At 33.5% G+C, this 1,153,433-nt stretch overlaps 2 protein-coding genes across 2 annotated transcripts; both read left to right on the plus strand.

The window, feature by feature from the left end:
• The first annotated feature begins 49,250 nt into the window (after positions 1 to 49,250).
• Positions 49,251 to 55,849, plus strand: LOC139854498 (uncharacterized). The gene is made up of 3 exons (XM_071843798.1): positions 49,251 to 50,217; positions 55,445 to 55,551; positions 55,835 to 55,849. Exons 1-3 carry the CDS (start codon positions 49,251 to 49,253, stop codon positions 55,847 to 55,849), a joined length of 1,089 nt encoding a protein of 362 aa, XP_071699899.1.
• Positions 55,850 to 636,796: 580,947 nt separating this feature from the next.
• Positions 636,797 to 640,715, plus strand: LOC139855858 (peroxidase 42-like). The gene is made up of 4 exons (XM_071845102.1): positions 636,797 to 637,066; positions 637,309 to 637,497; positions 639,486 to 639,651; positions 640,049 to 640,715. The coding sequence occupies exons 1-4, from the start codon at positions 636,836 to 636,838 to the stop codon at positions 640,456 to 640,458; spliced, it is 996 nt and encodes a 331-aa protein (XP_071701203.1). The 5' UTR covers positions 636,797 to 636,835; the 3' UTR covers positions 640,459 to 640,715.
• Positions 640,716 to 1,153,433: the final 512,718 nt, after the last annotated feature.

Raw genomic sequence — 1,153,433 nt, forward strand, 5'->3', positions numbered from 1 at the left:
GTAAATTTAAATGAAGTTCAAGGGCAAATTGGTCATTTCACGATTGAGCCAGATGGGGATCTAAAATCTGGTCCACCCATTTCATTTCTTATTTTCTTTTTTCTTTTCTTTCATTTTCTCTCAAGAAACTCAAATACCCCAAGTGTTTCAAGTGGGATTTTGGAAAGGAAGAAGCGGGTTTTGATCTTTGGCGTAGTTGACAAGTGTGTTCTCCTCGTTCTTAGCTACACGGTGATACTAGTGGTAAGCTCTAACTCCGAAATTCATTTTCGTGTTCATCATTCAAGTTTAGGGCTTTTGATTGTATGATTCATAGGTGAAACCCATTTAGTTGTTAATTGAAGGTTAACACCAAGATTCGGGTTTATTGTTGTTAATGTCGGGTTTTGGGTTTGGTGTGCAAGTTTATGCTTGTAAGACTTGTAAAATATGGTGTTAGAACATAATCACTAGTTGATTGTGATTATGGGTGTTTTGGGCGAGATTTGACTTAGTCAAATTGGAAGTAAGTGCAAATGGGTTAATATTGCACTTATTGGTGTTTTGGGTATAAGCTAGAATGTTTAGCTTATTTGTTTGTAAATTACTTAGGTGATTTGCATTTGGACGATTTGGAGCTCAAGCGGGATTGCTTTTCAAGTAATCGAAGTGAGTGGAATATTTATACGCCTATGTATATAATTTGGTTGCTTGCGTGCGACGTGGTAAGTGACATCCGTTAGGATTCACTTTTCGTGGACCACATTTGAGTTGGGAAAATATAGTGAGTGATATCCGTGTGGATAGCTCTTCGTTGGCTATATTTGTTTTGTGTATGTGGCGAGTGATAAATGTTTGACCTATCGCTCTTTGTCGGCCACGTGTGTATGTGTGTGTTTGGAATGTGGGGAGTGATTTCCGTAAGGAATGACTCTTTGTCGACCACAAATGGAGGTGAGGCATGTGACGAGTGATATATGTTTGACCTATCGCTCTTCGTCGGTTACATGTTAGTATTGGTTATGTAGCGAGTGATTAATGTTTGATCTATCACTCTTCGTCGGCTACATGTGTGCGTTTGGATATGTGACGAGTGGTTAATGTTTGACCTATCACTCTTCGTCGGTCACATGTGTATATTTTGTTTTGTGGCAAGTGATTAACGTTTGACCTATCGCTCTTCGTCGGCCACATGTGTGTATGGGTAAGTGGTGAGTGTTATCCGTTTAGGGATTCGCTCTTCGTTGGCCACTTATCGTGGGATGGTAAGCGGTTTCGCTTTTCGTCGGCCATACTTGTGATTGAGGTAAGTGTTAAAGTTTCGGTTGCACTTTTCGTCGGCCTCATGGTGCGTAGTGGTGAGTGGTTAACGTATTTGACCTACCGCTCTTCGTCGACCACGTACATGTTGCGATGGGTGGTGAGTGGTTAACGTATTTGACCTACCGCTCTTCGTCGGCCACCATCGAGTCGAATGTCGACATTGTGTATATTGGGTTGTGTATGTTCTACTAGAATTGTACGTATGATTATTCGTGTATTCGTTTATTGTGGTATGCTAATGATATTGTGTTGTTGTGTAGGTGTATGCAAGTAATTGGATTATGCATGTATGCGTATAAGTATTGCATTCACTAAGCATTAGCTTACCCTCTCGTTGTTTACATTTTTATAGGTTCGCATGCTTGGCGGCTCGGGTAAGCTTGGGGATTAGAGATCTTGGCTAGGTTGCTTTAGAAGATCTTGCTTTTGGACTCGATTAGGATTTGGGTAGCATAGTCCCAAATCACCATGCTCGGGTTATGTTTTAAATAACATATTATTGTATTAAGGAGTTTAAATTATTAATGTATGTTTTAAGTTCGTTGAACTTACTTCGGTAACAAATATGTTTTGGAAATTGTGTATTGGGACCTAAAGTATTATTTAACGCGTATTAAAAGGAAAAATTTTTATGGGCCGGTTTTAATACGGGTTGGGTTGTTTCAAGTGGTATCAGAGCATGGTCTAAGGGATTTAGGTGACTTGAGATAGGCGCCTAGACTTAGACTTTTTGTGTGTGCTATTATGCGGGACTTGTAGGATTACGGGTCGGTTCGGGTTTTAGTTAGTGCCTTAGAGAATAGGTGAACTAACTATGTATTGATTATGTTGTTACTAATCATGTTGTTTTGTGTTGAACGTCTAGCGAGATAGTTGTTGTATTCATGAGCTCGGCATGACGTGTGAGCGTAATAATGCTTCGCGACCATTATTACGGTTGCAAGCCAAGTCAAGTAAGTGATGTACAACAAGTATTGAACCAGATGGGATGTGCGAACGGTGGTGTATTTACTTGATTGTGATTAGTGTTCGCGACGGTGTATATAATTTATTCGTGTTGCGTTCCTAACCGAGTTCATTTCTTAGAATGAAGACGAGGAACGGACATGATAATGGTGATTAAGGCGAGGACTCCGAGTTCACGGCTAAGGTTGAGGCCATCTTCGAACGTCACAAAGCGGGGTTTCTAGAGGACGTTAAAAAGATGTTCTTAGATACGATTGACGAGCAAGTAGTCAATCTAGTCAAGGAACAAGTTAAGATTGTTCTTCACGAAGATAATATGGTAAGGCGCGACTTCTACTACAAAAACTTCAAGGATGCTCAACCTCCCACTTTCGAGGGTGAGCGAGATCCACTTAAGAGTGCTCGATGGATCTCCGATATGGAGGGGGCCTTTCGTACTAGTGAGTGCCCTCTCGATAAGAAGACGAGGTATGGTAGTAGTATGCTAAGGGGTGACGCCAAGTTGTGGTGGGATGCGAAAATTCAACTCTATGGTGAGGAACAATGTATGGAGTTCAATTGGGACGAGTTCAAAGCGGAATTTTTCAAGGAGTACCGAACTTCGGCCGATTTTTCTAAGCTTAAAGACGAGTTGCGTGCTTTGAGGCAAGGGTCGATGGATTTAAACACTCTCAAATCCGTATTCTTATCAAAGACCCAATTTTGCCCGGAGTATGTCGGTAATGACAAAATGTTGAAGGAAGACTTCTATCGAATCTTGAACGATAGTTATCAAGAGAAGATTAGCGTAAACGTGGTGAAAACTTTTGACGAGTTGTTTGACATGGCGAAAGCTTTTGAGACGCTTGTCCTAAAGAAGAGTGGTTCCGATGTTAGTAAGCGAAAGTCCGAGACTACGATGCATTCGAACAAGAAAAGTAAGAGTACTTCCGAGGGCGGCGGAAGCGTGAAGAAGAGTGGTACGGGCGGTTTTGTACCCACGTGTTATAATTGCGGAGAACGGGGTCGTTTGTCGCGTGAATGTACGAATGCGAAGTCTAACAAGGTTACGTGTTTTAATTGTCGAAAGGAGGGACACCGAAAGTCGGCGTGTCCGGATTTGGTTGGTAATGCATGAACCTGACGACGATGTTCAGGTACCTTTCGATTATCTTATTGAAATGTACTTATGACTTTGTTTAAATGCATTTTGTGTTAGTGCATAGTGTGATGAGGGGCAGCGTTCCTTATGGAAGTACCCTATGACGATGGTCGGATTGACGAGCTAAGGGCGTAAGACTTGGTGATTCCAAGCATTCCTTAGTGTTGGGCGAAAGATTTTACCAAGCCATGAGAACGGGCTTTGGTGTTGTTTTGGTAGCGCGTAGTCGCTTTTGTGTCGTAATTGATGAAACATAAGTTTCGTCAGGTACGGATGACTTAAGGTCACTTTAGTGTTGTGATGGGTGACATCGGATGAATGGAACCCTCGAGGTTGAGTTTTTCGGTCTCGATGAATGTTGATAGTGGAGTCTATGTGACGCGATGTCAGGTGCCTCTTTCATACCTGCAAGCGTAACGTTCGACTCTGACGGTATTGTGGTTACATTGTACTTAGGGTACCGGAGAGAAACCCTTAGGTACATGAGTGACTAGGTGGAACTTTAACAAGTTGTGGCAATCGTGGGATTGCAAGAATAAAGTTGTGTAATTTGTGATGAACTCTTCGTTCGAAGTGTTTAAGGGTATGTTAAGATCCTTAGTATGCTCAAGGTTGGAGCAAGATATGGTGATGGGTTGTGTGAACCCAATTGTTGGTAAAGTCTACCTTTGGTAGCATTGTACGATTGTGCAAGATGCAGTTATGGAACGTAGTTCCAAGTGGGGGAGTTACACTCCCTCATGAGGAGGTTTTGGTGTAAAAATTTCGGATAATGCTCATGATTAGATCCGGAGTTGGTGTCGAGGCCTAGATTGGTCGATTTGTGGTGGAATACAATTTTGGTTGAATTGTATTTATTGATTTGGATGTGAATTACTACTCGAGGTGGTAATGTGGAAAATCTCGTTGAGAGATAATGGACGTGTTTGACGAGCAAGGAAATCCCCGGTTAAGGAGTGTGCGTGTCGAATTCTCTTCTAGAGGATTATTGTTTTGTGCCTATGTGCGCTATAGGTAGTTCTTGCTCGATTCTGTTAAGCAATGTTCGCGGGTGTGGACATTTCGTGTGCGGAAATTCCAAACGGTATGGAATGATTCTAAGTATGCGCATATACTTAGTTTGTTTGTATGTATTGTGGTAAGTGTTATCCATTGTGAGGATTCACTTTTCGTTGGCCACGGTTTGAGTGTGATAAGTAGTAAGTGTTATCCGTTAGGATTCGCTTTTCGTTGGCTACTTATTGGTGTGTGGCATGCGTTTTCCGTTAGGAATCGCTTTTGTTTAGCCATGTGTGAGGAGAGGTAAGTGTGATCCGTAAGAATGCGCTTTTTGTCGGCCTCTTGTTGCGTAGTGGTAAGTGGTTAACGTTTGATCTACCGCTTTTCATCGGCCACGTACGCGTGAGGATATGGGGCAAGTGGTATCCAATCGTGAGGATTCACTTTTCGTTGGCTCCATTGTATTGTTTGTTGGCCATATTATTGGTGTGTTGTTACTTTAGCAATGTACATGATAAGGGTACGCTAAAGGGATTGCTAACTCGGTACGAAATTTGGAATGTTAGCATGTGTTTGTCATGCGGTCGAGACATGAGTTCGTTCCGGTTTGGGGACGAAACGAGATTCTAGTGCTCGGCTTGGTAGATTTGGTAAATCACGGATGATGATTTAAATCGGGAGGGTAACTTTTGTGTAAAGTCGCCTAAAGGAGTTGAGCGAAATCTTCGGATTTGTGGGAATTGTTGTGGACATCGAATTTGAGACTTATGTTGAGGACCATAGCGTGTGGATTCGGATCGGTTAAGTGACGAGGATCACAAGGACGTGATCGAGTCTAAGTGGGGGAGAGTTGTAACACCCCGTTTTTCCCCGTACATGATTTATAAGTGTATTGTGTATGTACGATAGGCGTATGAAGGGTTCGGGACATGTTCGGGTGTTAAAGTCTTATACGCGAGAGAAGGGCTCAGGTCGAGCTTTGTGTCGCGGCGCGACAAAGGAGGCCGCGGCGCGGCAATGAACTGAAGTTGAGATCAGAAGTACGACAAAGAATGATCCCAGACCCAGTTATAGGTCGCGGCGCGACAAAGAGGGCCGCGGCGCGGCGTTTCGAAGAAATCCAGACCAGAAGTTCGTTTAAAAGTGATCCCAGTTCAAGGCAATCGTCGCGGCGCGACGAATTAGGCCGCGACGCGGCAAATGGTGTGAACTGGCACCAGATTCTTGTAAATTTAAATGAAGTTCAAGGGCAAATTGGTCATTTCACGATTGAGCCAGATGGGGATCTAAAATCTGGTCCACCCATTTCATTTCTTATTTTCTTTTTTCTTTTCTTTCATTTTCTCTCAAGAAACTCAAATACCCCAAGTGTTTCAAGTGGGATTTTGGAAAGGAAGAAGCGGGTTTTGATCTTTGGCGTAGTTGACAAGTGTGTTCTCCTCGTTCTTAGCTACACGGTGATACTAGTGGTAAGCTCTAACTCCGAAATTCATTTTCGTGTTCATCATTCAAGTTTAGGGCTTTTGATTGTATGATTCATAGGTGAAACCCATTTAGTTGTTAATTGAAGGTTAACACCAAGATTCGGGTTTATTGTTGTTAATGTCGGGTTTTGGGTTTGGTGTGCAAGTTTATGCTTGTAAGACTTGTAAAATATGGTGTTAGAACATAATCACTAGTTGATTGTGATTATGGGTGTTTTGGGCGAGATTTGACTTAGTCAAATTGGAAGTAAGTGCAAATGGGTTAATATTGCACTTATTGGTGTTTTGGGTATAAGCTAGAATGTTTAGCTTATTTGTTTGTAAATTACTTAGGTGATTTGCATTTGGACGATTTGGAGCTCAAGCGGGATTGCTTTTCAAGTAATCGAAGTGAGTGGAATATTTATACGCCTATGTATATAATTTGGTTGCTTGCGTGCGACGTGGTAAGTGACATCCGTTAGGATTCACTTTTCGTGGACCACATTTGAGTTGGGAAAATATAGTGAGTGATATCCGTGTGGATAGCTCTTCGTTGGCTATATTTGTTTTGTGTATGTGGCGAGTGATTAATGTTTGACCTATCGCTCTTTGTCGGCCACGTGTGTATGTGTGTGTTTGGAATGTGGGGAGTGATTTCCGTAAGGAATGACTCTTTGTCGACCACAAATGGAGGTGAGGCATGTGACGAGTGATATATGTTTGACCTATCGCTCTTCGTCGGTTACATGTTAGTATTGGTTATGTAGCGAGTGATTAATGTTTGATCTATCACTCTTCGTCGGCTACATGTGTGCGTTTGGATATGTGACGAGTGGTTAATGTTTGACCTATCACTCTTCGTCGGTCACATGTGTATATTTTGTTTTGTGGCAAGTGATTAACGTTTGACCTATCGCTCTTCGTCGGCCACATGTGTGTATGGGTAAGTGGTGAGTGTTATCCGTTTAGGGATTCGCTCTTCGTTGGCCACTTATCGTGGGATGGTAAGTGGTTTCGCTTTTCGTCAGCCATCCTTGTGATTGAGGTAAGTGTTAAAGTTTCGGTTGCACTTTTCGTCGGCCTCATGGTGCGTAGTGGTGAGTGGTTAACGTATTTGACCTACCGCTCTTCGTCGACCACGTACGTGTTGCGATGGGTGGTGAGTGGTTAACGTATTTGACCTACCGCTCTTCGTCGGCCACCATCGAGTCGAATGTCGACATTGTGTATATTGGGTTGTGTATGTTCTACTAGCATTGTACGTATGATTATTCGTGTATTCGTTTATTGTGGTATGCTAATGATATTGTGTTGTTGTGTAGGTGTATGCAAGTAATTGGATTATGTATGTATGCGTATAAGTATTGCATTCACTAAGCATTAGCTTACCCTCTCGTTGTTTACATTTTTATAGGTTCGCATGCTTGGCGGCTCGGGTAAGCTTGGGGATTAGAGATCTTGGCTAGGTTGCTTTAGAAGATCTTGCTTTTGGACTCGATTAGGATTTGGGTAGCATAGTCCCAAATCACCATGCTCGGGTTATGTTTTAAATAACATATTATTGTATTAAGGAGTTTAAATTATTAATGTATGTTTTAAGTTCGTTGAACTTACTTCGGTAACAAATATGTTTTGGAAATTGTGTATTGGGACCTAAAGTATTATTTAACGCATATTAAAAGGAAAAATTTTTATGGGCCGGTTTTAATACGGGTTGGGTTGTTTCACAAAGCTCAGAAAAGTTGGAACTAGAAATCGGATTGAGCAAACCATGAATGAGACTCTGAACAAATTACAAGGACTAAATTTGTACATAAAGAATCCAGATGATTCTATTTCTGATGAAATCTTTAGCGAATACCTTACTTCTTAACCACTCTAAATCATCGTGAATGAATTTCTTCATCACAATTTGATTCTGAAATCCTAAGATATCATCGTACCTTTCTTTATTAATATCCTCAATATTTCTGAAGATATCCTCATAAATATTCTCGTTCGATATTAATTATCTCTCTGCGCTGTCCGTATTATATCATAAAAGGAAACTATTTTAGTTTCTTTATTCTGCGAACCTTCGAATTTAAAATATGAATGTTTTTGAAGTAGTGTTGGAAATTGATGCATGAGTTAGTATAATATAATGACACTTGACCAACGTGATTATATTACAGTAAGTCATGCCGAGTTTCTAACGGAACGTGATGATTCACAGATCATAACTTCATCATGTGCCATGTTACATAACTCTTTCATTCTGCTTAACTTCTGAACATATCAAGAGAATATATTCTTGATAGTTCTATTCTCAGCGATTCGGGAAATTTGACAAATCAAATCGTGCGATTACGTTCTTTCTTGTTTAGAAAATTAAGTTCTTTCGAAACTCCATGATTACGAATTCTGGACCATTATTCGCTTGATTTAAAGTTGGGAAGAGAAAACAAAAGAATGAAGATCTGAAATAAATGAGAGTATAAATCACAGTAAATTGGAGAGAGTATTAACTGTGGATGTCAATGATTACAGAAGGACAGAAGTAGAGACATCGAAATATAAAAGAAGATATAAAACCCAACAACAACTCAAAAGTTACAAACAGTAGATATTAATATAAATAGCAATATAAACACAAGGTATAATTAAGAATAGTATCACCCCAAGGTAATAGTAGAAGTAATCAGAGTTTTATGGAGAAAGATTGAAAAGAAGGATGACATAAATGATAATTAGAAAATATCAAGGATTAGAACGGGATTAAGCATTTTCACAATCTCTTGGATGTATGAACTAAGAAAGTATAGGAATGGTGAAATTAATGGAACAGAATAGTTTAACTTATAATGGAAATATCAGACAGAGTAATCGAGGCAGATCACCGTATTTAATTATACAGATCATAATTTCCTTACTCGCCAAAGAATCAAATCTTTTAGATTTCGAAGATTTTCTTTAAATCCCTTGAAATCCGGAATTTAACCAAGACAACGTCAAAAGCTAAGATGCACCTTATTTTCTAAAATTCAACCCTGACTCTGTCAAAAGTTAAGACGAATCTTTACTTTTCCTATATCAATCTTTTGTGATAGCTTCACTCATACGCTTCAAGTAACCGAATCGTTTAATCTATATTACTCGATAATGATAAAACTGTATTTATCACTCATATTCGCCAGGGAAACATTTTTATTGTCATCCATGACCATTCCACTCAAATTTCGAGACGAAATTTCTTTAACGGGTAGGTACTGTGACGACCCAGAAATTTTTGACCAAATTTAAACTTAATCTTTATATGATTTCGATATGATAAGAAAAGTATGTAATGTTAAGTCTAGAAATTTTTTAAAACTATGTTTATATATTCAGTTGACCTTCGACTGCTCCCGACGATTAACGAACAATTAATTGTAAATAGAGATGTGTGTATATACTTATATATAAATAATAATAAGAATTATAATTTGAAATATTATATTATGTGTTATTGATATTAAAATTAGTTACGTAAAATAAATAAATAAATAAATAAAAAGGATATTATAACAATTATTATTTAAAATATATCTATGAATATAAATAAAGTATATTAAATATACATTTTTTTTAGATTTCGAATTTCTTTAAAAAAAAATTGTAACATCCAGTTATCATTCGAATGATGTTACACGAGTTAAAAAGGAACTTAGGTGTTTTTAAAATAAACGGTGATCCGAAAAAGAGTTATATAAGTTGTAGGCTTACTAAAAATATAATTAGGAACTATTTGCTGAGTGTTTAAATTTTTTATATTTTACTTGGGGTTGGGAGTGAATAATTAATGTAATTTTTATTTAATTGTTAATGCTCAAATTTTATACCATAATAACTAAAATAAATAAAGACATTTAATTTAAAAGTTTGGAATTTTTCTGAATAAGTTTATCCGCCACTAAATATCAATGGAGCACGATTTAGTACTCCGTGGGGAAAGCGTCACTAGTATAAATCCAAATGGGACGGCTGCTATACTATTTAAATTCTAATGCATGTGTTATTATTATTATTTAATATTATAATTATTATTATATTATTATTATTATTAATTATTAGATTACTATATTTAGCCCGTGAACTTAAAAAAAAAATCAATCATAATACTATTTCTTAAAGTTCACATATTTGATTATGAATTATATTATAATTATTATATTATATTATATTATTATATGTTAGTGTATATCTATATATATATCGTACTACATATACATACTTACATTTACATAAAGATGGAAACTATCACCTACAACACCTCATCACCCATCAACACCGGCATCCTCACCACCGTAGAACCACTGTGAGTAACCACCGGAGATCACCTCTCCAAAACCGGATGCTCCACCATATAGACGCCACCGTCGCACCACCTTCTTGAACAACCCCATTCGCCACCCTTCTTCTATTCTTGTTCGAAGACCTAACCAAATCGCCACCACTTGGTACAACCTCACATCACCACCGAAGCATCCCTTTACTCTATCTTTACTTCATCTATCTCTCTTTTCGTTTCGGATGTGAGAAACCAAACCACGGCCATCATTTATATTTTTTTATTTGTTATTGAGGTTCGAACTAAAACCCAACAACCATCTTCACCGCCACCTTTCATCACCCTAAACCCACTTAATCACCACCACTATTTTTTCGTTTCTGTTTAGTAACCGAGAACCACCATCACCATGCTCGAATATTATCATTAACCACCACAAAACCGCCATCAATCCTACTAAATTTACTACTGCTACTATTATCGTTATCTTGTTGACAAGACCAAACCCAACACGAACTTAAATCCGGTTGTTGTAACTAACGATGATGATGATGATTTGAGGGCAATGATAATGAATGATGATCATGTTGTTAAGTGATGAATGAGGAGGTTCGATAAAAGAAAGAAAACGAGTTGAGGAATATTTTTTTTGGGCGATGATGTTTATTGAGGAAGAAGAAGAAATAGCTACAATATAGATTAAATATATATAAGCTGTGAATTAATCCAGATAAATGAAGACAGATGGATGGTCTAGAGTGTTGGTGCTTAGGTAAGGGTCTCGGGTTCGAGTCTCAGATGGGGGCATTTTATTTTTTTATTTTTACAAAAAGAAGAAGGAAGTGAAACACAATTAACAAAATTTGGCTGCCATGTATGTAATTGGGCCGAAAGTTGTCTGTTGGGCCGAAAGCTGTCTATTGGACTGATCGAATGGAAAGGAATGATGGGTTATATCGATTTAATCCAATATTAAAACAGAAATTGGCGAGCGGAGCAGTGGCTTAGGGTGTTGGGTTTAATTGAGAGGTCTCGAGTTCGAGCCCGGACATGGGCACTTATTATTATTATTATTATTATTATTATTATTATTATTATTATTATTATTATTATTATTATAATAATAATAATAATTATTATTATTACTAATTATTGTTGTTATTATTATGATTAATTGTTATTATCCCTAATATTAATAACATGAGTATTATTATCATTAATATTAGGATTACTATAGTTTTTATAAATATTAGTATCATTATTATCATTATGATTAACATAAGTATTATTATCGATAATACCATTTCTATTATGATTATTATTAATAAGTATTGTTATTATTAACAAGTATTATTATCACCTTTACAAAAATTATTATTATTATTATTATTATTAGAATTAATATTATTATTATTATTATTTCTATTAAAAGTATCATAACTACAAATATCAAAGTTATCATTTTTATTAAAACTATAATTTTTATTAAAAAACTTAACATTTTTAGTAAAGTTAGTATCTTTATTAAATTCATTTTAAAAAAAAAATAACATTTATATTATAATTATTATCATTATTAAAAAATTTATATATTTTATTATTATTATTATCATGTTTATCAATATCAACATTATTATTAGTATTATCGTTATTATTATTATTATAAGTATCATTATCATTAATATTATTCTTATTATTAATATTATAACAAATAAATATTAATTATATTAAAATATATTTAATACATATAACATAATTATATTATTATATTTATAATAAATAATAATTATCTATCTAAAGTAAATAATGTAAAGACCCGTCCTTATCCCCTGGACGAAGTCATCAACATTTGGTCCCATTGCGATGATCGACTCCAAGTAATGTCCTTAAAATGAGCAAATGCACAGCGGAAGACTTAATTCGTTCCTGAGAATAAACATGCTTAAAAGTGTCAACCAAAAGGTTGGTGAGTTCATAGGTTTATCCTAACAATCATTTCAATATATTAATAGACCACAAGATTTCATATACATAACGTTTTAATAATAATATTCTAAGTGGTTGAGCACTTGGTAACCATACTTAACGTTTAATCAATGTCGCATATTCCCTTTATTATGAAATCTCACTACACTGTACCAAGAGTAGTCACCGAAATGAAGTACTGTGCAACCATTGAATACTGGTCGTCCAGTCCGGTTGGTGTTGTCAGACCCGATAGATCTATCAACAGGATTTGCGTTTACAATATCACATGTAAATAGTAGTTACCAAGCTATTAGGGAAGATATGCAGGGTGGTACAACTCAACGTAGAATATATTTTAAGTACTTGTGTCTATCTCGTAAACATTTATAAAAGCAGCGCATATATTCTCAGCCCAAAAATATATATTGCAAAAGCAATTAAAAAGGGAGGAAATGAAACTCACCTAATGTATTTTGTAGTAAAAATACATATGAATATTTTGAACAATGAAGAGTTGGCCTCGGATTCACGAACCTATATCAATTATGTATATTAACATATATAATAGAAATCGAACGAATTATATTATTAATGATATACTTGTTATTTTAGTAAATTATATGTTATATGTTTTAAATATATTGTTATGTACTAATTGTTATTTGGTAAGATAATACTAATATTAATAAATAAAAAGTTGTAATTTCCTTATAATGATAATATTAATGATATCAATAATGTCAATTCAAATAAAAATGATACTTTTATTAATAATGTTATTTTTAATAAAAATATAGTTTTAGTAAAAATGATAATTTAACAATAGTGATAATAAAATAAAAAGTATTAGTTTTACAATAAAAATTATAATTTTGATAATAACTCTTAATATTAATAATACTTAATAGTAATATTTGTTAACAAATATATTAATGTTAATAATAGTAATAATAATAATAATGATAATAATAATTTTAATTATGATAATAATGTTAATGATAACAATTCCTATAATACTTATAGGTATAATAATGATAATAATTATTATTATAATACAAATAATATCAATAACGATCTATAATAATAATAATAATAATAATAATAATAATAATAATAATAATAATAATAATAATAATAATAATAATAATAATAATTAATCTTATACCTTTAATCACAACGGAGTCCGATATAAAAAAAAGTCCAAAACAGAAGCCCACTGAGTTGTTGACTAGATCCGTAAGCCCAATGCCCAATTCTATATAACCCGGTTGATGGTTTTTGGGTGTAATTGCTTTAACCAGATCGAAATCAGAGAGTTCAACAAGATAAGTTCACTCCAATTCATTCAACTCGATCCTACTCGTTTAGCAGCAATAATCCTAACCGATCTTGATGATGATATTTCAAGGTAATGATTTAACTTGATTTGATTTTTATGATGAGTTGTGATATTCGATTTACAGGAAGTTCGGTTTTGATATCAATCGAACTGTGATGATTAATTGAAGAAGAAATAAATTGAAAAATTATTTATAAGAATCATCTGACGGTTCTGTTGAATCTAATATGATGGAAGCAACGGCAATGTTTGAAATCGTATAAGTTTTCATAGGTTTGATAATTGAATTCGAGATCTTGCAGGTGTTGGGATTGTAATTATTTTGGAAATAATGTAACAAAAGTTCGTAATACAGATTTATCATCTGAAATTTTTGGTAATTCATTTCAATTTAATACTTGTGAATCTAGTTGACTTTGAACTCATTGTTGAATCTTGATAATAGAAGCTGTAAATTGTATATAATCTAAATAGATGAATTTTAACTTTCCTGTATTTTTAAACCGTGAAGATTGATTTGCATAAGAGCATTTGGTTCGAACCAGTTACGAACAGGGAAAAAAAATGGGTTTGTTTTTCTTAATTTTCTGTTAAACTCATCTGCTAGTGTTTTATTTATAATCGTAAATGAGGTACCAAAAATTTCTGACCAAATTTAAACTTAATCTTTATATGTTTCCGACACGATGAGCAAAGTCTATAATGTTGAATCAAAAAGGTTGAACTGTTACATATATTCAATCGACTTTTGACTATTCCCGACGATTCACGAACAAGTGTTTGTAAATAAAAATGTATATAAATATGAATGATTTTATATATATAATAATTTGAAATTATGAAATATAATATTAGAATTTAAAAATGTAAAATAATATATAATCAAGTTTCTATTAAAATAAATAAATATATATATTCTATACATAAATAATGCTATAAATATTATAATATACATATATAATTAATAAATATTAAAGATTTAAAAATATTAAGTAATAAGTAAATATGATACAAATAATAAATTGTAAATGTAATTACAAGTTAAAATATAGTTATTAATATTATTATTACTTACATTCGGATTAAAGATAAATGTTAATATTAACATTATTATTATCATTATTAGTATCATTGTTGTTAGTAAAATTATAAATTTAATTATTGTTAAGATTATTAAAAGTATTCTTATTAACTTGATTGCTAAAATAATCATTTTTTTATTATTATCATTATTCTCACTATTATTATTATGATATTAATATTATTAATATATTTATTATTATTATTTTATTACTACTAAGTTTTGTTATTATAATTAAAATTTATGTTAAATACTAAGGATTTTATTATTAATAATATTCTGTCTCCTTAATAAGTAAAATACATATATAATTATATACTGATAAACAGATATACAGATGTATATTATGCGGGCCTATATAGAATTATGTATATATAAGAATATATATACATAAATAAATATAAATATATCTATATACGGTATAACATCCCCATCTGATTTACTTTTAAATCTGAATAGATTTTATACAGCAATCAAAAATAGTGTTTGATTTGTCTTCTGCCTCTTAACTGGTTACAAAATTTGGAATCCATTTCAGAATATAACAAAATCTATTTCCAGTCACTAGCCTTTTCCAAATTTTTCCTGCTTCTGATTGCAATTTTGTCGATCTCAATCTTCACTACCATACAAGCCTCGATCAATTCATGTCAAATAAAGTAAACATATCTACCTAAATTATTAAGGAAACCTATAAATTATTAAATATAATAATAATACATAAATTTGTTCGATTACAATTATGTGTATTAATATATATACAAATGATATAGGGTCGTGAATCCAAGGCCAACCCTGCATTGTTCAGTTGTTCAATGCCGTTATATGTATTTTTACTACAAAATACAGTATTGTGAGTTTCATTTGCCTTTTTACCCTTTATATTTTTGGGCTGAGAATACATGCGCAATTTTTATAAATGTTTTACGAAATAGACATAAGTAATCGAAACTACATTATATGGTTGAATGATCGAAGCCGAATATGCCCCTTTTGCTTGGTAACCTAAGAATTAGTAAACCGATCTACTAATTGACGCGAATCCTAAAGATAGATCTATTGGGCCTAACGAACCCTATCCAAAGTACCGGATGCTTTAGTACTTCGATGTTGTTTTATATCATGTCCGAAGGATTTCCCGGAATGATAGGGGATATTCTTATATGCATCTTGTTAATGTCGGTTACCGGGTGTTCAATCCATATGAATGATATTTTTGTCTCTATGCATGGGACGTTTATTTATGAGAACTAAAAATGAAAATCTTGTGGTCTATTAAAATGATGGAAATGATTATTTATGTTAAACTAATGAACTCACCAACCTTTTGGTTGACACTTTAAAGCATGTTTATTCTCAGGTATGAAAGAAATCTTCCGCTGTGCATTTGCTCATTTTAAAGATATTAGTTGGAGTCATTCATGACATATTTCAAAAGATGTTGCATTCAAGTCGTTGAGTTCATCAAGATTATTATTAAGTCAATTATAGTTGGATATATTATGAAATGGTATGCATGCCGTAAACTTTCGATGTAAATGAAAATTTTTCTTTTAAAATGAATACAATGTTTGTAAAATGTATCATACAGAGGTCAAGTACCTCGGGATGAAATCAACTATTGTGAATCGTTTATATTGTATATGAACGGGGCATTTCACTACATACTTCTCCTGATTTTCACCCGACTCAAGGATCTGAAAGTAAAGGAGAAAGCCCAGATAATTCTGCTGACTTTGGCTCTTATCACTCACTTGTATATAAACCGATGAGTACTCCCGAATGGGATGCTCTTCAAGATCTCCCTAACTGTGACAGTGACTTCTCAAATTATGAGTCGAAAGAAGAGCCTACTGAAGAATCATCTGAAAACTCAACTCTAAAGAGAAAGCAACCCGAACCCGCTACTACTGGTGAAACCAGTCCATTATTTTGTAACAACATGGAGCACGTAATGGTGAAGCGTGATATCATCAACCTTCAGAGTAGTTGTGAGAAGAATAGAGAGTATAACAGACGCCATGTTGCTCGGATAGAAGTGCGTCTAAACAACCTAGAAAAAGAAAACAAAATCTTGAAGGAAATCATCAAAGAGTCCATCGACTCTCAAACCGAAAGGCTAGAGAAACTTGTGAAGAATAACATAGACAAAGTGATGGAGAAGGTGATGGCTGAGAAAGAGAAGAAATGAAGCATATATTGTTCTTGTTTTCCTATTTATTTATTTTCCATTTTCCTATCTATGTAAAGGCTATGCCTTAAACTATTCATATTTCCAACTCGTGTAATAAAGGCTTATTTAATGCCTCGATCTTAATAAAATAAAGTGTTACGTTTATATCACATTCATCTTCATCCCGCTTAAAAATTTTTCAAACTTATGACCTATCAGATTTATCAAACTTCTATACACCCTTATGTAGTGAAGAATCATGGTTCGTCCAACTGCACCAACTCTTACCACGATGTTACATAACTTTATCGTTTGACCACGTCCATTTCATAACTTCCACAACTTCCATAACTTTCAAAGATATGAAACTTGACCAAGTCAATGAAGACTGCAACTTAAAACTAGTCAACCATAACTCGACAAGTTCGTAACTATTTTCATGGATGACATTTTGATCTATTCCAAGAGTGAGAAAGAACATGAGCAACATTTACAATTTCATTCTTGAACTCTTAAGAAAAAGACCAACTCTACGCAAACTTTTCCAAGTGCAAGTTTTGGCTTAAAACCGACATGTTGTCGACCCAGCTAAGATTACTGCTATCCTTAACACACTATATTAGAAATCATCATTGATCACATATCCTGACCTTATGGAGTGACCTTGGAATGGAAATATGAATTAGTGAAATATAATGACGGTGGCCAACGTTATTATATTACGGTAATTCATAGAAATATTCCAATATCATGACATATGGAATAGAAAGTGAATCAAAGAAAACTCTCAAGCTATCTGCAAGGGCATGAAAGGAGAAAAATGATCATCTTGATATTAGTAGATACGAAGAACTAATTCTAATCAAACTATATATCTATCTCATACTCATTTAACAAACTTTCATGTACCATAAAGGTTGTAAACAATCGAATCTTGAAATTTTACGTTCATTTATCCTAAATGGATATCTCATGATCGTTGATACTTAATCATCACTTGTTATATCCAGATCCTCTCTATTATTACAATTCCGGTGTAAATTTTCATATGACTTTCATAAACCCATGTCATTTGAACCCTCAAACGTCGATATCACAAACACCATGTTCGCTATTACATTTTCTAAGTCGAGATGATAAATATCTCATATGCATAATCCTTTGAAGAATGGAACCTCCATGCGTATATCGTAGTCAAGAAACTTCTGTACTCGTACATCTACTTATAATGGACTACATGGCACCATGATGGTGTCATACTCAAACAATAATCGATCATTGTCAACTCCAAAATCAAAGGTGAAATACACTATCTCAAGTTGTAACAAATGAAATGATTCCATCATACTTTAATGTATCCTCCTCTCAGGCCAACTAAGGCTAAATTCGAACGATCATTACATAGTTAAAAGTCACTGCTTTAGCATTTATTTATACTTGTCTATGCGACTGCCAGATTATTTATGCCGAGTTCTCGAACTCTCAATATCACTCGAACGATTCAAATTTGCAAATCTTATTTGAAGTTCTTACATACATAACTCTAAATCCGAAGGATTTACTCATTTGATGATAATCACATTATCTTCCTTCTTACTTTAATGTTAACATTTCGAGTCCAAAGACTCATGCCCTAATAAAAGTCAATTCATTAGTTTTCATTACCTCGAAACAATTATTACACAATTATCCTCCGGAATTTTTAAAATCTTCAATCAATTTTTCTCAAACAAATAAACTCTTGAATACAAGTACCCCGTTTTCCAAAGATTGCTTACACGAGTCTTTATTTTCAAACTATCTCGGAATTTATAAAAATGATTTTTCACTTATGCGATATATAAAATCTTATACATAAATTTAACTTTACGTACTTTGACTAGTACATATCAAATTATATTTTCGCTTCTACAAATTTCCACTTTGATTAAATCGGAATTACTTTACAAAATTTTACGTAACCCTAGTTGTACTATGAACATCATTTCGTCACCTACTCTGAAATTACTTTCACTAATAATATAAAAACTTTCGCATTTTTATCAATTTACCTTTGTTTTATCAAATTAAACATTCTTTTAATCAACTCTTTTTCGTAATCTTCAAATTATCTCGCGTAAAATAATACGTGTTGTACATAACTCAAGTCTTACTAATAGCTTCGCTTCATTTATATTGACACAACAAACGTCACAACTTTTCAAAAATTACTTTGGCTTATTATTTTTCGTATTGCTCTCCAATATGTTTGGATCACCTCTATTTTCATTCTCCGTGTAAAAACGAGACTTACCTCTTTACATACATCATCTCTTCCTTGCTATGCTAATCGTTAAGAAGTTTCTACTTCCGTTATTTCATGGCTAAAGCACAACACCCTCGTAAACATCAATACTACAATCTTTTGAACAAGGAAGCAGAGGTTCTTTCATCTTATAAACAATGATTCACATTCGCATCCGCGTTTAAACTCCTTAGTAAATAATAGGCCGACTCGCCATTTGTACGAAAACACTTTTCTTACTCTGAAGGAGTTACCTTAAACATTTATGAAGATACTTTAAACATTTCTTCCTTAGTGGATTGTGACTAGATGTTATTCTAGTCAAGTTTTAATCTATGATTCGACATGAAACTGAAATCATAAATCTTAAAGCTACATTCTAAAACTATTTCTAATGACAAGTTCTCATGTATACTGAACGATGTCTTACATTGAATCGCTCATATTATCCTGAGGTCAATAAATTCTCAACTAACATCTCATTTGTCTATAAGACATCTCTTGAAAACTAAAGGTATTATGGTTACCTTTCGCAACTTGAAGCTGGTACTACCTCTAACAAATACCAACCATACATCAAACTACGTAACTGAAATCTTTACGTACTCTACTCTATTTTATCTGCCCTACTATTGCGGCATAAACACTCAAAATCTTAACGAGATCAATAATACATTTCATGCTGATATAGCATCAACTTTCCTTTAAAAGGAAAACTAGTCAAACGACACTCTTGTTATTCCTTGGAAGATCCCCGCATTAATACACTTGTATGAGATCAAACGTATAAACAAAACAATATACTTATTGTTAACACTCATGCGAATTCACGTAAGGGCCCGATTGTACCAGGGAACGTGAAAATCAAACTTAATTGTTAAAATCCATTGGAATTCGCGTAGAAGCCCCTAACATACATGGGAACGCAAAAACCAAATGATACAGAAATACCCCATCTCTTCTCAACTGCTGAGGCAAACGAGAAATCTACCTAAAACTTCAGGACAAAGTTTCTAATAACGGGGAGGTACTATAACGACCCTCATTTTTCCATTCTATATTTTTCCTTATTAAATGCCCAACAATATAATAAAACTTAATGATTTAACTTTAATCGATAATTGTTAAGCGTTAAGAATTATAAAACATAATAATTAACTTTGTGTAATAAACGACAAGTTAATAAAAGATAAAAATAATGAGCTTATTAATTTTTGTGAACCAAATAAATAACCTTAAACCTTGTACATTTAAATAATTAAACTTGGATAATTAAGGAACCAATTAAGCTAATCTAAAGTACAAGGACTAAAGTGAAAAGTTCCAACCCTAACCCTTAAAACCATAGCCAAAATTTTTAAGGGTAAAATCACCCTTTTGCCCTCCTAAAATTGGCCCATATCACTCCTCCCTAAACCCTAACTTGTTCCCTAAGTTCCTTTAACCTAAACCCTAATTCTAGAATTTTCTAACCTCAACTATAAATAGAGGCCTAAGCTAATGCATTCTATGTACTAAAACATTCTACAAATCTCTCTCTCAAAAATCTCTCCCTCTTTCCCTCTCTTTGTGAGTTTCGACCAAGATAGCCACCACACCACCACCAAGATCTTCAAGTGATCTTCAAGTGATATTCAAGCAATCTTCAAAGGATCTTCATCGTGTTCTTCGTGTTCATCAAGATCTTCAAGTGTGTTCTTCAATATTCAAGCTTTTTGATCTTCATCTTCAAGCAGTCTTCATCTTTTTCTTATTAATCTTCAACAAGGTAAAAACCCTAGATCTAAACTTTTAAAATCCATCTTTTGATTCATGTTCATGTTCATAATCATATTCATGTTCTTGATTTTAATCATAGTCATAATCATATTGTTCATAAAAAAATATATATATACATACACATGCATGTACATACACGAAAAAGAAAAGAAAAAAAAGAAAAGAAAAGAGTGTTTGATCTTTAAAAAAAACTAAAACCTAGTAAAGATTTTGTTAAGGTGATTATAATTGAAAAGTATGTACACATTACATATATATTATTTGCTATAAAAAAGTATATAAATATACATATACATACATATATACGGCTATATGTATATATATATAAAAAAAAAAGATTTTTGCTAAATCTTAAAAACCCTAAGGATTTGATAAAGATTTGATAGTGTTTAAAAAGGAAACAAAATATGTATACATATATATATACATGCGGCATATATACATATATATATATATATATATATATATATATATATATATATATATATATATATATAAAAATATTTTCTATATATAAATATATGTATATACGGTAAAAAAATATAAAAACTATATATATACATATACACGATTACATACATATATATATATTAAATACATAAAACCCTAATATTACTTACACCCTAATTCATTAAACCCTAATTTATTACTTAACCCTAAACATTTATTATTAAACCCTAATAATCATTACCTAATCATTAATTAATTAATAAACCCTAACTATTAATACTACTTAACTAATAAACCCTAATACTACTTATACTATATTACTAATATTACTTAACACCTATACACTTATACTACTACTAACACTTATAATATACTACTTATAGTATAACACACGATTACAATAGTCATTCATGATAACGTGAGGATTAATCGAATGTCAATGCTACTTAAGGCCTAGGGTGATCCTTGGTACCACTATGGGACGCTTGTGGATTACGAATGCCAAACTTAGATTTTGGTCAAGAAATCCTGGGCCAACCGGTAACAATTGGTCATTCTGGTGACTCGGCGGTAGAATAGATGTTTGAGTATGGTGCACAATGTCAAACCCGACTATAGTAATCATATACTTAGTTAAAATCACACTTAATAAGTGGTAGACTTATTAAGGACGACTCACTAGTGTTCAACACTAACGTACTATAAATGGAAACTTTCTAGACGTGGAAACTATCTAAGTATGGAAACATACTAAAAGTGGAAACTTACTAAGAATAAAAACTTAGTAAAACGAACTATACTTAAAACACTCGCATACTTAAACTTAAACTTGGGCAAAACACTTAACTACTCTTAAATGTCAATAGGTTGACTTTCTGCTCATCCATTCAAACTTTCCATTCCGAGGAATAACCATCTCTCTCTACTTACTAAGGTGAACTCATAGCCCCACTCTTTATTGCATGTAACTTATTTAACGTTTTTTTGGGGTGAGACACATGCTACTTTTACTATTTACAATTTAGACACAAGTACCAACTGTTAAACTATGCTATACCCGGCTATGTCCGACTAAGTCCCTGCAGTGATATTTTTAAATGCTCGTTGAACACATTCTTAATTATTGGGGGTAAGCCTATCGGGAGTAACGTCCCCGATAAATTTTACCAAGTCATTGTATTACTTAATAATGAAATTAAACCGACAAGTATAGACACAACTTGTCATTGGGGAAAACTTTGAACGTTTAGTCTAAATATCACGAACTAGCATAACTTTTTGACCCTTGCGAGATCAAATTTTAAAGATCTTTGTGATCTTCTTTGACAAATAAAGATCTGTGTGATCTACTTTTGAAAACAAAATCTTGTGGTCTAAAAACAACGATAACTACTTTTGTTAAACCTATGATTTCACTCAATCTTTTGGGTTGACACTTTAGCATGTTTTGTCTCAGGCGCTGATTGATCAAGCTTACTTATTTACTGCTTATGTGATGCTACTTGGACTTAGGATCAAGATATATAACATTTATTATTCTTGCATTTGAAACAATTACTTTATTGTAATTTCCATTATTGTAACGACATTTTATTTTCCGCTGCGTACTCAATAAAGGTCATTTTTATCATATATAATTGTTCTCATATTATAATATGTTGGTTTATTTGATATTAGTGACATTTCTTCCAGACCCCATCTGGAGGTCGTCACACACAAGTCATGTATGTAAATCGCCTCCAAAAGCAACCGAGCAAATCTTTACCTATAATATGCATATAGGTATACAAACAATCAACATACATTCTCTACGAGATAATTTAACTCCAACACCCTTAACCAAGGGTTTATGCCGACCTCCACAAACCACCCATTTAGACACCTAAAGGGGACTTCACCAATTACCACTACGGGTGGTAATTTCGACCCATCAAACAAGTACAATTTAACCTAAATTATACTTGGCACCATTTAAACTAACCTAGGTGTTAACACAAAATTACTACTTAGGTAGTAATCATTTCAAATGCCATTAAACACTTAACAAAAGTGCTTATCATCCAATTAATCCAAAATTAGTGTCATTACCAAATTTGACCAAATTCAATTCACCCATTTGACATAAGTCCCGAAAACATCCTTAATCACTAACGGCTAGTGATTAACTTTCCAAAACACCATTTAACGCATGAACCAAGCATTTACATACTTGATTCTTCAAATCTTGACTCCAAACTTAGTTTGACACCAAATCAAGGTTAACACCCATTTTGTCATACAAACATGTTCTTATGAATATCTAAACACTAACACACTTACAAGCTAGTGATTTAACACCTAAACCATTAACAAATTTGTCCTCAAACCCTAAACCCACAATAATCGGGTTTACTTACACAAAACATATAGCAAAACCCCCAAATTCATGAGAAATGTGGTTTAGAACCCTAACAAGCTCAAACCCTAAACATGAACATGAGTCTTAACAATTAAATTCGGAGTTAGAGCTTACCAACACTACCAAAACGTAGCCAAGAACGAGATGAAAAACTTTAACACTCGAGCTTTTGATCGATTCAAGCTTCTTCTTCTCCAAAACCTCAAATCTCTCTTTAGAACTCTCTCCCTCTCTAAGAATGGATGAGAGTGTTTAGTGGATGTGAAAATGATATAAAACTAGATCCAATTCTGGTGTTAAGGCTACAGATCCAACCCCAAGTGAAAAGACACAATTGCCCTTCATTTAACTCAAATTAACAGAAAACAAAAAACTGTCGCCATGTGTAGTGCGCGGCACGCACCCCTAGCCATGCGCAGCACGCAAGTTGGTCCAAATAGTCTGTCAGGTTTTAAATTTCCTCCACGCTTCACACACTTAATGTGCATCATTTTTTACTCTATGTATAAGAATTATTTGGGTCTTACAAGTATAAATAGAGGGCTCCTGTGTAAGACCCAAGTTCGAAATGTGCATTTTTGTAAATAAAATAAAAAGCTTGCAGCTTCCGTTTCAGTATGGGGCCGCGACGTGGCCCTTTAGGGCGCGGTGCGGCTAGCGTCTGGTGGTGATTCTTTGTTTATTTAAATTGAAGAGGGGCATTTTAGTAATTTCACATGGTGGACGACTTTAAGGCCCCAAGACCAGTTGGTGGGTGTTATTACTCCCTTTTCATCTACTTTTTCCTTTCCACTTCAAGTCTAGAGAGAGAGAGAGAGATTTCTAGTGTGAGAAAGATCAAATCAAGAAGGAAGAAGCTCGATTCGGGTTTAAGCTCGGGTATTAAAGTTGTTCATCTAGTCAATAGCTACGTTTTGATTGTGGTGGTAATTCCTAATCTTGATTTCCTTACTTTAAATTAGTTTAAGGGTTAGGGTTTGAGTTAGTGATGAACTTAAAACCCATTTGTTAGCAATTTGGGAATTTTGGATAAGTTTGAGTCATGAGGACTCAAGAATGACTAACATAGGGTTTCAAGTGATTAAATGGTGTTTATGAGTCTTAAATGGTTGTAAATCACTAGCACACCTTGTTGATTTTGTAAAAGAGTGTATTTGGGTTGTGGATGACCCAAATGGATGTGTTGACCTTGAAATGGGTTAAATAAGTTTTGAATGACCAAATGGTGTGTAGTTGGGTGATTTCATGCCATGGTCACTAGTTTTAGTGATTATTGGTAAGTTGGGCCAATGATGGGCGTTATGGGGGCAATGGGTGAACTTTAGCACTAAGTGGTCTATTTGGGCGGGATAAGAGTCCAATTTAGATAAGTGTTGAAATTTATGTTAATATAATAGGTGATTTCGTTGATGATTGAAGAGTTGCTGACTTACCTTCGTTTTGGATACAAGGTGGGTGGAATAATTATATGCGCAGGTATATAATGTATTTATTTGTGTAGCGCGAAATGTGAAGTGCCGACATGTTAAGACACCACGTTTCACGTGAAGAGTGAAGTGTCGACGTGCTAAGACACCACTCCGAAAAGGGTGAAGTGTCGATGTGTTAAGACGCCACCCAGAGTGAAGTATTGACATGTTAAGATGCCACTTCAAAGACTATCACGGGTGAAGTGTCGATGTGTTAAGACGCCACCCGGAGTGAAGTATCGACGTATTAAGATGCCACTCCATGGACTATCACGGGTGAAGTGTCGATGTGTTAAGACGCCACCCAGGGTGAAGTATCGACGTGTTAAGATGCTACCCTTGGGGTTAGTGTATGACATGTTAAGTACTCTAACGGTTGTTATGAACACCGATGGGAAATGCGAGTACCATTCCTTTGTACTATTAGTTAACCATGGTTATGTGTTGTAGTATAGCATATTATATTTTGAGTTATATATGCTATTGATTGTGCTAGCTTGTGACCTTGAAGATTTAGTGTTATACTTTGCGATGGTATGCTATTTTAAATTGGTAGAGTATATGAGGAAATTGTGTATGTGATTGCAAGTAAGTAGGTTGTATATGTATGTGTATAATTATTGCATTCACTAAGCGTTAGCTTGCCCCTCTCGTTGTTTACATATTTAGGCTCCGGCGTGGATAAAGGCAAGGGTATTTTCTTGGACTAGCGGGCTCCTTAATGTGTATGCTAGTGTATTGCTTTTGAAGTTCGACCTAGGTTTGGGTAGTTTAACCCCAAACATCATGCTCAGGTTTTTGTTTGGTATTTAAACTTGTGGGTCGGAACTCATATTTTTGAATTATAATGGGCAAATGATGCCCGGTGGTCATTTACTCGAATGGGAGTCTTAAAACTTGTAAGCTTAATTTAGTTATGTGGCGGGAGCCTTTTTGATTTGATGTTTGTCGTTTAACTCATTTTATCGGGACTTGTATAAATCTTTAAAGTCGGAATCAGCAAACCAGTGGAGCCGTGTTGCGGCCCTAGGGGGCGTGCCGCGGGATATCGTGTAATCTGTTAACAGCCATTTTTGAAGGTTGATGACTTTCAGCATATCAGTCGAGCTGCGCCGCGGCCATTGAAGGCACGTCGCGCCCTGTCCCTGACATCACTGTTTTCTTTATAAAAGAAAAATTTGTGTCGATTTACGGGTTGGGTTGTTACATCCTGTTTCAGTTTTAGATGTACAATTCAATACAGCACTTTTGAGTTCCGTTTTTCTTTTAGTGTTTACCTTTTAAGTTCTTTTCATCTACCTTTTAAGGTATGATTCTATCTTTACTTAATTGTTTAATCTATTTTATTTATTTTAATTGTTTCTGTTCGTCTTCTACTATGAACTAAACGTTCGTAGTAGTTACGCGGACGAAAGCTAAACTTCATCTGGGAATCAGATGAAGCCGCCGACTTCACCAGTCCAAGCCGCCGGCTTGGTTGGAACAAAGCCGCCGGCTTCGTGCTTCATTCGTACAGTTTTTGGTTCTTTTCCAGATCTGTATGGTCGAGTTTCTGTGATGATATTTGAATTGTTTTGAATATGTTATGCTCTAATATACTTGTTTGCCACTCTTAATGATTAAATAACATGATTTTAGGATTGATTAGTACTTGATCCAATGATCTATTATTCGATTCATGCTACTTGTTTAGATCTAGTCCATCAAACTTGTTAAATTGAATTGCATGCAACTAGGTTAAACAGCATAATAGTGATAAACTTGTTTAATTGGAATTACACTTGTATAATAAAGTTTGATATTGTTAGGCTTAATCGAAGAACTTTTGTTTGGATTTGTTTAATTAGTGATTGCATGAGAACTTAGTAGTAATTGACTTTCAGCTAGTAATTTGAGTTGATCTATTTGGTGTTTAATAGCTTATATAATTTGTCAGTCTATTTGCATGTTGATCCTCATCACAAGATTGATATGTATCCTGTAATTGAATTAAATATGAAGAATTAAGATGTTAGTTACGCACATCACATTTCTAGCATATGTTTTAAGTCCTACCTATTGAATGATATGCAACACTTAGCTTAGCCTAGTAAGGAATAATGGTTGGTCTATGATTATTATTCTGCTTTGTGTTAATATAAGTCATGAAACTTGTCTAATATGATTCTCGTATAAGTTATTCGTTCATGTAACTGCTTTTTTTTTAATTGTTTATATTGAATCTTCAATTGCTTATTATTTTAATTGTTTTGTTTATCTTTAAATCATCTCTTTCCTAAGAGATAAGAATCTATCCCATAAAAGATATAAAAATCTATCTTTAATTCTTTAATAAGAATTAACCTATTTAATAAAACAACTCTTATCCGCATCTACGCTCTCTTGGGACGAAAACCTAAAATACTACATCTTATCGGGTTTTGTTGCTCGTTAGGGTGTTAAAGTATATTAAATAAAGGTTTATAAATTTAAAAGTTGAAAGATAAGTTAAGCACTACTGCACACACTTTTGACATCAGGGGTAAAAGAAAAATTCTCTCAATTAAACTAAAAACTCCACCCAAACACTTCGAGAGCCCGTATCTTTCTCCTCGCCCCGAGTTAAATTTCACCGACCACACCGTTAAACTCGAAATATTTTTATGAACAAAACAAAACTAACTATATTCGAAACGGACACTTTTTAAAAAATGCTAAACACAACGACAGCCACTATCTTCCAGCTCGCCGCGAGTTAAATTTTTTCTAAAACAGCGTCATACTCGAAATAATTTTATGAAAAAGCACGTTCAAAGTGGACACTTTTAAAAAAACGCTAAACACAACGACAGCCTGTATCTTCCTGCTTGCAGCGAGTTAAATTTTTTCGACAGCACCGTTAGCCTCGAAACAATTTTATCAACAAAATGAAACTAACTACATTCGAACCGGAGAGTTTTTAAAAAACACTAAAGACGACGACACCTACAACGGCGCTTAACACATGGGCCGTTTTCCCTTCTTTAAAAACATAAAGCTACGTTAAATATGAATATGCAGGCCCGAAAGGCCCCGCCGCATCGCGCGGGCCGGATCCGGACTAGTTCAAAGTTATTGCATCCTCTCCTGATAGCTTATTCTGACATCCTGCGACCTAACGACACCGCAGAAATAAAATGGTTCATTTTGGTCTTATCAGCCCGGCGGTCCAAAACCAGGTTAAGTTTTAGCAGGTCAGAAGTGGACCGGCGCTCCACTTTGGTACGACGGTCCACAACGGAATTTTTGTTATTTTGTAATTGATGAGGGCACTTTGGTCTTTTCACTTGGGGACGGATTTTTACCCCAAAATCCAAATCCAAACTCATTCTTATCTTCATTTTCACCAACCAAACCTCTCTATAAAGAGAGAGAGAGAGAGAGAGAGAGAGATAGAGGAGGGTTTCTAGAGATAGAAAGCTTCAAATGATGAAGAAGATGATGATTCTTGCCCAAGTTGGAGTGGATCTTGGTGCATCTTGGTGTTTCTAGGTACTAGAACTTGTTTTAATGCTAAGGTAAACACGTAATCCGATTTTTATTGTTTGATTTCCATTTTGGGTTACAGTTTGGGTTAGTGTTGGGTTATAAACCTAATTTTGCATGAAATTAAGGGTTATGTTGTGTGATTTGGGTATGTAAACCCTAATATTGTGGGATTAGGATTTAATGACAAATTTGGTTATATTTGTCATGGATTTGGGTGCTAATCACTAGATTTGAAGTGTGTTAGTGATTTTGATGTTCTAAAGAATATATTTGTGGGTCAAAGTGGGTGACCTTGATTTGTTGTCAAAATAAGGTTTGGGTCAAGTTTTGATGAATCAAGTATGTAAATGCTTGGTTTATGTGTTAATTGGTGTTTCAGTGATATAATTACTAGCCATTAGTCATTATGGGTTCATTTTACATAAGTCAAATGTAGTCAAATGCAATATGGGTCAATATTGCGTATGTTGTAAGAATTGGTGTAAGTAATATTTTAGCATAATCACTAACTAGCTAGTGATCTAGTGTCAGGACCTAGGGTTTGTGATGCCCCGTACAAAATTAACGTGTACGGATCATCAACAACAGGATCATTACAAGGTCAAACACTATATGCTATTTTAAAATAAGTTTGCATTCATAAGAAAGGGTGACGTCATACACCAACATCAAAAGTTTACAACCGATAGTAGGCTTCTACGAATAGAAGCAATTAACATAAGTACGAGACCCAATGGTCATTACAAATTCATTGTTTCAAAAGTAACATAGTTGTGAATGCAAGTTAAACGTTTCATGCAGAGACTTCTCTAACAAAAGCAGCGGGAGTCTACACAGCAAAACTACTACAGCGGAAGCATCAAACCTCTAAGCACCTGAGAAAACATGCTTAAAAACATCAACACGAATGTTGGTGAGCTATAGTTTAAGTATAACAGTAATGTAAGGTAGGCCACGAGATTTCAGTATTTCAAAACAGTATGAAAAGTATATGTTCAACCGTAGGCACTTGGTAACTAACTTAACGTAATATCACCCCCTAATGGTACACTTGGCTAGTGCGTAAGTTTACGAAGTATTAAACACCCGTTAAATGCTAGCGCTACTAGCCCGAGTGGGGATCTCAAACCCTACGTATCCATATCTAAGATTCGCGTTGACCGGTTCAAAAACCAATGACTAAACGTTACCGAGCTAAGGGGAAAGTTTATGCCATTGTATAACCCGCACATATATAAAGTTTAAGTACTCGTGCCTAGTATGTAAAACGTAAAACGCGCATGTATTCTCAGTTCCCAAAATAGTTAAAGTAAAAAAGGGATGCTATAATTCACAGTGAAATGTAGTAAAGTCGGTACGAGATAAGTAAGCAAGTAGTTGGTCCGAAAGGTCCTCAACCTAAGTCAAAAGTTACTAAGTCAGTAAATCATTCCCAAAGGTTTAAAAGTATGTAATTTAGGTCTTAAGTATCATCATCACCAACAACATAAGTAAAAAGTAAAGTAAGTTTTCAATCAAGAATGGAGATCGAAACAAAGGCTGACTTCGTTCAGCTTCCCCGACCTCTATACAAACTGAAATGAGGTGAGACCAGTGGCTATGGTTTCATATATGAGTTCTTTAACCACTGACCAATTTTCAGAACCAAACTTGTCTTCGTTTGACCGTGGCGATGGTTTAAGTGCGAGTAGGTCAGAAATTTTAGCACCACGTTAAAAGGGCGTAGTACTTTCGGAAGGCTATAAATCCTAAACCGTAAATCGGATTAAGACGAGGCCTAAACGGAAAATCATCTACTCAAACCGAACTAACTGGAAATCAACTTTTACAATAGCTCAGGAGCCTGATCAGATCCAGAAATCAGTAAGCAAAGTGCTCCGGTGGATTCTTGGTGCTTGATGTTCATCACGGTTCTCATCCTTGATGCTTGTAGCTTCAAGTGTACAACTCATTGATGTGTTTGCATCATCTTTACCAAGTATTGACCATCATGACACTAGTGTATGTCTAAGATAAATAGCACAACTCATTTAAGGGTTGTAAGAAGTTTGATGAACTAAAGTTACATCAAGATCATAGATCTGACACATACATGAGTTCTAATAGTAATATTAAGCTGTAAACTTGAATGTAAACTAAATAAACAAGATCTTAAGTTGTAGAATTTAGATCTTAGTTAGATCTTGGAGATCCTAGACTAGAAAGTCTAGATCTAGTGTTCTTAAGTTAAACCCTAAGTTATGGAACTTGGATCTTTACTTTAATAAAACCATAAGTTACAAAACTTAGATTTTTATCTTGTAAAATGTATATAAGCTTATAAGCTTTTGTTTTAAATAAAATTAGAAGACCATAAGCTATAGAAACTTAGATCCAACATAAGTGTATGAAGTTATAACTAGAAAGTTAAACTTCCATGTTCTTGAACTTACAAAGTTTAAACTTTAGTTTCAAGAAAAATGAGATCAAGTTTAACTAGTAATACTTGACCAATATTATATAATCATGAATTTAAAACAAAAAAATTAGGGTTAAAGCCAAAAATAGGCTACAAACTTACACAAATGTACCGATGTCGCCCACAAACTCATTTCCATCCTACTGTCGCCTACAAACTTTCAAAAAATGTGCTAATATCAACATTTTGGCATTTTGACCTGTTACATACTAATTTTGACCTGAATTTTTTTTTTAAGAATTAAGATCCAATCCACGAACGACACGTGTCAATTTTGACCGGTTTAGGCGGTAACAAGCCATTTTTGTTTACATTGGAACACTTTTTGAAAGTTTGTAGGCGACAGTAGGACGGAAATGAGTTTGTGGGCGACATCGGTACATTTATGTAAGTTTGTAGCCTATTTTTGGCTTTAAACCAAAAAATTAAGTAATCAACTAAAGTTACAAGTAACAAGTTCATGTTTGTTTCATACTTAAGAAGATTCAAGCCAAAGCTTGGATCTTAAGAAAATAAGCCTTAAGTTTACAAAACATGAACACAAGTAAGATCTTAAAGCTTATGAACTTTAGATCTTTATAATATTTCAAGTGTAGAATCATAAACTAACAAGCTTAGATCCTTGTTCTTGACTTCTCATCAAACAAAGAATGGAAGAAGCATAATTCATGAAGATACAAACTAGAAAATTTGATCTTTAACAACAAACAAGTAAATTGATGATGATACTTGGTGATTTTTAAAGGAAAAAAAGAAAGAAAAATAAAGTTGTTACTTACAATTTAGAGAGAAAAGTTGAGAGAAAAGACGTGGTGTAAGTAAGTATGTGTAAAATGAAGTAATAGTAGCATATAAGTAACAAAAAAAAAAGAAAAAATGAAACTCCCTCCCCCCCATGCTAAACCGTCAGCCTTTAGGCTCCAAAGGGGGGTTGTCAACTTCTAACTTTCATGTGTGGGAGAGTGGTGTTTGCTAGGAAGGTGTATAAGGTTAAATGCATGGGAAGATGGTCATGCATGCTTGAAACATCTTTGTCTCCTCACTTAACTTAATTAATATTGTTTAACCTTAATAAATCACTAGTAATATGATGGGCTCACTAACTAGTCCATTAAGAAATGTAGGGTGGGCCTTGATAGTCCAAGTCCAATAATATAAGCCCAAGTATAAGTATGCAACAACTTAGAAACAAGCCCAAGTAATTAACTACTTACATTAGTTAATTAGAAATAATTAATAATAATTAATTATGAACGTAAATAATATTCAAAATATTATTCGTGAAAAGCACGTGTCGAAAAGACGAGTCGGGACATTGAAATGTCAATTACGATAACAAGTAAAATGTATAAGAATACATTTATTAACACGCAAGTATTAATAATAAATATTAATAATATAATCCAAAAAATCCAGGGTCGTTAGGGGTTGGTCTACTGGAAACGAGTATAATTTGGGTTAAATGGTACTCGATAGTGTGAGTTTGAATTGCCACCCGAAGTGGTAATTGGATTGTGTCCGTTAGTGGTTAAATGGGCGGGTTTTGGCGAGTAAGGTGTGATCCCTCAGCTAAGGGATATGTGTTTCAGATTCTCTTTGAAGGAATTGATATTTATTTGTATATTGTGCCTATGTGTGATATAAGTGGTTTCTTGCTCGATCGTAATGTTGGTGATTATGCATACGTGTGATTCGCGTGCGCTTCAAGGTGAGTGGAATAATTATACGTGTATGTATATGATGTATTTACTTGTGTGTAAATGCGACGTGGGTTTAAAGTTCAAGTGTTCGATACCACATCGTGTTTCAAGTGCATAATGTGGGTTAAAGTTCATGTGTTCGATACCACATTTGTGTTATGGTGTGAACCAAGTGCCGGTAGCACCATACCATGTCTGTAGTGGGTGGGTTTAAAGTTCGTGGGTTCAATGCCACTCAAAGGGGTTAGTGCTACATCATGCGCACAATTACACTAATAGAAATTGTGCCGATGGTCATGTGGGTACCATTTCATCACTGTGTTATGGTATGAACCAAGTGCCGGTAGAACCATAGCATGTGTAGTCGTGTTAGGTATGAACAAGGAGCCAGCAGCACCATGGCATTGTGTTAGGGCGAGAACCAAGAGCCGGTAACGCCATAGCATGTGACATTATGGTATGAACTAAGAGCCGGTAACTCCATAGCGTGGGTATGGTTAACTATATTGTGTGTGTTGTTTATTTAGCATTTTACATCGAGATTGTATGCTAATTGGTTGCTAGCTTGTTGTACATTATGAGTATTTAACAGTATACATTATTATATTATGTTAATCGGATTGCTAGCTGGTATGCGGTATGTGTGTAAGTGTTTGCAAATAAGTTGATTATATATGTATATGTATAATTTTTGCATTCACTAAGCATTAGCTTAACCCTCTCGTTGTTTACCTTTTTATAGGTACCATTTAGCTTGAAGCTATCTAGTTGCTAGACTAGATGCTTAGGAGTGCTTGAGCTTATGACGTGGTGGCTTTGACAATTCGGACTTGGATTTGGGGTTTGGTAAATCCACGGGATTTTGCTCTTGGTATCGGGTTGGGATATTGAGTCTTAACTAATATAGTTATGTAAATGGGTCTTAATTACCCACTTGTTATATAAAGGGCCTTTAAGGTTCTAATGTATGTTTTAAATTAAGTTTTGCCTTAAACACGAGTTTGGTTGTGTAACTGGTCTTTAAGGATCTAATGAACGTGTTGAAATAAGTTTGAATGAGTTTGGATCGAAAGGGGGTTATTTTGTTTGGGTCATTATTGTTTTGGAAGTGTTGAAAGTGTAATGAATGTCCAAATGTACTATTTAAAAAAATAGGTTGTCGTTTTCAGATTACGGAATTGGGATATTACAAGTTGGTATCAGAGCATGGTCTAAGAGATCTAGGTGACTTTGGGATAGGTGTCTAGACTTAGACCGAATTGTATATGTGGTTGGTGCAGGCCTCATAGTAATGCGGGTTAGACTTGGAACGGTTAGTGCCTTAGCGATTAGGTGGACTAACTAGGACTTGCGTATGTCCAATGTGTGATTATGGGGGCCTTATTTCGTGCGTAAATTGGTACCTTAGATAGATAGTGCCTAATGTAAGTAGGCGGACTTGGATGTTGTTTTGATGATAGTCACCTAGGCAGTAGGTTGACTTGTTACTACTGTGTTACTGCGGTTTATGTAGATTGAAATATGTCATGAATGACTCCCAGTAATATGTTTAAAATGAGCAAATGCACAGCGGAATATTTCTTTCAAACCTGAGAATAAACATGCTTTCAAGTGTCAACCAAAAGGTTGGTGAGTTCATTAGTTTATCGTAATCAATCATTTCCATCATTTTAATAGACCACAAGATTTTCAATTCCATTTATATACATCTCATATCAGGCATTTCACAAACTGCATAGAGATAAAAATCATTCATATGGTGAACGCTTGATAACCGAACTAACAGGATGCATATAGAATATCCCATCATTCCGGGACTTGTCAAGGTCCATAGATCTATCTTTAGGATTCGCGTCAATTAGGGGCCATTTCCCTAATTCTTAGGCTACCAAGCTAAAAAGGGGCATTTTCTTTTGATAATCCAACCATAGAATGTAGTTTCGATTACTTGTGTCTATTTTGTAAAACATTTATAAAACAGCGCATGTATTCTCAGTCCCAAAAATATATATTGCAAAAGAATTTAAAAAGGGAGTAATGAAACTCACAATACTGTATTTCGTAGTAACAATACATATGACATCGTTGAACAAGTGTAAGGTTGTCCTCCGATTTACGAACCTATATTAAGAATATATATATATTCATATAATGATCAATATATGTCTAACAATTTAGGTCAAACCGTAGTGTATCACAATCCTAATGCTCGAGATTATCATGCAAACGTTAGTAGGAGTTATCTTGACCAAAATGTCTTACAAAGTCTATACATGTTTATTATATAACTTAAATATAGTTGTTATATATATATATTTAAATATATATAATAGATTTTATTAGTGTAAATAATACAAGTCCTTTATTAATAATGAAAATTTATATTAAATTTAAATATGATAAAAATATACTTTTATATATCTTTAATTAATAAAATTTATAAAGTTCACTTAGTATCATAAAATATAGTGGCATGTATTATTAGTGTAATTATATCACGTATGATAAAAATATCTTTATATCTCATATTCATTTGATAAAATAATATTGATAATAATAATAAGTAAAGTTGTATTTATAATAATAATACTAAAATGAAAATAATAACGATATTTTATAACAACAATAATATTCTATCAAAATGATAATTTTAATAAAAATGATAGTTTTAATATTAATGATGCTTTTAATAATAATAACGATAAAAATAATAACTTGATAGTTTTGATAAAAATATTAATTATTTTAATAATAATAATAATAATAATAATAATAATAATAATAATAATAATAATAATCATAATAATAATAATATTGATTATTAAATAATAATAATAATAACGATAATAACGATGATAACGATAACGATGACGATAACGATAATGATAACGATAACGATAACGATAACGATAAACATTTTTACAATAATACTTTAAAATTATAGATAGTTCAATTGACGATATCTTTTAATCCGTTCATCAAAACCATACGATATCTAAATGAAAAGTTTATAGTTTTTCGCCAGCTTTCGAACGACATGCATATCATATACCTTATCTCAATCGCATATGTATCAAACTTAGGATTCATTAAAACTATCTAACGACTAAATTAAACATACATGCATGCATAATCATATCTACTCGAGCACTAGTCAGGGATACACTAATAATATATAAAAGTTAAGTTATGTGTGCTCACGTATCAATATTGAGATTCAATATTGCAGGAAAGTACGTAAACCCAACGGAGATGATAACCACTAGGTTAACCTCATGAGCTATACCCCTGATCCATACCCATAACCTCCATAGCTGTAACCCATAATTTCCTTAGCTTTGACCCACTCATAAAACCCGTTTTGAAAACACGCGAGCAGAACTTCGTCGTAGTATTTTATGTATAATAATAATAATATCACTCCTAATATAAATACTAATAATAATAAGATTAATATTAATATTATTAATCTTAATAATAATAATAATAATAATAATAATAATAATAATAATAATAATAATATAATAATAATAATAATAATAATAATATAAATATAAATATATGTATGTGTGTGAGTTATACGAGTATAAGAAAGAAAATGAATTATAACACTAAATTTCGTTCGTTTAAATAGAGATGTGGCCTCACCATGCGATCGCATGGATTATGTGCCTTGGGGCCATGCGATCGCATGGACTCCTTAGCCAGCTCATAATCGAGCAATCAAACTTGCCGACACTCTTTTATTAATATAATTATATATATATTAAATTTATATAATTAATTATATATTGTATTATATTTACGTATATAGTTAACTTGTAATTTAACACTAATGATTTCTATGTTGTCACTCGACTAATGTCCGGGTTCCGGTTTCTCGAACGCTATCTCGTACCCTTAAAAAACTAGTACTTTATGTTTCGTGACTCGTACCCTTTACAAAATATGAACTTAGATTATTAATAACCTATATCACTAAATATGTATCTCAATCATTTGAGTGTTTTGGTCATTTACGTTCTTAAATCAAAGTCTCGTTGGTTATAAAATATATTATTTTAAATCAAACGTTTTATGACTAAATAAATATTAAATCTTACTTCATTGTAAGATATATATATACTTTTATTTCTAAATATAAATTTTAAATATTTATTTTATAATACGATATATAATCTATGAAAACTAAATATATTCAAAGCTTACATATATTTTTTGAAATCGTTTAAATAACAGAAAGTATTATTTCGTGACGTTTGTATTTCGAAGCTTAAAATTTATATAACTAGTTTATGACCAACCGTTTGTAAAACATTTTAATAATCACAATATATTATATTCCAAAATCATTTAACTAAAAGGTTATAGTTGTTATATCATAAAATATTTTTAATAATAAAAGTTTGTTATATCAAAAAACCATTTTGTTTAAGAAAGTAAGATCATATATAAATCATAACAGGTTTTAAGTTTTTAAAAAAACCTATAGTTTATTCATGAATCGTAGGGTCAAGTCTAATGGATAATTAAACGTATGAAATCATCCTAATGTAACATGCCAAATGGGTTTATCTGAACCTTATCCCAATTTTTCCTCTACACGATCAAATTTGTATGAAAGCTAAATTATTAACCTAACAAAACACACGAGGAATATAGTGTAAAGCACTCGTTAAAAGTTAATCAAGAATCTCCACTAACTTTTGTCTAACTCTTGATAGTTGACATATTTGTTCTTACATATAAATTACTTTACCAATTATTCCGAATACCGTTAAAAAAAATGATTTCTCAAATCAACGTGGGCCTTGTAACAGAGACTCATAATCATAATTCAATGTATCTGATAAATCAATCATTTGATATTATCTTCTAATTCCATCGATAAACATATTGAAACAAATACTTTTATGTAAAGTATTATGTATCTAATACTTTGCTAACGTTTTCAATTAATTATATATATTATATATACATATCAGTATACACATAAATGTTCGTGAATCGTTGAGCATGGTCGAAGGGTAATTGATTACATGAATAAAATTTCAAAATTTTCGAGACTCAACATTACAGACTTTGCTTATCGTGTCAGAAACATATCAGGATTAGTTTAAATTTGATCGGAAATTTTCGGGTCATCGCAGTACCTACCCGTAAAAGAAATTTCGTCCCAAAATTTGATTGAGGTTGTCATGGCTAACTATAAAAATGTTTTCAAGACGAATATGAGTTGATAAATAGAGTTTTATCATCAATGAGTAATATAGCTAAAACAATTTGATTACATGAAGAGTATAAGTGAAACTATCGCAAGAGAGTGAAATGAATAAATATAGATTCATGTTAATCGATGACGTAGTTATGATTGTTTTCCGGAATTTAAGGGATTTAAAGAAAATCTTCGTAATAAGATTTGGTTCTTCGGCGATTAAGGAAATCAGGATCTTCTTTGATTAAATGCAATAATCTGTTCCGATTGATCTGTCAGATATTTCACTATAAATCCACCCCCTTCGTTTCCTTACAACTTACACCTTCTATTCTCTCTCTCAACTCATACTTTAAAACATTCGTTAATATGCTCCATTCTGTACTGATTCTTGATATACTTCTAACTTTTATATCTGTCATTCTTCTTTTTCATCTAACACCGGAGGAAGTTATTTTCTTCTACCATTACCTTGGGGTTATAGTGTTTTTCATCCTCCTGTGTCTTTATATTGCTATACTCATTGATATACACGGTTTGTAATTTCGGGGTTCTTATCGGGCTTTATATTCTCCATTATATTTCGAAGCTTCATGCTTTCGTTTCCTCTTCCCAACTTCGAGTCAAGCGAATAATGGTCCAGAATTCGTAGGTATGAATTTTTGGATAAACATAGTTAATGTTCTAAGAAGGAAATCGTAATGGCACGATCTTGATTTGTCAAATTACCAGAATATCTAGAAAAATAGAACTATCAAGAAGATATGTTCTTAATATGTTTGGAGATTGGGTAGAATGTAAGAGTCGTGTAAATGGCACATGATGACGGTATGTTCTATGAATCATCACGTTCCATTAGAAACTCAGCATGACTTACTGTAATATATTCACGTTGATCAAGTATCATTATATTATACTAACTCATGCTTTAGTTTCCAACATTACTTCAAAAACATTCATATTTTTTTTGTTGTTGAATTTTTCAGAATTTAGAAACTAACACAGTTTTCTTTTATATTGTAACGCAGATATTGCGAAGAGATAAATAATTTCAGATAAGAATAGTTGTGAAAATATCTTCAGAAATATCGAAGATATTTATAATGAAAGATATGATGATATATTAGAATTTCTAATATCGATGGATGATGAAGAAAATTTGTCTGTAAATGTTTAGAATAAGGAGTAAGGTGTTTGCTAACGATTTCAACAGACACTGTATCATTTGGATCCTTTGAAGGCAGGTTTAGTATTTGTGATTTGTACACAGCCTCCTTCATGGTCTGCTCAATCCGCTTTCCAGTTCCAAACCTTCTCTTTTTCTCAGCTTTACCACCATACTATTCTTTATCATCAAACTTTTGACTGTTAAAGTCGTTTACAGTTTTTGCTGTTTCATCAGCATTTTTCCAATTTCGGAGGACTAGTTTACAGTTTGGAATGTTTTTTCAGAAACTTCACATTCGAAGTATGTAAGTCTAGGAGGTAGACGTTATATGTATACATATAACTGTTGGCGTAAAATTGCTGCAAATTTCAAAATACTGATTGCTGATTCCCAATAGTTGGTATGACAATTATTGTTACAGGATGTAGGTGAGTACATGATGGGGTTTCAATGAATAAGTATAGTGACTTTTCGGGAAGGCTTAAGTCGAAGGTTAATGAAGTTGTTGATAAATTTACTGCTAATGTGGCGAGATATGAAAGGTTCCCCGGTAATAATGATGAAGTGGTAATCGTTATAATAAGGCTTATTCGAACGAACAAATGAAGTTGATTTGCTGGAGCTGTGACAAAACTTTCTATTTTGAGAAGAGATTGAAAAGTTATTTTAGCTAATAAATGCCAAAGTGTTTGACACGGGTACGTGTTAAACTATAACTTTGGTTTCGAGAGTTTTTCAGGTGCATGACGGTGGGTAACATGTGGTTGGATCATCATCCCGAGTGTCTTCAGGAATTTCAAATGGTTTGAACACAGATTGTAATTGTTAATATATATATGATATTCTAGGATTTTGAATAATACAAATATTTTTCTGGGTTTTATGAATAGAAATGATGTTCTAGTACAGTTTTGAAATCAAAGTATAGTTTTGAAAGATGTAGGAATCTAAGAGTGATGATTTCAGTTATATCTCGAATTGAATTCTGAGATTTCAAAATCAGAATATATAATTAGATTTGAATGAGTATGGTTGTTTTGATTTATATAAAAGAAGGTGTATTGTTGTGAAAGTAGGGAGTATAGTTGATGATTGTTGATTCAGAATCGAAGAATGTAACCTATTAATTTTGAATTTAAATATCTCTCGGGTATTACCTACCCGTTAAAAAAAAATTCATAAATAATATTTTGTACCAGAGAATTTTATTAAAATCTTTATGAAAATATATGTGTATTTTCTTCAGATGTAATACAGATTTAATGAGTTAATAGCATATTAAGCTCATTTGATTTTTGGCTTGGATTAAAAATGAATAATCTCTAAAACATTAGAGATTACATAATCTTCACAGAGTATTTCAGTATTGTGATCAATACTTCATTATTTATTCTTATAGATATTTCCTTAGTGAACCATGCTGATGCTCATAGAACTCTTGCTAACTTCGCAAGATACGAATGTTGTTTTCCAGTAAGTTTCGAGTACATCGAAGATGAAATTGTAAAATCAAACATGTTATTGAATGATACACTTGGTTTATTATGAAACCGAATTCATTTAATTGAAGCAGAGATTGTAGTTAACGATGGTTAGGTTGTTACCGAAGGATGTACATCATAGCATATTAGTAATATGAATTTAACCGAGTAGTATCTACCCTTTTTCAATTCATACTCAATAGCTTAGTACGAAATATTTATTATAGTTTCAGAATTCATATATATAAAATATATATATAAATTCTTCAGAAAGAATGAGTTAATACTTCATAACTCATTGATACAATATACTCGTTGTTGATCAGTGATGATGTCCACGGCGATTCTTGAACTGGCGGAGCTTGTGATGTTATAGGTGTTGCTAGTATTGATGATGCTGACAGTACTGACGGTCCTGGTGGTACTGACGATATTGTTGGTGCTGGTGATACTGTCGGTAACTGCTGGTGATGCTTGTATAACAAGTCTAGCTTGTAAATCGCGCACCATTTTTGTCTGGGTTTCTATTCTTCTCTCTGTCATCTCCATCTATCCATTCGTCTGATTCATGGTTGGAACTGGGCTAAATAATCTCTAAGATTTTTGAGATTACATAATCATCGTAGAATATTTCTCCGATGAAGTTATGAATCCATACTTCATCGTTTGTTGTTGTTGGTACTCCTTGGTATCTATGGTGCGTATGATGTTGATATCTAAGGTACATATTGTGATGTTGAGGCGTGTGATGCGGATGTGGTTGTTGGTGGTGGTAATGATACTGTTGGTGTTGATGATGGTGGTACTGGTTATGCTGCTGCTGCTGCTGCTGGTGTTTGTAACCTTTGCACCATACTCTTCAAAGCCGTCACGCGAGCGCGAAGTTCGTTAACTTCTGCTAGTACACCGGGATGATTGGCAGTTGGAATGAGCGGATGAATAAGATTTAGAATATGGGACAGTATATAATCGTGACGAGATACTCTAGCAATGAGTGAGAAAATGGTGTCTCGAACAGGTTTGCCGGTAAGTGCTTCAGGTTCTTCGCCAAGAGGGAAATGTGGTGGATGGAAGGGATCACCTTCTTCTTGTCTCCAATGACTGAGTAGACTACGAACCCATCCCCAATTCATCCAGAATAAATGATGGCTAATTAGTTGATCCATTCCGGTCACACTGCTTTCGGAGCTCGAGTGAAAATCCATATCGGAATAGCTGTCGGAATCTGAGGAATTCGAACTAGATGTGGGATCCATCTTGTGTAATCGGGGAAATGAATCTTTGATATGTAATAAATTATAGAATTTAGATTAGTATTCTTCAATACATAATTTACATATGTATATATAATACCAAATCCCATAAATTACGGAGGAATCTTTGAAAGATGTCAGTCAAAGATCACAGTAACAGATATGCTAAGATAAGAATTCGTCTATACACTTTTATGCAATAAATGCAGGAAAATGCGTCTAGACTTACGCATGATAAGCAGTAAGAATGATAAGCAGTTAATTTCCTAAGGATGGTAAGTAGATGATTTCCGACTAGAAATGCTAAGCAAAACTTTTGACATGTAGACACGGTCGAAGTCCAGACTCATTAATGCATCTTAACGACTATCTGTTAGACACACTAATGCAAGACCTGGTTCGCTAAGACCACCGCTCTGATACCAAATGTCGCGACTCGTCCCAATCCATAAGGATGAATACAATAACATATGATTACATCACGAGGTATTTGACCTCTATATGATACATTTTACAAACATTGCATTCGTTTTTAAAAGACAACTTTCATTTCATCGAAAGTTGACAGGTATGCATACCATTTCATATTATATCCAAACTATAAATGACTTAATCTGTCATTTACTTAATAATAATCTCTATTGAACTTCAATGACTCGAATGCAACATCTTTTGAAATATATCGTGAATGACTCCCAGTGATATCTTTAAAATGAACAAATGCACAGCGAAAGATTTCTTTCAAACCTGAGAATAAACATGCTTTCAAGTGTCAACCAAAAGGTTGGTGAGTTCATTAGTTTATCGTAATCAATCATTTCCATCATTTTAATAGACCACAAGATTTTCATTTTCCTTTATATACATCTCATATCAGGCATATCATAAACTGCATAGAGATAAAAATCATTCATATGGTGAACGCTTGATAACTGAACTAACAGGATGCATATAGAATATCCCCATCATTCCGGGACTCTCATCGGAGATGATATCGAAGTACTAAAGCATTCGTAACCCGAATGGGACTTGTCAAGGTCCATAGATCTATCTTTAGGATTCGCGTCAATTAGGGGTCATTTCCCGAATTCTTAGGCTACCAAGCTAAAAAGGGGCATATTCGATTTCGATAATCCAACCATAGAATGTAGTTTCGATTACTTGTGTCTATTTCGTAAAGCATTTATAAAACAGCGCATGTATTCTCAGTCCCAAAAATATATATTGGAAAAGCATTTAAAAAGGGAGTAATGAAACTCACAATACTGTATTTCGTAGTAACAATACATATGACGTCGTTGAACAAGTGTAAGGTTGGCCTCAGATTCACGAACCTATATTAAGTATATATATATATTCATATAATGGTCAATATCTGTCGAACAATTTAGGTCAAGCCGTAGTGTATCACAATCCTAATGCTCGAGATTATCATGCAAACGTTAGTAAGAGTTATCTTGACCAAAATGACTTACAAAGTCTATACATGTTTATTATATAACTTAAATTTAGTTGTAATATATATATTTAAATATATATAATAGATTTTATTAATGTAAATAATACAAGTCCTTTTTTAATAATGAAAATTTATATTAAATTTAAATATGATAAAATTATACTTTTATATACCTTTAAGTAATAAAATTTATAAAGTTCACTTAGTATCATAAAATATAGTGGCATGTATTATTAGTGTAACTATATCACGTATGATAAAAATATATTTGTATCTCATATTCATTTGATAAAATAATATTGATAATAATAATAAGTAAAGTTGTATTTATAATAATAATACTAAAATGATAATAATAACAATATTTTATAACAACAATGATATTCTATCAAAATGATAATTTTAATAAAAATGATAGTTTTAATATTAATGATGATTTTAATAATAATAACGATAAAAATAATAACTTGATAGTTTTGATAAAATATTAATTATTTTAATAATAATAATAATAATAATAATAATAATAATAATAATCATAATAATCATAATAATAATAATATTGATTATTAAATAATAATAATAATAACGATAATAACGATGATAACGATAACGATAAACATTTTTACAACAATACTTTAAAATTATAGATAGTTCAATTGACGATATCTTTTAATCCGTTCATCAAAACCATACGATATCTAAATGAAAACTTTATAGTTTTTCGCCAGCTTTCCACGACATACGTATCATATACCTTATCTCAATCGCATATGTATCAAACTTAGGATTCATTAAAGCTATATAACGACTAAATTAAACATACATGCATGCATAATCATATCTACTAGAGCACTAGTCAGGGATACACTAATAATATATAAAAGTTAAGTTATGAGTACTCACGTATCAATATTGAGATTCAATATTGCAGGAAAGTACGTAGATACAACGGAGATGATAAACACTAGGTTGACCTCATGAGCTATACCCCTGATCCATAACCATAACCTCCATAGCTATAACCCATAATTTACTTAGCTTTGACCCACTCATAAAACCCGTTTTGAAAACATGCGAGCAGAACCTCGTCGTAGTATTTTATATATAATAATAATATCACTCCTAATACAAATACAAATAATAATAAGATTAATATTATTAATCTTAATATTAATAATAATAATAATAATAATAATAATAATAATAATAATAATAATAATATAAATATATGTATGTGTGTGAGTTATATGAGTGTAATAAAGAAAATGAATCATAACATTGAATTTCGTTCGTTTAAATAGAGATGTGGCCTCACCTTTATCACCATACGATTGCATGGATTATGTCCCTTGGGGCCATGCGATCGCATGGGCTCCTTGGCCCGCTCATAATCGAGCAATCAAACTTGCTGACACTCTTTTATTAATATAATTATATATATATATATATATATATTAAATTTATATAGTTAGTTATATATTATATTATATTTATGTATATAGTTAACTTGTAATTTTAACACTAATGATTTCTATGTTGTCACTCGACTAATGTCCTGGTTCCGGTTTCTCGAACGCTATCTCGTACGCTTAGAAAACTAGTACTTTATGTTTCGTGACTCGTACCCTTTACAAAATATGAACTTAGATTATTAATAACCTATATCACTATAGATGTATCTCAATCATTTGAGTGTTTTGGTCATTTACGTTCTTAAATCAAAGTCTCGTTGGTTATAAAATATATTATTTTAAATCAAACATTTTATGACTAAATAAATATTAAATCTTACTTCATTGTAATATATATATATATATATATATATATATATATATATATATATATATATATATATATATATATACTTTTATTTCTAAATATAAACTTTAAATATTTATTTAATAATACGATATATAATCTATCAAAACTAAATATATTCAAAGCCTACATAAAATTTTTTGAAATCGTTTGTATAACAGAAAGTATTATTTCGTGACGTTTGTATTTCGAAGCTTAAAATTGATATAACTAGTTTTATATTCCAAAATCATTTAACTAAAAGGTTATAGTTGTTATATCATAAAATATTTTTAATAATAAAAGTTTGTTATATCGAAAAACCATTTTGTTTAAGAAAGTAAGATCATATATAAATCATAACAGGTTTCAAGTTTTTAACCTATAGTTTATTCATGAATCGTAGGGTCAAGTCTAAAGGATAATTAAACGTATGTAATCATCCTAATGTAACATGCCAAATGGGTTTATCTGAACCTTATCCCAATTGTTTCTTCTACACGATCAAATTTGTATGAAAGCTTAATTATTAACCTAACAAAAGACACAAGAAATATAGTGTGAAGCACTCGTTAAAAGTTAATCAAGAATCTCCACTAACTTTTTTCTAACTCTTGATAGTTGACATATTTTTTCTTACATATAAATTACTTTACCAATTATTCCGAATACCGTTAAAAAGAAACGATTTCTCAAATCAACGTGGGCCTTGTAACAGAGACTCATAATCATAATTCAATGTATCTGATAAATCAGTCATTTGATATTATCTTCTAATTCCATCGATAAACATATTGAAACAAATACTTTTTTATAAAGTATTATATATCTAATACTTTGCTAACGTTTTCAATTAATTATATATATTATATATACATATCAGTATACACATAAATGTTCGTGAATCATTGAGCATAGTCGAAGGATAATTGATTACATGAATAAAATTTCAAAATTTTTGAGACTCAACATTACAGACTTTGCTTATCGTGTCGGAAACATATCAGGATTAGGTTTAAATTTGATCGGAAATTTCCGGGTCATCACATCTAGCTCGCTTGGGTCTGGACTCAAAATTTTCGTCTGTATTTTCATCTTCAAGATCCTCTGAAGTTGCAAAAAGTTACACAACAAAAGTATTCAACTGAATGTAGAATTAATGATGACTGTTTTAATATGAACTCACCAAATCTGACCCTTGTTCAATCTTAAACTACTTTTTTTTTACCCTCGGCCTCGTATCATTTGCTTGGCCCTTTTACATCTGGGATTTTGAGGTTAATGCTTTGGAGACATTAGGACTAATAATAACTCATTTATTTGTTAAAGTCGCATGTATCATGGTATTGGGAGCAACAAACTGTTTGGTTTTATTTTTATTGGTTGTTTGAATCATAGTAGCCTCAACCTGTTTAGTGGATCTAAGGTAAGTCTTTTTATTTCCTTCCATTGCTATAATCTAAAAAGAATGTAAAGAACAATACTCATCAATTATATGATTAACATCTATTCATTTACCATAGAACAATTAACAAAACAGAGTTCTAAACAATTTTATATACGGAGTAGTTTGCAACAATATATGTTATAAACAATTATAATTACAGAAACGTTAAGAAAATCAAATACGAATAACCCAATATAGTAAAAAAGAGCGATACATGTGTACTTTGGTGAAAAAAGAGATACCTGAGTTCTTTGGTGAAAAAAGAGTTACAAAATTGTTCAGAAACCTTTTAGCTAACCCCGTCCAATTTGATTTGGCGCCTTTGAATTTTTGGAGGGGATCTTTCCATACTAGCATTTGATCTATCCACACCAAAATAATACAAACTTCCTATTTTACCCTTAAACTACTATTAGGTCAACATACTATTTTTAAAGGATAAAATAGGTAATTAAATTCTTTTGGTGTGGATGGATCAAAACTAGTGTGACAGGATCAACCCAAATTTTTTAAATTTACCTTAATTTTTGAATGAAAAAATTTGGATCAGCTTCATAATTTTGGCTCCGTAATCCGTGAAATTGGCGTACTGTTTGAGAGGATAAGTTTTGGTGAAAATTAATTGATGATAACTTCTTACATAATTACCTACATATGGAATATTAAATAAATACTAGTAATATGTAACTAGAAAAATATAAGTATAAGTTATAAGATAGATATAAGTTAAATAAATAATATAACTTATACCAAATGTATTTGATACTATCAATACTTAATAATTAATTTATAAACTTTATAGAATAAATGTACACATAATTAATTTAATTAGTCATAAAATGTATTTTTTAAATTATATATAATTTGCGTCTCGAAAATCGGTAATATATAAGTCCATGTTGGTTAACCTAACCGAACATCGTCTATCATAATTGATCCAAATTGAACATCGTTTATCATGTACTCTATTAATTTGTTTACCGTACGTACAGTGCATTATCAATATATGAATCAGCATTATTTAGATCATCGATCGCCCGATAAGCGATTAATTAGACCGACTTTCGACATCCTTTAAGTTCATCATGATAATTAAGCTACCTCAGCTCATTCAATCAATGGTATATTATACTATAATTGAGATCGTCTGGTTGAGTCCATATGACTTATGGTCTCCGTTAAGGTCTAAATTAATGCTTAAATAACTTGTATGATGATACCATGCATGCATGCATTAAGTTTGTCTGATAAGCCTAATTAAAGCTCATCCTCGATCATTATTAAGATGGCCTTATACCCTATAAACCATAAACCCCATACCCAAAACCCTAAACTATATATAAACCTTAAACCCTAAATATTAAATTAACCATAAACCCTAACCCTAAACGCTAAACCCTAAACCATAAACCTTATACCCTAAACCCTAAACCCTATACACCCTAAACCATATACCCTATACCCCTAAACCCTAGCAAAACCTTATAACCTAAAGCATAAACCCTATACCCAGAACCCTAAACCATATATAAACCCTTAAACCCTAAACATTAAATTAACTATAAACGTACCTTAAACCTAAACCCTAAACCATAAACCCTACACTAAACCCTAAACAATAAACCTTATACCCTAAACCATAAACCCTAAACCCTAAACCAAACCAATGTATGTAGAAGTAGCTCACCTAACACCTTAGAACCTGGGAACCACCGCCATGAGAAAGCTTTATTAAATATGGCGTAGGTTCAATAATCACCACTTGATGCAATAATTTGCAACTCTATATAGTGGGATGGCATGTCACATGGTTAGGTACCCGGTGGAGGCCGATAATTTTCTGGCATCCGAACCTTTCAGGGTGGGTTTGGTGGTTTCCATAGGAAACACATGGTTGTGGTGTCCCAGCCAAAGTAACACCGTAATTTTGACCAAACTCTAAAACCTAAACTCTAAACCCTGAATATTAAACCATATATACCCAAAACATATATTATATTAAACCATAGACCCTAAAACCTAAATCATTAGTGTCGATCTATTAATAAGCTAGCTTTAAGCTAAGTCGATCTTATGATTATATGACACTCTCAAGATCTTCCAATATGCTTTAACATCTCGTCCGATAAGGCGTGGTATTTATATACGATCATGATAAGATCTATTTAGATCAAACTTAACCTACATTATTTATATTATTTTGTATTTTATATTTTATTAGTTATTTAGATTGTTATCTTAAACTTATATTACATCTTTTTTGATGTATCATAATCATCATAATTAATAATTATAATTATAATTATTATATTACTATTAACAATTTATAATAACGTCGTATTTAGTTGCAATCATCATTTATTATTGAAGATTGAAGATGTGTTTGCAGATCTAAATTAATTACAATCATCAGTTATGCATCATACGGAGTAATTTATAATCAGTTAATACATAATTGAAGATATAAGTTAGTTGCAATCATCCATAATTTGGGTCAGCTTGTTTCATACGCTTTGTCGATACCCCTTAATTCTTGCAATCTTTGATTTTGAACCAGGTTAATTTCTTTCTCCTGCTTACTGTACACACGAATAAAATTTTTTTCCCAATAAAATGTGTTTGTAAAAACAGGTCTATGATGGATTCGACTTGGATGTCTTTATGTAGATCTTCTCCTGCATACGAAAAAGGACTTGACAACTTTTTAGAACGTATTTTCTCTAAAAAGGAAATGGGGGGGGGTCATATGTATTGTCCGTGCATACATTGCGGTAATCAAAAATGGGTAGACAGTGTTGAGGCTAAATCACATATGCTATGTGACGAGTTTTTGGAAGGCTATCAAATTCAACCAGATGATACGCCAATGTGGGATGCTGAATATGATATGCAAGAGTTGGCCCAATGCACCTTCCATATGTTTGAAGACGAAGATGAAGATGATATCCAACAAACTGAAAATCATCAGACTCTACCAAACATAAATGCTGAATGGTTTTATAAAGTATTGGGAGTTGCAAAGAAAGAACTATATCCTGACTCTAAGTTCTCTGTTCTTTCTTTCATTGTTAGACTCTTCCATTCAAAGTGTGTTGGAAAATGTAATGAAAAAGGATTTAACATGATTCTTGACGCAATGAGGGAAGCCTTCCCCCATGCTTTCATACCGAAGTCATTGTATGAAGTAAGGAAGATAATAAAAGAGTTATGTCTTGATTATGAGAAAATTGATGCTTGTCCAAATGATTGTATGTTGTACTGGAAAGATAACAAGGATAAAATTAAATATGACGTATGTCAGACCTCAAGATATAAACAAAGTAACAATGATTCTGATGAGTCAACCAAACAAGCTGATCATAATGATGGTGATTATACAGGTAAGAAGGTTGGAGCAAAAGTGATGCACTATTTTCCACTCATACCACTCTTTCAAACATTTTTTATGTACCTAAAAATGGCTGAGTCCATGAGATGGCATGAAGAGAGTCGTACGAAAGATGGTCTATTGAGATATCTCGCAGATTCACCAGCTTGGAAAACATTCAATTATCAGAATCACGAATTCGCTAAAGAATCTCGTAATGTGAGGCTTGATTTGGCGAGTGATTTAATGACCCGTCCTAATCCATCTGGACGAATACATTACATTTGGTCACATCACGAGGTACTTGACCTCTATATGATATATTTTACAAATATTGCATTCGTTTTTAAAAGACAAACTTTCATTACATCGAAAGTTGATGGCATGCATACCATTTTATAATATATCCAACTATAATTGAATTAATAATAATCTTGATGAACTCATCGACTCGAATGCAATGTCTTTTGAAATATGTCATGAATGTCTCCAAGTAATATATCTAAAATGAGCAAATGCACAGCGGAAGATTTCTTTCATACCTGAGAATAAACATGCTTTAAAGTGTCAACCAAAAGGTTGGTGAGTTCATTAGTTTAACATAAACATTCATTTCCATCATTTTAATAGACCACAAGATTTCAGATATTTAATTGTACACGTAACCCGAGTACAAAATAGTACGTATAACCTGCGAATTAAAAATCATTCATATGGTGAACACCTGGTAACCGACATTAACAAATGCATCTAGAATATCCCCAAATATATAGGTACACTCATCTGTATATAAAATAGAAGTACTAAAGCATCCATAACCTGGATGGGGTTTGTTAGGCCTGATAGATCTATCTTTAGGATTCGCGTCAATTAGGGGGTCTGTTCCCTAATTCTTAGGCTAACAAGCTAAAAGGGTAATATCCGGTATAATGATTCAACCATAGAATGTAGTTTCAAGTACTTGTATCTATTTCGTAAAACAGTTATAAAAACAGCGCATGTATTCTCAGTCCCAAAAATATATATAAAAAGGGAGTAATGAAACTCACTATACTGTATTTTGTAGTAAAAATACATATGACGTCATTGAACAAGTGTAGGGTTGGCCTCAGATTCACGAACCTATATCATTTGTGTATATATTAAAATATATAATCGTAATCGAACAAGTTTATATGTTATATCTTAAATTATATATTATACTTATTTAGTTTGTTTATATATTCAAAATGTTTAATATTTATATAGTTATATTAATATATATTTGATTAGTATTTTAATAAAAATATCTAACATATTATATATGAATATTTATATAAACTTTGTTAATATGATTAAAACATACTTACAACCTTAATAATATCTTTAAAACTTTTATTTTCATAAACGTAATTATTTTTAGTAATATTGATACAGATAATGCTGATGATAATAATAATGATAGTTTTAATGAAAACAAAATAATAATTTTAGTAAAAAAATAATAATAATCATAATGATAATGATAATAATTATGTTAATAATGATAATCCTGTTAATAATAATAATGATAATATTTATAATAATACATATGTTACTAACAATAATAATAAATTTAATTATTTTCATAATAATAATAATCATAATCATGATAATGATACTTATTCTAATAGTAATAAAATGGTAAAAAAATCATATTTTTAATGATGTTAATAATATTAATATTAATATTAATTTTAATTATAATCATAATCATAATAATGAATGATATTTAGTACTTATTTTAGCATTAATAATAATAATAAATATATTACTTGTAATAATAATAATAACTAAAAATAATACTAGTAACAATAATAATAATATTTAGTAGTAATAATCATAGTAATAATATTAAGTGTTAATTAATAATTATAATACTACTAATAATGATAATAATCAAATTAATGATAATACAATTGATAATAATTATAACAATAATAATAATAATAATAATAATAATAATAATAATAATAATAATAATAAAAATAATAATAATAATAATAATAATAATAATAATAATAATAATAATAATAATAATAATAATAATAATAATAATAATAATAATAATAATAATAATAATAATAATAAAGATTTTTGAAATTAAAAACTACCTCAAAAGCCCTCTTTAAAAAAAATTGTCCCAAATCGGGCTCGAACCCGCGACCTCTCGTATATCCGAACACGTCTAGACGAGCTGAGCTACTGCCCATTTTTTGATTAACCTTACAACCACATTTATTTAACCCGTAAATTGTATCTCCCTTTTCCTTCATCTTTTTCACCAATTTCAAATCAGAATCGATCACAGACCAGAATCATAGTCTTCATTAACTTAATTACTAGTTTTAATACGTATAATTAAAATGGAAACAACTTATATATGTGATTTTAAAGTTAACAGAAAAGAATTTTAAAAAAATATATACGTTTACAGTACATGTTACGAACTCGATGAACTAAAAATCAAATATGAAATTTAAGGACATTTTAGACTATAATTATAACATGAAAAAGGTGTTAAATTATTCCTAGAAACTTTCTAATTCATCAATTGATCCTAACACATAAAAACAAATTCGAATTTAACCAAGAACAATACGTTTGACTTTTTGAAATTTAGCTTTGACTTAAAAATTCGTAATCAAGAGATTAAATTGAGATCTAAAAACTTACAGATAGTTTGAACAAGGGATTCCTAACATGATTGCATTATTACATTTTGAAATTTTATTTGAATTCAAGGTTTTATGGTTTGAGTTCAGAAACGGAGTTTACGACTCCTTTTCTTTATTTTTCTGTTTTAATTTCGAAAATTAGCAGTTGTAAGTAGTTTGATTGACAATGGTATTGTAAGAAAGAATGGGTTAGTCAATATTATTGAGCTATCAATTGTTTTATAGCAGATTGATGGGTCGACATAAAATATTCGCTCAGAGAAAAAAAATAAAATAGAAAACGAAAGCTAACAGATTTCGTATCTTTTAATTGATCAGTTTTGTCATGTAATCCGATTCAGAGACAGGAAAATAAAATTTGATTGTGATATGTAACAATTTTTGTACGATGGAATCAGCTTTTCAATTTATTTTAATTAATACTAATATTTAATAGATATATAATAATAATAATAATAATAATAATAATAATAATATTATTATTATTATTATTATTATTATTATTAATAATAAAATGCTAATAACAATAATAATAGAAATTGATGAAACATGACTAGGAACTTCGAAATCAATAGGTTTATTTCACACAAATGCGGAATTAGTGAATCAAACCATAACTAGTGAATATGAGGAGCTTTTTGAGATTAAATTAGTCAAACCAAAACAAGGGTGTGATTAGATTAATGCCTAGAGCTATTATTCACTACCAGGAGTGATTTGGGTTGAGAGAGAACCGGATAAGGGCTTTCCAGATCCGAGTGGTGTGTGTGAGAGAGGCTTAACCTAAAATGAAGAACATAACACTTATATACTTCTGCTGTTGACTCACCCATACGTGTCATCCATCACACGTACGAGTTGGCTTCATCAGCCGTACGGGTGATCACTCATTCGTGTCATCTCATTTAGGTTATAATTGTGACTTAGCTCAGCATCAACCGTGCGTATGAGCCTATCAGCCGTACGAGTGAGACTTCACTCACACGTCTGACTAAGTCTAACATAGTCAAACATCCATATCGCGTTTCTACAGTACCTGTAACCGCATACAAACACAGATAGGATAATAACGAACGATCATGGTATCCCATAAACTAAAGTACCTGCAATGGACATAGGTTAGATGTCTAGCGACTTACATAAAATGCATCAACAACTCCCCCTAGGACCTAGACCAGCGATTACAATAAAGTAAACGTCCATGAAATACATATAAGTCCAAAAGTAACATCAGTTTAACATCAAGTACATATCCAGATTCTCTCTCTCGCCTAAATACATCATCATCAAAAACAAAATACAAACGAGCAACACAGTATCTGACATAGATCAGCTGGCTTGAACTTGGTTTGAGCTTTAAGCATCACTGTTTTTGTTGAGGTATGCATAGTATACATCGATCACACGTTGATATCTCCTAGCTTCCTCTTTTTGATCATCTCTAAAAGTAATGTGATGGCGGTGAAGAGTCTCCACATCAAATCTCGATAAGTTCCTCAGCCACATAGGATCTAGAATCCTCACATTGTCGAACTGTATGCTTCCATCTTCCTTTTCAATCGCAGTAAAGATCACTGCTTCCTCCGATAACTCATCGTAGAACCACCATAGGTCCACCTTTAAAATTTCACTTTGTCAGGTGCATGGAAAACCTGGCGGCTGTTGACTTAAAGATGTCCCATTTTCCTGTCTTATACTCATATCTGAGTTTTCTCTAAAACCACCTGGAAAGGTCACAATCTTCAGCGTTCAACATCTTCAGCTTAGCAAGTTGCATGATCTTGAAGTACGGTAGAGTTTTGAAGTGACTAGGACGTGCCATGTAATCAACTCCTCCTTCCCTCTTGATCGCGAAATAATTGATCTCCTTGAAGTAACCCCAGCTTAGTATTTTACCCTTGGAATACTTCTTGGTTCTCTTTCCCCTTTCGTAGAAACTAACAAAATTCTGCTTAAGTTCTGGCTTATTCAACTGATCAGGGTTAACAACGTTTTGTTTCCACCAACTCTAATGAATCTCATCTTCTACAACGTTTCTATTCACTTTAAACCTATCACGTATAAACCATTTCTTAATCTCATTCCATCCCTCTGCCTCGGCTTGTTTGGCTTGGAGTTTCTTATCTTTCAATTCAGTTTCTTTTCTTTCTTTCTCAACGAGCAGTTTCTCATGTCAGATCTTCTTGTTCCTTTCTATTATAACATCCACTTCTTTCACTTGTTCTTTGTATACCTTCCTCGCCTTTTCTAACTCAATTAAGTTCCTTCTTTTCTCCTCACAACTCAGATTGAAGAAGTCACTTAAGGTGTTGAGTGACGGATGCGAGTATGGCTCAAGCGAAGGCATAACAATCTCAACTTCTTCTTATTCTTCTTCATCATCAGATTCTGTCACAAATTCGTCCTCGGACTCAATAATCACATCCTCTTTCAAACTATCTTTACCAACAGAATCTTCACTCTTCTCATCAGCAAACAAATTATCGAAATCACTTAAGTTGATATTTTGGATTGATTCGGGAGAGATACTGGAAAATGACTCTTCTTGTGGAGCCTTGTTTTCAGCTTCAGGTGTCTCTGCATCCTCTGTATCGTTTTCGCTATCGTATGCCAGAGCAGTAAGCTGTTCTATCGAAAAATCACTTGGTGGAACGTCCCCCTTTTCTGCATTATTAAAAACATTTGAATAATTCATATAATATTAAGCAATAAAGACCTCACCATATTCATTAAAACTTCGAATAAGTATCACTAACGGGTATCCAAAAGAGGGTCCTCCAGTTCCAGCATCTTCTTCGTCGTCTTGCTCATCATCATGTCCCAAATTAGAAGAAAATTCATCTCCTTTCTCCTTAATCAACTTTGTTTTACCAAAGGTAAGCTGTTCGATTATTTCATTCAACTTCTTCAATTTCTCCTTGTTCTCACTCTTAATTGCCAAAAACTTCTTCTTCAACTTATCTGTCCTACTCTTCTGTCAGTCCAACCTATCAGATAACCTCTTGTTCTCTTCCACCAACGATTCAATCTTAGCATTACTGATCCTCTTCTCCTTAGTAGCTTGATTCTCCAGATTGGTTATTTTCATGATCAAAGACATCAGTAAATTTTGTTGTTTCTTGTATTCATCTGGCGTGACCTGAAGTGTTGTTGTAGCAGGTTTCGGTGAGGTAACAGCAGCTCTTGCATCCTTCATAAACCCGGATGGTTTCCTCTGAGCTTGTTGTTTTGAACCTCCATGTGATGACTTCTGAGGTGACTCATAAGAATACTTCGTTCTTTTCTCCTTCTTCTTGAGTTGTTCTGAGGTCATAGGATCCTTTCCTTTCCTTTTCCTCTGAATCAAGCTGACATCCTCCTCTGTCGCTTCATCATCACCCTCGATAATCTCATTATCAACATTACCTCCTCCTTGAACATTACCAGTAGTTTTCTGATTATCACCCTCACCTTCCTCATCGGTAACTTCGTAGTTAGAGTCTGAATCCTCATTCCTCCAAGCATTACCTGCTGGACATAAATAGTTCTCATTGATTAGATGACAATTGAGCTTTCTTCTAAAGTCAGGCTTTAAATCCTCATTCCTTGTCTCCTCCATCCTTCGAAAAGTAATCGGATTCATCGGTTTAAGGTGGATAATATCCTCTTCAAGCTTAGGTAGATCAGGTGCAGTGTCATTAATGATTAATTGAAGAAAACGGGCATAGATCAGGTATCTCTGAGTAGTACTGAAAAGATTCGCTTTGAAGTAGTGTAGAACAAACCCTGAGAAATCATATGGTGCCTTTAAGACAAGTTCCACAAACATACTCTGCAATTTCTCGTTCAACTTATCAAAACCAGACTTGCGTCCACTCAAATAATGCATGATCACGTGAGCAAGATATCTAAATTATGGAGGCAGAAGCGTCTTCATCAGTTCAGAATTACCACTTAGGTAACCAGAATAAGCACATCTCTTAAAACAACCATGAATTCTTTCTCGACTGATCGTCATGTGAGAATAATTTTCGTCATTGAAACCTAAAATCCTTCTTATCACTTCCTTAGAAACATTGATCTCATGTCCTTGAACATTACTAACAAGCTTAGCATTATCTTCAGATACATCCAGTACAGCATTTCTCCAGAATTCTCTCTGATGGCTATAGTATGGTGTGCATGGAGTAGAAATAGCAGTGTGTATCCTTGATCTCCGAAGGAAAGCTATAATCTCTGTAAAATGATCACCTCTCTCTAAAGTAGTGTCATAGAGAGCGACTTGATTGTTCAGTTCACCCTTCTGTAGAGGAATCTCTTGCTGAGCAGGTGGGTTAATCGGATTAGCTTGAGGATTATCTTGTTGCTCCCCATGTCCTTCTACATTAACAACTGGAACGTTGACTTGTTGTTCTACAATTTGATGATATCTTAACAAACTGAAACATTAACAGAAATGTTAGAAATACGACCCACATATTATAAAATATCAAAGCATTCGCATCAAAGTGTCATAAACATATTAACATGATAAACCGTGCAAGTGATAATGTCACACGTGCGACTGAGTGATCAACCGTGCGAGTGATATAGTCACTCGTGCCACTGTTGACACATTTGAGCAGTTATATGGTTTCAGACAACGTGCACGGTTGAGATACTGTTTATAAGCGTGTGAGTCAACCGTGTGGTGACTCGTGCATGTGATCACACGTGTCAGCTCTGTTAGAAGAGTGAGCAACCAATTCAAACTTAACAAGTGAGCTCAATGATTCACACGGTTGATCATCAACCGTGTACTGACTCGTGCGAGTCATGTCTCACGCGTGCGAGTGATATCACTCGTGCATGTCTGATGAATACCGTATTAAATGCCTTTTTAATTTCCACAAATTACTTGTTTGATCATTTTAGGGACCGATTTACATCACAATAGCATATAAAGGATTCGTTTTACTCAAAACAATGACAAACACTGATGAAAACAAGCACCAATTACACAAAATTTGATTTACAAACCCCTAGGGTTTCGAGTCATTCAAACAACAAATTAACAGGCTTAAACTCGATGATATCTTACCTAGATGGTGGCGCTGTGGTTGGAATAATGTGATAAACAAATGCTGCGATGGAAAACTCGATCGGTAAAGGTCGAAATTTGAGAGAAAAAAAATTTTGGGAGCACAAGTGTGAGCGTCTGTGCTCAACACTCCCTATTTATACTCTCGTGATCAACCGTACGGTTGATCACACGATCCACCATCGACCGCGGGTCTCACCTAATCACTCGTGCGTGTGACCCTGATGTCTTAGGACATTTTAGAACAAGGTCAGCCATACGGTTAACCTCACACGTGTGGTTACTCGAACGGTTCACACATCAAACGTGCGAGTGAGCCACTTAGGCAATTTCAAGTTTTCCAATTTTCACAAACTTAGGATTTCGACTCGTTTCGCAATCTTAGAGCTAACTAGCACTTTCAATTAGAGTCATAAATCACTAAACCTTCAAGAAATGATCATCAACACTTAGGTAGATCAAAAATCCTAACCCAAACAAAGGTTATTACTCTAAAAATTCTATGTTCCAAGAGTAAAGCTTACAGTGTAAAGTCCTTCTAATAACCACAAGCTCTAAAAACTTCAATCTTATGGATTTGGTGGCCAAAAATATCTTGATCTCGACTTGGTTCTTTCAGATGTAGTTATGCATATTCAAAGGATTAATCAGAAAATAAGGAAAAGATAAAATCTTTATAGCTTTTCTGAAATATAATGTCATGCAACTAAAAATATGCAAAGAGAAGACATTCTACAATGAAATGCAATAACATGCAAAACCAAAATCTTTTTTTTTTGTTTTACAGTTTTCAATGCAAAACACTTGAATAAACAAATAAACAAACATATAAATTTACATTCTTTTTTGTGAGCAAAATGATTAACAATTTAAAAATGGATCAGAACTGACATATTGAATGAATTTCTATTGTTCATTCCTAATTATCTAGCCTATGTCTATTATCATGCAATTACTGATATCAATCCTCATTAAACATGAACATATTCATTCCGGACACTTCGACAATCATTTTGGTCTTGAACACTATAAAGCATTGATTTTTGAGATCATGCTAAGTTCATTAATCCTTGATTCTTCCATCACTTATGATTGTACATTTTTATTAGGTTGTCAATTCATTACACGTAACTTTTCGTTATCTCTTTCCATGTATTTCATTCAAATTGAACAGGATGGTTCTCACGGCATTATGAATAAGCCTGTCAGCCTTTGGCTTCCATCAGTGTATTGATAATCTTCAATCTAGTTAGAACAAAAGATTTTAGAATATATTGTATTATCCGAATAGGTGCATTATTTACCGCGGGGATTAGTCTACAGTTAAAGCAGACTTGCCTGATGACCAGTCGTCACACGAAATAAATCTGAAGGCCCTTAACTTCATTATGTTCAAATTGACATGGAAAACGGAATTGAAAGATAAACTTTCATATATATATATATATATATATATATATATATATATATAATTAGAGTATATCTAGATAAGTATCTTTCCAACTTACGGTCTTAATAGGTATAACTCTATATTGTAGACAACAAGAATCTTGATAGTTCAGTGTGAACGTCGTGATTAAACAATTCAAGCTGCGCGAGGGCGTCACACTAAAAATGATCTGAGTTCTTTATGAGCACATCATGAATCAGCATTCTTCATACTTTCAGGACTTTGCTATCTTGATACGCCAATTATCTTTGACTTTGGATTTCTTTTGATATTTCTTTTTCAGCATATCACAGTCTTTTGATATATTGATTTTAAACGCCATCATGAATGGATTTTCCATTTTTATGCATGAACTCATGTTTCTTTGTTGAGTGCTCAGATCACTCGAAGGTGTTCTCCCTTAAATTCTTGAACGGTCCGCAATACGGAATTATACTTTTCAACCTTAAGCGAGAAGGGACACTTACTTTCGACATAAACTAATTTTCTCTGATATTTTTGGGGTTTAGTTTCGATTATAAAGTCTTAGGCCCGTGACAACGTGGTATGCACCAGCCAAACAGATAATCCTCAACTTAAAATTCACCCCCAACTTTCTCTAACGATTATCAATTATGATAAGGGATACCCTCAACCGACTGTTGAGTTCCTCAACAATTATCATTAGATACGATTTCGGAGATAATTAGGTGACTACCTTCAAACGCAACAGATCATTCATGACTTCTGAATCTCAGATGATCGTTATTCTTATTATGATTGTCTAATGTCAAGAATTATAAGTCACATCTATCAGTACATCACACAACAGATAAACATAATCGTTCAAATTAGTCATTAATAACAAATATATCAATTCTCAGTAAAGTAATTTCTTCACGTCCATCATATTAATCAAAACAAGCTCATTTTTGGATTTTTCAACTTTTTAGGGTTTTCTGGTGAGGCATTTTACACTTTTTAGGAATTTTCTGTTGAAGCACATACTCCCCCTAAAATACTAAAACATAAAATCTTTTTGTCTTTTAGCATTTTAACGAAGGAAAAAGAGAAAATAACTACAGACTAGCATGTAATCAAGGAAATGCAGACAGAAAGCAAAAATATGCAGTGCAAATTAAAAACTAAAATCTATATGTCATGCATCCTACATGTAAAGTCTAAAAGTTTGATTAACCCTCACAATCAGCATCCGAAATCACTTTGTCTCGATCAACAATGTCATTCATCTCTAACAGTAGCAAGAACTTAGGTTTATCATGTGACGACCCAAAAATTTCCGACCAAATTTAAACTTAATCTTTATATGAATTCGACATGATAAGCAAAGTCTGTAATGTTGGGTCTCAAAATTTTTGAAGTGTTTCATATAATCAATTACCCGTTGACTGTGCCGACGATTCACGAACACTTGTTTGTAAATAAATATACGTATATAAATATAATTATAAGTATATATATAATATAATATATATATATATATATATATATATATATATATATATATATATATATATATATATATATATATATATAATATTTTGGATTAATAAAGTATACTTTAATTTAAAATGTAAAGTAATATTTAGTATTATTAATAACCTTAATATATTTATACTTATTAAATACCAAACTTTTAGAAATTGATATATATACATATATAAAAAGTTATATAAATACAGAGATATATAAATATATATACATGTACAAAATAATAGATTTATGCACGCAAATACATATACAAATATAGATATAGATATACATATAAAACTATGGATATAGATACTTGCAGATGTAGAAAAATTACGTATTTGATGTTCATAAAATCCAAAAACCGTTTCACATCCCCATCCATACTATGTCTGATTTTTGTTCTGTCTTCAAATTTCTTTACATCATTATCATTAGTACAAATCAGTTACCAACTCTATATTCGATTTTAGGGTGCTTTATTTAATTTTCTACTTTAATTTGTCTGATTTAGAATTTGAGAACCACCTTTCCATCTCTGTTCTCTCTTTCTTTATCTTCTTTGTCTAACCCATTTAAACCACCATTTAATCTATGGAACGATATTACACATTTCTACTTTCGGTTCAAACCCAAACCAAGAACAACCATGCCTCACCACCATGACCCAAAACCATCACCATCATCATTAAACTGCTGCTGCATATTTCTGTTTAGATCACACGCTAAACCACCATGACTCCTCTTCTCTGCTATTAAATGAGATAATTTATCATCACCACCTTTGATGATTATCAAGCTAGAAACCCAATAAACCAACGATACTTTGATCACCACCCCTATGAAAACCATAGACCCGTCGACATCTCAACACCCTTTTGTTGTTGCTACGGTCACTATGCACGACCATCCAATTCAAATTGAACCATCACCTTATTTTATCCGTTATGAATAATAGTACTGGATGTTACTTTGGAGGATGACATGAAATTCGGTTACTTGTTTTGGTGGGTTACGAATTATTAGAGCTCAAAAGGAAGATGGCTATAAGAATTGTAGTGATGAAATGTGGTAACCTTTTATTAATCTCTTTTAATATACACCATAAGAATAAATAAGATAGTGGTTGATGATATAACTTTTTCCTATTTGACCGACACTCCCAAAGGAAGCCACTAGCTTCAATTTTTTTAAAAAAAATATACATATAATAAATAAAGGTAACAAGGATGGCTGCATTTTCTTTTTGGTGAGGGCCGTGATTCTTGGGGCCATGATTCAACTAGTATTTTTTTTAAGCCGTAATGAATTAGTGAGCTATACTACGGCTTCTTCTTTTTTTTTGTAAGAGGAACTAGTTGAATGATGATGGTATTATACGAACGGGTTGATGGGGTGAACATGATGTGAATGACTATAATAACGAAGAAGGTGTGCATAATAATGATAACCATAATATGATTATGATTATGAATATGATTATGATTATGAGTACGATTATGCTAACGATTATGATAGTGATAAGATGTTAAATGGGTTATGATTTTAGTTATGGTATGATACATAAAATGATAGGAATTTTGATGATGATACAAGGATATTGGTGATGATAATGATAATGGTGATATTATGAAGAAGATGAAGTCAGGTTTATACGGGTTAAAAGTATTTAGTGTAATAATAAATACAGAAAGCGTCAAACAGCTCAATGGTTGGTGGATGGTTGTTAACGAAAGGACCTGGGTTCGATCCCAGGCTACTACACATTTTTTTTGTGATTATTCTGCTGCAGTCCATTAAGCTTAGTGGACTTTGAGTTAGGCTAGTAAATGAGTTTAGAAAATTTAACTGTTGGGCTTATGAAACTACCGTGGGCCGAGATCCATTTTCCTAGGTTCTGTTGGGCCGAATGATAAAAGAGTAATGGTTATATAGATATAGGTTCATATTATTTCAGAAAAATATAAACATCTCGATGGTTAAGAGAGGTTGCGGTTGAGTGAGATGTCGTGGGTTCGAGTCCTGGCTCGGGCACTTTATTTTTTTAAACCTCTTAAGGTAATCTTAACATTATTATTATTATCATTAATTTTATCATGTTTATTATTAATATTATTATTATTTTCATTATGATTATGATTATTAATTATTAATGAATGTATTATTATTATCATAATTATTATTATTAGAATTATTATTATTTTTATCATTATTATTTTTATTATCAATTTTATTATTTCTAACACTAATATTATTATTTTTATCATTAATATTATTAGTAGTATTGTTATCATTGTAGTAATTAAGATTAGAATTAGTATTATTATTATTATTATTTATAAAATCATTATTTTTATCGTTATTATTATCAGTAGTATATTATCATGATAATCAAAAACAACTTTTATTACTATTATTGATATTATGTTACCAAATAAATATTTTGTATATAAAATATACTTTTAGTAATATTACATATAAGTATTTAATAATCATATTAACATTTTATATATAAATATTCATATATAACAACTTAAGTATTTTAATATAATACTAACCAAATATATGTTAATATAACTATATAGATGTTAATCATTTTGAATATATACACAAATTAAATATATAATATATAAATTAAGATATAATAAATAAATTTGTGTGATTACGATTATGTGTATTAATAAATATACAAATGATATAGGTTCGTGAATTCAACGCCAACCCTATACTTGTTCAATGTCGTCATATGTATTTTTACTACAAAATACACTAGGTGAGTTCATTTGCTCCCTTTTACTCTTTATATTTTTGGGACTGAGAATACATGCGCTGTTTTTACAACTGCTTTACTAAATGCTTTTGAAATATATTTTGAACTGAGAATACATGAAATGCTTTTATAAATGTTTGCCGAGATAGACACAAGCAAAACATTCCTCGAATGAATTATTATGCAGACAGAAGTTCTGTGGATTATTATTAAATTATGTGGACTTGATAATTGCCACTAATTGTTGTGAATATTTTTCCCCTGATTATTATTGCTTGGTAACCTAAGAATTAGAAACGGGTATGGCCCTAATTCACGCGAATCCTAAAGGTAGCTACCGGGTTTAACACCCCCACCCAGAATGTTCACTAGACGGAAGAGCTAGTGGGCGTGGTGTTTAGTACTTCGAGGGTTATATATTATACAGACGAGATGTTCTGTTTGGGGGATATTATTGATGCACATTATATATTAAGGTCGGTTACCAAGCCAAGCAATGAAAGTAAAGTGAATGTTATGTATCGAGAGAATGATTTTACACAGGTTATGTGTATGTTATTTTTGTGCACAAGATATGTGTACGGTTACTAAGATTTATGAAAGATGATTTCGTACACGAGAAAGGTGTACTGTATTTAAAAGATATCGCATGTACATTACAGGTGGGTATAAGATTCGGGCCCATTTATACCATGCATCATTTAAATCTTGTGGTCTATCAAAATGATGAATTTTATTGTTTTATGATAAACCTTTGAACTCACCAACTTTTTGGTTGACACTTGAAAGCATGTTTATTCTCAGGTATGAAAGAAATCTTCCGCTGTGCATTTGCTCATTTTAAAGACATTATTTGGAGTCGATCATCGCAATGGGACCAGATGTTGGTGATTTCGTCCAGATGGATTAGGACGGGGTATGACATGTGGTATCAGAGCGGTGGTCTTAGCGAACCAGGTCTTGCATTAGTATGTTTAACTGATAGTTGTTTAGATACATTAGTGAGTCTGGACTTCGACCATGTCTGCATGTCAAAAGTTTTGCTTATCATTTCGTGTCGAAAATTACCTGCTTATTATTCTTAGTCTAGACACATCCTATTATATTGATTGCATGAATAGTGTATAGACAAAATTTATATCTTAGCGTATCTATTATTGTTACCTTTGCCTGACAGTTTTCGTAGATTCCTCCGTAACTTATGAAATTTTAGTATTATATATGGAATGTAAATTATGTATTGCAGCGTACTAATCTACATCCTATAATTTATTTCTTATCGAAAATCCTTCATCTGATCGTACGAGAAGAATCTCTCAACCAGTTCGGGTCCCTCCGATTCCGATATGGATTTCTACTCGAGCTCCGAAAGCAGTGTAACTGGAATGGATCAACCAATCAGTCATCACCAATTCTGGATGAATTGAGGATGTGTTTGTAGCCTACTTAATCATTGGAGACAAGAAGAAGGTGATCCCTTCCATCCACCATATTGCCCACTTGGCAATGAACCTGAAGCACTTACCGGCGAACCTGTTCATAATACCATTTTCTCTCATTTCCAGAGTATCCCGTCACGATTATATACTATCTCATATTCTAGATCTTATTCATCCGTTCGTTCGAACCGCCGATCATCCCGGTGTAATAGCAGAAGTCAACGAGCTTCGCGCTCGAGTAATCAATTTGGAAAATATGGTGTAAAATGTACCGGCTTCAACAGCATCAACGGCACCAACAGTACCACCAACATCAATACCAGTACCACAACAACTCAAGTTTCAGCATCACACACCTCAACATCTCATTCTGTACCTCGAACTTAATCATCGTTCTACGAATCGTTCTACGAATCGTTCTACATTATTCATCTTCGTTCTACATATAGATTAAGTAATCTCTAAAGTTTTAGAGATTATTTATTCTAGTTTCAACCGAAAAATCAAATGAGATTAATATCATATTAACTCATTAAATCTATATTACATCTGAAGAAAATATATATGTAAGTATATTTTCATAAAGAGCGTAATTAAAAAAAAATTCTTTCGTACAAACTGTTAATGGTGAAAATATTTTAACGGGTATGTAATACCCAAGGAATATTTAGATTTCACATTAATAAGTTACACTGTACAATCTTCGAATTTGATTCAATAGTCATTTACTATCTTACTTACATTCACCGATATACATATCCGTTAACACAGAGTAACCATTTTCAATCAATTTCATATTTGGATTTTGACCTATCAGAATCCAACAAGTGGCATAATGAAGAAAACATTTGACAAAATAAAATTTGTTAGAAAAAAACAAATTAACTATGAGAAATTTCAGTTAAGAATCCACGCTAACTGTTCCTAGCTAATTGTTCCTAGCTAACTGATTACATTTTATTTATCGCAATTTAATTATTGCAATTTACATTCTCGCAATTTTATTTATTGTCATTTAATTTCTGTTATTTACTTTACGCACTTTATTTATCGTCATTTAATTTCTGTTATTTATTTTACGCACTTTAAATATCGGGACACGTATACAAGGTTTTGACATATCATATCGATGCATCTATATATATTATTTAGAATAACCATAGACACTCTATATGCAGTAATGATCGAGTTCTCTATACAGGGTTGAGGTTGATTCTACGATAATATATATAGTTTGAGTTGTGATTTAGGTCGGAGACGAATACGGGTCATGATATGTATTAAATTAATTTGAATATTATATATCAAACTATATATGAATTATTGAACTGCTAACTGTGGACTATCAACTGAGGACTACCAACATTGGACAATTAAAATGAATTAAAATATCGATTATAACATATGAAACTAAAATAATTCTTCAAGTTGCCACTTGATCTCATCTTAAACCTCATTTGTATCTTGACGATTACAATCTGCGTTCAAACCTTTCATGATTCTTGAAAACACCTCAATCGAGAGGATGAACCAACCGCACTTCATCTACGGAAGAAAAGATTGATGCATACGGTTATGCACCTGAAAACACTCAAAACCTGAGTAAACGTTTAACATGTATCTGTGCTAATTCATTTAGTGTTATTATTGCCCAAAATAATTTGGTAATCCCTTTCAAAGTAGCAAATTTTGTCACAGCTCCAGCAAGTCAACTTCGACTTTTTGTTCGAAACAACCTTATTATAACTTTAATATATATGCGTGCTCTTTATTGTTACCGGGGAACCTTTTATATTCCACCATATTACCATCAGCGTTTAATCATCTAAAAACACAATTCTCTTGAAACCACCTCGGATTGATAATCGACGATTCAGATATGGCTGTATTAAATGCAGACAAAACAGTAAAATTGTAGATGGCCTAAATGGCCAAGAGGTTAATGATAAAGAATGGAGTGTTGGGAACGCTCGATTAAAAATTTGGTACTGAAAAACGGATTGAGCTAACCATGAAGGAGACCAAGGACAAATACAAGGACCAAACCCTATATTCAAAGAATCCAGGTAATTCTGGATCCGCCGAAATATTTAGAGAATATCTTGTTCCGAATTCATGTTAAAATCTTGCGGAAAAATTTTTCTTCATCAACTTTCGAACTTAGAAATTCCAAAATATCATCACAAATATCTTCAATATTTCTGAAGATATTTTCATGAATATTCTCATCCAAAAATACATACCTCTTCGTGCTATCTGTATTCCATTATATTGGAAACTTCTGTAAAATCTAAGTATAAATTATGAATGAATTGTGGAGAAGTGTTGGGAATTGAAGCCTGAGTTAGTATAATATAATGACGCCCGGCCAACGTGATTATATTACAGTAAGTCATGCTGAGTTTCTAATGGAACGTGATAAAGGATCACAGATCATACCTTTATCATGAACCATGTTACATAACTTTTTCATTCTACTTAACCTCTGAACATATCAAGAAAATATATTCTTGATAGTTCCATCCTCAGGGATCCTGGTAATTTGACAAATCAAATCATCCTAATACATACCTTTCTGCATAGAATACTATAATCATTCGAAACTCCATACTTACGAATTCTGGACCATTACTCGCTTTACTAGAGGTCGAAAAAAAAAACAAAGAGCTCCGAAACATAAGGGAAGATATAAAACTCGACAACAACACAGAAATCACAAACCGTGTACATTAATACGAATAGCAATATAAAGACACGGGAGTATGATAAACACAATTACCCCAAGAGCGAAGTAGAAGTAAACAGATTCCTCTGGTGGGAGTTGGAATAGAAGAATGATTGTTGCGATAGTCAGAATGAGATTAAGAACCAGAGTTGGATTAAGCATATTCACAATCATTGAAAGCATGGATCGAGAAAGAAAGTATTGGAGTAGTGAAAGTAATGGAACGGAAGAAATACATTTATAGTGAAAATACCTGACAAAGAAATCGAGATAGATAATCGCATTTAATTATAGAGATCCTAATTTCCATAAATTCCAAATAATCAAATCTTATAGATTTCCAAGATTTTCTTTTAAATCCCTTGAATTCCGGAATTCAACCATGACTAATCAAAAATTTATGATGAAACTTATCTTTCTCATTTCACTCTTTGGTGATAGCTTCATTCGTACTTTCCGAAAAATAGAATTATTTATCTTTATTACTCACTGGTAATAAAGCTCTAAATTCCAACTCGTATGAGTCATGAAAACATATTTATTGTTAGCAATGACCATCCCAATCAAATTTCGGGACGAAATTTCTTTAACGGGTAGGTACTGTGACGACCCTGAAATTTCCGACCAAATTTAAACTTAATTATTATATGAATTTGACACGATAAGCAAAGTCTGTAATGTTGGGTCTCAAATTTTTTGAAGTGTTTCATATAATCAATTACCCGTTGACTGTGCTGACGATTCACGAACACTTGTTTATAAATAAATATACATATATAAATATAATTATAAGTATATATATATATATATATATATATATATATATATATATATATATATATATAATATTTTGGATTAATAAAGTATACTTTAATTTAAAATCTAAAGTAATATTTAGTATTATTAATAACCTTAATATATTTATACTTATTAAATACCAAAATTTAAGAAATTGATATATACATATATAAAAAGTTATATAAATACAGAGATATATAAATATATATACATGTACAAAATAACAGATTTATGCATGCAAATACATATACAAATATAGATATAGATATACATATAAAAATATGGATATCGATACTTGCAGATATAGAAAAATGATGTATTTGATGTTCATAAAATCCAAAAACCATTTCACATCCCCATCCATACTATGTCTGATTTTTGTTCTGTCTTAAAATTGCTTTACATCATTATCATTAGTACAAATCAGTTACCAACTCTATATTCGATTTTAGGGTGCTTTATTTAATTTTCTACTTTAATTTGTCTGATTTAGAATTTGAGAACCACCTTTCCATCTCTGTTCTCTCTTTCTTTATCTTCTTTGTCTAACCCATTTAAACCACCATTTAATCTATGGAACGATATTACACATTTCTACTTTCGGTTCAAACCCAAAGCAAGAACAACCATGCCTCACCACCATGACCCAAAACCATCACCATCATCATTAAACTGCTGCTGCAGATTTCTGTTTAGATCACACGCTAAACCACCATGACTCCTTCTCTTCTCTGCTATTAAATGAGACAATTCATCATCACCACCTTTGATGATTATCAAGCTAGAAACCCATTAAACCAACGATACTTTGATCACCACCCCTATGAAAACCATAGACCCGTCGACATTTCAACACCCTTTTGTTGTTGCTATGGTCACTATGCACGACCATCCAATTCGAATTGAACCATCACCTTATTTGATCCGTTATGAATAATAGTACTGAACGTTACTTGGAGGATGACATGAAATTCGGTTACTTGTTTTGGTGGGTTACGAATTATTAGAGCTCAAAAGGAAGATGGATGTAAGAATTGTAGTGATGAAATGTGGTAACCTTTTATTAATCTCTTTTAATATACACCATAAGAATAAATAAGATAGTGGTTGATGACATACCTTTTTCCTATTTGACCGACACTCCCAAAGGAAGCCACTAGCTTCAATTTAAAAAAAAAATATACATATAATAAATAAAGGTAACAAGGATGGCTGCATTTTCTTTTTGGTGGGGGCCGTGATTCTTGGGGCCATGATTCAACTAGTATTTTTTTTAAGCCGTAATGAATTAGTGAGCTATACTATGGCTTCTTTTTTTTTGTAAGAGGAACTAGTTGAATGATGATGGTATTATACGAACGGGTTGATGGGGTGAACATGATGTGAATGACTATAATAACGAAGAAGCTGATGCATAATAATTATAACCATAATATGATTATGATTATGAATATGATTATGATTATGCTAACAATTATGATAGTGATAAGATGTTAAATGGGTTATGATTTTAGTTATGGTATGATACATAAAATGATAGGAATTTTGATGATGATACAAGGATATTGGTGATGATAATGATAATGGTGATATCATGAAGAAGATGAAGTCAGGTTTATACGGGTTAAAAGTATTTAGTGTAATAAATAATACAGAAAGCGTCAAACAGCTCAATGGTTGGTGGATGGTTGTTAACGAAAGGACCTGGGTTCGATCCCAGGCTACTACACATTTTTTTGTGATTATTCTGCTGCAGTCCATTAAGCTTAATGGACTTTGAGTTAGGCTAGTAAATGAGTTTAGAAAATTTAACTGTTGGGCTTATGAAACTACCGTGGGCCGAGATCCATTTTCCTAGGTTCTGTTGGGCCGAATGATAAAAGAGTAATTGTTATATAGATATAGGTTCATATTATTTCAGAAAAATATAAACATCTCGATGGTTAAGAGAGGTTGCGGTTGAACAAGAGGTCGTGGTTTCGAGTCTTGGCTCGGGCACTTTATTTTTTTAAACCTCTTAAGGTAGTCTTAACATTATTATTATTATCATTAATTTTATCATGTTTATTATTAATATTATTATTATTTTCATTATGATTATGATTATTAATTATTAATGAATGTATTATTATTATCATAATTATTATTATTAGAATTATTATTATTTTTATCATTATTATTTTTATTATCAATTTTATTATTTCTAACACTAATATTATTATTTTTATCATTAATATTATTAGTAGTATTATTATCATTGTAGTTATTAAGATAAGAATTAGTATTATTATTATTATTATTTATAAAATCATTATTTTTATATTTATTATTATTAGTAGTATATTATCATTATAATCAAAAACAACTTTTATTACTATTATTGATATTATGTTTCCAAATAAACATTTTGTATATAAAATATACTTTTAGTAATATTACATATAAGTATTTAATAATCATATTAACATTTTATATATAAATATTCATATATAACAACTTAAGTATTTTAATATAATAATAACCAAATATATGTTAATATAACTATATAGATGTTAATCATTTTGAATATATACACAAATTAAATATATAATATATAAATTAAGATATAATAAATAAATTTGTTTGATTATGATTATGTGTATTAATAAATATACAGATGATATAGGTTCGTGAATCCAAGGCCAACCCTATACTTTGGTCAATGTCGTCATATGTATTTTTACTACAAAATACACTAGGTGAGTTCATTTGCTCCCTTTTACTCTTTATATTTTTGGGACTGAGAATACATGTGCTGTTTTTACAACTGCTTTACTAAATGCTTTTGAAATATATTTTGAACTGAGAATACATGAAATGCTTTTATAAATGTTTGACGAGATAGACACAAGCAAAACATTCCTCGAATGAATTATTATGCAAACAGAAGTTCTGTGGAGTATTATTGAATTATGTGGACTTGATAATTGCCACTAATTGTTATGAATATTTTCCCCCTGATTATTATAATTGCTTGGTAACCTAAGAATTAGAAACGGGTATAGCCCTAATTCACGCGAATCCTAAAGGTAGCTACCGGGTTTAACACCCCCACCCAGAATGTTCACTAGACGGAAGATCTAGTGGGTGTGGTGTTTAGTACTTCGAGGTTTATATATTATACAGACGAGATGTTCTGTTTTGGGGATATTATTGATGCACATTATATGTTAAGGTCGGTTACCAAGCCAAGCAATGAAAGTAAAGTGAATGTTATGTATCGAGAGAATGATTTTATACACAGGTTATGTGTATGTTATTTTTGTGCACAAGATATGTGTATGGTTACTAAGATTTATGAAAGATGATTTCGTACACAAGAAAAGTGTACTGTATTTAAAAGATATCGCATGTACATTACAGTTGGGTATATGATTGGGCCCATTTGTACCATGCAGCATTTAAATCTTGTGGTCTATCAAAATGATGAATTTTATTATTTTATGATAAACTTATGAACTCACCAACTTTTTGGTTGACACTTGAAAGCATTTATATTCTCAGGTATGAAAGAAATCTTCCACTGTGCATTTGCTCATTTTAAAGACATTATTAGGAGTCGATCATCGCAATGGGACCAGATGTTGGTGACTTTGTCCAGATGGATTAGGACGGGGTATGACATATCAAAAGCCTTAGTGAATAAGTCAGCCCTCTGGTCCTTAGTACCTATTCTCTTAACCTCAATAATCTTTTTCTCATGGCAAACCCTAAGAAAATGATATTTAACACCTATGTGTTTAGTCTTAGAATGCTGCACAAGATTCTTAGTAATTGCAATAGCAGTAGTATTATCAATATAACGAGGAGAGAAAGAGATTCTTAGTCCGTAATCGCGAAGTTGTTGTTGGATCCAAACAACTTGCGAACAGCAACTTGCAGCAGCAATATATTCAGCTTCACACGTGGAAAGCGCAACTGCAGTTTGTTTCTTGCATTGCAAGGTCACCAGCCTTTCACCTAAAAATTGACATTCTCCTGATGTAGATTTGTTGTTGATTTTGCAACCTGCATAGTCTGAATTACTATATAACACAAGATCAAACTTTTCTTCGTTCGAATACCATATGCCGAGATTAGGAGAATGCAACAGATAACAAAGAATTCTTTTGGCAGCTGTAAGATGAACTGTATTTGGATTAACTTGATAACGAGCACACAGACATGTTGCGAATGACATCGCCATCTTCGTCAAATTTGTTACGGATGACATTGCCATCTTCGTCAAATTTGCACTTCCATACCTGTGACGCCCCGTACAAAACCATCGTGTACGGATCATCAACAACAGGATCATTACAAGGTCAAACACTATATGCGGTTTTAAAAAATAAGTTTACATTCATAAGAAAAGGTGATGTCTTAACCAACATCAAATGTTTAACATACGATAATGTGCCTCTACGAATAGAAGGCAATAATGATAGTACATGACCCAATGGTCGTTATAAATTCATCGTTTCAAAATAACATAGTTTGAATGCAAATTAAATGTTTCATGCGAAGACATCTCTAATAAGCGCAGCGGGAGTCTACAAAGCATGACAACTACAGCGGAAGTAACCAAACCTTAAGCACCTGAGAAAAACATGCTTAAAAACGTCAACACGAATGTTGGTGAGCTATAGTTTAAGTATAACAGTAATGTAAGGTAGGCCACGAGATTTCAATATTTCAAAACAGTATGAAAAGTATATGTATAACCGTGGGCACTTGGTAACTAACTTAACGTAAATAATTCCCCCTAAAAGTACACTTGGCAAGTGCGTAAGTTTACGAAGTATTAAACACCCGTTAAATGCTAGCGCGACTAGCCCGAGTGGGGATGTCAAACCCTATGGATCCATATCTAAGATTCGCGTTCACCGGTTCAAAGACCAATGACTAAACGTTACTGAGCTAAGGGGAAACTTTATGCCGTTGTATAACCCACACATATATAAAGTTTAAGTACTCGTGCCTAGTATGTAAAATGTAAAATGCGCATGTATTCTCAGTTCCCAAAATAGTTAAAGTAAAAAAGGGATGCTATAACTCACAGTGGCAAGTAGTAAAAGTCGATACGCGGGAATAGTAAGCAAGTGGTTGGTCCGGAAGGTCCTCAACCTAAGTCAAAAGTTACTAAGTCAGTAAATCGTTCCCAATGGTTTAAAAGTATGTAAATTAGGTCTTAAGTATCATCATCATTCATCATTAATCAAAAAGTGTAAAGTAAGTTTCAATCAAGAATAGAGTTTGAAATAAAGACTGATTTCGTTCAGTCGCCACGACCTCTATACAAACTGAAATGAGGTGAGACCAGTGGCCATGGCTCCATATATGAGTCCCCTAGAGGCTGACCAATTTCCAGAACCAAAATCTTCTTAGTTTGACCGTGGTGACGGTTTAAGTGCGAGTAGGTCAGAAATTTCAGCACAACGTTAATAGGGTGTAGTGACTTTCGGGAGGCCATAGATCCTAAACCGTAACTCGGATTAAGACGAGGTCTAAACAAAAAATTATCTACTCAAACCTAAATAACTTAAAATCATCTTTACAGTAGCCCAGGTGATCTGATCAGACCCATAAAACAGTAAGAAATGTGTTCCAGTGGGTTCTCGGTGCTTGATGCTCATCACGGTTCTCATCGTTGATGCTTATAGCTTCAAGTGTACAACTCGTTGATGTGTTGGCCTCATCTTTACCAATTTTTGACCATCATAACACTAGTGCGAGTCTAATATATGTAGCACAACTCAATTAAGGGTTGTAAGTAGTTTGATGAACCAAAGTTACATTAAGATCTTAGATCCGACACATACAAGAGTTTTAATAGTAATATTAAGCTACAAACTTGAAAGTAAACTAAATAATCAAGATCTTAAGTTGTAGAACTTAGATCTTAGCTAGATCTTAAAGATCCTAGACTAGAAAGTCTAGATCTAGTGTTCTTAAGTTAGATCCTAAGTTATAGAACTTGGATCTTCACTTTGATGAAACCATAAGTTATGAAACTTAGATTTTCATCTTGTAAAATGTATGTAAGCTTATAAGCTCTTGTTTATAACAAATTTGGAAGACCATAAGCTATAGAAACTTAGATCCAACACAAGTGTATGAAGTTACAACTATAAAGTTATACTTCCATGTTCTTGAACTTACAAAGTTTAACTTTAGTTTCAAGAATAATGAGATCAAGTTTAACTAGTAACACTTGACCAACAAAACAAGAATCACGAATTGAAACATGTACAAAAGGAAGAAATAAATTAAATCTACAAGTAATAAGTTCATGGTTGTTCACACTTAGGAAGATTCAAGCCAAGGCTTGGATCTTTAAGAAAGTAAACCTTAAGTTTACAAACATGAACACAAGTATGATTATAAAGCTCATGAACTTTTCTTTTTAACAAGTTTTATGGAGGAATCAAACTACAAACTTGATCCTCCTTGGTTCTTGTATGTTCTTGTATAAACAAGATAATATGAAGAATAAAATAGAAAGTTTGATTCTTAACAACTAGTAAGTAAACAACAACAAATGAACAAGTAACAAAACAAGTAAGAATTAAATTGATGATGATGATGTATGTTTCGGTTCTTCAAAGAAAGAAAAGAAGAAAATAAAACATTTTACTTACAAGTTTTAGAGAGAAAGTTGAGAGAAAAGTGTAAGTATTTTCTGTGTATGAAATGAAATGAAAACTGGTGAATAAGTAACACAAAAAAAAGAAAATGAAACTCCCCATTACCCACCTAAAGGCCAACGGCCAAGGCTCCCAAAGGGGAAATGTCAAAAGAAATCTTTCAAACATGGGAGAATGGTGTGAGCTCAAAATGGTATTAAAGCTAAATGGCATGGGAAAGAGGTGTAAGTATACTAGTAACAAGTCCCCTCATATCACTAATTAATCTTGTTTTGTCTTAATGAAATACTTGCATAATAATGGGCTAACTAGTTCATTAAGAGAAGTAGGGTGGGCTTCCAAGTTCATGTCCATTAATAAAGGCCCAAGTCCAAGTCCATGTAAGTATGCAACAAATTAAATAAATAAGCCCAAGTAACTAACTACTTACATTAGTTAAGTAAAAATGATTAATAATAATTAATCATGAATGCAAATAATATTCTAAATATTATTCGTGAAAAGTACGTGTCGAATAGACGAGTCGGGCCATGAAAAGTCAAATACGGTAACAAGTAAAATGTATAAAAATACATTTAATAAAGCGTAAGTATTCATAATAAATATTAATAATTATACGTTGGAAAATTCAGGGTCGTTACATTACCCACCTATTAAAGAAAATTTCGTCCTGAAATTTTAAGCTGAGGTAGATGGAGGAGCTGGGAAAAGGTGAGGATAATTCTGCATCATTTGATCCTCTCGTTCCCAAGTAAACTCAGGTCCTCGTTTGGCATTTCATCGAACTCGGACGATCGGAATCTTATTGCGTTTCAAAGTTTTGACCTCACGGTCTATAATTTCGACAGGTTCTTCCACAAAATGGAGTTTGTCATCAATCGTGAGTTCTTCCAGTGGTATGAAAAGTTCCGGTTCAGCAAGACACTTCTTCAAATTCGATACGTGAAAAATAGGATGAACGGAGCTCAATTGAGTCTGAAGATCCAGACGGTAAGCAACGGGTCCAACACGCTCCAAGATTTCAAAAGGACCAATGTATCGCGGGTTTAACTTCCCACGTTTTCCAAAATGGATCACACCCTTCTAAGGTGCAACCTTCAACATTACACAGTCACCCACATTGAATTCGAAGTGCTTACGTTTAAGGTCGTCATAACTCTTTTGGCGATCACGGGCCGTCTTGAGTCTCGCTTGAATTTGGACAATCTTCTCAGTTGTTTCATGGAATATCTCGGGTCCGGTGATTTGCGTTTCGCCTACTTCGGTCCAACAAATAGGAGATCGGCATTTGCGGCCATACAACGCTTCAAAAGGTGCGACATTAATACTCGAATGATATCTGTTGTTGTAAGAGAATTCGGCTAGCGGCAAATGCCTTTCCCAAGCCATTCCGAAATCAATAACACCAACACGCAACATGTCCTCCTAAGTCTGAATCGTGCGTTCGCTTTGTCCGTCGGTCTGGGGGTGATACGCAGTACTCATGTCGAGACGTGTCCCCAAGGCTTCTTGCAAAGAACACCAAAATCTGGAAGCAAAACGGGGATCGCAATCTGAGATGATCGATAAGGGCATACCATGACGAGATTCAACCTCTTTTATGTATAGTTGAGCGAGTCTTTCCATCGTATCCGTTTCCTTCATGGCTAAAAAGTGTGCAGATTTGGTAAGACGGTCAACGATAACCCAGATGGTATTGTATCCACCCACCGTCTTTGGTAACTTCGTATTGAAATCCATTGTTATCCTTTTCCACTTCCATTGCGGGATTTCCGATTGTTGAAGTAACCCAGAAGGCCTCTGATGTTCGGCCTTAACTTTCGAGCAAGTCAAACACTTCCCAACATAAGTTGCAATGTCCTTCTTAAGATTAGGCCACCAGTACTGTTCCTTGAGATCGTGGTACATTTTACCAGCTCCTGGATGGATCGAATATCTTGACCTGTGGGCTTCATCTAATATAAGGCTCTGTAGATCTCCATAACGGGGTACCCAAATTCTCCTGGCATAGCATCGGAGTCCAGTCTCATTAAGTTCGAATTGAGAGACAAGAATGTTCAAGTGTTCGTGAGAGATATTCTCCTCTTTGAGAGCCTCATCTTAGGCTACTCGGATCTGGCTATTGAGATTTGAATGAATGGTGATGTTCAGTGCCCGAACACGAAGAGGTGCCATCCTCTCCTTTCGGCTCAAAGCGTCAGCTACAACATTGGCCTTGCCCGGATGGTAACGAAGTTCAAAATAATAGTCGTTCAGTGTCTCGATCCATTGACGCTGTCTCATATTTAGTTGCTTCTGATCGAAGATGTGATGGAGGCTTTTATGATCGGTGAAAATAGTGCTCTTTGTTCCATAAAGGTAGTGTCTCCACAGCTTTAATGCAAAGACAACGGCTCCAAGCTCGAGATCGTGCGTTGTGTAATTTCACTTGTGAATCTTCAGTTGACGAGAGGCGTAAGCGATAACCTTTGTTCGTTGCATCAGTACATAACCAAAACCACTTTTCTAAGCATCGCAATAAACGACGAAATCGTCACTGCCTTCAGGAAGTGATAAGATAGGTGCGGTGGTTAACTTCTTTTTCAAGGTTTGAAATGCTGATTTCTGTTCGGGTTCCCAAACGAACTTTTTCCCTTTGTGAGTGAGTGCGGTCAAAGGACGCACAATCAGAGAGAAACCTTCAATAAATCTTCGGTAGTAACCGGCGAGACCTAAAAATTGGTGAATGTGAGTCGGAGTAGTGGGGGTTTACCACTTGCTGATAGCTTCGATCTTTGCGGGATCAACTTTTATACCTTGATCACTCACAACGTGACCCAGAAATTGGACTTCCTTCAACTAAAATTCACACTTGGAGAATTTGGCGTAAAGTTGCTCTTGTCTCAAGAGTTCCAACACTGGATGAAGATGTTGTTCATGTTCTTCTTCGCTTTTAGAGTAGATGAGGATATCATCTATGAAGACGATAACGAACTTATCCAGGTATGTCGTGCATACACGATTCATGAGATCCATAAACACGGCAGGTGCGTTGGTTAAACCGAATGGCATCACGAGAAACTCATAATGGCCATAACGAGTTCTGAATGCAGTCTTCATCACGTCGCTCTCTTTCACCCTCAACTGGTGATAACTGGATCGCAAATCGATCTTAGAGTAAACGCTCGATCCTTGTAGTTGATCAAAAAGATCGTCAATTCGGGGAAGAGGATACCGATTCTTGATCGTCAATTTGTTGAGTTCACGGTAGTCGATACACATGCGAAATGATCCGTCCTTCTTCTTCACAAATAAAATAGGTGCGCCCTAAGGCGAGAAACTTGGTTGGATAAATCCACGGTCTAGCAGTTCTTGTAATTGGCTCTGCACCTCTTGCATTTCGGAAGGTGCGAGTCGATAAGGTGCGCGAGCTACAGGTGAAGCTCCTGGCACTAAATCGATCTGAAACTCTACTGCTCTCTGTGGCGGTAATCCAAACAATTCCTCTGGAAAGACGTCGGGAAATTCGTTCACAATTCTTACATCATCCACGCTCTTCACCTCGGTTTCTAATGTTTTCACATGCGCTAAAATAGCAAGACGTCCTTTCTTTATGATCTTTTGTGCTTTCATGCAACTAATGAGTTTCAGTTTCGAGTTACATCTCTCTCCGTAAATAATCAGTGGCTTACCATCTCCGTGTGGTATACAAAGAGCTTTATCTCCACAGATAATGTCGGCCCTTATCTTGGTCACCAGTCCATACCGACAATAACATCAAAGCTTCGTAACTTAATGGGTATCAAGTCAATCTCAAAATCCACACCAGCTATATTGATAATAGCTCCTCGGCTAACTTGGTCAACTTTCTCAAGTTTTCCATTGGCTACCTCAACAAGCATACTCTCCTTTAAAGGAACTAACGACCAATTTATCTTAGAGCAAAAGTGTCTACATACATAACTTCTATTGGCACCAGTATCAAATAGGACAGAGGCTAATAAATTGTTGATAGTGAATATACCTGTAACCAAGTCGGGGTTCTCACGGGCATCCCTTACGTTTACATTGAAGGCTCTTCCACGCAGTGGTCCGCCGTCCTTTCTCTTGTTAGGATACTCATTTTTGAAGTGGTCCGGTTGTCCACACTCATAGCACTTTCTCGGTCCAGTAGGGTTTGTCTTCACATTCAGGGTGGTGATCTTGCAGTCTTTGCCAATATGCTCAGTCCTTTTACATTTTTCGAATACCACGTTGCAGTACCCGGTGTGATGCTTGTAGCATCTCTTGCACTACGGCAGACTACTCTTGTAGTTAGAGTTCGAGCTAGTGTTCGGATTGGGGTTCCTTCCATCGTTGTTTCCCTTAAAACCCTCATGTCGCTTAGTCGGGTTTTGATCATACACTCTCCCCTTGTTGTTGTCCCACTTATGCTTCTCACTACTAGTTCTCGATTCAGATTTCCCCTTTTCTAGTTCTTGTTGGGTAATTTGATTCATCAGGGTGTGCGCCATGCGCATAGCTTCCGAGATATCAGTTGGTTTTGAAGAGGTGACATTTCCCTGAATGAACTTGGGGAGTCCCCAGAAATACCGTTCCATTTGCTTAAATTCAGGGGTGACCATCGTGGGGCACATCAAAGCTAGTTCCAAGTACCTTCGGTTATAACTATCAAGATCGTTTCCTACCACTTTCAGTCCCTAAAACTCAGTTTCCATCTTCTGTATCTCCGTTCTGGGGCAGTACTCTTCGATCATAGCCCCCTTAAATTCCTCCCACGGGGTAGCATACGCCTCATCAATACCCTTAGCTTGAGCAAGTGTGTTCCACCAGGTTAGGGCGCCATCCGACAGTGTACATGAGGCATACTTGGTTTTGTTCGTCTCTGAGCAGTTACTTACACGAAAAACAGCTTCCAGTTTCTCAAACCACCTTGTAAGTCCAACTGGTCCCTCAGTACCACTAAAATTGTGGGGCTTGTAGCATTAGAATTCCTTGTATGTGCACCTGTTATGATTGTGCTGGATAACCGGTGGAGCTTGGGGGTTCATTTCCGCTATAGCTGCGGCTACCCATTCGGCTATCATTTCTTTGATCTGTGCTGCTGTGGGCGTTGATCTTTCGTTGGCCATTGATCTCCTAAACAAAATTTTTGACTCAAGTCAAAATCCAGCATTCAAATAAAAATAATACAGTATATGGTAACCAACATGGAATCAACACAACACATGTTAATTAAGTAATGCAAATAGATTCAGAAATCACAAAATCATCATACAGTAACGTAAATAGAATACCGTACAAAGATTAATCAACACTAAGTTCCATTCATTAATAAAAAGTTGCATACATTCGCATAAGATTCGTACAATACATGAGTGAAACATGAAACTACAACCGGTATTACATAAAGAAACCTAATACAAAAGGCTCTATGGTGACGGTGGGTAAAGGATGTCCATCATGTGGGACACCTGGTCCTCGAGCTCAGTTACCTGAGCACGGAGGATCTCCACTTTCCTCGTCAGTTCCTCGACGACGGGGGATGCTGGTGGGGCAGGCGGTGCTGGTGGTGCAGACGATGTTGGTGGTGCTGGTGGTGCAGACGGTCCAGCACCAGAAGTAGATGCTGCTTAACGGGGAGCCTTACGTATGAATGGATCAGCATGATACGGCACAAGCCGCTTATGGGTGGTAACTCTAACCTTCAATACATGTGCGTTAACGAACGACCTATCTCCGTTAACCCCTAGAATAACAGTACCGTCAAAATGATACCGCTTCTTCGGCGGGGTAGAGGGTGGCTGCACGGGTGCCTCCTCAGGGTCCTCGTCGGAATCCTCGTCGCTAGAATCGTCGGATGATGAGTCGTCAGATGATGAGTCGTCGAAGTCATCGGAAGGTGGATGTGCTCCGCGAGTAGTCATCAGTCGGTATCTGCTGGGTGGAATTCGTACGACACGTCCATCAGTAAGGCGTCTAGCCCAATGACCATGATCATTCTGGAAAGGAACGTGCCCATATTCCCCAGGAATCACAGCACCACTGGGATGGTGCTGTGGCTCTAAGGGTCCTGGGATGAGTGGAGCTGGAATCTCTGGTGGATCCTCATGTCCGTTTGAGATGATCACTGGGTCGGGGGCATGGCTACTGGCTCGAGAGGACAAAACACCAGAGTCGCTGGAGGGTAAAGAGGACGGGATCTATGTGTCGGCAGCAGTAGTAGGCGAGGTGGCGGATGAGTCTGAGTCGCTCTCCAAAATGATAACGGGCGGGATATCCGACATCTGAACAAGGAAAAATAACTTTTTCCATGTCAGTAAGTCATATAGCAAGCACGTATTAGGCATAGTAACTACGACAGTCTAGATCATCTATAGTAGTAAGTAGCATCGCAATAATGACAAGTATCATGCAATCGAAAGCAGATAATAGCATGCAGTATTGAAAACAAGTAGCAGTATACGACATATAGCAGTAAAAGTAAGCAGCATCATGCAGCAAGTTCCGCAGAAACAAGTAAACTAGCAAGTTGTAGATTAGTCCTATTAGTGAATCCTACTCGGTCCGGTCTAGACTCAATAATGCAACCTAAATCCCTACAACCAATGCTCTGATACCAAATTTGACGCCTCGTACAAAACCATCGTGTACGGATCATCAACAACGGGATCATTACAAGGTCAAACACTATATGCGGTTTTAAAAAATAAGTTTGCATTCATAAGAAAAGGTGATGTCTTAACCAACATCAAATGTTTAACATACGATAATGTGCCTCTACGAATAGAAGGCAATAATGATAGTACGTAACCCAATGGTCGTTACAAATTCATCGTTTCAAAATAACATAGTTTGAATGCAAATTAAATGTTTCATGCGAAGATATCTCTAATAAGCGCAGCGAGAGTCTACAAAGCATGACAACTACATCAGAAGCAACCAAACCTTAAGAACCTGAGAAAAACATGCTTAAAAACGTCAACACGAATGTTGGTGAGCTAAAGTTTAAGTATAACAGTATTGTAAGGTAGGCCACAAGATTTCAGTATTTCAAAATAGTATGAAAAGTATATGTATAACCGTGGGCACTTGGTAACTAACTTAACGTAAATAACACCCCCTAAAAGTACACTTGGCGAGTGTGTAAGTTTATGAAGTATTAAACACCCGTTAAATGCTAGCACGACTAGCCCGAGTGGGGATGTCAAGCACTATGGATCCATATCTAAGATTCGCGTTCACCTGTTCAAAGACCAATGAATAAACGTTACCGAGCTAAGGGGAAAGTTTATGCCATTGTATAACCCACACATATATAAAGTTTATGTACTCGTGCCTAGTATGTAAAACGTAATATGCGCATGTATTCTCAGTTCTCAAAATAGTTAAAGTAAAAATGGATGCTACAACTCACAGTGGCAAGTAGTAAAAGTCGATATGCGGGAATAGTAAGCAAGTGGTTGGTCCGGAAGGTCCTCAATCTAAGTCAAAAGTTACTAAGTCAGAAAATCGTTCCCAAAGGTTTAAAAGTATGTAAATTAGGTCTTAAGTATCATCACCATTCATCATTAATCAAAAAGTATAAAGTAAGTTTAAATCAAGAATAGAGTTTGAAATGAAGACTGACTTCGTTCAGTCGCCACGACCTCTATACAAACTGAAATGAGGTGAGACCAGTGGCCATGGCTCCGTATATGAGTACCCTAGAGGTTGACCAATTTACAGAACCAAACTCGTCTTCGTTTGACCGTGGTGACAGTGTAAGTGCCAGTAGGTCAGAAATTTTAGCACAACGTTAATAGGGTGTAGTGACTTTCGGGAGGCCATGGATCCTAAACCGTAACTCGGATTAAGACGAGGTCTAAACAGAAAATCATCTACTCGAACCAAAATAACTGAAAATCATCTTTCCAGTAGCACAGGTGGTCTGTTAATACCCGGAAAACTGTAAAAAAAAATGTGTTCCGGTGAGTTCTCAGTGCTTGATGCTCATCACGGTTCTCATCCTTGATGCTTATAGCTTCAAGTGTACAACTCGTTGATGTGTTGGCATCATCTTTACCAAGTTTTGACCATCATAACACTAGTGTGAGTCTAAGATATGTAGCACAAATCAATTAAGAGTTGTAAGTAGTTTGATGAACCAAAGTTACATTAAGATCTTAGATCCGACACATACAAGAGTTTTAATAGTAATGTTAAGCTACAAACTTGAAAGTAAACTAAATAATCAAGATCTTAAGTTGTAGAACTTAGATCTTAGCTAGATCTTAAAGATCCTAGACTAGAAAGTCTAGATCTAGTGTTCTTAAGTTAGATCCTAAGTTATAGAACTTGGATCTTCACTTTGATGAAACCATAAGTTATGAAACTTAAATTTTCATCTTGTAAAATGTATGTAAGCTTATAAGCTCTTGTTTAAAACAAATTTGGAAGGCCATAAGCTATAGAAACTTAGATCTAACATAAGTGTATGAAGTTACAACTAGAAAGTTATACTTCCATGTTCTTGAACTTACAAAGTTTAACTTTAGTTTCAAGAATAATGAGATCAAGTTTAACTAGTAACACTTTACCAACAAAACAAGAATCACGAATTGAAACATGTACAAAAGGAAGAAATAAATTAAATCTACAAGTAATAAGTTCATGGTTGTTCACACTTAGGAAGATTCAAGCCAAGACTTGGATCTTTAAGAAAGTAAACCTTAAGTTTACAAACATGAACACAAGTATGATTATAAAGCTCATGAACTTTTCTTTTTAACAAGTTTTATGGAGGAATCAAACTAAAAACTTGATCCTCCTTGGTTCTTGTATGTTCTTGTATAAACAAGATAATATGAAGAATAAACTAGAAAGTTTGACTCTTAACAACTAGTAAGTAAACAACAACAAATAAACAAGTAACAAAACAAGTAAGAAGTAAATTGATGATGATGATGATGATGTATGTTTCAGTTTTTCAAAGAAAGAAAAGCAGAAAATAAAACATTTTACTTACAAGTTTTAGAGAGAAAGTTGAGAGAAAAGTGTAAGTATTTTGTGTGTGTGTGAAATAAAATTAAAACTAGTGAATAAGTAACAAAAAAAAAGAAAAAAAGAAATGGAACTCCCCATTACCCACCTAAAAGCCGACGGCCAAGGCTCCCAAAGGGGAAATGTCAAAAGCAATCTTTCAAACATGGGAGAATGGTGTGAGCTCAAAATGGTATTAAAGCTAAATGGTATGGGAAAGATGTGTAAGTATACTAGTAACAAGTCCCCTCATATCACTAATTAATCTTGTTTTGTCTTAATGAAATACTTGCATAATAATGGGCTAACTAGTCCATTAAGAGAAGTAGGGTGGACCTCCATGTCCATTAATAAAGGCCCAAGTCCAAGTCCATGTAAGTATGCAACAAATTAAATAAATAAGCCCAAGTAACTAACTACTTACATTAGTTAAGTAAAAATGATTAATAATAATTAATCATGAATGTAAATAATATTCTAAATATTATTCGTGAAAAGTACGTGTCGAATAGACGAGTCAGGCCATGAAAAGTTAAATATGGTAACAAGTAAAATGTATAAAAATACATTTAATAAAGCGCAAGTATTTATAATAAATATTAATAATTATACGTTGGAAAATCCAGGGTCGTTACAATACCCATTTGAGATCAATAACTTTAGCACCATGCGGTTTAACAACTAGCTTCCAAATATCTAGACGATGGAATTGCTGAATTTCTTCTTGCATTGCCATAACCCAATCAACATGCTTCAAGGCTTCTTTAGTTGTCTTTGGCTCTATTCTAGAAATGTGACATGAGTACTCATAATATGCAGCAGCAGCTGTCATATGAATATCAAATTGACCATCAAACTAAACTTTCCTTCTTGTTCTAACACATGCATTTGGATCTCCAATAATATTCTCTCTAGGATGAGCAGCTGTAGTTCTGGGAACTGGTTGTGCCGGAACAGGTATCTCATGTTGTAGATTCGTAGTATCTCCAATATCTTCAGGATTATCAGAATTTTCACTTGAAATATCAGATCCGCAGGTGTCGTACACTGGATCAACATATTGATCTGAATCTTGAACTGGTTCATTGACAGTGGGTAATGGAGTTAGAGTTGGAGCAGATATAGATACTTCTGGTTCATTCTGTAAATCAAACAGCATTTGTAACTCAAATTCATTCTCTGTCTGATCTGGAGCAAGATTGAATGAGTCAATCAGCTCGTCATAGTTATAAATCCAAGGATTACTCTTTGGAGCATTCTTCATATGATTCCTTTGGACGTCAACTTCAGACCATTCTTCAACACATCTTGTCTCATTGTTGAAAACTCGTTTGTTAGGAGAACTATACCTAAGAAATACTCCAGAAACCACTTTTGAATCAAACTTACTTCCTGGTTTTCTTTTCAAAATGGTACAGGGTGCACCAAATGGTTCTAGATGCTTCAAAGACGATTTTCTCCCATGCAATAGCTCATAGCAAGTTTTACCCAGTCGTTTAACACTCAGAATGCGATTCATAATGTAACATGCATTTGCAACTGCTTCACTCCAAAAATGAACAGGTAACGACGAATCTGCTAGCATTGTTCTAGCTATCTCTATCAATACTCTATTCTTTCTTTCAGCAACACCATTCATCTGAGGAGCGTATGTAGAACTGAACTGCATATTGATACCTTTCTCAATACAAAAACCTGCAAGATACTGATTCTTGAATTCTGTACCGTTATCGCATCGAATCTTCCTTACCTTAAGATTAAAACCTGTTTCTAATTGATTGATTAGCACTTTCAAATTATCAAATGTGTCAGACTTCTCTTTCAAAAACATTACCCAAGAGAATCTTAATTAATCATCAGTTACCACCAGACAATACTTACTTCCATCAATGCTTTCAAAACGAATTGGACCGAAAAGATCCGTATGTAACAATTCAAGCGGAGTAGAGATTGGATTATCCTTTAGCAGCTTATGAGCTTTCTTGCTCTACTTACCTTTCTTACACGGAACACGTGTTCCTGGAATCTGAAAAGATCGAAGATCAACACCTTCTACAAGATTGTTATGAACCAGATGGTTCATCTTCCAAAAACTTAAGTGACCCATGCGTTTGTGCCATGTAATAGAATCTTGTTCAGTCGCTTTAGAAACAAAAGCTTGATGATGTTCAGTAGTTGAAGTAGCAACATTCAAATCTAGCATATATAAATCAGCTTGTCTAAGAGCCTTCATCAAAATTATTCAGGAGGAATCACAAACTCGGGTTTCAAAATGTAGCTGAATTCATCATCAAATGCTACCTTGAAAGATTTCTCACAGATTTGTGAAACTGACAACAAATTGTTTGCAAGCTCTTGACAATAGTTAACTTTGTCGAAACTAACTTTTTCATTCTTCAATAAACCTTGAGCTGAAATGTGACCTCCTTTATCTTCGGAAAATGCAACATAACCTCTCTTAATTGGGTGTACATCTGAAAGAAGAGATAGCTATCGAGTCATATGTCTCGAAGCGCCACTATCAACTATTCAGGTGTTGTTTGCAGGTACCCTGGTTCCCTGCACATCACATTAAGAAAATTAATTCATAATAGGAACCCACGCCCGGACGGCAGTAGGTTGTCCATTAACACCCATAGCTTGAACTTCCATCCATTTCCCATTTGAGTCCAGTGGAATATCATCATTAGAAACCGTAAACTTAGACAGTTTAGAAGTAGTAAAATTGCTCTTCTGGTTTTTCACATTTTCTCATCTTCGGAGCAATTAGCTCGTGGTCTGGTACGAGAAAAGTATTTTAGACGACTAGCTTTTTGCGAAGGCGATCGTGCCTTTGATTCAAAAGCTCTACTATGATCACTTGATTTGGTAACTCTTGCCTCAGTATCCTGTTTGGGAACCTTAATCTTCACAGGAGAAATTGACCTATTGACGTTCTTTCTCTTATACTCTCCATAGACAACCTTTGTCGTATGATTTTTAACATGAACTTCATCATTAACAGGTGAACCTGTTTTATGAGCATAAGATGATCTGTGATCATCATATGTGAGATCAATCTTCTGTCTTAGTGATCTATATCTCCTAGGACAATTAGCAACAATGTGTCAAAAATAGCACAACTAAAACATTGACGAAACTCCCTATGTCCTCTAAAGTCATACAAGTTACTAGAATTTGAAGATGACGGATCTTGTGTTCTTACTAACGCAGGAGAATCATTTGTTTTATTTCTTGGAATTGGTGTTGGTGTAACAGGAGGAACCGGTCTATTAGCAAATCTAGGATTTCTCAAGATTTTAACAGGACCTTTCGGTGTTCTAACTCTACTTGACTTAGAGTTATCTCCTAACCCAGTTTTCCTATCTTCCTCATGATCTAGAGCACCTTCAGCAGTATCATCAGAAGTTGTATTCTTAGTTGAACTACATTTTTTATTCTTTTCAACATAATCTTCATAACTAGGAGGGATACAATCTTCTGGTCGACCGTCAACTACGTTAGCATTAATAAATGTGTTCTGAAAAGGAGGAGATGTAGAACTATATCCAATACCCTTTCCCTTGGTGTCATTAAGTTCCACCATTAATGCATTCCATTGTGACGCACTTGCCCAACATTTCATTTTGATTGAAATTGCCTCTAAATCAGCTTTAACACATTCATTTTCTTTCTTTAGTTCATTAATTATGTCAACACATTTAATTAAGGCTTGATTTATGTCAAAGTTATAATATCTAAGATCGTGAAGTTGTTTTTTTTATAAACTTTGATTTGCTCTTTCAATTCATTTTCAACCTTAGTGGTCACATGGTCAGCATGCCATTTTTATTTCATCTCCGCATATGCCTTTGTTAAATTATCTATTATTACCTTAGATTCAGCACATTTAACACATTCAATAACAGTAGATGGATCAGAAGATACCTATTGAGCGTTATTTGATGAGGAAGTCTTAGTCATAAATGCAAAGAAATCTGTCTTCTTCCCATCATCAAGCTCATCTTCTGATTCTGACGAGTCTGTAAGAAATTCTGATGTATCAGCATCTTTACCCAAATGAATCTGCTCAAGTCTATCCCATATATCCTTAGCTCTTGTCAAACCGGAAACCTTTTCAAGATCATTTTCTGATAAGCACATCTTCATAAATCTACTGCTTACTTGTTCAATGCTTCAAACTCAGATTGATCCACTCCAATATGATCAGCTTTATCTTCAACCTCTGATTCTGACGTCTTGTTCGAATCATCAACATCTGAACTTACACTCTCAAATCTGAACCTTCACCCATAAGAACTAACATTTCCAATTTAGCAGCAAACATTTTACCCCATTTGTCTAGTTCTGTATCAGAATCAACCAATGTCTCTTCACTCTGATTAGCCTCTAGACTTTCTTCAAACAGAGAGGTATCACCATAGTTATCCTTCCAACTGTTGAAGTAGTAGTCCTTTGACGATGTTGGTGAAATACTTCCAGATTCAGGTGTACGAGGAACTGAATCACCCGCCTTCTTGAATTTATCTTTAACCATCTTTCGAATCTTCTCTTTTCGAATGATTCGTGATAACTTTTCAGCTCTTTCAGCACGAGCAGTCAGCTTCTCAATTATACTTTGACCGATAACACATTCTTATTTTTTTTTTTCAGAAATCTCGGCCATGTTAGCTTTAGGTTGTTGATCATCAACATTCAATTTGATAGACCAATCATCATCGTCTCCATGAATGACAACTAAAGCTTTGTTCGGACCCTCGCCTGTATCAGCTTCATTTACTTTATCAGTAATGTAAATCTCACGCTTTGTAGATTGACTCTTAGAACTGTAGTTCTGATTCTTGAACGGATTACGATTACCCTGCTTCTTCTGTTTTATGCACTGTCTTAAAAAATGACCTAATTCTCCACAGTTGTAACAAGTAACAGAATTCATATCAAAACCCAGTTTTGTATCTTTGGTCAGACTGATTGGTTTTCCAGTTCACTCTTCATAATCTCTAGCTCGTCTCACAAGATTTGCCATACCCCACATAATATCCATCTTTTCTGCTTCATCTTTATCAAGCTGATGATAATCTTATGTTGTTAGATGAATGTTACCCACACGACCATCAAGATAACTGTCATAAGAATTAACAAGGTTTGACAACAAAGCTATTTCTTCACTAATCTTTTCTTTTCCAGCTTTCCTCAAGTTCTCGATCTTAAGAGCAGAAAGAACATCTGATGCAGTCGGTGTAGATGACTCTGTAGTATTGGTATAGGCTGTGATTGAGTATTGAGAGAACATGGTGAAACTTGTGGTGGATACGAAGTTTGTTGAATAGGTGCACTGCTTACATTCAAACCACACATATTCCGATTGTTCGTAGCAAAAGCTGTTTGAAATAGTGCATGAGCCGACTTAGGCGGTGTATAACCATTTGGACAATACATTTTTGTGTCTTGAACTTGTTTAGACCTCTTGACTTTGTTTAACAACTCTAGTTCTTCTTCCGGAAGTCTTGCAATAAACGAGTTCACTGTAGCAGTAGCTAATTCTCCACTGGTCTTCATAGTTAATACGAAACCATTCCATTCTAACGGTAATGCTCCAGCTAGACATGTTACTTTGTCTTTCTCTTCAATGATTACATCATGCTTGTGTATTTCAGCCAGCAAGTGACGATATCTTTCAACCAATTCCGTAATATACTCTCCAACTTTCCAGTGAAAACGATCAAACTCGGCTTTCAGTTCTAACCCTTTTCTTGTTCTGTAAGATGAATTCCCTTCATTGAAGGTACGAAGTGCTTCCCATATCTTGAATGAGTTATCATGACACAGAAATTGATGAAAAATCGGACCATCAAGAGCACTTGTTAAGTTACAGTACATCTTCTTTTCCAAGTTATACTCATCACGTTCTTTCGAAGGCATATTATGTAACGTATACAGTTCATTTGTCACAGGTGAACGTGGCCATTGAAATTCAGTTTCAATATACTTCCAAAGTTTCGTGCCCTGACCATCAGACCGTATCTTAAATCTCGACTTCCAAGTAGAATAATTATCCATATTCATTAACCTCGGACATTTCGTACCACTTCCTGATTCACTCTCAGCAAGAAGTAATCATTGAGTCATATTCGTAATGCTCTGAACTAACAGTGCAACTAACGCATAGTCGTTTGAATTAAACATCTTGAAAACTTTACCAAAGGTAAACCGTGCGGTTCAGGATATCAACCGTACGTGTGATAGTATCAACCGTACGAGTCACAGTCTCAAGCGTACGTGTCACTACTCAATTGTACGTGTCACAACTTAACCAAAAGAACCAGTCACAAAGTGTCAACCAAGTAATATCTCTAAAATGAGCAAATGCACAGCGGAAGATTTCTTTCATACCTGAGAATAAACATGCTTTAAAGTGTCAACCAAATGGTTGGTGAGTTCATTAGTTTAACATAAACATTCATTTCCATCATTTTAATAAACCACATGATTTCAGATATTTAATTGTACACGTAACTCGAGTACAAAATAGTACGCATAACCTGCTAATTAAAAATCATTCATACGGTGAACACCTGGTAACCGACATTAACAAATGCATCTAGAATATCCCCAAATAAACAGGTACACTCATCTGTATATAAAATCAAAGTACTAAAGCATCCATAACCTGGATGGGGTTTGTTAGGTCCGATAGATCTATCTTTAGGATTTGCGTCAATTAGGGGGTCTGTTCCCTAATTCTTAGACTACCAAGCTAAAAGGGTGATATCCGGTATAATGATTCAACCATAGAATATAGTTTCAAGTACTTGTGTCTATTTCGTAAAATAGTTATAAAAACAGCGCATGTATTCTCAGTCCCAAAAATATATATAAAAAGGGAGTAATGAAACTCACTATACTATATTTCGTAGTAAAAATACATATGACGTCATTGAACAAGTGTAGGGTTGGCCTCAGATTCACGAACCTATATCATTATGTATATATATTAAAATATATAATCGTAATCGGACAAGTTTATATATTATATCTTAAATTATATATTATACTTATTTAGTTTGTGTATATATTCAAAATGTTTAATATTTATATAGTTATATTAATATATATTTGATTAGTATTTTAATAAAAATATCTAACATGTTATATATGAATATTTATATAAACTTTGTTAATATGATTAAAACATACTTACAACCTTAATAATATCTTTAAAACTTTTATTTTCATAAACGTAATTATTTTTAGTAATATTGATACAGATAATGCTGATAATAATAATAATGATAGTTTTAATGAAAACAAAATAATAATTTTAGTAAAAAAAAATAATCATAATGATAATGATAATAATTATGTTAATAATGATAATCCTGTTAATAATAATAATGATAATATTTTATAATAATACATATGTTACTAACAATAATAATAAATTTTATTATTTTCATAATAATAATAATCATAATCATGATAATGATACTTATTCTAATAGTAATAAAATGGTAAAAAAAATCATATTTTTAATGATGTTAATAATATTAATATTAATTATAATTATAATTATAATCATAATAATAATAATGAATGATATTTAGTACTTATTTTAGCATTAATAATAATAATAAATATATTACTTGTAATAATAATAATAACTAAAAATAATACTAGTAACAATGATAATAATATTTAGTATTAATAATCATAGTAATAATATTAAGTGTTAATTAATAATTATAATACTACTAATAATGATAATAATCAAGTTTTATTGTATAACATAAATTATTTTACGTCTTTAATTCTAGAAACTAAATCGTATATTATTTTATTATTGTATATCAACTTATCATGTTATGATATACATACAAACATACATATATATATATATATATATATATATATATATATATATATATATATATATATATATATATATATATATATATATATATATATATATATATATATATATGTACACACATATTTATATACACATAATCAATTACAAATAATTGTTCGTGAATCGTCAGAAATGGTCGAAGGTTAAATGTTTTCTATGTAAACAATTCAAGAATATTTCGAGACTCAATATTACAGACTTTGCTTATCGTGTCGGAAATATTTAAAGATTAAGTTTAAATTTGATCGAAAATTTCCAAGTCGTCGCAAGTGATGGGTTTACCCTTTTGGAAACATGAGTATTTCACATAGTACATGGCCCGTTGTTTTGATACTGTATAATCTACCTCCATGGTTGTGCATGAAAAAAACCTTTTTTTATTCCTTAATTTACTTATACCCGGTCCATCTACTCCAGGTAATAATATAGACGTCTATATACAACCTCTAGTTGATGAGTTGAAGGAGTTGTGGGATAATGGAGTTAATACTTATGACGCATCAACAAAGAGTAACTTCCAACGGTGTTCTGGTTTGATATGGACGGTAAGTGACTTTCTTGCCTATGTGAATTTATCGGGTTGGAGCACTAAAGGTAAATTAGCTTGTCCTTCTTGCCATAAGGAAACCAAATCAATACAGTTACCAAACTACCATAAAGAAAGCTTCAAGGCACATCATCGCAGGTTGGAATTATTGCATGATTTCCGTTTGTTAAAAGATGCTTTTGATGGCACAGAAGAACATGAAGGGCCACTACATTGCTTATCAGGAAAAGAAATGCTTGCGGAGCTGAAAGGTTTTAAAATAAAATTTATAAAACTAGTGAAGGATAACCCGTCCTTACCATATAACTAGAAGAAGAGAATTTTTTATTTTTTTGAGTTACCATACTGGAAAAATAACTTATTACGTCATAATATATATGTAATGCATACTGAAAAGAATGTATGTGACAGTGTCATTGGAACGATAATGAATATAGATGGAAAGACCAAGGATCATTTAAACGGACATCGATATTTGGAAGAAATGGGTATTAGACATGAAATTCTTCCAGAACCTTTACCAAATACCAAAGTGTTTTTGCCTCATTCATGTTTCTTAATGGATAAAAAAGAGAAAGAAAGTTTTTGTAATGTGCTTAAATCAGTAAAAGTGCCAGATGGTTATCTAGCTAATATTTCTAGGTTCATTCAGGTAAAACCTCCAAAAATTTCAGGCCCAAAAAGTCACGATAATCATATTTTGATGCAACAGTTGCTTCCCGTGGCCATACGAAATATTTTACCTAAGCATGTGCGTTCTGTTATCATGAAGTTATGTCGGTACTACAAACAATTATGCTCAAAATTTCTTAATCCTACCGATTTAGTTAAGATGGAAAAAGATATTGAAAAAATACTTTGTGAATTAAAAAGGATGTTTCCACCATCATTTTTTGATGTCATGAATCATCTATCGGTTCATCTAGCTTCAGAGGCCAAATTAGGGGGACCTGTTCATTACCGTTGGATGTATCAAATCGAGAGGTGGCCATTTATGCTGTAGTAAATTATATACTTGTTTAAATATAACTGTTTGGAATTAATCTGATATAAACTTTTTTGACCACTCAGGTATTTAGGTACATTAAAATATTATGTACGAAACTATAGTAAACCCGAGGGTTCAATAGCAGATGGATATTTAGTGGAAGAATGTTTGTCATTTTGCACTTTGTATTTAGCCAGTGATGTCGAGACTATACATAATAAAACTAGTTGAAATCATGATGATGGTGGTGATCAGACTGTTTTACCAATATTTTGTATGTCTGGTCGACCCATTGGTACAATAAACGTAGAAAGAATCGGCTATGACACTTTAGCTATTGCACACTCATATGTGTTGTTCAATTGTAGTGAAATAGATTTCTTACAAACGTAAGTTATTTAAATTTACTATGTTATGAGATTTATTTTTTATATGACACTGTGTAATATTGATGATAATGTACATTATTCTCTTTTTGTTACTTTGATTGCAGAGTGCATCTGAATATTCTTACTCATGGAAATCAGTATAAACTTAAGCATGACATTCAACGTTTACATAGTCTGGAGTTTAAGGAGTGGCTGTCTGATTATGTAAGTTATTTTGCTAGTTTTATTACGATAATGTACGTAGTGATGATATAACTGAGTGAAACTTATAAACAAATTGCCTCGAATCAGGTTGATGAGGATATGGCTAGTTGTAGGGATAACAGAATCACGAGTGATATAAACACGTTGGATTTGGTCCAAATGAGGTTGTAAAGAAATATAAGGGATATATCATAAATGGTTTTCGATTTCACATTAAAGATGTAGAGAAGAATAGGACAACACAAAATAGCAGAGTTTTGAGGCTATAACAAGTCGCTTCTCGAGTGCTAGAGATAACAATCATGTTCCGGGACATGTAACATACTACAGTGTTTTTAATGATATAATCGAGTTGCAATGTGCTGATGACAAGAAAGTAGTTTTATTAAATTGTGATGGTGTATCAGGTGGTTCCAGGATAAAAGTTGATGAGAATGGGTTTACGACACTCAATTTTTGAGGTATGAAGCAAACTAAAGAGCCTTATATCTTAGCTTCGCAAGCACAACAAGTATTTTATGTTGAAGATCATGTTCGTAAAGGTTGGAAAGTTGTGATCAAGACAACACTTAGAGATAATTTTGACATGGATGAACTGAAAGGACCCATTCATATACATTATAAACGATTCACAATAGTTGATTACATCACGAGGTATTTAACCTCTATATGATACATTTTACAAACATTGCATTCGTTTTTAAAATACAAACTTTCTTTACAACGAAAGTTGACGGCATGCACACCATTTCATAATACGTCCAACTATAATTGGCTTAATTATAATCTTGATGAACTCAATGACTCGAATGCAACGTCTTTCAAAATATGTCATGAACGACTCCAAGTAATATCCTTAAAATGAGCTAATGCACAGCGGAAGATTTCTTTAATATCTGAGAATAAACATGCTTTAAAGTGTCAACCAAAAGGTTGGTGAGTTCATAGGTTTATCATAACAATCATTTCAATATATTAATAGACCACAAGATTTCTGTTTATAAATATATGTACACTCGCAAGTGTATAAAAGTATTCTATAAGTTGTAGGCACCCGGTAACAAGCCATAACGTTCATGTTTTACCCTCTGAAGTACACCAGATCAGGTGTGTTTAAAATAACCTCGAAGTACTAAAGCATCCCATAGTCAGGATGGGGTTTGTCAGGCCCAATAGATCTATCTTTAGGATTCACGCCTACCGTACATAGACAAGTAGTTTAATGTTACCAAGCTAAGGGTATATTTCTGGTTTAAACCCACATAGAATTAGTTTTAGTACTTGTGCCTATTTCGTAAAATATTTATAAAACAACGCATGTATTCTTAGCCCAAAAATATATAAAAAGGGAGTAATGAAACTCACCATACTGTATTTCGTAGTAAAAATACATATAACGTCATTTAACAAGTGCAAGGTTGGCCTCGGATTCACGAACGTATCAATATTGAGATTCAATATTGCAGGAAAGTACGTAGACGCAACGGAGATGATAAACACTAGATTGACCTTACGAGCTTACCCATGAACCATACCCATCACCTCCATAGCTATAACCCATAATTTCCTTAGCTTCGACTCATTAAAAAAAAAACTATTTTGAAATCACTCGGACAACACTCCGTCGTAATATTTTATGTATACTAATAATATCTTGAAATAATACAGAGCAAATATATATATATATATATATATATATATATATATATATATATATATATATATATATATATATATATATATATATAAATCGATTGAGAGAGTTTAGAGAAATATATTTTCAAGTTTCTATGAAATAATGAAACCTATTGAATTCTATTTATAATAGATTTTTGAATTATTAAAGTGAATTATTAAAGTATGAATTATTAAAGTGAATTATTAAAGTTAAAGTAAAGTAAAAGTAAAGTAAAGGTAAAGTTAAAGTATAGTAAAAGTATAAAAACTATGTATGTATAATACGCGTATAAATATATATAATATTAATTTAAATTGTTATATATATTTAATGAAATAAAATATAAATATCGTTATATTTATTATATTGGTTAAGTAATGAGTTGTAAAAAGTGATTCTAGATATTTATAAAAGTTATATACGTTTTAATAATAAAGTTCTTTTTAAACTGAAAACGTCTTTGTACGTTTGAAAATAGATTAATAGAATATTATGGAAACTAATTCTCCACTAACTTTTGTCTAACTTTCGTAAATGACACTTTTGGTTTTTATTTATAAATAGCTTTACAAATTATTCTGAATGTCGTTAAGAGAAATAGATTTTCTCAAATCATAGTGGACCTCTCAACAGAGACTTGTAATCATAATTCAATGTTTCTGATAATTCAATCATTTAATATATTTTTTTTCGAAAATCATATTGAAACACATACGTTCGTGTAAAGTATTATACGTTTAATACTTTATTAATATTCTCAAGTTATAATATATATATACATATACATATCTATTTATATATAACGGTTCGTGAATCGTCGGAATTTGGTGGAGGTTATAATGAATGTATGAACACAATTTAAAATTCTTGAGATTTAACTTAACAAACTTTGATTATCGTGTCGGAATAATATAAAGTTTAAAGTTTAAATTTGGTCGGAAATTTTCGGGTCGTCACATGAACAGTGTATCGATGTTGTAGAAACACATTTGTAGAGTGACACACCGATGGCTCCTCAACTTGTAGAAATGCAACTTTTGAATTGGTTAGAGACGATTTGGATGGGGCTATTGTTTACGATAATACTTTAGTTGCTGCTACAGATAAAAATCAATTTGGAGATGCTTCCTGATGAAATATTAAGGATAATTTTTAAGTTTTGTATCGTGTAGTTTATCGTGTAGTTTTTGAGTTTTGTTCATTTTTTTCATTAAGTTGCAACCTTTGCAACATCATTTGACATTTGTTCGTATAGTCCAGATTGTTTGTAACTGGCTATACTCATGATGTATTATTTTGTGTTAATAATATTTGCTTTTCGGGAAAAAAAATACTAAGGATAATTAGCGAAAGAGTGTTTGTCATTTTGTATTTATCAAAAGTATCCCAAAACTCTAATTTTCAAAGATGATGACGGATTTTATGTTTCTTATGATACATATATAATCTCAAATTTCAAATAGAGAGAATGGTCAGTGTTGTAACTTGTAATTTCAAATAGAGATAAAGAAATGTTTTGCTTGTGTCGTAACTTGTAATTTACTTTATCGGTAATAGTACTAAGTTACATGCATCCCTATTATGTAGGTAATAATATTCCAGGTCATGATTAAAAGTGTACATGTCACTCCCATATTAATTCTAGTGTTTGGCAAATGAGGTTTAAAAAGTAATTAAGTACGTTTTGTAACACCAAAACATGGTTTTGAAACAACACCACATGCACAACCGTTTGATTGCTTTATTATCTTATAAATCATTTTACTTTTCTTTATTCACCTTAAGTGGGTAAATATGAGACTTCAAAAACTAATAAGGATAGTATATGATAAAGATACCTATCTCGTAATATTGGCAAATATTGAATTATGTATTTTGTTTTAAAATATTAACACCTTGATTTTTTATTTTTTAGTTAGAATATATTATCGTACAAAGGCAATTAATGGATGATAACAAATTTTGAGTTAATGGATGATAACAAATTTTGAGCTAATTTCGAAATAGATTGCTCAAATGACTCAAATTGTGTATTTTTATTTTAATCATAATTTTATATTATTATGTTATATTTTATTATATTTTTGTAATATATAATTGAACGTTGATATCATTGACTTTGATATAATGGTCCTCATTCAAAGTTACTTTTAATCTAAGGGGTTAATTATTTGCCATGTAATCCTTTATTTAATATGATTTGCTAATAATATTAGAAGTCTATATACTGTATATTTTATTTATACTCTAAATCATCGTTAAGTGCACACGTGGAACTATGACGTCGGTTGAGTATACCAAAAATCAACTTTAAAAGGACGTGGGCAGACGGCAAGTTGCATTTTCTGTCTTGTTATTTCTCATCATCTTCTTCTACAAATCTAAGTACAATTCTCGTCTCTTTTAAAGTATCTTTTAAACAAAATACAAAAGGCATGTTATGTTTATGTTTTGGTCATGCTTGCCTCTCACCAAATAGAGGAAAAGGACATCGGATTACAAATTCTTAATCAAACATTTCCACCGGTGCCCGGATTCGGTGGTTGAGGTGTGAACCAGGGTTTTTGATTTGTTGCGACGCTTATGGGTATTATTTAACCCCCATCCTTTTGATGACGTCGCAACGTGCTGCACTATCAATGGCCACAATGGTAAATTTCCACTTGACCTAGGGTGGGAAATTATATTGGCTAAATCGAAATGCATGTCTTGTTTTTGGTTCTATGAGTTGCGTGTTTTTGCTAAACGATTTGGGTTTAACTAGATTTGTTAGTAGTTTATGTTTTCTATATTTTAGATTTTGTATAAATTTTACTCATCAGTTAATGTAAATATTAATAATTATGTCTATTATCATATATCAGTTTATTTCCATTTGTGATGTTAATTACGGAGTTCTAGTATTTTTCTATATCTATGTTAGTGTTTTTGCAGAATGTTTGTGATGTTACTGTATTTTTTTAATCTATGTTAAGTAATACTGTAATATACAATACTGAGTGGAAAGTAAAATAATCATGACTTTAGATTATTAACTACATAATAGGTCAGGAATTACCTGCATAATATGCAATGAAGCATGTAACTTACTATTACCTATAAAGTAAATTAAAAGTTACAACACATACAAAATATTTCTTTATTTGTTAGATTTAGTCACCAAATAACCATTATCATTAATATCGTGAAATTTAAATTCAAAAAATTAGCTTTCAATTTATATACGTATATCTCATCTCATAGGGTTTTTATCATATATACCCCACTTACCCTATAAATTACATATTTACTCACTTAAATATGTTACTTTTAGACATTAAAATGGATATATATGATATTATTTGTAAGGACCCGTCCTAATCCGTCCGGACGAAGTCCATATCGATTAAAAACGATTCACAACAGTTGATTACATCGCGAGGTACTTGACCTCTATATGATACATTTTACAAACATTGCATTCGTTTTTGAAAAGACAATCTTTCATTACATCTAAGGTTGACAGCATGCATACCATTTCATAATATATCTATCTATAATTGACTTAATAATAATCTTGATGAACTCAACGACAAGAATGCAACGTCTTTTGAAATATGCCATGAATGACTCCAAGTAATATCTTTAAAGTGAGCAAATGCACAACGGAAGATTTCTTTCGTACCTGAGAATAAACATGTTTTCAAGTGTCAACCAAAAGGTTGGTGAGTTCATTAGTTTAACATAAATAATCATTTCCATCATTTTAATAGACCACAAGATTTTCATTTCTTATAAATATACGTCCCATACATAGAGAAAAAATATCATTCATATGGATTAAACACCTGGTAACCGACATTCACAATATGCATATAAGAATATCCCCATCATTCCGGGATCCTCCTTCGGACATGATATAAATTTCGAAGTACTAAAGCATCCGGTACTTTGGATGGGGCTTGTTGGGCCCGATAGATCTATCTTTAGAGTTCGCGTCAATTAGGGTTTCTGTTCCCTAATTCTTAGATTACCAGACTATATAGGGGCATATTCGATTTCGATAATTCAACCATAGAATGTAGTTTTGATTACTTGTGTCTATATTGTAAAACATTTATAAAACCAGCGCATGTATTCTCAGTCCCAAAAATATATATAAAAAGGGAGTAATGCAAACTCACCTAATGTATTTTGTAGTAAAAATACATATGAATATATTGAACAATGCAGGGTTGGCCTCGGATTCACGAACCTATATCATTCATATATGTATTAAAAATATATTCTCGTAATTGAACAATTTCATATATATTATTATTAATAATATACTTGTTATCTCATATGTTATGAATGTAATATATTTAGTTTATATATTTTATATAGCTAATATAACAATTTATTTTTAGGGTTTATACATGATAAAATATATATTTAACTATATGATGTTAATATGTAGTTATATGAGATGTTAAAGTCGTTATAGTATATGTACTACGTATATTTTGTATAAAATATTTATTTGGTAAAAACTGCTAGTTTTTTTTTACGTTAACGAGTTACTAATAATAATAACTTTATTAATAACGATAATACTAATAATAATAATGATATCTTTAATAATAATAATAATAAAAATCATACACTAATTTTTAACATAATAATAATAACAATTTATAATAACAAAAACAAATAATTATAATAGCAATAATAATAATTATAATAATTATAATAATTATAATAATATAATAATAACCAATAAAGAAAAAAAAACAAAACACAAAAAAAAACTACCTTAAAAGAAGTCCCAAAAAAAAATAACGTCTCAGCTGGGTCTCGAACCCACAACCTCCCGGTAACCCGTAACACTCTAAACCATTGAACCAATTCGACTTTTCTGAATTTATATCAAATTTAAACATATTTAACCCCTATTCGATTTCCTTCCTCCATTCTTCATCGTTTAATCGACTATAAGCCCAGTCGTTAACTAATCCTAATTAGAGACAAGAAATTATAGTTCACTAAAGAGATCCAGGAGCTCTACATCTTCCCTAGTCTGAATTCAATAGGAGAGAAGAAAAAAAAAAAAAAAATGGCCGTCGGTGGTTCTCAAACTCGATCATTCATATTTTACGTTTAACATTCCTCTTTAACAACACGGTTTTAATCATGATCACCATCATCGTAGTTTAGGAAGAAAGAAAGAAAAATATATAGAATTCCAAGATACTGTTCATCGTCTTCTTCCTTGGTTCTTCATTATTATTTTTATTTTTATTTTTTGACAACAAATAAAGAAGTCAAACAGCAGCAGACGATAGCAATGGTTGATCGATGGTGGTGGTGTGTAATCACATTAGGAACAAAAATAGAGAAGTTTGATGGTGAACAGCGGTGTCTAGATAAGAGAGAAAGATGAGAGAGAAAGTGACGGTGAGGATGGTGAAGTGGTGGTTGTAGGGTGACGGTTTTCGTGATTGGAGAAACACTTCGAACAATAGTAGTATTGTGGGGTCTTCGGTTTAAAAACAGAAACGTTTGCAGCAACAACAAAAATGGTGAGTGATGGTGGTGCTTCACGATCAAACTAAAGAGAGAGACAAGATAGAGACAGATTAGGATGACCGGTGGTGGCAATGATGAGAAAAATGATGGCTTCGTTGATATTGGGGATCAAAAGTAGAAATGGGTTTGTTGTTTCGCGAAGTGAAGGAATTATAGAGAGAGAAGAAAGAAGATGTTGCGGTGGAGGTGATCATGGTGGTGTTGGAGTATTAAGGTTGTAGGTAGCCGGTGGTCTTGGCCATCGAATGGTAAAACAGAAATAAGAGGGGTGATGATTGATGTAGCATGTATCTAGCATATATGATACATATATCTATAATTTTTATTAATAATAATAATAATAATAATAATAATAATAATAATAATAATAATAATAATAATAATAATAATAATAATAATAATAATAATAATAATAATAAATAAAGTAATGAATCTCAAATCATTGAACCCATGCGTACAGTATACAGTGTAGCAGCCTTAACCTTTAAATAATTCTACCGACAGTTTTCACGGGGTGTGCCCATTGCTAAACAGTTAACGTATAAAAGTGTTCCTAAAAATCTCAAATTTTTAGATTAAACATGTTTAATTATTTCACTCAATACCTGTTTGAAACTTGATAAAAAAGGTTCGAAAATTATTTGTTTTCTGTTCCGATTTATATGTATGGAGTACAAATATTTAAATTTAAAAAGGTAAAAATACTTTTAACCAATCTAAAATCTTCGAAATCAAATTACAGTTCAGCTTTTATTTTAATCTAACATAAACTTATATTAAATCTATATGAACGCTATCGAAACGTCAACCAAGTATTACTAACGTTTACTAATTAAGCTCGAAATCATTTATATTCCCTTTCTATATATAATCAGTTTTCAAATAGTAAAGTTAAATACTAAAACAATTATATTATATATTTTTAAACAAATAGAATTAATATAACTTTATATATTTACAAGTAATATTTATTTACATATTTATACATATATCTATATATTTTATAGTTTCCATTAATCGCATTTTACTTTATTTATTTTACAATATAAATTCTAATAATCATACTATATAATATTTTAAATTATATTTCAAATTATAAATACCTATTTAAATATATAAATATGTTATCTATTTATAAATAGTTGTTCGTGAATCGCCGAGAATTGTCTAAAGTAAAACGAATATATAAAACAGTTCGAAATATATGTGACTCAACATTACAGACTTTGCTTATCGTGTCGGAAATATATAAAGATTAAGTTTAAATTTGGTCGGAAATTCCCGGGTCATCACAGTACCTAACCGTTAAAGAAATTTCGTCCCGAAATTTGAGTGAGGTGGTCATGGCTAACAATAAAAATGTTTTCATGAAGAATATGAGTTGATAAATTGAGTTTTATCGTCATTGAGTAATATGGATAAAAAAATTCGATTATTCGAAAAGCACCAATGAAACTATCATGAGAGAGGTCCCAACGGGCATCGTCCACCTTCGCCCAAAAACTTGCCCAAATTTTTAGCCATTACTAAAATAAATAAAAAAATTCAACGGCTATCCCAACGGTCACTTTTACACTATAAAAACACCAACCATATACTTCATTTTATACACTCAAACATATATTTCTTTTATATTTCCACCTTTCTCAAAATTAAAATCAAACACTCCCAAACTGCAAAATGTTAACACTTCCCCCAATGATTGTTTCATTCGATGTTCATTACGGAGGTGATTTCCGTAATCAAATGAAGGAATATAAGTGGGGCGACAGTATTTCGTTTGAAGGTATCGACATTCGTGATGTTGGTTTACAAGACTTGCTATCCTTTCTGAAGGAAAAAGTTCCGTTTGAATTCAAGTCTTTGTTCTTTTATAAAGACGATTATGATGCGGATCGTAGGGCAAGTTTTCTGTGTACCGATGATCAATGGTACTTTATAAAAGATACCATTGAAGATCGCGGTAAACGCATTTCTTTGTATGCGATTCTTGAAGATGAAGAGACGTTGGGTTATTGTTACCTCGATGAATCAGCTGAAGTTGCAGTTGAGGCATCAAGAGAAATTCCGATGTCTCCAGGGTACCTCACGGATGGTGAAATGACTGGTGAACGCTACTTTGCAGATGACAATTGACGACGACCAGTAGTTTGATTGAAATCTTCTAAATTTTTAATTGTCGTGCTGTTTTAATTTTTAATTATTGTAATTTCAGTGTTGTTGTCGAGTTTTATATCTTCCTTTATGTTTCGGAGCTCTTCGTCCCTTTAATCTCCTCTCGATCTCTAATAAAACGGGTAACGGTCCAGAATTCATAGATATGAATTTCAAAATGAACATAGTTAAAGTTCTAAGAAAGAAATGGTGATAGCACGATCTTGATTCGTCAATTTACCAGAATATCCGGGAGAGATAGAACTATCAAGAAAATATGTTCTTGATATGTTTATATATCAGATAAAATGTAAGAGTCGTGTAACATGGCACATGATGACGTTATAATTTATGAATCATCATGTCCCATTTAGAAACTCAGCATGACTTACTATAATATAATCACGTTGATCAAGTGTCATTATATTATACTAACTCATGCATCAGTTCCCAACATTACTTCAATAACATTCATATTTTAAGCTCGAAAGTTTACAGAATATAAAAACTAACAGTTTCTATATGATGTAATACTGATAGCACGAAGAGATTTATGATTTCAGATAAGAATAGTTATAAAAATATCTCCAGAAATATGGAGAATATTTATAATGAAAGATACGATAATATCTCGGAATATCTAAGATCAGAGGATGATAGAAACTATTATCTGCAAGGGTTTACAGTAACGAGCAAGATATTCACTAAAGTCTTTAGCAGACATTGAATTATTTGGATTCTTTGAAGTCAAACTTATTCTTTGTGATTTGTCCACGGCTTTCTTCTTAGTTTCGCATAATCTGCTTTTCGGTACTAAATTTTCAATTAAATGTTTTCAATATAATGATACACAGGAAGCACGAGGAGGTATATAATTTCGAACGAGAATATTTATGAAAATATCCTCAGAAATGTCGAAGATATTGATGATGATATTTTGGAATTTCTAAGTTCGATGGTTGATGGAGAAAGATTTTTCGCAAGATTTTAACATGACTTCAGAGCAAGATATTCTCTAAAGATTTCAACGGATCCAGAATTATCTGGATTCTTTGAATATAGGGTATGGTCCTCGTATTTGTCCTTGGTCTCCTTCGTGGTTAGCTCAATCCATTTTTTCAGTTCCAACTTTTTTGAGCTTTTCCAACATACTATTCTTTATCATCATACTTCCGATGATTAAGGTCGTTTATGGTTGTCTACAGTTTCTGCTGCTTCAATCGGCTTTTTCAACATTCAGAGTATTGCTTTGCAGACTGGGTGCTTTTCAGAATTTCAGGATGAAAGGTCATAATTCTAAGAGTTAAATGTTATACATATAACTATTGATGTAGATATACTGTGAGTTTTCATAGTACTGATTGCTGATTCCCGGTAATTGGTATGACAGTTCTCGTTACAAGATGCGGATGAGTATATGATAGGGTTTCAACGAATAAATATAATGATTTGTCAGAGAGATTTAAGCCAAGAAGTAACGAGGTTGCTGGTATGTCTGCTGGTAATATGGTGGTATATAAAAGAATTTCTCCGATCTCAAAAGGGTAATCGTATATATCAGGATTATAGTAAGGCTACTTCGAATGAAAAGTCGAAGTTGACTTGCTGGAGCTGTGACAAAATTGGCTACCTTGAAAAGGGATCGCAAAGTTATTTTTGCTAATAAATGCCAAAAGATCTGACGCGGCTACGTGTTAAACTTTTACTCAGTTGCTGAGAGTTTCTCAGGTGCATAACTATATGCATAACTCTTTCCTTCCGTAGATGAAGTGCGGTTGATTCATCCTATCGATTGAGGTGTTTTCAAGAATCATGAAAAGTTTGAACGCAGAATGTAATCGTGAGGATACAAATGAAGTTTAAGATGAAATCAAGTGGCAAACTTGAAGAATTGTTTAGTTTCATATGTTATAGTCAATATCTTAATTCATTTTAAGAATCCAATGTTGGTAGTCCACAGTTGGTAGTCCACAGTTAGCAATTCAATGATTCATACATAATTTAATATATAATATTCGAATTAATTAATACGTATCGTGACCCGTATTCGTCTCACTCTCGATCACAACTCAAAGTATATATATTATTATAGAATCAACCTTAACCCTGTATAGAGAACTCGATCATTACTGCATATAGAGTGTCTATGGTGATTCCAAATAATATATATATATATATATATATATATATATATATATATGCGTCGATATGATATGTCAAAACCTTAAATACGTGTCCTGATATTTAAAGTGCGTAAAATAAATAACAGAAATTAAATAACGATAAATAAAGTGCGTAAAGTAAATAACAGAAATTAAATAACAATAAATAAAATTGCGAGAATTAAATTGCGATAAAATAAATTGCGATAATTAAATTGCGATAAATAAAATGTAATACGGAATTAACAGTTAGCTAGGAACAGTTAGCTAGGATTTTGTTAGCGTGGATTCTTAACAAAAATTTTCATATTGTTAATTAGTCTGTTTCTAATCAAATTTTATTGTGTCCATTATTTCTTCATTATGCCACTTGTGGGATTCTGATAGGTCAAAGTCCAAATATGAAATTAAATGAAATTGATTATTCTGTGGTGAACGGATACGTATAACGGTGGTTGTAAGTAGGATCGTAAATGACTGTTGAATCAGATTCGAAGAATGTACAGTTTAACTTATTAATGTGAAATCTAAATATTCCTCGGGTATTACCTACCCGTTAAAATATTTTCACCATTAACAGTTTGTACGAAATTTTATTACAATCTTTCTGAAAATATACTTACATATATATTCTCTTCAGTTGAAATCATGGATTTAATGAGTTAATATGATATTAATCTCATTTGATTTACCGTTTGAACAAGAATATCAAATCTCTAAAATATTAGAGATTACATAATCATCATGTCGAACGAAGATAAATGATGTAGAATGTCATGTAGAACAATGATTATACTAGAGGTACAGAATGAGATGTCGAAGCTGGTGATGCGGATGTTGTTGTTGGTGGTACTAGTGTTGTTGGTGCTAAGGTTGGTGATGTGACTAGTGTTGGTGATACTGATGGTGCTTGCAAACTGTGTACCATGCTCTCTAAAGTTAACACTCGAGCTCGGAGTTCTTTAACTTCTTCTACTAACCCTGGTTGGTTATTAGTGTGACGTAGAGATTGGATATCTTCTCTAGTTCCGTTAATGGTAGTCTCAAGATGAAAAATTCTGGCAAAAAGGGTATAAACGGTGTTGCGAATAGGTTCGCTGGTGAGCGGGTCGAGTACTCCAAGGTTAGGTGGTAGATTCGATTCATGATATGGAGTACCTTCTTCCCTTCTCCATAGGGTGAGTATGTCGCGAACCCACCCCCATTTTCTCCAGTAATCACGATAGTTGATTGATTGATGTGCTCCTGTCACGCTATCTTCGGAGTCAGAGGAACTTGGTCGATTCGTAGAGGCCATCTTACGCGATCTCAGGAAAGATTTTTGATATGAAGAGTTTAGTGACAGTAATTGATAGTTGGATGGTATTCTCCATGCATAATTTACATAGATATATATAGTACCAGGATCACTTAAATTAAGGAGAAATTTACGAGAGATATCAGGCAAAGTCTACAGTAACAGATACGCTAAGATATGAATTGTCAGATACGCTAAGATATGAATTGTCAGATACGCTAAGATATGAATTTATCTATACACTATTCATGCAATCAATGCAGTAATATGTGTCTAGACTAGGAATGATAAGCAGGTAATTTTCTAAGGATGATAAGTAGATGATTTTTCGACAAAAATGATAAGCAAAACTTTTGACATGTAGACACGGTCGAAGTCCAGACTCACTAATGCCTCCTAATGACTTATCAGTTAGACACACTAATGCAGACCTGGTTCGCTAAGACCTCTGCTCTGATACCAACTGTAAGGACCCGTCCTAATCCGTCCGGACGAAGTCCATATCGATTAAAAACGATTCACAATAGTTGATTACATCGCGAGGTACTTGACCTCTACATGATACATTTTACAAACATTGCATTCGTTTTTGAAAAGACAATCTTTCATTACATCTAAGGTTGACAGCATGCATACCATTTCATAATATATCTATCTATAATTGACTTAATAATAATCTTGATGAACTCAACGACAAGAATGCAACGTCTTTTGAAATATGCCATGAATGACTCCAAGTAATATCTTTAAAGTGAGCAAATGCACAACGGAAGATTTCTTTCGTACCTGAGAATAAACATGTTTTCAAGTGTCAACCAAAAATTTGGTGAGTTCATTAGTTTAACATAAATAATCATTTCCATCATTTTAATAGACCTCAAGATTTTCATTTCTCATAAATATACGTCCCATACATAGAGACAAAAGTATCATTCATATGGATTAAACACCTGGTAACCGACATTCACAATATGCATATAAGAATATCCCCATCATTCCGGGATCCTCCTTCGGACATGATATAAATTTCGAAGTACTAAAGCATCCGGTACTTTGGATGGGGCTTGTTGGGCCCGATAGATCTATCTTTAGAGTTCGCGTCAATTAGGGTTTCTGTTCCCTAATTCTTAGATTACCAGACTATATAGGGGCATATTCGATTTCGATAATTCAACCATAGAATGTAGTTTCGATTACTTGTGTCTATATCGTAAAACATTTATAAAAGCAGCGCATGTATTCTCAGTCCCAAAAATATATATAAAAAGGGAGTATTGAAAACTCACCTAATGTATTTTGTAGTAAAAATACATATGACTATATTGAACAATGCAGGGTTGGCCTCGGATTCACGAACCTATATCATTCATATATGTATTAAAAATATATTCTCGTAATTGAACAATTTTATATATATTATTATTAACAATATACTTGTTATCTCATATGTTATGAATGTAATATATTTAGTTTATATATTTTATATAGCTAATATAACAATTTATTTTTAGGATTTATACATGATAAAATATATATTTAAATATATGATGTTAATATGTAGTTATATGAGATGTTAAAGTCGTTATAGTATATGTACTACGTATATTTTGTATAAAATATTTATTTGTTAAAAAATGCTAGTTTTTTTTTTTACGTTAACGAGTTACTAATAATAATAACTTTATTAATAACGATAATACTAATAATAATAATGATATCATTAATAATAATAATAATAAAAATCATACACTAATTTTTAACATAATAATAATAACAATTTATAATAACAAAAACAATTAATTATAATAGCAATAATAATAATAATTATTATTATAATAATATAATAATAACCAATAAAGAAAAAAAAACACAAAAAAAAATACCTTAAAAGAAGTCCCAAAAAAAAAATAACGTCTCAGCTGGGTCTCAAACCCACAACCTCCCGGTAACCCGTAACACTCCAAACCATTGAACCAATTCGACTTTTCTGAATTTATATCGAATTTAAACATATTTAACCCCTATTCGATTTCCTTCCTCCATTCTTCATCGTTTAATCGACTATAAGCCCAGTCGTTAACTAATCCTAATTAGAGACAAGAAATTGTAGTTCACTAAAGAGATCCAAGAGCTCTACATCTTCCCTAGTCTGAGTTCGATAGGAGAGAAGAAAAAAAAAATAAAAAATAAAAACTGGCAGTCGGTGGTTCTCAAACTCGATCACTCATATTTTACGTTTAACATTCCTCTTTACCAACACGGTGTTAATCATGATCACCATCATCGTAGTTTAGGAAGAAAGAAAGAAAAATATATAGAATTCCAAGATACTGTTCATCGTCTTCTTCCTTGGTTCTTCATTATTTTTTTTTTTTGACAACAAATAAAGAAGTCAAACAGCAGCAGACGATAGCAATGGTTGATCGATGGTGGTGGTGTGTAATCACATCAGGAACAAAAATAGAGAAGTTTGATGGTAAACAGCGGTGTCTAGATAAGAGAGAAAGATGAGAGAGAAAGTGACGGTGAGGATGGTGAAGTGGTGGTTGTAGGGTGACGGTTTTCGTGATTGGAGAAACACTTCGAACAATAGTAGTATTGTGGGGTCTTCGGTTAAAAAACAGAAATGTTTGCAGCAACAACAAAAATGGTGAGTGATGGTGGTGCTTCACGATCAAACTAAAGAGAGAGATAAGATAGAGACAGATTAGGATGACCGGTGGTGGCAGTGATGAGAAAAATGATGGCTTCGTTGATATTGGGGATCAAAAGTAGAAATGGGTTTGTTGATTCGCGAAGTGAAGGAATTAGAGAGAGAAAAGAAAGAAGATGTTGCGGTGGAGGTGATCAAGGTGGTGTTGGAGTATCAAGGTTGTAGGTAGCCGATGGTCTTGGCCATCGAATGGTAAAACAGAAATAAGAGGGGTGATGATTGATGTAGCATGTATCTAGCATATATGATACATATATCTATAATTTTTATTAATAATAATAATAATAATAATAATAATAATAATAATAATAATAATAATAAATAAAGTAATGAATCTCAAATCATTGAACCCATGCGTACAGTATACAGTGTAGCAGCCTTAACCTTTAAATAATTCTACCGACAGTTTTCACGGGGTGTGCCCATTGCTAAACAGTTAACGTATAAAAGTGTTCCTAAAAATCTCAAATTTTTAGATTAAACATGTTTAATTATTTCACTCAATACCTGTTTGAAACATGATAAAAAAGGTTCGAAAATTATTTGTTTTCTGTTCCGATTTATATGTACGGAGTACAAATATTTAAATTTAAAAAGGTAAAAATACTTTTAACCAATCTAAAATCTTCGAAATCAAATTACAGTTCAGCTTTTATTTTAATCTAACATAAACTTATATTAAATCTATATGAACGCTATCGAAACGTCAACCAAGTATTACTGACGTTTACTAATTAAGCTCGAAATCATTTATATTCCCTTTCTATATATAATCAGTTTTCAAATAGTAAAGTTAAATACTAAAACAATTATATTATATATTTTTAAACAAATAGAATTAATATAACTTTATATATTTACAAGTAATATTTATTTACATATTTATACATATATCTATATATTTTATAGTTTCCATTAATCGCATTTTACTTTATTTATTTTACAATATAAATTCTAATAATCATACTATATAATATTTTAAATTATATTTCAAATTATAAATACCTATTTAAATATATAAATATGTTATCTATTTACAAATAGTTGTTCGTGAATCGCCGAGAATGGTCTAAAGTCAAACGAATATATAAAACAGTTCGAAATATTTGTGACTCAACATTACAGACTTTGCTTATCGTGTCGGAAATATATAAAGATTAAGTTTAAATTTGGTCGGAAATTCCCGGGTCATCACAGTACCTAACCGTTAAAGAAATTTCATCCCGAAATTTGAGTGAGGTGGTCATGGCTAACAATAAAAATGTTGTCATTACGAATATGAGTTGATAAATTGAGTTTTATCATCATTGAGTAATATGGATAAAAAAAAATTCGATTATTCGAAAAGCACGAATGAAACTATCATGAGAGAGGTCCCAACGGGCATCGTCCATCTTCGCCCAAAAACTTGCCCAAATTTTTAGCCGTTAGTAAAATAAAAAAAAATTCAACGGCTATCCCAACGGTCACTTTTACACTATAAAAACACCAACCATATACTTCATTTTATACACTCAAACATATATTTCTTTTATATTTCCACCTTTCTCAAAATTAAAATCAAACACTCCCAAACTGCAAAATGTCAACACTTCCCCCAATGATTGTTTCATTCGATGTTCATTACGGAGGTGATTTCCGTAATCAAATGAAGGAATATAAGTGGGGCGACAGTATTTCGTTTGAAGGTATCGACATTTGAGATGTTGGTTTACAAGACTTGCTATCCTTTCTGAAGGAAAAAGTTCCGTGTGAATTCACGTCTGTGTTCTTTTATAAAGACGATTATGATGCGGATCGTAGGGCAAGTTTTCTGTGTACCGATGATCAATGGTACTTTATAAAAGATACCATTGAAGATCGCGGTAAACGCATTTCTTTGTATGCGGTTCTTGAAGATGAAGAGACGTTGGGTTATTGTTACCTCGATGAATCAACTGAAGTAGCAGTTGAGGCATCAAGAGAAATTCCGATGTCTCCAGGGTACCTCACGGATGGTGAAATGACTGGTGAACGCTACTTTGTAGATGACAATTGACGACGACTAGTAGTTTGATTGAAATCTTTTAAATTTTTAATTGTCGTTCTGTTTTAATTTTTAATTATTGTAATTTCAGTGTTGGTGTCGAGTTTTATATCTTCCTTTTTGTTTCGGAGCTCTTCGTACTTTTAATCTCCTCTCGATCTCTAATAAAACGAGTAACGGTCCAGAATTCATAGATATGAATTTCGAAATGAACATAGTTAATGTTCTAAGAAAGAAATGGTGATAGCACGATCTTGATTCGTCAATTTACCAGAATATCCGGGAGAGATAGAACTATCAAGAAAATATGTTCTTGATATGTTTATATATCAGATAAAATGTAAGAGTCGTGTAACATGGCACATGATGACGTTATAATTTGTGAATCATCATGTCCCATTTAGAAACTCAGCATGACTTACTGTAATATAATCACGTTGATCAAGTGTCATTATATTATACTAACTCATGCATCAGTTCCCAACATTACTTCAATAACATTCATATTTTAAGCTCGAAAGTTTACAGAATATAAAAACTAACAGTTTCTATATGATGTAATACTGATAGCACGAAGAGATTTATGATTTCCGATAAGAATAGTTATAAAAATATCTCCAGAAATATGGAGAATATTTATAATGAAAGATACGATAATATCTCGGAATATCTAAGATCAGAGGATGATAGAAACTATTATCTGCAAGGGTTTAAAGTAAGGAGCAAGATATTCACTAAAGTCTTTAGCAGACATTGAATCATTTGGATTCTTTGAAGTCAAACTTATTCTTTGTGATTTGTCCACGGCTTTCTTCTTAGTTTCGCATAATCTGCTTTTCGGTACTAAATTTTCTATTAAATGTTTCCAATATAATGATACACAGGAAGCACGAGGAGGTATATAATTTCGAACGAGAATATTTATGAAAATATCCTCAGAAATGTCGAAGATATTGATGATGATATTTTGGAATTTCTAAGTTCGATGGTTGATGGAGAAAGATTTTTTGCAAGATTTTAACATGACTTCGGAGCAAGATATTCTCTAAAGATTTCAACGGATCCAGAATTATCTGGATTCTTTGAATATAGGGTATGGTCCTTGTATTTGTCCTTGGTCTCCTTCGTGGTTAGCTCAATCCATTTTTTCAGTTCCAACTTTTTTGAGCTTTTCCAACATACTATTCTTTATCATCATACTTCCGATGATTAAGGTCGTTTATGGTTGTCTACGGTTTCTGCTGCTTCATTCAGCTTTTTCAACATTCAGAGTATTACTTTGCAGACTGGGTGCTTTTCAGAATTTCAGGATGAAAGGTCATAATTCTAAGAGTTAAATGTTATACATATAACTATTAATGTAGATATACTGTGAGTTTTCATAGTACTGATTGCTGATTCCCGGTAATTGGTATGGCAGTTCTCGTTACAAGATGCGGATGAGTATATGATAGGGTTTCAACGAATAAATATAATGATTTGTCAGAGAGATTTAAGCCAAGAAGTAACGAGGTTGCTGGTATGTCTGCTGGTAATATGGTGGTATATAAAAGAATTTCTCCGGTCTCAAAAGGGTAATCATATATATCAGGATTATAGTAAGGCTACTTCGAATGAAAAGTCGAAGTTGACTTGCTGGAGCTGTGACAAAATTGGCTACCTTGAAAAGGGATCGCAAAGTTATTTTTGCTAATAAATACCAAAAGATCTGACGCGGCTACGTGTTAAACTTTTACTCAGTTGCTGAGAGTTTCTCAGGTGCATAACTATATGCATAACTCTTTCCTTCCGTAGATGAAGTGCGGTTGATTCATCCTATCGATTGAGGTGTTTTCAAGAATCATGAAAAGTTTGAACGCAGAATGTAACCGTGAGGATACAAATGAAGTTTAAGATGAAATCAAGTGGCAAACTTGAAGAATTGTTTAGTTTCATTTGTTATAGTCAATATTTTAATTCATTTTAATAATCCAATGTTGGTAGTCCACAGTTGGTAGTCCACAGTTAGCAATTCAATGATTCATACATAGTTTAATATATAATATTCGAATTAATTAATACGTATCGTGACCCGTATTCGTCTCAGACTCGATCACAACTCAAAGTATATATATTATTATAGAATCAACCTTAACCCTGTAAAGAGAACTCGATCATTACTGCATATAGAGTGTCTATGGTGATTCCAAATAATATATATATATATGCGTCGATATGATATGTCAAAACCTTAAATACGTGTCCCGATATTTAAAGTGCGTAAAATAAATAACAGAAATTAAATAACGATAAATAAAGTGCGTAAAGTAAATAACAGAAATTAAATAACAATAAATAAAATTACGAAAATTAAATTGCGATAAAATAAATTGCGATAATTAAATTGCGATAAATAAAATGTAATATGGAATTAACAGTTAGCTAGGAACAGTTAGCTAGGATTTTGTTAGCGTGGATTCTTAACAAAATTTTTCATATTGTTAATTAGTCTGTTTCTAATCAATTTTTATTGTGTCCATTATTTCTTCATTATGCCACTTGTGGGATTCTGATAGGTCAAAGTCCAAATATTAAATTGAATGAAATTGATTATTCTGTGATGAACGGATACGTATAACGGTGGTTGTAAGTAGGATCGTAAATGACTGTTGAATCAGATTCGAAGAATGTACAGTTTAACTTATTAATGTGAAATCTAAATATTCCTCGGGTATTACCTACCCGTTAAAATATTTTCACCATTAACAGTTTGTACGAAATTTTATTACAATCTTTCTGAAAATATACTTACATATATATTATGTTCAGTTGAAATCATGGATTTAATGAGTTAATATGATATTAATCTCATTTGATTTACCGTTTGAACAAGAATATCAAATCTCTAAAATATTAGAGATTACATAATCATCATGTCGAACGAAGATAAATGATGTAGAACGTCATGTAGAACAATGATTATACTCGAGGTACAAAATGAGATGTCGAAGCTGGTGATGTGGATGTTGTTGTTGGTGGTACTAGTGTTGTTGGTGCTAAGGTTGGTGATGTGACTAGTATTGGTGATACTGATGGTGCTTGTAAATTGTGTACCATGCTCTCTAAAGTTAACACTCGAGCTCGGAGTTCTTTAACTTCTTCTACTAACCCTGGTTGGTTATTAGTGTGAGGTAGAGATTGGATATCTTCTCTAGTTCTGTTAATGGTAGTCTCAAGACGAAAAATTCTGGCAAAAAGGGTATAAACGGTGTTGCGAACAGGTTCGCCGGTGAGCGGGTCGAGTACTCCAAGGTTAGGTGGTAGATTCGATTCATGATATGGAGTACCTTCTTCCCTTCTCCATAGGGTGAGTATGTCACGAACCCACCCCCATTTTCTCCAGTAATCACGATAGTTGATTGATTGATGTGCTCCTGTCACGCTGTCTTCGGAGTCAGAGGAACTTGGTCGATTCGTAGAGGCCATCTTACGCGATCTCAGGAAAGATTTTTGATATGAAGAGTTTAGTGACAGTAATTGATAGTTGGATGGTATTCTCCATGCATAATTTACATAGATATATATAGTACCAGGATCTCTTAAATTAAGGAGAAATTTACGAGAGATATTAGGCAAAGTCTACAGTAACAGATACGCTAAGATATGAATTGTCAGATACGCTAAGATATGAATTGTCAGATACGCTAACATATGAATTTATCTATACACTATTCATGCAATCAATGCAGTAATATGTGTCTAGACTAGGAATGATAAGCAGGTAATTTTCTAAGGATGATAAGTAGATGATTTTTCGACAAAAATGATAAGCAAAACTTTTGACATGCAGAAACGGTCGAAGCCCAGACTCACTAATGCCTCCTAACAACTTATCAGTTAGATACACTAATGCAGACTTGGTTCGCTAAGACCTCTGCTCTGATACCAACTGTAAGGACCCGTCCTAATCTGTCTGGACGAAGTCCATATCGATTAAAAACAATTCACAACAGTTGATTACATCGCGAGGTACTTGACCTCTATATGATATATTTTACAAACATTGCATTCGTTTTTGAAAAGACAATCTTTCATTACATCTAAGGTTGACAGCATGCATACCATTTCATAATATATCTATCTATAATTGACTTAATAATAATCTTAATGAACTCAACGACAAGAATGCAACGTCTTTTGAAATATGCCATGAATGATTCCAAGTAATATCTTTAAAGTGAGCAAATGCACAACCGAAGATTTCTTTCGTACCTGAGAATAAACATGTTTTCAAGTGTCAACCAAAAATTTGGTGAGTTCATTAGTTTAACATAAATAATCATTTCCATCATTTTAATAGACCACAAGATTTTCATTTCTCATAAATATACGTCCCATACATAGAGACAAAAATATCATTCATATGGATTAAACACCTGGTAACCGACATTCACAATATGCATATAAGAATATCCCCATCATTCCGGGATCCTCCTTCGAACATGATATAAATTTCGAAGTACTAAAGCATCCGGTACTTTGGATGGGGCTTGTTGGGCCCGATAGATCTATCTTTAGAGTTCGCGTCAATTAGGGTTTCTGTTCCCTAATTCTTAGATTACCAGACTATATAGGGGCATATTCGATTTCGATAATTCAACCATAGAATGTAGTTTCGATTACTTGTGTCTATATCGTAAAACATTTATAAAAGCAGCACATGTATTCTCAGTCCCAAAAATATATATAAAAAGGGAGTAATGAAAACTCACCTAATGTATTTTGTAGTAAAAATACATATGACTATATTGAACAATGCAGGGTTGGCCTCGGATTCACGAACCTATATCATTCATATATGTATTAAAAATATATTCTCGTAATTGAACAATTTTATATATATTATTAATAATATACTTGTTATCTCATATGTTATGAATGTAATATATTTAGTTTATATATTTTATATAGCTAATATAACAATTTATTTTTAGGGTTTATACATGATAAAATATATATTTAACTATATGATGTTAATATGTAGTTATATGAGATGTTAAAGTCGTTATAGTATATGTACTACGTATATTTTGTATAAAATATTTATTTGTTAAAAAATGCTAGTTTTTTTTTTTTTTTTACGTTAACGAGTTACTAATAATAATAACTTTATTAATAACGATAATACTAATAATAATATTGATATCATTAATAATAATAATAATAAAAATCATACACTAATTTTTAACATAATAATAATAACAATTTATAATAACAAAAACAATTATTTATAATAGCAATAATAATAATAATAATAATTATAATAATTATAATAATATAATAATAACCAATAAAGAAAAAAAAACACAAAAAAAAACTACCTTAAAAGAAGTCCCAAAAAAAAATAACGTCTCAGCTGGGTCTCAAACCCACAACCTCCCGGTAACCCGTAACACTCCAAACCATTGAACCAATTCGACTTTTCTGAATTTATATCGAATTTAAACATATTTAACCCCTATTCGATTTCCTTCCTCCATTCTTCATTATTTTTTATTTTTTTTTGACAACAAATAAAGAAGTCAAACAGCAGCAGACGATAGCAATGGTTGATCGATGGTGGTGGTGTGTAATCACATCAGGAACAAAAATAGAGAAGTTTGATGGTGAACAGCGGTGTCTAGATAAGAGAGAAAGATGAGAGAGAAAGTGACGGTGAGGATGGTGAAGTGGTGGTTGTAGGGTGACGGTTTTCGTGATTGGAGAAACACTTCGAACAATAGTAGTATTGTGGGGTCTTCGGTTTAAAAATAGAAACGTTTGCAGCAACAACAAAAATGGTGAGTGATGGTGGTGCTTCACGATCAAACTAAAGAGAGAGACAAGATAGAGACAGATTAGGATGACCGGTGGTGGCAGTGATGAGAAAACTGATGGCTTCGTTGATATTGGGGATCAAAAGTAGAAATGGGTTTGTTGATTCGCGAAGTGAAGGAATTAGAGAGAGAGAAGAAAGAAGATGTTGCGGTGGAGGTGATCATGGTGGTGTTGGAGTATCAAGGTTGTAGGTAGCTGGTGGTCTTGGCCATCGAATGGTAAAACAGAAATAAGAGGGGTGATGATTGATGTAGCATGTATCTAGCATATATCTATAATTTTTATTAATAATAATAATAATAATAATAATAATAATAATAATAATAATAATAATAATAATAATAAATAATAAAGTAATGAATCTCAAATCATTGAACCCATGCGTACAGTATACAGTGTAGCAGCCTTAACCTTTAAATAATTCTACCGACAGTTTTCACGGGGTGTGCCCATTGCTAAAAAGTTAACGTATAAAAGTGTTCCTAAAAATCTCAAAATTTTAGATTAAACATGTTTGATAAAAAAGGTTCGAAAATTATTTGTTTTCTGTTCCGATTTATATGTACGGAGTACAAATATTTAAATTTAAAAAGGTAAAAATACTTTTAACCAATCTAAAATCTTCGAAATCAAATTACAGTTCAGCTTTTATTTTAATCTAACATAAACTTATATTAAATCTATATGAACGCTATCGAAACGTCAACCAAGTATTACCAACGTTTACTAATTAAGCTCGAAATCATTTATATTCCCTTTCTATATATAATCAGTTTTCAAATAGTAAAGTTAAATACTAAAACAATTATATTATATATTTTTAAACAAATAGAATTAATATAACTTTATATATTTACAATTAATATTTATTTACATATTTATACAGATATCTATATATTTTATAGTTTCCATTAATCGCATTTTACTTTATTTATTTTACAATATAAATTCTAATAATCATACTATATAATATTTTAAATTATATTTCAAATTATAAATACCTATTTAAATATATAAATATGTTATCTATTTACAAATAGTTGTTCGTGAATCGCCGAGAATGGTCTAAAGTCAAACGAATATATAAAACAGTTCGAAATATTTGTGACTCAACATTACAGACTTTGCTTATCGTGTCAGAAATATATAAAGATTAAGTTTAAATTTGGTCGGAAATTCCCGGGTCATCACATTATTCACCTTAAGTGGGTAAATATGAGATTTTAAAAATTAATAAGGTTAGTATATGATAAAAATAAACCTATCTTGTAATATTGGCAAATATTTTATACTTAAATAAAATAAAATCAGCGCATTATATGCACGTCGATTCAGTATCACCAAAAATCCCCTTTAAAGGTTAAGATAGCAGATAAAAATTTGAATATTTTCTCAAATACAGTCTTCTAGATCTTTTTTGCATTTTCCCATCGTCTTCATCTACAAAAAACCTCTCTCAAGTACACCAAACACAAAAAATTAAAAAATTCTTTTTATTTTTTAAAGAATATAAAAATGGAAAAAGTTACTCAACCGAATATTCTTGAAACTCTTCCACAAGATATGCTTGAGGGAATTTTTTCTCGAGTTGGTCAGGATTCATCCGAGAAATTGTTCATACTCAAGTTGGTTTGCAAAAGATTTTTGAAGCTTTCTGATGATCCTTTAATTTTTGAAAGGATGTCCTTAGATAGGTGGGATCTCCTATCTTGGAGAAACCCTAAGTTGGATTATATTATTCGACGTTGTCTTTTTTGGAAACCCTAATGCGATTTTTCGCAAGAGGTTGATAAATTATTTTGATAAATCTTACACCGAGTTAGGGTTTCGTCTTTTATAAGAAGCTGTAAACAGCCAAATTACAGAGGCGGTTTATGTTTATAGTCTGATCATGTTTGCCTCTCACCAAATAGAAGCAAAGCATGCCGGATTACAAGTTTTGAATAAAACATTCCCACCAGTGCCGGACGTGGTGGTTGCGGTGAGAACCAAGGTTTTTTATTTGTTGCATGACTTATAGTTATTTAACCGTCGTCCTTTTGATGACTTGGCAATGCGTTGCCCTATCTCCGGCCACATGGGTTGATTTCCACACATTCGAGGGCGTGGATTTGAAATGAGGATACCAGAATGCATGTCGTGATTTTTGGCCTATAAGTTGGGTGTTTTTGCATACCAATTTGGGTATAACTAGATTTATGTTATTATTTTTTAGATTTTGTATTAACGTTAACTAGTTAATGTAAATATTAGTAGTAATTTCTATTATCATATATATGATCAGTTGATTGCTTCCATTTTTCCTTCGTATTATGTGGATTGTGATGTTATTTATATTTCTATATCTAACGTGACTATTGTCTATGTTAACAAAAGAAAAATAAAGGCTAAATTGTTTTTGTTTATTGAGTGATTTTTATCAGTTATTTCAAACTAATTAAGTGACTTTGAATCTTACAAGAGTCATATATTTATAGAATAATATTAGAAAAAGAGCCTCTAATAAAACTAATAACACAAAAGAGAACATCCAAAGAGGTGATTCCTTGTTAATGTTTGTTGTTGACTAGCTACTCTTTTAGCCATTGTATGTTGGTCTGCACTTTGCTGTTGACTTTTTGTTGCTTAAAACTATCACCATTAGTCCATTTCTATATTTGGATATGATGGAGAACACTTTCTTCTGATCCAAACTTTAACTACCTTAAAAGGAATGATTCCATTTATTTTGTTTGTTTATGTTCCGTCTACTATAGTAAACAGTATTCTTTTATTTTCTTAAATGCATAATTCAATTCAGTGATGGTAATTCTATCCAAAGTAAATGGGAAAAGGGATAGTGTTCAATTCGCATCATTAGATCATTAATTAAATACATCATTAAATATGGGTGAGTTAATTTTCTGTATTATTTGGGTTAGTTACTTTGCAATGTAAACTTAATGTACAATGAATACGCATTGAAAGAATTGCAAACCTTTCTTAGTTCATCTTGTTGTAACCAATTTCTGTACTAATTGTCAACATTGAAACACATAATTTGAAGCCAAAAGACATAAGAACAAGAACAGTCGCATACATTCATCTAACTATCAAAATAGCAACTACTACACATAACGCAACCACAGTTGCTATCATAGCTAAAAATAACTTATCATAAACTTTCAACTTTGTCTTGAAAATAGCTAATTCTTCTGTGGGTTTCGAATCTTCAACATCATGAATTTGAGGGCCAATTTCTTAGTTCACAAATGCATTTTGTATACCAGATCTTTGTAATGTTGGTTTGGAAGCTCATCATCAAGAAACATAAAAAATTTACACTTTTTTTGTTTATCCTGCCAAAGAAACAATCAATTGGGGAAAAAAATTAAAAACTTAAAATTAGGGCAAATTGAGTACTTACATATATTGGACACCCGAAGAATCTTCTTCCTGGGTTTGCTCGAGTCTATGCAATTCCATCAAATATTGGATAACCACAATCACAATATTTTATTCCTAGCATTGGATTCGTGTTGTTTGAAGAGTAAGAATAAGCAGCCAAGGTTTGAGACTTGAGTTAGGTAAGTTTGGAAAGTATGGAGTACATAAAAAACGATAACAAACCATGTTTTTTGGGCCAAACAAATAAAAAAATGAATGCATTAAATATGGCACAACTACAATTCCCAGCTAAAAGTCCGATCTGTTAACAATGCTTAATAAAAAATGGATCCATTAAATATGGCCCAACCACAATTCCCAGCTGAAAGTTTGATATGTTATACATTTTTAATTTTTGAATAAAAAAGGACATAAGACGGATTTGAACCCAGGTCAATCAGTTGAAAAGATCACACACAAGCAAATACGCTACCAATGCTCTTGAATAATCAATGAAAGCTCACTTATATAATAGTTGAATAATTTTTGTAACAAAAGTGAAATAATACAACTTTAGTAAAGGTCCTAATATGTCTCATATGATAATTAGAACCTCAAATACCCAAGCTTCCTATTTTTGTGATCTTATTATTTTGTTGGTTGATCATTATGAGACACCAACAAGATAATGTCCTATTAAATATATTTTTATGCAACCACAAATTTAAGGGTCCTAATAGTCATATGATAATTAGGACCTCAAAGACCAAGCGTTCTATTTTTGTGACCTTATTATCTTGTTGGTTGATCATTGTGAGACACCAAAAAGATTATGTCCTATTAAGTACATTTTTATGCAACCACAAATTTAAGGGTCCTAATAGTCATATGATAATTAGGACCTCAAATACCAAGCATCCTATTATTGTGACCTTATTATCCTGTTGGTTGATCATTATGAGACACGAACAAGATAATGTCCTATTAAGTACATTTTTATGCAACCACAAATTTAAGGGTCCTATATAGTCATATGATAATTAGGACCTCAAATACCCAAGCGTTCTATTTTTGTGACCATATTATAAAACTGACCCAACACGTTGCAGTATAATAAGACTCACAAATAAAGTGTCCTATGAAACATATCAAGTGTCCTATGAAATCCTATGATAATAGGACCAAAAAATTATGTGTCATATCATATAGATTTTTTGACACCATGCGACTCACCTTCTAAGTGTCCTATGAAAATATAAAATAATATGTGTCATATTAAACAGTTTTTTAGGACATAGATTTATAAGTGTAAGGCATAAAGGGACCCAAAAATCATGTGTCATATTCTATAGCTTTTTAGGACCCCACTTTATAAGTGTATCACGTTTTAGGACACCACTTCTTTTGCCTGAATCATATGGGACCCCAAAAATTTCCCCGTCCTATTTTTTGGTTGCTTAGGACCCTTTTTTACCGGGGTCCTAGACGAAGGGTCCTATAAAGCCATTTTTCTTGTAGTGTCTACTAAAGTTTGATAGTATATTTATTTGTTATTCTATTTGGATGTTAATTAATCCTCACCATAAGATTAAATTGATATGTATCATGTGATTGAATTGAACATTAAGAATTGAGATGTTAGCTTTGAACATCACTTAGTTAACATATGCTTTAAGTCATACTTATTAAATGATATGCAACACTTAGCTTAATCTTCTAGGGATAATAGTTGGTCTATGGTTATTATCTTGCTTCGTGTTAATATAAGTTATTAAACTTACCTAATATTATTCTCGTACAAGTTATTCATTCATGTAACTGCTTTTATTTATAATTATTATCTTAAATCTTTATTTCTTTCTTAATATTTTATTATTTAATTCATTAAGAACGTACCTTCAATTATCTCTTTCCTAAGAGATAATCTTCAAAATCTAATCAACAACTAAAAACATAAAATTCTATCTTTATTTCTTTAATAAGAGCTAGACTGCATAATAAACCAACTTAAAACCGCATCTACGCTCTCTTAGGACGATAACCTAAAATACTACATCTGATCAGGTCTTGTTGCTCGTTAGGGTGTTAAAAGTGAATTAAAAAGGTTATATAAATTTAAAATTTTGAAAAGGAAAATTAAGCACTGCACACTTTTACACATCAAATTCCATTACAACGATAGCCTTGTGCTAAGTATTGGAGTGCCACCGTATGAAGTGCTCGTTGGAGGAGTGTGTCGGTTGCCTTGTGGGCATCGACTTGTCGAATCGAGAATTACCGGTTGTATTTGTGGAAGACAATTGTCTGCGCTTAAACGGAGGTGTGACCAGTTGAGTTGTGCAAGTGTGAGCCGTTGAAATACGGAGTAATATCGTGGCATGAAATCCCTCTCAATTTAGATTAATTCAAGACTTGGTTCACGACGTAGTGGACCTAGTAGATCGCGTTGGGTGATTTAGGTATGGACGTAGTGTGATGCGTGTAGAAGCCTGAGAGAAACTCGTTGATTTACATGGTTCTTACTGTGTTCCCTCAGTAAATGATTCGATCATTGGAAGTACGTTGTTCTGTCGGCGGTAGAAAAAGTACTAGGTGAGTTCGATCTCATGGTAACATATGGTAAGTTCTATGGGTGTTTTTTAGTTCAAAAATTTTAGATGTCCTTGTAGGATCGTTAAATTTGGTTCCGAGTTAAGGATGGCAGGTGTGCGGGTATTAGATTACTTGCTTAATGGTGCATGGTGCGGATCACGGAGACGTGATCCATTCTAAGTGGGGTAGAGTTGTAACATTCTGATTTCCAAAAGCTTGGTGTACCGGCGGTCTAGATTGCCCCGACGGTCCAACCTCAGTTCAAATTTAAATCAGGAGTAAATTAGACCGGCAGTCCAGATTGGCCCGACGGTCCATCACCAGGTTAAGTTTTAGCAAGTCAGAATGGGACCGGCGGTCCACTTTGGTCTGGCGGTCCATAGCGGGATTTTTTGTTATTTTGTAATTAATGAGGGCACTTTGATCTTTTCACTTGGGGACAGATTTATACCCCTAAAACCATATCTAAACTCATTCTTATCTTCATTTTCACCAACCAAACCTCTCTCTAGAGAGAGATGAGAGTTTCTAGAGAGAGAAAGCTTCAAATGATGAAGGAGGTGATTATTCTTGCCCAAATTGGAGTAGATCTTGGTGCATCTTGGTGTTTCTAGGTACTAGAACTCATTTTGGTGCTAAGGTAAACATTTAATCCTAGTTTTATTATTTGATTTCCATTTTAGGTTAGGGTTTGAGTTAGTGTTGGGTCATAAACCTTATTACTCATGAAATTAGGGGTTTTGGTTTGTGATTTTGGTATGTAAACCCTAATATTGTGGGTTTAGGATTTAATGATGAATCTGGTTATATTTGTCATGAACTTTGGTGCTAATCACTAGATTAGAAGTGTGTTAGTGATTTTAATGTTCTTAAGAACATGTTTGTGGGTCAAAGTGGGTGTTGACCTTGATTTGTTGTCAAAACTAAGGTCTGGGTCAAGTTTTGATGAATCAAGTATGTAAACACTTGGTTTATGTGTTAATTGGTGTTTTAGTGGGTCAATATTGTGTATGTTGTAAGAATTAGTGTAAGTGACGTTTTAGCATGATCACTAACTAGTTAGTGATCTAGTGTCAGGACATAGGGTTGGTCTATTGGAAATGAGTATAATTTGGATTAAATTGTACTCGGTAGCGTGGGTTTGAATTACCACCCAAAGTGGTAAATGGATTGTGTCCATTATTGGTTAAATAGGTGGGTTTTGGCGAGAAAGGTGTGATCTCTTGGCTAAGGGATGTATGTGTATAATTCTCTTTTAGGGAATTGATATTTATGTGTATATTGTGCCTATGTGTGATATATGTGGTTTCTTGCTCGGTCGTGATGGCGGTGATTGTGCATACATGTGATTCGCGTGCGCTTCAAGGTGAGTGGAATAATTATACGTGTATGTATATGATGTATTTACTTGTGTGTTAATGCAATGTGGGTTTAAAGCTCGCGTGTTCGATACCACATCGTGTTTCAGGCGCAAAATGTGGGTTAAAGTTGGTATGTTCGATACCACATTTGTGTTATGGTGTGAACCAAGTGCCGGTAGCACCATAGCATGTGCGTAACGGGTGGGTTTAAAGTTCGTGCATTCGATACCACTTAAAGGGGTTAGTGCTAAATCATGCGCACGATTACACTAATGGAAATTGTGAGCACTGATGGTTATGTAAGTACCATTTCCTCGTTTGTGTTATGGTGTGAACCAAGTGCCGGTAGCACCATAGCATGTGTAATTGTGTTAGGTTGTTAACCAAGAGCAGGTAGTACCTGAAGGTATTTCGTATGCCCGAGAGACATATTAAATTAACGTGGCTAATATGTTTTGATCCAAGTCGGGTCATACCTAATAACAAGCTTACCGACACCTTATGCGTATTTAATCTTAACGATTGGATCATTGATTAATACGCGACACCTGAACTTTAAGAAAAATGGTTTTCTGAAATATTACTTGATGTGTACATATATAAATTATGGAATAATTTATATAATATGGATTTAATTATTTATAGGTTAAATAATTAATTAATTTATATTACATTTTATATAAATTGGTTTTATATAATAAAATGTATATATATAAAATGGAATGGAAGTTTTATAAAAGAGTTTTATAAAATTTAATTCTTTTATAAAACTTATTTTATAAAACAAATGGGAAGTGGCATAGGGAATGAGACACACATGCTCTTAGATTCCTCCTTGATCAAAGACAATCCCCATTCCATATACATGCACTTGACTAGTTCTCTTGGGGACTTAACACACTTGCAAATACATCAAGTTTGAAGAAAAATTCTGCTCAATATTGAGCTGAAAACCGTGGGGTTTTAGGGAGCAAAAGGGGGTTCTAAACTTGATCTTTTAAGCTCATTTCAAGTGTAAACAAATCCTAACCAAAGTACAAGGTGTTGGTGATAAGCTTGGTGTATAACTAATTGAGGTTTCATCCATTTGAGGCTCCATTCATCATCATCATCTTCATCACTCACTACATAGCTTGGAGAAGGTATAAACTCCTTTCTTACTTCTAGTTTGTAAGTATGTTTCACAACTTGATCCTATTTAGGATTTAACTTTAATTGGTTAAAGATTTACAAGTTTTAAAATGGTAATTTATACGCTTCCGAAAATCTTGTTTCTTGAATGGTTATATGTATTATGAAACTTGTTAAATCCCAACAATGGTATCTAGAGCCGAAGTTGTTGAAATATGCTTCGAGATGGTTATTAAACCCACTATAATTTTGCATTCTATGAACATGCATGAAGTAGAATGTAAAATTTTTGGTTTTGGGTGGTTTGTCATTTTGGCCAAAATCACTTGTGATTCTGCATTCTGTACTGCCAATCACTTGTGATTCTGTACTGCCAATCACTTGTGATTCTGTACTGCCAATCACTTGTGATTCTGTACTACCAATCACTTGTGATTCTGTGTTGCCGATCACTTGTGATTCTGTATTGCCAATCACTTGTTATTCTGTGTTGCAGATCACTTGTGATTCTGTGTTTCCAATCACTTGTGATTCTGTATTGCCTATCACTTATGTTGATGATGTTCACAATCTAAGCCTTGACCTTGTGTTTGGTTGCATGCATGGTTGATTGATATTTATTCAATTGGTTTGTAATAATATTTATTCATTTGGCATGTAATAATTCATTTGGTTATGTAATTTATTTTATATTTGGTATGTAAAATAGATTAGGTTGTAATTTCATTTTTTAGACAAAATGTATTAGGATATATTTTGTAAAATGATGAAGAATGATGAAGACTTGAAGAACACATGAAGAAGCATTTGGATGCAAGGTTAAGTGGGAGATTTGAAATCTCCTACTTTGTGTTATAACCCCTTATCTGGTGGCATTTGTTTTTGGCTAAACAAATGTCTACCAAAATGGCTTGATTGTGAACATATTTGTTTTGCATGCGTGGTTGTTTTGTATGATTATGTGGATTGTATGATTGTATGCTACAAGTTAATCACACAAGTTAACAACAAGCAAAACGACAATTTAATTGGTTAAATTAAAAATGGCTAAAAGGACATTAATAAACGGTTATTAAGAACATGATTAGGATCATATATATAAAATGGTTTATAGACATGAAAATGGATTTCAAATGAACCATACACTAAATGCATGTTTTTGTATGGCATAAAAGTTTTCTCAAACTAGAATTAATGAAAACTTAAAATCCCTTATTAACGAGGCAAACAAGTTAAACGCCATCCTTTTGTGCAACGCTTAAAAATATTAGGGAACTCACAATGGGATAAAGGTCACCTAACCGTTATGAGCAAACTAATATGATTAAGGTAAATTTCACACACTTGTGGGATAAAGGTCACCTAACCACTTATATGTTAAATTTACATGTCTAAACAAGTAGGACGACTTGATTTGGAAATCATGAACTTAGGGTCACCGAAGCATGATGAACAAATAGGCGTTGATGGGATAATATGTCATGCAAAAGGATTGCATGATCCCATAACTTAGAAGTTGCAAAAGGATTGCAATTGTCATATAATGACTACCTAGCTAAATCAAATTACGGGATAAAGGTCACCTAACCGAAATTTGGTTTACCGTTGGATTCTAAAATTTAATATATATATCAATTGGATTTAAAGGGTATTGATTGTTAAATTTAAAATTGATACTTAAATGAACTTTGTTAAATTTTGTAGATGGCCGCCAATAACAACAACATGCAAAACGCACCTATTAACTTGAACAACCTATCATTAAGGTCTCTCCTCGAGAAAGACAAACTCAACCATACGAACTTTATGGATTGGTTCCTCAATCTTAGGATTGTCCTCAAACTTGAGGATAAGGCGTATGTGTTGGAAGACCCCATTCCCGATCAACCCGACGAGGATGATACGGAAGGCATGGCTTATTGGGATAAGTATTGCGCCTATTCGGTGCAAGTTGCTTGCCTAATGCTTGGGACTATGATACCCGAACTCCAAAAGGATTTCGAGCATCATAGTGCATATGACATGATCACACAGTTGAAGGAGATGTTCCTTCAACAAGCTCGTGTCGAGCGCTTTGAAACTGTCCGAGCGCTTCATGCATGTCGTATGGATGACTCCCAATCCGTTTCATCTTATGTCCTTAAGATGAAAAGCCTCATTGATCGCGCAAACCGTCTTAATCTCAACATATCTAATGAGCTACCCACGGATCTTATCCTAAACTCCTTGTCAAAGAGGTTTGACCAATTTGTAATTAATTACAATATGAATGGCATGGATAAGACCATTGGTGAACTTCATGGCATGCTTAGGACGGCAGAAACTAGCATGGGTAAGAGGGCTTCACCCGTGCTAATGATCAATGATGGTGGGTCCAAAGGTAATAACACCTCTAAGCCAAAGGCGGCTAAGAGGAAAGGACCCGCCCATCAAGGCAAGGGAAAGGGGAGGATGGTTACCCCAACCAAAAACAAGAACAAGAAGCAAAAGGTTGCCAGACAAGCAAACCCCAAGGAAGACCCGTGCTTCGGTTGCGGTGAAATGGGTCACTGGAAACGAAACTGCCCGGTCTACCTTAAGGAGTTGAAGGAAAAGAGGGATGCGGGGCAAACCTCAGGTAATATATATATGGTATATATAGAGCTTAGTATTACTTCTTCTAATACATGGGTATTAGACACTGGATGTGGAACTCACATTTGCAATTCTTTGCAGGGGTTCAAAAGAAGTAGTAAGCAAACGGGAACATCAAGTCTCTTTATGGGTAATCGAGCCAAAGTGCAAGTGAAGGCTCAAGGAGACTTTGTATTAAAGCTTCCAAGTGGTTTGGAACTTATTTTGAACAATGTTTTGTATGCACCGGATTTATGTCGAAACATTATTTCAGTTTCCCGTTTAAAACAATGTGGTTTTTATCTTAATTTTGTTAATGATGTTATCCACGTTTATTTAGATAATGTATTCTATTTTAAGGCTTCGCCTTCAAATGGAATTTATGAATTGGTTCATGATGACACATCATCTAGTAGCTCAATATACCATACTAGCACCAAGAAACTCAAAAGGGATTTGAGTGATTCCGACTTATGGCATTGTCGCCTTGGTCACATAAACAAAAATCGAATGCATACACTTCAAAAGAATGGCCTTTTGAAATCAAATGAACTAGACTCGTTTGATGTATGTGAATCTTGTTTACAAGGCAAAATGACTAAAGCACCTTTCAAAGGGACCTATGAAAGGGCTAAGGACTTATTGGGATTAATACATTCGGATGTATGTGGACCCTTTAAGCCCATAACTAGGAATGGTGAAAGATACTTCGTTACTTTCATTGATGACTTCAGTCATTTCGGATATGTCTACTTATTAAGACACAAGGACGAAACTTTTGAAGCATTCAAAGAATATCAAAACGAAGTACAAAATCAACTCAATAAGACAATCAAGGTACTTCGTACCGATAGAGGAGGTGAATACCTAAGCGATGCTTTCCAAGATCATCTTAGAAGTTGTGGGATTATCTCGCAACTCACTCCTCCTGGAACACCCCAACTGAATGGAGTTTCTGAAAGGAGGAACCGAACCCTAATGGATATGGTTCGATCTATGATGGCTAGAAGCTCGTTACCTCTATCATTTTGGGGTTATTGTCTATGCTCCGCGGCTCGTATTTTAAATATGGCCCCAACCAAGAAAGTGGAACGAACACCTCATGAGATGTGGTTTGGAAAACCTCCATCTCTATCATACTTAAAGGTATGGGGATGTGAAGCTTATCCTAAACGTTACATCACTAATAAGTTGAATGCTCGATCCACGAAGTGTATCTTCATAGGATATCTCAAGGATAATATGGGATATTATTTCTATGATCCATCCGAGCAGAATGTATTTGTTGCTCGGAAGGCGGAATTCCTTGAAACTAAGTTCCTAATGGAAGGAAGTAGTGAAAGGAAGATAGATCTTGAAGAGGTTCAAGATCAAGTAGATGATACACAATTGGTTGACACTAGCACTCAACATGAAAATGTTGAGAGTGATCAAATGGATGATCAAAATACACAAGACGTTCGCAGATCTGGTAGGATTAGTAATCCTCCTGAGAGATATGGGTTTCTCATGGATGGTTGCTATGTGGTTGATTTGGATGAACCAATAAACTACCAAGATGCTTTATCAAGGATTAATAATGATAAATGGTAGGAAGCCATGAACGCTGAGATGCAATCCATGTATGACAACCAAGTTTGGGAACTTGTTACGCAACCTGCTGGCTCAAGGCTAGTTGATTGTAAATGGCTTTTCAAAATGAAAACTGACATACATGGAAACTTGGATACATATAAAGCTAGACTTGTAGCAAAAGGTTTCACTCAAACTCAAGGGGTTGACTATGATGAAACTTTTTCGCCTGTGGCAATGCTAAAGTCTATTAGGATATTACTTGCCATTGCTGCTCATTATGATTATGAAATATGGCAAATGGATGTCAAGATCGCTTTCCTAAATGGATATCTTGTGGAAGATGTCTATATGGTTCAGCCTGAAGGTTTTGTTGATCCGAAATATCCTAAAAAGGTATGCAAGTTAAAGAAGTCAATCTACGGATTGAAACAAGCATCTAGAATGTGGAATCATCGTTTTAATGAGGAAGCCGTGAAATTTGGCTTCATTAAAAATGGTGATGAAGCTTGTGTATATAAGAAAGCTAGTGGGAGCACTATCATGTTCCTTGTACTATATGTGGATGATATATTGTTATTTGGAAATGATATTCCGGCAATGCAAAGAGTTAAAACTTGGCTAAGTAAATGCTTCTCCATTAAGGATCTTGGAGAAGCACAATACGTTTTGGGGATTGGGATCTACAGGGATAGATCCAAGAAACTGATAGGTTTGAATCAAAGTGCATACATTGAAAAGATCTTGAAAAGGTTCAAGATGGAGAACTCTAAGAAAGGTTTGGTACCTATTCAAAGAGGAACACTAATTAGTTCATCTCAGTGCCCCACCACGAAAGATGAACAAGAGAGAATGAAGAAAGTCCCATATTCGTCTGCCATTGGGTCAATCATGTATGCAATGATATGCACTAGACCGGATGTGTCATGCGCTCTTAGCCTGATAAGCAGATACCAGAATAACCCAGGAAACAGTCATTGGATTGCTGTTAAAAGTATATTGAAATACCTTAGGAGGACTAAGGATATGTTTCTAATATATGGGTCTGTTGAGGAGGAACTCGCTGTAAAAGGTTACGTGGACGCGAGTTTCCAAACTGATCGAGATGATTCTCGATAACTATCCGGTTATATATTCACGTTAAATGGAGGTGCGGTCTCTTGGAAGAGTTCAAAACAGGATGTTGTTGTATTATCCACTACAGAGTCGGAGTACAATGCCGCCTCATTGGCAGCACAGGAAGCTGCATGGATGAAGAAATTCATCGACGACTTAGGAGTAGTCCCTTCCATTCAGGACCCTCTTGAGATCTTTTATGACAACGAGGGTGCGATTGCTCAAATCAAGGAACCTCGTGCTCACCAAAAGACCCGTCACATTGAGCGGAGATTCAACTACATAAGGGATGAAGTTGAAAAGGGAAAGATATGTATTCACAAAGTTCACACAGATCTTAATATAGCGGATCCTCTCACGAAGCTCTTACATGGATCAAAACATGCAGGACATGTTTGTGCATTAGGGCTTCGATATTCTAGTGATTGGTCATGATCTGTTTTAAGTATTGTAACGGAACGAAATTGTTCAAACTCATTAATATAATTATGGTATTAATTTATTTTGAGTTATGTTCCTATTTTGCATATTTTATCCATGAATAAGTAATTATTCTAAATTCCGTAGTCGATCACATTTGTGGGGACAAGTGTGAGGTTTAGACTATTATGAACTTGGATTGGTATACATTCACGGGATGAATGTGGGGCAAGTTTGCAACCAAGGTTCATAGATATTTGTGGGATACAAATATTGGAAGACACGCCCTCAAGATTTACTAAATGGAGCCTTTGTGGTTGATCACATGTAATCTTGAGTAAAGGCGAATATCATTGTATCCTCTGACCTGAGATACATATTGGGTTCGGATATTCACTAAGTATTGTGCATTGATTCTTTCCTTCGCTATTCTGAAATATGGTAGTTCATAAGGAAGAGCTCAGGTGTGATACAAAGTATATATCTAGGACGTATGTTGTCAAGATGGAATTTCTCCCTCTTATTCGTTGAGAGTCAGATGTCTAAGGCCTGATAAAGTTAAATCTAGAAGAGAGTGATCACTCTGTGTCTCTTGGATTTAACATGACATCTAGGACGAAAGGATAGAATGAAAGATTCACCTATTCATATTCGAGATGGGAACTCGAAAGGGATGATGTTATTGAATGGCACTAAGTCATAACATATTGGGGGTGATGGACGGTCGTTAGGTGGCATCCATCACTTGCATTAATTTCTTATGTTTCTCGTGCAAGTGGGAGATTGAAGGTATTTCGTATGCCCGAGAGACATATTAAATTAACGTGGCTAATATGTTTTGATCCAAGTCGGGTCATACCCAATAACAAGCTTACCGACACCTTATGCGTATTTAATCTTAACGATTGGATCATTGATTAATACGCGACACTTGAACTTTAAGAAAAATGGTTTTCTGAAATATTACTTGATGTGTACATATATAATTTATGGAATAATTTATATAATATGGATTTAATTATTTATAGGTTAAATAATTAATTAATTTATATTACATTTTATATAAATTGGTTTTATATAATAAAATGTATATATATAAAATGGAATGGAAGTTTTATAAAAGAGTTTTATAAAATTTAATTCTTTTATAAAACTTATTTTATAAAACAAATGGGAAGTGGCATAGGAAATGAGACACACATGCTCTTAGATTCCTCCTTGATCAAAGACAATCCCCATTCCATATACATGCACTTGACTAGTTCTCTTGGGGACTTAACACACCTGCAAATACATCAAGTTTGAAGAAAAATTCTGCTCAATATTGAGCTGAAAACCGTGGGGTTTTAGGGAGCAAAAGGGGGTTCTAAACTTGATCTTTTAAGCTCATTTCAAGTGTAAACAAATCCTAACCAAAGTACAAGGTGTTGGTGATAAGCTTGGGGTATAACTACTTGAGGTTTCATCCATTTGAGGCTCCATTCATCATCATCATCTTCATCACTCACTACATAGCTTGGAGAAGGTATAAACTCCTTTCTTACTTCTAGTTTGTAAGTATGTTTCACAACTTGATCCTATTTGGGATTTATCTTTAATTGCTTAAAGATTTACAAGTTTTAAAATGGTAATTTATACGCTTCCGCAAATCTTGTTTCTTGAATGGTTATATGTATTATGAAACTTGTTAAATCCCAACAGTACCATGCCATTGTGTTAAGTCGTGAACCAAGAGCCGGTTGCTCCATAGCATGTATGGTGTGAAACAAGAACCGGTAGTGCCATATCGTGGGTATGGTTAACCATATTGTGTATGTGTTGTTTATTTAGCATTTTACACCGAGATTGTATGCTAATTGGTTGCTAGCTTGTTGTGCATTGTGGGTATTTAGCATTATACATTGTTATAGTATGCTAATCGGATTGCTAGCTTATATGTGGTAAGTGTGTAAGTGTTTGCAAGTAAGTGGATTATATATATATATATATATATATATATATATATATATATATATATATATATATATATATATATATATATATATATATATATATATATATATATATAATTGTTGCATTCACTTAGCATTAGCTTACCCCTCTCGTTGTTTACCATTTTATAGGTACCATTTGGCTTGAAGCTATCTATTTGTTAGACTAGATGCTTAGGAGTGCTTGAGCTTATGATAGGGTGGCTTTGACTATTCGGACTTGGATTGGGTGTGTTGTAAATCTCCGAGATTTTTCTCTTGGTATCGGGTTTGGATATTGAGTCTTAACTCATATAGTTATGTATTACCCACTTGTTGTGTAACGGGCCTTTAAGGTTCTAATGTAACGGGTCTTTAAGGATCTAATGAATGTATTGAAACAAGTTTGAATGAGTTGGGATAAAAGGGGGTTATTTGGTTTGGGTCATTATTGTTTTAGAAGTCTCGAAAGTGTAATGAACGTGCAAGTGTATTATTTTTTTTTTAAAACGGTTGTCGTTTTCGGATTACGGAATTGGGGTGTTACAACGAGGGACTTCAATCTTTTTCTTTTCTTTTGGAAAACTTATTCAACCAACTAAGATATTTACGAGAGACTTCAATCTCGCTTGGTAAAACATCAGTGATCGAACTGTGAAGTTTAAGGAATGCAATATAATATAATGCATCTTAAGAAATCTAGTTATTTTTTAGGTTGTAATATTTTTTTTTATTATTATTACAAGTTAATTTTTATTGCTTAATTCATTTAATTTAATAAATCTAAATTAAATATTAATTCAAAAGAATATACATTTAATTTTAAAATAACTGTTCCATTTGACTTATGAAATTCTTTTTTTGATTACTTTAACTTTAAATATTTTTTTTGTATTGTACAATATTAAACATAAGAGTTAAGCTAATGAAAACATATTTAAGTTCGGTTCTTTTATATAAATTCACTTATTATATAATATAAATAAAAATATTTAAAGTTAAAGTTGAAAATAAATAATTTTAAAAGTTAAAAAATGACCGTGGAGACAAAATGAGTATTATTTTATTCCAAATCACTAAAGTAGACTTTTAACTAAACATTGGACCACTTCTTTAATTTTCTACTACAAAATTGTTGTAAATATTTAAACTGAATTTCGAGGTTACACATCACTACTCAAAGAGTCAAAGTTTTCAACATCATACAATAGGTGACAATAGGTATGCCAATTAACGTGCGTTCCGATGGATATTCATTTTCGATCTGATGCGAATCGAATTCTTGTGCAGTCTAATTTTGTTACTTCTCCCACGTGGCCAAAAGTCATTTGGGATGATAAAGTCCCGTCTAAAGATATGTTATTTTATGGGCTTGTAATTCGCAATAGTATTCCCATTAAAGACGTTCTCATCAAAAGACATATCTTGCATTCTTCTCAATCGAATCTGTGTGTGGTGTTTGGAGGAAATCGAAACTGTCAATCATCTATTATTACATTGTAAGTGTTTAATGACCCGTCCTAATCCATCTGGACGAATACATTACATTTGGTTACATCACGAGGTACTTGACCTCTATATGATATATTTTACAAACATTGCATTCGTTTTTAAAAGACAAATTTTTATTACATCGAAAGTTGTCAGCATGCATACCATTTCATAATATATCCAACTATAATTGACTTAATAATAATATTGATGAACTCAATGACTCGAATGCAACGTCTTTTGAAATATGTCATGAATGACTCCAAGTAATTTCTCTAAAGTGAGCAAATACACAGGGGAAGAATTCTTTCATACCTGAGAATAAACATGCTTTAAAGTGTCAACCAAAAGGTTGGTGAGTTCATAAGTTTATCGTAAACAATAAAATTCATCATTTTGATAGACCACAAGATTCAAATACAGTACACCTATTTCGTGTACGAAACCATTTTTCATAATGCTTAGCAGAGTAGGTTCGTATCCTTTTCTCTCCCGTAGGTTGCCTCGCGATTTTTAAATAATCGTGCACATATCTCGTGCACATAACTAATACACATAATCTGTGTATAAAAATCATTATCTCGATACATAACATTCATTTCGATTTCATTGCTCAACATGGTAGCCGAACATAACATATAATGCGCATCAATAATATCCCCAAAATAGAACATCTCGTCTGTATAATATATAAACTTCGAAGTACTAAACACCACGCCCACTAGCTCTTCCATCTAGTGTACATTCTGGGTGGGGGTGTTAAACCCGGTAGCTACCTTTAGGATTTGCGTGAATTAGGGTCATACCTGATTCTAATTCTTAGGTTACTAAGCAATAATAATCAGGGGAAAATATATTCATCAATTGGTGGCAATTATCATGTCCACCTAATTCAATAATAATCCACAGAACTTCTGTCTGCATAATAATTCATTCGAGGAATGTTTTGCTTGTGTCTATCTCGTCAAACATTTATAAAAGCATTTCATGTATTCTCAGTTTAAAATATATTTCAAAAGCATTTAATAAAGCAGTTATAAAAATAGCGCATCTATTCTCAGTCCCAAAAATGTAAAGAGTAAAAGGGAATCTAATGAACTCACAATACGATATTTTGTAGTAAAAATTTACATACGACGATACTGAACAATGCAGGGATGGTCTCAGATTCACGAACCTATATCATTTATATGTATATTAACACATATAATGGTAATCGAACAAATTTAGGTATTATTATTAATTGTTATTTTAGTAACTTGTACGTTTCATTAATAACTAAATTAACTATATTTATTTTTTATATACATTAAATAGATAATTAATATTTATTACAAACATATTAATATTGTTATATTTTATGTAAATAATAGATTTTATATATAAAATCTTTATTTGATATATTAATAATACTAATAATAATAATGAAAAAAATAATAATATTAGTGTTAGAAATAATAAAAATGATAATAAAAATATTAATGATAAAAATAATGATAATTCTATTAATAATAATAATAATAATAATAATAATAATAATAATAATAATAATAATAATAATAATAATAATAATAATAATAATAATAATAATAATAATAATAATAATGATAGTTCTAATAATAAAAATGATAATTTTTATAAAAAAATTGTTTCAATAATAATACTACCTATATTAAAAATGATAATAATAATAATAATAATAATACTAAAAATGATTAATAAGTAAACTACCTCAAAGAAGTAGTCCTAAAAAATGCCCAAGTCCAGGTTTGAATCCGCGATGTCCCGCTAACCCGAATACATCCTTAACCATTACGTTATGTGTTTCTAAAAAAAATTGCCTGAGCCCAGGCTCGAACTTGAGACCTCTCGGTTAAACCCATAACACCATCAAACCATTGCACCATATCCATTTTTCTGATTCATATCCTAAACTAATTTATATAAGCCGTACCTTCTGTTTTCTAATTCTTCTCCTTCATACATAATTTGATAATTACCAATTCATCTTCCTTGTTATTATCAAAAGCCATTTGATTAACATCTTAATTAACATAATCATCCCCATTCTTAACTACAATAAATCATGATCAGCTATCCTATCATAAATATAATCCCATCATCATTCTTCTAATCATAATCATAATATAATCATAATCATAATCATAATCATATCATAATCATATGACCATTATCAACATCGTGGTCTTCATAAACCTCACCAACCCGTTAAATTTCATCATCAATTCAAACCATCATCATTACTATCATCTTTATTTATCATCATCAACATCCTATTATCGTGTAATACCATCCTGTAATCGTTATCATAGTTACTCTACAAACCGTCCCCATCATCACTTATCATTATATACATCATCACCTTAACTTATCATATCATCATCACTATGATCATCATTAACACCATCGAATAAATATGATGATAATAATCACACTTATCACTAACCCTCTATCCTTTCTGCGTAAAAAGAAATATCGGTACCTCACATTCTTTAAAAGCCTACGGCCCAACTAACTATCAAGTTGTATGGCCCAAAAGGAAATCGAAGCCCAACAATAGGAAAAGTGTAGACGTGTAGCTGCCAATCAAAAAGCTCTACAGCAAGAAAGGATATAGCATGCGAAAATCAAGTGGAGTTTTCTATAGATAATGCCAGCCATCATCCTACAACTTGTCCCACATGATTATTTAACAATGCATATTAATATCAATGCATCATTTCTAAAGTTTATCTCCCTGGTTAACGTTTGAATCAGAAACGTAATAAAATAAAAAAAATACGCAACAACAAGTGATAACAAAAGTGAATTAAACAAGTGGGTATTGAATAAGGATAATATTGCGGGTTTTGTTTTTGGTTCTCGTAAAGAGCAACAACTAAAGTGATGGGTATTGTCTTAGTTTAACAACAGAAATAGAAGCATGTTAGCGGTAGTAGTAGTGATGATACACAGGTGGTGATTGTGGTTTTAGGTGGAGATTTGATGGTTCATAAAGATGAAGAAGGAAACAAGGTGGTGAAGGAACAATAAAAGAGAAGTGGGTGAAGAAAGACAAGGTGGTGGTAGAAGGTTGTGTTTCCAAAACAGAAAAAAATGATCAGATGATGTTTCGATTATGTGGTATTGGGTCACGAGGAGCAATAGTAGAAGTTTATAATCGAAGATAGCGAGTTTGCATCAAAAGTAGCTGTAACACCCTGTTTTTGTTTCTGATTTTGCAGTAGGTCGGGACGCCGTCCAGATAGGAGGGACGCCGTTCAGCAACAAAAGGTAGGACGCCGTCCAGATAGGAGGGACGCCGTCCAGCAACAAAAGGTGGGACGCCTTCCAATGTTTGGGACGCCGTCCAAACGGTCTGTCGAGCCAGCTGTTTTAATTATTTTAAAAGGGGTAAAATGGTAAAATCACTTAGATGCCGGTTAGGAGCCTTCAAGGCCGGTTCCTTGGTCATTTGTGGATCATATTTCATCCTCACAAACACTCCCAACATTATCTAGAGAGAGAAGAGAAGTTCTAGAGAGAGAGAGGTGGATTTGGAAAAGAAGGAGTCAGATTCTCGCAAAAGCTCGGGTTCTAAAGTTGTTCATCTCGCTCCTAGCTACGTTGTGGTGGTATTGGTAAGCTCAAACTCCGAATTTCATTTGTTAGATTTGATGTTCAAGTTAGAGTTTTGAGCTAGATTGTTGTGAACCCCTTTTAGATGATGAAGTAGGTTCATGGTGACTTCTTAATCTTGTCACTTGGCGGGTTTTGGGTTGGTTGACATTTTAGCCTTGATTAGGGTTTGATCTTGAGTTTAATCACTAGGTTTAGTGATTATGGAAGTGTTGAAACTCTTTTGGGTGAGTTTGGCTAACTAATTTTGAAATGGGTCAAAATTAGGGTTTTGGTGTCAAAATGGGTATGACACGTGTTTAACACTTGTGTTCGGGTTTAATTGGTGTGTTAGGACCATTTTCACTCGTGTTAGTGATTACTAGTTAGTTTTGGGCGCAGTTTGTACTTGGAAGTGCATTTGGGTCGAAATTGCACTAAGTGTCATATGGGTTGGTTTGTAAGTCAACCCTAATCGTGTTATTGTATTTGTGATAATGGAATAGGTACTTTCCATTGGCTCGTTGTGGATTATTCGGAAGCATTCATCAAGACGACGAGGTGAATGTTAATATCCTATGTGCATATGTATGTGTAGGATGGGTGCGGGTCGGGGTGAAGTGTTTCTTGGTTATAGAGCTCACTTCACATATAGGTGGATTTGACGGACTTGTGTATAGGTCCAATTGGCACGGTTGTGCATTTTGGTTGGCCACCTTTGGCGGGGTACACAATTTATGTGTACATTATCACACGCGGTATGATGTGGATTATATAACCCCAATGGCGAAGGGTTAATATTGTGATGCGGACTTAGATATAACCCCAATGGCGAAGGGTAGTATAGTGAGTGGAATAATTATACGTATGTGTATATGGCGTATTTATTTGTGAATGTTATGTTATGAACCATCGAGCCGGTAGTGCCATAATGTGTGTGTGTGATAGGATGTGAACCACGAGCAGGTAGCATCGAGTGTGAACCACGACCCGATAGCACTATAAAATAATTGATGTGAACCACGAGCCGGTAGCATCGAGTGTGAACCACGAGCCGGTAGCACTATAAAATAATTGATGTGAACCACGAGCCGGTAGCATCGAGTGTGAACCACGAGCCGGTAGCACTATAAAATAATTGATGTAAACCACGAGCAGGTAGCATCGAGTGTGAACCACGAGCCGGTAGCACTATAAAATAATTGATGTGAACCACGAGCCGGTAGCATCGAGTATGAACCACGAGCTGGTAGCACTATAAAATAATTGATGTGAACCACGAGCCGGTAGCTTCGAGTGTGAACCACGAGTCGGTAGCACTATAAAAGAGTATGACTCAATTGCGTATGGTGTGAACCACGAGCCGGTAGCACCATAGCGTTATGGTTAACCTTGGGAGTTTTACGCGTTGTTATATATATATATATATATATATATATATATATATATATATATATATATATATATATTGTATACGTATAATGTTGTATTGATGTGATGTAGCTAACCTTCTGGTTGTAGCTTATTGGCATTGTTCGCAACGTTGTTTGTGAACTTACTATATTGTTGGTGTTGTTAGCTTACCCTCTCGTTGTTTACATTTTTATAGATTGCATGGATGCGGTGGCTCGGGTAAGCGCGGGGACTAGTGGACTTGCGTAGTTGCTTTAGAAGACTTGCTTTTGGATTTGTTTAGGATTGGGTAGCGTGTCCCCAATCCCATGCTTGGTCTATGTTTTGTATAAACTAATGGGTCGAAATAGTCACTTGTGGTATTTTGGGTCGATGTGGGCCCGGTGTCATAAAACTCGGTTTTTATTATGAAAAACTCTTAGTTTAACCTATTGTAATATATTGTGAAAGTGTTTGGTTTAAAAGTGTCGGGAAGCGGGTTTTTCACCCGTGTGTAATACGTAAAACTGATCAGAATCTGGCAGCACATCTGGACGCCGTCCCAGATGGCTGGATGCCGTCCTGGTTTTTACAACTAGACGCCGTCCAGATTACTGGACGCCGTCCAGATCAACTGGCTCTCAAAAAAAAATTTATGGCACTTTTACGGATGGTTAACGGGTTGGGTTGTTACAAGTGGTATCAGAGCATGGTCTAATGGATTTAGGTGACTTGAGATAGGTGCCTAGACTTAGAATTTTGTGTGTGCTTATTTGTTACGGGACTTGTAGGATTACAGGTCGGAATGGGTTTAGTTAGTGCCTTGATTGTAGGTTAACTAACGTTTATATTAGTAATGCAGATATTATTAATATGCTATTGTGTTGCGATATTGATTCTTGCGTTATGTTTTATTTGTGGTTGTGTTTATTTATATCATCGAGAGCGACGGTCGTTGTACTAACGAGTCGATGCGGCGTGTGTGCGTAATAAGGACTTGCAAACCTTATTACGGGTGCAAATCGTGTCTAATGAGTGATGTACGACGAGTGTTTAGCAAGATGGGACGGTGTTGTGCGTGCGATTTTATACGTTCGTGGACTAATCGTTTTGCATTCTTTTGAATGACGACGCGAAACGAGATCGAGGTGAATGACGCGGAGTTTAACGCTAGAGTTGCAGCCGCCGTTGCGGAGCAAATGAGTGCGTTTCGAGAAGAAATGGATAGGAAGTATTCCGAACTTCAAAGTAGTGGTGAAATGGAGCGTTGTCTTAAGAGCTTCATGAGGACTAAACCCCCGATGTATGATGGAAAACCGAATCCTTTGGTAAGCACAACTTGGATCTCGGATGTTGAAGGGTGTTTTCGTACTATTGAATGCCCTCCCGAGAAAAAGACGAGACTCACTACGAGTTTGTTGCGGGGTAGGGCGAGGGATTGGTTGGATGGTAAGATTGATCTTGTCGGTGGCAAAACGTTTATGGCCTTATCGTGGGACGAGTTTAAGGAGGAATTCTTCGAGGAGTTCTGGACTTCGGCCGATTTGTGCGAATTGCGTAACGAGTTGCGAAATTTGCGACAAGGGTCTATGGATTTGAATACTCTCAAGACGACCTTTATGGCGAAGGCTCGTTTTTGCCCGGAGTATTTGGGGAATGATCATTTTTTGATGCAAGATTTCTATCGAACCTTGAATGATGACTTGAAGAGTAATATTAGCAGAGTTCAGGCGAAATCATTTGCGGAGTTATTCGCTGCAGCTAGAGGTTTCGAGTCGTATTCACGATCGAAGAAGGGTGAACCTTCAAGGGAGAGAAGGGTTGTTTCGTATGGTGCTCCGAGTAAGAGGACTAAGGGTCCGAGTGTGAGCACGGGTGGTACGCAGACGGGTATACCGGATTCTAGTGCGCCTAGATGTTACAATTGTGGCGTGAGGGGTCACAAGTCTTGAGAATGTTCGGTACCAAAGAGTGATGGTATGGTGTGTTTCAATTGCCAAGAAGAAGGACATCGTAAGTCGGAATGTCCCAAGTTAGCTAGGACGGGTGCGGCAAGGAGACGTTAAGGTACGTTTCGTTTTAATAAATATGTCCTTTGATTATTTATTAAGTGCCGTTGAATTTGAGTTTGTAAAATACCTTGTGTTGTGCATATTGTTGTTACGGGTGACGTTCCTAATGGAAGTACCCTATGGTGATGTTGTGATTAATGGGCGAAGGGCGTAAGACTTGGTGCAACCAAGCATTCCTTAGTATTTGGAAATCTTTCTACTAAGCCATGGAAATGGGTTTTGGTGTTCGATTATTAAGCGCGTGTTCGCTTGTGTGTTGAAGTTGATGAACCATGAGGTTCGACGGGTGAGATGAAACCCTTGAAATCGAGTGTTTTGGATCTCGATGTATGTTGGTAAAGGAGTCTACGTGACGCGACATTAGGTGCCTCTTTTATACCTACTAGCGTGGTGTTCGACTCCGATTATGTTGTGGTTACATTGTACTTAGGGTACCGAAGTGAAACCCTTAGGTACATGAGTGACTAGGTGGAAGTTGACAAACTATAGCAATTGGATGATTGCGAGAGTAAAGTTTGTGTAGTTTGTGATGAACTTTTTGTTCGAAGTGTTTAAGGATTGGTTAAAATCCTTCTTATGCTCAAGGTTGGAGCAAGATGTAGTGATGGGTCATGTGAACCTAATTGTTGGTAAAGTCTACCTTTAGTAGCATTGTACGAGTTGTGGATATTGGAACGTAGTTCCAAGTGGGGGACTTACACTCCCGCACGAGGAAGTTTTAGTGTGAGATTTCGGATGATGCTTTTGGTAGATCCGAAAATTTGGTCGAGACACAGTTTGGGTCGATTTGTGGTAGAGTACAATTTTGGTTAACTTGTACTTATGATATTGGATTTGTAAATTATCACTGAGGTGGTATGTTGGTGAATTTCGATGAGAGATAATGGACGTGTTTGCCGAGCAAGGTAAAATCCCTCGGTTAAGGGATGTGTGTGAGTCGGGTTCTCTTTTGGATAAATATAGGTGGTTCTTGCTCGATTGTGGATGGTTAGTGGTATCCGCTAGGGTTCACTATAGTGTAACAGAGCGCGATGTTGCACTACTCGTTGTTTGAGGCCGAAAGTGCGTATGTGATTGATGAAGCATGACCTTCGGGGTCCTCTGACTTCATCATGGTTGTTGATTGGTGGAGCATGACCTTTAGGGTCCGCTGACTTCATCATGGTTGTTGATTGGTGGAGCATGACCTTTAGGGTCCGCTGACTTCATCATGGGAGTATGCGATTAGTGAAGCATGATCTTCGGGTCCGCTGACTTCATCTTGAGCGAGGTGATATATCGGTGAAGCATGACGTTCGGGTCCGCTGACTTCATCCGGTGTTGAGATTGGTGAAGCATGGCCTTCGGGGTCCGCTGACTTCATCAGGAGAGTAGTGTTACGTCGGCATGGGATAACATTATCGGGAAATGCGAGTACCGGTGGGAAATGAGAGTACCATTCTTGAGTTGTGTTGTGGGAACTATCAGTTGTTTTATACGCCGATGGTGGGGTCGTGAGGACCGTGTGGTGTGATTTGTGATGCGATAGCCGTGTTTCGCTCACATGTTGTCACGGGTGTGACAATAGCCGATTTTGTACACCTTAGAACTAGCGTTGCCATAGTCGTTCTGGGCGCTTTTGGTTTAAACCGTTTGTTATGATGTTACGGTAGTTGTGTATTGGTCGTATTGCGCATTACAAGGGATGTTAGTGATTGGTGTTATCCGTAAGGATTCGTTTGGATCGGTCTTCATCGTTTCGGGTTGTTGACCTTAGGATTGCGACTTGGTTACCTTAGCATTGTACTTGGTAATGGTACGCTAGGGGTTTGATATCTCGGTCAGAGATTGGTTGAGTTTTCCCGATGTTAGGGAATGAGCATGGTCTTAGTGCTCGGAATTGTGGATTGATAAATCGCGGGTGACAATTTTAGTTGTTAGAAGCGATTCATTGGGAAGAATTGCTTAGGAAAGTCGGATTGGGACTTATGTTTGAGGACCGTGGAGTGTGGTCCGTGTGGGTTAAGTGACGAGGATCACGAGGACATGATCGATTCTAAGTGGGGGAGAGTTGTAACACCCTGTTTTTGTTTCTGATTTTGCAGTAGGTCGGGACGCCGTCCAGATAGGAGGGACGCCGTTCAGCAACAAAAGGTGAGACGCCGTCCAGATAGGAGGGATGCCGTCCAGCAACAAAAGGTGGGACGCTGTCCAAAGTTTGGGACGCCGTCCAAATGGTCTGTCGAGCCAGCTGTTTTAATTATTTTAAAAGGGGTAAAATGGTAAAATCACTTAGATGCCGGTTTGGAGCCTTCAAGGCTGGTTCCTTGGTCATTTGTGGATCATATTTCATCCTCACAAACACTCCCAACATTATCTAGAGAGAGAGGAGAAGTTCTAGAGAGAGAGGTGGATTTGGAGAAGAAGGAGTCGAATTCTCGCAAAAGCTCGGGTTCTAAAGTTGTTCATCTCGCTCCTAGCTACGTTGTGGTTGATAATGCTAAAAACGAACATATATTTCATAGCATTATCCCTCAAGAAAGACAAGCTTTTAGTTGCAATTGTTCTATTTACAAGTGATATTCGTTTAAATAATAAAAGGTGAAGACAAAAGACAGATTCGACGAATTGAAGACGCAAACGACCAAAAAGCTCAAAAGTACAAAATACAATCAATAAGGTTCCAATTATTGATAAGAAACGTCTCAAAATTACAAGAGTACAAGATTCAAAACGCAAAGTACAAGATATTAAATTGTACGCAAGGACGTTCGAAAATCCAGAACAGGGACCAGAGTCAACTCTCAACGCTCGACGCAACGGACTAAAAATTACAAGTCAACTATGCATATGAATATAATATAATATATAATTAATTCTTAAAATTAATATATATATTATATTATATTTAAAAACCGTCGGCAGAAGAAAACAACCAAATTTGGCTCTCCCCAGCTGGCCATGCGATCGCATGGCCTTGAAGGTTAAAGCTCATGCGATCGCATGAGCATCTTTTCCAGATCACGGGCCTATAAAAATCGAGCTTTGGTGTAACACAAAACACATCTTTTTCTTCTCCTCATTCAACGTATAATATTTATATTTATATTATAATTTTAATTTTAATTTATAATAATAAGGGTGTGTTATCGAATGTTGTAAGGGTGTAAGTTGAAATTATGTCCGTGTAACGCTACGCTATATTTAATCATTGTAAGTTATGTTCAACCTTTTTAATTTAATGTCTCGTAGCTAAGTTATTATTATGCTTATTTAATCCGAAGTAATCATGATGTTGGGCTAAAAATATTAAAATTGGGTAATTGGGCTTTGTACCATAATTGGGGTTTGGACAAAAGAACGACACTTGTGGAAATTAGACTATGGGCTATTAATGGGCTTTATATTTGTTTAACTAAATGATAGTTTGTTAATTTTAATATAAAGATTTACAATTGAACGTCCCTATAAATAACCATATACACTCGATCGGACACGATGGGCGGTATTTATATGTACGAATAATCGTTCATTTAACCGGACACGGGAATGGATTAATAGCCACTAGAATTATTAAAACAGGGGTGAAATTATGTACAGGGACACTTGGCATAATTGATAACAAAGTATTAAAACCTTGGGTTACATTCATTCGACATCCTGGTGTAATTATTAAACAAAGTATTAAAATCTTTTTACAGTTTAAGTCCCCAATTAGTTGGAATATTTAACTTCGGGTATAAGGATAATTTGACGAGGACACTCGCACTTTATATTTATGACTGATGGACTGTTATGGACAAAAACCAGACGGACATATTAAATAATCCAGGACAAAGGACAATTAACCCATGGGCATAAAACTAAAATCAACATGTCAAACATCATGATTACGGAAGTTTAAATAAGCATAATTCTTTTATTTCATATTTAATTTCCTTTATTTTATATTTAATTGCACTTCTAATTATAGCACTTTTATTTATTGTTATTGTATTTAATTGCACTTTTAATTATCGTACTTTTTAATTATCGCAAGTTTATTTTATCGCACTTTTATTTATCGCAATTTCATTATCGTTATTTACTTTACGCTTTAAATTAAGTCTTTTATTTATTTAATATTTTACATTTTGTTTTAACTGCGACTAAAGTTTTAAAATCGACAAACCGGTCATTAAACGGTAAAAACCCCCCTTTATAATAATAATATTACTTATATATATATTTGTATTTTTATAAAATAAAACTAATATAGCGTTAAGCTTTGATTAAAAGATTTTCCCTGTGGAACGAACCGGACTTACTAAAAACTACACTACTGTACGATTAGGTACACTGCCTATAAGTGTTGTAGCAAGGTTTAAGTATATCCATTCAATAAATAAATAAATATCTTGAGTAAAATTGTATCGTATTTAATAGTATTTCCTTGTAAAATTTAATAGTATTTTATACCCCTTAGCTTTAACTATCAAGTATTTTGGCGCCGCTGTCGGGGAACATCTAGCTTAAAAGCCGGAAGCGCAACACTAAATAAATAAAAAAGATTTTTATTTTTAGTTTACTTTTATTAAAATACGCTTTTGTAAAAAAATACGTTTTAATATATTCGAAAATATAAAAAGAAAACAAAAATATAAATATTTTTAAGAGTTTGTTAAATATTTAAGTTCTATAAAAGTTTCTTTATATTTATTTTATAAAAATATAAGTTTTATTTAATTTATAAAAATATATTATTTAAATATTTAAAACCGAAAAAAATAAACACAGCAAAATAAAAATAAAAAATAAAACATTCGGCCTGCTACTGTAGCAGCCCGTAACCTGGCCCAAAATCCTGGCTCATGCGATCGCATGAGCCCGAAGGCATAAACTCATGCGATCGCATGAGATCGTCTGATACGCCACAGTTTACCCTAATTCAGCATTTATTACGGGTATTATTTATTATTATTAATTTAAAACCCTAATTAGGTTATATATATTATATTATTTAGTTTAGTTATTTTATTATTTGTATTATTTAGTTTAATTAGTTTATAAAATTAATAGTTTTATAAAATAAATAATATAAAAATAATATTTTTATAAAAATTGTCCTTTTTACAACTTTTAGTATATTTTTATATTTTGTCCCTTTTTAATTGTTTTAGCGTAATTTTTTATATTTTTCGCTCGTATTTAGTTTTAATTCATAGTTTTTGCCATAGTTATTTTTATTTCTAGATTTTTAGGCTTTGCCGTAATATCCCTTAAGTGCTTTTTCTTTAGACTAAGATATAGGTGCTTTAGAATTTTGCGACGCCTTTTTAAGTTTTAGTTCATTTTTAAGATATTGCCATTTGTGATACAGTTTTACTTGTAAACTTTAATATTTTTAGACGCCTTTTACCTATGTATCAATTATCATTCCAATTAGTAATCTCAATTTGCGATTATAATTTTAAGTTAGTGATAGTAATAAAGTTGGGTTAGTCAAGTATTTTTAAGTTTTATAAGTCACACTTTTTCTTTCTTATTTTTTGACGCCTTTTATTTTTCGACCTTTTTCGACGCGCTCTTTTTCTTTTTTATTTCTCGCTATTCTAGTTTTAGGACATAGATTTTTATTCTACTTCTTATCTAAATTTCTTAAAATTACGAAAATTTATTTTAATTGGTTAAATTGATAGACATCAAAATTTTCTGGTTCGTAGTAATAGTTGGATTTGTACGTGGACCGGGTTATTGGAGCCAAACAGTCCTCAATTATATTGAGACCAAACGAATCCTGCCCCTCTGTTGCATCTTTGGGCTATTCGAAACGTGGGCAAAATCAGAAAAGTCTATTAATTGGATAACTTATATAATTTTTTTCTTTCCTTTTAAAAACTAATAGGATATTCAGTGAATGCACCGAGCAAGACGTTCACCACCTTTTGTACGTTCACCACCTGTAACTAGATCAAGACATCTAGCAAATATTACCGCCGTTGATTTTTCTTTAGAATCGTCATCCAGTCAACCAAGTACTCCAGTTCAAATTTTCGATAATCCATTTTTTGAACCCGACCTCACAATTGAGAATTCGGAGAATATTCAGGGACAATTCATAGATCCTGAACCATTAATTTTTCCTCCGGAACCACCAATCATTCAAACAGAGATTGTTGAGGAACGAACCATTAAATCAGAATCCTCTAGTGATTCCGATTCAATAAATTCAATTATGGAGAATCTGGAACCTTTAAGTATGGAAGATCGAATGAGAGCTAAACACACTGGCCAAGGTCACGCAATTACTCATCCTGACATTAATGCGCCAGATTATGAAATCAAAGGACAAATTCTACACATGGTGACTAATCAATGCCAATTTAGTGGTGCGCCGAAGGAAGATCCAAATGAACATCTTCGTACCTTTAATAGGATCTTCACTCTATTTAAAATCCGAGAAGTGAAGGATGAACAGATATATCTCATGTTATTTCCCTGGACTTTAAAGGGAGAAGCCAAAGATTGGTTGGAATCGTTACCTGAAGGGGCGATTGATACATGGGACGTTTTAGTTGAAAAATTTCTTAAACAATTCTTTCCGGCATCTAAAGCCGTAAGACTTCAAGGAGAAATTGTTACGTTCACACAGAAGCCAAATGAAACTCTATATGAGGCGTGGACAAGATTTGGAAAGTTATTAAGAGGATGTCCGCAACATGGTTTAGACACCTGTCAAATAGTACAAATATTCTACCAAGGATGCGACATCACTACAAGAAAAGACATCGATATAGCAGCTGGTGGTTCTATTATGAAGAAAACCGAAACTGATGCTTATAAAATTATTGATAACACTGCTTTCCACTCACATGAGTGGCACCAAGAAAAAGATATCGTTAGATCATCTAAAGCAGCTAGAGCCGATTCTAGCCATGACTTAGATTCCATTTCCGCAAAGATAGATGCTGTCGAGAGACGAATGGAAAAGATGACTAAAGATATACACTCAATAGGAATTAGTTGTGAGCAGTGTGGAGGACCACATTTGACAAAAGATTGTCTTAGTATTGAACTAACAATGGAACAAAGAGAGAATATTTCATACATAAACCAAAGGCCTGGAAATAATTATCAGAATAATTATCAACCGCCAAGACCAATTTACAATCAAAACCAGAATTATAACCTAAATATTCCATACAACAACCAACAAGGTCCTAGCAATCAACAAGTATCCAACAATACTTACAACCAGCAAAGACCTAATTTTCAAAACAAACCACCAACCGATGATAAAAAGCCGAATTTAGAAGATATGATGACGAAGCTAGTTGAAACTCAAACGCAGTTTTTCACATCTAAAAAACAAACTAATGAACAAAATGCTCAAGCATTTAGAAATCAACAAGCTTCTATTCAAAACTTGGAACAAGAAGTAAGTAACCTAGCAAGGTTAATAGGTGAAAGAAAACCGGGAAGTACACCTAGTGATACAAATGCTAACCGCCGGAATGAAACAGCTAAAGCTATTACCACAAGAAGTGGTACAACACTTAAACCACCTGAAATACCTGTAACTTCTGATGAAGCTATTCCTACTCCACAAGAACCACAACCTGATCAAGATAAGGAAAAAGAACCGGTAGTTGAAAAGGTTAATGAAGATAACACAGCTAAGGATAAACCTTATGTTAAACCATACCAACCACCACTTCCTTACCCGAGTAAAATGAAGAAAGAGAAACTTGAAGCCGAGCTATCCAAATTCTTGGATATGTTTAAACAAATAAATGTAAATCTTCCTTTCATTGATGTGATTTCAGGAATGCCTAGATATGCTAAATTCTTGAAAAATCTAATCTCAAATAGAAAGAAAATGGAAGAACTCTCGGCCATTACTATGAATGCTAATTGTTCAGCAGTGCTGTTGAATAAGATACCAGAAAAACTATCTGAACCAGGAAGTTTCACAATTCCATGTTTTCTGGGTAGTCTTAGTTCAATAGAAGCATTGGCAGACTTAGGTGCTAGTATAAATTTAATGCCGTATTCATTATACCCTAAACTAGACCTTGGAGAATTGAAACCAACAAGAATAAGTATACAACTAGCTGATAGATCAATAAAATATCCTAGAGGGATAATGGAGAACATGCTAGTTAAAGTTGGTACTTTAGTATTTCCAGTAGATTTTGTTGTTCTGGACATGGAAGAAGATTCTCAAGTTCCTCTCATATTAGGAAGACCATTCTTAAACACGGCTAAAGCAATGATAGTCGTGTTTGGTAAAAAAATTGACCCTAAGTATAGAGGACGAGAGTGTTACCTTTTCAGTTGATAGAGCAATGAAACAACTGCAATCTGCAGATGATACATGTTATTATATTCAAACTATAGATTCACATGCAGAATTATTGGAAGAATTTCCAGAATTACAAGGAACAGGAGAATGTTCTTTAGGAGAAGGAACTAAACAAATTGATGAAGCTGAAATGTTAGCTACACTAATAGCTAATGGATATGAACCAACAACAGAAGAAATTCAAATGCTAAAAGAAGAAGACAGATATCGATATAAATCATCGATAGAAGAACCTCCAACATTAGAGTTAAAGCCACTTCCAAACCATTTGGAATACGCTTATTTACATGGTGAATCTGAATTACCTGTAATAATATCGTCTTCTCTTACTGAAAATGAGAAATCACAACTCATTTTTGTGTTAAAAGCTCATAAACCAGCCATTGCATGGAAGATTCATGATATAAAAGGAATAAGTCATTCATATTGCACACATAAAATCCTTATGGAAGAAGGTCATAAAATGTATGTGCAACGCCAACGAAGACTAAATCCGAATATGCAAGATGTAGTTAAAAAAGAAATTATTAAACTGCTAGATGCAGGTTTAATTTATCCAATCTCTGATAGTCCATGGGTAAGCCCAGTTCAATGCATGCCTAAGAAGGGTGGCATGACTGTCATTACAAATGAGAAAAATGAGCTTATTCCTACTAGGACTGTAACAGGATGGTGTGTTTGTATTGATTATAGAAAATTAAATGACGCCACCAGAAAAGATCACTTTCCCTTACCTTTTATTGATCAAATGTTGGAAAGATTAGCCGGAAATAGTTATTATTGTTTTCTTGATGGTTTTTCCGGATATTTTCAAATTCCAATAGCACCCGAAGATCAAGAGAAAACCACGTTCACGTGCCCTTATGGTACTTTTACTTACAAACGCATGCCATTTGGACTTTGCAACGCCCCTGCAACCTTTCAAAGGTGCATGATGGCGATTTTTCACGACATGATAGAAGAATGCATGGAAGTTTTCATGGATGACTTTTCAGTCTTCGGTGATACATTTGAATCATGTCTAGTTAATCTTGAATGAATGCTTATTAGATGCGAACAATCAAATCTAGTTCTTAATTGGGAGAAATGCCATTTCATGGTTAAAGAAGGCATCGTTCTTGGACATAAAATTTCAAAAGAAGGAATTGAAGTGGACAGAGCTAAAGTAGATGTAATTGCTAAACTTCCACATCCCACCAATGTTAGAGGAGTTAGGAGTTTTCTAGGGCATGCCGGTTTTTACCTACGTTTCATAAAAGATTTTTATAAAATTGCCACTCCTATGAATAAACTCTTAGAAAAGGATGCTCCATTCATCTTTTCAGATGAATGTATCAAATCTTTTAATATTCTTAAAGAGAAACTCACTAATGTGCCGATCATGATAACACCAAATTGGAATCTACCGTTTGAACTAATGTGCGATGCAAGTGATTTTGCAATGGGAGCCGTTTTAGGACAAAGGATTGAAAAACAATTTCAACCTATATATTATGCTAGTAAGACGTTACAAGGAGCAGAAACGAATTACATAACTACTGAAAAAGAACTCCTTACTATTGTCTTTGCTTTTGACAAATTTCGTTCATATCTCGTTCTAGCAAAAACGGTGGTCTATACCGACCATTCTGCTCTTAGATACCTATTTTTGAAACAAGATGCCAAACCAAGATTAATCCGTTGGATCTTACTCTTACAAGAATTTGATATTGAAATCCGAGATAAAAGAGGAGCAGAAAATCTCGCTGCTGATCATCTTTCTCATCTTAAAAATCCCGAATTAGAAGTTCTAAATGAATCGGCCATACAAGACAACTTTTCTGATGAATATCTATTGAAGATAGATTATAATGAAATTCCATGGTTTGCAGACTATGCAAACTACTTAGTATGTGGATTCCTTGAAAAAGGATTATCGTACCAAAAACGAAAGAAATTCTTCAGTGATATAAAACACTATTTCTGGGAAGATCCACATTTGTTTAAAAGTTGTCTAGATGGAATAATACGCCGATGTGTATTCGGAGATGAAGCTAGTAAAATCTTAAACCATTGTCACACAAGACCAATAGGAGGGCATTATGGGCCTCAACTAACAGCAAGAAAAGTTTATGATGCTGGATTTTATTGGCCTACAATTTACAAATACGCACACCTTCTTTGCAAATCCTGTGATGCTTGTCAAAGTGCCAGAAAAATAAGTCAACGTGATGAATGCCACAAAATGTCATTCAAGTATGTGAAGTATTTGACATTTGGGGTATTGACTTTATGGGTCCATTTCCAAAATCTCATAATAATCTCTATATTCTCGTAGCCATTGATTATGTATCTAAATGGGCGGAAGCACAAGCTCTCCAAACTCACGATGCACGAGTTGTAGTCAACTTTTTAAAACGTCTTTTTGCAAGGTTTGGAACACCGAAAGCTTTAATAAGTGATCGGGGTACTCATTTCTGTAATAATCAACTTGAGAAAGTTCTCAAAAGATATGGAGTAACTCATAAAATCTCCACTGCTTATCATCCACAAACAAGTGGACAAGTTGAAAATACCAACCGAGCTTTAAAACGTATTCTAGAAAAAACCGTAGGATCAAATCCGAAGAAATGGTCCATTAAATTGGAGGATGCACTCTGGGCTTTTAGAACAGCCTACAAAACTCCAATTAGAACCACACCTTTTAGACTCGTTTATGGAAAAACATGTCATCTTCCAGTAGAAATTGAACACAAAGCATTTTGGGCTTTGAAGACATGTAATCTTGATTCACATGAAGCTGGACGTCTACGATTAAGTCAATTAAACGAATTAGAAGAATTAAGACATGAAGCATATGAAGATTCGTTAATCTATAAGGAAAGAACGAAGAAATGACATGATAAAAGAATCAGAAGTTCAAAAGAATTTAAATAAGGAGATAGAGTTCTTCTTTTCAATTCACGATTCAAGCTATTTCTTGGAAAATTGAAATCGAGATGGTCTGGACCATTCATAGTCAAAAGAGTTTTCCCATACGGAACGATAGAATTAATAAATTTAAATGGAATTGAATTTAAAGTTAATGGTCACAGAGTTAAACATTACATAGATAGTCCGATGGAAGTCGACAACGAATTTAATCACAATTTCGATACCACAGCTAACTAAGTGTGGGGAGAATCAAGTCTTTAAAGGATAATATGTATCTCTGTTAGAGTTAGATTGTCTGTTTTCGTGTAGTTCTCAAAAATAGAACCCGAGTGGTCTTTCCCTATCGGACCCTAAAGAACTAGTCTTCTCCCCCCATTCTGAATTTTTATTTTTTTTAGGTTTTTACGAAATGAAGACTGCCTGTGAACTAAACCATGGTCTAATGCTACACGCTTTGATCACTAAACGTAATAATGACACACTTCCGAGTGATCTAGTATCAGTAATCAGAGAAAGATTGGACGGAGTAAGAAAAGAATCCAGATGCGAAGATAATAAGTTATAATTTGGTAAAGGAAAATCAAAATCCGCAGCGAAAAGAAGAGCACGACACCTTGAAAGATGTCACAAATGCGGAAAATGGTCACATGGAGGTAAATGTTCAAATAATCAAACCTATTCAAATACCGAATTTGTTACTTTATGCAGAGACGGACCGTTCATATGTTTAGAAGAAAAAACACTGAATGCTCGAGGTTACGCCTATGTAGCTATGGAAAACCAATTAAACCGACTAACTTATGAATGGAATAGATCATATAACTAAGAATACTATCTCACAGGTAAGTCTGTACAGTTTTTATTTTTTATTTTTATTTTTAACCTTTTGATAATAAACGCTAATTTGTTCGCTATAAAGTATTAAATTGGTATTGAATAAAATTAGGTTTGGCGACCGAAATTATTGATATCATTCAAAAATTTATTACATCACTGCGAAATTTAACGTTTATTCTTAAGGTATAAATATCTTTAATCAATCAACCCAAAATATTTTAAAAATTCGTCATGAGTTAAATTAGGTCATGGAACCGAAATTACTTTACTGAAAAGAGGGGCGCATATTTTTGATAATATTTGATTGATTAAAGTTGGATAAAAGCCAAAAAGATTTTTAATTTTATTTTTTACCATGTTTTTAAAATTAATATATAAATATTAAATTAATATTTTGAACTTTGTAAAATCAATATATTTAAGTTTGTAAATATTTAAAAAATTAATCTTTTTAATATAAGTTTGTATGTATAAAAACAAAAATATAATATAAGTTTGGTGTAAATTTATAATATGAATTTTTAATTAAGTTTAATATGAATTTTTAATTTTATGCATTTTAAATTTAAGTTTGGTGTGAATTTAAAAACAAAAATTTACTTTATTTCGCTAAGTTAAAAATATGATTTTTAAAATTCATCGTGAGTTGAAGACTAGGTCGTTGAACCGAAATTGTTTTACCCGAGGGAGGGACGAGAACTTTTATTATCATTATTTTTAATCTTATTGAATTAAAGTATGCCAAAAACATTAAAAATCCAAAAATCTTTACTTTTAAAACCGCGCTTTGATTTGACAAATTTTAAAAATTTTGTCGAGGGACAGACTATGACATCGATCCGAAACGCCCTCATCCTAAAAAGAAACAAATTTTTAAAATTTTATTAATTTTATGTTTTATTAAGAATAAGGTTTTATATAAATAAATAAAAAAAAAAAAAAAAAAAAAAAACCAGAAAGTACTTTACCCGGAACCCCATGCGATCGCATGGGGTTTACTCTTCAACCTCATGCGATCGCATGAGGCTGGATTCCAGGCCAGTTTGATAAAAAGAACAGCTCGCTGTTCTGCACAAAAAAGACACACATATACGAATCAACCCCAAAATCACCTCTAAAATTCGCAATTTTCCATAGTAATTCGTCATTTTTCTTGCTCTAATCATGCCTAGATTCTCATTCTTCAGCAAAATGGTAAAAATTACACCCCTAAACTCATAAATTTGCTAGTTTTAGTGATAAATTCCAATTTTTTACCTAATACAATTTTGTTAATTTCTAGTGTAATTAGTGTTAAATTGTTAGTATTTTATGCATGTATAACCTAGATTGATGCTATTTAACATGATTTGAAGCCAAAAACTTCAAAATTTTTAGAAATCTAGGGTTTGTGTTCTTGAGCAATTTGGGACTTTTTGATATAAACAGGTTATGGCCGATTTTTATCATGAATTATTGCTAAATTGAGTAGTGTAACATGTTTAGATAGCTAAATGATCCAAACATTGATCTTAAACATGATTTTTAGAGATTAAAGTGGACTTTTTAAGTCCAAAATTCATGAACTTGATTAATTTGATATATTTTCCATTTGAGACTTGTTTAATTATTAGTAATGACTATTTTGACATGTTATTTGAGTTAAATGCTTATGAATTTTGTATACATTTTCATATGTGCTTATTTGAAAAGTGTAGAATTGTGAAAAATTGTGAAAATGTGTATAAGTTTAATTTTGATTTAACATGTTATAGTGATTGTTTTAAGTTGTTATTTTGCTAACACTAATGCATATTTGAATGCACAAATTTTGTGTTTAATGTGTTTAGCAGAAAGCCGATACTGGAGGTTCAGGAGCATCATCATCTAGACGACCAGCACCAGCACCAGAACCAGAACCAGAAATGCAACACGAACAACAACCACAACAGGAACAACAACAACAGCCTGATCAGCACGTACCTTATTATGATCTGGTATAGTTTGTTGATAAATTCATAGTATTCCCAATGAGGCCGCCAGTAGAATTCCCAACAATTTCTGAGCACACTCTGCATCCTAATCTAAGATTTGATAGGAGATGGAGAGATTACGAGACATATCAAAGGAACAAATTCAAATTGGTAACAAAAAATGTAGAGGTGCCAAGGGTAATTGATTGGGCCCCTTTGGAAACGGTCCATCTAGCTGACCGTGTTAGACAGCTTTTGGTACAAAGGTATGGCAGTTCTTCTTTTACAGATTGGGAACGTCTTTTCACCATTCGTAGACCTGTATATAAGGAATGGTGTGTTGAGTTGATGAGTACTGTATCACTTGATACAAATATAGTTAGAATAGATGATAGAAGATTTCTTAGGTTTATCCTTGGCGGTAGGATGTACAGAATGTCCATGCTGGACATGGCCAGGGCCTTACAGATATATACTCCTGGTGAGTTACTATTACCTGATTGTACAAATTTGATTCATTATGGTGAAAGGGTAGATAGTGACTTTGACGCTGACGCCATTTGGAGGCGTATGTCACATTTTGATGTTTTTACAAGAGCAGGAGGACACTCCTATACACATATTGACAGAGTCGAGCTTCGTATTATTCATAGATTTTTATCTAACTCGATTACACAGAGAGGTCACAATAAAGAAAAAATTACCTTACATGATTTATTCTACCTAAAGTGTATTCGGGATCCTAGAAGTTTTGTCAATATCCCTTACTGTGTTGCTTTTTATTTATCTAAAATGGTAGAGGAAATGCAGGACGGGAGTATAATAGGAGGAGGTATTTTTGTTACTCTCATTGGAGAGTATTTAGGTGTTGATAGGAACCAAGGGGGTCCATTACAGCTTTGTAGAGAACAGGTTGAGCCCTTAGGATTGAAAGTTTATGTGGGTGCAAAGGTATTGAAAAGTAGACGTAACCAGGCAGTACCCTATGAGGGATCTCATCCTCAGGTAGAGAGAGGCTCAGACGAGGAAATGGAGGAGGCGGAAGACATTAGGGATGTCTTTCGAGATGCTATTCTTGACGTCCACGTTCGTATAGATGAGGAAGCAATGACGAACGCGGCCAGACATAGTATGTACGAGCAGTTGAACTCCGAGCGAGTATACGAGGATTATAGGCGACGCCAACACGATAGTTGGGTAGTTCATCAGCACCAAATCATGAGCCAGCTATCATATCAGATACCAAATAACTATGTACCTACTCGACCTGCTCATTTTCCACCACACAGCCCCGATATCCGACCACCCTTTAACCGGTATGACTATAACCAAGCCTATCAGAACACCTATAACCAACAATGGAACCCACCTGATGAGATGAACTGGAACCCCTATCCAGACTGATTTGGTTCCATTTGGTTATTTATATGATTTTTATGTTTTTATCTTTTTACTTATTCATGTTTAAACTTATGTTATTGAATATAATTATGTAATCTTTATCATTTTTATTATTATTGTGTACTAATATTTCACATTTAGGATTTGAAAGTGGGATATTAAGTCCTATTTCAAATTGCCATGCATGTTTATATTTGTATGTATGTATATTGTAAATTGTACCAAACAGGATAAAATATCGCATTTTCAAAGACTGGCATTAAGTTCAGCAAAAGCTACTAATTTTGACGACAAGATGACAAATAAATGTGATGTAACAACAAACGGAATGAACAAATGATATGCACCATTTATCATTCAGCAAACAAACGCCAATATGTTTGGAAACTTTGGTAAAATTTAATCATTTTTCTACGCTAATCACCCTCACTAATTTAAATTGTTAGTGATTTCTTGCAAATGAGGGCATTGCAAGATCTTAAGTGTGGGAAGGGGTTAAATTCTTTCGGATTTTAAAATTTTTACTTTATACACTTGGTTACCATTAGAAATACTAGTAAAGTAGTAGTTGTATTAGAATCTAGTGCTCTCTGATAAAGAACAACCCTAGTCTTATATACTGACTACCCAATTCTAGTAAAATTTTTCAAAATTTTCAATTAAATGAACTCAAAATCATGTTTATACATATTTATGAACGATAAAACTAGGTGTTAACACCGAAATTATTGTTACCTCGGAAAGGACATAAATTGAGAAACAAACCAAAATGTTAAAATTCATTTAAAATGGAATAGAGGACAATAAAAAGGAAAATAAAAGCCAAGTGTGGGAAAAATTACCAAGTTATCTAAAACATATGTTACATATTTCTGTAACAAATAATTGAAGATACTTTTGCTTTGGACTAAACTAAACAGTTTTACTCGATTTACTGTAATATATTTGAAAGAAAGATGGATCTACATGATGAATCAATTCCATCATTTAAAAGGAAGTAAAGTCTTCTGAAAAAGACACGCGCTTCTTGATTTAGGTCATGAAGTTGTCGTCCAGACCAGCCGTAGGTTGACGAAAAACCTAGAAAAGTCATCACTAAAATCAGCAGGAAATCCACGGACCTCAGTATCAAACAGGGTCGCCAAGTGGTCAGACTTATCCTAACCATGAGAGGATCTGTCTCGTACAATGGGGGGTACCGTGCAAATTAGCTTGATAAGACTAATGAATCAGATCCCCAGAAAGGATAATCTCCTTAAAGATTAAAAATCAGCTTTTAAGACTGATATTACTCAATCCTTGAGATTAACCTTAAAGATTGAGAATTCAAACTCATGGAATTCAATGATATCTAAACTCGAGCTTGAACGAGGAAATATTTTGATCAAAATTACAAACCGATTTGTTTTCTGAAAACCCATTTTCAATGCGTTCATTACCATTGAACGTAAAATCCTAGGAATTCACCTGGAATTCATTAGGTCACCTGAACCAAATCGGGTGTCAACCGTAAGAACGGTGGTTGCATAGCATGGTCGAAGACAGGACCTTGTGCCAGACCGGAAAATTATAAGGGTGAGCTTTACTATTGCTCCTACAAAGGATAGTAATTGCGTCCGACACGTTATAGACCATAATTAAATGCATGTCAGGGGACATTGCCTTAACAGTTGCTTGTTCAACGCTTTCCTTTACAACCGGACGGTAGTTTATCGAAAGGTAATATTCAGAGCAAGTATACTGGACGTGTTGCTTTCCTAATACAAGGTTAGCAAGTGGGTGACACAAAACCACAAGTTTTGAGCTAAAATTTTCAAATCTGAAACCCACCAAACCCACAAAAATATTTTGCAAACACCGGTGAAGGGTTATTCCGGAAAACTTGTCTAGGGTAAAAGCTAGATTTAATTTTCAAAAAAATCAAATGTTTTCATAAAGATCCAATTTCCTAAAGGATCTAAATTTTCATAAGTCATGTGGGACTATAAACCATATCGTTACTACCATTGTTTATACCGCCGTATTGAAATCACTGATGTACAAAGTGTGAAGAATAAAGAGGTGATTCTAGTTTTTCAAGACTATATTGCTTGAGGACAAGCAACGCTCAAGTGTGAGAATATTTGATAATGCTAAAAATGAACATATATTTCATAGCATTATCCCTCAAGAAAGACAAGCTTTTAGTTGCAATTGTTCTATTTACAAGTGATATTCGTTTAAATAATAAAAGGTGAAGACAAAAGATAGATTCGACGAATTGAAGACGCAAACGACCAAAAAGCTCAAAAGTACAAAATACAATCAATAAGGTTCCAATTATTGATAAGAAACGTCTCAAAATTACAAGAGTACAAGATTCTAAACGCAAAGTACAAGATACTAAATTGTACGCAAGGACGTTCGAAAATCCGGAACCGGGACCAGAGTCAACTCTCAACGCTCGACGCAACGGACTAAAAATTACAAGTCAACTATGCATATGAATATAATATAATATATAATTAATTCTTAAAATTAATATATATATTATATTATATTTAAAAACTGTCGGCAGAAGATAACAACCAAATTTGGCTCTCCCCAGCTGGCCATGCGATCGCATGGCCTTGAAGGGTAAAGCTCATGCGATCGCATGAGCATCTTTTCCAGATCACAGGCCTATAAAAAACGAGCTTTGGTGTAACACAAAACACATCTTTTTCTTCTCCTCATTCAACGTATAATATTTATATTTATATTATAATTTTAATTTTAATTTATAATAATAATGGTGTGTTAGCGAATGTTGTAAGGTTGTAAGTCGAAATTCTGTTCGTGTAACGCTACGCTATTTTTAATCATTGTAAGTTATGTTCAACCTTTTTAATTTAATGTCGCGTAGCTAAGTTATTATTATGCTTATTTAATCTGAAGTAATCATGATGTTGGGCTAAAAATATTAAAATTGGGTAATTGGGCTTTGTACCATAATTGGGGTTTGGACAAAAGAACGACACTTGTGGAAATTAGACTATGGGCTATTAATGAGCTTTATATTTGTTTAACTAAATGATAGTTTGTTAATTTTAATATAAAGATTTACAATTGAACGTCCCTATAAATAACCATATACACTCGATCAGACACGATGGGCGGGGTATTTATATGTACGAATAATCGTTCATATAACCGGACACGGGAATGGATTAATAGCCACTAGAATTATTAAAACAGGGGTGAAATTATGTACAAGGACACTTGGCATAATTGATAACAAAGTATTAAAACCTTGGGTTACATTCAGTCGACATCCTGGTGTAATTATTAAACAAAGTATTAAAATCTTGTTACAACTTAAGTCCCCAATTAGTTGGAATATTTAACTTCGGGTATAAGGATAATTTGACGAGGACACTCGCACTTTATATTTATGACTGATGGACTGTTATGGACAAAACCAGACGGACATATTAAATAATCCAGGACAAAGGACAATTAACCCATGGGCATAAAACTAAAATCAACATGTCAAACATCATGATTACGGAAGTTTAAATAAGCATAATTCTTTTATTTCATATTTAATTTCTTTTATTTTATATTTAATTGCACTTCTAATTATAGCACTTTTATTTATTGTTATTGTATTTAATTGCACTTTTAATTATCGTACTTTTTAATTATCGCAAGTTTATTTTATCGCACTTTTATTTATCGCAATTTCATTATCGTTATTTACTTTACGCTTTAAATTAAGTCTTTTATTTATTTAATATTTTACATTTTGTTTTAACTGCGACTAAAGTTTTAAAATAGACAAACCTGTCATTAAACGGTAAAAACCCCCCTTTATAATAATAATATTACTTATATATATATTTGTATTTTTATAAAATAAAACTAATATAGCGTTAAGCTTTGATTAAAAGATTTTCACTATGAAACGAACCGGACTTACTAAAAACTACACTACTGTACGATTAGGTACACTGCCTACAAGTGTTGTAGCAAGGTTTAAGTATATCCATTCAATAAATAAATAAATATCTTGAGTAAAATTGTATCGTATTTAATAGTATTTTCTTGTAAAATTTAATAGTATTTTATACCCCTTAGCTTTAACTATCAGTGGTGGTATTGGTAAGCTCAAACTCCGAATTTCATTTGTTAGATTTGATGTTCAAGTTAGAGTTTTGAGCTAGATTGTTGTGAAACCCTTTTAGATGATGAAGTAGGTTCATGGTGACTTGTTAATCTTGTCACTTGGCGGGTTTTGGGTTGGTTGACGTTTTAGCCTTGATTAGGGTTTGATCTTGAGTTTAATCACTAGGTTTAGTGATTATGGAAGTGTTGAAACTCTTTTGGGTGAGTTTGGCTAACTAATTTTGAAGTGGGTCAAAATTAGGGTTTTGGTGTCAAAATGGGTATGACACGTGTTTAACACTTGTGTTCGGGTTTAATTGGTGTGTTAGGACCATTTTCACTCGTATTAGTGATTATTGGTTAGTTTTGGGTGCGGTTTGTACTTGGAAGTACATTTGGGTCGAAATTGCACTAAGTGTCATTTGGGTTGGTTTGTAAGTCAACCCTAATCGTGTTATTGTATTTGTGATAATGGAATAGGTACTTTCCATTGGCGCGTTGCGGATTATTCGGAAGCATTCATCAAGACGACGAGGTGAGTGTTAATATCCTATGTGCATATGTATGTGTAGGATGGGTGCTGGTCGGGGTGAAGTGTTTCTTGGTTATAGAGCTCACTTCACATATAGGTGGATTTGATGGACTTGTGTATAGGTCCAATTGCCACGGTTGTGCGTTTTGGTTGGCCACCTTTGGCGGGGTACACAATTTGTGTGTACATTATCACACGCGGTATGATGTGGATTATATAACCCCAATGGTGAAGGGTTAATATTGTGATGCGGACTTAGATATAACCCTAATGGCGAAGGGTAGTATTGTGAGTGGAATAATTATACGTATGTGTATATGGCGTATTTATTTGTGAATGTTATGGTATGAACCATCGAGCCGGTAGTGCCATAATGTGTGTGTGTGATAGGATGTGAACCACGAGCAGGTAGCATCGAGTGTGAACCACGAGCCGGTAGCACTATAAAATAATTGATGTGAACCACGAGCCGGTAGCATCGAGTGTGAACCACGAGCCGGTAGCACTATAAAATAATTGATGTGAACCACGGGCCAGTAGCATCGAGTGTGAACCACAAGCTGGTAGCACTATAAAATAATTGATGTGAACCACGAGCCGGTAGCATCGAGTGTGAACCACGAGCCGGTAGCACTATAAAATAATTGATGTGAACCACGAGCCGGTAGCATCGAGTGTGAACCACGAGCCGGTAGCACTATAAAATAATTGATGTGAACCACGAGCCGGTAGCATCGAGTGTGAACCACGAGTCAGTAGCACTATAAAAGAGTATGACTCAATTGCGTATGGTGTGAACCACGTGCCGGTAGCACCATAGCGTTATGGTTAACCTTGGGAGTTTTACGCGTTGTTATATATATATTGTATACGTATAATTGTTGTATTGATGTGATGTAGCTAACCTTCTGGTTGTAGCTTATTGGCATTGTTCGCAACGTTGTTTGCGAACTTACTATATTGTTGGTGTTTTTAGCTTACCTTCTCGTTGTTTACATTTTTATAGATTGCATGGATGCGGTGGCTCGGGAAAGCACGGGGACTAGTGGACTTGCGTAGTTGCTTTAGACGACTTGCTTTTGGATTTGTTTAGGATTCGGTAGCGTGTCCCCAATCTCATGCTCGGTCTATGTTTTGTATAAACTAATGGGTCGAAATAGTCACTTGTGGTATTTGGGGTCGATGTGGGCCCGGTGTCGTAAAACTCGGTTTTTATTATGAAAAACTCTTAGTGTAACCTATTGTAATATATTGTGAAAGTGTGTTGGTTTAAACGTGTCGGGAAGCGGGTTTTTCACCCGTGTGTAAAACGTAAAACAGATCAGAATCTGGCAGCACATCTGGACGCCATCCCAGATGGCTGGACGCCGTCCTGGTTTTTACAACTGGACGCCGTCCAGATTACTGGACGCCGTCCAGATCAACTGGCTCTCAAAAAAAAAATTTATGGCACTTTTACGGATGGTTAACGGGTTGGGTTGTTACAGTAGCGAGCATAAATTAAATGGGTTGTTGTGTCGGTTATCGTTGGTTTGCTTCGAATCAATTCGAATGTAATATGGAGAAGAAGATGAACGGTGGGTTTGTGGGTGTTTTGTAGTTGGGTTCACGGAGAAGAACAAGAAAGGAGAGATAGATGGGTTTTCTATATGCTTATGTATATATAAATATAGAGGTGGTGGTTCACGATGGAGTGGGGTAGCGGTTTATGGTGGCCGGCGGTGGAGAAGGTGGCGGGTGATAGAGGAGATGAAGGTTATGGTTTTTGTAGTAGTCGAGTAACAAAATACCTCATATATAAATATGCATCTTACATATATAGATACATTACAGTAACTATTAATATTAGATAATCGAGTTATGAAGTGGTGGGGTGAATTAGAATAGTATAAGCAGCCTTTGTTTTGTATCTTTCTCGTGAATTTATTTGGCTGATTGTCAATGGGAGCATGAGGAATCCCAGCATTGGGAGAAAATCGATAAAAATGAAAAAGAGGTGTAGGGATCAATCAAAAAGGAAAATAGTATTACACATATTTCCATTTTAGCACAGTAAAATAATGCAATTCTCGTGATCTTTAATTGTAATCATACAGCCGACAGTTTTCACGGACTATGTATCGTCTACTATTTGAAATCAGTGGCGGATAAAAGTCTTCGGAAAAATTCTAAATTTTTAGATTAACTATATTTATTTATTTTGGTCATCATGGTATAAAATTCGATCCTTAATTTGTTGAATAAAAATTATATCAATTGTCCCTCTCCATTTTGGGTAAAATATAAAAAGTGTTAATATTTATTAAGTAGATCCTAAATACATTTTTTGTAAGGCTAAAATTTATAGAACTCATTTTCGGATCACCGTTTATTTTAAAATAATATAAGTTTGAATTTAACTTGTTTAATATCGATCGAATGATAATTAAGCGTTATTGTCGCTTACAAAATAAATTTGAAATTATATATATATTCAATATACTTCATTTACATATATAGATATGTTTTATATATTATTTTATTTTACATTATTAATTCTAACAATTACTTCATATAATATTTCAATTTATATTTCCAATTATTATATATATATATATATATATATATATATATATATATATATATACACACACATACACACATATCTATTTGCAATTAATTGTTCGTGAATCGTTGGAAACAGTCGAAAGTCAAATGCATATATGAAATTGTTTAAAATTTTGAGACTCAGTTTAATAGACTTTGCTTATCTTGTTGAAACCATATAAAGATTAAGTTTAAATTTGGTCAGAAATTTCCGGGTCGTCACAGTACCTACCCGTTAAAGAAATTTCGTCCCGAAATTTGATTGGGATGGTCATGGCTGACAATTAGTATGTTTTCATGACACATACGAGATGAAAATTAGAGTTTTATCATCACTGAGTAATATGGATAAATCAAATCGATTATGTGAAGAGTACGAGTGAAGCTATCGCAAAAGAGTGAAATGAGTAAATGTAGATTCATCATATCTTTTGACGTAGACAGGATTGATTTCCAGAGTTCAAGGGATTTGGAGAAAATCCTTGTAATAAGATTTGATTCTTCGGTAATTAAGGAAATTAAGATCTTCTTTGATTAAATTCGATCATCTGTTTCGATTGCTCTGTTAGATATTTCACTATAAATCCACCCTCTTCATTTTCTTTATATTTTGGAGTTCCATCTTTTTGTTTTCTTTTCACGACTTTAAGTCAAACGAATAATGCTCCAGAATTCGTAGGTATGAAGTTTTAATGAACATGACTAATGTTCTAAGAGAAAGATTGTAATAGCATGATCTGACTTGCCAAATTACCAGAATTCAAGAGAAAAGATAGAACTATCTAGAAAATATGTTCTTGATATGTTTATAGATTTGATAAAATGTAAGAGTCGTGTAACATGGCACATGATGACGTTTGTAAAGACCCATCCTAATCCATCCGGACGAAGTCCATATCGATTATAAACGATTCACAACAGTTGATTACATCGCGAGGTACTTGACCTCTATATGATACATTTTACAAACATTGCATTCGTTTTGAAAAGACAATCCTTCATTACATCTGAAGTTGACAGGCATGCATACCATTTCATAATATATCCAACTATAATTGACTAAATAATGATCTTGATAAACTCAATGACTCGAATGCAACGTTTTTTGAAATATGTCATGAATGACTCCAAGTAATATCTTTAAACTAATCAAATGCACAGCGGAAGATTTCTTTCGTACCTGAGAATAAACATACTTTCAAGTGTCAACCAAAAGGTTGGTGAGTTCATTAGTTTAACATAAATAATTATTTCATAATTTTAATACACCACCAGATTTCATATTTCCATTTCTCATAAACATACATCCCATGCATAGAGATAAAAATATCATTCATATGGATTGAACACCTGGTAACCGACATTCACAATATGTATATAAGAATATCCCCATCATTCCGGGATCCTCCTTCGGACATGACATAAATTTCGAAGTACTAAAGCATCCGGTACTTTGGATGGGGCTTGTTGGGCCCGATAGATCTATCTTTAGAGTTCGCGTCAATTAGGGTTTCTGTTCCCTAATTCTTAGATTACCAGACTATATAAAAAGGGGCATATTTGATTTCGATAATTCAACCATAGAATGTAGTTTCACATACTTGTGTCTATTTCGTAAAACATTTATAAAAGCATTTCATGTATTCGCAGTTCAAAATGTATATCAAAAGCATTTAATAAAGCAGTTGTAAAAGTAGCGCATGCATTCTCAGTCCCAAAAATGTAAAGAGAAAAAGGGAATCAAATGAACTCACCTAATGTATTTTGTAGTAAAAATACATATGACTCTATTGAACAATGCAGGGTTGGCCTCAGATTCACGAACCTATATTCAATCATGTTTATTAATACATGTAATGGTAATCGAACAATTATGTATATTATTAGTGATGTCAATTTTATATTATTAACTTTTATTTTATTTATTTTATATTATTTTTATTTATATATATATATATATATATATATATATATATATATATATATATATATATATATATATATATATATATATTTGATAAATTAAGTATATTCATTTTATATATAAAAAAAATATCAATATTGTTATGTATTAAGTTTAGTTTTATATATCTAATAGTTATTTGATAAGATAATGTTATTAATATTAACTAGAAAGTTATATTATTTTTATAATAATAATAATAATAGTACATACCATTAATAATAATAATAATAATAATAATAATGATAATGATAATAATAATAATAATAATTATAATAGTAAATAACATTACATCTTAACAATAATAAATCTTATACATTTTAATAATAACAATGCTGTTATTCGTATTATTTGTCATACAATACCTATAATACAATAAATTTAATAATTATAATAACATTAATAATAATAATAATAATAATAAGAATTAGAATAATATAATACAATAGTTATAATAATAATTATAATAATAATTATAGTTATATTTATATTCATCTTTATACCTAATAAAGAAGCAATTGGGGGTATCTGTGTCGGCTACCAAACAGATCGAAGAGGCAGACTCCAAAACTCAGGCAAACCTCACGATTCTTGGCTTTTGGTTCTTTAATCTATCAAGCAACAATCAATGGAATATAATCGGCCATCTATGCATCATCATCATCGTTTCATCAGCTTCATAATTCATCATCATAACCGCGGCAGAGAAGTAACCAGGGTTAGCAACTGATTAGCAGCAATCAACCTATGATTCGAGCATCAGATAAAGAGATGATCCTGTTGGTGATGGGATTCGTTGATCAGGAACCCAATTTCAGGTAATAGTCCAGTTATGATTATGGTTATGTTTATAGTTTAAGAACAGAAAGTAAGAATAGTACCTGACGATAATTCGATATTGTAAATTTTCAATTTGTAGCAATCTTAATGGTTTGGTTTTAAATGTTTATCGACTAGTCTGCAACAGGGTCCAATGAATTGGATTTTGAGTGATTGATGATCGATGGGTGCTATGTGGGAGCTAATGGTGAGGATTGATGATGAGATTGTGGTGGTTCAATGGTTGCAAACAGAATCGGTAATAAGTACAGCAGGTTTGCAGCAGTAGTTTACAAACAACAAATTAATACAATGGCAGTTGATGTGTCGAAGAACAAAAAAAAACAAAAGGTGGATCAAAAGACGACATGTTAGTGGTGATCAATATTAATAGTTCATATTTGCAGATATAATAGTTGTAACAGCAGAGACAACCGATGGGTTGTTGTGGTTTCGATGGCAATGGAACACGGGTAACAAACTTTAACAGCTTTGAGTTCGGGCAAGAAGAATATGCAGGTAACAAGATAATTTTTCTTGTGTTGAATCACGAATGGATGAAACAAAAGTGGTTGTTTGATTCATCTAAATATAATTTAGAACTTATATAGTTGTAGCAGTCATCACTAGATATTATTCTTGTTGTAGCTGTAGGTAATCGCTTGGAATGATGGTGATTTTGATGGTTAGCTGATAAAGAACAGAACTGTAAAGTAGTTGCAGGTTTGGTAATAGTTTGATTTGAATATGTATATCAGTAGAGCTTTCAATCGGTGATATGTGTATGTAATTGTATATGTGTGCTGTTGATCGTACTTTAAGATGGTAGTTTGTGTGTATCTAACAAGAAAATGGTTGGTGATGATGCAAATGTAACAGGAACTGTCACCAATGGTGGGTGTGGGATGGAAAAATACAAGCATTCAAGTAGTAGTAGGAAATAGGAAAGAAAAGTAACGATGGTGGTCCGATGGATGGTGATGAGTGAGCCGTTTGAAGATGGTGGTCTTGAGTGTGATTTGGTGTCCACAAGGTGAGGGTAGGGTTGATTATGAAATGCTCCTTGTATATGTATGTATTTTAGAAAAGAGAGTGAACTGATGTTGTTTCTCAAATGAAAAATGGAATTATTTGAGAAGACAGAATGGTGGGGTTTAATAGAATAAACATATAAAGAAAAAAAATGATTGATTCAAATATGATTATCTATAAAGTAAAGTAATATTCCCGAAAACTTCCGAATAAGTTAAATTGAAAAAAATGCTGATGTATTAGAGTATATGTGTATGTAAGTTAGTCATAGCATGTGAATATATATGTATATATAAATCATTGAGTGATGATTAAATGATACAAACACAATAACACATATTATTCAATCACGGATGCAAATGAATTCAGTGGGTTTGTTACATGTTATCTTCAATCACATAAAGTAGAGTACATAATAACTTATTAATTAAAATCATGTAATATAATTCAACATTTAAACACTTAGCGACCGAAGAATTTGGAATTACTCTACTAACGGCTTTATCATGGATATTATATTGTACCCGTCGTTAATCAGTGGCGGATAAAGTACACAGGAAAAATCCCTAAGTAAAAATATACAAAGTGTTAAAAAATTCCTCATAAGATAATTAAATATATTTTTAGCAACTTTATAAATTTATAACACTTAATTTCAGACTAACATTTATTAGTAAATTTTTATGATTTCGTATTTTACTTGCTTAATATCAATCGAATGATAAACGAGTATTACAATCATTTAATATTTATTTTTAATATACTTTATTTATATAGAGATATATTTTAAATAATAATTATTATAATATCTTATTTTTATTTTATTTTACATAATTAATTTTAATAACAACAATATATAGTACTTCAAATTATATTTCAAATCATTATTTATATAAACACACACATATCTATTTACAATTAGTTTTCGTGAATCGTCGAAAATAGTCAAAGGTCAAATGAATTCATGTAAACAGTTTTCAAAATTTTGTAACTCAATATCACAGACTTTGCTTATCTTGTCGAAATCATATAAGAGTTAAGTTTAAATTTGGTTGGAAATTCCCGGGTCATCACAGTACCTACCCGTTAAAGAAATTTCGTCCCGAAATTTGAGTGAGGTGGTCATGGCTAACAATAAAAATGTTTTCATGACGAAAATGAGTTGATAAATAGAGTTTTATCAATATTGAATAATACAGATAAAAAAATTCAATTATTTGAAAAGCACGAATGAAACTATCATGAGGGAGGTCCCAACGGCCATCGTCCACCTTCGCCCAAAAACTTGTCCAAATTTTTAGCCGTTAGTAAAAAAAAATTCAATGGCTATCTCAACGGTCACTTTTACACTATAAAAACACCAACCATATACTTCATTTTATACACTCAAACATATATTTCTTTTATATTTCCACCTTTCTCAAAAATCAAAATCAAACACTCCCGAACTGCAAAATGTTAACACTTCCCTCAATGATTGTTTCATTCGATGTTCATTACGGAGGTGATTTCCGTAATCAAATGAAGGAATATAAGTGGGGCGACAGTATTTCGTTTGAAGATATCGACATTCGTGATGTTGGTTTACAAGACTTGCTATCCTTTCTGAAGGAAAAAGTTCCGTGTGAATTCACGTCTGTGTTCTTTTATAAAGACGATTATGATGCGGATTGTAGGGCATGTTTTCTGTATACCGATGATCAATGGTACTTTATAAAAGATACCATTGAAGATCGCGGTAAACGCATTTCTTTGTATGCGGTTCTTGAAGATGAAGAGACGTTGGGTTTTCGTTACCTCGATGAATCAGCTGAAGCAGCAGTTGAGGCATCAAGAGAAATACCGATGTCTCCAGAGTACCTTACGGATGGTGAAATGACTGGTGAACGCTACTTTGCAGATGATAATTGACGACGACGAGTAGTTTGATTGTAATCTTTTAATTTTTTTTTTTTCGTGATGTTTTAATTTTTAATTATTTGTAATTTCAGTGTTGTTGTCAAGTTTTATATCTTCCTTTATGTTTCGGAGCTCTCCGTCTTTTTAATCTCCTCTCGATCTCTAGTAAAACGAGTAATGGTCTAGAATTTGTAAGTATGGAGTTTTGAATGAATTTAATGTTATAATCAAGAGAGAACGTAATAACACGATTTGATTCGTCAAATTACCAGGATCATTGAGAATAGAGCTATCAAAAATATACTTTCTTGATATGTTCAGAAGTTAATTAGAATGAAAGAGTTATGTAACATGATACATGATGGTGGTATGATCTACTGTGAACCATCATGTCCCATTAGAACTCAGCATGACTTACTGTAATATAATCACGTTGATCAAGTGTCATTATATTATACTAACTCATGCATCAGTTCCCAACATTACTTCAATAACATTCATATCTTAAGCTTGAAAGTTTACAGAATATAGAAACTAACAGTTACTAACAGTTTCTATATGATGTAACACTGATAGCACAAATAGATTAATGATTTCGGATAAGAATAGTTATGAAAATATCTTCAGAAATATGGAGGATATTTATAATGAAAGGTACGATGGTATCTTGGAATTTCTAATATCGATGGATGATGAAGAAGATTTATCCGTAAGAATTTAGATTCGGCGGCAAGGTATTCGTTAAAGATTTCATCTGAACCAGAATCATTTGGATTCTTTGAAGTCAAACTTATTCGTTGTGATTTGTTCACGGCTTTCTTCATAGTTTCGTATAATCTGCTTTTCGGTACGAAATTCTCTCTTGAATGTTTCCAATATAATGATACACAGGAAGCACGAAGAAGTATATAATTTCGGACGAGAATATTTATGAAAATATCCTCAGAAATATTGAAGATATTGATGATGATATTTTGGAATTTCTAAGTTCAATGGTTGATGGATAAAGATTTTCCGCAAGATTTTAACATGAGTACGGAGCAAGAAATTCGTTGAAGGTTTCATTGGTTTCAGAATTACCTGGATTCTTTGAATATATGGTATGGTCGTTGTATTTGTCTTTGGTCTCCTTCGTGGTTAGCTCAATTCGTTTTCCAGTTTCAACTTTTCTGAGCTTTTCCAACATACTATTCTTTATCATCAAATTTTCGATGATTAAGGTTGTTTACGGTTGTCTATGGTTTCTGCTGCTTCATTCAGCTTTTTCAACATTCAGAGTATTGATTTGTGACTGAGTGCTTTTCAGAATTTCAGAATGAGAAATCGTAATTCTTAGAGATAAATGTCATACATATAACTGTTGATGTAGCTATGCTGTGAGTTTTCAAAGTACTGATTGCTGATTCCCGGTAATTGGTATGGCAGTTCTCGTTACCAGATGCGGATGAGTATATGATAGGGTTTCAATGAATAAATATAATGACTGGTTAGAGAGATTTAAGCCAAGAAGTAACGAGGTTGCTGGTATGTCTGCTGGTAATATGGTGGAATATAAAAGAATTCTCCGGTATCAAAAGGGTAATCGTATATATCAGGTTTATAGTAAGGCTACTTCGAATGAAAAGTCGAAGTTGGCTTGCTGGAGCTGTGACAAAATTGGCTACCTTGAAAAGGGATCGCAAAGTTATTTTTGCTAATAAATGCCAAAGGATCTGACGCGGCTACGTGTTAAACTTTTACTCAGTTGCCGAGAGTTTCTCAGGTGCATAACTATATGCATAAATTTTTCTTCTGTAGATGAAGTTCAGTTGGTTCATCCTCTCGATTGAGGTGTTTTCAAGAATCTTGAAAGGTTTAAACGCAGATTGTAATCATCAAAATACAAATGAGGTTTAAGATGAAATCAAGTGGCAAACTTGAAGAATTGTTTAGTTTCATAAGTTATAATCAATATTTTAATTCATTTTAATTGTTCAATGTTGATAGTCCTCAGTTGATTGTCCACAGTTAGCAATACACTAATTCATATATAATTATATATATAATATTCGAATTAATATGTATCGTGACCCGTGTACATGTCTCAGACTCGATCACAACTCAAAGTATATATATTATTGTAGAATCAACCTCAACCCTGTATAGAGAACTCGATCATTACTGCATATAGAGTGTCTATGGTGATTCCAAATAATATATATAGATGCGTCGATATGATATGTCAAAACCTTGTATACGTGTCCCGATATTTAAAGTGCGTAAAATAAATAACAGAAATTAAATGACGATAAATAAAGTGCGTAAAGTAAATAACAGAAATTAAACGACGATAAATAAAATTGCGAGAATGTAAATTGCGATAAATAAATTGCGATAAATAAATTGCGATAATTAAATGGTAATACGGAATTAACAGTTAGCTAGGAACAGTTAGCTAGGATTTTGTCAGCGTGGATTCTTAATAGAATTTCATATTATTAATTAATCTGTTTCTAATCAATTTTTATTGTGTCCATTATTTCTTCATTATGCCACCTGTTGGATTCTGATAGGTCAAAATCCAAATATGTATTTGGATGAATATGGTTATTCGGTGGTGAACGGATTTGTATATCGGTAGATGTAAGTAGGATAGTATATGACTGTTGAAACATATTCGAAGAACGTACAATGTAACTTATTAATGTGAAATTTAAATATTCCTCGGATATTACCTACCCGTTAAAATATTTTCACCATTAACAGTTTGTACAAGAGAATTTTTAATTACAATCTTTATGAAAACATATATAAATATATATTTTCTTCAGATGTATTCATGGATTTAATGAGTTAATATAATATTAAACTCATTTGCTTTTCAGTTGGAACTAGAATAAATAATCTCTAAAACTTTAGAGATTACATATTCGCCATGTCGAACGAAGATAAATGAGGTAGAACGATACGTAGAATGAAGATCATATTCAAAGTATATATGATGATATTGAAGCATGGATTGTTGATGGTACTGGTGCTGTTATTGATTGTACTGTTGGTGCCGGTGATGTTGCTGAAGCTGGTACGTTTTGCACCATAATTTTCAAATTTATTTTTCAAGCGCGAAGTTTGTTGACTTCTTCTATTATACCGGGATGATTGTCGGTTGGAACGAGAGAATGAATAAGGTTTAAAATTTTAGATAGAATATAATCTTGGCGAGATATTCGGGAAATGAGAGAGAAAATAGTATTACGAACAGGTTCGCTGGTAATTGCTTCAGGTTCATCGCCAAGAGGTAAATTCGGTTGGTGGAAGGGATTGCCTTCTGCGCGTTTCCATTAATTAAGTCGACTACAAACCCATCAGATGAATTGATAATGGCTGATTGGTTGATTCATGCCGATGACGCTGTTTTCGGAGCTTAGGTGAACATCTATGTCGGAATAGCTGTCGGAATAACTATCGAAATAGCTATCGGAATCTGAGGGACTCGAACTGGTTGCAGGATTCATTTCGTACGATCAGATGGAGGATTTTCGATAAGAAATAGATTATAGAATGTAGATTAGTACCCTGCAATACATAATTTACATATGCTTATATAATACTAAAATCCCATAAGTTACGGAGGAATCTACGGAAGTTGTCAGGAAAAGTTAAAGTAACAGATACGCTAAGATATAAAGTAGCAGATACGCGAAGATATGAATTTTGTCTATACACTATTCATGCAGTCTATGCAGTAAAACGTGTCTAGATTAAGAATGATAAGCAAGTGATTCCCTAAGAATGATAAGCAAGAAATTTTTGACACGAAATGATAAGCAAAACTTTTGACATGCAGACACGGTCGAAGTCCAGACTCACTAATGCATCCTAACGACTTATCAGTTAGACACACTAATGCAGACCCGGTTCACTAAGACCACCGCTCTGATACCAACTGTAAAGACCCGTCCTAATCCATCCGGACGAAGTCCATATCGATTATAAACGATTCACAACAGTTAATTATATCGCGAGGTACTTGACCTCTATATGATACATTTTACAAACATTGCATTCGTTTTGAAAAGACAATCCTTCATTACATCTGAAGTTGACAGGCATGCATACCATTTCATAATATATCCAACTATAATTGACTAAATAATGGTCTTGATAAACTCAATGACTCGAATGCAACGTCTTTTGAAATATGTCATGAATGACTCCAAGTAATATCTTTAAACTAATCAAATGCACAGCGGAAGATTTCTTTCGTACCTGAGAATAAACATACTTTCAAGTGTCAACTAAAAGGTTGGTGAGTTCATTAGTTTAACATAAATAATTATTTCATAATTTTAATAGACCACCAGATTTCATATTTCCATTTCTCATAAACATACATTCCATGCATAGAGACAAAAATATCATTCATATGGATTGAACACCTGGTAACCGACATTCACAATATGTATATAAGAATATCCCCATCATTCCGGGATCCTCCTTCGGACATGACATAAATTTCGAAGTACTAAAGCATCCGGTACTTTGGATGGGGCTTGTTGGGCCCGATAGATCTATCTTTAGAGTTCGCGTCAATTAGGGTTTCTGTTCCCTAATTCTTAGATTACCAGACTATATAAAAAGGGGCATATTCGATTTCGATAATTCAACCATAGAATGTAGTTTCACATACTTGTGTCTATTTCGTAAAATATTTATAAAAGCATTTCATGTATTCGCAGTTCAAAATGTATATCAAAAGCATTTAATAAAGCAGTTGTAAAAGTAGCGCATGTATTCTCAGTCCCAAAAATGTAAAGAGAAAAAGGGAATCAAATGAACTCACCTAATGTATTTTGTAGTAAAAATACATATGACTCTATTGAACAATGCAGGGTTGGCCTCAGATTCATGAACCTATATTCAATCATGTTTATTAATACATGTAATGGTAATCGAACAATTATGTATATTATTAGTGATGTCAATTTTATATTATTAACTTTTATTTTATTTATTTTATATTATTTTTATTTATATATATATATATATATATTTGATAAATTAAGTATATTCATTTTATATATAAAAAAAATATCAATATTGTTATGTATTAAGTTTAGTTTTATATATCTAATAGTTATTTGATAAGATAATGTTATTAATATTAACTAGAAAGTTATATTATTTTTATAATAATAATAATAATAGTACATACCATTAATAATAATAATAATAATAATAATGATAATGATAATAATAATAATAATAATTATAATAGTAAATAACATTACATCTTAACAATAATAAATCTTATACATTTTAATAATAACAATGCTGTTATTCGTATTATTTGTCATACAATACCTATAATACAATAAATTTAATAATTATAATAACATTAATAATAATAATAATAATAATAATAATAATAATAAGAATTAGAATAATATAATACAATAGTTATAATAATAATTATAATAATAATTATAGTTATATTTATATTCATCTTTATACCTAATAAAGAAGCAATTGGGGGTATCTGTGTCGGCTACCAAACAGATCGAAGAGGCAGACTCCAAAACTCAGGCAAACCTCACGATTCTTGGCTTTTGGTTCTTTAATCGATCAAGCAACAATCAATGGAATATAATCGGCCATCTATGCATCATCATCATCGTTTCATCAGCTTCATAATTCATCATCATAACCGCGGCAGAGAAGTAACCAGGGTTAGCAACTGATTAGCAGCAATCAACCTATGATTCGAGCATCAGATAAAGAGATGATCCTGTTGGTGATGGGATTCGTTGATCAGGAACCCAATTTCAGGTAATAGTCCGGTTATGATTATGGTTATGTTTATAGTTTAAGAACAGAAAGTAAGAATAGTACCTGACGATAATTCGATATTGTAAATTTTCAATTTGTAATCTTAATGGTTTGGTTTTAAATGTTTATCGACTAGTCTGCAACAGGGTCCAATGAATTGGATTTGGAGTGATTGATGATCGATGGGTGCTATGTGGGAGCTAATGGTGAGGATTGATGATGAGATTGTGGTGGTTCAATGGTTGCAAACAGAATCGGTAATAAGTACAGCAGGTTTGCAGCAGTAGTTTACAAACAACAAATTAATACAATGGCAGTTGATGTGTCGAAGAACAAAAAAAAACAAAAGGTGGATCAAAAGACGACAGGTTAGTGGTGATCAATATTAATAGTTCATATTTGCAGATATAATAGTTGTAACAGCAGAGACAACCGATGGGTTGTTGTGGTTTCGATGGCAATGGAACACGGGTAACAAACTTTAACAGCTTTGAGTTCGGGCAAGAAGAATATGCAGGTAACAAGATAATTTTTCTTGTGTTGAATCACGAATGGATGAAACAAAAGTGGTTGTTTGATTCATCTAAATATAATTTAGAACTTATATAGTTATAGCAGTCATCACTAGATATTATTCTTGTTGTAGCTGTAGGTAATCGCTTGGAATGATGGTGATTTCGATGGTTAGCTGATAAAGAACAGAACTGTAAAGTAGTTGCAGGTTTGGTAATAGTTTGATTTGAATATGTATATCAGTAGAGCTTTCAATCGGTGATATGTGTATGTAATTGTATATGTGTGCTGTTGATCGTACTTTAAGATGGTAGTTTGTGTGTATCTAACAAGAAAATGGTTGGTGATGATGCAAATGTAACAGGAACTGTCACCAATGGTGGGTGTGGGATGGAAAAATACAAGCATTCAAGTAGTAGTAGGAAATAGGAAAGAAAAGTAACGATGGTGGTCCGATGGATGGTGATGAGTGAGCCATTTGAAGATGGTGGTCTTGAGTGTGATTTGGTGTCCACAAGGTGAGGGTAGGGTTGATTATGAAATGCTCCTTGTATATGTATGTATTTTAGAAAAGAGAGTGAACTGATGTTGTTTCTCAAATGAAAAATGGAATTATTTGAGAAGACAGAATGGTGGGGTTTAATAGAATAAACATATAAAGAAAAAAAATGATTGATTCAAATATGATTATCTATAAAGTAAAGTAATATTCCCTAAAACTTCCGAATAAGTTAAATTGAAAAAAATGCTGATGTATTAGAGTATGTGTGTATGTAAGTTAGTCATAGCATGTGAATATATATGTATATATAAATCATTGAGTGATGATTAAATGATACAAACACAATAACACATATTATTCAATCACGGATGCAAATGAATTCAGTGGGTTTGTTACATGTTATCTTCAATCACATAAAGTAGAGTACATAATAACTTATTAATAAAAATCATGTAATATAATTCAACATTTAAACACTTAGCGACCGAAGAATTTGGAATTACTCTACTAACGGCTTTATCATGGATATTATATTGTACCCGTCGTTAATCAGTGGCGGATAAAGTACACAGGAAAAATCCCTAAGTAAAAATATACAAAGTGTTAAAAAATTCCTCATAAGATAATTAAATATATTTTTAGCAACTTTATAAATTTATAACACTTAATTTCAGACTAACATTTATTAGTAAATTTTTATGATTTCGTATTTTACTTGCTAAATATCAATCGAATGATAAACGAGTATTACAATCATTTAATATTTATTTTTAATAATTATTATAATATCTTATTTTTATTTTATTTTACAAAATTAATTTTAATAACAACAATATATAGTACTTCAAATTATATTTCAAATCATTATTTATATAAACACACACATATCTATTTACAATTAGTTTTCGTGAATCGTCGAAAATAGTCAAAGGTCAAATGAATTCATGTAAACAGTTTTCAAAATTTTGTAACTCAATATCACAGACTTTCCTTATCTTGTCAAAATCATATAAGAGTTAAGTTTAAATTTAGTTGGAAATTCCCGGGTCATCACAACGTTAGGGTCTGTGAATCATCATCGATTGAGGTGTTTTCAGGAATCATGAAAGATTTGAATGCAGATTGTAATCGTCAAGATACAAATGAGGTTTAAGATGAAATCAAGTGGCAAACTTGAAGAAATGCTTAGTTTCATATGTTATAATCAATATTTTTATTCATTTTAATTGTCCAATGTTAGTAACCCACAGTTAGTAGTTCAACAATTCATATATAGTTTAATATATAATATTCGAATTAATTAATACGTATCGTGACCCATTGTATACATGTCTCAGACTCGATCATAACTCAAAGTATATATATTATTTTAGAAACAACCTCAACCCTGTATAGCTAACTCGAGCATTTCTGCATATAGATTGTCTATGGTTATTCCAAATAATATATATAGATGCGTCGATATGATATGTCAAAACCTTGTATACGTGTCCCGATATTTAAAATGCTTAATTAACAGTATTTAAATGATGATAAATAAAGTGCGTAAAATAAATAACAGAAATTAAATGACAATAAATAAAATTGCGAGAATTAAATTGCGATAAAATAAATTGCGATAAATAAAATATAATAAGGAATTAGCAGTTAGCTAGGAACAGTTAGCTAGGATTTTGTTAGCGTGGATTCTTAACAAAATTTCTCATAGTTAATTTGTTTGTTTCTAAAAAATTTTATTGTGTCCAATGTTTTCTTCATTATGCCACTTGTTGGATTCTGATAAATCAAAATCCAAATATGAAATTGGATGAAAATGGTTATTCTGTAATGAACGAATTCGTATATCTATGGATGTAAGTAAGATAGTAAATAACCGTTGAATCGGATTTGAAGAATTTACAGTGTAACTTATTAATGTGAAATCTAAATATTCCTCGGGTATTACCTACCCATTAAAATATTTTCACCATTAACAATTTGTACAAAAGAACTTTTAATTACAATCTTTATGAAAATATATATACTTATATATTTTCTTCAGATGTAATCATGGATTTAATGAGTCAATATGATATTAAAATCATTTGATTTACCGTTAAAACAAGAATATATAATCTCTAAAACATTAGAAATTACATAATTGCCATGTCGAACAAAGATAAATGATGTAGAACGTCATGTAGAACGATGAGTATGCTTGAGGTATAGGTTGTGATGTTGAGGCGTGTGATGTGGATGTTGTTGTTGGCGGTACTGGTATTGATGTTGGTGTCGGTGATGTTGCTGAAGCTGGTACATTTTGCACCATATTTTTCAAGGCTACAACTCGGGCGCGAAGCTCGTTGACCTCTTTGATTACTACGGGATGATTGGCGGTTGGAACACGCGTGTGAAGAAGGTTTTGAATTTGAGATAGTATATAATCATGGTGAAATATTCGGGTAATGAGGGTGAAAATGGTGTTTCGGATTGGTTCGCCGGTGAGTGATTCAGGTTCATCGCCAAGAGGTGAATTCGGTTGGTGGAAAAGATCGCCTTCTTCTCATCTTCATTGATTAAGTAGGCTACGAACTTATCCCCAATTTATCCAGAATTGGTGATGACTGATTTGTTGATCCATTCCAGTTATACTGCTTTCGGAGTTCAAGTGTGTTTCCATATCGGAATAGCTATCGGAATTCGAGGAAGTTGAACTAGTGGCGAGTTCCATTTCGTACGAAAGAATAAAGGATTTTTTGATATGAAATGATTTTCGAATATTGGATGATATTCTAACTACATATAATATCTATATATATAGTACTAAAGATTTCGTAGACTATGGAGGAATTTACGGCATATGTCATGCAAGTCTATAGTAACAGATGTCCTAAGATATGAATTTTGTCTATACACTATTCAAGCAGTCAATGCAGTAAAACGTGTCTAGACTAAGAATGATAAGCAGGTAATTTCTTAAGGATGATAAGCAGATGATTTCCGACTAGAAATGATAAGCAATACTTTTGACATGCAGACACGGTCGAAGTCCAGACTCATTAATGCATCCTAACAACTACTAGTTAGACACACTAATGCAAGACCTGGTTCGCTAAGACCACCGCTCTGATACCAACTTTAATGACCCGTCCAAATCCATCTGGACGAATACATTACTTTTAGTTACATCACGAGGTACTTGACCTCTATATGATACATTTTACAAACATTGCATTCGTTTTTAAAAGACAAACTTTCATTATATCGAAAGTTGTCAGCATGCATACTATTTCATAATATATCGAACTATAATTGACTTAATAATAATCTTGATGAACTCAATGACTCGAATGTAACGTCTTTTGAAATATGTCATGAATAACTCCAAGTAATATCTCTAAAGTGAGAAAATGCACAGCGGAAGATTTCTTTCATACCTGAGAATAAACATGCTTTAAAGTGTCAACCAAAAGGTTGGTGAGTTCATAAGTTTATCGTAAACAATAAAATTCATCATTTTGATAGACCACAAGATTCAAATACAATACACATATCTCGTGTACGAAACCATTTTTCATAATGCTTAGCAGAGTAGGTTCGTATCCTTTTCTCCCCCGTAGGCTGCCTCGCGATTTTTAAATAATCATGCACATATCTCGTGCACAAAACTAATACACATAACCTGTGTATAAAAACCATTCTCTCGATACATAAAATTCATTTCGATTTCATTGCTCAATATGGTAACCGACCTTAACATATAATGCGCATCAATAATATCCCCAAAACAGAACATCTCGTCTGTATAATATATAAACTTCGAAGTACTATACACCACGCCCACTAGCTCTTCCGTCTAGTCAACATTCTGGGTGGGGGTGTTAAACCCGGTAGCTACCTTTAGGATTCGCGTGAATTAGGGCCATACCCGATTCTAATTCTTAGGTTACCAAGAAATAATAATCAGGGGAGAATATATTCATCAATTGGTGGCAATTATCATGTCCACTTAATTCAATAATAATCCACAGAACTTCTGTCTGCATAATAATTCATTCAAGGAATGTTTTGCTTCTGTCTATCTCGTCAAACATTTATAAAAGCATTTCATGTATTCTCAGTTCAAAATATATTTCAAAAGCATTTAATAAAGTAGTTATAAAAACAGCGCATGTATTCTCTGTCCCAAAAATGTAAAGAGTAAAAGGGAATCAAATGAACTCACAATACAATATTTTGTAGTAAAAATATGCATACGACGATACAGAATAATGCAGGGTTGGCTTCGGATTCACGAACATATATCATTCATATGTATATTAACACATATAATGGTAATCGAACAAATTTAGGTATTATTATTAATTGTTATTTTAGTAACTTGTATGTTTCATTAATAACTAAATTAACTATATTTATTTTTTATATACATTAAATAGATAATTAATATTTATTACAAACATATTAATATTGTTATGTTTTATGTAAATAATATATTTTTATATATAAAATCTTTATTTGATATATTAATAATACTAATAATAATAATGTTAAAAATAATAATATTAGTGTTAGAAATAATAAAAATGATAATAAAAATAATAATGATAAAAATAATGATAATTCTAATAATAATAATAATAATAATAATAATAATAATAATAATAATAATAATGATAGTTCTAAAATTAAAAATGATAATTTTTATAAAAAAAATTAGGTTCAATAATAATACTACCTACATTAAAAATGATAATAATAATAATACTTAAAATGAGTAATAAGTAAACTACCTCAAAGAAGTAGTCCTAAAAAAAATGCCCAAGTCCGGGTTTGAACCCGCGACGTCCCGCTAACCTGAATACATCCTTAACCATTACGTTATGTGTTTCTAAAAAAAAATTCCTGAGCCCAGGCTCGAACTTGAGACCTCTGATGTCAAAGCAGAGGGGTATAAAATACTATTAATTTTTACTAGGAAAAACTATTAAATACGATACAATTTTACACAAGATATTTATTTATTTATAGAATGGATATACTTAAACCTTGCTACAACACTTATAGGCAGTGTACCTAATCGTACAGTAGTGTAGTTTTTAGTAAGTCCGGTTCGTTCCACAGGGAAATCTTTAAACAAAGCTCAACGCTATATTAGTTTACTTTTATAAAAATACAAATATATATATAAGTAATATTATTATTATAAAGGGGGGTTTTTACCGTTTAATGACCGGTTTGTCGATTTTAAGACTTTAGTCGCAGTTAAAACCTAATCTAAAATATAAAATAAATACAAGACTTAAATTAAAGCGTAAAGTAAATAACGATAATGAAATTGCGAATAATAAAAGTGCGATAAAATAAAATTGCGATAATTAAAAAGTACGATAATTAAAAGTGCGATTAAATAACAATAAATAAAAGTGCGATAATTAGAAGTGCAATTAAATATAAAATAAAGGAAATTAAATATGAAATAAAAGAATTATGCTTATTTAAACTTCAGTAATCATGATGTTTGACGTGTTGATTTTAGTTTTATGCCCATGGGTTAATTGTCCTTTGTCCTGGATTATTTAATATGTCCGTCTGGTTTTTGTCCATAACAGTCCATCAGTCATAAATATAAAGTGCGAGTGTCCTCGTCAAATTATTATTATACCCGAAGTTAAATATTCCAACTAATTGGGGATTCGAATTGTAACAAGGTTTTAATACTTTGTATAATGAATACACCAGGTTATCGACTGCGTGTAAACCAAGGTTTTACTACTTTGTTAACAATTACACCAATTACCCTTGAATGTAATTTCACCCCTGTTTTAATTATTCTAGTGGCTATTAATCCATTCCCGTGTCCGGTTAAATGAACGATTATTCGTACATATAAATACCCCGCCCATCGTGTCCGATCGAGTGTATATGGTAATTTATAGGGACGCCCAATTGTAAATCTTTATATTAACATTAACAAACTTTCATTTAGTTAAACAAATATAAAGCCCATTAATAGACCATAGTCTAATTTCCACAAGTGTCGTTCTTTTGTCCAAACCCCAATTATGGTACAAAGCCCAATTACCCAATTTTAGTAATTAGCCCAACATCATGATTACTTTGTTTTAAATAAGCATAATAATAACTTAGCTACGAGACATTAATGTAAAAAGGTTGAACATAACTTACAATGATTAAAAATAGCGTAGCGTTACACGGACAGAATTTCGACTTACACCCTTACAACATTCGCTAACATACCCTTATTATTAGAATTATAATTAAAATTAAAATTAAAATATAAATTATATATATATATTTTACGTATATATGAGAGAAGAGAGAAATAGATTGATAATTTTGATCAGAATTCGGTTGGCTTTATAGGCAGTTTTCAAATTTAGGGCTCCGCGACTCGCGGCAAAATCCTCTTCAAACTCCGCGAGTCGCGGAGGATGTATTTACAGCTCACACCCTTGGAGTCTTTCTCTGCCGACGGTTTATAATATATATATATAATATATATATAATTAATATAATTAATTATATATTATATTATATTTATATACATAGTTAACTTGTAATTTTTAGTCCGTTGCGTCGAGCGTTGAGAGTTGACTCTGGTCCCGGTTCCGGATTTTCGAACGTCCTTGCGTACAATTTTATATTTTGTACTTTGCGTTTTGAATCTTGTACTCTTGTAATTTCGAGACGTTTCTTATCAATAATTGGAACCTTTTTGATTGTCTTTTGTACTTTTGGGCTTTTTGGTCGTTTGCATCTTCAATTCGTTGAATCTGTCTTTTGTCTTCACCTTTTATTATTTAAACGAATATTACTTGTAAATAGAACAATTGCAACTAAAAGCTTGTCTTTCTTGAGGAATAATGCTATGAAATATATGTTCGTTTTTAGCATTATCAAATATTCCCACACTTGAGCGTTGCTTGTCCTCAAGCAATATCGTCTTGAAATACTAGAATCACTTCTTTATTCTTCACACTTTGTACATCAGTGATTTCTATACGGCGGTATAAACAATAGTAGTAACGATATGGTTTACAGTCCCACATGACTATAAAAATTTAGATCCATTAAGGAAATTGGATCTTTATGAAAACATTTGATCTTTTGAAATCTAGTTTTTACCCTAGATAAGTTTTCCGGAATAACCCTTTACCGGTGTTTGCAAAATATTTTTGTGGGTTTGGTGGGTTTCAGAATTGAAAATTTTAGCTCAAAACTTGCTGTTTTGTGTCACCCACTTGCTAACCTTGTATTAGGAGAGCAACACGTCCAGTTTACTTGTTCCGTATATTACCTTTCGGCAAACTACTGTCCAGTTGTAAAGGAAAGCGTTGAACAAGCAACTGTTAAGGCAATGTCCCGTGACATGCTTTTGATTATGGTCTATAACGTGTCGGACGCAATTACTATCCTTGGTAGGAGCAATAGTAAAGCTCACCCTTATAATTTTTCGGTCTGGCACAAGGTCCTGTCTTTGACCACTATGCAACCACCGTTCTTACGGTTGACACCCGATTTAGTTCAGGTGACCTAATGAATTCCAGGTGAATTCCTAGGATTTTACGTTCAATGGTAATGAACGCATTGAAAATAGGGTTTTCAGAAAACAAATCGGTTTGTAATTTTTATCAAAATATTTTCTCGTTTAAGCTCGAGTTTAGATATCATTGAATTCCATGAGTTTGTAATTCTCAATCTTTAAGGTCAATCTCTAGGATTGAGTAATATCAGTCTTAAAAGTTGATTTTTAATCTTTAAGGAGATTATCCTTTCTGGGGATCTGATTCATTAGTCTTATCAAGCTAATTTGCAAGGTGCCCCCCCTTTGTACGAGATAAATCCTTCTCATGGTTAGGATAAATCTGACCACTTGGCGACCCTGTTTAATGCTGAGGTCCGTGGATTTCCTGCTGATTTTAGTGATGACTTTTCTAGATTTTTCGTCAACCTACAGCTGGTCTGGACGACAACTTCATGACCTAAATCAAGAAGCGCGTGTCTTTTTCGGAAGACTTTACTTCCTTTTAATGATGGAATTGATTCATCGTGTAGATCCATCTCTTCTTTTCTTTCATCGGGTAAAACAGTTTAGTTTAGTCCAAAGCAAAAGTATTTTCAGTTATTTGTTACAGATATATGTGACATATGTTTAAGATAACTTGGTAAATTTTCCCACACTTGGCTTTTATTTTCCTTTTTATCGTCCTCTATTCCATTTTAAATGAATTTTAACATTTTAGTTTGTTTCTTAATTTATGTCCTTTCCGAGGTAACAATAATTTCGGTGTTAAAACCTAGTTTTATCGTTCATAAATATGTATAAACATGATTTTGAATTCATTTAATTAAAAATTTTGAAAAATTTTACTAGAATTGGGTAGTCAGTATATAAGACTAGGGCTGTTCTTTTTTATCAGAGAGCACTAGATTCTAATACAACTACTGCTTTACTAGTATTTTTAATGGTAACCAAGTGTATAAAGTAAAAATTTTTAAAATCCGAAAGAATTTAACCCCTTCCCACACTTAAGATCTTGCAATGCCCTCATTTGCAAGAAATCGGTAACAATTTAAATTATTGAGGGTGATTAGTGTGAAAATGATTAAATTTTGCCAAAGTTTCCAAATATATTGGCGTTTGTTTGCTGAATGATAAATGGTGCACATCATTTGTTCATTCCGTCTTGTTGTTATTTCACATATATTTTGCATCTTGTCGTCAAAATTAGTTGCTTTTGCTGAACTTAATGCCAGTCTTTGAAAATGCGTTGTTTTACCCTGTTGTGTACATAAGATAAACTTGCAAACATATATACATATTTTTGAAGTTTGGTATATTACCCCACGTTCAAAAATTATTAAAATCTAAGAATAAAAGTTAGATAATTATAAAAATGATTACAATATTAACAAAAGTATTAAACGTATCAATAATTACAAATTACAAAATAATAAAAAATAATAAGTAAACTAAGGATGATATTGGTACCAATAGGGGTTCCAGGCATAACCATAAGTGCTATAGAATGCTTCGGCAGGGTCATACGTAGGATATGGTGGCTGCATCTCTATAGACCAAGGAGGGAAGATGGGTTTTGGTGTAGGAATATAGTTTCTACCTATATGTTGGCAATGAGCTATGATTTGGTTCTGATGAACTTGCCAATCTTCAAATGCTCTCTGTCTAGCATTTTCGTATTCCTGAGAAGCTATAAACCTATGCATTTCTTGCATCTCATTCCCCCCTCCTACATTACCTTGCTGCTGGTTTCTCTCCACCTGTGGATGTCTACCATGGTATCGTACTGCGGCGTTATTTCGCCTCTTCAAAACTTTCGCACCATGGTATACATTTAAACCTATAGTATCGCGGGGTTCCGGCTCTTCTAGTAATAATCCCCCCCGACTTATATCCACACCGAGATATTCACCAATCAAAGTAATAAAAATACCACCTCCTATTATGCTATGTGGTCGCATCCCCCGAACCATAGCTGATAAATAATAACCCACACAATATGGTATACTTACAGCGCTTTGTGGGTCTCGAATACACATATGGTAAAACAAATCCTGTTCATTTACTTTTTCCTTGTTTTTACCCCTTTGTGTAATCGAATTAGCTAAAAACCTATGTATCACTCTTAATTCGGCTCTATCTATATCCAAATAAGAGTAATTTCCCCCTTTGAAACGGTGATGGCTTGTCATTTGACTCCACACACCGTGTGTATCAAAATTTTCATCTATCTTTCTACCGTTTAGTATCAATCCTCTACAATCGGCAGACGCTAACTCCTCAGGCGTATATATACGTAAAGCCTGAGCCATGTCCAGTAAAGACATGTGGCGCATCGAACCGCCTAACAAAAATCTAATAAAAGAACGATCGGTTAAACTAGCTACCCGATCATTCAACTCTATACTACATAACAATTCTTCACACCATACTTTATATACAGGTCTACGTATGGTGAATAAACATACCCAGTCATTAAAAGAAGAATTACCATACCTCTGTACAAGTAATTCCCTAATTGGCCCGGCCAATTCTACAGCTTCTAAGGGTCCCCATTCTATGACCCTCGGTACCTCAACAACCTTAGAATGAAGAGTATGCAAACCCCTTTGATATTTTGGATAATCTATCCAAAGTCTGTCAAATCTCAGGTTCGGGTGCAACTCTTCCAAGTGCATATCGGAAAAGGTCATGACTGGATGAGGTATATCCTGCTTGTAGTAGTTATCCACCTCCTGTTGTTCCAAATTCTCAGCAGGAGCATTGCGGGCTTGGGATGAAGATTCACCCCTTTCATTCTGCAAAACACATTAAACACAATTTTTGTGCATCCAAATATGCATTAGTGTCAGCAAAATCATCAATCAAAATAATTACAATGACATTATCAATTTATATCAAACTTAAGCTCATTTTCATATTTTCATCAAATCTACACTTTTTCAAATAAGCATATACGAAAATGTTCGCCAAGTTCATAAGCATTCAACTCAAATAATATGTCAAAATAATCATTACTAGCAATTAAACAAGTCTCAAATGGCATTATCTTTCAAAAATCAAGTTCATGAATTTTAGACTTGAAAAAGTCCACTTTAATTCTCAAAATCATGTTTAGGCTCAAAGTTTGGATCATTTAACTACCTAAACATGTTACACTACTTAATTTAGCAACAATTCATGACAAAAATCGGCCATAACCTGTTTATATCAAAAAGCCCCAAATTTGCTCAAGAACACAAACCCTAGATTACTCAAAATTTGAAGTTTAAGGCTTCTAATCATGTTAAACAGCATCAATCTAGGTTATACAAGCATAATACATAAACAATTTAAGCATAATTACACTAAAAAGCATCAAAATCAAATTGGGGAAAAAAATAGCTCAAGAACACCAAATTTCGGATTAAATGGTGTTTAGGTGTAGAAATTTACCGTTTTTCTTGAGTAATTCTTAGATAGCATCCTTCTCAACATGATTTTAGCAAAAAATTTGGTGATTAACGGTTAAAAATTGGGATTTTGGGGTGTTTTTGGGTGGTTTTTCGGGGTTATGTTCGCAGTATTTTTGGGTGTGGAGTGTGAAACTGAGCTGTTGCAGCTCTTATTTTTTTTTCTGTAATCCGGTCCTCCTGCGAGTCGCGGGGATTTACCCTCCAAACTCCGCGACTCGCGGAGTTTTTTTTTTTTTTTTTTTTTTTTTTAATCATTAACTTATTAAAACAATTTAAAATTTTGTTTCCCTTATTATTTACGACGAGGTCGTTTCGGATCGATGTCCTAGTCCGTCCTTCGACAAGATTTTAAAATTTGTCTTTTTGTAGCGATTGTTTTAAAAGCTAAGATTTTTGGGTTTTTTTTAATGTTTTTGGCATACTTTAAATCAATAAGATTAAAAATAATGATAATAAAAGTTCTCGTCCCTCCCTTGGGTAAAGCAATTTCGGTTCAAAGACCTAGTCTTCAACTTACGACGAATTTTAAAAATCATATTCTTAACTTAATGAGATAAAGTAAGTTTTTGTTTTTAAATTCACACAACTTAAATATAAAATTCAAAATTATTATTAAAAATTCACACCAAACTTAAAATTTGAAATGCATAAAATTAAAAATTAATATTTTAAAAATTAAAAATTCACACCAAACTTAATTTAAAAATTTATAAATTCATACTAAACTTATATTAATTTTTCAAATATTTACAATTTTAAATATATTGTTTTTATAAAGTTTACAATATTAATTTAAGATTTAAATATTAATTTTAAAAATATGGTAAAAATAAAATTAAAAATCTTTTTGTCTTTTTATCCCACTTTAATCAATCAAATATTATCAAAAATATGCGCCCCTCTTTTCGGTTCCAAGACCTAATTTAACTCATGACGAATTTTTGAAATATTTTGGGTTGATTGATTAAAGATATTTATACCTTAAGAATAAACGTTAAATTTCGCAGTGATGTAATAAATTTTTGAATGATATCAATAATTTCGGTCGCCAAACCTAATTTTATTCAATACCAATTTAATACTTTTTAGCGAACAAATTAGCGTTTATTATCAAAAGGTTAAAAATAAAAATAAAAATAAAAACTGTACATACATACCTGTGAAATAGATTTCTTAGTTATATGATCTATCCCATTCATAAGATAGTCGGTTTAATTGATTTTCCATGGCTACATAGGCGTAACCTCGAGCATTCAGTGTCTTTTCTTCTAAACATATGAACGGTCCGTCTCTGCATAAAGTAACAAATTCGGTATTTGAATAGGTTTGATTATTTGAACATTTACCTCCATGTGACCATTTTCCGCATTTGTGACATCTTTCTAGGTGTCGTGCTCTTCTTTTCGCTGCGGATTTTGATTTTCCTTTACCAAATTATAACTTATTATCTTCGCATCTGGATTCTTTTCTAACTCCGTCCATTCTTTCTCTGATTACTGATACTAATTCGCTCGGTAGTATGTCATTATTACATTTAGTGATCAAAGCGTGTAGCATTAGACCATGGTTTAGTTCACAGGCAGTCTTCATTTTGTAAAAACCTAAAAAAAATAAAAATTCAGAATGGGGGGAGAAGACTAGTTCTTTAGGGTCTGCTAGGGAAAGACCATTCGGGTTCCATTTTCGAGAACTACACGAAAACAGACAATCTAACTCTAACAGAAATACATATTATCCTTTAAAGACTTGATTCTCCCCACACTTAGTTAGCTGTGGTGTCGAAATTATGATTAACTTCGTTGTCGACTTCCATCGGACCATGTATGTAATGTTTAACTCTGTGACCATTAAATTTAAATTCAATCCCATTTGAATTTATCAATTCTATCGTTCCGTATGGGAAAACTCTTTTGACTATGAATGGTCCAGACCATCTTGATTTCAATTTTTCAGGAAATAGCTTGAATCGTGAATTGAAAAGAAGAACTCTGTCTCCTTCTTTAAATTCTTTTGAACTTCTGATTCTTTTATCATGCCATTTCTTCGTTCTTTCTTTATAGATTAACGAATTTTCGTATGCTTCATGTCTTAATTCTTCTAATTCATTTAGTTGACTTAATCGTAGACGTCCGGCTTCATGTAAATCAAGATTACATGTCTTCAAAGCCCAAAATGCTTTGTGTTCAATTTCTACTGGAAGATGACATGCTTTTCCATAAACAAGTCTAAAATGTGTGGTTCCAATTGGAGTTTTGTAGGCTGTTCTAAAAGCCCAGAGTGCATCCTCCAATTTAATGGACCATTCCTTCGGATTTGATCCTACGGTTTTCTCTAGAATACGTTTTAAAGCTCGGTTGGTATTTTCAACTTGTCCACTTGTTTGTGGATGATATGCGGTGGAGATTTTATGAGTTACTCCATATCTTTTAAGAACTTTCTCAAGTTGATTATTACAGAAATGAGTACCCCGATCACTTATTAAAGCTTTCGGTGTTCCAAACCTTGCAAAAAGATGTTTTAAAAAGTTGACTACAACTCGTGCATCGTTAGTTGGGAGAGCTTGTGCTTCCGCCCATTTAGATACATAATCAATGGCTACGAGTATATATAGATTATTATGAGATTTTGGAAATGGACCCATAAAGTCAATACCCCAAATGTCAAATACTTCACATACTTGGATGACATTTTGTGGCATTTCATCACGTTGACTTATTTTTCCGGCCCTTTGACATGCATCACAGGATTTGCAAAGAAGGTGTGCGTCTTTGTAAATTGTAGGCCAATAGAATCCAGCTTCATAAACTTTTCATGCTGTTAGTTGAGGCCCATAATGCCCTCCTGTTGGTCCTGTGTGACAATGGTTTAATATTTTACTAGCTTCATCTCCAAATACACATCGGCGTATTATTCCATCGGGACAACTTTTAAACAGATGTGGATCTTCCCAGAAATAGTGTTTTATATCACTGAAGAATTTCTTTCGTCTTTGGTACGATAATCCTTTTTCAAGGAATCCACAAACTAAGTAGTTTGCATAGTCTGCAAACCATGGGATTTCTTTATAATCTATCTTCAATAGATATTCATCAGGAAAGTTGTCTTGTATGGCTGATTCATTTAGAACTTCTAATTCGGGATTTTCAAGACGAGAAAGATGATCAGCGGCGAGATTTTCTGCTCCTCTTTTATCTCGGATTTCAATATCAAACTCTTGTAAGAGTAAGATCCAACGGATTAATCTTGGTTTAGCATCTTGTTTTGAAAATAGGTATCTAAGAGCAGAATGGTCGGTATAGACCACCGTTTTTGCTAGAACGAGATATGATCGAAATTTGTCAAAAGCAAAGACAATAGCAAGGAGTTCTTTTTCAGTAGTTGTATAGTTCGTTTGTGCTCCTTGTAACGTCTTACTAGCATAATATATAGGTTGAAATCGTTTTTCAATCCTTTGTCCTAAAACGGCTCCCATTGCAAAATCACTTGCATCGCACATTAGTTCAAATGGTAGATTCCAATTTGGTGTTATCATGATCGGTGCATTAGTGAGTTTCTCTTTAAGAATATTAAAAGATTTGATACACTCATCTGAAAAGATGAATGGCGCATCCTTTTCTAGGAGTTTATTCATAGGAGTGGCAATTTTAGAAAAATCTTTTATGAAACGTCGGTAAAAACCGGCATGCCCTAGAAAACTCCTAACTCCTCTAACATTGGTGGGATGTGGAAGTTTAGCAATTACATCTACTTTAGCTCTATCCACTTCAATTCCTTCTTTTGAAATTTTATGTCCAAGAACGATGCCTTCTTTAACCATGAAATGGCATTTCTCCCAATTAAGTACTAGATTTGATTTTTCGCATCTAATTAGCATTCGTTCCAGATTAACTAGACATGATTTAAATGTATCACCGAAGACTGAAAAGTCATCCATGAATACTTCCATGCATTCTTCTATCATGTCGTGAAAAATCGCCATCATACACCTTTGAAAGGTTGCAGGGGCGTTGCAAAGTCCAAATGGCATGCGTTTGTAAGCAAAAGTACCATAAGGGCACGTGAATGTGGTTTTCTCTTGATCTTCGGGTGCTATTGGAATTTGAAAATATCCGGAAAATCCATCTAGAAAACAATAGTAACTATTTCCGGCTAATCTTTCCAACATTTGATCTATGAAAGGTAAGGGAAAGTGATCTTTTCTGGTGGCGTCATTTAATTTTATATAATCAATACATACATGCCATCCTGTTACAGTCCTAGTAGGAATAAGCTCATTTTTCTCATTTGTAATGACAGTCATGCCACCCTTCTTAGGCACGCATTGAACTGGGCTTACCCATGGGCTATCAGAAATTGGATATATCAAACCTGCATCTAGCAGTTTAATAATCTCTTTCTTAACTACATCTTGCATATTAGGATTTAGTCTTCGTTGGCGTTGCACATACGTTTTATGACCTTCTTCCATAAGGATTTTATGTGTGCAATACGAAGGACTTATTCCTTTAATATCATGAATCTTCCATGCAATGGCTGGTTTATGAGCTTTCAACACAAAAATGAGTTGTGATTTCTCATTTTCAGTAAGAGAAGACGATATTATTACAGGTAATTCAGATTCACCATGTAAATAAGCGTATTCCAAATGGTTTGGAAGTGGCTTTAACTCTAATTTCGGAGGTTCTTCTATCGATGATTTATATCGATATCTGTCTTCTTCTTTTAGCATTTCAATTTCTTCTGTTGTTGGTTCATATCCATTAGCTATAAGTGTAGCTAACATTTCAGCTTCATCAATTGGTTCATTACCTTCTCCTAAAGAACATTCTCCTGTTCCTTGTAATTCTGGAAATTCTTCTAATAATTCTGCATGTGCATCTATAGTTTGAATATAATAACATGTATCATCTGCAGATTGTGGTTATTGCATTGCTCTATCAACTGAAAAGGTAACACTCTCATCCTCTATACTTAGGGTCAGTTTCTTACCGAATACGTCTATCATTGCTTTAGCCGTGTTTAAGAATGGTCTTCCTAATATGAGAGGAACTTGAGAATCTTCTTCCATGTCCAAAACAACAAAATCTACTGGAAATACTAAAGTACCAACTTTAACTAGCATGTTCTCCATTATCCCTCTAGGATATTTTATTGATCTATCGGCTAGTTGTATGCTTATTCTGGTTGGTTTCAATTCTCCAAGGTCTAGTTTAGCGTATAGTGAATACGGCATTAGATTTATACTAGCACCTAAGTCTGCCAATGCTTCTATTGAACTAAGACTACCCAGAAAACATGGAATTGTGAAACTTCCTGGATCAGATAGTTTTTCTGGTATCTTATTCAACAGCACTGCTGAACAATTAGCATTCATAGTAACAGCTGAGAGTTCTTCCATTTTCTTTCTATTTGAGATTAGATCTTTCAAGAATTTAGCATATCTTGGCATTCCTGAAATCACATCAATGAAAGGAAGATTTACATTTATTTGTTTAAACATATCCAAAAATTTGGATTGCTCGGCTTCAAGTTTCTCTTTCTTCATTTCACTCGGATAAGGAAGTGGTGGTTTGTATGGTTTAACATAAGGTTTATCCTTAACTGTGTTATCTTCATTAATCTTTTCAACTACCGGTTCTTTTTCCTTATTTTGATCAGGTTGTGGTTCTTGTGGAGTAGGAATGGTTTCATCAGAAGTTACAGGTATTTCAGGTGGTTTAAGTGTTGTACCACTTCTTGTGGTAATAGCTTTAGCTGTTTCATTCCGGGGGTTAGCATTTGTATCACTAGGTAGACTTCCCGGTTTTCTTTCACCTATTAACCTTGCTAGGTTACTTACTTCTTGTTCCAGATTTTGAATAGAAGCTTGTTGATTTCTAAATGCTTGAGCATTTTGTTCATTGGTTTGTTTCTGAGATGTGAAAAACTGCGTTTGAGTTTCAACTAGCTTCGTCATCATATCTTCTAAATTTGGCTTTTTATCATCGGTTTGTTGTGGTGGTTTGTTTTGAAAATTAGGTCTTTGCTGATTGTAAGTATTATTGGATACTTGTTGATTGCTAGGACCTTGTTGGTTGTTGTATGGAAAATTTCGGTTATAATTCTGGTTTTGATTGTAAATTGGTCTTGGCGGTTGATAATTATTCTGATAATTATTTCCAGGCCTTTGGTTTATGTATGAAATATTCTCTCTTTGTTCCATTGTTAATTTAATACTGAGACAATCTTTTGTCAAATGTGGTCCTCCACACTGCTCACAACTAATTCGTATTGAGTGAATATCTTTAGTCATCTTTTCCATTCGTCTCTCCACAGCATCTATCTTTGCGGAAATGGAATCTAAGTCATGGCTAGAATCGGCTCTAGCTGCTTTAGATGATCTAATGATATCTTTTTCTTGGTGCCACTCATGTGAGTGGGAAGCAGTATTATCAATAATTTTGTAAGCATCAGTTTCGGTTTTCTTCATAATCGAACCACCAGCTGCTATATCTATGTCTTTTCTTGTAATGATGTCGCATCCTTGGTAGAATATTTGTACTATTTGACAGGTGTCTAAACCATGTTGCGGACATCCTCTTAACAACTTTCCATATCTTGTCCACGCCTCATATAGAGTTTCATTTGGCTTCTGTGTGAACGTAACAATTTCTGCTTGAAGTCTTACGGCTTTAGATGCAGGAAAGAATTGTTTAAGAAATTTGTCAATTAAAACGTCCCATGTATCGATCGCCCCTTCGGGTAACGATTCCAACCAATCTTTGGCTTCTCCCTTTAAAGTCCAGGGAAATAACATGAGATATATCTGTTCATCCTCCACTTCTCGGATTTTAAATAGTGTGCAGATCCTATTAAAGGTACGTAGATGTTCATTTGGATCTTCCTTCGGCGCACCACTAAATTGGCATTGATTAGTCACCATGTGTAGAATTTGTCCTTTGATTTCATAATCTGGCGCATTAATGTCTGGATGAGTAATTGCGTGACCTTGGCCAGTGCGTTTAGCTCTCATTCGGTCTTCCATACTTAAAGGTTCCAGATTCTCCATAATTGAATTTGTTGAATCGGTATCACTAGATGATTCTGATTTAATGGTTCGTTCCTCAACAATCTCTGTTTGAATGATTGGTGGTTCCGGAGGAAAGTTTAATGGTTCAGGATCTACGAACCGTTCCTGAATATTTTCCGGATTCTCAATTGTGAGGTCGGGTTCAAAAAATGGATTATCGGAAATTTGAACTGAAGTACTTGGTCGACTGGTTGACGATTCTAAAGAAAAATCAACGGCGGTTATATTTGCTAAATGTCTTGATCTAGTTACAGGTGGTGAACGTATAAAAGGTGATGAACGTCTTGCTCGGTGCATTCACTGAATATCCTATTAGTTTTTAAAAGGAAAGAAAAATTATAATAAGTTATCCAATCAATAGACTTTTCTGATTTTGCCCACGTTTCGAATAGCCAAAAGATGCAGCAGAGGGGCAGGATTCGTTTGGTCTCAATATAATTGAGGACTGTTTGGCTCCAATAACCCGGTCCACGTACAAATCCAACTATTACTACGAACCAGAAAATTTTGATGTCTATCAATTTAACCACTTAAAATAAATTTTCGTAAGAAAAAGAGAGTTCGTCTCAAAAGGTCGAAAAAGAAAAAATGGTTGAAAAATAAAAGGTGACGGAAAAATAAAAGAAACTTATAAAAACTTAAAAATACTTAACTAACCTAACCTTATTACTACAACTAACTTAAAATTATAATCGCAAATTGAAATTACTAATTGGAATGATAATTGGTACATAGTAAAAGGTGTCTAAAAATATTAAAGCTTACAGGAAAAACTAAATCCCAAATGGAAATAACTTAAAAAGAAACTAAAACTTAAAAAGGCGTCGCAAAATTCTAAAGCACCTAAATCTTAGTCTAAAGAAAAAGCACTTAAGGAATTCTACAGCAAAGCTTAAAAATCTAGGAGTAAAAATGACTATGGCAAAAACTAAGTTTAAAATTAAATATGAGCTAAAAATACAAATATTACGCTACAATGATTAAAAAGGGACAAAATATAAAAACATATAAAAAGTTGTAAAAAGTACAATTTTTTATAAAAATATTATTTTTATATTTTTTTATTTTATAAAACTATTAATTTTACAATTTAATTAACCTAATTTATACTAAATACATAAATTAAATAAAAAGTAAATGTTAAAATAAAACTAATAATAATAATAATAATTATTAGGGTTTAATAATAATTAATTAATAATTACCGTAATTAATGCTCGATTAGGGTTTTTTGTCGCCTGTCAGAAAGTCTCCGTGAGTCGCGGTATTTATTGCATCAAACCCCGCGAGTCGCGGGGTTTCAAATTTCAGCTGACAGGTTTCAAATTCGACGCGTTTTTTTTCTTTATTTATTTATTTTTTATTTTCTGTTTTCTGTTTTTTCTATATATAAAAGATATTTAATAAAAGTTATATTTTTATAAATTAAAATAAAAATAAAGAAACTTATAAAACTTAAATATTTAACAAAATCTAAAAAAAAATACTTATATTTTTGTTTTTCTTTTTATATTTTTGAATAATTAAAACGTATTTTTACAAAAACGAATTTTTAATAGAAGTAAGCTAAAAAAATCTTTTTTTTTATTAGCGTTGCGCTTCCGGCGTTTAGAAAGGTCCCCGGCAGCGGCGCCAAAAATACTTGATGTCAAAGCAGAGGGGTATAAAATACTATTAATTTTTACTAGGAAAAACTATTAAATACGATACAATTTTACACAAGATATTTATTTATTTATAGAATGGATATACTTAAACCTTGCTACAACACTTATAGGCAGTGTACCTAATCGTACAGTAGTGTAGTTTTTAGTAAGTCCGGTTCGTTCCACAGGGAAATCTTTAAACAAAGCTCAACGCTATATTAGTTTACTTTTATAAAAATACAAATATATATATAAGTAATATTATTATTATAAAGGGGGGTTTTTACCATTTAATGACCGGTTTGTCGATTTTAAGACTTTAGTCGCAGTTAAAACCTAATGTAAAATATAAAATAAATACAAGACTTAAATTAAAGCGTAAAGTAAATAACGATAATGAAATTGCGAATAATAAAAGTGCGATAAAATAAAATTGCGATAATTAAAAAGTACGATAATTAAAAGTGCGATTAAATAACAATAAATAAAAGTGCGATAATTAGAAGTGCAATTAAATATAAAATAAAGGAAATTAAATATGAAATAAAAGAATTATGCTTATTTAAACTTCAGTAATCATGATATTTGACGTGTTGATTTTAGTTTTATGCCCATGGGTTAATTGTCCTTTGTCCTGGATTATTTAATATGTCCGTCTGGTTTTTGTCTATAACAGTCCATCAGTCATAAATATAAAGTGCGAGTGTCCTCGTCAAATTATTATTATACCCGAAGTTAAATATTCCAACTAATTGGGCATTCGAATTGTAACAAGGTTTTAATACTTTGTTTAATGAATACACCAGGTTATCGACTGCGTGTAAACCAAGGTTTTACTACTTTGTTAACAATTACACCAATTACCCTTGAATGTAATTTCACCCCTGTTTTAATTATTCTAGTGGCTATTAATCCATTCCCGTGTCCGGTTAAATGAACGATTATTCGTACATATAAATACCCCGCCCATCGTGTCCGATCGAGTGTATATGGTAATTTATAGGGACGCCCAATTGTAAATCTTTATATTAACATTAACAAACTTTCATTTAGTTAAACAAATATAAAGCCCATTAATAGCCCATAGTCTAATTTCCACAAGTGTCGTTCTTTTGTCCAAACCCCAATTATGGTACAAAGCCCAATTACCCAATTTTAGTAATTAGCCCAACATCATGATTACTTTGTTTTAAATAAGCATAATAATAACTTAGCTACGAGACATTAATGTAAAAAGGTTGAACATAACTTACAATGATTAAAAATAGCGTAGCGTTACACGGACAGAATTTCGACTTACACCCTTACAACATTCGCTAACATACCCTTATTATTAGAATTATAATTAAAATTAAAATTAAAATATAAATTATATATATATATTTTACGTATATATGAGAGAAGAGAGAAATAGATTGATAATTTTGATCAGAATTCGGTTGGCTTTATAGGCAGTTTTCAAATTTAGGGCTCCGCGACTCGCGGCAAAATCCTCTTCAAACTCCGCGAGTCGCGGAGGATGTATTTACAGCTCACACCCTTGGAGTCTTTCTCTGCCGACGGTTTATAATATATATATATAATATATATATAATTAATATAATTAATTATATATTATATTATATTTATATACATAGTTAACTTGTAATTTTTAGTCCGTTGCGTCGAGCGTTGAGAGTTGACTCTGGTCCCGGTTCCGGATTTTTGAACGTCCTTGCGTACAATTTTATATTTTGTACTTTGCGTTTTGAATCTTGTACTCTTGTAATTTCGAGACGTTTCTTATCAATAATTGGAACCTTTTTGATTGTCTTTTGTACTTTTGAGCTTTTTGGTCGTTTGCGTCTTCAATTCGTCGAATCTGTCTTTTGTCTTCACCTTTTATTATTTAAACGAATATTACTTGTAAATAGAACAATTGCAACTAAAAGCTTGTCTTTCTTGAGGAATAATGCTATGAAATATATGTTCGTTTTTAGCATTATCAACCTCTCAGTTAAACCCATAACACCATCAAACCATTGCACCATATCCATTTTTCTGATTCATATCCTAAACTAATTTATATAAGTCGTACCTTCTGTTTTCTAATTCTTCTCCTTCATACATAATTTGATAATTACCAATTCATCTTCCTTGTTATTATCATAAGCTATTTGATTAACATCTTGATTAACATAATCATCCCCATTCTTAACTACAATAAATCACGATCACCTATACTATCATCAATATAATCCCATCATCATTCTTCTAATCATAATCATATCATAATGATAATCATAATCATATCATAATCATATGACCATTATCATCATTGTGGTCTTCATAAACCTCACCAACCCGTTAAATTTCATCATCAATTCAAACCATCATCATTACTATCATCTTTATTTATCATCATCAACATCTTATTATCGTGTAATACCATCCTGTAATCGTTATCATAGTTACTCTACAAACCGTCCCCATCATCACTTATCATTATATACATCATCACCTTAACTTATCAAATCCTCATAACTATGGTCATCATTAACACCATCGAATAAATATGATGATAATAATCACACTTATCACTAACCCTCTATCCTTTCTGCGTAAAAAGAAATATCGGTACCTCACCTTCTTTAAAAGCCTACGGCCCAACTAACTATCAAGTTTTATGGCCCAAAAGGAAATCGAAGCCCAACAATAGGAAAAGTGTAAACATGTAGCTGCCAATCAAAAAGCTCTACAGCAAGAAAGGATATAGCATGCGAAAATCAAGTGGAGTTTTTCTATAAATAATGTCAGCCATCATCCTACAACTTGTCCCACATGATTATTTATCAATGCATATTAATATCAATGCATCATTTCTAAAGTTTATCTCCCTGGTTAACGTTTGAATCAGAATCATAATAAAATAAAAAAAATACCCAGCAACAAGTGATAACAAAAGTGAATTAAACAAGTGGGTATTGAATAAGGATAATATTGCGAGTTTTGATTTTGGTTCTCGTAAAGAGAAACAACTAAAGTGATGGGTCTTGTCTTGATTTAACAACGGAAATAGAAGCATGTTAGCGGCAGTAGTAGTAATGATACACAGGTGGTGATTGTGGTTTTAGGTGGAGATTTGATGGTTCATGAAGATGAAGAAGGAAACAAGGTGGTGAAGGAACAATAAAAGAGAAGTGGGTGAAGAAAGACAAGGTGGTGGAAGAAGGTTGTGTTTCAAAAACAGAAAAAAAATGATCGGATGATGTTTCGGTTATGTGGCATTGGGTCGCGAGGAGCAATAGTAGATGTTTATAATCGAAGAGAGCGAGTTTGTAGCAAAGGTAGCGAGCATAAATTAAATGGGTTGTGGTGTCTGTTATCATTGGTTTGCTTCGAATCAATTCAGTTGTAATATGGAGAAGAAGATGAGCGGTGGGTTTGTGGTGTTTTGTAGTTGGGTTCACGGAGAAGAACAAGAAAGGAGAGATAGATGGGTTTTCTATATGCTTATGTATATATAAATATAGAGGTGGTGGTGGACGATGGAGTGGGGTGGCGGTTTATGGTGACCGGCGGTGGAGAAGGTGGAGGGTGATAGAGGTGATGAAGGTTATGGTTTTTGTAGTAGTCGAGTAACATAATACCTCATATATAAATATGCATCTTACATATATAGATACATTACAGTAACTATTAATATTAGATAATTGAGTTATGAAGTGGTGGGGTGAATTAGAATAGTTTAAGCAGTCTTTGTTTTGTATCTTTCTCGTGAATTTATTTGGCTGATTGTCATTGGAAGCATGAGGAATCCCTGCATTGGGAGAAAATCGATAAAAATGAAAAAGAGGTGTAGGGATCAATCAAAAAGGAAAACAGTATTACACGTATTTCCATTTTAGCACAGTAAAATAATGCAATTCTCGTGATCTTTAATTGTAATCATACTGCCGACAGTTTTCACGGACTATGTATCGTCTACTATTTGAAATCAGTGGCGGATAAAAGTCTTCGAAAAAATCCCAAATTTTTAGATTAACTATATTTATTTATTTTGGTCACCATGGTATAAAATTCGATCCTTAATTTGTTAAATAAAAATTACATCAATTGTCCCTCTCAATTCTGGATAAAATATAAAAAGTGTTAAAATTTATTAAGTAGATCCTAAATTCATTTTTAGTAAGCCTAAAATTTATAGAACTCAATTTCTAATCTCCGTTTATTTTAAAATAATATAAGTTTGAATTCAACTTGTTTAATATCGATCGAATGACAATTGAGCGTTATTGTCGCTTACAAAATAAATTCGAAATTATATATACATTCAAGACTTAATTACACTAATGGTCACTGTGGTTTGTCAGATTTTGCAAGTTTAGTCACTAAGGTTTTTTTCTTGCAAAAATAGTCACTGTGGTTTTAAAATATTTCACGTTTACTCACTCACGCTGACAGACGTTAGTTTAGTCCGTTTGAATTGGTCATGTGCTGCTCACGTGATGGCTAATTTCGTCATTTTCCTCTATATTGTTATCTCTTCCACTTCACTCCACTGTTATTCGAATCTAGGTTCTTTCCATCTTCTAATCTAAATCTAATAACACATTAAACTATAACAAACCAAATCAAAAACCCAATTCCTTTATCAAATCAAAATCGTTTTTTTCCTCAACATAAATCCATCAGGTTAAAATTGACAATTTCACACATACACACATAAACACCCATCTGGTTCCCTTCATCACTTCTTATCTGGAAACTTAAGAAATTAAATTCATCTAATTATAATAAAAAAACACTAATAATTTGTTGCTTTAAAGTGCAACATGGCTAGTATCTGTTCATATATTACCCAAAGATTGGGTTCAGTAGCATTCACCATTAGCATTGATTCACAATTAACACACGGTCAGTACCAAAATACATAAACGAAAATCATAAAACATATAACCAATAAATTAAAACTATTACAAATGAAACCTTTAACAATTGTAGGTTAATCACGCCACTAAATCAAACATTTAAACCAAAATAAACCTTCATCACACTCACGTTCATCGTTTGTGCTGTAGATGTAGCACATGATTCTTCGCCGGAAAGCAAATCAAAAGTCGGATCGGAAGTCAGGTCGGAGGTTAACTTACAGGTCTGTAGTCGAACACCGGAGAAATCGAACACCAGTGATGAACTCCGATGGTGTTAAACTCGACTTCGACGATTTCATACCAGATCTTGCGATTTTGTACTAGATCTAGAATTTTAACATCACCACCAACGATTTCGTACCAGAAATCGATGCAAATATCGTCGAAGTGAATCACACACAAAAAAAAGATCGAGCAGTGGTGGTGGGGTTTTCAGATCTGAAACACCTTATTTTGTAGATGACAACAATAAAGAACGATTTTAGTTTGGAGGTGTTTGATGAATCGAACCTGAACTCACACATGAAGTTGTTTGATGAAATGAAATGTGAAATAGGTTTTGTGTCTGGGTGTGAAATTTTTGATTTTAACAAACGGAATACAGGTGAGAGAATGGAAAAAGAAAATCAAGAAAAAATGTTTTAGTAAAATCATATATATACCCTCACGTGATAGGCATGTGATATGACTTAACGGGTTAATCTAACGTCTGTCAATGTGAGTGACTAAATGTATAATATTTTGAAACCACGATGACTATTTTTGCAAAAAAAAAAAACCATAGTGACTAAACTTGCAAAATTTGACAAACCACAGTGACTATTTGTGTAATTAAGTCTATATTCAATATACTTCATTTACATATATAGATATGTTTTATATATTATTTTATTTTACATCATTAATTCTAACAATTACTTCATATAATATTTCAATTTATATTTCCAAATATTATATATATATATATATATACACACACACACACATATCTATTTGCAATTAATTGTTCGTGAATCGCTGGAAACAGTCGAAAGTCAAATGAATATATGAAATAGTTTAAAATTTTGAGACTCAGTTTAATAGACTTTGCTTATCTTGTTGAAACCATATAAAGATTAAGTTTAAATTTGGTCAGAAATTTCCGGGTCTTCACAGTACCTACCCATTAAAGAAATTTCGTCCCAAAATTTGATGGTCATGGTTGACAATAAGTATGTTTTCATGATGCATACGAGCTGAAAATTAGAGTTTTATCATCACTGAGTAATATGGATAAATCAACTCGATTATATGAAGAGTACGAGTGAACCTATCGCAAAATAGTGAAATGAGTAAATGTAGATTCGTCATATCTTTTGACGTAGACAGGATTGATTTCCAGAGTTCAAGGTATTTGGAGAAAATCCTTGTAATAAGATTTGATTCTTTGGTAATTAAAGAAATTAAGATCTTCTTTGATTAAATGCGATCATCTGTTTCGATTGCTCTTTCGGATATTTCACTATAAATCCACCCTCTTCATTTTCTTTATATTTTGGAGTTCCATCCTTTTATTTTCTTTTCACGACTTTAAGTCAAACGAATAATGGTCCAGAATTCGTAGGTATGAAGTTTTAATGAACATGACTAATGTTCTAAGAGAGAGATTGTAATAGCACGATCTGACTTGCCAAATTACCAGAATTCAAGAGAAAAGATAGAAGTATCTAGAAAATATGTTCTTGATATGTTTATAGATTAGATAAAATGTAAGAGTCGTGTAACATGGCACATGATGACGTTAGGGTCTGTGAATCATCATGTTCCATTAGAAACTCAGCATGACTTACCGTAATATAATCACGTTGATCAAGTGTCATTATATTATACTAACTCGTGCTTCAGTTTCCAAAACTACTTCAATATCATTCATAATTTAAGTTCGAATTTTTTCAGAATTTAGAAACTAAACTAGTTTCCTTTCTGATATAACACTGATATTGTGAGAAGATAAATGATTTCAGATAAGAATAGTGATGAAAATATCTTCAGAAATATCGAGGATATTTGTAATGAAAGATACGATGATATATTAGAATTTCTAATATTGATGGATGATGAAGAAGATTTGTCCGTAAAGGTTTAGAGTTAGTAGCAAGGTATTCGTTAATGACTTCAACAGATACTGAATCATTTGGATTCTTTGAAAGCAGGTTTCGTATTTGTGATTTGTCGGAAAGATTTAAGCCAAGGAGCAACGAGGTTACTGATACGTCTGTGGTTATAAAGGTGGAATATAAAAGTTTTTCCCCAATAACAATAAAAATGGCAATCATGTTTGTCAAGGTTATAATAAGAACAATCCGGATGAAAAGTCAAAGTTGACTTGCTGAAGCTGTGACTAAATTGTCTATTTTGAAAAGGAATTGCATTGTTATTTTTGGAAATGACAATGCCAAAGGAGCTAGCACAGATACGTGTTAAACGTTTACTCAGGTTCCGAGTGTTTTTAAGTGTATAACTATATGCATCAATCTTTCCTTCCATTGATGAAGTGCGGTTGGTTCATCCTCTCGATTGAGGTGTTTTCAGGAATCATGAAAGGTTTGAATGCAGATTGTAATCGTCAAGATACAAATGAGGTTTAAGATGAAATCAAGTGGCAAACTTGAAGAAATGCTTAGTTTCATATGTTATAATCAATATTTTTATTCATTTTAATTGTCTAATGTTAGTAGCCCACAGTTAGTAGTTCAACAATTCATATATATTTTAATATATAATATTCGAATTAATTAATATGTATCGTGACCCATTGTATACATGTCTCAGACTCGATCACAACTCAGAGTATATATATTATTTTAGAATCAACCTCAACCCTGTATAGCTAACTCGAGCATTACTGTATATAAAGTGTCTATGGTTATTCTAAATAATATATATAGATGCGTCGATATGATATGTCAAAACCTTGTATACGTGTCTCGATATTTAAAATTCGTAATTAACAGTATTTAAATGACGATAAATAAAGTGTGTAAAATAAATAACAGAAATTAAATGACAATAAATAAAATTGTGAGAATTAAATTGTGATAAAATAAATTGCGATAATTAAAATATAATAAAGAATTAGCAGTTAGCTAGGAATAGTTATCTAGGATTTTGTTAGCGTGGATTCTTAACAAAATTTCTCGTAGTTAATTTGTTTGTTTCTAACAAATTTTATTGTGTCCAATGTTTTCTTCATTATGCCACTTGTTGGATTCTGATAAATCAAAATCCAAATATGAAATTGGACGAAAATGGTTATTCTGTAATGAACAGATTCGTATATCTGTGGATGTAAGTAGGATAGTAAATGACCGTTAAATCAGATTTGAAGAATGTACAGTGTAACTTATTAATGTGAAATCTAAATATTCCTCGGGTATTACCTACCCGTTAAAATATTTTCACCATTAACAGTTTGTACAAAAGAACTTTTAATTACAATCTTTATGAAAATATATATACATATATATTTTCTTCAGATGTAATCATGGATTTAATGAGTCAATATGATATTAAACTCATTTGATTTACCATTAAAACCAGAATATATAATCTCTAAAACATTAGAGATTACATAATTGCCATGTCGAACGAAGATAAATGATGTAGAACGTCATGTAGAACGATGATTATTCTTGAGGTATAGGTTGTGATGTTGAGGCGTGTGATGCGGATGTTGTTGTTGGTGGTACTGGTATTGAAGTTGGTGCCGGTGATGTTGCTGAAGCTGGTACGTTTTGTACCATATTTTCCAAGGCTAATACTCGGGCGCGAAGCTCGTTGACCTATTCGATTACTCCAGGATGATTGGCGGTTGGAACACGCGGGTGACGAAGGTTTTGAATTTGAGATAGTATATAATCATGGTGAAATATTCGGGTAATGAGAGTGAAAATGGTGTTTCGGATTGGTTCGCTGGTGACTAAATCAGGTTCATCGCCAAGAGGTGAATTCGGTTGGTAGAAAGGATTGCCTTCTTCTCGTCTCCATTGATTAAGTAGGCTACGAACTTATCCCCAATTTATCCAGAATTGGTGATGACTGATTTGTTGATCCATTCCAGTTATACTGCTTTCGGAGTTCAAGTGTGTTTCCATATCGGAATAGCTGTCGGAATTCGAGGAACTTGAACTAGTGGCGAGTTCCATTTCGTACGAGTGAATAAAGGATTTTTCGATATGAAATGATTTTCGAATATTGGATGATATTCTAACTACATAGAATATCTATATATATAGTACTAAAGATTTCGTAGACAATGGAGGAATTTACGTCATATGTCAGGCAAGTCTATAGTAACAGATGTGCTAAGATATGAATTTTGTCTATACATTATTCATACAGTCAATGCAGTAAAACGTTTCTAGACTAAGAATGATAAGCAGGTAATTTTCTAAGGATGATAAGCAGATGATTTCCGACTAGAAATGATAAGCAATACTTTTGACATGCAGACACGGTCGAAGTCCAGGCTCATTAATGCATCCTAACAACTACTAGTTAGACACACTAATGCAAGACCTGGTTCGCTAAGACCACCGCTCAGATACCAACTTTAATGACCCGTACTAATCCATCTGGACGAATACATTACATTTGGTTACATCGCGAGGTACTTGACCTCTATATGATACATTTTACAAACATTGCATTCGTTTTTAAAAGACAAACTTTCATTACATCGAAAGTTGTCAGCAAGCATACCATTTCATAATATATCCAACTATAATTGACTTAATAATAATCTTGATAAAGTCAACTACTCGAATGCAACGTCTTTTGAAATATGTCATGAATGACTCCAAGTAATATCTCTAAAGTGAGCAAATGCACAGCGGAAGATTTCTTTTATACCTGAGAATAAACATCCTTTAAAGTGTCAACCAAAAGGTTGGTGAGTTCATAAGTTTATCATAAACAATAAAATTCATCATTTTGATAGACCACAAGATTCAAATACAGTACACCTATCTCGTGTATGAAACCATTTTTCATGATATTTAGCAGAGTAGGTTCGTATCCTTTTCTCCCCCGTAGGTTGCCTCACGATTTTTAAATAATCGTGCACATATCTCGTGCACAAAACTAATACACATAACCTGTGTATAAAAATAATTCTCTCGATACATAACATTCATTTCGATTTCATTGCTCAACATGGTAACCGACCTTAACATATAATGAGCATCAATAATATCCCCAAAACAGAATATCTCATCTGTATAATATATAAACTTCGAAGTACTATACACCACGCCCACTATCTCTTCCGTCTAGTGAACATTCTGGGTGGGGGTGGTAAACCCGGTAGCTACCTTTAGGATTTACGTGAATTAAGGTCATACCTGATTCTAATTCTTAGGTTACCAAGCAATAATAATAAGGGGAAAATATATTCATCAATTGGTGGCAATTATCATGTTCACCTAATTCAATAATAATCCACAGAACTTTTGTCTGCATAATAATTCATTCGAGGAATGTTTTGCTTGTGTCTATCTCGTCAAACATTTATAAAAGCATTTCATGTATTCTCAGTTCAAAATATATTTCAAAAGCATTTAATAAAGTAGTAATAAAAACAGCGCATGTATTCTCAGTCCCAAAAATCTAAAGAGTAAAAGGGAATCAAATGAACTCACAATATGATATTTTGTAGTAAAAATATGCATACGACGATACTGAACAATGCAGGGTTGGCCTCGGATTCACGAACCTATATCATTTATATGTATATTAACACATATAATGGTAATCGAACAAATTTAGGTATTATTATTAATTGTTATTTTAGTAACTTGTACGTTTCATTAATAACTAAATTAACTATATTTATTTTTTATATACATTACATAGATAATTAATATTTATTACAAACATATTAATATATTTATGTTTTATGTAAATAATATATTTTTATATATAAAATCTTTATTTGATATATTAATAATACTAATAATAATAATGATAAAAATAATAATATTAGTGTTAGAAATAATAAAAATGATAATAAAAATAATAATGATAAAAATAATGATAATTCTAATAATAATAATAATAATAATGATGATGATAGTTCTAATAATAAAAATGATAATTTTTATAAAAAAAATTTGTTTCAATAATAATACTACCTACATTAAAAATGATAATAATAATAATAATAATAATAATAATAATAATAATACTAAAAATGAGTAATAAGTAAACTACCTCAAAGAAGTAGTCCTAAAAAAATGCCCAAGTCTGGGTTTGAACCTGCGACGTCTCGCTAACCCGAATACATGCTTAACCATTACGTTATGTGTTTCTAAAAAAAATTGCCTGAGCCCAGGCTCAAACTTGAGACCTCTCGGTTAAACCCATAACACCATCAAACCATTGCACCATATCCATTTTTCTGATTCATATCCTAAACTAATTTATATAAGCCGTACCTTATGTTTTCTAATTCATCTCCTTCATAGATAATTTGATAATTACCAATTCATCATCCTTGTTATTATCATAAGCCATTTGATTAACATCTTGATTAACATAATCATCCCCATTCTTACCTACAATAAATCACGATCACCTATATTATCATCAATATAATCACATCATCATTCTTCTAATCATAATCATAATATAATCATAATCATAATCATATCATAATCAAATGACCATTATCAACATTGTGGTCTTCATAAACCTCACCAACCCGTTAAATTTCATCATCAATTCAAACCATCATCATTACTATCATCTTTATTTATCATCATCAACATCTTATTATCGTCTAATACCATCCTGTAATCGTTATCATAGTTACTCTACAAACCGTCCCCATTATCACTTATCATTATATACATCATCACCTTAACTTATCAAATCATCATCACTATGATCATCATTAACACCATCGAATAAATATGATGATAATAATCACACTTATCACTAACCCTCTATCCTTTCTGCGTAAAAAGAAATATCGGTACCTCACCTTCTTTAAAAGCCTACGGTCCAACTAACTATCAAGTTTTATGGCCCAAAAGGAAACCGAAGCCCAACAATAGGAAAAGTGTAAACGTGTAGCTACCAATCAAAAAGCTCTACAACAAGAAAGGATATAGCATGCAAAAATCAAGTGGAGTTTTCTATAGATAATTTCGGCCATCATCCTACAACTTGTCCCACATGATTGTTTATCAATGCATATTAATATCAATGCATCATTTCTAAAGTTTATCTCCCTGGTTAACGTTTGAATCAGAAACGTAATAAAATAAAAAAAATACGCAGCAACAAGTGATAACAAAAGTGAATTAAACAAGTAGGTATTGAATAAGGATAATATTGCGGGTTTTGGTTTTGGTTCTCGTAACGAGCAACAACTAAAGTGATGGGTCTTGTCTTGGTTTAACAACGAAAATAGAAGCATGTTAGCGGCAGTAGTAGTGATGATACACAGGTGGTGATTTTGGTTTTAGGTGGAGATTTGATGGTTTACAAAGATGAAAAAGGAAACAAGATGGTGAAGGAACAATAAAAGAGAAGTGGGTAAAGAATGACAAGGTGGTGGTAGAAGGTTGTATTTCCAAAACAGAAAAAATGATCGGATGATGTTTCGGTTATGTGGTATTGGGTCACGAGGAGCAATAGTAGAAGTTTATAATCGAAGATAGCGAGTTTGTAGCAAAAGTAGCGAGCATAAATTAAATGGGTTGTTGTGTCGGTTGGCGTTGGTTTGCTTTGAATCAATTCAGTTGTAATATGGAGAAGAAGATGAGCAGTGGGTTTATGGGTGTTTTGTAGTTGGGTTCACGGAGAAGAACAAGAAATGAGAGATAGATGGGTTTTCTATATGCTTATGTATATATAAATATAGAGGTGGTGGTTCATGATGGAGTGGGGTGACGGTTTATGGTGACCGACGGTGGAAAAGGTGGCGGGTGATAGAGGTGATGAAGGTTATGGTTTTTGTAGTAGTCGAGTAACATAATACCTCATATATAAATATGCATCTTACATATATAGATACATTACATTAACTATTAATATTAGATAATTGAGTTATGAAGTGGTGGGGTGAATTAAAATAGTTTAAGCAGCCTTTGTTTTGTATCTTTCTCGTGAATTTATTTGGCTGATTGTCATTGGGAGCATGAGGAATCCCTGCATTGGGAGAAAATCGATAAAAATGAAAAAGAGGTGTAGGGATCAATCAAAAAGGAAAACAGTATTACACATATTTCCATTTTAGCACAGTAAAATAATGCAATTCTCGTGATCTTTAATTGTAATCATACTGCCGACAGTTTTCCCGGACTATGTATCGTCTACTATTTGAAATCAGTGGCGGATAAAAGTCTTCAGAAAAATCCCAAATTTTTAGATTAACTATATTTATTTATTTTGGTCATCATGGTATAAAATTCGATCCTTAATTTGTTAAATAAATATTACATCAATTGTCCCTCTCAATTCTGGGTAAAATATAAAAAGTGTTAAAATTTATTAAGTAGATCCTAAATACATTTTTAGTAAGCCTAAAATGTATAGAACTCATTTTCGGTTCACCGTTTATTTTAAAATAATATAAGTTTGAATTCAACATGTTTAATATCGATCGAATGACAATTGAGCGTTATTGTCGCTTACAAAATAAATTCGAAATTATATATATATTCAATATACTTCATTTACATATATAGATATATTTTATATATTATTTTATTTTACATTATTAATTCTAACAATTACTTCATATAATATTTCAATTTATATTTCCAATTATTATTTATATATATATATATACACACATATCTATTTGCAATTAATTGTTCGTGAATCATTGGAAACAGTCGAAAGTCAAATGCATATATGAAATAGTTTAAAATTTTGAGACTCAGTTTAATAGACTTTGCTTATTTTGTTGAAACCATATAAAGTTTAAGTTTAAATTTGGTAAGAAATTTCTGGGTCATCACAAAGTGGTCGTTTAAAATTTAGTCGGACTTATTTAGATGGTGGAACATAAGATGGGTTATTCTGGGGTCGATTGAAGACTTTTCTTTTGATTGGTTTCATGTCATGGGTATTAAAGCTTCAAAGTTTTGGAAATTGATTCGGCCCGTAACTATTTGGGCAATTTAGTTGGCAAGAAATGACTCTATTTTTAATGGGAAGTTGATATGCCCAAATCGGACGATTTATTTATGCGGTGTCGTTAGGTCACAAAACGTCAATTCAGGATATTTTGATATGCTACTTACGATATGGTCGAAACGGACGATTTTATTCGTGCGGTGTCATTAGGCCGCAGGACGTCTGATTCAGTTGATCAAGGTAACACACAGTGGTTTTGTTTATTTATATTGTGCGGGGCCTAAATTTACTTTTACTTTCCAAGGTATAGAAGGTGTAAGTTAACCTAGTGTCATGTTTTTTATGGATTAACAAATTGAAGATCAAGTGGATAATTGTCTTTTAGTTTAATTACCTAGATAAAAGATAGTAGTTGGTTTTAGCTAAAAGTCCTAAGTGCAGAAAAGTAAATAAGTGGAAGGATATCTGGAGTATGCAGATCAGGGAAATGTTAACCGAAATATCAGTATTGGGTTAGGGAAAGGTAATTATGCTTATGTTAAGACTATGCTTGGAATGATGTAGATCTGGTTGGATGAGCCATTTACACAGACTTACTTGTCTCTGAACTCTCGGAGTTCTCTTTGAGTAGTGAGAAGTATGTCACTTGGTCGTATAATTGAAAGGTAGCTATACCTTGGAGGTTATCCTCAGAAAAGTACTAGGTTTATTAGTGAGTTGAGCTCTAATCATAACCCTCGTTATCAGTTTAGTTAACTGAATAACAACGTGTCGTGTTGATTGAACACTGATCACAAACGGAAGGAATCCGTCGGTTTAAGTTGGCAAAACCTTAAGTGAAAACTAACAACCATTCCATCATACTAATGAGATCATATCAATTCAAACATTATACAGCATTACAGTTGAGATGCTGATAGTAAAGTAGATAGAAACCTAATGAATACCTAAACAGTTGATATGACTAAGTCCTAAGGCAACAATCAAACAAGAACATACAATAGGCTTAGGTCACACAGTGAAGGCACTAACTAGATCTTAACAGCTCCTAAAAATTCTGCCCGAGATCGCAGGGACTCACCGGGATATCCTCCGGAAAATAAAAGCTAAGCGAACTACTACTAAAAACTAACTAAAAGCTTGAAAATATAAAATGAATTAAAAAATTGAGTGTGTGTTGAAATGGATGGAGAAATCCCTTTAAATAGACTTGATTTTTTCCAGCAAACGGCTGGCAGGCTGTTTGGCAAGCCGTTTGGCATGCCGTTTGCAGGGGCCGTTTGGCAAGTCAAGCCGTTTAAGGTGCCTGTTTGCTCTAGCCGTTTGGTAGGCCGTTTGTGAGCCAGGCAGGCCATTTGTGAGCTAGGCAGGCCGTTTGGCAAGCCATTTGGTCTGCCTGGTCAGCTGATTTCACTGGATCGTAACTTGATTTCTTGTCTTTCACCATTTTTGCTCTAGAATCTTCGTTTTAGCTCCGTTTTACTTGATTCTTTTTGCATCGCCTTTGTAATTACTTAAGATACAAAATCAACTAAAAAAGAAATAATTTTTCCGATAAAGTTTGAATCTTTATTGTTCTAGGGCTTAATATTGGGGGTAAAAATGTGACTTTTTGGCCGATATCATATATCAACAGAAGAAGTTGATTGTTTAATTTATATATGCTGGGCCTAAATCTCTTATGCCTTCTTATGGGTTAGCAAGGGCAAATATGACCTAGCGTCGTTCCTTGAGCGGTCAAATTTGAAATGGAGCTTATTCGGATAATTTACTAACTAAGATTGGGTTTGTACACAATTTAGTATACAAGACTAGTGGCCATGTACACCTTGTGTGGAGAGGCAGGATCCTTTTGGTCCCAATAAATTGGCGACTGTTCGAAAAATCCAACAACCAAGTCCAACCGGTTTATTCTAGACACCACTTTATCAGGAATATCAAATTATGTAAAGGCAATGGTTGGGTTGATTTGATTTATAATTTTATTTAAAATATTAAAGCAATATAATTAAAATAATCTATCTAGCATGCAACAGCTAATTGACAGAGAAGACGTGGTTCACCGTGATTTAAGATAACGTAGTGTCGGGATGATTGCGAGACACTCGTTGAATAGATATACCTTGGTGTAAACGCTAGATTCCCTACTAATTGATTTCTCGCTTAGCATGTCACAAGGAACTAGGCTATCGTGATTCTGATTGGATGGACTATGCTCAACTCCCGACGCTTTATCCGATTTAAGGATATAAGTGCCCTATCTTGGATGGAATGCATACTTTGGGTGCACGAATAAAGTAGCATAGCCATATATATAGAGTATTATCCAACCTTTCTAAACACCTTAGTGTATCACCCAAGTGAGTGGTTATGATTGTGTTTCGAATTCCTTTCTGTCAATAGTTTGGTAAAATCTAAGGGTTTGTAGACAAATTAGAACCTCTGATAGTTCACAGTCATCCTTAAAGATTTATAAGCTTAGTTTGTATTGTAGTGCGTTAAATTCCCATTTATGATTTATACCAGCCCTTACTTAAATCTACCCAATAAATCCTCTAGTTTTCCACCATGTACTAGACTTATTGATGTTATGCGAGGCGTATATGAATAGTGTATATTTTACTAGGAAAAACTATTAAATACGATACAATTTTACACAAGATATTTATTTATTTATAGAATGGATATACCTAAACCTTGCTACAACACTTATAGGCAGTGTACCTAATCGTAAAGTAGTGTAGTTTTTAGTAAGTCTTGTTCGTTCCACAGGGAATCTTTTAAACAAAGCTTAACGCTATATTAGTTTTAATTTATAAAAATACAAATATATATATAAGTAATATTATTATTATAAAGGGGGGTTTTTACCGTTTAATGACCGGTTTGTCAATTTTTAAAACTTTAGTCGCAGTTAAAACCTAATGTAAAATATTAAATAAATAAAAGACTTAATTTAAAGCGTAAAGTAAATAACGATAATGAAATTGCGAATAATAAAAGTGCGATAAAATAAAATTACGATAATTAAAAAGCGCGATAATTAAAAGTGCAATTAAATACAATGACAATAAATAAAAATGTGATAACTAGAAATTCAATAAAATATGAAAATAAAGGAATTATGCTTATTTAAACTTCCGTAATCATGATGTTTGACGCGTTGATTTTAGTTTTATGCCCATGGGTTAATTGTTCTTTGTCCTGGATTATTCAATTTATCCGTCTGGTTTTTGTCCATAACAGTCCATCAGTCATAAATATAAAGTGCGAGTATCCTCGTCAAATTATCCTTATATCCAAAGTCAAATATGTTGGAATTCAATATAACAACATGTCCTTAAAGTTAACAAAATTACTAAACCAATTTAGTAAAATTTATAGTAAGCGGAAGCATGATTTATTAAGATAACACGTGTATATATTTAACCATTTATTTGAATTCCAAGTAGATATCAAGTCTTGGATAAATGCTTACAAATATAAAAGGTAGAGAAGATATATTTACCTCCTCAAGCTAGTTGAGGGTTGTTTCATACAAGAAGATGATGAACAAATGTGTTTAAACCCTAAGCTTTTGATGCACCAACACCACCCTTGAACTTGGTTATGTTTTAGAAACTTAATCACCTTAAAACCAAGCTTGAAACTCTCTTCCTTTGAACCCAAAATTTTGGACAGCAGCTTGTCAAAAGATGATGATGAATGGAGTCTCAAAACTATGAAACCTCAAGAGATAATACCCCAAACTTTTTTCCAACACCTAATACTTTAGTTAGGATTTAATTAGACACTTGAATTGAGCTTGAAAAAGAATTTTAGAACTCCCTTTTAGGTCTAAAAAGGCCACAGCCAGCTGCTATGCACCTTTAAAGTTGTGTGTGGGTTGGAAGTAACAAAATGAGCATGGGTTTTTGTCTTGAAGACCAAAATTCTGCACACTCTTAATATTAAATAATAATGTTATATATATATATATATATATATATATACATAAACTTGATATATATATATATATATATATATATATATATATATATATATATATATATATATATATATATATATAAACATGTATTTATTTTGTTACTTTCACATTTTATAAACATTTTTATAAAATATAACACAACATAATCATTTAAACCTATAAACAATTATATATAAATTATCCAAATAATTTATCTCAAGTGATCATACTTTAGAAAACCGATTTTCTAAAGTCCGAGTATCGCGTATTTATTTAACGACCCAATCGTCAAGACTAAATACGTTTTAAGGTGTCAGTAAGTTTGTTATTGGGTATGACCCAACTTGGATCATAACACACTAGCCACATTAATTTAATATGTCGCTCGGGCATACGAAATACCTTCAATCTCCCACTTGCACGAGAAACATAAGAAATTAATGCAAGTGATGGATACCACCTAACGACCGTCCATCACCCCCAATATATTATGACTTTTGCCATTCAATAACATCATCTCTTTCAAGTTCCCATCTCGAATATGAATAGGTGAATCTTCCATTAATCCTTTCATCCTAGATGTCATGTTAAATCCAAGAGATACAGAGTGATCACTCTCTTATAGATTTAACGTTATCAGGCCTTAGACATCTGACTCTCAACGAATAAGAGGGACAAATTTCATCTTGACTACATACGTCCTAAATATGTACTTTGTATTATACCTGAGCTCTTCTTTATGAACTACCATATTTTAGAATAGCGAAGGAAAGAATCAATGTACAATACTTGGTAAATATCCGAACCCAATATGTATCTCAGGTCAGAGGATACAATGATATTCTCCTTTACTCAAGATTACATGTGATCAACCACAAAGGCTCCATTTAGTAAGTCTTGAGGGCGGGTCTTCCAATATTTGTATCCCACAAATATCTATGAACCTTGGTTGTAACCTTGCACCACATTCATCCCATGAATGTATACCAATCCGAGTTCATAATAGTCTAAACCTCACACTTGTTCCCACAAATGTAATCGACTACGGAATTTAGAATAATTGCTTATTCATGGATAATATATGCAAAATAGGAAAATAACTCAAATTAATACCATAATTATATTATTGAGTTTGAACAATTTAGTTCCGTTACAACACTTAAAACAGATCATGACCAATCACTAGAATATCGAAGCCCTAAAGCACAAACATGTCCTGCATGTTTTGATCCATGTAAGAGCTTCGTGTGTGGATGTGCTATGTTAAGATCTGTGTGAACTTTGCGAATACATATCTTTCCCTTTTCAACTTCATCCCTTATGTAGTTGAATCTTTGCTCAATGTGACAGGTCTTTTGGTGAGTACGAGGTTCTTTGATTTGAGCAATCGCACCCTCGTTGTCACAAAAGATCTCAAGAGGGTCCTGAATGGAAGCGACTACTCCTAAGTCGTCGATGAATTTCTTCATCCGTGCAGCTTCCTGAGCTGCCAATGAGGCGGCAATGTACTCCGACTCTGTAGTGGATAATGCAACAACATCCTATTTTGAACTCTTCCAAGAGACCGCACCTCCATTTAACGTGAAGACATAACCGGATTGTAATCGAGAATCATCTCGATCAGTCTGGAAACTCGCGTCCACATAACCTTTTACAGCGAGTTCCTCCTCACCAGACCCATATATTAGAAACATATCCTTAGTCCTCCTAAGGTATTTCAATATACTTTTGACAGCAATCCAATGACTGTTTCCTGGGTTATTCCGGTATCTACTTGTCAAGCTAAGAGCGCATGACACATCCGGTCTAGTGCATATCATTGCATACATGATTGACCTAATAGCAGATGCGTATGGGACTTTCTTCATTCTCTCTTATTCATCTTTCGTGGTAGGACACTGAGATGAACTGAGAAGCGTTCCCTTTGGAATAGGTACCAAACCTTTCTTAGAGTTGTCCATCTTGAACCTTTTCAAGATCTTTTCAATGTATGCACTTTGATTCAAACCTATCAGTTTCTTGGATCTATCTCTGTAGATCCCAATCCCCAAAACGTATTGTGCTTCTCCAAGATCCTTAATGGAGAAGCATTTACTTAGCCAAGTTTTAACACCTTCCATTGCTGGAATATCATTCCCAAATAATAATATATCATCCACATATAATACAAGGAACAGGATAGTGCTCCCACTAGCTTTCTTGTATACACAAGCTTCATCACCATTTTTAATGAAGCAAAATTTCTTGGCCTCCTCATTGAAACGATGATTCCACATTCTAGATGCTTGTTTCAATCCGTAGATTGATTTCTTTAACTTTCATACCTTTTTAGGATATTTAGGATCAACAAAACCTTCAGGCTGAACCATATACACATTTTCCTCAAGATGTCCATTTAGGAAAGCGGTCTTGACATCCATTTGCCATATTTCATTAATCATAATGAGCAGTAATGGCGAGTAATATCCTAATAGACTTTAGCATTGCCACTGGCAAAAAAGTTTCATCATAGTCAACCCCTTGAGTTTGAGTGAAACCTTTTGCTACAAGTCTAGCTTTATATGTATCCAAGTTTCCATGTATGTCGGTTTTCATCTTGAAAAGCCATTTACAATCAACTAGCCTGGAGCCAGTGGGTTGTACAACAAGTTCCCAAACTTGGTTGTCATACATGGATTGCATCTCAGCGTTCATGGCTTCCTGCCATTTATCCTTATCAATCCTTGATAAAACATCTTGGTAGTTTGTTGGTTCATCCAAATCAACCATATAGCAACCATCCATGAGAAACCCATATCTCTCAGGAGGATTACTAATCCTACCAGATCTGCGAACGTCTTGTGTATTTTGATCATCCATTTGATCACTCTCAACATTTTCATGTTGAGTGCTAGTGTCAGCCAATTGTGTATCATCTACTTGATCTTGAACCACTTCAAGATCTATCTTCTTTTCACTATTTCCTTCCATTAGGAACTTAGTTTCAAGGAATTCAGCCTTTCGAGCAACAAATACATTTTGCTCGGTTGGATCATAGAAATAGTATCCCATATCATCCTTGGGATATCCTATGAAGATACACTTCGTGGATCAAGCATTCAACTTATTAGGGATGTAACGCTTAGGATAAGCTTCACATCCCCATACCTTTAAGTATGATAGAGATGGAGGTTTTCCAAACCACATCTCATGAGGTGTTCGTTCCACTTTCTTGGTTGGGGCCATATTTAAAATACGAGCCGCGGAGCATAGACAATAACCCCAAAATGATAGAGGTAGCGAGCTTCTAGCCATCATAGATTGAATAATATCCATTAGGGTTCGGTTCCTCCTTTCAGAAACTCCATTAAGTTGTGGTGTCCTGGGTGGAGTAAGTTGCGAGATAATCCCACAACTTCTAAGATGATCTTGGAAAGCATCGCTTAGGTATTCACCTCCTCTATCGGTACGAAGTACCTTGATTGTCTTATTGAGTTGATTTTGTACTTCATTTTGATAATCTTTGAAAGCTTCAAAAGTTTTGTCCTTATGTCTTAACAAGTAGACATATCCAAAACGACTGAAGTCATCAATGAAAGTAACGAAGTATCTTTCACCATTCCTAGCTATGGGCTTGAAGGGTCCACATACATCCGAATGTATTAATCCCAATAAGTCCTTAGCCCTTTCATAGGTCCCTTTGAAAGGTGCTTTAGTCATTTTGCCTTGTAAACAAGATTCACATACATCAAACAAGTCTAGTTCATTTGATTTCAAAAGGCCATTCTTTTGAAGTGTATGCATTCGATTCTTGTTTATGTGACCAAGGCGACAATGCCATAAGTAGGAATCACTCAAATCCCTTTTGAGTCTCTTGGTGTTTGCATGGAACATTGAGCTATTGAATGATGTGTCATCATGAACCAATTCATAAATACCATTCGAAGGTGAAGCCTTAAGATAGAACACATTATCTAAAGAAACATGGATATCATCATTAATGAAATTAAGATTAAAACCATATTGTTTCAAACGGGACACAGAAATAATGTTTCGTGATAAATCGGGTGCATGCAAAACATTTTTCAAAACAAGCTCCAAACCACTTGGTAGCTTCAAAACAAAGTCTCCTTCAGCTTTCACTTGCACCCTTCCTCCATTTCCCATGAAGAGACTTGTTGTTCCCGCATCTTGATCACTTCTTTTGAACCCCTGCAAAGAATTGCAAATATGAGTTCCACATCCTGTGTCTAATACCCATGTATTAGAAGAAGTAATACTAAGCTCAATGTATACCATATATACATTACCTGAGGTTTGCCCTGCATCCCTCTTTTCCTTCAACTCCTTGAGGTAGACCGGGCAGTTGCGTTTCCAGTGACCCATTTCACCACAACCGAAGCACGGATCTTCCTTAGGGTTAGCCTTTCCGGCAACCTTTTGCTTCTTGTTGTTGTTGGTTGGGGTAACCACCTTCCCCCTTCCCTTGCCCTTGCCTAGGTAGGCTGGTCCTTTCCTCTTAGCCGCCTTCGGCTTAGAAGTGTTATTGTTTTTGGACCCGCTTTCATTGATGGTAAACACGGGTGAAGCCCTTTTACCCATGCTTGCCTCTACCGTCTTAAGCATGGCATGTAATTCGCCAGTGCTTTTATCCCATCCATTCATGTTGTAATTCATTACAAATATGTCAAACATCTTTGACAAGGAATTAAGGATAAGGTCTGTAGCTAATTCATTAGACACGTTGCAGTTTAGACGGTTTGCTCTTCAATTAGGCTTTTCATCTTAAGGACATAAGATGAAGCGGATTGGGAGTCGTCCATCCGACATGCATGAAGCGCTCGGACCGTTTCAAAGCGCTCGACACGAGCTTGTTGAAGGAACATCTCCTTCAACTGTGTGATCATGTCATATGCACTATGATGCTCGAAATCCTTTTGGAGTTCTGGTATCATAGTCCCAAGCATGAGGCAAGAAACTTGCACCGAATCGGTGCAATATTTCTCCCAATAAGCCATGCCTTCCGTATCATCCTCGTCTGGTTGATCGGGAATGGGGTCTTCCAATACATACGCCCTATCCTCAAGTTTGAGGACAATTCTTAGATTGCGGAACCAATCCATGAAGTTCGTATGGTTGAGTTTTTCCTTTTCGAGGATTGACCTCAACGATAGGTTGTTAAAGTTGATAGGTGCGTTTGGAATGTTGTTGTTGTTATTGGCGGCCATCTACAAAATTTAACAAAGTTGTTTAAGTATTAATTTTAATTTAACAATCAATACCCTTTAAATCCAATTGATATTTATTAAATTTTAAAATCCAACGGTAAACCAAATTTCGGTTAGGTGACCTTTATCCCGTCATTTGATTTAGCTAGGTAGTCATTGCATGACAATTGCAATCCTTTTGTAACTTCTAAGTTATGGGATCATGCAATCCTTTTTCATGGCATATTTATCCCATCAACGCCTATTTGTTTCTCATGCTTCGGTGACCCTAAGTTCATGATTCCCAAATCAAGTCGTCCTACTAGTGTAAACGTGTAAATTTATCATACAAGTGGTTAGGTGTCCTTTATCCCACAAGTATGCGAAATTCACCTTAATCATATTAGTTTGCTCATAACGGTTAGGTGACCTTTATCCCATTATGAGTTCCCTAATATTTTTAAGTGTGCACAAAAGGATGGCGTTTAACTTGTTTACCTTGTTAATAAGGGATTTTAAGTTTTCATTAATTCTAGTTTGAGAAAACTATCATGCCATACACTAACATGCATTTAGTGTATGGTTCATTTGAAATCCATTTTCAAGTCTTGTAATTTTAGCCAATTACTTGATATAAACCATTATATATATATGATCCTTATCATGTTGTTAATAATCGTTTATTAATGTCCTTTTAGCCATTTTTAATTTAACCATTTAAATAGACGTTTTGCATGTCGTTAATAATGTTTAATTTAACCAATTAAATTGTCATTTTTCTTGTTGTTAACATGTGTGATTAACTTGTAGCATACAAACATACAATCCACAATCATACAAAACAACCATGCATGCAAAATAAATATGTTCACAATCAAGCCAATTAGGTAGACATTTGTTTAGCCGAAAACAAATGCCACCGGAAAGGGTTATAACACAAAGTAGGAGATTTTAAATCTCCCACTTAATCTTGCATCCAAATGCTTATTCTTGTGTTCTTCAAGTCTTCATTATCTTCATCATTTTACAAAATATATCCTAATTCATTTTTCTAAAAATGAAAATACAACCTAATCTATTTTACATACCAAATATAAAATAAATTACATAACCAAATGAATAATTATTACAAACCATATTGAATAAATTATTACAAACCAAATGAATGAATAAATCAACCAAACAAACATCCATTCAAACACAAGGTCGTGGCTATGATTGTGAACAACAAATATGACCAAAATGGAACAACCCAAAACCCATTTTGGGTGTCCAAGAATTCGGCCAAACCAAGCAACCCTCCAAACCCAAAAAGTTTTTGCAATCTACTTTCATGCTCGTTTATAGATTACAAAATTCATGGGTTTATTAACCATATAAGAAGCATATTCCAAAGACCTCGGCTCTAGATACCATTGTTGGAATTCAATATAACAACATTTCCTTAAAGTTAACAAAATTACTAAACCAATTTAGTAAAATTTATAGTACGCGGAAGCATGATTTATTAAGATAACACGTGTATATATTTAACCATTTATTTGAATTCCAAGTAGATATCAAGTCTTGGATAAATGCTTACAAATATAAAAGGTAGAGAAGATATATTTACCTCCTCAAGCTAGTTGAGGGTTGTTTGATACAAGAAGATGATGAACAAATGTGTTAAAACCCCAATCTTTTGATGCACCAACACCACCCTAGAACTTGGTTATGTTTTAGACACTTAATCACCTTAAAACCAAGCTTGAAACTCTCTTCCTTTGAACCCAAAATTCTGGACAGCAGCTTGTCAAAAGATGATGATGAATGGATTCTCAAAACTATGAAACCTCAAGAGATAATACCCCAAACGTTTTCCCAACACCTAATACTTTAGTTAGGATTTAATTAGACACTTGAATTGAGCTTGAAAAAGAATTTTAGAACTCCCTTTTGGGTCTAAAAAGGCCACGGCCAGCTGCTATGCAGAATACTTGTTATGCAGTTTTTTTCAAGCTAAAATGTGAAGATTCACTTGATAGAAGTGGTCAAGCCTTGGTTCAAGTAAATAGCATGCACCTCTAAAGTTGTGTGTGGGCTGAAAGTAACAAAATGAGCATGGGTTTTTGTCTTGAAGACCAAAATTCTGCACACCCTTAATATTAAATAATAATGTTATATATATATATATATATATATATATATATATATATATATATATATATATATATATATATATATATATATATATATATATAAACATTTATTTATTTTGTTACTTTCACATTTTATAAACATTTTTATAAAATATAACACAACATAATCATTTAAACCTATAAACAATTATATATAAATTATCCAAATAATTTATCTCAAGTGATCATACTTTAGAAAACCGATTTTCTAAAGTCCAAGTGTCGCGTATTTATTTAACGACCCAATCGTCAAGACTAAATACGTTTTAAGGTGTCGGTAAGTTTGTTATTGGGTATGACCCGACTTGGATCATAACATTCTAGCCACATTAATTTAATATGTCGCTCGGGCATACGAAATACGTTCAAAATATTCCAACTAATTGGGGACTTAAACTGTAACAATGTTTTAATACTTTGTTATCAATTATGTCAAGTGTACTTGTACATAATTTCACCCCTGTTTTAATAATTTCATAGACTATTAATCCATTCCCGTGTCCGGTTAAATGAACGATTATTCGTACATATAAATATCCCGCCCATCGTGTCCGATCGAGTGTATATGGTTATTTATAGGTATGTCCAATTGTAAATCTTTATATTAATATTAACAAACTATCATTTAGTTAAACAAATATAAAGCCCATTAATAGCCCATAGTCTAATTTCCACAAGTGTCGTTCTTTTGTCCAAACCCCAATTATGGTACAAAGCCCAATTACCCAATTTTAATATTTTTAGCCCAACATCATGATTACTTCGATTTAAATAAGCATAATAATAACTTAGCTACGAGACATTAAATTAAAAAGGTTGAACATAACTTACAATGATTAAAAATAGCGTAGTGTTACACGGATAAAATTTCGACTTACACCCTTACAACATTCGCTAACATACCCTTATTATTAGGATTAAAATTAAAATTAAAATTAAAATTAAAATTAAAATTATAATATATATATATATATTTTACGTATGATGAAAATGAAAAAGGTGTAAATAATCCGTCGAATTGCATGGCCTTTTATAGGTGGATTTCTGACTTTATGGGCTCCGCGAGTGCGGTGCAATTTGCCTTTATAAGCTCCTTGAGTGCGGAGCTGTGGAATCCAGCTCACACAAGTTTGGATCTTAGTCTGCTGACGGATTTTATTATAAATATAATATAAATATATAATTTATATAATTAATTATATATTATATTATATTTATATACATAATTAATTTATAATTTCTGATTCGTTGCGTCGTACGTTGAAAGCTGGTTCATGTCTCGGTTCCGGATTTTCGAACGTCCTTTCGTATAATTTAATATCTTGTACTTAGCGTTTTGCGGCTTGTACTCTTGTCATTTTTAGGCGTTCCTCATCAATAATTTGAACCTCTTTGCTTGTACTTTGTACTTTTTAGCTTTTTGGTCGTTTGCGTCTTCAATTTGTCGAATCTGCCTTTTGTCTTCACCTTTTAAAATTTAAACAAATATTCCTTGTAAATAGGACAACTGCAACTAAAAGCTTGTCTTTCTTGAGGGATAATGCGATGAAATATATGTTCGTTTTTAGCATTATCAAATATTCCCACACTTGAGCGTTGCTTGTCCTCAAGCAATATAGTCTTGAATAAAAACATACTAGAATCACTTCTTTATTCTTCACACTTTGTACATCAGTGATTTCATTACGGCGGTATGAACAATGATAGTAACGTTGTGGTTTATAGTCCCACATGACTATAAAAATTTAGATCCTTTAAGGAAATTGGATCTTTATGAAAACATTTGATCTTTTTGAAAATTAAATCTAGCTTTTACCCTAGATAAGTTTTCCGGAATAACCCTTCACCGGTGTTTGCAAATTCTTTTTGTGGGTTTGGTGGGTTTCAGATTTGAAAATTTTAGCTCAAAACTTGCAGTTTTGTGTCACCCACTTGCTAACCTTGTATTGGGAAAGCAACACGTCCAGTATACTTGCTCCGTATATTACCTTTTGGCAAACTACCGTCCGGTTGTAAAGGAAAGCGTTGAACAAGCAACTGTTAAGGTAATGTCCCCTGACATGCTTTTAATTATGGTCTATAACGTCTTGGATGCAATTACTATCCTTTGTAGGAGCAATAGTAAAGCTCACCCTTATAATTTTCCGGTCTGGCACAAGGTCCTGTCTTTGACCATGCTATGCAACCACCGTTTTTACGGTTGACACCCGATTTGGTTCAGGTGACCTAATGAATTCCAGGTGAATTCTCAGGATTTTACGTTCAATGGTAATGAACGCATTGAAAATGGGTTTTCAGAAAACAAATCGGTTTGTAATTTTGATCAAAATATTTTCTCGTTCAGCTCGAGTTTAGATATCATTGAATTTCATGAGTTTGAATTCTCAATCTTTAAGGTCAATCTCTAGGATTGAGTAATATCAGTCTTAAAAGCTGATTTTTTGATCTTTAAGGAGATTATCCTTTCTGGGGATCTGATTCATTAGTCTTATCCAGCTAATTTGCACGGCGTCCTCCCCATTTTACAAGACAGATCCTCTCATGGTTAGGATAAGTCTGACCACTTGGCGACCCTGTTTGATGCTGAGGTCCGTGGATTTCCTGCCGATTTTAGAGATGAATTTTCTAGATTTTTCGTCAACCTACAGCTGGTCTGGACGACAACTTCATGACCTAAATCAAGAAGCGCGTTTCTTTTTCGGAAGACATTACTTCCTTTAAATGATGGAATTGATTCATCGTGTAGATCCATCTCTCTTACAGTAAATCAGGTAAAACTGATTAAATTAATCCAAAGCAAAAGTATCTTTAATTAGTTGTACAAAAATATGTTTTAAATAACTTGGTTATTTTTCCCACACTTGGCTTTTTATTTTCTTTTATTTGCCTTTTTATTGTCCTCTATTCTATTTTAAATGAATTCTAACATTTTGGGTTGTTTATCAATTTATGTCCTTTCTGAGGTAACAATAATTTCGGTGTTAACACCTAGTTTTATCGTTCATAAATATGTGTAAACATGATTTTGAGTTCATTTAATTGAAAATTTTGAAAAATTTTACTAGAAGTGGGTAGTCAGTATATAAGACTAGGGCTGTTCTTTGTTATCAGAGAGCACTAGATTCTAATACAACTACTACGTTACTAGTATTTTTAATGGTAACCAAGTGTTTAAGTTAAAAATTTTAAAAATCCGAAAGAATTTAACCCCTTCCCACACTTAAGATCTTGCAATGCCCTCATTTGCAAGAAATCAGTAACAATTTAAATTATTGAGGGTGATTAGCGTAGAAATGATTAAATTTTACCAAAGTTTTCAAACATATTGGCGTTTTTTTTATATATAAAAAGGTTATAATTTCTAAAACATAAATTAATAAAATATTAAAAATTTGTTTATTTTTAGGAGCGAGGGCGTTTCGGATCGTTGTCCTAGTCCGCCCCTCGACAAAATTTTAAAATTCGTCAATTCAAAGCGCGGTTTTTAAAAGTAAAGATTTTTGGGTTTTTTTAAATGTTTTTGGCATACTTTAATTCAATAAGATTAAAAATAATGATAATAAAAGTTCTTGTCCCTCCCTCGGGTAAAGCAATTTCGGTTCAATGACCTAGTCTTCAACTTACGACGAATTTTAAAAATTATATTTTTAACTTAGCGAAATAAAGTATATTTTTGTTTTTAAATTCACACCAAACTTAAATTTAAAATACATAAAATTAAAAATTCATATTAATAATTAAAAATTCACACCAAACTTATATTATATTTTTGTTTTTATACACACAAACTTATATTAAAAATATTAAAATTTTCAAATATTTACAAACTTAAATATATTGATTTTAAAAAAAAATTCACATTATTAATTTAATATTTATATATTAATTTTAAAAACATGGTAAAAATAAAATTAAAAATCTTTTTGGCTTTTATCCCACTTTAATCAATCAAATATTATCAAAAATATACGCCCCTCTTTTCTGTAAAGTAATTTCAGTTTTATAACCTAATTTAACTCATGACGAATTTTTGAAATATTTTGGGTTGATTGATTAAAGATATTTATACCTTAAGAATAAACGGTAAATTTCGCAGTGATGTAATAAATTTTTATATGATATCAATAATTTCGGTCGCAAGACCTAATTTTATCGAATACTAATTTAATACTTTATAGCGAACAAATTAGCGTTTATTATCAAAAGGTTAAAATTAAAAATAAAAATAAAAATAAAAACTGTACATACTTACCTGTGAGAAAGATTTCTTAATGATATGCTCTAGCCCACTCATAAGATAGTCGGACTAATTGGTTTTCCATGGCTACATAGGCGTAACCTCAAGCATTTATCGAATTTTCTTCTAAATATATGAACGGTCTGTCTCTACATTAAGTAACAAATTCGGTGTTTGAATAGGTTTGATTATTTGAACATTTACCTTCGTGTGACCATTTTCCGCATTTGTCACATCTTTCAAGGTGTCGTGCTCTTATTTTCGCTGCAGATTTTGATTTTCCTTTACCAAATTGTAACTTATTATTTTTGCATCTGGATTCTTCTCTTACTCCGTCCAATTTACCTCTGATTAATGATACTATTTCACTTGGAAGTGTGTCATTATTACGTTTAGTGATCAAAGCGTGTAGCATTACTGTGACGATCGCTCCAAATCCATATGGACGAACACGTCATTCATCGATTTCATTGCGAGGTATTTGACCTCTATATGATACGTTTTGTAAACATTGCATTCTTTTGAAAAGGCACACCATAAATGAAAATTTAAATCAAAGGTTTTCGACATCTGATGATTTCTACATATAGACAATCACCATAAATAATAGTTTACAATAGTACTTCCGTTGACAATGCAGTCAAAATAAGATACATGGTGATGATTTGGTGAATGCAACGTTTCCTTGAAAAAATATGCCATGTAAGACTCCATGCACATAGCTTGTGTAACATATAATCAAACAGCGGAAGACTTCTAGGGAACCTGAGAATAAACATGCTAACAAGTGTCAACACAAAGGTTGGTGAGTTCATAGTTTTAATGTTTCGTATAATCTGTATATAAAGGTGGATCACAAGATTTCAGTTGTTTCATCCAGAAACGTTTATCAAAATATTCTACGAAATTGAGCACCCTGGTAACTAAACTTTAACGTATATATAATTTGTACCCTTTGTATAATCATCTTAATAATATACACAAACCAACGTGTACGCTTCTCAAATAGCATACATCCGTTAAAAGGCTAGTGCTCTAGCTCGGACGGGGATATCAAGCCCTATGGATCCATATACTACTACTCGTGCCCACCAGTTCTTATAACCAGCAGTTACTAGTTACCAAAGCTAAGGGATTTTCGGTTCAAACTCGGTGTAGAATTTAGTATGTACTTGTGTCCATTGCGTTTAAAATAAATTGCATGTATTCTCAGCCCAAAAATATATTGCAAAAGCAATTAAAAAGGGATCAATGAAACTCACCTTAGCAGCATATAAAGTCGTTCACCAAAATGTGATCGAAACTCGGATTACCAAATAATCGTAGATCTCAACCTAGAGAACATATGTTGGTCAATAAACGTCTATCAAGCTAGGTCAGATCATAGTGTATCACAATCCTAATGTTCGAGATCGACATACAAAAGTTATCCAATGTCGTTTCAAAAAGTCAATTTTGACAGTTGTTTAACAAAACGAGACGTACCTTATATAAGGATTCATTTACTCGGTTGGTAATATTCAAAAATCCAAATTATCAATCTCGTAAACGAGTTGTTTAAATCTTAATTGTAGATTCAAAATCAATTTCAATTAACGTCAATCATAATTCAGTTGATCATATCTTTTAATCCGTTCATCGAAATTATTCGATATCTAAATGAAAAGTTATTGATTTTTTGCCAGCTTTCTAAAAACATGTATATCATATACTTTTTACCAGTAATATATGTATTTAATTCGTGATTCATTATAATTATTTAACGACGAAATTTAGCATACAAGCATATATAAATATATATATACTCGAGCACTAGACATGAATACACAATTAATATATAAAAGATAAAATATGAGTGATTACGTATAAATATTGAGATTCAATAATGTAGGAAAGTACGTAGACGTAATGGAGATGATAAACACTAGATTTGATTCACAAATATACCCCCGAACATTACCCATAACCTCCTTGGCAATAACCCATAATTTCCTTAGCTCTATCACGCTCAAAAACCCATTTTGAAGGTGACACGCTCATAACCTCGTCGTAGTATTTTAGGTATATATACTACTAATAATAATATTATAATAAGATTAATAATAATAATAATATTAATCTTAATAATAATAATAATAATAATAATAATAATAATAATAATAATAATAATTATTATTATATAAAAATAATAATTCGGACGAATGAATCGAGCTTTTATAGTATGTGGCCTGCTACAGTACCTCATGCGATCGCATGAGTTTTCAGTGTTTTTGCCATGCTATCGCATGGACGCCTTATCCGTTTTTGTTTACTAGTTCGTCTACATCAAATAGTGTTTACTGTAGCAAATAGTGTTTACTGTAGCAAATAGTGTGTCACTGTAGCAAATAGTGTTTATTGTAGCAAATCACTGTAGCACTGTAGCGAAATACGAGTTCACTGTAGCAAATAGTATTTTACTGTAGCAAAGTCATTTTACTGTAGCAAATAGTGTTTTACTGTAGGAAAGTCGTTTTTACTTGTACATATATATATATATATACATACATATAATTGTTCATGAATCGTCGAGAGCAGTCAAATGTAATGAAACAGTTCTAAAATTTTGAGATTCAACTTCATAGACTTTGCTTATCGTGTCGGAAACGTTAAATCATTTAAAGATAAAGTTTAAATTTGGTCAAAATTTCCGGGTTGTCACAGTACCTACCCGTTAAAGAAATTTCGTCCCGAAATTTGAGTGAGGTCGTCACGGCTGACAATAAAAATATTTTCATGACAGATATGAGTTGAAAAATAAAATTTTTTCACCGTTGAATTATATGAATAAAACAATCCGATTTCTCGAAGCGTATGAGAGAAGTTATCGTAAAAGAGTGAAATGAAAGAATAGAGATTCGCCTTAACTTTTGACGTAGTTACGATTGATTTCCGGAATTTAAGGAATAGAAAATCTTCATAATCTAAAAAAAATTTGATTCTTCAGAATTTGCGAAAATTAGGATTTTCTTTGATTAAATGCGTAATCTGCGTCGATTGCTATGTATGATATTTCGCTATAAATTGACCTCTTTCGTTTCATTTATTTTCACCACTCCTATAATCTTCTTTCTTATTTCATACATCCCAATAGATTGTGAAAATGCTTAATCCAGTTCTGATTCTTGATATTTTCCTGGCTATCGTATCCTTCATTCTTCTTTTTCATCTGCCACCAGAGGAAGTTATTTTCTTCTACTATTACCTTGGGGTTATAGTGTTTTTCATTCTCCCGTGTCTTTATATTGCTATATGCATTGATATACACGGTTTGTAATTTTGGGGTTGTTATCGGGCTTTATATTCTCCATTATATTTCGGAGCTTCATGCTTTCGTTTTCTCTTCCCGACCTTAAGTCAAGCGGATAATGGTCCAGAATTCGTAGGTATGAAGTTTCAGATGAACATAACTAATGTTCTAAGAAAGAAATGGTAATAGTACAATCTGACTTGTTAAATTAAAAGAATACCTCGAAAAAGACCGAATCATCAAGAAATATATTTTCTTGATATATTTAGAGATTATATAGAATGAAATATTTATGTAACATGGTTCATGATGAGGGTGGGATCTGTGAACCTTTATCACATTCCATTAGAAACTCAGCATGACTTACTGTAATATAATCACGTTGATCAAGTGTCATTATATTATACTAATTCATGCTTCAGTTCCTAACACTACTTCAAAACATTAAATTTTTTTCGAATTTTTCAGATGTTAGAAACTAAATAGTTTCTTTTATGTTATAACACAGATAGCGTGAAGAGATGAATGATTTCAAATAAGAATGGTTATGAAAATATCTTCAGAAATATCGAGGATATTTATAATGAAAGATATGATGATATCTTAGAATATTTAAGATAATGATGATGATGAAGAATATTGTCCGCAAAGGTTTTATGGTAAAGAGCAAGGTATTTACTAAGGATTTCAGCAGACACTGAATCATTTGGATTCTTTGAAGGCAGGTTCTGTCTTTGTGATTTGTCCACAGCCTCCTTCATACTTTGCTCAATCCGTTTTCCAGTTCCAAACCTTCTCTTTTTCTCAACTTTACCACCATACTATTCTTTATCATTAAACTTTTGACTGTTAAGGTCGTTTACAGTTTTTGCTGCTTCATCAGCATTGTTCCAATTTCAGAGAACTAGTTCATAGTTTGGGATGTTTTTCAGAAACTTCACATTCGAAGTATGTAAGTCTAGAAGATAGACATTATATGTATATATATAACTGTTGACGTAGAATTGCTGCGATATTCGAAATACTGATTGCTAATTCCCGGTAGTTGATATGAAAATTATTGTTACAAGATGTGGATGAGTACATGATAGGGTTTCAATGAATATTATGATTTTTTGGAAGGTCAAAGATCAATGGAGTTGTTGGTAAATTTATTGCTAATGTGGTGGAACATGAAAGGTTTCCCAGTAACAAGAACGTATATATCAAAGTCACAATAAGGCTAATATGAAAAGTCGAAGTTGGTTGGAAGTGTGATAAAACTGGATACTTTGAAAAGGATTGCAATATTATTTTCGGTAAAAACAACGCTAAAGGATCTTGCACAATTTTGAAGTCAAAATATAGCTTTGAAATATGTCGAGATCTAAGAATGAAGTCACCGGTTCAGAGTTATGACTTGGATTATGATCCGTCAATATGTAATCGAATTTGTATGAAAACGATTGTATATCGTTGTGAGCAGTGTTAATAATTTTTGAATCAAAGTTGAAGAATGTACAGTATAACATATTAATTGAGAACTTATATATATTTCTAGAGTATTACCTACCCGTTAAAGATTTCAAAATTAATACTTTGTACAAAAGAATTTTTATTACCGTTTTTATGAAAATATATGTATGTATATTTTCTTCAGATGTAATACAGATTTAATGAGTTAATATCATATTAAGCTCATTTGATTTTCGGCTTGAATTAGAAATAAATAATCTCTAAAATATTAAAGATTACATAATCTTTGCGGAGTATTTCGCTAATGAAATCAATACTTCATTATTTATTCTTACTGATATTCCTTGGTGAAGGGTGTTGCTATTCGTGGAATTCTTGCAAACTTCGCAAGGTGCAAATGATGTTTTCTAGAAAGTTTCGAGTGCATCGAAGATGAAAGTGTAAAATCAACCATATTATTGAATAATACACTTGGTTTATTATGAAATGGAATTCTTTGGATTGAAACAGAGATTGTAGTTAACGAAGGTTAAGTTGTTAACGAAGGATGTACATCATAGCATATTAGTAATATGAATTTAACCGAGTAGTATTTACCCTTTTTCAATTCATACTTAATAGCTTTGTACGAAAAGATTTATGATGGTTTTAAATATATATAAGATATACATATAAATTCTTCAGAGGGAATGAGTTAATATTTCATAACTCGTTGATACAAATATACGCGTTGTTGACTTGTAATAATATCCAAGGTGCTTTCTTGAACTGGCGGAGCTTGTGATATTAGAGGTGCTGATGATTCTAATGATGTTGACAGCACTAACTGTGCTGGTGAGGCTAAGGGTACTATTGATGCTGTTGGTAAAACAAGTCTAGCTTGTACCTTACGCATCATTCTTGTCAGGGTTTCTATTCTTCCTTCTATTTATCTTATTTACAGTTAGAACTGGGATAAATAATCTCTAAGATTGTAGAGATTACATAATCACCGTAGAATATTTCTTCGATGAAGTTATGAATCAGTATTTCATCATTTATTATTGTTGGCACTCCTTGGTATCTATGGTGCGTATGATGTTGATAGAGTTTTTAGATGTGATATTGAGGTGTGGGATGCGGATGTGGTTGTTGGTGGTGGTAATGGTACTGTTGTTGTTGATGATGGTGGTACTGGTTATGTTGCTGGTACTGCTGCTGGTGTTTGTAACCTTCGCACCATATTCTCCAAAGCCACTACCCGAGTGCGAAGCTCGTTGACTTCTTCTATTATACCGGGATGATCGGTGGTTCGGACGAGCGGACAAATAAGATTTAGAATGTGAGATAGTATATAATCATGATTAGATACTCTGGAAATGAGAGAGAAAATGGTATTACTAACAGGTTCGCCGGTAAGTGCTTCAGGTTCTTTGCCAAGAGGGCAATGTGGTGGATGGAAGGGATTGCCTTCTTCTTGTCTCCAATGACTAAGTAAGCTACGAACCCATCCCCAATTCATCCAGAATAGATGATGGCTAATTGGTTGATCCATTCCGATTACACTGTCTTCAGAGTTCAGGTGAATATCCATATCAGAATAGCTGTCGGAATTTAAGGAATTTGAACTAGATACATGATCCATCTTATATAATCAGGGAATTGATTTTTGATATAAGATAGATTATAGAATTTAGATTGGTACTCCTCAATACATAATTTTCATATGTATATTTAATACCAAAATCCCGTAAATTACGGAGAAATTTTCGGAAGATGTCAGGAAAAGTTTACAGTAACAGATATGCTAAGATATAAATTTTTTCGGTACACTATCTATGCAGTAAATGCAGTAAGACGTGTCTAGACTTAGGAATGATAAGCAAGTAATTTCCGATGATAAATGGTAAGTAAAACTTGGTAAAAACATATATGGTCATAGTCCAGACTCACTAATGCATCCTAACAATAACCAGTTAGACACACTCATGCAAGACCTGGTTCACTAGGACCAACACTCTGATACCAACTGTAACGATCGCTCCAAATCCATATGGACGAACACATCATTCATCGATTTCATTGCGAGGTATTTGACCTCTATATGATACGTTTTGTAAACATTGCATTCTTTTGAAAAGGCATACCATAAATGAATATTTAAATCAAATGTTTCGACATCTGATGATTTCTACATATAGACAATCACCATAAATAATAGTTTACAATAGTACTTCCATTGACAATGCAGTCAAAATAAGATACATGGTGATGATTTGGTGAATGCAACGTTTCCTTGAAAAAATATGCCATGTAAGACTCCATGCACATAGCTTGTGTAATATATAATCAAACAGCGAAAGACTTCTAGGGAACCTGAGAATAAACATGCTAACAAGTGTCAACACAAAGGTTGGTGAGTTCATAGTTTTAATGTTTCGTATAATCTGTATATAAAGGTGGATCACATGATTTCAGTTGTTTCATCCAGAAACGTTTATCAAAATATTCTACGAAATTGAGCACCCTGGTAACTAAACTTTAACGTATATATAATTTGTACCCTTTGTATAATCATCTTAATAATACACGCAAACCAACGTGTACGCTTCTCAAATAGCATACATCCATTAAAAGGCTAGTGCTCTAGCTCAGACGGGGATATCAAGCCCTATGGATCCATATACTACTACTCGCGCCCACCAGTTCTTATAACCGGCAGTTACTAGTTACCAAAGCTAAGGGATTTTCGGTTCAAACTCGGTGTAGAATTTAGTATGTACTTGTGTCCATTGCGTTTAAAATAAATTGCATGTATTCTCAGCCCAAAAATATATTGCAAAAGCAATTAAAAAGGGATCAATGAAACTCACCTTAGCAGCATATAAAGTCGTTCACCAAAATGTGATCGAAACTCGAATTACCAAATAATCGTAGATCTCAACCTAGAGAACATATTGTAATGACCCGCATTTTTTCGATCGTTCTATACTTATAAGATTAATATTTACATAAATTAAACCTTACCAACATGATAAGCAATCCAAATTGTTGAGACTTATGTTTTTGAAATGAGTTTTACACAGCGTTTGACCGTCTAGTTTGACCAATGATATCACGAACTATATAACATATGATAATTATACGTTTGTGTATATAAATGTATATATACTTATTTAATATGATCTAAGGATGTTTTAATACCTCATTTTGTATTAATAACAATAAGTTATAAGTATATTTTGAAACTACTAACTTAAGTTTTCCAAACGATAACCATACGTAACGTTATTTGACATAAATACTTATGACCTATAATGTTTATACATATATCGTATAAGTAATGTATTTAATCACTTTTTAAGGACTTAAATACATAAAACAATATAAGTGTATTTACAAAAGATAGCTATATTTGAATCCTCGTTCCGTTTCCTCAAAGATTTCTATACGTATACCTAGAGTATATGTACCCGTATCATACGCAGCTTCTAGATGTATTTACTATTGGTATATACCAATAAAAATCTGCTCCTTAGCAGCCTTAAATGATTAAGAAACATGTGGAACCAACCATTTGTCAAGTAGCATGAATTATTTAGCAAGAAAACAAAGTTAGGTATCTTTTTTTTCCTTTATAACCTAAAAACGTTTTTATGCATGCACACCATTTCTTCACCCCATTTTCTCATACTTACACTTCCATTTCTCTCTCAAAATACTCTTAACTTCATACTTGATCATCTTCAAGCATTTTCCCCATCATTTAGCTTCAAAAACCTTACTTAATCACCATAAGAAAACCATACAAAAACACTTCAAGAAATCCTTCCAAGAACACAAACTTACTTCCAATCTTTCATCCAATTCCATCACCCTTTTGGTTCTAGCTTTTTACTCCTCTTTTACAGCAACCTTGTCCAAGGAACTTGAGGTAGAATCTATGTTCATAACCTTATTCGATTCATATATATATAGCTATCTTATTTTGTGGTATAAAATTTTAACAACAAGAACATAGTTTGAATGTTTTCAAACTTGTTTGCAAACTAAATAGATCCTTCTAACTTAACTTTTAAAATACTTCAAGACCTGTAATATATCATAAATATATGCTAATTTAACAAGGTATAACTTGGTTTTTCAAAGAACACCTTAAAAACTGAATTTACGACGTCGGAGTGCAACCGGGGGCTGTTTTGGGTTGGATAATTAAAAACCATCTTAAACTTTGAATTGGAGGTTTATTTTCTGGAAAAATGATTTTTACTATGAATATGATAACACATAAAAATTTCATGATTTAACTCAAAGTATAAGTATTTTTAGAAAAATAATCATTTAAGGTTGTTTACATGATGGAAAATGATTAACTTCATAAGTTTCACTAAAGTTTGACCTATGACCTGTGATTTCGAATACAAACTAAAGTATTTACAGTTCATAGTCTTAAAGAGGGACTCGATCCAAGGAAGTGACAAGTTGAATCAACGAAAACGGAGTTGTAACGAAGAAACTATGACCAAAACGAGATCGGATATCTAAGACTTGTTTAACTTCGGGATTAATTGGGAAAAATTAAATAAAATCACATATTTCTAAGATAACATGATATTTTATATATATGTACTTATAATTCAATTTTATATGGTTCAGGATCAACCGCAAACAACACGAGAAGATTAATCATAAGATCCCATGTTTGTACGCAACACGTCATTTGACAACACCGGTACTTTATGTACGCAACACGTCATTTGACAACACCGGTACCGTGGGTCAAGATTAATCTTGACCAATACATATACGATGGGGTTTTATTTATTTCGTTAGGGGGTTTTATTTATTTCATTGCGGGTATATTAAACATCTAAAAATGAACCATTAAAATTGAATTACTAACAACGAACTGCTAACTACGGACTAAGGAATTATTCAAAGTATTAAAAGTATAACAAGTATATATATGTGACGTTTGTTTAAAAAGAAAAGGTATTGATATATTATATATGGATAGGTTCGTGATATCAACCGGAGACCAAGTCAAATTATATATATCTTCAAGACAACAGTGAGTATATAGTCCCACTTTTAAACTCTAAATATTTCGGGATGAGAATACATGTATTTTATGTTTTACGATATGGACACAAGTAACTGAAAAATATATTCTACGTTGAGTTGTACCACTGGCATACTTCCCTGTAGCTTGGTAACTATTATTTACAGCGGTATTGTAAACGCGAATCCTGTTGATAGATCTATCGGGCCTGACAACCCCAACCGGACTGGATGACCAGTATTCAACGGTTGCACAGTACTTCGTTTCGTGACTATACTTGGTACAGTGTAGTAAGATTTCATAATAAAGGGAATATGCGACGTGATTAAATGTTAAGTATGGTTACCAAGTGCTCAACCACTTAGAATATTTTTATTAAAATGTTTATATATGAAATCTTGTGGTCTATATTTATATCGCTGCCGGCATTAAACCTATATCTCACCAACTTTATGTTGACGTTTTAAACATGTCTATTCTCAGGTGATAATTAGAAGCTTCCGCTGCATCATGTTGAATCTAAGCAGGATCTTGCGTACGCATATTTGTGTCAAAAATAAGACTGCATATCCAAGAACTTGTGTTGTAAAATATGCTAGAAATCGGATTGTTATTATCATTTGTAAAGTTTGTAAGTCGAAGATTATCGCTAAACGATAATCATCTTTATTTTGTCCAAAGCTTGTATCAAAAATAAGGATCATGGTTTGTAATGTATAATATATGCAGTTTTTCTTTAAAAAATGTCGCATATAGAGGTCAATACCTCGCAATGAAATCATACGTTATCTAACACGTTCTTATGGTTAAGGACGGGTTATGACATGTGGTATCAGAGCGGTGGTCTTAGCGAACCAGGTTTGCATTAGTGTGTCTAACTGATAAGTCGTTAGGATACATTAGTAAGTCTGGACTTTGACCGGGTTTGATTTAAAAACCATTGCTTATCATTGTTGGTTAAAATTTATATGTAAATATTATGTAGTACTAATGGGTTAGTTGTTGTGTGATAGATGTCGGGCTCAAAACTTATCATCACGTTCAGCGACTCCGAACCAGAATCTTCAGATGGTGTTCCAGTCATTAACCTATCCGATGACGAAAATAATATCTTTGGGGAAGACTCACAAATTCCGGATGAACCGACTATAGAGAACCCGGAAAGTGAACCCGAGGAGGAAAGTGAACCCGAGGAGGAAAGTGAACCCGAGGAGGAAAGTGAACCCGAGGAAGAAATACAGGAAATTACAAAAGACGAGTTCGAACTAGGAAAGAAACGAAAGGCTAATGAATTAGAAAATTCAAATCCCGAGTTTAGTAAGGATGATGTGGCACCAACTCCACTAGACACTACCACCCCTATTCCCGCTATTCCTATTCGTTCTATCCCGGCATCCAGTTCTTTAGTCCCACAGCCAAAATATAGGCAGACAGCCAGGATAAGCGTTAAGCGATTCTTTGAACCTAAACGTCCTAGAAAATAGACCAAACGATGCGCTGCCGTATTAAACCATGGGATCATATAATGTTTTGTATAATATTATTAGTGTGGTTTGTTTAATGTTCGATGTAAGATAAGCATATGTAAAATAGTGAAGTGTGAAATGCAATAATTTTCCATGGTTAAGTATTATTTAGATGGTAGTAATTGATTCTGTACTAAGCTATTAAGTATGGACATTAACGGGTAGGTACTACCCTAGATATAATTATAAAACGCTAATAAGAAGAAAAGACTTTTATAATAATACCTGGTTCATATTATTAATAAGCTATAATGTACTGTAAATATACACTACATCTATAATATTCCATGTGAATAATTATTTTCTTTTCATTCTTATAGAAGAATATGGCGCGAATGAACCGAATGACGGAACAAGAAATCCAGGAACTCATCAATCAGCGAGTGAACGACAGAATGTTATGGGTTGAGGCTGCAAGAGGTGCTGCAGTTAACCCAAATCCTCGTGTGGGGTGCACTTACAAAACTTTTCAAGCTTGCAAGCCCTCATCATTCAGTGGAACAGAAGGACCGATCGGTTTAACCCGGTGGATAGAAAAGATGGAGACTGTGTTTAAAATCAGTGGTTGTGTTGAAAAGGACATGACCAAGTATGCATCGTGCACTTTACAAGATAGTGCACTCACGTGGTGGAAAAATTATGTGAAGGCTGTAGGAGGAGATGTAGCTTATGATACTCCGTGGGAAGAATTCAAAACAATGTTAATCAACGAATATTGTCCAAGGAACGAGGTTAGGAAGTTGGAAGATGAGTTACGAAGTCTGAAGGTTATTGGTACTGAAATCACCAACTACAATCAGCGATTCATGGAATTAGTTTTGCTATGTCCTGAATTGGTTCCAACCGAAGAACGGAAGATTGAAATGTACAAAGATGGTTTGCCTAAAAAGGTCAAGGCAAATGTTACAGCATCGAAACCTAAGACAATTCATGAAGCTATAACCATGGCAAACGAGCTAATGGATCAGGTCATCATGGATAAGAAAGTATCCAATACTGATGTGAAGGTATCAGGTAACAAAAGAAAGTGGAATGGAAATTATGATCGAGGTAACCAACAACAATCTTTTAAGAAACAAGAAAACACGCAAGGTGCGGGTAGTGGTTTAAGCTTTGGTTATAAAGGACAAAATCCTTTATGCAACCGATGCCACAAACATCACTCTGGTTACTGTAATGTGGTATGCAACAAATGTAATCGAAAGGGTCATCTTGCTGAAGATTGTAGGGCTCTCGTTACAAATACAAATTGTACCAAGACTCCTGCCACCAATGCAAATAGAACTGCTTTGGCTACCATTACTTGTTTTGGGTGTGGAAAACAAGGTCACTATAAGAGCCAGTGCCCGAATCCAGAGAAGAATATCGGACCTGCACGTGGGAGAGCATTTGTTATTAATGCTAGAGAGGCATGTGAAGACCCGGAGCTTGTTACGGGTACGTTTACCATTAATAACTTATCCGCATCTATTATATTTGATACTGGTGCTGATAGAAGTTACGTGTGTAGAGACTTTCACGCTAAATTGAATTGTTCATCATTACCTCTAGATGCTAAGTACATGATTGAGTTAGCTAATGGTAAACTAATTAAAGCCGATAAAATTTGTCGTGATTGTGAAATAAAGTTAGCCGGAGAAACGTTTAAAATTGACTTGATACCCGTAGAATTAGGAAGTTTTGATGTAATAGTCGGCATGGACTGGATGTCCAAAGTAGGAGCTGAAGTTGTGTGTGCCAAGAAGGCAATTCGCATTCCTTGTAAGGATAAAATGCCGGTGATGATTTATGGAGAGAAGGGTAATTCAAAGCTAAAACTCATTAGTTGTTTGAAAGCCAAGAAGTGTTTAGAAAAGGGATGTTATGCTATCTTAGCACATGTTAATAAAGTCGAAAAGAAAGAAAAAGAGAAGTGCATCAATGACGTGCCTGGGGCAAGAGATTTTCCTGAAGTTTTTCCGGAAGAATTGCCGGAATTACCTCCATTTAGATCTGTAGAATTTCAAATAGATTTAGTACCAGGAGCTGCACCAGTGGCTCGTGCTCCATATAGACTTGCACCGTCCGAGTTAAAAGAACTTCAGATTCAGTTAAAAGAATTACTGGATCGTGGATTCATACGACCAAGTACTTCACCGTGGGGAGCTCCGATTCTATTTGTTAAAAAGAAAGATGGATCTTTTAGGATGTGTATAGATTATCGTGAATTAAATAAGTTAACTATCAAAAATCGGTATCCACTACCGAGAATTGACGACTTATTTGATCAACTCCAAGGATCATGTGTGTACTCGAAAATTGACCTAAAATCGGGCTATCATCAATTACGCGTCAAAGAAGAAGATATACCGAAAACTGCTTTTCGGACACGTTACGGTCATTACGAATTTTTGGTCATGCCGTTTGGATTGACGAATGCGCCAGCTGTATTCATGGACCTCATGAATCGAGTTTGTAGTCCATATTTAGATAAGTTTGTTATTGTTTTCATTGATGACATTCTTATCTATTCCAAGAGTGAGCAAGAGCATGAGCAGCATTTAAGGTTAATATTAGAGTTGTTGAGAAAAGAACAGCTATACACTAAATTTTCTAAGTGTGCTTTCTGGTTGAAAGAAGTGCAATTTCTTGGTCACGTTGTTAGTAGCAAAGGAATTCAGGTTGATCCAGCTAAAATTGAGGCCATTGAAAAATGGGAGACTCCTAAAACACCAATGCAGATACGCCAATTTTTGGGTTTAGCCGGTTATTATAGAAGGTTTATTCAAGATTTTTCCCGAATAGCTAAGCCGTTGACAGCATTAACGCAAAAAGGGAAGAAATACGAATGGACCTCGGAGCAGGAGAACGCATTTCAATTACTGAAGAAGAAGTTAACTACGGCGCCTATTTTATCGTTACCAGAAGGGAACGATGATTTTGAAATATATTGTGACGCTTCGCGACAAGGTTTTGGTTGCGTTCTTATGCAACGGAAGAAAGTTATTGCATACGCATCCCGACAATTAAAGATTCACGAGCGGAATTATACGACGCATGATCTAGAATTGGGAGCAGTCGTGTTTGCATTGAAGATGTGGAGACACTACTTGTATGGAGTTAAATGCACTGTGTTTACTGATCATAAAAGCCTTCAACATATTTTTGATCAGAAACAGCTGAACATGAGGCAACGTAGGTGGGTCGAGTTAATAAACGACTATGATTGTGAAATTCGTTATCATCCCGGGAAAGCGAATGTGGTGGCTGACGCTTTAAGCAGAAAGGAACGAGAACCAATTCGAGTACGAGCGATGAACATAAAAATTCGCATGAATCTCAACTCACAAATCAAAGAAGTTCAACGAGAAGCACTTACTAAAGAAAATATAGGAAATGAAATAATGAAGAAGTATGAGAAGCAACTCGTTATGCGGGAAGATGGAATTCGATATTTTGCAAACCGTATTTGGGTACCAAAGTTGGGTGGATTAAGGAAGTTAATATTGAATGAGGCACATAAGACAAGATACTCGATACATCCTGGAGTTGGAAAGATGTATCAAGATCTTAAGACGCATTATTGGTGGCCTAATTTGAAGACAGACGTTGCAACATATGTTGAGGAATGTTTAACTTGTTCCAAAGTCAAAGCAGAACACCAGAAGCCGTCAGGATTACTTCAACAACCAGAAATCCCAGAATGGAAATGGGACGGTATTACCATGGATTTCATCACGAAGTTACCAAAGACTGCCTGGAGATACGACACTATTTGGGTAATTGTTGATCGTCTTACCAAATCTGCACATTTCTTGCCTATAAAGGAAACGGATAGAATGGAGAAATTATTACGATTATATATAAAGGAAATAGTTTCAAGGCATGGAATACCTATTTCCATTATATCCGATCGTGATAGTAGATTTACATCAAAGTTCTGGCAATCGCTACAAGAGGCCCTAGGAACTCGTTTGGATATGAGCACCGCATATCATCCGCAAACTGACGGGCAGAGTGAAAGAACAATTCAGACTCTTGAAGACATGCTCAGGGCATGTGTGATCGATTTTGGAAACGGATGGGATAAGTATTTACCGTTAGCATAATTCTCGTATAATAATAGTTATCATGCGAGCATTAAAGCTGCACCATTCGAAGCACTGTATGGAAGGAAGTGTAGATCTCCTATCTATTGGAATGAAGTAGGAGATCGACAATTAATTGGTCCCGAGATCATACATGAAACTACTGAAAAGATAGTACAAATTAAGGAGAGATTGATAACAGCCCGTAGTCGCCAAAAGAGCTACGCCGATGTCCGAAGGAAACCGTTAGAGTTTCAGATCGGTGACATGGTTATGCTAAAGGTGTCACCTTGGAAAGGTGTAATACGTTTCGGTAAAAGAGGTAAACTGAACCCAAGATATGTAGGCCCGTTCAAGATCATCGAACGCATTGGACCGGTAGCTTATCGACTCGAGTTACCGCAACAACTCGCCGGAGTACATAATACATTTCACGTCTCGAACCTTAAAAAGTGTCTTGTAAAGGAAGACCTCACCATTCCTCTTGAAGAAATCCATGTCGACGAGAAACTACAATTCATCGAAGAACCAATCGAAATCATGGATCGTGAAGTTAAACGGCTCAAGCAGAGCAACATACCGATCGTTAAGGTTCGTTGGAATGCTCGAAGGGGTCCCGAGTTTACTTGGGAACGAGAGGATCAAATGAAACAAAAGTATCCACACTTGTTTCCCGATGACGCAAAATAGGTACAATTTTAAAATTTCGGGACAAAATTTATTTAACGGGTAGGTACTGTAATGACCCGCATTTTTTCGATCATTCTATACTTATAAGATTAATATTTACATAAATTAAACCTTACCAACATGATAAGCAATCCAAATTGTTGAGACTTATGTTTTTGAAATGAGTTTTACACAACGTTTGACCGTCTAGTTTGACCAATGATATCACGAACTATATAACATATGATAATTATACGTTTGTGTATATATATGTATATATACATATTTAATATGATCTAAGGATGTTTTAATACCTCATTTTGTATTAATAACAATAAGTTATAAGTATATTTTGAAACTACTAACTTAAGTTTTCAAAACGATAACCATACGTAACGTTATTTGACATAAATACTTATGACCTATAATGTTTATACATATATCGTATAAGTAATGTATTTAATCACTTTTTAAGGACTTAAATACATAAAACAATATAAGTGTATTTACAAAAGATAGCTATATTTGAATCCTCGTTCCGTTTCCTCAAAGATTTCTATACGTATACCTAGAGTATATGTACCCGTATCATACGCAACTTCTAGATGTATTTACTATTGGTATATACCAATAAAAATCTGCTACTTAGCAGCCTTAAATGATTAAGAAACATGTGGAACCAACCATTTGTCAAGTAGCATGAATTATTTAGCAAGAAAACAAAGTTAGGTATCTTTTTTTTCCTTTATAACCTAAAAACGTTTTTATGCATGCACACCATTTCTTCACCCCATTTTCTCATACTTACACTTCCATTTCTCTCTCAAAATACTCTTAACTTCATACTTGATCATCTTCAAGCATTTTCCCCATCATTTAGCTTCAAAAACCTTACTTAATCACCATAAGAAAACCATACAAAAACACTTCAAGAAATCCTTCCAAGAACACAAACTTACTTCCAATCTTTCATCCAATTCCATCACCCTTTTGGTTCTAGCTTTTTACTCCTCTTTTACAGCAACCTTGTCCAAGGAACTTGAGGTAGAATCTATGTTCATAACCTTATTCGATTCATATATATATAGCTATCTTATTTTGTGGTATAAAATTTTAACAACAAGAACATAGTTTGAATGTTTTCAAACTTGTTTGCAAACTAAATAGATCCTTCTAACTTAACTTTTAAAATACTTCAAGACCTGTAATATATCATAAATATATGCTAATTTAACAAGGTATAACTTGGTTTTTCAAAGAACACCTTAAAAACTGAATTTACGACGTCGGAGTGCAACCGGGGGCTGTTTTGGGTTGGATAATTAAAAACCATCTTAAACTTTGAATTGGAGGTTTATTTTCTGGAAAAATGATTTTTACTATGAATATGATAACACATAAAAATTTCAAGATTTAACTCAAAGTATAAGTATTTTTAGAAAAATAATCATTTAAGGTTGTTTACATGATGGAAAATGATTAACTTCATAAGTTTCACTAAAGTTTGACCTATGACCTGTGATTTCGAATACAAACTAAGGTATTTACAGTTCATAGTCTTAAAGAGGGACTCGATCCAAGGAAGTGACAAGTTGAATCAACGAAAACGGAGTTGTAACGAAGAAACGATGACCAAAACGAGATCGGATATCTAAGACTTGTTTAACTTCGGGATTAATTGGGAAAAATTAAATAAAATCACATATTTCTAAGATAACATGATATTTTATATATATGTACTTATAATTCAATTTTATATGGTTCAGGATCAACCGCAAACAACACGAGAAGATTAATCATAAGATCCCATGTTTGTACGCAACACGTCATTTGACAACACCGGTACTTTATGTACGCAACACGTCATTTGACAACACCGGTACCGTGGGTCAAGATTAATCTCGACCAATACATATACGATGGGGTTTTATTTATTTCGTTAGGGGGTTTTATTTATTTCATTGCGGGTATATTAAACATCTAAAAATGAACCATTAAAATTGAATTACTAACAACGAACTGCTAACTACGGACTAAGGAATTATTCAAAGTATTAAAAGTATAACAAGTATATATATGTGACGTTTGTTTAAAAAGAAAAGGTATTGATATATTATATATGGATAGGTTCGTGATATCAACTGGAGACCAAGTCAAATTATATATATCTTCAAGACAACAGTGAGTATATAGTCCCACTTTTAAACTCTAAATATTTCGGGATGAGAATACATGTATTTTATGTTTTACGATATGGACACAAGTAACTGAAAAATATATTCTACGTTGAGTTGTACCACTGGCATACTTCCCTGTAGCTTGGTAACTATTATTTACAGCGGTATTGTAAACGCGAATCCTGTTGATAGATCTATCGGGCCTGACAACCCCAACCGGACTGGACGACCAGTATTCAACGGTTGCACAGTACTTCGTTTCGTGACTATACTTGGTACAGTGTAGTAAGATTTCATAATAAAGGGAATATGCGACCTGATTAAATGTTAAGTATGGTTACCAAGTGCTCAACCACTTAGAATATTTTTATTAAAATGTTTATATATGAAATCTTGTGGTCTATATTTATATCGCTGCCGGCATTAAACCTATATCTCACCAACTTTATGTTGACGTTTTAAACATGTCTATTCTCAGGTGATAATTAGAAGCTTCCGCTGCATCATGTTGAATCTAAGCAGGATCTTGCGTACGCATATTTGTGTCAAAAATAAGACTGCATATCCAAGAACTTGTGTTGTAAAATATGCTAGAAATCGGATTGTTATTATCATTTGTAAAGTTTGTAAGTCGAAGATTATCGCTAAACGATAATCATCTTTATTTTGTCCAAAGCTTGTATCAAAAATAAGGATCATGGTTTGTAATGTATAATATATGCAGTTTTTCTTTAAAAAATGTCGCATATAGAGGTCAATACCTCGCAATGAAATCATACGTTATCTAACACGTTCTTATGGTTAAGGACGGGTTATGACACATATGTTGGTCAATAAGCGTCTATCAAGCTAGGTCAGGTCATAGTGTATCACAATCCTAATGCTCGAGATTGATATACAAAAGTTATCCAATGTCGTTTCAAAAAGTCAATTTTGACAGTTGTTTAACAAAACGAGACGTACCTTATATAAGGATTCATTTACTCGGTTGGTAATATTCAAAAATCCAAATTATCAATCTCGTAAATGAGTTGTTTAAATCTTAATTGTAGATTCAAAAGCAATTTCAATTAACGTCAATCATAATTCAGTTGATCATATCTTTTAATCCGTTCATCGAAATTATTCGATATCTAAATGAAAAGTTATTGATTTTTCGTCAGCTTTCCAAAAACATGTATATCATATACTTTTTACCAGTAATATATGTATTTAATTCGTGATTTATTATAACTGTTTAACGACGAAATTTAGCATACAAGCATATATAAATATATATATACTAGAGCATTAGACATGGATACACAATTAATATATAAAAGATAAAATATGAGTGATTACATATAAATATTGAGATTCAATATTGTAGGAAAGTATGTAGACGTAACGGAGATGATAAACACTAGATTTGATTCAAAAATATACCCCCGAACATTACCCATAACCTCCTTGGCAATAACCCATAATTTCCTTAGCTCTATCCCGCTCAAAAACCCATTTTGAAGGTGACACGCTCATAACCTCGTCGTAGTATTTTAGGTATATATACTACTAATAATAATATTATAATAAGATTAATAATAATAATATTAATCTTAATAATAATAATAATAATATAAAAAATAATAATTCGGAGGAATGAACCGAGCTTTTATAGTATGTGGCCTGCTACAGTACCTCATGCGATCGCATGAGTTTTCATTGTTTTTGCCATGCGATCGCATGGCCGCCTTATCCGTTTTTGTTTGCTAGTTCGTCGACATCAAATAGTATTTTACTGTAGCAAATAGTGTTTGCTGTAGCAAATAATGTTTACTGTAGCACTATACAAAATACGGTTTCAGTGTAACAAATAGTGTTTTATTGTAGCAAATAGTGTTTTACTGTAGCAAAGTCATTTTACTGTAGCAAATAGTGTTTTACTGTAGGAAAGTCATTTTTACTTGTACATATATATATATATATATATATATATATATATATATATATATATATATATATATATATATATATATATATATATATATACATACATACATATAATTGTTCATGAATCGTCGAGAGCAGTCAAATGTAATAAAACAGTTCTAAAATTTTGAGATTCAACTTCATAGACTTTGCTTATCGTGTCGGAAACGTTAAATCATTTAAAGATAAAGTTTAAATTTGGTCAAAAATTTTCGGGTTGTCACACATTAGACCATGGTTTAATTCACAGGAAATCTTCATCTCGTAAAACCTAAAAAAAAATAAAAATTCTATGGTTGAATGATCGAAACTACATTCTATGGTTGAATGATCGAAGCCGAATATGCCCCTTTTACTTGGTAACCTAAGAATTAGTAAACCGATCTACTAATTGACGCGAATCCTAAAGATAGATCTATGGGCCCGACGAACCCCATCCAAACGTCCAGATGCTTTAGTACTTCGATGTTGTTTTATATCATGTCCGATGGATTTCCCGGAATGATAGGGGATATTCTTATATGCATCATGTTAATGTCGGTTACCAGGTGTTCAATCCATATGAATGATTATTTTTGTCTCTATGCATGGGACGTATGTTTATGAGAAATGAAAATATGAAATCTTGTGGTCTACTAAAATGATGGAAATGATTATTTATGTTAAACTAATGAACTCACCAACCTTTTGGTTGACACTTTAAAGCATGTTTATTCTCAGGTACGAAAGAAATCTTCCGTTGTGCATTTGCTCATTTTAGGGATATTACTTGGAGTCATTCATGACATATTTCAAAAGACGTTGCATTCGAGTCATTGAGTTCATCAAGATTATTATTAAGTCAATTATAGTTAGATATATTATAAAATGGTATGCATGCCGTCAACTTTTGATGTAATGAAAGTTTGTCTTTTCAAAAACGAATGCAATGTTTGTAAAATGTATCATATAGAGGTCAAGTACCTCGTGATGAAATCAACTGTTGTGAATCGTTTATAATCGATATGGATTTCGTCCGGATGGATTAGGACGGGTCTCTACAGACGATCCACTCCCGTGGCAACCACAGAGCATACGATAAGTAGATTAATACACACTAGATATTGAAACCTTAGCTTTGATACCACTTGTTAAGAAAAGCGACACCGAATTATAGCAAACCGCTAGTAATAATTGGAATAACAACAATAATAGGACACCGAGATTTAACGTGGAAAACCCCAATAGGGTAAAAAACACGGGTAAGGAAAGAAACGTTTCACTAATATGAATAATAGGAATTACACTTATCTCTAATTACAAGGATAAGTACCAAGTTATATATCTCTTGTAATTATGAGATTTATCACTTACTAATTCTCTATTAGACTACTAGAACAGAAGAAGGAAGAATGTGTTGGGATGATTTGAATGTGTTTCCAATGATCTCTATTTATACTAGAGGTAGATGTGAATTGGTTTAGAAGATAATGGTGTAAGTTAGCCACCATGAAACCAACTCCATTTGTGAATTCTAGTTTACCAAATGCAACATTGACAAACTCAATTTATTTCAACAGATTGGTCGACTTGGAAACTTTTTTGGTCCTTTGACCGTGATAACCCTAGCTAAAATAAGGATCTGCTAGAGTTGGGAAGGCCAATTCAAAGATCAGTTCTTCCGATCTGAATGTGTTTCGAAAATTGATACCCAATTTCAATGATTACCACCCTGTCCGGCCTATTGTTAGGCAGACAGCTGACCGCCCTCTTTCATGGAAAGCTTCTCTTTATTTCCACAATGTCTCTGTTGGAAACATGCGATTTCCGCTGACGAACTTTCTGGTATCCGTTTCAAAGGAATATGGTGTGGGTTTATCACAACTTCATCCTTATGTTATTGGGAAGATTATTTATTTTGAGATGTCTTCCATGCTCATAAGTTATCACTTCGTGTCGATGTGTTTCATAATGTTTTTACTTTTCTTGCCTAAGCCGGTGGTTGGTACACCTTTTTTGGTCGGTTCCCATTTATCGTAATTCCGAAGACAGCGCCCTCTTTTGAGCGGGAGCAATTTTTATTGTTTGTTGACGATCGCATAGTTTTGGATAATTAGTGGTGTGTTCTTTCTTGGCATACGTGCTGAGATAGTGGCTCCCCCTTGGCATGCCTAAACAGGGCTCCTACCCTTAATGATTCTGGTTTAGACTTGGTCAAAATGTGTCAGAGTACGAAGTTGATTCACAAAAAGCTTCCCAACGTGCCCCTTGTTCTTGGACACATATCTCAACATTGGGCACATGATATTCATATTCCTGTCATCTATCGAGGAGACGAAGGTATGACATTGTGTTACATTTTTGCTTTTCGTACTATCTTGTTGCTTCTATGTCCTTATTTACAGAGTTGTTTTACTTACGTGCAGTTATGGAGCTTGGTTTCCATTTATCCGTGACACCTTATATATTATTCGTTATTACAGGGTTCAGGATGGGATCATTCATCCGTTAGGTCACGCTCTTTTGGAAAACGGGGATGATATTATGCATCTCTTGATGCTCATGCCACCGTTCTTTCTGGTAGTGGCGGTATTCCCGCGAAAACTAATTCCCCTCCGCGTCTTGCTTCTTCTTTGAAGAGGAAACATCTTTAAAAATGAGGTATGACCGACAGTGCCTCTCCTTTTCACACTTTTACTCCCTGTGATGGTCTCGCCACCGCTATTGGTATGTATACATGCGTATTTTTTTAACCCTCAGTATTTGACTGACTTTGTTCTTGCATATTTTGCACCCGAAAAAGACCTTCCTGTGGAGTCTGGTATCGACTAGGTTCATAAGAGTACATTCATTTCTACCCAAGGTACAGTCGCCGTGGGCGCGGTGTTAGAATGAGTCAACAAAAAAGGTCAACTTACCATTTTAGGTAAGTTGACTTTGGGATCAGAAGTGGTCCACTTCATCATATCCCAATTTGGAAGATCACATGCCTGCTCAAATGTAAACAAGTAAATGGCTACAAACAGGCTGCTCAGCAACAGTTTTCCATTTGTGTAATAGTGGTTCTAAAAGTCTTAGTGGAGCCTAACCATATTTAGAAATAGCTGTTGTAAGGCTTAGGATATAAAAGCAACACTTATCAGATTGCTAAACAACAATTGTATCAATTCAAGTTCATAAAATACTCACTGATCAATATTGTTCATCATAATTACCTTTTAATTATCATATTTAACATGGTATTAGAGCTAACGATGTAGATCAAGGGATCAATACATTTGTTTTTTAAGCTTCAATCATGTACCAAGATCAAAATCAAGCTGCCATGTCAATAATTGACGGTAGCTCAATTTTGAAGAAGCAAAATATTAGCTTTGTGAATCAAGATAAAGTTACGAATCAAGCTGCTAAGTCAGGAAAAGACGGTAGCAAAGGAACTTTTCTGGATGCTTTATGTCAAACACCTCCTTGTATTGAATCAAAAGCTGCCGCCAAAGACCACCATCGACCACCACAACCTCTGACTTGTGTTTATTGTGGAATGCAAGAACACACAATAATTAACTGTTTTAAACTTCTTCGGTACCCCAATTGGAGGCACAAACAGAAACATGGCAGAAGTATGATGGCAGAGGCAGCCGGCAACAACCCTGAAACCACTGGAGGCAACCATACGGTCACCGGCAACGGTAGTAGAAGTTTTAACCCTCACACAAGTCAATCAACGAGAGGTACCTTCAATTTATTGCCTCAATTTTACCAATCGACCAAACGGGTGAGGATTAAATCCTCAAGCCCTAAATTCATAAATTCCATTCATAAAAGGACTGAAAAGGGAAAGTCTGGGGACTTTAACCCTAGTTCTTCATCTACATCGAACAGAGAAACCATGAAACGTTCCTGTTTTCAATCAACCAAAAAGGAAAACCAAAATTGGTTCCCTAAATTGAATGAAATCAATCACCAAAACCTTTTTACTTGTTTGCAAACAATTAAAGAAGATGAATTAAACCTCCTGATGGGAAAATAGTCACAACGGACGATCTACAAAAAGGAAACAAACATCCGTTTTATAAACATTTCCCGACCCGTATGAACCCGTGAGGAAACTAACAAATAAGGTATACCACAATCACCACAAATCAGCCCCAATTCTGTCCCAAATCAGCAAATACAAAATAATTGAGCACACACGATACACACAAAACTTTTTACGTGGAAAACCTCTCAAAATCAAAAGTAAAAATCACGGGACTCGTAAGCCACTTAAATTCCACTATCATCAACAAAGAGAACAATACAATAGGTCTTCTCTAGATCGTCTAGAGGTATACAATATCATCATACTCTTGAACTACAACAATCAACAAGTATATGAACAACCTAAAAGATAAAAGAGGAATTATCTCACCCAAAAATCTGCTCTCTGTTCCAGCAGCAAGAACATGACCTACAGACCTTATTAGATGAATTCAACGGTTGAAAATGTTGGCACTGATGTTATTCGATATTATCGAAATTAATCGATATCTAAATGAAAAGTTATTGATTTTTCGCCAGCTTTCCAAAAACATGTATATTATATACTTTTTACCAGTAATATATGTATTTAATTCATGATTCATTATAACTGTTTAACGACGAAATTTAGCATACAAGCATATATAAATATATATATACTCGAGCACTAGACATGGATACACAATTAATATATAAAAGATAAAATATGAGTGATTACGTATAAATATTGAGATTCAATATTGTAGGAAAGTACGTAGACGTAACAGAGATGATAAACACTAGATTTGATTCACAAATATACCCCCGAACATTACCCATAACCTCCTTGGCAATAACCCATAATTTCCTTAGCTCTATCCCGCTCAAAAACCCATTTTGAAGGTGACACGCTCATAACCTCGTCGTAGTATTTTAGGTATATATACTACTAATAATAATATTATAATAAGATTAATAATAATAATATTAATCTTAATAATAATAATAATAATAATAATAATAATAATAATAATAATAATAATATAAAAAATAATAATTCGGAGGAATGAACCGAGCTTTTATAGTATGTGGCCTGCTACAGTACCTCATGCGATCGCATGCGTTTTCAGTGTTTTTGCCATGCGATCGCATGGCCGCCTTATCCGTTTTTGTTTGCTAGTTCGTCGACATCAAATAGTGTTTACTGTAGCAATAGTGTACTGTAGCAAATAGTATTTTACTGTAGCAAATCACTGTAGCAAAATACGGTTTCACTGTAGCAAATAGTGTTTTATTGTAGCAAATAGTGTTTTACTGTAGCAAATAGTGTTTTACTATAGGAAAGTCATTTTTACTTGTACATATATATATATATATATATATATATATATATATATATATATATATATATATATATATATATATATATATATATACATATAATTGTTCATGAATCGTCGAGAGCAGTCAAATGTAATGAAACAGTTCTAAAATTTTGAGATTCAACTTCATAGACTTTGCTTATCGTGTCGGAAACGTTAAATCATTTAAAGATAAAGTTTAAATTTGGTCAAAAATTTCCGGGTTGTCACACATTAGACCATAGTTTAATTCACAGGAAGTCTTCATCTCGTAAAACCCAAAAAAAAATAAAAATTCAGAATGGGGGGAGAAGACTAGTTCTTTAGGGTCTGCTAGGGAAAGAACATTCGGGTTCCATTTTCGAGAACTACACGAAAACAGAAAATCTAACTCTAACAGAAATACATATTATCCTTAAAAGACTTAATTCTCCCCACACTTAGTTAGCTGTGGTGTTGAAATTGTGATTAACTTCGTTGTCAACTTCCATCGGACTATCTATGTAATGTTTAACTCTGTGACCATTAACCTTAAATTCAATCCCATTTGAATTTATTAATTCTACTGTTCCGTATGGGAAAACTCTTTTGACTATGAATGGTCCAGACCATCTTGATTTCAATTTTCCAGAAAATAGCTTGAATCGTGAATTGAAAAGAAGAACTCTGTCTCCTTCTTTAAATTCTTTGGAACTTCTGATTCTTTTATCATGCCATTTCTTCGTTCTTTCCTTATAGATTAACGAATTTTCGTATGCTTCTTGTCTTAATTATTCTAATTCGTTTAGTTGACTTAATCGTAGACGTCCAGCTTCATGTAAATCAAGATTACATGTCTTCAAAGCCCAAAATGCTTTGTGTTCAATTTCTAATGGAAGATGACATGCTTTTCCGTAAACGAGTTTAAAATGTGTGGTTCCAATTGGAGTTTTGTAGGCTGTTCTAAAAGTCCGGAGTGCATCCTCCAATTTCATGGACCATTCCTTCGGATTTGATCCTACTGTTTTCTCTAGAATACGTTTTAAAGCTCGGTTGGTATTTTCAACTTGTCCACTTGTCTGTGGATGATAAGCAGTGGAGATTTTATGAGTTACTCCATATCTTTTGAGAACTTTCTCAAGTTAATTATTACAGAAATGAGTTCCCCGATCACTTATTAAAGCTTTCGGTTTTCTAAACCTTGCGAAAAGACGTTTTAAAAAGTTGACTACAACTCGTGCATCGTTAGTTGGGAGAGCTTGTGCTACTGCCCATTTAGATACATAATCAATGGCTACGAGAATATAGAGATTATTATGAGATTTTGGAAATGGACCCATAAAGTCAATACCCCAAATGTCAAATACTTCACATACTTGAATGACATTTTGTGGCATTTCATCACGTTGACTTATTTTTCCGGCCCTTTGACAAGCATCACAGGATTTACAAAGAAGGTGTGCGTCTTTGTAAATTGTAGGCCAATAGAATCCAGCATCGTAAACTTTTCTTGCTGTTAGTTGAGGCCCATAATGCCCTCCTGTTGGTCCTGTGTGACAATGGTTTAAAATTTTACTAGCTTCATCTCCGAATACACATCGGCATATTATTCCATCTGGACAACTTTTAAACAAATGTGGATCTTCCCAGAAATAGTGTTTTATATCACTAAAGAATTTCTTTCGTTTTTGGTACGACAATCCTTTTTCAAGGAATCCACATACTAAATAGTTTGCATAGTCTGCAAACCATGGAATTTCACTATAATCTATCTTCAACAGATATTCATCAGGAAAGTTGTCGTGTATGGCCGATTCATTTAGAACTTCTAATTCGGGATTTTTAAGACGAGAAAGATGATCAGCGGCGAGATTTTCTGCTCCCTTTTTATCTCGGATTTCAATATCAAACTCTTGTAAGAGTAAGATCCAACGGATTAATTGTGGTTTAGCATCTTGTTTCGAAAATAGGTATCTAAGAGCAGAATGGTCGGTATAGACCACCGTTTTAGCTAGATCGAGATATGATCGAAATTTGTCAAAAGCAAAGACAATTGCAAGGAGTTCTTTTTCAGTAGTTGTGTAATTTTTTTATGCTCCTTGTAACGTCTTACTAGCATAATATATAGGTTGAAATCGTTTTCAATCCTTTGTCCTAAAACGGCTCCCATTGCAAAATCACTTGCATCACACATAAGTTCAAATGGTAGATTCCAATTTGGAGTTATCATAATCGGCGCATTAGTGAGTTTTTCTTTAAGAATATTAAAAGATTTGATACATTCATCTGAAAAGATGAATGGAGCATCCTTTTCTAGGAGTTTATTCATAGGAGTGGCAATTTTAGATAAATCTTTTATGAAACGTCGGTAAAAACCGGCATGCCCTAGAAAACTCCTAACTCCTCTAACATTGGTGGGATGTGGAAGTTTAGCAATTACATCTACTTTAGCTCTATCCACTTCAATTCTTTCCTTTGAAATTTTATGTCCAAGAACGATGCCTTCTTTAACCATGAAATGGCATTTTTCCCAATTAAGAACTAGATTTGATTGTTCACATCTAATAAGCATTCGTTCAAGATTAACTAGACATGATTCAAATGTATCACCGAAGACTAAAAAGTCATCCATGAAAACTTCCATGCATTCTTCTATCATGTCATGAAAAATCGCCATCATGCACCTTTGAAAGGTTGCAGGGGCGTTGCAAAGTCCAAATGGCATGCGTTTGTAAGCAAAAGTACCATAAGGGCATGTGAACGTGGTTTTTTCTTGATCCTCGGGTGCTATTGGAATTTGAAAATATCCGGAAAAACCATCAAGAAAACAATAGTAACTATTTCCGGCTAATCTTTCCAACATTTGATCAATGAAAGGTAAGGGAAAGTGATCTTTTCTGGTGGCGTCATTTAATTTCTATATTCAATACATACACGCCATCCTGTTTCAGTCCTAATAGGAATAAGCTCATTTTTCTCATTTGTAATGACAGTCATGCCACCCTTCTTAGGTACGCATTGAACTGGGCTTACCCATGGACTATCAGAAATTGGATAAATTAAACCTGCATCTAGCATTTTAATAATTTCTTTCTTAACAACATCTTGCATATTAGGATTTAGTCTTCGTTGCCGTTGCACATACGTTTTATGACCTTCTTCCATAAGGATTTTATGTGTGCAATACGAAGGACTTATTCTTTTAATATCATGAATCTTCCATGCAATAGCTGGTTTATGAGCTTTTAGCACAGAAATGAGTTGAGATTTTTCATTTTCAGTAAGAGAAGACGATATTATTACAGGTAATTCAGATTCACCATGTAAATAAGCGTATTCCAAATGGTTTGGAAGTGGTTTTAACTCTAATTTCGGTGGTTCTTCTATCGATGATTTATATCGATATCTGTCTTCTTCTTTTAGCATTTGAATTTCTTCTGTTGTTGGTTCATATCCATTAGCCATAAGTGTAGCTAACATTTCAGTTTCATCAATTGGTTCAGTACCTTCTCCTAAAGAACATTCTCTTGTTCCTTGTAATTTTCGAAATTCTTCTAACAATTCTGCATGTGAATCTATAGTTTGAATATAATAACATGTATCATCTGCAGATTGCGGTTGTTGCATTGCTCTATCAATAGAAAAGGTAACACTCTCGTCCGCTATACTTAGGGTAAGTTTCTTACCGAACACGTCTACCATTGCTTTAGCCGTGTTTAAGAATGGTCTTCCTAATATGAGAGGAACTTGAGAATCTTCTTCCATGTCCAGAACAACAAAATCTACTGGAAATACTAAAGTACCAACTTTAACTAGCATGTTCTCCATTATCCCTCTAGGATATTTTATTGATCTATCGGCTAGTTGTATGCTTATTCATGTTGGTTTCAATTCTCCAAGGTCTAGTTTAGTGTATAGTGAATACGGCATTAAATTTATACTAGCACCTAAATCTGCCAATGCTTCTATTGAACTAAGACTTCCCAGAAAAAATGGAATTGTGAAACTTCCTGGATCAGATAGTTTTTCTGGTATTTTATTCAACAACACTGCAGAACAATTAGCATTCATAGTACTAGCCGAGAGCTCTTCCATTTTCTTTCTATTTGAAATTAGATCTTTCAGAAATTTAGCATATCTAGGCATTCCTGAAATCATATCAATAAAAGGAAGATTTACATTTATCTGTTTAAACATATCCAAGAATTTGGATTGCTCGGCTTCAAGTCTCTCTTTTCTCATTTTACTCGGGTAAGGAAGTGGTGGTTGGTATGGTTTAACATAAGGTTTAGCCTTAACTGTGTTATCTTCATTAACCTTTTCAACTACCGGTTCTTTTTCCTTATCTTGATCAGGTTGTGGTTCTTGTGGAGTAGAAATAGCTTCATCAGAAATTACAGGTATTTCAGGTGGTTTAAGTGTAATACCACTTCTTGTGGTAATGACTTTAGCTGTTTCATTCCGGGAGTTAGCATTTGTATCACTGGGTAGACTTCCCGATTTTCTTTCACCTATTAACCTTGCTAGGTTACTTACTTCTTATTCCAGATTTTGAATAGAAGCTTGTTGATTTCTAAATGCTTGAGCATTTTGTTCATTGGTTTGTTTCTGAGATATAAAAAATTGCGTTTGAGATTCAACTAGCTTCGTCATCATATCTTCTAAATTTGGCTTTTTATCATCGGTTTGTGGTGGTTTGTTTTGAAAATTAGGTCTTTGCTGATTGTAAGTATTATTGGATACTTGTTGATTGCTAGGACCTTGTTGGTTGTTGTATGGAACATTTCGATTATAATTCTGGTTTTGATTGTAAATCGGTCTTGGCGGTTGATAATTATTCTGATAATTATTTCCAGGCCTTTGGTTTAGATATGAAACATTCTCTCTTTGTTCCATTGTTAGTTCAATACTGAGACAATCTTTTGTCAAATGTGGTCCTCCACACTGCTCACAACTAATTCGTATTGAGTGTATATCCTTAGTTATCTTTTCCATTCCTCTCTTGACAGCATCTATCTTTGCGGAAATGGAATCTAAGTCATGGCTAGAATCGGCTCTAGCTGCTTTAGATGATCTAACGATAACTTTTTCTTGGTGCCACTCATGTGAGTGGGAAGCAGTGTTATCAATAATCTTATAAGCGTCAGTTTCTGTTTTCTTCATAATGGAACCACCAGCTGCTATGTCTATGTCTTTCCTTGTAGTGATGTTGCATCCTTGGTAGAATATTTGTACTATTTGACAAGTGTCTAAACCATGTTGCGGACATCCTCTTAATAACTTACCAAATCTTGTTCATGCCTCATATAGAGTTTCATTTGGCTTCTGTGTGAACGTAACAATTTCTCCTTGAAGTCTTACGGCTTTAGATGCCGGAAAGAATTGTTTAAGAAATTTTTCAACTAAAACGTCCCATGTATCAATCGCCCCTTCAGGTAACGATTCTAACCAATCTTTGGCTTCTCCCTTTAAAGTCCAGGGAAATAACATGAGATATATCTGTTCATCTTCAACTTCTCTTATTTTAAATAGAGTGCAGATCCTTTTAAAGGTATGAAGATGTTCATTTGGATCTTCCTTCGGCGCACCACTAAATTGGCATTGATTAGTCACCATATGTAGAATTTGTCCTTTGATTTCATAATCTGGCGCATTAATGTCTGGATGAGTAATTGCGTGACCTTGGCCAGTGCGTTTAGCTCTCATTCGGTCTTCCATACTTAGAGGTTCCAGATTTTCCATGATTGAATTTGTTGAATCTGAATCACTAGAGGATTCTGATTTAATGGTTCGTTCCTCAACAATCTCTGTTTGAATGATTGTGGTTCCGGAGAAAAACTTAATGGTTCAGGATCTATGAATTGTCCCTGAATATTCTCCGGATTCTCAATTGTGAGGTCGGGTTCAAAAAATGGATTATCGGAAATTTGAATTGGAGTACTTGGTCGACTGGATGACGATTCTAAAGAAAAATCAACGGCGGTAATATTAGCTAGATGTCTTGATCGAGTTACAGGTGGTGAACGTACAAAAGGTGGTGAACGTTTTGCTCGGTGCATTCACTTGATATCTTATTAGTTTTTAAAAAGAAAGAAAAATTATATAAGTTATCCAATTAATAGACTTTTCTGATTTTGCCCACGTTTCGAATAGCCAAAAGATGCAGCAGAGGGGCAGGATTCGTTTGTTCTCAATATAATTGAGTACTGTTTGGCTCCAATAACCCGGTCCACGTACAAATCCAACTATTACTACGAACCAGAAAATTTTGATGTCTATCAATTTAACTGCTTAAAATAATTTTTTCGTTGAAATTTAAGAAATTTAGATAAGAAATAGAGAAAATTATAAGTCCTAAAAACTAGAATGGCGAGAAATAAGAGAGAAAAAGAGCGCGTCGAAAAACGTCGAAAAATAAAAGATTGAAAAATAATAGGCGTCGAAAAATAAAAATAAGAAAGTAGCGCGTCGAAACTTAAAAAGGAACTAAAAACTAAGAATTAAAAGTTGCGTCTAAAAATATTAAAGCTTACAAGGAATTCTATATCCCAAATGGCAATATCTTAAAAAGGTACTAAAAACTTAGAACAGCGTCGCAAAATTCTAAAGAACCTAAATCTTAGTCTAAAGAAAAAGCACTTAAGGGATTTTACGGCAAAGCCTAAAAATCTAAAAATAAAAATAACAATGGCAAATACTATGATTTAAAACTAAATACGAGCGGAAAATACAAATATTACGCTAAAACGGATAAAAAATACAAAATATAAAAATGTACTTAAAGTTGTAAAAAGTACAATTTTCATAAAAATATTATTTTTATATTATTTATTTAATAAAACTATTAATTTTATAAATTAATTAAACTAATTATAACTTAATAATACAAATTAAATAAATAACTAAACTAATTAATTAAATAAAACCCTAAAAACTAAATAATTAAATTAATTAAACCCTAATTTCGTATTAATTGCAGTCCTTGGTTGACCTGTCAGATTGACCTCCGCGAGTGCGGTTAGGTCCAGTTCAAAAGCTCCGCGAGTCGTGGAGGGTCAAATTTAGGCTGAAAAGGGGTTCGTTTTTGCACAGGTTCAGTTTTTTTCTTTTTATTTTTTTTTATGTTTTTCTGTTTTATCAAATATATACAAAATATAAATATAACTAAATATTTTTATAAAACAATAAAATACTTATTTTTAAACTCAAAAGTAAAAATACTTTTTTTAAACTTTATATATTTTTTAACAAACTCTTTTTGTATTTTTATATTTTTATATTTTAAAAAAAAACTTATATTTTTATACGAAGGACTTAATAAAAACTTTTACAAAATTATATTATTATTATTATTTTTTTTATATCATTAGCGTTGCGATTTCGGCATTTAAGTTCCCCGACAGCGGCGCCAAAAATACTTGATGTTATGCGAGGCGTATATGAAATAGTGTATATTTTACTAGGAAAAACTATTAAATACGATACAATTTTACACAAGATATTTATTTATTTATAGAATGGATATACCTAAACCTTGCTACAACACTTATAGGCAGTGTACCTAATCGTACAGTAGTGTAGTTTTTAGTAAGTCCGGTTCGTTCCACAGGGAATCTTTTAAACAAAGCTTAACGCTATATTAGTTTTAATTTATAAAAATACAAATATATATATAAGTAATATTATTATTATAAAGGGGGGTTTTTACCGTTTAATGACCGGTTTGTCGATTTTTAAAACTTTAGTAGCAGTTAAAACCTAATGTAAAATATTAAATAAATAAAAGACTTAATTTAAAGCGTAAAGTAAATATCGATAATGAAATTGCGAATAATAAAAGTGCGATAAAATAAAATTACGATAATTAAAAAGTGCGATAATTAAAAGTGCAATTAAATACAATGACAATAAATAAAAATGTGATAATTAGAAGTGCAATTAAATATGAAAATAAAGGAATTATGCTTATTTACACTTCCGTAATCATGATGTTTGACGCGTTGATTTTAGTTTTATGCCCATGGGTTAATTGTTCTTTGTCCTGGATTATTCAATTTGTCCGTCTGGTTTTTGTCCATAACAGTCCATCAGTCATAAATATAAAGTGCGAGTATCCTCGTCAAATTATCCTTATATCCGAAGTCAAATATTCCAACTAATTGGGGACTTAAACTGTAACAAGGTTTTAATACTTTGTTATCAATTATGCCAAGTGTCCTTGTACATAATTTCATCCCTGTTTTAATAATTTCATATACTATTAATCCATTCTCGTGTCCGGTTAAATGAACGATTATTCGTACATATAAATATCCCGCCCATCGTGTTCGATCGAGTGTATATGGTTATTTATAGGTATGTCCAATTGTAAATCTTTATATTAAAATTAAAAAAGTATCATTTAGTTAAACAAATATAAAGCCCATTAATAGCCCATAGTCTAATTTCCACAAGTGTCGTTCTTTTGTCCAAACCCCAATTATGGTACAAAGCCCAATTACCCAATTTTAATATTTTTAGCCCAACATCATGATTACTTCGATTTAAATAAGCATAATAATAACTTAGCTACGAGACATTAAATTAAAAAGGTTGAACATAACTTACAATGATTAAAAATAGCGTAGCGTTACACGGACAGAATTTCGACTTACACCCTTACAACATTCGCTAACATACCCTTATTATTAGGATTAAAATTAAAATTAAAATTAAAATTATAATATATATATATATATATATATATATATATATATATATATATATATATATATATATATATATATATTACGTATGATGAAAATGAAAAAGGTGTAAATAATCTGTCGAATTGCATGGCCTTTTATAGGTGGATTTCTGAATTTATGGGCTCCGCGAGTGCGGTGCAATTTGCCTTTATAAGCTCCGCGAGTGCGGAGCTGTGGAATCCAGCTCACACAAGTTTGGATCTTAGTCTGCCGACGGATTTTATTATAAATATAATATAAATATATAATTTATATAATTAATTATATATTATATTATATTTATATACATAATTAATTTATAATTTTCGATCCGTTACGTCGTACGTTGAAAGCTAGTTCATGTCTCGGTTCCGGATTTTCGAACGTCCTTTCGTATAATTTAATATCTTGTACTTTGCGTTTTGCGGCTTGTACTCTTGTCATTTTTAGGCGTTCCTCATCAATAATTTGAACCTCTTTGCTTGTACTTTGTACTTTTTAGCTTTTTGGTCGTTTGCGTCTTCAATTTGTCGAATCTGTCTTTTGTCTTCACCTTTTAATATTTAAACAAATATTCTTTGTAAATAGGACAACTGCAACTAAAAGCTTGTCTTTCTTGAGAGATAATGCGATTAAATATATGTTCGTTTTTAGCATTATCACTTATAATGGTTCCATAGCTTCTAACCTTTACCATGCTTAAGTGGTCCTATAGTACATCAACATTGTATTCTACTGTCGTAACATTATTTCCTCGAGTCTTATACTCTTGACTAATGTCTTGATCTAGTCCTATGGTAATTCCACATGTACTTTATAGTATTTTCAGTGGGTTCATACCTTGACCAATGTATAAACACATATAATTAATTACCCTTATTATTGTCGACTTTATAAAAGGTTTTAATCTCGTTTATTGGTGGAAGGACGATAATAACGAGGTTTAATATCATACACAGAAAGCGAGTACGAAACGATAATCATCCCTAACTAATTTTATTAAATCATGGCAAACAATCAAGTAATTATTAACACATCATGGCAACAAGCATTTCTAATATTAATAAATCATAAACATCAAACAAGAATATTATAATAAATTAATAAAAAAAGGATAGATGTTACCGAATAATGTCGACAGAATAACACTTGTATTTCTTCATAATATCTATAACATTACAATGCTTGATAGCTTCTACTACTAACTACATACTAATCTCCTATTGATCACTAGAGAGCAACAATAGAGAGATAATTATTTTCCTAATATCTGTACTTTTCTCTCTATAGAATCTAGAGAGAGAAAGTAGAGAGAGAACTAATCTCCTAATGATCACTAGAGAGAGACAATAGAGAGATGTTTTAGAAAAAGAAGTGAAGAAGGTGTGTGTTGAAATGGTGGGATGAGCCACCTATTTATAGGAAAGGCTTGATGCAAAATTGTAATTACATGGCTGTAAAATGGCTGGCATGCCATTTGGTAGGCCGTTTAGAAAGTCGTTTGAAAAGGCCGTTTTTGGTGCCCGTTTGTTGGCAAGCCATTTTCCCTTATGGCAAGCCGTTCGCTGGATCGAAACTTGATTTCTTGTTTTTCACTGTTTTCGCTTTAGAATCTTCGTTTTAGCTCCGTTTCTGACGATTCTTGCGCCTACGCGTTCGTAATTAAATATCCTACACCATGAGGTTAATGAAATAAACTTTTCCAAAAATTATAAAATAAGTTAATTAAACGCGAGTTACTCGTCTTAGCCGGTTTTGCTCGTTTATCCTCGTTTTTCATCCGTTTTTAGTGATTCTTAAAACATAGCCATTGTAATAACATAATCTATCAAATGCAGCAAATAATTGCTTATTTAGATGATAAAGTGAATTACTTTATCATAAATGAGGCTAATATTGGGAGTAAAAACGTGATTTTTTTGCCGATATCAAATATCCCACACTTAGACTTGCTTGTCCTCAAGCAAACTCCTCATTTATTTTGAGTTCAAGGGTGCTTCTGAGGTTTCGTTCTATTATTCAAGTGGCTTGTTATTTATTATAAGAGCAAGATCAAACAAACTGTCTTCTAAAAGGGTAGTTACTATCTCTGCAAGCATGAGGGGAAGTTACATGACTTTGGCTTCCTTACACGGGTCACTCGAATCACTCAAGTGTTTGGGGTTCCCTATAAATCTATGAAATGAATTCTCTCATAGTCAGTCATGTTGCAAGTATTGTCATAGGCTTGACCAAGAATCAAATCTCCATCGGTTAGATAAGGACGGCACTGTTCTACTCCCTAATCATTCTTTCAAAGGGAAGAGCGGGTTTAAATGTTGGTTTGCGGAGAAAAGCGAAGGTTTTGATATGGCGAAAAGGGTGATTTTGATATGCCAAAAAGTCACATTTTTACCCCCGATATTAAGCCCTAAATCAATAAAGTTTCAAACTTTATCGGCAAAATTATCACTTTTTGGTTGGTTTTGTGGATTAAGTAATTACGAAGGCGATGCAAAAAGAATCAAGTAAAACGGAGCTAAAACGAAGATTCTAGAGCGAAAACGATGAAAGAAAAGAAATCAAGTTACGATCTAGTGAATTTCAACTGACCAGGTAAGCCAAACGGCCTACGAAATGGCCTGCAAAATGGCTTGCCTGACTTGCAAACGGCCTGCCACATGCCGAAGTCAAACGGCCACAGCAAGCGAGCAAAACAATCAAACGGCCCTGCAAAAGGCATGCCAAACGGCCTTCCAGCCGTTTGTAGGAAAAAATTAAGTCTATTAAAGGGCTCTCTCCATCCATTTCAACACACACTCAATTTACAAATTCATATTATATTTTCAAGTTTTAGTTAGTTTTTAGTAGTAGCTAACTTAGCTTTTATTTTTCGGAGGATATCCCGGCGAGTCCCTGCCATCTCGGGCAGATTTCTTCAGCCTTTTCAGGTTTTTATCTGAAACGCTTGTCTTTTGTATTAACATGTATTCTTACTTTTTATGTTTAATAATAGGTTCCGATATTACCATATTAGCTTAATTAATTTGTATGTTGCCATGATAGAAGTTTGGATTAGCGTAATTATGTTAATCTAGTACGGTTACTACTGTTATGCTGAACTTGTGAGTCTGATAGATTTGTATGCTAGCATCTTAAGGATTGACCAACCTAGGTTGTGATCAGGACTTGTCCACTTATATGAACTTGGCTACTTCATAGGATTAAGACTCCTGGTTATACTGTATCTGAAGATTCTATGAACTCGGTATGGCCGGAGTTCCCGAGAGGGATTTAATGCGCTTTTAGGACACGGAACTTAGGAATTGAGACATGAATGACCTAGTATGCCTATTGACTATTTCAAGGAGACCTCTTAGGAGCTGTTAAGATCTAGTTAGTGCCTTTACTATGTGACCCAAGCCTATTGCATGTTCTTGTTTGGTTGTTGCCCTAGGACTAAGTCATATCAACTGTCTAGGTATCTATTAGGTTTCTATCTGCTTTACTTTTAGTATATCAACTGTAATGCTGTATAATATTTGAATAGATATGATCTCATTAGTATGATGAAATGGTTGTTAGTTTTCATTTAAGGTTTTGCCAACTTAAACCGACAGACTCCTTCCGTTTGTGATCAGTGTTCAATCAACACGGCACATGGTTATTCAGTTAACTAAACTGATAATGAGGGTTAGATTAGAGCTTAACTTACTAATAAACCTAGTACTTTACTGAGGATAACCTTCAAGGTATAGCTGCATTTCAATTATACAACCATGTGACATACTTTTCACTGCTCAAAGAGAACTCTGAGAGTCTAGAGATAAGTAGGTCTGTGTAATTGGCTCATCCAACCATATCTACATTATTCCAAACATAGCCTTAACATAAGCATAATTACCTTTCCCTAACCCAAAACTAATATCTTGGTCAACATTTCCGTGATCTGCTTACTCTGGATATCCTTCCACTTTATTTACTTTTCCGCACTTAGGACCATTAGCTTAAACCAACTATTATCCTTTATCTGGGTAATTTAAATATAAGACAATTATCCACTTGATTTTCAATTCGTTAATCTATTCTAAAATACGACACTAGGTTAAGTTAAACCTTCTACACCTTAGAAAGTAAAAGTAAATTTAGACCCTGCACAATATAAATAAACAAAACCACTGTATGCTACCTTGATCAACTGAATCTGACATCCTGTGGCCTAACGACACCGCACGAATAAAAACCGTCCGTTTCGGCCATATCATTGTAGACACAAGTTTTCTGGCGCCGCTGCCGGGGATCGAATATTTTGAAAGATTTTAAACAGACAAAAGTATTTTTTGTTAGTTTGTAAGAAAGACAATTATACACGGACTTGGTTGTTGGATTTTCCGAATAGTCTCCAATTATATTGGAACCAAAAAGATCCCGCCTCTCCGTAGTCGGGCTGGCCACCTAGATACGAAGTAATCTATAAGAAGTCCTATCAGTTAAGATATCCGATAAGGTTAGCGACCGAATTTCAAGAATAATTATTTTTATTAAATTATCGATCCTTTTAGTCAATTATTATTTTCTAAACGTTATTTTTAAATCTTTTTAAACAGAAAATCTAAAAATCGAACAAAAAAACACCCTTGCTTCTATGCATAAATCATGCTTAGAGGAAAGAGGATGACCAATCACCTTAGAAACCGAAAGAATTCCTGGAATCAATATGCATATGATCAAGCTGGTCAGTATGATCTGTAAATTTTAAGGATTACCGACTGACGATCCAAACTTTCACTTAAAAAAATTTATCAGTCTAGTTGACTCTTTTAAGAAGGAAGAGATCGAGAAAAACCTTTTGAAACTTCGTTTTTTTTCAAAATTCTCTGTCTACACACTCTTTAGCATGGTTTGATGAGCTTAACCTGAATTCAATACATTCATGGGAGGAATTAGCTACCAAGTTTTTAAACAAATTTTATCCACCTTCCCTACAAACCTGTTTAAGAAATGATATCACAACCTTTTCTCAAAAAGAAAACGAGTCATTGTGTCTAGCATGGAATAGAATAAAAGTGATGCTTAAAAGATGTCCTAATCATTCGTTAAGTCGGGCAGAAATAATCTATACACTTTACAATGGTTTGACCAAGGAGGATAAGTCTCTCCTAGACATGGCCTCGCAAGGCAATTTCAAGTCCCGAACAGCAGACGAAGCATGGAATCTCTTAGACACAATAGCTGCACCACAGGAAGATTGGTGCAATGAAGCTGCTGAGAAGGATGACGTCTTCACTCATACGGTAAAAATGCTGGAAACCAGGTTACAAGATCTCACCCTCATTCTTCAAAGTTTACCAATTCCTAAAACTACCAATGCTATACCCTTACCCTAGATGGGCACATAAACAGCAAAATAGCTCGGACCATAATATAATCTTCCCATTACACAAACTTAGTCTTCACTCTAAGGAAATTTTAGTTGAATTTATGAAAAAGCAATACATGATAAACCTTCAAGTCATAGAATGACAAAACAAGTTCGACACTTTGATAAAGACTTTTGAAGAATTAATAGCCAAATTTCAGCTTACGCTTAAACGGTTAACCACTAAAGTTAATATACCCATACAAGATTTTTCCGATAAGGAACCTGTGCCAATTGACCATGTTGTCAATCCACCGGAACCTATCTCTCCTAAAGCCCCAAAAATTATTCCACGCGCCCGCATACCTTTCCCAGGTAGGCTTAGGAAGGAAAAACAGGAAGCGCAATTCGCTAAGTATTGGGATATTATCAAGAATCTACATTTGAATGTACGACTAGTAGATGCTTTAGTAGAAATGTCAAACTGCGCAAAAATTTTCAAAGAACTACTTTCAAACAAAGAGAGATTAAGAGAGATAGTTAGCTTGTCCTTAAGTGAAGAATGTTCATTAGTATTACAACATGGTATTCCCCCGAAATTAGAAGATACATGAAGATTTACGGTACCTTGCTACCTGCAAGATATCCAAATTAGCAATGCATTAGCAGACTTAGGAGCCAGTAAACCTAATGCCATATTCGTTATTCAAAAAGCTAGGATTAAATGACTTAAGGCCCACCAGAATGACTATCCAACTCGCGGACAAATCAGTTAAGATTCATCGAGGAATAGGTGAAGATGTCCTAGTCAGAGTGGATAAGTTCTCATTTCCCGTTGACTTCGTCATTATGGATATTGAGGAAGACACGAAGGTCCCACTCATACTTGCCAGACCATTCTTGAATACTGCCAAGGCCGTAATCGATGTACACGAGAAATCATTGAAATTAAGAGTTGGGAGTGAAGAAGCCACATTCAATGTCGACCGACTCATGAGCCACCCCCGCGAAAAAGATATCAATCTCATTGATTCTTTTCAAGAATTCGTAAATGAATATCTGGAGGATACCATGGCTATATGTAGTCAAGATCAAATTTCTAAGGATCTGTTCTTTACACCTCCTGAAGGAAATCTCGACACCCATTCAGCCATAGATCCTGGTCAAAATAAATCTCCCTTCTCTGAAAGTAACTTTCTCGGCAAGACTATCCAAATAGCACCGCTAGGGCAAGGCATTCCCCTACCTCATTTAAGGAGAAGACCAATTGAAGAAACAGATTTCATTCTGGTATCCCAGGAACCCAGTCAAAAGAGGACTGTGTCAAAATTCCCGAACCAACCTTCAAAACTAAGGAAGACGTTTCTGAAGAGGAAGCATTAAGAAGGATAATTTCCAAGAACTAAGAATAGAAAGCATCAATGACCGCTACTGCAGAAGAATCAGAATTCCAAGAGAGATATGACTCGTTAGACCCAAAAGGAAATAGCTAGAATGAAGCCATCTATCGAGGAACCTCCGGAATTAGAGTTGAAGAAGTTACCCGACAATCTGGAGTATGCATTCTTAGAAGGAGAATCGCAACTCCCCGTAATCATTTTGAAAGACCTCACACCACAAGAGAAGGCGAAATTGATTCAAGTTCTGAAATCACATAAGAAGGAAATTGCTTAGAAGATCTCCGACATAAAAGGAATCAGTCCCAACTATTGCACCCACAAGATTTTCATGGAAGATGATTTCAAACTGTCAATTCAGAGGCAAAGAAGGGTCAACCCTATGATTCAAGAAGTCATCAAGAAAGAAGTAATCAAACTTCTGGATGCCGGTCTAATCTATCCCATTTCTGATTCACCATGGGGCAGTCCTGTTCAAATGGTAACCAAGAAGGGAGGGACAACTGTAATTCAAAATGAGAATAATGAGCTTATTCCAACACGGGAGGTCACCGGTTAGAGGGTTTGCATAGATTATTGTAAACTTAACGATGCAACCCGGAAGGATCATTTTCCATTACTTTTCATTGATCAAAAGTTGGAACGTCTATCAGAAAACAAGTATTATTGTTTCCTTGACGGTTTTTTCGGATACTTTCAGATTCCCCTCGATCCTAAGGACCAAGAAAAAATAACCTTTACCTGTCCTTATGAAACATTTCCCTATCGACGCATGCCCTTTGGGTTATGCAATGCACCAGCTACATTCCAGCAATGCATGGTAGCAATATTCCACGACATGATTGAACGTTGTATGGAAGTCTTCATGGACGACTTCTCGGTTTTGGTAGTTGTAATGACCCGGAAATTTCCGACCAAATTTAAACCTTAACCTTTATATGTTTCCGACACGGTAAGCAAAATCTTTAATGTTGAGTCTAGAATTTTTGAAATCTTTATATTCGGATAATCAGTTACCCTTTGACCAAGCCCGACGATTCACGAACCATTATTTGTAAAGATATATATATATATATATATATATATATATATATATATATATATATATATATATATATATATATATATGTATGTATGTATGTGTGTGTGTGTGTGTGTGTGTATAATAAATTGAGAAAAGTTAATAAAACATCAAACGATTTGGTTGATATGAAAAATACTAATTTATTATAAAAAGATGTGATTTTACTTTAACCGCCACAAATTTACCGCATCCCACGATATAAGGTCCGAACTTAAAACTGTGGGCGGCTGAGCTAGTTCACATTGTGAATCATGTGATTCAATTATTATATTATAATTGGATTAATTTACTGCATGCATTTGTATGTCTATATGTTAGATGCATTTATAGAATTGGAGATCACAAACCAAACTGTCAAAAACCCCACTCGTACAATGACAACCAATCATCACTCACACCATTTCCTTTGTGAAACCCTACCACGTATTCCTTTCTCTCTATATTATTTTTTTTCTTCCGCTCAACTACCTCAAAGACGACCACTTGAATTATGAATTATATATAAGTGTGTTACTTTTCATTTCCACTATCTTATTTACATATATACATACGCATGCAATGACACAAACACATTTTCTTTTCTTGCATTTGCTACTATTCTTTTCCTTCTTTGGTAAAAAGCAGAACCCACATACAATACATATGGATCTAGATTTCAACAATACTGTTTAACACTTTAATAATTGAATTATTTATTATACTTAAAAACTAGTTGATCCTTACATGTTTATAAAGAGTGCTACTCCAATTGTTTTAACATACATCATGAACCCTCTGTCTTCTTTCTACTTGTGATCACCAACACCCATCACTGTTACTATCGAAACTCATTAAAACTTACCCTCGATATTAGCCACTACTTGTTCACGATTTTTCTTCATCAACCTCATCACCTTCATCATCTAGTCGATCACCATTTTTTTTCTTTTCAAACCGTCACCTTCTATTGTTTTGTTGCTACAGCCGACTGGGTTCTACTTCATGCTCGATTCCACAAGACCCCCACCAAGAACAACACCTTCTGTTATTCGATCTTTTCGACTACTGCTATTTGCTTGCTACTACAGACCATAGTCATCAATCGGTACTCTTCCTTTGCTAACCTATTGTTACACCAGCTTGATTGTTGCAACCACAAACCTCACCCTCAATCCACCACCCATCTTCTTCAACAGTGAACACTATATGCTTCTTGTTTCCTCTTGTTTCCTTCTTTTCTTGTCGTGCACCATCAACAACCTACTGCTATATACCTTTTCTGTTTTAAACCCGTCAACCACCACTTAAACCCAACCACGACCACCAAAACCACAAGAACTGTAAACCGAAGCATATGGTTCCTGTTTCAGTCCCAACGATCCCTACAAACCTCACTGCTATTCGCTTGTTTTTATTTCTACTGCATTCGAACACCAACACAGAGAAGTATGGCTGCGGTGTCAAAAGAAAATACTTTTATATTTCTTTTAATTTATGGTTTCCTGATCGAACAACTCTTCCCATCAAGAGTTTCTTTTTATTAATATTTTCTGTTTGAACTTGATACTGGCCGACAAAAGAACATGGGGGAAGTTTATCTGTATTAGAAAACGGATAAAAAAAAAGAAAAAAAAAATTGGAGAACCGAACTCTTTTCCTATTTTATTGGGCCTAATTCTGTTTTGGGCCGTGACCCTATGATTGTTTTTCGAGTGGGCCGTGAGTTAGGATTATTGGACTGAGATTTTCTGTTGGGCCGAGTGGGAGGATGGCGATGATAACATGAAGACGATGATTATGGTGATATACATGAATTTATGATCATGTTACGCGAATGATGATGATGATAGATGTATGTGATAATCTTGATGTTAAATGATGATGATAATGATAATCCCTTGATTAAGTTATGATTATGATAATGATAAACGAATGATAAGAAGATGGTTATGATTAAAATGATACGGGTTAAAACTATAAAAAATATTAGTAATATCAGGAAAACGAAGATGGTGCAATGGTTATGGGTGTTCTTGTGTTTAACAAGAGGTTGTGGGTTCGTGTCTTGACAAGGGCAATTTTTAAAAAAAAGACACACTAAACACTTTTGAGGTAGCATTTTATTTCTATTACTATTCGTTATTATTATTATTATTATTATTATTATTATTATTATTATTATTATTATTATCATTATAATTAAAATTATGAAAATTATCATTTTTATTAAAAGTAATATTTTTATTATCATCTTTATTAAAATTATTATTAGTAATAAAATTATCATTATCATTAAAATTATTGTTTATTATTAAATTTTATATTAATATTAAAACTATTATTTTTATTAAATTTATCGTTATTATTAGATTTACCATTATTTTTATTATCATTATTTTAGTATCATTATAATTATTATATTAGCAAACAAATAATGCTTTTATAAAACTATATTTATTATATATATCATATTACATAATAATATTTTTAAAACTAAAATATTATTATTTAAGTTACATATAATATATAAAAATATCTTAATATAATCATATATATATAAACTTTAATACATATTATATATTTTAGTTAAAACACTTTAATATGAATCTAATATACAAATTAAGTATTTATTTAAAATACCTAATTAACTGTAACTAAGTTATTTATTAACAAATATTAATATACGAACTTGTTTAAATATTATTATATGAGTTAATATATATACATATATATGATATAGGTTCGTGATCCGTGACCAACCCTATATTTGTTCAATGACGGCACATGTATTTTTACTACAAAATACAGTATGGTGAGTTTCATTTGCTCCCTTTTTATTTGCTTTTGCAATATATTTTTGGGCTGAGAATACATGCGCTGTTTTATAAATGTTTTACGAAATAGGCACAAGTACTAAAACTAATTCTACGTGGGTTTAAACCAGAAATATACCCTTAGCTTGGTAACATTAAACTACTTGTCTATGTACGGTAGGCGCGAATCCTAAAGATAGATCTATTGGGCCTGACAAACCCCATCCTGACTATGGGATGCTTTAGTACTTCGAGGTTATTTTAAACACACTTGATCTGGTGTACTTTAGAGGGTAAAACATGAACGTTAAGGCTTGTTACTGGGTGCCTACAACTTATAGAATACTTTTATACACTTGCGAGTGTACATATATTTATAAACGAAAATCTTGTGGTCTATTAATATATATTGATATGATTATCATGATAAACCTATGAACTCACCAACCTTTTGGTTGACACTTTTAAGCATGTTTATTCTCAGGTACGAATTAAGTCTTTCGCTGTGCATTTGCTCATTTTAAGGACATTACTTGGAGTCGATCATCGCAATGGGACCAAATGTTGATGACTTTGTCCAGGAGGATTAGGACGGGTCTTCACAGGTGGTATCAGAGCGTTGGTCTTAGCGAACCAGGTCTTGCATGAGTGTGTCTAACTGGTAGTTGTTTAGATGCACTAGTGAGTCTGGACTTGGACCTAGTGTTGTTAGGTTATATTAGTAAGTCTGGATTAGAACCTGATGTACGTGTCAAAAGTTTTGCTTATCATATCTTGTCGGAAACCATACTTATCATCTTAAGTCTAGACACGTCTTACTGCATTTAGTGCATCGATAGTGTATAGACAAATTCATATCTTAGCGTATCTGATAATTCATATCTTAGCATATCTGTAGACTTGACTGACATATGCTGTAGATTCCTCTGTGGTTTGGAAATCTTTAGGATTATATATATATATAGATATTCTATATAATTAGAATATCATTCGATATCCGAAAATCATTTCACATCAAAGATCTCTTCCATCCACCAAATTGCTCACTTGGAGATGAACCTGAAGCACTTACCGGCAAACCTGTTCGAGAAACCATTTTCACTCTCATATCTAGAACATCCCATCACGATTAGATACTATCCCATATCACGAATCTTATTCATCCGCTTGCTCCAACCGCCAATCATCCCGATATACTAGCAGAAGTTAACGAACATCGTGCTCGCGAGACGTTTATGGAGAACATGGTGCGAAAGTTACAAACACCAGCAGCAGCATCAGCAGCATAATCAACATCACCATCATCAACACCAACAGTACCCTTATCACCCCCAAACCACAATCGCGTCGTAAAATCTCAACATCACGATCTATACCTCGGATATCAACCTCACATGCCTCAATATCACCATCTGTACTTCGAGTATGATCTTCGTTCTACATCGATTATCTCCGCTTTACGTATCGTTCTACCTCATTCATCTTCGCTCGTCATGGCGATTATGTAATTTCTAAAGTTTTAGAGATTATGTAATCTCGTAGTAGCGATAAATCAAATGAGTTTAATATCTTATTGACTCATTAAATCCATGATTACATCTGAAGAAAATATATATGCAAGTATATTTTCATAAAGATTGTAATTAAAAATCCTTTCGTACAAACTGTTGATGGTGAAAAATATTTTAACGGGTAGGTAGTACCCGAGGAATATTTAGATTTCACATTAACAAGTTACATTGTACATTCTTCGAATCTGATTCAACGGTCATCTATTATCCTATTTACAATCACTGATATACAAATCTGTTCACCACATAATAACCATTTCCATTCAAATTTCATATTTGGATTTTGGACCTATCATAATCCAACAAGTGGCATAATAAAGAAAACATTGGATATAATAAAATTTGTTAGAAACAAACGGATTAACTAATTGAAATATTGTTAAGATTCCACGCTAACTGTTCCTAGCTAACTATTCCCAGCTAACTGATTAACATTTAGTTTATCGCAATTTACATTCTCGCAATTTTATTTATTGTTATTTAATTTTCGCACTTTACATACCGTCGGGACACATGTACAACAATACGTCGGATTAATTCTGAGACAACACGTTGTGCAATGGGTCATGATATATATTTATTTAATTTACGCACTTTAAATAACGGGACACGTATACAAGGTTTCGACCTATCATATTGACCCATCTATATATATATTTCGGAACGACCATAGACACTCTATAGTTGGTTATACAGGGTTGAGGTGGATTCCAAAATACATATATACTTTGAGTTATGATCAATACTGAGACCGGTGCACGGGTCACGATACGTATTATTTAATTTGAATATTATATATTAAATTATATATGAATCATTGAACTATTGAACTATTGGACTATCGGACTATTGGACTGCTAACTTTGGACAATTAAAATGAATTAAAATATTGATTATAACATATGAAACTAAACAATTCTTCAAGTTTGCCACTTGATTTCATTCTAAACCTCATTTGTACCTCGACAATTACAATTCGCGTTCAAACCTTTCATGATTCTTGAAAACACCTCGATCGAGAAGTTGAACCAATCGCACTTCATCTACAGAAGAAAATATTTATGCACCTGAAAAACTCTCGAACCCAAAGTCATAGTTTCATCCGTAACCATGTTGAATCCTTTATCATTTATTAGCCAAAAACAACCTTACGATTCATTTTCAAAGTAGCCAAATTTTGTCACAGCTCCAGCAAGCCAACTTCGACTTTTCGTTCGAATCAACCTTATTATAACTTTGATACATACGATTAGTTTTCCTCCTCGTTACCGGAGAACCTTTTATATTCCACCATACTACCATCAGCGTTTAATCATCTAAAAACACAATTCTCTTGAAACCACCTCGGTTTGAAAACCAATGACCCAGATTCGTTAACTTTGAAAATGCTGACGAAGCAGCATGTTATAGATGGTCATAATGACCAAAAGTTGATGATAAAAGAAGGAAGTGCTAGAAATGCTCGATAGAAAATTTGGTACTGAAAACCGGATTGAGCAAACCATGAAGGAGACTCCGAACAAAATACAAGGACTAAACCTATACATAAAGAATCATGAAGATTCTGTAGCAAACACATTGCTTCTGAATCTAAACCCTTACGGGTAAAACTTCATCATCATCCTTTGATATTAGAAATTTCAAGATATTATCGTATCTTTCATTGAAAATATCCTCAATGATTCTGAAAATATCTTCAAAGTATTCTCGTCCGATATTAATTATCTTTCTACGCTATCTGCGTTATAACATAAAAGAAACTGTGTTAGTTTCTAAATTCTAAAACCTTCGAGTTTAAAATAGGAATGTTCTGAAGCATTGTTGGGAACTGATACATGAATTAGTATAATATAATGAAACTTGATCAACTTCATTATATTACAGTAAGTCATGTTAAGTTTCTAATGGAATGTGATGATTCACAGTACCGTCATCATGTGCCATGTTACACGGCTCTTACATTCTACCCAATCTCCAAACATATTAGGAACATATCATCTTGATAGTTCTATCTTTCCAGGATATTCTGGTAATTTGACAAATCAAAAACGTGCCATTACCATTCAAGAGCATTAGCTATGTTCAATCCGAAACTCATACCTACGAATTCCGAACCATTACTCGCTTGACTCGAAGTCGGGAAGAGAAAACGAAAGCATAAAGCTCTGAAAAATAATGAAGAATATACAGTCCGATAATAACCCCGAAATTTCAAACCGTGTATATCGATGCAGATAACAATATTGAAACACGGAAGAGCTAGAAACACTATAAACACAAGGGTATAGTAGAAGTAAATAGACTCTTCTGGTAATAGATAAAAAAAGAAAGATGGAAGATATGGAAATAAGGAAACGAAGGGGGTAGATTTATAATGAAATATCCGACAAAGAAATCGAAACAGATTTGTCGCATTAAATCAAAGAAGATTCTGATCGCCGAAGGACCAAATCTTATTACGTAAGATTTTTCCCATAAATTCCGGAAATCAATAATAACCACGACATCAGTTAAAATGATTTCGTATTTACTCATTTCACTATTTTGTAATAGCTTCACTCGTATGTTTCATATGATCGAATCGTTTTATCTATATCTCCCAATAATGATAAAACTCCGTTATTACCTTATATTCGTCATGAAAACATTCCTATTGTTATTTATGATGACCTCTATCAAATTTCGAGGACGAAATTTCTTTAACGGGTAGGTACTATAATGACCCGGAAATTTCCGACCAAATTTAAACCTTAACCTTTATATGTTTCCGACACGGTAAGCAAAATCTTTAATGTTGAGTCTAGAATTTTTGAAATCTTTATATTCGGATAATCAGTTACCCTTTGACCAAGCCCGACGATTCACGAACCACTATTTGTAAAGAGATATATATATATATATATATATATATATATATATATATATATATATATATATATATATATATATATATATATATATATATATATATATATATATATATATATGTGTGTGTGTGTGTGTGTGTGTGTGTGTGTGTGTGTGTGTGTGTGTGTGTGTGTGTGTGTATAATAAATTGAGAAAAGTTAATAAAACATCAAACGATTTGGTTGATATGAAAAATACTAATTTATTATAAAAAGATGTGATTTTACTTTAACCGCCACAAATTTACCGCATCCCACGATATAAGGTCCGAACTTAAAACTGTGGGCGGCTGAGCTAGTTCACATTGTGAATCATGTGATTCAATTATTATATTATAATTGGATTAATTTACTGCATGCATTTGTATGTCTATATGTTAGATGCATTTATAGAATTGGAGATCACAAACCAAACTGTCAAAAACCCCACTCGTACAATGACAACCAATCATCACTCACACCATTTCCTTTGTGAAACCCTACCACGTATTCCTTTCTCTCTATATTATTTTTTTTCTTCCGCTCAACTACCTCAAAGACGACCACTTGAATTATGAATTATATATAAGTGTGTTACTTTTCATTTCCACTATCTTATTTACATATATACATACGCATGCAATGACACAAACACATTTTCTTTTCTTGCATTTGCTACTATTCTTTTCCTTCTTTGGTAAAAAGCTGAACCCACATACAATACATATGGATCTAGATTTCAACAATACTGTTTAACACTTTAATAATTGAATTATTTATTATACTTAAAAACTAGTTGATCCTTACATGTTTATAAAGAGTGCTACTCCAATTTTTTTAACATACATCATGAACCCTCTGTCTTCTTTCTGCTTGTGATCACCAACACCCATCACTGTTACTATCGAAACTCATTAAAACTTACCCTCGATATTAGCCACTACTTGTTCACGATTTTTCTTCATCAACCTCATCACCTTCATCATCTAGTCGATCACCATTTTTTTTCTTTTCAAACCGTCACCTTCTATTGTTTTGTTGCTACAGCCGACTGGGTTCTACTTCATGCTCGATTCCACAAGACCCCCACCGAGAACAACACCTTCTGTTATTCGATCTTTTCGACTACTGCTATTTGCTTGCTACTACAGACCATAGTCATCAATCGGTACTCTTCCTTTGCTAACCTATTGTTACACCAGCTTGATTGTTACAACCATAAACCTCACCCTCAATCCACCACCCATCTTCTTCAACAGTGAACACTATATGCTTCTTGTTTCCTCTTGTTTCCTTCTTTTCTTGTCGTGCACCATCAACAACCTACTGCTATATACCTTTTCTGTTTTAAACCCGTCAACCACCACTTAAACCCAACCACGACCACCAAAACCACAAGAACTGTAAACCGACGCATATGGTTCCTGTTTCAGTCCCAACGATCCCTACAAACCTCACTGCTATTCGCTTGTTTTTATTTCTACTGCATTCGAACACCAACACAGAGAAGTATGGCTGCGGTGTCAAAAGAAAATACTTTTATATTTCTTTTAATTTATGGTTTCCTGATCGAACAACTCTTCCCATCAAGAGTTTCTTTTTATTAATATTTTCTGTTTGAACTTGATACTGGCCGACAAAAGAACATGGGGGAAGTTTATCTGTATTAGAAAACGGATAAAAAAAAGAAAAAAAAATTGGAGAACCGAACTCTTTTCCTATTTTGTTGGGCCTAATTCTGTTTTGGGCCGTGACCCTATGATTGTTTTTCGAGTGGGCCGTGAGTTAGGATTATTGGACTGAGATTTTCTGTTGGACCGAGTGGGAGGATGGCGATGATAACATGAAGACGATGATTATGGTGATATACATGAATTTATGATCATGTTACGCGAATGATGATGATGATAGATGTATGTGATAATCTTGATGTTAAATGATGATGATAATGATAATCCCTTGATTAAGTTATGATTATGATAATGATAAACGAATGATAAGAAGATGGTTATGATTAAAATGATACGGGTTAAAACTATAAAAAATATTAGTAATATCAGGAAAACGGAGATGGTGCAATGGTTATGGGTGTTCTTGTGTTTAACAAGAGGTTGTGGGTTCGTGTCTTGACAAGGGCAATTTTTAAAAAAAAGACACACTAAACACTTTTGAGGTAGCATTTTATTTCTATTACTATTCGTTATTATTATTATTATTATTAATATTATTATTATTATCATTATAATTAAAATTATGAAAATTATCATTTTTATTAAAAGTAATATTTTTATTATCATCTTTATTAAAATTATTATTAGTAATAAAATTATCATTATCATTAAAATTATTGTTTATTATTAAATTTTATATTAATATTAAAACTATTATTTTTATTAAATTTATCGTTATTATTAGATTTACCATTATTTTTATTATCATTATTTTAGTATCATTATAATTATTATATTAGCAAACAAATAATGCTTTTATAAAACTATATTTATTATATATATCATATTACATAATAATATTTTTAAAACTAAAATATTATTATTTAAGTTACATATAATATATAAAAATATCTTAATATAATCATATATATATAAACTTTAATACATATTATATATTTTAGTTAAAACACTTTAATATGAATCTAATATACAAATTAAGTATTTATTTAAAATACCTAATTAACTGTAACTAAGTTATTTATTAACAAATATTAATATACGAACTTGTTTAAATATTATTATATGAGTTAATATATATACATATATATGATATAGGTTCGTGATCCGTGACCAACCCTATATTTGTTCAATGACGTCACATGTATTTTTACTACAAAATACAGTATGGTGAGTTTCATTTGCTCCCTTTTTATTTGCTTTTGCAATATATTTTTGGGCTGAGAATACATGCGCTGTTTTATAAATGTTTTACGAAATAGGCACAAGTACTAAAACTAATTCTATGTGGGTTTAAACCAGAAATATACCCTTAGCTTGGTAACATTAAACTACTTGTCTATGTACGGTAGGCGCGAATCCTAAAGATAGATCTATTGGGCCTGACAAACCCCATCCTGACTATGGGATGCTTTAGTACTTCGAGGTTATTTTAAACACACTTGATCTGGTGTACTTTAGAGGGTAAAATATGAACGTTAAGGCTTGTTACTGGGTGCCTACAACTTATAGAATACTTTTATACACTTGCGAGTGTACATATATTTATAAACGAAAATCTTGTGGTCTATTAATATATATTGATATGATTATCATGATAAACCTATGAACTCACCAACCTTTTGGTTGACACTTTTAAGCATGTTTATTCTCAGGTACGAATTAAGTCTTCCGCTGTGCATTTGCTCATTTTAAGGACATTACTTGGAGTCGATCATCGCAATGGGACCAAATGTTGATGACTTTGTCCAGGAGGATTAGGACGGGTCTTCACAGTAGTACCTTTGATTCGTGCCTTTCTAACCTTGACAAGATGCTCACCGGTGTGAAGATTCGAATTTAGTTCTGAATTGGGAGAAATGTCACTTCATGGTTAAAGAAGGGATCGTTTTAGGATATAAGATTTCATAGTCAGGAATAGAAGTTAATAAGTCTAAGATCGATACCATAGCAAAACTTCCAGAACGTACCACAGTAAAAGCGGTAAGGAGTTTCCTTGGACATTTCGGTTTCTACCGACGTTTCATCAAATATTTCTCAAAGGTCACACGACCTATCACTCATCTCCTCGGAAAGGAAGTTCCGTTTGTCTTTGATGAAGAATGTACTAAAGCATTCAACTATGTGAAAGAACAGCTAACACATGCACCTATCATGATAGCTCCTGATTGGAGTTTACCATTCAAAATCATGTGTGATGCGAGTGACTTCGCAGTTGGAGCTGTACTCAGACAACGGAAAGATAAACATTTTCATCCAATCTATTACGCTAGCAAACCTTAATCGAAAATCAAGAGAATTACACCACAGCGGAAAAGGAGCTACTAGCTGTAGTATTATCCTTCGACAAATTCCGTTCCTATCTCATCCTGTCCAAAACTACGGTTTACACAGATCATTCAGCCCTTAAATATCTATTCACTAAGCAAGACGCTAAACCGAGACTCATACGATGTATATTACTCCTCCAAGAATTCAATATTGAGATCAAAGATAAGAAAGGAGCAGAGAACGTCGCATCAGACCATCTTAGTCATTTGGAGAACCCAGCGATGGAACAACTTGCTGAACAAGATATCAGAGATAAATTTCTAGAAGAACAGCTTATGAGCTTAGGATAAACTCACATAGGATCACAATTCATTGATACTCCCTGGTATGCTGACATAGCCAACTACCTAGTTGCTGGAGTAGTACAAAAGGGAATGAGCACATCCCGAAGAAGGAAGTTCTTCAGGGATGCCAAGTACTACTATTGGGAAGATTTGTACCTGTTTAGAATTTTTCCTAATCAGATAATCAACAGGTGCGTAGATGAAAAACAAGCAGCATGGATTCTTCACCAATGTCACCACGGACCAACTGGAGGTCATCATAGAGTAAACTTAACTGCAAGAAAAGTCTACAAATCAGGATTTTACTGATCGTCTATATTCCAAGATGCACAAGAGCTTGTAAAGCGTTGCGACGCATGCCAAAGGAAAGGTATTATCTCTATGAAGAATGAGATGCCTCGGACTAATATTCAAGCTTGCGGAATCTTCAATATATGGGAATTAGACTTTATGGTGCCATTCCCGAAGTCTAATGGGAAAGAATATGTCCTCGTAGTAGTAGATTACAACTCCATATGGGTCGAAGCCCAGGCATTTCCAACCAATGATGCCAAGGTTGTCACCAACTTTTTAAAGAGACTTTTCTGCCGATTTGGAGCTCCCCATGATATAATAATTGATAGAGGCACACACTTCTGCAATACCCAATTTATGAAGGTGATGCAACAATAAAGAATTAGCCATAAATTGTCCACTGACTATCATCCGCAGACTAACGGAAAAGCAGAGGTCACTAACAGAGCACTCAAGAGAATCCTAGAATGCACCGTCGGCCATCATGGAAATAAATGGGCTGAGAAACTAGACGATGCTCTGTGGGCATTCCAGACTACTTACACGAATCCTCTAGGAACTACACCCTATCGCATGATCTATGGAAAAGCCTGTCACCTTTCGCTGGAACTAGAGTATAAAGCTCTCTGGGCACTAAAGTCCTGAAAATGCAGATGCAGATGAATGAACTCGCTGAATTAAGAGACCAAGCGTACGAAACGTCATATATCTACTGTGACAACCCAGAAATTTCCAATCAAATTTAAACTTTATCTTTATATTATTCTGACACGATAAGCAAAGTTTGTTAAGTTAAATCTCAAGCATTTTAAATTGTGTTCATACATTCACGAACCGTTATATATAAATAAATATGTATATATATGTATATATATATATATATATTATAACTTGAGAATATTAATAAAGTATTAAACGTATAATACTTTACATGATCGTATTTGTTTCAATATGTTTATCGATTGAATTAGAAGATAATATCAAATTGTTGATTTATCAGATACATTATGATATGATTACGGGTCTATGTTATGAGGTCCACTGTGATTTAAGAAATCTATTCTTTTTGACAACATTCGGAAAATGGTAAAGTGATTTATAAGTAAGAACGTGAAGTGTAAATAACTTAGATGTTGGGATATCGACAAGTTAAGTAACTCGACATTTTTCATTAAGATGATTTCATACGTTTATTTATCCTTTGAACTTTATCCCATGCTTCACCAACAAACTGTAATTTAAAAACTTGAAACCTATTATGAATATATATGATTCTACTTTTTTAAAACATTTTATGATATAACGATTTCCATTATTTTAACCTTTAAACAAAATGATTCTTAAAAATATATTTGGTTTTGGAAAACAAAATTATTATATTTATTTGATTTAGTTTCAAACGTACAAAAACGTTTTCAGTTTAAAAAGAACTTTATTATTAAAACGTATATAACTTTTATAAATATCTAGAACCACTTTTGACAACTCATTACTTAAGCAGTATGATAAAGATAACGATATTTATATTTTATTTTATTAAATATATATAACGATTTAAATTAATATTATATATATTTATACGCGTATTATACGTACATAGTTTTATACTTTTACTATACTTAAACTTTACCTTTACTTTATTTTTACTTTACTTTAACTTTAATAAGTCACTTTAATAATTCATACTTTAATAATTCACTTTAATAATTCATACTTTAATAATTCACTTTAATAATTCATACTTTAATAATTCACTTTAATAATTCATACTTTAATAATTCACTTTAATAATTCAAAAATCTATTATAAATAGAATTCAATAGGTTTCGTTATTTCATAGAAACTTGAAAATATTTTTCTCTAAACTCTCTCAATCGATTTACATATATATATTTACTCCGTATTCTTTCAAGATATTATTAGTATACATAAAATATTACGTCAGAGTGCTGTCCGAGTGATTTCGAAATTGTTTTTCGAGTGGAATAGGATAAAGGAAATTATGGGTTATAGCTATGGAGGTGATTGAGTATGGTTCATGGGTATGATCGTGAGGTCAATATAGTGTTTATCATTTCCGTTGCGTCTACGTAACTTTCCTGCAATATTGAATCTCAATATTGATACGTGAGTACTCATAATTTAACTTTTACATACTAATAGTGTATCCTTGACTAGTGCTCGAGTATTTAGGATTATGCATGCTTGTACTTTTGATATTTCTCTTAGACAGGTTAGGTTGAATCTTAAATTAGTTACACTTGCGGTTGAGATAAGGTATAAGATATGCATGTCCTTGGAAAGCTAGCGAAAAATTAATAACTTTTCCTTTAGATATCGAATGGTTTCGATGAACGGATTAGAAGTTATAATCAATTGAATTTTTGATATTTTTATTAAAAATGATTATTATTATCGTCGTTATTATCGTCATTCTAGTTTTATCTTATTATTATTATTATTATTATCTTTATCAATAAAGGGATTTATCATTAAAAATTGTTATTTTTTTTATTATTACTATCGTTATTATCGTTAAAGTTATAATTAGTATTATTATTATTATTATTATTATTATTATTATTATTATTATTATTATTATTATTATTATTGGTATTATTATTATTATTATCATTATTAATATATATATCATTATTTAAAAATGGTTATTGTTATTGTTATTATTATTATTACTATATTATCATTAAGATAATTATTAGTATTATCGTTAATAATGTTATAGTAACTATCATTATTAATATTAGTGTAATTAAAACAAATATTTGTAACACCTAATTATTTTGATTACTATTATTATCATTATTACGAACACAATATAATAGACGATTAAAAGCTATTAAACGAAACGATTAGGAAATAATGGGTAAGAGTATCATGATGAAATTAAAATATTATAAGATATTGATTTAGATAAAATTATTGTTCTTATTATTTTTATCATTACTATTATTATTAAAATTATCGTTAGTATTAAAACTATCATTTTAACAAAAATTATCATTTTAATAGAAATGTCATTGTTACTATAAAATATCATTATTATTATTATTTTAAATAGAATTATTATTATTATTTTAAAGATAATATTAAAAATTATCGTAAATATTAAAGTTATCATAATTAGAATTATCGTTTTATCATAATGTCATCTTAGTAATTATAAATATTGATATTTTTATAATAATAATTATTATTACAAAATAATACAACTTTTACTTACTATCATTATAGATATTATTTTATCAAATAAATATTTGATACAAACATATTTTACAACTTTAATAATACGTATCATATTATCTTTATAATATTAAATGAACCCTATAAATTTTATTACTTAATATATATAAAAGTATATTTTATTATATAAATATAATATAAAATTTTATTTATTAATAAATAAATTATATTATTTACTCTAATAAATCTTTTAAAAATATTTAAAAATATAAAACGACGATATTTAAACTATATATTAATCATGTATAAATTTTTGGAAATTATTTTGAGTCAAATTTACTTTTGTTGACTTTTGCATATTAGTCTCGAGCATTAGGATTGTGGTACACTATGACTTGACCTAATTTGTTACACAAATATTGACCAACACATAAATATATATAATTAATTTAGGTTCGTGAATCCGAGGCCAACCTTGCACTTGTTCAATGACGTTATATGTATTTTTACTACAAAATACAGTATGGTGAGTTTCATTTGCCTTTTTACCCTTTATATTTTTGGGACTGAGAATACATGCACTTTTATAAATGTTTGACGAAATAGACACAAGTAATTGAAACTACATTCTATGGTTGAATTATCGAAATCGAATATGCCCCTTTTTATTAAAGTCTGGTAATCTAAGAATTAGAGAACAGACACCCTAATTGACGCGAATCCTAAAGATAGATCTATTGGGCCTAACAAACCCCATCCAAAGTACTGGATGCTTTAGTACTTCGAAATTTATATCATGTCCGAAGGAGGATCCCGGAATGATAGGGGATATTCTTATATGTATCTAGTTAATGTCGGTTACCAGGTGTTCACCATATGAATGATTATTTTTGTCTCTATGCATGGGACGTATATTTATGAGAACTGGAAATGAAATTCTTGTGGTCTATTAAAATGATGAAAATAAATGATTATGATAAACTAATGAACTCACCAACCTTTTGGTTGACACTTTAAAGCATGTTTATTCTCAGGTGTTAAAGAAATCTTCCGCTGTGCATTTGCTCATTTTAAAGATATTACTTGGAGTCTTTCATAGCATATTTCGAAGAACGTTGCATTCGAGTCATTGAGTTCATTAAAGATTATTATTATTATATCAATTTATAGTTGGATAGTGGATATTATGAAATGGTATGCATGCCTCTCAATTTTTCATGTAAAGAAAGATTGTCTTTTAAAAACGAATGCAATGTTTGTAAAATGTATCATATAGAGGTCAAATACCTCGCAATGTAATCAACTATTGTGAATCATTTATAATGTATATGAACGGGTCCTTTCAGTTGGTATCAGAGCGGTGGTCTTAGCGAACCAGGTCTGCATTAGTGTGTCTAACTGATAAGTCTTTAGGATGCATTAGTGAGTCTGGACTTCGACCGTGTCTGCATGTCAAAAGTTTTGCTTATCATTTCTAGTCAGAAATCATCTGCTTATCATTCACAGGAAATTACCTGCTTATCATTATTAGTCTAGACACATCTTGCTATATTAATTGCATGAGTAGTGTATAGACAAAATTCATATCTTAGCGTATCTGCTAAATCATATCTTATCGTATCTGTTACTTTAAACTTTGCCTGACATATCCCGCAAATTCCTCCGTAATCTATGAAATCTTTTGATCTCTATATATAGATATCCTATGTAAATAGAATACCACCCGATAGCCGAAAAATCATTTTATATCGAAAATCCTTTATCCAATCGTACGAAATGGAATTTGTCATCAGTACAAGTCACTCGGATTCCAAAATAGAATCTCACTCAAGTTTCGAAAGCAGTGTGACCGGAATGGATCAACCAATCTGTCATCACCTATTATGGATGAATTGGGGATGAGTTCGTAGCCTCCTCAATCATTGGAAACAAGAAGAAGGCGATCCTTTCCATCCACCACATTGCCCTCTTGGCGAAGAACCTGAAGCACTTACCGGCGAACCTGTTCGAGACACCATTTTCTCTCTCATTTCCAGGGTATCTCGTCACGATTATATACTACATCAAATTCTATATTTTATTTATCGGCTCGTTCCGACCGACAATCATCCTGGAATAATAGAAGAAGTCAACGAACTTCGTGCTCGGGTAGTGGATTTGGAGAATATGGTGCAGAGATTACAAACACCAGCAGCAGCACCAGCAGCATAACCAGTACCACCATCATCAACGCCAACAGTACCATTACCACCTCCAACCACAATCGCGTTGTAAACCTCAACTTCACAATCCGTCCCACGAGCATCAACGTCATAAGCACCATAGATACCAAGGAGTACCAACAACAATAACTGACGAAGTATTAATTCATAACTTCGTTGGAGAAACATTCCGCGGCGATTATATAATCTCTAAAGTCTTAGAGATTATCTAATCTAGCCCTAGCCATAAATCAGTTAAGCGAACCAAAATGATAGAAGGAAGAGTAGAAACCCTGACAAAAATGGTGTGTGATTAACAAGTTAAACTTGTTTTACCAACAGCATCAACAGTACCGTCAACGTCACCAGCATCGTCAGTACAGTCAATATCAGAATCAACAACACCTATAACATCACAAACTCTGTCAGTTCATGAATCACTGTGGACATCATTACGAATCAATAACGTGTATATTGTATCAACAAGTTATGAAGAATTAACTCATTCCCTCTGAAGAAATTATATATATATTTTATATATATATATATATATATATATATATATATATATATATATATATATATATATATATATATATATATATATATATATATATATATATATATATATATTTTGAAATAAAAAATAAATCTTTCCGTTCTAAGCTATTGTGTGTGAATCTTAACTACTCGGTTAATTCATATTACAAATATGCAATAATGTACGTCCCTCGCCCGCAACTTAACCATCGTTAACTACAATCTCTGTCTCAATTCAACAAGTTCCAATTCCTAATAAATCAAGTATATATTTGATTTTACACTTCATCATTGATGTAACCGAAACTTTTCAGATAACATCATTCGTACTTTGCGAAGTTCACAAGAATTTAACGAAAACCAACATCACATCTCAACAAATAACGAAGTATTGATTCATAATTTCAATATTATTGAAGAAATACTTATGTAACCTCTAAAGCCTTCAAGGAATTATTCAATTCTAGTTCCAACCGTAAATCGAATGAGTTTAATTTAGTATTAACTCATTAAAATCTATGTTACATCTGAGGAGAATATATACATATATATTTTCATAAAGACTGTAATAAAATTCTTATGTACAAAATATTAATTGTGAAATTTTTTTAACGGGTAGATAATACCCGAGAGATATATATAAATTCACAATTAATATGTTACATTCTTCGAATTAGATTAAGCAAATTATCAATTATACTTCCTACTTTCACAATAATATACATTCTTTCATAGAAATCAAAACAACCATACTCATTCAAACCCAATTACATATTCTGATTTTAAAATCTCAGAATTCAATTCGAGATATAACCGGTACCATCACTTTTAGATTCCTACATCTTTCAAAGCTATACTTTGACTTCAAAAGTGTGTTAGAACATCAAATGTATACAAACGATTACAATCTGTGTTCAAACCCTTCAAAAATCTCTGAAGACACTTCAAATAATGAGCAATCGAGATGATGATCCAACCACATATTACCCACAGTTATGTACTTAAAAAGCTCTCGAAACCAAAGTCATAATTCAACACATATCTTTGTCAGATCTTTTGGCATTTATTAGCCAAAATAACCTTGCAATTCCTTTGCAAAGTAGCAAATTATATCACAGCTCCAGCAAGACAACTCAATTTTTTCATTCGGAATAGCCTTATCATAATTTTGATATATGTGATTACCCTTTTGTTACCGGAGAACCTTTCATATTCCACCACATTAGCAATAAACTTACCAACAACTTCGCTGATCTTGGGCATTCCGAAGAATCTTTATATTTATCGAAACCTCATCATTTACTCATCTACCTCTTGTACCGAGAATTGCCATACGAATCATTGGGAATTAGCAATCAGTATTTTGAAATCTCACAGCATGTTGACGCCAACAGTTATACATAACGTCTATTTCCAAGGCTTACATACTTCGAATGTGAAGTTTCTGAAAAACACTCTGAACCGCGAACTAGTTCTCGAAATGATGATGAAGCAACAAAAACTGTAAACGACCTTAGCAGTAAAAAGTTTGATGATAAAGATTAGTGTATTAACAAAGCTCAGAAATAGAGAAGTTTTGGAACTGGAAAACGGATTGAGCAAAGTATGAAGGAGGCTGTGGACAAATCACAAAGACTGAACCTGCCTTCAAAGAATCCAAATGATTCAGTGTCTGCTGAAGTCATTAACGAATACCTTGATCCTGACACTAAACCCTTACAGACAATATTCTTCATCATCCTCTGATATTAGAAATTCTAAGATATCATCGTATCTTTCATTATAAATATCCTCCATATTTCTGAAGATATTTCCATAACTATTCTTATCTGGAATCATTTATCTCTTTGCGCTATCTGTATTACATCAAAAAGGAAACTGTTTAGTTCATATACTCTGTAAACCTTTGAGTTTAAAATATGAATGTTTTTGAAGTAGTGTTGGAAACTGAAGCATGAGTTAGTATAATATAATGACACTTGATCAACGTGATTATATTACAGTAATTCATGCTGAGTTTCTAAATGGAACGTGATGATTCACAGATCATAACATCATCATGTGCCATGTTATACGACTCTTGTATTCTATTTAACCTCTAAAATATCAAGAAAATATTTCTTGATGATTCGGCCTTTTTCAAGGTATTCTAGTAATTTGACAAGTCAAGATCGTGCTATCACAATTTCCTTCCTAGAACATTAACAATGTTCATTCCGAAATTCATATCTGTGAATTCTGGACCATTACAAGCGGTGCTTAATCGCAAGAAGAAGAAACGAAAGGACAAAACTCCGAAATAGAAATTGGGGTATAAATTGCAGCAAATAAAAGAGAGCATTAACTGTGGATGACAATGATTATAGAAGATAGAAACAGAGACTTTGAAATATAAGGGAAGATATAAAGCCCAACGACAAACCAAAAATTATAAACCATATATATCGATGCATATAGCAATATAAAGACACGGGAGAACTAGAAACACTATAAACCCAAGAGTATAGTAGAAGTAAATAGATTCTTCCGGCGGTAGATGAAAAAGAAGAATGATCGATATGAAAGTTATAAGTATATCGAGAATCAGAACTGGATGGAGCATATTGATGCATACTTTAAAATATGAGTTGAGGGGAAAAAAATAGAAGGTGATGAAACATGACTGGGAACTTAGAAATCAACAGATTTAACTCACACAATGACAGAATAAGTGAATCAAACCCTCTAGTGAATAGGTTAAGCTTTTTGGGATTAATTTAGTCATACCACAACTAAATCAAGTGTGATTAGATCAACACCTAGAGCTATTATTCACCACCTGGGTGATTTGGGTTGAGAGAGAATCGGAGGAGCTCACCAGATCTGAGTGTGTGTAACAAATGAGAGGCTTAACCTAAAATGAAGAACATAAGACTTTATATACCCCTGCTGTTGACTCACCCGTACAATTCATCCATCACACATACGAGTAGGCTTCATCAGCCGTACGGGTGATCACTCACTCGTGTCTTCTCATTTAGGTTGTAATTGTGACTTAGCTCAGCATCAACCATGCGTATGAGCCTATCAGCCGTATGAGTGAGGCTTCACTCGAACGTCTGACTAAGTCTAACATAGTCAAACATCCAAATCTCGTTCCTGCAGTTGCTGTAACCACATACAAACACGGATAGGATAATAACGAACGATCATGGTGGCCTGTAAACTGTTGTACATGCAATGGACGTGGGTAGATGTCTAAGGACTTGCATAAAATGCATCAACAGAAGGTGTGAGTTGTAAGAAAACGAAGGAGGTGAATTTATAAGAAAATCTCCGACAGAACAATTAAAATGGACGATCGCATTTAAAGCGGATCCTAATTCCTTTTGTTACCGGAGAATCAAATCTTATTACAAAGATTTTCTTTAAATCCCTTGAAATCTGGAAATCAATCATATCTACGTCAAATGATAAGATGAATCTACACTTACTCATTTCACTCTTCCATGTTAGCTTCATTCGTACTCTTCATATAAATGAATTGTTTATCCAAATTATTCGCTGATGATAAAACTCTAATTTTCAGCCTGTATGCATCATGAAAACATACTTATTATCATTCACGACCTTTCCACTCAAAATTTTGGGACGAAATTTCTTTAACGGGTAGGTACCCTGACAACCCGGAAATTTTCAATCAAATTTAAACTTTATCTTTATATTATTCTGACACGATAAGCAAAGTTTGTTAAGTTAAATCTCAAGAATTTTAAATTGTGTTCATACATTCATTATAACCTCGACCAAATTCCGACGATTCACGAACCGTTATATATAAATAAATATGTATATATATGTATATATTTATATTATAACTTGAGAATATTAATAAAGTATTAAACGTATAATACTTTACATGATCGTATTTGTTTCAATATGTTTATCGATTGAATTAGAAGATAATATCAAATTGTTGATTTATTAGATACATTATGATATGATTACGGGTCTATGTTATGAGGTCCATTGTGATTTAAGAAATCTATTCTTTTTGACAACATTCGGAAAATGGTAAAGTGATTTATAAGTAAGAACGTGAAGTGTAAATAACTTAGATGTTGGGATATCGACAAGTTAAGTAACTCAACATTTTTCATTAAGATGATTTCATACGTTTATTTAACCTTTGAACTTTATCCCATGCTTCACCAACAAACTGTAATTTAAAAACTTGAAACCTATTATGAATATATATGATTCTACTTTTTTAAAACATTTTATGATATAACGATTTCCATTATTTTAACCTTTAAACAAAATGATTCTTAAAAATATATTTGGTTTTGGAAAACAAAATTATTATATTTATTTGATTTAGTTTCAAACGTACAAAAACGTTTTCAGTTTAAAAAGAACTTTATTATTAAAATGTATATAACTTTTATAAATATCTAGAACCACTTTTGACAACTCATTACTTAACCAGTATGATAAAGATAACGATATTTATATTTTATTTTATTAAATATATATAACGATTTAAATTAATATTATATATATTTATACGCGTATTATACGTACATAGTTTTATACTTTTACTATACTTAAACTTTACATTTACTTTATTTTTACTTTACTTTAACTTTAATAATTCACTTTAATAATTCATACTTTAATAATTCACTTTAATAATTCATACTTTAATAATTCACTTTAATAATTCATACTTTAATAATTCACTTTAATAATTCATACTTTAATAATTCACTTTAATAATTCAAAAATCTATTATAAATAGAATTCAATAGGTTTCATTATTTCATAGAAACTTGAAAATATTTTTCTCTAAACTCTCTCAATCGATTTACATATATATATTTACTCCGTATTATTTCAAGATATTATTAGTATACATAAAATATTACGTCAGAGTGCTGTCCGAGTGATTTCGAAATTGTTTTTCGAGTAGGATAGGATTAAGGAAATTATGGGTTATAGCTATGGAGGTGATTGAGTATGGTTCATGGGTATGTTCGTGAGGTCAATATAGTATTTATCATTTCCGTTGCATCTACGTACCTTTCTTGCAATATTGAATCTCAATATTGATACGTGAGTACTCATAATTTAACTTTTACATACTAATAGTGTATCCCTGACTAGTGCTCGAGTATTTAGGATTATGCATGCTTGTACTTTTGATATTGCCCTTAGACAGGTTAGGTTGAATCTTAAATTAGTTACACTTGCGGTTGAGATAAGGTATAAGATATGCATGTCCTTGGAAAGCTAGCGAAAAATTAAGAACTTTTCCTTTAGATATCGAATGGTTTCGATGAACGGATTAGAAGTTATAATCAATTGAATTTTCGATATTTTTATTAAAAATGATTATTATTATCGTCGTTATTATCGTCGTTCTAGTTTTATATTATTATTATTATTATTATTATCTTTATCAATAAAGAGATTTATCATTAAAAATTGTTATTTTTTTTATTATTACTATCGTTATTATCGTTAAAGTTATAATTAGTATTATTATTATTATCCAATTATTATTATTATTATTATTATTATTATTATTATTATTATTATTATTATTATTATTATTGGTATTATTATTATTATTATCATTATTAATATATATATCATTATTTAAAAATGATTATTGTTATTGTTATTATTATTATTACTATATTATCATTAAGATAATTATTAGTATTGTCGTTAATAATGTTATAGTAACTATCATTATTAATATTAGTGTAATTAAAACAAATATTTGTAACACCTAATTATTTTGATTACTATTATTATCATTATTACGAACACGATATAAAAGACGATTAAAAGCTATTAAACGAAACGATTAGGAAATAATGGGTAAGAGTATCATGATGAAATTAAAATATTATAAGATATTGATTTAGATAAAATTATCGTTCTTATTATTTTTATCATTACTATTATTATTAAAATTATCGTTAGTATTAAAACTATCATTTTAACAAAAATTATCATTTTAATAGAAATGTCATTGTTACTATAAAATATCATTATTATTATTATTTTAAATAGAATTATTATTTTAAAGATAATATTAAAAATTATCGTAAATATTAAAGTTATCATAATTAGAATTATCGTTTTATCATAATGTCATCTTAGTAATTATAAATATTGATATTTTTATAATAATAATTATTATTACAAATAATACAACTTTTACTTACTATCATTATAGATATTATTTTATCAAATAAATATTTGATACAAACATATTTTACTACGTGTAATTGATGTTGTGTCGTGAGGGTACGAAATAGTATTATTTTTAATACAAAATACTACAAAATATGACACAAGTTTTATTAATTTACGGATGGGATATACCTAAACCTTGCTACAACACTATAGGCAGTGTACCTAATCGTAGAGTAGTGTAGTTTTTAGTAAGTCCGGTTCGTTCCACAGGGAGCTAGTGATTACGTACTATATTTTTATAAAACTATATTTATATATATATATATATATATATATATATATATATATATATATATATATATATATATATATATATATATATATAAGTAGTAATATTATTATAAAAGGGGGTTTTTTACCATTTAATGACCGGTTTGTCGATTTTATATTTTTAAGCGTAAAGATAAATGACAATAATTAAAGTGCGTAAAATATATAAATGGCGATAAATAAAATAACAATAAATAAAATTTCGATAGAATATGAAATAAAAAGATTATGCTTATTTAAACTTCCGTAATCATGATGTTTAACGTTTTGATTTTAATTAATTGTTACTCGGGTTAATTGTCCTTTGTCATGGTTTATTTGATACCTATGTGGTTTTTATCCATAATAGTCCATCGGTCATAAATATAAAGTGCGAGTGTCCTCGTCTAATTACCCTTATACCCGAAGTCAAATATTCCAACTAATTAAGGATTTAAACTGTGACGCAGTTATCACTTCTGTCAACAATTACATCAGTTATCACTGTATGTAATCTACCCATGTTTTGATTAGATATGAATATTAATTTACCCACTTGATCAGTTTGAATAATCAATTACCCAACCCGAATAATTAATTAAATGATTATAATAGATTCCATATGAACGTCACTAAATAGGACAACCATAATCATTATTAATTATTAGGATAATTAATTTGAAGATAGGTTCGACAGACTCCAATGAGTTGTCACTCAATTAGAAAATACCCCCCATCTATTAATAGTCAATAGTCCAATTTCCACAAGTGTCGGTCTTTTGCCCAAACCTTAATTATGGTACAAAATCCAATAACCCCGTCTTAATATTTAGTCAAACATCACGATTACTTCGGCTTAAATAAGCATAATAATAACTTAGTTACGAGACATTAATTTAAAAAGGAAGAACATAACTTACAGTGATTATTAATTGCGTAGCGTTGCACGGACAGAATTTTGACTTAAAACCCGTAAAATATTTCTTACAATAACCCAACTAAACCATAACTTTATTATTAAAATTAACTTATATTAAAATTATAATATAAATATATATTACATATTACAGAAGAGAGAAAGAAATATGAAGAAAGGTGTACATAAATCGATCAAATGAATTGCCTTTTATAGGCAAATATTGAATTGAAATTTTCACTTATGACCCCTTGACTATGCTCAATTAACAACTTTTTATTATTTATTATTATTCTTATTATGAATTATTTAAATATTATATTATATTCTTGAGCATAGTTAACTTGTAATTTTAGCTCCGTTGCGTCGAGCGTTGAAAGTTGGTTCATGTCTCGGTTCCGAATTTTCGAACGTCCTTGCGTACAATTTAATATCTTGTACTTTGCGTTTTGTAACTTGTACTCTTGTCATTTTTAGACGTTTCTCATCAATAATTTGAACCACTTGGATTGTATCTTGTACATTTGAGCTTTTTGGACGTTTGTGTCTTCAAATCTTCGTTTTCGCCTTTTGTCTTCGCACTTATTTATTTAAACAATTACAATGAAAATATAATACAATTACATATGAAAACCTATTATTTAGAAGGGATATTGCTATGAAATATATGTTCCTTTTTAGCCTTATCAAATATCCCCACACTTGAGCGTTGCTTGTCCTCAAGCAATACAGAACTTGAAATAAAAACATACATGAATCACTTTTTTATTCATCACACTTTGTACATTAGTGATTTTGATATGGTGGTATAAATAATGATAGTAACGATAGAACCATGGTTAAAGGTGGGTGTGTCATCCACAGTTGCCTCGGGTTTAGGTCAACGACACTTGCAATCAAATAGCCGATTTACTTTCGGTTTCCAAAGCAAAGTGCACATTTGAAAGGTGGTTTACAGTCCCACATGACTATGAAAATGTAGATCCTTAAGGAAATTGGATCTTTATGAAAATATTTGATCTTTTTGAAAATTTAATCTAGCTTTTACCCTAGATAAGTTTTCCGGAATAACCCTTCACCGGTGTTTGCAAAATATTTTTGTGGGTTGTGTGGGTTTCAGATTTGAAAATTTTAACTCAACACTTGTAGTTTTGTGTTATCCACTTGCTAACCTTGTATTGGGAAAGCAACACGTCCACTTTACTTGTTCCGTATATTACCTTTCGGTAAACTACCGTCCGGTTGTAAAGGAAAGCAATGAACAAGAAACTGTTAAGGCAATGTCTAATGACATGCATATGATTATGGTCTTAAAACGTGTCGGATGCTAGTACTATCCTTTGTAGGAGCAATAGTAAAGATCATCCTATGATTTTTTGGTCTGGCACAAGGTCCTGTCTCCGACCATGCTATGCAACTACCGTTTCTTACGGTTGACACCCGATTTGGTTCAGGTGACCTAATGAATTCTGATGAATTCTCAGGATTTTATGTTCAATGGTAATGAACGCATTGAAAATGGGTTTTCAGAAAACAAATCGGTTTTATTTTTGATCAAAATATTTTCTCGTTCAAGCTCGAGTTTAGATATCATTGAATTCCATGAGTTTGTAATTCTCAAACTTTAAGGTCAATCTCTAGGATTGAGTAATATCAGTCTTAAAAGCTGATTTTTGATCTTTAAGGAGATTATCCTTTCTGGGGATTTGATTCATTAGTCTTATCAAGCTAATTTGCACGGTGCCCCCCATTGTGCGAGATAAATCCTTCTCATGGTTAGGATAAATCTGACCACATGGCGACCCTGTTTGATGCTGAGGTCCGTGGATTTCCTACTGATTTTAGAGATGACTTTTCTAGATTTTTCGTCAACCTACAGCTGGTCTGGACGACAACTTCATGACCTAAATCAAGAAGCGCGTTTCTTTTTCGGAAGACTTTACTTCCTTTTAATGATGGAATTGATTCATCGTGTAGATCCATCTTTCTTACAGTAAATCGGGTAAACCAGTTAATTTAGTCCAAAGTAAAAGCACCTGCAATAACTTTACAAAAACATGTGATAGATAGTTTTTAATTGAATAACTTGGTACATTCTCCCCACACTTGGCTTTTTTCATGCGTGTTTTTATATCTTAATAAATAAATTCAAGCGTTTTAGTTGTTTCTCAATTTATGTCCTTTCCGAGGTAACAATAATTTCGGCATTAACACCTAGTTTTATCGTTCATAAATATGTATAAACATGATTTTGAATTCATTTAGTTAAAAAATTTTAAAATTTTCATAATATTTAGAAAATAAGCCAAGTATAAACCCGAGAGAATTTATAACCCTTCCCCACACTTGAGATCGTGCAATGCCCTCATTTGCATGAAATCAGACTATAATTATAAATTCATGAGGGTGATTAGTGTAGGAAAGTGATTAAAAATACCCAGTTTGTAATTACAAAGCTCATCGAATGATAGATGGCGCGCCTCATCGTTCATTCCTTCATTTATTATATCACATTTGTTGTTTTGCATCTTGTCGTCAAAATCAGTAGCTTTTGCTGAACTTAATGTTAGTCTTTGAAAGTGCTTTGTTTTACCCTGTTGTTTACATGATAAAATACAAACATATATACATATTTTTAAAGTTGGGTATATTACCCCAAGTTCAAAAATTTATAAAATCAAATATTTGTTTTTTTTTTGCATACTTTAAATTAATAAAATTAAAAATAATGATGACAAAATTTTTCGCCCCGCCCTCGGGTAAAGTAATTTCGGCTCAACGACCTCGTCTTCAACTCACGACGAATTTTAGAAATCATTTTTTTCAACTTAATGAAATAAAGTAAATTTTTGTTTTTAAATTCATACAAAACTTAAAAAGAAAACATATTAATTTCATATAAAACCTAAAAAACAAAAAAATTCAGAATGGGGGGAGAAAACTAGTTCTTTAGTGTCTGCTAGTGGAAAAGACCAATCGGATTCCATTCTCGGAACTACACGAGAACAGAACAACTAACTCCAAACAGCATTTTCTTTTTAGAATATTTGAATCTCCTCACACTTAGGTAGATGTGGTGTCGAAATTGTGATTAACTTCATCGTCAATTTCTCTTGGACCATAATCAACTTGCATATCCGTGACTTTTGCTTTAAGCCAGTGACCAGCTTTTTCTGAAATATCCACAAATTCAACTAGCTTCGCCTTTTCTTTAGGCGACAGATTGGATACTAACCGGTTATATAACTTAAAGTTCCCCTTACTTTTAGCATCAATAACCCGTTTAAAAAGTTTCTTCATTGAACTGTTAATAACGGGGTCATTTAATTTCGTATTAACTATGGGGTTCTTTATTATCAAGTCATCATTAGGTGTTATTTCATTTTCCCCACACTTAGGCGTTCTATTATTGTTAAGCATTACCGTTGGAGTTGGTAAAACAACATGGTTCTTACCAATCGTTTTTGTCGGTTCAACGGTTTTGGTTTGTAGATATTTAGACTTTCGAATCATAAAGGTGATCGATTTCTCATCATTACTAAGTGTCATTCTACCCTTTCTTACAACAAATAACGTCCCGGTGGACGCTAAGAATGGTCGACCTAAAATTAGAGGAACGTTTGAGTCCTCTTCTATGTCAATGACAATGAATTCGACTAGAAAGGTTAAATTACCTACTTGAACGGGTAGGTTGTCAGCAATTCCAACTGGGTGCTTAATGGTTTGATCAAGGAGTCGAACACTCATATCCGTTGGAGGTAACTCACCTACACCTAATCTCTTATATAATGAAAGAGGCATAACACTCACACTTGAACCTAAATCTGCTAGTGCATCATACATGACACAATTGCTAAGTAGACAAGGAACAATAAATTCACCTGGATCACCTACCCTAGGTGGAGGATTTGGTGGAACTGTCTTCACCGGGTTTATCTTTACGGTTTTTATTTCTTGTACTTTCTTATTCTTCTTCTTCTTCTTCTTTCCAGAAGTATCACAATATTTATTACCTATCACTTGCTCATACTCAACTCCTTTTCTTGGAAACGGGATGGGTGATTTGTATGGTGTCACCACTTGTTTTACATACTCAGGTGGTGGTGGTGGTGTAACTTCTTCATTGTTACTTACATCTAAAACCTCCCCATCTTCTGATGCTGGTTTTTCAGAATTTGTTGAAACTATATTAACATTTTCATTCCGAGGATTTACTTCAGTATTACTCGGTAGCTTTCCTTGTTTCCTTTCACTCATCAATCTAACAAGAGTACCTACTTGTTTTTCTAGATTCAAAATAGAAGCTTGTTGAGTTCTAAATGACTGATCAAACCTCTCATTTGTTTGAGTTTGAGTTTCAATAAATTGTGTTTGAGATTCAACTAGCTTAAATACCACTTCTTCCAAATTTCACTTTTTCTCTTCGGTTTGTTGTGGTGGTTTATACAAGCCAGGTCTTTGTTGATTGAAAGTGTTGTTTTGAGTTGGTTGGTTATTCGGACCTTGTTGGTTATACGAGTTATTGTTGGTTCCTTTTGGATTGTAAAGAATGTTTTGATTTCGATTGAAGTTTGGCCTTGGCGGTTGATAATTATTCTGATAACTATTTTCCAGCCTTTGGTTCATGTAGACAACATTCTCACGTTGTTCCATCGTTTGTTCAATGTGACAGTCTTTCATTAAGTGTGGTCCACCGCATTGCTCACAACTGATTCGTATTGCGTGAATATGTTTATTCATCTTTTCCATTCGTCTCTCGAAAGCATCTATTTTTGCGGAAACGGAATCAAAGTTATGGCTATAATCGGCTCTAGCCGCTTTAGATGAACGATATATATCTTTCTCTTGGTGCCACTCATGAGAGTGGGAGGCTGTGTTATCAATAATTTTGTAAGCTTCAGTTGCGGTTTTCTTCATAATGGAACCACCAGCTGTTATGTCGATGTCTTTTCGTGTAGCAACGTTGACACCTTGGTAGAATATTTGTACTATTTGATAAGTGTCTAAACCGTGTTGAGGACATCCTCTCAACAACTTTCCAAATCTTGTCCACGCCTCATATAGAGTTTCATTTGACTTTTGTGTGAACGTAACAATTTCTCCTTGAAGTCTCACGGCTTTAGATGCCGGAAAGAATCTTTTAAGAAATTTCTCAACTAAAACATCCCATGTGTCAATCGCCCCTTCAGGTAACGATTCTAACCAATCTTTGGCTTCTCCCTTTAAAGTCCAGGGAAACAACTTGAGATAGATCTGTTCATCCTCAACTTCTCGGATTTTGAATATTGTACAGATCATATTAAACGTACGAAGATGTTCGTTTGGATCTTCCTTCGGTGCACCACTATATTGGCACTGATTAGTTACCATGTGTAGGATTTGTCCTTTGATTTCATAATCTGGCGCATTAATGTCTGGCTTAATAATGGCGTGACCTTGGCCCGTGCGTGTGGCTCTCCTTCGGTCTTCCATACTTAGAGGTTCCAGATTTTCTATAATTGAATTAGTTGAATACGAATCACTAGAAGATTCTGATTTAATGGTTTGTGGTTCAGGAGGAATGATTAGTGGTTCTGGATCTTGGAATTGTCCCTGAATATTCTCCGGATTCTCAATTGTGAGGTCGGGTTCAAAAGATGGATTATCGGAAATTTGAGTTGGAGTTCTTGGTCGACTAGATGATGATTCTAAAGAAAAATCAACGGCGACAATATTGGCTAGATGTCTTGATCGAGTTATAGGTGGTGAACGTATGAAAGGTGGTGAACGTTTTACTCGGTGCATTCACTGAATATCCTATTAGTTTTTAAAAGGAAAGAAAAATTATATAAGTTATCCAATTAATAGACTTTTCTGATTTTGCCCACGTTTCGAATAGCCAAAAGATGCAGCAGAGGGGCAGGATTCGTTTGGTCTCAATATAATTGTGTACTGTTTGGCTCCAATAACCCGGTCCACGTACAAATCCAACTATTACTACGAACCAGAAAATTTTGATGTCTATCAATTTAACCACTTAAATTAAATTTTCGTAATTTTAAGAAATTTAGATAAGAAGTAGAATAAAAATCTTATCCTAAAACTAGAATAGCGAGAAATAAGAAAGAAAAAAAAACGCGTCGAAAAAGGTCGAAAAATAGGCGTCGAAAAATAAAAATAAGAAAGTAGCGCGAAAAACGGCGTCGCAAAATTCTAAAGCACATAAATCTTAGTCTAAGGAATAAGCACTTAAGGGATTTTACGGCAAACCTAAAAATTCTAGAAATAAAAATAACTATGGCAAAACTAAACTTAATACTAAAAATTGTAACTAGAGTCTAAAAATCTAAAGGTAATAAAAAAAAAACTTTTTTTTATTTCGTTTTTTAAGGATTTTAAAATTTTTAAAAAAAATTTTTTTTTTTTATATATTTTTTTTTATAACTTTTTTTTAAAAAAAAAATTTTTTTCAAAAAAAAAACGATTTTTTTACAAATTTTTTTTTAAAACGAATTTATTTTCTTTTAAAAAAAAGATTTTTTTTACACAATATTTTTTTTATGAAGAAATTAATAATTTTTTTATTATTATTATTTTTTTTTAAAACTTTTTTTTTAACTCATTTACTATTCATAAATAGTAAATGAAAAGAAATTAATTAATTTACTATTCACATGAAAGCGACATGATAGAAATTATTAATTGCAAGTTACATAATATACCCCTGAAATATTTAATAAATATGACTTTTTAAAACTTTTAAAATTTTTACGATTCAAAATAGTAAAGGAAAGAAATTAATTAATTTACTATTCACATGAAAGCGACATTATAGAAATTATTAATTATAAGTTACATAATATACCCCTGAAATATTTAATAAATACGACTTTTTAAAACTTTTAAAACTTTTACGTATCAAATTTGATTCTAAAATATTATTATATTTTTATATTTTATTTCAATATTATTATATTATTATATTTATTAAATAATTATATTTAAATTAATATCTTTAATCAATCAAAAACTAAAAAAAAAAAAACTTAAATACCCCGTGAAAACACAAAAAGTGTCCCCGAAATTACTTTTTTTTATAACTATATTTTTACAGATATAAATTTAAAATATAGCGTTTTAGCGCTCCCCGGCAGCACCGCCAAAAACTTGATGTTGTGTCGTGATGGTACGAAATAGTATTATTTTTAATATAAAATACTACAAAATATGACACAAGTTTTATTAATTTACGGATGGGATATACCTAAACCTTGCTACAACACTATAGGCAGTGTACGTAATCGTAGAGTAGTGTAGTTTTTAGTAAGTCCGGTTCGTTCCACAGGGAGCTAGTGATTACGTACTATATTTTTATAAAACTATATTTATATAAACATATATATATATATATATATATATATATATATGTATATATATATATATATGTATGTATATATATATATATATATATATATATATATATATATATATATATATATATATATATATATATATATATATATATATATATATAATAAAGTAGTAATATTATTATAAAAGGGGGTTTTTTACCGTTTAATGACCGGTTTGTCGATTTTATATTTTTAAGCGTAAAGATAAATGACAATAATTAAAGTGCGTAAAATATATAAATGACGATAAATAAAATAACAATAAATAAAATTTCGATAGAATATGAAATAAAAAGATTATGCTTATTTAAACTTCCGTAATCATGATGTTTAACGTTTTGATTTTAATTAATTGTTACTCGGGTTAATTGTCCTTTGTCATGGTTTATTTGATACCTATCTGGTTTTTATCCATAATAGTCCATCGGTCATAAATATAAAGTGCGAGTGTCCTCGTCAAATTACCCTTATACCCGAAGTCAAATATTCCAACTAATTAAGGATTTAAACTGTGACGCAGTTATCACTTCTGTCAACAATTACATCAGTTATCACTGTATGTAATCTACCCATGTTTTGATTAGATATGAATATTAATTTACCCACTTGATCAGTTTGAATAATCAATTACCCAACCCGAATAATTAATTAAATGATTATAATAGATTCTATATGAACGTCACTAAATAGGACAACCATAATCATTATTAATTATTAGGATAATTAATTTGAAGATAGGTTCGACAGACTCCAATGAGTTGTCACTCAATTAGACAATACCCCCCATCTATTAATAGTCAATAGTCCAATTTCCACAAGTGTCGGTCTTTTGCCCAAACCTTAATTATGGTACAAAATCCAATAACCCCGTCTTAATATTTAGTCAAACATCACGATTACTTCGGCTTAAATAAGCATAATAATAACTTAGTTACGAGACATTAATTTAAAAAGGAAGAACATAACTTACAGTGATTATTAATCGCGTAGCGTTGCACGGACAGAATTTCGACTTAAAACCCGTAAAATATTTCTTACAATAACCCAACTAAACCATAACTTTATTATTAAAATTAACTTATATTAAAATTATAATATAAATATATATTACATATTACAGAAGAGAGAAAGAAATATGAAGAAAGGTGTACATAAATCGATCAAATGAATTGCCTTTTATAGGCAAATATTGAATTGAAATTTTCACTTATGACCCCTTAACTATGCTCAATAAACAACTTTTTATTATTTATTATTATTCTTATTATGAATTATTTAAATATTATATTATATTCTTGAGCATAGTTAACTTGTAATTTTAGCTCCGTTGCGTCGAGCGTTGAAAGTTGGTTCATGTCTCGGTTCCGAATTTTCGAACGTCCTTGCGTTCAATTTAATATCTTGTACTTTGCGTTTTGTAACTTGTACTCTTGTCATTTTTAGACGTTTCTCATCAATAATTTGAACCACTTGGATTGTATCTTGTACATTTGAGCTTTTTGGACGTTTGTGTCTTCAAATCTTCGTTTTCGCCTTTTGTCTTCGCACTTATTTATTTAAACAATTACAATGAAAATATAATACAATTACATATGAAAACCTATTATTTAGAAGGGATATTGCTATGAAATATATGTTCCTTTTTAGCCTTATCAATAATAACTTACTTTAATAATACGTATCATATTATCTTTATAATATTAAATGAACCCTATAAATTTTATTACTTAATATATATAAAAGTATATTTTATTATATAAATATAATATAAAATTTTATTTATTAATAAATAAATTATATTATTTACTCTAATAAATCTTTTAAAAATATTTAAAAATATAAAACGACGATATTTAAACTATATATTAATCATGTATAAATTTTTGGAAATTATTTTGAGTAAAATTTACTTTTGTTGACTTTTGCATATTAGTCTCGAGCATTAGGATTGTGGTACACTATGACTTGACCTAATTTGTTAGACAAATATTGACCAACACATAAATATATATAATTAATTTAGGTTCGTGAATCCGAGGCCAACCTTGCACTTGTTCAATGACGTTATATGTATTTTTACTACGAAATACAGTATGGTGAGTTTCATTTGCCTTTTTACCCTTTATATTTTTGGAACTGAGAATACATGCACTTTTATAAATGTTTGACGAAATAGACACAAGTAATTGAAACTACATTCTATGGTTGAATTATCGAAATCGAATATGCCCCTTTTTATTAAAGTCTGGTAATCTAATAATTAGGGAACAGACACCTTAATTGACGCGAATCCTAAAGATAGATCTATTGGGCCTAACAAACCCCATCCAAAGTACCGGATGCTTTAGTACTTCGAAATTTATATCATGTCCGAAGGAGGATCCCGGAATGATAGGGGATATTCTTATATGTATCTAGTTAATGTCGGTTACCAGGTGTTCACCATATGAATGATTATTTTTGTCTCTATGCATGGGACGTATATTTATGAGAACTGGAAATGAAATTCTTGTGGTCTATTAAAATGATGAAAATAAATGATTATGATAAACTAATGAACTCACCAACCTTTTGGTTGACACTTTAAAGCATGTTTATTCTCAGGTGTTAAAGAAATCTTCCGCTGTGCATTTGCTCATTTTAAAGATATTACTTGGAGTCTTTCATAGCATATTTCGAAGAACGTTTCATTCGAGTCATTGAGTTCATCAAAGATTATTATTAAATCAATTTATAGTTGGATAGTGGATATTATGAAATGGTATGCATGCCTCTCAATTTTTGATGTAAAGAAAGATTGTCTTTTAAAAACGAATGCAATGTTTGTAAAATGTATCATATAGAGGTCAAATATCTCGCAATATAATCAACTATTGTGAATCGTTTATAATGTATATGAACGGGTCCTTTCATCTACAAGGAACGGACGAAGCTGACACACGATGCAAAACTGATACACACAAAATTCACTCCTGGAGATAAAGTTCTGTTCTTTAATTCTCGATTCAAGAAGTTCACTGGAAAATTAAGATTAAGATGGAGTGGGCCATATAAAGTTATACATGCTTTTCCACACGGAGCCATGTAACTAGAAGGACCCACTGGCAACTTCAAAGTCAACGGCCACCGGTTAAAAGTTTATCTAGAAGACCACGATAAGGGGGAGCACCTCTTCTCCTTTGATCCATTCTGAAGGTCTGGCAGAAAATGTCGAGCTCTAACGACTTGATAAACAAAGCGCTCCTGGGAGGCACCCCTTGATTATCCTTTTTTTTTCAGTTCACAAAAATATTATCTCTGTGCACTAACAACTAAGTGCCATACTTGCGCTTAGTACTTACGAGTTTGTTGAATGTGTTCAGGCAGAATGTCAAGTTCAGGAGCTTTAGTTTACATCCCAGTTCGCATGAGGAGGACTCCGAGAATTTACTCATCGAAAAGCAGCGCTGATCAGAATAGGCCATTAACAAGGCATTTAGGCTCAAGGCGATTGATATTGGAGAGTGTTAAGGAGGATATGAGTACATCACACCCAGCCCCTCCTGTGCGATGCTCTAGACGTTTATCCTCGAGACCTGCTGAGTATACACAGCCACTAGAGACATATGAGCCACAGACAGTGATACACTATGGAGCCACCTTGAATGACCCAGATGTTGCATGAGCTCTTAGAGCATACCTTCAGCACGAGGGGATGCCACGTAGTACTCTGGGCCCATCGTCATTCAGGATAGCACGTCGTGTTTAGCCAACATGACAAGAAACCCTCAGGCGTTCCACACCGATCTAAGTTCACTCGATCACTTCATCTGCCATCCTAGCACATGCTACTCCCGCTCCCATCACCCCGCCTATCTTAGCCGTTTTGCCTGCTCCAGTCACCGAGGCAATCCCAGTCCCTGAGCTACCTGAAGGTTGTCACCTAGTCACAGTCCGCATATCAGTTGAGCCGCCCACGGCCCAGGTCTTTGAGATTACCGAGAACATCCCTGATGAGGATCCTTTCCCGAGCCTGTCACACCTGGAGTTGCCATCAGACCTTTGTCTAGATTCACTACTAGGCCCTGAGTTGGACGTAGGACAGCCACTTGAGTATTTTCCGAGACTAGAGTATGATGATGATCCCTTCGGACTTCATGGATACTTCGCAGACACCGCTCAACACATTAGCCAGGATAGTATTCCGTAGACTACTTTACTTTATTTACTTTTAGTTTTATCTTTTTGAAGCATTGTATTAAAAAGTTATATATAGTGGAAATGCCGTCTTTCTCTTTTTGTTCTTCATGTAGAAACTTTATCAAAAGAGACTGGTCTTTTCTAGCAATTAGGTGCTTGACCATAGGAAGGCCCAGCACTAGGAAAGTAACATGACCATAGGGAAGTAATCCTTCCGCAAACCTATTTCAATTATCACGCACTAAAATCTCTAAGTGTGGGGTCACCCCAGCAACCAACTTAGAAATTTTAGAAGATACTGTCCTTAATTTATATATAAAATATTCTTTTTCAGAGAACATTAGGGACAATGTTCTTCTAAGTGTGGGGTATTGGGTAAAGGTTCAAAGGATTAGTAACCGTAAAAAGCCAAGTTTTGAAAAATTCTTTTGTCTAAAAGTAATAAGAATGAATATTGGGTAATTTCAAATAATTCTTACCTTGTTTAGCCCAAAAGATTCTATAAAATTGCTAGAAATTGGTTTTCGGAACATTCACTAGAACGGAACGATTAAGCTGAAACTCATGTTTTGTGTCAAAAGATTTCTTTCAAGAAAATATGTAAAAAGGCTACGCGTGACTAAACACGACCCCTACTCCCAAAAAGTGAGGACTCTTGGACCCAAAGTATCTGTACGACCCATTAAATCTACAGTACTTTCTCAATTCAGTTGATGAGCGTGCCGGTGTATGGTTTAAGTTAGAACTTAGTTTTGACATACGTTTCAAGGCCAATGGTTAGTAAGCGCCATTCGTGGTGCAGGTGCGATACTCCTTCCGAAATCATTCTGAATAGAGAAGATAAAAAGTCATCCGTTTCCATTTTCACTCCACGCAATGTAAACCGACCAACTCACATAAAGAGTTGACGAATCAGAAATATTCACCCCAAATTCACTCCCAAAAAAATACATTACCCATTCACCTTCATTCCCCTTTCCACTTATTAAAAGATCCAGAGAATAGTGAAGAGATAGATCTATTAACTTCGCTTCAAAATCACTTGTTAAAAGATTCCGAACCCCTGATTGTTTTTGATAGGTCAAAGACCTATTTTCAGTGGATTATCACTTCCTCTCTGGGCACCAGGAACGAAAGACAAAAGTTATGAAGAAAGGGTATGCTAAAAAAAGGAAAAAAAGAGCAAAGTCTCTAGAATAAAGGTAAAGAAAAACCCGAGAAGTTGCCCCAAAGAAGAATTACCGGAAGAGCGAAAGAAAATTCTAGACAAAGTCTTAGCAAAATCCACAACTTCGGAAGAAACTTTTTACGGAACCCAAGCCATTCTCTATCCAAAAAAAGGATACTCTGAAGAATCAAAATCGATCAACTCTCTCTCTCAACCAAAAGATCTGGATACCTTTCACCATTCCATAAAAATTTCCCAACCAAACCCTACAACCCGTCTTCCTCTTGAAAGAATGCCTAGGAAGAAGATCAGTGCCGTCCTTACTTAACCGGTGGAGATATCGATGCTTTACCAAGCCTATTGTCATACCCTCCAAATAGGGCCGGGAAAATATGACTTCACAATATCACAACACAAGTATGTATAAATGAGAACGACTCTAAATGAGACGTTTTATAACAAAGTTTGAATTTGCAGTAGAAACATAATAATGTTTTACATAATGAAATTCATATGTAAATAACAAATGATAAGTCTAATATGTAGACTCCAATGCAACAGCTAACTAAGCATCATAGGGAATCACACGAGCTAATCTTCACCTGAGACAAACATGCTTAAAATGTCAACACAATGGTTGAGTGAACATCATAGGTTTAACAATCATAATAAGTTTTAGACCACAAGATTTAGTTCAAAACATCAATATATTCAATATGCCATGAGTTATAATATCGAACTAAACATTAACCCCTGACACTGTACGGGTGTCGGTAATCATTATTATGTACCCCCTTGATGATCACTCCAATGGGTAGAGACGTCACTCTCAATAGACCTACTCACAATAATTAAGCTTGCAAAATTTCAATTCCAGCAATTAAAGATATTACGGCGGGGATTTGCATGTAAAGATATAATCAATACAAGGTAACAATAGTCTCACGAAGTTGCATATCAAAAAGTTTAGGCACTTGTGTCTAAATTGTAAATCATTTAAAAGTAAGCATGTGTCTCACCCCAAAAGTTGTAAAAGAGTTAATAAATAGTAAAAATGGGGCTATGAAGTTTACCTTAGTAGCAAGTAAGTTAATCCATGCAAGGAAGTATGAACGGAGTATGTAATCGGAGATCTCAACCTAGAGATATAACCTTTGATTAGTTAATGTCTAACAGACATAAAGTTAGTTTATTAATATATCAAACTATATTAACAGTGACGGTTTTCGAGAAAAGTTCCTATTCTCAAAAGTTTCTATTTTTGGAAACCTACTATTTATGGAAAGCTTCCAGTTATAGTAAGCTTCTAGTTTAAGAAGTTCGGGTTATAATTCTAAACAAAGATATTGTACAATCTCGACCAAACTTTGTTGCTATCATGCAAGTCACTCGAATGATTTGTTGGTACCGGGCGCTCAGGATTCTTGACCAGAAACTAAGTCATGACATTCGAAATCCACAAGCGGTTCCCATAAGGCAACAAGGATCACCCTAGGCCACATGTAGCGGTGATGTTTGTAGTCTTTGCACGTTATCTTTAATTATAACCTTCACCTTATAGGTGTATACACATAACAAATTATTAATGTACTTATTAATTATATATATATGTGGTAATATACTTAGTGTAATTAAAGTGTTACTATATAGTTAGGTTTATAGGTTATATTATATTTTTTTATATAGTTATTATTATTATTATTAAAGTTACATTTATTTAAAGTATATTTTATTTATTCATTTATTAATTAGTCCATGTCTTTTTATAAATTTTTACTTAGTTCCTAATAGTTTAATTTATATAATGTCATAATTTATTTAATACATATAGTTTATATTATTAATTTAGTATTTGGGTTAGGGTTTGCAAGATTAGGGTTTTAATTAATATCTGAGGTTGAGGTTTCAGGTTATTAATTACAAGCATTAATTTACAGAGCGTTTAATTACTCGGGCAATTATTATATCTGAATAACAACCCTAATGATAATACACAAAATATGACAATGAAAACCTAAGGACAATTTGGTAAATTCAGAATGGAAAAGTGAGGGTTGTTATACCTATGATGAGAACTGTTACACGACTGGCTTCTGAGCGACAATACAATTAGATTATGGCACCCTAAACACTTGAGTGACATGAGTGATCTGCTAGTGAGGAGCCTGGTCATGTATACTCTACATCTTAGAGTTGGAAAGTACACTTTTTTCACCATGGACGCGATTGAAATCTAGAGACCAAAATCATCGAAGTTCGAAACTTTTTCTAATACTTTCGAAAGATGTGACGACTTCTAATGAAGGCATAATAAAAGGATCCATCAGTTGGCTAGGGAGAATCTATTAGAAAGAAACTTATATTCCCGCTTTTTGCTTGAGGACAAGCAAAGCTAAGTGTGGGGTATTTGATATCGGCCAAAAATTCACGTTTTTACCCCCGTTATTAAGCCCTAAATCAATAAAGTTTCAAACTTTGCTGGAAAAATTATCACTTTTTCAGTTGGTTTTGTAGATTAAATAATTACAAAGGTTATGCAAAAAGAATCAAGTAAAACGGAGCTAAAACGAAGATTCTAGAGCGAAAACGGTGAAAGACAAGAAATCATGTTACGATCCAGTGAATTTCAGCTGACCAGGCAAGCCAAATGGCCTACCAAATAGCTTGCTAAATGGATTGCCTGGCTTGCAAACGGCTGGCAACACGCCTAAGTCAAAAGGCCTGCCAGCCTTTTGCAGACAAAAATCAAGTCTACTTAAAGGGCTCTCTCCATCCATTTCAACACACACTCAATTTACAAATTCATTTTATATTTTCAAGTTTTAGTTAGTTTTTAGTAGTAGCTAGCTTAGCTTTTATTTTCCGGAGGATATCCCAGAGGATATCCCGGCGAGTCCTTGCGATCTCGGGCAGATTTCTTCAGCCTTTTCAGGTTTTTATCCAAAACGCTTGTCTTTTGTATTAAACATGTTTTCCAACTTTTTATGTTTAATAATATGTTCCGATATTACCATGTTAGCTTAATTAATCTATATGTTGCCATGATAGAAGTTTGGGTTAGCATAATTATGTTAATTTAGTACGGTTACTACTGTTATGCAGAACTGGTGAGTCTTATAGATTTGTATGCTAGCATCTTAAGCATTGACCAACCTAGGTTGTGATTAGGACTTGTCCACTTATATGAACTTAGCTACTTCATAGGATTAAGACTCCTGGTTATACTGTATCAGAAGATTCTATGAACTCGGTATAGCCGGAGTTCCCGAGAGGCATTGATATCGGCTAAAAAGTCACGTTTTCACCCCGGTATTAAAAGCCAAAAACAAGAAAGATTCGAACTTTGTTGGAAAAATACCCACTTTGTCAGTTAAAATTGAAGAACAAGTAATTACGAAGACGGTGCTCAAAGAATCAAGAGAATCGGAGCTAAAACGAAGATTCTAGAGCGAAAACGGTGAAAGACAAGAATTACGATCCAGGGAACCAGGCAAACCAAATGGCCTGCCTGGCTCAAAAACGATCTGCCAAACGACCAAGACAAACAGACCCTGCAAACAGCTTGCCTTGGCAAATAGCCCCTGCAAACGGCCTGCCAAATGGCCTGCCAAACGGCCTGCCAGCCGTTTGTAGGAAAAATCCTAGCTTATTTAAAGGGTCTTTGTCATTCATTCCAACACATACTTCAATTCACTTCTTTCTCTCTCTTGTACAATATTAGTCATACTTTCAAGGTCTTCGACTCTGTGAGGTAAACCTATTACCCGAAGAAGAGCGCCAAAGATTGTATTAGGAGTGGTCTGAGTTTGAAGTTGTCACTTTTGTATTCGGAACTCGTTTAATCTACTGGTACTTCTATCCTTTATCTTTATATAATGTCTTCTATCATTATGCTCTGTGATATTGTTTCCATGATTAGCTAGTAGTTATCTTTAGTGTATGCTATGCTGTAAACAGCTATAATGCCGAAATAATGTTATGGTTTGTGTATGTTGTCGAAATGCTTTTCGATTATGCTTTAAACTCAATCGCTTTTCCAACTAATAGAACGTAGTTATTGGCTCTGTTATTGGGAAGTCGCGAACCCTGATTCAGAGTATACTATCTTTGTCACCCCTTGGTAAGAGAAGTCTTTCGGATACAACGTAAGATCGACTGAGGCACACCGGTTGTAGTAAGTCTATCGCACTTTGTATTCCGACGTAGGACTCTTTCGTAGTGAAACATCTGACTAGACCCTTAGTACATTGTAGGTCCCAGACCATGCTAGTGTAGTCACCAAGCATATAAACTTTGTACGTGCATGCTGAAGCACAACAGTTGTTGTAAGCTGTACCTCTGCTAAGTAAGACCATGGAACCCGGTCAGTGTTGATTAGTACACTGCACCATAACGTGGTCTCAAACATTGCACCCTGCTTGAGGGATTCTTAGTTAATTAAGGAACTGTTTGTTTAGACACATAAAGGATTGGACCGTTAGAATGACCGAACGTGTTCATGGAAGTCAACTTGACTTGGCCATGGTGTTCTTTTTGGTTGAACTCTTTTTAAGGGCCTAACTATCTTTTATAACCAATCATTAACAAAAGCATTGAAACACATCACGTCTCTCGGATATGGTAAACCATGTATTCTACTATGCTTAATAAACTTTAGACCTTTGTTGAATGTTAATACGTCACCCAACCGAGTCGCTCAATTGGATGAGCCGTCTGAACGTGTATGCCTGTAGTCAGATTGCACGGGCGTCGGGGGTAAGGGACGTTGTTGTCTATTCAGAATCTTCAAGCCTACTGCATTACCTAGTGATATGTCTTACGACAGGGGCGTTTAGGACCAGTGTATTGAATACAAGACCTCTGCCTATTCAAGAGCCAGCATTCTATAATCTCGGTAGAATAACTAATGAAATCATAGTATGCACTTACTTTAACCTTATATGAATTATTAATTTTATCGCATTTACTTTATCTATCTTATAAATTAAAAAATCCCAAAATTAAGTAACCACTACTCCTTCATAACTATCTTAGGCTTTAATATAGTTTCGATTCTATTGATATCTCAAAAATACGACTCTAGGTCATACTTCCCTTACACATACTAAGGAGTAGTACGATTTAGGCCCCACTAAATATAAATTTAAAACAGTACCCCCCCCCCCTCTTGGTGGTTGATTCTGACGTATTGCGACCTAACGACACCGCACAAATAAAACCGTCTGTTTCTGCCATATCAAGAGGGAAGCTAGTTTTTGGCGCGACTGCCGGGGAACTGGTATCAGACAATACTGCTCTCTATCAAACTTATTCACAAGCATTTAGTGGTGTCTAAGAAAGATAATTATACACGGACTTGGTTGTTGGATTTTCCGAACAGTCTCCAATTATATTGGGACCAAAAGGATCCTGCCACTCCGTAGTTGGCCTGGCCACTTGGTTTGTTGAATAGTTTGTGCGGAGCTCTATTATCGAGATACCAGGGAATCAGTAGCCAGAACCAAAAACATATTCAACCTTAGGATAGTTAGTTAAATTAGATTACTTTAAATTAGACTATTAAGATTACCTTAGACTACCTTAGATTACCTTAGATTACTTTAGAAATCTAGTTTATCTGCTTAAAATTAAAAACAAAAGGCATACCCAGTGTATGACCCAAACCCGATCTAGACCAGGGCCATTGTTATTCATACCTGATCCAGACGCAATAATCTCTAAAGCACGCAAGGAAGCATGAATAAGAAATCAAATGGCGTTACGCGTTACTTTAGCAGAAAATACAAAACCCTCGATTGAAGGTCGAGGAGGACCAATCAGATTTCCAGAGATTCATGGACACTCGTTCGAGATAAAACATCACATCATCCAGCTCATCCAAAAGAGCTGTCAGTTTCATGGATTACCGAATGACGATCCTAATTCTCACCTTGATAAATTCATATCTCTTTCAAACTCCTACAAACAGCCAGGGATAGGACAAGATATAGTCCGGCTATACTTGTTTCCCTATTCTCTCACTCATCATGTTTAAACATGGTTCGAAGGACTGGAAAAGATTCCATCACGTCATGGACGGAGATGGCTACTAAATTCCTAACCAAATATTTCCCTCCTTCTAAACAAACCAAACTAAAGAATGACATCATTAACTTCAAAAAGTTATGATGAATCTCTTTACACTGCATGGGATTGATTCAAAACCTTGCTGAAGAAATTCCCTAATCACCAGCTAGAACGGTCAGCTCAAATCTGTATATTCTACAATGGTCTTACGGTAAATCATAGGATGAGGATCGATGCAGCATCTCAAGGAAATCTGATGAACCAAACCGCAGACGAAGCAAGGGAATTGCTCGAGAATATGACAATGCATCATCATGACTGGAGCAGTGGTGAAACAAATTCATCATCTGGCCCACTCTCTGCAATTAACAATCAAACGGAGGCCATCAAATCCCTCAAGGATAAGATGGAATCTCTTGTTAAACAACTCGGAGAATTGAAGACGCAGTCGCAGCATGTCAACCAAGCTCAGGCTTGTGTTAATTATACCAACCCGCAACCCACTGAAGAATATCAAGTTGAGTACGAAAACCCTGACGGTTCAGTCTGTTACGTTCAATACCCAACTCGTCCACCAAATCCCGGATTCAATCAACAACCTAGGGTTAATCAATTTCAACGAAGCAACCAGCCTTTTCGCTATCACTACCCACCTTATCCAGCCCAACAATCTCAATTGATCTACAATCAACCACTTCCACTCACTGGTCCACCAGTCGAGGAAAATTCCCCTACCACCCAGATTTCAAAAGCAACTAACCCCACTCTCAGAGCTGATGATCAGTTGACTCAGTTCATTCAAGGACAACAACAGCTATATCAGAGAACTGCAGCCAGACAAGATCAGACGGAGATACTAATGAGAAATCAATTGGCTCTGTTCAAAAGCCTGGATACGCAGCTCGGACAGTTATCACAACGCCTTGAAACCCGACCCTAGGGAAGGTTACCCAGTAATACTATCCAAAATCCCCACAAAGAGGAAGCGAAGCAAATGGATTTCGTGGTCCCAGAGGAAGAACCACGAAGAAGGTCAGCTAGGCTCAAGAACAAATCAACATATACTCAGAAGTTGACCCCTGTAACTCCAGTTCATGTAACCTATCCTGGAAGGCTACAGGAGGAACCATTCAAGCTTGATTCCTTCAAACTTGATGGGAGATTCCTGGACACTATGTCCAAAGTTCCCAACCAGAAGAGATACATCCGAAGGCTTCTCTCTACAAAGGAGAGGATACCAGATTCTAACAAAATTCCCCTGAGTGAAGAATGCTCTGCATTACACAGAAACTCTCTACCACCAAAGCTAGGAGATACGGGCCGATTTATTTTCCCATGTTCAGTCTACCAATCTGGAACAATTCATGCGCTAGCAGATTTAGGAGCAAGTATCAACCTAATCCCCTACTCTATCTATAAGAGATTAGAGTTAGGAAACTTATCGCCAACTAAAATGATAATCCAACTTCCCGATCACATAATTCGATATCCTAAGGGCATAGTTGAGAACGTCTTGGTAAAAGTTGACAATTTCTTGTATCCTACAGATTTCATAGTAATGGATATTAAGGAAGATCTACACATACTAGTAGTGTTAGGAAGACCTTTCATGAATACGGCTGGGACTGTCATTGATGTGTACAATCAAACCTCGATCTTGCGATCACATGGGGAGAGCGTTACCTTCAAAATTGACTGACCAATCGATCTTTCTGGAGAGGCAGAGATGTTTGCTATTTCCACCAGATGGATCACTTCCGATGACGAGTCTTCACCACCAGCCAATAATCTCGAGATGGGTGTCGAATCACAGTCTGTAGACAACCCAGAAATGGAAGAAGAGGATCACAGCGAAGAAATAGAGGAAGAGGAGGAATCTAAAGAGGAAGAGGAAATGGAAGACTTAAAAGAAACTGCGATAATACCCTCTCTAAGCGTTAAGTGTCACGAAGAATTAATGAGGCTTGAGACGGAAGATCACAGTTTAATCATTCGTTTCAAGAAGAAGACTGGCAAGGTTAAGGTTAAGGATATAGAAATTGACCCTGCAAGTGTTAAAGTGGAGAATCAGAATATTGAAGAAACCCGTTCATCAAATGCATCCTCAGAAGAACACTATACCGATGTTGACGAGGAAGAGCAACATGAAGACATTATGGATAACTCACACTCTCCAACCGAACCAGATCAAGGGGAATTAGACTCTTCTTCCGATCGAATTTCGGTCATATCTACACACACAGACATGTTAACCTTCATCAATGATACTGATGAAATTGAAGATATTCTCGAAGCCATCCGTAAATCAACAATTGATTTCACGCTACGCTTAACAGAACGGATTATGGCTATCTAAGAGGAATACAACCTCTATCTCCAAAGAGAAGACAATGATGTTGAAATCCTAGAAGAACGCATTCAAGACTTTATCAATACGCTTCACAATCATATCTACCAAGAAGAAAGGCAACGAGAGCATAATGTAGTGACCCGAACTTTTCCATGTTTATATATATTAATTGAGATTGATATTTACATGATTAAATGTTTCCAACATGTTAAGCAATCAAACTTGTTAAGACTTGATTAATTGAAATATGTTTCATATAGACAATTGACCACCCAAGTTGACCGGTGATTCACGAACGTTAAAACTTATAAAAACTATATGATGACATATATATATGGATATATATATAGTTAACATGATACTGTGATAAGTAAACATATCATTAAGTATATTAACAATGAACTACATATGTAAAAACAAGACTACTAACTTAATGATTTTTAAACAAGACATATATGTAACGATTATCGTTGTAAAGACATTTAATGTATATATATCATATTAAGAGATATTCATACATGATAATATCATGATAATATAATAATTTAAAATCTCATTTGATATTATAAACATTGGGTTAACAACATTTAACAAGATCGTTAACCTAAAGGTTTCAAAACAACACTTACATGTAACGACTAACGATGACTTAACGACTCAGTTAAAATGTATATACATGTAGTGTTTTAATATATATTTATACACTTTTGAAAGACTTCAATACACTTATCAAAATACTTCTACTTAACAAAAATGCTTACAATTACATCCTCATTCAGTTTCATCAACAATTCTACTCGTATGCACCCGTATTCGTACTCGTACAATACACAGCTTTTAGATGTATGTACTATTGGTATATACACTCCAATGATCAGCTCTTAGAAGCCCATGTGAGTCACCTAACACATGTGGAAACCATCATTTGGCAACTAGCATGAAATATCTCATAAAATTACAAAAATATGAGTAATCATTCATGACTTATTTACATGAAAACAAAATTACATATCCTTTATATCTAATCCATACACCAACGACCAAAAACACCTACAAACACTTTCATTCTTCAATTTTCTTCATCTAATTGATCTCTCTTAAGTTCTATCTTCAAGTTCTAAGTGTTCTTCATAAATTCTACAAGTTCTAGTTACATAAAATCAAGAACACTTTCAAGTTTGCTAGCTCACTTCCAATCTTGTAAGGTGATCATCCAACCTCAAGAAATCTTTGTCTCTTACAGTAGGTTATCATTCTAATACAAGGTAATAATCATATTCAAATTTTGGTTCAATTTCTATAACTATAACAATCTTATTTCAAGTGATGATCTTACTTGAACTTGTTTTCGTGTCATGATTCTGCTTCAAGAACTTCGAGCCATCCAAGGATCCGTTGAAGCTAGATCCATTTTTATCTTTTCCAGTAGGTTTATCCAAGGAACTTAAGGTAGTAATGATGGTCATAACATCATTCGATTCATACATATAAAGCTATCTTATTCGAAGGTTTAAACTTGTAATCACTAGAACATAGTTTAGTTAATTCTAAACTTGTTCGCAAACAAAAGTTAATCCTTCTAACTTGACTTTTAAAATCAACTAAACACATGTTCTATATCTATATGATATGTTAACTTAATGATTTAAAACTTGGAAACACGAAAAACACCGTAAAACTGGATTTACGCCGTCGTAGTAACACCGCGGGCTGTTTTGGGTTAGTTAATTAACAACTATGATAAACTTTGATTTAATAGTTGTTATTCTGAGAAAATGATTTTTATTATGAACATGAAACTATATCCAAAAATTATGGTTAAACTCAAAGTGGAAGTATGTTTTCTAAAATGGTCATCTAGACGTCGTTCTTTCGACTGAAATGACTACCTTTACAAAAACGACTTATAACTTATTTTTCTGACAATAAACCTATACTTTTTCTGTTTAGATTCATAAAATAGAGTTCAATATGAAACCATAGCAATTTTATTCACTCAAAATGGATTTAAAATGAAGAAGTTATGGGTAAAACAAGATTGGATAATTTTTCTCATTTTAGCTACGTGAAAATTGGTAACAAATCTATTCCAACCATAACTTAATCAACTTGTATTGTATATTATGTAATCTTGAGATACCATAGACACGTATATAATGTTTTGACCTATCATGTCGACACATCTATATATATTTCGGAACAACCATAGACACTCTATATGTGAATGTTGGAGTTAGCTATACAGGGTTGAGGTTGATTCCAAAATATATATAGTTTGAGTTGTGATCAATATTAAGATACGTATACACTGGGTCGTGGATTGATTCAAGTTAATAGTTATCGATTTATTTCTGTACATCTAACTGTGGACAACTAGTTGTAGGTTACTAACGAGGACAGCTGACTTAATAAACTTAAAACATCAAAATATATTAAAAGTGTTGTAAATATATTTTGAACATACTTTGATATATATGTATATATTGTTATAGGTTCGTGAATCAACCAGTGGCCAAGTCTTACTTCCCGACGAAGTAAAAATCTGTGAAAGTGAGTTATAGTCCCACTTTTAAAATCTAATATTTTTGGGATGAGAATACATGCAGGTTTTATAAATGATTTACAAAATAGACACAAGTACGTGAAACTACATTCTATGGTTGAATTATCGAAATCGAATATGCCCCTTTTTATTAAGTCTGGTAATCTAAGAATTAGGGAACAGACACCCTAATTGACGCGAATCCTAAAGATAGATCTATTGGGCCTAACAAACCCCATCCAAAGTACCGGATGCTTTAGTACTTCGAAATTTATATCATATCGGAAGGGTGTCCCGGAATGATGGGGATATTCTTATATATGCATCTTGTTAATGTCGGTTACCAGGTGTTCACCATATGAATGATTTTTATCTCTATGTATGGGATGTGTATTGAAATATGAAATCTTGTGGTCTATTATTATGATTTGATATATATAGGTTAAACCTATAACTCACCAACATTTTTGTTGATGTTTTAAGCATGTTTATTCTCAGGTGATTATTAAGAGCTTCCGCTATTGCATACTTAAATAAGGACGAGATTTGGAGTCCATGCTTGTATGATATTGTGTAAAAACTGCATTCAAGAAACTTATTTTGTTGTAACATATTTGTATTGTAAAACATTATGTAATGGTCGTGTGTAAACAGGATATTTTAGATTATCATTATTTGATAATCTACGTAAAGCTTTTTAAACCTTTATTGATGAAATAAAGGTTATGGTTTGTTTTAAAAATGAATGCAGTCTTTGAAAAACGTCTCATATAGAGGTCAAAACCTCGCAACGAAATCAATTAATATGGAACGTTTTTAATCAATAAGAACGGGACATTTCAGTTGGTATCCGAGAGTTGGTCTTAGAGAACCAGAATTTTGCATTAGTGTGTCTTATCGAGTTTGTTAGGATGCATTAGTGAGTCTGGACTTCGACCGTGTTTACTTGAAAAATGATTGCTTAACAAATTTTGTTGGAAACTGTATATTTTTAACATGTGAATATTATGTGATATATTAATCTCTTAACGCGTTTGATATTATGTGATAGATGTCTACCTCTAGAACAAGTCCCATTGACTCACCTAATAATAATGAAGAGTCAAATATAAATTGGAATGATTCATGGACTGATTTACAAGTTCCCGAAGAGGAACCGGAGGAAGAGTCAGAACCGGAAGAAGAATCGGAACCGGAAGAAGAATCGGAACCGGATGAAGAAATAGAACCGGTGGGGGAAATAATAAAACGGTTAAGTAAAAGAAAATCCTCAACCAACCGACCAAGGTTAATTATGGTCAATGGTGTTTCCGCCACGGAAGCAAAATATTGGGAGGATTATCAATTCTCCGATGAATCGGATTCCGACGAGAATTCCGATGATGTTATAGAAATTACCCCAACTGAATTTAAAAAGGCAAAAGAAAATAATAAGGGAAAGGGCATAAAAATAGAGAAATCTAATTCCAACCCCGATGAACTTTATATGTATCGTCAACCCCCGAAGTCCTTAAGTTGTAACAATGACCCGGGAACCTCTAAACCACCAGGTTTTTCTAAACCAATGTGGAAAACGACGGCTCGTATTAGGGGAACATCATATATCCCTAGAAACTTGGCAAAACGAACCAAAACCGAAGAAGAAGAAACAAGCGAGTCGGAATAAGATAGTTGTATTCGTGTGGTGTAATATATGTAATATAGTGTGCTTATGCTTTATGATATATGTAAAAATTTCTTGTATTAATAAGTATTTTTTTATGAATCTAACTCTTGTCTATTTTACAGTATAAAAACACAAAATGGATAGACAACCCAATATTTTAAGAGACCTACCCGGAGACATGATTGATGAAATCTTGTCTAGAGTCGGTCAGAATTTTCGGCACAACTATTTAAGGCAAGATCAGTTTGTAAGACATTCGAAGAACGTTCCAAGAATGCCTTGGTTTATAAAAGGCTTTCGTTCGAAAGATGGGGATATCACATTGGGAAATCCATAAGTTACGATGTCTTTACTTTGACGCATATATTGCGGGGAACCCAAATGCTATTTTACGCAATGGGTTAAGAAATTATCTTGACTCAATATATCCGAATATTGGACTTCGTGATTTAGAAAAAGCGGCTAACATGCAACATAAAGAAGCATGTTATGCTTACGGATTAGTAATGTTCGCTTCTCACCAAAGTGAGAACAAGAACATCGGGCTACAACTATTAAACAAAATGTTCCCACAAGTGATGGAGTCGGTAATTGGGGTAAGAAATGAGGTTTTTAGATTGTTACGGGACTGTTAGACATTACGTAACCCTCGTCCCTTTGACAACATTACAACACGCTGTCTTATCAACGGCCATAACGGTTATGTTCCACAAGACCAAGGATGGGAAGTAATCCTAGTAAAACCAGAATGCATGACTTGTTTCTGGACGTATGAATTACGTGTCTTTATTGCCTTTGCTGAACGACTTGTGTACTAGCTAGAATTATCTTCACAACCATCTTGTATCAAATTTATTGTGTGCTATATTTCATGCTATATGTAAAATAAGCGGTATTGTAAGTTTGTAAAATATTGTGTAAAAGTTTGAACGCGAAATATTATTATAATCAGTTTTTCATATAGAATTGTAGTAGTTGAATTGTATATTAGCTACTAAGTATGAACTTAACGGGTAGGTACTACCCTAATTTAAACTTATAAAACGCTAATATGAAGAAAAAGCTTTTATAAATGAGTTCATATTATGCTACGAAATACTATTAACTACTCTTAATATTCTGTATGATTAACTTGTTCCATTTGACTATTTTGAAAGAAATGGCACCGACTACTCGACACACCGTGAATATGAATGAAGAGGAATTCCGTACTTTTCTAGCTTCAAACATAGCCGCAGTACAGGCTGCGCTACATACCAACAATAACCTTGGATCTAGCAGTACAGGAAATCGTGTAGGATGCACCTACAAAGAATTCACTGCCTGCAAACCTTTGGAATTTGATGGAACTGAAGGACCGATCGGATTGAAACAGTGGACCGAGAAGGTCGAATCGGTGTTTGCCATAAGTAAGTGTACTGAAGAGGATAAAGTGAAGTACGCTACGCATACCTTCACAGGTTCTGCGTTAACATGGTGGAATACCTATCTAGAGCAAATGGGACAAGACGATGCGTACGCACTACTGTGGTCAGCATTCAAGCACTTGATGAACGAGAAGTACCGTCCCAGAACCGAGGTCAATAAGCTCAAGACAGAACTTAGAGGGTTACGAACCCAAGGATTTGATATTACCACGTACGAAAGACGATTCACAGAATTGTGCCTATTGTGTCCGGGAGCATTCGAAGATGAGGAAGAGAAGATCGACGCGTTTGTGAAAGGATTACTGGAAAGAATCCAAGAAGATATAAGTTCACACGAGCCCGCCTCCATACAACAGACATGTAGAATGGCTCACAAACTAGTGAACCAGATTGAAGAAAGAATTAAAGAACAGACTGCTGAAGAGGCCAATGTGAAGCAAGTCAAAAGAAAGTGGGAGGAAAACGGTGATAAGAATCACCAATACAACAACAACAGCAATTACAACAATAATCGCAACAATTATCCCAACAATCGCAACATCAATCGCAACTACAACAAACGGCCCAACAACAACAACAACAACAACAACAGCAACTACAACAATCATCCCAACAACAATAATAACCGCAACAACAACAACAATAATCAGAAGCAGCTATGCCAAAGGTGTGAAAAGTATCACTCGGGGTTCTGCACCAAATTTTGCAACAAGTGTAAAAGAAATGGTCATAGCGCAGTGAAGTGTGAGGTCTACGGACCAGGGGTTAATAGAACGAAAGGAACAAATGGTGTCGGAACGAGTAATGGCAGAGCAAGTAGTGTCGGAGCAAGTTATGCCAATGTAGTTTGTTATAAATGTGGAAAACCGGGCCACATTATTAGAAATTGCCCGAACCAGGAGAACACGAATGGACAAGGCCGCGGAAGAGTTTTCAATATTAATGCGGCAGAGGCACAGGAAGACTCAGAGCTTGTTACGGTTACGTTTCTTATTGACAATAAATCTGCTTACGTTTTATTTGATTCGGGTGCGGATAGAAGCTATATGAGTAGAGATTTTTGTGCTAAATTAAGTTGTCCATTGACGCCTTTGGATAGTAAATTTTTACTCGAATTAGCAAATGGTAAATTAATTTCAGCAGATAATATATGGCGGAATCGAGAAATTAAACTGGTTAGCGAAACATTTAAGATTGATTTGATACCAGTAGAGTTAGGGAGTTTTGATGTGATAATCGGTATGGACTAGTTGAAAGAAGTGAAAGCAGAGATCGTTTGTTACAAAAAAGCAGATAGCATTATACGAGAAAAACGAAAACCCTTAATGGTGTACGGAGAAAAGGGCAACACGAAGCTACATCTTATTAGTAATTTGAAGGCACAAAAACTAATAAGAAAAGGTTGCTATGCTGTTCTAGCACACTTCGAGAAAGTAGAAACTGAAGAAAAGAGCATCAATGATGTTCCCATTGCAAAACAATTTCCCGATGTATTTTCGAAAGAATTACCGGGATTACCCCCACATCGATCCGTTGAATTTCAAATAGATCTTGTACCAGGAGCTGCACCAATAGCTCGTGCTCCTTACAGACTCGCACCCAGCGAGATAAAAGAACTGTAAAGCCAATTACAAGAACTTTTAGAGCGAGGTTTCATTCGACCAAGCACATCACCGTGGGGAGCTCCTGTTTTGTTTGTCAAGAAGAAAGATGGTACATTCAGGTTGTGTATCGACTACCGAGAGTTGAACAAACTTACCATCAAGAACCGCTACCCATTACCGAGAATCGACGACTTATTTGATCAACTACAAGGATCGTCTGTTTATTCAAAGATTGACTTACGTTCCGGGTATCATCAAATGCGGGTGAAAGAAGATGATATTCCAAAGACTGCTCTCAGAACACGTTACGGTCATTACGAGTTTATGGTCATGCCGTTTGGTTTAACTAATGCACCAGCTGTGTTCATGGACCTTATGAACCGAGTGTGTGGACCCTACCTTGACAAGTTTGTCATTGTTTTAATTGATGACATACTTATTTACTCAAAGAATGACCAAGAACACGGTGAACATTTGAGAAAGGTGTTAGAAGTATTGAGGAAGGAAGAATTGTACGCTAAGTTTTCAAAGTGTGCATTTTGGTTGGAAGAAGTTCAATTCCTCGGTCACATAGTGAACAAAGAAGGTATTAAGGTGGATCCGGCAAAGATAGAAACTGTTGAAAAGTGGGAAACCCCGAAAACTCCGAAATACATACGTCAGTTTTTAGGACTAGCTGGTTACTACAGAAGGTTCATCCAAGACTTTTCCAGAATAGCAAAACCCTTGACTGCATTAATGCATAAAGGGAAGAAATTTGAATGGAATGATGAACAAGAGACAGCGTTTCAGTTATTGAAGAAAAAGCTAACTACGGCACCTATATTGTCATTGCCTGAAGGGAATGATGATTTTGTGATTTATTGTGATGCATCAAAGCAAGGTCTCGGTTGTGTATTAATGCAACGAACGAAGGTGATTGCTTATGCGTCTAGACAATTGAAGATTCACGAACACAATTATACGACGCATGATTTGGAATTAGGTGTGGTTGTTTTTGCATTAAAGACTTGGAGGCACTACTTATATGGGGTCAAAAGTATTATATATACCGACCACAAAAGTCTTCAACACATATTTAATCAGAAACAACTGAATATGAGGCAGCGTAGGTGGATTGAATTATTGAATGATTACGACTTTGAGATTCGTTACCACCCAGGGAAGGCAAATGTGGTAGCCGATGCCTTGAGCAGGAAGGACAGAGAACCCATTCGAGTAAAATCTATGAATATAATGATTCATAATAACCTTACTACTCAAATAAAGGAGGCGCAACAAGGAGTTTTAAAAGAGGGAAATTTAAAGGATGAAATTCCCAAAGGATCGGAGAAGCATCTTAATATTCGGGAAGACGGAACTCGGTATAGGGCTGAAAGGATTTGGGTACCAAAATTTGGAGATATGAGAGAAATGGTACTTAGAGAAGCTCATAAAACCAGATACTCAATACATCCTGGAACGGGGAAGATGTACAAGGATCTTAAGAAACATTTTTGGTGGCCGGGTATGAAAGCCGATGTTGCTAAATACGTAGGAGAATGTTTGACGTGTTCTAAGGTCAAAGCTGAGCATCAGAAACCATCAGGTCTACTTCAACAACCCGAAATCCCGGAATGGAAATGGGAAAACATTGCCATGGATTTCATCACTAAATTGCCAAGGACTGCAAGTGGTTTTGATACTATTTGGGTAATAGTTGATCGTCTCACCAAATCAGCACACTTCCTGCCAATAAGAGAAGATGACAAGATGGAGAAGTTAGCACGACTGTATTTGAAGGAAGTCGTCTCTAGACATGGAATACCAATCTCTATTATCTCTGATAGGGATGGCAGATTTATTTCAAGACTCTGGCAGACATTACAGCAAGCATTAGGAACTCGTCTAGACATGAGTACTTCCTATTATCCACAAACTGATGGGCAGAGCGAAAGGACGATACAAATGCTTGAAGACATGCTACGAGCATGTGTTATTGATTTCGGAAACAGTTGGGATCGACATCTACCGTTAGCAAAATTTTCCTACAACAACAGCTACCATTCAAGCATTAAGATGGCGCCGTTTGAAGCACTTTATGGTAGAAAGTGCAGGTCTCCGATTTGTTGGAGTGAAGTGGGGGATAGACAGATTACGGGTCCGGAGATTATACAAGAAACTACCGAGAAGATTATCCAAATTCAACAACGGTTGAAAACCGTCCAAAGTCGACAAAAGAGCTACGCTGACATTAAAAGAAAAGATATAGAATTTGAAATTGGAGAGATGGTCATGCTTAAAGTTGCACCTTGGAAAGGCATTGTTCGATTTGGTAAACGAGGGAAATTAAATCCAAGGTATATTGGACCATTCAAGATTATTGATCGTGTCGGACCAGTAGCTTACCGACTTGAGTTACCTCAACAACTCGAAGCTGTACATAACACTTTACACGTCTCGAATTTGAAGAAATATTTTGCTAAAGAAGATCTCACTATTCTGTTAGATGAAATCCAAATCAACGAAAAACTTCAATTCATTGAAGAACCCGTCGAAATAATGGATCGTGAGGTTAAAAGACTTACGCAAAGCAAGATACCAATTGTTAAGGTTCGATGGAATGCTCGTAGAGGACTCGAGTTCACCTGGGAGCGTGAAGATTAGATGAAGAAGAAATACCCGCATCTATTTCCAGAAGATTCGTCAACACCTTCAACAGCTTAAAATTTCAGGACGAAATTTATTTAACGGGTAGGTACTGTAGTGACCCGAACTTTTCCATGTTTATATATATTAATTGAGATTGATATTTACATGATTAAATGTTTCCAACTTTTTAAGCAATCAAACTTGTTAAGACTTGATTAATTGAAATATGTTTCATATAGACAATTGACCACCCAAGTTGACCGGTGATTCACGAACGTTAAAACTTGTAAAAACTATATGATGACATATATATGGATATATATATAGTTAACATGATACTATGATAAGTAAACATATCATTAAGTATATTAACAATGAACTACATATGTAAAAACAAGACTACTAACTTAATGATTTTTAAACGAGACATATATGTAACGATTATCGTTGTAAAGACATTTAATGTATATATATATCATATTAAGAGATATTCATACATGATAATATCATGATAATATAATAATTTAAAATCTCATTTGATATTATAAACATTGGGTTAACAACATTTAACAAGATCGTTAACCTAAAGGTTTCAAAACAACACTTACATGTAACGACTAACGATGACTTAACGACTCAGTTAAAATGTATATACATGTAGTGTTTTAATATGTATTTATACACTTTTGAAAGACTTCAATACACTTATCAAAATACTTCTACTTAACAAAAATGCTTACAATTACATCCTCGTTCAGTTTCATCAACAATTCTACTCGTATGCACCCGTATTCGTACTCGTACAATACACAGCTTTTAGATGTATATACTATTGGTATATATACTCCAATGATCAGCTCTTAGCATCCCATGTGAGTCACCTAACACATGTAGGAACCATCATTTGGCAACTAGAATGAAATATCTCATAAAATTACAAAAATATGAGTAATCATTCATGACTTATTTACATGAAAACAAAATTACATATCCTTTATATCTAATCCATACACCAACGACCAAAAACACCTACAAACACTTTAATTCTTCAATTTTCTTCATCTAATTGATCTCTCTCAAGTTCTATCTTCAAGTTCTAAGTGTTCTTCATAAATTCTACAAGTTCTAGTTACATAAAATCAAGAATACTTTCAAGTTTGCTAGCTCACTTCCAATCTTGTAAGGTGATCATCCAACCTCAAGAAATCTTTGTTTCTTACAGTAGGTTATCATTCTAATACAAGGTAATAATCATATTCAAACTTTGGTTCAATTTCTATAACTATAACAATCTTATTTCAAGTGATGATCTTACTTGAACTTGTTTTCGTGTCATGATTCTGCTTCAAGAACTTCGAGCCATCCAAGGATCCGTTGAAGCTAGATCCATTTTTCTCTTTTCCAGTAGGTTTATCCAAGGAACTTAAGGTAGTAATGATGTTCATAACATCATTCAATTCATACATATAAAGCTATCTTATTCGAAGGTTTAAACTTGTAATCACTAGAACATAGTTTAGTTAATTCTAAACTTGTTCGCAAACAAAAGTTAATCCATCTAACTTGACTTTTAAAATCAACTAAACACATGTTCTATATCTATATGATATTCTAACTTAATGATTTAAAACCTGAAAACACGAAAAACACCGTAAAACCGGATTTACGCCGTCGTAGTAACACCGCGGGCTGTTTTGGGTTAGTTAATTAAAAACTATGATAAGCTTTTATTTAAAATTTGTTATTCTGAGAAAATGATTTTTATTATGAACATGAAACTATATCCAAAAATTATGGTTAAACTCAAAGTGGAAGTATGTTTTCTAAAATGGTCATCTAGACGTCGTTCTTTCGACTGAAATGACTACCTTTACAAAAATGACTTGTAACTTATTTTTCCGACTATAAACCTATACTTTTTCTGTTTAGACTCATAAAATAGAGTTCAATATGAAACCATAGCAATTTTATTCACTCAAAACGGATTTAAAATGAAGAAGTTATGGGTAAAACAAGATTGGATAATTTTTCTCATTTTAGCTACGTGAAAATTGGTAAAAAATCTATTCCAACCATAACTTAATCAACTTGTATTGTATATTATGTAATCTTGAGATACCATAGACACGTATACAATGTTTTGACCTATCATTTCGACACATCTATATATATTTCGGAACAACCATAGACACTCTATATGTGAATGTTGGAGTTAGCTATACATGGTTGAGGTTGATTCCAAAATATATATAGTTTGAGTTGTGATCAATACTGAGATATGTATACACTGGGTCGTGGATTGATTCAAGATAATATTTATCGATTTATTTCTGTACATCTAACTGTGGACAACTAGTTGTAGGTTACTAACGAGGACAGCTGACTTAATAAACTTAAAACATCAAAATATATTAAAAGTGTTGTAAATATATTTTGAACATACTTTGATATATATGTATATATTGTTATAGGTTCGTGAATCAACCAGTGGCCAAGTCTTACTTCCCGACGAAGTAAAAATCTGTGAAAGTGAGTTATAGTCCCACTTTTAAAATCTAATATTTTTGGGATGAGAATACATGCAGGTTTTATAAATGATTTACAAAATAGACACAAGTACGTGAAACTAAATTCTATGGTTGAATTATCGAAATCGAATATGCCCCTTTTTATTAAGTCTGGTAATCTAAGAATTAGGGAACAGACACCCTAATTGACGCGAATCCTAAAGATAGATCTATTGGGCCTAACAAACCCCATCCAAAGTACCGGATGCTTTAGTACTTCGAAATTTATATCATATCTGAAGGGTGTCCGGGAATGATGGGGATATTCTTATATATGCATCTTGTTAATGTTGGTTACCAGGTGTTCACCATATGAATGATTTTTATCTCTATGTATGGGATGTGTATTGAAATATGAAATCTTGTGGTCTATTATTATGATTTGATATATATAGGTTAAACCTATAACTCACCAACATTTTTTTGACGTTTTAAGCATGTTTATTCTCAGGTGATTATTAAGAGCTTCCGCTGTCGCATACTTAAATAAGGACGATATTGGAGTCCATGCTTGTATGATATTGTGTAAAAACTGCATTCAAGAAACTTATTTTGTTGTAACATATTTGTATTGTAAACCATTATGTAATGGTCGTGTGTAAACAGGATATTTTAGATTATCATTATTTGATAATCTACGTAAAGCTTTTTAAACCTTTATTGATGAAATAAAGGTTATGGTTTGATTTAAAAATGAATGCAGTCTTTGAAAAACATCTCATATAGAGGTCAAAACCTCGCAACGAAATCAATTAATATGGAATTTTTTTAATCAATAAGAACGAGACATTTCACATAATTCAGTGGTTCGTACTATTCTTGAGACAAGATTCTGTCGAGATCGGAAGATCATTTACTCTAAGGTTTGCAATGCCTTAGCCGGATCTGCACTTCCGTTCTCAGCAAACCAACGAGCACTACTGACTCTCATCTGGAAGCACTTGGATCTTTCCACCGAATGCCCGACTTATCACTCTGATTTGTAAATGATCGAGGATATTCACAGCTTTTTCTCTCTCCTGGAAAGAGATAATTTCAAAAGCACACCAGACGGGCTAGTGATTTACGTAACAATTGATCACCATGCTGATCTGATTATTAAAGAGTTACGAGACGCAGTTACAGAGGAAGTAAGGCGCAACAATCTGTTCTCTCATCTTGAACCAGATCGAGTCAACATTATAAAGCAGATATCACGTATCTTCAACGAATCTACATATCCAAGTTTCACATTCAAAGCCAGATGTCGGGAGATATACTCAAAGACAGTGACAATAATGCTCGGGTCAGGATTGCTGTTCACTTCTTTTCCGCTTCGTCTTTTAACAAATATGTGCAAAGCTACAGACTCTTACTGTGGAGATCACCATTCCGAAGATTTTGAGATTCTAAAGATACAGTTTCTAACATTGTTTGAAGACCTTCGAAATGAGCATCCCATCAGAGAAACAATCACCACCAGCACTGCCTCTATGATTGATATTCATGGGTCAACCAGCAAGGTCGTGGATCATATCCTCATCGGACTTCAAGACTTATCACGAGCCGAAACTGCGCACTACTTATCTTTCAGAAGATCTTCAAGAGAAGTACCGGATCTTCTACCACTATTGATCCGACACATTCTCAGGATTTACCCACCAAGACTCACATTCCCTCGAGAAGACCAAGATTACAACCATCAGCGAGGAATGTTTGCTTTCTAAGGCATCACTACGGTCGAGCCAACGACCTTAAACAAAAGCGTTTCTCGGGAGGCAACCCGTGTAATAAAGTAGAGTAGAAGAATAAAGGATGACAAACGGCCGATAAAATACGCTAGGACTGAAAGCCAGCCAGTATCATCACAAGCAACATCTGCTAGGGGTACTTCTTTCTTCCAGCTCCTAGCTCAAAATTTAAACTATGTCACATTCGAGCTTATCACTAAGTGTGGGATCCCAACCCACTTAAACACTAGACAAATACTCTCAAATCTTCAACTAAAACTCCTAAGTGTTGGATACACTAGGAACATTGAGGACAATGTTCATCTAAGTGTGGGATGTTGTTGGTATAATCTTTTTATGCTATATTAAAATAACCCATTACAAAGATTCTAAGTTCTTAAGCCAAATTTCAAAATTTTTAACAAGAGAAAGCCTTTTCGAAAAAGTATTTTTGAAAACCCAAAACGTTTGTAAATAAAATTAAGGCTTAAGTAGGGTGGAAATCTTGTTAGGTTTTAACCAAATCTCTAATAGAGCATTGCATGACTAAGGCATTATCGACCTAAATTGATTATGGTGAGGCACCCCAAATAAGACCACCATTCATCTTCAATTCTTCACTGTTTTCCTTTGAGAGTGCCGATATCTTTGCTAAGAATCAGAACTTGCTTTAGATCTACATTTCTAAAGCAGCGAAACGTGATTCGGTTATAATAAGAAGAGCTAGCCATTTGTCAGAAAAATAAGTCTTTCGCACCTCCACTACTTCTACTCCACATTACTCGAAAAATCCAGAAAATGAGATTCCTTCCGAAAATCCGATGTTATAAACTTCTCAAGTATCATGGCAAAAGTCTTGAAAAAAGTTTACCGGCAAAAAGTTTCTCGAGATGAAATCTGAAAAAAAATTCTTCAAAGTTCTGAAAAAGGGAGCAGAACTTATAAAGAGGAACGCCGAAGAGGAACTTAACCGAAAATGATTATCAAAAGTTCAAAAGTGCTTCTCAAACATTTCAGCACTCCTATCTATCCGAATAAAAGTCTGCATTAACACTACATTACCCTTTTTCTCACCCCTCAAAAACAACTTCACTACCACTCCAAAATCCCTTTCCATCATTGACAAATGACCTAGAAGCTAAGATTACTATCGTTCTCACATTAGCAGCAAGGATTTGAGTCTTTATCAAGCCTATGACGATGGGTGCAGCATGATTGACTATGAGTGAATTCATTTCTTAGATCTATAGGGAACCCTTAACACTTGTGTGATTTAAGTGACTCGTAAAAGCTAGCCTATGTCATGTAACCTCCTCGCATGCTTGCAGAGATAGTTTCAATCATAACATAAATGACTCACCTTACCTTTCACTCTTATAGTAAAAAGCAAACCGCTTAGGCTATTAGAAAAGAAACTCCTAAAAGATTTCTTAAGGTAAAATGAGAGTTTGCTTGAGGACAAGAAAAGTCTAAGTGTAGGATATTTAATATCGGTTAAAAAGTCACGTTTTCACCCCGGTATTAAAGGCCAAAAACAAGAAAGATTCGAACTTTGTGGGCAAAATACCCACTTCGTCGGTTAGAATTGAAGAACAAGTAATTACGAAGACGGTGCAAAAAGAATCAAGAGAATCGTAGCTAAAACGAAGATTCTAAAGCGAAAACAATGAAAGACAAGAAATCAAGTTATGATCCAGGGAACCAGGCAAGCCAAACGGCCTGCTAAACGGCCTGCCTGGCTCAAAAACGGCCTACAAAAGATCCCAGACAAACGTCCCCTACAAACGGTTGTCTTGGCAAAAGGCCCCTGCAAACGGTCTGCCAAACGGCCTGCCAAATGGCCTGCCAGCCGTTCGTAGATAGAATCCTAGCTTATTTAAAGGGTCTTTGTCATTCATTCCAATACACACTTCAATTCACTTCTTTCTCTCTCTTGTACATTATTAGTCATACTTTCAAGGTCTTCGACTCCGTGCGGGAAACCTAGTACCTGGAGAAGAACGCCAAAGATTGTATTAGGAGCGGTCTGGAGTTTGAAGTTATCACTTTTGTATTCGGAACTCGTTTAATCTACTGGTACTTCTATCCTTTATCTTTATATAATGTCTTCTATCATTATGTTCTGTGATATTGTTGCTATGATTAGCGAGTAGTTATCATTAGTGTATTCTATGATGTAAGCATCTATAATGCCGAAATAATGTTATGGTTTGTGTATGTTGTCAAAATGCTTTCCGATTATGCTTAAACTCAATCGCTTTTCCAACTAATAGAACGTAGTTATTGGCTCTGTTATTGGGAAGTCTTGAACCCCGATTCAGAGTACACTATATATGTCACCCCTTGGTAAGAGAAGTCTTTCGGATACAATGTAAGATCGACTGAGGCACACCGATTGTAGTAAGTCTATGTAGCTTTGGATTCTGACTGAGGACTTTTTCGTAGTGAAATATCTGACTAGACCCTTAGTACATTGTCGGTCCCAAACCATGCTAGTGTAGTCACCAAGCATATAAACTTTGTACATGCATGCTGAAGCACAGCGGTTGTTGTAAGTTGTACCTCTGCTAAGTAAGGCCATGGAACCTGGTCAGTGTTGATTAGTACACTGCACCATAACGCGGTATCATGCATTTCACCCTGCTTGAGGGATTCTTAGTTAGTTAAGGAACTGTTTGTTTAGACACGTAAAGGATTGGACCGTTAGGATGACCGAATGTGTTAATGGAAGTCAACTTGACTTGGCCATGGTGTTCTTTATGGTTGAAATCTTTTTAAGGGTGTAACTATCTTTTAAAACCAATCATTAACGAAAGCATTGAAACACATCACATCTCTCAGATATGGTAAATCATGTATTCTATTATTCTTAAGAAAGTTTAGACCTTTGTGGAATGTTAATATGTCACCCAACCGAGTCGCTCAATTGGATGAGCCGTCTGAACGTGTATGCATGTAGTTAGACTGCACGGGCGTCGGGGGTAAGGGACATTGCTTTATATTAAGAATCTTCAAGCCTATCGCATTACCCAGTGACATGTCTTACGACAGGGGCGTTTAGGACCAGTTAATGAACATAAGTCCTCTACCTATTCACGAGCCAGCATTCCATAATCTCGGCAGAATAACTGATGAAATCATAGTATGCACTTACATTAACCTTATCTTAATTATGAATTTTATCGCATTTACTTTATCTATCTTATAAATTAGAAAATCCCAAAATTAAATAACCACTACTCCTTCATAACTATCTTAGACTTTAATATAGGTTCGATTCTATTGATATCTCAAAAATATGACTCTAGGTCATACTTCCCATACTCATACTAAGGAGTAGTACAATTTAGGTCCCGCTAAATATAAATTTAAATCAGGACCCCCTCTTGGTGGTTGATTCTGACGTATTGCTACCTAACGACACCGCACAAATAAAACCGTCCGTGTCAGCCATATCATGCATTTAATGCGCTTTTAGGACACGGAACTTAGGAATTGAGACATGAATGACCTAGTATGCCTATTGACTATTTCAAGGAGACCTCTTAGGAGCTGTTAAGATCTAGTTAGTGTCTTTACTATGTGACCCATGCCTGCATGTTCTTGTTTGATTGTTGCCCTAGGACTAAGTCATATCAACTGTCTAGGTATCTATTAGGTTTCTCTTTGCTTTACTTTCAGCATATCAACTGTAATGTTATATAATGTTTGAATTGATATGATCTTATTAGTATGATTAAATGGTTGTTAGTTTTCATTTAAGGTTTTGCCAACTTAAACCGACGGACTCCTTCCGTTTGTGATCAGTGTTCAATCAACACTGCATGTTGTTATTCAGTTAAATAAACTGATAACAAGGGTTAGGATTAGAGCTTAACTTACTAATAAACCTAGTACTTTACTGAGGATAACCTCCAAGGTATAGCAGCATTTCAATTATACAACCAAGTGACATACCTTTTCACTGCTTAAAGAGAACTCTGAGAGTCTAGAGATAAGTCGGTCTGTATAATTGTCTCATCCAACTAGATCTACATCATTCCAAACATAGCCTTAACATAAGCATAATTACCTTTCCCTAACCCGAAACTAATATCTTGGTCAATATTTCCCTGATCTGCATACTCCGGATATCCTTCCACTTTATTTACTTGTCTGCACTTAGGACCATTAGCTTAAACCAATTATTATCCTTTATCTAGGTAATTTAAATAAAAGACAACTATCCACTTGATTTTCAATTCGTAAATCTATTCAAAAATACGACACTAGGTTAACTTACACCTTCTACACCTTAGAAAGTAAAAGTAAATTTAGGCCTCGCACAATATAAATAAACAAAACCACTGTATGCTACCTTGATCAACTGAATCTGACGTCCTGCAGCCTAACAACACCACACGAATAAAAACCGTCCGTTTCAGCCATATCAGATTTCGAATCATTGAAATTTATAGAGATTTGATAGATTTTGGTTTCATGATGATATACTTTTTCTAGGAAAGATGACATTCTATTTTTGTTGAAGAGTTTCTTTAGAGGCTGCTGATTTTTAGCGAAGACTTTGCTTTTTTCTGCAATCCTCCTGGGTCACAATCTTCATTTTCTTGGGGGATCTATACTCTTATTCGAAGACTTTTCTCTTCTTTATTTTTGAGACTTTGCTCCACTTTTTTTGGGCATATCCCATCTTGATAACTTTGCCTATTACTTCTTGTGCCTAGAGAGAAAGGTATTTCACCAGAAATAGGTCTTTTTGACCTATCAAAAACAGTATGGAATTTCAGAATTTTTCGACAAGTGTTTGAAGTAAACTTAGTCGATCTATCTGTTTGAATTTCTAGATTTTGGAAATGAGAAAGGAAAGAGGGTGGAAAGGGTAACGTATTTGATAGTGAATTTGGGGGTGAGTATTTTCTGATTCATCAACTCTTTGGCGTGAGTTGGTCGGTTTAAATGCGTGGAGTGGAAACGAATACAGATGGTTTTTGTCTTCTCTATTCAGAATGATTTCGGAAGGAGTATCGCACCTACACCACGTATGGCGCTTACTAACCATTGGCCTCTAAATGTATGTCAAGGTCAAGTTCTAACTCTAAATGCTAACATCGGCACTCTCAACGGAAAAGATAGTGAAGCATTAAAAATGAATGCTTATTGGGCCATTTTTGGGTACCTCGCAACAATTATATTGGGTCGATAATGCCTAGTCATACAATGCTCTTTTAGAGAATCAGTTCATCCTTAAGAAGATTTATGTCCTCATGCGTCTTAATTTTAGAACAAACACGTTTGATTTTCGAAAGTACTTTTTCAGAAAGTATCATTTAGTCAAAATTTTTGAAAAATTTACGTTGAGGATAAAGAATCTAAATAGTAGGTATACTCGGAAATCTTAGTAAAAAATTTAAGTTAAGAACATTTTCTGAGCATCCCCTAGATAATTACGGTGTACTACACCGCTATCCCACACTCAGAGGAACATTGTCCCTAATGTTCATTCTTAGATTTTAGGGAGCTAAAATCCCACACCTGGAATTTGAACATGTTGTAAAATTTATCTAAGCTCTATATTGGGTTGCAATCCCACACTTAGTGATAAGCTTTGGATAGGGTATATTTTAAGGATTTAATGAAGCAAAATAAATAAATGAAGAGAAAGAAATGAATTACTCCCCTTGGGTGTGGCTGTGAGCTGAGGATTTGAAGTTATACGGAGTCAGAACCATCTTCCGCTAGATTCGAATCAGTCTTCATGAAGTGTACTCGAGCTCATTAGGGCGTTCTCATCCTCCATACAACATCCTCCAATAACTTGCAATGAAATAATCAACGGGTTTCCTTGTCGTTTCATCATTATTTGAAGAGTCTCCACCGCAAGCATTAATAACTGTCTATTACTTGTAAAAATGGAAAAGATCAAACCTAGACAGGTGGTTAAGCTTTAGGCCATAGACTCACTGATTTGCATTTTGATGAAAAGGTTATTTGAAAACTCGAGGGTTTCAAAATTAGGTTTGTAAAAATTCAACAAATTAGTGTATGACTAAAAAGCTTAATCCCACAATTAAAATGTTGACTGCCTTTAATTTTAAGACTTTAGAAATAATGTAGCAGTTAATTCACTTAAGCACAAGACAAGTAGGAGAAGTGAATTCGTCCTAAGAAACTTTGAAAATTTTATTTTAAGTTTCACTTTTTACTTTATTCACTTAACCTAATTATCCTAATCTAACTACTACTAAATCTATAGAAAAATAAACACACGGGTTGCCTCCCGAGAAGCACTTGTTTTTGTTCGAGTCACGAGCCTGACTCTAGCCTTATTTCTCAGGAAATCTAGGCGGCTCCCTTGCATCCATCAGTAGACACAAGAGGTAATATTGGAACATACCAATGAGATTGAAGGGGACATAGAATACGTTATGTCCAATAAAAGGAGAAGGTAGTTTGAAGTGAATGCTTTTTTTAACTTGAGATATAACAAATCTATCAACTTCTTTTGCCTCCTTGATTTGTGCAGGTTAGTCAAACGGGTCCTCATCACTCAATGATGTGTATGACATTATGTATTTCAGTGATGGTTTATAGGGTAGCCCTGACGCAAAATCCGTCTTTCTTCTTTGTGACTTCAGGTTGGTCGTAACGTTGTACTCTAAGGATGGAGGTGGGATGATGTCCATTGACATCTCCAATACGGTAACAACATTAACAACTACTTTGGTGCTAGAATCCTAAATGTCTTTCTTCTCATCCGGGCTTTCCATTTCAATTTCTTCATCCACTTCCTCGTCACTCTAGTCGGGAGCTTCAAGTATAATTGGTTCAGAGAGTTCTTCTAGAACGAAGTCCTCTCCAGTCATTAATAGATCAAAATAAGGTGGGAGTGAAGATTGGGTTGCTGTAGAGTGGAGTGGTTATTCTTCTTGTCTTCTACTTCTATCTTCTTCTCTTAATTCTCGGAATAGAAGGTGACTTTCCTAGTGGAGATGGTATTTATTTCGCCGTTCCCATCAAAAGGACATACATACTCGTCGATCGTGAAAGTGACCTCTTCTCCATGGGCTCTCAAGGTGATAGTCCGTGAATAGACGTCAACGATTGTTTTGGCTGTATTCATGAAAGACCTTCCTAAGATGATAGGAGTTTTCACGACTTCTTTAAAATCCATAACCAAAATTCGGTTGCAAAAAGGAATTTTTCGACCTTAACCATGATGTTCTCAGCTATTCCCTTAGGATATCTAGTAGATTGGTCAACTAGTAGAATGCTCATTTTAGTAGGGTTAAGGTTTCCAATTTCAAGTCTCTGGAACAGTGAGTAGGGCATGAGATTGATGCTGGCACCAAGGTCAGCAATAGAATAGATAGTACCAGATTTGTAGATAGAACAAGGAAGGGTAAATCGTCCGGTATCCCCTAGTTTTTCAGGAAGAGTATTTAAGAGAATGGCTGAACAATCCGCGTTTAGTGAGACATTGGGTACTTCGGGTACCTTATCCTTGGTTGATAGGAGGTTCCTAAAATACTTCTTACTATGAGGATTTTTAGACACAGTGTCCAAACATTTACCGTCAAGCTTGAAAGATTTCATCTTGTTATTTCTTTGCTTCAGACGGCCCGGGAATGGAATGGGTGTTTTAGGTGTAATAACCCGCCTTTTTTCGTTAAATTATTTTAACGACCGTATTTTTTTTTAGATAATATCTTTCGTTATCTAAATTCGTATCTTCCGTTAATTAGCGTTTTTAATATTCCCGTTATGTAATTATAACATCTCTCGTTTACTCTAGCGTATTTAAAATAATTCGTTTGGTTAATTCACGCACCCGCTTTTAAACTCGAGGGACTAAAGTTGCCAAGGGGCCAAATTAGTTGACTAGGTCAACTAGTCAAACCCCACCACCACTACTCATTCATTCAACCTCCCTCATCTCTCTTTTTCTCTCTAGTTCAAGAACACCATTTTTACCCAAATCAAAGAATCATCATCTAAATTCGATCTAGCAAGCTTACTGTAGTGACCCGAACTTTTCCATGTTTATATATATTAATTGAGATTGATATTTACATGATTAAATGTTTCCAACATGTTAAGCAATCAAACTTGTTAAGACTTGATTAATTGAAATATGTTTCATATAGACAATTGACCACCCAAGTTGACCGGCGATTCACGAACGTTAAAATTTGTAAAAACGACATGATGATATATATATGGATATACATATGGTTAACATGAGATTATGATAAGTAAGTATCTCCATAAGTATATTAACAATGAGTTATATACATATAAACAAGACTACTAACTTAAGGATTTCGAAACGAGACATATATGTAACGATTATCGTTGTAACGACATTTAAATGTATATATATCATATTAAGATATATTAATATATCATAATATCATGATAATATAATAATTTAACATCTCATTAGATATAATAAACAATGGGTTAACAATATTAATTGAGATCGTTAACTTAAAGGTTTCAAAACAACACTTACATGTAACGACTAACGATGACTTAACGACTCCGTTAAAATGTATATACATGTAGTGTATTTAGATGTATTAAAATACTTTTGGAAGACTTCAAGACATATATCAAAACACTCATACTTAACGAAAATGGTTACAGTTACTTTCCCATTCTTTTCTTTCATCAAGAATTCTAGTCGTATTCTTACCCGTATTATACACAGCTTTAAAACGTACTTACTATGGGTATATACCAATAGGAACTAGCATGGGATTCCACTCTTGATTATGTCATGTATGACTAATCAATTTTAACTTCTACCATGAGCTAGTCAACTAACTAGAACTCTTTTTAACCCCACTCACCACTCACCAATTAACACTCATCATTCACTCCATTTCACTTCCAAATCTCTTTCTAATTCTCTCTCAACACACCCACACTATTATGAACGTATTTTTCCAGTAGTTAATCATCATCTTCATCAAAAATCACTTCAAGAATCAAGCTATAATCATCATAGGAAGAACACTTCAAGAATACTTCAAAAATCCCTTCAAGTTTACTAATTTACTTCCAAGCTTTCTAATCCATTCCAAGTAATCATCTAAGATCAAGAAACCTTTGTTATATACAGTAGGTTATCTTTCTTATTCAAGGTAATATTCATATTCAAACTTTGATTCAATTTCTATAACTATAAACTATCTTAATTCGAGCAAAAATCTTACTTGAACTTGTTTTTGTGTCATGATCCTACTTCAAGAACTTTCAAGCCATCCAAGATCCTTTGAAGCTAGATCATTTCTTGTCACTTCCAGTAGGTTTACCTACTAAACTTGAGGTAGTAATGATGTTCATAACATCATTCGATTCATATATATAAAACTATCTTATTCGAAGGTTTAAACTCGTAATCACTAGAACATAGTTTAGTTAATTCTAAACTTGTTCGCAAACAAAAGTTAATCCTTCTAACTTGACTTTTAAAATCAACTAAACACATTTTCTATATCTATATGATATGCTAACTTAATGATTTAAAACCTGGAAACACGAAAAACACCGTAAAACCGGATTTACGCCGTCGTAGTAACACCGCGGGCTGTTTTGGGTTAGTTAATTAAAAACTATGATAAACTTTGATTTAAAAGTTGTTATTCTGAAAAAATGATTTCTATTATGAACATGAAACTATATCCAAAAATTATGGTTAAACTCAAAGTGGAAGTATGTTTTCTAAAATGGTCATCTAGACGTCGTTCTTTCGACTGAAATGACTACCTTTACAAAAACGACTTGTAACTTATTTTTCCGACTATAAACCTATACTTTTTCTGTTTAGATTCATAAAATACAGTTCAATATGAAACCATAGCAATTTGATTCATTCAAAACGGATTTAAAATGAAGAAGTTATGGGTAAAACAAGATTGGATAATTTTTCTCATTTTAGCTACGTGGAAAATTGGTAACAAATCTATTCCAACCATAACTTAATCAACTTGTATTGTATATTATGTAATCTTGAGATACCATAGACACGTATACAATGTTTCGACCTATCATGTCGACACATCTATATATATTTCGGAACAACCATAGACACTCTATATGTGAATGTTGGAGTTAGCTATACAGGGTTGAGGTTGATTCCAAAATATATATAGTTTGAGTTGTGATCAATACTGAGATATGTATACACTGGGTCGTGGATTGATTCAAGATAATATTTATCGATTTATTTCTGTACATCTAACTGTGGACAACTAGTTGTAGGTTACTAACGAGGACAGCTGACTTAATAAACTTAAAACATCAAAATATATTAAGAGTGTTGTAAATATATTTTGAACATACTTTGATATATATGTATATATTGTTATAGGTTCGTGAATCAACCAGTGGCCAAGTCTTACTTCCCGACGAAGTAAAAATCTGTGAAAGTGAGTTATAGTCCCACTTTTAAAATCTAATATTTTTGGGATGAGAATACATGCAGGTTTTATAAATGATTTACAAAATAGACACAAGTACGTGAAACTACATTCTATGGTTGAATTATCGAAATCGAATATGCCCCTTTTTATTAAGTCTGGTAATCTAAGAATTAGGGAACAGACACCCTAATTGACGCGAATCCTAAAGATAGATCTATTGGGCCTAACAAACCCCATCCAAAGTACCGGATGCTTTAGTACTTCGAAATTTATATCATATCTGATGGGTGTCCCGGAATGATGGGGATATTCTTATATATGCATCTTGTTATTGTCGGTTACCAGGTGTTCACCATATGAATGATTTTTATCTCTATGTATGGGATGTGTATTGAAATATGAAATCTTGTGGTCTATTATTATGATTTGATATATATAGGTTAAACCTATAACTCACCAACATTTTTGTTGACGTTTTAAGCATGTTTATTCTCAGGTGATTATTAAGAGCTTCCGCTGTCGCATACTTAAATAAGGACGAGATTTGGAGTCCATGCTTGTATGATATTGTGTAAAAACTGCATTCAAGAAACTTATTTTGTTGTAACATATTTGTATTGTAAACCATTATGTAATGGTCGTGTGTAAACAGGACATTTTAGATTATCATTATTTGATAATCTACATAAAGCTTTTTAAACCTTTATTGATGAAATAAAGGTTATGGTTTGTTTTAAAATGAATGCAGTCTTTGAAAAACGTCTCATATAGAGGTCAAAACCTCGCAACGAAATCAATTAATATGGAACGTTTTTAATCAATAAGAACGGGACATTTTAGTTGGTATCAGAGCGTTGGTCTTAGAGAACCAGAAAATTTGCATTAGTGTGTCTTATTGAGTTTGTTAGGATGCATTAGTGAGTCTGGACTTCGACCGTGTTTTCTTTAAAAATGATTGCTTAACATTTTTGTTGGAAACTATATATTTTTAACATATGAATATTATGTGATATATTAATCTCTTAACGTGTTTGATATTATGTGATAGATGTCTACCTCTAGAACAAGTTCCATTGACTCACCTAATAATAATGAAGAGTCAAATGTAAATTGGAATGATTTGTGGACTGATTCACAAGTTCCCGAAGAGGAACCGGAAGAAGAGTCGGAACCGGAAGAAGAATCGGAACCGGAAGAAGAATCGGAACCGGATAAAGAAATAGAACCGGTGGGGGAAATAATAAAACGGTTAAGTAAAAGAAAATCCTCAACCAACCGACCAAAGTTAATTATGGTCAATGGTGTTTCTGCCAAGGAAGCAAAATATTGGGAGGATTACCAATTCTACAATGAATCGGATTCCGACGAGAATTCCGATGATTTTATAGAAATTACCCCAACTGAATTTAAAAAGGCAAAAGAAAATAATAAGGGAAAGGGCATAAAAATAGAGAAATCTAATTCCAACCCCGATGAACTTTATATGTATCGTCAACCCCCGAAGTCCTTAAGTTGTAACAATGACCCGGGAACCTCTAAACCACCAGGTTTTTCTAAACCAATGTGGAAAATAACGGCTCGTATTAGGGGAACATCATATATCCCTAGAAACTTGGGAAAACGAACCAAAACCAAAGAAGAAGAAACAAGCGAGTCGGAATAAGATAGTTGTATTCGTGTGGTGTAATATATGTAATATAGTGTGCTTATGCTTTATGATATATGTAAAAATTGCTTGTATTAATAAGTATTTTTTTTTTTTATGAATCTAACTCTTGTCTATTTTACAGTATAAAAACACAAAATGGATAGACAACCCAATATTTTAAGAGACCTACCCGGAGACATGATTGATGAAATCTTGTCTAGAGTTGGTCAGAATTCTTCGGCACAACTATTTAAGGCGAGATCAGTTTGTAAGACATTCGAAGAACGTTCCAAGAATACCTTGGTTTATAAAAGGCTTTCGTTCGGAAGATGGGGGATATCACATTGGGAAATCCATAAGTTACGATGTGTTTACTTTGACGCATATATTGCGGGGAACCCAAATGCTATTTTACGCAACGGGTTAAGAAATTATTTTGACTCAGTATATCCGAATATAGGACTTCGTGATTTAGAAAAAGCGGCTAACATGCAACATAAAGAAGCATGTTATGCTTACGGGTTAGTAATGTTCGCTTCTCACCAAAGTGAGAACAAGAACATCGGGCTACAACTATTAAACAAAACGTTCCCACAAGTAACGGAGTCGGTAATTGGGATAAGAAATGAGGTTTTTAGGTTATTACGAGACTGTTGGTCATTACGTAACCCTCGTCCCTTTGACGACGTTACAACACGCTGTCTTATCAACGGCCATAACGGTTATGTTTCACAAGACCAAGGATGGGAAGTAGTCCTAGTAAAACCAGAATGCATGACTTGTTTCTGGACATATGAATTACGTGTCTTTATTGCCTGTGCTGAACGACTTGTGTACTAGCTAGAATTATCTTCACAACTATCTTGTATCAAAGTTATCGTGTGCTATATTTCATGCTTTATGTAAAATAAGCGGTATTGTAAGTTTGTAAAATATTGTATAAAAGTTTGAACGTGAAATATTATTACAATCAGTTTTTCATATAGAATTGTAGTAGTTGAATTGTATATTAGCTACTAAGTATGAACTTAACGGGTAGGTACTACCCGAATTTAAAATTATAAAATGCTAATATGAAGAAAAAGCTTTTATAAATGAGTTCATATTATGCTACGAAATACTATTAACTACTCTTAATATTCTGTATGATTAACTTGTTCCAATTGACTATTTTGAAGGAAATGGCACCGACTACTCGACACACCGTGAATATGAATGAAGAGGAATTCCGTACTTTTCTAGCTTCAAACATAGCCGCGGTACAGGCTGCGCTACATACCAACAATAACCTTGGATCTGGCAGTACAGGAAATCGTGTAGGATGCACCTACAAAGAATTCACTGCCTGCAAACCTTTGGAATTTGATGGAACCGAAGGACCGATCGGATTGAAACGGTGGACCGAGAAGGTCGAATCGGTGTTTGCCATAAGTAAGTGTACTGAAGAGGACAAAGTGAAGTACGGTACGCATACCTTCACAGGTTCTGCGTTAACATGGTGGAATACCTATCTAGAGCAAGTGGGACAAGATGATGCGTACGCACTACCGTGGTCAGCATTCAAGCACTTGATGAACGAGAAGTACCGTCCCAGAACCGAAGTCAATAAGCTCAAGACAGAACTTAGAGGGTTACGAACCCAAGGATTTGATATTACCACGTATGAAAGACGATTCACAGAATTGTGCCTATTGTGTCCGGGAGCATTCGAAGATGAGGAAGAGAAGATCGACGCGTTTGTGAAAGGATTACCGGAAAGAATCCAAGAAGATATAAGTTCACACGAGCCCGCCTCCATACAACAGGCATGTAGAATGTCTCATAAACTAGTGAACCAGATTGAAGAAAGAATTAAAGAACAGACTGCTGAAGAGGCCAATGTGAAGCAAGTCAAAAGAAAGTGGGAGGAAAACGGTGATAAGAATCACCAATACAACAACAACAGCAATTACAACAATAATCGCAACAATTATCCCAACAATCGCAACATCAATCGCAACTACAACAAACGGCCCAATAACAACAACAACAACAACAACAGCAACTACAACAATCATCCCAACAACAATAATAACCGCAACAACAACAACAATCAGAAGCAGCTATGCCAAAGGTGTGAAAAGAATCACTCGGGGTTCTGCACCAAATTTTGCAACAAGTGTAAAAGAAATGGTCATAGCGTGGCGAAGTGTGAGGTCTACGGACCAGGGGTTAATAGAACGAAAGGAACAAATGGTGTCGGAACGAGTAATGGCGGAGCAAGTAGTGTCAGAGCAAGTTATGCCAATGTAGTTTGTTATAAATGTGGAAAACCGGGCCACATTATTAGAAATTGCCCGAACCAGGAGAACACGAATGGACAAGGCCGCGGAAGAGTTTTCAATATTAATGCGGCAGAGGCACAGGAAGACCCGGAGCTTGTTACGGGTACGTTTCTTATTGACAATAAATCTGCTTACATTTTATTTGATTCGGGTGCGGATAGAAGCTATATGAGTAGAGATTTTTGTGCTAAATTAAGTTGTCCATTGACGCCTTTGGATAGTAAATTTTTACTCGAATTAGCAAATGGTAAATTAATTTCAGCAGATAATATATGTCGGAATCGAGAAATTAAACTGGTTAGCGAAACATTTAAGATTGATTTGATACCAGTAGAGTTAGGGAGTTTTGATGTGATAATCGGTATGGACTGGTTGAAAGAAGTGAAAGCAGAGATCGTTTGTTACAAAAATGCAATTCGCATTATAAGAGAAAAAGGAAAACCCTTAATGGTGTACGGAGAAAAGGGCAACACGAAGCTACATCTTATTAGTAATTTGAAGGCACAAAAACTAATAAGAAAAGGTTGCTATGCTGTTCTAGCACACGTCGAGAAAGTACAAACTGAAGAAAAGAGCATCAATGATGTTCCCATTGTAAAAGAATTTCCCGATGTATTTCCGAAAGAATTACCGGGATTACCCCCACATCGATCCGTTGAATTTCAAATAGATCTTGTACCAGGAGCTGCACCAATAGCTCGTGCTCCTTACAGACTCGCACCCAGCGAGATGAAAGAACTGCAAAGCCAATTACAAGAACTTTTAGAGCGTGGTTTCATTCGACCAAGCACATCACCGTGGGGAGCTCCTGTTTTGTTTGTCAAGAAGAAAGATGGTACATTCAGGTTGTGTATCGACTACCGAGAGTTGAACAAACTTACCATCAAGAACCGCTACCCACTACTGAGAATCGACGACTTATTTGATCAACTACAAGGCTCGTCTGTTTATTCAAAGATTGACTTACGTTCCGGGTATCACCAAATGCGGGTGAAAGAAGATGATATTCCAAAGACTGCTTTCAGAACACGTTACGGTCATTACGAGTTTATGGTCATGCCGTTTGGTTTAACTAATGCACCAGCTGTGTTCATGGACCTTATGAACCGAGTGTGTGGACCATACCTTGACAAGTTTGTCATTGTTTTCATTGATGACATACTTATTTACTCAAAGAATGACCAAGAACACGGTGAACATTTGAGAAAGGTGTTAGAAGTATTGAGGAAGGAAGAATTGTACGCTAAGTTTTCAAAGTGTGCATTTTGGTTGGAAGAAGTGCAATTCCTCGGTCACATAGTGAACAAAGAAGGTATTAAGGTGGATCCGGCAAAGATAGAAACTGTTGAAAAGTGGGAAACCCCGAAAACTCCGAAACACATACGTCAGTTTTTAGGACTAGCTGGTTACTACAGAAGGTTCATCCAAGACTTTTCCAGAATAGCAAAACCCTTGACTGCATTAACGCATAAAGGGAAGAAATTTGAATGGAATGATGAACAAGAGAAAGCGTTTCAGTTATTGAAGAAAAAGCTAACTACGGCACCTATATTGTCATTGCCTGAAGGGAATGATGATTTTGTGATTTATTGTGACGCATCAAAGCAAGGTCTCGGTTGTGTATTAATGCAACGAACGAAGGTGATTGCTTATGCGTCTAGACAATTGAAGATTCACGAACAAAATTATACGACGCATGATTTGGAATTAGGCGCGGTTGTTTTTGCATTAAAGACTTGGAGGCACTACTTATATGGGGTCAAAAGTATTATATATACTGACCACAAAAGTCTTCAACACATATTTAATCAGAAACAACTGAATATGAGGCAGCGTAGGTGGATTGAATTATTGAATGATTACGACTTTGAGATTCGTTACCATCCGGGGAAGGCAAATGTGGTAGCCGATGCCTTGAGCAGGAAGGACAGAGAACCCATTCGAGTAAAATCTATGAATATAATGATTCATAATAACATTACTACTCAAATAAAGGAGGCGCAACAAGGAGTTTTAAAAGAGGGAAATTTAAAGGATGAAATACCCAAAGGATCGGAGAAGCATCTTAATATTCGGGAAGACGGAACCCGGTATAGGGCTGAAAGGATTTGGGTACCAAAATTTGGAGATATGAGAGAAATGGTACTTAGAGAAGCTCATAAAACCAGATACTCAATACATCCTGGAACGGGGAAGATGTACAAGGATCTCAAGAAACATTTTTGGTGGCCGGGTATGAAAGCCGATGTTGCTAAATACGTAGGAGAATGTTTGACGTGTTCTAAGGTCAAAGCTGAGCATCAGAAACCATCAGGTCTACTTCAACAACCCGAAATCCCGGAATGGAAATGGGAAAACATTACCATGGATTTCATCACTAAATTACCAAGGACTGCAAGTGGTTTTGATACTATTTGGGTAATAGTTGATCGTCTCACCAAATCAGCACACTTCCTGCCAATAAGAGAAGATGACAAGATGGAGAAGTTAGCACGACTGTATTTGAAGGAAGTCGTCTCCAGACATGGAATACCAATCTCTATTATCTCTGATAGGGATGGCAGATTTATTTCAAGATTCTGGCAGACATTACAGCAAGCATTAGGAACTCGTCTAGACATGAGTACTGCCTATCATCCACAAACTGATGGGCAGAGCGAAAGGACGATACAAACACTTGAAGACATGTTACGAGCATGTGTTATTGATTTCGGAAACAGTTGGGATCGACATCTACCATTAGCAGAATTTTCCTACAACAACAGCTACCATTCAAGCATTGAGATGGCGCCGTTTGAAGCACTTTATGGTAGAAAGTGTAGGTCTCCGATTTGTTGGAGTGAAGTGGGGGATAGACAGATTACGGGTCCGGAGATTATACAAGAAACTACCGAGAAGATCATCCAAATTCAACAACGGTTGAAAACCGCCCAAAGTCGACAAAAGAGCTACGCTGACATTAAAAGAAAAGATATAGAATTTGAAATTGGAGAGATGGTCATGCTTAAAGTTGCACCTTGGAAAGGCGTTGTTCGATTTGGTAAACGAGGGAAATTAAATCCAAGGTATATTGGACCATTCAAGATTATTGATCGTGTCGGACCAGTAGCTTACCGACTTGAGTTACCTCAACAACTCGCGGCTGTACATAACACTTTCCACGTCTCGAATTTGAAGAAATGTTTTGCTAAAGAAGATCTCACTATTCCGTTAGATGAAATCCAAATCAATGAAAAACTCCAATTCATCGAAGAACCCGTCGAAATAATGGATCGTGAGGTTAAAAGACTTAAGCAAAACAAGATACCAATTGTTAAGGTTCGATGGAATGCTCGTAGAGGACCCGAGTTCACCTGGGAGCGTGAAGATCAGATGAGGAAGAAATACCCGCATCTATTTCCAGAAGATTCGTCAACACCTTCAACAGCTTAAAATTTCGGGACGAAATTTATTTAATGGGTAGGTACTGTAGTGACCCGAACTTTTACATGTTTATATATATTAATTGAGATTGATATTTACATGATTAAATGTTTCCAACATGTTAAGCAATCAAACTTGTTAAGACTTGATTAATTGAAATATGTTTCATATAGACAATTGACCACCCAAGTTGACCGGCGATTCACGAACGTTAAAATTTGTAAAAACGACATGATGATATATATATGGATATACATATGGTTAACATGAGATTATGATAAGTAAGTATCTCCATAAGTATATTAACAATGAGTTATATACATATAAACAAGACTACTAACTTAAGGATTTCGAAACGAGACATATATGTAACGATTATCGTTGTAACGACATTTAAATGTATATATATCATATTAAGATATATTAATATATCATAATATCATGATAATATAATAATTTAACATCTCATTAGATATAATAAACAATGGGTTAACAATATTAATTGAGATCGTTAACTTAAAGGTTTCAAAACAACACTTACATGTAACGACTAACGATGACTTAACGACTCCGTTAAAATGTATATACATGTAGTGTATTTAGATGTATTAAAATACTTTTGGAAGACTTCAAGACATATATCAAAACACTCATACTTAACGAAAATGGTTACAGTTACTTTCCCATTCTTTTCTTTCATCAAGAATTCTAGTCGTATTCTTACCCGTATTATACACAGCTTTAAAACGTACTTACTATGGGTATATACCAATAGGAACTAGCATGGGATTCCACTCTTGATTATGTCATGTATGACTAATCAATTTTAACTTCTACCATGAGCTAGTCAACTAACTAGAACTCCTTTTAACCCCACTCACCACTCACCAATTAACACTCATCATTCACTCCATTTCACTTCCAAATCTCTTTCTAATTCTCTCTCAACACACCCACACTATTATGAACGTATTTTTCCAGTAGTTAATCATCATCTTCATCAAAAATCACTTCAAGAATCAAGCTATAATCATCATAGGAAGAACACTTCAAGAATACTTCAAAAATCCCTTCAAGTTTACTAATTTACTTCCAAGCTTTCTAATCCATTCCAAGTAATCATCTAAGATCAAGAAACCTTTGTTATATACAGTAGGTTATCTTTCTTATTCAAGGTAATATTCATATTCAAACTTTGATTCAATTTCTATAACTATAAACTATCTTAATTCGAGCAAAAATCTTACTTGAACTTGTTTTTGTGTCATGATCCTACTTCAAGAACTTTCAAGCCATCCAAGATCCTTTGAAGCTAGATCATTTCTTGTCACTTCTAGTAGGTTTACCTACTAAACTTGAGGTAGTAATGATGTTCATAACATCATTCGATTCATATATATAAAACTATCTTATTCGAAGGTTTAAACTCGTAATCACTAGAACATAGTTTAGTTAATTCTAAACTTGTTCGCAAACAAAAGTTAATCCTTCTAACTTGACTTTTAAAATCAACTAAACACATTTTCTATATCTATATGATATGCTAACTTAATGATTTAAAACCTGGAAACACGAAAAACACCGTAAAACCGGATTTACGCCGTCGTAGTAACACCGCGGGCTGTTTTGGGTTAGTTAATTAAAAACTATGATAAACTTTGATTTAAAAGTTGTTATTCTGAGAAAATGATTTCTATTATGAACATGAAACTATATCCAAAAATTATGGTTAAACTCAAAGTGGAAGTATGTTTTCTAAAATGGTCATCTAGACGTCGTTCTTTCGACTGAAATGACTACCTTTACAAAAACGACTTGTAACTTATTTTTCCGACTATAAACCTATACTTTTTCTGTTTAGATTCATAAAATACAGTTCAATATGAAACCATAGCAATTTGATTCATTCAAAACGGATTTAAAATGAAGAAGTTATGGGTAAAACAAGATTGGATAATTTTTCTCATTTTAGCTACGTGGAAAATTGGTAACAAATCTATTCCAACCATAACTTAATCAACTTGTATTGTATATTATGTAATTTTGAGATACCATAGACACGTATACAATGTTTCGACCTATCATGTCGACACATCTATATATATTTCGGAACAACCATAGACACTCTATATGTGAATGTTGGAGTTAGCTATACAGGGTTGAGGTTGATTCCAAAATATATATAGTTTGAGTTGTGATCAATACTGAGATATGTATACACTGGGTCGTGGATTGATTCAAGATAATATTTATCGATTTATTTCTGTACATCTAACTGTGGACAACTAGTTGTAGGTTACTAACGAGGACAGCTGACTTAATAAACTTAAAACATCAAAATATATTAAGAGTGTTGTAAATATATTTTGAACATACTTTGATATATATGTATATATTGTTATAGGTTCGTGAATCAACCAGTGGCCAAGTCTTACTTCCCGACGAAGTAAAAATCTGTGAAAGTGAGTTATAGTCCCACTTTTAAAATCTAATATTTTTGGGATGAGAATACATGCAGGTTTTATAAATGATTTACAAAATAGACACAAGTACGTGAAACTACATTCTATGGTTGAATTATCGAAATCGAATATGCCCCTTTTTATTAAGTCTGGTAATCTAAGAATTAGGGAACAGACACCCTAATTGACGCGAATCCTAAAGATAGATCTATTGGGCCTAACAAACCCCATCCAAAGTACCGGATGCTTTAGTACTTCGAAATTTATATCATATCCGATGGGTGTCCCGGAATGATGGGGATATTCTTATATATGCATCTTGTTATTGTCGGTTACCAGGTGTTCACCATATGAATGATTTTTATCTCTATGTATGGGATGTGTATTGAAATATGAAATCTTGTGGTCTATTATTATGATTTGATATATATAGGTTAAACCTATAACTCACCAACATTTTTGTTGACGTTTTAAGCATGTTTATTCTCAGGTGATTATTAAGAGCTTCCGCTGTCGCATACTTAAATAAGGACGAGATTTGGAGTCCATGCTTGTATGATATTGTGTAAAAACTGCATTCAAGAAACTTATTTTGTTGTAACATATTTGTATTGTAAACCATTATGTAATGGTCGTGTGTAAACATGATATTTTAGATTATCATTATTTGATAATCTACATAAAGCTTTTTAAACCTTTATTGATGAAATAAAGGTTATGGTTTGTTTTAAAATGAATGCAGTCTTTGAAAAACGTCTCATATAGAGGTCAAAACCTCGCAACGAAATCAATTAATATGGAACGTTTTTAATCAATAAGAACGGGACATTTCACTTACAACAAAACAAATTACATATTTGGAATCCTCTCTTCATCCTCTACGTTTTGATACTAACTTCATCTATTTTGGGTAACTTTTCTAAAACTCAAATTTCTCTAATTCGATTTATAAACTTGAAATGGTGTTAGTTAGTGCCTATGGCACATTAGGTTGATGTATATGTAATTTGGTTGCTTGATTTGCTTGTATGAGTAACTAGCTTGAATATTAAAAATGGGTTAGTTTAATCTTTAATTTTGGTTGATTAAATGTTCATTAAATGTTAAAGTTCATGTATTAAATGTGTTACTAGCATCATTAGCTTCAATTTGATGTGTAGGTTGACTTAAATATGAACTTTTGATGCATTGAATGCTATGAAATGTATTAAATGTGTTACTAGCATCATTAGCTTCATTAACTTCACTAACATGATTATTGATTTTGTGATTTTTGGTTAGGGTTTGATAGACTTAAATATGAACTTTTGATGCATTGAATGCTATGAAATGTTGTTGGTGAGTGTTTAGTTGTATTGTATGCGTAATTACCAACGAAACGGCGTATTATATGTGTGGTTTAAGTTCCCAAATCACCATTTGCAATTATGAGCTTGAAACGTTAAATAATGATCAATTCGACGAGAATTTCGTTGTTGTTAATTATGGGTTTGGTTGATGATATGTGTTTAGTTGTATTCCTTGTCAAAATACCTTTCCAACGATATAAGATACGTGTTTTAAGTGTTTACGGTTCATAGTTTGTGATTTGGTGAGTTTTGATCCGAGACTTGAAAATTCAACAACACTGGGAAACAAAGGCTTGGCGATCGCGGAGCCATCTATGCCTTAAACTTAGCGATCGTGAAGAGGGGTCTGAAAGTGGCCGATCAAAATGATTTTGTGTTTTCACAGTTTCACCCCCGCTTACTCGCAACTCCGATTAACATGAAACTTGGCCAACATGTTTATATATGACTACTAATTGAAGAAAAAATGTCGGATACCCGACCCGACCTCGTTGACTTTGACTTTGACCAAGTTTGACTTTTAGTCAAACTTAACCAAAAACTTATGCAATCGTTCTAATCTTCTTTTATACTTGATTCTTACATGAAACTTGACAACATGACTCACATGTTATATATTCGAGTCGTAACAAGCCATGGACTAATTGAACACATTTCGACCGACCTTGTGTCTTACCCGGTATTGATACAACTTACTTGTTTAGGTCAAGACTAAACAACTTTCATGCACACGTTTACTTTGTGAAGTACCTTTAAACTCGTGCACTCAAGGTGAGATCATAGTCCCACTTTTTCAATAACTTTTACTCTTTAAATCATGGGATGAGAAACATATACGGTTTATACTTTTATACTTTGAACACAAGTACGAAAACAAACATTCCACGTGCGAGTTAGAACAAAAAGCCTCAATTTAATTATCATTAGTTACACTTGTAGGGTGTAAGCGTGAACTTATGTTGTGTGGATCCATACGGGCTTTACGAGCCCTCATTCGGACGGTTCGCTACTGTTAGCGGATGAAATATATTTTTGGGTATAGTGTAGGTTCTAACACTATGATAACGGGGTTCGTATACAGGTAATTCTTGATAATTGGGTGCTCCACAAACGTACAACATCCTTGGAATGCAAACGATTTGGATAATCAACTTATACAAAATCTTGTGGTTCAAAAACAACATTTACAAATACACCTATGATTTCACCAACGTTTTTCGTTGACAGTTTTTTATATGTTTCTCAGGTTCATACTTGGCTACTTGATACATGCTTCCGCAAACTTTGATTACTTTCTTGGGGTGAAGCATACATGCTACGCTAGTGATAGCACCTTTGGATTCAAACTAAATGTTTACATGCATACGCTATTGATAGCATTAGTGATTTTCAACTTATATTATGTCGCAAGTTATTTCATTTACACTTTGTAACTTTTGTAAACTTAAACTTATTGTCGAACCGTTTGGTAACTTAAAATATTGCAAGTCATACACATTTCAAATGAATGCAACATAAATTTTGGTCAAACGCGTCTCGTTTAGGGACTATAACCACGTAACGGGACCTAAGTTGACGGCACCGTCAATGGCGATTTTGTCGGGTCGTCACATGTGGTATCAGAGCATTGGTTTTAGGGATCTAGGATATGCAATAGTGTGTCTGACAGAGTTGTTAGGACGCATTAGTGAGTCTAGACTACAACCCGATAGTTAGCCATTGCATTCTGACATACATTTGCTATAGATAGCACCTACTTGACTACTTGTGCATTTATACTTGAAACTTTTTATGGTGAACTTCTTACTTGTACCTAACTCTCATCATGCGAACTCGTACTCTGCCACTTTCGGGTAATACACGTAAATTCTAGATTCATACGCGTAAGGATAACAACGACTTCATTCGTTAAACTAGTTGGAAATTCTGTCTTCCCATGCTTTTCGCCACCGTCCCGGCTTACTATCTACCAGTGTGGTAAAACTTTCACAACCATTGCGATCACTACTCACTACTCACTACTGATATTACACTAGTGCTCCTCACTATATATCACCATTCGTTACTACTACCACTACTATTGATGAGTATCGTCGTCACTACCTATCACTATTGTTGTGTACTACTCGTTACCATGATTCATTACCACTAATCGACTTTGAACATTTTGACGTGAACAATCAGTTATACATTTTCCACGGGAAACACATTTTCGGGGATTGCACTAACTCTTTCGATTAAATACGAGTCTTGTTAAAGACGTCGTTACACCTTATTCATTTGCAATCTTCATGATTACACAAACTTAACCATATGGAAAGGTGTTGGAATGGAGGTATGAATTAGCGAAATATAACGACACTTGATCGATGTGGTTATATTACGGTTGGTCATACCAAAGTCCGAATGGCTCAAAATGATGGTGGGTAAAGAATTCAAAATCTATGTAATACCTCTAGACCTAGAAAACTTCGATTTAATTATTGGTATAGATTGGTTAGCCAAGACAAAATCCAACATTCCTTGTGATCTCAAAACCATTCGTATCCTTATCCAGAACGGTGAACCCTTGATCATTTGTAGCAAAAAGAGTTGCACCGGGCTCAACCGCATTTCGTGCCTCAACATTGAAGAATACCTTCGTATGGGTTGTTTTACGATCCTAGCCCACGTTAAGAAAGTCGAGATCGATGAGAAGCATATCGATGATGTGCCAATTGTTAGTGACTTTTCCAATGTATTTCTCGAAGAATTGGCGAGTCTTCCACCTCATCGACCGGTTGAATTCCAAATCGATCTTATCATGGGAGCCACACCCATACCATGTGCACCGTATAGACTTGCTCCATCGGAAATGCAAGAATTACAAAGTCAAATTCAAGAACTACTTGATCGTGGTTTTATCCAACCTAATCGTTCACCATGGGGAGCCCTGGTCCTATTCGTTAAGAAGAAAAATGGTTCCCTGAGAATTCGTATCGATTATCGTGAACTAAATAAATTACCGATTAAGAACCGACATCCTCTTCCCCGTACCGATAATCTCTTGATCAATTACAAGGATCTTGTGTGTATTCCAAAATCGACCTCCTTTCAGGTTATCATCAATTGAGGGTTAAGGGAGAAGATGTCTCCAAAACCATTTTCCGAACTCGCTATAGTAGTTATGAATTTCTTGTAGTGCCGTTCAGTTTAACTAATGCCACGGCCGTATTTATGGATCTTATGAATCACGTGTGCAAGCCATATCTAGACAAATTCGTTATCGTAATCATAGATGATGTCTTAATCTATTCAAAAGGCGAAGAAGAACACGGACAACATCTCCGTTTTACGCTCGAGCTCTTGAGAAAAGAACAACTCTATGCTAAGTTTTTCAAGTGTGAATTTTTGGTTAAACGAAGTCCAATTTCTAGGCCATGTTGTTAGTGGTCAAAGTATTAAGTCGATCTCGCAAAAATCGAAGCCATACGTAATTGGGAAACACCACGACTCCGACTCATATTCGTAAATTTTGGAGCCTCGCCGGTTATTACCGAAGATTCATTTCCGACTTTTCCCGTATTGCTCGTCCTTTAACCTCGTTAACTCACGAAGGAAAGAAAATTCGTTTGGTCCGCCGAACAAGAGTCAACATTTTGAATATTAAAGAAGAAGTTAACCACCGCACCGATCTTATCTCTTCTCGAAGGCTATGATGACTTTGTGGTATTTCATGATGCTTCTAAACAAGGTTTTGGGTGTTGTTAATGCAACGAAGGAAAGTTATTGCTTACGCTTCCCGGTAATTGAAATTTACGAACAAAACTACACGACACACGATCTTGAATTAAGAACCGTTGTCTTTGGACTTAAAATGTGGAGACACTATCTTTGTGGAATCAAAAATACCGTTCTCAACGACCACAAAACCCTCCAACACATTTTCGATCAAAAATAACTCAATATGAGACAACGACGATGGATTGAAACTTTAAATGATTATGATTGTATACTTCGTTACCATCCGGGCAAGGCAAATGTTGTAGCCGACGCCTTGAGCTGAAAGGAAAGAATTAAACCTCTCTGTGTTCGAACCTTGAACGTGATTATCCACACCAACCTTACTAGCCAAATTCGTGTAGCACAAAATGGAGCTCAAATATGAAAATATTTCTAAGTGAACACCTGAAAGGCCTCCTCTCTCGACTCGGAATCAAAGAAATCGAAATTCGATGTTTTACCGGAAGAAATTGAGTACCTAAGTATGGGCTCAATCAACCTTCTCATCACCACATATCATGTTACAAGACTCGGTCATTTTCTTTGCTACCATCTGAAAACCCCGAGAATATTGATTGTGACGACCCGGAAATTTCTGACTAAATTTAAACTTAATCTTCATATGTTTCCGACACGATAAGCAAAGTCTGTAATGTTGAGTTCCAAAAGTTTTGAACTGTTTACATAGATTCAATTACCCTTTAACTATTCCCGACGATTCACGAACCTTTAATCGTAAATAGAAATGTTTATATATAAATAACTATACATGTAAATAATTATATTATAAATTAAAATAGATTAATAAACTGTTAGGTAATTAGATATCATGAAAGAAAACTTAAAACACAATTAAAAATGTAGTAGTTGAAATATATATATATATATATATATATATATATATATATATATATATATATATATATATATATATATATATATATATATATATATATATATATATATATATATGATTGATATACATAATTAGTGATTTTTTATAATATATAACATGTATAAATATTAAACATTCAATACGTGTATTTATTTAATATATATCATATAAGCATTTAATATACATAAGTAATAATATTTAATATGTCACGACCCTACTTTTTCCGTTATCTTTTACCGTTAATTATTTAACGACCGTTAACTATTAATTGTGTTACGTCATTTCATGACCTATATTATTATTTTAGTAATAATATATTAATTATTATGTGTTATGTGAATATATGTATTCATATTTTAAATCGTACGTTTATACGAATCGCGGATTTCTATCCGGCGAATCTTTTCGGTTTTCAAACCAACGGTCGCGTTTTTGGGATATTTAAATCCTAATTATTTTAAATATGATATTTTAAGATCATATTATTATATAGTGTATTTATATTTATTTTTCGTCGCGCATTTGTTATCTTTCCGAATTTTTCATCGCGTAAGTGCGTTTTCGTGTTTCGGGACTCGTTCGGGCTTTCGGGCCATCAGGAATTTCACATTTATCAAAATTGGGCAAGTGGGACCCACCCCACTCACCCATTCGGCCGAAACCAAGGGGGGGAGGGAGAATACTCCCCATATTTCTTTTTTTTTGGCAATTTATTTTATCACTTCCTCATTTATCTAAACCTAATTTATTTTTCTCTCTTTCTCCTCCCTTTTTGCTCTCTTGGCCGTCGACTATCATCACCATAACATCATCATCTTCATCAATTTTCATAGCTTGGATCAAGGATTGTTATACATCAACGCGTTCCTCGTTCCGTTCTCTACGCGATCATACTCATTGATTATTGATTAGGGTATAAACCCTAACCCTAGAACTTTTAATTTTTCCTTACTTTTCTGTATTTTGATGATTTATTAGTAGTATGATGATTATTAGTTGTTGTAATGTGGATTGTATGCGTAGAATTGCTCGTTTACATATGTTTTCGGTTTGATATAATTTGGACAGCTGCTTTTTCGTGTGTTTCTGACTTTGTAACTGTTATAAAAGTTAAAATAAAGTATATAAATGAGTTCCTCTCATCAAGACATTAATTTTAGACACCGGATTCACGTCGTTTCGATTTCCGGAACCCTAATTATGATCAAAGTGGTATTTTGTTATGATTGAATGTGATTTTGGTATGAACCAGGTTTGGTCCAACTTTGTGACCATATTTGGTGACTTTAGGGTGTGTTAGTGTGTTAGGACTGATGGTGGGGCGAACTTTCATTTTCGGGTCATCTCAATCCGAGCCACGAATCACCCGTTACGTCCAAAACACGTTTTTGATTGAATTGAAGTTGCAAGTAGTGTGTTGGCTGTATAACCCGACTTGTGGACTGTTCTTGGGGTGTTCTTGAGTGTACCAAAGTGTCGGGTGGTTTACTTAAGCGGAGATATATGTAAGGCTCGCCGAAAACCAATACCCGGGGCTCAGGATACGACCCGATGAACTTTTGACTTAAAACTTTTGACTAATTATTAAACATATGATATAAATAATGGATTTCATTATAATTTAATTACTTATGATAAAAAAAAGTAATTATTATTATTTACAACTTATGATATATATATTTATTATATCATTTAATTAATATTTATGATTTAATTAACTTTTTAATTAAACATATGATTAATAATACTTCATTATTAATGGAAAAATACTTATGATAAGTATTAAACTTATATTATGAGATTATTATAATAAGACTTATAATAAGGATTAATTAATTATTTAATTATTATAAGGCTTAGTTATTATTTAATTATAATTTAATTATTAAATACTTATGATTTAATAATTATAATTAGAAACTTATGATATGATTAATAATTCGTTATTAATTAATAATACTTATGATATGATTTAAAAATTATTATTAATTAATAATACTTATATTATGACTAATATTTAATTAATTAATTAAATACTTATGTTATATTAATTATATCATTTAAACTTATATTAACTTTAATAATTCATCTTAATTTAATAAAACTTATGTTATGACATAATTAGACATATTTAACTTTAATAAACGTTATAACTTATATTATTATTATAACTTACACTTTTAAAATTTACGTTGACCATGTTTGACCAAGGTTGACTTTTGAGTTGACTTTCGATTGACTTTCACTTTCAGTTGACTTTTGTTGACTTTCTAATTAAGGAAACTTTCCTAACTTATAAACTTTCCTAAAATAGAAACTTTCCAAAAATAGAAACTTTCCAAAAATAGAAAGTTTCCAAAAATAGAAACTTTCCAAAAATGGAAACCTGCTAAAAATAGAAACTTTCTAAAAATAGAAAGTGTGTGTCCGTAAGCTGTTCCAATCAAACCGATGCATATTGAGTATTGTTCTATGACTACTTGCAACATGTACAATAGCTATCATACTAAGACTTGACCTAAGTTAGTTATTTATATCGACCTGCTTTATTTATAGGTCGGCGTTGTGATCATTCCTGATCACTGTACTACATTTGCTGTTCGCTTAATTGTGTTGGTTATTTCATTACTATTAAGGTGAGTTATAGTCCCGTTTTTACATACTTTTTAAAGTATATTTTTGGGATGTGATTACATGCATTTTATTTCACATTTAGACACAAGTGATAATTAAATTTAAATTATTCATTGTGAGTTGGACAAAAATATTCCCTAGTCTGGTAACTGTAATCATTGGTTTCTACCGGTGAACGCGAATCCTACGGATAGATCTATCGGGTTTGACAACCCCATTTGGAGCTGGTCGCGCTAGCAATTTATAATCGGAATATTTAGTACTTCGTATTTTGTTGTAGATACACTGTCCAGTGTATATTTTTATTGTGTTTGGCAAGGGTAAATAAAGGGTTAAGTGGTTACCAGATGGCTCATTAATAATGGAATAATGTTTAATGTTTTCTAACATTTTTAAATCTTGTGGTCTAAAGTTTATTCAATTATTTAAACCTATAATTCACTCAACCTTTGTGTTGATAGTTTACTCGCATGTTTTCACAGGTACTTGAGTTTATGTGATACTTCCGCTGTGTTTAGAAGAGTCTGCATGCATTTGGGCAGATTTTTAATGAAACAATTTATGAAACTTTGGCTTGCATTCGGTTTTTGAATAATTATTACTTGTGGGTTGTTGACAATGTTTTGTGCCAACTTTAGATTATTAATATGTTGGGTTACTTTTAAACTACATATTTTGGTATGCTTTCCTTTTTGGGAAACTTTTGAAATAAAAGAATGCAATGTCGTTTGTTAAATTCATTTAAGTTCGATCAAGTTGTGGGACCAAGTGACGGAGCCGTTAAGTGTCTTGACGGGGCCATCACAGTTGGTATCAGAGCTCTGGTTGTAGGGAACTAGGCGGTCTTAATGTGGTCAACCCGTGGTTCTTAGGGTGCATTAGAGTCTAGTCTACAGCCCGACCCTTTTGCTATAGCATTATTATGCATTTCATTTCGGATGTGTTATATCATTAGCATTTATATCTTTTGGTATGTGGTTTGCGGTTTTACTGTTTGCAGATGTGGACTTCAAGCGATAACTCAGTTGCTGCTCCTGCTCCTCCAGCTGCTGCGAGACGCCGTGCTGGTCAACCAGAGATCGATGATCCTGTTCACTACTAATTTTCCACCCTTACCCATATGAACAGGGCTTACAATGAAGTGACGCGTATTAATGCTCTTAGTGATTGTATGCGTACTTTACCACATAATGAGATGATGGACCAGATACGAGCTAGTATAGATTCATTTGTTAGCTTCAAGAACAATGTCGGGATCGAGAGTCGTAAGCATAACCGTGAAGTTGACGCTAGGTTCAAGGCTCTCGAGAACACAGTTCGTGGTTTGAGGGAAGAGTTGGAAGAAGTGAAAGGAATGTTGCGGAAGTATGAGCCTTCTGCTGAGACTCATGCTGGCCCAGCTTATCACACCCGCTCTAAGCATATGTGATATGATGATTCATGATTGATAATTTATTTCATAAGACTTAATGTCCTTTCATACATACATTTTTGGGTTATGTACGGCGTTTTGCCGAGGATTTTATTAAGATTTTGTTATGGATGTTTTTCATTATGTATGGATGGTTATTTTTATGACATCTATTATCATTATCACATTTTATTTCTGATGTTGTGACTCTTGGCATGTTATATTATGCGTAATGTAGATCATGTATGTTAGGTGCTATGTATGTTGTATGATGTTATCATAAAATATGTATGCATGTGGTGGTTATTTCTATAACAATCATAACTGTCATGTTATTACTCATAGTGGTTACTGACTATTATTTTAATGGTTAATCTTTTCGTGTTCGATCTATTCCTTTATAACACTGGTATTATTCTTAGTACTAACGATTGTGTTATTCTATTTTGAAGATCATGCCTCCTAGAGAGTCCAACAAAGCCCGTATCCAACGTCTTGTTACCGAAGGGATAGATGCTGCTATGGTAGCGAATGCTAATGCAAATGCTAATGCGAACAACAATCAGGTGGGATGCTCCCACAAAACGTTCATGGCTAGTCACCCACAGGAATTCAGTGGTACAGAAGGACCCATAGGACTTACCCGCTGGTTCGAGAAAATCGAGTCTATTTTCAGGGTTAGTCGAGTCTGAGAGGAAGACAAGGTTAGTTTTGCTAGCTGCACTTTGAAGGATAGTGCATTGACCTGGTGGAACAACTTGGTTAACAGTTTGGGAAATGATGTGGCTTATGGTTTAACTTGGAATAATTTCAAGGAAAGAATGATCACCCGTTACCGTCCTAGGGGTGAGCTTAAGAAGTTAGAGGTTGAACTTAAAAACTTGAAAATGAAGGGCACCGAATTAGATGCCTACGAGCAGAGATTCTTTGAGTTGACTTTGTTGTGCCCTAATGTTTATACCGATGAGAATCTTAAGATCGAAGCTTACATTGACGGGTTATCTGAGAAAATTGAACATGGAGTTGAATCTAGTGAGCCCTAGACTATTGAGGCCGCAATGTCAATGGCTCATAAGTTGAATGATAAAATCTTGAGAAGAAGCAAGGCTGCTATAATCGAATCCAGTGAAGAGGCTGTTAAGAAAGCTGATAATGGGAAGAGAAAGTGGGATAATAACCGCAATCAAAACCAGAATCAGCAGAAAAAGTAGAATACTTCTGGTTCGAATAACCGCAGTCAGCGTGTGTGTCTACGTTGTTACAAGTCTCATGATGGTTTCTGTACCGTGACTTGCAAGAAGTGTTCCAAACAAGGACACATTGCTAAGGATTGTACGGTGCTTCTGCCGGTTTTGCTACTCCTGCTGCAGGTGGTAATGATAATGGTAATGGTAATGGCAGTGGAAAGTCGAATAATGGTGGTAATCCGAGAGTTTGTTACGAGTGTGGGAAGCCGGGGCATTTCCGTGATGCCTGTCCCAACAAGAAGACTGCAGAGACTGCGCGTGGTAGAGCGTTCAACATTAACGCCAGGGATGCTGAAGAAGATCCTAAACTTGTTACTGGTACGTTCTCGGTCAACGATTTATCAGTTTATGTACTATTTGATTCAGGGGCTGATTTGAGTTTTGTGTCGAGTAAATTAAGTCCAAAAATCAAAACACCGTTAACTCCTTTAGACAATACTTATGTTGTTGAAATAGCTAATGGTAAGGTACTCACTGCTAAGACTGTGCATTGTAAGTGTAACATTAGTTTAGCTGGTAGAGATTTAGAGATAGATTTGGTACCGATTGAACTTGGTAGTTTTGATGTTGTTATTGGGATGGATTGGTTATCTGCGAATCGTGCTGAGATTGTGTGTTACGATAAATCTATTCGTATTACTAATGTGGTTGGAGAGCCGCTGATGTTTTTTGGAGATAAGAGGTGCCGACAGTTAAATCTTATTAGCTGTTTGAAAGTTCTTAAACATCTTCGCAAAGGCTGTCATGCTATTCTAGCCCATGTTGTTGATTCCGAAAGAGAAACGAGGAGTGTCGGAGATGTTCATATTGTTAGAGATTTTCCCGAGGTATTTCCCGAAGATTTACCTGGCCTTCCACCGCAGCGCGCGGTAGAATTTCAAATTGATCTTGTTCCCGGTGCTGCTCCCGTAGCACGTGCTCCTTATCGTCTTGCGCATTCTGAACTTCAAGAATTGTCAAGTCAACTCCGTGAGTTGTTAGACAAAGGTTTTATTCATCCTAGTTCGTCCCCTTGGGGAGCTCCTGTTCTGTTTGTTAAGAAGAAGGATGGTTCTTTTCGTTTGTGCATTGATTATCGTGAGTTGAACAAGCTTACTATTAAAAACCGCTATCCCCTTCCGAGAATTGATGATCTGTTCAATCAACTTCAGGGTTCATCTGTTTATTCAAAAATCGATCTTCGTTCCAGCTATCATCAGTTGCGTGTTAAGGAATCTGATGTTTCGAAAACTGATTTTCGCACCCGTTACGGTCACTTTGAGTTTCTTGTTATGCCGTTCGGATTGACGAATGCACCTGCTGTGTTCATGAACCTCATGAATTGTGTGTGTAGACCCTATCTGGACAAGTTCGTTATTGTGTTTATCGACGACATTCTTATTTATTCGAAGAGCGATGAAGAGCACGAGGAACATTTGAAGTTAGTGCTTGATCTATTGAGGAAAGAAGAGTTGTACGCTAAGTTCTCTAAGTGTGCATTCTGGTTACGAGAAGTTCAATTCCTTGGACACATTGTTAGTAAGTAAGGGATTCAAGTTGATCCTGCTAAGATTGAGGCGATTGAAAAGTGGGAAACTCCGAAAACTCCTACCCAGATTCGTCAGTTCCTAGGATTGGCAGGTTACTATCGAAGGTTCATTCAAGATTTCTCTCGTATCGCAAAACCTTTGACTGCTTTAACGCATAAAGGGAAGAAGTACGAGTGGAAGGATGAACAAGAGACTGCTTTTCAGATTTTAAAGAAGAAGTTGACTACCGCTTCGATATTGTCACTACCTGAGGGTAATGATGATTTTGTTGTTTATTGTGATGCTTCGCGTCAAGGCTTTGGTTGTGTTTTGATGCAACGAAAGAAAGTTATTGCGTACGCATCACGTCAGTTGAAGATTCACGAGCAGAACTATACAACTCATGATTTAGAGTTGGGGGCCGTTGTTTTTGCACTTAAGATTTGGAGACATTATTTGTATGGGGTCAAGAGTACTGTGTACACAGATCACAAAAGTCTTCAACATATCCTCGATCAGAAACAGTTGAACATGAGACAACGAAGATGGATTGAGACGTTGAATGATTACGATTGTGAACTTTTGTATCATCCGGGTAAATCCAATGTTGTGGCTGATGCGTTGAGTCGTAAAGAAAGGGCTGAACCTCGCAGGTTTAGAGCCTTGAATATGACAATTAGAACAAACCTCGCAAGGCAGATTCTTGAGGCACAACAAGAAGCCTTAAAGGAAGAGAATTTTGTGAAAGAGAACGTAAGAGGTATGGCTAAGAAATTTGAGATTCGAGTAGATGGTACTAGGTACTTTGCAGGACGTCTTTGGGTTCCGAAGTTTGGTGAACTACGACAACTTGTTTTGGATGAGGCTCATAAGTCTAGGTACTCTATTCATCCTGGTTCAGGAAAGATGTATCATGATCTTAAGGAGCTGTATTGGTGGCCAAATTTGAAAGGTGATGTGGCTACGTATGTGGCTAAGTGTTTGACCTGTGCTAAGGTTAAAGCTGAACATCAAAAACCGTCTGGACTGTTGGTACAACTCGAGATTCCCGAGTGGAAGTGGGAAGGAATTACAATGGATTTTATTACTAAGTTACCGAGAGTTGCGGGTGGCTATGACACTATTTGGGTGATTGTAGATAGACTCACTAAGTCAGCTCACTTTTTGCCGATCAAGGAAACAGATTCAATGGAGAAGCTTACTCGTTTGTACTTGAAGGAGATTGTTTCTAGGCATGGTGTTCCTGTATCCATTATTTCGGACCGAGACAGTCGATTTGTATCGAGGTTTTGGCGATCTTTACAGGAAGCCTTGGGAACTAGATTAGATATGAGCACCTCTTATCATCCTCAAACGGATGGTCAGAGTGAAAGGACCATTCAGACGTTGGAAGATATGTTACGAGCGTGTGTTATTGATTTTGGAAATGGGTGTGATAAATATTTGCCGCTAGCTGAATTTTCTTATAACAACAGTTATCACGTAAGTATTCAAGCCGCACCGTTTTAAGCTCTGTACGGTAGGAAGTGTAGGTCTCCTGTCTGTTGGAATGAGGTTGGGGATGCTCAACTCACAGATCCAGAATTTATTCACGAGACTACCGAGAAGATTGCACAGATTAAGGATAGGTTGAGAACCGCTAGAAGTCGGCAAAAGAGTTATGCCGATAGGGGAAGGAAAGATGTGGAATTTCAAGTTGGTGATCGTGTTATGTTAAAGGTTTCACCTTGGAAGGGTGTGATCCGTTTTGGTAAAAGGGGAAAGCTAAGTCCTCGTTTTGTTGGACCGTTTGAGATTGTTGAGAGAGTTGGACCGGCGGCTTATCGTTTGAAGTTGCCACAAGAACTCAGTGCTGTTCATGATGTTTTTCATGTATCGAATCTAAAGAAGTGTTTGGCCGAGGCCGATAAGACTATTCCTCTGGAAGAACTTCATGTTGATAAGCAACTACACTTTATTGAGGAACCTATTGAAATTATGGATCGAGAAGTTAAGACTCTTAAGCAGAGCCGAATTCCTATTGTCAGGGTTAGATGGAATGCTAGACGCGGTCCCGAGTTCACTTGGGAGCGTGAAGATCAGATGAAGCAGAAGTACCAGCATTTGTTCCCAGATGCTGAGTCAACCCCTGCACCTGCTTAAATTTCGGGACGAAATTTCCGTAACGGGAAGGTACTGTCACGACCCTACTTTTTCCGATTATTTTACCATTAATTATTTAACGACCGTTAATTATTAATTGTGTTACGTCATTTCATGACCTATATTATTATTTTAGTAATAATATATTAATTATTATGTGTTATGTGAATATATGTATTCATATTTTAAATCGTACGTTTATACGAATCGCGGATTTCTATCCGGCGAATCTTTTCGGTTTTCAAACCAACGGTCGCGTTTTTGGGATATTTAAATCCTAATTATTTTAAATATGATATTTTAAGATCATATTATTATATAGTGTATTTATATTTATTTTTCGTCGCGCGTTTGTTATCTTTCCGAATTTTTCATCGCGTAAGTGCGTTTTTGCGTTTCGGGACTCGTTCGGGCTTTCGGGCCATCAGGAATTTCACATTTATCAAAATTGGGCAAGAGGGACCCACCCCACTCACCCATTCGGCCGAAACCAAGGGGGGGAGGGAGAATACTCCCCATATTTCTTTTTGTTGGCAATTTATTTTATCACTTCCTCATTTATCTAAACCTAATTTATTTTTCTCTCTTTCTCCTCCCTTTTTGCTCTCTTGGCTCGACTATCATCACCATAACATCATCATCTTCATCAATTTTCATAGCTTGGATCAAGGATTGTTATACATCAACGCGTTCCTCGTTCCGTTCTCTACGCGATCATACTCATTGATTATTGATTAGGGTATAAACCCTAACCCTAGAACTTTTATTTTTTCCTTAATTTTCTGTATTTTGATGATTTATTAGTAGTATTATGATTATTAGTTGTTGTAATGTTGATTGTATGCGTAGAATTGCTCGTTTACATATGTTTTCGGTTTGATATAATTTGGACAGCTGCTTTTTCGTGTGTTTCTGACTTTGTAACTGTTATAAAAGTTAAAATAAGGTATATAAATGAGTTCCTCTCATCAAGACATTAATTTTAGACACCGGATTCATGTCGTTTCGATTTCCGGAACCCTAATTATGATCAAAGTGGTATTTTGTTAAGATTGAATGTGATTTTGGTATGAACCAGGTTTGGTCCGACTTTGTGACCATATTTGGTGACTTTAGGGTGTGTTAGTGTGTTAGGACTAATGGTGGGGTGAACTTTCATGTTCAGGTCATCTCAATCCGAGCCACGAATCACCCGTTACGTCCAAAACACGTTTTTGATTGAATTGAAGTTGCAAGTAGTGTGTTGGCTTTATAACACGACTTGTGGACTGTTCTTGGGGTGTTCTTGAGTGTACCAAAGTGTCGGGTGGTTTACTTAGGCAGAGATATGTAAGGCTCGCCGAAAACCGATACCCGGGGCTCAGGATACGACCCGATGAACTTTTAATTTAAAACTTTTGACTAATTATTAAACTTATGATATAAATAATGGATTTCATTATAATTTAATGACTTATGATAAAAAAAGTAATTATTATTATTTACAACTTATGATATATATATTTATTATATCATTTAATTAATATTTATGATTTAATTAACTTTTTAATTAAACATATGATTAATAATACTTCATTATTAATGGAAAAATACTTATGATAAGTATTAAACTTATATTATGAGATTATTATAATAAGACTTATAATAAGGATTAATTAATTATTTAATTATTATAAGGCTTAGTTATTATTTAATTATAATTTAATTATTAAATACTTATGATTTAATAATTATAATTAGAAACTTATGATATGATTAATAATTCGTTATTAATTAATAATACTTATAATATGATTTAAAAATTATTATTAATTAATAATACTTATATTATGACTAATATTTAATTAATTAATTAAATACTTATATTATATTAATTATATCATTTAAACTTATATTAACTTTAATAATTCATCTTAATTTAATAAAACTTATGTTATGACATAATTAGACATATTTAACTTTAATAAACGTTATAACTTATATTATTATTATAACTAACACTTTTAAAATTTACGTTGACCATGTTTGACCAAGGCTGACTTTTGAGTTAACTTTCGGTTGACTTTAACTTTCAGTTGACTTTTGTTGACTTTCTAATTAAGGAAACTTTCCTAACTTATAAACTTTCCTAAAATAGAAACTTTCCAAAAATAGAAACTTTCCAAAAATAGAAACTTTCCAAAAATGGAAACCTGCTAAAAATAGAAACTTTCTAAAAATAGAAAGTGTGTGTCCGTAAGCTGTTCTGATCAAACTGATGCATATTGAATATTGTTCTATGACTACTTGCAACATGTACAATAGCTATCATACTAAGGCTTGACCTAAGTTAGTTATTTATATCGACCTGCTTTATTTATAGGTCGGCGTTGTGATCATTCCTGATCATTGTACTACATTTGATGTTCGCTTAATTGTGTTGGTTACTTCATTACTATTAAGGTGAGTTATAGTCCCGTTTTTATATACTTTTCAAAGTATATTTTTGGGATGTGATTACATGCATTTTATTTCACGTTTAGACACAAGTGACAATTAAATTTAAATTATTCATTGTGAGTTGGACAAAAATATTCCCTAGTCTGGTAACTAAAATCATTGGTTTCTACCGGTGAACGCGAATCCTACGGATAGATCTATCGGGTTTGACAACCCCATTTCGAGCTAGTCGCGCTAGCAATTTATAATCGGAATGTTTAGTACTTCGTATTTTGTTGTAGATACACTGTCCAGTGTATATTTTTATTGTGTTTGTCAAGGGTAAATAAAGGGTTAAGTGGTTACCAGGTGGCTCATTGATAATGGAATAATGTTTAATGTTTTCTAACATTTTTAAATCTTGTGATCTAAAGTTTATTCAATTATTTAAACCTATAATTCACTCAACCTTTGTGTTGACAGTTTACTCGCATGTTTTCACAGGTACTTGAGTTTATGTGATGCTTCCGCTGTGTTTAGAAGAGTCTGCATGCATTTGGGCAGATTTTTAATGAAATAATTTATGAAACTTTGGCTTGCATTCGGTTTTTGAATAATTATTACTTGTGGGTTGTTGACAATGTTTTGTGTCCACTTTGGATTATTAATATGTTGGGTTACTTTTAAACTACATATTTTGGTATGCTTTCCTTTTTGGGAAACTTTTGAAATAAAAGAATGCAATGTCGTTTGTTAAATTCATTTAAGTTCGATCAAGCTGTGGGACCAAGTGACGGAGCCATTAAGTGTCTTGACGGGGCCATCACATAATAGCTATATATACTTACAAATTTAAAATTTAGTTGTAATATTATTAAAATAAATATTAATATTAATATTAATATTAATATTAATATTAATATTAATATTAGTACTATTATAATTAGTAATAAAATTCTGATTTTAGTTATTATTAAGATTATCATTTTCATTATTTTTATAATCACCATTATAATTAAAATCATTATTAATATTATAATTACTATTATAAAAATAATACAAATTATTATTATTATTATCATTAATAATATCATATTTAAGAGTATTATTAATAATTATTTTTATTATCAGTATTGTTAGGATTATTATTATCTATTATTATTATTATCATTAATAACATTATCATTATCAATTTCACTAAAATTACCATTATTATGATTTATTATTATTACTCCTATTATTATTATTATTATTATTATTATTATTATTATTATTATAATAATAATAATTATTATTATTATTATTATTATTAGTATTTTTATTAATACCATAATTATTATTAGTAAAACTATTATTATTAAGTGTATTATTAATAAAATTAATATACATATATTATTTAATTAACAAAATCACGAATCAGATAATGGATAAATGGAATTCAGTTGTTACACTTCACTATCAAACTTTATTCCTTTACAGATTGATTTAAAATGATGAAACAGACCTAAAATAGATTCGTTAATATCTCTATCTATTTATTTACTCTATTAATTCTCTAATTTAACATTTATGTACTTCTTGTCTCTGAATCTATACGTAAACAAATCCAAACACAGAAATAAATCCAAATTCAGTTATCCATTTTAATCAACTTGTAATTATTTTATTTTTATTTTGTTTTTATATATTTGTGATCGAATATTTATGTCCCACTTCTGTCGACGAGATTTTTGTATAACACAGCTCACTCAAGTGTTCAAGGAATTACAGAATGTTTTCATTATCAGTTATCAATTCCAAATACCCTTAACAACTTCCATTCAATCGAATTAATTCAGAAAATTCAAATAACAATGAAAGTCCCCTGTTCGTGTACCTTTTACCAAATCCTTTGAATTATTCACAATTTTAAAAATCTAGAAATGCAATTATGTTTGAAATCTTCTTCTAAAACTATCTGCAAAGTTGCATATTCTAATTCGTTCTATCGAGTTTCAATTATCAAGTCAAAGTTAATTTTTGAAAAATTGAACTAATCTGTTCTTGGTGAAATTCGATATTTCTATTACGTTTTAAGATTAATTGAGGAGTCAGATAGTTTGTAGGAATCAAAAGAACACTTTTCCATGTTAACATCATGGTCTGTAACAGCCTTTAATGGCGAGTTCGATTTCAAGTTCTATACGGTGTTCTTCATCTCTATTTGTTTTAAATTCTTTAATTCCTTTCAGAGTTAAGTAATTACAAAACTTATAATTAATATATATCACTTATAAATCCTTAAATATATTATGAAACTTATTATAATTTAAGTTTGGAACCTGGTTCGATTTTTAGTTGTATAAGGAAGAAGGGAGAGAGTTACAGATGGATAAGAGTTATATATATATATATATATATATATATATATATATATATATATATATATATATATATATATATATATATATATATATATATATATATATATATGGTTTTAAGTCAGAAAATGGGAAATAGCCCAACGGTTAAGGGATTGTGTAACGAGCGGGAGGTCCCGGGTTCGAATCCAGGGGCTGTCACAATTTTTTTTGAACCCATTTCACTTAAGGTAGTTTTCAAATTATATTATTATTATTATTAGTTATTAATTATTATTATCACGATTATTAATGTTATAAGTATAACTATCATTACCATTAACATAACTAATATTATTATTATTATCGGTGTTATTATTATTATGAAAATGATAAATGTTATTAATCCTAATATTTAAAAATATCATTATTATTAATCAAATTAAGACTATTATCATAATAGTTATCATTAGTATAAGTGTTATAATTATAATTAGGATTATTATTATTATTATCCCTATTATGATTATGATTATTACTATTAGTAGGGTCATTATTTTAACTAGTAGTAGTAGTAAAAATTATTATTTTTATAAATAATATTATTATCAGAATTATTATTAAAATAATTACGACTATGAAGATAAAAGTTTTAATAACGATGTTAAGATTATAAATATAAAAATGAAGACTATATATATATAATATATTTTACACATAACTTAACTATATTATTAATTTAATATAAAATGAAAATATATAATTAGAAAATAAAACTTATAAATTATTATAACAATTACATAACTAAATATATATACATTGTTTGATTACGATTATATGTTTTAATAAATATATACATGATATAGGTTCGTGAATCCAAGGCCAACCTTGCATTGTTCAGTTGTTCAATGTCGTCATATGTATTTTTACTACAAAATACAGTATCGTGAGTTCATTTGATTCCCTTTTACTCTTTACATTTTTGGGACTGAGAATACATGCGCTGTTTTTATAACTGTTTCCTAAATGCTTTTGAGATATATATTTTTGAACTGAGAATACATGAACTGCTTTTATAAATGATTGACGAAATAGACACAAATATTCAAAATTACATTTTATGATAGAATTATTTGGATTCAGAGGTTCGATTTAGTAGTTAACGGAGAGATGATTTTGCATTGCGTACGCATTAGCTCCCGTTTTAACTACCATCAGTGGGATGATTTTGCATTGCACGCACGCACTAGCTCCCTATGTATTGTATTATATTATAGTCGACTTTGTAGTTTGTGACGGAAGGATGATTTTGCATTGTGTACGCATTAGCCCCCGTTTCAGCTACCCTTGAAGGGATGATTTTGCATTGCCTACGCGTTAGCCCCCGTTGTAAGAATTATATTGTATTAACTACCATGGTGAGATGATTTTGTCATTGCACTACGCATTATCTACCATTGGTGAGTTGTTTGAAAGGTTCCGGTGGTCTTCATATGAATGATTTTACAGCAGGAATAGACCTGCACAGATTGTTTTCTAATTATGAGTATCTTGTGGTCTATGATATTATTAAAAAATGATTATTAATGATAAACTATTGAACCCACCAACCTTTTGGTTCACACTTGAAAGCATATTTATTCTCAGGTATGAAAGAAATCTTCTGTTGTGCATTTGCTCATTTTAGAGGCATTACTTGGAGTCATTCATGACATATTTCAAAAAATGTTGCATTCGAGTCGTTGAGTCCATCAAGATTATTATTAAGTCAATTATAGTTGGATATATTATGAAATGGTATGTATGCCGTCAACTTTCAATGTAATGAAATTTTGTCTTTTAAAAACGAATGCAATGTTTGTAAAATGTATCATTTAGAGGTCAAATACCTCGCGATGTAACCAAATGTAATGTATTCATCCAGATGGATTAGGACGGGTCATTAAATTTGGTATCAGAGCGGTGGTCTTAGCGAACCAGGTCTTGCATTAGTGTGTCTAACTAGTAGTTGTTAGGATGCATTAATGAGTCTGGACTTCGACCGTGTCTGCATGTCAAAAGTTTTGCTTATCATTTCTAGTCGGAAATCATCTGCTTATCATCCTTAGGAAATTACCTGCTTATCATTCTTAGTTTAAGACACATCTTACTGCATTTATTGCATGAATAGGTATTCTATGTAATTAGAATATCATCCGATATTCAAAAATCATTTTATATTGAAAAACCCTTTACTCAATCGTACGAAATGGAACTCGCCACTAGTTCAAGTCCCTCGAATTTCGACAGCTATTCCGACATGGATGTTCACCTAAAATCCGGAAGCAGCGTCACCAGAATTAATCAACCAATCAGCCATCCCCAATTCATCTGATGAGTTTGTAGTCGAATTAACCAAGGGAAACGAGAAGAAGGCGATACTTTCCATCAACCAAATTTCCTTCTTGACGATGAACCTGAAGCACTTACCGGCGAACCTGTCCGTAATACCATTTTCTCTCTCATTTCCAGAGTATCTCATCATGATTATATACTATCTCAAATTCTGAAACTTATTCATCCGCTCGTCCGAATCGACAATCATTCCGGTGTAATAGAAGAAGTCAACGAGCTTCGCGCTCGAGTTGTGACCTTGGAAAATATAGTGCAAAACGTACCAGCATCGGCAACATCACTGGTACCAACATCAATACCAGTACCACCAACAACCCAAATTTCAACATCACATGTCTCAACATCACAATCCATGTCTCGAACTTAATCATTGTTCTACGAATCGTTCTACATCATTTATCTTCATTTTACATGATGATTATGTAATCTCTAATGTTTTAGAGATTATGTATTCTGGTTCTAACGGTAAATCAAATAAGTTTAATGTTATATTAACTCATTAAATCCATGATTACATCTGAAGAAAATATATATGTATATATGTTTTCATAAAGATTGTAATTAAAAATTCTTTTGTACAAACTGTTAATGGTGAAAACATTTTAACGGGTAGGTAATACCCGAGAAATATTTAAATTTCACATTAATAAGTTACACAGTACATTCTTCCCATCTGATTCAACAGTCATTTACTATCCTACTTACATCCACAGATATACGAATCCGTTCACCACAGAATAACCATTTTTATTCAATTTCATATTTGGATTTTGACTTATCAGAATTCAAAAAGTGGCATAATGAATAAAACATTGGACAATTAAAATGAATTAAAATATTGATTATAACATATGAAACTAAACAATTCTTCAAGTGTGCCACTTGATTTCATCTTAAACCTTATTTGTATCTTGACGATTCCAATCTGCGTTTAAACATTTCATAATTCTTGAAAATACTTCAATCGAGAGGATGAACCACCCGCACTTCATCTACGAAAGAAAAGATTGATGCATATAGTTATGCACCTGAAAACACTCGGAACATGAGTAAATATTTAAAACGTTTATGTGCTAACTCTTTGGGAGTTGTTATTACCAAAAATAACTTTGCAATCCCATTTCAAATTAGCCAATTTTGTCACAGCTCCAGCAAGTCAACTTCTACTTTTCATTCGAAACAACCTTATTATAACCTTGATATATATGCGTGCTCTTTTATTGTTATCGGAGAATCTTTTATATTCCACCACATCACCAGCAGACTTACCAGCAACCTCGTTGCTCCTTGACTTAAATCTCTACGACAAACCACTATATTTATCTATTGAAGCCTTATCATGAACTCATCTGCACCTTGTAACGAGAATTGCCATACCAATTACCAGAAATCAGCAGTTAATCATCTAAAAACACAATTCTCTTGAAATCCATCGGTTTGATAACCAATGCTCCAGGTCCGTTAACTTTGAAAATGCTGACGAAACAGCATATAGTAAATGGTCTTAATGGCCAAAAGTGAGTATAAAAGAATGGAGTGTTGGGAACACTCGATAAAAAATTTGGTACAAAAAAAAAACGGATTGAGCAAACCATGAAGGAGACCAAAGACAATTACAAGGACCAAACTCTATATTCAAATAACCCAGATAATTCTGGATTCAATGAAATCTTTAGAGAATATCTTGCTCCGAAGTAATTTAAAATCTTGCAGAAAATTTTTCTTCATCAACTTCCGATCTTAGAAATTCCAAAATATCATCATGAATATCTTCGATATTCCTGAAGATATTTTCATAAATATTCTTGTTCGAAATTATAAATCTCTTCGTGCTATTTATATTACATCATAAAGGAAACTATTTTAGTCTCTAAATTTCTTTAAAATTCGAGTTTAAATTATGAATGATTTCTGGAGAAGTGTTGGGAATTGAAGCATGAGTTAATATAATATAATTACGCTCGGCCAATGTGATTATATTACAGTAAGTCATGCTGAATTTTTAATGGAACGTGGTGATGGTTCACAGATCATATCATCATCATGTGCCATGCTACATAACTCTTTCATTCTGCTTAACTTCTAAACATATCAAGAAAATATATTCTTGATAGTTCTATTCTCAGTAATTTCGGTAATTTGATAAATCAAATCGTGCTATTACGTTCTTTCTTGTTTAGAACATTAAGATCATTTGAAACTTCATACTTATTAATTCTAGACCGTTACTCGCTTTACTAGAGGTCGAGAAGAGAACAAAAAGGCAAAGAGCTCCGAAGCATAAGGGAAGATATAAAACTCAACAACAACACAGAAATCACAAACCGTATACATTAATACGAATAGCAATACAAAGACACGGGAGTATGATAAACACAATAACCCTAAGAGCGAAGTAGAAGTACACAGATTCCTGCGGTGGTAGATGAAAAAGGAGAATGATCGATATGAAAGTCAGGAATATATTCAGAATTAAAACTGGATAAAGCATATCGACTGATGATTTGAAAGTATGAATTAAAATTTAGAAAATGGGAGTGGTGAGAAGTAATGGAACGGAAGAATTTCATTTATAGTGAAAATACCAGACAAAGTAATCGAGACAGATCATCGCATTTAATTTAAGAGATTCTAAATTTTCTTAATTACCGAAGAATCAAATCTTATATAGATTTCGAAGATTTTCATTCCTTGAATTCCGAAAATCCACCATGACTACGTCAGAAAGTTAAATCTCTATCTCAATCTTTTGGTAACAGCTTCACTCGAACGCTTCACATAATCGAATCGTTTTATCTAGATTACTCAATGATGATAAAACTCTATTTATCAACTCACATTCGTCATGAAAAAATTCTTATTGTTAGCCATGACGACCTTGATCAAATTTTGGGACGAAATTTCTTTAACGGGTAGGTATTGTGATGACCCAAAAATTTCTGACTAAATTTAAACTTAATCTTTATATGTTTTCGACACGATAAGCAAAGTCTGTAATGTTGAGTTCCAAAAGTTTTGAACTGTTTACATAGATTCAATTACCCTTTAACTATTCCCGACGATTCACGAACCTTTAATCGTAAATAGAAATGTTTATATATAAATAACTATACATGTAAATAATTATATTATAAATTAAAATAGATTAATAAACTGTTAGGTAATTAGATATTATGAAAAAAAACTTAAAACACAATTAAAAATGTAGTAGTTGAATATATATATATATATATATATATATATATATATATATATATATATATATATATATATATATGATTGATATACATAATTAGTATTTTTTATAATATATAACATGTATAAATATTAAACATTCAATACGTGTATTTATTTAATATATATCATATAAGCATTTAATATACATAAGTAATAATATTTAATAGCTATATATACTTACAAATTTAAAATGTAGTTGTAATATTATTAAAATAAATATTAATATTAATATTAATATCAGTACTATTATAATTAGTAATAAAATTCTGATTTTAGTTATTATTAAGATTATCATTTTCATTATTTTTATAATCACCATTATAATTAAAATCATTATTAATATTATAATTGCTATTATAAAAATAAAACAAATTATTATTATTATCATTAATAATATCATATTTAAGAGTAATATTAATAATTATTTTTATTATCAGTATTGTTAGGATTATTATTATCTATTATTATTATTATCATTAATAACATTATCATTATCAATTTCACTAAAATTACCATTATTATGATTTATTATTATTACTCCTATTATTATTATTATTATTATTATTATTATTATTATTATTATTATTATTATTATTATTATTATTATTATTATTATTATTATTATTATTATTATTATTATTATTAGTATCTTTATCAATACTATAATTATTATTAGTAAAACTATTATTATTAAGTGTACTATTAATAAAATTAATATATTAATATACATATACTATTTAATTAACAAAATCACGAATCAGATAATAGATAAAAGGAATTCAGTTGTTACACTTCACTATCAAACTTTATTCCTTTACAGATTGATTTAAAATGATGAAACAGACCCAAAATAGATTCGTTAATATCTCTATCTGTTTATTTATTCTATTAATTCTTCGATTTAACATTTATGTACTTCTTGTCTCTGAATCTATACGTAAACAAATCCAAACACAGAAATAAATCCAAATTTAGTTATCCATTTTAATCAACTTGCAATTATTTTGTTTTTATTTTGTTTTTATATATCTGTGATCGAATATTTCTGTCCCACTTCTGTCGACGAGATTTTTGTATAACACAGCTCACTCAAGTGTTAAACGAATTACACAATGTTTCCATTATTAGTTATCAATTCCAAATACCCTTAACAACTTCCATTCAATCGAATTAATTCAGAAAATTCAAATAACAATGAAAGTCCCCTGTTCGTGTACCTTTTACCAAATCCTTTGAATTATTCACAATTTTAAAAATCTAGAAATGCAATTATGTTTGAAATCTTCTTCTAAAACTATCTGCAAAGTTGCAGATTCCAATTCGTTCTATCGAGTTTCAATTATCAAGTCAAAGTTAATTTTTGAAAAAGTCAACTAATCTGTTCTTGGTGAAATTCGATATTTCTATTACGTTTTAAGATTAATTGAGGAGTCAGATAGTTTGTAGGAGTCAAAAGAAAACTTTTCCATGTTAACATCGTGGTCTTTAACAGCCTTTAATGGCGAGTTCGATTTCAAGTTCTATACGGTGTTCTTCATCTCTATTTGTTTTAAATTCTTTAATTCCTTTCAGAGTTAAGTAATTACAAAACTTATAATTAATATTATATCACTTATAAATCCTTAAATATATTATGAAACATATTATAATTTAAGTTTGGAACCTGGTTCGATTTTTAGTTGTATAAGGAAGGAGGGAGAGAGTTACAGATGGATAAGAGTTATATATATGTGTGTATGGTTTTAAATCAGAAAATGGGCAATAGCCCAACAGTTAAGGGAGTGTTTAATGAGCGAGAGGTCATGGGTTCGAATCCAGGGGCTGTCACAATTTTTTTTGAACCCATTTCACTTGAGGTAGTTTTCAAATTCTATTATTATTATTAATAGTTATTAATTATTATTATGATTATTATTATTGTTGTTGTTGTTGTTGTTATTATTATTGGTTTTGTGAGTATTATTGTGTTAATTATTATTATCACGATTATTAATGTTATAAGTATAACTATCATTACCATTAACATAACTAATAGTATTATTATTATCGGTGTTATTATTATTAAGAAAATGATAAATGTTATTATTCCTAATATTTAGAAATATCATTATTATTAATCAAATTAACAGTATTATCATAATCGTTATCATTAGTATAAGTGTTATAATTATAATTAGGATTATTATTATTATTATCCTTATTATGATTATGATTATTATTTTAACTAGTAGTAGCAGTAAAAATTATTATTTTTATAAATAATATTATTATCAGTATTATTATTAAAATAATTACGACTATGAAGATAAAAGTTTTAATAACGATGTTAAGATTATAAATATAAAAATGAAGACTATATATATAAAATATATTTTACACATAACATAACTATATTATTAATTTTATATAAAATGAAAATATATAATTAGATAATAAAATTATAAATTATTATAACAATTACATAACTAAATATATATACATTGTTTGATTACGATTATATGTTTTAATAAATATATACATGATATAGGATCGTGAATCCAAGGCCAACCCTGTATTGTTCAGTTGTTCAATGTCGTCATATATATTTTTACTACAAAATACAGTATCGTGAGTTCATTTGATTCCCTTTTTCTCTTTACATTTTTGAGACTGAGAATACATGCGCTGTTTTTATAACTGTTTCCTAAATGCTTTTGAGATATATATTTTTGAACTGAGAATACATGAACTGCTTTTATAAATGATTGACGAAATAGAAACAAATATTCAAAACTACATTCTATGATAGAATTATTTAGATTCAGAGGTTCGATTTAGTAGTTAACGGAGAGATGATTTTGCATTGCGTACGCATTAGCTCCCGTTTTAACTACCATCGGCGGGATGATTTTGCATTGCACGCACGCACTAGCCCCCGATGTATTATATTGTATTATAGTCGACTTTGTAGTTGGTAACGGAGGGATGATTTTACATTGCGTACGCATTAGCCCCCGTTTCAGCTACCCTCGGAGGGATGATTTTGCATTGCGTACGCATTAGCCCCCGTTGTAAGAATTATATTGTATTAAATACCACGGTGAGATGATTTTGTCATTGCACTACGCATTAGCTACCGTTGGTGAGTTGTTTGAAAGGTTCCGGTGTTCTTCATATGAATGATTTTACAGCAGGAATAGACATGCACAGATTATTTTTTAATTATGAGTATCTTGTGGTCTATTATATTATTGAAAAATGATTATTGATGATAAACTTTTGAACTCACCAACCTTTTGGTTAACACTTGAAAGCATGTTTATTCTCAGGTATGAAAGAAATCTTCCGCTGTGCATTTGCTCATTTTAGAGACATTACTTGGAGTCATTCATGACATATTTCAAAAGACGTTGCATTCGAGTCGTCGAGTCCATCAAAATTATTATTAAGTAAATTATAGTTGGATATATTATGAAATGGTATGCATGCCGTCAACTTTCAATGTAATGAAAGTTTGTCTTTTAAAAACGAATGCAATGTTTGTAAAATGTATCATTTAGAGGTCAAATACCTCGCGATGTAACCAAATGTAATGTATTCTCCCAGATGGATTAGGACGGGTCATTAAATTGATGACGCAATCCTAGGATACATCCTTCTTCATTGACTTATCATCCCTATGATTATAATATATGGCCAACTACTACTCAACTCCAAAACGTATAACTACGTGTACTATCTCATTTCCATCAAAGTCTCAACTTTTGACCACAAGATGCGTGATGTGGCTATTTAAAGATGAAAACTTCTTCTACCATTACACTCATACTTCCGTATAAGGAAATCTCATCATCCGATCTCCCAATGGAAAGAGACTCCACACACTATACCAGTATACACCACGAGAGGGAATAATCTTATCAAACATTTTTCAGAAACCGACAAATTGGGAAAAACTTGCACAACTATACATTGAAGGAATTCTATTCCAACACGGTGTGCCATTGTCAATTATCTCGGATTGAGATGCTCGTTTCATTTCTAGATTTTGGGGTACCTTCAAGAAACTTTAAGAACAGATTAGATATAAGTACCGCGTATCACCCACAAACCAACGGACAAAGCAAACGTATGATTCAAATCTTGGAAGCCATAATACGAGTTGATTTATCAACTTCAAATGTACTTGGGAAAAGTATTTACCTTTAGCCGAATTCTCTTACAACAATAGTTATCACTCGAGTATTAACACCGCACCTTTCGAAGCTTTATATGGCCACAAATGTCATTCTCCTAATTATTGGGCCGAAGTAGGCGAACAACAAATCACCAGACCCGCACTCATTCATGAAATAACCGTTAAGATCGTTCAAATCCGAGAAGGGCTCAAGACGCCTCGTAGTCGCCAACAAATAACTGATGTTAGACGTAAACCCCTCGAATTCCAAGTGAATGACCGCGTAATGTTAAAATTCGCACCTTGGAAAGGTGTAATTCATTTCGGGAAATGTGAAAAACTAGATCCGAGGTTTATTGTTCCTTTTGAAACCTTGGAGCGTATTGGACCCGTTGCTTACCGTTTAGATCTTTCGACCGAATTGAGTTCCCGTTCATCCTACATTCCATGTATCAAACTTAGATAAGTGTCTTGCGGAACAAGAACTTGTTATTTCTTTCGATGAGCTTACTATCGATGACAAACTCCACTTCATAGGAGAACCGGTTGAAATTATGGATCGTGAAGCCATACATTAAGACAAAGTAAAATCTCGATTGTCAAAGTTCTTTGAAATGCCAAAAGAGGACCCGAGTTTACGTGGGAATGGCATGATCAAATGAAAAGGAGGTACCCTCACTTACGTAGAATTGGCAATGCAAGGTCTCGAGGAAGAAACAACGACTACTACTTCCAACTAAATTTCGGGACGAAACTTCTTTTAAGGTGTAGGTATCGTAATAACCCGCCTTTTTTTGTTAAATTATTTTAACGCCCCTCTTTTTTTTAGATAATATCTTTCGTTATCTAAATTCGTATCTTCCGCTAATTAGCGTTTTTAATATTCCCGTTATGTAATCATAACATCTCTCGTTTACTCTAGCGTATTTAAAATAATTCGTTTGGTTAATTCACGCACCCGCTTTTAAACTCGAGGGATTAAAGTTGCCAAGGGGCCAAACTAGTTGACTAGGTCAACTAGTCAAACCCCACCACCACCACTCATTCATTCAACCTCCCTCATCTCTCTTTTTCTCTCTAGTTCAAGAACACCATTTTTACCCAAATCAAAGAATCATCATCTAAATTCGATCTAGCAAGCCTACAATAAAACAAATTACATATTTGGAATCCTCTCTTCATCCTCTACATTTTGATACTAACTTCATCTCTTTTGGGTAACTTTTCTAAAACTTAAATTTCTCTAATTCGATTTATAAACTTGAAATGGTGTTAGTTAGTGTCTATGGCTCATTAGGTTGATGTATATGTAATTTGGTTGCTTGATTTGCTTGTATGAGTAACTAGCTTGAATATTAAAAATGGGTTAGTTTAATCTTTGATTTTGGTTGATTAAATGTTGATTAAATGTTAAAGTTCATATATTAAATGTGTTACTTGCATCATTAGCTTCAATTTGATGTGTAAGTTGACTTGGAAAACTTCACTAACATGATTATTGATTTTGTGATTTTTGGTTAGGGTTTGATAGACTTAAATATGAGCATTGAATGCTATGAAATCTTGTTAGTATGTGTTTAGTGGTATTGTATGTGTGGTTTAAGTTCCCGAATCACCATTTGCAATTATGAGCTTGAAACGTTAAATAATGATCATTCGACGAGAATTTCGTTGTTGTTAATGATGGGTTTGGTTGATGATATGTGTTTAGTTGTATACCTTGTCAAAATACCTTTCCAACGATATAAGATATGTGTTTTAAGTGTTTGCGCTTCATAGTTTGTGATTTGGTAAGTTTTGATCTGAGACTTGAAAATTCAGCAACAGCACTGGGAAACAAAGGCTTCGTGATCGCGGAGCTATCTATGCCTTAACCTTCGCGATCATGGAGAGGGGTCTGAAAGTGGCTGATCAAAATTATTTTGTGTTTTCACAGTTTCACCCCCGCTTACTCGCAACTCCGATTAACATGAAACATGGCCAACATGTTTATATATGACTACTAATTGAAGAAAAATTTTCGGATACCCGACCCGACCCCGTTGACTTTGACTTTAACTTTGACTTTTAGTCAAACTTAACCAAAAACTTATGCAATCGTTCTAATCTTCTTTTATACTTGATTCTTGCATGAAACTTGACAACGTGACTCACATGCTATATATTCGAGTCATAACGAGCCATGGACTAATTGAACACATTTTGACCGACCTTGTGTCTTACCCGGTATTGATACAACTTACTTGTTTAGGTCAAGACTAAACAACTTTCATGCACATGTTTACTTTGTGAAGTACCTTTATACTCGTGCACTCAAGGTGAGATCATAATCCCACTTTTTCAACAACTTTTACTCTTTAAATCATGGGATGAGAAACATATACGGTTTATACTTTTATACTTTGAACACAAGTACGAAAACAAACATTCCACGAGCGAGTTAGAACAAAAAGCCTCAATTTAATTATCATTAGTTACACTGGTAGGGTGTAAGCGTGAACTTATGTTGTGTGGATCCATACGGGTTTGACGAGCCCTCATTCGAACAGTTGCCTACCGTTAGCGGATGAAATATATTTTCGGGTATAGTGTAGGTTCTAACACTATGATAACGGGGTTCGTATACAGTTAAGTCTTGATAATTCGGTGCTCCACAAACATACAACATCCTTGGAATGCAAATGATTTGGATAATAAACTTATACAAAATCTTGTGGTTCAAAAACAACATTTACAAATACACCTATAATTTCACCAACGTTTTTCGTTGACAGTTTTCTATATGTTTCTCAGGTTCATATTTGGCTACTTGATACATGCCTCCGCACACTTTGATTACTTGCTTGGGGACAACCATACATGCATACGCTAGTGATAGCACCTTTGGATTCAAACTAAATGTTTACATGCATACGCTATTGATAGCATTCGTGATTTTCAACTTATATTATGTCGCAAATTATTTCATTTACACTTTGTAACTTTTGTAAACTTAAACTTATTGTCGAACCGTTTGGTAACTTAAAATATTGCAAGTCATACACATTTCAAATGAATGCGACATAAATTTTGGTCAAACGCGTCTAGTTTAGGGACTATGAGCTTGTAATGGGACCTAAGTTGACGGCACCGTCAATGGCGATTTTGTCGGGTCGTCACATTAGGTGATGACTCAATCACTACTACCTAATGGGTATTAGTTAGTTTTTTCTCCTTAGAAGAAACTGAGGGTTGGCTATGTGCCACCTTTGAGTCATTTTTAGGACAACTTAGAGAATCGAGACGTTGATTTAACTGTCTTATTTGATTTTCAAGACTACGCAAGTGATTAGTCATGACTAACTCAGCTGCGTCTTGTCTTGTTGTGATCATGCGGATGATTCGCAGTAGGACATCATATGGACTTGTCTCTGGTGGGGTAGTGGGTTTGGTAGGTTGGTTGTGCGGATGAGCTGGGATATTATCAGAATATACAACAAAGTCCTCATATTCAGCTTCGTAAACCTTGGCTGGATGTGGGTTAGTACAATTCTGGCATAATTGCACATGAGACACATGTTGCGGGAGTTTCTTTAGCTCTCTGACTTCTTTGGTGAGGTTATCGAATTGGTCTGAGAGAAATTTGATGGTTTTATTTTCGATAGGATCGGAGGCAGAAAGCGGTGTTGCTGATTAAATATGCTCATCCGTGTTCCAATCGTGATGGTGCATAGTCATCTCCTCGATCAATCTCCTTGCCTCGTCTGCGGTGAATTTCATGAAGTTACCTTGTGAAACATCATCAAGAGTAGACTGGTTGTTCTAGTTCAGTCCTTTGTAGAAGGTTAAAATTTGAATAGAGCTCTTAAGACAGTGGTTCGGGCATCTTCGAAGCAAATGTTTGAATCTTTCCCATGCAGTGTAGAGTGATTCATCGTAGGCTTTTTGAATGTTTGTGATATCATTCCTAAGTCTGATGTGTTTTTTTGGGGAAAAGTACTTGATTAAGAAAGCTGTTGACATTTCCTCCCATGAAGTGATAGAGTTGGGTTCTAACCCCTCGAACCAGTTTTTTGCATGAAGAGTTAAGGAATAGGGGAACAGATACAGACGAAATACATCTTGTTCAACCCCGTTTTGCTTATATGAGTTGAATAATGAGAGTAATCTATCTAAATGAGAGTTGGGATCGTCAATTGGTAAGCCATGGAACTGGCAATGGTTCTGAATGAGTTGTATGATGATATTTTTAAGCACAAAAGACGCTCCGTTAACCTCTGGATAGAGTATCGGTCCTCCTCGTCCTTCTAATGAGGGTTTGGTGATGTCAGCGAGAGTGATGCGTGCGACCATCGTCGAACTATCAGCAGGTAATTGTGGATCTCGTCAGATGGGCACAATGTATGATATCGGATAGAAGAAAGGATGTGTCGGAAGAATTTTTAACGGTCGAAGTAGGTTAAACCATCATAAAGGTTCACTAATAAGGAAGTCCATTTTAAACATTTTAATATTATCTAAATTTAGCTAATATTATCTAACCTAACATCGGTAAACTAGTAACTTCTGACAAAGCTAGTCTCAGTCAAAAGGGTCTCTTAAAAACTAACTAATCTAAACAGGCTCCAAATCGTACTACCGCTCCTCGCCAGCGGCGCCAAAAATTAATTCTTCCCATGATATGCCCAACTCAGACGGTTTATTTATGCGGTGTCGTTAGGTTGCAAAACGTCAATTCAGGATATCAACAGAAGAAGTTGATTGTTTAATTTATATATGCTGGGCTTAAATCTATTATTCCTTCTTATGGGTTAGCAAGGGCAAATATGACCTAGGGTCGTTCCTTGAGCGGTCAAATTTGAAACGAAGCTTATTTGGATAATTTAGTAATTAAGATTAGGTTTGTACACAATTTAATAGCTAAGACTAGTGGCCAGGTACACCTTGTATGGAGAGGCATGATCCTTTTGGTCCTAATAAATTGACGACTGTTCGGAAAATCCAACAACCAAGTCCAACCGGTTTATTCTAGACACCACTTTATCCCGAATATCAAATTATGTAAAGGAAATAGTTGGGTTGATTTGATTTATAATTGTATTTGAAATATTAAAGCAATATAATTAAAGTAAGCTAGCTAGCATGCAACAGCTAAGGACAGAGAAGACGTGGTTCACCGTGATTTAAGATAACGTAGTGTCGGGATGATTGCGAGACACTCGTTGAATAGATATACCTTGGTGTAAACACTAGATTCCCTACTAATTGATTTCTCGCTTAGCATGTCACGGGGAACTAGGCTATCGTGATTCTGATTGGATGGAATATGCTCAACTCCCGACGCTTTATCCGGTTTAAGGATATAAGCGGCCCATCTTGGATGCAATGCATACCTTGGGCGCACGAATAAAGTAGCATAGCCATATATATAGAGTATCCAACCTTTCTTTACACCATAGTGTATCACCTAAGTGAGTGGTTATGATTATGTTTCGAATTCCTTTCTGTCAATGGTTTGGTAAAATCTAAGAGTTTGTAGATAAATTAGAACCTCTGATAATTCACAGTCATCCTTAAAGATTTATAAGCTTAGTTTGTATTGTAGTGCGTTAAAACTCATTTATGATTTAAACCAGCCCTTACTTAAATCTACCAAATAATCCCTTAGTTATCCACCATGTACTAGACTTATAGTGGTTCCATAGCTTCTAACCTTGACCATGCTCAAGTGGTCCTATAGTACATAAACACTGTACTCCACTGTCGCAACAGTATTTTCTCGAGTCTTATACTCTTGACCAATGTCTTGATCTAGTCCTATGGTAATTCCCCATGTACTTTATAGTATTTCCTATGGGTTCATACATTGACCAATGTATAAACACATATAATTAATTACCCTTATAATTGTCGACTTTATAAAAGGTTTTAATCACGTTTATTGGTAGAATGATGATAATAACGAGGTTTAATATCATAAACAGAAAGCGAGTACGAAACGATAATCATCCCTAACTAACATTATTAAATCATGGCAAACAATCAAGTAATTATTCACACATCATGGCAACAAGCATTTCTAATATTAATAAATCATAAACATCAAACAAGAATATTATAATAAATTAATAAAAGAAAGGATATATGTTACCGAATAATGTCGGCAGAATAACACTTGTATTTCTTCATAATATCTATAGCGTTACAATGCTTGATAGCTTCTACTACTAACTACATACTAATCTCCCATTGATCACTAGAGAACGACAATAGAGAGATAATTATTTTTCTAATCTCTGTACTTTTCTCTCTCTAGAATCAAGAGAGAGAAATTAGAGAGAGAACTAATCTTCTACTGATCACTAGAGAGTGACAATAGAGAGATGTTTTAGAAAGAGAAGTGAAGAAGGTGTGTGTTGAAATGGTGGGATGGGCCACCTATTTATAGGAAAGTCTTGATGGCAAAATTGTAATTAAATGGTTGAAAAACGGCTGGCAGGCCGTTTGGCAGGCCGTTTGGCAAGCCGTTTGGTAAGGTCATTTTTGGTTCCCATTTGCTGGTAAGCCGTTTTCATTTATGGCAAGCCGTTTGGCAAGACGTTTGCTGGATCGTAACTTGATTTCTTGTCTTTCACCATTTTCGCTCTAGAATCTTCGTTTTAGCTCCGTTTCTGACGATTCTTACGCCCACGCGTTCGTAATTAAATATCCTACACCATGATATTAAGTAAATAAACTTTTCCAAATATTATAAAATAAGTTATTTAAACGCGAGTTAATCGTCTTAGCCGGTTTTGCTTGTTTTTCCTCGTTTTTCATCTGTTCTTAGTGATTCTTGAAACATAGCCTTTGTAATGACATAATCTATCAAGTGCAGCAAATAAATGCTTATTTAGATGATAAAGTCAATTACTTTATCATAAATGGGGCTAATATCGGAGGTAAAAACGTGACTTTTTAGCCGATATCAAATATCCCACACTTAGACTTTGTTTGTTCTCAAGAAAACTCCTCATTTATTTTAAGTTTAAGGGTACTTCTAAGGTTTCTGTTCTATTATTCAAGTGGCTTGTTATTTATTATAAGAGCAAGATCAGACAAACCGTCTTCTAAAAGGGTAGTTACTATCTCTGCAAGCATGAGGGGAAGTTACATGACTTTGGCTTCCTTAGACAGGTTACTCGAATCACTCAAGTGTTTGGGGTTCCCTATAAATCTATGAAATGAATTCTCTCATAGCCATTCATGTTGCAAGTATTGTCATAGACTTGACCAAGAATTAAATCTCCATCGGTTAGATAAGGACGGCACTGATCTTCTCCCTAATCATTCTTTCAAGAGGAAGAGCGGGTTTAAATGTTGGTTTACAGAGAAAAATCGAAGGTTTTGATATGGCGAAAAGGGTGATTTCGAATCATTGGAATTTAGAGAGATTCGATAGATTTTGGTTTCATGAGATATACTTTTTTTAGGAAAGATGACACTCTATTTTTGTTGAAGAGTTTCTTTAGAAGGTGCTGATTTTCAGCAAAGACTTTGCTTCTTTTCAGCAATCCTCCTGGGTCACAATCTTCATTTTCTTGGAGGATCTATGCTCTTATTCGAAGACTTTTCTCTTCTTTATTTTTGAGACTTTGCTCCACATTTTTTTTTTGGGCATATCCCATCTTCATAACTTTGTCAAATACTTCTTGTGCCCAGAGAGAAAGGTATTTCACCAGAAATAGGTCTTTTTGACCTATAACAAACAGTCTGGAATTTCAGAATTTTTTGAAAAGTGTTTGAAGTAAACTTGGTCGATCTATCTCTTTGAATTTCTAGATTTTGGAAATGAGAAAGGAAAGAGGGTGGAAAGGGTAATGTATTTGATAGTAAATTTGGGGGTGAGTATTTTCTGATTCATCAACTCTTTGGCGTGAGTTGGTCGATTTAAATGCGTGGAGTGGAAATGGAAACTGATGGTTTTTGTCTTCTCTATTCAGAATGATTTCGGAAGGAGTATCGCACCTACACCACGTATAGCGCTTACTAACCATTGGCCTCAAAATATATGTCAAGGTCAAGTTCTAACTCTAAATGCTAACATCGGCACTCTCAATGGAATAGATAGTGAAGCATTAAAAAAAATGCTTATTGGGCCATTTTTGAGGTGCCTCACAATAATTATATTGGATCGATAATGCCTAGTCATGCAATGCTCTTTTAGAGAATCGGTTCATCCTTAAGAAGATTTATGTCCTCATTTGTCTTAATTTTAGAACAAACACGTTTGATTTTCGAAAGCACTTTTTCATAAAGTATCATTTAGTCAAAATTTTTAAAAAATTTACGTTGAGGACAAAGAATCTAAATAGTAGGTATACTCGAAAATTTTAGTAAAATTTTGAAGTTAAGAACATTTTCCGAGCATCCCCTAGCTAATTACGATGTACTACACCGCTATCCCACACTTAGAGGAACATTGTCCCTAATGTTCATTCTTAGATTTTAGGGAGCTAAAATCCCATACTTAGAATTTGAACATGTCGGAAAATGTATCTAAGCTCTCTATTGGGTTGGAATCCCTCACTTAGTGATAAGCTTAGGATAGGGTATAGTTTAAGGATTTAACGAAACAAAATAAATAAACGAAGAGAAAGAAACGAATTACTCCCCTTGGGTGTAGCTGTGAGCTGAGGAACTGAAGGTATACGGAGTCGGAACCATCTTTTGCTGGATTCGAATCAGTCTTCTTGAAGTGTACTTGAGCTCATTAGGGCATTCTCATCCTCCATACAACATCCACCAATAACTTTCAATGAAATAATCAACGAGTTTCCTTTGTGACAACCCGAAATTTTTCGACCAAATTTAAACTCAATCTTAATATGAACTTGACACGATAAGCGAAGTCTGTAATGTTAAGTCTCAAAACTTCGAAACTGTTTTCATATATTAAACTAACCTTTGACTATTCCCGGTGATTCACGAACAATTGTTTGTAAATACATATTGTATATATATATATATATATATATATATATATATATATATATATATATATATATATATATATATATATATATATATATATATATATATATGTAAATGCAATACATATAATAACTTGAAATTTTAAAAATATAATTTAGATATTAGAATAAAATATGAAAAATAAGATACAAAATAATTAATTATAATTTAAAATGAACCTATATATAAATATATATGCTTTTTTTAATATATTGTAAAATATATAACTCTTAGAAATAATAAATAATCAATAAAAGTTATTATATGATATATTATAGGAATAATGAATACTACATAAGATAATACATGTCTATAATACAAATATAATTATTGTTGTTAAAAAAATATTGTTATTATTATCTTTAATAATATTAGTATTATTATAATAAGTATTATTATTATTAATATTAATATTAATATTAATATCAATATTAATAAAAATTATTATTTGTATTTTTATTTGAAAAATATAATTTATTATACTTAGTGTTATAAGTAATAATGTTATTATTATCAGATCTTTTGTAGTTAATATCATTAATATTATTTATTGATTATTAATAATTATTGATATTTATTAATATTAGTTAATTATTATTAATATTAATTATTATCAATTATATATAAAATACAGAAAAATTCAGAAAGCAGTTTCATGTTACCATCATATTTTTGTTTTGTGTCTCTAAGACTGATGACAAGATCGATCGAATCTCAACAAATATCAAACCCAGTACAAATCAATAACAGTTTTTTTTTAAGTTTTCCTTATTTCATTCTATTACTGATTGATACTGTGGAAACAATGGAGACATAAGACTAACATTTTCTGAATGCTATTATCAAAATCACTCAACTTATCACCAATTACTATTATACATTATTTCAAATTCGAAGTTTAAACAGAACCTAAACGAAGAACATCAACCCCATCTCCAACATCATCGAACCCCATCATTGTGAATATGTTTCTGTTTCAAATTGCCACCACCACCAGACTGCAATCACCTTTATTTTCTTGCCAAAACAAGTTCAACACCACACTCGGTAACCACCTTCTTCATCATTGAAATCTTCACCCATGAGAGTCACCATCTCCACAAGAACACCGATCACCACAACTTACGTTTGTGTTTCAACATCCATCAAATCATCTCACAACCACCTTGTCTTTCTCCTTCTCTTCTCTTATTTCGGCAACCTTTGAACACCAAGCACACCACTTCACCTCTAGCACTTTTGTATCATCGATTGTTTCTTTCTCTCGGCCAAAACTATCACCATTCTTATCAAAACCGATTACCACCCTTGATCAACAATTGACCACAAGTATCCACCAACATTACGCTTTCAACACCACCTTCATTCTGTGACAACCCAGAAATTTCCAACCAAATTTAAACTTTATCTTTATATTATTCCGACACGATAAGGAAAGTTTGTTAAGTTAAATCTCAAGAATTTTAAATTGTGTTCATACATTCATTATAACCTCGACCAAATTTCGACGATTCACGAACCGTTATATATAAATAAATATGTATATATATGTATATATATATTATAACTTGAGAATATTAATAAAGTATTAAACGTATAATACTTTACATGAACGTATTTGTTTCAATATGTTTATCGATGGAATTAGAAGATAATATCAAATGATTGAATTATCAGATACATTATGATATGATTACGGGTCTATGTTATGAGGTCCACTGTGATTTAAGAAATCTATTCTTTTTGACAACATTCGGAAAATGTTAAAGTGATTTATAAGTAAGAACGTGAAGTGTAAATAACTTAGATGTTGGATATCGACAAGTTAAGTAACTCGACATTTTTCATTAAGATGATTTCATACGTTTATTTAACCTTTGAACTTTATCCCATGCTTCACCAACAAACTGTAATTTAAAAACTTGAAACCAAATATGAATATATATGATTCTACTTTTCTAAAACATTTTATGATATAATGATTTCCATTATTTTAACCTTTAAACATAATGATTCTTAAAAATATATTTGGTTTTAGAAAAAAAATTATTATATTTATTTGATTTAGTTTCAAACGTACAAAAACGTTTTCAGTTTAAAAAGAACTTTATTATTAAAACGTATATAACTTTTATAAATATCTAGAACCACTTTTGACAACTCATTACTTAACCAGTATGATAAAGATAACGATATTTATATTTTATTTTATTAAATATATATAACGATTTAAATTAATATTATATATATTTATACGCGTATTATACGTACATAGTTTTATACTTTTACTATACTTAAACTTTACCTTTACTTTATTTTTACTTTACTTTAACTTTAATAATTCACTTTAATAATTCATACTTTAATAATTCACTTTAATAATTCATACTTTAATAATTCACTTTAATAATTCACTTTAATAATTCATACTTTAATAATTCACTTTAATAATTCATACTTTAATAATTCACTTTAATAATTCAAAAATCTATTATAAATAGGATTCAATAGGTTTCATTATTTCATAGAAACTTGAAAATATTTTTCTCTAAACTCTCTCAATCGATTTACATATATATATTTACTCCGTATTATTTCAAGATATTATTAGTATATATAAAATATTACGTCAGAGTGCTGTCCGAGTGATTTTGAAATTGTTTTTCGAGTGAGATTGGATTAAAGAAATTATGGGTTATAGCTATGGAGGTGATTGGGTATGGTTCATGGGTATGCTCGTGAGGTCAATATATTGTTTATCATCTCCTTTGCGTCTACGTACCTTTCCTGCAATATTGAATCTCAATATTGATACGTGAGTACTCATAATTTAACTTTTACATACTAATAGTGTATCCCTGACTAGTGCTCGAGTATATAGGATTATGCATGTTTGTACTTTTGATATTGCCTTTAGTTAGGTTATGTTGAATCCTGAATTAGTTATATATGCGACTGAGATAAGGTATAAGATATGCATGTCGTTGGAAAGGTAGCGAAAAATTAAGAACTTTTCATTTAGATATCGAATGATTTCGATGAACGGATGTGAAGTTATAGTCCATCGAACTTTTGTATTATTATTAAAAATGATTATTATTATCGTCGTTATTATCGTCGTTCTAGTTTTATCTTATTATTATTATTATTATTATTATTATTATTATTATCTTTATCAATAAAAGGATTTATCATTAAAAATTGTTATTTTTTTATTACTATCGTTATTATCGTTAAAGTTATAATTAGTATTATTATTATTATCCAATTATTATTATTATTATTATTATTGGTATTATTATTATTATCATTATTAATATATATATCATTATTTAAAAATGGTTATTGTTATTGTTATTATTATTATTACTATATTATCATTAATATAATTATTAGTATTATCGTTAATAATGTTATAGTAACTATCATTATTAATATTAGTGTAATTAAAACAAATATTTGTAACACCTAATTATTTTGATTACTATTATTATCATTATTACGAACACGATATAAAAGACGATTAAAAGCTATTAAACGAAATGATTAGGAAATAATGGGTAAGAGTATCATGATGAAATTAAAATATCATAAGATATTGATTTAGATAAAATTATCGTTCTTATTATTTTTATCATTACTATTATTATTAAAATTATCGTTAGTATTAAAACTATCATTTTAACAAAAATTATCATTTTAATAAAAATGTCATTGTTACTATAAAATATCATTATTATTATTATTTTAAATAGAATTATTATTTTAAAGATAATATTAAAAATTATCGTAAATATTAAAGTTATCATAATTAGAATTATCGTTTTATCATAATGTCATCTTAGTAATTATAAATATTGATATTTTTATAATAATAATTATTATTACAAAATAATACAACTTTTACTTACTATCATTATAGATATTATTTTATCAAATTAATATTTGATACAAACATATTTTACTACGTGTAATAACTTACTTTAATAATACCTATCATATTATCTTTATAATATTAAATGAACCCTATAAATTTTATTACTTAATATATATAAAAGTATATTTTATTATATAAATATAATATAAAATTTTATTTATTAATAAATAAATTATATTATTTACTCTAATAAATCTTTTAAAAATATTTAAAAATATAAAACGATGATATTTAAACTATATATTAATCATGTATAGATTTTTGGAAATTATTTTGAGTCAAATTTACTTTTGTTGACTTTTACATATTAGTCTCGAGCATTAGGATTGTGGTACACTATGACTTGACCTAATTTGTTAGACAAATATTGACCAACACATAAATATATATAATTAATTTAGGTTCGTGAATCCGAGGCCAACCTTGCACTTGTTCAATGACGTTATATGTATTTTTACTACGAAATACAGTATGGTGAGTTTCATTTACCTTTTTACCCTTTATAGTTTTGGGACTGAGAATACATGCGCTTTTATAAATGTTTGACGAAATAGACACAAGTAATTGAAACTACATTCTATGGTTGAATTATCGAAATCGAATATGCCCCTTTTTATTAAAGTCTGGTAATCTAAGAATTAGGGAACAGACACCCTAATTGACGCGAATCCTAAAGATAGATCTATTGGGCCTAACAAACCCCATCCAAAGTACCGGATGCTTTAGTACTTTGAAATTATATCATGTCCGAAGGAGGATCCCGGAATGATAGGGGTTATTCTTATATGTATCTAGTTAATGTCGGTTACCAGGTGTTCACCATATGAATGATTATTTTTTGTCTCTATGCATGGGACGTATATTTATGAGAACTGGAAATGAAATTCTTGTGGTCTATTAAAATGATGGAAATAAATGATTATGATAAACTAATGAACTCACCAACCTTTTGGTTGACACTTTAAAGCATGTTTATTCTCAGGTGTTAAAGAAATCTTCCGCTGTGCATTTGCTCATTTTAAAGATATTACTTGGAGTCTTTCATAGCATATTTGGAAGAACGGTTCATTCGAGTCATTGAGTTCATCAAAGATTATTATTAAATCAATATATAGTTGGATAGTGAATATTATGAAATGGTATGCATGCCTGTCAATTTTTGATGTAAAGAAAGATTGTCTTTTAAAAACGAATGCAATGTTTGTAAAATGTATCATATAGAGGTTAAATACCTCGCAATGTAATCAACTATTGTGAATCGTTTATAATGTATATGAACGGGTTCTTTCAGTTGGTATCATAGCGGTGGTCTTAGCGAACCAGGTCTGCATTAGTGTGTCTAACTGATAAGTCGTTAGGATGCATTAGTGAGTCTGGACTTCGACCGTGTCTGCATGTCAAAAGTTTTGCGTATCATTTCTAGTCAGAAATCATCTGCTTATCATCCATAGGAAATTACCTACTTATCATTATTAGTCTAGACACGTCTTGCTACACTAATTGCATGAGTAGTGTATAGACAAAATTCATATCTTAGCGTATCTGCTAAATCATATCTTATCGTATCTGTTACTTTAAACTTTGCCTGACATATCCAGCAAATTCCTCCGTAATCTTTGAAATCTTTTGATCTCTATATATAGATATCCTATGTAAATAGAATACCACCCGATAGCCGAAAAATCATTTTATATCGAAAATCCTTTATCCAATCGTACGAAATGGAATTTGTCATCAGTTCAAGTCACTCGGATTCCGAAATGGAATCTCACTCAAGCTCCGAAAGCAGTGTGACCGGAATGGATCAACCAATCAGTCATCACCTATTCTGGATGAATTGGGGATGGGTTCGTAGCCTCCTCAATCATTGGAAACAAGAAGAAGGCGATCCTTTCCATCCACCACAATGACCTCTTGGCGAAGAACCTGAAGCACTTACCGGCGAACCTGTTCGAGACACCATTTTCTCTCTCATTTTCAGGGTATCTCGTCACGATTATATACTACATCTAATTCTAGATTTTATTTATCCGCTCGTTCCGACCGACAATCATCCTGGAATAATAGAAGAAGTCAACGAACTTCGCTCTCGGGTAGTGGCTTTGGAGAATATGGTGCAGAGATTACAAACACCAGCAGCAGCACCAGCAGCATAACCAGTACCACCATCATCAACGCCAATAGTACCATTACCACCTCCAACCACAACCGCGTTGTAAACCTCAACTTCACAATCTGTCCTACGAGCATCAACGTCATACGCACCATAGATACCAAGGAGTACCAACAACAATAACTGACGAAGTATTAATTCATAACTTCATTGGAGAAACATTCTGCGGTGATTATATAATCTCTAAAGTCTTAGAGATTATCTAATCTAGCCCTAACCATAAATCAGTTAAGCGAACCAAAATGATAGAAGGAAGAGTAGAAACCCTGAAAAAAATGGTGTGTGATTAACAAGTTAAACTTGTTTTACCAACAGCATCAACAGTACCGTCAATGTCACCAGCATCGTCAGTACAGTCAACATCAGAATCAACAACACCTATAATATCACAAACTCCGTCAGTTCAAGAATCAATGTGGACATCATTACGAATCAATAACGTGTATATTGTATCAACAAGTTATGAAGAATTAACACATTCCCTCTGAAGAAATTATATATATATTTTATATATATATATATATATTTTGAAATAAAAAATAAATCTTTCCGTGCTAAGCTATGGTGTGTGAATCTTAACTACTCGATTAATTCATATTACAAATATGCAATAATGTGCGTCCCTCGCCCGTGACTTAACCATCGTTAACTACAATCTCTGTCTCAATTCAACAAATTCCAATTCCTAATAAATCAAGTATATATTTGATTTTACACTTCATCATTGATGTAACTGAAACTTTTCAGATAACATCATTCGTACTTTGCGAAGTTCACAAGAATTTAACGAAAACCAACATCACATCTCAACAAATAACGAAGTATTGATTCATAATTTCAATATTATTGAAGAAATACTTATGTAACCTCTAAAGCCTTCAAGGAATTATTCAATTCTAGTTCCAACTGTAAATCGAATGAGTTTAATTTATTATTAACTCATTAAAATCTATGTTACATCTGAGGAGAATATATACATATATATTTTCATAAAGACTGTAATAAAATTCTTATGTACAAAATATTAATTGTGAAAAATTTTTAACGGGTAGGTAATACCCGAGAGATATATATAAATTCACAATTAATATGTTACATTCTTCGAATCAGATTAAGCAAATTATCAATTATACTTCCTACTTTCACAATAATATACATTCTTTCATAGAAATCAAAACAATCATACTCATTCAAACCCAATTACATATTCTGATTTTAAAATCTCAGAATTCAATTCGAGATATAACCGGTACCATCACTTTTAGATTCCTACATCTTTCAAAGCTATACTTTGACTTCAAAAGTGTGTTAGAACATCAAATGTATACAAACAATTACAATCTGTGTTCAAACCCTTCGAAAATCTCTGAAGAGACTTCAAATAATGAGCAATCGAGATGATGATCTAACCACATATTACCCACAGTTATGTACTTAAAAAGCTCTCGAAACCAAAGTAATAATTCAACACATATCTGTGTCAGATCTTTTGGCATTTATTAGCAAAAATAACCTTGCAATTCCTTTGCAAAGTAGCAAATTATATCACAGCTCCAGCAAGACAACTTCGATTTTTCATTCGGAGTAGCCTTATCATAATTTTGATATATGTGATTACCCTTTTATTACCGGAGAACCTTTCATATTCCACCACATTAGCAATAAACTTACCAACAACTTCACTGATCTTGGACATTCTGAAGAATCTTTATATTTATCGAAACCTCATCATTTACTCATCTGCCTCTTGTAACGAGAATTACCATACGAATCATTGGGAATTAGCAATCAGTATTTTGAAATCTCACAGCATGTTGACGCCAACAGTTATACATAACGTCTATTTCCAAGGCTTACATACTTCGAATGTGAAGTTTCTGAAAAACACTCTGAACCACGAACTAGTTCTCGAAATGCTGATGAAGCAACACAAACTGTAAACGACCTTAGCAGTAAAAAGTTTGATGATAAAGATTAGTGTATTAACAAAGCTCAGAAATAGAGAAGTTTTGGAACTGGAAAACGGATTGAGCAAAGTATGAAGGAGGCTGTGGACAAATCACAAAGACTGAACCTGCCTTCAAAGAATCCAAATGATTCAGTGTCTGCTGAAGTCATTAACGAATACCTTGCTCCTGACACTAAACCCTTACAGACAATATTCTTCATCATCCTCTGATATTAAAAATTCTAAGATATCATCGTATCTTTCATTATAAATATCCTCCATATTTCTGAAGATATTTCCATAACTATTCTTATCTGGAATCATTTATCTCTTTGCGCTATCTGTATTACATCAAAAAGGAAACTGTTTAGTTCCTATACTCTGTAAACCTTTGAGTTTAAAATATGAATGTTTTTGAAGTAGTGTTGGAAACTGAAGCATGAGTTAGTATAATATAATGACACTTGATCAACGTGATTATATTACAGTAATTCATGCTGAGTTTCTAAATGGAACGTGATGATTCACAGATCATAACATCATCATGTGCCATGTTATACGACTTTTGTATTCTATTTAACCTCTAAAATATCAAGAAAATATTTCTTGATGATTCGGCCTTTTCCAAGGTATTTTAGTAATTTAACAAGTCAAGATCGTGCCATCACAATTTCCTTCCTAGAACATTAACAATGTTCATTCCGAAATTCATATCTGTGAATTCTGGACCATTACAAGTGGTGCTTAATCGCAAGAAGAAGAAACGAACGGACAAAACTCCGAAATAGAAATTGGGGTATAAATTGCAGCAAATAAAAGAGAGCATTAAATGTGGATAACAATGATTATAGAAGATAGAAACAGAGACTTTGAAATATAAGGTAAGATATAAAGCCCAACGACAAATCAAAAATTATAAACCATATATATCGATGCATATAGCAATATAAAGACACGGGAGAACTAGAAACACTATAAACCCAAGAGTATAGTAGAAGTAAATAGATTCTTCCAGCGGTAGATGAAAAAGAAGAATGACCGATATGAAAGTTATAAGTATATCGAGAATCAGAACTGGATGGAGCATATTGATGAATACTTTAAAATATGAGTTGAGGGGAAAAGAATAGAAGGTGATGAAACATGACTAGGAACTTAAAAATCAACAGATTTAACTCACACAATGATGGAATAAGTGAATCAAACCCTCTAGTGAATAGGTTAAGCTTTTTGGGATTAATTTAGTCATACAACAACTAAATCAAGTGTGATTAGATCAACACCTAGAGCTATTATTCACCACCTGGGTGATTTGGGTTGAGAGAGAATCGGAGGAGCTCACCAGATCTGAGTGTGTGTAACAAATGAGAGGCTTAACCTAAAATGAAGAACATAAGACCTTATATACCCCTGCTATTGACTCACCCGTACGATTCATCCATCACACATACAAGTTAGCTTCATCAGCCGTACGGGTGATCACTCACTCGTGTCTTCTCATTTAGGTTGTAATTGTGACTTAGCTCAGCATCAACCGTGCGTATGAGCCTATCAGCTGTATGAGTGAGGCTTCACTCGGACGTCTGACTAAGTCTAACATAGTCAAACATCCAAATCTCATTCATGCAGTTGCTGTAACCACATACAAACACGGATAGGATAATAACGAACGATCATGGTGGCCTGTAAACTATTGTACCTGCAATGGACGTGGGTAGATGTCTAGGGACTTGCATAAAATGCATCAACAGAAGGTGTGAGTTGTAAGAAAATGAAGGAGGTGAATTTATAAGAAAATCTCCGACAGAACAATTAAAATGGACGATCGCATTTAAAGCGGATCCTAATTCCTTTTGTTACCGGAGAATCAAATCTTATTACAAAGATTTTCTTCAAATCTGGAAATCAATAATATCTACGTCAAATGATAAGATGAATCTACACTTACTCATTTCACTCTTCTATGTTAGCTTCATTCGTACTCTTCATATAAATGGATTGTTTATCCAAATTATTCGCTGATGATAAAACTCTAATTTTCAGCCTGTATGCATCATGAAAACATACTTATTATCATTCATGACCTTTCCACTCAAATTTCGGGACAAAATTTCTTTAACGGGTAGGTACTGTGACAACCCGGAAATTTCCAACCAAATTTAAACTTTATCTTTATATTATTCCGACACGATAAGCAAAGTTTGTTAAGTTAAATCTCAAGAATTTTAAATTGTGTTCATACATTCATTATAACCTCGACCAAATTCCGACGATTCACGAACCGTTATATATAAATAAATATGTATATATATGTATATATATATATATTATAACTTGAGAATATTAATAAAGTATTAAACGTATAATACTTTACATGAACGTATTTGTTTCAATATGTTTATCGATGGAATTAGAAGATAATATCAAATGATTGATTTATCAGATACATTATGATATGATTACGGGTCTATGTTATGAGGTCCACTGTGATTTAAGAAATCTATTCTTTTTGACAACATTCGGAAAATGGTAAAGTGATTTATAAGTAAGAACGTGAAGTGTAAATAACTTAGATGTTGGATATCGACAAGTTAAGTAACTCGACATTTTTCATTAAGATGATTTCATACGTTTATTTAACCTTTGAACTTTATCCCATGCTTCACCAACAAACTGTAATTTAAAAACTTGAAACCTATTATGAATATATATGATTCTACTTTTCTAAAACATTTTATGATATAACGATTTCCATTATTTTAACCTTTAAACATAATGATTCTTAAAAATATATTTGGTTTTGGAAAACAAAATTATTATATTTATTTGATTTAGTTTCAAACGTACAAAAACGTTTTCAGTTTAAAAAGAACTTTATTATTAAAACGTATATAACTTTTATAAATATCTAGAACCACTTTTGACAACTCATTACTTAACCAGTATGATAAAGATAACGATATTTATATTTTATTTTATTAAATATATATAACGATTTAAATTAATATTATATATATTTATACGCGTATTATACGTACATAGTTTTATACTTTTACTATACTTAAACTTTACCTTTACTTTATTTTTACTTTACTTTAACTTTAATAATTTACTTTAATAATTCATACTTTAATAATTCACTTTAATAATTCATACTTTAATAATTCACTTTAATAATTCATACTTTAATAATTCACTTTAATAATTCATACTTTAATAATTCACTTTAATAATTCATACTTTAATAATTCACTTTAATAATTCAAAAATCTATTATAAATAGAATTCAATAGGTTTCATTATTTCATAGAAACTTGAAAATATTTTTCTCTAAACTCTCTCAATCGATTTACATATATATATTTACTCCGTATTATTTCAAGATATTATTAGTATACATAAAATATTACGTCAGAGTGCTGTTTTCGAGTGATTTTGAAATTGTTTTTCGAGTGGGATTGGATTAAGGAAATTATGGGTTATAGCTATGGAGGTGATTAGGTATGGTTCATGGGTATGCTCGTGAGGTCAATATAGTGTTTATCATCTCCTTTGCGTCTACGTACCTTTCCTGCAATATTGAATCTCAATATTGATACGTGAGTACTCATAATTTAACTTTTACATACTAATAGTGTATCCCTGACTAGTACTCGAGTATATAGGATTATGCATGTTTGTACTTTTGATATTGCCTTTAGTTAGGTTATGTTGAATCCTGAATTAGTTATATATGCGACTGAGATAAGGTATAAGATATGCATGTCGTTGGAAAGGTAGCGAAAAATTAAGAACTTTTCATTTAGATGTCGAATGATTTCGATGAACGGATGTGAAGTTATAGTCCATCGAACTTTTGTATTATTATTAAAAATAATTATTATTATCGTCGTTATTATCGTAGTTCTAGTTTTATCTTATTATTATTATTATTATTATCTTTATCAATAAAAGGATTTATCATTAAAAATTGTTATTTTTTTTATTACTATCGTTATTATCGTTAAAGTTATAATTAGTATTATTATTATTATCCAATTATTATTATTATTATTATTATTATTATTATTGGTATTATTATTATTATTATCATTATTAATATATATATCATTATTTAAAAATGGTTATTGTTATTGTTATTATTATTATTATTATTACTATATTATCATTAAGATAATTATTAGTATTATCATTAATAATGTTATAGTAACTATCATTATTAATATTAGTGTAATTAAAACAAATATTTGTAACACCTAATTATTTTGATTACTATTATTATCATTATTACGAACACGATATAAAAGACGATTAAAAGCTATTAAACGAAACGATTAGGAAATAATGGGTAACAGTATCATGATGAAATTAAAATATCATAAGATATTGATTTAGATAAAATTATCGTTCTTATTATTTTTATCATTACTATTATTATTAAAATTATCGTTAGTATTAAAACTATCATTTTAACAAAAATTATCATTTTAATAAAAATGTCATTGTTACTATAAAATATCATTATTATTATTATTTTAAATAGAATTATTATTTTAAAGATAATATTAAAAATTATCGTAAATATTAAAGTTATCATAATTATAATTATCGTTTTATCATAATGTCATCTTAGTAATTATAAATATTGATATTTTTATAATAATAATTATTATTACAAAATAATACAACTTTTACTTACTATCATTATATATATTATTTTATCAAATAAATATTTGATACAAACATATTTTACTACGTGTAATAACTTACTTTAATAATACCTATCATATTATCTTTATAATATTAAATGAACCCTATAAATTTTATTACTTAATATATATAAAAGTATATTTTATTATATAAATATAATATAAAATTTTATTTATTAATAAATAAATTATATTATTTACTCTAATAAATCTTTTAAAAATATTTAAAAATATAAAACGACGATATTTAAACTATATATTAATCATGTATAGATTTTTGGAAATTATTTTGAGTCAAATTTACTTTTGTTGACTTTTGCATATTAGTCTCGAGCATTAGGATTGTGGTACACTATGACTTGACCTAATTTGTTAGACAAATATTGACCAACACATAAATATATATATAATTAATTTAGGTTCGTGAATCCGAGGCCAACCTTGCACTTGTTCAATGACGTTATATGTATTTTTACTACGATATACAGTATGGTGAGTTTCATTTACCTTTTTACGCTTTATATTTTTGGGACTGAGAATACAAGCGCTTTTATAAATGTTTGACGAAATAGACACAAGTAATTGAAACTACATTCTATGGTTGAATTATCGAAATCGAATATGCCCTTTTTTATTAAAGTCTGGTAATCTAAGAATTAGGGAACATACACCCTAATTGACGCGAATCCTAAAGATAGATCTATTGGGCCTAACAAACCCCATCCAAAGTACCGGATGCTTTAGTACTTCAAAATTATATCATGTCCGAAGGAGGATCCCGGAATGATAGGGGATATTCTTATATGTATCTAGTTAATGTCAGTTACCAGGTGTTCACCATATGAATGATTATTTTTTGTCTCTATGCATGGGACGTATATTTATGAGAACTGGAAATGAAATTCTTGTGGTCTATTAAAATGATGGAAATAAATGATTATGATAAACTAATGAACTCACCAACCTTTTGGTTGACACTTTAAAGCATGTTTATTCTCAGGTGTTAAAGAAATCTTCCGCTGTGCATTTGCTCATTTTAAAGATATTACTTGGAGTCTTTCATAGCATATTTCGAAGAACGTTGCATTCGAGTCATTGAGTTCATCAAAGATTATTATTAAATCAATTTATAGTTGGATAGTGAATATTATGAAATGGTATGCATGCCTGTCAATTTTTGATGTAAAGAAAGATTGTCTTTTAAAAATGAATGCAATGTTTGTAAAATGTATCATATAGAGGTCAAATACCTCGCAATGTAATCAACTATTGTGAATCGTTTATAATGTATATGAACGGGTTCTTTCACATTCAAGCTTTGAAATACCATCGGCCACCACTTAAACTCGACATCCGTCACCATGAACAATCACCTTGAACCACCACTAGCTTTCTCTCTCTCCTTCATTCTTTCTCCTGCAAAACACGACTATAATACCTTCATATTAATAGATGTAGCTGCTGCCATATGAATTAGTTTCTGTCCGAAGCCAAGCCAATGTAACCACCTCTTTCTTTTCTTGTTGTTGGTGCTAAGGTTGGTGATGTGACTGGTGTTGGTGATACTGCTGGTGTTTGCAGACTGTGTACCGTGCTCTCTAAAGTTAACACTCGAGCTCGGAGTTCTTTAACTTCTTCTACTAACCCTGGTTGGTTATCAATGTGAGGTAGAGATTGGATATCTTCTCTAGTTCCATTAATGGTAGTCTCAAGACGAAAAATTCTGGCAAAAAGGGTATAAACGGTGTTGCGAACAGGTTCGCCAGTGAGCGGGTCGAGTACTCCAAGGTTGGGTGGTAGATTCGATTCATGATATGGAGTACCTTCTTCCCTTCTCCATAGAGTGAGTATGTCGCGAACCCACCCCCATTTTCTCCAGTAATCATGATAGTTGATTGATTGATGTGCTCCTGTCACGCTGTCTTCGGAGTCAGAGGAATTTGATCGATTCGTGGAGGTCATCTTACGCGATCTCAGGAAAAAATTTTGATATGAAGAGTTTAGTGATAGTAATTGATAGTTGGTTGGTATTCTCAATGCATAATTTACATAGATATATATAGTACCAGGATCCCTTAAATTGAGGAGAAATTTACGAGAGATATCAGGCAAGGTCTACAGTAACAGATACGTCAAGATATGAATTGTCAGATACGCTAAGATATGAATTATCAGATACGCTAAGATATGAATTGTCAGATACGCTAAGATCTGAATTTTGTCTATACACTATTCATGCAGTCAATGCAGTAAAACGTGTCTAGACTAAGAATAATGAGTAGGTAATTTTCTAAGGATGATAAGCAGATGATTTTCGACACAGAATGATAAGCAAAACTTTGGACATGCAGACACGGTCTAAGTCCAGACTCACTAAAGCATCCTAACGACTTATCAGTTAGACACACTAATGCAGACCTGGTTCGCTACGACCACCGCTCTGATACCAACTGAAAGGACCCGTCCTAATCCATCCGGATGAAGTCCGTATCGATTATAAACGATTCACAATAGTTGATTACATCGCGAGGTACTTGACCTCTATATGATACATTTTACAAACATTGCATTCGTTTTTGAAAAGACAATATTTCATTACATCGAAAGTTGACGGCATGCATACCATTTCATAATATATCTAACTATAATCGACTTAATAATAATCTTGATGAACTCAATGACTCGAATGCAACGTCTTTTGAAATATGTCATGAATGACTTCAAGTAATATCTCTAAAATGAACAAATGCACAGCGGAAGATTTCTTTCGTACCTGAGAATAAACATGCTTTAAAGTGTCAACCAAAAGGTTGGTGAGTTCATTAGTTTAACATAAATAATCATTTCATAATTTTAATAGACCACAAGATTTCATATTTCTATTTCTCATAAACATACGTCCCATGCATAGAGACAAAAATATCATTCATATGGATTGAACACCTGGTAATCGACATTCACAATATACATATAAGAATATCCCCCTCATTCCGGGATCCTCCATCGGACATGATATAAATTTCGAAGTACTAAAGCATCCGGTACTTTGGATGGGGCTCGTTGGGCCCGATAGATCTATCTTTAGAGTTCGCGTCAATTAGGGTGTCTGTTCCCTAATTCTTAGATTACCAGACTATATAAAAAGGGCATATTCGATTAGATAATCCAACCATAGAATGTAGTTTCGATCACTTGTGTCCATTTCGTAAAACATTTATAAAAGCAGCGCATGCATTCTTAGTCCCAAAAATATATATTGCGAAAGCATTTAAAAAGGGATTAATGAAACTCACGCATATAAATATTGTAAAACAGTTAATAAAGCATTTGCATGTATTCTCAGCCCAAAAACGTAAAGAGTAAAAGGGCAAATGAAACTCACGCATATAAATATCGTAAAACAGTTAATAAAGCATTTACATGTATTCTCAGCCCAAAAACGTAAAGAGTAAAAAGGGAGCAAATGAAACTCACAATACTGTATTTTGTAGTAAAAATACATATGACGACATTGAACAATGCAGGGTTGACCTCGGATTCATGAACCTATATCAGTTATATATATATTAACACACGTAATCGAAATCGAACAAATTTATGTATTATACTTGGTGATATAATTATTATATTTATTAATTTGTAGGTTTCCTGAATAATTTAGTTAGATATATTTACTTTTTTTTTTTTTTTTACATTAGATAGATAATTATTATTTATTATGAAAATACAATATAGTTATATATTCAATCTATTTTGATATAATTAATATTTATTTGTTATAATATTAATAATAGGAATAATATCAACAATAACGATACTTATAACAATAATAATATTGATAATACTAATAAAAATGTTAATATCGATAAAAATGATATTAATAATAAAATTTATGAAATTTTTAATAATAATAATATTAATAATAATAATAATAATAATAATAATAATAATAATAATAATAATAATAATAATAATAATACAAGTAATTGTGTATACCCTTAAAGCTTTGTCAAAAAAAATGCTCCAGACATGACTTGAACCAGTGACCTCCCGCTCACACCCCAACACTCCAACCATTGCTCTATCCGTTCCATCCTAATTTATTTGGTACATAAACTCTTTTACTCAATTCGTGTAATAGTTTTGCAGACCCAACAACATAAATATCAACGTGGCCCAACAAACTAAACCAGTCTCCGGCCCAACTACTTAATTGACTAGCCCAAAGAGCATTATGATCAAGCCCTACTGAATTGATTTAGCCCGTTAAGTTGAGGGGTTGGTTTTTCACAGTTTTTTTTTTTAATCGGATATAATCAGTAACCTAATCAATTTGCAGACCATCGCCACTATGATATCGGTATTATCATCCTCCTTGTTTCATCAATCAAAAAAAATTGAAATTCGTAACTTCGAGTTGATGAAGATCTCCACTCTTTGAATCCGATGTTGCTGCTCGACATCAAACCGTAAGCTCGAATCCTCAACATCTTCATAATAATTGTCACTACAAATCGATTTAGATAAGGAGTTCCTGATCAGAAACTCGAGATCCTATACCTCATCAGGTTGGATGAACAGCAATTTATTGGGGAATCAAATCGTATTCTTCGTTCTAAATTAAATACGATTTGATCTCTGAATGAATTGATAACGAATTGAAGAAAAGTAAAGGTGTAAATTTGTTCTAAATCTGTTCGTGATTGTATCTGTGACTTTTCAAATCCAAACGTGAAGAATTGAATCCGAAATCGAAGGTCAAAGTTTGTAAAAAGAATCAAACAAATTTTGATTCTTCAAAATTGAAAAAGGTATGATTTATCAGATTATGATTCTGTTTATTAAGTATTCTATAGATAATTATGGAGCATATTTCATGTGTAGATTGATGCTAGAAAGTAATTAAAATTATAAGTAAATTTTGAACCTTTTGAAGATAACCGTCGAGTTTTTGATTGTCATTCTTAGAATTATTTCGTAAATTCAGGAGGTTTTGTACTGGTATTGTGTTGATTTTTGAGTAGTGGTATGCCACAATTGATAGCGATAGGGAATGGTTTAACTGCAATGGATTAAGTTGATGATTGAAACTATAAACATAAAATAAGTTTTAATTATGATGACGATGGTGCAGGTTGTGGACTGAACAGATGGTGACCACACTGGGTCGAGTGGCATTTGGAATTGCAGTTGATTATATGGTTAGATTGTGGTGGTTTTTCGTTGATGGTTTTGTTAGTGATCGATTGGATCAGGAACCCCTAAAGTCTCGATGGTTTTGTGATGGTGTGTTGTCGATGAGTGGTAAGAAGCAGCACAATAGTTATGTTTGTTGGTTTGATGTTGCAGTCTGAGATTGAAGAGTTGTTATCGACTGTTATTAGCAGCAACTTGTAGGTGTTCTTAGGTGTCTTTTTGAGTCAAAAGGTAGCCAGCAAGATGCAGTTTATAATTGACATAAATGATGATAATTGAATGGTTGGTTGTAGTGGATAAGGAAAAGGGTTGATTGGTGTTTTGTAAATAAGCAGGATCGACCAAATCTTTCATCAGTGCTATGAAAATAATAAAAAAATAAATAAAGCAATTTGTGAAAGGAATGGGTTCGTACAATTTGACATCGATATGTAACAACTTGAGATCAAAAAACAAAAATGGGTCACAGTAGATTGAGATATAAAGTTGATTCCTATTTCTATATATATATTTAGTATTTATAAATAAATAAATATAATAATAATAATAATAATAATGAAAATCATGATAATATTGATAATGATATATTGATAATACTATTTATAATAGTGTTAATATTATTATTATTAATGTTAATAATATTGGTGATAATAATACCACAACTAATTATATATAACAAATTTGCATCAATAGTTTATATGTTAATAACATTAATATTAATATTAATACTGAAAGAAATAACAATATTATTATAATATCTATCTATATAGTTAACTCTAATATGTTATTAATGATGTGCTATTTATTTTATATAATATCATAATTGAATATTTAATATTTATATAGTTTATACATGTTACAATATATTAATTATTAATAGAAATATTACATATATATATATTTATATAGATTCATATTAATATTATATATCTAATTATATATGCTCATTGTAATAATAATTTAATTATTTTATTTGTTATCTTACCTTTTTAAGTCGAATTGATTAATGTATACTTATTAGTTTAAATTATTTTATATACATACATATGTATATATTTACACATTGGTTCATGAATCATTGGGAATGGTCAAAGGTTAACTGGATATATTAAAACAGTTCAAAATCTTGCGATTCAACATTACAGACTTTGCTTATCGTATCGGAAACATATAAAGATTAAAGTTTAAATTTGGTCGAAAATTCCCGGGTCGTCACAGTACCTACCCGTTAAAGAAATTTCGTCCCGAAATTTGAGTGAGGTGGTCATGACTAACAGTAAAAATGTTTTCATGACAATATGAGTTGATAAATTGAGTTTTATCATTATTGACTAATATAGATAAAACTATTCGATTAGATGAAGTGTACGAATGAAGTTGTCACAACAGATTGTGATAGAGATTTAACTTTTGACGTAGTCACGGTGGAAACTAGAAAATAAGGTGCGTCTTAGCTTTTGACATTGTTTTGGTTGAATTCCGGAATTTAAGGGATTTCAAAGAAAATCTTCGAAATCTAAAAGATATGATTCTTCGGTAGGTGAAGAAGTTAGGATCTCTTTAATTAAATGCGATGATCTGCCTTGATTGCTCTGTCTGATATTTCCACTATAAATTTATCTTTTCCATTCCATTAGTTTCCACCACTTCTATACCTTCTTTCTCAGTTCATATATCTAAAAGATTATAATAATGCTTAATCCGGTTCAAATCCTTGTTCTTATTCGGACTATCGCAATGATCATTCTTCTTTTCCAACTCCCACCGGAAGAATCTGTTTATTTCTACTATGGTCTAGGGATTATTGTATTTATAATTCTCCCGTGTCTTTATATTGCTATACGCACTGATATCCACAGTTTGTAATTTCGGTGGTGTTGTTGGGCTTGATATTTTTCTTATATATCGGAGCTTCATGCTCTTGTTTTCTCTTCCCGACTTTAAATCAAGTGAATAATGGTCCAGAATTTGTAGATATAGAGTTCTAAATAATTATAATGTTCTAAGCAGGGTGGAACGTGATAGCACGATTTGATTTTCAAATTTATCAAAAATACATATGATAGAACTATCGAGAACATATTCTTCTTGATATGTTCGGAGGTTATGTGGAATGAAAGAGTTATGTAACATGGCACCTGATGATGGTATAATCTACTGTGAACCATCATCAGGTTTCATTAGAAACTCAGCATGACTTACTGTAATATAATCACGTTGATCAAGTGTCATTATATTATACTAACTCATGCATCAATTCCTAACACTACTTCCAAAAACATTCATATTTTAAGCTCGAAAGTTTACAGAATATAGAATCTAACAGTTTCTATATGATGTAACATTGATAGCACGAATAGATTATTGATTTCAGATAAGAATAATTATGAAAATATCTTCAGAAATATGGAGGATATTTATAATGAAAGATACGATGATATCTTGGAATTTCTAATATCGATGGATGGTGAAGCAGATTTATCCGTAAGGGTTTAGATTCGGAAGCGAGGTATTCGCTAAATATTTCATCAGAAACGGAATCATTTGGATTCTTTGTAGTCAAACTTATTCTTTGTGATTTGTTCACGGCTTCCTTCATAGTTTCGCATAATCCGCTTTTCGATACTAAATTTTCCATTGAATGTTTCCAACATAATGATACACAGGACGCACGAAGAGGTATATAATTTCGGACGAGAATATTTATGAAATTATCCTCAGAAATATCGAAGATATTGATGATGATATTTTGGAATTTCTAAGTTCGACGGTTGATGGAGAAAGATTTTCCGCAAGATTTTAACATGACCTCGGAGCAAGATATTCTCTAAAGATTTCAACGGATCCAGAATTACCTGAATCCTTTGAATATAGGATTTGGTCCTTGTATTTGTCCTTGGTCTCCTTCATGGGTAACTCAATCTGTTTTTCAATACCCAATTTTCTATCGAGCGTTCCTAACACTCCTTTCTTTATCATTAAACTTTTGTCCGTTTAGACCATCTACCATTTTTCTGTTTCCTCTGCATTTAATGCTATGATATATGAATCATCGGTTATTAATCCGAGGTGGTTTCAGGAGAATTTTGTTTTTAGATGATTAAACGCTGATGGTAATATGATGGAATATGAAAGGTTACCTGGTAACAATAAAAGAGCACGCGTATATATAAACGTTATAATAAGGTTTTTTCGTACGAAAAGTCGAAGTTGACTTGTTGGAGCTGTGACAAAATTGGCTAATTTTGAAAAGGGATCGCAAAGTTGTTTTTGTTAATAAATGCCAAAGGATCTGACGCGGCTACGTGTTGAACTTTTACTCAATTGCCGAGAGTTTCTCAGGTGCATAATTATATGCATAACTCTTTCTTTCCGTAGATGAAGTGCGGTTGATTCATCCTATCGATTGAGGTGTTTTCAAGAATCATGAAAGGTTTGAACGCAGAATGTAGTCGTGAAGATACAAATGATGTTTAAGACGAAATCAAGTGGCAACTTGAAGAATTGTTTAGTTTCATATATTATAATCAATATTTTAATTCATTTTAACTGTCCAATGTTATTAGTCCACAGTCGATAGTCCACAGTAACAGTTCAATAATTCATATATATAGTTTAATATACAATATTCGAATTAATTAATATGTGTCGTGACCCGTATACGTCTCAGACTCGATCACAACTCAAAGTATATATATTATTATAGAATCAACCTCAACCCTGTATAGAGAACTCGATCATTACTGCATATAGAGTGTCTATGGTGATTCCAAATAATATATATAGATGTGTCGATATGATATGTCAAAACTTTGTATACGTGTCCCGATATTTAAAGTGCATAAAATAAATAACAGAAATTAAATGACGATAAATAAAGTGCGTAAAGTAAATAACAGAAATTAAATGACGATAAATAAAATGCGTAAAGTAAATAACAGAAATTAAATAACGATAAATAAAATTGCGAGACTTAAAATTGTGATGAAATAAATTGCGATAAATAAAATGTAATATGGAATTAACAGTTAGCTAGGAACAGTTAGCTAGGATTTTGTTAGCGTGGTTTCTTAACAAAATTTCATATTGTCAATTAGTCGGTTTCTAATCAATTTTTATTGTGTCCATTATTTCTTCATTATGCCACTTGTTGGATTCTGATAGATCAAAATCCAAATATGAAATTGAATTTGAATGAAAATAGTTATTCTTTGGTGAACGGATACGTAAATCGGTGGTTGTAAATAGGATAGTAAATGATCGTTGAATCAATTCCGAAGAATGTACAGTGTAACTTATTAATGTGACATCTAAATACTCCTCGGGTATTACCTACCCGTTAAAATATTTTCACCATTAACAGTTTGTACAGAAGAATTTTTAATTACAATCTTTATGAAAACATATATACGTATATATTTTCTTTAGATGTAATCATGAATTTAATGAGTTAATGTGATATTGATCTCATTTGATTTATCATTAGAGCAAGAATATATAATTTCTAAAACATTAAAGATTACATAATCGCCATATCGAACGAAAATAAAATAGATAGAACGATACGTAGAACGATGATTATACTTGAGGTATAGAATGAGATGTCGAAGCTGGTGATGCGGATGTTGTTGTTGGTGGTACTAGTGTTGTTGGTGCTAAGGTTGGTGATGTGACTGGTGTTGGTGATACTACTGGTGTTTGCAGACTGTGTACCGTGCTCTCTAAAGTTAACACTCGAGCTCGGAGTTCTTAAACTTCTTCTACTAACCCTGGTTGGTTATCAATGTGAGGTAGAGATTGGATATCTTTTCTAGTTCCATTAATGGTAGTCTCAAGACGAAAAATTCTGGCAAAAAGGGTATAAACGGTGTTGCGAACAGGTTCACCAGTGAGCGGGTCGAGTACTCCAAGGTTGGGTGGTAGATTCGATTCATGATATGGAGTACCTTCTTCCCTTCTCCATAGAGTGAGTATGTCGCGAACCCACCCCCATTTTCTCCAGTAATCACGATAGTTGATTGATTGATGTGCTCCTGTCACGCTGTCTTCGGAGTCAGAGGAATTTGATCGATTCGTGGAGGTCATCTTACGCGATCTCAGGAAAAAATTTTGATATGAAGAGTTTAGTGATAGTAATTGATAGTTGGTTGGTATTCTCAATGCATAATTTACATAGATATATATAGTACCAGGATCCCTTAAATTGAGGAGAAATTTACGAGAGATATCAGGCAAGGTCTACAGTAACAGATACGTCAAGATATGAATTGTCAGATACGCTAAGATATGAATTGTCAGATACGCTAAGATATGAATTGTCAGATACGCTAAGATCTGAATTTTGTCTATACACTATTCATGCAGTCAATGCAGTAAAACGTGTCTAGACTAAGAATAATGAGTAGGTAATTTTCTAAGGATGATAAGCAGATGATTTTCGACACAGAATGATAAGCAAAACTTTGGACATGCAGACACGGTCGAAGTCCAGACTCACTAAAGCATCCTAACGACTTATCAGTTAGACACACTAATGCAGACCTGGTTCGCTACGACCACCGCTCTGATACCAACTGAAAGGACCCGTCCTAATCCATCCGGATGAAGTCCGTATCGATTATAAACGATTCACAATAGTTGATTACATAGCGAGGTACTTGACCTCTATATGATACATTTTACAAACATTGCATTCGTTTTTGAAAAGACAATATTTCATTACATCGAAAGTTGACAGCATGCATACCATTTCATAATATATCTAACTATAATCGACTTAATAATAATCTTGATGAACTCAATGACTCGAATGCAACGTCTTTTGAAATATGTCATGAATGACTTCAAGTAATATCTCTAAAATGAACAAATGCACAGCGGAAGATTTCTTTCGTACCTGAGAATAAACATGCTTTAAAGTGTCAACCAAAAGGTTGGTGAGTTCATTAGTTTAACATAAATAATCATTTCATAATTTTAATAGACCACAAGATTTCATATTTCTATTTCTCATAAACATACGTCCCATGCATAGAGACAAAAATATCATTCATATGGATTGAACACCTGGTAATCGACATTCACAATATACATATAAGAATATCCCCCTCATTCCGGGATCCTCCATCGGACATGATATAAATTTCGAAGTACTAAAGCATCCGGTACTTTGGATGGGGCTCGTTGGGCCCGATAGATCTATCTTTAGAGTTCGCGTCAATTAGGGTGTCTGTTCCCTAATTCTTAGATTACCAGACTATATAAAAAGGGAATATTCGATTAGATAATCCAACCATAGAATGTAGTTTCGATCACTTGTGTCCATTTCGTAAAACATTTATAAAAGCAGCGCATGCATTCTTAGTCCCAAAAATATATATTGCGAAAGCATTTAAAAAGGGATTAATGAAACTCACGCATATAAATATTGTAAAACAGTTAATAAAGCATTTGAATGTATTCTCAGCCCAAAAACGTAAAGAGTAAAAGGGCAAATGAAACTCACGCATATAAATATCGTAAAACAGTTAATAAAGCATTTGCATGTATTCTCAGCCCAAAAACGTAAAGAGTAAAAAGGGAGCAAATGAAACTCACAATACTGTATTTTGTAGTAAAAATACATATGACGACATTGAACAATGCAGGGTTGACCTCGGATTCATGAACCTATATCAGTTATATATATATTAACACACGTAATCGAAATCGAACAAATTTATGTATTATACTTGGTGATATAATTATTATATTTATTAATTTGTAGGTTTCCTGAATAATTTAGTTAGATATATTTACTTTTTTTTTTTTTTTACATTAGATAGATAATTATTATTTATTATGAAAATACAATATAGTTATATATTCAATCTATTTTGATATAATTAATATTTATTTGTTATAATATTAATAATAGGAATAATATCAACAATAACGATACTTATAACAATAATAATATTGATAATACTAATAAAAATGTTAATATCGATAAAAATGATATTAATAATAAAATTTATGAAATTTTTAATAATAATAATATTAATAATAATAATAATAATAATAATAATAATAATAATAATAATAATAATAATAATACAAGTAATTGTGTATACCCTTAAAGCTTTGTCAAAAAAAATGCTCCAGACATGACTTGAACCAGTGACCTCCCGCTCACACCCCAACACTCCAACCATTGCTCTATCCGTTCCATCCTAATTTATTTGGTACATAAACTCTTTTACTCAATTCGTGTAATAGTTTTGCAGACCCAACAACATAAATATCAACGTGGCCCAACAAACTAAACCAGTCTCCGGCCCAACTACTTAATTGACTAGCCCAAAGAGCATTATGATCAAGCCCTACTGAATTGATTTAGCCCGTTAAGTTGAGGGGTTGGTTTTTCACAGTTTTTTTTTTTTAATCGGATATAATCAGTAACCTAATCAATTTGCAGACCATCGCCACTATGATATCGGTATTATCATCCTCCTTGTTTCATCAATCAAAAAAAATTGAAATTCGTAACTTCGAGTTGATGAAGATCTCCACTCTCTGAATCCGATGTTGCTGCTCGACATCAAACCTTAAGCTCGAATCCTCAACATCTTCATAATAATTGTCACTACAAATCGATTTAGATAAGGAGTTCCTGATCAGAAACTCGAGATCCTATACCTCATCAGGTTGGATGAACAGCAATTTATTGGGGAATCAAATAGTATTCTTCGTTCTAAATTAAATACGATTTGATCTCTGAATGAATTGATAACGAATTGAAGAAAAGTAAAGGTGTAAATTTGTTCTAAATCTGTTCGTGATTGTATCTGTGACTTTTCAAATCCAAACGTGAAGAATTGAATCCGAAATCGAAGGTCAAAGTTTGTAAAAAGAATCAAACAAATTTTGATTCTTCAAAATTGAAAAAGGTATGATTTATCAGATTATGATTCTGTTTATTAAGTATTCTATAGATAATTATGGAGCATATTTCATGTGTAGATTGATGCTAGAAAGTAATTAAAATTATAAGTAAATTTTGAACCTTTTGAAGATAACCGTCGAGTTTTTGATTGTCATTCTTAGAATTATTTCGTAAATTCAGGAGGTTTTGTACTGGTATTGTGTTGTTTTTTGAGTAGAAGTATGCCACAATTGATAGCGATAGGGAATGGTTTAACTGCAATGGATTAAGTTGATGATTGAAACTATAAACATAAAATAAGTTTTAATTATGATGACGATGGTGCAGGTTGTGGACTGAACAGATGGTGACCACACTGGGTCGAGTGGCATTTGGAATTGCAGTTGATTATATGGTTAGATTGTGGTGGTTTTTCGTTGATGGTTTTGTTAGTGATCGATTGGATCAGGAACCCCTAAAGTCTCGATGGTTTTGTGATGGTGTGTTGTCGATGAGTGGTAAGAAGCAGCACAATAGTTATGTTTGTTGGTTTGATGTTGCAGTCTGAGATTGAAGAGTTGTTATCGACTGTTATTAGCAGCAACTTGTAGGTGTTCTTAGGTGTCTTTTTGAGTCAAAAGGTAGCCAGCAAGATGCAGTTTATAATTGACATAAATGATGATAATTGAATGGTTGGTTGTAGTGGATAAGGAAAAGGGTTGATTGGTGTTTTGTAAATAAGCAGGATCGACCAAATCTTTCATCAGTGCTATGAAAATAATAAAAAAATAAATAAAGCAATTTGTGAAAGGAATGGGTTCGTACAATTTGACATCGATATGTAACAACTTGAGATCAAAAAACAAAAATGGGTCACAGTAGATTGAGATATAAAGTTGATTCCTATTTCTATATATATATTTAGTATTTATAAATAAATAAATATAATAATAATAATAATAATAATGAAAATCATGATAATATTGATAATGATATATTGATAATACTATTTATAATAGTGTTAATATTATTATTATTAATGTTAATAATATTGGTGATAATAATACCACAACTAATTATATATAACAAATTTGCATCAATAGTTTATATGTTAATAACATTAATATTAATATTAATACTGAAAGAAATAACAATATTATTATAATATCTATCTATATAGTTAACTCTAATATGTTATTAATGATGTGCTATTTATTTTATATAATATCATAATTGAATATTTAATATTTATATAGTTTATACATGTTACAATATATTAATTATTAATAGAAATATTACATATATATATATTTATATAGATTCATATTAATATTATATATCTAATTATATATGCTCATTGTAATAATAATTTAATTATTTTATTTGTTATCTTACCTTTTTAAGTCGAATTGATTAATGTATACTTATTAGTTTAAATTATTTTATATACTTTTATGCATATACATACATATGTATATATTTACACATTGGTTCATGAATTGTTGGGAATGGTCAAAGGTTAACTGGATATATTAAAACAGTTCAAAATCTTGCGATTCAACATTACAGACTTTGCTTATCGTATCGGAAACATATAAAGATTAAAGTTTAAATTTGGTCGAAAATTCCCGGGTCGTCACACGTGGGTCCTATAATCTATTCTGTTTAAATAAATCGACTTTTGAGCTGTATTATTCTTTATCTTTGGCCGAGAGTAAATCAACAAAAGTTTCCACCTGATCAAATAAATAAGCTATACTTTGTTTGTGGTGGGACAAAGAAAACCACTAAGTTTCTAATCAATATTTGCCATATAGATTTTTCTTTTGGTTATTACCGAATTCTTGAGAGACCAGGACGTCCACGAATATTTTTTATTTGGTTTATGAACTTCCTATATGGACTGAAGCATTATTGGTGTTCTTGGCTAGCTAGCTTGGTGTTGGTACTTGACCACACCCTCGATTAGTACTAAGCAAACCGTATTTTTTTTTCAATTCGGTATTGCTAACGGGATGTTATATGGGACCAGTGCACGTTGATTGGTATTTGATTTGGGCCAGATTAATAGTAGATAGTATAGGTAATGAATCGAGCTTATGAGGATGATTATGATGAGAATTTGATATCGAGTGACGTTTAGTATATATAATGATAATGATCATGATGAGCATGATGATTTCACAATAGTAATGATATTACAATCTTATGAAATAAAATGAGGATGATGCGGTTGGTATGATAACATGAAAATGATTAATGATGATCGAGGTGATGCTAGATTAATAACGAAAATATTAATAATGACAGTGAGGTTATGATGGATTTGATAAGGATTATGTTAACGTGATTAGATTATGGTGATGATCATGAGTTACGGTTAGAGTAACGATGAGGAAGAAACGAAGGAAGTAATAATGATAATAGGATAGATGTTGAGGGTTAATATCAATACTAAATGATAACGATGGTACGGGTATGAAGGTTATAGTTATGATAAAGATTCGATGATTTAGAAGGACAGGAACGACGGGTCAAATATATATAATGAGCTAACTAAAACACAATGTGACAAATAGAGGAATGGTTAAACGCATTATCGGGTTAGCGGAACGTCGCGGGTTCAAACCCGGACTTGGGCATTTTTTTAGGACTACTTCTTTGAGGTAGTTTACTTATTACTCATTTTTATTATTATTATTATTATTATTATTATTATTATTATTATTATTATTATTATTATTATCATTTTTAATGAAAGTGGTATAATGGTTGAAACTAATTTTTATCAAAATTATCATTTTTATTATTAGAATTATTATTATTAGATTATCATTATTTTTATCATTATTATTTTTATTATCATTTTTACTATTATTTCTAACACCAATATTATTATTTTTATCATTATTAGTATTATTAATATATCAAATAAAGATTTTCTATATAAAAATATATTATTTACATAAAACATAACTATATCAATATGTTAGTAATAAATATTAATTATCTATTTAATGTATATAAAAATAAATATAGTTAATTTAGTTATTAATGAAACGTACAAATTACTAAAATAACAATTAATAACAATACCTAAATTTGTTCAATTACCATTATATGTGTTAATATACATATAAATGATATAGGATCGTGAATCCAAGGCCAACCCTCCATTGTTCAGTTTCGTCATATGTATTTTTACTACAAAATACAGTATTGTGAGTTTATTTGCTCCCTTTTACTCCTTACATTTTTGGGCTGAGAATACATGCAATATTTTATTAACTGCTTTACAATATTTATATGCGTGAGTTCATTTGATTCCCTTTTACTCATTACATTTTTGGGACTGAGAATACAAGCGCTACTTTTACAACTGCTTTATTAAATGCTTTTGAAATACATTTTTGAACTGCGAATACATGAAATGCTTTTATAAATGTTTGACTAGATAGACACAAGCAAAACATTCCTCGAATGAATTATGTGGATGTGATAATTGCCACCATTGAATTATGTGGACGTGATAATTGCCACAATTGATATGAATATTTTTCCCCTGATTATTATTGCTTGGTAACCTAAGAATTAGGGAACATCACTAATTTTGAGAATTAGTGCACGCCTAATTGACGCGAATCCTCAAGGTAGCTATCGGGTTTAACACCCCCACCCAGAATGTTCACTAGACGGAAGGGCTAGTGGGCGTGGTGTTTAGTACTTCGAAGTTTATATGATTATTATACAGACGAGATGTTCTGTTTTAGGAATATTATTATGCGCATTATATATTAAGGTCGGTTACCAAGCCAAGCTATGAAAGAAATGAAAAGTGAATGTTATGTATCGAGAGAATGATTTTATACACAGGTTATGTGTATGTTATTTTTATGCACGAGATATGTGTACGGTTACTAAGATTTATGAAAGATGATTTCATACACAAGAAAGGTGTACTGTATTTAAAAGATATCGCATGTACATTACAGGTGGGTATAGGATTCGCGCCCATTCGTACCATGCAGGATTTAAATCTTGTGGTCTATCAAAATGATGAATTTTATTGTTTTATGATAAACTTATGAACTCACCCACCTTTTGGTTGACACTTTAAAGCATGTTTATTCTCAGGTATGAAAGAAATCTTCCGCTGTGCATTTGCTCATATTACATGGAGTCGTTCATGGCATATAGAGGTCAGAACCACACAATGGGACCAACTGTTGAAGACTTCATCCAGATGGATTAGGACGGGTCACTACATCCTTGTTGTTTCATCATTATTCAAAGAGTCTCCACCGCAGGCATTAATAACTGTCTATTACTTGTTAAAATTGAAAAGATTAAACCTAGACAGGTGGTTAAGCTTTAGGCTATAGGCTCACTGATTTACGTATTGATGAAAGGGTTATTTGAAAACTTGAGGATTTCAAAATTAGGTTTTTGAAAATTCAACAAATTAGTGTATGACTAAAAAGCTTAATCCCACGCTTAAAGTGTTGACTGCCTTTAATTTTAAGACTTTTGAAATAATGTAGCAATTAATTCACTTAAGCCCAAGACAAGTAGGAAAAGTGAATTCGTCCTAAGAAACGTTGAAAATTTTATTTTAAGTTTCACTTTTCACTTTATTCACTTAACCTAATTATCCTAATCTAACTACTAATAAAGCTATAGAAAAATAAACACACGGGTTGCCTCCAGAGAAGCGCTTGTTTTTGTTCGAGTCATGAGCCTGACTCTAGCCTTATTTCTCAGGAAATCTAGGCGGCTCCCTTGCATCCATCAGTAGACACAAGAGGAAATATTGAAACATACCAATGAGATTGAAGGGGACATAGAATAAGGTATGTCCAATAAGAGGAGAAGGTAGTTTAAAGTGAATGCTTTGTTCAACTTGAGGTATAACAAATCTATCAACTTTTTTTACCTTCTTTATTTGTGCGGGTTGGTCAAACGGGTCCTCATCACTCAATGATGTGTATGACATTATGTATTTGAGTGATGGTTTATAGGGTAGCCCTGACGCAAAACCCGTCTTTTTTCTTTGTGACTTCGGGTTGGTCGTAACGTTGTACTCTAAGGATGGAGGTGGGATGATGTCCATTGACGTCTCCAATACGGTAACAACATTAACAACTACTTCGGTGCTAGAATCCTCCATCTCTTTCTTCTCATCCGGGCTTTTCGTATCAATCATGACAAACAATCAAGTAATTATTCACACATCATGGCAACAAGCATTTCTAATATTAATAAATCATAAACTTCAAACAAGAATATTATAATAAATTAATAAAAGAAAGGATAGATGTTACCAATAATGTCGGCAGAATAACACTTGTATTTCTTTATAATATCCATAGCGTTACAATGCTTGATAGCTTCTACTACTAACTACATACTAATCTCCTATTGATCACTAGAGAGCGACAATAGAGAGATAATTATTTTCCTAATCTCTGTACTTTTCTCTTTCTAGAATCTAGAGAGAGATAGTAGAGAGAGAACTAATCTCCTACAGATCACTAGAGAGTGACAATAGAGAGATGTTTTAGAAAGAGAAGTGTAGAAGGTGTGTGTTGAAATGGTGGGATGAGCCACCTATTTATAGGAAATGCTTGATGGCAAAATTGTAATTAAATGGCTAAAAAATGGCTGGCAGGCCGTTTGACAAGGCCTTTTTTGGTGCCCGTTTACTGGCAAGCCATTTTCCCTTATGGCAAGCCGTTTGCTGGATCGTAACTTAATTTCTTGTTTTTCACCGTTTTCGCTTTAGAATCTTCGTTTTAGCTCCGTTTCTGACAATTCTTGCGCCCACGCGTTCGTAATTAAATATCCTACACCATTAGATTAAGTAAATAAACTTTTCCAAAAATTATAAAATAAGTTATTTATGTAGTGACCCGGAAAATTTCGACTAATTTTAAACCAACTCTCGATACGATTCATTATCTTTGACACGATAAGCAAAGTCTGTAATGTTAAGTCTCAAAAATTTTGAACTGTTTCATATATTCAATTGATCTTCGACCATTCCCGACGATTCACGAACAACTATTTGTAAATAGATATGTGTGTGTATATACATATATATAGATATAAATAATAATTGACAATATAAATTGAAATATTATGTGTTGTGGATATTAAAATTTATTATGTAAAATAAAATAAAAATATGATATTATGAAAATTATTATTTAAAACACATACATATAAATAAAATATATAGAATAGATATTTTGTGATTTTGAAGTTATTTAGTAAACGACGGTAACGTTAAATTGTAATTCGATTGATAATAAACGAGTTAAAAAGGAACTTATGTGATTTTAAAATAAACGGTGATTCGAAAATGAGTTATATAATGTATAGGCTTATTAAGAATATATATTTAGGAACTATTTATTGAGTTTTAATTTTTTTTTATATTTTACTTAGGGTTGGGAGTGAATAATTAATGTAATTTTTATTTAATAGTTAATGATCGAATTTTATACCATAATGACCAAAATAAATAAATATAATTAATTTAAAATTTTGGCATTCTTCCGAGGACTTTTATCCACCACTTGATTAACAGTAGAGCACGAAATCCAGTTCGAATGGTGATGACTAACTTCCTCACACGTTTTTATTTCCTTTGATTATATAATTATTATTTCAATTATTATTATATAACCCACTTGTGAACAAATGATCCGTGAATTGTGATTGAATAATTGGAATTGCTTTTTCTGTTATTCTTTCTCACAACTATAACTTACAGTTTATATATTATACATATATACATATCCATATTGATTACACACCTACACTATCATCTTATTCTTCATCAATCCCACAAACTTGATCAACCAAAACTCACCTACACTACCTTGTTCATAAGCCATCACCACTTCTTCTCAAACACTACAACCGGCTGACACTATTGTATTTCTTAGATATCCATCTAAGTCTATATATATATATATATATATATATATATATATATATATATATATATATATATATATATATATATATATATATATATATATATATATATATATTGATACATATTCATATAAGATATATATTGTACATGCTCGATCACGATAATCACACAACACATACACCTTCTTTGATTGACCTCCGACTTACCATCTTAACACCATCATTACCACCGCCACCAAGACCATCACTTCACTACCTTCACCTCCTTCCATCAATACCCCAAACCCGTCACCATGAGCCACCAACGTTATCTTTTGTTCCTGTTACCATCAACTCGAACACCACCATGATATTCACCAACTATCATGACCAAGAACCACTCTTCTCTCTCTCTCCTCTCCCTTTTCCTCTTCTTTGTAAACACCATCATAACACCCTAACCTTCATCACTAACGTCGAAAACCACCATCTTATAGCCACCACAAACCACCTCAACAACCAGGTTATTGCTAAAGCTATTCGTGTGTTTCTACCACTACAACAGCTCGATCACTGTTCAGCTTCTTATACTATGTGTTTCTTCTGTTACTGTTCGATGAAACCACATCCACCTCATTATCTCTCTGTGTTTCTATTACGTTTGATAACCACTTACACTCTTCTATTCTCGCTAATTAACTCTCATACAAACCTGCAACTTCACTGTAGCAGCTGGGTTTTGATGTCTTTACTCGAACCAAATAGAAATTGAACACTAACACATCTCATCTCTGACTGGTATTCAAGCTGTAATTGCAACTGGGGTAGTTTCTACCCTTTGTCGAACAAAACCAAAAAAAAAACCATAATTACTGTTGTAGCTGCTATCTTAATTGCTTTTGTTCCTGCATCTGCTACTGTAAAATAATGAAGATAAACGATTAATGATAGTGATGCTTCCTGAAGATGATAACATCATGTTTCTGTGATATAACAACGACTGTGATAATATTTGATATGATGATGAATAATTGATTTTAATGGAAATTATAAAATGAAGAAGATGATGTGATTCAAAGGATGGTGATGACGTTAGTGATTATGATGATGAATATAACCGATGATGATGATTATACAGTAATTATGATATTGATGATGATTGACGTTTGATGATAAGATGATAATGATATGCGATGAGAATGAAGGTGATTCGGAAATTATTGATTGCTGCTGTCGTATATATATATTTTTTTTATTTAATTACAGACTAAAAACCTAGTTGGACTGTAATTGTTATTTGGGCCGAGTTGTGTAGTTGGGCCGAGGATTAATTTAATTGTTGGGCTCCTCAAAACGGGTTAAGTATATGTGGGTCACGAAATAATACGGTAAACAGAATTTGGTGGAGTGGTTTGTGGTGCTTTTGGGATAACGGGAGGTCGCGGGTTCGAGTCTGGGCAATGGCAATCTATTCTTTTTTAAGCCTATTATATGTGAGGTAGTAATTTTATTATCTTATTATTATTATTATTATTATTATTATTATTATTATTATTATTATTATTATTATTATTATTATTATTGAGTTGTTATTGTTATTATTATTATTATTATTATTATTATTATTATTATTATTATTATTATTATTATTGTTATTATTAAAGTTATAATTATTACTAGTATTCATAAGTATTATAATCATTATAATTATAATTATTAATAATATTATTATCAGTAGTAATCTTATCATTTTAAGTATTATTATGATGGTTATCATTAGTATTATTAATAACATTATTAGTATCATTATTATTAAAAACTTTTATTTTCACTTTTGTTATTAGTATTATTATAAATTATAATTAATAAAGTTATTATTATTGTTAATAAATCATTATTATCAAAACCATCGTTTTAACAAATAGATATCTTGTACATATATTACTAGGCTTGTATTAATATTTCATACAATTATATAACAGAATTATTAACATTACTTATATAAATACTTACATATAACAAACTAATGATATTTTAAATATAATACTAATCATATATATATATATATATATATATATATATATATATATATATATATATATATATATATATATTAACGTAATTAAATGTATAGATATTAATCATTCTAAATATATATATATATATATATATATATATATATATATATATATATATATATATATATATATATATATATATATATATATATATATATATATATATATATATAATAAACACATATATAATATATAATTTAAGATATAAAATAAACATACATTTTTAAATGGAAGTTATTATAAAATTCTATAAAACTAATAATATATAATATATATATATATATATATATATATATATATATATATATATATATATATATATATATATATATATATATATATATATATATATTAACAAATGAAACTATGTGATTCTACGATCAAATGTTTTAATAAATATACAAATGATATAGGTTCGTGAATCCGAGGTCAACCCTACACTTGTTAAATGACGTCATATGTATTTTTACTACAAAATACAGTATGGTGAGTTCATTTGATTCCCTCTTTACATTTTTGGGACTGAGAATACATGCGCTACTTTTACAACTGCTTTATTAAATGCTATTGAAATACATTTTGAACTGCGAATACATGAAATACTTTTATAAATGTTTGATGAGATAGACACAAGTAAAACATTCCTCGAATGAATTATGTGGACGTGATAATTGCCACCATTGAATTATGTGGACGTGATAATTGCCACAATTGATATGAATATTTTTCCCCTGATTATTATTGCTTGGTAACCTAAGAATTAGGGAACATCACTAATTTTGAGAATTAGTGCACGCCTAATTGACGCAAATCCTAAAGGTAGCTACCGGGTTTAACACCCCCACCCAGAATGTTCACTAGACGGAAGGGCTAGTGGGCGTGGTGTTTAGTACTTCGAAGTTTATATGATTATTATACAGACGAGATGTTCTGTTTTGGGGATATTATTATGCGCATTATATGTTATGGTCGGTTATCAAGCCAAGCTATGAAAACAATGAAAAGTGAATGTTATGTATCGAGAGAATGATTTTATACACAGGTTATGTGTATGTTATTTTTGTGCACGAGATATGTGTACGGTTATTATGATTTATGAAAAATGGATTTCGTACACGAGAAATGTGTATTGTATTTAAAAGATATCGCATATACATTACAGGTGGGTATAGGATTCGGGCCCATTTGTACCATGCAGCATTTAAATCTTGTGGTCTATCAAAATGATGAATTTTATTGTTTTATGATAAACCTATGAACTCACCAATCTTTTGGTTGACACTTGAAAGCATGTTTATTCTCAGGTATGAAAGAAACCTTCTGCTGTGCATTTGCTCATTTTAAAGACATTATTTGGAGTCGATCATCGCAATGGGACCAGATGATAGTGACTTCGTCCAGATGGATTAGGACGGGATATGACATGTACCAGGTCTTGCATTAGTTTGTCTAACTGCTTGTTGTTTAAATTCATTAGTAAGTCTGGACTTCGACCGTGTCTGCATGTCAAAACTGTTGCTTATCATTTAGTGTCGAAAATTAGTTGCTTATCATCCTTAAAGTCTAGACACGTCTTACTACCTCTATTGCATAGACAGTGTATAAGTAAATTCATATCTTAGCATATCTGTTATTGTTACCTTTGCCTGACAGCTTCCGTAGATTTCTCCGTAACTTATGGGATTTTAGTATTATATATGCATATGTAAATTATGTATTGCAGGGTACTAATCTACATCCTATAATCTATTTCTTATCGAAAAATCCTTCATCTGATCGTACAAGTTGAATCTCTCAACCAGTTCGAATTCCTCGAATTCCGACAGCTATTCCGATATGGATATCCACCTGAGCCCCGAAAGCAGTGTAACCGGAATGGATCAACCAATCAGTCATCATCAATTTTGGATGAATTGAGGATGGGTTCGTAGTCGACTTAATCAATGGAGACACGAAGAAGGCGATCCTTTCCATCAACCAAATTCACCTCTTGGCGAAGGACCTGAAGCACTTACCGGCGAATCTGTTCGAGACACCATTTTCTCTCTCATTTCCAGAGTATCTCGTCATGATTATATTCTATCCACAATTTTAAACCTTATTCAGCCACTCGTCCGGACCGACAATCATCCCAGAATAATAGAAGAAGTCAACGAGCTTCGCACCCGAGTTGTAGCCTTGGAAAATATTGTGCAAAATGTGACGACCCGAAAAATTCCGATCAAATTTAAACTTAATCTTATTATGATTTCGACACGATAAGAAAATTCTGTAATGATGAGTCTCAAAAAGTTTGAACTGTTTCATATATTCAATTGACCTTCGACTGCTCTCGACGATTCACGAACAATTAATTGTAAATATATATGTGTGTATGTATATATAAATAATAATTCGAAATATAATTTGAAGTATTATATGTTGTTGTTATTAAAAATTTATAAAATAAAAAAATAGGATATTATAATAATTTTTATTTAAAATATATTCTATATACAAATAAAGTATATTAAAAATAAATATTAAATAATTGTAATACTCATTGATGTTTCGATTGATATTAAGCAAGTTAAATTCAAACTGATATTATTTTAAAATAAACGGTGATCCGAAAATGAGTTCTTTAAATTTTAGGCTTATTAAGGATATATCTAGGAACCATTTGTTGAATTTTAAAAATTTTCATATTTTACTTGGGATTGGGAGTGAATAATTAATGTAATTTTTTTAATAGTTAATGCTCGAATTTTATATCACAATGACCAAAATAAATAAATATAGTTAATTTAAAATTTTGGGATTTTTCTGAACACTTTTATCCGCCACTGATTTATCAACGGAGTACGATAATAGAATTCCGTGAAAACTTTCGCACAATATTACAAACTATCGGCTGCTTTACTGTGTGGTCACTGTTTTCTTTTTGAAATTTACCTCATCATGCACTTGATATTATAAATATAGTATAAGATATACATATAGATATAATAGATATTAACACAACACTACTTTATTCAATTCATTTTTTTTTATTTATATCACTGCAAGAATTATGTATCTGTCTCTATATCTATCGATAGACTAACTTCACCACTCTTAAATCCTTTCTTTTCTTTTTCCTTTCTTCTTCACCATGCCACCACCTTGTAATCACCCTAAACCATTAATATTTTTTTTTTCAATGATCGAACAATTTCTAATATTGATTTATGCTATGACTATTAATCACGAACTTCTAAACAATGAAACCCATGATCACCACCTTTTACACCACTACGAAACCACCACCTGCAACTTCTCTCTTCTTGATTTCTAGTTAGATGAACAACCATTATTAAGACTTTCATGAACCACGAACATTGTTAATGCTTTTCGTTTCTGTTCTAACCAGAGTCGAACACCCCTTTAGACTGTTGTACCTATTGTTCATTTGAACCACAACCTAAAACGAAACCCACAATCGAATCCAAAACCACCAAAACCTTTCTATATCTCTATCTATCTCTCTCATCCTCCATATTTTGTTTTATGTTTGAATGGTTCGAACAAACTTACTTGATTAACTCTTACTTCCACATTCACCACCTGCATACTTTGTTTCCTGTTCGAACCCAACAACATCAAACAACACTTTAAGTCACCTTATTACTCGCTACTAACGCTACATAACTTGTTCCTACTACTTCTTGATCCTATTTTCTGTATCCTTTCTATTTCCAACTGAAACGAACATCATTACATCCTTTTGTTTTGATTGTCTTTGTAAACAGGTCACCACACGCACACCATGGCCATACTACTGCAGCTACTATATATTTTTTTGTTTTGATTCAAACAAACATCAAAACCATGATATACTTTACTTATATGCATGTGGGATGGGAACGAATATGCAAGAAGACAGAAGACAACGATTTTCACTTTATTGATAAAGAGGTTTGACAACTTGATTATGAATATACATAATATTATAATACATGTGGGACTAGAAGGAAATTTGCTGGCAGACAACCACTCACTAGGCGTCTTTTAAAAAAATAAAAAATAAATAAATAAAAAATAATAAATGAAGATTGCCGCAAATCTTGGTTCTTTCTAATTCAATTACAACGAAAATCCCTTCTTGATTTATGAAAATTGTGATGACCCGGGAATTTCCGACCAAATTTAAACATAATCTTATATGATTTGACTCGATAAGCAAAGTCTATTAAACCAAGTCTCATTATGTTTGGACTATTTCATGATAACATTTGACCTTTAACTATTTCCGACGATTCACGAACCTTTAATTGTAACTAAGAATGTAAATATAAATAATTATATATAAAACTAATTATATTAGTATTAATGAACTATTAAGTAATTTTGTTATTATAAAAGATAACATTTAATAACTAAAGATTTTCATTTTGAATATATATAGTATATTGTATATAAATGATTCAAACATATTTTACCAACGTTATCAAAATATTAAATGTACAATGTTATACTTTGTAGTTAATTGTTTAATATACATAATTAATCATCTACTCAACATTTAAAACATGATTTTATATATATGGTAGTATACATATATACATAAATATAACTATATATATATATATGATTTTATACATAATTATTATATTATGTATATGTAGAAATTTATAATATATCTATGATGAAATAATGTACTATTTTAATAAATATATATAATACTTACATATATAAAACATTTATATTTTTCATAATTACATACATAAGTATAATATAATTAGTATGTAAATAAATATTATAATATATTTATATTAAAATGCATAAATATATAATATTCAGTATATGTTACAATACATATTACATAATTATTAAATATTACATAATAATAGATGATATTAATAAATTAAATTTAAATACAAATATAGTTGTTGTAGTAATGTTATTTGTATCGTCAAATATCAATATTTGTATTCATAATATCACTTTATATCATATAAAGATGAAATTGGATGTATAAATTAGATTATTATTACTAATATTATTATTATCGATAAAATATTAATATTATCATAATTAGTATGGTATTATTATTATTATTATTATTATCATTTTTACAATTATTATTATCATTAATATTATATTTATCATTATTATTAATTTTATTAATATTATTAGATATTAATAGTATTGTTATTATATATTATTATTATTAATTAAAAAAAAACAGTAGGGATCTATATTATACGCTTGACCTCTGTATCCTTTATCTCTATTATTATTTTTTTTTTGTTTCTTTCCTGCTCCCAACTCGTGAACCTGTGTTGACATTTTCTCCATTTTTTATCAACCGATCTCTATTATTACAACATGATTATGTATAATTGCAAATCAAATAAAAAGGAAATCCAATGGGATTAAAGAGCACAGCGATATTTTTTTTTTCTTCTTCTCTGCACGCTCCAATTTTTTTTCTCTTAATTCAATTTCGAATAAAGTTTCAAAATCTAAAAATGCAGAAAGGTTAGAAATCTTTCTTTGAATCTATTTGCAAAATCTCAACTCTCAAATCTTTATATCGATCTTGAATTTTGAAGTCAAAGTTTAGTTTAAAAAAAAGTCAACAATTGTTCTTGAGACAAATTCGCCTTCGTGTATATGTTTCTGATCAAATTGACGATTCCAGTAGTTTTTATACATGTTTAGAAAACTATTTCGTGTTATAAACATTATCTATAATGTTATCTATTACGAAATCAATTTTTTTTGTTTTGTTCCAAGAACCGACGCTGCAGTAGGCCTTTAGTGTTTTTTTTTTTATTTTAGAACCCAAATTATTATTTTTTCTGTAATGTTTTGAAGCTTTAAAGGGAACCCCGATTTTTTTTTTTTTTTTTTGGTTATTGATGTTTTGTTGAATCCATGAGACTTGTGGAGAAGAAGAGGAATAGAAGAAAAACAGTTTATATATAAAATTTAAATTCGATATTAGTACAGAGAATCAGAATTGGTGGGATGGTCGAGAGTGTTTGCGTGTGAGCATGTGGTCACGAGATCGAGTCCAGAGGACGGTAGTTTCTTTTTTTTTTTTTGAAACTCTTTTCATGTGAGGTAGTTTTCTTTTCTAATTTTATTATTGTTATTATATATTAATTATTATTAGTATTATTATTATTATTATTGTGATTGTTTTGATTGTTATTGTTATTGTTATTATTAGTATCATACTTGTTATCATATTTGAAAGTATTATAGACATTACTATTATTATTATGATAGGTATTAATAATATTATTATTAGTAATAAACTTATCATTTTAGTATTTTATCATCATTAGGATTATGATTATGATTATCATTATTATTATTATGAAGGAAATAAAAATATATTATTATCATCAATATTAGAATTTGTACCGGTTTATAAATAATAGTATCATCAGTACATTTACAATTAATAATATCATATTTATCAGTATCATCATTAATATTTACTAGTATTATTATGATTATCATTTATCATTTTATAAATATTAGAACCCTTATTATTAACATAAGTATGGTATTAGTATTAATATTATTTTAGAGTTATTATTATTAGTATCATTAACAGTTATCATTTTCATTTTTTTTGCTATTAGTATTATCATTATTAATAAAATATTATTATTATTAGTAAATCATTATTATCTAAATTATTATTTTAACAAATAAATCTTTTGTACACTATATATATACTTATGGTATATATTAGGATTGTATTAATAATTCACATAACAAACTAATAAAATTTCATAAATACAATACTAACCACAAATATATGTATATAAATATATTAATGTCACTATTTATATAAACGTAAATCATTATAGATATATATACATAAAATCGATATATATATAAAATATAACTTAAAATATAATATAAGTATACGTTTTAAAATAAAGGTTAGAATAAATTCTACAAAACTATAATATATAAATAATACATATTAATAAATGAAATTTTGTAACTTACATTATACGTATTAATATATGCACAATTGATATAGGTTCGTGAATCCGAGGCCAACCCTGCATTGTTCAATGACGTCATATGTATTTTTACTACAAAATACAGTATCGTGAGTTTCATTTGCCTTTTTACCCTTTATATTTTTGGGCTGAGAATACATGCGCAACTTTTATAACTGTTTTATGAAATTGACACAAGTACGTGAAACTACATTCTATGGTTGGATTATCGAAGTCGAATATGCCCCTTTTTATTAAGTCTGGTAATCTAAGAATTAGGGAACAGATACCCTAATTGACGCGAATCCTAAAGATAGATCTATCGGGCCCAACAAGCCCCATCCAAAGTACCGGATGTTTTAGTACTTCGAAATTTATATCATGTCCGAAGGAGGATCCCGGAATGATGGGGATATTCTTATATATGTCGGTTACCAGGTGTTCAATCCATATGAATGATATTTTTGTCTCTATGCATGGGACGTATGTTTATGAGAAATGGAAATCTGAAATCTTGTGGTCTATTAAAATGATGGAAACGATTGTTTAAGTTAAACTAATGAACTCACCAACCTTTTGGTTGACACTTTAAAGCATGTTTATTCTCAGGTACGAAAGAAATCTTCCGCTGTGTATTTGTTCATTTTATAGATATTACTTGGAGTCATTCATGGCATATTTCAAAAGACGTTGCATTCGAGTCGTCGAGTTCATCAAGATTATTATCAAGTCAATTATAGTTGGATATATTATGAAATGGTATGCATGCCTGTCAACTTTCGATGTAATGAAAGTTTGTCTTTTCAAAAACGAATGCAATGTTTGTAAAATGTATCATATAGAGGTCAAGTACCTCGCGATGTAATCAACTGTTGTGAATCGTTTATAATCAATATGGACTTCGTCCGGATGGATTAGGACGGGTCTTCACAGTTGGTATCAGAGCGGTGGTCTTAGCGAACCAGGTCTTGCATTAGTGAGTCTAACTGATAGTCGTTAGAATGCATTAATGAGTCTGGACTTCGACCGTGTTTGCATGTCAAAAGTTTTGCTTATCATTTAGTGTCGAAAAATTATTTGCTTATCATCCTTAAAGTCTAAGACACGTCTTACTGCCTTTATTGCATAGACAGTGTATAGTTAAATTCATATCTTAGCGTATCTGTTATTGTTACCTTTGCCTGACTGCTTCCGTAGATTCCTCCGTAGCTTATGGGATTTTAGTATTATATATGCATATGTAAATTATGTATTGCAGGGTACTAATCTACATCCTATAATCTATTTCTTATCGAAAATCCTTCATCTGATCGTACGAGATGAATCCCTCAACCAGTTCGAGTCCATCAGATTTCGATAGCTATTTCGATAGTTATTTCGACAGCTATTTCGATATGGATTTCCACTCGAGCTCCGAAAGCAGAGTAACCGAAATGAATCGATCAATTAGCCATCATCTATTCTGAATGAATTGGAGATGGGTTCGTAGTCGACTTAATCAATGGAAACGCGAAGAAGGCGATCATTTCCACTGACCAAATTCACCTCTTGACAATGAACCTAAAACGTTTACCGGCGAACCTGTTCGAGACACCATTTTCTCTCTCATTTCCAAAGTATCTCATCACGATCATATACTATCTCAGATTCTAAACCTCATTCATCCGCTCGTCCGAACCGACAATCATCCCGGTGTAATAGAAGAAGTTAACGAACTTCGCGCATAAGTTGTAGTCTTGAAAAATATGGTGCAAAACGTACCAGCTTCATCCAAATCACCGGCACCAACAGTACCACCAACAACCCAAATTTCAATATCACATGCCTCAACATCTCAATCTATACCTCGAGTATAATCATCATTCTACATGACATTCTACATCAGTTATCTTCGTTCGACATGGTGATTATGTAATCTCTAATGTTTTAGAGATTATTTATTCTAGTTCCAACTGAAAACTAAATGAGTTTAATATCATGTTAACTCATTAAATTCATGATTACATCTGAAGAAAATATATATGTATATATGTTTTCATAAAGATTTTAATTAAAAATTCTTTTGTACAAACTGTTAATAATAAAAATATTTTAACGGGTAGGTAATACCCGAGGAATATTTAAATTTCACATTAATAAGTTACACTGTATATTCTTCGAATCTGATTCAACAGTTATTCACTATCCTATTTACAACCACCGGGATACTTATCCGTTCACCAAAGAATAACTATTTTCATTCAAATTCAATTTCATATTTGAATTTTGACCTATCAGAATCCAACAAGTGGCATAATGAAGAAATAATGGACACAATAAAAATTGATTAGAAACAGACTAATTAACAATATTAAATTTTATTAAGAAACCACGCTAACAAAATCCTAGCTAACTGTTCCTAGCTAACTATTAATTCCGTATTACATTTTATTTATCGCAATTTATTTATCGCAATTTATTTATCGCAATTTATTTTATCGCAATTTATATTCTCGCAATTTTATTTATTGTCATTTAATTTCTGTTATTTACTTTACGCACTTTATTTATCGTCATTTAATTTCTGTTATTTATTTTACGCACTTTAAATATCGGGACACGTATACAAGGTTTTGACATATCATATCGACACATCTATATATATTATTTGGAATCACCATAGACACTCTATATGCAGTAATGATCGAGTTCTCTATACAGGGTTGAGGTTGATTCTATAATAATATATATACTTTGAGTTGTGATCGAGTCTGAGACATGTACACGGGTCACGATACGTATTAATTAATTCAAATATTATATATTAAACTATATATGAATGATTGCACTGTCAACTGTGGACTATCGACTGTGGACTAATAACATTGGACAATTAAAATGAATTAAAATATTGAATATAACATATGAAACTAAACAATTCTTCAAGTTTGCCACTTGATTTCGTCTTAAACCTCATTTGTATCTTCACGATTACATTCTGCGTTCAAACCTTTCATGATTCTTGAAAACACCTCAATCGATAGGATGAATCAACCGCACTTCATCTACGGAAGGAAAGATTTATGCATATAGTTATGCACCTGAGAAACTCTCGGCAATTGAGTAAAATTTCAACACGTAGCCGCGTCAGATCCTTTGGCATTTATTAACAAAAACAACTTTGCGATCCCTTTTCAAAATTAGCCAATTTTGTCACAGCTCCAACAAGTCAACTTCAACTTTTCGTACGAAACAACCTTATTATAATGTTTATATATACGCGTGCTCTTTTATTGTTACCAGGTAACCTTTCATATTCCATCATATTACCATCAGCGTTTAATCATCTAAAAACACAATTCTCCTGAAACCACCTCAGATTAATAACCGATGATTCAGATATCATAGCATTAAATGCAGAGGAAACAGAAAAATGGTAGATGGTCTAAACGGACAAAAGTTTGATGATAAAGAAAGGAGTGTTAGGAACGCTCGATAGAAAATTGGGTATTGAAAAACAGATTGAGTTACCCATGAAGGAGACCAAGGACAAATACAATGACCAAATCCTATATTCAAAGGATTCAGGTAATTCTGGATCCGTTGAAATCTTTAGAGAATATCTTGCTCCGAAGTCATGTTAAAATCTTGCGGAAAATCTTTCTCCATCAACCGTCGAACTTAGAAATTCCAAAATATCATCATCAATATCTTTGATATTTCTGAGGATATTTTCATAAATATTCTCGTCCGAAATTATATACCTCTTCGTGCTTCCTGTGTATCAATATATTGGAAACATTCAATAGAAAATATAGTACCGAAAAGCAGATTATGCGAAACTATGAAGAAAGCCGTGGATAAATCACAAAGAATAAGTTTGACTTCAAAGAATCCAAATAATTCAATGTCTGCTAAAGTCTATAGTGAATAACTTGCTCCTTACTCTAAACCCTTGCAGACAATAGTTTCTATCATCCTCTGATCTTAGATATTCTGAGATATTATCGTACCTTTCATTATAAATATCCTCCATATTTCTGGAGATATTTTTATAACTATTCTTATCTGAAATCATTAATCTTTTCGTGCTATCAGTATTACATCATATAGAAACTGTTAGTTTCTATATTCTGTAAATTTTCAAGCTTAAAATATGAATGTTATTGTAGTAATGATGGGAACTAATGCATGAGTTAGTATAATATAATGACACTTGATCAACGTGATTATATTACAGTAAGTCATGCTGAGTTTCTAAATGAAACGTGATGATTCACAGATCATAACGTCATCATGTGCCATGTTACATAACTCTTTCATCCTACTTAACTCCGTAACAAATCAAGAAAATGTATTCTTGATGGTTCTATCTTCCGTGATGTTGATAAATTTGAAAATCAAATCGTGCTATCACGTTCCTTCATGCTTAGAACATTATAATCATTCGAAACTCTATATCTATAAATTCTGGACCATTATTCGCTTGACTTGAAGTCGGGAAGAGAAAACAAAAGCATAGAGCTTTGAAATATAAGGGAGAATATAAAGTCCGATAACAACACATAAATTACAAACCGTGTATATCAATGTTTATCACAACATAAAGACACGGGAGAATTAAAAACATTATAATCCCGAGGGCGAAGTAGAAGAAAGCAGATTCCTCTGGTGGAAGTTGGAAAAGGAGAATGATTGTTGCGATAGTAAGGATGAGGACAAGGATCAGAACTGGATTAATCATTTTCAGAATCTTTTGGATGTATGAACTAAGAAAGAAAGTATAAGAATGGTGAGAATAATGGAAAGGAAGAGCTTAATTTATACTGGAAATATCAGACGTAGTAATCGAGGCAGATCACCGTATTTAATTAAAGAGATCTTAATTTCCATAAATCCCGAAGAATCAGATTTTATAGATCTTCAAGATTTTCTTTAAATCCCTTAAATTCCGGAATTCAACCAAGGCAATGTCAAAAGTTAAGACGCGCCTTATTTTCTAAATTCAAACCTGACTACGTCAAAAGTTAAAAACAAATCTTTGTTTCTCATTTCATCCTTTTGTGAATAGCTTCATTCGCACTCTTCGAATAATCGAATTATTTTTATCCATATTACTCAATGATGATAAAACTCAAGTTATCAACTCATATTCGTCAGGAAAACATATTTATTGTTTGCTATGACGACCTCACTCAAATTTCGGGACGAAATTTCTTTAACGGGTAGGTACTGTGATGACCCGGGAATTTCCGACCAAATTTAAACATAATCTTATATGATTCGACTCGATAAGCAAAGTCTATTAAACCGAGTCTCATTATGTTTGAACTATTTCATGATAACATTTGACCTTTAACTATTTCCGACGATTCACGAACCTTTAATTGTAACTAAGAATGTAAATATAAATAATTATATATAAAACTAATTATATTAGTATTAATGAACTATTAAGTAATTTTGTTATTATAAAAGATAACATTTAATAACTAAAGATTTTCATTTTGAATATATATAGTATATTGTATATAAATGATTCAAACATATTTTACCAACGTTATCAAAATATTAAATGTACAATGTTATACTTTGTAGTTAATTGTTTAATATACATAATTAATCATCTACTCAACATTTAAAACATGATTTTATATATATGGTAGTATACATATATACATAAATATAACTATATATATATATATGATTTTATACATAATTATTATATTATGTATATGTAGAAATTTATAATATATCTATGATGAAATAATGTACTATTTTAATAAATATATATAATACTTACATATATAAAACATTTATATTTTTCATAATTATATACATAAGTATAATATAATTAGTATGTAAATAAATATTATAATATATTTATATTAAAATGCATAAATATATAATATTCAGTATATGTTACAATACATATTACATAATTATTAAATATTACATAATAATAGATGATATTAATAAATTAAATTTAAATACAAATATAGTTGTTGTAGTAATGTTATTTGTATCGTCAAATATCAATATTTGTATTCATAATATCACTTTATATCATATAAAGATGAAATTGGATGTATAAATTAGATTATTATTACTAATATTATTATTATCGATAAAATATTAATATTATCATAATTAGTATGGTATTATTATTATTATTATTATCATTTTTACAATTATTATTATCATTAATATTATATTTATCATTATTATTAATTTTATTAATATTATTAGATATTAATAGTATTGTTATTATATATTATTATTATTAATTAAAAAAAAAACAGTAGGGATCTATATTATACGCTTGACCTCTGTATCCTTTATCTCTATTATTATTATTTTTTTTGTTTCTTTCCTGCTCCCAACTCGTGAACCTGTGTTGACATTTTCTCCATTTTTTATCAACCGATCTCTATTATTACAACATGATTATGTATAATTGCAAATCAAATAAAAAGGAAATCCAATGGGATTAAAGAGCACAGCGATATTTTTTTTTCCTTCTTCTCTGCACGCTCCAATTTTTTTTTCTCTTAATTCAATTTCGAATAAAGTTTCAAAATCTAAAAATGCAGAAAGGTTAGAAATCTTTCTTTGAATCTATCTGCAAAATCTCAACTCTCAAATCTTTATATCGATCTTGAATTTTGAAGTCAAAGTTTAGTTTAAAAAAAAGTCAACAATTGTTCTTGAGACAAATTCGCGTTCGTGTATATGTTTCTGATCAAATTGACGATTCCAGTAGTTTTTATACATGTTTAGAAAACTATTTCGTGTTATAAACATTATCTATAATGTTATCTATTACGAAATCAATTTTTTTTGTTTTGTTCCAAGAACCGACTGCAGTAGGCCTTTAGTGTTTTTTTTTTTATTTTAGAACCCAAATTATTTTTTTTTTCTGTAATGTTTTGAAGCTTTAAAGGGAACCCCGATTTTTTTTTTTTTTTTTTGGTTATTGATGTTTTGTTGAATCCATGAGACTTGTGGAGAAGAAGAGGAATAGAAGAAAAATAGTTTATATATAAAATTTAAATTCGATATTAGTACAGAGAATCAGAATTGGTGGGATGGTCGAGAGTGTTTGCGTGTGAGCATGTGGTCACGAGATCGAGTCCAGAGGACGGTAGTTTCTTTTTTTTTTTTTGAAACTCTTTTCATGTGAGGTAGTTTTCTTTTCTAATTTTATTATTGTTATTATATATTAATTATTATTAGTATTATTATTATTATTGTGATTGTTTTGATTGTTATTGTTATTGTTAATATTAGTATCATACTTGTTATCATATTTGAAAGTATTATAGACATTACTATTATTATTATGATAGGTATTAATAATATTATTATTAGTAATAAACTTATCATTTTAGTATTTTATCATCATTAGGATTATGATTATGATTATCATTATTATTATTATGAAGGAAATAAAAATATATTATTATCATCAATATTAGAATTTGTACCGGTTTATAAATAATAGTATCATCAGTACATTTACAATTAATAATATCATATTTATCAGTATCATCATTAATATTTACTAGTATTATTATGATTATCATTTATCATTTTATAAATATTAGAACCCTTATTATTAACATAAGTATGGTATTAGTATTAATATTATTTTAGAGTTATTATTATTAGTATCATTAACAGTTATCATTTTCATTTTTTTTGCTATTAGTATTATCATTATTAATAAAATATTATTATTATTATTAGTAAATCATTATTATCTAAATTATTATTTTAACAAATAAATCTTTTGTACACTATATATATACTTATGGTATATACTAGGATTGTATTAATAATTCACATAACAAACTAATAAAATTTCATAAATACAATACTAACCACAAATATATGTATATAAATATATTAATGTCACTATTTATATAAACGTAAATCATTATAGATATATATACATAAAATCGATATATATATAAAATATAACTTAAAATATAATATAAGTATACGTTTTAAAATAAAGGTTAGAATAAATTCTACAAAACTATAATATATAAATAATACATATTAATAAATGAAATTTTGTAACTTACATTATACGTATTAATATATGCACAATTGATATAGGTTCGTGAATCCGAGGCCAACCCTGCATTGTTCAATGACGTCATATGTATTTTTACTACAAAATACAGTATCGTGAGTTTCATTTGCCTTTTTACCCTTTATATTTTTGGGCTGAGAATACATGCGCAACTTTTATAACTGTTTTACGAAATTGACACAAGTACGTGAAACTACATTCTATGGTTGGATTATCGAAGTCGAATATGCCCCTTTTTATTAAGTCTGGTAATCTAAGAATTAGGGAACAGACACCCTAATTGACGCGAATCCTAAAGATAGATCTATCGGGCCCAACAAGCCCCATCCAAAGTACCGGATGTTTTAGTACTTCGAAATTTATATCATGTCCGAAGGAGGATCCCGGAATGATGGGGATATTCTTATATATGCATATTGTTAATGTCAGTTACCAGGTGTTCAATCCATATGAATGATATTTTTGTCTCTATGCATGGGACGTATGTTTATGAGAAATGGAAATCTGAAATCTTGTGGTCTATTAAAATGATGGAAACGATTGTTTAAGTTAAACTAATGAACTCACCAACCTTTTGGTTGACACTTTAAAGCATGTTTATTCTCAGGTACGAAAGAAATCTTCCGCTGTGTATTTGCTCATTTTATAGATATTACTTGGAGTCATTCATGGCATATTTCAAAAGACGTTGCATTCGAGTCGTCGAGTTCATCAAGATTATTATCAAGTCAATTATAGTTGGATATATTATGAAATGGTATGCATGCCTGTCAACTTTCGATGTAATGAAAGTTTGTCTTTTCAAAAACGAATGCAATGTTTGTAAAATGTATCATATAGAGGTCAAGTACCTCGCGATGTAATCAACTGTTGTGAATCGTTTATAATCGATATGGACTTCGTCCGGATGGATTAGGACGGGTCTTCACAAAAATGGGTTAGTCTGATGGATCCATTTAATGGACTATTATTATGGATCCTTTAAAACCTATTGGACTTTTAATTTTGAGCCGAAGAAGAGATGAAGTGGGCTGTGATGATGAAAACAGTAAAACCTATAGGTAGATGCTGATTATGATTTTGAAGTAATTAGGTGATGATGATCCGAGTGATGATGTGATTTAGGTACGATGATGATTAGGATAAATAATGATGTTTAGAGTTGGTAATGACATAGGTTATGAGTAAATCGTATGATGATTCAGTGGTGCTATGATAATGTGAATCTTGATGATGATTAGATATAGATAACGATATAGGCGATGATATAAGAGGAAGATGATTACGGTTAAGATAATTATATGATGAAGATGATTGTATGATAATTAAAGCATGATAATTATGATTGATTATGATGGTAAACTCGATACTTTATTGATGATGAATATAATCACGGTGATGATCACAAGGACGATGAAGATGATGATGTTATAAAGTTTGATGAAGTATAACAATGAATAGTTCTGGGTTGTCTTTGAAGAACATATTAGAAAACAGAAAAAGGCGGATTATTTTTAATTGAAATCTAATTTATTCAGAAAATCGGGAATGTAAGGATGGTGAGGAGTGTTTATGGGGATCGAGAGGTCTTGGGTTCGAAACTAGACTATTACAAATATTTTTTTAGAAAAGAGATGCTACGAAAACTTGGGATTTTGAAGCAGTTGGGCCGAATATCTGTTGGGCCGATTTTAAATTTCAGCTGGGCCGAGAACTAGCCTAATTGATTGGGCCGAATCTATTGTGTGTTCATGTTGGGCCAAAAGGAGGGGTCTGATGAAGATAAGAAAGTTTTGTATATTGAAGACAGTAGAATTTAAGATTAAAAGAATTTAATGGGTTATTAAAACAGTAAAATGAGAGACAGAGTGATGGATAGGGGCATGTGTGTTTAACTGAGAGGTCATGAGTTCAAGCCCAGTATGGGGCATTTTTTTTTTGGGAAAAGCTCTTTAAAGGTAGTAAACATATATTTCATTTTCATTATTATTATTATTATTATTATTATTATTATTATTATTATTATTATTATTATTACTATTATTATTATTATTATTATTATTATTAATATTATTATTATTATTATTATTATTATTATTATTATTATTATTGTTATTATTATTATTATTATTATTATTGTCATTATTATTAAAACTATCATTATTATTACTATCATTATTATTATTTTCATTAACATGATTTTTATATATAATTTTAGTTACATTATTTTTTTTTACTATATTATTATTATCATTAATATTAATATTATTATTATTACAATATTATTATTACTACCAACATAATAACATTATTTACATAAATATTTACATATAACAAATTTTGATTTAACAATAAAATACTAATTTTAATAAATTATAAAATATAAGTAAACTTAGTTGGTTAATTGGGATATGTGTTAATATATATATACAACTGATATAGGTTCGTGAATCTAAGGTCAACCCTACACTTGTTCGATGTCGTCATATGTATTTTTACTACAAAATACAAGATGTGAGTTCATTTGATTCCCTTTTACTCTTAACATTTTTGGGACTGAGAATACATGCGCTACTTTGACAACTGCTTTATTAAATGCTTTTGAAATACATTTTGAACTGCGAATACATGAAATGCTTTTATAAATGTTTGACGAGATAGACACAGAATCAATTATTATGCAAACAGAAGTTCTGTGGATTATTATTGAATTATGTGGACTTGATAAATGCCACAAATTGTTGTGAATATTTTTCCCCTGATTATTATTGCTTGGTAACCTAAGAATTAGAATCAGGTATGGCCCTAATTCACGCGAATCCTAAAGGTAGCTACCGGGTTTAACACCCCCATAAAGGATGTTCACTAGACGGAAGAGCTAGTGAGCGTGGTGTTTAGTACTTCAAAGTTTATATGATTATTATACATATGAGATGTTCTGTTTTGGGGATATTATTATGCGCATTATATGTTAAGGTCGGTTACCAAGACAAGTTATGAAAGCAATGAAAAGTGAATGTTATGTATCGAGAGAATGATTTTATACACATGTTATGTGTATGTTATTTTTGTGCAAAAGATATGTGTACGGCTACTAAGATTTATGAAAATGGTTTCGTACACGAGATAGATGTACTGTATTTGAATCTTGTGGTCTATCAAAATGATGAATTTTATTGTTTACGATAAACCTATGAACTCACCAACCTTTTGGTTGACACTTGAAAGCATGTTTATTCTCAGGTATGAAAGAAACCTTCCGCTGTGCATTTACTCATTTTAAAGACATTATTTGGAGTCGATCATCACAATGGGACCAGATGTTGGTGACTTCGTCCAGATGGATTAGGACGGGGTATGACATGTGGTATCAGAGCGGTGGTCTTAGCGAACCAGGTCTTGGATTAGTGTGTCTAACTGATGGTTGTTTAGATGCATTAGTGGGTCTGGACTTCGACCGTGTCTGCATGTCAAAAGTTTTGCTTATCATTTCGTGTCGAAAATTATTTGCTTATCATCCTTAAAGTCTAGACAAGTCTTACTGCCTCTATTGCATAGACAGTGCATAGGTAAATTCATATCTTTGTGTATCTGTTACTATAGACTTTTCCTGACGGCTTCCGTAGATTCCTCCGTAACTTATGGGATTTTAGTATTATATATGCATATGTAAATTATGTATTGCAGGGTACTAATCTACATCCTATAATCTATTTCTTATCGAAAAGTCCTTCATCTGATCGTACGAGATGAATCCCTCAACCAGTTCGAATTCCTCGGATTCCGACAACTATTTCGATATGGAATTTCACCTAAGCTCCGGAAGCAGCGTCACCAGAATGAATCAACCAATCAACCATCCACAATTCATCTGATGGGTTCATAGTCGACTTAATCAATGGAGACAAGAAGAAGTGATCCCTTTCATCCACCATATTGTCCGCTGGGCGAAGAACTTGAAACATTCACTGGCGAACTAATCCGAAACACCATTTTCACTCTCATTTTCCGAATATCTCGCCACGATTATATTCTATTTAAAATTCTAAAACTTATTCATTCCCTCGATCCAACCAACAAACATCCCGGAATAATAGAAGAAGTCAACGAACTTCGCGTTCGAGTATTCAATTTGGAGAATATGGTGTAAAATTTACTAGCTTCAACAACATCACTGGCACCAACAGTACCATCAGTAACAGCACCAGTATCCCCAACAATCTAAGTTTCAACATCACACGCCTCAATATCACAATCTATATCTCGAGCATAATCATCGTTCTACATGACGTTCTACATCATTTATCTTCGTTCGATATGGCGAGTATGTAATCTCTAATGTTTTAGAGATTATATATTCTTGTTCTAACGGTAAATCAAATGAGTTTAATATCATATCGACTCATTAAATCCATGGTTGCATCTGAAGAAAATATATACGTACATATGTTTTCATAAATATTGTAATTAAAAATTCTTTTGTACAAACTGTTAATGGTGAAAATATTTTAATGGGTAGGTAACACCCAAGGAATATTTAAATTTCACATTAATAAGTTACATTGTACATTCTTCGAATCTGATTCAATAGTCATTTACTATCTTACTTACATCCACAGATATACAAATCCGTTCACCACAGAATAACCATTTTCATTCAATCTCATATTTGGATTTTGACCTATCAAAACCCAATAAGTAGAATAATGAAGAAAACATTGAACAAAATAAAATTTGTTAGAAACAAACAAATTGACTATGAGAAAATTGGTTAAGAATTCACGCTAACTGTTCCCAGCTAACTGTTCCTAGCTAACTGATTACATTTATTTATCGCAATTTTATTTATCGTCATTTAATTTCTGTTATTTATTTTACGCACATTAAATATCGGGACACGTATACAAGGTTTTGACATATCATATCGACGCATCTATAAATATTATTTGGAATAACCATAGACACTCTATATGCTGTAATGATCGAGTTCGCTATACAGGGTTGAGGTTGATTCTATTATAATATATATACTTTGAGTTGTGATCAAGTCTGAGACATGTACACGGGTCACGATACGTATTAATTAATTCGAATATTATAAACTATATATGAATTATTGAATTAGTAACTGTGGACTACCAACATTGGACAATTAAAATGAATTAAAATATTGATTATAACATATGAAACTAAACAATACTTCAATTTTGCCACTTGATTTCATCTTAAACCCCATTTGTATCTTGACGATTACAATCTGCGTTCAAACCTTTCATGATTCTTGAAAACACCTCGATCGAGAGGATGAACCAATCTCACTTCATTTACGGAAGGAAAGATTTATGCATATAGTTATGCACCAGAAAACATTCGAAACTTGAGTAAACATTTAACACGTATCTGTGCTAGCTCCTTTGGCGTTGGTATTACCGAAAATAACTTTGCAATTCCTTTTGAAATTAAACAGTTTTGTCACAGCTTCAGCAAATCAAGTTCGACCTTTCATTCAAATAAGCTCTATTATAACCTTGATATATAAGTTGCCTTTCGTCATCGTTACCGAGGAACCGTTTATATTCCACCGCATTAGCAGTAAACTTATTAGCAACATCATTACTCATTGGCTTAAGTCTCTCCGAATAACCATTATATTTGTTCATTAAAACTCTATCATATACTCATCTGCACCTTATAATAAGAATTGCCATATCAATTACTGAGAATTAGTAATCAGTATTTTGAATCTCGCAACGTTTCTACATCAACAGTTATATGTATACATATAATATTTATCTCTTAGAATTATGAACTTTCATTCTAAAATTCTGAAAAGCACTCTAGCTTACGAGTCAAATCTCTGAGTTCTGAAAAAGCTGATGAAGCAGTGAAAACTAAAGACTTTCTTAACAGTCAAAAATTTTGATGATAAAGAATGGAGTGTTGAAAAAGCTCAAAGATTTGATACTGAAAAATGAATTGAGCAAATCACGAAGGAGACTCTGAACAAATCACAAGAACTAAACTTGTACATAAAGAATCCAAATGATTCTATTTCTGATGAAATCTTTAGCAAATATCTTACTCCTTACTCTAAACTCTTGCGGACAATATTCTTCATCATCCTCTGATCTTAGATATTTTAAGATATCATCACATCTTTCATTATAAATATCTCCGATGTTTCTGAAAATATCTTCATAACTATTGTCATCTGAAATCATTTACCTCTTCACGTTATCTGTATTACATCATAAAAGAAACTATTTTAGTTTCTAAATTCTAAAATTCTGAAACCTTCGAGTTTAAAATAAGAATGTTTTTGAAGTAGTGTTGGGAACTGAAGCATGAGTTAGTATAATATAATGACACTTGATCAATGTGATTATATTATAGTAAGTCATGCTGAGTTTCTAAATGGAATGTGATGATTCACATAATATAACGTCATCATGTGTCATGTTACACGACTCTTACATTCTATCTAATCTCCAAACATATCAAGAACGTATCATCCTGATAGTTCTATCTTTTCTCGTGACTTCTGGTAATTTGAAAAGTCAGACCAAACAATCGAGACATATTATTGCATTTAAGTAAAGAAAATTTTAATTTCTTTAATTATCGAAAAATCGAATCTTATTACGAAGATTTTCTCTAAATCCCTTGAATTTCGGAATTCAACAGTGACTACGTTAATAGTTAAGACAAATCTTTATTTCCTCATTTCACTATTTTGCGATCACTTATACTCTTCATGTAATTGAATTGTTTTATCCATATCACTCAATGATGATAAAACTCTATTCATCAACTCATATGCGTCATGAAAACACTCATATTGATAGCCATGACGACCTCGATCAAATTTCGGGGACGAAGTTTCTTTAACGGGTAGGTACTGTGACGACCCGAAAAATTCTGATCAAATTTAAACTTAATCTTATTATGATTTCAACATGATAAGCAAATTCTGTAATGATGAGTCTCAAAAAGTTTGAACAATTTCATATATTCAATTGACCTTCGACTGCTCTCGACGATTCACGAACAATTAATTGTAAATATATATGTGTGTATGTATATATAAATAATAATTCAAAATATAATTTGAAGTATTATATGTTGTTGTTATTAAAAATTTATAAAATAAAAAAATAGGATATTATAATAATTTTTATTTAAAATATATTCTATATACAAATAAAGTATATTAAAAATAAATATTAAATAATTGTAATACTCATTGATGTTTCGATTGATATTAAGCAAGTTAAATTCAAACTGATATTATTTTAAAATAAACGGTGATCAGAAAATGAGTTCTTTAAATTTTAGGCTTATTAAGGATATATCTAGGAATCATTTGTTGAATTTTAAAACTTTTCATATTTTACTTGGGATTGGGAGTGAATAATTAATGTAATTTTTTTAATAGTTAATGCTCGAATTTTATATCATAATGACCAAAATAAATAAATATAGTTAATTTAAAAATTTGGGATTTTTCTGAACACTTTTATCCGCCACTGATTTATCAACGGAGTACGATAATAGCATTCCGTGAAAACTGTCGGCACAATATTACAAACTATCGGCTGCTTTACTGTGTGGTCACTGTTTTCTTTTTGAAATTCACCTCATCATGCACTTAATATTATAAATATAGTATGAGATATACATATATATATTATAGATATTAACACAACACTACTTTATTCAATTCATTTTTTTTATTTATATCACTGCAAGAATTATGTATCTGTCTCTATATCTATCGATAGACTAACTTCACCACTCTTAAATCCTTTCTTTTCTTTTTCCTTTCTTCTTCACCATGCCACCACCTTGTAATCACCCTAACCCATTAATATATTTTTTTTCGATGATCGAACAATTTCTAATATTGATTTATGCTATGACTATTAATCACGAACTTCTAAACAATGAAACCCATGATCACCACCTTTTACACCACTACGAAACCACCACCTGCAACTTCTCTCTTCTTGATTTCTAGTTAGATGAAAAACCATTATTAAGACTTTCATGAACCACGCACATTGTTAATGCTTTTCGTTTCTATTGTAACCAGACTCGAACACCCCTTTAGACTGTTGTACCTATTGTTCGTTTGAACCACAACCTAAAACGAAACCCACAACCGAATCCAAAACCACCAAAACCTTTCTATATCTCTATCTATCTCTCTCATCCTCCATATTTTGTTTTATGTTTAAATGGTTCGAATAAACTTACTTGATTAACTCTTACTTCAACATTCACCACCTGCATACTTTGTTTCCTGTTCGAACCCAACCACATCAAACAACACTTTAAGTCACCTTATTACTCGCTACTAACGCTACATAACTTGTTCCTACTACTTCTTGATCCTATTTTCTGTATCCTTTCTATTTCCAACTGAAACGAACATCATTACATCCTTTTGTTTTGATTGTCTTTGTAAACGGGCCACCACACGTACACCATGGCTATACTACTGCAGCTACTATATTTTTTTTTTGTTTTGATTCAAACAAACATCAAAACCATGATATACTTTACTTATATGCATGTGGGATGGGAACGGATATGCAAGAAGACAGAAGACAACGATTTTCACTTTATTGATAAAGAGGTTTGACAACTTGATTATGAATATACATAATATTATAGTACATGTGGGATTAGAAGGAAATTTGCTGGCAGACAACCACTCACTAGGCGTCTTTTAAAAAAAATAAAAAAATAAATAAATAAATAAATAATAAATAATAAATGAAGACTGCCGCAAATCTTGGTTCTTTCTAATTCAATTACAACGAAAATCCCTTCTTGATTTATGAAAATGGGTTAGTCTGATGGATCAATTTAATGGACTATTATTATGGATCCTTTAAAACCTATTGGACTTTTAGTTTCGAGCCGAAGAAGAGATGAAGTGGGCTGTGATGATGAAAACAGTAAAACCTATAGGTAGATGCTGATTATGATTTTGAAGTAATTAGGTGATGATGATCCGAGTGATGATGTGATTTAGGTACGACGATGATTAGGATAAATAATGATATTTAGAGTTGGTAATAACATAGGTTATGAGCAAATCGTATGATGATTCAGTGGTGCTACGATAATGTGAATCTTGATGATGATTAGATATAGATAACGATATAGGCGATGATATAAGAGGAAGATGATTACGGTTAAGATAATTATATGATGAAGAGGATTGTATGATAATTAGAGCATGATAATTATGATTGATTATGATGGTAAACTCGATACTTTATTGATGATGAATATAATCACGATGATGATCACAAGGACGATGAAGATGATGATGTTATGAAGTTTGATGAAGTATAATAATGAATAGTTCTGGGTTGTCTTTGAAGAAGATATTAGAAAACAGAAAAAGGCGGATTATTTTTAATTGAAATCTAATTTATTCAGAAAATCAGGAATGTAAGGATGGTGAGGAGTGTTTATGGGGATCGAGAGGTCTTGGGTTCGAAACTAGACTATTACAATTATTTTTTTAGAAAAGAGATGCTGTGAAAACTTGGGATTTTGAAGCAGTTGGGCCGAATATCTATTGGGCCGATTTTAAATTTCAGCTGGGCCGAGAACTAGCCTAATTGATTGGGCCGATTCTATTGTGTGTTCCTGTTGGGCCAAAAGGTGAATGTCTGATGAAGATAAGAAAGTTTTGTATATTGAAGACAGTAGAATTTAAGATTAAAAGAATTTAATGGGTTATTAAAACAGTAAAATGAGATACAGAGTGATAGATATGGGCATGTGTGTTTAACTGAGAGGTCATGAGTTCAAGCCAGGTATGGGGCATTTTTTTTTGGGGAAAAGCTGTTTAAAGGTAGTAAACATAGATTTCATTTTCATTTTCATTTTCATTTTCATTATTATTATTATTATTATTATTATTATTATTATTATTATTATTATTATTATTATTATTATTATTACTACTACTATTATTATTATTATTATTATTATTATTATTATTATTATTATTAATATTATTATTATTATTATTATTATTATTATTAATATTATTATTATTATTATTATTATTGTCATTATTATTAAAACTATCATTATTATTACTATCATTATTATTATTTTCATTAACATGATTTTTATATATAATTTTAGTTACATTATTTTTTTTACTATATTATTATTATCATTAATATTAATATTATTATTATTATTAAAATATTATTATTACTACCAACATAATAACATTATTTACATAAATATTTACATATAACAAATTTTGATTTAACAATAAAATACTAATTTTAATAAATTATAAGATATAAGTAAACTTAGTTGGTTAATTGGGATATGTGTTAATATATATACAACTGATATAGGTTCGTGAATCCAAGGTCAACCCTACACTTGTTCAATGTCGTCATATGTATTTTTACTACAAAATACAAGATGTGAGTTCATTTGATTCCCTTTTACTCTTTACATTTTTGGGACTAAAATACATGCGCTACTTTTACAACTGCATTATTAAATGCTTTTAAAATACATTTTGAATTGCGAATACATGAAATGCTTTTATAAATGTTTGACGAGATAGACACAAGCAAAACATTCCTCGAATGAATTATTATGCAGACAGAAGTTCTGTGGATTATTATTGAATTATGTGGACTTGATAATTGCAACTAATTGTTGTGAATATTTTTCCCCTGATTATTATTGCTTGGTAACCTAAGAATTAGAATCGGGTATGGCCCTAATTCACGAAAATCCTAAAGGTAGCTACCGGGTTTAACACCCCCACCCAGAATGTTCACTAGACGGAAGAGCTAGTGATTGTGGTGTTTAGTACTTCGAAGTTTATATGATTATTATACAGATGAGATGTTCTGTTTTGGGGATATTATTATGCGCATTATATGTTAAGGTCGGTTACCAAGCCAAGTAATGAAAGCAATGAAAAGTGAATGTTATGTATCGAGAGAATGATTTTATACATAGGCTATGTGTATGTTATTTTTGTGCACAAGATATGTGTACGGTTACTAAGATTTATGAAAATGGTTTCGTACACAAGATAGATGTACTATATTTGAATCTTATAGTCTATCAAAATGATGAATTTTATTGTTTACGATAAACCTATGAACTCACCAACCTTTTGGTTGACACTTGAAAGCATGTTTATTCTCAGGTATTAAAGAAACCTTCCGCTGTGCATTTGCTTATTTTAAAGATATTATTTGGAGTCGATCATCGCAGTGGGACCAGATGTTGGTGACTTCGTCCAGATGGATTAGGACGGGGTATGACACAAAACGTACCAGCTTCAGCAACATCACCGGCACCAACAGTACCATCAATAACAGCACCAGTACCATCAACAATCCATGCCTCAACATCTCATTCTGTACCTCGAGTATAATCACCGTTCTACGTATTGATCTACATCAATTATCTTCATTATTCGTGGCGATTATGTGATCTCTAAAGTCTTAGAAATTATTTATTCTATCTCAAACCGAAAATCAAATGAGTTTAATATCATATTGACTCATTAAATCCATGATTACATCTGAAGAAAATATATATGTATATATATTTTCATAAAGATTGTAATAAAAAAAATTCTTTCGTACAAACTGTTAATGGTGAAAATATTTTAACGGGTAGGTAATACCCGAGGAATATTTAGATTTCACATTAATAAGTTACATTGTACATTCTTCGAATCTGATTCAACAGTCATCTACCATTCTACTTACATCCACTTATATACGAATCCGTTCACCGCAGAATAACCATTTTCATTCAATTTCATATTTGGATTTTGACCTATCAGAATCCAACAAGTGGCATAATGAAGAAAACATTGGACAAAATAAAATTTGTTAGAAACAAACAAATTAACTATGAGAAATTTTGTTAAGAATCCACGCTAACAAAATCCTAGCTAACTGTTCCTAGCTAACTGTTAATTCGTTATTACATTTTATTATCGCAATTTATTTACCGCAGTTTATTTATTGCAATTTATATTCTTGCAATTTTAGTTATCGTCATTTAATTTCTGTTATTTATTTTACGCACTTTATTTATCGTCATTTAAATACTGTTATTTACGCATATAATATCGGGACACGTATACAAGGTTTTGACATATCATATCGACGCATCTATATATATTATTTGGAATAATCATAGACACTCTATATGCAGTATTGTTGGAGTTAGCTATACAGGGTTGAGGTTGATTCTACAATAATATATATAGCTTGAGTTGTGATCGAGTCTGAGACATGTACACGGGTCACGATACATATTAATTAATTCGAATATTATAAATTAAACTATATATGAATTATTGGACTGTTAACTGTGGACTATCGACTATGGACTAATAACATTGGACAATTAAAATGAATTAAAATATTGATTATAACATATGCAACTAAACATCTCTTCAAGTTTGCCACTTGATTTCAACTTAAACCTCATTTGTATATTGACGATTACAATCTGCGTTCAAACCTTTCATGATTCTTGAAAACACCTCAATCGGGAGGATGAACCAACCGCACTTCATCTACGTAAGAAGAGATAGATGCATATAGTTATGCACTTGAAAACTCTCGGAACCTGAGTAAACATTTAACATGTATCTGTGCTAGCTCCTTTGGCATTGTTATTACAGAAAATAACATTGCAATTCTTTTTCACAATAGTCAGTTTTGTCACAGCTCCAGTAAGTCAACTTCGACTTTGCGTTCGAAACAACCTTATTATAATCTTGATATATCTGAGTGCTCTTTTATTGTTACTGGGGAACCTTTCATATTCCACCATATTACCATCAGTGTTTAATCATTTAAAAACACAATTCTCCTGAAACCACCTCGGATTAATAACCGATGATTCAGATATCGTAGCATTAAATGTAGAGGAAATAGAAAAATGGTAGATGGTCTAAATGGCCAAAAGTTTGATGATAAAGAAAGGAGTGTTAGGAACGCTCGATAGAAAATTTGGTACTGAAAAACATATTGAGCTAGCCATGAAGGAGTCTCTGAACAAATCACAAGGACTAAACTTGTACATTAAGAATCCTGATGATTCTGTTTTTGATGAAATCTTTAGCGAATACATTGCTTCTGACTCTAAACTATTGCGGACAAATTTTCTTCACCATCCTTCGATATTAGAAATTCCAAGATATCATCGTATCTTTCATTATAAATATCCTCCATATTTCTGAAGATAGTTTTATAACTATTCTTATCTGAAATCATTAATCTCTTCGTGCTATCAGTGTTACATCATATAGAAACTGTTAGTTTCTATATTCTATAAACTTACGAGCTTAAAATATGAATGTTATTGAAGTAATATTGAGAACTGATGCATGAGTTAGTATAATATAATGACACTTGATCAACGTGATTATATTACAGTAAGTCATGCTGAGTTTTTAAATGGAACGTGATGATTCACAGATCATAACGTCATCATGTGCCATGTTACATAACTCTTTCATTCTACTTACCTTTTGAACATATCAAGAAAATAGATACTTGATAGTTCTATTCTCAGTGATTCTGGTAATTTAACAAATCAAATCGTGCTATTACGTTCTTTCTTGTTTAGAACATTAAGTTCATTCGAAACTCCATAATTACGAATTCTGAACCATTACTCGTTCTACTAGAGGTTGAGAAGATAATAAAAAGGCAAAGAGCTCCAAAATATAAGAGAAAACATAAAACCCAATAACAACACAGAGATTACAAACCGTGGATATTAATACGAATAGCAATGTAAAGACACGGTAGAATTAAGAATAGTATCATCCCAAGGTAATAGTAGAAGTAACTAATTCTTTCTGGTGGAAGATTGAAAAGAAGGATGACAGAAATGATAATTAGGAAAATATCAAGGATTAGAATGGGATTAAGCATTTTCACAATCTTTTGGATGTATGAACTAAGGAAGAAAGTATAGGAATGCTGAGAATAATGGAACGGAAAAAGTTTAATGGAAATATCAGACAGAGTAATCGAGGCAGGTCACCATATTTAATTATAGAGATCTTAATTTCCTTATTCGTCGAAGAATCAAATCTTTTAGATTCGAAGATTTTCTCTTTATCCCTTGAATTTCAGAAATCAACCAAGATGACGTCAAAAGTTAAAACGAAACTTCATTTAATCATTTCACTCTTTTGTGATAACTTCACTCCTACGCTTCGAGTAAACAAATTATTTTATCCATATTACTTGATAATGATACAACTCTATTTATCAACTCATATTCGTCATGAAAATATTTTTATTGTTAGCCATGACGACCACACTCAAATTTCGGGACAAAATTTCTTTAACGGGTAGGTACTATAGTGACCAGAAAAATTTCGACTAATTTTAAACCAAACTCTCGATAAGATTCATTATCTTTGACACGATAAGCAAAGTCTGTAATGTTGAGTCTCAAAAATTTTGAACTGTTTCATATATTCAATTGATCTTCGACCATTCCCGACGATTCACGAACAACTATTTGTAAATAGATATGTGTGTGTATATACATATATATAGATATAAATAATAATTGAAAATATAAATTGAAATATTATGTGTTGTGGATATTAAAATTTATTATGTAAAATAAAATAAAAATATGATATTATGAAAATTATTATTTAAAACACATACATATAAATAAAATATATAGAATAGATATTTTGTGATTTCGAAGTTATTTAGTAAACGACGGTAACGTTAAATTGTAATTCGATTGATAATAAACGAGTTAAAAATGAACTTATGTGATTTTAAAATAAACGATGATTCGAAAATGAGTTATATAATATATAGGCTTATTAAGAATATATATTTAGGAACTATTTATTGAGTTTTAATTTTTTTTTATATTTTACTTAGGGTTAGGAGTGAATAATTAATGTAATTTTTATTTAATAGTTAATGATCGAATTTTATACCATAATGACCAAAATAAATAAATATAATTAATTTAAAATTTTGGCATTTTTCCGAGGACTTTTATCCACCACTTGATTAACAGTAGAGCACGAAATCCAGTCCGAATGGTGACGAATAACTTCCTCACACGTTTTTATTTCCTTTGATTATATAATTATTATTTCAATTATTATTATATAACCCACTTGTGAACAAATGATCCGTGAATTGTGATTGAATAATTGGAATTGCTTTTTGTGTTATTCTTTCTCACAACTATAACTTACAGTTTATATATTATACACATATACATATCCATATTGATTACACACCTACACTATCATCTTATTCTTCATCAATCCCACAAACTTGATCAACCAAAACTCACCTACACTACCTTGTTCATGAGTCATCACCACTTCTTCTCAAACACTACAACCGGCCGCCACTATTGTATTTCTTTGCTATCCATCTAGGTCTATATATATATATATATATATATATATATATATATATATATATATATATATATATATATATATATACATATTCATATAAGATATATATGGTACATGCTCGATCACGATAATCACACAACACATACACCTTCTTTGATTGACCTCTGACTTACCATCTTAACACCATCATTACCACCACCACCAAGACCATCACTTCACTACCTTCACCTCCTTCCATCAACACCCAAACCCATCACCATGAGCCACCAACGTTATCTTTTGTTCCTGTTAGCATCAACTCGAACACCACCATGATATTCACCAACTATCACGACCAAGAACCACACTTCTCTCTCTCCTCTCCCTTTTCCTCTTCTTCGTAAACACCATCATAATACCCTAACCTTCATCACTAACGTCGAAAACCACCATCTTATAGCCACCACAAACCGCCTCAACAACCAGGTTATTGCTACTGCTATTCGTGTGTTTCTACCACTACAACAGCTCGATCACTGTTCAGCTTCTTCTGCTATGTGTTTCTTCTGTTACTGTTCGATGAAACCACATCCACCTCATTATCTCTCTGTGTTTCTGTTACGTTTGACAACCACTTACACTCTTCTATTCTCGCTAATTAACTCTCATACAAACCTGCAACTTCACTGTAGCATCTGGGTTTTGATGTCTCTACTCGAACCAAATAGAAATAGAACACTAACACATCTCATCTCTGACTGGTATTCAAGCTGTAATTGCAACTGGGGTTGTTTCTACCCTTTGTCGAACAAAACCAAAAAAAAACATAATTACTGTTGTAGCTGCTATCTTAATTGCTATTGTTATGTTCCTGCATCGGCTGCTGTAAAATAATGAAGATAAACGATTAATGATGGTGATGCTTCCTGAAGACGATACCATGATATTTCTGTGATATAACAATGACTGTGATGATATTCGATATGATGATGAATAATTGATTTTAATGGAAATTATAAAACGAAGAAGATGATGTGATTCAAAGGATGGTGATGACGTTAGTGATTATGATGATGAATATAACCGATGATGATGATTATACAGTAATTATGATATTGATGATGATTGACGTTCAATGATAAGATGATAATGATATGCGATGAGAATGAAGGTGATCCGGAAATTATTGATTGATTCTGTCGTATATATTTTTTTTTATTTAATTACAGACTAAAAACCTAGTTGGACTGTAATTGTTATTTGGGCCGAGTTGTGTAGTTGGGCCGAGGATTAATTTAATTGTAGGGCTCCTCAAAACGGGTTAAGTATATGTGGGTCACGAAATAATACAGTAAACAGAATTTGATGGAGTGGTTTGTGGTGCTTTTGGGATAACGGGAGGTCGCGGGTTCGAGTCTGGGCAATGGCAATCTATTCTTTTTGAAGCCTATTATATGTGAGGTAGTAATTTTATTATCTTATTATCATTATTATTATTATTATTATTATTATTATTATTATTATTATTATTATTATTATTATTATTATTATTATTGTTATTATTAAAGTTATAATTATTACTAGTATTCATAAGTATTATAATCATTATAAGTATTAATAATATTATTATCAGTAGTAATCTTATCATTTTAAGTATTATTATGATGGTTATCATTAGTATTATTAATAAAATTATTAGTATCATTATTATTAAAAACTTTTATTTTCACTTTTGTTATTAGTATTATTATAATTAATAAAGTTATTATTATTATTATTGTTAATAAATCATTATTATCAAAACCATCATTTTAACAAATAGATATCTTGTACATATATTACTAGGCTTATATTAATATTTCATACAATTATATAACAAAATTATTAACATTACTTATATAAATACTTACATATAACAAATTAATGATATTTTAAATATAATACTAATCATATATATATATATATATATATATATATATATATATATTAACATAATTAAATGTATAGATATTAATCATTCTAAATATATATATATATATATATATATATATATATATATATATATATATATATATATATATATATATATATATATATATATATATATTATATAAAATAAACACATATATAATATATAATTTAAGATATAAAATAAACATACATTTTTAAATGAAAGTTATTATAAAATTCTATAAAACTAATAATATATAAATATATATATATATATATATATATATATATATATATATATATATATATATATATATATATATATATATATATATATATTAACAAATGAAACTATGTGATTCTACGATTATATGTTTTAATAAATATACAAATGATATAGGTTCGTGAATTCGAGGTCAACCTTACACTTGTTAAATGACGTCATATGTATTTTTACTACAAAATACAGTATGGTGAGTTCATTTGATTCCCTTTTACTCTTTACATTTTTGGGACTGAGAATACATGCGCTACTTTTACAACTGCTTTATTAAATGCTATTGAAATACATTTTGAACTGCGAATACATGAAATGTTTTTATAAATGTTTGACGAGATAGACACAAGCAAAACATTCCTCGAATGAATTATGTGGACGTGATAATTGCCACCATTGAATTATGTGGACGTGAAAATTGCCACAATTGATATGAATATTTTTCCACTAATTATTATTGCTTGGTAACCTAAGAATTAGGGAACATCACTAATTTTGAGAATTAGTGCATGCCTAATTGACGCGAATCCTAAAGGTAGCTACCGGGTTTAACACCCCCACCCAGAATGTTCACTAGACGGAAGGGCTAGTGGGCGTGGTGTTTAGTACTTCGAAGTTTATATGATTATTATACAGACGAGATGTTCTGTTTTGGGGATATTATTATGCGCATTATATGTTAAGGTCGGTTACCAAGCCAAGCTATGAAAGCAATGAAAAGTGAATGTTATGTATCGAGAGAATGATTTTATACACAGGTTATGTGTATGTTATTTTTGTGCACGAAATATGTATACGGTTACTATGATTTATGAAAAATGGATTTCGTACACGAGAAATGTGTACTGTATTTAAAAGATATCGCATGTACATTACAGGTGGGTATAGGATTCGGGCCCATTTGTACCATGCAGCATTTAAATCTTGTGGTCTATCAAAATGATGAATTTTATTATTTTATGATAAACCTATGAACTCACCAACCTTTTGGTTGACACTTGAAATCATGTTTATTCTCAGGTATGAAAGAAACCTTCTGCTGTGCATTTGCTCATTTTAAAGACATTATTTGGAGTCGATCATCGCAATGGGACCAGATGTTAGTGACTTCGTCCAGATGGATTAGGACGGGGTATGACAATTTAAACGTCAGTTAATCGTCTTAGCCGGTTTTGCTCGTTTTTCCTCGTTTTTCATCTGTTTTTAGTTTTTCTTGAAACATAGCCTTTGTAATGACATAATCTATCAAATTCAGCAAATAAATGCTTATTTAGATGACAAAGTCAATTACTTTATCATAAATGGGGCTAATATCGAGGTTAAAACGTGACTTTTTAGCCGATATCATAAGTTCACGTGTCGTTCGGTTTTGGTTCGCATTATCAAGCTAAACACTTTTCTTTGCGCAACAAATCTTAAGTTTTGCAATGGTCTCCACTCTTACGTATCGGATCATAACCCATTTTTATTGTTATTAAGCTTAGCTTCTTTTCAATTTGTACTTCTCATATTGACCGAGCCTGACTCCGTCAGTGTAACTTGTATTGCATCTTCATTGATTTAATGAACATCTATTATTTAATACAATTCAACTTTTTTAGCCAAAAAAAAAAAAAAAACAATTTCATTATCGATCCGCTTAAATAAATGTGCGATTGAAATGAATAAATATTGGATATGGATATGAATAATAATTTATAATCAATTGATGAACGCGATTATACCCGAAATGCTTATATATATATATATATATATATATATATATATATATATATATATATATATATATATATATATATATATATATCATAATTACTCTAAGTTATATACAGCATTTCATTAAATTAGTACATTTTTTCAATATTTATTGCATTAAGTTTTTTAATTTTTTCTATTACTGATGGCGCGATATTTTTCTAGATATTCAACTGATATTTCGATTAACGCACCTCTGAAGATAATGATATTCTTATATGTATTTTATAATTGTTGTCATCAGATTGTATATTTGCATATGTACACATAAATCATGACAAAAAAGTCAGTTTTGACTTATCCATTAACCTGAATAATGTATCGGATCCCATGAATTATATATATATATGGGGGTTGTTGGATGTGTCATAATTCGATTTATATATGATCTATTATCATTTATAGGTAATATAAGGGGGTTGTTTAATTTATTTTTTTTTTAATTTACTTTTGTTTGCATTTACCTCTGTTTGAAAAAGAATGTATGATATCTTTGTCTTCTAAAAATAAATTTTTATTTATATTAAATGATAAAGAAACAATAATTTATTCACTAAATTAAAAGCGTCATTAAGAAAGTAAAGAGTAAAGACTTCAAGGCTACTGTTAAAAAGAAAGAGACTCCAAGGCTGAGTGTTGGAATGAAGTCACGTGAGAGGCATGAGGGCGGCTGAGGAAGGACACGTAGTAGAGAAGCCAAGTGGAAGAAAAGTTATAAAAAGAACGTTGACGTTGGGGCCCTTACTTTAAAAATGACATGGTAGTCCCCAGTACGACTGTCGGTGGCCTAGTTTTCAAGCACCACCTCACTCCGAAATTAATACAGTATCGATTCAACCGTACCTTTTTTTATTTGGTATATATCTTATTTAAAACAGATTTTTTTACTTGGGCCTTACCTTAAAAAAACATTTTCTTTCTGTATACAAAACAATTACGGAGTATCTAATTAAATTAAATCATATACTCGTATTCCGTAAAACTAGTAGTACTAAATTGGTATATATACGCATCCTAATAAATTCATAAACAAACAATAAAATAAATATAAATTGTAAATCTGTTCAAAAAATAAAATTATAAATAATAAGCTACAACTAATATGTGGGTGATTTTAGTGTGATAAAAAATAATCATGTTTTTAGTGTATTGGAGCTGCTAGGTTGAGAGCGGAAACAATCTCTAACACTCTAGAACGGATTTGGAGAGTATGGAGTACACGTTCGTCAAAGAGTTAAAAAGATATAGTTAGGTTTGGTTTGTGAGTGTGAAACTAATAGTTGGCTATTCAGAGTGAAATGCGCCACTTGATGCGCTGTTTTGTGATGATGGGCCACATTTGTGTTTGATCCGCCACTTGGTGCGCCGCACCAAATAATGAGATGCGTCGCATATGTAGTTATAAAAGGAACCATTTTTGGACAGAAAGTCTTAGGCATAAAAAATGCGCCGCATTTGGGCGCAGGAATGCTGAAATGGTGCAATTCTTACCCAAACGTTTTGCAACGTTTCATAAAGAGTTAGTTTTTATTCCTGGACGTATTTGAACTTATTTAAAGGGTTTATTAGTGTCCTAATGCACCCTTTCAAACAAGTACATGGCCTAAAGTTGTGACTTTTAATCATACCCAATTATGAAATGTTGCAATTCTTGGTTGCACCTTTTGACACATTATAAATATCCATCTTCATTCATTGAAGAAGGGATCCAGAATTTAAACAATTCAAACTCACTCCCAACATTCTAACAATAAAAAATTTGCATTCTACAATTGCAAGAAACTTCTTATCTTTTGGTCAAGAAATATAAAGTAGTTTGGAATAGTCTTATCCCAATATTAATTTCATGCAACTTTAACTAATTGGGGCTAATACTTTATTGAAAATGTGATCACATGACTCTAATCTCAATCTAGAGACAAATTTTTAGCCTACCAATTCTTATTTCCTAACATAATACTTCCAATATACTATTATTTCTTATTTCTTATAGTTAATATAAAATAATATAATTAAAGTTTTTATTGCAAAAATTAGCGACAGGTTAGAAAACAACAAAATTACAAAAAGGGCAAGGATTTTGATGTCGTTTATCCTAGATTTCTTATATATAGAATATAACCAATCATAAGCATTAACCATAATTAGGGATGACAATAAGACAATGGTCACCCGATCTAACGGATATTCATCCAATTCATCCAAGACACCAAGGCAACAAGCAAAAAACACACGACAACCACCCTCTTACCCTAGATGCCAATCTAATTTAAGTCTATGCACATTAGGGGATGACTTAAACTTTATTGTCATCAGTTTTAACCGGACATGCAAATAAATAACATCACACAATTGGTCTATAGTCTGACGAGACTTCTTGAAAATACGACTATTCCTCTCTTGCCAAATGAAGTAAACCGATGCGGCAAAGCAAAGCTTAGCAACAACCATTGAAGCAGACTTGCGATTAGAAGCACTGATAATAGCATTCAAAACATCACGCCATCAGTTACTTGCAAATGAAAGCCGAACCTTGCTCTGAATTCGATCCCACACACGAGATGTAAAACTACACTCAAAGAACAAATGAGCATGAGAATCCATCCCATTCTTACAAAAAGGACACTCCAAACTTGGATTCGATCTCAACTCCCATGATTTTATCTTGTCTTGAGTCTTTAGCCTTTCCCAAATTAACAACCACATAACAAACGCATGCTTAAGAATATAATTCGAAAACCAAACAACATCGAACCATGGAACAATAGGACCTGCAGGTCTGATCGAGTTCCATACTATACCAACAGAGCAGCCATGGACAATTTGATCACCATTTTTCCACCCAAGCTGGTCAGGCGAGTTAGACAGAAGTGTCACATTGATCAAGCGAAGACTAGGGAACAGATTGTACCAATCATTAGGCCAATTAGGACCATTATTATTAATAACATCACACACCTTAGCATTAAGCCGATAGCCTGCACTGCATATAACATTTATAGGAATGAAGTCTGCTAACGGACCAACTGGACTCCAATTGTCAAACCAGGCTGAAGCAAGTTTCCCATTTCCGATTTTGAATACAAAAACTTATGAACCACACTTCTAATGTTTAGAAGTTTACGCCAACTCAAAGACGAGTCAAGTTTAATTGACACGTCCCAAACATTATAATCAGCAAGCCTATACTCGTGGATCCAACGAACCCATAAGGATTGTTTAAATGTCATCAAGCGCCATAAGTGAGTGGCCATCAAAGCAATGTTCCAATATTTCAAACGTTTAATAACCAAACCGCCCTCATATTTAGGCATACAGACATCATCCCACTTAACCTTAGCTTTCCCATTCTTGAACTCACCTTGGCACCTTAAGAAGCCACGTAGTAACTTTTCAATTTCTTTAATAATTGCCATCGACAGTATAACAAAAGAACACCAATAAATCTGCATGAACATAAGGACTGAAGAAATCAACTGGACTCTTGCCGCAAAAGAGAGAAATTTGTTCTTCCAGTCATTAATCCGGTTACGAACTCTATCCACCAAGATTTTGCAATCACTGTACATAAGCCGAGATGAAATCAATGGAACCCCCAAGTACCGAACAGGTAAGGTGTCCTCCTCAAAAGGTAAAATAAAAAGAATCTTAGTCTTAATGGCTGCTCGAACCTTAGAGAAAAACACAGTACTTTTTGGGAGACTCGGAGTTAGACCCGAACATCTTTTAAATTCATCAAGCGAATCACGAATAACTTTAACAGACTTAACATCTCCATGCGAAAACAAGAACAAGTCATCGCAAAACATAAGTTAACAATACGAAGCCTGTCACATTTAGGATGAAAACGGAAACGTTCTGACCTTGAAACATTACGGTGCAACATCAAAGTTAGAACTTCCATAACAAGGGTAAAGAGGTACGAAGACATCGGATCGCCTTGACGAAGACCCCTCTTACCTTTAAAGAAACCATGTAATTGCCCATTGACACAAATGGAATAAGACGCGGACGAAACACAAGGCATAATCCACTTCACCATCTTTCTATGGATATATTCAATAAAATTCGAAATGAATATACAAATACATAAATACAGATATATACTTAAATAATTACTACTATTGTACTACCGTTAGATTTACATTTTACTTCCTATTTTATAGTGAAATAACTATGATATATACATATAAAATACGTATATCTAACAAAATAAACATACAAATTACATATTTAATTTTTCATAATCTATGTTTAATAGTAATTTCAATAATTATGTTCTATCTTCGACAGATATTACACATTTTGCGGTTAAAAATTATGTCATGTTATGTTTATTTTTACTATACTACGATTTTTTTCCATCGCATATTAGAAAATATTATAACGGTTTTATAACATCTAATGGATATTCAATAACCCGATTAATCCACTGGATATGGATATGAATAGATGGACTGAAATTAAATGGATATGGATATGGATATGGATATGGATATAAATGAACAAAAACTAAATGAATATGAATACGGCATCACCCGATCCATATCCGATCCATTGTCATCCATAACCATAATGTTATCCACCACATGAGATTTCTGGAACTTTAAGTCGTTGAAGATGATGCTATTACGAAGACGCCAAGTGTTTCAAAACACGGCAGTGACTATGATGACTATCTTTAGGACTGTCGTTTATATGGTTCAAAACGAATTTTATATTGTATGAATTATTAATTTTATGATGACGGTTACCTAATTGTAGTGTGTTTTAAGAATGTTAACGACAACTATAAAAGTTATTGTTCGAATTCTTAACAAATATTATACGTAATTAATCTCTTAATTTGCTTCCGACTTTCTAAATAATAATACTCCGTATTATTTAATATTTAGATAAAAAAAATGTTTAGTTAAATATGAAAATAGCTAATGACATATAAATTCAACCGAATTTCCATTTTGAAATTACATATTTTGAACTCATTATTTATAATATATATTTACTCTATGTTTAAATAAAAGTTGTAACACGGGAAGAGCGAGTAATCCGACATCATACTTTACTGTACGCAACTTATCAGGATTACTTCATGGTTGTATCCAACCTTTTTCTGGCCACATTTAGATTTGAACCTGAGACCTCTTGCAACGATGTCAGGACTCCATACTCTACGTTATGTTTAAATATAAGATTAAAATAACTATAGAAGTAAGGGGATTGATCCGTACACAACCTAGTTTTATTCATACACAATCAAACATATATATCAAATGGTTATTGGCATAGCAGTATTGATGTGATCACTTCAACCAAGAGGTTGGGGGAATTCAAGTCATGGGTGGAGTAGACATGTATGTATTCGTGGATTAATTGGTATATGAGTGTGTGAGTTTATTTATTATTTTCTATTTTTTTTAAATGATCAAACATACTTTATAGAGTTATATGGATGACACTTTTAATATAACACGTTTAAAATATATGGATAACATACTTTATCTAAATGAAAGGTTCAAATCAACTAAAACCAAATAATATTTGGTGAATTGTGACCTCCACGGATAAAAGCGGTGGTCACATGACCGGGATTTTTAATATCAAAGCACTAAATTATACGTGGAAGAAAAGTCGAAACTGTAGGAATCTCGTAAACACTATTACTGTACTTTGATTTATGATTCTCCTCCCCTTTTTTTTAATTCGAGTAGAAGCATTTCTCTTTAGTAGGGATTATTTGGTACTTTTTTTTAAAGTAACACGTCAACTATTTTAATCAACCATCGAACTGTTTACAAAACATAGTACTAATACTAATAACTAGTTTTCGAACCCTCGCTTCGCGGCGGGGATTCGATTTTCAATGTATTTTATTGCGTTTAGTTTGTAAAATTATTCCGTGGCTAACGATGATGTCGTTGAAGCGCAACTCGAGTCGAACTAAAAGGTATAGCTCGTGAAAGATTTAAATGTTATGTTAAATTAACAATATATGTGCATCTCCGCGTTTCGCTATGGAGTTGTCGACTTTTAAAAATTTAACGCAAAATCAACGTGTATAAAAAGTACCCCAAATATTCAGCGATTTTTAAAAAGCGACCGTTTTGCGTATAGTTAGTGACATTTTGTTCCTAAATTTTTTTCGAGTTTAACGATGGTGTTGGAAAAATTTAACTCGTTGCGAGCGAGAAGATATGGCCCGTTGAAGATTTGGGGGAGTTTGTTTATGATTTTTTATGAAAATGGTTATTTGACACTTTACCCTCCTGTTTGGGGGGCGATTTGAATTTTTGGAGAAAGTCTGAGGTTAAATAATAATAATAATAATAATAATAATAATAAAAAGTGCGAAGTCGGAATTATCCCTGATCACTATTCATTTGACATATGTCTTTTAGATATAGGTATATAATATATAATATATAATATTGTTAAAGCACCAAGCCAAACATAGTCTGGGAAATCTCATAACAAGACATTTTAATAAGATAGAATGCACTCAACAAGTACCGGATACATATACTTGTACAAAATATGGCTAGAATTATAGTTAGTAAAATAATCTTTTATTTTTATGATTATATATTGCAATTCATTGTCGCAAATTCGAGTATTGATGTTTGTGAATAGAATGGATAGATACTTTTTTACATATTTGATATTGTCAGCAAATTAAAGTATTATTTGAAGATCAACTAATTAGTGAGTCGTGAAATTGCGATGTTCTAAATTAAATTTTATATATATATATATATATATATATATATATATATATATATATATATATATATATATATATATATATATATATATATATATATAGTGGTAGGATCAAGAGGGAAGTAACCATTCGGGGGGAAGCGGAGGGAAGCAAATTTTTTTTTTTTTCGTTTTTTGAAAAAACTTTATTCACGAACATTATAGATTAGATGAAAATAAGAACATTTAGAAAAGACACTTCGTGATAAATGTTATTATTTTGGCGGGAAAACGCTCGAAGAAGTAATATATAACAATTATCGTGTTTTTCGAGCGTATGTTGAGGTTTTAGACATTAGGGTTTAGATATTAGGGTTTATAGGGTTTAGATATTAGGGTTTAGAAATTTAGGGTTTAGGGTTTAGATTTAGGGTTTAGATTGAGTTTTTAACACGAACGGTTTAGAGTTTAGGGTTTAGGGTTTTGGGTTTAGGGTTTGGTGTTTTGGGTTTATGGAATAAACCCAAAACACCAAACCCTAAACCCTAAACCCTAAACTCTAAATCGGGCTAAATTTTACTTCACAAAACATGGAAAAAAAACGTTAACATTTTTCACGAACAATATTATCTTGAATGTTATTTTTGTCGATCGTTTTCCCGCCAAAATAATAATATTCATCACGAAGTGTCTTTTCTAAATGTTCTTATTTTCATCCAATCTATAATGTTCGTGAACAAAGTTTTTTTCAAAAAAATGAATTTTTTTTTTTTTGCTTCCCCCCGCTTCCCCCTGATTGGTTACTTCCCCATTGATCCTGCCCCTATATATATATATATATATATATATATATATATATATATATATATATATATATATATATATATATATATATATATATATATATATATATATATATATATATATATATATATATATATATATATGATTAATCCTATATTAAAGATACTTAATTAAGGACTGAGTGCAATGATATTAAGATGGTAAATGGGATGTTTGATGATTGTTTTGGGCCCTGATGATCGTCTTTCACTTTATCAATCAAGTGATCAACCACCCCGACCGGTCTTGATTGTTAATTAGCATGATTCACCTTAACTCAATGTAAAAGTTCCTTGGGCAAAGTCACAAGTAAAAATTACAAAGGTTAGGGCAAATGGCAGAGAATCAACAACCTATAAATTAGAGGCCATGCTCTCTATTTATAGTTTCCAGAATATTCGCGGTATGCGGATTGTTTATTCATCCGCACTGACTTAGCGAAAATAATCCGTAATCTTTTATCAATGCGCCATATTATCCGCTATCTTAACTTTCAGAGGATATGTCAAGTTCTTTAAATAAACTTCGCGTAACTTCTGTTTTTAGCCTTTAGCAAATAAAATATACATATACAATGCTATGTATATGATTAAGTCCCCCCAGTTTATTATGGTACATTTTTCATAAAAAATGTAGCATGATAAACTCTAAAAATAAACTTCGCAGTTATTTATGACTGCGAACTGCATTGAATCATTTCGCTATGCCTTTGTTACCGTTAGATTAAACAAAGTTACCGTTTCTATCCGTTGGTGAAAAATATTACCGTTAAATCAACATGATGGATACTAAATCATAATCGATTAACATTCCCAATCCTTCTATATATATATATATATATATATATATATATATATATATATATATATATATATATATATATATATTGGTATCAACAATCACAAAATCCTTACTCGCCACTTAAAACATTTGCAATTAATCAAATTTGCAGCCAATCTCCACAACTTTTACATTACTCACAACTCCTTTACCACCAAAAATGAAAATCGACGAAGTTGATAGCAAATTAAACCCTAAAACCCTTATTACGAAGCTACTAACAAGTCCAGAGTCAAAGCCGATAGCCTCATCTGGGAAAGAAAGGCAATCAATTCCAGTTGTCGACTTAACAACAAAACCCCCCCTCACCAAACCAGGCTCCGCCAAACGACCATACGAGAAACCTCCGTCATCTCAAAGCAAAAAGTTAAAACAATGCGAAATTACTTTCTTTGAGAATCCGTTTACATCCGACTATGAGGCTGAGCAGCAGATGGGTAAGCCAAGAATATTACCTCCTTATCATAACATTTGCACCTTTTATGTTCCTTCGCTAATTCACAAAAAAAAAAAAAAAAAAAAAAAATTTCATCGCAGGTGAGGCAATCGGTGACCCAATCTTCCCAAGCCCTGGCACCGTTGACCAAATTACTGAGCTATTCCGCACTCCACCCGACTCCTATGGGGTGAGAGTTAACGAATTGTCAGGTTATACCTGCAATTCCTCTTCTGCGGCGTTAGATCAACGCCATCAAATGAAGTTAGTGATACCTGACGAGCTTCGTCATGAATTCGCGAAGCTTCCTGCACTAGAAGCACACAATTGCTTCATGCAGAACTTCTATATGGCGTTTATCTCTGCCTACGACATGATGTGTGAAAGGACCCGTTCTAATCCATCCAGACGAAGTCCATATTGATTATAAACGATTCACAACAGTTGATTACATCGCGAGGTACTTGACCTCTATATGATACATTTTACAAACATTGCATTCGTTTTTGAAAAGACAATCTTTCATTACATCAAAAGTTGACGGCAGACATACCATTTCATAATATATCTAACTATAATTGACTTATTAATAATCTTGATGATCGCGACGACTTGAATGCAACGTCTTTTGAAATATGTCATGAATGACTCCAAGTAATATCTCTAAAATGAGTAAATGCACAGCGGAAGATTTCTTTCATACCTGAGAATAAACATGCTTCCAAGTGTCAACCAAAAGGTTGGTGAGTTCATTAGTTTAAAATAAATAAACATTTCCATCATTATAATAGACCACAAGATTTTCATTTCTCATAAATAAACGTCCCATGCATAGAGACAAAATATCATTCATATGGATTGAACACCTGATAACCGACCTTAACAAGATGCATATAGAATATCCCCATCATTCCGGGATCCTCCTTCAGACATGATATAAATTTCGAAGTACTAAAGCATCCGGTACTTTGGATGGGGCTTATTGGGCCCGATAGATCTATCTTTAGAGTTCGCGTCAATTAGGGTGTCTGTTCCCTAATTCTTAGATTACCAGACTTAATAATAAGGGGCATATTCGATTTCGATAATTCAACCATATAATGTAGTTTCGATTACTTGTGTCTATTTCGTAAAACATTTATAAAAATTGCGCATGTATTCTCAGCCCAAAAATATAAAGGGTAAAAAGGTAAATGAAACTCACAATACGATATTTTGTAGTAAAAATATGCATACGACGGAACTGAACAATGCAGGGTTGGCCTCGGATTCACGAACCTATATCATTTATATATATATTAACACATATAATAACATTTAAACAAGTTTTATATATTAATATTAATATATTTTATAATTTGTATGTTATATTAATAAATAGTTTAATTATAACTATTTTATATATTTTAGATAATTATATATATGATTATATTAAAATGTATTTATCTATTATTTATAACTTAATTAATATTTTATGATAATAACATTTTAGTTAAATCAAAATGTAATATTAGTATAGTTAGGATATATGTAAAAATATATTTTATATAAATACCATTTGTTTATTATAATAATACTAAAATAATGATAATAATAATAATAATAATAATAATAATAATAATAATAATAATAATAATAATAATAATAATAGTAATAGTAATAGTAATAGTAATAGTAATAGTAATAGTAATAGTAATAATAATAATAATAATAATAATAATAATAATAATAATAATAATAATAATAATAATAATAATAATAATAATAATAATAATAATAATAATAATAATAATAGAATACAACCTTTGAAGACAAGCTTTTAAAAAAATAAACGCCATAGCCCGGATTCGAACCCACGACCTCTCGTTAACCCAATAATAGCCTTAACCATCAGTCCAGGTCAGTTTTTCTGAATTAATTTGTAACTCACTTATTTATATCACGTTCTATCTGTCTCAACCCAATCGTAAATCAGTTGTGTCTCGGCCCAAGTATAAACCGATTCAAGTTATAGCCCAACCGAATACTATCATAACTCTCGGCCCAACAATAGTATCTCAAACCCAAAAAGCTAAATCCATTTAGTAAACTCAATAGGCCCAAGTAATAAAAAAAAAAATGGCAACCCAAATATCAATTAATTAAGGCGTCTGAAAAAGAAAAAAAAATACATCCTGTCTTCTGTCGGCTGGAACTGGAAACGAAAAGAAAAAAATAAATCTGTGTGTTTGGTGACAGCTACAAACAGATCGAGAAGGCATAAGTCTAAAACGTAGCATGAATCATGGTTCATGGGACCTCCGATTATTTAATCGATCAATCGATTAAACAATCAACATCGAGGTATAGCAGGTCTTTGATTCATCATCATCGCTCAATCAATCAATACTCATCATCATCCCTCAAGCACACAATTTCTATCGGTATGTTACGATTTCAATTGTAGTTCGAATTTCAATTTCAAGTGAGTCCATATGATTTTGGGTATCATTGACTGTAGCTCATTATAAATCTGTATGTAGTCAGGGCTTTTAAATGGATTTTGTTGAATGATAGTTGCATCGAAGCTTATTTCACAGCAGAGGGTATTTGGATTCGATTAATTACAAAATAGTAATATAGCAACGTATAATGGTAGTATTTGATGTTTGTTCTTGGCTAGTTCAAACAGGAAAGAAAGATAATACAACACAGCAGTGGTGCCGAAGGAGTAAACTTTGCTTTCACGGGTTCCGTTAACAGTATCTCCCTTGGAGTTTTGGAGAGACTGTCGATTAGAGACCCTTTATCATACGGCTTTTGGTTGCTCTTGTCATGCCTATGGCTGTCATGACTCTTTCCGTGACTATTGTGATGTTTGCTGTGGCTTTCGCTGCGCCTACTACTGTCATGGTGGTGCCTGCTGTCGCTTATTCTCTCTTCTTCTCTTTTCCTCTCTTCTCGATGATACCCAGCCTGTCTCTCCCTTCCCGAGTGTTGGTATTGCCTGGCTACTGTTACGGCGTCTGCAAATGTACCCGGGATGTTCCAACGGAGTTCCGAGACGAGTGACGAGTGTGCATCTTTGTCCAGGTATGTGATAAATCCGGAAATCTGTTGTGTTTCCGGGAGTCCTGGGATTTTCTGACATTCCAGCATATACCTCGTGATGAAGCTCTCAATCTTCTCTCCCCGGTACATTGAGATTTCATGAGCATACAGATGCTTATATGTGTGTCGGCAGAGGTTATGATATTGCATGAGAAACTTTTCTCGCAAGTCCACGAAGCAAGTGATTCCGTTAGGTGGTAACTTTCAAACCACTCCCTGGCGGCCGACTATAGTACCGTCGGAAAGAGATGACATGCCACCTCGTCACTCCAGTGCTGGGTTTTCATAGCACCCTCAAAGATTTGCAGGAAATCGTCCGGGTCTGTGGAGTCGTTATACACCCCCAAAGTGACCGGTATGACAATGTTAGCGGGGAGCGTGCAGCTAGCGATTCGTTCGTACAACTTCTGACTAGTAGCTGACGTCTCAACCGGTCGCTTTGCTTTGTTACCGGTGATTAATGCAAAGAGATTTTCGAGTGCTGTCCCCTGGACGGCGGGTTGTGACCGGGAATGTTTGGACGCCGGCGGGGCAGCTTGCATAAGGAGCTCGGTCAACCATGCATTTATGGCATCCTTGTTAACACCTCCACCTCCCGTACCGATGCTTAGCATCGGACCAGTTTTCAGAACGCCTAGAGTTTGGGATTGTTGCCTTTCTGCTAGACCGTTATCATTCATCATGGACTTCAGATTTTCGATTACTTGCTTTTCAACGTCGACTAAGATCATTTTGGTAATCATGTCGGTGTCATTCTGGGACGATCTGATGCCGCTTGATCCACCAGTTTTGAGACCAAGAGTGTCGAGCTTCGACCTGTCTCCACTGAGCGGTGATCCCTCATGTGTATCCTCATCGTCGTCGGAGACATTCATCTCATATCCCGACGCATCACCGGAGTGAATGTGAGCGATTGACTGCTTTTGAGGTTGAGGTGGTTCCACCGGTGGTCATCTTCCCTTGTTCAAAGGTGGCTGAACATCGTCGTTCGTACCTTTCTTGCTTGCCGTTTCGCTACTTGGTATCACTGTGTTGTTCGTACCTTTAGGTGGTGCCATTTGATCAAACCAAAATTGTCTAGTGTAATGAGATTTCGGGTTTTAGTGCTTAATTTGGGAAAAAGAGTAGGTTGATTGTTTTAACTCCAATAATTGTGCAAACCCCGATTTGGAATCTGGATTCCAAGGGCGTAAAACAACCAAGTGGATTAACCTTATTTGATCGGGATCGAATAAGTTAATATATTAGTGTGGATTAACTCGGATGGTGATTGGAGCACCAATCGGAATTAAGTTAACCACTGGAGTGACGTTGTCGCAATTGATTTTGGCAGAGTAACGTTCATGCATCCACTATTGTCTAAATGAAGGATTTCACTTGTGTATTTATAGATGTTATGGAGGGAATGATGACGTGGCACATGTCCCTTTCATGGTTGTAACAAACTTTGTCAATGTCATACCCCGTCCTAATCCATCTGGACGAAGTCACCAACATCTGGTCCCATTGCGATGATCGACTCCAAATAATGTCTTTAAAATGAGCAAATGCACAGCGGAAGATTTCTTTCATACCTGAGAATAAACATGCTTTAAAGTGTCAACCAAAAGGTTGGTGAGTTCATAAGTTTATCGTAAACAATAAACTTCATCATTTTGATAGACCACAAGATTCAAATAGAGTACACCTATCTCGTGTACGAAACCATTTTTCATAATGCTTAGCAGAGTAGGTTCGTATCCTTTTCTCCCCCGTAGGTTGCCTCGCGATTTTTAAATAATCGTGCACATATCTCGTGCACAAAAATAATACACATAACCTATGTATAAAAATCATTCTCTCGATACATAACATTCATTTTGATTTCATTGCTCAACATGGTAACCGACCTTAACATATAATGCGCATCAATAATATCCCCAAAATAGAACATCTCGTCTGTATAATATATAAACTTCGAAGTACTAAATACCACGCCCACTAGCTCTTCCGTCTAGTGAACATTCTGGGTGGGGGTGTTAAACCCGGTAGCTACCTTTAGGATTCGCGTGAATTAGGGCCATACCCATTTCTAATTCTTAGGCTATCAAGCAATAATAATCAGGGGAAAATATTCACAACAATTAGTGGCAATTATCACATCTAACTAATTCAATAAAAATCCACAGAATATCTGTCCGCATAATAATTCATTCGAGGAATGTTTTGCTTGTATCTATCTCGTCAAACATTTATAAAAGCATTTCATGTATTGTCAGTTCAAAATATATTTCAAAAGTATTTAATAAAGCAGTTATAAAAATAGCGCATGTATTCTAAGTCCCAAAAATGTAAAGAGTAAAAGGGAGCAAATGAAATCACTATATGATATTTTGTAGTAAAAATATGCATACGACGGAACTGAACAATGCAGAGTTGGCCTTGGATTCACGAACCTATATCAAGTATATATATTAACACATATACTTGTAATCGAACAACTAAATTTTTAAGTTATATTAATTACTAATTTGAATACATTTATTTTTATATATGATATACTACAATGTATTAATGTTTTTCATACATAATTATATTAATATCTTATAATATATATATTCATAGAAATTTTTGTTTGTTATGATAATAATAATAATAATAATAATAATAATAATAATAATAATAATAATAATAATAATAATAATAATAATAATTTTATTAATAATGATTAATGATAATACTTCATTTAAATCACATCTTATTTATAGTTTGCATTATAATCTTTAATTCATTTTTAACCAAATAATAATAATCATCATAATAATAATAATCAAAATAATAGAAATATAACTACCTCAAGGGAAATAGGCAAAAAAATAATGTCAAACCCCGGGCTCGAACCCGCGATGTCTCGCTCTCCAACAACCCACCGAACCATTCCACTGTCGCTTACTTTTCTGATTTATTCTATCCCGTATATTTATTTAACCGATATTACATATCAGTAACGGTTTCAGTCCAGATGTAGTTTAGTTGGGTCTTGGCCCAATACCAAATTACGGCCCAAGAATCAAGTCTAGTTAACATTGAACGGCCCAAGGGTTTTAATCTGTTTGGTTTGCTGCTGCAGTAGCGAAGGGAAAACAAAAAAAAAATAAAATAAAAGACAAGTTGCAGCATTCCTGTATCATCATGATATCATCATCGAATCATCCATCATCATTTGTGAATCTTATCGTGATCCATCATCATTCTCATACCCGTAACCATCATCATCACTTTCATTATTTTATGTATCATCTTTATCAACATAATCGTCATTATTTCATCATCATCAATGAACCATTCGTCATTGTTGCAAGTGTGTGCGATGGTTTTGATTGAAACAGAAAAAGATAAGTGTAACAGGCTAGTAACAAAGGAGTGATGGGAGGTTGTTAGTGACCGAAAGCAGAAGTATATGAACGTGAAATCATGGAAGGAGAGAATACTATGATGAGGTGTTTAAATGGGTTTTTAATTGGTGATTAAAGATGGTTGTTTAAAGCCGTTACTGTAACCACGAACAACAGCCAATTCGACCTTGATTCATCATCCTCACTCAATCGTTCATGGTTTTAAAAAAAAAATATGAAACAGAAACATAAAGTTATAACAGTCATGTGAGCAATTGAGGTTTAGTGGTTGTCGTAAAAAAAATGATGTAGCAGCTGAAATCAGTAAAAGGCAGCGAGTAATTAAAGTTGGGTGTTTTAAATGGTTCGTTTTTGTTGAACATAAAGAAACAGAAAGCTACTGTATCAGTTTGTTGATTATCTTATCACTATCACAACTCAATCGATAGATATGGTGAGTGTGGTGGCTGTAACAGGAAGAAACAGACAGCCATAGTAGTATAATTGATATGGGTTTTCAAGGTGGTGAGGTTTTGAAGTGGGTGTCGTGCTTTAATGGGTGGTTCACGATGGTTTAAACCGAACAAGAAGGTGGTAGTGGTCGTGGGGTTATGATCAAAGTGAATTGGTGATGGTTTGTTATGGTGTTCTTGATGATGATAGGTGGTGATTAGGGTGATGGTAGTTCTAATAGGTTCACGATGGTAGTGATCTCGGTGGTTTTGGTGGTTGCAACTATGATGTTTGTTTAGCGACTGCATCAGTTTTAGGTAACAAGGAATCGACCAAACTCCTTTGGGTTTGGTCTCGACATAGAACCCCGCAACAGGAACATAAATCTAGTAGTAGTGAATGGTTTTGGGTGTGATATGGGTTGTGATGGAAGGTGGTGTTAGAATATCACAAAGAAGAAATTGTAGAGTGGGCAGTGTAAGTGTAACTTCATGAATATGATATGTATATATATTAAAAGAAAGTGTGCTAACATTCAATCAAAAACTAGTAAACTAAATAATATAATAATAATTAAAAACGTGTTCTTGAAATGAAACAGTTAGCCATCGAATTATTTGAATTGTTTCTATCGACACTTTTAACACCTAGTGGTATATCGTGTCCATTGCTAAACAGTTAATATATAAAAGTGTTCCTAAAAATCCCAAAATTTTAAATTAAATCCATTTATTTATTTTGGTCATTATAGTATAAAATTCGAGCATTAACTATTAAATAAAAATTACATTAATTATTGACTCCCAACCCCAAGTAAAATATAAAAAAAAAAATTTAAAACTCAATAAATAGTTCCTAAATATATTTTTAATAAGTCTAAAATTTATAGAACTCATTTTCGAATCACCGTTTCTTTTAAAATCATATATGTTTGAATTTAACTTACTTAATATCAATCGGGACATCAAATGAGTATTACAATCATTTAATATTTATTTTTAATATACTTTATTTATATTTAAAGATATATTTTAAATAATAATTATTATAATATCCTATTTTTATTTTATTAATTTTTAATAACAACAACATATAATACTTCAAATTATATTTCGAATTATTATTTATATATACATACACACATATCTATCTACAATTAATTGTTCATGAATTGTCGAGAGCAGTAGAAGGTCAATTGAATATATGAACATCGTTTCAAAATTTTCTAGACTCAACATTACATACTTTGCTTATCATATCGAAATCATATAAAGATTAAGTTTAAATTTAGTCAAAAATTCCCGGGTCGTCACAGTACCTACCCGTTAAAGAAATTTCGTCTCGAAATTTGATTGGGATGGTCATGGTTGACAATAAGTATGTTTTTATGACGCATACGAGTTGAAATTTAGAGTTTTATCATCATTGAGTAATATGGACAAAACAATTCATTTATGTGAAGCTATCGCAAAAGAGTGAAATGATTAAATGCAGGTTCGTCTTAACCGGTGATGTAGTCATGGTTGATTTCCAGAATTCAAGAAAAAGATAGAACTATCAAGATAATATGTTCTTGATATGTTTAGAGATTAGATAGGATGTAAGAGTCGTGTAACATGGCACATGATGACGGTAGGGTCTGTGAATCATCACGTTCCATTAGAAACTCAGCATGACTTACTGTAATATAATCACGTTGATCAAGTGTCATTATATTATACTAACTCATGCATCAATTTCCAACACTACTTCAAAAGCATTCATACTTTAAATTCGAATATTTCAGAATTTAGAAACTAAAATAGTTTTCTTTCTGATATAACACTGATTTCGTAAAAAGATAAATGATTTCAGATAAGAATAGCTATGAAAATATCTTCAGAAATATCGAGGATGTTTATAATGAAAACTACTGTAACAACCCTGATTTTTCCGTTACTTTCGTTAACCTTCCGTTAGTTTATTTAACTGCGATTATTTAACTTTTATGTGTTTATGTGTAATAAATGCGTACTTGATCTTCGGAGAGTTTTAATAATTAATATGGGTTGATAATAATTCGAATAAATATTTCGGATAATGAAATACGATAAAAACGATACGATTTTGATCATAGCTTTTTGAGCAACGAAACGCTAGGGTTTATTTTAATAATTAATTTTATTAATTATTAACTTTTTAAAATATTTAATTTATTGGGTCTTTAATAAATTAAACGATTGGTTGCGTTTAACGATCGGGTTAGCGCCCCGGGCCTTCGGTACGACTAAACGACACTTAAAATGAGCCACAAACACACGGAATTTCAAAACGAGAGCCCGAGACACCATGGTGGGTCCCAATCGGCCGAACCACCTCTCCCCACCCCTTATATTTTAATTTTTGCAACTTAGGGGACTTATTTGTAATTAGTATTAGTTAAACCCTAATATAAATTAGAGTGTAAGCCAAATTTATCAAACCCTCACAAGGAAAAAGGCACCAGTCGATTTCTTCCTCCCTCCCCATACCGTCGACCTCCATCACCACTACCACCATTCAATTTTCACTTTTTGATAAAACCTTGAACACGGAAGTTGTAATTCCCGATCTCCTCTACGCGTTGGTGTATTTAATTTAGCGATCAAAGGTATAATTACATAAACCCTAATTCTTAAAATCTAAATTTTATTAAAGTTTCATAGTTATGTTGTCAATTGCTCAAGTCTATACGCGTACGTGTTAATTGTAATCGTTATTTTGATTGTTTGATGCGCTAGGATTTAAAAACGAATTTGTAATTGTTTGATCAGAAAAATTAAGTTTTTCAAATGCTAATTATTATGTTATAATCAGATTCTTTGCGAAAAACTATTGAGTTTAGGCTTTGGATTCGCTTGATTTCGTTTCCGTATGATTAAGTTATGTCGATTTGAATTATCGTTGTGTTTTTGTTGCTTGATCAGAAATCTGGTATTGATAGAAAACTAATTGGCATGTGAGACTTATACCACTGGAAAGATAATTTAAAAACACTCAAGTTAGACTAGGATATCATGTCATTTGCTTATGTATAGCTCGAGATTTGCTTGAATTAGTGTAAAAGTAGTTTTATACAGCACTTGCATGAAAATAACCTTATATGATAAAATTTGTTAGTCTCTGTAGTTAATGCTTTGCATATTTGAAAATTAGACAAAAATTAATTCATCTTTCATTTAGATATCATAGGCTAATTGTATCTAGATCTTCGGATAATCGCGTGCGAATGTGACTAACTAAATGAGAATCGAATCTGTAAATTGAACACGGTTTTGTACTCTGTGGATTATGTGAATTGTTTGAGCATGTATGCTTCTGGGAAATGAAACTTAACATGATATTTGACTTATTGTTAGTTTATGTCAATCTCTTAAACCTTATGCATTGGGCACAATAGAGCCATACTTTATGTGAATTCTGATTTGAGCTGAAAACTGAATGTTCAACTTGCACGAATAAACTGTACAAATTTGCTAAAAAAAGTTTCTAGATTTTGATATGTGTTACTTTGATTTGTCCTTGAACTATGACCACTGGTCTTGTATCAATTTCATGTTCCTAACTCCGGTTATAGCCAAAATGAAATCAGTGCGCGGTCAGAAACTGACTTGGCAAACCCCAAATGTATCCCTTTTGATTCCTGACTTTTAATTGTCGTATGAGTCCCTGTCCGGACTTTTTGGAATCGATTTTAAGTATATTTATGATTTGGAGTTTACCATGTTTGCATGAAATATGTACTATGAGATAATATGCTAAGTATGCTACGTGTTCATAAACTTTGTGCATGACGATAAACTGAAATTGTGAAAATGAACATTCATGACCTAAAACGTATTGTTTGACTTAGGTTTGACATGTTGACCAATATTTGACATGAACCTACTGATGTTGAATTTAGTTTACTACTTTGACCAAGTTTGACTTTCGGTTTGACTTCGATTGACTTTGTTTGACTTGTATGATATAGTTGACTTTTACTTTGAAACGCGTCGAGTCGAGCAATAAGACAACGTACACTATGAAACCACACTTATTTATGATACATATATTGACCGACCTACATACGTATACTTAGGTTATCTTACTCAGCTGTAAACCATACAAGTCGTTTGTTTTTCAATCCGAGCTTATTCAAAGGTGAGTCTACAGTCGCGCTTTTTACATGTTTTCAGGGATGAGAATACACGCTGTTATATTTACATTTTCAAATACTTTTATATTGACATGAGTACTACACATATGCATACTGAGTTTGTACACAAAGCCTCTAGCTTGAATACTTTTAATACCATCGGTGTAAGCACAATTTAGATGGACGGATCCGTTAGGTTGACAACCTCACCCACTATAAAAGTAGTGGTGCATTTATTTTGAACATTAGATACACTCGTACAGGTGTATAACATTTTAGGAGGTAAAGGCGGGTATAGTGGCTTCTATACTCGGGTCATTGCTAGTATTCAGGTGCTCGGTGTATGCAACGATAGAATCTCGTGGTCACGGAAATCAAACAATTTTTCTGATAATTGTTTTTCTTCAGATACTTTTACATTACTTCAAACCTGTAGATTCACCAACATTATTTGTTGACCTGTTTTTGCGTGTTGTTATTCTCAGGTCCTTAAGAGGTATGCTTCCGTTGTGTTTGCTGCATGACTGGCCGTGGAGTCAGCATTTGATTTCAAAGAACATTATTTACTTTCGCATTTAAAACTTTTATACTATTTAAATACTGTTGGCTTGTGGTTACGTTCACAACAGTGTTTCTATTTTTGGGATTATTGACTTATGTTTTTGAAAGTTATTTTTTTGAATAAAATTAAATGTGATTGCTATAAACGTCTCATATAGAGGGCGTAACTGTTAACTGTGGGACTGGAATTAACACGCCATCGGATGGTAATTTGGCGGGGTGTTAAAGCTACGATGATATCTTAGAATATCTAAGATTAGAGGATGATGAAGAATATTGTCCGCAAGGGTTTAGAGTAAGGAGCAAGGTATTCGTTAATGACTTTAGCAGATACTGAATCATTTGGATTCTTTGAAGGCAGGTTTAGTCTTTGTGATCTGTCCACAGCTTCCTTCATGGTTGGCTCAATCCGTTTTCCAGTTCCAACTTTTCTGGACTTTGCCAACATACTTTTCTTTATCATCCAACTTTCGATGGTTAAGGTCATTTACGGTTGTCTACTGTTTCTGCTGCTTCATTCAGCTCTTTCAGAACTCAAAGATCTGATTCGTAAGCTAGAGTACTTTTCAGGAATTCAAAGATTCCGAATTGAAATTCATCAGTCTAGAAGATATACGTTATATATAGATATATAACTGTTGACGTAGGAACGCTGCGAAATTCGAGAATTAATGATTAATACTTCCCGGTATTTCGTATGGCAATTCTCGTTACAAGATGCAGATGAGTTTATGATAAGACTTCAATAGATAAATAAGTGATCTGTCAGAGAGATTTAAGCCAAGGAGCAATGAAGTTGCTGGTAAGTTTTCTACTAATGTGGCAGAATATAAAAGGTTCCCCGGTATCAATGACGAAAAGGATAATCGTATATATCAGGGTTATAATAAGGCTACTTCGGATGAAAAGTCGAAGTTGTCTTGCTGGAGCTGTAACAAAATTTGCTATCTCGAACAGGAGTTGCAAAGTTATTTTTGGTAATAATAACACTAAAGGAATTAGCACAGCTACGTGTTAAACATTATTCTCAGTTTTCGAGTGTTTTCAAGTGCATAACTATATGCATAAATCTTTGCTTCCGTAGATGAAGTGCGGTTGATTCATCCTCTCGATTGAGGTGTTTTCAAGAATCATGAAAGGTTTGAACGCAGATTATAATTGTCAAGATACAAGTGAGGTTTAAGATGAAATCAAGTGGCAAACTTGAAGAAATGTTTAGTTTCATATGTTATAATCAATATTTTAATTCATTTTAATTGTCCAATGTCATTAGTCCATAGTTATGAGTCCACAATTAGTAGTTCAACAATTCATATATAGTTTAATATATAATATTCGAATTAATTATCATGTGTCGTGACCCGTTATATACATGTCTCAGACTCGATCACAACTCAAAGTATATATATTATTTAGAATCAACCTCAACCCTATATAGCTAACTCAAGCATTACTGCATATAGAGTGTCTATGGTTATTCTAAATAATATATGTAGATGCGTTGATATGATATGTCAAAACCTCGTATACGTGTCCCGATATTTAAAGTACGTAAAATAAATAACAGAAATTAAATGACGATAAATAAAATTGCGAGAATTTAAATTGCGATAAATAAAATGTAATACGGAATTAATCATTTAGATAGGAACAGTTAGCTAGAAACAGTTAGCGTGGATTCTTATCAAAATTCTTCTCATAGTTAAATTGTTTGTTTCTAACAAATTTTATTTTTGTCCAATGTTTTCTTCATTATGCCACTTGTTGGATTCTGATAGGTCAAAATCCAAATATGAAATTGAATGAAAATGGTTATTCTGCAGTGAACGGATACGTATATCTGTGGGTGTAAGTAGGATAATAAATGACTGTTGAATCAGATTCGAAGAATGTACAGTGTAACTTATTAATATGAAATCTAAATATTTCTCGGGTATTACCTACCCGTTAGAATATTTTCACCATTAATCGTTTGTACAAAAGAATTTTTAATTACAATCTTTATGAAAATATACTTACATATATATTCTCTTCAGATGTAATCATGGATTTAATGAGTCAATATAATATTAAACTCATTTGATTTACCGTTAGAACAAGAATATATAATCTCTAGAACATTAGAGACTACATAATAGTCATGTCGTACAAAGATAAATGATGTAGAACGTCATGTAGAACGATGATTATGCTCGAGGTACAGATTGTTGATGTTGAGGCGTGTGTTGTTGTGGTTTGTGTTGTTGCTGGTGGTACTGTTGATGCCGTTGATGTTGCTGAAGCTGGTACATTTTGCACCATATTTTCCAAGGCTACAACTCGGGCGCGAAGCTCGTTGACTTTATTACTCCGGAATGATTGTCGGTAGGAACGAGCGAGGGAATAAGGTTTAGAATTTTGGATAGAATATAATCGTGATGAGTTATCCTGGAAATAAGAGAGAAAATGGTATTTCGGACAGGTTCGCCGGTAAGCGCTTCAGGTTCATTGCTGAGAGATGAATTCGGTTGATGGAAAGGTTCACTTTCTTCTTGTCTCCATTGGTTAAGTCGACTACGAACCCATCAGATGAATTGGGGATAGCTGATTGGTTGATTCATTTTGGTTACACTGCCTTCAGAGCTCGAGTGAAAATCCATATCAGAATCCGAGGGACTTGAACTAGTGACGAGTTACATTTTTGTACAATTGAATAAAGGATTTTTCGATATGAAATGATTTCCGAATATTGGATGATATTCTAACTACATAGAATATCTATATATATAGTACTAAAGATTTCGTAGACTACGAAGGAATTTACGGTATATGTCAGGCAAGTCTATAGTAACAGATGCGCTAAGATATGAATTATCAGATACGCTAAGATATAAATTTTGTCTATACACTATTCATGCAGTCAATGAAGTAAAACGTGTCTAGACTAAGAATGATAAGCAGGTAATTTCCTAAGGATGATAAGCAGATAATTTTCAACACGAATTGATAAGCAAAACTTTTGATATGCAGACACGGTCGAAGTCCAGACCCACTAATGCATTTAAACAACTATCAGTTAGACACACTAATACAAGACCTGGTTCGCTAAGACCACCGCTCTGATACCACATGTCATACCCCGTCCTAATCCATCAGGACGAAGTCACCAACATCTGGTCCCATTGCGATGATCGACTCCAAATAATGTCTTTAAAATGAGCAAATGCACAGCGGAAGATTTCTTTCATACCTGAGAATAAACATGCTTTAAAGTGTCAACCAAAAGGTTGGTGAGTTCATAAGTTTATCGTAAACAATAAAATTCATCATTTTGATAGACCACAAGATTCAAATACAGTACACCTATCTCGTGTACGAAACCATTTTTCATAATGCTTAGCAGAGTAGGTTCGTATCCTTTTCTCCCCCGTAGGTTGCCTCACGATTTTTAAATAATCGTGCACATATCTCGTGCACAAAAATAATACACATAACCTGTGTATAAAAATCATTCTCTCGATACATAACATTTATTTCGATTTCATTGCTCAACATGGTAACCGACCTTAACATATAATGCGCATCAATAATATCCCCAAAACAGAACATCTCGTCTGTATAATATATAAACTTCGAAGTACTAAACACCACGCCAACTAGCTCTTCCGTCTAGTGAACATTCTGGGTGGGGGTGTTAAACCCGGTAGCTACCTTTAGGATTCGCGTGAATTAGGGCCATACCCGTTTCTAATTCTTAGGTTACCAAGCAATAATAATAAGGGGAAAATATTCACAATAATTAGTGGCAATTATCACGTCCAACTAATTCAATAATAATCCACAGAACTTCTGTCTGCATAATAATTCATTCGAGGAATGTTTTGCTTGTGTCTATCTCGTCAAACATTTATAAAAGCATTTCATGTATTCTCAGTTCAAAATATATTTCAAAAGCGTTTAATAAAGTAGTTATAAAAATAGCGTATGTATTCTCAGTCCCAAAAATGTAAAGAGTAAAAGGGAGCAAATGAACTCACTATATGATATTTTGTAGTAAAAATATGCATACGACGGAACTGAACAATGCAGAGTTGGCCTTGGATTCACGAACCTATATCAAGTATATATATTAACACATATACTTGTAATCGAATAACTAAATTTTTAAGTTATATTAATTTGAATACATTTATTTTTATATATGATATACTACAATGTATTAGTGTTTTTCATACATAATTATATTAATATCTTATAATATATATATTCATAGAAATGTTTGTTTGTTATGATAATAATGATATTAGTAGTAGTAGTAATAATAATAATAATAATAATAATAATAATAATAATAATAATAATAATAATAATAATAATAATAATAATAATAATAATAATAATAATAATAATAATAATAATTTTATTAGTAATGATTAATGATAATAGTTCATTTAAATCACATCTTATTTATAGTTTGCATTATAATCTTTAATTCATTTTTAATCATATAATAATAATAATCATAATAATAATAATCAAAATAATAGAAATATAACTACCTCAAGGGAAATAGGCAAAAAAATAATGTCAAACCCCGGGCTCGAACCCGCGACGTCTCGCTCTCCAACAACCCACCGAACCATTCCACCGTCGCTTACTTTTCTGATTTATTCTATCCCGTATATTTATTAAACCGATATTACATATCAGTAACGGTTTCAGCCTAGATGTAGTTTAGTTGGGTCTCGGCCTAATACCAAATTACGGTCCAAGAATCAAGTCCAGTTAACATTGAACGGCCCAAGGGTTTTAATCTGTTTGGTTTGCTGCTGCAGTAGCGAAGGGAAAACGAAAAAATAAAAATAAAAGACAAGTTGCAGCGTTCCTGGATCATCATGATATCATTATCGAATCATCCATCATCATTCGTGAATCTTATCGTGATCCATCATCATTCTCATACCCGTAACCATCATCATCATTTTCATTATTTTATGTATCATCTTTATCAACATAATCGTCATTATTTCATCATCATCAATGAATCATTCGTCATTGTTGTAAGTGTGTGCGATGGTTTTGATTGAAACAGAAAAAGATAAGTGTAACAGGCTAGTAACGAAGGAGTGATGAGAGGTTGTTAGTGACCGAAAGCAGAAGTATATGAACGTGAAATCATGGAAGGCGATAATAATATGATGTGGTGTTTAAATGGGTTTTTAATTGGTGATGAAAGATGGTTGTTTACAGCCGTTACTGTAACCACGAACAACAGCCAATTCGACCTTGATTCATCATCCTCACTCAATCGTTCATGGTTTTAAAAAAATATGAAAAAGAAACATAAAGTTATAACAGACGTGTGAGCAATTGAGGTTTAGTGGTTGTCGTAAAAAAAATGATGTAGCAGCTGAAATCAGTAAATGGCAGCAAGTAATTAAAGTTGGGTGTTTTAAATGGTTCGTTTGTGTTGAACATAAAGAAACAGAAAGCTACTGTAGTAGTTTGTTGATTATCTTATCACTATCACAACTCAATCGATAGATATGGTGAGTGTGGTGGCTGTAACAGGAAGAAACTGACAGCCATAGTAGTATAATTGATATGGGTTTTCAAGGTGGTGAGGTTTTGAAGTGGGTGTCGTGCTTTAATGGGTGGTTCACGATGGTTTAAAACGAACAAGAAGGTGGTAGTGGTCATAGGGTTATGATCAAAGTGAATTGGTGATGGTTTGTTATGGTGTTCTTTATGATGATAGGTGGTGATTAGGGTGATGGTAGTTCTAATGGGTTCATGATGGTAGTGATGTCGGTGGTTTTGGTGGTTGCAACTATGATGTTTGTTTAGCGACTGCATCAGTTTTGGATAACAAGGAGTCGACCAAACTCCTTTGGGTTTGGTCTCGACATAGAACCCCGCAACAGGAACATAAACCTAGTAGTAGTGAATGGTTTTGGGTGTGATATGGGTTTTGATGGAAGGTGGTGTTAGAATGTCACAAAGAAGAAATTGTAGAGTGGGCAGTGTAAGTGTAACTTTACGAATATGATATGTATATATATTAAAAGAAAGTGTGCTAACATTCAATCAAAAATAGTAAACTAAATAATATAATAATAATTAAAAACGTGTTCTTGAAATGAAACAGTTAGCCATCGAATTATTTGGATTGTTTCTACCGACACTTTTAACACCTAGTGGTATATCGTGTCCATTGCTAAACAGTTAGTATATAAAAGTGTTCCTAAAAATCCCAAAATTTTAAATTAAGTCCATTTATTTATTTTGATCATTATGGTATAAAATTCGAACATTAACTATTAAATAAAAATTACATTAATTATTCACTCCTAACCCCAAGTAAAATATAAAAAAATTTAAAACTCAATAAATAGTTCCTAAATATATTTTTAATAAGTCTAAAATTTATAGAACTCATTTTCGAATCATCGTTTATTTTAAAATCATATATGTTTGAATTTAACTTACTTAATATCAATCGGGACATCAAATGAGTATTACAATCATTTAATATTTATTTGTAATATACTTTATTTATATTTAAAGATTTATTTTAAATAATAATTATTATAATATCCTATTTTTATTTTATTAATTTTTAATAACAACAACATATAATACTTCAAATTATATTTCGAATTATTATTTATATATACATACACACATATCTATCTATAATTAATTATTTGTGAATCGTCGAGAGCATTCGAAGGTCAATTGAATATATGAACATCGTTTCAAAATTTTCTAGACTCAACATTACATACTTTGCTTATCGTATCGAAATCATATAAAGATTAAGTTTAAATTTAGTCGGAAATTCCCGGGTCATCACAGTCAATCCCGAGGGGTGATGTGGCACCTGTCCCTTTCATGGGGAATAACAGATCCTAACGAACTTCCCTAGATTTGCGGGCTGACGTGGCATGCGGCTTGCTTGCATGCTTGTTCCGTGATCAAGTGGTTACTCCGGGACAGAGTGCCTACTCCATGGTAATGCATTCTGTTCCGGGACAACGTGCTTATCCCGGGAGTGTCTTCATGTCGGTTTGGAATGCCGAGATGGTAGTGTCGGCGGTTTGATTCCGGTTAAGGCATCACGGTGCTCTCAGTCCAGCCGGGTAGGTTTTGCCAGACACTTGTTCCAAGTGTTTCCTCACGGTCATGATTATGATGATTGTCTTCACAGTTGCGTGTATGACATCCAGGTTCTTAGCCTTGCCATTTATCCGTCATGGTAGAATGTCCGGGAAGACGCCAGACGGATGATGAGAAAAGGAATTGGCAAATCGGGACGCGTAGTGCCGGGTATGGTTTTTGCCGAGATGCATGCCTATTTTGAGACAGATCATTATGCGTATCATTAGTTACAGACAACGAAAAGCGCTGTTCTGATCTTTCTGCAGAAGTCATCGCAGCAAAAGCTGCTACTGAAGACTTAAAGCAACAACTTTCTGCATCAGCGATTAAGGAAAACAGTCTTCAAGCAACCGCTAAAACATTAACTGAGGATGTTGCAAATCTAACTTCGGAGCGGGAAAATGCTCTAGCCGCTAAATCCTCCGCGGAGCTGGAATTTACAAAGATCCGCGAACATCTGCTCGAGTTGTCAAGAAAAATACTCAACTCTTTCCCTGATTCCTCAAAATTCTCAACATACGCTGCTGCGCTACAATTGCGCGAGAGGGTGGAATTCATGGACCAAATTGCCATCCACTTCCCATTGCCAGAGCCGCTACCATCTGAAATAACAGACCGCTTATGTTCTTTAGCAGACGCTCAATCAGCGTTTGCGGCCGCAAATGAGAACATAGCTGAAATTCCCATCCCTAAAATAACAACGATAAGTGAGCGAGATGATGCCACTGCAGATGACATCATTAAGCTTGACTTATCTAAGGAATGAAAATGCACTATGTAAAATTAGCGCGCATCTATCTCTGCGTTGTTATTAATAAAATTTTCGTTGTTTATATTTGTTTGCAAGTACTTATATTTATATAGCGCTTTATGAACAATATTCATAACATAGACTTGCCCTTTGCAATTTCCAACTTTTATTATCGTGCACATAATAAGTATGTACTTTTGCGAAACAATCTGTAATTAATTAATTAGCATCGCGAAGCATCTAAGTATGGCAAAATCAAACACTTAGGAAATTAACATCCTTTTGCGATAAATAATTTCTGAATAAGTGGGCAATGTCATCACTTACGCGACTTAGCCTTCGCGAATCATACCAGTATACTGAAACCAAATGTTATAGAAAATTTCATGAACTGTAAGTATGTCGCAAAGCCTTATTATTTTTATTAACATAAGCAATCTTTTCGTGTATTCTTACAAGTGTTTATTTCGCATATTCTTACAAGTGTGATCAAGACTTGAAAAAATAAAAATAAAAACACATAGAAAAATAACAACTGCATTTTTTATACTTCTTATGTTGCACTTCGAATACATATGTGCGTTGCCCAACGCTTTATTTTTACAAATTTATGCATAATATCGCTTCAATAAAGTAGCATGCCACGCATTAGGGAGATTTCGTCCTTGTATGTCTGCGAGTTTATATGAACCTGCCGCATTAATAGCAACAACTTGATAAGGACCCTCCCAGTTGGGTCCCAGCTTACCAATTTTTTCTGCCCGACTCGCATAATTATTCCGCAGTACCCATTCGCCTACATCAAAGGACAATGCCCGCACTCTTTTGTTGTAATACTTGGCAATTTGCTGTTTGTTATTTGCCTCCCTGATAGCAGCCATTAACCTTCGCTCTTCTATTAAATTCAAGTTTTCACATAAAGCTTCACCATTTGCCTCTTCATCAAAGTTAGCAATTCTATGCGTTGGCCCAAGAATTTCAGCGGGTATTACTTCTTCGGAGCCATATACTAAACTAAAGGGTGTTTCCCCTGTGTTCTTTTTGAAAGTAGTGCGATGCGCCAATAACACATTGCGTAGCTCGTCCACCCAACCGGTTTGCTTTTCATATAATCGCTTTTTAATACCGCTTATAATATCACGGTTAGTTACTTCACACAAGCCATTAGCCTGTGGATGTGCCACTGACGTAAACTTTTGGATTATATTCAAATCAATGCACCATGTTTTGAAAGGATCTTTCGCTATTTGAGCACCATTATCGCTAACTAACTCCCGAGGAATACCAAATATGCACACAATAAATTCCCAAACAAAATTACGCACTTGCACTCCAGTGATATTGCGAACCGCCTTAGCCTCAACCCATTTTGTAAAATAGTCAATTGCCACAATTAGGAATTTGACATTGCTAGGACCTGCAGGAAATGGTCCCACAATATCAATAGCCCACTTGTGAAATGGCCATGGCAAATTAACAAGGATCATATCATGCCTTGGCATCCTATTTTGCGGCTCGTGCTTTTGGCAACTCTTGCAACGCTTAACAATCTTTGCAACATCGCGGTATAGGGACGGCCAAAAGTAACCCATCCACATAACTTTAGCCGCAATGGTTTTATAGCCTGAATGTAATGCACTAGAGCCATTGCGTACTTCATCCACTATCATCTCGGCTTCGATTGGGCCAACACACCGCATCATTGGGCCACAATATGACTTACGATATAAATATCATTTTGAATGATGTACATTGGTGCTTGCTCACGAACTAAACGAGCTTCGCGCTTATCATCATGCAAAACATTATTGCGGATATACTGCATAATTGGTCTCATCCAATTTGGTTGTTTTTCTTCAACAGACGCAACCATTAGATCATTATCTATAGATTTTCTTGGTAACTCCTCAACCCAAACTTGCTTTTGAAAGTGTGAAAACGTTAATCCAACCAACTTACTTAACGCATCCGCTTTCTTATTTTGACTCTTTGGTACTTGTGCGAGTTCAAAATGCTCAAACCGCATAGCTGATTCTTGCAACAACTTCAAATATTTTTACATTGAGAGTTCATGTGCGTCAAAAGAGCCACTAAACTGATTTGCCACTAGCTACGAATCTGTTAAAGCACACAATTTGGTGACACTCATCTTATGCGCGATATTTAAACCAGCAAGCAACTCTTCATATTCAGCTTCATTATTGGTTACATCAAAATTGAAGTGTAACGCGTATGTGTGCTCCTCACCACTTGGGCTTGCTAACACTAGACCCGCACGAGCACCTTCTGCGCAAGAGGCTCCATCAGTAAATAAATTCCAAGTTTCGCCCTGCACTGGCTTTAACTCTGTTCGCGCATTAGTTACCTCCAGCTCACCAGACATTTTCGTAAGATAATCCGCCAAAACTTGGCCTTTTATAGCATTGCGCGGAAGGTAAGAGATTTCATAAGTGCCTAACTCCACTGCCCACAACGCGAGCCTACAAAATATTTCTAGTTTTGTTATAACTTGCTTGATTGGCATGTTAGTTAGCACATGTACTGGGTGCCCTTGAAAATATCTCCTCAACCTTCGCGATGTTAATATAAGCACGTACACAAATTTTTCAATGGGCGCATAGTTTATTTCGCTTCCCGCAAGAGCTTTGCTGACAAAATACACTGGCTTTTGTATTTTGTCCCTTTCCGCAACTAAAACTGAACCAAAAGCTTCATTTGCCACTGATATATAGAGGTAAAGAGTTTCACCTTTGATTGGTGCTGTTAACGTAGGAAAAGTTTTCAACAACTTTTTCATTTTCTGAAGCGCGATTTCAGCCTCACTTGTCCATACAAAACTCTTTTGCTTTAGACAACCTTTCAACGTTTTAAAAAATGGTAATTGCCTTTCAGCGGCCTTGGATAAAAAACGCATTAACGTGGCTAACTTACCCATCAAACTTTGCAATTCTTTAACCGTCTTAGGCACAGTCATATTCTCAGTGGCCGCTATCTTCTTTGGGTTAGCTTGAATACCCTTCTCAGTAACGAGATAGCCCAAAAATTTTCCTTCCGTTTCACCAAAACTACATTTTGACGGATTGATCTTCTTATTTATTTTGTGTAATGTATCAAATGTTTCCCGCATATCGTCTAAAATACACACTTGCGTGGTGCTTTTAATTACTAAATCATCCACATAAGCCTCAAGGTTGTGCCCAATTTGGGTTTCAAACGCAGTGTCAATTAGCCTTTGGTATGTTGCACCCGCATTGATTAAACCGAAAGACATCATTATATAAGAAAATATACCTTTGCTTGTATGGAAAGTGGTTTTATCTGCATCTTCCCTAGCCATTGGGATATGATGATATCCTCTCGGGGCGTTTAAAAAACATTTGTGCGGAAAGGCATGCAATGATTCCACCTTTAAATCAATTTCTGGAAATGGATAATTATCTTTAGGGCATGGTTTATTTAGGTCTTTGAAATCAATGCACATTCTCCATGAGCCATCAGGCTTCTTCACCAAAACTGAATTCGCAATCCATGATTGATATTGAACTTCGCACAAAACACCTGCTGCTACCAACTTTGTTACCTCTTCACATAGCCATTTAGTACGATCTGGGGCCATACCCGTGCGCTTCTGAACTACAGGCTTTAAAGCAGGATTGACATTGAGTTTGTGTTCCGCAATATGACGCGGAACGCCAGTCATATCATTCTCACACCAAGCAAAAACATCCATATACTCCACGAGTAACTGCACAATCTGTTTTTTGGTGTCCGCACTAATGTTGAGTCCAAATTTAATTTTTTGATCAGGATACTCAGGATTGACCACTACCATATTATCCGCAGAATCAATGCATTCTTTAACTGCACTTTTCATATTTACAGCTGCACAAATAGGGATGACACTCGCCGAGCTGATCGTTGCGACACCTTTACGCGTTGTAAATTTAATCATGCCATGAATGGTAGATGGAACAATTCCGAATTTACCCAATGCGAATCTGCCCAACAACATGTTGTAGCGAGAAGAAGTCCGTGTTGGTTAAGATTCCAATCATAATATTCAAAAGTTAATCACTTTGTTTTGTTGATGACACAAAAGAGATAAGTGGTTAATCATATGTAAGATGACATGAGTTCATAAGCCTAAACTATCTCTAGCAAAAGACCAATGCATAAGAAATCATCTTGGTAAAAATGGTACGCGGCTGCACCACGGTTGATCGTGAAACCAACCGTGTGTGTCCTGTACCAATGAATTCAAGTTTTTCTAAAATTGTCAATCTACGGCTATCCTCGCGGTCGACCGCAGCTCGACCGCAGTTTTATCTATTACCAAATTTATCCACTTTAAGTTAGACCACTTTGAAGCATCTATAATTTATAAAACCTTTTTAAACATACTTATAATAGTTGCCCTCTTTGATCTCAAAGGAGTTTTGAACCAAAAGATGTTAATTTTTACTAATTACACCTAATGACATCTTAATAACATTTTAATCCAAATTTAGATTAAACACACAAGTGTTATATCTTTTTATCATATTACATAATGTCATTTAAACATACTAATAATGGTCATTGAAGTCCCAACTAAAGAGTTGCTCTCCCATTAGTTTTATGAACCATTGCATGTATGTAAATGTGATTAGTTCAAGCTAGTCAAAATTGTAACAAGGATTACTATGTTCAAACTAGACTCAAAGCTTGCAGACTTTCTTCTTTTATGGTCATGTCAACCTCCATGCTTATGTCCAAGACAAAAGGGGTAATAGGGATGATTTTAGAGATACTTGGCCTCTAGTTGCAGCTATTCAACAAGGAAAAATGACAATTTTCAAATGACAAAAACGGCCATAAGAATCAGATGTCAGAGGTACACGGTCGAGCCACGGTCAACCGTGCAGCGAGCCGTGTAGCTTCCAGGAAGATTTCTCTTTCCAATAAAATCCAAGCCTTGAAGCATTTTTTAGACTCAACTCTTACACTCATATTTTCTCATACTTACTGATATCATTCTTATAATTAAATTGTAATCTTTTAGAGTGATTCTAGAAAGAGTACTTGTAAGCTTAAGTTGTAAGTTTACTTGTAAACTATATTCTTAAAGGGATCTAGAATGTAGTTTTGTTTTCACTAGGATAGTTCATTAGGATCTTGTGGTAAGAGCTATAGGTATTTGTAAAGTCTTCAAAGGAACGTAAGAGTTCACAAGTTGCGGCTTACCGAAGTACTAGTGTTGTATCCGGACACTCCACCGAGTTTGGAGTATCATAGTGAAGAAAAATCTCAAATCGTAGAATTGAGGAATGAATTAAGGAAGATTAGTTAACATCTTCCCGAACCACTATAAATCGTTGTGTTTGTTCTCTCTTCCCTTATCTTTTTGATTATATATATATATATATATATATATATATATATATATATATATATATATATATATATATATATATATATATATATATATATATATATATATATATATATATATATATATATATATATATATATATATATATAAGTTAGTATTATTTGAGAACAAACATTTCAAGTCACACTATATCAAGTTCAAGTTCAAGAAAACGCAAAGAAAATTTTAAAAATCGACTAAGTAACTATTCACCCCCTCTAGGTACTTACAGTCCGCATAACATAGAAATCTAATTGTGCTTGGCGCACTAAATTAGCATCATTTTCATCAAAAAGCTCGACATTCAAAGATAATAATCCTATAGGTAATGAAGATTCTCCCGCAAAACCAGTTAGCGAGGTTGCGGTGGGTTTTAAGTTTGCCCTAATACTCTCCCGCAGTTGAACAAAGCATTGCTCATAAACAATGTCAACACTACTGCCATTATCTACATTAACTTTCATAATTGTGGTTCTAGTCTGCGCGATTTTGCACGATAATACTATCGGTATCTCAGAGAAATCTTCGCTTTGCATTTTGGGAAAACTTATTGGCACGAACTGCCAATTTTGAAGCATTTTTGCCGATTTTCGCTTTCTTCCCCTCTTTTGAACGTGTGCTTGCATAGCAACAACAGTATCAAAGACGTTTCCATTATCATTCGACATTTCAGCAAATAATCAAATTGCCACAAATTTCGAACGTATTCACCTGTGAATCGTCAAAACAATACACGATTAGAATTAAACAAACCAATTTATTGTTCAATAGCACAAAACAAAAAATTCCGAGTTTAATTTTGAACGTGTCCCACGGATGGCGCCAATTGATCAATCTTATATTAAGATACTTAATTAAGGACTGAGTACAATGATATTAAGATGGTGAATGTGCTGTTTGATGATTATTTTGGGCCCTGATGACCGTCTTTAACTTTATCAATCAAGTGACCAACCGCCCCGACCCGGTCTTGATTGTTAATTAGCATGATTCACCTTACCTCAATGTAAAAGTTCCTTGGGCAAAGTCACAAGTGAAAATTACAAAGGTCAGGGCAAATGGCAGAAAATCAACAACCTATAAATGAGAGGTCATGCTCTCTATTTATAGTTTTCAGAATATTCGCGGTATGCGGATTGTCTATTCATCCGCGCTGACTTAGCGAAAATAATCCGCAGTCTTTTATCAATGCGCCATATTATCCGCTATCTTAACTTTCAGCGGATATGTCAAGTTCTTTAAATAAACTACGCGTAACTTCTGTTTTTAGCCTTTAGCAAACAAAATATACATATACAATGTGTGTGTGTATATATATATATATATACATATATATATATATATATATATATATATATATATATATATATGGTTTTTTTTTATTTATGAATTTAGGATGTAAAAATAACATTGAATACTTTTATGTTGAATTTAAAAACAGAGATAAAGACATACTCTTATATTTATATGTTAGTTTTCATTGTATTAGGCACAAACAAATTTTCTTTTTCTTGTGGTTAATCAAATTATACAGTTTATATCTAGTTATTAAGAAATACTCCGTATGAATGAATTAGCTAAACAGTTTATTAACCGAACCGAACAACTTCATTTTTAATAAACCGAAGTGTTGATTATTAAAATGATTTTAACACATAACCGTCTCAAATATCCGTTATTCACCTCTACTTTTAGGTGCATGTACTAAATTTCAAATGATATGAGAAATATCTGTATTTATTAGCCAAGTAAAATAAATTGTAGTGTGTTACTTTATCCTAAATTGTGTTTTTATTAAAACTAGGAAGTGACCGGTTGACTGCTTCGGTGAGCTAAAAAATCAAAGTTTCGTATAAAAAAAACAAAAAAAAAAAAAACTAATTGACAAAATAGATGACGTCATGATGACTTCAACATTATGTCACTCAAGTTACCATTTCTTCGTGTTGGCTAATATATTTATTGATAATTTATTTATCATCAATATTACGAATTACAAATAAACTAATATGTCAATTTATAACTTTCAATTTGTTATTGTTGCACGCTAGTATGTTTGACTATGAAACATTATTTAATTTTTTGCTCAAATCAACTTATTTAATATATGCGAACAAAAAATACACAAATCTAAAAATATAATTATTGTTACTTACTTTTTATATAATATACCCCCATCCCATCCCATATTAATAGATAAAAAGAAAAGAAAAAAAATACACCGTTTAAAAAATCTCGTTATTACGTTTTACATTTTTTTTTTTGTTTACTGTGTTCCCATTTACATTTTATCTAACATTTTGTGTTATATGTAAACGTTAAGGTATGAAAGAATTTTATCGTATTTTCTTATCTATTTATAAAAGTGAACTATTAATTTGAAATACTTAAAAATAAAATAGTGAGCTATAAATATTGTTAGGAGGAAATAAGTATTATCACTTACTTTCGAAATAATGGTAGTCTTAACAAATTAATTTAAAATACTCATACTTTCTTTTAAAAAAACAAAGTGTATATATATATATATATATATATATATATATATATATATATATATATATATATATATATATATATATATATATATATATATATATATAACGGTTAACATAGTGAGTCGAAGAGGGTGACCAGATGATTTTTATTTATATGAGCGGGTTCTAATTCACTTTTTCCTTTCTTAATGGGGTAGAAAGAGTATGTATGATGTTGGTACTATTATCTGACTAGCAGCTAATATATACAAGTACAGTACTAGAACTGCTCAGTGTGATGGGATATGTTGTCGATTGATGTTTGCCCTCGGGATAAATCCCTGCAGACCCGGATCACGGATGAGTTCTACGTTGGGTGGCCTTATCAACCTTTCGGGACCAAACTGTGAATTGGTCCGTCTAGTGTGTTGTTGCTAAGCGATGAAGTTCTCGAGTGAGAAAGTACTGTATGAGAGAAAAAATGTGTTCTCTGCCACAAGTTATTGAATGATGTAATGTGGTGACCCAGAGGGTCTATTTATAGGTACAGATCCTTCGTGATATTCGGATACACCTGTCAGATAATGACTGATTAATTTATGGGAAGTTCGCGTGATCAGACTTGAGTTTGACGCTGATGTGGCATGTGTGCTGCTCACGTGCTTATTTAAGGGCTTAAGTATAGGAGCTGCCTTTAAGGATTATGCATGACGCTGGGCTTCCTGGTATGATCGGAAAATGTTGAACGACTATATAATTAAAAATGTTGTTGCTGCTATTATTGTGTGTTTCGAGTGCTTCTTTTGTATGAAAATGATGTTTTTATGCGTATAGTCCATATGATACACCATTAAGTCCCCTCAGTTTGATGTCTTTATTTTGTAAAAATAAAGTCATTAAACTATAAAAGAAAATGGGTGCCTTTTTCTTCGGGAACATATATCTGCTATAGCAGTCTGTTCGCTGAGGTGATGTGACTCCAAATGATGAGTTTTGGCCTCTGATTAATACATTTCGCTCTTTTATTTTTGACAAAAAATATTTTGAATTTTGAATTGATCTTCACAATTGATCTTAACCGCAAACGTGTCCCGATCGAAACTACCTTCGATTTTGTATTTTGCCTATACATACTCCTTTTTCATTCATACATTCATTATTCTTTTTTCACTTCTTCAACATATGCAAAGGATCATTTTGCACAAGCATATGTAGGGTTTTAGTAATTGCATACGTCTAAGGTTATTGTTCTTCTTACTTTTCCACGCCTTTTCTTTAAAAAATTCTACCATGGCCGAATCTTTGAGTACACCGGCTAAGAAAGATGGACGGGATGTCAGTACTATTTGTAGTTCTGATAATGCTAAAAACGAAAACATATTTCATAGCATTATCCTTCAAGAAAGACAAGCTTTTAGTTGCAATTGTTCTATTTTCAAGTAATATTCGTTTAAATAATAAAAGGTGAAGACAAAATACAGATTCGACGATTTAAAGACGCAAACGACCAAAACACTAAAAAGTACATAGTACAATCCAAGTGGTTCAAATTATTGGTGAGAAAAGTCTAAAAATTACAAGAGTACAAGCCGCAAAATGCAAAGTACAAGATTTTAAATCGTACGAAAGGACGTTCGAAAATCTGGAACCGGGACATGAACCAACTATCAACGCGCGACTCAATGGACCTGAAAGTACAAGTCAACTATGCACATGAATATAATATAATATATAAAATTATATATATTATATTATATTATTAAAAACCGTCGGCAAGCTAGAAAACAAGATGAAGTGAGCTGTCCCAAGAGGCCATGCGATCGCATGGCCTGGTAGTTATAAATCCATGCGATCGCATGGGAAGAAATTCCAGGCCAAGTGCTATAAATAGTGAACGAATTGGACGAGTTATTTACACCTTCATCAACTGATACTCACACTCTCTCAATATATATATATATATATATATATATATATATATATATATATATATATATATATATATATATATGTATATATATATATATATTCTATAATTATAATTTTAATATTAAGTTAATAATAAGGTTGTTTTAGCGAATGTTTTAAGCTTGTAAATCGAAACTCTGTCCGTGTAACACTACGCGATTAATACTCATTGTAAGTTATGTTCAACCTTTTTAAATTAATGTCTCGTAGCTAAGTTATTATTATGCTTATTTAAGCCGAAGTAATCGTGATGTTGGACTAAATATTAAAGACGGGGTTATTGGGCTTTGGACCATAATTGGGGTTTGGACAAAAGACCGACACTTGTGGAAATTGCATTATGGGCTATTAATGGGCTTTATATTTGTTTAACTGAATGATAGTTCGTTAATTTAATATAGAGATTTACAATTTGACATATCTATAAATAACCACATACACTTGATCGGATACGATGGGCGGGATATTTATAAATACTAATAATTGTTCATTTAACCGGACACGGGAATGGATTAATAGTCAATGGACTCATTAATACAGGGGTGGATTACATACAAGGACACTTGGTGTAATTGTTAATAAAGCATTAAAACCTTGGATTACACACAGTCGATAACCTGGTGTAATCATTAACAAAGTATTAAGACCTTATTACAGTTTAAGTGCCCAATTAGTTGGAATATTTGACTTCGGGTATAAGGGTAATTTGACGAGGACACTCACACTTTATATTTATGACCGATGGACTATTATGGACAAAACCAGATGGACATATCGAATAATCTAGGACAAAGGACAATTAACCCATGGTAATAAATTAAAATCAACAAGTCAAACATCATGATTACGGAAGTTTAAATAAGCATAATTCTCTTAATTTATATTTCATCGTACTTTTATTTACCGTCATTTTATTTATCGTACTTTAAATTACTGAAATTTTATTTATTGCACTTTTATTTATCGTCATTTACTTTATGCTTTAAATTTAGTTATATTTATATTTAATATTTTACATTAGGTTTTAATTGTGATTTAAGACGTAAAATCGACAAACCGGTCACTAAACGGTAAAAACCCCTTTTATAATAATAATAATAATACTACTTATATATATATATATATATATATATATATATATATATATATATATATATATATATATATATATATATATATAGTTTAAAATAAATATAGCGTTAAACTTAGCTGATTACCTGTGGAACGAACCGGACTTACTAAAAACTACACTACTCTACGATTAGCTATACTGCCTATAAGTGTTGTAGCAAGGTTTAGGTATATCCATTCTATAAATAAATAAATAACTTGTGTAAATTTTATCGTATTTAATAGTATTTCGTAGTAAAATATAATCTATTTCATACTACACCTCGCACACATCAAGTATTTTTGGCGCCGCTGCCGGGGAAGAAAGCGAAACGCTATAAAAAAATATTAGTTTTTAATCTATTTTTGTAAAAAAAAAATATATAAGTTCAAAAATATAAAAACATAAAAATATATATATCTTTTTAAGTATCTAAAAAAATAATTAAAATTAGAAAACGGGCCGAACACTGTAGCAGTCCAATTATCTGGCCTGGTATCCGTTCTCATGCGACTGCATGAAAATCCTACACTCAATCCATGCGATCGCATGGATTGATTTGACAGCCCAGGTACCTTAGCCGACAGAATTAGGGTTACGTTTATTAATAATTATTATTATTAATTAATTATTAATTAGGGTTTTAGTTATTAAATTAAATTTTAATTCTAGTTTTAATAATTAATTTGTAATTTTAGGTTTTAATTAGTTTTTTTAAAATATAAATTAATACTTTTATAAAATAATAATATAAAAATAATATTTTTATAAATATAAGTAATTTTATCATTTTATATATCTTTTTATAAATTGCATATTTTAATCGTTTAATTCGTAATTTGTAATTTATCGTTCGTAACTAATTTTAAGCTTAGTATTTTGCCATAGTATTTCTAGATCTTTAGGCTTTGCCGTAAAATCCCTTAAGTGCTTTTTCTTTAGATTAAGATTTAGGTGCTTTAGAATTTTACGACGTCGCTTATCGCTTTAATATTTAATAGATTTTAAGTGCCTTTTAAGTAATTGCCTTTTTGAATTTAGAATTCCTTTTAAGTTTAATACCTTTAGATGCAAGTTTTAATATTTAGTTTTTAGACTTTTAAGTTTCGACATTTTACTTTCTTATTATTATTTTTCGACCTTTTGTTTTTCGACTCTTATTTCTCGACGTGCTTTTTCTTTCTCATTTCTACGCTCTAGTTTTTAGGACATAGAATTTTCAAAGTTTTCTTTAAATTTCGAAGAAAAATTATTTTAAGCGGTTAAATTGATAGACATCCAAAATTTTCTGGTTCGTAGTAATAGTTGGATTTGTTAGTGGCGAGTTGTGGGATTCCGATTTAAAGGGTCATGGCTACCTGCTGCATCTATTGGCTATTCGAAATGTGGGCAAAATCAGAAAAGTTTATTAATTTGATAACTTTAATAATTTTTATCTTTATAACTAATATGATATTCAGTGAATGCACTGAGCAAAACGTTCACCACCTTTCATACGTTCACCACCTGTAACTCGATCAAGACATCTAGCCAATATTGTCGCCGTTGATTTTTCTTTAGAATCATCATCTAGTCGACCAAGTACTCCAATTCAAATTTCCGATAATCCATTTTTTGTACCCGACCTCACAATTGAGAACCCGGAGGATATTCAAGGACAATTTAGAGATCCTGAACCACTAATCATTCCTCCTGAACCATAAATCATACAACCAGAGATTGTAGAGGAAGAAACCATTAAATCAGAATCCTCTAGTGATTCAGATTCAACAAATTCAATCATGGAAAATCAGGAACCTCTAAGTATGGAAGACCGAATGAGAGCTACACGCACTGGCCAAGGTCATGCCATTACTCAACCAGACATTAATGCGCCAGATTATGAAATCAAAGGATAAATCCTACACATGGTAACTAATCAATGCCAATTTAGTGGTACACCAAAAGAAGATCCAAACAAACATCTTCGAACCTTTAATAGGATCTGTACTCTATTCAAAATTAGAGAAGTTGAGGATGAACAGATCTATCTCATGTTATTTCCCTGGACTTTAAAGGGAGAAGCCAAAGATTGGTTAGAATCATTACCTGAAGGGGCGATTGATACATGGGATGTCTTAGTTGAGAAATTTCTTTAAAGATTCTTTTCGACATCCAAATCCGTGAGACTTCAAGGAAAAATTGTTGCGTTCACACAAAAGCCAAATAAAACTCTAAATGAGGCGTGGACAAGATTTGGAAAGTTGTTGAGAGGATGTCCTCAACATGGTTTAGACACTTATCAAATAGTACAAATATTCTACCAAGGATGCGATGTTGCTACACGAAAAGACATCGACACAGCAGCTGGTGGTTCCATTATGAAGAAAACCGCAACTGAAGCTCACAAAATTATTGATAACACAGCCTCATACTCACATGAGTGGCATCAAGAAAAAGACATCGTTAGATCATCTAAAGTAGCTCGAGCCGATTCTAGCCATGACTTTGACTCCATTTCCGCAAAGTTAGATGCTTTCGAGAGAAGAATGGAAAAGATGACTAAAGATATTCACGTAATACGAATTAGTTGTGAGCAGTGTGGAGGACCACATTTGACAAAAGATTGTCTCAGTATTGAACAAACAATGGAACAAAGAGAGAATGTTTTATACATGAACCAAAGGCCTGGAAATAATTATCAGAATAATTATCAACCGCCAAGACTAAACTACAATCAAAATCAGAATTATAACCGAAATGTTTCATACAACAACCAACAAGGTCCTAGCAATCAACAAGTATCTAACAATACTTACAACCAGCAAAGACCTATTTTTCCAAATAAACTACCACAAACCGATGACAAAAAGCCAAATTTAGAAGATATGATGTCGAAGCTAGTTGAATCTCAAACTAAATTTTTCACATCTCAGAAACAAATGAATGAACAAAATGCTCAAGCATTTAGAAATCAACAAGCTTCAATCCAAAATCTGGAACAAGAAGTGAGCAACCTAGCAAGGTTAATTGAAGAAAGAAAACCAGGGAGTCTACCTAACGACACAAATTCCAACCCCTGAAATGAAACAGCTAAAGCCATTACCACAAGAAGTGGTATTACACTCAAACCACCTGAAATACCTGTAATTTCTGATGACTCTATTCCTACTACACAGGCACCACAATCTGAGCAAGAAAAGGAAAAAGAACCAGTAGTTGAAAAGGTTAATGAAGATAATACAGTTAAGGCTAAACCTTATGTTAAACCATACCAACCACCGATTCCTTACTCGAGTAAAATGAGAAAAAAAAGACTTGAAGCCGAGCAATCCAAATTCTTGGATATGTTTAAACAAATAAATGTAAATCTTCCTTTCATTGATATAATTTCAGGAATGCCAAGATATTCTAAATTTCTGAAAGATCTAATCACAAATAGAAAGAAAATGGAAGAACTCTCGGCTGTTACTATGAATGCTAATTGTTCTGTAGTGCTGTTGAATAAACTACCAGAAAAACTCTCTGATCCAGGAAGTTTCACAATTCCATGTTTTCTGGATAATCTTAATTCAATAGAAGCATTGGCAGACTTAGGTGCTAGTATAAATCTAATGCCATATTTATTATACGCTAAACTAGACCTTGGTGAATTGAAACCAACACGAATAAGCATACAACTAGCCGATCGATAAGTAAAATATCTGATAATGCTAAAAACAAACATATATTTCATAGCATTATCCCTCAAGAAAGACAAGCTTTTAGTTGCAATTGTTCTATTTACAAGTGATATTCGTTTAAATAATAAAAGGTGAAGACAAAAGACAGATTCGACGAATTGAAGACGCAAACGACCAAAAAGCTCAAACATACAAAATACAATCAAAGTGGTTCCAATTATTGATAAGAAACGTCTCAAAATTACAAGAGTACAAGACACGAAACGCAAAATACAAGATATTAAATTATACGCAAGGACGTTCGAAAAACCGAAACCGGGACCAAAGTCAACTCTCAACGCTCGACGCAACGGACTAAAAATTATGAGTTAACTATGCACAAGAATATAATATAATATTTAAATAATTATATAAATTATTTATATATTATATATATTTAAAAATAACATCGACAAACTTGAAAACAAAATGATGTGAGCTGGTACCTACCTCCATGCGATCGCATGGCCTGTAGGCTTATTCTCCATGTGATCGCATGGGCCACTTTTTGTGACCACATGCCTATAAATTTCGCGGTTTTGAGCGATCTTTTACACCATCTTTTTCCTTCTTCTTACTCATACGTAAATATATATATATATATATATATATATATATATATATATATATATATATATATATATATATATATATATATATATATATATATAGTATAATTTTAATTTTAATTTTAAATTCTAATAATAAGGGTATGTTAGCGAATGTTGTAAGGGTGTAAGTCGAAATTCTGTCCGTGTAACGCTACGCTATTTTTAATCATTGTAAGTTATGTTCAACATTTTTAATTTAATATCTCGTAGCTAAATTATTATTATGCTTATTTAAGATGAAGTAATCATGATGTTGGGCTAAAATATTAAAGATTGGATAATTGGACTTTGTACCATAATTGAGGTTTGGACAAAAGAACGACACTTGTGGAAATTAGACTATGGGCTATTAATGGGCTTTATATTTGTTTAACTAAATGATAGTTTGTTAATTTTAATATAAAGATTTACAATTGGACGTACCTATAAATAACCATATACACTCGATCGGACACGATGGGCGGGATATTTATAAATACTAATAATTGTTCATTTGACCGGACACGGGAATGGATTAATAGTTAATAGACTTATTAAAATAGGGGTGAATTATGTACAAGGACACTTGGCGTAATTGTTAACAAAGTATTAAAACCTTGGGTTACACGCAGTCGATATCCTGGTGTAATTATTAAACAAAGTATTAAGACCTTGTTACAGTTTAAGTCCCCAATTAGTTGAAATATTTAACTTCGGATATAAGGATAATTTGACGAGGACACTCGCACTTTATATTTATGACTGATGGACTCTTATGGACAAAAACCAGACGGACATATTAAATAATCCGGGACAAAGGACAATTAACCCATGGGAATAAACTAAAATCTGTAACACCCGCGTTTTGGGCCTAGATGAAATGACCATTGTACCCTGAGGTATGGCATAATTAGTGATTTTTATAATTATATGTTTATAATTATTTGGTTGTTTAGTTGGGACCAGTTTGTGACAAGGGTCCCAGAACAGGTTGGTTTGTTTAATTTGGACTCCGTTAGGGCCGCCTAACGAAATACGAAAGAATTCAGATAACTAATAAATATCCGTGTGATACGAGGTATGGGTTTACAACCCATTTATGTGTTTGTATCTGGATACTTCTCCTCATTTTCCCAAATTAAATCAAGAACACCCGTACCTAACTTCCACTCTCTAAGCAAACCCTAACTTGATTCAAGTGTGGAATTGAATCAATAAACTTAAGAGACTGATTTCTTGCACCATTGTAAGCATTTATCCAGGTTTGTTTACTTGAATTCATGCTTTAATTCATAGAAATTGGTTTTTATGTTCTTGATTAAAAAGTGAGTTTTGATGCTTGAATCTTGATGAATTATGTTTGTAAGTGTTAATTATTGTTAGAAATAGCTTATATATATGTTTAGTAGCTTTCATGTGCTTAAAAACTGATCAAAAACACTCAAAAATCTAGTTTTGGGCGAAAAATGCTCAAAATCAGCGAAGTAGTTCGAAACCCAGTTGCTATAGTATTTTGCTACACTATTTGCTACAGTACCGAGTTGCTACAGTGTCACTATTTGCTACAGTACCGAGTTGCTACAGTGTCACTATTTGCTACAGCACCGAGTTGCTACAGTGTCACTATTTGCTACAGTATCGAGTTGCTACAGTTCCACTATTTGCTACAGTACCTTTTATGAAATTGAAATGGACGTAACTTTCAAAACGTAACTCTGTTTTTGATGAATAAACTATCGTTAGAATTGTAATAAAGAATACTTTTCAATGGTAAACTTTTAAGAAACTAGATCAAACTGTTTTTGGGTCGAAAAAGGAGTTTTAGTGTGTATGTCGTGTTTTGCACGCACCTGTATGCCATTATTGAATGGAGTCATGATGTAGACTCATAAAATTATGAATATATGGTGTTATGACCTAGTTTATAGTATGATTTGATTATACTATTGATTGAGATATGTATTTTGAAATTTCCCTTTCTTATTGATTAAAAACGTTCCATATTAATTGATTTCGTTGCGAGGTTTTGACCTCTATATGAGACGTTTTTCAAAGACTGCATTCATTTTTAAAACAAACCATAACCTTTATTTTATAAATAAAGGTTTAAAAAGCTTTACATAGATTATCAAATAATGATAATCTAAAATATTCTGTTTACACACGATCATTACATAATGGTTTACAATACAAATATGTTACATCGAAATTAGTTTCTTGAATGCAGTTTTTACACAATATCATATAAACATGGACTCCAAATCTTGTCCTTATTTTAGTATGCAACAGCGGAAGCTCTTAGTATTCACCTGAGAATAAACATGCTTTAAACGTCAACAAAAATGTTGGTGAGTTATAGGTTTAACCTATATATATCAATTCGTAACAATAGACCACAAGATTTCATATTTCAATACACATCCCATACATAGAGATAAAAATCATTCATAAGGTGAACACCTGGTAACCGACATTAACAAGATGCATATATAAGAATATCCCCATCATTCCGGGACACCCTTCGGATATGATATAAATTTCGAAGTACTAAAGCATCCGGTACTTTGGATGGGGTTTGTTAGGCCCGATAGATCTATCTTTAGGATTCGCGTCAATTAGGGTTTCTGTTCCCTAATTCTTAGATTACCAGACTTAATAAAAAGGGGCATATTCAATTTCGATAATTCAACCATAGAATGTAGTTTCACGTACTTGTGTCTATTTTGTAAATCATTTATAAAACCTGCATGTATTCTCATCCCAAAAATATTAGATTTTAAAAGTGGGACTATAACTCACTTTCACAGATTTTTACTTCGTCGGAAAGTAAGACTTGGCCACTGGTTGATTCACGAACCTATAACAATATATACATATATATCAAAGTATGTTCAAAATATATTTACAACACTTTTAATATATTTTGATGTTTTAAGTTTATTAAGTCAGCTGTCCTCGTTAGTAACCTACAACTAGTTGTCCACAATTAGATGTACAGAAATAAATCAATAAATATTATCTTGAATCAATCCACGACCCAGTGTATACGTATCTCAGTATTGATCACAACTCAAACTATATATATTTTGGAATCAACCTCAACCCTGTATAGCTAACTCCAACATTCACATATAGAGTGTCTATGGTTGTTCCGAAATATATATAGATGTGTCGACATGATAGGTCGAAACATTGTATACGTGTCTATGGTATCTCAAGATTACATAATATACAATACAAGTTGATTAAGTTATGGTTGGAATAGATTTGTTACCAATTTTCACGTAGATAAAATGAGAAAAATTATCCAATCTTGTTTTACCCATAACTTCTTCATTTTAAATCCATTTTGAGTGAATCAAATCACTATGGTTTCATATTGAACTCTATTTTATGAATATAAACATAAAAAGTATAGGTTTGTAGTCGAAAAATAAGTTACAAGTCGTTTTTGTAAAGGTAGTCATTTCAGTCGAAAGAACGACGTCTAGATGACCATTTTAGAAAACATAGTTACACTTTGAGTTTAACCATAATTTTTGGATATAGTTTCATGTTCATACTAAAAATCATTTTAACATAATAACAACTTTTAAATCAAAGTTTATCATAGTTTTTAATTAACTAACCCAAAACAGCCCGCGGTGTTACTACGACGGCGTAAATCCGGTTTTACGGTGTTTTTCGTGTTTCCAGGTTTTAAATCATTAAGTTAGCATATCATATAGATATAGAACATGTGTTTAGTTGATTTTAAAAGTCAAGTTAGAAGGATTAACTTTTATTTGCGAACAAGATTAGAATTAACTAAACTATGTTCTAGTGATTACAAGTTTAAACCTTCGAATAAGATAGCTTTATATGTATGAATTGAATGATGTTATGAACATCATTACTACCTCAAGTTATTTGGATAAACCTACTGGAAATGAGAAAAATAGATCTAGCTTCAAAGGATCCTTGGATGGCTTGAAAGTTCTTGAAGCAGAATCATGACACGAAAACAATTTCAAGTAAGATTTCCACTCGAAATAAGATTGTTATAGTTATAGAAATTGAATTAAAGTTTGAATATGATTATTACCTTGTATTAGAAAGATAACCTACTATAAGTAACAAAGGTTTCTTGATCTTGGATGATTACTTGGAATGGATTTAGAAAACTTGGAAGTAAACTTGCAATCTTGGAAGTATTCTTGATTTTATGAAACTAGAACTTTTGGAATTTATGAAGAACACTTAGAACTTGAAGATAGAACTTGAGAGAGATCAATTAGATGAAGAAAATTAAAGAATGAAAGTGTTTGTAGGTGTTTTTGGTCGTTGGTGTATGGATTAGATATAAAGGATATGTAATTTTGTTTTCATGTAAATAAGTCATGAATGATTACTCATATTTTTGTAATTTTATGAGATATTTCATGCTAGTTGCCAAATGATGGTTCCCACATATTTTAGGTGACTCACATGGGCTGCTAAGAGCTGATCATTGGAGTGTATATACCAATAGTACATACATCTAAAAGATGTGTATTGTACGAGTACGAATACGGGTGCATACGAGTAGAATTGTTGATGAAACTGAACGAGGATGTAATTGTAAGCATTTTTGTTAAGTAGAAGTATTTTGATAAGTGTCTTGAAGTCTTTCAAAAGTATATGAATACATATTAAAACACTACATGTATATACATTTTAACTGAGTCGTTAAGTCATCGTTAGTCGTTACATGTAAATGTTGTTTTGAAACCTTTAGGTTAACGATCTTGTTGAATGTTGTTAACCCATTGTTTATTATAACAAATGAGATGTTAAATTGTTATATTATTATGATATTATGATATATAATATATCTTAGTATGATATATATACAGTTAAATGTCGTTACAACGATAATCGTTACATATATGTCTCATTTCGAAATCATTAAATTAGTAGTCTTATTTTTACATATGTATTTCATTGTTAATACACTTAATAATATATTTACTCATCATTTAACATAATTAACCAAGTGTATCAATATCTTAATATGATTCATATGTACCTAGTAAGACGTTGTTATAACGATAATCGTTATATATATCGTTTTCGAGTTTCTTAAATTAATAGTCTCATTTTTATGTATATAACTCATTGTTAAAATACCTAATGAGATACATACTTATAATAAAATCATGTTAACTATATATATAACCATATATATGTCATCGTATAGTTTTTACAAGTTTTAACGTTAGTGAATCACCGGTCAACTTGGGTGGTCAATTGTCTATATGAAACCTATTTCAATTAATCAAGTCTTAACAAGTTTGATTGCTTAACATGTTGGAAACACTTAATCATGTAAATAACAATTTCATTTAATATATATATAAACATGGAAAAGTTCAGGTCACTACAGTACCTACCCGTTAAATAAATTTCGTCCCGAAATTTTAAGCAGTTGGAGGTGTTGACGTATCTTCTGGAAATAAATGCGAGTATTTCTTCTTCATCTGATCTTCATGCTCCCAGGTGAATGCGGGTCCTCTACGAGCATTCCATCAAACCTTAACAATCGGTATCTTGTTTTGTTTAAGTCTCTTAACCTCACGATCCATTATTTCGACGGGTTCTTCAATGAATTGAAGTTTTTCATTGATTTGGATTTCGTCCAACGGAATAGTGAGATCTTCTTTAGCAAAACATTTCTTCAAATTTGAGACGTGAAAAGTTTTATGTACAGCCGCGAGTTATTGAGGTAGCTCCAGTTGGTAAGCTACTGGTCCGACACGATCTATAATCTTGAATGGTCCAATGTACCTTGGATTTAGTTTCCCCCGTTTACCAAATCGAACAACGCCTTTACAAGGTGAAACCTTAAGCATGACCATTTCTCCAATTTCAAACTCTATATCTTTTCTTTTACTGTCCGTGTAGCTCTTTTGTCGACTCTGGGCGGTTTTCAATCTTTGTTGAATTTGGATGATTTTCTTGGTAGTTTCTTGTATTATCTCCGGACCCGTAATCTATCTATCCCCCACTTCACTCCAACAAATCGGAGACCTGCACTTTCTACCATAAAGTGCTTCAAACGGCGCCATCTCAATGCTTGAATGGTAGCTGTTGTTGTAGGAAAATTCTGCTAACGGTAGATGTCGATCCCAACTGTTTCCGAAATCAATAACACATGCTCGTAGCATGTCTTCAAGCGTTTGTATCGTCCTTTCGCTCTGCCCATCAGTTTGTGGATGATAGGCAGTACTCATGTCTAGACGAGTTCCCAATGCTTGCTGTAATGTCTGCCAGAATCTTGAAATAAATCTGCCATCCCTATCAGAGATAATAGAGATTGGTATTCCATGTCTGGAGATGACTTCCTTCAAATACAGTCGTGCTAACTTCTCCATCTTGTCATCTTCTCTTATTGGCAGGAAGTGTGCTGACTTGGTGAGACGATTAACTATTACCCAAATAGTATCATAACCACTTGCAGTCCTTGGCAATTTAGTAATGAAATCCATGGTAATGTTTTCCCATTTCCATTCCGGGATTTCAGGTTATTGTAGTAGACCTGATGGTTTCTGATGTTCAGCTTTGACCTTAGAACACGTCAAACATTCTCCTACATATTTAGCAATATCGGCTTTCATACCTGGCCACCAAAAATATTTCTTAAGATCCTTGTACATCTTCCCCATTCCAGGATGTATTGAGTATCTGGTTTTATGAGCTTCTCTAAGTACCATTTCTCTCATATCTCCAAATTTTGGTACCCAAATTCTTTCAGCCCTATACCGGGTTCCGTCTTCCCGAATATTAAGATGCTTCTCCGATCCTTTGGGTATTTCATCCTTTAAATTTCCCTCTTTTAAAAATCCTCGTTGCGCCTCCTTTATTTGAGTAGTAAGGTTAGTGTGAATCATTATATTCATAGATTTTACTCGAATGGGTTCTCTGTACTTTCTGCTCAAGGCGTCGGCTACCACATTTGCCTTCCCCTGGTGGTAACAAATCTCAAAGTCATAATCATTCAACAATTCAATCCACCTACGCTGCCTCATATTCAGTTGTTTCTGATTAAATATGTGTTAAAGACTTTTGTGGTCGGTATATATAATACTTTTGACCCCATATAAGTAGTGCCTCCAAGTCTTTAATGCAAAAACAACCGCGCCTAATTCCAAATCATGCGTCGTATAATTTTGCTCGTGAATCTTCAATTGTCTAGACGCATAAGCAATCACCTTTGTCCGTTGCATTAATACACAACCGAGACCTTGCTTTGATGCGTCACAATATATCACAAAATCATCATTCCCTTCAGGCAATGACAATATAGGTGCCGTAGTTATCTTTTTCTTCAATAATTGAAACACCTTCTCTTGTTCATCCTTCCATTCAAATTTCTTCCCTTTATGCGTTAATGCAGTCAAGGGTTTTGCTATATTGGAGAAATCTTGGATGAATCTTCTGTAGTAACCAGCCAATCCTAAAAATTGACGTATATGTTTCGGAGTTTTTGGGGTTTCCCACTTTTTAACAATTTCGATCTTTGCCGGGTCCACCTGGATACCTTCTTTGTTCACTATGTGACCGAGGAATTGAACTTCTTCCAACCAAAATGCACACTTTGAAAACTTAGCGTACAATTTTTTTTTCTCAATACTTCTAGCACTTTTCTCAAATGTTCTTCGTGCTCTTGATCATTCTTTGAGTAAATAAGTATGTCATCGATGAAAACAATGACAAACTTGTTAAGATATGGCCCACACACTCGGTTCATAAGGTCCATGAACACAGCTGGTACGTTAGTCAATCCAAACGGCATAACCATAAACTCGTAATGACCATAACGCATCCTAAAAGTATTTTTTGGAATATCATCCTCCTTTACTCGCATTTGATGATATCCAGAACGTAAATCGATCTTCGAATAAACCGACGAGCCTTGTAGTTGATCAAATAAGTCGTCAATTCTCGACAGTGGATAACGGTTTTTGATGGTAAGTTTGTTCAACTCTCTGTAGTCAATACACAACCTAAATGTACCATCTTTCTTCTTGACAAACAAAACAGGAGCTCCCCATGGTGATGTGCTTGGTCGAATGAAACCACGTTCTAATAGTTCTTGCAGTTGGCTTTGCAGTTCTTTCATCTCGCTGGGTGCGAGTCTGTAAGGAGCACGAGCTATTGGTGCAGCTCCTAGTACAAGATCTATTTGAAATTCAACAGATCGATGTGGAGGTAGTCCCGGTAATTCTTTCGAAAATACATCGGGAAATTCTTTTGCGACGGGAACATCATTGATGCTCTTTTCTTCAGTTTGTACTTTCTCGACCTTTGCTAGAACAGCATAGCAACCTTTTCTTATTAGTTTTTGTGCCTTCAAATTACTAATAAGATGTAGCTTCATGTTGCCCTTTTCTCCGTACACCATTAAGGGTTCTCCTTCTTCTCGTACAATGCGAATTGCATTTTTATAACATACGATCTCTGCTTTCACCTTCTTCGGCCAGTCCATGCCAACTATTACATCAAAACTCCCTAACTCTACTGGTATCAAATCAATCTTAAATATTTCGCTACCCAGTTTAATTTCTCGATTCCGGCATATATTATCTGCTGAAATTAATTTACCGTTTGCTAATTCGAGTAAAAATTTACTATCCAACGGCGTCAATGGACAACTTAATTTAGCAAAAAAATCTCTACTCATATAGCTTCTATCCGCACCCGAATCCAATAAAACGTAAGCAGATTTATTGTCAATAAGAAACGTATCCGTAACAAGCTCCGAGTCTTCTTGTGCCTCTGCTGCATTAATATTGAAAACTCTTCCGCGGCCTTGTCCATTCGTGTTCTCCTGGTTCGGGCAATTTCTAATAATGTGGCCCGGTTTTCCACATTTATAACAAACTACATTGGCATAACTTGCTCCGACACTACTTGCTCCGCCATTACTCGTTCTGACACCATTTGTTCCTTTCGTTCTGTTAACCCCTGGTCCGTAGACCTCACACTTCACCGCGGTATGACCATTTCTTTTACACTTGTTGCAAAATTTGGTGCAGAACCCCGAGTGATACTTTTCACACCTTTGGCATAGCTGCTTCTGATTGTTGTTGTTATTGCGGTTGTTATTGTTGTTGGGATGATTGTTGTAGTTGCTGTTGTTGTTGTTGTTGTTGTTGGGCCATTTATTGTAGTTGCGATTGATGTTGCGATTGTTGGGATAATTGTTGCGATTATTTTTGTAATTGCTATTGTTGTTGTATTGGTGATTCTTATCACCGTTTTCCTCCCACTTGCTTTTGACTTGCTTCACATTGGCCTCTTCAGCCGTCTGTTCTTTAATTCTTTCCTCAATCTGGTTCACTAGTTTGTGAGCCATTCTACATGCCTGTTGTATGGAGGCGGGCTCGTGTGAACTTATATCTTCTTGTATTCTTTCCGGTAATCCTTTCACAAACACGTCGATCTTCTCTTCCTCATCTTCGAACGCTCTCGGACACAATAGGCACAATTCTGTGAATCGTCTTTCGTACGTGGTAATATCAAATCCTTGGGTTCGTAACCCTCTAAGTTCTGTCTTGAGCTTATTGACCTCGGTTCTGGGACGGTACTTCTCGTTCATTAAGTGCTTGAATGCTGACCACGGTAGTGCGTATGCATCATCTTGTCCCACTTGCTCTAGATAGGTATTCCACCATGTTAACGCAGAACCTGTGAAGGTATGCATAGCGTACTTCACTTTGTCCTCTTCAGTACACTTACTTATGGCAAACACCGATTCGACCTTCTCGGTCCACCGTTTCAATCCGATCGGTCCTTCGGTTCCATCAAATTCCAAAGGTTTACAGGCAGTGAATTCTTTGTAGGTGCATCCTACACGATTTCCTGTACTGCCAGATCTAAAGTTATTGTTGGTATGTAGCGCAGCCTGTACTGCGGCTATGTTTGAAGCTAGAAAAGTACAGAATTCCTCTTCATTCATATTCACGGTGTGTCGAGTAGTCGGTGCCATTTCCTTCAAAATAGTCAAATGGAACAAGTTAATCATACAGAATATTAAGAGTAGTCAATAGTATTTCGTAGCATAATATGAACTCATTTATAAAAGCTTTTTCTTCATATTAGCGTTTTATAAGTTTAAATTCGGGTAGTACCTACCCGTTAAGTTCATACTTAGTAGCTAATATACAATTCAACTACTACAATTCTATATGAAAAACTGATTATAATAATATTTCGCGTTCAAACTTTTATACAATATTTTTCAAACTTACAATACCGCTTATTTTACATAAAGCATGAAATATAGCACACAATAACTTTGATACAAGATAGTTGTGAAGATAATTCTAGCTAGTACACAAGTCGTTCAGCAAAGGCAATAAAGACACGTAATTCATACGTCCAGAAACAAGTCATGCATTCTGGTTTTACTAGGACTACTTCTCATCCTTGGTCTTGTGGAACATAACCGTTATGGCAGTTGATAAGACAGCGTGTTGTAACGTCGTCAAAGGGACGAGGGTTACGTAATGACCAACAGTCTCGTAATAACCTAAAAACCTCATTTCTTACCCCAATTACCGACTCCGTCACTTGTGGGAACGTTTTGTTTAATAGTTGTAGCCCGATGTTCTTTTTCTCACTTTGGTGAGAAGCGAACATTACTAACCCGTATGCATAGCATGATTCTTTATGTTGCATGTTAGCCGCTTTTTCTAAATCATGAAGTCCTATATTCGGATACATTGAGTCAAAATAATTTCTTAACCCGTTGCGTAAAATAGCATTTGGGTTCCCCGCAATATATGCGTCAAAGTAAACACGTCGTAACTTATGGGTTTCCCAATGTGATATCCCCCACGATTTCACGTACTTGTGTCTATTTTGTAAATCATTTATAAAACCTGCATGTATTCTCATCCCAAAAATATTAGATTTTAAAAGTGGGACTATAACTCACTTTCACCGATTTTTACTTCGTCGGGAAGTAAGACTTGGCTACTGGTTGATTCACGAACCTATAACAATATATACATATATATCAAAGTATGTTCAAAATATATTTACAACACTTTTAATATATTTTGATGTTTTAAGTTTATTAAGTCAGCTGTCCTCGTTAGTAACCTACAACTAGTTGTCCACAGTTAGATGTACAGAAATAAATCGATAAATATTATCTTGAATCAATCCACGACCCAGTGTATACGTATCTCAGTATTGATCACAACTCAAACTATATATATTTTGGAATCAACCTCAACCCTGTATAGCTAACTCCAAAATTCACATATAGAGTGTCTATGGTTGTTCCGAAATATATATAGATGTGTCGACATGATAGGTCGAAACATTGTATACGTGTCTATGGTATCTCAAGATTACATAATATACAATACAAGTTGATTAAGTTATGGTTGGAATAGATTTGTTACCAATTTTCACGTAGATAAAATGAGAAAAATTATCCAATCTTGTTTTACCCATAACTTCTTCATTTTAAATCCGTTTTGAGTGAATCAAATTGCTATGGTTTCATATTGAACTCTATTTTATGAATCTAAACATAAAAAGTATAGGTTTGTAGTCAAAAAATAAGTTACAAGTCGTTTTTGTAAAGGTAGTCATTTCAGTCGAAAGAACGACGTCTAGATGACCATTTTAGAAAACATACTTTCACTTTGAGTTTAACCATAATTTTTGGATATAGTTTCATGTTCATACTAAAAATCATTTTCCCAGAATAACAACTTTTAACTCAAAGTTTATCATAGTTTTTAATTAACGAACCCAAAACAGCCCGCGGTGTTACTACGACGGCGTAAATCCGGTTTTACGGTGTTTTTCGTGTTTCCAGGTTTTAAATCATTAAGTTAGCATATCATATAGATATAGAACATGTGTTTAGTTGATTTTAAAAGTCAAGTTAGAAGGATTAACTTTTATTTCCGAACAAGTTTAGAATTAACTAAACTATGTTCTAGTGATTACAAGTTTAAACCTTCGAATAAGATAGCTTTATATGTATGAATTGAATGATGTTATGAACATAATTACTACCTCAAGTTCCTTGGATAAACCTACTGGAAATGATAAAAATAGATCTAGCTTCAAAGGATCCTTGGGTGGCTTGAAAGTTCTTGAAGCAGAATCATAACACGAAAACAATTTCAAGTAAGATTTCCACTCGAAATAAGATTGTTATAGTTATAGAAATTGAATTAAATTTTGAATATGATTATTACCTTGTATTAGAAATATAAACTACTGTAAGTAACAAAGGTTTCTTGATCTTGGATGATTACTTGGAATGGATTTAGAAAACTTGGAAGTAAACTTGCAATCTTGGAAGTATTCTTGATTTTATGAAACTAGAACTTTTGGAATTTATGAAGAACACTTAGAACTTGAAGATAGAACTTGAGAGAGATCAATTAGATGAAGAAAATTAAAGAATGAAAGTGTTTGTAGGTGTTTTTGGTCGTTGGTGTATGGATTAGATATAAAGGATATGTAATTTTGTTTTCATGTAAATAAGTCATGAATGATTACTCATATTTTTGTAATTTTATGAGATATTTCATGCTAGTTGCCAAATGATGGTTCCCACATGTGTTAGGTGACTCACATGGGCTGCTAAGAGCTGATCATTGGAGTGTATATACAAATAGTACATACATCTAAAAGCTGTGTATTGTACGAGTACGAATACGGGTGCATACGAGTAGAATTGTTGATGAAACTGAACGAGGATGTAATTGTAAGCATTTTTGTTAAGTAGAAGTATTTTGATAAGTGTCTTGAAGTCTTTCAAAAGTGTATGAATACATATTAAAACACTACATGTATATACATTTTAACTGAGTCGTTAAGTCATCGTTAGTCGTTACATGTAAATGTTGTTTTGAAACCTTTAGGTTAACGATCTTGTTGAATGTTGTTAACCCATTGTTTATTATAACAAATGAGATGTTAAATTGTTATATTATCATGATATTATGATATATAATATATCTTAGTATGATATATATACAGTTAAATGTCGTTACAACGATAATCGTTACATATATGTCTCGTTTCGAAATCATTAAGTTAGTAGTCTTATTTTTACATATGTATTTCATTGTTAATACACTTAATAATATATTTACTTATCATTTAACATAATTAACCAAGTGTATCAATATCTTAATATGATTCATATGTACCTTGTAAGACGTTGTTATAACGATAATCGTTATATATATCGTTTTCGAGTTTCTTAAATTAATAGTCTCATTTTTATGTATATAACTAATTGTTAAAATACCTAATGAGATACATACTTATAATAAAATCATGTTAACTATATATATAACCATATATATGTCATCGTATAGTTTTTACAAGTTTTAACGTTCGTGAATCACCGGTCAACTTGGGTGGTCAATTGTCTATATGAAACCTATTTCAATTAATCAAGTCTTAACAAGTTTGATTGCTTAACATGTTGGAAACACTTAATCATGTAAATAACAATTTCATTTAATATATATATAAACATGGAAAAGTTCGGGTCACTACATATATTGACTTCGTTGTGTTGTTCTCAGGTGATAAGAACAAGAAAGAAGCTCAGAAGTAAGATAACTGAGCAGTTGCTGGTAATTGGTGAGTGGGATTATCTTCGGGTGTAGTATAGAGTAGCAAGTTGTGCTACTATGTTATATTGTTTTAGTTTCTATGCTTAGTAGATATGTTGTAATAATGATCATTGTAGAGTTGTCATGCTAGTCGTAGGGACAGTTGTTCGTAGTGGTAGTTGCTTAACAGTTGTGTGCACAAGTTGTAGTTTCCTGTTGGAACCTATTGCTCTTAGGTTCAGCTCAGAGAGGTCAACCTTGTTGTGGTTGGGTCCAGTTGGCTACTGTTTGTTGATTATAGTACTGAATGACGCATCACCTGCGTGTGGATTTACTATACTGGGGATTCAGTAGTAAGGACTTTCGGTAGGCGCTAGACTGATCAGCTAGTGGTCGTGTGCTCGTACAAGCCGCTGAGTCTCTAGTTGGAGCATAGTTGCTAGTTGATAGTTGCCAGATGATCAGTTATTAGTTGACGGTTTCCTGTTATGGATTGTTGTAGTTGCTGTAGTTGTACAAGTTGGTACTGTATGCTAGATCTGTTAGATGATTCCATTCACTTAGCCTCGTGCTAACCCCCCTCACCTCCTCCCTTGTAGGTTTTAGATATTAGTGCTGGTAGGGACGGGCGTCGGGTTGACGATATGTTTGACAAGACGAACTCTGATGTCTTAACTTTTATAAATATAAATATGTAACTAGTTGTTTAACGTAACACCGGTGGTTTGTAATAAGTAACTAGCTAATGATTTGTGATAATCATGTTTGTAATTAACTAAGGGTATTTATGTGAATTAAGACTTTCGCTGTGATTTAAAAAAAAAATCAGGGTGTTACAACTTGGTATCAGAGCATAGGTTTGGCCGCATGTACAATGTGTTGAATGTCATGTTCCCAAACCTTGTGTTGTGTCAAACATATATGAGGGGATGGGTTAAGTGAATATAGGGATTACATGTGTTAGTTGATAGGTACTAACCTGTTTTCCACTAAGAGTTTGTGTGAGATGTTGTGGTAGTACAGATATGGCAGATAATATAGGAAACGCAACTGGTCCGTCAGCCCCCGGAACATTCAGAGCCCCAGATGAAGACGGATATGTGTCAGAAGAGGATCCGCAGGAACAAATTTTAGATTTGCAAAGTAAGTTAAAGGAAGCATGTGATCGAATAAGGGAATTAGAACAACGTCAGGTAACCATGAATCCAAGTGGTAGTGTACCGAATCAGACGATTAGTGGGTATCCGGTGCAGTCAAATAATTATCAGCAAATTGGAAGTGCTTTCCAACAACAGCAATGGTTACCACCTCAATATCAGTTTCCTCAACAGTATCAGATGCCACCTCAGTTTAATCAACAGTTCCCAAATCAGATGTGGGGTCCGTATCAGACGCTGATGTTTCAACAACCAAAGAAATGTACCTTCAAACAGTTTTTGAATTGTAATCCACCAGAGTACTCAGGAAGTTCTAACCCAACGGTAACCCTTAACTGGTTAAGAGAGATAGAAAAGGTTTTTCAGGCCTGTCAGTGCGAACCAGAATTACAGGTTATTTATGCTAGTCGAATGTTGAAAAATAGGGCAATGGTTTGGTGGGATACGGTTATTTCTAGTATACCGAAAGAGTAAGTGAACATGATTACTTGGGAACAATTTTATAGTAAAGTTTGTGAGCAGTATTGTTCATCTTATGACCTCAATCGAATTAAGACAGAATTTCTGGCAATGAAAATGACACCTCAGATGACGATAGATGAGGTGATTGAGCAGTATATGGATAAATTAAGGTTTGTGCAACAGTGGGTTCCAGATGAGCAGTCCAGAATTCAGCACTTTGTTAACATAATTTTACCAGAGTACAGAACAATGGTTAGGATGGCGACGACGTTATCGCAAGCGTTTGTTATGGCCAAGATGGTAGAGGATGATGTCAGAGTAGCAAGGAATAGAATAGTAGGTTATGAGATGTCACAACAAGATCAGGCGATGAGTCATTCGGACTCTAGGTCAAAGAAGTCTGTTAAGTTGAAACATAAGAGTGGGTCAGAACAGAGTGGGTCAGCATCAAGTCAAAATTCTTGCTGTTATAGTTTCAGATCATCTCATAGTGGTCCTTGTTCAGATTCAACTAAAACATGTTTGAGATGTGGTATTGTGGGACACGAGATTCGGATGTGTTCGTTCCAAGAGGATGTATGTTGGAGATGTCATCAAGTGGGGCATAGGTCAGCTCAGTGTTCATATGTAAGAGGATCAAATTCTGGGCCGGGGCCAGGAGCGCATTCGGGATCAGTAGGTGGATCTTCTGGTTCTCCAGTTGGGCAAAAAAGAAAGAATCCACCTACAGAAACAGCAAGAGCTTATCAGATGGTTGCAGATGCAGATGTTGAATATGATGTGAATACAGGTATGCTTCAAAATCCTCGTATTGTTTAGTTATATACATGTATATGATTGGGTGTATATATATGTGTGGTAGATTAGTAGATCTTGATAGTAGTGTAAGATTTATTTTGTTGCATTATGTTGTTTATGTTTTGGTTGCGACCCTTCTGTGCCATGTGGGGTAAGGGTGACCCTTAGGTTGACTTTTTGGGATTGAGAACCGAGACTTGGATAGAGATGCGTTGAGTATGTTTGTGTAATGGACTTTTGGACGACATGAAGTTGTTGGATAGTGGCATGAGTATGATTGTTATGACGGTATTTCCTAAGCTTGTTGGATGTATGATCTGGTTGATAAATTATATTTGGATGATTGATAGACAAGGTTTGAGTAACTATGATTGGACAGATGTTGTGATTGATTAGTCATAAAGTAGTTAAATTAATTACCGATGCTTATTGAGGAAATTGATTGGACATAAGTTAGTGAATGAGACAAGTAGAATTTTTTCGTTACGAGCAACTCAGAATGAAGGTATGATTTAGGATAATATGCTTGTGTCTGGCCAACAGAAGTATATTGTGATAAATCATACGGAATTTCTGGGAAGCTGAAGGAAAATTAGGCGGCCTGTGCTATATTGGATTGTGATGTGACTGGATATGAAACGAATAACCTGTGAAGTTCTGTTGACTTACGAGACAATTTCGTGGACCTAGGTATAGATTTTAGCATGATGACTAATTCTATTGCCTAAGCTTTGGATAATTGGGAAAATGGACTGTATAAAGAGTTGAATTGGATGACAGATCGTGAAATTTATGATACGGAATGGCAAAAAAACACGAATTTGACTCTGATTATTTGACTTGATCGTATAATTTGTGGGCTTAAGTGGATTAACGGATGTTGATCAACGAAGATTGTGACAAGTTATTTGGTATCGGGAGTGTATTGACGTCAGGAATCTCATTTCCCTATGCAATTGTGGTGGATATTGTCGGTATCGGGGATAAGATCGATAAAGTTAACCGTGTGTTTTGGCGGTGCGAGTAACAATTTTTTTGGGTTTGTTGACCATAGTTGACCCGATTCCGAGGACGGAATCTCTTTTAAGGAGGGTAGATTTGTAACACCTGCGTTTTGGGCCTAGATGAAATGGCCATTGTACCCTGGGGTATGGCGTAATTAGTGATTTTTATAATTATATGTTTATAATTATTTGGTTGTTTATTTGAGACCAGTTTGTGACAAGGGTCCCAGAACAGGTTGGTTTGTTTAATTTGGACTCCGTTAGGGCCGCCTAACGAAATACGAAAGAATTCAGATAACTGATAAATATCCGTGTGATACGAGGTATGGGTTTACAACCCATTTATGTGTTTGTATCTGGATACTTCTCATTTTCCCAAATTAAATCAAGAACACCCGTACCTAACTTTCACTCTCTAAGCAAACCCTAACTTGATTCAAGTGTGGAATTGAATCAATAAACTTAAGAGACTGATTTCTTGCACCATTGTAAGCATTTATCCAGGTTTGTTTACTTGAATTCGTGCTTTAATTCATAGAAATTGGGTTTTTATGTTCTTGATTAAAAAGTGAGTTTTGATGCTTGAATCTTGATGAATTATGTTTGTAAGTGTTAATTATTGTTAGAAATAGCTGATATATATGTTTTGTAGCTTTCATGTGCTTAAAAACTGATCAAAAACACTCAAAAATCTAGTTTTGGGCGAAAAATGCTCAAAATCAGCGAAGTAGTTCGAAACCCAGTTACTACAGTATTTTGCTACACTATTTGCTACAGTACCGAGTTGCTACAGTGTCACTATTTGCTACAGTCCCGAGTTGCTACAGTGTCACTATTTGCTACAGTACCGAGTTGCTACAGTGTCACTATTTGCTACATTACCGAGTTGCTACAGTGTCACTATTTGCTACACAGCCGAGTTGCTACAGTTCCACTATTTGCTACAGTACCTTTTATGAAATTGAAACGGGCGTAACTTTCAAAACATAACTCTGTTTTTGATGAATAAACTATCGTTAGAATCTTAATAAAGAATACTTTTCAATGGTAAACTTTTAAGAAACTAGATCAAACTATTTTTGGGTCGGAAAAGGAGTTTTAGTGTGTATGTCGTGTTTTGCACGCACCTGTATGCCATTATTGAATGGAGTCATGATGTAGACTCATAAAATTATGAATATATGGTGTTATGACCTAGTTTATAGTATGATTTGATTATACTATTGATTGAGATATGTATATTGACTTCGTTGTGTTGTTCTCAGGTGATAAGAACAAGAAAGAAGCTCAGAAGTAAGATAACTGAGCAGTTGCTGGTAATTGGTGAGTGGGATTATCTCCGGGTGTAGTATAGAGTAGCAAGTTGTGCTACTATGTTATACTATTTTAGTTGCTATGCTTAGTAGATATGTTGTAATAATGATCATTGTAGAGTTGTCATGCTAGTCGTAGGGACAGTTGTTCGTAGTGGTAGTTGCTTAACAGTTGTGTGCACAAGTTGTAGTTGCCTGTTGGAACTTATTGTTGTTAGGTTCAGCTCAGAGAGGTCAACCTTGTTGTGGTTAGGTCCAGTTGGCTACTGTTTGTTGAGTGTAGTACTGAATGACGCATCACCTGCGTGTGGATTTACTATACTGGGGATTCAGTAGTAAGGACTTTCGGTAGATGCTAGACTGATCAGCTAGTGGTCGTGTGCTCGTACAAGCCGTCGAGTCTCTAGTTGGAGCATAGTTGCTAGTTGATAGTTTCCAGATGATTAGTTGTTAGTTGACGGTTTCCTGTTATGGATTGTTGTAGTTGTTGTAGTTGTATAAGTTGGTACTGTATGCTAGATCTGTTAGATGATTCCATTCACTTAGCCTCGTGCTAACCCCCCTCACCTCCTCCCTTGCAGGTTTTGGATATTAGTGCTGGTAGGGACGGGCGTCGGGTTGAAGATATGTTTGACAAGACGAACTCTGATGTCTTAACTTATATAAATATAAATATGTAACTAGTTGTTTAACGTAACACCGGTGGTTTGTAATAAGTAACTAGCTAATGATTTGTGATAATCATGTTTGTAATTAACTAAGGATATTTATGTGAATTAAGACTTTCGCTGTGATTTAAAAAAAAAATCAGGGTGTTACAAAATCAACACGTCAAACATCATGATTACGGAAGTTTAAATAAGCATAATTCCTTTATTTTCATATTTAATTGCACTTCTAATTATCGCACTTTTATTTACTGTCATTTTATTTAATTGCACTTTTAATTATCGTACTTTTTAATTATCGCAATTTTATTTTATCGCACTTTTATCGCAATTTCATTATCGTCATTTACTTTACGTTTAAAAATTTAGTTATATTTATTTTTAATATTTTACATTAGGTTTTAACTGCGACTAAAGTTTTAAAATCGACAAACCGGTCATTAAACGGTAAAATCCCCCTTTTATAATAATAATATTACTTATATATATTTGTATTTTTACAATTATAAGTTAAAACTAATATAGCGTTAAACTTGGCTAAGATCCCTGTGGAACGAACCGGACTTACTAAAAACTACACTACTGTACGATTAGGTACACTGCCTATAAGTGTTGTAGCAAGGTTTGGGTATATCCACTCTATAAATAAATAAATAACTTGTGTAAAATTGTATCGTATTTAATAGTATTTCCTAATAAAATATAAACTATTTCCTAGTACGCCTCGGCCACATCAAGTATTTTTGGCGCCGCTGCCGGGGATCCTGCTTAAATACCGGAAGCAAAACGCTATATATATATAAAAAAAAGATTTTTATTAAGTTTTAATTTTCTTTTGTAAAAAAAAATACGAAAATATAAAAAAAAATCTATAAAAAAAATTCTATATATTTGTTGTTAAGAGTTGTTAAAAATTTATAAAAGTATTTTTATTTTAGTTTTTAAAATTAAATTTTTATTTAAGTTATTTATATTTTATATAATCTAAAACAGAAAATTAAAAAAAAAACAGAAAAAAGTAAAAAACATTCGGGCCACTACACTGTAGCAGCCCAGAACCTGGCCCGAAACCCTTATCCATGCGACCGCATGGATTTTAAACGCACAGCTCATGCGATCGCATGACTGGCCCTGACACGCCACATTTGACTGCCAACTGCAATAATTACGTAATTATTATTATTATTATTAATTAATTAAATCCCTAATTAGGTTTTCATTTATTTATTATTTAGTTTAGTTTTATTATTTAATTTGTATTATTTAGTTTAATTAGTTTTAATAATATATAAAATTAATACTTTTATAAATAAATAATATAAAAAATAATATTTTTATAAAAATTGTACTTTTTACAACTTTAAGTTTATTTTTATATTTTGTATCTTTTTTTTGTTTTAGCGTAATATTTTTATTTTTCGCTCGTACTTAGTTTTAAACTTAGTATTTTGCCATAGTTATTTTTATTTTTATATTTTTAGGGTTTGCCGTAAAATTTCTTAAGTGCTTTTTCTTTAGACTAAGATTTAAGTGCTTTAGAATTTTGCGACGCCGTTTTAAGTTTTTAGTACCTTTTTAAGTTATTGCCATTTGGGATATAGTTTTTCTTTTAAGTTTTAATATCTTTAGACGCAACTTTTAATTTTTAGTTTTTAATTCCTTTTTAAGTTTCGACGCGCTACTTTCTTATTTTTATTTTTCGACGCCTATTATTTTTCAGCCTTTTATTTTTTGACGTTTTTCGACGCGCTATTTTTCTTTCTTATTTTTCGACGCTCTAGTTTTTAGGACATAGAATTTCTATTTCTTCTCTAAAATTTCTTTAAATTTCAACAAAAAATTATTTTAAGCGGTTAAATTGATAGACATCCAAAATTTTCTGGTTCGTAGTAATAGTTGGATTTGTTAGTGGCTGAGTTGTGAGCTTCCGATTTAAAGGGTTCTGGCTCCCTGCTGCATCTATTGGCTATTCGAAACGTGGGCAAAAGCAGAAAAGTCTATTAATTTGATAACTTATATAATTTTTTATCTTTTATAACTAATAGGATATTCAGTGAATGCACCGAGCAAAACGTTCACCACCTTTTGTACGTTCACCACCTGTAACCAGATCAAGACATCTAGCAAATATTGTCGCCGTTGATTTTTCTTTAGAATCGTCATCCAGTCGAGCAAGTACTCCAATTCAAATTTATGATAATCCATTTATTGAACCCAACCTCACAATTGAGAATCCGGAGGATATTCAGGGACAATTCAGAGATCCTGAACCATTAATCTTTCTTCCGGAACCACCAATCATTCAAACGGAGATTGTCGAGGAACCTACCATTAAATCAGAATCCTCTAGTGATTCAGATTCAATAAATTCAATCATGGAGAATCTGGAACCTCTAAGTATGGAAGACCGAATGAGAGCTAAACGCACTGGCCAAGGTCACGCAATTACTCAACCAGACATTAATGCGCTAGATTATGAAATCAAAGGACAAATCCTACACATGGTGACTAATCAATGCCAATTTAGTGGTGCACCGAAGGAAGATCCAAACGAACATCTTCGTACCTTTAATAGGATCTGTACTCTATTTAAGATAAGAGAAGTGGAGGATGAACAGATATATCTCATGTTATTATTCCTGGACTTTAAAGGGAGAAGCCAAAGATTGGTTAGAATCGTTACCTGAAGGGGCGATTGATACATGGGATGTTTTAGTTGAAAAATTTCTTAAACAATTCTTTCCGGCATCTAAAGCCGTGTGACTTCAAGGAGAAATTGTTACGTTCACGCAAAAGCCAAATGAAACTATTGAGAGGATGTCCGCAACATGGCTTAGACACTTGTCAAATAGTACAAATATTCTACCAAGGATGCGACATCACTACAAGAAAAGACATCGATATAGCAGCTGGTGGTTCCATAATGAAGAAAACCGCAACTGACGCTTACAAAATTATTGATAACACTGCTTCCCACTCACATGAGTGGCACCAAGAAAAAGATATCGTTAGATCATCTAAAGCAGCAGTAACATCACCATCAGCCCGTAGTATGATATTGTCCGCTTTGGACACAAGCCGATCACCGACGGGCTACCCGCGCACGAGTACAACCCCGGATCGCCCTTCTACCTCACGAATTTGCTTTTCGGGTTCGCCCTTCTACCTCACGGATTTGCTTTTCGGGTAAACACCCTCAAAACGCGTCATACCCGAAGAGGTATCCACACCCTTATAAGGAGTGCTTTGTTTTCCTCTCCCACCGATGTGGGACGAGTCTGTTACAACTCTCCCCCCCTTCGGGACACTGCGTCCCCGCAGTGCATATCGATGCGGGCCCCAGCTCTGATACCATAAGTAACATCACCATCAGCCCGTAGTATGATATTGTCCGCTTTGGACACAAGCCGATCACCGACGGGCTACCCGCGCACGAGTACAACAATGGAACAATATTGAACTAACAATGGAACAAAGAGAGAATGTTTTATACATAAACCAAAGGCCTGGAAATAATTATCAGAATAATTATCAACCGCTAAGACCAATCTACAATCAAAACCAGAATTATAATCGAAATGTTCCATACAATAACCAACAAGGTCCTAGTAATCAAAAAGTATCCAATAATACTTACAACCAGTAAAGACCTATTTTTCAAAATAAACCACCACAAACCGATGATAAAAATCCAAATTTAGAAGATATGATGTTGAAGCTAGTTGAATCTCAAACGCAGTTTTTCACATCTCAGAAACAAACTAATGAACAAAATGCTCAAGCATTTAGAAATCAACAAGCTTCTATTCAAAATTTGGAACAAGAAGTAAGCAACCTAGCAAGGTTGATAGGTGAAAGAAAACCGAGAAGTCTACCTAGTGATACAAATACTAACCCCCGGAATGAAACAGCTAAAGCCATTACCACAAGAAGTGGTATTACACTTAAACCACCAGAAATACCTGTAATTTCTGATGAAGCTATTCCTACTCCATAAGAACCACAACCTGAACAAGATAAGGAAAAAGAACCGGTAGTTGAAAAGGTTAATGAAGATAACACAGTTAAGGCTAAACCTTATGTTAAACCATACCAACCACCACTTCCTTACCCGAGTAAAATGAGAAAAGAAAGACTTGAAGCCGAGCAATCCAAATTCTTGGATATGTTTAAACAAATAAATTTCAATCTTCTTTTCATTGATGTGATTTCAGGAATGCCTAGATATGCTAAATTTTTGAAAGATCTAATCACAAATAGAAAGAAAATGGAAGAACTCTCGGCTGTTAATATGAATGCTAATTGTTCTGCAGTGCTGTTGAATAAGATACCAGAAAAATTATCAGATCCAGGAAGTTTCACAATTCCATGTTTTCTGGGTAGTCTTAGTTCAATAGAAGCATTGGCAGATTTAGGTGCTAGTATAAATTTAATGCCGTATTCACTATACGCTAAACTAGACCTTGGAGAATTGAAACCAACCCGAATAAGTATACAACTAGCCGATTGATCAGTAAAATATCCTAGAGGGATAATGGAGAACATGCTAGTTAAAGTTGGTACTTTAGTATTTCCAATAGATTTTGTTATTTTGGACATGGAAGAAGATTCTCGAGTTCCTCTCATATTAGGAAGACCATTCTTAAACACGACTAAAGCAATAATAGACGTGTTTGGTAAGAAATTGACCCTAAGTATAGAGGACGAGAGTGTTACCTTTTCTGTTGATAGAGCCATGCAACAACCACAATCTGCAGATGATACATGTTATTATATTCAAACTATAGATTAACATGCAGAATTGTTAGAAGAATTTCTAGAATTACAAGGAACATGAGAATGTTCTTTAGGAGAAGGAACTGAACCAATTGATGAAGCTGAAATGTTAGCTACACTTATAGCTAATGATTATGAACCAACAATAGAAGAAATTCAAATGCTAAAAGAGGGAGACAGATATCGATACAAATCATCGATAGAAGAACCACCGATATTAGAGTTAAAGCCACTTCCAACCCATTTGAAATACGCTTATTTACATTGTGAATCTGAATTACCTGTGATAATATCATCTTCTCTTACGAAAAATGAAAAATCTCAACTCATTTCTGTGCTAAAAGCTCATAAACCAGCTATTGCATGGAAGATTCATGACATTAAAGGTATAAGTCCTTCGTATTGCACACATAAAATCCTTATGGAATAAAATCATAAAACATATGTGCAATGCCAACGAAGACTAAATTCTAATATGCAAGATGTTGTTAAGAAAGAAATAATCAAACTGCTTGATGCAGATTTAATTTATCCAATCTCTGATAGTCCATGGGTAAGCCCAGTTCAATGTGTACCTAAGAAGAGTGGCATGACTGTCATCACAAATGAAAAAGATGAGCTTATTCCTACTAGGTTGTAATAGGATGATGTGTTTGTATTGATTATAGAAAACTAAATGACGCCACCAGAAAAGATCTCTTTCCCTTACCTTTCATTGATCAAATGTTGGAAAGGTTAGCTGGGAACAGTTACTATTGTTTTTTTTGACGGTTTCTCCGGATACTTTCAAATTCCAATCGCACCCGAGGACCAAGAGAAAACCACGTTCACGTGCCCTTATGGTACTTTTGCTTTCAAACTCATGCCATTTGGACTTTGCAACGCCCCTGCAACCTTTCAAAGGTGCATGATGGCAATTTTTCACGACATGATAGAAGAATGCATGGAAGTTTTCATGGATGACTTTTCAGCCTTTGGTGATACTTTTGAAACATGTCTAGTTAATCTTGAACGAATGCTTATTAGATGCGAACAATCAAATCTAGTTCTTAATTGGGAGAAATGCCATTTCATGGTTAAAGAAGGCATCGTTCTTGGTCATAAAATTTCAAAGGAAGGAATTGAAGTGGATAGAGCTAAAGTAGATGTAATTGCTAAACTTCCACATCCCACCAATGTTAGTGGAGTTAGGAGTTTTCTAGGGCATGCCAGTTTTTACCGACGTTTCATAAAATATTTTTCTAAAATTGCCAATCCTATGAATAAACTCCTAGAAAAGGATGCCCCATTCATCTTTTCAGATGAATGCATCAAATCTTTTAATATTCTTAAAGAAGAACTCACTAATGCGCCGATCATGATAACTCCAAATTGGAATCTACCGTTTGAACTAATGTGCGATGCAAGTGATTTTGCAATGGGAGCCGTTTTAGAACAAAGGATTGAAAAACGATTTCAACCTATATATTATGTTAGTAAGACATTATAAGGAGCACAAATGAATTACACAACTACTGAAAAAGAACTCCTTGCTATTGTCTTTGCTTTTGAGAAATTTCGTTCATATCTCGTTCTAGCTAAAACGGTGGTCTATACTGATCATTCTGCTCTTAGATACCTATTTTCAAAACAAGATGCCAAACCAAGATTAATCCGTTGGATCTTACTCTTACAAAAATTCGATATTGAAATCCGAGACAAAAAGGGAGCAGAAAATCTCACCGCTGATCATCTTTCTCGTCTTGAAAATCTCGAATTAGAAGTTCTAAATGAATCGGCTATACAAGACAACTTTCCTGATGAATATCTCTTGAAAATCGACTATAATGAAATTACATGGTTTGCAGACTTTGGAAATTACTTAGTATGTGGATTTCTTGAAAAAGGGTTGTCGTACCAAAAACGAAAGAAATTATTTAGTGATATAAAACACTATTTTTGGGAGGATCCACATTTGTTTAAAAGTTGTCCCGATGGAATAATACACCGATGCATATTCAGAGATGAAGCTAGTCAAATCTTAAACCATTGTCACACAGGACCAACAGGAGGGCATTATGGGCCTCAACTCATAGTAAGGAAAGTCTACAACGCTGGATTCTATTGGCCTTCAATTTTAAAAGACGCACACCTTCTTTGTAAATCCTGTGATGCTTGTCAAAGGGCTAGAAAAATAAGTCAACGTGATGAAATGCCACAAAATTTCATTCAAGTATGTGAAGTATTTGACGTTTGGGGTATTGACTTTATGGGTCCATTTCCAAAATCTCATAATTATCTCTACATTCTCGTTGCCATTGATTATGTATCTAAATGGGCGGAAGCACAAGCTCTCCTAACTAACGATGCACGAGTTGTAGTCAACTTCTTAAAACGTCTTTTTGCAAAGTTAGGAACACCGAAAGCTTTAATAAGTGATTGGGGTACTCATTTATGTAATAATCAACTTGAGAAAGTTCTCAAAAGATATGGAGTAACTCATAAAATCTCAACCGCTTATCATCCACACCAACCGAGCTTTAAAACGTATTTTAGAGAAAACTGTAGGATAAAATCCGAAGGAATGGTCCATGAAATTGGAGGATGCACTCTGGGCTTTTAGAACAGCCTACAAAACTCCAATTGGAACCACACCTTTTAAACTCGTTTACGGAAAAGCATGTCATCTTCCAGTAGAAATTGAGCACAAAGCATTTTGGGCTTTGAAGACGTATAATCTTGATTTACATGAAGCCGGACGTCTACGATTAAGTCAACTAAACGAATTAGAAGAGTTAAGACATGATGCATATGAGAATTCGTTAATCTATAAGGAAAGAATGAAGAAATGGCATGATAAAAGAATCAGATGTTCAAAAGAATTTAAGGAAGGAGACAAAGTTCTTCTTTTCAATTCACGATTCAAGCTATTTCCTAGAAAATTGAAATCAAGATGGTCTGGACCATTCATAGTCAAAAGAGTTTTCCCATACGGAAAAATAGAGTTAATAAATTCAAATGGGATTGAATTTAAAGTTAATGGTCACAGAGTTAAACATTACATAGATAATCCAATGGATGTTGAAGATGAAGTTAATCACAATTTCGACACCACAGCTAACTAAGTGTAGGAAGATTCGAATATTTTAAGATTATGAATTTCTATTAGAGTTAGATGTTCTGTTTTCATGTAGTTTCCGAAAATGGAATCCGAATGGTCTTTCCCTAGCAGACCCTAAAGAACTAGTCTTCTCCCTCCGTTCTGAATTTTTATTTCTTTTAGGTTTTACGAGATGAAGAATTCCTTTGATTTGAACCATGGTCTACTACTACACGCTATGATTACTAAACGTAATAATAACATCTTCCCGAGTGAACTGGTATCATTCATAAGAGGAAAAATGGACGAAGTAAGGAAAGAACTCAGGAACAATCATAATAAGATACATTTTGGTAAAGGAAAATCGAAATCCGTAACAAAAAGAAGAGCACGACACCTTGAAAGATGTCATAAATGCGGAAAATGGTCACATGAAGGGAAATGTTCGAACAATCAAACACATTCCAATTCTGAATTCGTTAGTTTATGCAGAGAATGACCATTCATATGTTTAGAAGAAAAGTTATTGAAAAATCGAGGTTACGCTTATGTAGCAATGGAAAACCAAATCGAACGACTCTCCTATGAGTCGACTAAAGCAGGTCTCTAAGAATTCTATCTCACAGTTAAGTATGTACAGTTTTTATTTTTATATTATTTATTGCTTTTAACCTTTTGATAATAAACACTGAATCGTTCGCTATAAAGTATTAAATTGATATTCAATAAAATTAGGTATAATAAATCGAAATTATTGATATCATACAAAAATTTAATTCATCACTGCGAAATTTACCGTTTATTCATAAGGTATAAATATCTTTAATCAATCAATTCAAAATATTTCAAAAATTCGTCAGGAGTAAAACTAGGTAATATAGCCGAAATTACTTTACCCAAAAGAGGGACGTATATTTTTGATAATATTTGATTGATTAAAGTGGGATAAAAGACCAAAAAGATTTTAACTTTATTATTGCCCTGTTTTTAAAATTAATATAAAATTATATTATTTTAAATATAAGATTGTAAAATTAAAAAATAATAATATTTATATGAACTTTTATTAATATGCATTTTTAAAATTTAAGTTTGGTGTGAATTTAAAAACAAAAATGCACTTTTTTCATTAAGTTAAAATTTTGATATTTAAAATTCGTCGTGAGTTGAAAACTAGGTCGTTGAACCAAAATTGCTTTACCCGAGGGCGGGACGAGAAATTTTATTATCATTATTTTTAATTTTATTGATCTAAAGAATGCCAAAAATATTAAAAAACCCAAAAATCCTTGCTTTTAAAACAACGCTTTAAAATGACAAATTTTAAAATTTTGTCGAGGGATGAACTAGGTAAAGATACCAAAACGACCTCTTCCTAAATAAAAAGGAAAAACAAAATTTTAAATAAATCACTTATTTGTTTTTATAAGTAAAAGGTTTTTATAAAAAAATAAAAAAAATAAGAAATTACACCACATGCGATCGCAAGGGGTTTGCACTGGGTAACCATGCGATCGCATGGGAGCCCTGGTCTGGTCATATTGTTAAAATCCAGTCGACTTTATGTTCCCAACACAATACACACACAAGCACGAACAAACTCACACATAATCACCTCAAATCTTCAAATTAACACCAAATCATCTGAAATTTCTTGCTATACTCCGTTCCAATCATGCCTTTCTTCAGATGGGGGAGCAAAAAGGTAGAAATTTCACCCCTAAACTTCTAAATTTCCTAATTTTTGTGATAGTTACAATAAATTGCAATAATCCTAGTTTGATGATTTCTAGCTTAATTAGAGTTAAATTGTTATTATATTATGCTTGTATAGCCTAGATTGATGCTATTTGTCATGATTTAAAGCCTTAAACTTCAAAATTTTTAGAAATCTAGGGTTTGTGTTCTTGAGCAATTTGGGGCTTTTTGATATAAACATGTTATGGCCGATTTTTGTTATGAATTATTGCTAAATTAAGCAGTGTAACATGTTTAGGTTGCTAAATGATCCAAACTTTGATCCTAAACATGATTTTTGAGCATCAAAGTGGACTTTTTAAGTCTAAAATTCATGAACTTGATTATTTTGATATAAATGTCATTTGAAACTTGTTTAATTGTTATTAATGGTTATTTTAACATGTTATTTGAATTGAATGCTTATGAACTTTGTATATCTTTTCATATATGCTTATTTGAAAAATTGTAGAATTGATAAAAATATGAAAATGAGTATAAGTTTAAATATGGATTAAACATGTTATTGTAATTATTTTAATTTGTTATTTTGCTAACATTAATGCATATTTGGATGCACAAATTTTGTGTTTAATGTGTTTTGCAGAGAAATACAGATATGGACGGTGCATCATCGTCTAGACAACCTGAACAAGAACCTGATCAAGAACCACAACCAGAACGACAACCTGAACAACAACATTATGATCAACACATGCTATATCATGAGCCGGAACCACTGTTTTACACTCATTATCGTCAATTTCAGCCTCACTCGAGGATTATGCACCCACTTATCGATGACCAACAGTTACATCCCAACCTAAGATTCGATCGTTGTTGGACAGAATACCCGAAATTTCAAAAGAACATGCACATTCTTTACCACAAAAATATTGAAATGCCTCGGGTAATCGATTGGGAGCCTTTGGAAGCGGTTAACCTAGCCGAACCGGTTAGGGATTTACTAGTTCAGAGATATGGTAACTCTACATTTAACGATTGGATCCATTTATTTACTACGCGTAGAATTATATATAGAGAATGGTGTTTGGAATTGCTTAGCACTATACAGTTAAATAATCAGGTTACTATGTTAAGAGATAAAAGTTTTATTAGATTTCTTTTAGGAGGTACAATGTACAGAATGTCCATGTTGGACATGGCTAGAGCTTTACTGATCTACACCCCCGCTGAGATTATTACACCTGATTATAATAGTTTAATTGCTGAAGGTGAAAGAGTAGATAGGAATTTTGACGCTAACGCTATATGGAGGCGTATGTTAAGATTTAGGGAATTTACACGGGGTGAAAGACACTCCTACTTAGATATTGATAGAGCAGAGCTCCGGGTAATACATAGATTTTTAGCGAACTCGATTACACAATGGGGTAGAAACAAAGAGAAAATGACCCTAAACGATTTATTTTACCTTAAGTGTATTCGGGACCCGAGGAGCTTTGTTAATATTCCTTATTGCGTAGGCCACTATTTGTCTAAAGTTGTTGAGGGTATGCAAGCAGGAAGTATTATAGGGGGAGGTATTTTTGTTACTCTCATTGGAGAGTACTTAGGTATAGATAAAGAGCATGGAGGTCCGATGGTAGAGATTGAGGAACAAGCCGAGAGTATAGGCTTGCAGGTTTATCAAGGTGCAAAGGTACTAAAACGGAGGCACAATATGCCAATACCATATCAGGGCACCCATTCACAGGTAAAGATGGGTTCGGATGAGGAGATGGAGGAAGCAGATGACATTAGGGATGTCATTAGGGATAGTTATACTGATGTCTTTTAGCATGTAGATGAGGTGTAAATGAATAACCAGGCTAGGCATCATAAGTATGAGCAGTGGAGATCCGCGGATGAGTATGAGCAATCCAGGTGACGCCAACACGATAGCTGGCAAGTTCATCAGTACCAAATCATGAGCCAGCTATCATATCAGCTACCATAAAACTACATCTCGACTCGGCCTGCTTTTTATCCACCACATCAGCCCGACATGCGACCACCCTTTGACCTGTATGACCCCAATCAAGCCTATCAGGACACCTATCACCAACCATGGAACCCGAGCGATGATATGAACTGGAATCCATATCCAAATTGATAGTGTTCCATTGGTGATTTCTTATCTTTTATTATTTTTATCTATTTATGTTAAACATTTAACATTTTGATACTTTTATGTAATGTTTAACATTTTTATTATTTTGTACTAATATTTCATTTTTGTAATTTGAAAGTGGGATATTAAGTCCCATTTCAAAATACCATGCATGTTTATATTTGTATTGTATGTATTTTATCTCATGTACACAACAGGATAAAATAGCGAACTTTCAAAGACTGGCATTAAGTTCAGCAAAAGCAACTAATTTTGACGACAAGATGCAAAATAAATGTGATATAACAACTGCAGGAATGAACAAATGATGTGCACCATTTATCATTCAAACAAACAACAATATGTTTGGAAACTTTGGTAAAATTTAATCATTTTTCTACGCTAATCACCCTCAATAATTTAAATTGTTACTGATTGCTTGCAAATGAGGGCACTACAAGATCTTAAGTATAGGAAGGGATTAAATTCTTTCGGTTTTAAATTTTTTTTTACTTATACACTTGGTTTAATAGCCACCGTAAAACTTTACTAGTAACGCAGTAGTTGTATCGGAATCTAGTGCTCTCTGATAATAAAGAACAGCCCTAGTCTTATATACTGACTACCCACTTCTAGTAAAATTTTTAAAATTTTCAACTAAATGAACTCAAAATCATGTTTATACATATTTATGAACGATAAAACTAGGTGTTAACACCAAAATTATTGTTACCTCGGAAAGGACATAAATTGAGAAACAACTCAAAACACTTGAATTCATTTAAAATGGAATAGAAGAGAATAAAAAGGCAAAGAAACAAAAATAAAAGCCAAGTGTGGAAAAAATTTACCAAGTTATTTAGAACATATATCACATATTTTTGTACAAATAATTGAAGATAGTTTTGTTTTGGACGATATTAATCAGTTTTACCCAGTTTATTGTAATATAAATGGAATTTAAAAGGAAGTAAAGTCTTCCGAGAAAAAGACACGCGCTTCTTGATTTAGGTCAGGAAGTTGTCGTCCAGACCATTTGTAGAGTTTACGAAAAACCTTGAAAAGTTTTCTCGAAAATCAGCTAGAAATCCACGGACCTCAGCATCAAACAGGGTCGCCAAGTGGTCAGACTTATCCTAACCATGAGAGGATCTGTCTCGTACAATGGGGGGCACCATGAAAATTAGCTTATAAGACTAATGAATCAGATCTCCAAAAAGGATAATCTCCTTAAAGATCAAAAATCAGCTTTTCAGCCTGATATTACTCAATCCTTGAGATTGAACTTAAAGATTGAGAATTCAAACTCATGGAATTCAATGATATCTAAACTCGAGCTTGAAAGAGAAAATATTTTGATCAAATTACAAACCGATTTGTTTTCTGAAAATCCATTTTTAATGCGTTCATTACCATTGAACGTAAAATCCTAAGAATTCACCGGAATTCATTAGGTCACCTGAACCAAATCGGGTGTCAACCGTAAGAACGGTGGTTGCATAGCATGGTCGAAGACAAGACCTTGTGCCAGACCGAAAAACTATAGGGTGATCTTTACTATTGCTCCTACAAAGGATAGTAATTGCATCCGACACGATATAGACCATAATCAAAAGCATGTCATTAGACATTGCCTTAACAATTGCTTGTTCAACGCTTTCCTTTACAAACGGACGGTAGTTTACTGAAAGGTAATATATGGAACAAGTAAACTGGGCGTGTTGCTTTCCTAATACAAGGTTAGCAAGTGGGTGACACAAAATCACAAGTTTTGAGCTAAAATTTTCAAATCTGAAACACACAAAACCCACAAAAATATTTTGCAAACACCGGTGAAGGGTTATTCCGGAAAACTTATCTAGGGTAAAAGCTAGATTGAATTTTCAAAAGATCAAATGTTTTCATAAAGATCCAATTTCCTAAAGGATCTAAATTTTTATAGTCATTTGGGACTGTAAACCACAACGTTACTATCATTGTTCATACCGCCATATCAAAATCACTGATGTACAAAGTGTGAAGAATAAAGAAGTGATTCTAGTAAAGTTATAATCAAGTTCGATATTACTTGAGGACAAGCAATGCTCAAGTGTGAAAATATTTGATAATGCTAAAAACGAACACATATTTCATAGCATTATCCTTCAAGAAAGACAAGCTTTTAGTTGCAATTGTTCTATTTTCAAGTAATATTCATTTAAATAATAAAAGGTGAAAACAAAAGACAGATTCGACGATTTGAATAATCCAGGACAAAACCAGATGGACATATCGAATAATCCAGGACAAAGGACAATTAACCCATGGTAATAAATTAAAATCAACTCGTCAAACATCATGATTACGGAAGTTTAAATAAGCATAATTCTCTTAATTTATATTTCATCATACTTTTATTTACCGTCATTTTATTTATCGTACTTTAAATTACTGCAATTTTATTTATCGCACTTTTATTTATCGTCATTTACTTTACGCTTTAAATTAAGCTATATTTATATTTAATATTTTACATTAGGTTTTAATTGTGATTTAAGACGTAAAATCGACAAACCGGTCACTAAACGGTAAAAACCCCCTTTTATAATAATAATACTACTTATATATATATATATATATATATATATATATATATATATATATATATATATATATATATATATATATATATATATATATATATATATATATATATATATATATATATATATAGTTTAAAATATATATAGCGTTAAACTTAGCTGACTCCCTGTGGAACGAACCGGACTTACTAAAAACTACACTACTCTACGATTAGGTACACTGCCTATGCGTGTTGTAGCAAGGTTTAGGTATATCCATTCTATAAATAAATAGCTTGTGTAAATTTTATCGTATTTAATAGTATTTCGTAGTAAAATATAATCTATTTCATACTACACCTCGCAAACATCAAGTTCGATGACGCAATCGAACCTAGAAATACTACGTTTGGCGTTTAAAAACCTCAATCGATTTCATCCTACCATTCTCTCACCATCTCATAGGGCAAATAAACCCCCTACTGATAAAATGACATTGTACAAATTGCAAATAACTGTAGGTAACCTCCTTATTCCTCTGTCTCCTTTCCTTTTGAATGTTCTTGCACACTATGAAGTGTGTATAAGCCAAATATACCCTTTGGTCTCCAAAAAATTATTTTGTTTGAAATGTATTTCAATTTTCAAAATAAGTTTCTGTAACACCGACCTTTTTTTTTTTAAAACACAGCGGAAGACTTAATTATTAAAATCACAACATTAATTACATTACTACTTAAATCCACGTAATTAAGTTAAGGTTACACAACAGTATTACGTTATTATAAAATACAATTTACAAAAGTCCCCATCAGAGTTAGCCCGTCAAACATATCTTCAACACCAGCACCCATTTAAACTAGCAGTACATAAACCTGCAAGGGTGGAAATGTGGGGAATAGCATGACGCTAAGTGAATGGAATCTATCTAACATATATTGCATAAACACCACACATGCGAACAACATCACTAACATGCTAACAACCAACTAGCATACAACTTAAGACAATACGAGGATCGGTGGCTTGTACGAGCACATGACTCCTAGCTGATCGGGCTAGAGTCAACCGATAGTCCTTGTTATACGATTCACAATTTAGTTATCCAGATACATGGGATGCATCATTCAAAACTATACTCCACAATCAGTAGCCCTTGGACCCAACCTCTTCAGGCTCGGTTGACCTCATACGAACATTAATCTCCACAGGCCCGATTACAAGTCCCCAGCCTCCTCTGGCCCAGCTGGTGTCAAACATAGTGCGCACATAATATCACATTGCAACGATAAGAATACAATCATCTAACTAGCATGACAAACATCATCTAAGCATGGCAGTATCACTAAATCAAAGCATGGTAAAAGAATTAATCACAGTAGCATGTCATGCTACTTAAACTCTATCCGGAGATAGACCCACTCACCGATTACCAGCTACAGCTCAGTTATCTTACTTCTAAGCTTCTTCCTTGTTCTTATCGCCTGAGAACAATATAAACCAAGTTAGTATAGTGTTCTAATCAAAATTTGACACACGAACAACATAATGGCTAGTACAACACTTGGTAAAATTTTCACTTCCAAAGACCATCGGTCGATTGTCATAAACGGTCGTTTGACTGTCACCATAACATCGGTCCATGGCCCCCCCATTGGTCGATCGTCTAAAATAATATCCATCGGTCACGGGACTTACACCAGTGATCGATGGTCTAGTCCATAGGCCAATCGCCAGCCACCATCGGTCCATGGTCAACGACCATCGGCCGAAGGTAGTTCCTCAGTAGCAACAGCTGCTAAAGTTACGGGTTTCAATCAAAATCCACCAAATCTCGATCTAGAGCTTGTTATTGACCACAAAACCAACCACATCTTTTACACAATTTGTTTTCGGACATAAACCCACAACTTTTACACTCAAAAAACATCAATTCAAGCAATTTTGACCCAAAATCAAACTCTTGACAAAACCTTATAAAACACTCAATTAATCACTAACTTGGACATGAAAATATTTAAATCTTACCTTATTAGATTCAAAACGACCCAAGGAACGGATTTCTAACACAAATCAAGTACCAAATCAAGATCTAGAGATTTAGGGTTTGGAAGGTGATGAAAGTTAGGTGTGCGAGGTGATTAGGAAATTACTGGAGTGTGAGAGACACGAGCAGATAATAGACACTTATTTGAGTTAAAATCCCATATCCCACATCACATGTGTATTTGTAATAACCCGCCTTTTTACATTTACTCTTCCGTTTATTTATTTTAAAGTCTGTTATTAAATTATGACATCACCCGTTTTTGCTTTTTTTAAAATAAATCGTATGGTTAATTCACGCACCCGCTTTTAAACTCGAGGGACTAAAATTTCCAAGGGACCAAAGTTTTGACTAGGTCAAATGGTCAAACTCCTCTCCTCTATTCATTTCCACCTCCCTTTATCTTTTACTACTTCCATTTTCTCTCAATTCATCTTCTTCATTAAATCATCATCTAAATTCGATCTAGCAAGCTTACAACAAAACTAATTACATATTTGGAATCCTCCCTTCATCCTCTACAACTTGATACCAACTTCATCTCTTTTGGGTAACTTTTCAAAAACTCTAGATTTCTTGTTCTTAGTGTTCTTGACTTATAAAAGTGTTAATTACTGTCTATGGCTCAAGTCTAACATGAATATGTGATTTGTTTGCTCGTTCTTGTCATTTTTGTGTAATTAGCTTGAACTTAAAAAATGATTAGTTTAATCTTGAGTTTTGGTTGATTAAATGTTGTTAGATGTTAAAGTTCATGTATTAAATGTGTTACTAGCATCATTAGCTTCAATTTGATGTGTAGGTTGACTTAGAAAGACTCCTTTAACATGATTGTTGAGTATATGATTTTTGGTTAGGGTTTGGTAGCCTTAAATGTAAATTTTGATGTATTAAATTCTTTGCAATGTTTTTGGTAAGTGTTTAGTAGTATTGTATGCATAATTACCTACGAAACATCGTATTATATGTTTATGTTAAGTTCCCGAATCATCATTTGCATTTATGATCTTGAAACATTAAATGGTGAGCATTAAATGATCATTCGACGAGGATTCAGTTATCGTAAATGTTGTATTTGGTTGATGATATTATCTAATTGTATTCTTTGTTAAAATACTTTTCCAACGATGTATGGTATGCGTTTTTAGTGTTTGCGGTTCATTGATTGTAAATTGGCGAATTTTAGTTCGAGTCTTAAACACATTAAACTGCCCAGATTTTCTGCCCAGCTGACCCCGCGGCGCTCCTCCCCAAGCCGCGGCACGACTCCATGTGTATTTCGAAAAAAGTCTTTTTCCAACTTGTGAAAACATCTGGCAACCAGAGCTGGCGCGGCGCGGCCAACCCATGGCGCGGCGCGGCCTTGACTCCATCAGCATTTTTCTTATTTATTTAACTTTTGTCACACCGTTTAATTCCCTCTATGCTATACATGTCTGATTAACATGAAACTTGTTCCAACATACTTATATATGATTATAAAGCGTAGAAAAATTGTTCATTACCCTACCCGGACCCATCGACTTTTGAGTTGAGTTTGACCAAGTTTGACTTTCGGTCAAACGTAACCAATTCTTTGTTTAATTGTTATAACCTCCCTCTTGTACTTATATCTTGCATGAAACTTGACAACTAGATTCACATGCTATATAATCGAGTCGTAACGAGCCATATGACTAATTGAACAACTTTGACCGACCATATTCTTCCGGTATTGATACAACCTACTTGTTTAGGTCAAGACTAGCATTCGTTCTTGCACACGTTTACTTTGCGAAGTATCTTTATACCCGTGCACTAAAGGTGAGATCATAGTCCCACTTTTACTCTTTTATACTTATACTTGGGATGAGAAAACATAAACATTTCGTTTTACAAAGTGAACACAAGTATGAAAACAAACATTCTACGTACGAGTTAGAACAAAAAGCCTCAATTCAATTATCATTAGTTACACTTGCAGGGTGTAAGCGAGAACTTATGTTGTGTGGATCCATACGAGTTTGACAAACCCTCATTCGGACGGTTCGCTACCATTAGCGGATGAAATATATTTTCGAGTATAGTGTAGGTTCTAACAATATGATAACGGGGTTCATATAAAGTTAAGTCTTGATAATTGGGTGCTCGTGATACAAGCAACAACTTTTAGAATGGTTTACTATTATTTCAACGTTATAAATCTTGTGGTTCAACATACATACTTACTAAACCTATGATTTCACCAACGTTTTCATTGACAGATTTTCTATGTTTTTCTCAGGTCCTTGAATGCTAAGTGATACATGCTTCCGCACACTATTTTGATACTTGTTTGGATGTCGAGTATACATGCATACATGAAACATCTTTTGACTTTATTTAAATTGTGTCGCATAGGTTTCACTTGTACTCAAACATTGTAATGTAACTAGTTGTTAAACTACTTTTGTAAACCTTAAAACATCCTTACATTTGAAATGAATGCAACATATTTTGGTCAAACTTTGTTTTAAAGACTTATGACCACGTAACGGGACCTAAGTTGATGGTGCCGTCAATGACGATTTTGGCGGGTCATCACATGTGGTATCAGAGCATTGGTTGTAGGGATTTAGAGTTCATTGGTGTCAACCCGGAGTCATAGGGTGCATTAGTGAGTCTAGACTACAATCGGCATATAGACTTGAAGTAGGACTTGCTTGACTACTTGTACATTTATACTTGAACTCTTCTATTCGTATCTAACTCTTAACACATCTTAATCTCACATTGTTTAATTTGATTGACACGCCATCTTGACCTTCTGAAGTAATGTCGAATGCACATGTGAATTAGGGTAATATAATTGCCGGGATTATATTACGATAACTTATGTGGACATTCCGACATTATAACATAGAGAATCGAGGGCGGGTCAAGGAAAATTTTCTCTCTATCTTTATTCCATATCACGATTAGTATTATTGAGAATACTAATCAACGATATTCTTGTGTCTTGAAGGAACAATGGCTCACCGAGGTCAATGCAATACTCCTCCCGAAACTCCTGAACAAGCTCTTCAACGAATGATAGCCACTGCCGTGGATACGACCATGGCCGGTCACTCCTCTAACAACAATAACAACAACCACAACAACAACAACAACAATCATGGAGCCGATAATTCAAACGAGGGATGCTCCTACAAAAAATTCATTGGGTGCAAACCTCACACTTTCGATGGAACTGGGGGACCGGTTGCTCTCACCCGATAGTTCGGGAAAACGAAAGCCGTTTTTAGCATAAGCGGTTGTAGCGACCCGACCAAATCATGTTTGACGGCGCCGTCTACGTAGGTCCCATTACATGGTCATAAGTCCTTAAGAAAAAGTTTGACCGAAAATATGTCGCATTCATTTCATAATTTTGGATGTTTCAAAGTTTACAAAAGTAGTTTCCATAACTAGTACATAACAATGTTTAAAGTACAAATGAAACACGTACGACACATTTTAAAGTAGTCAAAAGACGCTCCAACTATGCAAGTATACTCGACATCCAAAGCAAGTATCAAAAAGAATGTGCGGAAGCATGTATCACCTAATGTTCAAGGACCTGAGAAAAACATAGAAATCTGTCAACGAAAACGTTGGTGAAATCATAGGTTTAAGTAAGTAAGTATGTAAAAGTAAGTCGAACCATAAGATTTGCATCATTGATAAATAGTAATACATTCTAAAAGTTAATATTCACGAGCACCCAATTATCAAGGCTTAACGTTTCCTTCCATAGAACCCCATCACAATAGTGTTAGAACATACACTGTTTCTCGAAAATATATTTCACCTGTGGACGGTAGCGAACCGTCCGAAGTGAGGGTTTGTCAAACCCATATGGCCATACAACATAAGTTCACGCCTACACTTACACCCTGCAAGTGTAACTAATGATAATCGAATTGAGGATTTTGTTCTGAACTCGTATGTAGAATGTTTGTTTTCATGTACTTGTGTTCACTTAGTTAAAAGAATTGTTTATGTTTTCTCATCCCAAATACAAGTTCAAAAAAAGTAAAAGTGGGACTATGATCTCACCTTGAGCGCAAGAGTAAATAAGTACTTTGACAAGTAGCGTGTGCAAAGAACAATGCTAGTCTTGACCTAAACAAATAGGTTGTATCAATAACGATAGTCACGATTGGTCAAAGATGTTCAATTAGTCCTATGGCTCGTTACGACTCGATTATGTAGCATGTGAATCAATTTGTCAAGTTTCATGCAAGATACAAGTATAGAAACAAGTTAGGAATGTTGCATAATCATTTGGTTAAGTTTGACAAAAAGTCAAACTTTGGTGGTCAAAGTCAACGAAAAAGTCAACACGTTCGGGTCGGGTCCCGAACTATTTATCTGAGGTTTTTAATCATATATGAGCATGTTACAACAAGTTACATGTGAATCGGAGGTGCATAGCAAAGCACACATTATTCGAAAATTGACAAAGTTGGACAGACCACTTTGGCGCGCCGCGCGGGTATATGGCGCGCCGCGCCATTACCTGTGCAGAGAAATCTGGCAGTTTTTAAGTTTTATGCACGAACCTAACTTCAAACAATCACCATTTATGACCCGCAAACAACCAAAACATGTATCTTATATCATCGGAAAGGTATTTTGACAAGGAAAACAACTAAACACATTTCAACAATCACATTTACTTTTACAACAACCAAAATCACATTCAAAGCTCCTCATTAAATGCATTCAAGTTCATAAATGAAATTTGATGATTCGGCAAACAATTTACATGAATGATATGCCGTTTCGAAGGTGATCAAGCAAACGATACAACCTAACACTTACAAATAACATTTCATGTCATTCAAAGCATTAAATGTTCACATTAAATTCTATCAAACCCTAACCAACAACATCAAAATCACTAATCATGTTTATGAAGTTTTCTAAAACAACCTACACATCAAATTGAAGCTAGTGATACTAGGAACACATTTAATACATGCATTTATAACTTTTAACAACATTCAAACAACCAAATCACCAAATCAAACACACCAAAGTTCATATTCAAACTAGTTACTTCAAATAACGAAATCAAACATATAAATCATATATTCATGTTAGACTTGAGCCATAGACACTAATTAACAACTTTATAATTTGAAAACATCAAGAACACAAAATCTAGTGATTTTAGAAAGTTACCCAATTGTAACGAAATCGGTATGGAATTTAAGAGGAAGTTGCAAGGATTCCAAATATGCAATTTGTTTTGATTGATGCTTGCTTGAATGATTTTAGATGATGAATCTTTGTATGAGTGTTTGAGAGAAAAATGAAAAGTATTAAATGAAAAGAGAAATGAAAGGGATAATGGATGGTGGAAGGGGTGTTGACTAGTCAAAAGCTAGTAACACCTTTGATCACTTGGCAAAACTAGTCCCTCAAGTTCGGTTGCGGGTGCGTGAATTACCTAGACGAGATATTTTTAAAACACGTATTAACGGGAGATGTTATAAACATATAACGGGATTTAAATAGTATAACAGAAAAGTAAACGGAAAAAGGTGGGATGTTACATTACCTACTCCTTAAAAGAAATTTCGTCCTGAAATTTAAGTAGGCGTAGTAGTCGTTGTTTCTTCCTTGGAATCTTGCGTTTCCGGAACCGGGAACAAGTGAGGGTATTTCTTTTGCATTTGATCCTGCCTTTCCCAAGTAAACTCGGGTCCCCTTTTGGCGTTCCAACGGACTTTAACAATCAGAATTCGGCTTTGTTTCAAAGTCTTGACGGAGGTGTCCACAATTTTAACCGGTTCCTCCACAAAATGAAGTTTGTCATCAATAGTAAGTTCCTCGATAGGGATGACGATATCGGGTTCGGCAAGACACTTTTTCAAGTTAGATACATGGAAGGTAGGATGAACGGAGTTCAATTGAGGCGGAAGATCTAAACGATAAGCAACGGTTCTAATACGCTCCAAGATTTCGAAAGGACCAATATACCGCGGATTTAGCTTCCCGCATTTCCCAAAACGGATTACACCTTTCCAAGGTGCGAATTTTAACATTACTCGGTCACTGACTTGAAATTCGAGGTCGTTGCGTCTTTTGTCGGTGTAGCACTTTTGACGACTCCGGGCCGTCCGAAGCCTATCTCGGATTTGTATAATCTTCTCGGTAGTTTCGTGAATGAGTTTGGGTCCGGTGATTTGCACGTCGCCTACCTCGGCCCAACAAAGAGGTGATCGACATTTTCGGCCATATAGCGCTTCAAAAGGTGCGGCTTTAATTCTCGCGTGATAACTATTGTTGTAAGAGAACTCGGCGAGAGGTAAGTGCTTGTCCCAAGCTTTTCTAAAATCAACCACGCAAGCTCGTAACATGTCCTCTAAGGTTTGAATTGTACGTTCGCTTTACCCATCGGTTTGAGGATGATATGCGGTGCTCATGTCTAAACGCGTTCCCAATGCTTCTTGTAAAGTACGCCAAAATCTGGAAACAAAACGGCCATCTCGATCGGAGATAATCGATAAAGGTACACCGTGTTGGGCTACGATCTCCTTGATGTAAAGTTGTGCAAGTTTCTCCATTTTGTCGGTCTCCTTCATGGCGAGAAAGTGTACGGATTTGGTGGGACGGTCACCAATAACCCAAATGGTATCATAACCGCTCGTCGTTTTTGGTAGTTTGGTGATAAAATCCATCATTATCCTTTCCCACTTCCATTGTGGGATCTCGGGTTTTTGAAGTAGTCCGGACGGTCTTTGGTGTTCGGCTTTGACTTTGGAACATGTCAAACACTTGGAAACATAAGTAGCTACGTCCCTTTTGATGTTCGGCCACCAATATTGTTGTTTAAGGTCGTGGTACATCTTATTGGCACAGGGGTGAATCGAGTATCGTGACTTATGGGCTTCATCTAAAATAAGACTTCGTAGGTCCCCATAACTAGGCACCCAAATCCTTCCAGCGAAATATCGGAGTCCGGTTTCCTTAGTTTCAAATCGAGAGACGAGAATGTTCAAGAGCTCGTGTGAAACGTTTTCATCCTTTAGAGCTTCATCTTGGGCTACCCGAATTTGGCTGTTAAGGTTTGTGTGGATGGTGATGTTTAAGGCTCGGACACGAAGGGGCACCGCTCTTTCTTTTCGACTTAAGGCATCGGCTACTACATTTGCATTTCTGGGATGGTAATGAAGCTCGCAATCGTAATCGTTTAAGGTTTCAATCCACCTTCGTTGTCTCATGTTTAGTTGCTTTTGATCGAAGATGTGTCGGAGACTTTTGTGATCGGTAAAGATAGTACTGTTGGTTCCATAAAGATAGTGTATCCACATTTTAAGTGCAAACACAACGGCTCCGAGTTCGAGATCATGCGTCGTGTAGTTTCGTTCATGAATTTTGAGTTGTCGAGAAGCATAAGCAATGACTTTCGTTCGTTGCATCAACACACACCCAAAACCATGTTTCGAGGCGTCGCAATACACAACAAAATCATCGTTGCCTTCGGGAAGTGACAAGATAGGAGCGGTGGTTAGCTTCGTTTTCAAAATTTGAAATGCAGATTCTTGTTCGGTTGCCCAAACGAATTTTCTTCCCTTATGAGTTAACGCGGTTAGAGGACGAGCGACCAAAGAGAAATCTTTGATGAATCTACGATAGTATCCGGCGAGACCCAAGAATTGACGAATGTGAGTAGGAGTAGTAGGAGTCTCCCATTTACTAATGGCTTCGATTTTTGATGGATCGACTTTAATACCTTGATCACTTACAACATGATCAAGAAATTGAACTTCCTTCAACCAAAATTCACACTTGGAGAATTTGCCATAGAGTCGTTCTTATCTTAAAAGTTCAAGCACATGTCGGAGGTGTTCCTCGTGTTCTTCTTCGCTTTTAGAATAAACCAAAATATCATCGATGAACACGATAACGAATTTGTCAAGATACGGTTTGCACACGCGGTTCAAAAGATCCATGAACACCGCTGGTGCGTTAGTGAGACCAAATGGCATGACAAGGAATTCATAACTACCATAACGAGTTCGGGAAGCGGTTTTGGAGACATCTTCCCCCTTAACCCTTAATTGATGATAACCCGAGCGGAGATCGATTTTTGAATATACACAAGACCCTTGTAGTTGATCAAAGAGGTCGTCGATGCGAGGAAGAGGATATCGGTTCTTAACCGTCAGTTTGTTTAGTTCACGATAATCAATGCACATTCATAGGGATCCATCTTTCTTTTTAACAAACTAAATCGGAGCGCCCCAAGGTGAATGGCTAGGTTGGATAAAACCACGATGAAGTAGTTCTTGGATTTGACTTTGCAATTCTTGCATTTCGGATGGAGCGAGTCTATATGGTGTACGTGCTACGGGTGCGGCTCCCGAAATAAGATCGATTTGGAATTCAACTGGTCGATGAGGTGGAAGACCCAGCAATTCTCCGGGAAATACATCGGAATAGTCACTAACAATTGGCACATCATCGATGTGCTTTTCATTGGACTCGACTTTCTTAACGAGAGCAAGGATCGCAAAACAACCCTTACGGAGTAGTTTTCTAACTTTAATGCATGAAACGAGGTTGAGTCCGGTGCAACTCTTATCGCCATAGACGATCAAAGGTTCACCATTCTCGATAGGAATTCGGATTGCGTTAAGATCACAAAGGATGTGAGATTTCATTTTGGCTAGCCAATTCATACCGATTATTACATCGAAGCTTCCTAGTTCCATGGGTATCAAGTCAATTTCAAACTCATTACCCAAAATGTTTAACGTACACCCCCGGTAATATGTGTCGGCACTCAATAGTTTCCCGTTAGCCACTTCAATGGTATAAGTGGTATCTAGTGGGAGTGGTGGAGTGCTAAAAGAATGAATCAAAGTCTTAGATACAAAGCATTTATCAGCACCGAATCGAATAAACAAGTAACATAAGTGTTGTCGAGAAGAAACATACCCGTGACTAATTCATTGTCATCTCGGGCTTCCTCGGTGTTGATGTTGAAAGCTCGGCCGCACGTATTGGGGTTATCTTTCTTCTTCGGGCATGCGTTTCTATAATGGCCCATTTGGCCACATTCGTAACAAGTGACCATTTTTGGAGGATTGGGCCCTTTCCGAGCGATGGGGGCGGCGCTTGTGCAATTGTTGGCCTTATGACCAACTCCTTGGCACCGGTGGCAAATTAGCTTGCCGCATTCACCCGAGTGGTGCTTGTGACATTTGTTGTAAAGAGGTAGGTTCCCGGCATAACCCTTCTTGCCGTCGGAGGTGTAAGGCTTCTTAGCAAAGTTGTTGTTGCTTGATTGGGAGGGTTCCCACTTTCTTTTGTTGCCACCCGATTTATCCTCGGCCTTAGGTGCCGGAACTATGATTTCGTCAACCGTTTCGATCAATTAGCGGGCCATATTCAAAGCTTGTTGTAGGTTAGCGGGTTTGGATGACATCACCACTTGTTTGATGCTCTTTGGAAGACCATACATATAAAGTTCGACCCTTTGAGATTCGGGGTTCACGAGGTTTGGACACATCAAGGATAGTTCGGCGAATCATTGATTATAGGCCTTGAGATCGTTTCCGACCGCCTCTAAGGTTCTTAGCTCTTGTTCGAGCTTTCGGGTTTCTTCACGAGGGAAATATTCGATGACCATCTTTTCCCTTAAATCGGCCCAAGAGAGGGCGTGAGCTTCATCGGTACCCACCGATTGTACATAAGTATTCCACCATGTAAGAGCGACACCGACGAAGGTGTGAGTGGAGTATTTGACCTTGTCTTGGTCCCGACAACCGCTTATGCTAAAGATGGCTTCCGTTTGCTCAAACCATCGGGTGAGCACAACCGGTCCCCCGGTTCCATCAAAAGTGTGAGGTTTGCACCCCATGAAGGATTTGTAGGAGCACCCTTCGTTTGAGTTACCGGCTCCATTGTTGTTGTTGTTGTAGTTGTTGTTATTGTTGTTATTGGATGAGTGACCGGCCATGGCCGCATCCACGGCGGTGGCTATCACACATTGTAAGGCTTGTTCGGGAGTTTCATTGCGTCGTACATGGCGAGGGGCCATTGTTCCTTCAAAACACATGAATATCGTTGATTAGTATCCTTAATAATACTAACCGTGATATGGAATAAGGATAGAGAGAAATTTTCCTTGACTCGCCTTAAATTCTTTATGTCGAAATGTCGGAACGTCCATCTGAATCACCGTAATATAATCCCGGAAATTATACTACCCTGGTTCACATGTGCATTTAACATTACTTCATAAGGTCAAGGTGGCGCGTCAAAAAAATTTATCAGCGTAAGATCAAGATCGAACAAGAGTTAGATATGATAGGAGAATTCGAGTATGATGCACAAGTAGTCAAATAATTCCTACTTCAAGTCTATATGCCGGTTGTAGTCTAGATTCACTAATGTACCATATGACGCGGGGTAGACACAAATGAACTCTAAATCCCTACAACCAAAGCTCTGATACCATCTGTAGCGACCCGACCAAATCATGTTTGACGGCGCCGTCTACGTAGGTCCCATTACATGGTCATAAGTCCTTAAGACAAAGTTTGACCGAAAATATGTCGCATTCATTTCATAATTTTGGATGTTTCAAAGTTTACAAAAGTAGTTTCCATAACTAGTACATAACAATGTTTAAAGTACAAATGAAACACGTGCGACACAGTTTAAAGTAGTCAAAAGACGCTCCAACTATGCAAGTATACTCGACATCCAAAGCAAGTATAAAAAATAATGTGCGGAAGCATGTATCACCTAATGTTCAAGGACCTGAGAAAAACATAGAAATCTGTCAACGAAAACATTGGTGAAATCATAGGTTTAAGTAAGTAAGTATGTAAAAGTAAGTCGAACCACAAGATTTGCATCATTGATAAATAGTAATACATTCTAAAAGTTAATATTCACGAGCACCCAATTATCAAAGCTTAACGTTTCCTTCCATAGAACCCCATCACAATAGTGTTAGAATATACACTGTTTCTCGAAAATATATTTCACCCGTAGACGGTAGCGAACCGTCCGAAGTGAGGGTTTGTCAAACCCATATGGCCATACAACATAAGTTCACGCCTACACTTACACCCTGCAAGTGTAACTAATGATAATCGAATTGAGGATTTTGTTCTGAACTCGTATGTAGAATGTTTGTTTTCATGTACTTGTGTTCACTTAGTTAAAAGAATTGTTTATGTTTTCTCATCCCAAATACAAGTTCAAAAAAAGTAAAAAGTGGGACTATGATCTCACCTTGAGCGCAAGAGTAAATAAGTACTTCGACAAGTAACGTGTGCAAAGAACAATGCTAGTCTTGACCTAAACAAATAGGTTGTATCAATAACGATAGTCACGATTGGTCAAAGATGTTCAATTAGTCCTATGGCTCGTTACGACTCGATTATATAGCATGTGAATCAATTTGTCAAGTTTCATGCAAGATACAAGTATAGAAACAAGTTAGGAATGTTGCATAATCATTCGGTTAAGTTTGACAAAAAGTCAAACTTTGGTCGGTCAAAGTCAACATAAAAGTCAACACGTTCGGGTCGGGTCCCGAACTATTTTTCTGAGGTTTTTAATCATATATGAGCATGTTAGAACAAGTTACATGTGAATCAGAGGTGCATAGCATAGCAAACATTATTCGAAAATTGACAAAGTTGGACAGACCACTTTGGCGCTCCGCGCGGGTATATGGCGCGCCGCGCCATTACCTGTGCAGAGAAATCTGGCAGTTTTTAAGTTTTATGCACGAACCTAACTTCAAACAATCACCATTTATGACCCGTAAACAACCAAAACATGTATCTTATATCATCGGAAAGGTATTTTGACAAGGAAAACAACTAAACACATTTCAACAATCACATTTACTTTTACAACAACCAAAATCACATTCAAAGCTCCTCATTAAATGCATTCAAGTTCATAAATGAAATTTGATGATTCGGCAAACAATTTACATGAATGATATGCCGTTTCGAAGGTGATCAAGCATACAATACAACCTAACACTTACAAATAACATTTCATGTCATTCAAAGCATTAAATGTTCACATTAAATTCTATCAAACCCTAACCAACAACATCAAAATCACTAATCATGTTTATGAAGTTTTCTAAAACAACCTACACATCAAATTGAAGCTAGTGATACTAGGAACACATTTAATACATGCATTTATAACTTTTAACAACATTCAAACAACCAAATCACCAAATCAAATACTCCAAAGTTCATATTCAAACTAGTTACTTCAAATAACGAAATCGAACATATAAATCATATATTCATGTTAGACTTGAGCCATAGACACTAATTAACAACTTTATAATTTAAAAACATCAAGAACACAAAATCTAGTGATTTTAGAAAGTTACCCAATTGTAACAAAATCGGTATGGAATCGAAGAGGAAGTTGCAAGGATTCCAAATATGCAATTTGTTTTGATTGATGCTTGCTTGAACGATTTTAGATGATGAATCTTTGTATGAGTGTTTGAGAGAAAAATGAAAAGTATTAAATGAAAAGAGAAATGAAAGGGATAATGGATGGTGGAAGGGGTGTTGACTAGTCAAAAGCTAGTCACACCTTTGATCACTTGGCAAAACTAGTCCCTCAAGTTCGGTTGCGGGTGCGTGAATTACCTAGACGAGATATTTTTAAAACACGTATTAACGGGAGATGTTATAAACATATAACGGAATTTAAATAGTATAACGGAAAAGTAAACGGAAAAAGGCGGGATGTTACAGCGGTTGCCAGGACCAAGACAAAGTCAAGTATTCCACCCACACTTTCGCCGGTATCACTCTCACATGGTGGAATATGTATGTGCAATCGGTGGGTACCGATGAAGCCCACGCGCTCTCTTGGGCCGATTTAAGGGAAAAGATGATCACCGAATACTTCCCACATGAAGAGAGTCGAAGGCTCGAAAATGAGCTAAGAAGTTTAAAAGCGGTCTGAAATGACCTTAACGCTTATAATCAACGGTTTGCCGAGCTAACCTTAATGTGTCTAAACCTCGTGACTCCCGAGTCCTTAAGAGTTGAACTTTACATGGATGGCCTCCCTAAGAGCATTAAACACGGGGTAATGTCATCTAAACCTGATAACCTATAAGAAGCTTTGAAGATGTCCCGCCAATTGATAGAAACGGTGGATGAAATTGATGTGCCGGCACCAAAGGCCGAGGATAAATCAGGTGGCAACAAAAGAAAATGGGAAGCCTCTCAATCAAGCAACTACAACAACAACAACTTCACCAAGAAGTATTTCACCTCCGACGGCAAGAAAGGTTATGCCAGAAATCTACCTTTTTGTAACAAGTGCTACAAACATCATTTTGGTGAATGTGGCAAGCCATTGTGCAACAAATGTCAAAGAAGGGGTCATGTAGCCAACGATTGTTGAAATACCACTCAGTCAATCAAAAGGGACCTAATGCACCAAAAAAGGTGTTTGTTATGAATGTGGCCAACCGGGTCATTTTAAGAATGCATGCCTAAAGAAGAAAGCTAACCCCAATACACGCGGTCGAGCTTTCAACATTAACACCGAGGAGGCTCGAGATAACAATGAACTAGTCACGTGTACATTTCTTCTCAACAACTCTTATGTTTCTTGCTTATTCGATTCGGGTGCTGATAAGAGTTTTGTATCCAAGGCCTTGACTCATTCTTTTTGCACTCCACCACTCCCACTAGATACTACTTATACCATTGAAGTGGCCAACGGGAAACTGTTGAGTGCTGACAAATTTTATCGGGGGTGTACATTAAACTTATTGGGTAAAGAGTTTGAAATTGACTTGATACCTATAGAACTAGGGAGCTTCGATGTAATAATTGGTATGGATTGGTTAGCCAAAATAAAATCTCACATCCTTTGTGATCTTAAAGCAATTCAAATTCCCATCGAGAATGGTGAACCCTTGATTGTCTATGGCGATAAGAGTTACACCGGACTCAACCTCGTCTCATGCCTTAAAGTTGAAAAATACCTTCGTAAGGGTTGTTTTGCGATCCTAGCTCACGTTAAGAAAATCGAGACCGATGATAAGAATATCGATGATGTGCCAATTGTTAGTGACTTTTCTGATGTATTTCCCGAAGAATTGCCGGGTCTTCTACCTCATCGACCGGTTGAATTCCAAATCGATCTTATTCCAGGATCCGCACCCGTAGCACGTACACCGTATAGACTTGCTCCATCCAAAATGCAAGAATTACAAAGTCAAATTCAAGAACTACTTGACCGTGCTTTTAAACAACCTGGCCATTCACCATGGGGCGCTCCGATTTTATTCGTCAATAAGAAAGATAGATCCCTACGAATGTGCATCGATTATTGTGAACTAAATAAATTGATGGTTAAGAACCGATATCCTCTTCTATGCATCAATGACCTCTTTGATCAACTACAAGGGTCTTGTGTATATTCAAAAATCGATCTCCGCTCGGGTTATCATCAACTAAGGGTTAAGGGGGAAGATGTCTCCAAAACCGCTTTTTGGAATCGTTATGGTAGTTATGAGTTTCTTATAATGCCATTTGGTTTAGCTAATGCACCGACGATGTTCATGGATCTTTGAACCGCGTGTGCAAGCCGTATCTAGATAAATTCTTTATCGTATTCATTGATGATATCTTAATCTATTCAAAAAGCGAAGAAGAACACGAACAACACCTCTGACTCGTGCTTGAACTCTTGAGACACGAAAAATTTTATGCCAAATTCTCCAAGTGTGAATTTTGGTTAAAGGAAGTTCAATTTCTTGGTCATGTTGTAAGCGATCAAGGTATTAAAGTCGATCTCGCGAAAATCGAAGCCATTAGTAAATGGGAAACCCCCACTACTCCTACTCATATTCGTCAATTTTTAGGCCTCGCCGGTTATTATCATAGATTCATCGAAGATTTCTCTTTGGTTGCTCGTCCTTTAACCGCGTTAACTCACAAAGAAAGAAATTCGTTTGGGCGGTCGAACAAGAGTCGGCGTTTCAAACCTTAAAGAAAAAGTTAACCACCGCTCCTATCTTATCTCTTCCCGAAGGCAATGATGATTTTATTGTATATTGTGATGCCTCGAAACATGGTTTTGGGTGTGTATTGATCCAACGAAAAAACGTCATTGCTTATGCCTCTCGACAATTGAAAATTCACGAACGAAACTACATGACACATAATCTCGAACTTGGAGCCGTTGTCTTTGCACTCAAAATGTGGAGGCACTATCTTTACGGAACCAAAAGTACCATCTTCACCGATCACAAAAGCCTCCAACACATTTTTGATCAAAAACAACTAAATATGAGACAACGACGGTGGATCGAAACATTGAATGATTACGATTGTGAACTTCGTTACCATCCCGGGAAGGCAAATGTAGTAGCCGATGCCTTGAGCCGAAAGGAAAGAATAGAACCTCTTCGTGTTCGAGCCTTAAACATCACCATCCACACCAATCTCAATAGCCAAATCCGTGTAGCCCAAGAGGAAGCTCTCAAAGATGAAAATATTTCTCACGAACACTTGAACATTCTCGTCTCTCGATTCAAAGTTAAGGAGACCGGACTCCGATATTTCGCCGGAAGAATTTGGGTGCCTAGTTATGGAGCTTTACGAAGCCTTATCCTAGACGAAGCCCATAAGTCAAGGTATTCAATTCATCTCAGTGCCGGTAAGATGTACCACGATCTCAAGGAACAATATTGGTGGCCGAACATTAAAAAGGACGTTGCTACATATGTTGGAAAGTGTTTAACTTGTTCCAAGGTCAAAGTCGAACATCAAAGGCCATCTGGGTTACTTCAAAAACCTGAAATCCCGTAATGGAAGTTGGATAGAATAACGATGGACTTTATCATGAAACTACCAAAAACGGTGGGCGGTTATGATACCATTTGGGTTATTATCGACCTTCTCACCAAATCCTCTCACTTCCAAGCCATGAAAGAAACTGACAAAATGGACAAACTTGCACAACTTTACATAAAGGAGATTGTATCCCATCACGGTGTACCCTTATCGATTATTTTCGACCGAGATGCCCGTTTCGCTTCTAGATTTTGGGGTGCTTTACAAGAAGCTTTGGGAACACGTTTAGACATGAGTACCGCATACCATCCACAAATCGACGGACAAAGCAAACATACGATTCAAACCTTGTAAGACATGTTACGAGCTTGTGTTATTGACTTCGAAAAAGTTTGGGAAAAGCACTTGCCTCTAGCCGAATTCTTTTACAACAATAGTTATCAATCGAGTTTTAACGCCGCACCTTTCGAAGCTTTATATGGCTGCAAATGTCGTTCTCCTATTTGTTGGGCCGAAGTAGGTGACAAGTAAATCACCGAACCCGAACTCATCCATGAAACAACCGAGAAGATCGTTCAAATCTGAGAAAGGCTCAAGACGGCCCGTAGTCGTCAAAAGAGCTATGCCGACGTCAGACGTAAAGATCTCGAATTCCAAGTAGGTGACCGCGTAATGTTAAAAGTCGCACCTTGGAAAAGTGTAATCCATTTCGGGAAACTTGGAAAGCTAAATCCGCGATATATCGGTCCTTTTGAAATCTTGGAGCGTATTGGACCCGTCGCTTACTGTTTAGATCTTCCGACTCAATTGAGCTCCGTTCATCCTACTTTTCATGTATCAAACTTGAAGAAGTGCCTTTCCGAACCCAAACTCGTCATCCCTCTAGAGGAGCTTACCATTGATGACAAACTTCATTTCGTAGAAGAACCGGTTGAAATTGTGGGCTACTCCATCAAAAAGCTAAAACAGAGTAAAATCCAGATTGTCAAAGTTCGTTGGAATGCCAAAAGGGGACCCGAGTCTACGTGGGAAAGACAAGATCAAATGCAAAGGAAGTACCCTCACTTATTCGTAGAATTGGCAACGCAAGATCCCGAGGAAGAAACAACGACCACTACATCTACTTAAATTTCGGGACAAAATTTCTTTTAAGGAGTAGGTAATGTAATAACCCATCTTTTTCCGTTTACTCTTCCGTTTATTTATTTTAAAGTCTGTTATTAAATTATGACATCACCCATTTTTGCTTTTTTAAAATTAAATCGTATGGTTAATTCACGCACCCGCTTTTAAACTCGAGGGACTAAAATTACCAAGGGACCAAAGTTTTGACTAGGTCAAATGGTCAAACTCCTCTCCTTCATTCATTTCCACCTCCCTTTTTCTTTTACTACTTCCATTTTCTCTCAATTCATCTTCTTCATTAAATCATCATCTAAATTCGATCTAACAAGCTTACAACAAAACTAATTACATATTTGGAATCCTTTCTTCATCCTCTACAACTTGATACCAACTTCATCTCTTTTGGGTAACTTTTCAAAAACTCTAGATTTCTTGTTCTTAGTGTTCTTGACTTATAAAAGTGTTAATTAATGTCTATGGCTCAAGTCTAACAAGAATATGTGATTTGTTTGCTCGTTTTTGTCATTTTTGTGTAACTAGCTTGAACTTGAAAAATGATTAGTTTAATCTTGAGTTTTGATTGATTTAATGTAATGACCCGGAATTTTCCGACCAAATTATACTTATGAGATTAATATTTACATAAATTAAACCATACCAACATGATAAGCAAAATTAAACCATACCAACATGATAAGCAATCCAAATTGTTGAGACTTGTGTTTTTGAAAAGAGTTTTACACAACGTTTGACCGTCCAATATGACCGATGATATCACGAACTATATAACATACGATAATTATACGTTTGTGTATATATATGTATTTATATATATTTAATATGATCTAAGGATGGTTTAACATCTCATTGTGTACTACTGACAATGAGTTATAAGTATATTTTGAAACTACTAACTTAAGTTTTCAAAACGATAACTATACGTAACATTCTTTGATATATATACTTATAATCTATAATGCTTATACATGTATCGTATATATAATGTATTTAATCACTTTTTAAGGACTTAAATACATAAAACAATATAAGTATATTCACAAAAGATAGCTATATTTGAATTCTCGTTCCGTTTCCTCAAGATTTCTATACGTATATCTAGGGTATATGTACCCGTATCATACCCAGCTTCTATACGTATTTACTATTGGTATATACACATCAAATTAACATTATTACTGCCCTAGATATGAGGTAACTAGGATTTGTCAAGCAGTATGAATTATTAGTAAGAAAACAAAATAAGAAATCCTTTTCTTTCTTTATAAACTAAAAACGTTTTTATAAATGAACACCATTTCTTCAATCCATTTTCTCATACCTACACCCTCATTTCTCTCTCAAAATACTCCTAACTTTATACTTGATCATCTCCAAGCATTTTTCCCATCATTTAGCTTCAATTACAAGCCTTAAACATCATAAGAAAACTCTTTCAAGAACATATCAAAATAACCACCCATTTGAAGAAGTTTACTTCCAACCTTTTGATCTAACTCCACCACTCTCTCATTCCAAGATTATTTTTTATCTTTTGCAGTAACTTTGTCCAAGTAACTTGAGGTAGTAACCTTGTTCAAAATTTTATTCAATTCATATTCATATAGCTATCTTATTTTGTGGTATAAAATTTTAACAACAAGAACATATTTTGAATGATTTCAAACTTGTTCGCAAACTAAATAGATCCTTCTAACTTGACTTTTAAAATACTTCAAGACCTGTAATATATCATAATGATATGCTAACCTAACAAGATATAACTTGGTTTTACAAAGAACATCTTAAAAACTGAATCTACGTCGTCGGAGTGCAACCGGGGGATGTTTTGGGTTGGATAATTAAAAACCATCTTGAACTTTGAATTGGAAGTTCATGTTCTGGAAAAATGATATTTCTTATGAATATATTAACACATAAAAATTTCATGGTTTAACTCAAAGTGTAAGTATTTTTAGAAAAATGATCATTAAATGTTATTTTTATGATGGAAAATGATCACTTTCATAAGTTTCAGCAAAGTTTGACCTATAACCTATGATTTTGAATACAAACTAAGGTATTTTCAATTCATATTCTTAAAATTTGACTCGATCCAAGGAAGTGACAAGTTGAACCAACAAAAACAGAGTTGTAATGAAGAAACTACGACTAAAACAAGATTGGGTATCCGAAACTAGTTTAGCTACGAAAATATTTGGAGAAAAAGTAAATTAATTATATCTTTTCTAATTAATATGATATTTTATATATAATTACTTATGATTTGATTTTTATATATTTCAGGACCACCCGTAAACAACACGAGAAGATTAATCATAAGACCTCATGATTGTACGCAACACGTCATTTGACAACACGGTACTTTATGTACGCAACACGTCATTTGACAACATGGTACCATGGGTCGAGATTAATTCTGATCAATACGAATACGATGGGGTCTTTATTTATTTTATTTAAGCAACTAATTGTGGACCACTAACATCGGACTGCTAACTACGGACTAAGAAAATATTAAAAGTATTAAAAGTATATATATATATATATATATATATATATATATATATATATATATATATATATATATATGTAACGATTACTTAAAAAGAAAATATGTTGATATATTATATATATGGTTAGGTTCGTGATATCTATCGGAGACCAAGTCGAATTAAATACCTTCAAGGAAAAAGTGAGTTTCATTTGCTCCCTTTTTAATTGCTTTTGCAATATATATTTTTGGGCTGAAAATACATGAGCTGCTTTTATAAATGTTTACAAAATAGACACAAGTACTTAAAAATATATTCTATGTTGAGTTGTACCACTGGCATATTTCCCTGTAGCTTGGTAACTACTATTTACATGTGTATTGTAAACGCGAATCCTGTTGATAGATCTATCGGGCCTGACAACCCCAACCGGACTGGACGACCAGTATTCAACGGTTGCACAGTACTTCGTTTTGGTGACTACACTTGGTACGGTGTAGTGAGATTTCATAATAAAGGGAATATGCGACGTTGATTAAATGTTAAGTATGATTACCAAGTGCTCAACCACTTAGAATGCTTTACATACACTTGCGAGTGTATTATGTTTATGATTATGAAATCTTGTGGTCTATTAACATATTGAAATGATTATTATGATAAACCTATGAACTCACCAACCTTTTGGTTGACACTTTAAAGTATGTTTATTCTCAGGTACGAATTAAGTCTTCCGCTGTGCATTTGCTCAATATAAGGACATTACTTGGAGCCGATCATCGCAATGGGACCAAATGTTGATGACTTCGTCCAGGTGGATTAGGACGGGTCCTTTCAGTTGGTATCAGAGCTGGTTTAATGACGTTTATTAGCGGATTAATCGTAGAGGGGGTTCTCACAGTGTTACCTGTGACGAAGCATTGGCTCTTACTCCTCGCGGTCCCTATTAGGGTTGGCTGTACGTTGCCAAGAGGTGGGCCATAAAATCAGTGTCTGAGGTACGCTCAGTGGTCACCAGGCGGTTAGCTGGGAAGGCACTGAGTGGGATGCGTCCCCACTGTTTTCAGTTGGTATCAGAGCGGTGGTCGTAGCGAACCAGGTCTTGCATTAGTGTGTCTAACTAGTAGTTGTTAGGATGCATTAATGAGTCTGGACTTCGACCGTGTCTACATGTCAAAAGTTTTGCTTATCATTTCTAGTCGGAAATCATCTGCTTATCATCCTTAGGAAATTACCTGCTTATCATTCATAAGTCTAGACACGTTTTACTGCATTTACTGCATTGATAGTGTATAGACGAATTCTTATCTTAGCATATCTATTATTGCGAACTTTGACTGATATCTTTTCAAAGATTCTCCGTAATTTACGGGATTTTGGTATTATATATACATATGTAAATTATGTATTGAAGAGTACCAAATCTAACTCCTATAATCTATTCCATACAAAAAATTCATTTTCCCCATTATACAAGATGGATTCCGCATCTAGTTCGAATTCTTCAGATTCCGACAATTATGCCGATATGGATTTCCATTCGGGCTCCGAAAGCAGTATCACCGGAATGGATCAACCAATTTCCCATCATCTATTCTGGATGAATTGGGGATAGGTTCGTAATAAACTAAATCACTGGAGACAAGAAGAAAGTGATCCATTCCATTAACCAAATTGCCCTCTTGGCGATGAACCTGAAGCACTTACCGGCGAACCTATTCGAAACACCATTTTCTCTCTCATTTCTAGAGTATCTCGTCACGATTATATACTATCCCATATTACAAATCTTGTTCATTCGCTCGCTCCAACCGCCAATCATCCCGGTGTACTAGTAGAAGTAAACGAACTTCGCGCTCGCGTGACGGCTTTGGAGAACATGGTGCGAAGGTTGCAAACACCAGCAACAGCACCAGCAGCATAATCAGCACCACCATCAATAACATCAACAATACCATCATCACCACTAACAAACAACATCCGCATCACACGTCTCGACATCATAATCTGTCCCACAAACATCAACATCATACGCACCATAGATACCAAGGAGTACCAACAATAATGAGCGATGAAGTATTGATCCATAACTTCATTGATATTCTGCGAAGAATATGTGGTTTCAAAAAGTTTTGGAGATTTCTTATTCTAGCTCAAACCAAAAAGCAAATGAGATTAATATCATATTAACTCATTAAATTCATGATTTCATCTGAAGAAAATATATATGTATATATGTTTTCATAAAGATTATAATTAAAAGTTCTTTTGTACAAAATATTAATGGTGAAATTTTTTTTTTAACGGGTAGGTAATACCCGAGGAATAATTAGATTTCATCTTAATAAGTTACATTGTTCATTTGTCGAAGCTGATTCAACAGTCATTTACTATCCTACTTACAACCACCGATATACGTATCCGTTCACCGCAGAATAACCATTTTCATTCAATTTCATATTTGGATTTTGACTTCCCAGAATCCAACAAGTGGCATATGAAGAAAACATATGACAAAATAAAATCTGTTAGAAACAAACAAATTAATTATGAAAAATTTTGTTAAGAATCCACGCTAACTGTTCCAGCTAACTGTTCCTAGCTAACTGATTACATTTTATTTATCGCAGTTTATTTATCGCAATTTAATTATCGCACTTTTATTTATCGTCATTTAATTTCTGTAATTATTTTACGCACTTTAAATATCGGGACACGTATACAATGTTTTGACATATCATATCGACGCATCTATATATATTATTTGGAATCACCATAGACACTCTATATGCAGTAATGATTGAGTTCTCTATACAGGGTTGAGGTTGATTCTACAATAATATATATAGTTTGAGTTGTGACCGATTCTGAGATGTATACAGGTCACGACACGTATTAATTAATTCGTATATTATATATTAAACTATATATGAATTATTGGACTATTACTATGGACTATCGACTGTGGACTAATGACATTGGACAATTAAAATGAATTAAAATATTAATTATAACATATGAAACTAAACATTTCTTCAAGATTTCCACTTGATTTCATCTTAAACCTCATTATATCTCGACGATTACAATCAGCGTTCAAATCTATCATGATTCTTAAAAACACCTCAATCGAGAGGATAAACCAACCGCACTTCATCTACGGAAGAAAAGATTGATGCATATAGTTATGCACTTGAAAAACCCTCGGAAACTGAGTAAACGTTTGACACGTATCTGTTCTAGTTCCTTTGACATTGTTATTACCGAAGATCGTTTTGCAATCCCTTTCCAAAGTAGCTAATTTTGTCACAGCTCCAGCAAGTCAACTCCGACTTTTCATCCGAAACAACTTTATTATAACCGCGATATATATGCGTACTCTTTATTGTTACTAGGGAACCTTTTATATTCCACAATATTACCATCAGCGATTAATCATTCTAAAAACACAATTCTCCTGAAACTACCTCGGTTTGATAACCGATGACCCAGATCAGTTAACTTTGAAAATGCTGACGAAGCAGCATGTTGTAGATGATCTTAATGGCCAAAAGTTTGATGATAAAGAAAGGAGTGTTAGGAACGCTCGATAGAAAATTTAGTACCGAAAAGCGGATTATGCGAAACTATGAAGAAAGCCATGGACAAATCACAAAGAATAAGTTTTCCTTCAAAGAATCCAAACGATTCTGTGCCTGCTGAAATCGTTAGCAAACATCTTATTTCTCATTCTAAACCTTCACAGACAAATCTTCTTCATCATCCATTGATATTAGAAATTCTAAGATATTCTCGTATGTTCTATTATAAATATCCTCCATATTTCTGGCGATATTTTCACAACTATTCTTATCTGAGATCATTTATCTCTCCGTAATATCTGCAACATAAAAGAAACTGTGTTAGTTTCTAAATTCTGAAACCTTCGAGTTTAAAATATGAATGTTTTGAAGTAGTGTTGGGAACTGAAGCATGGATTAGTATAAAATAATGACACTTGATCAACGTCATTATATTACAGTAAGTCATGCTGAGTTTCTAATGAAGCATGATGATTCATAGTACCATCATCATGTGCCATTTACACGACTCTTACATTCTATCTAATCTCTAAACATATCAAGAGAATATTTTTCTGGATGACTCGGTCTTTTCCAGGGTATTCTGGTAATTTAACAAATCAAAATCGTTCTATTACCATTTTCTTCTTAGAGCATTAGCTATGTTCATTCTGAATTTCATATCTACGAATTCCGGACCATTACTCGCTTGACTCGAAGTCGGGAAGAGAAAACGAAAGCATGAAGCTCCGAAAAATAATGAAGAATATAAACTCCGATAATAACCCCGAAATTACAAACCGTGTATATCGATGCATATAGCAATATAGAGACACGGGAGAATTAGAAACACTATAAACACAAGAGTATAGTAGAAGTAAATAGATTCTTCTGGTGGTAGATGAAAAAGAAGAATGACAGATATAAAAGTTAGGAGTATATCAAGAATCAGGACTGGATGGAGCATATTGATGAATGCTTTAAAGTAAGAATCAAGGGAGAAAGAATAGAAGGTGTGAGTCGTGGAAAATAAGGAAACGAAGGGGTGAATTTATAGTGAAATATCAGACAGAGCAATCGAAACAGATTATTGCATATAATCAAAGAAGATCATGATTTCCTTAATCACCAAAGAACCAAATATTATTACGTAAGATTCTCTTTAAATCCCTTAAATCCCGAAAATCAATCATAACTACGTCATCGGTTAAGACGAATATATTTTACTCATCTCACTCTTTTACGATAGTCTCATCTATATTCTTCGCATAATCGAATCGTTTTATCTACATTACTCAATGATGATAAAACTCCATTATCACCTTATATTTGTCACGAAAACCTTCTTATTGTTATCCATAACAACCTCTATCAAATTTCGGGGACGAAATTTCTTTAACGGATTGGTACTGTAATGACCCGGAATTTTCTGACCAAATTATAATTATGAGATTAATATTTACATAAATTAAACCATACCAACATGATAATCAAAATTAAACCATACCAACATGATAAGCAATCCAAATTGTTGATACTTGTGTTTTTGAAAAGAGTTTTACACAACGTTTGACCGTCCAATATGACCGATGATATCACGAACTATATAACATACGATAATTATATGTTTGTGTATATATATGTATTTATATATATTTAACATGATCTAAGGATGGTTTAACATCTTATTGTGTACTAATGACAATGATTTATAAGTATATTTTGAAACTACTAACTTAAGTTTTCAAAACGATAACTATACGTAACATTCTTTGATATATATACTTATAATCTATAATGCTTATACATGTATCGTATATATAATGTATTTAATCACTTTTTAAGGACTTAAATACATAAAACAATATAAGTATATTCACAAAAGATAGCTATATTTGAATTCTCGTTCCGTTTCCTCAAGATTTCTATACGTATATCTAGGGTATATGTACCCGTATCATACCCAGCTTCTATACGTATTTACTATTGGTATATACACATCAAATCAACATCCTAATCAACATTATTACTGCCCTAGATATGAGGTAACTAGGATTTGTCAAGTAGTATGAATTATCAATAAGAAAACAAAATTAGGAATCCTTTTCTTTCTTTATAAACTAAAAACGTTTTTATAAATGAACACCATTTCTTCAATCCATTTTCTCATACCTACACCCTCATTTCTCTCTCAAAATACTGCTAACTTCATACTTGATCATCTACAAGCATTTTCCCCATCATTTAGCTTCAATTACAAGGCTTAAACACCATAAGAAAACTCTTTCAAGAACATATCAAAGTAACCACCCATTTGAAGAAGTTTACTTCCAACCTTTTGATCTAACTCCACCACTCTTTGATTGCAAGATTATTTTTTATCTTTTGCAGTAACTTTGTCCAAGTAACTTGAGGTACTAACCTTGTTCATAATCTTATTCAATTCATATTCATATAGCTATCTTATTTTGTGGTATAAAATTTTAACAACAAGAACATAGTTTGAATGATTTCAAACTTGTTCGCAAACTAAATAGATCCTTCTAACTTGAATTTTAAAACACTTCAAGACCTGTAATATATCATAATGATATGCTAACCTAACAAGATATAACTTGGTTTTACAAAGAACATCTTAAAAACTGAATCTACGTTGTCGGAGTGCAACCGGGGGATGTTTTGGGTTGGATAATTAAAAACTATCTTGAACTTTGAATTGGAAGTTCATGTTCTGGAAAAATGATATTTCTTATGAATATATTAACACATAAAAATTTCATGGTTTAACTCAAAGTGTAAGTATTTTTAGAAAAATGATCATTAAATGTTGTTTTTATGATGGAAAATGATCACTTTCATAAGTTTCACCAAAGTTTGACCTATAATCTATGATTTCGAATACAAACTAAGGTATTTTCAGTTCATATTCTTAACATTTGACTCGATCCAAGGAAGTGGCAAGTTGAACCAACAAAAACGGATTTGTAATGAAGAAACTACGACTAAAACAAGATTGGGTATCCGAAGCTAGTTTAGCTACGAAAATATTTGGAGAAAAAGTAAATTAATCATATCTTTTCTAATTAATATGATATTTTATATATAATTACTTATGATTTGATTTTTATATATTTCAGGACCACCCGTAAACAACACGAGAAGATTAATCATAAGACCTCATGATTGTACGCAACACGTCATTTGACAACACGGTACTTTATGTACGCAATACGTCATTTGACAACATGGTACCATGGGTCGAGATTAATTCTGATCAATACGAATACGATGGGGTCTTTATTTATTTTATTTAAGCAACTAATTGTGGACCACTAACATCGGACTGCTAACTACGGACTAAGAAAATATTAAAAGTATTAAAAGTATATATATATATATATATATATATATATATATATATATATATATATATATATATATATATATATATATGTAACGATTACTTAAAAAGAAAATATGTTGATATATTATATATATGGTTAGGTTCGTGATATATATCGGAGACCAAGTCGAATTAAATACCTTCAAGGAAAAAGTGAGTTTCATTTGCTCCCTTTTTAATTGCTTTTGCAATATATATTTTTGGGCTGAGAATACATGCGCTGTTTTTATAAATGTTTACAAAATTGACACAAGTACTTAAAAATATATTCTACGTTGAGTTGTACCACTGGCATATTTCCCTGTAGCTTGGTAACTACTATTTACATGGGTATTGTAAACGCGAATCCTGTTGATAGATCTATCGGGCCTGACAACCCCAACCGGACTGGACGACCAGTATTCAACGGTTGCACAGTACTTTGTTTTGGTGACTACACTTGGTACGGTGTAGTGAGATTTCATAATAAAGGGAATATGCGACGTTGATTAAATGTTAAGTATGGTTACCAAGTGCTCAACCACTTAGAATGCTTTACATACACTTGTGAGTGTATTATGTTTATGATTATGAAATCTTGTGGTCTATTAACATATTGAAATGATTGTTATGATAAACCTATGAACTCACCAACCTTTTGGTTGACACTTTAAAGCATGTTTATTCTCAGGTACGAATTAAGTCTTCCGCTGTGCATTTGCTCAATATAAGGACATTACTTGGAGCCGATCATCGCAATGGGACCAAATGTTGATGACTTCGTCCAGGTGGATTAGGACGGGTCCTTTCATTTAATGTTTTTAGATATTAAAGTTCATGTATTAAATGTGTTACTAGCATCATTAGCTTCAATTTGATGTGTAGGTTGACTTAGAAAGACCCCATTAACATGATTGTTGAGTTTATGATTTTTAGTTGGGGTTTGGTAGCCTTAAATGTAAATTTTGATGCATTAAATGCTTTGTAATAGTTTTGGTAAGTGTTTAGTAATATTGTATGTATAATTACCTACGAAACGGCGTATTATATGTGTATGTTAAGTTCCCGAATCATCATTTGCATTTATGAGCTTGAAACATTAAATGGTGAGCATTAAATGATCATTCGACGAGGATTCAGTTATTATAAATGTTGGATTTGGTTGATGATATTATCTATTTGTATTCTTTGTTAAAATACTTTTCCAACGATGTATGGTATGCATTTTTAGTGTTTGCGGTTCATTGATGATATTAAACTGCCCAGATTTTCTGCCCAACTGACCCCGCGGCGCGCCTCCCCAAGCCGCGGCGCGGCTCCATGTGTATTTCGAAAACAGCCTTTTTCCAACTTGTGAAAACATCTGGCAACAAGAGGTGGTGCGGCGCGACCATCCCATAGCGCGGCGCGGCCTTGACTCCATAAGCATTTTTCTTATTTATTTAACTTTTGTCACACCGTTTAATTCTGGCTATGCTATACATGTCCGATTAACAAGAAACTTGTTCCAACATACTTTTATATGACTATAAAGCGTAGAAAAATTGTTCGTTACCCGACCCGGACCCATCAACTTTTGAGTTGACTTTGACCAAGTTTGACTTTCGGTCAAACCTAACCAATACTTTGTTTAATTGTTATAACCTCCCTCTTGTACTTATATCTTGCATGAAACTTGACAACTTGATTCACATGATATATAATCGAGTCGTAACGACCCATAGGACTAATTGAACAACTTTGATCGACCGTATTCTTCCGGTATTGATACAACCTACTTGTTTAGGTCAAGACTAGCATTCGTTCTTGCACACGTTTATTTTGCGAAGTACCTTTATACCCATGCACTCAAGGTGAGATCACAGTGCCACTTTTACTCTTTTATACTTATACTTGGGATGAGAAAACATAAACGTTTCGTTTTACAAAGTGAACACAAGTACGAAAACAAGCATTCTACGTACGAGTTAGAACAAAAAGCCTCAATTCAATTATCATTAGCTACACTTGTAGGGTGTAAGCGAGAACTTATGTTGTGTGGATCCATACGGGTTTGACAAACCCTCATTCGGACGGTTCGCTGCGGATGAAATATATTTTCGGGTATAGTGTAGGTTCTAACACTATGATAACGGGGTTCGTATACAGTTAAGTCTTGATAATTGGGTGCTCGTGATACAAACAACAACTTTTAGAAAGGTTTATTATTATTTCAATGTTATAAATCTTGTGGTTCAACATACATACTTACTAAACCTATGATTTCACTAACGTTTTCGTTGACAGATTTTCTATGTTTTTCTCAGGTCCTTGAATGCTAAGTGATACATGCTTCCGCACACTATTTTAATACTTGCTTGGATGTCGAGTATACATGCACACATGGAGCGTCTTTTGAGTTTATTTAAATTGTGTCGCATAGGTTTCACTTGTACTCAAACGTTGTAATGTAACTAGTTGTTAAACTACTTTTATAAACCTTAAAACATCCTTACATTTGAAATGAATGCGACATATTTTAGTCAAACTTTATTTTAAAGTCTTATGACCACGTAACGTGACCTAAGTTGACGGCGCTGTCAATGACGATTTTGGCGGGTCGTCACAGTATTTACCAGTTATCTGATATCTTTCGTACCTCGTTAGGCAGCCCTAACGGAGTCCAAATTAAATAAACAAACCTGTTCTGTGACCTTTGTCACAAACTGGTCTCAATCAAACAATAAAATAAAACTAAACACTTCACTAAAATAAAAACATATAATTAAACAAATATAAACCTAAGGGTAAAATAGTCATCTTACGTCTAGCCCATGTTTCTGTCTGTTCCAGGTTCCAAGTGTCAATATTTTTCACTCCCTTTTTCGCATTCGTAGTGTTAGTAAGTGTTGGTATACATTTAATTATAAGAAAAGTAGGAGTTTTGTTGGTGATAAAGAGTCATCTTTGAAAGACTGGAAGGAGCTCTTCTTTTTTGTTGATAACACAATCATTGGAGAAGAATGGTCTGTTGTGCATAGTTGGTCAAAGATTAGGATAGGCGCTAGCAAGGCTATCACTTTCAATAAGAAAGGGAATAGGTTGGTGGTGTCAAGACCCGTCCAAATCCATCCGGACAAAGTCCATATCGATTATAAACGATTCACAACAGTTGATTACATCGCGAGGTACTTGACCTCTATATGATACATTTTACAAACATTGCATTCGTTTTTGAAAAGACAACCTTTCATTACATCGCAAATTGACGTCATGCATACCATTTCATAATATATCTAACTATAATTGACTTAATAATAAATTTGATGAACTCAATGACTGGAATGCAACGTATTTTGAAATATGCCATTAATGACTCCAAGTAATAACTCTAAGATGAGCAAATGCACAGCGGAAGATTTCTTTCGTACCTGAGAATAAACATGCTTTAAAGTGTCAACCAAAAGGTTGGTGAGTTCATTAGTTTAACATAAATAATCATTTCATAATTTTAATAGACCACAAGATTTCATATTTCCATTTCTCGTAAACATACGTCCCATGCATAGAGACAAAAATATCATTCATATGGATTGAACACCTGGTAACCGACATTCACAATATGCATATAAGAATATTCCCATCATTTCGGGATCCTCCTTCGGACATGATATAAATTTCGAAGTACTAAAGCATCCGGTACTTTGGATGGGGTTTGTTAGGCCCGATAGATCTATCTTTAGAGTTTGCGTCAATTAGGGTGTCTGTTCCCTAATTCTTAGATTACCAGACTTAATAAAAAGGCCATATTCGATTTCGATAATTCAACCATAGAAAGTAGTTTCGATTACTTGTGTCTATATCGTAAAACATTTATAAAAGCAACGCATGTATTCTCAGTCCCAAAAATATATATAAAAAGGGAGTAATGAAAACTCACGCATATAAATATTGTAAAACAGTTAATAAAGCATTTACATGTATTCTCAGCCCAAAAACGTAAAGAGTAAAAGGGAATAATGAAACTCACCATACTGTATCTTGTAGTAAAAATACATATTACGATATTGGACAAATGCAGGGTTAGCCTCGGATTCACGAACCTATATCATTTATGTATATATTAACACACATACATATAGTCAAATAAATTTATATATTATATCTTTAAATTATATATCTTATATATTTAAGTTGTACATATTTAAAATAGTTAATATTTATATAGTTTAATATTATATTTAAAATCAATAATTTTGTTATATGTAAATATTTATATATATAAAAAAAATCTTTATATATATATAATTATATGTAATATTATGGTAATTGAAATATATATATACTTATATAGAAAATATTTATTTTTTATTTAATATTTATTTGTTATAATAATACTGTTAATGTAAAAGTAGTACTCATAACAACGATAGTAATAATAATAATAATAATAATAATAATAATTATAATAATAATAATAATAATAATAATAATAATAATAATAATAATAATAATAATAATAATAATAATAATAATAATAATAATCATGATCATAATAATTAATATTAATAAGGATAATAAAACTAAAAGTAATGTGTATACCCTTTCATAATTCTTGTCTAAAAAGAATTGTCACTGGCAAGACTCGAACCCGCAACCTCTCAGTTACCCAACACCCATAATAACCATTTAATCCAGACTGCTTTTCTGATTATCCATACATTCCGATTTATTTAAACCCGTTCATTAATATTCTAATTATCCTCATAATCATCAAAATTCTACTATCACATCCTCTCTTCTATGTCTTGGTCCCTTATTCCTCGGCCCTCCAAAGTTCTATAATTTTTCCAGTTGAATCTAACTCGATTGAATGAAGTTCATTTATCAAACTCAAGTAACCATCAAAGGGTTACGGTCCAACAACAACCACATATCAATTACTAATCTTGATCTCATGGCTATAAAAGTAGTACTTGATCTCATGGCTATAAATAATTAGCTTGCCAAGATGGACCGAACAATCAAAGAAAAAGAAAACACTTGCACTTAAAAAATCATATCTTTATTATATATCCACACTTGCTCTCTTTTTGTCTGCCATAGAAGTTATGTTACACCAAAAGCCACTCGAATTACTAACTCAATTGTGGATATGCGTAATTAAATATAAAGTGGGTGTATGAATTTGTTCTCTTGACCGTGAATCTCTCCCATCGCTGTTACCTTTATTGAATTACTAACTCCCTTGTCATCCACTATCGAAAAGGTGGTAGCAGGTGAATATTTATCGATGATGAAGGTGTCGGCTTCAACAAAAAAAATATATAAAAGCTAGTTAGTGGTTCAAGGGTTTTTGGTCCTCTTGAGTTCACAAAGTACTTTATAAGGTGAGAGGGAGAAAAGAGTGTGATATATGAGATAGAGAGGAAGAAAGGTGATGTAAAGCTCTTGGTGTTGCAAATCGTAAACAAAAAACAGAAGAAAAAAAATAACACTCAATTATATACGTTGTAGTAGTAATTTTTGCTAGGTTATGGTGATGAGAAAATGGATGCAAACAAGAAGAGTGAGGTGGCTTTGGTGGTTGATAGATAACACAGAAAACAGAAAGCAACGATTGGTGATGGTGTTCTTTAGCCGAAGGTAAGGATAACAGAAAGAATATTGTTAGGTGTCGTTTAATGGTACTCGATGCAGCTCACAGTGAACTAGTTGTTGTTTGTGTTCGTGAGGTGATTCAAGAGAATGAATATGGTTTACACCATTGTGTTTTGAGGGTGATTATAACCGAAGCAGTTTTGGTGACGGGTCAATTAAGAGAGCTTCTGCAATAGCTTTTATGGTGATGGTGTTATCGAGTGATAGCAGTAATAGAAGTGCAGCTGCAATGAAATCACATCTAGTTACTTGTGGGAAATGGGTTGTTGTTTTACCTGTCCAAAACAGAAACAACTATGTAGCAGCCGGGTTTGGGATATTGGATGGCGGTGGTTCTTGATGGTGGTGTTAAAAGGGTGTCCCAGACGGTAGAAGTGAGGGCTGTTTGAGTTATGGTGCTGGGTGATTTGGTCATGGGTGATGGGTTAGGATGTGGTCCTTAATTATAACATCAATATCGTTGTTTGTTTTTTCAAGGAGATTAAAGTTGGAGGCGGATGAGAGTTGTCGAATGGGTTTTGTGTATGTTGGTGTGTTTACAAGAGAATGAAGAAGAGTGTGGCATTCCCTCCCATGTGATATGGGTTCATCGATTGCTATAATTGATTAAAGAAGTTGACAGCGATATTTGTGCCAAGGAGAATCAAACAAAGAAAATATATAAAGTAGATATCGATGTACATTGAATTCGTTTGTTAATGTGAATTGATTTTTGTTATTTACCGAAATCAGAGGTAGGAACCAATCAAGAAAAAGGGAAGAAAGAAAATAATAGAAAGTAGCTAGTGAAAGTTGTTGATGATATGTATATGTATATCTTGTATCATGGAATTTATATAATATTCCACTCGTACAATAATAGATAAAAAATTTGGAAAGTTGAAAATGATACTCAACAGATTTTGTTACTTTGTGATTAACTTGGAATCAAATGGTACTGGGTTTAGACATAAAATTAATTAATTGAGATAAAGTTTGACAATGTAGTTTAACAAATAAATCGCTTAATTTTCTAGCTTCAATATTCTTTATTTATTTAATGTTGAACTTGAGTAATATTGATATTGATAATAGATATAAATATATTAAATATATTAGTAATGCCAATTAATAATAATAATAATAATATTTTTATTACTAAAGGTACTAATAATAATAATAATAACAATAACAATTATATCAATAATAATAATAAGTACAATGATACCAAAATTTCATAAAATGATAATAATAATAATAATACTATTAGTGTTAATAAATTGTATTATTTTCTAATAATAATAATGGTAATGATTATTTTGTATCTTATTAATTCCACTTAATATGTATTCTTATATTTACATATGTATATATTTACATATTTATTTACACACAATTGTTCGTGAATCGTCGGGAATAGTCTAAGGGTAATTGATTACATAAATGTAAATTCCAAAATTTGGAGACTTAACATTACAGACTTTGCTTATCGTATCAGAATAATATAAAGATTAAAGTTTAAATTTGATCGGAAATTCCCGGGTCATCACAGTACCTACCCGTTAAAGAAATTTCGTCCCGAAATTTGAGTGGGATCATCATGGCTGACAATAAGTATGTTTTCATGACGCATACGAGTTAGAAATTTGAGTTTTATCATTAGTGAGCAATTTAGATAAAACGATTCGATTACTTGGAGCGTATGAGTGAAGCTATCGCAAAAGATTGAAATAGGAAAAGTAAAGATTCGTCTTAACTTTTGACAGAGTCAGGGTTGAATTCCGGAATTCAAGGGATTTAAAGAAAGTCTTCAAAATCTAAAAGATTTGATTCTTCGGCGAATAAGGAATTTAAAGTCTCTATAATTAAAAATGGTGATCTGCCTCGATTACTCTGTCTGATATTTCCATTATAAATCAAACTCTTCCGTTTCATTATGAAGGTATTTCGTATGCCAGAGAGACATATTAAAGTAATGCGGCTAATGTGTTATGATTCAAGTCGGGTCATACCCAATAACAAACTTACCGACTCCTTATTAGTATTTGATCTTAATGAGTGAATCATTGATTAAATACGCGACACTTGAATTTTAAGAAAAAGGTTTCTTAAATAATGTTACTTGACATGTTTATATATAAGTTATGGAATAACTTATTTAACAAGGATTTAATTATTTATAGGTTAAAAAATTAATTAAGTTATGTTACATTTTATAAAAATTGGTTTTATAAAATATACATAACAAATAATATACAAGTTTATAATATGTGTTTTATAAAATCATGTTTATAAAAACTGATTTTATAAATTCAGTTTTTTTTAAAATGTATATTATAATATAATCCTTGTAGTGGCATTGGGAGTTAAAGAAGCATGCTAAGATTCTTCATTGAATGCCCCATACTTTTCCTAGTATCTATATGCATGCTACATGATTAAATGCTAACCAATACATGAAAACACATTGAGTTGTTGAGCAAAAAAACTGCACATTGCAGCCTATTCTGGCCGTGATTTTTGGGACTCAAGAGGGAGTTCCAAACATAGTTTTGCAAGCTAAAATCAAGTGTCTTTAAATCCTAACTAAAGGCTAGGGTGTTGGGTACAAGTTTGGGGTATTATCCCTTGAGGTTTCATAGTTTTGAAACTTCATTCATCATCATCTTCTTGGGAGCTGCTGGCCGATTTTATTCCAAGGCAGAAAGGTGGGTTTTCAAGCTAGATTAACAAGGGTGTTAAGTTTATAAAGTCTAGCTAACTTAAGGGTGGTGTTGGAGGATCAAAGGCTTGAAGTTCTACACTTTTGTTCATCATCTTACTACCATTTTGGACAGCCCTTAAATTGGTTTTAAGGAGGTATATTACTCTTCCCTTTCTTGTTAATTTGTAAGTATATATTCATAACTTGATCCTATTGGGATTTAGCTTTAATTGGCTTAAAGTTCAACAAGTAAAATTTGATAATTACACGCTTCCGTTTTATAATGATTCTTAAATGGTTTTAATACTTCTCAAACTTGTTAAATCCCTACAATGGTATCAGTGCCGACGTTGTTGAAATATGCTTCGTAATGTTGTTTTAAACCCACTATATTTGCAATCTATGAACATGCATGAATGTAGATTGCAAAAAATCAATGGGTTTGGGTGGGTTTATGTGTTAGGCAGAATTGTTAGGGTTCCAAAAGTGGGTTTTGGGCTCTTTCATTTGGTCATATTTGGTTGCATGTTCATGTTCACAATCATAGCCTTGACCTTGTGTTGAATGCATGTTATGGTTGTATGTTTGGTTAATTTGTAATATTCATTTGGTATGTAATATTAATTCATTCAATTAGATGTAATATTTATTTTGGCTATGTAATTTGTTTTACATTTGGTATGTAAAATAGAATAGGTTGTATTTTCATTTTTTAGATAAAAATGTATTAGGATACATATTTTGTAAAATGAAGATACAAGATGATGAAGACTTGAAGAACACAAGGAACATATGGATGCAAGGTTAAGTGGGAGATTTGAAATCTCTTACTTTGTATTATTACCCCTTAACCCGGTAACATTTGTTTTCGGCTAAACAAATGTCCACCAAAATGGCTAGATTGTGAACATACTTGTTTTGCATGTGTGGTTGTTTGTTTGTTTATTGTATTGTATGTTTGGTTGATACAATTAATCACAAGATAACAACAAGCAAAACGACAATTTAATTGGTTAAATTTGACGTATTAATAACATGCAAGACGACAATTTAATTGGTTAAATTAAAAGCAACTAAAGACCTTAATAAATGGTTATTAAGAACAAGAAAAGGATCACAAATATATAAAATGGTTTATATCAAGTAATTGGAAAATTACAAGACTTGAAAATGGATTTCAAATGAACCATACACTAAATGCATGTTGGTGTATGGCATAAATGTTTTCTTAAACTAGAATTAACGAAAACTTAAAATCCCTTAATCGACAAGGTAAACAAGTTTAACGCCATCCTTTTGTGGGACACTTAAACATAGTAGGGAACTCATAATGGGATAAAGGTCACCTAACCGTTATGAGCTAACTAATATGGTTAAGGTAAAATTCGCATGCTTGTGGGATAAAGGTCACCTAACCACTTGTATGTTAATTTTACATGTTTACACAAGTAGGACGACTTGATTTGGGAATCATGAACTTAGGGTCATCGAAGCATGAGAAACAAATAGGCGTTGATGGGATAAATATGCCATGCAAAAGGATTGTATGATCCCATAATTTAGAAGTTGCAAAAGGATTGCAATTGTCATATAAATGACTACCTAGCTAAATCAAATAACGGGATAAAGGTCACCTAACCGAAATTTGATTTACCGTTGGATTCTAATATTTAATAAGTCAATTAAAATTTAAAAGGGTATTGTTTATTAAATTTAAAATCGATACTTAAATGAACTTGGTTAAATTTTGTAGATGGCCGCCAATAACAACAACATGCAAAATGCACCTATTAACTTGAACAACCTATCGTTAAGGTCTCTCCTCGAGAAAGACAAACTCAACCATACGAACTTTATGGATTGGTTCTGCAATCTTAGAATTGTCCTCAAACTTGAGGATAAAGCGTATGTGTTGGAGGACCCTATTCCCGACCAACCGGATGAGGAAGATCTAGAGGGCATGGCTTATTATGACAAGTATTGCGCCGATTCGGTGCAAGTCGCTTGCCTAATGCTTGGGACTATGATACCTGAACTCCAAAAGGATTTCGAACATCATAGTGCATATGACATGATTACGTAATTGAAGGAGATGTTCCTTCAACAAGCACGTGTCGAGCGCTTCGAAACGGTTCGAGCGCTACATGCATGTCGTATGGATGACACCCAATCCGTATCCTCTTATGTACTCAAAATGAAAAGCCTTATTGATAGCGCAAACCGTCTTAATCTCAACATATCTAATGAGCTAGCCGCTGATCTTATCCTAAACTCCCTGTCAAAGAGGTTTGACCAATTTGTAATTAATTACAATATGAATGGGATGGATAAGACCATTGGTGAACTTCATGGCATGTTAAGGACGGCCGAAACTAGCATGGGTAAGAGGGCTTCACCCGTGCTAATGATCAATGATAGTGGGTCCAAAGGTAACAACACCTCTAAGCCAAAGGCGGCTAAGAGGAAAGGACCCGCCCATCAAGGCAAGGGAAAGGGGAGGATGGTTACCCCAACCAAAAACAAGAACAAGAAGCAAAAGGTTGCTGGACAAGCAAACCCCAAGGAAGACCCGTGCTTCGGTTGCGGTGAAATGGGTCACTGGAAACGCAATTGCCCGGTCTACCTTAAGGAGTTGAAGGAAAAGAGGGATGCGAGGCAATCCTCAGGTAACATATATATGGTATATATAGAGCTTAGTATTACTTCTTCTAATACATGGGTATTAGACACTGGATGTGGAACTCACATTTGCAATTCTTTGCAGGGGTTCAAAAGAAGTAGCAAGGAAACGGGAACATCAAGTCTCTTTATGGGTAATGGAGCCAAAGTGCAAGTGAAGGCTCAAGGAGACTTTGTATTAAAACTTCCAAGTGGTTTGGAACTTATTTTGAACAATGTTTTGTATGCACCGGATTTATGTCGAAACATTATTTCAGTTTCCCATTTAAAACAATGTGGTTTTTATCTTAATTTTGTTAATGATGATATCCACATTTATTTAGATAATGTATTCTATTTTAAGGCTTCGCCTTCAAATGGAATTTATGAATTGGTTCATGATGACACATCATCTAGTAGCTCAATATACCATACTAGCACCAAGAAACTCAAAAGGGATTTGAGTGATTCCTACTTATGGCATTGTCGCCTTGGTCACATAAACAAGAATCGAATGCATACACTCCAAAAGAATGGCCTTTTGAAATCAAATGAACTAGACTCGTTTGATGTATGTGAATCTTGTTTACAAGGCAAAATGACTAAAACACCTTTCAAAGGGACCTACGAAAGGGCTAAGGACTTATTGGGATTAATACATTCGGATGTATGTGGACCCTTTAAGCCCATAGCTAGGAATGGTGAAAGATACTTCGTTACTTTCATTGATGACTTCAGTCGTTTCGGGTATGTCTACTTGTTAAAACATAAGGACGAAACTTTTGAAGCATTCAAAGAGTATCAAAATGAAGTACAAAATCAACTCAATAAGACAATCAAGGTACTTCGTACCGATAGAGGAGGTGAATACCTAAGCGTTGCTTTCCAAGATCATCTTAGAAGTTGTGGGATTATCTCGCAACTCACTCCTCCCGGGACACCACAGCTTAATGGTGTGTCCGAAAGGAGGAATCGAACCCTAATGGATATGGTTCGATCTATGATGGCTAGAAGCTCGTTACCTCTATCATTCTGGGGTTATTGTCTATGCTCAGCGGCTCGTATTTTAAATATGGCCCCAACCAAGAAAGTGGAATGAACACCTCATGAGACGTGGTTTGGAAAACCTCCATCTCTATCATACTTAAAGGTATGGGGATGTGAAGCTTACCCTAAGCGTTACGTCCCTAATAAGTTGAATGCTCGATCCACGAAGTGTATCTTCATAGGATATCCCAAGGATGATATGGGATACTATTTCTATGATCCTTCCGAGCAGAATATATTTGTTGCTCGGAAGGCTGAATTCATTGAAACTAAATTCCTAATGGAACGCAAAAGTGAAAGGAAGATAGATCTTGAAGAGGTTCAAGATCAAGTAGATGATACACAATTGGCTGACGCTAGCACTCAACATGAAAATGTTGAGAGTGATCAGATGGATGATCAAAATACACAAGACATTCGCAGATCTGGTAGGATTAGTAATCCTCCTGAGAAATATGGGTTTCTCATGGATGGTTGCTATGTGGTTGATTTGGATGAACCAATAAACTACCAAGATGCTTTATCAAGGATTGATAAAGATAAATGGCAGGAAGCCATGAACGCTGAGATGCAATCCATGTATGACAACCAAGTTTGGGAACTTGTTGAACAACCTACTGGCTCAAGGTTAGTTGATTGTAAATGGCTTTTCAAAATGAAAACCGACATACATGGAAACTTGGATACATATAAAGCTAGACTTGTAGCAAAAGGTTTCACTCAAACTCAAGGGGTTGACTATGATGAAACTTTTTCGCCTGTGGCAATGCTAAAGTCTATTAGGATATTACTTGCCATTGCTGCTCATTATGATTATGAAATATGGCAAATGGATGTCAAGACCGCTTTCCTAAATGGACATCTTGAGGAAGATGTCTATATGGTTTAGCCTGAAGGTTTTGTTGATCCGAAGTGTCCTAAAAGGGTATGCAAGTTAAAGAAGTCAATCTACGGATTGAAACAAGCATCTAGAATGTGGAATCATCGTTTTAATGAGGAAGCCAAGATATTTGGCTTCATTAAAAATGGTGATGAAGCTTGTGTATACAAGAAGGCTAGTGGGAGCACAATCATGTTCCTTGTACTATATGTGGATGATATATTGTTATTTGGAAATGATATTCCGAAAATGCGAAGTGTTAAAACTTGGCTAAGTAAATGCTTCTCCATTAAGGATCTTGGAGAAGCACAATATGTCTTGGGGATTGGGATCTACAGAGATAGATCCAAGAAATTGATAGGTTTGAATCAAAGTGCATACATTGAAAAGATCTTGAAAAGGTTCAAGATGGAGAACTCTAAGAAAGGTTTAGTACCTATTCAAAGAGGAACACTCCTTAGTTCATCTCAGTGTCCCACCACAAAAGATGAACAGGAGAGAATGAAGAAAGTCCCATATGCATCTGCTATTGGGTCAATCATGTATGCAATGATATGTACTAGACCAGACGTGTCATGCGCTCTAAGCTGGACAAGTAGATACCAGAATAACCCAGGAAACAGTCATTGGATTGCTGTTAAAAGTATATTGAAATACCTTAGGAGGACTAAGGATATGTTTCTTATATACGGGTCTGGTGAGGAGGAGCTCGCTGTGAAAGGTTACATGGATGCGAGTTTCCAAACTGATCGTGATGATTCTCGATCACAATCCGGTTATGTCTTCACATTAAATAGAGGTGCGGTCTCTTGGAAGAGTTCAAAACAGGATGTTGTTGCATTATCCACTACAGAGTCGGAGTACATCGCTGCATCATTAGCAGCTCAGGAAGCTGCATGGATGAAGAAATTCATCGACGACTTAGGAGTAGTCCCTTCCATTCAGGACCCTCTTGAGATCTTTTGTGACAACGAGGGTGCGATTGCTCAAATCAAGGAACCTCGTGCTCACCAAAAGACCCATCACATTGAGCGGAGATTCAACTACATAAGGGATGAAGTTGAAAAGGGAAAGATATGTATTCGCAAAGTTCACACAGATCTTAATATAGCGGATCCTCTCACGAAGCTCTTACATGGATCAAAACATGCAGGACATGTTTGTGCATTAGGGCTTCGATATTCTAGTGATTGGTCATGATCTGTTTTAAGTATTGTAACGGAACGAAATTGTTCAAACTCATTAATATAATTATGGTATTAATTTATTTTGAGTTATGTTCCTATTTTGCATATTTTATCCATGAATAAGTAATTATTCTAAATTCCGTAGTCGATCACGTTTGTGGGAGCAAATGTGAGGTTTAGACTATTATGAACTCGGATTGGTATACATTCACGGACTGAATGTGGTGCAAGGTTGCTACCAAGGTTCATAGATATTTGTGGGATACAAATATTGGAAGACCCGCCCTCAAGATTTACTAAATGGAGCCTTTATGGTTGATCACATGTAATCTTGAATAAAGGGGAATATCATTGTATCCTCTGACCTGAGATACATATTGGATTCGGATATCTACCAAGTATTGTGCCTTGATTCTTTCCTTCGCTATTCTGAAATATGGTAGTTCACAAGGAAGAGCTCAGGTATAATGCAAGGTACATATTTAGGACGTATGTAGTCAAGATGGAATTTGTCCCTCTTATTCGTTGAGAGTCAGATGTCTAAGGCCTGATAAAGTTAAATCTAAAAGAGAGTGATCACTCTGTATCTCTTGGATTTAACATGACATCTAGGACGAAAGGATATAATGAAAGATTCACCTATTCATATTAGAGATGGGAACTCGAAAGGGATGATGTTATTGAATGGCACAAAGTCATAACATATTGGGGGTGATGGACGGTCGTTAGGTGGTATCCATCACTTGCATTAATTTCTTATGTTTCTCGTTCAAGTGGGAGATTGAAGGTATTTCGTATGCCCGAGAGACATATTAAAGTAATGCGGCTAATGTGTTATGATCCAAGTCGGGTCATACCCAATAACAAACTTACCGACTCCTTATTAGTATTTGATCTTAATGAGTGAATCATTGATTAAATACGCGACACTTGAATTTTAAGAAAAAGGTTTCTTAAATAATGTTACTTGACATGTTTATATATAAGTTATGGAATAACTTATTTAACAAGGATTTAATTATTTATAGGTTAAATAATTAATTAAGTTATGTTACATTTTATAAAAATTGGTTTTATAAAATATACATAACAAATAATATACAAGTTTATAATATGTGTTTTATAAAATCATGTTTATAAAAACTGATTTTATAAATTCAGTTTTTTTTAAAATGTATATTATAATATAATCCTTGTAGTGGCATTGGGAGTTAAAGAAGCATGCTAAGATTCTTCATTGAATGCCCCATACTTTTCCTAGTATCTATATGCATGCTACATGACTAAATGCTAACCAATAAATGAAAACACATTGAGTTGTTGAGCAAAAAAACTGCACATTGCAGCCTATTCTGGCCGTGATTTTTGGGACTCAAGAGGGAGTTCCAAACATAGTTTTGCAAGCTAAAATCAAGTGTCTTTAAATCCTAACTAAAGGCTAGGGTGTTGGGTACAAGTTTGGGGTATTATCCCTTGAGGTTTCATAGTTTTGAAACTTCATTCATCATCATCTTCTTGGGAGCTGCTGGCCGATTTTATTCCAAGGCAGAAAGGTGGGTTTTCAAGCTAGATTAACAAGGGTGTTAAGTTTATAAAGTCTAGCTAACTTAAGGGTGGTGTTGGAGGATCAAAGGCTTGAAGTTCTACACTTTTGTTCATCATCTTACTACCATTTTGGACAGCCCTTAAATTGGTTTTAAGGAGGTATATTACTCTTCCCTTTCTTGTTAATTTGTAAGTATATATTCACAACTTGATCCTATTGGGATTTAGCTTTAATTGGCTTAAAGTTCAACAAGTAAAATTTGATAATTACACGCTTCCGTTTTATAATGATTCTTAAATGGTTTTAATACTTCTCAAACTTGTTAAATCCCTACACATTATTCTCACCATTCCTATACTTTCTTCCCTAGTCCATACATCCAAAAGATTATGAAATGCTTAATCCCGTTCTAATCCTTGATGTTTTCTTAATTATCATTCCTGTCATCCTTCTTTTCAATCTTCCACCAGAAGAATCTGTTTACTCCTACTATTACCTTGGGGTAATACTATTCTTAATTATACCATGTCTTTATATTGTTATTCTTATTAATATCCACGGGTTGTAACCTCCGTGTTGTTATTAGGCTTTATATTTTCTCTTATATTTTGGAGCTTTATCCTTTCGTTTCTTCTTCTTGCGATTAAACACCGCTTGTAATGGTTCAGAATTCGCAGATATAAACTTCGGAATGCACATTGTTAATGTTCTAAGAAGGAAATCGTAATGGCATGATTCGATTTGTCAAATTACCAGAATCACTGAGAATAGAACTATCGAGAATATATTTTCTTGATATGTTCGGAGGTGAAGTAGAATGAACGAGTCGTGTAACATGGCACATGATGACGTTATGATCTGTGAATCATCACGTTCCATTAGAAACTCAGCATGACTTACTGTAATATAATCACGTTGATCAAGTGTCATTATATTATACTAACTCATGCATCAGTTCCCAACATTACTTTAATAACATTCATATTTTAAGCTCGAAAGTTTACAGAATATAGAAACTAACAGTTTCTATATGATGTAATACTGATAGCACGAAGAGATTAATGATTTCAGATAAGAATAGTTATAAAAATATCTACAGAAATATGGAGAATATTTATAATGAAAGATACGATGATATCTTGGAATTTCTAATATCGATGGGTGATGAAAAAGATTTATCCGTAAGGGTTTAGATTCAGAAGCAAGGTATTCACTAAAGATTTCATCAGAAACAGAATCATTTGGATTCTTTGAAGTCAAACTTATTCTTTGTGATTTGTCCACGGCTTCCTTCATAGTATAGCATAATCCGCTTTTCGGTACTAAATTTTCTATTGAATGTTTCTAATATAATGATACACAGGAAGCACGAGGAGGTATATAATTTCGGACGAGAATATTTATGAAAATATCCTCAGAAATATCGAAGATATTGATGATGATATTTTGGAATTTCTAAGTTCGATGGTTGATGGAGAAAGATTTTCCGTAAGATTTTAACATGACTTCGGAGCAATATATTCTCTAAAGATTTCAACGGATCCAGAATTATCTGGATTCTTTGAATATAGGGTATGGTCCTTGTATTTGTCCTTGGTCTCCTTCATGGGTGGCTCAATCTGTTTTTCAATACCTAATTTTCTATCGAGCGTCCCTAACACTCCTTTCTTTATCATCAAACTTTTGGTCGTTTAGACCATCTACCATTTTTCTGTTTCCTCTATATTTAATGCTATGATATCTGAATCATCGGTTATTAATCCGAGGTGGTTTCAGAAAAATTGTGTTTTTAGTTGATTAAACACTGATGGTAATATGGTGGAATATGAAAGGTTCCCTGGTAACAATAAAAGAGCACGCGTATATATCAACGTTATAATAAGGTTGTTTTGTACGAAAAGTCGAAGTTGTCTTGTTGGAGCTGTGACAAAACTATCTATCTCGAACATCAGATGCGAAGTTATTTTCGGTAATAATAATGCTAAAGGAATTAACACAGCTACGAGTTAAACGTTTACTCAGGTTCTGAGTGTTTTCAGGTGTATAACTATATGTATCACTCTTTCCTTCCGTAGATGAAGTGCGGTTGATTCATCCTATCGATTGAAGTGTTTTCAAGAATCATGAAAGGTTTGAACGCAGATTAGAATTGTCAAGATACAAATGAGGTTTAAGATGAAATTAAGTGGCAAACTTGAAGAATTATTTAGTTTCATATGTTATAATCAATATTTTAATTCATTTTAATTGTCTAATGTTATTAGTCTTCAGGCGATAGTCCACAGTTGACAGTCCAATAATTCATACATAGTTTAATATATAATATTTGAATTAATTAATACGTATCATGACCCGTATACGTCTCAGACTCGATCACAACTCAAAGTATATATATTATTATAGAATCAACCTCAACCCTATATAGAGAACTCGATCATTACTGCATATAAAGTGTCTATGGTGATTCCAAATAATATATATAGATGTGTCGATATGATATGTCAAAACTTGTATACGTGTCCCGATATTTAAAGTGCGTAAAATAAATAACATAAATTAAATGACGATAAATAAAGTGCGTAAAGTAAATAACAGAAATTAAATGACAATAAATAAAATTGCGAGAATATAAATTGCGATAAAATAAATTGCGATAATTAAATTGCGATAAATAAAATGTAATACGGAATTAACAGTTAGCTAGGAACAGTTAGCTAGGATTTTGTTAGCATGGTTTCTTAATAAAATTTAATATTGTTAATTAGTCTGTTTCTAATCAATTTTTATTGTGTCCATTATTTCTTCATTATACCACTTGTTGGATTCTGATAGGTAAAAATCCAAATATGAAATTGAATGAAAATGGTTATTCTGCAGCGAACGGATACGTATATCTGTGGATGTAAGAAGAATAGTAATTGAATGTTGAATCAGATTTGCAGAATGTACAGTGTGACTTATTAGTGTGAAATCTAAATATTCCTCGGGTATTACCTACTCGTTAAAATATTTTCACAATTAACACTTTGTACGAAAGAATTTTTAATTACACTCTTTATGAAAACACATAATACATATATATTTTCTTCAGATGTAATCATGAATTCATTGAGTTAATATGATATTAAACTCATTCGGTTTACCGTTGGAACTAGAATACATAATCTCTAAAACATTTAGAGATTACTTAATCGTCATGAAGAACGAAGATAATCGATGTATAACGATACGTAGAACGATGATTATACTCGAGGTACAGAATGAGATGTTGAGGCATGGATTGTTGATGGTACTGGTGGTGTTACTGATGGTACTGTTGGTGCCGATGATGTTGATGAAGCTGGTACATTTTGCACTACATTTTCCAAATTGATTACTCGAGCGCGAAGCTCGTTGACTTCTTCTATGGTTCCGGGATGATTGTCGGTTAGAACGAGTGGATGAATAAGGTTTAGAATTGTGGATAGAATATAATCGTTTTGAGATACTCTGGAAATGAGGCTGAAAATGGTGTTTCGAATAGGTTCGCCGGTAAGTGTTTCAGGTTCTTCGCTAAGAGGTGAATTCGGTTGACGGACAGTATCACCTTCTTCTTGTCTCCAATGGTTAAGTAGACTACGACCCATCAAATGAATTGGTTGATTCATTCTGGTGACTCTGCTTTCAGAGCTTAGTTGAAACTCCATATCGGAATAGCTTTCGGAATCCAAGGAATTCGAATTGGTTGAGGGATTCATCTCGTACGATCATTTAAGGGATTTTCGATAAGAAATAGATTATAGGATGTAGATTAGTACCCTGAAATACATAATTTACATATGCATATATAATACTAAAATCCCATAAGTTACGGTGGAATCTACAGAAAATGTCAGGCAAAGTTTACAATAACAGATACGTTAAGATATGAATTAGCAGATATGTTAAGATATGAATTATGTCTATACACTAATCATGCAATCAATACAATAAAATGTGTCTAGACTAAGGATGATAAGCAAGTAATTCTCTAAGAATGATAAGCAGGAAATTTTCGACACGAAATGATAAGCAAAACTTTTGACATGCAGACACGGTCAAAGTCCAGACTCACTAATGCATCCTAATGACTTATCAGTTAGACACACTAATGCAGACATGGTTCGCTAAGACCACTGCTCTGATACCAACTCAAGACCCGTCCAAATCCATCCGGACGAAGTCCATATCGATTATAAGCGATTCACAACAGTTGATTACATCACGAGGTACTTGACCTCTATATGATACATTTTACAAACATTGCATTCGTTTTTGAAAAGACAACCTTTCATTACATCGCAAATTGACGTCATGCATACCATTTCATAATATATCTAACTATAATTGACTAAATAATAAACTTGATGAACTCAACGACTGGAATGCAACGTCTTTTGAAATATGCCATTAATGACTCCAAGTAATAACTCTAAGATGAGCAAATGCATAGCGGAAGATTTCTTTCGTACCTGAGAATAAACATGCTTTAAAGTGTCAACCAAAAGGTTGGTGAGTTCATTAGTTTAACATAAATAATCATTTCATAATTTTAATAGACCACAAGATTTCATATTTCCATTTCTCGTAAACATACGTCCCATGCATAGAGACAAAAATATCATTCATATGGATTGAACACCTGGTAACCGACATTCACAATATGCATATAAGAATATCCCCATCATTCCGGGATCCTCCTTCGGACATGATATAAATTTTGAAGTACTAAATCATCCGGTACTTTGGATGGGGTTTGTTAGGCCCGATAGATCTATCTTTAGAGTTCGCGTCAATTAGGGTGTCTGTTCCCTAATTCTTAGATTACCAGACTTAATAAAAAGGGCATATTCGATTTCGATAATTCAACCATAGAATGTAGTTTCGATTACTTGTGTCTATATCGTAAAACATTTATAAAAGCAACGCATGTATTCTCAGTCCCAAAAATATATATAAAAAGGGAGTAATGAAAACTCACGCATATAAATATTGTAAAATAGTTAATAAAGCATTTGCATGTATTCTCAGCCCAAAAACGTAAAGAGTAAAAGGGAATAATGAAACTCACCATACTGTATTTTGTAGTAAAAATACATATTACGATATTGGACAAATGCAGGGTTGGCCTCGGATTCACGAACCTATATCATTTATGTATATATTAACACACATACATATAGTCAAATAAATTTATATATTATATCTTTAAATTATATATCTTATATATTTAAGTTGTACATATTTAAAATAGTTTATATTTATATAGTTTAATATTATATTTAAAATCAATAATTTTGTTATATGTAAATATTTATATATATAAAAAAATCTTTATATATATATATATATAATTATATGTAATATTATGGTAATTGAAATATATATATACTTATATAGAAAATATTTATTTTTTATTTAATATCTATTTGTTATAATAATACTGTTAATGTAAAAGTAGTACTCATAACAATAATAGTAGTAGTAATAATAATAATAATAATAATAATAATAATAATAATAATAATAATAATAATAATAATAATAATAATAATCATGATCATAAAAATTAATATTAATAAGGATAATAAAACTAAAAGTAATGTGTATACCCTTTCATAATTCTTGTCTAAAAAGAATTGTCAATGGCAAGACTCGAACCCGCAACCTCTCAGTTACCCAACACCCATAATAACCATTTAATCCAGACTGCTTTTCTGATTATCCATACATTCCGATTTATTTAAACCCATTCATTAATATTCTAATTATCCTCATAATCATCAAAATTCTACTATCACATCCTCTCTTCTATGTCTTGATCCCTTATTCCTCGGCCCTCCCAAGTTCTATAATTTTTCTAGTTGAATCTAACTCGATTGAATGAAGTTCATTTATCAAACTCAAGTAACCATCAAAGGGTTACGGTCCAACAACAGCCACATATCAATTACTAATCTTGATCTCATGGCTATAAAAGTAGTACTTGATCTCATGGCTATAAATAATTAGCTTGCCAAGATGGACCGAACAATCAAAGAAAAAGGAAAACACTTGCACTTAAAAAATCATATCTTTATTATATATCCACACTTGCTTTCTTTTTGTCTGCCATAGAAGTTATGTTACACCAAAAGCCACTCGAATTACTAACTCAATTGTGGACATGCGTAATTAAATATAAAGTGGGTGTATGAATTTGTTCTCTTGACCATGAATCTCTCCCATCGCTGTTATCTTTATTGAATTACTAACTCCCTTGTCATCCACTATCGAAAAGGTGGTAGCAAGTGAATATTTATCGATGATGAAGGTGTCGGCTTCAACAAAAAAATATATATAAAAGGTAGTTAGTGGTTCAAGGGTTTTTGGTCCTCTTGAGTTCACAAAGTACTTTATAAGGTGAGAGGGAGAAAAGAGTGTGATATATGAGATAGAGAGGAAGAAAGGTGATGTAAAGCTCTTGGTGTTGCAAATCGTAATCGAAAAATAGAAAAAAAAAATAATAACACTCAATTATATACATTGTAGTAGTAATTTTTGGTAGGTTATGGTGATGAGAAAATGGATGCAAACAAGAAGAGTGAGGTGGCTTTGGTGGTTGATAGATAACACAGAAAACAGAAAGCAACGATTGGTGATGGTGTTCTTTAGCCGAAGGTAAGGATAACAGAAAGAATATTGTTAGGTTTCATTTAATGGTGCTCGATGCAGCTCACAGTGAACTAGTTGTTGTTTGTGTTCGTGAGGTGATTCAAGAGAATGAATATGGTTTACACCATTTTATTTTGAGGGTGATTATCACCGAAGCAGTTTTGGTGACGGGTCAATTAAGAGAGCTTCTGCAATAGCTTTTATGGTGATTGTGTTATCGAGTGATAGCAGTAATAGAAGTGCAGCTACAATGAAATCACATCTAGTTACTTGTGGGAAATGGGTTGTTGTTTTACCTGTCCAAAACAGAAACAACTATGTAGCAGCCGGGTTAGGGATATTGGATGGCGGTGGTTCTTGATGGTGGTGTTAAAAGGGTGTCCCGGATGGTAGAATTGAGGGCTGTTTGAGTTATGGTGTTGGGTGATTTGGTCATGGGTGATGGGTTAGGCTGTGGTCCTTAATTATAACATCAATATCGTTGTTTGTTTTTTCAAGGAGATTGAAGTTGGAGGCGGATGAGAGTTGTCGAATGGGTTTTGTGTATGTTGGTGTGTTTACAAGAGAATGAAGAAGAGTGTGGCATTCCCTCCCATGTGATATGGGTTCATCGATTGCTATAATTTATTAAAGAAGTTGACAGCGATATTTGTGCCAAGGAGAATCAAACAAAGAAAATATATAAAGTAGATATCGATGTACATTGAATTCGTTTGTTAATGTGAATTGATTTTTGTTATTTACCGAAATCAGAGGTAGGAACCAATCAAGAAAAAGGGAAGAAAGAAAATAATAGAAAGTAGCTAGTGAAAGTTGTTGATGATATGTATATGTATATCTTGTATCATGGAATTTATATAATATTCCACTCGTACAATAATAGATAAAAAAATTTGGAAAGTTGAAAATGATACTCAACAAATTTTGTTACTTTGTGATTAACTTGGAATCAAATGGTACTGGGTTTAGATATAAAATTAATTAATTGAGATAAAGTTTGACAATGTAGTTTAACAAATAAATCGCTTAATTTTCTAGCTTCAATATTCTTTATTTATTTAATGTTGAACTTGAGTAATATTGATATTGATAATAGATATAAATATATTAAATATATTAGTAATGCCAATTAATAATAATAATAATATTTTAATTACTAAAGGTACTAATAATAATAATAATAACAACAATAACAATTATATCAATAATAATAATAAGTACAATGATACCAAAATTTCATAAAATGATAATAATAATAATAATACTATTAGTGTTAATAAATTGTATTATTTTCTAATAATAATAATGATAATGATTATTTTGTATCTTATTAATTCCACTTAATATGTATTCTTATATTTACATATGTATATATTTACATATTTATTTACACACAATTGTTCGTGAATCGTCGGGAATAGTCTAAGGGTAATTGATTACATAAATGTAAATTCTAAAATTTGGAGACTTAACATTACAGACTTTGCTTATCGTGTCAGAATAATATAAAGATTAAAGTTTAAATTTGATCGGAAATTCCCGGGTCATCACAGGTGGAATCCCTTAGCAATTTGAAACTTCCCCAAAGATCATTAATTGATCTGGAAGTTATTATGGTACTTTATGGTGTGAGTAGCGACTGGACAGCTACTACGGTGCCTCTACTTCATTTTAAAGGCCATGGTAGGCTTCTTGTTATTCTACTGTGTTTTAATGCTCCTGATATAACTGATATTCTTGCTTACATATGCTTCCTGTTAATTTTTCATGTAATCTTTGTGCAGAAGAAGATATGAAGGTTATCAAAACTTTCACTACCAGTGATTTTGATGATATTGAAGTTGTTGAACGCCCTAAAACTGCTGAGGAGATTGAAGCGTAGGAAATAACCTTTGCCAACCTTGAGAAATCACAGAAAACTCGAGAATGAACCACAGAGTATGAAGGTGGTTCTGGTGATCCTACTCATGATGTTGAAATTTTGAACTCTACTCCTACTCCCCCATTAAAGAAAAATTTAAAACGGTTGAAATGAGAAGGCAAACATCCAGAAAGCTCTTTGGGTCCTTTTAAAAAAACCCAGAAGTATGTATTATGCTCTTCCTTACTATGTTATATGAAGTATTGCATTTGTCCATGCTTATGTTTCACTCCTTGACGAGGAATTGTACTTTCAGATGATGAACCTTCTGCCTATGACAAAGATGATGATGATTTTGAGGATGATGATGATGATGATAAAGAAGATGACGATGAAAGAACTCCTTCTACTCCACCACACACTTCTCCAGATCACACTAATACCCACTCTTCCTCTTCTTTAATTCCTCCTCCTGCTGTACCGCTGGATGCTATGCGGTCATTTATTGAAGATCCCCTCAATAAATCTGACAACTTTATTGATTTGCTGAAGGTACTAACTGTGTAAAACTGATATTTTGAATTGTGATTTATTGTTTCTTATAATTTTTGAATTTACAATGACTTGTGTAGATGAGCTCTATTGCTGTTATCTCTTCATCACTTTCAAGCTTATATATAAATGAAAGCTTACAATGAACTATTGCTTCTTTGGTGTTGCATACTCAACATGTGCCTCACGGCTTGAAAATGCAACAAGTTTAGGGATTTCTAGTTGCTCAAGCTGCAGAAAATTCGAAGAGGTTGAGAAATTATGAACTAGAAGTGCAGAATTTGCAGAAGCGATTGTCTATATCTACTGAGCTTTATCATAAGAAGGAATAAGCCTTGAAAACCATTAAAGGCATAAACATGAAGCTGAGGATGAAAAAATGAGTCCTTGTTGAAAGAAAATGAAAATTTGAAAAAACCATTGGAGGTTGTGCGTGTTGAACTGGTGAAAAGGTTGTTGCTATAGAGGCCAAGTTTGCTGATCTGAAGAATGGCCTTCCAGTGTTGGTGCATATGATGCTGGACTCGGATATAGTTGGTGAACCTTTCAACAACTATCTCCATGCTTCAGTGGTCAATGGAATGTCAGATGTTATGGGGGATGTTCTAAAGCTAATCCATGATGTTCTCAATCCTGTAACTTAGGGGATTGCAAAATATGTGAAGCCGAATGCAGAAGCAAAATTTGAGGCCACCGAATGCACAAAGCAAAAACATTTACCATTTTCTTTTAACCCAAAATCAGTGACTTACCACCAGAAAGACCGATCTTAAAAGCGTCGTGGAAATCTGCGATATGCCTCTCTATACTAGTAACAACCATCACTGATGTTTGAAGCCACTTTTGATACATTGTCTGCGGAATTGAAAGCCAATGGTAGGCCTCTAACCACCAACCACGCGATCTTAAAAACTAATTGAACACGATTTTCAGGAAGCAACCATGCAGTAAATGGACAACCATATAACCCATCAATGGACATCAATTTATCTAGATTCTCAACATCCGAATAGTCAAAATCCAATAAAACTAACCCAATTTTAAGCATGATTTAATGAGGGTGGCTCCCTTGTAGCACAGGAGGTTAGAAAAGACGCTTTTGAAATTTCGCAACAATCAACAACGAGAACACCAAACTCATAAGAAGCCATTTCCATGAAATGTGTTTAATTAGTGCACAAAACCCATGATCTGTGACGACCCGGAAATTTCCGAACAAATTTAAACTTAATCTTTATATGATTTCGAAACGATAAGAAAAGTCTGTAATGTTGTGTCTCAGAAGTCTTTGAACTATTTATATGGATTTAGTTAATCTTTGACTATACCCGATGATTCACCGAACAACTGTGTGTAAATGAATATGTAAATATATATATATATATATACATATAATATTTTGAGTTAATAAAATACACTTTAATCAAGTGGAATTAAAAACGTAAAATGATAAATAAAATATTAAATTACTATTAAAACGAATACATATAAGTGTATATATGATTTATATTATTATATTAAAATATATATATAATATATATATATAATTGTTAAAAATTCAAATATGTTATTTTATAGAATAAGTATTACATAAGTAAATGAAATGTAAAGTTAATATATTACAAGTTAGAATATAAATGATATATCAATATTATTATTATTATTACTTCCATTATTATTACTAATGTTAATATTGATATTAATATTTGTATTATTAATATTATTAGTTCTAATATGAGATATAAATAAATATATAAAATTTGATATGTATAAGTAGTTATATTATTATTACTAATATTATTATTATTATCATCAATAATATTAATATTTAGTTATATTATTAATACTAATATTATTATTATCATCAATAATATTATTATAACTAATAGAATTACTATGATCATTTTTATTATCATCATTATTATTAGTTATTATTAAACTTATCTTTTATTAAAACTTCCATCATTAGTATTATCATATCAGTATTATTATTTTTATTTATTAGTTTGATATTATTATTATTTAGTATTATTACTAATATAATTAATAGTATTATTATTAAAATCTCGATAATTTTATTATTAATAGTTTTATTATTGTATTAGTATTTTTAATAACATTATCAATAGTATTAATAATAAAGTTTACGAATTATATATATATATATATATATATATATATATATATATATATATATATATATATATATATATAACACATATATAAATAAATACACATATATAAAGTACAGTTATACATATATAAATAAATATATATACAGATAAATATATATAAATACTGATATATATGTATATAGTTATTGATACAGATAAATATATATAAACACTGATATATATGTATATAATTATAGATAAAATACGTATTATACTCATAGGATCCTAAATCTGTTTTACATCACAATCAAACTATATTAGATTTTGTTTGTATCACTAAATTCATCACTTAAACTGTATCAAACGTACGAATTAATTAAATTCAGATGTCTGCTTTATTTATTTTATTCATCTGATTGAATATCCTGTCTAATATTGTTACCCATCGATATCACTTTGCAATACCAACAAAAATCTATCACATCAGTGTTACTAGCTTCAATCATTCGATTGCCATATATATTTGACACCATTATTTACTGCAAATGGGAAATTAAAACAAAAAGAGGAAGAACGTATGTCAATACCTCTGTTCTTCAACTTTATAGTCAAAAACTCGAATTCGAATTCATTTCAAAAACTAATAATGCCATTGTGTTAGGATTACCCTAGTTGAACTTTCTGTAAAGTCTCAACTTCCAATTTTTCAAAACAAGATCGAATTCGTGAGTCAAACATTTTGAAATAAAAAGTCAACACTTTGTTCTTCGAGAAATTCAAGCTTGTTCTAATGTTTCTGTTTCAATTAACGATTTGGAAAGTTTCTATGAGTGATTAGAAACATATTTTGTGTTATAACCTTGGTCTAAAACGATCACAGAATCAAAAATCAAATTTTTTTTTTTTGTGTGTTTAAACCTGCGACGAGCAGCAGAGGCTGTGAAGGAAATTTTTTTTAATTTTTTTTTCATTTTCAACTAAATATAAACAATTGATATTGATTGGTTATTATCTAGAAATATTTAAATTCCTGTTTTGAAGATTGATAAACCTATGGATCGAGTAAATTTTTTTATGAAGAAGAACATGTAACAGAAAAATGGACGGGTTATATAATATAGAACTGAGATAATTTCAGAAAATCATAAATGGTGTAATGGTTAGGGGGTGACGTTGGTGAGAGAGAGGTCTCGGGTTCAAGCCCTGCTAGTGACAATTTTTTTTAAAAAGCTGATTTGGAAGGTTTATTTCATTACCAAAATTATTATTAATATTATTATTGATATTATAATTAGTACTATAGTTATTAATGTTATTATTTATCACTTATTATTATTATGAGTATATTAAATATAATTATTATTAATATTGTTATTACTAATATTATTATCATTACCAAGTATTATTATTTAGTTTATTGTTATTATCACTAATATTAATATCATTATAATTACTAGTACTAGTATTATCACTAAATATTATTATTATTATGATTATTATTAATATAAGTATTACTATTATTATTACGATTATGATTACGAATTGATGTTATAGAAGCTTTAGTTATTAGTTTAGAAATTAAACATGAAGATTATGATTTTGATTAAATAAGTATTGTTATTAATATTATCATTAATAATTAAATTGCTATAATAATTATTATTATTAAGTATTACGTACTATTATAAAAATTATTATTTTCATTATCATTATTAATAAACGTTTCATTTTATTAAAAATTACTGTTATTATCATTATTATAAGATTCATTATTAAAACTAACATTAATATTATTATTAATAGAATCATTAATATTATTATCATTATTATTAATACTAGTATTATCATTATTATTATTTTAATCACTACTAACATTATTTTGGTATTATTATAATTACTAAACAAAACAAATGAAATATAGATATAAAATATTTAATACATATAACATAACAAAATTTATATATATATATATATATATATATATATATATATATACATTAATAATGAAATATATAAGTCACTAATATAAAAATTATATCACTAATAATAATATATATATACATATATAATTGTTCGATTACAAGGATATGTATTAATATATATACACATGATATAGGTTCATGAATCCGAGGCCAACCTTGCACTTGTTCAATGCCGTCATATGCATAATTACTATCAAATATAGTATTGTGAGTTTCATTTGCTCCATTTTTAAATGCTTTTGCAATATATATTTTTGGGACTGAGAATACATGCGCTGCTTTTATAAATGTTTGACGAAATAGGCACAAGTACTTAAAACTACATTCTATGGTTGGATTATTATATCGGATATCACCTATATTAGCTTGGTAAAATAAGAATTAGTGTTTATTATAATTGTCACTAATTGAAGCGAATGATAGATAAATTCTCTACAGACGAGTGGTTCTGTTCTCTACAGACGAGTGGTTCTGTCGATCTATCCTCTACTGACGAGTGGTTCTGTCGATATATTCTCTACAGACGAGTGGTTCTGTTATCCTTTGGGACATTTTTAATGCCTTTTGTTAATATAGGTTATCAGGTGTTCATCATACGAATGTATTTTATACACTTATGAGTGTTTTGAAACCGAAAATGAAATCTTGTGGTCTATTGAAATAATTGTTTATGATAAACCTATGAACTCACCAACCTTTTAGTTGACACTTGAAAGCATGTTTATTCTCAGGTATTAAAGAACTCTTCCGATGTGAATTTGGTCATTTTAGAGATATTACTTAGAGTCATTCATGGCATATTTTAAAAAACGTTGCATTCGAGTCGTTGAGTTCATCAAGATTATTATTAAGTCAATTATAGTTGGATGTATTACGAAATGGTATGCATGCCGTCAACTTTCAATGTAAAGAAAGTTTGTCTTTTAAAAACGAATGCAATGTTTGTAAAATGTATAATATAGAGGTCAAATACCTCGCAATGAAATCAACTATTGTGAATCGTTTATAATCGATATGAACTGGGAATTTCAGTTGGTATCAGAGCGGTAGTCTTAGCGAACCAGGTCTTGCATTAGTGTGTCTAACTAGTAGTTGTTTAGATGCATTAGTGAGTCTGGACTTCGACCGTGTCTGCATGTCAATAGTTTTGCTTATCATTTCGCGTTAAAAGTTACCTGCTTATCATTCTTAGTCTAGACACACCTTACTACATTGATTGCATGAATAGTGTATAGATAAAATTCATATCTTAGCGTATCTTCTAATTCATATCTTAGCATATATGTTACTGTAAACTTTGCCTGACATATTCCGTAAATTTCTCCGTAATCTACGAAATCTTTTGTTCTATATATATATAGATATTCTATGTAATTAGAATACCATCCGATAGCCGAAAATCATTTCATACCGAAAAACCCTTTACTCAATCGTACGAAATGGAACTCGCCACTAGTTCAAGTTCTTCGGAATCCGACAACTATTCCGACATAGATGTTCACCTAAGTTTCGAAAGCAGCGTCACCGGAATGAATCAACCAATCAAGCCATCATCAAATTCTGGATTAATTGGGGATGGGTTTGTAGTCGACTTAATCAATGGAGACGTGAAGAAGGCGATCCCTTCCATCAACTGAATTCACCTCTTGGCGAAGAACCTGAAGCACTTACCGGCGAACCTGTTCGAAACACCATTTTCTCTCTCATTTCCAGAGTATCTCGCCATGACTATATCACAACTCAGATTCTAAACCTTATTCATTCACTCGTTCCTATCGACAATCATTCTCGAGTAATAAGTCAACGAGATTCGCGCCCGAGTTGTAGCCTTGGAAAAAATGGTGCAAAACGTACCAGCTTCAGCAACATCATCGGCACCAATAGTACCACCAACATCAATACCAGTACCACCAACAACAACATCCGCATCACACATCTCAACATCACAATCTATACCTCAAGAATAATCATCGTTCTACATGACGTTCTACATCATTTATCTTCGTTCGACATGGCAATTATGTAATCTCTAATGTTTTAGAGATTATATATTCTTGTTCTAACGGTAAATCAAATGAGTTTAATATCATATTGACTCATTAAATCCATGATTACATCTGAAGAAAATATATATGTATATATTTTTTCATAAAGATTGTAATTAAAAATTCTTTTGTACAAACTGTTAATGGTGAAAATATTTTAACGGGTAGGTAATACCCGAGGAATATTTAGATTTCACATTAATAAGTTACACTGTACATTCTTCGAATCTGATTAAACAGTCACTTACTATCCTACTTACATCCACCGATATACGTATCCGTTCACCACAGAATAACTTTTTTCATTCAATTTCATATTTGGATTTTGACCTACCAGAATCCAACAAGTGGCATAATGAAGAAAACATTGGATAAAATAAATTTTGTTAGAAACAAACAAATTAACTATGAGAAATTTTGTTAAGAATCCACGCTAACAAAATCCTAGCTAACTGTTCCTAGCTAACTGTTAATTCCTTATTACATTTATCGCAATTTATTTATCGCAATTTTAATTCTCACAATTTTATTTATCGTCATTTAATTTCTGTTATTTATTTTACGCACTTTAAATATCGGGACACGTATACAAGGTTTTGACATATCATATCGACGTCATCTATATATATTATTTGGAATAACTGTAAGTCACTCTATATCGCGGTAATGCTCGAGTTAGCATATAAAGGGTCGAGGTTGATTCTACAATAATATATATACCTTGAGTTGTGATCGAGTCTGAGACATGTATAATATGGGTCACGATACGTATTAATTAATTCGAATATTATATATTAAACTATATATGAATTAATGAATTACTAACTGTGGACTACTAACTGTGGACAACTAACATTAGACAATAAAAATAAATTAAAATATTGATTATAACATATGAAACTAAATATTTCTTCAAGTTTGCCACTTGATTTCATCTTAAACCTCATTTGTATCTTGACGATTACAATCTGCGTTCAAACCTTTCATGATTCTTAAAAACACCTCAATCGAGAGAATGAACCAACCGCACTTCATCTATGGAAGGAAAGATTTATGCATATAGTAATGCACCTGAAAACACTTGGAACCTGAGTAAACGTTTAACACGTATCTGTGATAGCTCCTTTGGCATTGTTATTACCGAAAATAACATTTATCACACCCCTAGTTAGGGCCTGGGCGACATGTGACTTAATACCAAACAAACCAACATATTATAATAAACGAGAACAATACTAAATGATAAAATTATATTTATTGAAAGTACGCAGCGGAAAATCAAATGTCGTTACAATGATGGAAGTAACAATAATGTAAATGTTCAAATGCAAAAGTAAATAATGCGATATCTCTTGATCCTATGTCCAAGTAGCATCACATAAGCAGTAAGAAAGAAAGCTTGAATCAAACAGCACCTGAGACAAAACATGCTAAAGTGTCAACCAAAAAGGTTGAGTGAAATCATAGGTTTAACAAATAAGTTTGACCATTGTTTTAGACCACAAGATTTAGTTTATAAAGTTGATCTCGTAGATCAAAAAGTTATGCCAGTGCGTGATATTTAGACTAAATGTTCAAGTTTGCCCCAAAGACAAGTTGTAGTTTATACTTGTCGGTTTAATTTCATTATAAATAATACAATGACTTAGTCAAATGTATCGGGGACGTTACTCCCGATAGGCCTACCCCCAATAATTAAGCATGCATTCAACGAGCAATTAAAAATAACACTATAGGGACTTAGTCAGACATAGCTGGGTATAGCATAGTCTTAACAGTTGGCACTTGTGTCTAAATTGTAAAATGTAAAAACAGCATGTGTCTCACCCCAAGTAAAAGTAAATAAGTTGTGCACGATAGAAAGTGGGCTATGAAGTTCACCTTAGTAAGTAGAGAGATAGAGTTATTCCTCAGAATAGAAAGTTGGATGAGTGAGCAGAAAAGTCAACCTATTGACATTTAAGAGTAGTAAGTGTTTTTGCCCAAATTTAAGTAGATGTTTAAGTATGATAGTGTTGTAAGTTTTACTAAGTTTTCTTTCCTAGTGAGTTTCCATTTTTAGAAAGTTTCCACTTTTAGTAGGGTTCTTATTTTAGTAAGTTTCTATAACTAGAAAGTTTCTACTTTAAGAGTGTTTTCCATTTTAGGATACTTGCCGTATTAGATAAGCTTTCAATCACCACTTTCCCTTCGAATGGCCATTTCAGGTCTAGGGGCTTGAGCTACAGGATCCTTTAAATCGGAAAATCCAAACCCTTCCGTCTAGAGTTTCGTAGAAACCATTCATCAAGAAAGTTCGAAGATCTATACATCTCTAATACATATCCCAAAATGTTTTTATGTGTTACAATATAAGTAGTAGGTTATAGGTGTTAGTAATAGTAATAGTGTATACATGTTAATTAATAGTATAAGTAGTATTAGGGTTTCATTAATTAGGGTTAGTTAATTAAAGTAGTATTTTAATGATTAGGGTTTGTAATAAATGTCCTAGGGTTTAATAAATGTCTAGGGTTTAGTAATTAAGCTAGGGTTTTAATAAATTAGGGTAAGGTTTAGGGTTTTAATTAAAGTAGTATAGTTTAGGTGTAATTAGGGTTTAGGGTTTTAGTATGTATATGTATATATTTTCGTGTATATATGTATATATATATATAATATATATTTTTTACATGTATATATATGTATATGTCGATATGTATATATGTATATATATAGTTATTTTGTTTCCTTAATTAAACACAAACAAATCTCCTAATTGTATCTAGGGTTTTGAAGATCAAAGCTTCCTTTCCCTCTTTTTTCTTAGTCGACACATCTACGTACAAATATATATATATTTTTTCTTTCATGTATATATAGATCTTGGTGTGTTTATGTATATACTTATGAATAAACAAGTGTTTATTATGAATATGAATTAACAAAGATCAAAGTTTATGTAAATAGTTTAAGGTTTATGTTATACCTTTGAAGATTCGAAGATGACTAACAAGAAAAGAAGAAACTCTTTGATGATTGAAGATCAAAGCCTTGAAGATTCGAAGAACACCTCGAAGATTCTTGAAGAACACGAAGAACATGAAGAATCCTTGAAGATCACCTTGAAGATTGATCATGATTTCGATGGGTGGTGGTGATGTTTCGGTTTTGGGAGCCGAAAATGGGAGAGAGGGGAGAGAGATTTTGAGAGAGAATTTGTGTTTTGATTTGGTACATCTTTAAAGTTAATTATCGTATTTTATAATTCTTAACGCTTAACCATTACCGATTAAAGTTTAATTATATTATTGGGCATTTAATAAAGAAAAGTATAGAATGGAAAAATGAGGGTCGTTATAGTACCTCCCCGTTATTGAAAACTTCGTCCCAAAGTTTTTAGGTAGATTCCTCGTTTGTATCAGCAGTTGAGAAGAGATGGGGATATTTCTGTATCATATGGTCTTTGCATTTCCAGGTATATTCGGGGCCTCTACGCGAATTCCAACGGACTTTAACGATAGGTATATTGCTTTTACGCGTTTGTTTGACCTCTCCTTCCATGATTTCTATAGGTTCTTCAATGAAGTGCATTTGCTCATCAATGCGGACATCATCCAGAGGAATAACGAGTGTGTCATCAGTAAGACACCTTTTAAGATTTGAGACATGAAACACATCATGTACTTGACTGAGTTCGGTTGGCAGTTTTAGTCGATATGCCACGGGACCGACTCTTTCAGTGATTGTGAATAGTCCAACATATCGTGGACTGAGTTTACTTCGCTTACCGAAGCGGACAACACCTTTTCAAGGGGATACTTTCAACATGACTTTATCTCCAACTTGGTATTCGATGTCTTTTCGTTTCTTATCGGCATAGCTCTTTTGTCGGCTATGGGCAGTTTCTAAACGTTCCTTAATCTGAACGATCTTTTCGGTAGTTTCGTGAATGATTTCAGGACCAGTTAAATGTCTGTCCTCAAGGTCATCCCAACACAAAGGGGATCTACACTTCCATCCATATAAAGCTTCAAAAGGTGCAGCTTTAATGCTGAAGTGATAACTGTTATTGTAAGAAAATTCAACCAAATGTAGATGTCTATCCCATCCTTTGCCGAAATTAATTGCACAAACACGTAGCATATCCTCAATGGTTTGAATAGTTCGTTCACTTTGACCATCAGTTTGCGGATGATAGGCTATACTCATGTCGAGTTGAGTTCCAAGAGCAGATTGTAGAGTTTTCCAGAATCTAGAAACAAATCGACTGTCGCGATCAGAAATAATCGAGATAGGAACACCATGACGTGAGACGATTTCTTTAATATAAAGCTGTGATAATCTCTCCATCTTGTCAGTTTCCTTAATCGGTATGAAATGTGCAGATTTAGTAAGACGATAAACTACAACCCAAATAGTATCGTTACCGTTCGAAGTCTTAGGTAACTTAGTAACGAAGTCCATAGTGATACATTCCCACTTCCACTGCGGAATATCGGGTTGAGTCAACAGACCAGAAGGCTTTTGATGTTCGGCCTTGACTTTCAAACAAGTGAGACACTTACTAACATAAGTAGCAATGTCGGCTTTCATGTTAGGCCACCAGTAAAATTCCTTCACATCATGATACATCTTACTGGAACCGGGATGAATAGAGTATCTAGTCTTATGCGCTTCATCCAAGACTAGTTCACGGAGATTATCGTAACGAGGGACCCAAATTCTGTTTCCAAAGTACCGTGTACCATTAGCTTTCACTTGGAGTTGGTTCTCAAAACCGATAGGTCCTTCACCTTTGATAAGTGTCGGTTTAATAGCTTCCAGTTGAGCTTCATAGATTTGTGATATAAGATTCGATTTGATTTTTAGATTTAGAGCACGAACACGTTTAACATCATCTTTTCGACTAAGACCATCGGCAACTACATTCACCTTACCGGGATGATATTTCAGCTCACAGTGATAATCGTTCAATGTCTCGAGCCATCGACTTTGCCTCATATTCAACTGTTTCTGATCAAAGATGTGTCGGAGACTCTTATGATCAGTGTACACTGTAAAGTGAGTACCATACAGATAATGTCTCCATATCTTTAATGCAAATACCACGGCACCTAACTCAAGGTCATGTGTGGTATAGTTCTCCTCATGTTTCCTCAACTGCCTAGATGCGTAGGCAATAACCTTTTCACGTTGCATTAAAACACAACCAAAGCCTTGATTTGAAGCATCGCCGTAAACAACAAAGTCATCAGTACCTTCAGGTAAAGTGAGGATCGGAGCTGTGGTCAATTTCTCCTTCAGAATCTTAAAAGCAGATTCCCGTTTTTCGGACCACTCAAATTTCTTCCCTTTTTGAGTTAGCTTCGTAAGGGGTTTAGCAATGAGAGAAAAATCTTTTATAAATCTCCGATAGTAACCAGCGAGTCCCAAAAATTGATGAATATGCTTCGCAGTCTTTGATATCTCCCAGTTTTGAATAGCTGTAATCTTAGCTGGATCGACATGTATGTCGTTACTATCAACAACATGTCCGAGGAACTGTACGGTTTTGAGCCAAAATTCGCACTTAGAAAAATTAGCATAAAGTTGTTCCTTTCGTAAGAGTTCAAGAATCATGCGCAGATGTTGCTCATGTTCTTCCTCACTCTTGGAATAGATCAGGATGTCATCAATGAAAATAATGACGAATTTATCGAGATAGGGTTTGCAAACACGGTTCATAAGATCCATGAATACTGCTGGGATGTTGGTTAAAACAAAAGGCATGACACAAAATTCATAGTGCCCATAACGAGTGCGAAAAGCAGTCTTAGGAATATCGGATTCCTTGACTCTGAGTTGGTGATAACCGGACCTCAAATCAACCTTTGAATAGACGCTTGACCCTTGGAAGCAACGGATAACGATTCTTGACAGTAAGCTTGTTAAGTTCACGGTAATCAATACACATCCTTAACGTACCATCCTTCTTCTTAACAAACAGAATAGGAGCTCCCCATGGGGACGAGCTTGGACGAATAAAACCTTTATCCAATAGTTCTTGTGGTTTGTTGGATAATTCCTTCATCTCGGCGGGTGCTAAACGATATGGAGCTTTAGCAATAGGTGCAGCACCAAGAGTTAAATCAATTTGAAATTCAACTTGTCGAGGAGGTGGAAGACTAGGAAGATCTTCGGGAAACACATCAGGAAACTCTTTAACCACTGGTACATCTTCAATACGCTTCTCTTTTGATTCAATCATCTTAACATGGGCTAGAATAGCTGGATAACCTTTCATAAGGTATTTACAAGTTTTAATACAGGAGATGATGTTGAGATTGGAACCACTTTTTTCACCTTGGATGATGAGAGTCTCTCCATTTCCCAATGGAACATGAATAGTTTTATCGTAACACAGGATGGCAGCATGTAATGGACGTAACCAATCCATTCCAACTACGACGTCAAAACTTCCGAGCTCGACCGGTAAAAGGTCTATCTTAAATTCTTTATTGGCTAGGATTAGGTTGAAGTTTTTATAGATTTTATCGACTTGCATGATCTTTCCATTAGCTACTTCTACTAATCTTTTGGTTTCTAAGGGTTGAGGCTTTTCAGTAAACAGGGTACAAAAATCACTAGACACGTAACTTCTGTCGGCACCAGTATCGAATAAAATAGTTGCATAACAATTATTGACAAGATACGTACCCGTGATGACCTCATCTTCATCTCATGCTTCAGCAGCAGTAATAACAAACGCACGACCCTTCGCAGCAGTAGTATTAGCTCCAGTAGCAGGATTATCCTTCTTCTTAGGACAATTTGGACTAATGTGTCCCTTTTCTCCACAAGTATAGCAAGTAGGATGAGCTTTGGCAGGAATAATCACTTTATCCTTTGGAGGAGTCTTACACGTCTTAGCAACGTGTCCCACTTTCTTACACAACGAACAAACAGCAGTACACTAACCCGGGTGATGCCTCTCACAACGAGTACAGAAAGGATAGGAACCCTTGTAATTCGTCTTTGTACCATCCACATGCTTCTTACCAACGTTCTGAGTCGAACCTTGAGATGGCTCAAACTTCCTCTTACCATCATTACCCTTGGTCTCAACCTGCTTATTACCCGACGTTATTCTTCTCTTGACCAACATCAAATTTTGTGCCATGAGAATCACAGCATCAAGAGTAACCTTCTCGGCAGCAATAACATTCCCTTGAACATCCTCGGGAAGACCTTCGATATACCTTTCAATTCTCCTAGCCTCGGTAGGAAACATTTCAGGACATAGAGTAGAAAGCTCAAGATATCGGTTGGTGTAGCTATCAATATTAGTACCCTTCACCTTGAGTTCCCAGAACTCAGCTTCAAGTTTCTGAACTTGACTCCTTGGGCAGAATTTGTTAACCATCATGCTTTTGAGTTCGTCCCATGGAATTGCATTAGCATTGTCAATTTCTACGGACTTGGCATGAGCAGTCCACCAAGTTAAAGCATTGCCACCCAATGAGCTAGTGGCATACTTTACTCGATCGTTATTGATAATGCTAAAAACGAACATATATTTCATAGCATTATTCCTCAAGAAAGACAAGCTTTTAGTTGCAATTGTTCTATTTACAAGTGATATTCGTTTAAATAATAAAAGGTGAAGACAAAAGACAGATTCGACGAATTGAAGACGCAAACGACCAAAAAGCTCAAAAGTACAAAAGACAATCAAAGAGGTTCCAATTATTGATAAGAAACGTCTCGAAATTACAAGAGTACAAGATTCAAAACGCAAAGTACAAGATATTAAATTGTACGCAAGGACGTTCGAAAATCCGGAACCGGGACCAGAGTCAACTCTCAACGCTCAACGCAACGGACTAAAAATTACAAGTTAACTATGCACATAAATATAATATAATATTTAAATAATTCTTATAATTATTTAATATATTATATTTATTTATAAAACCGTCGGTAAACAAAGAGCCAAACTCGTGTGAGCTATAAAAGCAAACTCCGCGACTCGCGGAGTTTGAAGGCAAAATGGGCCGCGAGTCGCGGAGCCCCAAGTTTTGAAACTCCCTATAAAGCCAACCGAATTCTGATCATTTTTATCATCTTTTTTTCCTTCTTCTCTCAATATAAACGTATTATATATTATATATATATATATTATAATTTTAATTTTAATTTTAATTCTAATAATAAGGGTATGTTTGCGAATGTTGTAAGGGTGTAAGTCGAAATTCTGTCCGTGTAACGCTACGCTATTTTTAATCATTGTAAGTTATGTTCAACCTTTTTAATTTAATGTCTCGTAGCTAAGTTATTATTATGCTTATTTAATCCGAAGTAATCATGATGTTGGGCTAATTACTAAAATTGGGTAATTGGGCTTTGTACCATAATTGGGGTTTGGATAAAAGAACGACACTTGTGGAAATTAGACTATGGGCTATTAATGGGTTTTATATTAACTAAACAATACCTTGTTAATTTAATATACAAACTTATAATTCGACGTATTTATATATAACCACATACGCTTGACTGGGTACGGTGGGCGGGATATCTATAAATACCAATAATTATTCATTTTACCGGACACGGAACTGGATTAATAGTTAATAGACTTGTTGAAACAGGGGTGAATTACATTCAAGGGTAATTGGTGTAATTGTTAACAAAGTAGTAAAACCTTGGTTTACACGCAGTCGATAACCTGGTGTATTCATTAAACAAAGTATTAAAACCTTGTTACAATTCGAATCCCCAATTAGTTGGAATATTTAACTTCGGGTATAAGGATAATTTAACGAGGACACTCGCACTTTATATTTATGACTGATGGACTATTATGGACAAATCCGTATGGACATATTAAATAATCCAGGACAAAGGACAATTAACCCATGGGCATAAAACTAAAATGAACACGTCAAATATCATGATTACGGAAGTTTAAATAAGCATAATTCTTTTATTTCATATTTAATTTCCTTTATTTTATATTTAATTGCACTTCTAATTATCGCATTTTTATTGTTATTTTATTTAATTTCACTTTTAATTATCGTACTTTTTAATTATCGTAAGTTTATTTTATCGCACTTTTATTATTCGTAATTTCATTATCGTTATTTACTTTACGCTTTAATTTAAGTCTTGTATTTATTTTTAATATTTTATATTTGGTTTTAACTGCGACTAAAGTTTTAAAATCGACAAACCGGTCATTAAACGGTAAAAACCCCCCTTTATAATAATAATAATATTACTTATATATATATATTTGTATTTTTATAAAAGTAAACTAATATAGCGTTAAGCTTTGTTTAAAGATTTCCCTGTGGAACGAACCGGACTTACTAAAAACTATACTACTCTACGATTAGGTACACTGCCTATAGTGTTGTAGCAAGGTTTAGGTATATCCATTCTCTAAATAAATAAATATCTTGTTTAAAATTGTATCGTATTTAATAGTATTTCTTGTAAAAATATAAGCTATTTCGTATACCCCGCTGCAAACATCAAGTATTTTTGGCGCCGCTGCCGGGGATCTCTTAAACGCCGGAAGTGCAACGCTAATATAAGAAAAAGAAAAAAAAAGATTTTTAGTTTACTTTTATTAAAATTCGTTTTTATAAAAATACATTTTAAATATTCGAAAATATAAAAAGAAAAACAAAAATATAAGTATTTTTAAGATTTTGTTAAATATTTAAGTTTTATAAAGTTTCTTTAGTTTGTAAAGATAAGTTTTAAAGATAAGTTTATAAAGTTTATTTTTATCTTAGTTATTAAAGATAAGTTTTATTTAAATTATATAAATATTTTAATTAGATTTTAAAACAGAAAATATAAAAACAGAAAATTGAAAATAAAAAAAAATAAAAACGCGTAAAGTTTTAAACTGTTCCAGGGTTGAATTTTGAAACCCCGCGACTCGCGGGGTTTACTGATTGAAATACCGCAACTCGCGGAGACCGTCTGACACAGCTGACCAGAACCCTAATCAGGCATTAATTACGGAGTATTATTAATTATTATTAATTAATTTGTATTAGGGTTAAATATTTAATTAATTTAGTATTTAATTTAAGTTTTAATTAATTTATGTATTTAGTTTAATTAGTTTAATTAAATTGTAAAATTAATAGTTTTAATAAATAAATAATATAAAAATAATATTTTTATAAAAATTGTACTTTTTACAACTTTTTGTATATTTTTATATTTTGTCCCTTTTTAATTGTTTTAGCGTAATATTTGTATTTTTAGCTCATATTTAGTTTTAAACTTAGTTTTTGCCATAGTTATCTTTACTTCTAGATTTTTAGGCTTTGCCGTAAAATTCCTTAAGTGCTTTTTCTTTAGACTAAGATTTAGGTGCTTTAGAGTTTTGCGACGCCTTTTTAAGTTTTAGTTTCTTTTTAAGTTATTTCCATTTGGGATATAGTTTTTCCTGTAAGCTTTAATATTTTTAGACGACTTTTACCTATGTATCAATTATCATTCCAATTAGTAATCTCAATTTGCGATTATAATTTTAAGTTAGTTGTAGTAATAAGGTTAGGTTAGTCAAGTATTTTTAAGTTTTATAAGTTTCTTTTATTTTTCCGTCACCTTTTATTTTTCAACCATTTTTCTTTTTCGACCTTTTTCGACGAACTATTTTTCTTTCTTATTTCTCGCTATTCTAGTTTTAGGACATAGATTTTTGTTCTACTTCTTATCTAAATTTCTTGAAATTACGAAAATTTATTTTAAGTGGTTAAATTGATAGACATCAAAATTTTCTGGTTCGTAGTAATAGTTGGATTTGTACGTGGACCGGGTTATTGGAGCCAAACAGTCCTAAATTATATTGAGACCAAACGAATCCTGCCCCTCTGCTGCATCTTTTGGCTATTTGAAACATGGGCAAAATCAGAAAAGTCTATTGATTGGATAACTTATTATAATTTTTCTTTCCTTTTAAAAAAACTAATAGGATATTCAGTGAATGCACCGAGCAAGACGTTCACCACCTTTTGTACGTTCACCACCTGTAACAAGATCAAGACATTTAGCAAATATTACTGCCGTTGATTTTTCTTTAGAATCGTCATCCAGTCGACCAAGTACTCCAGTTCAAATTTCCGATAATCCATTTTTTGAACCCGACCTCACAATTGAGAATCCGGAGAATATTCAGGAACGATTCGTAGATCCTGAACCACTAAACTTTCTTCCGGAACCACCAATCATTCAAACAGAGATTGTTGAGGAACGAACCATTAAATCAGAATCCTCTAGTGATTCCGATTCAACAAATTCAATTATGGAGAATCTGGAACCTTTAAGTATGGAAGACCGAATGAGAGCTAAACGCACTAGCCAAGGTCACGCAATTACTCATCCAGACATTAATGCACCAGATTATGAAATCAAAGGACAAATTCTACACATGGTGACTAATCAATGCCAATTTAGTGGTGCTCCGAAGGAAGATCCAAATGAACATTTACGTACCTTTAATAGGATCTGCACACTATTTAAAATCCGAGAAGTAGAGGATGAACAGATATATCTCATGTTATTTCCCTGGACTTTAAAGGGAGAAGCCAAAGATTGGTTGGAATCGTTACCCGAAGGGGCGATCGATACATGGGACGTTTTAGTTGAAAAATTTCTTAAACAATTCTTTCCTGCATCTAAAGCCGTAAGACTTCAAGCAGAAATTGTTACGTTCACACAGAAACCGAATGAAACTCTATATGAGGCGTGGACTAGATATGGAAAGTTATTAAGAGGATGTCCGCAACATGGTTTAGACACCTGTCAAATAGTACAAATATTCTACCAAGGATGCGACATCACTACAATAAAAGACATAGATATAGCAGCTGGTGGTTCTATTATGAAGAAAACCGAAACTGATGCTTACAAAATTATTGATAACACTGCTTCCCACTCACATGAGTGGCACCAAGAAAAAGATATCGTTAGATCATCTAAAGCAGCTAGAGCCGATTCTAGCCATGACTTAGATTCCATTTCCGCAAAGATAGATGCTGTGGAGAGACGAATGGAAAAGATGACTAAAGATATTCACTCAATACGAATTAGTTGTGAGCAGTGTGGAGGACCACATTTGACAAAAGATTGTCTCAGTATTGAATTAACAATGGAACAAAGAGAGAATATTTCATACATAAACCAAAGGCCTGGAAATAATTATCAGAATAATTATCAACCGCCAAGACCAATTTACAATCAAAACCAGAATTATAACCGAAATATTCCATACAACAACCAACAAGGTCCTAGCAATCAACAAGTATCCAATAATACTTACAATCAGCAAAGACCTAATTTTCAAAACAAACCACCACAACAAATCGATGATAAAAAGCCGAATTTAGAAGATATGATGATGAAGCTAGTTGAAACTCAAACGCAGTTTTTCACATCTCAGAAACAAACTAATGAACAAAATGCTCAAGCATTTAGAAATCAACAAGCTTCTATTCAAAACTTGAAACAAGAAGTAAGTAACCTAGCAAGGTTAATAGGTGAAAGAAAACCAGGAAGTCTACCTAGTGATACAAATGCTAACTCCCGGAATGAAACTGCTAAAGCCATTACCACAAGAAGTGGTACAACACTTAAACCACCTGAAATACCTGTAACTTCTGATGAAGCTATTCCTACTCCACAAGAACCACAACCTGATCAAGATAAGGAAAAAGAACCGGTAGTTGAAAAGGTTAATGATGATAACACAGTTAAGGCTAAACCTTATGTTAAACCATACCAACCACCACTTCCTTACCCGAGTAAAATGAAGAAAGAGAAACTTGAAGCCGAGCAATCCAAATTCTTGGATATGTTTAAACAGATAAATGTAAATCTTCCTTTCATTGATGTGATTTCAGGAATGCCTAGATATGCTAAATTCTTGAAAAATCTAATCTCAAATAGAAAGAAAATGGAAGAACTCTCGGCTGTTACTATGAATGCTAATTGTTCAGCAGTGCTGTTGAATAAGATACCAGAAAAATTATCTGATCCAGGAAGTTTCACAATTCCATGTTTTCTGGGTAGTCTTAATTCAATAGAAGCATTGGTAGACTTAGGTGCTAGTATAAATCTAATGCCGTATTCACTATACGCTAAACTAGACCTTGGAAAATTGAAACCAACCAGAATAAGCATACAACTAGCCGATAGATCAATAAAATATTCTAGAGGGATAATGGAGAACATGCTAGTTAAAGTTGGTACTTTAGTATTTCCAGTAGATTTGTTGTTTTGGACATGGAAGAAGATTCTCAAGTTCCTCTCATATTAGGAATACCATTCTTAAATACGGCTAAAGCAATGATAGACGTGTTCGGTAAGAAACTGACCGTAAGTATAGAGGATGAGAGTGTTACCTTTTCAGTTTATAGAGCAATGCAACAACCGCAATCTGCAGATGATACATGTTATTATATTCAAACTATAGATGCACATGCAGAATTATTAGAAGAATTTCCAGAATTACAAGGAACAGGAGAATGTTCTTTAGGAGAAGGTAATGAACCAATTGATGAAGCTGAAATGTTAGCTACACTTATAGCTAATGGATATGATCCAACAACAGAAGAAATTCAAATGCTAAAAGAAGAAGACAGATATCGATATAAATCATCGATAGAAGAACCTCCGAAATTAGAGTTAAAGCCACTTCCAAACCATTTGGAATACGCTTATTTACATGGTGAATCTGAATTACCTGTAATAATATCATCTTCTCTTACTGAAAATGAGAAATCACAACTCATTTCTGTGTTGAAAGCTCATAAACCAGCCATTGCATGGAAGATTCATGATATTAAAGGAATAAGTCCTTCGTATTGCACACATAAAATCCTTATGAAAGAAGGTCATAAAACGTATGTGCAACGCCAACGAAGACTAAATCCTAATATGCAAGATGTAGTTAAGAAAGAGATTATTAAACTGCTAGACGCAGGTCTAATTTATCCAATCTCTGATAGTCCATGGGTAAGCCCAGTTCAATGCGTGCCTAAGAAGGGTGGCATGACTGTCATTACAAATGAAAAAAATGAGCTTATTCCTACTAGGACTGTAACAGGATGGCGTATATGTATTGATTATAGAAAATTAAATGACGCCAACAGAAAAGATCACTTTCCCTTACCTTTCATAGATCAAATGTTGGAAAGATTAGCCGGAAATAGTTACTATTGTTTTCTAGATGGATTTTCCGGATATTTTCAAATTCCAATAGCACCCGAGGACCAAGAGAAAACCACGTTCACGTGCCCTTATGGTACTTTTGCTTACAAACGCATGCCATTTGGACTTTGTAACGCCCCTGCAACCTTTCAAAGGTGTATGATGGCGATTTTTCATGACATGATAGAAGAATGCATGGAAGTTTTCATGGATGACTTTTCAGTCTTCGGTGATACATTTGAATCATGTCTAGTTAATCTGGAACGAATGCTTATTAGATGCGAACAATCAAATTTTGTACTTAATTGGGAGAAATGCCATTTCATGGTTAAAGAAGGCATTGTTCTTGGACATAAAATTTCAAAAGAAGGAATTGAAGTGGATAGAGCTAAAGTAGATGTAATTGCTAAACTTCCACATCCCACCAATATTAGAGGAGTTAGGAGTTTTCTAGGGCATGCCGGTTTTTACCGACGTTTCATAAAAGATTTTTCTAAAATTGCCACTCCTATGAATAAACTCCTAGAAAAAGATGCTCCATTCATCTTTTCAGATGAGTGTATCAAATTTTTTAATATTCTTAAAGAGAAACTCACTAATGCGCCGATCATGATAACACCAAATTGGAATCTACCATTTGAACTAATGTGCGATGCAAGTGATTTTGCAATGGGAGCCGTTTTAGGACAAAGGATTGAAAAACGATTTCAACCTATATATTATGCTAGTAAGACGTTACAAGGAGTACAAACGAACTATATAACTACTGAAAAAGAACTCCTTACTATTGTCTTTGCTTTTGACAAATTTCGATCATATCTCGTTCTAGCAAAAACGGTGGTCTATACCGACCATTCTGCTCTTAGATGCCTATTTTCAAAACAAGATGCTAAACCAAGATTAATCCGTTGGATCTTACTCTTACAAGAGTTTGATATTGAAATCCGAGATAAAAGAGGAGCAGAAAATCTCGCCGCTGATCATCTTTCTCGTCTTGAAAATCCCGAATTAGAAGTTCTAAATGAATCGGCCATACAAGACAACTTTCCTGATGAATATCTATTGAAGATAGATTATAAAGAAATTCTATGGTTTGCAGACTATGCAAACTACTTAGTTTGTGGATTCCTTGAAAAAGGATTATCGTACCAAAGACGAAAGAAATTCTTCAGTGATATAAAACACTATTTTTGGGAAGATCCACATCTGTTTAAAAGTTGTCCCGATAGAATAATACGCCGATGTGTATTTGGAGATGAAGCTAGTAAAATATTAAACCATTGTCACACAGGACCAACAGGAGGGCATTATGGGCCTCAATTAACAGTAAGAAAAGTTTATGATGCTGGATTCTATTGGCCTACAATTTACAAAGACGCACACCTTCTTTGCAAATCCTGTGATGCTTGTCAAAGAGCCGGAAAAATAAGTCAACGTGATGAAATGCCACAAAATGTCATCCAAGTATGTGAAGTATTTGACATTTGGGGTATTGACTTTATGGGTCCATTTCCAAAATCTCATAATAATCTATATATACTCGTAGCCATTGATTATGTATCTAAATGGGCGGAAGCACAAGCTCTCCTAACTAACGATGCACGAGTTGTAGTCAACTTTTTAAAACGTCTTTTTGCAAGGTTTAGAACACCGAAAACTTTAATAAGTGATCGGGGTACTCATTTCTGTAATAATCAACTTGAGAAAGTTCTTAAAAGATATGGAGTAACTCATAAAATCTCCACCGCATATCATCCACAAACAAGTGGACAAGTTAAAAATACCAACCGAGCTTTAAAACGTATTCTAGAGAAAACCGTAGGATCAAATCCGAAGGAATGATCCATTAAATTGGAGGATGCACTCTGGGCTTTTAGAACAGCCTACAAAACTCCAATTGGAACCACACCTTTTAGACTTGTTTATGGAAAAGCATGTCATCTTCCAGTAGAAATTGAACACAAAGCATTTTGGGCTTTGAAGACATGTAATCTTGATTTACATGAAGCCGGACGTCTACAATTAAGTCAACTAAACGAATTAGAAGAATTAAGACATGAAGCATACGAAAATTCGTTAATCTATAAAGAAAGAACGAAGAAATGGCATGATAAAAGAATCAGAAGTTCAAAAGAATTTAAAGAAGGAGACATAGTTCTTCTTTTCAATTCACGATTCAAGCTATTTCCTGGAAAATTGAAATCAAGATGGTCTGGACCATTCATAGTCAAAAGAGTTTTCCCATACGGAACGATAGAATTAATAAATTCAAATGGGATTGAATTTAAAGTTAATGGTCACAGAGTTAAACATTACATACATGGTCCGATGGAAGTTGACAATGAAGTTAATCACAATTTCGACAACACAGCTAACTAAGTGTGGGGAGAATCAAGTCTTTAAAGGATAATATGTATTTCTGTTAGAGTTAGATTGTCTGTTTTCGTGTAGTTCTCGAAAATGGAACCCGAATGGTCTTTCCCTAGCAGACCCTAAAGAACTAGTCTTCTCCCCCCATTCTGAATTTTTATTTTTTTTAGGAAATGAAGACTGCCTGTGAACTAAACCATGGTCTAATGCTACACGCTTTGATCACTAAACGTAATAATGACACACTACCGAGTGAAATAGTATCAGTAATCAGAGAAAGAATGGACGGAGTTAGAAAAAAATCCAGATGCGAAGATAATAAGTTACAATTTGGTAAAGGAAAATCAAAATCCGCAGCAAAAAGAATAGCACGACACCTAGAAAGATGTCACAAATGCGGAAAATGGTCACATTGAGGTAAATGTTCAAATAATCAAACCTATTCAAACACCGAATTTGTTACTTTATGCAGAGACGGACCGTTCATATGTTTAGAAGAAAAGACACTGAATGCTCGAGGTTACGCCTATGTAGCTATGGAAAACCAATTAAACTGGCTATCTTATGAATGGGATAGATCATATAACTAAGAAATCTATTTCACAGGTAAGTCTGTACAGTTTTTATTTTATTTTTTTTTATTTTTAACCTTTTGATAATAAACGCTAATTTGTTCGCTATAAAGTATTAAATTGGTATTGAATAAAATTAGGTTTGGCGACCGAAATTATTGATATCATTCAAAAATTTATTACATCACTGCGAAATTTAACGTTTATTCTTAAGGTATAAATATCTTTAATCAATCAACCCAAAATATTTCAAAAATTCGTCATGAGTTAAATTAGGTCTTGGAACCGAAATTACTTTACCGAAAAGAGGGGCGCATATTTTTGATATGATTTGATTGATTAAAGTGGGATAAAAAGCCAAAAAGATTTTTAATTTTATTTTTACCATGTTTTTAAAATTAATATATAAATCTTAAATTAATATTGTAAACTTTGTAAAATCAATATATTTAAAATTGTAAATATTTGAAAAATTAATATAAGTTTGGTGTGAATTTATAATATGAATTTTTAAAATTAAGTTTGGTGTGAATTTATAATATGAATTTTTAAATTAAGTTTGGTGTGAATTTTTAATATGAATTTTAATTTTATATTTAAGTTGTGTGAATTTAAAAACAAAAATTTACTTTATCTCATTAATTTAAAAATATGATTTTTAAAATTCATCGTAAGTTGAAGACTAGGTCTTTGAACCGAAATTGCTTTACCCGAGGGAGGGACGAGAACTTTTATTATCATTATTTTTAATCTTATTGAATTAAAGTATGCCAAAAACATTAAAAAAAACCCAAAAATCTTAGCTTTTAAAACAATCGCTACAAAAAGACAAATTTTAAAATTTTGTCGAGGGACGGACTAGGACATCGATCCGAAACGACCTCGTCCTAAATAACAAGGGAAACAAAATTTTAAAATTAATTACTTAATTGTTTTAATTAATATAAGATGTTATATATATAAAAAAAAAGAAAGAAACTCCGCGACTCGCGGAGTTTGAGGGGGAAATCTCCGCGAGTCGCGGGAGGACCGAAAATCAGAAAAAAAAAAATAAAAACGCAGAACAGCTCATTTGCACACCACAAACTCAAACAAACTGCGAAAATAACTGCCGAAAAAACACGAAAATACACCCCCAAAATCACAATTTTTAACCGTTAATCATCAAATCTTTTACTAAAATCATGTTGAAAAGGATGCTATCAAGGAATTACTCAAGAAAAACGGTAAATTTCTACACCTAAACACCATTTAATCCGAAATTAGTGTTCTTGAACAATTTTTTTCTCCAATTTGATTTTGATGCTTTTTAGTGTAATTAGGCTTAAATTGTTTATGTATTATGCTTGTATAACCTAGATTGATGCTATTTAACATGATTAGAAGCCTTAAACTTCAAATTTTGAGTAATCTAGGGTTTGTGTTCTTGAGCAAATTTGGGGCTTTTTGATATAAACAGGTTATGGCCGATTTTTGTCATGAATTGTTGCTAAATTAAGTAGTGTAACATGTCTAGGTAGTTAAATGATCCAAACTTTGAGCCTAAACATGATTTTGAGAATTAAAGTGGACTTTTTCAAGTCTAAAATTCATGAACTTGATTTTTGAGAGATAATGCCATTTGAAACTTGTTTAATTGCTAGTAATGATTATTTTGACATGTTATTTGAGTTGAATGCTTATGAACTTGGCGAACATTTTCGTATATGCTTATTTGAAAAAGTGTAAATTTGATAAAAATGTGAAAATGAGCTTAAGTTTGATATAAATTGATCATGTCATTGTAATTATTTTGATTGATGATTTTGCTGACACTAATGCATATTTGGATGCACAAAAATTGTGTTTGATGTGTTTTGCAGACTGAAAGGGGTGAATCTTCATCCCAAGCTCGCAATGCTCCTGCTGAGAATGTGGAACAACAGGAGGTGGATAACTACTACAAGCAAGATATACCTCATCCAGTCATGACATTTTCTGATATGCACTTGGAAGAGTTGCACCCGAACCTGAGATTTGACAGACTTTGGATAGATTATCCAAAATACCAAAGGGGTTTGCATACTCTTCATTCTAAAGTTGTTGAGGTACCTAGGGTCATAGAATGGGGACCCTTAGAAGCTGTAGAATTGGCCGGGCCAATTAGAGAATTACTTGTACAGCGGTATGGTAATTCTACTTTTAATGACTGGGTACGTTTATTCACCATGCGTAGACCTGTATATAAAGTATGGTGTGAAGAATTGTTGTGTAGTATAGAGTTGAATGATCGGGTAGCTAGTTTAACCGATCGATCTTTTATTAGATTTTTGTTAGGAGGTTCGATGCGCCACATATCTTTACTAGACATGGCTCAGGCTTTACGTATATATATGCCTGAGGAGTTAGCATCTGCCGATTGTAGAGGGTTGATACTAAATGGTAGAAAGATAGATGAAAATTTTGATACACACGGTGTATGGAGTCAAATGACAAGCCATCACCGATTCAAAGGGGGAAATTACTCTTATTTGGATATAGATAGAGCTGAATTAAGAGTGATTCATAGGTTTTTAGCTAATTCGATTACACAAAGAGGTAAGAACAAGGAAAAGGTAAATGAACAGGATTTGTTTTACCATATGTGTATTTGTTTTACCATATGTGTATTCGAGACCCACAAAGCGCTGTAAGTATACCTTATTGTGTGGGTTATTATTTATCAGCTATGGTCAGGGGGATGAGACCGCATAGCATAATAGGAGGTGGTATTTTTATTACTTTGATTGCTGAATATCTCGGTGTGGATATAACTCGGGGGGGATTATTAGTAGAAGAACAAGAACCCCGCGATACTATAGGTTTAAATGTATACCATGGTGCTAAAGTTTTGAAGAGGCAAAATAACGCCGCAGTACAATACCATGGTAGACATCTACAGGTTGAGAGAAACCAATAGCAAGGTAATGTAGCAGGGGGAAATGAGATGCAAGAAATGCAAAGGTTTATAGCTTCACAGGAATATGAAAATGCTAGACAGAGAGCATTTGAAGATTGGCAAGTTCATCAGAACCAAATCATAGCTCATTGCCAACATATAGATAGAAACTATATTCCTACACCAAAACCCATATTCCCTCCCTGGACTATAGAGATGCAACCACCGTATCCTACGTATAACACTGCCGAAGCATTCTATAGCACCTATGGTTATGCTTGGAACCCCTATTGGTACCAGTATCATCCCTAGTCTACTTATTTTTATTTATTTTGTAATTTGTAATGTTGATACGTTTAATACTTATGTTAATATTGTAATAGTTTTTATAATTTTCTAACTTTTATTCTTAGATTTTAATAATTTTTGAATGTGGGGTAATATACCAAACTTCAAAAATATGTATATATGTTTGCAGTTTATCTTATGTACACAACAGGGTAAAACAATGCATTTTCAAAGACTGGCATTAAGTTCAGCAAAAGCAACTAATTTTGACGACAAGATGCAAAATATATGTGAAATAACAACAAGACGGAATGAACAAATGATGTGAACCATTTATCATTCAGCAAACAAACGCCAATATATTTAGAAACTTTGGTAAAAATTTAATCATTTTCACACAAATCACCCTCAATAATTTAAATTGTTACTGATTTCTTGCAAATGAGGGCATTGCAAGATCTTAAGTGTGGGAAGGGGTTAAATTCTTTCGAATTTTATAATTTCTATCTTAAACACTTGGTTACCATTAAAAATACTAGTAAAGCAGTAGTTGTATTAGAATCTAGTGCTCTCTGATAATAAAGAACAGCCCTAGTCTTATATACTGACTACCCAATTCTAGTAAAATTTTTCAAAATTTTCAATTAAATGAACTCAAAATCATGTTTATACATATTTATGAACGATAAAACTAGGTTTTAACACCGAAATTATTGTTACCTCAGAAAGGACATAAATTGAGAAACAAACCAAAATGTTAAAATTCATTTAAAATGAAATAGAGGACTATAAAAAGGAAAATAAAAGCCAAGTGTGGGAAAATTTACCAAGTTATCTTAAACATATGTCACATATATCTGTAACAAATAACTGAAAATACTTTTGCTTTGGACTAAACTAAACTGTTTTACCCGATGAAAGAAAAGAAAAGATGGATCTACACGATGAATCAATTCCATCATTAAAAGGAAGTAAAGTCTTCCGAAAAAGAAACGCGCTTCTTGATTTAGGTCATGAAGTTGTCGTCCAGACCAGCTGTAGGTTGACGAAAAATCCAGAAAAGTCATCACTAAAATCAGCAGGAAATCCACGGACCTCAGCATTAAACAGGGTCGCCAAGTGGTCAGATTTATCCTAACCATGAGAAGGATTTATCTAGTACAATGGGGGGCACCATGCAAATTAGCTTGATAAGACTAATGAATCAGATCCCCAGAAAGGATAATCTCCTTAAAAGATCAAAAATCAGCGTTTAAGCCTGATATTACTCAATCCTAGAGATTGACCTTAAAGATTGAGAATTACAAACTCATGGAATTCAATGATATCTAAACTCGAGCTTAAACGAGAAAATATTTTTGATCAAAAATAAAACCGATTTGTTTTCTGAAAACCCTATTTTCAATGCGTTCATTACCATTGAACGTAAAATCCTAGGAATTCACCGGGAATTCTTTAGGTCACCTGAACTAAATTGGGTGTCAACCGTAAGAACGGTGGTTGCATAGTGGTCAAAGACAGGACCTTCTGCTAGACCAAAAAATCATAAGGGTGAGCTTTACTATTGCTCCTAGCAAGGATAGTAATTGCGTTCGACACGTTATAGACCATAATTAAAAGCATGTCAGGGGACATTGCCTTAACAGTTGCTTGTTCAACGCTTTCCTTTACAACCGGACGGTAGTTTACCGAAAGGTAATATACGGAACAAGTAAACTGGATGTGTTGCTTTCCAAATACAAGGTTAGCAAGTGGGTGACACAAAACCGCAAGTTTTGAGCTAAAATTTTCAAAACTGAAACCCACCAAACCCACAAAAATATTTTGCAAACACCGGTAAAGGGTTATTCCGGAAAACTTATCTAGGGTAAAAACTAGATTTAATTTTCAGAAGATCAAATGTTTTCATAAAGATCCAATTTCCTTAATGGATCTAAATTTTTATAGTCATGTGGGACTGTAAACCATATCGTTACTACCATTGTTTATACCGCCGTATAGAAATCACTGATGTACAAAGTGTGAAGAATAAAGAAGTGATTCTAGTATTTCAAGACGATATTGCTTGAGGACAAGCAACGCTCAAGTGTGGGAATAATTGATAATGCTAAAAACGAACATATATTTCATAGCATTATTCCTCAAAAAAGACAAGCTTTTAGTTGCAATTGTTCTATTTACAAGTGATATTCGTTTAAATAATAAAAGGTGAAGACAAAAGACAGATTCGACGAATTGAAGACGCAAATGACCAAAAAGCTCAAAAGTACAAAAGACAATCAAAGAGGTTCCAATTATTGATAAGAAACGTCTCGAAATTACAAGAGTACAAGATTCAAAACGCAAAGTACAAGATATTAAATTGTACGCAAGGACGTTCGAAAATCCGGAACCGGGACCAGAGTCAACTCTCAACGCTCGACGCAACGGACTAAAAATTACAAGTTAACTATGCACATAAATATAATATAATATTTAAATAATTCTTATAATTATTTAATATATTATATTTATTTATAAAACCGTCGGTAAACAAAGAGCCAAACTCGTGTGAGCTGTAAAAGCAAACTCCGCGACTCGCGAAGTTTGAAGGCAAAATGGGCCGCGAGTCGCGGAGCCCCAAGTTTTGAAACTCCCTATAAAGCCAACCGAATTCTGATCATTTTTATCATCTTTTTTTCCTTCTTCTCTCAATATAAACGTATTATATATATATATATATATATATATATATATATATATATATATATATATATATATATATATATATATATATATATATATATATATATATATATATATATATATATATATATATTATAATTTTAATTTTAATTTTAATTTTAATTCTAATAATAAGGGTATGTTAGCGAATGTTGTAAGGGTGTAAGTCGAAATTCTGTCCGTGTAACGCTACGCTATTTTTAATCATTGTAAGTTATGTTCAACCTTTTTAATTTAATGTCTCGTAGCTAAATTATTATTATGCTTATTTAATCTGAAGTAATCATGATGTTGGGCTAATTACTAAAATTGGGTAATTGGGCTTTGTACCATAATTGGGGTTTGGATAAAAGAACGACACTTGTGGAAATTAGACTATGGGCTATTAATGGGTTTATATTAACTAAACAATACCTTGTTAATTTAATATACAAACTTATAAATCGACGTATTTATATATAACCACATACGCTTGACTGGGTACGGTGGGCGGGATATCTATAAATACCAATAATTATTCATTTTACCGGACACGGAACTGGATTAATAGTTAATAGACTTGTTGAAACAGGGGTGAATTACATTCAAGGGTAATTGGTGTAATTGTTAACAAAGTAGTAAAACCTTGGTTTACACGCAGTCGATAACCTGGTGTATTCATTAAACAAAGTATTAAAACCTTGTTACAATTCGAATCCCCAATTAGTTGGAATATTTAACTTCGGGTATAAGGATGATTTAACGAGGACACTCGTACTTTATATTTATGACTGATGGACTATTATGGACAAATCCGTATGGACATATTAAATAATCCAGGACAAAGGACAATTAACCCATGGGCATAAAACTAAAATGAACACGTCAAACATCATGATTACGGAAGTTTAAATAAGCATAATTCTTTTATTTCATATTTAATTTCCTTTATTTTATATTTAATTGCACTTCTAATTATCGCATTTTTATTGTTATTTTATTTAATTGCACTTTTAATTATCGTACTTTTTAATTATCGCAAGTTTATTTTATCGCACTTTTATTATTCGCAATTTCATTATCGTTATTTACTTTACGCTTTAATTTAAGTCTTGTATTTATTTTTAATATTTTACATTTGGTTTTAACTACGACTAAAGTTTTAAAATCGACAAACTGGTCATTAAACGGTAAAAACCCCCCTTTATAATAATAATATTACTTATATATATATTTGTATTTTTATAAAAGTAAACTAATATAGCGTTAAGCTTTGTTTAAAGATTTCCCTGTGGAACGAACCGGACTTACTAAAAACTATACTACTCTACGATTAGGTAAACTGCCTATAGTGTTGTAGCAAGGTTTAGGTATATCCATTCTCTAAATAAATAAATATCTTGTGTAAAATTGTATCGTATTTAATAGTATTTCCTGTAAAAATATAAGCTATTTCGTATACCCCGCTGCAAACATCAGTTATCACCACAGTTGTAAATACGGAAAATGGACTCCATCTTCTCGAACCAACGAACTAGTTCGACAGCTTCTTCAGTTCCCTTAAATGCGGGAGGATGACAGTTTGAAAACTCCTTGTAGGAACAAGGCTTCGGTTGAGGATTAGCATTATTAGCGTGATTGTTGCCTTGTGCGACAGTGAGTAGTTATTGGAATTGCTCGATAGTCAATACGATATTGTTAACAGTAGGTGCAGCTGGATGAACCATGATGTTGCTACATAAGTGAACATAAGTCGGATAAGTTAACAAGTTATGGGGTTGAGCAATTTCAAGTATGAATAAGATAAAGTATTGATATCACATGATATAAATAAAACACTTTATATTATTAAAGAACGAGGCGTTAAAATAAGCCTTTTAATACACGATTCGGAAATAGGAATAGTTTAAGGCATAGCCTTTACATAGATGGAAAAATAGGAAAATAAACTAGGAAATGTCAAGATTGAAGTAGTCTTCATATCTCTTCTTCTCATCCTCAAACTGCTTCATCACTTTCTCCATGTTATCCTTCACAAGTTTCTTTAGCCTTTTGGTTTGAGAATCGAGGGACTCTTTGATGATTTCCTTCAAGATTTTGTTTTCTTTTTCTAGGTTGTTTAGACGCACTTCTATCCGAGCAACGTGGCGTCTGCTAAACTCCCTATTCTTCTCACAACTACTTTGAAGGTTGATGATATCACACTTCACCCTTACGTGCTCCATGTTATTACAAAATAATGGATCGGTAGCGGGTTCGGGTTGCTTTCTCTTTAGAGTTGAGTTTTCAGACGATTCTTCAATAGGCTCTTCTTAGGGCTCATAATTTGAGAAGTCACTGTCGTAGTTAGGGAGATTTTGAAGCGCATCCCATTCGGGAGTACTCATCGATTTATGTACCAATGAGTGAAAAGAGCAGGATTCAGCATAATTAGCAGGGCTTTCTCCTTCGCTTTCAGATCCTTGGGTCAGGTGAAAATCAGGAGAAGCGGTAGAGTATCCGGGATAGAGTTTGGTGAATGAGGACCACCAAAGCCATAAGGTGGACTTTGGACTGGTCTTTCAGTGGAAGACTCTTTAGTATCTTCTTTGGTTGGCTTGAGGAGAGTTGGTTTATTAATGCTTGAGCTTGACATCCTAACATTAGGAAAGAGACTTTGATTAGAATCTTTAAGTCAAGTGTAGTAAAGCATAAGTGTTAAGATTATAGGGCAATCCTAAGTGCTTTAAAGTATAAGGCATGAAAGGTTATAGTTTCCTAGATTGCTAAGGCACCCTAGCTAGCAAGTAAGGCACACATAAAGATGCAATCCTGGTTCTCTATAACAGCCTGGTTTTCTCTGATACCAATCTATCACACCCCCAGTTAGGGCCTGGGCGAAATGTGACTTAATACCAAACAAACCAACATATTATAATAAATGAGAACAATACTAAATGATAAAATTATCTTTATTGAGAGTACGCAGCGGAAAATGAAATGTCGTTACAATGATGGAAGTAACAATAATGTAAATGTTCAAATGCAAAAGTAAATAATGCGATATCTCTTGATCCTATGTCCAAGTAGCATCACATAAGCAGTAAGAAAGAACGCTTGAATCAAACAGCACCTGAGACAAAACATGCTAAAGTGTCAACCAAAAAGGTTGAGTGAAATCATAGGTTTAACAAATAAGTTTGACCTTTGTTTTAGACCACAAGATTTAGTTTATAAAGTTGATCTCGCAGATCAAAAAGTTATGCCAGTGCGTGATATTTAGACTAAACGTTCAAGTTTGCCCCAAAGACAAGTTGTAGTTTATACTTGTCGGTTTAATTTCATTATTAAGTAATACAATGACTTAGTCAAATGTATCGGGGATGTTACTCCCGATAGGCCTACCCCCAATAATTAAGCATGCATTCAAAGAGCAATTAAAAATATCACTGTAGGGACTTGGTCGAACATAGCCGGGTATAGCATAGTTTTAACAGTTGGCACTTGTGTCTAAATTGTAAAATGTAAAAACAGCATGTGTCTCACCCCAAGTAAAAGTAAATAAGTTGTGCACAATAGAAAGTGGGGCTATGAAGTTTACCTTAGTAAGTAGAGAGAGAGTTATTCCTCGGAATAGAAAGTTGGATGAGTGAGCAGAAAAGTCAACCTATTGACATTTAAGAGTAGTACGTGTTTTTGCCCAAATTTAAGTAGATGTTTAAGTATGATAGTGTTGTAAGTTTTACTAAGTTTTCTTTCCTAGTGAGTTTCCATTTTTAGAAAGTTTCCACTTTTAGTAGGGTTCTTATTTTAGTAAGTTTCTATAACTAGAAAGTTTCTACTTTAAGAGTGTTTTCCATTTTAGGATACTTGCCGTATTAGTTAGCTTCCAATCACCCCTTTCCCTTCGAATAGCCATTTCAGGTCTAGGGGCTTGAGCTATAGGATCCTTTAAATCGGAAAATCCAAACCCTTTCGCCTAGAGTTTCGTAGAAACCATTCATCAAGAAAGTTCGAAGATCTATACATCTCTAATACATATCTCAAAATGTTTTTATGTGTTACAATATAAGTAGTAGGTTATAGGTGTTAGTAATAGTAATAGTGTATACATGTTAATTAATAGTATAAGTAGTATTAGGGTTTCATTAGTTAGGGTTAGTTAATTAAAGTAGTATTTTAATAATTAGGGTTTGTAATAAATGTCCTAGGGTTTAATATATGTCTAGGGTTTAGTAATTAAGTTAGGGTTTTAATAAATTAGGGTTAGGTTTAGGGTTTTAATTAAAGTAGTATAGTTTAGGTGTAATTAGGGTTTAGGGTTTTAGTATGTATATGTATATATTTTTGTGTATATATGTATATATATATATATATATATATATATATATATATATATATATATATATATATATATATATAAAATATTTTTTTACATGTATATATATGTATATGTCGATATGTATATATGTACATATATAGTTATTTTGTTTCCTTAATTTAACACAAACAAATCTCCTAATTGTATCTAGGGTTTTGAAGATCAAAGTTTCCTTTCCCTTTTTTTTTCTTAGTCGACACATATACATACAAATATATATGTATTTTTTTTCTTTCATGTATATATAGATCTAGGTGTGTTATGTATATACTTATGAATAAACAAGTGTTTATTATGAATATGAATTAACAAAGATCAAAGTTTATGTAAATAGTTTAGGGTTTATGTTATACCTTTGAAGATTCGAAGATGACTAACAAGAAAAGAAGAAAATCTTTGATGATTGAAGATCAAAGCCTTGAAGATTCGAAGAACACCTCGAAGATTCTTGAAGAACATGAAGAACGCGAAGAACACTTGAAGATCACCTTGAAGATTGATGATGACTTCGATGGGTGGTGGTGGTGTTTCGGTTTTGGGAGCCGAAAATGGGAGAGAGGGGAGAGAGATTTTGAGAGAGAATTTATGTTTTGATTTGGTACATCTTTAGCTCTAGCCTAGGCCTCTATTTATAGTAGAGATTGGAGGATTCTAGAATTAGGGTTTGATTAGGTTTTACTTAGGGAACAAGTTAGCTTGGAAAAGGGGTAAAGAGGGGATGCTTGGGCCGAAATTAGGAGGGGTATTTTAGGCAATTCATATATTTTTATTTTTAAATTTTTGGCTAGGGCTTTTTAGGGTTAGGGTTTGGGATTTTTCACTTTAGTCCTTGTACTTTAGTCTAGCTTAACAAATCCTTAATTATCCAAGTTTATTTATTTTAAGTACACAAGTCTTAAAGTTATTTATTTGTTTACGGAAGTTAATTAACTTATTATTTTTTATTAACTTGTCAAGTAATGTACAAAGTTAATTATCGTATTTTATAATTCTTAACGCTTAACCATTATCGATTAAAGTTTAATTATTAAGTTTAATTATATTATTGGGCATTTAATAAAGAAAAGTATATAATGGAAAAATGAGGGTCGTTATAACATTGCAATTCTTTTTCAAATTAGCCAATTTTGTCACAGATCCAGCAAATCAACTTTGACTCTTCAGTCGGACTAGCCTTATTATAACCTTGATATATATGATTTTCTTTTTCATCATTGTTACCGGGGAACCTCGTATATCCCATAACATTAGCAGTAAACGTACCGGCAACTTCAGTATCCTTGGCTTAAATCTCTCCGACAAATCACTATATTTATCTATTGAAGTCTGATCATGAACTCATCGGCATCTTGTAACGATAATTACCATACCAAATACCGGGAGGCATCAATCGATAATCTCGAATTTCCAAGCGATTCTACGACAACAATTATATATATATATATATATAACTTATATCTCCTGAATTTACGAACTTCAATTCTGAATTTCTGAAAAGCGCTTTAGCCTATGAATCAGTTTTCTGAGTTTTGAAAAAGCTGATGAAGTAGTGAAAACTGAAGACTGCCTTAACAGTCAAAAGTTTGATAATAAAGAATGGCATGCTGAAAAAGCTCAAAAATTTTGATACTGAAAAACGAATTGTGCAAAACATGAAGGAGACTCTGAATAAATCATAAGGACTAAACCTGTACATAAAGAATCCTGATGGTTCTGTTTTTGATAAAAACTTTAGCGAATACCTTACTCCTTAATTGCTCTAAATCATTGTGAATGAATTTCTTCATCACACTATAATTCTAACATTCTAAGATATTATCGTATCTTTCATTATAAATATCCTCGATATTTCTGAAGATATTTTCATAACTATTCTTATCTGAAATCATTTATCTCTTCGCGCTATCAGTGTTACATCAGAAAGGGAACTGTTTTAGTTTCTAATGGTGTATCCTACCGTATACACGCATAAAGGCATAATATTCGCATGAAATTGGCATCAGGAACACCAAGAATAATAGTTTTAGGAAACTGTTCGTCCAGCGTTCTTCGCTGTGCAGGCTACTTTCGTCATGCATAAGCCCTGAAGGCCGCCTAGCGCTTAAGCCCTGATCGGAGAACGTCACATCCAGCGCATATTTCGGATCACAAATAACAGAACGTATCATCATCTGACACGTGTCCCCGAACAATCCGGTGGATCTATCACTATAAATAGACCCCTTGGGTCGTCATTTTACACATTCAGACATTCTGAAAACTTGTGAGCAGAGACTTCATCTCTCTCTCTCACACAGTACTTTCTCTCACTAGAAGTCATCCGGCAAACAGCTTAACGCTCAGCGGACACAGATTGATTAAGCCACCCCAAAAGTTTCTATACTTGTGAACCGGGTCTGCAGGGATTATTTCCCTAGGGTAAACATTAATCAGCAACACTCCCCCACGTTTAGCTAGATACTTCTAGTATTGTGTTGATACACTAAGCCTTACCTCAGAACGAAATAGGTGTTAATAATGGCGCCATCCACTAATGTCAAGAACACGTGGAACGGAAAAGGAACAAAAACAACTGAGGCCCCATCCACAGGTGTACTCGAAAAATCCAACAATCCATTAATTGACAACGTGGAAATCTATCCGTTAATGCCTGAAGGGGATGTACCTATTCAGCCAACGGAGGATACAATTGAAGAAACAGTTGCTAAAACTCTATAAAGGCTTAAACGTTTGACAACTAATTCAAAGAAAAGTCCAGTAATCGAAGAAATAACAACCAAAAGTGCAGAAAGACTTCAAAATCTTGTTACTAATCCAGAGAGGCGACTATTGATGCAACCACGGCGATGTCCATAATTTATACCTTTTCGACGGATGGCGGATGGCAAAGACAATCAAATTATGAAGAAGCAATCTCTATCAAAGTACAAGTTACCCAGACTACTTTACAAGTTGGGCAGTCGATTCTGAAGATGATAATGACTTGAGCTATATTAATAACGATTCTAACGATGAGATTGATGAGAAAGACGAGTTCATGTCTGAGAAGCAGGCAGTATTGCTCTTAAATGAGATCCTTAAGCAGACAGCTCCACAAAGTATAAGCAACGCTTAGCGCAGCCCACCGTCCGCGCTGTGGCTGTAGATAATTTTTTTCGCTCTAATCACTGGAGAACAAGCTACAAAACCACCAGCTATGGCAGAGTCCACTCAATGCTTCATTGATCGAATTGCTAACTATCCATTGCCCAGGAATCTTGGCATACTGGGAATTGGAGTTTATGATGGTACTACAGATCCTGAAGATTTTCTTACTATGTTTGAAGGTGCAATGAGGTTGCAGCATTGGGATAACGAGGTAGCTTGTCATATGTTTCCAATGGTGTTGCAGAAAATGGCAAGGGAATGGTTTGCTAGCTTACCATTACGGAGTATTACAAGTTATTTGGATCTTCGTGCAAAGTTTGTTATGCAGTATCAAAATCTTCGTATCTACACTTTGACACATCTTGATGCACATGAGATAACGATGCATCATAATGAGTCCTTGAGTAATTTCATGAAGAGATACACGCTTGAAGCACAAAAAATACCTGATTGTCCAGAGTCACAGCTAGTATCTGGTTTCATTTTCTGTTTGGATCAGTGAAGGTTTAGTGCACTTGTTAATACGTTGAGGTATGACCTGCCAAAAACTCTGCACTAGGCATTGGAAGTTGCACAAAAGCATGTTCGAGCTGGTGAACGAGGCCCAAGAAAGTTTGATGGTAGCAGCAGTAGTACCAAATCGAATAGTGGAGGACGGTACTTTGATCAAAACCAAAGGAGAAATGACAATTTCAATGGCGGATGGAGAGGCAATAATCATCCCAATGATTTTCATCACAACAGGAGGCCCATAGAGAGACATCCATTGATAATGGCGTTAACCAAAACTCCCAAGGAGATTCTTTTCACTGAGCCCATCCGGACTGCTTTCAATCCTCCAGCACCTATGAAGGAAAGAGATGGTCCAAGGAGTGAGTTATGGTGTGACTTTCATGAGGCATGGGGTCATGACACAGATAATTGCAAATCTTTGATGAGAGAAATCATCGCAAAGATCGAGGCAGGGGAGTTAAATCACTTGTCGCCAGGGAAGCAATACAGAAGAAATGATCCTCGTAAGAAATTTGCATGGCAGAAAAATGATGGTGGAAGAGGTCGTCGGGTGAGAACAGAAGAAGGGAAGAGCATGGCGGAAGAGATAACAGAAACCAGTATGGAGACCGGATAGCGGAGCATGAAATAACTCCAGATGTGGTAATTAAGATGGTGTGGTTTAATGACAGCTGTTATGAAGACGGTGAGCAGTCAAACAGCAATGTGGACAGCTGGAGACATGCTCCAATCATCTTTCAACCAATTCAAAATTGGACTTTATCCGTCCAGCCAGTGGTCATATCAGTAGAAATCGCTAATAAGTTCATCAGTCGTATCTACACAGATATAGGCAGTGAGGCTGACATCATTTATTGACATTGTTTGAGAAATTTCCCAAGGCACGTGCAGGATAGAGCTAGGCGGACAAGTCTGAAGGTTTCAGGATTGACAGGTGCACCGGTGAACGCCATGGGGTGAATTCGTTTGGAGGTTGTCATGGGAACATACCCATTGCTGAGGACTGAAACAATTGAGCTCACTATTTTAGAAGGCACTTCTCATTTTAATGTTCTTTTGGGAAGAACAGCGTTGGCAAAATTTGGAGCAATAACATCAACTGCTCATGCAGAGATCAGATTCCCAACTCCTGACGGAGTGGCTGCCATACATTCACAGTATGTAGCCCCAACTAGGGAACGATCTACATTTGCAAATTTGCCCGAGAACAGGGTCAATCAGAGAAGGCGTAATCGGTTGTTCAGAGATGATGAAGTTCAAGAATTTTTTATACCATGATCAAATATTCAAGCCTGATAGCGCTGGGCGCTTGGCGTGTGAACACCAAATTTCAGCATTTTATGAAGAGCAAAGTTTATCATTTCATTCTACGTTATTGTAGTTATGCGACAATGCCTATGTTTACAACGGCATACATCAAACTGTCATAATGTACTAATTAGGCCTGATCCACCTAAATTCATCATGATTTGTTTATGTACCGCTCACTATCAGTTAATAAAATTTTATCTTTTTCTTATGCAAAGTGCTGCCTGTGACAAATGTAAAACATTGCATTTATATCCTGCCCACAGAAGGAGAGTATTTTTATACCTCCGATGGCGGATGCTCTTGTGTCGGCCATCAAAAGGCACAAGGGATCGGCTAGAAAACATTAAAGTTTTACTAGAACACACCGAGGCAAAATGAAAAACTAGATACTTGTCATGACAAACATTATAAAAACTTACTTCACATAACGAATGAAGTTCTTACAATATATGAAGGCCAAAATATTTCACAACTCTTCCTCATAAACTTTATGACGGAAGGCGTATGGCATATGGCGGAAAGGTTATTCATTCATAACCACTCTTCAAAAAAAAACTTCATAACTATTCCTCATTAATTTTATGACGGAAAGCATATAATGGACTTTAATGTCCTGCAAATTATTTGAAGGCATGATACTTGTAAAAGTAAAATTTCAATATTCGATATGTTATTAATTCAGAAGAAGTTAACAATGCAAAGCATCTTCATCCGAATTGATTTCACTATTTTAGAAGGCACATCAAACACTTTTCAATATGTCATATTCAGTTATGCTATATGCAATTATACATGGAAAATCTATCATATGCTTAGTGCACAGCAGATTTATTTTAGCAAGAAAACATCAAAATATTTGTAATAAGCAAAAAGACAAATATCATCATAAAAGTAGCATGTGTTATTAGCATAAAAAGTAGAAAGGTTTATTACAGACACTATTCAGAAAATGTTACAAAATTCATGTAAACTTCACATCAAGGACATCCTTGGCGGATGATTCTTCCCTACTGCACACATCATCAAACACATCAATCTTGAGGTTTGTCAGTTTGTCCTTTGTCTCATTGACTCTCTCCAGAGTTCCAGGATGCATCAGATTAGCAATGGCAGGTGGAAGAGACTGGTTTGAGGTAAGGCATTTGGTTACCTTGTCGGTAACATCAGAAATAGAATGGGCGATAACAGCATCAACATAGTCATTATAAGGAGTCCCAACAAGATGGGATCCAAGAACCTTAGCTATCAACCCTAGTATACCCTTCTTTAACTCAGCAAAGTTACCCTCACCAGCCTCCGCCCTGCGGAGAAGTTCAGCAGACTTTTCCTTTTCAGCATTCAGCTGATTTTCCAGATCACTAACCTTCAATCGCTCATCCTCAACCTTTTTCCTTTCAGCTTCCACCACTCTATTCTTCACCTCTTGCAGAGTAACAGCAGCATCTTGAGCACTTTTTAACTCAACTTCTCTAGCCTTTAACACTTCTTGAGTGCTGGTCAAGGCACGTTCAGCCTCAATAGCTCTTTTGCGAGCTTTTGCACCTTCAGCTATTTCAGTGCGGGCTAATAAAAGAATAGACTCTTGATGCTGCTGCAATTGAAGAGCATTCCTTAGATGATTCATGAACAACATAGCAGATGCAGCAGTTGACTGCCTAAGTTGTTCAGAACGGAGAGCGACAAAGTGGGGATTTAGCTCAGGGATAGCACAACCCTGTAAAAGAAGAATGTTATGATCAAAATCAGCAATTCACTTAAATAAATTGTTAGCACAAGTTGTTTTATCATTGGTACCTGAAGAAGAGTCAAAATATCATTGCACTTAGTGGCAGGGTTATCAATAAATGCCTGCAGCGCGCCCAAATGAGCAGGAAGTGGTGGTATAGGAACATTTGATGATGTGACAACAAGGATAGTGGTACTGGGAGGTGGAGAATGATAAGAAGAGTTGCCTTTCAGCCTCAGCTCCTGAAATTCAGCTTCATTAAATGGGGCGAAATTTCGGTCAAGAGTCTTCAAAATTTTATCCTCTTGACTTTAGAGGTTCTCCACCGTCCTCTGCTCACCACCTTCAGCAGCCTTTCCTTGGCTATCATCAGAATCTGCTAAAACCACTAACATAAATAAGTTAGAAAACATAACAGTTATGAGCAAAGATATATGCAATATCAAGCAAGGGCAATGCTGACATACTTCTTCTGCGTATTAGCTTAGGGCTTCCCTCAGTATCTTTTGCTCTCTTAGAGCCTATACTCTTCATGCGTGTCTTTTTGATTGGAGGAGGGTTGGGGAGCGTTTCACCAGTAATATCAACCGAGCCTATTGTTTCCTGCTCGGTGGTGGTGTCCTCCGCCGTCCGTTCAGATTCGGACTCGCTATCTGAGCAACTATTGCTGCCTTCTCCATCTTTTTCAGCGCTAGCAGCAGCAACACAGCCTTAGTTTCAACATCAACCCTTTCTGCCTCTATCTCGGCAGGGGTTTTATCAGGAGCAGTGATCTCCACATCATCCTCAAGGTCGAGGGATAAGATAGCAGAACGGACAAGCATCTTGGAATTTTCTGCAAAAATTAAACAAGGGCAAAAATAGCAAGATAAGCAATAATGACATAATATATATATATATATATATATATATATATATATATATATATATATATATATATATATATATATATATATATATATATATATATATATATATATATATTAGGATGATCATATCACATCCTACCCTGGTTTTTTCTGGCGGAGTAGTGGCACAGAAGTACTTGGCCATTCTTGGCTCACTTTACACAGAACAAGAATCCCCTCATACTTCTCATATGATCTGGGCAGAAGGCGGAGAGCTTTAAGATGATTCACTATTTGCTTCTCTGCGGTGGTTACCTTAACAGGCTTTCCTATGCCAGCATCTATGGATTTCCATTTACGGACAACGGCAAACTCTTCCGGAATAACTCTTTCGTCAACAAAGAAAAATGGACTCTTCCAGTCCTTCAAGTTTGAAACTTTATTTTTCCCAACAAAATATGTATTTCGCTTATTGTCAATGGTAAGCCAGCAATAACTAATCGTTCAAATTCTAAAAAGAGAGATAAACACTTTAAGGCGAGGCTTAATATTGCTGGCATTGCAATACATATCAAAAAGGATAATTTTTTGAAGGCCGTGGGGATGGATTTGGCTCAGGCAGGCTCTATAGTATCTAAGGATGCGGAGAAGAAATTTAGTAAGAGGAACACGGAGATTGCCGTGAGTAAGTTGTAAAGCATACAAAGTAATTTTTCTAGTAGGAGGTTTGTTGGCCCTTTGATTGCCAGTAGGAAGAACAGGGTTGTATTGATTAAGATGATGAAAAGTGATCTTCAAGCTGTCAAAATGGCTCTCCGATAATGATGATGCTATCGTGCTAACCTCGGGAAGGTCGGTTGTGTCTGAAGAAGAAAGCTCAACTTTCTCGTGGCCAGTACTCGACACAAAGCCATGGTAATAATATGAACAGAAAAAGTGATTAAGAAATAACAGCGAGGTAAAGTGCAACTGACCTTGAAAGATAAAAAACCTTAAAAAGTTGAAAGTAAAGCTTGAAGAAGGCGATGAAGATTTGGGCAGAAATGTGCTTTTTCGATCTTGAGCAAAAGTAAAAAAGTGAAGGTAAAAGGTTATGACGGTTTATTTAGAGATTCTTCAATGTATTTTTTATGGACACGATCGCGACACGTGTATGGGCAAGTTTAAATGTGGGGTATGCAGAAACGCTTTTTACAGCTGGTAATATCAACCATTTAAAAGTAATCATCACAATGTCAGTAAAATTCGTCTGTACTTAATGCCTGTAATGTTTTCCCCGATGCAAATGGGAAATGTGACGACTTGTTTGGGGTGCCTTAGCAGAAGTTTAACAACTTAACCATTTTTCAAATGCTTAAGTCATTAAACTGGGGGGACTTAATGGTGTATCCTATCGTATACACGTATAAAGGCATAATACTCGCATGAAATTAGCATCAGGAACACTGAAAATAACAGTTTTGGGAAACTGTCCGTCCAGCGTTCTCCGCTGTGCAGGCTGCTTCCGTCATGCATAAGCCCTGAAGGCCGCCTAGCGCTTAAGCCCTGATCGGAGAACGTCACATCCAGCGCATATTTAGGATCACAAATAACAGAACGTATCATCATCTGACACGTGTCCCCGAACAATTCGGTGGATCTATCACTATAAATAGACCCCTTGGGTCGTCATTTTACACATTCAGACATTCTGACAACTTGTGAGCAGAGACTTCATCTCTCTCTCTCTCACAGTACTTTCTCTCACTAGAAGTCATCCGGCAAACAGCTTAACGCTCAGCGGACACAGATTGATTAAGCCACCCCACAAGTTTCTATACTTGTGAACCGGGTCTGCAGGGATTATTTCCCGAGGGTAAACATCAATCGGCAACACTCCCCCACTTTTAGCTAGATACTTCTAGTATTGTATTGATACACTAAGCCTTACCTCTTAAGGAAATAGGTTTTAACAGTTTTTGAATTCTGAAAGATTCGATTTTAAAAGATGAATATTTTTGAAGTAGTGTTGGGAACTGAAGCATGAGTTAGTATAATATAATGACACTTGATCAACGTGATTATATTACAGTAAGTCATGCTGAGTTTCTAATGGAATGTGATGATTCACAGATTATAACGTCATCATGTGTCATGTTACGCGATTCTTACATTCTATCTAATATACAAACATATCAAGAACATAATTTCTTGATAGTTCTATCTTTTCTCTTAAATTCTGGTAATTTAACCAATCAAGATTGTGCCATTACAACTTTTCTCTTAGAACATTAGCCATGTTCATTCGAAACTCCATATTTACGAATTCTGGACCATTACTTGTGAAAAGAAAACAAAAGCATGAAGCTCTGAAATAGAAATGGGGTATAAATCGTAGCAAATGGAAAAGATCATTAACCGTAGATGTCAATGATTATGGAAAAACAGGAGCAGGGACTCCAAAAAATAAGGAAAGATATAAGGCCCAACGACAATACATAAATTACAACGCGTGTATATCAATAGGTATTGCAACAAAAAGACACGGGAGAACTAAAAACACTATATCCCCAAGGTAATAGTAAAAATAAATAAAATCCTCCGGTGGTAGATGAAAAGGAGAATGAGAGATATGAAAGTTAGGAGTATATCAAGAATCGGAACTGGATGAAGCATATTAACGAATGCTTTAAAGTATGAATTGGGAAAGAAAGAATAGAAGGTGTGAGCTGTGAAAATAAGGAAACAAAGGGGGTAGATTTATAGTGAAATATCAGACAGAGCAATCGAGACAGATCATAGCATTTAACTTAAGAGGATTCTAATTTCCTTAATTACCGAATAATCAAATCTTATTACGAAGATTTTCTCCAAATCCCTTGAACTCTGGAAATCAATCCTATCTACGTCAAAAGATATGACGAATCTACATTTACTCATTTCAACCTTTTGTGATAACTTCACTCGTATTCTTCACATAAACGAATTTTTTTTTATCTATATTACTAACTGATGATAAAACTCTAATTTCCAACTCATATGAGTCATAAAAAACATTCTTATTGTTAGCCATGACGATCTCGATCAAATTTCGGGACCAAATTTCTTTAACGGGTAGGTACTGTGACGACCCGGAAATTTCCGACCAAATTTAAACTTAATCTTTATATGATTTCGAAACGATAAGCAAAGTCTGTAATGTTGTGTCTCAGAATTCTTTGAACTGTTTATATGGATCTAGTTAATCTTTGACTATCCCCGACGATTCACGAACAACTGTGTGTAAATAAATATGTAAATATATATATATATATATATATATATATATATATATATATATATATATATATATATATATATATATATCAAAATAAATATAAGGGTATATAAATACATATAATATTTTGAGTTAATAAAATACACTTTAATCAAGTGGAATTAAAAATTAAAAATGATAAATAAAATATTAAATTACTATTAAAATGAATACATATAAGTGTATATATGATTTATATTATTATATTGAAATATATATATAAAATATATATAATTGTTAAAAATTCAAATATGTTATTTTATAGAATAATTATTACATAAGTAATGAAATGTAAAGTTAATATATTACAAGTTAGAATATAAATGATATATCAATATTATTATTATTATTATTACTTTCATTATTATTACTAATGTTAATATTAATATTAATATTTGTATTATTAATATTATTAGTTCTAATATGAGATATAAATAAATATATAAAATTTGATATGTATAAGTAGTTATATTATTATTACTAATATTATTATTATCATCAATAATATTAATATTATTATAACTAATAGAATTAATATGATCATTTTTATTATCATCATTATTATTAGTTATTATTAAACTTATCTTTTATTAAAACTTCCATCATTAGTATTATCATATCAGTATTATTATTTTTATTTATTAGTTTGATATTATTATTATTTAGTATTATTACTAATATAATTAATAGTATTATTATTAAAATCTTAATAATTTTATTATTAATAGTTTTATTATTGTATTAGTATTTTTAATAACATTATCAATAGTATTAATAATAAAGTTTACGAATTATATACATATATATATATATATATATATATATATATATATATATATTTATATATATATATATAATCAAATATATAAACAGATATATAAATAAAATACGCATATATAAAGTACAGTTATACATATATAAATAAATATATATACAAATAAATATATATAAATACTGATATATATGTATATATTAGAGATAAAATACGTATTATACTCATAGGATCATAAATCTGTTTTACATCACAATCAAACTATATTAGATTTTGTTTGTATCACTAAATTCATCACTTAAACTGTATCAAAAATACGAATTAATTGAATTCAGATGTCTGCTTTATTTATTTTATTCATAAGATTGAATATCCCGTCTAATATTGTTACCCGTCGATATCACTTTGCAATACCAACAAAAATCGATCACATCAGTGTTATTAGCTTCAATCATCTGATTACCATATATATTTGATGCCATTATTTACTGCAAATGTGGAATTAAAACAAAAAGAGGAAGAACGTATGTCAATACCTCTGTTCTTCAACTTTATAGTCAAAAACTCGAATTCGAATTCATTTTAAAAACTAATAATGCCATTGTGTTAGGATTACCCTAGTTGAATTTTATGTAAAGTCTCAACTTCCAATTTTTCAAAACAAGATCGAATTCGTGAGTCAAACATTTTGAAATAAAAAGTCAACACTTTGTTCTTCGAGAAATTCAAGCTTGTTCTAATGTTTCTATTTCAATTAACGATTTAGAAAGTTTCTATGAGTGATTATAAACATATTTTGTGTTATAACCTTGGTCTAAAATGATCACAAAATCAAAAATCAAATTTTTTTTTTGTGTTTAAACCTGCGACGAGCAGCAGAGGCTGTGAAGGAAATTTTTTTTATTTTTTTTCATTTTCAACTAAATATAAACAATTGATATTGATTGTTTATTATCTAGAAATATTTAAATTCCTGTTTTGAAGATTGATAAACCTCTGGATCGAGTAAATTTTTTTTTATGAAGATGAACATGTAACAGAAAAATGGACGGGTTATATAATATAGAACTGAGATAATTTCAGAAAAGCATAAATGGTATAATGGTTAGGGGGTGACGTTGGTGAGCGAGAGGTCTCGGGTTCAAGCCATGCTAGTGACAATTTTAAAAAAAAAAGCTGATTTGGAAGGTATATTTCATTACCAAAATTATTATTAATATTATTATTGATATTATAATTAGTACTATAGTTATTAATGTTATTATTTATCACTTATTATTATTATTATGAGTATATTAAATATAATTATTATTAATATTGTTATTACTAATATTATTATCATTACCAAGTATTATTATTTAGTATTATTGTTATTATCACTAATATTAATATCATTATCATTACTAGTACTAGTATTATCACTAAATATTATTATTATTATTATTATGATTATTATTAATATAAGTATTACTATTATTATTACGATTATGATTACGAATTGATATTATAGAAGCTTTAGTTATTAGTTTAGAAATTAAACATGAAGATTATGATTTTGATTAAATAAGTATTGTTATTAATATTATCATTAGTAATGAAATTGCTATAATTATTATTATTATTATTATTAAGTATTATGTACTATTATAAAAATTATTATTTTCATTATCATTATTAATAAACTTTTCATTTTATTAAAAATTACTGTTATTATCATTATTATAAGATTCATTATTAAAACTAACATTAATATTATTATTAATAGAATCATTAATATTATTATCATTATTATTAATACTAGTATTATCATTATTATTATTTTAATCACTACTAACATTATTTTGGTATTATCATAATTACTATTTTGACAAAACAAATTAAATATATATATATATATATATATATATATATATATATATATATATATATATATATATATATATATATATATATAAAATATTTAATACATATAACATAACAAAATTTATATATATATATATATATATATATATATATATATATATATATATATATATATATATATATATATATATATATATATATATATATATATATATATATATATATATAATGAATATACATTAATAATGAAATATATAAGTCACTAATATAAAAATTATATCATTAATAATATATATATATATATATATATATATATATATATATATATATATATATATATATATATATATATATATATATATATATAATTGTTCGATTACAAGGATATGTATTAATATATACACATGATATAGGTTCGTGAATCCGAGGCCAACCTTGCACTTGTTCAATGCCGTCATATGCATAATTACTATGAAATATAGTATTGTGAGTTTCATTTGCTCCCTTTTTAAATGCTTTTGCAATATATATTTTTGGGACTGAGAATACATGCGCTGCTTTTATAAATGTTTGACGAAATAGGCACAAGTACTTAAAACTACATTCTATGGTTGGATTATTATACCAGATATCACCTCTATTAGCTTGGTAAAATAAGAATTAGTGTTTATTATAATTGCCACTAATTGAAGCGAATGATAGATAAATTCTCTACAGACGAGTGGTTCTGTTCTCTACAGACGAGTGGTTCTGTCGATCTATCCTCTACAGACGAGTGGTTCTGTCGATATATTCTCTACAGACGAGTGGTTCTGTTATCCTTTGGGACATTTTTAATGCCTTTTGTTAATATAGGTTATCAAGTGTTCATCATACAAATGTATTTTATACACTTATGAGTGTTTTGAAACCGAAAATGAAATCTTGTGGTCTATTGAAATAATTGTTTATGATAAACCTATGAACTCACCAACCTTTTGGTTGACACTTGAAAGCATGTTTATTCTCAGGTATTAAAGAAATCTTTCGCTGTACATTTGCTCATTTTAGAGATATTACTTGGAGTCATTCATGGCATATTTCAAAAGACGTTGCATTCGAGTCGTTTGAGTTCATCAAGATTATTATTAAGTCAATTATAGTTGGATGTATTATGAAATGGTATGCATGCCGTCAACTTTCGATGTAAAAAAAGTTTGTCTTTTAAAAACGAATGCAATGTTTGTAAAATGTATCATATAGAGGTCAAATACCTTGCAATGAAATCAACTATTGTGAATCATTTATAATCGATATGAACGGGGCATTTCATGATCAAGCCTGTTGATGGTAGCTATCGGCCATCTGTGGTGAAGGAGATCCTCGCGCTCCTATTTTCTGCTCATGTTTACCTATGACGTCTTCATATTCAGTGGTGTTTGGTGGTCCACTACCATGTTGGTGGTGGCCATTGATGGTGTTTGATATGTTATGTCGTTGTTTGGCGGTTGTGGTAGTCTATCACTTAGTTGGTCGGGGCCACTGATGGTGGCCGACGATGGTGAAATGGTGGTGTGTTGGTTACAAAGGCGATTGGTGGCCTACCACCCTGTTGGTGGTGGCCACCGGTGGTGTGCTTGTCAAATTCACTGTTTCTGTGGGTTTTTTCACCTGGTTGGTAAAGGCCACTAACTACGGCCGAAGGATGGTGGGTGAGGTTGACTAGGTAGTGGTTGTGGGGTTCATGGCGGTTTTGGGTGTCTGATATCATGAGTTTGTTTGCTGTTTCTTTCCTTTTCGAGGGCGCCTTCGGGTTTGGATTAAGCGACGATCTCTTAGCCCGAGATCTGGTTCCAGATCCAGGGGAGGAATCGGTTTTTTTGCGGTTTGGGCATATCTGAAGACGGCTTGGGTTGCTTGGTGGCTGTTGGAGTTTTTAATGTTGTTGCATCGGCGGTCGGTGTTCTCTCGACTGCTGTTGCTTTATGTTGTCTCTGTTTATTTTTTACTTTTAGTGCAACTGTTATATAGATTATTCGTTGTTAACTCGTTAGGTATATTTAATTACTTTGTCACTTTTATTCCGCCTGTTGGCTATAATCCAAATTTAGGTTAGTGTTTTATTACCGGTTGTTTTGGCTAGGTTTTTAATCTTCAAATCCGTTTAATGTTTTTGAGTTTTTTCGTAATAAAAAAAAAAAAGATAGTTAAATTCGGATTGAGGTAATATTATTTTAAGCAAATTAAATATCTCACATAATTAGGATCCTTGATCATTATATAACAGCCTGAGTACCACCAGAGCTTCAAAATATTTTTACACTCAAAAGAGAGCAATAATGGATTCAAAAGCTCTTATCTTCTTTGTTCTCTTCTCCCTCTTAACCATATCTTCATATGCAGACACTGAGTCAACCAAGTCAGACTCGGGTCTGGTTCTCAACTTCTACAAAGATTCATGCCCACAAGCTGAAGATATTATCAAAGAACAAGTAATGCTTCTTTACAAACGCCACAAGAACACTGCTTTCTCATGGCTCAGAAACATCTTTCATGACTGTGGTGTTCAGGTACAACTCTTGATGCACATAGTACATGCACACTGGCTACCATGTTAAATTAATTCATCCACATACATTTTTCATAGGGTGCTGATTCGTACACCATCAAAATTATTCATACACCACTAAATATGTAACACAGTATTGTACTGTACAACTCTCTAAAACATATTTAGTGGTGTATGGATAATTTCAAGTGGTGTACGAATCGGTCCCCTTTTTTATAACATATGTTATGTTAATTTGTGTAGAGATGTGATGCTTCACTGCTTTTGGACTCAACAAGAAGGACACTTTCTGAGAAGGAAACAGACCGGAGCTTTGGGCTTAGAAATTTCAGGTACCTTGAAACCATTAAAGAAGCTGTAGAAAGGGAATGTCCAGGAGTTGTATCTTGTGCAGATATACTTGTACTTTCTGGAAGGGATGGAATTGTTGCGGTAAATTCCGTTTCTTTACTTGTTATTGCTTTTTTTTTTTTTTACATTTTTTAAGACTATTTATAATCATAAGTATAGATATAGATATAGATATAGATAGATATACATATAAATATAATAATGGTAAAGCTAGCTTTAAAAGTTTTCTATTAGGGGATGATTCTCACACACACTTTTTTGATTCTCACACACCAATTGAGTATTATTAGAAGAGTAAAAGGTTAAAATAGGTGTGTGAGGATAAAAAAAGTGTGTGTGAGAATCATCCCCTTTCTATTATAAGAGGATTGATTGTATTAAATAATGTTACTTCAATACTAAAAACTGCTTATTAGTAAAATTAATATACATAAATGTAATACGTATACAGTAATAATTAATAATTAATTAGCATTTAATGAGAGAGGGTGTATAATTTTATTGAAAATTTTGAAAGAATTTTAATTGACGTTCTCTTTTTCTCTGTTATTTTTAATTTTTTTTTACAAACACATTACGTTTTTTCGTTATAAAGTTCAATGCAGCGGAGCAATTTCTTTTTTGAATAGCCTTTTCTTCTTTTTCCCTTTGTGTGTGTGTGTGAAATGCAGTGGAGTAATATATGACCAATAAAAATAATTTTGATGATCTATGGAAGATCTATCAAACATACAAGTGATACAAATAGATCATCTCTATTAAATAAAGCTATTTAAAAAATCTCCTTTGGATACCCTAAAAATAGTGCATCCCTACAAGATATTTTGTTGGGGAGTGCTTGTTTTGTTTTGTACATCTATACTTGACAAGTGTTTTCTGTAAAGATCCAAGTTTTATCTTGATATGGGTAGTGGGGGCTCTTTTCTTATATCTTGATCTAGTACAGTATTGTACTGCATGCATCAGCTGGTAGTACTTTCTTAATCACACTCAAACATTAGAAAAATGTTCATGCATTATTTTACTTTTTTTGTACTATTACTATTTTTGGAAGTGAGACCATGAATTATTGACGTGGGCTTACATCAACATGATTAAGTAGTTGTACTTTACAATAAAAATGTTGAATATATCTTATGTGCATTAAACAGTTGTACCTTCGTTAGTCATCCCATCCAAGTAATCTTGATGTGGACTTTTTAAGAATTTCATATGTTAATTACTTGTACTGTATGTCATCATTGTTGCTAGAAAACTCGGTCATCTTTATTTTGAAAGTTCTATCAAGTATGTGTCGTAGAACTAGAAGGTGTAAAATGTAAATTATGGAGTAAGATATTTACTATGTTTTGGGTATATATTTTTTTTGTTTGGCTAAAACCATAATTTCAAATTTATACAATCAGAAGATCAACTCAATACAAGTGATTTAGACTCACAATCTGCATGAATATAATAGTCTACGATCTAATTGACACAGAATATCTATTTGTCTAATAAGTCACATCCTAACAATGAAACAAAATTACACAAGCAATACTATGTTTTTGGATATGTTATGTGAACATTTTTTTAAGTCACGTAGTTCGAATCCATGACGGGAGAATAACTCATCTACCCAATCATTTTCTACACACACATTTTCGAGCGGAAACCCGAACCGAGAAAATTTGATTGATTCATAAACTCGTAGGACTCGATCCTTAAACCATCCTGAGGGGCAGACTGAACGAGCCAAAATCCTGGAATACCGGTGGGTAAAACCTCCCCCGATTACTTTATAAATCGGGTGAATACCCTGAAATGTTTTAAGGAAGGACTCGAACTTAAGACCTCCCACTCCATTCAACACACAAGGTGTTGGGTGTACCACTAGGCCACAAGGGCGGGTACTATTATGTGAACAATTAAGTGTTATAAGTCAACATGCTTATTTAATTATAATAATTGATCAATCATTACAAGAAATATTGATATGGGTTCTTTCAATCTTCACAGTGTTTGTAGCAATTTGCTCAAAGATATGTTCCTTAGATCTAATTTGTTATCATGATTTGAATAAATTGCAGCTAGGTGGGCCCTACATACCTCTAAAAACAGGGAGGAGGGATGGTAGGAAGAGCAGAGCTGATATATTGGAGCAATACCTCCCTGATCACAATGAGAGCATGACTGTTGTTCTTGAAAGATTCAAAAACATGGGCATTGACACCCCTGGAGTTGTTGCTTTACTAGGTAAAAAAAAGAGAAAAGCTTGTTATTGTGTTGGATCATTGAAAATTTATCTTAGTTTCAAGGTCGTCCCGTTAATTTAAAAGCCAATGTTCATTACATAAAAAACGGTCCCGTTAATTTAGAAGTCAATGTTCATTACATAAAAAACGGTTCGTTAAAAACATTAAATTAAACTTTTCATTACATTACATATAAACAAAACATATAATACTAATAAAAAGTTATCAATAGGATATGTTCAGTTTCCCTGATCGGTTAGTGTTGTCAATAACCAGCGTATTTGTAATAGAACTGATGATTGATTGTGCATAATGTATTAAAATTATACAGGATTAGCCACTTATTGTTGTTGTTTCATGAATTGTATAACATTGGTTTATTGGTTTTCTTGAAATAGGTTCTCACAGTGTGGGCAGAACACATTGTGTTAAGTTGGTGCACCGTCTATATCCGGAGGTGGACCCCGCTCTTGACCCGGGACATGTTGAGCACATGCTTCACAAATGCCCAGACGCAATCCCGGACCCAAAGGCTGTACAGTATGTGAGAAATGACCGTGGTACCCCTATGAAACTCGACAACAACTATTACAGAAACATATTGGACAACAAAGGTTTGTTGATTGTAGATCATCAATTGGCAAATGACAAGAGAACCAAACCATATGTGAAGAAAATGGCAAAGAGCCAAGATTATTTCTTTAAACATTTTGGAAGAGCTATCACTATTTTAACTGAGAACAATCCACTCACTGGTACTGAAGGTGAGATCAGGCAGCAATGCAATGTTGCCAACAAACACCATTGATGAAAAATGTTTCATTTTGTGCTTTAGTGATGATGTGGTGAATAAGAATATGTTGATGGTGCGAGCATCATGTTGGCTTCTAGTGTGTTAATTAAGTGTAGGACATGTTTTTTACCTTTAGTTTGCTTTATTTATTTTATGTTTTGAGGAAAGTGAATGAATGTAAATATGGATGGATGATGGTGGAGTATGAGTATGTATGATGCATAAGATGGTTGTTAAAGAGCTTTGCAATTATCAAATGTGGTGTTTGTTTATGTGTGTATGTTGATGATGATTGTTAAATGGCCACTTGTGATGATACAGAGAATTCTTTTAATTATTCAGTTAAAGAGATTAAAATCCACTAAAGCAATTATGAGGACCACAATGGCAAAGATACTTTTGAATAGTGGCAAATATGTCATTTTCCTAATTATAATACGGAGTATATTGAACAAACTTGATAATAATTAGCTTTACTCTCATAAAAGTTAAAAGGGTGTGTTTAGCGAGTAGCTTATTGGAGCTTATGGGAGCTTGAGCTTATGATTTTAATAAGCTCCAAGTCATAAGCTTCGTTTGGTAGACAAAATAAAATAGAGCTTATGAAAATCATAAGCTCTGAAAAAATAAGCTACTTGTAGTAGCTTATGAAAAAAAGTAGAGCTTATGAATTGAAAAATAAGCTCCAGGTAGTTTACCAAACATTAGAAAAAAATAATAAGCTCCAGCTCCTGATAATAAGCCCCAGCTCCAGCAATAAGCTCAAGCTCCAGTTACTTTCGTCCAAACACACCCAAAACCTCAAATACATACATGATACGGTATTTTATTTTGGTTGGAGAAGTTTTTTTTTAATACAGATACCTTTGAGAGTTATCATCAACATTACTGTGATCATAATACGATAATACGATGGGGTAGGAAAAGGTACACAGTGATCATATACATAGTATTGTATATGTATATTTTATTTGCTAAAGGCTAAAAACAGAAATTGCGCGGAGTATATTCAAAAGCAGAGGCGAAGCCAGAATTTACAAATGAGGGTGGCTTAGTCATTATCCGATAATTACAAAAAAAATAAAAAGAAGCTACATTAACAAGCCATAACCTTATATTTGATATTTGAGACTTTAGGGATGTTTACCATTATTTGTGCATAATAATTCAAATGAAACTTGAGTCTCGATTGGGCCTTGGAGGAGGCTGAGCACCCCTCAGTCCCCCTTGTCTCCGCCCCTGATCAAAAGACTTGACATATCTGCTAAAAGTTATGTCTGCGGAATATGACGCGTTAATAAAAGACTGCGGGTCACTTCGTTAAGTCACCGCAGATAGTTAGACAATCCGCATACCGCGAATATTTTGAATACTATAAATAGAGAGCTTGGCCTATCATTTATAGGTTGTTGATTCTCTGTCATTTGCCCAGACCTTTGTAATTTTCACTTGTGACTTTGCCCAAGGAAGATTTACATCGAGTTAAGGTGAATCATGCCAATTAACAATCAAGACCGGGTCGGGGTGGTTGATCACTTGATTGAAAAGTGAAAGACGATCATCAGGGCCCAAAATAATCATCAAACATCTCATTCTCCATCTTTATCATTGCACTCAATCCTTAATTAAGTAACTTCTTAATATAGGATTGATCAATTGGCGCCATCCGTGTGACACGTTCAAAATTAAACTCGGAATTTTTTGTTTTCTATTATCAAACAATCAAATTTGATTGTTTAATTTTAATCGTGTATTGTTATGATGATTTACAGGGAGTCGTTAAAGCGTATCAGTCGATTTGATCGTCGGATATGGCAGCCAATGCGAAGCAAGCAAACAGCTCTGTAAATACTGATGCGCTGGCTAACGATTCGCAAAATGCCTTGTCGGTTAAATTGCAGGCAAATGCTAATGCAACTAGAAGTAGTTCAGTTGAAGAACCGCTCGCTAAAGCGTCTAATGTCAATGCCGCTAACATTGATCTGCAACAAAAGGTTGCTGCTGATAAAATGGTTGCGCGAAGAATTTTGCAACAAAACCGTGATGAAACTATTGCCGATGGCAAGCGATTAAGAATTTTGGCTGGAAAAACAAGCTTGAAAGCAGACAAAGTCCTTGGCACTGCTATTGAACAAGCTAGAAAAGATGGTCGCGAACCTCGCATACCGCGTACTTACTTATGGCCGTTGAATGATTCCGGATCACAGGTTGATCGCTTAGTTGTTGAACATTGCGATAGTGATAGCGATGATGCAGAGGAACGTGTTGTTTTAAACTCTGTTTATAATTCAAAGACTGCGAAAGTGCCAAGAGAAGAAAGTGCATTTTCTGATGATTCAGATATTGCTAAAGAGCTTGTAAAAATTCCGCATGTTAAGCGCAGGCGGCCACCAACACCCTTTCCTCTCCATGGGGATGAGGGTGAAACTTCTTATGCTACGCGCAGAGAAAATGCTCAAAATTTCTTAGCGGATGCTTTTAAAAGCATTGCGTGTAACAACCCAAACCAACCCGCGAACAAACCACGAGAAAATACAAAATAAAAAAAATAAAAATTTGCTGAACTGCCACCTGGCGCGGCGCTCTACCAGGGGTGCGCGGCGCGCCAAACCTGTCTGTCCGGAAAGTCTTTAAACGCGAAAATGTTTGACTAGTTCCCTACATATTTAGGCGTAACGCTTTTAACCCCATGTTCCATATATAAAAACTAGCACGTTCTATTAATAAAATTATGTTTACGAAGCGGGGCCCACATCGACCCAAATTACCCTTTAAGTATCAAAATACAATTTTCGACCATAAGACTTTTAATACAAAACAAAGCCGAGCATGGCGATTGGGGATACGCTACCCAATCCTAATAAATCCAAAAGCAAGCCTTCTTCGCAAACTATGCAAGTCCTCTAATCCTCGCGCTTACCCGAGCCACCATCCGCATGCAATCTATAAAAAGAGTCAACAACGAGAGGGTAAGCTAACGCTTAGTGAATGATAATATACTACATACATATATATGTATAAAATGGACACGCCACAAAATAACAAATACCGCATACCGAGGCATCCATATAAGGCACTACACTAAAAATACCGTACGATCTCTAAGCAACGAGCTAAAGATACAACAACAATATAAGTTCAGCAACGACGATGTGAACAACGCCAAATAGCTACACCCGGAGGGTTAGCTACAACACAACAATACATTAATATATAACAATATAAACGAACAAGGTTAACACCTTAACCAAATACCGAGAACCAAATACCACAATGAAGATTGGCCGAACTACACGAGCCTTAGTAATCCGAAACCACACGAGATTACTATCTTCACAACATCGAGGTTGGCCGAACTACACGAGCCTTAGTAATCCGAAACCACACGGGATTACTACCTCAATAAGATGACCGAACTACACGAGTCACCATGAATCCGAACTACACGAGATTCATTTCCACAATACAATAAGATGACCGAAACCACACGCGTCATCGTGAATCCGAATACACACGCGATTCACTTCTCAATATTATATCCTTCGCCATTGGGGTTATATCAACCACATCACAACCACGTGTGATAATGTACACGCGAACGCGTACTTCGCCAAAGATGGTCAACCAAAACGCACAACCGTGCCAATTGGACTCATACAAAAGTCCATCAAATCCATCTATATGTGAAGTGAGCTCTATAGCCGAGAATCACTTCACCCGACCCGTACCCATCCTACACATACATATGCACAAAGGATATTATCACTCACCTTGAAGTCTTGAAGAATGCTTCCAAGTAATCCGCAACTCGCCAATGGAAAGTACCTATTCCATTATCACAATTACAACAATACACTAAGAGTGGATTTACAAATCAACCCAATTCGTCACTTAGTGCAATTTCGACCCAAATGCACTTCCAAGCACAAACCGTGCCCAAAACTAACCAGTAATCACTAACACAAGTGAGAATGGTCCTAATACGCCAATTAAACCCGAACTCAAGTGTTAAACACGCGTCATACCCTTTTTGACACTAAAACCCTAGTTTTGACCCATTAAGTCAAAATCTCACCATTTACAAGTTTTAACACCAAAACACATTTAACTCGGTTTAATACTTCAACTTAATCCATTTTAAGTTTATAAACCTCATTAAATCGCCAAATTGTAGCGACCCGACAAAATCGTCATTGACGGCGCCGTCTACTTAGGTCCCGTTACGTGGTCATAAGTCTTTAAAACAACGTTTGACCAAAAGATATGTCGCATTCATTTCAAATGTAAAGATTGTTTAAAGTTTACGAGAATAGTTCCACCACAAGTTACGTTACAAAGTTATAAGTACAAATGAAACTTATGCGACATAATTTAAAAGTAGTCAAAAGACGCTCCATGTATGCATATATACTCGACATCCAATGCAAGTATCAAAATAATAAGCGGAAGCATGTATCACAAAACTTTCAGGGACCTGAGAAAAACATAGAAATCTGTCAACGAAAACGTTGGTGAAATCATAGGTTTAAGTAAGTAAGTGAGTAAAAGTAAGTCGAACCACAAGATTTACATCAAAGATAAAATAGTAATACATTCTAAAAGTTAATATTCACGAGCACCCAATTATCAAGGCTTAACATTCCGTCCGTTGATACCCCATTCATAGTGCTAGAACAACACTGTTTCTCGAAAATATATTTCATCTGTGGACGGTAGCGAACCGTCCGAGATGAGGGTTTGTCAAACCCATATGGCCATACAACATAAGTTCACGCCTACACTTACACCCTGCAAGTGTAACTAATGATAATTGAATTGAGGATTTCGTTCTAAACTCGTATGTAGAATGTTTGTTTTCCTGTACTTGTGTTCACTTAGTAAAAGAAATGTTTATGTTTTCTCATCCCAAATATAAGTTCAAAAAGAGTAAAAGTGGGACTATGATCTCACCTTGAGTGCATGAGTAGTAAAGTACTTCAACAAGTAAACGTGTGCAAAGAACAATGCTAGTCTTGACCTAAACAATAGGTTGTATCAATAACGGTACACACGATAGGTCAAAGATGTTCAATTAGTCCTATGGCTCGTTAAGACTCGATCATAATAGCATGTGAATCAAATTGTCATGTTTCATGCAAGGTACAAGTATAAAAGCATGTTAGAACGATTTCACAAACATTTGGTTAAGTTTGATTAAAAGTCAACTTAGGTCGGGTCAAAGTCAATAAAAAGTCAACACGTTCGGGTCGGGTCCCGAACTATTTTTAAAACGAGATAATTTAAAACGCGTATTAACGAAAGATGTTATAAATATATAACGGACTTTAAAATAGTTAAACAGAAAGTAACCGGAAAAAGGCGGGATGTTACATTACCTACTCCTTAAAAGAAATTTCGTCCCGAAATTTAAGTAGGCGTAGTAGTCGTTGTTCCTTCCTCGAGATCTTGCGTTTCCGAATTTACGAATAGATGAGGATACTTCCTTTGCATTTGATCTTGTCTTTTCCAAGTAAACTCGGGTCCCCTTTTGGCATTCCAACGGACCTTGACAATTGGAATTCGGCTTTGTTTTAACATTTTGACGGAGGTGTCCACAATTTCAACCGGTTCCTCCACAAAATGAAGTTTGTCATCGATAGTAAGCTCCTCGAGAGGGATGACGAGTTCGGGTTCGGCTAAACACTTTTTCAAGTTAGATATATGGAAAGTAGGATGAACGGAACTCAGTTGAGGCGGAAGATCTAAACGATAAGCAACGGTTCCAACACGCTCCAAGATTTCAAAAGGACCAATATACCGCGGATTTAGCTTCTCGCGTTTCCCAAAGCGGATTACACCTTTCCAAGGTGTGACTTTTAACATTACTCGATCACCGACTTGAAATTCAAGATCGTTGCGTCGTTTGTCGGTATAGCTCTTTTGACGACTTCGGGCCGTCCTAAGCCTATCTCGGATTTGAACAATTTTCTCGGTGGTTTCGTGAATGAGTTCGGGTCCGGTGATTTGCACGTCGCCTACCTCGGCCCAACAAAGAGGTGAACGACATTTTCGGCCATATAGCGCTTCAAAAGGTGCGGCTTTAATACTCGCGTGATAACTATTATTGTAAGAGAACTCGGCGAGAGGTAAGTGCTTGTCCCAAGCTTTTCCGAAATCAACCACGCAAGCTCGTAGCATGTCTTCCAAGGTTTGAATTGTGCGTTCGCTTTGTCCGTCGGTTTGTGGATGATATGCGGTGCTCATGTCTAAACGCGTTCCCAATGCTTCTTGCAAAGTACGCCAAAATCTAGAAACAAAACGGCCATCTCGGTCGGAGATAATCGATAAGGGTACACCGTGTCGGGCTACGATTTCTTTGATGTAGAGTTGTGCGAGTTTCTCCATGTTGTCGGTTTCCTTCATGGCTAGGAAGTGCGCGGATTTGGTGAGTCGGTCAACAATGACCCAAATAGTATCATAACCGCCAACCGTCTTTGGTAGTTTGGTGATAAAATCCATCGTTATCCTTTCCCATTTTCATTGCGGGATTTCGGGTTGTTGAAGTAGTCCGGATGGTCTTTGATGTTCGGCTTTGACTTTGGAGCAAGTTAGGCACTCTCCAACATAAGTAGCGACGTCCCTTTTAATGTTCGGCCACCAATATTGTTCTTTGAGGTCGTGGTACATCTTATTGGCACCGGGGTGAATCGAATACCTTGACTTATGGGCTTCGTCTAAAATAAGGCTTCGCAAGTCCCCATAACTAGGTACCCAAATTCTTCCGGCGAAATATCGGAGTCCGGTTTCTTTAACTTCGAATCGAGAGGTGAGGACGTTCAAGTGTTCGAGAGAGATGTTTTCGTCCTTGAGAGCCTCATCTTGGGCTACCCGAATTTGGCTATTAAGGTTTGTGTGGATGGTGATGTTTAAGGCTCGGACACGAAGAGGCACCACTCTTTCTTTTCGACTTAAGGCATCGGCTACTACATTTGCCTTCCCGGGATGGTAACGAAGCTCACAATTGTAATCGTTTAAGGTTTCAATCCACCTTCGTTGTCTCATGTTTAGTTGCTTTTGATCGAAGATGTGTTGAAGGCTTTTGTGATCGGTGAAGATAGTACTCTTGGTTCCATAAAGATAGTGTCTCCACATTTTAAGTGCAAAGACAACGGCTCCAAGTTCGAGATCATGAGTCGTGTAATTCCGTTCATGAATTTTTAGTTGTCGAGAGGCATAAGCAATGACTTTCTTCCGTTGCATCAATACACACCCAAAACCATGTTTCGAGGCATCGCAATATACAACAAAATCATCATTGCCTTCGGGAAGTGACAAGATAGGAGTGGTGGTTAGCTTTGTCTTCAAGATTTGAAACGCGGATTCTTGCTCGGTCGCCCAAATGAATTTCTTTCCCTTGTGAGTTAATGCGGTTAGAGGACGTGCAACCAAAGAGAAGTTTTCGATGAATCTACGATAGTACCCGGCGAGACCCAAGAATTGACGAATGTGAGTAGGAGTAGTAGGAGTCTCCCATTTACTAATGGCTTCAATTTTCGTGAGATTGACTTTAATACCTTGATCACTTACAACATGACCAAGAAATTGAACTTCCTTCAACCAAAATTCACACTTGGAGAATTTGGCATAAAGTCGTTCTTGTCTCAAGAGTTCAAGCACAAGTCGGAGATGTTCCTCGTGTTCTTCTTCGCTTTTCGAATAGACTAAAATATCATCGATGAACACGATAACGAATTTGTCAAGATACGGTTTGCACACGCGGTTCATAAGATCCATGAACACCGCCGGTGCGTTAGTGAGACCAAATGGCATTACAAGAAATTCATAACTACCATAACGAGTTCGGAAAGCGGTTTTGGAGACATCTTCCCCCTTAACCCTTAATTGATGATAACCCGAGCGGAGATCGATTTTTGAATATACACAAGACCTTTGTAATTGATCAAAGAGGTCATCGATGCGAGGAAGAGGATATCGGTTCTTAACCGTCAATTTGTTTAGTTCACGATAGTCAATGCACATTCGTAGGGATCCGTCTTTCTTTTTAACAAACAAAATCGGAGCGCCCCAAGGTGAATGGCTAGGTTGGATAAAACCACGATCAAGTAGTTCTTGGATTTGACTTTGTAATTCTTGCATTTCGGATGGAGCGAGTCTATATGGTGCACGTGCTACGGGTGCGGCTCCCGGAATAAGATCGATTTGGAATTCAACCGGTCGATGAGGTGGAAGACCCGACAATTCATCGGAAAATACATCGGAATAGTCACTAACAATTGGCACATCATCGATGTGCTTCTCATCGGACTCGACTTTCTTAATGTGAGCAAGGATCGCAAAACAACCCTTACGGAGTAGTTTTCTAACTTTAATACACGAAACAAGGTTGAGTCCGGTGCAACTCTTATCGCCATAGACGATCAAAGGTTCACCATTCTCGATAGGGATTCGGATTGCGTTAAGATCACAAAGGATGTGAGATTTCGTTTTGGCTAGCCAATTCATACCGATTATTACATCGAAGCTACCTAGTTCCATGGGTATCAAGTCGATTTCAAACTCATTACCCAGAATGTTTAACGTACACCCCCGGTAATATGTGTCGGCACTCAATAGTTTTCCGTTGGCCACTTCAATGGTATAAGTGGTATCTAGTGGACGTGGTGGAGTATTAAAAGAATGAGTCAAAGTCTTGGATACAAAACTCTTATCGGCACCCGAATCGAATAAACAAGTAACATAAGTGTTGTTGAGAAGAAACGTACCCGTGACCAATTCATTATCATCTCGGGCTTCCTCGGTGTTGATGTTGAAAGCTCGGCCGCGCGTATTGGGGTTATCTTTCCTCTTCGGGCATGCATTTCTATAATGGCCCGTTTGGCCACATTCGTAACAAGTGATCGTTTTTGGAGGATTGGGCCCCTTTCGAGCGATGGGGGCGGCGCTTGTGCAATTGTTGGACTTATGACCAACTCCTTGGCACCGGTGGCAAATTAGCTTGCCGCATTCACCCGAGTGGTGCTTGTGACATTTGTTGCAAAAAGGTTGAGTTCCGGCATAACCTTTCTTGCCGTCGTTGTTGAAAGGCTTTTTGGTGAAGGTATTGTTGTTGTAGTTGCTTGATAGAGTGGCTTCCCATTTTCTTTTGTTGTTACCCGACTTGTCCTCGGCTTTAGGTGCCGGTACTACGATTTCGTCCACCGTCTCTATCAATTTACGGGCCATGTTCAAAGCTTCTTGATGATTAGGGGGTTTGGATGACATTACTCCGTGTTTGATGCTCTTTGGAAGACCATCCATGTAAAGTTCAACCCTTAAAGACTCAGGGTTCACAAGGTTTGGGCACATCAAGGCTAGTTCAGAAAATTGTTGATTATAGGCCTTGAGATCGTTTCCGACCGCTTTTAGAGTTCTTAGCTGTTGTTCGAGCTTTCGGGTTTCCTCGCGCGGAAAGTATTCGTTGATCATCTTTCCTTTCAAATCGGACCAAGAGAGAGCGTGGGCTTCATCGGTACCCACCGATTGTACATAGGTGTTCCACCAAGTGAGAGTGACGCCGGAGAAAGTGTGAGTGGAGTACTTGACCTTGTCTTGATCCCGACAACCGCTTATGCTAAAAACGGCTTCCGTTTGCTCAAACCATCAAGTGAGAGCAACCGGTCCCCCGGTTCCATCGAAAGTGTGAGGTTTGCACCCCATGAAAGCTTTATAGGAGCATCCCTCGTTTGAGTTACCGGCTCCATTGTTGTTGTTGTTGTTGTTGTTGTTGTTGTTGTGGTTGTTATTATTATTGTTGTTGGATGAGTGACCGGCCATGGCCGCATCTACGGCGGTGGCTATCATGCGTTGTAGAGCTTGTTCGAGAGTTTCACGGCATGGCGCACGGCGAAGAGGCATTGTTCCTTCAAAACAAAAGAATACCGTTGGTTAGTATTCTAAATAATACTAACCGTGATATGGAATAATGATAGAGAGAAAATTTTCCTTGACTCGCCTTAAATTCTTTATGCCACAATGTCGGAACGTTCATATGAGTCACCGTAATATAATCCCGGAAATTATATTACCCTGATTCATATGTGCATTCGACATCATTTCATATAGTCAAGGTGGCGTGTCAATCAAATTAAACAACGTGAGATTAAGATGAACTAAGAGTAGATATGAGTAGAAGCGTTCGAGTATAAATGCACAAGTAGTCAAGTAATTCCTACTTCAAGTCTATATGCCGTTTGTAGTCTAGACTCACCAATGTACCCTATGACTCGAGGTTGACACCAATGAACTCTAAATCCCTACAACCAACGCTCTGATATCATCTGTAGCGACCCGACAAAATCATCATTGACGGCGCCGTCTACTTAGGTCCCGTTACGTGGTCATAAGTCTTTAAAACAACGTTTGACCAAAAGATATGTCGCATTCATTTCAAATGTAAAGATTGTTTAAAGTTTACGAGAATAGTTCCACCACAAGTTACGTTACAAAGTTATAAGTACAAATGAAACTTATGCGACATAATTTAAAAGTAGTCAAAAGACGCTCCATGTATTCATATATACTCGACATCCAATGCAAGTATCAAAATAATGAGCGGAAGCATGTATCACAAAACGTTCAGGGACCTGAGAAAAACATAGAAATCTGTCAACGAAAACGTTGGTGAAATCATAGGTTTAAGTAAGTAAGTGAGTAAAAGTAAGTCGAACCACAAGATTTACATCAAAGATAAAATAGTAATACATTCTAAAAGTTAATATTCACGAGCACCCAATTATCAAGGCTTAACATTCCGTCCGTTGATACCCCATTCATAGTGCTAGAACAACACTGTTTCTCGAAAATATATTTCATCTGTGGACGGTAGCGAACCGTCCGAGATGAGGGTTTGTCAAACCCATATGGCCATACAACATAAGTTCACGCCTACACTTATACCCTGCAAGTGTAACTAATGATAATTGAATTGAGGATTTCGTTCTAAACTCGTATGTAGAATGTTTGTTTTCCTGTACTTGTGTTCACTTAGTAAAAGAAATGTTTATGTTTTCTCATCCCAAATATAAGTTCAAAAAGAGTAAAAGTGGGACTATGATCTCACCTTGAGTGCACGAGTAGTAAAGTACTTCAACAAGTAAACGTGTGCAAAGAACAATGCTAGTCTTGACCTAAACAATAGGTTGTATCAATAACGGTACACACGATAGGTCAAAGATGTTCAATTAGTCCTATGGCTCGTTAAGACTCGATCATAATAGCATGTGAATCAAATTGTCATGTTTCATGCAAGGTACAAGTATAAAAGCATGTTAGAACGATTTCACAAACATTTGGTTAAGTTTGATTAAAAGTCAACTTAGGTCGGGTCAAAGTCAATAAAAAGTCAACACGTTCGGGTCGGGTCCCGAACTATTTTTCTGAGGTTTTTAATCATATATGAGCATGTTAGAACAAGTTACATGTGAATCGGAGGTCCATAGCATAGCAAACATTTTTCATAAAATGACCAACGAAGACAGAGGCCTGCCAGTGTATCTGGACGGCGTCCAGATTTTCTGGACGGCGTCCAGCTTTGAAGGCTGGGATGGCGTCCAAATATTTGGATGGCGTCCAGCTTTGAAATATGGGACGGCGTCCAAGGATCTGGACGGCGTCCAGGTTGGTATTCCAGTCTGATGCAGTAAGTTTCTAAGTACACGAACCAAAAACCAAATAAACACAATTTATGATCCGCAAACAATCAAGTCAAGTATTTTATACCGTTGGGATGGTAATTTGACGAGGAAGACAACTAAACACATTTCAACAAGTAATTTAACACCTACAACAACCCAAAACCACATTAAACGTTCATAATCAAAGGTTCAAGTTCTAAAAACGCATTTCATGATTCGGGTAACCAATTTACATGTATGATATGCCGTTTCGAAGGTAATCAAACACACGTTGCAACAAAACACTTATCAACAATATTTCATAGCATTTGATACATCAAAAGTTCATATAAAGTTTATCAAACCCTAACCAAAATCTCAAAACCAATAATCATGTTAATGTAAGGTTTTCATGTCAATCAACACACCAAAACGAAGTTAATGAAGTAACTAACACTTTGAACACACAACCATTAACATCTAAACACATTTTATCATTCAAAATCAAAGGTTAAACTAACCCATTTCAAGTGTTCATGCTAGTTACACCAAATAACAAGATCGAGCCTACAAATTACATACACGACATCACAATGAGCCATAGACACTAACTAACACCATTTCAAGTCAAAAACACGAATTTAGAGAAATCTAGAGTTTTAGAAATGTTACCCAAACGAGATGAAGTTGGTACCAAAATGAAGAGGATGAAGAGAGGATCACGAATATGTAATTTATTTTGTTGTAAGCCTCCTAGATCGAATTTAGATGATGATTGAATGAATTTGGTAATTGTGTGTGTTCTTGCTAGAGAGAAAGAGAGAGAGATGGAGATGGTTGAATGGTGGTGATTGGGGTGGACTAGTTGACCTAGTCAACTAGTTTGCCCCGTGTCAATTTTAGTCCCTCAAGTTTGAATCGGGTGCGTGAATTACCTAATCGAGATAATTTAAAACGCGTATTAACGAAAGATGTTATAAATATATAACGGACTTTAAAATAGTTAAACGGAAAGTAACCGGAAAAAGGCGGGATGTTACATAAATGGGTCATAATCACCACCAAACCCTAATTTGACCCAAAGTCACAATTAGTCAACCAAATAACCTTAAATGGGTTTCAATACTTCCATAATCACTAACTTAAGTGATTAAACTCAATTTCAAGTCCTAAACATGGCCAATTAGTTCACCAACCCAAAATCCACCAACAATTAACAATAAACCCAATTACTAGCATCACTAAACCCATTTCCTCATCTAAAAGGGTTTTTCATCAAACTAACTCAAACCCTAACTTGAATATCAAATCAAATAGATGAAATTCGGAGTTTGAGCTTACCAATACTATCACCGCGTAGCCAAGAACGAGAGGAACAACTTTAGAACTCGGGCTTTGATGAGAATCCGCCTCCTTCTTCTCTAAATCCACCTCTCTCTCTAAAACTCTTACTCTCTCACTAGATAAGGTTGGGAGTGTTTGATGAGTGAAAATGTGATCCAAACTGATCAAAGGATCAGTTTTGATGACCCCAAACCGACCTCAAGTGAAAAGACCAAAGTAGCCTTCATTTACACCTTTTAAAAAGGCTGAAAATTGCATCAGACGGGTTCGGCGCGCCGCGACGAAAGGTGGAGCGCCGCTCCAACCTTCAGGTCAGTTTTCAGTTTCTTGTTTTGGCCATAACTTTTTGACCGTAGCTCCGTTTTTGATGAATCAAATATCGTTGGAAACGTGATAAGATTTCCTTTCTAATGGTAAGGCTTTAGAACATCAACACAAACTTTATTTGGGGTTAAAAGGATACGTACACACCTTGTCACTTCAGCCAACGTCCAGTTTCTTTCGGCGTCCGAGCAAGCAACACGTAAACTTCATACACGCATCGTACACCATAAATACATTATGTACAATAAATATTTGGGTCTTAAATTGCGCCTAAATCAATGCAATAAAAGTTTGATCAACCGAATTTTTTGCAAGATATGATAGCTAAATTTTGCACGAAAAATACTGATATCCGCATAAAAAAGGCGACTGAGATTATTACTGCTGCAGACAAGTGTGTCCAGCATATCTCTGATTATCAGATTGTTACACCACCCATTGTGCCGGCAACGTTAGGAGTTTACTCAGGATTAACCGACCCTTTGGATTTTTTTCAACGTTTTGAGGGAGTTGTAAGCACCTATAATTGGGATGAACCGGTAGCATGCCGGGTATTTCCAATGGTTCTGCAAGATCAGCAAGGGAGTGGTTCAATAATTGCAAGCCCGCAGTATTATTGGCTTTATCAATCTTCGCGATAAATTTTTATTGCAGTTTCAAAACCTTTTACCACAGAAAAAGACGCATATCGAATGCCATGACATCAAGTAAGGCAACAAGGAAACATTAAATGCGTTACTTAAGCGATACATCTATGAATGTCAAAAGATACTGATATCGCATATTTTATACACGTTTTCCTTAGCGATATCGATCACATTTTAGTCCGTTCGGATACTATTTGGTGGTTATATTGATGATATTGAGAACGTCCGAGTTTGAAGAGTTTATTGTTGAAGAGTGGCGTTTTGTGGAGTTTTTGAGGCATGTTGTTATTTGATTATTATTATTGGTGCTCCGGGGTTGGAAATGTTACGTACATATTGGGTATTTTGGTTTTAAGTTAGTATTTGTGTTGAAAAAGTGCAAAGAAAAACGAGATATCAGTTCACGTTTATGGCCGCGACGCGGAGAGCAGAAGGATTCGATATCAGATTGGGGGTTAAAGAAGGGTTCAGAATTAGTTATGGATCGCGGCGCGACAAATGGGGCCGCGGCGCGGCGTTTGCTTATTTTCAATATCAGGAAAGGATTCAAGAATGTCCCAGTGCAAGCTTTATGTCGCGGCGCGACGATATGGGCCGCGGCGCGGCAGTTGGTCGGTTCAGACGAAATTGACAGGTATTTTAAGGCCCGAAAAATACCCTAATTATTCATTCTTCCATCCAGACGAATTCCAGCAGCTTTTGGGCGAATTTTGGTGATTTTTGGGGAACCCCAATATCATTCGATCAACTCAATCATTCCGAAAACGCGTCTCGATCCGTTCATCATTCAAGAACAAAATTTTCATTAGGTTTAATTCTTATCATCATAATGAATACTCTTAATTATTTATTTGTGATTTTGGTTTTAGCCATGATTGTTGGCTAAACACTTTAGTGTTTGTCTAGATTGAATATTCGTATGTGTTTGGATGATACTTTAATGTTTAATTTGATTAGTACATGAGTGTTTGTCTAGATTGAATATTCGTATGTGTTTGGATGATACTTTAATGTTTAATTTGATTAGTACATGATAATTATGAGTTTTGATTAAGAACCATTCTTATGGGATTTGATTATTGTTACTAGGCTTGATTAGTGATCTTGTTTGAACAAAGGGAACCCTGTTTCAGTTTAGTAAACTAATTTCCAATTGATTTGTCTTAACCCATTGGGTGCTTACTGGACCAAGGGGGTAAACCGGGTAACATAGATTGAACAAAATAGGGGTGAATTGTGTGGAACGAACGCATAACCAATTGAATATTAATCTTAAAATTAGCTAATTACTAAGTTATAAACGAAAGAGGTCTTTGGTGAAAGGGAACCCTAAGCCAATAAATCCTAGTTTGACGTGTTTGCTAAAAGAGAACTCTGGGTAAACCGACTATGTAGTTGCATGTATTGATAAATAGAACTAGAGCTTAATAACAAATCATCCGACACTGCAAATAGGAGATCTAGGCGAACATTCTTTTATCTATTGAATTCAAATATCTTTACTTTTCGTTGAGTCTGCAATTATTTTTTATAAACTTAAAAACACAAAAATATTGTCTTTTACTTTTAATCTATCCTTGATTTAGCTAATCGTTAAATAACCACAAAACAAATTATCTCGTACTTTCAATTTTCATAGATTAACTTAGTTTATTTTTATTAGTTGCAATCTTAATTCTCACGTTTTTAACTGTCCTTGGAACGATTTCAGAATTATCAACTTTATACTATTGCACGATCGGGTACATTGCCCGTTAGTGTGTAGTAATCTTTAAACCAGCATTTTCCAAGATAAATTATAGACACGAATTTACACATCAAGTTTTTGGCTCCGCTGCCGGGGACAGTTGTGTCGAAAATTAAGATTGTTATCTAATTGTTCTTAGTTTAGTTTTAATTATAGTTTATTATTACTTTTCATTTATTCTCAGTTGAATCGGTGCGTTTAATCAGTTGTTAGTTGTGATTTCGCAGATAACATGTAGTGCATGCCACATACGCGTTCTTCAGATTCTCCTATTCTTCAACCAATTGACGAAGCAGAAAGAGAGTTATTTAGAGCGTTAAGTCAAGAGAAACAGTCTACAGTGGATTCATCAGCTTCTTCGAGTGATAATATAATTAATTTAGGAAGTAGTTCTGAGACTGTGGTGCCCGATACACCACTTGAAATCCACGAAGCAGAAGAATCTTACGTTTCATTAGATATTTTCCAGACTGAAGAGATGGCCGATCAACCACCTCGTCCTCAGACTATGGCAGAAAAGTTGAAGGCCACCCGAGCTGGCCAAGGCAATTCGATTACTCAACCAAACATCACTCAGCCTTTTCAAATCACAGGGCCAATTCTGAGTTTGATTTCTTCTGATTGCCAATTTCATGGCAAGGATAGTGAGGATGCTAACGAGCATCTTCGTATTTTCAATGATGTTTGCAACTTATTCAAGCTGCCTGAGGTTGCTGATACTTCGATCAAGACAAGGCTTTTTCCCTGGACTCTTAAGGGAGAAGCTAAGAGATGGTTAGATAAGTAACCAGAGGGAGCGATTACCTCTTGGGAAGTTTTGGTAGATAAGTTTTTAGCAAAGTTTTTCCCTGCGTGGCTGCGTCTCGAGCTGCTAGACTTCAAGCAGATATTTCACAATTCAGACAAAAGAGCAGTGAGACATTATTTGATGCTTGAGACCATTATTCTAATATATTACGCTCGTGTCCGCAACACGAGTTGAATGATTTACAAAAGGTCCAGATTTTCTACAAAGGTTGTGACATACCAACTCGCCAGAGTATTGATCAAGCAGTAGGTGGTACTTTAATGGATAAGACAGAAGAAGAGGCGTTAGAGATAATTGAAAAGCAAGCTGCCTACACTCACGAATGGCATCAAGATCATGAGTCATCCCGTTCAGCTTCAGTTAAGAGAACTGAAACCACTGGTGTGTATGATGATTATGGGTCTATTAATGCTAAGTTAGACAAATTTGGTTGACACTTGGAGAAGTTGGAAAAGGACATGCATGGTATTAAGGTTGGTTGTGAGTTTTGCGGGGGATTACACTTAGGAAAAGATTGTGATGCAGGTTTGACTATGAACCAGAAAGAAGAGATCGCTTATATTAGTCAACAGAACAACAATTAGTTTCAGGGACGTGCGCAGTTTAATAGGAATTTCAACAATCCCTATAATCCTCAAGGTAATCAAGGTTCGAGGTTCCAGCCAGGATCTAGTGGAGGATATCAACCGTAAGCTCCCGGGTATTTTTCAGAAGCCCCAAGCCGAAGAGAAAAAGTCCAACCTTAAAGCTATGATTGAAAAGCTTGTGATGTCTCAAACTCAGCTTGTTACTACTGTGACCCAAAACAATGAGAAGAATGATTAAATGTTTCAAAATCAACAAGCAGCTATTCAGAATTTAGAGAAATAAATTGGTCAGCTTGCTAATCAGAGTAATGAGAAGAAACCGGGGGAATTACCGAGCAAAACAGATACTAACCTGAAGAATGGGCACGTTAATGCTATCACCACCCGAAGTGGTTTAGCATATGATTCATAGCGGAAGCCGAGGAGTACGATTTGAGGGTACCATTAGCTAAGGATAGTGAACCAGTTGTTGTTAGTGAACTGGAGGGGGAAAAGGAGCCAGAACAGGTGATTGAGAAGGTTGTAAGGGTACCGAAAACCGTTATTGCGAAGCCGGTACTTAAAGAGTATCAACCACCGCTCCCATTCCCGAGGAAGCAGAGATTAGAGAAGCTTGAGGCGGAAAAGTCCAAATTCATGGACTTGATTAAAAAAGTTAACATAAATATGCCTTTTATTGATATGATTGCAGGTATGCCAAAGTTTGCAAGGTTTCTGAAGGATTTGCTAACTAACAGGAAGAAGCTGGAGAACGTGTCTTCAGTCAAGTTGAATGCCACATGCTCAGCGATAGTTGCAAACAAGCTTCCCGAGAAGCTTGAGGATCCTGGGAGTTTCACCATTTCTTGGTTACTTGGTAATTTGCACTTTGTGATGGCGTTGGCGGATTTGGGGGCTAGCATTAATTTAATGCCTTATTCTATTTTTTACGGCTAGACCCCAGGGAGTTAAAACCCACGCGTATGGTTATTCAGCTAGCTGACTGCTCTATTAAATTCCCTCGTGGAATTATAGAGAATATGCTAGTTAAGATCGGGTCGTTGGTTTTCCCGGCTGATTTCGTGGTTTTGGATATGGAAGTGGATAAAAGGATTCCACTTATTTTGGGTCGGCCATTTTTGAATACTGCTAGGTGTGTCATCGATGTTTAAGGCAAAAGGTTGACCCTTAGGATAGATGACTTGAGTGCAACATTCTCAATTGACTATGCTCTAAAATACCCTGCCTACACTGATGATACTTGTTATTTTCTTAACACTGTGGATGACCAGTCTGAGTTTTTACAGGAATTCCCAGAGTTACAGGGTTCAGGAGAATGCTCATTGGTTGAAATTGATGAGGAGTTGCAGGTTGAGGAGGTGGATATTTTAACCGCCATGATGGAGAACAGCTATGAGCCTACTGAGGAGGAGTTCAAGGAACTCGAACGTGATGTGGATTACCGGAGCAAGTCTTCAATTGAAGAACCTCCCGAGTTAGAATTGAAGCCACTTCCAGATCATTTGGAATACGCTTATTTGCAGGAGGAATCTAAGCTCCCGGTAATTATTTCTTCTTCTCTTACTACAAGTCAGAAAACTGAACTTGTGACCATGCTAAAGGCCCATAAATCGGCCATTGGTGGAAAATTCACGACATCAAGGGTATTAGTCCCTCCTATTGCACCCACAAAATTCTAATAGAGGATAACTCCAAACCTGTGGTGCAACGTCAAAGGAGGTTGAACCCGCACATGCAAGATGTCGTGAAGAAAGAGATCATTAAGCTCCTTGATGCAGGTCTGATTTACCCGATTTCTGACAGTCTGTGGATTAGCCCGGTACACTGTGTACCTAAGAAAGGTGGTATGACTGTTACCACTAATGATAAAAACGAGTTAATTTCCACTCGGACTGTCACGGGGTGGCGTGTTTGTATTGACTATCGTAAGTTGAATGACGCCACACGCAAAGACCACTTCCCTTTACCTTTCATGGATCAAATGCTAGAGAGGTTGGTGGGAAACAGCTTTTATTGTTTTCTTGATAGTTTTTCGGGCTATTTTCAAATTCCTATCTCGCCCGAGGACCAAGAGAAAACCACTTTCACGTGCCCGTATGGCATATTCTCATACCGTCGCATGCCCTTTAGCCTTTGTAACGCTCCGACCACTTTTCAAAGGTGCATGATGGCCATATTCCTTGATATGATAGAAGATTGCATGGAGGTGTTCATGGATGACTTTTCGGTCTTCGGTGACACTTTCGATTCATGCCTTCATAATTTAGAGCGGATGTTGGTAAGGTGTGAGAAATCTAAGCTTGTGCTCAACTGGGAAAAGTGCCATTTCATGGTACAAGGGGGCATAGTTCTCGGGCAAAAGATTTCTAAGAACGGTATTGAGGTGGATCCCGCAAAGGTAACGGCTATTAAGAACCTTCCACCTTCCACCTCCCACCGATGTTAAGGGTGTTCAGAGTTTTCTCGGCACGCCGGTTTTTACCGGCGGTTCATTAAGGATTTTTTCCAAAATCGCTAACCCGATGAACAAACTCCTGGAAAAGGACACACCTTGGAACTTCTCCGAAGAGTGCCAAAAGGTGTTCGAACTTCTTAAGGAGAAACCAATAAATGCACCAATCATAATTGCTCCGAATTAGTCCTTTCCGTTCGAGCTTATGTGCGATGCATCTGATTTTGCCGTTGGCTCAGTTTTGGGCCAAAGGGTCGAGAAACATTTTCGACCCATCTATTATGCAAGCAAGACCTTGCAGGGAGCACAGTTGAATTATACTACCACTAAAAAGGAGCTCCTTGCGGTGGTCTTTTCATTTGATAAGTTTCGGTCCTACTTAGTCTTATCTAAGACTATAGTCTTTAAGGACCATTCTGCTCTAAAGTACCTTTTCGCCAAACCGGATGCCAAACCTTGACTGCTTAGATGGATCTTGCTTTTGCAAGAATTCGATATCGAGATCCGGGATAAGAAGGGTGCTGAAAATCTCACGGCCGACCACTTGTGTGATGCCCCGTACAAATTAACGTGTACGGATCATCAACAACAGGATCATTACAAGGTCAAACACTATATGCTGTTTTAAATAAGTTTGCATTCATCAAAAGAGGTAACGTCTTTACCGACGTCAAATGTTTTACAAATGATAGTATGCTTCTACGAATAGAAAGCAATTAACATAAGTACGAGACCCGAGGGTCATTACAAATTCATTGTTTAAAAGTAACATAGATCATGAATGCAAGGTAAATGTTTCATGCAGAGACATCTCTAACAAAAGCAGCGAGAGTCTACACAGCAAGACTACTACAGCGGAAGCATCAAACCTCTAAGCACCTGAGAAAACATGCTTAAAAACGTCAACACGAATGTTGGTGAGCTATAGTTTAAATCGTAAGAGTAATGTAATGTAGGCCACGAGATTTCGTATTTTAAAACAGTATGAAAAGTATATGCTTAACCGTGGGCACTTGGTAACTAACTTAACGTAATATCACCCCCTAAAAGTACACTTGGCGAGTGCGTAAGTTTACGAAGTATTAAACACCCGTTAAATGCTAGCGCGACTAGCCCGAGTGGGGATGTCAAACCCTATGGATCCATATCTAAGATTCGCGTTCACCGGTTCAAAAACCAATGACTAAACGTTACCGAGCTAAGGGGAAAGTTTATGCCGTTGTATAACCCACACATATATAAAGTTTAAGTACTCGTGCCTAGTATGTAAAACGTAAAAAGTGCATGTATTCCCAGTCCCAAAATAGTTAAAGTAAAAAAGGGATGCTATAACTCACAGTGATTAAGCAGTAAAAGTCGATACGAGATACGTAAGCAAGTAAGTTGGTCCGAAAGGTCCTCAACCTAAGTCAAAAGTTACTAAGTCAGTAATTTGTTTCTAAAGGTTTTAAAGTATGTAAGTTAAGTCTTAGGTATCATCATCATCATCATTCATCATCGTAAAAGCTAAGTAAGTTCAATAAATGTAGAGATCGAAACAATAGGCTGACTTTGATCAGCTGCTACAACCTCTACGGAAATCGAAAAGGCGCGTAGTCAGTGGCTATGGCTCCGTATGTGAGTCCTCTAGTTTCTGACCAATTTACAGAACCAAACTCATCTTCGTTTGACCATGGCGACGGTTTAAGTGCGAGTAGGTCAGAAATTTCAGCACAACGTTACAAAGGTGTAGTGATTTTAAAAAGGCTATAAATCCTAAACCGTAACTCGGATTGAGGCGAGTCTTAAACAAAAAGTCATCTACTCGAATTGGGCTATCTGGAAATCAACTTTCCAGTAGCCCAGGAGCCTGATGCTCATCACGGAAAATAGTAAGCAAAGTGCTCCGGTGGGATTCTTGGCGCTTGATGCTCATCACGGTTCTCATCCTTGATGCTTATAGCTTCAAGTGTACAACTCGTTGATGTGTTTGCATCACTTTGACCAAGGTTCTACATTCAATACACAACAATCAAAACTAAGAAAACAATATACAACTCATGTAGGAGTTTGAGCGAATTGATGAACCAAAGTTACATCACTATCTTAGTTTCAACACATATACTAGTTCCATTAAGCTACCATCTTTGAATCAAACTAAGTAATCAAGACCTTAAGCTAGAGAGCGTAGATCTTAACTAAATATTAAAGATCTTAGTCTAAAAAGTCTAGACCTCATGATCTTGATGAAAACCCTAAGTCATAACACTTAGACTTTCAACTTTACACAACCATAAGTTAGGAAACTTAAGTCTAGTAAAGTAAGTGATCATAAGCAAATAAATTTTCTCTTAAACAAAGTAGATTATCATAAGTTACACAACTTAGATCAAACACAAAAAGGAAACCCTAAGCTAGAGAGCTTGGATTTCTAACAACACTTATGAGATCTCAAGCTAGTAAGCTTGCATCTTTTGTTGCATAAATCACAAGTCACAAATCTAAACTACAACAAACAAAAGAAGATCATAAACTAACAAAATTAGATCTTATCTTAAATTTTTGTAGAAACATCAAGCTAGTAAGCTTGTATTTCAAACTTTCTTGAAGATCCATAAAGTAAAGTGTTGGATCTTCAAGTTACACGAAGATCATAAACATGAGTTTTGATCCTTAAGCATAAATAAAGAGATCTTAAGTTTGTACACTTAGATCTAACAAGTTTATGAAGATTCAAAGCTAAGAATCTTGAATCCATCATGTTCTTGTTACAATTCAAAGCAAAGTGTAAATCAACAAAAGTTATGAAGATTCAAGTTACAAAACTTGAATCTTTGTTCATGATGATGATGATGATACATGAATCAAAGTAAGAAAAGAGAGAAAAAAAGAGGTTAAGAACTTACAAGTTCGTCAAATATTTGAGAGAGTTTTTAGAGTGAGAAAGTAGAGAGAAGTGTGTGAGTTTGAATGAAATGAAAAAAAATGAATGAAGTGTAAGTATTTATCAAAGAAAGAAAAAGAAAAAAAAAAGAAAATGATGGTGATGGGGGGAGTGGTGGCCGACGGTCACAAGGGGTGGAGGGAGGGGACCATTTGGAATTTTGTGGTGTGGCTCATGGTGGTGGTACATGGTGATAGTGATATGTTGGGTGGTTTGAGACATTATGCAAGCCTTTGTTCCTAAGCATGCACACTACTTATCTTATTAATCTCATGGGCTTAATTAGGATTACATGGGCTAATTAACCCATTAATAGCCCACTTAAGTTGAGTAGGTTGGGCTGTGGAAGTCCACTAAGGTGTTAATCCTAATAAGGTAACTAGTAAGCCCAAGTAAACACATAAGCATAATTAAGGGACTATAAAACTAAGTAATTGTCATTAGTAAGTAACAATTACGTTTACATAGCCATAATATCTCAATCATGGCAAAAGTTTATCGTGTACCAAGTTCGTAGCTCATTTTAAATCAATAAGTGACACTAACGATCGTAAAAGCAAAGCTAGGATCACGTTAAGTAACCTAGTAAACACGTTGTAAGGTATTAACGAATGTAATTAACATAATTAATGATCCAGGAATATAATCTAACTCAGTACGCACAAATACGCAGTTTCGTGAAAGAAATAAATATAAATAAAAGTCGAAAAGTCGGGTCCTTACATTACTCACCTGTTTAAGAAAATTTCGTCCCGAAATTTTAAGCTGGGGTAGATGGTGGATTCAGGAAAAGGTGAGGATACTTATGCATCATTTGATCCTCTCGTTCCCAGGTAAACTCAGGTCCTCGTTTGGCATTCCATCAGACTCGGACAATTGGAATCTTATTGTGCTTCAAAGTCTTAACCTCACGGTCCATGATTTCGACAGGTTCTTCCACGAAGTAGAGTTTGTCATCAATCGTAAGCTCCTCCAGTGAAATAACAAGTTCCGGTTCAGCAAGACACTTCTTCAAATTTGATACGTGAAAGGTAGGATGAACGAAGCTCAATTGAGTCGGAAGGTCCAAACGGTAAGCAACGGGTCCGACACGCTCCAAGATTTCAAAAGGACCAATGTATCGCGGGTTTAACTTTCCACGCTTTTCGAATTGGATTACACCTTTCCAAGGTGCGACCTTCAACATTACACGGTCACCCACGTTAAATTTGAAGTCTTTTCATTTGAGGTCAGCATAACTCTTTTGACGATCGCGGGCCGTCTTGAGCCTAGCTTGTATTTGGACAATCTTCTCGGTTATTTCATGAACTAACTCGGGTCCGGTGATTTTCTTTTCGCCTACTTCGGCCCAACAGCTAGGAGAACGACATTTGCAGCCATACAATGCTTCGAAGGGTGCGGAATTAATACTCAAATGATAACTGTTGTTGTAAGAGAATTTGGCTAGCGGCAAATGCCTTTCCCAAGCCTTTCCGAAATCAATAATACAAGCACGCAACATGTCCTCCAAAGTCTGAATCATGCATTTGCTTTGTTCGTCGGTCTGCGGGTGATACGCAGTGCTCATGTCGAGACGAGTCCCCAAGGCTTCTTGCAAAGAACGCCAAAATCTGTAAGCAAAACGGGTATCGCGATCTGAGATAATTGATAAGGGCACACCATGACGAGATACAATCTCTTTTATGTATAGCTAGGCGAGTTTTTCCATTGTATCAGTTTCTTTCATGGCTAGGAAGTGAGCAGATTTGGTAAGACGGTCAATAATAACGCATATAGTATCATATCCGCCCGTCATCTTCGGTAGCTTCGTAATGAAGTCCATCATTATCCTTTCCCACTTCCATTGCGGGATTTTCGGTTGCTGAAGTTGAAATGTCCCGTTCATATTGATTATAAACGTTCCATATTAATTGATTTCGTCGCGAGGTTTTGACCTCTATATGAGACGTTTTTCAAAGACTGCATTCATTTTTAAAACAACCATAACCTTTATTTTATCTATAAAAGTTTAAAAAACACTACGTATATTATCAAATAATTATAATCTAAAATATACCGTTTACACACGACCATTACATAATGGTTTACAATATGAATATATTACATCAAAAATAAGTTTATTGAATGCAGTTTTTACATAATATCATACAAGCATGAACTCCAAATCTTGTCCTTATTTTAGTATGCAACAGCGGAAGCTCTTAATAATCACCTGAGAATAAACATGCTTAAAACATCAACAAAAATGTTGGTGTGTTATAGGTTTAACCTATATATTATCAAATCATAATAATATACCACAAGATTTCATATTTCAATATACATCCCATATATAGAGATAAAAATCATTCATATGGTGAACACCTGATAACCGACATTAACAAGATGCATATAAGAATATCCCCTATCATTCCGGGAAATCCTTCGGATATGATAACAATGAATTCAAAGTACTAAAGCATCCGGTACTTTAGATGGGGTTCGTTAGGCCCAATAGATCTATCTTTAGGATTCGCGTCAATTAGTAGATCGGTTTACTAATTCTTAGGTTACCAAGCAAAAGGGGCATATTCGGCTTCGATCATTCACCCATATAATGTAGTTTCATTTACTTGTGTCTATTTCGTAAAACATTTATAAAACTGCATGTATTCTCATCCCAAAATATTAGATTTTAAAAGTGGGACTATAACTCACTTTCACAAATTTTTACTTCGTCGGGAGTAAGACTTGGCCACTGGTCGATTCACGAACCTATAAGAAATATATACATATATATATCAAAGTATGTTCAAAATATATTTACAACATTTTTAATACATTTTGATGTTTTAAGTTTATTAAGTCAGCTGTCCTCGTTAGTAACCTATAACTAGTTGTCCATAATTAGATGTACAGAAATAAATTGATATATATTATCTTGAATCAATCCACGACCCAGTGTATACACGTCTCAGGCTAGATCACAACTCAAAGTATATATATTTTTGGAATCAACCTCAACCCTGTAAAGCTAACTCAAACATTACTGCATATAGAGTGTCTATGGTTGTTCCAAATAATATATATACATGGGTCGATATGATATGTCAAAACATTTGCATACGTGTCTATGATATCCTAAGATTACATAATATATTAGAATACATGTATAATACAATATAAGTTAGCTAGGATATGATTTGTATAGAATTGTTACAATATTTCCCGTAGCTACAACAATAAAAAAATATCCAATCTTGTTTTACCCATAACTTCTTCGTTTTAAATCCGTTTTGAGTGAATCAAATTGCTATGGTTTCATATTGAACTCTATTTTATGAATCTAAACAGAAAAATTATAGGTTTATAGTCAGAAATATAAGTTACAAGTCGTTTTTGTAAGAGGTAGTCATTTAAGTCGAAAAAACGACGTCTTGATGACCATTTTGAAAAACATACTTTCACTTTGAGTTTAACCATGATTTTTGGATATAGTTTCATGTTCATAAGAAAAATCATTTTTCCAGAAGAACAACTTTTAAATCAAAGTTTATCATAGTTTTTAATTATCAAACCCAAAACAGCCCGCGGTGTTACTACGACGGCGTATGTCCGGTTTTAAAGTGTTTTTCGTGTTTCCAGGTTTTAAATCATTAAGTTAGCATATCATATAGATATAGAACATGTGTTTAGTTGATTTTAAAAGTCAAGTTAGAAGGATTAACTTTTGTTTGCGAACAAGTTCAGAATTAACTAAACTATGTTCTTGTGATTTCAAGTTTAAACCTTCGAATAAGGTAGTTTTATATATATAAATCGAATGATGTTATGAACATCATTAATACCTCAGGTATTGTGGATAAACCTACCAGAAATGAGAAAAATAGATCTAGCTTCAAAGGATCCTTGGATGGTTTGAAAGTTCTTGAAGCAGAATCATGACACGAAAACAAGTTCAAGTAAGATTTTCACTCGAAATAAGATTGTTATAGTTATAGAAATTGAATCAAAGTTTAAATATGAGTATTACCTTGTATTAGAAATATATCTTACTTTAAATAAGAAAGATTTCTTGAGGTTGGATGATCACTTTACAAGATTGGAAGTAAGCTAGCAAACTTGGAAGTATTCTTGATTTTATGAAACTAGAACTTATAGAATTTATGAAGAACACTTAGAACTTGAAGATAGAACTTGAGAGAGATCAATTAGATGAAGAAAATTGAAGAATGAAAGTGTTTGTAGGTGTTTTTGGTCGTTGGTATATGGATTAGATATAAAGGATGTGTAATTTTGTTTACATGTAAATAAGTCATGAATGATTACTAATATTTTTGTAATTTTATGAGATATTTCATGCTAGTTGCCAAATGATGGTTCCCACATATGTTAGGTGACTCATATATGCTTGCTAAGATCTGATCATTGGAGTGTATATATCAATAGTACATACATCTAAAAGCTGTGTATTGTACGAGTATGAATACGGGTGCATACGAGTAGAATTGTTGATGAAACTGAACGAGGATGTGATTTTAAGCATTTTTGTTAAGTAGAAGTTTTTTGATAAGTGTCTTGAAGTCTTTAAAAAGTGTATGAATACATATTAAAACACTACATGTATATATATTTTAACTGAGTCGTTAAGTCATCGTTAGTCGTTACATGTAAATGTTGTTTTGAAACCTTTAGGTTAACGATCTTGTTAAATGTTGTTAACCCATTGTTTATTATATCTAAAGAGATGTTAAATTATTACATTATCATGATATTATGATATTTTAATATATCTTAGTATGATATATATACAGTTAAATGTTGTTACAACGATAATCGTTACATATATGTCTCGTTTCGAAATCATTAAGTTAGTAGTCTTGTTTTTACATATGTAGTTCATTGTTAATACACTTAATGACATGTTTAATTATCATTTATCATGATTAACATAGTGTATCAATATCTTAATATGATTCATATGTATTTAGTAAGACGTTGTTATAACGATAATCGTTATATATATATATATCGTTTCGAGTTTCTTAATTCAATAAACTCAATTTTATGTATATAACTCATTGTTAAAATACCTAATGAGATACTTTCTTATCAAAATATCATGTTAACTATATATAGACTCATATATATGTCATCATATAGTTTTTACAAGTTTTAACGTTCATAAATCACCGGTCAACTTGGGTGGTCAATTGTCTATATGAAACCTATTTCAATTAATCAAGTCTTAACAAGTTGGATTGCTTAACATGTTGGAAACACTTAATAATGTAAATAACAATTTCATTTAATATATATAAACATGGAAAAGTTCGGGTCACTACAGTACCTACCCGTTAAATAAATTTCGTCCCGAAATTTTAAGCAGTTGGAGGTGTTGACATATCTTCTGGAAATAAGTGCGGGTATTTCTTCTTCATCTGATCTTCTCGTTCCCAGGTGAACCTGAGTCCTCTACGAGCATTCCATTGAACTCTAATAATTGGTATCTTGTTTTGCTTAAGTCTTTTAACCTCACGATCCATTTTTTCGACGGGTTCTTCGACGAATTGAAGTTTTTCGTTGATTTGGATTTCGTCTAACGGAATAGTGAGATCTTCTTTAGCAAAACATTTCTTTAAATTTGAGATGTAGAAAGTGTTATGTACAGCCGCGAGTTGTTGTGGTAATTCAAGTCGGTAAGGTACTGGTCCGACACGATCAATAATCTTGAATGGTCCTATATACCCTGGATTTAATTTCCCTCATTTACCAAATCGAACAATGCCTTTCCAAGGTGCAACCTTAAGCATGACCATCTCTCCAATTTCAAATTCTATATCTTTTCTTTTAATGTCGGCGTAGCTCTTTTGTCGACTTTGGGCGGTTTTCAACCGTTGTTGAATTTGGATGATCTTCTCGGTAGTTTCTTGTATTATCTCCGGACCCGTAATCTGTCTATCCCCCATTTCACTCCAACAAATCAGAGACCTATACTTTCTACCATTAAGTGCTTCAAATGGCGCCATCTCAATGCTTGAATGGTAGCTGTTGTTGTAGGAAAATTCTGCTAACGGTAGATGTCGATCCCAACTGTTTCCAAAATCAATAACACATGCTCGTAGCATGTCTTCAAGCATTTGTATCGTCCTTTCACTCTGCCTATCAGTTTTTGGATGATAGGCAGTACTCATGTCTAGACGAGTTCCTAATGCTTGCTGTAATGTCTGCCAGAATCTTGAAATAAATCTGCCATCCCTATCAGAGATAATAGAGATTGGTATTCCATGTCTGGAGATGACTTCCTTCAAACACAGTTGTGCTAACTTCTCCATCTTGTCATGTTCTCTTATTGGCAAGAAGTGTGCTGATTTGGTGAGACGATCAACTATTACCCAAATAGTATCAAAACCACTTGCAGTCCTTGGTAATTTAGTGATGAAATCCATGGTAATGTTTTCCCATTTCTATTCCGGGATTTCGGGTTGTTGAAGTAGACCTGATGGTTTTTGATGCTCAGCTTTGACCTTAGAACACGTTAAACATTCTCCTACCAATTTAGCAACATCGGCTTTCATACCCGGCCACCAAAAATATTTCTTGAGATCCTTGTACATCTTCCCCGTTCCAGGATGTATTGAGTATCTGGTTTTATGAGCTTCTCTAAGTACCGTTTCTCTCATATCTCCAAATTTTGGTACCCAAATCCTTTCAGCCCTATACCGGGTTTCGTCTTCCTGAATATTAAGATGCTTCTCCGATCCTTTGGGTATTTCATCCTTTAAATTTCCTCCTTTTAAAACTCCTTGTTGCGCCTCCTTTATTTGAGTAGTAAGGTTAGTGTGAATCATTATATTCATAGCTTTTACTCGAATGGGTTCTCTGTCCTTTCTGCTCAAGGAGTCGGCTACCACATTTGCCTTCCCCGGGTGATAACGAATCTCAAATCGTAATCATTCAACAATTCAATCCATCTGCGCTGCCTCATGTTCACTTGTTTTTGATTAAATATGTGTTGAAGACTTTTGTGGTCGGTATATATAATACTTTTGACCCCATATAAGTAGTGCCTCCAAGTTTTTAATGCAAAAACTACCGCGCCTAATTCCAAATCATGCGTCGTATAATTCTGCTCGTGAATCTTCAATTGTCTAGATGCATAAGCAATTACTTTCGTTCGTTGCATTAATACACAACCGAGACCTTGCTTTGAGGCGTCACAATATATCACAAAATCATCATTCCCTTCAGGTAATGACAATATAGGTGCCGTAGTTAACTTTTTCTTCAACAATTAAAACGCTTTTTCTTGTTCATCCTTCCATTCAAATTTCCTCCCTTTATGCGTTAATTCAGTCACGGGTTTTGCTATTTTGGAAAAATCTTGGATGAATCTCCTGTAATAACGAGATAGCCCTAAAAATTGGCGTATGTGTTTCGGAGTTTTCGGGGTTTCCCACTTTTCAACGGTTTCAATCTTTGCTGGATCCACTTGAATACCTTCTTTGTTCACTATATGACCGAGGAATTGAACTTCTTCCAACCAAAATGCAAACTTTGAAAACTTAGCGTACAGTTTTTCTTTTCTCAGCAACTCTAGCACTTTTCTCAAATGTTCTTCGTGCTCTTGATCATTCTTCGAGTAAATAAGTTGTCATTGATGAAAACAATGACAAACTTGTCAAGATATGGCCCACACACTCGGTTCATGAGGTCCATGAACACAGCTGGTGCGTTAGTCAATCAAACGGCATAACCATAAACTCGTAATGACCGTAACGCGTCCTAAAAACAGTCTTCAGAATGTCATCCTCTTTCACCCGCATTTGGTGATATCCAGAACGTAAATCGATCTTCGAATTAACTGACGAGCCTTGTAGTTGATCAAATAAGTTGTCGATTCTCGGTAATGGGTAACAGTTCTTGATGGTAAGTTTATTCAACTCTCGGTAGTCGATACACAACCTGAATGTACCATCTTTCTTCTTGACAAACAGAACAGGAGCTCCCCATGGTGATGTACTTGGTAGAATGAAACCACGCTCTAAAAGTTCCTATAACTGACTTAGTAATTCTTTCATTTCGCTGGGTGCGAGTCTGTATGGAGCAGAGCTATTGGTGCAACTCCTGGTACAAGGTCTATTTGAAATTCAATGGATCGATGTGGGGGTAATCCCAGTAATTCTTTCAGAAATACATCGGAAAATTCTTTTGCTACGGGAACATCACTGATGTTCTTTTCTTCAGGTTTAACTTCCTCGATGTGTGCTAGATTGACGTAACAACCTTTTCTTATTAGTTTTTGCGCCTCCAAACTACTAATAAGATTTAACTTCGCATTGTTCTTTTCTCCGTACACCATTAAAGGTTTTCCTTTTTCACGCATAATGCGAATCGCATTTTTGTAACAAACGACCTCTGCTCTTACCTTCTTCAACCAGTCTATGCCAATTATTACATCAAAACTCCCTAACTCGACTGGTATTAAATCAATCTTAAACGTTTCATCACCCAGTTTAATTTCTCTATCCCGACATATATTATCTGCTGAAATTAATTTACCATTTGCTAATTCGAGTAAAAATTTATTATCCAAAGGCGTCAATGGGCAATTTAATTTAGCACAAAATTCTCTACTCATATAGCTTCTATCCGCACCCAAATCAAATAAAACATAAGCAGATTTATCGTAAATAAGAAACGTACCCGTAACAAGCTCCGGGTCTTCCTGTGCTTCTGCCACATTAATATTGAAAACTCTTCAACGGCCCTACCCATTAGTATTCCCCTGATTCGGGCAATTTCTAATAATGTGGCATGGTTTTCCACATTTATAAAAAACAGCGTTGGTATTACTTGCTCCGACACTATTCATTTCGGCATTACTTGTTCCGACACTATTTGTTCCTTTAGTTCTGTTAAACTTTGGTCCGTAGACCTCACACTTTGTCGCGCTATGACCATTTCTTTTACACCTGTTGCAAAATGTCGTGCAAAACTCCGGATGATTTTCTTCACACCTATGATATGGCTGTTTTTGATTTTTGTTGTCGTTGTTGCTATTGAGGTTGTTGTTGGGATTGTTATTGTTGTTGAAACGGTTATTGTAGTTGTTATTGTTGTTGGGATGTTTGTTGTAGTTATTGTTAGGATTGCGGTTATTATTGCGATTGTTGTTGTGGTTGTTGGGATAATTGTTGCGATTGTAGTTGTAATTGTTATTGTTGTTGTACTCGTGACTCTTGTCACTGTTTTCCTACCACTTCCTCTTGAGTTGTTTCGTGTTGGCTTCTTCGGCCGCCTGCTCTTTAATTCTTCCCTCAATCTGATTTATGAGTTTATGAGTCATTCGACTTACCTTTTATATGGAAGCGGGCTCGTGTGAACTCACATCTTCTTGAATCCTTACTGGTAACCCTTTTATAAACGCGTCGATCTTCTCTTCTTCATCTTCGAATGCTCCCGGACACAATAGGCACAACTCTGTGAATCGTCATTCATACGTGGTAATGTCAAACCCTTGTGTTCGTAACTCTCTAAGCTCTACCTTGAGCTTATTGACTTCGTTTCTAGGACGGTACTTCTCGTTCATCAATTGCTTGAATGCCGACCACGGTAGTGCGTAAGCAGCATTTTGTCCTACCTATTCAAGATAGGTGTTCCACCACGTTAACGCAGTACCTGTGAAGGTATGCGTAGTGTACTTAACTTTGTCCTCTTCAGTACACTTACTTATGGCAAACACCGATTCGACTTTCTCAGTCCACCGTTTCAATCCAATTGGTCCTTCAATTCTATCAAATTCCAAAGGTTTGCAGGCAGTGAATTCTTTATAGCAGCATCCTACACGATTTCTTGCGCCGTTAGCTGCATTGCTAGATTCAGAGTTATTGTTGGTATGTAGCGCAGCCTGTACTGCGGCTATGTTTACAGCAAGAAAGGTACGAAATTCCTCTTCGCTCATATTCATGGTGTGTCGAGTAGTCGGTGCCATTTCCTTCAAAATAGCCAACTGAATCGAGTTAATCATACAGAATATTAAGAGTAGTCAATAGTATTTTGTAGCATAATATGAACTCATTTATAAAAGCTTTTTCTTCATATTTGCATTTTATAAGTTTAAATTCGGGTACTATCTACCCGTTAAGTTCATACTTAGTAGCTAATATACAATTCAACTGCTACAATTCCATATGAAAAACTGATTATAATAATATATCACATATAAATATTCTTCAAACTTACAACATCGCTATATTACATATAACATGAAATATAGTACACTTTGATACATGACAGTTTTGAAGATAAATCTAGTTAATGCGCAAGTTGTTCAGCAAAGGAAATAAAGACACGTAATTCATAAGTCCTGAAACAAGTCATGCATTCTGGTTTTACTAAGACGACTTCCCATCCTTGGTCTTGTGGAAAATAACCGTTATGACCATTGGCTAGGCAGCATGTTGTAATGTCGTCAAAAGGACGAGGGTTTTGTAATGTCCAACAGCCCCGTAATAATCTAAAAACCTTGTTTCTCACCCCAACTACTGAATCCGTCACTTGTGGGAAGGTTTTATTTAAAAGCTGCAATCTGACGTTCTTTTTCTCACTTTGGTAAGAAGCGAACATCACTAAACCGTAAGCATAACATGCTTCTTTATGTTGTATGTTAGAAGCTCTTTCTAATTCACGAAATCCTATGTTGGGATATGTTGAGTCAAAATAGGTTCTTATCCCGTAGCGTAAAATTGCATTTGGGTTCCCCGCATTTAACGCTTTAAAGAAAACACGGCGTAACTTACGGTCTTCCCAATGTAATATACCCCACCTATCAAAGGAAAGCCTTTTATAAACTAAGGCATTTCTGGAAAGTCTTTCAAATGTTTGACAAGTTAATTTTGCCATAATTAATTGTGCTGATGAATTCTGACCGACTCTAGACAAGATTTCCTCAATCATATCCTCTGGTAGATCTTCTAAAATATTCGGTTGTCTACCCTTAACGTCCATTTTGTTTTTATACTGTAAAATAGACAAGGATTAGATTCGTAAAAGATAATTAACAAATAATACAAACAATTTTTACATAGAACATAAAAGTACAAGCACACTACAATACATATAATACACAACATGATTACAACCCTCTAATCTGAATCACTGGTTTCTTCTTCTTCGGACTTGGTTCGTTTTCCTAATTTTCTAGGAATATATGGTGTTCCTCTAATACGAGCCGTCGTTTTCCACAATGGTTTAGAAAAATCTAGTGGTTTAGAGGTTCTCGGGTCATTGCTACATTTTAGGAAATACAGATGTTGCCGATACATATAAAGTTCATCGGGGTTGGAATTGGGTTTCTCTATTTTTATACATTTTCCCTTATTATTTTCTTTCGCTTTACTAAATTGGGTCGAGGTAATTTCTATAACATCATCGGAATCCTCATCGGGATCCGATTCATCGGAAAATTGGTAATCTTCCCAATATTTTGCTTCTTCGGCGGAAACACCATTGACCATTATTAACTTTGGTCCGTTGGTTGAGGATTTTATTTTATTTAATCGATTTACTATAGGTATCAATATTTCTTCCTCCGGAACCTCTTCTTCTTCCGGTTCCTCCTCTTCCGGTTTCTCTTCTTCCGGTTCCTCCTCTTCCGGTTCCTCTTCTTCCGGTTCCTCTTCGGGAATTTGTGAATCTTCCTAAAATATATTCGACTCTTCATTATTATTAGGTGAATCGATGAGATTTGTACTAGTGGTAGACATCTATCACACAATATCAAACATATTAAGAGGTTAATATATCACATAATATTTACATGTTAATAATATATAGTTTCCAACAAAAATGTTAAGCAATCGTTTTTAAAGAAAACAAGGTCGAAGTCCAGACTCACTAATGTATCCTAACAAACTCGATAAGACACACTAATGCAAATTTCTGGTTCTCTAAGACCAACGCTTGGATAGCAACTGAAATGTCCCGTTCATATTGATTATAAACGTTCCATATTAATTGATTTCGTCGCGAGGTTTTGACCTCTATATGCGACGTTTTTCAAAGACTTCATTCATTTTTAAAACAACCATAACCTTTATTTTATCTATAAAAGTTTAAAAAACATTACGTAGATTATCAAATAATGATAATCTAAAATATACCGTTTACACACGACCATTACATAATGGTTTACAATAAGAATATATTACATCAAAAATAAGTTTCTTGAATGCAGTTTTTACATAATATCATACAAGCATGAACTCCAAATCTTGTCCTTATTTTAGTATGCAACAACGGAAGCTCTTAATAATCACCTGAGAATAAACAAGCTTAAAACTTCAACAAAAATGTTGGTGAGTTATAGGTTTAAGCTATATATTATCAAATCATAATAATAGACCACAAGATTTCATATTTCAATATACATCCCATACATAGAGATAAAAATAATTCATATGGTGAATACCTGATAACCGACATTAACAAGATGCGTATAAGAATATCCCCTATCATTCCTGGAAATCATTCGGAGATGATAACAACGAATTCGAAGTACTAAAGCATCCGGTACTTTGGATGGGGTTCGTTAGACCCAATAGATCTATCTTTAGGATTCGCGTCAATTAGTAGATCGGTTTACTAATTCTTAGGTTACCAACCAAAAGGGGCATATTCGGCTTCGATCATTCACCCATGTAATGTAGTTTCATTTACTTGTGTCTATTTCATAAAAATTTTATAAAACTGCATGTATTCTCATCCCAAAATATTAGATTTTAAAAGTGGGACTATAACTCACTTTCACAGATTTTTACTTCGTCGGGAGTAAGACTTGGCCACTGGTCGATTCACGAACCTATAACAAATATATACATATATATATATATATATATATATATATATATATATATATATATATATATATATATCAAAGTATGTTCAAAATATATTTACAACATTTTTAATACATTTTGATATTTTAAGTTTATTAAGTCAGCTGTCCTCATTAGTAACCTACAACTAGTTGTCCATAATTAGATGTACAGAAATAAATTGATATATATTATCTTGAATCAATCCACGACCCAGTGTATACACGTCTCAGGCTAGATCACAACTTAAAGTATATATATTTTTAGAATCAACCTCAACCCTGTATAGCTAACTCAAACATTACTGCATATAGAGTGTCTATGGTTGTTCCAAATAATATATATATATGGGTCGATATGATATGTCAAAACATTTGCATTCGTGTCAATGGTATCCCAAGATTACATAATATATTAGAATACATGTATAATACAATATAAGTTTGCTAGGATATGATTTGTATAGAATTGTTACAATATTTCCCGTAGCTACAACAATCAAAAAATATCCAATCTTGTTTTACCCATAACTTCTTCGTTTTAAATCCGTTTTGAGTGAATCAAATTGCTATGGTTTCATATCGAACTCTATTTTATGAATATAAATAGAAAAAGTATAGGTTTATAGTCGGAAATATAAGTTACAGGTCGTTTTTGTAAGAGGTAGTCATTTCAGTCGAAAGAACGACGTCTTGATGACCATTTTGAAAAACATACTTCCACTTTGAGTTTAACTGAAATGTCCCATTCATATTGATTATAAGCGTTCCATATTAATTAATTTCATTGCGAGGTTTTGACCTCTATATGAGACATTTTTCAAAGACTGCATTCATTTTTAAAACAACCATAACCTTTATTTTATCAATAAAGGTTTTAAAAACATTACGTAGATTATCAAATAATGATAATCTAAAATATACTGTTTACACACGACCATTACATAATGGTTTACAATAGAAATATATTACATCGACATATGTTTCTTGAATGCAGTTTTTACACAATATCATACAAACATGGACTCCAAATCTTGTCCTTATTTTAGTATGCAACAGCGGAAGCTCTTAGTATTCACCTGAGAATAAACATGCTTTAAACGTCAACAAAAATGTTGGTGAGTTATAGGTTTAAACTATATATATCAAATCGTAACAATAGACCACAAGATTTCATATTTCAATACACATCCCATACATAGAGATAAAAATCATTCATATGGTGAACACCTGGTAACCGACATTAACAAGATGCATATATAAGAATATCCCCATCATCACACCCTTCGGATATGATAAAAATTTCGAAGTACTAAAGCATCCGGTACTTTGGATGGGGTTTGTTAGGCCCAATAGATCTATCTTTAGGATTCACGTCAATTAGGGTGTCTGTTCCCTAATTCTTAGATTACCAGACTTAATAAAAAGGGGCATATTTGATTTTGATAATTCAACCATAGAATGTAGTTTCACGTACTTGTGTCTATTTTTTAAATCATTTATAAAACCTGCATGTATTCTCATCCCAAAAATATTAGATTTTAAAAGTGGGACTATAACTCACTTTCACAGATATTTCCTTCCTCGGAAATAAGACTTGGCCACGGATCGATTCACGAACCTATACAAATATGTACATATATATCAAATTATGATCAAAATATAATTACAACTATTTTTATTATATTTTAAAGATTTGAGTGTATTAAGTCAGCTGTCCTCGTTAGTAACCTACAACTAGTTTTCCACGGTTAGATGTACAGAAATAAATCGATATATATATATTATCTTGAATCAATCCACGACCCAGTGTATACATGTCTCAGGCTAGATCACAACTCAAAGTATATATATTTTTAGAATCAACCTCAACCCTGTATAGCTAACTCCAACATTACTGCATATAGAGTGTCTATGGTTGTTCCAAATAATATATATACATGGGTCGATATGATATGTCAAAACATTTGCATACGTGTCTATGGTATCCCAAGATTACATAATATTATTAGAATACATGTATAATACAATATAAGTTAGATAGGATATGATTTGTATAGATTTGTAAAACATTTCTCGTAGCTAAAAAGATCAAAAATATCCAATCTTGTTTTCCCGTAGCTAAAAAGGATTAACTTTTGTTTGCGAACAAGTTTAGAATTAACTAACCTATGTTCTAGTGATTACAAGTTTAAACCTTCGAATAAGATAGCTTTATATGTACGAATCGAATGATGTTATGAACATCATTACTACCTTAAGTTTTCTGGATAAAACTACTGGAAATGAGAAAAATGGATCTAGCTTCAAAGGATCCTTGGATGGCTTGAAAGTTCTTGAAACAGAATCATGACACGAAAACAGTTCAAGTAAGATTTTCACTCGAAATAAGATTGTTATATTTGTAGAAATTGAATCAAAGTTTGAATATGAATATTACCTTGAATTAGAAAGATAACCTACTGTAAATAACAAAGGTTCTTTGATCTTAGATGATTACTTGGAATGGATTAGAAAGCTTGGAAGTAGACTTGCAAACTTGGAAGTATTCTTGATTTTTATGAAACTATACTTATGGAATTTATGAAGAACACTTAGAAATTGAAGATGGAACTTGAGAGAGATCAATTAGATGAAGAAAATTAAAGAATGAAAGTGTTTGTAGGTGTTTTTAGTCGTTGGTATATGGATTAGATATAAAGGATATGTAATTTTGTTTTCATGTAAATAAGTCATGAATGATTACTAATATTTTTGTAATTTTATGAGATATTTCATGCTAGTTATCAAATGATGGTTCCCATATGTGTTAGGTGACTCACATGGGCTGCTAAGTGCTGATCATTGGAGTGTATATACCAATAGTACATACATCTAAAAGCTGTGTATTGTATGAGTATGAATATGTGCATACGAGTAGAATTGTTGATGAAACTGAACGAGGATGTAATTGTAAGCATTTTTGTTAAGTAGAAGTACTTTGATATGTGTCTTGAAGTCTTTCAAAAGTGTAAGAATACATATCAAAACACAACATGTATATACATTCTAATGGAGTCGTTAAGTCTTCGTTAGTCGTTACATGTAAGTGTTGTTTTGAAACCTTTAAGTTAACGATCTCAATTAATGTTGTTAACCCAATGTTTATTATATCAAATGAGATGTTAAATTATTATATTATCATGATATTATGATGTATGAATATCTCTTAATATGATATATACATTAAAATATCGTTACAACGATAATCGTTACATATAAGTCTCGTTTCGTAATTCTTGAGTTAGTAGTCTTGTTTTTACATATGTAGTTCATTGTTAACACACCTAATGATATATTTAAATATAATTTTATCATGTTAAATATAGTGTATCAATATCTTAATATGATACATATGTATTTAGTAGACGTTATCATAACGATAATCGTTATATATATCATTTCGAGTTTCTTAACTTAGTAATCTCATTTCTTATGTATATCACACATTGTTAATATACTTAGTGAGATACTTACTCATCATAATCTCATGTCAACCATATATATATATATATATATATATATATATATATATATATATATATATATATATATATATATATATGTGTGTGTGTGTGTGTGTGTGTGTGTGTGTGTCTATATATACCACAACATGTAGTTTTTACAATTTTGTAACGTTCGTGAATCGCCGGTCAACTTGGGTGATCAATTGTCTATATGAAACTTATTTCATTTAATCAAGTCTTAACAAGTTTGATTGCTTAACACGTTGGAAACATTTAGTCATGTAAATATCAATCTCAATTAATATATATAAAATGGAAAAGTTCGGGTCACTACAGTACCTACTCGTTAAATAAATTTCGTCCAAAAATTTTAAGCTGTTGAAGGTGTTGACGAAACTTCTGGAAATAGATGCGGGTATTTCTTCTTCATCTGATCTTCATGCTCCCAGGTGAACTCGATTCCTCTACGAGCATTCCATCGAACCTTAACAATCGGTATCTTGTTTTGCCTAAGTCTCTTAACCTCACGATCCATTATTTTGATGGGTTCTTCAATGAATTGAAGTTTTTCATTGATTTGGATTTCGTCCAACGGAATAGTGAGATCTTCTTTAGCAAAACATTTCTTCAAATTCGAGACGTGGAAAGTGTTATGTACAGCCGCGAGTTGTTGAGGTAGCTCCAGTTGGTAAGCTACTGGTCCGACACGATCTATAATCTTGAATGGTCCAATGTACCTTGGATTTAGTTTCCCCCGTTTACCAAATCGAACAACGCCTTTCCAAGGTGAAACCTTAAGCATGGCCATTTCTCCAATTTCAAACTCTATATCTTTTCTTTTACTGTCTGTGTAGCTCTTTTGTCGACTCTGGGCGGTTTTCAATCGTTGTTGAATTTGGATGATTTTCTCGGTAGTTTCTTGTATTATCTCCGGACCCGTAATCTGTCTATCCCCCACTTCATTCCAACAAATCGGAGATCTGCACTTTCTACCATAAAGTGCCTCAAACGGCGCCATCTCAATACTAGAATGATAACTGTTGTTGTAGGAAAATTCTGCTAACGGTAGGTGTCAATCCCAACTGTTTTCGAAATCAATTACACATGCTCGTAGCATGTATTCAAGCGTTTGTATCGTCCTTTCGCTCTGCCCATCAGTTTGTGGATGATAGGTAGTACTCATGTCTAGACGAGTCCCCAATGCTTGTTGCAATGTCTGCCAGAACCTTGAAACAAATCTACCATCCCTATCAGAGATAATAGAGACGGGTATTTCATGTCTGGAGACAACCTCCTTCAAATACAATCGCACCAACTTCTTCATTTTGTCATCTTCTCTCATTGGCAGGAAGTGTGCTGACTTGGTGATACGATCAACTATTACCCAAATAGTATCATAACCACTTGCAGTCCTTGGCAATTTAGTAATGAAATCCATGGTAATGTTTTTCCATTTCCATTCCGGGATTTCAGGTTGTTGTTGTAGTAGACCTGATAGTTTCTGATGTTAAGCTTTGACCTTAGAACACGTCAAACATTCTCCTATGTATTTAGCAATATCGGCTTTCCTACTTGATGTCAAAGCAGAGGGGTATAAAATACTATTATATTTTAGCAGGAAATACTATTAAATACGATACAATTTTACACAAGATATTTATTTATTTATAGAATGGATATACTTAAACCTTGCTACAACACTTATAGGCAGTGTACCTAATCGTACAGTAGTGTAGTTTTTAGTAAGTCCGGTTCGTTCCACAGGGAAATCTTTAAACAAAGCTCAACGCTATATTAGTTAACTTTTATAAAAATACAAATATATATATAAGTGATATTATTATTATAAAGGGGGGTTTTACCGTTTAATGACCGGTTTGTCGATTTTTAAACTTTAGTCGCAGTTAAAACCTAATGTAAAATATAAATACAAGACTAAAATTAAAGCGTAAAGTAAATAACGATAATGAAATTGCGAATAATAAAAATGCGATAAAAATTAAATTACGATAATTAAAAAGTATGATAATTAAAAGTGCGATAAAATGAAATAACAATAAATAAAAGTGCGATAATTAGAAGTGCAATTAAATATAAAATAAAGGAAATAAAATATGATATAAAAGAATTATGCTTATTTAAACTTCCGTAATCATGATGTTTGACGTGTTGATTTTAGTTTTATGCCCATGGGTTAATTGTCCTTTGTCCTGGATTATTCAATATGTCCGTCTGGTTTTTGTCCATAACAGTCCATCAGTCATAAATATAAATTGCAAGTGTCCTTGTCAAATTATTATTATACCCGAAGATAAATATTCCAACTAATTGGGGATTCGAATTGTAACAAGGTTTTAATACTTTGTTTAATGAATACACCAGGTTATCGACTGCGTGTAAACCAAGGTTTTACTACTTTGTTAACAATTACACCAATTACCCTTGAATGTAATTTCACCCCTGTTTTAATTATTCTAGTGGCTATTAATCCATTCCCGTGTCCGGTTAAATGAACGATTATTCGTACATATAAATACCCCGCCCATCGTGTCCGATCGAGTGTATATGGTAATTTATAGGGACGCCCAATTGTAAATCTTTATATTAACATTAACAAACTTTCATTTAGTTAAACAAATATAAAGCCCATTAATAGCCCATAGTCTAGTTTCCACAAGTGTCATTCTTTTATCCAAACCCCAATTATGGTACAAAGCCCAATTACCCAATTTTAGTAATTAGCCCAACATCATGATTACTTCGTTTTAAATAAGCATAATAATAACTTAGCTACGAGACATTAATGTAAAAAGGTTGAACATAACTTACAATGATTAAAAATAGCGTAGCGTTACACGGGCAGAATTTCGACTTACACCCTTACAACATTCGCTAACATACCCTTATTATTAGAATTATAATTAAAATTAAAATATAAATTATAAATATAAATATATTTACGTTGAAGAGGAAGAGAAAAAGGATTTTTAAAACTCGGCACAAAACTGGCTTTTTATAGGACCTGACCAGCAATCTCACACCATGCGACTCGCATGGTTTTGTGCCTCTGGCCATGCGAGTCGCATGGCCACCCTGGATTCAGCCAACTGCTTTTGTTTTCTTCTTTGTCGACGTAATATAATAATAATAATATATATAATATATAATTATATATAATTATATATATATTATATTATATTCTTGTGCATAGTAGACTAGATATTTTTGGTCCGTTGCGTCGGGCGTTTCTTCTTGGCTCAGGTCCCGGTTCCGGATTTTCGGACGTCCTCGCGTATTATTTTAAATCGCGTACTTTGTGTTCCGCAACTTGTACTCTTGTCATTTTGAGACGTTCCTCATCAATATTTTGAACCTTTTTAGTTGTATCTTGTACTTTTTAGCTCTTTGGACCTTTTTGTCTTCAATTTGTCGAATCTGTCTTTTGTCTTCACCTTTTATTATTTAAACGAATATCACTTGTAAATAGAACAATTGCAACTAAAAGCTTGTCTTTCTTGAGGAATAATGCTATGAAATATATGTTCGTTTTTAGCATTATCAAATATTCCCACACTTGAGCGTTGCTTGTCCTCAAGCAATATTGTCTTGAAATACTAGAATCACTTCTTTATTCTTCACACTTTGTACATCAGTGATTTCTATACGGCGGTATAAACAATGGTAGTAACGATATGGTTTACAGTCCCACATGACTATAAAAATTTAGATCCATTAAGGAAATTGGATCTTTATGAAAACATTTGATCTTTTGAAAATTAAATCTAGTTTTTACCCTAGATAAGTTTTCCGGAATAACCCTTTACCGGTGTTTGCAAAATATTTGTGGGTTTGGTGGGTTTCAGATTTGAAAATTTTAGCTCAAAACTTGCGGTTTTGTGTCACCCACTTGCTAACCTTGTATTTGGAAAGCAACACGTCCAGTTTACTTGTCCCGTATATTACCTTTCGGCAAACTACCGTCCGGTTGTAAAGGAAAGCGTTGAACAAGCAACTGTTTAAGGCAATGTCCCGTGACATGCTTTTGATTATGGTCTATAACGTGTCGGACGCAATTACTATCCTTGGTAGGAGCAATAGTAAAGCTCACCCTTATAATTTGTCGGTTTGGCACAAAGTCCTGTCTTTGACCATGTTATGCAACCACCGTTCTTACGGTTGACACCCGATTTGGTTCAGGTGACCTAATGAATTCCAGGTGAATTCCTAGGATTTTACGTTCAATGGTAATGAACGCATTGAAAATGGGTTTTCAGAAAACAAATCGGTTTGTAATTTTTATCAAAATATTTTCTCGTTCAGGCTCGAGTTTAGATATCATCGAATTCCATGAGTTTGAATTCTCAATCTTTAAGGTCAATCTCAAGGATTGAGTAATATCAGTCTTAAAAGCTGATTTTTAATCTTTAAGGAGATTATCCTTTCTGGGGATCTGATTCATTAGTCTTATCCTGCTAATTTGCACGGTGCCCCCCCATTGTACGAGATAAATCCTTCTCATGGTTAGGATAAATCTGACCACTTGGCGACCCTGTTTAATGCTGAGGTCCGTGGATTTCCTGCTGATTTTAGTGATGACTTTTCTAGATTTTTCGTCAACCTACAGCTGGTCTGGACGACAACTTCATGACCTAAATCGAGAAGCGCGTTTCTTTTTCGGAAGACTTTACTTCCTTTTAATGATGGAATTGATTCATCGTGTAGATCCATCTCTTCTTTTCTTTCATCGGGTAAAACAGTTTAGTTTAGTTCAAAGCAAAAGTATTTTTAGTTATTTGTTACAGATATATGTGACATATGTTTAAAATAACTTGGTAAATTTTCCCACACTTGGCTTTTATTTTCCTTTTTATCGTCCTCTATTCCATTTTAAATGAATTTTAACATTTTAGTTTGTTTCTCAATTTATGTCCTTTCCGAGGTAACAATAATTTCGGTGTTAAAACCTAGTTTTATCGTTCATAAATATGTATAAACATGATTCGAATTCATTTAATTGAAAATTTTTTTTAAAATTTTACTAGAATTGGGTAGTCAGTATATAAGACTAGTGCTGTTCTTTTTTATCAGAGAGCACTAGATTCTAATACAACTACTGCTTTACTAGTATTTTTAATGGTAACCAAGTGTTTAATATAAAAATTTTAAAATCCGAAAGAATTTAACCCCTTCCCACACTTAAGATCTTGCAATGCCCTCATTTGCAAGAAATCAGTAACAATTTAAATTATTGAGGGTGATTTGTGTGAAAATGATTAAATTTTTACCAAAGTTTCCAAATATATTGGCGTTTGTTTGCTGAATGATAAATGGTGCACGTCATTTGTTCATTCCGTCTTGTTGTTATTTCACATACATTTTGCATCATTGTCGTCAAAATTACTTGCTTTTGCTGAACTTAATGCCAGTCTTTGAAAACGCGTTGTTTCACCCTGTTTTGTGCATAAAATAGAATACATACAATACAAATATAATCATACATGAAATTTGAAATGGAACTTTGGCATCCCACTTTCAAACTATAAGAAAAATATTAGTACACAATAATAATAGAAATATCAAACATTACATAAACGTAATAGAAATGTTAAGTGTTTAAAATAATAAAAAATAAAAATTACCAACTTATCTCTACTGATCAGGAGGTGGGTTAGGAGGAAAATTAGGATATGGATCCCAATTCATGTTCGCGTCCGGGTTCCATGGCTGATTATAGGTGTACTGGTATGCTGCGTCATAATCATATGAATCATAGGGTGGTCTCATCTCTGGCTGATGTGCGGGATAGTATGCGGGTCGGGTCGGATAATACATCTCACCAGGCTGCAACTGGCTTATAATTTGGCGCTGATGATAATCCCATCGGCCATGCTCTCGTTGCCGGGAATGCTCGTAGTCATTCCGGCGTTGCCATGCCTCGTACTGCATATGCCTATCATAGTTCGTCATGTATTCATCCTCCATACGAATACCTAAATCAAGAGCAGTCTCCCGAACAACTCCTATAATGTTGTTCGCCTCCTCCATCTCGTCATCCGAACCTCTCTCTACCTGTCGCTGAGGTCCCTCGTATCGATATACCCGACCACGTCTCATCAATAATACCCTTGCACCGTGATAAAGGTTTGAACTTATAGTTTCACCTCCGTCCTCTATTTCGTTCATTGGACCCCCTTGGTGCTTATCTACACCTAAATACTCTCCAATGAGAGTAATGAAAATACCACCACCTATAATACTCCCCGATTTCATCCCCGAAACTACATTAGCGAGATAATAACCAACACAATAGGGAATGTTAACGAAACTCCTCGGGTCTCTAATACACTTGAGGTAGAACAAATCGTTTACGGTCAATTTCTCCTTATTCCTACCCCTTTGTGTAATTGTGTTTGCTAAGAATCTATGAATCACCCGGAGTTCAGCTCTGTCTATATCTAAGTATGTATGATTTCCACTGGCGTGAAATTCATTAAAGTGTGACATACGCCTCCAGACAGCGTTAACATCAAATTCCCTATCTACCCTTTCTCCTTGGGCAATCAGGCTATTACAGTCGGGGCTCAAAAGTTCAGCAGGGGTGTAAATCTGTAAGGCCCTGGCTAAATCTATCATGGACATTCTGTACATGCGTCCACCTAACAGAAATCTAATAAAGCTTCTATCATCTATCCTCCTAACATCACTGTTTAACTTAATAGTACTAAGTAATTCTATACACCATTCCCTATATATTGTTCTACGAATGGAAAATAGGCGCATCCAATCGTTAAACTGAGAATTACCATACCTTTGCACCAATAATCCCCGAATCGGTTCGGCAAGGTCAACTGTTTCCAAAGGTACCCAGTCAATTGCCCTTGGCATTTCAACAACCTTAAAGTAGAGAATGTGCATGTTCTTTTGATAATCTGGATACTCTATCCAACATCGATCAAATCTCAGATTTGGGTGTAACTGATCTTCATTAATGTCTAAGCTCAGAATCCTTTGATGTGGAGCGAATTGACGAAACTGATTCACGAATAATTGATCTTGATCGTGATATGGAATATGTTGCTCCTCCTGTTCTTCTTCTTCTTGTTGCATATGCTGTTCTTGTTCATGAAACATTTCCGGTTCGGGCTCTGGTTGCCTGGATGATGATGCTCCTGAACCTCCAGTATCGGCTTTCTGCAAAACACATTAAACACAAAATTTTTGCATCCAAATATGCATTAGTGTTAGCAAAATAATAACTTGAAACAATTATGATGACATGTTCAATTCATAACACATTTTATACACATTTTCTTAACAATAACAATTCTACACTTTTACATACGAAAATGTGTACAATGTTTTATCACATTTAAACTCTTAAATATGTCAACAATAATCATTATAGCAATTAAACACTTGTTACATGGCATTCAAATCAAACTAGTGCTCATTTTCATATTTTTGTCAAGTCTACACTTTGTCAAATAAGCATATACGAAAAATGTACATCAAGTTCATAAGCATTTATCTCAAATAACATGCTAAAATAATCACTACTAGCAATGAAACAAGTTTCAAATGGCCTTTATATCAAATTATCCAAGTTCATGAATTTTTAGACTTAAAAAGTCTACTTTAATTCTCAAAAACATGTTTAGGCTCAAAGTTTGGATCAATTAACTACCTAAACATGTTACACTACTTAATTTAGCAACAATTCATGACAAAAATCGGCCATAACCTGTTTATATCAAAAAGCCCCAAATTGCTCAAGAACACAAACCCTAGATTCTTAAAAATTTGAAGTTTTTAGCTTCAAATCATGTTAAATAGCTTCTATCTAGGATATACATGCATAATATAACAACAATTTAGCTCTAATTACACCTAAATTTAACAAAATCAAAATATAAATTTTCTAGCTCAAGAACACAAAAATTCGAATTTAAAGAGATTAGGGGTGAAATCTTTACCTTTCTCCTGAAGGGGTTGAGACTACTGAATCTAGGCATGATTATTGTGAAGTTTTGCAAGAAATTTGGTGAAAAATGGCGGATTTTTGAGAAGGTTTGGGAGAGTTTTCGTGTATATGTGTGTGTATTGTGAGAAAGAAGCAGAACTCGCTGAGCTTTTGATCCTGTCCAGTTTTTTACATCCATGCGAGTCGCATGGCTTCCTGCCCATCCCCATGCGACTCGCATGGGGTGTAATTCCAGGGTTTTTTTTTTTTTTTTTTTTTTTTTTTTTTTTTTTTAAAAAAAACCTTATACTTTTAAAACATAGAATTAATAAAATTTTAAAAATTTTGTTTCTTTTTAAGACGAGGTCGTTTCGGGACGATGCCCTAGTCCGTCCCTCGACAAAATTTTAAAATTTGTCTTTTTGTAGCGATTGTTTTAAAACTAAGATTTTTGGGTTTTTTTTTTTTTTTTTTTTTTTTTTTTTTTTTTTTTTTTGGCATACTTTAAATCAATAAGATTAAAAATAATGATAATAAAAGTTCTCGTCCCTCCCTCGGGTAAAGCAATTTCGGTTCAAAGACCTAGTCTTCAACTTACGACGAATTTTTAAAAAATCATATTTTTAACTTAATGAGATAAAGTAAATTTTTGTTTTTAAATTCACACAACATAAATATAAAATTCAAAATTAATATTAAAAATTCAAAATTCACACCAAACTTTAAAATTTGAAATGCATAAAATTAAAATTTCATATTTTAAAAATTAAAAATTCACACCAAACTTAATTTAAAAATTCATAAATTCATACCAAACTTATATTAATTTTTCAAATATTTACAATTTTAAAAATATTGTTTTTACAAAGTTTACAATATTAATTTAAGATTTAAATATTAATTTTAAAAACATGGTAAAAATAAATTTAAAAATCTTTTTGTCTTTTTATCCCACTTTAATCAATCAAATATTATCAAAAATATGCGCCCCTCTTTTCGGTAAAGTAATTTCGGTTCCAAGACCTAATTTAACTCATGACGAATTTTTGAAATATTTTGGTTTGATTGACTAAAGATATTTATACCTTAAGAATAAACGTTAAATTTCGCAGTGATGTAATAAATTTTTGAATGATATCAATAATTTCAGTCGCCAAACCTAATTTTATTTAATACCAATTTAATACTTTTTAGCGAACAAATTAGCGTTTATTATCAAAAGGTTAAAAATAAAAATAAGAATAAAAACTGTACAGACATACCTGTGAAATAGATTTCTTAGTTATATGATCTATTATATTCATAAGATAGTCGGTTTAATTGGTCTTCCATGGCTGCATAGGCGTAACCTCGAGCATTCATTGTCTTTTCTTCTAAACATATGAACGGTCCGTCTCTGCATAAAGTAACAAATTCGGTATTTGAATAGGTTTGATTATTTGAACATTTACCTCCATGTGACCATTTTCCGCATTTGTGACATTTTTCTAGGTGTCGTGCTCTTCTTTTCGCTGCGGATTTTGATTTTCCTTTACCAAATTGTAACTTATTATCTTCGCATCTGGATCCTTTTCTAACTCCGTCCATTCTTTCTCTGATTACTGATACTATTTCACTCGGGAGTATGTCATTATTACGTTTAGTGATCAAAGCGTGTAGCATTAGACCATGGTTTAGTTCACAGGCAGTCTTCATTTCGTAAAAACCTAAAAAAAAATAAAAATTCAGAATGGGGGGAGAAGACTAGTTCTTTAGGGTCTGCTAGGGAAAGACCATATGTGTTCCATTTTCGAGAACTACACGAAAACAGACAATCTAACTCTAACAGAAATACATATTATCCTTTAAAGACTTGATTCTCCCCACACTTAGTTAGCTGTGGTGTCGAAATTGTGATTAACTTCGTTGTCGACTTCCATCGGACCCTGTATGTAATGTTTAACTCTGTGACCATTAACTTTAAATTCAATTCCATTTGAATTTATTAATTCTATCGTTCCGTATGGGAAAACTCTTTTGACTATGAATGGTCCAGACCATCTTGATTTCAATTTTCCAGGAAATAGCTTGAATCGTGAATTGAAAAGAAGAACTCTGTCTCCTTCTTTGAATTCTTTTGAACTTCTGATTCTTTTATCATGCCATTTCTTCATTCTTTCTTTATAGATTAACGAATTTTCGTATGCTTCATGTCTTAATTCTTCTAATTCGTTTAGTTGACTTAATCGTAGACGTCCGGCTTCATGTAAATCAAGATTACATGTCTTCAAAGCCCAAAATGCTTTGTGTTCAATTTCTACTGGAAGATGACATGCTTTTCCATAAACAAGTCTAAAAGGTGTGGTTCCAATTGGAGTTTTGTAGGCTGTTCTAAAAGCCCAGAGTGCATCCTCCAATTTAATGGACCATTCCTTCGGATTTGATCCTACGGTTTTCTCTAGAATACGTTTTAAAGCTCGGTTGGTATTTTCAACTTGTCCACTTGTTTGTGGATGATATGCGGTGGAGATTTTATGAGTTACTCCATATCTTTTAAGAACTTTTTCAAGTTGATTATTACAAAAATGAGTTCCCCGATCACTTATTAAAGCTTTCGGTGTTCCAAACCTTGCAAAAAGACGTTTTAAAAAGTTGACTACAACTCGTGCATCGTTAGTTGGGAGAGCTTGTGCTTCCGCCCATTTAGATACATAGTCAATGGCTACGAGTATATATAGATTATTATGAGATTTTGGAAATGGACCCATAAAGTCAATACCCCAAATGTCAAATACTTCACATACTTGGATGACATTTTGTGGCATTTCATCACGTTGACTTATTCTTCCGGCCCTTTGACATGCATCACAGGATTTGCAAAGAAGGTGTGCGTCTTTGTAAATTGTAGGCCAATAGAATCCAGCTTCATAACTTTTCTTGCTGTTAGTTGAGGCCCATAATGCCCTCCTGTTGGTCCTGTGTGACAATGGTTTAAAATTTTACCAGCTTCATCTCCAAATACACATCGGCGTATTATTCCATCGGGACAACTTTTAAACAGATGTGGATCTTCCCAGAAATAGTGTTTTATATCACTGAAGAATTTCTTTCGTCTTTGGTACGATAATCCTTTTTCAAGGAATCCACAAACTAAGTAGTTTGCATAGTCTGCAAACCATGGGATTTCTTTATAATCTATCTTCAATAGATATTCATCAGGAAAGTTGTCTTGTATGGCCGATTCATTTAGAACTTCTAATTCGGGATTTTCAAGACGAGAAAGATGATCAGCGGCGAGATTTTCTGCTCCTTTTTTATCTCTGATTTCAATATCAAACTCTTGTAAGAGTAAGATCCAACGGATTAATCTTGGTTTAGCATCTTGTTTTGAAAATAGGTATCTAAGAGCAGAATGGTCGGTATAGACCACCGTTTTTGCTAGAACGAGATATGATCGAAATTTGTCAAAAGCAAAGACAATAGCAAGGAGTTCTTTTTCAGTAGTTGTATAGTTCGTTTGTGCTCCTTGTAATGTCTTACTAGCATAATATATAGGTTGAAATCGTTTTTCAATCCTTTGTCCTAAAACGGCTCCCATTGCAAAATCACTTGCATCGCACATTAGTTCAAATGGTAGATTCCAATTTGGTGTTATCATGATCGGCGCATTAGTGAGTTTTTCTTTAAGAATATTAAAAGATTTGATACATTCATCTGAAAAGATGAATGGCGCATCCTTTTCTAGGAGTTTATTCATAGGAGTGGCAATTTTAGAAAAATCTTTTATGAAACGTCGGTAAAAACCGGCATGCCCTAGAAAACTCCTAACTCCTCTAACATTGGTGGGATGTGGAAGTTTAGCAATTACATCTACTTTTGCTCTATCCACTTCAATTCCTTCTTTTGAAATTTTATGTCCAAGAACGATGCCTTCTTTAACCATGAAATGGCATTTTTCCCAATTAAGTACTAGATTTGATTTTTCGCATCTAATTAGCATTCGTTCCAGATTAACTAGACATGATTTAAATGTATCACCGAAGACTGAAAAGTCATCCATGAATACTTCCATGCATTCTTCTATCATGTCATGAAAAATCGCCATCATACACCTTTGAAAGGTTGCAGGGGCGTTGCAAAGTCCAAATGGCATTCTTTTGTAAGCAAAAGTACCATAAGGGCACGTGAATGTGGTTTTCTCTTGATCTTCGGGTGCTATTGGAATTTGAAAATATCCGGAAAATCCATCTAGAAAACAATAGTAACTATTTCCGGCTAATCTTTCCAACATTTGATCTATGAAAGGTAAGGGAAAGTGATCTTTTCTGGTGGCGTCATTTAATTTTCTATAATCAATACATACACGCCATCCTGTTACAGTCCTAGTAGGAATAAGCTCATTTTTCTCATTTGTGATGACAGTCATGCCACCCTTCTTAGGTACGCATTGAACTGGACTTACCCATGGACTATCAGAAATTGGATATATCAAACCTGCATCTAGCAGTTTAATAATCTCTTTCTTAACTACATCTTGCATATTAGGATTTAGTCTTCGTTGGCGTTGCACATACGTTTTATGACCTTCTTCCATAAGGATTTTATGTGTGCAATACGAAGGACTTATTCCTTTAATATCATGAATCTTCCATGCAATGGCTGGTTTATGAGCTTTCAACACAGAAATGAGTTGTGATTTCTCATTTTCAGTAAGAGAAGACGATATTATTACAGGTAATTCAGATTCACCATGTAAATAAGCGTATTCCAAATGGTTTGGAAGTGGCTTTAACTCTAATTTCGGAGGTTCTTCTATCGATGATTTATATCGATATCTGTCTTCTTCTTTTAGCATTTGAATTTCTTCTGTTGTTGGTTCATATCCATTAGCTATAAGTGTAGCTAACATTTCAGCTTCATCAATTGGTTCATTACCTTCTCCTAAAGAACATTCTCCTGTTCCTTGTAATTCTGGAAATTCTTCTAATAATTCTGCATGTGCATCTATAGTTTGAATATAATAACATGTATCATCTGCAGATTGTGGTTGTTGCATTGCTCTATCAACTGAAAAGGTAACACTCTCATCCTCTATACTTAGGGTCAGTTTCTTACCGAACACGTCTATCATTGCTTTAGCCGTGTTTAAGAATGGTCTTCCTAATATGAGAGGAACTTGAGAATCTTCTTCCATGTCCAAAACAACAAAATCTACTGGAAATACTAAAGTACCAACTTTAACTAGCATGTTCTCCATTATCCCTCTAGGATATTTTATTGATCTATCGGCTAGTTGTATGCTTATTCTTGTTGGTTTTAATTCTCCAAGGTCTAGTTTAGCGTATAGTGAATACGGCATTAGATTTATACTAGCACCTAAATCAGCCAATGCTTCTATTGAACTAAGACTACCCAGAAAACATGGAATTGTGAAACTTCCTGGATCAGATAGTTTTTCTGGTATCTTATTCAACAGCACTGCTGAACAATTAACATTCATAGTAACAGCGGAGAGTTCTTCCATTTTCTTTCTATTCGTGATTAGATCTTTCAAGAATTTAGCATATCTTGGCATTCCTGAAATTACATCAATGAAAGGAAGATTTACATTTATCTGTTTAAACATATCCAAGAATTTGGATTGCTCGGCTTCAAGTTTTTCTTTCTTCATTTTACTCGGATAAGGAAGTGGTGGTTGGTATGGTTTAACATAAGGTTTATCCTTAACTGTGTTATCTTCATTAACCTTTTCAACTACCGGTTCTTGTTCCTTATCTTGATCAGGTTGTGGTTCTTGTGGAGTAGGAATAGTTTCATCAGAAGTTACAGGTATTTCAGGTGGTTTAAGTGTTGTACCACTTCTTGTGGTAATAGCTTTAGCTGTTTCATTCCGGGGGTTAGCGTTTGTATCACTAGGTAGACTTCCCGGTTTTCTTTCACCTATTAACCTTGCTAGGTTACTTACTTCTTGTTCCAGATTTTGAATAGAAGCTTGTTGATTTCTAAATGCTTGAGCATTTTGTTCATTGGTTTGTTTTTGAGATGTGAAAAACTGCGTTTGAGTTTCAACTAGCTTCGTCATCATATCTTCTAAATTCGGCTTTTTATCTTCGGTTTGTTGTGGTGGTTTGTTTTGAAAATTAGGTCTTTGCTGATTGTAAGTATTATTGGATACTTGTGGATTGCTAGGACCTTGTTGGTTGTTGTATGGAATATTTCGGTTATAATTCTGGTTTTGATTGTAAATCGGTCTTGGCGGTTGATAATTATTCTGATAATTATTTCCAGGCCTTTGGTTTATGTATGAAATATTCTCTCTTTGTTCCATTGTTAATTCAATGCTGAGACAATCTTTTGTCAAATGTGGTCCTCCACACTGCTCACAACTAATTCGTATAGCATGAATATCCTTAGTCATCTTTTCCATTCGTCTCTCGAAAGCATCTATCTTTGCCGAAATGGAATCTAAGTCATGGCTAGAATCGGCTCTAGCTGCTTTAGATGATCTAATGATATCTTTTTCTTGGTGCCACTCATGTGAGTGGGAAGCAGTATTATCAATAATTTTGTAAGCATCAGTTTCGGTTTTCTTCATAATAGAACCACCAGCTGCTATATCTATGTCTTTTCTTGTAGTGATGTCGCATCCTTGGTAGAATATTTGTACTATTTGACAAGTGTCTAAACCATGTTGCGGACATCCTCTTAACAATTTTCCATATCTTGTCCACGCCTCATATAGAGTTTCATTTGGCTTTTGTGTGAACGTAACAATTTCTGCTTGAAGTCTTACGGCTTTAGATGCAGGAAAGAATTGTTTAAGAAATTTGTCAATTAAAACGTCCCATGTATCGATCGCCCCTTCTGGTAACGATTCCAACCAATCTTTGGCTTCTCCCTTTAAAGTCCAGGGAAATAACATGAGATATATCTGTTCATCCTCCACTTCTCGGATTTTAAATAGTGTGCAGATCCTATTAAAGGTACGTAGATGTTCATTTGGATCTTCCTTCGGCGCACCACTAAATTGGCATTGATTAGTCACCATGTGTAGAATTTGTCCTTTGATTTCATAATCTGGCGCATTAATGTCTGGATGAGTAATTGCGTGACCTTGGCCAGTGCGTTTAGCTCTCATTCGGTCTTCCATACTTAAAGGTTCCAGATTCTCCATAATTGAATTTGTTGAATCGGTATCACTAGATGGTTCTGATTTAATAGTTCGTTCCTCAACAATCTCTGTTTGAATGATTGGTGGTTCCGGAGGAAAGTTTAATGGTTCAGGATCTATGAACCGTTCCTGAATATTTTCTGGATTCTCAATTGTGAGGTTTGTTTCAAAAAATGGATTATCGGAAATTTGAACTGAAGTACTTGGTTGACTGGATGACGATTCTAAAGAAAAATCAACGGCGGTTATATTTGTTAAACGATGTCTTGATCGAGTTACAGGTGGTGAACGTACAAACGGTGGTGAACGTCTTGCTCGGTGCATTCACTGAATATCCTATTAGTTTTTAAAAGGAAAGAAAAATTATAATAAGTTATCCAATCAATAGACTTTTCTGATTTTGCCCACGTTTCGAATAGCCAAAAGATGCAGCAGAGGGGCAGGATTCGTTTGGTCTCAATATAATTGAGGACTGTTTGGCTCCAATAACCCGGTCCACGTACAAATCCAACTATTACTACGAACCAGAAAATTTTGATGTCTATTAATTTAACCACTTAAAATAAATTTTCGTAATTTTAAGAAATTTAGATAAGAAGTAGAAAAAATTCTAAGTCCTAAAACTAGAATAGCGAGAAATAAGAAAGAAAAAGATTGCGCGTCGAAAAATGTCGAAAAAGAAAAAAAATGGTTGAAAAATAAAAAGTGACGGAAAAAAAATAAAAGAAACTTATAAAAACTTAAAAATACTTAACTAATTTAACCTTATTACTACAATTAACTTAAAATTATAATCGCAAATTGAAATTACTAATTGGAATGATAATTGATACATAGTAAAAGGTCTAAAAATATTAAAGCTTACAGGAAAAACTAAATCCCAAATGGAAATAACTTAAAAAGAAACTAAAACGTAAAAAGGCGTCGCAAAATTCTAAAGCACCTAAATCTTAATTTTAAGGAAATAGCACTTAAGAGAGTTTACGGCAAAGCCTAAAAATCTAAAGTTAAAATAAAATTACGGCAAAAAAAAAAAAAAAAAAAAAAAAAAAAAAAAAAAAAAAAAAAAAAAAACTAGACTAAAAACTAAGTACGAACGAAGAAAATATAAAAATTACGCTAAAACAATTAAAGGATACAAAAATATAAAAGTTATAAAAAGTTATAAAATATTATTTTTATATTTTTCTTTTATAAAAGTATTAAGTAAATAAATAATAAAAGTAAACAAAAGTAAAAATAACTAAATAAATTAAAAACCTAATTATAATAATAATAATAGGTTTAGGGTTTAAATAATAATAATTAAATAATATCCGTAATTATTACGAAATTAGGGTTCAGATGTGGTCCTGTCAGACCCCTCATGCGACTCGCATGGGGTTTAGTTGAAATGTCATGCGACTCGCATGATGTTCGGATCCAGGCCAAAAGTTGGGCTGCTACAGTACCTTGGCCCGATTATTATTATTATTTTTTTTTTTTTTCTGTTTTATATTTAAAATATAAATGTATATATATAATTAAAATAAAACTTAATTTTTAAAACTAAAAATAAACTTAAAATACTTTATAATTTTGTAAAAAGAAAAACTTAAAAATATATTTAAAATACTTTTTTTTTTTTTTTTTTCGATTTTAAATGCCCTTTTTTTTTTTATATATCTTTTTAATTTTTAAACAAAAATATAAATTTTACAAAAACTAATTATAACTTAAAAATTAAAAATATGGCGTTTCGCTTCGGCGAATGATCCCCGGCAGCGGCGCCAAAAATACTTGATGTCAAAGCAGAGGGGTATAAAATACTATTATATTTTAGCAGGAAATACTATTAAATACGATACAATTTTACACAAGATATTTATTTATTTATAGAATGGATATACTTAAACCTTGCTACAACACTTATAGGCAGTGTACCTAATCGTACAGTAGTGTAGTTTTTAGTAAGTCCGGTTCGTTCCACAGGGAAATCTTTAAACAAAGCTCAACGCTATATTAGTTAACTTTTATAAAAATACAAATATATATATAAGTGATATTATTATTATAAAGGGGGGTTTTACCGTTTAATGACCGGTTTGTCGATTTTTAAACTTTAGTCGCAGTTAAAACCTAATGTAAAATATAAATACAAGACTAAAATTAAAGCGTAAAGTAAATAACGATAATGAAATTGCGAATAATAAAAATGCGATAAAAATTAAATTACGATAATTAAAAAGTATGATAATTAAAAGTGCGATAAAATGAAATAACAATAAATAAAAGTGCGATAATTAGAAGTGCAATTAAATATAAAATAAAGGAAATAAAATATGATATAAAAGAATTATGCTTATTTAAACTTCCGTAATCATGATGTTTGACGTGTTGATTTTAGTTTTATGCCCATGGGTTAATTGTCCTTTGTCCTGGATTATTCAATATGTCCGTCTGGTTTTTGTCCATAACAGTCCATCAGTCATAAATATAAATTGCAAGTGTCCTTGTCAAATTATTATTATACCCGAAGATAAATATTCCAACTAATTGGGGATTCAAATTGTAACAAGGTTTTAATACTTTGTTTAATGAATACACCAGGTTATCGACTGCGTGTAAACCAAGGTTTTACTACTTTGTTAACAATTACACCAATTACCCTTGAATGTAATTTCACCCCTGTTTTAATTATTCTAGTGGCTATTAATCCATTCCCGTGTCCGGTTAAATGAACGATTATTCGTACATATAAATACCCCGCCCATCGTGTCCGATCGAGTGTATATGGTAATTTATAGGGACGCCCAATTGTAAATCTTTATATTAACATTAACAAACTTTCATTTAGTTAAACAAATATAAAGCCCATTAATAGCCCATAGTCTAGTTTCCACAAGTGTCGTTCTTTTATCCAAACCCCAATTATGGTACAAAGCCCAATTACCCAATTTTAGTAATTAGCCCAACATCATGATTACTTCGTTTTAAATAAGCATAATAATAACTTAGCTACGAGACATTAATGTAAAAAGGTTGAACATAACTTACAATGATTAAAAATAGCGTAGCGTTACACGGGCAGAATTTCGACTTACACCCTTACAACATTCGCTAACATACCCTTATTATTAGAATTATAATTAAAATTAAAATATAAATTATAAATATAAATATATTTACGTTGAAGAGGAAGAGAAAAAGGATTTTTAAAACTCGGCACAAAACTGGCTTTTTATAGGACCTGACCAGCAATCTCACACCATGCGACTCGCATGGTTTTGTGCCTCTGGCCATGCGAGTCGCATGGCCACCCTGGATTCAGCCAACTGCTTTTGTTTTCTTCTTTGTCGACGTAATATAATAATAATAATATATATAATATATAATTATATATAATTATATATATATTATATTATATTCTTGTGCATAGTAGACTAGATATTTTTGGTCCGTTGCGTCGGGCGTTTCTTCTTGGCTCAGGTCCCGGTTCCGGATTTTCGGACGTCCTCGCGTATTATTTTAAATCGCGTACTTTGTGTTCCGCAACTTGTACTCTTGTCATTTTGAGACGTTCCTCATCAATATTTTGAACCTTTTTAGTTGTATCTTGTACTTTTTAGCTCTTTGGACCTTTTTGTCTTCAATTTGTCGAATCTGTCTTTTGTCTTCACCTTTTATTATTTAAACGAATATCACTTGTAAATAGAACAATTGCAACTAAAAGCTTGTCTTTCTTGAGGAATAATGCTATGAAATATATGTTTGTTTTTAGCATTATCACTACTCGACCACCAAAAGTGTTTCTTGAGATCTTTATGCATCTTCCCCTCTCCGGGATGTATTGAATATCTGGTTTTATGTGCTTCTTTAAGTACCATTTCTCTCACATCTCCAAACCTTGGTACCCAAATTCTATCAGCCCTATATCGGGTTCCGTCTTCCCGAATATTAATATGTTTCTCTGATCCTTTGGGTATCTCATTCTTCAACTTTCCTTCTTTTACAACCCCTGTTGCGCCTCATTTATTTGAGTAGTAAGGTAAGTACGAATAATTATATTCATAGCTTTTACCCGTATAGGTTCTCTGTCCTTTCTACTCAAAGCGTCGGCTACCACACTCGCCTTCCCCGGGTGGTATCGAATCTCAAAATCATAATCATTCAACAGTTCAATCCACCTGCATTGTCTCATATTCAGTTGCTTCTGATTAAATATATGTTGGAGACTTTTGTGGTCGGTATATATAATACTTTTGACCCCATATAAATAATGCCTCCAAGTCTTTAATGCAAAAACAACAGCACCCAATTCCAAATCGTGAGTTGTATAATGTTGCTCGTGAATCTTCAATTGTCTAGACACATAAGAAATCACCTTCGTTCATTGCATTAATATACAACCGAGACCTTGGTTTGATGCGTCACAATAAATCACAAAATCATCATTCCCTTCAGGCAATGACAATATAGGTGCCGTAGTTAGCTTTTTCTTCAATAACTGAAACGCCTTCTCTTGTTCATCCATCCATTCAAATTTCTTCCCTTTACGCGTTAATGCAGTCAAGGGTTTTGCTATTTTGGAGAAATCTTGGATGAATCTTCTGTAGTAACCATCCAATCCTAAAAATTGACGTATATGCTTCGGAGTTTTGGGGGTTTCCCACTTTTCAACGATTTCAATCTTTGCTGGGTCCACCTGGATACCTTCTTTGTTCACTATGTGACCGAGGAATTAAACTTCTTCCAACCAAAATGCACACTTTGAAAACTTAGCGTACATTTTTTCTTTCCTCAATACTTCTAGCACTTTTCTCAAATGTTCTTCGTGCTCTTGATCATTCTTTGAGTAAATAAGTATGTCATCAATGAAAATAATAACAAACTTGCCAAGATATAGCCCACACACTCGGTTCATAAGGTCCATGAACACAGCTGGTGCGTTAGTCAATCCAAACGGCATAACCATAAACTCGTAATGACCATAACGCGTCCTAAAAGTAGTTTTTGGAATATCATCCTCCTTTACTCGCATTTGATGATATCCAGAACGTAAATCAATTTTCGAATAAACCGACGAGCCTTGTAGTTTCTCAAATAAGTCGTCAATTCTCGGCAGTGGATAACAGTTTTTGATGGCAAGCTTATTCAACTCTCTGTAGTCAATACACAACCTAAATGTACCATCCTTCTTCTTGACAAATAAAACAGGAGCTCCCTATGGTGATGTGCTTGGTCGAATGAAACCACGTTCTAATAGTTCTTGCAGTTGGCTTTGTAGTTCTTTCATCTCGCTGGGTGCGAGTCTGTAAGGAGCACAAGCTATTGGTGCAACTCCTGGTACAAGATCTATTTGAAATTCAATAGATCGATGTGGTGTAACATCCCGTTTTTCATCATAACATGTCCAAGGTACGTGATGAACTTTAGAATGTTCATACTTGGTTGTATAATAGTATAAAGATGATTGTACGATGAGTTCATGAAGTGTACCAAGCGTGTACGTGTTTCGTGTTCAAATGTCGAAGAAAACTGGACGTTGTTTGAGTTACAAGGTGTGTACGTACCTTTTCGATCCCAAATAAAGTTTGAGTTGATATTTCAAAACCTTACCATTAGAAAGGAAATCTTATTACGTTTCCAACGATATTTGATTCATCGAAAACGGAGTTACGGTCAAAAAGTTATGGCCAAAACAATTTTGCTGAAGTTTGGATGAAACAGGTAATTGTCACGGCGCGACCAGAATGGCCACGGTGCGACAAATGCCTATTTTGAGGGTCAGAAAGCTTTAAAAAAGTGATCTAAAATCACCCTTTGGGCCACGGAGCGACAAATTTGCTCCGCGGCGCGACAATAGGCACGATCTGGTACTTTTTAGCCTTTTAATGAGTTAAATGAGGGGCAAAGTTGGTATTTCACATATGGACGTGTCTTTGGCCATAAAACTAATCCCAATCTTATCCAAACCTCATTTCCTTCTCATTTCTTCCCTCCCACTCACACCCCAAACCCTAGAGAGAGAGAGTAAAGGGTTTAGAGAGAGAAAGCTCGAATCGGGGATGAAGAAGAGTGATTCGGGTCGGGTCTCAAGAGTTAAAGTTGTTCTCCTCATTGACGGCTACGTTGTGATAGTGATGGTAAGTTCTAACTCCGAAATTCATCTTTATGATTTGATATCCAAGTTAGGATTTTTAGCTTTTTAGTTGTAAAACACATTTAGATGATGAAGTGGGTTTATGGAAGCTAGTTATTTTTGATACATGGTGGGTTTTGGGTTGATAGACGTTTTGGCCATGATTAGGCTTTGATTTTGGGTGTAATCACTTAGTTTAGTGATTTTGGAAGCGTTGGAACCCTTTTTGGGTGTATTTGAGTAGACTAATTTTGAAATGGGTCAAAATTAGGGTTTATGTGTCAAAATGGGTTTTGAGTCAAGTTTTGGTGAATTAAGTATGTAAATACTCGTTTTAGGTGTTATTTGGTGTTTTGGTAATATAATCACTAGTCGTTAGTGATTTTGGGCGTTTTTGAGACTTAGGTCAAAATGGGTCGACTTTGATTGGGTCGAATTTGGTAATGACACTAAATTTGATTAAATGGATGTTAAACACTTTTGTTAAGTGTTAAATGGCACTTTTGAATGAAAGTAAACGTGAGAAATGATTTCGGGTTAAAATTGGTATTTTAACCATAAAGTCAAACTTGGTCAACCACGGAATGGGTTCTGTGTAAAATACGAGCTAGTATGCGTTTAAGGGTTAAAGTTGACATAATTGGGTATTTCGAGAACGCGGGAACTAGTCTCGTTAGTTTTGGACCTTCGGGTAGCGTTAAAAGTGCAAAAGGGTATATTTTGCACTTGTTGCTCATTCGGGCGGGTCGAGAGTCCAAATGAGGTTGTATGTTGATTATGTGTATACCTATATGCGTATTATAGGTAAAATCTTGCTCGGTCGCGTGTGGTGGGGATTTCCAGCATGGTTTGTAATGCTCGAGTTCACGAGGTGAGTGGAATGATTATACATGTGTGTATATAATGTATTTACGTGTACGAGGTTCGATGTGGGTTTAAGTCCGGGCGATCGATACCATATCGGGTCAATATATGATATGGGTTTAAAGTTCGGGCGTTCGATACCATGTCATATAGGTGTGTGTGTGGGCGTGTAGTGTGGGTTAAAGTTCGGGTGTTCGATACCACATTACACGTGACGGGTGGGTTTTAAGTTCGGGCGATCGATACTACCCAGGGGTTAGTGATATATTTCGTTGTACACTAACGGTTGTTGGGAACACCGATGGGAAATTCGAAGTACCATTCCCTTGTACTTGGTTAACCATGGTTATGTGTTGTAGTGTAGCATATTATATTGTTCGAGTTATATATGCTATTATTTGTGCTAGCTTGTGGCCTTGGAGATTTAGCGTTATACTTTGCGATGGTATGCCATGTAAATTGCTAGCGTGTATGAGGTATTTGTGTAAGTGTTTGCAAGTAGGTATATTATATATGTATATGTATTATTATTACATTCACTAAGCTTTATGCTTACCCCTCTCGTTGTTTACCTTTTTTCAGGTATTGTGATTATGAAGCTAGCTAGTTGTAGACTAGATGCTTAGGTGCGCTTGGGCTCGATGGGGTAGATTTTGGATATTTGGACGCGGATGGGGGATTTGGTAGTCCCCGGGATTATGCTCTTGGTATTGGGTTGGGTTATTGAGTCTTAACCCGTATTTCTCGTGATCGGGTCATTATTACAAACGATTTTGTAAAGTGTAATTTGTGTGCCAAGGGTCATGATAGATTGTTAAACGTATCATTACGATGTTATGTTTCGATTAAAATAGAGTTGAAAATGTATTGTATTAATGGGACCTAACTAATAAAAAAAAAATGTACTCCGTTTTTGGTTAAACGGATTGGGGTCGTTACAAGTGGTATCAGAGCATGGTCTAAGGGAATTAGGTGACCTTGGAATAGGTGTCTAGTCTTAGACTTATTGACAGTGGTGCGTTAATTGCGGGACTTGTAGGATTACGGGTCGGATTGAGATTTTGTTAGTGCCTTAGAGTAGGTGACTAACTAGGACTTGTGCTTGTCCAATGTGGAATCTTGTGGGGCCCTATTTCATGTGTAAATTAGTGCCTAAGATCGCTAGTGCCTAATGTAAGTAGGCAAACTTGGAGGTTATTTTAGTGATAGTCACCTAGGTTGTAGGTTGACTTGTTGTTGTGGTGTACTTGTGTACGCTTATTATTATTGTATATTGGTGTATATATATTGAAATGTCCCGTTCTTATTGATTAAAAACGTTCCATATTAATTGATTTCGTTGCGAGGTTTTGACCTCTATATGAGACATTTTTCAAAGACTGCATTCATTTTTAAAACAAACCATAACCTTTATTTCATAAATAAAGGTTTAAAAAGCTTTACGTAGATTATCAAATAATGATAATCTAAAATATCCTGTTTACACACGACCATTACATAATGGTTTACAATACAAATATGTTACATCGAAATCAGTTTCTTGAATGCAGTTTTTACACAATATCATACAAACATGGACTCCAAATCTTGTCCTTATTTTAGTATGCAACAGCGGAAGCTCTTAGTATTCACCTGAGAATAAACATGCTTTAAACGTCAACAAAAATGTTGGTGAGTTATAGGTTTAACCTATATATATCAAATCGTAACAATAGACCACAAGATTTCATATTTCAATACACATCCCATACATAGAGATAAAAAATCATTCATATGGTGAACACCTGGTAACCGACAATAACAAGATGCATATATAAGAATATCCCCATCATTCCGGGACACCCTTCGGATATGATATAAATTTCGAAGTACTAAAGCATCCGGTACTTTGGATGGGGTTTGTTAGGCCCAATAGATCTATCTTTAGGATTCGCGTCAATTAGGGTGTCTGTTCCCTAATTCTTAGATTACCAGACTTAATAAAAAGGGGCATATTCGATTTCGATAATTCAACCATAGAATGTAGTTTCACGTACTTGTGTCTATTTTGTAAATCATTTATAAAACCTGCATGTATTCTCATCTCAAAAATATTAGATTTTAAAAGTGGGACTATAACTCACTTTCACAGATTTTTACTTCGTCGGGAAGTAAGACTTGGCCACTGTTGATTCACGAACCTATAACAATATATACATATATATTAAAGTATGTTCAAAATATATTTACAACACTTTTAATATATTTTGATGTTTTAAGTTTATTAAGTCAGCTGTCCTCGTTAGTAGCCTATAACTAGCTGTCCACAGTTAGATGTACAGAAATAAATCGATAAATATTATCTTGAATCAATCCACGACCCAGTGTATACGTATCTCAGTATTGATCACAACTCAAACTATATATATTTTGGAATCAACCTCAACCCTGTATAGCTAACTCCAACATTCACATATAGAGTGTCTATGGTTGTTCCGAAATATATATAGATGTGTCGACATGATAGGTCAAAACATTGTATACGTGTCTATGGTATCTCAAGATTACATAATATACAATACAAGTTGATTAAGTTATGGTTGGAATAGATTTGTTACCAATTTTCACGTAGCTAAAATGAGAAAAATTATCCAATCTTGTTTTACCCATAATTTCTTCATTTTAAATCCGTTTTGAGTGAATCAAATTGCTATGGTTTCATATTGAACTCTATTTTATGAATCTAAACAGAAAAAGTATAGGTTTATAGTCGGAAAAATAAGTTACAAGTCGTTTTTGTAAAGGTAGTCATTTCAGTCGAAAGAACGACGTCTAGATGACCATTTTAGAAAACATACTTCCACTTTGAGTTTAACCATAATTTTTGGATATAGTTTCATGTTCATAATAAAAATCATTTTCTCAGAAGAACAACTTTTAAATCAAAGTTTATCATAGTTTTTAATTAACTAACCCAAAACAGCCCGCGGTGTTACTACGACGGCGTAAATCCGATTTTACGGTGTTTTTCGTGTTTCCAGGTTTTAAATCATTAAGTTAGCATATCATATAGATATAGAACATGTGTTTAGTTGATTTTAAAAGTCAAGTTAGAAGGATTAACTTTTGTTTGCGAACAAGTTTAGAATTAACTAAACTATGTTCTAGTGATTTCAAGTTTAAACCTTCGAATAAGGTAGTTTTATATATATAAATTGAATGATGTTATGAACATCATTACTACCTCAGATTTTGTGGATAAACCTACTGGAAATGAGAAAAATAGATCTTGCTTCAAAAGATCCTTGGATGGCTTGAAAGTTCTTGAAGCAGAATCATGACACGAAAACAAGTTCAAGTAAGATTTCCACTCGAAATAAGATTGTTATAGTTATTGAAATTGAATCAAAGTTTGAATATGAGTATTACCTTATATTAGAAAGATATCTTACTGTAAATAAGAAAGATTTCTTGAGGTTGGATGATCACTCTACAAGATTGGAAGTAAGCTAGCAAACTTGGAAGTATTCTTGATTTTATGAAACTAGAACTTGTAGAATTTATGAAGAATACTTAGAACTTGAAGATAGAACTTGAGAGAGATCAATTAGATGAAGAAAATTGAAGAATGAAAGTGTTTGTAGGTGTTTTTGGTCATTGGTTTATGGATTAGATATAAAGGATATGTAATTTTGTTTTCATGTAAATAAGTCATGAATGATTACTCATATTTTTGTAATTTTATGAGATATTTCATGCTAGTTGCCAAATGATGGTTCCCACATGTGTTAGGTGACTCACATGGGCTGCTAAGAGCTGATCATTGGAGTGTATATACCAATAGTACATACATTTAAAAGCTGTGTATTGTACGAGTACGAATACGGGTGCATACGAGTAGAATTGTTGATGAAACTGAACGAGGATGTAATTGTAAGCATTTTTTTAAGTAGAAGTATTTTGATAAGTGTCTTGAAGTCTTTCAAAAGTTTATGAATACATATTAAAACACTACATGTATATACATTTTAACTGAGTCGTTAAGTCATCGTTAGTCGTTACATGTAAATGTTGTTTTGAAACCTTTAGGTTAACGATCTTGTTAAATATTGTTAACCCAATGTTTATAATATCAAAAGAGATTTTAAATTATTATATTATCATGATGTACGAATATCTCTTAATATGATATATATACATTAAATGTCGTTACAACGATAATCGTTACATATATGTCTCGTTTCAAAATCATTAAGTTAGTAGTCTTGTTTTTACATATGTAGTTCATTGTTAATATACTTAATGATATGTTTACTTATCATAATATCATGTTAACTATATATATAACCATATATATGTTATCATATAGTTTTTACAAGTTTTAACGTTCGTGAATCACCGGTCAACTTGGGTGGTCAATTGTCTATATGAAACCTATTTCAATTAATCAAGTCTTAACAAGTTTGATTGCTTAACATGTTGGAAACATTTAATCATGTAAATATCAATCTCAATTAATATATATAAACATGGAAAAGTTCGGGTCACTACAGTACCTACCCGTTAAATAAATTTCGTCCCGAAATTTTAAGCTGTTGAAGGTGTTGACGAATCTTCTGGAAATAGATGCGGGTATTTCTTCTTCATCTGATCTTCACGCTCCCAGGTGAACTCGGGTCCTCTACGAGCATTCCATCGAACCTTAACAATTGGTATCTTGTTTTGCTTAAGTCTTTTAACCTCACGATCCATTATTTCGACGGGTTCTTCGATGAATTGGAGTTTTTCGTTGATTTGGATTTCATCTAACGGAATAGTGAGATCTTCTTTAGCATAACATTTCTTCAAATTCGAGACGTGGAAAGTGTTATGTACAGCCGCGAGTTGTTGAGGTAACTCAAGTCGGTAAGCTACTGGTCCGACATGATCAATAATCTTGAATGGTCCAATATACCTTGGATTTAATTTCCCTCATTTACCAAATCGAACAACGCCTTTCCAAGGTGCAACTTTAAGCATGACCATCTCTCCAATTTCAAATTCTATATCTTTTCTTTTAATGTCAGCGTAGCTCTTTTGTCGACTTTGGGCGGTTTTCAACCGTTGTTGAATTTGGATGATCTTCTCGGTAGTTTCTTGTATAATCTCCGGACCCGTAATCTGTCTATCCCCCACTTCACTCCAACAAATCGGAGACCTGCACTTTCTACCATAAAGTGCTTCAAACGGTGCCATCTCAATGCTTGAATGGTAGCTGTTGTTGTAGGAAAATTCTGCTAATGGTAGATGTCGATCCCAACTGTTTCCGAAATCAATAACACATGCTCGTAGCATGTCTTCAAGCGTTTGTATCGTCCTTTCACTCTGCCCATCAGTTTGTGGATGATAGGCAGTACTCATGTCTAGACGAGTTCCTAATGCTTGCTGTAATGTCTGCCAAAATCTTGAAATAAATCTGCCATCCCTATCAGAGATAATAGAGATTGGTATTCCATGTCTGGAGACGACTTCCTTCAAATACAGTCGTGCTAACTTCTCCATCTTGTCATCTTCTCTTATTGGCAGGAAGTGTGCTGATTTGGTGAGACGATCAACTATTACCCAAATAGTATCAAAACCACTTGCTGTCCTTGGCAATTTAGTGATGAAATCCATGGTAATGTTTTCCCATTTCCATTCCGGGATTTCGGGTTGTTGAAGTAGACCTGATGGTTTCTGATGCTCAGCTTTGACCTTAGAACACGTCAAACATTCTCCCACGTATTTAGCAACATCGGCTTTCATACCCGGCTACCAAAAATGTTTTTTGAGATCCTTGTACATCTTCCCCGTTCCAGGATGTATTGAGTATCTGGTTTTATGAGCTTCTCTAAGTACCATTTCTCTCATATCTCCAAATTTTGGTACCCAAATCCTTTCAGCCCTATACCGGGTTCCGTCTTCCCGAATATTAAGATGCTTCTTCGATCCTTTGGGTATTTCATCCTTTAAATTTCCCTCTTTTAAAACTCCTTGTTGCGCCTCCTTTATTTGAGTAATAATGTTATTATGAATCATTATATTCATAGATTTTACTCGAATGGGTTCTCTGTCCTTCCTGCTCAAGGCATCGGCTACCACATTTGCCTTCCCCGGGTGGTAACGAATCTCAAAGTTGTAATCATTCAATAATTCAATCCACCTACGCTGCCTCATATTCAGTTGTTTCTGATTAAATATGTGTTGAAGACTTTTGTGGTCGGTATATATAATACTTTTGACCCCATATAAGTAGTGCCTCCAAGTCTTTAATGCAAAAACAACCGCGCCTAATTCCAAATCATGCGTCGTATAATTTTGTTCGTGAATCTTCAATTGTCTAGACGCATAAGCAATCACCTTCGTTCGTTGCATTAATACACAACCGAGACCTTACTTTGATGCATCACAATAAATCACAAAATCATCATTCCCTTCAGGAAATGACAATATAGGTGCCGTAGTTAGCTTTTTCTTCAATAACTGAAACGCTTTCTCTTGTTCATTATTCCATTCAAATTTCTTCCCTTTATGAGTTAATGCAGTCAAGGGTTTTGCTATTCTGGAAAAGTCTTGGATGAACCTTCTGTAGTAACCAGCTAGTCCTAAAAACTGGCGTATGTGTTTCGGAGTTTTCGGGGTTTCCCACTTTTCAACAGTTTCTATCTTTGCCGGATCCACCTTAATACCTTCTTTGTTCACTATGTGACCGAGGAATTGAACTTCTTCCAACCAAAATGCACACTTTGAAAACTTAGCGTACAATTCTTCCTTCCTCAATACTTCTAACACCTTTCTCAAATGTTCACCGTGTTCTTGGTCATTCTTTGAGTAAATAAGTATGTCATCAATGAAAACAATGACAAACTTGTCAAGGTATGGTCCACATACTCGGTTCATAAGGTCCATGAACACAGCTGGTGCATTAGTTAAACCAAACGGCATGACCATTTCTTTTACACTTGTTGCAAAATTTGGTGCAGAACCCCGAGTGATACTTTTCACACCTTTGGCATAGCTGCTTCTGATTGTTGTTGTTGTTGCGGTTATTGTTGTTATTGGGATGATTGTTGTAGTTGTTGTTGTTGTTGTTGTTGTTGTTGTTGGGCCGTTTGTTGTAGTTGTGATTGATGTTGCGATTGTTGGGATAATTGTTGCGATTATTGTTGTAATTGCTGTTGTTGTTGTATTGGTGATTCTTATCACCGTTTTCCTCCCACTTTCTTTTGACTTGCTTCACATTGGCCTCTTCAGCAGTCTGTTCTTTAATTCTTTCTTCAATCTGGTTCACTAGTTTGTGAGCCATTCTACATGCCTGTTGTATGGAGGCGGGCTCGTGTGAACTTATATCTTCTTGGATTCTTTCCGGTAATCTTTTCACAAACGCGTCGATCTTCTCTTCCTCATCTTCGAACGCTCCCGGACACAATAGGCACAATTCTGTGAATCGTCTTTCGTACGTGGTAATATCAAATCCTTGGGTTCGTAACCCTCTAAGTTCTGTCTTGAGCTTATTGACCTCGGTTCTGGGACGGTACTTCTCGTTCATCAAGTGCTTGAATGCTGACCACGGTAGTGCGTAAGCATCATCTTGTCCCACTTGCTCTAGATAGGTATTCCACCATGTTAACGCAGAACCTGTGAAGGTATGCGTAGCGTACTTCACTTTGTCCTCTTCAGTATACTTACTTATGGCAAACACCGATTCGACCTTCTCGGTCCACCGTTTCAATCCGATCGGTCCTTCGGTTCCATCAAATTCCAAAGGTTTGCAGGCAGTGAATTCTTTGTAGGTGCATCCTACACGATTTCCTGTACTGCTAGATCCAAGGTTATTGTTGGTATGTTGCGCAGCCTGTACTGCGGCTATGTTTGAAGCTAGAAAAGTACGGAATTCCTCTTCATTCATATTCACGGTGTGTCGAGTAGTCGGTGCCATTTCCTTCAAAATAGTCAAATGGAACAAATTAATCATACAGAATATTAAAAGTAGTTAATAGTATTTCGTAGCATAATATGAACTCATTTATAAAAGCTTTTTCTTCATATTAGCGTTTTATAAGTTTAAATTCGGGTAGTACCTACCCGTTAAGTTCATACTTAGTAGCTAATATACAATTCAACTACTACAATTCTATATGAAAAACTGATTATAATAATATTTCGCGTTCAAACTTTTATACAATATTTTACAAACTTACAATACCGCTTATTTTACATAAAGCATGAAATATAGCACACAATAACTTTGATACAAGATAGTTGTGAAGATAATTCTAGCTAGTACACAAGTCGTTCAGCAAAGGCAATAAAGACACGTAATTCATACGTCCAGAAACAAGTCATGCATTCTGGTTTTACTAGGATTACTTCCCATCCTTGGTCTTGTGGAACATAACCGTTATGGCCGTTGATAAGACAGCGTGTTGTAACGTCGTCAAAGGGACGAGGGTTACGTAATGTCCAATAGTCCCGTAATAATCTAAAAACCTCATTTCTTACCCCAATTACCGACTCCGTCACTTGTGGAAACGTTTTGTTTAATAGTTGTAGCCCGATGTTCTTGTTCTCACTTTGGTGAGAAGCGAACATTACTAATCCGTAAGCATAACATGCTTCTTTATGTTGCATGTTAGCCGCTTTTTCTAAATCACGAAGTCCAATATTCGGATATATTGAGTCAAAATAATTTCTTAACCCGTTGCGTAAAATAGCATTTGGGTTCCCCGCAATATATGCGTCAAAGTAAACACATCGTAACTTATGGGTTTCCCAATGTGATATCCCCCATCTTTCAAACGAAAGTCTCTTATAAACCAAGACATTCTTGGAACGTTCTTCGAATGTCTTACAAACTGATCTCGCCTTAAATAGTTGTGCCGAAGAATTCTGGCCGACTCTAGACAAGATTTCATCAATCATGTCTCCGGGTAGGTCTCTTAAAATATTGGGTTGTCTATCCATTTTGTGTTTTTAAACTGTAAAATAGACAAGAGTTAGTTTCATAAAAAATACTTATTAATACAAGCAATTTTTACATATATCATAAAGCATAAGAACACTATATTACATATATTACACCACACGAATACACCTATCTTATTCCGACTCGCTCGTTTCTTCTTCTTCGGTTTTGGTTCGTTTTGCCAAGTTTCTAGGGATATATGATGTTCCCCTAATACGAGCCGTCGTTGTCCACATTGGTTTAGAAAAACCTGGCGGTTTAGAGGTTCCCGGGTCATTGTTACAACTTAAGGACTTCGGGGGTTGACGATACATATAAAGTTCATCGAGGTTGGAATTAGATTTCTCTATTTTTATGCCCTTTCCCTTATTATTTTCTTTTGCCTTTTTAAATTCAGTTGGGGTAATTTCTATATCATCATCGGAATTCTCGTCGGAATCCGATTCATCGGAGAATTGGTAATCCTCCCAATATTTTGCTTCCTTGGCGGAAACACCATTGACCATAATTAACTTTGGTCGGTTGGTTGAAGATTTTCTTTTACTTAACCGTTTTATTATTTCCCCCACCGGTTCTATTTCTTCATCCGGTTCCGATTCTTCTTCCGGTTCCGATTCTTCTTCCGGTTCCGACTCTTCTTCCGGTTCCTCTTCGGGAACTTGTGAATCAGTCCACAAATCATTCCAATTTACATTTGACTCTTCATTATTATTATGTGAGTCAATGGGACTTGTTCTAGAGGTAGACATCTATCACATAATATCAAACACGTTAAGAGATTAATATATCACATAATATTCATATGTTAAAAATATATAGTTTCCAACAAAAATGTTAAGCAATCATTTTTAAAGAAAACACGGTCGAAGTCCAGACTCACTAATGCATCCTAACAAACTCGATAAGACACACTAATGCAAATTTTCTGGTTCTCTAAGACCAACGCTCTGATACCAACTGAAATGTCCCGTTCTTATTGATTAAAAACGTTCCATATTAATTGATTTCGTTGCGAGGTTTTGACCTCTATATGAGACATTTTTCAAAGACTGCATTCATTTTTAAAACAAACCATAACCTTTATTTCATAAATAAAGGTTTAAAAAGCTTTACGTAGATTATCAAATAATGATAATCTAAAATATCCTGTTTACACACGACCATTACATAATGGTTTACAATACAAATATGTTACATCGAAATCAGTTTCTTGAATGCAGTTTTTACACAATATCATACAAACATGGACTCCAAATCTTGTCCTTATTTTAGTATGCAACAGCGGAAGCTCTTAGTATTCACCTGAGGATAAACATGCTTTAAACGTCAACAAAAATGTTGGTGAGTTATAGGTTTAACCTATATATATCAAATCGTAACAATAGACCACAAGATTTCATATTTCAATACACATCCCATACATAGTGATAAAAAATCATTCATATGGTGAACACCTGGTAACCGATAATAACAAGATGCATATATAAGAATATCCCCATCATTCCGGGACACCCTTCGGATATGATATAAATTTCGAAGTACTAAAGCATCCGGTACTTTGGATGGGGTTTGTTAGGCCCAATAGATCTATCTTTAGGATTCGCGTCAATTAGGGTGTCTGTTCCCTAATTCTTAGATTACCAGACTTAATAAAAAGGGGCATATTCGATTTCGATAATTCAACCATAGAATGTAGTTTCACGTACTTGTGTCTATTTTGTAAATCATTTATAAAACCTGCATGTATTCTCATCCCAAAAATATTAGATTTTAAAAGTGGGACTATAACTCACTTTCACAGATTTTTACTTCGTTGGGAAGTAAGACTTGGCCACTGTTGATTCACGAACCTATAACAATATATACATATATATTAAAGTATGTTCAAAATATATTTACAACACTTTTAATATATTTTGATGTTTTAAGTTTATTAAGTCAGCTGTCCTCGTTAGTAACCTATAACTAGTTGTCCACAGTTAGATGTACAGAAATAAATCGATAAATATTATCTTGAATCAATCCACGACCCAGTGTATACGTATCTCAGTATTGATCACAACTCAAACTATATATATTTTGGAATCAACCTCAACCCTGTATAGCTAACTCCAACATTCACATATAGAGTGTCTATGGTTGTTCCGAAATATATATAGATGTGTCGACATGATAGGTCAAAACATTGTATACGTGTCTATGGTATCTCAAGATTACATAATATACAATACAAGTTGATTAAGTTATGGTTGGAATAGATTTGTTACCAATTTTCACGTAGCTAAAATGAGAAAAATTATCCAATCTTGTTTTACCCATAATTTCTTCATTTTAAATCCGTTTTGAGTGAATCAAATTGATATGGTTTCATATTGAACTCTATTTTATGAATCTAAACAGAAAAAGTATAGGTTTATAGTCGGAAAAATAAGTTACAAGTCGTTTTTGTAAAGGTAGTCATTTCAGTCGAAAGAACGACGTCTAGATGACCATTTTAGAAAACATACTTCCACTTTGAGTTTAACCATAATTTTTGGATATAGTTTCATGTTCATAATAAAAATCATTTTCTCAGAATAACAACTTTTAAATCAAAGTTTATCATAGTTTTTAATTAACTAACCCAAAACAGCCCGCGGTGTTACTACGACGGCGTAAATCTGGTTTTACGGTGTTTTTCGTGTTTCCAGGTTTTAAATCATTAAGTTAGCATATCATATAGATATAGAACATGTGTTTAGTTGATTTTAAAAGTCAAGTTAGAAGGATTAACTTTTGTTTGCGAACAAGTTTAGAATTAACTAAACTATGTTCTAGTGATTACAAGTTTAAACCTTCGAATAAGATAGCTTTATATGTATGAATCGAATGATGTTATGAACATCATTACTACCTTAATTTCCTTGGATAAACCTACTGGAAAAGAGAAAAATGGATCTAGCTTCAACGGATCCTTGGATGGCTCGAAGTTCTTGAAGCAGAATCATGACACGAAAACAAGTTCAAGTAAGATCATCACTTGAAATAAGATTGTTATAGTTATAGAAATTAAACCAAAGTTTGAATATGATTATTACCTTGTATTAGAATGATAACCTACTGTAAGAAACAAAGATTTCTTGAGGTTGGATGATCACCTTACAAGATTGGAAGTGAGCTAGCAAACTTGAAAGTATTCTTGATTTTATGAAACTAGAACTTTTGGAATTTATGAAGAACACTTAGAACTTGAAGATAGAACTTGAGAGAGATCAATTAGATGAAGAAAATTGAAGAATGAAAGTATTTGTAGGTGTTTTTGGTCGTTGGTGTACTGATTAGATATAAAGGATATGTAATTTTGTTTTCATGTAAATAAGTCATGAATGATTACTCATATTTTTGTAATTTTATGAGATATTTCATGCTAGTTGCCAAATGATGGTTCCCACATGTGTTAGGTGACTCACATGGGCTGCTAAGAGCTGATCATTGGAGTGTATATACCAATAGTACATACATCTAAAAGCGTTTGTATTGTCCTTTTGCTCTGCCCATCAGTTTGTAGATGATAGGCAGTACTCATGTCTAGACGAGTTGATAATGCTTGTTGTAATGTCTGCCAGAATCTTGAAATAAATCTGCCATCCCTATCAGATACAGTCGTGCTAACTTCTCCATCTTGTCATCTTCTCTTATTGGCAGGAAGTGTGCTGATTTGGTGAGACGATCAACTATTACCCAAATAGTATCAAAACCACTTGTAGTCCTTGGCAATTTAGTGATGAAATCCATGGTAATATTTTTCTCATTTCCATTCCGGGATTTCGGGTTGTTGAAGTAGACCTGATGGTTTCTGATGCTCAGATTTGACCTTAGAACACGTCAAACATTCTCCTACGTATTTAGCAACATCGGCTTTCATACCCGGCCACCAAAAATGTTTCTTGAGATCCTTGTACATCTTCCCCGTTCCAGAATGTATTGAGTATCTGGTTTTATGAGCTTCTCTAAGTACCATTTCTCTCATATCTCCAAATTTTGGTACCCAAATCCTTTCAGCCCTATACCGGGTTTCGTCTTCCCGAATATTAAGATACTTCTCCGATCCTTTGGGTATTTCATCCTTTAAATTTCCCTCTTTTAAAACTCCTTGTTACGCCTCCTTTATTTGAGTAGTAGGGTTATTGTGAATCATTATATTCATAGATTTTACTCGAATGGGTTCTCTGTCCTTCCTACTCAAGGCGTCGGCTACCACATTTGCCTTCCCCGGGTGATAACGAATCTCAAAGTCGTAATCATTCAACAATTCAATCCACCTACGCTGCCTCATATTCAGTTGTTTTTGATTAAATATGTGTTGAAGACTTTTGTGGTCGGTATATATAATACTTTTGACCCCATATAAGTAGTTCCTCCAAGTCTTTAATGCAAAAACAACCGCGCCTAATTCCAAATCATGCGTCGTATAATTTTGTTCGTGAATCTTCAATTGTCTAGACGCATAAGCAATCACCTTTGTTCGTTGCATTAATACACAACCGAGACCTTGCTTTGATGCGTCACAATAAATCACAAAATCATCATTCCCTTCAGGCAATGACAATATAGGTGACGTAGTTAGCTTTTTATTCAATAACTGAAACGCTGTTTCTTGTTCATCCTTCCATTCAAATTTATTCCCTTTATGCATTAATGCAGTCAAGGGTTTTGCTATTCTGGAAAAGTCTTGGATGAACCTTCTGTAGTAACCAGCTATTCCTAAAAACTGGCGTATGTGTTTCGGAGTTTTCTGGGTTTCCCACTTTTCAACAGTTTCTACCTTTGCCGGATCCACCTTAATACCTTCTTTGTTCACTATGTAACCGAGGAATTGAACTTCTTCCAACCAAAATGCACACTTTGAAAACTTAGCGTACAATTCTTCCTTCCTCAATACTTCTAACACCTTTCTCAAATGTTCACCGTGTTCTTGATCATTCTTTGAGTAAATTAGTATGTTATCAATGAAAACAATGACAAAGTTGTCAAGGTATGGTCCACACACTCGGTTCATAAGGTCCATGAACACAGCTGGTGCATTAGTTAAACTAAACGGCATGACCATAAACTCGTAATGACCGTAACGTGTCTGAAAGTAGTCTTTGGAATATCATCTTCTTTCACCCGCATTTGATGATACCCGGAACATAAGTCAATCTTTGAATAAATAGACGAGCCTTGTAGTTGATCAAATAAGTCGTCGATTCTCGGTAGTGGGTAGCGGTTCTTGATGATAAGTTTGTTCAACTCTCGGTAGTGGATACACAACCTGAATGTACCATCTTTCTTCTTGACAAACAAAACAGGAGCTCCTCATGGTGATGTGCTTGGTCGAATGAAACCACGCTCTAAAAGTTCTTGTAATTGGCTTTGCAGTTCTTTCATCTCGCTGGGTGCGAGTCTGTAAGGAACACGAGCTATTGGTGCAGCTCCTGGTACAAGATCTATTTGAAATTCAACGGATCGATGTGGGGGTAATCCCGGTAATTCTTTCGGAAATACATCGGGAAATTCTTTGGCGACGGGAACATCATTGATGCTCTTTTCTTCAGTTTGTACTTTTTTGACGTGTGCTAGAACAGCATAGCAACCTTTTCTTATTAGTTTTTGTGCCTTCAAATTACTAATAAGATGTAGCTTCGTGTTTCCCTTTTATCCGTACACCATTAAGCGTTTTCCTTTTTCTCGTATAATGCGAATTGCATTTTTGTAACAAACGATCTCTGCTTTCACTTATTTCAACCAGTCCATACCGATTATCACATCAAAACTCCCTAACTCTACTGGTATCAAGTCAATCTTAAATGTTTCGCTAACCAGTTTAATTTCTCGATTTCGACATATATTTTCTGATGAAATTAATTTACCATTTGCTAATTCGAGTAAAAATTTACTATCCAAAGGCGTCAATGGATAACTTAATTTAGCACAAAAATCTATACTCATATAGCTTCTATCCGCACTCGAATCAAATAAAACGTAAGCAGATTTATTGTCAATAAGAAACGTACCCGTAACAAGCTCCGGGTCTTCCTGTGCCTATGCAGCATTAATATTGAAAACTCTTCCGCGACCTTGTCCATTCGTGTTCTCCTGGTTCGGGCAATTTCTAATAATGTGACCCGGTTTTCAACATTTATAACAAACTACATTGGCATAACTTGCTCCGACACTACTTGCTCCGCCATTACTCGTTCTGACACCATTTGTTCCTTTCGTTCTGTTAACCCCTGGTCCGTAGACTTCACACTTCACCGCGCTATGACCATTTCTTTTACACTTGTTACAAAATTTGGTGCAGAACCCCGAGTGATACTTTTCACACCTTTGGCATAGCTGCTTCTGATTGTTGTTATTGTTGTTGGAATGATTGTTGTAGTTGTTGTTGTTGTTGTTGTTGTTGTTTTGCTGTTTGTTGTAGCTGCGATTGATGTTGCAATAGTTGGGATAGTTGTTGTTGTTTTGGTGGCTCTTATCACCATTTTCCTCCCACTTTCTTTTAACTAGCTTCACGTTGGCCTCTTCGGCCGCCTGTTATTTAATTCTTCCCTCAATCTGGTTCACTAGTTTGTTAGCCATTCTACATGCCTTTTGTATGGAGGCAGGCTCATGTGAACTTATATCTTCTTGGATTCTCTCCGGTAACCCTTTCACAAACGCGTCGATCTTCTCTTCCTCATCTTCGAACGCTCTCGGACACAATAGGCACAATTCTGTGAATCGTATTTCGTACGAAGTAATATCGAATCCCTGTGTTCGTAACCCTCTAAGTTCTGACTTGAGCTTATTGACCTCGGTTCTAGGACGGTACTTCTCGTTCATCAAGTGCTTAAATGCTGACCACGGTAGCGCGTAAGCAGCATCTTGTCCCACTTGCTCTAGATAGGTATTCCACCATGTTAACGCAATACCTGTGAAGGTATGCGTAGCGTACTTCAGTTTGACTCCTTCAGCACACTTACTTATGGCAAAGATCGATTCAACTTTCTCGGTCCACCGTTTCAATCCGATTGGTCCTTCGGTCCCATCAAATTCTGAAGGTTTGCAGGTAGTGAATTCCTTGTAGGAGCATCCTACACGATTTCTTGCGCCGTTAGCTGTATTGCTAGATTCAGAGTTATTGTTGGTATGTAGCGAGGCCTGTACTGCGGCAATGTTTGAAGCAAGAAAGGAACGAAATTCCTCTTCGCTCATATTCAAGGTGTGTCGAGTAGTCGGTGCCATTTCCTTCAAAAATAGTCAAATGAAACGAGTTAATCATATAGAATATCAAGAGTAGTCAATAGTATTTCGTAGCGTAATATGAACTTATTTATAAAAGCTCTTTCTTCATATTAGCGTTTTATACTCTTTAATTCGGTAGTACCTACTGTAATGACCCGGAAATTTCCGATCAAATTTAAACTTTAAACTTTACATGTTTCCGATACGATAAGCAAAATCTGTAATGTTGAGACTAGAAAGCTTGAAATCTATGTTTAGGTAATCAATTACCTTTTTTTTTCTATTACCGGCGATTCAAGAATAACCTTTTTCTCAATAAATATGTATATATATATATATATATATATATATATATAGATATATTTATAAACATGTGTATGTATATGATAAATTAAAAACATTAACAAAACATTTAATGTATAATATTACATATTAAGTTTATGAATCTCAATATATAGGTATATTTAATTCATATATCTATGTAATAAAAATTTATTATGTAACGGGTACATTTATGGTATTTTAGAAATTTTGATTACATTATTTAGAAAATACTTGTTTTATATGAATATCGAAATAGAAGTAATTTATAAAAGTTATATATATATATATATATATATATATATATATATATATATATATATATATATATATATATATATATATATATATATATATATATATATATATATATATATATATATATATATATATATTTATATATATATATATAAATTTAAATATTTTTTTTTTGAAATAATTATGTATAATTGCAATCTATTAGTATTATTGTTATTATTATTATTATTATTATAAGTATCTTTAATAATAATAAAATTTATTATATTATTGTTATTTTTATCATAATTTATAAAATTAAAAGTATTAATATTATTAATTAATATAGTTATTAACTATTAAGATTAATATCTATAATGTAGTTATATAAAATATATATAAAATATAAAAATAAAATACAGCTAAATAGGATGCAAATACTGATAAAATAAGCATAACAGATAATAATCCATCACTATCAGCATATTAAATTTTTCTTTTATTCACTGTGAACCCGTGAGAGTATGTCGAAATATTTTCTTTATATAACTCAACAGATTAACCACGACATCTGTTACAATTATCCTAAGCCAACGAATTAATCAAAAAAAAAAAAAAAAAAAACCGTCTGGTGTTCATGAACTTGTATTACCATAAACCCGATTTCTTATTGTTCTTCGAAATCTATAAATGCAATTAGGTTAGTAATCACGTAGTCAATCTTTCTGTAAAATCCCACTTCCCAAATCTTTCTATCGAGATTGAATTCTTGAGTCAAAGGGTTGGTTTTTCAAAAGTCAAAACTTTGTTCTAAGATTAAATTGAAAGTTTATGAAATGTTTTTGTTACAAATAATGTTCTCAGAAGTTTTTATGAACCAGTTGAAACATATTTCGTGTATTAATCTTGGACTAAAACGATATCAAACTCTAAATCAATTTTTTTCTTCTTTCCAAACCGTAACTGCAGTAGCAGCTCTTCGGTTCTATATTTTTTTTATTTATTTTTTTTATTGATTTAAACATTGATATTGTTTAATAAATATTATTTTGAAGTATAGAAATCAATTAGTAAAGGATTAGATGGGATTCTGATTCTGAACCGATTCAATTCTTGAAGAAGATGAGATGAAACAGAAAAATTAGTAAGATATAGATGGGTATGGTTATAATCAGGAAATCAAAGTCAGAGGAATGGTTAACAGGGTGTTATGGTGAACGAGAGATCCCTGGTTCGAAACTCAGCATGGATGTTTGTATTTTTTTTTTGTTTTTGGAAACTGGGTTGTTGTCAAATCTTAGTTGGGCCGTATATGATTTCAGAATTTGGGCCGAGTATTCGGGTTAAATGAAATTAATATGAATAATTAATAAGAAAAACTGAATGGATTCAATGGTCAAGAGTGTCAGTGTGTAGCGAGTAGTCGTGGGTTCGAGTCTTGGGAGTGGCAGTTTTCTTTTTAGGCCGAATTTCTTTGAAGGTAGCTTTATTTTTACTATTTTTACTATTATTATTATTATTACAAGTAATATAATTATTATTAGTGATGATAAAATAAGTAATTAGTATCATTCCTTATTATTATTATCACTATCAGTACTATTATTATTAAAATCTATTATCATTTTTAACAATTTATCTAAAGTTATCATTTAAACAAAAAGTATTATGATTACTACTTTTATATTAACAATATTATTATAACAAATAAATATTTTTTTTTATATAAGTGTATATATATTACAATTACCATAATATTACATACACTTAAATATATTATTTATATAACTATTTACATATAACAAACTATTGATTTTAAATATAATATTAAACTATATAAATATTAACTACTTTAAATATATACAAATTAAATATATAAGAATATAATTTAAGATATATATGGATTTATTTGATGACAATTATATGTGTTAATAAATATATAAATGATATAGGTTCGTGAATCGAAGGCCAACCATATAAGTTACCAATGGTGTTATATGTATTTTTACTACAAAATACATTAGGTGAGTATATAGTTCCCTTTTAAACTCATAAATGATTAGATGTTTTAAGTTTATTAAGTCAGCTGTCCTCGTTAGTAACCTATAACTAGTTGTCCACAGTTAGATGTACAGAAATAAATCGATAAATATTATCTTGAATCAATCCACGACCCAGTGTATACGTATCTCAGTATTGATCACAACTCAAACTATATATATTTTGGAATCAACCTCAACCCTGTATAGCTAACTCCAACATTCACATATAGAGTGTCTATGGTTGTTCCGAAATATATATAGATGTCTCGACATGATAGGTCAAAACATTGTATACGTGTCTATGGTATCTCAAGATTACATAATATACAATACAAGTTGATTAAGTTATGGTTGGAATAGATTTGTTACCAATTTTCACGTAGCTAAAATGAGAAAAATTATCCAATCTTGTTTTACCCATAACTTCTTCATTTTAAATCCGTTTTGAGTGAATCAAATTGCTATGGTTTCATATTGAACTCTATTTTATGAATCTAAACAGAAAAAGTATAGGTTTATAGTCGGAAAAATAAGTTACAAGTCGTTTTTGTAAAGGTAGTCATTTCAGTCGAAAGAACGACGTCTAGATGACCATTTTAGAAAACATACTTCCACTTTGAGTTTAACCATAATTTTTGGATATAGTTTCATGTTCATAATAAAAATCATTTTCTCAGAAGAAAAACTTTTAAATCAAAGTTTATCATAGTTTTTAATTAACTAACCCAAAACAGCCCGCGGTGTTACTACGACGGCGTAAATCCGATTTTACGGTGTTTTTCGTGTTTCCAGGTTTTAAATCATTAAGTTAGCATATCATATAGATATAGAACATGTGTTTAGTTGATTTTAAAAGTCAAGTTAGAAGGATTAACTTTTGTTTGCGAACAAGTTTAGAATTAACTAAACTATGTTCTAGTGATTTCAAGTTTAAACCTTCGAATAAGGTAGTTTTATATATATAAATTGAATGATGTTATGAACATCATTACTACCTCAGATTTTGTGGATAAACCTACTGGAAATGAGAAAAATAGATCTTGCTTCAAAAGATCCTTGGATGGCTTGAAAGTTCTTGAAGCAGAATCATGACACGAAAACAAGTTCAAGTAAGATTTCCACTCGAAATAAGATTGTTATAGTTATTGAAATTGAATCAAAGTTTGAATATGAGTATTACCTTATATTAGAAAGATATCTTACTGTAAATAAGAAAGATTTCTTGAGGTTGGATGATCACTCTACAAGATTGGAAGTAAGCTAGCAAACTTGGAAGTATTCTTGATTTTATGAAACTAGAACTTGTAGAATTTATGAAGAATACTTAGAACTTGAAGATAGAACTTGAGAGAGATCAATTAGATGAAGAAAATTGAAGAATGAAAGTGTTTGTAGGTGTTTTTGGTCATTGGTTTATGGATTAGATATAAAGGATATGTAATTTTGTTTTCATGTAAATAAGTCATGAATGATTACTCATATTTTTGTAATTTTATGAGATATTTCATGCTAGTTGCCAAATGATGGTTCCCACATGTGTTAGGTGACTCACATGGGCTGCTAAGAGCTGATCATTGGAGTGTATATACCAATAGTACATACATCTAAAAGCTGTGTATTGTACGAGTACGAATACGGGTGCATACGAGTAGAATTGTTGATGAAACTGAACGAGGATGTAATTGTAAGCATTTTTTTAAGTAGAAGTATTTTGATAAGTGTCTTGAAGTCTTTCAAAAGTTTATGAATACATATTAAAACACTACATGTATATACATTTTAACTGAGTCGTTAAGTCATCGTTAGTCGTTACATGTAAATGTTGTTTTGAAACCTTTAGGTTAACGATCTTGTTAAATATTGTTAACCCAATGTTTATAATATCAAAAGAGATTTTAAATTATTATATTATCATGATGTACGAATATCTCTTAATATGATATATATACATTAAATGTCGTTACAACGATAATCGTTACATATATGTCTCGTTTCAAAATCATTAAGTTAGTAGTCTTGTTTTTACATATGTAGTTCATTGTTAATATACTTAATGATATGTTTACTTATCATAATATCATGTTAACTATATATATAACCATATATATGTTATCATATAGTTTTTACAAGTTTTAACGTTCGTGAATCACCGGTCAACTTGGGTGGTCAATTGTCTATATGAAACCTATTTCAATTAATCAAGTCTTAACAAGTTTGATTGCTTAACATGTTGGAAACATTTAATCATGTAAATATCAATCTCAATTAATATATATAAACATGGAAAAGTTCGGGTCACTACAGTACCTACCCGTTAAATAAATTTCGTCCCGAAATTTTAAGCTGTTGAAGGTGTTGACGAATCTTCTGGAAATAGATGCGGGTATTTCTTCTTCATCTGATCTTCACGCTCCCAGGTGAACTCGGGTCCTCTACGAGCATTCCATCGAACCTTAACAATTGGTATCTTGTTTTGCTTAAGTCTTTTAACCTCACGATCCATTATTTCGACGGGTTCTTCGATGAATTGGAGTTTTTCGTTGATTTGGATTTCATCTAACGGAATAGTGAGATCTTCTTTAGCATAACATTTCTTCAAATTCGAGACGTGGAAAGTATTATGTACAGCCGCGAGTTGTTGAGGTAACTCAAGTCGGTAAGCTACTGGTCCGACATGATCAATAATCTTGAATGGTCCAATATACCTTGGATTTAATTTCCCTCATTTACCAAATCGAACAACGCCTTTCCAAGGTGCAACTTTAAGCATGACCATCTCTCCAATTTCAAATTCTATATCTTTTCTTTTAATGTCAGCGTAGCTCTTTTGTCGACTTTGGGCGGTTTTCAACCGTTGTTGAATTTGGATGATCTTCTCGGTAGTTTCTTGTATAATCTCCGGACCCGTAATCTGTCTATCCCCCACTTCACTCCAACAAATCGGAGACCTGCACTTTCTACCATAAAGTGTTTCAAACGGTGCCATCTCAATGCTTGAATGGTAGCTGTTGTTGTAGGAAAATTCTGCTAATGGTAGATGTCGATCCCAACTGTTTCCGAAATCAATAACACATGCTCGTAGCATGTCTTCAAGCGTTTGTATCGTCCTTTCACTCTGCCCATCAGTTTGTGGATGATAGGCAGTACTCATGTCTAGACGAGTTCCTAATGCTTGCTGTAATGTCTGCCAAAATCTTGAAATAAATCTGCCATCCCTATCAGAGATAATAGAGATTGGTATTCCATGTCTGGAGACGACTTCCTTCAAATACAGTCGTGCTAACTTCACCATCTTGTCATCTTCTCTTATTGGCAGGAAGTGTGCTGATTTGGTGAGACGATCAACTATTACCCAAATAGTATCAAAACCACTTGCTGTCCTTGGCAATTTAGTGATGAAATCCATGGTAATGTTTTCCCATTTCCATTCCGGGATTTCGGGTTGTTGAAGTAGACCTGATGGTTTCTGATGCTCAGCTTTGACCTTAGAACACGTCAAACATTCTCCCACGTATTTAGCAACATCGGCTTTCATACCCGGCTACCAAAAATGTTTTTTGAGATCCTTGTACATCTTCCCCGTTCCAGGATGTATTGAGTATCTGGTTTTATGAGCTTCTCTAAGTACCATTTCTCTCATATCTCCAAATTTTGGTACCCAAATCCTTTCAGCCCTATACCGGGTTCCGTCTTCCCGAATATTAAGATGCTTCTTCGATCCTTTGGGTATTTCATCCTTTAAATTTCCCTCTTTTAAAACTCCTTGTTGCGCCTCCTTTATTTGAGTAATAATGTTATTATGAATCATTATATTCATAGATTTTACTCGAATGGGTTCTCTGTCCTTCCTGCTCAAGGCATCGGCTACCACATTTGCCTTCCCCGGGTGGTAACGAATCTCAAAGTTGTAATCATTCAATAATTCAATCCACCTACGCTGCCTCATATTCAGTTGTTTCTGATTAAATATGTGTTGAAGACTTTTGTGGTCGGTATATATAATACTTTTGACCCCATATAAGTAGTGCCTCCAAGTCTTTAATGCAAAAACAACCGCACCTAATTCCAAATCATGTGTCGTATAATTTTGTTCGTGAATCTTCAATTGTCTAGACGCATAAGCAATCACCTTCGTTCGTTGCATTAATACACAACCGAGACCTTACTTTGATGCATCACAATAAATCACAAAATCATCATTCCCTTCAGGAAATGACAATATAGGTGCCGTAGTTAGCTTTTTCTTCAATAACTGAAACGCTTTCTCTTGTTCATTATTCCATTCAAATTTCTTCCCTTTATGAGTTAATGCAGTCAAGGGTTTTGCTATTCTGGAAAAGTCTTGGATGAACCTTCTGTAGTAACCAGCTAGTCCTAAAAACTGGCGTATGTGCTTCGGAGTTTTCGGGGTTTCCCACTTTTCAACAGTTTCTATCTTTGCCGGATCCACCTTAATACCTTCTTTGTTCACTATGTGACCGAGGAATTGAACTTCTTCCAACCAAAATGCACACTTTGAAAACTTAGCGTACAATTCTTCCTTCCTCAATACTTCTAACACCTTTCTCAAATGTTCACCGTGTTCTTGGTCATTCTTTGAGTAAATAAGTATGTCATCAATGAAAACAATGACAAACTTGTCAAGGTATGGTCCACATACTCGGTTCATAAGGTCCATGAACACAGCTGGTGCATTAGTTAAACCAAACAGCATGACCATTTCTTTTACACTTGTTGCAAAATTTGGTGCAGAACCCCGAGTGATACTTTTCACACCTTTGGCATAGCTGCTTCTGATTGTTGTTGTTGTTGCGGTTATTGTTGTTATTGGGATGATTGTTGTAGTTGCTGTTGTTGTTGTTGTTGTTGTTGTTGTTGTTGGGCCGTTTGTTGTAGTTGTGATTGATGTTGCGATTGTTGGGATAATTGTTGCGATTATTGTTGTAATTGCTGTTGTTGTTGTATTGGTGATTCTTATCACCGTTTTCCTCCCACTTTCTTTTTACTTGCTTCACATTGGCCTCTTCAGCAGTCTGTTCTTTAATTCTTTCTTCAATCTGGTTCACTAGTTTGTGAGCCATTCTACATGCCTGTTGTATGGAGGCGGGCTCGTGTGAACTTATATCTTCTTGGATTCTTTCCGGTAATCTTTTCACAAACGCGTCGATCTTCTCTTCCTCATCTTCGAACGCTCCCGGACACAATAGGCACAATTCTGTGAATCGTCTTTCGTACGTGGTAATATCAAATCCTTGGGTTCGTAACCCTCTAAGTTCTGTCTTGAGCTTATTGACCTCGGTTCTGGGACGGTACTTCTCGTTCATCAAGTGCTTGAATGCTGACCACGGTAGTGCGTAAGCATCATCTTGTCCCACTTGCTCTAGATAGGTATTCCACCATGTTAACGCAGAACCTGTGAAGGTATGCGTAGCGTACTTCACTTTGTCCTCTTCAGTATACTTACTTATGGCAAACACCGATTCGACCTTCTCGGTCCACCGTTTCAATCCGATCGGTCCTTCGGTTCCATCAAATTCCAAAGGTTTGCAGGCAGTGAATTCTTTGTAGGTGCATCCTACACGATTTCCTGTACTGCTAGATCCAAGGTTATTGTTGGTATGTTGCGCAGCCTGTACTGCGGCTATGTTTGAAGCTAGAAAAGTACGGAATTCCTCTTCATTCATATTCACGGTGTGTCGAGTAGTCGGTGCCATTTCCTTCAAAATAGTCAAATGGAACAAATTAATCATACAGAATATTAAAAGTAGTTAATAGTATTTCGTAGCATAATATGAACTCATTTATAAAAGCTTTTTCTTCATATTAGCGTTTTATAAGTTTAAATTCGGGTAGTACCTACCCGTTAAGTTCATACTTAGTAGCTAATATACAATTCAACTACTACAATTCTATATGAAAAACTGATTATAATAATATTTCGCGTTCAAACTTTTATACAATATTTTACAAACTTACAATACCGCTTATTTTACATAAAGCATGAAATATAGCACACAATAACTTTGATACAAGATAGTTGTGAAGATAATTCTAGCTAGTACACAAGTCGTTCAGCAAAGGCAATAAAGACACGTAATTCATACGTCCAGAAACAAGTCATGCATTCTGGTTTTACTAGGATTACTTCCCATCCTTGGTCTTGTGGAACATAACCGTTATGGCCGTTGATAAGACAGCGTGTTGTAACGTCGTCAAAGGGACGAGGGTTACGTAATGTCCAATAGTCCCGTAATAATCTAAAAACCTCATTTCTTACCCCAATTACCGACTCCGTCACTTGTGGAAACGTTTTGTTTAATAGTTGTAGCCCGATGTTCTTGTTCTCACTTTGGTGAGAAGCGAACATTACTAATCCGTAAGCATAACATGCTTCTTTATGTTGCATGTTAGCCGCTTTTTCTAAATCACGAAGTCCAATATTCGGATATATTGAGTCAAAATAATTTCTTAACCCGTTGCGTAAAATAGCATTTGGGTTCCCCGCAATATATGCGTCAAAGTAAACACATCGTAACTTATGGGTTTCCCAATGTGATATCCCCCATCTTTCAAACGAAAGTCTCTTATAAACCAAGACATTCTTGGAACGTTCTTCGAATGTCTTACAAACTGATCTCGCCTTAAATAGTTGTGCCGAAGAATTCTGGCCGACTCTAGACAAGATTTCATCAATCATGTCTCCGGGTAGGTCTCTTAAAATATTGGGTTGTCTATCCATTTTGTGTTTTTAAACTGTAAAATAGACAAGAGTTAGTTTCATAAAAAATACTTATTAATACAAGCAATTTTTACATATATCATAAAGCATAAGAACACTATATTACATATATTACACCACACGAATACACCTATCTTATTCCGACTCGCTCGTTTCTTCTTCTTCGGTTTTGGTTCGTTTTGCCAAGTTTCTAGGGATATATGATGTTCCCCTAATACGAGCCGTCGTTGTCCACATTGGTTTAGAAAAACCTGGCGGTTTAGAGGTTCCCGGGTCATTGTTACAACTTAAGGACTTCGGGGGTTGACGATACATATAAAGTTCATCGAGGTTGGAATTAGATTTCTCTATTTTTATGCCCTTTCCCTTATTATTTTCTTTTGCCTTTTTAAATTCAGTTGGGGTAATTTCTATATCATCATCGGAATTCTCGTCGGAATCCGATTCATCGGAGAATTGGTAATCCTCCCAATATTTTGCTTCCTTGGCGGAAACACCATTGACCATAATTAACTTTGGTTGGTTGGTTGAAGATTTTCTTTTACTTAACCGTTTTATTATTTCCCCCACCGGTTCTATTTCTTCATCCGGTTCCGATTCTTCTTCCGGTTCCGATTCTTCTTCCGGTTCCGACTCTTCTTCCGGTTCCTCTTCGGGAACTTGTGAATCAGTCCACAAATCATTCCAATTTACATTTGACTCTTCATTATTATTATGTGAGTCAATGGGACTTGTTCTAGAGGTAGACATCTATCACATAATATCAAACACGTTAAGAGATTAATATATCACATAATATTCATATGTTAAAAATATATAGTTTCCAACAAAAATGTTAAGCAATCATTTTTAAAGAAAACACGGTCGAAGTCCAGACTCACTAATGCATCCTAACAAACTCGATAAGACACACTAATGCAAATTTTCTGGTTCTCTAAGACCAACGCTCTGATACCAACTGAAATGTCCCGTTCTTATTGATTAAAAACGTTCCATATTAATTGATTTCGTTGCGAGGTTTTGACCTCTATATGAGACATTTTTCAAAGACTGCATTCATTTTTAAAACAAACCATAACCTTTATTTCATAAATAAAGGTTTAAAAAGCTTTACGTAGATTATCAAATAATGATAATCTAAAATATCCTGTTTACACACGACCATTACATAATGGTTTACAATACAAATATGTTACATCGAAATCAGTTTCTTGAATGCAGTTTTTACACAATATCATACAAACATGGACTCCAAATCTTGTCCTTATTTTAGTATGCAACAGCGGAAGCTCTTAGTATTCACCTGAGGATAAACATGCTTTAAACGTCAACAAAAATGTTGGTGAGTTATAGGTTTAACCTATATATATCAAATCGTAACAATAGACCACAAGATTTCATATTTCAATACACATCCCATACATAGTGATAAAAAATCATTCATATGGTGAACACCTGGTAACCGACAATAACAAGATGCATATATAAGAATATCCCCATCATTCCGGGACACCCTTCGGATATGATATAAATTTCGAAGTACTAAAGCATCCGGTACTTTGGATGGGGTTTGTTAGGCCCAATAGATCTATCTTTAGGATTCGCGTCAATTAGGGTGTCTGTTCCCTAATTCTTAGATTACCAGACTTAATAAAAAGGGGCATATTCGATTTCGATAATTCAACCATAGAATGTAGTTTCACGTACTTGTGTCTATTTTGTAAATCATTTATAAAACCTGCATGTATTCTCATCCCAAAAATATTAGATTTTAAAAGTGGGACTATAACTCACTTTCACAGATTTTTACTTCGTCGGGAAGTAAGACTTGGCCACTGTTGATTCACGAACCTATAACAATATATACATATATATTAAAGTATGTTCAAAATTTATTTACAACACTTTTAATATATTTTGATGTTTTAAGTTTATTAAGTCAGCTGTCCTCGTTAGTAACCTATAACTAGTTGTCCACAGTTAGATGTACAGAAATAAATCGATAAATATTATCTTGAATCAATCCACGACCCAGTGTATACGTATCTCAGTATTGATCACAACTCAAACTATATATATTTTGGAATCAACCTCAACCCTGTATAGCTAACTCCAACATTCACATATAGAGTGTCTATGGTTGTTCCGAAATATATATAGATGTGTCGACATGATAGGTCAAAACATTGTATACGTGTCTATGGTATCTCAAGATTACATAATATACAATACAAGTTGATTAAGTTATGGTTGGAATAGATTTGTTACCAATTTTCACGTAGCTAAAATGAGAAAAATTATCCAATCTTGTTTTACCCATAATTTCTTCATTTTAAATCCGTTTTGAGTGAATCAAATTGATATGGTTTCATATTGAACTCTATTTTATGAATCTAAACAGAAAAAGTATAGGTTTATAGTCGGAAAAATAAGTTACAAGTCGTTTTTGTAAAGGTAGTCATTTCAGTCGAAAGAACGACGTCTAGATGACCATTTTAGAAAACATACTTCCACTTTGAGTTTAACCATAATTTTTGGATATAGTTTCATGTTCATAATAAAAATCATTTTCTCAGAATAACAACTTTTAAATCAAAGTTTATCATAGTTTTTAATTAACTAACCCAAAACAGCCCGCGGTGTTACTACGACGGCGTAAATCTGGTTTTACGGTGTTTTTCGTGTTTCCAGGTTTTAAATCATTAAGTTAGCATATCATATAGATATAGAACATGTGTTTAGTTGATTTTAAAAGTCAATTTAGAAGGATTAACTTTTGTTTGCGAACAAGTTTAGAATTAACTAAACTATGTTCTAGTGATTACAAGTTTAAACCTTCGAATAAGATAGCTTTATATGTATGAATCGAATGATGTTATGAACATCATTACTACCTTAATTTCCTTGGATAAACCTACTGGAAAAGAGAAAAATGGATCTAGCTTCAACGGATCCTTGGATGGCTCGAAGTTCTTGAAGCAGAATCATGACACGAAAACAAGTTCAAGTAAGATCATCACTTGAAATAAGATTGTTATAGTTATAGAAATTAAACCAAAGTTTGAATATGATTATTACCTTGTATTAGAATGATAACCTACTGTAAGAAACAAAGATTTCTTGAGGTTGGATGATCACCTTACAAGATTGGAAGTGAGCTAGCAAACTTGAAAGTATTCTTGATTTTATGAAACTAGAACTTTTGGAATTTATGAAGAACACTTAGAACTTGAAGATAGAACTTGAGAGAGATCAATTAGATGAAGAAAATTGAAGAATGAAAGTGTTTGTAGGTGTTTTTGGTCGTTGGTGTATTGATTAGATATAAAGGATATGTAATTTTGTTTTCATGTAAATAAGTCATGAATGATTACTCATATTTTTGTAATTTTATGAGATATTTCATGCTAGTTGCCAAATGATGGTTCCCACATGTGTTAGGTGACTCACATGGGCTGCTAAGAGCTGATCATTGGAGTGTATATACCAATAGTACATACATCTAAAAGCGTTTGTATTGTCCTTTTGCTCTGCCCATCAGTTTGTAGATGATAGGCAGTACTCATGTCTAGACGAGTTGATAATGCTTGTTGTAATGTCTGCCAGAATCTTGAAATAAATCTGCCATCCCTATCAGATACAGTCGTGCTAACTTCTCCATCTTGTCATCTTCTCTTATTGGCAGGAAGTGTGCTGATTTGGTGAGACGATCAACTATTACCCAAATAGTATCAAAACCACTTGTAGTCCTTGGCAATTTAGTGATGAAATCCATGGTAATATTTTTCTCATTTCCATTCCGGGATTTCGGGTTGTTGAAGTAGACCTGATGGTTTCTGATGCTCAGATTTGACCTTAGAACACGTCAAACATTCTCCTACGTATTTAGCAACATCGGCTTTCATACCCGGCCACCAAAAATGTTTCTTGAGATCCTTGTACATCTTCCCCGTTCCAGAATGTATTGAGTATCTGGTTTTATGAGCTTCTCTAAGTACCATTTCTCTCATATCTCCAAATTTTGGTACCCAAATCCTTTCAGCCCTATACCGGGTTTCGTCTTCCCGAATATTAAGATACTTCTCCGATCCTTTGGGTATTTCATCCTTTAAATTTCCCTCTTTTAAAACTCCTTGTTACGCCTCCTTTATTTGAGTAGTAGGGTTATTGTGAATCATTATATTCATAGATTTTACTCGAATGGGTTCTCTGTCCTTCCTACTCAAGGCGTCGGCTACCACATTTGCCTTCCCCGGGTGATAACGAATCTCAAAGTCGTAATCATTCAACAATTCAATCCACCTACGCTGCCTCATATTCAGTTGTTTTTGATTAAATATGTGTTGAAGACTTTTGTGGTCGGTATATATAATACTTTTGACCCCATATAAGTAGTTCCTCCAAGTCTTTAATGCAAAAACAACCGCGCCTAATTCCAAATCATGCGTCGTATAATTTTGTTCGTGAATCTTCAATTGTCTAGACGCATAAGCAATCACCTTTGTTCGTTGCATTAATACACAACCGAGACCTTGCTTTGATGCGTCACAATAAATCACAAAATCATCATTCCCTTCAGGCAATGACAATATAGGTGACGTAGTTAGCTTTTTATTCAATAACTGAAACGCTTTTTCTTGTTCATCCTTCCATTCAAATTTATTCCCTTTATGCATTAATGCAGTCAAGGGTTTTGCTATTCTGGAAAAGTCTTGGATGAACCTTCTGTAGTAACCAGCTATTCCTAAAAACTGGCGTATGTGTTTCGGAGTTTTCTGGGTTTCCCACTTTTCAACAGTTTCTACCTTTGCCGGATCCACCTTAATACCTTCTTTGTTCACTATGTAACCGAGGAATTGAACTTCTTCCAACCAAAATGCACACTTTGAAAACTTAGCGTACAATTCTTCCTTCCTCAATACTTCTAACACCTTTCTCAAATGTTCACCGTGTTCTTGATCATTCTTTGAGTAAATTAGTATGTTATCAATGAAAACAATGACAAAGTTGTCAAGGTATGGTCCACACACTCGGTTCATAAGGTCCATGAACACAGCTGGTGCATTAGTTAAACTAAACGGCATGACCATAAACTCGTAATGACCGTAACGTGTTCTGAAAGTAGTCTTTGGAATATCATCTTCTTTCACCCGCATTTGATGATACCCGGAACATAAGTCAATCTTTGAATAAATAGACGAGCCTTGTAGTTGATCAAATAAGTCGTCGATTCTCGGTAGTGGGTAGCGGTTCTTGATGATAAGTTTGTTCAACTCTCGGTAGTGGATACACAACCTGAATGTACCATCTTTCTTCTTGACAAACAAAACAGGAGCTCCTCATGGTGATGTGCTTGGTCGAATGAAACCACGCTCTAAAAGTTCTTGTAATTGGCTTTGCAGTTCTTTCATCTCGCTGGGTGCGAGTCTGTAAGGAACACGAGCTATTGGTGCAGCTCCTGGTACAAGATCTATTTGAAATTCAACGGATCGATGTGGGGGTAATCCCGGTAATTCTTTCGGAAATACATCGGGAAATTCTTTGGCGACGGGAACATCATTGATGCTCTTTTCTTCAGTTTGTACTTTTTTGACGTGTGCTAGAACAGCATAGCAACCTTTTCTTATTAGTTTTTGTGCCTTCAAATTACTAATAAGATGTAGCTTCGTGTTTCCCTTTTATCCGTACACCATTAAGCGTTTTCCTTTTTCTCGTATAATGCGAATTGCATTTTTGTAACAAACGATCTCTGCTTTCACTTCTTTTAACCAGTCCATACCGATTATCACATCAAAACTCCCTAACTCTACTGGTATCAAGTCAATCTTAAATGTTTCGCTAACCAGTTTAATTTCTCGATTTCGACATATATTTTCTGATGAAATTAATTTACCATTTGCTAATTCGAGTAAAAATTTACTATCCAAAGGCGTCAATGGATAACTTAATTTAGCACAAAAATCTATACTCATATAGCTTCTATCCGCACTCGAATCAAATAAAACGTAAGCAGATTTATTGTCAATAAGAAACGTACCCGTAACAAGCTCCGGGTCTTCCTGTGCCTATGCAGCATTAATATTGAAAACTCTTCCGCGACCTTGTCCATTCGTGTTCTCCTGGTTCGGGCAATTTCTAATAATGTGACCCGGTTTTCAACATTTATAACAAACTACATTGGCATAACTTGCTCCGACACTACTTGCTCCGCCATTACTCGTTCTGACACCATTTGTTCCTTTCGTTCTGTTAACCCCTGGTCCGTAGACTTCACACTTCACCGCGCTATGACCATTTCTTTTACACTTGTTACAAAATTTAGTGCAGAACCCCGAGTGATACTTTTCACACCTTTGGCATAGCTGCTTCTGATTGTTGTTATTGTTGTTGGAATGATTGTTGTAGTTGTTGTTGTTGTTGTTGTTGTTGTTTTGCTGTTTGTTGTAGCTGCGATTGATGTTGCAATAGTTGGGATAGTTGTTGTTGTTTTGGTGGCTCTTATCACCATTTTCCTCCCACTTTCTTTTAACTAGCTTCACGTTGGCCTCTTCGGCCGCCTGTTATTTAATTCTTCCCTCAATCTGGTTCACTAGTTTGTTAGCCATTCTACATGCCTTTTGTATGGAGGCAGGCTCATGTGAACTTATATCTTCTTGGATTCTCTCCGGTAACCCTTTCACAAACGCGTCGATCTTCTCTTCCTCATCTTCGAACGCTCTCGGACACAATAGGCACAATTCTGTGAATCGTATTTCGTACGAAGTAATATCGAATCCCTGTGTTCGTAACCCTCTAAGTTCTGACTTGAGCTTATTGACCTCGGTTCTAGGACGGTACTTCTCGTTCATCAAGTGCTTAAATGCTGACCACGGTAGCGCGTAAGCAGCATCTTGTCCCACTTGCTCTAGATAGGTATTCCACCATGTTAACGCAATACCTGTGAAGGTATGCGTAGCGTACTTCAGTTTGACTCCTTCAGCACACTTACTTATGGCAAAGATCGATTCAACTTTCTCGGTCCACCGTTTCAATCCGATTGGTCCTTCGGTCCCATCAAATTCTGAAGGTTTGCAGGTAGTGAATTCCTTGTAGGAGCATCCTACACGATTTCTTGCGCCGTTAGCTGTATTGCTAGATTCAGAGTTATTGTTGGTATGTAGCGAGGCCTGTACTGCGGCAATGTTTGAAGCAAGAAAGGAACGAAATTCCTCTTCGCTCATATTCAAGGTGTGTCGAGTAGTCGGTGCCATTTCCTTCAAAAATAGTCAAATGAAACGAGTTAATCATATAGAATATCAAGAGTAGTCAATAGTATTTCGTAGCGTAATATGAACTTATTTATAAAAGCTCTTTCTTCATATTAGCGTTTTATACTCTTTAATTCGGTAGTACCTACTGTAATGACCCGAAAATTTCCGATCAAATTTAAACTTTAAACTTTACATGTTTCCGATACGATAAGCAAAATCTGTAATGTTGAGACTAGAAAGCTTGAAATCTATGTTTAGGTAATCAATTACCTTTTTTTTTCTATTACCGGCGATTCACGAATAACCTTTTTCTCAATAAATATGTATATATATATATATATATATATATATATATATATAGATATATTTATAAACATGTGTATGTATATGATAAATTAAAAACATTAACAAAACATTTAATGTATAATATTACATATTAAGTTTATGAATCTCAATATATAGGTATATTTAATTCATATATCTATGTAATAAAAATTTATTATGTAACGGGTACATTTATGGTATTTTAGAAATTTTGATTACATTATTTAGAAAATACTTGTTTTATATGAATATCGAAATAGAAGTAATTTATAAAAGTTATATATATATATATATATATATATATATATATTTATATATATTTATATATATATATATATATAAATTTAAATTTTTTTTTTTGAAATAATTATGTATAATTGCAATCTATTAGTATTATTGTTATTGTTATTATTATTATAAGTATCTTTAATAATAATAAAATTTATTATATTATTGTTATTTTTATCATAATTTATAAAATTAAAAGTATTAATATTATTAATTAATATAGTTATTAACTATTAAGATTAATATCTATAATGTAGTTATATAAAATATATATAAAATATAAAAATAAAATACAGCTAAATAGGATGCAAATACTGATAAAATAAGCATAACAGATAATAATCCATCACTATCAGCATATTAAATTTTTCTTTTATTCACTGTGAACCCGTGAGAGTATGTCGAAATATTTTCTTTATATAACTCAACAGATTAACCACGACATCTGTTACAATTATCCTAAGCCAACGAATTAATCAAAAAAAAAAAAAAAAAAAAAAACCGTCTGGTGTTCATGAACTTGTATTACCATAAACCCGATTTCTTATTGTTCTTCGAAATCTATAAATGCAATTAGGTTAGTAATCACGTAGTCAATCTTTCTGTAAAATCCCACTTCCCAAATCTTTCTATCGAGATTGAATTCTTGAGTCAAAGGGTTGGTTTTTCAAAAGTCAAAACTTTGTTCTAAGATTAAATTGAAAGTTTATGAAATGTTTTTGTTACAAATAATATTCTCAGAAGTTTTTATGAACCAGTTGAAACATATTTCGTGTATTAATCTTGGACTAAAACGATATCAAACTCTAAATCAATTTTTTTTTCTTTCCAAACCGTAACTGCAGTAGCAGATCTTCGGTTCTATATTTTTTTTATTTATTTTTTTTATTGATTTAAACATTGATATTGTTTAATAAATATTATTTTGAAGTATAGAAATCAATTAGTAAAGGATTAGATGGGATTCTGATTCTGAACCGATTCAATTCTTGAAGAAGATGAGATGAAACAGAAAAATTAGTAAGATATAGATGGGTATGGTTATAATCAGGAAATCAAAGTCAGAGGAATGGTTAACAGGGTGTTATGGTGAACGAGAGATCCCTGGTTCGAAACTCAGCATGGATGTTTGTATTTTTTTTTTGTTTTTGGAAACTGGGTTGTTGTCAAATCTTAGTTGGGCCGTATATGATTTCAGAATTTGGGCCGAGTATTCGGGTTAAATGAAATTAATATGAATAATTAATAAGAAAAACTGAATGGATTCAATGGTCAAGAGTGTCAGTGTGTAGCGAGTAGTCGTGGGTTCGAGTCTTGGGAGTGGCAGTTTTCTTTTTAGGCCGAATTTCTTTGAAGGTAGCTTTATTTTTACTATTTTTACTATTATTATTATTATTACAAGTAATATAATTATTATTAGTGATGATAAAATAAGTAATTAGTATCATTCCTTATTATTATTATCACTATCAGTACTATTATTATTAAAATCTATTATCATTTTTAACAATTTATCTAAAGTTATCATTTAAACAAAAAGTATTATGATTACTACTTTTATATTAACAATATTATTATAACAAATAAATATTTTTTTTTATATAAGTGTATATATATTACAATTACCATAATATTACATACACTTAAATATATTATTTATATAACTATTTACATATAACAAACTATTGATTTTAAATATAATATTAAACTATATAAATATTAACTACTTTAAATATATACAAATTAAATATATAAGAATATAATTTAAGATATATATGGATTTATTTGATGACAATTATATGTGTTAATAAATATATAAATGATATAGGTTCGTGAATCGAAGGCCAACCATATAAGTTACCAATGGTGTTATATGTATTTTTACTACAAAATACATTAGGTGAGTATATAGTTCCCTTTTAAACTCATATTTTTGGACTGAGAATACATGCGCTGTTTTTATAAATGATTTACGTTATGGACACAAGTGATAAAAAAATAAATTATACGTTGAGTTGTACCATGGCATATTTCTTTATACTTGGTAGCTAATATTTACGTGAGGAGCGTAAACGCGAATCCTGTTGATAGATCTATCGGGCCTGACAACCCCAACCGGGCTGGACGACCAGTTTTAAACGGTTGCACAGTACTTCGTTTCTGTATACTACACTTGGTACGGTGTAGTAGTTATTTAAGAATATGCTGCTGTGATTTAAATGTTAAGTATGGTTACCAAGTGCTCAATGACTTTTCCATACACTTGCGAGTGTATTATGTATGTATATGAAATCTTGTGGTCCATAGTTATAATGCTGCTAGCAATAAAACCTATATCTCACCAACTTTATGTTGACCTTTTAAAGCATGTTTATTCTCAGGTACAAATTAAGTCTTCCGCTGTGCATTTGCTCATGTTAAGGACATTACTTGGAGTCGATCATCGCAATGGGACCAAATGTTGATGACTACGTCCAGGAGGATAAGGACGGGTTGTTAAAGTTGGTATCAGAGCGTTGGTCTTAGCGAACCAGGCCTTGCATTAGTGTGTCTAACTGGTAGTTGTTAGGATACATTAGTGAGTCTGGACTTTGACCGTGTCTGCCTGTCAAAAGTTTTGCTTATCATTTCTAGTCGGAAATCATCTGCTTAACATCCTTAGGAAATTACCTGCTTATCAATCTTAAGTCTAGACACGTCATACTGCATTTGGTGCATCGATAGTGTATAGACAAAATTCATATCCTAGCGTATCTGTTACTATAGACATTGCCTGATGTATTTCAAAGATTCTCCGTAATTCACGGGATTTTGAGTATTATAAATACATATGTAAATTATGTATTGAAGAATACCAAACCCAACTCCTATAATCTATTCGAAGCCAAAAACTCATTTCCCCGACTATACGAAATGGATTCTTCATCCAGTTCGAATTCCTCCGACTTCGATAGCTACGCCGATATGGATTTTCATTCCAGCTCCGAGAACAACGTCACCGGAATGGATCAACCAATTTCCCATCATCTATTCTGGATGAATTGGGGATGGGTTCGTAATATATTAAATCATTGGAGACAAGAAGAAGGTGATCCATTCCATCCACCAAACTGTCCTCTTAGCAATGAACCTGAAGCACTTACCGGCGAATCTGTTCGGGAAACCATTTTCTCTCTCATTTCTAGAGTATCTCGCCACGATCATATACTATCCCATATTTCGAATCTTGTTCATTCTCTCGCTCCAACCGTCAATCATCCCGGTGTACTAGCAGAAAATAACGAACTTCGCGCTCGTGTGACGACGTTGGAGAACATAGTACGAAGGATGCAAACACCAGCAGCAGCACCAGCCGTATAATCTGTACCACCATTGTCAATGTCAACAGTACCCTTGTCACCCCAACCATAACCGCGTCGTAAACCTCAACATTACAAACTGTAATCTCGGATATCAACATCACAGCTTCAATATCACCATCTGTACTTCGAGAATGATCTTCGTTCTACATATCGTTCTACATTGATTATTTTCATTTTACGTAACGTTCTACCTCATTCGACATGGCGATTATGAAATCTCTAATGTTTTAGAGATTATGTAATCTAGTATTAGCAATAAATCAAATGAGTTTAATGTCTTATTGACTCATTAGATCTATGATTACATTACAAGAAAATATATATGCAAGTATATTTTCATAAAGATTGTAATTAAAATTTTATTCGTACAAACTATTAATGATGAAAATATTTTAACGGGTAGGAAGTACCCGAGGAATATTTAGATTTCACATTAATAAGTTATATTGTACATTCTTCGAATCTGATTCAATGATCGTTTGATATCCTACTTACAACCACCGATATACATATCTGTTCACCATAGAATAACCATTTCCATTCAAATTTCATATTTGGATTTTGACCTATCAGAATCCAACAAGTGGCATAATGAAGAAAACATTGGATATAATAAAATTTGTTAGAAATAGACGGATTAACTAATTGAAATATTGTTAAGATTCCACGCTAACTGTTCCTAGCTAACTGTTCCCAGCTAACTGATTACATTTTATCGCAATTTACATTATCGCAATTTACATTCTCGCAATTTTATTTATCGTCATTTAATTTCTGTTATTTACTTTTACGCACTTTAGTCGGGACACATGTACAACAATACGTCGGATTAATTCTGAGACAACACGTTGTATAATGGGTCATGATATATGTATATATATATTTATTTATTTTACGCATTTTATATAACGGGACACGTATACAAGGTTTTGACCTATCATATCGACCCATCTATATATATATATATTTCGGAACGACCATAGACACTCTATAGTTGGCTATACAGGGTTGAGGTGGATTCCAAAATATATATATGGTTTGAGTTGTGATCAATACTGAGACTGGTGCACGGGTCACGATACGTATTATTTAATTCGAATATTATATATTTAATTTATATATGAAAATATTGAACCATTGGATAATCGGACTATTGGACTGCTAACTTTGGACAATTAGAATGAATTAAAATATTGATTATAACATATGAAACGAAACAATTCTTCAAGTTTGCCACTTGATTTCATCTTAAATCTCATTTGTACCTCGACAATTACAATCCGCGTTCAAATCTTTTCATGATTCTTGAAACACCTCAACCGAGAAGTTGAACCAACCGCACCTCATCTATGGAAGAAAAGATCTTTGCATAAATTTATGCACCTGAGAAACCCTCGAATCCAAATTCATAGTTTAACACGTACCTGTGTTGAATCCTTTACCATTTATTAGCAAAAACAACCTTACGATTCCGTTTCAAAGTAGCTAATTTTGTCACAGCTCCAGCAAGTTAACTTCGATTTCTCAGTAAAACCAATCTTAATATAACCTCGATATATATATACGTCGTCCTTTCGCCATCGTTACCGGAGTACCTTTTATATTCCACCATACTACCATCAGCGTTTAATCATCTAAAAACACAATTCTCTTGAAATCACCTCTGTTTGAAAACCAATGACCCATATTCGTTAACTTTGAAAATGTTGACGAAGCAGCATGTTATAGATGGTCATAATGACCAAAAGTTGATGATAAAAGAAGGAAGTACTAGAAACGCTCGATAGAAAATTTGGTACTGAAAACCAGATTGAGGAAACCATGAAGGAGACTCCGAACAAAATACAAGGACTAAACTTGTACATAAAAGAATCATGACGACTCTGTAGCAAACACCTTGCTTCTGAATCTAAACCTTTACGGGTAAAACTTCATCATCATCCTTCGACACTAGAAATTCCAAGATATTATCATAACTTTCATTATAAATATCCTCAATAATTCTGAAGATGTTTTCACAGCTATTCTTATTTGAAATCATTTATTCCTCCGTAATATCTGCGTTACAATATAAAAGAAACTGTGTTAGTTTCTAAGTTCTAAAACCTTCGAGTTTAAAATAGGAATGTTCTGAAGCAGTGTTGGGAACTGATGCATGAATTAGTATAATATAATGAAACTTGATCAACTTCATTATATTACAGTAAGTCATGTTAAGTTTCTAATGGAATATGATGATTCACAGTACCATCATCATGTGCCATGTTACACGACTCTTACATTCTACCCAATCTTCAAACATATAAAGAACATATCACCTTGATAGTTCTATCTTTTCGGATATTCTGGTAATTTGACAAATCAAGATCGTGCCAATACCATTTCTTTCTCAGAGCCTTAACAATGTTCATTTCGAAATCTATATGTGTGAATTCTGGACCATTACAACAGATGCATAGTTGAAGAAGAGGAAAAGAAAAAGAATGAAGCTCCGAAATAAAAAGTGTAGTAAAAATCGCAGCAATTAGGAGAGATCATTAACTATGGATGACAGTGATTATAGAAGACAGAAGCAGGGACATCGAAATATAAGGGAGGATATAAAATTCAACAACCACCCAGAAATTACAAACAGTGTATATTAGTGTAGATAGCAATATAGAGACACGGGAGAACTAGAAACACTATAAACACAAGAGTATAGTAAAAGTAAATAGATTCTTCTAGTGATAGATGAAATAGAAGAATGACCAATGAAAAAAAAAATTAAGAGTATATCAAGGATCAGAATTGGATGGAGCATATTGACGAATGTCTTAAAGAAGGAATTAAGGAGAAAGAGTATAAGATGTGAGTGGTGGAAAATAAGGAAACGAAGGGGGTGGATTTATAGTGAAGTATCCGACAGAGATCAAAACAGATTGCCGCATTAGATCAAAGAAGATCCTGATCGCCGAAAAACCAAATCTTATTACATAAGATTTTCTTTAAATCCCTTAAATCCCGGAAATCAATAGTAACTACGTCATCGGTTGAAACGAATATATTTATTTACTCATTTCACTCTTTTGTAATAGCTTCACTCGTGCGCTTCACATGATCGAAACGTTTTATCTATATCTCTCAATACTGATAAAACTCTATTATTACCTCATATTCGTCATGAAAACATTCCTATTGTTATCTATGACAACCCCTACCAAATTTCGGGGACGAAATTTCTTTAACGGGTAGGTACTGTAATGACCCGGAAATTTCCGATCAAATTTAAACTTTAAACTTTACATGTTTCCGATACGATAAGCAAAATCTGTAATGTTGAGACTAGAAAGCTTGAAATCTATGTTTAGGTAATCAATTACCTTTTTTTTCTATTACCGACGATTCACGAATAACCTTTTTCTCAATAAATATGTATATATATATAGATATATTTATAAACATGTGTATGTATATGATAAATTAAAAATATTAACAAAACATTTAGTGTATAATATTACATATTAAGTTTATGAATCTCAATATATAGGTATATTTAATTCATATATCTATGTAATAAAAATTTATTATGTAACGGGTACATTTATGGTATTTTAGAAATTTTGATTACATTATTTAGAAAATACTTGTTTTATATGAATATCGAAATAGAAGTAATTTATAAAAGTTATATATATATATATATATATATATATATATATATATATATATATATATATATATATATATATATATATAAATTTAAATTTTTTTTTTGAAATAATTATGTATAATTGTAATCTATTAGTATTATTGTTATTATTATTATTATTATTATTATAAGTATCTTTAATAATAATAAAATTTATTATATTATTGTTATTTTTATCAGAATTTATAAAATTAAAAGTATTAATATTATTAATTAATATAGTTATTAACTATTAAGATTAATATCTATAATGTAGTTATATAAAATATATATAAAATATAAAAATAAAATACAGATAAATAGGATGCAAATACTGATAAAATAAGCATAACAGATAATAATCCATCACTATCAGCATATTAAATTTTTCTTTTATTCACTGTGAACCCGTGAGAGTATGTCGAAATATTTTCTTTATATAACTCAGCAGATTAACCACGACATCTGTTACAATTATCCTAAGCCAACGAATTAATAAAAAAAAAAAAAAAAAAAAAAAACCGTCTGGTGTTCATGAACTTGTATTACCATAAACCCGATTTCTTATTGTTCTTCGAAATCTATAAATGCAATTAGGTTAGTAATCACGTAGTCAATCTTTCTGTAAAATCCCACTTCCCAAATCTTTCTATCAAGATTGAATTCTTGAGTCAAAGGGTTGGTTTTTCAAAAGTCAAAACTTTGTTCTAAGATTAAATTGAAAGTTTATGAAATGTTTTTGTTACAAATAATGTTCTCAGAAGTTTTTATGAACCAGTTGAAACATATTTCGTGTATTAATCTTGGACTAAAACGATATCAAACTCTAAATCAAAATTTTTTTTTTCTTTCCAAACCGTAACTGCAGTAGCAGCTCTTCGGTTCTATATTTTTTTTATTTATTGATTTAAACATTGATATTGTTTAATAAATATTATTTTGAAGTATAGAAATCAATTAGTAAAGGATTAGATGGGATTCTGATTCTGAACCGATTCAATTCTTGAAGAAGATGAGATGAAACAGAAAAATTAGTAAGATATAGATGGGTATGGTTATAATCAGGAAATCAAAGTCAGAGGAATGGTTAACAGGGTGTTATGGTGAACGAGAGATCCCTGGTTCGAAACTCAGCATGGATGTTTGTATTTTTTTTTTTTGTTTTTGGAAACTGGGTTGTTGTCAAATCTTAGTTGGGCCGTATATGATTTCAGAATTTGGGCCGAGTATTCGGGTTAAATGAAATTAATATGAATAATTAATAAGAAAAACTGAATGGATTCAATGGTCAAGAGTGTTAGTGTGTAGCGAGTAGTCGTGGGTTCGAGTCTTGGGAGTGGCAGTTTTCTTTTTAGGCCGAATTTCTTTGAAGGTAGCTTTATTTTTACTATTTTTACTATTATTATTATTATTATTACAAGTAATATAATTATTATTAGTGATGATAAAATAAGTAATTAGTATCATTCCTTATTATTATTATCACTATCAGTACTATTATTATTAAAATCTATTATCATTTTTAACAATTTATCTAAAGTTATCATTTAAACAAAAAGTATTATGATTACTACTTTTATATTAACAATATTATTATAACAAATAAATTTTTTTTTTTATATAAGTGTATATATATTACAATTACCATAATATTACATACACTTAAATATATTATTTATATAACTATTTACATATAACAAACTATTGATTTTAAATATAATATTAAACTATATAAATATTAACTACTTTAAATATATACAAATTAAATATATAAGAATATAATTTAAGATATATATGGATTTATTTGATGACAATTATATGTGTTAATAAATATATAAATGATATAGGTTCGTGAATCGAAGGCCAACCATATAAGTTACCAATGGTGTTATATGTATTTTTACTACAAAATACATTAGGTGAGTATATAGTTCCCTTTTAAACTCATATTTTTGGACTGAGAATACATGCGCTGTTTTTATAAATGATTTACGTTATGGACACAAGTGATAAAAAAATAAATTATACGTTGAGTTGTACCATGGCATATTTCTTTATACTTGGTAGCTAATATTTACGTGAGGAGCGTAAACGCGAATCCTGTTGATAGATCTATCGGGCCTGACAACCCCAACCGGGCTGGACGACCAGTTTTAAACGGTTGCACAGTACTTCGTTTCTGTATACTACACTTGGTACGGTGTAGTAGTTATTTAAGAATATGCTGCTGTGATTTAAATGTTAAGTATGGTTACCAAGTGCTCAACGACTTTTCCATACACTTGCGAGTGTATTATGTATGTATATGAAATCTTGTGGTCCATAGTTATAATGCTGCTAGCAATAAAACCTATATCTCACCAACTTTATGTTGACCTTTTAAAGCATGTTTATTCTCAGGTACAAATTAAGTCTTCCGCTGTGCATTTGCTCATGTTAAGGACATTACTTGGAGTCGATCATCGCAATGGGACCAAATGTTGATGACTACGTCCAGGAGGATAAGGACGGGTTGTTAAACCTACTCGTTAAGTTCATACTTAGTAGCTAACATACCATTTCAACTACTACAATTCTATATGAAAAACTAATCACAAAAAAAAAAAATATATCATATTCAAACCTTTATATAATAACTTGCAAACTTACAATACCACTATTTTACATATAGCATGAAATATAGCACATGAAACTTTGATACAAAGTAGTTGCGAAGATAATTCTAGTTAATAAATAAGGCGTTCAGCAAAGGCAATAAAGACACGTAATTCATACGTCCAGAAACAAGTCATGCATTCTGGTTTTATTAATACCACTTCCCATCCTTGGTTTTGTAGAACATAACCGTTGTGACCGATAGTAAGACAATGTGTTGTAACGTCGTCAAAAGGATGAAGGTTACGTAATGACCAACAGTCTCGTAATAACCTAAAAACCTCATTTCTTACCCCAATTACCGACTCCGTCACTTGTGGGAACGTTTTGTTTAATAGTTGTAGCCCGATGTTCTTGTTCTCACTTTGGTGAGAAGCGAACATTACTAACCCGTAAGCATAACATGCTTCTTTATGTTGCATGTTAGCCGCTTTTTCTAAATCACGAAGTCCTATATTCGGATATATTGAGTCAAAATAATTTCTTAACCCGTTGCGTAAAATAGCATTTGGGTTCCACGCAATATATGCGTCAAAGTAAACACATCGTAACTTATGGATTTCCCAATGTGATATCCCCCATCTTTCGAACGAAAGCCTTTTATAAACCAAGGCATTCTTGGAACGTTCTTCGAATGTCTTACAAACTGATCTCGCCTTAAATAGTTGTGCCGAGGAATTCTGACCGACTCTAGACAAGATTTCATCAATCATGTCTCTGGGTAGGTCTCTTAAAATATTGGGTTGTCTATCCATTTTGTGTTTTTATACTGTAAAATAGACAAGAGTTAGATTCATAAAAAAATACTTATTAATACAAGCAATTTTTACATATATCATAAAGCATAAGCACACTATATTACATATATTACACCACACGAATACAAATATCTTATTCCGACTCGCTCGTTTCTTCTTCTTCGATTTTGGGTCATTTTGCCAAGTTTCTAGGGATATATGATGTTCTCCTAATACGAGCCGTCGTTTTCCACAATGGTTTAGAAAAACCTAGTGGTTTAGAGGTTCCCGGGTTATTGTCACAACTTAAGAAATACGGGTGTTGACGATACATATAAAGTTCATCGGGTTTGGAATCAAATTTCTCTATTTTTATGCCCTTTCCCTTATTGTTCTCTTTTTCCTTATTAAATTGTGTTGGGGTAATTTCTATAAGATCATCGGAATCCTTGTCGGGATCCGATTCATCGGAGAATTGGTAATCCTCCCAATACTTTACTTCTTTGGCAGAAACACCATTGACCATAATTAACTTTGGTCGGTTGGTTGAGGATTTTCTTCTACTTAACCGTTTTATTATTTCCCCCACTGGTTCTATTTCTTCTTCCGGTTCCGATTCTTCTTCCGGTTCTGACTCTTCTGAAATGTCCCGTTCTTATTGATTAAAAACGTTCTATATTAATTGATTTCGTTGCGAGATTTTGACCTCTATATGAGACGTTTTTCAAAGACTGCATTCATTTTAAAACAAACCATAATCTTTATTTCATCAATAAAGGTTTAAAAAGCTTTACGTAGATTATCAAATAATGATAATCTAAAATATCCTGTTTACACACGACCATTACATAATGGTTTACAATACAAATATGTTACAACAAAATAAGTTTCTTGAATGCAGTTTTTACACAATATCATACAAGCATGGACTCCAAATCTCGTCCTTATTTAAGTATGCGACAGCAGAAGCTCTTAATAATCACCTGAGAATAAACATGCTTAAAACGTCAACAAAAATGTTGGTGAGCTATAGGTTTAACCTATATATTATCAAATCATAATAATAGACCACAAGATTTCATATTTCAATATACATCCCATACATAGAGATAAAATTATTCATATGGTGAACACCTGGTAATTGACATTAACAAGATGCATATATAAGAATATTCCCATCATTCCGGGACACCCTTCGGATATGATATAAATTTCGAAGTACTAAAGAATCCGGTACTTTGGATGGGGTTTGTTAGGCCCAATAGATCTATCTTTAGGATTCGCGTCAATTAGGGTGTCTGTTCCCTAATTCTTAGATTACCAGACTTAATAAAAAGGGGCATATTCGATTTCGATAATTCAACCATAGAATGTAGTTTCACGTACTTGTGTCTATTTTGTAAATCATTTATAAAACCTGCATGTATTCTCATCCCAAAAATATTAGATTTTAAAAGTGGGACTATAACTCACTTTCACAGATTTTACTTCGTCGGGAAGTAAGACTTGGCCACTGGTCGATTCACGAACCTATAACAAATATGTACATATATATCAAAGTATGTTCAAAATATATTTACAACACTTTTAATACATTTTGATGTTTTAAGTTTATTAAGTCAGCTGTCCTCGTTAGTAACCTACAACTAGTTGTCCACAGTTAGATGTACAGAAATAAATCGATATATATTATCTTGAATCAATCAACGACCCAGTGTATACATATCTCTGTATTGATCACAACTCAAACTATATATATTTTGGAATCAACCTCAACCCTGTATAGCTAACTCCAACATTCACATATAGAGTGTCTATGGTTGTTCCGAAATATATATAGATGTGTCGACATGATAGGTCGAAACATTGTATACGTGTCTATGGTATCTCAAGATTACATAATATACAATACAAGTTGATTAAGTTATGGTTGTAATAGATTTGTTACCAATTTTCATGTAGCTAAAATGAGAAAAATTATCCAATCTTGTTTTACCCATAACTTCTTCATTTTAAATCCATTTTGAGTGAATCAAATTGCTATGGTTTCATATTGAACTCTATTTTATGAATCTAAATAGAAAAAGTATAGGTTTATAGTCGGAAATATAAGTTACAAGTCGTTTTTATAAAGGTAGTCATTTAAGTCGAAAGAACGACGTCTAGATGACCATTTTAGAAAACATACTTACACTATGAGTTTAACCATGATTTTTGGATATAGTTTCATGTTAATAAGAAAAATCATTTTCCCAGAAGAACAACTTTTAAATCAAAGTTTATCATAGTTTTTAATTAACTAACCCAAAACAGCCCGCGGTGTTACTACGACGGCATAAATTCGGTTTTACAGTGTTTTTCGTGTTTCCAGGTTTTAAATCATTAAGTTAGCATATCATATAGATATAGAACATGTGTTTAGTTGATTTTAAAAGTCAAGTTAGAAGGATTAACTTTTGTTTGCGAACAAGTTTAGAATTAACTAAACTATGTTCTAGTGATTACAAGTTTAAACCTTCGAATAAGATAGCTTTATATGTATGAATCGAATGATATTATGAACATCATTACTACCTTAAGTTCCTTGGATAAACCTACTGGAAAAGAGAAAAATGGATCTAGCTTCAACGGATCCTTGGATGGCTCGAAGTTCTTGAAGCAGAATCATGACACGAAAACAAGTTCAAGTAAGATCATCACTTGAAATAAGATTGTTATAGTTATAGAAATTGAATCAAAGTTTGAATATGATTATTACCTTGTATTAGAATGATAACCTACTATAAGAAACAAAGATTTCTTGAGGTTGGATGATCACCTTACAAGATTGGAAGTGTGCTAGCAAACTTGAAAGTATTCTTGATTTTATGTAACTAGAACTTGTAGAATTTATGAAGAACACTTAGAACTTGAAGATAGAACTTGAGAGAGATTAATTAGATGAAGAAAATTGAAGAATGAAAGTGTTTGTAGGTGTTTTTGGTCGTTGGTGTATGGATTAGATATAAAGGATATGTAATTTTGTTTTCATGTAAATAAGTCATGAATGATTACTCATATTTTTGTAATTTTATGAGATATTTCATGCTAGTTGCCAAATGATGGTTCCCACATGTGTTAGGTGACTCACATGGGCTGCTAAGAGCTGATCATTGGAGTGTATATACCAATAGTACATACATCTAAAAGTTGTGTATTGTACGAGTACGAATACGGGTGCATACGAGTAGAATTGTTGATGAAACTGAACGAGGATGTAATTGTAAGCATTTTTCTTTAAGTAGAAGTATATTGATAAGTGTATGGAAGTCTTTCAAAATTGTACAAAATATATATTAAAACACTACATGTATATACATTTTAACTGAGTCGTTAAGTCATCGTTAGTCGTTACATGTAAGTGTTGTTTTGAAACCTTTAGGTTAACGATCTTGTTAAATGTTGTTAACCCAATGTTTATAATATCAAATGAGATTTTAAATTATTATATTATGATGATATTATCATGTATGAATATCTCTTAGTATGATATATATACATTAAATGTCTTTACAACGATAATCGTTACATATAAGTCTCGTTTAAAAATCATTAAGTTAGTAGTCTTGTTTTTACATATGTAGTTCATTGTTAATATACTTTATGATATGTTTACTTATCATAATATCATGTTAACTATATATATATATATATCCATATATATGTCATCATATAGTTTTTACAAGTTTTAACGTTCGTGAATCACCGGTCAACTTGGGTGGTCAATTGTCTATATGAAACCTATTTCAATTAATCAAGTCTTAACAAGTTTGATTGCTTAACATGTTGGAAACATTTAATGAAGTAAATATCAATCTCAATTAATATATATAACCATGGAAAAGTTCGGGTCACTACAGTACCTACCCGTTAAATAAATTTCGTCCCGAAATTTTAAGCTGTTGAAGGTGTTGACGAATCTTCTGAAAATAGATGCGGGTATTTCTTCTTCATCTGGTCTTCATGCTCCTAGGTGAACTCGGGTCCTCTAAGAGCATTCCATCGAACCTTAACAATTGGTATCTTGTTTTGCTTAGGTCTTTTAACCTCACGATCCATTATTTCGACGGGTTCTTCGATGAATTGAAGTTTTTCGTTGATTTGAATTTCATCTAACGGAATAGTGAGATCTTCTTTAGCAAAACATTTCTTCAAATTCGAGACGTGGAAAGTGTTATGTACAGTCGCGAGTTGTTGAGGTAACTCAAGTCGGTAAGCTACTGTTCCGACACGATCAATAATCTTGAATGGTCCAATATACCTTGGATTTAATTTCCCTCGTTTACCAAATCGAACAACGCCTTTCCAAGGTGCAACTTTAAGCATGACCATCTCTCTAATTTCAAATTCTATATCTTTTATTTTAATGTCAGCGTAGCTCTTTTGTCGACTTTGGGCGGTTTTCAACCGTTGTTGAATTTGGATGATCTTCTCGGTAGTTTCTTGTATTATCTCTGGACCCGTAATCTGTCTATCCCCCACTTCACTCCAACAAATCGGAGACCTACACTTTCTACCATAAAGTGCTTCAAACGATGCCATCTCAATGCTTGAATGGTAGCTGTTGTTGTAGGAAAATTCTGTTAACGGTAGATGTCGATCTCAACTGTTTCCGAAATCAATAACACATGCTCGTAGCATGTCTTCAAGCGTTTGTATCATCCTTTCACTCTGCCCATCAGTTTATGGATGATAGGCAGTACTCATGTCTAGACGAGTTCCTAATGCTTGCTGTAATGTCTGCCAGAATCTTGAAATAAATCTGCCATCCCTATCAGAGATAATAGAAATTGATATTCCATGTCTGGAGACGACTTCCTTCAAATACAGCCATGCTAACTTCTCCATCTTGTCATCTTCTCTTATTGGCAGGAAATGTGCTGATTTGGTGAGACGATCAACTATTACCCAAATAGTATCAAAACCACTTGCAGTCCTTGGCAATTTAGTGATGAAATACATGGTAATGTTTTCCCATTTCCATCCCGGGATTTCGGGTTGTTGAAGTAGACCTGATGGTTTTTGATGCTCAGCTTTGACCTTAGAACACGTCAAACATTCTCCTACGTATTTAGCAACATCGGCTTTCATACCCGGCCACCAAAAATGTTTCTTGAGATCCTTGTACATCTTCCCCGTTCCAGGATGTATTGAGTATCTGGTTTTATGAGCTTCTCTAAGTACCATTTCTCTCATATCTCCAAATTTTGGTACCCAAATCCTTTCAGCCCTATACCGGGTTCCGTCTTCCCGAATATTAAGATGCTTCTCCAATCCTTTGGATATTTCATCCTTTAAATTTCCCTCTTTTAAAACTCCTTGTTGCGCCTCCTTTATTTGAGTAGTAAGGTTATTATGAATCATTATATTCATAGATTTTACTCGAATGGGTTCTCTGTCCTTCCTGCTCAAGGCATCGGCTACCACATTTGCCTTCCCCGGGTGGTAACGAATCTCAAAGTCGTAATCATTCAACAATTCAATCCACCTACGCTGCCTCATATTCAGTTGTTTCTGATTAAATATGTGTTGAAGACTTTTGTGGTCGGTATATATAATACTTTTGACCCCATATAAGTAATGCCTCCAAGTCTTTAATGCAAAAATAACCGCGCCTAATTCCAAATCATACGTCGTATAATTTTGTTCATGAATCTTTAATTGTCTAGACGCATAAGCAATCACCTTCATTCGTTTCATCAATACACAACCGAGACCTTGCTTTGATGCGTCACAATAAATCACAAAATCATCATTCCCTTCAGGCAATGACAATATAGGTGCCGTAGTTAGCTTTTTCTTCAATAACTGAAACGCTTTCTCTTGTTCATCATTCCATTCAAATTTCTTCCCTTTATACGTTAATGCAGTCAAGGGTTTTGCTATTCTGGAAAAGTCTTGGATTAACCTTCTGTAGTAACCAGCTAGTCCTAAAAACTGGCGTATGTGTTTCGGAGTTTTCGGGGTTTCCCACTTTTCAACAGTTTCTATCTTTGCCGGATCCACCTTAATACCTTCTTTGTTCACTATGTGACCGAGGAATTGAACTTCTTCCAACCAAAATGCACACTTTGAAAACTTAGCGTACAATTCTTCCTTCTTCAATACTTCTAACACCTTTCTCAAATGTTCACCGTGTTCTTGGTCATTCTTTGAGTAAATAAGCATGTCATCAATGAAAACAATGACAAACTTGTCAAGGTATGGTCCACACACTCGGTTCATAAGGTTCATGAACACAGCTGGTGCATTAGTTAAACCAAACGGCATGACCATAAACTCATAATGACCGTAACGTGTTCTGAAAGCAGTCTTTGGAATATTATCTTCTTTCACCCGCATTTGATGATACCCGGAACGTAAGTCAATCTTTGAATAAACAGACGAGCCTTGTAGTTGATCAAATAAGTCGTCGATTCTCGGTAGTGGGTAGCGGTTCTTGATGGTAAGTTTGTTTAACTCTCGGTAGTCGATACACAACCTGAATGTACCATCTTTCTTCTTGACAAACAAAACAGGAGCTCCCCACGGTGATGTGCTTGGTCGAATGAAACCACGCTCTAAAAGTTCTTGTAATTGGCTTTGCAGTTCTTTCATCTCGCTGGGTGCGAGTCTATAAGGAGCACGAGCTATTGGTGCAGCTCCTGGTACAAGATTGATGTCGTGCGAGGTGTATATAAAATACTATTAATTTTACAAGAAATACTATTAAAAATTACACAAGTTTTAATTATTTATTTACAAATGGGATATACCTAAACCTTGCTACAACACTATAGGCAGTGTACCTAATCGTAGAGTAGTATAGTTTTTAGTAAGTCCGGTTCGTTCCACAGGGAGCGGGCTTATTGCACACTATATTTTTAAACAACTATATTTGTACAAAATATATATAATTATATATAATAATATATAAAAGGGGGTTTACCGTTTAATGACCGGTTTGTCGATTTATATTTTAAGCGAAGCGTATAGTAAATGACGATATTTAAATAACAATATAAAATAAATAACAATAATTAAAATAACAATAAATAAAAGTACGAGGAAAAATGAAATAAAATATATTATGCTTATTTAAACTTCCGTAACCATGATGTTTGACGTTTTGATTTTAATTTATTGTCCTGGGTTAATTGTCCTTTGTCCTGGATGTATTTGAAACCTATCTGGTTTTTGTCCATAATAGTTCATCGATCATAATTATAAACTGCTCGGCAAATTTAACCTTATACCCGAAGTCAAATATTCCAACTAACTGGGGATTCGAACTGTAACAAGGTCTTAATACTTTGCTTAATGAATACACCAGGTTATCGACTGTGTGTAAACCAAGGTTTTAATATTTTGTTAACAATTACACAAATTACCCTTGAATGTAATCCACCCCTGTTTTAATGAGTCCATTGACTATTAATCCATCCCCGTGTCCGGTCAAATGAACAATAATTCGTACTTATAAATATCCCGCCCATCGTGTCCGATTAAGCGTATGTGGTTATATATAGATACGTCAAATCATAACCTTTATATTAAATTAACGAGGTATCGTTAATTTAATATAAAGCCCATTAATAGCCCATAGTCTAATTTTCACAAGTGCCGTTCTTTTGTCCAAACCCCAATTATGGTACAAAACCCAATTACCCCGTCTTTAATATTTAGTCCAACATCATGATTACTTTGGCTCAAATAAGCATAATAATAACTTAAGTACGAGACATTAATTTAAAAAGGAGAACATAGCTTACATTGATTATTTATCGCGTAGTGTTACACGGACAGAGCTCCGACTTTAAAACCCGTAAAATAACCTTTACATAACCTGAACTAATCTAATATAACACTAATCTATATTTTATATATATATATATATATATATATATATATATATATATATATATATATATATATATATATATATATTTATTTATTTATTTATATTATACTAGGGAGTATTATTATTATTATTATATTTTTACTCGCAGAATTTGTGACCTTTTATAGGAGTTTTGATTTCTGACAGCTCCGCGAGTCGTGGAGTTTTTAGCCTTCAAACTCTGTGAGTCGCGGAGTTTGAAAATCCAGCTCAGGATCATTTGTCTCATAGCTTGTCGACATAATTTTTAAATATATATAATATATAAATAATTTATATAATTATTTAAATATTATATTATATTCTTGTGCATAGTTGACTTGTAATTTTTGGTCCGTTGCGTCGGGCGTTGATAGTTGACTCATGTCCAAGTTCCGGATTTTCGAACGTCCTTGCGTACAATTTAATATCTTGTACTTTTCGTTTTGTAACTTGTACTCTTGTCATTTTTAGACGTTTTTCATCAATAAATTGAACCTTTTGAATTGTATCTTAAACATTTGAGCTTTTTGAACGTTTGTGTCTTCAAATCTTCGTTTTCGCCTTTTGTCTTCGCACTTATTTATTTAAACAATTACAATGAATATATAATACAATTACATATGAAAACCTATTATTTAGGAGGGATATTGCTATGAAATATATGTTCCTTTTTAGCCTTATCAAACATCCCCACACTTGAGCGTTGCTTGTCCTCAAGCAATACAGAATTTGAAATAAAAACATACATGAATCACTTTTTTATTCATCATACTTTGTACATTTGTGATTTTGATATGGTGGTATAAACAATGATAGTAATGATAGAACCATGGTTAAAGGTGGGTGTGTCTTCTACAGTTGCCTCGGGTTTAGGTCAACAACACTTGCAATCAAATAGCCGATTTACTTTCGGTTTCCAAAGCAAAGTGCACATTTGAAAGGCGGTTTACAGTCCCACATGACTATGAAAATGTTGATCCTTAAGGAAATTGGATCTTTATGAAAATATTTGATCTTTTGAAAATTCAATCTAGCTTTTACCCTAGATAAGTTTTCCGGAATAACCCTTCACCGGTGTTTGCAAAATATTTTTGTGGGTTGTGTGGGTTTCAGATTTGAAAATTTTAGCTCAACACTTGTGGTTTTGTGTTACCCACTTGCTAACCTTGTATTAGGAAAGCAACACGTCTAGTTTACTTGTCCCGTATATTACCTTTCGGCAAACTACCGTCCGGTTGTAAAAGAAAGCGATGAACAAGAAACTGTTAAGGCAATGTCTAATGACATGCATTTGATTATGGTCCAAAAACGTGTCGGATGCTATTACTATCCTTTGTAGGAGCAATAGTAAAGATCATCCTTATAATTTTTCGGTCTGGCACAAGGTCCTGTCTTCGACCAAGCTATGCAACCACCGTTCTTACGGTTGACACCCGATTTGTTTCAGGTGACCTAATGAATTCTAGGTGAATTCCTAGGATTTTACGTTCAATGGTAATGAACGCATTAAAAATGGGTTTTCAGAAAACAAATCGGTTTGTAATTTTGATCAAAATATTTTCTCGTTCAAGCTTGAGTTTAGATATCATTGAATTCCATGAGTTTAAATTCTCAATCTTTAAGGTCAATCTCAAGGATTGAGTAATATCAGTCTTAAAAGCTGATTTTTAATCTTTAAGGAGATTATCCTTTCTGGGGATCTGATTCATTAGTCTTATCAAGCTAATTTGCACGGTGCCCTCCCCATTTTACGAGACAGACCCTCTTATGGTTAGGATAAGTCTGACCACTTGGCGACCCTGTTTTATGCTAAGGTCCGTGGATTTCCTGCTGATTTTAGTGTTAACTTTTCTAGATTTTTCGTCAACCTACAGCTGGTCTGGACGACAACTTCTTGACCTAAATCAAGAAGCGCGTGTCTTTTTCGGAAGACTTTACTTCCTTTAAATGATGGAATTGATTCATCGTGTAGATCTATCTTTCATTACAGTAAATCGGGTAAAACAGTTAATTTAGTCCAAAACAAAAGCACCTGCAATAAACTTTACAGAAACATGTGATAGATAATTTTTTTTTATTGAATAACTTGGTATATTCTCCCCACACTTGGCTTTTTTCATGCGTCTTTTTATATCCTAATAAATAAATTCAAGCGTTTTAGTTGTTTCTCAATTTATGTCCTTTCCGAGGTAACGATAATTTCGGCATTAACACATAGTTTTATCGTTCATAAATATGTATAAACATGATTTTGAATTCATTTAGTTGAAAAAAAAATTTAAAATTTTCACAATATTTAGAAAATAAGACAAGTATAAAACCGAGAGAATTTATAACCCTTCCCCACACTTGAGATCATGCAATGCCCTCATTTGCATGAAATCAGACTATAATTATAAATTCATGAGGGTGATTAGTGTAGAAAAGTGATTGAAAATACCCAGTTTGTAATTACAAAGCTCGTCGAATGATAGATGGCGCGGCTCATCGTTCATTCCTTCTTGTTTTATCACACATATTTTTCTTCAAAAACGGTTGCTTTTCTGAACTGTTTGCTAATCTTTAAAAATGCGTCTTTTACCCTAATTTATTATGCATGTTTATTAACGAGTTATGCACTAACCCGAACCCCTAATTTAATGTTAAGTGGGGTTAAACTTCCCCACACTTAGCTGACGACATGTGAAGTCGGTAGAATAAGTTCCACGAATTAAAATAGTGAGCCAGTTATTTACATCTCGGGTGGTATAAAATATATTAATGGGTTTAAAGTTTAGACCCACCCGATCGTCACTACTTAATTCTTTTTTAAGTGTAGCTTTTAGTAAATGGATATGTCTCTTTTGTGGTTCTTGGTCAAATGGATCGATATACACCGACATACATATTATAGGGTGGACAATTTCTAACGTTTCCTTCCTTTTATTCTCGACGTCAAAGTTTTCACCTCTATTACCCAATTGGGTGAAATTCGAGGTGTCATTATCTATTACAGCTCGTAGTTCATTTCCGGTGGATGACTCATCTATTGAGAATATTGGGTTGGAAGGTTGTGGAATAGTGAAGTTCGAGATTGGAGTAGATTCTTCTTCATTAACGGTACTTATCTGTCCCTCTATTTTGGTCTCGGGGGTAAAATTTTCAACGTTATCGTTTTCCCAAGAGTACAAATTTGTTACCCTTACTTCTTCTTTATCCATTGATGGATCGATGATTTCGTCGGTAGAGGCTAATGTGTCGATATGTTGTGAAATTGGTAAGACTGAATAAAAAGTATCATTGGGATAGTTGGTGATTTCGGAGCTCTCGAATTCATCAAAATTCGATGATATGAGATTTTCTTGCACAATACTCCTCAGATCAACAGGTGTGTAGTCTGATAGAGTTTCAGCTTGCCAGTTTACAAACTCTCTCATTTGTTCATTTTGAGCATTGAGTTCTTCGAGTTTGATTTTCATATTGTCTAATAAATTTTCAGACACGTAATTTTCCTCGTCTACTGGTTGTTGAGTTTGGATATATTCTTGGGAATAATCCCAATTTGAATTGTATTCTTCATAATCATTCCATTCAGGTTCCGTGGGTGCGTAATTTTTCATAGGAACGTAATAATAACATTCCCATGTTGAGTGATAATCTCTACAGATTTCACAACCAGTTATTGTTTCGTCATTCGTGATCCAAGATTGACCGAACGAATTGTCATCAACACTCGTTTGAGAGTATTGATTTAATTGATTTTGGATATCAAAAAGAGTTTCCATAGCCTTGTTTTCAAAATTTTCCATTTTATTGCGATGGCCAAATTTTAGCTACAATGTGGTGCATTTACTAATTATCCTATTAGTTATAAAAATAGAAAAACTTATATAAGTTGTCCAATTAATAGACTTTTCTGCTTTTGCCCACGTTTCGAATAGCCAAAAGATGCAGCAGGGAGCCAGAACCCTTTAAATCGGAAGCTCACAACTCAGCCACTAACAAATCCAACTATTACAACGAAGCAGAAAATTGTCAACGTCCATTAATTTAACCACTTAAATAATTTTTCTTTCCGTTTGAGATATTAGATAAGAAATAGAGAAAATTTTAAGTCCTAAAAACTAAAGCGTCGAGAAATAAGAAAGAAAAAGAATGCGCGTCGAAAAACGTCAAAAATTAAAAATAAGAAAATAGCGCGTCGTAACTTAAAAGTCTAAAAATTATATCTAAAAAGTTGCGCCTAAAGGTCTAAAGGTAAATGCAATTTTATTCAGAAAACGTCAATTACTTAAAAGCACTAAAATCTTTTTAAAACTAAAGCGAAAAACGGCGTCGCAAAATTCCAAAGCGCCTAAATCTAAATCTAAAGAAAAAGCACTTAAGGGATTTTACGGCAAAGCCTAAGAATCTATACATATAAAATAACTACGGAAAAACTAATTTTAAAACTAATTGCGAACGAAAAATATACAAAATATTACAATTACACTAAATAAAAGGATACAAATTATAAAAAGTGATAAAATTACTTATTTTTATAAAAAAATATTATTTTTATATTATTTTTATATTTTATAAAAGTATTAATTTTTTATATATTAAAACTAAATATAATTAATTATAACTAATTAATTTAAAAACTTAAACTAAATAATAATAATAATAATAATAATAAAGTAAATAGGGTTAAATAATAATAATAATTAATAATACCCCGTAATTAATTCTTTTTAGGGTTTCTTTGTGGCCTGACAGGGCGGCTCCGCGAGTCGTGGAGTTTTAAGCCTGCAAACTCCGCGAGTCGTGGAGTTTGAAAAAACGTTTTTTTTTATTTTTTTTTTAAATTTTATATTGTTTTTCTAAAAATATATTTATACAAAAATAAATTAAAAATATAGCGTTTCGCCGATTTCCCCGGCAGCGGCGCCAAAAACTTGATGTCGTGCGAGGTGTATATAAAATACTATTAATTTTACAAGAAATACTATTAAAAATTACACAAGTTTTAATTATTTATTTACAAATGGGATATACCTAAACCTTGCTACAACACTATAGGCAGTGTACCTAATCGTAGAGTAGTATAGTTTTTAGTAAGTCCGGTTCGTTCCACAGGGAGCGGGCTTATTGCACACTATATTTTTAAACAACTATATTTGTACAAAATATATATAATTATATATAATAATATATAAAAGGGGGTTTACCGTTTAATGACCGGTTTGTCGATTTATATTTTAAGCGAAGCGTATAGTAAATGACGATATTTAAATAACAATATAAAATAAATAACAATAATTAAAATAACAATAAATAAAAGTACGAGGAAAAATGAAATAAAATATATTATGCTTATTTAAACTTCCGTAACCATGATGTTTGACGTTTTGATTTTAATTTATTGTCCTGGGTTAATTGTCCTTTGTCCTGGATGTATTTGAAACCTATCTGGTTTTTGTCCATAATAGTTCATCGGTCATAATTATAAACTGCTCGGCAAATTTAACCTTATACCCGAAGTCAAATATTCCAACTAACTGGGGATTCGAACTGTAACAAGGTCTTAATACTTTGCTTATTGAATACACCAGGTTATCGACTGTGTGTAAACCAAGGTTTTAATATTTTGTTAACAATTACACCAATTACCCTTCAATGTAATCCACCCCTGTTTTAATGAGTCCATTGACTATTAATCCATCCCCGTGTCCGGTCAAATGAACAATAATTCGTACTTATAAATATCCCGCCCATCGTGTCCGATTAAGCGTATGTGGTTATATATAGATACGTCAAATCATAACCTTTATATTAAATTAACGAGGTATCGTTAATTTAATATAAAGCCCATTAATAGCCCATAGTCTAATTTCCACAAGTGTCGTTCTTTTGTCCAAACCCCAATTATGGTACAAAACCCAATTACCCCGTCTTTAATATTTAGTCCAACATCATGATTACTTTGGCTCAAATAAGCATAATAATAACTTAAGTACGAGACATTAATTTAAAAAGGAGAACATAGCTTACATTGATTATTTATCGCGTAGTGTTACACGGACAGAGCTCCGACTTTAAAACCCGTAAAATAACCTTTACATAAACCGAACTAATCTAATATAACACTAATCTATATTATATATATATATATATATATATATATATATATATATATATATATATATATATTATACTAGGGAGTATTATTATTATTATTATATTTTTACTCGCAGAATTTGTGACCTTTTATAGGAGTTTTGATTTCTGACAGCTCCGCGAGTCGTGGAGTTTTTAGCCTTCAAACTCCGCGAGTCGTGGAGTTTGAAAATCCAGCTCAGGATCATTTGTCTCATAGCTTGTCGACATAATTTTTAAATATATATAATATATAAATAATTTATATAATTATTTAAATATTATATTATATTCTTGTGCATAGTTGACTTGTAATTTTTGGTCCGTTGCGTCCGGCGTTGATAGTTGACTCATGTCCCGGTTCCGGATTTTCGAACGTCCTTGCGTACAATTTAATATCTTGTACTATGCGTTTTGTAACTTGTACTCTTGTCATTTTTAGACGTTTTTCATCAATAAATTGAACCTTTTGAATTGTATCTTGAACATTTGAGCTTTTTAAACGTTTGTGTCTTCAAATCTTCGTTTTCGCCTTTTGTCTTCGCACTTATTTATTTAAACAATTACAATGAAAATATAATACAATTACATATGAAAACCTATTATTTAGGAGGGATATTGCTATGAAATATATGTTCCTTTTTAGCCTTATCAAAGATCTATTTGAAATTCTACGGATCGATGTGGGGGTAATCCCGGTAATTCTTTCGGAAATACATCGGGAAATTCTTTTGCAACGGGAACATCATTGATGCTCTTTTCTTCAGTTTGTACTCTCTCGACGTGTGCTAGAACAGCATAGCAACATTTTCTTATTAGTTTTTGTGCCTTCAAATTACTAATAAGATGTAGCTTCGTGTTGCCCTTTTCTCCGTACACCATTAAGGGTTTTCCTTTTTCTCATATAATGCGAATTGCATTTTTGTAACAAACGATCTCTGCTTTCACTTCGTTCAACCAGTCCATACCGATTATCACATCAAAACTCCCTAACTCTACTGGTATCAAATCAATCTTAAATGTTTCGCTAACCAGTTTAATTTCTCGATTCTGACATATATTATCTGCTGAAATTAATTTACCATTTGCTAATTCGAGTAAAAATTTACTATCCAAAGGTGTCAATGGACAACTTAATTTAGCACAAACATCTCTACTCATATAGCTTCTATCCGCACCGAATCAAATAAAACGTAAGCAGATTTATTGTCAATAAGAAACGTACCCGTAACAAGCTCCGGGTCTTCCTGTGCCTCTGCCGCATTAATATTGAAAACTCTTCTGCGGCCTTGTCCATTCGTGTTCTCCTGGTTCGGGCAATTTCTAATAATGTGGCTCGGTTTTCCACATTTATAACAAACTACATTGGCATAACTTGCTCCGACACTACTTGCTCCACCATTACTCGTTCCGACACAATTTGTTCCTTTCGTTCTATTAACCCCTGGTCCGTAGACCTCACACTTCTCCGAGCTATGACCATTTCTTTTACACTTGTTGCAAAATTTGGTGCAGAACCCCGAGTGATACTTTTCACACCTTTGGCATAGCTGCTTCTGATTGTTGTTGTTGTTGTTGTTGTTGTTGCAGTTATTATTATTGTTGGGATGATTGTTGTAGTTGCTGTTGTTGTTGTTATTGTTGTTGTTGGGCCGTTTGTTGTAGTTGCGATTGATGTTGCGATTGTTGGGATAATTGTTGCGATTATTGTTGTAATTGCTGTTGTTGTTGTATTGTTGATTCTTATCACCGTTTTCCTCCCATTTTCTTTTGACTTGCTTTACATTAGCCTCTTCAGCAGTCTGTTCTTTAATTCTTTCTTCAATCTGGTTTACTAGTTTGTGAGCCATTCTACATGCCTGTTGTATGGAGGCGAGCTCGTGTGAACTTATATCTTCTTGGATTCTTTCCGATAATCCTTTTACAAACGCGTCGATCTTCTCTTCCTCATCTTCGAACGCCCCCGGACACAATAGGCACAATTCTGTGAATCGTCTTCGTACGTGGTAATATCATATCCTTGGGTTCGTAACCCTCTAAGTTCTGTCTTGAGCTTATTGACCTCGGTTCTGGGACGGTACTTCTTGTTCATCAAGTGCTTGAATGTTGACCACGGTAGTGCGTACGCATCGTCTTGTCCCACTTGCTCTAGATATGTATTCCACCATGTTAACGCAGAACCTGTGAAGGTATGCGTAGCGTACTTCACTTTGTCCTATTCAGTACACTTACTTATGGCAAACACCGATTCGACCTTCTCGGTCCACCGTTTCAATCCGATCGGTCCTTCGGTTGCATCAAATTCCAAAGGTTTGCAGGCAGTGAATTCTTTGTAGGTGCATCCTACACGATTTCCTGTACTGCTAGATCCAAGGTTATTGTTGGTATGTAGCGCAGCCTGTACTGCGGCTATGTTTGAAGCTAGAAATGTACGGAATTCCTCTTCATTCATATTCACGGTGTGTCGAGTAGTCGGTGCCATTTCCTTCAAAATAGTCAAATGGAACAAGTTATTCATACAGAATATTAAGAGTAGTTAAAAGTATTTCGTAGCATAATATGAACTCATTTATAAAAGCTTTTTCTTCATATTAGCATTTTATAAGTTTAAATTCGGGTAGTACCTACCCGTTAAGTTCATACTTAGTAGCTAATATACAATTCAACTACTACAATTCTATATGAAAAACTGATTATAATAATATTTCACGTTCAAACTTTTACACAATATTTTACAAACTTACAATACCGCTTATTTTACATATAGCATGAAATATAGCACACAATAAATTTGATACAAGATGGTTGTGAAGATAATTCTAGCTAGTACACAAGTCTTTTAGCAAAGGCAATAAAGACACGTAATTCATACGTCCAGAAACAAGTCATGCATTCTGGTTTTACTAGGACTACTTCTCATCCTTGGTCTTGTGGAACATAACCGTTATGGCCGTTGATAAGACAGCGTGTTGTAACGTCGTCAAAGGGACGAGGGTTACGTAATTTCCAACAGTCCCGTAACAATCTAAAAACCTCATTTCTTACCCCAATTACCGACTGCGTCACTTGTGGGAACGTTTTGTTTAATAGTTGTAGCCCGATGTTCTTGTTCTCACTTTGGTGAGAAGCGAACATTACTAATCCGTAAGCATAACATGCTTCTTTATGTTGCATGTTAGCCGCTTTTTCTAAATCACGAAGTCCAATATTTGGATATATTGAGTCAAAATAATTTCTTAACCCATTGCGTAAAATAGCATTTGGGTTCCCCGCAATATATGCGTCAAAGTAAACACATCGTAACTTATGGATTTCCCAATGTGATATCCCCCATCTTTCGAACGAAAGCCTTTTATAAACCAAGGCATTCTTGGAACGTTCTTCAAATGTCTTACAAACTGATCTCGCCTTAAATAGTTGTGCCGAAGAATTCTGACCGACTCTAGACAAGATTTCATCAATCATGTCTCCGGGTAGGTCTCTTAAAATATTGGGTTGTCTATCCATTTTGTGTTTTTATACTGTAAAATAGACAAGAGTTAGATTCATAAAAAAAAAAATACTTATTAATACAAGAAATTTTTACATATATCATAAAGCATAAGCACACTATATTACATATATTACACCACACGAATACAACTATCTTATTCCGACTCGCTCGTTTCTTCTTCTTCGGTTTTGGTTCGTTTTGCCAAGTTTCTAGGGATATATGATGTTCCCCTAATACGAGCCGTCGTTTTCCACATTGGTTTAGAAAAACCTGGTGGTTTAGAGGTTCCCGGGTCATTGTTACAACTTAAGAACTTCGGGGGTTGACGATACATATAACGTTCATCGGGGTTGGAATTAGATTTCTCTATTTTTATGCCCTTTCCCTTATTATTTTCTTTTGCCTTTTTAAATTCAGTTGGGGTAATTTCTATAACATCATCGGAATTCTCGTCGGAATTCGATTCATCGGAGAATTGGTAATCCTCCCAATATTTTGCTTCCTTGGCGGAAACACCATTGACCATAATTAACCTTGGTCGGTTGGTTGAGGATTTTCTTTTACTTAACCGTTTTATTATTTCCCCCACTGGTTCTATTTCTTCATCCGGTTCCGATTCTTCTTTCGGTTCCGATTCTTCTTCCGGTTCTGACTCTTCTTCCGGTTCCTCTTCGGGAACTTGTGAATCAGTCCATGAATCATTCCAATTTACATTTGACTCTTCATTATTATTAGGTGAGTCAATGGGACTTGTTCTAGAGGTAGACATCTATCACATAATATCAAACAGGTTAAGAGATTAATATATCACATAATATTCACATGTTAAAAATATATAGTTTCCAACAAAATTTGTTAAGCAATCATTTTTCAAGTAAACACGGTCGAAGTCCAGACTCACTAATGCATCCTAATAAACTCGATAAGACACACTAATGCAAAATTCTGGTTATCTAAGACCATCGCTCGGATACCAACTGAAATGTCCCGTTCTTATTGATTAAAAACGTTCCATATTAATTGATTTCGTTGCGAGGTTTTGACCTCTATATGAGACGTTTTTCAAAGACTGCATTCATGTTAAAACAAACCATAACCTTTATTTCATCAATAAAGGTTTAAAAAGCTTTACGTAGATTATCAAATAATGATAATCTAAAATATCCTGTTTACACACGACCATTACATAATGGTTTATAATACAAAAATGTTACAACAAAATAAGTTTCTTGAATGCAGCTTTTACACAATATCATACAAGCATGGACTCCAAATCTCGTCCTTATTTAAGTATGCGACAGCAGAAGCTCTTAATAATTACCTGAGAATAAACATGCTTAAAACGTCAATAAAAATGTTGGTGAGCTATAGGTTTAACCTATATATTATCAAATCATAATAATAGACCACAAGATTTCATATTTCAATATACATCCCATACATAGAGATAAAATTATTCATATGGTGAACACCTGGTAATCGACATTAACAAGATGCATATATAAGAATATCCCCATCATTCCGGGACACCCTTCGGATATGATATAAATTTCGAAGTACTAAAGCATCCGGTACTTTGGATGGGGTTTGTTAGGCCCAATAGATCTATCTTTAAGATTCGTGTCAATTAGGGTGTCTGTTCCCTAATTCTTAGATTACCAGACTTAATAAAAAGGGGCATATTCGATTTCGATAATTCAACCATAGAATGTAGTTTCACGTACTTGTGTCTATTTTGTAAATCATTTATAAAACCTTCATGTATTCTCATCCCAAAAATATTAGATTTTAAAAGTGGGACTATAACTCACTTTCACAGATTTTACTTCGTCGGGAAGTAAGACTTGGCCACTGGTCGATTCACGAACCTATAACAAATATGTACATATATATCAAAGTATGTTCAAAATATATTTACAACACTTTTAATACATTTTGATGTTTTAAGTTTATTAAGTCAGCTGTCCTCGTTAGTAACCTACAACTAGTTGTCCACAGTTAGATGTACAGAAATAAATCGATATATATTATCTTGAATCAATCCACAACCCAGTGTATACATGTCTCAGTATTGATCACAACTCAAACTATATATATTTTGGAATCAACCTCAACCCTGTATAGCTAACTCCAACATTCACATATAGAGTGTCTATGGTTGTTCCGAAATATATATAGATGTGTCGACATGATAGGTCGAAACATTGTATACGTGTCTATGGTATCTCAAGATTACATAATATACAATACAAGTTGATTAAGTTATGGTTGGAATAGATTTGTTACCAATTTTCACGTAGCTAAAATGAGAAAAATTATCCAATGTTGTTTTGCCCATAACTTCTTCATTTTAAATCCGTTTTGAGTGAATCAAATTGCTATGGTTTCATATTGAACTCTATTTTATGAATCTAAATAGAAAAATTATAGGTTTATAGTCGGAAATATAAGTTACAAGTCGTTTTTGTAAAGGTAGTCATTTCAGTCGAAAGAACGACGTCTAGATGACCATTTTAGAAAACATACTTACACTTTGAGTTTAACCATGATTTTTGGATATAGTTTCATGTTCATAAGAAAAATCATTTTCCCAAAAGAACAACTTTTAAATCAAAGTTTATCATAGTTTTTAATTAACTAACCCAAAACAGCCCGCGGTGTTACTACGACGGCGTAAATTCGGTTTTACAGTGTTTTTCGTGTTTCCAGGTTTTAAATCATTAAGTTAGCATATCATATAGATATAGAACATGTGTTTAGTTGATTTTAAATGTCAATTTAGAAGGATTAACTTTTGTTTGCGAACAAGTTTAGAATTAACTAAACTATGTTCTAGTGATTACAAGTTTAAACCTTCGAATAAGATAGCTTTATATGTATGAATTGAATAATGTTATGAACATCATTACTACCTTAAGTTCCTTTGATAAACCTACTGGAAAAGAGAAAAATAGATCTAGCTTCAACGGATCCTTGGATGGCTCGAAGTTCTTGAAGCAGAATCATGACACGAAAACAAGTTCATGTAAGATCATCACTTGAAATAAGATTGTTATAGTTATAGAAATTGAACCAAAGTTTGAATATGATTATTACCTTGTATTAGAATGATAACCTACTGTAAGAAACAAAGATTTCTTGAGGTTGAATGATCACCTTACAAGATTGGAAGTGAGCTAGCAAACTTGAAAGTATTCTTGATTTTATGTAACTAGAACTTGTAGAATTTATGAAGAACACTTCGAACTTGAAGATAGAACTTGAGAGAGATCAATTAGATGAATAAAATTGAAGAATGAAAGTGTTTGTAGGTGTTTTTGGTCGTTGGTGTATGGATTAGATATAAAGGATATGTAATTTTGTTTTCATGTAAATAAGTCATGAATAATTACTCATATTTTTGTAATATTATGAGATATTTCATGCTAGTTGCCAAATGATGGTTCCCACATGTGTTAGGTGACTCACATGGACTGCTAAGAGCTAATCATTTGTAACGACCCAGAAATTTCCGACCAAATTTAAACCTTAATCTTTATATGTTTCCGACACGATAAGCAAAATCTATAATGTTGAGTCTAGAAAGTTTGAAATATATATTCGGATAATCAGTTACCCCTTTTGACCATGCCTGACGATTCACGAACCACTATTTGTAAAGGGATATATGTATATTTAAATATAGGAATATATAATAATAATTTGAAATATATTTTTGAAATATTATATGATTTAATCATTAGAATTTATTATGTAAAATTTTGAGATTTTTCTGAGAATTTTTATCCGCCACTGATTAACAACGGTGTACGAATTTCCATTCTAATAAAACTGTCGGTAAGATGAATTCAATTACATGGCTACTAACTATTCTTAACTATTCTTAATTGATACATGATTGAAACTGTTTTTGTTTCTTTCCTTTACAATCATGAATTACGGAGCATTTATAGATACAAATACTTCATGCTTACAATTCATCCACTAACACAAGTCAAAACACCCACTTGAATTATAATTAACTAAATCAACTTACTGTGCTTACTGTTTTCTTATTTGTTTCATTATCACCATCTATATATTCTCTATATATAGATATACATACACATGGTTACGGAGAACAAACTAACCCACAATCTTTAATCGACTTTCGTGAGCCATCTTCTATCACCTTCAACCACTATCACTAACACTTTGAGAAAACAAGAACCACCATATTTCAACTACCATCTCACGACAAGAGCAACACCCACTTGCTATCGTCTTGTTTTTCTATCAAACCCACTCAAGAACCCAGCTCTCTCTTGCTACTAGTCGACGTCTAAACTCAAAAGTAATTCATTTGATCAACCCTCACCATTTTATTTTTTTTTTCTGCTTCTACTCGGTTAACCACCAACAAGTGATTATTTTCATTTTAATATGATTACGGCTACATATAACTACCACCACCTATAACCACCATAACCACTTGCAAACCCTTGACCTCTTTCTACCTTTCATCATCTTCAAATCATCACCAACACTCTTCATCAAGAACAACCCATCACCACCAACCATCCTCACCGAGAACATCATTGATCGTCAACTCAAAAATCACCACCACGCCACTCTATCACCATAACCAACCGCAACCGCCATCAACCACCTTGAAACCGTCATGAACACAAGTCACAACCACCACCTTCAGTTTACATATTTTTTTTTCTTTTTCTTTCTTCTTCTTTTCTTTTCTATGTTACTGCTATATTCGTTTCATTTTTTTTTCTGGAGATGAAAGAGTATTAGTGAAGATAATGGAAGATGAACACCATGATTTGCAGCTGGGTTGTTTTCTTTTCTGTTGCTAGTAACAAGTACCCACGTTCCTGTTTCTAACTCCCTTACAAATCACTGTAAACCACATCTATATCGAAACCCAAGCCCAACACCACTTCAGTTTACTGCTACTGTTATCGTCTTCGAAGACAATTGCTATTGCTACGCTGCAAATCCTTTTCTGTTAAAAATAATGAGAGATAATAAAACTTGGGGTGATTGCAAGTTTCTTATATTTTTACAGTAATGGCCGACAACCCTCAAATCTAATGAAACCCACTTGAATATAAAAACAAAAAGAAGAAAACGAATTGGGTGCTTTTGTTTGTTGGTTGTATTATAATCAAACACGAACTTGATTAAATCAGTTTGGTAAATCGAATTACTGGATCTTTTCTAGTGGGCCGAGAGCTAATAGCATTCAGTTGGGCCGAGATTTATCTAGTTGTTGGGCCAAAGTGAATTGGGCCGTGGTTGCTACCTTCCTACCTGGTTACTCGAGATAAAAGTGGTGTACGTACAATAACATGTATCGAGGATGAGATCGTTTAGTTTTTTTTTAAAAAGAGTTGGAAAACAGAATCTCAAACGGGTTATAGTTATTTCATTGGGTATAATTACATAAAAATGGAAATGGAGGAGTGGTCTTGGTGTGTTTCGTTTGAGCGAGTGGTCACGGGTTCAAGCCCCGTCTCGGGAATTTCTTTTTAAAAAAAAAGATGTTAAGGGTATACATTTTTTTATTACTTTTATTATTATCATTATCATTTTTAATATTATTATTTTTACTATCTTATTATTATCTTTATCATTATTATTATAATTATTATTGATATTATTAGTAAGTATTAAGTATTAACTCAAAATTAATATTTTCATTATCGTTATTATTAAACCTAGCATTTTATTAAAAATTACTATTATTATATGTATCATTATTTTCAATCATTATTATTATTTTTACTAACAATATTTTTATCATTATTTTGATTACCACTAATACTATTATTATTTCCATGATTATTGTCATTGTAATTATTTTTATTAACAATTATTACTATTATTGTTATTGTTATTAAAAGCTAATAAATTTTTTTTTTTTTTTTTTTTTTTTTTTAATTAGTTACATAAAATCATATTTAATACATATAACTTATAATTTACTAAAAATAACAAATATATCTGTAATAATATAAAATTTCGTTCGATCTCAATTATATGTGTTAACATAGATATAAATGATATAGGTTCGAGAATCCAAGGCCAACCTTATAATTGATCAATGATGTTATATGTATTTTTACTACAAAATACATTAGGTGAGTATATAGTCCCACTTTTAAACTCTAAATATTTCGGGATGAGAATACATGTATTTTATGTTTTACGATATGGACACAAGTAACTGAAAAATATGTTCTACGTTGAGTTGTACCACTGGCATACTTCCCTGTAGCTTGGTAACTAATATTTACAGCGGTATTGTAAACGCGAATCCTGTTGATAGATCTATCGGGCCTGACAACCCCAACCGGACTGGACGACCAGTATTCAACGGTTGCACAGTACTTCGTTTTGTGACTACACTTGGTACGGTGTAGTAAGATTTCATATTAAAGGGAATATGCGACGTGAAAATGTTAAGTATGGTTACCAAGTGCTCAACCACTTAGAATATTTTTATTAAAATGTTTACATATGAAATCTTGTGGTCCATAGTTATAACGCTGCTAGCAACAAACCTATATATCTCACCAACTTTATGTTGACGTTTTAAAACATGTTATTCTCAGGTACGAATTAAGTCTTCCGCTGTGCATTTGCTCAATTTAAGGACAATACTTGGAGTCGACCATCGCAATGGGACCAAATGTTGAAGATATCGTCCGGATGGATAAGGACGGGTCTTTACAGGTGGTATCAGAGCGGTGGTCTTAGTGAACCAGGTCTTGCATTAGTGTGTCTAACTAGTAGCTGTTAGGATACATTAGTGAGTCTGGACTTTGACCGTGTCTACCTGTCAAAAAGTTTTGCTTATCATTTCTAGTCGTAAATTATTTGCTTATTATCCTTAGGGAATTGCCTGCTTATCATTCATAAGTCTAGACACGTCTTACTGCATTTAGTGCGTCGATAGTGTATAGACAAAATTCACATCTTAGCATATCTGTTACTTTGGACTTTAGTTGACATCTTTTCAAAGATTCTCCGTAATTTACGGGATTTTGGTATTATATATACATATGTAAAGTATGTATAGAAGAGTACCAAATCTAACTTCTATAATCTATTTCATACCAAAAATTCATTTTTCCGATTATACAAGATGGATTCCGCATCTAGTTCGAATTCCTCAGATTATGACGGCTATGCCGATATGGATTTTCATTCAAGCTCCGAAGGCAGCATCACCGGAATGGATCAACCAATCTCCCATCATCTATTCTGGATGAATTGGGGGTGGGTTCGTAATATACTAAGTCACTGGAGACATGAAGAGGGTGATCCCTTCCATCCACCAAATTGCCCTCTTGGCGATGAACCTGAAGCACTTACCGGCGAACCTGTTCGAAAAACCATTTTCTCTCTCATTTCTAGAGTATCTCGTCACGATTATATACTATCCCATATTTCAGATCTTGTTCATTCGCTCACTCCAACCACCAATCATCCCGGTGTACTAGCAGAAGTTAACGAACTTCGCGCTCGCGTGACGGCTTTGGAGAATATGGTGCGAAGGTTACAAACACCAGCAGCAGCACCAGCAGCATAATCCGTACCACCATCATCAACACCGACAGTACCCATATCACCCTCAACCACAACCGCGTCGTAAACCTCAACATCACAATTTGTACCTCGGATATCAACATCACACACCTCAATATCACTATCTGTACTTCGAGTATGATCTTCGTTTTACATATCATTCTATATCGATTATCTTCGCTTTACGTATCATTCTACCTCATTTTTCCTCGTTCGACATGGTGAATATGTAATTTCTAAAATTTTAGAGATTATGTAATCTAGTATTAACGGTAAATCAGATGAGTTTTGACTCATTAAATCTATAATTACATCCGATGAAAATATATGCAAGTATATTTTCATAAAGATTGTAATTAAAAATTCTTTTGTACAAACTGTTAATGATGAAAATATTTTAACGGGTGGGTTATACCCGAGGAATATTTAGAATTCACATTAATAAGTTACACTGTACATTCTTCGAATCTGATTCAACGGTCATCTATTATCCTAATTACAATCATCGTTATACGTATCCGTTCACCTCAGATTAACCACCTCCATTTAAATTTCATATTTGGATTTTTACCTATCCGAATCCAACAAGTGGCATAAAGAAGAAACATTGGACAAAATAAAATTTGTTAGAAACAGACGAATTAACTAAATTGAAATCTGTTAAGGATTCCACGCTAACTGTTCCGGCTAACTGTTCCCAGCTAACTGATTACATTTTATCGCAATTTATATTATCGCAATTTACATTATCGCAATTTACATTCTTGCAATTTTATTTATCGTCATTTAATTTCTGTTATTTACTTTTACGTACTTTAAATAACGGGACACGTATACAAGGTTTCGACCTATCATATCGACCCATCTATATATATATTTCGGAACAACCATAGACACTCTATATGTGAATGTTGGAGTTGGCTATACAGGGTTGAGGTTGATTCCAAAATATATATATACTTTGAGTTGTGATCGACACTGAGACTGGTACACGGGTCACGATACGTATTAGTTAATTCAAATATTATATATTTAATTTATATATGAATATATTGGATCATTGTACAATCGGACTATTGGACTGCTAACTTTGGACAATTAAAATGAATTAAAATATTGATTATAACATATGAAACTAAACTAATCTTCAAGTTTGCCACTTGATTTCATCCTAAACCTCATTTGTATCTCGACGTTTACAATCCGCGTACAAACCTATCAGGATTCTTGAAAATACCTCAATCGAGAAGATGAACCAGCCGTATTTCATCTACGGAAGAAAAGATTTATGCACCTGAAAAACTCTCGAACCTAAATTCCTAGATTAACACGTACCCGTGTTGAATCCTTTACCAGTTATTAACATAAACAACCTTACGATTCCTTTTCAAAGTAGCCAATTTTGTCACAGCTCCACTTCGACTTCTCAGTAGGACTACTCTTATTATAACCAAGATATATATCTACGTTATCCTTTCGACGTTGTTACCAGAGAACCTTTTACAATCCACCATACTACCATCAGCGTTTAATCATCTAAAAACACAATGCTCCTGAAATCACCTCGGTTTGATAACCGATGACCCAGATCTGTTAACTTTGAAAATGCTGACGAAGCAGCATGTTGTAGATGGTCTTAATGGTTAAAAGTTGATGATAAAGAAGGAAGTGTAAGAAACACTCGATAGTAAATTTGGTAATGAAAAAAAAAACGGATTGAGCTAACCGTGAAGGAAACAAAGAACAAATACAAGAACTGAATCTGCTTTCAAAGAATCCAAATGATTCAGTGCCTGCTGAAATCATTAGTAAGAACCCTACTCTTTACTCTAAACCTTGCCCGGATGATATTCTTCATCATCATCTTATCTTAGATATTATAAGATATCTTCATACCTTTTCTCCATATTTCTGGAAATATTTTCACAACTATTCATATCTGAGATCATTTATCTCTTCGTAACATTTGCGTTACAATATAAAAGAAACTGTGTTAGTTCTAAATTCTGAAATCTTCAAGTTTAAAATATGAATGTTTTGAAGCAGTGTTGGGAACTGATGCGTGAATTAGTATAATATAATGAAACTTGATCAACTTCATTATATTACAGTAAGTCATGTTGCGTTTCTAATGGAATGTGATGATTCACAGTACCATCATTATGTGCCATGTTACACGGCTCTTACAATCTATCCAATCTCTAAACATATCAAGAAAATATTCTCTTGATGATTCGGTCTTTTCCAGGATATTCTGGTAATTTGACAAATCAAAAATCGTGCCATTACCAATTCTCTCTTAGGACATTAACTATATTCATTTCAAATTTCATACCTACGAATTTCGGACCATTACAAAAGATGCTTAGTTGAAAAGGAGGAAAAGAAAAAGAATGAAGCTCCGAAATAAAAATTGGGGTATAAATCGTAGTAAATGGAAGAGAGTATTAACTGTGGATGATAATGATTATAGAAAACAAAAGCAAGGACATCGAAGTATAAGGGAAGATATAAAACCCAATAATCACCCAGAAACTACAAACCGTGTATATCAATACGTATTGCAACGTAAAGACACGGGAGAATAAGAAACATTATAATTCCAAGAAAATCATAAAAGTGAATAGATTCTTCTGGCGACAAATGAAAAAGAAGAATGAAAGATATGAAGGTTAGAAGTATAATAAGAATCAGGATTGGATGGAACATATTAAGAATGAGTAGAGGAAGAAAGAATAAAAGGTGTGGAGAATAAGGAAAACGAAGGGGGTGGATTTATAGCAATATATCCGACAGAGAAATCAGAAACAGATTATTGCATTAATTAAAGAAGATTTTGATTTTCTAAATCGCCGAAGAACCAAATCTTATTACGTAAGATTTTCTTTAAATCCCTTAAATCCCGGAAATCAACAGTAACTACGTCATCGGTTGAAACGAATATATTTATTTATTCATTTCACTCTCTTGTGATAGCTTCACTCGTACGCTACACATAATCGAATCGTTTTATCTATATCTCTCAATAATGATAAAACTCTATTTTTACCTCATATTCGTCATGAAAATATTTTTACTGTTATCCATGACGACCTCTATCAAATTTCGGGGACGAAATTCCTTTAACGGGTGGGTACTGTAACGACCCAGAAATTTCCGACCAAATTTAAACCTTAATCTTTATATGTTTCCGACACGATAAGCAAAATCTATAATGTTGAGTCTAGAAAGTTTGAAATATATATTCGGATAATCAGTTACCCCTTTTGACCATGCCTGACGATTCACGAACCACTATTTGTAAAGGGATATATGTATATTTAAATATAGGAATATATAATAATAATTTGAAATATATTTTTGAAATATTATATGATTTAATCATTAGAATTTATTATGTAAAATTTTGAGATTTTTCTGAGAATTTTTATCCGCCACTGATTAACAACGGTGTACGAATTTCCATTCTAATAAAACTGTCGGTAAGATGAATTCAATTACATGGCTACTAACTATTCTTAACTATTCTTAATTGATACATGATTGAAACTGTTTTTGTTTCTTTCCTTTACAATCATGAATTACGGAGCATTTATAGATACAAATACTTCATGCTTACAATTCATCCACTAACACAAGTCAAAACACCCACTTGAATTATAATTAACTAAATCAACTTACTGTGCTTACTGTTTTCTTATTTGTTTCATTATCACCATCTATATATTCTCTATATATAGATATACATACACATGGTTACGGAGAACAAACTAACCCACAATCTTTAATCGACTTTCGTGAGCCATCTTCTATCACCTTCAACCACTATCACTAACACTTTGAGAAAACAAGAACCACCATATTTCAACTACCATCTCACGACAAGAGCAACACCCACTTGCTATCGTCTTGTTTTTCTATCAAACCCACTCAAGAACCCAGCTCTCTCTTGCTACTAGTCGACGTCTAAACTCAAAAGTAATTCATTTGATCAACCCTCACCATTTTTTTTTTTTTTTCTGCTTCTACTCGGTTAACCACCAACAAGTGATTATTTTCATTTTAATATGATTACGGCTACATATAACTACCACCACCTATAACCACCATAACCACTTGCAAACCCTTGACCTCTTTCTACCTTTCATCATCTTCAAATCATCACCAACACTCTTCATCAAGAACAACCCATCACCACCAACCATCCTCACCGAGAACATCATTGATCGTCAACTCAAAAATCACCACCACGCCACTCTATCACCATAACCAACCGCAACCGCCATCAACCACCTTGAAACCGTCATGAACACAAGTCACAACCACCACCTTCGGTTTACATATTTTTTTTTCTTTTTCTTTCTTCTTCTTTTCTTTTCTATGTTACTGCTATATTCGTTTCATTTTTTTTTCTGGAGATGAAAGAGTATTAGTGAAGATAATGGAAGATGAACACCATGATTTGCAGCTGGGTTGTTTTCTTTTCTGTTGCTAGTAACAAGTACCCACGTTCCTGTTTCTAACTCCCTTACAAATCACTGTAAACCACATCTATATCGAAACCCAAGCCCAACACCACTTCAGTTTACTGCTACTGTTATCGTCTTCGAAGACAATTGCTATTGCTACGCTGCAAATCCTTTTCTGTTAAAAATAATGAGAGATAATAAAACTTGGGGTGATTGCAAGTTTCTTATATTTTTACAGTAATGGCCGACAACCCTCAAATCTAATGAAACCCACTTGAATATAAAAACAAAAAGAAGAAAACGAATTGGGTGCTTTTGTTTGTTGGTTGTATTATAATCAAACACGAACTTGATTAAATCAGTTTGGTAAATCGAATTACTGGATCTTTTCTAGTGGGCCGAGAGCTAATAGCATTCAGTTGGGCCGAGATTTATCTAGTTGTTGGGCCAAAGTGAATTGGGCCGTGGTTGCTACCTTCCTACCTGGTTACTCGAGATAAAAGTGGTGTACGTACAATAACATGTATCGAGGATGAGATCGTTTAGTTTTTTTTTAAAAAGAGTTGGAAAACAGAATCTCAAACGGGTTATAGTTATTTCATTGGGTATAATTACATAAAAATGGAAATGGAGGAGTGGTCTTGGTGTGTTTCGTTTGAGCGAGTGGTCACGGGTTCAAGCCCCGTCTCGGGAATTTCTTTTTAAAAAAAAAGATGTTAAGGGTATACATTTTTTTATTACTTTTATTATTATCATTATCATTTTTAATATTATTATTTTTACTATCTTATTATTATCTTTATCATTATTATTATAATTATTATTGATATTATTAGTAAGTATTAAGTATTAACTCAAAATTAATATTTTCATTATCGTTATTATTAAACCTAGCATTTTATTAAAAATTACTATTATTATATGTATCATTATTTTCAATCATTATTATTATTTTTACTAACAATATTTTTATCATTATTTTGATTACCACTAATACTATTATTATTTCCATGATTATTGTCATTGTAATTATTTTTATTAACAATTATTACTATTATTGTTATTGTTATTAAAAGCTAATAAATTTTTTTTTTTTTTTTTTTTTTTTTTTTTTAATTAGTTACATAAAATCATATTTAATACATATAACTTATAATTTACTAAAAATAACAAATATATCTGTAATAATATAAAATTTCGTTCGATCTCAATTATATGTGTTAACATAGATATAAATGATATAGGTTCGAGAATCCAAGGCCAACCTTATAATTGATCAATGATGTTATATGTATTTTTACTACAAAATACATTAGGTGAGTATATAGTCCCACTTTTAAACTCTAAATATTTCGGGATGAGAATACATGTATTTTATGTTTTACGATATGGACACAAGTAACTGAAAAATATGTTCTACGTTGAGTTGTACCACTGGCATACTTCCCTGTAGCTTGGTAACTAATATTTACAGCGGTATTGTAAACGCGAATCCTGTTGATAGATCTATCGGGCCTGACAACCCCAACCGGACTGGACGACCAGTATTCAACGGTTGCACAGTACTTCGTTTTGTGACTACACTTGGTACGGTGTAGTAAGATTTCATATTAAAGGGAATATGCGACGTGAAAATGTTAAGTATGGTTACCAAGTGCTCAACCACTTAGAATATTTTTATTAAAATGTTTACATATGAAATCTTGTGGTCCATAGTTATAACGCTGCTAGCAACAAACCTATATATCTCACCAACTTTATGTTGACGTTTTAAAACATGTTATTCTCAGGTACGAATTAAGTCTTCCGCTGTGCATTTGCTCAATTTAAGGACAATACTTGGAGTCGACCATCGCAATGGGACCAAATGTTGAAGATATCGTCCGGATGGATAAGGACGGGTCTTTACATCATTGGAGTGTATATACTAATAGTACATACATCTAAAAGCTGTGTATTGTACGAGTACGAATACGGGTGCATACGAGTAGAATTGTTGATGAAACTGAACGAGGATGTAATTGTAAGCATTTTTGTTAAGTAGAAGTATTTTGATAAGTGTATTGAAGTCTTTTAAAAGTGTATGAATACATATTAAAACACTACATGTATATACATTTTAACTGAGTCGTTAAGTCATCGTTAGTCGTTACATGTAAGTGTTGTTTTGAAACCTTTAGGTTAACGATCTTGTTAAGTATTGTTAACTCAATGTTTATAATATCAAATGAGATTTTAAATTATTATATTATCATGATTTTATGATGTATAAATATCTCTTAATATGATATATATATATACATTAAATGTTGTTACAACGATAATCGTTACATATATGTCTCGTTTCAAAATCATTAAGTTAGTAGTCTTGTTTTTACATATGTAGTTCATTGTTAATATACTTAATGATATGTTTTTACTTATCATAATATCATGTTAACTATATATATATCCATATATATGTCATCATATAGTTTTTACAAGTTTTAACGTTCGTGAATCACCGGTCAACTTGGGTGGTCAATTGTCTATATGAAACCTATTTCAATTAATCAAGTCTTAACAAGTTTGATTGCTTAACATGTTGGAAACACTTAGTAATGTAAATAACAATTTCATTTAATATATATATAAACATGGAAAAGTTCGGGTCACTACATCTTCTTCCGGTTCCTCTTCGGGAACTTGTGAATTAGTCCACGAATCATTCCAATTTACATTTGACTCTTCATTATTATTAGGTGAGTCAATGGGACTTGTTCTAGAGGTAGACATCTATCACATAATATCAAACACGTTAAGAGATTAATATATCACAGAATATATCACATAATATTCACATGTTAAAAATATATAGTTTCCAACAAAATTTGTTAAGCAATCATTTTTCAAGTAAACACGGTCGAAGTCCAGACTAACTAATGCATCCTAACAAACTCGATAAGAGACACTAATGCAAAATTTTGGTTCTCTAAGACCAACGATTTGATACCAACTGAAATGTCCAGTTCTTATTGATTAAAAACGTTCCATATTAATTGATTTCGTTGCGAGGTTTTGACCTCTATATGAGACGTTTTTTCAAAGACTGCATTCATTTTAAAACAAACCATAACTTTTATTTCATCAATAAAGGTTTAAAAAGCTTTACGTAGATTATCAAATAATGATAATCTAAAATATCCTGTTTACACACGACTATTACATAATGGTTTACAATACAAATATGTTACAACGAAATAAGTTTCTTGAATGCAGTTTTTACACAATATCATACAAGCATGGACTCCAAATCTTGTCCTTATTTAAGTATGCGACAGCGGAAGCTCTTAATAATCACATGAGAATAAACATGCTTAAAACGTCAACAAAAATGTTGGTGAGTTATAGGTTTAACCTATATATATCAAATCGTAACAATAGACCACAAGATATCATATTTCAATATACATCCCATACATAGAGATAAAAATCATTCATATGGTGAACACCTGGTAACCAACATTAACAAGATGCATATATAAGAATATCCCCATCATTCCGGGACACCCTTCGGATACGATATAAATTTCGAAGTACTAAAGCATCCAGTACTTTGGATGGGATTTGTTAGGCCCAATAGATCTATCTTTAGGATTCGCGTCAATTAGGGTGTCTGTTCCCTAATTCTTAGATTACCAGACTTAATAAAAAGGGGCATATTCTATTTCGATAATTCAACCATAGAATGTAGTTTCACGTACTTGTGTCTATTTTGTAAATCATTTATAAAACCTGCATGTATTCTGATCCCAAAAATATTAGATTTTAAAAGTGGGACTATAAATCACTTTCACAGATTTTTACTTCGTCGGGAAGTAAAATTTGGCCACTGGTCAATTCACGAACCTATAACAAATATGTACATATATATCAAAGTATATTCAAAATATATTTACAACACTTTTAATACATTTTGATGTTTTAAGTTTATTAAGTCAGCTGTCCTCGTTAGTAACCTACAACTAGTTGTCCACAGTTAGATGTACAGAAATAAATCGATATATATATTATCTTGAATCAATCCACGACCCAGTGTATAGACGTCTCAGGCTAGATCACAACTCAAAGTATATATATTTTTAGAATCAACCTCAACCCTGTATAGCTAACTCCAACATTACTGCATATAGAGTGTCTATGGTTGTTCCAAATAATATATATACATGGGTCGATATGATATGTCAAAACATTTGCATACGTGTCTATGGTATCCCAAGATTATATAATATATTAGAATACATGTATAATACAATATAAGTTAGCTAGGATATGATTTGTATAGAATTGTTAATATTTCCCGTAGCTACAAAAATAAAAAATATCCAATCTTGTTTTACCCATAACTTCTTCATTTTAAATCCGTTTTGAGTGAATAAAATTGCTATGGTTTCATATTGAACTCTATTTTATGAATCTAAACAGAAAAAGTATAGGTTTATAGTCAGAATTATAAGTTACAAGTCATTTTTGTAAGAGGTAGTCATTTCAGTAGAAAGAACGACGTCTTGATGACCATTTTGAAAAACATACTTCCACTTTGAGTTTAACCATGATTTTTGGATATAGTTTCATGTTCATAAGAAAAATCATTTTCCCAGAAGAACAACTTTTAAATCAAAGTTTATCATAGTTTTTAATTATCAAACCCAAAAAAGCCCGCGGTGTTACTACGACGGCGTATGTCCAGTTTTACGGTGTTTTTCGTGTTTCCAGGTTTTAAATCATTAAGTTAGCATATCATATAGATATAGAACATGTATTTAGTTGATTTTAAAAGTCAAGTTAGAAGGATTAACTTTTGTTTGCGAACAAGTTTAAAATTAACTAAACTATGTTCTAGTGATTTCAAGTTTAAACCTTCGAATAAGATAGCTTTATATGTATAAATCGAATGATGTTATGAACATCATTACTACCTCAAGTTTTGTGGATAAACCTACTGGAAAAGAGACAAATGGTTCTAGCTTCAAAGGATCATGGATGGCTTGAAAGTTCTTGAAGTAGAATCATGACACGAAAACAAGTTCAAGTAAGATTTCCACTCGAAATAAGATTGTTATAGTTATATAAATTGAATCAAAGTTTGAATATGAGTATTACCTTATATTAGAAAGATATATTACTGTAAATAAGAAAGATTTCTTGAGGTTGGATGATCATTCTACAAGATTGGAAGTAAGCTAGCAAACTTGGAAGTATTCTTGATTTTATGAAACTAGAACTTGTAGAATTTATGAAGAACACTTAGAACTTGAAGATAGAACTTGAGAGAGATCAATTAGATGAAGGAAATTGAAAAATGAAAGTGTTTGTAGGTGTTTTTGGTCGTTGGTGTATGGATTAGATATAAAGGATATGTAATTTTTTTTTGAAGGTTTTTCGTATGCCCGAGAGACATATCAAATTAACGTGGCTAATATGTTTTGATCCAAGTCGGGTCATACCCAATAACAAGTTTACCGACACCTTATACGTATTTGATCTTAACGATTGGATCATTAAAAAAATACGCGACACTTAGATTTTAGAAAATCGAGTTTCTAAAATATTATCACTTGAGATAAATTATTTGGATAATTTATATATAATTGTTTATGGGTTTAAATAATTATATTGTGTTATATTTTATAAAAGGTTTTATAAAATATATAAGTAACAAAATAATACATAAGTTTATAACAAGTTTATAAACTTTTATAAACTTACAAGTATTATTATTAAACATTATAAGTGTGCAGATTTTGGGACTCCAAGGAGACACCCCATGCTTATTTTGGTTACTTTAAAGTTGACACAACTTCTAAGGAACATGCCTAACTAGTTTACCAAGGCTTGACTCAAGTGATACATAAAAATACACAAAAAATAGCAAGTGAAATTCAGCTCCTTTTGCTGAATTCTGGCTGATTTTTCTGCTATCCAAGAGGGAGTTCGTGAGCTTATTTAGAAGCTTATTTTTAAGTGTCAAAAAATCCTAACCATTGTACAAAGTGTTGGTGTAACGACCCGGAAATTTCCGACCAAATTTAAACCCTAATCTCTATATGTTTCCGACACGATAAGCAAAAACCCTAATGATGAGTCTAGAATGTTTGAAATTTGTATTCGGATAATCAGTTACCCTTCGACAATGCCAAACGATTCACGAACAATTACGTAAATAAATGTGTATATATATATATAATAGATTAGTAAGATTATGTATGTAAAATAATATACAAAATAATTAAGTTTAATTAAAAATGGATCTAAATTATAAAATATAAGATTTATAAAATGAATTTTTATATATAGCATATGAGTACATAATATATAATTACAAAATTTAATATTTATTTATATCAACATTATTATTATAACACTCACTATTACTATTAGCACAATTTTTGTATTATTAACTATATTATTAACATGTATAAAATTTAAAATATAGTTTATGTAACATATAATTTATTATTACTGATATTTTTATTATTAATGAACATTATTAATATTATTATAGATATCATTAATATTATTAGTATTATTCTTATTATAAAAAAAAAATTATTTTAAAAGTATTATAATTGTTATTATTATTGTTAATGCAAATCATTAGTATTATTATTATTAATATGATTATCAATTGCATTATTAATAATGCATCTATATTTATTTAATTGTGATATTAGTATAAATATAAAAAAAAAAAACACGGAGCCTTATCTCTATATATCTGATTGGAAAGGCCCATCTCTGCATCTGTTTTATTTTTTATTTTTTTTTCTGTCCCTTTTCGTTTTCATACTATATGCTTGTGATACTTTATCTAGCTAAATACTTTATAAAATCAAATCTTGTGTAACTCGTGTTCTTACTTTAATCTATCATTTACACCTTTAAGGTGCCTACTAATATTTATAGAATCCAACAGAAATTTAAGAAGATGAATATTTAACCTCTGTTCATGTCACAAGATAATCAAAAGCTCAAAACCGAATCATTCTCTCAAATATAAAAATACAGTTTTGTTGAGAATGGTCTACTTAAACTTTCTTCAAATTATCAAATGTCAATTCGTTTTATCAAACCCGAATTTTTAGATCAAAGTTTGGGATTTTAAAAGTCAACAATTGTTCTTCAGTCAAATTTGAGTATTCCGTTTCGAATTGAGTTAAATTGATAATTTTTATGGTTTATAGAGGTGATTTGCAACATATTTCGTGTTATGAAGTTTGGTTAAAACTTTATCAAAATCGAAACCCAGTTCTTCTCCTTCTTCCTACATGGCGTCGAACAGAAGCAGCAATAAAGGCTGTGTTATTTTTTTTTTATTTCTTTTTCGTTTTAAATTAAACTTAAATAAAATATTTCTGTTCTATTATAAAGCTTTGTCGATTTGGGTAACTGAATTCGGGTTAAACTGATGTGAAGAAGAATGAGAACTGTAAAACACGGGTCATAAACTTTTAATTAGAGATTAAGTCAGAAATAATGAACTGGAGGAAGGGCAAGGTGTTGTGTCTGGTGACCGAGAGGTCGTGGGTTCAATACCCAGCAGAGGCGTTTCTTTTTAAAAACCTATCTTTTTAAGGTATAACAATGTTTATTATTATGATCTTTTATTAATATTACTAATATCATCATTACCAATATTATGTTAACTAATATTAATATCTTTAATATAATTAAAATTATCATCTTTATTGTTATTATTAGAATTATCATTAGTTATTATTAACATTATTAACAATAGAATTATTATTGTAACATCATTAAGGTTAATAATAATAGTAGTATTATTATAATTAAAACCACAAAACTACTACTATTATCATTATTTTTACAAATTATCATTATAATTATTATCAAATTTTAAAAAATATATATATCTTTTTGCTAAAATTTATTTTTTTAAAACAAATTACCATTTATTTTATCAATATTATTCTAGTATCATTATTGTTATTATTAAGAATATTACAAATTATTATGTTAAGGAGTATCATTTCCAATATTATTACAATAACACAACTCTTTATTCATTAATATCAGTAATATTATTTAATCAAATAACTATTTATAAATATATATATATAGAAATATATATAACAGTCGAAATAATAATATATATAAACTTGTTCAGATACAATAATATATTTAATATACATAATTGATATAGGTTCGTGAATCGAAGGCCAACCTTATAAGTTACCAATGGTGTTGTATGTATTTTTACTACAAAATACAGTATGGTGAGTATATAGTCCCTTTTAAACTTTAAATATTTTTGGGATGAGATTACATGCGCTGTTTTTATAAATGATTTACGTTATGGACACAAGTGATTAAAAATGATATTCTGCGGATTGATGTGCTAGGTAATTTAGTTATATGTTATAATAGCATGTAAGCGCGAATCCTAAAGATAGATCTATCGGGTTTAACATCCCCATCCAGTAGGCTGCACTAGACATAAGAACTAGTGGGCGGATGTTTAGTACTTCGAGGATTATTTATACACTTGCGAGTGTACATATCCATCTTTGCCAAGATGACTTATTATATTATTGTTAAGGTTGGTTACTGAGGCCTCAACATAAGCAGAATGATTTTATACACTTGTGAGTGTATTATATTTTTATATATGAAATCTTGTGGTCCATAGTTATATTGCTGCTAGCATTAAACCAATATCTCACCAACTTTATGTTGACATTTTAAAGCATGTTATTCTCAGGTACGAATTAAGTCTTCCGCTGTGCATTAGCTCATATTAAGGACATTACTTGGAGTCGATCATCGCGATGGGACCAACTGTTGATGACTTCGTCCGGGAGGATTAGGACTAGTCGTTAAAGTTGGTATCAGAGCGTTGGTCTTAGTGAACCAGGTCTTGCATTAGTGTGTCTGACTAGTAGTTGTTAGGATACATTAGTGAGTCTGGACTTTGACCGTGTCTACTTGTCAAAAAGTTTTGCTTATCATTTTTAGTCGGAAACCATCTGCTTATCATCCTTAGGGAATTGCCTGCTCATCAATCTTAAGTTTAGACACGTCCTATTGCATTTAGTGCATTGATAGTGTATAGACTAGAATTCATATCTTAGCGCATCTGTAGACTTGCCTAATGTATGCCGTAGGTTCTTCTGTAGTCTACGAAATCTTTGGTATTATAGATATTCTATATAACTAGAATATCATCCGATATCCGAAAATCATTTCACATAGACGATCCCTTCCATCTACCAAACTGCTCGTTTGACGATGAACCTGAAAGCACTTACCGGCGAACCTGTTCGAGAAACCATTTAACCTCTCCTTTCTAGAAATATCCCGTTATGATTATATATTATCCTACATGTCGAATCTTACTCACCCGCTCGTTTCAATCGTCAATCATCCCGACATCATATAAGAAGTTACCGAACTACGTGATCGAGTGATGGATTTGGAAAATCTGGTGTGGAGACACCAGCAGCAGCACCAGCAGCATAATCCGTACCACCATCATCAACGCCGACAATACTCTTATCACCTCAACCACAATCACGTCATAAATCTCAACGTTACGATCTGTATCTTGTATACCAACCTCACACGCCTCAATATTACCATCTGTACATCGAGTATGATTTTCGTTCAACATATTGTTCTACATCAATTAATTTCGTTCTACGTATTGTTATACCTCATTTACCTTTGTTCGACATGGCAATTATGTAATCTCTAACGTTTTAGAGCTCATGTAATCAAGTGCTAACAATAAATCAAATGAGTATAAAATTTTATTGACTCATTAAATCCATAATTACATCTGAAGAAAATATATATGCAAGTATATTTTCATAAATATCGTAATTAAAAATTCTTTCGTACAAACTGTTAATGATGAAAATATTTTAACGGGTGGGTAGTACCCGAGAAATATTTAGAATTCACATTAATAAGTTACACTGTACCTTCTTCGAATCTGATTCAATGATCATTTACTATCCTACTTACAACTATCGATATACGTATCCGTTCACCACAGAATAACCATTTCTATTCAAATTTCATATTTGGATTTTGATATATCAGAATCCAACAAGTGGCATAACGAAGAAAACATTGGACAAAAATAAAAAGTGTTAGAAACAAACGAATTAATTAATTGGAATTGTGATAGGATTTTACGCTAACTGTTCCGGCTAACTGTTCCCAGCTAACTGATTAACATTTAATTTATCGCAATTTACATTCTCGCAATTTTATTTACCGTCATTTAATTTCTGTTATTTACTTTTACGCACTTTAAATAACGGGACACGTATGCAAGGTTTCGACTTATCATATCGACCCATCTATATATATATTTCGGAACAACCGTAGACACTCTATATGTGAAGGTGGGAGTTGGCTATACAGGGTCGGAGTTGATTCCAAAATATATATATACTTTGAGTTGTGATCGACACCGAGACCGGTACACGGGTCACGATATGTATTATTTAATTCGAATATTATATATTAAATTATATATGAATCATTGAACCATCGGACTATTGGACTGCTAACTTTGGACAATTAAAAATGAATTAAATTAAAATATTGATTATAACATATGAAACTAAATAATTCTTCAAGCTTGCCACTTGATTTCATCTTAAACCTCATTTGTATCTCGACTATTACAATGCGTGTTCAAATCTTTCATGATTCTTGAAAATCCCTCAATCGAGAGGATGAACCAACCGCGTTTCATCTACGGAAGAAAAGACTTATGCTCCTGTAAGACTCTCGGAGACTGAGTCAACGTTTAACACGCAGCAGTGTTAATTTCTTTAGTGTTATTATTACCCAAAATAACTTTGCAATCCCTTTTCAAATTAGCCAATTTTGTCACAGCTCCAGCAAGTTAACCTCGACTTCTCAGAAAGGTTAGTTTCGATATATATACACGTTATTCTTTCGCTGTCGTTACCGGAGAATCTTTTATATTCCATCATCAGCGTTTAACCATCTAAAAACAAAATTCTCCTGAAACCACCTCAGTTTGATAACCGATGACCCAGATCCGTTAACTTTGAGAATGCTGACGAAGCAGCATGTTGTAGATGGTCTTAATAGCCAAAAGTTGATGATAAAGAACGGAGTATTGGAAACACTCAATAGAAAATTTAGTATCAAAAAGCGGATTATGCGAAACTATGAAGTAAGCCGTGGACAAATCACAAAGAATAAGTTTGACTTCAAAGAATTTAAAAGATTCAGTGCCTGCTGAAATCCTTAGTACATACCCTACTCCTTACTCTAAAACCTTTGCTGACACCATTCTTCATCATCATCCTTCGGCATTAAAAGTTCCAAGATATTATCATATCTTTCATTATAAATATCCTCAATGTTTCTGAAGATATTTTTATAACTATTCTTATCGGAAATCATCTATCTTCTCGCGCTATCTGTATCACATCATAAAAGAAACTGTGTTAGTTTCTAAATTCTGAAACCTTCGAGTTTAAAATAGGAATGTTCTGAAGCAGTGTTGGGAACTGATGCATGAATTAGTATAATATAATGAAACTTGATCAACTTCATTATATTACAGTAAGTCATGTTGAGTTTCTAATGGAATGTGACGATTTACAGTACCATCATCATGTGCTATGTTACACGACTCTTACATTCTACCCAATTTTCAAATATATCGAGAACATATCTTCCTGATAGTTCCATCTTTTCTTCTAAATTCTGGTAATTTGACAAATCAAAATTTTGCCATTACCATTTCTTTCTAAAAGCATCAGCTATGTTCATTCCAAACTTCATACCTACGAATTCCGGACCATTACTCGCTTGACTCGAAGTCAGGAGGAGGAAACAAAAGCATGAAGCTCCGAAAAATAATGAAGAATATAAAGCTCAATAGCAATCCCAAAATTTCAAATCGTGTATATCAATGCAGATAGCATGATAGAGACACGGGAGAACTAGAAACATTATAAACACAAGAGTATAGTAGAAGTAAATAGATTCTTCTGGTGGTAGATGAAAAAGAAGAATGACAGACGTAAAAATTAAGAGTATATCAAGGATTAGAATGAGATGAAGCATTTTAGCAAATGTCTTAAAATAGGAATTTAGGAGAAATAGTAGAAGATATGGGATATGGAAATAAGAAAACGAAGGGAGTAGTTTTATAGTGAAATATCCGACAAAGAAATCGAAACAGATTACCACATTAAATCAAAGGAGATCCTGTTTTCTAAATCGCCGAAGAACCAAATCTTATTACGTAAGATTTTCCTTAATTCCATAAATTTCGGAAATCAATTCTAAACACATTATTGGTTAAAACAAGTATATTTTTATTCATCTCATTTTTTTTTTGTGATAGTTTCACTCGTGCGTCTCACATAATCGAAACATTTTATCTAAATCTCTCAATAATGATAAAACTTCATTATTACCTCATATTCGTCATGAAAACATTCCTATTGTTATTTATGACAACCTCGACCAAATTTCGAGGACGAAATTTTTTTAACGGGTGGGTACTGTAACGACCCGGAAATTTCCGACCAAATTTAAACCCTAATCTCTATATGTTTCCGACACGATAAGCAAAAACCCTAATGATGAGTCTAGAATGTTTGAAATTTGTATTCGGATAATCAGTTACCCTTCGACAATGCCAAACGATTCACGAACAATTACGTAAATAAATGTGTATATATATATATAATAGATTAGTAAGATTATGTATGTAAAATAATATACAAAATAATTAAGTTTAATTAAAAATGGATCTAAATTATAAAATATAAGATTTATAAAATGAATTTTTATATATAGCATATGAGTACATAATATATAATTACAAAATTTAATATTTATTTATATCAACATTATTATTATAACACTCACTATTACTATTAGCACAATTTTTGTATTATTAACTATATTATTAACATGTATAAAATTTAAAATATAGTTTATGTAACATATAATTTATTATTACTGATATTTTTATTATTAATGAACATTATTAATATTATTATAGATATCATTAATATTATTAGTATTATTCTTATTATAAAAAAAAATTATTTTAAAAGTATTATAATTGTTATTATTATTGTTAATGCAAATCATTAGTATTATTATTAATATGATTATCAATTGCATTATTAATAATGCATCTATATTTATTTAATTGTGATATTAGTATAAATATAAAAAAAAACACGGAGCCTTATCTCTATATATCTGATTGGAAAGGCCCATCTCTGCATCTGTTTTATTTTTTATTTTTTTTCTGTCCCTTTTCGTTTTCATACTATATGCTTGTGATACTTTGTCTAGCTAAATACTTTATAAAATCAAATCTTGTGTAACTCGTGTTCTTACTTTAATCTATCATTTACACCTTTAAGGTGCCTACTGATATTTATAGAATCCAACAGAAATTTAAGAAGATGAATATTTAACCTCTGTTCATGTCACAAGATAATCAAAAGCTCAAAACCGAATCATTCTCTCAAATCTAAAAATACAGTTTTGTTGAGAATGGTCTACTTAAACTTTCTTCAAATTATCAAATGTCAATTCGTTTTATCAAACCCGAATTTTTAGATCAAAGTTTGGGATTTTAAAAGTCAACAATTGTTCTTCAGTCAAATTTGAGTATTCCGTTTCGAATTGAGTTAAATTGATAATTTTTATGGTTTATAGAGGTGATTTGCAACATATTTCGTGTTATGAAGTTTGGTTAAAACTTTATCAAAATCGAAACCCAGTTCTTCTCCTTCTTCCTACATGGCGTCGAACAGAAGCAGCAATAAAAGCTGTGTTATTTTTTTTTTTATTTCTTTTTCGTTTTAAATTAAACTTAAATAAAATATTTCTGTTCTATTATAAAGCTTTGTCGATTTGGGTAACTGAATTCGGGTTAAACTGATGTGAAGAAGAATGAGAACTGTAAAACACGGGTCATAAACTTTTAATTAGAGATTAAGTCAGAAATAATGAACTGGAGGAAGGGCAAGGTGTTGTGTCTGGTGACCGAGAGGTCGTGGGTTCAATACCCAGCAGAGGCGTTTCTTTTTAAAAACCTATCTTTTTAAGGTATAACAATGTTTATTATTATGATCTTTTATTAATATTACTAATATCATCATTACCAATATTATGTTAACTAATATTAATATCTTTAATATAATTAAAATTATCATCTTTATTGTTATTATTAGAATTATCATTAGTTATTATTAACATTATTAACAATAGAATTATTATTGTAACATCATTAAGGTTAATAATAATAGTAGTATTATTATAATTAAAACCACAAAACTACTACTATTTTCATTATTTTTACAAATTATCATTATAATTATTATCAAATTTTAAAAAATATATATATCTTTTTGCTAAAATTTATTTTTTTAAAACAAATTACCATTTATTTTATCAATATTATTCTAGTATCATTATTGTTATTATTAAGAATATTACAAATTATTATGTTAAGGAGTATCATTTCCAATATTATTACAATAACACAACTCTTTATTCATTAATATCAGTAATATTATTTAATCAAATAACTATTTATAAATATATATATATATAGAAATATATATAACAGTCGAAATAATAATATATATAAACTTGTTCAGATACAATAATATATTTAATATACATAATTGATATAGGTTCGTGAATCGAAGGCCAACCTTATAAGTTACCAATGGTGTTGTATGTATTTTTACTACAAAATACAGTATGGTGAGTATATAGTCCCTTTTAAACTTTAAATATTTTTGGGATGAGATTACATGCGCTGTTTTTATAAATGATTTACGTTATGGACACAAGTGATTAAAAATGATATTCTGCGGATTGATGTGCTAGGTAATTTAGTTATATGTTATAATAGCATGTAAGCGCGAATCCTAAAGATAGATCTATCGGGTTTAACATCCCCATCCAGTAGGCTGCACTAGACATAAGAACTAGTGGGCGGATGTTTAGTACTTCGAGGATTATTTATACACTTGCGAGTGTACATATCCATCTTTGCGAAGATGACTTATTATATTATTGTTAAGGTTGGTTACTGAGGCCTCAACATAAGCAGAATGATTTTATACACTTGTGAGTGTATTATATTTTTATATATGAAATCTTGTGGTCCATAGTTATATTGCTGCTAGCATTAAACCAATATCTCACCAACTTTATGTTGACATTTTAAAGCATGTTATTCTCAGGTACGAATTAAGTCTTCCGCTGTGCATTAGCTCATATTAAGGACATTACTTGGAGTCGATCATCGCGATGGGACCAACTGTTGATGACTTCGTCCGGGAGGATTAGGACTGGTCGTTAAAGTTGGTGTCAAGTTTGGGGTATAATCTCTTGAGGTTTCATCACTTTGAGGCTTGCATTCATCATCATCTTCATCATCATCTTGCAACTTTGAAAACAACCCTCAACTAGCTTGAGGAGGTATAATCTCTAAACCCACTCTTAGTTTCTAAGTATGTTTCACAACTTGATCCTATTTGGGATTTAACTTTAAATGGTTAAAGATTTACAAGTTTTAAAATGGAAATTTATACGCTTCCGCAAATCTTATTTCTTGAATGATTATAAGTATTATGAAACTTGTTAAATCCCAACAATGGTATCTAGAGCCGAAGTTGTTGAAATATGCTTCGAGATGGTTATTAAACCCACTATAGTTTTGCATTCTATGAACATGCATGAAGTAGAATGTAAAATTTTCAGTTTTGAGTGGTTTGTCATTTTGGCCAAAATCACTTGGGATTCTGCATTCTGTGTTGCCGATCACTTGTGATTCTGTATTGCCAATCACTTGTGATTCTGTGTTGCAAATCACTTGTGATTCTGTGTTGCCGATCACTTGTGATTCTGTATTTTGTGATTCTGTGTTGCATATCACTTGTGATTCTGTGTTTCCAATCACTTGTGATTCTGTATTGCCTATCACTTATGTTGATGATGTTCACAATCTAAGCCTTGACCTTGTGTTTGGTTGCATGTTTGGTTGATTTAATATTTATTCATTTGGTATGTAATAATATTATTTTGGTTATGTAATTTATTTTATATTTGGTATGTAAAATAGATTAGGTTGTAATTTCACTTTTTTAGACAAAATGTATTAGGATATATTTTGTAAAAAGATGAAGATGATGAAGACTTGAAGAACACAAGAAGAAGCATTTGGATGCAAGATTAAGTGGGAAATTTAAAATCTCCTACTTTGTGTTATAACCCCTTATCCGGTGGCATTTGTTTTCGGCTAAACAAATGTCTACCAAAATGGCTTGATTATGAACATATTTGTTTTGCATGCATGGTTGTTTATTGTATGATTGTGGATTGTATGTTTGTATGCTACAAGTTAATCACACAAGTTAACAACAAGCAAAATGGCAATTTAATTGGTTAAATTATACATTAATTAACGACATGCAAAACGACAATTTAATTGGTTAAATTAAAAATGGCTAAAAGGACATTAATAAACGGTTATTAAGAACATGATTAGGATCATATATATAAAATGGTTTATAGACATGAAAATGGATTTCAAATGAACCATACACTAAATGCATGTTGGTGTATGGCATAAAAGTTTTCTCAAACTAGAATTAATGAAAACTTAAAATCCCTTATTAACAAGGCAAACAAAGTTAAACGCCATCCTTTTGTGCAACACTTAAAAATATTAGGGAACTCACAATGGGATAAAGGTCACCTAACCGTTATGAGCAAACTAATATGATTAAGGTGAATTTCGCATGATTGTGGGATAAAGGTCACCTAACCACTTGTATGTTAAGTTTACACGTTTACACAAGTAGGACGACTTGATTTGGAAATCATGAACTTAAGGTCACCGAAGCATGAGGAACAAATAGGCGTTGATGGGATAAATATGCCATGCAAAAGGATTGCATGATCCCATAACTTAGAAGTTGCAAAAGGATTGCAATTGTCATATAATGACTACCTAGCTAAATCAAATGACGGGATAAAGGTCACCTAACCGAAATTTGGTTTACCGTTGGATTCTAAAATTTAATAAATGTCAATTGGATTTAAAGGGTATTGATCGTTAAATTAAAATTGATACTTAAACAACTTTGTTAAATTTTGTAGATGGCCGCCAATAACAACAACATTCTGAATGCACCAATAAACTTTAACAACCTATCGTTGAGGTCAATACTCGAAAAGGAAAAACTCAACCATACGAACTTCATAGATTGGTTCCGCAATCTAAGAATTGTCCTCAAACTAGAGGACAGGGCGTATGTGTTGGAAGACCCCATTCCCGATCAACCGGACGAGGATGATACGGACGGCATGGCTTATTGGGAGAAATATTGCACCGATTCATTGCAAGTTTCTTGCCTCATGCTTGGGACTATGATACCCGAACTCCAAAAGGATTTTGAGCATCATAGTGCATATGACATGATCATACAGTTGAAGGAGATGTTCCTTCAACAAGCTCGTGTCGAGCGCTTCGAATCGGTTCGAGCGCTTCATGCATGTCGGATGGACGACTCCCAATCCGTTTCATCTTATGTCCTTAAGATGAAAAGCCTTATTGATCGAGCGAACCGTCTAAATTGCAACGTGTCTAATGAATTAGCCACAGACCTCATTCTCAACTCATTGTCAAAAAGGTTTGACACATTTGTAATGAATTACAACATGAATGGTTGGGATAAAAGCATTGGCGACTTACATGCCATGCTTAAGACGGCAGAAGCAAGCATGGGTAAAAGGGCTTCACCCGTGTTTACGATCAATGAAGGCGGGTCCAAAAACAATAACACTTCTAAGCCAAAGGCGGCTAAGTGGAAGGGACCCGCCTACCAAGGCAAAGACAAGGGAAAAGGGAAGATGGTTACCCCAACCAACAACAACAAGAAGCCAAAGGTTGCTGGTAAAGCTAACCCCAAGGAAGATCTGTGCTTTGGTAGCAGTGAGATGGGTCACTGGAAACGCAACTGCCCGGTCTACCTAAAGGAGTTGAAGGAAAAGAGGGATGCAGGGCAAACCTCAGGTAATGTATATATGGTATACATTGAGCTTAGTATTACTTCTTCTAATACATGGGTATTAGACACAGGATGTGGAACTCATATTTGCAATTCTTTGCAGGGGTTCAAAAGAAGTAATCAAGATGCGGGAACAACAAGTCTTTTCATAGGAAATGGAGCAAGGGTGCAAGTGAAAGCTCATGGAGACTTTGTTTTAAAGCTTCCAAGTGGTTTGGAGCTTATTTTGAAAAATGTTTTGTATGCACCCGATTTATCTCGAAACATTATTTCTGTATCCCGTTTGAAACAATATGGTTTTAATCTTAATTTTATTAATGATGATATCCATGTTTCTTTAGATAATGTGTTCTATTTTAAGGCTTCGCCTTCGAATGTTATTTATGAATTGGTTCATGATGACACATCATACAATAGCTCAATATACCATGCAAACACCAAGAAACTCAAAAGGGATTTGAGTGATTCCTACTTATGGCATTGTCGCATTGGTCAGATAAACAAGAATCGAATGCATACACTTCAAAAGAATGGCCTTTTGAAATCAAATGAACTAGACTCGTTTGATGTATGTGAATCTTGTTTACAAGGCAAAATGACTAAAGCACCTTTCAAAGGGACCTATGAAAGGGCTAAGGACTTATTGGGATTAATACACTCTGATGTATGTGGACCCTTTAAGCCTATAACTAGGAATGGTGAAAGATACTTCGTTACTTTCATTGATGACTTTAGTCGTTTCGGATATGTCTACTTATTAAGACACAAGGACGAAACTTTTGAAGCATTCAAGGAATATCAAAACGAAGTACAAAATCAACTCAATAAGACAATCAAGGTACTTCGTACTGATAGAGGAGGTGAATACCTAAGTGATGCTTTCAAAGATCATCTTAAAAGTTGTGGGATTATCTCACAACTCACTCCTCCTGGAACACCCCAACTTAATGGAGTTTCCGAAAGGAGGAACGTAACCCTAATGGATATGGTTCGATCTATGATGGCTAGAAGCTCGTTGCCTCTATCATTTTGGGGTTATTGTCTATGCTCCGCGACTCGTATTTTAAATATGGCTCCAACCAAGAAAGTGGAACGAACTCCTCATGAGATGTGGTTTGGAAAACCTCCATCTCTATCATACTTAAAGGTATGGGGATGTGAAGCTTACCCTAAGCGTTACGTCCCTAATAAGTTGAATGCTCGATCCACGAAGTGTATCTTCATAGGATATCCCAAGGATGATATGGGATATTATTTCTATGATCCATCCGAGCAGAATGTATTTGTTGCTCGAAAGGCTGAATTCCTTGAAAATAAGTTCCTAATGGAAGGAAATAGTGAAAGGAAGATAGATCTTGAAGAGGTTCAAGATCAAGTAGATGATACACAATTGGTTGACACTAGCACTCAACATGAAACTGTTGAGAGTGATCAAATGGATGATCAAAATACACAAGACGTTCGCAGATCTGGTAGGATTAGTAATCCTCCTGAGAGATATGGGTTTCTCATGGATGGTTGCTATGTGGTTGATTTGGATGAACCAATAAACTACCAAGATGCTTTATCAAGGACTGATAAAGATAAATGGCAGGAAGCCATGAACGCTGAGATGCAATCCATGTATGACAACCAAGTTTGGGAACTTGTTACACAACCTGCTGGCTCAAGGCTAGTTGATTGTAAATGGCTTTTCAAAATGAAAACCGACATACATGGAAACTTGGAGATATATAAAGCTAGACTTGTAGCAAAAGGTTTCACTCAAACTCAAGGGGTTGACTATGATGAAACTTTTTCGCCTGTGGCAATGCTAAAGTTTATTAGGATATTACTTGCCATTGCTGCACATTATGATTATGAAATATGGCAAATGGATGTCAAGACCGTTTTCCTAAATTGACATCTTGAGGAAGATGTCCATATGGTTCAGCCTGAAGGCTTTGTTGATCCGAAATATCCTAAAATGGTATGCAAGTTAAAGAAGTCAATCTATGGATTGAAACAAGCATCTAGAATGTAGAATCATCGATTTAATGAGGAGGCCAAGAAATTTGGCTTCATTAAAAATGGTGATGAAGCTTGTGTATACAAGAAAGCTAGTGGGAGCACTATCATGTTCCTTGTACTATATGTGGATGATATATTATTATTTGGAAACGATATTCCGGCAATGCAAGGTGTTAAAACTTGGCTAAGTAAATGCTTCTCCATTAAGGATCTTGGAGAAGCACAATACGTTTTGGGGATTGAGATCTACAGGGATAGATCCAAGAAACTGATAGGTTTGAATCAAAGTGCATACATAGAAAAGGTCTTGAAAAGGTTTAAGATGGAGAACTCTAAGAAAGGTTTGGTACCTATTCAAAGAGGAACGCTCCTTAGTTCATCTCAGTGCCCCACCACGAAAGATGAACAGGAAAGAATGAAGAATGTCCCATATGCGTCTGCTATTGGGTCAATCATGTATGCAATGATATGCACTAGACCGGATGTGTCATGCGCTCTAAGCTTGACAAGTAGATACCAGAATAACCCAGGAAACAGTCATTGGATTGCTGTTAAAAGTATATTGAAATACCTTAGGAGGACTAAGGATATGTTTCTAATATATGGGTCTGGTGAGGAGGAACTCGCTGTAAAAGGTTACGTGGATGCGAGTTTCCAAACTGATCGAGATGATTCTCGATCACAATCCGGTTATGTCTTCACGTTAAATGGAGGTGCAGTCTCTTGGAAGAGTTCAAAACAGGATGTTATTGCATTATCCACTACAGAGTCAGAGTACATTGCCGCCTCATTGGCAGTGCAGGAAGCTGCATGGATGAAGAAATTCATCGACGACTTAGGAGTAGTCCCTTCCATTCAGGACCCTCTTGAGATGACAACGAGGGTGCGATTGCTCAAATCAAGGAACCTCGTGCTCACCAAAAGACCCGTCACATTGAGCGGAGATTCAACTAAATAAGGGATGAAGTTGAAAAGGGAAAGATATGTATTCGCAAAGTTCACACAGATCTTAATATAGCGGATCCACTCACGAAACTCTTACATGGTGCAAAACATCAAGGGCATGTTAGTGCATTAGGTCTTCGATATTCTAGTAATTGGTCATGATCTGTTTTAAGTATTGTAACGGAACGAAATTGTTCAAACTCATTAATATAATTATGGTATTAATTTATTTTGAGTTATGTTCCTATTTTGCATATTTTATCCATGAATAAGTAATTGTTCTAAATTCTGTAGTCGATCACATTTGTGGGAACAAGTGTGAGGTTTAGACTATTGTGAACTTGGATTGGTATACATTCATGGGATGAATCTGGGGCAAGGTTGCAACCAAGGTTCATAGATATTTGTGGAATACAAATATTGGAAGACCCGCCCTCAAGATTCACTAAATGGAGCCTTTGTGGTTGATCACATGTAATCTTGAGTAAAGGCAAATATCATCGTATCCTCTGACCTGAGATACATATTGGGTTCGGATATTCACTAAGTATTGTGCCTTCATTCTTTCCTTCGCTATTCTGAAATATGGTAGTTCATAAGGAAGAGCTCAGGTATAATGCATAGTGTATATCTAGGACATATGTAGTCAAGATGGAATTTGTCCCTCTTATTCGTTGAGAGTTAGATGTCTAAGGCCTGATAAAGTTAAATCTAGAAGAGAGTGATCACTCTATGTCTCTTGGATTTAACATGACATCTAGGATGAAAGGATATAATGAAAAAATTCACCTAATCATATTCGAGATGGGAACTCGAAAGGGACGATGTTATTGAATGGCACTAAGTCATAACATATTGGGGGTGATGGACAGTCGTTAGGTGGTATCCGTCACTTGCATTAATTTCTTATGTTTCTCATGCAAGTGGGAGATTGAAGGTTTTTCGTATGCCCGAGAGACATATCAAATTAACGTGGCTAATGTGTTTTGATCCAAGTCGGGTCATACCCAATAACAAGCTTACCGACACCTTATACGTATTTGATATTAACAATTGGATCATTAAACAAATACGCGGCACTTAGATTTTAGAAAATCGTGTTTCTAAAATATTATCACTTGAGATAAATTATTTAGATAATTTATATATAATTGTTTATGGGTTTAAATAATTATATTGTGTTATATTTTATAAAAGGTTTTATAAAATATATAAGTAACAAAATAATACATAAATTTATAACAAGTTTATAAACTTTTATAAACTTACAAGTATTATTATTAAACATTATAAGTGTGCAGATTTTGGGACTCCAAGGAGACACCCCATGCTTATTTTGGTTACTTTAAAGTTGACACAACTCCTAAGGAACATGCCTAACTAGTTTACCAAGGCTTGACTCAAGTGATACATAAAAATACACAAAAAATAGCAAGTGAAATTCAGCTCCTTTTGCTGAATTCTGGCTGATTTTTCTACTGTCCAAGAGGGAGTTCTTGAGCTTATATGGAAGCTTATTTTCAAGTGTCAAAAAATCCTAACCACTGTACAAGGTGTTGGTGTCAAGTTTAGGGTATAATCTCTTGAGGTTTCATCACTTTGAGGCTTGCATTCATCATCATCTTCATCATCATCTTGCAACTTTGAAAACAACCCCCAACTAGCTTGAGGAGGTATAATCTCTAAACCCACTCTTAGTTTGTAAGTATGTTTCACAACTTGATCCTATTTGGGATTTAACTTTAAATGGTTAAAGATTTACAAGTTTTAAAATGGAAATTTATACGCTTCCGCAAATCTTATTTCTTGAATGATTATAAGTATTATGAAACTTGTTAAATCCCAATAGTTTTCATGTAAATAAGTCATGAATGATTACTCATATTTTTGTAATTTTATGAGATATTTCATGCTAGTTGCCAAATGATGGTTCCTACATGTGTTAGGTGACTCACATGGGCTGCTAAGAGCTGATCATTGGAGTGCTCGTAGAGGACCCGAGTTCACCTGGGAACGAGAAGGTCAGATGAAGAAGAAATACCCGCATTTATTTCCAGAAGATACGTCAACACCTCCAACTGCTTAAAATTTCGGGACAAAATTTATTTAACGGGTAGGTACTGTAGTGACCCGAACTTTTCTATGTTTATATATATATTAAATGAAATTGTTATTTACATGATTAAGTGTTTCCAACATGTTAAGCAATCAAACTTGTTAAGACTTGATTAATTGAAATAGGTTTCATATAGACAATTGACCACCCAAGTTGACCGGTGATTCACGAACGTTAAAACTTGTAAAAACTATATGATGACATATATATGGTTATATATATAGTTAACATGATATTATGATAAGTAAACATATCATTAAGTATATTAACAATGAACTACATATGTAAAAACAAGACTACTAACTTAATGATTTTGAAACGAGACATATATGTAACGATTATCGTTGTAACGACATTTAATGTATATATATCATATTAAGAGATATTTGTACATCATAATATCATGATAATATAATAATTTAAAATCTTATTTTATATTATAAACATTGGGTTAACAACATTTAACAAGATCGTTAACCTAAAGGTTTCAAAACAACACTTACATGTAACGACTAACGATGACTTAACGACTCAGTTAAAATTTATATACATGTAGTGTTTTAATATGTATTAATACACTTTTGAAAGACTTCAAGACACTTATCAAAATACTTCTACTTAACAAAAATGCTTACAATTACATCCTCGTTCAGTTTTATCAACAATTCTACTCGTATGCACCAGTATTCGTACTCGTACAATACACAGCTTTTAGATGTATGTACTATTGGTATATACACTCCAATGATCAGCTCTTAGCAGCCCATGTGAGTCACCTAACACATGTGGGAACCATCATTTGGCAACTAGCATGAAATATCTCATAAAATTACAAAAATATGAGTAATCATTCATGACTTATTTACATGAAAACAAAATTACATATCCTTTATATCTAATCCATACACCAACGACCAAAAACACCTACAAACACTTTTATTCTTCAATTTCCTTCATCTAATTGATCTCTCTTAAGTTCTATCTTCAAGTTCTAAGTGTTCTTCATAAATTCTACAAGTTCTAGTTTCATAAAATCACGAATACTTCCAAGTTTGCTAGCTTACTTCCAATATTGTAGAGTGATCATCCAACCTCAAGAAATATTTCTTATTTACAGTAATATATCTTTATAATATAAGGTAATACTCATATTCAAACTTTTATTCAATTTCTATAGCTATAACAATCTTATTTCGAGTGGAAATCTTACTTGAACTTGTTTTCGTGTCATGATTCTACTTCAAGAACTTTCAAGCCATCCATGATCCTTTGAAGCTAGATCCATTTGTCTCTTTTCCAGTAGGTTTATCCACAAAACTTGAGGTAGTAATGATGTTCATAACATCATTCAATTCATACATATAAAGCTATCTTATTCGAAGGTTTAAACTTGAAATCACTAGAACATAGTTTAGTTAATTCTAAACTTGTTCGCAAACAAAAGTTAATCCTTGTAACTTGACTTTTAAAATCAACTAAACACATGTTCTATATCTATATGATATGCTAACTTAATGATTTAAAACCTGGAAACACGAAAAATAGCGTAAAACTGGACATACGCCGTCGTAGTAACACCGCGGGCTGTTTTGGGTTTGATAATTAAAAACTATGATAAACTTTGATTTAAAAGTTGTTCTTCTGGGAAAATGATTTTTCTTATGAACATGAAACTATATCCAAAGATCATGGTTAAACTCAAAGTGGAAGTATGTTTTTCAAAATGGTCATCAAGACGTCGTTCTTTCGACTGAAATGACTACCTCTTACAAAAATGACTTGTAACTTATAATTCTGACTATAAACCTATAATTTTTCTGTTTCAATTCATAAAATAGAGTTCAATATGAAACCATAGCAATTTGATTCACTCAAAACGGATTTAAAATGAAGAAGTTATGGGTAAAACAAGATTGGATATTTTTTATTTTTGTAGCTACGGGAAATATTAACAATTCTATACAAATCATATCCTAGCTAACTTATGTTGTATTATACATGTATTCTAATATATTATGTAATCTTGGGATACCATAGACACGTATGCAAATGTTTTGACATATCATATCGATCCATGTATATATATTATTTGGAACAACCATAGACACTCTATATGCAGTAATTTGGTGTTAGCTATACAGGGTTGAGGTTGATTCCAAAAATATATATACTTTGAGTTGTGATCTAGCCTGAGATGTGTATACACTGGGTCGTGGATTGATTTAAGATAATATGTATCGATTTGTTTTCGTACATCTAACTGTGGACAACTAGTTGTAGGTTACTAACGAGGACAGCTGACTTAATAAACTTAAAACATCAAAATGTATTAAAAGTGTTGTAAATATATTTTGAGCATACTTTGATATATATGTACATATTTGTTATAGGTTCGTGAATCGACCAGTGGCCAAGTCTTACTTCCCGACGAAGTAAAAATCTGTGAAAGTGAGTTATAGTCCCACTTTTAAAATCTAATATTTTTGGGATGAGAATAATGCAGGTTTTATAAATGATTTACAAAATAGACACAAGTATGTAAAACTACCTTCTATGGTTGAATTATCGAAATCGAATATGCCCCTTTTTATTAAGTCTGGTAATCTAAGAATTATGGAACAGACACCCTAATTGACGCGAATCCTAAAGATAGATCTATTGGGCCTAACAAACCCCATCCAAAGTACCGGATGCTTTAGTACTTCGAAATTTATATCATATCCGAAGGGTGTCCCGGAATGATGGGGATATTCTTATATATGCATCTTGTTAAGGTTGGTTACCAGGTGTTCACCATATGAATGATTTTTATCTCTATGTATGGGATGTGTATTGAAATATGAAATCTTGTGGTCTATTGTTACGATTTGATATATATAGGTTAAACCTATAACTTACCAACATTTTTGTTGACGTTTTAAGCATGTTTATTCTCAGGTGATTATTAAGAGCTTCCGCTGTCGCATACTTAAATAAGAACAAGATTTGGAGTCCATGCTTGTATGATATTGTGTAAAAACTGCATTCAAGAAACTTATTTCGTTGTAACATATTTGTATTGTAAACCATTATGTAATAGTCGTGTGTAAACAGGATATTTTAGATTATCATTATTTGATAATCTACGTAAAGCTTTTTAAACCTTTATTGATGAAATAAAGGTTATGGTTTGTTTTAAAATGAATGCAGTCTTTGAAAAAACGTCTCATATAGAGGTCAAAACCTCGCAACGAAATCAATTAATATGGAACGTTTTTAATCAATAAGAACGGGACATTTCACATCAGAGCTAATTCCAGGTACCTTCGGTTATAGCCATCAAGATCGGTTCCCACAACCTTCAACTCCCAAAACTCAGCTTCCATTTTCTGTATTTCTGTTCTGGGGCAGTACTCCTCGATCATGTCCCCTTTGAATTCCTCCCATGGGGTAGCATAAGCCTCGTCAATTCCCTTAGCCTGAGCAAGTGTGTTCCACCAGGTTAAAGCGTTGTCTGACAGGGTACAGGAGTCATACTTAGTTTTGTTCATTTCTGAGCAGTTACTCACACGGAATACAGCTTCCAATTTCTCAAACTGTCTTGTCAGTCCAACTGGCCCCTCAGTACCACTGAATTTGTGGGGCTTGCAGCTCTGAAATTCCTTATAAGTGCACCCATTTTGAATGTGCTGGTTTACCGGTGGAGCTTGGGGGTTGACATCCGCCATAGCTGCGTCTACTCGAGCAGCAATCATTTCCTTGATCTGTGCCGTTGTGGGCGTTTCCCTTGGAACTCTTCTGTTTGCCATTGATCTTCAAAACAAAAATTTCGACTTAAGTCAAAATCCAGCATTCAATAAATAATAATGATATTATAGCATAAGGCACCCAGTATGGAATCAACACAACACACAATTATTAAGTAATGCAACCAGAAACAGATACCACTAAATCATCATATAGTAGCATAAATAGAACACCGTACAAAATTTAAACAACATCAAGTTCTACTCATTAATAAGAAAGTTGCATACATCCACATAAGGTTCGTACAATACATGAGTAAAACATGAAACTACCAAGAGGGTTACATAGCCAAATCTAATACAATAGTCCTATGGTGATGGTGGATAAATGATGTCCATCAAGTGGGTCATCTGTTCCTCGAGCTCAGTTACCCGAGCACGGAGGATATGCACTTCCCACGTCAGTTCCTTGACGACGGGGGATGCTGGTGGGGCAGGCGGTGCAGATGATGCTGGTGGTGCTGGTAGTGCCAGTGGTGCAGATGGTGCAGTACTAGAAGTAGATGGTGCGTAACGGGAAACCTTACGCACGAATGGATCAGCAGGGTATGGCACAACCCGCTTACGGGCAGTAACCCTAACCATCTGTCCACGTACGTCCAAGAACGGTCTACCTCCGTTAACCTCAGGAATAACAGTACCATCGAAATGATACCGCTTCTTCGGCAGGGTAGAGGGCGGCTGCACGGGCTCCTCCTCAGGGTCCTCCTCAGAGTCCTCCTCGGAATCCTCGTCAGAATCCTCGTCGCTGGAGTCATCAGATGATGAATCGCCCGAATCATCTGAGGGTGGATGTGCCTGTCCGGTGGTCATAAGTAGATATCTGCCAGGCAGGATCGGCACGACACGTCCATCAGCAAGGCATCTAGCCCAATGTCCATGCTCATTACGGAAAGGACCGTCCCATTTCCCTAGGAATCACATCACCACCAGAATGGTGCTGTGACTTCCGGAGTCCTGGGCTGGGTGGAGCTGGAATCTCCTCTGGATCCTCGTCTCCATCTGAGATGACCATCGGGTTAGGTGAGTGGCTACTGTCCCCAGAGGACGAATCGCCAGAGTCGCTGGAGGGTAGCGATGACGGGATCTGTGAGTCAGCAGCAATAGCAGGCGAGGTGGAAGATGAATCTGAGTCGCTCTCCAAATCAATGATAATGGGCGGTATGTCCGACATCTGAACAAGGAAAAATAACTTTTTCCATGTCAGTAAGTCATATAGCAAGCACATATTAGGCAAAGTAACTACGACAGTCTAGATCATCTATAGCAGTAAATAGCATGACAATAATAACAAATCCTACAGAAGTATCATGCAATCGAAAGCAGATAGTAGCATGAAGTAGTGAAAATAAGTAGCAGTATACGACATATAGCAGTAAAAGTAAGCAGCATCATGCAGAAAGTTCCGCAGAAACAAGTAAACTAGCGAGTTGTAGATTAGTCCTATTAGTGAATCCTACTTGGCTCGGTCTAGACTCACTAATGCAACCTAATTCCCTACAACCAATGCTCTGATACCAAATGTGACGCCCCGTACAAAATTAACGTGTACGGATCATCAAAAACAGGATCATTACAAGGTCAAACACTATATGCTGTTTTAAATAAGTTTGCATTCATCAAAAGAGGTAACGTCTTTACTGACGTCAAATGTTTTACAAACGATAGTATGCTTCTACAAATAGAAAGAAATTAACATAAGTACGAGACCCGAGGGTCATTACAAATTCATTGTTTAAAAGTAACATAGATCGTGAATGCAAGGTAAATGTTTCATGCAGAGACATCTCTAACAAAAGCAGCGGGAGTCTACACAGCAAGACTACTACAGCGGAAGCATCAAACCTCTAAGCACCTGAGAAAACATGCTTAAAAACATCAACACGAATGTTGGTAAGTTATAGTTTAAATCGTAACAGTAATGTAATGTAGGCCACGAGATTTCGTATTTCAAAACAGTATGAAAAGTATATGCTTAACCGTGGGCACTTGGTAACTAACTTAACGTAATATCACCCCCTAAAAGTACACTTGGTGAGTGCGTATGTTTACGAAGTATTAAACACCCGTTTATGGATCCTATCTAAGATTCGCGTTCACCGGTTCAAAAACCAATGACTAAACGTTACCAAGCTAAGGGGAAAGTTTATGCCTTTGTATAACCCACACATATATAAAGTTTAAGTACTCGTGCCTAGTATGTAAAACGTAAAAAGAGCATGTATTCTCAGTCCCAAAATAGTTAAAGTAAAAAAGGGATGATATAACTCACAGTGATTAAGCAGTAAAAGTCGATACGAGATACGTAAGCAAGTAAGTTGGTCCGAAAGGTCCTCAACCTAAGTCAAAAGTTACTAAGTCAGTAATTTGTTTCTAAAGGTTTAAAAGTACGTAAGTTAAGTCTTAGGTATCATCATCATCATCATTCGTCATCATAAAAGCTAAGTAAGTTCAACAAATGTAGAGATCGAAACAATAGGCTGACTTTGATCAGCTGCTACGACCTCTACGGAAATCGAAAAGGCGCGTAGTCAGTGGCTATGGCTCCGTATGTGAGTCCTCTAGTTGTTGACCAATTTCTAGAACCAAAATAGTCTCGTTTGATCATGGCAACGGTTTAAGTGCGAGTATGTCAAAAATTTCATCACAACGTTACAAAGGTGTAGTTATTTTAAAAAGGCTATAAATCCTAAACCGTAACTCGGATTGAGGCAAGTCTTAAACAAAAAGTCATCTACTCGAACTGGGCTATCTGGAAATCAACTTTTCTAGTAGGCCAGGAGCCTGATCAGATCCAGAAAACAGTAAGCAAAGTGCTCTGGTAGGATTCTTGGTGCTTGATGCTCATCACGGTTCTCATCCTTGATGATTATAGCTTCAAGTGTACAACTCGTTGATGTGTTTGCATCACTTTGACCAAGGTTATAGCATCAATACACAACAATCAAAACTAAAAAACAATATACAACTCATGTAGGAGTTTGAGCGAATTGATGAACCAAAGTTACATCACTTTCTTAGTTTCAACACATATACTAGTTCCATTAAGCTACCATCTTTGAATCAAACTAAGTAATCAAGACCTTAAGCTAGAGAGCTTAGATCTTAACTAAATATTAAAGATCTTAGTCTAAAAAGTCTAGACCTCATGATCTTGATGAAAACCCTAAGTCATAACACTTAGACTTTCAACTTTACACAACCATAAGTTAGGAAACTTAGGCCTTGTAAAGTAAGTGATCATAAGCAAATAAGTTTTCTCTTAAACAAAGTAGAAGATCATAAGTTACATAACTTAGATCAAACAAAAAAAGGAAACCCTAAGCTAGAGAGCTTGGATTTCTAACAACACTTATGAGATCTCAAGCTAGTAAGCTTGCATCTTTTGTTGCATAATCACAAGTCACAAATCTAAACTACAACAAACAAAAGAAGATCATAAACTAACAAACTTTGATCTTATCTTAACTTTTTGTAGAAACATCAAGCTAGTAAGCTTGTATTTCAAACTTTCTTGAAAATCCATAAAGTAAAGTGTTGGATCTTCAAGTTACATGAAGATCATAAACATGAGTTTTGATCCTTAAGCATAAATAAAGAGATCTTAAGTTTGTACACTTAGTTCTAACTAGTTTATGAAGATTCAAAGCTAAGAAGCTTGAATCGATCATGTTCTTGTTACTTTTCAAAGCAAAGTGTAAATCAACAAAAGTTATGAAGATTCAAGTTACAAAACTTGAATCTTTGTTCAAGATGATGATGATACATGAAACAAAGTAAGAAAAGAGAGAAAAAAAAAGGGTAAGAACTTACAAGTTCTTCAAATATTTGAGAGAGTTTTTAGAGTGAGAAAGTAGAGAGAAGTGTGTGAGTTTGAATGAAATGAAAAAAATGAATGAAGTGTAAGTATTTATCAAAGAAAGAAAAATAAAAAATAAAATAAAATGATGGTGATGGGGGGAGTTGTGGCCGACGGTCACAAGGGGTGGGGGAGGGGACCATTTGGCATTTTGTGGTGTGGCTCATGGTGGTGGTACATGGTGATAGTGATATGTTGGGTGGTTTGAGACATTATGCAAGCCTTTATTCCTAAGCGTGCACACTACTTGTCTTATTAATCTCATGGGCTTAATTAGGATTACATGGGCTAATTAATCCATTACTAGCCCACTTAATTTGAGTAGGTTGGGCCATGGAAATCCACTAAGGTGTTAAGCCCAATAAGGTAACTAGTAAGCCCAAGTAAATACTTAAGCATAATTAAGGGACCATAAAACTAAGTAATTGTCATTAGTAAGTAACAATTACGTTTACGTAGCTATAATATCTCAATCATGGCAAAAGTTTATCGTGTACCAAGTTCGTAGCTCGCTTTAAATTAATAAGTGACACTAACGGTCGTAAAAGCAAAGCAAGGATCACGTTAAGTAACCTAGTACTTAAAAACATGTTGTATGCTATTAATGAATGTAATTAACATAATTAATGATCCCAGAATATAATCTAACTCAGTACGAACAAATACGCAGTTTCGTGAAAGAAATAAATATAAATAAAAGTCAAAAAAGTCGGGTCGTTACAACTTGTCTAGACTCGAGAATCCAAATCTCGAAATCCTTCATGAGTCGAGTATCCATGATGATTTTCCCGATGAATATATCATGGCGATGGACAAGGTGGATGAGCCATGATATGTGGACATTACTAATTATCTCGTGGGGAAATTCTTGGAAAAAGGGTGGTCACATCAAAAGAGGAAGAAATTCTTTAGTGACCTTAAGTACTATTTATGGGAGGATCCCTATCTTTTTCGTTGCTGTCCCAATGGGGTTATCCGTCGGTGTGTTTCCGGTGAAGAGTGTATGCGAATTTTAATCGAGTGCCATAGTGGGCCTACCGGTGGGCATTTTGGACCCCAAATTACGGGGCGTAAGGTCTATGATGCCGGCTTCTTTTGGCCGACAATCTTCAAAGATGCTCACTTGATTTGTAAATCGTGCAATTCTTGTCAAAGGGTCGGTAAAGTCACCAAACGTGATGATATGCATCAACAAAGCATCCAAGTATGTGAAGTATTTGACGTTTGGGGAATTGACTTTATGGGACCATTTTCGAAATCTCATAATTATAGTTACATACTCGTTGCCATTGACTACGTGTCTAAATGGGCCAAAGCACAAGCTTTAGCCACAAATGATGCACGAGTTGTGATTTCCTTCCTTCAGCGTTTATTCTCTCGATTTGGAACTCCTAAAGCATTAATTAGCGATAGGAGTACTCATTTTTGTAACGCCTAAATGGAGAAGGTATTGAAGCGATATGGAGTTCTCCATAAAGTTTCTACTTCATACCATCCCCAAACGAGTGGGCAAGTTGAGAATACCAATCGAGCTCTTAAAGGAATTCTTGAGAAAACTGTGGGGTCGAATCCGAAGGAGTGGGCGAATAAGCTCGATGAAGCTTTGTGGGCATTTAGAACCGCCTACAAAACACCGATTGGTAATACTCCTTATCGGTTAGTTTATGGAAAAGCGTGTCATCTCCCATTAGAGATTGAGCATAAGGCGATGTGGGCACTTAAAAAGTGCAATTTGGATTTAAAGGAAGCCGGACGCCTAAGGACGGGGCAATTGAATGAGCTTGGTGAATTACGCCTTGATGCGTATGAAAATTCCTTGATTTATAAGGAGAAAACCAAGCAATGGCATGATAGAAGGTTAAAGGGTCTGAAAGAGTTTAATGAGGACGATCGAGTGCTTTTGTTTAACTCTAGATTGAAGCCTTTACGGGAAAACTTAAGTCCCGGTGGACGGGACCATTTGAGGTTGTTAAGGTGTACCCATATGGTACGATTGAGTTGAAAAATGCGATTGGTACTACCTTTAAAGTTAACGGACATCGAGTTAAGAAATATTTCGATGGTCCGTTTGAGATTGATGATGGGGTTCAAGTTGAACCCAATCCCAATGCCACTTGAAGTTGGGGATGAGTTGTGTGAACGACTCGTTAAATATGGTTCACATTGTTGTATAGTTTGTATGTATAGGTTTGATCATGGGTTTGCGGAGTCTTAAATGCTAGTTGATTGATTGTGGAAGATTGCTTGTTATTTTTATTTGGTTGTTTGATTCTTAAGGTTGATTAAAAGTTGCTGTATGAGTTAAAACGTAGAAGTATCAGGTCTTGCCCATTGCCGCGGTGCGACACATATGGCCGCGGTGCGAGATTACAAAGTTTTCATGATCAGTCAGTGTTTTAAATTGGTGCCTAACCACGTCTTATACCGCGTCGCGAGGATTCGGTGTCGCGGCGCGAGTTTTCAAATGTTTCGAGTTCGCATAATAAGAAAATAATAAGTATCATGTATAGCATATCGCTGTGGCGCGGTGACTAATATCGCGGAGCGACATTCCTGCCACACAGATTCATACCCGTCAGTTAAAATTTGAAGACAAAAGGGTCAACCCGACCCAATACGTAACCCGACAGGAATTTCACTCTTTTTAGGGGTTTTTGGATCTGTTTTCACCCACCATTCTTATATTTACCTCTCAAACACACTTAGAGCTCTCAAACCCTAATTTCAATTAACACTAATTCTTCACTAATTTCTTCAATTCCTTGTTTAATCATGCCGATTAAGGTCCGATCTTGCTATTCTCTATATTTTTCTCTCATGTTTCTTTGATTAATTTTATTATTTCTAGGGTTCATGTTTGAAATTTTGTGGGGTTTGTTTAATTGAGATTTTTATGCCTTAATATGTGATGAATTGTTGATGAATATGATATCATTGTGTTTTCTTCATGAATTCTTGTGTAGTTTATGCATAATATTGATTCTTGAGATTAGGGTAGCGATAAATCCGAATTTGATGTTGAATGTTTGGGGATTTTTCTTGTGAGGGAGATGTTTGCTACTAGATACATGTTTTAAGATAGTGTGGGGTGATTTGGGCGGGTCATATGTGATTTTGGTAACTGGTAAAGCATGAAGATTTTTGTGATTTGTGAGATGTTTATTTGGTTGTTGGAATTGTTTAATCTTCTTGCAAGTTTAGAAGTTAACTCGTGATTATAGGAATGATTTATCGTGGGTTGGTGAATTAATTATATGAGTTTGTGAAATTGAGTTAAGTGGGGATTGTTTAATGGGGCACTTACATGATATAGTGTTTTAAGAATTGGTTTGAATTTAGTACCATGGAACAAAAACACATGTTTTAAATACTTGCTTTTGTTTAAATGCCTAATTGAAGTTGAAATGAGTATTAATGGTAGTTGATGCAAGTATGTGGAACATGTTGGTTTGGTTATTATTATTGTCCTAACGCTAACTTTTCAAGGTTTGGTGTTTGGTTTGGTTCTTGTTTCATGTGTGCAGAGAAGCAGAGTTGATGTCCCCTCGTCCTCCACAGCTCAATCACGAAGGGATGAAGAGAGAAGAACAAACCCAGAGATTTGGTTACAAAAAGTTGGAGAAAACTACTCCCAATATTTTGAATTTATTTCGGTTTAGAATATACAAGCGACCTGGTATTTTAGTTGGGATGAGTTGGATAGAGCAACTAGTAAGATAAGGGATGAAATTACTGATATGTTAGCAATGTCGAGAAACAGAGTTTATCTTGGCACTTGGGAACGTGATATGTCTTTGAGAGATGACCTTTATCGTGAGTTGGTGGTTGAGTTTTTCTCCTCTTTAAGTGTGCGTTCTAGAAGGGATCCTACGGATCAAGGGTTTATGACATTTCAACTAGGGGGAGAGAATCGAGCCATGAGTCGAATGGATTTGGCTCGAGCACTCAATTTGTATGAGGAATTGGATGAAAAGTCTTTAACACGGTATTTGAAAAAAGAAACTGAATTTATAGGACTTCCGGAGGATTATAACGAGCGAGACTTTTGGTATGAAATTTCGGGTTTGACTCCGTTTGTTTCTAATGAGTTGAAGGGGTCCGATATTCAGAGCAGACAGCTACGGTTACTTCATAAATTGCTTTTGTGTACTTTTTGTGGTCGAAGGAATGGGAACGATAAAGTCAATTCGACCGAGTTGTGGATTATGCATCGAGTTCGGGCCAATGCACATGTTGATTTGTGTATGTTGATTGCTACTTATTTATCTCATCATGCGAGGGAAACAAGAGCATCAAGGCCACTTCTTTGTGGTCATTTTGTTACAAAAATTGCGAGGTTTTTCAACATTGATTTTAGCAGGTGTACGAAATTGACCGACCCATTACAGATTATGAAATCTTTTAATTTAAGGTTTTATATTAGTGCAAATTTTGTAATGTGGGATGCAAATCGAGTTGGCTTGGTGGAGTATGTTCGGCAACAAGCGCCTGAGGCTGGTGGTAATAATCAAGGAGGTGATGAGGCAGAGCAGGTTGCTCCGAATGTTCCTGCAGGGGGTCAGCCTTGGGGTATTTCCCAAGAAGTTTGGGATAAATTGGTCTCGAGGGTTAATAATGTGCAAATCGGTGTGTCGGATAGTTTTAATGATTTTCGGGGAGATCAACGGTCACATAATGACCGTATGTGGGAAAGTGAGTACGTTACGTCAAGAAGAAAGGTTGGCCGAGTCCGTGCATGACTAGCAATGGATTGCTTATGGGAATGATTGGCAAAGGCACAATGATCGTCTTTTCTAATTCAACCCGGATCATTATTATGGTACTACTTGTCAGACAACCGTGTATTATCGTAGTCCAGTTCGGCCACGAGTGCAGGCCCTGACCTATAGTGAGCAAGAAAGGTTGGAGGATGCGCGTCAGAGGTTTCAACAGTAGTACCCGTACGATAATTGGCCGTATGATGGTTTTCAGTGAGGAGGGGCTGCGAGCCCGTTGATTATGTTGTAATTTGTTTAAAACTATTTCCTTTCCTTTGGTCTGTATTTGGATAATTATGTTTTCTACTTATGTACTTTGAAACTTATTTTTGGGGCAAGGCGTTTAGGCATCGGGTGGTGCCACCTAGTTCTTTTATGTAGTTCTTTTGTTTTTCTTTTCTTAGGTTTGTTGGTGAAACGTTTTTTTAAGTCTGGCATTAAGTTCAGCAAAACTACATAATTGATGATATTGGTGTGATGATCGGGAATGGACGATGTTCTTATGCTGGCAGTCAGTTCAGCGCCATCTGTTACTGGCATTCTGTGATCAGTGGTTAAGCTCGATAAGTTTTTATATTTTCTTTCTCACATAACCCTTTCGATTTTAATCTATTTTTGATCTCAAGTGATGGGGACATTACTTGATCTCAAGTGTGGGGTGGGTGATGTAAAATCTCTCGGGTTGGTTGTTAATGAAATCATCATCATAGTAGTTTTAATCTAAAAAGACTTGACGTTTCACGGGTTTTGCTCATAAAGAAAAAATTGAAAAATTAGGGGAAAAATAAAAAAAAATGAGAAAAGTTAGTTTAAAAATATAAAAAAATTAGAAAAACAATTGAAAATTCTGCCAAAACCTTTGTTCCACATGTTCATTTTCTTGGACATGAAATCCTACGAGTCCGGGGAACTCAATAGTAGGTCACCTGTACCAAAACGGGTGTAAACCGTGAGAGAGCGGTGATTGTATAGCGTGATTGTGACCGAATAACGTGTCAGATCAAAAACTTTTGGTTACTTGGTATAGAAGACTTCCGAAACTATACCATTTTATTATTACATCATCTAACGGTGTGATACTGTGGGAAGAGGAGCCTTAAGCTTCACCATTGTTGTCCTTTTTAGGAACAATAGCTACGTGCTTTTGTTATCTTAGACATCACAACCCATAGCCAAAAGCTATGGCACCCAAAGGTTTTTGGGATTTATCGGAAGGGTAGTATCTACTTCTTACCTTTCTTAAAACAAGCAGAAAAGTTTGTCATGTGGGAAGTAGGCAACATGGAATTAATTGAAACCACGTTCATTACCATTGAATGTGAAATCCTACGAATTCTTTAAGAATTCAATCGTAGGTCACTTGCACCAAGGCGGGTGTCAACCGTATGAATGGTGATTGTATCGTGTGGTCAAAACCGGGCCATGCGCTAAATTGAAAACTTTAATAGGGCGATCCTCATTGTTTCTCCTAACAAGGACAATGTTGCACCCGACCACTTTGTATAACCCTAGGAGTAAAGTCTCCAAATCGACACACTTGCTAATTTATTTCAGAAGTTGTAGTCCAGACCAGTTGTAGGGTGACGAAAAATCTTGAAAAGTCATTTCTAACATCGACTGGAAATCTACCAGGCCTCAACATCAAACAGGGAAACTGGTAGTCAGACTTATCTCGATGAGGGAGATCTATCTCGTCAAATGGGGAGCGCACCATGATACACGAATCTTTGATTGATCAGATCCCCAGTTGGATAACCTCCGGAAAGGTAAGATATCAGCTTTTAAGCCTGATGAACTTCAATCTTTATGATTGACTTAACAGATTAGATGATTACCTCATGATTATCGATGATATCTGGACATAATGTGTATCCTCCTAAGCACATTAGTTTATTACTGACATCTTATGATGTTAGGTACTGTGGGAGGCATTGGCTTGACCAATTGCGGGGTAGCCCGTGCGTTCTTTTTGGCACATGCGTTCGATTGTAATATCTTTGGTGCTCGGTTCCCACTTGATTCCCGGATTCTTTGAAGACTTGTATTATGGTTCAAGATTCTCTACTTCATCACTATGGTACGTTATTCGAGACTATCTTTAGTTACTATATCCATTGCATATTGTTTAAGGTTTGGGAAATTAAATTTGGGGGAATGCAAGTAGGAACCATGGTTGTTATCTACTCCAAATTTGTGCCCACGCTAGTTGTGGGTTTGTTGGTTGTACGCATGGTTCTGCAAATGTGTTTGAAGATGTTATTATATGGTAGAAGATTATCCTCGAGTTTAATTGCTTGAGGACAAGAAAAACTCTAGTGTGGGGTGGTTTGATATCGCATATTTTATACAAGTTTTCCTTAGCGATATCGATCACATTTTAGTCCGTTCGGATACGATTTGGCAGTTATATTGATGATATTGAGAACGTCCTAGTTTGAAGAGTTTATTGTTGAAGAGTGGCATTTTGTGGAGTTTTTGAGGCATGTTGTTATTTGATTATTATTATTATTGGTGCTCCGGGGTTGGAAATGTTACGTACATATTGGGTATTTTGGTTTTAAGTTAGTATTTATGTTGTAAAAGTGCAAAGAAAAATGAGATATCAGTTCACGTGTAATGTCGCGGCGCGACACTTATGGCCGCGGCGCGGAGAGCAGAAGGATTCGATATCAGATTTGGGGTTAAAGAAGGGTTCAGAATTAGTTATGGATCGCGACACGATAAATGGGGCTGCGGCGCGGCGTATGCTTATTTTCAATATCAGGAAAGGATTCAAGAATGTCCCAGTGCAAGCTTTATGTCGCGGCGCAACGATATGGGCCGCAGCGCGGCAGTAGGTCGGCCCAAACAAAATTGGCAGGTATTTAAGGCCCGAAAAATACCTTAATTATTCATTCTTCCATCCAGACGAATTCCAACAGCTTTTGGGCGAATTTTGGTGATTTTTGGGGAACCCCAATATCATTCGATCAACTCAATCATTTCAAAAACGCGTCTCGATCCGTTCATCATTCAAGAACACAATTTTCATTAGGTTTAATTCTTATCATCATAATGAATACTCTTAATTATTTATTTGTGATTTTAGTTTTAGCCATGATTGTTGGCTAAGCACTTCATATAATAAAATTGTTTTATCCATATCACTCAATGATGATAAAACTCTATTTATCAACTCATAATTGTCATAATAACATTCTCATTGTTAGCCATGATGACCTCCATCAAATTTCGGGGAAGAAATTTCTTTAACGGGTAGGTACTGTGATGACCCGGAAATTTTCGAACAAATTTAAACTTTATCTTTATAATATTCCGACACGATAAGCAAAGTTTGTTAAATTAAATCTGAAGAATTTTAAACTATGTTCATACATTCATTTAACCTCGACCAAACTCCAATGATTCACGAACCATTATATGAACGGATATGATTATATATCTATATGTGTATATATTATAACTTGGAAACGTTAACAAAGTATTAAAAGTATAATACTTTACATAAACGTAATTGTTTCAAAATATATATTCAAATAATTATCTATGGAATTAGAAGATGTTATCGAATGATTGATTTAACAGTTACATTGAATTATGATTTCGAGTCTCTGTTAAGAGGTTCACTTTGATTTAGAAAACCTTTCCTTTTTAACGGTATCCGAAATATTTAGTAAAAGTAATTTGCATAGTGTCAAATAATGAAAGTTAGACAAAAGTTAGTGAAGAGTTGAATTTCATAATATTTGATTAAGCTATTTTCAAACGTGCTTATGTATATGATCTCAAATTAGTAAACGATAGTAACATTGGTTATTTGATTTATTTGATATTTAGATATGTTTTTAAATAAATATTAACACATAGATAAACAATATCAAATTAAGTTTTAAAGTGTAAACGTTACGTGTTATAATATTTTTCTAAATGACTTTAAAACAAACTTTAAAATAAAATTAGTTTTGAGAAACTAAATATTATATTTCAATTACATACAATATGTACAAATTTATATTTCAAAATATATATATATATATATATATATATATATATATATATATATATATATATATATATATATATATATTTCACAAAGTGATAAATATAGTATTAACTTAGTCATAAAACATTTGGTTTAAAATAATATATATTTTTATAACCAACGAGACATTGATTTATAGAAGAAAGTAACTACAACACTCAAATGTATAAGTTATACTTTGGGTAATATAGTTCTTCAATTATTAAGTCTAATTATTAATAAAGGTACACGTCGCGAAACGTAAAATGCTAGTTTTCTTAGTGTACGAAATGTCGTTCGAAAAATCGGAAGCGAGACATGAGTCGAGCATCATCATACAAATCGTTGGAACAAAAATTACAATTTAACTATGTACGTAAATGTAATATAATATATAATTAATTATATAAATTAAATATATTATATATATATAATAATAAATAAAAACTGTCGGTACAAGAAGTTGCTCAAATGTGAGCTGGAAACCACAGTGCCTCAATCGCGGTACTTAACCCTTTTAAACATCCGCAATCGCGGAGCATAGGGGTCCAGGTTGGGGGTTATAAAGCTCGAACGTATTTTTGATTCATTCATTCATTTATCTATCGATCAATCTCAATATATATATATTATATATTATTATTATTTATATTATGAGTATTAGTGTTATTATTAGTATTAAATATACATAAAATACTACGACGAGGTTCTGCCCAAATGTTTTCAAAACTGGTTATCGAGTAGGATAGGGCTAAGGAAATTATGGGTTATAGCTATGGAGGTGATGGGTATGGTTCATGGATATGCTCGTAAGGTCAATCTAGTGTTTATCATCTCTGTTGCGTCTACGTACCTTTCCTGCAATATTGATTCTCAATATTGATACATAAGCACTCATAACTTAACTTTTACATATTGATAGTGTATCCCTGACTAGTGCTCGAGTATATAGGATTATGCATGCTTGTACTTTTGATATTGCCATTAGATAGGATATGCTGAATCTTGAATTAGTTACATATACGGTTGAGATAAGGTATAAGATATGCATGTCGTTGGAAAGCTAGCGAAAAATTAAGAACATTTCATTTAGATATCGAATAGTTTCGATGAATGGATTAGAAGTTATAGTCAATTTAATTTTTGTATTATTATTAAAAATGATTATTATTATCATCGTTACTATCGTCGTTCTAGTTTTTATATAATTATTATAATTATTATTATTATTATCATTATCATTATTATTATTATTAATATTATTATCATTATTATTATTATTATTATTATTATTATTATTATTATTATTATTATTATTATTATTATTATTATTATTATTATTATCATTAACATTATTATTATTATTATTATAATCATTATCAATAAAAAGTATTATCATTAAAATTGTTATTTTATTATTATTATTACTATCGCTATTATCGTTAAAATTATAATTAGTATTATTATTATATTATCATTAAAATAATTATTTGTATTATTATCATAATTATCATTAGTATTATTATAATTAAAAACTAATATTAGTAACACCTAATTATTATGATTACTATTATTATCATTAACATGAACGCGATATAAAAGACGATTAAAAGCTATTAAATGAATTGATTAGGAATTAATGAGTATGAGTATCATGATGAAATTAAAATATTGTAAGATATTGATTTAGATAAAAATTTTGTTCTTATTATTTTTATCATTACTATTATTAAAAGTATCGTTAGTATTAAAACTATCATTTTAATAAAAATTATCATTTTAAATGAAATGTTATTGTTATTTAAAAATATCATTATTATTATCTTTTAGAATAAAATTATTATTTTAAAGTTAATATTAAAAAGTATCGTAAATATTAAAGTTATCATAATTAGAATTATCATTTTATCATAATATCATTTTTAGTAAATATAAGTATTGATATTTTTATTAATAGAATAATAATAAGTATTATTACAAAATAATACAACTTGTACTTATTATTATTATCAATGTTATCTTATCAAATAAATATGTAATACAATAATTACCTTATTAAAACCTATCATAATATTTTTTTTATGATACTAAATGAACTTTATAAATTTTATTACTTAAGATATATAAAAGTATAATTTTATATAAAATTTTATTTATTAATAAATGAATTATATTAGTTACTCTAACAAATCTTTTTAAAAATATTTAAAAATATAAAACGACGATATTTAAACTATATAATAATCATGTATAAATTTTGGATATCATTTTGAGGTAAATTGACTTTTGTTGATTTTTGCATATTAGACTCGAGCATTAGGATTGTGGTACACTATGACATAACCTAAATTGTTAGACAAATATTGACCAACATATAAATATATATACTTAATCTAAGTTCGTGAATCCGAGGCCAACCTTGCACTTGTTCAATGATGTTATATGTATTTTACTACGAAATACAGTATGGTGAGTTTCATTTGCCTTTTTACCCTTTATATTTTTAGGCTGAGAATACATGCGCAATTTTTATAAATGTTTTACGAAATAGACACAAGTAATCGAAACTACATTATATGGATGAATGATCGAAGCCGAATATTGTAACAACCCCAATCCGTTTAACCAAAAATGGAGCACATTTTTTTTTCTTCAAAAATGTAGATCTCATTAATACAATACATTATATACACATATGTATAATCATTCCACTCACCTTATCACGTTGGTGGTGATTTAGCACTTCCGTATGCTTCGAGCAAGGTACCTAATACATAAGTACACATTCAATACCCAACTTGTGGAATTAACCACAATACTCACTCTCGAGCATTTAATGACCCAAAAGCATTAAATAACTCACTTACACCCAAAACCACCCATAAATGGCCAAGACTCATCTTTAATTACTAAAACTAGTGATGTAAGTCTACTAACACCAATTATCACAAACTTAGTGTATTTTATACTTGAAGTCCAAGAATGATTAGTTAATGGTTTGGATGTAATTAGTTGACCACGTTAGACTTTGGGATGTTTTAAAAGTGAAATTGGAGAAAATCAGGTAAACTGTCGAGTTCGGGTGTGTTTTGTCGCGTTCTGGTCTGTCGTGATCCGTGACAAACATGACCGAAACGAGACAACTTTTGATACTTAGTTTCTGTCTTTCTGTCGCGTTTGAGTGTCGCGTGTCACGTCCCGGTGTCACGAAACGCGACAAAGTGTCGCGAAATGTGACAAATGTCGCTGTAATGTCATTTTTGACCCATTTTAATGGAATCTTTTGAGGGTGTTTTGGTCTTTTCACTTGTGGCCGGTTTTGGAGACTCAAAAGCAGATTCAAGCTTATCCTAACTCATTAAACACTCTTTCAACTTCATCACATCCAATTTTAGAGAGAGGATAAGGTTTTAGTAAGAGAAAGCTTTGATTGAGGAAGAAGAAGGGCGAATCGGGTCAAGTCGCGAGTTTTAAAGTTGTTTCTTGCGTTCTTAGCTAAATTTTGGTAGTGTCGGTAAGTTCTAACTCCGAATTTCATTGTTTGATTTGAGATTTCATGTTAGGGTTTTGAGTTTGTTATTTGTAAAACCCATTTAGATGATGAAGAGGGTTTATGGAAACTCACTATTTTGATATTTTGCGGGTTTTGGGTTGGTTAATGATTTAAGCATATTTAAGGTTTGTAAGTGGGGTATAATCACTAGTATTAGTGATTTTAGTAGTGTTGGAACTTGTAAGACCCATTTGGGGGTAAAATGGGTGAATTTGGGTTATGTTGAGTTAAGGAAACCCTAATAGCTATGATCTAGGGTTTGGCCATGTGAATTGAAGTTGTAAGTGTTAAATTGTGTTGATTAGTCACTACTACACTTGTAAATGATGGAAGAATTGTAAATGGGTCATTTTTGGCTAAAATGGTATGTATAAGTGTTGAAATGGGTCAAATGAGTTAAGGTTGACCTAATTGGGTGAAATGGGTATAAAATACCCTAAGTTTGTGTTAATTGGTGTTAGTAGACTTACATCACTAGTTTTAGTAATTAAAGATGAGTCTTGGCCATTTATGGGCGGTTTTGGGTGTAAGTGAGTTATTTAATGCTTTTGGGTCATTAAATGCTCGAGAGTGAGTATTGTGGTTAATTCCACAAGTTGGGTATTGAATGTGTACTTATGTATTAGGTACCTTGCTCGAAGCATACGAAAGTGCTAAATCACCACCGACGTGATAAGGTGAGTGGAATGATTATACATATGTTTATATAATGTGTTGTATTAATGAGATCTACCTTTTTGAAAAAAAATGTGCTCCGTTTTTGGTTAAACGGATTGGGGTTGTTACAAGTGGTATCAGAGCATAGTCTAAGGGAATTAGGTGACCTTGGAATAGGTGCCTAGTCTTAGACTTATTGGCCGTTGTGCGTTATTTGCGGGACTCGTAGGAACATGGGTCAGATTGAGAATTGTTAGTGCCTCAGAGTAGGTGACTAACTAGGACTTGTGCTTGTCCAATGTGAAATTATGTGGGGCCTTATTTCGTGAGAAAGTTTGTGCCTTAGATAGCTAGTGCCTAATGTAAGTAGGCGAACTTGAACGTTGTTTAGTGATAGTCACCTAGGTTATAGGTTGACTTGTGTTGCGGTGTACTTGTGTATATTTATTATTATATTGTATATATGTGTATATATATACAGGTATCTAATTGTGCGGTGTCCTAGGGATGAATCTATTGGAGAGATTCGAGTAATTGGCGGTTTTGAGTGATCAAGTTCGCGGTAAGGATTTTGGTCATTCGGGTACTAGGAGTTATCGCGTGTTATCTTGTGTGAATGTTGCGTCAGTCCAGGTAAAGTACTTTGCGTGACCAGGTGAAAATGGTAAGGTACGCATTTGTAATAGTGATTGATCACCATTATTACGAAAGTGTATCTTGACACCAAGCATGACATGACAAGTACCGAACGGAGGAAACGTGGCATGGTTGGGGTAGAACGGGACGAATTAGGAATCTTTTATTGGTTCCTAGGATATAGTGGTCTCGAGTGATGTGCTTGTTGTCACATCGAGTTCTTTGCGAGTCGGGAAGTGTTACTGTGGATTCGTTTAGTTAAGTGAGTGAGCCAACTCACGAGTTTGGTGCGTTCTTAGTCACACTAAGTAGTGGGTGCATTTTGAGATTTGTCATTCGTTGAAGTTACTCATCATAACTACGATGACCGATTTAGGTGTGCGTGTGTGCGATGAGGACTTGAATTCCGTAATGGAATGCGACAAGTCTAATGATTGTGGTTTGAGTTACACTCGGTAGAGTGTGTGGTTAGAGAATCGTGTTAGGATTCTTGTTATGAGTCGCCTTGGAATTGGCGAATCGGGGAGTCTTTGGGTCATTAAACTCATGGAAATGGGACCCGTATGACGATGGTTGCGTTAGTGTGTTGTGGATTATAGGGTAACATTCCTAATGGAATACCCCATGTAGTAGTGGTTTTATCGAGGTGTGGAAGGATGTAAGACTTGGTATTTCCAAGCATCTCCTTAGTGTTGGATGAAAGGTTTCGTTAGGCTATATCATTTTTGCCTTGTGGAAATTGTGGATAGCGTGTGATCGCTAGAAACTTTGGAGAAGACAATAAACCGTAAGGTTTGTCGGGTAAGTATGGCTTCAGGCCATTATTATGGAGAGATGGGCGACATCGGGCGTATGGAACCTAAAGATCGAGTTTCTAAAATTCGGTAGATTGTAGTGGGAGTCTACATGACACTGCGTCAGGTGCCTCTTTATACCTGCTAGTGTATTGTCCAACTCCAGTAGTAGTGTGATCACTTTGTACTTAGGGTGCCCGTGAGATACCCTTGGAAGCAGCGGAGATTACAATAGTGATCGACGAGTGATTATAATTCGACGGTTATGAAAGTCGATTGTTTAAGAGCATTTCGGTAAATACTTCTCGGGAAGTGACGGATGAGCAAATCTTGTTGCTTTTAAGTGTTAGACGAGTAAAGATGACCGGTGAGCCGGTGACAGACTTAAGGGTCGGTTAGACCGAAGGTTATGAGGAAGTGTTGGTATTGCGGTCGACGAAATTATTGTGTCGGATTGGTCACTCTTCTCCGTGAGAGTGAGCAATTGTTGATAAAGGTTCGTTGCGTGGAAGGTCGGGTGATCTTGACTGAGATGCATGACTGATTAAGCAGAGTGGTATATGCTATTGCTTAGAGACGTACGTGGGACTTTGGTAAAGTTCGTTTTGCGAACGATGAAGAGCTGTAAATGGTGATTTGTGGTATGAAGGTGTGATGTCGCCACGTGTACGACATTCCCAGCGAATGTGTATGTCGGCTCTGAAGCCTGAAGCGAATTCGTGGTGATTCGGAGTATATGACCAATGGTGAAAATGGTCATGTGTGTTTTGGAATAACAATTCCGCGGGATGTTATCATCTTGGCGGTGAAAGTGTGGAGCTGAACCCTAAGTGGGAGAGTTTTACTGCCGCCCGAGGGGGCTCCGGTGGTGTTATGTATAGTGAAGTGTCAGAGTGTACCGTGCTAAGCCCCAATAGGTATTCGGAGTTCCTAACAAGGAAGAGCGACGAGTTGTTGATGTTAACTCAAGATCGTGCATTACGATTATGAGTTACATTTCCGGAATGTCATGTGTGAAGATTGTGATGATGGGATCGAAGGAAGTGTAAGTCTTCTTGTGTAAGGTGGTCGTGTAGTACCATAGTACGGTATGAGACCAAATGTGAAGTTTGAGATCTCGGAGTGAGAGAATATAACTGTCATTTCGGGTGCTCTCGTGATGTAATTTTGGGTTGGTGTGAAACCCGGATAGTACTGTTGAGTAGGTACGGGTTCGATTTGTGGTTGTATATTGCATTTTCCCTTTCGGGAAACGTGGTCGTGAAAATTGTCAGTGGATTATTGCACTTTATGAATGATTGTGAGGCGGGGAGTGTAGGCTTCGATTGTCTCACATCGAGGTACGCGGATGTTGTTTGTTTGCAAGAGTGTGTTCCCTAGTGATGTGACCCGTTGGTTTCATGGAAATGTCAAGGCCATCCTTAATGGACGGTCTAGGTAGGAGGATTCACCCTACGTTGGTGAATATTTTGTAGATCGTGTGGCAAATTGCGAATTATTGGGATAATAATTCGCCGTTGACAGGATTCTAGTACACGAATAGTTTCCATGCTAGTACTAGGAAGCCGTAGGGTATGGATGCGTTGTAGGGTTTAAGGGAGAAACCCTGCATTGAGTGTTGATGATTTATTTAGCACGTGATGTATTATCGTCAGCCCGGATTAATTCAGAGATGGGTGATCGTGCGCGGGTCGATTGATGGGAAAGTTTGTGTCCCTAGTGTGATTAGTTGGCGATACCGAGATTCCTTCGTTGAAGGAATGACCCGGTGGTGCAGACGGGGGAAGTTGGTTCTTGATTCAGAGAACATTCGTGATTGACCGTTTGAGTGATGCGTTTATGGACCATTGTAAGCACGAAGTTTAACGCGGCATGGATCCTTATCGATCTAGATTAATGCAAGTTTGTGATTATTAGCATTGTACTTGGTATGGGTACGCTAAAGAGTCGATATCTTGGTACGAGATTGATTGAGTTTTTCCAATGTGTGGGATTGAGCAAGTGTTTGTGCTCGGATTTGTGGATTTTGATAAATCGCGGGAGACGATTTAGTTGTTAAGGTGACTCTTTGAAAGGAATTGCTTAGAGGAGTTAGGAGAATACAAGGTGATTCTGTGTATTCTAGGTGATCGTTATAGACTTTGGATAATGTGTGTTGTACGTCTCGGAATGCGTGCAAGCGTGTATTTAATTAATGGATTAATCTTAGGGTTAATGAGTAATGTAGTAGAAGTCTGATCGAAACGTTTGTTCGAGGACCATAGAGTGTGGTTCCGATCGGTTAAGTGACTAGGATCACGAGGACGTGATCGAATTTAAGTGGGGGAGAGTTGTAACACCCCGTTTTTCTAAACATGACGCTCGGGGTGTCATTTAAAGTCCAAGAATGATTAATTAATGGTTTGGATGTAATTAGTTGACCACGTTGGACTTTGGGATGTTTTAAAAGTGAAATTGGAGAAAATCAGGTAAACTGTCGAGTTCGGGTATGTTTTGTCGCGTTCTGGTCTGTCGTGATCCGTGACAAACATGACCGAAACGAGACAACTTCTGATACTTGGTTTCTGTCTTTCTGTCGCGTTTGAGTGTCGCGTGTCGCGTCCTGGTGTCGCGAAACGCGACAAAGTGTCACAAAACGCGACAAATGTCGCTGTAATGTCATTTTTGACCCATTTTAATGGAATCTTTTGAGGGTGTTTTGGTCTTTTCACTTGTGGCCGGTTTTGGAGACTCAAAAGCAGATTCAAGCTTATCCTAACTCATTAAACACTCTTTCAACTTCATCACATCCAATTTTAAAGAGAGGATAAGGTTTTAGTGAGAGAAAGCTTTGATTGAGGAAGAAGAAGGGCGAATCGGGTGAAGTCGCGAGTTTTAATGTTGTTCCTTGCGTTCTTAGCTACATTTTGGTAGTGTCGGTAAGTTCTAACTCCGAATTTCATTGTTTGATTTGAGATTTCATGTTAGGGTTTTGAGTTTGTTATTTGTAAAATCCATTTAGATGATGAAGAGGGTTTATGGAAACTCACTATTTTGATATTTTGCGGGTTTTGGGTTAGTTAATGATTTAAGCATGTTTAAGGTTTGTAAGTGGGGTATAATCACTTGTATTAGTGATTTTAGGAGTGTTGGAACTTGTAAGACCCATTTGGGGGGTAAAATGGGTGAATTTGGGTTATGTTGAGTTAAGGAAACCCTAATAACTATGATCTAGGGTTTGGCCATGTGAATTGAAGTTGTAAGTGTTAAATTGTGTTGATTAGTCACTACTACACTTGTAAATGATGGAAGAATTATAAATGGGTTATGTTTGGCTAAAATGGTATGTATAAGTGTTGAAATGGGTCAAATGAGTTAAGATATGGTTGAATCTGCTTTTGAGTCTCCAAAACCGGCCACAAGGGAAAAGACCAAAACACCCTCAAAAGATTCCATTAAAATGGGTCAAAAATGACATTACAGTGACATTTGTCGCGTTTCGCGACACTTTGTCACGTTTCGCGACACCAGGACGCGACACGCGACACTCAAACGCGACAGAAAGACAGAAACCAAGTATCAGAAGTTGTCTCATTTCGGTCATGTTTGTCACGGATCACGACAGACCAGAACGCGACAAAACACACCCGAACTCGACAGTTTACCTGATTTTCTCCAATTTCACTTTTAAAACATCCCAAAGTCCAACGTGGTCAACTAATTACATCCAAACCATTAATTAATCATTCTTGGACTTCAAATGACACCCGAGCGTCATGTTTAGAAAAACGGGGTGTTACAAATATGCCCCTTTTTGCTTGGTAGCCTAAGAATTAGGGAACATCACTAATTTTGAGAATTAGTGCACGCCTAATTGACGCGAATCCTAAAGATAGATCTATTGGGCCTAACGAACCCCATCCAAAGTACCAGATGCTTTAGTACTTCGAATTCATTTTTATCATGTCCGAAGGATTTCCAGGAATGAGAGGGAATATTCTTATATGCATCTTGTTAATGTCGGTTATCAGGTGTTCAATCCATATGAATGATTATTGTCTCTATGCATGGGACGTATATTTATGAGAAATGGAAATGAAATTCTTTTGGTCTGTTAAAATGATGAAAATGATCGATTATGATAAACTAATGAACTCACCAACCTTTTGGTTGACACTTTAAAGCATGTTTATTCTCAGGTATTAAAGAAATCTTCCGCTGTGCATTTGCTCATTTTAAATATATTACTTGGAGTCTTTCATGGAATATTTCGAAGAACGTTGCATTCGAGTCATTGAGTTCATCAAAGATTATTATTAAGTAAATTTATAGTTGGCTAGTGGATATTATGAAATGGTATGCATGCCTGTCAATTTTCGATGTAAAGAAAGTTTGTCTTTTAATAACGAACGCAATGTTTGTAAAATGTATCATATAGAGGTCAAATACCTCGCGATGTAATAAACTATTGTAAATCGTTTATAATGTATATGAATGGGTCCTTTCAGTTGGTATCAGAGCGGTGGTCTTAGCGAACCAGGTCTGCATTAGTGTGTCTAACTGATAAGTTGTTAGGATGCATTAGTGAGTCTGGACTTCGACCGTATCTGCATGTCAAAAGTTTTGCTTATCATTTTTTGTCAAAAATTTTCTACTTATCATCCTTTAGAAATTACCTGCTTATCATTCTTAGTCTAGACACGTCTTGCTACATTGATTGAATGAATAGTATATAGACAAAATTCATATCTTAGCGTATCTGCTAAATCATATCTTATCGTATCTATTACTGTAAAATTTGCCTGACATATTCCGTAAATTCCTCCGTAATCTACGAAATCTTTTGTTCTATATATATAGATATTCTATATAATTAGAATACCATCCGATAGCCAGAAATCACTTCATATCGAAAAGTTATTTACTCGATCGTACGAAATGGAATTTGTGATTAGTTCAAGCCCCTCGGATTCCGAAATGGAATCCCACTCAAGCTCCGAAAGCAGTGTGACCAAAATGGATCAACCAATCAGCCATCATCTATTCTGGATGAATTGGGGATGGGTTCGTAGCGTCCTCAATCATTGGAGACAAGAAGAAGGCGATCCTTTCCATCCAGACATTGCCCTCTTGACGAAGAACCTGAAGCACTTACCGGCGAACCTGTCCGAAACACCATTTTCTCTCTCATTTCCAGAGTATCTCGTCACGATTATATATTACATCAAATTTTAGATTTTATTTATCCGCTCGACCGAACCGACAATCACCCCGGTGTAATAGAAGAAGTCAACGAGCTTCGCGCTCGGGTAATAGATTTAGAGAATATGGTGCAAAGATTACAAACACCAGCAGTAGCACCAGCAGCATAACCAGTGCCACCATCATCAACGCCAATAGTACCATTACCACCTCCAACCACAACCGCGTCGTAAACCTCAACTTCACAATCTGTCCCACAAGCATCAACGTCATACGCACCATGGATACCAAGGAATACCAACAACAATAACTGACGAAGTATTAATTCATAACTTCATTGAAGAAACATTCCGCGGTGATTATGTAATCTTTAAAGTCTTAGAGATTATCTAATCTAGCCCTAACCATAAAGCAGTTAAGCGAACCAAAATGATAAAAGGAAGAGTAGAAACCCTGACAAAAATGGTGTGTGGTTAACAAGCTAAACTTGTTTTACCAACAACATCATCAGTACCGTCAGCGTCATCAGCATCGTCAGTACAGTCAATATCAGAATCAACAACACCTATAACATCACAAACTCCATCAGTTCAAGAATCACTGTGGACATCATTACGAATCATTAACGCGTATATTATATCAACGAGTTATGAAGAATTAACTCATTCAATCAGAAGAAGTTATATGTATATATATATATATATATATATATATATATATATATATATATATATATATATATATATATATATTTTGAAATAAAAATAAATCTTTCCGTGCTAAGCTATTGTGTGTGAATCTTAACTACTCGGTAAATTCATATTACAAATATGCAATAATGTACATCCTTCGGCTGCAACTTAACTATTGTTAACTACAATCTCTGTCTCAATTCAAGAAATTCCAATTCATAATAAATCAAGTATATATTTGATTTTACACTTTCATCATCGATGTACCCGAAACTTTTCAGATAACATCATTCGTACTTTGCGAAGTTCACAAGAATTTAACGAAAACCAACATCACGCCTCAACAGATAACGAAGTATTGATTCATAATTTCAATATTATTGAAGAAATACTTATGTAATCTCTAAAGCCTTAAAGGGATTATTTAATTCTAGTTCCAACCGTAAATCGAATAAGTTTAATTTAGTATTAACTCATTAAAATCTATGTTACATCTGAAGAGAATATATACATATATATTTTCATAAGGACTGTAATAAAATTCTTTTGTACAAAATATTAATTGTGAAATTTTTTTAACGGGTAGGTAATACCTGAGATATATATATATATATATATATATATATATATTCACAATTAATATGTTACATTCTTCGAATCTGTTTAAGCAAATTATCAACTATACTTCCTACTTTCACAATAATATACATTCTTTCATCGAAATTAAAACAACCATACTCATTCAAACCCAATTACAAATTCTGATTTTGAAACCTCAGAATTCAATTCGAGATATAACCAGTATCATCACTTTTAGATTCCTACATCTTTCAAAGTTATACTTTGACTTCAAAACTTTGTTAGAACATCAAATGTATATTAACGATTACAATATGTGTTCAAACCCTTCGAAAAATTTCTGAAGACACTTCAATTAATGAGCAATCGAGATGATGATCCAACCACATATTACCCACAGTTATGTACCTAAAAAATTCTTGAAACTAAAGTAAAAGTTTAAACAAGTATCCACGTCAGATTCTTTGGCACTTATTAGCAAAAAAAATAACTTTGCAATTCCTTTTCAAAGTAGCAAATTCTATCACAGCTCCAACAAGACAACTTTGATTTTTCATTCGGAGTAGCCTTATCATAATCTTGATATATATGATTATCCTTTTGTTACCGGAGAACCTTTCATGTTCCACCACATTAGCAATAAAAATCATTCATATGGTGAACACCTGGTAACTGACATTAACAAGATGCATATAAGAATATCCCCTATCATTTCGGGAAATCCTTCGGACATGATAAAACAACATCAAAGTACTAAAGCATCCGGTACTTTGGATGGGGTTCGTTAGGCCCAATAGATCTATCTTTAGGATTCGCGTCAATTAGTAGATCGTTTTACTAATTCTTAGGTTACCAAGAAAAAGGGGCATATTCGGCTTCGATCATTCACCCATATAATGTAGTTTCATTTACTTGTGTCTATTTCGTAAAACATTTATAAAACTGCATGTATTCTCATCCCAAAATATTAGTTTTTAAAAGTGGGACTATAACTCACTTTCACAGATTTTTACTTTGTCGGGAAGTAAGACTTGGCCACTGGTCGATTCACGAACCTATAACAAATATGTACATATATATCAAAGTATGTTCAAAATATATTTACAACATTTTTAATACATTTTAATGTTTTAAGTTTATTAAGTCAGCTGTCCTCGTTAGTAACCTATAACTAGTTGTCCACAATTAGATGTACAGAAATAAATCGATATATATTATCTTGAATCAATCCACGACCCAGTGTATACATGTCTCAGGCTAGATCACAACTCAAAGTATATATATTTTGGGAATCAACCTCAACCCTGTATAGCTAACTCCAACATTACTGCATATAGAGTGTCTATAGTTTTTCCAAATAATATATATACATGGGTCGATATGATATGTCAAAACATTTGCATACGTGTCTATGATATCCCAAGATTACATAATATATTAGAATATATGTATAATACAATATAAGTTAGCTAGGATATGATTTGTATAGAATTGTTACAATATTTCCCTTAGCTACAACAATCAAAAAAATATCCAATCTTGTTTTACCCATAAGTTCTTCGTTTTAAATCCGTTTTGAGTGAATCAAATTGCTATGGTTTCATATTGAACTCTATTTTATGAATCTAAATAGAAAAAGTATAGGTTTATAGTCTGAAATATAAGTTACAAGTCGTTTTTGTAAGAGGTAGTCATTTCAGTCGAAAGAACGACGTCTTGATGACCATTTTGAAAAATATACTTACACTTTGAGTTTAATCATGATTTTTGGATATAGTTTCATGTTCATAAGAAAAATCATTTTCCCAGAAGAACAACTTTTAAATCAAAGTTTATCATAGTTTTTAATTATCAAACCCAAAACAGCCCGCGGTGTTACTATGACGGCGTATGTCCGGTTTTACGGTGTTTTTCGTATTTCCAGGTTATAAATCATTAAGTTAGCATATAATATAGATATAGGACATGTGTTTAGTTGATTTTAAAAGTCAAGTTAGAAGGATTAACTTTTGTTTGCGAACAAGTTTAGAATTAACTAAACTATGTTCTAGTGATTTCAAGTTTAAACCTTCAAATAAGATAGCTTTATATGTATGAATCGAATGATGTTATGAACATCATTACTACCTCAATTTTTGTGGATAAACCTACTGGAAAAGAGACAAATGGATCTAGCTTCAAAGGATCCTTGGATGGCTTGAAAGTTCTTGAAGCAGAATCATGACACGAAAACAAGTTCAAGTAAGATTTCCACTTGAAATAAGATTGTTAAAGTTATAGAAATTGAATCAAAGTTTGAATATGAGTATTACCTTGTATTAGAAATATATCTTACTAAAAATAAGAAAGATTTCTTGAGGTTGGATGATCACTTTACAAGATTGGAAGTAAGCTAGCAAACTTGGAAGTATTCTTGATTTTATGAAACTAGAACTTATAGAATTTATGAAGAACACTTAGAACTTTAAGATAGAACTTGAGAGAGATCAATTAGATGAAGAAAATTGAAGAATGAAAGTGTTTGTAGGTATTTTTGGTCGTTGGTATATGGATTAGATATAAAGGATGTGTAATTTTGTTTACATGTAAATAAGTAATGAATGATTACTAATATTTTTGTAATTTTATGAGATATTTCATGCTAGTTGCAAAATAATGGTTCCCACATGTGTTAGGTGACTCACATGGGCTACTAAGAGCTGATAATTTGAGTATATATACCAATAGTACATACATCTAAAAGCTGTGTATTGTACGAGTACGAATACGGGTGCATACGAGTAGAATTGTTGATGAAACTGAACGAGGATGTAATTGTAAGCATTTTTGTTAAGTAGAAGTATTTTGATAAGTGTCTTGAAGTCTTTAAAAAGTGTATAAATACATATTAAAACACTACATGTATATACATTTTAACTGAGTCGTTAAGTCATCGTTAGTCGTTACATGTAAATGTTGATTTGAAACCTTTAAGTTAACGATCATGTTAAATGTTGTTAACCCAATGTTTATTATATCTAAAGAGATGTTAAATTGTTACATTATCATGATATTATGATATATAATATATCTTAGTATGATATATATACAGTTAAATGTCGTTACAACGATAATCGTTACATATATGTCTCGTTTCGAAATCATTAAGTTAGTAGTGTTATTTTTACATATGTAGTTCATTGTTAATACACTTAATGATATATTTACTTATCATTTAACATAATTAACCAAGTGTATCAATATCTTAATATGATTCATATGTACTTAGTAAGACGTTGATATAACGAAAATCGTTATATATATCGTTTTCGAGTTTCTTAAATTCAATAGTCTCATTTTTATGTATATAACTCATTGTTAAAATACCTAATGAGATACTTACTTATCATAATATCATGTTAACTATATATATAATCATATATATGTCAACATATAGTTTTTACAAGTTTTAACGTTCGTGAATCACCGGTCAACTTGGGTGGTCAATTGTCTATATGAAACCTATTTCAATTAATCAATTCTTAACAAGTTTGATTGCTTAACATATTGGAAACACTTAATCATTTAAATAACAATTTCATTTAATATATATAAACATGGAAAAGTTCGGGTCACTACAGTACCTACCCGTTAAATAAATTTCGTCCCGAAATTTTAAGCAGTTGGAGGTGTTGACGTATCTTCTGGAAATAAGTGTGGGTATTTCTTCTTCATCTGATCTTCTCATTCCCAGGTGAACTCGGGTCCTCTACGAGCATTCTATCAAACTTTAACAATTGGTATCTTATTTTGCTTAAGTCTTTTAACCTCACGATCCATTATTTCAACGGGTTCTTCGACGAATTGAAGTTTTTCGTTGATTTGGATTTAGTCTAACGGAATAGTGAGATCTTCTTTAGCAAAACATTTCTTCAATTTTGAGATGTGGAAAGTGATATGTACAGCCGCGAGTTGTTGTGGTAATTCAAGTCGGTAAGCTACTGGTCCGACACGATCAATAATCTTGAATGGTCCTATATACCTTGGATTTAATTTCCCTCGTTTACCAAATCGAACAACGCCTTTAAAAGGTGCAACCTTAAGCATGACCATCTCTCCAATTTCAAATTCTATATCTTTTCTTTTAATGTCGGCGTAGCTCTTTTATCGACTTTGGGCGGTTTTCAACCGTTGTTGAATTTGGATGATCTTCTAGGTAGTTTTTTGTATTATCTCCGGACCCGTAATCTGTCTATCCCCCACTTCACTCCAAAAAATCGAAGACCTGCACTTTCTACCATAAAGTGCTTCAAACGGCGCCATCTCAATGCTTGAATGGTAGCTGTTGTTGTAGGAAAATTCTGCTAACGGTAGATGTCGATCCCAACTGGTTCCGAAATCAATAACACATGCTCGTAGCATGTCTTCAAGCGTTTGTATCATCCTTTCGCTCTGCCCATCAGTTTGTAGATGATAGGCAATACACATGTCTAGACGAGTTCCTAATGCTTGCTGTAATGTCTGCCAGAATCTTGAAATGAATCTGCCATCCCTATCAGAGATAATAGAGATTGGTATTCCATGTCTGGAGACAACTTCCTTTAAATACAGACGTGCTAACTTCTCCATCTTTTCATCTTCTCTTATTGGCAGGAAGTGTGCTGATTTGATGAGACGATCAACTATTACCCAAATAGTATCAAAACCACTTGCAGTCCTTGGCAATTTAGTGATGAAATCTATGGTAATGTTTTCCCATTTCCATTCCGGGATTTTGGGTTGTTGAAGTAGACCTGATGGTTTCTGATGCTCAGCTTTGACCTTAGAACACGTCAAACATTCTGCTACGTATTTAGCAACATCGGCTTTCATACCTGGCCACCAAAAATGTTTCTTGAGATCCTTTTACATCTTCCCCATTCCCGGATGTATTGAGTATCTGGTTTTATGAGCTTCTCTAAGTACCATTTATCTCATATCTCCAAATTTTGGTACCCAAATCCTTTCAGCCCTATACCGGGTTCCGTCTTGCCAAATATTAAGATGCTTCTCCGATCTTTTGGGTATTTCATCCTTTAAATTTCCCTCTTTTAAAACTCCTTGTTGCGCCTCTTTTATTTGAGTAGTAAGGTTATTGTGAATCATTATATTCATAGCTTTTACTCGAATGGGTTCTCTGTCCTTTCTACTCAAATAGTCGGCTACCACATTCACCTTCCCCGAGTGGTAACGAATCTCAAAGTCGTAATCATTCAACAATTCAATCCACCTGCGATGCCTCATGTTCAGTTGTTTTTTGATTAAATATATGTTGAAGACTTTTGTGGTCGGTATATATAATACTTTTGACCCCATATAAGTAGTGCCTCCAAGTCTTTAATGCAAAAACAATCGCGCCTAATTCCAAATCATGCGTCGTATAATTCTGCTCGTGAATCTTCAATTGTCTTGACGCATAAGCAATTACCTTCATTCGTTGCATTAATACACAACCGAGACCTTGCTTTGAAGCGTCACAATATATCACAAAATCATCATTCCCTCCAGGTAATGACAATATAAGTGCCGTAGTTAACTTTTTCTTTAACAATTGAAACGCTTTCTCTTGTTCATCCTTCCATTCAAATTTCCTCCCTTTATGCGTTAATGCAGTCAAGGGTTTTGCTATTATGGAAAAAATCTTGGATGAACCTTCTGTAGTAACCAGCTAGTCCTAAAAATTAGCGTATATGCTTCGGAGTTTTTGGGGTTTCCCATTTCTCAACGGTTTTAATCTTTGCTGGATCAACCTGAATACCTTCTTTGTTCACTATGTGACCGAGGAATTGAACTTCTTCCAACCAAAATGCACACTTTGAAAACTTACCGTACAGTTTTTCTTTTCTCAGCAACTCTAGCACTTTTCTTAAATGTTCTTCATGCTCTTGATCATTCTTAGAGTAATTAAGTATGTCATCGATGAAAACAATGACAAACTTGTCAAGATATGGCCCACGCACTCGGTTCATGAGGTCCATGAACACAGCTGGTGCGTTCGTCAATCCAAACAGCATAACTATAAACTCGTAATGACCGTAACGCGTCCTAAAAGCAGTCTTTGGAATATCATCCTCCTTCACCCGCATTTGATGATACCCAGAACGTAAATCAATCTTCGAATAAATAGACGAACCTTGTAGTTGATCAAATAATTCATCGATTCTCGGTAGTGGGTAGCAGTTCTTGATGGTAAGTTTGTTCAACTCTCAGTAGTCGATACACAACCTGAATGTACCATCTTTCTTCTTGACAAACAAAACAGGAGCTCCCCATGGTGATGTGCTTGGTTGAATGAAACCACGCTCTAAAAGTTCCTGTAACTGACTTTATAATTCTTTCATTTCGTTGGGTGCGAGTCTGTATGGAGCACGAGCTATTGGTGCAGCTCCTGGTACAAGGTCTATTTGAAATTCAACGGATCGATGTGGGGGTAATCCCGGTAATTCTTTCGAAAATACATCGGGAATTCTTTTGCGACGGGAACATCACTGATGTTCTTTTCTTCAGGTTTAACTTCCTCGTGTGTGCTAGAATGACGTAACAACCTTTTCTTATTAGCTTTTGCGCCTTCAAACTACTAATAAGATTTAATTTCGCGTTGTTCTTTTCTCCGTACACCATTAAAGGTTTTCCTTTTTCACGCATAATGCGAATCGCGTTTTTGTAACAAACGACCTCTGCTCTCACCTTCTTTAACCAGTCCATGCCAATTATTATATCAAAACTCCCTAACTCAACTGGTATTAAACCAATCTTAAACGTTTCATCACCCAGTTTAATTTCTCTATCCCGACATATATTATCTGCTGAAATTAATTTACCATTTGCTATTTCGAGTAAAAATTTATTATCCAAAGGCGTCAATGGGCAACTTAATTTAGCACAAAATTCTCTACTCATATAGCTTCTATCCGCACCCGAATCAAATAAAACATAAGAAGATTTATCGTCAATAAGAAACGTATTAATATTGAAAACTCTTCCACGGCCCTGCCCATTAGTATTTCCCTGATTCGGGCAATTTCTAATAATGTAGCCCGTTTTTCACATTTATAACAAACAGGGTTGGTATTACTTGCTCCGACACTATTCGTTTCAGCATTACTTCTTCCGACATTATTTGTTCCTTTGGTTCTATTAAACTTTGGTCCGTAGACCTCACACTTTGTCGCGCTATGACCATTTTTTTACACCTGTTGCAAAATGTCGTGCAAAACCCCTGATGATTTTCTTCACACCTGTGACATGGCTGTTTTTGGTTTTTATTGCCGTTGTTGTTATTGAGGTTGTTGTTGGGATTGTTATTGTTGTTGAAACGGTTGTTGTAGTTATTGTTGTTGTTGGGATGTTTGTTGTAGTTATTGTTAGGATTGCGGTTATTGTTGCGATTGTTGTTGTGGTTGTTGGGATAGTTGTTGCGATTGTGGTTGTAATTGTTGTTGTTGTTGTATTAGTGACTCTTGTCACCGTTTTTCTCCCACTTCCTCTTGAGTTGTTTCGTGTTGGCTTCTTCGGTCGCCTGCTCTTTAATTCTTCCCTCAATCTGATTTATGAGTTTATGAGCCATTCGACTTGCCTTCTGTATAAAAGCGGGCTCGTGTGAACTTACATCTTCTTGAATCCTTACTGGTAACCCTTTTACAAACGCGTCGATCTTCTCTTCTTCATCTTCGAATGTTCCCGGACACAATAGGCACAATTCTGTGAATCGCCATTCATATGTGGTAACGTCGAACCCTTGTGTTCGTAACTCTCTAAGTTCTGCCTTGAGTTTATTGACTTCGTTTCTAGGACGATACTGCTCGTTCATCAATTGCTTGAATGCCAACCACGGTAGTACGTAAGCAGCATTTTGTCCTACCTGTTCAAGATAGGTGTTCCACCACGTTAACGCAGTACCTGTGAAGGTATGCGTAGCGTACTTAACTTTGTCCTCTTCAGTACACTTACTTATGGTAAACACCGATTTGACTTTCTCGGTCCACCGTTTCAATTCAATTGGTCATTCGGTTCTATCAAATTCCAAAGGTTTGCAGGCAGTGAATTCTTTGTAGGAGCATCCTACACGATTTCTCGCACCGTTAGCTGCATTGCTAGATTCAGAGTTATTGTTGGTATGTAGCGCAGCCTGTACTGTGGCTATGTTTGCAGCAAGAAAGGTACGAAATTCCTCTTCGCTCATATTCATGGTGTGTCGAGTAGTCGGTGCCATTTCCTTCAAAATAGCCAATTGAATTGAGTTAATCATACAGAATATTAAGAGTAGTCAATAGTATTTCGTAGCATAATATGAACTCATTTATAAAAGCTTTTTCTTCATATTAGCGTTTTATAAGTTTAAATTCGAGTACTACCTACCCGTTAAGTTCATACTTAGTAGCTAATATACAATTCAACTACTATAATTCCATATGAAAAACTGATTATAATAATATTGTAAGACCCAATATTTATTCTACAAAATGTAATTATGGTGTACGATGTGTGTATGAAGTGTACGAAGCATGTACGTGTTGCTTGCTCGAACGTCGAAGGAAAACTGGACGTTGTTTAAGTCACAAGGTGTGTACGTACCTTTTCAACCCCAAATAAAGTTTGAGTTGATGTTTTAAAGCCTTACCATTGGAAATAAAATCTTATTACGTTTCCAACGATATTTGATTCATCCAAAACGGAGCTACGGTCAAAAAGTTATGGCCGAAACAAGTTGCTGAAAACTGACCTGAAGGTTGGAGCGGCGCTCCACCCTTTGGAGCGGCGGTCCGATTGCATCCGATGCAATTTTCAGCATTTTTAAAGGGTTAAATGAGGGGTACTTTGGTCCTTTCACTTGTGGACGGATTTGTGGCACTTAGAGCAGTTTTAGATCCACTTTTGGATCATTTTAGCATCCACACATCTCTTTCATCTTATCTTAGAGAGAGAGAGAGAGATTTCTAAGGAGAGATTTGGGGTTTTGAAGAAGAAGAAGCTTGAATCGATCGAAAGCTCGAGTGTTAAAGTTGTTCCTTTCGTTCTCGGCTACGTTTTGATTGTTATGGTAAATTCTAAATCCGAATTTCATTGTTAAGATTATTCTTTGAGTTAGGGTTTATGTTAGTTAGTGTTATAAACCTATTTTATTGTGAAATTTGGGGGTTTTGGGTAAGATTCAAGTAAGTAAGCCTGAATGGGTGACTTAGGGTTTCGAGTGATGAAATTATGAGTTTGGGTCTTGCGTGTGTTGGTTAAACGTTAGAACACTTGTGTTGACTTGGTTTTTGGGTGTAAACCCTAATTTAGGTCAAAACGGGTCAAATGGGTATTTCGGGACAAGTAAGCTTGATTCGGTGTTAAATTAAGTTTTAAGTCAAGTTTTGGTAAATCAAGTAGGTAAATACTTGATTTAAGTGTTAGTGGTTGTCTTGGAAATATAATCACTAGTCATTAGTGATTTTGGGGAGTTTTTATGACTTTGGTCAAAATGAACAATTTGAATTGGGTCAAAATTGAGGATGACACTAATTGAGATTAATTGGATGTTAAACGCTTTTGTTAAGTGTTAAATGATGCTTTTGATGTAATTACTCGCGAGAAGTGATTTTAGGATAAAATTTGGTGTTTTAGCAATAAAGTCAAACTTGGTCAACCATGGAATGGGTTTTGTGTAAAATATGAGCTAGTATGCGTTTAAAGGTTAAAGTTGACATATTTGGGTATTTCGAGAACGCGGGAACTAGTCTCGTTAGTTTTAGACCTTCGGGTAGCGTTAAAAGTGCAAAAGGGTATATTGTGCACTTGTTGTTCATTCGGGCGGGTCGAGAGTCCAAATGAGGTTGTATGTTGATTATGTGTATACCTATATGCGTATTATAGCTAAAATCTTGCTCGGTCGCATGTGGTGGGGATTTCGCGCATGGTTTGTAATGCTCGAGTTCACGAGGTGAGTGGAATAATTATATGCGTAGATATATAATGTATCTATTTATTGTAGCGTGAGATGTGAAGTGTCGATGTGCTAAGACACCACATTTCACGTGACGAGTGAAGTGTCGATGTGCTAAGACATGACTCAAAGTAATATGACGGGTGAAGTGTCGATGTGTTAAGACGCCACCCGGGGTGAAGTGTCGATGTGTTAAGACACCACCCGGAGTGAAGTATCGATGTGCTAAGATGCCACTCCAAGTGATTAACGGGTGAAGTGCCGATGTGTTAAGGCGCCACTCGAGGTGAAGTATCGACGTGTTAAGATGCCACCTCAAGTAAAATGAAGAGTGAAGTATCGAAGTGTTAAGACACCACTCGGGGTGAAGTGTCGACGTGTTAAGACGCCACCCAGGGTGAAGTATCGACGTGTTAAGATGCCACCCGTGGGATTAGTGTAACAAGTGTTAAATGCACTAATGGTTGTTATGAACTCCGACGGTCTTTAAACACCGTTCCCTCGTTCGATTGGTTAACCATAGTTATTGTGTTGTAGTGTAGCATATTATATTGTTCGGGTTATATATATGCTATTGTTTTGCTAGCTTGTGATATTAAAGGTTATAGCTTTGTACTTGTGATGATAAGCTAATTGTGTTGCTAGCATGTATGCGGTATGTGAGTAAGTGTTTGCAAGTAGGTATATTATATATGTATGGGTATAATTATTGCATTCACTAAGCGTTAGCTTACCCTCTCGTTGTTTATATTTTTATAGATTTGCGTGGAGGATGGCTTGGGTAAGTGTGCGGGACTAGTGGACTTGCGTAGTTTGCTTTAGAAGATGTGATGTTGGATTTGATTAGGATTGGGTAGCGTATTCCCAATCGCCATGCTCGGTCTATGTTTTGTATTAAACTAAAATGGGTCGAAATGGTCACTTTGTCGTAATTTGGGTCGACGTGGGCCCGGTGCTGTAAAACTCGATTTTATTGTGGGAAACTCTTAGTTTTACTTATATTGACGTGTTATGATAAATTGTTTCATTTAAAAGTGTTGCGGAACGTGTTTTACGAACGAGCATAAAAAAGAAAGTGGACAGGATACTTTGGAGCGGCGCGCCCCTATATGGAGTGGCGCTCCATATGCCTGAAACTGGACTGTTTAAAAAAACAAATTTAAGCAGTTTCGGTTGGATAACGGGTTGGGTTGTTACAAATATATCACATACAAATATTCTTCAAACTTACAACTTCGCTATATTACATATAACATGAAATATAGTACACTTTGATACATGACAGTTTTGAAGATAAACCTAGTTAATACGCAAGTTGTTCAGCAAAGGAAATAAAGACACGTAATTCATAAGTCCAGAAACAAGTCATGCATTCTGATTTTACTAAGATGACTTCCCATTCTTGGTCTTGTAGAAAATAACCATTATGACCATTGGCTAGGCAGCATGTTGTAATGTCGTCAAAAGGACGAGGGTTTCGTAATGTCCAACAGCCCCGTAATAATCTAAAAACCTTGTTTCTCACCCCAACTACTGAATCCCTCACTTGTGGGAAGGTCTTATTTAAAAGCTGCAGTCCGATGTTCTTTTTCTCACTTCGGTAAGAAGCGAACATCGTAAGCATAACATGCTTCTTTATGTTGCATGTTAGAAGCTTTTTCTAATTCACGAAATCCTATGTTGGGATATGTTGAGTCAAAATAGGTTCTTAACCCGTAGCGTAAAATTGCATTGGGTTCCCCGCATTTAATGCTTTAAAGAAAACACGGCGTAACTTACGGTCTCCTCAATGTGATATACCCCACCTATCAAAGGAAAGCCTTTTATAAACTAAGGCATTTCTGGAAAGTCTTTCAAATGTTTGACAAGTTAATTCGCCATAACTAAATGTGCTGATGAATTCTGACAGACTCTAGACAAGATTTCCTCAATCATATCCTCTGGTAGGTCTTCTAAAATATTCGGTTGTCTACCTTTAACGTCCATTTTGTTTTTATACTGTAAAATAGACAAGGATTAGATTCGTAAAAGATAATTAACAAATAATACAAGCAATTTTTTTTTACATAGAACATAAAAGTACAAGCACACTACAATACATGTAATATACAACATGATTACAACCCTCTAATCTGAATCGCTGGTTTCTTCTTCTTCGGACTTGGTTCGTTTTCCTAATTTTTTAGGAATATATGGTGTTCCTCTAATACGAGCCATAGTTTTCCACAATGGTTTAGAGAAACCTGGTGGTTTAGAGGTTCTCGGGTCATTGTTACATTTTAGGAAATACGGATGTTGTCGATACATATAAAGTTCATCGGGGATGGAATCGGGTTTCTCTATTTTTATACCTTTTCTCTTATTATTTTCTTTCGCTTTATTAAATTGGGTCGAGGTAATTTCTATAACATCATCAGAGTCCTCATCGGGATCCGATTCATCGGAAAATTGGTAATCTTCCCAATATTTTGCGTCTTCGGCGGAAACACCATTGACCATTATTAACTTTGGTCCGTTGGTTGAGGATTTTCTTTTATTTAATCAATTTACTATATGTACCAATATTTCTTCCTCCGGAACCTCTTCTTCTAGTTCCTCTTCTGATTCCTCCTTTTCTGGTTCCTCTTCTTCCGGTTCCTCCTCTTCCGGTTCATCCTCTTCCGGTTCCTCTTCGGGAATTTGTGAATCTTCCCAAAATATATTCGACTCTTCATTATTATTAGGTAAATCAATGGGATTTGTACTAGAGGTAGACATCTATCACACAATATCAAACACGTTAAGAGATTAATATATCACATAATATTTACATGTTAATAATATATAGTTTCCAACAAAAAATGTTTAGCAATCGTTTTTGAAGAAAAACACGATCGAAGTCCAGACTCCCTAATGCATCCTAACAAACTCGGTAAGACACGCTAATGCAATTTTCTGGTTCTCTAAGACCAACGCTCGGATACCAACTGAAATGTCCCGTTCATATTGATTATAAACGTTCCATATTAATTGATTTCGTCGCGAGGTTTTGACCTCTATATGAGACGTTTTTCAAAGACTGCATTCATTTTTAAAGCAAGCATAACCTTTATTTTATCTATAAAGGTTTAAAAAGCATTACGTAGATTATCAAATAATGATAATCTAAAATATACCGTTTACACACGACCATTACATAATGGTTTACAATAAGAATATATTACATCAAAAATAAGTTTCTTGAATGCAGTTTTTACATAATATCATACAAGCATGGACTCCAAATCTTGTCCTTATTTTAGTATGCAACAGCGGAAGCTCTTAATAATCACCTGAGAATAAACATGCTTAAAACGTCAACAAAAATGTCGGTGAGTTATAGGTTTAACCTATATATTATCAAATCATAATAATAGACCACAAGATTTCATATTTCAATATACATCCCATACATAGAGATAAAAATCATTCATATGGAGAACACCTGGTAACTGACATTAACAAGATGTATATAAGAATATCCCCTATCATTCCGGGAAATCCTTCGGACATGATAAAACAACAGCGAAGTACTAAAGCATCCGGTACTTTGGATGGGGTTCGTTAGGCCCAATAGATCTATCTTTAGGATTCGCGTCAATTAGTAGATCGGTTTACTAATTCTTAGGTTACCAAGAAAAAGGGGCATATTCGGCTTTGATCATTCACCCATATAATGTAGTTTCATTTACTTGTGTCTATTTCGTAAAACATTTATAAAACTACATGTATTCTCATCCCAAAATATTAGTTTTTAAAAGTGGGACTATAACTCACTTTCACAGATTTTTACTTCGTCGGGAAGTATGACTTGGCCACTGGTCGATTCACGAACCTATAAAAAATATATACATATATATCAAAGTATGTTCAAAATATATTTACAACATTTTTAATAAGTTTTAATGTTTTAAGTTTATTAAGTCAGCTGTCCTCGTTAGTAACCTACAACTAGTTGTCCACAATTAGATGTACAGAAATAAATCGATATATATTATCTTGAATCAATCCACGACCCAATGTATACATGTCTCATGCTAGATCACAACTCAAAGTATATATATTTTTGGAATCAACCTCAACCCTGTATAGCTAACTCCAACATTACTGCATATAGAGTGTCTATGGTTGTTCCAAATAATATATATACATGGGTCGATATGATATGTCAAAACATTTGCATACGTGTCTATGGTATCCCAAGATTACATAATATATTAGAATACATGTATAATACAATATAAGTTAGCTAGGATATGATTTGTATAGAATTGTTACAATATTTCCCCTAGCTACAACAATAAAAAATATCCAATCTTGTTTTACCCATAACTTATTCGTTTTAAATCCATTTTGAGTGAATCAAATTGCTATGGTTTCATATTGAACTCTATTTTATGAATATAAACAGAAAAATTATAGGTTTTAGTCGAAAATATAAGTAACAAATCGTTTTTGTAAGAGGTAGTCATTTCAGTCGAAAGAACGACCTCTTGATGATCATTTTGAAAAATATACTTACACTTTGAGTTTAATCATGATTTTTGGATATAGTTTCATGTTCATAAGAAAAATCATTTTCCCAGAAGAACAACTTTTAAATCAAAGTTTATCATAGTTTTTAATTATCAAACCCAAAACAGCCCGCGGTGTTACTACGACGGCGTATGTCCGGTTTTACGGTATTTTTCGTGTTTCCAGGTTTTAAATCATTAAGTTAGCATATTATATAGATATAGGACATGTGTTTAGTTGATTTTAAAAGTCAAGTTAGAAGGATTAACTTTTGTTTGCGAACAAGTTTAGAATTAACTAAACTATGTTCTAGTGATTTCAAGTTTAAACCTTCGAATAAGATAGCTTTATATGTATGAATCGAATGATGTTATGAACATCATTACTACCTCAAGTTTTATGGATAAACCTACTAGAAAAAAGACAAATGGATCTAGTTTCAAAGGATCCTTGGATGGCTTGAAAGTTCTTGAAGCAGAATCATGACACAAAAACAAGTTCAAGTAAGATTTCCACTTGAAATAAGATTGTTAAAGTTATAGAAATTGAATCAAATTTGAATATGAGTATTACCTTGTATTAGAAAGATATCTTACTGTAAATAAGAAAGATTTCTTGAGGTTGGATGATCACTTTACAAGATTGGAAGTAAGCTAGCAAACTTGGAAGTATTCTTGATTTTATGAAACTAGAACTTATAGAATTTATGAAGAACACTTAGAACTTGAAGATATAACTTGAGAGAGATCAATTAGATGAAGAAAATTGAAGAATGAAAATGTTTTTAGGTGTTTTTGGTCGTTGGTATATGGATTAGATATAAAGGATGTGTAATTTTGTTTACATGTAAATAAGTCATGAATGATTACTAATATTTTTGTAATTTTATGAGATATTTTATGCTAGTTGCCAAATGATGGTTCCTACATGTGTTAGGTGACTCACATGGGGTGATAAGAGCTGATCATTGGAGTGTATATATCAATAGTACATACATCTAAAAGCTGTGTATTGTACGAGTACGAATACGGTTGCATACGAGTAGAATTGTTGATGAAACTGAACGAGGATGTAATTGTAATCATTTTTGGTAAGTAGAAGTATTTTGATAAGTGTCTTGAAGTCTTTCAAAAGTGTATGAATACATATTAAAACACTACATGTATATACATTTTAACTGAGTCGTTAAGTCATCATTAGTCGTTACATGTAAATGTTGATTTGAAACCTTTAAGTTAACGATCATGTTAAATGTTGTTAACCCAATGTTTATTATATCTAAAGAGATGTTAAATTTTTACATTATCATGATATTATGATATATAATATATCTTAGTATGATATATATACAGTTAAATGTCGTTACAACGATAATCGTTACATATATCTCTCGTTTCGAAATCATTAAGTTAGTAGTGTTATTTTTACATATGTAGTTCATTGTTAATACACTTAATGATATATTTACTTATCATTTAACATAATTAACCAAGTGTATCAATATGTTAATATGATTCATATGTACTTAGTAAGAAGTTGATATAACGATAATCGTTATATATATCGTTTTCGAGTTTCTTAAATTCAATAGTCTCATTTTTATGTATATAACTCATTGTTAAAATACCTAATGAGATACTTACTTATCATAATATCATGTTAACTATATATATAATTATATATATGTCAACATATAGTTTTTACAAATTTTAACGTTCGTAAATCACCGGTCAACTTGGGTGGTCAATTGTCTATATGAAACCTATTTAAATTAATCAAGTCATAACAAGTTTGATTGCTTAACATGTTGGAAACACTTAATCATGTAAATAACAATTTCATTTAATATATATAAACATGGAAAAGTTCGGGTCACTACAATTATGCATGCTTATACTTTTGATATTGCCATTAGATAGGATATGCTAAATCTTGAATTAGTTACATATACGGTTGAGATAAGGTATAAGATATACATGTCATTGGAAAGCTAGCGAAAAATTAAGAACATTTCATTTAGATATTGAATAATTTCGATGAACGGATTAGAAGTTATAGTCAATTGAATTTTTGTATTATTATTAAAAATGATTATTATTATCGTCGTTACTATCGTCGTTCTAGTTTTTATATAATAATTATTATTATATTATTATTATTATTATTATTATTATTATTATTATTATTATTATCATTATCATTATTATTATTATTAATATTATTATCATTATCATTATTATTATTATTATTATTATTATTATTATTATTATTATTATTATTATTATTATTATTATTATTATTATTAATATTATTATTATTATTATTATTATCATTATCATTATCATTATCATTATTATTATTATTATTATCATTATCAATAAAAAGTATTATCAATAAAATTGTTATTTTATTATTATTACTATCGCTATTATCGTTAAAATTATAATTAGTATTATTATTATTATTATCATTAAAATAATTATTTGCATTATTATCATAATTATCATTAGTATTATTATAATTAAAAACTAATATTAGTAACACCTAATTATTATGATTACTATTATTATCATTAACATGAACGCGATATAAAAGACGATTAAAAGCTATTAAATGAATTGACTAGGAATTAATGAGTATGAGTATCATGATGAAATTAAAATATTGTAAGATATTGATTTAGATAAAATTTTCGTTCTTATTATTTTTATCATTACTATTATTAAAAGTATCGTCAGTATTAAAACTATCATTTTAACAAAAATTATCATTTTTAAATGAAATGTTATTGTTATTACAAAATATCATTATTATTATCTTTTAGAATAAAATTATTATTTTAAAATTAATATTAAAAAGTATCGTAAATATTAAAGTTATCATAATTAGAATTATCATTTTACCATAATATCATTTCTAGTAAATATAAGTATTGATATTTTTATTAATAGAATAATAATAAGTATTATTACAAAATAATACAACTTGTACTTATTATTATTATCAATGTCATTTTATTAAATAAATATGTAATACAATAATTACCTTATTAAAACCTATCATAATATTTTTTTTATGATACTAAATGAACTTTATAAATTTTACTACTTAAGATATATAAAAGTATAATTTTATATAAAATTTTATTTATTAATAAATGAATTATATTAGTTACTCTAATAAATCTGTTAAAAATATTTAAAAATATAAAACGATGATATTTAAACTATATAATAATCATGTATAAATTTTGGATATCATTTTGAGTTAAAGTGACTTTTGTTGATTTTTGCATATTAGACTCGAGCATTAGGATTGTGTTACACTATGACATAACCTAAATTGTTAGACAAATATTGACCAACATATAAATATATATATACTTAATCTAGGTTCGTGAATCCGAGGCCAACCTTGCAATTGTTCAATGATGTTATATGTATTTTACTACGAAATACAGTATGGTGAGTTTCATTTGCCTTTTTACCCTTTATATTTTTGGGCTAAGAATACATGCGTAATTTTTATAAATGTTTTACGAAATAGACACAAGTAATCGAAACTATATTATATGGTTGAATGATCGAAGCCGAATATGCCCCTTTTTATTTGGTAGCCTAAGAATTAGGGAACATCACTAATTTTGTGAATTAGTGCACGCCTAATTGACGTGAATCCTAAAGATAGATCTATTGGGCCTAACGAACCCCATCCAAAGTACCGGATGCTTTAGTACTTCGAATTCATTTTTATCATGTCCGAAGGATTTCCCGGAATGATAGGGGATATTCTTATATGCATCTTGTTAATGTCGGTTACCAGGTGTTCAATCCATATGAATGATTTTTGTCTCTATGCATGGGACGTATATTTATGAGAAATGGAAATGAAATTCTTATGGTCTATTAAAATGATGAAAATGATCGATTTTGATAAACTAATGAACTCACCAACATTTTGGTTGACACTTTAAAGCATGTTTATTCTCAGGTATTAAAGAAATCTTCCGCTGTGAATTTGCTCATTTTATTATTAAGAATTCTCAGGTATTAAAGAATTCTCAGGTATTCTCAGATATTACTTGGAGTCTTTCATAGCATATTTCGAAGAACGTTGCATTCGAGTCATTGAGTTCATCAAAGATTATTATTAAGGCAATTTATAGTTGGATAGTGGATATTATGAAATGGTATGCATGCCTGTCAATTTTCGTTGTAAAGAAAGTTTGTCTTTTAAAAACGAATGCAATGTTTGTAAAATGTATCATATAGAGGTCAAATACCTCGCGATGTAATCAACTATTGTGAATCGTTTATAATGTATATGAACGGGACCTTTCAGTTTCAATTTAGTGAATTAATTTTCAATTGATTTGTCTTAACCAATTGGGTGCTTACTGGACCAAGGGGGTAAACCGGGTAACATAGATTGAACAAAATAGGGGTGAGTTGTGTGGAGCGAACGCGTAACCAATTGAATCTTAATCTTATAATTAGCTAATTACTAAGTCACAAACGAAAGAGGTCTTTGGTGAAAGGGAACCCTAAGCCAATAAATCCTAGTTTGACGTGTTTTCTAAAAGAGAACTCTGGGTAAACCGACTTTGTAGTTGCATGTATTGATAAATAGAACTAGAGCTTAATAACAAATCATCCGACACTGCGAATAGGAGATCTAGGCGAACGTTCTTTTATCTATTGAATTCAAATATCTTTACTTTTCGTTGAGTCTGCATTTATTTTCTATAAACTTAAAAACACAAAAATATTGTCTTTTACTTTTAATCTATCCTTGATTTGGCTAATCGTTAAATAGTCACAAAACAAATTATCTCGTACTTTCAATTTTTATAGATTAACTTAGTTTATTTTTATTAGTTGCAATCTTAATTCTCACGTTTTTAACTGTCCTTGGAACGATTTCGGAATTACCAACTTTATAATATTACACGATCGGGTACACTGCCCGTTAGTGTGTAGTAATCTTTAAACCAGCATTTTTCAAGATAAATTATAGACACGAATTTACACATCAGATACCAAGTTTGAATGAAGATAAAACAATCTCTGGATTTTGCATGCTATTAACCAGCAGCGACATCCAACACTTGTGCGACGTTTGAGAAGAGATGTTCCGTCAACTTTTGCTAAAGTACAGCAAAAAACGTACGATTACATCAGGGGTGGAGAATATAGCACTATAACCCCTGCATGTGGATGAGGTAAAGATAAAAGTTGGCAGGACGATAATGATTCTTTCCGTGATGGAAATAATGATAATTTTCGCGGTTCGGGATATCCAAGGCGAAATGGTGGCGGTAGTTACCCGCGCAATGACAGACATCAAGGTCAAAATGATAATTGAGGATATAACTGTCGCGATCGCTATACTTCACGAAAATGCTATAATGAGTCTTTCACCATAATCCAAATTTTAACAAAAATGCCTAAAGAAATCCTTTTGCAGGAAAGGGTTGCGAGATCTTTTCCTGATCCTCAACCTTTAACGAAAAACAGCGGGCGTGATAAATCCAAGTTTTGCATTTTTCATGATGACTATGGTCATGATACTAATCGCTATAGAGATTTGGCAGAATTAATTGCGGAGGCATTTGAGCATGGAAAATTGGATCATTTAATAACACAAGGTGCTACAAGCACTGCAAACGCGATTATCCTACCCGCAGAGTCTAATGCTCCACAAGTGCCAAATTCTGCTGATCGAAAAGCTCCCGCAGTGAAGAACCTAGGGATTAAAATGGTGAGCAAGAAAGAGAATCTGCGTGAAATTTAGGTTATTAATGTAGTGGAGGTTCAAGGCGAAATGTTAGTGTTTCAAGTGTTTGAGCAATTCGCGTATTGGAAATGCCCCTCAATTACTTTTCCTCCAACAAGTTTGAGCGCTGATCATGATAAGCTAGTGGTTGTTTCATGCCGCATTGCGAATACTGGAATTATAATTTTGAAGGTGCATGTTGACACTGGTAGCAGTGTGGATGTAATGTATGAGCAATGTTTCATCAAGTTGCTGCAAATATTAAAGCTTTGATGAAACCTACTGCGGTTTCGCTCGTTGGCTTTTCAGGAGAATCAACTTGGCCTATTGGTCAGTTGGAACTGCAAGTTGAATTAGTAGATGACCGCGATGAATTGATAAGGCGCCAAGCTTTGTTGAACCTTTATATACTGCGAAATCAGTCGAGGTTTAACATAATTCTTGGGCGCACTGCTTTGCGCAGGTTTGGCGCAATACCATCCACGCTGCACGGAATTGTGAAGTTTTCTACTTGTAAGGGCATTGGTACGTTGACTTCTGCATTAGTTGAGCAACTTTGTGCGATGATTATGGCGCGAGAAAGTGTAGGTGTTAAAGGGCATGCAGTGCTCACTGAATAACATAAACGTTTGTAATGGAAGAATATCAATTGAATGTTTAGTCATGCTCAATATGTTGTTAATGAGTTGTTATTTCTAAAAGATAATGAATAAGACAAAGTTAATTCGTGTTTTAGCGATTGTTTCTATATAAAGCAGAAAACGCTGCGTGTGGCCACGCGCAGTGATAATTTTGCAGAATACAAATGCTAAAATCTTAAAACACTGAATGAAATCTTATCGAAAATAAAACTAAGTATCCGCAGAAATTTTAAAAATGCATGGTATTAATTTGCTAAGTAATGATACAGCCTACTTATGCAGTAACAATGCGGATATTTTGAGGAATTTTAATCATAAAAACCAAGTGATGAAATTGCCCACTTGTGTTAAATGATAATTGTTGCGAAAGGATAAAATCTCCCAAGTATTTGATCTTGCCATACTTAGATGCTTCTCAATGCTAAAAAATTAACTAAGGATCGTTTTGGCGGACTTAGAAGATTCATAATGTATAAAGTTTATACAAATAAAGATTGTTTCGCGAAAATACATACTTATTATGTGCACAATAATAAAAGTTGGAAATTGCAAAGGACAAGTCTAGATTATGAATATATTCAAAAAAGCGCTATATAAATAAACTAAGTTGCAACTGCAAAATGTAAATATTTTCATCAATAACACGCTGGGTAAAGCGCGCAAAAAGTACAAAACGCAATATAAGATTGCGGTTACAAGTTTACAACTTAAACAATCACTCTAAAGCTTAAGCGCCTTAATGTCCATGAAAGTAACATTTTTGCGTGGGCAAAGTTTCCTCCAGTGCCAGAATAGTGACCTTTTCAACCTCCTTCTTCGTTATATTCAGCGCTTCTTGTGTAACGACCCGACTTTTTCGACTTGCTTTTGTGCTTTGTGCTTTCACGAAACTGTGTATATGTGCGTACTGAGCTAGTTTATGCTCTGGGATCTTATTTAATGATTAATTACTTTCATTAATACCTTACAACGTGCTATTAAGTGTGTAATCACTTAACTTGATCCCCGAAAGCTTTTACGACCGTTGGTGTCACTTGACGTTTGAAACGAGCTATGTATTTTGGTAAACGTTTAACTTTGGTCATAATCGGAATATTATGACTACGAAACACTAATTGTTATTTTATAATAACAATTACTTGGGTTTTTGGATGCTTAACTACACTTAGTAATTTACTAGAGCACACTAGTTAGTCTTGTTGGACTTTCTACCTTGTTGGACTTTAGCCCACCCTACACTAGCTAGTGGACTATTTAATTAGCCCAATTTAAATAAGTTAGTGACCCATATTAATGAAAGATAAATGCCCATTTATTAGAGGGAACATACTAGCATTTTTGTTAAGCATTATCCTTAATGTTGCATGGGATCCTAACATAAGCACCAACTTTAGACAACCATTAACCAAAAAGCAAAAGTTTGTCCCCCTTATCCCCCCTCCAAAATCACGGCTAAACCACCCCACCACCTCCTCACCACCTATAAATACAAGCCTTATTTCACTCATTTCACACTTGATTTCATTTGCAATTTACACACACTTACTCTCTAATTCTCTCTCTAGTCTTTCTCACTCTAAAAAGTGTAAGTTTTTAATTTATTTCTTCTTCTTCTCCCCTTCATCCACACGACATCATCATCATCATCATTTTAGGGATCTAGCTTTTAGCTTTTGATCTTATTATATCTTAAAGATTCAAACTTGGGTTTGAATCCTTCAAGAACATGGAAGATTCAAGCTTTCTAGCTTTGAATCTTCACTTATTTTGTAGATCTAAATCTTTTTAGCTTTAATCTTGTTATTTTGTTATAAAGATTCAAACTTGCATTTGTAATCTTCATGTATATTAGAGATCCAAGCTTTATTATTCAAGATCTTCAAGAACACTAAAGATCCAAGCTTTTTAGCTTAGGGTTTCATTATTATGTTAAAGATTTTAGCTTTTTAGCTTATGGTCTCATTACTTTCATTATTTTGTTAAAGATCTTAGCTTTCTAGCTTATGGTCTCATTAATCTTGTAAAGATCCAAGCTTTCTAGCTTAGGGTTTTCTTAATACCTGAGATCTAGGTTGTTATTGTAGATCTCAATTACTTGGAACCTTTTTGTGTTTGTTGTGATGATAAAGACCAAGTCTTCATCATCACATATGATATAGATGCATGAACTTGTGTAAAATGGACAAAGGTTGATAAAGAGGCAATCTTGATGTTCAAAACTTGCAGAGTGATAGATTTTACTTTTAGTTGTGTGTTGATGGTTGAACCTTGGTCAAAGTGATGCTAAAACATCAAAGATTTGTACACTTGAAGCTTACAAGCATCAAGGATGAGAACCGTGATGAGCATCAAGCACCAAGAACCTCACTAGAGAAGTTGTTTGCTGTTTTTAGGGGTCTGATCAGACTCCTGGGCTTCTGAAAAATTAATTTTCAGATTGTTCGTTTTGAGTAGCTGGCTTTTCGTTTAGGTCTCGACTTAATCCAATATACGGTTTAGGATTTATAGCCTTCCGAAAGTCACTACGCCCTTGTAACGTTGTACTGAAATTTCTGACCTACTCGCACTTAAACTGTCGCCACGGTCAAACGAAGATGAGTTAGGTTCTGAAAATAGGCTAGCGGTTAGAGATCTCATATACGGAGCCATAGCCACTGACTACGCATCTTTTCAATTTGTAGAGAGGTCGTAACAGCGGTCCAAAGTCAGCCTTTTGTTTCGATCTCTATTCTTGTTAAACTTACCTTAGTGTTGATGAATGATGATGATAATGATGATGTTGATGATGACACTTAAACTTAATTTATTCACTTTTAACCTTTTGGGACAACATACTGACCTAGTGACCTTTGACTTAGGTTGACGACCTTTTGGACCGACTTACTACCTGCATACTTTTCGTACCGACTTTTACTGCTTATTCACTGTGAGTTATAGCTTCCCTTTTTTCTTATACTATTTTTGGGACTGAGAATACATGCATTTTTTTTTATGTTTCACATACTAGACACAAGTACTTAAACTTTACATATGTGTGGGTTATATAACGGCATAAACTTTTCGCTTAGCACGGTAACGTTTAATCATTGGTTTTTGAACCGGTGAACGCTAATATTAGATATAGATCCATAGGGTTTAACATCCCCACTTGGGCTAGTCGCGCTAGCATTTAATGGGTGTTTGATATTTTGAGGACATACGCACTCGCCAAGTGTACTTTTAGGGGTATTACTATTACGTTAAGTTAGTTACCGGGTGTCCACGGATAAGCATATACTTTTCATACTGTTTTGAATATGATAACTCGTGGTCTACATTACTCTACTGATTACAAACTATAGCTAAGCAACATTCGTGTTGACTTTTAAGCGTGTATTTCTCAGGTGCTTAGACGTTGTTGCTTCCGCTATTAGAATTGCTGTCTTGGTGTTATAGACTTGCTGTTATGGACCTGCTGTGTTAGATTTTCGCTGCATTACTTAGAGATGTCTCAATCATGCAACTTTTATTGTGCATTTGCAACTTACGTTATTTTCAAACAATGGCTATGTAATGACCTCTGTGTCACTAACTTATGTTAATGCTTCTATTCATAGGAAGCACGTTATCTTTTGTAAAACGCTATCTTTTAAGAATGCAAAACTGGTTTTCAAACAACATATATTGTTTGACCTTGTAATGATCATGTTGTTGATGAACCGTACACGATGGTTTTGTACTGGGCGTCACATTTGGTATCAGATCATTGGTTGTAGGGAATTAGGTTGCATTAGTGAGTCTTGACTGAGTCGAGTAGGATTCGCTAATAGGACTAATCTACAACTTGCTCGTTTACTTGTTTCTGTGGAACCTGCTGCATGCTACTGTGTTATATTACTGCATGTTACTGCTTACTACTACTGCATGCCACTGCTTACTTCTACTGCTGTATGAACAGGCTGCATGCTACCGTTTCCTTTCACTGCTATGTGAACTTACTGTATGCTACTGCTTATTCTCGCTACTGCATGCTACTATCTAATTTTTGCATGATACTTCTGTTGATACTGCTATTACTGCCATGCTATGTACTGTTGTGGATGCTCTAGGCTGCTGTAGTTACTATGCCTGATTACGTGCTTGCTACCCGTCTGCTTTTCGTTGTACCGACTTGGAGAACTTATCCTTCCTAGTTCAGATGTTTTTCTAAACTACCTTCTCGCTCGTCTAACCCTAAGGATTAGTATTGTAATCCACCTGTTACTACCGTTCCACCGTTCCAGAGATCAAAACATTACTTCACGCAATCTAGGAGGAGTACCCCTCAGAATATAAGCCCACTAAAGTTGATCCTCGGAGGAGGAGATATGTGAGGACTTGTCGGAGTAACCACACCCCGAGCTCACCCTAATTAGCCACGTACAACGTTTGAACATTAGAATGATGCTTAGTTTTTGCAAGATGACTCGTATCCCGTGCACTTTCATGATCGTTACTTATCTCTTCCATTCTCCACCACTACTCGACGATCTAACGACACTTCTGGACTTAGGTCCTTAACACTCATAAGGCATTGGAGAAGTCAGGAAGGCATCTCCTTTCACAAGGTCAGAGTGTCATCTACTGTTGCCCAGCCATACCCGAAGACTTGGGAGTCGCCTCAAGACATATCGTATTACTACTTTCTACACGTACAGTTCGCCACGAGACCCAGATGGAATTTCTAGAAAGGAACCTTACGATGATACCTGAACCTGAACATTTTGAAGAAATTTCGGGACCTTTAGGCATTAATGCATGACCTACGGAACCTACGCACCTATAGTGACCCGAACTTTTCCATGTTTATTTATATTAAATGAAATTGTTATTTACATGATTAAGTGTTTCCAACATGTTAAGCAATCAAACTTGTTAAGACTTGATTAATTTAAATAGGTTTCATATAGACAATTGACCACCCAAGTTGACCGGTGATTCACGAACGTTAAAACTTGTAAAAACTATATGATGACATATATATGGTTATATATATAGTTAACATGATATTATGATAAGTAAGTATCTCATTAGGTATTTTAATAATGAGTTATATACATAAAAATGAGACTATTGAATTTAAGAAACTCGAAAACGATATATATAACGATTATCGTTATATCAACGTCTTACTAAGTACATATGAATCATATTAAGATATTGATACACTTGGTTAATTATGTTAAATTATAAGTAAATATATCATTAAGTGTATTAACAATGAACTACATATGTAAAAATAAGACTACTAACTTAATGATTTCGAAACGAGACATATATATAACGATTATCGTTGTAACGACATTTAACTGTATATATATCATACTAAGATATATTATATATCATAACATCATGATAATGTAACAATTTAACATCTCTTTAGATATAATAAACATTGGGTTAAAACATTTAACATGATCATTAACTTAAATGTTTCAAATCAACATTTACATGTAACGACTAACGATGACTTAACGACTCAGTTAAAATGTATATACATGTAGTGTTTTAATATGTATTCATACACTTTTGAAAGACTTCAAGACACTTATCAAAATACTTCTACTTAATAAAAATACATACAATTACATCCTCGTTCAGTTTCATCAACAATTCTACTCGTATGCACCCGTATTCGTACTCGTACAATACACAGCTTTTAGATGTATGTACTATTGGTATATACACTCCAATGATCAGCTCTTAGTAGCCCATGTGAGTTACCTAACACATGTGGGAACCATCATTTGGCAACTAGCATGAAATATCTCATAAAATTACAAAAATATTAGTAATCATTCATGACTTATTTACATGTAAACAAAATTACACATCCTTTATATCTAATCCATACAACAATGACCAGAGACACCTACAAACACTTTCATGCTTTAATTTTCTTCATCTAATTGATCTCTCTCAAGTTCTATCTTCAAGTTCTAAGTGTTCTTCATAAATTCTATAAGTTCTAGTTTCATAAAATCAAGAATACTTCCAAGTTTGCTAGCTTACTTCCAATCTTGTAAAGTGATCATCCAACCTCAAGAAATCTTTCTTATTTACAGTAAGATATCTTTCTAATACAAGGTAATACTCATATTCAAACTTTGATTCAATTTCTATAACTATAACAATCTTATTTCGAGTGGAAATCTTACTTGAACTTGTTTTCGTGTCATGATTTTGCTTCAAGAACTTTCAAGCCATCCAAGGATCCTTTGAAGCTAGATCTATTTTTTTTATTTCTAGTAGGTTTATCCACAAAACCTGAGGTAGTAATGATGTTCATAACATCATTCGATTCATATATATATAACTACCTTATTCGAAGGTTTAAACTTGTAATCACTAGAACATAGTTTAGTTAATTCTAAACTTGTTCGCAAAAAAAAGTTAATCCTTCTAACTTGACTTTTAAAATCAACTAAACACATGTTATATATATATATATATATATATATATATGGAATTCTAACTTAATGATTTAAAACCTGAAAACACCAAAAACACGGTAAAACCGGATATACGTCGTCGTAGTAACACCGCGGGTTGTTTTGGGTTTGATAATTAAAAACTACGATAAACTTTGATTTAAAAGTTGTTCTTCTGAGAAAATGATTTTTCTTATGAACATGAAACTATATCCAAAAATCATGGTTAAACTCAAAGTGGAAGTATGTTTTTTAAAAATGGTCATCAAGACGTCGTTCTTTCGACTGAAATGACTACCTCTTACAAAAACGACTTGTAACTTATATTTCTGACTATAAACCTATACATTTTATTTTTAGATTCATAAAATAGACTTCAATATGAAACCATAGCAATTTGATTCACTCAAAACGGATTTAAAACGAAGAAGTTATGGGTATAACAAGATTGAATATTTTTTGATTGTTGTAGCTACGGGAAATATTATAACAATTCTATACAAATCATATCCTAGCTAACTTATATTGTATTATACATGTATTCTAATATATTATGTAATCTTGGGATACCATAGACACGTATACAAATGTTTTGACATATCATATCGACCCATCTATATATATTATTTGGAACAACCATAAACACTCTATATGCAGTAATGTTGGAGTTAGATATACATGGTTAAGGTTGATTCCAAAAATATATATACTTTGAGTTGTGATCTAGCCTGAGATGTGTATACACTGGGTCGTGGATTGGGTCAAGATAATATATATCAATTTATTTCTGTACATCTAACTATGGACAACTAGTTGTAGGTTACTAACGAGGACAGCTGACTTAATAAACTTAAAACATTAAAATGTTTTAAAAATATTGTAAATATATTTTGAACATACTTTGATATATATGTACATATTTGTTATAGGTTCGTGAATCGACCAGTGGCTAAGTTTTACTTCTCGACGAAGTAAAAATCTGTGAAAGTGAGTTATAGTCCTACTTTTAAAATCTAATATTTTGGGATGATAATACATGCAGTTTTATAAATGATTTACAAAATAGACACAAGTGCATGAAACTACTTTCTATGGTTGAACGATCGAAGCCGAATATGCCCCTTTTTACTTGGTAACCTAAGAATTAGTAAACCAGTCTACTAATTGACGCGAATCCTAAAGATAGATCTATTGGGCTCAACAAACCCTATCCGTTGTAGCGGATGCTTTAGTACTTCGATGTTGTTTTATCATGTCCGATGGATGTCCCGGAATGATAGGGGATATTCTTATATGCATCTTGTTAATGTCAGTTACCAGGTGTTCACCATATGAATGATTTTTATCTCTATGTATGGGATGTGTATTGAAATATGAAATCTTGTGGTCTATTATTACGATTTGATAAATATATAGGTTAAACCTATAACTCACCAACATTTTTTGTTGACGTTTAAAGCATGTTTATTCTCACGTGATTATTAAGAGCTTCCGCTGTTGCATGCTAATATATGGACAAGATTTGGAGTCAGCATGCTTGTATAATATTGTTTAAAACTGCATTCGAAATTTACTTTGTTGTAACATATTAATATTGTAAACCAATATGTATTGGTAGTGTGTAAGTGTGATATTTTTAGATTATCATTTCTGATAATCTAGGTGGTGCCCTTTAAACCTTGTCGATAAAATAAAGGTTATGGTTTGTTTTAAATATGAATGCAGTCTTTAAAAAACGTCTCATATAGAGGTCAAAACCTCGCAACAAAATTAATTAATATGGAACGTTTATAATCAATATGAACGGGACATTTCAGTTGGTATCCGAGCGTTGGTCTTAGAGAACCAGAAATTTGCATTAGTGTGTCTTATCGAGTTTGTTAGGATACATTAGTGAGTCTGGACTTCGACCGTGTTTTCTTTAAAAATGATTGCTTAACACTTTTGTTGGAAACTATATATTATTAACATGTAAATATTATGTGATATATTAACCTCTTAATGTGTTTGATATTGTGTGATAGATGTCTACCACTAGTACAAATTCCATCGACTCACCTAATAATAAAGAAGATTCGAATATACTTTGGGAAGATTCACAAATTCCCGAAGAGGAACTGGAAGAGGAGGAACCGGAAGAGGAGGAACCGGAAGAGGAGGAACCGGAGGAGGAGGAACCGGAAGAAGAAGAGGTTTCGGTGGAAGAAATATTGATACCTACTGTAAATCGATTAAATAAAAGAAAATCCTCAATCAACGGACCAAAGTCAATAATGGTCAATGGTGTTTTCGCCAAGGAAGCAATATATTGGGAAGACTACCAATTTTACGATGAATCGGATCCCGATGAGGATTCCGATGATGTTATAGAAATTACCTCGACCCAATTTAATAAAGCAAAAGAAAATAATAAGGGAAAAGGTATAAAAATAGAGAAACCTGATTCCAACCCCGGTGAACTTTATATGTATCGGCAACGTCCGTATTTCCTAAATTGTAACAATAACCTGGGAACCTCTAAATCACCAGGTTTTTCTAAACCATTATGGAAAATGACGGCTCGTATTAGAGGAACACCATATATCCCTAGAAAATTAGGAAAACGAACCAAGTCCGAAGAAGAAGAAACCAGTGATTCAGATTAGAGGGTTGTAATCATGTTGTGTATTATATGTATTGTAATGTGCTTGTCCTTTTATGTTCTATGTAAAAATTGCTTGTATTGTTTGTTAATTGTCTTTTACGAATCTAATCCTTGTCTATTTTACAGTATAAAAACAAAATGGACGTTAAGGGTAGACAACCGAATATTTTAGAAGACCTACTAGAGGATATGATTGAGTAAATCTTGTCTAGAGTCGGTCAAAATTCATCAGCACATTTAGTTATAGCGAAATTAACTTGTCAAATATTTGAAAGACTTTCCAGAAATGCCTTAGTTTATAAAAGGCTTTCCTTTGATAGGTGGGGTATATCACATTGGGGAAACCGTAAGTTACACCGTATTTTCTTTAAAGCGTTAAATGCGGGGAACCCAAATGCAATTTTACGCTACGGGTAAAGAACCTATTTTGGCTCAACATATCCCAACATAGGATTTCGTGAGTAAGAAAGAGCTTCTAACATGTAACATAAAGAAGCATGTTATATTTACGGGTTAGTGATGTTCGCTTCTTACCTAATTGAGAAAAAAAAACATCGGATTACAACTTTTAAATAAAACCTTCCCACAAGTGACGGATTCAGTAGTTGGGGTGAGAAACAAGGTTTTTAGATTATTACGGGGCTGTTGGACATTACGAAACCCTCGTCCTTTTGACGACATTACAACATGCTGCCTAGCCATTGGTCATAACGGTTACTTTCCACAAGATCAAGGATGGAAATTCGTCTTAGTTAAACTAGAATGCATGTCTTGTTTCTGGACTTACGAATTACGTGTCTTTATTTCCTTTGCTGAACAACTTGCGTATTAACTAAATTTATCTTCAAGACTGTCCTGTATCAAAGTGTACTATATTTCATGTTATATGTAATATAGCGATGTTGTAAGTTTGAAGAATATTTATATGTGATATATTATTATAATCAGTTTTTCATATGGAATTGTAGTAGTTAAATTGTATATTAGCAACTAAGTATGAACTTAACGGGTAGGTAGTACCCGAAATTAACTTATTAAACGCTAATATGAAGAAAAATCTTTTATAAATGAGTTCATATTATGCTACGAAATACTATTGACTACTCTTACTATTCTGTATGATTAACTCAATTCTTTTGGCTATTTTTGAAGGAAATGGCACCGGCGACTCGTCAGAACTTGAACATGAGTGAGGAAGACTTCCACGTTTTCCTTGCAGTAAAGATAGCCGCAATACAGGCTGCGAGGCAAAATAACAATAACTCTGGATCTAGCAGTGGAACTAATTTCACAAGAAATCGTGTAGGATGCTCCTACAAAGAATTCACTGCCTGCAAACCTTTGGAATTTGATGGAACCGAAGGACCAATTGGATTGAAACGGTGGACCGAGAAGGTCGAATCGGTGTTTTCCATAAGTAAGTGTACTGAAGAGGATGAAGTTAAGTACGCTACGTATACCTTCACAGGTACGGCGTTAACATGGTGGAATACCTATCTCGAGCAAGTAGGATAAGATGCTGCTTACGCACTACCATGGTCAGCATTCAAGCAATTGATGAACGAGCAGTATCGTCCCAGAAACGAGGTCAATAAGCTCAAGGTAGAGCTTAGAGGATTACGAACATAAGGTTTCGATATCACCACGTACGAAAGACGATTCACAGAATTATGCCTATTGTGTCCTAGAACGTTCGAAGACGAAGAAGAGAAGATCGACGCATTTGTAAAAGGGTTACCGGAAAGAATTCAAGAAGATGTGAGTTCACACAAGCCCACCTCCATACAAAAGGCAAGCCGAATGGATCACAAATTAGTGAACCAGATCGAAGGAATGATTAAAGAGCAGGCGACCGAAGAGGCTAACATGAAACAAGTCAATAGAAAGTGGGAATAAACCAATGACAAGAGTCACCAATATAACAACAACAATCACAACCACAATCGCAATAACTATCTCAATAACCGCAACATCAATCACAACAACAACTTCAACAAACGTCCCAACAACAACTACAATAACCGTCCCAACAATAACAACAACAACAACAACAACAACAACAACAATCCCAACAACAATCTCAATAACAACAATGGCAACAAAAACCAAAAACAGCCATGCCAAAGATGTGAAGAGCATCACCTGGGATTCTGCACGACATTTTGCAACGGGTGTAAAAGAAATAGTCATAGCGTGAAGAAGTGCGAAATCTACGGACCAATGCATAACAGAACTAAAGGAACAAATAATGTCGGAACCAATAACACAGCCATAGTTTGTTTTGGATGTGGAAAACCGGGCCACTTTCGTAGAAATTGCCCGAATCAGGGGAATACTAATGGGCAGGGCCGCGGAAGAGTTTTCAATATTAATACGGCAGAAGCACATGAAGACCCAGAGCTTGTTACGGGTACGTTTCTCATTGACAATAAATCTGCTTATGTTTTATTTGATTCGGGTGCGGATAGAAGCTATATGAGTAGAGATTTTTGTGCTAAACTAAGTTGTTCACTGACGCCCTTGGATAATAAATTTTTACTCGAATTAGCAAACGGTAAATTAATTACAGCAGATAATATATGTCGGAATCGAGAAATTAAACTGGTTAGCGAAACATTTAAGATTGACTTGATACCAGTAGAGTTAGGGAGTTTTGATGTGATAATCGGTATGGACTGGTTAAAAGAAGTAAAAGCAGAGATCATTTGTTACAAAAATGCAATTCGCATTATACCAAAAAAAGGAAAACCCTTAATGGTGTACGGAGAAAAGAGCAACGCGAAATTAAATCTTATTAGTAACCTAAAGGCACAAAAACTAATAAGAAAAGGTTGCTATGCTGTGCTAGCACACGTCAAGAAACACAATTCCGAAGAAAAGAACATCAATGATATTCCCGTCGCAAAAGAATTTCCCGATGTATTTCCGAAAGAATTACCGGGACTACCTCCACACCGATCTGTTGAATTTCAAATAGACCTTTTACCAGGAGCTGCACGAATAGCTTGTGCTCCATACAGACTCGCACCCAATGAAATGAAGGAACTTCAGAGCCAATTACAAGAACTTTTAGAGTGTGGTTTCATTCGACCAAGCACATCACCATGGGGAGCTCCTGTTTTGTTTGTCATGAAGAAGGATGGTACATTTAGGTTATGTATCGACTACCGAGAGTTGAACAAACTTACCATCAAGAACCGCTACCCACTACCGAGAATCGACGACTTATTTGATCAACTACAAGGCTCATCAGTTTATTCTAAGATTGATTTACGTTCTGGGTATCATCAAATGCGGGTGAAGGAGGATGATATTCCAAAGACTGCTTTTAGGACGCGTTACAGTCATTACGAGTTTATGGTTATGCCGTTTGGGTTGACTAACGCACCATCTGTGTTCATGGACCTCATGAACCGAGTTTGTGGACCATACCTTGACAAGTTTGTCATTGTTTTCATCGATGACATACTTATTTACTCAAAGAATGACCAAGAGCATGATGAACATTTGAGAAAAGTGCTAGAGTTGTTAAGGTAGGAAAAACTGTACGCTAAGTTTTCAAAGTGTGCATTTTGGTTGGAAAAAGTTCAATTTCTCGGTCACATAGTAAACAAAGAAGGTATTCAGGTGGATCCAGCAAAGATTGATTGAAACCGTTGAAAAATGGAAAACCCCGAAAACTCCGAAGCATATACGCCAATTTTTAGGACTAGCTGGTTACTACAGAAGATTCATCCAAGATTTTTCCAGAATAGCAAAACCCTTGACTACATTAACGCATAAAGGGAGGAAATTTGAATGGAAGGATGAACAAGAGAAAGTGTTTCAATTGTTAAAGAAAAATTTAACTACGGCACCTATATTATCATTACCTGAAGGGAATGATGATATTGTTATATATTGTGACGCTTCAAAGCAAGGTCTCGGTTGTGTATTAATGCAACGAACGAAGGAAATTGCTTATGCGTCTAGACAATTGAAGATTCACGAGCAGAATTATACGACGCATGATTTGGAATTAGGCGCGGTTGTTTTTGCATTAAAGACTTGGAGGCACTACTTATATAGGGTCAAAAGTATTATATATACCGACTACAAAAGTCTTCAACACATATTTAATCAGAAGCAACAGAACATGAGATAGCGCAGGTGGATTGAATTGTTGAATGATCGGAGAAGCATCTTAATATTCGGGAAGACGGAACCCGGTATAGGGCTGAAAGAATTTGGGTACCAAAATTTGGAGATATGAGAGAAATGGTACTTAGAGAAGCTCATAAAACCAGATATCAATACACCCTGGAACGGGGAAGATGTACAAGGATCTCAAGAAACATTTTTGGTGGCCGGGTATGAAAGCCGATGTTGCTAAATACGTAGGAGAATGTTTGACATGTTGTAAGGTCAAAGCTGAGCATCAGAAACCATCAGGTGTACTTCAACAACCCAAAATCCTGGAATGGAAATGGGAAAATATTACCATGGATTTCATCACTAAATTGCCAAGGACTGCAAGTGGTTTTGATACTATTTTGGTAATAGTTAATCGTCTCACCAAATCAGCACACTTCCTGCCAATAAGAGAAGATGACAAGATGGAGAAGTTAACACGATTGTATTTGAAGGAAGTCGTCTCCAGACATGGAATACCAATCTCTATTATCTCTGATAGGGATGGCAGATTTATTTCAAGATTCTGGCAGACATTACAACAAGCATTAGGAACTCGTCTAGACATGAGTACTGCTTTCATCCACAAACTGATGGGCAGAGTGAAAGGACGATACAAATGCTTGAAGACATGCTACGAGCATGTGTTATTGATTTCGGAAACAATTAGGATCGACACCTTCCGTTAGCATAATTTTCCTACAACAATAGCTACCATTTAAGCATTGAGATGGCGCCGTTTTAAGCACTCTATGGTAGAAAGTGCAGGTCTTCGATTTTTTAGTGTGAAGTGGGGGATAGACAGATTACGGGTCCGGAGATAATACAAGAAACTACCGAGAAGATCATCCAAATTCAACAACGGTTGAAAACCGCCCAAAGTAGACAAAAGAGCTACGCTGTCATTAAAAGAAAAGATATAGAATTTGAAATTGTAGAGATGATCATGCTTAAGGTTGCACCTTGGAAAGGCGTTGTTCAATATGGTAAATGAGGGAAATTAAATCCAAGGTATATAGGACCATTCAAGATTATTGATCGTGTCGGGCCAGTAGCTTACCGACTTGAATTACCACAATAACGCGCGGATGTACATAACACTTTCCACATCTCAAATTTGAAGAAATGTTTTGCTAAAGAAGATCTCACTATTCCATTAGATGAAATCTAAATCAAAGAAAAACTTCAATTCATCGAAGAACCCGTCGAAATAATGGATCGTGAGGTTAAAAGACTTAAGCAAAACAAGATACCAATTGTTAAGGTTCGATGGAATGCTCATAGAGGACCTGAGTTCACCTGGGAAAGGGAAGATCAGATGAAGAAGAAATTCCCGCACTTATTTCCAGAAGATACGTCAACACCTCCAACTGTTTAAAATTTCGGGACGAAATTTATTTAACGGGTAGGTACTGCAGTGACCCGAACTTTTCCATGTTTATATATATTAAATGAAATTGTTATTTACATTATTAAGTGTTTCCAACATATTAAGCAATGAAACTTGTTAAGACTTGATTAATTGAAATAGGTTTCATATAGACAATTGACCACCCAAGTTGACCGGTGATTCACGAACGTTAAAACTTGTAAAAACTATATGATGACATATATATGGTTATATATATCGTTAACATGATATTATGATAAGTAAGTATCTCATTAGGTATTTTAACAATGAGTTATATACATAAAAATGAGACTATTGAATTAAGAAACTCGAAAACGATATATATAACGATTATCGTTATAACAACGTCTTACTAAGTACATATGAATCATATTAAGATATTGATACACTTGGTTAATTATGTTAAATTATAATTAAATATATCATTAAGTGTATTAACAATGAACTACATATGTAAAAATAAGACTACTAACTTAATGATTTCGAATCGAGACATATACGTAACGATTATCGTTGTAACGACATTTAACTATGTATATATCATACTAAGATATATTATTTATCATAATATCATGATAATGTAACAATTTAACATCTTTTTAAATATAATAAACAATGGGTTAACAACATTTAACAAGATCGTTAACCTAAAGGTTTTAAAACAACATTTACATGTAACAACTAACGATGACTTAACGACTCAGTTAAAATGTATTTACATGTAGTGTTTTAATATGTATTCATACACTTTTTAAAGAATTCAAGACACTTATCAATTACATCGTCGTTCAGTTTCATCAACAATTCTACTCGTATGCACCCGTATTCGTACTCGTACAATACACAACTTTTAGATGTATGTACTATTGGTATATACACTCCAATTATTAGATCTTAGCATCCGATGTGAGTAACCTAACATATGTGGGAACCATCATTTGGCAACTAGCATGAAATATCTCATAAAATTACAAAATATTAGTAATCATTCATGATTTATTTACATGTAAATAAAATTACACATCCTTTATATCTAATCCATATACCAACCAAAAACACCTACAAACACTTTCATTCTTCAATTTTCTTCATCTAATTGATCTCTCTCAAGTTCTATCTTCAAGTTCTAAGTGTTCTTCATAAATTCTATAAGTTCTAGTTTCATAAAATCAAGAATACTTCCAAGTTTGCTAGCTTACTTCCAATCTTGTAAAGTGATCATCCAACCTCAATAAATCTTTCTTATTTATAGTAATATATCTTTCTAATACAAGGTAATACTCATATTCAAACTTTGATTCAATTTCTATAACTATAACAATCTCATTTCGAGCGGAAATCTTACTTGAACTTGTTTTCGTGTCATGATTTTGCTTCAAGAACTTTCAAGCCATCCAAGGATCCTTTGAAGCTAGATCTATTTTTCTCATTTCCAGTAGGTTTATCCACAAAACTTGAGGTAGTAATGATGTTCATAACATCATTCGATTCATACATATAAAACTACCTTATTCGAAGGTTTAAACTTGTAATCACTAGAACATAGTTTAGTTAATTCTAAACTTGTTCGCAAACAAAAGTTAATCCTTCTAACTTGACTTTTAAAATCAACTAAACACATGTTATATATATATATATATATATATATATATATATATATATATATATATATATATATATATATATATATATATATATATATATATGAATTGCTAACTTAATGATTTGAAACCTGAAAACACCAAAAACACGGTAAAACCGGATATACGTCGTCGTAGTAAAACCGCGGGTTGTTTTGGGTTTGATAATTAAAAACTATGATAAACTTTGATTTAAAAGTTGTTCTTCTGAGAAAATTATTTTTCTTATGAACATGAAACTATATCCAAAAATCATGGTTAAACTCAAAGTGGAAGTATGTTTTTTAAAAATGGTCATCAAGACGTCGTTCTTTCGACTGAAATGACTACCTCTTACAAAAATGACTTGTAACTTATATTTCTGACTATAAACCTATACTTTTTATGTTTAGATTCATAAAATAGACTTCAATATGAAACCATAGTAATTTGATTCACTCAAAACGGATTTAAAACGAAGAAGTTATGGGTAAAACAAGATTGGATATTTTTTGACTGTTGTAGCTACGGGAAATATTGTAATAATTCTATACAAATCATATCCTAGCTAACTTATATTGTATTATACATGTATTCTAATATATTATGTAATCTTGGGATACCATAGACACGTATGAAAATGTTTTGACATATCATATCGACCCATCTATATATATTATTTGGAACAACCATAGACACTCTATATGCAGTAATGTTGGAGTTAGCTATACAGGGTTGAGGTTTATTCCAAAAATATATATACTTTGAGTTGTGATCTAGCCTGAGACGTGTATACACTGGGTCGTGGATTGGGTCGAGATAATATATATAAATTTATTTCTGTACATCTAACTATGGATAACTAGTCGTAGGTTACTAACGAGGACATCTGACTTAATAAACTTAAAACATTAAAACGTTTTTAAAATGTTGTAAATATATTTTGAACATACCTTGATATATATGTACATATTTGTTATAGGTTCGTGAATCGACCAGTGGCCAAGTCTTACTTCCCGACGAAGTAAAAATCTGTGAAAGTGAGTTATAGTCCCACTTTTAAAATCTAATATTTTGAGATGAGAATACATGCAGTTTTATAAATGATTTACAAAATAGACACAAGTACATGAAACTACTTTCTATGGTTGAACGATCGAAGCCGAATATGCCCCTTTTTACTTGGTAACCTAAGAATTAGTAAACCAGTCTACTAATTGACGCAAATCCTAAAGATAGATCTATTGGGCTCAACAAACCCCATCCGTTGTAGCGGATGCTTTAGTACTTCGATGTTATTTTATCATGTCCGATGGATATCCCGGAATGATAGGGGATATTCTTATATGCATCTTGTTAATGTCGGTTACCAGGTGTTCACCATATGAATGATTTTTATCTCTATGTATGGGATGTGTATTGATATATGAAATCTTGTGGTCTATTATTACGATTTGATAAATATATAGGTTAAACCTATAACTCACCAACATTTTTTGTTGACGTTTAAAGCATGTTTATTCTCAGGTGATTATTAAGAGCTTCCGCTATTGCATGCTAATATATGGACAAGATTTGGAGTCATCATGCTTGTATAATATTGTTTAAAACTGCATTCGAAATTTACTTTGTTGTAACATATTAATATTGTAAACCAATATGTATTGGTAGTGTGTAAGTGTGATATTTTAGATTATCATTTCTGATAATCTAGGTGGTGTCCTTTAAACCTTGTCGATAAAATAAAGGTTATGGTTTGTTTTAAAAACGAATGCAGTCTTTGAAAAATGTCTCATATAGAGGTCAAAACCTCGCAACGAAATCAATTAATATGGAACGTTTATAATCAATATGAACGGGACATTTCAGCACCCACACCGAGAAACCATGAGATTAATTATGTAGAATTTTTTTTGAGACAGCATAGATAAAGCACCGTTAGATGAAATTGAGTAGAACTGGAAGTGATCACGTTACATTGACCATATGGAGTGATATTGGAATGGACGTACGATTTAGTACAATATAATGACGCTAGGCCATCGTGGTTATATTGAATTGAATCATGCAGAAGTCCCAATGTTACTATATAAGGAATATGAAGTGATTTAAAGAAAATTTTGGTAGGAACCACTTGAGTATACGCAATATGGTCTGTTCGAGGTAGGGAAAGAATAACCACGTAGCCCAGACACTGTACAAGGAGGGCCTTGATTGCAGAATTGATAAATCAAAAATTTGTTATCGATATAGAAACCCTGTACACTTAAGGAAAAAGTTCTCAAATAGGAAAAACTTTGGACTTACTTGCGATAGAGCAATCATTATCTCAGCTATGGAGACTCGCGTGGATCCTGATTTTAGTTTAGGTACGTTTCGTCACAACGTTTTATTGTCTTGAAGTTGTTTAATACTAGAGTGATAGAAACCTTATATCTAAGAACCTTAGTGTTATGACTAATAAGCCATTAACAACCACGAGAGTTAAGTATTCTATAGGACAAACTAATAGTAAGCTGGCAGAGATAAGGGAATAATTTAACGTAGTATCTTAAAATTAACAGGTGGGTCATTTAGAGATGACCTCATGTCAATAAAACTTAGAAATCTTAATGAAGTAGTGGAAAGGATTAGTTACCTATGCATAAACAAATGTTATTTGAGAAGGTTGATAGAATTTTTTTTCGCGATAGTATAATAAGATTTGGTTGGAATGAACCTTAAGATTAACTTAATACTCATCAAGTTAGGAAACTTTGATGAAATAGTTTGAATGGACGGTCTTTCAAGGATGAAAACGAAAGTTATTTATAGTGAGAAGATTTTTCTTATATCCCACGAGAATGGTGAGTTATTAATAGTTTACGGGGAGAGAAGTAGCCCGAAGCTGAACCTTATTAGTTGCATGACAACAACCCGAAATCCCATAATGGAAATGGGAAGGAATAACAATGGATTTCATCATGAAGCTACCGAAAACGGTAGGCGGTTATGACACTACCTGGGTTATTGTTGACCACCTCACCAAATCTGCTCACCTTCTAGCCATGAAAGAAACCGATACAACGGACAAACCTGCATAACGATACATAAAGGAAATTGTATCCCATCACTTCAGCAATTCAGATTCTGTCTTAAGGACTAACCATGAATCTTATTTGATACTCATTCTTACGCGACTCTAAATCCTAACTTATTCCGAGAGATTCCTTGTTCGATGATAATCACACCATCATCCTTCTTACTTTAATATTAGTCATACCATTTCAAAATTTTCTGAATCAATGGGAGGTTAATTCTCATCCACATACTCTCCCTTTCGTATCTCACTTATAAGCAACAACTTTACACTTAAGCATTTTTTGTCGAAAGACTTATGCCCTACCAATAGTCATCAACCATATTTAAACTCAATGGTTTTTATTACCTCAAAGATCACCCAAAATTTTTAAAATCTTTTACTCAATCCTCTTCAATCTTTTTCCAACTTGTAACCACCGAAATATGAAAATTTTGTTTGCCAAAATTTTTTACACACTATTTTACAGTACGATCCCCTCAAAGTTTTATAAAAGTAAATTTATTTTATTTGACATTCGTGCAAATTTTTGAAATCGTATATGTTATATAAAATAAAGTAAATGATTACTTATCTTTGACAAATACATATGAAATTTTACTTTCACTTTTACAAATCAAATCTTTTATTCAAAAGAACTTTGAATGGTGCGTGTTGTACATAACCCCAGTTTACTAAGAACTTCGTTTCTTTTCTTACATTGTCACCTTAAACGATTTCTATAAAATTTCTGTTGCTTATTATATAAAATTTTTCGTTGCTTATTCGTATCCAAGTCATCATGAAGAATGACAACCGTCAAAATTGAGAAATTTATTTGTGTGTGTGTATGAGATGAAGGCACTTACTACCGTGTCATGCAGAGCCTACGGGCAACCACTAACACTTAAACCATTCACAGCTATTGCGTTACCCCAAGGATCTTATTTGCCACGCCTGTTGGAACGATGCTCTTTCTTACATAACTCGAGGTCCTGACTTATTCCGAGAGATTCTCATCTAGCGATATTAACACCATCAGCATTCTGACTTTAGTATTAGTCATAACCTGTTTGGCATTTTGCAATGTCAAGAAGTGATTAACCTCTCATCCTCATGCTCTATCCTTCATAACTCACTTTTTAGCAACGGCTTCACACGTGAACATTTTTGGCCCAAAGACTTGTGTCCTGATAATTATCAAAACTACATTTAATTCATTAGTTTTCATTACCTAGTGACATGTCACCCGATGATTCAAAGATTTTCCACTCAATCTTTTTCAAATCGTAACCTCTGAAATACGAAAAACTTTGTTTATCAAAAATTTTACACGTTGATTTTACACGTTTATTTGTGCGGTGAGATTTATGGACAAATGAAAGTACTAAAAACTTTTATGTCACTTATGCGATTTATAAACTCATATACATATAAATTTACCCTTACTTATTTTGGTTAGTACATACTAAGTTATACCTCCAAATTATTTAAAAATCGCTCCTATATTGAGTTGTTTAACTTAAGTCAAATAGTTTTGTGCAAAATGATACACGTTGTACATACTCCTAAATTTACTAGGAACTTTGTTCCGTTTATGTTGTCGCAACAAATGTTTAAAGGTTTTTCAAAACTTCCCTGGTTGATTTCATTAAAGGTTTTTGTATTAGTCTACACCATGTATGGATCACACTTCTTCTCGTCCTCCGTTTAGGGATGAAGCTTACGATTAAGATCTTTGTTAAAACCTCTTGAGCCACTCTGGATGGTAGTTTTACAAAACTTGTTAGAAAGTCTTAGCGCTCATAAAAATGTTCCTTTAAGGTTAGACATGGCAAAAACGCGGGCCAATAAATCAGTTTTCTGAGGTACACTTAGTAGTAACCCTATTGTAGGAAAGGTACTAGGCGGGTTTCTACTCTCAATATTTCACGGCTAATCGCAACACTCTCGTAAACATCATGTCTATGAATCAGTAGGTTGAGGTACAAGGAATCGTTTTTGAGATTCTTTTCACTTGGAATTAAACCATTCTTTAGAACCAAAAGTTCACGTATCTTCTCATCCGCGCATCCCCTTAAGTATAAGGATAAATTCAGAACGAACCACTCCAAGAGTTCACTCTCGATCAAAGATCACACCTTTCGTGCGATTTTCTTTCGAAATGTAGTATAAAATACTTTAAGAATCTATGAATCTTGTTATCCTCTTGGAAGGGACTGCTTAAAACGTCTATAACACAGATGTGGTTACTCTACACATTCCTTCCTTCGTTGGTTGCAACTGTATGTTGTTCTAGTTAATGTTAACCCTAACTTCAACATGTAACTGAAAGGATAAAGTTACATTATAGAACTGTTCTTTCATTCCATTCAAGGATTAGATCACATGCATCATGGAAAACTGGGTGATATCTTTCATTGTTCGCTAAGACCACGCTGAAGACACTATAAATAATTATGGCTGACATTACATGTAAGTCTGATTTGTCACTTTCGGCTAAAATTTCAAATCATTAAATCGAACAAACGTTTCTTAAATATCGGGTTCTTTATACCTATGGTCTTCTTCTGAAATTAAGGGATTAGTAAAATCCGTGGCTAACACTATCCAGACATCAAATCGCATGGTTATGATCACCATATTTTCCATTCTACCTGTTAGCTTTGTATTGCGAGATAAGCCCTTAATGTTTTAGATGAGTTTGGTAACATTCATGATGCATTTCATGCACCCAGCTTACTGAAGATGCATGTAGGGCTAAAAACATTATCTTTCCTTTTGTGGGCATATATTCAGATGACATACACATGTTAACCAGAAACGAAATCAATTTGTTGATCTCTTAGGACAAGAGACTTAATTAATGGCATATACCTATTCTTACTTTTATACGCCCAAGCACCTTTCAAGGTAAATAGTTCACTTCTGAGCCACGAGTCTCTCGGAACTTTGATACGCACCCCCTTCTTCAAATTCGGTACCATTGTTGGTCACTCCTCAAAATTTCGGGACGAAATTTTCTTTAACAGGTGGGTAATGTAACGACCCGACTTTTTCGACTTGTTTTTGTGCTTTGTGCTTTCACGAAACTGTGTATATGTGCGTACTGAGGTAGTTTATGCTCTGGGATCTTATTTAATGATTAATTACTTTCATTAATACCTTACAATGTGCTATTAAGTGTGTAATCACTTAACTTGATCCCCGAAAGCTTTTACGACCGTTGGTGTCACTTGACGTTTGAAACGAGCTATGTATTTCGGTACACGTTTAACTTTGGTCATAATCGGAATATTATGACTACAAAACACTAATTGTTATTTTATAATAACAATTACTTGTATTTTTGGATGCTTAATTACGCTTAGTAATTTACTAGAGTACACTAGTTAGTCTTGTTGGACTTTCTACCTTGTTGGAATTTAGCCCACCCTACACTAGCTAGTGGACTATTTAATTAGCCCAATTTAAATAAGTTAGTGACCCATATTAATGAAAGATAAATGTCCATTTATTAGAGGGAATATACTAGCATTTTTGTTAAGCATTATCGTTAATGTTGCATGGGATCCTAACATAAGCACCAACTTTAGATAACCATTAACCAAAAAGCAAAAGTTTGTCCCCCTTGTCCCCCCCTCCAAAATCACGGCCTAAACCACCCCACCACCTCCTCACCACCTATAAATACAAGCCTTATTTCACTCATTTCACACTTGATCTCATTTGCAATTTACACACACTTACTCTCTAATTCTCTCTCTAGTCTTTCTCACTCTAAAAAGTGTAAGTTTTTGATTTATTTCTTCTTCTTCTCCACTTCATCCACACTACATCATCATCATCATTTTAGGGATCTAGGTTTTAGCTTTTGATCTTGTTATATCTTAAAGATTCAAACTTGGTTTTGAATCCTTCAAGAACATGGAAGATTCAAGCTTTCTAGCTTTGAATCTTCAATTATTTTGTAGATCTAAATATTTTTATCTTTAATCTTGTTATTTTGTTATACAGATTCAAACTTGCATTTGTAATCTTCATGTATCTTAAAGATCCAAGGTTTATACTTCAAGATCTTCAAGAACACTAAATATCCAAGCTTTTTAGCTTAGGGTTTCATTATTATGTTAAAGATCTTAGCTTTTTAGCTTATGGTCTCATTACTTTCATTATTTTGTTAAAGATCTTAGCTTTCTAGCTTATGGTCTCATTAATCTTGTAAAGATCCAAGCTTTCTAGCTTAGGGTTTTATTAATACTTGAGATCTAGGTTGTTATTGTAGATCTCACTTAATTGGAACCTTTTTGTGTTTGTTGTGATGATAAAGATCTAGTATTCATCATCACATATGATATAGATGCATGAACTTGTGTAAAATGGACAAAGGTTGAAGCTTTATTGGATTCGTGCAATAAAGAGGCAATCTTGATGTTCAGAACTTGTAGAATGATAGATTTTTCATTTAGTTGTGTGTTGATGGTTGAACCTTGGTCAAAGTGATACTAAAATATCAAAGAGTTGTACACTTGAAGCTTACAAGCATCAAGGATGAGAACCGTGATGAGCATCAAGCATCAAGAACCTCACCCGAGCACTTGTTTGCTGTTTTTTGGGGTCTGATCAGACTCCTGCGCTTCTGGAAAGGTTAATTTTCAGATAGTTCGTTTTGATTAGATGACTTTTTGTTTAGGCCTTGACTTAATCCGATATATGGTTTAGGATTTATAACCTTCCGAAAGTCACTACGCCCTTGTAACGTTGTGCTGAAATTTCTGACCTACTCGCACTTAAACCGTCGCCACGGTCAAAAGAAGACGAGTTTGGTTCTGAGAATTTTTCAGCGGTTAGAGGACTCACATATGGAGCCATAGTCACTGACTTCGAGTCTTTTTTATTTGTAGAGAGGTCGTAACAGCTGTCCAAAGTCAGCCTTTTGTTTTGATCTCTATTCTTGTTAAACTTACCTTAATGTTGATGAATGATGATGATAATGATGATGTTGATGATGACAATTAAACTTAATTTATTCAGGTTTAACCTTTTGGGACAACATACTGACCTAGTGACCTTTGACTTAGGTTGGCGACCTTTTGGACCGACTTACTACCTGCATACGTTTTATACCGACTTTTACTGCTTATTCACTTTGAGTTATAGCTTCCCTTTTTACTTATACTATTTTTGGGACTGAGAATACATGCGTTTTTTTTTATGTTTTACATACTAGACACGAGTACTTAAACTTTACATATGTGTGGGTTATTGATATCGGGCAAAAAGTTACGTTTTTACCCCCTAAATTGAGCCCCAAAACAATAAAGATTAAAGTCAGCAAAATTATTGCTTTTTCGGTTGATTTTGTAGATCAAGTAATTACAAAGGCGATGCAAAAATAATCAAGTAAAACGGAGTTAAAACGAAGATTCTAGAGCGAAAACGGTGAAAGACATGAAATCAAGTTACGATCCAGTGAATCAGACTGACCAGGCACCAAAAACGTCCTGCCAAACGGCCTACCATACGGCTTGCCATAAAAATGGGCTACTAAATACGGGCCACTAAATGGGCTTCCATACGACCTGCCAGCCGTATTCTGGCAAAAACCAAGTCTATTTAAAGGGCGTTCTCCATCCATTCCAAGACACACTCAACTTGCAATTCAATTTATATTTTCAATCTTTTAGTTAGTTTTAGTAGTAGTTAGCTTAGCTTTTATTTTCCGGAGGATATCCCGGCGAGTCCCTGCGATCTCGGGCAGATTTGTTCGGCCTTTTTAGGTTTTTATCCGAAACGCTTGTCTTTTGTATTAAACATGTATGCTTACTTTTTATGTTTAATAATGCGTTCCGATATTGCTATAATAGCTTAATTTATCTGTATGCTTCCATGATAGAAGTTTGGGTGAGCGTAATTATGTTAATTTAGTACGATTATTGTTATAATACTGAACTAGGAAGTCTGATAGATTTGTATGCTAGCATCTTAAGGATTGACCAACCTAGGTTGTGATCAGGACTTTTCCACCTATATGAAATTAGCTACTTCATAGGATTAGGACCCCTTGTTATACTGTATCTGAAGGTTCAATGAACTCGGTATAGCCGGAGTTCCCGAGAGGCATCTAATGCACTTTTAGGACACGGAACCTAGGAATTGAGACATGAATGACCTAGTATTCCTATTGACTGTTCCGAAGAGACCTCTTAGGAGCTGTTAAGATTTAGTTAGTACCTTTACTATATGACCCAAGCCTATTGCATGTTCTTGTCTGATTGTTTCCCCAGGTCTTAGTCATATCAACTGTTTAGGTATTCATTAGGTTTCTATCTGCTTTACTATTAGTATGTTAACTGTAATGCTGTATAATGCTTGAATTGTTATGTTCTCATTAGTATGATGGAATGGTTGTTAGTTTTCATCTATGGTTTTCCCAACTTAAACCGACAGATTCCTTCCGTTTGTGATCAGTGTTCAATCAACACGGCACGTTATTCAGTTACCTAAACTGATAACGAGGTTTAGGATTAGAGCTTAACTCACTAACAAACCTAGTACTCTACTGAGGATAACCTCCAAGGCATTGTTACACTTCACTTATACGACCAAGTGACATACTTCTCACTGCTCAAAGAGAACTACGAGAGTTCAGAGTTAGGTAGGTCTGTGTAATTGGCTCATCCAACCAGATCTACATCATTCCAAGCATAGTCTTAACATAAGCATAATTACCTTTCCCTAATCCAACTCTGATATCTTGGTCAACATTTCCCTGATCTGCATACTCCGGATATCCTTCCACTTTATTTACTTTTCTGCATTTAGGACCTTTAGCTAAAATCAACTACTATCTTTTATCCATGTAATTTAACTAAAAGACAGTTATCCACTTGATCTTCAATTTGTTAATCAGCATAAAAAATGACACTAGGTTAACTTACACCTTCTACACTTTAGAAAGTAAAAGTAAATTTAGGCCCCGCAAAATATAAATTAAACAAAAATCTATGCATGCTATACCAAATCTGACGCCCTGCAAACTAACAACACCGTACGAATAAAACCGTCCATTTTGGCTATATCAATAAAGAGACTTCTTCTTGGCGCCGCTGCCGGGGAATCGAATATTTTGATCGAGAAAGATTTTAAACAGACAAAGTATTGTTTGGTGGTGTCTAAGAAAGATAATTATACACTGACTTGGTTATTGGATTTTCCGAACAGTCTCCAATTATATTGGAACCAAAAGGATCCTACCTCTCCGTAGTCAGCCTGGCCACCTCGATACGAGTAATCTGTGAGAAGTCCTATCAGTTAAGATATCCGATCTGGTTAGCGACCGAATTTCAAGAATAATTGTTTTTATTAAATTATCGATCCTTTTAGTGAATTAATATTTTCTAAAAGTTACTTTTAAGTCTTTTTTTTACAGAAAATCTAAAAAAAAATGGAACAACAAGATACCCTTGCTTCTATGCATAAGTCATGCTTAGAGGAAAGAGGAGGACCAATCACCTTAGGAACCGAAGGAATTCCTGAAATCAGTTCACACATGATTAAATTAGTCAGTATGATCGGTAAATTTCAAGGATTACCGACTGACGATCCGAACTTTCATATAAACAAATTTATCAGTCTGGTTGACTCTTTTAAGAAGGAATCAAATGAGAAAAACATTTTAAAACTTCATCTTTTTCAATATTCACTTTCTGCACAAGCTTCAGCATGGTTTGACGCACTTAACCCGAATTCAATCTATACATGGGAGGATTTAGCCACTAAATTTCTAAACAAATTTTATCCACCCTCCCTGCAAACCTGTTTAAGGAATGACATCACTAACTTTTCTCAAAAAGAAAATGAGTCATTGTGTATAGCATGGAATAGAGTAAAAATGATGCTTAAAAGATGTCCGAATCATTCGTTAAGCCGGGCAGACATAATCTGTACGCTTTACAATGGTTTGACCAAAGATGATAAGTCTCTCCTAGACATGGCCTCGCAAGGCAATTTCATGTCTCGAACAGCAGATGAAGCATGAGATCTCTTGGACACAATAGCTGCAGAGCACTAAGATTGGAACAATGAAGCTGCTGAGAAGGATGACGTCTTCGCTCATACGGTAAAAATGCTGGAAACCAGGTTACAAGATCTCACCCTCACTCTTCAAAGTTTACCAATTTCTAAAAACCCCGATGCTACTAGAACCAATCTAAGGTACCTTTACCCTAGATGGGCAAACAAACAGCAAAATAGCTCGGATCATAATATAGTATTCCCATTGCACAAACCTACTCTCCACTCTAAGGAAATTTTAGTTGAATTTATGAAAAAGCAATACATGATAAACCTTCAAGTCATAGAATGCCAGAACAAATTTGATACTTTGATAAAGACTTTTGAAGAATTAATCACTAATTTTCAGCTTACGGTTAAACGATTAACTGCTAAAATTGGTATAGAGTGTAGTAAGTTTGATGCCCTAGTAATTACTAGAGGAGGGAAGGAAACAACTGTTAATATACCCATACAAAAATTTTCCGATAAGGAACCTGTGCTAATTGACACAGTTCTCAATCCACCGGAACCTATCTCTCCTAAGGCCCCAGAGATTATTCCGCGCGCCCGCATACCTTTCTCAGGTAGGCTTAGGAAGGAAAAACAAGAAGCACAATTTGCTAAGTATTGGGATATTATTAAGAATTTGCATTTGAATGTACGTCTGGTTGATACTTTAGTAGAGATGCCAAACTGCGCTAAATTTTTCAAAGAACTGCTTTCAAACAAAGAGAGATTAAGAGAGATAGTTAGCTTACCCTTAAGTGAAGAATGCTCGTTAGTGTTACATCATGCAATTCCCCCTAAGTTAGGAGATAAAGGAAGATTTACGGTACCTTGCTACCTGCAAGATGTCCAAATTAGCAATGCTTTCGCAAACTTAGGAGCCAGTGTAAACTTAATGCCCTATTCATTATTCAAGAAGCTAGGATTAAAATACTTAAGGCCCACCATAATGACTATCCAACTCGCGGACAGATCAGTTAAGATTCCTCGGGGAATAGCTAAAGATGTCCTAGTTAGAGTGGATAAGTTCGCGTTTCCCGTTGACTTCGTCATTATGGATATTGAGGAAGACACGAAGGTCCCACTCATTCTTGGCAGACCATTCCTGAATACTGCCAAAGCCATAATTAACGTTCACGAGAAATCTCTGAAATTAAGGGTTAGAGGAGAAGAAATCACATTCAATGTTGATCGCCTCATGAACCATCCTAAGGAAGAAGATGTGAATCTCTCTGATTCTTTTCAAAAACTCGTCAACGAATACCTGGAAGAGACTATGGCTATATGCAGTCACGATCAAATTTCTAAGGATCTATTCTCTACACCTCCTGAAGGAAATCTCAACAACCATTCGGCCATAGACCTTAGTCAGCATAAATCTCCCATCTCTGAAAGTAACTTTCTTAGCAATACTATTCAAATAGCACCACTAGGACAAGGCATTCCTTTACCTCTATTAAGGAGAAGACCGAATGAAGAAACGGATTTCATTCCGGTATATCAGGAACCCCAGTCAAGGGAGGACTGTGAGGAATTTCCCGAACCTACCTTCGAAACTAAGGAAGACGTTTCTGAAGAGGAAGCATTAAGAAGGACAAATTCCAGAAATGAAGAACAGATGGCATCAGTGACCGCTACTGAAGAACCAGAATTCCAGGAAAAGTAAGACTCGTTAGACCGAAAGGAAATAGCTAGGATGAAGCCATCTATCGAGGAGCCTCCGGAATTGGAATTGAAGAAGTTACCCGAAAATCTGGAGTATGCATTCTTAGAAGATGAATCGCAACTCCATGTGATCATATCAAAAGACCTCACGCCACAAGAGAAGGCGAAATTGATTCAAGTTTTAAAATCACATAAGAAGGCAATTGCTTAGAAGATCTCCGAAATTAAAGGGATCAGCCCCAACTATTGCACCCACAAGATCTTCATGGAAGATGATTTCAAACCTTCAGTTCAGATGTAAAGAAGGGTCAACCCTATGATTCAAGAAGTCATCAAGAAAGAAGTAATCAAACTTCTGGATGCCAGTCTGATATATCCCATCTCTGATTCACCATGGGTCAGTCCTATTCAAGTGGTACCCAAAAAGGGAGGGACGACCGTGATTCAAAATGAGAACAATGAGCTTATTCTAGCACGGGAAGTCACCGGTTGGAGGGTTTGCATAGACTATCGTAAACTAAATGATGCAACCCGGAAGGATCATTTTCCATTAACTTTTATCGATCAAATGTTGGAACGTCTATCAGGAAATGAATTCTATTGTTTCCTTGACGGTTTTTCCGGCTACTTTTAAATTCCCTTCGATCCAAAGGACCAAGAGAAAACAACCTTCACCTGTCCTTATGGAACATTTGCCTATCGACGCATGCCCTTTAGGTTAAGCAATGCACCGGCTACATTTCAGCGATGCATGGTAGCAATATTCCACGACATGATTGAACGTTGTATTGAAGTCTTCATGGATGACTTCTCAGTCTTTGGTAGTACCTTTGATTCGTGCCTTTCAAACCTTGACAAGATGCTCACCCAGTGTGAAGAGTCAAATTTAGTTCTGAATTGGGAAAAATGTCACTTCATGGTAAAAGAAGGGATAGTTTTAGGACATATGATTTCAAAAGCAGGAATAGAAGTTGATAAGGCTAAGATTGAGACCATTACTAAACTTCCAGAACCTACCACAGTAAGAGTGGTTAGGAGTTTCCTAGGACACGCCGGTTTTTACCGACGCTTCATTAAGGATTTTTCAAAGGTCACACGACCTCTCACTCACCTCCTAGGAAAGGAAGTCCCGTTTGTATTCGATGAAGAATGTCGAAAAGCATTCAACTATCTGAAAGAGCAGCTAACACATGCACCCATCATGATAGCTCTTGATTGGAGTCTACCCTTTGAGATCATGTGTGATGCGAGTGATTTCGCAGTTGGATCAGTGCTTGCACAACGGGTAGATAAACACTTTCATACAATCTATTACGCAATCAAAACCTTAACCGGAGCTCAAGAGAATTACACTACCACGGAAAAGGACCTGCTGGCCGTAGTATTCGCCTTCGACAAATTTTGTTCCTATCTCATTCTGTCCAAAACTACAGTCTATACAGATCATTCAGCCCTCAAATATCTATTCACAAAGCAAGACGCAAAACCAAGACTCCTACGATGGATCTTACTCCTTCAAGAATTAGATAATGAGATTAAAGACAAGAAAGGAGCAGAGAACGTCGTAGCAGATCATCTTAGTCGTTTAGAGAACCCAACGATGGAAAAACTTGCAGAACAAGATATTAGAGATAAATTTCCGGAAGAACAACTTATGAGTTTAGGACAAACTCACATATGATCACAGTTTACTGACACATCTTGGTATGGCGACATGGCCAACTACTTAGTTGCCGGAGTAGTACAAAAGGGGATGTGTACCTCCCGAAAAAGGAAGTTCTTCAGGGATGACAAGTACTACTACTGGGAAGATCCATACTTGTTTAGAATTTGCCCTGATCAGATAATCTGGAGGTGTGTAGATGAAAAGCAAGAAGCGGGGATTCTTCACCAATGTCACTATGGACCAACTGGAGGTCATCATGGAGCAAACTTAACCGCAAGAAAAGTCTACGAATCAGGATTCTACTGGCCTTCTATATTCCGAGATGCGCAAGAGCTTGTAAAGCGTTGCGACGCATGCCAAAGACAAGGTATTATCTCTATGAAGAACGAGATGCCTCAGACTAATATCCAAGCTTGCGAGATCTTCGATATATGGGGATTAGACTTCATGGGCCCATTCCCAAAGTCTAATGGGAAAGAATATGTCCTCGTAGCTGTAGATTACGTCTCCAGATGGGTCGAAGCTCAAGTATTTCTGACCAATGATGCCAAAGTCATCACAAATTTCCTGAAGAGACTCTTCTGCAGATTTGGAGCTCCCCGTGCGATAATTAGTGATAGAGGCACACACTTCTGTAATACTGAGTTTATGAAGGTGATGCAACAATACGGAGTTACCCACAAAATGTCCACTTCCTATCATCCGCAGACCAACGGACAAGCAGAGGTCATGAACAGAGTACTCAAAAGAATCTTAGAACGAACTGTCGGCCATCATGGAAATAAATGAGCCGAGAAGCTAGATGATGCTCTGTGGGCATTCCGGACTGCCTACAAGAATCCTCTAAGAACTACACCCTACCGCATGATCTATGGGAAAGCTTGTCACCTTCCGATGGAACTTGAATACAAAGCACTCTGGGCACTGAAGACCTGCAACCTCGATCCCTCAATTACCGGAAGACATAGGAAAATGCAAATGAACGAACTCACCGAATTGAGAGACCAAGCATATGAAACGTCATACATCTACAAGGAACGAACGAAGCTTACGCATGATGCAAAACTGATTCCTACAAAGTTCACCCCTGGAGATAAAGTTCTTCTCTTCAATTCTCGGTTTAAGAAGTTCGCGGGAAAATTTAGATCAAGACGGCGTGGCCCATACAAAGTTGTACATGATTTTCCTCACGGAGCTGTGGAATTGGAAGGACCTACTGGTAACTTCAAGGTAAATGGTCACCGATTGAAAGCTTATCTAGAAGACCACGATAAGGAGGAGAACCTTTTCTCCTTTGATCCATTTTGAAGATCTGATAAAGAAAAGTCTAGCTGTAATGACTTGATAAACAAAGCGCTCTTGGGAGGCACCCCTTGCTTATCCTTTTTATTACTTATTTTTATTTTTTTTATTATTTTCAGTCTTAAGATATTACCTCTGTGTACTAACAACTAAGCGCCATACTTGCGCTTAGTGCTTACAAGTTTGTTGAATGTGTTTAGGCGAAATGCCAAGTTCAGGAGCATCAGCTTACATTCCAGTTCGCAGGAGGAGGACTCTTGTAGTTTACTCTTCCGGAAGCATTGCTGATCAGAACAGGCCATCAATAGGGCAATTAGGCCCAAGGCATTTGATATTAGAGAGTGTTGAGGAGGATATCAGCACATCACCACCAGCTCCTCCCGTTCGACGATCTAGACGTTTAGCCAGGAGACCAGCATGAAATGTCCCGTTCTTATTGATTAAAAACGTTCCATATTAATTGATTTCGTTGCGAGGTTTTGACCTCTATATGAGACGTTTTTCAAAGACTGCATTCATTTTTAAAACAAACCATAACCTTTATTTCATAAATAAAGGTTTAAAAAGCTTTACGTAGATTATCAAATAATGATAATCTAAAATATCCTGTTTACACACGACCATTACATAATGGTTTACAATACAAATATGTTTCATCGAAATCAGTTTCTTGAATGCAGTTTTTACACAGTATCATACAAACATGGACTCCAAATCTTGTCCTTATTTTAGTATGCAACAGCGGAAGCTCTTAGTATTCACCTGAGAATAAACATGCTTTAAATGTCAAAAAAATGTTGGTGAGTTATAGGTTTAACCTATATATATCAAATTGTGACAATAGACCACAAGATTTCATATTTCAATATACATCCCATACATAGAGATAAAAATCATTCATATGGTGAACACCTGGTAACCGACATTAACAAGATGCATATATAAGAATATCCCCATCATTCCGGGACACCCTTCGGATATGATATAAATTTCGAAGTACTAAAGCATCCGGTACTTTGGATGGGGTTTGTTAGGCCCAATAGATCTATCTTTAGAGTTCGCGTCAATTAGGGTGTATGTTCCCTAATTCTTAGATTACCAGACTTAATAAAAAGGGGCATATTTGATTTCGATAATTCAACCATAGAATGTAGTTTCACGTACTTGTGTCTATTTTGTAAATCATTTATAAAACCTGCATGTATTCTCATCCCAAAAATATTAGGTTTTAAAAGTGGGACTATAACTCACTTTCACAGATTTTTACTTCGTCGAGAAGTAAGACTTGGCCACTGTTGATTCACGAACCTATAACAATATATACATGTATATTAAAGTATGTTCAAAATATATTTACAACACTTTTAATATATTTTGATGTTTTAAGTTTATTAAGTCAGCTGTCCTCGTTAGTAACCTACAACTAGTTGTCCACAGTTAGATGTACAGAAATAAATCGATAAATATTATCTTGAATCAATCCACGATCCAGTGTATACGTATCTCAGTATTGATCACAACTCAAACTATATATATTTTGGAATCAACCTCAACCCTGTATAGCTAACTCCAACATTCACATATAGAGTGTCTATGGTTGTTCCGAAATATATATAGATGTGTCGATATGATAGGTCGAAACATTGTATACGTGTCTATGGTATCTCAAGATTACATAATATACAATACAAGTTGATTAAGTTATGGTTGGAATAGATTTGTTACCAATTTTCACGTAGCTAAAATGAGAAAAATTATCCAATCTTGTTTTACCCATAACTTCTTCATTTTAAATCCGTTTTGAGTGAATCAAATTGCTATGGTTTCATATTGAACTCTATTTTATGAATCTAAACAGAAAAAGTATAGGTTTATAGTCGGAAAAATAAGTTACAAGTCGTTTTTGTAAAGGTAGTCATTTCAGTCGAAAGAACGACGTCTAGATGACCATTTTAGAAAACATACTTCCACTTTGAGTTTAACCATAATTTTTGGATATAGTTTCATGTTCATAATAAAAATCATTTTCTCATAATAACAACTTTTAAATCAAAGTTTATCATAGTTTTTAATTAACTAACCCAAAACAGCCCGCGGTGTTACTACGACGGCGTAAATCCGGTTTTACGGTGTTTTTCGTGTTTCCAGGTTTTAAATCATTAAGTTAGCATATCATATAGATATAGAACATGTGTTTAGTTAATTTTAAAAGTCAAGTTAGAAGGATTAACTTTTGTTTGCGAACAAGTTTAGAATTAACTAAACTATGTTCTAGTGATTACGAGTTTAAACCTTCGAATAAGATAGTTTTATATATATGAATCGAATGATGTTATGAACATCATTACTACCTCAAGTTTAGTAGGTAAACCTACTGGAAGTGACAAGAAATGATCTAGCTTTAAAGGATCTTGGATGGCTTGAAAGTTCTTGAAGTAGGATCATGACACAAAAACAAGTTCAAGTAAGATTTTTACTCGAATTAAGATAGTTTATAGTTATAGAAATTGAATCAAAGTTTGAATATGAATATTACCTTGAATAAGAAAGATAACCTACTATATATAACAAAGGTTTCTTGATCTTAGATGATTACTTGGAATGGATTAGAAAGCTTGGAAGTAAATTAGTAAACTTGAAGGGATTTTTGAAGTGTTCTTGAAGTGTTCTTCCTATGATGATTATAGCTTGATTCTTGAAGTGATTTTTGATGAAGATGATGATTAACTACTGGAAAAATACGTTCATAATAGTGTGTGTGTGTTGAGAGAGAATTAGAAAGAGAATTGGAAGTGAAATGAAGTGAATGATGAGTGGTAATTGGTGAGTGGTGAGTGGGGTTAAAAGCAGTTCTAGTTAATTGACTAGCTCATGGTAGAAGTTAAAATTGATTAGTCATACATGACATAATCAAGAGTGGAATCCCATGCTAGTTCCTATTGGTATATACCCATAGTAAGTACGTTTTGAAGCTGTGTATAATACGGGTAAGAATACGACTAGAATTCTTGATGAAAGAAAAGAATGGGAAAGTAACTGTAACCATTTTCGTTAAGTATGAGTGTTTTGATATATGTCTTGAAGTCTTCCAAAAGTATTTTAATACATCTAAATACACTACATGTATATACATTTTAACTGAGTCGTTAAGTCATCGTTAGTCGTTACATGTAAGTGTTGTTTTGAAACCTTTAAGTTAACGATCTCAATTAATGTTGTTAACCCATTGTTTATTATATCTAATGAGATGTTAAATTATTATATTATCATGATATTATGATATATTAATATATCTTAATATGATATATATACATTTAAATGTCGTTACAACGATAATCGTTACATATATGTCTCGTTTCGAAATCCTTAAGTTAGTAGTCTTGTTTATATGTATATAACTCATTGTTAATATACTTATGGAGATACTTACTTATCATAATCTCATGTTAACCATATGTATATCCATATATATATCATCATGTCGTTTTTACAAGTTTTAACGTTCGTGAATCGCCGGTCAACTTGGGTGGTCAATTGTCTATATGAAACATATTTCAATTAATCAAGTCTTAACAAGTTTGACTACTTAACATGTTGGAAACATTTAATCATGTAAATATCAATCTCAATTAATATATATAAACATGGAAAAGTTCGGGTCACTACAGTACCTACCCGTTAAATAAATTTCGTCCCGAAATTTTAAGCTGTTGAAGGTGTTGACGAATCTTCTGGAAATAGATGCGGGTATTTCTTCTTCATCTGGTCTTCACGCTCCCAGGTTAACTCGGGTCCTCTACGAGCATTCCATCGAACCTTAACAATCGGTATCTTGTTTTGCTTAAGTCTTTTAACCTCACGATCCATTATTTCGACGGGTTCTTCGATGAATTGGAGTTTTTCGTTGATTTGGATTTCATCTAACGGAATAGTGAGATCTTCTTTAGCAAAACATTTCTTCAAATTTGAGATGTGGAAAGTGTTATGTACAGCCGCGAGTTGTTGAGGTAACTCAAGTCGGTAAGCTACTGGTCCGACACGATCAATAATCTTGAATGGTCCAATATACCTTGGATTTAATTTCCCTCATTTACCAAATCGAACAACGCCTTTCCAAGGTGCAACTTTAAGCATGACCATCTCTCCAATTTCAAATTCTATATCTTTTCTTTTAATGTCAGCGTAGCTCTTTTGTCGACTTTGGGCGGTTTTCAACCGTTGTTGAATTTGGATGATCTTCTCGGTAGTTTCTTGTATAATCTCCGGACCCGTAATCTGTCTATCCCCCACTTCACTCCAACAAATCAGAGACCTGCACTGTCTACCATAAAGTGCTTCAAACGGCGCCATCTCAATGCTTGAATGGTAGCTGTTGTTGTAGGAAAATTCTGCTAACGGTTCCGAAATCAATAACACATGCTCGTAGCATGTCTTCAAGCGTTTGTATCGTCCTTTCGCTCTGCCCATCTGTTTGTGGATGATAGGCAGTACTCATGTCTAGACGAGTTCCTAATGCTTGATGTAATGTCTGCCAGAATCTTGAAATAAATCTGCCATCCCTATCAGAGATAATAGAGATTGGTATTCCATTTCTGGAGACGACTTCCTTCAAATACAGTCGTGCTAACTTCTCCATCTTGTCATCTTCTCTTATTGGCAGGAAGTGTGCTGATTTGGTGAGACGATCAACTATTACCCAAATAGTATCAAAATCACTTGCAGTCCTTGGCAATTTAGTGATGAAATCCATGGTAATGTTTTCCCATTTCCATTCCGGGATTTCGGGTTGTTGAAGTAGACCTGATGGTTTCTGATGCTCAGCTTTGACCTTAGAACATGTCAAACTTTCTCCTACGTATTTAGCAACATCGACTTTCATACCCGGCCACCAAAAATGTTTCTTGAGATCCTTGTACATCTTCCCCGTTCCAGGATGTATTGAGTATCTGGTTTTATGAGCTTCTCTAAGTACCATTTCTCTCATATCTCCAAATTTTGGTACCCAAATCCTTTTAGCCCTATACCGGGTTCCGTCTTCCCGAATATTAAGATGCTTCTCCGATCCTTTGGGTATTTCATCCTTTAAATTTCCCTTTTTTAAAACTCCTTGTTGCGCCTCCTTTATTTGAGTAGTAAGGTTATTATGAATCATTATATTCATAGATTTTACTCGAATGGGTTCTCTGTCCTTCCTGCTCAAGGCATCGGCTACCACATTTGCCTTTTCTGGGTGGTAACGAATCTCAAAGTCGTACTCATTCAACAATTCAATCCACCTACGCTGCCTCATATTCAGTTGTTTCTGATTAAATATGTGTTGAAGACTTTTGTGGTCGGTATATATAATACTTTTGACCCCATATAAGTAGTGCCTCCAAGTCTTTAATGCAAAAACAACCGCGCCTAATTCCAAATCATGCGTCGTATAATTTTGTTCGTGAATCTTCAATTGTCTAGACGCATAAGCAATCACCTTCATTCGTTGCATTAATACACAACTGAGACCTTGCTTTGATGCGTCACAATAAATCAAAAAATCATCATTCCCTTCAGGCAATGACAATATAGGTGTCGTAGTTAGCTTTTTCTTCAATAACTGAAACGCTTTCTCTTGTTCATCATTCCATTCAAATTTCTTCCCTATATGCGTTAATGCAGTCAAGGGTTTTGCTATTCTGGAAAAGTCTTGGATGAACCTTCTGTAGTAACCAGCTAGTCCTAAAAACTGGCGTATGTGTTTCGGAGTTTTCGGGGTTTCCCACTTTTCAACAGTTTCTATCTTTGCCGGATCCACCTTAATACCTTCTTTGTTCACTATGTGACCGAGGAATTGAACTTCTTCCAACCAAAATGCACACTTTGAAAACTTAGCGTACAATTCTTCCTTCCTCAATACTTCTAACACCTTTCTCAAATGTTCACCGTGTTCTTGGTCATTCTTTGAGTAAATAAGTATGTCATCAATGAAAACAATGACAAACTTGTCAAGGTATGGTCCACACACTTGGTTCATAAGGTCCATGAACACAGCTGGTGCATTAGTTAAACCAAATGGCATGACCATAAACTCGTAATGACCGTAACGTGTTCTGAAAGCAGTCTTTGGAATATCATCTTCTTTCACCCGCATTTGATGATACCCGGAACGTAAGTCAATCTTTGAATAAACAGATTAGCCTTGTAGTTGATCAAATAAGTCGTCGATTCTCGGTAGTGGGTAGCGGTTCTTGATGGTAAGTTTGTTCAACTCTCGGTAGTCGATACACAACCTGAATGTACCATCTTTCTTCTTGACAAACAAAACAGGAGCTCCCCATGGTGATGTGCTTGGTCGAATGAAACCACGCTCTAAAAGTTCTTGTAATTGGCTTTGCAGTTCTTTCATCTCGCTGGGTGCGAGTCTGTAAGGAGCACGAGCTATTGGTGCAGCTCCTGGTACAAGATCTATTTGAAATTCAACGGATCGATGTGGGGGTAATCCCGGTAATTCTTTCGGAAATACATCGGGAAATTCTTTTGCAATGGGAACATCATTGATGCTCTTTTCTTCAGTTTGTACTTTCTCGACGTGTGCTAGAACAGCATAGCAACCTTTTCTTATTAGTTTTTGTGCCTTCAAATTACTAATAAGATGTAGCTTCGTGTTGCCCTTTTCTCCGTACACCATTAAGGGTTTTCCTTTTTCTCGTATAATGCGAATTGCATTTTTGTAACAAACGATCTCTGCTTTCACTTCTTTCAACCAGTCCATACCGATTATCACATCAAAACTCCCTAACTCTACTGGTATCAAATCAATCTTAAATGTTTCGCTAACCAGTTTAATTTCTCGATTCTGACATATATTATCTGCTGAAATTAATTTACCATTTGCTAATTCGAGTAAAAATTTACTATCCAAAGGCGTCAATGGACAACTTAATTTAGCACAAAAATCTCTACTCATATAGCTTCTATCCGCACCCGAATTAAATAAAACGTAAGCAGATTTATTGTCAATAAGAAATGTACCCGTAACAAGCTCCGGGTCTTCCTGTGCCTCTGCCGCATTAATATTGAAAACTCTTCCGCGGCCTTGTCCATTCGTGTTCTCCTGGTTCGGGCAATTTCTAATAATGTGGCCAGGTTTTCCACATTTATAACAAACTACATTGGCATAACTTGCTCCGACACTACTTGCTCCGCCATTACTCGTTCCGACACCATTTGTTCCTTTCATTCTATTAACCCCTGGTCCGTAGACCTCACACTTCACCACGCTATGACCATTTCTTTTACACTTGTTGCAAAATTTGGTGCAGAACCCCGAGTGATACTTTTCACACCTTTGGAATAGCTGCTTCTGATTGTTGTTGTTGTTGTTGCGGTTATTATTGTTATTGGGATGATTATTGTAGTTACTGTTGTTGTTGTTGTTGTTGTTGTTGGGCCGTTTGTTGTAGTTGCGATTGATGTTGCGATTGTTGGGATAATTGTTGCGATTATTGTTGTAATTGTTGTTGTTGTTGTATTGGTGATTCTTATCACCGTTTTCCTCCCACTTTCTTTTGACTTGCTTCACATTGGCCTCTTCAGCAGTCTGTTCTTTAATTCTTTCTTCAATCTGGTTCACTAGTTTGTGAGCCATTCTACATGCCTGTTGTATGGAGGCGGGCTCGTGTGAACTTATATCTTCTTGGATTCTTTCCGGTAATCCTTTCACAAACGCGTCGATCTTCTCTTCCTCATCTTCGAATGCTCCCGGATACAATAGGCACAATTCTGTGAATCGTCTTTCGTACGTGGTAATATTAAATCCTTGGGTTCGTAACCCCCTAAGTTCTGTCTTGAGCTTATTGACCTCGGTTATGGGACGGTACTTCTCGTTCATCAAGTGCTTGAATGCTGACCACGGTAGTGCATACGCATCATCTTGTCCCACTTGCTCTAGATAGGTATTCCACCATGTTAACGCAGAACCTGTGAAGGTATGCGTAGCGTACTTTACTTTGTCCTCTTCAGTACACTTACTTATGGCAAACACCGATTCGACCTTCTCGGTCCACCGTTTCAATCCGATCGGTCCTTCGGTTCCATCAAATTCCAAAGGTTTGCAGGCAGTGAATTCTTTGAAGGTGCATCCTACACGATTTCCTGTACTGCTAGATCCAAGGTTCTGCGGCTATGTTTGAAGCTAGAAAAGTACGGAATTCCTCTTCATTCATATTCACGGTGTGTCGAGTAGTCGGTGCCATTTCCTTCAAAATAGTCAAATGGAACAAGTTAATCATACAGAATATTAAGAGTAGTTAATAGTATTTCGTAGCATAATATGAACTCATTTATAAAAGCTTTTTCTTCATATTAGCGTTTTATAAGTTTAAATTCGGGTAGTACCTACCCGTTAAGTTCATACTTAGTAGCTAATATACAATTCAACTACTACAATTCTATATGAAAAACTGATTATAATAATATTTCGCGTTCAAACTTTTATACAATATTTTACAAACTTACAATACCGCTTATTTTACATATAGCATGAAATATAGCACACAATAACTTTGATACAAGATAGTTGTGAAGATAATTCTAGCTAGTACACAAGTCGTTCAGCAAAGGCAATAAAGACACGTAATTCATACGTCCAGAAACAAGTCATGCATTCTAGTTTTACTAGGACTACTTCCCATCCTTGGTCTTGTGGAACATAACCGTTATGGCCGTTGATAAGACAGCGTGTTGTAATGTCGTCAAAGGGATGAGGGTTACGTAATGTCCAACAGTCCCGTAACAATCTAAAAACCTCATTTCTTACCCCAATTACCGACTCCGTCACTTGTGGGAACGTTTTGTTTAATAGTTGTAGGCCGATGTTCTTGTTCTCACTTTGGTGAGAAGCGAACATTACTAATCCGTAAGCATAACATGCTTCTTTATATTGCATGTTAGCCGCTTTTTCTAAATCACGAAGTCCAATATTCGGATATATTGAGTCAAAATAATTTCTTAACCCATTGCGTAAAATAGCATTTGGGTTCCCCGCAATATATGCGTCAAAGTAAACACATCGTAACTTATGGATTTCCCAATGTGATATCCCCCCATCTTTTGAACGAAAGCCTTTTATAAACTAAGGCATTCTTGGAACGTTCTTCGAATGTCTTACAAACTGATCTCGCCTTTAATAGTTGTGCCGAAGAATTCTGACCGACTCTAGACAAGATTTCATCAATCATGTCTCCGGGTAGGTCTCTTAAAATATTGGGTTGTCTATCCATTTTGTGTTTTTATACTGTAAAATAGACAAGAGTTAGATTCATAAAAAATATACTTATTAATACAAGCAATTTTTACATATATCATAAAGCATAAGAACACTATATTACATATATTACACCACACGAATACAACTATCTTATTCCGACTCGCTTGTTTCTTCTTCTTCTTTAGTTTTGGTTCGTTTTGCCAAGTTTCTAGGGATATATGATGTTCCTCTAATACGAGCCGTCGTTTTCCACATTGGTTTAGAAAAACCTGGTGATTTAGAGGTTCCCGGGTCATTGTTACAACTTAAGGACTTCAGAGGTTGACGATACATATAAAGTTCATCGGGGTTGGAATTAGATTTCTCTATTTTTATGCCCTTTCCCTTATTATTTTCTTTTGCCTTTTTAAATTCAGTTGGGGTAATTTCTATAACATCATCGGAATTCTCGTCGGAATCCGATTCATCGGAGAATTGGTAATCCTCCCAATATTTTGCTTCCTTGGCGGAAACACCATTGACCATAATTAACCTTGGCCGGTTGGTTGAGGATTTTCTTTTACTTAACCGTTTTATTATTTCCCCCACCGGTTCTATTTCTTCATCCGGTTCTGATTCTTCTTCCGGTTCCGATTCTTCTTCTGGTTCCGACTCTTCTTCCGGTTCCTCTTCGGGAACTTGTGAATCAGTCCACGAATCATTCCAATTTACATTTGACTCTTCATTATTATTAGGTGAGTCAATGGGACTTGTTCTAGAGGTAGACATCTATCATATAATATCAAACACGTTAAGAGATTAATATATCACATAATATTCACATGTTAAAAATATATAGTTTCCAACAAAATTTGTTAAGAAATCATTTTTCAAGTAAACACGGTCGAAGTCCAGACTCACTAATGCATCCTAACAAACTCGATAAGACACACTAATGCAAAATTCTGGTTCTCTAAGACCAACGCTCGGATGCCAACTGAAATGTCCCGTTCTTATTGATTAAAAACGTTCCATATTAATTGATTTCGTTGCGAGGTTTTGACCATTACATAATGGTTTACACACGACCATTACATAATGGTTTACAATACAAATATGTTACATCGAAATCAGTTTCTTGAATGCAGTTTTTACACAGTATCATACAAACATGGACTCCAAATCTTGTCCTTATTTTAGTATGCAACAGCGGAAGCTCTTAGTATTCACCTGAGAATAAACATGCTTTAAACGTCAACAAAAATGTTGGTGAGTTATAGGTTTAACCTATATATATCAAATTGTAACAATAGACCACAAGATTTCATATTTCAATATACATCCCATACATAGAGATAAAAATCATTCATATGGTGAACACCTGGTAACCGACATTAACAAGATGCATATATAAGAGTATCCCCATCATTCCGGGACACCCTTCGGATATGATATAAATTTCGAAGTACTAAAGCATCCGGTACTTTGGATGGGGTTTGTTAGGCCCAATAGATCTATCTTTAGAGTTCGCGTCAATTAGGGTGTCTGTTCCCTAATTCTTAGATTACCAGACTTAATAAAAAGGGGCATATTCGATTTCGATAATTCAACCATAGAATGTAGTTTCACGTACTTGTGTCTATTTTGTAAATCATTTATAAAACCTGCATGTATTCTCATCCCAAAAATATTAGGTTTTAAAAGTGGGACTATAACTCACTTTCACAGATTTTTACTTCGTCGAGAAGTAAGACTTGGCCACTGTTGATTCACGAACCTATAACAATATATACATGTATATTAAAGTATGTTCAAAATATATTTACAACACTTTTAATAGATTTTGATGTTTTAAGTTTATTAAGTCAGCTGTCCTCGTTAGTAACCTACAACTAGTTGTCCACAGTTAGATATACAGTAATAAATCGATAAATATTATCTTGAATCAATCCACGACCCAGTGTATACGTATCTCAGTATTGATCACAACTCAAACTATATATATTTTGGAATCAACCTCAACCCTGTATAGCTAACTCCAACATTCACATATAGAGTGTCTATGGTTGTTCCGAAATATATATAGATGTGTCGACATGATAGGTCGAAACATTGTATACGTGTCTATGGTATCTCAAGATTACATAATATACAATACAAGTTGATTAAGTTATGTGTGGAATAGATTTGTTACCAATTTTCACGTAGCTAAAATGAGAAAAATTATCCAATCTTGTTTTACCCATAACTTCTTCATTTTAAATCCGTTTTGAGTGAATCAAATTGCTATGGTTTCATATTGAACTCTATTTTATGAATCTAAACAGAAAAAGTATAGGTTTATAGTCGGAAAAATAAGTTACAAGTCGTTTTTGTAAAGGTAGTCATTTCAGTCGAAAGAACGACGTCTAGATGACCATTTTAGAAAACATACTTCCACTTTGAGTTTAACCATAATTTTTGGATATAGTTTCATGTTCATAATAAAAATCATTTTCTCAGAATAACAACTTTTAAATCAAAGTTTATCATAGTTTTTAATTAACTAACCCAAAACAGCCCGCGGTGTTACTACGACGGCGTAAATCCAGTTTTACGGTGTTTTTCGTGTTTCCAGGTTTTAAATCATTAAGTTAGCATATCATATAGATATAGAATATGTGTTTAGTTAATTTTAAAAGTCAAGTTAGAAGGATTAACTTTTGTTTGCGAACAAGTTTAGAATTAACTAAACTATGTTCTAGTGATTACGAGTTTAAACCTTCGAATAAGATAGTTTTATATATATGAATCGAATGATGTTATGAACATCATTACTACCTCAAGTTTAGTAGGTAAACCTACTGGAAGTGACAAGAAATGATCTAGCTTCAAAGGATCTTGGATGGCTTGAAAGTTCTTGAAGTAGGATCATGACACAAAAACAAGTTCAAGTAAGATTTTTACTCGAATTAAGATAGTTTATAGTTATAGAAATTGAATCAAAGTTTGAATATGAATATTACCTTGAATAAGAAAGATAACCTACTATATATAACAAAGGTTTCTTGATCTTAGATGATTACTTGGAATGGATTAGAAAGCTTGGAAGTAAATTAGTAAACTTGAAGGGATTTTTGAAGTGTTCTTGAAGTGTTCTTCCTATGATGATTATAGCTTGATTCTTGAAGTGATTTTTGATGAAGATGATGATTAACTACTGTAAAAATACGTTCATAATAGTGTGTGTGTTTTGAGAGAGAATTAGAAAGAGAATTGGAAGTGAAATGGAGTGAATGATGAGTGGTAATTGGTGAGTGGTGAGTGGGGTTAAAAGCAGTTCTAGTTAGTTGACTAGCTCATGGTAGAAGTTAAAATCGATTAGTCATACATGACATAATCAAGAGTGGAATCCCATGCTAGTTCCTATTGGTATATACCCATAGTAAGTACGTTTTGAAGCTATGTATAATACGGGTAAGAATACGACTAGAATTCTTGATGAAAGAAAAGAATGGGAAAGTAACTGTAACCATTTTCGTTAAGTATGAGTGTTTTGATATATGTCTTGAAGTCTTCCAAAAGTATTTTAATACATCTAAATACACTACATGTATATACATTTTAACTGAGTCGTTAAGTCATCGTTAGTCGTTACATGTAAGTGTTGTTTTGAAACCTTTAAGTTAACGATCTCAATTAATGTTGTTAACCCATTGTTTATTATATCTAATGAGATGTTAAATTATTATATTATCATGATATTATGATATATTAATATATCTTAATATGATATATATACATTTAAATGTCGTTACAACGATAATCGTTACATATATGTCTCGTTTCGAAATCCTTAAGTTAGTAGTCTTGTTTATATGTATATAACTCATTGTTAATATACTTATGGAGATACTTAATTATCATAATCTCATATTAACCATATGTATATCCATATATATATATATATATATCGTCATGTCGTTTTTACAAGTTTTAACGTTCGTGAATCGCCGGTCAACTTGGGTGGTCAATTGTCTATATGAAACATATTTCAATTAATCAAGTCTTAACAAGTTTGACTGCTTAACATGTTGGAAACATTTAATCATGTAAATATCAATCTCAATTAATATATATAAACATGGAAAAGTTCGGGTCACTACACAGCCGAGCACGCACAGTTGCCAGATATGCATGAGCCAAAGATAGTGATACACTACGGAGCCACTTTGAATGACCCTGATGTTGCATGGGCACTACTCAGAGATCAGCAGAGACTCTACAAAGCTCTAAGAGCATACCTCCAGCACGAGGGGATGACACGCAGTACTCTGGGCCCATCTTCATTTAGGCTAGCGCACCGTGTTCAGCCAACACGACAAGCTATGCCCAGGCATTCCACACGGGCCTCAGTTCACTTAGTTCACTCAGCTGCCATGCCTGTACATGCTACTCCTATTCCCATCACGCCACCTGCTCCAGTCACCAATCCAGTTCCAGTCACTGAGTTACCAGAGGGTTGTCATCTAGTCACTATTCCTATTTCAGTGGAGCCACCAATGGCCCAGGCATTTGAGATCACTGGGAGCATACCTGATGAGGAGCCTTTTCCAGACTTATCCCACCTGGAGCTGCCATCAGACTTATGTCTGGATTCACTACTAGGCTCTGAGTTGGATATAGGGCAACCTCTCGACTAATACCGAGCCTAGAGGATGATGATGATGAGATCTGCAGATATTTCGCAACTCCAACACAGTATTGACCAGGATAGTATCCCATTGAGTACTTTTTCTTTATTTTATCTTTTAGTTTTTATCTTTTTAAAAGCATTGTACTGAAAAATTATATATAGTGGAAATGCTGCCTTTCTCTTTTTGTTCTTCAAGCAGAAATATTATCAAAAGAGACTGGTCCCTAGGAGATTGACCGTAGGAAGGCCCAGCACTAAGAAAGTAACACGACCGTAGGGAAGTAATCCTTCCTTAAACCTATTTCAATTATAGCACACTAAAACCTCTAAGTGTGGGGTAACCCCCGCAACTAACTTAGAATTTTAGAAGTCAATGTCCTTAATTTATAAAGTATTAAAATATTCTTTCTAGAGAACATTAGGGACAATGTTCTTCTAAGTGTGGGGTAATGGGTAAGGCTTTTAAAGGTCGAAAATCGCCAATTTTTGAAAATTCTTTTGTCTAAAAGTAATTAAGCAATGGATATTGGGTAATTTTGAAAAATTCTTACTTTGTTTTTGCGCAAAAGATCTTATAAAATTGCTAGAAATCGGTTTTTGGAATATTTATTAGAACGGAACGATTAAGCTGAAACTTATGATTTGTGTCAAAAGATTTCTTTTAAGAAAATATGTAAAAGGCTACACATGATCAAGCACGACCCCTACTCTAAAAAGTGAAGAATATTGGACCCAAAGTATCTGTATGACCCATCAAATCTATAGTACTTTGTTATTTCAATTAATGAGCGTACCGGTGTACGGTTCGAGTTATAACTTGGTTCAGACATACGTTTCAAGACCAATGGTTAGTGAGCGCCATACGTGGTGCAGGTGCGATAGAGAAGACAAAAATCCATCCGTTTTCGTTTCCACTCCACGCAATTTAAACCGACCAACTCACACAAAGAGTTGATGAATCAGAAATATTCACCCCAAATTCACCCCCAAAATACACCATTTACCATTCACTTCCCTTTCCATTCATCGAAAGATCCAGAGATTAATGAAGAGATAGATCGATCAAATTCGCTTCAAAAGCACTAGTTGAAAGATTCTGAACCCCTGATTGTTTTTTATAGGTCAAAGACCTATTTTCAGTGGATTATCACTTCCTCTCTGGGCACCAGGAACGAAAGACAAAAGTTATGAAGAAAGGGTATGCCGAAAAAAAATAAAAAAAATAAAAAAAATTATGAAAGAGCAAAGTCTTTAAATAAGGCAAAAAGAAAACCCAAGGAGATGCCCTGAAGAAGAAAGCTGGAAGAGCAAAAGAAAATTCTAGACAAAGCCTTAATGAAATCCGCCTCTTCCAAAGAAAACCTTTACGGGAATTCTCAGCCATTATCCATCCAAAATGGATACTCTGAAGAATCAAAGTCTATTAATTCTCTCAAATCAAGAGATCTGGATCTCTTTCACCAAATTCATAAATTTTCAACCAAACCCTATAGCCCATCTTCCTCTTGAAAGAATACCTAGGAAGAAGATCAGTTCCGTCTTTACTTAACCGGTGGAGATATCGATGCTTTACCAAGCCTATGATGAGAACTGTTACAAGACTGGCTTTTGAGCGACAATACAATTAGAATAGGACACCCTAAACACTTGAGTGATATGAGTGATCCGCTAGTGAGGAGCCTGATCATGTATACTCTATATCTGAGAGTTGGAAAGTACGCCTTTTCCACTATGGACGCGATTGAAATCTGGCGAGCGAATCATCGAAGCTCGAAACTTTTACTAATACTTTCAAAAGATGTGTCGACTTCTGATTAAGGCATAATAAAAAGATCTACGGGTAGCGCAGGGGAGAATCTATTAGAAAGATCCTTATATTCCCGCCTTCATGTTTGAGGACAAGCAAAGCTAAGTGTGGGGTATTTGATATCGGGCTAAAAGTCACATTTTACCCCCTAAATTGAGCCCCAAAATAATAAAGATTAAAACTTTGTCTGCAAAATTATCGCTTCATTCGTTGCATTAATACACAACTGAGACCTTGCTTTGATGCGTCACAATAAATCAAAAAATCATCATTCCCTTCAGGCAATGACAATATAGGTGTCGTAGTTAGCTTTTTCTTCAATAACTGAAACGCTTTCTCTTGTTCATCATTCCATTCAAATTTCTTCCCTATATGCGTTAATGCAGTCAAGGGTTTTGCTATTCTGGAAAAGTCTTGGATGAACCTTCTGTAGTAACCAGCTAGTCCTAAAAACTGGTGTATGTGTTTCGGAGTTTTCGGGGTTTCCCACTTTTCAACAGTTTCTATCTTTGCCGGATCCACCTTAATACCTTCTTTGTTCACTATGTGACCGAGGAATTGAACTTCTTCCAACCAAAATGCACACTTTGAAAACTTAGCGTACAATTCTTCCTTCCTCAATACTTCTAACACCTTTCTCAAATATTCACCGTGTTCTTGGTCATTCTTTGAGTAAATAAGTATGTCATCAATGAAAACAATGACAAACTTGTCAAGGTATGGTCCACACACTTGGTTCATAAGGTCCATGAACACAGCTGGTGCATTAGTTAAACCAAATGGCATGACCATAAACTCGTAATGACCGTAACGTGTTCTGAAAGCAGTCTTTGGAATATCATCTTCTTTCACCCGCATTTGATGATACCCGGAACGTAAGTCAATCTTTGAATAAACAGATTAACCTTGTAGTTGATCAAATAAGTCGTCGATTCTCGGTAGTGGGTAGCGGTTCTTGATGGTAAGTTTGTTCAACTCTCGGTAGTCGATACACAACCTGAATGTACCATCTTTCTTCTTGACAAACAAAACAGGAGCTCCCCATGGTGATGTGCTTGGTCGAATGAAACCACGCTCTAAAAGTTCTTGTAATTGGCTTTGCAGTTCTTTCATCTCGCTGGGTGCGAGTCTGTAAGGAGCACGAGCTATTGGTGCAGCTCCTGGTACAAGATCTATTTGAAATTCAACGGATCGATGTGGGGGTAATCCCGGTAATTCTTTCGGAAATACATCGGGAAATTCTTTTGCAATGGGAACATCATTGATGCTCTTTTCTTCAGTTTGTACTTTCTCGACGTGTGCTAGAACAGCATAGCAACCTTTTCTTATTAGTTTTTGTGCCTTCAAATTACTAATAAGATGTAGCTTCGTGTTGCCCTTTTCTCCGTACACCATTAAGGGTTTTCCTTTTTCTCGTATAATGCGAATTGCATTTTTGTAACAAACGATCTCTGCTTTCACTTCTTTCAACCAGTCCATACCGATTATCACATCAAAACTCCCTAACTCTACTGGTATCAAATCAATCTTAAATGTTTCGCTAACCAGTTTAATTTCTCGATTCCGACATATATTATCTGCTGAAATTAATTTACCATTTGCTAATTCGAGTAAAAATTTACTATCCAAAGGCGTCAATGGACAACTTAATTTAGCACAAAAATCTCTACTCATATAGCTTCTATCCGCACCCAAATTAAATAAAACGTAAGCAGATTTATTGTCAATAAGAAATGTACCCGTAACAAGCTCCGGGTCTTCCTGTGCCTCTGCCGCATTAATATTGAAAACTCTTCCGCGGCCTTGTCCATTCGTGTTCTCCTGGTTCGGGCAATTTCTAATAATGTGGCCAGGTTTTCCACATTTATAACAAACTACATTGGCATAACTTGCTCCGACACTACTTGCTCCGCCATTACTCGTTCCGACACCATTTGTTCCTTTCATTCTATTAACCCCTGGTCCGTAGACCTCACACTTCACCACGCTATGACCATTTCTTTTACACTTGTTGCAAAATTTGGTGCAGAACCCCGAGTGATACTTTTCACACCTTTGGAATAGCTGCTTCTGATTGTTGTTGTTGTTGTTGCGGTTATTATTGTTATTGGGATGATTATTGTAGTTACTGTTGTTGTTGTTGTTGTTGTTGTTGTTGGGCCGTTTGTTGTAGTTGCGATTGATGTTGCGATTGTTGGGATAATTGTTGCGATTATTGTTGTAATTGTTGTTGTTGTTGTATTGGTGATTCTTATCACCGTTTTCCTCCCACTTTCTTTTGACTTGCTTCACATTGGCCTCTTCAGCAGTCTGTTCTTTAATTCTTTCTTCAATCTGGTTCACTAGTTTGTGAGCCATTCTACATGCCTGTTGTATGGAGGCGGGCTCGTGTGAACTTATATCTTCTTGGATTCTTTCCGGTAATCCTTTCACAAACGCGTCGATCTTCTCTTCCTCATCTTCGAATGCTCCCGGATACAATAGGCACAATTCTGTGAATCGTCTTTCGTACGTGGTAATATTAAATCCTTGGGTTCGTAACCCCCTAAGTTCTGTCTTGAGCTTATTGACCTTGGTTATGGGACGGTACTTCTCGTTCATCAAGTGCTTGAATGCTGACCACGGTAGTGCATACGCATCATCTTGTCCCACTTGCTCTAGATAGGTATTCCACCATGTTAACGCAGAACCTGTGAAGGTATGCGTAGCGTACTTTACTTTGTCCTCTTCAGTACACTTACTTATGGCAAACACCGATTCGACCTTCTCGGTCCACCGTTTCAATCCGATCGGTCCTTCGGTTCCATCAAATTCTAAAGGTTTGCAGGCAGTGAATTCTTTGAAGGTGCATCCTACACGATTTCCTGTACTGCTAGATCCAAGGTTCTGCGGCTATGTTTGAAGCTAGAAAAGTACGGAATTCCTCTTCATTCATATTCACGGTGTGTCGAGTAGTCGGTGCCATTTCCTTCAAAATAGTCAAATGGAACAAGTTAATCATACAGAATATTAAGAGTAGTTAATAGTATTTCGTAGCATAATATGAACTCATTTATAAAAGCTTTTTCTTCATATTAGCGTTTTATAAGTTTAAATTCGGGTAGTACCTACCCGTTAAGTTCATACTTAGTAGCTAATATACAATTCAACTACTACAATTCTATATGAAAAACTGATTATAATAATATTTCGCGTTCAAACTTTTATACAATATTTTACAAACTTACAATACCGCTTATTTTACATATAGCATGAAATATAGCACACAATAACTTTGATACAAGATAGTTGTGAAGATAATTCTAGCTAGTACACAAGTCGTTCAGCAAAGGCAATAAAGACACGTAATTCATACGTCCAGAAACAAGTCATGCATTCTAGTTTTACTAGGACTACTTCCCATCCTTGGTCTTGTGGAACATAACCGTTATGGCCGTTGATAAGACAGCGTGTTGTAATGTCGTCAAAGGGATGAGGGTTACGTAATGTCCAACAGTCCCGTAACAATCTAAAAACCTCATTTCTTACCCCAATTACCGACTCCGTCACTTGTGGGAACGTTTTGTTTAATAGTTGTAGGCCGATGTTCTTGTTCTCACTTTGGTGAGAAGCGAACATTACTAATCCGTAAGCATAACATGCTTCTTTATATTGCATGTTAGCCGCTTTTTCTAAATCACGAAGTCCAATATTCGGATATATTGAGTCAAAATAATTTCTTAACCCATTGCGTAAAATAGAATTTGGGTTCCCCGCAATATATGCGTCAAAGTAAACACATCGTAACTTATGGATTTCCCAATGTGATATCCCCCCATCTTTTGAACGAAAGCCTTTTATAAACTAAGGCATTCTTGGAACGTTCTTCGAATGTCTTACAAACTGATCTCGCCTTTAATAGTTGTGCCGAAGAATTCTGACCGACTCTAGACAAGATTTCATCAATCATGTCTCCGGGTAGGTCTCTTAAAATATTGGGTTGTCTATCCATTTTGTGTTTTTATACTGTAAAATAGACAAGAGTTAGATTCATAAAAAATATACTTATTAATACAAGCAATTTTTACATATATCATAAAGCATAAGAACACTATATTACATATATTACACCACACGAATACAACTATCTTATTCCGACTCGCTTGTTTCTTCTTCTTCTTTAGTTTTGGTTCGTTTTGCCAAGTTTCTAGGGATATATGATGTTCCTCTAATACGAGCCGTCGTTTTCCACATTGGTTTAGAAAAACCTGGTGATTTAGAGGTTCCCGGGTCATTGTTACAACTTAAGGACTTCAGAGGTTGACGATACATATAAAGTTCATCGGGGTTGGAATTAGATTTCTCTATTTTTATGCCCTTTCCCTTATTATTTTCTTTTGCCTTTTTAAATTCAGTTGGGGTAATTTCTATAACATCATCGGAATTCTCGTCGGAATCCGATTCATCGGAGAATTGGTAATCCTCCCAATATTTTGCTTCCTTGGCGGAAACACCATTGACCATAATTAACCTTGGCCGGTTGGTTGAGGATTTTCTTTTACTTAACCGTTTTATTATTTCCCCCACCGGTTCTATTTCTTCATCCGGTTCTGATTCTTCTTCCGGTTCCGATTCTTCTTCTGGTTCCGACTCTTCTTCCGGTTCCTCTTCGGGAACTTGTGAATCAGTCCACGAATCATTCCAATTTACATTTGACTCTTCATTATTATTAGGTGAGTCAATGGGACTTGTTCTAGAGGTAGACATCTATCATATAATATCAAACACGTTAAGAGATTAATATATCACATAATATTCACATGTTAAAAATATATAGTTTCCAACAAAATTTGTTAAGAAATCATTTTTCAAGTAAACACGGTCGAAGTCCAGACTCACTAATGCATCCTAACAAACTCGATAAGACACACTAATGCAAAATTCTGGTTCTCTAAGACCAACGCTCGGATGCCAACTGAAATGTCCCGTTCTTATTGATTAAAAACGTTCCATATTAATTGATTTCGTTGCGAGGTTTTGACCATTACATAATGGTTTACACACGACCATTACATAATGGTTTACAATACAAATATGTTACATCGAAATCAGTTTCTTGAATGCAGTTTTTACACAGTATCATACAAACATGGACTCCAAATCTTGTCCTTATTTTAGTATGCAACAGCGGAAGCTCTTAGTATTCACCTGAGAATAAACATGCTTTAAACGTCAACAAAAATGTTGGTGAGTTATAGGTTTAACCTATATATATCAAATTGTAACAATAGACCACAAGATTTCATATTTCAATATACATCCCATACATAGAGATAAAAATCATTCATATGGTGAACACCTGGTAACCGACATTAACAAGATGCATATATAAGAGTATCCCCATCATTCCGGGACACCCTTCGGATATGATATAAATTTCGAAGTACTAAAGCATCCGGTACTTTGGATGGGGTTTGTTAGGCCCAATAGATCTATCTTTAGAGTTCGCGTCAATTAGGGTGTCTGTTCCCTAATTCTTAGATTACCAGACTTAATAAAAAGGGGCATATTCGATTTCGATAATTCAACCATAGAATGTAGTTTCACGTACTTGTGTCTATTTTGTAAATCATTTATAAAACCTGCATGTATTCTCATCCCAAAAATATTAGGTTTTAAAAGTGGGACTATAACTCACTTTCACAGATTTTTACTTCGTCGAGAAGTAAGACTTGGCCACTGTTGATTCACGAACCTATAACAATATATACATGTATATTAAAGTATGTTCAAAATATATTTACAACACTTTTAATAGATTTTGATGTTTTAAGTTTATTAAGTCAGCTGTCCTCGTTAGTAACCTACAACTAGTTGTCCACAGTTAGATATACAGTAATAAATCGATAAATATTATCTTGAATCAATCCACGACCCAGTGTATACGTATCTCAGTATTGATCACAACTCAAACTATATATATTTTGGAATCAACCTCAACCCTGTATAGCTAACTCCAACATTCACATATAGAGTGTCTATGGTTGTTCCGAAATATATATAGATGTGTCGACATGATAGGTCGAAACATTGTATACGTGTCTATGGTATCTCAAGATTACATAATATACAATACAAGTTGATTAAGTTATGTGTGGAATAGATTTGTTACCAATTTTCACGTAGCTAAAATGAGAAAAATTATCCAATCTTGTTTTACCCATAACTTCTTCATTTTAAATCCGTTTTGAGTGAATCAAATTGCTATGGTTTCATATTGAACTCTATTTTATGAATCTAAACAGAAAAAGTATAGGTTTATAGTCGGAAAAATAAGTTACAAGTCGTTTTTGTAAAGGTAGTCATTTCAGTCGAAAGAACGACGTCTAGATGACCATTTTAGAAAACATACTTCCACTTTGAGTTTAACCATAATTTTTGGATATAGTTTCATGTTCATAATAAAAATCATTTTCTCAGAATAACAACTTTTAAATCAAAGTTTATCATAGTTTTTAATTAACTAACCCAAAACAGCCCGCGGTGTTACTACGACGGCGTAAATCCAGTTTTACGGTGTTTTTCGTGTTTCCAGGTTTTAAATCATTAAGTTAGCATATCATATAGATATAGAATATGTGTTTAGTTAATTTTAAAAGTCAAGTTAGAAGGATTAACTTTTGTTTGCGAACAAGTTTAGAATTAACTAAACTATGTTCTAGTGATTACGAGTTTAAACCTTCGAATAAGATAGTTTTATATATATGAATCGAATGATGTTATGAACATCATTACTACCTCAAGTTTAGTAGGTAAACCTACTGGAAGTGACAAGAAATGATCTAGCTTCAAAGGATCTTGGATGGCTTGAAAGTTCTTGAAGTAGGATCATGACACAAAAACAAGTTCAAGTAAGATTTTTACTCGAATTAAGATAGTTTATAGTTATAGAAATTGAATCAAAGTTTGAATATGAATATTACCTTGAATAAGAAAGATAACCTACTGTATATAACAAAGGTTTCTTGATCTTAGATGATTACTTGGAATGGATTAGAAAGCTTGGAAGTAAATTAGTAAACTTGAAGGGATTTTTGAAGTGTTCTTGAAGTGTTCTTCCTATGATGATTATAGCTTGATTCTTGAAGTGATTTTTGATGAAGATGATGATTAACTACTGTAAAAATACATTCATAATAGTGTGTGTGTTTTGAGAGAGAATTAGAAAGAGAATTGGAAGTGAAATGGAGTGAATGATGAGTGGTAATTGGTGAGTGGTGAGTGGGGTTAAAAGCAGTTCTAGTTAGTTGACTAGCTCATGGTAGAAGTTAAAATCGATTAGTCATACATGACATAATCAAGAGTGGAATCCCATGCTAGTTCCTATTGGTATATACCCATAGTAAGTACGTTTTGTAGCTATGTATAATACGGGTAAGAATACGACTAGAATTCTTGATGAAAGAAAAGAATGGGAAAGTAACTGTAACCATTTTCGTTAAGTATGAGTGTTTTGATATATGTCTTGAAGTCTTCCAAAAGTATTTTAATACATCTAAATACACTACATGTATATACATTTTAACTGAGTCGTTAAGTCATCGTTAGTCGTTACATGTAAGTGTTGTTTTGAAACCTTTAAGTTAACGATCTCAATTAATGTTGTTAACCCATTGTTTATTATATCTAATGAGATGTTAAATTATTATATTATCATGATATTATGATATATTAATATATCTTAATATGATATATATACATTTAAATGTCGTTACAACGATAATCGTTACATATATGTCTCGTTTCGAAATCCTTAAGTTAGTAGTCTTGTTTATATGTATATAACTCATTGTTAATATACTTATGGAGATACTTAATTATCATAATCTCATGTTAACTATATGTATATCCATATATATATATATATATATCGTCATGTCGTTTTTACAAGTTTTAACGTTCGTGAATCGCCGGTCAACTTGGGTGGTCAATTGTCTATATGAAACATATTTCAATTAATCAAGTCTTAACAAGTTTGACTGCTTAACATGTTGGAAACATTTAATCATGTAAATATCAATCTCAATTAATATATATAAACATGGAAAAGTTCGGGTCACTACACAGCCGAGCACGCACAGTTGCCAGATATGCATGAGCCAAAGATAGTGATACACTACGGAGCCACTTTGAATGACCCTGATGTTGCATGGGCACTACTCAGAGATCAGCAGAGACTCTACAAAGCTCTGAGAGCATACCTCCAGCACGAGGGGATGACACGCAGTACTCTGGGCCCATCTTCATTTAGGCTAGCGCACCGTGTTCAGCCAACACGACAAGCTATGCCCAGGCATTCCACACGGGCCTCAGTTCACTTAGTTCACTTAGCTGCCATGCCTGTACATGCTACTCCTATTCCCATCACGCCACCTGCTCCAGTCACCAATCCAGTTCCAGTCACTGAGTTACCAGAGGGTTGTCATCTAGTCACTATTCCTATTTCAGTGGAGCCACCAATGGCCCAGGCATTTGAGATCACTGGGAGCATACCTGATGAGGAGCCTTTTCCAGACTTATCCCACCTGGAGCTGCCATCAGACTTATGTCTGGATTCACTACTAGGCTCTGAGTTGGATATAGGGCAACCTCTCGACTAATACCGAGCCTAGAGGATGATGATGATGAGATCTGCAGATATTTCGTAACTCCAACACAGTATTGACCAGGATAGTATCCCATTGAGTACTTTTTCTTTATTTTATCTTTTAGTTTTTATCTTTTTAAAAGCATTGTACTGAAAAATTATATATAGTGGAAATGCTGCCTTTCTCTTTTTGTTCTTCAAGCAGAAATATTATCAAAAGAGACTGGTCCCTAGGAGATTGACCGTAGGAAGGCCCAGCACTAAGAAAGTAACACGACCGTAGGGAAGTAATCCTTCCTTAAACCTATTTCAATTATAGCACACTAAAACCTCTAAGTGTGGGGTAACCCCCGCAACTAACTTAGAATTTTAGAAGTCAATGTCCTTAATTTATAAAGTATTAAAATATTCTTTCTAGAGAACATTAGGGACAATGTTCTTCTAAGTGTGGGGTAATGGGTAAGGCTTTTAAAGGTCGAAAATCGCCAATTTTTGAAAATTCTTTTGTCTAAAAGTAATTAAGCAATGGATATTGGGTAATTTTGAAAAATTCTTACTTTGTTTTTGCGCAAAAGATCTTATAAAATTGCTAGAAATCGGTTTTTGGAATATTTATTAGAACGGAACGATTAAGCTGAAACTTATGATTTGTGTCAAAAGATTTCTTTTAAGAAAATATGTAAAAGGCTACACATGATCAAGCACGACCCCTACTCTAAAAAGTGAAGAATATTGGACCCAAAGTATCTGTATGACCCATCAAATCTATAGTACTTTGTTATTTCAATTAATGAGCGTACCGGTGTACGGTTCGAGTTATAACTTGGTTCAGACATACGTTTCAAGACCAATGGTTAGTGAGCGCCATACGTGGTGCAGGTGCGATAGAGAAGACAAAAATCCATCCGTTTTCGTTTCCACTCCACGCAATTTAAACCGACCAACTCACACAAAGAGTTGATGAATCAGAAATATTCACCCCAAATTCACCCCCAAAATACACCATTTACCATTCACTTCCCTTTCCATTCATCGAAAGATCCAGAGATTAATGAAGAGATAGATCGATCAAATTCGCTTCAAAAGCACTAGTTGAAAGATTCTGAATCCCTGATTGTTTTTTATAGGTCAAAGACCTATTTTCAGTGGATTATCACTTCCTCTCTGGGCACCAGGAACGAAAGACAAAAGTTATGAAGAAAGGGTATGCCGAAAAAAAATAAAAAAAATAAAAAAAATTATGAAAGAGCAAAGTCTTTAAATAAGGCAAAAAGAAAACCCAAGGAGATGCCCTGAAGAAGAAAGCTGGAAGAGCAAAAGAAAATTCTAGACAAAGCCTTAATGAAATCCGCCTCTTCCAAAGAAAACCTTTACGGGAATTCTCAGCCATTATCCATCCAAAATGGATACTCTGAAGAATCAAAGTCTATTAATTCTCTCAAATCAAGAGATCTGGATCTCTTTCACCAAATTCATAAATTTTCAACCAAACCCTATAGCCCATCTTCCTCTTGAAAGAATACCTAGGAAGAAGATCAGTTCCGTCTTTACTTAACCGGTGGAGATATCGATGCTTTACCAAGCCTATGATGAGAACTGTTACAAGACTGGCTTTTGAGCGACAATACAATTAGAATAGGACACCCTAAACACTTGAGTGATATGAGTGATCCGCTAGTGAGGAGCCTGATCATGTATACTCTATATCTGAGAGTTGGAAAGTACGCCTTTTCCACTATGGACGCGATTGAAATCTGGCGAGCGAATCATCGAAGCTCGAAACTTTTACTAATACTTTCAAAAGATGTGTCGACTTCTGATTAAGGCATAATAAAAAGATCTACGGGTAGCGCAGGGGAGAATCTATTAGAAAGATCCTTATATTCCCGCCTTCATGTTTGAGGACAAGCAAAGCTAAGTGTGGGGTATTTGATATCGGGCTAAAAGTCACATTTTACCCCCTAAATTGAGCCCCAAAATAATAAAGATTAAAACTTTGTCTGCAAAATTATCGCTTTGTCATTTGATTTTGTAGATCAAGTAATTACAAAGGCGATGAAAAAAGAATCAAGTAAAATGGAGCTAAAATGAAGATTGTAGAGCGAAAACGGTGAAAGACAAGAAATCAAGTTACGATCCAGTGAATCAGGCTGACCAGGAACCAAAAACGGCCTGCCAAACAGCCTACCATACGGCCTGCCAGTATGTAAACGGCCTGCCAAATACGGTTCATCAAACGGGGTACCATACGATTTGCCATAAAAATGGGCTGCCAAATACGGGCCACCAAACGGGCTGCCATACGTCCTGCCAGCCGTATTCTGGCAAAAACCAAGTCTATTTAAAGGGCCTTCTCCATCCATTCCAAGACACACTCAACTTACAATTCAATTTATATTTTCAATATTTTAGTTAGTTTTAGTAGTAGTTAGATTAGCTTTTATTTTCCGAAGGATATCCCAGCGAGTCCCTGCGATCTCGGGCAGATTTGTTCGGCCTTTTCAGGTTTTTATCCGAAACGCTTGTCTTTTGTATTAAACATGTATGCTTACTTTTTGTGTTTAATAATGCGTTCCAATATTGCCATGATAGCTTAATTTATCTGTATGTTGCCATGATAGAAGTTTGGGTTAGAGTAATTACGTTAATTTAGTACGATTGCTGTTATAATACTTAACTAGGAAGTCTGATAGATTTGTATGCTAGCATCTTAAGGATTGACCAACCTAGGTTGTGATCAGGACTTGTCCACCTATATGAAATTAGCTACTTCATAGGATTAAGACCCCTAGTTATACTGTATCTGAAGATTCTATGAACTCGGTATGGCCGGAGTTCCCGAGAGGCATCTAATGCACTTTTAGGACACGGAACCTAGTAATTGAGACATGAATGACCTAGTATGCCTATTGACTATTTCGAAGAGACCTCTTAGGAGCTGTTAATATCTAGTTAGTGCTTTTACTATATGACCCAAGCCTATTGCATGTTCTTGTCTGATTGTTGCCATAGGTCTTAGTCATATCAACTGTTTAGGTATTCATTAGGTTTCTATCTGCTTTACTATTAGTATGTTAACTGTAATGCTGTATAATGCTTGATTTGTTATGATCTCATTAGTATGATGGAATGGTTGTTAGTTTTCATCTAAGGTTTTGCCAACTTAAATCGACGAATTCCTTCCATTTGTGATCAGTGTTCAATCAACACGGCACGTTGTTATTCAGTTACCTAAACTGATAACGAGGTTTAGGATTAGAGCTTAACTCACTAATAAACCTAGTACACTACTGAGGATAACCTCCGGGGCATTGTTACACTTCAGTTATACGACCAAGTGACATACTTCTCACTGCTCAAAGAGAACTCCGAGAGTTCAGAGTTAAGTAGGTCTGTGTAATTGGCTCATCCAACCAGATCTACATCATTCCAAGCATAGTTTTAACATAAGCATAATTACCTTTTCCTAACCCAAATTTGATATCTTGGTCAACATTTCCCTGATCTGCATACTTCGGATATCCTTCCACTTTATTTACTTTTCTGCATTTAGGACCTTTAGCTAAAATCAACTACTATCTTTTATCCAGGTAATTTAACTAAAAGACAGTTATCCACTTGATCTTCAATTCGTTAATCAGCATAAAAAAATGACACTAGGTTAACTTACACCTTTTACACTTTAGAAAGTAAAAGTAAATTTAGGCTCCGCAAAATATAAATTAAACGAAAATCTCTGCATGCTATACCGAATCTGACGCCCTGCGACCTAACGACACCACACGAATAAAACCGTCCATTTTGGCTATATCAGTTATATAACGGCATAAACTTTCCCCTTAGTATGGTAATGTTTAATCATTGGTTTTTGAACCGGTGAACACGAATATTAGATATGGATCCATAAGGTTTGACATCCCCACTCGGGCTAGTCGCGCTAGCATTTAACGGGTGTTTGATACTTCGAGGACATACGCACTCGTCAAGTGTACTTTTAGGGGGTATTACTATTACGTTAAGTTAGTTACCGGTTCCCACGGATAAGCATATACTTTTCATACTATTTTGAATATGATAACTCGTGGTCTACATTACTCTACTAATTATAAACTATAGCTCACCAACATTCATGTTGACTTTTAAGCGTGTATTTCTCAGGTGCTTAGACGTTGTTGCTTCCACTGTTAGACTTGCTGTCTTGGTGTTATAGACTTGCTATTATGGACCTGCTGTGTTTGATTTCTGCTGCATTACTTAGAGATGTCTCAATCATGGAACTTTTATTGTGCATTCGCAACTTACGTTATTTTCATACAATGGCTTTGTAACGACCTTTGTGTCACTTACTTATGTTAATGCTTCTATTCATAGGAAGCACGTTATCTTTTTTAAAACGCTATCTTTTATGAATGCAAAACTGATTTTTCAAACAGCATATAATGTTTGACATTGTAATGATCCTGTTGTTGATGAACCGTACACGATGGTTTTGTACGCGGCATCACATCTTGTGCCTCTCCAGTCAGGCATATTTCCTTGGCAATGTCTGCAGGAAGTGGCTGGGAAAGGTCGCCAACATGGCAGAGCAGATCATAAAATTCGCAACGAGTTGCGAGTTTAGCCTCTTGAGCATAGGCATTAAATTTTTTGGTCATTGGATCTGAGTCCATAACTTTGTCACCAAACTTGGGCAGATACTTGAAAAGTTGAGAAAACTGCTTCTCTACGTATTCCGCTCTCTTTTTTAGCGTGGCATTTTCATCCGCAGTTTTCTTCAGCTGATCCTCAAGCCTTTGCATTTTTCTGCGCTGAGAGCCAATAATTTTTACTTGCTTCTCATAGTGATCAGACATGTAGTTGAATCGTTCAACATTATCAACGGTTAAACAGATGGCATTAAAGCAGTGGTTTATCCGCTGTCTTTCAGCTTGAGCGAATGTAAGTTCGCGATATTGTTGTTGAACGTTTCTAGGCACAAACTTGCTGAGTTTGCGGTAGAGTCTGTTAGCTTGTTCCTCCTCTTCAGCCTCTTCTGCATTTTCTTCACGGTTTGATGTTTCGACGTCAGAGGGGAGGTTTAAATCTTCATCGCCTGGGTTTTCAAAGATCCCTTCAGGGATATCCCCACCAATTTTGTAAAGCTGCTCTGGCCCCTCTGCAGAATCTGAAAGCATAACTAAAAGCGAATAAGAAAATAAAATAATTTAAATGATACGGAAATAATATTTGCAGAATATATGCAATAATATAGAATACCGCTAACTTACTTGCTTCTTGCTCGACAATATAGCGAATGCGTCTTTTGCGGGGAGTGGAAGTCTCCTCCGTTGTAGCTTTGCGTTTTCCGCGGTCTTCACCACCAGGAATAGTAAACGTATTAAGAATAGGTTCTTCAATAACAATGATTTCGCCGTCGCCTTCTTTTGGGCGACGCGCTGGTTTTATCGCTCGAACATCGGCTGTGGTCATCAGTTGGTCTAAGCTAATTTCTGTAAAAACATGAATGCATTAGTTTTTGCAAATATAGTATAAGATAAAATGCTTATTTACGCAAAAGAAAAAGTATACGGGATATACCATTGTTCGCTTCATCAATTAAAGTTGCGTTGTAATCACCCCATAGCCAATATATGGAAACTCCGCCTATATAAAGTGGCACATTGGAGTATGCGCGCATAATCAACCTAGCATTTTTTATTGGCTTGAGGATCTCCTATTCAAGGTCATCCGGGGTAATTTTTTCATTCGCGTGGGAGTCCATCTCGGTACACCAGGCTTTCGTGATGTTACTGTCGCCATGGGCGGTGTTGTTAATAAAGAAAAAAAGAACTGTGCCAGTTCCCAATTGAATCTTTAGGAGTGGCCATGATGCCAAGGCGGTCGCGGAATGAATACCACGCCGCATCATGTGGCATTAGACTGTTGAAAGCGCGAAACACGTTAAGTAGTGGTTGCTTATTGAGAGCGTTGCAATACATCTCAAACAAAACAATTTTATTGACAGCGTTTGAATGCAATTGAGCAATTGTAACCTTATAATGCTCACATACGCTACGAAAGAAAGGCGTAAGTGGCAGCCGTATATTGCCTTGCGAAATAGCAGCCTCATAGATGGTAATCATATCCTTGGGAGGAGTATTAGCCCTATCCTCTGCTGTTGGTGCAGTAAGCGAAAATTGCGCTAACAGTGGATAGTGCTGTGTTTGGGTTTCGATCTTCGCCGCTGTCATATAAGAGACGAAGGTGTTAGGTGTGTTCACAGATGATGAAGATGCCATTTTTTTATTATATGAATAGATCTGGTAATGAATTAAAAAACGGCGAAGTATGAATCGATAAATGGCAAATGCAAATCGCTAAAGGGTGAGTGTGGAATTCGATAAACTGTGTTTAAAAAGAAATTGATGATGAAAGCGTAAAGTTGTTTATGCGAGTTTTTGTGCTATTTGAAATGTCCCGTTCTTATTGATTAAAAACGTTCCATATTAATTGATTTCGTTGCGAGGTTTTGACCTCTATATGAGACATTTTTCAAAGACTGCATTCATTTTAAAACAAACCATAACCTTTATTTCATAAATAAAGGTTTAAAAAGCTTTACGTAGATTATCAAATAATGATAATCTAAAATATCCTGTTTACACACGACCATTACATAATGGTTTACAATACAAATATGTTACATCGAAATCAGTTTCTTGAATGCATTTTTTACACAATATCATACAAACATGGACTCCAAATCTTGTCCTTATTTTAGTATGCAACAGCGGAAGCTCTTAATATTCACCTGAGAATAAACATGCTTTAAACGTCAACAAAATTGTTGGTGAGTTATAGGTTTAACCTATATATATCAAATCGTAACAATAGACCACAAGATTTCATATTTCAATACACTGTAAGACCCTAATCAGTTTGTACAGCAGTGTAAATATGTTACATAGAGTGTGGGTGATGTTGTGCAGTTAAACAGAAGTCACTGAGTGAGCTGAGCGTAGTGCGCGCCGCGCACACTAAAGGGAGAGCGCCGCGCACCCTTACTGTAGCCGGGTTCCAGCTTTTTAAATCAGATATTTTGATGGGCATTTTGATAAATTCACTTATGGACGGGTTAAAGACAGATAGGTCTGTTTGTGGAGCACCATTACTCCATTATCAACAACCTTATCACTTTAACTTTAATTCTAGAGAGAGATTGTGATTTTTGAGAGAGAAAGCTTAAATCCAAGAGGAAGGAGCTTGTTTTGGGTTAAAGTTCAAGCATTAAAGTCGTTCATCTTATCTCTAGCTTCGTTGTGGTAGTTGTGGTATGTTCTAATTTTATTTTCCTTACTTTGATTTAGTGTAAGGGTTAGGGTTTGAGTAAATGATGAACACAAAACCCATTATTGGTGATTTTGGGTGTTCTTGGGTAAAATTGAGTCTTGAATACTAATTGGTGACTAGTCTAGGGTTTCAAAGTATTAAATGATGTTTGTGAACCCTAATTGGTGAGTTAATTGCTAACACACCTAGTTATTTAGTAAATGGGTGTTGGTTAGTTAGTGGAGGACCCGAAATGGGTGTGTTGTCTTAAAATGGTTATTTGGGTAATAAATTGACCTAGTTTGGAAAGATGGGTATGAATTACCCTAATTATGTATTAGTTGGTGTTGTTGGACCTTAATCACTAGCTTTTAAGTGATTAGTGGTGGTCTTGACTTTAATTGGGCGGTTTTGGTATAAATGGGCGATTTAATACATTAAGTCATTAAATGCTCATGTGTAAGTGTTAGTATTGAGTCCACTTAGCTTGTGTGTTGATCAAGTACTTATTATATTATGTACTTTGCTTTGAAGCTTGTGGAGGTTGAAATCGTCATCTAATTGTTAAGGTGAGTGGAATAATTATATGCGTATGTATATAATGTATCTATTTGTTGTAGCGTGAAAGGTGTAGTGTCGAGGTGTTAAGACACCACGTTTCACGTGAATAGTGTAGCATCGAGGTGTTAAGATGCCACTCGGGTGTAGCATCGAGGTGTTAAGATGCCACCTAGGAGTGTAGTGTCGAGGTGTTAAGACACCACTCCGTAAAATAATGAGTGTTGCATCGAGGTGTTAAGATGCCACTCGGGGGGATGTGCCGAGGTGTTAAGGTGCCACCCTAGGGGTTAGTGGTGCGAGGTGTTAAGTGCCCTAATGGATGTTATGAACACCGATGGCGTTTTCGCGAGCGCCGTTTCCTTGTACTATTGGTCGACCATGGTTACTTGTGTTGTAAGCATATTATATCATTTCGATTTATATTATTATGCGGTTGTTGCCAGCTTGTGGTATTGGAGATTATAGCTTGTTAATATGACGATAAGCTAATTGTGTTGCTAGCATGTTTGCGGTTTGTGTAAGTGTATGCAAGTAGGTATAATTATATATGTATTCGTATAATTATTGCATTCACTAAGCTTTGCTTACCCTCTCGTTGTTTACTATTTTATAGGTTCGGTTTTGGACAAGGGTAAGGGCATCGTATTGGACTAGAGATCCCGCTTGATGCTAGGGGACGCTTTTGGCTTTAGTAGCTCTTGGAGTTTGACCGGTAGTTGGGTAGTTTAATCCCAAACGCCATGCTCATTGTGTAGTTTGGAACTTAAACTTTTTGGTGGTCGAAACTCTAAACTTGTATTAAACTTGTATTTTGGGTCGTGTGGGCCCCACTTGTAAAACATCATTTTTATGTTTGATTCGTGTTAGTTTTATATATATAAGTTTGTTGTGAAAAGCGTTCAGTCTAAAAATGTCGGGAAGTGGTCCATCTTTTTGTGTGTTAAAAACAGTTCGGACAGAAGCTGGAGTGCTCTGTGCGCGCCGCGCACTACAGGGGATGCGCGCTGCGCACTCCCCTGTCCAGCAACTTTTAAATTTTTTTTTTTGGGACTGTTTATGGTCGGTTATCGGTTTGGGTTGTTACAAGTGGTATCAGAGCATGGTCTAAGGGATTTAGGCGACTTGAGATAGGTGCCTAGACTTAGACTTTAATGTGTATGCGCTTTTTGCGGGACTTGTAGGAGACAGGTCGGACCGGGGATTTGGTTAGTGCTTAGGTGTATGTGAACTAATCTTGCACTAATCGTTTTGTGTTGTTTTAGAAATCATCAAGCGAGATAGACGTTGTACTAGCAAGTTAATGCGACGTGCTCGCGTAACAATGATTAGCTACCATTGTTACGGGTTCAAGATGTGTCAAACAAGCAATGTAAGACGAGTATCAACCAAGATGGGGCGGTGTGGTATATGTATGTCGTTCCTTTTCGTTTCGTTGTTTAATCTATATGCATTCTTTAGAATGAAGACGGAAGATGGAACCGGAACGGACGCGCCTATTCATGAGGGGAAGGATGAGTTAACATTAAGGATAGAGGCGGAGTTCGAATGCTATATCTTGATTTTTGCCAACATGGTTAAGCAAGTTCTCCAAGAGTCGTTCGAGGGAATAGTGACCGAGATGGTTCGAGACCGAGTGCCTAAGGTCGTGAAGGAAGAGTTAGAAAAGAGTTTTCTAAACCTCAAGGTGACGGTGACGAAGGAGCAACTATAGGGATTGAATCTCATGCTTCAAAATTTGCTGATCACTCTTTTGGTAAGAGAAAGTTAGAATCAAGAGGTGCTCCTAGTAAAACGGCGAGAAGTACGCCCGGAGGTGTTGAAAAAGTGAAGAAGAGGAGTAAGACAGGTTATGGGCCTACGTGCTTTCGGTGTGGAGGACGAGGTCATTTTGCACGGGATTGTACGAGTGTACCTTTAGGCACGATCAAGTGCTTTATTTGCCAAAAGAAGGGACACCGTAAGTCGGAGTGTTCCGAATCATTTGTAGATCGGGTTAGGAGGTTAGAGCGTGACTATCTGATGATCAGTGGAGCGCAAGGGTCCAACGATGATGTTTCAGGTATTTTCATCTTTGGTACAAATATGCCTTATTATTGTTTATTTGTGCCGATGGATTCGTGTATGTATTAGGGACTTAAACTTTGCTTCGAGATCTATTTAGACTCAAGTGAACTCGGTGAAGATTCGGTTTGTTGATGGTTTTAATGATAGTGCACCAGGGTAGCGCCTGAGTCGTTGACTCGTGGAAACGCGCCCTGGGGATGAATGCATAGCGGTAATACGTAGTATTGATGCGGGTGACATTCCTAATGGAAACACCCTATGATGACATTTGTATTGACGGACGAGGGCGTAAGACTTGGTGCAACCAAGCATTTCTTAGTGATAGGGTAAATGAATCCACTAAGCCATGAGAACGAACTTTGGCGTTAGGTTGTGAGCGCGTGTTCGCGTTTGTAGTGAAGTGGGTGAAACCCTTGAGAGCATGTGTGTATCGTTGACCGGATGCTTTCGTAGTGGTAACGGGTAGAAAGGATTTGATAGTTGGAAAAGTCTACCTTGCGGGTAGCGGTAATTTCTTTCTAAAAGGATACGTGTTATGTGGACATTATGTCATCACTTTAGTGGCGCAATCAGGTGACGGTAGACGTTAGTATTTATTATTATCGAATTGAGCTCTCGAGAATTCAGGAAGAGGGACCGACGCCAAGTATGGTCGTGTACGACGGTAAATGGCGAAATTGTTTGACTTTGTAATCTTGACGTTTTGATTTAGGAACGAGGTTCTACGTTGGGAAGTTGGTAGTGTTACATCAAAGAAATTGTGTCGACTTTATTAGGATTTATATTCCTACCGAGGAAGCGTAATGGGATTTGAGAAAGGGTACGATGCCTCATTGTCGTATACTTTGGGTAGTAGTTACAAAATAGCCATTTTGTGTACTACGAGGAAATTAGATATATGTGTTTATTTGGGGTCATCTCTCTGTTGACCGCGTTTGACTTGTGATAGGTGATGAGGGATATCCGGAAGGATTAACCCTTCGTTACCACCCTTGGTTGTGATGGATGGCAAGCGGCTCTCGGGAAGAACCGTTACTTGTATATTTACGATTTTAATTGCCCATAGGAATTGTGCACATAGCCGTTTTGTGCACATGGTTGTGAGTAATAGTCGGTTTTACTCACACATTGGTATTAATAGTGCGGTAGCCGTGTTTCACACACATATTGTTGGTAGCGTTGCAATAGCCGTTTTTGCGCACTACGGATATATCACGATAGCCGTTTTTGTACACCTTGAGTTTTGTATTGAATAACCTTCTTATTGTTAGTATTGAAAACTACTGGTTGTATACGCCGGTGGTTCGGTCATGAGGACCATGTTGTGTGACTAGTGATACAATAGCCGTGTTCTGATCAAATACTTGTGGTAGATGCGTATTAGCCGTGTATGCGTACTAAGAGGGGTGTTAGGTGGAAGGTGTTATCCGTAAGGATTCATTTTTACTTGGCCTTCATCTTTTGGGTTGTTGACATTAGGTTGAGACTTGGTGGTTTTTAGCATTGTACTTGGTAAGGGTATGCTAGGGGATTGATATCTTGGCACGAGATCGGTTAAGTTCTTCCCGATATAAGGGATTGAGCAAACTTTGTACTCGAACTTGTGGACTTTAGTAAATTGCGGGTGACAATTTGGTTATTAATGTTGACTCTTAGAGAATGATTGCCTAGAGAAGTTGGAAGAATACGTGACGACTTCGCGTATTCTAAGTGATCATTATAGACTTCGGATGTTGTGTGTATTGCACGTTTCGGAATGCGTGCAAGTGTGCATTTAGTTATTGGAATAATCTTCGAATTAATGATTAATTGACGATTCTATTTCAATGGCGGTTTTGTGATTTTGTGGCGAGTGTTGTACGCTCTTGACGGCCACTCTTTTCTTTTATGATTTTGGGGGTGTACGCGGTGTGCCGTTCTAGAGGCATTTCCGTTAATCGCGTTCGTGTGCGAGTAGAGTCTTGGTGGTTAACTATCCTTATGTATGTAGGTAACTGGGTTAATGGTTAGGACCAAGTTGGAAAGGTGTAAGCCTTGGAGTTCCAAGCGCCTCCTTAGTGTTGAGATGGAATATAAGTAGACTAGCTATGCGGCCTAGGTAGATAGTGACTAGCAGGTGCCGCTAGGAAGTCATGGGTGTCGAGCCGTAAGGTTCATTAGATTTGTGTGACCGCGTGTAGTTAGGTGACGTGTGACATCAGGAGTAGACCCCGTAAGGGTCGAGTCTGGGAGACTCGGTGTTAGTAATCGGAGTTGGATAACACAACGTCAGGTGCCTCCTTATACCTACTAGTGTAACTTTGACCCCGATGATATGATTGCTTTGATTTTGGGTACCGGTGAGAAACTGGAATTTACAACGGTGGTATAGTGTGATGTTTAGCGAGCGTTGACACTCAAATGATTTGAAAGACCGAGGTTCGAATATCTTATAGCGAGTCCTTGGAAGGATTATTTAGTATGACCAATGCCGGAGAATGCGGAAAAGTTCCTATCTAGTAGACGTGATGAGCGAACGGGTGTTGCTCATTTAGGAAAGGAAACCTTCGATGGTCTTCGAAAAAGCCCCAAGTTGGACTTTGGAGTTAATTGCGAAGGTAGTTAGCGACGTGAGACGGTATGGCGAAGTTCCCGATAGAGGGATACAAGAGATTTTCGAAAAGTGTCGGGATGATTCCCGAATATTCCACGATTTATAGGCGTGACGACAATGATTGTCGGTGGATTGTACTACTTTTAGGACGATTGTGGAGTGTAGGGTACGAGTTTGGATACTCGGCGTAAGAGCAAACGGTTGTAGTTATTGGGTCTCGTGGGTTGGTTACCCGATATCGTGAAATGATGGAGTGCTATGGCTTTTGGAAAGATATATTATGATGTTTTCGCGGTGTATTTCCGAGTGAGTGGTGAGAATTTTGATCGAATGGAAGTGTGAAGTACGGTTGTTGTATTATGATGCGTTGGTGTACGAAGTGAGAACCCGGATGAGTGATTGCTACAAGTGTAATTCCGCATTGGAGACGGAAATGTTCAAGGTAGAGTGCTTAACTTCAAGTATTTGGTGCGGATCACGAGGACGTGATCCAATCTAAGTGGGGGAGAGTTGTAAGACCATAATCAGTTTGTACAGCAGTGTAGATATGTTACATAGAGTGTGGGTGATGTTGTGCAGTTAAACAGAAGTCACTGAGTGAGCTGAGCCTAGTGCGCGCCGTGCACACTAAAGGGAGCGCGCCGCGCACCCTTACTGTAGCCGGGTTCCAGCTTTTTAAATCAGATATTTTGATGGGCATTTTGGTAAATTCACTTATGGACGGGTTAAAGACAGATAGGTCAGTTTGTGGAGCACCATTACTCCATTATCAATAACCTTATCACTTTAACTTTAATTCTAGAGAGAGATTGTGATTTTTGAGAGAGAAAGCTTAAATCCAAGAGGAAGGAGCTTGTTTTGGGTTAAAGTTCAAGCATTAAAGTCGTTCATCTTATCTCTAGCTTCGTTGTGGTAGTTGTGGTATGTTCTAATTTTATTTTCCTTACTTTGATTTAGTGTAAGGGTTAGGGTTTGAGTAAATGATGAACACAAAACCCATTATTGGTGATTTTGGGTGTTCTTGGGTAAACTTGAGTCTTGAATACTAATTGGTGACTAGTCTAGGGTTTCAAAGTATTAAATGATGTTTATGAACCCTAATTGGTGAGTTAATTGCTAACACACCTAGTTATTTAGTAAATGGGTGTTGGTTAGTTAGTGGATGACCCGAAATGGGTGTGTTGTCTTAAAATGGTTATTTGGGTAATAAATTGACCTAGTTTGGAAAGATGGGTATGAATTACCCTAATTATGTATTAGTTGGTGTTGTTGGACCTTAATCACTAGCTTTTAAGTGATTAGTGGTGGTCTTGACTTTAATTGGGCAGTTTTGGTATAAATGGGCGATTTAATACATTAAGTCATTAAATGCTCATGTGTATGTGTTAGTATTGAGTCCACTTAGCTTGTGTGTTGATCAAGTACTTATTATATTAGGTACTTTGCTTTGAAGCTTGTGGAGGTTGAAATCGTCATCTAATTGTTAAGGTGAGTGGAATAATTATATGCGTATGTATATAATGTATCTATTTGTTGTAGCGTGAAAGGTGTAGTGTCGGGGTGTTAAGACACCACGTTTCACGTGAAGAGGGTAGCATCGAGGAGTTAAGATGCCACTCGGGTGTAGTATCGAGGTGTTAAGATGCCACCTAGGAGTGTAGTGTCGAGGTGTTAAGACACCACTCCGTAAAATAATGAGTGTTGCATCGAGGTGTTAAGATGCCACTCGGGGTGATGTGCCGAGGTGTTAAGGTGCCACCCTAGGGGTTAGTGGTGCGAGATGTTAAGTGCCCTAATGGATGTTATGAACACCGATGGCGTTTTCGCGAGCGCCGTTCCCTTATACTATTGGTCTACCATGGTTACTTGTGTTGTAAGCATATTGTATCATTTCGAGTTATATTATTATGCGGTTGTTGCTAGCTTGTGGTATTGGAGATTATAGCTTGTTAATGTGACGATAAGCTAATTGTGTTGCTAGCATGTTTGCGGTTTGTGTAAGTGTATGCAAGTAGGTATAATTATATATGTATTCGTATAATTATTGCATTCACTAAGCTTTGCTTACCCTCTCATTGTTTACCATTTTATAGGTTCGGTTTTGGACAAGGGTTAGGGCATCGTATTGGACTAGAGATCCCGCTTGATGCTAGGGGACGCTTTTGGCTTTAGTAGCTCTTGGAGTTTGACCGGTAGTTGGGTAGTTTAATCCCAAACGCCATGATCATTGTGTATTTTGGAACTTAAACTTTTTGGTGGTCGAAACTCTAAACTTGTATTAAACTTGTATTTTGGGTCTTGTGGGCCCCGCTTGTAAAACATCATTTTTATGTTTGATTCGTGTTAGTTTTATATATATAAGTTTTTTGTGAAAAGCGTTCGGTCTAAAAATGTCGGGAAGTGGTCCATCTTTTTGTGTGTTAAAAACAGTTCGGACAGAAGCTGGAGTGCTCTGTGCGCGCCGCGCACTACAGGGGATGCGCGCCGCGCACTCCCCTGTCCAGTAGCTTTTAAATTTTTTTTTTGGGACTGTTTATGGTCGGTTATCGGGTTGGGTTGTTACAAGTGGTATCAGAGCATGGTCTAAGGGATTTAGGCGACTTGAGATAGGTGCCTAGACTTAGACTTTAATGTGTATGCGCTTTTTGCGGGACTTGTAGGAGACGGGTCGGACCGGGGATTTGGTTAGTGCTTAGGTCTATGTGAACTAACCTTGCACTAATCGTTTTGTGTTGTTTTAGCAATCATCAAGCGAGATAGATGTTGTACTAGCAAGTTAATGCGACGTGCTCGCGTAACAATGATTAGCTACCATTGTTACGGGTTCAAGACGTGTCAAACAAGCAATGTACGACGAGTATCAACCAAGATGGGACGGTGTGGTATATGTATGTCGTTCCTTTTTGTTTCGTTGTTTAATCTATATGCATTCTTTAGAATGAAGACGGAAGATGGAACTGGAACGGACGCGCCTATTCATGAAGGGAAGGATGAGTTAACATTAAGGATTGAGGCGGAGTTCGAACGCTATATCTTGATTTTCGCCAACAAGGTTAAGCAAGTTCTCCAAGAGTCGTTCGAGGGAATAGTGACCGAGATGGTTCGAGACCGAGTGCCTAAGGTCGTGAAGGAAGAGTTAGAAAAGAGGTTTCCTAAACCTCAAGGTGACGGAGACGAAGGAGCAACTATGGGGATTGAATCTCATGCTTCAAAATTTGCTGATCACTCTTTTGGTAAGAGAAAGTTAGAATCAAGAGGTGCTCCTAGTAAAAGGGCGAGAAGTACGCCCGGAGGTGTTGAAAAAGTGAAGAAGAGGAGTAAGACAGGTTATGGTCCTACGTGCGTTCGGTGTGGAGGACGAGGTCATTTTGCACAGGATTGTACGAGTGTACCTTTAAGCACGATCAAGTGCTTTATTTGCCAAAAGAAGGGACACCGTAAGTCGAAGTGTTCCGAATCGTTTGTAGATCGAGTTAGGAGGTTAGAGCGTGACTATCTGATGATCAGTGGAGCGCAAGGGTCCAACGATGATGTTTCAGGTATTTTCGTCTTTGGTACAAATATGCCTTATTATTGTTTATTTGTGCCGATGGATTCGTGTATGTATTAGGGACTTAAACTTTGCTTCGAGATCTATTTAGACTCAAGTGAACCTGGTGAAGATTCAGTTTGTTGATGGTTTTGATGATAGTGCACCAGGGTAGCGCCTGAGTCGTTGACTCGTGGAAACGCGCCCTGGGGACGAATGCATAGTGGTAATACGTAGTATTGATGCGGGTGACATTCCTAATGGAAACACCCTATGATGACATTTGTATTGACGGACGAGGGCGTAAGACTTGGTGCAACCAAGCATTTCTTAGTGATAGGGTAAATGAATCCACTAAGCCATGAGAACGAACTTTGGCGTTAGGTTGTGAGCGCGTGTTCGCGTTTGTAGTGAAGTAGGTGAAACCCTTGAGAGCATGTGTGTATCGTTGACCGGATGCTTTCGTAGTGGTAACGGGTAGAAAGGATTTGATAGTTGGAAAAGTCTACCTTGCGGGTAGCGTTTGACAGCGTTTGAAAGGCGTAAGTGGCATACGCTACGAAAGAAAGGCGTAAGTGGCATAGCGTTTGAATGCAATTGAGCAATTGCAACCTTATAATGCTCACATACGCTACGAAAGAAAGGCGTAAGTGGCAACCGTATATTGCCTTGTGAAATAGCAGCCTCATAGATGGTAATCATATCCTTGGGAGGAGTATTAGCCCTATCCTCTGCTGTTGGTGCAGTAAGCGAAAATTGCGCTAACAGTGGATAGTGCTGTGTTTGGGTTTCGATCTTCGCCACTGTCATATAAGAGACGAAGGTGTTAGGTGTGTTCGCAGATGATGAAGATGCCATTTTTTATTATATGAATAGATCTGGTAATGAATTAAAAAATGGCGAAGTATGAATCGATAAATTGCAAGTGCGAATCGCTAAAGGGTGAGTGTGGAATTCGATAAACTGTGTTTAAAAAGAAATTGATGATGAAAGCGTAAAGTTGTTTATGCGAGTTGTTGTGCTATTTGAAATGTCCCGTTCTTATTGATTAAAAACGGTCCATATTAATTGATTTCGTTGCGAGGTTTTGACCTCTATATGAGACGTTTTTCAAAGACTGCATTCATTTTAAAACAAACCATAACCTTTATTTCATAAATAAAGGTTTAAAAAGCTTTACGTAGATTATCAAATAATGATAATCTAAAATATCATGTTTACACATGACCATTACATAATGGTTTACAATACAAATATGTTACATCGAAATCAGTTTCTTGAATGCAGTTTTTACACAATATCATACAAACATGGACTCCAAATCTTGTCCTTATTTTAGTATGCAACAGCGGAAGCTCTTAGTATTCACCAGAGAATAAACATTCTTTAAACGTCAACAAAAATGTTGGTGAGTTATAGGTTTAACCTATATATATCAAATCGTAACAATAGACCACAAGATTTCATATTTCAATACACATCCCATACATAGAGATGAAAATCATTCATATGGTGAACACCTGGTAACCGACATTAACAAGATGCATATATAAGAATATCCCCATCATTCCGGGACACCCTTCGGATATGATATAAATTTCGAAGTACTAAATCATCCAGTACTTTGGATGGGGTTTGTTAGGCCCAATAGATCTATCTTTAGGATTCGCGTCAATTAGGGTGTCTGTTCCCGAATTCTTAGATTACTAAACTTAATAAAAAGGGGCATATTCGATTTCGATAATTCAACCATAGAATGTAGTTTCACGTACTTGTGTCTATTTTGTAAATCATTTATAAAACCTGTATGTATTCTCATCCCAAAAATATTAGATTTTAAAAGTGGGGCAATAACTCACTTTCACAGATTTTTACTTCGTCGGGAAGTAAGACTTGGCCACTGGTTGATTCACGAACCTATAACAATATATACATATATATCAAAGTATGTTCAAAATATATTTACAACACTTTTAATATATTTTGATGTTTTAAGTTTATTAAGTCAGCTGTCCTCGTTAGTAACCTACAACTAGTTGTCCACAGTTAGATGTACAGAAATAAATCGATAAATATTATCTTGAATCAATCCACGACCCAGTGTATACGTATCTCAGTATTGATCACAACTCAAACTATATATATTTTGGAATCAACCTCAACCCTGTATAGCTAACTCCAACATTCACATATAGAGTGTTTATGGTTGTTCCGAAATATATATAGATGTGTCGACATGATAGGTCGAAACATTGTATACGTGTCTATTGTAGTGACCCGAACTTTTCCATGTTTATATATATTAATTGAGATTGATATTTACATGATTAAATGTTTCCAACATGTTAAGCAATCAAACTTGTTAAGACTTGATTAATTGAAATATGTTTCATATAGACAATTGACCACCCAAGTTGATCGGTGATTCACGAACGTTAAAACTTGTAAAAACTATATGATGACATATATATGGATATATATATATAGTTAACATGATACTATGATAAGAAAACATATCATAAAGTATATTAACAATGAACTACATATGTAAAAACAAGACTACTAACTTAATGATTTTTAAACGAGACATATATGTAACGATTATCGTTGTAAAGACATTTAATGTATATATATCATATTAAGAGATATTCATACATGATAATATCATGATAATATAATAATTTAAAATCTCATTTGATATTATAAACATTGGGTTAACAACATTTAACAAGATCGTTAACCTAAAGGTTTCAAAACAACACTTACATGTAACGACTAACGATGACTTAACGACTCAGTTAAAATGTATATACATGTAGTGTTTTAATATGTATTTATACACTTTTGAAAGACTTCAATACACTTATCAAAATACTTCTACTTAACAAAAATGCTTACAATTACATCCTCGTTCAGTTTCATCAACAATTCTACTCGTATGCACCCGTATTCGTACTCGTACAATACACAGCTTTTAGATGTATGTACTATTGGTATATACACTCCAATGATCAGCTCTTAGCAGCCCATGTGAGTCACCTAACACATGTGGGAACCATCATTTGGCAACTAGCAAGAAATATCTCATAAAATTACAAAAATATGAGTAATCATTCATGACTTATTTACATGAAAACAAAATTACATATCCTTTATATCTAATCCATACACCAACGACCAAAAACACCTACAAACACTTTCATTCTTCAATTTTCTTTATCTAATTAATCTCTCTCAAGTTCTATCTTCAAGTTCTAAGTGTTCTTCATATATTCTACAAGTTCTAGTTACATAAAATCAAGAATACTTTCAAGTTTGCTAGCTCACTTCCAATCTTGTAAGGTGATCATCCAACCTCAAGAAATCTTTGTTTCTTACAGTAGGTTATCATTCTAATACAAGGTAATAATTATATTCAAATTTTGGTTCAATTTCTATAACTATAACAATCTTATTTCAAGTGATGATCTTACTTGAACTTGTTTTCGTGTCATGATTCTGCTTCAAGAACTTCGAGCCATCCAAGGATCCGTTGAAGCTAGATCCATTTTTCTCTTTTCCAGTAGGTTTATCCAAGGAACTTAAGGTAGTAATGATGTTCATAACATCATTCGATTCATACATATAAAGCTATCTTATTCGAAGGTTTAAACTTGTAATCACTAGAACATAGTTTAGTTAATTCTAAACTTGTTCGCAAATAAAAGTTAATCCTTCTAACTTGACTTTTAAAATCAACTAAACACATGTTCTATATCTATATGATATGCTAACTTAATGATTTAAAACCTGGAAACACGAAAAACACCGTAAAACCAGATTTACGCCGTCGTAGTAACACCGCGGGCTGTTTTGGGTTAGTTAATTAAAAACTATGATAAAATTTGATTTAAAAGTTGTTATTCTGAGAAAATGATTTTTATTATGAACATGAAACTATATCCAAAAATTATGGTTAAACTCAAAGTGGAAGTATGTTTTCTAAAATGGTCATCTAGACGTCGTTCTTTCGACTGAAATGACTACCTTTACAAAAACGACTTGTAACTTATTTTTCCGACTATAAATCTATACTTTTTCTGTTTAGATTCATAAAATATAGTTCAATATGAAACCATAGCAATTTGATTCACTCAAAACGGATTTAAAATGAAGAAGTTATGGGTAAAACAAGATTGGATAATTTTTCTCATTTTAGCTACGTGAAAATTGGTAACAAATCTATTCCAACCATAACTTAATCAACTTGTATTGTATATTATGTAATCTTGAGATACCATAGACACGTATACAATGTTTCGACCTATCATGTCGACACATCTATATATATTTCGGAACAACCATAGACACTCTATATGTGAATGTTGGAGTTAGCTATACAGGGTTGAGGTTGATTCCAAAATATATATAGTTTGAGTTGTGATCAATACTGAGATACGTATACACTGGGTCGTGGATTGATTCAAGATAATATTTATCGATTTATTTCTGTACATCTAACTGTGGACAACTAATTATAGGTTACTAACGAGGACAGCTGACTTAATAAACTTAAAACATCAAAATATATTAAAAGTGTTGTAAATATATTTTGAACATACTTTGATATATATGTATATATTGTTATAGGTTCGTGAATCAACCAGTGGCCAAGTCTTACTTCCCGACGAAGTAAAAATCTGTGAAAGTGAGTTATAGTCCCACTTTTAAAATCTAATATTTTTGGGATGAGAATACATGCAGGTTTTATAAATGATTTACAAAATAGACACAAGTACGTGAAACTACATTCTATGGTTGAATTATCGAAATCGAATATGCCCCTTTTTATTAAGTCTGGTAATCTAAGAATTAGGGAACAGACACCCTAATTGACGCGAATCCTAAAGATAGATCTATTGGGCCTCACAAACCCCATCCAAAGTACCGGATGCTTTAGTACTTCGAAATTTATATCATATCCGAAGGGTGTCCTGGAATGATGGGGATATTCTTATATATTCATCTTGTTAATGTCGGTTACCAGGTGTTCACCATATGAATGATTTTTATCTCTATGTATGGGATGTGTATTGAAATATGAAATCTTGTGGTCTATTATTATGATTTGATATATATAGGTTAAACCTATAACTCACCAACATTTTTGTTGACGTTTAAAGCATGTTTATTCTCAGGTGAATATTAAGAGCTTCCGCTGTTGCATACTAAAATAAGGACAAGATTTGGAGTCCATGTTTGTATGATATTGTGTAAAAACTGCATTCAAGAAACTGATTTCGATGTAACATATTTGTATTGTAAACCATTATGTAATGGTCGTGTGTAAACAGGATATTTTAGATTATCATTATTTGATAATCTACGTAAAGCTTTTTAAACCTTTATTTATGAAATAAAGGTTATGGTTTGTTTTAAAAATGAATGCAGTCTTTGAAAAACGTCTCATATAGAGGTCAAAACCTCGCAACGAAATCAATTAATATGGAACGTTTTTAATCAATAAGAACGGGACATTTCAGTTGGTATCAGAGCGTTGGTCTTAGAGAACCAGAATTTTGCATTAGTGTGTCTTATCGAGTTTGTTAGGATGCATTAGTGAGTCTGGACTTCGACCGTGTTTACTTGAAAAATGATTGCTTAATAAATTTTGTTGGAAACTATATATTTTTAACATGTGAATATTATGTGATATATTAATCTCTTAACGCGTTTGATATTATGTGATAGATGTCTACCTCTAGAACAAGTCCCATTGACTCACCTAATAATAATGAAGAGTCAAATGTAAATTGGAATGATTCGTGGACTGATTCACAAGTTCCCGAAGAGGAACCGGAAGAAGAGTCGGAACCGGAAGAAGAATCGGAACCGGAAGAAGAATCGGAACCGGATGAAGAAATAGAACCGGTGGGGGAAATAATAAAACGGTTAAGTAAAAGAAAATCCTCAACCAACCGACCAAGGTTAATTATGGTAAATGGTGTTTCCGCCAAGGAAGCAAAATATTGGGAGGATTACCAATTCTCCGATGAATCGGATTCCGACGAGAATTCCGATGATGTTATAGAAATTACCCCAACTGAATTTAAAAAGGCAAAAGAAAATAATAAGGGAAAGGGCATAAAAATAGAGAAATCTAATTCCAACCCCGATGAACTTTATATGTATCGTCAACCCCCGAAGTCCTTAAGTTGTAACAATGACCCGGGAACCTCTAAACCACCAGGTTTTTCTAAACCAATGTGGATCACGACGGCTCGTATTAGGGGAACATCATATATCCCTAGAAACTTGGCAAAACGAACCAAAAACGAACAAGAAGAAACGAGCGAGTTGGAATAAGATAGTTGTATTCGTGTGGTGTAATATATGTAATATAGTGTGCTTATGCTTTATGATATATGTAAAAATTGCTTGTATTAATAAGTATTTTTTTTATGAATCTAACTCTTGTCTATTTTACAGTTTAAAAACACAAAATGGATAGACAACCCAATATTTTAAGAGACCTACCCGGAGACATGATTGATGAAATCTTGTCTAGAGTCGGCCAGAATTCTTCGGCACAACTATTTAAGGCGAGATCAGTTTGTAAGACATTCGAAGAACGTTCCAAGAATGTCTTGGTTTATAAGAGACTTTCGTTTGAAAGATGGGGGATATCACATTGGGAAACCCATAAGTTACGATGTGTTTACTTTGACGCATATATTGCGGGGAACCCTAATGCTATTTTACGCAACGGGTTAAGAAATTATTTTGACTCAATATATCCGAATATTGGACTTCGTGATTTAGAAAAAGCGGCTAACATGCAACATAAAGAAGCATGTTATGCTTACGGATTAGTAATGTTCGCTTCTCACCAAAGTGAGAACAAGAACATCGGGCTACAACTATTAAACAAAACGTTTCCACAAGTGACGGAGTCGGTAATTGGGGTAAGAAATGAGGTTTTTAGATTATTACGGGACTGTTGGACATTACGTAACCCTCGTCCCTTTGACGACGTTACAATACGCTGTCTTATCAACGGCCATAACGGTTATGTTCCACAAGACCAAGGATGGGAAGTAGTCCTAGTAAAACCAGAATGCATGACTTGTTTCTGGACGTATGAATTACGTGTCTTTATTGCCTTTGCTGAACGACTTGTGTACTAGCTAGAATTATCTTCACAACCATCTTGTATCAAATTTATTGTGTGATATATTTCATGCTATATGTAAAATAAACGGTATTGTAAGTTTGTAAAATGTTGTGTAAAAGTTTGAACGCGAAATATTATTATAATCAGTTTTTCATATAGAATTGTAGTAGTTGAATTGTATATTAGCTACTAAGTATGAACTTAACGGGTAGGTACTACCCGAATTTAAACTTATAAAACGCTAATATGAAGAAAAAGCTTTTATAAATGAGTTCATATTATGCTACGAAATACTATTAACTACTCTTAATATTCTGTATGATTAACTTGTTCCATTTGACTATTTTGAAGGAAATGGCACCGACTACTCGACATACCGTGAATATGAATGAAGAGGAATTCCGTACTTTTCTAGCTTCAAACATAGCCGCAGTACAGGCTGCGCTACATACCAACAATAACCTTGGATCTAGCAGTACAGGAAATCGTGTAGGATGCACCTACAAAGAATTCACTGCCTGCAAACCTTTGGAATTTGATGGAACCGAAGGACCGATCGGATTGAAACGGTGGACCGAGAAGGTTGAATCGGTGTTTGCCATAAGTAAGTGTACTGAAGAGGACAAAGTGAAGTACGCTACGCATACCTTCACAAGTTCTGCGTTAACATGGTGGAATACCTATCTAGAGCAAGTGGGACAAGACGATGCGTACGCACTACCGTGGTCAGCATTCAAGCACTTGATGAACGAGAAGTACCGTCCGAGAACCGAGGTCAATAAGCTCAAGACAGAACTTAGAGGGTTACGAACCCAAGGATTTGATATTACCACGTACGAAAGACGATTCACAGAATTGTGCCTATTGTGTCCGGGAGCATTCGAAGATGAGGAAGAGAAGATCGACGCATTTGTGAAAGGATTACCGGAAAGAATCCAAGAAGATATAAGTTCACACGAGCCCGCCTCCATACAACAGGCATGTAGAATGGCTCACAAACTCGTGAACCAGATTGAAGAAAGAATTAAAGAACAGACTGCTGAAGAGGCCAATGTGAAGCAAGTCAAAAGAAAGTGGGAGGAAAACGGTGATAAGAATCACCAATACAACAACAACAGCAATTACAACAATAATCGCAACAATTATCCCAACAATCGCAACATCAATCGCAACTACAACAAACGGCCCAACAACAACAACAATAATAACAACAGCAACTACAACAATCATCCCAACAACAATAATAACCGCAACAACAACAACAATCAGAAGCAGCTATGCCAAAGGTGTGAAAAGAATCACTCGGGGTTCTGCACCAAATTTTGCAACAAGTGTAAAAGAAATGGTCATAGCGCGGCGAAGTGTGAGGTCTACGGACCAGGGGTTAATAGAACGAAAGGAACAAATGGTGTCGGAACGAGTAATGGCGGAGCAAGTAGTGTCGGAGCAAGTTATGCCAATGTAGTTTGTTATAAATGTGGAAAACCAGGCCACATTATTAGAAATTGCCCGAACCAGGAGAACACGAATGGACAAGGCCGTGGAAGAGTTTTCAATATTAATGCGGTAGAGGCACAGGAAGACCCGGAGCTTGTTACGGGTACGTTTCTTATTGACAATAAATCTGCTTACGTTTTATTTGATTCGGGTGCGGATAGAAGCTATATGAGTAGAGATTTTTGTGCTAAATTAAGTTGTCCATTGACGCCTTTGGATAGTAAATTTTTACTCGAATTAGCAAATGGTAAATTAATTTCAGCAGATAATATATGTCGGAATCGAGAAATTAAACTGGTTAGCGAAACATTTAAGATTGATTTGATACCAGTAGAGTTAGGGAGTTTTGATGTGATAATCGGTATGGACTGGTTGAAAGAAGTGAAAGCGGAGATCGTTTGTTACAAAAATGCAATTCGCATTATACGAGAAAAAGGAAAACCCTTAATGGTGTACGGAGAAAAGGGCAACACGAAGCTACATCTTATTAGTAATTTGAAGGCACAAAAACTAATAAGAAAAGGTTGCTATGCTGTTCTAGCACACGTCGAGAAAGTACAAACTGAAGAAAAGAGCATCAATGATGTTCCCATTGCAAAAGAATTTCCCGATGTATTTCCGAAAGAATTACCGGGATTACCCCCACATCGATCCGTTGAATTTCAAATAGATCTTGTACCAGGAGCTGCACCAATAGCTCGTGCTCCTTACAGACTCGCACCCAGCGAGATGAAAGAACTGCAAAGCCAATTACAAGAACTTTTAGAGCGTGGTTTCATTCGACCAAGCACATCACCGTGGGGAGCTCCTGTTTTGTTTGTCAAGAAGAAAGATGGTACATTCAGGTTGTGTATCGACTACCGAGAGTTGAACAAACTTACCATCAAGAACCGCTACCCACTACCGAGAATCGACGACTTATTTGATCAACTACAAGGCTCGTCTGTTTATTCAAAGATTGACTTACGTTCCGGGTATCATCAAATGCGGGTGAAAGAAGATGATATTCCAAAGACTGCTTTCAGAACACGTTACGGTCATTACGAGTTTATGGTCATGCCGTTTGGTTTAACTAATGCACCAGCTGTGTTCATGGACCTTATGAACCGAGTGTGTGGACCATACCTTGACAAGTTTGTCATTGTTTTCATTGATGACATACTTATTTACTCAAAGAATGACCAAGAACACGGTGAACATTTGAGAAAGGTGTTAGAAGTATTGAGGAAGGAAGAATTGTACGCTAAGTTTTCAAAGTGTGCATTCTGGTTGGAAGAAGTTCAATTCCTCGGTCACATAGTGAACAAAGAAGGTATTAAGGTGGATCCGGCAAAGATAGAAACTGTTGAAAAGTGGGAAACCCCGAAAACTCCGAAACACATACGCCAGTTTTTAGGACTAGCTGGTTACTACAGAAGGTTCATCCAAGACTTTTCCAGAATAGCAAAACCCTTGACTGCATTAACGCATAAAGGGAAGAAATTTGAATGGAATGATGAACAAGAGAAAGCGTTTCAGTTATTGAAGAAAAAGCTAACTACGGCACCTATATTGTCATTGCCTGAAGGGAATGATGATTTTGTGATTTATTGTGATGCATCAAAGCAAGGTCTCGGTTGTGTATTAATGCAACGAACGAAGGTGATTGCTTATGCGTCTAGACAATTGAAGATTCACGAACAAAATTATACGACGCATGATTTGGAATTAGGCGCGGTTGTTTTTGCATTAAAGACTTGGAGGCACTACTTATATGGGGTCAAAAGTATTATATATACCGACCACAAAAGTCTTCAACACATATTTAATCAGAAACAACTGAATATGAGGCAGCGTAGGTGGATTGAATTATTGAATGATTACGACTTTGAGATTCGTTACCACCCGGGGAAGGCAAATGTGGTAGCCGATGCCTTGAGCAGGAAGGACAGAGAACCCATTCGAGTAAAATCTATGAATATAATGATTCATAATAACCTTACTACTCAAATAAAGGAGGCGCAACAAGGAGTTTTAAAAGAGGGAAATTTAAAGGATGAAATACCCAAAGGATCGGAGAAGCATCTTAATATTCGGGAAGACGGAACCCGGTATAGGGCTGAAAGGATTTGGGTACCAAAATTTGGAGATATGAGAGAAATGGTACTTAGAGAAGCTCATAAAACCAGATACTCAATACATCCTGGAACGGGGAAGATGTACAAGGATCTCAAGAAACATTTTTGGTGGCCGGGTATGAAAGCCGATGTTGCTAAATACGTAGGAGAATGTTTGACGTGTTCTAAGGTCAAAGCTGAGCATCAGAAACCATCAGGTCTACTTCAACAACCCGAAATCCCGGAATGGAAATGGGAAAACATTACCATGGATTTCATCACTAAATTGCCAAGGACTGCAAGTGGTTTTGATACTATTTGGGTAATAGTTGATCGTCTCACCAAATCAGCACACTTCCTACCAATAAGAGAAGATGACAAGATGGAGAAGTTAGCACGACTGTATTTGAAGGAAGTCGTCTCCAGACATGGAATACCAATCTCTATTATCTCTGATAGGGATGGCAGATTTATTTCAAGATTCTGGCAGACATTACAGCAAGCATTAGGAACTCGTCTAGACATGAGTACTGCCTATCATCCACAAACAGATGGGCAGAGCGAAAGGACGATACAAACGCTTGAAGACATGCTACGAGCATGTGTTATTGATTTCGGAAACAGTTGGGATCGACATCTACCGTTAGCAGAATTTTCCTACAACATCAGCTACCATTCAAGCATTGAGATGGCGCCGTTTGAAGCACTTTATGGTAGAAAGTGCAGGTCTCCGATTTGTTGGAGTGAAGTGGGGGATAGACAGATTACGGGTCCGGAGATTATACAAGAAACTACCGAGAAGATCATCCAAATTCAACAACGGTTGAAAACCGCCCAAAGTCGACAAAAGAGCTATGCTGACATTAAAAGAAAAGATATAGAATTTGAAATTGGAGAGATGGTCATGCTTAAAGTTGCACCTTGGAAAGGCGTTGTTCGATTTGGTAAACGAGGGAAATTAAATCCAAGGTATATTGGACCATTCAAGATTATTGATCGTGTCGGACCAGTAGCTTACCGACTAGAGTTACCTCAACAACTCGCGGCTGTACATAACACTTTCCACGTCTCGAATTTAAAGAAATGTTTTGCTAAAGAAGATCTCACTATTCCGTTAGATGAAATCCAAATCAACGAAAAACTTCAATTCATCGAAGAACCCGTCGAAATAATGGATCGTGAGGTTAAAAGATTTAAGCAAAACAAGATACCAATTGTTAAGGTTCGATGGAATTCTCGTAGAGGACCCGAGTTCACCTGGGAGCGTGAAGATCAGATGAAGAAGAAATACCCGCATCTATTTCCAGAAGATTCGTCAACACCTTCAACAGCTTAAAATTTCGGGACGAAATTTATTTAACGGGTAGGTACTGTAGTGACCCGAACTTTTCCATGTTTATATATATTAATTGAGATTGATATTTACATGATTAAATGTTTCCAACATGTTAAGCAATCAAACTTGTTAAGACTTGATTAATTGAAATATGTTTCATATAGACAATTGACCACCCAAGTTGATCGGTGATTCACGAACGTTAAAACTTGTAAAAACTATATGATGACATATATATGGATATATATATATAGTTAACATGATACTATGATAAGAAAACATATCATAAAGTATATTAACAATGAACTACATATGTAAAAACAAGACTACTAACTTAATGATTTTTAAACGAGACATATATGTAACGATTATCGTTGTAAAGACATTTAATGTATATATATCATATTAAGAGATATTCATACATGATAATATCATGATAATATAATAATTTAAAATCTCATTTGATATTATAAACATTGGGTTAACAACATTTAACAAGATCGTTAACCTAAAGGTTTCAAAACAACACTTACATGTAACGACTAACGATGACTTAACGACTCAGTTAAAATGTATATACATGTAGTGTTTTAATATGTATTTATACACTTTTGAAAGACTTCAATACACTTATCAAAATACTTCTACTTAACAAAAATGCTTACAATTACATCCTCGTTCAGTTTCATCAACAATTCTACTCGTATGCACCCGTATTCGTACTCGTACAATACACAGCTTTTAGATGTATGTACTATTGGTATATACACTCCAATGATCAGCTCTTAGCAGCCCATGTGAGTCACCTAACACATGTGGGAACCATCATTTGGCAACTAGCAAGAAATATCTCATAAAATTACAAAAATATGAGTAATCATTCATGACTTATTTACATGAAAACAAAATTACATATCCTTTATATCTAATCCATACACCAATGACCAAAAACACCTACAAACACTTTCATTCTTCAATTTTCTTCATCTAATTAATCTCTCTCAAGTTCTATCTTCAAGTTCTAAGTGTTCTTCATATATTCTACAAGTTCTAGTTACATAAAATCAAGAATACTTTCAAGTTTGCTAGCTCACTTCCAATCTTGTAAGGTGATCATCCAACCTCAAGAAATCTTTGTTTCTTACAGTAGGTTATCATTCTAATACAAGGTAATAATTATATTCAAATTTTGGTTCAATTTCTATAACTATAACAATCTTATTTCAAGTGATGATCTTACTTGAACTTGTTTTCGTGTCATGATTCTGCTTCAAGAACTTCGAGCCATCCAAGGATCCGTTGAAGCTAGATCCATTTTTCTCTTTTCCAGTAGGTTTATCCAAGGAACTTAAGGTAGTAATGATGTTCATAACATCATTCGATTCATACATATAAAGCTATCTTATTCGAAGGTTTAAACTTGTAATCACTAGAACATAGTTTAGTTAATTCTAAACTTGTTCGCAAATAAAAGTTAATCCTTCTAACTTGACTTTTAAAATCAACTAAACACATGTTCTATATCTATATGATATGCTAACTTAATGATTTAAAACCTGGAAACACGAAAAACACCGTAAAACCAGATTTACGCCGTCGTAGTAACACCGCGGGCTGTTTTGGGTTAGTTAATTAAAAACTATGATAAAATTTGATTTAAAAGTTGTTATTCTGAGAAAATGATTTTTATTATGAACATGAAACTATATCCAAAAATTATGGTTAAACTCAAAGTGGAAGTATGTTTTCTAAAATGGTCATCTAGACGTCGTTCTTTCGACTGAAATGACTACCTTTACAAAAACGACTTGTAACTTATTTTTCCGACTATAAATCTATACTTTTTCTGTTTAGATTCATAAAATATAGTTCAATATGAAACCATAGCAATTTGATTCACTCAAAACGGATTTAAAATGAAGAAGTTATGGGTAAAACAAGATTGGATAATTTTTCTCATTTTAGCTACGTGAAAATTGGTAACAAATCTATTCCAACCATAACTTAATCAACTTGTATTGTATATTATGTAATCTTGAGATACCATAGACACGTATACAATGTTTCGACCTATCATGTCGACACATCTATATATATTTCGGAACAACCATAGACACTCTATATGTGAATGTTGGAGTTAGCTATACAGGGTTGAGGTTGATTCCAAAATATATATAGTTTGAGTTGTGATCAATACTGAGATACGTATACACTGGGTCGTGGATTGATTCAAGATAATATTTATCGATTTATTTCTGTACATCTAACTGTGGACAACTAATTATAGGTTACTAACGAGGACAGCTGACTTAATAAACTTAAAACATCAAAATATATTAAAAGTGTTGTAAATATATTTTGAACATACTTTGATATATATGTATATATTGTTATAGGTTCGTGAATCAACCAGTGGCCAAGTCTTACTTCCCGACGAAGTAAAAATCTGTGAAAGTGAGTTATAGTCCCACTTTTAAAATCTAATATTTTTGGGATGAGAATACATGCAGGTTTTATAAATGATTTACAAAATAGACACAAGTACGTGAAACTACATTCTATGGTTGAATTATCGAAATCGAATATGCCCCTTTTTATTAAGTCTGGTAATCTAAGAATTAGGGAACAGACACCCTAATTGACGCGAATCCTAAAGATAGATCTATTGGGCCTCACAAACCCCATCCAAAGTACCGGATGCTTTAGTACTTCGAAATTTATATCATATCCGAAGGGTGTCCTGGAATGATGGGGATATTCTTATATATGCATCTTGTTAATGTCGGTTACCAGGTGTTCACCATATGAATGATTTTTATCTCTATGTATGGGATGTGTATTGAAATATGAAATCTTGTGGTCTATTATTATGATTTGATATATATAGGTTAAACCTATAACTCACCAACATTTTTGTTGACGTTTAAAGCATGTTTATTCTCAGGTGAATATTAAGAGCTTCCGCTGTTGCATACTAAAATAAGGACAAGATTTGGAGTCCATGTTTGTATGATATTGTGTAAAAACTGCATTCAAGAAACTGATTTCGATGTAACATATTTGTATTGTAAACCATTATGTAATGGTCGTGTGTAAACAGGATATTTTAGATTATCATTATTTGATAATCTACGTAAAGCTTTTTAAACCTTTATTTATGAAATAAAGGTTATGGTTTGTTTTAAAAATGAATGCAGTCTTTGAAAAACGTCTCATATAGAGGTCAAAACCTCGCAACGAAATCAATTAATATGGAACGTTTTTAATCAATAAGAACGGGACATTTCATCTATGGTATCTCAAGATTACATAATATACAATACAAGTTGATTAAGTTATGGTTGGAATAGATTTGTTACCAATTTTCACGTAGCTAAAATGAGAAAAATTATCCAATCTTGTTTTACCCATAACTTCTTCATTTTAAATCCGTTTTGAGTGAATCAAATTGCTATGGTTTCATATTGAACTCTATATTATGAATCTAAACAGAAAAAGTATAGGTTTATAGTCGGAAAAATAAGTTACAAGTCATTTTTGTAAAGGTAGTCATTTCAGTCGAAAGAACGACCTCTAGATGACCATTTTAGAAAACATACTTCCACTTTGAGTTTAACCATAATTTTTGGATATAGTTTCATGTTCATAATAAAAATCATTTTCCCAGAATAACAATTTTTAAATCAAAGTTTATCATAGTTTTTAATTAACTAACCCAAAACAGCCCGCGGTGTTACTACGACGGCGTAAATCCGGTTTTACGGTGTTTTTCATGTTTCCAGGTTTTAAATCATTAAGTTAGCATATCATATAGATATAGAACATGTGTTTAGTTGATTTTAAAAGTCAAGTTAGAAGGATTAACTTTTATTTGCGAACAAGTTTAGAATTAACTAAACTATGTTCTAGTGATTACAAGTTTAAACCTTCGAATAAGATAGCTTTATATGTATGAATCGAATGATGTTATGAACATCATTACTACCTCAAGTTCCTTGGATAAACCTACTGGAAATGAGAAAAATAGATCTAGCTTCAAAGGATCCTTGGATGGCTTGAAAGTTGTTGAAGCAGAATCATGACACGAAAACAATTTCAAGTAAGATTTCCACTCGAAATAAGATTGTTATAGTTATAGAAATTGAATTAAAGTTTGAATATGATTATTACCTTGTATTAGAAAGATAACCTACTGTAAGTAACAAAGGTTTCTTGATCTTGGATGATTATTTGGAATGGATTTAGAAAACTTGGAAGTAAACTTGCAATCTTGGAAGTATTCTTGATTTTATGATACTAGAACTTTTGGAATTTATGAAGAACACTTGGAACTTGAAGATAGAACTTGAGAGAGATCAATTAGATGAAGAAAATTGAAGAATGAAAGTGTTTATAGGTGTTTTTGGTCGTTGGTGTATGGATTAGATATAAAGGATATGTAATTTTATTTTCATGTAAATAAGTCATGAATGATTACTCATATTTTTGTAATTTTATGAGATATTTCATGCTAGTTGCCAAATGATGGCTCCCACATATGTTAGTTGACTCACATGGGCTGCTAATAGTTGATCATTGGAGTGTATATACCAATAGTACATACATCTAAAATCTGTGTATTGTACGAATACGAATACGGGTGCATACGAGTAGAATTGTTGATGAAACTGAACGAGGATGTAATTGTAAGCATTTTTGTTAAGTAGAAGTATTTTGATAAGTGTCTTTAAGTCTTTCAAAAGTGTATGAATACATATTAAAACACTACATGTATATACATTTTAACTGAGTCGTTATGTCATCGTTAGTCGTTACATGTAAACGTTGTTTTGAAACCTTTAGGTTAACGATCTTGTTGAATGTTGTTAACCTACTGTTTATTATAACAAATGAGATGTTAAATTGTTATATTATCATGATATTATGATATATAATATATCTTAGTATGATATATATACAGTTAAATGTCGTTACAACGATAATCGTTACATATATGTCTCGTTTCGAAATCATTAAGTTAGTAGTCTTATTTTTACATATGTATTTCATTGTTAATACACTTAATAATATATTTACTTATCATTTAACATAATTAACCAAGTGTATCAATATTTTAATATGATTCATATGTACCTAGTAAGACGTTGTTATAACGATAATCGTTATATATATCGTTTTCGAGTTTCTTAAATTAATAGTCTCATTTTTATGTATATAACTCATTGTTAAAATACCTAATGAGATACATACTTATAATAAAATCATGTTAACTATATATATAACCATATATATGTCATCGTATAGTTTTTACAAGTTTTAACGTTCGTGAATCACCGGTCAACTTGGGTGGTCAATTGTCTATATGAAACCGATTTCAATTAATCAAGTCTTAACAAGTTTGATTGCTTAACATGTTGGAAACATTTAATCATGTAAATAACAATTTCATTTAATATATATATATATATATAAACATGGAAAAGTTCGGGTCACTACAGTACCTACCCGTTAAATAAATTTCGTCCCGAAATTTTAAGCAGTTGGAGGTGTTGACGTATCTTCTGGAATTAAATGCGGGTATTTCTTCTTCATCTGATCTTCTCGTTCCCAGGTGAAATCGGGTCCTCTACGAGCATTCCATCGAACCTTAACAATTGGTATCTTGTTTTGCTTAAGTCTTTTAACCTCACGATCCATTATTTCGACGGGTTCTTCGATGAATTGAAGTTTTTCGTTGATTTGGATTTCATCTAATGGAATAGTGAGATCTTCTTTAGCAAAATATTTCTTCAAATTTGAGACTTGGAAAGTGTTATGTACAGCCGCGAGTTATTGAGGTAATTCAAGTCGGTAAGCTACTGGTCCTACACGGTCAATAATCTTGAATGGTCCAATATACCTTGGATTTAATTTCCCTCGTTTACCAAATCGAACAACGCCTTTCCAAGGTGCAACTTTAAGCATGACCATCTCTCCAATTTCAAATTCTATATCTTTTCTTTTACTGTCAGCGTAGCTCTTTTGTCGACTTTGGGCGGTTTTCAACCGTTGTTGCATTTGGATGATCTTCTCGGTAGTTTCTTGTATTATCTCCGGACCCGTAATCTGTCTATCCCCCACTTCACTCCAACAAATCGGAGACCTGCACTTTCTACCATAAAGTGCTTCAAACGGCGCCATCTCAATGCTTGAATGGTAGCTGTTGTTGTAGGAAAATTCTGCTAATGGTAGATGTCGATCCCAACTGTTTCCGAAATCAATAACACATGCTCGTAGCATGTCTTCAAGCGTTTGTATCGTCCTTTCGCTCTGCCCATCAATTTGTGGATGATAGGCAGTACTCATGTCTAGACGAGTTCCTAATGCTTGCTGTAATGTCTGCCAGAATCTTGAAATAAATCTGCCATCCCTATCAGAGATAATAGAGATTGGTATTCCATGTCTGGAGACGACTTCCTTCAAATACAGTCGTGCTAACTTCTCCATCTTGTCATCTTCTCTTATTGGCAGGAAGTGTGCTGATTTGGTGAGACGATCAACTATTACCCAAATAGTATCAAAACCACTTGCAGTCCTTGGCAATTTAGTGATGAAATCCATGTTAATGTTTTCCCATTTCCATTCCGAGATTTCGGGTTGTTGAAGTAGACCTGATGGTTTCTGATGCTCAGCTTTGACCTTAGAACACGTCAAACATTCTCCTACGTATTTAGCAACATCGGCTTTCATACCTGGCCACCAAAAATATTTCTTGAGATCCTTGTACATCTTCCCCGTTCCAGGATGTATTGAGTATCTGGTTTTATGAGCTTCTCTAAGTACCATTTCTCTCATATCTCCAAATTTTGGTACCCAAATCCTTTCAGCCCTATACCGGGTTCCGTCTTCCCAAATATTAAGATGCTTCTCCGATCCTTTGGGTATTTCATCCTTTAAATTTCCCTCTTTTAAAACTCCTTGTTGCGCCTCCTTTATTTGAGTAGTAAGGTTATTGTGAATCATTATATTTATAGATTTTACTCGAATGGGTTCTCTGTCCTTCCTGCTCAAGGCGTCGGCTACCACATTTGCCTTCCCCGGGTGGTAACGAATCTCAAAGTCGTAATCATTCAACAATTCAATCCACCTACGCTGCCTCATATTCAGTTGTTTCTGATTAAATATGTGTTGAAGACTTTTGTGGTCGGTATATATAATACTTTTGACCCCATATAAGTAGTGCCTCCAAGTCTTTAATGCAAAAACAACCGCTCCTAATTCCAAATCATGCGTCGTATAATTTTGCTCGTGAATCTTCAATTGTCTAGACGCATAAGCAATCACCTTCGTTCGTTGCATTAATACACAACCGAGACCTTGCTTTGATGCGTCACAATAAATCACAAAATCATCATTCCCTTCAGGCAATGACAATATAGGTGCCGTAGTTAGCTTTTTCTTCAATAACTGAAACGCTTTCTCTTGTTCATCCTTCCATTCAAATTTCTTCCCTTTATGCGTTAATGCAGTCAAGGGTTTTGCTATTCTGGAAAAGTCTTGGATGAACCTTCTGTAGTAACCAGCTAGTCCTAAAAACTGGCGTATGTGTTTCGGAGTTTTCGGGGTTTCCCACTTTTCAACAGTTTCTATCTTTACCGGATCCACCTTAATACCTTTTTTGTTCACTATGTGACCGAGGAATTGAACTTCTTCCAACCAAAATGCACACTTTGAAAATTTAGCGTACAATTCTTCCTTCCTCAATACTTCTAACACCTTTCTCAAATGTTCACCGTGTTCTTGGTCATTCTTTGAGTAAATAAGTATGTCATCAATGAAAACAATGACAAACTTGTCAAGGTATGGTCCACACACTCGGTTCATAAGGTCCATGAACACAGCTGGTGCATTAGTTAAACTAAACGGCATGACCATAAACTCGTAATGACCGTAACGTGTTCTGAAAGCAGTCTTTGGAATATCATCTTCTTTCACCCGCATTTGATGATACCCAGAACGTAAGTCAATCTTTGAATAAACAGACGAGCCTTGTAGTTGATCAAATAAGTCGTCGATTCTCGGTAGTGGGTAGCGGTTCTTGATGGTAAGTTTGTTCAACTCTCGGTAGTCGATACACAACCTGAATGTACCATCTTTCTTCTTGACAAACAAAACAGGAGCTCCCCACGGTGATGTGCTTGGTCGAATGAAACAACGCTCTAAAAGTTCTTTTAATTGGCTTTGCAGTTCTTTCATCTCGCTGGGTGCGAGTCTGTAAGGAGCACGAGCTATTGGTGCAGCTCCTGGTACAAGATCTATTTGAAATTCAACGGATCGATGTGGGGGTAATCCCGGTAATTCTTTCGGAAATACATCGGGAAATTCTTTTGCGACGGGAACATCATTGATGCTCTTTTCTTCAGTTTGTACTTTCTCGACGTGTGATAGAATAGCATAGCAACCTTTTCTTATTAGTTTTTGTGCCTTCAAATTACTAATAAGATGTAGCTTCGTGTTGCCCTTTTCTCCGTACACCATTAAGGGTTTTCCTTTTTCTCGTATAATGCGAATTGCATTTTTGTAACAAACGATCTCTGCTTTCACTTCTTTCAACCAGTCCATACCGATTATCACATCAAAACTCCCTAACTCTACTGGTATCAAGTCAATCTTAAATGTTTCGCTAACCAGTTTAATTTCTCGATTCCGACATATATTATCTGCTGAAATTAATTTACCATTTGCTAATTTGAGTAAAAATTTACTATCCAACGGCGTCAATGGACAACTTAATTTAGCACAAAAATCTCTACTCATATAGCTTCTATCCGCACTCGAATCAAATAAAACGTAAGCAGATTTATTGTCAATAAGAAACGTACCCGTAACAAGCTCTGGGTCTTCCTGTGCCTCTGCCGCATTAATATTGAAAACTCTTCCGCGGCCTTGTCCATTCGTGTTCTCCTGGTTCAAGAAATTTCTAATAATGTGGCCCGGTTTTCCACATTTATAACAAACTACATTGGCATAACTTGCTCTGACACTACTTGCTCCGCCATTACTCGTTCCGACACCATTTGTTACTTTCGTTCTGTTAATCCCTGGTCCGTAGACCTCACACTTCGCCGCGCTATGACCATTTCTTTTACACTTGTTGCAAAATTTGGTGCAGAACCCCGAGTGATACTTTTCACACCTTTGGCATAGCTGCTTCTGATTGTTGTTTTTGTTGGGTTTGTTATTGTTGTTGGGATGATTGTTGCAGTTGCTGTTGTTGTTGTTGTTGTTGTTGTTGTTGTTGTTGTTGTTGTTGTTGTTGTTGTTGTTGTTGTTGTTGTTGTTGTTGTTGTTGTTGTTGTTGTTGTTGTTGTTATTGTTGTTATTATTGTTGTTGTTGTTATTGTTGTTGTTGTTGGGCCGTTTGTTGTAGTTGCGATTGATGTTGCGATTGTTGGGATAATTGTTGCGATTATTATTGTAATTGCTGTTGTTATTTTATTGGTGATTCTTATCACCGTTTTCCTCCCACTTTCTTTTGACTTGCTTAACATTGGCCTTTTCAGCCATCTGTTCTTTAATTCTTTCCTCAATCTAGTTCACTAGTTTGTGAGCCATTCTACATGCCTGTTGTATGGAGGCGGGCTCGTGTGAACTTATATCTTCTTGGATTCTTTCCGGTAATCCTTTCACAAACGCATCGATCTTCTCTTCCTTATCTTCGAACACTCCCGGACACAATAGGCACAATTCTGTGAATCGTCTTTCGTACGTGGTAATATCAAATCCTTGGGTTCGTAACCCTCTAAGTTCTGTCTTGAGCTTATTGACCTTGGTTCTGGGACGGTACTTCTCGTTCATTAAGTGCTTGAATGCTGACCACGGTAGTGCGTAAGCATCATCTTGTCCCACTTGCTCTAGATAGGTATTCCACCATGTTAACGCAGAACCTGTGAAGGTATGCGTAGCGTACTTCACTTTGTCCTCTTCAGTACACTTACTTATGGCAAACACCGATTCGACCTTCTCGGTCCACCATTTTAATCCGATCGGTCCTTCAGTTCCATCAAATTCCAAAGGTTTGCAGGCAATGAATTCTTTGTAGGTGCATCCTACACGATTTCCTGTACTGCTAGATCCAAGGTTATTGTTGGTATGTAGCGCAGCCTGTACTGTGGCTATGTTTGAAGGTAGAAAAGTACGGAATTCCTCTTCATTCATATTCACTGTGTGTCGAGTAGTCGGTGCCATTTCCTTCAAAATAGTCAAATGGAACAAGTTAATCATACAGAATATTAAGAGTAGTTAATAGTATTTCGTAGCATAATATGAACTCATTTATAAAAGCTTTTTCTTCATATTAGCGTTTTATAAGTTTAAATTCGGGTAGTACCTACCCATTAAGTTCATACTTAGTAGCTAATATACAATTCAACTACTACAATTCTATATGAAAAACTGATTATAATAATATTTCGCGTTCAAAATTTTATACAATATTTTACAAACTTACAATACCGCTTATTTTACATAAAGCATGAAATATAGCACACAATAACTTTGATACAAGATAGTTGTGAAGATAATTCTAGCTAGTACACAAGTCGTTCAGCAAAGGCAATAAAAACACGTAATTCATACGTCCAGAAACAAGTCATGCATTCTGGTTTTACTAGGACTACTTCCCATCCTTGGTCTTGTGGAACATAACTGTTATGGCCGTTGATAAGACAGCGTGTTGTAACGTCGTCAAAGGGACGAGGGTTACGTAATGACCAACAGTCTTGTAATAACCTAAAAACCTCATTTCTTACCCCAATTACCGACTCCGTCACTTGTGGGAACGTTTTGTTTAATAGCTGTAGCCCGATGTTCTTTTTCTCACTTTGGTGAGAAGCGAACATTACTAACCCGTAAGCATAGCATGCTTCTTTATGTTGCATGTTAGCCGCTTTTTCTAAATCATGAAGTCCTCTATTCGGATACATTGAGTCAAAATAATTTCTTAACCCGTTGCGTAAAATAGCATTTGGGTTCCCCGCAATATATGCGTCAAAGTAAACACATCGTAACTTATGGGTTTCCCAATGTGATATCCCCCATCTTTCAAACGAAAGTCTCTTATAAACCAAGACATTCTTGGAACGTTCTTCGAATGTCTTACAAACTGATCTCGCCTTAAATAGTTGTGCCGAGGAATTCTGACCGACTCTAGACAAGATTTCATCAATCATGTCTCTGGGTAGGTCTCTTAAAATATTGGGTTGTCTATCCATTTTGTGTTTTTAAACTGTAAAATAGACAAGAGTTAGATTCATAAAAAAATATTTATAAATACAAGCAATTTTTACATATATCATAAAGCATAAGCACACTATATTACATATATTACACCACACGAATACAACTATCTTATTCCGACTCGCTCGTTTCTTCTTCTTCGGTTTTGGTTCGTTTTGCCAAGTTTCTAGGGATATATGATGTTCCCCTAATACTAGCTGTCATTTTCCACAATGGTTTAGAAAAACCTGGTGGTTTAGAGGTTCCCGGGTCATTGTTACAACTTAAGGGCTTCGGGGGGTTGACGATACATATAAAGTTCATCGGGGTTGGAATTAGATTTCTCTATTTTTATGCCCTTTCCCTTATTATTTTCTTTTACCTTTTTAAATTCAGTTGGGGTAATTTCTATAACATCATCGGAATTCTCGTCGGAATCCGATTCATCGGAGAATTGGTAATCCTCCCAATATTTTGCTTCCTTGGCGGAAACACCATTGACCATAATTAACCTTGGTCGGTTGGTTGAGGATTTTCTTATACTTAACCGTTTTATTATTTCCCCCACCGGTTCTATTTCCTCCTCCGGTTCCTCCTCTTCCGGTTCTGATTCTTCTTCCGGTTCCGACTCTTCTTCCGGTTCCTCTTCGGGAACTTGTGAATCAGTCCACGAATCATTCCAATTTACATTTGACTCTTCATTATTATTAGGTGAGTCAATGGGACTTGTTCTAGAGGTAGACGTCTATCACATAATATCAAACGCGTTAAGAGATTAATATATCACATAATATTCACATGTTAAAAATATATAGTTTCCAACAAAATTTGTTAAGCAATCATTTTTAAAGAAAACACGGTCGAAGTCCAGACTCACTAATGCATCCTAACAAACTCGATAAGACACACTAATGCAAATTTTCTGGTTCTCTAAGACCAACGCTCGGATACCAACTGAAATGTCACGTTCTTATTGATTAAAAACGTTCCATATTAATTGATTTCATTACGAGGTTTTGACCTCTATATGAGACGTTTTTCAAAGACTGCATTCATTTTAAAACAAACCATAACCTTTATTTCATAAATAAAGGTTTAAAAAGCTTTACGTAGATTATCAAATAATGATAATCTAAAATATCCTGTTTACACACGACCATTACATAATCATTTACAATACAAATATGTTACATCGAAATCAGTTTCTTGAATGCAGTTTTTACACAATATCATACAAACATGGACTCCAAATCTTGTCCTTATTTTAGTATGCAACAGCGGAAGCTCTTAGTATTCACCTGAGAATAAACATGCTTTAAACGTCAACAAAAATGTTGGTGAGTTATAGGTTTAACCTATATATATCAAATCGTAACAATAGACCACAGGATTTCATATTTCAATACACATCCCATACATAGAGATAAAAATCATTCATATGGTGAACACCTGGTAACCGACATTATCAAGATGCATATATAAGAATATCCCCATCATTCCGGGACACCCTTCGGATATGATATAAATTTCGAAGTACTAAAGCATCCGGTACTTTGGATGGGGTTTGTTAGGCCCAATAGATCTATCTTTACGATTCGCGTCAATTAGGGTGTCTGTTCCCTAATTCTTAGATTACCAGACTTAATAAAAAGGGGCATATTCGATTTCGATAATTCAACCATAGAATGTAGTTCCACGTACTTGTGTCTATTTTGTAAATCATTTATAAAACCTGCATGTATTCTCATCCCAAAAATATTAGATTTTAAAAGTGGGGCTATAACTCACTTTCACAGATTTTTACTTCATCGGGAAGTAAGACTTGGCCACTGATTGATTCACGAACCTATAACAATATATACATATATATCAAAGTATGTTCAAAATATATTTACAACACTTTTAATATATTTTGATGTTTTAAGTTTATTAAGTCAGCTGTCCTCGTTAGTAACCTACAACTAGCTGTCCACAGTTAGATGTACAGAAATAAATCGATAAATATTATCTTGAATCAATCCACGACCCAGTGTATACGTATCTCAGTATTGATCACAACTCAAATTATATATATTTTGGAATCAACCTCAACCATGTATAGCTAACTCCAACATTCACATATAGAGTGTCTATGGTTGTTCCGAAATATATATAGATGTGTCGACATGATAGGTCGAAACATTGTATACGTGTCTATGGTATCTCAAGATTACATAATATACAATACAAGTTGATTAAATTATGGTTGGAATAGATTTGTTACCAATTTTCACGTAGCTAAAACGAGAAAAATTATCCAATCTTGTTTTACCCATAACTTCTTTATTTTAAATCGGTTTTGAGTGAATCAAATTGCTATGGTTTCATATTGAACTCTATTTTATGAATCTAAACAGAAAAAGTATAGGTTTATAGTCAGAAAAATAAGTTACAATTCGTTTTTGTAAAGGTAGTCATTTCAGTCGAAAGAACGACGTCTAGATGACCATTTTAGAAAACATACTTCCACTTTGAGTTTAAACATAATTTTTGGATATAGTTTCATGTTCATAATAAAAATCATTTTCACAGAATAACAACTTTTAAATCAAAGTTTATCATAGTTTTTAATTAACTAACCCAAAACAGCCAGCGGTGTTACTACGACGGCGTAAATCCGGTTTTACGGTGTTTTTCGTGTTTCCAGGTTTTAAATCATTAAGTTATCATATCATATATATATATATACCATGTGTTTAGTTGATTTTAAAAGGAAAGTTAGAAGGATTAACTTTTATTTGCGAACAAGTTTAGAATTAACTAAACTATGTTCTAGTGATTACAGGTTTAAACCTTCGAATAAGATAGCTTTATATGTATGAATCGAATGATGTTATGAACATCATTACTACCTCAAGTTCCTTGGATAAACCTACTGGAAATGAGAAAAATAGATCTAGCTTCAAAGGATCCTTGGATGGCTTGAAAGTTGTTGAAGCAGAATCATGACACGAAAACAATTTCAAGTAAGATTTCCACTCGAAATAAGATTGTTATAGTTATAGAAATTGAATTAAAGTTTGAATATGATTATTACCTTGTATTAGAAAGATAACCTACTGTAAGTAACAAAGGTTTCTTGATCTTGGATGATTATTTGGAATGGATTTAGAAAACTTGGAAGTAAACTTGCAATCTTGGAAGTATTCTTGATTTTATGAAACTAGAACTTTTAGAATTTATGAAGAACACTTGGAACTTGAAGATAGAACTTGAGAGAGATCAATTAGATGAAGAAAATTGAAGAATGAAAGTGTTTGTAGGTGTTTTTGGTCGTTGGTGTATGGATTAGATATAAAGGATATGTAATTTTGTTTTCATGTAAATAAGTCATGAATGATTACTCATATTTTTGTAATTTTATGAGATATTTCATGCTAGTTGCCAAATGATGGCTCCCACATGTGTTAAGTGACTCACATGGGCTGCTAAGAGTTGATCATTGGAGTGTATATACCAATAGTACATACATCTAAAAGCTGTGTATTGTACGAGTACGAATACGGGTGCATACGAGTAGAATTGTTGATGAAACTGTACGAGGATGTAATTGTAAGCATTTTTGTTAAGTAGAAGTATTTTGATAAGTGTCTTGAAGTCTTTCAAAAGTGTATGAATACATATTAAAACACTACATGTATATACATTTTAACTGAGTCGTTAAGTCATAGTTAGTCGTTACATGTAAACGTTGTTTTGAAACCTTTAGGTTAACGATCTTGTTGAATGTTGTTAACTCATTATTTATTATAACAAATGAGATGTTAAATTGTTATATTATCATGATATTATGATATATAATATATCTTAGTATGATATATATACAGTTAAATGTCGTTACAACGATAATCGTTACATATATGTCTCGTTTCGAAATCATTAAGTTAGTAGTCTTATTTTTACATATGTATTTCATTGTTAATACACTTAATAATATATTTACTTATCATTTAACATAATTAACCAAGTGTATCAATATCTTAATATGATTCATATGTACCTAGTAAGACGTTGTTATAACGATAATCGTTATATATATCGTTTTCGAGTTTCTTAAATTAATAGTCTCATTTTTATGTATATAACTCATTGTTAAAATACCTAATGAGATACATAATTATAATAAAATCATGTTAACTATATATATAATCATATATATGTCATCGTATAGTTTTTACAAGTTTTAACGTTCGTGAATCACCGGTCAACTTGGGTGGTCAATTGTCTATATGAAACCTATTTCAATTAATCAAGTCTTAACAAGTTTGATTGCTTAACATGTTGGAAACACTTAATCATGTAAATAACAATTTCATTTAATATATATATAAACATGGAAAAGTTCGGGTCACTACACTATTTATAATTAAAATTCAGGTGAGGAAGTCGTAAAGGTAATGATTAAATTTTAACGGCTAAAATTACCGCAACGTCGCAACGGTAATTAAATAGTCGTTACAGCGTTTTCTGATTTGATAGCTTTTCAGAGTTACTGCTGTTATTACGCGTTATCATTGCGAAGATCAACGGTAATAAATTAACGTTGAAAAATTATTAACAACTTGTTATAAGCATATTTTAAATAGCATTTTTTATTTTTTAGAGTTTATCATGATACATTTGCTACGCGAAATGTACCATAATAAACTGGGAGGACTTGATCATATACATAGCATTGTATATGTATATTTTATTTGCTAAAGGCTAAAAACAGAAGTTGCGCGGAGTATATTCAAAAGACTTGACATATCCGCTAAAAGTTATGTCTGCGGAATAAGGCGTGTTAATAAAAGCCTGCGGGTCACTTCGCTAAGTCACCGCGGATAGTTAGACGATCCGCATACCGCGAATATTTTGAATACTATAAATAGAGAGCTTGGCCTCTCATTTATAGGTTGTTGATTCTCTGTCATTTGCCCAGACCTTTGTAATTTTCACTTGTGACTTTGCCCAAGGAATATTTACATCGAGTTAAGGTGAATCATGCTAATTAACAATCAAGACCGGGTCGAGGTGGTTGATCACTTGATTGAAAAGTGAAAGACGATCATCAGGGCCCAAAATAATCATCAAACATCCCATTCTCTATCTTTATCATTGCACTCAATCCTTAATTAAGTAACTTTTTAAACAGGATTGATCACACAGTACTACAGTAGATTCAATAATGTTTTTTGAACTAGACTACACTATTATTTAACCGAATAATATTTTTTGAACTAGACTACATAATTATTATTTAATGCAAATGGTTAGGGAAAGTAATGTATTTGTCTAAATTTTACAATAAAGAATCAAGAGAGTAGAACCTTTTATATGAACAAATAGAGGGACTTTTGTTGATGCCGACCCAAATATTAAATTGTGCCATTAAAGGATTAAATTGCGAAAAAAAAATTAGTTAAAGATAAATTTACCATTTGATTTTTTTATTTTTTTATCCTGATGTGAATGTGAATTTATACATTTTAGACTTGGCAAACATACGGATGCTGACTTTTAAAAACGCATTCTTGAATAACCTTCATTTTCCAATAGACTAAACCGACCAACAAAAACAGAATACAAACTCAAAAAACAAGAAGACAAAGTATAAATATCTAAAACGCAATTTAATAAAGGCAAAGCCATCACAATATGGACTAATAGAAAGGGAAAAGAATTTAAACTCTATTTGATAGTGTCTCCACCATAATCAAAGATTTAGAAATACTACCCAACCTCAATCATATCCGATTAAGTTTTCACCACAATTATAAATTTTGAAATGATGATTTGAAATTTCACCAGAATGTTTAATAAAGCGAACACCGATAACGAAATCACTCTTAGTCACTGGAGAGATTTTCAAAAATAGATAAGCTATATCAAACATTTATTCATTTATGAATCAAGTTTTACAATGACATGAGTTCTCTCTTTATAGGTAAAAACTAATAGCTATTCTAAGACAAAAATAGCAAAAAGAAAATAAATAAATAAAAAATTGGTACAAGAACTCAAAATTAGCAAATAAAAATAAATGACACAATTTGAAAAGCCTGCCATTTTATAGTGACGATCTCATGATAAAAGCAGCCAATGAAAGATAAAAATCCTTCTTAAGCAGCCAAAAACTTCTGGAACAACCACACACATATTTAAGCATGTGACTTGATCTGGTTATTAAAAACATAAAATAAACTTTAAATCATATCAGCAAGCTGAATCTTCATATATAATTCAGCGTTCTTGCTGATTGAACTAAGTCTTTTATCTGATGGCTCTATAGCTTCCTCGTGCTGACTGAACTAAGGCTCTTTCGTGCTGACTAAGTTAACTTATGCTAGTTGTCATTCTTGGGTTGATTAAACTCACGCTGAGTGAACTATATTATGTCGGGCTGAGTGAACTAGATAGTTAACTAAGGACTATGTTTACTTTTGGATTAATGAGCCGAGGTTAACCACAATTTTTTTACATGTTTTTACCTAAATTAACAAAATGGATCGGTGGGTGGATTATTTAGTTAGCAAAAGAATACTTGTTGTTCTCCCATAGATGTATTTTTCTCAATACTACCCTCGTCATCTCTCTTAATTATTTTTTATTTTATTTTATTAATTTTTTTTGAAAGGCAAACTCACACACTCCTTTAATCCTCAACCTCAAAGTTTTAAAAATGACATCGATACAGCCAAGCAATTGACTCTTTGGTGTCATCTCTCTTATATTATTTCTTTTACTGCACATATCCCTCTCTATTCTCTTCTAAAATTCTCTGTCGGGCCTGTGAACAATCCAGTAAGTGTAGGGCCAACAAAATCTGGTAACAAACTTGGATTAAAAATAATTCGGTAAGCTTTTTAACACTTGGGCCTATTTATCTAAAATCCGGTAGTCTGAACTTAGCTTTGGGCCACAATTACAGTAAACACGCTTAAACCAGATTAATCACCATAACCGTCGAATTTTGAAATTTGGTAAAAATATTTCCATCAAACTCCTTCACCGGAATTGTTCATGAACTTCTGTGTCTGTTCTTCTGAAGCAGTTAACCATCGAGAATGAATTTAAAAAAAAATCACTGAATGTTCGAATTGATATTCGAAATCGATTGAACTGCACTTCTGTATCGGCATCTAACATCTTTCGTGATTTATCATCTACCAAAATAGCAACTAATTATAGAAAAATCGAAGAATAGTGTGTTTTATAAGCTTCGTTGATCAGATTCATGGCCAAAAACTGTAGGATTAATGTGCAAGGTACAACATATAACTATATGGCCAACTTCGTTTGAGCCTTCGGGGTCACACACATATACACCGAGACGTCAAATAAAATATATATATGATGTATATATATTACTCAAATAACAAAATAGTAAATCGAAATTAATTCATTTACTATTCATATGAATAGTAAATGAAACGAAATTAATTAATTTACTATTTACGAGAAAGCGACATGATAGAAATTATTAATTATAAGTTACATAATATACCCCTAAAGTATTTGCGAAATATGACTTTATCGTTTAATGAATTTATACTCACTATCTTTGTAAATATGGAAATGATCTTCCAAATTTTCTCCACCTAACTTTTAAAATATTATAATATATATATTGGTTGTTTTAATGTACAAGACAAAAATGAAAAGATCCTCAAATCTTTTGAATCGGTTTACATCTAATATATATACGTGGTACTTATGAGAGGGTAGGATTGAATGAAAAAGAAAACAAAAATCACAAAATTGTTATTCCATTTTGTCACGAGAACTAAGAGTAACATTCTTTCATTTCCTTTTGCAAATGTTAATACACGAAGTATTATATATTTTCAATATATATTTATTAATATAATTAGATTATATTAATAAGTTACTTGTGTTTGGATTAGCATCCATTGACGTTGTTTGAAGTGTAGTGTGGACTATCGAAAGAGACGGTCATACTTTTGATCGTAGGTTTCTCTCCGTTCGTCAGTTTCTTCAAGAAAGGTATATCGCTAACTCCTCTTTTGTTTTATATTCATGACAATTATTATGGTGTAACTGGATCATTGGGAAAGATTAATCGTGTGCATGTTTCATTAAATAAGTGAATATTTAATCTTGTAAAATTTTGTTCATAAAATAATAGAAGATTATTATTTTAACTATCCGCTGCGTTAATCTGAATTGTTAAAAGTACACACAATTTTCCAACAGTGGTATCAGAGCCGCTTTTACACCATCTTAATTGTCGTGTGACTATTCTTTAGATTTAGCTTTATGGTATATTGGTGAAGTCGAAACCTTTTTAGTTTTTAAAGTCAACTCGGTTAATCTAGACTTATCCTCATGACGCACAAATATGATTGAAGGAATATCACTATTTTAAATTGTAGATTTAATTGTTATGGCTTGAATATTTATTATAATTGTTGATTGTTCTATTCCATGGTTGTACACATGCATTGTAACCATGGACAAGCCATATGTAGGTTTTAATAATGTATTTATTAAAATTGTGATTGCACACATAGCCCATAATGCCCCGACCTATGTATGATTGTTGTGATTGTTGATTACGGCAATATTATGTCATGTTGATTATTTATTTTATTAGAAAGGCCATTTTGAAGTCAAAGTTGTATTATATTTATTTTTTCATTTTCATAGTATTGTATTTAAGTTTATTCTAAATTGTAAAAGTATTAGATTAGTTATATTTTTCAATTTTAAATAAATGTAATAAGATGAAGATTAAAGATAAAGATGCAACGTGGAGTTTGACTTAGAAGATGGCGAACAGGTCAATTTCACAACGATGACATTTGCCATGTTTTCACTTGATTCTTGAATTAAGTGGGAGCTACGATATTATCCTTAGTTTGACCCTTGATCCTAGTTTGACCTCTTGATCCCATTTCGGCTCATGAGATCAAGCATAGGATTTTTGGGCTAGGCTATGTGTGTGTGATGCATGATTGTGTTTTATTTTACGCATTTATATTTAATTGTTGATTATAATATATGCTAAATGTTTTTTATGAAAACAATAAATAAAACCGGTAACGAGTTTCAAATATTAAAATTGATTATTTTAAAAAGTTAAACTCTAATGAGTTTAAAGTTAAATAATTTTGAGACATAAATTACATATGTTTTTTGATGGAAACATTAAATAAAACTCTAAACGAGTTTCAAAGATCAAAACTGATGACTTTAAAATAAGTTAAACTCTAACGAGTTTAATGTTAAAATGATTTTGAAAGTCAAATAAAATATATGGACGACATCTTTTAAAACTGTTTTAAAACGATAAACAATGTTTATTTGTTATTTTTATATATAAAATAAAATAACAAACTAGACGCATAAACACGATTGACATATATATAATTGGTTAAAATGTTTTTTAACAAAATGTGTAACGAATCTTATGTGCATGCATTATTCGTTGACACAAACTTTTCTAAAATACCCGTCAAATTTAAGTCATGCTATCTAATGAGCTTGCAAACACTCCTCGTTATTTTTTGATCTAGTGAGACTAGGCTGAATTATAGCCACGAGGTGGATTTTTCGATCTAGTGAGACTAGCGTGAATTTTCACTGTTTCCAAATTGGACGACTTAATCGTATTCACGGTGAGACCTGAGTTCGAGGCAATGATGGGACAAACATGCCATTAGATAATAGTGATTTGTTGGACTACATATATCTCTAGGTCTCATAAAGATCTAAGAATTGTACTTGTAATGCAATTGGTACCCGCTACCTGCCAGTAGACTCCATAACTGCTAGATGATCAACAGATGTGGCTATGGAACCTCTATGTGGATCTTAGGCTTTCGTAAATTAATTGATTTTTAAAAATATTATAAAAACTTGGGTAGTTAATTTATTAAAGCTCAATATCAAAAATACTAAATTGAATCTTATATCTGTTGTAGATGTCAAATAACCAAAATTTAAACCAAAACATACTTTCTTCTTTGTTGGAGAAGGATAAACTCAATGTTCAAACTTCCTAGACTGGCACTGCAACCTGAGAATTGTTCTCAAGCATAATTTGAAGTTGAATAAAGTTTAGAACTCATATCCTTTCTTCCTGTTGTGGCAGTTGCTGCTGCTCAGCAAAATGATTATCGAATGTTGTTCGATGATCAGGATGAAATATGATTGAAGGATGAAAAAGAATAAGCCGAATACTTTGTGCAAGGAAAATGACAAAGCATTTGCTAGGAAAAATATTCCACCTTCCAAGAAGGAAAGCCCAACAAAAGACGCCAAATGTTTCCATTGTGGAAAGGTTGGAAATTGGAAAAGGAAGTTGTCCTATCTTCCAATATGAGCTGAGAAAAGGCAACGCTGGTGAGACTAGTAAATCAGGTATATTTCATATATAGTTATATACTTCTTCTAGTGATTCCTAGATCTTTGTTAACTGGTTGTGGTCTTCACACTTATAACAATATGAAGGGAATGAGAAGAAGTAATAGACTGAAGAAATACACACTAGATTTGCAAGTAGGCAAGGGGGATCAAGCTTTTGTTAAAGCTATTGGTACCTCTGAACTTACTTCTCTAAGTGGTCTTATTGTTTTGTTGGAACAATAGCATTATGCTCTCAATACTGAAATGTCCCGTTCTTATTGATTAAAAACGTTCCATATTAATTGATTTCGTTGCGAGGTTTTGACCTCTATATGAGACGTTTTTCAAAGACTGCATTCATTTTTAAACAAACCATAACCTTTATTTCATCAATAAAGGTTTAAAAAGCTTTACGTAGATTATCAAATAATGATAATCTAAAATATCCTGTTTACACACGACCATTACATAATGGTTTAGAATACAAATATGTTACAACAAAATAAGTTTCTTGAATGCAGTTTTTACACAATATCATACAAGCATGGACTCCAAATCTTGTCCTTATTTAAGTATGCGACAGCGGAAGCTCTTAATAATCACCTGAGAATAAACATGCTTAAAACGTCAACAAAAATGTTGGTGAGTTATAGGTTTAACCTATATATATTAAATCGTAACAATAGACCACAAGATTTCATATTTCAATACACATCTCATACATAGAGATAAAAATCATTCATATGGTGAACACCTGGTAACCGACAATAACAAGATGCATATATAAGAATATCCCCATCATTCCGGGACACCCTTCGGATATGATATAAATTTCGAAGTACTAAAGCATCCGGTACTTTGGATGGGGTTTGTTAGGCCCAATAGATCTATCTTTAGGATTCGCGTCAATTAGGGTGTCTGTTCCCTAATTCTTAGATTACCAGACTTAATAAAAAGGGGCATATTCGATTTCGATAATTCAACCATAGAATGTAGTTTCACGTACTTGTGTCTATTTTGTAAATCATTTATAAAACCTGCATGTATTCTCATCCCAAAAATATTAGATTTTAAAAGTGGGACTATAACTCACTTTCACAGATTTTTACTTCGTCGGGAAGTAAGACTTGGCCACTGGTTGATTCACGAACCTATAACAATATATACATATATATCAAAGTATGTTCAAAATATATTTACAACACTTTTAATATATTTTGATGTTTTAAGTTTATTAAGTCAGCTGTCCTCGTTAGTAACCTACAACTAGTTGTCCACAGTTAGATGTACAGAAATAAATCGATAAATATTATCTTGAATCAATCCACGACCCAGTGTATACGTATCTCAGTATTGATCACAACTCAAACTATATATATTTTGGAATCAACCTCAACCCTGTATAGCTAACTCCAACATTCACATATAGAGTGTCTATGGTTGTTCCGAAATATATATAGATGTGTCGACATGATAGGTCGAAACATTGTATACGTGTCTATGGTATCTCAAGATTACATAATATATAATACAAGTTGATTAAGTTATGGTTGGAATAGATTTGTTACCAATTTTCACGTAGCTAAAATGAGAAAAATTATCTAATCTTGTTTTACCCATAACTTCTTCATTTTAAATCCGTTTTGAGTGAATCAAATTGCTATGGTTTCATATTGAACTCTATTTTATGAATCCAAACAAAAAAAGTATAGGTTTCTAGTCGGAAAAATAAGTTACAAGTCGTTTTTGTAAAGGTAGTCATTTCAGTCGAAAGAACGACGTCTAGATGACCATTTTTGAAAACATACTTCCACTTTGAGTTTAACCATAATTTTTGGATATAGTTTCATGTTCATAATAAAAATCATTTTCTCAGAATAACAGCTTTTAAATCAAAGTTTATCATAGTTTTTAATTAACTAACCCAAAACAGCCCGCGGTGTTACTACGACGGCGTAAATCCGGTTTTACGGTGTTTTTCGTGTTTCCGGGTTTTAAATCATTAAGTTAGCATATCATATAGATATAGAACATGTGTTTAGTTGATTTTAAAAGTCAAGTTAGAAGGATTAACTTTTGTTTGCGAACAAGTTTAGAATTAACTAAACTATGTTCTAGTGATTACAAGTTTAAACCTTCGAATAAGATAGCTTTATATGTATGAATCGAATGATGTTATGAACATCATTACTACCTTAAGTTCCTTGGATGAACCTACTGGAAAAGAGAAAAATGGATCTAGCTTCAATGGATCCTTGGATGGCTCAAAGTTCTTGAAGCAAAATCATGACACGAAAACAAGTTCAAGTAAGATCATCACTTGAAATAAGATTGTTATAGTTATAGAAATTGAACCAAAGTTTGAATATGATTATTACCTTGTATTAGAATGATAACCTACTGTAAGAAACAAAGATTTCTTGAGGTTGGATGATCACCTTACAAGATTGGAAGTGAGCTAGCAAACTTGAAAGTATTCTTGATTTTATGAAACTAGAACTTTTGGAATTTATGAAGAACACTTAGAACTTGAAGATAGAACTTGAGAGAGTTCAATTAGATGAAGAAAATTGAAGAATGAAAGTGTTTGTAGGTGTTTTTGGTCGTTGGTGTATGGATTAGATATAAAGGATATGTAATTTTGTTTTTATGTAAATAAGTCATGAATGATTACTCATATTTTTGTAATCTTATGAGATATTTCATGCTAGTTGCCAAATGATGGTTCCCACATGTGTTAGGTGACTCACATGGGCTGCTAAGAGCTGCTCATTGGAGTGTATATACCAATAGTACATACATCTAAAAGCTGTGTATTGTACGAGTACGAATACGGGTGCATACGAGTAGAATTGTTGATGAAACTGAACGAGAATGTAATTTTAAGCATTTTTGTTAAGTAGAAGTATTTTGATAAGTGTATTGAAGTCTTTCAAAAGTTTATAAATACATATTAAAACACTACATGTATATACATTTTAACTGAGTCGTTAAGTCATCGTTAGTCGTTACATGTAAGTGTTGTTTTGAAACCTTTAGGTTAACGATCTTGTTAAATGTTGTTAACCCAATGTTTATAATAACAAAATAGATTTTAAATTATTATATTATCATGATATTATGATGTACGAATATCTCTTAATATGATATATATACATTAAATGTCGTTACAACGATAAACGTTACATATATGTCTCGTTTCAAAATCATTAAGTTAGTAGTCTTGTTTTTACATACGTAGTTCATTGTTAATATAATTAATGATATGTTTACTTATCATAATATCATGTTAACTATATATATAACCATATATATGTCATCATATAGTTTTTTTACAAGTTTTAACGTTCGTGAATCACCGGTCAACTTGGGTGGTCAATTGTCTATATGAAACCTATTTCAATTAATCAAGTCTTAACAAGTTTGATTGCTTAACATGTTGGAAACATTTAATCATGTAAACATCAATCTCAATTAATATATATAAACATGGAAAAGTTCGGGTCACTACAGTACCTACCCGTTAAATAAATTTCGTCCCGAAATTTTAAGCTGTTGAAGGTGTTGACGAATCTTCTGGGAATAGATGCGGGTATTTCTTCTTCATCTAATCTTCACGCTCCCAGGTGAACTCGGGTCCTCTACGAGCATTCCATCGAACCTTAACAATTGGTATCTTGTTTTGCTTAAGTCTTTTAACCTCACGATCCATTATTTCGACGGGTTCTTCGATGAATTGGAGTTTTTCGTTGATTTGGATTTCATCTAACGGAATAGTGAGATCTTCTTTAGCAAAACATTTCTTCAAATTCGAGACGTGGAAAGTGTTATGTACAGCCGCGAGTTGTTGAGGTAACTCAAGTCGGTAAGCTACTGGTCCGACACGATCAATAATCTTGAATGGTCCAATATACCTTGGATTTAATTTCCCTCGTTTACCAAATCGAACAACGCCTTTCCAAGGTGAAACTTTAAGCATGACCATCTCTCCAATTTCAAATTCTATATCTTTTCTTTTAATGTCAGCGTAGCTCTTTTGTCGACTTTGGGCGGTTTTCAACCGTTGTTGAATTTGGATGATCTTCTCGGTAGTTTCTTGTATAATCTCCGGACACGTAATCTGTCTATCCCCCACCTCACTCCAACAAATCGGAGACCTGCACTTTCTACCATAAAGTGCTTCAAACGGCGCCATTTCAATGCTTGAATGGTAGCTGTTGTTGTAGGAAAATTCTGCTAACGGTAGATGAAATGTCCCGTTCTTATTGATTAAAAACGTTCCATATTAATTGATTTCGTTGCAAGGTTTTGACCTCTATATGAGACGTTTTTCAAAGACTGCATTCATTTTTAAACAAACCATAACCTTTATTTCATCAATAAAGGTTTAAAAAGCTTTACGTAGATTATCAAATAATGATAATCTAAAATATCCTGTTTACACACGACCATTACATAATGGTTTACAATACAAATATGTTACAACAAAATAAGTTTCTTGAATGCAGTTTTTACACAATATCATACAAGCATGGACTCCAAATCTTGTCCTTATTTAAGTATGCGACAGCGGAAGCTCTTAATAATCACCTGAGAATAAACATGCTTAAAACGTCAACAAAAATGTTGGTGAGTTATAGGTTTAACCTATATATATCAAATCGTAACAATAGACCACAAGATTTCATATTTCAATACACATCCCATACATAGAGATAAAAATCATTCATATGGTGAACACCTGGTAACCGACAATAACAAGATGCATATATAAGAATATCCCCATCATTCCGGGACACCCTTCGGATATGATATAAATTTCGAAGTACTAAAGCATCCGGTACTTTGGATGGGGTTTGTTAGGCCCAATAGATCTATCTTTAGGATTCGCGTCAATTAGGGTGTCTGTTCCCTAATTCTTAGATTACCAGACTTAATAAAAAGGGGCATATTCGATTTCGATAATTCAACCATAGAATGTAGTTTCACGTACTTGTGTCTATTTTGTAAATCATTTATAAAACCTGCATGTATTCTCATCCCAAAAATATTAGATTTTAAAAGTGGGACTATAACTCACTTTCACAGATTTTTACTTCGTCGGGAAGTAAGACTTGGCCACTGTTGATTCACGAACCTATAACAATATATACATATATATTAAAGTATGTTCAAAATATATTTACAACACTTTTAATATATTTTGATGTTTTAAGTTTATTAAGTCAGCTGTCCTCGTTAGTAACCTATAACTAGTTGTCCACAGTTAGATGTACAGAAATAAATCGATAAATATTATCTTGAATCAATCCACGACCCAGTGTATACGTATCTCAGTATTGATCACAACTCAAACTATATATATTTTGGAATCAACCTCAACCCTGTATAGCTAACTCCAACATTCACATATAGAGTGTCTATGGTTGTTCCGAAATATATATAGATGTGTCGACAAGATAGGTCGAAACATTGTATACGTGTCTATGGTATCTCAAGATTACATAATATACAATACAAGTTGATTAAGTTATGGTTGGAATAGATTTGTTACCAATTTTCACGTAGCTAAAATGAGAAAAATTATCCAATCTTGTTTTACCCATAACTTCTTCATTTTAAATCCGTTTTGAGTGAATCAAATTGCTATGGTTTCATATTGAACTCTATTTTATGAATCTAAACATAAAAAGTATAGGTTTATAGTCGGAAAAATAAGTTACAAGTCGTTTTTGTAAAGGTAGTCATTTCAGTCGAAAGAACGACGTCTAGATGACCATTTTAGAAAACATACTTCCACTTTGAGTTTAACCATAATTTTTGGATATAGTTTCATGTTCATAATAAAAATCATTTTCTCAGAATCACAACTTTTAAATCAAAGTTTATCATAGTTTTTAATTAACTAACCCAAAACAGCCCGCGGTGTTACTACGACGGCGTAAATCCGGTTTTACGGTGTTTTTCATGTTTCCAGGTTTTAAATCATTAAGTTAGCATATCATATAGATATAGAACATGTGTTTAGTTGATTTTAAAAGTCAAGTTAGAAGGATTAACTTTTGTTTGCGAACAAGTTTAGAATTAACTAAACTATGTTCTAGTGATTACAAGTTTAAACCTTCGAATAAGATAGCTTTATATGTATGAATCGAATGATGTTATGAACATCATTACTACCTTAATTTCCTTGGATAAACCTACTGGAAAAGAGAAAAATGGATCTAGCTTCAATGGATCCTTGGATGGCTCGAAGTTCTTGAAGCAGAATCATGACACGAAAACAAGTTCAAGTAAGATCATCACTTGAAATAAGATTGTTATAGTTATAGAAATTGAACCAAAGTTTGAATATGATTATTACCTTGTATTAGAATGATAACCTACTGTAAGAAACAAAGATTTCTTGAGGTTGGATGATCACCTTACAAGATTGGAAGTGAGCTAGCAAACTTGAAAGTATTCTTGATTTTTATGAAACTAGAACTTTTGGAATTTATGAAGAACACTTAGAACTTGAAGATAGAACTTGAGAGAGATCAATTAGATGAAGAAAATTGAAGAATGAAAGTGTTTGTAGGTGTTTTTGGTCGTTGGTGTATGGATTAGATATAAAGGATATGTAATTTTGTTTTCATGTAAATAAGTCATGAATGATTACTCATATTTTTGTAATTTTATGAGATATTTCATGCTAGTTGCCAAATGATGGTTCCCACATGTGTTAGGTGACTCACATGGGCTGCTAGGAGCTGATCATTGGAGTGTATATACCAATAGTACATACATCTAAAAGCTGTGTATTGTACGAGTACGAATACGGGTGCATACGAGTAGAATTGTTGATGAAACTGAACGAGGATGTAATTGTAAGCATTTTTGTTAAGTAGAAGTATTTTGATAAGTGTATTGAAGTCTTTCAAAAGTGTATAAATACATATTAAAACACTACATGTATATACATTTTAACTGAGTCGTTAAGTCATCGTTAGTCGTTACATGTAAGTGTTGTTTTGAAACCTTTAGGTTAACGATCTTGTTAAATGTTGTTAACCTAATGTTTATAATATCAAATGAGATTTTAAATTATTATATTATCATGATATTATCATGTATGAATATCTCTTAATATGATATATATACATTAAATGTCTTTACAACGATAATCGTTACATATATGTCTCGTTTAAAAATCATTAAGTTAGTAGTCTTGTTTTTACATATGTAGTTCATTGTTAATATACTTTATGATATGTTTTCTTATCATAGTATCATGTTAACTATATATATATATATCCATATATATGTCATCATATAGTTTTTACAAGTTTTAACGTTCGTGAATCACCGATCAACTTGGGTGGTCAATTGTCTATATGAAACATATTTCAATTAATCAAGTCTTAACAAGTTTGATTGCTTAACATGTTGGAAACATTTAATCATGTAAATATCAATCTCAATTAATATATATAAACATGGAAAAGTTCGGGTCACTACAGTAGATGTCGATCCCAACTGTTTCCGAAATCAATAACACATGCTCGTAGCATGTCTTCAAGCGTTTGTATCGTCCTTTCGCTCTGCCCATCAGTTTGTGGATGATAGGCAGTACTCATGTCTAGACGAGTTCCTAATGCTTGCTGTAATGTCTGCCAGAATCTTGAAATAAATCTGCCATCCCTATCAGAGATAATAGAGATTGGTATTCCATGTCTGGAGACGACTTCCTTCAAATACAGTCGTGCTAACTTCTCCATCTTGTCATCTTCTCTTATTGGTAGGAAGTGTGCTAATTTGGTGAGACGATCAACTATTACCCAAATAGTATCAAAACCACTTGCAGTCCTTGGCAATTTAGTGATGAAATCCATGGTAATGTTTTCCCATTTCCATTCCGGGATTTCGGGTTGTTGAAGTAGACCTGATGGTTTCTGATGCTCAGCTTTGACCTTAGAACACGTCAAACATTCTCCTACGTATTTAGCAACATCGGCTTTCATACCCGGCCACCAAAAATGTTTCTTGAGATCCTTGTACATCTTCCCCGTTCCAGGATGTATTGAGTATCTGGTTTTATGAGCTTCTCTAAGTACCATTTCTCTCATATCTCCAAATTTTGGTACCCAAATCCTTTCAGCCCTATACCGGGTTCCGTCTTCCCGAATATTAAGATGCTTCTCCGATCCTTTGGGTATTTCATCCTTTAAATTTCCCTCTTTTAAAACTCCTTGTTGCGCCTCCTTTATTTGAGTAGTAATGTTATTATGAATCATTATATTCATAGATTTTACTCGAATGGGTTCTCTATCCTTCCTGCTCAAGGCATCGGCTACCACATTTGCCTTCCCCGGGTGGTAACGAATCTCAAAATCGTAATCATTCAATAATTCAATCCACCTACGCTGCCTCATATTCAGTTGTTTCTGATTAAATATGTGTTGAAGACTTTTGTGGTCGGTATATATAATACTTTTGACCCCATATAAGTAGTGCCTCCAAGTCTTTAATGCAAAAACAACCGCGCCTAATTCCAAATCATGCGTCGTATAATTTTGTTCGTGAATCTTCAATTGTCTAGACGCATAAGCAATCACCTTCGTTCGTTGCATTAATACACAACCGAGACCTTGCTTTGATGCGTCACAATAAATCACAAAATCATCATTCCCTTCAGGCAATGACAATATAGGTGCCGTAGTTAGCTTTTTCTTCAATAACTGAAACGCTTTCTCTTGTTCATCATTCCATTCAAATTTCTTCCCTTTATGCGTTAATGCAGTCAAGGGTTTTGCTATTCTGGAAAAGTCTTGGATGAACCTTCTGTAGTAACCAGCTAGTCCTAAAAACTGGCGTATGTGTTTCGGAGTTTTCGGGGTTTCCCACTTTTCAACAGTTTCTATCTTTGCCGGATCCACCTTAATACCTTCTTTGTTCACTATGTGACCGAGGAATTGAACTTCTTCCAACCAAAATGCACACTTTGAAAACTTAGCGTACAATTCTTCCTTCTTCAATACTTCTAACACCTTTCTCAAATGTTCACCATGTTCTTGGTCATTCTTTGAGTAAATAAGTATGTCATCAATGAAAACAATGACAAACTTGTCAAGGTATGGTCCACACACTCGGTTCATAAGGTCCATGAACACAGCTGGTGCATTAGTTAAACCAAACGGCATGACCATAAACTCGTAATGACCGTAACGTGTTCTGAAAGCAGTCTTTGGAATATCATCTTCTTTCACCCGCATTTGATGATACCCGGAACGTAAGTCAATCTTTGAATAAACAGACGAGCCTTGTAGTTGATCAAATAAGTCGTCGATTCTCGGTAGTGGGTAGCGGTTCTTGATGGTAAGTTTGTTCAACTCTCGGTAGTCGATACACAACCTGAATGTACCATCTTTCTTCTTGACAAACAAAACAGGAGCTCCCCACGGTGATGTGCTTGGTCGAATGAAACCACGCTCTAAAAGTTCTTGTAATTGGCTTTGCAGTTCTTTCATCTCGCTGGGTGCGAGTCTGTAAGGAGCACGAGCTATTGGTGCAGCTCCTGGTACAAGATCTATTTGAAATTCAACGGATCGATGTGGGGGTAATCCCGGTAATTCTTTCGGAAATACATCGTGAAATTCTTTTGCAATGGGAACATCATTGATGCTCTTTTCTTCAGTTTGTACTTTCTCGACGTGTGCTAGAACAGCATAGCAACCTTTTCTTATTAGTTTTTGTGCCTTCAAATTACTAATAAGATGTAGCTTCGTGTTGCCCTTTTCTCCGTACACCATTAAGGGTTTTCCTTTTTCTCGTATAATGCGAATTGCATTTTTGTAACAAACGATCTCCGCTTTCACTTCTTTCAACCAGTCCATACCGATTATCACATCAAAACTCCCTAACTCTACTGGTATCAAATCAATCTTAAATGTTTCGCTAACCAGTTTAATTTCTCGATTCCGACATATATTATCTGCTGAAATTAATTTACCATTTGCTAATTCGAGTAAAAATTTACTATCCAAAGGCGTCAATGGACAACTTAATTTAGCACAAAAATCTCTACTCATATAGCTTCTATCCGCACCCGAATCAAATAAAACGTAAGCAGATTTATTGTCAATAAGAAACGTACCCGTAACAAGCTCCGGGTCTTCCTGTGCCTCTACCGCATTAATATTGAAAACTCTTCCACGGCCTTGTCCATTCGTGTTCTCCTGGTTCGGGCAATTTCTAATAATGTGGCCTGGTTTTCCACATTTATAACAAACTACATTGGCATAACTTGCTCCGACACTACTTGCTCCGCCATTACTCGTTCCGACACCATTTGTTCCTTTCGTTCTATTAACCCCTGGTCCGTAGACCTCACACTTCGCCGCGCTATGACCATTTCTTTTACACTTGTTGCAAAATTTGGTGCAGAACCCCGAGTGATTCTTTTCACACCTTTGGCATAGTTGCTTCTGATTGTTGTTGTTGTTGCGGTTATTATTGTTGTTGGGATGATTGTTGTAGTTACTGTTGTTGTTGTTGTTGTTGTTGTTGTTGTTGGGCCGTTTGTTGTAGTTGCGATTGATGTTGCGATTGTTGGGATAATTGTTGCGATTATTGTTGTAATTGCTGTTGTTGTTGTATTGGTGATTCTTATCACCGTTTTCCTCCCACTTTCTTTTGACTTGCTTAACATTGGCCTCTTCAGCAGTCTGTTCTTTAATTCTTTCTTCAATCTGGTTCACTAGTTTGTGAGCCATTCTACATGCCTGTTGTATGGAGGCGGGCTCGTGTGAACTTATATCTTCTTGGATTCTTTCCGGTAATCCTTTCACAAACGCGTCGATCTTCTCTTCCTCATCTTCGAATGCTCCCGGACACAATAGGCACAATTCTGTGAATCGTCTTTCGTACGTGGTAATATCAAATCCTTGGGTTCGTAACCCTCTAAGTTCTGTCTTGAGCTTATTGACCTCGGTTCTGGGACGGTACTTCTCGTTCATCAAGTGCTTGAATGCTGACCACGGTAGTGCGTACGCATCATCTTGTCCCACTTGCTCTAGATAGGTATTCCACCATGTTAACGCAGAACCTGTGAAGGTATGCGTAGCGTACTTCACTTTGTCCTCTTCAGTACACTTACTTATGGCAAACACCGATTCAACCTTCTCGGTCCACCGTTTCAATCCGATCGGTCCTTCGGTTCCATCAAATTCCAAAGGTTTGCAGGCAGTGAATTCTTTGTAGGTGCATCCTACACGATTTCCTGTACTGCTAGATCCAAGGTTATTGTTGGTATGTAGCGCAGCCTGTACTGCGGCTATGTTTGAAGCTAGAAAAGTACGGAATTCCTCTTCATTCATATTCACGGTGTGTCGAGTAGTCGGTGCCATTTCCTTCAAAATAGTTAAATGGAACAAGTTAATCATACAGAATATTAAGAGTAGTTAATAGTATTTCGTAGCATAATATGAACTCATTTATAAAAGCTTTTTCTTCATATTAGCGTTTTATAAGTTTAAATTCGGGTAGTACCTACCCGTTAAGTTCATACTTAGTAGCTAATATACAATTCAACTACTACAATTCTATATGAAAAACTGATTATAATAATATTTCGCGTTCAAACTTTTATACAATATTTTACAAACTTACAATACCGCTTATTTTACATAAAGCATGAAATATAGCACACAATATCTTTGATACAAGATAGTTGTGAAGACAATTCTAGCTAGTACACAATTCGTTCAGCAAAGGCAATAAAGACACGTAATTCATACGTCCAGAAACAAGTCATGCATTCTGGTTTTACTAGGACTACTTCCCATCCTTGGTCTTGTGCAACATAACCGTTATGGCCGTTGATAAGACAGCGTGTTGTAACGTCATCAAAGGGACGAGGGTTACGTAATGTCCAACAGTCCCGTAATAATCTAAAAACCTCATTTCTTACCCCAATTACCGACTCCGTCACTTGTGGAAACGTTTTGTTTAATAGTTGTAGCCCGATGTTCTTGTTCTCACTTTGGTGAGAAGCGAACATTACTAATCCGTAAGCATAACATGCTTCTTTATGTTGCATGTTAGCCGCTTTTTCTAAATCACGAAGTCCAATATTCGGATATATTGAGTCAAAATAATTTCTTAACCCGTTGCGTAAAATAGCATTTGGGTTCCCCGCAATATATGCGTCAAAGTAAACACATCGTAACTTATGGGTTTCCCAATGTGATATCCCCCATCTTTCAAACGAAAGTCTCTTATAAACCAAGACATTCTTGGAACGTTCTTCGAATGTCTTACAAACTGATCTCGCCTTAAATAGTTGTGCCGAAGAATTCTGGCCGACTCTAGACAAGATTTCATCAATCATGTCTCCGGGTAGGTCTCTTAAAATATTAGGTTGTCTATCCATTTTGTGTTTTTAAACTGTAAAATAGACAAGAGTTAGATTCATAAAAAAAAATACTTATTAATACAAGCAATTTTTACATATATTATAAAGCATAAGAACACTATATTCCATATATTACACCACACGAATACAACTATCTTATTCCGACTCGCTCGTTTCTTCTTCTTCGGTTTTGGTTCATTTTGCCAAGTTTCTAGGGATATATGATGTTCCCCTAATACGAGCCGTCGTTGTCCACATTGGTTTAGAAAAACCTGGTGGTTTAGAGGTTCCCGGGTCATTGTTACAACTTAAGGACTTCGGGGGTTGACGATACATATAAAGTTCATCGGGGTTGGAATTAGATTTCTCTATTTTTATGCCCTTTCCCTTATTATTTTCTTTTGCCTTTTTAAATTCAGTTGGGGTAATTTCTTTAACATCATCGGAATTCTCGTCGGAATCCGATTCATCGGAGAATTGGTAATCCTCCCAATATTTTGCTTCCTTGGCGGAAACACCATTGACCATAATTAACTTTGGTCGGTTGGTTGAGGATTTTCTTTTACTTAACCGTTTTATTATTTCCCCCACCGGTTCTATTTCTTCATCCGGTTCCGATTCTTCTTCCGGTTCCGATTCTTCTTCCGGTTCCGACTCTTCTTCCGGTTCCTCTTCGGGAACTTGTGAATCAGTCCACAAATCATTCCAATTTACATTTGACTCTTCATTATTATTAGGTGAGTCAATGGGACTTGTTCTAGAGGTAGACATCTATCACATAATATCAAACACGTTAAGAGATTAATATATCACATAATATTCATATGTTAAAAATATATAGTTTCCAACAAAAATGTTAAGCAATCATTTTTAAAGAAAACACGGTCGAAGTCCAGACTCACTAATGCATCCTAACAAACTCGATAAGACACACTAATGCAAATTTTCTGGTTCTCTAAGACCAACGCTCTGATACCAACTGAAATGTCCCGTTCTTATTGATTAAAAACGTTCCATATTAATTGATTTCGTTGCGAGGTTTTGACCTCTATATGAGACGTTTTTCAAAGACTGCATTCATTTTTAAACAAACCATAACCTTTATTTCATCAATAAAGGTTTAAAAAGCTTTACGTAGATTATCAAATAATGATAATCTAAAATATCCTGTTTACACACGACCATTACATAATGGTTTAGAATACAAATATGTTACAACAAAATAAGTTTCTTGAATGCAGTTTTTACACAATATCATACAAGCATGGACTCCAAATCTTGTCCTTATTTAAGTATGCGACAGCGGAAGCTCTTAATAATCACCTGAGAATAAACATGCTTAAAACGTCAACAAAAATGTTGGTGAGTTATAGGTTTAACCTATATATATTAAATCGTAACAATAGACCACAAGATTTCATATTTCAATACACATCCCATACATAGAGATAAAAATCATTCATATGGTGAACACCTGGTAACCGACAATAACAAGATGCATATATAAGAATATCCCCATCATTCCGGGACACCCTTCGGATATGATATAAATTTCGAAGTACTAAAGCATCCGGTACTTTGGATGGGGTTTGTTAGGCCCAATAGATCTATCTTTAGGATTCGCGTCAATTAGGGTGTCTGTTCCCTAATTCTTAGATTACCAGACTTAATAAAAAGGGGCATATTCGATTTCGATAATTCAACCATAGAATGTAGTTTCACGTACTTGTGTCTATTTTGTAAATCATTTATAAAACCTGCATGTATTCTCATCCCAAAAATATTATATTTTAAAAGTGGGACTATAACTCACTTTCACAGATTTTTACTTCGTCGGGAAGTAAGACTTGGCCACTGGTTGATTCACGAACCTATAACAATATATACATATATATCAAAGTATGTTCAAAATATATTTACAACACTTTTAATATATTTTGATGTTTTAAGTTTATTAAGTCAGCTGTCCTCGTTAGTAACCTACAACTAGTTGTCCACAGTTAGATGTACAGAAATAAATCGATAAATATTATCTTGAATCAATCCACGACCCAGTGTATACGTATCTCAGTATTGATCACAACTCAAACTATATATATTTTGGAATCAACCTCAACCCTGTATAGCTAACTCCAACATTCACATATAGAGTGTCTATGGTTGTTCCAAAATATATATAGATGTGTCGACATGATAGGTCGAAACATTGTATACGTGTTTATGGTATCTCAAGATTACATAATATATAATACAAGTTGATTAAGTTATGGTTGGAATAGATTTGTTACCAATTTTCACGTAGCTAAAATGAGAAAAATTATCTAATCTTGTTTTACCCATAACTTCTTCATTTTAAATCCGTTTTGAGTGAATCAAATTGCTATGGTTTCATATTGAACTCTATTTTATGAATCTAAACAAAAAAAGTATAGGTTTCTAGTCGGAAAAATAAGTTACAAGTCGTTTTTTAGAAAACATACTTCCACTTTGAGTTTAACCATAATTTTTGGATATAGTTTCATGTTCATAATAAAAATCATTTTCTCAGAATAACAGCTTTTAAATCAAAGTTTATCATAGTTTTTAATTAACTAACCCAAAACAGCCCGCGGTGTTACTACGACGGCGTAAATCCGGTTTTACGGTGTTTTTCGTGTTTCCAGGTTTTAAATCATTAAGTTAGCATATCATATAGATATAGAACATGTGTTTAGTTGATTTTAAAAGTCAAGTTAGAAGGATTAACTTTTGTTTGCGAACAAGTTTAGAATTAACTAAACTATGTTCTAGTGATTACAAGTTTAAACCTTCGAATAAGATAGCTTTATATGTATGAATCGAATGATGTTATGAACATCATTACTACCTTAAGTTCCTTGGATGAACCTACTGGAAAAGAGAAAAATGGATCTAGCTTCAATGGATCCTTGGATGGCTCAAAGTTCTTGAAGCAAAATCATGACACGAAAACAAGTTCAAGTAAGATCATCACTTGAAATAAGATTGTTATAGTTATAGAAATTGAACCAAAGTTTGAATATGATTATTACCTTGTATTAGAATGATAACCTACTGTAAGAAACAAAGATTTCTTGAGGTTGGATGATCACCTTACAAGATTGGAAGTGAGCTAGCAAACTTGAAAGTATTCTTGATTTTATGAAACTAGAACTTTTGGAATTTATGAAGAACACTTAGAACTTGAAGATAGAACTTGAGAGAGTTCAATTAGATGAAGAAAATTGAAGAATGAAAGTGTTTGTAGGTGTTTTTGGTCGTTGGTGTATGGATTAGATATAAAGGATATGTAATTTTGTTTTCATGTAAATAAGTCATGAATGATTACTCATATTTTTGTAATCTTATGAGATATTTCATGCTAGTTGCCAAATGATGGTTCCCACATGTGTTAGGTGACTCACATGGGCTGCTAAGAGCTGATCATTGGAGTGTATATACCAATAGTACATACATCTAAAAGCTGTGTATTGTACGAGTACGAATACGGGTGCATACGAGTAGAATTGTTGATGAAACTGAACGAGAATGTAATTTTAAGCATTTTTGTTAAGTAGAAGTATTTTGATAAGTGTATTGAAGTCTTTCAAAAGTGTATAAATACATATTAAAACACTACATGTATATACATTTTAACTGAGTCGTTAAGTCATCGTTAGTCGTTACATGTAAGTGTTGTTTTGAAACCTTTAGGTTAACGATCTTGTTAAATGTTGTTAACCCAATGTTTATAATAACAAAATAGATTTTAAATTATTATATTATCATGATATTATGATGTACGAATATCTCTTAATATGATATATATACATTAAATGTCGTTACAACGATAAACGTTACATATATGTCTCGTTTCAAAATCATTAAGTTAGTAGTCTTGTTTTTACATATGTAGTTCATTGTTAATATAATTAATGATATGTTTACTTATCATAATATCATGTTAACTATATATATAACCATATATATGTCATCATATAGTTTTTTTACAAGTTTTAACGTTCGTGAATCACCGGTCAACTTGGGTGGTCAATTGTCTATATGAAACCTATTTCAATTAATCAAGTCTTAACAAGTTTGATTGCTTAACATGTTGGAAACATTTAATCATGTAAACATCAATCTCAATTAATATATATAAACATGGAAAAGTTCGGGTCACTACAAATACTGCGAGCGACATAGTTTGAAAGATGTTAGTATTGAACTTGCATTTACACACTTAGGTATTTCAGTTTCTAAGGATAATATATTTATCTTAATACATATCCACGTGATGGTATTTTTGAAATTGATATGTATAGTGTAATTTCAAATGAGAATTCTGTGTATACCTACATCGCCAAAGTCTTCAAGCAAGACTTTAATAAGACCTATCTATGACATTGTCATATTGGTCATATAAACAAACAATGCATTTCAAAACTCCAATCTAATGGACTTTTGAAATCAATTAACTCTGAGTCATTTGATGTATGCGAGTCATGTTTATGTGAAAAGATGACAAATGCTTCTTTCTCCAAATTAGGTAAAAGAGCTAAAGATCTTTTAGGACTAATACATACTGTTGTATGTAGCCCTTTAAGAACAATGTATCGATTTAGTTAATTTTACTTCATTACATTTACTGATGAGTACAGTAGCTATGATTATGTTCACTTGCTAAAACATAAACATAAAGCTATTTTAACATTCAAAAGTATTCCAAAATGAAGTAGATAATCAGCTTGGAAAGACCATTAAAGCACTTCGCTCCGATGGAGTAAGTAAGTTTATGAATTAAGAGTTTTTTGGACCACCTAAAGAATTGTGGGATTGTCTCATAGTTCACTCTACCTTACACACCACAACACGATCGTGTGTCTGAGTAAGAGGAATCGAACTTTATTTGATATAGTTTGATTTATGATGAGCCTGATTTCTCTACTACCATCTTTTAGGGATATGCATGAGAGTCTGCTGCAGGCATACTCAATGTGATTCCAACTATGAACGTAGAAAAGACACCATATGAGTTATGGCATGGGAAGAATCCCAAGTTGTCTTATCTGAAAGTCTGTAGTTGTAAAGCGTACGTGAATCATGACACTTCAAACAAATTAGAATCCAGAACTATCTAATGTTACTTTGTATGATACATAAAGGAAACAATGGGTTAGTACTTTTACGACCAAGCTGAAGACAACGTGTTTTCTGCTCGGTCTGCTGAATTCCTGGAAAGAGATATTCTCTTACAAGAAGTTAGTGGGAGTAAAGTAGATCTTGAAGAAATTCAAGTACTTTAAAGTAACATACCTTCAGTAAGAACTAGCAATCTACACGTTGAAACGGAGCGCACTGTTGGTGAGCCAGAACGTGTTACACCTGCACTTTATAGATCTAGTAGAAATCATCGGCTTATGAGGTTTAAACTGATTAATTCAGATAAACCTCAACTAAGGGATTACGATGAACCCTCTAGCTACGTGAGGCCATATGATAATGCTAAAAACGAACATATATTTCATAGCATTATTCCTCAAGAAAGACAAGCTTTTAGTTGCAATTGTTCTATTTACAAGTGATATTCGTTTAAATAATAAAAGGTGAAGACAAAAGACAGATTCAACGAATTGAAGACGCAAACGACCAAAAAGCTCAAAAGAACAAAAGACAATCAAAGAGGTTCCAATTATTGATAAGAAACGTCTCGAAATTACAAGAGTACAAGATTCAAAACGCAAAGTACAAAATATAAAATTGTACGCAAGGACGTTCGAAAATCCGGAACCGGGACTAGAGTCAACTCTTAACGCTCGACGCAACGGACTAAAAATTACAAGTTAACTAGGTATATAAATATAATATAATATATAATTAATTATATTAATTATATATATATTATATTTATAAATAAAAACCGTCGGCAGAGAAAGACTCCAAGATATGAGCTGGAATTTCAAACTCCGCGACTTGCGGAGTTTGAAGGCAAAATTCACCGCGAGTCGCGGAGCCCCAAAAATCGAAAATCCCTATAAAGCCAACCGAATTCTGATCAAAAAATATTCTAAATCTCTCTTCTCTCATATATACGTAAAATATATATATATAATTTATATTTTAATTTTAATTTTAATTATAATTCTAATAATAAGGGTATGTTAGCGAATGTTGTAAGGGTGTAAGTCGAAATTCTGTCCGTGTAACGCTACGCTATTTTTTAATCATTGTAAGTTATGTTCAACCTTTTTATATTAATGTCTCGTAGCTAAGTTATTATTATGCTTATTTAAAACGAAGTAATCATGATGTTGGGCTAATTACTAAAATTGGGTAATTGGGCTTTGTACCATAATTGGGGTTTGGACAAAAGAACGACACTTGTGGAAATTAGACTATGGGCTATTAATGGGCTTTATATTTGTTTAACTAAATGAAAGTTTGTTAATGTTAATATAAAGATTTACAATTGGGCGTCCCTATAAATTACCATATACACTCAATCGGACACGATGGGCGGGGTATTTATATGTACGAATAATCGTTCATTTAACCGGACACGGGAATGGATTAATAGCCACTAGAATAATTAAAACAGGGGTGAAATTACATTCAAGGGTAATTGGTGTAATTGTTAACAAAGTAGTAAAACCTTGGTTTATACGCAGTCGATAACCTGGTGTATTCATTAAACAAAGTATTAAAACCTTGTTACAATTCGAATCCCCAATTAGTTGGAATATTTAACTTCGGGTATAATAATAATTTGACGAGGACACTCGCACTTTATATTTATGACTGATGGACTGTTATGGACAAAAACCAGACGGACAGATTAAATAATCCAGGACAAAGGACAATTAACCCATGGGCATAAAACTAAAATCAACACGTCAAACATCATGATTACGGAAGTTTAAATAAGCATAATTCTTTTATTTCATATTTAATTTCCTTTATTTTATATTTAATTGCACTTCTAATTATCGCACTTTTATTTATTGTTGTTTAATTGCACTTTTAATTATCGTACTTTTTAATTATCGCAAGTTTATTTTATCGCACTTTTATTATTCGCAATTTCATTATCGTTATTTACTTTAAGTTTTAATTTAAGTCTTTTATTTATTTAATATTTTACATTAGGTTTTAACTGCGACTAAAGTTTTAAAATCGACAAACCGGTCATTAAACGGTAAAAACCCCCCTTTATAATAATAATATTACTTATATATATATATGTTTGTATTTTTATAAAAGTAAACTAATATAGCGTTGAGCTTTGTTTAAAAAAGATTCCCTGTGGAACGAACCGGACTTACTAAAAACTACACTATTGTACGATTAGGTACACTGCCTATAAGTGTTGTAGCAAGGTTTAAGTATATCCATTCTCTAAATAAATAAATATCTTGTGTAAAATTGTATCGTATTTAATAGTTTTTCCTAGTAAAATATAAGCTATTTTATATACACCTCGCATAACATCAAGTATTTTTGGCGCCGCTGCCGGGGACACTCTTAAACGCCGGAAGCGCAACGCTAATATATAAAATAAAAAAAAAAGGATTTTTTGTTTACTTTTATTAAAATTCGTTTTTGTAAAAATATGTTTTAATTATTCAAAAATATAAAAAGAAAAACAAAAATATAAGCATTTTTAAGATTTTGTTAAATATTTAAGTTTTATAAGTTTCTTTATTTTTATTTTAGTTTATAAAAATATAAGTTTTATTAACTATCTTTTATTTATAGAAAAAAAATTAAAAACAGAAAATAAAAAAAAATAAATAAAGAAAAAAAAAACGCGTCGAATTTGAAACCTGTCAGCTGAAATTTGAAACCCCGCGACTCGCGGGGTTTGATGCAATAAATGCCGCGACTCGCGGAGATGCTCTGACAGGCGACAAAAAACCCTAATCGAGCATTAATTACGGTAATTATTAATTAATTATTATTAAACCCTAATAATTATTATTATTATTATTAGTTTTATTTTAACATTTACTTTTTATTTAATTTATGTATTTAGTATAAATTAGTTTAATTAAATTGTAAAATTAATAGTTTTATCAAATAAATAATATAAAAATAATATTTTTATAAAAATTGTACTTTTTACAACTTTTTATATATTTTTATATTTTGTTCCTTTTTAATCATTGTAGCGTAATATTTGTATTTTTAGCTCATATTTAATTTTAAACTTAGTTTTTGCTATAGTTATTTTTACTCCTAGATTTTTAGGCTTTGCCGTAGAATTCCTTAAGTGCTTTTTCTTTAGACTAAGATTTAGGTACTTTAAAATTTTGCGACGCCTTTTTAAGTTTTAGTTTCTTTTATTTGGGATTTAGTTTTTCTTGTAAGCTTTAATATTTTTAGACGACCTTTTACTATGTATCAATTATCATTCCAATTAGTAATCTCAATTTGCGATTATAATTTTAAGTTAGTTGTAGTAATAAGGTTAGGTTAGTATTTTTAAGTTTTATAAGTTTCTTTTTTTTTTTTTTCGTCACCTTTTATTTTTCAACCATTTTTCTTTTTCGACCTTTTTCGACGAACTCTTTTTCTTTCTTATTTCTCGCTATTCTAGTTTTAGGACATAGATTTTTATTCTACTTCTTATCTAAACTTTCTTAAAATTACGAAAATTTATTTTAAGTGGTTAAATTAATAGACATCAAAATTTTCTGGTTCGTAGTAATAGTTGGATTTGTACGTGGACCGGGTTATTGGAGCCAAACATTCCTCAATTATATTGAGACCAAACGAATCCTGCCCCTCTGCTGCATCTTTTGGCTATTCGAAATGTGGGCAAAATCAGAAAAGTCTATTGATTGGATAACTTATTATAATTTTTCTTTCCTTTTAAAAACTAATAGGATATTCAGTGAATGCACCGAGCAAGACGTTCACCACCTTTTGTACGTTCACCACCTGTAACTAGATCAAGACATTTAGCAAATATAACCGCCGTTGATTTTTCTTTAGAATCGTCATCCAGTAGACCAAGTACTTCAGTTCAAATTTCCGATAATCCATTTTTTGAACCCGACCTCACAATTGAGAATCCGGAGAATATTCAGGAACGGTTCGTAGATCCTGAACCATTAAACTTTCCTCCGGAACCACCAATCATTCAAACAGAGATTGTTGAGGAACGTACCATTAAATCAGAATCATCTAGTGATACCGATTCAACAAATTCAATTATGAAGAATCTGGAACCTTTAAGTATGGAAGACCGAATGAGAGCTAAACGCACTGGCCAAGGTCACGCAATTACTCATCCAGACATTAATGCGCCAGATTATGAAATCAAAGGACAAATTCTACACATGGTGACTAATCAATGCCAATTTAGTGGTGCGCCGAAGGAAGATCCAAATGAACATCTACGTACCTTTAATAGGATCTGCACACTATTTAAAATCCGAGAAGTGGAGGATGAACAGATATATCTCATGTTATTTCCCTGGACTTTAAAGGGAGAAGCCAAAGATTGGTTGGAATCGTTACCTGAAGGGGCGATTGATACATGGGACGTTTTAGTTGACAAATTTCTTAAACAATTCTTTCCTGCATCTAAAGCCGTAAGACTTCAAGCAGAAATTGTTACGTTCACACAGAAACCAAATGAAACTCTATATGAGGCGTGGACAAGATATGGAAAGTTATTAAGAGGATGTCCGCAACATGGTTTAGACACCTGTCAAATAGTACAAATATTCTACCAAGGATGCGACATCACTACAAGAAAAGACATAGATATAGCAGCTGGTGGTTCTATTATGAAGAAAACCGAAACTGATGCTTACAAAATTATTGATAACACTGCTTCCCACTCACATGAGTGGCACCAAGAAAAAGATATCGTTAGATCATCTAAAGCAGCTAGAGCCGATTCTAGCCATGACTTAGATTCCATTTCCGCAAAGATAGATGCTGTGGAACGACGAATGGAAAAGATGACTAAAGATATTCACTCAATACGAATTAGTTGTGAGCAGTGTGGAGGACCACATTTGACAAAAGATTGTCTCAGTATTGAATTAACAATGGAACAAAGAGAGAATATTTCATACATAAACCAAAGGCTTGGAAATAATTATCAGAATAATTATCAACCGCCAAGACCTAACTACAATCAAAACCAGAACTATAACCGAAATGTTCCATACAACAACCAACAAGGTCCTAGCAATCAACAAGTATCTAACAATACTTACAATCAGCAAAGACCTATTTTTCCGATTAAACCACCACAAACCGACGAGAAAAAGCCAAATTTAGAAGATATGATATCAAAGCTAGTTGAGTCTCAAACTCTATTTTTCACATCACAGAAACAAACCAATGAACAAAATGCTCAAGCATTTAGGAATCAACAAGCTTCGATTCAAAATTTGGAACAAGAAGTGAGCAACCTAGCAAGGTTGATAGGTGAAAGAAAACCGGGAAGTTTACCGAGCGATACAAATGCTAACCCCCGGAATGAAACAGCTAAAGCCATTACCACAAGAAGTGGTATTACACTTAAACCACCTGAAATACCTGTAAATTCAGATGATTCTATTCCTAATCCACAAGAACCACAATCCAAGCAAGAAAAGGAAAAAGAACCGGTAGTTGAAAAGGTTAATGAAGATAACACAGTTAAGGCTAAACCTTATGTTAAACCGTACCAACCACCGCTTCCTTACCCGAGTAAAATGAGAAAAGAAAGACTTGAAGCCGAGCAATCCAAATTTTTGGATATGTTTAAACAAATAAATATAAATCTTCCTTTCATTGATGTAATTTCAGGAATGCCAAGGTATGCTAAATTCTTGAAAGATCTAATCACGAATAGAAAGAAAATGGAAGAACTCTCGGCTGTTACTATGAATGCTAATTGTTCAGCAGTGCTGTTGAATAAGATACCAGAAAAACTATCTGATCCAGGAAGTTTCACAATTCCATGTTTTCTGGGTAGTCTTAGTTCAATAGAAGCATTGGCAGACTTAGGTGCTAGTATAAATCTAATGCCGTATTCACTATACGCTAAACTAGACCTTGGAGAATTGAAACCAACCAGAATAAGCATACAACTAGCCGATAGATCAATAAAATATCCTAGAGGGATAATGGAGAACATGCTAGTTAAAGTTGGTACTTTAGTATTTCCAGTAGATTTTGTTGTTTTAGACATGGAAGAAGATTCTCAAGTTCCTCTCATATTAGGAAGACCATTCTTAAACACGGCTAAAGCAATGATAGACGTGTTCGGTAAGAAACTGACCCTAAGTATAGAGGATGAGAGTGTTACCTTTTCAGTTGATAGAGCAATGCAACAACCACAATCTGCAGATGATACATGTTATTATATTCAAACTATAGATGCACATGCAGAATTATTAGAAGAATTTCCAGAATTACAAGGAACAGGAGAATGTTCTTTAGGAGAAGGTAATGAACCAATTGATGAAGCTGAAATGTTAGCTACACTTATAGCTAATGGATATGAACCAACAACAGAAGAAATTCAAATGCTAAAAGAAGAAGACAGATATCGATATAAATCATCGATAGAAGAACCTCCGAAATTAGAGTTAAAGCCACTTCCAAACCATTTGGAATACGCTTATTTACATGGTGAATCTGAATTACCTGTAATAATATCGTCTTCTCTTACTGAAAATGAGAAATCACAACTCATTTCTGTGTTGAAAGCTTATAAACCAGCCATTGCATGGAAGATTCATGATATTAAAGGAATAAGTCCTTCGTATTGCACACATAAAATCCTTATGGAAGAAGGTCATAAAACGTATGTGCAACGCCAACGAAGACTAAATCCTAATATGCAAGATGTAGTTAAGAAAGAGATTATTAAACTGCTAGATGCAGGTTTGATATATCCAATTTCTGATAGTCCATGGGTAAGCCCAGTTCAATGCGTGCCAAAGAAGGGTGGCATGACTGTCATCACAAATGAAAAAAATGAGCTTATTCCTACTAGGACTGTAACAGGATGGCGTGTATGTATTGATTATAGAAAATTAAATGACGCCACCAGAAAAGATCACTTTCCCTTACCTTTCATAGATCAAATGTTGGAAAGATTAGCCGGAAATAGTTACTATTGTTTTCTAGATGGATTTTCCGGATATTTTCAAATTCCAATAGCACCCGAGGACCAAGAGAAAACCACATTCACGTGCCCTTATGGTACTTTTGCTTACAAACGCATGCCATTTGGACTTTGCAACGCCCCTGCAACCTTTCAAAGGTGTATGATGGCAATTTTTCACGACATGATAGAAGAATGCATGGAAGTATTCATGGATGACTTTTCAGTCTTCGGTGATACATTTAAATCATGTCTAGTTAATCTGGAATGAATGCTAATTAGATGCGAACAATCAAATCTAGTACTTAATTGGGAGAAATGCCATTTCATGGTTAAAGAAGGCATCGTTCTTGGACATAAAATTTCAAAAGAAGGAATTGAAGTGGATAGAGCTAAAGTAGATGTAATTGCTAAACTTCCACATCCCACCAATGTTAGAGGAGTTAGGAGTTTTCTAGGGCATGCCGGTTTTTACCGACGTTTCATAAAAGATTTTTCTAAAATTGCCACTCCTATGAATAAACTCTTAGAAAAGGATGCACCATTCATCTTTTCAGATGAATGTATCAAATCTTTTAATATTCTTAAAGAGAAACTCACTAATGCACCGATCATGATAACACCAAATTGGAATCTACCATTTGAACTAATGTGCGATGCAAGTGATTTTGCAATGGGAGCCGTTTTAGGACAAAGGATTGAAAAACGATTTCAACCTATATATTATGCTAGTAAGACGTTACAAGGAGCACAAACAAACTATACAACTACTGAAAAAGAACTCCTTGCTATTGTCTTTGCTTTTGACAAATTTCGATCATATCTCGTTCTAGCAAAAACGGTGGTCTATACCGACCATTCTGCTCTTAGATACCTATTTTCAAAACAAGATGCTAAACCAAGATTAATCCGTTGGATCTTACTCTTACAAGAGTTTGATATTGAAATCCGAGATAAAAGAGGAGCAGAAAATCTCGCCGCTGATCATCTTTCTCGTCTTGAAAATCCCGAATTAGAAGTTCTAAATGAATCAGCCATACAAGATAACTTTCCTGATGAATATCTATTGAAGATAGATTATAAAGAAATCCCATGGTTTGCAGACTATGCAAACTACTTAGTTTGTGGATTCCTTGAAAAAGGATTATCGTACCAAAGACGAAAGAAATTCTTCAGTGATATAAAACACTATTTCTGGGAAGATCCACATCTGTTTAAAAGTTGTCCCGATGGAATAATACGCCGATGTGTATTTGGAGATGAAGCTAGTAAAATTTTAAACCATTGTCACACAGGACCAACAGGAGGGCATTATGGGCCTCAACTAACAGCAAGAAAAGTTTATGAAGCTGGATTCTATTGGCCTACAATTTACAAAGACGCACACCTTCTTTGCAAATCCTGTGATGCATGTCAAAGGGCCGGAAAAATAAGTCAACGTGATGAAATGCCACAAAATGTCATCCAAGTATGTGAAGTATTTGACATTTGGGGTATTGACTTTATGGGTCCATTTCCAAAATCTCATAATAATCTATATATACTCGTAGCCATTGATTATGTATCTAAATGGGCGGAAGCACAATCTCTCCCAACTAACGATGCACGAGTTGTAGTCAACTTTTTAAAACGTCTTTTTGCAAGGTTTGGAACACCGAAAGCTTTAATAAGTGATCGGGGTACTCATTTCTGTAATAATCAACTTGAGAAAGTTCTTAAAAGATATGGAGTAACTCATAAAATCTCCACCGCATATCATCCACAAACAAGTGGACAAGTTGAAAATACCAACCGAGCTTTAAAACGTATTCTAGAGAAAACCGTAGGATCAAATCCGAAGGAATGGTCCATTAAATTGGAGGATGCACTCTGGGCTTTTAGAACAGCCTACAAAACTCCAATTGGAACCACACCTTTTAGACTTGTTTATGGAAAAGCATGTCATCTTCCAGTAGAAATTGAACACAAAGCATTTTGGGCTTTGAAAACATGTAATCTTGATTTACATGAAGCTGGACGTCTACGATTAAGTCAACTAAACGAATTAGAAGAATTAAGACATGAAGCATACGAAAATTCGTTAATCTATAAAGAAAGAACGAAGAAATAGCATGATAAAAGAATCAGAAGTTTAAAAGAATTTAAAGAAGGAGACAGAGTTCTTCTTTTCAATTCACGATTCAAGCTATTTCCTGGAAAATTGAAATCAAGATGGTCTGGACCATTCATAGTCAAAAGAGTTTTCCCATACGGAACGATAGAATTAATAAATTCAAATGGGATTGAATTTAAAGTTAATGGTCACAGAATTAAACATTACATACATGGTCCAATGGAAGTCGACAACGAAGTTAATCACAATTTCGACACCACAGCTAACTAAGTGTGGGGAGAACCAAGTCTTTAAAGGATAATATGTATTTCTGTTAGAGTTAGATTGTCTGTTTTCGTGTAGTTCTCGAAAATGGAACACGAATGGTCTTTCCCTAGCAGACCCTAAAGAACTAGTCTTCTCCCCCATTCTGAATTTTTATTTTTTTTTAGGTTTTTACGAAATGAAGACTGCCTGTGAACTAAACCATGGTCTAATGCTACACGCTTTGATCACTAAACGTAATAATGACATACTCCCGAGTGAAATAGTATCAGTAATCAGAGAAAGAATGGACGGAGTTAGAAAAGAATCCAGATGCGAAGATAATAAGTTACAATTTGGTAAAGGAAAATCAAAATCCGCAGCGAAAAGAAGAGCACTTCACCTAGAACGATGTCACAAATGCGGAAAATGGTCACATGGAGGTAAATGTTCAAATAATCAAACCTATTCAAATACCGAATTTGTTACTTTATGCAGAGACGGACCGTTCATATGTTTAGAAGAAAAGATACTGAATGCTCGAGGTTACGCCTATGTAGCCATGGAAAACCAATTAAACCGACTATCTTATGAATGGGATAGATCATATAACTAAGAAATCTATTTCACAGGTATGTATGTACAGTTTTTATTTTTATTTTTATTTTTAATCTTTTGATAATAAACGCTAATTTGTTCGCTAAAAAGTGGTAAATTGGTATTGAATAAAATTAGGTTTGGCGACCGAAATTATTGATATCATTCAAAAATTTATTACATCACTGCGAAATTTAACGTTTATTCTTAAGGTATAAATATCTTTAATCAATCAAACCAAAATATTTCAAAAATTCGTCATGAGTTAAATTAGGTCTTGGAACCGAAATTACTTTACCGAAAAGAGGGGCGCATATTTTTGATAATATTTGATTGATTAAAGTGGGATAAAAAGACAAAAAGATTTTTAATTTTATTCTTACCATGTTTTTAATATTAATATTTAAATCTTAAATTAATATTGTAAACTTTGTAAAAACAATATTTTTAAAATTGTAAATATTTGAAAAATTAATATAAGTTTGGTGTGAATTTATAATATGAATTTTTAAAAAATTAAGTTTGGTGTGAATTTTTAATTTTTAAAATATAAATTTTTAATTTTATGCATTTCAAATTTTAAGTTTGGTGTGAATTTTTAATATTAATTTTGAATTTCATATTTAAGTTGTGTGAATTTAAAAACAAAAACTTACTTTATCTCATTAAGTTAAGAATATGATTTTTAAAATTCGTCGTAAGTTGAAGACTAGGTCTTTGAACCGAAATTGCTTTACCCAAGGGAGGGACGAGAACTTTTATTATCATTATTTTTAATCTTATTGATTTAAAGTATGCCAAAAACATTAAAAAACCCAAAAATCTTAGCTTTTAAAACAATCGCTACAAAAAGACAAATTTTAAAATTTTGTCGAAGGACGGACTAGGACATCGATCTGAAACGACCTCGTCCTAAATAACAAGGGAAACAAAATTTTAAAATTAATTTCTTAATTGTTTTCAAAAGTTAATGATAAAAAAAAAAAAAAAAAAAAAAAAAAACTCCGCGAGTCGCGGAGTTTGAAGTGTATTTTGCCGCGACTCGCGGAGGGACCAATTTACAGAAAAAAAATATAAACACCCGAACTGATCAGTCCACAACCTCAAAACCGAAAAACTGCTGCGAAAAACCCCGAAAAACCACCCAAAAACACCCCAAAAATCACAATTTTTAACCGTTAATCACCAAATCTTTTGCTAAAATCATGTTGAGAAGGATGCTATCTAAGAATTACTCAAGAAAAACGGTAAATTTCTACACCTAAACACCATTTAATTCGAAATTTGATGTTCTTGAGCTATTTTTTCCCCAATTTGATTTTGATGCTTTTTAGTGTAATTAGACTTAAATTGTTTATGTATTATGCTTGTATAACCTAGATTGATGCTGTTTAACATGATTAGAAGCCTTAAACTTCAAATTTTGAATAATCTAGGGTTTGTGTTCTTGAGCAAATTTGGGGCTTTTTGATATAAACAGGTTATGGCCGATTTTTGTCATGAATTGTTGCTAAATTGAGTAGTGTAACATGTCTAGGTAGTTAAATGATCTAAACTTTGAGCCTAAACATGATTTTGAGAATTAAAGTGGACTTTTTCAAGTCTAAAATTCATGAACTTGATTTTTGAAAGATAATGCCATTTGAGACTTGTTTAATTGCTAGTAATGATTATTTTGACATATTATTTGAGTTGAATGCTTATGAACTTGGCGAAAATTTTCGTATATGCTTATTTGAAAAAGTGTAGATTTGATAAAAATGTGAAAATAAGCTTGAGTTTGATATAAATTGATAATGTCATTGTAATTATTTTGATTGATGATTTTGCTGACACTAATGCATATTTGGATGCACAAAAATTGTGTTTGATGTGTTTTACAGAATGAAAGGGGTGAATCTTCATCCCAAGCCCGCAATGCTCCTGCTGAGAATTTGGAACAACAGGAGGTGGATAACTACTACAAGCAGGATGTACCTCATCCAGTCATGACCTTTTCCGATATGCACTTGGAAGAGTTGCACCCGAACCTGAGATTTGACAGACTTTGGATAGATTATCCAAAATATCAACGGGGTTTGCATACTCTTCATTCTAAGGTTGTTGAGGTACCAAGGGTTATAGAATGGGGACCCTTAGAAGCTGTAGAATTGGCCGGGCCAATTAGGGAATTACTTGTACAGAGGTATGGTAATTCTTCTTTTAATGACTGGGTATGTTTATTCACCATACGTAGACCTGTATATAAAGTATGGTGTGAAGAATTGTTATGTAGTATAGAGTTGAATGATCGGGTATCTAGTTTAACCGATCGTTCTTTTATTAGATTTTTGTTAGGCGGTTCGATGCGCCACATGTCTTTAATGGACATGGCTCAGGCTTTACGTATATATACACCTGAGGAGTTAGCGTCTGCCGATTGTAGAGGATTGATACTAAACGGTAGAAAGATAGATGAGAATTTTGATACACACGATGTGTGGAGTCAAATGACAAGCCATCGCCGTTTCAAAGGGGGAAGTTACTCTTATTTGGATATAGATAGAGCCGAATTAAGAGTGATACATAGGTTTTTAGCTAATTCGATTACACAAAGGGGTAAGAACAAAGAAAAAGTAAATGAACAGGATTTGTTTTACCATATGTGTATTCGAGACCCACAAAGCGCTGTAAGTATACCATATTGTGTGGGTTATTATTTATCAGCTATGGTTCGGGGGATGCGACCACATAGCATAATAGGAGGTGGTATTTTTATTACTTTGATTGGTGAATATCTCGGTGTGGATATAAGTCGGGGGGATTATTACTAGAAGAGCCAGAACCCCGCGATACTATAGGTTTAAATGTATACCATGGTGCGAAAGTTTTGAAAAGGCGAAATAACGCCGCAGTACGATACCAAGGTAGACATCCACAGGTGGAGAGAAACCAACAACAAGGTAATGTAGGAGGGGGGAATGAGATGCAAGAAATGCATAGGTTTATAGCTTCTCAGGAATACGAAAATGCTAGACAGAGAGCATTTGAAGATTGGCAAGTTCATCAGAACTAAATCATAGCTCATTGCCAACATATAGGTAGAAACTATATTCCTACACCGAAACCCATCTTCCCTCCTTGGTCTATAGAGATGCAGCCACCATATCCTACGTATGACCCTGCCGAAGCATTCTATAGCACCTATGGTTATGCCTGGAACCCCTATTGGTACCAATATCATCCTTAGTTTACTTATTATTTTTTTTTATTTTGTAATTTGTAATTATTGATACGTTTAATACTTTTGTTAATATTGTAATCATTTTTATAATTATCTAAACTTTTATTCTTAGATTTTAATAATTTTTGAATGTGGGGTAATATACCAAACTTCAAAAATATGTATATATGTTTGCAGTTTATCTTATGTACACAACAGGGTAAAACAACGCATTTTCAAAGACTGGCATTAAGTTCAGCAAAAGCAACTAATTTTGACGACAAGATGCAAAATATATGTGAAATAACAACAAGACGGAATGAACAAATGATGTGCACCATTTATCATTCAGCAAACAAACGCCAATATATTTGGAAACTTTGGTAAAAATTTAATCATTTTCACACAAATCACCCTCAATAATTTAAATTGTTACTGATTTCTTGCAAATGAGGGCATTGCAAGATCTTAAGTGTGGGAAGGGGTTAAATTCTTTCGGATTTTAAAATTTTTTACTTTAAACACTTGGTTACCATTAAAAATACTAGTAAAGCAGTAGTTGTATTAGAATCTAGTGCTCTCTGATAAAAAAGAACAGCCCTAGTCTTATATACTGACTACCCACTTCTAGTAAAATTTTTCAAAATTTTCAATTAAATGAATTCAAAATCATGTTTATACATATTTATGAACGATAAAACTAGGTTTTAACACCGAAATTATTGTTACCTCGGAAAGGACATAAATTAAGAAACAAACTAAAATGTCAAAATTCATTTAAAATGGAATAGAGGACGATAAAAAGAAAAATAAAAAGCCAAGTGTGGGAAAATTTACCAAGTTATTTTAAACATATGTCACATATATCTGTAACAAATAACTGAAAATACTTTTGCTTTGGACTAAACTAAACTGTTTTACCCGATGAAAGAAAAGAAGAGATGGATCTACACGATGAATCAATTCCATCATTAAAAGGAAGTAAAGTCTTCCGAAAAAGACACGCGCTTCTTGATTTAGGTCAAGAAGTTGTCGTCCAGACCAGCTGTAGGTTGACGAAAAATCTAGAAAGGTCATCACTAAAATTAGCAGGAAATCCACGGACCTCAGCATTAAACTGGGTCGCCAAGTGGTCAGATTTATCCTAACCATGAGAAGGATTTATCTCGTACAATGGGGGGGCACCATGCAAATTAGCTGGATAAGACTAATGAATCAGATCCCCAGAAAGGATAATCTCCTTAAAGATTAAAAATCAGCTTTTAAGACTGATATTACTCAATCCTAGAGATTGACCTTAAAGATTGAGAATTCAAACTCATGGAATTCGATGATATCTAAACTCGAGCTTAAACGAGAAAATATTTTGATCAAAATTACAAACCGATTTGTTTTCTGAAAACCCTATTTTCAATGCGTTCATTACCATTGAACGTAAAATCCTAGGAATTCACCTGGAATTCATTAGGTCACCTGAACTAAATCGGGTGTCAACCGTAAAAACGGTGGTTGCATAGTGGTCAAAGACAGGACCTTGTGCCAGACCGAAAAATTATAAGGGTGAGCTTTACTATTGCTCCTACCAAGGATAGTAATTGCGTCCGACACGTTATAGACCATAATCAAAAGCATGTCACGGGACATTGCCTTAACAATTGCTTGTTCAACGCTTTCCTTTACAACCGGACGGTAGTTTGCCGAAAGGTAATATACGGAACAAGTAAACTGGACGTGTTGCTTTCCTAATACAAGGTTAGCAAGTGGGTGACACAAAACAGCAAGTTTTGAGCTAAAATTTTCAAATCTGAAACCCACCAAACCCACAAAAATATTTTGCAAACACCGGTAAAGGGTTATCCCGGAAAACTTATCTAGGGTAAAAACTAGATTTAATTTTCAAAAGATCAAATGTTTTCATAAAGATCCAATTTCCTTAATGGATCTAAATTTTTATAGTCATGTGGGACTGTAAACCATATCGTTACTACCATTGTTTATACCGCCGTATAGAAATCACTGATGTACAAAGTGTGAAGAATAAAGAAGTGATTCTAGTATTTCAAGACGATATTGCTTGAGGACAAGCAACGCTCAAGTGTGGGAATATTTGATAATGCTAAAAACGAACATATATTTCATAGCATTATTCCTCAAGAAAGACAAGCTTTTAGTTGCAATTGTTCTATTTACAAGTGATATTCGTTTAAATAATAAAAGGTGAAGACAAAAGACAGATTCGACGAATTGAAGACGCAAACGACCAAAAAGCTCAAAAGAACAAAAGACAATCAAAGATGTTCCAATTATTGATAAGAAACGTCTCGAAATTACAAGAGTACAAGATTCAAAACGCAAAGTACAAAATATAAAATTGTACGCAAGGACGTTCGAAAATCCGGAACCGGGACTAGAGTCAACTCTTAACGCTCGACGCAACGGACTAAAAATTACAAGTTAACTAGGTATATAAATATAATATAATATATAATTAATTATATTAATTATATATATATTATATTTATAAATAAAAACCGTCGGCAGAGAAAGACTCCAAGATATGAGCTGGAATTTCAAACTCCGCGACTTGCGGAGTTTGAAGGCAAAATTCACCGCGAGTCGCGGAGCCCCAAAAATCGAAAATCCCTATAAAGCCAACCGAATTCTGATCAAAAAATATTCTAAATCTTTCTTCTCTCATATATACGTAAAATATATATATATAATTTATATTTTAATTTTAATTTTAATTATAATTATAATAATAAGGGTATGTTAGCGAATGTTGTAAGGGTGTAAGTCGAAATTCTGTCCGTGTAACGCTACGCTATTTTTTAATCATTGTAAGTTATGTTCAACCTTTTTATATTAATGTCTCGTAGCTAAGTTATTATTATGCTTATTTAAAACGAAGTAATCATGATGTTGGGCTAATTACTAAAATTGGGTAATTGGGCTTTGTACCATAATTGGGGTTTGGACAAAAGAACGACACTTGTGGAAATTAGACTATGGGCTATTAATGGGCTTTATATTTGTTTAACTAAATGAAAGTTTGTTAATGTTAATATAAAGATTTACAATTGGGCGTCCCTATAAATTACCATATACACTCAATCGAACACGATGGGCGGGGTATTTATATGTACGAATAATCGTTCATTTAACCGGACACGGGAATGGATTAATAGCCACTAGAATAATTAAAACAGGGGTGAAATTACATTCAAGGGTAATTGGTGTAATTGTTAACAAAGTAGTAAAACCTTGGTTTACACGCAGTCGATAACCTGGTGTATTCATTAAACAAAGTATTAAAACCTTGTTACAATTCGAATCCCCAATTAGTTGGAATATTTAACTTCGGGTATAATAATAATTTGACGAGGACACTCGCACTTTATATTTATGACTGATGGACTGTTATGGACAAAAACCAGACGGACAGATTAAATAATCCAGGATAAAGGACAATTAACCCATGGGCATAAAACTAAAATCAACACGTCAAACATCATGATTACGGAAGTTTAAATAAGCATAATTCTTTTATTTCATATTTAATTTCCTTTATTTTATATTTAATTGCACTTCTAATTATCGCACTTTTATTTATTGTTGTTTAATCGCACTTTTAATTATCGTACTTTTTAATTATCGCAAGTTTATTTTATCGCACTTTTATTATTCGCAATTTCATTATCGTTATATACTTTAAGTTTTAATTTAAGTCTTTTATTTATTTAATATTTTACATTAGGTTTTAACTGCGACTAAAGTTTTAAAATCGACAAACCGGTCATTAAACGGTAAAAACCCCCCTTTATAATAATAATATTACTTATATATATATATGTTTGTATTTTTATAAAAGTAAACTAATATAGCGTTGAGCTTTGTTTAAAAAAGATTCCCTGTGGAACGAACTGGACTTACTAAAAACTACACTACTGTACGATTAGGTACACTGCCTATAAGTGTTGTAGCAAGGTTTAAGTATATCCATTCTCTAAATAAATAAATATCTTGTGTAAAATTGTATCGTATTTAATAGTTTTTCCTAGTAAAATATAAGCTATTTTATATACACCTCGCATAACATCACCATATCAGATCCTGAATCTGAAAATGACTAGATTCTATGAATACGGATATGCAGTCCATGAAGGATAATCAAGTATGAGACTTGATTGATCTTCTACCCAATTGTAAGACAATGAGGTAAAAATGCGTCTTCAAAGGAAGACTGATATGGACGGTAATGTAAACACTTTTAAATCTCGATTGGTTACAAAGGTTATGATGAAAGTTTTTCACCAGTCGCGAGCCTTAAAACAATTAGGATACTTGTTGCCATGGTTATTTTTCATGATAATAAAATATGGCTAATGGATGTCAAAACCGCTTTCCTAAATGGCGACCTAAGCGAGGACATATATATGGTTCATCCGGAAGGGTTTATGAATCCTAAGCAAACTAATAAAGTATGCAAGCTTCTAAAATCCATTTATGGATAAAAGCAAGCATCCAGGAGCTAGAATCTTAAGTTTAATGAGAAAATCAAAGTGTTTAATTTTTCTCAAAACCAAGATAAGCCCCGAGTTTACATTAGAGCTAGTGGGAGCAAAGTAGTCTTCTTGATCTTATATGTTGATGACATATTACTTATTAGAAATAACATTCCAATTTGCAAGATGTCAAGTCTTGGCTTGAAAAATGTATTTCCATAAAGGATCTTTATGAAGCTACTTATATTATTGGAATGAGGATCTAGACAATAGATCCAATTGGCTTATTGTTTTGAATCAAAGTACATATATTATCTTACAGGAATTTAGCATGCAAAACTCCAAGCATGGAGCTTTGCCAATGCAAAAGGTCATAACCGTGAGAAAGTCTCAAAAGTCCTATCACAGCAGATGAGATGAGATGAGACAAATGAAATGTATTACATATGCTTCGGCTATATGATCCATTATGTATGCCATGATATGTACTATACTCGATGTTTCATTAGTTTTGAGTTTGATGAGTCATTGTCAACATAATCCAGGTGAAGTATATTGGATTGTTAAGAATATTCTTTAGTATTTGCAGAATACTAATGATATGTTCTTGGTTTACGGTGGTTTGGAACAAGAGTTAAGTATTAAGTTTTATACTGATTCTAGTTTCCAAACTGATCAAGATGATTCTCAATCCAGTCACGTTGTTTCTTTGTCATGATGGGCAAGACAGTTAATTGGAAGAGCTCTAGGCAGAGCACTATTGAACAATCTACAACAAAAGCAAAATACATTGTTTACTGAGAAGCTGCTCAGAAAGCTGTCTGGATAAAGAAGTTTGTTGTTATACTCAGAGTAGTACACAACATTTAATCTTCTATAATATGTAATGTGATTTTTCGAGTGTTAATATACTTTTGAAAGAATTACATGTATATAAAAAAATATCTGGCATATTCATCAAAAGTTTGACTACATTCATTAAGTCATTAAGAGGAATGATATTAGTATTCTTAAAGGTTCATACAAATGATAATGTGACTGACCCGTTCATGAAGCCCATGATGCACAACAAGCATGATGATCATTCTAGTAATACTGAACTTCGTTATGCTGCTGATCTTTTTTATTTGTAATTTAGTATATTGATATTTTTGGAACATTAAGCAGTTTTATATTAATGAATTGATATATAGTTGGTATGATCGTTTTCATTTATATCACTGTGTTCTATATTAGCATGTTTAATCCATGAATAATTGTTGATTATTCAAAATCTTCATAATCGGTCATGTTATGGGAATAACATGAATTAAGATTAATGTGAAATTTTGGTTATATTCATTGATGATGAATAGTTAACTTGTTGAGACCAAAATTCATATGAATTCATTGATGATGAATATTGGAATGACCCAACCATGAGATGTCACTACATGGATCGTAGTTAGTAGTAAATCTTTTAGTGATTATGTTTTTGTGTCCTTAGACTTGAGATGCATGCCCGTCTTGAAGAGTGTAGCATTGTATTTTGATATGGTTAAACGCTGTTCTGAATAAGGCTGTTATAAAGGCCATTATTGGGTATAATGTAAAGCTCCTGATAGACACGTGTATGCAATATAGGATTTGTTCCTCTAAAATGTTTGGAGTTAGATACTTTTTGAGCTCCTCGATGAATGAATAAGATATTTGTGTGGCCGCACCCAGATATAATTAAGATGATACTTAATTAATTTGGTGATCTAATTCAGTTCTAAGATCGAGAAATAAAATTGTTAAACAAATGAGAATGGCCGATGATCCATATCTCAAGTTTAACTAAAGTATCTGAAACAAAAGGACGAATGACATTTAAAACTTACCATAAACAGTTTCGAGAAACTACCCTCACGTGAATTTGGGGACAATGATTTGTTGCTAGACGCTTACCATTGTTTGTATAGTTACTTGGTGTTGTGCCATGCAAAAGTGGGAGTCTGTAGGATTAATGTGCAAGGTAAAACATATAACTATATGGCCAATTTCGTTTGAGCCTTCGGGATCACACACATATACACCGAGACGTCAAATAAAATATATATATGATGTATATATATTAGTCAAGTAACAAAATATTAATTCGAAATTAATTCATTTACTATTCATATGAATAGTAAATGAAACGAAATTAATTAATTTACTATTCACAAGAAAGCGACATGATAGAAATTATTAATTATAAGTTACATAATATATCCCTAAAGTATTTGAAAAATACGACTTTATCGTTTAATGAATTTATACTCAGTATCTTTGTAAATATGGAAATGATCTTCCAAATTTTCTCCACTTAACTTTTAAAATATTATAATATATATATATTGGTTGTTTTAATGTACAAGACAAAAATGAAAAGATCCTCAAATCTTTTGAATCGATTTACATCTAATATATATATGTGGTACTTATGAGAGGGTGGGAGTGAATGAAAAAGAAAACAAAAATCACAAAATTGTTATTCCATTTTGTCACGAGAACTAAGAGTAACATTCTTTCATTTCCTTTTGCAAATGTTAATATACGGAGTATTATATATTTTAAATATATATTTATTAATACAATTAGATTATATTAATAAGTTACTTGAGTTTGGACTAGCATCCATTAACGTTGTTTGAAGTGTAGTGTGGACTATCCAAAGAGACGGTCATACTTTTGATCGTAGGTTTCTCTCCGTTCAATAGTTTCTTCAAGAAAGGTATATCGTTAACTTCTCTTTTGTTTTATATTCATGACAATTATTATGGTGTATATAGATCATTGGGAAAGATTAATCGTGTGCATGTTTCATTAAATAAGTGAATATTTAATCTTGTAAAATTTTCTTCATAAAATAATAAAATATTATTATTTTAACTATCTGCTGCGTTAATATGAATTGTTAAAAGTACACACGATTTTCCAACAAAAACAACATGTACTTTTTCAACTTGATAAATGAAGAACAGTTTGACTTTTTATCCTTAAACTTTGACTTCACGAATTGATGATCAAATCAGTGAGTTAGGATCTGAATTTTTTCACATAGTTTCACATAATGATTCTTAACAATACTGTGTTTCCAGTTTTTTCCATAACTTTCGTAAATGATTTGGAGGTTAGAACAGCTTGAGTTTTCGAAAATGATGAACTCGATCTGATTCACTTTGAATTTGAGCTTGATACTTGTAACTGAATGATGTCTGAGACTTAGAATTTGCATAGCAAGAATGAATCTGAGTTTGAATGGTGCTAAGATTCATCAAATGAAATTTGGAAATTTTGAACATGAATGTGTATACGAACAGTAGCGTTAGATATGAATATGAATATGAATTCTGAGATTTTGTATTTGAATTTTTGATTTCTGGAATCTGATATAGACATGATATGATCATTTAATTAGAAGGTTTAATTGTGTTATAAAATTTTGTTTGATTTTGGATTGTTGTGAATTTGGTAATTTGTATTTTCATGATTTGGATGAATTCGGTAGAATTGCAGAATTTGTTTTTGTGTTTTGATGATTTTTGAAAAGTTCGAATGAAGATAAGAAGATTCGGATAAAGATATGAAGATGTGATATGAAGATACGAAGGATTGATAATGAATGTTTGAAGATGTATTGAAGGAGTGATGAAGATAGGTTGATGATGTATAGTAATATTCAAGTGACATTCGTCGAGTTCGTAAGGATCTCCTAATGTTTCATTGTAGGTATAGCTCTAATACTAATTGTTATGACCCTAAACGTATGAATGTTGATGAATATTACATGAATATAGTTAGATAAGTATAAAGTGTAGTGACCCGAACTTTTCCATATTTATATATATTAATTGAGATTGATATTTACATGACTAAATGTTTCCAACGTGTTAAGCAATCAAACTTGTTAAGACTTGATTAAATGAAATAAGTTTCATATAGACAATTGATCACCCAAGTTGACCGGCGATTTACGAACGTTACAAAATTGTAAAAACTACATGTTGTGGTATATATAGACATATATATATATATATATATATATATATATATATATATATATATATGGTTGACATGAGATTATGATGAGTAAGTATCTCACTAATTATATTAACAATGTGTGATATACATAATAAATGAGATTACTAAGTTAAGAAACTTGAAATGATATATATAACGATTATCGTTATGATAACGTCTACAACATATATATGTATCATATTAAGATATTGATACACTATATTTAACATGATAAAATGATATTTAAATATATCATTAAGTGTGTTAACAATGAACTACATATGTAAAAACAAGACTACTAACTCAAGAATTACGAAACGAGACTTATATGTAACGATTATCGTTGTAACGATATTTTAATGTATATATCATATTAAGAGATATTCATACATCATAATATCATGATAATATAATAATTTAATATCTCATTTGATATAATAAACATTGGGTTAACAACATTAATTGAGATCGTTAACTTAAGGGTTTCAAAACAACACTTACATGTAACGACTAACGAAGACTTAACGACTCCATTAGAATGTATATACATGTTGTTTTTTGATATGTATTCTTACACTTTTGAAAGACTTCAAGACACATATCAAAGTACTTCTACTTAACAAAAATGCTTACAATTACATCCTCGTTCAGTTTCATCAACTATTCTACTCGTATGCACCCGTATTCGTACTCGTACAATACATAGCTTTTAGATGTATGTACTATTGGTATATAAACTCTAATGATCAGCTATTAGCAGCCCATGTGAGTCACCTAACATATGTGGGAACCATAATTTGGCAACTAGCATGAAATATCTCATAAAATTACAAAAATATTAGTAATCATTCATGACTTATTTACATGAAAATAAAATTACACATCCTTTATATCTAATCCATATACCAACGACCAAAAATACCTACAAACACTTTCATTCTTCAATTTTCTTCATCTAATTGATCTCTCTCAAGTTCCATCTTCAAGTTCTAAGTGTTCTTCATAAATTCCATAAGTATAGTTTCATAAAAATCAAGAATACTTCCAAGTTTGCAAGTCAACTTCCAAGCTTTCTAATCCATTCCAAGTAATCATCTAAGATCAAGAAACCTTTGTTATTTACAATAGGTTATCTTTCTAATTCAAGGTAATATTCATATTCAAACTTTGATTCAATTTCTACAACTATAACAATCTTATTTCGAGTGAAAATCTTACTTGAACTATTTTCGTGTCATGATTCTGCTTCAAGAACTTTCAAGCCATCCAAGAATCCTTTGAAGCTAGATCCATTTTTCTCATTTCCAGTAGTTTTATCCAAAAAACTTGAGGTAGTAATGATGTTCATAACATCATTCGATTCATACATATAAAGCTATCTTATTCGAAGGTTTAAACTTGTAATCACTAGAACATAGTTTAGTTAATTCTAAACTTGTTCGCAAACAAAAGTTAATCCTTCTAACTTGACTTTTAAAATCAACTAAACACATGTTCTATATCTATATGATATGCTAACTTAATGATTTAAAACCTGGAAACACGATGAACACCATAAAATCGGATATACGCCGTCGGAGTTAAACCGGGGGCTGTTTTGGTTTGGATAATTAAAAACTATGATAAACTTTGATTTAAAAGTTGTACTTCTGGGAAAATGATTTTTCAAATGAACATGAAACTATATCCAAAAATCTTTGTTAAACTCAAAGTGAAAGTATATTTTTCAAAATGGTCATCAAGATGTCGTTCTTTCGACGGAAATGACTACCTCTTTAGTAATTGACATGTAACTTAAATTTCTGACTATAAACCTATACTTTTTCTGTTTGGATTCTTAAATTAGAGTTCAATATGAAACCATATCAATTTGATTCACTAAAAACGGATTTAAAATGAAGAAGTTATGGGTAAAACAAGATTGGATATTTTTGATCTTTTTAGCTACGGGAAATGTTTAACAAATCTATACAAACCATAGACACGTATGCAAATGTTTTGACATATCATATCAACCCATGTATATATATTATTTGGAACAACCATAGACACTCTATATGCAGTAATGTTGGAGTTAGCTATACAGGGTTAAGGTTGATTCCAAAAAATATATACTTTGAGTTGTGATTTAGCCTGAGACGTGTATACACTGGGTCGTGGATTGATTCAAGATAATATATATATATATCCATTTATTTTTGTACATCTAACTGTGGACAACTAGTTGTAGGTTACTAACGAGGACAGCTGACTTAATACACTCAAATCTTTAAAACATAATAAAAATGGTTGTAATTATATTTTGATCATACTTTGATATATATGTACATATTTGTATAGGTTCGTGAATCGATCCGTGGCCAAGTCTTATTTCTGAGGAAGGAAATATCTGTGAAAGTGAGTTATAGTTCCACTTTTAAAATCTAATATTTTGGGATGAGAATACATGCAGTTTTATAAATGTTTTACGAAATAGACACAAGTAATTGAAACTACATTATATGTGTGAATGATCGAAGCCGAATATGCTCCTTTTGCTTGGTAGCCTAAGAATTAGTAAACCGATCTACTAATTGATGCGAATCCTAAAGATAGATCTATTGGGCCTAACGAACCCCATCCAAAGTACCGGATGCTTTAGTACTTCGAATTCGTTTTTATCATGTCCGAAGGATTTCCCGGAATGATAGGGGATATTCTTATATGCATCTTGTTAATGTCGGTTACCAGGTGTTCACCATATGAATGAATTTTATCTCTATATATGGGATATATATTGAAATATGAAATCTTGCGGTCTATTATTATGATTTGATAATATATAGGTTTAAACTATAACTCACCAACATTTTTGTTAACGTTTTAAGCATGTTTATTCTCAGGTGATTATTAAGAGCTTCCGCTGTTGCATACTAAAATAAGGACAAGATTTGGAGTCCATGCTTGTATGATATTATGTAAAAACTGCATTCAAGAAACTTATTTTTGATGTAATATATTCTTATTGTAAACCATTATGTAATGGTCGTGTGTAAACGGTATATTTTAGATTATCATTAGTTGATAATCTACGTAATAATTTTTAAACCTTTATCGATAAAATAAAGGTTATGGTTGTTTTAAAAATGAATGCAGTCTTTGAAAAACGTCTCATATAGAGGTCAAAACCTCGCGATGAAATCATTTAATATGGAACGTTTATAATCAATATGAATGGGACATTTCAGTTGGTATCCGAGCGTTGGTCTTAGAGAACCAGAAAATTTGCATTAGTGTGTCTTATCGAGTTTGTTAGGATGCATTATGTAGTGACCCGAACTTTTCCATGTTTATATATATATTAAATGAAATTGTTATTTACATTACTAAGTGTTTCCAACATGTTAAGCAATCAAACTTGTTAAGACTTGATTAATTGAAATAGGTTTCATATAGACAATTGACCACCCAAGTTGACCGGTGATTCACGAACGTTAAAACTTGTAAAAACTATATGATGACATATATATGGATATATATATATATAGTTAACATGATATTATGATAAGTAAAAACATATCATTAAGTATATTAACAATGAACTACATATGTAAAAACAAGACTACTAACTTAATGATTTTGAAACGAGACATATATGTAACGATTATCGTTGTAACGACATTTAATGTATATATATATCATATTAAGAGATATTTATACATCATAAAATCATGATAATATAATAATTTAAAATCTCATTTGATATTATAAACATTGAGTTAACAATACTTAACAAGATCGTTAACCTAAAGGTTTCAAAACAACACTTACATGTAACGACTAACGATGACTTAACGACTCAGTTAAAATGTATATACATGTAGTGTTTTAATATGTATTCATACACTTTAAAAGACTTCAAGACACTTATCAAAATACTTCTACTTAACAAAAATGCTTACAATTACATCCTCGTTCAGTTTCATCAACAATTCTACTCGTATGCACCCGTATTCGTACTCGTACAATACACAGCTTTTAGATGTATGTACTATTAGTATATACACTCCAATGATCAGCTCTTAGCAGTCCATGTGAGTCACCTAACACATGTGGGAGCCATCATTTGGCAACTAGCATGAAATATCTCATAAAATTATAAAAATATGAGTAATCATTCATGACTTATTTACATGAAAACAAAATTACATATCCTTTATATCTAATCCATACACCAACGACCGAAAACACCTAAAAACACTTTCATTCTTCAATTTTCTTCATCTAATTGATCTCTCTCAAGTTCTATCTTCAAGTTCTAAGTGTTCTTCATAAATTCCAAAAGTTCTAGTTTCATAAAATCAAGAATACTTCCAAGATTGCAAGTTTACTTCCAAGTTTTCTAAATCCATTACAAGTAATCATCCAAGATCAAGAAACCTTTGTTACTTATAGTAGGTTATCTTTCTAATAAAAGGTAATAATCATATTCAAACTTTAATTCAATTTCTATAACTATAACAATCTTATTTCGAGTGGAAATCTTACTTGAAATTGTTTTCGTGTCATGATTCTGCTTCAAGAATTTTCAAGCCATCCAAGGATCCTTTGAAGCTAGATCTATTTTTCTCATTTCCAGTAGGTTTATCCAAGGAACTTGAGGTAGTAATGATGTTCATAACATCATTCGATTCATACATATAAAGCTATCTTATTCGAAGGTTTAAACTTGTAATCACTAAAACATAGTTTAGTTAATTCTAAACTTGTTCGCAAATAAAAGTTAATCCTTATAACTTGACTTTTAAAATCAACTAAACACATGTTCTATATCTATATGATATGCTAACTTAATGATTTAAAACCAGGAAACACAAAAAACACCGTAAAACCGGATTTACGCCGTCGTAGTAACACCGCGGGCTGTTTTGGGTTAGTTAATTAAAAACTATGATAAACTTTGATTTAAAAGTTGTTATTCTGGGAAAATGATTTTTATTATGAACATGAAACTATATCCAAAAATTATGGTTAAACTCAAAGTGGAAGTATGTTTTCAAAAATGGTCATCTAGACGTCGTTCTTTCGACTGAAATGACTACCTTTACAAAAATGACTTGTAACTTATTTTTCCAACTATAAACCTATACTTTTTCTGTTAAGATTCATATAATAGAGTTCAATATGAAACCATAGCAATTTGATTCACTCAAAACAGATTTAAAATGAAGAAGTTATGGGTAAAACAAGATTGGATAATTTTTCTCATTTTAGCTACGTGAAAATTGGTAACAAATCTATTCCAACCATAACTTAATCAACTTGTATTGTATATTATGTAATCTTGAGATACCATAGACACGTATACAATGTTTCGACCTATCATGTCAACACATCTATATATATTTCGGAACAACCATAGACACTCTATATGTGAATGTTGGAGTTAGCTATACAGGGTTGAGGTTGATTCCAAAATATATATAGTTTGAGTTGTGAATACTGAGATACGTATACACTGGGTCGTGGATTGATTCAAGATAATATTTATCGATTTATTTCTGTACATCTAACTGTGGACAACTAGTTGTAGGTTACTAACGAGGACATCTGACTTAATAAACTTAAAACATCAAAATATATTAAAAGTGTTGTAAATATATTTTGAACATACTTTGATATATATGTATATATTGTTATAGGTTCGTGAATCAACCAGTGGCCAAGTCTTACTTCCCGACGAAGTAAAAATCTGTGAAAGTGAGTTATAGTCTCACTTTTAAAATCTAATATTTTTGGGATGAGAATACATGCAGGTTTTATAAATGATTTACAAAATAGACACAAGTACGTGAAACTACATTCTATGGTTGAATTATCGAAATCGAATATGCCCCTTTTTATTAAGTCTGGTAATCTAAGAATTAGGGAACAGACACCCTAATTGACGCGAATCCTAAAGATAGATCTATTGGGCCTAACAAACCCCATCCAAAGTACCGGATGCTTTAGTACTTTGAAATTTATATCATATCCGAAGGGTGTCCCGGAATGATGGGGATATTCTTATATATATGCATCTTGTTAATGTCGGTTACCAGGTGTTCACCATATGAATGATTTTTATCTCTATGTATGGGATGTGTATTGAAATATGAAATCTTGTGGTCTATTGTTACGATTTGATATATATAGGTTAAACCTATAACTCACCAACATTTTTGTTGACGTTTAAAGCATGTTTATTCTCAGGTGAATATTAAGAGCTTCCGCTATTGCATACTAAAATAAGGACAAGATTTGGAGTCCATGTTTGTATGATATTGTGTAAAAACTGCATTCAAGAAACTGATTTCGATGTAACATATTTGTATAGTAAACCATTATGTAATGGTCGTGTGTAAATAGGATATTTTAGATTATCATTATTTGATAATCTACGTAAAGCTTTTTAAACCTTTATTTATGAAATAAAGGTTATGGTTTGTTTTAAAAATGAATGCAGTCTTTGAAAAACGTCTCATATAGAGGTCAAAACCTCGCAACGAAATCAATTAATATGGAACGTTTTTAATCAATAAGAACGGGACATTTCAGTTGGTATCCGAGCGTTGGTCTTAGAGAACCAGAAAATTTGCATTAATGTGTCTTATCGAGTTTGTTACGATGCATTAGTGAGTCTGGACTTCGACCGTGTTTTCTTTAAAAATGATTGCTTAACATTTTTGTTGGAAACTATATATTATTAACATGTATATATTATGTGATATATTAATCTCTTAACATGTTTGATATTGTGTGATAGATGTCTACCTCTAGCACAAATCCCATTGACTCACCTAATAATAACGAAGAGTCGAATATATATTAGACTGATTCACAAGTTCCCGAAGAAGAACCAGAAGAAGAATCAGAACCGGAAGAAGAATCAGAACCGGAAAATTTGCATTAATGTGTCTTATCGAGTTTGTTACGATGCATTAGTGAGTCTGGACTTCGACCGTGTTTTCTTTAAAAATGATTGCTTAACATTTTTGTTGGAAACTATATATTATTAACATGTATATATTATGTGATATATTAATCTCTTAACATGTTTGATATTGTGTGATAGATGTCTACCTCTAACACAAATCCCATTGACTCACCTAATAATAACGAAGAGTCGAATATATATTGGACTGATTCACAAGTTCCCGAATTTATATAAAATAGCTTTATATTTTAGCAGGAAATATTATTAAATACGATACAATTTTACACAAGATATTTATTTATTTAGAGAATGGATATACTTAAACCTTGCTACAACACTTATAGGCAGTGTACGTAATCCTACAGTAGTGTAGTTTTTAGTAAGTCCGGTTCGTTCCACAGGAAAAATCTTTAAACAAAGCTTAACGCTATATTAGTTTACTTTTATAAAAATACAAATGTATATATAAGTAATATTATTATTATAAAGGGGGGTTTTTACCGTTTAATGACCGGTTTGTCGATTTTAAAACTTTAGTCGCAGTTAAAACCAAATGTAAAATATTAAAAGGACTTTAATTTAAAGCGTAAAGTAAATAACGATAATGAAATTGCGAATAATAAAAGTGCGATAAAATAAACTTGCGATAATTAAAAAGTACGATAATTAAAAGTGCAATTAAATACAATATCAATAAAAAATGCGATAATTAGAAGTGCAATTAAATATAAAATAAAGGAAATTAAATTTGAAATAAAAGAATTATGCTTCTTTAAACTTCCGTAACCATGATGTTTGACGTGTTAATTTTAGTTTTATGCCCATGGGTTAATTGTCCTTTGTCCTGGATTATTTAATATGTCCGTCTGGTTTTTGTCCATAACAGTCCATCAGTCATAAATATAAAGTGCGAGTGCCCTCGTCAAATTATCCTTATACCCGAAGTTAAATATTCCAACTAATTGGGGACTTAAACTGTAACAAGATTTTAATACTTTGTTTAATAATTACACTAGGATGTCGACTGAGTGTAACCCAAGGTTTTAATATTTTGTTATCAATTATACCAAGTGTCCTTGTACATAATTTCACCCCTGTTTTAATTATTCTAGTGGCTATTAATCCATTCCCGTGTCCGGTTAAATGAACGATTATTCGTACATATAAATACCCCGCCCATCGTGTCCGATCGAGTGTATATGGTAATTTATAGGGATGCCCAATTGTAAATCTTTATATTAACATTAACAAACTATAATTTAGTTAAACAAATATAAAGCCCATTAATAGCCCATAGTCTAATTTCCACAAGTGTCGTTCTTTTGTCCAAACCCCAATTATGGTACAAAGCCCAATTACCCAATTTTAGTAATTAGCCCAACATCATGATTACTTCGGATTAAATAAGCATAATAATAACTTAGCTACGAGACATTAAATTAAAAATGTTGAACATAACTTACAATGATTAAAAATAGCATAGCGTTACACGGACAGAATTTTGACTTACACCCTTACAACATTTGCTAACATACCCTTATTATTAGGATTAAAATTAAAATTAAAATTAAAATATAAATTATAAATATAAATATTACGTATATATTGAGAGAGAGATAGATTATGGATTATGAAAATGATCAGAATTCGTTTGCTTTTATAGGAATTTTCGTCCAGGTAATCTCCGCGACTCGTGGTACATTTGGCCTTCGAACTCCGCAAGTCGCGGAGTTCGTTTTTACAGCTCATTCATCCTTGGCTCTTTGTTTGCCGACGATTTTAAATATTAATATAATATATATATAATTTTTAAGAATTATTTATATATTATATTATATTCATGTGCATAGTTGACTTGTAATTTTTAGTCCGTTGCGTCGAGCGTTGAGAGTTGACTCTGGTCCCGGTTCCGGATTTTCGAACGTCCTTGCGTACAATTTAATATCTTGTACTTTGCGTTTTGAATCTTGTACTCTTGTAATTTCGAGACGTTTCTTATCAATAATTGGAACCTCTTTGATTGTATTTTGTACTTTTGAGCTTTTTGGTCGTTTGCGTCTTCAATTCGTCGAATCTGTCTTTTGTCTTCACCTTTTAATATTTAAACGAATATCACTTGTAAATAGAACAATTGCAACTAAAAGCTTGTCTTTCTTGAGGAATAATGCTATGAAATATATGTTCGTTTTTAGCATTATCAAATATTCTCACACTTGAGCGTTGCTTGTCCTCAAGCAATATCGTCTTGAAATACTAGAATCACTTCTTTATTCTTCACACTTTGTACATCAGTGATTTCTTTACGGCGGTATAAACAATGGTAGTAACGATATGGTTTACAGTCTCACATGACTATAAAAATTATGATCCATTAAGGAAATTGGATCTTTATGAAAACATTTGATCTTTTGAAAATTAAATCTAGTTTTTACCCTAGATAAGTTTTCAGGAATAACCCTTTACCGGTGTTTGCAAATTATTTTTGTGGGTTTGGTGGGTTTCATATTTGAAAATTTTAGCTCAAAACTTATGGTTTTGTGTCACCCACTTGCTAACCTTGTATTAGGAAAGCAACACGTCCAGTTTACTTGTCCCGTATATTACCTTTCGGTAAACTACCGTCCGGTTGTAAAGGAAAGCGTTGAACAAGCAACTGTTAAGGCAATGTCCCCTGACATGCTTTTAATTATGGTCTATAACGTGTCGGACGCAATTACTATCCTTGGTAGGAGCAATAGTAAAGCTCACCCTTATGATTTTTTGGTCTGACACAAGGTCCTATCTTTAACCATGCTATGCAACCACCGTTCTTACGATTGACACCCGATTTGGTTCAGATGACCTAATGAATTCCAGGTGAATTCCTAGGATTTTACGTTCAATGGTAATGAACACATTGAAAATGGGTTTTTAGAAAACAAATCGGTTTGTAATTTTGATCAAAATATTTTCTCGTTCAGGCTCGAGTTTAGATATCATTGAATTCCATGAGTTTGTAATTCTCAATCTTTAAGGTCAATCTCAAGGATTGAGAAATATCAGGCTTAAAAGCTGATTTTTGATCTTTTAAGGAGATTATCCTTTCTGGGGATCTGATTCATTAGTCTTATCCAGCTAATTTGCATGGTGCCCCCAATTTTACGAGATAAATCCTTATCATGGTTAGGATAAATCTGACCACTTGGCGACCCTGTTTAATGCTGAGGTCCGTGGATTTCCTGCTGATTTTAGTGATGACTTTTCTAGATTTTTCGTCAACCTACAGCTGGTCTGGACGACAACTTCTTGACCTAAATCAAGAATCGCGTGTCTTTTTCGGAAGACTTTACTTCCTTTTAATGATGGAATTGATTCATCGTGTTGATCCATCTCTTCTTTTCTTTCATTGGGTAAAACAGTTTAGTTTAATCTAAAGCAAAAGTATTTTCAGTTATTTGTTACAGATATATGTGACATATGTTTAAGATAACTTGGTAAATTTTCCCACACTTGGCTTTTATTTTCCTTTTTATTGTCCTCTATTCCATTTTAAATGAATTTTAACATTTTAGTTTGTTTCTCAATTTATGTCCTTTCCGAGGTAACAATAATTTCGGTGTTAAAACCTAGTTTTATCGTTCATAAATATGTATAAACATGATTTTGAGTTCATTTAATTGAAAATTTTGAAAAATTTTACTAGAATTGGGTAGTCAGTATATAAGACTAGGGCTGTTCTTTATTATCAGAGAGCACTAGATTCTAATACAACTACTACTTTACTAGTATTTCTAATAGTAACCAAGTGTATAAAGTAAAAATTTTAAAATCCGAAAGAATTTAACCCCTTCCCACACTTAAGATCTTGCAATGCCCTCATTTGTAAGAAATCGGTAACAATTTAAATTATTGAGGGTGATTTGTGTGAAAATGATTAAATTTTACCAAAGTTTCCAAATATATTGGCGTTTGTTTGCTGAATGATAAATGGTGCACATCATTTGTTCATTCCGTCTTGTTGTTATTTCACATATATTTTGCATCTTGTCGTCAAAATTAGTTGCTTTTGCTGAACTTAATACCAGTCTTTGAAAATGCGTTGTTTTACCCTGTTGTGTACATAAGATAAACTGCATACATATATACATATTTTTGAAGTTTGGTATATTACCCCACATTCAAAAATTATTAAAATCTAAGAATAAAAGTTAGAAAATTATAAAAACTATTACAATATTAAATAAGTATTAAACGTATCAACATTACAAATTACAAAATAAATAAAACTAAGTAGACTAGGGATGATACTGATACCAGTAGGGGTTCCATGCATAACCATAGGTGCTATAAAATGCTTCGGCTGGGTTATACGTAGGATACGGTGGTTGAATCTCTATAGACCAGGGTGGGAATATGGGCTTTGGAGTAGGAATATAGTTTCTACCTATATGTTGGCAATAAGCTATGATTTGGTTTTGATGAACTTGTCAATCTTCAAATGCTCTATGTCTAGCATTTTCGTACTCCTGTGAAGCTATAAACCTTTGCATTTCTTGCATTTCATTTCCCCCTCCTACATTACCTTGCTGTTGGTTTCTCTCAACCTGTGGATGTCTACCATGGTATTGTACTGCGGCGTTATTTCGCCTCTTCAAAACTTTCGCACCATGGTATACATTTAAACCTATTGTATCGCGGGGTTCTGGTTCTTCGACTAATAATCCCCCCCGACTTATATCCACACCGAGATATTCATCAATCAAAGTAATAAATATACCACCTCCTATTATGCTATGCGGTCTCATCCCCCTAACCATAGCTGATAAATAATAACCCACACAATAAGGTATACTTACAGCGCTTTGTGGGTCTCGAATACACATGTGGTAAAACAAATCCTGTTCATTTACCTTTTCCTTGTTCTTACCTCTTTGTGTAATTGAATTAGCTAAAAACCTATGAATTACTCTTAATTCAGCTCTATCTATATCCAAATAAGAGTAATTTCCTCCTTTGAATCGGTGATGGCTAGTCATTTGACTCCATACACCATGCGTATCAAAATTTTCGTCTATCTTCCTACCGTTTAGTATCAACCCTCTACAATTGGCAGATGCTAACTCCTCAGGCGTATATATACGTAAAGCCTGAGCCATGTCTAGTAAAGACATGTGGCGCATCGAACCTCCTAACAAAAATCTAATAAAAGATCGATCGGTTAAACTAGCTACCCGATCATTTAATTCTATACTACACAACAATTCTTCACACCATACTTTATATACAGGTCTACGCATGGTGAATAAACGTACCCAGTCGTTAAAAGTAGAATTACCATACCTCTGTGCAAGTAATTCCCTAATTGGCCCGGCCAATTCTACAGCTTCTAATGGTCCCCATTCTATGACCCTAGGTACCTCAACAACTTTAGAATGAAGAGTATGCAAACCCCTTTGGTATTTTGGATAATCTATCCAAAGTCTGTCAAATCTCAGGTTCGGGTGCAAATCTTCCAAGTGCATATCAGAAAATGTCATGACTGGATGAGGTATATCTTGTTTGTAGTAGTTATCTACCTCCTGTTGTTCCGCATTCTCAGCAGGAGCATTGCGAGCTTGGGATGAAGATTCACCCCTTTCAGTCATTTTTCTTGAGTAATTCCTTGATATCATCCTTCTCAACATGATTTTAGTAAAAGATGTGATGATTAACGGTTAAAAATTGTGATTTTGGGGGTGTTTTCTCGGGTTTTTTCGGGTTTATTTTCGCTGTATGTGTGGTGTGGGTTGGGGACTGATCAGTTCTGCCCCTTTTATTTTTTTCGGTATTTTTGGAACTCCGCGAGTCGCGGTGTTTTTCCCTTTCAAACTCCGCGAGTCGCGGAGTTTGTATTTTTTTTTTTTTTACACAAACCTTAACTTGTAAAACAAATATAAAATAAATTTAAAATTTTGTTTTCCTTTGTTTTAGGACGAGGTCGTTTCGGATCGATGTCCTAGTCCGTCCTTCGACAAAATTTTAAAATTTGTCTTTTTCAAGCGATTGTTTTAAAAGCTTAGATTTTTTTTTTTAGTTTTTTAATGTTTTTGGCATACTTTAATTCAATAAGATTAAAACTAATGATAATAAAAGTTCACGTCCCTCCCTCGGGTAAAGCAATTTCGGTTCAACGACCTAGTCTTCAACTTACGACGAATTTTAAAAATCATATTTTTAACTTAATGAGATAAAGTAAATTTTTGTTTTTAAATTCACACAACTTAAATATAAAATTCATAATTAATATTAAAAATTCACACCAAACTTAAAATTTGAAATGCATAAAATTAAAAATTCATATTTTAAAAATTAAAAATTCACACCAAACTTAATTTAAAAATTCATATTATAAATTCACACCAAACTTATATTAATTTTTCAAATATTTACAATTTTAAATATATTGATTTTACAAAGTTTACAATATTAATTTAAGATTTATATATTAATTTTAAAAACATGGTAAAAATAAAATTAAAAATATTTTTGGCTTTTTATCCCACTTTAATCAATCAAATATTATCAAAAATATGCGCCCCTCTTTTTGGTAAAGTAATTTCGGTTCCAAGACCTAATTTAACTCATGACGAATTTTTGAAATATTTTGGGTTGATTTGATTAAAGATATTTATACCTTAAGAATAAACGTTAAATTTTGCAGTGATGTAATAAATTTTTGAATGATATCAATAATTTCGGTCACCAAACCTAATTTTATTCAATACCAATTTAATACTTTATAGCGAACAAATTAGCGTTTATTATCAAAAGGTTAAAAATAAAAATAAAAAAAAATAAAAACTTTACAAACATACCTGTGAAATAGATTTCTTAGTTATATGATCTATCCCATTCATAAGATAGTCGGTTTAATTGGTTTTCCATGGCTACATAGGCGTAACCTCGAGCATTCAGTGTTTTTTCTTCTAAACATATGAACGGTCCGTCTCTGGATAAAGTAACAAATTCGGTGTTTGAATAGGTTTGATTATTTGAACATTTACCTCCATGTGACCATTTTCCGCATTTGTGACATCTTTCTAAGTGTCGTACTCTTCTTTTCGCTGCTGATTTTAATTTTCCTTTACCAAATTGTGACTTATTATCTTCACATCTGGATTCTTTTCTTACCCCGTCCAATCTTTCTCTGATTACTGATACTATTTTACTTGGTAGTATGTCATTATTACGTTTAGTGATCAAAGCGTGTAGCATTAGACCATGGTTTAGTTCACAGGCAGTCTTCATTTTGTAAAAACCTAAAAAAATAAAAATTCAGAATGGGGGGAGAAGACTAGTTCTTTAGGGTCTGCTAGGGAAAGACCATTCGGGTTCCATTTTCGAGAACTACATGAAAACAGACAATCTAACTCTAACAAAAATACATATTATCCTTTAAAGACTTGATTCTCCCCACACTTAGTTAGCTGTGGTGTCGAAATTGTGATTAACTTCGTTGTCGACTTCCATCGGACTATCTATGTAGTGTTTAACTCTGTGACCATTAACTTTAAATTCAATCCCATTTGAATTTATTAATTCTACTGTTCCGTATGGAAAAACTCTTTTGACTATGAATGGTCCAGACCATCTTGATTTCAATTTTCCAGGAAATAGCTTGAATCGTGAATTGAAAAGAAGAACTCTGTCTCCTTCTTTAAATTCTTTTGAACTTCTGATTCTTTTATCATGCCATTTCTTCGTTCTTTCCTTATAGATTAACGAATTATCGTATGCTTCATGTCTTAATTCTTCTAATTCGTTTAGTTGACTTAACCGTAGACGTCCGGCTTCATGTAAATCAAGATTATATGTCTTCAAAGCCCAAAATGCTTTGTGTTCAATTTCTACTGGAAGATGACATGCTTTTTCCATAAACAAGTCTAAAAGGTGTGGTTCCAATTGGAGTTTTGTAGGCTGTTCTAAAAGCCCAGAGTGCATCCTCCAATTTAATGGACCATTCCTTCGGATTTGATCCTACGGTTTTCTCTAGAATACGTTTTAAAGCTCGGTTGGTATTTTCAACTTGTCCACTTGTTTGTGGATGATATGAGGTGGAGATTTTATGAGTTACTCCATATCTTTTAAGAACTTTCTCAAGTTGATTATTACAGAAATGAGTACCCCGATCACTTATTAAAGCTTTCGGTGTTCCAAACCTTGCAAAAAGACGTTTTAAAAAGTTGACTACAACTCGTGCATCGTTAGTTGGGAGAGCTTGTGCTTCTGCCCATTTAGATACATAATCAATGGCAACGAGAATATATAGATTATTATGAGATTTTGGAAATGGACCCATAAAGTCAATACCCCAAATGTCAAATACTTCACATACTTGTATGACATTTTGTGGCATTTCACCACGTTGACTTATTTTTCCGGCCCTTTGACAAGCATCACAGGATTTGCAAAGAAGGTGTGAGTCTTTGTAAATTGTAGGCCAATAGAATCCAGCATCATAAACTTTTCTTGATGTTAGTTGAGGCCCATAATGCCCTCCTGTTGGTCCTGTGTGACAATGGTTTAATATTTTACTGGCTTCATCTCCGAATACACATCGGCGTATTATTCCATCGGGACAACTTTTAAACAGATGTGGATCTTCCCAAAAATAGTGTTTTATATCACTGAAGAATTTCTTTCGTTTTTGGTACGATAATCCTTTTTCAAGGAATCCACAAACTAAGTAGTTTGCATAGTCTGCAAACCATGGAATTTCTTTATAATTTATCTTCAATAGATATTCATCAGGAAAGTTGTCTTGTATGGCCGATTCATTTAGAACTTCTAATTCGGGATTTTCAAGACGAGAAAGATGATCAGCGGCGAGATTTTCTGCTCCTCTTTTATCTCGGATTTCAATATCAAACTCTTGTAAGAGTAAGATCCAACGGATTAATCTTGGTTTAGCATCTTGTTTTGAAAATAGGTATCTAAGAGCAGAATGGTCGGTATAGACCACCGTTTTTGCTAGAACGAGATATGATCAAAATTTGTCAAAAGCAAAGACAATAGCAAGGAGTTCTTTTTCAGTAGTTGTATAGTTCGTTTGTGCTCCTTGTAACGTCTTACTAGCATAATATATAGGTTGAAATCGTTTTTCAATCCTTTGTCCTAAAACGGCTCCCATTGCAAAATCACTTGCATCGCACATTAGTTCAAATGGTAAATTCCAATTTGGTGTTATCATGATCGGCGCATTAGTGAGTTTCTCTTTAAGAATATTAAAAGATTTGATACACTCATCTAAAAAGATGAATGGAGCATCCTTTTCTAGGAGTTTATTCATAGGAGTGGCAATTCTAGAAAAATCTTTTATGAAACGTCGGTAAAAACCGGCATGCCCTAGAAAACTCCTAACTCCTCTAACATTGGTGGGATGTGGAAGTTTAGCAATTACATCTACTTTAGCTCTATCCACTTCAATTCCTTCTTTTGAAATTTTATGTCCAAGAACAATGCCTTCTTTAACCATGAAATGGCATTTCTCCCAATTAAGTACTAGATTTGATTGTTCGTATCTAATAAGCATTCGTTCAAGATTAGCTAGACATGATTCAAATGTATCACCGAAGACTGAAAAGTCATCCATGAAAACTTCCATGCATTCTTCTATCATGTCGTGAAAAATCGCCATCATACACCTTTGAAAGGTTGCAGGGGCGTTACAAAGTCCAAATGGCAAGCGTTTGTAAGCAAAAGTACCATAAGGGCACGTGAATGTGGTTTTCTCTTGATCTTCGGGTGCTATTGGAATTTGAAAATATCCGGAAAATCCATCTAGAAAACAATAGTAACTATTTCCTGCTAATCTTTCCAACATTTGATCAATGAAAGGTAAGGGAAAGTGATCTTTTCTGGTTCGTCATTTAATTTTCTATAATCAATACACACACGCCATCCTGTTACAGTCCTAGTAGGAATAAGCTCATTTTTCTCATTTGTAATGACAGTCATGCCACCCTTCTTAGGCACGCATTGAACTGGGCTTACCCATGGACTATCAGAGATTGGATAAATTAGACCTGCATCTAGCAGTTTAATAATCTCTTTCTTAACTACATCTTGCATATTAGGATTTAGTCTTCGTTGGCGTTGCACATACGTTTTATGATCTTCTTCCATAAGAATTTTATGTGTGCAATACGAAGGACTTATTCCTTTAATATCATGAATCTTCCATGCAATGGCTGGTTTATGAGCTTTCAACACAGAAATGAGTTGTGATTTCTCATTTTCAGTAAGAGAAGACGATATTATTACAGGTAATTCAGATTCACCATGTAAATAAGCGTATTCCAAATGGTTTGGAAGTGGTTTTAACTCTAATTTCGGAGGTTCTTCTATCGATGATTTGTATCGATATCTGTCTTCTTCTTTTAGCATTTGAATTTCTTCTGTTGTTGGTTCATATCCATTAGCTATAAGTGTAGCTAACATTTCAGCTTCATCAATTGGTTCTGTTCCTTCTCCTAAAGAACATTCTCCTGTTCCTTGTAATTCTGGAAATTCTTCTAATAATTCTGCATGTGCATCTATAGTTTGAATATAATAACATGTATCATCTGCAGATTGTGGTTGTTTCATTGCTCTATCAACTGAAAAGTTAACACTCTCGTCCTCTATACTTAGGGTCAATTTCTTACCGAACACGTCTATCATTGCTTTAGCCGTGTTTAAGAATGGTCTTCCTAATATGAGAGGAACTTGAGAATCTTCTTCCATGTCCAGAACAACAAAATCTACTGGAAATACTAAAGTACCAACTTTAACTAGCATGTTCTCCATTATCCCTCTAGGATATTTTATTGATCTATCGGCTAGTTGTATGCTTATTCTGGTTGGTTTCAATTCTCCAAGGTCTAGTTTAGCGTATAGTGAATATGGCATTAGATTTATACTAGCACCTAAGTCTGCCAATGCTTCTATTGAACTAAGACTACCCAGAAAACATGGAATTGTGAAACTTCCTGGATCAGATAGTTTTTCTGGTATCTTATTCAACAGCACTGCTGAACAATTAGCATTCATGGTAACAGCCGAGAGTTCTTCCATTTTCTTTCTATTTGAGATTAGATCTTTCAAGAATTTAGCATATCTAGGCAATTCCTGAAATCACATCAATGAAAGGAAGATTTACATTTATCTGTTTAAACATATCCAAGAATTTGGATTGTTCGGCTTCAAGTTTCTCTTTCTTCATTTTACTCGGGTAAGGAAGTGGTGGTTGGTATGGTTTAACATAAGGTTTAGCCTTAACTGTGTTATCTTCATTAACCTTTTCAACTACCGGTTCTTTTTCCTTATCTTGATCAGGTTGTGGTTCTTGTGGAGTAGGAATAGCTTCATCAGAAGTTACAGGTATTTCAGGTGGTTTAAGTGTTGTACCACTTCTTGTGGTAATGGCTTTAGCTGTTTCATTCCGGGGGTTAGCATTTATATCACTAGGTAAACTTCCCGGTTTTCTTTCACCTATTAACCTTGCTAGGTTACTTACTTCTTGTTCCAAGTTTTGAATAGAAGCTTGTTGATTTCTAAATGCTTGAGCATTTTGTTCATTAGTTTGTTTTTGAGATGTGAAAAACTGCGTTTGAGTTTCAACTAGCTTCGTCATCATATCTTCTAAATTCGGCTTTTTATCATCGGTTTGTTGTGGTGGTTTGTTTTGAAAATTAGGTCTTTGCTGGTTGTAAGTATTATTGGATACTTGTTGATTGCTAGGACCTTGTTGGTTGTTGTAAGGAATATTTCAGTTATAATTCTGGTTTTGATTGTAAATCGGTCTTGGCGGTTGATAATTATTCTGATAATTATTTCCAGGCCTTTGGTTTATGTATGAAATATTCTCTCTTTTTTCCATTGTTAATTCAATACTGAGACAATATTTTGTTAAATGTGGTTCTCCACACTGCTCACAACTAATTCGTATTGAGTGAATATCTTTAGTCATGTTTTCCATTTATCTCTCGACAGCATCTATCTTTGCGGAAATGGAATTTAAGTCATGGCTAGAATCGGCTCTAGCTGCTTTAGATGATCTAACGATATCTTTTTCTTGGTGCCACTCATGTGAGTGGGAAGCAGTGTTATCAATAATTTTGTAAGCATCAGTTTCTGTTTTCTTCATAATAGAACCACCAGCTGCTATATCTATGTCTTTCCTTGTAGTGATGTCGCATCCTTGGTAGAATATTTGTACTATTTGACAGGTATCTAAACCATGTTGCGGACATCCTCTCAATAACTTTCCAAATTTTGTCCAGGCCTCATATAGAGTTTCATTTGGTTTCTGTGTGAATGTAACAATTTCTCCTTGAAGTCTTACGGCTTTAGATGCAGGAAAGAATTGTTTAAGAAATTTTTCAACTAAAACGTCCCATGTATCAATCGCCCCTTCAGGTAACGATTCCAACCAATCTTTGGCTTCTCCCTTTAAAGTCCAGGGAAATAACATGAGATATATCTGTTCATCCTCCACTTCTCGGATTTTAAATAGTGTGCAGATCCTATTAAAGGTACGTAGATGTTCATTTGGATCTTCCTTAGGCACACCACTAAATTGGCATTGATTAGTCACCATGTGTAGAATTTGTCCTTTGATTTCATAATCTGGCGCATTAATGTCTGGATGAGTAATTGCGTGACCTTGGCCACTGCGTTTAGCTCTCATTCGGTCTTCCATACTTAATGGTTCTGTTACTTCCATAATTGAATTTGTTGAATCGGAATCACTAGAGGATTCTGATTTAATGGTTCGTTCCTCAATAATCTCTGTTTGAATGATTGGTGGTTCCGGAGGAAAATTTAGTGGTTCAGGATCTATGAATCGTCCCTGAATATTCTCCTGATTCTCAATTGTGAGGTCGGGTTCAAAAAATGGATTATCGGAAATTTGAACTGGAGTACTTGGTCGACTGGATGACGATTCTAAAGAAAAATCAACGGCGATAATATTTGCTAAATGTCTTGATCTAGTTACAGGTGGTGAACGTACAAAAGGTGGTGAACGTCTTGCTCGGTGCATTCACTGAATATCCTATTAGTTTTTAAAAGGAAAGAAAATTTATAATAAGTTATCCAATCAATAGACTTTTTTTAATTTTGCCCACGTTTCGAATAGCCAAAAGATGCAGCAGAGGGGCAGGATTCGTTTGGTCTCAATATAATTGAGGACTGTTTGGCTCCAATAACCCGGTCCACGTACAAATCCAACTATTACTACGAACCAGAAAATTTTGATGTCTATCAATTTAACCACTTAAAATAAATTTTCGTAATTTTAAGAAATTTAGATAAGAAGTAGAATAAAAATCTATGTCCTAAAACTAGAATAGCGAGAAATAAGACAGAAAAAGAGCGTGTCGAAAAAGGTCGAAAAAGAAAAATGGTTGAAAAATAAAAGGTGACGGAAAAATAAAAGAAACTTATAAAACTTAAAAACACTTGACTAACCTAACCTTATTACCACAACTAACTTAAAATTATAATCGCAAATTGAGATTACTAATTGGAATGATAATTGATACATAGGTAAAAGTCGTCTAAAAATATTAAAGCTTACAGGAAAAACTAAATCCCAAATGAAAATAACTTAAAAAGAAACTAAAACTTAAAAAGGCGTCGCAAAATTCTAAAGCACTTAAATCTTAGTCTAAAGAAAAAGCACTTAAGGAATTCTACGGCAAAGCCTAAAAATATAGAAGTAAAAATAACTATGGCAAAAACTATGAATTAAAACTAAATACGAGCGAAAAATACAAAAGTTACGCTAAAACAATTAAAAAGGGACAAAATATAAAAATATACAAAAAGTTGTAAAAATTACAATTTTTATAAAAATATTATTTTTTATATTATTTATTTTATAAAACTATTAATTTTACAATTTAATTAACTAAATAAACTAAATATACAAAATAATAATAAAAACTAAAAACTAATTAAAAACTATAAACCTAATTAGGGTTTTAATTAAAAATTAATAATAATAATTACTCCGTAATAAATGCTGATTAGGGTTCTGTCAGGCGCGTCAGAGAGAACTCCGCGAGTTGCGGTATTTTAAGCAGCAAACTCCGCGAGTCGCGGGGTTCCAAATTTCAACTCAGGTACAGTTTAAAATTCGACGCGTTTTTTTTTTCTTTTCTATTTTATATGTTTTAATAAAAACAAAATATTTAAATAAAACTTATATTTTTATAAAATAAAAATAAAGAAACTTTACAAAACTTAAATATTTAACAAATTCTTAAAAATATTTATATTTTTGTTTTCTTTTTATGTTTTCGAATAATTAAAAACGTATTTTTACAAAAGTGAATTTTAATAAAAGTAAACTAAAAATAAAAATCTTTTTTATTTATTTATTTAGCGTTCGCTTCCGGCTTTTAAGTTTGATTGTCCCCGGCAGCGGCGCCAAAAATAACTTGAAGTTATGCGAGGTGTATATAAAATAGCTTTATATTTTAGCAGGAAATACTATTAAATACGATACAATTTTACACAAGATATTTATTTATTTAGAGAATGGATATACTTAAACCTTGCTACAACACTTATAGGCAGTGTACCTAATCCTACAGTAGTGTAGTTTTTAGTAAGTCCGGTTCGTTCCACAGAGAAAATCTTTAAACAAAGCTTAACGCTATATTAGTTTACTTTTATAAAAATACAAATGTATATATAAGTAATATTATTATTATAAAGGGGGGTTTTTACCGTTTAATGACCGGTTTGTCGATTTTAAAACTTTAGTCGCAGTTAAAACCAAATGTAAAATATTAAAAGGACTTTAATTTAAAGCGTAAAGTAAATAACGATAATGAAATTGCGAATAATAAAAGTGCGATAAAATAAACTTGCGATAATTAAAAAGTACGATAATTAAAAGTGCAATTAAATACAATATCAATAAAAAATGCGATAATTATAAGTGCAATTAAATATAAAATAAAGGAAATTAAATATGAAATAAAAGAATTATGCTTATTTAAACTTCCGTAACCATGATGTTTGACGTGTTAATTTTAGTTTTATGCCCATAGGTTAATATTCCTTTGTCCTGGATTATTTAATATGTCCGTCTGGTTTTTGTCCATAACAGTCCATCAGTCATAAATATAAAGTGCGAGTGTCCTCGTCAAATTATCCTTATACCCGAAGTTAAATATTCCAACTAATTGGGGACTTAAACTGTAACAAGATTTTAATACTTTGTTTAATAATTACACCAGGATGTCGACTGAGTGTAACCCAAGGTTTTAATATCTTGTTATCAATTATACCAAGTGTCCTTGTACATAATTTCACCACTTTTTTAATTATTCTAGTGGCTATTAATCCATTCCCGTGTCCGGTTAAATGAACGATTATTCGTACATATAAATACCCCGCCCATCGTGTCCGATCGAGTGTATATGGTAATTTATAGGGACGCCCAATTGTAAATCTTTATATTAACATTAACAAACTATCATTTAGTTAAACAAATATAAAGCCCATTAATAGCCCATAGTCTAATTTCCACAAGTGTCGTTCTTTTGTCCAAACCCCAATTATGGTACAAAGCCCAATTACCCAATTTTAGTAATTAGCCCAACATCATGATTACTTCGGATTAAATAAGCATATAGCTACGAGACATTAAATTAAAAAGGTTGAACATAACTTACAATGATTAAAAATAGCGTAGCGTTACACGGACAGAATTTCGACTTACACCCTTACAACATTTGCTAACATACCCTTATTATTAGGATTAAAATTAAAATTAAAATTAAAATATAAATTATAAATATAAATATTACGTATATATTGAGAGAGAGATAGATTATGGATTATGAAAATGATCAGAATTTGTTTGCTTTTATAGGAATTTTCGTCCAGGTAATCTCCGCGACTCGCGGTACATTTGGCCTTCGAACTCCGCAAGTCGCGGAGTTCGTTTTTACAGCTCATTCATCCTTGGCTCTTTGTTTGCCGACGATTTTAAATATTAATATAATATATATATATAATTTTTAAGAATTATTTATATATTATATTATATTCATGTGCATAGTTGACTTGTAATTTTTAGTCCGTTGCGTCGAGCGTTGAGAGTTGACTCTGGTCCCGGTTCCGGATTTTCGAACGTCCTTGCGTACAATTTAATATCTTGTACTTTGCATTTTGAATCTTGTACTCTTGTAATTTCGAGACGTTTCTTATCAATAATTAGAACCTCTTTGATTGTATTTTGTACTTTTGAGCTTTTTGGTCGTTTGCGTCTTCAATTCATCGAATCTGTCTTTTGTCTTCACCTTTTAATATTTAAACGAATATCACTTGTAAATAGAACAATTGCAACTAAAAGCTTGTCTTTCTTGAGGAATAATGCTATTAAATATATGTTCGTTTTTAGCATTTTCACTTAGCATAGAGGATGAACATAACTTTAGTTGAAAGAGTTCGATGTTTGCTTTCACTTGCGGGGTTGCCTAGTTCCTTTTGGGGTGAGGCTTTGAATACGATGTTTCATATTATTAATCTAATCCCATGTGTTCCTTTGCGTTTTGATGTTCCTAATAGGGTTTGGAGCGGCAAAAATGTTTCTTACCGTCATATACGTGTCTTTGGATGTTAAGCATTTGTTCATGTTCCTAAAGATGAGAGGTCAAAGCTTGATATGAAGACTAACTCATGTGTATTCCTCGGCTATGGTGAAGATGATTTTGGGTACAGGTTGTATGATCCAATTCAGAAGAAACTTGTACGAAGCTGAGATATTGTGTTTTCAGAAGATCATATGTTGAAAGGTGTTGAGAAGACAAAGACAGAGTTAATTCGTCAACATAGTGATGAGCTTGCTGATTTGGATCTGGTTACGCCACATCATGTTGATTCACATGTTGGAGATGATGTTCATGATAATGAACACGATGTTCATGATAATGAACATGGCACGGATGATAATGATGCTCTAGAGTAGGTAGAGATTCCAGTACCAATGATATCAGCTAAAAAGTCACATTTTCATCCCGGTATTGAGGCCCAAAAACAATAAAGTTCCAAGCTTTATCACCAAAATACTCGCTTTTTTGGTTAAAAATGAAGATCACATAATTACGAAGACGGTGCAAAAAGAATCAAGAGAATCGGAGCTAAAACGAAGATTCTAGAGCGAAAACGGTGAAAGACAAGTTACGACCCCGGAAACCAAGTTACGCTCCTGGGAATGAGCAAAACGATCCAAGAAAAAAAGCAAGACCAGGGCAGAAAACGGCTTGCCATACGGCCTGCCAGACTGCTTGCCACATTACAAATGGCCTGCCTTGGCACCGGCCTGTGAAAACAGCTTGCCCTTGGCACCGGCCTTTGAAAATGGCTTGCCAACCAGCCTGCCATATTGTCTGCCAGCCGTATTCCAGCCAATTTTCAAGTATAAATAAAGGGCATTTGTCATCCATTTTCCACACACTTCAATTCACTTATTTTTCTCTCTTTCTACAATAATTAGTCATACTTTCAATGTCTTCGACTCCGTGTGGGAAATTTAGTACAAAGAGAAGAACGCCGAAGATTGTATTAGGAGTGGTCTGGAGTTTGAAGTTGTCACTTTTGTATTCGAAACTCGTTTAATCTACTGGTACTTCTATCCTTTGTCTTTATATATTGTCATCCATTATTATGATCTATGATATTGTTACCATGATTAGCGATTAGTTATCTTTAGTGTATGCTATGATGTAGTTAGTTATAATGCCGAAATAATGTTATGGTTTGTGTATGTTGTTGAGATGCTTTCCGATTATGCTTTAAACTCAATCGCTTTTTCAACTAATATAACGCAGTTATTGGCTCTGTTATTGGGAAGTCGTGAACCCCGATTCAGAGTACACTATCAATGTCACCCTTTAGTAAGAGAAGTCTATCGGATACAACGTAAGGTTGACTGAGGCACACCGGTTGTAGTAAGTCCACTGAGCCTTGGATTTTGACTGAGGACTCTTTCGTAGTGAAACATCTAACTAGGCCCATAGTACATTCTCGGTCTTAGACCATGCTAGTGTAGTCACCAAACATATAAACTTTGTACGTGCATGCTGAAGCACAACGATTATTGTAAGCTGTACCTCTGCTAAGTAAGGCCATGGAACCCGATCAGTGCTGATTAGTATACTTCAATATAACGCGGTCTCAATGCGTTGCAACCCGCTTGAGGCATTCTTAGTTAATTAAGGAACTGTTTGTTTAAACACATAAAGAATTGGACAGTTAGGATAACCGAACGTGTTCATGGAAGTCACACCGACTTGGTCATGGTGTTCTTTATGGTTGAACTCTTTTTAAGGGCCTAAGTATCTTTTTAAACCCAATCATTAACGAAAGCATCGAAATACATCACGTCACTCGGATATGGCATACCTTGTATTTCATCATGCTTAAGAAATTTTAGACCTTTGTGGAATGTTAATAGGTCACCCTACCAAGTCACTCAATTGGATGAGCCGTTTGAACGTGTAAGCCTGTAGTCAGACTACAATAGCGTCGAGGGTACGGGACGTTGCTGTCTATTCAGAATCTTCAAGCCTAACACATTACCCAGTGACATGTTTTATGACAGGGGCGGTAGGACCAGTGTAGTGAATACAAGGTCACTACCTATTCATGAGCCATCATTCCATAACCTCGGCAAAGTAACTAACGAAACTGTAGTATGCACTTGCTTTAGCCTTTATCTAAATTACAAATTTTATCACATTTACTTTATTTTATCTTATACGCTAGAAAACCCAAAATTAGGTAATATACAACTACTCCTTCACTTTAGAATTATCTTAAGTTATAAATATAGGTTCGATTATACTAATCTCTTGAAAATTCGAACGTAGGTCCTACTTCCCTTACTCACCATGATAAGGAGTAGTACGATTTTGGCCCCGCTAAATATAAATTTAAAATTATTGCTTCACCTCCCAATAAATAAAACCGTCCGTTTCGGTCATATCAGGAGGAGGGTAAGTTTTTGGCGCCGCTGCCGAGGAACTGGTATCAGACAATACTGCTTCTATCAAAACTATTTGCAAGCATTTAGTGGTGTCAGAAAGACAATTATACACGGATTTGGATGTTGGATTTTCAGAACAGTCGTCAATTATATTAGGACCAAAATGATCCTGCCTCTCCGTAGTCAATCTGGCCACTTGGTTTGTTGAATAGTTCGTGCGAAGCTCTGTTATCGAAATACCAAGGAATCAGTAGCAAGAACCAAAAACATAATTAAACTTAGGATAATTACCTTAGATTACTTTAAATTACTTTAGATTACTCTAGATTACCTTAGATTAAGATCATCTTAGTTTACTTTAGATTAAATTAGGAACTTAGAATATCAACCTAAAATTTAAAACAAGAGGGCATATTCAGTGTATGACCCACACCCAATCTAGACCAGGGCGGTTGTTATTTGTACCTGATCCATACACAATAATCTCTAAAGCATGGAAAGAAGAACGAATCAGAAACCGAATGGCATTACGCGTTACTCTAGCAGAAAATACCAAACCCTCGATTAAAGGTTGAGGAGGACCAATCAGATTCCTAGAGATCCAAGGACACTCGTTCGAATTGAAGCATCATATTATAAAGCTTATCCAAAATTGCTGTAAATTTCATGGACTACCGAATGACGATCCTAAATCTCACCTTGATAAATTTATATATCTTTCGAACTCCTACAAACAGCTATGGATATGACAAGATATAGTCCGACTATACTTATTTCCATATTCTATCACTCATCATGCACAAACATGGTTTGAGGGATTGAAAAAAGATTCCATCACGTCATGAACGGAGATGGCTACTAAATTCCTAACCAAATATTTTCCTCCTTCTAAACAAACCAAGCTTAAGAATGACATCATTAAATTTAAACAAACATATGATGAATCTCTGTACACCGCATTGGAGCGATTTAAAACCCTGCTGAAGAAATGCCCTAATCACCAGCTAGAACGTTCAACTCAAATCTGTACCTTCTACAATGGTCTTACGGTAAATCATAGGACGACGATCGATGCAGCAGCTCAAGAAAATCTGATGAACTAAACCGCAGACGAAGCATGGGAGTTGCTCGAAAACATGACAATGCATCTTCTTGACTGGAACAGTGGTGAAACAACTTCATCATCTGATCCACTCTCTGCACTTAATAATCAAATGGAGGCCATCAAATCCCTCACGGACAAGATGGAGTCTCTTGCCAAACAACTCGAAGAATTGAAGACGCAACCATAGCAAGTTAACCAGCCTCAGTCATGTGAACTGTACCAACCCGCAACCTACTGAAGAATATCGAGTTGAGTACGAGAATCCTGACGGTTCAGTCTGTTACATTCAATAGCCAGATCGTCAATCAAATCCCGGATTCAATCAACAACATAGGTTTAACCAATTTCAAAGAAATAACAAGCCTTTTTGCTATCGTTACCCACCTTATCCACCCCAACAACCTCAATTGACCTACGATTAGCCACTTCCACTCACTGGACCACTAGCTGAGGAACATTCTCTAACTACCCAAATTACGAAAGTAACCAACCCTGCTCTCGGGACTAGTGATGATCAGTTGACTCACTTCATTCAAGGACAACAACAGCTAAATCAATGAACTGCATATAGACAAGACCAGACAAAGATACTCATGCGAAACTAATTGGCTCTGCTCAAAAGTCTAGAAACGCAGCTCGAACAGTTATCGCAACTCCTTTAAACCCGACCACAAGGAAGTTTACATAGTAATACTATCCAAAATCCCTATATAGAGGAAGCTAAGTAAATGGATTCCATAATCCCAAAGGAAGAACCACAGAGAAGGTCAGCTAGGCTCAAGAACAAATCAACATATACTCAGAAGCTGCCCACTCAAACTCCATTTCGTGTACTTTATCCTGGAAGGTTACCGGAAGAACCATCCAAGCTTGACACTTACAAACTTGACAGAATATTCCTGTACACCATGTCCAAAGTTTCTAACAAGAAGAGATACATACGAAGGCTTCTTTTTTACAAAGGAAACGATACCAGATTCCAACAAAATTTCACTAGGTGAAGAATGTCGGCATTGCTCAGAAACTCTCTACCGAAGAAACTAGGAGACACAGGACGATTCATTTTTCCATGTTCAATCTACCAATCTGGAACCATTCATGCGCTAGCAGATTTAGGAGCAAGTATCAACCTCATTCCCTATTCTCTCTACAAAAGATTAGAGCTAGGAGACTTTACACCAACCAAAATGACAATCTAACTTACCAATCACACAATTCGATATCTTAAGTGTATAGTTCAAAATGTCTTTGTGAACGTCGATAAATTCTTGTATCCTACGGATTTTGTAGTGATGGATATTAAGGAAGACCTACATACATTGATAGTATTTGGAAGACCTTTCATGAACATGTCTAGGACTGTCATTGATGTGCACAATTAAACCTTGATCTTGCGATCACATGGGGAAAGCGTTACCTTCAAAATTGACCAACCTATCGATCTTTCTGGACAGGCAGAGATGTTTGCTATTTCCACCAGATGAATCACTTCCGATGATGAGTCCCCACCACGAGCCGCTGATATCGAAATGGGTGTCGAATAATAGTCTACTGATGACCCAGAAATGGAAGAAGAGGTTCCGAGCGAAGAAATAGAGGAAGATGAAGAATCTGAGGAGGAAGAAGAAATGGGAGATGTAGAGAAAACTAGGATAGTACCCTTGTTGAGTCCCCAAAATAGTTAAGGATTTAATTATGACAAAACTATAATTTATTTGCACTAAAATGTTATGTGCAGCCAGCACAAGTTTGTTTATGTATAAACATCAAATATTGCTGTGTCAAGTGTTCAGTATGCTGCCTAGTCTACCAGCACAAGGTAGAGTGTATTCTTCGAATCGGCACAGGATGAGTACCCAACAATTCAAGAATATCAAGTGATTCAACATAAGAAGAACCAGTAAACCTGGTAAGCAGCATACAACACAAGACAGCCATGCTCCATTACAAGCATGGTGGTTTCAAGAGTGGTGTACATCAATTGTACTATTCAACAGAAGTCAAAAACAAAGTTGAACAGGAAAGGACACGCGTCGGCGGCTGACAAGTGACCTTACAAGACCACGTGAGAATGCATAAGTTTAACGCATGTGCAAACATGTTCTATACTTTGTCAATGCCTAGGGAATACAACACTCTATTTTTTTAAATGAATAGGGGTGCCAAACCAAATTGGGGTGTTCCTGCAAATAGCTACCAAAGAGGAAAGAGGAGAGCACGCTCTCTGATGCAGTTGTCCCTACAAGTACAGACATCCTATGTACCAGTGGACAATAGAACCATTACACGGTTAATAGGACTACTATAAATTATTGTATCCACTATTGTAACAACTAGTGGTGTGGGTTTTGTTATTTTAAATCCAAAACGTGTAATAGCTTTAAGTTTATCCTCATAGCTATACTTAGGTAAATCTGTATCAACCAACTATCATTCTGCCAAGGATAGTTGTAATTCTTTATGATTTAATCAATAAAGAATAACAGTTAAAAAATTACCTTTGACTCTATTTAAATTACATGCTTTAATACTAAACTGTGTTTAATTGGTTAGTTAAATAAAAGAAATTGTATTCACCCCCTCTACAATACTCCTGTTGTTAATCAAGGGACCAACAACTGGTATCAGAGCTTCAGTCTTGATAATTTATTATCTTGGATCTGAATTCTCATATGGCTGCATATTCAAATACAGCTTACCTTGAAAATGGCTCATCCAATAGACCACCCAAGTTTGATGAAGAGGAGTATGAAACTTGGAAGGCAAGGTTCATGCTTCATCTTGAGTTTATTGATCCACTCATGCCTGGTATTGCAACAGATGGTCCATATGTCCCAACTGAAACCATTGCAAGTGTTCCAGCTACTGCAGATGCTCCTGCTGTCCCAGGCAGAGAGGTTGTTCTCCCTGCATCTGAATGGGATGCTGAGGACAAACGTCGTGTTGGACTTGACCTTAAGATCAAAACTCTGTTAGCTATAACTTTACCTAATCACTTGTTCAAACTGATCAAGGGAAAACTGAATGCTAAGCTTATATTAGACTATCTACATGTTACTTATGAAAGTATGGATGAGGTTTGGCAGAACAAGATTATTGCTTTAAAAAGAGAGTATGAAATGTTCTTTGCCTATAAGAATGAGACCCTTAAGCAAACCTTCATTAGGTTTAACTCCTTAATTGCTGACTGCTTACTTTGAAAATCACATATAGTGATTTTGAACAAGTAAACAAATTCATTGACTCATTGTCTGCCAAATGGAAACCAGTGACTGACCCTCTAAGAACCACCTAGACTTTAAAGAACTTTAACATGTCTTCCCTCTATGGTACACTTTGGAACCATGAGAAGGCAGAAGCTAAACTTGAACTAAACTTGAAAGAAAATTTTAAGTCTGTCCCCACCACCTCAAAATCTTCTAAAACAGATGATACTGCTCTTATGGCTGCTGCTAAAAAGAAAGCTCAAAAGGCTTTACTGGTTCAAAAGTAGACAGTAGAAGAAGAGTCAGCTGAAGATGATGTGGATAGTGGTACTGGGTCTGAAGAAAGCAATGATGATGAAGATGATGTGGAAGGTTTTGCTGAAGGTATGGCTTTGCTGGCTAGGCAGTTCAAAAGGTTTAATTGTAATAGAACCAGCAAGTCATATAAAGGGAGTAAGAAACTAAGTGTTAGGAATAGCAGCAAATCAGTCAAGGGTCCTAAATCTGAGTGTTACAATTGTGGGAAGGTTGGACATTTTGTTGCTGAATGCATGTCCAGGAAACCTTCAACATCACATGCTAACTCCTTCTCAAAAGCTGATAAGTACAAGAAAAAGTACAAAGCTATGAAGGCTCAGATGAAGGAAAGTGCAAAGGCTGATAAGAAGGGAAAGAAGCCAGAAAATGTTCTAGTTGTTGAGCATCATGATTGGGATGAAACCAGCTCTTCTTCATCTTCTGACAGTGATACTAATGATGATGATATTGGTTATGCTTCTGGTAAAAAGCTGTGTTTGATGGCCAAGGTGGTCGAGGAGTCTGATGAGGATGATAATGGTAGTACGTTTGTAGCTGATATGAGGGAAGCTGATCGGAAAAAGGATTCACCTCAATGGAAATCTAAAATACTGTATAAGGTTGATAATTTTCGAACTTATACTGATGATGAAAAAGCTGAAATGTTTGACTACTTAAGAGTTGATTTATGTAGAGGCAGTAAACGTGAAGAAGTTTTGAAAAATGATAACAAATCTTTAAATGATAAACTTAAAAGCAAAACTGATGAAATTAAGATCTTGAAGGATGAAATTTCAGTACTTGAAAAACAAAATTTTGCTTTAAAGTCTCTTCACGTTGAGGCAGCAGAGGTCAAGAACCAGCTAAACGATCTCAAAAATATTGTTGCTTCCTGGTGTACATCTGCTCAACGCACAGCAAAATGTGTGAATAAGCAGGTGCCTGCCCAAGTTGAAGCATTTTTTGCTGGTGACTATGCTGCTGCTGCTGCTATTGCAGAAGTTACTTACATGGACCCCATTCTCGAAACTGATCCTGAAGCTGTCTTGCCAAATACTTTTGCCAAGATAGTTAAGGGTAAAAAGGTCTTAACAAATAAGTTTGTCAGACCTTCAGAGACCCCACCACCGTCCATGAAAGAAATCTTGGAGGATGAAGTAAAAGCCAAGGAAACCAGTACTTCAATTGATGAAACTACTGATCCCTCAAGCAGTACTTCACTTAGCCAACCGGTGTACTCTAACCCTAATCCCATCTGCTGCTGCCTCTTCCAGCAAATCAGCAGACAGGAAGAGATCGTCAAAGATGACCCTTCCAGAACCCATCCTTAGATGGGTTCCCAAAAAGAACTAATCTCTTAGCTACTGTGCAGGGCATTCAAAACAAGCAAATCTGGTATCTCGGTAGTGGTTGTTCGAGACATATGACTGGATGTAAGTCCCTGCTGATGGACTATCAAGAAAAGGATGGTCCAGTTATATCATATGGAGATAATTCGTTGGGTTACACAAAGGGTTTTGGTACTTTAACAAATGGGAATGTTACATTTTCAAATGTAACATATTGGGCTTAAACATAATCTACTCAGCATAAACTAACTGATAAGAAAAAGTAAGATAGTCCAGTTCAGAAGAAAGATTGGCACTATTTTTTATAAGACAGGGAAGCCACTGCTGACAGCAAAAAGACATGAGAACATGTATAAAATTGACATGAACACAGCAGTCACAACAACTAATGCTTGTTTTTATTCAAAGGCAGCAGACAACCTTAAGTGGTTATGGCACAAGAGACTCTCACATCTCAACTTCAAAGATATTCATAAGTTATCTAGTAAAAGTTTGGTGTTTGGGCTATCCACAATATCTTATGTGAAGGACATATTGTGTCCTGGTTGTGAAAAAGGGAAGCATCACCCTGCCTCATTCAAGTCAAAGCAGATTTCATCTGTTGAGAAACCATTTCACCTACTTCATATGGATCTCTTTGGTCCTGTTAATATAGCCAGCTGTAGTGGAAAGAAGTATACACTGGTGATTGTTGATGAATATTCCAGATACACTTGGGTATTCTTTTTGAAGCAAAAGAGTGAAGCTGCTGATGAAATCATCAATTTTATCAAAAGAATGGAACTACTGAATGGGCAACTGGTGAAGCAGCTTAGAAGTGATCATGGTACAGAATTCAGAAATGCTACTTTGGAATAATTTTATGCTAACAAAGGTATTTCACAGACCTTTTCTGCTGTGAGAACACCTCAAGAGAATGGTGTTGCAGAAAGAAGAAACAGAACTCTAATTGAAGCAGCAAGATCTATGTTGGCTGAGTCTGGGCTGAAAAATTCATATTGGGCAGAAGCTGTGAACACTGCATGTTTTACCCAGAATAGATCTTTAATAGTGAAAAGACATCAGAAAACTGCTTATGAAGTTCTCAAAGGCAGAAGACCCTCAATTTCATTTCTTCATGTATTTGGCACTCCCTGTTTCATTCTAAACAATAGGGATCAGCTAGGCAAGTTTGATGTTAAGGCTGATGAAGGTATATTTTTAGGATATTCCAACATGTCAAAGGCATACAGGGTTTTCAATAAAAGAAGGGGCTATTTTGAAGAATCCATTAATGTTACATTTGATGAAACGGCCCCTACTCCATCTTCTGGTCAAGAAGATGAGGAGTTACTGTTTGAAGAGCCAACTCAGCAAGCTCTTGATGATGAAGAAGAACTAGCAGTAAATCCCTCACCAATCCATGTTACTGGTGAGACGACCCGTCCTAATCTATAAGGACGAATACAATAACATATGATTACATCGCGAGGTACTTGACCTCTATATGATACATTTTACAAACATTGCATTCATTTTTAAAAGACAAACTTTCATTACATCGAAAGTTGACAGGCATGCATACCATTTCATAATATATCCAAACTATCAATGACTTAATAATAATCTTGTTGAACTCAATGACTCGAATGCAACATCTTTCAAAATATGCCATGAATGACTCTAAGTAATATCCATAAAATGAGTTAATGCACAGAGGAAGATTTCTTTCATACCTGAGAATAAACATGCTTTAAAGTGTCAACCAAAAGGTTGGTGAGTTCATTAGTTTTTCATAATCAATCATTTTCATCATTTTAATAGACCACAAGATTCTCATTTTTCATAAATAACATTACACTCGCAAGTGTAATAAAAATCCATTCGTATGATGAACACTTGGTAACCGACATTAACATAATGCATATAGAATATCCCCCGCATACTCGCAAGTATGCCATAAATATTGGCAATCGCAATCACCATTTAAATCGAAGTACTAAAGCATTCCAAATTCCAGAATGGAGTTTGTTAGGCCCATAGATCTATCTTTAGGATTCGCGTCAATTAGGGGCCATTTCCCTAATTCTTAGGTTACCAGACTTGAAGGGGCGATATTTGGTATAGTAATCCAACCATAGAATGTAGTTTCAAGTACTTGTGTCTATTTCGTCAAACATTTACAAAAGTAGTGCATGTATTCTCAGCCCAAAAATATATATTGCAAAAGCATTTAAAAAGGGAGCAAATGAAACTCACACTACAATATTTTGTAGTAAAAATATTCATACGACGGAACTGAACAATGCAGGGTTGGCCTCGGATTCACGAACCTATAACATTTATATATTTATTAACACATATAATTGTAATCGTACAATTTATATATATAAATTTATCAGTTATATTATTTTTATATTAATACATATATGTTTCATATAATTACTTTATATCTTTTAAATAAATAAAAATATTAAATTTTGTTTATGTTATATGTATTAAATATATCTTTATATATACATATATCATATATTTTTTTACAATAGTAATTACAATAATACTAAAATAATATTAGTAATGATAAAAATAATAATAATGATAATACTAATAATAATAATGATAATAATATTAATAATGTTAAAAATAGTAATAATAATGATAATAATAATAATAATAATAATAATAATAATAATAATAATAATAATAATAATAATAATAATAATAATGAATAAAAAATATAATAATTGATAATTTAAATATAAATGATAATTTTAATAATAATAATTTTAATAATAAGGATAATTTTAATAATAACTATAATAATGATAATAATAATTAAAAGTTGTATTATTTTTATAATGATAATAATAATAATACTAATGAATAACATAATAATAATAATAGTCATATTATTTGTAATAATTATAATTTCAATAATCATAATAATACTAATAATAATATTATCAATAATATTACTAATTACTAATAATAGATATACCATGATAGTGAGCTAGTCCAATATGCCATGTCTACAATTCCCATTCAATTGTTGTAGTCCAAAGTTAAATGGCATAAGTTACAATCCATTTAGTTTAAGTGGCCCAAGTTGTATCAATTAACTTAAATCGATGGGTATGTGTGTGCTGATGTCGTTCAGTCCAAACAGATAGGGCAGCAGCAAGGCGATCAATTAGGTATTTGGTTCAGCAATCGATCAATCAATCAGAAATATAAGAAGGTAGCTGCAATAAATTGTGAACATAGGAGCAGCAGCCTTTAACAAGTGATGTTCGGTTGGTGTCTATTCGAACTAGGAAAAAAAATTAAACTCAGCAGCGTGTAATAAAAGGGACTGCATCAAATCATCATATCGATCTAATCATCATCAATTATCCTGAAATCAATTCATTATTCAATCAAGTAGGTAATCGATTCGTTTATATTCTTTTACTTTCTTTAATCCATCAATAATTTCTGTATAATTAATTGGTAGAACAATAGCAGCAATTAATGATGTTCTTGGTGATTTGATGATGGTAATCGAAGGAAAAAATGATAAGAGTTAGTGGTGTTCGAATGGTAAGCCAAATCGAAACAGATCAGCAACAATTATCAAACCCAAGTAGTGACAGTAGGTGTTTGATTGTTTTATCGAAATAGTAACGTATTAGTATTTACATAATCGAATCGGTTTGATCAAGTGGGCTGCAGCATACAACCAGCCTTCGATTATTTCTTGATTATAGTGATTTTTTTGAGTGTTGATTAAACAAGAAACATGAGGTAGCAAAAAGAAAGAATTATAATCACAAAGAAAGATAGCAGTTACCGATTAAGTGATGGATGAGTTAGTCGGATAGAAACTGAAAACAGAATCAATAGTGATCGTACTGCAGTGATGGTTCGAGTATAAACAGAAAACAAGGTAGCACAGCTGCAGGTTGTTGTGGGTTCATGGTTGTCCCGGTTGTTTGGCTTGAATAGAAAACAGACCCAAGATAGTTGCAGCAGTTAATTATTAAGTTTAGTGGGTTAGGTTTCGTCTTAATCATCAATACAGGAGCAGGTGAAGCAGGTACAAAGTAGAAACAGAAATAGACAGAAAACGAGTAACAAGGAATCAAGTAACAATAATTAACAAAATGGGTGTTTGATGGATTTTGAGGGGTGTTGTTGACTGTGAAAATAGCATAAGGTGATGGTTATTTGATAGTTGATTGATAGGAACAAGTATGGGGGTGTACGAGCTTGGTTGTGGTTTCAATCGACATAAACAAGGGAGAAGGGTGCAGTGGAGATGATTCTCTATAAGAATAGTAGGGAATTGATGATAATGTTGTGTTATGTATAATAGAAATTTAAGAAGGAATGTGGAGTGGTTGTGAGGTGCATGTATATGTATGTATATATATAATGTGAAAACGAAAGAAAACAATGGTGGGTCGAGCAATAGAAAATAACAATGGAATTCGTTCAAATGCATGTATGTATAAATGCCCTATGTATATGTATATGTAAGTTAAATAGCAAAGGAACAAAACTCAATGATATGTGGTTTGTATGGATATAAATATAAAATAGACTACTCAATGAAATAATAATATTATACAAATATATTTTCAACTTGTAATTTCATTTAATATATTAAATTTACAGTTTACTAATTATATCATATTTACTAATTATATAATATATTAAAAAATAACATATATTGAATATTTAATCTTTATAAACTTTATATATATATATATATATATATATATATATATATATATATATATAATACTACTTATATAAAAATTTATATATATATATATATATATATATATATATATATATATATATATATATATATATATATATTCCTTTTAGTAACAGCTTAATTATTCTGCATTTTACTTTATATTTACACTTCATCTTATTAAATTGTATTGTATTAATTCAAATTAATATATACACTTATATTTATATTTACATATTTATTTGCACACAATTGTTCGTGAATCGTCGAGAATAGTCAAAGTTAACTGACTTCATGTAAATAGTTCAAAATTTTGAGATGCAATATTACAGACTTTGCTTATCGTATCGAAATCATATAAAGTTTAAGTTTAAATTTGGTTGGAAATTTCCGGGTCGCCACAGTACCTACCCGTTAAAGAAATTTCGTCCCCGAAATTTGATCGAGGTCTTCATGGATAATAATAAGAGTGTTTTCATGACAATTATGAGTTGATAAATAGAATTTTATCATCATTGAGTAATATGGATAAAACAATTCGATTATGTGAAGCGTACGAGTGAAGCTGTCACAAAAGATTAAGATAAAGAATTAACTTTTGACGTAGTCACTTTTGAATTTTTTATTTTTTTTTTTTTTTGAAAATAAGGTACGTCTTAACTTTTGACGTTATCTTGGTTGAATTCCGGAATTCAAGGGATTTAAAGAAAATCTTCGAAATCTAAAAGATTTGATTCTTCGGCGAATAAGAAAATTAAGATCTCTATAATTAAATACGGTGATCTGCCTCGATTACTCTGTCTGATATTCCTATAAATGAACTTCTTCCGCCTCATTATTTCCACAACTCTCATCATTTATACTTCAATTCATATTTTCGAAACATTTGCCAAATTATCAGAAGTCACTGGAAAAGATAGAATTATCAAGAAAACATGTTCTTGATTTTGTTTAGAGATTTTAGTACAATGTAAGAGTCGTGTAATATGGCACATGATGACGTTATAGTCTGTGAATCATCATACTCCATTAGAAACTCAGCATAACTTACTGTAATATAATCACGTTGATCAAGTGTCATTATATTATACTAACTCATGCTTCAGTTCCCAACACTACTTCAAAAACATTCATATTTTGATTTGAATTTTTCAGAATTTAGAAACGAAAACAGTTTCCTTTCTGATGTAACACTGATAATGCGAGAACATAAATGATTTCGGATAAGAATAGTTATGAAATTATCTTCAGAAATATCGAGTATATTTATAATAAAGGATACAATAATATCTTAGAATTTTTAGAATCAAATTGTGATGAATAAATTTATTCACGATGATTTAGAGCGATTAAGGAGCAAGGTATTCGCTAAAGATTTCATCAGAATCAGAATCATCAGGATTCTTTATGTACAAGTTTAGTCCTTATGATTTGTCCACAGTCTCCTTCATAATTTCGCATAATCCGCTTTTTGGTACTAAATTTTTCTATTGAGCATTTCCAGCACTCTATTCTTTATCATCACACCTTCAACTGTTATGATCGTTTACAGTTTTTGCTGCTTCATCAACAATTTTCAAAATTTGGAGTATTGATTCGTAGATTGAGTGCTTTTCAGAATTTTAGAATGGAAGGTCATAATTCTAAGAGATAAATGTTATATGTAGAAACGTTGAGAGATTCAAAATACTGATTGCTAATTTCTGGTAATTGGTATGGCCATTCTCGTTACAAGATGTGTATGAGTATATGATAGGGTTTTAATGAACATATATAATGGTTCTTCAGAGAGACTTAAGCCGATGAGTAATGAAGTTGCTTGTAAGTTTCCGCTAATGTGGTGAGGTATAAACGGTTCTCTGGTAATGATGATGAAAGGCAACTTATATAACAAGGTTATAATAAGGCTAATCCGAGTGAGAATCGAAGTTGATTTGTTGGAGCTGTGACAAAATTGGCTACTTTGAAGAGGAATTGTAAAATTATTTTCGGTAATAGCAACGCCAAAGGAGCTAGTACAGATACGTGTTAAACGTTTACTCAGGTTCCAAGTGTTTTCAGGTGCATAACTATATGCATAAATCTTTCCTTTCGTAGATGAAGTGCGGTTAGTTCATCCTCTCGATTGAGGTGTTTTCAAGAATCATGAAAGGTTTGAACACAGATTGTAATCGTGAAGATACAAATGAGGTTTACGATGAAATCAAGTGGCAAACTTGAAGAAATGTTTAGTTTCATATGTTATAATCAATATTTTAATTCATTTAATTGTCCAATGTTATAAGTCCACAGTCGATAGTCCACAGTTAACAGTACAATAATTCATATATAGTTTAATATATAATATTCAAATTAATTAATACGTATCGTGACCCGTGTACATTTCTCAGACTCGATCATAACTCAAAGTATATATATTATTGTAGAATCAACCTCAACCCTGTATAACTAACTCAAGCATTACTGCATATAGAGTGTCTATGGTTATTCCAAATAATATATATAGATGCGTCGATATGATATGTCAAAACCTTGTATACGTGTCCCGATATTTAAAGTGCGTAAAATTAATAATAAAAATTAAATGACGATAAATAAAATTACGAGAATATAAATTGCGATAATTAAATTGTGATAAATAAAATGTAATCAGTTAGCTAGGAACAGTTAGCTAGGAACAGTTAGCGTGAATTCTTAACAAAAATTTCTCATAGTAATTTGTCTGTTTCTAACAAATTTTATTTTGTCCAATGTTTTCTTCATTATGCCACTTATTGGATTCTAGTAAATCAAAATCCAAATTTGAAATTGAATAAAAATGGTTATTCTGTGATGAACGAATGCGTATATCGGTGGATGTAAGTAGGATAGTAAATGACCGTTGAATCAGTTTTGAAGAATGTACAGAGTAAATTATTAATGTGAAATCTAAATATTCCTCGGGTATTACATACCCGTTAAAATATTTTCACCATTAACAGTTTGTACAAAAGAATTTTTTAATTACAATCTTTATGAAAATATACTTTCATATATATTTTTTCTTCAGATGTAATATAGATTTAATGAGTTAATATAATATTAATCTCATTTGATTTACCATTAGAACTTGAATACATAATCTCTAAAACATTAGAGATTACATAATCGTCATGAAGAACGAAGATAATTGATGTAGAACGATACGTAGAACGATGATTATACTCGAGGTGCAGAATGAGATGTTGAGGCATGGATTGTTGATGGTACTGGTGTTGTTACTAATGGTACTATTGGTGCCGGTGATGTTGCTGAAGCTGGTAAATTTTGCACCATATTCTCCAAATTGATTACTCGAGCGAGAAGTTCGTTGACTTCTTCTATTATTCCGGGATGATTGTCGGTCAAAACGAGCGGATGAATAAAGTTTAGAATTTAAGATAGTATTTAATCGCGACGAGATACTCTGGAAATGAGAGAGAAAATGGTGTTTCGAATAGGTTCGCCAGTAAGTGCTTCAGGTTCATCGCCAAGAGGTGAATTCGGTTGATGAAAAGGATCACCTTCTTCTTGTCTCCAATGATTAAGTAGACTACGAACCCATCAGATGAATTGGGTGTAGTGACCCGAACTTTTCCATATTTATATATATTAATTGAGATTAATATTTACATGATTAAATGTTTCCAACATGTTAAGCAATCAAACTTGTTAAGACTTGATTAATTGAAATATGTTTCATATAGACAATTGACCACCCAAGTTGACAGGTGATTCACGAACGTTAAAACTTGTAAAAACTATACGATGACATATATATGGTTATATATATAGTTAACATGTTTTTATTATAAGTATGTATCTCATTAGGTATTTTAACAATGAGTTATATACATAAAAATGAGACTATTAATTTAAGAAACTCGAAAACGATATATATAACGATTATCGTTATAACAACGTCTTACTAGGTACATATGAATCATATTAAGATATTGATACACTTGGTTAATTATGTTAAATGATAAGTAAATATATTATTAAGTGTATTAACAATGAAATACATATGTAAAAATAAGACTACTAACTTAATGATTTCGAAACGAGACATATATGTAACGATTATCGTTGTAACGACATTTAACTGTATATACATCATACTGAGATATATTATATATCATAATATCATGATAATATAACAATTTAACATCTCATTTGTTATAATAAACAATGGGTTAACAACATTCAACAAGATCGTTAACCTAAAGGTTTCAAAACAACATTTACATGTAACGACTAACGATGACTTAACGACTCAGTTAAAATGTATATACATGTAGTGTTTTAATATGTATTCATACACTTTTGAAAGACTTCAAGACACTTATCAAAATACTTCTACTTAACAAAAATTCTTACAATTACATCCTCGTTCAGTTTCATCAACAATTCTACTCGTATGCACCCGTATTCGTACTCGTACAATACACAGCTTTTAGATGTATGTACTATTGGTATATACACTCCAATGATCAGCTCTTAGCAGCCCATGTGAGTCACCTAACACATGTGGGAACCATCATTTGGAAACTAGCATGAAATATCTCATAAAATTACAAAAATATGAGTAATCATTCATGACTTATTTACATGAAAACAAAATTACATATCCTTTATATCTAATCCATACACCAACGACCAAAAACACCTACAAACACTTTCATTCTTCAATTTTCTTCATCTAATTGATCTCTCTCAAGTTCTATATTCAAGTTCTAAGTGTTCTTCATATATTTTACAAGTTCTAGTTACATAAAATCAAGAATACTTTCAAGTTTGCTAGCTCACTTCCAATCTTGTAAGGTGATCATCCAACCTCAAGAAATCTTTGTTTCTTACAGTAGGTTATCATTCTAATACAAGGTAATAATCATATTCAAACTTTGGTTCAATTTCTATAACTATAACAATCTTATTTCAAGTGATGATCTTACTTGAACTTGTTTTCGTGTCATGATTCTGCTTCAAGAACTTCGAGCTATCCAAGGATCCGTTGAAGCTAGATCCATTTTTCTCTTTTCCAGTAGGTTTATCCAAGGAACTTAAGGTAGTAATGATGTTCATAACATCATTCGATTCATACATATAAAGCTATCTTATTCGAAGGTTTAAACTTGTAATCACTAGAACATAGTTTAGTTAATTCTAAACTTGTTCGCAAACAAAAGTTAATCCTTCTAACTTGAATTTTAAAATCAACTAAACACATGTTCTATATCTATATGATATGCTAACTTAATGATTTAAAACCTGGAAACACGAAAAACACCGTAAAACCAGATTTACGCCGTCGTAGTAACACCGCGGGCTGTTTTGGGTTAGTTAATTAAAAACTATGATAAACTTTGATTTAAAAGTTATTATTCTGAGAAAATGATTTTTATTATGAACATGAAACTATATCCAAAAATTATGGTTAAACTCAAAGTGGAAGTATGTTTTCTAAAATGGTCATCTAGACGTCGTTCTTTCGACTGAAATGACTACCTTTACAAAAATGACTTGTAACTTATTTTTCCGACTATAAACCTATACTTTTTCTGTTTAGATTCATAAAATAGAGTTCAATATGAAACCATAGCAATTTGATTCACTCAAAACGGATTTAAAATGAAGAAGTTATGGGTAAAACAAGATTGGATAATTTTTCTCATTTTAGCTACGTGAAAATTGGTAACAAATCTATTCCAACCATAACTTAATCAACTTGTATTGTATATTTTGTAATCTTGAGATACCATAGACACGTATACAATGTTTCGACCTATCATGTCGACACATCTATATATATTTCGGAACAACCATAGACACTCTATATGTGAATGTTGGAGTTAGCTATACAGGGTTGAGGTTGATTCCAAAATATATATAGTTTGAGTTGTGATCAATACTGAGATAGGTATACACTGGGTCGTGGATTGATTCAAGATAATATTTATCAATTTATTTCTGTACATCTAACTGTGGACAACTAGTTGTAGGTTACTAACGAGGACAGCTGACTTAATAAACTTAAAACATCAAAATATATTAAAAGTGTTGTAAATATATTTTGAACATACTTTGATATATATGTATATATTGTTATAGGTTCGTGAATCAACCAGTGGCCAAGTCTTACTTCCCGACGAAGTAAAAATCTGTGAAAGTGAGTTATAGTCCCACTTTTAAAATCTAATATTTTTGGGATGAGAATACATGCAGGTTTTATAAATGATTTACAAAATGGACACAAGTACTTGAAACTACATTCTATGGTTGAATTATCGAAATCGAATATGCCCCTTTTTATTAAGTCTGGTAATCTAAGAATTAGGGAACAGACACCCTAATTGACGCGAATCCTAAAGATATATCTATTGGACCTAACAAACCCCATCCAAAGTACCGGATGCTTTAGTACTTCGAAATTTATATCATATCCGAAGGGTGTCCCGGAATGATGGGGATATTCTTATATATGCATCTTGTTAATGTCGGTTACCAGGTGTTCACCATATGAATGATTTTTATCTCTATGTATGGGATGTGTATTGAAATATGAAATCTTGTGGTCTATTATTATGATTTGATATATATAGGTTAAACCTATAACTCACCAACATTTTTGTTGACGTTTTAAGCATGTTTATTCTCAGGTGATTATTAGGAGCTTCCGCTGTAGCATACTTAAATAAGGACGAGATTTGGAGTCCATGCTTGTATGATATTGTGTAAAAACTGCATTCAAGAAACTTATTTTGTTGTAACATATTTGTATTGTAAACCATTATGTAATGGTCGTGTGTAAACAGGATATTTTAGGTTATCATTATTTGATAATCTACGTAAAGCTTTTTAAAACCTTTATCTATGAAATAAAGGTTATGGTTTGTTTTAAAAATGAATGCAGTCTTTGAAAAACGTCTCATATAGAGGTCAAAACCTCGCAACGAAATCAATTAATATGGAACGTTTTTAATCAATAAGAACGGGACATTTCATTGGGGATGGCTGGTTGGTTGATTCATTCTGGTGATGCTGCTTCCGGAGTTTAGGTGAACATCCATGTCGGAATAGCTGTCGAAATTCGAGGGATTCGAACTGGTTGAGGGATCCATCTCGTACGATCAGATGAAAGATTTTCGATATGAAAAAGATTATAGGATGTAGATTAGTACCCTGCAATACATGATTTACATATGCATATATAATACTAAAATCCCATAAGTTACGAAGGAATCTACGGAAGCTATCAAGAAAAGTCTACAATAACAGATACGCTAAGATATGAATTTTTCTGTATATACTATTCATGCAATTAATGTAATAAGATGTGTTTAGACTAAGAATGATAAGCAGGTAATTTTCGACACGAAATGGTAAGCAAAACTTTTGAGATGCAGACACGGTCGAAGTCCAGACTCACTAATGCATCTAAATAACTATCAGTTAGACACACTAATGCAAGACCTGGTTCGCTAAGACCACCGCTCTGATACCACATGAGATGACCCGTCCTAATCCATAAGGACGAATACAATAACATATGATTACATCGTGAGGTACTTGACCTCTATATGATGCATTTTACAAACATTGCATTCATTTTTAAAAGACAAACTTTCATTACATCGAAAGTTGACAGGCATGCATACCATTTCATAATATATCCAAACTATCAATGACTTAATAATAATCTTGTTGAACTCAACGACTCGAATGCAACGTCTTTCGAAATATGCCATGAATGACTCCAAGTAATTTCCATAAAATGAGTTAATGCACAGCGAAAGATTTCTTTCATACCTGAGAATAAACATGCTTTAAAGTGTCAACCAAAAGGTTGGTGAGTTCATTAGGTTATTATAATCAATCATTTTCATCATTTAAATAGACCACAAGATTCTCATTTTTCATAAATAACATTACACTCGCAAGTGTAATAAAATCCATTCGTATGATGAACACCTGGTAACCGACATTAACATAATGCATATAGAATATCCCCCGCATACTCGCAAGTATGCCATAAATATTGGCAATCGCAATCACCATTTAAATCGAAGTACTAAAGCATTCCAAATTCCAGAATGGGGTTTGTGTAAAGACCCGTCCTAATCCATCCGGACGAAGTCCATATCGATTATAACCGATTCACAACAGTTGATTACATCGTGAGGTACTTGACCTCTATATGATACATTTTACAAACATTGCATTCGATTTTAAAAGACAATCTTTCTTTACAACAAAAGTTGACCGCATGCATACCATTTCAGAATATATATCCAACTATAATTGACTTAATAATAATCTTGATGAACTCGACGACTCGAATGCAACGTCTTTTGAAATATGCCATGAATGACTCCAAGTGATATTTCTTAAAATGAGCAAATGCACAGCGAAAGATTTCTTTCGTACCTGAGAATAACATGCTTTCAAGTGTCAACCAAAAGGTTGGTGAGTTCATTAATTTAACATAAATAATCATTTCCATCATTTTAATAGACCACAAGATTTTCATATTTCAATACACTTCCCATACATAGAGATAAAAATCATTCATATGGTGAACACCTGGTAACTGACATTAACAAGATGCATATATAAGAATATCCCCATCATTCCGGGACACCCTTCGGATATGATATAAATCTCGAAGTACTAAAGCATCCGCTACTTTGGATGGGGTTTGTTAGGCCCAATAGATCTATCTTTAGGATTCGCGTCAATTAGGGTGTCTGTTCCCTAATTCTTAGATTACCAGACTTAATAAAAAGGGGCATATTCGATTTCGATAATTCAACCATAGAATGTAGTTTCACGTACTTGTGTCTATTTTGTAAATCATTTATAAAAGCAGTGCATGTATTCTCAGTCCCAAAAATATATATATTGCAAAAGCATTTAAAAAGGGAGTAATGAAACTCACCTAATGTATTTTGTAGTAAAAATACATAGAACGACATTGAACAAGTATAGGGTTGACCTCGGATTCACGAACCTATATCATTTGCGTATATATATTAATACACATAATCGTATTCGAATAAATATATAACATTCTTAGTTATATCGTTTTTATGTTAATAACTTATATGTTCTGTGTATTTAATATAAATATATTTTAACTAAATAAGATATTAAGTTTGTTATATTCTATATATTAAATATATATATATATATATATATATATATATATATACATACATATATATATATACATATATATATATATATACATATATATATATATACATATATATATATATATATATACATATATATATATATAAATCATTTGTTTGTCAAAACAGTATTTTAATAATACTAAGATAATATTTGAAGTAATATAATGATAATACTAATATCAAATATAATGATAACATTAGTGATTTCAATAAGATTGGTAATTTAATAATAATGCTAATAAAATTAATAATTTTGATATCATTTCGTAATACTTAATAATAATAATAATATTTATAACAATCTTATTAATAGTGGTAATCCTAATAATAATACTTTTATTCATAATAATAATAATAAGTCTAAAATGATACTAATACTAATATTTACGAAAATAATAATTTGTAATATTTTCATGATACTATTAATAAACCTTTTCATCATAGTGACAATAATATTGAAGTTTTGAAATTACCAATAATATCGGGGGTAATACTCATAGTAATAATAATAATAGATCTAGTACTTTTAATTATGATAATAATAAGAGTAATTATGATACTTATAATAATATTTAAAATGGTAAATTGTATTATGTTCACAATAACATTAATAATAATAATAATAATGATCATAATTATAATAGTAATACTATATATGTTAATATTAGTAATAATAACAATAATATTAAGTAATGATAATACTAATAATTTTGGAATAATAATAATAATAATAATAATAATAATAATAATAATAATAATAATAATAATAATAATAATCATAGTGATAACAATAATAATCATCATAATTCATAATAATTATAATAATAAAAATAATAATAATAATACCAAATTATACCTTTGTAGCATTAAAAAGAATGAAACTGCCCGAGACGGGACTCAAACCCGCGACCCCTCATTCACACTCAACAACCACGACCACTAAACTGTTTTCTGTTTTTTTGAATTAAATCCCAACCCATTTATTATAACCCGTTTTCTGTTTTTATGCTTCTTCATCTTCTTCAATTTTCTCAAACCACTCGACCATCTAACAATTCAGTGTAATAGCGAATTAAGACTCGATTATAGTTGAAATAGAAACGAGATCCATCTGTAATGGGGAGTTTGTTTCAACAGACCACGAAAAAAATAAAAAAAATCAAACAGAAGCAGAATGCTGCCCGTCGGTTCAGGAAAAAAATAAAAATTCGATTTTCCATCTGAGCTTGTTTTGGGCAATTTTTTTTAACATAATATAGGTTTTATATCAATCATAAAAACTTCTCAAATCATTAATTGTACTTGAATTTCATCAGATAACCCTAATTAAATCGATGAACAATGTTTGACTTTTTCAAACTAAATCTTTCACTCCTAAATTCGACTTCGATAGGAAAAATTGGTATTTGAAATTTTACAGAAAGTTTTAGTGGAAGATTTCTAACAGAATTGCAATTATAGATTTTGAAATGGTTTTCGAAATCGAAGTTTAAGGAAAATGGACAAGAACAGAGGTGTGCCTGCGTGTTCTTCCAAACTTCAGTTTAATTCACCTTTTTCTGTTCAAATTTCATTGGAAGTGAGTTATATAAAAGTGAAGTGATGTTATTCCAGCCATATGGACTTGATGGTAACTTGTTTTATAGCAAGGAACTTGACAGGATTATTCTGAAGGACAGAATAACTAATAAAAAAATAAAGATGAAAACTACTTCTAACAGATTTTGGATTACTTGTTTGGATGAAAATCTGATTAGTACGAAGTGTATCAATTATCTACAGAATGGAAAGTGATGTGGAACTGATTTATAATCCTGAATCCAGTTAATCAATTTTATATATAATTGTATTTATTTTTAAATATAAATCTGTATATATATATTTATATTTATATATAACTTGTTTTTATTTATTCACTTATATATATCTGTATCAAATTCGAAAATTTTGGAATTAAATAGTATAATTGTATTAATACTATAAGTAATACAATAATAATATTATTATTAACATTAATATTATTGATAAAAGAATTAGTAATAATAAATGATAATATGATAATATTAATTACTAATAAAAATAATAATTTTAATAATAATGATAATAATATTCATTCAATAATAATAATTCCTGATGATAATGGTAATATTACTAGATAGTAATACTAATATTAGTCATATTAATTAAAAGTTATAACTTTACTATTAATTATATTTATAATGATATTAACAATGATAGCAATGATATTAATAATTATAACTAATCAAATTGTATCAATTATCTGTATTATAATTTTAATAAAATTAATAGTATTGCTATTGCTATTAATATTGATAATAATAGTAAATGTAATAATAATGTTACTATATCTACTCTACTTAATATTTTATTGTCATAATTTATTTCCTAATTAATGTTTACTTAATTATATAATATATATTTTAATATTTATACACTATCTATATTACAAAATACATTTAATATTAATTATACATGGAAATCATATTTATTTATTTTTACAATATAAATATTTTGTATTTTGTTTTACATTTTCATTATATTTTATTACTTTCAATTTTCATGTATCTTTATGAAATATATACATATTTATTTTCAAACATTTGTTCGTGAATCGTCAAAAGTGGTCAAAGGTCAATTGAATATATGAAACAGTTCAAAATTTTTGAGACTCAACATTACAGACTTTGCTCATCGTGTCGAAATCATATCGGAAATTTCCGAGTCACTACAGTACCTACCCGTTAAAGAAATTTTGTCCCGAAATTTGAGTGAGGTCATCATGGCTAACTATAAAAAATATTTTCATGACGAATATGAGTTGATGAATAGAATTTTATCATCATTGAGTGATATAGATAAAACAATTTGACTACGGGAAGAGTATAAGTGAAGCTATCGTAAGAGAGTGAAATGAGTTAATATATATTCGTTTTAACTGATGACGTAGTCATGATTGATTTCCGGAATTCATGGGATTTAAAGAAAATCTTCATAATAAGATTTCGTTCTTCGACGGTTTAGAAAATCAGGATCTTCTTTGATTAAATGCAATAATCTATTTCGATTGTTCTGTCGGATAATTCACTATAAATCCACCCCCTTCGTTTCCTTATTTTTCACAACTCACACCTTCTATTCTTTCTCCTCAATTCATACTTTAAAACATTTGTCAATATGATCCATCCCGTTCTGATCCTTGATATACTCCTAACTTTCATATCTGTCATTTCTCTCTTTCATTTACTACCGGAGGATTTTATTTACTTCTACTATTATCTTGGGGTTATAGTGTTGTTAATTTTCCCGTGCCTTTACGTGGCAATACGTATTGATATGCACAATTTGTAATTTATGTGTTGTTGTCGAGCTTTATATTTTCTTTTATATTCAAGGGTTCCATACTTCTGTCTCCTCTTCCCGACTTTAAGCCAAGTGAATTATGGTTCGGAATTTGTAGGTATGGATTTTGGACGAACATAGTTAATGTTCTGAGAAGAACCTCGAAATGGCACGACCTTGATTTGGCAAATTACCAGAATTCAATAGAAAAGATAGAACTATCAGGAAGATATGTTCTCAATTTGTTTGGAGATTAGGTAGAATGTATGAGTCATATAACATGGCACATGATGATGGTACTGTGAATCATCACGTTTCATTAGAAACTCAGCATGACTAACTGTAATATAATCACGTTGATCAAGTGTCATTATATTATACTAACTCATGCATCAGTTCCCAACATTACTTCAATAACATTCATATTTTAAACTCGAAAGTTTACAGAATATAGAAACTAATAGTTTCTATATGATGTAAAACTGATAGCACGAAGAGATTAATGATTTCAGACAAGAATAGTTACGAAAATGTCTTCAGAAATATGGAGGATATTTATAATGAAAGATACGATGATATCTTGGAATTTCTAATATCGAAGGATGGTGAAGAAAATTTGTCCGCAAGAGTTTGGAGTCAGAAGCAAGGTATTCGCTAAAGATTTCATCCGAAACAGAATCATCAGGATTCTTAATGTACAAGTTTAGTCCTTGTAATTTAGTCCGAGACTCCTTCGTAGTTTGTTCAATCAGTTTTTCAGTTTCAAACTTTTTCTGAGCTTTGCCAACATAAAATTCTTTATCATCAACTTTTGGCTGTTGAGGTCATTTACAGTTTTCTACAGTTTCTGCTGCTTCATTCAGCTTTTTCAACATTCGAAGTATTGATTTGTAGACTGTGTGCTGTTCAGAATTTCAGAACAAAATACCATAATTCTAAAAGATAAATGTTATACATATAACTGTTGATGTAGATATGTTGTGCGTTTTCAAAGTACTGATTGCTGATTCCCGATAATTGGTATGGCAGTTCTCGTTACAAGATGCGGATGAGTATATGATAGGGTTTCAATGAATAAATATAATGATTTATCGGAGAGATTTAAACCAAGAAGCAATGAGGTTGCTGGTACGTCTGCTGGTAATATGGTAGAATATGAAAGGTTCCCCGGTAACAATAAAAGAGCACGCATATATATCAAAGTTATAATAAGGTTGTTTTGAATGAAAAGTCGAAGTTGACTTGTTGGAGCTGTGACAAAATTGGCTAATTTGGAAGGGATTACCAAGTTATTTTGGGTAATAATAATGCTAAAGGAGCTAACACAGATACGTTTCAAACGTTTACTCAGATTTCGAGTGTTTTCAGGTGCATAACTATATGCATAAGTCTTTTCTTTTGTAGATGAAGTGCGGTTGGTTCATCCTCTCGATTGAGATATTTTCAAGAATCATGAAAGGTTTGAACGCAGATTGTAATTGTCAAGATTTAAACGAAGTTTAAGATGAAATCAAGTGCGAAACTTGAAGAATTGTTTAGTTTCATATGTTATAATCAATATTTTAATTCATTTTAATTGTCCAATGTTATTAGTCCTCAGTCGATAGTCCACAGTTGACAGTCCAATAATTCATATATAGTTTAATATATAATATTCGAATTAATTAATACATATCGTGACCCGTGTGCATGTCTCAGACTCGATCACAACTCAAACTATATATATTATTTGAGAATCAACCTCAACCCTGTATAGAGAACTCGATCATTACTGTATATAGAGTGTCTATGGTGATTCCAAATAATATATATAGATGTGTCGATATGATATGTCAAAACCTTGTATACGTGTCCCGATATTTTGAAGTGCGTAATATAAATAACAGAAATTAAATGACGATAAAATTGCGATATTTAAATAGCGATAAATAAACTACGATAAATAAAATGTAATCAGTTAGCTAGGAACAGTTAGCGTGGATTCTTAACAAAATTTTTCATAGTTAATTTGTTTGTTTCTATCAAATTTTTATTTTGTCAAATGTGTCCTTCATTATGCCACTTGTTGGAATCTGATAGATTAAAATCCAAATATGAAATTGAATGAAAATAGTTATTCTGTGGTGAATCAGATTCGTATATCTGTGGATGTAAGTAGGATGGTAATGGACCGTTGAATCAGATTTGAAGAATATACAGTGTAACTTATTAATGTGAAATCTAAATATTCCTCGGGTATTACCTACCCGTTAAAATATTTTCACCATTAACAGTTTGTACAAAAAGAATTTTTAATTACAACCTTTATGAAAACATATATACATATATATTTTCTTCAGATGTAATCATGGATTTTAATGAGTCAATATGATATTAAACTCATTTGATTTACCGTTAGAACGAGAATATATAATCTCTAAAATATTAAAGATTACATAATTGCCATGTCGAACGAAGGTAATTGACGTAGAACATCATGTAGAATGATGATTATACTCGAGGTACAGAATGAGATATTAAAGCTGGTGATGCGGATGTTGTTGTTGGTGGTACTAGTGCTGTTGGTGCTGAGGCTGGTGATGTTACTGGTGTTGGTGATACTGCTGGTGCTTGCAAATTGTGTACCGTGCTCTCTAAAGTTAACACTCGAGCTCGGAGTTTTTTAACTTCTTCTACTAACCCTGGTTGGTTATCAGTGTGAGGTAGAGGTCGGATATCTTCTCTAGTTCCGTTAATGGTAGCCTCAAGACGAAAAATTCTTGCAAAAAGGGTATAAACGGTGTTGCGAACAGGTTCGCCGGTGAGCGGGTCAAGTACTCCATGGTTAGGTGGTAGATTCAATTCATGATATGGAGTACCTTCTTCCCTTCTCCATAGGGTGAGTATGTCGCGAACCCACCCCATTTTATCCAGTAATCACCGAAATTGATTGGTTGGTGTGCTCCTGTCACGCTTTCTTCGGAGTCAGAGGAACGTGGTCGATTCGTAGAGGCCATCTTACGCGATCACAGAAAAGATTTTGGATATGAAGAGTTTAGTGACAGCAATTGATAGTTGAATGTATTCTCAATGCATAATATGCATAGATATATATAGTACCAGGATCCCTTAAATTACGGAGAAATTTTACGAGAGATATCAGACAAGGTCTACAGTAACAGATACGCTAAGATATGAATTGTCAGATACGGTAAGATATTGATAATGCTAAAAACGAACATATATTTCATAGCATTATTCCTCAAGAAAGACAAGCTTGTAGTTGCAATTGTTCTATTTACAAGTGATATTCGTTTAAATAATAAAAGGTGAAGACAAAAGACAGATTCGACGAATTGAAGACGCAAACGACCAAAAAGCTCAAAAGTACAAAATACAATCAAAGAGGTTCCAATTATTGATAAGAAACGTCTCGAAATTACAAGAGTACAAGATTCGATACGCAAAATACAAGATATTAATTTGTACGCAAGGACGTTCGAAAATCCGGAACCGGGACCAGAGTCAACTCTCAACGCTCGATGCAACGGACTAAAAATTACAAGTCAACTATGCACATGAATATAATATAATATATAATTAATTCTTAAAATTTATATATATATTATAATATATTTAAAAATCGTCGGCAAGAAAGGTTCCAAATTAGTGTGAGCTGAAAAACGAACTCCGCGAGTTGCGGAGTTTACAGTGCAAAAATTACACGAGTCGCGGAGCTTCCCTGGAATCAAATCCCTATAAAAGGCAACGCAGTTTGATCGTTTTTAATATCATATAATCTATCTCTCTCTCAATATATACGTAATTATATATATATATATATATATATATATATATATATATATATATATATATATATATATATATATATATATATATATATATATATATATATATATATAATTTATATTTTAATTTTAATTTTAAATCCTAATAATAAGGGTATGTTAGCGAATGTTGTAAGGGTGTAAGTCGAAATTCTGTCCGTGTAACGCTATGCTAATTTTAATCATTGTAAGTTATGTTTATATTATTTTCATTAATGTCTCGTAGCTAAGTTATTATTATGCTTATTTAAATCGAAGTAATCATGATGTTGGGCTAATTACTAAAATTGGGTATTTGGGCTTTGTACCATAATTGGGGTTTGGATAAAAAAATGACACTTGTGGAAATTAGATTATGGGCTATTAATGGGTTTTATATTAACTAAACAATACCTTGTTAATTTAATATACAAACTTATAATTTGACGTATTTATATTTAACCACATACGCTTTACTGGGTACGGTGGGCGGGATATCTATAAATACCAATAATTATTCATTTTATCGGACACGGAACTGGATTAATAGTTAATAGACTTGTTGAAATAGGGGTGAATTACATTCAAGGGTAATTGGTGTAATTGTTAACAAAGTAGTAAAACCTTGGTTTACACGCAGTCGATAACCTGGTGTATTCATTAAACAAAGTATTAAAACCTTGTTACAATTCGAATCCCCGATTAGTTGGAATATTTGACTTCGGGAATAAGAATAATTTGACGAAGGCTTTCGCTCTTTATATTTATGACTGATGGACTATTATGGACAAATCCGTATGGACATATTAAATAATCCAGGACAAAGAACAATTAACCCATGGGCATAAAACTAAAATCAACACGTCAAACATCATGATTACGGAAGTTTAAATAAGCATAATTCTTTTATTTCATATTTAATTTCCTTTATTTTATATTTAATTGCACTTCTAATTATCGCACTTTTATTTATTGTTATTGTATTTAATTGCACTTTTAATTATCGTACTTTTTAATTATCGCAATTTTATTTTATCGCACTTTTATTTATCGCAATTTCCTTATCGTTATTTACTTTACGCTTTAAATTAAGTCTTGTATTTATTTTTAATATTTTACATTAGGTTTTAACTGCGACTTTTAAAATCGACAAACCGGTCATTAAAGGGTAAAAACCCCCCTTTATAATAATAATATTACTTATATATATATTTGTATTTTTATAAAATAAAACTAATATAGCGTTAAGCTTTGTTTAAAAGATTCCTTGTGGACCGAACCGGACTTACTAAAAACTACACTACTGTACGATTAGGTACACTGCCTATAAAGTGTTGTAGCAAGGTTTAAGTATATCCATTCTCTAAATAAATAAATATCTTGTGTAAAATTGTATCGTATTTATTAGTATTTCCTAGTAAAATTTAATAGTATTTTGTACACCTTAGCTTTAACATCAAGTATTTTTGGCGCCGCTGCCGGGGAACTTAAAATCTAGCTTAAACGCCGGAAGCGCAACGCTAATATATAAAAAAAAAATTTATTTTTAGTTTACTTTTATAAAAAAATACGCTTTTGTAAAAATACGTTTTAAATATTCGAAAATATAAAAACAAAAACAAAAATATAAATATTTTTAAGAGTTTGTTAAATATTTAAGTTTTGTAAAGTTTCTTTATTTTTATTTTATAAAAATATAAGTTTTATTTATATATTTTGTGTTTATTTAAAATATAAAATCAAAACCGAAAAAATATATATATATATATATATATATATATATATATAAATTTATTTTTAAGATTTTTAAAATTATAAAGTATTTTATTTCTAATTTAGTTTTTAAAATATAACTTTTATTTAATATATTAATTAAATTAAAAATAGAAAATAAAAAATATATATATAAATAAAATTAAACCAGTCGAACGAAACCAGCCTGTCAACTGAAATTTCAAACCCCGCGACTTGCGGCGTTTGTAGCCACGAAGCACCGCGACTCGCAGAGACACTCTGACACGGGTACACAGAACCCTAATATCGCATTAATTACGGGTTTTTATTTTTATTATTTAAATTTAACCCTAATTATGTTTAATTATTTTAATTAATTTAGTTTAGTTTATTTATTATTTTGTATTTTTAATTTTAATTAGTTTATAAAATTAATAGTTTTATAAAATAAATAATATAAAAATAATATTTTTATAAAAATTGTAATTTTTGCAACTTTTAGTATATTTTTATAATTTGTTCCTTTTTATTCATTTTAGCGTAATTTTTGTATTTTTCGCTCATAATTAGTTTTAAATATAGTTTTTGCCATAGTTATTTTTATTTTTAGATTTTTAGGCTTTGCCGTAAAATCCCTTAAGTGCTTTTTCTTTAGACTAAGATCTAAGTGCTTTAGAATTTTGCGACGCCTTTTTAAGTTTTAGTTCCTTTTTAAGTTATTGCCATTTGGGATATAGTTTTACTTGTAAGTTTTAATATTTTTAGACGCAACTTTTAATTTTTAGTTTTTAGTTCCTTTTTAAGTTTAGACGCGCTACTTTCTTATTTTTATTTTTCGACGCCTTTTACCTATGTATCAATTATCACTCCAATTAGTAATCTCAATTTGCAATTTTAATTTTAAGTTAGTGATAGTAATAAGGTTGGGTTAGTCGAGTGTTTTAAAGTTTTATAGTCATTTTCTTTTTGATAATGCTAAAAACGAACATATATTTCATAGCATTATTCCTCAAGAAATACAAGATTTTAGTTGGTATTGTTCGATTTACAAGCGATATTCGTTTAAATTTTAAAAAGAGAAGATAAAAAGCAGATTCGACAAATTGAAGAAAAAAAGGTCCAAAGAGCTAAAAAGTACAAGATACAATTAAAAAGGTTCAAAATATTGATGAGGAACGTCTCAAAATGACAAAAGTACAAGTTACAAGACGCAAAGTACACGATATAAAATAATACGCGAAGACGTCCGAAAATCCGGAACCGGGACCTGAGCCAAGAAGAAACGCCCGACGCAACGGACCAAAAATATCTAGTCTACTATGCACAAGAATATAATATAATATATATATAATTATATATAATTATATATTATATTATATATTATTATTATATTACGTCGGCAAGAAGAAAACAAAGCAATTTGGCTGGATCCAGGGTGGCCATGCGACTCGCATGGCCAGAAGCACAAAATCCATGCGAGTCGCATGGAGTGAAAATGTTGGTCAGGTCCTATATAAAGCCAGTTTTCTGCCGAGTTTTACAGACATAATTTTAATCTCTCTCAATATATACGATATATATATATATAATTTATATTTTAATTTTAATTTTAATTATAATTCTAATAATAAGGGTATGTTAGCGAATGTTGTAAGGGTGTAAGTCGAAATTCTGTCCGTGTAACGCTACGCTATTTTTAATCATTGTAAGTTATGTTCAACCTTTTTATATTAATGTCTCGTAGCTAAGTTATTATTATGCTTATTTAAAACGAAGTAATCATGATGTTGGGCTAATTACTAAAATTGGGTAATTGGGCTTTGTACCATAATTGGGGTTTGGACAAAAGAACGACACTTGTGGAAATTAGACTATGGGCTATTAATGGGCTTTATATTTGTTTAACTAAATGAAAGTTTGTTAATGTTAATATAAAGATTTACAATTGGGCGTCCCTATAAATTACCATATACACTCGATCGGACACGATGGGCGGGGTATTTATATGTACGAATAATCGTTCATTTAACCGGACACGGGAATGGATTAATAGCCACTAGAATAATTAAAACAGGGGTGAAATTACATTCAAGGGTAATTGGTGTAATTGTTAACAAAGTAGTAAAACCTTGGTTTACACGCAGTCGATAACCTGGTGTATTCATTAAACAAAGTATTAAAACCTTGTTACAATTCGAATCCCCAATTAGTTGGAATATTTAACTTCGGGTATAATAATAATTTGATGAGGACACTCGCACTTTATATTTATGACTGATGGACTGTTATGGACAAAAACCAGACGGACATATTAAATAATCCAGGACAAAGGACAATTAACCCATTGGAATAAAACTAAAATCAACACGTCAAACATCATGATTACGGAAGTTTAAATAAGCATAATTCTTTTATTTCATATTTAATTTCCTTTATTTTATATTTAATTGCACTTCTAATTATCGCACTTTTATTTATTGTTATTTTATTTTATCGCACTTTTAATTATCGTACTTTTTAATTATCGCAATTTTATTTTATCGCATTTTTATTATTCGCAATTTCATTATCGTTATTTACTTTACGCTTTAATTTTAGTCTTGTATTTATATTTTACATTAGGTTTTAACTGCGACTAAAGTTTTAAAATCGACAAACCGGTCATTAAACGGTAAAAACCCCCCTTTATAATAATAATATTACTTATATATATATTTGTATTTTTATAAAAGTAAACTAATATAGCGTTGAGCTTTGTTCAAAGATTTCCCTGTGGAACGAACCGGACTTACTAAAAACTACACTACTGTACGATTAGGTACACTGCCTATAAGTGTTGTAGCAAGGTTTAAGTATATCCATTCTATAAATAAATAAATATCTTGTGTAAAATTGTATCGTATTTAATAGTTTTTCCTAGTAAAATAATAACTATTTTATATACACCTCGCTTCACATCAAGTATTTTTGGCGCCGCTGCCGGGGAGTCGGCGAAATATTTATTTACATTTTTAGAAAAACAATATAAAATATAAAAAAAAAAAAAAAAAAAAAAAATTTTTTAAAACCGAAAAAAAAAAATATACTTATATATATTTTTAAGATTTTTATTTACAAAATTATCAAATATTTCTATTTTTAGTTTTATAAAAATATAAGTTTTTATTTAAACTATATAAATATTTTATATTAAATTTTAAAACAGAAAAATTAAAAAATAGAAAAACAGAAAGAAAAAAAAAATAATAAGTAATCGGGCCAAGGTACTGTAGCAGCCCAACTTTTGGCCTGGATCCGAACACCATGCGAGTCGCATGATATTTCAACTGAACCCCATGCGAGTCGCATGAGGTCTTCTGCCAGGCCACATCCAAACCCTAATTCCGCATTTATTACGGTTATTATTTAATTATTATTAATTAAACCCTAATCTTATTATTATTATTATAATTAAGTTTTTAGTTTATTTTATTTATATTACTTTTAAACTAGTTTTATTTATTATAAACTTAATACTTTTATTATAAAATATAAAAATAATATTTTTATAAAAATTATACTTTTACAACTTTTTGTATATTTTTATATTTTGTCCCTTTTTAATCGTTGTAGCATAACTTTTGTATTTTTAACTCATATTTAATTTTAAACTTAGTTTTTGCTATAGTCATTTTTACTCCTAGATTTTTAGGCTTTGCCGTAAAATTCCTTAAGTGCTTTTTCTTTAGACTAAGATTTAGGTGCTTTAGAATTTTGCGACGCCTTTTTAAGTTTTAGTTTCTTTTTAAGTTATTTCCATTTGGGATTTAGTTTTTCCTGTAAGCTTTAATATTTTTAGACCTTTTACTATGTACCAATTATCATTCCAATTAGTAATTTCAATTTGCGATTATAATTTTAAGTTAGTTGTAGTAATAAGGTTAGGTTAGTCAAGTATTTTTAAGTTTTTTTTTAAGTTTCTTTTGTTTTTCCGTCACCTTTTATTTTTCAACCATTTTTTTTCTTTTTCGACCTTTTGCGGCGCAATCTTTTTCTTTCTTATTTCTCGCTATTCTAGTTTTTAGGACTTAGAATTTTTTCTACTTCGTATCTAAATTTCTTAAAATTACGAAAATTTATTTTGAGTGGTTAAATTAATAGACATCAAAATTTTCTGGTTCGTAGTAATAGTTGGATTTGTACGTGGACCGGGTTATTGGAGCCAAACAGTCCTCAATTATATTGAGACCAAACGAATCCTGCCCCTCTGCTGCATCTTTTGGCTATTCGAAACGTGGGCAAAATCAGAAAAATCTATTGATTGGATAACTTATTATAATTTTTCTTTCCTTTTAAAAACTAATAGGATATTCAGTGAATGCACCGAGCAAGACGTTCATCACCTTTTGTACGTTCACCACCTGTAACTAGATCAAGACATCGTTTAACAAATATAACCGCCGTTGATTTTTCTTTAGAATCGTCATCCAGTCGACCAAGTACTTCAGTTCAAATTACCGATAATCCATTTTTTGAACCCAACCTCACAATTGAGAATCCGGAAAATATTCAGGAACGGTTCATAGATCCTGAACCACTAAACTTTCCTCCGGAACCACCAATCATTCAAACAGAGATTGTTGAGGAACGAACCATTAAATCAGAATCATCTAGTGATACCGATTCAACAAATTCAATTATGGAGAATCTGGAACCTTTAAGTATGGAAGACCGAATGAGAGCTAAACGCACTGGCCAAGGTCACGCAATTACTCATCCAGACATTAATGCGCCAGATTATGAAATCAAAGGACAAATTCTACACATGGTGACTAATCTATGCCAATTTAGTGGTGCGCCGAAGGAAGATCCAAATGAACATCTACGTACCTTTAATAGGATTTGCACACTATTTAAAATACGAGAAGTGGAGGATGAACAGATATATCTCATGTTATTTCCCTGGACTTTAAAGGGAGAAGCCAAAGATTGGTTGGAATCATTACCTGAAGGGGCGATTGATACATGGGACGTTTTAATTCACAAATTTCTTAAACAATTCTTTCCTGCATCTAAAGAAGTAAGACTTCAAGCAGAAATTGTTACGTTCACACAGAAGCCAAATGAAACTCTATATGAGGCGTGGACAAGATATGGAAAGTTGTTAAGAGGATGTCCGCAACATGGTTTAGACACCTGTCAAATAGTACAAATATTCTACCGAGGATGCGACATCACTACAAGAAAAGACATAGATATAGCAGCTGGTGGTTCTATTATGAAGAAAACCGAAACTGATGCTTACAAAATTATTGATAACACTGCTTCCCACTCGCATGAGTGGCACCAAGAAAAAGATATCATTAGATCATCTAAAGCAGCTAGAGCCGATTCTAGCCATGACTTAGATTCCATTTCAGCAAAGATAGATGCTTTCGAGAGACGAATGGAAAAGATGACTAAGGATATTCACTCAATACGAATTAGTTGTGAGCAGTGTGGAGGACCACATTTGACAAAAGATTGTCTCAGTATTGAATTAACAATGGAACAAAGAGAGAATATTTCATACATAAACCAAAGGCCTGGAAATAATTATCGGAATAATTATCAACCGCCAAGACCGATTTACATTCAAAACCAGAATTATAACCGAAATATTCCATACAACAACCAACAAGGTCCTAGCAATCAACAAGTATCCAATAATACTTATAATCAGCAAAGACCTAATTTTCAAAACAAACCACCACAACAAACCGATGATAAAAAGCCGAATTTAGAAGATATGATGACGAAGCTAGTTGAAACTCAAACGCAGTTTTTCACATCTCAAAAACAAACAAATGAACAAAATGCTCAAGCATTTAGAAATCAACAAGCTTCTATTCAAAATCTGGAACAAGAAGTAAGTAACCTAGCAAGGTTAATAGGTGAAAGAAAACCGGGAAGTCTACCGAGTGATACAAATGCTAACCCCCGGAATGAAACAGCTAAAGCTATTACCACAAGAAGTGGTACAACACTTAAACCACCTGAAATACCTGTAACTTCTGATGAAATTATTCCTACTCCACAAGAACCACAACCTGATCAAGATAAGGAAAAAGAACCGGTAGTTGAAAAGGTTAATGAAGATAACACAGTTAAGGATAAACCTTATGTTAAACCATACCAACCACCACTTCCTTATCCGAGTAAAATGAAGAAAGAAAAACTTGAAGCCGAGCAATCCAAATTCTTGGATATGTTTAAACAGATAAATGTAAATCTTCCTTTCATTGATGTGATTTCAGGAATGCCAAGATATGCTAAATTCTTGAAAGATCTAATCACGAATAGAAAGAAAATGGAAGAACTCTCGGCTGTTACTATGAATGCTAATTGTTCAGCAGTGCTGTTGAATAAGATACCAGAAAAACTATCTGATCCAGGAAGTTTCACAATTCCATGTTTTCTGGGTAGTCTTAGTTCAATAGAAGCATTGGCAGACTTAGGTGCTAGTATAAATCTAATGCCGTATTCACTATACGCTAAACTAGACCTTGGAGAATTGAAACCAACCAGAATAAGCATACAACTAGCCGATAGATCAATAAAATATCCTAGAGGGATAATGGAGAACATGCTAGTTAAAGTTGGTACTTTAGTATTTCCAGTAGATTTTGTTGTTTTGGACATGGAAGAAGATTCTCAAGTTCCTCTCATATTAGGAAGACCATTCTTAAACACGGCTAAAGCAATGATAGACGTGTTCGGTAAGAAACTGACCCTAAGTTTAGAGGATGAGAGTGTTACCTTTTCAGTTGATAGAGCAATGCAACAACCACAATCTGCAGATGATACATGTTATTATATTCAAACTATAGATGCACATGCAGAATTATTAGAAGAATTTCCAGAATTACAAGGAACAGGAGAATGTTCTTTAGGAGAAGGTAATGAACCAATTGATGAAGCTGAAATGTTAGCTACACTTATAGCTAATGGATATGAACCAACAACAGAAGAAATTCAAATGCTAAAAGAAGAAGACAGATATCGATATAAATCATCGATAGAAGAACCTCCGAAATTAGAGTTAAAGCCACTTCCAAACCATTTGGAATACGCTTATTTACATGGTGAATCTGAATTACCTGTAATAATATCGTCTTCTCTTACTGAAAATGAGAAATCACAACTCATTTCTGTGTTGAAAGCTCATAAACCAGCCATTGCATGGAAGATTCATGATATTAAAGGAATAAGTCCTTCGTATTGCACACATAAAATCCTTATGGAAGAAGGTCATAAAACGTATGTGCAACATCAACGAAGACTAAATCCTAATATGCAAGATGTAGTTAAGAAATAGATTATTAAACTGCTAGATGCAGGTTTGATATATCCAATTTCTGATAGTCCATGGGTAAGCCCAGTTCAATGCGTGCCTAAGAAGGGTGGCATGACTGTCATTACAAATGAGAAAAATGAGCTTATTCCTACTAGGACTGTAACAGGATGGCGTGTATGTATTGATTATAGAAAATTAAATGACGCCACCAGAAAAGATCACTTTCCCTTACCTTTCATAGATCAAATGTTGGAAAGATTAGCCGGAAATAGTTACTATTGTTTTCTAGATGGATTTTCCGGATATTTTCAAATTCCAATAGCACCCGAAGATCAAGAGAAAACCACATTTACGTGCCCTTATGGTACTTTTGCTTACAAACGCATGCCATTTGGACTTTGTAACGCCCCTGCAACCTTTCAAAGGTGCATGATGGCGATTTTTCACGACATGATAGAAGAATGCATGGAAGTATTCATGGATGACTTTTCAGTCTTCGGTGATACATTTAAATCATGTCTAGTTAATCTGGAACGAATGCTAATTAGATGCGAAAAATCAAATCTAGTACTTAATTGGGAGAAATGCCATTTCATGGTTAAAGAAGGCATCGTTCTTGGACATAAAATTTCAAAAGAAGGAATTGAAGTGGATAGAGCTAAAGTAGATGTAATTGCTAAACTTCCACATCCCACCAATGTTAGAGGAGTTAGGAGTTTTCTAGGGCATGCCGGTTTTTACCGACGTTTCATAAAAGATTTTTCTAAAATTGCCACTCCTATGAATAAACTCCTAGAAAAGGATGCGCCATTCATCTTTTCAGATGAGTGTATCAAATCTTTTAATATTCTTAAAGAGAAACTCACTAATGCACCGATCATGATAACACCAAATTGGAATCTACCATTTGAACTAATGTGCGATGCAAGTGATTTTGCAATGGGAGCCGTTTTAGGACAAAGGATTGAAAAACGATTTCAACCTATATATTATGCTAGTAAGACATTACAAGGAGCACAAACGAACTATACAACTACTGAAAAAGAACTCCTTGCTATTGTCTTTGCTTTTGACAAATTTCGATCATATCTCGTTCTAGCAAAAACGGTGGTCTATACAGACCATTCTGCTCTTAGATACCTATTTTCGAAACAAGATGCTAAACCAAGATTAATCCGTTGGATCTTACTCTTACAAGAGTTTGATATTGAAATCCGAGATAAAAGAGGAGCAGAAAATCTCGCCGCTGCTCATCTTTCTCGTCTTGAAAATCCCGAATTAGAAGTTCTAAATGAATCAGCCATACAAGACAACTTTCCTGATGAATATCTATTGAAGATAGATTATAAAGAAATCCCATGGTTTGCAGACTATGCAAACTACTTAGTTTGTGGATTCCTTGAAAAAGGATTATCGTACCAAAGACGAAAGAAATTCTTCAGTGATATAAAACACTATTTCTGGGAAGATCCACATCTGTTTAAAAGTTGTCCCGATGGAATAATACGCCGATGTGTATTTGGAGATGAAGCTAGTAAAATTTTAAACCATTGCCACACAGGACCAACAGGAGGGCATTATGGGCCTCAACTAACAGCAAGAAAAGTTTATGAAGCTGGATTCTATTGGCCTACAATTTACAAAGACGCACACCTTCTTTGCAAATCCTGTGATGCATGTCAAAGGGCCGGAAAAATAAGTCAACGTGATGAAATGCCACAAAATGTCATCCAAGTATGTGAAGTATTTGACATTTGGGGTATTGACTTTATGGGTCCATTTCCAAAATCTCATAATAATCTATATATACTCGTAGCCATTGATTATGTATCTAAATGGGCGGAAGCACAAGCTCTCCCAACTAACGATGCACGAGTTGTAGTCAACTTTTTAAAACGTCTTTTTGCAAGGTTTGGAACACCGAAAGCTTTAATAAGTGATCGGGGTACTCATTTCTGTAATAATTAACTTGAGAAAGTTCTTAAAAGATATGGAGTAACTCATAAAATCTCCACCGCATATCATCCACAAACAAGTGGACAAGTTGAAAATACCAACCGAGCTTTAAAACGTATTCTAGAGAAAACCGTAGGATCAAATCCAAAGGAATGGTCCATTAAATTGGAGGATGCACTCTGGGCTTTTAGAACAGCCTACAAAACTCCAATTGGAACCACACCTTTTAGACTTGTTTATGGAAAAGCATGTCATCTTCCAGTAGAAATTGAACACAAAGCATTTTGGGCTTTGAAGACATGTAATCTTGATTTACATGAAGCCGGACGTCTACGATTAAGTCAACTAAATGAATTAGAAGAATTAAGACATGAAGCATACGAAAATTCGTTAATCTATAAAGAAAGAACGAAGAAATGGCATGATAAAAGAATCAGAAGTTCAAAAGAATTTAAAGAAGGAGACAGAGTTCTTCTTTTCAATTCACGATTCAAGCTATTTCCTGGAAAATTGAAATCAAGATGGTCTGGACCATTCATAGTCAAAAGAGTTTTCCCATACGGAACAATAGAATTGATAAATTCAAATGGGATTGAATTTAAAGTTAATGGTCACAGAGTTAAACATTACATACATGGTCCGATGGAAGTCGACAACGAAGTTAATCACAATTTCGACACCACAGCTAACTAAGTGTGGGGAGAATCAAGTGTTTAAAGGATATTATGTATTTCTGTTAGAGTTAGATTGTCTGTTTTCGTGTAGTTCTCGAAAATGGAACACGTATGGTCTTTCCCTAGCAGACCCTAAAGAACTAGTCTTCTCCCCCCATTCTGAATTTTTATTTTTTTTAGGCTTTTACGAAATGAAGACTGCCTGTGAACTAAACCATGGTCTAATGCTACACGCTTTGATCACTAAACGTAATAATGACATACTACCGAGCGAATTAGTATCAGTAATCAGAGAAAGAATGGACGGAGTTAGAAAAGGATCCAGATGCGAAGATAATAAGTTACAATTTGGTAAAGGAAAATCAAAATCCGCAGCGAAAAGAAGAGCACGACACCTAGAACGATGTCACAAATGCGGAAAATGGTCACATGGAGGTAAATGTTCAAATAATCAAACCTATTCAAATACCGAATTTGTTACTTTATGCAGAGACGGACCGTTCATATGTTTAGAAGAAAAGACAATGAATGCTCGAGGTTACGCCTATGCAGCCATGGAAAACCAATTAAACCGACTATCTTATGAATATAATAGATCATATAACTAAGAAATCTATTTCACAGGTATGTCTGTACAGTTTTTATTTTTATTTTTATTTTTAACCTTTTGATAATAAACGCTAATTTGTTCGCTAAAAAGTATTAAATTGGTATTAAATAAAATTAGGTTTGGCGACCGAAATTATTGATATCGTTCAAAAATTTATTACATCACTGCGAAATTTAACGTTTATTCTTAAGGTATAAATATCTTTAATCAATCAACCCAAAATATTTCAAAAATTCGTCATGAGTCAAATTAGGTCTTGGAACCGAAATTACTTTACCGAAAAGAGGGGCGCATATTTTTGATAATATTTGATTGATTAAAGTGGGATAAAAAGACAAAAAGATTTTTAATTTTATTTTTACCATATTAATATTTAAATCTTAAATTAATATTGTAAATTTTGTAAAAACAATATATTTAAAATTGTAAATATTTGAAAAATTAATATAAGTTTGGTATGAATTTATAATATGAATTTTTAAATTAAGTTTGGTGTGAATTTTTAATTTTTAAAATATGAAATTTTAATTTTATGCATTTCAAATTTTAAGTTTGGTGTGAATTTTTAATATAAATTTTGAATTTTATATTTAACTTGTGTGAATTTAAAAACAAAAATTTACTTTATCTCATTAAGTTAAAAATATGATTTTTAAAATTCGTCGTAAGTTGAAGACTAGGTCTTTGAACCGAAATTGCTTTACCCAAGGGAGGGACGAGAACTTTTATTATCATTATTTTTAATCTTATTGATTTAAAGTATGCCAAAAACATTAAAAAACCCAAAAATCTTAGCTTTTAAAACAATCGCTACAAAAAGACAAATTTTAAATTTTGTCGAGGGACGGACTAGGGCATCGTCCCGAAACGACCTCGTCTTAAAAAGAAACAAAATTTTTAAAATTTTATTAAATTTTATGTTTTAAAAGTATAAGGTTTTTATAAAAAAAAAAAAAATAAAATAAAATAAAATAATTTACCTGGAAAATACCCCCATGCGACTTGCATGGGGGAAAGGCTTATACCATGCGAGTCGCATGGCAGCCAAAAACTGGACAGGATCAATTTATCCAGCGAATTGCTTCTGTCTCTCACAATACACACACAAACACATACGAAAACCTCCCAAACTCTCTCAATTTTTCACCAATTTTCACCAAATTTCTTGCAAAAATTTCACAATAATCATGCCTAGATTCAGTAGTCTCAACCCCTTCAGGAGAAAGGTAAAGATTTCACCCCTAATCTCTTTAAATTCGAATTTTTGTGTTCTTGAGCTAGAAATTTTATATTTTGATTTTGTTAAATTTAGGTGTAATTAGAGCTAAATTGTTGTTATATTATGCATGTATATCCTAGATAGAAGCTATTTAGCATGAATTGAAGCTAAAAACTTCAAATTTTTAAGAATCTAGGGTTTGTGTTCTTGAGCAATTTGGGGCTTTTTGATATAAACAGGTTATGGCCGATTTTTGTCATGAATTGTTGCTAAATTAAGTAGTGTAACATGTTTAGGTAGTTAATTGATCCAAACTTTGAGCCTAAACATGTTTTTGAGAATTAAAGTGGACTTTTTAAGTCTAAAAATTCATGAACTTGGATAATTTGATATAAAGGCCATTTGAAACTTGTTTCATTGCTAGTAGTGATTATTTTGGCATGTTATTTGAGATAAATGCTTATGAACTTGATGTACATTTTTCGTATATGCTTATTTGACAAAGTGTAGACTTGACAAAAATATGAAAATGAGCACTAGTTTGATTTGAATGCCATGTAACAAGTGTTTAATTGTTATAATAATTATTGTTGACATGTTTAAGAGTTTAAATGTGATAAAACATTGTACACATTTTTGTATGTAAAAGTATATAATTGTTATTTTTAGGAAAATATGTATAAAATGTGTTATGAATTGAACATGTCATCATAATTGTTTCAAGTTATTATTTTGCTAACACTAATGCATATTTGGATGCACAAATTTTGTGTTTAATGTGTTTTGCAGAGAAATACAGATACGGACGGTGCATCATCGTCCAGACAACCAGAGCCCGAACCGGAAATGTTTTATGAACAAGAACAACATATGCAACAAGAAGAAGAAGAACATGAAGAGCAACATATTCCATATCACGATCAAGATCAATTATTCGTGAATCAGTTTCGTCAATTCGCTCCACATCAAATGATTCTGAGCTTAGACATTAATGAAGATCAGTTACACCCAAATCTGAGATTTGATCGATGTTGGATAGAGTATCCAGATTATCAAAAGAACATGCACATTCTCTACTTTAAGGTTGTTGAAATGCCAAGGGCAATTGACTGGGTACCTTTGGAAACAGTTGACCTTGCCGAGCCGATTCGGGAATTATTGGTGCAAAGGTATGGTAATTCTCAGTTTAACGATTGGATGCGCCTATTTTCCATTCGTAGAACCATATATAGGGAATGGTGTATAGAATTACTTAGTACTATTAAGTTAAACAGTGATGTTAGGAGGATAGATGATAGAAGCTTTATTAGATTTCTGTTAGGTGGACGCATGTACAGAATGTCCATGATAGATTTAGCCAGGGCCTTACAGATTTACACCCCTGCTGAACTTTTGAGCCCCGACTGTAATAGCCTGATTGCCCAAGGAGAAAGGATAGATAGGGAATTTGATATTAACGCCGTCTGGAGGCGTATGTCCCACTTTAATGAATTTCACGCCAGTGGAAATCATACATACTTAGATATAGACAGAGCTGAACTCCGGGTGATTCATAGATTCTTAGCAAACACAATTACACAAAGGGGTAAGAATAAGGAGAAATTGACCGTAAACGATTTGTTCTACCTCAAGTGTATTAGAGACCCGAGGAGTTTCGTTAACATTCCCTATTGTGTTGGTTATTATCTCGCTAATGTAGTTTCGGGGATGAAATCGGGGAGTATTATAGGTGGTGGTATTTTCATTACTCTCATTGGAGAGTATTTAGGTGTGGATAAGCACCAAGGGGGTCCAATGAACGAAATAGAGGACGAAGGTGAAACTATAAGTTCAAACCTTTATCACGGTGCAAGGGTATTATTGATGAGACGTGGTCGGGTATATCGATACGAGGGATCTCAGCGACAGGTAGAGAGAGGTTCGGATGACGAGATGGAGGAGGCGAACAACATTATAGGAGTTGTTCGGGAGACTGCTCTTGATTTAGGCGTTCGTATGGAGGATGAATACATGACGAACTATGATAGGCATATGCAGTACGAGGCATGGCAACGTCGGAATGACTACGAGCATTCCCGACAACGAGAGCATGGCCGATGGGATTATCATCAGCGCCAAATTATAAGCCAGTTGCAGCCTGGCGAGATGTATTATCCGACCCGACCCGCATACTATCCCGCACATCAGCCAGAAATGAGACCACCCTATGATTCATATGATTATGACGCAGCATACCAGTTCACCTATAATCAGCCATGGAACCCGGACGCGAACATGAATTGGGATCCATATCCTAATTTTCCTCCTAACCCACCTCCTGATCAGTAGAGATAAGTTGGTAATTTTTATTTTTATTTTAAACACTTAACATTTTATTACTTTTATGTAATGTTTGATATTCTTATTATTATTGTGTACTAATATTTTTCTTATAGTTTGAAAATGGGATGCCAAAGTTCCATTTCAAATTGCATGTATGATTATATTTGTATTGTATGTATTCTCTTTTATGCACAAAACAGGGTAAAACAACGCGTTTTCAAAGACTGGCATTAAGTTCAGCAAAAGCAAGTAATTTTGACGACAATGATGCAAAATGTATGTGAAATAACAAGACGGAATGAACAAATGACGTGCACCATTTATCATTCAGCAAACAAACGCCAATATATTTGGAAACTTTGGTAAAAATTTAATCATTTTCACACAAATCACCCTCAATAATTTAAATTGTTACTGATTTCTTGCAAATGAGGGCATTGCAAGATCTTAAGTGTGGGAAGGGGTTAAATTCTTTCGGATTTTAAAATTTTTATATTAAACACTTGGTTACCATTAAAAATACTAATAAATCAGTAGTTGTATTAGAATCTAGACCTCTCTGATAAAAAAGAACAGCCCTAGTCTTATATACTAACTACCCAATTCTAGTAAAATTTTTCAAAATTTTCAATTAAATGAACTCAAAATCATGTTTATACATATTTATGAACGATAAAACTAGATTTTAACACCGAAATTATTGTTACCTCGGAAAGGACATAAATTGAGAAACAAACTAAAATGTTAAAATTCATTTAAAATGGAATAGAGGACGATAAAAAGGAAAATAAAAGCCAAGTGTGGGAAAATTTACCAAGTTATTTTAAACATATGTCACATATATCTGTAACAAATAACTGAAAATACTTTTGCTTTGGATTAAACTAAACTGTTTTACCCGATAAAAGAAAAGAAGAGATGGATCTACACGATGAATCAATTCCATCATTTAAAAGGAAGTAAAGTCTTCCGAAAAAGACACGCGCTTCTTGATTTAGGTCATGAAGTTGTCGTCCAGACCAGCTGTAGGTTGACGAAAAATCTAGAAAAGTCATCACTAAAATCAGCAGGAAATCCACGGACCTCAGCATTAAACAGGGTCGCCAAGTGGTCAGATTTATCCTAACCATGAGAAGGATTTATCTCGTACAATGGGGAGGCACCATGCAAATTAGCTGGATAAGACTAATGAATCAGATTCCCAGAAAGGATAATCTCCTTAAAGATTAAAAATCAGCTTTTAAGACTGATATTACTCAATCCTAGAGATTGACCTTAAAGATTGAGAATTACAAACTCATGGAATTCGATGATATCTAAGCTCGAGCTTAAACGAGAAAATATTTTGATCAAAATTATAAACCGATTTGTTTTCTGAAAACCCTATTTTCAATGCGTTCATTACCATTGAACGTAAAATCCTAGGAATTCACCTGGAATTCATTAGGTCACCTGAACTAAATCGGGTGTCAACCGTAAGAACGGTGGTTGCATAACATGGTCAAAGACAGGACTTTGTGCCAAACCGACAAATTATAAGGGTGAGCTTTACTATTGCTCCTACCAAGGATAGTAATTGCGTCCGACACGTTATAGACCATAATCAAAAGCATGTCACGGGACATTGCCTTAAACAGTTGCTTGTTCAACGCTTTCCTTTACAACCGGACGGTAGTTTGCCGAAAGGTAATATACGGAACAAGTAAACTGGACGTGTTGCTTTCCTAATACAAGGTTAGCAAGTGGGTGACACAAAACCGCAAGTTTGAGCTAAAATTTTCAAATCTGAAATCCACCAAACCCACAAAAATATTTTGCAAACACCGGTAAAGGGTTATTCCGGAAAACTTATCTAGGGTAAAAACTAGATTTAATTTTCAAAAGATCAAATGTTTTCATAAAGATCCAATTTCCTTAATGGATCTAAATTTTTATATTCATGTGGGACTGTAAACCATATCGTTATTACCATTGTTTATACCGCCGTATAGAAATCACTGATGTACAAAGTATGAAGAATAAAGAAGTGATTCTTGTATTTCAAGACAATATTGCTTGAGGACAAGCAACGCTCAAGTGTGGGAATATTTGATAATGCTAAAAACGAACATATATTTCATAGCATTATTCCTCAAGAAATACAAGATTTTAGTTGGTATTGTTCGATTTACAAGCGATATTCGTTTAAATTTTAAAAAGAGAAGATAAAAAGCAGATTCGACAAATTGAAGACAAAAAGGTCCAAAGAGCTAAAAAGTACAAGATACAATTAAAAAGGTTCAAAATATTGATGAGGAACGTCTCAAAATGACAAAAGTACAAGTTACAAGACGCAAAGTACACGATATAAAATAATACGCGAAGACGTCCGAAAATCCGGAACCGGGACCTGAGCCAAGAAGAAACGCCCGACGCAACGGACCAAAAATATCTAGTCTACTATGCACAAGAATATAATATAATATATATATAATTATATATAATTATATATTATATTATATATTATTATTATATTACGTCGGCAAGAAGAAAACAAAGCAATTTGGCTGGATCCAGGGTGGCCATGCGACTCGCATGGCCAGAAGCACAAAATCCATGCGAGTCGCATGGAGTGAAAATGTTGGCCAGGTCCTATATAAAGCCAGTTTTCTGCCGAGTTTTACAGACATAATTTTAATCTCTCTCAATATATACGATATATATATATATATAATTTATATTTTAATTTTAATTTTAATTATAATTCTAATAATAAGGGTATGTTAGCGAATGTTGTAAGGGTGTAAGTCGAAATTCTGTCCGTGTAACGCTACGCTATTTTTAATCATTGTAAGTTATGTTCAACCTTTTTATATTAATGTCTCGTAGCTAAGTTATTATTATGCTTATTTAAAACGAACTAATCATGATGTTGGGCTAATTACTAAAATTGGGTAATTGGGCTTTGTACCATAATTGGGGTTTGGACAAAAGAACGACACTTGTGGAAATTAGACTATGGGCTATTAATGGGCTTTATATTTGTTTAACTAAATGAAAGTTTGTTAATGTTAATATAAAGATTTACAATTGGGCGTCCCTATAAATTACCATATACACTCGATCGGACACGATGGGCGGGGTATTTATATGTACGAATAATCGTTCATTTAACCGGACACGGGAATGGATTAATAGCCACTAGAATAATTAAAACAGGGGTGAAATTACATTCAAGGGTAATTGGTGTAATTGTTAACAAAGTAGTAAAACCTTGGTTTACACGCAGTCGATAACCTGGTGTATTCATTAAACAAAGTATTAAAACCTTGTTACAATTCGAATCCCCAATTAGTTGGAATATTTAACTTCGGGTATAATAATAATTTGATGAGGACACTCGCACTTTATATTTATGACTGATGGACTGTTATGGACAAAAACCAGACGGACATATTAAATAATCCAGGACAAAGGACAATTAACCCATTGGAATAAAACTAAAATCAACACGTCAAACATCATGATTACGGAAGTTTAAATAAGCATAATTCTTTTATTTCATATTTAATTTCCTTTATTTTATATTTAATTGCACTTCTAATTATCGCACTTTTATTTATTGTTATTTTATTTTATCGCACTTTTAATTATCGTACTTTTTAATTATCGCAATTTTATTTTATCGCATTTTTATTATTCGCAATTTCATTATCTTTATTTACTTTACGCTTTAATTTTAGTCTTGTATTTATATTTTACATTAGGTTTTAACTGCGACTAAAGTTTTAAAATCGACAAACCGGTCATTAAACGGTAAAAACCCCCCTTTATAATAATAATATTACTTATATATATATTTGTATTTTTATAAAAGTAAACTAATATAGCGTTGAGCTTTGTTCAAAGATTTCCCTGTGGAACGAACCGGACTTACTAAAAACTACACTACTGTACGATTAGGTACACTGCCTATAAGTGTTGTAGCAAGGTTTAAGTATATCCATTCTATAAATAAATAAATATCTTGTGTAAAATTGTATCGTATTTAATAGTTTTTCCTAGTAAAATAATAACTATTTTATATACACCTCGCTTCACATCACTTTTTCTTTCTTATTTTTCGACGCCTTTCATTTTTCAATTCTTTTCTTTTTCGACCTTTTTCGACGCGCTCTTTTTCTTTCTTATTTCTCGCCATTCTAGTTTTTAGGACATAGATTTTTATTCTACTTCTTATCAAAATTTCTTAAAATTACGAAAATTTATTTTAAGTGGTTAAATTGATAGACATCAAAATTTTCTGGTTCGTAGTAATAGTTGGATTTGTACGTGGACCGGGTTATTGGAGCCAAACAGTCCTCAATTATATTGAGACCAAACGAATCCTGCCCCTCTGCTGCATCTTTTGGCTATTCGAAACGTGGGCAAAATCAGAAAAGTCTATTAATTGGATAACTTATATAATTTTTCTTTCCTTTTAAAAAACTAATAGGATATTCAGTGAATGCACCGAGCAAGACGTTCACCACCTTTTGTACGTTCACCACCTGTAACTAGATCAAGACAACTAGCTAATATTACCGCCATTAATTTTTCTTTAGAATCGTCATCCAGTCGACCAAGTACTCCAGTTCAAATTTCCGATAATCCATTTTTTGAACCCGACCTCACAATTGAGAATCCGAAGAATATTCAGGGACAATTCATAGATCCTGACCCATTAATTTTTCCTCCGGAACCAGCAATCATTCAAACAGAGATTATTGAGGAACGAACCATTAAATCAGAATCCTCTAGTGATTCCGATTCAACAAATTCAATTATGTAGAATCTGGAACCTTTAAGTATGGAAGACCGAATGAGAGCTAAACGCACTGGCCAAGGTCACGCAATTACTCATCCAGCCATTAATGCGCCAGATTATGAAATCAAAGGACAAATTCTACACATGGTGACTAATCAATGCCAATTTAGTGGTGCACCGAAGGAAGATCCAAACGAACATCTTCGTACCTTTAATAGGATCTGCACACTATTTAAAATAAGAGAAGTTGAGGATGAACATATATATCTCATGTTATTTCCCGGGACTTTAAAGGGAGAAGCCAAATATTTGTTGGAATCGTTACCTGAAGGGGCGATCGATACATGGGATGTTTTAGTTGAAAAATTTCTTAAACAATTCTTTCCGGCATCTAAAGCCGTAAGACTTCAAGGAGAAATTGTTACGTTCACACAGAAACCGAATGAAACTCTATATGAGGCGTGGACCAGATTTGGAAAGTTATTGAGAGGATGTCCGCAACATGGTTTAGACACCTGTCAAATAGTACAAATATTCTACCAAGGATGCGACATCACTACAAGGAAAGACATCGATATAGCAGCTGGTGGTTCTATTATGAAGAAAACAGAAACTGATGCTTATAAAATTATTGATAACACTGCTTCCCACTCACATGAGTGGCACCAAGAAAAAGATATCGTTAGATCATCTAAAGCAGCTAGAGCCGATTCTAGCCATGACTTAGATTCCATTTAAGCAAAGATAGATGCTGTCGAGAGACGAATGGAAAAGATGACTAAGGATATTCACTCAATACGAATTAGTTGTGAGCAGTGTGGAGGACCACATTTGACAAAAGATTGTCTCAGTATTGAACTAACAATGGAACAAAGAGAGAATATTTCATACATAAACCAAAGGCCTGGAAATAATTATCAGAATAATTATCAACCGCCAAGACCGATTTACAATCAAAACCAGAATTATAACCGAAATGTTCCATACAACAACCAACAAGGTCCTAGCAATCAACAAGTATCCAACAATACTTACAATCCGCAAAGACCTAATTTTCAAAACAAACCACCACAACGCGATGATAAAAAGCCGAATTTAGAAGATATGATGACGAAGCTAGTTGAAACTCAAACGCAGTTTTTCACATCTCAAAAACAAACTAATGAACAAAATGCTCAAGCATTTAGAAATCAACAAGCTTCTATTCAAAATCTAGAACAAGAAGTAAGTAACCTAGCAAGGTTAATAGGTGAAAGAAAACAGGGAAGTTTACCTAGTGATATAAATGCTAACCCCCGAAATGAAACAGCTAAAGCTATTACCACAAGAAGTGGTACAACACTTAAACCACCTGAAATACCTGTAACTTCTGATGAAGCTATTCCTACTCCACAAGAACCACAACCTGAACAAGATAAGGAAAAAGAACCGGTAGTTGAAAAGGTTAATGAAGATAACACAGTTAAGGATAAACCTCATGTTAAACCATACCAACCACCACTTCCTTACCCGAGTAAAATGAAAAAAGAGAAACTTGAAGCCGAGCAATCCAAATTCTTGGATATGTTTAAACAAATAAATGTCAATCTTCCTTTCATTGATGTGATTTCAGGAATGCCTAGATATGCTAAATTCTTGAAAGATCTGATCACAAATAGAAAGAAAATGGAAGAACTCTCTGCTGTTACTATGAATGCTAATTGTTCAGCAGTGCTGTTGAATAAGATACCAGAAAAACTATCTGATCCAGGAAGTTTCACAATTCCATGTTTTCTGAGAAGTCTTAGTTCAATAGAAGCATTGGCAGACTTAGGTACTAGTATAAATTTAATGCCGTATTCACTATACACTAAACTAGACCTTGGAGAATTGAAACCAACAAGAATAAGCATACAACTAGCCGATCGATCAATAAAATATCCTAGAGGGATAATGGAGAACATGCTAGTTAAAGTTGGTACTTTAGTATTTCCAGTAGATTTTGTTGTTCTGGACATGGAAGAAGATTCTCAAGTTCCTCTCATATTAGGAAGACCATTCTTAAACACGGCTAAAGCAATGATAGACGTGTTTGGTAAGAAACTGACCCTAAGTATAGAGGACGAGAGTGTTACCTTTTCAGTTGATAGAGCAATGAAACAACCGCAATCTGCAGATGATACATGTTATTATATTCAAACTATAGATTCACATGCAGAATTATTAGAAGAATTTCCAGAATTACAAGGAACGGGAGAATGTTCTTTAGGAGAAAGAACTGAACCAATTGATGAAGCTGAAATGTTAGTTACACTAATAGCTAATGGATATGAACCAACAACAGAAGAAATTCAAATGCTAAAAGAAGAAGACAGATATCGATATAAATCATCGATAGAAGAACCTCCGACATTAGAGTTAAAGCCACTTCCAAACCATTTGGAATACGCTTATTTACATGGTGAATCTGAATTACATGTAATAATATCATCTTCTTTTACTGAAAATGAGAAATCTCAACTCATTTCTGTGTTAAAAGCTCATAAACCAGCAATTGCATGGAAGATTCATGATATTAAAGGAATAAGTCCTTCGTATTGCACACATAAAATCCTTATGGAAGAAGGTCATAAAACGTATGTGCAACGCCAACGAAGACTAAATCCTAATATGCAAGATGTAGTTAAGAAAGAAATTATTAAACTGCTAGATGCAGGTTTAATTTATCCAATCTCTGATAGTCCATGGGTAAGCCCAGTTCAATGCGTGCCTAAGAAGGGTGGCATGACTGTCATCACAAATGTGAAAAATGAGCTTATTCCTACTAGGACTGTAACAGGATGGCGTGTGTGTATTGATTATAGAAAATTAAATGACGCCACCAGAAAAGATCACTTTCCATTACCTTTCATTGATCAAATGTTGGAAAGATTAGCCGGAAACAGTTACTATTGTTTTCTTGATGGTTTTTCCGGATATTTTCAAATTCCAATAGCACCCAAGATCAAGAGAAAACCACATTCACGTGCCCTTATGGTACTTTTGCTTACAAACGCATGCCATTTGGACTTTGCAACGCCCCTGCAACCTTTCAAAGGTACATGATGGCGATTTTTCACGACATGATAGAAGAATGCATGGAAGTTTTCATGGATGACTTTTCAGTCTTCGGTGATACTTTTGAATCATGTCTAGTTAATCTGGAACGAATGCTTATTAGATGCGAACAATCAAATCTAGTACTTAATTGGGAGAAATGCCATTTCATGGTTAAAGAAGGCATCGTTCTTGGACATAAACTTTCAAAGGAAGGAATTGAAGTGGATAGAGCTAAAGTAGATGTAATTGCTAAACTTCCACATCCCACCAATGTTAGAGGAGTTAGGAGTTTTCTAGGGCATGCCGGTTTTTACCGACGTTTCATTAAAGATTTTTCTAAAATTGCCACTCCTATGAATAAACTCCTAGAAAAGGATGCTCCATTCATCTTTTCAGATGAATGCATCAAATCTTTTAATATTCTTAAAGAGAAACTCACTAATGCGCCGATCATGATAACACCAAATTGGAATCTACCATTTGAACTAATGTGCGATGCAAGTGATTTTGCAATGGGAGCCATTTTAGGACAAAGGATTGAAAAACAATTTCAACCTATATATTATGCTAGTAAGACGTTACAAGGAGCACAAACAAATTACACAACTACTGAAAAAGAACTCCTTGCTATTGTCTTTGCTTTTGACAAATTTCGTTCATATCTCGTTCTAGCAAAAACGGTGGTCTATACCGACCATTCTGCTCTTAGATACCTATTTTTGAAACAAGATGCTAAACCAAAATTAATCCGTTGGATCTTACTCTTACAAGAGTTCGATATTGAAATCCGAGATAAAAGAGGAGCAGAAAATCTCGCCGCCGATCATCTTTCTCGTCTTGAAAATCCCGAATTAGAAGTTCTAAATGAATCGACCATACAAGACAACTTTCCTGATGAATATCTATTGAAGATAGATTATAATGAAATTCCATGGTTTGCAGACTATGCAAACTACTTAGTATGTGGATTCCTTGAAAAAGGATTGTCGTACCAAAAACGAAAGAAATTATTTAGTGATATAAAACACTATTTCTGGGAAGATCCACATTTGTTTAAAAGTTGTCCAGATGGAATAATACGCCGATGTGTATTCGGAAATGAAGCTAGTAAAATCTTAAACCATTGTCACACAGGACCAACAGGAGGGCATTATGGGCCTCAACTAACAGCAAGAAAAATTTATGATGCTGGATTCTATTGGCCTACAATTTACAAAGACGCACACCTTCTTTGCAAATCCTGTGATGCTTGTCAAAGGGCCGGAAAAATAAGTCAACGTGATGAAATGCCACAAAATGTCATTCAAGTATGTGAAGTATTTGACATTTGGGGTATTGACTTTATGGGTCCATTTCCAAAATCTCATAATAATCTCTACATTCTCGTAGTCATTGATTATGTATCTAAATGGGCGGAAGCACAAGCTCTCCCAACTAACGATGCACGAGTTGTAGTCAACTTTTTAAAACGTCTTTTTGCAAGGTTTGGAACACCAAAAGCTTTAATAAGTGATCGGGGAACTCATTTCTGTAATAATCAACTTGAGAAAGTTCTTAAAAGATATGGAGTAACTCATAAAATCTCCACCGCATATCATCCACAAACAAGTGGACAAGTTGAAAATACCAACCGAGCTTTAAAACGTATTTTAGAGAAAACCGTAGGATCAAATCCGAAGGAATGGTCCATAAAATTAGAGGATGCACTCTGGGCTTTTAGAACAGCCTACAAAACTCCAATTGGAACCACACCTTTCAGACTCGTTTATGGAAAAGCTTGTCATCTTCCACTAGAAATTGAACACAAAGCATTTTGGGCTTTGAAGACATGTAATCTTGATTTACATGAAGCCGGACGTCTACGATTAAGTCAACTAAACGAAGAAATGGCATGATAAAAGAATCAGAAGTTCAAAAGAATTAAAAGAAGGAGACAGAGTTCTTCTTTTCAATTCACGATTCAAGCTATTTCCTGGAAAATTGAAATCAAGATGGTCTGGACCATTCATAGTCAAAAGAGTTTTCCCATACTGAACGATAGAATTAATAAATTCAAATGGGATTGAATTTAATGTTAATGGTCACAGAGTTAAACATTACATACATGGTCCGATGGAAGTTGACAATGAAGTTAATCACAATTTCGATACCACAGCTAACTAAGTGTGGGGAGAATCAAGTCTTTAAAGGATAATATGTATTTATGTTAGAGTTAGATTTTCTGTTTTCGTGTAGTTCTCAAAAATGGAACCCGAATGGTCTTTCCCTAGCAGACCCTAAAGAACTAGTCTTCTCCCCCATTCCGAATTTTTATTTTTTTAGGTTTTACGAAATGAAGACTTCCTGTGGACTAAACCATGGTCAAAGCTACACGCTTTGATCACTAAATGTAATAATGACACTTCTGAGTGAAATAGTATCAGTAATCAGAGAAAAATTGGACGGAGTAAGAAAAGAATCCAGATGCGAAGATAATAAGTTACAATTTGGTAAAGAAAAATTAAAATCCGAAGCAAAAAGAAGAGCACGACACCTTGAAAAATGTCTCAAATGCGGAAAATGGTCACACGAAGGTAAATGTTCAAATAATCAAACTTATTCAAACACCGAATTTGTTACTTTATGCAGAGATGGACCGTTCATATGTTTAGAAAAAAAACACTGAATGCTCGAGGTTACGCCTATGTAGCTATGGAAAACCAATTAAACCGACTATCTTATGAGTGGGATAGATCGTATCACTAAGAATACTATCTCACAGGTAAGTCTGTATAGTTTTTATTTTTATTTTTATTTTTAACCTTTTGATAATAAACGCTAATTTGTTCGCTATAAAGTATTAAATTGGTATTGAATAAAATTAGGTTTGGCGACCGAAATTATTGATATTATTCAAAAATTTATTACATCACTGCGAAATTTAACATTTATTCTTAAGGTATAAATATCTTTAATCAATCAACCCAAAATATTTCAAAAATTCGTCATGAGTTAAATTAGGTCATGGAACCGAAATTACTTTACCAAAAAGAAGGGCGCATATTTTTGATAATATTTGATTGATTAAAGTGGGATAAAAGCCAAAAAGATTTTTAATTTTTACCATGTTTTTAAAATTAATATTAAAGAAATATTGTAAACTTGTTTAATTTAAATCAATATATTTAAAATTGTAAATATTTGAAAAATTAATATAATTAATATAAGTTTGTATGTATAAAAACAAAAATATAATATAAGTTTGGTGTGAATTTATAATATGAATTTTTATTTAAGTTTGGTGTGAATTTTTAATTTTATGCATTTTAAATTTAAGTTTGGTGTGAATTTATAATATGAATTTTTAATTAAGTTTGGTGTGAATTTTTAATTTTATGCATTTTTTAATTTAAGTTTGGTGTGATTATAAAAACAAAAATTTACTTTATGTCGCTAAGTTATAAATATGATTTTTAAAATTCGTCGTAAGTTGAAGACTAGGTCTTTGAACCGAAATTGCTTTACTCGAGGGAGGGACGAGAACTTTTATTATCATTATTTTTAATCTTATTGAATTAAAGTATGCCAAAAACATTAAAAAAAAAAAAAAACCAAAAATCTAAGCTTTTAAAACCGCGCTTTAAAAAGACAAATTTTAAAATTTTGTCGAGGGACGGACTAGGACATCGATCCGAAACGACCTCGTCCTAAATAACAAGGGAAACAAAATTTTAAAAATTAATTAATTAACTGTTTTATAAGTTAAGGTTTTTATAAAAAAAAAAAAAAGGGTCAAACTCCGCGACTTGCGGAGTTTGAAGAACAAAAGTGCCGCGACTCGCGGAGGGTGTAAAATACAGAAAAAATTAAAACGGCCAGAACAGATCAGTTGCACCCACAACCACACTCCAAACTGCTAAAAAACCCGAAAATACACACACAAACACATCTCAAATTCGCAATTTTTGGCCGTTTTTCATAAAATCTTTCACAAAATCATGTTGAGAAGGATGCTATTAAGGAATTACTCAAGAAAAACGGTAAATTTCTACACCTAAACACCATTTAATTCGAAAATTAGTGTTCTTGAGCAATTTTATACCCAATTCGATTTTGATCCTTTTTAGTGTAATTATGCTTAAATTGTTTATGTATTATGCTTGTATAACCTAGATTGATGCTATTTAACATGATTAGAAGCCTTAAACTTCAAATTTTGAGTAATCTAGGGTTTGTGTTCTTGAGCAAATTTGGGGCTTTTTGATATAAACAGGTTATGGTCGATTTTTGTCATGAATTGTTGCTAAATTAAGTAGTGTAACATGTTTAGGTAGTTAAATGATCCAAACTTTGAGCCTAAACATGATTTTGAGATTTAAAGTGGACTTTTTCAAGTCTAAAATTCATGAACTTGATTTTTGAGAGATAATGCCATTTGAAACTTGTTTAATTGCTAGTAATGATTATTTTGATATGTTATTTGAGTTGAATGCTTATGAACTTGGCGAACATTTTCGTATATGCTTATTTGAAAAAGTGTAGTTTTGATAAAAATATGAAAATGAGCATAAGTTTGATATAAATTGGACATGTCATTGTAATCATTGTAATTGATGATTTTGCTGACACTAATGCATAATTGGATGCACAAAAATTGTGTTTGATGTGTTTTGCAGACTGAAAGGGGTGAATCTTCATCCCAAGCTCGCAATGCTCCTCCTGAGAATACGGAACAACAGGAGGTTGATAACTATTACAAACAAGATATACCTCATCCAGTTATGACATTTTCAGATATGCACTTGGAAGATTTGCACCCGAACTTGAGATTTGACAGACTTTGGATAGATTATCCAAAATACCAAAGGGGCTTGCATACTCTTCATTCTAAAGCTGTTGAAGTACCTAGGGTAATAAGATGGGAACCATTAGAAGCTGTAGAATTGGCTGAGCCAATTAGAGAATTACTTACACAGAGGTATGGTAATTCTATTTTTAACGATTGGGTACGATTATTCAACATGCGTAGACCTGTTTATAAAGTATGGTGTAAAGAATTATTGTGTAGTATAGAAATAAATGATCGGGTAGCTAGTTTAACCGATCGATCTTTTATTAGATTTTGTTAGGAGGTTCGATGCGCCACATGTCTCTACTAGACATGGCTCAGGCCTTACGTTTATATACGCCTGAGGCGCTAGCATCTGCCGATTGTCGAGGGTTGATATTAAATGGTAGGAAAATTGATGAAAATATTGATACACATGGTGTATGGAGTCAAATGACTAGCCATCACCGATTTAAAGGAGGAAATTACTCTTATTTGGATATAGATAGAGCTGAATTAAGAGTAATCCATAGGTTTTTAGCCAACTCGATTACACAACGAGGTACGAATAAGGAAAAGGTAAATGAACAGGATTTGTTTTACCACATGTGTATTCGAGACCCACAAGGCGCTGTAAGTATAACTTATTGTGTGGGTTATTATTTATCAGCTATGGTTAAGGGGATGAGACTGCACAGTATAATAGGAGGTGGTATATTTATTACATTAATTGCTGAGTATCTCAATGTTGATATAAGTCGGGGGGGATTATTAATCGAAGAACCAGAACCCCACGATACAATTGGTTTAAATGTATATCATGGTGCTAAAGTTTTGAAGAGGCGAAATAACGCCGCAGTAGCCTATAATGGAAGACATCCACAGGTTGATAGAAATCAACAGCCAGGTAATGTGGGAGGGGGAAATGAAATGACAGAAATGCAAAGGTTTATAGCTTCTCAAGAGTATGAAAATGCTAGACATCGAGCATTTGAAGATTGGCAAGTTCATCAAAACCAAATCATAGCTCATTGCCAACATGTAGGTAGAAACTATATTCCTACTCCAACGCCCATATTCCCTCCCTGGTCTATAGAGATGCAACCACCGTATCCTACTTATAACCCAGCTGAAGCATTCTATAACACATACGGTTATGCATGGAACCCCTACTGGTATCAGTAACAACCCTAGTTTATTTAGTTTTATTTATTTTATTTTTGTAATATTACTACATTTAAGCACTTATGTTGATATTGTAATAGTTTTTTATAATTTTCTAACTTTTATTTTTAGATTTTAATAATTTTTGAATGTGGGGTAATATACCAAACTTCAAAAATATGTATATATGTTTGCAGTTTATCTTATGTACACAACAGGGTAAAACAACGCATTTTCAAAGACTGGCATTAAGTTCAGCAAAAGCAACTAATTTTGACAACAAGATGAAAAATAAATGTGATGTAACAACAAGACGGAATGAACAAATGATATGCACCATTTATCATTCAGCAAACAAACGCCAATATGTTTGGAAACTTCGGTAAAATTTAATCATTTTTCTACGCTAATCACCCTCAATAATTTAAATTGTTACTGATTTCTTGCAAATGAGGGCATTGCAAGATCTTAAGTGTGGGAAGAGGTTAAATTCTTTCGGAATTTTAAAATTTTTTACTTTATACACTTGGTTACCATTAGAAATACTAGTAAAGCAGTAGTTGTATTAGAATCTAGTGCTCTCTGATAATAAAGAACAGCCCTAGTCTTATATACTGACTACCCAATTCTAGTAAAATTTTTCAAAATTTTCAATTAAATGAACTCAAAATCATGTTTATACATATTTATGAACGATAAAACTAGGTGTTAACACCGAAATTATTGTTACCTCGGAAAGGACATAAATTGAGAAACAAACCAAAATGTTAGAATTCATTTAAGAATGGAATAGAGGAAAATAAAAAGGCAAAGAAAAGAAAATAAAGGCCAAGTGTGGGAAATTTTTACCAAGTTATTCAAAATATATATCACATATTTCTGTAACAAATAATTGAAAATACTTTTGTTTTGAACGATAATTAACTATTTTACCCAATTTACTATAAGAAAGATGGATCTACACGATGAATCATTTCCATCATTAAAAGGAAGTAAAGTCTTCCGAAAAAGAAACGTGCTTCTTGATTTAGGTCATGAAGTTGTCTTCCAGATCAGCTGTAGGTTGATGAAAAATCTAGAAAAGTCATCTCTAAAATCAGCAGGAAATCCACGGACCTCAGCATCAAACAGGGTCGCCAAGTGGTCAGACTTATCCTAACCATGAGAGGATCTGTCTTGTAAAATGGGGAGGACACCGTGCAAATTAGCTGGATAAGACTAATGAATCAGATCCCCAGAAAGGATAATCTCCTTAAAGATTAAAAATCAGCTTTTAAGACTGATATTACTCAATCCTTGAGATTGACCTTAAAGATTGAGAATTCAAACTCATGGAATTCAATGATATCTAAAATCGAGCTTGAACGAGAAAATATTTTGATCAAAAATTACAAACCGATTTGTTTTCTGAAAACCTATTTTCAATGCGTTCATTATCATTGAACGTAAAATCCTAGGAATTCACCTGGAATTCATTAGGTCACCTGAACCAAATCGGGTGTCAACCGTAAGAACGGTGGTTGCATAGCATGGTCAAAGACAGGACCTTGTGCCAGACCGATAAATTATAAGGGTGAGCTTTACTATTGCTCCTACAAAGGATAGTAATTGCGTCCGACACGTTATAGACCATAATCAAAAGCATGTCAGGGGACATTGCCTTAATAGTTGCTTGTTCAACGCTTTCCTAATACAAGGTTAGCAAGTGGGTGACACAAAATCATAAGTTTTGAGCCAAAATTTTCAAATCTAAAACCCACCAAACCCACAAAAAGAATTTGCAAACACCGGTGAAGGGTTATTCCGGAAAACTTATCTAGGGTAAAAGCTAGATTTAATTTTTAAAAGATCAAATGTTTTCATAAAGATCCAATTTCTTAATGGATCTAAATTTTTATAGTCATGTGAGATTGTAAACCACATCGTTACTACCATTGTTTATACCGTCGTAAAGAAATCACTGATGTACAAAGTGTGAAAAATAAAGAAGTGATTCTAGTATTTCAAGACTATATTGCTTGAGGACAAGCAACGCTCAAGTGTGAGAATATTTGATAATGCTAAAAACGAACATATATTTCATAGCATTATTCCTCAAGAAAGACAAGCTTGTAGTTGCAATTGTTCTATTTACAAGTGATATTCGTTTAAATAATAAAAGGTGAAGACAAAAGACAGATTCGACGAATTGAAGACGCAAATGACCAAAAAGCTCAAAAGTACAAAATACAATCAAAGAGGTTCCAATTATTGATAAGAAACGTCTCGAAATTACAAGAGTACAAGATTCGAAACGCAAAATACAAGATATTAATTTGTACGCAAGGACGTTCGAAAATCCGGAACCGGGACCAGAGTCAACTCTCAACGCTCGACGCAACGGACTAAAAATTACAAGTCAACTATGCACATGAATATAATATAATATATAATTAATTCTTAAAATTTATATATAAATTATAATATATTTAAAAATCGTCGGCAAGAAAGGTTCCAAATTAGTGTGAGCTAGAAAAACGAACTCCGCGAGTTGCGGAGTTTACAGTGCAAAAATTACGCGAGTCGCGGAGCTTCCCTGGACTCAAATCCCTATAAAAGGCAACGCAGTTTGATCGTTTTTAATATCATATAATCTATCTCTCTCTCAATATATATGTAATTATATATATATAATTTATATTTTAATTTTAATTTTAATTTTAAATCCTAATAATAAGGGTATGTTAGCGAATGTTGTAAGGGTGTAAGTCGAAATTCTGTCCGTGTAACGCTACGCTATTTTTAATCATTGTAAGTTATGTTTATATTATTTTCATTAATGTCTCGAAGCTAAGTTATTATTATGCTTATTTAAATCGAAGTAATCATGATGTTGGGCTAATTACTAAAATTGGGTAATTGGGCTTTGTACCATAATTGGGGTTTGGATAAAAGAACGACACTTGTGGAAATTAGACTATGGGCTATTAATGGGTTTTATATTAACTAAAAAATACCTTGTTAATTTAATATACAAACTTATAATTTGACGTATTTATATTTAACCACATACGCTTGACTGGGTACGGTGGGCGGGATATCTATAAATACCAATAATTATTCATTTTATCAGACATGGAACTGGATTAATAGTTAATAGACTTGTTGAAATATGGGTGAATTACATTCAAGGGTAATTGGTGTAATTGTTAACAAAGTAGTAAAACCTTGGTTTACACACAGTCGATAACCTGGTGTATTCATTAAACAAAGTATTAAAACCTTGTTACAATTCGAATCCCCAATTAGTTGGAATATTTGACTTCGGGAATAAGAATAATTTGACGAAGGCTTTCGCTCTTTATATTTATGACTGATGGACAAATATGGACAAATCCGTATGGACATATTAAATAATCCAGGACAAAGAACAATTAACCCATGGGCATAAAACTAAAATCAACACGTCAAACATCATGATTATGGAAGTTTAAATAAGCATAATTCTTTTATTTCATATTTAATTTCCTTTATTTTATATTTAATTGCACTTCTAATTATCGCACTTTTATTTATTGTTATTGTATTTAATTGCACTTTTAATTATCGTACTTTTTAATTATCGCAATTTTATTTTATCGCACTTTTATTTATCGCAATTTCTTTATTGTTATTTACTTTACGCTTTAAATTAAGTCTTGTATTTAATTTAATATTTTACATTAGGTTTTAACTGCGACTAAAGTTTTAAAATCGACAAACCGGTCATTAAACGGTAAAAACCCCCTTTATAATAATAATATTACTTATATATATATTTGTATTTTTATAAAATAAAACTAATATAGCGTTAAGCTTTGTTTAAAAGATTCCCTGTGGACCGAACCGGACTTACTAAAAACTACACTACTGTACGATTAGGTACACTGCCTATAAAGTGTTGTAGCAAGGTTTAAGTATATCCATTCTCTAAATAAATAAATATCTTGTGTAAAATTGTATCGTATTTAATAGTATTTCCTAGTAAAGTTTAATAGTATTTTGTACACCTTAGCTTTAACATCAGATATGCATTTTGTCTATACACTATTCATGCAGTCAATGTAGTAAAACGTGTCTAGACTAAGAATAATGAGCAGGTAATTTCCTAAGGATGATAATCAGATGATTTCCGACTAGAAATGATAAGCAAAACTTTTGACATGCAGGCACGGTCGAAGTCCAGACTCACTAATGCATCTTAACAACTATCAGTTAAACACACTAATGCAAGACCTGGTTCGCTAAGACCACCGCTCTGATACCAACTGTAAAGACCCATCCTAATCCATCCGGACGAAGTCCATATCGATTATAACCGATTCACAACAGTTGATTACATCGCGAGGTACTTGACCTCTATATGATACATTTTACAAACATTGCATTCGATTTTAAAAGACAATCTTTCTTTACAACAAAAGTTGACGGCATGCATACCATTTCAGAATATATATCCAACTATAATTGACTTAATAATAATCTTGATGAACTCGATGACTCGAATGCAACGTCTTTTGAAATATGCCATGAATGACTCCAAGTGATATTTCTTAAAATGAGCAAATGCACAGCGGAAGATTTCTTTCGTACCTGAGAATAACATGCTTTCAAGTGTCAACCAAAAGGTTGGTGAGTTCATTAGTTTAACATAAATAACCATTTCCATCATTTTAATAGACCACAAGATTTTCATATTTCTATACACATCCCATACATAGAGATAAAAATCATTCATATGGTGAACACCTGGTAACCGACATTAACAAGATGCATATATAAGAATATCCCCATCATTCCGGGACACCCTTCGAATATGATATAAATTTTGAAGTACTAAAGCATCCGGTACTTTGGATGGGGTTTGTTAGGCCCAATAGATCTATCTTTAGGATTCGCGTCAATTAGGATGTCTGTTCCCTAATTCTTAGATTACCAGACTTAATAAAAAGGGGCATATTCGATTTCGATAATTCAACCATAGAATGTAGTTTCACGTACTTGTGTCTATTTTGTAAATCATTTATAAAAGCAGCGCATGTATTCTCAGTCTCAAAAATATATATATTGCAAAAGCATTTAAAAAGGGAGTAATGAAACTCACCTAATGTATTTTGTAGTAAAAATACATAGAACGACATTGAACAAGTAGAGGTTTGACCTCGGATTCACGAACCTATATCATTTGTGTATATATATTAATACACATAATCATATTTGAATAAATATATAACTTTCTTAGTTATATCATTTTTATGTTAATAACTTATATGTTCTGTGTATTTAATATATATATTTTAACTAAATAAGATATTAAGTTTGTTATGTTCTATATATTAAATACATTTATATATATATATATATATATATATATATATATATATATATATATATATATATATATATATATATATATATATATATATAAATCATTTGTTTGTTAAAAAAGTATTTTAATAATACTAAGATAATATTTGAAGTAATATAATGATAATACTAATATCAAATATAATGATAACATTAGTGATTTTAATAAGATTGGTAATTTAATAATAATGGTAATAAAATTAATAATTTTGATATCATTTCATAATACTTAATAATAATAATAATATTTATTACAATCTTATTAATAGTGGTAATCCTAATAATAATACTTTTATTCATAATAATAATAATAAGTCTAAAATGATACTAATACTAATATTTACGAAAATAATAATTTGTAATATTTTCATGATACTATTAATAAACCTTTTCATCATAGTGACAATAATATTGAAGTTTTGAAATTACCAATAATATCGGGAGTAATACTCATAGTAATAATAATAATAATAGATCTAGTACTTTTAATTATGATAATAATAAGAGTAATTATGATACTTATAATAATATTTAAAATGGTAAATTGTATTATGTTCACAATAACATTAATAATAATAATAATAATGATCATAATTATAATATTAATACTATATATGTTAATATTAGTAATAATAACAATAATATTAAGTAATGATAATACTAATAATTTTGGAATGATAATACTAATAATAATATTAATAATAATAATAATAATAATAATAATAATAATAATAATAATAATCATAGTGATAACAATAATAATCATAATACATAATAATAATAATAATAATAATAATAATAATAATAATAATAATAATAATAATAATAATAATAATAATAATAATAATAATAATCATAGTGATAACAATAATAATCATAATACATAATAATTTTAATAATAAAAATAATAATAATAATAATACCAAATTATACCTTTGTAGCATTAAAAAGAATGAAACTGCCCGAGACGGGACTCGAACCCGCGACCCCTCATTCACACTCAACAACCACGACCACTAAACTGTTTTCTGTTTTTCTGAATTAAATCCCAACCCATTTATTATAACCCATTTTCTGTTTTTATGCTTCTTCATCTTCTTCAATTTTCTCAAACCACTCGACCATCTAACAATTCAGTGTAATAGCGAATTAAGACTCGATTATAGTTGAAATAGAAACGAGATCCATCTGTAATGGGGAGTTTGTTTCAACAGACCACGAAAAAAAACAAAAAACAGAAGCAGAATGCTGCCCATCGGTTCAGGAAAAAAAATAAAAATTCGATTTTCCAACTGAGCTTGTTTTGGGCAATTTTTTTTTAAACATAAACTAGGTTTTATATCAATCATAAAAACTTCTCAAATCATTAATTGTACTTGAATTTCATCAGATAACCCTAATTAAATCGATGAACAATGTTTGACTTTTTCAAACTAAATCTTTGACTCCTAAATTCGACTTCGATAGGAAAAATTGGTATTTGAAATTTTACAGAAAGTTTTAGTGGAAGATTTCTAACAGAACTGCAATTATAGATTTTGAAATGGTTTTCGAAATCGAAGTTTAAGGAAAATGGACAAGAACAGAGGTGTGCCTGCGTCTTCTTCCAAACTTCAGTTTAATTCACCTGTTTCTGTTCGAATTTCATTAGAAGTGAGTTATATAAAAGTGAAGTGATGTTATTCCAGCCATATGGACTCGATGGTAACTTGTTTTATAGCAAGGAACTCGACAGGATTATTCTGAAGGACAGAATAACTAATAAAAAAATAAAGATGAAAACTACTTCTAACAGATTTTGGATTACTTGTTTGGATGAAAATCTGATTAGTACGAAGTGTATCAATTATCTACAGAATGGAAAGTGATGTGGAACTGATTTATAATCCTGAATCCAGTTAATCAATTTTATATATAATTGTATTTATTTTTAAATATAAATCTGTATATATATATATATATTTATATTTATATATAACTTGTTTTTATTTATTCTCTTATATATATCTGTATCAAATTCGAAAATTTGGGAATCAAATAGTATAATTGTATTAATACTATAAGTAATACAATAATAATATTATTATTAACATTAATATTATTGATAAAAGAATTAGTAATAATAAATGATAATATGATAATATTAATTACTAATAAAAATAATAATTTTAATAATAATGATAATAATATTCATTCAATAATAATAATTCCTGATGATAATGGTAATATTACTAGATAGTAATACTAATATTAGTCATATTAATTAAAAGTTATAACTTTACTATTAATTATATTTATAATGATATTAATAATGATAGAAATGATATTATAATTATAACTAATTAAATTGTATCAATTATCTGTATTATAATTTTAATAAAATTAATAGTATTGCTATTGCTATTAATATTGATAATAATAGTAAATGTAATAATAATATTACTATATCTACTCTATTTAATATTTTATTGTCATAATTTATTTCCTAATTAATGTTTACTTAATTATATAATATATATTTTAATATTTATACACTATCTATATTACAAAATACATTTAATATTAATTATACATGGAAATCATATTTATTTATTTTTACAATATAAATATTTTGTATTTTGTTTTAAATTTTCATTATATTTTATTATTTTCAATTTTCATGTATCTTTATGAAATATATACATATTTATTTTCAAACATTTGTTCGTGAATTGTCAAAAGCGGTCAAAGGTCAATTGAATATATGAAACAGTTCAAAATTTTTGAGACTCAACATTACAGACTTTGCTCATCGTGTCGAAATCATATAGAGATTAGGTTTAAATTTGTTCAAAAATTTCCGGGTCACTACAGTTTGTTAGGCCCATAGATCTATCTTTAGGATTCGCGTCAATTATGGGCCATTTCCCTAATTCTTAGTTTACCAAACTTGAAGGGGCGATATTCGGTATAGTAATCCAACCATAGAATGTAGTTTCAAGTACTTGTGTCTATTTCGTCAAACATTTATAAAAGTAGTGCATGTATTCTCAGCCCAAAAATATATATTGCAAAAGCATTTAAAAAGGGAGCAAATGAACAATGCAGGGTTGGCCTCGGATTCACGAACCTATAACATTTATATATATATTAACACATATAATTGTAATCGTACAATTTATATATATAAATTTATCAGTTATATTATTTTATATTAATACATATATGTTCCATATAATTACTTTATATCTTTTAAATAAATAAAAATATTAAATTTTATTTATGTTATATGTATTAATTATATATTTATATATACATATATCAAATTTTTTTACAATAGTAATTACAATAATACTAAAATAAATTTAGTAATGATAAAAATAATAATAATGATAATACTAATAATAATAATGATAATAATATTAATAATGTTAAAAATAGTAATAATAATGATAATAATAATAATAATAATAATGAATAAAAAAATATAATAATTATTAATTTAAATATAAATGATAATTTTAATAATAATAATTTTAATAATAAGGATATTTTTAATAATAACTATAATAATGATAATAATAATTAAAAGTTGTATTATTTTTATAATGATAATAATAATAATACTAATGAATAACATAATAATAATAATAGTTATATTATTTGTAATAATTATAATTTCAATAATCATAATAATACTAATAATAATATTATCAATAATATTACTAATTACTAATAATAGATATACCATGATAGTGAGCTAGTCCAATATGCCATGTTTACAATTCCCATTCAATTGTTGTAGTCCAAAGTTAAATGGCCCAAGTTACAATCCCTTTAGTTTAAGTGGCCCAAGTTGTATCATTTAACTTAAATCGATGGGTATGTATGTGCTGATGTCGTTCAGTCCAAACAGATAGGGCAGCAACAAGTCGATCGATTAGGTATTTGGTTCAGGAATCGATCAATCAATCAGAAATATAAGAAGGTAGCTACGAAAAATTGTGAACATAGGAGTAGCCGCCTTTAACAAGTGATGTTCGGTTGGTGTCTATTCGAACTAGGAAAAAAAAATTAAACTCAGCAGCGTGTAATAAAAGGGACTGCATCAAATCATCATATCGATCTAATCATCATCAATTATCCTGAAATTGATTCATTGTTCAATCAAGTAGGTAATCGATTCGTTTATATTCTCTTACTTTCTTTAATCCATCAATAATTTCTGTATAATTAATTGGTAGAACAATTACAGCAATTAATGATGTTCTTGGTGATTTGATGATGGTAATCGAGGGAAAAATGATAAGGGTTAGTGGTGTTCGAATGGTGAGCCAAATCGAAACAGATCAGCAACAATTATCAAACCCAAGTAGTGACAGTAGGTGTTTGATTGTTTTATCGAAACAATAACGTATTAGTATTTACATAATCGAATGGGTTTGATCAAGTGGGCTGCAGCATACAACAAGCCTTCGATTGTTTCTTGATTATAGTGATTTGTTTTGAGTGTTGATTCAACAAGAAACATGAGGTAGCAAAAAGAAAGAATTATAATCACAAAGAAAGATAGCAGTTACCGATTAAGTGATGGTTGAGTTAGTAGGATAGAAACTGAAAACAGAAGCAATAGTGATCGTACTGCAGAGATGGTTCGAGTATAAAAAGAAAACAAGGTAGCACAGCTGCAGGTTGTTGTGGGTTCATGGTTAGCCCGGTTGTTTGGCTTGAATAGAAAATAGACCCAAGATAGTTGCAGCAGTTAATTATTAAGTTTAGTGGGTTGGGTTTCTTCTTGATCATCAATACAGGAGCAGGTGAAGCAGGTACAAAGTAGAAACAGAAATAGACAGAAAACGAGTACCAAGGAATCAAGTAACAATAACTAACAAAATGGGTGTTTGATAGATTTTGATGGGTGTTTTTGACTGTGAAAATAGCATAAGGTAATGGTTATTTGATAGTTGATTGATAGGAACAAGTATGGGGGTGTACGAGCTTGGTTGTGGTTTCAATCGACATAAACAAGGGAGAAGGGTGCAGTGGTGATCATTCTCTATAAGAATAGCAGGGAATTGATGATAATGTTGTGTCATGTATAATAGATATTTAAGAAGGAATGTGGAGTGGTTGTGAGGTGCATGTATATGTATGTATATATATAATGTGAAAACGAAAGAAAACAATGATGGGTCGAGCAATAGAAAATAACAATGGAATTCGTTCAAATGCATGTATGTATAAATGTCCTATGTATATGTATATGTATATGTAAGTTAAATAGCAAAGGAACAAAACTCAATGATATGTGGTTTTTGTCAAAAGAAAAATAGTAAACAGAAAAAGGATCTAGTAAAACTTGTTTTGTTTTGTATATGATGTCTTATGTGTTCATATTTATATATGTGTTATATAAAAGTTAGTGAAAGTGATTTGAAACAAAAAGGAGGGGTGGTAGGTGTTGTTTCACGGATATAAATATAAGTATATGTGTAGTGACCCGAACTTTTCCATGTTTATATATATTAAATGAAATTGATATTTACATGATTAAGTGTTTCCAACATGTTAAGCAATCAAACTTATTAAGACTTGATTAATTGGAATAGGTTTCATATAGACAAATGACCACCCAAGTTGACCGGTGATTCACGAACGTTAAAACTTGTAAAAGCTATACGATGACATATATATGGTTATATATATAGTTAACATGATTTTATTATAAGTATGTATCTCATTAGGTATTTTAACAATGAGTTATATACATAAAAATGAGACTATTAAATTAAGAAACTCGAAAACGATATATATAACGATTATCGTTATAACGTCTTACTAGGTACATATGAATCATATTAAGATATTGATACACTTGGTTAATTATGTTAAATGATAATTAAATATATCATTAAGTGTATTAATAATGAACTACATATGTAAAAATAAGACTACTAACTTAATGATTTTGAAATGAGACATATATGTAACGATTATCGTTGTAACGACATTTAATGTATATAGATCATATTAAGAGATATTTGTACATCATAATATCATGATAATATAATAATTTAAAATCTCATTTGATATTATAAACATTGGGTTAACAACATTTAACAAGATCGTTAACCTAAAACTTTCAAAACAACATTTACATGTAACGACTAACGATGACTTAACGATTCAGTTAAAATGTATATACATGTAGTGTATTAATATGTATTCATACACTTTTGAAAGACTTCAAGACACTTATGCTTACAATTACATCCTCGTTCAGTTTCATCAACAAATCTACTCGTATGCACCCGTATTCGTACTCATACAATACACAGCTTTTAGATGTATGTACTATTGGTATATTGTCATAACTCGTCCTTAACCATAAGAACGTGTTAGATAACGTATGATTTCATTGCGAGGTATTGACCTCTATATGCGACATTTTTTAAAGAAAAACTGCATATATTATACATTACAAACCATGATCCTTATTTTTGATACAAGCTTTGGACAAAATAAAGATGATTATCGTTTAGCGATAATCTTCGACTTACAAACTTTACAAATGATAATAACAACCCGATTTCTAGCATATTTTACAACACAAGTTCTTGGATATGCAGTCTTATTTTTGACACAAATATGCGTACGCAAGATCCTGCTTAGATTCAACATGATGCAGCGGAAGCTTCTAATTATCACCTGAGAATAGACATGTTTAAAACGTCAACATAAAGTTGGTGAGATATAGGTTTAATGCCGGCAGCGATATAAATATAGACCACAATATTTCATATATAAACATTTTAATAAAAATATTCTAAGTGGTTGAGCACTTGGTAACCATACTTAACATTTAATCACGTCGCATATTCCCTTTATTATGAAATCTTACTACACCGTACCAAGTGTAGTCACGAAACGAAGTACTGTGCAACCGTTGAATACTGGTCGTCCAGTCCGGTTGGGGTTGTCAGGCCCGATAGATCTATCAACAGGATTCGCGTTTACAATACCGCTGTAAATAATAGTTACCAAGCTACAGGGAAGTATGCCAGTGGTACAACTCAACGTAGAATATATTTTTCAGTTACTTGTGTCCATAACGTAAAACATAAAATACATGTATTCTCATCCCGAAATATTTAGAGTTTAAAAGTGGGACTATATACTCACTTTCGTCTTGAAGATATATATATAATTTGACTTGGTCTCCGGTTGATATCATGAACCTATCCATATATAATATATCAATACCTTTTCTTTTTAAACAAACATCACATATATATACTTGTTATACTTTTAATACTTTGAATAATTCCTTAGTCCGTAGTTAGCAGTTTGTTGTTAGTAATTCAATTTTAATGGTTCATTTTTAGATGTTTAATATACCCGCAATGAAATAAATAAAACCCCCTAACGAAATAAATAAAACCCCATCGTATATGTATTGGTCGAGATTAATCTTGACCCACGGTACCGGTGTTGTCAAATGACGTGTTGCGTACATAAAGTACCGGTGTTGTCAAATGACGTGTTGCGTACAAACATGGGATCTTATGATTAATCTTCTCGTGTTGTTTGCGGGTGATCCTGAACTATATAAAATTGAATTATAAGTACATATATATAAAATATCATGTTATCTTAGAAATATGTGATTTTATTTAATTTTTCCCAATTAATCCCGAAGTTAAACAAGTCTTAGATATCCGATCTCGTTTTGGTCATAGTTTCTTCGTTACAACTCCGTTTTCGTTGATTCAACTTGTCACTTCCTTGAATCGAGTCCCTCTTTAAGACTATGAACTGTAAATACCTTAGTTTGTATTCGAAATCACAGGTCATAGGTCAAACTTTAGTGAAACTTATGAAGTTAATCATTTTCCATCATGTAAACAACCTTAAATGATTATTTTTCTAAAAATACTTATACTTTGAGTTAAATCATGAAATTTTTATGTGTTATCATATTCATAGTAAAAATCATTTTTCCAGAAAATAAACCTCCAATTCAAAGTTTAAGATGGTTTTTAATTATCCAATCCAAAACAGCCCCCGGTTGCACTCCGACGTCGTAAATTCAGTTTTTAAGGTGTTCTTTGAAAAACCAAGTTATACCTTGTTAAATTAGCATATATTTATGATATATTACAGGTCTTGAAGTATTTTAAAAGTTAAGTTAGAAGGATCTATTTAGTTTGCAAACAAGTTTGAAAACATTCAAACTATGTACTTGTTGTTAAAATTTTATACCACAAAATAAGATAGCTATATATATATGAATCGAATAAGGTTATGAACATAGATTCTACCTCAAGTTCCTTGGATAAGGTTGCTGTAAAAGAGGAGTAAAAAGCTAGAACCAAAAGGGTGATGGAATTGGATGAAAGATTGTAAGTAAGTTTGTGTTCTTGGAAGGATTTCTTGAAGTGTTTTTGTATGGTTTTCTTATGGTGATTAAGTAAGGTTTTTGAAGCTAAATGATGGGGAAAATGCTTGGAGATGATCAAGTATGAAGTTAAGAGTATTTTGAGAGAGAAATGGAAGTGTAAGTATGAGAAAATGGGGTGAAGAAATGGTGTGCATGCATAAAAACGTTTTTAGGTTATAAATAAAAAAAAAGATACCTAACTTTGTTTTCTTGCTAAATAATTCATGCTACTTGACAAATGGTTAGTTCCACATGTTTCTTAATCATTTAAGGCTGCTAAGGAGCAGATTTTTATTGGTATATACCAATAGTAAATACATCTAGAAGCTGCGTATGATACGGGTACATATACTCTAGGTATACGTATAGAAATCTTTGAGGAAACGGAACGAGGATTCAAATATAGCTATCTTTTGTAAATATACTTATATTGTTTTATGTATGTAAGCCCTTTAAAAGTGATAAAATACATATCTATACGATGCATGTATAAGTAATATAGGTTATAAGTATTTACGTCGAAAAACATTACGTATAGTTATCGTTTTGAAAACTTAAGTTAGTAGTTTTAAAATATACTTATAACTTATTGTTATTAATACAAAATGAGATATTAAAACATTCTTAGATCATGTTAAATATGTATATATACATATATATACACAAACGTATAATTATCATATGTTATATAGTTCGTGATATCATCGGTCAAACTAGACGGTCAAACGTTGTGTAAACTCTTTTCGGAAATATAAATCTCGACAATTTGGATTGCTTATCATGTTGGTAAGGTTTAATTTATGTAAATATTAATCTTATAAGTATAGAATGATCGAAAAAGTGCGGGTCGTTACATTACCTCCCCGTTAAATAAATTTCGTCCCGAAATTTTAAAATTGTACCTATTTTGCGTCATCGAGAAACAAGTTTGGATACTTTTGTTTCATCTGATCCTCTCGTTCCCAAGTAAACTCAGGACCTCTTCGAGCATTCCAACGAACCTTAATGATCGGTATGTTGCTCTGCTTGAGATGTTTAACTTCACGGTCCATGATTTCGATTGGTTCTTCGATGAATTGTAGTTTCTCATCGACATGGATTTCTTCAAGAGGAATGGTGAGATCTTCCTTTGCAAAACACTTCTTAAGGTTCGAGACGTGAAAGGTATTATGTACTCCGGCGAGTTGTTGCGGTAACTCGAGTCGATAAGCTACCGGTCCAATGCGTTCAATAATCTTGAACGGGCCTACGTACCTTGGGTTCAGTTTACCCCTTTTGCCGAAACGTATTACACCTTTCCATGGTGACACTTTTAACATAACCATGTCACCGATCTGAAACTCTAATGGTTTCCTTCGAACATCGGCGTAGCTCTTTTGGCGACTACGGGCTGTTTTCAATCTCTCCTTGATTTGTACAATCTTCTCAGTCGTTTCGTGTATGATCTCGGGACCCGTTAATTGTCGATCTCCTACTTCATTCCAACAGATAGGAGATCTACACTTCCTTCCATACAATGCTTCGAATGGCGCAGCTCCAATGCTCGCATGATAACTATTATTATACGAGAATTCTGCTAACGGTAGATATTTATCCCATCCGTTTCCAAAATCGATCACACATGCCCTGAGCATGTCTTCAAGAGTCTGAATTGTTCTTTCACTCTGCCCATCGGTTTGCGGATGATATGCGGTACTCATATCCAAACGAGTTCCTAGTGCCTCCTGTAGTGATTGCCAGAACTTTGAGGTAAATCTACTATCACGATCAGATATAATGGAAATAGGTATTCCATGCCTTGAAACTATTTCCTTTATATATAATCGTAATAATTTCTCCATTCTATCCGTTTCCTTTATAGGCAAGAAATGTGCAGATTTGGTAAGACGATCAACAATTACCCAAATAGTGTCGTATCCCCAGGCAGTCTTTGGTAACTTCGTGATGAAATCCATGGTAATACCGTCCCATTTCCATTCTGGGATTTCTGGTTGTTGAAGTAATCCTGACGGCTTTTGGTGTTCTGCTTTGACTTTGGAACAAGTTAAACACTCCCCAACATATGTTGCAACGTCTGTCTTTAAATTAGGCCACCAATAATGCGTCTTAAGATCTTGATACATCTTTCCAACTCCAGGATGTATCGAGTATCTTGTCTTATGTGCCTCATTCAATATCAACTTCCTTAATCCACCCAACTTCGGTACCCAAATACGGTTTGCAAAATATCGAATTCCGTCTTCCCGTATAACGAGTTGCTTCTCATACTTCTTCATTATTTCATTTCTTATGTTTTCTTTAGTAAGTGCTTCTCGTTGAACTTCTTTGATTTGTGAGTTGAGATTCATGCGAATTTTTATGTTCATCGCTCGTACTCGAATTGGTTCTCGTTCCTTTCTGCTTAGAGCATCGGCCACCACGTTCGCCTTCCCGGGATGATAACGAATTTCACAATCATAGTCGTTTATCAGCTCGACCCACCTACGTTGCCTCATGTTCAGCTGTTTTTGATCGAAAATATGTTGAAGGCTTTTATGATCAGTAAACACAGTGCATTTAACCCCATACAAGTAGTGTCTCCATATCTTCAATGCAAACACGACTGCTCCCAGTTCTAGATCATGCGTCGTATAATTCCGCTCGTGAATCTTTAATTGTCGGGATGCGTATGCAATAACTTTCTTCCGTTGCATAAGAACGCAACCAAAACCTTGTCGCGAAGCGTCACAATATATTTCAAAATCATCGTTCCCTTCTGGTAACGATAAAATAGGCGCCGTAGTCAACTTCTTTTTCAGTAATTGAAATGCACTCTCCTGCTCAGAAGTCCATTCATATTTCTTCCCTTTTTGCGTTAACGCTGTCAACGGCTTAGCTATTCGGGAAAAATCTTGAATAAACCTTCTATAATAACCGGCTAAACCCAAAAATTGGCGTATCTGCATTGGTGTCTTAGGAGTCTCCCATTTTTCAATAGCTTCAATTTTTGCTGGATCAACCTGAATTCCTTTGCTACTAACAACGTGGCCAAGAAATTGCACTTCTTTCAACCAGAAAGCACATTTAGAAAATTTAGCATATAGCTTTTCTTTTCTCAACAACTCTAATATCAACCTTAAATGCTGCTCATGCTCTTGCTCACTCTTGGAATAGATAAGAATATCATCAATGAAAACGATAACAAACTTATCTAAATATGGACTACAAACTCGATTCATGAGGTCCATGAATACAGCTGGTGCATTCGTCAATCCAAACGGCATGACCAAAAATTCGTAATGACCGTAGCGTGTCCGAAAAGCAGTTTTCGGTATATCTTCTTCTTTGACACGTAATTGATGATAGCCCGATCTTACGTCAATTTTCGAGTACACGCATGATCCTTGGAGTTGATCAAATAAGTCGTCAATTCTCGGTAGTGGATACCGATTCTTGATAGTTAACTTATTTAATTCACGATAATCTATACACATTCGGAAAGATCCGTCTTTCTTCTTGACGAATAAAATTGGAGCTCCCCACGGTGAAGTACTTGGTCGTATGAATCCACGATCCAGTAATTCTTTTAACTGACTCTGAAGTTCTTTTAACTCGGACGGTGCAAGTCTATATGGAGCACGGGCAACCGGTGCAGCTCCTGGTACAAGATCTATTTGAAATTCTACAGATCTAAATGGAGGTAATCCCGACAACTCTTCCGGAAATACTTCAGGAAAATCTCTTGCCACAGGCACGTCATTGATGCACTTCTCTTTTTCTTTCTTTTCGACTTTATTAACATGTGCTAAGATAGCATAGCACCCTTTCTTCAAGCACTTTTGAGCTTTCAAATAACTAATGAGTTTTAGCTTTGATTTACCCTTCTCTCCATAAATCATTACTGGCGTTTTATCCTTACGAGGAATGCGAATTGCCTTCTTGGTGCACACAACTTCAGCTCCTATTTTGGACATCCAGTCCATGCCGATTATTACATCAAAACTTCCTAATTCTACGGGTATCAAATCAATCTTAAATGTTTCTCCGGCTAAATTTATTTTACAATCACGGCAAATTTTATCGGCTTTAATTAGTTTACCATTAGCTAACTCAATCATGTACTTAGCATCTAGAGGTAATGATGAACAATTCAATTTAGCGTGAAAGTCTCTACACACGTAACTTCTATCAGCACCAGTATCAAATATAATAGATGCGGATAAGTTATTAATGGTAAACGTACCCGTAACAAGCTCCGGGTCTTCACATGCCTCTCTAGCATTAATAACAAATGCTCTCCCACGTGCAGGTCCGATATTCTTCTCTGGATTCGGGCACTGGCTCTTATAGTGACCTTGTTTTCCACACCCAAAATAAGTAATGGTAGCCAAAGCAGTTCTATTTGCATTGGTGGCAGGAGTCTTGGTACCATTTGTATTTGTAACGAGAGCCCTACAATCTTCAGCAAGATGACCCTTTCGATTACATTTGTTGCATACCACATTACAGTAACCAGAGTGATGTTTGTGGCATCGGTTGCATAAAGGATTTTGTCCTTTATAACCAAAGCTTAAACCACTACCCGCACCTTGCGTGTTTTCTTGTTTCTTAAAAGATTGTTGTTGGTTACCTCGATCATAATTTCCATTCCACTTTCTTTTGTTACCTGATACCTTCACATCAGTATTGGATACTTTCTTATCCATGATGACCTGATCCATTAGCTCGTTTGCCATGGTTATAGCTTCATGAATTGTCTTAGGTTTCGATGCTGTAACATTTGCCTTGACCTTTTTGGGCAAACCATCTTTGTACATTTCAATCTTCCGTTCTTCGGTTGGAACCAATTCAGGACATAGCAAAACTAATTCCATGAATCGCTGATTGTAGTTGGTGATTTCAGTACCAATAACCTTCAGACTTCGTAACTCATCTTCCAACTTCCTAACCTCGTTCCTTGGACAATATTCGTTGATTAACATTGTTTTGAATTCTTCCCACGGAGTATCATAAGCTACATCTCCTCCTACAGCCTTCACATAATTTTTCCACCACGTGAGTGCACTATCTTGTAAAGTGCACGATGCATACTTGGTCATGTCCTTTTCAACACAACCACTGATTTTAAACACAGTCTCCATCTTTTCTATCCACCGGGTTAAACCGATCGGTCCTTCTGTTCCACTGAATGATGAGGGCTTGCAAGCTTGAAAAGTTTTGTAAGTGCACCCCACACGAGGATTTGGGTTAACTGCAGCACCTCTTGCAGCCTCGACCCATAACATTCTGTCGTTCACTCGCTGATTGATGAGTTCCTGGATTTCTTGTTCCGTCATTCGGTTCAATCGCGCCATATTCTTCTATAAGAATGAAAAGAAAATAATTATTCACATGGAATATTATAGATGTAGTGTATATTTACAGTACATTATAGCTTATTAATAATATGAACCAGGTATTATTATAAAAGCCTTTTCTTCTTATTAGCGTTTTATAATTATATCTAGGGTAGTACCTACCCGTTAATGTCCATACTTAATAGCTTAGTACAGAATCAATTACTACCATCTAAATAATACTTAACCATGGAAAATTATTGCATTTCACACTTCACTATTTTACATATGCTTATCTTACATCGAACATTAAGCAAACCACACTAATAATATTATACAAAACATTATATGATCCCATGGTTTAATACGGCAGCGTATCATTTGGTCTATTTTCTAGGACGTTTAGGTTCAAAGAATCGCTTAACGCTTATCCTGGCTGTCTGCCTATATTTTGGCTGTGGGACTGAAGAACTGGATGCCGGGATAGAACGAATAGGAATAGCGGGAATAGGGGTGGTAGTGTCTAGTGGAGTTGGTGCCACATCATCCTTACTAAACTCGGGATTTGAATTTTCTAATTCATTAGCCTTTCGTTTCTTTCCTAGTTCGAACTCGTCTTTTGTAATTTCCTGTATTTCTTCCTCGGGTTCACTTTCCTCCTCGGGTTCACTTTCCTCCTCGGGTTCACTTTCCTCCTCGGGTTCACTTTCCTCCTCGGGTTCACTTTCCGGGTTCTCTATAGTCGGTTCATCCGGAATTTGTGAGTCTTCCCCAAAGATATTATTTTCGTCATCGGATAGGTTAATGACTGGAACACCATCTGAAGATTCTGGTTCGGAGTCGCTGAACGTGATGACAAGTTTTGAGCCCGACATCTATCACACAACAACTAACCCATTAGTACTACATAATATTTACATATAAATTTTAACCAACAATGATAAGCAATGGTTTTTAAATCAGACCCGGTCAAAGTCCAGACTTACTAATGTATCCTAACGACTTATCAGTTAGACACACTAATGCAAACCTGGTTCGCTAAGACCACCGCTCTGATACCACATGTCATAACCCGTCCTTAACCATAAGAACGTGTTAGATAACGTATGATTTCATTTCGAGGTATTGACCTCTATATGCGACATTTTTTAAAGAAAAACTGCATATATTATACATTACAAACCATGATCCTTATTTTTGATACAAGCTTTGGACAAAATAAAGATGATTATCGTTTAGCGATAATCTTCGACTTACAAACTTTACAAATGATAATAACAACCCGATTTCTAGCATATTTTACAACACAAGTTCTTGGATATGCAGTCTTATTTTTGACACAAATATGCGTACGCAAGATCCTGCTTAGATTCAACATGATGCAGCGGAAGCTTCTAATTATCACCTGAGAATAGACATGTTTAAAACGTCAACATAAAGTTGGTGAGATATAGGTTTAATGCTGGCAGCGATATAAATATAGACCACAAGATTTCATATATAAACATTTTAATAAAAATATTCTAAGTGGTTGAGCACTTGGTAACCATACTTAACATTTAATCACATCGCATATTCCCTTTATTATGAAATCTTACTACACCGTACCAAGTGTAGTCACGAAACGAAGTACTGTGCAACCGTTGAATACTGGTCGTCCAGTCCGGTTGGGGTTGTCAGGCCCGATAGATCTATCAACAGGATTCGCGTTTACAATACCGCTGTAAATAATAGTTACCAAGCTACAGGGAAGTATGCCAGTGGTACAACTCAACGTAGAATATATTTTTCAGTTACTTGTGTCCATAACGTAAAACATAAAATACATGTATTCTCATCCCGAAATATTTAGAGTTTAAAAGTGGGACTATATACTCACTTTCGTCTTGAAGATATCTATATAATTTGACTTGGTCTCCGGTTGATATCACGAACCTATCCATATATAATATATCAATACCTTTTCTTTTTAAACAAACATCACATATATATACTTGTTATACTTTTAATACTTTGAATAATTCCTTAGTCCGTAGTTAGCAGTTTGTTGTTAGTAATTCAATTTTAATGGTTCATTTTTAGATGTTTAATATACCCGCAATGAAATAAATAAAACCCCCTAACGAAATAAATAAAACCTCATCGTATATGTATTGGTCGAGATTAATCTTGACCCACGGTACCGGTGTTGTCAAATGACGTGTTGCGTACATAAAGTACCGGTGTTGTCAAATGACGTGTTGCGTACAAACATGGGATCTTATGATTAATCTTCTCGTGTTGTTTGCGGGTGATCCTGAACCATATAAAATTGAATTATAAGTATATATATATAAAATATCATGTTATCTTAGAAATATGTGATTTTATTTAATTTTTCCCAATTAATCCCGAAGTTAAACAAGTCTTAGATATCCGATCTCGTTTTGGTCATAGTTTCTTCGTTACAACTCCGTTTTCGTTGATTCAACTTGTCACTTCCTTGGATCGAGTCCCTCTTTAAGACTATGAACTGTAAATACCTTAGTTTGTATTCGAAATCACAGGTCATAGGTCAAACTTTAGTGAAACTTATGAAGTTAATCATTTTCCATCATGTAAACAACCTTAAATGATTATTTTTCTAAAAATACTTATACTTTGAGTTAAATCATGAAATTTTTATGTGTTATCATATTCATAGCAAAAATCATTTTTCCAGAAAATAAACCTCCAATTCAAAGTTTAAGATGGTTTTTAATTATCCAATCCAAAACAGCCCCCGGTTGCACTCCGACGTCGTAAATTCAGTTTTTAAGGTGTTCTTTGAAAAACCAAGTTATACCTTGTTAAATTAGCATATATTTATGATATATTACAGGTCTTGAAGTATTTTAAAAGTTAAGTTAGAAGGATCTATTTAGTTTGCAAACAAGTTTGAAAACATTCAAACTATGTTCTTGTTGTTAAAATTTTATACCACAAAATAAGATAGCTATATATATATGAATCGAATAAGGTTATGAACATAGATTCTACCTCAAGTTCCTTGGACAAGGTTGCTGTAAAAGAGGAGTAAAAAGCTAGAACCAAAAGGGTGATGGAATTGGATGAAAGATTGTAAGTAAGTTTGTGTTCTTGGAAGGATTTCTTGAAGTGTTTTTGTATGGTTTTCTTATGGTGATTAAGTAAGGTTTTTGAAGCTAAATGATGGGGAAAATGCTTGGAGATGATCAAGTATGAAGTTAAGAGTATTTTGAGAGAGAAATGGAAGTGTAAGTATGAGAAAATGGGGTGAAGAAATGGTGTGCATGCATAAAAACGTTTTTAGGTTATAAAGGAAAAAAAAGATACCTAACTTTGTTTTCTTGCTAAATAATTCATGCTACTTGACAAATGGTTGGTTCCACATGTTTCTTAATCATTTAAGGCTGCTAAGGAGCAGATTTTTATTGGTATATACCAATAGTAAATACATCTAGAAGCTGCGTATGATACGGGTACATATACTCTAGGTATACGTATAGAAATCTTTGAGGAAACGGAACGAGGATTCAAATATAGCTATCTTTTGTAAATATACTTATATTGTTTTATGTATGTAAGCCCTTTAAAAGTGATAAAATACATATCTAAACGATGCATGTATAAGTAATATAGGTTATAAGTATTTACGTCGAAAAACATTACGTATAGTTATCGTTTTGAAAACTTAAGTTAGTAGTTTTAAAATATACTTATAACTTATTGTTATTAATACAAAATGAGATATTAAAACATTCTTAGATCATGTTAAATATGTATATATACATATATATACACAAACGTATAATTATCATATGTTATATAGTTCGTGATATCATCGGTCAAACTATACGGTCAAACGTTGTGTAAACTCTTTTCGGAAATATAAATCTCGACAATTTGGATTGCTTATCATGTTGGTAAGGTTTAATTTATGTAAATATTAATCTTATAAGTATAGAATGATCGAAAAAGTGCGGGTCGTTACATATATACACTCCAATAATCAGCTCTTAGCAGCCCATGTGAGTCACCTAACACATGTGGGAACCATCATTTGGCAACTAGCATGAAATATCTCATAAAATTACAAAAATATGAGTAATCATTCATGACTTATTTACATGAAAACAAAATTACATATCCTTTATATCTAATCCATACACCAACGACCAAAAACACCTAAAAACACTTTCATTCTTCAATTTTCTTCATCTAATTTATCTCTCTCAAGTTCTATCTTCAAGTTCTAAGTGTTCTTCATAAATTCCAAAAGTTCTAGTTTCATAAAATCAAGAATACTTCCAAGATTGCAAGTTTACTTCCAAGTTTTCTAAATCCATTCCAAGTAATCATCCAAGATCAAGAAACCTTTGTTACTTACAGTAGGTTATCTTTCTAATATAAGGTAATAATCATATTCAAACTTTAATTCAATTTCTATAACTATAACAATCTTATTTCGAGTTAAAATCTTACTTGAAATTGTTTTCGTGTCATGATTCTGCTTCAAGAACTTTCAAGCCATCCAAGGATCCTTTGAAGCTAGATCCATTTTTCTCATTTCCAGTAGGTTTATCCAAGGAACTTGAGGTAGTAATTATGTTCATAACATCATTCGATTCATACATAAAAAGCTGTCTTATTCAACGTTATAAACTTGTAATCACTAGAACATAGTTTAGTTAATTCTAAACTTGTTCGCAAATAAAGTTAATCCTTCTAACTAGACTTTTAAAATCAACTAAACACATATTCTATATCTATATGATATGCTAACTTAATGATTTAAAACCCGAAAACACGATAAACACCATAAAACTGGATATACGCCGTCGTAGTAAAACCGGGGGCTGTTTTGGTAGGGATAATTAAAAGCTAAGAAGAACTTAGATTTAAAAGCTATACTTCTGGAAAAATGATTTTTCTTATGAACATGAAACTATATCCAAAAATCATGGTTAAACTCAAAGTGAAAGTATGTTTTTCAAAATGGTCATCAAGATATCGTTCTTTCGACGGAAATGACTACCTCTTTCAAAAATGACTTGTAACTTGTATTTCCAACTATAAACTTATACTTTTTCTATTTAGATTCATAAATTTAATTCAATACGAAATCGTGGCCACTGGAATCACTCAAAACGGATTAGAAACGAAGAAATGGCGAGTAAAACAAGATTGATAAAAACTACTCATTTTACCTACGTGAAAGTTAGTAATAAATCTGAAATGTCCCGTTCTTATTGATTAAAAACGTTCCATATTAATTGATTTCATTGCGAGGTTTTGACCTCTATATGAGACGTTTTTCAAAGACTGCATTCATTTTAAAACAAACTATAACCATTATTTCATCAATAAAGGTTTAAAAAGCTTTACGTAGATTATCAAATAATGATAATCTAAAATATCCTGTTTACACACGACCATTACATAATGGTTTACAATACAAATATGTTACATCAAAATAAGTTTCTTGAATGCAGTTTTTACACAATATCATACAAGCATGGACTCCAAATCTCGTCCTTATTTACGTATGCGACATCGGAAGCTCTTAATAATCACCTGAGAATAAACATGCTTAAAACGTCAACAAAAATGTTGGTGAGTTATAGGTTTAACCTATATATATCAAATCATAATAATAGACCACAAGATTTCATATTTCAATACACATCCCATACATAGAGATAAAAATTATTCATATGGTGAACACCTGGTAACCGACATTAACAAGATGCATATATAAGAATATCCCCATCATTCCGGGACACCCTTCGGATATGATATAAATTTCGAAGTACTAAAGCATCCGGTACTTTGGATGGGGTTTGTTAGGCCCAATAGATCTATCTTTAGGATTCGCGTCAATTAGGGTGTCTGTTCCCTAATTCTTAGATTACCAGACTTAATAAAAAGGGGCATATTCGATTTCGATAATTCAACCATGGAATGTAGTTTCACGTACTTGTGTCTATTTTGTAAATCATTTATAAAACCTGCATGTATTCTCATCCCAAAAATATTAGATTTTAAAAGTGGGACTATAACTCACTTTCACAGATTTTTACTTCGTCGGGAAGTAAGACTTGGCCACTGGTTGATTCACGAACCTATAACAATATATACATATATATCAAAGTATGTTCAAAATATATTTACAACACTTTTAATATATTTTGATGTTTTAAGTTTATTAAGTCATCTGTCCTCGTTAGTAACCTACAACTAGTTGTCCACAGTTAGATGTACAGAAATAAATCGATAAATATTATCTTGAATCAATCCACGACCCAGTGTATACATATCTCAGTATTGATCACAACTCAAACTATATATATTTTGGAATCAACCTCAACCCTGTATAGCTAACTCCAACATTCACATATAGAGTGTCTATGGTTGTTCCGAAATATATATAGATGTGTCGACATGATAGGTCGAAATATTGTATACGTGTCTATGGTATCTCAAGATTACATAATATACAATACAAGTTGATTAAGTTATGGTTGGAATAGATTTGTTACCAATTTTCACGTAGCTAAAATGATAAAAATTATCTAATCTTGTTTTACCCATAACTTCTTCATTTTAAATCCGTTTTGAGTGAATCAAATTGATATGGTTTCATATTGAACTCTATATTATGAATCTAAACAGAAAAAGTATAGGTTTATAGTCGGAAAAATAAGTTACAAGTCATTTTTGTAAAGGTAGTCATTTCAGTCGAAAGAACGACGTCTAGATGACCATTTTAGAAAACATACTTCCACTTTGTGTTTAACCATAATTTTTGGATATAGTTTCATGTTCATAATAAAAATCATTTTCTCAGAATAACAACTTTTAAATCAAAGTTTATCATAGTTTTTAATTAACTAACCCAAAACAGCCAGCGGTGTTACTACGACGGCGTAAATCCGGTTTTACGGTGTTTTTCGTGTCTCCAGGTTTTAAATCATTAAGTTAGCATATCATATAGATATAGAACATGTGTTTAGTTGATTTTAAAAGTCAAGTTATAAGGATTAACTTTTGTTTACGAACAAGTTTAGAATTAACTAAACTATGTTCTAGTGATTACAAGTTTAAACCGTCGAATAAGATAGCTTTATATGTATGAATCGAATGATGTTATGAATATCATTACTACCTTAAGTTCCTTGGATAAACCTAATGGAAAAGAGAAAAATGGATCTAGCTTCAACGGATCCTTGGATGGCTCGAAGTTCTTGAAGCAGAATCATGACACGAAAACAAGTTCAAGTAAGATCATCACTTGAAATAAGATTGTTATAGTTATAGAAATTGAACCAAAGTTTGAATATGATTATTACCTTGTATTAGAATGATAACCTACTGTAAGAAACAAAGATTTCTTGAGGTTGGATGATGACCTTACAAGATTGGAAGTGAGCCAGCAAACTTGAAAGTATTCTTGATTTTATGTAACTAGAACTTGTAGCATATATGAAGAACACTTAGAACTTGAAGATAGAACTTGAGAGAGATCAATTAGATGAAGAAAATTGAAGAATTAAAGTGTTTGTAGGTGTTTTTGGTCGTTGGTGTATGGATTAGATATAAAGGATATGTAATTTTGTTTTCATGTAAATAAGTCATGAATGATTACTCATATTTTTGTAATTTTATGAGATATTTCATGCTAGTTGCCAAATGATGGTTCCCACATGTGTTAGGTGACTCACATTGGCTGCTAAGAGCTGATCATTGGAGTGTATATACCAATAGTACATACATCTAAAAGCTGTGTATTGTACGAGTACGAATACGGGTGCATACGAGTAGAATTGTTGATGAAACTGAACGAGGATGTAATTGTAAGCATTTTTGTTAAGTAGAAGTATTTTGATAAGTGTATTGAAGTCTTTCAAAAGTGTATAAATACATATTAAAACACTACATGTATATACATTTTAACTGAGTCGTTAAGTCATCGTTAGTCGTTACATGTAAGTGTTGTTTTGAAACCTTTAGGATAACGATCTTGTTAAATGTTGTTAACCCAATGTTTATAATATCAAATGAGATTTTAAATTATTATATTATCATGATATTATCATGTATTAATATCTCTTAATATGATATATATACATTAAATGTCTTTACAACGATAATCGTTACATATATGTCTCGTTTAAAAATCATTAAGTTAGTAGTCTTGTTTTTACATATGTAGTTCATTGTTAATATACTTAATGATATGTTTACTTATCATAGTATCATGTTAACTATATATATATCCATATATATGTCATCATATAGTTTTTACAAGTTTTAACGTTCGTGAATCACTAGTCAACTTGGGTGGTCAATTGTCTATATGAAACATATTTTAATTAATCAAGTCTTAACAAGTTTGATTGCTTAACATGTTGGAAACATTTAATCATGTAAATATCAATCTCAATTAATATATATAAACATGGAAAAGTTCGGGTCACTACAAAATCTATTCCAACCATAACCTAATCAACTTATATTGTATATTATGTAATCTTGAGATACCATAGACACGTATACAATGTTTCGACCTATCATGTCGACCCATCTATATATATATTGCGAAACAACCATAGACACTCTATATGTGAATGTTGGAGTTAGCTATACAGGGTTGAGGTTGATTCCAAAATATATATATAGTTTGAGTTGTGATCAATACTGAGATACGTATACACTGGGTCGTGGATTGATTCAAGATAATATTTATCAGTTTATTTCTGTACATCTAACTGTGGACAACTAGTTGTAGGTTACTAACGAGGACAGCTGACTTAATAAACTTAAAACATCAAAATGTATTAAAAGTATTGTAAATATATTTTGAACATACTTTAATATATATGTATATATTGTTATAGGTTCGTGAATCAACCAGTGGCCAAGTCTTACTTCCCGACGAAGTAAAAATCTGTGAAATTGAGTTATAGTCCCACTTTTAAAATCTAATATTTTTGGGATGAGAATACATGCAGGTTTTATAAATGATTTACAAAATAGACACAAGTACGTGAAACTACATTCTATGGTTGAATTATCGAAATCGAATATGCCCCTTTTTATTAAGTCTGGTAATCTAAGAATTAGGGAACAGACACCCTAATTGACGCGAATCCTAAAGATAGATCTATTGGGCCTAACAAACCCCATCCAAAGTACCGGATGCTTTAGTACTTCGAAATTTATATCATATCCGAAGGGTGTCCCGGAATGATGGAGATATTCTTATATATGCATCTTGTTAATGTCGGTTACCAGGTGTTCACCATATGAATGATTTTTATCTCTATGTATGGGATGTGTATTGAAATATGAAATCTTGTGGTCTATTGTTACGATTTGATATATATAGGTTAAACCTATAACTCACCAATATTTTTGTTGACGTTTAAAGCATGTTTATTTTCAAGTGAATACTAAGAGCTTCCGCTGTTGCATACTAAAATTACGACAAGATTTGGAGTCCATGGTTGTATGATATTGTGTAAAAACTGCCTTCAAGAAACTGATTTCGATGTAACATATTTGTATTGTAAACCATTATGTAATGGTCGTGTGTAAACAGGATATTTTAGATTATCATTATTTGATAATCTACGTAAAGCTTTTTAAACCTTTATTTATGAAATAAAGGTTATGGTTTGTTTTAAAAATGAATGCAGTCTTTGAAAAAAAATGTCTCATATAGAGGTCAAAATCTCGCAACGAAATCAATTAATATGGAACGTTTTTAATCAATAAGAATGGGACATTTCAGTTGGTATCTGAGCGTTGGTCTTAGAGAACCAGAATTTTGCATTAGTGTGTCTTATCGAGTTTGTTAGGATGTATGAGTGAGTCTGGACTTCGATCGTGTTTACTTGAAAAATGATTGCTTAACAAATTTTGTTGGAAACTATATATTTTTAACATGTGAATATTATGTGATATATTAATCTCTTAACATGTTTGATATTATATGATAGATGTCTACCTCTAATACAAGTCCCATTGACTCACCTAATAATAATGAAGAGTCAAATGTAATTTGGAATGATTCGTGGACTGATTCACAAGTTCCCGAAGAGGAACCGAAAGAAGAATCGGAACCGGAAGAAGAATCAGAACCGGAGGAGGAGGAACCGGAAGAAGAAATAGAACCAGTGGGGGAAATAATAAAACGGTTAAGTAAAAGAAAATCCTCAACCAACCGACCAAGGTTAATTATGGTCAACGGTGTTTCCGCCAAGGAAGCAAAATATTGGGAGGATTACCAATTCTCCGATGAATTGGATCCCGACGAGGATTCCAATGATGTTATAGAAATTGCTCCAACTGAATTTAAAAAGGCAAAAGAGAATAATAAGGGAAAGCGCATAAAAATAGAGAAATCTGATTCCAACCCCGATGAACTTTATATGTATCGTCAACACCCGTATTTCTTAAGTTGTAACAATAACCCGGGAACCTCTAAACCACCAGGTTTTTCTAGACCAATGTGAAAAACGACGGCTCGTATTAGGGGAACATCATATATCCCTAAAAACTTAGCAAAAAGAACCAAGTTCGAAAAAGAAGAAACGAGTGAGTCGGAATAAGATAGTTGTATTTGTGCGGTGTAATATATGTAATATAGTGTGCTTATGCTTTACGATATATGTAAAAATTGCTTGTATTAATAAGTATCTTTTATGAATCTAACTCTTGTCTATTTTACAGTATAAAAACACAAAATGGATAGACAACCCAATATTTTAGAAGACTTACTCGGAGACATGATTGATGAAATCTTGTCTAGAGTCGGTCAGAATTCCTCGGCACAACTATTTATGGCAAAATCAGTTTGTAAGACATTCGAAGAACGTTCCAAGAATGCCTTGGTTTATAAAAGGCTTTCGTTTGAAAGATGGGGGATATCACATTGGGAAACCCGTAAGTTACGATGTGTTTACTTTGACGCATATATTGTGGGGAACCCAAATGCTATTTTACGCAACGGGTTAAGAAATTATTTTGACTCAATGTATCCGAATATAGGACTTCATGATTTAGAAAAAGCGGCTAACATGCAACATAAAGAAGCATATTATGCTTACGGGTTAGTAATGTTCGCTTCTCACCAAAGTGAGAAAAAGAACATCGGGCTACAACTATTAAACAAAAAGTTCCCACAAGTGACGGAGTCGGTAATTGGGGTAAGAAATGAGGTTTTTAGGTTATTACGAGACTGTTGGTCATTATGTAACCTTCGTCCTTTTGACGATGTTACAACACGTTGTCATACTATCGGTCACAACGGTTACGTTCCACAAGACCAAGGATGGGAAGTGGTATTAGTAAAACCAGAATGCATGACTTGTTTCTGGACGTATGAATTACGTGTCTTTGTTGCCTTTGCTGAACGCCTTATTTATTAACTAGAATTATCTTCGCAACTACTTTGTATAAAAGTTTTATGTGCTATATTTCATGCTATATGTAAAATAGCGGTATTGTAAGTTTGCAAGTTATTGTATAAAGGTTTGAATATGATATATATTTTTTTGTGATTAGTTTTTCATATAGAATTGTAGTAGTTGAAATGGTATGTTAGCTACTAAGTATGAACTTAACGGGTAGGTACTACCCGAATTAAAGAGTATAATATGCTAATATGAAGAAAGAGCTTTTATAAATAAGTTCATATTACGCTACAAAATACTATTGACTACTCTTGATATTCTATATGATTAACTCGTTTCATTTGACTATTTTGAAGGAAATGGCACCGACTACTCGACACACCTTGAATATGAGTGAAGAGGAATTTCGTGCCTTTCTTGCTTCAAAAATAGCCGCAGTACAGGCCGCGCTACATACCAACAATAACCTTGGATCTAGCAGTACAGGAAATCGTGTAGGATGCACCTACAAAGAATTCACTGCCTGCAAACCTTTGAAATTTGATGGAACCGAAGGACCGATCGGATTGAAACGGTGGACCGATAAGGTCGAATCGGTGTTTGCCATAAGTAAGTGTACTGAAGAGGACAAAGTGAAGTACGCTACGCATACCTTCACAGGTTCTGCGTTAACATGGTGGAATACCTATCTAGAGCAAGTGGGGCAAGATGATGCTTACGCACTACCGTGGTCAGCATTCAAGCACTTGATGAACGAGAAGTACCGTCCCAGAACCGAGGTCAATAAGCTCAAGACAGAACTTAGAGGGTTATGAACCCAAGGATTTGATATTACCACGTACGAAAGACGATTCACAGAATTATGCATATTGTGTCCGGGAGCATTCGAAGATGAGGAAGAGAAGATCGACGCGTTTGTGAAAGGATTACCGGAAAGAATCCAAGAAGATATAAGTTCACACGAGCCCGCCTCCATACAACAGGCATGTAGAATGGCTCACAAACTAGTGAACCAGATTGAAGAAAGAATTAAAGAACAGACTGCTGAAGAGGCCAATGTGAAGCAAGTCAAAAGAAAGTGGGAGGAAAACAGTGATAAGAATCACCAATACAACAACAACAGCAATTACAACAATAATCGCAACAACTATCCTAACAATCGCAATATCAATCGCAACTACAACAAATGGCCCAACAACAACAACAACAACAACAACAACAACAACAACAACAACAACAACAACAACAATCATCTTAACAACAATAATAACCGCAACAACAACAATAATCAGAAGCAGCTATGCCAAAGGTGTGAAAAGTATCACTCGGGGTTCTGCACCAAATTTTGCAACAAGTGTAAAAGAAATGGTCATAGCGCGGCGAAGTGTGAGGTCTACGGACCAGGGGTTAACAGAACGAAAGGAACAAATGGTGTCGGAACGAGTAATGGCGGAGCAAGTAGTGTCGGAGCAAGTTATGCCAATGTAGTTTGTTATAAATGTGGAAAACCTGGCCACATTATTAGAAATTGCCCGAACCAGGAGAACACGAATGGACAAGGCCGCGGAAGAGTTTTCAATATTAATGCGGCAGAGGCACAGGAAGACCCGGAGCTTGTTACGGGTACGTTTCTTATTGACAATAAATCTGCTTACGTTTTATTTGATTCGGGTGCGGATAGAAGCTATATGAGTAGAAATTTTTGTGCTAAATTAAGTTATCCATTGACGCCTTTGGATAGTAAATTTTTACTCGAATTAGCAAATGGTAAATTAATTTCAGTAGATAATATATGTCGGAATCGAGAAATTAAACTGGTTAGCAAAACATTTAAGATTGACTTGATACCAGTAGAGTTAGGGAGTTTTGATGTGATAATCGGTATGGACTGATTGAAAGAAGTGAAAGCAGAGATCGTTTGTTACAAAAATGCAATTCGCATTATACGAGAAAAAGGAAAACCCTTAATGGTGTACGGAGAAAAGGGCAACACGAAGCTACATCTTATTAGTAATTTGAAGGCACAAAAACTAATAAGAAAAGGTTGCTATGCTGTTCTAGCACACATCGAGAAAGTACAAACTGAAGAAAAGAGCATCAATGATGTTCCCGTCGTAAAAGAATTTCCCGATGTATTTCCGAAAGAATTACCGGGATTACCCCCACATCGATCCGTTGAATTTCAAATAGATCTTGTACCAGGAGCTGCACCAATAGCTCGTGCTCCTTACAGACTCGTACCCAGCGAGATGAAAGAACTACAAAGCCAATTACAAGAACTTTTAGAGCGTGGTTTCATTCGACCAAGCACATCACCGTGGGGAGCTCCTGTTTTGTTTGTCAAGAAGAAAGATGGTACATTTAGGTTGTGTATCGACTACCGAGAGTTGAACAAACTTACCATCAAGAACCGCTACCCACTACCGATAATCGACGACTTATTTGATCAACTACAAGGCTCGTCTGTTTATTCAAAGATTGACTTACGTTCCGGGTATCATCAAATGCGGGTGAAAGAAGATGATATTCCAAAGACTGCTTTCAGAACACGTTACAGTCATTACGAGTTTATGGTCATGCCGTTTGGTTTAACTAATGCACCAGCTGTGTTCATGGACCTTATAAACCGAGTGTGTGGACTATACCTTGACAAGTTTGTCATTGTTTTCATTGATGACATACTTATTTACTCAAAGATTGACCAAGAACACGGTGAACATTTGAGAAAGGTGTTAGAAGTATTGAAGAAGGAAGAATTGTACGCTAAATTTTCAAAGTGTGCATTTTGGTTGGAAGAAGTTCATTTCCTCGGTCACATAGTGAACAAAGAAGGTATTAAGGTGGATCCGGTAAAGATAGAAACTGTTGAAAAGTGGGAAACCCCGAAAACTCCAAAACATATACGCCAGTTTTTAGGACTAGCTGGTTACTACAGAAGGTTCATCCAAGACTTTTCCAGAATAGCAAAACCCTTGACAGCATTAATGTATAAAGGGAAGAAATTTGAATGGAAGGATGAACAAGAGAAAGCGTTTCAGTTATTGAAGAAAAAGCTAACTACGGCACCTATATTGTCATTGCCTGAAGGGAATGATGATTTTGTGATTTATTGTGACGCATCAAATCAAGGTCTCGGTTGTGTATTAATGCAAAGAACGAAGGTGATTGCTTATGCGTCTAGACAATTGAAAATTCACGAACAAAAGTATACGACGCATGATTTGGAATTAGGCGCGGTTGTTTTTACATTAAAGACTTGGAGGCACTACTTATATGGGGTCAAAAGTATTATATATACCGACCACAAAAGTCTTCAACACATATTTAATCAGAAAAAACTGAATATGAGGCAGCGTAGGTGGATTGAATTATTAAATGATTACGACTTTGAGATTCGTTACCACCCGGGGAAGGCAAATGTGGTAGCCAAGCCTTGAGCAGGAAGGGCAGAGAACCCATTCGAGTAAAATCTATGAATATAATAATTCACAATAACCTTACTACTCAAATAAAGGAGGCGCAACAAGGAGTTTTAAAAGAGGGAAAATTTAAAGGATGAAATACCCAAAGGATCGGAGAAGAATCTTAATATTCGGGAAGACGGAACCCGGTATAGGGCTGAAAGGATTTGGGTACCAAAATTTGGAGATATGAGAGAAATGGTACTTAGAGAAGCTCATAAAACCATATACTCAATACATCCTGGAACGGGGAAGATGTACAAGAATCTCAAGAAACATTTTTGGTGGCCGGGTATGAAAGCCGATGTTGCTAAATACGTAGGAGAATGTTTGACGTGTTCTAAGGTCAAAGCTGAGCATCAGAAACCATCAGGTCTACTTCAACAACCCGAAATCCCGGAATGGAAATGGGAAAACATTACCATGGATTTCATCACTAAATTACCAAGGACTGCAAGTGGTTTTGATACTATTTGGGTAATAGTTGATAGTCTCACCAAATCAGCACATTTCCTGCCAATAAGAGAAGATGACAAGATGGATAAGGTAGCACGACTGTATTTGAAGGAAGTCATCTCCAGACATGGAATACCAATCTCTATTATCTCTGAAAGGGATGGCAGATTTATTTCAAGATTCTGGCAGACATTACAGCAAGCATTAGGAACTCGTCTAGACATGAGTACTGCCTATCATCCACAAACTGATGGGCAGAGCGAAAGGATGATACAAAAGCTTGAAGACATGCTACGAGCATATGTTATTGATTTTGGAAACAGTTGGAATCGACACCTACCGTTAGCAGAATTTTCCTACAACAACAGTTATCATTCTAGTATTGAGATGGCGCCGTTTGAGGCACTTTATGGTAGAAAGTGCAGGTCTCCGATTTGTTGGAATGAAGTGGGGGATAGACAGATTACGGGTCCGGAGATAATACAAGAAACTACAGAGAAAATCATCCAAATTCAACAAAGATTGAAAACCGCCCAGAGTCGACAAAAGAGCTACGCGGACAGTAAAAGAAAAGATATAGAGTTTGAAATTGGAGAAATGGTCATGCTTAAGGTTTCACCTTGGAAAGACGTTGTTCGATTTGGTAAACGGGGGAAACTAAATCCAAGGTACATTGGACCATTCAAGATTATAGATCGTGTCGGACGAGTAGCTTACCAACTGGAGCTACCTCAACAACTCGTAGCTGTACATAAAACTTTCCACGTCTCAAATTTGAAGAAATGTTTTGCTAAAGAAGATCTCACTATTCCGTTGGACGAAATCCAAATCAATGAAAAACTTCAATTCATTGAAGAACCCGTCGAAATAATGGATCGTGAGGTTAAGAGACTTAAATAAAACAAGATACCGATTGTTAAGGTTCGATGGAATGCTCGTAGAGGACCCAAGTTCACCTAGGAGCGTGAAGATCAGATGAAGAAGAAATACCCGCATCTATTTCTAGAAGATTCGTCAACACTTTCAACAGCTTAAAATTTCGGGACAAAATTTATTTAACGGGTAGGTACTGTAGTGACCCGAACTTTTCCATGTTTATATATATTAAATGAAATTGATATTTACATGATTAAGTGTTTCCAACATGTTAAGCAATCAAACTTATTAAGACTTGATTAATTGGAATATGTTTCATATAGACAAATGACCACCCAAGTTGACCGGTGATTCACGAACGTTAAAACTTGTAAAAACTATACGATGACATATTTATGGTTATATATATAGTTAACATGATTTTATTATAAGTATGTATCTCATTAGGTATTTTAACAATGAGTTATATACATAAAAATGAGACTATTAAATTAAGAAACTCGAAAACGATATATATAACGATTATCGTTATAATGTCTTACTAGGTACATATGAATCATATTAAGATATTGATACACTTGGTTAATTATGTTAAATGATAATTAAATATATCATTAAGTGTATTAACTGTAGTGACCCGAACTTTTCCATGTTTATATATATATATATTAAATAAAATTGTTATTTACATGATTAAGTGTTTCCAACATGTTAAGCAATCAAACTTGTTAAGACTTGATTAATTGAAATAGGTTTCATATAGACAATTGACCACCCAAGTTGACCGGTGATTCACGAACGTTAAAACTTGTAAAAACTATATGATGACATATATATGGATATATATATAGTTAACATGATATTATGATAAGTAAACATATCATTAAGTATATTAACAATGAACTACATATGTAAAAGCAAGACTACTAACTTAATGATTTTGAAACGAGACATATATGTAACAATTATCGTTGTAACGACATTTAATGTATATATATCATATTAAGAGATATTCATACATCATATTATCATGATAATATAATAATTTAAAATCTCATTTGATATTATAAACATTGGGTTAACAACATTTAACAAGATCGTTAACCTAAAGGTTTCAAAACAACACTTACATGTAACGACTAACGATGACTTAACGACTCAGTTAAAATGTATATACATGTAGTGTTTTAATATGTATTCATACACTTTTGAAAGACTTCAAGACACTTATCAAAATACTTCTACTTATAAAAAATGCTTACAATTACATCCTCATTCAGTTTCATCAACAATTCTACTCGTATGTACCCGTATTCGTACTCGTACAATACACAGCTTTTAGATGTATGTACTATTATTATATACACTCCAATGATCAGCTCTTAGCAGCCCATGTGAGTCACCTAACACATGTGAGAACCATCATTTGATAACTAGCATGAAATATCTCATAAAATTACAAAAATATGAGTAATCATTCATGACTTATTTACATGAAAACAAAATTACATATCCTTTATATCTAATCCATACACCAACGACCAAAAAAACCTACAAACACTTTCATTCTTCAATTTTGTTCATCTAATTGATCTCTCTCAAGTTCTATCCTCAAGTTCTAAGTGTTCTTCATAAATTCTACAAGTTCTAGTTTCATAAAATCAAGAATACTTCCAAGTTTGCTATCTTACTTCTAATCTTGTAGAGTGATCATCCAACCTCAAGAAATCTTTCTTATTTACAGTAAGATATCTTTCTAATACAATATAATACTCATATTCAAACTTTGATTCAATTTCTATAACTATAACTATAACAATCTTATTTCGAGTGGAAATCTTACTTGAACTTGTTTTTCGTGTCATGATTCTGCTTCAAGAACTTTCAAGCCATCCAAGGATCCTTTGAAGCTAGATCCATTTTTCTCATTTCCAGTAGCTTTATCCAGAAAACTTGAGGTAGTAATGATGTTCATAACATCATTCGATTCATACATATAAAGCTATCTTATTCGAAGGTTTAAACTTGTAATCACTAGAACATAGTTTAGTTAATTCTAAACTTGTTTGCAAACAAAAGTTAATCCTTCTAACTTGACTTTTAAAATCAATTAAACACATGTTATATATCTATATTATATGCTAACTTAATGATTTAAAACCTGAAAACACGAAGAACACTGTAAAACCGGACATACGCCGTCGTAGTAACACCGCGGGCTGTTTTGGGTTAGTTAATTAAAAACTATGATAAACTTTGATTTAAAAGTGGTTCTTCTGGAAAAATGATTTTTATTATGAACATGAAACCATATCCAAAAATCATGGTTAAACTCAAAGTGGAAGTTTGTTTTCTAAAATGGTCATCTAGACGTCATTCTTTCGACTAAAATGACTACCTTTACAAAAATGACTTGTAACTTATATTTCCGACTATAAAACTATAATTTTTCTGTTTAGATTCATAAAATAGAGTTCAATATGAAACCATAGCAATTTGATTCACTCAAAACGGATTTAAAATGAAGAAGTTATGGGTAAAACAAGATTGGATAATTTTTCTTGTTGTAGCAACGTGAAAATTGGTAACAAATCTATATTAATCATATCCTAGCTAACTTATATTGTATTATACATGTATTCTAATATATTATGTAATCTTGGGATACCATAGACACGTATGCAAATGTTTTGACATATCATATCGACCCATGTGTATATATTATTTGGAACAACCATAGACACTCTATATGCAGTAATGTGGGAGTTAGCTATACAGGGTTGAGGTTGATTCCAAAAATATATATACTTTGAGTTGTGATCTAGCCTGAGACATGTATACACTGGGTCGTGGATTGATTCAAGATAATATATATCAATTTTTTTTCTGTACATCTAACTTTGGACAACTAGTTGTAGGTTACTAACGAGCACAGCTGACTTAATGAACTTAAAACATCAAAATGTATTAAAAGTATTGTAAATATATTTTGAACATACTTTGATATATATGTACATATTTGTTATAGGTTCGTGAATCGACCAGTGGCCAAGTCTTACTTCCCGTCGAAGTAAAAATCTGTGAAAGTGAGTTATAGTCCCACTTTTAAAATCTAATATTTTTGGGATGAGAATACATGCAGGTTTTATAAATGATTTACAAAATAGACACAAATACGTGAAACTACATTCTATGGTTGAATTATCGAAATCGAATATGCCCCTTTTTATTAAGTCTGGTAATCTAAGAATTAGGGAACAGACACCCTAATTGACGCGAATCCTAAAGATAGATATATTGGGCCTAACAAACCCCATCCAAAGTACCGGATGCTTTAGTACTTTGAAATTTATATCATATCCGAAGGGTGTCCCGGAATGATGGGGATATTCTTAAATATGCATCTTGTTACTGTTGGTTACCAGGTGTTCACCATATGAATGATTTTTATCTCTATGTATGGGATGTATATTGAAATATGAAATCTTGTGGTCTATTGTTACGATTTGATATATATAGGTTAAACCTATAACTCACCAACATTTTTGTTGACGTTTTAAGCATGTTTATTCTCAGGTGATTATTAAGAGCTTCCGCTGTCGCATACTTAAATAAGGACAAGATTTGGAGTCCATGCTTGTATGATATTGTGTAAAAACTGCATTCAACAAACTTATTTCGTTGTAACATATTTGTATTGTAAACCATTATGTAATAGTTAGATTATCATTATTTGATAATCTACGTAAAGCTTTTTAAACCTTTATTGATGAAATAAAGGTTATGGTTTGTTTTAAAATGAATGTAGTCTTTGAAAAACGTCTCATATAGAGGTCAAAATCTCGCAACGAAATCAATTAATATGGAACGTTTTTAATCAATAAGAACGGGACATTTCAGTTGGTATCCAAGCGTTGGTCTTAGAGAACCAGAATTTTGCATTAGTGTGTCTCATCGAGTTTGTTAGGATGCATTAGTGAGTCTGGACTTCGACCGTGTTTACTTGAAAAATGATTGCTTAACAAATTTTGTTGGAAACTATATATTTTTAACATGTGAATATTATGTGATATATTAATCTCTTAACGTGTTTGATATTATGTGATAGATGTCTACCTCTAGAACAAGTCCCATTGACTCACCTAATAATAATGAAGAGTCAAATGTAAATTGGAATGATTCGTGGACTGATTCACAAGTTCCCGAAGAGGAACCGGAAGAAGAGTCGGAACCGGAAAAAGAATCAGAACCTGAAGAAGAATCGGAAACGGAAGAAGAAATAGAACCAGTGGGGGAAATAATAAAACGGTTAAGTAGAAGAAAATCTTCAACCAACCGACCAAAGTTAATTATGGTCAATGGTGTTTCCGCCAAGGAAGCAAAGTATTGGGAGGATTACCAATTCTCCGATGAATCGGATCCCGACGAGGATTCCGATGATGTTATAAAAATTACCCCAACACAATTTAATAAATCAAAAGACAACAATAAGGGAAAGGGCATAAAAATAGAGAAATTTGATTCCAAACCCGATGAACTTTATATGTATCGTGAACACCCGTATTTCTTAAGTTGTGACAATAACCCGGGAACCTCTAAACCACCAGGTTTTTCTAAACTAATGTGGAAAACGACTGCTCATATTATGGGAACATCATATATCCCTAGAAACTTGGCAAAACAAACCAAAACCGAAGAAGAATAAACGAGCGAGTCGGAATAAGATAGTTGTATTCGTGTGGTGTAATATATGTAATACAGTGTGCTTATGCTTTATGATATATGTAAAAATTGCTTGTATTAATAAGTATTTTTTTATGAATCTAACTCTTGTCTATTTTACAGTATAAAAACACAAAATGGATAGACAACCCAATATTTTAAGAGACCTACCCGGAGACATGATTGATGAAATCTTGTCTAGAGTCGGTCATAATTCCTCGGCACAACTATTTAAGGCGAGATCAGTTTGTAAAACATTCAAAGAACGTTCCAAGAATGCCTTGGTTTATAAAAGGCTTTCATTCGAAAGATGGGGGATATCACATTGGGAAATCCATAAGTTACGATGTATTTACTTTGACGCATATATTGCGGGGAACCCAAATGCTATTTTACGCAACGGGTTAAGAAATTATTTTGACTCAATATATCCGAATATAGGACTTCGTGATTTAAAAAAAGTGGCTAACATGCAACATAAAGAAGCATGTTATGCTTACGGCTTAGTAATGTTCCCTTCTCACCAAAGTGAGAACAAGAACATCGGGCTACAACTATTAAACAAAACGTTCCCACAAGTGACGGAGTCGGTAATTGGGGTAAGAAATGAGGTTTTTAGATTGTTAAGGGACTGTTAGATATTACGTAACCCTCGTCCCTTTGACGACGTTACAACACGCTGTCTTATCAACGGCCATAATGGTTATGTTTCACAAGACCAAGGATGGGAAGTAGTCCTAGTAAAACTAGAATGCATGACTTGTTTCTGGACGTATGAATTACGTGTATTTATTGCCTTTGCTGAACGACTTGTGTACTAGCTAGAATTATCTTCACAACCATCTTGTATCAAAGTTATTGTGTGCTATATTTCATGCTATATGTAAAATAAGCGGTATTGTAAGTTTGTAAAATATTGTGTAAAAGTTTGAACGTGAAATATTATTATAATCAGTTTTTCATATAGAATTGTAGTAGTTGAATTGTATATTAGCTACTAAGTATGAACTTAACGGGTAGGCACTACCCGAATTTAAACTTATAAAACGCTAATATGAAGAAAAAGATTTTATAAATGAGTTCATATTATGCTACGAGACACTATTGACTACTCTTAATATTCTGTATGATTAACTTGTTTCATTTGACTATTTGAAGGAAATGGCACCGACTACTCGACAAACCTTGAATATGAGCGAAGAGGAATTTCGTGCCTTTCTTGCTTCAAACATAGCCACAGTACAGGTTGCGCTACATACCAACAATAACCTTGGATCTAGCAGTACAGGAAATCGTGTAGGATGCACCTACAAAGAATTCACTGCCTGCAAACCTTTGGAATTTGATGGAACCGAAGGACCGATCGGATTGAAACGGTGGATCGAGAAGGTCGAATCAGTGTTTGCCATAAGTAAGTGTACTGAAGAGGACAAAGTGAAGTACGCTACCATACCTTCACAGGTTCTGCATTAACATGGTGGAATACCTATCTAGAGCAAGTGGGACAAGATGATGCTTACGCACTACCGTGGTCAGCATTCAAGCACTTGATGAACGAGAAGTACCGTCCCAGAACCAAGGTCAATAAGCTCAAGATAGAACTTAGAGGGTTACGAACCCAAGGATTTGATATTACCACGTACGAAAGACGATTCACAGAATTGTGCCTATTGTGTCCGGAAGCGTTCGAAGATGAGGAAGAGAAGATCGACGCGTTTGTGAAAGAATTACCGGAAAGAATCCAAGAAGATATAAGTTCACACGAGCCCGCCTCCATACAACATGCATGTAGAATGGCTCACAAACTAGTAAACCAGATTGAAGAAAGAATTAAAGAACAGACTGCTGAAGACTCCAATGTGAAGCAAGTCAAAAGAAAGTGGGAGGAAAACGGTGATAAGAATCACCAATACAACAACAACAGCAATTACAACAATAATCGCAACAACTATCCCAACAATCACAATATCAATTGCAACTACAACAAACGGCCCAACAACAACAACAACAACAACAAAAACAACAACAACAACAACAACAACAACAACAACAACAACAACAACAACAACAACAACAACAACAACAACAACAACAACAACAACAATAACAACAACAACAACAACAACAACAGCAACTACAACAATCATCCCAACAACAATAATAATCGCAATAACAACAACAACAATCAGAAGCAGCTATGCCAAAGGTGTGAAAAGTATCACTCGGGATTCTGCACCAAATTTTGCAACAAGTGTAAAAGAAATGGTCATAGCGCGGTGAAGTGTAAGGTCTACGGACCAGGGGTTAACAGAACGAAAAGAACAAATGGTGTCGGAACGAGTAATGGCGGAGCAAGTAGTGTCGGAGCAAGTTATGCCAATGTAGTTTGTTATAAATGTGGAAAACCGAGCCACATTATTAGAAATTGCCCGAACCAAGAGAACACGAATGGACAAGGCCATGGAAGAGTTTTCAATATTAATGCGCCAGAGACACAGGAAAACCTAGAGCTTGTTACGGGTACGTTTCTTATTGACAATAAATCTGCTTACGTTTTATTTGATTCGCGTGCGGATAGAAGCTATATGAGTAGAGATTTTTGTGCTAATTTAAGTTGTCCATTGATGCCTTTGGATAGTAAATTTTTACTTGAATTAGCAAATGGTAAATTAATTTCAGCAGATAATATATGTCGGAATCGAGAAATTAAACTGGTTAGCGAAACATTTAAGATTGACTTGATACCAGTAGAGTTAGGGAGTTTTGATGTGATAATCGGTATGGACTGGTTGAAAGAAGTAAAAGCAGAGATCGTTTGTTACAAAAATGCAATTCGCATTATACGAGAAAAAGGAAAACCCTTAATGGTGTACGGAGAAAAGGGCAACACGAAGCTACATCTTATTAGTAATTTGAAGGCACAAAAACTAATAAGAAAAGGTTGCTATGCTGTTCTAGCACACGTCAAGAAAGTACAAACTGAAGAAAAGAGCATCAATGATGTTCCCGTCGCAAAAGAATTTCCCGATGTATTTTCGAAAGAATTACCGGGATTACCCCCACATCGATCCGTTGAATTTCAAATAGATCTTGTACCAGGAGCTGCACCAATAGCTCGTGCTCATTACAGACTCACACCCAGCGAGATGAAAGAACTGCTAAGCCAATTACAAGAACTTTTAGAGCGTGGTTTCATTCGACCAAGCACATCACCGTGGGGAGCTCCTGTTTTGTTTGTCAAGAAGAAAGATGGTACATTCAGGTTGTGTATCGACTACCGAGAGTTGAACAAACTTACCATTAAGAACCGCTACCCACTACCGAGAATCGACGACTTATTTGATCAACTACAAGGCTCGTCTGTTTATTCAAAGATTGACTTACGTTTCGGGTATCATCAAATGCGGGTGAAAGAAGATGATATTCCAAAGACTGCTTTCAGAACACGTTACGGTCATTACGAGTTTATGGTCATGCCGTTTAGTTTAACTAATGCAACAGCTGTGTTCATGGACCTTATGAACCGAGTGTGTGGACCATACCTTGACAAGTTTGTCATTGTTTTCATTGATGACATACTTATTTACTCAAAGAATGACCAAGAACACGGTGAACATTTGAGAAAGGTGTTAGAAGTATTAAGGAAGGAAGAATTGTACGCTAAGTTTTCAAAGTGTGCATTTTGGTTGGAAGAAGTTCAATTCCTCGGTCACATAGTGAACAAAGAAGGTATTAAGGTGGATCCGGAAAAGATAGAAACTGTTGAAAAGTGGGAAACCCCAAAAACTCCGAAACACATATGCCAGTTTTTAGGACTAGCTGGTTACTACAGAAGGTTCATCCAAGACTTTTCCAGAATAGCAAAACCCTTGACTGCATTAACGCATAAAGGGAAGAAATTTGAATGGAAGGATGAACAAGAGAAAGCGTTCCAGTTATTGAAGAAAAAGCTAACTACAGCACATATATTGTCATTGCCTGAAGGGAATGATGATTTTGTGATTTATTGTGATGCATCAAAGCAAGGTCTCGGTTGTGTATTAATGCAACGAATGAAGGTGATTGCTTATGCGTCTAGACAATTGAAGATTCACGAACAAAATTATACGACGCATGATTTGGAATTAGGCGCGGTTGTTTTTGCATTAAAGACTTGGAGGCACTACTTATATGGGGTCAAAAGTATTATATATACCGACCACAAAAGTCTTCAACACATATTTAATCAGAAACAACTGAATATGAGGCAGCGTAGGTGGATTGAATTGTTGAATGATTACGACTTTGAGATTCGTTACCACCCGGGGAAGGCAAATGTGGTAGCCGACGCCTTGAGCAGGAAGGACAGAGAACCCATTCGAGTAAAATCTACGAATATAATGATTCATAATAACCTTACTACTCAAATAAAGGAGGCACAACAAGGAGTTTTAAAAGAGGGAAATTTAAAGGATGAAATACCCAAAGGATCGGAGAAGCATCTTAATATTCGGGAAGACGGAACCCGGTATAGGGCTGAAAGGATTTGGGTACCAAAATTTGGAGATATGAGAGAAATGTTATTTAGAGAAGCTCATAAAACCAGATACTCAATACATCCTGGAACGGGGAAGATGTACAAGGATCTCAAGAAACATTTTTGGTGGCCGGGTATGAAAGCCGATGTTGCTAAATACGTAGGAGAATGTTTGACGTGTTCTAAGGTCAAAGCTGAGCATCAGAAACCATCAGGTCTACTTCAATAACCCAAAATCCTGGAATGGAAATGGGAAAACATTACCATGGATTTCATCACTAAATTGCCAAGGACTGCAAGTGGTTTTGATACTATTTGGGTAATAGTTGATCGTCTCACCAAATCAGCACACTTCCTGCCAATAAGAGAAGATGACAAGATGGAGAAGTTAGCACGACTCTATTTGAAGGAAGTCTTCTCCAGACATGGAATACCAATCTCTATTATCTCTGATAGGGTTGGCAGATTTATTTCAAGATTCTGGCAGACATTACAGCAAGCATTAGGAACTCGTCTAGACATGAGTACTGCATATCATCGACAAACTGATGGGCAGAGCGAAAGGACGATACAAATGCTTGAAGACATGCTACGAGCATGTGTTATTGATTTCGGAAACAGTTGGGATCGACATCTACCGTTAGCAGAATTTTCCTACAACAAGAGCTATCATTCAAGTATTGAGATGGCGCCATTTGAAGCACTTTATGGTAGAAAGTGCAGGTCTCCAATTTGTTGGAGTGAAGTGGGGGATAGACAGATTACGGGTCTGGAGATAATATAAGAAACTACTGAGAAGATCATCCAAATTCAACAACGGTTGAAAACCGCCCAAAGTCGACAAAAGAGCTACGCCGACATTAAAAGAAAAGATATAGAATTTGAAATTGGAGAGATGGTCATGCTTAAGGTTGCACCTTGGAAAGGCGTTGTTTGATTTGGTAAACGAGGTAAATTAAATCCAAGGTATATTGGACCACTAAAGAAGATCTCACTCTTCCATTAGACGAAATCCAAATCAACAAAAAACTTCAATTCATCGAAGAACCCGTCGAAATAATGGATCGTGAGGTTAAAAGACTTAAACAAAACAAGATACCAATTATTAAGGTTCGATGGAATGCTCGTAGAGGACCCGAGTTCACCTGGGAATGAGAAGATCAGATGAAGAAGAAATACCCGCACTTATTTCCAGAAGATACGTCAACACCTCCAACTGCTTAAAATTTCGGGACAAAATTTATTTAACGGGTAGGTACTGTAGTGACCCGAACTTTTCCATGTTTATATATATATTAAATGAAATTGTTATTTACATGATTAAGTGTTTCCAACATGTTAAGCAATGAAACTTTTTAAGACTTGATTAATTGAAATAGGTTTCATATAGACAATTGACCACCCAAGTTGACCGGTGATTCACGAACGTTAAAACTTGTAAAAACTATATGATGACATATATATGGATATATATATATAGTTAACATGATATTATGATAAGTAAACATATCATTAAGTATATTAACAATGAACTACATATGTAAAAGCAAGAATACTAAGTTAATGATTTTGAAACGAGACATATATGTAACGATTATCGTTGTAACGACATTTAATGTATATATATTATATTAAGAGATATTCATACATCATATTATCATGATAATATAATAATTTAAAATCTCATTTGATATTATAAACATTGGGTTAACAATATTTAACAAGATCGTTAACCTAAAGGTTTCAAAACAACACTTACATGTAACGACTAACGATGACTTAACGACTCAGTTAAAATGTATATACATGTAGTGTTTTAATATGTATTGATACACTTTTAAAAAACTTCAAGACACTTATCAAAATACTTCTACTTAACAAAAATGCTTACAATTACATCCTCATTCAGTTTCATCAACAATTCTACTCGTATGTACCCGTATTCGTACTCGTACAATACACAGCTTTTAGATGTATGTACTATTGGTATATACACTCCAATGATCAGCTCTTAGCAGCCCATGTGAGTCACCTAACACATGTGGGAACCATCATTTGGCAACTAGCATGAAATATCTCATAAAATTACAAAAATATGAGTAATCATTCATGACTTATTTACATGAAAATAAAATTACATATCCTTTATATCTAATCCATACACCAACGACCAAAAACACCTACAAACACTTTCATTCTTCAATTTTCTTCATCTAATTGATCTCTCTCAAGTTCTATCTTCAAGTTCTAAGTGTTCTTCATAAATTCTACAAGTTCTAGTTTCATAAAATCAAGAATACTTCCAAGTTTGCTATCTTACTTCCAATCTTGTAGAGTGATCATCCAACCTCAAGAAATCTTTCTTATTTACAGTAAGATATCTTTCTAATACAAGGTAATACTCATATTCAAACTTTGATTCAATTTCTATAACTATAACAATCTTATTTCGAGTGAAAATCGTACTTGAACTTGTTTTTCGTGTCATGATTCTGCTTCAAGAACTTTCATGCCATCCAAGGATCCTTTGAAGCTAGATCCATTTTTCTCATTTCCAGTAGCTTTATCCAGAAAACTTGAGGTAGTAATGATGTTCATAACATCATTCGATTCATACATATAAAGCTATCTTATTCGAAGGTTTAAACTTGTAATCACTAGAACATAGTTTAGTTAATTCTAAACTTGTTCGCAAACAAAAGTTAATCCTTCTAACTTGACTTTTAAAATCAATTAAACACATGTTCTATATCTATATTATATGCTAACTTAATGATTTAAAACCTGGAAACACGAAAAACACTGTAAAACCGGACATACGCCGTCGTAGTAACACCGCGGGCTGTTTTGGGTTAGTTAATTAAAAACTATGATAAACTTTGATTTAAAAGTGGTTCTTCTAGAAAAATGATTTTTATTATGAACATGAAACTATATCCAAAAATCATGGTTAAACTCAAAGTGGAAGTTTGTTTTCTAAAATGGTCATCTAGACGTTGTTCTTTCGACTAAAATGACTACCTTTACAAAAACGACTTTTAACTTATATTTCTGACTATAAACCTATACTTTTTCTGTTTAGATTCATAAAATAGAGTTCAATATGAAACCATAGCAATTTGATTCACTCAAAACGGATTTAAAATGAAGAAGTTATGGGTAAAACAAGATTGGATAATTTTTCTTGTTGTAGCAACATGAAAATTGGTAACAAATCTATATTAATCATATCCTAGCTAACTTATATTGTATTATACATGTATTCTAATATATTATGTAATCTTGGGATACCATAGACACGTATGCAAATGTTTTGACATATCATATCGACCCATGTGTATATATTATTTGGAACAACCATAGACACTCTATATGCAGTAATGTGAGAGTTAGCTATACAGGGTTGAGGTTGATTCCAAAAATATATATACTTTGAGTTGTGATCTAACCTGAGACGTGTATACACTGGGTCGTGGATTGATTCAAGATAATATATATCAATTTTTTTTTCTGTACATCTAACTTTGGACAACTAGTTGTAGGTTACTAACGAGCACAGCTGACTTAATGAACTTAAAACATAAAAATGTATTAAAAGTGTTGTAAATATATTTTGAACATACTTTGATATATATGTACATATTTATTATAGGTTCGTGAATCCACCAGTGGCCAAGTCTTACTTCCCGACGAAGTAAAAATCTGTGAAAGTGAGTTATAGTCCCACTTTTAAAATCTAATATTTTTGGGATGAGAATACATGCAGGTTTTATAAATGATTTACAAAATAGACACAAGTACGTGAAACTACATTCTATGGTTGAATTATCAAAATCGAATATGCCCCTTTTTATTAAGTCTGGTAATCTAAGAATTAGGAAACAGACACCCTAATTGATGTAAATCCTAAAGATAGATCTATTAGACCTAACAAACCCCATCCAAAGTACCGGATGCTTTAGTACTTTGAAATTTATATCATATCCGAAGGGTGTCCCGGAATGATGGGGATATTCTTAAATATGCATCTTGTTAATGTCGGTTACCAGGTGTTCACCATATGAATGATTTTTATCTCTATGTATGGGATGTATATTGAAATATGAAATCTTGTGGTCTATTGTTACGATTTGATATATATAGGTTAAACCTATAACTCACCAACATTTTTGTTGATGTTTTAAGCATGTTTATTCTCAAGTGATTATTAAGAGCTTCCGCTGTCGCATACTTAAATAAGGACAAGATTTGGAGTCCATGCTTGTATGATATTGTGTAAAAACTGCATTCAACAAACTTATTTCGTTGTAACATATTTGTATTGTAAACCATTATGTAATAGTCGTGTGTAAGCAGGATATTTTAGATTATCATTTGATAATCTACGTAAAGCTTTTTAAACGTTTATTGATGAAATAAAGGTTATGGTTTGTTTTAAAATGAATACAGTCTTTGAAAAACGTCTCATATAGAGGTCAAAACCTCGCAACGAAATCAATTAATATGGAACGTTTTTAATCAATAAGAACGGGACATTTCATTAACAATGAACTACATATGTAAAAATAAGACTACTAACTTAATGATTTTGAAACGAGACATATATGTAACAATTATCGTTGTAACGACATTTAATGTATATAGATCATATTAAGAGATATTCTTACATCATAATATCATGATAATATAATAATTTAAAATCTCATTTGATATTATAAACATTGGGTTAACAACATTTAACAAGATCGTTAACCTAAAGGTTTCAAAACAACATTTACATGTAACGACTAACGATGACTTAACGACTCAGTTAAAATGTATATACATGTAGTGTTTTAATATGTATTCATAAACTTTTGAAAGACTTCAAGACACTTATCAAAATACTTCTACTTAACAAAAATGCTTACAATTACATCCTCGTTCATTTTCATCAACAAATCTACTCGTATGCACCCGTATTCGTACTCGTACAATACACAGCTTTTAGATGTATGTACTATTGGTATATACACTCCAATTATCAGCTCTTAGCAGCCCATGTGAGTCACCTAACACATGTGAGAACCATCATTTGGCAACTAGCATGAAATATCTCATAAAATTACCAAAATATGAGTAATCATTCATGACTTATTTACATGAAAACAAAATTACATATCCTTTATATTTAATCCTTACACCAACGACCAAAAACACCTACAAACACTTTCATTCTTCAATTTTCTTCATCTAATTGATCTCTCTCAAGTTCTATCTTCAAGTTCTAAGTGTTCTTCATAAATTCCAAAAGTTCTAGTTTCATAAAATTAAGAATACTTTCAAGATTGCAAGTTTACTTCCAAGTTTTCTAAATCCATTCCAAGTAATCATCCAAGATCAAGAAACCTTTGTTACTTACAGTAGGTTATCTTTTTAATACAAGGTAATAATCATATTCAAACTTTAATTCAATTTCTATAACTATAACAATCTTATTTCGAGTGGAAATCTTACTTGAAATTGTTTTCGTGTCATGATTTTGCTTCAAGAACTTTCAAGCCATCCAAGGATCATTTGAAGCTAGATCCATTTTTCTCATTTATAGTAGGTTTATCCAAGGAACTTTAGATAGTAATGATGTTCATAACATCATTCGATTCATACATAAAAAGCTGTCTTATTCAACGTTATAAACTTGTAATCACTAGAACATAGTTTAGTTAATTCTAAACTTGCTCGCAAATAAAGTTAATCCTTCTAACTAGACTTTTAAAATCAACTAAAAACATGTTCTATATCTATATGATATGCTAACTTAATGATTTAAAACCCGGAAACACGATAAACACCATAAAACTGGATATACGCCGTCGTAGTAAAACCGGAGGCTGTTTTGGTTGGGATAATTAAAAGCTAAGAAGAACTTTGATTTAAAAGCTATACTTCTGGAAAAATAATTTTTCTTATGAACATGAAAATATATCCAAAAATCATGGTTAAACTCAAAGTGAAAGTATGTTTTTCAAAATGGTCATCAAGATGTCGTTCTTTCGACGGACATGACTACCTCTTTCAAAAACGACTTGTAACTTTTATTTCTGACTATAAAATTATACTTTTTATATTTAGATTCATAAAGTTAAGTTCAATACGAAACCGTGGCCACTGGAATCACTCAAAACGGATTAGAAACGAAGAAATGGCGAGTAAAACAAAATTGATAAAAACTACTCATTTTACCTACGTGAAAGTTAGGAATAAATCTATTCCAACCATAACCTAATCAACTTATATTGTATATTATGTAATATTGAGATACCATAGACACGTATACAATGTTTCGACCTATCATGTCCACCCATCTATATATATATTGCGGAACAACCATAGACACTCTATATGTGAATGTTGGAGTTAGCTATACAGGGTTGAGGTTGATTCCAAAATATATATATAGTTTGAGTTGTGATCAATACTAAGATACGTATACACTGGGTCGTGGATTGATTCAAGATAATATTTATCGATTTATTTCTGTACATCTAACTGTGGACAACTAGTTGTAGGTTACTAACGAGGACAGCTGACTTAATAAACTTAAAACATCAAAATGTATTAAAAGTATTATAAATATATTTTGAACATACTTTGATATATATGTATATATTGTTATAGGTTCGTGAATCAACCAGTGGCCAAGTCTTACTTCCCGACGAAGTAAAAATCTGTGAAAGTGAGTTATAGTCCCACTTTTAAAATCTAATATTTTTGGGATGAGAATACATGCAGGTTTTATAAATGATTTACAAAATAGACACAAGTACGTGAAACTACATTCTATGGTTGAATTATCGAAATCGAATATGCCCCTTTTTATTAAGTCCGGTAATCTAAGAATTAGGGAACAGACACCCTAATTGACGCGAATCCTAAAGATAGATCTATTGGACCTAACAAACCCCATCCAAAGTACCGGATGCTTTAGTACTTCGAAATTTATATCATATTCAAAGGGTGTCCCGGAATGATGGGGATATTCTTATATATGCATCTTGTTAATGTCGGTTACCAGGTGTTCACCATATGAATGATTTTTATCTCTATGTATGGGATGTGTATTGAAATATGAAATCTTGTGGTCTATTGTTACGATTTGATATATATAGGTTAAACCTATAACTCACCAACATTTTTGTTGACGTTTAAAGCATGTTTATTCTCAGGTGAATTCTAAGAGCTTCCGCTGTTGCATACTAAAATAAGGACAAGATTTGGAGTCCATGGTTGTATGATATTGTGTAGAAACTGCATTCAAGAAACTAATTTCGATGTAACATATTTGTATTGTAAACCATTATGTAATGGTCGTGTGTAAACAGGATATTTTAGATTATCATTATTTGATAATCTACGTAAAGCTTTTTAAACCTTTATTTATGAAATAAAGGTTATGGTTTGTTTTAAAAATGAATGCAGTCTTTGAAAAAAAATGTCTCATATAGAGGTCAAAACCTCGCAACAAAATCAATTAATATGGAACGTTTTTAATCAATAAGAACGGGACATTTCAATATGTATAGATTATAGATGTTGATAGAGATAGATAACCAAAAGATGTATAAAAAAAATAGAAAGGAAAGTGCAGATGGTTATGGGTTTCTATCATTCAGTTTATGCATTTATATGGATATAAATATTTAATAGACTAATCAATGAAATAATAACATTATACAAATATATTTTCAACTTGTAATTTCATTTAATATATTAAATTTACAGTTTACTAATTATATCATATTTACTAATTATATAATATATTAAAAAATAACATATATTGAATATTTAATCTTTATAAACTTTATATATATATATATATATATATATATATATTACAATATATATAATACTACTTATGTAAAAATTTATACATATATATATATATATATATATATATATATATATATATATATATATATATATATATATATATATATATATTCCTTTTAGCAACAGCTTAATTATTCTGCATTTTACTTTATATTTACACTTCATCTTATTAAATTGTATTGTATTAATTTAAATTAATATATACACTTATATTTATATTTACATATTTATTTGCACACAATTGTTCGTGAATCGTCGAGAATGGTCAAAGTTAACTGACTTCATGTAAATAGTTCAAAATTTTGAGATTCAATATTACAGACTTTGCTTATCGTATCGAAATCATATAAAGTTTAAGTTTAAATTTGGTTGAAAATTTTCGGGTCCTCACAGAACCTACCCGTTAAAGAAATTTCGTCCCCGAAATTTGATCGAGGTCGTCATGGATAATAATAAGTGTGTTTTCATGACAAATATGAGTTAATAAATACAATTTTATCATCATTGAGTAATATGGATAAAACAATTCGATTATGTGAAGCGTACGAGTGAAGCTGTCACAAAAGATTGAGATAAAGAATTAAGTTTTGACGTAGTCATGTTTGAATTTTTTTTTTTTTTTTTGAAAATAAAGTGCGTCTTAACTTTTGACGTTATCTTGGTTGAATTCCGGAATTCAAGGGATTTAAAGAAAATCTTCGAAATCTAAAAGATTTGATTCTTCAGCGAATAAGAAAATTAAGATCTCTATAATTAAATACGGTGATCTGCCTCGATTACTCTGTCTGATATTCCTATAAATGAACTTCTTCCGCCTCATTATTTCCACAACTCTCATCATTTATACTTCAATTCATATTTCCGAAACATTTTCCAAATTATCAGAAGTCACTGGAAAAGATAGAATTATCAAGAAAACATGTTCTTGATTTTGTTTAGAGATTTTAGTAGAATGTAAGAGTCGTGTAATATGACACATGATGACGTTATAGTCTGTGAATCATCATACTCCATTAGAAACTCAACATAACTTACTGTAATATAATCACATTGATCAGGTGTCATTATATTATACTGACTCATGCTTCAGTTCCCAACGCTACTTCAAAAACATTCATATTTTGATTTGAATTTTTTAGAATTTAGAAATGAAAACAGTTTCTTTTCTGATGTAACACTGATAACGCGAGAAGATAAATGATTTTGGATAAGAATAGTTATGAAATTATCTTCAAAAATATCGAGTATATTTATAATAAAGGATACAATAATATCTTAGAATTTTTAGAATCAAATTGTGATGAATAAATTTATTCACGATGATTTAGAGCGATTAAGGAGCAAGGTATTCGCTAAACATTTCATCAGAATCAGAATCATCAAATTCTTTATGTACAAGTTTAGTCCTTGTGATTTGTCCACAGTCTCCTTCATAATTTCGCATAATCCGCTTTTTGGTACTAAATTTTTCTATTGAGCGTTTCCAACACTCTATTCTTTATCATCACACCTTTGACTGTTATGATCGTTTACAGTTTTTGCTGCTTCATCAACAATTTTCAAAATTTGGTGTATTGATTCGTAGATTGAGTGCTTTTCAGAATTTCAGAATGGAAGGTCATAATTCTAAGAGATAAATGTTATATGTAGAAACGTTGAGAGATTCAAAATACTGATTGCTAATTTCTGGTAATTGGTATGGCCATTCTCGTTACAAGATGCGTATGAGTATATGATAGGGTTTTAATGAACATATATAATGGTTCTTCAGAGAGACTTAAGCCGATGAGTAATGAAGTTGCTGGTAAGTTTTCGCTAATGTGGTGAGGTATAAATGGTTCTCCGGTAATGATGATGAAAGGAAACTTATATAACAAGGTTATAATAAGGCTAATCCGAATGAGAATCGAAGTTGATTTGTTGGAGTTGTGACAAAATTGGCTACTTTGAAGAGGAATTGTAAAATTATTTTCGGTAATAGCAACGCCAAAGGAGCTAGTACAGATACATGTTAAACGTTTACTCAGGTTCCGAGTGTTTTCAGGTGCATAACTATATGCATAAATCTTTCCTTCCGTAGATGAAGTGCGGTTAGTTCATCCTCTCGATTGAGGTGTTTTCAAGAATCATGAAAGGTTTGAACACATATTGTAATCATCAAGATACAAATGAGGTTTAAGATGAAATCAAGTGGCAAACTTGAAGAAATGTTTAGTTTCATATGTTATAATCAATATTTTAATTCATTTAATTGTCCAATGTTATAAGTCCACAGTCGATAGTCCACAGTTAACAGTACAATAATTCATATATAGTTTAATATACAATATTCAAATTAATTAATACGTATCGTGACCCGTGTACATGTCTCAAACTCGATCACAACTCAAAGTATATATATTATTGTAGAATCAACCTCAACCCTGTATAACTAACTCAAGCATTACTGCATATAGAGTGTCTATGGTTATTCCAAATAATATATATAGATGCGTCGATATGATATGTCAAAACCTTGTATACATGTCCCGATATTTAAAGTGCGTAAAATAAATAACAGAATTTAAATGACGATAAATAAAATTGCGAGAATATAAATTGCGATAATTAAATTGCGATAAATAAAATGTAATCAGTTAGCTAGGAACAGTTTGCTAGGAACAGTTACCGTGGATTCTTAACAAAATTTCTCATAGTTAATTTGTCTGTTTCTAACAAATTTTATTTTGTCCAATGTTTTCTTCATTATGCCACTTGTTGGATTCTGGTAAATCAAAATCCAAATATGAAATTGAATGAAAAGGGTTATTCTGTGGTGAACGAATACGTATATCGGTGGATGTAAGTAGGATAGTAAATGACCGTTGAATCATTTTCGAAGAATGTACAGTGTAACTTATTAATGTGAAATCTAAATATTCCTCGGGTATTACCTACCTTGTGACGACCCGGAAATTTCTGATCAAATTTAAACTTACACATTATTGATTTCGACACGATAAGCAAAGAACTGTAATGTTGTGTATCAAAAATTTTGAACTATTTTCACATATGCAAATACCCTTCGACCATTGCCGACGATTCACGAACAATTATTTGTAAATGAATATATATATATAGATATGGAAGTTGAAAAAATACAAATTGTTATATTATAATTATTATTAATATTATTATTATCATATTAATATTTTTATAATTAGTATTAGTAGTAATATTAATAATATTATTGTTATAGACCTTTTAATTATTATTATCAGTAATATTACTTATTTGTTATTCTTATTAATAAAATTATTATTAATATAATTAGTATTGTTAAATTAGCTAATTATTAGTTATTATTCATTAATTATTACGATGATGGATATTATTATTATTATTAATTTTATTATTATTATTACTTATATATATATTAATATTTATTATTAGTATTAATCCAGGTATATATTCATAAATATAAATTTATAACCAGATACATATACATATACCAAATACAGTATGTAAATATAATCAGATACATATATAGGTATATCTAAAAATACATTATAAATATATATATACTGAGATATATATGGAACCAGACAGAATCGATTTCTTGTGCACCTATATATCGAATTGCATCACTTTTGTTTACATCTGCTTAACTTAATTCCTTTATTCTAATTCTGTTTACCATCATTATCAAGCTATAGACAATCCGATTTCATTTATCTAAATCCTGTACAAAAGATGAATTAATTCACATAACTTTCCAAAATGGTTAGCAATCATATTCACCTTTTACTTCATTATTATTATTTCTGTACGGGGTGATTTGAATCTATCGATTACATTAGCTAAATGAATCCAAATTTCTATTAACTATTAATTTTGCTTTTAGTTATTTTATATATCTTTCTGTACGAATCAAATAGTTACATGTTGACCCAAATCACTATAAAACAATGGAATTACATCATGGAATCACTATTATATCTTCAATATCAATTATATGTCTTTACAGCTAATAAACATAATCATGATAGTAAACATATTGATATATATATACTTATGATATACTTATAAGGCAATTCCATAACACCCATTTCATGCTTCGTGTTCTTGTTCGATGAAACAAAGTCGAACACTAAATCTACTTCAACATATAACAACCACCATCATAGTTCCATCATGATCAACCATTTCCTGTCGCCATCCACAACCACCAAAGGACCATCAAAACCGAAGCAAACAACCAATCTCTAGGTACGTTAATGAATTGCTGTTATACTTGCTGTGTTTACAGCCTTAAAACACTCAAAAAGCGCCCTATTTACAATTGATTACTACTACTACTCGGTTATAATTTCCTTTTGCGATCATCAAACAACTACATGAGTCTCCTTTGTTGTTGCTACTCGTTAGTCCCACAAAACTTGCTACTATTCGATGAATATCGTAACCACAACCATCAGAATGCATGATTAATTTCTGTTGTTCTTGTTAAATACCCATCGAAGGCCACCTTCATCAATCATCACCATTTGACTGCTATTGTGCTAAGTTCGATCACCACCACCCACCTCTGATTATTTTCTGTTTCTAAATCGATTGAACTGCAACCTTATCACTATAAAACACCATGAAAACCCTCCTTATTACCTTTCGTTTTATATACAGTTGTTGTGACAGCTTTAAGCTTGAACCATACTTCTGCACTTGCTATTATCTTATTTATTCCAATCGAAAACTGCAGCAATTTTTTTTTCTTGTTTCTGTTTCACAAACAAAAGTGAAAAGATGATGTTATTGTTATAGTGAGTACTCCTTTTTCTTTTCCTTCATGGCAGACAACATTCAGATATAAAACCCCAAAAAGAAATCCCTCTTAGTAGATAGGTACCCATTATATAATTCGGCTTTTAGAATTAGTTGTAGGGCCAAAGAATAAAGCTTACCATGTGGGACTGATTTGTCATGCAAACCACGATCAACTTGCTGTATTTTTTTTATTTATTTATGATATTTAGGATACAAAAGATGATTCATGATTAGTGAATGATGATCGAGAATGATGATCCAATGATGATGAATCGATAATGATACGTTTTCTTTTTAGTGATGATAATGAGGTTGAGGATACTGTAAGCTAATGATAGGGTGATGAATATGAGAAGGTGGGATGACAGACGAAAACATTAGGGTTGTGATCTTTAGCCATGGATAAACTGTCGAGCATACTTTTTTTAAAACGGAATAAGAAGGTATCCAGTTTACCAGACGAGCCATTTAAATCAATTTGAAAATAAATTGGGCCATGAACTATTGGGCCGAGTTAAAATGCCTTTCTTGTTGGGCCGGGATCCAAAGTTAGATTTTATGTTGGGCTATTCAAGGTTTGACATAGAAAACGGGTTATGTTAATTATATCGGGTATTAAATCAGAAAGTTAACAGACATACAGATGGTTAGGCGTGTGTGTGGTTAACGATAGGTCGCGGGTTCGAGCCCTATTTATGGCATTCTTTTCCTTTTTAAAGCCTACTTACATGAGGTAGTATTTTCATTAATAGTATTATTATTATTATTATTATTATTATTATTATTATTATTATTATTATTATTATTATTATTATTATTATTATTATTATTATTAACATCTTTATTATCACTAGATACATTATTATTATTATTAAAAATATTATTTTTATATAACAAATAAATATTATATATCAATATTAATATTACATAAAAATTATATTAAACATATTAACACTTATCTATATAAATATTACATAACAAATTATTGATTTCTATAATACTAACTATAAAGGTATATATATATATATATATATATATATATATATATATATATATATATATATATATATATATATATATATATATATATATATATATATATATATATATATATATATATATATATATATATATATATATATTAATATAACTATATGTATGAATATTGATTATATTACAAAATAACCATATATAAAAAAATATAACTGAAGATATAAAATATAAATAAAGTATATATATTTATATAATTACAACACTTAATATACATAAATATTATATAGAAAGAATTATGTGATTATATGTGTTAATATATATAAATGATATAGGTTCGTGAATCCGAGGCCAACCCTGCATTGTTCAGATTCGTCATATGTATTTTTACTACAAAATACAGTATTGTGAATTTCATTTGCTCCCTTTTTAAATGCTTTTGCAATATATATATTTTGGGACTGAGAATACATGCACTGTTTTTATAACTGTTTTACGAAATATACACAAGTAATCAAAACTACATTCTATGGTTGGATTATCGAATCGAATATGCCCCTTTTTAGCTTGGTAGCCTAAGAATTAGGGAAATGGCCCATAATTGACGCGAATCCTAAAGATAGATCTATGGACCTTGACACATCCCATTCGGGTTACGAATGCTTTAGTACTTCAATTATCATGTCCGATGAGAGTCCCGGAATGATGGGGATATTCTATATGCATCCTGGTAGTTCGGTTATCAAGCGTTCACCATATGAATGATTTTTATCTCTATGCAGTTTGCGAAATGCCTGATATGAGATGATGTTTATGAGAAATGAAAATAAAAATCTTGTGGTCTATTAAAATGATGAAAATGAATGATTATGATAAACTAATGAACTCACCAACCTTTTGGTTGACACTTTAAAGCATGTTTATTCTCAGGTATGAAAGAAATCTTCCGCTGTGCATTTGCTCATTTTAGAGATATTACTTGGAGTCCTTCATGACATATTTCAAAAGACGTTGCATTCGAGTCGTTGAGTTCATCAAGATTATTATTAAGTCAATTATAGTTGGATGTATTATGAAATGGTATGCATGCTGTCAACTTTCTTTGTAAAGAAAGTTTGTCTTTTAAAAACGAATGCAATGTTTGTAAAATGTATCATATAGAGGTCAAGTACCTCGCGATGTAATAAACTATTACGAATCGTCTATAATCAATATGGACTTCGTCCGGATGGATTAGGACGGGTCCTTTCATACCTGTTAAAATATTTTCACCATTAACAGTTTGTACAAAAGAATTTTTTAATTACAATATTTATGAAAATATACTTTCATATATATATTTTTTTCAGATGTAATATAGATTTAATGAGTTAATATAATATTAATCTCATTTGATTTACCATTAGAACTTGAATACATAATCTCTAAAACATTAGAGATTACATAATCGTCATGAAAAACGAAGATAATTGATGTAGATCGATACGTAGAACGATGATTATACTCGAGGTACAGAATGAGATGTTGAGGCATGGATTGTTGATGGTACTGGTGCTATTACTGATGGTACTGTTGGTGCCGGTGATGTTGCTAAAGCTGGTAAATTTTGCACCATATTCTCCAAATTAATTACTCGAGCGCGAAGTTCGTTGACTTCTTCTATTATTTCGGGATGATTGTCGGTCGGAACGAGCTGATGAATAAGGTTTAAAATTTGAGATAGTATTTAATTGTGACGAGATACTCTGGAAATGAGAGAGAAAATGGTGTTTTGAATAGGTTCGCCGGTAAGTGCTTCAGGTTCATCGCCAAGAGTTGAATTCGGTTGATGAAAAGGATCACCTTCTTCTTGTCTCCAATGATTAAGTAGACTACGAACCCATCAGATGAATTGGGGATGGCTGGTTGGTTGATTCATTCTGGTGACGCTGCTTCCGGAGTCTAGGTGAACATCCATGCCGGAATAGCTGTCGAAATTCGAGGGATTCGAACTGGTTGAGGGATCCATCTCGTACGATCAGATGAAAGATTTTCGATATGAAAAAGATTATAGGATGTAGATTAGTACCCTGCAATACATGATTTACATATGCATATATAATACTAAAATCCCATAAGTTACGAAGGAATCTACGGAAGCTATCAAGAAAAGTCTACAATAACAGATACGCTAAGATATGAATTTTTGTCTATACACTATCCATGCAATCAATGCAATAAGATGTGTCTAGACTAATAATGATAAGCAGGTAATTTTCGACACGAAATGATAAGCAAAACTTTTGACATGCAGACACGGTCGAAGTCCAGACTCACTAATGCATCTAAATAACTATCGGTTAGACACACTAATGCAAGACCTGGTTCGCTAAGACCACCTCTCTGATACCACATGAAACGACCCGTCCTAATCCATAAGGACGAATACAATAACATATGATTACATCGCGAGGTACTTGACCTCTATATGATACATTTTACAAACATTGCATTCATTTTTAAAATACAAACTTTCATTACATCGAAAGTTGACAGGCATGCATACCATTTCATAATATATCCAAACTATCAATGACTTAATAATAATCTTGTTGAACTCAATGACTCGAATGCACAGCGAAAGATTTCTTTCATACCTGAGAATAAACTTGCTTTAAAGTGTCAACCAAAAGGTTGGTGAGTTCATTAGTTTATCATAATCAATCATTTTCATCATTTTAATAGACCACAAGATTCTCATTTTTCATAAATAACATTACAATCGCAAGTGTAATAAAAATCCATTCGTATGATGAACACCTGGTAACCGACATTAACATAATGCATATAGAATATCCCCCGCATACTCACAAGTATGCCATAAATATTAGCAATCGAAATCACCATTTAAATCGAAGTACTAAAGCATTCCAAATTCCAGAATGGGGTTTGTTAGGCCTATAGATCTATCTTTAGGATTCGCGTCAATTAGGGGTCATTTCCCTAATTCTTAGGTTACCAGACTTGAAGGGGCGATATTCGGTATAGTAATCCAACCATAGAATGTAGTTTCAAGTACTTGTGTCTATTTCGTCAAACATTTATAAAAGCAATGCATGTATTCTCAGCCCAAAAATATATATTGCAAAAGCATTTAAAAAGGGAGCAAATGAAACTCACACTACAATATTTTGTAGTAAAAATATTCATACGACGGAACTGAACAATGCAGGGTTGGCCTCGGATTCATGAACCTATAACATTTATATATATATTAACACATATAATTGTAATCGTACAATTTATATATATAAATTTATCAGTTATATTATTTTTATATTAATACATATATGTTTCATATAATTACTTTATATCTTTTAAATAAATAAAAATATTTAATTTTGTTTATGTTATATGTATTAAATATATATTTATATATACATATATCATTTTTTTTACAATAGTAATTAAAATAATACTAAAATAATATTAGTAATGATAAAAATAATAATAATGATAATACTAATATTAATGATAATAATGTTAATAATGTTAAAAAGAGTAATAATAATGATAATAATAATAATAATAATGAATAAAAAAATATAATAATTGATAATTTAAATATAAATGATAATTTTAATAATAAGGATAATTTTAATAATAACTATAATAATGATAATAATAATTAAAAGTTGTATTATTTTTATAATGATAATAATAATAACACTAATGAATAACATAATAATAATAATAGTCATATTATTTGTAATAATTATAATTTCAATAATCATAATCATACTAATAATAATATTATCAATAATATTACTAATTACTAATAATAGATATACCATGATAGTGAGCTAGTCCAATATGCCATGTCTACAATTCCCATTCAATTGTTGTAGTCCAAAGTTAAATGGCCCAAGTTACAATCCCTTTAGTTTAAGTGGCCTAAGTTGTATCAATTAACTTAAATCGATGGGTGTGTGTGTGCTGATGTCGTTCAGTCCAAACAGATAGGGCAGCAGCAAGTCGATCGATTAGGTATTTGGTTCAGCAATCGATCAATCAATCAGAAATATAAGAAGGTAGCTGCAACAAATTGTGAACATAGGAGCAGCCGCCTTTAACAAGTGATGTTCGGTTGGTGTCTATTCGAACTAGGAAAAAAATTAAACTCAGCAGCGTGTAATAAAAGGGACTGCATCAAATCATCATATCGATCTAATCATCATCAATTATCCTGAAATCGATTCATTGTTCAATCAAGTAGGTAATCGATTCGTTTATATTCTCTTACTTTCTTTAATCCATCAATAATTTCTATATAATTAATTGGTAGAACAATAGCAGCAATTAATGATGTTCTTGGTGATTTGATGATGGTAATCGAGGGAAAAAATGATAAGGGTTAGTGGTGTTCGAATGGTGAGCCAAATCGAAACAGATCAGCAGCAATTATCAAACCTAAGTAGTGACAGTAGGTGTTTGAATGTTTTATCGAAACAGTAACGTATTAGTATTTACATAATCGAATGGGTTTGATCAAGTAGGTTGCAGCATACAACAAGCCTTCGATTGTTTCTTGATTATAGTGATTTGTTTTGAGTGTTGATTGAACAAGAAACATGAGGTAGCAAAAAGAAAGAATTATAATCACAAAGAAAGATAGCAGTTACTGATTAAGTGATGGTTGAGTTAGTCGGACAGAAACTGAAAACAGAAGCAATAGTGATCGTACTGCAGTGATGGTTCGAGTATAAATAGAAAACAAGGTAGCACAGCTGCAGGTTGTTGTGGGTTCATGGTTGTCCCGGTTGTTTGGCTTGAATAGAAAACAGACCCAAGATAGTTGCAGAAGTTAATTATTAAGTTTAGCGGGTTGGGTTTCGTCTTGATCATCAATACAGGAGCAGGTGAAGCAGGTACAAAGTAGAAACAAAAATAGACAGAAAATGAGTAGCAAGGAATCAAGTAATAATAATTAACAAAATGGGTGTTTGATGGATTTTGATGGGTGTTGTTGACTGCGAAAATAGCATAAGGTGATGGTTATTTGATAGTTGATTGATAGGAACAAGTATGGGAGTGTAAGAGCTTGGCTGTGGTTTCAATCGACATAAACAAGGGAGAAGGGTGCAGTGGTGATGATTCTCTATAATAATAGCAGGGAATTGATGATAATGTTGTGTCATGTATAATAGAAATTTAAGAAGGAATGTGTAGTGGTTGTAAGGTGCATGTATATATATGTATATATATAACGTGAAAACGAAAGAAAACAATGGTGGGTCGAGCAATAGAAAATAATAATGGAATTCGTTCAAATGCATGTTTGTATAAATGTCCTATGTATATCTATATGTAAGTTAAATAGCAAAGGAACAAAACTCAATGATATGTGGTATTTGTCAAAAGAAAATTAGTAAACAGAAAAAGGATCTAGTAAAACTTGTTTTGTTTTGTATATGATGTCTTATGTGTTCATATTTATATATGTGTTATATAAAAGTTAGTGAAAGTGATTTGAAACAAAAAGGAGGGGTGGTGGGTGTTGTTTCACGGATATAAATATAAGTATATGTATAGATTATAGATGTTGATAGAGATAGATAACCAAAAGATGTATAAAAAAAATAGAAAGGAAAGTGCAGATGGTTATGGGTTTCTATCATTCAGTTTATGCATTTATATGGATATAAATATATAATAGACTAATCAATGAAATAATAACATTATACAAATATATTTTCAACTTGTAATTTCATTTAATATATTAAATTTACAGTTTACTAATTATATAATATTTACTAATTATATAATATATTAAAAATAACATATATTGAATATTTTATCTTTATAAACTTTATATATATATATATATATATATATATATATATATATATATATATATATATATATATATATATATATATATATATTACAATATATATAATACTACTTATGTAAAAATTTATATATATATATATATATATATATATATATATATATATATATATTTAGATTCCTTTTAGTAACAGCTTAATTATTCTGCATTTTACTTTATATTTACACTTCATCTTATTAAATTGTATTGTATTAGTTCAAATTAATATATATACTTATATTTATATTTACATATTTATTTGCACACAATTGTTCGTGAATCGTCGAGAATAGTCAAAGTTAACTGACTTCATGTAAATAGTTCAAAATTTTGAGATTCAATATTACAGACTTTACTTATCGTATCGAAATCATATAAAGTTTAAGTTTAAATTTGGTTGGAAATTTTCGGGTCATCACAGTTGGATTCTCTGATGATGAGATGGAATACTCTGTTCCATCTGTGTCTAAACCAGGTGGACCTTTGGGCTCTACAGAAGTGTTACAACTTGAGCATAGGTCTACTGGCTCTGAAGGATCTCAAGCTGGTACTAGCTACACTCATAATGAACAGCTGTCTCCCACTGGTGCTCATTCCTCTGAGCCAGCTGATGATCAAGATGCTGTATGTTCCACAACAAGCTCACCTATTCATAACACAAGATGGATAAAGGAGCATCCAATTGAACAAGTTATTGGTAATCTGGCAAGTGGTGTTAAAACAAGAAGACATGCAACCAGCAATTTTTGTATGCATGTAAATTTTGTATCTACCATTGAACCTACATGTCCTGAAGAAGCAATCAAAGATCCTAGCTGGGCAAGAGCTATGCAAAAAGAGATCTCCCAGTTTGATAGGAATAAGGTTTGAACTTTGGTACCTCAACCTGATGATGAAACTAAAAAGATCATTGGTACCAACTGGGTTTTCAAGAACAAGATGGATGAAGATGGGATTGTAATCAGAAACAAAGCTAGATTGGTAGCTCAGGGCTTCAAACAGGAAGAAGGATTAGATTATGGAGAGAAATATACACCAGTGGCTAGGATGGAAGCAATTAGATTGTTCTTGACATATACTGCTAAGATGAACTTTAGGGTATTTCAGATGGACGTTAAATCAGCGTTTCTAAATGGAAAGCTGAAAGAAGAAGTCTATGTCAAACAGCCTCCTGGTTCTGTAAGCAGTAAATATCCAGACCATGTCTACATGTTAGACAAAGCTCTATATGGCCTAAAACAGGCACCAAGAGCATGGTATGAGACACTTCATGTGTATCTCACTGGTATAGGTTTTAAAGTTGGAACACTTGATACCACTCTATTCTCAAAAGAGATAGATGGTGATCTCTTACTGGTATAGATATATGTGGATGATATTATTTATGGATCTAAAAATGAGAAACATTGTCAATTAAACAACTTAATGATGGAATTTTTATAAGTCAAGATAAATATATTAAAGATATGTTAATGAAATTTGGTCTGACCTGTTTAAAATATATAGGGACCCCAATGGCATCATCTATTAAAATAGATGCTGATCCCAATGGTGAACCAGTCAATATCATTAAATATAGATGTATGATTAGATCCCTACTTTATCTTACATCCAGTAGACCAGATATTATGTTTGTCACATGTCTCTGTGCCAGATATCAAGCTGATCCTAAAGAGTCACACTTGCTAGCAGTAAAAAGGATATTTAGGTATCTGAAAGGTAATGCTAAACGTGGTCTTTGGTATCCCAAAGACCAGGATTTTGAGCTAATTGGGTATTCAGATGCTGTGTTTAAAGGGTGTAAAATAGATAGGAAAAGTACTACTGGTGGTTGCCAGTTACTGGGTGGTAGGCTAGTCAGCTGGACGAGCAAAAAGCAAAATACTGTGTCCACATCTACTGCCGAGGCAGAATATGTTTCTGCTGGTAGTTGTACTGCTCAAGTACTATGGATGCAAAGCCAGCTGAAGGACTATGGTGTTCATGTTACAAAAACTCCAATCTACCATGACAACACAAGTGCTATTGCTATTACCAACAATCCTGTGATGCATTCTAGAACAAAGCAAATTGACGTTCGATATCATTTCATAAGGGATCATGTTCAGAAGGGAGATGTGGAGCTACATTTTATTTCAATAGACCAGCAGTTAGCAGATCTCTTTACAAAGCTCTTAGATGAGAAACGTTTTAACTATCTCATCTCTGAGCTGGGTATGCTTGAACTTTAAAATAAAAGGCAACTTTGTTGGTGTGCTGGCTCCACAACATGTAGGGCAAACCAGTAAGTCACAAATTCTTTCACTTACTGCTTACATGTCAAACAGCCAACAGATCAAGGTCTTTTATATCATGGTTATTCAATGTTCAAAACGAAATAATAAACAGCTCACAATACTTAAATGATACCTTAAATCTGAAACTCATTTACTCCTAATGATTTAAAATTAAATTCATTACATATTAAATGTCACAAGAATTTTTGTATTTAATACAAAATTTATTTTATAGTTTTTAATTTCTTTTTTGAATTGAAAACTGCTGCATTTAATGCTTAATGGAAGGTATGAGTGTTCAAGCCGATGATACGTCATGTCAACAGTCTGTGTCCCCTCGAAAACGTGCCAGTCTGTCACATCTGCCCACGCGCCGGCAGATGACAGTTTTCATTTTCTCTCTCCTGCACTTTTTCCACCAATCCGAAAGGTTAAATAAGGCGATCCTTTTTCACATAATAACCTTCGGTTATTAACTTTTTGATTTACCTTTCCAAAATACACTCTTCTCTCTAAATTCACAAATCCTCGAATCTTTCATACATCCATCTTCACCAATTTCATCAATGGCAGAACAACAACACCAATCATCACCTGTTGAGAATCAGCCAGAGGAACAACAACAGCAACACCCACCGGTGGAACCACAACAACCGGAACAAAATCCACGACCAGTCATAGAGGAACAAGTTGTACAGGGTCCTCTGTTCAACCTGCACCCCAACGTTGTTAGGGCTGCAAATGTTCCAGAACACACAACCATTCGCCTATCGAGAGGCAATGCTGCTCATGCCCTGTCCATTCCCAAATCTAAAGCCAACATGGGCTACAAAACGTTAATAGATTATATACGGCAATCACCTCTGGCTAGAGCTATTACAAGTGTACCTTCACGTTTATATCCAGCCTGCCTAGCCAGATTCTGGTATACTGCCACCATGGCCACCACTCCACAGAATGTTCCATGTATTCGTGGCATGGTGAATGAAACCCTAACCTACTCCATCACTGCTAACGCCATCCGACGTGCTCTTCAATTACCCAGTGGTCCATTTGTTAATTCACCGACCAGTGATGAGTTTAGAAGGGAGGTATTGGAAATTATTGGGTTCACTCAACCAGTAGCTCATACGCCATTAAGGAAGCTTTTGCCACCTCTATGGTATTATTTCTTTGGGTTACTGACTCAGTGCATCAGCCAGAAGTCTGGAAGTTTTGATCAGTGCTCAGATTTTGAGCTGAAGATTGGTCACGGGATGCTGTTCAACTGTAATATTGATTATGCTGGTGAAATCTATTTGCGGCTAAGGGAAATGGTGCTTGCACCCAAATGAACACATCTAATCCCCTTTTCAAGGTTCTTGAGCCTTATTTTTGAAAATGAGCTGGGTGAAGCTTACCAGTAGATTGCTGATGAATCATTCGACCTGCCTCCAAAACAAGGGGGAATGCCAAAAGATTCTCCTGCTGCTCCATATACTAGTTTAACACCAGGCATGCTCGAGTATCTTGCTGCTCAAGGTGGAGTAAACCAAACAACTGCCTCTGGTGTTGCACCAGCTGAGGGGGAGGGACCTCAGCGAAAGCCAGCTGTAAAAAGGAAGAAGCCAGCTACCTCAACTAGTACAGCCACCATCTCACGTACTGGTAAAGCAGTAGTTGTATTAGAATCTAGTGCTCTCTGATAATAAAGAACAGCCCTAGTCTTATATACTGACTACCCACTCTTAGTATTGGAATCCGTCGCTTAACTATTTCTTGGTAACAGGCAAATCCAAACGAGCTAAAGCTGGCTTCAAGCACACCACAGGAGGGATTGCCCCAGTCTCAACTGCTGCTTCTGAAAAGAAAGCTGCTATGGAACCTGGTGCGTCTCTAGACCAAACAGCAGAAATCTCTAACTTAATTAAAAATCTTTTAACTGCTAACTTGAAAAATGAAAATGGAGTTAAAGGTATAACCTTGGCTCCCAAGCTGACTGGTTTTAAAACTAGTGTTAAGAAGAGTAGCAACTCATACTCTTCTAACCAGGCACTTCCACATTTTTCTAAATTTAACATCATGCAATATCCTCTGCTGACAGTACAACCAGCAGAGAACATAAATGACCCCCAAAGCAGTCTTGAGCTGGTTCCTCATCATGTTGAATCAGCTGCGGCCACTGCACAGCCTAAATGTTACTTGGATCATGTTAAGAGTCTCACTCCTACATCATTACCAGCCAGAACTCTTACACTATCTGGGTCAACATGTGTTGCCAATGAGTCAGCAGAGTCACAGCTGTACTTACAGACACCTAACTTTGTCTCAATTGAAGGACTGACTAAATCACCAGTCTGTCCCCAGAGACTAACAACAGATGCAATTGTTGAGTCATATTTATTTGGTTCTACAGTTGTTAACATAAAATGTTCTTTTGTTTCAGTTCTTAGCAGGGTAGATGAACAGGCAGAGGGGAGCAAGAAAAGGATGTAATTGTTTCTTCTGATGAGCTCTTCGTTTCTGCTACTGTTTTTGGTGCTACTGATTTGTCTACTGGTGGTACTAATACTCGTACTATTGTCTCTACTGCTGATGGCTCTACTGGAGACAATGTGGCTGCTGGTTCCACTGCTCTCTTACAAATAATAAGGAGCTAGCTACTGCTAATATTTCTGCTACTCCTCCTACTGTCTCTTGTATTGCTACGTCAACCACTGATTCTGAAGTGGTTGAGGAGATGATAATGGAACCTCCTCCTGTACTCGAAAAGGTCATTGATAATATTGTTAAGGAGGTTCTTGATGTTGATGCTGCTGCCACTACCATTGTTGTCATACCCTGTCCTAATCCATCTGGACGAAGTCACCAACATCTGGTCCCATTGTGATGATCTACTCCAAGTAATGTCTTTTAAATGAGCAAATGCACAGCGGAAGATTTCTTTAATACCTGAGAATAAACATGCTTTAAAGTGTCAACCAAAAGGTTGGTGAGTTCATAGGTTTATCATAAAATAATAAAATTCATCATTTTGATATACCACAAGATTTAAATGCTGCATGGTACAAATGGGCCCGAATCCTACACCCACCTGTAATGTACATGCGATATCTTTTAAATACAGTACACCTTTCTCGTGTACGAAATCCATTTTTCATAAATCTTAGTAACAGTACACATATCTCGTGCACAAAATTTAATGCACATAACTTGTGTATAAAAATCATTCTCTCGATACATAACATTCATATCAATTGGTGGCAATTATCATGTCCAGATAATTCAATGGTGGCAATTATCATGTCCACATAATTCAATGGTGGCAATTATCATGTCCACATAATTCAATGGTGGGAATTATCATGTCCACATAATTCAATGGTGGCAATTATCATGTCCGCATAATTCAAGGGTGGCAATTATCATGTCCGCATAATTCAATAATAATCCGCAGAACTTCTGTCTGCATAATAATTCATTCGAGGAATATTTATAAAAGTATTTCATGTATTCGCAGTTCAAAATATATTTCAAAAGCATTTAATAAAGCAGTTGTAAAAGCAGCGCATGTATTCTCAGTCCCAAAAATGTAAAGATTAAAAGGGAATCAAATGAAATCACATTACGATATTTTGTAGTAAAAATATGCATACGACTGAACTGAACAATGCAGGGTTGGCTTTGGATTCACGAACCTATATCAGTTATATATATATATTAACACATATAATTGTATTCGAATAAATTTACATATTATTAGTGATATAATTGTTATTTTAATTATGTGTTTCATTAATAATCTAATTAATTACATTTATTAATATTTATTATAAAAGTATAGTTATGTTATATGTAGTAAATATGGATTTGTATAACTAATAGTTATTTGATAAAATATTATTGCTAATAATAATAAAAAGTTATTTTATTTTACAATGATAATAATAATAATAATAATAATAATAATAATAATAATAATAATAATAATAATAATAATAATAATAATAATAATAATAATAATAATAATAATAATAGTTATTATGATAGTAATATTGATACTAGTATTAATAACAATAATAACAATAATAATAATAATAATAATAATAATAATAATAATAATAATAATAATAATAATAATAATAATAATAATAATAATAATAATAATAATAATAATAATAATAATAATAATAATAATAATAATAATAATAATAAAAATAATAATATAAAAATAATAATATTAATGTCAAAATAATAATAATAATAATAATTTTGATAAAAAATATAATTTTTCTAATAATGATAATAATAATAAAAATGATACTTTTAAATAAACATGATTCTCTTTATTAAAGATGATACTAATAATAATATTAATAATAATAATAATAATAATACTAATGATAATGATAAGAAAACTACCTCACAAGAAGTAGCCCTTAAAAATAACAAGAATGCCCAAGTCCGGGTTTGAACCCGTGACGTCCCGCTAACCAGAAAACAATCCTAACCATTACGCCAATTGTGTTTTTCTAAAATAATTACCATCTTAATTTCTTTTAACCCTTTTCTATCACTTCTTCATCTTCCTATAATTAACCAAATTTACCATAATCATAACATCAACATGATCATCCTATCATCATCATCATCATCATCTTATCATCATCTAAAATCTCATTATTTTATCTTATCACCACGATCCCATCAAATTACCATCATGACTAGTTTCATCTGTGAATACATCATTTACTTTAACGTCCTCCACCATTAATATTTTCGTATATATAGATATTCATTATCCTAATTACGGTTCCTCCATCATTTACTTAGGCCGCCACCTTTCTTTCAACCCAACGGGTTTGGGTCTAGCCAAATGTAACTCAGTAATCTTGGGTCTGGTGACCACTGAGTATCGAGCAGCAAAAGTAATCGATAATTCCAATTTCTTCTTAATTAATCGAACAGAGACAGTTAGCAATCATCATCACTTACATCATTTATCATAATCCATTATCATCATCTTGTTTCATGTAACCACACCGTTAAACATCTATCCTCATTCCCATATCAAAATAAAAAATACATCGTGTATGAATACTGAATCGTGTTTGGTCAAAGAGCCGGTTACTCATCATTTGTTTAAGTTTTCTTAATGGTATTAGTAAGCACTCATGTAACCCATTATCATAAAGGTTGGCAAGTGGGTACTTTTACTTGGTAATTGTCGGAAAAAAAAAATAGAAAGGCACTCGCCACTTGTAGTATATTAACATATTTCATTTATCATTTCCTTTATGTACAACCACTAAAGGAAAATTCTTAATCTTCTACTTTGCTAGTTAAATCAATATTCATCACCTTTATCATTGCTTTCTCACTATAATACAGCACCTCATTTCTTTGTCATTATACCTCATCATTCTTATGTAAACCTTATTACTACAACCTCATGAGCCTAACTAGTAGTCTAGTATCATTCGAATTTTCTAGTCCAGAATTTACAGCCCATCAGTTATAATGGAACATGATTCAATTTGTTTAGCTTAAATTAAAATCAAGAGAATGGTATCGTTGGATTTTGAATCCAATGTATACGTCTCTATCATGCTCCTTCTAGTTCATACATGCTTATAAACAAAAAGGAACGTCAATTGGAATTGTCCCCATCTACTTTATCATCATTAAGCACTCATGATCCATAATAAAGAAATACATATGCTCATAAGGAATCATAATGGTCGGTCATGGCTTGTAATTTCATCGAATCAATATCAAAATAGGGAATCATGGTTCAAAAGTAAAGAAAGCTAACGTGTTTTCATCATCAGCTAAATAGTAGTAGTGTGCGTCTCTTTCCTTGTCTACCACAAATCTTAAATTGATTGTCTTATTTATTAAAGTTCCTAGTTATAACAAATAACATACTACTATCATCCATTGACAATCTCGTTTTTAATATCTTCACTCTCATCACTAAATCGAAACAAAAAGAAAATACTGCAGCAGAAGTACTACATTTGAAATAAAAGTTTAGTAGGTATTTACCGTGGTTTTGAGTGATTCTCTTTGGTGGAAGTGAGTTGTATGATGAGGAATAGGAACGAATATATGAAACTGAAGATAACAGCAGCCACAGCTTTTATTTTGGGTAATGATTTCCAGCTGAATTAGATGTACAGCAGAAGTATTTGTGAAACAGCGTAATAGGAGTAGAAGGTGACGGTTTGGTTGAGTTTTTGAGGTTGGTGATGATGAGTTTACAAAGGAAATAGAGAGAGATGAGAGAGAGGCGTAGAGAGGGAGTGAAGATGAGGATTGTAGTGGTAGCGAATGGTTTTAAGCAGAAATGATTTAAATATGTTTTTCGAAGAAGCATACGGTAAAGGTGATGGGTTTATAGTGATAAAGGGTGGTCGTTTGATATGTTGTTTGATTTAGGTGGGTGAGCTCTCGATGACGTTTATATGTTGGGATTGTAGAAAGGAAACACACATGATAGCGAGAGAAAGGTGGTTGTCGTGATGATTTTGGTGTTGGCTGTAGATTCAATAACAAGAATAAGAGGGTTGGTTTATATTCTCTTGCGAATCCTAAATATCTTTCTGCAAATGCTGAGTGTAAGTAATATATATATATATGTATCTTAATATCTATGTTTTAATTTTCACCAATGCAGTGGCGGATATATATATATATATATATATATATATATATATATATATATATATATATATATATATATATATATATATATATATATATATATATATATATATATATATATATATATATGGTGCATTTGAGTGAGTGTAATAGAACTCAATTGTACTATCGATTTGGCAGCTACTGTCGATAGCAATATTCGAGCCATTGAAGAAACAACAAGAAAAATAAAGCAGAAGTGAAGTGTAACAGATTCGTACGATTACTATTGGTCTCTGACAACTTGATTTGATCAGCTTGTTTTTATTGAGAAGTTAATTTGGACGGGTAATAAGTTGAAGACAGGAAGGACGAGTAAAAAAAAATATCAAGAAAATTGATGTTGATGCCAAACAGAATTTGATTCTTCATCTGTTTAATATCTATCAATTTTTGTATCTTACTGAATTATTATATTTGATTTTGATTCAATCCGAATCTTGTTGTGTATCTATGATTTAATTTGTAACCAATTCAGAGGAAGAAAACAAAAATCCATACTGTTTGATGGTAATATTAAATTGATATGTACATGTTTTCCCTTTTCTTTTCTGTTTTTATATATTATAAATGATATAAATATATTAGTAATAATAATAATTATAATACTAATTAATAATAACTATATTAATAATAATGATCTTGTTATTATTTATAAGGTAACAATAATACATTTAAAAATACTAATAATAATTATATAATGATATTATTAATAACAATAATGATAATTTCATTATGTGTACTAATGTTTAGTAATGATACTAATAATATTACTAATAATACTAATAATAACAATACTAATTATAATAATATTAATTATACTATTGATTTTAATATTAATAGTAATAATAAAAGTAGTAATAATAACATTTGTTATAACATTTATATTTTAACTTGCATTTTATATTATTAGTTTAATAATTACATAATACATTATATAATAACAATTATTAAATATTTAATATCTACACTTTATATATTTTACAATATGATAATATTTATATATAGAAATTATATATATATATATATATATATATATATATATATATATATATATATATATATATATATATATATATATATATATATATATACAAACAATTGTTCGTGAATCGTCGAAAGCGGTCGAAGGGTAAAATGCATATGTGAAAATAGTTCAAAATTTTTGAGACTCAACATTACAGACTTTGCTTATCGTGTCAAAATCATATAAAGATCAAGTTTAAATTTGGTCGAAAATTTCCGGGTCGTCACAGTACCTACCGGTTAAAGAAATTTTGTCCCGAAATTTGAGTGAGGTCATCATGGCTAACAATAAAAAAATTTTTATGATGAATATGAGTTGATAAATAGGGTTTTATCATTATTAATAAATATAGATAAAACAATTCGATGATGTGGAGCGTTCGAGTGAAGCTGTCACAAAAGATTGAGATAGAGATTTAACTTTTGATGTAGTCACGTGGATTTCTGGAATTCAAGGAATTTTAAAGAAATTGGTTTAAGTAGAAAGGAAATGTAATAGCTCGATTAATTAGTAAACTGTTGGAATCACGGAGAGAACAGAAATATCAAGAAAATTTATTCGTGATATATTTAGAGGTTAAGTAGAATGAAAGAGTTATGTAACATGGTTCATGATGAGGGTATGATCTGTGAACCATCATCATGTTCCATTAAAAATTCAGCATGACTTACTGTAATATAATCACGTTGGCCAAGCGTCATTATATTATACTAACTCATGCTTCAATTCCCAACACTTCTCCAGAATTCATTCATAATTTATACTTAGATTTTATTGAAGTTTCCAATATAGTGGAATACAGAAAGCACGAAGAGGTAGATAATTTCATACAAGAATATTTATGAAAATATCCTCAGAAATATCGAAGATATTTATGATGATATTTTGGAAATTCTAAGTTCGTAGGTTGATGAAGAAAGATTTTCCGCAAGATTCTATCATGACTTGGGAGCAAGGTATTCATTGAAGGTTTTATCGGATCCGAAATTACCTGGATTCTTTGTATATATGGTATGGTCCTTGTATTTTATCTTGATCTCCTTCAAGGTTAGCTCAATCCATTTTTCAGTACCAAATTTTCTATCGAACGTTCCTAACACTCCATTCTTTATCATCAAACTCTTGACCATTTAGACCATCTACTTTTGTTGTTTCCTCTGCATTTAATGCTACCATATCTGAGTCATCGGTTATCAATCCGAGGTGTTTTCAAGAGAATTGTGTTTTTAGATGATTAAATGCTGATTGTAATCGTCAAGATACAAAGGATGTTTAAGATGAAATCAAGTGGCAAATTTATATATCAACGTTATAATAAAGCTAATCCGAATTAAAGTCAAAGTTAATTTGCTGGAGCCGTGACAAAATTGGCTAATTTTGAAAAGGTATTGTAAAGTTATTTTCGGTAATTACACGCCAATGGATCTGGCACAGTTTTGAATTCGAAGTATGGCTTTGAAAGATGTAGGAATCTAAAAGTGATGTCTTCTGTTAAATCTTGACTTGGATTTTGATCGGTTAAAATCCGAATATGAAATTAAATTTGATTGAACATAGTGGTTCTTTGGTGAACGGATATGTATAAGTGCGGATTTGGGCAGCATTACTATTGACCGCTGAATCTGAATTGAAGAATGTACAGTGTAATTTTTAATGTGAAAACTAAATATTCCTCGGGTATTACCTACCCATTAAAATATTTTCACCATTAACAGTTTGTACAAAAGAACTTTTAATTACAATCTTTATGAAAAAATATATACATATATATTTTCTTCAGATGTAATCATGGTTTTAATGAGTTAATATGATATTAAACTTATATGATTTTCGGTTTGAGCTAGAATAAGTAATCTCTAAAACTATTAGGAACCACATATTCTTCGCAGAATATTTCTTCAATGAAGTTATGGATCAATACTTCATCGTTCATTATTGTTGGTACTCCTTGGTATCTATGGTGCGTATGATGTTGATGTTCGAGGTATAGATTGTGATGTCGAGACGTGTGATGCGGATGTTGCTGTTGGCGGTACTGTTGGTGCCAATGATGTTGCTGAAACTGGTAATTTTTGCACCATAATTTCCTAAGTCACTTCTCGAGCGCGAAGCTCGTTAACTTCTTCTATTACTCTGGGATGATTGGCGGTTGAAACGAGCGGATGAATAAGGTTTAGAATAGTAGATATTACATAATTGTTGAGAGTTATCTAGAAAATGAGAGTGAAAATGGTGGTTCGAACAGGTTTGCTGGTAAGTGTTTCAAGCTCTTTGCCAAGAGGTGAATTCAGTTGGTGAAAGGAATCACCTTCTTCTCGTCTCCATTGATTAAGTCGACTATGAATCCATTAGATGAATTGGGGATGGCTGATTGGTTGATTCATTCTGGTGACACTGCTTCCGGAGCTTAGGTGAACATCCATGTCAGAATAGCTGTCTGGTTCCGAAGAACTTGAACTAGTGGCGAGTTCTATTTCGTATGATTGAGTAAAGGGTTTTTCGATATGAAATGATTTTCGACTATCGGATGGTATTCTAATTACATAGAATATCTATATATATAGAATAAAAGATTTCATAGAATACGGAGGAATTTACGGAATATGTCAGGCAAAGTTTACAGTAACAGATACGCTAAGATATGAATTTTGTTTGTACACTATTCATGCAGTCAATGCAGTAAGATGTGTCTAGACTAAGAATGATAAGCAAATGATTCCCTATGAATGATAAGCAGGTAATTTTTGACACGAAATGATAAGCAAAACTTTTGACATGCAGACACGGTCGAAGTCCAGACCCACTAATGCATCAAAACAACTATCAGTTAGACACACTAATGCAAGACCTGGTTCGTTAAGACCACCGCTCTGATACCACATGTCATACCCCGTCCTAATCCATCTGGACGAAGTCACCAACATCTGGTCCCATTGCGATGATCGACTCCAAGTAATGTCTTTTAAATGAGCAAATGCACAGCGGAAGATTTCTTTAATACCTGAGAATAAACATGCTTTAAAGTGTCAACCAAAAGGTTGGTGAGTTCATAGGTTTATCATAAAACAATAAAATTCATCATTTTGATAGACCACAAGATTTAAATGTTGCATGGTACAAATGGGCCCGAATCCTACACCCACCTGTAATGTACATGCGATATCTTTTAAATACAGTACACCTTTCTCGTGTATGAAATCCATTTTTCATAAATCTTAGTAACCGTACACATATCTCGTGCACAAAATTTAATACACATAACTTGTGTATAAAAATCATTCTCTCGATACATAATATTCATATCAATTGGTGGCAATTATCATGTCCACATAATTCAATGGTGGAAATTATCATGTCCACATAATTCAATGGTGGCAATTATCATGTCCACATAATTTAATGGTGGCAATTATCATGTCCACATAATTCAAGGGTGGCAATTATCATGTCCACATAATTCAATAATAATCCGCAGAACTTCTGTTTGCATAATAATTCATTCGAGGAATGTTTTTCATGTATCTATCTCGTCAAACATTTATAAAATCATTTCATGTATTCGCAGTTCAAAATATATTTCAAAAGTATTTAATAAAGTAGTTGTAAAAGCAGCGCATGTATTCTCAGTTCCAAAAATGTAAAGAGTAAAAGGGAATCAAATGAACTCACATTACAATATTTTATAGTAAAAATATGCATACGACAGAACTGAACAATGCAGGGTTGGCCTTGGATTCACGAACCTATATCAGTTATATATATATTAACACATATAATTGTATTCGAACAAATTTACATATTATTAGTGATATAATTGTTATTTTAATTATGTGTTTCATTAATAATCTAATTAATTACATTTATTAATATTTATTATAAAAGTATAGTTATGTTATATGTAGTAAATATGGTTTTGTATAACTAATAGTTATTT

The sequence above is a fragment of the Rutidosis leptorrhynchoides genome, chromosome 6, assembly GCF_046630445.1.
Source record: "Rutidosis leptorrhynchoides isolate AG116_Rl617_1_P2 chromosome 6, CSIRO_AGI_Rlap_v1, whole genome shotgun sequence".
NCBI classification, from domain to species: Eukaryota; Viridiplantae; Streptophyta; class Magnoliopsida; order Asterales; family Asteraceae; genus Rutidosis; species Rutidosis leptorrhynchoides.

Bases quoted from the DNA above. Each gene is read 5' to 3' on its own strand.
- LOC139854498 (XM_071843798.1), top strand. From the start codon at position 49,251: ATGGATTCGACTTGGATGTCTTTATGTAGATCTTCTCCTGCATACGAA. The intron at 50,218-55,444 runs GTGATTTAATGA...GGTATCCAAAAG, and splicing joins TGTGAGGCTTGATTTGGCGA to AGGGTCCTCCAGTTCCAGCA.
- LOC139855858 (XM_071845102.1), top strand. From the start codon at position 636,836: ATGGATTCAAAAGCTCTTATCTTCTTTGTTCTCTTCTCCCTCTTAACC. The intron at 637,498-639,485 runs GTAAATTCCGTT...AATAAATTGCAG, and splicing joins GAAGGGATGGAATTGTTGCG to CTAGGTGGGCCCTACATACC. The intron at 639,652-640,048 runs GTAAAAAAAAGA...TTCTTGAAATAG, and splicing joins TGGAGTTGTTGCTTTACTAG to GTTCTCACAGTGTGGGCAGA.